This window comes from Schistocerca serialis, chromosome 10 (genome assembly GCF_023864345.2).
Source record: "Schistocerca serialis cubense isolate TAMUIC-IGC-003099 chromosome 10, iqSchSeri2.2, whole genome shotgun sequence".
NCBI classification, from domain to species: Eukaryota; Metazoa; Arthropoda; class Insecta; order Orthoptera; family Acrididae; genus Schistocerca; species Schistocerca serialis.
In genome coordinates this window covers 220,910,231-221,772,775 of record NC_064647.1, presented here as the reverse complement: position 1 = coordinate 221,772,775, position 862,545 = coordinate 220,910,231, and the positions used below count along the sequence as shown (strand labels likewise).

General features: G+C 43.1%; 1 protein-coding gene, 1 non-coding gene and 1 pseudogene across 7 annotated transcripts; 1 reads left to right on the top strand and 2 right to left on the bottom strand.

Moving 5' to 3' along the window:
• The first annotated feature begins 119,250 nt into the window (after window positions 1–119,250).
• On the top strand, window positions 119,251–842,574 carry LOC126425276 (echinoderm microtubule-associated protein-like 2). Of its 6 annotated transcripts, none has more exons than XM_050088244.1 (21): window positions 119,251–119,591; window positions 441,440–441,529; window positions 686,703–686,948; window positions 726,755–726,905; window positions 731,620–731,889; window positions 739,748–739,819; window positions 770,949–771,104; window positions 776,065–776,214; window positions 777,779–777,851; window positions 782,074–782,127; window positions 784,018–784,119; window positions 787,960–788,055; window positions 793,640–793,877; window positions 806,000–806,157; window positions 819,451–819,705; window positions 820,487–820,624; window positions 823,660–823,776; window positions 829,229–829,273; window positions 831,333–831,420; window positions 839,083–839,309; window positions 841,498–842,573. In XM_050088244.1, exons 2-21 carry the CDS (start codon window positions 441,475–441,477, stop codon window positions 841,621–841,623), a joined length of 2,817 nt encoding a protein of 938 aa, XP_049944201.1. In that variant the 5' UTR covers window positions 119,251–119,591; window positions 441,440–441,474; the 3' UTR covers window positions 841,624–842,573. The 6 variants fall into 6 exon arrangements, with proteins under 6 accessions (XP_049944201.1, XP_049944200.1, XP_049944204.1 ...); XM_050088243.1 differs by lacking the exons at window positions 119,251–119,591; window positions 441,440–441,529 and adding exons at window positions 482,853–482,994; window positions 605,750–606,114 and having other exon boundaries at window positions 841,498–842,574; XM_050088247.1 differs by lacking the exons at window positions 119,251–119,591; window positions 441,440–441,529; window positions 739,748–739,819 and adding exons at window positions 482,853–482,994; window positions 605,750–606,114.
• Window positions 442,582–442,699, bottom strand: LOC126425627 (5S ribosomal RNA; annotated as a pseudogene).
• On the bottom strand, window positions 508,761–508,835 carry Trnas-cga (transfer RNA serine (anticodon CGA)). The gene has a single exon. It is a non-coding gene; the product is annotated as a tRNA-Ser (tRNA).
• Window positions 842,575–862,545: the final 19,971 nt, after the last annotated feature.

Genomic DNA, 862,545 nt, shown 5'->3' with positions numbered 1-862,545 from the left:
ATTACCAAAACTATATCAAACGAACATTGTCATCACAAACGTGCCAGTGTGGCATGATTTACCACTGTGGTCGTGTGTAAACAAGGAGATTCGACATTACAATTCCGAGCTAAAGAAACTGTGTGATAGATTTAGCCATGTACATTTGAAAGACTTAAGTAAGATGAGTCGTGATTGACATACAAAACACGGATTCCACTTAAATAGGAAAGGGAAGGACAAGCTAGTTTCCCACATAACCAAAGTGTGCGAGAAAGACAGTGTGGAGAAAGCTCCAATTGCTCTGGGCTACAACCACGAGGCCTTTTTTTTTAGAATAAAGGACCATAATAATAGTTTTCACGGATGTATTTCAGATATTACTGAGTCCCGTTCGTGCAAAGAAAACCCAGGCAGTGAAATAAGTCATCAGTCATTGCAGGTCAGTTCTAAAAAAACCATTGTCTGTAAAATGTTGTAAAAAGTGTAACTCAATTTTGATTCACGCAAGATGGTTAATAAACAAGAAGGGATAACACCCTTAAAGTTAATGCACCTAAACGTGCAATATCTCAGAAACGAACTAGACATTCTACAAATATTCATAGAGGAACACTTGCCACATGTACCAGTAATAATGGAACATGGTCTAAAATGCAGTCAAATAATTTATTATAGATTAGAAGGTTACATACTAGCAACTAGTTATTGTAGGCAAAACCATAAAGGTGGTGGTGTGGCATTTTATGTTAATAAGGACATAGAACCTAAAGAATTTCCTTTCTTGATCACCACACCAAAGAAGGATCAATTGTACTCTGCAGTAATGATCTTAAGTTACCAAAGCATAAAGTGATTGGAGTATATAGGCCACCAAATGCTGATGTAATGCTGTTTATGGATAAACTTCGTAGTGTTATTGGTCAGGCTGGTTCTAATGACCTTACTTATATTAGGTGACTTTAATATAGATGCAAACTCAGTGACATACTGACCTCATACAATCTTGTAAATATAGTGAACTCTGACACTAGAGTGACGGACACGTGTTCCACTAGAATACATTATGCTATAAACAACATGTTGTAGATAAGGTAAATTACAGTAATTTAGATTTTCTTTATTCTGACCACTTCTGTCAGGTGATAGAATACAACAATTCAGTTGTGCCTAAAATAACAAAAATTGTGCTACATAAACGAATGCTGAATACCGCAAATATTAATGCTCTTAAAGACAAACTAGCGAATGAGAAATGGGATTCTGTGTACCAGGTAAAAGGGTCAGATGAGAAATGGAATGAATTCTACTCAACCCTACTGCATCATTATGAATATTGTTGTCCAGTCAGAGAAATCCAGAAGGTAGTTAAACACCGTCAAAATTGAAGTAATCCTAGACTAAAACTACCAACAAATCTGATTATGATCAGGCAGCAAGTACATGATCTAAACCAGCTTTATGAAGCTACTGCTATGCAGGTTTTCAAGGAAAAATACAATAGGGCTAAGCAAACTTTTAAAACTGAAATTGTCCACCTAAGAAGGCAGATTAACAGCAAAACAATAGAACAGTCTGACAACATAAGCAAAGCATGTTGGAAATTGATTGTCAAATACCAAAAAGGTCCCAACAAGATGAATGTGGAACCACTCAGCATAAGACATGCTGGTAACATTATAAAAGACCCAGATACTATATAATATTTTTAGTAACTACTACATTTCTGGTGAACAATCAACCCATATTGTAGATTAACAGGTAGAGACCCAATGCCATATCACCCAGTGTATCGAATTTGAATTTGTGGAAGTGAATGAGCAGGAGATTCGAAGGCAATATACATGCCACAGAAAAATTTTCATCTGGATGGGATGGTGTATCCAGTGCTATTACTAAAGCGTGATTAAAAGAGATCTCTAAACCTCTTACTCACCTGGTTAATTGCAGCATTAGAGGAAACATGTATCCAATGGTTCTAAAATTGACTGTAGTGAAACCAGTGTATAAAAAGGGAAGTAAGGAAGACATCTCCAACTATAGACCAATATCATTAATTCCCACTTTTAGTAAGATATTCGAAAGCATTATCCTCTCTCAGCTAAGCTGCCTTTTTCACAAAACAAACTGCTTGTAGATTCGCAGCATTGCTTCAGAAAAGAGCTAATTACAACCACAGCAGTTACACAGCTCATCCATGAAGTTTACTGTCCGTTAGACCAAAAGATGCAGACTGCGGGTATATTTTTGGACCTGTCAAGAGCATTTGATACAGTAAACCATAGGGCACTTCTTAAAAAGCTAAAATCTTAAAGTATTGGGGATCAAGCCATGAATCTTCTAACCACATACCTGCTGAATCTTAAGCAAAGCACTAAATTGCCATACAAGCTAGATAACAAAATCATGAACTCCCAGTCCACCAGTGAACCTGTATTACAGGGTGTACCACAGGGCTCAATCCTTGGACCCTCTCTCTTCCTTATTTATATTAACGACATTGCACAACCCATTAACTCCCATATTGTAAGCTATGCCAATGACATGTCAAACTTATTCTATGGGAGTGAATCTAATGAGCTAGAATCTCTTGCTTCTAGTGGTGTAACAGAAGTAACAACATACTTCAGTGAGCAGGGACTCAACGTGAATGTCACCAAATCTCAACTACTGACATTTAAAACAGGCAGGTCTCACAACAATATGTATAGTGTGTGTAATATCCCTGCAACAGAAAATGGTAACTGAAAATTCCTGGGTGTGTACGCTGATGAAAATTTGCGGAGGACGTACCACATTAATTTCGTATGCAGAAAAGTCAGTAGTGCCATGTATCTCCTCAGCCAGCTCGCAAAGATAATTCCTAGCCAAGCACTGAAATTAGTATATTATGGAAAACTTTACCCCCTTCTCAATTACGGAATTGAACTGTGGGGCTGTGCAACTGATTTAGATCTAAAAAGAATACTACTACTACTACTACTACTACTACTACTACTACTACTACTACTACTACAGAAAAGAGCAATAAGACATATACATGAGATGGGACAGAGATTCATTTCATGAAATGTTTGTACAGCACAAATATCTGACAATATATTCTCTGTACATCTTCAAAATAGTTGTAATTTTTATAAGTCAACCAACAGCAGCTATCAAGGGCAGTGATGTACATGATCACAACACTAGAAAAAAGTAACTATTTCCGTAACAGAGCAACGTTAAAAATGACTGATAGAAGTCCATATATCAGTGGTTTGATTTGGTATTACAAGCTTCCAAACTCTAAGAACGTACACGGGAAATTTTTTTAAAACAAAATTAAAATCTTTTCTAATAGAAAAATGTTTATACTCTTTCAACAAATTTTAAGATAGTGATTGTAACATGAGGCATTAGCATATCGGTTGTAATGTGATAAATGTAAAAAATAGACATTAGAAGCAACAGCTACAGAATATAGTGTATTTAATAAGTGTAAATATAACCATAGCATTAAGTCTGGTGTTTGCAAAAGCCATCATTACGATGGCTCAACGGAAAGAAAATGTAAATAAATAAATATATGCACAGCTGCAGTCCTTGTGGGTGGACTCTTCCACTGGCCTACATTTACAACTTGTGGACGCCCCCTGCAGCCCATTTAAGATATGGTGCGACACTTCCATGGTTAGACCACACCCATACATGACTCCCCAGTTCCGACGAAAGGTATTCGACAGCATTCACAACCTGGCACACCCAGAAACCAATGCCTCAGTGAAGTTAGTGACGGACCATTTTGTGTGGCCTTCAATCAAGAAAGATACACGGGAGTGGGCCCGCAGCTGCTATCAGTGTCAACATAGCCAAGTGGGATGCCATGTTCACACTCCAGTAGGACAATTCCCAACCCCAACAGCACATTTTGGGCATTTACACATTGACTTGGTTGGACCCCTCCCCCATTTGGACGGTTACAGGTACTTGCTTACTGCAGTGGATCGTTTCACACGGTGGGCAGAGGCTACACCAATCAGGGACATTTCTGCAGAGACTACTGCACGGGCATTCTTGGAAACTTGGGTAGCTCGTTCTGGGTGCCCATTTTTCATTACCACCGACCAAGGATGCCAATTCTAGTCGACACTGTTCCTACAACTGTGGAAACTATGCGGCTTCTAACGAAACCGGACAACTAGCTACCACCTGGCCAGCAACTGTTTGGTGGAAAGGTGGCACCAGACTTCAAAGGCTGCCCTGATGTGCCACGAGGACCCATGGACTGAAGTGTTGCCATTGGTTTTGCTGGGGATACAGACCGCATTAAAAACAGACATCAGTTGTTCCTCAGCAGAGTTCGTATATGGAGAACCACTACGTGTTCCAGCAGAATTCCTCACACCAGTTCCTCTCCCAGATGAGACAACTACCCCACACCTCTTGCAACAAATGAGGAAGCATGCAGAGATGTTACATGCAGTCCCAATGTCTCAGCATGGCACGCACCCAGTGTTCATACACAAGTCCTTTGATACTTGTTCCCACATCATGCTCCGCACAGACCTGGTACGTCATTCTTTACAGCCACCGTACACTGGACCATACCAAGTGCTAGGACGGGGCACACACACAATGGATATCCTCCTCCAGGTAAAGTTGACCAAGGTTTCCACTGAGTGTGTAAAACCCGCTTGGACAATGACAGCGCCGACTGCAATCTCACAGACAATTTCAGGCACAACTGACAACAAACTCACGCCTTCCGCAGAGCCAGACAGCTGTGACACACCGGAGCTCCACACCAGGGGACCTAATGCAGCGGCGGAATCATCAAGCAGCACCCACACCCACACTATCTGCACTTGGGCAAGCTGAGAGGTGAAGTTTAAGTACACCACCATACCAGGGAGGGGGGGCTGTGTGGGAGTGACAAGTCAATAGTCGACATGACACAAACATTTTCTTTGCGAGTCAGGTTTTTTGGAAGAAACAGTGTTCGTTTCCCGCATTAACGTATGTATGTATTGCATTCATGTGGTAAAATAAAAGTGATTATTCCCAGTATAAAATCCATGCAAGTGTTTACCTTTATATGATGAAATTACACCTACGTACATCTATCTGAACTGAACTTGACATCTGGCTATGCTCCACATCAGTGGCACTTGTCACTACTATTATGTATCAAACTGCACTAGCCACCAGTTTAAATATTTTATTTTCCCTCTGCTTCATGATCAACTGCTGATTAACACCAAATCGGGTATCAGAATGAAAACCCTGTACCAAACCACATTTATCTCGCAATACGTTTCCCAACAATCACAATAACTCATATTAGAAAATGTGCCTTGGAAAGAGGTTTTATGCTGTGTATATTTTTTGCATTTTCAGTTATAAACCCAAGATATTTAATGTGCTGTCTTGTGTTCAATCTGCAGGAATTATGAGCTTGCCTAATGGAACAGTGATGTGTCCAGATTCATGGGTCTTGTGCTAGGATTGTGGTTATTGGATGAATAATTAATTATTAGATCAAGCAGTGACAAAAACCTTCACTGGCTTGTACTATCTAGCATGCTCACAGATAAACTCACTCCCCATCAAGAGCTCTTATATTTGTGCAAACATCTAACATGACATTTATATGAAATTAGTAATGAGATCTCTAAATCTTTTTACATTATGTATCCCACTATGTTCTTACAACAAATTGTACCAGTGATGACTTTTCAGGAGGTCTTCAAAGTCTAAGGGCTCTACAACATTTATCGATAGGTCTTTTTCTGAAACAGACAACAGCTACTGTAAAATCACTAGGGAATCTGTTGTATCTTTACAAAACTCAATATTATAGAAAAACAGACCTTACAAAATATAGGCCTACCACCCATTCAACATAGTTGAAGTTCACTATTTTAACAAACTGCTTGCTTTATTGAAAAAACAGTCTTCAATACTTTGGCCTAATATTAGTGTCTCAACAGAAAAGTGCATTCAATATCTAATGTCAAAGCATTTGATTCTGTGAAGATGCCTAATGTTTCTTGGCTTAACCATTTCTGAGCAGTTTATTGTACCTCTAACAGTAACTGAAATGTGCTTGTGTGCAGTAACACTTTGATCAGTAACAGACATTAAGGTATAGCTGCATGAATAAGGGACATACTGCTGTTTAACAGAAAACAGCAACTCCAAGGCACACACGAAAATGACAGGCATTAATGACTAATCTAACATGCCCTCAGCACTAGATGTGCTCATGTAACATGCAGATACATTACCGGTACATCGTCTATCTCGTCTGAGAAATGTTGACAGCGTGGACAATCTGGAAGGGGAAAAAGCACAGATCATTACAGTGCCACAAATATTTGAACAGAAGGTAAAATCAGTTTATCTTACTGATACTTTCAGCAGTTACATGCACAGTTGCACAAAACATTCTTACATAAGACATTTATTTCCACTGTGTAGCCATAATATTCATGGATACTGAACAGGACCTGTGCCCAACTATTCATGCAGTCCTACTACCCAATTGTGAATTATTTAGAATAAATAAAGTACCAGTACATTTTAATTAAAGTCATTATTTGTCAAGAGACTGGATCAGCAGTTACTCATATTTCACTGTATCAAAAGCTTTAATTCACTATGGTGTAGTTGACTAATGCTACTTTTGAGACATTGTTTACAGTATTTATAAATAATCCATTGAATTAGTTCCTGGTCAATGGAAGCCTCATACAATGTACATCCCTCTGATTAAATACTGTTCCTGATTTATATCAATGACAGTTTGCAACAAGGTGTTACTGTTTTCTGTGGACACTACCCTTTCTGTCAAAGGAAAAAAGTGCTACACAAGCTGCAGCAGCAACAGATGTGCTCTTTGGAAACAATGAAGAGTGGTAGATCAAAATTAAAATTTGCAGAATAAAGACACATGATCTTATATGCTGCCTCAGCAACACTGAATGCCAGGATACAATGAAGGCTGTCAGACACCTGAGTTTCACATTTCACAGCGAAGTATCAATGACATTTTGCAAAGTGCTGCTGTTTTGGTGGCCCTCCTATTGATAGACACAAATTATTGCTACAAAAAGGTGGTCAGGATCATATCAAAATAATGGAGCACCTCTTAGGGAAATGATCAATTTATTCATGCTTCATCAGTGTCTAAGAAACGAGGCTTTTAGCAAGAAGCTGATGACATCCCATAGACAGAGCAGCACTGAAATGCGAAGTCTGAATCACACCTACAGTGAAAGCAAAATATATATGAAGGCAAGTCTGCTGAACTGAATGCATACAAAAGCAACTTGGCAGAAACAATACCATGTCAGTTCTCACATCAAAAATAGCCAGACTGACCCCAAATTTCACAACCATTACATGTGAACAGAGAAAAGTACTGCAACCTGCAAAATGCTTATAGACTACATCACTGAAAGCAGGTAATGCAAGCAAAGCTATCTCAAACAAGAGACAGCAAATGTTGGAAAAAACAAACTGGAAACAGCACAGATGCAGATCTGCAACTCAAAGGAACCAGAAATCTTCATGAAAGAATACTTAAGTCACATTGTTAGGGAATGGCAAGAGAAATCTCCAGGTGTTTTACACCACAAGGACTAGCCACCACTCACAATTGGGCCATCTCCAAGAAAAGAAAATATGCAATTTACACAAAAAAATCCACAGGCTTACACGATATCCCAGTCAACGTCCTTAAATGCATACAAATAAAAACCCATCAACAGTAGTAATTAATGAACCTCATAATCTGATTGCTTTCCCGCATACATGAAAGAAGCAGAAGTAATACCAATACTAAATTTTGGTGATGCAAAAAATTTAGAAAAGCCACACACCAATTTCTTCATTATCTAGCATTTCTGAAGCTATAGAAATGATAATGAAAACTTGCCTAATTACGCACCTACATAAATACAACCTTCCCAGCAATCAACAATTCGCTTCCAGGAATGCAAGAGGTACAGTGTGTGTTTGTTTTTGTTTCCGCCATATTTGTGACGTCATGGGTCAAAGCAGACGGGCGGGATCGGACGCTTCCGTATTTATTCATCTATACTGCAGTTTATTGGAGTTGCATCCTAAGCACTAGACAAGGGCAAGAAAGTAACAGGCATGTTTTTGGATCCTTTATTGATAGTTTTAATTTGTGAAATAAAATTCAGTGGTACGTTGACGAACTGGTAAAGTCATTATTAGAAAACCAGATGTAAAGAGTTGAAATCTCGCACTTCTGAAAAACTAGTAGTAAAGCATTTATCTGATCCAAAGCATAGTAAGCATACACATAATAATAATGGTGTCACCCAGACAAGTGTATTAGGCCCAGTCCACTTCTAAAGTGTCAGGTATTGAGAAGAAATACCATTTGCTGATGACAGTACCACAGTACCTACAGACAAACATTCAACAATTCAACTACCAATGAAGCTCTTAGAGATTTGCACAACTGGTCATTGGAAAAGGCAGCAACTTGTAATGCAGAAAAGGAATGCTCGCATTGGTGTGCAATATTTCTTGCTGCGAAGTAGCCCTATGATACATGCAGTCAATCCTCAGCTATAGACTAATGCTTTGGGAAAAAAGTGCTGGGAACATATAAACTATTTTCAAGGTACAAAAAAAGAACAAAAACTGTACGAATAGGAACCAATAGTAGTAGTAGTAACATAGCACTCTCAAAAATTATTCAAAAAGCTAGTAATTCAGACAGTCCTGTGTCAACACATCAATCACAACACAATGTACACAAGAAACAAGTCTTCATCTGTACACCACAGACAGTAAAGTATATGGCCATGGAACCTAACCCACTGCAACCGAATGTGCAGTGTCTGCCGTCAGGATTATTCAACTGAGAAAATTGCAACAGGTTTCCAACAGCGCCCATAACACTCCGGAATTTTTCGAATAGTGACAAAACAGACCGGATCAATTCGTTAATTTTCTTTGTTATATGAAAAACAATACTACTCGTACGGCTATACATCGGTATGTACTTTTGATATCTAGTAATATAGCAATACTGACAGAAGTTGCAACACATTCTGCAAAATTATCTACCGGTATGCAACTTTCGGATGACATCTACAGCCATCCTCACAAAACGTAAATAATAGCATATGGAGACAAAACGGTGAGTCAGATACCGTACAGAACATTTGCGAATCTTACAACCTATACCCAAACATGCGACCAGCATCATTATTATAAAGTAAGTAACGAGAGAGACTTCACCAGATTCAAGAACACGTATGGTATCAACAGCAAAATATAGACGGCGTTCTACTGCCAGATGAACACACCAACTTACAAATTACCCACACTTTGTATACCATTTCTCTGAAGGAGAAAACTTGCAGAGCAGTACGTGGATAAAATCGTGCAGATGCTTACACTACTATTACAATACGGTTGAAGTATAATTATGAAATGAATGTGACGTAGGCTTTACAACGTTAAACATCGGCGCCCATTCCGATTTATTCACTTTTTCTAACTCAATTGAGGCTAACATAATTTATACATCTAGTAGTTAACACATGAACTCTATTTTGCTACGGAATAAATATATATATATGCAACGCAGAATTACTTAAAATCTCCGTAACGGGTGAACAAAACACAGCATTCGTTTACCGGAAAGTGTACAACTACAACGAATCCGAACTAAAACGCTATGAGTACACTATTTTCCTATTTCAGCCAATCGTCCTCTCTTTTTACTTACTGCTAATTCCTCAGCTCACCAAGTTGTAGTAACTCAACCATGATTCCTCGATCACACTTCGCACTTGCGGAGAACAAGACAGAATGAAACGTCGCGCTCCGCCTTGACTGAAATCAGCGACTTAACTTTGCTTCAATGTTGCCAACCCTATCGCCATTAAGCTCTGACTAGGGTTGTATGGTCTGCCTTTCAGGGAGGTCACACAGGGACATGGGTTACAACAACGTATTTGGCTTTTTTTAAATAAAAATGTCATCTTATTTTCCTGGTAAAACTTTACTTACGACAGCGTCGGCGAAACGTGCTGATGTTGGCAACGACTGGTCGTGAAGCAAATAATTAATGCTGACCCTGCTCATTGACTGACATATTATTGTGTGTACCCTCGTCTGCACAATTAATTAATTAATTTTACCCATAAAGCGAAAATTTCGTAACAAAACTTCTGCATTCATACGAATGTCACATAATTCCCAGCTATCAATGGTCGTTGCCCACTCCAGCACACTACGCTGCCGCAGTCTTATAATGCGACCAAGTTGCGGAACGTATTAATACGGTAGAGCTCCAGGTTCGAACTGACGTCAGGATTTCCAGCAACAAAAAAATAGTAGCATAATGTGACACAATATTTTTCTGCCTAATTTTCGTCATGATCAACTTCATTCACAGTGACAGGGATGGGTTTTGTAGTTTTCTACTTACTACCACTTCAGCAACGTCAAACAGTTTGTATTGCTGCCAGTATCTGTAGCGTACTATTGATCATTTCGAATCCTTGCAAATATAAAGGGTAACCCATATTATGTCGCAAAATATCATTGGTACAAGGAAAATTCAAAGATACAAAACAAACACCCTATTTCTGAAGAAGTTTTGTGACAGTTTTAAAGAATTTAGCGCTAACAACCATCTGCCAGTGCAACAACCATGACTTTTAAAGTAGCAACGTTTTCATCTGTAACGGTTTTTTTACAACACAGCATTCAGAGTGTCTAATTTAGTCTCATTTATTATCAAGGTACAATCAAAGTTTATTACCATATAGGCCTACAATGACGTAATATTAATGTACCATATTTTTGGCAAAGAATTTTTGGGTCAACACTGTAATGTGGGACACAAGTGCATTATGCATAATAGTACGTCGTTAACTGTAGCCTTATTACATCTAAATAACCAAAGTAGGAAGACTTCCCTGTATACTTTTTTGACAACTCTATCTTCTCTGCATTTTGATAAAATGTCATTTATGTTTTTCTTTTGAAACTGCTAGATCATGAACTGACATAGAAACATATAATACTGTCCAAAGATCAGTACTGTTTACCGAAAATTACTCGTACTTTTTAAAGTCTGTATTCCTACTGACACACTATAATTCTGCAGATTTTGACCCGATTGTTTCTTCCCAATTTATGAATGAATATACTCATTAACAAAGCTAATTTGTAATGAAGTAATGTATATGTTTCCCGTACCAAGTGATGTACTGATAGTTACAAATACTTTTGGGACCGGAGAGCAAAAATATAAAAGGAAAGCAAAACAAGCAAGGAACGAAGGTGGTGGTGAATCACAACACACAAAAGGCTGTAAACAGGCACTTTTTGCCCTTGTATCTACTTGACTGCTTACATTTGTTTATTACTACCAGCAAATGCCATAGTTGGACCTCTGGATGTCAAGAGACAAAACAAGTTATGAACATCCTTTAAGAGCTATACTGTGATCAAAGCATTCCTCAGAAGTTTCCCTGTCTTGACAGCATATTCAATGGCAGGAGCAGTCTGAATGTTAATCAGAAGTAACCAAACCATCTCTCATTCTGCCACAGTAGATTCCAATAACATTTTGGGGAAGGAAGACTGATTGCCCACTGACAAAGTTATTTCTCAAACATTTTAAAATGTGTTGGATCAGCTAGCAAACTAAGCTTCCTGTTTTCATCAGGATGCTACCCAGAGTATATTAATTTCATAAACCTACCTACAGTAGTTAAGAACTCTAGCCATAGGGCTTGATTTTGCCCAGACATATCAGATACCACATGATGAATTTTCATACCGAATGCATCCCATTCGTTTACAAGTGCAAGAATTGTGTTTGTGTCATATGAACTTTGAAAAGAAGGCTAAGTATAATTGCAGCCGGTTGCATGCTTCCATCTTGTAAAACCACCCAACATAAAAACTAGTGCATGAGGCTACATTCTCAGAACATAAAAACTAGTGCATGAGGCTACATTTTCAGAACAAAATTTTGCAGGTGGTATACTAACATTACAAATGATGCAGCCAGTGCTCGGTTATTACTCCAATGATGGAGTCAAACTAAACTCACTATCATAATAATTGCATGTTTTACTTCTGGTAACATCAGATGCAGTTTGATCTTGAGGGAACCAATGTGTTCTCTCAATACACCAGGTCAAAACTTCACATTCTGTATTGTACACCTGAGGGTTCTGTCTGAAGAGAAAGGTCATTTGTTTTCTAGCACGACTTTGTAACCTGTTTTGCCACATGTTAGTCTAACTTTAGAGCTTCCTGCAATGTTTCATCTGATGACTTGCTACACTTGCAGGTCCCCATTGCTACAACTGAATTGGTATGCACCAAAAAAATAATGTAGAACGAAAAAGAACTTGTCATTTTCAGCAAAAACCTTTCTCTCCCTTTTCTGAGAGAGGTTCAAGTGTCTCTTCTAAACTTGTTTCATCCTGCACCTGATGTACAAAGTTCTTCGAGATTGTAACCTTATTGGCTGCTGTGGACAGGCCACCTAAAGTAATACTGATCCTGTGCTCTACTGAAACTGCTTCAGTCTATCAGACAAATGGGTAAAACATTGCCGTTTGCAAAAATAAAATGGTTTTCATCATATACTAAGTTTTGATACTGTTGCATTAGCCACTAATTATTTCTCATTATACTGAAATAGACAAGTTACAGGTGAATAGATCTCATAAAATCTGCAATTCATTATTTTAAAAAGACAAACAAAACCTTGGTATGACAAATAATATTCCAACACTGTTGTAATTAAGAAGGGGGAAATTCTTGATGTTATAGCCTTTGCCATTACTGTTAAGCCCCTGTGTGTAAGGCATGCTGTAATAATGCTGATTCTCAGGTTTAATTTAGGGACAGTTACTTAATGCCACAAGTTCACATAATAACTGAAAGATTGTTAGCAGATTATGTGCTTTGTTGGTGCTACACAGTTTCGTTATTTTGATCGAGATGAACTTGCCAAGTGAAAAACCTGTGCAATACAGACATTTATTTACACATAAAAGCCGGCTTTCGAATCTCCCCTTGTGTGAGACCGCTTGCACAAGATCATGTGACAATTTTAAGTTCTGTATTTGCATGTGTTACTGTTTGCTTCACTTCTCCTGTGTAATCCTTCACTGACTGTATCGATAGCAGTTTGTTTTATGATATATTGTGAAATTTCGAGCATCCGCAAGCTCTGCGATAAACTAGTGTTGTTATTGTCAATTGTAGGCTTAAGTTAGATTGTGCTCTTTCAAAATTTTTAAGGACAGTAGGGGTATCATTGTTAAAAACAACCTTTCTCTAATTCATTGTCCAATTACGTGAGAAATAGGTCACTTTCAGACTGTTCAGACGCTTACAATACTATATTTTCGTAAGTCAGTGGTACGAGCGTTTTGGATATGAATTTTAATTCGTAGCGCATCAGCATCTGTGGGTCACAGTTCAGCCAAAGTATACATCGCACATGTATTTCATTGTGTATTTACGCAAATAAATGTGCGTTTTTGAAAATTTTTGGTAGGCCTAGCTACAATTCTCCATTGTGTAATCAATGAGCAATTGGGGTTTTAATTACTGTAGCAGATATTCTAATTACCATTTTGTGTTATATCTCATTTTCCCTTAAAGAAGAGGAGTCATATATATTATCTGCATTTATCATAAATTAAATCCGTTTTCCAGTTTGCTAACAACTGTAATTAACATAAACACATTTTAGGAAACTAGAGAATTCTATAACATCTTTGTGTTGTCTCAACAGAAATCTCTTTTTGCGTATCTGCTTCAGTCTTTTTAGCTCAGATTAAGAAATAATGAGCAGGTTTAATTTATAGCCCTTTGTTCACTGACCTGCAATACACTGCAACAGCCAAAATGCAGCTCCACTGTGATTACTGTTACCAGACATGGGGTGAGTTGGTTGACATTTGTAAGCAGCTGAAAATCACCCCGACTACTGTAAAACGATTGTCAGCTGTGATGAATCAGTGTGTTGGAAGAGCTGCCGAGAGTCGTGTACCTAGGGTAACTGTACCAGAGGTACATTAAGTACACTCCTCTGGTGTATATCTTGTCTCCTCTGCAGACAGAACTGCATCTGTCATTACTCATCCACTTCCCTGCGAGTATCGTGTCAATGGTGGATCTAGGCGTCACGTGGAGGGTGGACTTGGGCCAGAGAAGACTCAAGGTGTTATACCAATCCCCATAACTAACAAGTTTAAAGTGCTGTCTTTCACTTAAACAAACTGAGCCAGTGGGACTCACTTCACCTGTTTTGGGAAAACACGAAAGGGTAGGGGTCTATAAATCATTGGCAATCCAAATGTATGGCGAATGATTGTATCCCTTCGGGAAATGCCAGCAAGGGACAGGAAAGAACACCAGGTGCACTCGGTGTGAGGCTATTCCAGCAGCCATTTAGGGAACAGAGTGCAACAAACTGCCGATTGTGGTGCACATTGGAACACATGATGCCTTTTGACTGGGCACTGAAGTGACTCTTGGGTCATTCCAGCGACTGGCAGAGAAAGTTAAGGAGACCAGCCTTGTGCACTAAGTCTCAATGAAGCTCACAATATGCAGCATTGTCTCCAGAACTGATCGTGGCCCTTCGTTTGTGTGTTGAGTGGAAGGACTGAACCAGACACTTCGTAAGTTCTGTGACAAGCGAGGCTGGAACTTCCTGGACCTGTGCCGTAGCGTTGTGAACTGTAGGGTCCCCATAAATAGGTCAGATGTGCACTACACAACAGAGGCTGCTACTCAGGTTTCTGACTGTGCAGTGCACCCAAGAGGGTTTTTTTTTTTTTTTAATTTATAGATTAGATGGCTCGCCATCCAGGGGCTGTAGGAAACCCAGTAGTATAAGTGCAAGACTGAAAGAAATGCCTCCCACAAGGGAGAGGTGGTAAACTGCCGAAGCATTCCTAACGAAGTGCCAGAGTTTGAGGTGCTCGTGAAAAGCAATGAAGCTCAATGAAAGCTGCTTGAAACATGAAATTGACAACAGTGAGATTTTTGAGTAAAAATTAAATGTATATCAAAACGATAGGCAAATGGGAAATGGAATCGGTGTGTTTGTCATTGTAGACAAAAAACCCAGATCCACTGAGGTAGAAACTGAAACTGCATGTGAGCCTGACTGGACAAGACTCAGTATCAGAGGTGGGTATAAAATGATAATTGGATCCTTCTCTTGCCCACCAGACTCGCCTCCTCATGTAACCGCAAAGTTCTGAGAAAATCTCAATTCACTTGTACCCAAGTTCCCCAATCACACTGTTATCATTGGTGGAGACTTAAATCATCCAACAATTAATTGGGGAAATTACAATTTTGTTAGTGGTTGGTGTGGTAAGCCATCCTGCGAAATTGTACTAAAAGCCTTCACTGAAAGCTACCTAGAACAGATATTTAGGGAACCCAGTCACAATAGAAATATATTTGATGTAATTGCTTCAAATAGACCTGACATCTTTGAGGATGTCCACATCGACACAGGTATCAGTGACCATGACACGGTTGTAGGAACAATAATTACCTAAGGACGTAGAACAGGTAAAACGAGTAGAAAGATGGATGTGTTCAGTAAACTAGATAAATAAATCAGTTTGTATCTCAAAGAGGATCTTCGAACTTTCAGCATAGGGCAGGAGCATGTAGAGGAAGTCTGGCTCAAATTAGAAGAATAATTGACCACATGCTGCATAGATAAGTATTTAGTAGAGCAATTCACAATGTGAGGGAACCTCCATGGAATACAGTCACTGAAAGAAACTTCTAAAGAAACAGATTATTGTATAATAGGGGTGAAAAAAATTGTAGGGCTATAGACAGAGAGATACTGCATGAATCACAAATGGCTGTCAAGAGAGCAATATGCGATGCCTTAAATGACTACCATAGCAGAATATTATCAAATGACATTTCACAAAATCCTAAGAAATTCTGGTCATATGCAAAGACTGTTAGTGGCACCCAAGTTAGTATCCAGTCTTTGGCGAATGAGAGAGCAACTGAAATTGAGGGTAAAAAAGCAAAAGCTGAATTGCTTGACTCTGTAAATGTTCATTTACAAAGGAAAACCCAAGAGAATTGCCCCAATTAATCCTTGTACCACTGAAAAGATGAATGAAATAAGTATTTGTGTCAGTGGTGTTGAGAAACAGCTGATATCGTTAAAACTGAACAAAGCTCCAGAGCACGATGGAATCCCTGTCAGATTCTATACCGAATTTGTGTCTGAATTAGCCTCTCTTCTCACTATAATCTGTCATAGATCCCTCAAATAAAAAACCATGTGCAGTTCTTGGAAAAAGGCACTGGTCACACATGTCTACAAGAAGAGTAGTAGAAGCGATCCACAACACTACCATCCAGTATCTATGATGATTTCTTGTAGAACCTTAGAACATATTCTGAGCTCAAACCTAATGAGGTATTTTGAACAGAATGGTGTCCTCAGTGCCAGCTAACAGGGTTTTCGAAAACATTGATCATGTGAAACCCAACTTGCTCTTTTCTCATATCACATATTGAAAGTCTCGGATCAAGGCAACCAGGTAGATGCATTGTGTTTTGATTTCGAAGAAGCATTTGTCTCAGTACCGCAACTACACTTATTGTCAAAAATACAATCATATGGGGTATCAAGTGAAATTTGTGACTGAATTGAGAACTTTTTGGCAGGGAGGACACAGCATTTTATCTTAGATGGAGAGTCATAATCAGATTTATAAGTGTGCTCCAGGGAAGTGTGTTGGACCCTTGCTTTTAGTATTGTATATTAATGACCTTGCAGACCATATTAATAGTAAAATCAAGCTTCTTGCAAATGATGCAGTTATGTATAATGAAGTACTGTCTGAGACAAGCTGCATAAATATTCAGTCACCTCTTGATAAGATTGCAATATGGGGCAGAGATTGGCAACTTGTTCTAAATGTTCAGAAATGTCGAACTGTGCACTTCAAAAAAGGAAAAATATGTAGTATCCTATATCTATAATATCAATGAGTCACTGTTGGAATCCACCAACTCATACAAATACCTGGGTTTAACGCTTTGTGGGTATATGAAATGGAATGATCACATTGGTTCAGTCGTGGGTAAAGCAGGTAGCAGACTTCAGTTGATTGGTAGAATACTGCGGAAGTGCAGTCAGTCTACAAAAGAGACTGCTTATTAATCAGTCATGCGATCCATCTTAGAATATTGCTCACATGTGTCTGAACTGTACCAGATAGGACTAACAGGGGATATTGTATGTATACAAGTAGGGGCAGCACAAATTGTTACAGGTTTGTTTATTCCATAGAAGAGTGTCACAAAGACATTGGGGGAACTGACATGGTAGACCCTTTAAGACAAATCTGCTCCGAACCATGGCTGGTACCCTCTGGTGGCACTTCTAACGGAAGGTGTATCACAAACTGTTTATATACAGTATGGTCCCCGTAACATGTGATGTATTTGTGGTAATAATGAACAGCCCCCAGAGGAGAGGTGCCTGCATGCTAAGGGTAAGCAACTCTGACAGTGAAGATGATGTACTGGCAGAATATATACTCGGCCTACAGCTGATATACAACACCTGTTCCTCCTTGGACAGTGGGATTCGGCATCAGCACACCCTGCTGGGCAACATGAGGGGCCCAGTGAGATGGGAGGGTAGAGCAGCTGTTACTCGATCCAAAGAAACTGTGGCTAAGGTTGTGAAGTGGCTGTTCATGGCCATGATTAGAGATTGCAGCAGTGGTACTAGAGGCACCTGACAAAGCTGCAAGGATGAACTTTTGCGTCTGACCGAATGCTCTTTAAGGGGCATAACAGTAGTGTCAAGTGATGTTCCTGCTTTTGGACTGCCATGTAATAGTTACTAATATTTCAGTTTGAATGTTTGTGCAGTTACGCCAAAAAACTAAGATTGAGTGCAGTAAGTGCTCTGTCATTATATTTTATCATTCTTAAAAATTGATCCGTATCTTAATTTCAGGTGTAATTTATTTTTCACAAAGCAATTTCTTTAATAGTAACTACAAACTCCGTCATTTGTCAGCGAGAGCTCCATTAGGCAGCAGTGACGTTTTGCCTGAAGCACATTTTTATTCATTCTACTAAAATCAATGAATATAATATAATTTGAAGTATAACGATCAGCATTTTAAACTGTTTCAACTACAAAAGAGAATAATTGCACTTACATTCTTCTATCACCTTTGAAGTGAATCCTTTTGTTTGAGAGTTTATAATACTTATAATCTGCAATATTAATCAGTTTATACAAATAGAGCCATGTTATAGTTAATTTGACCTAAAGTAAAATAAAGTGTCTGTTCAGAAAAAGTGAGCAATAAGAACCATATTTGCTACAAAGCTACATGACAGGGAATTATGTACTAGAAACAGGTCTCAGTATTTACACATGCAAAAATATTATAATCGAAAAATGCAATTGTAATCAAGTAAATATAAAGTTACCACAATAATAGAAATCAAACAGCTGCTATATACTAAAACGAAGGAGGCAGCAGCTGGTATGAAAGTAGCAGTTTCCTTGCCAATCAATTACATTTATGTGGTATAAGCAGGTCTGGCTCCAGGATTGGGAAGGGGGAGGGGTGTCGCATGGAACCCAATATGCCACCACCCCCCAAGGGGGCAGGTTTTTGGAGCAGTAAAATCTTGAATTTTAATATTGTTCTGAACAGGTGAATTAAACGACACAATGAAAGAGTTGTGTAACTCCACGAAGTTGTGAGTATAAATTGAATATACAAATTATTCATAAAATATAGTGTCGTACTAGACCAAATTAACAATCTTGTGCCCAGAAAAAGTATTTTTAAGTTTACAGCCTAGTATCAGGCCATGTCCAATGCTTTTATCTTTTCAAGCCTTAGGTTATCATGGGTGCATCTCGTGGGCCAGTTCGACTTTGTAGACAATGTTCCATGTTCTGGACTTCACCATAGTTGGATTTGTTTGCATCATGTTCGAGGACCCACATAAGTAGATTTGTTTTGCACAGTGCTCCATGCATTCTGATGCAATTCAGTGTTCACCAAATCCTCCAGCTTGATTTATAGCACGGTGGTTTTTCAGGTCTCATCATAAGAAATTTCAACAGAAACGTACAGAAGTTTTCAGATGAAAAAGCAAACAAATATCTGCAATATAAGCTCTACGTCTACATCCACACCATTCATATAGGTTTCATAAACTGACATACTACCCCTCCAGGTCCGCATCCAGCGACGTCTGTGGGTGGAGGATGACACAGCGGCCAGTCGGTACCATTAGGCCTTCAGGGAGAAGGTTTTAATTTGTGTGTTTCTGTGCTGTAATTATTCTAATCTAGTCGTCATTCCCTATGTGAGCAATATGTGGGGGGAGGGGGGAAGTGTATTCTTAGAGTCATCATTTAAAGCTGGTTCATGAAAGTTTGTTAATAGACTTTGTCGGAATAGTTTGTGTGTCTTCAAGTGTCTGCCAGTTCAGTTTCTTCCACATCACCGCAACACTCTCACACATGTCAAATGAACCTATATACATTTGTGCTGCCCTTCTCTGTGCACGCTCCCTATCCCTTGTTAGTGCTATTTTGCGCTGGTCCCACACGTTTGAGCAATATTTTACAACTGGTCAAACGAGTGATTTCTAAGCCATGTCCTATGTAGACTGATTGCACTTCCCCGGTATAGTACTAACAAGAAATCTACCATCTGCTTGAACCACAACTGAGCCTATATGATCATTGCTTTTCGTATACTATTAAGTGTTACACCTGGATATTTGTACGAGTTAGCCCATTTCAACTGTGTGTCACTGATATCATGGTCACAGGATAGTACTTTTTTTCGTTTTGTGAAGTGCACTATGTTACATTTCTCAACATTTAAAGCAAGTTACCAACTTTTGCAATACTTTGAAATCTTATTAAGATCTAATTGAATATTCATTAACAACAACTGCATTATCTGCAAAAAGACTGAGGTTACTAATAATATTGTTACGAGGTCATTAATATACAACATGAACAGCAACGGTCCCAAAACACTTCCCTGGGGCACACCCAAATTTACTTCGACATTTGGCGATGACTCTCCATCCCAGGTAACATGCTGTGTCCTCCCTACCACAAAGTCCTCAATCCATTCACAAATTTCACTTGCTATCCCATATGATCAAACTATTGACATTAAGTGTAGGAGTGGTACTGAGTCAGATGCTTTTCTGAAATCAACGAATACTGTATCTACCTGACTGCCTTGATCCAATGCTGTAAGTGTGTCAGTTGAGGAAAGTGTGACTTGGGTTTCACACGATCGATTGTTTCAGAACCCATGCTAGTTGGCATGGAGAAAGTCATTCCATTCAACATGCCTGCTTATGTTTCAACTCTAAATATATTCTACAACAAATCGGTGTTAAAGATATTAGACAACAGTTTTGTGGATCGCGTCTATTGCCCGTTTTATAGATGGGGTTATCTGTGCTTACTTCCCACAACTGGGAACGGTTTTTTTATTTAAGGGATCTTAATACATTATAGTTAGAAAAGGGGCTAACTAGGTCACAAATTCAATATAGAATCTATTATGGATTCCAAGAGTCCTTTGAGCTTTGTTCAGATTTAAAGATTGCAGCTGTTTCTCAACCTCACTGAAATTAATATTTGTATCACTTATCTTTACAGTGGCATGAGGATTAAATTGGGACAATTCTCCAGGTTTTTCTTTTATAAAGGGGCATTTACAAACAGATTTAAGGATTGCAGGTTTTGCTTTGCTACCCACAATTTCAGGTCCTGTCTCATTCACTAGGGACAAGACACTAACATTGGTGCCACCAACAGCCTTTACATACGACCAGAATTGCTTTGGATTTTGTGACATGTCATTTGACAATATTCTGCTACAGTAGTTACCAAAGGCTTGACACATTACTCTCGAAAGCCTAATGTCTTACATTCCGCATCTATGTATAGTCCTAAGCTTTGTTTTGTGCCTATTCTACAGCACTGTTCGTTTCTTTACAAGTGTCCTTATGGTGACTGAATACCATGGGGAGTCCCTCCCAGTATGAATTGTTCTACAGGGTACGTACATCCAGTGCATGGTCAACTATTCTTTTGAACTGTAGCCATAGTTCCTCTACGTGCTTCTGCCCTGTGCTGAAAGTTTCAAGTTCCTTATTGAAATATGACACTGGTTGTTTATCTACTCTACTGAATATTGACATCTCTCTGCTTGTTTTAGTTGCCCTTTGTACTTTGCTAATTATTGTTGCCATAACCGCACCATGAGCACTAATAACAGGTTCAATGTGGACATTCTCAAGGAGGTCAGGTCTGTTTGTTGCAATTACAGCCAATAAATTTCCATCGTGAGTGGGTTCCTAACTATCTGTTCCAGGTAGTTTTTAGGGAAGGCCATTAGTAAATTTTCACAGGTGGTGTCATCACACCCACCACTAACAGAACTATAATTTTCACAATTGGTGGTTGGATGATTAGTGTCTCCACTGACAATTATAGTGTATCTGGGGAACTGATGTACAAGCAAACTGAGGTTTCCTCTAATTTTTCAGTTACATCAAGACATGAATCTGTAGGTAATAGAAGGATCCAATTATTTTGTGCCCATCTCTGATACAGTGTCTTGCCCAAACACTTTCAGATGTATCTTCCATTTGTATCTTGTCTACTGGAACAAATACACCACCTCCATTTCCCATTAGCCTTTCCTTTTGATATACACTTAAATTTTCCCCAAAAATCTCACTGCTGTCAGTTTCAAGTCTAAACTAGCTTTCTGTACCCAGCATGATATGGGCTTCAATGCTTTTTGGAAGTGATTTGAGCTCTGAAAGTGTAAGCATACGTTTCTCATTAATTTTAGTTTGGATTTATTTTTTGTGTGGTTCTTTTTCATTCCTTTACCGAATAAAGATTTTTTGTATGGTAGGTATAGATTTACAATAAAATAGGTTGCCAAATGTTACTTGCCTGTTCAAAACCATTGGTTGTGATACTGTTTTACCCATTACAGTCTGTTGTTCCTCAAGACCCAAAGTTCAGCTAGAAATCATTAACATAGTTCACATCATTGACATGCATTTTGCTTTCTGCCAACATACCCCTTTACCACTGTTTACCACTGCTTTGAATGGCTCTTCAGTGCACAATGAACAGGTGTGCATTTCTTTCCTCGTCTCTGTGGCGTGCTTTGATCATATACCACACATTAATATAAATGTCTAGGTAAGTATGGGTTTTCACGACAGCTGTCTCTCCTGTACATAATTTATACTACAACAAGCCCTCAGTACAAAGTGCAAACCAACAGTGTTGGAAGTGCTGCGACATCTCTGCTAGCCTCTACTCCGTGCTTATTACTCTCTCCCGAATGGTCACAGTGCTTCTTACTTTCATATCAAGAAGTTGTAAAGTATGGTATCTGAAAATAAGATGTCATGTGTGAATGACATTGTGAAAAAGTCAACCATTTCTGAAAACGCAAGTGCAAGAAGGAAATGCAGGATGGAGTGGGAAGCCCTTGAAATTTTCACGTAAGTTAGAAAAATCACTGGAGTTGGCACTGGGAAAAAGCATGAATAACTTCAAGCAATATATTTGTAGCTTATTGTTAATACAGTATAGGGCTGCAGATTAAGTTTTCATTGCATGCACCATCAATCAGGCTTACTCCATACCAGATGCCCATCTGTTCTAGTCTGTCACCTTGTAGATGGTACTCACAAATATGTACGTGTTCTTGCTTCAGCCACAAGACCAAAGAATGTCCATTCCACCTGCCTATAGTTATGTTGACTGCCACAGATACTTAAACCAGAAACTACTTTCTGCTTCTGCGAAGTGCAAGATTATTCTGCACTTTGCAACAAATGCACACACATACCCACTGAGCCATTTCACACACTTGCAGTCCATCACGAGCAACAGCTGCCTAGAGTTCTAACCAACTAGCTACATAAAGATAGACAGGTCAAGATGCTACCATATTTGAAACCAAGCCACCAAGTTCTGCACCATCATGTTGAGTGATACTAATTGTCTGCTAGCATGGAATCAGGTTGGTTCGTTATACAATAATATTTGCTGCTGCCACTGAATTTTTTGTTGCACACTGGAGACAAGCTGCTACATTATTCTGGCCATTTTACTATAATTAAACCCACACATTTGTGTAATTACTGATGCATCTTACCTTAGAAGTACTGATGGATTTCTTTGTAACTTTTACTTACTTACTTACAGCTGTTACACTTCTGAGTAATGACATTTCGTGGGCTTTATACTACAAAATTCAGTCCTACATAGTATCAAAGAGGCTCTTGGTATTTATAGAGAACCTAAACCATAGAAGGTATAACCAAATATTTTAATACATTTTTGAAATCTTCTTTATTGTTGCTCCTGAGGAGAATTTCAGATATGTGGGCTAGAGATTTTTGACCTGGGTGCCATGCTTTGTGTGTTGCTTTCAGCAGTTCTGACTGAAGATAGGACTGTCGTGTTCATGTCATATTGCATTAGGATTTTTGTTTCTCAGGAAAGAGCAATTGTCAGAACTGCCAGGAAGGAAATTGGAAGTCTAACTATATTGAGCAGGCTGTGTCATGTTCCCACACTGTACTGGTTACCCATCATTTTAGCTCCTTGTTTTTCAAAGGAATTCTGTACAAAATAAAGAAAAAACAGAAGGCTAGCTTAGTGTTTGTAGACATACATAACACATACCTCTGGTATAGTTTACACGTAAAATGTATCTTATTACTGACAGTGTATTGTCAATACATTGAGAGACACTAGAAAGGTTTGGCCAGGCAGTGCTCCATGACTGCTTTGGCCACACTCCTGTGTAGTGCTTTGAGTGCAGCAGAGTGTGGACTGTACTGCTGGTGTTGATGTTGAGGATGAGTGGATGGAAGGCTGCAGCACTGGACACTGCTAGAGCAATGCAGTTGCCTTACATCATGCCAAGCAATTTGATAGCAGAGCTGCTTGTGTTAAATTAGTGTTCTGCAGTAGGAATACTATGGTATCTATGCACTTGTCATAAAAACTAAGAAACAGACAAGCCACATCATTCAGTGTGGAATGGAAATTGTTTTACTTGTCATATCACTTCAAGGCCTTGCAGAGTCCTTAATATACCATCACACCACTAGTGTGAAGTGGAAAAACACTGATTGGAACCTCATTATAACTCAGCCACAAAGAAGATAAAATGCACCGTACTTCTGATGAATACTTGCTGAATGAATGCTTGCTGAATTGAAGGTAGCCATTTGTGAAAGAACTCAGTCAAGAGTAAGTAGAGTAGTAACAAAATTTTTTTATGGTCAGCATTAGCAATTTGAATACATTACTACTTATAATGTAAGGGAAGAATAATTTGGTAGCATACATGGAATACAAGATGGTTGCTATCAAACTAACATTGATCATGTGGGAACATGAAGTTCATGATATGGAACATCTCCTGGAGCTCTAGACAGTCATTTGTGGACCAAATGTGATCATTTCAATTTTTGAAACATTTCACCATTAGTTCTCTAAGAGATTCCAGAATGCTACATGAATGAAGACATTTTCATTTAGTTGTCTGACTTCTCACTTTTCACTGCTGCTGTATCTCTACAATTCCAGCTTTAACTGATACACATACAGTGTAACAGTAGATCAAGTGATCCATTTGCCGTAGCCAGGAATTTACAATAGTTGTATAAAATGTCAGCGCAGGAGAAATCTCCTTGACTGCACAGAAAAGCCACTAAAGTTAATTCAGTGTGTGGTTGAACATGGATCTGAACACTTTATCCAATATAAAACAGAGGGCACCAATGTTCAAGTAACAGATTTTAATCTGTTGAACGTTGTACATTTGACCATAACATGAACCATAATTCCAGATGTATTATGTATTCTAAAACTGAAATGTATATAGATTTATAGAAACATCTCCGTGTTACATACCTGAACACAAAGCTTTTAATTCTGCTCACCACTGTAGCACCATCTAATGTACTTACTACATCAAGTAATAAAATCATTGCTTTGACAGCTTAAGTGAGTTGAAAATAAATGATTTTTATGGCCGGCAGGGAGTACATACAGATGCACAATACTTCTGAACATGTTAATTAAATTTTGTTTTCTGAAAACAAGTCTTGAGCAGCTAGCTTGGCAGCTCACACATTTATTCCTATGTTGATCAGTCATGTGTGGCAGCTGAAGATAGCAAAATGAAAGACAAAGTTTTAGTATATGTAGGTTCCAGTGTATAAGAAGAAAAAGAATGCACCCACAAAATTACAACCAATCTCTGTAACTTTTATTTTCTGCAGACTTCTTGAACATACTCTCAGTTTGAATACAATAAACTTTCTTGAGAATGAGAAGCTTAAGTCCATGAATCAATGTGGTAAGTCAAATCTGTAATGCAATTTCTCGGCAGCACTTCTGTGCATAATGTGTAATATTAATGGTTGGCATATGGACAACAAATGACGTGCATGATCGGTCCACTCTACAGTTTCAAAGCAGGTTACACAAAATCTCTAATTATTAATTTTCTCTCTTGGTGGTAAATTCATGTGTGCCCTGCGATAATTTAAACCTATTTTTTTAGTTTGCTGCTCCTTTTAATTAACAGCACTCCAGTTAATGTTCTCTCATCAAAATGTATTTTTCAGTTACCACTACAGAGTGCCATACAAAATAGGGAAGACTTCCTTTTTTAAAATAATAATTCAGCTGGCACCCAGCGTGGGGGCTCGAACAAATATTCATTAAGGTACATATCTCTTGTTTGTTTTACTTTTCATGAACCAACTGAAGCAGTGGAGTACTGAGGAAATAGATGTGGAAGTGGAAAATAGCTTCCTGTCAGAGACGATGAGCTTCACCTCCGCTCCACGCTGCACTTCTGCATAAAAGCTACGGTCGCCTAATTGTTGCAATCGCAGTATATTGCAGTAGTTTTGCCCTGCACAGACACATCATTTTGTGCTCAGTAGAATTATTTTATTGTGCTTTCAGCATAGAATAGTGTACCTATTGTTGCACTGCGGCATAGAATTAGATCTATCGCTAAACCGCGTGCCAGCTGCAAGCAAATTTCCATTTGTTACATTGAAATTATCTTGTTAATCTGCCAGTTAGGTATTTCATTGTTGTTTCTATAAAGTTTTTTTTTTAGTTACTCAGGTTATTGTGAAATAACCGAAATGAGTAAATTTGCAAACATGGACAATGTACAAGAAACTATTAACTAAGATGTTGCCGATGTTAGCAATGTTGCAGCTGACTTGTAGCAATTTGAAGTGGGCCAAATAATACAGCATGCCAATGGCCTGGCCGCAGTGATACCTTGTGAGGCAAACTGAGGAGCTACTTGATTGAGAAGTAGCGGCTCCGGTCTCAGAAATTGACGTGCGGGAGAGTGGTGTGCTGACCACGTGCCCCTCCATATCTGCATACAGTGACGCCTGTGGGCTGAGGATGACACGGCGGCCGGTCGGTACCTTTGGGCCTTCATGGCCTGTCCGGGAGGAGAGATAATACAGCAGTTGGTGTAACAGAGTAGCCTCAATCTGCAGTGGGTGCTGAACAAAGTCCTGCACCCGCTCCCGCTGCAGACACTTTTGCAACTTAATTAGACAGAATCTCACACTTGATCAGCAGACGGGATGAAGCGAAAGCTGCAAAAGAAAGAACGGGAGAAAGCACAAGCTGCTAGGGAAAAAGAATACGAAAAAGCGCTCATTAAACAAATCGCAGAACAGGGAATGCGATGAAATGCAAGCTGCGAGAGAAAGAGAACACGATGAAGCACTAGCAGTGAAACTGAATGCCAGCTACGAAAGTATTATGGAAGAAGTCTCAGCAATGCGAAAGGTCATTAAAAACCTGTTCAAAACAGTAACTAAATTAATGTGTGATGGCAGTGCTGTGCAAGACGCACAGAAAACCACTGAAAAGATGATAGAATCAGTGCAAAGGGCACAAAAGAAGACGGAAGAGTCCATTGCGCAATTAGCGCAGGCAGTAAATAGTTTCTATCTCGAACCAGATCCAGCTGCTACAACTAAAATAGCTGAGCAAAGTGAGACTATAAATAAAAAATTCGCAACTGGCTGAGAGAAACGGCTGATAACTCAGACGGCAAACCCTAGCGGGAATGTTAACGGTTAAAAATGGGCATTCCGTCAGGAAGTGGCGTACAGCTAAAACTAGGGCGCAAAGTGTACAAAGTGGTGGGGGAGCTCCACTTTTCAAATTACGATCGCTAAAAAGTCAGTGCCAAATAGGCAACCTCGTTAAAATGACCTCTTCCCCAGTGGGAGGGCCGATAGGGGTCTTCCAAGCCACTGGGGGAGGCTTAATAATCCTGAGCTTATTTCATGAAGGGAGGACCAATGCTGATGCCAAAGGGACACCACCTCCTGACAGACGGCAACACAGAGATCAGACGGAATATAGGTACTCGTGGGCTGAGGTACGAGGACTGCAGCCTCGGCAGCAGCGTCAACAGTCTCGTTTCCCGACAGACCGACATGACCGGAAACCCACATAAATGTCACAGTGGCTCCACCAAGAGTGAGCAAGTGACAGATTTTCTGGAGCCATTGCAGTACGGGATGGGCGGCGTACAGCACATATAGACTTTGAAGGCTGCTAAGAGAGAGTAAGCAGAGGACACAATTGAAGAGTTGGTGTCACTGGATGTACTCTGTGGCCTGATACAGGCTGAAGAGCTAGACTGTAAATACTGAGCAGTGTGCTGAAAGCTGCTATTGAAAGCCACAGGTGCCGATGACAAAGGTATGCCTGACACCACTAACAGTCTGAGAGCCATCAGTCTACACAAAGGTACTTTAGCAAAATTCCCATGCAACGGTAGTGAAACTGAAGGCGATAGAGTGAGGCTGGAGTAGTGTCCTTAGGAAGCGAATGAAGGCCAAGGTTAACACGGGCCAATTCACAAAGCCAAGGTGGTCAAGTGTTCCCACCCACCGGGAAAGTTGGAGGTAGTGTGAAGTTAAGCCACCTGATCAGGTGCTGAAGGCAGACTCCAGGAGGTAACAGAAGAAGGACGTGCCTATACCTGGCGATCAAAGGAATCATCGAAGATTGGAGCATAGAATGGGTGGCCACTAGTGGCAGACAAACGGCATGCATACCTGCCGAGTACACCGTCACGGTGGTAGGACAGTGGTAGTTCAGCATACAGACTCTCAACCACACTAGTGTAAAAGGAGATGGGGACAAACGGATGCCACAATGGTGGACGATGTTGAGACGGCATAAGGACAGATGTGCAGACGCATAAACAAATCACTCATAGTCGAGTTTGGAATGGACAATGGACCGGTATAAACAGAGGAGGGTGGTTCGATCTGCACCCAAGGAAGTACCATTGAGGACATGTACGAAACTGAGGGACCGCGTACAGCAGACTGCTAGGTAAGATGCATGGGAGAACCGTGAGAGCTTCCTATTGAGCACGAGCCCCAGGAATTTCGTACCGAATGAACGGAAGAGCAACAGGCCCAAGATGTAGAGATGGTGGGAAAAACCAACTGCGCCGCCAGAAATTCATACAGACAGTTTTGTCTGTGGAAAAACGAAAGCCATTGTCGATGCTCCTGGAGTAAAGACGATCAAGACATCACTGAAGACACTGCTCAGTGAGACTGGTCAGTGGATAACTGCAGTATATGGCAAAGTCGTCAATAGAAAGGGAGCCTCAGATGCCCGGTGGGAGACAGGCCACTATAGGGTTAATGGCGACAGCAAAGAGGACGACGCTCAGGACGGAACCCTGAGGCACACCGTTTTCCTGGATAAAGGTGTCCAACAAGGCAGAATCCACACACACCTTGAAAACCGGTCTTCTAAAAATTCCTGAAGAAACAGAGTAGGAGGCAACAGAAGCTCCACGTAAAGAGGATACTGAGCCGTGTGGCTCGATCAGCGATATTCCCGCCGCTGGTGTGGGTCATCTTTCCGGCGGTGTGTGCAGAGCGCGCGCTGGCGCCACCTACCGTGCCGATTGGGAGCGAGAGGAAAAGCTGAGGAAGAGGGAGCGATTTTACTTTGGGACGTCGAGCAGTAACGGCATTTTGGGAACTGTGGTGGGCAGCTAATGTCCGGTGTCAGCCAGCAAGCAGGGCTGTTTACTCGTGTGATGGCGCCGTGACAAATATTGCCAGCGTGGAAAGAGACCTTACTGGGAAGCCGTTGGTGTTGTTTTCTGCTTGCTTCATGTCTCCTTTCATTGGGATCTGCAGCGACTGGCTTCGTAGAACAAGCAAGAGGGTAAGGGCCTTGCTTGTCCTGTAAATTGTGCTCGGAATCCGTTACTGGGCTCTGTGCGGTTGACTGTATTTTCATGGGCAGCCATCGCTACTCCTGCTGAGTCTGGCTTACAATATCTTGATTTTAATTGGTTTAATACGTAATGTTTAAAGGTGTATGTGGTGTGACCATTAACATTTACGATGGCCTGGAGTGCAGAGACATTCCATTGTAGATCCTTACTGTCAAGGTTTAACCGCCATTCAAAACAGTTCGCTGGTCCTTGTTTAAGTACCGCCTGGTTATTGTATTTATATCACACCACGGAGTTAAGATGGCCAGTCGTCATTAAGGTTTTATTTGTCAAGTTCTCTTGTTTAACGGTACCAAATAAAATGTTAGGTGCAACTGTCGATGGGTGATTGCCTGATGTTACTTTGGTCCAGTCCTACCAGCCTGCAGCCTATTGTGGTGAGTTTGTGTCGTTGCGTAAAAGGTGTAATTACTTGTTGTCTCGACAATTCAGATACCAGTTCTCCAACAGATGTCGTAGTCCTTTTCCAGATCGGAAAACACGACTACAGTCTACGTAACAAGATGGTCAACTGCAGAACGCTGCACACAAAATCCACACTGTGCAGGTGTTAGTAAATTGCGAGACTCGAGTCACCATTTCAGCTGGCCATGAATCGTACGTTCCATCACGTTGCAAACACAGGTGGTGAGAGAGATGGGGCAGTAGCCAGATGGAAGATTTTTGTTCTGACCGGGCTTGGATATAGGTATGACAGAGGTTTCACACTAACGTCCGGGAAATGTGCCCTCTGCCCAGATGCAGCTGTATGTGTTAAGGGGCTCCAGAAAGGCTCAAAATCATGAAAAGTTCAATTTTTACTTTTTTGCGTTTTCTGAATCTGCAGACTATTACCTTTTAATAGATATATAATTTATTCAATTCGGAAGACTACAACTATTTTTAAACTTTTTTAAATGTGTTCTACATGGGCGTGACCCACTGTGGCGCTGTTAAACTGCCGTCAAATGGTGGTATTATTAACGTCCGTGTTCATCAGGTACATTTTAGTGATGTGAGATAAAGTATGTGTTGTGGCTAACCTGTGATGGTTCAATATATATCGCTGGTGTGATTGTCGATTGTTTCATGTTTATTTACTCTGTCGTTATCTCGAAAATATTCGTAATTAATTCTGTTTCTTGAGTCTCTGTTTTGTTGAAGTATAATAACGAGTAAAAGTAAAGTTATTAGAAATCCTCTGAAGGCTTTTAAGAAAAGGAGAAATGTTGGAAAGCCAAAGGTATGTGTTATTACTGTAAACAATAAAGACGATAACCAAGTGAGTGAACCTAACCTCTCAAGTACACCTGCCCATAGCAGTCAAAGTGGGAAAGAAAATACTTCACAGAAGAAGCTTGGTTCAATGAGTGAAAACTATGAATGTTTTATGGGAGAATCGGATGTGAATGAAATATTTGGTATGTCGGTTCTCAAAGGAATTTTTTCAAACTGTGTAAGATGTATTCATTGTAGTGAAGTTGGTCTGGAACTCTCCATAATAAAGCACGTAGGACTTGCTAGTGAAATACAACTGAAATGTGATAAGTGTTCATACATGACCACCTTTTGGAACAGTGTTGCAGTAACTGCAACTGAAGAAAATGGTAGCAAAATCTACGAACACAACAACGAGCGATGCTTGCTTTAGACAAGGAACGCCTTCGGGCTGCAGACAGGGCTGTAAAGAGTCTAGAAATACAAGCAAGAGTAAACAGGAGGAGGAACAAGAGGAAGCTGGAGGAGGAGTTTGCAGAGGATGAAGATAATCCATCCTATGGACCTGGAATGCACTAAAAAGTTAATCCAATCTCTGTCGCTCGATTCCCAAAACTTTTATTTTCTCTTACTAATTACATGTTTTCTAAGGATCTGCCAAACATATTTGTTTCAAACTTTCAGTAAATGTTACACAGTACCTTCTGCATAATTTAACACAGCCGTTTTCCAAAAAACTGTATATTTTTGAATATATAAATAAAAAATTGCAAAAAAATGTTGTGAATTTTCATTACAATTGAAAAAAAAAATCATCTTTAATAACTGAACTAAAATTTTGTAAAATCCCTGTGTTAAGTTGTAGCCCATATTCCAATAAATAATCTGTAAAAAGTTCAACTTCCTACCTCAAATACTTTGTGAGGAAAGATGTAATTTATAAGCATTATTTTAACATTGCAAGTATAGGGCGTTCCGGAGCCCCTTAAACAGAAAGTGCTTGCCCACAAGAGACAGATGCTGCAACATCTGAATGTGGACAGCGTCTGGTCCTGGGGTGGAGGATTGGGATGAACTGAGAGCATGCTATAGCTCCCTCATAGTAAAGGTGGTATTGTAGCACTCACAGTTCTGAGAAGAGAAGGGTATCGCCCAAGTCTCCTCTGCTCGTTTCCGATGGAGGAAGGCAGGGTGATAGTGGGAAGAGCTCGAAATTTGCGCAAAATGGTGGCCTAAGATGTTGGAGATAGCAATAAAGTGCTCAACGACATCTTCCGCTACTGTCAGGCTGCATATTGGCGAACGGATCTTGGTCCCATAGAGACGTCGGGAGTCGGCCCACACGACAGAGGAAGGGGTGAAACTATTAAAAGAACTAGTGAATGAAATACAGCTAGCTTTTTAGCTATCCTGAAGAACGTGACAACACTTTGGAAGCATCGGTTTATAACGAATGCAGTTTGCCATAATAGGACAACGGTTAAAAACGAGCAGAGCACCTCTTCATGCGCGAATGGCGTCGCAGCATTCCTCAGTCCACCGAGAGACCGGGACATGGCCTGGAAAAGATGAAGTGCGAGAAACGGAACATTCTGCAGCAGTAAGAGATATTCCACCTGGTCATCACAACTGGGGAAATCCTGTTCTTCCAAGTCGCCAGGGAGGAGTGAAGACGCCAGTCAGCCTTAGTAAGCTGCCATTTGGGCGTGCACACAGGTTGGGTAGGAGTCACATGGGAAATGGTCGCTCGAGTAGATATCAGAAAGAATGGACCACTCAAGACGATGGACAAGCTTGGCAGTGCAGAAGGATAGTTCCAAGTAGGTGATCGAGGAGTTGGACAGGAATGAAGGTGCTCCAGTTAAGGCAGAAGAGATTGAGTTGATTAAGGAGATCATCCGAGAGGGCACCTCTCTGACAGAATCTGTGAGAACCTCAAAGGGGATGATGTACATTAAAGTAACCGAGTAGCAGAAATGTGAGAGGTAGCTGCCCAATAAGCTGAAGGAAGTCTGCCCTGGTGACAACGAATGCCAGAGGGACATAAATGGTACAGAGGGAGAAAGTCAGGTGGGGAAGGAAAAGTTGAACTGCAACAGCTTGAAGTAGGGGAGATGCGTTGACTACGAACATCAAACCGTATGAACAGCATGATGCCCCCATGAGATGGAATGCTGACCTCAGGGTGAAGGTCAAAACAAAACGAGAAGAAATGTGAAATATCAAAGCAGTCGTGGGAACACAATTTTGTTTCCTGAAGGCAGAGTACAAGGGGATGCTGCGATGCTAAAAGCAGCCGTAAATCCTCTTTGTGGGACGGAAGGCCGCGAACGTTCCACTGGACGAGAGTCATGACGAGAAAGAGATGAAGGGGTGTCACCTTGGTGGCTGCCGAATGGCACCCTGCCAAGAGTCACTGCTACATGGCAGAAGAAGCAGGATGATCCTGTTCCATGGGGTACACGGAAGAAGCATCGACTTGCTTGTGCTGTCAGTCTGTGGAGTCCAACGCAGATAAACGGTTGGCGGTGTGCACCCGCGACACGGAGGCTGGCCGGGCTAAGGGATCACGTGGCAACACCGTCAAAGAGGGTCTCCGAGTCGGTGAAGGAGAAGACCATTTGCCTTTGGTGGTCTTCTTCGAGCCTTTCTGGTTAGCAGAGGAAGACTTGGGTGGTGTTAAGCTGGAGGGAGCGAGGAAGTCTTCATGGGAGTACCCCTTCTGTCCTTTCTGGCCTACTGGTTGTGTAACTTGTGGCTTCATCCCTTGAGGCGAGAGCTTGGTGGCTTGTTACACAGCTGGACTGGGAGATGGTGATGCTACCTTGACACAACCTCAGAGCTGAATTTGAGGTCGCGTGTCTGCGTGGCAATATCCTTCATGGAGCGAGGGGATAACAAGAACTATAGGTGCCAGACAGGATAACACAGGAATTTGCGACTAGCCAATAACTTACTAGCGACTGAGTAAGGAACTTTTTCCTTTACCTGGTTATCTTGGACAGTCCACTCATCAAGATACAAGGGACATTCCCGAGAAGAGGCGGCCTTCCCGCCATTGCAGTTGCTACAATGGGAGAAGGAAGCAGACAGTCGCCCTCGTGCACATCTGAACCACAGGTTACACATTTTGTGGGTTTGGTTGAAACGATGACATTGGTAGCAGGGCATCGGGTTCAGAATGTACGGTCAGACTGCAATAATTTCGTAACCTGCTTTGATCTTGGATGGAAGCACCACTCTATCAAAGGTGAGAAAAAGAGGGCGGGCAGGCACTAACGAGGAATCTACCTTTTTCATCATCCAATGGACGGCAATGACAGCTAAATCAGAGAGGTAAGATTGTATTTCGGCCTCAGTCAGACCATCGAGCAGCCTAGTGTAATTAACTCCACAGGAAGAATTCAGAGTTCTATGGGCCTCGACACGAACCGGTAGCTGTGGAGAAGCAAGGCAGCAAGCAGTTGTATTGCTGGAGTACCATAAGTACTATCCAAAAGCAAACTACCATTCCGTAAACGAGAGCAGGATTTCACAGGGCTGGCAATAGCATCAACACCTTTCTGAATAATAAACGTACTTACTGTGGCGAAGGACTAACCGTCTTCAGTACGTGAGACCACAAGGATCCATGGTGCAGCAGGAAAGGTTTTTGAATCGTAAGCCTCATTACATATACGAGGGCAGTTCAATAAGTAATGCAACACATTTTTTTTCTGAAACAGGGGTTGTTTTATTCAGCATTGAAATACACCAGGTTATTCCCCAATCTTTTAGCTACACAACACTATTTTTCAACGTATCTCCATTCAATGCTACGGCCTTACGCCACCTTGAAATGAGGGCCTGTATGCCTGCACGGTACCATCCACTGGTCGATGTCGGAGCCAACGTCGTACTGCATCAATAACTTCTTCATCATCCGCGTAGTGCCTCCCACGGATTGCGTCCTTCATTGGGCCAAACATATGGAAATCCGACGGTGCGAGATCGGGGCTGTAGGGTGCATGAGGAAGAAAAGTCCACTGAAGTTTTGTGAGCTCCTCTCGGGTGCGAAGACTTGTGTGAGGTCTTGCGTTGCCATGAAGAAGGAGAAGTTCGTTCAGATTTTTGTACCTACGAACACGCTGAAGTCGTTTCTTCAATTTCTGAAGAGTAGCACAATACACTTCAGAGTTGATCATTTGACCATGGGGAAGGACATCGAACAGAATAACCCCTTCAGCGTCCCAGAAGACTGTAACCATGACTTTATCGGCTGAGGGTATGGCTTTAAACTTTTCCTTGGTAGGGGAGTGGGTGTGGCGCCACTCCATTGATTGCCGTTTTGTTTCAGGTTCGAAGTGATGAACCCATGTTTCATCGCCTGTAACAATCTTTGACAAGAAATTGTCACCCTGAGCCACATGACGAGCAAGCAATTCCGCACAGATGGTTCTCCTTTGCTCTTTATGGTGTTCGGTTAGACAACAAGGGACCCAGCGGGAACAAACCTTTGAATATCCCAACTGGTGAACAATTGTGACAGCACTACCAACAGAGATGTCAAGTTGAGCACTGAGTTGTTTGATGGTGATCCGTCGATCATCTCGAACGAGTGTGTTGGCACGCTCCGCCATTGCAGGAGTCACAGCTGTGCACGGCCGGCCCGCACGCGGGAGATCAGACAGTCTTGCTTGACCTTGCGGCGATGATGACACACGCTTTGCCCAACGACTCACCGTGCTTTTGTCCACTGCCAGATCACCGTAGACATTCTGCAAGCGCCTATGAATATCTGAGATGCCCTGGTTTTCCGCCAAAAGAAACTCGATCACTGCCCGTTGTTTGCAACGCACATCCGTTACAGACGCCATTTTAACAGCTCCGTACAGCGCTGCCACGTGTCGGAAGTCAATGAAACTATACGAGACGAAGCGGGAATGTTTGAAAATATTCCACAAGAAATTTCCGGTTTTTTCAACCAAAATTGGCCGAGAAAAAAAATGTGTTGCATTACTTATTGAACTGCCCTCGTACATTTCGTAGACGATGTTTGTGAAGATGATTGACTCTTTGCGAGAAAATCCCCCATGATTGCCAGCATCTCTGAAGGCACGCTTCTTCCAACTGGGGACCCCCTGCACAAGGGTGCGCACCTATCTTAGGTGATTATTCACACCTCAGGTCACACCTCCTGGACACCTGACAGAGGAACCAATTGGCAATTTGGGATGGTTGCAGCTCAGGTAATCACCCCTCCCTGGGCGTGGCCTGGACCAGGGGGTACTTGCGAACCCTACCTGTCGACGCGGAGCTGGGAATTACGCGTTACCCAGCCGAATTGCTTTGATTTACCATCAGTTTGCGAGCACCAAGAATTTATTGTGAGCACACAAACATGTCTTGAGTAGCCATGAAATTTTTTCTGCTTCGAAAAATGTATCCAATTTAGAAAAAAAATTCCTTGTTGCTGCCATTGTACACAAAAATCAGCTCTGTTTACTGTTTTTTTGAGAAAAAATAAAGCTAGCATGAGCTATTATAAGTTTCTTAAATTCAGTTTCAACACCCCATAACAAAGCAGATGACGCCAAGAGCACTCATACCTGGAGGCCGCGTTCGAACCTGCAGGCTTTCAAAAAAATAAATGAAATGTTGATGGTGATGGCTCTCAACTACCCTCAGACTCAGAGTTGAAATATTAAAAGTTTTGGCTGGTTTCGTTGTCTTCGGGCTGCGATTCTTAGTTGCCGCATTACAGGCCAAATACTGCTGAGTCTACAGTATACGGTAAGAATACACACATGAATCGAATGGTCGAAGGTTTCTATCACTTGGTAATTGCGAAATTATGAATGTAACATCGACGTTTATAATTGAAAGACTGCAATTAAATAAAATCTGTAGGTACTATCTTAACGACTTTAAATGATGAGTACGATATTAGTAGTACTTCTGAAAATGTGGTACATTTCTACAAAACATTTATTGCTGTCGATGGTCCAGCAATGAAATAAAATATTAATTGAATAACAGGGAAACAATAGATTCCTACTGCACATAATTAGTTATCAATGACAACATAGCTCGCGAGTTATTTACTTCTAAACGCGTACTACGTCCTCATTGCAGAAAACATGGAAATCTCACAAGTACCACAAGTGGGCACTACGAAATGTTTCTATCTCTCACGACCACGCACAAACTGCTCCACTCCAAGTCTTTCCCGTGACCGTAGGTCTGTTGCGCCATCGCGTCCAGCACTTCCCGTGTCCTGTGCGACTCTCCACCACTGCCGCACTGCTCAGGACTCTCACGTGTGTCTCCGGAAATGATGCTCCTTCCCAACCTCCATACGTTTCTCTTAGTAACGAGCGCTGTGTTTGGCTAGAGCGCTCCCGCCATTTCTCCAAGCCAGCATACACCAACAAACATATTGAAACACGTACGAAATACTGGATTTATATTTAAATAACTTGAAATTAAATAAATATTCCTACGGCTGGACCATAAACACGCTCTAACACACATTATTAAACACATAAACAAATTAAATAAAAATATATCAAAGGAAAAGCAACAAAATGTAAGCCAGTAGCCTAATGTCTTTGTGCTTTCTAAAACGCAGTAAATATTTAACAAATTTCTTCATGAATAGTATATATTGGATATAAACAAAGACTCCCATGCACCGCACTGTGCAGAACTTCCCCGTGTCCTCTCTGGAAAATGATGCTCCTCCCCAACCTCCATACATGTCTTTTAGGAAAACGATCGCAGTGATTGGCTAGAGCGCTCCCACCATGTCTTCAAGCCAACGCACACTCACAAACATATTGAAACACATTCTAAATACTGGATTTACATTTAAATAATTTGAAATTAAATAAATATTCCTATGGCTGGACCACGCTCTAACACGCATTATTAGATACATAAACAAGCTCTCTGACAAAAATGTGAGGGGGGGAAAAATCATAATGTGTATCAAGAAATGTCGCAGTCTATAATAGCTTTATAAATTTCTATTTATGCAACACCCTTGCACTCACTGTGGCTAAGATCTTTGACAATAAGCTACAAGTTTCTGTATGAGCAACATCTTTACATCTGCTACATCTAAGTTCTTTGACCACAGCCCACATGTTTGTATGTAAACATAGCGTATTTCACGAGTGCACATATAGTGTAATACGAAGCCATACTTGGTAAAACTGAAATATGGACGTGAAAATGACCATAAGTGTGTAACTAAGTGGCAAAACTATCGCCACAGCATAACTGTAATAATGGTGCTTCATCTTTATGTAAGTACAGATATATTTTCGTCAAATGCTGCCTTACCACTTACAATTGTCCCACTTGTATCAGTATAGTCACCAGCAAATAATTTTTTTGTATTTATACAGTGTTCTCCACAAGGACAAACATGTACATGAATGTATAGACACCTGAAGATGGGCGCAAGCCTGAAACCGGTCGTTTGAAAATAAATAACCTTTTATTGTGACTTGTAGCAGATAATTTTCTACACCTCATAAAGGAACAGTCACGGAGTTCGACAGCATCCACTATGGATAAAATTCATTAAATAAACATATATCAAAGGAATAGAAACAAAGGTAGGCCAGTATCCTAATGTCTCTGTGCTTTCTAAGACACAGTAAGTATTTAACCAATTCATGAATAGAATATATCGGATATAAACAAAGACATAGACGAATAAATATATTTATACGCATGCTGCCCCCGTTTTTTAGTGTCGCTGTGGAATACATATGGCCTGATGCGATTAATAGTAATCGGCCACTTTGACCTCCAATAACTCATTTACTGTTGAAGTTACATGCCTGTATTTCATCTGCATCCATACTCCGCAAGCCACCTGACGGTGTGTGGCGGAGGGTACCTCGAGTACCTCTATCGGTTCTCCCTTCTATTCCAGTCTCATATTGTTTGTGGAAAGAAGGGTTGTCGGTATGCCTCTGTGTGGGCTCTAATCTCTCTGATTTTATCCTCACAGTCTCTTCGCGAGATATACGTAGGAGGGAGCAATATACTGCTTGACTCCTCGGTGAAGGTATGTTCTCGAAACTTCAACAAAAGCCCGTACCGAGCTACTGAGCGTCTCTCCTGCAGAGTCTGCCACTGGAGTTTATCTATCATCTCCGTAAAACTTTCGCGATTACAAAATTATCCTGTAACGAAGCATGCTGCTCTCCGTTGGATTTTCTCTACCTCTTCTATCGACCCTATCTGGTACGGTTCCCACACTGCTGAGAAGTATTCAAGCAGTGGGCGAACAAGCGTACTGTAACCTACTTCCTTTGTTTTCGGATTGCATTTCCTTAGGATTCTTCCAATGAATCTCAGTCTGGCATCTGCTTTACCAACGATCAACTTTATATGATCATTCCATTTTAAACCACTCCTAATGCGTACTCCCAGATACTTTATGGAATTAACTGCTTCCAGTTGCTGAACTGCTATATTAATGCTAAATGATAAGGGATCTTTCTTTCTGTGTATTCGCAGCACATTACACTTGTCTACATTGAGATTCAACTGCCATTCCCTGCAACATGCGTCAATTCGCTGCAGATGCTCCTGCATTGCAGTACAATTTTCCATTGTTACAACCTCTCGACATACCACAGCATCATCCGCAAAAAGCCTCAGTGAACTTTCCAATTTAGGTTTACACTATTAGCTTTCTAAGACATGTCGATCGACAAAATTGGATCAACCGTTTAGATTTTGGAAATTCGTTCCTGAGTGTTACTTGTATAATTTATCATCAGATACTAAACTATAAACTAATAAAGATATTGAAAATCGGATGGTCAGAACCATCATGCAAATAATGGTAGTGTACATGTTTCTTTTTGAGGTATAATGATTCATCTGACTACTATTAATTTCTATACGAACTTGAAATACCTGCCATTAAGGTTTCATAAAGTCCGCCATCTTTGGTACTCCTGGCATGTCTCCTTCATCGACACAGCGTCACCATGGAATTCCCAGCCACACGGTTGGCCTGGGCCCCGGCTAAAGTTCAGCACCACGCGGCCACTGACGAACCATGGCCCACCGAAAGGCCCCAGTGTGGCCACGCCAACTCCGAACTCAGAATATTTTCAGGGCGCCACAACTCGCCCATTACCTCACAGTATTCTCAAATCTAGACCCCTTCCCCCCAATAACCTATCGTATGGACGAAAATCTTTTGATTGTCTTGTCTCTTTCCCAAGCTTTAGAGGTGCGACTTCTTATGGTAACAGAACCCAGTACGTTGTCCTCGATGGTGAGTGTTCATCGGAGGTGAGGGTATCATCTGGAGTGCCCCAGGGATGTGTGGTAGGTCCACTGTTGTTTTCAATCTACATAAATGATCTTTTGGATAGGGTGGATAGCAATGTGCGGCTGTTTGCTGATGACGCTGTGGCGTACGGGAAGGTGTAGTCGTTGAGTGACTGTCGGAGAATACAAGATGACTTGGACAGGATTTGTGATTGGTGTAAAGAATGGCAGCTAACTCTAAATATAGATAAATGTAAATTAATGCAGATGAATAGGAAAAAGAATCCTGTAATGTTTGAATATTCCATTAGTAGCGTAGCGCTTGACACAGTCACGTCAATTAAATATTTGGGCGTAACATTGCAGAGCGATATGAAGTGGGACAAGCATGTAATGGCAGTTGTGGGGAAGGCGGATAGTCGTCTTCGGTTCATTGGTAGAATTTTGGGAAGATGTGGTTCATCTGTAAAGGAGACCGCTTATAAAACACTAATACGACCTATTCTTGAGTACTGCTCGAGCGTTTGGGATCCCTACAGATCGGATTGAGGGAAGACATAGAAGCAATTCAGAGGCGGGCTGCTAGATTCGTTACTGGTAGGTTTGATCATCACACGAGTGTTACGGAAATTCTTCAGGAACTGGGGAACTCGGGTGGGAGTCTCTAGAGGAAAGGATGCGTTCTTTTCGTGAATCGCTACTGAGGAAATTTAGAGAACCAGCACTTGAGGCTGACTGCAGTACAATTTTACTGCCACCAACTTTCATTTCGCGGAAAGACCACAAAGATAAAATAAGAGAGATTAGGGCTCGTACAGAGGCATATAGGCAGTCATTTTTCCCTCTTTCTGTTTGGGAGTGGAACAGGGAGAGAAGATGCTAGTTGTGGTACGAGGTACCCTCCGCCACGCACCGTATGGTGGATTGCGGAGTATGTATGTAGATGTAGATGTACTTCGGCTTTTCACCAAACCTGCGGAAATTTCAATTCTGAAATACAGTTATTCATAAGATTTAATATCCACTGTTTTGTAGCAGATCCAAATATTTTAATTTGTTCTGTTCATAGTTCATCTAGGACAATAGCTTTATCGTTCTTCATGGACTTGAATACTGTATCCAGTTTTTGAAAGGCGTGGCGAGGTAGCCTTTCTCATCAGCATATCTCAGGAGTTTGAAGTTTTTAGATCTCCTTTTAGAAGTAACTGATGGGCAATTTGGTCAGGAGCTATCTCCGAGATATTTAGAAGAGCAGTGTCTGGGTCGTTGTTGAGGGCTTTCATTAATTTCAGTGCCCTCCGGCTGCTCTGTTTAATGTTTGTTCATCAAGTCCTGAGATACATTTCGTTCTGCATCCTCTTGCAGTATACATTTGTGTGAGATGACTTGGACTAATTTGACAAATTCAGCGATGGCATATTATTCTCAATGAGGAGAATGAGATTTCAGACGATCAAACGTATCCTGGGCAATGTTAGGAGGAATCCTAGCGGCTGATCCTTCCACTATGAGAACAAATAGGACAATAGTTTTTTTAAGCCATGCCTTAAACAGTATCAGTTAATATTGAAGCTTTTTCACTATACAGTAACTGATCGAAGGGATCCAGACGTAAAATGCGGCCTTTATGACACGTTGAAGTCTGCTAGGGATATTTTCAGTGAGGTGTCTGACTGTCACTGGCGTAAAGACGGTCCACAAGAGGTGAAACTGGAAAAGGTAATGATACTGGACGCTGAGGTCTGCAGCAGAGTCGAGGTTGTAACTCATCCGAAAGGTGTTCCATTGCGTTCAGGTCGGGACTCGGGGGGGAGGCCAGTCCATCATTCTCCATGAACCATTGCCTCACATACACTCCTTTATGACAAGGTGCGTTGCCAGGCTAATATAATTATACTTTTGATCAGGTAGTGTATACTGCTTCAGGGCCACAACATAACCTTAGTCAATCAAATGTTACATTACAGAATAATGGAGTAGCCTGTAACTAGATGGGCCGGCTGGTGTGGCCGAGCGGTTCTGGCGCTACAGTCTGGAACCGCGCGACCGCTGCGGTCGCAGGTTCGAATCCTGCCTCGGGCATGGATGTGTGTGTTGTCCTTAGGTTAGTTAGGTTTAAGTAGTTCTAAGTTCTAGGGGACTTATGACCTCAGCAGTTGAGTCCCATAGTGCTCAGAGCCATTTTTTTGTAACTAGATTCAGAACTTCCTTCCTAGCTGATAGAACTCAATATTTCGGTCTTACCTGGGAGAAATCGCCAGATGAGAAAAGTAAGTTCGAGAATACCGTATAGTATGCCATTCCAAACGTTTCAATCACTTCATTCAAACCTCACTTTCGCACTTCGATGAAGATTAGATTAGTTTAGATTAGATTAGATTAGTACTTGTTCCATAGATAATGAATATGACACTTTGTAATGATGTGGAACGTGTCAGGTTATTAAAAGGTGTCTATACAAGATTTTACATTACACAAAATATTACATGACACTCAATATTTTAAATTTTTTTTCTTTTTCTTGTGGGGTTGGGGAAATTACCCACTTACTATACCCAAAAATTCATCTAATGAATAGAAGGAGTTGCCATTAAGAAATTCTTTTAATTTGCTTTTAAATGCTATATAGCTATCTGTCAGACTTTTAATGCTATTAGGTAAGTGACCAAAGACTTTTGTGGCAGCATAATTTACCTCATTCTGAGCCAAAGTTAGGTTTAACCTTGAGTAGTGAAGATAATCCTTTCTCCTAGTGTTGTAGCCATGTACACTGCTATTACTTTTGAATTCGTTCGGATTGTTAATGACAAATTTCAGAAGTGAATATATATATATTGCGAGGCTACAGTGAAGATCTCTAGCTCTTTAAATAAGTGTCTGCGAGATGATCTTGGATGAGCTCCAGCAATTATTCAGATTACACGCTTTTGTGCAATGAATACTCTTTTACTCAATGATAAGTTACCCTAGAATATGATGCCATACGAAAACAGAGAATGAAAATAGGCGTGGTAAGCTAATTTACTCAGATGTATATCGTCAAAATTTGCAATGACCCTAATAGCATAAGTAGCTGAACTCAAAACGTTTCAGCAGATCCTCAGTGTGTTTTTTCCAGTTAAACCCCTCATCAGTGCATTCACCTAGAAATTTTGAATATTCTACCTTAGCTACAGATTTCTGATCGAAGTCCATATTTATTAATGGTGTCATTCCATTTACTGTGTGGAACTGTATATACTGTCTTTTGTCAAAGTTTAATGAGAGCTCATTTGCAGAGAACCACTTAATGATTTTCTGAAAAAGATCGTTTACAATTTCACCAGTTAATTCTTGTCTGCTGGGTGTGATAGCTATACTTGTATCATCGGCAAAAAGTACCAGCTTTGCATCTTCGTGAATATAGAATGGCAAGTCATTAATATATATTAAGAACAGCAGAGGACCCAAGACCGAACCTTGCGGCATCCCATTCTTGATTGTTCCCCAGTTTCAGAAATCACCAGTTTTTTGCATATTATGTGAACTGTTTATTTCAACTTTCTGCACTCTTCCAGTTAGGTATGATTTAAACCATTTGAGCACTGTCCTGTTCATACCACAGTACTTGAGCTTATCTAGAAGTATTCCATGATTTACACAATCAAAAACCTTTGATAGATCACAAAAAATCCCAACGGGTGACTTCCGTAAGAACACACCTCGATACTGGTCTCATCATACTTCATTTCATGATTGTAATCGAGACAGTGCTCGACGATAGCTGATCTACTTGGTTGTTTTAATCAGGTGTGTCACTGATGACCCTAGCATCTGCTCCACAGAGACATGCCACATTCTCATGGAATACGATACACATCTGGCTTCCAGAGATCTATGTCGTCTTTAACACTACGAAGAAAGCTTTTTATCTTAGTTGAAGGGAGCAATATACACTATGTTTCCATTGGAGTCTACCAATCCTTTCGAATATTGGGCAAGCATAAAGTAGATAGGTAGTAGCTTTTGGTTTCTCTTGTTCAGTCTCAGACTCAACCTCATTCTCAAGCGTTCTTGTTTGTGACTGCAGCGCCCTTTGCAGAATTATTGGTTTCCTGTCTTATTCGATTTGCTTATAGTGCGAGAGAAAAATGATTAACTATCTGCTAGTGTACATGACCTAATCTCTCTCATCTCATTCTCCTGGTCCCTACCACAGATAACTGATAGAGGCAACAGCATGTTAGCTCGGCATCTCTCAAATACTAGTTCTCTAACTGTATACACAACTACATGGAATGCCTTTCTTCCAAGGTTTCCCTCTACTGTCGTCAAGCACGTTAGTTATGATTTCACATAAACCAAAAGCAAAAGCAAAAGCTGTCATGCCCACTTGGTAAAGACTCGAAACACTATACCAATAATAGGTTGTTATAAATGACTGAAACGATGTCATAAATTCACTGTTGTTGTTGTTGTGGTCTTCAGTCCTGAGACTGGTTTGATGGAGCTCTCCATGCTACTCTATCCTGTGCAAGCTTCTTCATCTCCCAGTACCTACTGCAACCTACATCCTTCTGAATCTGCTTAGTGTATTCATCTCTTGGTCTCCCTCTACGATTTTTACCCTCCATGCTGCCCTCCAATGCTGAATTTGTGATCCCTTGGTGCCTCAGAACATGTCCTACCTACCTACAAACTGATAGTTCGGTAATTTTCACATCTGTCAACACCTGTTTTCTTTGGGATTGGAATTATTATATTCTTCTTGAAGTCTGAGGGTATTTCGCCTGTCTCGTACATTTTGCTCACCAGATGGTAGAGTTTTGTCAGGACTGGCTCTCCCAAGGCCGTCAGTAGTTCTAACGGAATGTTGTGTACTCCCGGAGCCTTGTTTCGACTCAGGTCTTTCAGTGCTCTGTCAAACTCTCCACGCAGTATCGTATCTCCCATTTCATCTTCATCTACATCCTCTTCCATTTCCATAATATTGCCCTCAAGTACATCGCCCTTGTATTGACCCTCTATATACTCCTTCCACCTTTCTGCTTTCCCTTCTTTGCTTAGAACTGGGTTTCCATCTGAGCTCTTGATATTCATACAAGTGGCTCTCTTTTCTCCAAAGGTCTCTTTAATTTTCCTGTAGGCAGTATCTATCTTACTCCTCGTGAGATAAGCCTCTACATCCTTACATTTGTCCTCTAGCCATGCCTGCTTAGCCATCTTGCGCTTCCTGTCGATCTCATTCACTGTATCTACACTAATTATCGCAAAACTCAGCAATGATGTAGAAAACTCAGGAAGTTTTGTACTGTTGCAGCCGCACTTCAGATTTCAGCCACGAGAGCGCAGCAGTGAGCAGTTAGGCAAGATGGCGACAGGTGACGAGAAAGGGTATGTTGTTTTTTAAAATGCATTCACATCAATCTGTGTAAAAGTGCAACAACACTTCAGAGCGAAATTACACAAGATCCACCAACTGCGAGCTCCATTCGTCGATGGTATGTGCAGTTTAAAATTTTAGGATGGCTCTGCAAGGGGAAATCAATGGGTTGGCCTCCAGTGAGTCAGTGAGTGGAGAAACAGTTGACTACATGTGGGCGAGTTTCGCACGTAGCCCACAGAGCGAGCAGAGAGCTGAACAGACCATACCAATCGTTTGGAAGATCTTTTGCAAGTGACAGAAGCTAAAGCCTTACCGCTTGGAATTTGCTTCAAGCCCTGATTCCTGATGACAAAGTCAGACTTTGAATTTTCGGCACAGTTGCAGTAGTTTATGGGAGAGGAAGTGTTTTGTGAGAAAGTAATCTTCAATGATGAAGCAAAATTTTTTGCGAACGGCACAGTGAACAGGCTCAGTGAGCGAATCTGGGGAACAGGGGATCCCCACACTGTGGTGCAGCACATTCCTGATCATCAGAAGTTAATTTGTTCTGTGCCGTCTCACAGTTTAAAGTCTACAGTCCCTTTTCCTAAAAGGACCATTACAGGACAAGTGTATCTGGACATACTGGAAAATTGGCTCATGCCACAAGTGGAGACCGACGGTGTGGACTTCATCTACCTACAGGTGACCCACTCCATCTTCATCATGATATTCGTGAATTCTTATTTTATTATCTTTCAACATGCTGACTATTTCGTCTCTCCCTGCAGCAGCTGTTGGTGCCTTATTTAATTGTGCAGAGTGGTACGGCAAATTGTCCATTACAAACACACTACCAGAACTGACATTTGGTAGCAAATGAGTAACGAACACATTCATCTCCTCATTGTAGTCGACAGTTTTTTTGACAGAAACTACATCATAGCACTAAGCATAAAACCGTCCATAGAGCCAGCATGAACTATGATCAGTCGCCCTCCCTTACCAGTTGGCACACTCATAGTTCTGTAACGCATGTCGTCTGTCCATATGACGGAACGTGCATGATGCACGTTGACCCATGTTTCATCAATCCATATTACATTTTCCGGATTCACTGCAAGCAACTCACACAGGTAATGACATCTCCATGCTACAATGCCTCTGCGTTCCATTAGTACCTTTCGTCCTGAGAACTTTTTCCAACGGAAGCCAATTTTTTTCAAAACAATGGAGAGACTTGTTTTGTCTGTGAGCAAACCCCTATCCGATAGTGATGCCATCAACATTTTAAGTGTCGTATACTCCTTCCTGCTGTAGTACACGTATATGTGTTGCCTGATAGCACTTTCATCAAAGTTTTCTGTTTCAGACATACGACACAATCTCTTCCTTGACTTTCCAGGCGTCGCAATAACAGGGCTCGCAGCTGAAGTGGCAGCCTCTTTATTATTTGTGACTCTGTTCACTGTCGCTGTAGAGATGTTCAATGCTTCTGCCACTCCGCCAACCACTTTACTCACTGATATCGGTAATTTCCAAGAATGATTGCGTATCGAAGTCGTGGGGTCCAAAGATACATATCTAACGTTCGATCGTAAATCGATCATGCGACTCCGGCGGGTGTTGTGATCAATTATTTGTGATCGTCATTTTTATGTTTTCCGTCGTTCGCTTAGTTGCTCTAAATTACATGTCTCCGCAAATTGTTTGTGTATTGCTAGGGAAACCCAGACGATTTATGTCGTTAGTGAGTGGGATGTCTGGTGTTCTTGACGTTTCTTCGGAGGATTCTCTCACACGGAAAAATATAATTCCATGTTCATCCATCATAGAAAATTGTTCGACTTTTTTTCGCAAATATGGAGTACCACCAGATGGGGAAAGAAGGGACTGTGTAAACTGTCGTGTTTCGAAGTGTGTAAAACTTCGTAAGAACAGTTTCGATGCTGAAATACCGATACAATTTCACTGCGGACTGTGAGGAAAACGAACAAGTATCAGGAAGAATACATGGTTCGACTCTTCCAAATTATCCATCCAGACCACTTTACTGGACATTCACATGACGACAACACCGACGACGGGTGAGGTAAGTTGTCTCTTTTGCAATTACAAGTATTTTTGTAACGTTCTTCGTTTATCATTGCTGTGATGACCACTGTAAACATATTCACAACACCCGCGACCGGAGTCGCATGATCGATTTACGATCGCACGTTTGATATGTATCGTTTGGACCCCGCGACTTCGATAGGCATTCTTGGAAATTACCGATATCAAAGACCTACCATTGTCCTTTCCCTTTCAAAGTAAACTCGCAATCTGTATATAAATTCGCGTCCTTTGGATTTCAGCGTAGCTCCTTTCCAAAAATCCCTCTTCTGTGCACTACAGGCAACAATTTTCCACTTATACACACTTTTCCACTTATAAACATGGCAAGAAACTCACAGAAGTAATGGAATGCACCCGTATACACACGTACTTGAACGTAGCACGTGGCGCAACTGCCTGAAAGCAGCAACACTGGGGCGTTGCCACAGTAACGTGAACAAAAGCTCACGATTTGATTGGCCGTCGTGGATGCGTGAAGGACGTGCGCCAAGGCTGCATCAACTGTCAGAGCTCTTCTCTCGCCGTATGGAGTATAGCTCGTACGGCAGAGAGGTAAGCCAGCCCCAATTGAATGCGCTTGACGGTTGCACATCTGCCGGCTGCTACATTAGACACTCTCGTTGCGGTTTTGAGGCGGTTTCCCGCACTCGTTTTGGCAAATGCTGGGCTGATCCCCAAACTCTGCCTCAGAGAATACGGCTCACACACACACAGTTAAAATACGAAAACACTTAGAATAAAGTTTACATGATCATAGGCATACGGTGCACAAGACTTCCCTTGACGACAATGCTATCTGGACAGGCAGCCTGCGAAATAGATAAATAATAATAAAAATAAAGGTTTGGGAAGAGACAACAAAAATATTGGAATAAACTCTCTCGATTTGCAGATGACTTCGCTATACTTTCTGAAAATGCGATGTCTGCTGTAACACAAATTTATCTGTTAGAAGAAATAAACAGTAAGCCCAGCTTTAGAATGTCTGCAGAAAAAAAATCTTTTATTAACCTTAAAAACATACCCAAGTTTCTGAAAACATACGTTGGCTAAATTGAAAAGGTAAAAAAAATTTAAATATCTTGGGGAGACAATCCAAGAACATGGTTTGGAAAAATCTGTTATAGAGGAAAGGACACATGAAATGGGTTTTGTTTTACAACAAAAAATATCCATTTAAAAATATAAAAATATGGCATCACAATATGTTAGTGAAGCCAGACTGTCTATTCTGAAGCGAATGTCTAGCAATAAATCACAATTTAGATAAATCAGAAATACTAAAAAAGCAAATCATTAGGAAAATATTAGGTCTACTGTAGTATAGTTTGTAAAGGTATGTACAGTTTGAATAATTTACGACTGCACGCAAACCGTGCCCCAGAGTATTTACCGGCCACCGCCGGTGCGAAACAATGTTATAGATTAATGTTTTGCTTTTGTATGGAGCCAGAGTCACATAAAAGATTCTGAAAGATATAATCGCCATTTGACTAGAGCAGATCTACAGGTAAATGGCGGTTATATATTTCAGAAAATGTTGTAGATGTAATACGGACTGCAACAAGGCTTTACTCCTGAGATGTTAAAGGAGAGAAAGGATTCTTTCTGGAGATTCTCCTTGGAGAGGGGTCGCATTACATGAATTTGTATTTGTAAGAGACACAATTAGAGCAATTTTGTAATTGCGGACATATTTTTCGGACTGTGGATGAGACTGTGTATTAATGTTACAGTCAGTAGTAGGGAAAGCTATTTACAAACTATGACAATACAACTCATATCTGTTAAAAGGTAATTTTGCCGTATTATTCTTCAATATTCATGATTTTGTCTTCAATCGTATTTTCGGCGTTTTGTAGATACAAGGAATCAGTGGAAAGCCTACTCGTGGAACGAACCTGCACTTCAGAACTAGCCCTGTTTGGGGAAGTTTTCATATCAGTGTACAATACAACAGCTATCATCCATTAGTCACTAAGAGTGACACTCTTGCACAACATGTGGACTTCGTTCCATCCATAAACTCGCAAAGTGTTTCCAAGACCAACTTGTACTTAGCTAAAGAACTGATCTTTACTGTGCGATATTGTTACAACTTGGGAGGAATCCACTTTTCGCCGATCGCATTCAGACAGAATACGTAAGTTAATAATTATAACAGCACAATAAGTGACACTCAAGACTTATTATCAAAGAGCAGTAATGTCTATTAAAAACCAACCATAACTAAGTTATCTCGTACTTTGCTATTTAATCAAATTCCAGTACTTGATTCAACGCTGCTCAGTTGTCACTGATTTGTCTATTCAGCGATTCTAAAACACGAAAAACTATGGAAGGTTGGAAATTACGTACTAATGGTGAAACTTATCAAATAATAGAAAACACATGAACAATAATGACATTTATATTGAATGCAAGACAGTAGATTAACCAAGGAGATCTTCAAATATTCGACAAGGTCAACGAGATGTTGGCTCCATGAAGCAAAAGAGGAGTTACAAAAAAATAGTATAAAAGCTGAAGAAACAACTGACAGAGAAATGTTTAGTGAGAGAGAATTATATGTGGAAGGATTACAAGTTAAAAGAGTTGAAAGAAACTGGTCTGGAGTGTTCAGAAGACAGAAATAAGAAACATAGTGAACAAACGAAAGAGTACCGGAAGGAAAGAAGACAACAACGAATCAGGAATTGAAACTGGCGTGTGGTTCTTAGTTGTTCCATCCGAAAAGAAAAGAAAAGTTCAAAATCCTGAAAAAGCGGACCCTGTGCTAGATATGATAAATGCTAGGGGAAAGAAAGGTGATGCTGATTGTCCAGTTTCATATCGCTTCGCACAAAGAAGTACGTGATCTCGAACGCTCAGATGAACCTCCTCTTAGGGAGACCTTGTAACGGGACATCCCCCTCTGGCATTAGTTTTCCTCAACAGTAGTTGTCGATACCAGTATTGTTTTTCGAATTTTGGTTAGGTTACTACTATCTCATTTGCTTTTCTGAAAACTTTCATGTAATTTTATACACAGTATGTAATATTTGAAGCTAAAATTTATGAAAAGGAATTATTTCATAAAACATTTTAGTTTCGATTTTATAATCCATAAGTACTAGTTCTGAATGTACAGTTAAAATTATTTTTTTTAGAAACATTTGAAATTAAAAATTATTTGCACACGTAAAATTTCTATTATAAATTACGCAATCCTATACTGTTTAATACGTTTATTTCTGGATTCATTTATGAAATAATAATCGAAATTAATAATGTATTGAAAACTAGTAGGAATTCATTTGTTAAAGAAAAATTCTAAACCCTTTGGAGAATCGTAAGTTTGCCTCTGATGTGATCGGACGTATTTTTGTATAATCGGTGTGAACATTTGTTCATGTGAAAAATCAAACTACTGTGTGATATACTAAAATGTGAGAAAGTCAGTGGAAAATATATTCACGCAAAAGTTCTGCAACAACAATATTTCAATTTATTTAGTTCAAACCATCTGAGAGGACCTGATGCTAAATTTTCGGCTTCAAGTATTAGACCCTTAGACAAGAACTGGTGCCATCTCAATATGACAAGCTAAGTAAACTTGAAAGTTTATTGTAATCTTCGCTCCTCTCAGATCTTCATAAAAGACTTTGCTTATTAATTACTTGGACCGGGCATTGTTTAATGTGGACAATAGATGGAAGAAGGAAGGAGGGAGGAGATTACAACTTGCAGTTTCAAAACCTGACGAAATTTTTGAACGTGTGCATGCTCTTGTGAGATTAGACCAACATTTAACAATAAAGATAAAGCTGTGATCCGTTGAACTTAAACACTTCTAGAATACATCAAATTTTGACTGACGTTTTGATACACATGCGAAAGGTCTGTGACAAAATTGTGCCGAAAAGCACTGATCAGAAGGACAATCGAAGAAACATGTGCATTGATATTGAGAGGACTGTCAGTAAACACGAATTGTTCAGTCATGTGATCACATGTAATGAATCCCGGATTTTTTAGCATGATCCTGAGACAAAGTGGCGAAATAAGGAGTGGCACACTGAGACATCTCCTCGACCGAAAGAGGTCGAATGAGCAAATCAAGGATTAAAACAATGCTGATTTTCTGTTTTCAGAGTAGAGGTATCAAATATAAATAATTTGTCCATCCAGGATAAACTTTCAATCAAGTGTCTTACAAACATGTCCTTGAAAGGCGTAGCAAAAAGGTAAATCGAGTGAGACTGGACACTGCAGACAAGTGGATGTTGCACCATGACGACACTCCGTGTCACGTGACCACTCCTGTCATGGAATGTTTGACCTCAAAAGACATTCCTGATGTTCCACAGCTCCCTTTTCATCTGATCTGACTCCTTGTGACTTTTTTCTTTTCCCGAAATTGTAAAATGTCTTAAAACAACTTCTCTGCTGGTGTATAGCTGCCAAAGGGAACTTCTTTGAAGGGGACAATACTGCTGTTTGAAAGAAATGAAAACTTTGATTGATAAAAAAATCAGTCTCATTCCCATTGTCACTCACCTAATAATTATTGGATACTCAGTTGTCTGACCTTGTGTGGGTACTCTTCTTGGCATCTTACTGCAGCATTATTGAAGTGTCACTCTATAGTGATTTCGAGGCTCAGCTGTGGTACTGCTTCCAACGACTCACTCACACTTGACTGATTTGTCTTATTCCTAGAAATTACTCATTTGAAGTAATGGAACTGCCTGTCTCGGCCTAGTGCGCTAGCCGCTTGTATACTGTTTTTTCAGGGACTTTTGTGCAACTTGCTCCCCTATAGATATTTTCACTTGACTCTTCCAAATGTCTTCCTAAAGATTCTTACACAACATTCTAGAAGGTCCATGAACATTTTGGTTGTACGCTAGCGTCCGCTAGTCACCTTGGTGCCGAGGTTGTTATCCTGATTCAGCCATTACAGGAATCTTGGCAGGCTGCGAGCAACCCTGGCTTCATATGGAACACTGTCCGCCCCTGGTAGCTGAGTGGTCACGGGAGGCCCCAGCACACAGCATTTCCATTTTTATGGAACACTGTTCCGCTTTCTGACCTCTTCCTGCCACCATGCCTTGAGTATTATCTCAGCATTACATGATGTGCATTCACACTTGCAAATATGGTCAACCATCAGCTGTATAATGGAATGACGCCTGTGAAAATCTGTCTGTGTTGATCTATCATGGACTAGGGACATCAGCTGGTTAAGTAATGGTCAATATTGGTGAAATTCTGCAACAGCTGTGTAGCTAAGATTTTATTTTATTTTGACGACAGCTGACAGGCAGTTGCTAACAAGTCTTCGAGTGAAGCACTTGTGAAACGTTTTGAATTCACAAAACCCAGGAAAATATGGCATTATAATTTATTTTGAGAGGTGCATATGGGGCTTGAAGATGGCACACTAGAATGCCGAAACTGGTTGTCGTCAAAATAAAATAATATCTTAGCCACACGGCTGTTGGAGAATTTTATTAATATTGACAATGAAAATCTGTGTCGGACCGGGTCTTGAACCCGGATTTCCTGCTTATTGCAAGTGGCCACTTTGCCATTAGACTATCCCAGCTCCATTCACAGCCAGACCCAAACTTCCATTTGACGTCAACCATATGTCATAACCTTCACAGGCACATCAATTATTATATTGCTGTTCAGGGGCGACATTTTAACAGAAAGTCAGTTGCCTGGTATTGGCGGATGAGTGCGATATTGCAGTGTATGTGTTGTTCAGAAGTACGATGTAAAGGTTCTCCAGACATGCAGGCATGTCCGAATGAACAGACACTGTGGCGATCACAGCCATTAAGAAATGTATTTGTCAATATGGACAACCATCAGTGGCATAATGAATGACGACAATGAGAATTTGTGCCAGGTCAGTAGCTTATGATAAAGCACGTCCTCAGTACAAATTTACTTGCATTGTTCTAAAACCCATACCATTTCTCATTTTACTAAATATCGATGACCTTCAAAAATTACATTCTTTCATCGAAAAAAATCAATAGTTGGTGGAGTTACACAGTAGATAATTAAGTTTTGCTTCATAACTATACGACAAAATACTCTCCTCTTTGTGTACTATCATTTGCTCAAAATTTTTATGAAATATTAGGAATGTTGTGGATATGGCACTCTGGCTTTATTGCTAACATGGTGCGATGGCAAATGAGATTTATTTTCTGGAGATTGGTGACATATAGAGATCTCCACCCAAGTCTAAAGAAAAATGCAGTATGTTAGCTAAATTTCATATGCAGCAACATATTATGCAGTATGCACCAAACGCAAAATCATAGTTATCCCTAGTTTTTATTGCAAACTTTTTCAAATTTCAAGCAGTGCCTTACTTCCACATTGACTATTACCATTAACGAAATGGTGGGCTCATAATTAGGAACCTGACATATAAAGCTATAAAATACCACAAAAATGAAACTTTTTTACCAAATGGTTTCTGTGAAATCGTTTGAGAAAGATTGCAGGGCTTACATCTCGATTCTGTTATCACCAACTGGCCGAAAGGTGGCAAACACTGATGGCCATTAATGGGACAAAGTAGACACCACATCACTGTCCATTTTTGCCAAATTATTCAAGATGGTGGCGATGACGTCATCCACAATGACGGTCTGTAGACTTGACAACAGCGCGTGACGTAATCCAAGATAGCAGCCATGATGTCAGCTGATGATGCAAGTACTGTTATGCAAGATGGCGGCTTTTGATGGGAAAGTGCCATGCCCCCTGGTGGGAAGTTAGAATTTTGGAGGGAAGATAGGTCAATTGGTCTATCTCTACTAACCTAAGAAAATGGCAGGAAAACAGGTCACTTTGGCTACCTCCACTAACCTAAGTCATGCGACAGCCACCTCTTCCTATGAACTGCTGGGAAGTTCAAATACCATCACGACAGTGCAATACACCATGGCTACCTCCACTAACCTATGAAAATGAAGGGGAAAAAGGGTACTTTGACTACCTCCAATAAAAAAAGTCATCTGACCACCACCTCCTCCTAGGAATTGGCTGGAAAAGGACTCGACCTGTGCTGGACATAATGCATGCACTAGTTATTCAAACAATTAGAGGCAGAACCACCATCAAGTGTGTTCACCCCAAGGTCCAGAGTCCGACTGACCTAGTACACAGTACTGCCACCAGAGGCCGCTGTCATCCATTCTGTGAACTAATCCAAGATGGCGGTCTGGGGTGGGGGGAAATGGTAGGAAACAGTGTGGTCGCCATGGGGTTCGAAGTCCAAATGACCTAGAGCACAGTACTGCCACCATAGGGCGCTGTCGTCCACTCTGTGACATAACCCAAAATGACTCTCTGGAGGGGGAAATGACTCAGCCTGCACTGGGCTGCTGGAGAGAGGAGGAGTGTACTTTATTTATTTTGGAACAATTTATTTAGGGATGGATTTGAGATAGAATATTTATCACACTGATACAAAACACACGCTCTGACATCCTTGGGGTCATCCCACACAGCCTACAGACCTGTAAACTACTCGTAAATTACCGAAATAACGCTCTGCAGGCACACAAACAACTCCTAAATTACCGAAATAACTTCAGTACACAGCACACAGACATGTAAAGTCCTCCTAAATAATGCAGTACACTGATGTGCAGACATGAAATCAACTCGTAAACACAGCGTACAGACCTGCTCACAAAATAATGCAACAGACACACAAAGAACGTGTGCAGGTACCGCCCACCGCCCCCTGTCCACTGCAACGCACAGGAGGCTACCGCCATGCTACCAGAAGTCATTATGCACCGGCAGCCCCCACGAAGTGGCACAGCCATCAGCTGCTAAGCCACGCACAGGTGCCTCTTCGGGTCCCTCAAGCATGAGGCAGTGGCGTCCCATTCATACTTGACCCCTGAGAAATTCCTCTCTAAATATGTGATCACCTAGGTACCATTGCCAATGTGACCAAATGGGACCGAAGATCTATTTGTAAAGTGCACACAATCCAAGGCTGCACGCACGTTGACACCTCTGCAAGCCATTGCCAGACATAAGCCAGCATGAGTCATCACTATCACACCACTGCCGACAGCATGTCAAAGTCATCTCTACAGTTAAAGTTATTCAAGCATTATACTGACATCACGTGTCTATCTAAATAAGCCCTTAGTCATCCTCTGGGCTTCACATGCATGTGTTCATTGCTGCTGGTGTGATCCCTCTGTGTACCTGCAGTCCAGCGAAGATCTAATTGCCGAGCGACTCACCCTCACAGGTGCTGCAGAAATCCGTTCCGGAATAGCACAGGGTGCATTGTTCCTCGTGATCCTAATGGGACATGGGTGACATGCATACTGACATCTCAGATCGTGCAATGGAAATCTCTTCGACTGCTCAAGATCGTAATGGGACATGCATGATGTGTGGCTGATGTATCGCTGCACATAGCAACATGCCATTGCAAGTGCAGCCGTCTGAATGGAGAGACCTGTTAGAGTGTAGGAATATAACTAACTTAACCGTGTTGTACTCTAGACGACCGAATAGCAAACTAATACTTAATATGTGTTGGACAGCTTTCGTGATCAAGTGGAAATTTGAAAAGATTCGATATGGATGTGTGTTTGCACTGGGCCATTATTCCTACCCATGTAAATTGTTCGTGTTAGAGTGTAGGAATATAACTAACTTAACCATGTTGTCCTCTAGACGACCGAATAGCGAACTAATACTTAATATGTGTTGGACAGCTTTCGTGATCAAGTGGAAATTTGAAAAGATTCGATATGGATGTGTGTTTGCACTGGGCCATTATTCCTACCCATGTAAATTGTTCGGTTGACTGCTTCTTTGCATTTGACTTTTTTACTTAGTTGAGAGAAGATTGATTGTGGTTTGCACATCTAGCAGGTGTAAGACATGTTTGCCTGTTCTCTAGACATGAGAAACACCTTAGTTGCCTTTGTAAATTATAGGGATGATTTGGAATGTAATACATGAATCACCGACATTGGTGTTCGTGAGTGGAAATATCAGTTTCCTCTATTTTTTCGAGTTTCCACATAAATGTTTTTGCAGATGTGACAAGTTTCTAGTAAGTCAGTGGTATACAGCATGCCCCCCCCACCCCCAGCTGAAGTTTTGGGTTTGTAGAGAAATAATTTCCAGTCTATATCTTTGGAATTATGTTGCACGTGTGATCGGTAGGATACTGCTGTGTGCCTGATATCGTGAAGTATCGCGAAAATGGTATAATATTATGGCAAACCATTTGCAAATACATGTGTTCCTGAAATCCCAGGGTCTCTAGATGGATGTAGAAAAGCAAACAGGCAGGTCTGGACCAGAAACAGTAACACGTTTGTGCCGAGGATGAACAAGCCCGAGTTTGTAGAACAGTTCTGAGAGTGACTTCTGTCTATTGAGGGCGCTCTGGTCACCTGTTGGCAGTGTATGACCGCCGACCTCACAGGGAAATATCTAGTGCTGTGAGGAGTGTATACAGTGCTGTCTGTCTTCGTGGTATATGTAAATGATGTAAAGGGGCTGATTTTATATGGTGCAGGATATGAATTGTTTGTTTACTACATCGACACGGTACATGGTGATATAGTGCTGGGTTGGAGATCGGTTTTGCGCTCTAATATTCAAGCTCCTGTCCTCAGTGGGAGAACAGTGTAATTGAGTGAGAGTTTTTCAGTATTTGACGATAAGTAGGGGAACTATACAAGGTTTAATTGTTGGTGCAATATGGTGATCTGTGTAAACCAGTTTTTTGCCACTGAAAGCCTTGTCCGCAGAATGAAAAAAATGGTGGACAGTGCTTCCACACTGCCGACATGAGTAATTCGGTGGGTAAATTCGGTAAGAGCCAATAGTAATGCGCAATTCATTCACAAGACATCCTTGGTGCTGGGTATAGGAATCTCTACATAGCAGTGAGAACATTTGCATATGTCGAAAGCAGAAAGGGTAACACATGATGGACGGGGTGCCACATTAGGACCACAAGGAAGTATGCATTCGATGTTATTCTGCACTATTTTCGTATACAGGTTCTGTTAGGGCAAGAATTTCCATGCATTCAAGCCAAGATGTAACGAAAGCTCCTGCAGAAGGGTACATTAAGTATTTCTGGAACGCTATAGAATTTCCGTGAGTTCGACTTGGTTCTTATTTTAGATAGCCATGTGACTTCAGTATATCATCGAGAACATTGCTAGATGCACTTGCAATGGTATATAGCTATCCGCAGCAATGCGTTAGCCACACATCACACATGTCCCGTTAGAGTCACGAGTGGCTGAACAGAATTCTATTGCATGATCTGTGACGTCAGTATGCGCATCACTTATGTCCCATTAGGATTGCGGACAGCGGTGGTGTCGATGCGCACACGGAGCATCTGCCATCTGCAAATAGCTCTTCACTCCCATCTGGTCGCGACAGCAACGGTGCCTAGGTGGTCACGTATTTCGAGAGGAATTCCACAAGTGTCAGGTATGAAAGGGATGCCGCTGCCTCATGCTTGAGGGACATGAATGGGCACCTGTGCATGGCTTGGCAGCTTACTGCCGCATCACTTTGTGGGAGCTGCCAGTGGAACCTGACTGCTGGGAGCGTGTGCAGTAGCCTCCTGTGCGGTCCAGTGGACAGGGGGTGGCAGGTGGTGCCTGCACACATTGTTTACGTGTTTGTTGCACTATTTTGCGACCAGGTCTGTAGACTGTGCTATCCGTCATTTGGGCAGTTTACGAGTTGATTTCGTGTCTGCACATCAGTTACTGCATTATTTAGGAGGACTTTGCACGTCTGTGTGCTGTGTACTGAAGTTGTTTCGTAATTTAGGAGTTGTTTGCGAGTCTTCAGAGCATTAATTTGGTAATTTACGAGTAGTTTACGTGTCAGAGCGTGTGTTTTGTATTGGTGTGATAAATAATAATCTCAAATCCATCCCTAAATAAATTGTTCCAAAACAAATTAAGTACACTCCTTCCTCTCTCCAGCGGCCCAGTGCAGGCTGTGTTATTTTCTCCTCCAGACAGAAATCTTGGGTTACGTCACAGAACTGACGACAGCGCCCTGTGGTGGCGGTACTGTGTACTAGGCCTGGACACCCTGGTGAACACACTGTTTCCCCCCATTTTTCCCCACCCCAGACCACCATTTTGGATTATGTCACGGAATGGATGACAGTGCCCTCTTGTGGCTGTACTGTGTACTAGGTCAGTTGGACTCTGGACCTTAGGGTATACACACTTGATTGCAGTACTGCCTCGAATTGTTTAAATAAATAGTGTGTGCAAAATAAAGACTTAATTCCAGCACAGGTCGAACTCTTTTCCAGCCAATTCCTAGGAGGTGGTGGCGGTCGGATGACTTTTGTTATTGGAGGTAGTCAAAGTGCTCTTTTTGCCCTTCTTTTCTTAGGTTATTGGAGGTAGCTGTGGTGTGTTATATTGTCGTGATGGAATTTGAACTTCCAGCCAGTTTCTAGGAAGAGGTGGCGGTTGGATGACTTAGATTATTGGAGGTACTCAAAGTGCCTTTTTTCCCACCATTTTCTTAGGTTAGTGGAGTTAGCCGTGGTGTGTTGGATTGTCCTGATGGAATTTGAACTCTCCACCAGTTCCTGTTAAGAGTTGGCATTCGGGTGATTTAGGTTAGTGGAGGTAGCCCATCTGCCCTTTCTTTCCCGCCATTTTCTTAAGTTGGTTGAGATAGCCCAATTGACTTATCTTCCCTCCAAAATTCAAACTTACCGCCACTTCCTAGGAAGAGGTGGTAGTGGGATGGATTAGGTTAGTGGAGTTAGCCCAAGTGACTTATTTTCCCGCCATTTTCTTAGGTTGGTAGAGATAGCACAATTGATCTATCTTCCCTCCAAAATTCCACTTCCCGCCAGGGAGGCATGGAATGGGGGCGTGGCTCTTTCCTGCCTAAAGCTGCCATCTTGGATATCGGTAATTGTGTCATCAGTTGACATCACGGCCGCCATCTTGGATGACGTCATGCACTGTTGCAAAGTCTACCAGTCGCTATCTTGGATGATAATATTACCACCATCTTGAATAAAGTTGGCAACAATGGAGAGTGGGGTTTTGTCTGCTTTGTCCCACGACTACGGTATCCTCTTCCAAACAAATGAATGAACTTGTCCAGCATTTTGTATGAGAACTGGTCACTGCACATCAGCCACCATATCCTGCACAGACTTCATGTGCCACTCTTTACCAGAGCCATGAGAGAACTTATTCACCCACTGAAAGCGATCATAAGATGATTAAGCACTCATTGACAAATACAACTGATATTATCTACAACATTCTTTCCAAATTGCTATGGAATAGACACAAATACGGTTCAAGACATGACAAAATTCGTTATATTTCATATAACTACCGCAAAAATGCGAAATATTGATGCAATGTTCCAAATATATATTTTTTGTGCACCAATAACATACAAGTAAAGACAACAACATACAGCAGTACTGCGGGTACATCATGCACTCCACTTAGCCTTATGGATCTGCTTACCCTCTGCCATCCTCATGCTCTACCAACTTATCAAATTTCCCAGCCTACTCTTTCATCTTGAACACCTCTGAATATCCTATGTTATCTGTAAACTCAGCCCCTACCCACCCCCTAGTTTTCCCACTGCTTACTGATCCTGGTACTCTGCTGCTTCTCTGCCACCATATTCCCCCAATACTACACATCCAAACGCTCCACATTCTGTCCCAACAAAACTTCAATTTTTTCCATTACCTGACCTCAAAGTGCCCCATGATATATACCAGTCCTAGCAGATCTGGGAGATCCTTACCACCCACTCCGCATCAGGACTACCTTCCCGTCCAATCCTCTCCACTCACTCCCTAAGTCTTGGTTTAGAACCATGTCCCTCTCTACTCTTCCCCCACCCCTTCTCCAAACATCCGCTTACACAACCCTCCTCCAACATACAGGGTTTGTATAAAAAGTAATGAGACTGAGCTTGTAAATCACAATTTATTGTAGATTTCACTATAACCACTAAGTATTCTTCAATGTATGATCCATGAGAGTCAATAACCCGCTACGTGCGAGATTTCCACGTTTCAAATGCAGCCACGAATGCTGAGTCCAGCATGGTCTTCAAAGCCCTCGTCGTCGCGGCATGGACCTTCTCCAGGGTCTCATGACGGTGTCGTTTCAGGGAAGTTTTTAGTTTGTGGAACAAAAAAATGTCTGACAGGGCCACATTGGGACTGTAGGGGGGGGGGGGGGCTGGGGAATCGTGGGATCCCCTTCTTGGCGAGGTAGCTGGCCACCACGAAGCAGATTGACTCAGTATGTTGTCATGCTGAAGCTCACAATGATCGGCGACGGCTGGCCTTACACGGTGGACCCCGGCTTTGTGTCTCTCGAGCACTTCGCAATAAAGAGCACCGTTGACAGTTTGGCCTCGGGCCACAAACTCGTGATGAACAGTGCCCCTGACATCGAAAAACACAATCAACATGGCTTTCACCTTCAATTTGCTCATGTGAGTCTTTTTTGGATACGGGGATGTTGCAATGTGCCATTCGGCACTCGTGTACTTTGTCTCTGGGTTGTACTGAAACACTCAGTTTCTGTGTCTGGTGATGATGTTATCTAAAAATTGCGGATCAGCTTCAAGGCTCTGGAGATTGCCTTGGCAGGCGTTCACACTTGCTAGCTTTTGAACATTTGACAAAATCTTTGGGACCAACTTGGCGCAGATCTTCCTCATCGGCAATTCTTTGGTGATGATGTTGTGTGCTGTCATTTTGTCAAGTCCAAGGTCGTCTGCTGTCATCCTGACACTCGTCTGACGATCGGTGTTCAATAAAACGCATACAAGGTCGATGTTTTCGTCAGTTTTGCTGGTTGACGGGCCCTCTTTAAAGCTCTTCACCCACCTGAAAACCTGGGTCTTTGACGAGCAGTCATCGCCGTAGGGTTGCCGACACATATCCTACGTTTCCGTATCCGATTTTCCTAGTTTCACACAAAAGTTGATGGCCTAACGTTGCTCGATACTTGGCTGCATGTTGCGTCACGAGCGACGACTTCGCGACGTGAGCACTCAACGCACGATGCTGCCGAGGCAAGAGCCAAGAGCCAGCAGGCCACTGGTACGTCGCGCGTTTTCGGCCAGACACCCTCCCCCCTCCCCGCGCGCTGCGAAGTACAGTCCCGTCAGCAAAAAATCACTCTAATTACTTTTTATACAAACGCTGTACTACCTTTAAATGCTACATTAGCATGTAACATTCTCCCTGGTACCCTATTTCCACTAATCTCTTCACTCATCCATGTATCTCTTTTAATAAGTCACATACGGGCCTTTCCATTTTACCTTATGCAACTGTCTCAGTCACATCTTCATGTGTGACATTCATTTTCTATATATATACTAAGATGGTATCTGTTCTTTCGAACATGTCCGAAAGGACAGATACCATCTTAGTATATATACACTCCTGGAAATGGAAAAAAGAACACATTGACACCGGTGTGTCAGACCCACCATACTTGCTCCGGACACTGCGAGAGGGCTGTACAAGCAATGATCACACGCAAGGCACAGCGGACACACCAGGAACCGCGGAGTTGGCCATCGAATGGCGCTAGCTGCGCAGCATTTGTGCACCGCCGCCGTCAGTATCAGCCAGTATGCCGTGGCATACGGAGCTCCATCGCAGTCTTTAACACTGGTAGCATGCCGCGACAGCGTGGACGTGAACCGGATGTGCAGTTGACGGACTTTGACCGAGGGCGTATAGTGGGCATGCGGGAGGCCGGGTGGACATACCGCCGAATTGCTCAACACGTGGGGCGTGAGGTCTCCACAGTACATCGATGTTGTCGCCAGTGGTCGGCGGAAGGTGCACGTGCCCGTCGACCTGGGACCGGACCGCAGCGACGCACGGATGCACACCTAGACCGTAGGATCCTACGCAGTGCCGTAGGGGACCGCACCGCCACTTCCCAGCAAATTAGGGACACTGTTGCTCCTGGGGTATCGGCGAGGACCATTCGCAACCGTCTCCATGAAGCTGGGCTACGGTCCCGCACACCGTTAGGCCGTCTTCCGCTCACGCCCCAACATCGTACAGCCCGCCTCCAGTGGTGTTGCGACAGGCGTGAATGGAGGGACGAATGGAGACGTGTCGTCTTCAGCGATGAGAGTCGCTTCTGCCTTGGTGCCAATGATGGTCGTATGCGTGTTTGGCGCCGTGCAGGTGAGCGCCACAATCAGGACTGCATACGACCGAGGCACACAGGGTCAACACCCGGCATCATGGTGTGGGGAGCGATCTCCTACACTGGCCGTACACCACTGGTGATCGTCGAGGGGACACTGAATATTGCACGGTACATCCAAACCGTCATCGAACCCATCGTTCTACCATTCCTAGACCGGCAAGGGAACTTGCTGTTCCAACAGGACAATGCACGTCCGCATGTATCCCGTGCCACCCAACGTGCTCTAGAAGGTGTAAGTCAACTACCCTGGCCAGCAAGATCTCCGGATCTGTCCCCCATTGAGCATGTTTGGGACTGGATGAAGCGTCGTCTCACGCGGTCTGCACGTCCAGCACGAACGCTAGTCCAACTGAGGCGCCAGGTGGAAATAGCATGGCAAGCCGTTCCACAGGACTACATCCAGCATCTCTACGATCGTCTCCATGGGAGAATAGCAGCCTGCATTGCTGCGAAAGGTGGATATACACTGTACTAGTGCCGACATTGTGCGTGCTCTGTTGCCTGTGTCTATGTGCCTATGGTTCTGTCAGTGTGATCATGTGATGTATCTGACCCAGGAATGTGTCAATAAAGTTTCCCCTTGCTAGGACAATGAATTCACGGTGTTCTTATTTCAATTTCCAGGAGTGTATATAGTTAAGGTTCACCGGCCACTTGACCATCTTCTTCTTCTGCACAAACAGTGCCCGAACTCTTACGGGAACCGGCAACGCGCCGCAAGTAATGAGTATAATGGGCGGGGGCACTACGAATGTAGTGCGGGACAATACGTTGAGAATGTGGGTTTCGCGGGAGGCGTGCCCGAGATAAATCCCTGCAGTCGCGCTATCCTCTGTGTCCTCGGTGGCTCAGATGGATCGCCGGCACGGTAGCTCAGCGTGTTCGGTCAGAGAGCCGCTTGGCCTCTGTATAAAAAAAAAATGAGTGGAAGGATCAACCACCGACCTTGAACAGGATGTCTTGCGACGTCCGCTACGACCCAAACACAACGATCAATAACGAACAAAATGCAAAAATAAATAAATAAAAAATAAAAACAAAAAATAAAATGTATAGAGCGTCTGCCATGTAAGCCGGAGATCCCGGGTTCGAGTCCCGGTCGGGGCACACATTTTCATCTGTCCCCGTTGACGTATGTCAACGCATGTAAGCAGTTAAGGGTGTTCATTTCATTGTAATTTCATTCAATTTCTGTTCATCTGTGTCTATATTTTAATTAATCACAGAATAAACCTTTTGTATTTTAATTAATGACATTGACGATCTGTCTTTTTATTGCACAAAACGCTCGTTTTCGTCGAACACCACGTCCAATTTTCAAATTATGTTTCTTTTTTTTTTGTTTCATGTGTCTGAAGAGCGTCAAATTGTACCCGCTGACAACACAACGCGCTGCCCGGGAGATGAAATAACAACGAAGAAAAATGAAACCCTACGAGTCACAGACGTTATTAGACGTCCTTAAACAAAGCTGGACCGGTCTTGGAAATGAATCAGGCCTAATATCAGATTATTTCGCGGAGTGCTACACACATTTAAATCAGAATTTGAAACTGTGGAAAAGAAAACTGAGAGTGTACTACTGATTGCAACTTGGGAATATTGGCGCTGTGGTAGACTGGAAATTGCAATGATCTGCACACAATAATTTTCTCTGTTAGTTTCGTGTAAAATGCCTTCCACTGCCGGAAAAATTCTCTGTCTAAAGGCTGAATTACGTTCGTCGTGCCGGGTGGAATCTGACGTATCTCTACTTCTTTGTCAGGGTGAGCTCGAAGTACAGCGTTTAATGAAACAGAACTTTTGTATGACCTGACCACGAATCTAGAATGAGAAGAGATTTCTTCCCGCAGAACGGAAGAAAAGTATGACGCATGAAAACTGTAACGTTTAATTTCACATTTTTCCCGCACTCGATACGCCTACCAAAAGACTGTCTGTATACGGCATTGTTCTTTTGACACTTGGTCCAAAACGTCCGGCTGATCCTTGAAGACATAGCTGACGCAGCAATGGACCATCAAGACTAATTATGGGCATTATAGTGTATGAATGTGACTGCATTCGTGGACTGCGCAGTCGCCGGTGTATGTTTTTCTCCTTTAAATGACAGTGTTATTTCTTTTTGAAAACCGGACTGATCTGCATTGTAAACGTAAGATTCACTGAAACTAGCGATCTCATGCTTTGCATTCGTTGCGAAAGCGTCTATCATTTCGGTTTAAGGCACTTCATTTTCCGACCTGTTCCTCGATACAATATTTTTTTCTTACCACATTTTTAGGTAAACTTTTGAAGCAACTAATCCAGCTTTGAGAAGCTGTAAATTCTTTAGCGGCTATCGTGTTGGCAGTAGCTAACTACCAACCACGTAAAGTTGTATAGCTGACACTAAACAGCTTTTGTCGGGCTTCAGTAAAAAGCTCAAAAAGTCGCAAATTTAACTCCGTCGCAATTTTCAGTCGACTCCTACGTAGTCCAGTGACTTCCTTTTTCTATCTGTAGAATTCAGTTCGAAACGGACAAAGCAATATTTACACTGAAAAGCCAGAGAAACTGATACAGCTGCCTAGTATCGCAGAAGTGCCGCAACACGACGTGACATGGACTCGACTAGTGTCTGAAGTAGTGCTGGAGGGAACTGCCACCACAAATTCTGCAGGACTGTCCGTAAATCCGAAAGAGTACGAAGGGATGGAGATCTCTTCTAAACAGCACGTTGCAAGACATGAGGTATGTTCAATAATGTTCATGTCTGGGGAGTTTGGTGGTCAGCGGAAGTGTTTAAACTCAGAAAAGTTTTCCTGGAGACACTCTGTAGCAATTCTGGACGTGTGGGGTGTCGCATTGTCGTGCTGGAATTGCTCAAGTCCGAGGTAATGCACAATGGACACGAATAGATGCACTCTGTAGCAATTCTGGACGTGTGGGGTGTCGCATTGTCGTGCTGGAATTGCTCAAGTCCGAGGTAATGCACAATGGACACGAATAGATGCACTCTGTAGCAATTCTGGACGTGTGGGGTGTCGCATTGTCGTGCTGGAATTGCTCAAGTCCGAGGTAATGCACAATGGACACGAATAGATGCACTCTGTAGCAATTCTGGACGTGTGGGGTGTCGCATTGTCGTGCTGGAATTGCTCAAGTCCGAGGTAATGCACAATGGACACGAATAGATGCACTCTGTAGCAATTCTGGACGTGTGGGGTGTCGCATTGTCGTGCTGGAATTGCTCAAGTCCGAGGTAATGCACAATGGACACGAATAGATGCACTCTGTAGCAATTCTGGACGTGTGGGGTGTCGCATTGTCGTGCTGGAATTGCTCAAGTCCGAGGTAATGCACAATGGACACGAATAGATGCACTCTGTAGCAATTCTGGACGTGTGGGGTGTCGCATTGTCGTGCTGGAATTGCTCAAGTCCGAGGTAATGCACAATGGACACGAATAGATGCACTCTGTAGCAATTCTGGACGTGTGGGGTGTCGCATTGTCGTGCTGGAATTGCTCAAGTCCGAGGTAATGCACAATGGACACGAATAGATGCAGGTTATCAGACAGGATGCTTAGGTACGTATCACCTGTCAGAGTCGCATCTAGACGTATCAGGGGTCCCGTATCACTCCAACTGCACACACCCACACCGTTACACAGCCTTCACCACCCTGAACAGTCCCCTGATGACATTCAGGGTCCATGGATTCATGAGGCTGTCTCCATACCCGTACGCGACCATCCGCCCGATACAATTTGAAACGAGACTCATCCGAGCACGCAGCATGTTTACAGTCAACAGTCCAATGTCGGTGTTGACGAGCTCAGGCGAGGGATAAAGCTTTGCGTCATGAAGTCATCAAGGATACACGAGTGGGTCTTCGGCTCCGAAAGCGCATATCGATGATGTTTCGTTGAATGGTTCACACGCTGACATTTGCTGATGATCCAACATCGAAATCTGGAGCTATTTGCGGAAGGGTTGCACTTCTGTCACGTTGAACTATTCTCTCCCATCGTCGTTCCTGTTATTGCAGGATTTTTTTTCTGACCGCGGCGATGTCGGAGATTTGATGTTCTTCCGGATTCCTGATATTCATGGTACACTCGTGAAATGGTCTTTTATAGGCGTTGTCTACCGCAGCGCCTGCCTGTTTATATATCTCCATATTTGAATACGCTAGCCTATACCAGTTTCTTTGGCACCTCAGTGTATTTAGATCCGTACTGACACGTAGGCGTTTCTTACCACTTTCGTTCAACCAGGGCATCGCCGCTTTTTCTTTGTCTGATAAGGTAATTTTAGTTCTGGTTTTGCTTTCGGAGATAAATGATGAATGTACGTGGCACTATCACCCGAAGAGTCTTCATGAGTACAACTTTCTTCACTTTCTTTGCCGTCTGTGGATTCGCAGACTGCAATATAAAGTGTTTCAGTCGTTTCTAGTCACATGTCTGCGCTATTTAATTGTACAAGCTCTTCTAGAGCTGTAGCTTCCATTTCGCTCATCACATTGCATTCACACGTGTTTTCTGTTGATGGCTTTATTTGGCGTCTGTTTGTATATGTGCACAGGAAGCAGCGAAAGATTTAAAGGGTTCGCTATCGTCTGTGAGGGGAGAATGAATGTTCTGCGTAAAGTGGCTTGAGGAGTATAGATGTAGAGGTACAGAACATCCCAGCCATGAGCGCACAGGGGCTGGTCAGCTGTCACTGCAAACTCCAAGAAGAAAAAAAAGAAAAAAAAAAGCCACAGTCATTTTCGTGATTTCGTGCAGGCGACTTCCGGGTCATTTCAGCAGCTACAATTGAACGTGCTATTAACAATGGTAAAAAAAAGCAGTACATGTTTCGGCCATAAGTCTGACCATTCCCTTGTTAGACAAAATTTCTAGTTAAAGCGATGAATGGCAGCTAGCTCTAAATGTATAAAAATGTCAGTTAATGCAGATGACTAGGAAAACCAAATCCGTGATGTTCGAATACAGCATTATTAGTTGTGGTGCTTGACATAGTTACGTCGATTAAATATCGGGCCATAACACTGGATAGTGATTTGAAATGGAACGAGCGTTATGGCGGTAGTAAGGAAAGCGAATTGTCGACTTCGGTTAAATGGGAGAATTTCACGAAAGTGTAGCTCATCTATAAAGGAAACCACATATGAAAAAGCAGTGCGACCCATCCTTGAGTACTGCGCGAGTGTTTGGGACCCCCACCAGGTCGGATTAAAGGAAGACACAAACGGGACTCTCTGGAGGACAGACGACATTCTTTTCGCGGAACGCTATCGAGCAAAGTTAGGGAATTGCCAATTGAAACTGACTGCAGAACAATTCTACAGCAGCCAATGTTCCTCTCGTGTAAGGACTTCGAAGGCGAGATAAGCAAACTTATGGTTCATGTGGAGGCATAAATATAGTACACTATTGGGCATTAACATTGCTACACCAAGAAGAAATGCAGATGATAAACGGGTATTCATTGGACAAATATATTATACTAGAACTGACAATGAGATTACATTTTCACTCAATTTGGATGCACAGATCCTGAGAAATCAGTACCCAGAACAACCACCTCTGGCCGTAATAACGGCCTTGTTACGTCTGGGCATTGAGTCGAACAGAGCTTGGATGGCGTGTACAGGATTCAGCTGCCCATGCAGCTTCAACACGATACCACAGTTCACCAAGAGTAGTGACTGGTGTATTGTGACGAGCCAGTTGCTCGGCCACTATTGAACAGACGTTTTCAATTGGTGAGAGATCTGGAGAATGTGCTGGCCAGGGCAGCAGTCAAACTTTTTCTGTATCCAGAAAGGCCCGTACAGGACCTGCAACATGCGGTCGTACATTATCCTGCTGAAATGTAGGGTTTCGCAGGGATCGAATGAAGGGTAGAGCCACGGGTCGTAACACATCTGAAATGTAACGTCCACTGTTCAAAGTGCCGTCAATGCGAACAAGAGGTGACCGAGACGTGTAACCAATGGCACCCCATACCATCACGCCAGGTGATACGCCACTATGGCGATGACGAATACACGCTTCCAATGTGCGTTCACCACGATGTCGCCAAACACAGATACGACCATCATGATGCTGTAAACAGAACCTGGATTCATCCGAAAAAATGAAGTTTTGCCATTCGTGCACCCAGGTTCGTCGTTGAGTACACCATCGCAGGCACTCCTGTCTGTGATGCAGCGTCAAGTGAAACCGCAGCCATGGTCTCCGAGCTGATAGTCCATGCTGCTGCAAACGTCGTCGAACTGTTTGTGCAGATGGTTGTTGTCTTGCAAACGTCCCCATCTGTTGACTCAGGGATCGAGACGTGGCTGCACGATCTGTTACAGCCATGCGGATAAGATGCCTATCATTTCGACTGCTAGTGATACGAGGCCGTTGGGATCCAGTACGGCGATCCGTGTTACCCTTCTGAATCAACCGATTCCATATTCTGCTAACAGTCATTGGATCTCGACCAACGCGAGCAGTAATGTCGCGATACGATAAACCGCAATCGCGATAGGCTACAATCCGACCATTATCAAAGTCGGAAACGTGATGGTACGCATTTCTCCTCCTTACATGAGGCATCACAACAACGTTTCACCAGGCAGCGCCGGTCAACTGCTGTTTGTGTATAAGAAATCGGTTGGAAACTTTCCTTATGTGAGAACGTTGTAGGTGTCGCCCCCGGCTCCAACCTTGTGTGAATGTTCTGAAAAGCTAATCATTAGCATATCACAGCATCTTCTTCCTGTCGGTTAAATTTCGCGACTGTGGCACGTCGTCTTCTTGGTGTAGCCATTTTAATAGCCAGTAGTGTAGTTTTTCCCTCGCTCTGTTTTTGGGTGGAGCAGGAGAGGAAATGACTAGTAGTGGTGCAGGGTACTCTCCGCCATGCACCATACGTTGGCTTGCAAAGTATGCAGATGTTGATGTAGAAGTGGAAACGCGAAGGACCAATCGTAGCTAAATGTGGACGAAGCAGACTCGTACTGACGGACACGTAACGTGTATGGTTGCAAAAAATCGCATCAAATCAGCGGAAGGAATGACTCGTTGGTGATGATGATGATTGCTTTGTAGGGCGCTCAACTGCGCGGTCATCAGCGCTCGTACAAAGTCCCAATTTCGACACAGTCCAATTTTTACACAGTCCAGTCTAGCTACTGTCACGAATGATGATGATGATGATAATGATGATGATGATGGAATGATGAGGACCACACCCGTCCCCGGGCAGAGAAAATTCCCAGCCCGGCCGGGATTCGAACCCGGGACCGCCTGATCCAGAGAATCAATCGTGAGTTTCAAAGTCTCACCAGCAGTCCAGATAGCCAGTGACTGTGCATAGGGAGTTAAAAAGAATGGGATGCAATCGTAGAACTTATAATTCCTCTTCCTTTCAAACAAAAGGTTGTGTATATTTCTTTTGTCTATTGTCAACCCACAATTTATGAAAGATGTTTATATTTTATTAATAGGATTAAGTAGGAATAATTAATATTTGTCATGTTGGAAATAATTGTGGTAGCAGGGAATGTCTGCACCAAAGTATTGTTGGCAAGAGAGACCGCAAATTGATATAATTTTCAAAAGGACGGTAGAGACCGCGTATGGATACATTTTAAGAAAAGAGCGGGAAAGACCGCGCATTGATACATTTTGTAATGGTAGCAGGGACTGTCTGCACCAGAAAGCATTGTTGGCAGGAGAGACCGCACTTTAGCCCTCGTAGGAAGTCAGTAGTAAGCGAGATGTGAAGCGAGTCGGTAGCAGGTCTGAAGCGAGAGGTTGAGAGGAGCAGTGTGCCTGCCAGCCACCAGCTATGATTTACAAGAGATTATAAACGGATGTACAGAGACATCAGCTAACTAATATCATAAGAGGAACTAATATTATTGATTTTTTTTTTTTTTGAGAAACTCAAGACTACTGAAGGTATGTTTGTGCAATGTTAGTTGTAAGATTACTGTAAAAAGTAAGTCCCATTCGTAAGTTTGTAAAATCATTTCATTACCAACAGTAAATATTTGAAGCGTTTTCAGAATATGATTAATTTTTGCCAGCAATGTTGCATTACTGATTATAATCCATCCCAAAAACCATCAACGTAAAACTTTGCAAAAGTTTTATTGTTGTCAAGAAAAAGTGTAACTATGAATTACGTAGCTTCAGTCAAATTAATTAAAGAATAACGTCAGCCTTGCTATTAAAGAATAACGACAGCTTTGGTAATAAATACAGCCACTTATTATGACAGCCCACCAGCAGTTAATAGAGTATAGTAAACCAGAGTAAGTATATTCATGTCGCAGTTCGATGTGGCAGTCAGATGGCGATCCAGTAGCAGTAAAAAGTGTAAGGAACAGTTTTGGGTTATTGCAGATAACGACTGAGGGCCACGACGACGACAAGCATTTAAATTTGCATGCGAAGATTGCCCTTATTATTATTGAGAAAGAGAATCGGTTTCAAAGGGAAGATTTTATTTGTTATTATTAAGTTAACCAAGAGATAGAAATCCTAAGGAAAGGTTTCATAGGTTATTGTAGAAGTGAAGGTTGCGTAAAAAAAAAAAAAAATAAATAAAATAAAAAAAGAGAGAGTGATAGAGGAGACGGGAAGGTTTCAAGGTTAAAGGTTGACTTTTTGGTTAGTAACAAGAGAAGCAAAAAATGGCATAATCAGTGGTCGCTGATTCACTGCTAACAGGGTGAACCGGTATTTCAATGCCCGTATGGGCGTTTGAATGCAATGATTCTGTATAAAACACTGGAATTCGGGTAATAAATTTAGAATGCATGCAAGTTCTATTATTGACCATGATATATGCAGTTAAGGCAGCATGTAATGGCGGCCAGTCAATGGTATCACAGTACTAGCATCGTCCACCTTAAATCGTCCCTCACCGTCACAAACGCTGTAAACAGTCAGTATTAGGACATCAAATGTTGATAACACTGAATGAAAACATCATTTCTCTTAATATTGTCTTTTTAATGTAAGATATACAAAACTGAAATGTCGCTATCTTATATCAGCCGCAGTGTCAGGAGACGAAAAAAAAAAAAGAAGTGAGTTACAGAAAGTTAAGATTTTTGTATCACTTGTCACTTAAACAAAAACCAAACAATCATCCAGAGTTTAAACATCTTACAAGCGTTCATAATATCCCACATACAGGGTGACAATTATTCAACTATTACTACTACTACGCGATCAGGCCCAGTGGACCGCACGCATCTACAAGTTTCCTCGTCCACTGTATTCTGTCCATTGCTGCTATCTGCCATCCGTCCATATCTATTGACACTTGGTTTAAATCTTCATGGAGTCCATCCCTCCAACGCTTCTTGGGTCTCCCTGGCGGTCTCTTTCCTGTAGGTATGAAATCGAGGAGCTTCCGAGGCCATCTGTGATCCTCCATCCGGGCCACATGGCCGGCCCACTGCATTCGTTTGGCTTTGACAGTTCCTGCTATGTTGGGCTGCTGGTGAAGTTCCTCAAGCTCTTGGTTGTACCTGATCCTCCATTCCCCTGTATCTACATCCATAACCGGACCGAAGATCTTCCGAAGCACTTTTCTCTCAAAAAGAAGGTGCTTATGGAAGTCCTGTTTCCGGATACTCCATGTCTCACAGCCATATATAACAACAGGCTGGATCAGGGTTTTGTACAGTCGAATCTTGAACTGGCTGGAGAGATATTTGGACCGAAGCAGTTGTGCTAGGCTGTGGTAAGATCAGTTTCCTGCTTGTATTCTGGCATTGATCTCTGCTTCACATGACGAGTTCTCAGTGGAAAGTGCCCCTAGGTATTTGAATTCTTGCACTCTCTTGTAGGAATGGTCCCCAACCTGCAGTGATTGTAGATGATCAGCAGCCTGACTTTGACCACGCGTCATAACGAGGTACTCTGTCTTTGCTTCGTTTATGTTTAGCCCAAATTTGCTGTCAGCCTCCTTTAGTGCTTTGGTCATTTGCTCATCTCCTCTTCCGACCTAGAGAGTAAACAGATGTCGTCTGCATAGGCTAAGTATGCCAGTCTCTTTCCTTCGATTTCAATCCCTTCGTTCTCTTGGAAGGTCTTGCGTACGATTTTCTCGAGGGCAAAGTTGAACACGATATGGGACAACCCATCTCCTTGCCTGAGTCCTGTCACAATTTCAAACTCCTCAGTTACGCAATTTCCCATCTTCATCTTTGCACGTGTTTCGTTCAGACAGATCTTTATCAGACTGATGAGTTTCTCTGCTGTGCCAAACTCCCTTAAACAGTTGAGCAGGCTCTTGCGATGTATGCAATCATAGGCCTTCTTAAAATCAACGAATAAAATATGCAAATTTTACCGTATTCACCCAGTTTCTCAGTGAGGTGCCGCAGACTGAAGATGTGATCTACTGTTGACCGTCCTGGCCGGAAACCTCCCTGGTACTCCCCAATCACCGATTCTGCCACTGGCTGAATTCTATGTGTGAGGCAATTGGACAGGATCTTATAGCAGACGTTAAGCAGGGCGATTCCTCGATAGTTGTCACATTTCAGTTTGTCCCCCTTCTTATGTATTGGACAAATCAGAGCTGTTTTCTATTCTCCTGGTAGTTCTTCTTTGGTCCATACTGCCTGTATCAGTCGGTGTATTTTTTCTGCAAGTTTCTCTCCTCCTGCCAGGATCATTTCAGCCTGTATTCCATCTTCACCTGGACTCTTATTCTGTTTAAGGTGTCTGATTTTGGTTTTTATCTCATCCAGGGTAGGTGGGGGATAGTCTGCATCGGCTGTAATTGGGTACTGGAAATCAAACTGCAGTTTGGGTTCATCACAGTTTAGCAACTGTCGAAAGTACTCTTTCCATCTCTCAGCTACGTCCCTATCGTTCGTCAGGATCTTATCACGGGAATCTTTGACAAATTTCTGCATGGCCTGGTGACCTTTGCAGAGGTACTTCACCCTCAGAAACATTCCCCTAGTCTTTTGTCCTCTGAAATCTGTTATTATTCAACTATATCAAGTAAAATCGTCGTAACTTCTGAACGGTTTGCGTTAGGATGTTCAAACTGCACGCCTGGCCGCGGGGCGTGAAGGGAATCAGTATACGCATGCGCACGCGCCTTGTTGTCGGCCATTTGCACATGAAGATGTCACGGTACAGTGTGTTTGAGCGTGTAGCTCTTGTGAAGGCCTGCTGTTCGAGCAAAAACAGCCCAGCTGCTGCTGCTCAAAAGAAATTTGCGACGGAGTTCGAGCAGAAGACAACCGGTCCTAGTGTGCTATCAATCAAGAATTTGATTCGCAAGTTTGAGAAAACGGGTAGTGTTCGTAATGAACGAGAAACTGACTGACATCGAAATAAGTGTCCGAGGAATAGAAAAGCAACTGGAATCACTCAACAGAGGAAAGTCCACTGGACCTGACGGGATACCAATTCGATTCTACACAGAGTACGCGAAAGAAGTTGCCCCCCCTTCTAACAGCCGTGTACCGCAAGTCTCTAGAGGAACGGAAGGTTCCAAATCATTGGAAAAGAGCACAGGTAGTCCCAGTCTTCAAGAAGGGTCGTCGAGCAGTTGCGCAAAATTATAGACCTATATCTCTGACGTCGATGTGTTGTAAAATTGTAGAACATGTTTTTTGCTCGCGTATCATGTCGTTTCTGGAAACCCAGAATCTACTCTGTAGAAATCAACATGGATTCCGGAAATAGCGATCGTGTGAGACCCAACTCGCTTTATCGTTCATGAGACCCAGAAAATATTAGATACAGGCTCCCAGGTAGATGGCATCTTCCTTGACTTCCGGAAGGCGTTCCATACAGTTCCGCACTGTCGCCTGATAAACAAAGTAAGAGCCTACAGAATATCAGACCAGCTGTGTGGCTGGATGGCTGGATTGAAGAGTTTTTAGCACACAGAACACAGCATGTTCTTCTCAATGGAGAGACGTCTACAGACGTTAAAGTAACCTCTGGCGTCCCATAGGGGAGTGTTATGGGACCACTGCTTTTCACAATATATATAAATGACCTAGTAGATAGTGTCGGAAGTTCCGTACGGCTTTTTGCGGATGATGCTGTAGTATACGGAGAAGTTGCAGCATTTGAAAATTGCAGCGAAATGCAGGAAGATCTGCAGCGGATAGGCACTTGGTGCAGAGAGTAGCAACTCACCCTTAACATAGACAAATGTAATGTATTGCTAATATATAGAAAGAAGGATCCATTATTGTATTATTATATGATAGCGGAACAAACACTGGTAGCAGCTACTTCTGTAAAATATCAGGGGAGTATGCGTGCGGAACGATTTGAAGTGGAATGATCATATAAAATTAATTGTTGGTAAGGCGGGTGCCAGGTTGAGGTTCATTGGGAGAGTCCATAGAAAATGGAGTCCATCAACAAAGGAGGTGGCTTACAAAACACTCGCTTGACCTATACTTGAGTATTGCTCATCACTGTGGGAACCGTACCAGGTCGGGTTGACGGAGGAGATACAGAAGATCCAAAGAAGAGCGGCGCGTTTCGTCACAGGGTTATTTGGTAAGCGTGATAGCCTTACGGAGATGTTTAGCAAACTCAAGTGGCAGACTCTGCAAGAGAGGCGCTCTGCATCTCGGTGTAGCTTGCTGTCCAGGTTTCGAGAGGGTGCGTTTCTGGACGGGGTATTGAATATATTGCTTCCCCCTACTTATACCTCCCGAGGAGATCACGAATATAAAATTAGAGAGATTCGAGCGCGCACGGAGTCTTTCCGGCAGTCGTTCTTCCCGCGAACCATACGCGACTGGAACAGGAAAGGGAGGTAATGACAGTGGCACGTAAAGTGCCCTCCGCCACACAGCGTTGGGTGGCTTCCGGAGTATAAATGTAGATGTAGATGTAGACAGTGTTGGCAATGTCGGTCGTCCAAAAAGGGTGAAAACATCTGAAACATCGAGAAGGCACACGCTGTGTTTCAAACCAGTTCCAGGAAATAGATCAGACGACCTGCAGAACAGGTGGGAATCAACCGGGAGACACTGCGACAAATTGTTGTTGCAGATCTGCATCTCTCCCCATACAAAATTCAAACCCATCAGCCATTAAGCCCCAGGGCCATGGAACAGTGGTTGTGTTTCGCCACCACTATTGTCCACAGAACTGATGAACAGGACTCTGATGTGAATATGGTGTGGGTTAGTAACAAAGCCCACTGTCACATGGGGACTGATGGCCTTTGTTGTCTAGTCCCTTCAACCCCCCATCATTTGGATGGGTTCGTCAATATGTAAAATTGGAGCATTTGGAAAATGGAGAATCCGCGTTTCGTGATCGAGAAATCTCTTCAACCTCAATGGGTGACTGGTGTGCAGTGTCCCGTCACGGGATAGTTGGTGCAATATTCCTTGATGGGACAGTGACTACCGAATGATACACGAAGGCTTTGGAAGAGAATTTCATCCTCATTATCCAAAGTGACCCTGATTTCGACAAGCTGTGGTTCATGCAAGATGGAGCTCGACCCCATCGAAGCAGGAGAGTGATGTCCTGGAGGAGCACTTTGGGGACCACATTGTGGTCCTGTGGTACCCAGAAGCCACTGGCACGCGCCTCGATTGGCCTCCAGATCTGAACACATGCGACTCCTTTTTGTGGGGCTATATTAAACTCAAGGTGTACAGCAATAACCCCAAATGCATCGCTGAGCTGAAAACACTCATTCAGGAGGTCATCGACAGCATCGATTTTCCGACACCACAGCGAGTCATGCTGAATTTTGGTATTCGTCTGCGCCACATCATCGCCAGTGATAGTAGGCATATTAAACTTGTCATAACCTAAATCCGAATATCTATAGTGACGTTTACATGTTGAATAAACTGTGTGCACGCCGTAGGTGGTAAGTTCAAAATGGTTCAAATGGCTCTGAGCACTATGCGACTTAACTGCTGAGGTCATCAGTCCCCTAAAACTTAGAACTACTTAAACCTAGCTAACCTAAGGACATCACACACATCCATGCCCGAGGCAGGATTCGAACCTGCGACCGTAGCGGTCGCGCGGTTCCAGCTTGCAGCACCTAGAACCGCTCGGCCACTCCGGCCGGCGTAGGTGGTAAGTAATTTACGTTTTTTTCATATAGTTCAATAATGGTCACCCTCAAAAGTAACACATTTTGTAGTCAGTGCTGAGCACCACTTGAGGTGATCTAAAGAGCGACGACACTCAACAGTGGAAGACTGGTAGTAAGTAATTAGGAGTGATCAATCATGTAATGCCCTGTGCCAACCCAGTGGAAGGATTTGGCGTTAGCTGCCATCATGTGTAGTGCCAATAGTGAAATGCGCAGGTGGTGGTGTTACGATATAGGGATGATTTTCGTGGTTAGGGTGTGGCCCCCTTATTGCGCTTAAGATAAGTGCAGAATGATATGAACACTTTTACAGCATTATGTACTTCATTCAGTAGAGGAACAGTTTGGATACAGTGACTGACTGCACAGGTCTGCGACATAAAAAGTGTTTCAAATGTGTTATGTGATTTTTATAGTGTTTTCAACGCTGATTTCGGGAAAAATAGTGAAAAAATTCCGTCATGTACAGTTATTTCACAAACTGCTTGTCTAGTTTAAGCTTTTTTCGATATTTCAACACTCTAGTGACTTTGAATTTTGGTTTTTAGGATCTCCATAAACTGTTATTTAGCCGTTTTTAAACTAGATATACGTAAAATAAAGAGTAATTGGGAGAAACCAGCAATATTTTCATATCACTGCCTGTCTGTCACTCTGCCCCTTCCCCCGCCATCACCAAGCAGTGAGCTTCTGCTATTGTCCTTCAGTTCACAGCACCTCTTCACTCTGTGCTGATCACGTGTTGTTGTTACTGGTGCTTTAAAGTAGTGACTTTTCTTGTGTTGTGAAGTTGTTTTATGGACAATGGCTACCAGAGGATGTATAACCTCGCCAGATTGCTTCTGCCCACATTTGTGGTAACTATACCGTCTTGAAAGGAGGATATAAGATGAACATCAACAAAAGCAAAACGAGGATAATGGAATGTAGTCGAATTAAGTCGGGAGATGCTGAGGGTATTAGATTAGGAAATGAGACACTTAAAGTAGTAAAGGAGTTTTGCTATTTGGGGAGCAAAATAACTGATGATGGTCGAAGTGGAGAGGATATAAAATGGATACTGGCAATGGCAAGGAAAGCGTTTCTGAAGAAGAGAATTTGTTAACATCGAGTATAGATTTAAGTGGCAGGAAGTCATTTCTGAAAGTATTTGTATGGAGTGTAGCCATGTATGGAAGTGAAACATGGACGATAAATAGTTTGGACAAGAAGAGAATAGAAGCTTTCGAAATGTGGTGCTACAGAAGAATGCTGAAGATTAGATGCGTAGATCACATAACTAATGGGGAGGTATTGAATAGGATTGGGGAGAAGAGAAGTTTGTGGCACAACTTGACTAGAAGAAGGGATCGATTGGTAGGACATGTTCTGAGTCATCAAGGGATCACCAATTTAGTATTGGAGGGCAGCGTGGAGGGTAAAAATCGTAGAGGGAGACAAAGAGATGAATACACTAAACAAATTCAGAAGGATGTAGGTTGCAGTAGGTACTGGGAGATGAAGAAGCTTGCACAGGATAGAGTAGCGTGGAGAGCTGCATCGAACCAGTCTCAGGACTGAAGACCACAACAACAACAACATACCGTTAAAAAGCAACCAAGAAACATTTCCGATTTTGTTGAAAAAGTATATTTCTCCTATTTTGGTATAAAGTTACGCGATCGGGATAAGCCTTGGGCCCCACACAAAGTTTGTTCGGTGTGTATTGAAGAACTGAGGCAATGGTTTCAACGCAGTCCTTACGTTTTGGAAGACCTTTGGTTTGGAGGGAGCCCAAAAGTCATAGTGATGACTGTCATTTTTGTTCTTGCAACATACGAGGTTTCAATTTGAAAAACCAAAAGGATATTTCTTCCCCTAGCATTCAATCAGCCATTCACCCTATTCCTCATTGACCTGAAGTACCAATACCCTCTCCTCTAGATTCTTTGGATGATACAGATGATCACGAGCCATTGGCTCAGCAAGGTGATAGTGAAGAAGACAGAGATTGCTACGAGCCTGGCACAACTGATCCCATTCCATTCTCACAATCTGAACTGAACGATTTAGTTAGAGATCTAGGCCTTTCTAAAGAATCGGCAGCGGTTCCTCAAAGAGTCCATAGCCGAAAAAGCAATAAAAGAAGCTTCGACAGAAAGCGAAAGCGTTATTATAAGGACTTGTGGGCTTAAAGAGAAATGAAAGTATACTAAAAATGTAGTTTAGAACATGATTTATAAATAAAATAAAATTTTATAACGTTGGAAAAATGTGATAAATTGCTTAAATTTTTTTATTATACCCAAAAATACTCCCTTTTTGTGAGAAAAACTGACGTGATACAAAAAAGTGGATTGAGTTTTTGAAATCAGCGCTGAAAAGTACATAAAAGTCAGTTATCAAATTTCAAAAAACTTTCAAAATTTTTTTAAATTCTTTTTTTGCAGACCTGTTTTGTCGCTGCATGACAACGCACTCTCTCAAATAGTAGCATCTGTAAATCAACGGACAGCCGTTGTGGTCGAGCGGTTCTAGGCACCTCAGTACGGAACCGCGCTGCTGCTACGGTCACAGGTTGGAATCCTGCTTCGGGCATGGATGTGTGTGATGCCCTTAGGTTAGTTAGGTTTAAGTAGCTCTAAGCCTAGGGGACTGATGACCTCAGATGTTAAGTCCCATAGTGCTCAGAGCCATTTGAACCATTTGTAAATCAACGATTTGTGGACAATAACATTCCTGAAATGTTTTTAATAAAACGCCAGCAATAGTTACTCCATTTCTTTTTATTTTGAAAACTACGACCAGTTACAGTTACGAAGAGCATTACTGAGTGGTGTATGTCAGATTTCCTGAGAGAACACAGGTATGATGGGCATAATATATTACAGGGGAGAGGCAAAATAACATGAACACCTGTACTTACTTGGGAATAGTTTATTAATAAAGGACTGGACCTCCATTTACCCGTAATACAGCTGCGATTCTTCTCGGAATACTAGCATATAATGATTGTGTAGTTTCCAGCGCAATGTTATGTCATTTTTCGATCAGAACCTTTTCTAAGTCCTGAAGCGACAAGGGAGGCAGAAATCTGCTCTGGGGTCTGTGCTCCAATACCACCCACAAAGATTCGATAATGTTCAAGTCCGGGGACTGTGCTGGCCAGGTAAGACGCTGCAGTTCAGTTGCATGCTCCTCATATCACGATTTTACTGTCCTGGCTGTGTGAATGGGTGCATTATCATCCTGAAATATGACATCATCGATGGGGAACAACGTTTTGATCATGTGGTGCACCTGATCATCTAAAATGTTCACATAATCGTTGGCTGTAATACGGCCTTTGATAGCAACGATGGGACCAGCAGAATACCATGATATGGTGCCCACGGCACCAAACTTCCACCTCCATGCTTAACCGTTGTACTCAAGCAATGAGGATTAGAGACTGCTTTTGGCATTCTCCAGACCTAAACCTGGCCGACGTATGAAGTGATGAAAACGTTGACTCGTCGGACGTGTTTCCACTGATCAGCTGTCCAGGATTTATGCTCCTGACACCATGTTCTATGCTTCTTTGAGTTGGCCGTCGTCACTAATGGGTTCGTCATAGCAGCTCATCTATGAAAGCAGACAGCTTTGAAACTGTTGAACAGAATCTGTCAGAAGCCCTCGAACAGCTTGCCACCTACTATAAGGGGAACCATCTCAAGCCTAACACAGGGAAAACCCAAACCTGCGTCTTCCACCTAAAGAACAGACAATCTGCAAGAAGACTACAACTTAACTGGGAAGGAGTGCCCCTGGAACATTGCGAAACACCAAATTACTTAGGCGTCACGTTGGATAGATCAATCACCTACAAAAAGCACTGCATGAACACTAAACGCAAAGTAGCCGCGAGAAACAACATTGTGTGCAAACTAACGGGCACCACATGGGGGGCACAGCCTGGAATAGTGAGAACCACAGCTCTTGCTTTGTGCTATTCAACAGCGGAGTACGCGTGCCCAGTGTGGTACAATTCTAGCCACGCCAAGCAAGTGGACATGCCGCTTAATGAATCCTGCCGCATCATCACAGGCTGTCTGAGACCAACCCCGACTGATAAATCGTACTGCCTGGCAAGCGTGGCCCCCCCAGATATTAGAAGGAAAGTAGCGGCCAGGAAGGAAAAAACAAAGGCGTTGACCTCACCAGCCCACCCGCTGTACAAACACCAGCCAGCCCGCAGTCGACTAAAATCAAGAAAAAGCTTCCTGCACACAGCAGGAAACATCGTCGGGACACCGCAGCAAGTGAGGCTGGCAATGTGGCGAGAAGAAAACGTGCACCTTGGGGAATGGTTAGTCCCAAACGAAGAACTCCCTCCCGGCTATATGGAAGGATGGACGAAGTGGAAATCTCTTAATAGGTTGCGCTCTGGTGCCACACGATCCACAGAGAATATGCGCAAAATGGGGCCTCTCAAATGAACCGGCACTGTGTGACTGTGGACACACTCGAACCACCATCCACCTCACGCAGTGTGTGCTGTGCCCAAGCACCTGCACCATGAAGAATTTGATGAACGCCACCCCGGAAGCGCTCGACGTGGCCAGGTTCTGGTCTAAGACTTCATAAAATAAAAAACTACTTGACCCTGCTTATATATCTGTATACTTTTATACCCTTTTTGTATTTGTTGTATACTTGATATGTATGTGTTAACTATTCTGATTTTATGTACGATGCTTCTGACACGATTAAATAAAAAAAATAAAGCAGCTCATCTATGAATATTCGATTTATGGAGTTCACGGTGGACAGTGTCGATAGATACGGGGTCCCGAAGATGGCTATTGACCTCTGGAGTCACTTTAGCCGCCGTAGTTTTGTATTGTTTCCACACAATTAATGTTAGCGTAAGACTATCTCTGTCGTTTAGTTATGATTTGCGCCCACTATTACGTTCACACGATGATGTCTTTCCATGTTTTGTGTCATGGCTGTTGAAACAGTTGATCTTGAAACATTCAATAAGTTGGCTGTCTTGGTTACTGAGGCTCCGGGCCGGCCGTTGTGGCCGTGCGGTTCTAGGCACTTCAGTCTGGAACCGCGTGACCGCTACGGTAGCAGGTTCGAATCCTGTCTCGGGCATGGTTGTGTGTGATGTCCTTAGGTTAGTCAGGTTTAAGTAGTTCTAAGTTCTAGGGGACTTATGACCACAGCAGTTGAGTCCCATAGTGCTCAGAGCCATTTGAACCATTTTGAACACTACTGGCCATTAAAATTGCTACACCAAGAAGAAATGCAGATGATAAATGGGTATTCATTGGACAAATATATTGTACTAGAACTGACATGTGATTACATTTTCAAGCAATTTGGGTGCATAGGTCACGAGAAACCAGTACCCAGAACAACGACCTCTGCACGTAATAATGACCTTGATAGCCTGGGCATTGAGTCAAATACAGCTTGGATGGCGTATACAGGTACAGCTGCCCACACAGCTACAACACGATACCACAGTTCATCAAGAGTAGTGACTGGCGTATCGTGACGAACCAGTTGCTCGGCCACCATTGACCAGACGTTTTCAGTTGGTGAGAGATCTGAAGAATGTGCTGGCCAGGGCATTTTCTGTATCCAGAAAGGCCCGTACAGGACCTGCAACGTGCGGTCGTGCATTATCCTGCTGAAATGTAGGGTTTTGCAAAGATCGAATGAAGGGTAGAGCCACGGGTCGTAACACATCTGAAATGTAACGTCCACCGTTCAAAGTGCTGTCAATGCGAACAAGAGGTGACCGAGACGTATAACCAATGGCACCCCATACCATCACGCCAGGTGATATTCCAGTATGGCGATGACGAATACACACTTCCAATGTGCGTTCACCGCGATGTCGCCAAACACGGATGCGACCATCATGATGCTGTAAACAGAACCTGGATTCATCCGAAAAAATGACGTCTTGCCATTCGTGCACCCAGGTACGTCGTCGAGTATACCATCGCAGGTGCTCCTGTCTGTGATGCAACGTCAAGGGTAACCGCAGCCACGGTCTCCGAGCTGATAGTCCATGCTGCTGCAAACGTCGTCGTACTGTTCGTGCAGATTGTTGTTGTCTTGCAAACGTCCCCAACTGTCGGCTCAGGGATCGAGACGTGGCTGCACGATCCATTACAGCCATGCGGATAAGATGCCTGTCATCTCGACTGCTAGTGATACGAGGCCGTTGGGATCCAGCACGGCGTTCCGTATTACCCTCCTGAACCAACCGATTCCATATTCTGCTAACAGTCATTGGATCTCGACCAACGCGAGCAGCAATGTCGCGATACGATAAACCGCAATCGCGATAGGCTACAAACTGACCTTTATCAAAGTCGGAAACGTGATTGTACGCATTTCTCCTCCTTACACGAGGCATCACAACAACGTTTCACCAGGCAACGCCGGTCAGCTGCTGTTTGTGTATGAGAAATCGGTTGGAATCTTTCCTCATGTCAGCACGTTGTAAGTGTCGCCACCGGCGCCAACCTTATGTGAATGCTCTGAAAAGCTAATAATTTGCATATCACAGCATCTTCTTCCTGTCGGTTAAATTTCGCGTCTGTAGCACGTCATCTTCGTGGTGTAGCAGTTTTAATGGCCAGTAGTGTAGCTGACTATTCCGTGATTAATATCTGTCGTATTCAAACAGTAAATCAACTCACACTTGCTCTAAGCATCATGAACGCTTTCTATCCATTGCGATAATTCTTTGACAATTATTATTAAGTTAATATCAATAACACACGGTCAGTGTCACTTAATCCTTCACGCGATTATAACGCGCGATAGTCTACCGCGTATCTCAAACTTCGCGCCGATATTTCAAAGTCCGCGAGCGATTTGTTTGTAACAAAGTTTGGCCGTGGTTCCCTAGAATATTTTCCAAACCAACTCCGGGCTGCGAATTGTCAGTTATACGTCCACCCATAAAAATTGTAGAGGACCCGCACTCCATTACGACTTGTCCGCGCACTCGAGCAACTCAGAAGTTATCATTCTTCTCAAAGAGAAAAAATATCACACATAACGCAGCATTGCGATCTGCTATGCCAGAGCACATTTATATCCATCTCATAAAGACTCATTACCTATTGATCCTAAAACATATTGTACTTACTTAAATTCTTTGATCCATAAGTAACTAATAAAATTTAGAAATGATTTATATGTGTACTGTGTCAATCACTCAGCAAAGATTTCACAACAAAGAAATCTCGAGATGACGTCACGGGTTACTACCTGTTTTGACTCTCCTACTCACACGTGACACAAGGTATATCCGACTGTAATGAACATCCGCACAATGTTGTTGTTGTTGAGGTCTTCAGTCCTGAGACTGGTTTGATGCAGCTCTCCATGCTGCTCTATCCTGTGCAAGCTTCTTCATCTCCCAGTACCTACTGAAACCTACATCTTTCTGAATCTGCTTAGTGTTTTCATCTCTTGGTCTCCCTCCACGATTTTTACCCTCCACGCTGCCCTCCAATACTAAATTTGTGATCCCTTAACGCCTCAAAACATGTCCTACCAACCGATCCCTTCTTCTAGTCAAGTTGTGCCACAAACTTCTCTTCTCCCCAATACTTCCTCATTAGGTATGTGATCTACGCATTTAATCTTCAGCATTCTTCTGTAGCACCACATTTCGAAAGCTTCTATTCTCTTCTTGTCTAAACTATTTATCGTCCACGTTTCACATCCATACATGGCTACATTCCATACAAATACTTTCAGAAACGACTTCCTGACATTTAAATCTATACTCGATGTTAACAAATTTTTGTTCTTCAGAAACGCTTACCTTGTCATTGTCAGTCTACATTTTATATCCTCTCTACTTCAACCATCATCAGTTATTTTGCTCTCCAAATAGCAAAACTCCTTTACTACTTTAAGTGTCTTATTTCCTAATCTAATTCCCTCAGCATCACCCGACTTAATTCGACTACATTCCATTATCCTAGTTTTGCTTTTGTTGATGTTCATCTTATATCCTCCTTTCAAGACACTGTCCATTCTGTTCAACTGCTCTTCCAAGTCCTTTGCTGTCTCTGACCTTTGCGAACCTCAAAGTTTTTATTTCTTCTCCATGGATTGTAATACCTACTGCTACTCCACAATATTATTTCTTAAAGATTTCGAGGGCTATACAGACAATTACCCGTGTAATGCTACAAAATGTTTTGTTATCTTGTATCGTTCGTTGTCCATGGTTCCAGGTCCACTGCTCCATATAAATGTTTGAGACGATCTTTTACCGTTGTAAATAACAAATAAACTCTTAGAATAATCTTCGTTTATTATTATGCTGTTCATGAAAAACGCAAGATCGATGCACTGAATGACGGAAGCGCCTTGCTGCCTCGGTGAGTCAGTGTTGTCATCTTCACCCTAGGCAATAACAAATTAGCGCCATCTTGGAAACATACACACATCTGTCGTCTGCTTGAGTCACTGCCAGGACTCTCGGCACAACAAACGGCCACGCCAAGTGCTGTCGTCAAACAAAGAGCTTCCGCGGAGGCTGCAGCCTTTATGCTAGTGACCAGTAACTTCATTCCCTAGGCGTCAGACAGACCGTACGCCAGAACTACAACTTCTCTCTCGCCTTAAATGTTGTGTATACTGTTCAGTTGTACATAGCTTCTCCCGTCCCTAGCATATGTGTGCATATCCTCCAGATGTGACATAAAACATGAAAACAATTTCTCTTAGCTATAATAATAATTCTACATCTACAACCATACTGAGCAAAACACTGTGAAGTGCATGACAGAGGGTATTTCCACTGCACCAGTTGTCATGGTTTCTTTCAGTTCCATTCACGTATGCAGCGAGGAAATAAAGGTAGATGAAACTTCTCAGTGGCCGCTGTAATTAGTCTAAAATGTCCTCACTATGCCCACGGGACCGATACATAGCGCGTTGTAGTACAGTCGTAGATTCATAATCTAAAGCTGGTTCTTGAAACGTGCTAACTAGGCTTTCATGGAACAGTTTGCTTCCATGTTTAAGCGCCTGCCAGTTAAATTTCATCGGCATCGCCGTCACAATCCTCCACCATTGTAAAAACCTGTGACCATTAGCGCTGCCTTTGTCTGTTTCGTTGAATATCCCTTGTTACTTCAATTTAGTATGCCTCCCACACACTTTAGCAATGTTCTAGGATGGGTCGCATGAGTGTTTTATACGCAGTCTCCTTCGTAGACTGCATTTCCCTAGCATCCTAGCAATGAACCCAAGTCTGCTCCTGCCTTACCTGCGACTGAGCCTACGTGACCTTTCCATTTCATATCTGCACTACTGGACATTACAGTTGCTGCACCACGAAGATGACGTGCTACAGGCGCGAAATTTAACCAACAGGAAGAAGATGCTGTGATACGCAAATGATTAGCTTTTCAGAGCATTCAAACAAGGTTGGCGCCGCTGGCGACACCTACAACATGCTGACATGAGGAAAGTTTCCAACCGATTTCTCATACACAAACGGCAGTTGACTGGCGTTGCCAGGTGAAACGTTTTTGTGATGTAAGGAGGAGAAATGCGTACCAACACGTTTCCGACTTTGATAAAGGTCAGATTGTAGCCTATGGCGATTGCGGTTTATCGTATCGCGACATTGCTGCTCGCGTTGGTCGAGATCCAATGACTGTTAGCAGAATATAAAATCGGTGGGTTCACGAGGGTAATACGGAACGCCGCGCTGGATCCCAACGGCCTCGTATCAGTAGCTGTCGAGATGACAGGCATCTTATCCGCATGGCTTTAACGGATCGTGCAACCACGTCTCGATCCCTGAGTTAACAGATGGGTACGTTTGCAAGACAACAACCATCAGCACGAACAGTTCGACGACGTTTGCAGGAGCATGGACTATCAGCTCGAAACCCATGGCTGCGGTTTCACTTGACGCTGCATCACAGACAGGAGCGCCTGCGATGGTGTACTCAACGACGAACCTGGGTGCACGAATGGCAAAACGTAATTTTTTCGGATGAATCCAGGTTCTGTTTACAGCATCATGATGGTCGGATCCGTGTGTGGCGACATCGCGGTGAACGCACATTGGAAGCGTGTATTCGTCATCGCCATAGTGGCGTATCATCCGGATTGATGGTATGGGGTGACATTGGTTACAGGTCTCGTTGTTCGCATTGACGACACTTTGAACAGTGGACGTTACATTTCAGATGTGTTACGACCTGTGGCTCTACCCTTCATTCGATCCCTGTGAAACCCTACATGTTGCAGGTCCTGTACGGACCTTTCTGGATACAGAAAATGTTCGACTGCTGCTCTGGCCAGCACATTCTCCAGATCTCTCACTAATTGAAAACGTCTGGTCAATGGTAGCCGAGCAACTGGCTCGTCACAATACGCCAGTCACTACTCTTGATGAACTGTGGTATCGTGTTGAAGCTGTATGGGCAGCTGTACCTGTACACGCCATCCAAGCTCTGTTTGACTCAATGCCCAGGCGTATCAAGGCCGTTATTACGGCCAGAGGTGGTTGTTCTGGGTGCTAATGTCTCAGGATCTATGCACCCAAATTGCTTGAAAATGTAATCACATGTCAGTTCTAGTATAATATATTTGTCCAATGAATACTATTTTATCATCTGCATTTCTTCTTGGTGTAGCATTTTTAATGGCCAGTAGTGTATGTAGTAGGATATAAGCCTTAAAACAAGTGGAACCAGTCTCATAGACGTATGTCTGGGCGAATATCGTTATATCAACGATTGGTGGCGCACTTGCGGTACTTTCGGCAATAGGATAGGTTGTTCACGTTGTTCCTTTGCATGACAACGTTGACGTAGTTCGGATAGTACTTACATAATAACGACAAAACCAGCAGCTGTATTTGAATCCAACGACATTTATTCTTTTTACAACGTGCTACTAGTTTCGACATTACGTGGTCTAATCTTCAGGCTCCGAACGTAACCTGCCATGTGCAATGAACAGAATCGTATGTAGCGTGCCAAAATTAACTGGGTTCCGTACCTCCCGTGGCAATGACAAGCCTAGCATGGTCAGACGACAACGACTAAGTTGTCGTAGGATTGTAGATTGCAGGTTACGTTCAGGACCTGAAGATGACACCATGTGGTGTCGAAACTGGTAGCATGTTTAAAAAAGAATAACCGACGTTAGATTCAAATACAGACGCTGGTTTTCTCATTATTAATGAAGTACTGTGTGTACGGCTGCATTCCACTTTATATATTACCAGAGACTCAGCTCAGATTGGGCTGCGCAGCACCCCAGTGCGGCCAGTTGGAGGGTGTGGGCGAGGTCTCGGGGAGCAGTGAGCAGGTAGTTCCAGGTAAACTGGGTGCAAATTTTACAGATTCCTGGTTGCTTGCTAACTTCACCGTGTGCAATTTTCATATATTCGTTATTTTCTGCAGCTTTGAAAGTTTCTAACTGACTCGCGCAACATACACTATGTGATCAAAAGTATTCGGACACCTGGCTGAAAATTACTTACAAGTTCGTGGCGCCCTCCATCGGCAATGCTGGAATTCAATATGGTGTCGGCCCACCCTTAGTTCTGATGACAGCTTCCACACTCGCAGGCGTACGTTCAATCAGGTGCTGGAAGGTTTCTTGGGGAATGGCAGTCCATTCTTCACGGAGTGCTGCACTGAGGAGAGGTATCGATGTCGGTCGGTGAGACCTGGCGCGAATTCGGAGTTCCAAAACATCCCAAAGGTGCTCTATAAGATTCAGGTGAGGACTCTGTGCAGGCCAGTCCATTACAGGGATGTTATTGTCATGTAACCACTCCGCCACAGGCCGTGCATTATGAACAGGTGCTCGATGGTGTTGAAAGATGCAATCGCCATCCCGAATTGCTTTTCAACAGTGGTAAGAAAGAAGGTGCTTAAAACATCATTGTAGCCCTGTGCTCTGATAGTGCGACGCAAAACAACAAGGGGTGCAAGCCCCCTCCATGAAAAACTCGACCACACCATAACACCACCGCCTCCGAATTTTACTGTTGGCATTACACACGCTGGTAGTTGACGTTTACCGGGCATTCGCCATACCCACATCCTGCCATCGGATCGCCGCATTGTGTACCGTGATTCGTCACTCCACACAACGTTTTTACACTGTTCAACCGTCCAATGTTTACGCTCCTTACACCAAGCGAGGCGTCGTTTGGTATTTACCGGCGTGATGTGTGGCTTATGAGCAGCCGCTTGACCATGAAATCCAAGTTTTATCACCTCCCGCCCAACTTTCATAATACTTGCAGTGGAGCCTGATGTAGTTTGGAATTCCTGTGTGATGGTTTGGATAGATGTCTGCCTATTACAAATTACGACCCTCTTCATCGGTCGACGGTCTCTGTCAGTCTACAGACGAGGTCAGCTGTACACTTTTGTGCTCTATATGTCCCTTCACGTTTCCATTTCACTATCACGTTGGAAACAGTGGACCTACGGATGTTTAGGAGTGTGGAAATCTCGACTGTAGACGTATGAGACAAGTGACACTCAATCATCTGACCACGTTCGATGTCTGTGAGTTTCGCAGATCGCCCCATTGTGCTCTTTCTCAATGTCTAATGACAGTGGCCTCAGTACTGATATGGAGTACCTGGCAGTAGGTGGCAGCACAATGCACCTAATATGAAAAAGTATGTTTTTGGTGGTGTCCGTATACTTTTGATCACAAAGCGTAGAAGTTTATTTAACAGGGTCACGAGGGTTCATATACATCCTCCAGAGCAGGTAGCAGGCGCAGAATTTGATTCGTCCTATCTCAGAGCAGCAGGCGATTGGGACAGTCTATCTGGTGTAAAACTCTACTGTGCAAGAGTGAGAAGGAATCCTTTTGGACAGACAACATGTGAAGCCAGGTGTAGCCACCAGAATAGTTAAGTTCAGACTGGCCAGATCTCTGTGCTTACGTCACAAAAGGATGTTCGTTTAAATTGCTAGTGTCACGAACCTCGAACTCATCAGAGGTGAGAAAGTAGCAACTCAGAAACTATTTCAAAGTCGCAACTAGGGGCTGTCACGCAGAACCAACTGGAATGTTGCAACATCATTTGAACTGGTATTTCCAAACGTCCGACCTCCCGGCATAAAGTGACAATCAAAATGCAGGGAGACAAGGGTTGTGTAGATGACTAAAGACATGCCGTACACAGACATCAGAGGAGATATTCTAAAATGCTTCTTTATATTGTATGTTCCAAGAAAGCGACCTTTGTGAACAATATATACTGCGAGAAAAAAATAATTATAACACCCTTTCAGAGGTTTCCATTCACTTAAGATTTATTGTTGCAACAGTGCATGTGGAGTACATGGCCTATACATGTCTACAATGTGTAAATTGGGAAAAAATTTCCAGTATTTTGCTGCAAAAACTACGATCATTACAGAATGACATCATTATTTCGAAACCATCGTCAGAGCAAAGAAAAAGCGAGAGTTTAAAATATAAAGAAAATCATCTATGTTAAGTAATTTCTTTCAGCTTGATGGACAAATTACATGGCCTGAGATCATCTTTCATGTTCAAATCAGTGTTTGTAAATGATCTGCCATGCATGTATGTATTACAGACATTTAAGACATGTGAAATAACATTACAGACTGCAGTTCTTCAAATAATTTGCTAATATGTCGAAAAAACACAGTCATTTTACGTTCGACAAGAACATGCTATAATTCAAGAGGACTATGGCAGATCATGTTTCAGCAATGCGACAAAATGTCGTACTGGCATTTACGAAAGCAATCGTGAGAGACTGTCTTGTAATAAGACTTTACCTGGTCTCCCTCTTCTGATATGTCAAAACCAAATACTGTCTGCTCGCTCATGTTTCAAATTTTTGCTCCATAACTCCCCTCCACCTACCTATCTGTAAAGTTTCGATCATGCAGCAGACAATCATTCGCAATAGCACAGATTCTGGTGTTCTAGATTTGTAAGCAATTTGATCATTACTGCCCGTATCACGCAATCTACTCACATGTTGGGAAGAAAGTATCATTTCGAGGTTCCACAGTGAACTATGATTCAAGTTGTGTCTACTATATAAATAGAGGTCATGAAGCATGAAATAACATAGGACTTGCAGTGACACCTATTATTAAACACGCAATCATGATGATAGTAATAAAAACAGTCATGATTCCGCTCTGTTAGAGCTGGTGGTTAGTGGTGAAGTCGCTTGCATAGACCTGTGTAAAGTTAAGTTGACTGTACTGGAGGAAGACCATATCCAAGAGACTATCAATCAGAAGAGAGGGTTCCTGTATTGTTCCCCCATAAGCAGTTTAATACATTGTTTTTTGGCTTTAACATATCCAAGCAGTGTACGACTACAGCTTTGTACACTGCCATACACTTCGTTTTTCTATCGTGACTTCGAGGTCTCTGACAGGTGCTAAGCCAACATTAATGCATATCGATCTCACAGAAAGCTAAACATTGGATGGTGTAAACTATGCAGCTAGCACAACATACAGATTGTTAGAAATAAGACACAGAGCTACATTTAACATTGACAGAAGTGTGGAAGACACCACAACATGTGGATGTTGAACAATTTTTGGTATTGTAGAGCGTTTCCAACAACTATTCGAAGATGGTAAACTATACAGTTACTCTCATATTCCGTAGCAATGGGGTAGTGGAAGTCTCAGTGTTCTGATTTGAAGAGCATTGTTTCCTCATTTTGCAGTGATGTCCATGATTAATGTTCTGGTGCTGACCATCATTTGAAGGTGCTGTTCACAACATGTGCAAGATAGTAGAAATAAAAAGAGGTACTATTGTCCAATTGGTGTGATTAAAAAGAAACATGTGGAGGGCATCACAGCGTATGGAAAGAGGATGAGTCTGCAGCATTGAGAAATTCCTCCGAACAACTGTCTGCAGGTGATGTCCTCTACATTTAATCCCATGCTCCCCAGTTAGAAACAGCAGATGCCCAGAGCTCCGCCAAGGCTCTCTCCATCTCAACCAAGTAGTATCAGTCAATCATTATGTGGCAATCAACAACGTACCAATGGATGATGGGATAGGAAAGATACCATTGATATGGGATGATGTACTGTAATACCCACCACAGTTGATAGCGTGATCATTTGTAGCAATTTTATCACTTGTTTCGTAATTTCACTGCCAGCTGATGACGCAGCACATTGCTTCCCAGTTTCTGTATTACCGCTAAATCACCCCTCCACTACTTTGTAAGTACCCTATACTAGGTTGTGAATGCAGATAGATGACTGGAGTACTTCCATATCGCTACATACACCAAAATGTTTCAGCTGCTTCGTAATTTCAATGTCAGTCAGTGCCACATTAGAATGCTTTCCATTTTCTTTATCATTGCTAAATCTCCCTCCATTATTTTGCAAGTACCCTATGCTAGATTGTGAGTGCAGATATATGACTGTGCAGTATGTCAATTTGGTCATATATGAAGTGTCGGCAGAAGTGCCAACACCGTGTTGTTTGAGGAAGCCGAAATGCACGCTATAAGCTCACGCAGGATGACGTGAAGTCTGAAACAGGATACGTAATGAATGCTATAAAGAAAAGTACATAGCTTCTGGAATACTTAACTTTAATCCACAATTGGTGATCATTGGTCTTGTTACTGTACATGCTTCATTAGATACATAGCAAAGGAGAAATGGCGCCTTGCTAGGTCGTAGCAATTGACTTAGCTGAAAGCTATGCTAAGTATCGTCTCGGCAAATGAGAGCGTAATTCTCAGTGAACCTTTCCTAGCAACGTCGGCTGTACCTGGGGCGAGAGCTAGTACGTCTCTCTAGACCTGCCGTGTGGCGGCGCTCGGTCTGCCACCACTGACAGTGGCGACACGCGGGTCCGTCGTATACTAGCGGACCGCGGCCGATTTAAAAGCTACCACCTAGCAAGTGTGGTGTCTGGCGGCGACAACACATTCCTCCCCCGCAAATCGGCGAACGGTTGTGTTATAAGGCTTCCACCCGCCGTGGGGAGGACCCCATGTTGACGATAGACAATTTAAACAACTGAAATAAATCTAAACCAAACAAGTTCACTGCAGAAGAAGAACGAAGGACGTAAAATGACACAAGTTTTGTTTGTCCCTTGTATGTTGCAAGAAGGCTGCACTGTCCTAACACAGGGATCGTGTGATCTGAATATGTAGTTAGTTTAACATTTGCGGCACACAACGGAGGTGTGCCCAGTTGTTTGTACGTGTCTTTATTGAGCAATGAAACTGCAGCTCCGGTATCGAGCTGGAATGGTATGACCTTGCCATGAATGTCCAAGTCTACAAAAAGTTTATTGTCCTGCTGACGACAAGAGCGACTGTCTCGTGCAATGGGAACAGACACTGGTACAGAATCACTTGCTAATTGACGTGATTTCCGGCGACGTCGACGCACACTTTTTGTGGGACGCACACAGTCACTTTTAGAGAGAGTGGCACTGGGCGGAGTGGATTGAACTACATGAATGTCTATGGGCGCAGGTTCATGAGCCTGAGTATTCTTGGTTCGATTCCGGCGTGAAGCAAAGGACCTGGAATCGTTGTGAATGTCTGATTTAAGCTTTTTCTGGAAAACACTCTGAACATGTCCGTTTTTATTACAGAAAAAGCAAATAGCTTGGCATGATGGGCAATTCTCACGCGAATGTCTAGTAGCACACCGCGGGCATGATTTCACTGCATTTGCTTGCTGCCGCGGGACACGTGGTGGAGATCGTGGCGGCAGCGGTGCGGACGGGCGCGAGGGCTGTTTACAGTTCCGTGCAGCTCGCCCGGCGGGCCGGTTAATGTGACACACAGCTGGCGAAGTTTCAAAAGATTCCTGAGCAAAGTCAAGTGTGTCTTGCCTATCCAATATGTCTATCACTTGTTGAAGGGAGGGATTGACTAGTTTCAAAATTTTCTCCCGTATACGAACATCAGAAATGTTCTGTGCAATTGCATCACACACCATAGTATCTGAATAAGGGAGTCCACATTCACACTCAAAAGCACAATCCCTAGTAAGGCCTTGCAAAGTTGCAACCCACTCCCTATTAGTCTGACCGGCCGTACGTTTTGTACGAAAGAACATATACCTTTTTGCAACTACATTGACTGATTCCTTGAAATATGCATCTAATGCAGACAAAATTTCTTCGTAGGACAGAGTTGCTACGTCGCGGCGGGGAAACAATTTCACTATCACACGGTACGTTTGCACCCCGACACACGCCAAGAAATGAGGCTGCCGCTCGTTACCTTGAATTCTGCAGGCGGCGAGATGAAATCCAAATTGGCGTGACCACTCCGTCCAGCTTTCCATCGCCGCATCAAAGCTACGAAAAGGGGGTGCAACTGCGTGTTGCGGCTGCGGCAGCGGTGGAGCGGCGGCTGCTGCATCGTTTTGCATTGCATGTTGACCCTGGACGAGCTGTCCAAGGGCATCCAATAACGCCTGCGTCTGCTGATTCTGCAAGCGATAAAATTCGGACAGTACATCTGGAGAATGTGGCGAAGCCATGACACAATGAAATGTAAGCAAGTATAAAGAACAAGACCCTTTTTTTTTTTTTTTTTTTTTACTCGTTGCCAATATGAAGTGTCGGCAGAAGTGCCAACACCGTGTTGTTTGAGGAAGCCGAAATGCATGCTGTAAGCTCACGCAGGATGGCGTGAGGTCTGAAACAGGATACGTAATGAATGCTATAAAGAAAAGTACGTAGCTTCTGGAATACTTAACTTTAATCCACAATTGGTGAACATTGGTCTTGTTACTGTACATGCTTCATTAGATACATAGCAAAGGAGGAATTGCGCCTTGCTAGGTCGTAGCAATTGACTTAGCTGAAGGCTATGCTAAGTATCGTCTCGGCAAATGAGAGCGTAATTCTCAGTGAACCTTTCCTAGCAACGTCGGCTGTACCTGGGGCGAGAGCTAGTACGTCTCTCTAGACCTGCCGTGTGGCGGCGCTCGGTCTGCCACCACTGACAGTGGCGACACGCGGGTCCGTCGTATACTAGCGGACCGCGGCCGATTTAAAAGCTACCACCTAGCAAGTGTGGTGTCTGGCGGTGACACCACAATATACATCAAAGTATACCAGTTGTTCCATAATATCAATGACAGCCAATGACACAGCAGAATGCTTCCCAATTTCTGTATCATCTCTAAAACACCTCTCTACTACTTTGCAAGTACCATATATTAGATTGCGAATGAATATAGATGACTGTGCAGTACGTCCATTCAGCCATATAAACCAAAGTATACGACACAACCTCCTGTAGTGATGCAGCCGGCCGTAGTAGCCGAGCGGTTCTAGGCGCTACAGTGTGGAACCGCGCGACCGCTACGGTCGCAGGTTCGAATCCTGCCTCGGCCATGGATGTGTGTGATGTCCTTAGGTTAGTTAGGTTTAAGTAGTTCTAAGTTCTAGGGGAATGATGACCTCAGAAGTTAAGTCTCATAGTGCTCAGAGCCATTTGAACCATTTTTTGTAGTGATGCAGTTAAGTTATCTACATATTTCCAGCACATCAATCATAGTGCAGAATTTACGATTACGACTGGCCATATTTCACTGTATAGATGGGCATCACAAAGTATCCTTGCAGAACCGTGCAGTCATTGAAGTGTGAGTTTATACTCTACGATCACTTCTCTCATGCTAGTACCTTCCTGGTACTGAGTCCAGACAGTGGAATAATGCTTGAGAATTGATAGCACAGCTGATTTACGTGAAATATTTCAAACTCAAATATGGTTCAAATGGCTCTGAGCACTGTGGGACTTAACATCTGAGGTCATCAGTCCCCTAGAACTTAGAACTACTGTAACCTAAGTAACCTAAGGACATCACACACATCCATGGCCGAGATAGGATTCGAACCTGTGACCGTAGCGGTCGCGCAGTTCCAGACTGAAGCGCCTAGAACCGCTCAGTCTCACAGGCCGGCTATTTCAAACTCCATCCATCTGGAGTTCCATCATGTATAAACCACATGTTTCTTCTTAGCCATCTGTTATAGCAGATGCTACTGGCGAGTGTGTTGTATGGAGGTTTGTGTCAGATACAATGTGGGAGAGATCTGTCACTCTCCAACTTTATCCTACCAATGAGAGAATGTTCTGTGACGCCCATTAACACAGAGAAAGATGGCCAGTTGTAATCGTAAATTCTGCACTATCGGTATAGGTACTTCGGTGTATATCGCCAAATGGACGTACTGCACAGTCATCTAACTGCATTCGCAATCTACTATATTGTACTGGCAAAGTAAAATTGCTAAAAATGACCATGCTGTCAACTGCTGTGGGTATTACAGCACATCATCCCATATCAATATGTCTTTCCCATCCCATCCATATACTAGCATGCTGTTGATGACCACACAACGATTGACTGACACCACTTGTGTGAGATGGAGAGAGCTTGGCGGTACACTGGACATCTGCTACTTGTCTGTGGGGAGCATGGGATTAAATGTAGGGGTCATTACCTTCAGGCAATTGTTTAGAATTCTTCCTCAATATTACAGACTTGGCCTATTTCCATATACTGCGATGTCCTCCACATGTTTCTTTTTCACCAATAAGACAACAGTACCTCTTTTTACTTATACTACCTCATGCCTGTAGTGAACAGCACCTTCCAGTGATGGTCAACACTGGAACAGTATTCATGGACATGACTGCAAGATGAGGAAACACTGCACTCCACAGCAGAACACTGAGACATCCGCAATGGCATACGCTACCACGTCGCTGTGGAAGATGAGGTTAACTGTAGAGGGCATCACCTTCGAACAGCTGTTGGAAATGCTCTACAATGGAACAAACTGTTCAGCATCAATATGTTGCGATGTTTTCCACAGTTTTGCCAATGTGAAATATTGCCTCTGTGCTTTATTTCCACCAACCTGTGTATTGTGGAAGATGCATAGTTTACACCTACAATGTTCAGCTTCCGGTGACAGCCAATGGTTCGAAATGTGTCAATGTTGGTTTATCACCTGACACAGACATTGGAGTCATGATAGAAAAACTGAGTGTATGGTGTTGTACAAAGCTGTAATCGTGCACTTCCTGGATGTGTTACAGCCAAAAAAAGCAATGTATTAAACTGCCTATCGAGGAACAATACAAGTATCCTCTCTTTTGATTGATAGTCTCTTGGATATGGTCTTCCTCCTGTACAGTCAACTAAACTTTACGTAGGTCTGTGCAAGCGACTTCAACCACTGACAACCAGTTCCAATCGAGTGATACATGTATGTGTAATATGTTCAATGTCAACATGGAAATGATATTTGTTTTTCGATATATCGGAAGAGAGAGGCACATGGTAAAATCTCATATGCAGTTCTGTTATTAGGTGTGGTGTAACTGGTTAAAGTCTGAATGCATATCGTTCTCTCAAAACTACACCGATTTTGCTCACAAAACTAACAGAAATCATCTGCATTTATCCTCATGGAATCATGACTGTTTTTGTTATTATCATCAGGATTGCGTGTTCAAAAATAGGTGCTACCGCAATTCCTATGTTATTTCATACTTCATTACCTCAATTTAAAAAGTAGACTCCACTTGAATTATAGCTCATTGTGTAACCTCGAAATGATACTTTCTTCCCTACATGTGTGTAGATTGCGTGAAACAGGCTGTAATAATCAAAATCAAATGGCTCTGAGCACTATGGGACTCAACATCTTAGGTCATAAGTCCCCTAGAGCTTAGAACTACTTAAACCTAACTAACCTAAGGACATCACACACACCCATGTCCGAGGCAGGATTCGAACCTGCGACCGTAGCAGTCCCGCGGTTCCGGACTGCAGCGCCAGAACCGCACGGCCACCGCGGCCGGCTGTAATAATCAAATTGCTTGCAAACGTAGAATGCAAGAATCTGTGCCATTGCTAATGATTGTCTGCAGCATGATTGAAACTTAACAGACAGGTCGGTGGAGAGGAGTTACGGAGAAAAAAATTTGAAACATAAGCAAGGAGACAGTATTTGGTTTTGACGTATCGGAAGAGAGAGACATGGTAAACTCTTATAGGAGGTTCTATTACAAGACACTAGAGTGATGTAGCATCACATTGATAGAAAGGAACTGCCATAGTCTACAAAACAGCAACATCCTTTTCAATTATATTATTTCACCTGTCTGAAATGTTTGCAATATACACGTACATGACAGATTATTTACAGACACTGATTTGAACACGAATGATACTCTCAGGTCATACAATTTGTCCATCAAGCTGAAAGAATTGCTTAACATAGACGTTTTCTCTTCAGAGTTTAAATTCTTGCTTTTTCTTTACTCTGGTGATAGTTTCGATACATCAAGAACATTCTGTTGGGATCAGTAGTTTTCACAGCAAAAGAACAAAGGTTTTTATTTCCCAATTTACGCATGGTGGACATGTATAGGCCTCTGCAGTCTGGTCATCTGTAATCGGCGGGACGCTGTATTTTTTTTTTCACTTCGTTAGACGTCGCAAAATAATGAGATGTTCATTGTATCCTGCAGCTGAACATAAAAACTATACCGATTTTGTCATAAAACTAAAAGAAAATGGGTTGCATCTGTTTTCGTGGAAAGAGGACATTTATCATCGTCACAATTGTGTTTCCTTTTTAATAAATGTTCACTGTTTAGCTGGCTTTACATCCTTTCATGTCGGTGAATGGATGACGCCTGGACCATCGCTTCAAGGTCAGTGACCGCTGGGAGATAGCGGTGTGCCACAGAGAAATGTGTGGCATGCGGTAACAGTTGACCATTTGAAAAAGATTGTCTCCCACATAGGTGGAGGGAGTGAGGGAGGGATGAGGGAAGGTGGAAGTGGCTATAATTTCACTAGTTCCCAGACTTACACTGAGGAGAATGCTTATTGAACTGCTGGCTCCCCTGCAATCTTTTTGGATAATGTTTTTCCGCCGTACATGTATGGCATTATGACCCATTGATTAGGAGTGCGGGTTTCTTTCATTACAATTTTTGTGTTTGATTTGAAAAGTGAAGCATTTTCCATCTGTTGTGGTTGCGTATATTGGCTTCGATTACTGGAGTTCCAGGGTGAAAGTCGAGTGTGCATCTCTAGCAAACTGTGATGTCACATAGCAATAGATACAGCCCCCAGCTGTATGCTTACAGGTAATACACTTTTTAAACTCCTCTCTGTGCAACACTAGCATCTAGTCAGTTGAACTTATTTCCCACTAAAATAATAAAGACAGTACCTCCCACTCCATCCTTTTCTCACAGCAGATTGCAGTCAAGGGTATGATTTGAATGTGTCTGCCACTAGTTGAAATTGTGAAATTTTTCCCCAGCAGGATAACACCAGTTGTATGGCACTGTCAATTTTTGAGCTATATTGAGATTTTAGGCACTCCTTGTGTAGTGCTATGCATATCGTTATGTAATTAGGACCATTCTTCATGATTAATTATGTAATTAATTTAATTAGGACTGATCTTTACTTGTTCCCCAACTGAAATAGATACACTAACCTAAGCTTCCTGTTCTGTATCTGAACAATTTCCTGAAGTTGGGGAGGGGGGGAGAGGGAGGGTGCACTTGCGCTTTCAGTCGAGAAGGAACAAGTCCCACAAAGTGGATCGCCATATTTAATTTCCCATCAATTCCCTGTGGCGGTGGGTGGGATATGAGCACAGCCTTGGGACAAAGAAATTCCCACCAAAATTCGAAATTCCCTCCAAAATTCCATATTTCCGCCAACAGGATAGGGGTGGCGGTGTAGGGGGTGAGACCCATGTGAAAGCTGAGAAAAACGTGTGACATCATGTGGGGGTGAGGGGTGGTAGGGAGGTGGGATGGGAGTAATTAATTCATCAATTTAATTAATTGGAATAGCTATTTGACATCGAAAGTGTCCTGGGAGCCCCATTACCCTACTACTCATTCACCATTGCTAATTATAATTCTGAGGAATAGTTAGCTGGCTTGTATTGACACATACTCAGAGTTAGCTAATGTGGACTTAGCCTGAAGTAGTGCCTAGAGTAGAGTTTCATGATCATTTCGTTCTGACTTTAATTTCTATCCTGCTTCCTAGAAATTTATACTGAGTTCCGTACATTGAAATACTTTCAGACTTAAGCTGAGGCACTTTTGGAAACAAGCAGCCCACATTAATTACTCATCAGTTGTGTGGACTGAGATAAGATCCCATCTTCCGTAAGGTCCTATTCTATCTCTGACTCGGGACACAACACTAGTAATGGACAATATGAATGGTTCAGAATAATTAATTCTGTAGAAGGCTCACATTCCCACAGTTGTGTATAGTTAAGCTCTTTAATTTGTGCCAGGGTTAGAAATCTGGCATAGCGATGGAGAAATTTTGTGCCATCCTGCCCATGCCAGACTGTTTGTTTAATTTATTTACAAAATTATTATTGGTTGGTTCAAATGGCTCTGAGCACTATGCGACTTAACTTCTGAGGTCATCAGTCGCCTAGAACTTAGAACTAATTAAAGCTAACTAACCTAAGGACATCACACACATCCATGCCTGAGGCAGGATTCGAACCTGCGACAGTAGCGGTCACTCGGCTCCAGACTGTAGCGCCTAGAACCGCATGGCCACTCTGGCCGGCAATTATTATTCGTCAGAACTCATCATGTCTGTTGCGGTCGGTAGGAGAGATTAGTAGAGTGGCAGAAACAGGTTAGTTCGAAGATTGTTGGATGTGAGGTCCGCCAGTTATGCAAAACACCTTTTTCTCAGTATCCAAACATGTTTCGGCACCACTGTGCCATCATCAGTGGGTTTTTCATTTATTCATTACATTTGGTGTGCATGAATTTTCTGTATCACTTGTGTGTTAATTAATACAGCTAGCTTGTCATGTTTTCGTGTGGGAAGCACTTCCATTCTCCACATCATGCTGAGGTGTTGTGATGCAAACATAACTATAACAAGTATTTTCCACACCTCAGCTTGATGCAGAAAATGGAAGCGCAGGTACTGTGATGCAAACGTAACTACGAGTATAACAAGTATTTTCCACACCTCAACATGATGCTGAGAATGGAAATGCTTACCACACGAAAACATGACAAGCTAGCTGTATTAATTAATAACACACAAATAATCCCGAAAATTGATGCACACCAAATGTAAGGAATAAATAAAAACGAAAACCCACTGATGATGGCACAGTGATGCTGAAACACGTTTGGGTACAGAGAATAAACGGTGTTTTGCATAACTGGCGGACCTCACATCCAACAATTTTAACTGCAAACACAGCCAATACAAGGAGCTGCAAAACAAAATGATGAATGTTAGTTGGAAGAGTCTAGTCAGACAACACTTGCTGTTAGGCTACCGATCAGACGAGACTTGCTGCCAGACATTGGAGGAGAGTATATGTGTGCTGCCAAGCGATCATGCAGAAGGATGTCTGCACATTAGAACTTGGAACAGGGGGTGAGCTGGACTCAGAATTTCACCCGTTACTGCAGCCATCTTCCACACTTGCACTGTGTAGAAGTAGTAAGAATAAGCCAGCAATGCAGTAACCGAATTGAAGAGGCTGTGAGGTTAGTGAACTTTGATCAGGGTTTAATTGCACAGTTTTAACATTCTCAGCCAGCTATATGGTTCTCTCAATCACCTTCACGATTCTACTCATGTTCATACTTATTTTTCTGGGTTATTTCTTTAAACCAATAACCATTCTCACAGTCGTTGACTATATTACTGCCATTTAGTTTCATGTGCCCACCCATCTGTGCTAAGACCTGATTTCATAACCTACTGGCCATTAAAATTGCTACACCAAGAAGAAATGCCGATGATAAACAGGTATTCATTGGACAAATATACTATACTAGGACTGACATGTGATTACATTTTCACAGAATTTGGGTGCATAGATCCTGATAAATCAGTACCCAGAATAACCACCTCTTGCCGTAATAACGGTCTTGGCACGCCTGGGCATTGAGTCAAACAGAGCTTGGATGGCGTGTACAGGTACAGCTGTCCAGGCAGCTTCAACACTATACCATAGTTCATCAAGAGTAGTGACTGGCGTATTGTGACGAGCCAGTTGCTCGGCCACCATTGACCAGATGTTTTCAATTGCTGAGTGATCTGGAGAATGTGCTGGCCAGGGCAGCAGTCGAACATTTTCTGTATCCAGAAAGGCCCGTACAGGACCTGCAACGTGCGGTCGTGCGTTAACCTGCTGAAATGTGGGGTTTCGCAGGGATCGAATGAAGGGTAGAGCCACGGGTCGTAACACATCTGAAATGTAACGTCCACTGTTCAAAGTGCCGTCAGTGCGAACAAGAGGTGACTGAGACGTGTAACCAATGGCACCCCATACCATCACGCCGAGTGATACGCCAGTATGGCGATGACGAATACACGCTTCCAATGTGCGTTCGCCGCGATGTGGCCAAACACGGATGCGACCATCATGATGCTGTAAACAGAACCTGGATTCATCCGAAAAAATGTTTTGCCATTCATGTACCCAGGTTCGTCGTCGAGTACGCAATCGTGATGCAGCGTCAAGGGTAACCGCAGCCAGGGTCTCCGAGCTGATAGTCCATGCTGCTGCAAACGTCGTCGAACTGCTCGTGCTGATGGTTGTTGTCTTGCAGACGTCCCCATTTGTTGACTCAGGGATCGAGACGTGGCTGCACGATCCGTTACAGCCATGCGGATAAGATGCCTGTCATCTCGTCTGCTAGCGATACGAGGCCGTTGGGATCCAACACGGCGTTCTGTATTACCCTCCTGAACCCACTGATTCCACATTTTGCTAACAGTCATTGGATCTCGACTAACGCGAGCAGCAATGTCGCGATACGATAATCCACAATCGCGCTAGGCTACAATCCGACCTTTATCAAAGTCGGAAACGTGACGGTACGCATTTCTCCACCTTACACGAGGCATTACAACAACGTTTCACCAGGCAATGCCGGCCAACTGCTGTTTCTGTATGAGAAATCGGTTGGAAACTTTCCTCATGTCAGCACGTTGTAGGTGTCGCCACCGGCTCCAACCTTGTGTGAATGCTCTGGAAAGCTAATCATTTGCATATAACAGCATCTTCTACCTGTCTGTAGCACGCAACTTCGTGGTGTAACAATTTTAATAGCCAGTAGTGTACATTAATGTAACATGACGCTACAAAACTTTGCTACCAGTCAGTGACTTACATGTGTAAGTAGGCTGTTTAGGTTTTTATGTTGGTAATGCCACATAGTGCTCTGCATGAAAATCACTGGCTGTGCTGTGTGCAGTCTGTGGCTGGTTAGCAGTGTTGGAATATTCGCTATTGTAGTGTTGGGCAGTTGGCTGTTAACAGCACGTAGCATTGCGCAGTTGGAGGTGAGCCGCCAGCAGTGGTGGATGTGGGGAGAGAGATGGCGGAGTTTTGAGAGCGGATGAACTGATATATATATATATATATATATATAATAGATTTTGAACACTGTTAAGGTAAATACATTGTTTGTTCTTTATCAAAATCTTTCATTTGCTAACTACGCCAATCAGTAGTTAGTGACTTCAGTAGTTAGAATCTTTTATTTACTTGGCAGTATTGGCACTCGCTGTATTGCAGTAGTTGGAGTAACGAAGGTTTTTGTGAGGTAAGTGATTCATAAAAGGTATAGGTTATTGTTAGTCAGGGCCATTCTTTTGTAGGGATTATTAAAAGTCAGATTGCGTTGCACTAAAAATATTGTGTGTCACCTTAGTGTTGATCAGAATAAGTAAAGAGAGTAATGTCTGAGTACGTTCAGTTTTGCTCAGCTGTTTGAAAAGCAAATAACGTAAGAGATTTTCCAGCACAGTCATTCATTAAGTTTTCTAAGGGGACGTTACATATGGTGACCCTGCCAGGATACCTCACTGGAATCTTCTGATTTTTTTCTTGTAGTTTGTGTAATTAGTGTAGCTTTTGTTTATTGCTAGTGCGTAATTGTAGAGAGAATCTCCTTTGTAGTTGCAGTCTATCATTGTTGTACAGTAAAACTGTTGCGGCGTGCATGCACCAAGTATTTCGCAGGTGCGCTTGCAATTAACTAGATATTATTTTCAGTGCTATGTTAATGCGTTTTCTTATTTTTGCTCTTAAAATTGTGCTTTTATGTGTTATCGTGTGAAATATTGTGACAATTATGGCATGTGAAAAACTTAGTACTCGGGTCCAAAGTAAACTGAGAAATGACAGTGAAGACGAAATCAGTGTGTTAGCACCATCGTGTAATGAATTAACTAATGTTCAACATAGTAATTTAGTAATTGTGCATAGGGAAATGGAGTGGGTGGCAAATAATGGTGTAGACAGTGAAACAATTAGTAAACAGGGAAGCATTATCGATCGATCGGTCGGCAACAGCTCGCCTCAGGAATCCGAAATGACAGGACACAAACTTGCAAATACTGCAGATTCAGGTTTTGAGTCCTCACCATTTTCTTAAATGAGTCAAGACACATTTTCTGCTTGTCAAAATGTGAATGTTGCCGGTGAAAATGCACTGCCAAAAAGTATAGAGAAACAGATTCCAGACATTAGTATTGCAATTAATGCAACAAATGAAGCAAAATCAGAGACAAACACAGCAAAAGTTAGACACAATGGAACAAAATCTTCTAAAGTTAGATACAATGGAACAACACCAGAGACAAAGACAGCAACAGCTTCAAAAGTTAAACTCAATGGAACCAAAGCTTGAACAAACACGTGAAGATTTAACTGCAGAGTTACTCAAAATCGAATATTAATGTCGAAAAGTTTGTAATGACGTAAAAACACAAATTTGTGAGCGTTTTCTACCTATTTTTTCGCGTCATGAAAGTGCATTACAGAATCACGAAGCAGCCATAAAAGAACTGCATACTATTGTTCATGAAAATCACGACACCTTGCAACCTAAAATTGACTCAGTTGCATCTACCGATTCGGTTATGCAACTTGCAAAAATTCAGGAAAACTTCAAGGACACAGTAGATACGATTTCAACACAAATGGACACTCTGAAACTTGGTTCAGAGAAACACACTGAGGAAATCAGTTCACTATCGGAGAAAGTAGCCGAACTTTCGGATCAGTTCACTAACTTATGTACAAAGGTAGATGATGATCTGAATGACACAGAAGAGTATGAACAAATTAGAAAATTCAAACAAAATCAAAATCAAATCAATACACAGTACAAAAGAGAAATCCGGGAAGTACAAGATCAGCTGACACAGGTAATACAAGAATTACATATTTCAGATGACACTCGCGCTCCAATACGGGAAGAGGTACATAGAAATACGGAACAGCCACAAAATAATAACACAGGGCACTTCGGAAATTATGAAAGAAATTGGCAAGGTACACCGAATTTTGAGATGGAACCGCCGAAAAGAAGTAACTATGACCGATATGCGAATCGCCGACATGATGATTTTGACTATAAGCTGTTCATTACTACACGTAAATTCAAAACATTTAAGAATTCTGGCAACGACATTCATCCACAAGCATGGATCCATCGATTCTCTCATTGTTTTCCTCCCAACTGGTCATTGGAGCACAGGTTAGAATTTATGTCTGGCTACTTAGAGAATGAACCAGCTGTAAGAATGCGATCGGTCATTCACGATTGTCACAGTGAAGGAGATTTTTATCATGCCTTCCTCTCAGCATATTGGTCTCAAGCTACTCAAGACCGAGAAAAACATAGCATCATAATGATGAAACATGTCGAACAATCTGAATTTTAGAGGCTTGTCAAATATTTCGAAGACATGTTACATAAGAATCAGTATCTTTCAAACCCATACAGCCCCTCAGAACTCATCCGCATTTGCTTAATCAAACTGCCTGAACATTTACGACACATTATTTTGGCAGGATGTTGCAAAGACGACATTGAAGCTTTTCAGGGACTTTTACAAGAATTGAAAATTGACACTGACAATCGCGGGAAGCGCAAACAGGAACACAACAATTACAGGTCACATCCGTCACAATTCCGCGATGACAGAAATAATAAATGGACACCACAAGGCTATTCTTACAACGTAAATCGTGACCAAAAGAGACACCACCCATATGACAACCGTTGGCAGGGTAGTAATAATTACAGGGAAAGATCACCTCTCCGCAGTAATGACTATCACAGAGACAATCAGAGAAACAGACAATATGGGAACCAAAATAATTATTATCAAGGCAGACAGAATAACTTCAGATGCAACGGTCCAGCACGCAGTTACGATTCCAGGAGAAATTCTCCACCACATGACCGACAAAAAAGAAACTATGTAAACTACCTTGTGCCCTAAAGTCCCATCTGCGCGTTTAATACCCAATACATCCAAAAAAAATTTTGGTGCACATAAACAGCTTCAATCCAAAGATACAATTCACCGTGGAGAAAGAGAGTAATGGACAACTAAATTTTTTGGATGTATTGGTTATTAAACGGGCAGATGGGACTTTAGGGCACAAGGTATATAGGAAAGGCACACACACCGATCGTTACCTACATAAGGATTCGAATCATCATCCTAGGCAGAAGAGAGGAGTCATAAAAACTTCAGTGGACAGGGCTAATAACATCTGTGAACCAATTTATTTGCAAGATGAATTAAGCCATTTGCGAACGGCTTTCAAGAGGAATGGGTACACTTACAACGAAATAGATTGAGCACTCCACCCCAGAAGAAAAGTGTCCGAAAATACACGACAATAACAAGCGTCGGCTGGAAAAAGTTTTTCTTACATTTATTCATAACATCACAGACCGTATTGGGGAAGTTTTGGCCAAGTTTCAAGTGGAGACAATCTTTCGACCTACCAAGAAAATTAGTGAATGTTTAAGATCGGTGAAAAACGCACGACACCCATTAGCTACCCCAGGCGTGTATAAAATTCCGTGTAGCTGTGGCATGGTTTATATTGGAACAACTAAAAGGAGTGTTAATACCCGCCTAACGGAGCACAAAAGTAACTGTAGATTGGGACAAATTGACAAATCAGCTGTCGCGGAACACGTTTTCAAAGACGGTGATCACTAAATAAAATTTAGTGAGACAAACGTGATAGCTAGGACCTCACATTATTATACCCGCATGTATAGAGAAGCTATAGAGATCTACAAGCGCGAAAATAATTTTAATAAAAAAGAAGAAGGATTAAAACTAGACAAGATATGGCGGTCGACTCTGTACCAGCGAAGTGACTATCGATTACCCATAATCGAGAGAGATGGCACTAGCCAGAGATAGTTTTTAAGTCGAAAGCTCGTGATGAGTGGTGGCGCCATCTAAGCGCTCTATATCAGCAGGGCCGGCCGGTGTGGCCGTGCGGTTCTAAGCGCGTCAGTTTGGAACCGCGTGACCGCTACGGTCGCAGGTTCGAATCCTGCCTCGGGCATGGATGTGTGTGATGTCCTTAGGTTAGTTAGGTTTAAGTAGTTCTATGTTCTAGGGGACTGATGACCTCAGTAGTTAAGTCCCATAGTGCTCAGAGCCATTTGAACCATTTATATCAGCAGGACCTCCAGCGCCTAGCGGCCAGTCGCCGACTCACCTGAGAAGATGTTGCCCGCAGTAGGCAACGAAACGTCAGGAAGGAGAAGTAGTTTCATATATGGACCACGGCAATTCAGCCCGGAAGTTTTAATCAATGAAGACGCCGGCCGTGAAAGCTTACATGTTATGACCATAAAGATTGCTGGGCGTTGGAATATTACCTACACTAGGGATTAATTGTGTAAAACAAAGTGTTACAGCCGAAACCGGTTAATAAAGAAATATTATTCCGATCTCGACTGTTCATTTTTAAATATAGAAACTCTGCCCCCCATGATCTATGGTGTCAAAATTTATGAAAATGCTACAGACCACGCAAAATAAGGTGGCTAATGCGCAGTGACCAATTTTCGTCCAAAGCGCAGGGCGAGTTGATTTGTTCGTTTGGGAGGGGAGGCCAGCTCGGTCTAGTACCTTTCGGTCGTTCGGCGCTCTGCAGTCTTTCTCCGACGATTTTGCAGAAACTATTCGGTAAAAAGAAATTCATTTTTTCCTTATTTATAGCTTTATAGGTCAGGTTCATGACGATGTGCACATAATTTCGTTAATGGTCGTAGTTATTGTGATGTTTATGTGGAAGTTAGAATCTGCATGAAATTCCAGTGAGTTTGAAATAAAAAACATGGGTCGCTATGGTTTTGCGTTCTGTGTATATTACACAATATGTTGCTGCACTTGAAATTTAGCTAACATATTGAATATTTCTTTAGACTTGGGTGGATGTCTCTATCTGACACCAGTCTCGAGAGAACTGAACTGACGTAGCACACTAATTTGCGATCGCGCTACGTCGGCGATAAAGCCACAGTGAAATATCTACAACGTTACTTATATTGGTTGGTTTATTTGGGGAAGGAGACGAGACAGCGAGGTCATCGGTCGCATTGGATTAGGGAAGGTCGGGGAAGGAAGTCGGCCGTGCCCTTTCAAAAGAACCATCCCGGCATTTGCCTGGAGTGATTTAGGGAAATCACGGAAAACCTAAATCAGGATGGCCGGACGCGGGATTGAAGCGTCGCCCTCCCGAATGCGAGTCCAGTGTGCTAGCCACCTCGCTCGGTGGTGTTAGTCACATTCAAAAACTGTTTGAGATATCGAAATGAGATTTTAGCAAATCATAGCTCGCAAAGGGAAGAAAATTTTTCAGTGTGGTTATTATGCAAAACGTCATTATCTACCGTGTTATTCCACTAACTACAGACTTTTTCGATGAAAGAATGTAATTTTTAAGGCCCATCAATACCTCGTGGAACAAGAAATGCTATGAGTTTTCGAATAAGATAAATGAAGACATTACACGTTTATTTTGTACCGTGGATGTTGTACCGCTCCTTCCTACTTCCATCTATTGTCCACATTAAACAATAAGCAAAGTCTTTTCTGAAGATTTGAGAGGAGCGAAGATTACAATAAACTTTCTAGTTTACTTAGCTTGTCATGTTGACTTGGCTCCAGTTTTCTTGTCTAGGGGTCTGATTCTTGGAGCTGAGAATCTCACATTTTAGGTCTCCACAGTTGGATTGAACTAAATAAATTTGAAGATTGTTGTTGCAGAACTTTTGTTTTTACTTAAATATGTTTTCTCACATTTTAGTATATCATACAGTCTTTTGATTTTTCACATTAACATAGTCGAAATAACACTGTTTGCTCAAAAATAAAAAGTATGTCCGATCACCGCAGAGGCATGCTGACGACTCTCGCTCTCTGCAGAAGTAACAGTATTCCAAAGGGTTCACAATTTTTCTTAACAAATCAATTTCGACTAGGTTTACTTTCGATTATTATTTCATAAATGATTCCAGAAATAAACATAGTAAACAGAACTGGATTACGTAATTAATAATAGAAATTTTTAGTGTGCAAATATTTCGCAATTTCAAACGTTTCTGAAAAAGATAATTTTATCTGTACATTCAGAACTAGTACTTATCGATTATAACATCGAGACTCAAATATTTTATAAAGTAATTTCTTTTCATAAATTTTAGCTCGAAATGTAACATACTATGTTAAGATTATATGAGAGTTTCCAGAAAAGCAACTGAGATAATACTGTCTTGTCAAAAATAGGAAACATAATACTGGTATCGACAACTACTGTTGACGAAATGTAATGCTAGAGGAGGATGTCCTGTTACAATGCGTTTTTCACAAGATACTCACCTTTCTTTTCCTCAGTTCCTCACTTAATAAACATAATAAACGACAGTTTCAGAAGTCTCTTGCAATTGCATCTACACAGCATGTTAGAGAGGTGAAACCGTGTAAACACCACTGTGTTTTGGCAAAAGAAGCAAATTTTAACATGGCACAGGAGAGATGTGCAGATCTTACTCAAAATTCGTCAGTCGTGATACTCCTCTGAAAGTTACAAATGGTTAACAAGCCGCAAGAAAAGAAATCGTTGCATTTTCGGCGGAATTCTTTTTAAATACTAACCCAAGCAGAGGTTTTTTTTTTAAAAAATATGAGTACGGGCTTCAGATTAGAATGGCACTTCCCCTCCAGCACTCAGGATTTCCCCTACAGTGTCTGCCCACAGCCCCCACCACTACCCCTCTCCCCACACATACCCTGCTGTCTGTGCCTCTACTGGCCAATGTATTCTGCCTAGACTCTATCTGTCATTATAATGTAAATAATCCGAATTAAAAAGTTGATGTAATATTTTCATTGCATGTCAGTAAATATATATAAATGTATAAATTGTATAAATACATAAACTAAAAGGATGAATGTGAAGACACGCATAATTTCAAGCAATATTGCGTATTAGCCGAAATTGTCAGGTATGTTACATCAGAAGCAACTTTTAGGTTATCAAAGCGGTTTTCACATGAAGCAATCGATTTGGAATATATCGTCTGATCATGAATGATCTCTCATTGATGAACTGTGAGACAATCAGTCTGTCCGGTTGGGCAAATCTGCTGTGCCAGGGTGGCATAGTGGTTAGCGCATCTGCGTAGTGTGTAGGAGATTCAGGTTCGAATCCTGGCGTTGGTTCAAATTTTGATTTGTCACTTCAGTTTGCATATATATTGAAAGGGTCCTGTAGCCACCTTTCATTAGTCCAGTAGCCCATTTTCACTAGTATTTCTCTTTCCTTCCTTGTTTCTCTTTTCTCATAATTATCATAGTGGTGTGATTGAATGAATGTGGTTGTGTGTCACGTTGCTAGACGGTGGCGTAGTCTGCTGCAGAAAGTCTGCGATAGTCGTACAGATTCAGCAGGAGTGTACAGAATAGTCAACTCTCTTAGTGGTCAAGTAGGCAAAGAGGTTTTCGCTACTTGTGAGATCTGCCTCGTGATGGCTGGGTGTTGTGTGATGTCCTTAGGTTAGTTAGGTTTAAGTAGTTCTAAGTTCTAGGGGACTGATGACCATAGATGTTAAGTCCCATAGTGCTCAGAGCCATTTGAACTACTTGTGAGAAATCCACCTGCGTTTGGTTGGTGGCGGAAATGGCGTCTTTGGGTTTTCCGGTCCACGCGGATCGTGGAGGAGGCTGGAGAGGAAAAAGGGAGGCAGTCTGCCGCCGGTACGGGAAGCGTCCACAGCTGTGCTCCAGTCGAAGAAGGGTGAGTTAGACTGACCGCGTGGCGCGTTGTTACTTGGCGAGGGGAGAGCTGTCAGCCTTTGGTCTCGCTTTGCAAATCTGGAAGATTGCTTTGCCTTGTCGCAGCAAGGAATGCAAAACTTTGGCAGATTTTTCTTTTAGCAAATTTCTGTAGCAGACTTGGATCCGCCGGAAGAGAGCCACACAAAGTTGTCGATAAGAAGTGAGCACTCGCTTCTGTATGAATGTCTGTTTTCCTTCAGCTGTGCCTGCATAAGCTTTCACCTTTCTAAATATTTAGAGCTTTGCCTTCTCGTAAATTTTCCTTACTTTATGTGTCTTTCGTCCGTGGGGAGCCAACCACGTGGTAGAACATTATAGTTGTTGGGCTACCGGCTTCACTAACTGTCCGATCGCATGTTTGTTTTAGATAATGTTAACATGATTGTGTGATGTGATATTGTTGGAATTTGGCACTATACCTAGAAATTGTGTCTCCACAAACCACGTGTTATCAGGAATCGTGTACATGCCTCACATCCTTATCTTAGGAATAAATGATTTTATCTACAATTTTCTCTTGTGTTCCGAGATTACGTTTTTGCACTTAAGCCACTCACTTCGTAGCTTTCCCGTTAGCACATTCAATGCGTTTCCTTACGCACAGGTCCAGTGATTAGTCTCCCCTTGTATTTTATAACAAATGCTTTAGATTAAGTCTTATTTTCAGGTGTGTTGCTGGGAGCTGATCTTCTGCACAGTGTTCTTGCATGTGCTATTTTATTTTAAATGTTTGATTGTCGTGAACAGTGAACTATTAATTACATCGTATCCCCTATGAGCGACATCACAACGTATGCATTTTCGTGAGTTTTTGGTCTGTGATCAAATTAATTTATTTCCGACTCGACCAAATCTGTGATTAGTTGTATGGTTAGAGTCGGTGGCGGCCCTACTCTTCTCACGTTAATTTCATAAGCAATAAGTATTTCCATTCCCAATAATAAGGAATAACCCGTAGTAACAGGTTAGTTACAATATGTCATAGATGCCTGAGATTTGAACAGGTCTCTGGAAAGTAGTTTCATTTGATTGAAACACTTATGCCTGGATTTCAGACAGGATCCCTCATTCCCTTCGATGCTGAGGTGCTATTCCAATATGGTTGGAGAGCCTCTGCAATGATGTTCAAGTTTAAGGGGGATACCAAGCGAACTGAGGTACGAATGGGAACTTGTATTGAGAAGGGAGGCATACTAGGGTAGTTTGCGGAATTGTGCAAAGCCACTGTGCCGCCGGGTCCTAGGGGTTGACACATCTGCCTAGTAAGCAGAAGAACCGGTTTCGAATACCGGCCTCGGTAAAAATTTTCATTCGTCACTTCAGTCTGCAAGGCGGGAGGGGGGAGGATTTGAAGCAATTTTGTGTACTGCCCGAAACTGACTGTTATGTTACATCACAAGCAACTTTTTTTATGTAGAATTTAGGTCATCGGAGCTGTTTTCATGTGAAGCAGTCGATTTTTTTAAATTCTTTATTAACACAATACAATCAAAACAATATGAAGATGAAAAACAACCCACCACATCAATAATTAGTGGGTCTACATATTATACTACAGTTTACAGCATTGTTACATTGCATTTTTCTATGACTGGCATAACTATAAGCAAGGTTAATCTGTTAGGCTATCCTACTTCTACTAGTTTATTCTGCAGAGATTACAAGTGTGCCAGTTGATGTATAAACCTACTATTAAAGGCCTGCTCACTGAGCTAAACCCATGTGAGCGTACCCCTGGCACTGGGCTGGCCCAGTCTGTATTGTCGCTGCAGTCCCTACTTGTTAGTGTTTGTTAGTGTTCTAATCTACTAATACTACTAACTGTTAAGTTGTATATCTTAAGTAGAGTGCAGTCGTCGTTGCCTGGGAGGTGGTGCACCCGCTGGCCTGGTCCAGTAGTGCGGCGGATTCCAGTCATGAGAGACTGGCCTGTTCCGCACTCGGCGGTATGGCGAGTACGTCTCAGTCTAATCCAGGTTTGATGTTATCCATCTTGGTTTCTTAGGAAGTCTCCCAAGATCTTTTGTGATACCTCGTTTGCCAGAATGTTAAGGATGCTGAAGGTATCGGTTCAAATGGCTCTGAGCACTATGGGACTCAACTGCTGAGGTCATTAGTCCCCTAGAACTTAGAACTAGTTAAACCTAACTAACCTAAGGACATCACACACATCCATGCCCCAGGCAGGATTCGAACCTGCGACCGTAGCGGTCTCGCGGTTCCAGACTGCAGCGCCAGAACCGCGCGGCCACTTCGGCCGGCTGAAGGTATCGGCATGTCGTATTAGGGCATAGGTGTCGTTGTTGGGTAATTGTGCTCTTAGATCATGCACCACATCATGATATAACAAACAGTCAGAGATGATGTGCTCAGGTGTACCGTCTTGAGCGCCACAGTCACACGCTGGTGTAGCTCTTTTCCCAAACCAGCATAGCGATGTTGGGTACGGCCCATGTCCCGTGAGAAAGTGCAGTAATCCCCTACTTGGCTCGAAATTGGTTATCTCAAGTCGCTCTTTGATGTTAGGTAGCAGTTGAAAGACCCTTCTACCAGTTTCTTCGTTTTTCCATGATGTTTGCCACAACTCCTCCCCCCTTCTTTTGATAGCAAGTTCATCTCCTACCTGAACCCCCAAGATGTCCCTGGTCTTGTCTACCTTTCCTTTAGAGATCCAGTACCATGCTGCCTGTTCTCTTATTTCTATGTCCAATGGACATAATCCCATCGGCACCAGTAGAGGCCCCCCCCCCCCCAGGAGTCGTTACGTAGGCCCCTACAGATCGCATTATCATGTTTCTATGCACCCAGACTTCAAGAAGAATATAATAATTCCAATCCCAAAGAAAGCAGGTGTTGACAGATGTGAAAATTACCGAACTATCAGTTTAATAAGTCACAGCTGCAAAATACTAACGCGAATTCTTTACAGACGAATGGAAAAACTGGTAGAAGCCGACCTCGGGGAAGATCAGTTTGGATTCCGTAGAATTGTTGGAACACGTGAGGCGACACTGACCTTACGACTTATCTTAGAAGAAAGATTAAGAAAAGGCAAACCTACTTTTCTACACTCCTGGAAATTGAAATAAGAACACCGTGAATTCATTGTCCCAGGAAGGGGAAACTTTATTGACACATTCCTGGGGTCAGATACATCACATGATCACACTGACAGAACCACAGGCACATAGACACAGGCAACAGAGCATGCACAATGTCGGCACTAGTACAGTGTATATCCACCTTTCGCAGCAATGCAGGCTGCTGTTCTCCCATGGAGACGATCGTAGAGATATTGGATGTAGTCCTGTGGAACGGCTTGCCATCCCATTTCCACCTGGCGCCTCAGTTGGACCAGCGTTCGTGCTGGACGTGCAGACCGCGTGAGACGACGCTTCATCCAGTCCCAAACATGCTCAATGGGGGACAGATCCTGAGATCTTGTTGGCCAGGGTAGTTGACTTACAGCTTCTAGAGCACGTTGGGTGGCACGGGATACATGCGGACGTGCATTGTCTGTTGGAACAGCAAGTTCCCTTGCCGGTCTAGGAATGGTAGAACGATGGGTTCGATGACGGTTTGGATGTACCGTGCACTATTCAGTGTCCCCTCGACGATCACCAGTGGTGTACGGCCAGTGTAGGAGATCGTTCCCTCACCATGATGCCGGGTGTTGGCCCTGTGTGCCTCGGTCGTAGGCAGTCCTGATTGTGGCTCTCACCTGCACGGCGCCAAACACGCATACGACCATCATTGGCACCAAGGCAGAAGCGACTCTCATCGCTGAAGACGACACGTCTCCATTCGTCCCTCCATTCACGCCTGTCGCGACACCACTAGAGGCGGGCTGCACGATGTTGGGGCGTGAGCGGAAGACGGCCAAACGGTGTGCGGGACCGTAGCCCAGCTTCATGGAGACGGTTGCGAATGGTCCTCGCCGATACCCCAGGAGCAACAGTGTCCCTAATTTGCTAGGAAGTGGCGGTGCGGTCCCCTACGGCACTGCGTAGGATCCTACGGTCTTGGCGTGCATCCGTGCGTCGCTGCGGTCCGGTCCTAGGTCGACGGGCACGTGCACCTTCCGCCGACCACTGGCAACAACATCGATGTACTGTGGAGACCTCACGCCCCACGTGTTGAGCAATTCGGCGGTACGTCCACCCGGCCTCCCGCATGCCCACTATACGCCCTCGCTCAAAGTCCGTCAACTGCACATACGGTTCACGTCCACGCTGTCGCGGCATGCTACCAGTGTTAAAGACTGCGATGGAGCTCCGTATGCCACGGCAAACTGGCTGACACTGACGGCGGCGGTGCACAAATGCTGCGCAGCTAGCGCCATTCGACGGCCAACACCGCGGTTCCTGGTGTGTCCGCTGTGCCGTGCGTGTGATCATTGCTTGTACAGCCCTCTCGCAGTGTCCGGAGCAAGTATGGTGGGTCTGACACACCGGTGTCAATGTGTTCTTTTTTCCATTTCCAGGAGTGTAGCATTTGTAGACTTAGAGAAAGCTTTTGACAATGTTAACTGGAATACTCTCTTTCAAATTCTGAAGGTGGCAGGGGTAAAATACAGGGAGCGAAAGGCTATTTACAATTTGTACAGAAACCAGATGGCAGTTATAAGAGTCGAGGGGCATGAAAGGGAAGCAGTGGTTGGGAAAGCTGTGAGACAGGGTTGTAGCCTCTCCCCGATGTTATTCAATCTGTATATTGAGCAAGCAGTAAAGGAAACAAAAGAAAAATTCGGAATAGGTATTAAAATTCATGGAGAAGAAGTAAAAACTTCGAGGTTCGCCGATGACATTGTAATTCTGTCAGAGACAGCAAAGGACTTGGAAGAGCAGTTGAACGGAATGGACAGTGTCTTGAAAGGAGGATATAAGATGAACATCAACAAAAGCAAAACGAGGATAATGGAATGTAGTCGAATTAAGTCGGGTGATGCTGAGGGAATTAGATTAGGAAATGACACACTTAAAGTAGTAAAGGAGTTTTGCTATTTAGGGAGTAAAATAACCGATGATGGTCGAAGTAGAGAGGATATAAAATGTAGACTGACAATGGCAAGGAAAGCGTTTCTGAAGAAGAGAAATTTGTTAACATCGAGTATAGATTTAAGTGTCAGGAAGTCGTTTCTGAAAGTATTTGTATGGAGTGTAGCCATGTATGGAAGTGAAACATGGACGATAAATAGTTTGGACAAGAAGAGAATAGGAGCTTTCGAGATGTGGTGCTACAGAAGAATGCTGAAGATAAGGTGGGTAGATTACGTAACTAATGAGGAGGTATTGAATAGGATTGGGGAGAAGAGAAGTTTGTGGCACAACTTGACTAGAAGAAGGGATCGGTTGGTAGGACATGTTTTGAGGCATCAAGGGATCACAAATTTAGCATTGGAGGGCACCGTGGAGGGTAAAAATCGTAGAGGGAGACCAAGAGATGAATACACTAAGCAGATTCAGAAGGATGTAGATTGCAGTAGGTACTGGGAGATGAAGAAGGTTGCAGAGGATAGAGTAGCATGGAGAGCTGCATCAAACCAGTCGCAGGAGTGAAGACCACAACAACAACAACAACAATGCACCCTTCTCACGGCCATGGCTGGCATCACCCTCGTGAGCCTGTGCGCCCAGACCCCACATGCATAACCTACTACTGATGATAGGATGCTGTTATAGTTTGATCAGAGCGGGTGGCAGATGTAATCTTTTATGACCTATGTTGATGAGATTGTTCAGAGTTTCTATGGCACGTAATGTTATGGTTTCGATGTGAGATGTGTAGCTCCATTTTTCATCAATGATTACTCCTAGATATCGTGCTTCGCGACACCGGAGAACTGGTGTTCCATCTATTCTAACTGTGGGGTTTCTGGCCAGACTGTCTTTTAGAAGAAGGTATGTTGACTTGTTCGGTGCGACCTTCATTTTTGATTGTTGACACCACTCAGTATTGTTATTGCCCTTTCTAGCTTTGGCTCTAGGTCTTCTCGGCTACGGCCGCCGACCAACAGGAGGAGGTCGTCAGCGTACGCTATCACGTCTAGCAGAGTTGTAGTTTTTGCAACAGCGGCTCTACATTTACGTCCCAAAAGAGTGGCCTCAGTACGGAGACCTGGGGACACCCCTTCGTGATTATTTTGCTTATTTTGTCGCTAGGCGATGATAACCAAACCTCCCTGTCCATGCAATAGCTCCTGAGACAGTCATAGAGGGCCCTGGACACTCCTTCTCACACAGGCGGGAGAAGAGCGAGGGCCACCACAGGTTGTCAAAGGCGCCACTGATGTCCACCATGATGCCGATCATGTATTTGTACAGGGCTGAGCTGCAGACCTCAGCTGCTAGGGCGATTGCGTCAGAAGCCGATCGCCCCGGCCGGAAGCCGAACTGTATGTCGCTCATCCCGCACAAAATCCGGTGTGCAGTCAGTCTGTCAGCCAATAGCTTCTCTAACAGTTTCCCCCATGATGCCTATGAGACATATTGGTCTGTAAGACTTTGGCTCCATGGGATCTTTGTCCTTGCCCTTTTTTATGATGACCATGTTTGCTCTTTTCCAGATCTTCGGGAATTTGCCAGTCCTGAGACATTCGTTGAATAACCTTGTAAGACGTGCTATTAGCTGTGGGGCGAGGAACTACCAGCTCCGCTACTATACCGTCCGGCCCTGGTGCTTTTCCCCTTTTTAGTGACTTGATCCGTGGAGCAACTTCTTCGTCAGAGAACGGGTACACCCTGGTGTCATTGGTGTACTCCTGCTGGTCTGCCCTGCGAATTTGCTGTTGGGTCTCTGTTCCTCCATTTTCCTCCTCGTCTGGCAGCAGAGTCCGCAGGAGGACCTCGGCGGTCTCTCGCCAGGACTCTGTTGTTCTGCCATCCTCTCTGACAGTGGAGAGGACCGCTGGAGACCTTATCTTTTCACGGGTCAGTTTCAAGTTGTCTCAGTACGTAGCCCTCCCAGCTCTTGATCCTTACCTCTTTTAGTTGTTTTTGGAATGTATCCTTCGCGTCTCTGTATTGCTGCAGCCAGTGTTGTTTTTCTGGCCAGACGGCACTTCGCTGGTAGTACTTCTTCGCCTGTCAGACAGACTGGCGCAAACGTTCGAGGTCAGCGGTCCATGGTGATGGGGAGGCCGCTACGGCCCTTCTCCTAGTTGGGACAGCAGCTTTTACCGACCTAATTACCGACCCCACCAGTTCTTCGGCGTACCTATCAACGTCCAGGTCACCTTCGGGCAATGGAGGAACATCACATTCTCGAGCCAGGCGTTCCCAATTTGTCTTGTTGAAGTTGTATTGGATTTCCCACTCCAGGTCCCAGTGGCACTCTTCGTGACTGAGGTGAAAGACAATCAGGTTGTGATCGCTTGTAGTATCTTGATCTTTTACTACCCAGCTTTTGATGTTGCTGCTTAGGTGTGGCCAAGGTGACGTCAATGTTAGTCCCTAACCCACTTCCGCCTGTGTAGGTGGGGGGATTTCCTGGTTTGTTGCCCACAACAAGCTGTTGGGCCATGATCAGCTCTTCAGCCTTTTCGCCGTTTGCGTCTCTGGTGCCGCTGTACCATAGGGGGAATTTCGCGTTCATATCTGCTGTAATGATGACCCTTTTCCCCTGCAACGCCGTGGTGGTTCTTGCAAGATGGTCTAAGTGATCTTCAAAATTCCCTCCGTACTGGAAGTACATATTTACAATATATACCAAGCCTAGAGGCGTCTGTAGCTCCACGACAGTGACTGTTTGACAACTGCGTTATTGTTGTTGCCCTTAGCCCCTTATTTGTTATGATCGTGACTGCCTGAGGTTCTTCCCGGTGGACATTACTTGCCAGGAGGCTGACATGAAAGGGATTTGTCCATCTCGAGTCGATTTGGAATATATCGATTGCTCGCGATTGATCTCGATTTTATGACAAGAGCTGCTGAATAGTGCTATATCACAAGATAATGCGACGGTCGCGGCGCACGGCGATATCAGCGCCGCGTCGACGCAGATGTTGGCGATACGGGTAGTAGCGTCGGGGCGGTGTGGCGCTACCTGTTGCGAGCGGACGTTTTCTGCGCGGGCAGTAGCAGCGGCTACCTGTTGGCAGCGGGCGGGGAGCACGGCCCGGTTCGGCTCGCCGGCTGCCTAATATTCCGTAGGCGAGCCGCGAGCCGCGAGCGCGAACGGACGTTCGCAGCGCCTGACGCAGCGCGGCAAAACCCGTTTGTAGTCCCGGCGCAGCACTCCCATTCGCCTTGTCAGTCGCCAGCAAGCTTCGGCCGAGTGCGGTGCTGTTCCGCTTCGCCTTGACGCGTGTTTTCCACCTGCCGACGTGGCAAGCCGCGCGATAACCCGTCCGTGTGTTTACTATACGTCTGCCGTCGAAACAGCACGGGCAGCGGTGACTCGCGAAACTAACGAAAGCGTGTGCGTCCCGCGAGTGCCAGTAGCTCCAGGATCGAGCTTTTGCCGTTGTGTTCATGGATTAAACAGCCGAGATACCGTAGAAGAGTCGACACCTGGCGTCCGAGATAAACCTCTTTAAGGTGAGTGGTTTAAATGCCTCCTAATCGTGTGTGACGCGGTGCAGATAAACACACGCTCCAAACTTCCTCTAGGAATGGTCAGTTTCCTCGACGATTAAAGTAGCCAGTACTGAAACCGATTCGTGAAAAACCGCATAAATACTAGTAGGACTCTCGTTCCGACCTAATTATGTACATAAATAATTCCTCTATACGTTTTGATGAGTGAGTTTGCGAATGTCAAAATGTATAGCATAAATGGTCGTATCTTTTGATTGCATTGACTTAGAAGCTTCAACTTTTTACACCGCCAAGGGACGGTGGACCTTAGTATTAGACGTATATTTGAACTTGCTACCTGTACTTGTTCCTGAGAAAAAATGGCCCTCTGGACAGACAGTCCTTTTCTACCGATCGCCGTACCGGACCCTCAAAAATAACTTTAGACCCTAATGAGATTTTCAATCTGCAACGGATTGTGCGCTGATATGAAACTTCCTGGCAGATTAAAACTGTGTGCCGGACCGAGACTTGAGACCGAGACCCGAGTTCGAGTCTCGGTCTGGCACACAGTTTTAATCTGCCAGGAAGTTTCAACTTTAGACCTATTTCTATGCAATCTCTGTTCGTAGAAGTTATTGAAAAGGCTTTGTATATAATGGCAATTGATTACTCGAATTTACATAATTTGCTGTCAAAGGCACAGTTCGATTCTGTAATTTTTTTTAAACAAGTGATATCTCTTTCTGTGTGAGGCACTGGATGTATTAAGGAAAATGTTGCGAACGTTAGGCGTCTTTGCGGAAATTGGCGTAATGTCCTTGGAGATAAAATCGGTATCATTGGTTTTAAAACTGAATAATTATCCGTCTTGATTGAATTAATTTTTTTAAAAACGACCGGGTTCGGCTCGTCACGAACCTTCCTCAAATCTGAAGAGAACAGTAAAACGACTTATCAGCAAAATACGCTACAAAATACAAAGTTATCGTGTCATGATAAAACCAAACATCAAATGCACTAGGACGCACCTGATTCCATAGGTTACAAGGTTAACCAGTCCAGCTATTAGCGAAATTTACGTCCTACGTCACTTAATAAAATATTGGTTTGGTGGACTCCACGTTATTAATGTAATCCACAAGACTGCAACCAAAAGGTGGCGGTCTGGTGCATTTGTCACATTTGAATAAAACACATACACCAATATTTTTTGTATGTTTGATGAAAATACTGTTCTTGGAGGTACTTAATTAAAATCTGTAGCTTCTCAAAATGAAAACACATTGTTTGTTATATTTTATTTTGTTATATGGACACCATGCCTCTTTTAAATTACAACATTTTTTATGATGTTTATAATGTCTTTTAATCTTGACAAGCCGCAGATTTTAATTAAGTACCTCCAAGAACAGTATTCTCACAAAAAAAATCATTGCATCTGTTTTATAAGATGCGATTAACTTACTAGGTGCTATATGTTGGTAGTAGCCTTATAGACTATATTAATAATGTAGGTTCTACCAAACCTCTATTTTTGTATTTGACGTAGCATGTAAATTTTGCCGATAGTTGGGCGGGTTGCGCTTGTAACCAATACAACCAGGTACCTTCTGAAGCATTTGATGTTTGATGTTGAGGTAGTATGAAAACTTTTATATTTCATGGCATACAGTATTTCCTGATTAGTTATTTTGCTATTGTCTGCAAATCTAAGGATGGTTCGTTTCGAACCGAAGCTAATCAATTAAAAAAATTAATTCAACAATCAAGATGGATAATAAATCAATTTTACTAAGCATCTTCTTCCCACTTTAATTAAGCATCTGATTGCATTTCACAAAATACTCGTATTACCGCTACTGCAGAGGTTGGTTCATTATGGACTAAGAGAAGTAGCTCACAATTGTTTCTTCTCATACTTTAAAAACAGACAGCAAAAGGTTATTCAATACAGTAATTAGAACGGCACTGTTAAGTGGCATTGCCTCAGGGGTCAGTTCTGTGACAGCTACTGATTATTATATTTATAAAAGATATGCTTTTTAAACTGACAGGTGATTGTAAAGTATTTCTGTTTCCTCATGACACTCACTTGATAGTGCAGGATGTTGAGTGCAAAACAGGCAATGTACTATATAGTGCACTTCAAGAAATAAGTTCATGACTTGCAGAAAATAAATTGATGCTAAATCACAGTTAGACTCAGTTTTTACAGTTTCTAATGCGCATTTCAGCTGAAATTGACTTTTTGATTAAAGAGAATGGCTGTATGATTAGTGAGTCGAAGCAATCAAAATTCAAAATAGTGCGTAAGCTGTCATGGACAGCCCACGTTAAGGATCTTGTTGAAAAACTGTATGCTGCTGTATTTAATATTGGAACCTATTGGCAGCAAGTGATATTCCGAGACGATAATTAGTCTTTGCTTATTTTCATTCACATACGACAAATAGAGTTATATTCTGGGGTAACTTTTCTCAATTCACAAAAGGTACTTTCGGCTCAGAGGCATGTAGTTCAAACGATGTATGTGGAGTTTGCGAACCTCTTGTCGACCCCTCTTCAAGAACCTGGGAATTGTGACATTGGCCTCTCAGTATATATTTTTTTTATTTAGTGCCGTTAGTTGTTAATAATATGAGCTTATTCCTAATAATTAACAGCTTTATCTCAGTTAGTACTAGGCAGAAATCCGATCTACATTTGGATCGCGTTTCCTTGACTCTAATGCGGAAAGGCGTGCAGTATTCTGCTGCATCCATTCTCAGTGAGTTCCTCGCACTTCCAATTCCAAGTTCAAGAAACTGCCTATGGGTCACCCCCTCTGCTCGACAGGGAGTTCCTGGAAAAAAAATTAAGCAAATGCCTGTGTTATGTTGTTGATCACGCTACTCAGCAGCTTTTCGTCTGTGTATAATTCGCGTAAATTTTATTTTGATTGTTATCAACTTATTTTGGTGTTAATTTCATGTAATGACTCGTTCCTTGGCCGTGGAGACTGTGCTCCTCAATTTGATCCTAAGGAACTAGACGTGTAAATAAATAATTTTTTTTTTTTTGAAAAAGCTGGACATCTCTTGATTGGTCTATAGAAGAGGGATGCTATTTGTGGTATGTAGACGATACCGAAAAGAAATTTGGTAGAAGAAATTTTGAGCTTTTGCTCGTGATATTGTAATCCTGTCAGAGACATCGGAGATTTAGGAAGAACAATTTATCGCAATTTGTAGTGTCTTGGAAAGAGATTATAAGATAAAAGCCAATGGAAGTAAAAGAAGGGTAATGGAGTGCCGTCAAGTTATTGTAAATCAGTCTCTGCTCAAGGGCGATAGATTACGAAATTTGACACTAGAAGGAGCACATGACTTTTGTTATTAGGGCAGCAAAATTAATGACAGTGGTCGAAGTAGAGACCGGCAATAGCAGTACAGTACGGAAGTGAAACGTGGGTTGATGAACAACAGTTCAAACACAAAGAGACACGTGTGGTCATACAGGAGAATATTGAAGATAAAATGGGTAGATCAGTTAAAAAATGAGAAAATACTGAATCGAATTGGATACAAGAGAAATTTATCGCACAAAATGAGTAAAAGAAGTGGTTGACATGAAGTGTCTTGAGGCACGAAGGAATTGTCAGTTTGAAAATGGTGGGAAGCGTGTGTGTGTGTGTGTGTGTGTGTGTGTGTGTGTGTGTGTGTGTGTGTGTGTAGTGGGGGAGGGGGTAAAATTATTTGTCCGAGTACGGGCCTCACAACGCGAACCACGCGCCACTGTTAAGCACTAATGGAGGACTGGGTCCCTGACTACGATTGCACATAATTCATTAACGTCAATCCAACACATTTATTTCAAATAACATAAATGAAGTTACATTTGAATCTGTCTGACATTAAATAGGATAAAAAAAATTCAATATCAGCTGATTTAGTGCGTGAAGCGCGAGTTAAGCCAATAACCAGGTAAACTAAATTTGAATCTGTCTGGCACTAAACAGGAATAAAAAAAACGATTTTTTTATATGTTTAATATTAAGGAATTCCAAATCTTTCCCTTTTCTAGGCGGAGGCTGGGCCAGAAACACAGAATGCCACAAAAACAGTTTTGCTGTGAAATCTTACAGGACACCCGGAAGCAGTAATGGATAAGGGGTAGGCATCCACAAATAACACAGCCTAAGAGTCAGGCTGGGAGCACATCCTACGAGAACTTGTTCACACTATGCTCACCACAAACAGTAGACATTCCGGTAGAACATCCGCTTGCGGTGGCTGCCAGAAGGACGAAGCAACCAACAGGCCCACGCCGTGCTTCTCACACAGGCACATCAGTTTGTACAAACATCTAGGCCAACACCAACTCCGGACTCCCCTCTTACTGCGAGGCTTGGCACAGTTTATATGAAATGCCTTCCAGGCAACCAGTAACTGCCGCGGGAGTTTCACGATTAGCAAAGAACCCCAGCGTAACAGACATCACACATGTGCTTACGCCCGAGCCGCAACTCCGCCAGTCTCACCGGCCGCCCCAAACCGACTGCCTCTCGCCGTCCCGCGCGCCACAGCCGAAAACGCAAAGATGCTCATGCCCGGGGACGCGCCAAAGATAACAAGCCGATCGCTGATGATCGACCAGCGATCTGGCTCAATTATAAAGGGAGACGGAGGCTTGAACACAATAAGATGGTTCGTATTAGTGTGGAGAGCTGCACCATAACAACGAGATGCACGGTCCAGCCATATTAATGCGGCCACTGCCTATGTTTGACATCAACTTGCAATAACCTCTCACAGACAGCATGTAACAGCACTACCTGTGGAGAGTACATGAAGTGTGTGCGGGGGGAGAGCGGGAGGAGGGGTTGAAAATAGCACAGTCATTGTAGTAATGCTGAAATGGAATGATTTATATGACACCCAAAAGGGGATGATCATTGGTTTTTGGACCAAGGGTGGAGGGATTTCCGAAACGGATTAGTTTGTAAACAATTCACATGCTGCCTGTGTTTAAAGTATGTTGTTGTTCACAGAATGAGATTTTAACTCTGCAGCGAAGTGTGCGCTGATATGAAACTTCCTAGCAGATTAAAACTATGTGCAGGGCCGAGACTCGAACTCGGGACCTTTGCCTTTCGCGGGCAAGACCAACTGAGCTACCCAAGCACGACTCACGCCCCGTCCTCACAGCTTTACTTCTGACAGTACCTCGTCTCCTACCTTCCAAACTTTTATGTTGTTGTTGTTGTTGTTGTTGTTGTGGTCTTCAGTCCTGAGACTGGTTTGATGCAGCTCTCCATGCTACTCTATCCTGTGCAAGCTTCTTCATCTCCCAGTACCTACTGCAGCCTACATCCTTCTGAATCTGTTTAGTGTATTCATCTCTTGGTCTCCCTCTACGATTTTACCCTCCACCCTGCCCTCCAGTACCAAATTGGTGATCCCTTGATGCCTCAGAACATGTCCTACCAACCGATCCATTCTTCTAGTCAAGTTGTGCCACAAACTCCTCATCTCCTCAATTCTATTCCATACCTCCTCATTAGTTATGTGATCTACCCATCTAACCTTCAGCATTCTTCTGTAGCACCACATTTCAAAAACTTCTATTCTGTTCTTGTCCAAACTATTTATCGTCCCCGTTTCACTTCCATACATGGCTACACTCCATACAAATACTTTCAGTAATGACTTCCTGACACTTAAATCTATACTCGATGTTAGCAAATTTCTCTTCTTCAGAAACGCTTTCCTTGCCATTGCCAGTCTACATTTTATATCCTCTCTACTTCGACCATCGTCAGTTATTTTGCTCCCCAAATAGCAAAACTCATTTACTACTTTAAGTGTCTCATTTACTAATCTAATTCCCTCAGCATCATCCGACTTAACTCGACTACATTCCATTATCCTGGTTTTGCTTTTGTTGATGTTCATCTTATATCCTCCTTTCAAGACACTGTCCAACTGCTCTATTCGAAACCAGCTGCAAGGCAACTGTGGTACACGACGGGCCATAGACGACACAGGTAGACGATGGCTGCGGAGATGTGTACAGGCGAATAGATGCGGACCTACTGAGGATCTGACCACGCAGACGAACCACAGGGCTACCAACAGTCGGTCCTCAATGATCGTTCAGCAAACGTCATTTCATACAAACCTCCACAACAGGAGCTTCGTTCATGCACCCATGCAGACTGCTTCTCATTGGTGACGAAGGCTGAAATTTGCACGCCATTGCCACTACTATATTCACACTGAGTGGCGACAGAAGGCCTTGTCAGATGATCATACAGGGTGAAAAGTATTTAAACCGACAAACTCTGCGAGGTTGTACGGGACATCAAAACAAATATTTTTTCCCTAATGTCATTTTCTCGTATGATGATTATTTAAACCGGTGGAGGCCGTATTACGCTCTTCAGTTGTTAGAGGCCGTATTACGCTCTTCAGTTGTTGGAAACTGCAGTCTACCAGTCCACCAGTAATGGCCGCTATCGACAGGGGATCTCAAGTTGATTCCGTATTTCTAGATTTCCGGAAAGCTTTTGACACCGTTCCTTACAAGCGACTTCTAATCAAGCTGCGGGCCTATGGGGTATCGTCTCAGTTGTGCGACTGGATTCGTGATTTCCTGTCAGGAAGGTCGCAGTTCGTGGTAATAGACGGCAAATCATCGAGTAAAACTGAAGTGATATCAGGTGTTCCCCATGGAAGCGTCCTGGGACCTCTGCTGTTCCTGATCTATATAAATGACCTGGGTGACAATCTGAGCAGCTCTCTTAGGTTTTTCGCAGATGATGCTGTAATTTACCGTCTAGTAAGGTCATCCGAAGACCAGTATCAGTTGCAAAGCGATTTAGAAAAGATTGCTGTATGGTGTGGCAGGTGGCAGTTGACGCTAAATAACGAAAAGTTGTGAGGTGATCCACATGAGTTCCAAAAGAAATCCGTAGGAATTCGATTACTCGATAAATAGTACAATTCTCAAGGCTGTCAATTCAACTAAGTACCTGGGTGTAAAAATTACCAACAACTTTAGTTGGAAAGACCACATAGATAATATTGTGGGGAAGGCGAGCCAAAGCTTGCGTTTCATTGGCAGGACACTTAGAAGATGCAACAAGTCCACTAAAGAGACAGCTTACACTACACTCGTTCGTCCTCTGTTAGAATACTGCTGCGCGGTGTGAGATTCTTATCAGGTGGGATGGGCGGAAGACATCGAAAGGGTGCAAAAAACGGCAGCTCGTTTTGTATTATCACGTAATAGGGGAGAGAGTGTGACAGATATGATACGCGAGTTGGGATGGAAGTCATTAAAGCCAAGACGTTTTTCGTCGCGGCGAGATCTATTTACGAAATTTCAGTCACCAACTTTCTCTTCCGAATGCGAAAATATTTTTTTGAGCCCAACCTACATAGGTAGGAATGATAATCAAAATAAAATAAGAGAAATCAGAGCTCAAACAGAAAGGTTTAGGTGTTCGTTTTTCCCGCGCGCTGTTCGGGAGTGGAATGGTAGGGAGATTGTATGATTGTGGTTCGATGAACCCTCTGCCAAGCACTTAAATATGAATTGCAGAGTAATCAGGTAGATGTAGTAGTGCATTGTCTCTGTTTACTAATTGAGCGATACACCTGGAGTGAGTACACTTATATGGTTGGTGTGTACTACGTAGCGCACCACGACGGACTAGCTGCACAGCGGGTTTATCAGCAACAATATCCTAATCGCCGTATCCCGCCTCATACGACCTTCGCAGCTGTGTACCAACGTCTGCGTGAGACCGGGTCATTTACCAGATTATCTGGACAGGGACGCTGTTGCACGGTAAGAACGCTGCAATTTGAGGAAGCTGTCTTGCAGCATGTGGAGCGGGATCCTTCAATCAGTGCGGTTCTTCGTTAATGTGTGGGTCGGTGTTGTTGGGGACTGGTTAGTTGGGCCGTATCTGCTACCTAGGCCATTAAATGGCAGGCACTATTACAATTTTCTCGCCAGATCTTTGCCAGAATTGCTGGAAGACGTTCCGCTCCCTACAAGACTTCGCATGTGGTTCCAACATGACGGGGCGCCGGCACATTTCGGTCGTCGTGTGCGTCGATTCCTGGACCGACGACTCCTAGAAACGTAGATTGGCAGAGGTGGTCCTGTACCGTGGCCTGCTCGATCCCCAGGTACGTCCCCTCTGGACTTTTTTGTGTGAGGAGAGATGCGCAATCCTGTTTATGCAACTCCTGTTGCATCAGAAGAGGATCTGGTTGCCCGGATAGTAGCAGCAGCAGGAACAATTCAGGATACTCTTGGGGTTTTTGCCCGTGTCAGACAGAACATGATCCGACGTGTCAATGGAGGCATTTTTGAAAATATACTGTAATTGAAATTGGGTTGTGTTAATGTGTTGTCTCTTGGTCATAAAAAAATGGAAATGTGTTTGTTGGTTTCATTAATTTGCGACCAGAGAAATCTTCCTCTACTGGTTTAAATATTCCTCGTAGGAAAAAATGACACAAGGGAAAAATATTTGGCCCACATCTCGTGGTCGTGCGGTAGCGTTCTCGCTTCCCACGCCCGGGTTCCCGGGTTCGATTCCCGGCGGTGTCAGGGATTTTCTCTACCTCGTGATGGCTAGGTGTTGTGTGCTGTCCTTAGGTTAGTTAGGTTTAAGTAGTTCTAATTTCTAGGGGACTTATGACCACAGCAGTTGAGTCCCATAGTGCTCAGAGCCATTTGAACCAAAAATATTTGTTTTGATGTCCCCTACAACCTCCCAGAGTTTGTCGGTTTAAATATTTTTTACCCTGTATTTTATGCTCCATCGGACAAATGGCCCTTGGGTCATTGGAAGGGTCCAGGCCGAAGGAGAGAGCGTCACGGTATGGGGGAAAGTTTTTGTGGCTTTTCCTGAGTGACCTCGTCATTGTGGAAGATACAGTAAATGAACAAGAGCATGCATCTATCCTTGGGAACCACGTCCATCCTTAAATACAGTCTGCTTTCCCTTGGCACTATGCCATCTACCAACCGGACACGCAATGTGTCACACAGCTCGCACAGTATGTGTGTGGTTTGAAGACTACTGAACCCAGTTTACCACCAAACTCCCTGGATTTAAACCCAATCGAGAATCTGTGGAACCACCTCGATCAGGCTGTTCACACCATGGACCATCAACTGATAAACCTGTCGCAAGTTGCCACGGCACTGACCTCGGCATGGGTCCATATCCATGTCAGTACCTGCCAGAGCCTTATTGATCTCCTGCATGCCATGCAGTGGTCTGCCCTTCAAAAAGTGGTTGTTCAGGTGGCCATGTCAATGTGACTGGACAGTGTACGCAATAAACACCCGCCAGGTTAGTCGAGCGCGCTAACGCGCTGCTTACTGGACTCGGGTAGGCGCGTCGGCCCCGGATCGAATCCGCCTGGCGGATTAACGACGAGGGCCGGTGTGCTGGCCAGCCTGGATGTGGTTTTTAGGCGGTTCTCCACATCCCCCTAGGTGAATACTGGGCTGGTCACCACGTCCCGCCTCAGTTACATGGCTCGCAGACATCTGAACACTTTCGCGCTATTCCATGGATTACACTAGTTGCAGACTAGGACACTAAATCCTTCTCGGTGTGTACGGGGTGGCAGCAGGAAGGGCATCCAGCCACCCCTTCAACTAACATTGCCGCATCCGATTGACCATGGTGACCCTGCGTATCCGCGGGAGAAACGACACAAGCAAAACAAAAGAAAAGAAAAGAAAAAGTGTATGCAATAACCATACAAACGGTACAGTGAATTTTTGTAAAATAACACATTAAGAATAAAATCGTATACAGCAGTACAGTACTAGAAAACCGACACAAAGAAAATATACAGGTACCAATAATATTAACAATTGGAGTTACGGAGCTTGAGGAGAAAATATCATTTCTATCACAGGCTTTAAATTTTAATATAGGAAGAATTCTTTTTGCTTAAGCCATTTTTGAGTAGAGCAGTTGAAAGCATTCTGTGACACATCTTGTGCTCGCAGAGATATCGTATTAAGTAATAGTATCCCTATATACAATGAAGAGCCAAAGAAACTGGTTCACCTGCATAATATCGTTAGGGCCCCCGCGAGCACGGAGAAGTGCCGCAACAAGACGTGACACGGACTCGACTAATGTCTGAAGTAGTGTTGGAGGGAACTGACACCATGAATCCTGTAGAGCTGTCCATAAATTCGTCAGACTACCAGGGGATGAAGATCTCTTCTGAACAGCAGGTTGCAAGGCATCCCAGATATGCTCATTAATGATCACGTCTGTGGAGTTTGGTGGCCAGAGGAAGTGTTTAAACTCAGAAAAATAGCAATTCAGGACATGTAGGGTGTCGCAATGTCCTGCTGGAATTGCCCAAGTCCGTCGGAATTCAGAATGGATACAGGTGATCAGACGGGATGCTTATACAAAAAGGTACGGCCAAACTTTCAGGAAACATTCCTCATACACAAATAAAGAAAAGATGTTATGTGGACATGTATCCGGAAACGCTTAATTTCCATGTTAGAGCTCATTTTAGTTTCGTCAGTATGTACTGTACTTCCTCCATTCACCACCAGTTGGCCCAATTGAAGGAAGGTAATGTTGACTTCGGTGCTTGTGTTGACATGCGACTCTCTGCTCTACAGTACTAGCATCAAGCGCATCAGTACGTAGCATCAACAGGTTAATGTTCATCACGAACGTGGTTTTGCAGGCAGTGCAATGTTTACAAATGCGGAGTTGGCAGGTGCCCATTTGATGTATGGATTAGCACGGGCCAATAGCCGTGGCGCGGTACGTTTGTATCGAGACAGATTTCCAGCACGAAGGTGTCCCGACAGCAAGACGTTCGAAGCAATTGATCGGCGTCTTAGGGAGCACGGAACATTCTAGCCTATGACTCGCGACTGGGGAAGACCTAGAACGACGAGAACACCTGCAACGGACGAGGCAATTCTTCGTGCAGTTGACGATAACCCTAATGTCAGCGTCAGAGAAGCTGCTGCTGTACAAGGCAACGTTGACCACGTCACTGTATGGAGAGTGCTACGGGAGAACCAGTTGTTTCCGTACCATGTACAGCGTGTGCAGGCACTATCAGCAGCTGATTGGCCTCCACGGGTACACTTCTGCGAATGGTTCATCCAACAATGTGTCATTCCTCATTTCAGTGCAAATGTTCTCTTTACGGATGAGGCTTCATTCCAACGTGATCAAATTGTAAATTTTCACAATCAACATGCGTGGGCTGACGAGAATCTGCACCCAATTGTGCAATCAGGTCACAATACTGATTTTCTGTGAAAGTTTGGACAAACATTGTTGGTGATGTCTTGATGGGACCCCATGTTCTTCCACCTACGCTCAATGGAGCACGTTATCAGGATTTCATACGGGATACTCTACCTGTGCTGCTAGAACATGTGCCTTTACAAGTACGACACAACAAGTGGTTCATTCACGATGGAGCTCCTGCACATTTCAGTCGAAGTGTTCGTACGCTTCTCAACAACAGATTCGGTGACCGATGGATTCGTAGAGGCGGACCAATTCCATGGCCTCCACGCTCTCCTGACCTCAACCCTCTTGACTTTCATTTATGGGGACATTTGAAAGCTCTTGTCTACGCAACCCCGGTACCAAATGTAGAGCCTCTTCGTGCTCGTATTGTGGACGGCTGTGATACAATACGCCATTCTCCAGGGCTGCATCAGCGCATCAGGAATTCCATGCGACGGAGGGTGGATGCATGTATCCTCGCTAACGGAGGACATTTTGAACATTTCCTGTAACAAAGTGTTTGAAGACACGCTGGTACGTTCTGTTGCTGTGTGTTTCCATTCCATGATGAATGTGATTTGAAGAGAAGTAATAAAATGAGCTCTAACATGGAAAGTAAGCGTTTCCGGACATATGTCCACATAACATATTTTCTTTCTTTGTGTGTGAGGAATGTTTCCTGAAAGTTTGGCCGTACCTTTCTGTAACACTCTGTATACGTGCCATCTGCCAGTCATATCTAGACATATCAGGGGTCTCATATCCCTCCCACTGCACACAACCCACACCATTAAAGAGCCTCCACCAGCTTGAACAGTCCCCTGTCTAAATGCAGGGTCCATGGATTCATGAGATTGTCTCCATACCAGCACACGTCCATCTGCTCGATACACTTTGAAACTAGACTCGTCCGACCAGGCAACATGTTTCGAGTCATCAACAGTCCAATGTCGGTGCTGACGGGCCCGGCCAGGCGTAAAGCTTTGTGTCGTGCAGTCATTAAGGGTATACGAGTGGGCCTTCGGCGGTGAAAGCACATATCGATGTTTCGTTGAATGGTTCGCACGCTGACACTTGTTGATGCCTCAGCATTGAAATCTGCAGCAATTTGCGAAGGGTTGCACTTCTGTCACATTGAACGATTCTCTTCAGTCGTCGTTGATCCCGTTCTTGCGGGAAAATCCCCACTTCATCGCTACCTCGGAGATGTTGTGTTCCACCGCTCGTGCGCCGACTACAACACCACGTTCAAACTCACTTAAACCTTGATAACCTGCCATTGTAGCAGCAGTAACCGTTCTAACAACTGCACCAGACACTTGTCTTATATAGGCGTTGACAATCGTAGCACCGTATTCTTCCTTTTTATATATATCTGTATTTGAATACGCATGCCTATACCAGTTTCTTTGGCGCTTCAGTGTGGTATAATCATTGGCTCCTGGAATCTGGTGGTACAGGGCGGTTGTTGTTGTTGTTGTGGTCTTCAGTCCTGAGACTGGTTTAACGCAGCTCTCCATGCTACTCTATCCTGTGAAAGCTTCTTCATCTCCCAGTACCTACTGCAACCTACATCCTTCTAAATCTGCTTAGCGTATTCATCTCTTGGTCTCCCTCTACGATTTTTACCCTCCACGCTGCCCTCCAATGCTAAATTTGTGATCCCTTGATGCCTCAAAACATGTCCTATCAACCGATCCCTTCTTCTAGTCAAGTTGTGCCCCAATCCTATTCAATACCTCCTCATTAGTTACGTTATCTACCCACCTTATCTTCAGCATTCTTCTGTAGCACCACATTTCGAAAGCTTCTATTCTCTTCTTGTCCAAACTAGTTATTGTCCATGTTTCACTTCCATACATGGCTACACTCCATACAAATACTTTCAGAAACGACTTCCTGACACTTAAATCTATACTCGATGTTAACAAATTTCTCTTCTTGAGAAACGCTTTCCTTGCCATTTCCAGTCTACATTTTATATGCTCTCTACTTCGACCATCATCAGTTATTTTACTCCCTAAATAGCAAAACTCCTTTACTACCTTAAGTGTCTCATTTCCTATTCTAATTCCCTCAGCATCACCCGACTTAATTCGACTACATTCCATTATCCTCGTTTTGCTTTTGTTGATGTTCATCTTATATCCTCCTTTCAAGACACTGTCCATTCCGTTCAACTGCTCTTCCAGGTCCTTTGCTGTCTCTGACAGAATTACAATGTCATCGGCGAACTCAAAGTTTTTATTTCTTCTCCATGAATTTTAATATCTAACCGAATTTTTCTTCTGTTTCCTTTACTGCTTGCTCAATATACAGATTGAATAACATCGGGGAGAGGCTACAACCCTGTCTTACTCCTTTCCCAACCACTGCTTCCCTTTCATGCCCCTCGACTCTTATAACTGCCATCTGGTTTCTGTACAAACTGTAAATAGCCTTTCGCTCCCTGTATTTTATACCTGCCACCTTCAGAATTTGAAAGAGAGTATTCCAGTTAACATTGTCAAAAGCTTTCTCTAAGTCTACAAATGCTAGAAACGTAGGTTTGCCTTTTCTTAATCTTTCTTTTAAGGTAAGTCGTAAGGTTAGTATTGCCTCACGTGTTCCAACATTTCTACGGAATCCAAACTGATCTTTCCCGAGGTCCGCTTCTACCAGTTTTTCCATTCGTCGGTAAAGAATTCGCATTAGTATTTTGCAGCTGTGACTTATTAAACTGATAGTTCGGTAATTTTCACATCTGTCAACGCCTGCTTTCTTTGGGATTGGAATTATTATATTCTTCTTGAAGTCTGAGGGTATTTCGCCTGTCTCATACATCTTGCTCACCAGATGGTAGAGTTTTGTCATGACTGGCTCTCCCAAGGCCATCAGTAGTTCTAATGGAATGTTGTCTACTCCCGGGGCCTTGTTTCGACTCAGGTCTTTCAGTGCTCTGTCAAACTCTTCACGCAGTATCTTATCTCCCATTTCGTCTACATCTACATCCTCTTCCATTTCCATAATATTGTCCTCAGGTACATCGCCCTTGTATAAACCATCTATATACTCCTTCCACCTTTCTGCCTTCCCTTCTTTGCTTAGAACTGGGTTGCCATCTGAGCTCTTGATATTCATACAAGTGGGTCTCTTCTCTCCGAAGGTCTCTTTAATTTTCCTGTAGGCAGTATCTATCTTACCCCTAGTGAGACAAGCCTCTACATCCTTACATTTGTCCTCTAGCCATCCCTGCTTAGCCATTTTGCACTCCCTGTCGATATCATTTTTGAGACGTTTGTATTCCTTTTTGCCTGCTTCATTTACTGCATTTTTATATTTTCTCCTTTCATCAATTAAATTCAATATTTCTTCTGTTATCCAAGGATTTGTATTAGCCCTCGTCTTTTTACCTACTTGATCGTCTGCTGCCTTCACTACTTCATCCCTCAGAGCTACCCATTCTTCTTCTACTGTATTTCTTTCCCCCATTCCTGTCAATTGTTCCCTTATGCTCTCCCTGAAACTCTGTACAACCTCTGGTTCTTTCAGTTTATCCAGGTTCCATCTCCTTAAATTCCCACCTTTTTGCAGTTTATTGAGTTTCAATCTGCAGTTCATAACCAATAGATTGTGGTCAGAATCCACATCTGCCCCTGGAAATGTCTTACAATTTAAAACCTGGTTCCTAAATCTCTGTCTTACCATTATATAATCTATCTGATACCTTTTAGTATCTCCAGGATTCTTCCAGGTATACAACCTTCTTTTATGATTCTTGAACCAAGTGTTAGCTATGATTAAGTTATGCTCTGTGCAAAATTCTACAAGGCGGCTTCCTCTTTCATTTCTTCCCCCAATCCATATTCACCTACTATGTTTCCTTCTCTCTCTTTTCCTACTGACGATTTCCAGTCACCCATGACTATTAAATTTTCGTCTCCCTTCACTACCTGAAAAATTTCTTTTATCTCGTCATACATTTCATCTATTTCTTCATCATCTGCAGAGCTAGTTGGCATATAAACTTGTACTACTGTAGTAGGCATGGGCTTTGTGTCTATCTTGGCCACAATAATGCGATCACTATGCTGTTTGTAGTAGCTCACCCGCACTCCTATTTTTTTATTCATTATTAAACCTACTCCTGCATTACCCCTATTTGATTTTGTATTTATAACCCTGTAATCACCTGACCAAAAGTCTTGTTCCTCCTGCCACCGAACTTCACTAATTCCCACTATATCTAACTATAACCTATCTATTTCCCTTTTCAAATTTTCTAACCTACCTGCCCGATTAAGGGATCTGACATTCCACGCTCCGATCCGTAGAACGCCAGTTTTCTTTCTCCTGATAATGACGTCCTCTTGAGTAGTCCCCGCCCGGAGATCCGAATGGGGGACTATTTTACCTCTGGAATATTTTACCCAAGAGGACGCCATCATCATTTAATCATTCAGTAAAGCTGCATGTCCTCGGGAAAAATTACGGCTGTAGTTTCCCCTTGCTTTCAGCCGTTCGCAATACCAGCACAGCAAGGCCGTTTTGGTTAATGTTACATGGCCAGATCAGTCAATCATCCAGACTGTTGCCCCTGCAACTACTGAAAAGGCTGCTGCCCCTCTTCAGGAACCACATGTTTGTCTGGCCTCTCAACAGATACCCCTCCGTTGTGGTTGCACCTACGGTACGGCCATCTGTATCGCTGAGGCACGCAAGCCTCCCCACCAACGGGGCAAGGTCCATGGTTCATGGGGCGGTATGAACTTCATATTCATTACTTTTTTTTGTTACGGTTTTCGGGCGCAAAACTGCTACGGTCTTTAGCGCCCGGTCTGTGACTTAGGAAAAGCTAAAAAAACGAAACTGGAAACCAGCAGCAATGGGGACGAAACTCAAAATAGTAGGGAAACCAAAAACAGAAGGAAAGCTTAAAAAACCACTATAGAAGGGGGGTTGTTTGTCCCCAAAAAGAGCTTCTGATTACTGACGTCATCTCACTGGCACTAATGAACACGAGAACGCGATCGGCTGATCGCGTGTCATCTGCTAAAATGGAAGACATATCAGGCGACAGCTGTAGACGGGCTCGTTACGGAGTAAAATAGGGGCACTCAAATAAAAGGTGTCTCAACGTCCACAGTTGAGAGCAGTGGGGACAGAGTGGGGGAGGATCACCGCTTAAAAGATGTCGATGGCTAAAAAGACAGTGCCCTATCCGGATTCTAGTTAAAATTACCTCCTCTCGACGACGAGCTTTCACGTCCCGCAATCTATTATTGGGAAGTGTCGACCAATGTGCGTGCCATAAAAGAGCAACACGACGACATAAAACACTCCGTAGATCGGCGAAGGGAATCATGTGAATGGCTGGCTGAAGAAGAGAGACTGCAGCCTTGGCCGCTATATCGGCCGCCTCATTTCCACAGATACCAACGTGTCCTGGGATACAGAGGAACGCCACAGAGACGCCCCCCAAGTGGAGCAAGTGGAGGCAGTGGAGGCAGTCCTGAATCCGGTGGACCAGAGGGTGGACAGGGTAGAGAGCTTGGAGACTGAGGAGAGATCTGAGAGGATCTGAACAAATAACATACTGTATCCGCTGATGGCGACGGATGTATTGGACAGCCTGGAGAACAGCGTAAAGCTCCGCAATATAAACCGAACACTGGTCGGGAAGCCGAAATCGATTTGGGGTGTCGCCAACAATATAGGCACTCCCAACACCAAACGATGTTTTGGAGCCATCAGTGTAAATGAACGTGGCATCCTTCATTTGTGCGCAGAGAGCAGCAAATGCCCGCGGATAAACAAGAGGAGGGGTACCATCCTTGGGAAACTGACAAAGGTTACAGAGCAGGCAGGTCCGGGACCGGAGCCAAGGCGGTGCTGTACCCCAAGTTGTCAAGAAAGTTTTAGGAAAGTGGAAGGAAAGAGAATGGAGCAGTCGACGGAGGCGGACTCGCGGTGGTAGTAGTGGTGGTATTCATTACTAATCTCTTACGCATTTCTACAGGGTGAAAAGTATTTAAACCGACAAACTCTGGGAGGTTGTAGGGGACATCAAAACAAATATTTTTCCCTAATGTCATTTTTTCCTATGAGGATTATTTAAACCGGTGGAGGCCGTATTACGCTCTTCAGTTGTTAGAGGCCGTATTAGGATCTTCAGTTGTTAGAGGCCGTATTACGCTCTTCAGTTGTAGGCAACTGCAGTCTACCAGTGTAGTAGTGCACTGACTCTGTTTACTAATGGAGCGATACACCTGGAGTGAGTACACTGATACGGTTGGTGCGTACTACGTAGCGCACCACAATGGGGAGCTGCACAGCGGGTTTATCAACTACCATATCCTAATCCCCGTATCCCGCATCATACGACCTTTGTTGCTGTGTACCAACTTCTGCGTGAGACCGGATCTTTTAGCAAATTACCTGCACAGGGGCGCCGTCGCATGTTCAGAACGCTGCAATTTGAGGAAGCTGTCTTGGAGCATGTGAAGGGGAATCCTTCAATCAGCACTCGTGCAATTGCAAGTAAAATGGGGACGAATCAGACGAATGTAAGAACAGTCCTTCGAGAGCAATTGTTACGTCCATTTCGCTTACAGCGTGTCCACAACCTGGAACCAGTTGATTATCCACACAGAGCACAGGTTTCGCAGTGGTACCTGGAACAGTGTGAAATGCATCCTACATTTCCATTCTTTGTGTTGTTTACCTATGAAGCAACGTTCGGGTGGGATGGAGTCTTCAACATGCACAATTCGCATGTTTGGAGTGAGCGTAACCCACATGTCACACTTACCAGCGCTCATCAAGTGTGGTTCTTCGTTAATGTGTGGGCCGGTGTTGTTGGGGACTGTTTAATTGGGCCGTATCTGCTACATAGGCCATTAAATGGCAAGCACTGTTGGAATTTTCTCGCCAGAGTATTGGCAAAATTGCTGGAAAACGTCCCGCTCCCTACAAGACAACGCATGTGATTCCAACATGACGAGGCGCCTGCGCATTTCAGTCATCGTGTGCATCGATTCCTGGACCGACGGTTCCCAGAAACGTGGATTGGCAGAGGCAGAATGTTTGTTGGTTTAATTACACTCCTGGAAATTGAAATAAGAACACCGTGAATTCATTGTCCCAGGAAGGGGAAACTTTATTGACACATTCCTGGGGTCAGATACATCACATGATCACACTGACAGAACCACAGGCACATAGACACAGGCAACAGAGCATGCACAATGTCGGCACTAGTACAGTGTATATCCACCTTTCGCAGGCTGCTATTCTCCCATGGAGACGATCGTAGAGATGCTGGATGTAGTCCTGTGGAACGGCTTGCCATGCCATTTCCACCTGGCGCCTCAGTTGGACCAGCGTTCGTGCTGGACGTGCAGACCGCGTGAGTCGACGCTTCATCCAGTCCCAAACATGCTCAATGGGGGACAGATCCGGAGATCTTGCTGGCCAGGGTAGTTGACTTACACCTTCTAGAGCACGTTGGGTGGCACGGGATACATGCGGACGTGCATTGTCCTGTTGGAACAGCAAGTTCCCTTGCCGGTCTAGGAATGGTAGAACGATGGGTTCGATGACGGTTTGGATGTACCGTGCAATATTCAGTGTCCCCTCGACGATCACCAGTGGTGTACGGCAAGTGTAGGAGATCGCTCCCCACACCATGATACCGGGTGTTGGCCCTGTGTGCCTCGGTCGTATGCAGTCCTGATTGTGGCGCTCACCTGCACGGCGCCAAACACCCATACGACCATCATTGGCACCAAGGCAGAAGCGACTCTCATCGCTGAAGACGACACGTCTCCATTCGTCCCTCCATTCACGCCTGTCGCGACACCACTGGAGGCGGGCTGCACGATGTTGGGGCGTGAGCGGAAGACGGCCTAACGGTGTGCGGGACCGTAGCCCAGCTTCATGGAGACGGTTGCGAATGGTCCTCACCGATACCCCAGGAGCAACAGTGTCCCTAATTTGCTGGGAAGTGGCGGTGCGGTCCCCTACGGCACTGCGTAGGATCCTACGGTCTTGGCGTGCATCCGTGCGTCGCTGCGGTCCGGTCCCAGGTCGACGGGCACGTGCACCTTCCGCCGACCACTGGCGACAACATCGATGTACTGTGGAGACCTCACGCCCCACGTGTCGAGCAATTCGGCTGTACGTCCACCCGGCCTCCCGCATGCCCACTATACGCCCTCGCTCAAAGTCCGTCAACTGCACATACGGTTCACGTCCACGCTGTCACGGCATGCTACCAGTGTTAAAGACTGCGATGGAGCTCCGTATGCCACGGCAAACTGGCTGACACTGACGGCGGCGGTGCACAAATGCTGCGCAGTAGCGCCATTCGACGGCCAACACCGCGGTTCCTGGTGTGTCCGCTGTGCCGTGCGTGTGATCATTGCTTGTACAGCCCTCTCGCAGTGTCCGGAGCAAGTATGGTGGGTCTGACACACCGGTGTCAATGTGTTCTTTTTTCCATTTCCAGGAGTGTAATTTGCCGCCAGAGAAATCTTCCTGTGCCGATTTAAATACTCCTCATAGGAAAAAAATGACATTAGGGAAAAATATTTGTTTTGATGTCCCCTACAACCTCTCAGAGTTTGTCGGCTTAAATACATTTCAGCGTGTATAAATGATTGCCTGCGACTCCATTAGCTCGCAGACTGAGCATTTTGGAGCGCGTTGAGAAGTGTTGTTAGTTTTATAATCACTGTATAACTTGGGTTTGCTTGGTAGCCGCACTGTTCGCTAGAAGCTGTAGTTTCTTGGCGCGGCGGTGAGTTCACAGCTGCCCTAGAGTCGACATAGAGGAGTTCAAATGGTTCAAATGGCTCTGAGCACTATGGGACTTAACAGCTGAGGTCATCAGTCCCCTAGAACTCAGAACTACTTAAACCTAACTAACCTAAGGACATCACACACATCCATGCCCGAGGCAGGATGCGAACGTGCGACCGTAGCAGTCGCGCGGTTCCGGACTGCAGCGCCTAAACCGCGTGGCCACCGCGGTCGGCTACTCTGTAGGAATCAGCATGGGTTTCGAAAAAGACGATCGTGTGAAACGCAGCTCGCGCTATTCGTCCACGAGACTCAGAGGGCCAAAGACACGGGTTCCCAGATCGATGCCGTGTTTTTTGATTTCCGCAAGTCGTTTGATACAGGTCCCCTCAGCTGTTTAATGAACAAAGTAAGAGCATATGGACTATCAGACAAATTGCGTGATTGGATTGAGGAGTTACTAGATAACAGAACGCAGCATGTCATTCTCAATGGAGAGAAGTCTTCCGAAGTAAGAGTGATTTCAGGTGTGCCGCAGGGGAGTGTCGTAGGACCGTTGCTATTCACAATATATATAAATGACCTTGTGGATAACATCGGAAGTTCACTGAGGCTTTTTGCGGATGATGCTGTGATACATCGAGAGGTTGTAACAATGGAAAATTGTACTGAAATGCAGGAGAATCTGCAAACGAAGTGACGCATTGTGCAGGGAACGGAAATTGAATCTCAATGTAGACAAGTGTAATGTGCTGCGAATACATAGAAAGAAAGATCCTTTATCATTTAGCTACAATATAGCAGGTCAGCAACTGGAAGCAGTTAATTCCATAGATTATCTGGGAGTATGCATTAGGAATGATTTAAAATGGAATAACCATATATAATTAATCGTCGGTAAAGCAGATGCCAGACTGAGATTCATTGGAAGAATCCTGAGGAAATGCAGTCTGAAAACGAAGGAAGTAGGTTACAGTACGCTTGTTCGCCCACTGCTTGAATACTGCTCACCCGTGTGGGATTCGTACCAGATAGGGTTGATAGAAGATATAGAGAAGATCCAACGGAGAGCAGCGCGCTTCGTTACAGGGTCATTTAGTAATCGCGAAAGCGTTACGGAGAAGATAGATAAACTCCAGTGGAAGAATCTGCAAGAGAGACGCTGAGTAGCTCGGTACGGGCTTCTGTTGAAGTTTCGAGAACATACCTTCAGCGAGGAGTCAAGCACCATATTGTTCCCTCGCACTTATATCTCGCGCAGAGACCATGAGGATGAAATCAGAGAGATCAGAGCCCACGCAGAGGCATACCGACAACCTTTCTTTCCACGAACAATACGAGACTGGAATAGAAGGGAGAACCGATAGAGTTACTCAAGGTACCCTCCGCCACACACCGTCAGGTGGCTTACGGAGTATGGATGTAGATGTAGATATCTTGAAAGTAGGTCCTTATTTTCTGAATCAAGTCACGATTATCTTCAGGCTGGCTATAATCAAAATTAAGCTACTCCAGGCAGTGGTCGCAGGTTCGAATCCTGCCTCGGGCATGGATGTTTGTGATGTCCTTAGGTTAGTTAGGTTTAACTAGTTCTAAGTTCGAGGGGACTAATGACCTCAGCAGTTGAGTCCCATAGTGCTCAGAGCCATTTGAACCATTTTTGAACCAGGCAGTGCAGACGGAAAACTGTTTGTCGTATGGGTAGCCAAATTGATACGAAATGTGATCAGACTGTTCGCTGCAGGATGAGTGTTGTTGGTAGTGTTAGTGTCATAACTTGCCGCTAGGCTCCGCTACTGGTTCAGCGACGTAGGATGGAAACGAAAGCACCTGTGCGCATTACAGCTGCAGAAAGTCTACATTGGTCTGGATACGGTGAGCAGGCTTTTATTCGTAAAGCTGTTTCATCAAAACGACAGTAATGGTGCTGGTGCTCTTCGTGAATATCGACGCGTTAACGCATTATCCCTTTTGAGTCTCAACAATATACGAAGTCAGTTATTATCCACAAAGTAGTTATAAAATTTTATTGTAATCAAATAGGAAACTTCCAAGAACATCATTTTTCGACATAGTCTCCTTGCGTTTCAACGCACTTGGTCCATCGTTGTACAAGCTTCCTGATGCCCTCACAAAAGAATGTCCTTGGTTGAGCTGCGAGCCAGGAATGCACCGCTTCTTTCACTGCTTCGTCCGAGGCAAATCGACGGCCCCTTAATGCCTGTTTGAGTGGACCAAGCAAGCGATAGTCAGAAGGATCAAGATCGGGGCTACATGGAGGACGATCCAGCACTTCAAATTTGAGTTTCTGGAGCGTTTCAGCAGTGTGGGCACCAGTATGCGGACGGGCACTGTCGTGCAACAACGCAACACCTTTTGTCAGCAATCCTCGGCATTTGCTTCGAATTGCAGGCTTTAGCCTGGCAGTAAGCGTCTCACTGTAACGTACACAGTTTACTGTTGTGCCCCTTTCCCCATAATGTTCCAGTACTGGACCTCGTGCGCCCCAAAAAACCGTAAGCATATGTTTTCCTGCGGACGGTTGGGACTTGAACTTTTCTTGCACGGCGAATTTGGATGTTTCCATTCCATACTCTGCCGTTTACTCTCCGGCTCGTAATGATGGATCCATGTTTCGTCACCAGTAATGATCCTGTCGAAGTAGTTGTCCCCTTCGTTACCATAGTGATCCAAATGTTTTTTGCAGATGTCCAAGCTCGTTTATTTATGCTACTATGTAAGTTGTTTTGGGACCCATCTTGCACAAACTTTATGAAACCCAAGTCTGTTGTGTATGATTTCGTAGGCAGAACCGTGACTAATTTGCACACGATCTCCCACTTCGCCAATAGTTAATCGTCTAAGAGAATCATTTCACTTGAACGCTCAATGGTTTCTTCATTTGTGGCGGTAAGCGGTCGTCTGGCTCCTTCATCGTGCGCAACACTTGGGCGACCATTTCGGAATTTTTCAGTCGATTCGTAGACAATCCGTTGTGGCAAAACACTCTTCCCGTACTGTCTCGAAAGTCTTCGATGAATTTCGGTCCCTCATCCGCCTTCCGGCCACAAAAGACGGATCACTGACCGTTGCTCTTCTTTGGTGCAAATAGACAGCGGAGCAGCCATCGTTAACAGCACGGCAGCGATAACGAAAGTAACCTAGCAGCTTGAAAATTGCAAATATATAACAACAAATAAACAAAGCATGTGTAGTCAACGTAAAACGACAGTAGTAACAAAATAAACAAAAATATAACTAAATTGCGGATAATGATCGACTTATCCTCGTAGATAATGCAGCGATATTTTCGAAGAGCACCAGCACCATATAAACGGTGTACATAAAATCCGGGAACACTTTCAATTATTTATTGCACAAGAACCAAACGTTGTACAGACGTCAATAAGTATGTCATTTTGAAGAGAAACCCTGAAATTTTTTTTTTTTTTCATATATACTGCCACAGCGTAGTTCGGTAATTTGCCGATAGTCAGCGCTAGTTCCAAACATGGCGGGTTCAGGTGCGGAGCGAGCTCTCGACAAAAACTAGTGTGCTACAGCTGTTCAATGAATGTTTAGAACCAAGTACGGTAAGAAGCCACCAACAAGGAAGGCCATTTACCACTGACACAACAAATTCGTTACGTCGGGTTACTTGGGCCCGGCAAAAAGGAGCGGACGTCCCAGTGTGAGTGAAGTGAATATGGAGCGCGTACGCGATACATTCATCAGGAGTTCAAGGAAATTGGTGTGTCGTGCATATCAAAAGGAAACCAGATGGCCCTATGGTTGACCCGCTAGATGGCGCTGCCATAGGTCAAACGGATTGTTACATATTCTTGTAGTACGTTAAGAAATATTAATGTTTTAGTTGGACCACTCTTTTAGCTTTGTGATAGATGGCGCTGTAATAGTTACAAACGTATAAGTAAGTACGTGGTATCACGTAACATTCCGCCAGTGCGGACGGTATTTGCTTCGAGATACATTACCCGTGTTAAAATTGACCGTTTACCAATTGCAGAAAAGGGTGATATCGTGTTGATATATGGCTATTATGATGAAAATGCCCAACGGGCGTGTGCTACGTATGCTGCTTGGTATCCTGGACGACATCATCCAAGTGACCGGACCGTTCGCCGGATAGTTAAGTTATTTAAGGACACAGGAAGTGTTCAGCCACATGTGAAACGTCAACCATGACCTGCAACAAATGACGATGCCCAAGTAGGTGTTTTAGCTGCTGTCGCGGCTAATCCGCACATCAATAGCAGACAAATTGCGCAAGGATCTGGAATCTCAAAAACGTCGGTGTTGAGAATGCTACATCAACATCGATTGCGCACGTACCATATTTCTATGCACCAGGAATTGCATGGCGACGACTCTGAACGTCGTGTACAGTTCTGGCACTGGGCACAACAGAAATTACGGGACGATGACAGATTTTTTGCACGCGTTCTATTTAGCGACGAAGCGTCATTCACCAACGTAAACCGGCATAATATGCACTATTGGGCAACGGAAAATCCACGATGGCTGCGACAAGTGGAACATTAGCGACCTTAGCGGGTTAATGTATGGTGCGGCATTATGGGAGGAAGGATAATTGGCTCCAATTTTATCAATGGCAATCTAAATGGTGCGATGTATGCTGATTTCCTACGTAATGTTCTACCGATGTTATTACAAGACGTTCCACTACATGACAGAATGGCGATGTACTTCCAACATGATGGATGTCCGGCACATAGCTCGCGTGCGGTTGAAAAAATGGCTCAAATGGCTCTGAGCACTATGGGACTTAACATCTATGGTCATCAGTCCCCTAGAACTTAGAACTACTTAAACCTAACTAACCTAAGGACGTCACACAACACCCAGTCATCACGAGGCAGAGAAAATCCCTGACCCCACCGGGAATCGAACCCGGGCGTGGGAAGCGAGAACGCTACCGCACGACCACGAGCTGCGGACATGCGTGCGGTTGAAGCGGTATTGAATAGCATATTTTATGACAGGTGGATTGGTCGTCGCAGCAGCATACCATGGCCCGCACGTTCACCGGATCTGACGTCCCCGGATTTCTTTCTGTGGGGAAAGTTGAAGGATTTTTCCTATCGTGATCCACCGACAACACAACATGCGTCAGCGCATTGTCAATGCATGTGCGAACATTACGGAAGGCGAACTACTCGCTGTTGAGAGGAATGTCGTTACACGTATTGCCAAATGCATTGAGGTTGACGGTCATCATTTTGAGCATTTATTGCATTAATGTGGTATTTACAGGTAATCACGCTGTAACAGCATGCGTTCTCAGAAATGATAAGTTCACAGAGGTACATGTATGACATTGGAACAACCGAAATAAAATGTTCAAACGTACCTACGTTCTGTATTTTAATTTAAAAAAACCTACCTGTTACCAACTGTTCGTCTAAAATTGTGAGCCATATGTTTGTGACTATTACAGCGCCATCTGTCACAAAGCGAAAAAAGTGGTCCAACTAAAACATTCATATTTCTTTATGTACTACACGAATAGGTAATAAAAATGGGGGTTCCTATTTAAAAAACGCAGTTGATATTCGTTCGACCTATGGCAGCGCCACCTAGAGGGCCAACCATAGCGCCGTCTGGTTTCCCCATCAAGCTAGACAAGTTTCGTTCTTTGTAGTTTTTTCGTTTGACGCTTATTTCGTGAGATGTTGGGCCCGGTCACGATCAATGGACCACCCTGTATATACACACGAGCTATACCCGGCGAACGTCGTTCCGCCTCTGCAAATCTTTGTATGTTATACTGACTCGGCAAACGTTGTTTTGCCGTATAAATTATCTCTAATCTATTAAGAATAATGTATACGTGTAACACAATAGCCGTTGTTGGCGGGAGCTCGTGACACAATAATAATGGCCGAAAACTGTGTAGGGAGTGAGAAAAGGCTTAGGGGGATGTCCGGCATTATCGGCCACTATTAGTTCTAGCGTTTCTACGGTAGATCGCGCGGATTTAACAATTGCAGCTGATACACGGCTGATCCATGAGCATACAAACAGTGGCAATTTCGTGGCGAAACGTGTTCGCCAGCATTATATGAATAAGGCCAAGGCCACACGCATCGATTTTTATCATACGTAAAAATATTGTACTATTAAATTCTTTTAGAGGAACAAAGGAGAGCATAGGAACTTCTTTGTTCCACTAAAAGAATTTGATCGCACGATATTATTTCCGTACGTTAAAAATCGATGCGTGTGCGATAGGCCTAAATGTCTGTTTGGCGAATAAAGCATGCTACCTAGTTAAATTTCTCGGTCTAGTTACATAGATCCAAAGAGGGATATTCGAGTCGTTGCTTTTGATACGTTTTCTTCAACTACCTATCTGTCGAATAGTGAAAGACTATCACCAGTAGACACCTGAGGGTGATAACTGATCAAGTGATAATTGATCAGTTTTTGAGCGGGGTTGAAAATTATTAAATTACTAAAATCGCTATTAAAAAATAGGTGTTGGTGGTAGAAGGATGAAAATTTAGGGTTGTGTGTATTTTTTAATACCACATCATAAAAAATAAAATGTTCTGTCCAAAAAGTAAGAAATAAGTTTTTGAGGTGGACCACCCTTATCACTTAGGGGTATGAAAAATAGATTACGACCGATTCTCAGACCTACCGAATATACATGTAAAATTTAATCAGAGTCGATCGAGCCGTTTCGGAGGAGTATGGCAACTAACAATGTGACAAATTGACCTTTATCATCAACATAAGCAACGACTAGAAGAAGAAATTGGCAAAAAGTGAAGATTAATTTATTTTAAGGTTTTGCTTTAGTTAGGAATACAATTTTACAGTTTTTCACAAAATTAATCTCCACTACCATAGTAAACAACGAATACAAGAAGAAGTTGGCAAAAGGTAAACAATAATTGTTTTGAAATACTTGTTTCACTTTGGATCCATTAAGGCATACACCTTTCAACCACCCATCGTTTCATGAGATATATCTGAAAAGAATTTCGAATTTTTCATGGACACAATCCCACATCTAGACACACTAAAAAACTCATAATACTTAAAATAAATTATAATCCTAAATAAGAAACAAAAATGGGCTTAAAATTTAATAAAACTATATCAAAAGCGCATACTGCTGCAGTGGTTTCATTCCTAAGCTACTCATAACAGCAGTAGTACAAACTCAAATTTGCGGTACTTACTTTCACTGTGAATGATCGCAGAACGATCTCAAAAAAAAGGCAAAGTCTCCCACAATGACGTAACACAATCTCTGCGCCGGCTGTTGCTTTGAACGCTGTTAAGTGACTGCACTACATCCGTAGAATTACCTCAGTGTACAACCAGATGTCTTTGTCTCTCAATAGCATCGGCTATTCGTACGCAAGGCACTGGTAGTTCAAAAAGAAATTAATAAAATGGTGGTTTCAGGCAGTAATCACTCGTAATCAAAGTTTTAAAGGAATACGGAGAGGTGCTCTCTCTACTAGAGATTGAAGAAAACGATTCGGAAGTTTGAATTAACTGGTGATTTGGGAATTGCTCCTGGGACGCCGACGGCCGATTGCGCCATAAATTGTTGAAAACGTTACTGTTACCATGACTGACATTTCTGGACGCAATGCGCGATTTTCAAGTAGTGCACGAGCTGTGTCACGACTGGTCCACTTTCCATGGTGCACCATTCGAAAATTGCTGCGAACAGTTGTGAAATGGAATTTCTGATGCGGTTCCAGGCTGTTGTCGATTTAGATAGTCGTCACATTGAGCAACATTTGTAACCCGGAACGTAAACATAGTACACAGTTAACTAATGTCACCCTCTCCTGCGGAAATTAAAATGTGTTTCTTTCGACGGTTTATTCGTTATTTCTCTTCCGTATGTCCATACAAATGTTTCCATAAAGTTTCACTGTCATATGATCATTCTATTTCACGAGGATCTTCTCAAGTATCGAAAGTTTAAGTGGCTCTGGAACGCCCTATACTTGCAATGTTAAAATAACGCTTATAAATTACATCTTTCCTCACAAAGTATTTGAGGTAGGAAGTTGAACTTTTTACAGATTATTTATTGGAATATGGACTACAACTTAACACAGGGATTTTACAAAATTTTAGTTCAGTTATTAAAGATGATTTTTTTTTCAATTGTAATGAAAATTCACAACATTTTTTGCAATTTTTTATTTATATATTAAAAAATATACAGTTTTTTGGAAAAAGGCTGTGTTAAATTATGCAGAAGGTACTGTGTAACATTTACTGAAAGTTTGAAACAAATATGTTTGGAAGATCCTTAGAAAACATGTAATTAGTATGAGAAAATAAAAGTTTTGGGAATCGAGCGACAAAGATTGGATTAACTTTTTAGTGCATTCCAGGTCCATAGGATGGATTATCTTCATCCTCTGCAAACTCCTCCTCCAGCTTCCTCTTGTTCCTCCTCCTGTTTACTCTTGCTTGTATTTCTAGACTCTTTACAGCCCTGTCTGCAGCCTGAAGGCGTTCCTTGTCTAAAGCAAGCATCGCTCGTACCATGTTAGAACCTATCTTTATTCCCATATTTATAAATACCTTGCACCTTACAATGTTGCCATCATTGAAAGTCGCAACAGCGTCATACACACCAAAGTGAAGTGTTTCTATTCCAACAAATACAGTCTTGGGGATTCTCGACCATATAACACTATTTACACTTTCATTGGGGTTTTGAGTTTTTCCGTGAATACACTTTTTCAACAGTTCAGGTGCTGCTAAGTCTCTGAAAATAGGTTTTATCACCTCCATTATTGCATGAGGCAGACTAAAATGTACCTGATGAACACGGACGTTAATAATAACACCATTTGACAGCAGTTTAACAGCGCCACAGTGGGTCACGCCCATGTAAAACACATTTCAAAAAAAATTTAAAAATAGTTGTAGTCTTCGGAATTGAATAAATTATATATCTATTAAAAGGTAATAGTCTGCAGATTCAGAAAACGCAAAAAAGTAAAAATTGAACTTTTCATGATTTTGAGCCTTTCCGGAGCCCCTTAATTGTAATCACCCTCTAGTTCGTGGCTGTCACGCTCTCTTTACATCCTGTTTTCGTTGATGGGACCCGGCCGGATTGCTCCAAAATGGAGTTGTTCGTTGTAAGTCTCTGACACAGAGCCTTCGGTATAGTAACAGTGCCGTAGTGTGTAATGTTGGCGTTCAAGGATGTCTATCTGTCATTGTAGATACCTTTAGGAAGGTGGTAGACCATTTCCATTTTGTTAGTGCGTGACAGGAAGGTTTGTTTAGCCGACCAGCGTGGCCGAGCGGTTCTAGGCGCTTCAGTCCGGGACCGGGCTGCTGCTACGGTCGCAGGTTCGAATCCTGCCTCTGGCATGGATCTGTGTGATGGAAAAGCTTGATTTTCTTCCTGCATTCCATGTTCGCTGTACACTCAGTCTTCAACTTTCTCTTGATACAAACAACTATGTCATAAGGAAGCATGTCTCGATAGCAGGTAACATCTTTTAGCAACACTGAAAACCAATACAGGGTTATTACGAATGATTGAAGCGATTTCACAGCTCTACAATAACTTTATTATTTGAGATATTTTCACAATGCTTTGCACACACATACAAAAACTCAAAACTTTTTTTAGGCATTCACAAATGTTCGATATGTGCCCCTTTAGTGATTCGGCAGACTTCAAGCCGATAATCAAGTTCCTCCCACACTCGGCACAGCATGTCCCCATCAATGAGTTAGCAGTTCTGGCACGTTTCTTGGTAGAGGAGGTTTAAATACTGAATCTTTCACATAACCCCACAGAAAGAAATCGCATGGGGTTAAGTCGGGAGAGCGTGGAGGCCATGACATGAATTGCTGATCATGATCTCCACCACGACCGATCCATCGGTTTTCCAATCTCCTGTTTAAGAAATGCCGAACATCATGATGGAAGTGCGGTGGAGCACCATCCTGTTGAAAGATGAAGTCGGCGCTGTCGGTCTCCAGTTGTGGCATGAGCCAATTTTCCAGCATATTCAGATACACGTGTCCTGTAACGTTTTTTTCGCAGAAGCAAAAGGGGCCGTAAACTTTAAACTGTGAGGTTGCACAAAACACGTTAATTTTTGGTGAATTGCGCATTTGCTGCACGAATGCGTGAGGATTCTCTACCGCCCAGATTCGCACATTGTGTCTGTTCACTTCACCATTAAGAAAAAATGTTGCTTCATCACCGAAAACAAGTTTCGCACTGAACGTATCCTCTTCCATGAGCTGTTGCAACCGCGGCGAAAATTCAAAGCATTTGACTTTGTCATCGGGTGTCAGGGCTTGTAGCAATTGTAAACGGTAAGGCTTCTGCTTTAGCCTTTTCCGTAAGATTTTGCAAACCGTTGGCTGTGGTACGTTTAGCTCCCTGCTTGCTTTATTCGTCGACTTCCCCGGGCTACGCGTGAAACTTGCCCGCACGCGTTCAACCGTTTCTTCGTTCACTGCAGGCCGACCCGTTGATTTCCCCTTACACAGGCATCCAGAAGCTTTAAACTGCGCATACCATCGCCGAATGGAGTTAGTAGTTGGTGGATCTTTGTTGAACTTCGTCCTGAAGTGTCGTTGCACTGTTATGACTGACTGATGTGAGTGCATTTCAAGCACGACATACGCTTTCTCGGCTCCTGTCGCCATTTTGTCTCACTGCGCTCTCGAGCGCTCTGGCGGCAGAAACCTGAAGTGCAGTTTCAGCCGAACAAAACTTTATGAGTTTTTCTACGTATCTGTGGTGACCATATATCAATGAATGGAGCTACAGTGAATTTATGAAATCGCTTTAATCGTTTGTAATAGCCCTGTAGATTGATAATTATCATTATGTGTTAAGTTTTTGATGCTCAGAACTCATTAGTACTTTTTGGAGCTGCACTTCCCAAAATTTAAAAAAACCTTCCAGCATAACAAGTAGCCCTGGGCACAACTACTATATATACACAAAAAATGAATTCATATGTTGAAAATATTAAATGAATGATTTGTTACCTGGCCACGACATTCGTTTGCTGTATTATCTCGAACATAAATTCTACAGAAAGAAAGCTGCCATAACACCAACCGTCAACAGCAAAGAAAAAGTATTCTAATGTTAAATTTTGTCAAGTATTAGATGTTATACAGCAAGTGTTACAATCATTTATTAAACATCTGGTGCAGCTTATATTTGGCACATATGACACAATAAATAATGGGAAAAAATGCAACACATTGCAATGTCTGTGATGTGAATACATGATGTCGAAGTTTGAACAAAATGAACTTTGCGAAACTGCTCTGAACATACAGCACTATCTATATTTTGTAGGTTCTGCTTCTTTTCGTTACAATGACTTGATTCAGAAGCTTTTTCTTACACTGTCCTTCATGAACCTTCATACTGTAAACATAAAAGTTTGAAGCAGTATGAGTGAAATCAATGAAACAAATAGTTCACATTTCAAATAAAAGTGTAAGTTTGCTAAAGCACCTCCTTATAGAAAGTAACAGCTGACTTATCACTTCTATTTGTGCATCTGTATTATGACATGTCCTTTCAAAAACAATTACATTTCCAGTGACGTATCCACTTTTCAGATATTCGTCGTTTTTGATAAAGTTGAAAGTAATCATTCCCACTTTGAGAAATTATAAATCTGGTACTTACCTGGTTGTCTGTTGGCTATGTTGTTTTCTTCGCCTTGTCTCGAGATTTTCCTGCACAAAGCAGTTTGGAAGTTTCCAAAATTGTAATAGTTCAGTGGGTGGTTGTAACTACTAAATAATAAAAGTTAATTGAATCTACCTTCTGTATATTTCTAGCACTCAAATAACTGCTTCACGATAATAAGTCAGCTTCACCAGTAATAGAATTTCCATCTACTTATTTGAGCTACAAAATTCCTTCTAATTGCTAAGTCTGCACAAATATGTATGTCTTTTTGATACTGTCTTTGTGCCAAGGTTGAGAGATCAGAGAAATTACAATTGCAGGATAATAATTCAAGTAATTACAGTATTGCCAACAAAAGTATTTAAATTGATTTTACACATTTCTTTACTTCAATAAAACATAATTTAGTGAAAAAGTTGTAAAGAACTGTATAAAATTTACATAGTCTAGTTTCCTGTTAAATAACTTCGAAATTATTCTATTCATATAGAATGACAGCAGTAGTTTATATCGTCTGCATAGAAATCGGTTTATACAGTATCATAATTGTTTATAAATGAAGTCTTAAAGACACATCTATATCGAAGGGTTGCTAATGTGCATTAAGCTTGATCGCATCACAGTAGGCAACCATTTGTAGACACATTTACGTTCTCATTTACATAAATAACGCTACAATACATGAAGTCCACACACAGTGGTGTGAACTCAGGAACATCCTGCAGAAGCCTGTTTAGGGAACTAGGGATACTAACTACAGCTTCCCAATATATTTATTCTTTAATGAAATTGGTCATTAAAAATATATCACTTCTTCAAACCAACAGCTCAATTCATGGAATCAATACTAGAAATAAGAATAATCTTCACAAGGATTTAAAGTCTCTTAGTCTTGTGCAAAAAGGTGTGCATTATTCAGGAACACACTTTTTCAATAACTTGCCAGCAGCCATAAAAAGCTTAAAAACCAATGAAATTCAGTTTAAGAGAAGCCTAAAGGATTTATTGGTGGCCAACTCCTTCTACTCCATCGATGAATTTCTCAGTAGAACCAACTGATATATATACAGTATATAACTTCTACACTATTTCAGTGCAGTAATGTGTTTATTGTAAATGTGTGTAAGTACAATCTAACTTCTGCACCATTTCAGTGCAGTAATGTGTTCATTGTAAATAAGTACTATAGTAGTTGTATTACACGTTTATTACCTTATAAATAAATAAATAAAACTTTTTTTATTTTAAATTCAGTGCATTAGTATTTGTAAAATGATTCTTTCATATAGTGTTCATTAAAAGATGACGATCATTCCACTTGGGACCTGTGGAATGGTTCATTAGCTTATTTGTTTGAGTTGTAAATATTTGTCATGTATTGTTGTTTTTCTGACATGTTCTACATCCTGGAGAACCTCCTCACTACGGATCAATTGGAGTGAAAGTAAATCTAATCTAATCGAAACAGTGTTTTGGCATCTTTAAAATGGCGGAGTGCAGGCGCCTCTAGTTTCACGGTTACTGAAGTCAGGGAGTCTCCAAAGATTCTAAACCTCCTTGGTGTGTGGGGGTCTTTCAAATTCGTGTCTTGATATTGCAACAGGTTGGGAGAGCATCTTCGCAGGCGATGTGCTTTGGCATGCGCGCTGCGTTCTCTGCGTGCCTGCGAATTGGCTCGCGCGCGCCCTTCCTTTTTTTTTTATGCGCGGACCGTTAGGCGCGCCGGCTGTGATCTGCATCTAGAATTCTCGCCGCACAGCCTTCCCGCGCGCGTTCGGAAGGTAACAATCCAGTTACCCAACCGACTGCGGCGGGCGGTTGGGCTTTGCGACCTGGTTCCCGGCTAGCGCGCGATAATGGCTGTCACATATGGTGGCGTGGAAGCCCGCAAAGCGAACTAATCGCGTTAGTTAACTCGCCGCTTCGTACAGCGTTTCTTTTAAGGACGCTGCCATGTGACTCTGACAGTTTTATGCTTCTTGGCGGTGTTATAGTGTGTCAGGTGGCTGGTAATCGCAGTATATCGCCTGTTCCGTTCAAACGTCCTGACACTCTATCTACGAAATTTTATTACGTCCGTGTGAGATCGTTTTTGGAAAACATGTTTAAATACCCGTCTCATCAATAGGTCACAGACCAAGATGGCTGACACACATGCTTGTCCAAGGTTAGCAGGTTTTCTCTGCTGGACATTTACTTGATTCATAACCCAGTGTCCCCAATAGTATCTCTAACGTTACACTGCCTGAAAGAAAAGTGAAGTACACAGAAGAGTTGGTCGAATGGCAGTACAACTTTGTACAAATAAACACCGTCGTTGGATATGTAAATGATTATAGATCCAGTTCTCTGTGCGGAGAACGTCCACAAGAGTCCGTTAATGTTTTACTTGTTTAGCGTCGTTAGGAGGCCCGCTAGGGTATACTAAGAGTGTAAACACTGTCAGGTCTTGAGTGATTACTGTGGAGGACAAGCAGATGACATATACTCGTGTAGACAGAGTTATCAACACCTTACAGACTTTGAAAGCGGCTTCACTGTAGGTTTCCTCCATTTGACCGGCTGATGGAATCGTGAAATGTCCAAGCTTGTTGGGCATTGAGATGTGACAGTGGCTCTTTGTTGGACTGTAGGGGACGTGATGGCAAGTGAAATTGTCTAGTTTCCGATCGACCACGTCTGACCACCACAGGAGAAGATCGCCCAATTTTGCATCAAGTACACCGCAAGTCCTTCATATAACTCGCCTCCGTGCCCGAGGTTGTTAAGGCATGGTTGTGCAGTGGCACTCGCCCAAGAGGTAAGCCGGTGCGAATCCGGCTGGTGCAAAAAAATTTTCACTGCTAGTATTTGGCTAGCAAGGGGAGAAATGGTGGCGTAAAGTACCAGATCACCAGATAACTTGCCAGTGTCCTTGTTTAAATACCAAACCTCTCTGCAGTCTCTCATGAAGTGAGGGCCCTGACACAGTTGACAGTGATCCATCCCATGGATGGGGATGTTGAACTTAGTGGCCCACTTGGTGCTATTCGCAAGGAGTAGATTATCTCCCTCCTCTCATCATCATCATCATCATCATCATACTACACAAACATTACACACACACACACACACACACACACACACACACACACACACACACACACACACATACATACATGTAGTATGACAAATACTGTAATGGAGCATGTGGTGTTGTTGTTGCTGTTGTTGTTGTGGTGGTGGTGGTGGTCTTCAGTCCTGAGACTGGTTTGATGCAGCTCTTCATGCTACTCTATCCTGTGCAAGCTTCTTCATCTCCCAGTAACTACTGCAACCTACATCCTTCTGAATCTGCTTAGTGTATTCATCTCTTGGTCTCCCTCTACCATTTTTACCGTCCACGGTGCCCTCCAGTACTAAATTGGTGATCCCTTAATGCCTCAGAACATGTCCTACCAACCGATCCCTTCTTCTAGTCAAATTGTGCCACAAAATTCTCTTCTCGCCAATCCTATTCAGTACCTGATTAGTTATGTGATCTACCCATCTAATCTTCAGCATTCTTCTGTAGCACCATATTTCGAAAGCTCCTATTCTCTTCTTGTCTAAACTATTTATCGTTCATGTTTCACTTCCATACATGGCTACACTTTATACAAATACTTCCAGAAAAGACTTTGACACTTAAATCTATACTCGATGTTAACAAATTTCTCTTCTTCAGTAACGCTTTTCTTGCCATTGCCAGTCTACATTTTATATCCTCTCTACTTCCACCATCATCAGTTATTTTGCTCCCCAAATAACGAAACTCCTACTTTAAGTGTGTCATTTCCTAATCTAATTCCCTCAGCATCACACGACTTAATTCGACTACATTCCATTATCCTCGTTTTGGTTTTGTTGATGTTCATCTTATATCCTCCTTTAAAGACACTATCCATTCCGTTCAACTGCTCTTCCAAGTCCTTTGCTGTCTCTGACAGGATTACAATGTCATCGGCGAACCTCAGTTTTTATTTCTTCTCCATGGATTTTAATACCTACTCCGAATTTTTCCTTTGTTTCCTTTACTGCTTGCTCAATATACAGATTGCATAACATCGGGTAGAGGCTACAACCCTGTCTCACTCCCTTCCCAACCACTGCTTCCCTTTTATGCCCCTCGTCTCTTATAACTGCCATCTGATTTCTGTACAAATTGTAAATAGCCTTTGGCCCCCTGTATTTTGCCCCTGACACCTTCAGAATTTGAAAGAGAGTATTCCAGTCAACATCGTCAAAAGCTTTCTCTAAGTCTACAGATGCTATAAACGTAGGTTTGCCTTTCCTTAATCTTTCTTCTAAGATACGTCGTAGGGTGAGTATTGCCTCACGTGTTCCAACATTTCTACGGAATCCAAACCGATCTTCCCCCAGGTCGGCTTCTACCAGTTTTCCCATTCGTCTGTAAAGAATTCGCGTTAGTATTTTGCAGCTGTGACTTATTAAACTGATAGTTCGGTAATTTTCACATCTGTCAACACCTGCTTTCTTTGGGACTGGAATGGAGCAAGTTAAACATAAATTTAAAAAAATAACCTCTTCACATTTGCGCCTGCCATCGGAAAACAAGTATTGGCCTACTTGCAACATTCCATGTCACCTCGCACTATTGGTCACAGACTAGGAAGAGCCTGACTAGGCAGTTACTGTCACATACTGAGGCTGCTGGAAACACAACACAAACAGCTGTGATTGGATTGGTCGTGTGCCCATGTGTATGCTGCCATTAATAACACAACACAAGTGCCTGAGTTTGTAGTGGTTCCGTGACTGGAAAGCACGATTGGCGCCGAATTGTGTCCAGCGTTGAATCGTGGGTCTGTACTATTCCAGATGACCATCGTTGGCGTGTATGGATGTGATACAGAGCAAGGTACCATTCTTGCAATGTTACTATTGGTGTCAGGCTGTGGGGAGCCATCGCGTATGACGATGATTAAGGGAACTCTGGCAGCGCAACAGTACGTCACGTACACCTAGAACCCTATCGTGGTGGCAATGCTCGACCGCATGCGTCTATGAGCTGAGGTACTCCAGTGGCCACGCCGTATCCCTAGGCCTGTCCCCTGTAGAACATGTATGGGATTAGCTCGGACGTTATTGCCATCCAGGTGCCAGTATCCATAATATCAAGGGCCAGTTACAACAGTTGAGCCACAACTTCGTGTTTAAAAGATCGCGCCCGAGAAGGGGTGAGGCCGCGATTTTCCCTACGCGCGAACCACATATTGCTCCAAAACTTAGTATTGTTCAGACCGATGTTACGTGTGAAGATCTCTCGAAATTTTACTCTGTCTGTTTGAAAACATACTTCATTTTAAAATTGTTGTCTTGGAATATCATTTCATACGAATAGTTACTCCCCATCCTACCGTTCAAAGAAGCGTTATCGTCGCGTATTACTACATTGCATCATATGGTATGCAACAGACTGAATATTGTTTGGAAATTTTAATAAAAAATAGAAATTTAGCTTAGTCGTTGAATGCTTACTGTTTGCTGTTGTGCTTTAGGGTAATCTGCGACAATGTTTTCAAGACTCGAGGTGAGTGGGAATTTTGATTATGACCAGATAAATTGTTCTACTAAATGTAAAGACAAGATGAATTCAGACCAGTTACAGTTCAAATCAAACTAGATTCTGTTTAGTCAAAGGTTAGCATGAGAGTTTAAGGGGAGTCAGCCCGGAAAAAATTTTCACATTTAGGATTTTTATCTCACTATAAAATTTGCAGTTTTCCGAATAAAATGATATATATAGCAAAAAGGAATACAAACGTCTCAAAAATGAGATCGACAGGAAGTGCAAAATAGCTAAGCAGGCTAAGCAGGGATGGCTAGAGGACAAATGTAAGGATGTAGAGGCCTATCTCACTAGGGGTAAGATAGATACTGCCTACAGGAAAATTAAAGAGACCTTTGGAGAAAAGAGAACCACTTGCATGAATATCAAGAGCTCAAATGGAAACCCAGTTCTAAGCAAATAAGGGAAAGCAGAAGGTGGAAGGAGTATATAGAGGGTCTATACAAGGGCAATGTTCTTGAGGACAATATTATAGAAATGGAAGAGAATGTAGATGAAGATTAAATGGGAGATATGATACTGCATGATGAGTTTGACGGAGCACTGAAAGACCTAAGTCAAAATAAGGCGCCTGGAGTAGATAACATTCCACTAGAACTACTGACAGCCTTGGTAGAGCCAGTCCTGACAAAACTCTACCATCTGGTGAGCAAGATGTATGACACAGGTGAAATACCCTCCGACTTCAAGAAGAATATAATAATTCCAATCCCAAAGAAAGCAGGTGTTGACAGATGTGAAAATTACTGAACTATCAGTGTAATAAGCCACTGTTGCAAAATACTAACACGAATTCTGTACAGACGAATGGAAAAACTGGTAGAAGCCGACCTCAGGGAAGATCAGTTTGAATTCCGTAGAAATGTTGGAACATGTGAGCCAAAGCTGACTCTACGACTTATCTTAGAAGAAAGATTAAGGAAAGGCAAACCTACGTTTCTAGCATTTGTAGACTTAGAGAAAGCTTTTGACAATGTTGACTGGAATGCTCTCTTTCATATTCTAAAGGTGGCAGGGGTAAAATACAGGGAGCGAAAGGCTATTTACAATTTGTACAGAAAGCACATGGCAGTTATAAGAGTCGAGGGACATGAAAGGGAAGCAGTGGTTGGGAAGGGAGTGAGACAGGGTTGTAGCCTCTACCCGATGTTATGCAATCTGTATATTGAGCAAGCAGTAAAGGAAACTAAAGAAAAATTCGAAGTAGGTATTAAAATCCATGGAGAAGAAATAAAAACTTTGAGGTTCGCCGATGACATTGTAATTCTGTCAGAGACAGCAAAGGACCTGGAAGAGCAGTTGAACGGAATGGACAGTGTCTTGAAAGGAGGATATAAGATGAACATCAACAAAAGCAAAACAAGGATAATGGAATGTAGTCAAATTAAATCGGGTTATGCTGAGGGAATTAGATTAGGAAATGAGACACTTAAAGTAGTAAAGGAGTTTTGCTATTTGGGAAGCAAAATAACTGATGATGGTCGAAGTAGAGAGGATATAAATTGTAGACTGGCAATGGCAAGGAAAGCGTTTCTGAAGAAGAGGAATTTGTTAACATCGAGTATAGATTTAAGTGTCAGGAAGTCATTTCTGAAAGTATTTGTATGGAGTGTAGCCATATATGGAAGTGAAACATGGACGATAAATAGCTTAGACATGAAGAGAATAGAATCTTTCGAAATGTGGTGTTACAGAAGAATGCTGAAGGTTTTATTGGTAGATCAGGTAACTAATGAGGAGGTACAGAACAGTATTGGGGAAGAGAAGAATTAGTGGCACAACTTGACTATAAGAAGGAATCGGTTGGTATCACACGTTCTGAGGCATCAAGGGATCACCTATTTAGTATTGGAGGGAAGCGTGGAGGGTAAAAATCGTAGAGGAAGACCAAGAGATGAATACACTAAGCAGATTCAGAAGGATGTAGGTTGCAGTAGTTACTCGGAGATGAAGAAGCTTGCACAGGGTGGAGTAGGATGGAGAGCTGCATCAAACCAGTCTCTGGACTAGGACGACAACAACATCAAAATTTTTCAAGGCCAAAGGCTTTGCTGCAGTTCCCGTCAGATTACCGAAGTTAAGCACCATGGGGCTTGGCTAGTACTTGGATGGGTGACCGTCTAGGTCTTCCGAGCACTGTTGGCAAGCAGGGTGCACTCAGCCCACTTGTGAGATCAGTAGAGCAGCTACTTGTCTGAGAACTAGCGGCTCCGGTCTCGAAAACTGACAATGGCTGGGAGAGCGGTGTGCTGACCACATGTCTCTGCTTCTTGTGACGCCAGTCGTCTGAGGATGACACGGCGGTCGGACGGTCCCGTCGGACCTTCTGGAGGCCTGTTCGGACGGAGTACTTTCTGAAGTCCCTACGTGATATCGGGGTCAGTAATTTCGCAGAGCCAGCAGTGGCTGGCGCCACAGGAACGGCGGTGGTCGATGCACGCCCAGACGCAGCTGTCGGCGTTTGTCGTGGCGAGGTCACGCATCCCTGGTAACACAGCCGGGAGCGGTGGCAGGCGGGGTCACATTGTTTGCAAATGCCCGTCCCGTCCCAGCCGAGGTGCTTTTCTTTGTCTGCGAGCGCTGTCACGATGACGTAATCTGCAGACATGGGTTGACTTCCTCCATCCTCAACGATACACCGTTCCTCTCTGCTGGCGTATGATTCTTCATTGCAGCTCCGTACGGCCTCACGGCTCACTTGTAGAGTTGTAAGACTACCGTACGTTGCCATAAGCGTAGAGTACTCTAGTTTTCCTAGTAGCTTTGGTCAGTTAAGGTCGTACCCGCATTACCTGTACGTAGGGTGTGTTGCATACTATCTGGTGTGACCTCATAACGACCGCTCTCTTCACGCATGCGATCAACGTCTTACTTGATTCCCCTAAATATCGGAGGTGGTGAACCGTCTAGAGACTGAGTGAAGCTACATAAAGGCCCGGGTAATCTACGGAACATATTCGTCCTATATAGTTGTTCTCCTGTCTGTTACTTAAGAATAAACAATATTGACAAAAAAACTGAAATATTTGATGTTTAATTCAGGTGTTATACGAAAGTTGTTGATTTGTAGCGTGAAACAGAGGGATGTTACAGAAAAATATAAATAAAACTAACTAGGACAGAAGGACAGCTAGACCCACAGATGGGAGAGTATCAAGGAGGTTTCAGGAAGGGGCGATCGTGCGTCGAACAGATAACGAACCTCAAATCTATCCTTTCGTATCTGAAGCTCTGGAATAAAAATTTTGTTGTAACCTTTGTGCATTTCAAAAAGGCATACGACTCGATTGGTCGTAAAACCTTGATAAGAATTCTAGAAGAACTTGGCCTAGACAAGAAGACCAAAGCGATAATCCAGCAAACACTAACCAACACAACCTCAAAAGTGAAATTTGGAGGAGAATCATCAGAAAATTTTGAAATAAAGACTGGAGTGAGGCAACGAGAAGGGCTCTCACCTCTGATCTTCAACTGTGCCCTCGAGAAGGTGATTCGTGAGTGGCGCAAAGAACTGGAGAACCAAGAACTAAAAATGGTGTCAGGCTGGGTTACAAGAAACAAAATCTTGAAATCGATTATCTCGCTTTTGCGGATGATCTTGCAATTTTTTCTTATTCCATGGAAACAGCTGAGAGACAGATTAATGAGCTTAACGTACACTGGCCTCCAAATTTCGTTTGAGAAAATCGAGATTATAACGAATATAAATTCACCACCAAGGGAGCTTGCAGTGGCTCAAGGCAAAATTAAGCGATTTGAAACGTTTAAATATCTCGGAGAATGGATAACAGCCACCTTATCAGAGAAAGAAGCCTTCATATCACTCACGAACAAAATGGAAATGGCATTCCATGTAACCAAAAACATCTACAGCAAAAGATCAGTATCGTTCAATGCAAAGTTAAGGCATTACTGCAGATTATCCGTCCGGAGGTCTTGTATGCTTCTGAATGCCTAGTAATGAACAAAAAAGGGCTAATCGAAAATCTGGAGGCCAACGAAAGGAAAATTTTGAGAAAGATCTTAGGTCCCATCAAAGAGAATGAGGATTATAGGAGAGGTCATAATCATGCACTGTATTCCCATATAGAGAAGATAACTGAGACCATCCGGGAAAGAAGGATTATTTTTTATGGACATATGACCCGAATGAGCCCTGGAAGACTTACCTATCGTATGATCAACTACTTTCAGGAGAAGTAAACAAAATGGGCCTGGTTCACAGGGGTGGAGAAAGAGCCTAAATAAGTGGGTATCGCCCATGATGACGTCTTGGAGCGTGTCCCACTCAAGGAGAAACTTATGGCGTGGCAGGGTTTCCAAGAAAAGCCGAAAATAAAAACAAGAAAGTCTTGGACCCGGGAGAGGAAGGAGCAACACCGAGAACGAATGCGGGACCACTGGGCAAACATCAGAACACGTAAAGCGAGACAGTTGAAATAACATGGTGCAGAGACGGTCTATACGAAATGAATGAATGAATGATTGCTTGATTCATGACAGTGCTAGAAAACGCATTTTTCTCAGCAAAAAGATAAGTTAAAAAAAGATACGCAAAACAAAAATACACCAAACATCGCGTCAATATTTAATCGAACTTACGTAAAATACGTTTCTTTTATTCATAAAGAACTTTCGCATTTATCACTAACAACAGGAAACTATTGCCTATGGTCATAATGAAGAACGTTCTATTGGATATATATATATATATATGTGTGTGTGTGTGTGTGTGTGTATATGTGTGTGTGTGTATGTGTGTGTGTGTGTGCGTGCATGTAACATAAAAGTGCAGAAGTTACGCGATCCACTAATTTTTATTGCCTATAAAATGCAGTTTACATTTTGTAAGGATAAAAATTCATAATGGACTAACACTGAATGATGTGCGGTTCTAATCATGTGAAAAACAAACAACCACACATAAAGAAGAGACGTTGTCGGTTGCCATTTTCTCTCTTACACATTCACTTATGTTTCTTCTCCACCAATTCTACTAATACAACCGGTAATCCTGCCATTTACTACTTCATTTATGTAGTGTATCAAAACTACTGAACCGCAGTACTAGCAAACCACAACTCTGCTCACTACTAAGTCAGTTCAAACCAACATTCACGTTGCCACAGGCTTACATTATGTCCCGAAAGCGGTATTCTTTTCTCCCGTAGGAGTCAAACACGACACGGATCATATCTTTGCTAATCTTTCACTCGGTTTGTAGTATATGGATGTAACAAATTCTGCTCTGTCCGGAAGCTCTTACAGCAAACTTCCCTACTCAGCTAAGACACAAACTAGTGAGTTATCCACATATGAGATCAACGACCACCACAAACATAAACATCGTAAGTTGGTGCTGTTACATCATCAGTAATAGAAAATGAGGCTGAAATACAGAACTATAAACATTATAATACGTAATAAAGTACATTACAGGTCAGTCATCATAGTAAATAATAATTTGTGTGAAATGCATTGTAATCACAACGCTTCAGACTTACTTTTCGGCCGGCCGCGATGGTCTAGCGGTTCTAGGCGCGCAGTCCGGAACCGCGCGACTGCTACGGTCGCAGGTTCGAATCCTGCCTCGGGCATGGATGAGTGTGATGTCCTTAGGTTAGTTAGGTTTAAGTAGTTCTAAGTTCTAGGGGACTGATGACCACAGATGCTCAGTCCCATAGTGCTCAGAACCATTTGAACCATTTTTGAACTTACTTTTCACATCTTCTTTATTTATTGCTATAGATTTCGAGCATAGCCCAGTTTCAAGCGGTATGTAAATATAATCGAGCTATTGTGAGTACATATGTTCCATAATGGAATTTCAGTCTGCAGCGGCGTGTGCGCTGATATAAAACTTCCTGGCCAGTTAGTACTATGCGCCGCACTGAGAATCAAAGGAGTGAAAATCTCATTCTGGAAACATCCCGCAGGCCGTGGCTAAGCCAATCTCCTTTCTTCCAGGGGTCCTAGACCTGCAAGTTTCGCAGGAGAGTTTCTGTGAAGTTTGGAAGATAGGAAACCAGGTAGCGACGGACGTAAAGCTGTGAGTACGGGTCGTGAGTCGGCTTGGTTGGCTCAGTTGTTGGAGCACTTGCCCGCGAAAGCCAAAGACCCCGAGTTCGAATCTCGATCCGGCACAGAGTTTTAACTCTCCAGGAAATTTCATTGCAGACCAGGCGGTACCCATAAAATGCCGTGGGTGGAGTTAGCGTAGTACGCATTTCTGCCGCTAGGCAGCGCAACTCATTGCCACTTCAGCGCCGCCTGTGTTGTCGACCTGGCTTCTTCCGTTCATCTGCAGTGACTGCTTTTGCTACCGCTGTTTTGTTCTTGTTTCGTTTTTTTATGATGCAGCTGTGAAATTTTGTTTTCTACTTGGTAAAAATGCTACTAAAACTGTCTTAATGATGAAAACAGCTTACCAAAATGGCGCTATGGGAAAAAACTCAAGTCTACGACATATCGATTAGCCTCGTTCTGGACGTCCACCAACTGTTCGAATCGATGAAAATATTTAAAAAATTCGAGACCATCAACAGACAAGTGATCAACTGTCAGATATTAGTGGATTGTCTTGGAGCTCGGTTCAGCGAATTTTGACGGAAGATTTGGAAATGAAAAAGGATATCTTCTGGTAAACCTTCCGGGATGTAAGGTCGTGGTCCATGAAACTCTTCAGCTCTGGACGAAACGTTAGGAGCTGAAGAGTTTCATGGACCACGACCTTACATCCCGGAAGGTTTACCAGAAGATATGTCATCCGGTCGTGAAAGCCTTCATACTATAATGAAAAGGGATGCTGCCAAGTTTGTTCCTCGGGTTCTGGCAGACAGTCAAAAGAAACGGGGAGCTGAAACATGGCGTGTTTTGAAACACCATCTTGAACCTGATCCAGATTTTCTGTCGAGGGTCATCACTGGTAATGAGTCATGATACTATGCTTACGACCTAGAAACAAAGCAACAGTCAAACAAACGGAAGGCGTCATCGACACACTGCCCAAAAAAAATGTCGTCAAGTCATATCAGACATCAAAACAATTCTGATTCCCTTTTTTGATGCCAAAGGCGTAGTTGATTCAGAGTTTGTTCCTCCAGGTCAGACCATCAATCAAACCTTTTATTTGGAGGTTTAAAGAAGACTGCACAACAGTGTTCGTCAAAAAAGACCCGATTTGTGACAGACAGCAGACTGGTTCTTCCAACTCCACAACGCACTTGCACACACACAGCCATCTCTGTTAAGACAGGTTTTGGCTAAAAGTAGCACGGTTCCACTGCCCCGCGCACCTTACTCACCTGATCTGACTCTGTGCAACTTTTTCTTATTTCCACGCATGAAAAGGGGCATGAAAGGAAACTGATTTGAAAACAATGAAGACGTCGAGCAAAAAAACGAGGGAAGAGCTATCAGCTATTTCTAAAGATGACCATAAACATGTTTAGAACCGTGGAAGCACCAGTGGGACAAATGTATTTATATACTAATACTATATACTTTCGGACATGTCCGAAAGAACAGATACCATCGGTGACCAAGCAGCTCGTTAGAATGAAATTACAATGAAATGAAAACCCTCAGCCGCTCACAGGCGTTGACATACGTCAACGGGGACAGATGAAAATGTGTGCCCCGACCAGGACTCGAACCTGGGATCTCCTGCTTATATGGCAGATGCTCTACCCTTTTTTTTTAACATATTTTTTTTCCCATTTTGTTCGTTATATATCGTTGTTTGTTCGTTGCGGACGTTACATGACATCCGGTTAAGTTCGTTTGTTGATCGTGTCTCTCAGTTTTTTTTATTGCAGAGGCCAACCAGCTCTCTGACCGAACACGCTGAGCTACCGTGCCGACATGCATCTGAGCCACCGAGGACACAGAGGATAGCGCGACCGCAGGGACTCATCTCTGGCACGCATCCCGCGAAACCCACATTCTCAATGTATTGTCCCGCACTACATTCGTAGTGCCCCCGCCCATTATACTCTTTACTCGCGGCGCGTTGCCGATTCCCGTAAGAGTTCGGGCACTGTTTGTGCATCTGCACAGAAGAAGGGTAATGAGTATAATGGGCGGGGGCTCTACGAATGTAGTGCGGGACAATACGTTGAGAATGTGGGATTTGCGGGATGCGTGCCATAGATAAGTCCCTGCAGTCGCACTATCCGCTGTGTCCTCGGTGGCTCAGAAAGCTGACACGGTAACTGAGCGTGTTTGCCCTCTGTAATAAAAAAACTGAGTTAATGGATCAACAACGAACTGACATGGGTGTCTTTCGACGTCCGCCCCGAGCAGACACAACGAACGAAAACGAACAAAAATGAGATTTTTTTAAAAAAAAAAAGGGATAGAGCGTCTGCCATGTAAGCAGGAGATCCCGGGTTCGAGTCCCGGTCGGAGCACACGTTTTCATCTGTCCCCGTTGACGTATGTCAACGCCTGTAAGCAGGTAAGGGTTTTCATTTCATTGTAAACAAATGTATTTGTTGTAATGGAGAGTATTTTGAAAGGGATGAGGTTGTTTTGTAAACAATTTCAAAATATACCGCTTTTAAAAAATAATTCAGTTTTTTGTGGTTTCCTCGTTTCTATGAATGTGTAATATTTAGTTAGGTAAATGAAACTATATGGTTCCAGGGATTTTTTTATGTCTCAGACATGTATGATGTGTATATAAAGACTGAACTATATGTACATCATAGATGTTTGAGACATGGAAAGGTCTCTGGAACTATATAGTTTCATCTGATTGAAGCACCTGTGTCTGGGTTTCAGTCAGGCGCTCGATGCTGAGGTACTATTACAATATAGTTGGAGAGCATCTACAATGCTGTTCGAGTTTAGAAGGAATACCAAGTGGACTGAGGCATGAATGGAGGTTTGGATTGAGGAGGGAGACATACTGCAGAGCCAATGTGCCAGTTGTTAGTGCATCTGCCAAATGAGCACGAGACCCAGGTTCAAATACCGACTTTGGTACAAACTTTCATTCGTCGCTTAAGCCTGCATATATACACTGATGGCCATTAAAACTGCTACACCACGAAGATGACTTGCTACAGACGCGAAATTTAACCGACAGGAAGAAGATGCTGTGATATGCAAATGATTAGCTTTTCAGAGTATTCACACAAGGTTGGCGCCAGTGGCGACACCTACAACGTGCTGACATTAGGAAAGTTTCCAACCGATTTCTCATACACAAACAGCAGTTGACCGGCGTTGCCTGCGGAAACGTTGTTGTGATGCCTCGTGTAAGGAGGAGAAATGCGTACCATCACGTTTCTGACTTTGATAAAGGTCGGATTGTAGCCTATCGTATCGCGACACTGTTGCTCGCGTTGGTCGAGATCCAATGACTGTTAGCAGAATATGGAATCGGTGGCTTCAGGAGGGTAATACGGAACACTGTGCTGGATCCCAACAGCCTCGTATCACTAGCAGTCGAGATGACAGGCATTTTATCTTCATGGCTGTAACGGATCGTGCAGCCACGTCTTGATCCCCGAGTCAACAGATGGGGACGTTTGCAATACAACAACCATCTGCACGAACAGTTCGACGACGTTTGCAGCAGCATGGACTATCAGCTCGGAGACCGTGGCTGTAGTTATCCTTGACGCTGCATCACAGCCAGGAGCGCCTGCGATGGTGTACTCAACGACAAATCTCGGTGCGCGAATGGCAAAACGTCACTTTTTTGGATGAATCCAGATTCTGTTTACATCATCATGATGGTCGCATCCGTGTTTGGCGACATCGCGGTGAACGTACATTGGAAGCGTGTATTCGTCAACTCCATACTGGCGTATCATCCAGCGTGATGGTATGGGGTGCCATTGGTTACCCGTCTCGGTCAACTCTTGTTCGCACTGACGGCACTTTGAACAGTGGACGTTACATTTCAGATGTGTTACGACCCGTAGCTCTACCCTTCATTCGATCCCTGCCGTACCCTACATTTCAGCAGGATAATGCACGACCCCATGTTGCAGGTCCTGTACGGGCCTTTCTGGATACGGAAAATGTTTGACTGCTGCCCTGGCCAGCACATTCTCCAGATCTCTCACCAATTGAAAACGTCTGGTCAATGGTGGCCGAGCAACTGGCTTGTCACAATACACCAGTCACTACTCTTGATGAAGTGTGGTATCGTGTTGAACCTGTACACGCCATCCAAGCTCTGTTTGACTCCATGCCCAGGCGTATCAAGGCCGTTATTACGGCCAGAGGTGGTTGTTCTGGGTACTGATTTCTCAGGATCTATGCACCCAAATTGCGTGAAAATGTCATCACATGTCAGTTCTAGTATATTATATTTGTCCAATGAATACCCGTTTATCATCTGCATTTATTCTTGCTGTAGCAATTTTAATGGCCAGTAGTGTAGATAGTATTTAGATGTAATATATATATATATTTTACTTATGCTATAAGATTATAAATGCTGTTTTTCAAATAGGGTGTACTGTATTGTATGTTAACCGGGGGCGTAGAAACGACGGAGAGGCTCCGTCCCCGCTGCAGCCGCAGTGGTCCACAACCCCACGACGACTACCGCAGTCCACTTCACCCCTCCACCGCCCCACACCAAACCACTCTTTCAGGGTTATTGTGCAGTTCGGTCCCCGGTGGACCCCCCCCCCCCCCCCCCCCAAGGGAACATCTCACACCAGACGAGTGTAACCCCTATGTTAGCGTGGCAGAGTAATGGTGTTGTACGCGTACGTGGAGAACTTGGTTGCGCAGGAATCGCCGACATAGTGTAGCTGAGGCGGAATAAGGGGAACCAACCCGCATTCGCCGAGGCAGATGGAAAACCACCTAAAAACCATCCACAGACTGGCCTGCCCACCGGACCTCGACACAAGTCCGCCAGGCGGATTCGTGCTGGGGACCAGGCGCTTCTTCCCAATCTGGAGAGCCATGCGTTAGACCGCACAGCTAACCCGGTGGGCTCAAACAGGATGTACCATCGTTTTGTTATATTTGTATACAGTCTGCATATTATCGATCTGTGTGTCAGAGATATACTATGTTTTTAAATTTTTATCTTTGATGAAAATTGATTTGGGAATTTAAGATTGACTTTTGTTCTAAATTTCTTGTCAGCATTAAGAATTTTGTTGAAGTTCTCAATATATGTTCTTTTGATTTTGGAGTTCTTTTTGTTTGTTTAGGATAGTACCCGGGTTTTTTCCAAATGGTCGTGTAGCAATACATAGGGAAGAGGTAAAAAGCAGCTCTTTTTTATAATATTAAAGCATGATGTCCAGTACTTAGGTGTAAGAATCCTTGTACTCCACCATTGTTTTAAATTAAACTATGAACTAGTCAGTTGTAACACTAAAACTTGAGTCTATGTTTATACATTCATCTCTACTTTGTCATGTTGTGGGTTTGTTATTACATACATGGTGAATAGTTCGCCCACTATTATGATATTATGTAAGTTATGCAAAATATTTAGTTTGTTGTGTGAAGGGCATCTGCGTTGGAACCCTGCAAAAGAAAATAAATGAAAAATATAATTGTTTTCAGTTAGACGTTGGCGGCAAAATTGCTTGTTAGTGATTGCTGCCTCTCTGCAGTGAGTCTTTGACGCTTGAGCGATTAAAGTGAGGTTATAAGGGGGCTGACCTCCTTACAAAAATTCGAAATATAACAACAGAAAAAGGAACTAGCAGAAACAATTGAGTTTATTAATGATCAAAAGCAAAATTAATACAGGATGCTTTTGACAAAAATCGTACGGAAAATTTTCCAAATTGCTGTCAACTGAAAGAGACGAACGAAAGTGTTGTTGAAGCATTTTTAAACACCAACATTCCTTTGCTCGTGAAAACTTAATATAGTACCTTCTTTCTGTATCCTGCGTGTCTTCTTTCTTTTGAAGTACCAGGTAATACCAAAAACTATTTTCAGTAAACTTATATCGTTTAAACACGTCTTATTACAAAACTTTTTCATCTATTTACCTACTTTTTTTGCACAATGTAACCGTTTTCTTTGTTCAAGTGTTGTGAAATGTACATTCTTTTTTGCTGCCAAGAATTTGGTATTTCTATAAAATTGTAAAGGCTTTCGTGACCAGTTGTTTGGTGTCTCTCGCGGGAGAACCATCGGAAGTAAAATAATTCTCCTCTATCCCTTGCAACATGTCTTTTTACAAAAGAATGTTCTATATTCTAGAATGCGAAAGTTTCTGTCATCAATAACTTTTCAAACCGACTATTTTTTAAAAAAAGAAGAAAATTGGTTTTTCAAAAGTGGGGAGAGGAGATTTAAATTGAAGTATATCAAGGCCAACACAAGTAACTTTCACCTGTTTAGAAATTTTGGGCAATACATACTTCGTGGGTATCGTAGTTTTATCATATTTCTTTAAACGTAATGTTTTTATTGAAACTAACTGCAATATTACAATCAGGAAACTGATAACTAAATAAAAACTGAATAGTAAAGTATTGTCTTCAACACCTTTAATAAAAATTTCAGTGATTTCTGGTCCATGTTGATTAGTTCAGATGGCTCTGAGCACAATGGGATTTAACTTCTGAGGTCATCAGTCCCCTAGAACTTAGAACTACTTAAACCTAACTAATCAAAGGACATCACACACATCCATGCCCAAGGCAGGATTTGAATCTGCGACCGTAGCGGCCGCGCGGTTCCAGACTGTAGCACCTAGAACCACTCGGCGACTCCGGCCGGCTTCATGTTGATTAGTCATTACTTATTTAGTAGACAGCGTAAAAGAGATATTAAGTGTTATTTGGATCATTAATTCCCCCTTGGTTTTTAATTACTTCTTTTATTTAAAAAAGTATTTGAAGACGAACTTTTATTACTGTATGTTGCACTTGACTGTAGCCAAAATAAATTCTTTTATTAGTTACAGCCCTTCTGAATGAAATAATTGCTTATATGTGAACACATGTGTCCCATAATTCAAATATAAGTATCCAGTGTAGTAAGGGGAATTCCCCCACCTCCCCACCCCCCCTCTCTCCGATACATTTCAGTTTCCACACTCTTCACGGTTGTTCGACTTGTTTTTGTCCAGTTCACTGGTAAACATATGGCCATGATAAGAATTGGCTCCCCGTGGGAGAAACGCCAATTTGATAAATTTGGAGAGTGCTAAGTAAGATTCTGTGCTAACTCAGTGTCACTGACAGTCGTCAGAAAAGACGTGAGATTGTGACTGAGAGAAGCTTGCATGCGAAACACGTTAACAGATGACCAATCTGTGTTTACTGCAGTTCTGTCGGTGTGGCGTCAAGGCCGCTTACGTAATGAGCCAGTGGGAGCCAGCTGGGGAAAGGTGATTCCTGCATCTCAGCTTCGAGAAAGTGTGCCTTCCTCAGGTTGAGACTGACCGCTGTTAGACACTTCTTTACGAAAGGTGAGAAGAGAGAAGTCAATAACTACCGACTTGTTTCATTGCTGACATCATTTTCCAAACTTTTTAAGATTTTGATGTATTCTAGAATAGTATCTCACCTTAACAACAATAATATTCTCAGCAGTTCTGCTGTACTGAGACTGGCATTTACATGTTAACTCGCCATATTTTGCAAGCGTTAAATAATAAAGTAGCGGCGGTTTCTATTTTCTGCGATCTGTCTAAGGTATTTGGATGACTAATTGAATTGAATAAGACTAATTTGAATAAGACTAATCAGAATGACAATGACAGAGACAAAAGCAAAAGTAAAGGTCCTTAGCAGAACAAGTGAAAGCTTTGACTTTAATAAAGGTGTGAAGCAAGGGGATAGCCTCTCCACTGTCCTATTCAACATTGCCCTGCACAGTGTAGTAAATAAAATCAACAAAAGAGGCACCATATTTATGAAAACTAGCCAGATATGTGCATACGCTGATGACATTGCTATAGTAGTACTTTAAACATAGCTGCGCTACAGCAACGGTTCCACGTAATCAGACTAAGAGCAGCCGACCAGTTGCAAAGGATAAAGTAATCTTTACCTAGGTTTCAATAGATATAAATCTATCTTCTTCAGAAGACGGCCTGGGGACAATGAACATCGTAATATATATTAAGGTATGAAACATGAGTCAAGGATAAAGTTTAACATATATTAGGAAAATATTGTATTACAAGATGTGAGAAAGATTCCTGGTACTTACAGTATTATAACAACATGAAGTGATATGTCCTTATCGTTTAGGCAAACATCTGCATAGTTACATTAATCATATAAAATATAGCCCTGAAAACAGGGTTTGTCAGACAAATAAAATAGGTACATAGAAGTTGGAGAGCGCCTAAGCGACTGAGTAAAATCGGCCAGCGTAGTAGCACAGCGGCCAGGGCAGGTGGCGCTCTGGTCGCGAACTGTGTGCCGATAGGCGTACTGAAGTAACATCCGCCCTGTAGTGAATGGTATAGGCAGTCCACATCACACACTTGCTAGGCGCCTCCATTTTAAAATTAAAGATGCTTTCACATTTGAAAATAATTTTTCTGTAAAAAACAGTAAGGAATTAATTAACAATATTCAATCTATAAGTTGTACACCTGACACTAGACTGGTGTCCTTTGACATCGTCAGCCTTTACACAAATGTTCCGGTTGATGAAACCATAGACCTTGTAAAAGAGAATCTTCTGAAACATAAAAAATTAAGTGAAACTCAGATTGCCGAACTCATTGGTTTGCTTAAGGTCATTTTAAAATACAATTACTTCACATTTAACGGGAAAATGTATGTACAGCCAGATGGTCTAGCAATGGGTAGCCCCCTCGCCGGTATTCTAGCAGAGGTTTTCATTAACGCCCTGGAAACAACGTTCTTCAATTCAAGTTCAGAATTACGCCACAAAATCCGCTATTATGCACGGTATGTTGATGACATTTTCATTGTTTTTGATGGCACTGATCATGAGTTAGAGCATCTCTTTAACACTTTTAACGGTTTACATGAAAAAATTTCCTTCACAAAAGAACTTCAAAATGATAAACGTGAACTTAATTTTCTCGATTTAACAATTTCTATAGAAGATAATTCCTTCCATTTTAATATCTTCCGCAAGGAAACATATTCAGATAATGTCATTCCTGCTGACTCAACCCATCCAAAAGCTTATAAATTGGCATTTTTTCATTCCGCCATTCTCCGAATGGTAACCACTCCTTTATCACCTGCGGATCAAAAAAAGGAATTGAATGTCATCAAAGCGATTGCGGTTAATAATGGGTATAACCAGAATATGATCGATTACCTGCTCAATAAGAAAATCTCCCAAAAATGTTCGACTTTGAGAAATATTCTCCCCACGGATACCACAGAAACTAAAAAATTTATTTCCATCCCTTTCCTGGGTAACTTATCGTATAGGATTAAACGTCTTCTAAATAAAAAATATAACTGTAACGTCTCCTTTTCTACAGATAACAGTTTAAAAAGAAGTCTTGTACAGTCAGTAGAGATTGCCAGCGATTGGTTTTCTAATTCAGGTATTTACAAGCTAACCTGTAATAACTGCCCCTCTTATTATATTGGTCAAACCGGCAGAGCTGTGAAAACACGATATAAAGAACATCTTTTAGGTAAAAAAGGAACGAATATTCGCAACTCTACCTTTGCTGAACACCTCTTGATAACCGGCCATACGCCTAAACAGTTAGAAGACACGGTTATCCTACATAGACAGGTCAAAGGACGGAGACTGGATCTGTGGGAAGAGCTATTTATTTTTAAACATCTAGAGCTCAAAGACGGCAATATACTGAATGATCAGTTGAACCTTGCCTGTAAACAATTTTTCGAAGGCTTTAAACCCGTACTGTTTAATATATAACATTAATGCTAGTAACCTCAGTAGTCTATTTCCTCAGGAAGCTATAATGCACTTTCAAATCTTTCAGTTTACTACCGTTCATATAATGTGTTCTTCTCACGATGTATGGCTGCCACTACAGCGGCCCTCATATAATTTTCTCTTATTCTATATTACGTAGTAACTGGATTGTGGACCAGGTCCCGTAATTTTCTTAAGAGCCATTACTCATTGTTCTTGATGTTTTGACTTATATACGTTCTATGGGCTTCACTAATATGGTAATATAACTTTATATTTTGGCTATATAGACCACTGCATGTAACTCACGGCGGAAGCGCCACCTGTCTTTTTGATGTATGTATCTACGTTATTGTTCCTATACCTCCCACAATGTCATAACGGGAGTGTTAAATGCTTGCCATTTTATTTATTATCACTCTATTTAAGAACGCATTTAATATTGATGTTTCAAATGTTACTTCAGTACGCCTATCGGCACACAGTTCGCGACATGAGCGCCACCTGCCCTGGCCGCTGTGCTACTACGCTGGCCGATTTTACTCAGTCGCTTAGGCGCTCTGCAACTTCTATGTACCTATTTTATTTGTCTGACAAACCCTGTTTTCAGGGCTATATTTTATATGATTAATGTAACTATGCAGATGTTTGCCTAAACGATAAGGACATATCACTTCATGTTGTTATAATACTGTAAGTACCAGGAATCTTTCTCACATCTTGTAATACAATATTTTCCTAATATATGTTAAACTTTATCCTTGACTCATGTTTCATACCTTAATATATATTACGATGTTCATTGTCCCCAGGCCGTCTTCTGAAGATAGATAGATTTATATCTATTGAAACCTAGGTAAAGATTACTTTATCCATTGCAACTGGTCGGCTGCTCTTAGTCTGATTGCTATAGTAGGAAGAAATACCAATACACTCCTAGAAACAAACCGGGCAATGGAAACAGAAGCCTTAAGAATTGGCCTCATAGTAAATGAAAACAAAACAAAATATATGGTAATGTCACATTCTGAGGACAGAAGAACCCCTAAAAACCTAAACATCAATGGGAAATGCTTCAATGGAGTGTCCTCTTTTAACTGCTTGGGAGCCCTAATAACAAATGATAACAGTATCGGAAGGGCCATAAGGGAAAGAATACAAGCAGGAAACAGAGCTTCCTTTGCAAATATGCAACTTTTCAAAAATAGCATTGTTACAAGAAAAACTAAACTGCTAATATATAATTCCCTAGTCCGCCCAGTTATCACATACTGCTCAGAGGTATGGACGTTGACAGAACACGATAAAAATGCACTAAGAACCATTGAGCGGAAAATACTACCCAAAATCTACGGGCCAATAAGGGAGGAAGAAGGCTGGAGAATACGCTACAATGCCGAATTACAAGAGTTAATACAAGGCAGGGACGTGGTAAAATTTGTGAAATCACAGCGAATACGATGGCTTGGACACTTGGAGAGAATGGCAGAGGATAGAATTCCAAAGAAAATGATGAAAGATATGATCCATCCAGTTAGGCGAAAAGGGAGACCTAGAAGAATATGGATCGAAGAGGTAATAATTGATATCACCAGTATGGGAGTCCGGGGGTGGAAAAGAGCAGCAAATAACCGAGAAGTGTGGAGGAAGATTTTTGAAGAGGCCAAGGGTCACCAAGGGCTGTAGCGCTACTGAAGAAGAAGAAGAAGAAGAAGAAGAAGAAGAAGAAGAAGATGTATGTAAACGATCTTCCGTCTAATATGCGACCAGCATAATTAGTTCTTTTTGCAGATAACGCTAGTATTATAACCAATCCAAACATACAATAGAAGCAGAAGAAATGATAAATAGGTAGATAAGAGACGAAGTACTGGCAGAAGTAAGGCCGTGAGGAAGGGGCGTGAGTCGTGCTTGGGCAGCTCAGATGGTAGAGCACTTGCTCGCGAAAGGCAAAGATCCCGAGTTGTAGTCTCGGTCCGGCACACAGTTTTAATCTGCCAGGAATTTTGATAAACAGTTGACCGGTTTTCTACGAATGGTCTCGCCCTCAATTTTAAAAAGACACACAATATTCGGTTCTGCGCCTCTAGGGGTATTACACTAGTGATAAGTGGAACTCGTGAGGAAATAATAAATAGGGTGGAAACTTCAAAATTATTAGGTATCCATATCGATGAGAATGTAAAGTGGAGGAAGCACATTTTGGAACTGCTGAAACAATTTAGTTCCGCCACATTTGCACTTAGACACACCGTAAATCAGTACGTTGACATATTTTGCATATTGTAAGTCAGTAATGACATATGGAATAATGTTCTGATGGAACTCAACTTTAAGAAAGAAAGTCTTCATTGCTCAAAAACGTGCTGTAAGAATATATGTGGTGCTCACCCATGACTATCTTGTAGACATCTGTTAATGAGTTGGGCATTCTGACTACTGCTTCACAGTATATTTTATTCCCTCGTGAAGTTTGTTGTAAACAACCCACTACAGTTCAAAAGGAACAATTACGTGCATAATTACAATACCAGAAGGGCAAATGACATTCATTTCTCGACATTAAGGTTGCCTTTAGCACAAAAAATGTGCACATTGCTGTAAGAAATGTTTTTGATCATTTATCCAGCTATATAAAATTTCTGACAGAAAGCAAAGTAAAATCTGAAAGCAAACCGAGAAAGTTTCTCCTTGACAACTTCGTCTGTCCCTTAGAAAATTTTCTGTTATTGTAATGTGTAAATTCACATTTATATATCTTTTTCCTTTTTGAAAGAAAAAGCTTAGAAATGCTCAGAATGTGACCATATACACAACTTAATTTGCGATGTGAATATAAACGACTCGTTCCCTGTCGTTATGATTTATCTTGCAAAGTGATCTGTGGAAAATGAAACCCTGAACCTTCGGGAAGCTTAGATGACTCCCAGGCGTTCTATCAGGGGTATGTCTCAGGTGTGGTTATGTACGAAAGAAGAAACCATCATATGATTTCTTTGCCCCCTTCCTTCTTACCCACCGTCTACCCCACGCCTCCCATCCAGTCCCCCTCCCAGCTCCCTCCCCCGCCATCATATACGACTCATTCATTGCTCACCTTAGAACTGCAATACAAGAGTGAAAGCAGCGCACATCAAACGTCAGATTCTCAGGAACACTATCAGTCTTATGAACACTGGCTACAAACTATACCCAAAGATAGACATAAACTGCATGAAGGGTATCATTTTATTTCTGTGGATAAAATGGATTCATATTAGGTCGTTCGTGCACGTAAAATGTGTTGTAATTAAGGACATTACAGAAAGATAGATAATTTAATCCAGAAAGCCATATGGCTTTTATAGAATCAATTTGGATATCCTTAACACATAAAAGGTTAACGAAAAGTCTTTATAAACTACACGTGTTGTAGTACACACGGTAGGAATCAATTAGAAGAAATAGTTATCAACCAACGCGTAAGACAAGGATGTGAACTATGACCTACACTTTTTAGTACACACATCAAAAAAAGTTTTGGATCACCCCGGTGCCCAGAACTCCTGAAGATAGACGTTGGCTGTGGATATTGCAACACAGACACAGTCCTTTTGACAGTTCAGAGACGTCACTAAACCCGCCCATAGATGTAAACAACCATGCACGAGGAGCGTCTATTATACGGAGGGGGTCCGACAGCCGATCAGTTCCAGTCATTCCTCCAGGAAGGAGGTATACGGCTCGTGTTGTCTGTAGTTCAACCATGCCTAGACTGTCAGTACCACGGTTCGATCGCGTCCGCATTGTTACTTTGTGCCAAGAATGGCTCTAAGGCGTCTTGGAGTGAACGAAAGCGAGTTCTTCGGACATGGAGGAGATAGAGAGACAGCAACTGTCAATGACATTCCTTGCTCAGGCCGCCCAAGGGCTACTACTGCAGTGGATGATCGCTACCTACGGATTATGGCTCGAGAAATCCTGACAGCAACGCCTCCATTTTGAATAATGCTTTTCATACAGTCACAGGACATCGTGGAGACCTCATGAAATGCCAGCCCATAGAATTCACCGAACGATTCTGAGCTGTAAGCAGAATGGGAAAGGATATATTGGAAGATCTCTAAGAACATGCGAATGGTTTTCTCTGAATGTTCGGAACAGGCAAAAGGCAGATAGCTGTGTTGGCACACGGTGCAGGTAAGGGGACGTAAATATGGAGAATGTGGTGGGGCCTTTGAGGACAGTAGGTTACTTACAGGCTGTACACCCCCACCAACCCCCCTCTCCGCCAACAATTTCCGCCCCCTTTGTTCTAATGCCTCCTCCCTCCTTGTACCCTCATGGTGGGCCGCCCCTGCCAACACACCCACTCACCTGTCCCCTTCCCTCCTCTCTATTTCCACTCGCCATCTGCCCACCCTGCCGTAGGATGCTGCACCTGGCAGTCTCCACGCCTCCCTCTAGCGCTTACATGCTTCCTTGAAAGAAAGGCGACGATGATGACGGCATATCTATATACACTACTGACCATTAAAATTACTACACCAAGAAGAAATGCAGATGATAAACGGGTATTCATTGGACAAATATATTATACTAGAACTGACATGTGATTACATTTTCAGGCAGTTTGGGTGCATAGATCCTGAGAAATCAGTACCCAGAACAACGACCTCTGGCCGTAATAACGGCTTTGATACGCCTGGGCATTGAATCAGAGCTTGGATGGCGTGTACAGGTACAGCTGCCCATGCAGCTTCAACACGATACCACAGTTCATCAAGAGTAGTGACTGGCGTATTGTTGCTCGGCCACCATTGACCAGACGTTTGCAGTTGGTGAGAGATCTGGAGAATGTGCATATGGATAAATGATGATGGCGTCGTCTTGGGTAAAATATTCCGGAGATAAAATAGTCCCCCATTCGGATCTCCGGGCGGGGACTACCCAGGAGGACGTCGTTATCAGGAGAAAGAAAACTGGCGTTCTACGGATCGGAGCGTGGAATGTCAGATCCCTTAATCGGGCAGGTAGATTAGAAAATTTGAAAAGGGAAATGGATAGGTTAAAGTTAGATATAGTGGGAATTAGTGAAGTTCGGTGGCAGGAGGAACAAGACTTTTGGTCAGGTGAATACCGGGTTATAAATACAAAATCAAATAGGGGTAATGCAGGAGTAGGTTTAATAATGAATAAAAAAATAGGAGTGCGGGTGAGCTACTACAAACAGCATAGTGAACGCATTATTGTGGCCAAGATAGACACGAAGCCCACGCCTACAACAGCAGTACAAGTCTATATGCCAACTAGCTCTGCAGATGACGAAGAAATTGAAGAAATGTATGATGAGATAAAAGAAATTATTCAGATAGTGAAGGGAGACGAAAATTTAATAGTCATGGGTGACTGGAATTCGAGTGTAGGAAAAGGGATAGAAGGAAACGTAGTAGGTGAATATGGATTGGGGGTAAGAAATGAAAGAGGAAGCCGCCTGGTAGAATTTTGCACAGAGCACAACTTAATCATAGCTAACACTGGTTCAAGAATGATAAAAGGAGGTTGTATACATGGAAGAAGCCTCGAGATACTGACAGGTTTCAGAGAGATTATATAATGATAAGACAGAGATTTAGGAACCAGGTTTTAAATTGTAAGACATTTCCAGGGGCAGATGTGGACTCTGACCACAATCTATTGGTCATGAACTGTAGATTAAAACTGAAGAAACTGCAAAAAGGTGGGAATTTGAGGAGATGGGACCTGGATAAACTGAAAGAACCAGAGGTTGTAGAGAGTCTCAGGAAGAGCATAAAGGAACAAGTGACAAGAATGGGGGAAAGAAATACAGTAGAAGAAGAATGGGAAGGTTTTAGGGATGAAGTGGTGAAGGCAGCAGAGGATCAAGTATGTAAAAAGACGAGGGCTAGTAGAAATCCTTGGGTGACGGAAGAAATACTGAATTTAATTTATGAAAGGAGAAAATATAAAAATGCAGTAAATGAAGCAGGCAAAAAGGAATACAAACGTCTCAAAATTGAGATCGACAGGAAGTGCAAAATGGCTAAGCAGGGATGGCTAGAGGACAAATGTAAGGATGTAGAGGCTTATGTCACTAGGGGTAAGATAGATACTGCCTACAGGAAAATTAGAGACCTTTGAAGAAAAGAGAACCACTTGTATGAATATCAAGGGCTCAGATGGAAACCCAGTTCTAAGCAAAGAAGGGAAAGCAGAAAGGTGGAAGGAGTATATAGAGGGACTATACAACGGCGATGTACTTGAGGACAATGTTATGGAAGTGGCAGAGGATGTAGATGAAGATGAAATGGGAGATATGATACTGCGTGAAGAATTTGATAGAGCACTGAAAGATCTAAGTCGAAACAAGGCCCCGGGAGTAGGCAACATTCCATTAGAACTTTTGACAGCCTTGGTAGAGCCAGTCCTGACAAAACTCTACCATCTGGTGAGGAAGATGAATGAGACAGGCGAAATACCCTCAGACGTCAAGAAGAGTATAATAATTCCAATCCCAAAGAAAGCAGGCGTTGACAGATGTGAAAATTACCGAACTATCAGTGAGGCAATACTGGCCTTACGACTTATCTTAGAAGAAAGATTAAGGAAAGACAAACCTACGTTTCTAGCATTTGTAGACTTACAGAAGGCTTTTGACAATGTTGACTCGAATACTCTCTTTCAAATTCTGAAGGTGGCAGGGGTAAAATACAGGGAGCGAAAGGCTATTTACAATTTGTGCAGAAACCAGATGGCAGTTACAAGAGTCGAGGGACATGAAAGGGAAGCAGTGGTTGGGAAGGGAGTGAGACAGGGTTGTAGCCTCTCCCCGATGTTATTCAATCTGAATATTGAGCAAGCAGTAAAGGAAACAGAAGAAAAATTCGGTTAGATATTAAAATTCATGGAGAAGAAATAAAAACTTTCAGTACGCCGATGACATTGTAATTCTGTCAGAGACAGCAAAGGACCTGGAAGAGCAGTTGACCGGAATGGACAGTGTCTTGAAAGGAGGATATAAGATGAACATCAACAAAAGCAAAACGAGGATAATGGAATGTAGTCGAATTAAGTCGGGCGATGCTGAGGGAATTGGATTAGGAAATGAGACACTTAAAGTAGTAAAGGAGTTTTGCTATTTGGGGAGCAAAGTAACTGATGATGGTCGAAGTAGAGAGGATATAAAATGTAGACTGGCAATGGCATGTTGCAGGTCCTGTACGGGCCTTTCTGGATACAGAAAATGTTCGACTCCTGCCCTGGCCAGCACATTCTCCAGGTCTCTCACCAATTTAAAACGTCTGGGCAATGGTAGCCGAGCAACCGGCTCGTCACAATACGCCAGTCACTACTCTTGATGAACTGTGGTACCGTGTTGAAGCTGCATGGCCAGCTGTACCTGTACACGCCATCCAAGCTCTGACTCAATGGCTAGTCGTATCAAGGCCATTATTATGGACAGAGGTGGGTACTGATTTCTGAGGATGTATGCATCCAAACTGCGTGAAAATGTAATCACATGTCAGTTTTAGTATAATATATTTGTCCAATGAATACCCGTTTATCATCTGGATTTCTTCTTGGTGTAGCAATTTTAACGGCCAGTAGTGTATGTTATAGGCCAGTTGGAGAGTTTTACTTCTGATGCACTCATACTAGTACCTAAAGAGTTCTTTTTTGCAACCGAGGGCTGTAATTTTTTTAATTTTACTTTGTAAATGGTCGCTGACCAGGCAGCCGTGTTCAAAACTTTAAGCCTAGATGTGCTACGTGCTACCAAGGGTGCTCATGTGTTAAGGTGCGTTTACACTGCGATTTGTATCGGCACATGTATGAGATACATGTATATGCGACTCTGCGACATGTATCGCGACTTGTATGAGTTGACAAGTATCAACCTCATACATGTATGAGCGTGCGTTTACACTGGTTGATATGTATCACTGTGCGATAGCTTCCGACGACGATTTGGAAGATTTCACATTTTTATGTGCTGATACACTTGCTCTTTTGGAAGATGATAGGAAGGAAAGTCGGAGGAAGCGTAGATGGTGGCACAGAGAGTTTCTCGCGAATTAACGCTAGAGGGTGGCGCATATTTTAGAAATTATGTTAGGATGAGTATGGAGGATTTCCGCGGTTTGTTATCACTTGTGGCTCCTCTTGTGTCCAAAACCCACGCAAACTTTCGGGAAGCGATTCCAGCAGAGGATCAGTTGGCAGTAACACTCCAATTTTTAGCCACTGGGGATTCCTCGTAAAACGAAGATTTCATGACAAAACATTTGCATTGTCGCGCGATTGCTAATGCCAACGTCTCACACACGATTGTCGGCATCCGTTGTCAACATTATCACGCGAGGCCGCCGGAATAATAGCAAAACATTGATAGACGTGCCAGATGCATGAAAAAATTATATAATGTATTACATACTCTGATATATATATAAAACTTATACCTTCACTTCTTGGGATAAAACTTGCACAATGGCCTCGCAAACACGAAGAATAGTGTTGCATATGGCACTTTTTGATATTCTATGCAGATACATTGACGTCGAAACGACAGTCCCTTCAAAACTCAAACGGCCGCCAAAGAGCCTGGTACTACGCATGCGCTAATCGTCGAAATAAGCAGCAGTCGACAAGACGACAGGAAATGATAGTACTGCGCATGCGCGAGTTCTTCAAATGTCGCTCATACATGTCGCGTATATGGCCAAAAAGCGATATACAAAATGTATACGCGACATGTATGAGCTCGAGGGTCCGCATACAAGTTCCGTGAATTTTTGTATGAGGTGATGTGTCGCGACATGTCAAATTGACATGTCGCTCATACATGTCGCGATACATGTATCCCAGTGTAAACGTACCTTTTAGATCAACTTTTCGCACTTGCAGGGGACGGTACACCTTACACCTGACATAAATTTGAACTTGATGCCTCTACCAGTTACTGAGAAAAAGGGATCTTAACAGGCGGACTAGAAAGTGGTCCTGTAAGGATCAACAAAGCGATTCTATAAGGGTGCGGTTTTTACCGATTGAGGAACTGAACGATAGCCACGCCACTCGAATGCGCACCTCGTCTAATAAAGCTGGAACGGGCGTTATGATGATCCTTGCGACACACTGCATGCCGACTGAGAGGCACTTGAGCCGCCTCGGACAAACGCAAGCCGGCTGTCCTCTGTGTGGGAGTGGCGGCGAGGCGGGGGAGGAGGAAGAGACCAAAGAGGCGAGAGGTGGTTTTGCTTTTGCTTTTACTTTCCCTTCCCCTTCCCCTGCGGTGTTTGCGGACGGCCCGAGTACACAGGGGACGGGCAGGTGCGACCGCTGGGAAATGTCAAGCGCTAAGGTTGGCGGAGTCCAGCCGTGGGCGGCTGTTTGCACGGTTGCTGTGGCTGGCTGGGGACACGGGCTACGTCAAACACGCCAGTCTGGGGCATCCCACGGCTGCGCGCCTCTCCTGGATTTATAAGAAGGTCGTTCCGAAAGTAATGCATCCTATTTTTATTCATGGAAACTACAGGAGACACATACACTCAAGAGCCAAAGAAACTGGTACTCCCGCCTCACATCGCGTAGGGCCCCCGCGAGCACGCAGAAGTGTCAGAAGACGACGTGGGATGGACTCGACTAATGACTGAAGTAGTGCGGGAGGGAACTGACACCATGAATGCTGCAGGGTTGTCCATAATTCCGTTGGTCCTACTGAACTGATCACTGACTGGACTTTATATTCGGCTACTTGGAGAGCATTTGCAACCATCCGTGGACTTTATGTTCTCTAACCTGTCACCAGGTAAGAGTTGTTCGCGAATAGTTTGAAGAACATTGTGGACAGTTCGAGCGAGCGATTTGGCCACGCAGATCGCCCGACATGAATCCCATCGAACATTTATGGGACTTAATCGAGTGGTCAGTTCGTGCACAAAATCCTGCACACACTTCAGCAGTTATGGACGGCTGTAGAGGCAGCCTGGATCAATATTTCTGCAGGGGACTTCCAACGACTAGATTCCATGCCAGGTCAAGTTGCTGCACTACACCGAGCAGTAGGAGGTCCGACACGATGTTATGGTGTATCCCATGACTTTTGTCACTCAGTGTGCAGATAGAAAGCGTGCGATGGGAGTTTCATTTCTAATGTTTACATAAGATATTAGAGGGTGTCCGGGAATTAGGGACTAATATTAAAGTGCTAAAGAACACAGAAAATTTATTGAAAATGTAATTAAGTAGCTACTCCCATTTATGTATGAAAAATTATATCCTCCACATGACCACCCAAGGCCGCGCGGAACGAGCAACGCGTTCATTGAAGTTCTGGATGACGTCATTGATAGCCCATTTAATTTCATTCTTCAGTTCGTGTATTGTTTCTGGTTCGTTGACGTACACTTTGGATTTCACAAATACCCACAGCAAAAAGTCGCAAGGCGTAGCATCGCATGATCTGGCAGTTCACTTAATGGGAGGTTTACTATCTTTTGGTTCAAAAAATATATTTTTAAACTGCATTTTTGGATCCACATAACTGTTTAGAATCCACCCCTGAAACGGTTTTTCCGGATACGGAATGGAAATCTTTGTTATTCGCGGTTGGACAAAAAAATGCACCTGCCTGAAATCGGCCTTTTTCACGCACCAGTATTTTTCTTTCGGAGGACGAGTTATTGTACCGGTGCTTTGGAGGAAACACACAAAATTCAAATGAAAGTTTGAACGCGTGTGTTTGGAATTTAGCCCTCAAGCATTCTGGTGCGAAGACTGTGGAGATTGCGACTTTCCTGGCAGTGAGCAGCGTCAACGAAGGCTATTCAGCAATTCTGAAGACCATGACAACGATGGACGTCACCCTGGGACTCTATTCGACGCAGTTCGCCAAGCATTCGGACGACCACCGGATTCGAGCGGCCGAAAACCGCTTGTCAGCGGCCGTACGAGCGTCTCTGGAGCAGCGCAGGATGGCCCACATCGAGCAGAACGCCCTCTGTGAGGAAGAGGAAGTCCCGCGAGACTTTCACTGTTTTTGTAGTAACTTTTTATCACTTGGATACGTTGCTCAGTTGTCGTCTGCTCGATGACAAAAATAAACATCAAACCATAATCCTCACTGTAATGGGTAATTTGGAGTTCTATTTAATGTTGACGTCGTGGTGTGTAGGTGTTATTATAAAACATATGAAAATGTAGCAGCAAGAATAATAGTATTATTTGAAAGAAATAAATAAACTCTGATAATTCTTATTTATGTGCTGTTGATCCCAACCATATCGAGTTTCAATAATTCCATGCTTGACATTGAAATGTATGCACCAAATAACTTATATACCACACCACCACCTCTGCCCGTAACAACACTGGTGTCGTAAATATTTCTATTTAAAGTCATTGATGAATTAGTTTTGGAAAAATTAATCTTACGCACTAGCCATAAAATTATTTCATTACGTAAAATCTAAGATTGTTCTACTGAATGTTATTTCCACTTTTACAATACAATAATAATAAATTCCTGTGGGTTCTTGTCCTCGGAGTTCAAATATTGTAATATCGATCGAAAGAATTAGTGTCTGATTATGTATACAGTTTGAAATTGCCGCTCCGTACGCTCACGTAATGGCGGCAAACAAAGCACAGTCTGGATTGCTGCGGACACAAAACTTAACACATTAATAGTTGGTTATTTAGTTACAAATAAAAGTCCGTAGACTAGAATTCTATTTTGTAAATTTTACGTTATATTTTTTCCTTTGACCACTTACGACTATTTTTTACAATATTTAAAGGAACAGACCTCAGCTTATCTTCGATCTCATCCGCTTCATACAACATAGAGAAGAAGAACGTCAGAAGGAAGAATTCCACATGCAATACAAAGACAATATACTCTTTTAGTGGTATTACTTTTTGTTATGTGCTTATTCTTTGTAGGAAACTGGTTATAAAATACAGGGTGTCCGAAAAGTCTTTCCCTGACTACATAAATTGATAACTGAGGCTAGAAGTAAGATACAAATATGAAACTGGTGTCTAATTGTTTACAAACTATCAACGTTTTTTTACACATCAGTAAACTTCCACATGAGCACCCTTGGTAGCACGTAGCACATCTAGGCGATATTCAATTTCCGTCCACACGTTAGCCAACATCACTGGAGGGATCGATTCAACGACTGTGGTTATTTCGTTGCCGCAGGGTTTCAAGATCTGGTACACGTGTTCCGTAGACCTCGTCCTTGACATAACATCATAAAAAGAAGTCTAATGGGGTTATGTCAGGAGAGCGTGGAGGCCAAACCGTTGGCCCATCACGACCAATCCATCGCCCAGGAAAGGTCATATCGAGATAGGCACGGACGTCCAAACCCGAATGTCTTGCTCAAACAAGACATCGGGGTGATACTGAAGCAGCTGAGGAACAGCATACAGTTGCAACATGTCCAGATACACTGCAGATGTGACGGTAGCCTCAGCGAAGAAGAATGGCCCGATAATTCGGTCATGCAATAGCGCGTAGCAAACATTCATCTTTGGACTGCCTCTGGTGCACTCCATGACCTCGCCAGGGGGTTGTGAACCTCAAATGCGCACATTATGGTGGTTCACTTGTCCACTGACAAAAAAGGTCGCTTTGTCGGAAAATGCAATTCGCCTGAGATAACCATCATCGTCCTCAATACGTGATAGCATTTCGACCGCAAAGTCATATCGACGTGTACTGTCATTGGGCAACAAGGCCTGAACGATTTGCACTTTGTATGCACGAAACAATAAACGTTTGTGTAAAATGTCATGGAGAGAGCTTTTTGGCATCTGTAATTCACGTGAGGCTCTGCGCACCGATTTCTTCGGACTTCGCAGAAAAAACTTCCTTACAGCTTCCACCTTGTCTGCTGAGGTTCTTGGTCTACCAGACCTCGGAAGGTCAGCAACCGATCCTGTGTTCTTGAACTTCTCATACGAGGCTTTAATGCTCTTGACATCAGGTGGATTCATTCCAAATGTTCTCTGGAAGTGTCTCTGCACTGTGGTTGGTGATCGTGTCTCATGGGACCACAGCACACACTGTGCCTTCTCCTGACTGGTTAACATGGCTTCTTGGGCACTGCACCTCATCCACTACTTACGTACTGAGAACCTAAAACAGAAAAAAAACTTTGATAGTTGTAAACAATTCGAGACAAGTTTCATATTTGTATCTTACTTCTAGCCTGAGTTATCAATTTATGTAATCATGGAAAGTCTTTTCGGACACCCTGTAATACAATATATTGCCGTTATTTCAAATTATAATAATAATTGACAATAAAATAATAAGTATTTTCTCAGTTAAGTCATTTCTGGAAAAACACTCGTTAATTCACAAGTACCGAGCACTGTCCCACACACTGGCGACACAAAATATTCGCGCTGACATTACACCACCACACAAAAGCCAACGAAATGGCGCAAAATTAAAATTCGTCCTTATTCCCCGGACACGCTTTAGAAAGCCGTCGGAAGGGAAACTGTTACCTTAGAATTTAGACAATTAAAGCACAGAGCTACCTGTAAAGACAAACTAAAGGCAGAGAGGCAGGTGGCGCGCACAGGAGCGAAGCTCGGCGCGCTCCCAGGCGACGCGGATAATTGCCCGGGAACGCCTCTGCCTGGTCTCGAACGCCGGCCCACACGGAGCGACCACGCAACCACTCCCAGCTGCCGCACCGCCTCTAGATATATAAGGAGCGGCCTGCGGCGCACTGCGCTGCATGCGGAGCAGAGCGCCTAGCGAGACACTTGGTTTCCGCGGCCGGTGTCAATTTCATTCAAATCCTCCTCGATGTACCGACACGTCGTCTTGAAGGTCTAAACTAAATCGACGTTTCGACCAGTTGCAGCCGCATTCCCAGAGTAAAGACTTAGTTTTTTTTCTGTATTGTAATTTAAATTCCCGCGATGGGGCTAGCACGCAGCGGATAAAACCGATCTTCAGTCAAAGGTTACACATATAGCGCCCGGCAAGAACAGTGACACAAGTAAAATAATAAAATAAGTTTCCTTTAATTTACGTCTATGGTCACAAACATTTTGTCAAGAGATTACCGGTTTCGGTCGATAATGACCATCATCAGATCTGCAGCAAAAAATGGGAAAAACATAAATATACTCGCAGATTGTCTACAGCTTAAAAACAATACATACACCATAATGAAAAGTACTACTGACAAATATATGCATTTGAGCGCTTTTAAGTATGAAGAGGCATATCTGTTTTATAAAAACAAAATCCTAATGTACTGCAGCCATGGTGGCATCGTCAAATGATAAATGCAGACTCAGCGCCAGCATCGTCAAATATAAACAAATAACATCATATGCACGAGTCATGTTGTCAGTAACACTACTGTTCAAAACAAACTGCCGTACAGTAGTCACAAGCTGTTTGTGTTGTAAGTTCACCAGATATCGCTAATGTCGGCGTACACTAGTTTTCAATAATTAATTGCACAGCGAAACTAAAGGGGGATACAATAGTTGATGTCTGTAATGAGCTTATACCGTATATAAGACACTACAGTAATAAAAAGCAACGAAAAAGAACACGACAAAAGTAAGATTGTTAAAAAGAGGAAGAGTTAAGAAACATTAGTTGACATATGCTCTAGTGCCAATGTTCTAGATAATGATATAAATAATAAACACCTTTGATAGTGCACCGGATAATGTAAAACAACGATACAACAATCGCTAAATAAGGCACAATGAAAGAAAACATAGTCTTGCAAATAATCAGCGCTCTCTGTTAGCGCTAACACCAGAATTCCGCATAGGCAGGAAGTGGTTGGAGGAACATGACCACCAGAGAGCCCCTTGTGAAATAATAAAGTACTTGAGAAAATTTGACTTTAAGTATTGTTCAAATGTGTGTGAAATCTTATGGGACTTAACTGCTAAGGTCATCAGTCCGTAAGCTTACACACTACTTAACCTAAATTATTCTAAGGTAGGGTGTCCATTTCATTTTCATTGAAACAGGGTACATTTAAAATAAATTAGAGAAAAACCTGGGACAATGAAGAAAAAAACGGTACATAAATATTGTATGCACTAAATTTAATACACTTACAAGTTTACCTTTACAACGTGCACTCAGATGATCACAAATAACTTTTTACAATTATTCTGCCACACTATCACCGTACTTTTCACTTTTATGTACTTTATCAAGAAGCGCATTTTCGTTTGAAATTGTATCATAAAAGTCAGTACACGATACACCATGAAAGTGTGTTTCGACAATGAGCAAGGCCCTCACTGTTTCAACTTTCATTCTGTTTTTTTCATCTGACCACAAAGAGTTCACTAACGAAAACACACGTTCCACAGCAGCATTTGACCCAGGAATTGCCAGACAAAACTCCACCAAATGAATCATGTTTTTCATGTTAATGTTTTTACTTTTGAAATAAACAAATATTTTACACCACGTTGCACTAACACTTTCTTTGTCTCCTTTCTCACTTTTTATGAAGTTCTGTGCACATGAAAATTCATCGAACAGTTCGTGTTCGTCAACAGGAAAATTTGGTACAATACTTTTAACAAAAACACAACAGTCCTGAATATCCTCCCACTGTAGCTGCTCCTTTTCAGTATTAACCCAGTCAAATGCTTTAAAAGGTGTGACAAATGGTAAACACCATTCTTTAATATACTCAATGCAAGAGTCATAGAAGATGTCAGCATAAATATGAAATTGTTCTACAGTAATTTCACTCTCTTAGTCCAGCTTTCTTAGAGTCTCATGTACAAAGGATGTGACAAATCTTTCAGATTTTCTACATTGTAATTTGCCCAATAATTTGTTTATTTCTTGATAAACTTCCATTATTGTGGTTTCTTGTTTCTCAATACATTTAATTGTTGTGGAGAAAGGTTTTAGCTGGCTAACAAGAAAATGTAGAGAACAATAGACACAGGGTTATCAATGAATTGTTTAAGGGTAACATGACACTTATCAACGAAATGAAATACGATTTCAAAGCAGGAAATATCTCTACAATTCTTTCCAATGCTGGTAGCAGAGATCGCCATCTTGTCTTGCTGTGCCCAAGTACAGTTTTGTATTCAGTTTCAGTAAACTTACAGAATGACTTCAGAGACTCAACCCTTACTGTATATATGTGGAAATGCTGGTAGATTTTGTTTACAATTAATTGGCAGTCGATGGGTAGGCAATCTGAGCCAGTTTGTAAGGAATTGTGCACCACATGTGCTGGACAGCCAACACCTACTATATTATTCATTGTGTTCTGTTGCAGTTTATAGAACAAATTGTTTTTTTCTTTCCTCTGCTTACCACCAAAATTAGTGTTAGTGTTGTCTGCAGAAACTGCAATCACCTTTCCCTCAAGATCATATTTCTTTAAAACCTCCAGCACATAATTCTGAATTAAATCTGAAGTTTCTCCAGCTAAATTAACCAAGTCGAGCACTTTCACCGTGATGCCATTTTCAGGGTGAAAAAATACCTGACAAGGAGAGGAACCAACTTCAAATCCAGATGATTCGTTGTATTAATCATTACAGAAATGAATCGAGCACTTTTCAGTTCATTTAAAACCTGATGAGCTGCGTACGGTGCAAAAACATTTGAAATGATTGCATTACATTTTGTGTGTCCACATGTGAATTCAGGATTGAAAACTTTTTTAACAACTGCTGTAGTAAGTCCATTGACTTATAGCTATGGTTGTGCATTGCACTGTGGTACGCAAACGTAGCTTCTTGTGCTGCCAACTGCCTATCCGTTTCTGTTACTGATTTTAAGTTTACATAGTAGTCACTCACGCATTTATTTGCTCTTTTCGTTTGATCACTCATGCGATGTTTCTTCGTCTTAATGTGATTCACAATGTCAGACCTTTCACCATGACCAATAGCAAATTTTGATCTGCACAACGTACATTCTACAGTTTCCCCACTACCAGTGATGAAAGGAAACTCGCTTTTTATATTGCTGTTAAAATTACACTTTGGTTTTGGCATAATGAAACAGTGATTGCACAGTGCAAAACATTAACAGTGTGGTGACGGAAGCCAGAGAGCAAGTATCAGTGGTGTAGAGTATCTCTGGACCGAAAGGACGGATTCAGTGGATCGATTTAGAAGAGAAGAATCTTCGTTGTTATTCGTAACCTATAGTGCGTTTAAAATGATTTGCGATTTTTGACAGTTCGGTGCATGTTTGGGGTATGCTGAAAGTCATCACACGCTTCCTAGTGTAAATAATTGCGCAGTTAATAGCAAGTCAAACAACCAGTAGCGCAAAATACTCTAGCCAAGTTGTTGTTGTTGTGGTCTTCAGTCCTGAGGCTGGTTTGATGCAGCTCTCCATGCTACTCTATCCTGTGCAAGCTTTTTCATCTCCCAGTACCTACTGCAACCTACATCCTTCTGAATCTGCTTAGTGTATTCATCTCTTGGTCTCCCTCTACGATTTTTACCCTCCACGCTGCCCTCCAATACTAAATTGGTGATCCCTTGATGCCTCAGAACATGTCCTACCAACCGATCCCTTCTTCTGGTCAAGTTGTGCCACAAACTTCTCTTCTCCCCAATCCTATTCAATACTTCCTCATTAGTTATGTGATCTACCCATCTAATCTTCAGCATTCTTCTGTAGCACCACATTTCGAAAGCTTCTATTCTCTTCTTGTCCAAACTATTTATCGTCCATGTTTCACTTCCATACATGGCTACACTCCATACAAATACTTTCAGAAATGACTTCCTGACACTTAAATCAATACTGGATGTTAACAAATTTCTCTTCTTCAGAAACGCTTTCCTTGCCATTGCCAGCCTACATTTTATATCCTCTCTACTTCGACCATCATCAGTTATTTTGCTCCCCAAATAGCAAAACTCCTTTACTAATTTAAGTGCCTCATTTCCTAATCTAATTTCCTCAGCATCACCCGACTTAATTAGACTACATTCCATTATCCTTGTTTTGCTTTTGTTGATGTTCATCTTATATCCTCCTTTCAAGACACTGTCCATTCCATTCAACTGCTCTTCCAAGTCCTTTGCTGTCTCTGACAGAATTACAATGTCATCGGCGAACCTCAAAGTTTTTATTTCTTCTCCATGAATTTTAATACCTACTCCGATTTTTTCTTTTGTTTCCTTCACTGCTTGCTCAATATACAGATTGAACAACATCGGGGAGAGGCTACAACCCTGTCTTACTCCCTTCCCAACCACTGCTTCCCTTTCATGTCCCTCGACTCTTATAACTGCCATCTGGTTTCTGTACAAATTGTAAATAGCCTTTCGCCAAGCGGAGTCATAAAAAACGGGACATTTGAGCGTCCCCAAAAAAACTTTCGGGACAGCGGGACATTTTGGTAGAAAACGTGACTGTCCCGGGAAAAACGGGACGAATGGACACCCTATCCTAAGAACAAAGACACACAGCCATGCCCAAGGGAGGACTCGAACCTCCGCCGGGACCAGCCGCACATTCATGACTGCAGCGCCTGAGACCGCTCGGCTAATCCCGCGCGGCGGCTTTAAGTATTCTATGAAACTTATTTTGAAATTCAGATTGTATCAAAGAGAATCACCCGAATTAAAAAAAAAAAAGAAACGTAACTATGTTATTTGAGATATGTGCCTGAACAAAGTCTGTTGGAAAGAGCAAGTGTCGAGTTTTACATGGTTCCCCCTAGGTAGCAGCAATGTGCTCCCACTTCAGTTCTAGTAAAAATGGTGATGGGACAACAGAAAGATTTTTGTGTTCTACGTTTTGCGCGATGCGGGTCGGCAGTAACTGTTCGGTGTGACTTTCATACCATGGTGTGGATCCTCCTACAGCACAGAGCATTAGACGATGGCATGGACAATTCTGAGATACAGGCCGTCTGTGTAGAGGCAAATCCCCGAGCCGTTCCCGAGTGCCGGACACAGACGTCGAACGCATCCGCCATAGTTTCACAGGGAGTCCGCTTGAGAACTTTCTTTTCCCACAGTTGGAGACTGATTCGAAAGACTCATTTACCAACAGGATGGGACACCGCCGCACTGGCATCTGGAACTGCGGGAATTTTTAAATCGAAGGATTACTGAACGATGGATGGGTCGCATTTTACCAAATGATTCAGCCTTACATTACTGGCCTCCTAGGTCACCGGACCTGACTGTACGTGATTATTTCTTGTGGGGGTTTATAAAAGACTCTGTTTATGTGCCTCCGTTACCAACAACAATGAATGATCTGAGACATCGCATAATAGCAGCTGTTGAAGCTGTGCATACCCGCTGCAGTGGGGGAACAAATTGAACACCGCTTTGACATATGCCGTGCACCTCAAGGGGTCATTTTGAACAACTATGAAGAGGTATGAAAAAAAAAATTTTTTTTGAGTTCCCCATTCATCAAAAACCAAAATTCATTGTATATGTTTATTAGTTTCAGAAATATAGACGTGCCAAATCGGATGATTCTTTTTGATACACCCTGTAGTATAAGCGCCTTTTAAATTTTCCTGTAAATTCCATTATACTTTATATGACAGTAAAGTGAACGTATATTTCTGTACTCGTCGTATGTGAGGTGTTATTAGGTAATTATTAATTCTTTGTATTGTCTCACTTTTGTTGACTTTCTAAAAACTTCTTTGTTTTTGTTATGGCCCCTTGTGTAATAGTTTTACCACATTTTCCCCCAAATTTTTTTTTTTACTCACTGTAACATAATACTTCGTTCGAACCTCCATCAGGCAAAATTAATACTTAAGTAAAAATAATAAATAAAAACAAGTCGATTTGTTGTATTAGAAAAATACAAAATTCAAAATTGTAATTATGAAAATTAATACAATTTAATAAGGAACATCAGTTAGGTACAATTAGAAAATACTAATTTACAGAAACACAGAATTATAAATAGGCTTACATAAGGTAGGAATACTTTCCGCCGAGAAAAAGGAAGGAGTATTGGGTTTAACGTCCCGTCGACATCGAGGTCATTAGAGATGGAGCACAAGCTCGGATTGTGTCAGGGAGCCCCAATATGGTGAAAGTTATGGTGATCTCGTGTAAGACTGTGATGGTGTTAACCTAACGCATTACGTTCCTCCACAGCAGACCGTCAATGCACAGTATTACTGTGCGTTTTTGGAGCATCACCTGCGACCAGCTTTGCGAAAGAAGCGGCGACACTTCCGCGCAACCCACCCATCATTTTGCAAAACAATGCGCGGGCGCATACAGCGCAAGCTGTGGCTGCTCTGTTCGGTCGATGGGACTGGGAAGTACTGTACCATCCACCATATTCCTCGGACTTAAGTCGTTGTGACTTTGATTTGATTCCGAAGATGAAGGAACCACTTCATGCTATTCGCTTCAGAACTGTTCCAGACATTCGACAGGCAGTAGACCGCTCTATTCGCACCATCAACAGAACAGACTCTGCTAACGGTATACTACGCCTTCCACATCGCTGGCAACGGGATCTACACAACGCTGGTGACTACTTTGAAGGACAGTAACAGGGCCAAACATATAACTCTTTTGCATCGGCTGTGTATAAGTAGTTGCCACTACTTAAGTTCCAACCCTCGTATTTTGCAGTGGCAGAAACTAAAAATTGGCGTTTTTTGACTTACCACTTTTCTTGTCGAGGTGCGATATGTACAATATGTTTGTAAAATACATAAAACGGATGACAGTAAATTTAAAAAAAAACACGTTGGCGGACGATATTTACGATTTTTAAAACTTTTTGATTATTTTATATAACAGTTAAAACATAGTCACTGATGATGATTTTTAACGGTGCTATGGTATAATGCTGACCCTTGTGGTGCACGAAAATGAACATTCTCATGGTGGACGTGGAAAGATGAGTGTGGCCACGGGTCCATGAGAACTAAAGGTCACTGAGAGGGAGGGACGGCGAAGTAGGGAAATGGAAGGGTGGTGTGATGAGTTTAGATCCTTGTGCGATCTTACTCACACATAAATCCCTCATCTGACCCATCCTTACATCAAGCCGCTCATAGTAGCCGCGCTGTCGGGGGCGCCTTGTCAGGGCTCGCGTGGCTTACCCCCCGTCGGAGGTTCGAATCCTCTCTCGGGCATGGGTGTGTGTGTTGTTCTTAGCATAAGGTAGTTTCAGTTAGATTATGTAGTGGGTAAGCTTAGGGACCGATGACCTCAGCAGTTTGGTCCCATAAGACCTTACCACAAATTTCCAATGTTTCCTTACATCAATGTTGCCTGGATCTCTGCATCCACTAATTTCTACAAGTCTCATGAAATCCTGAAAAAGGATTCACTCTGCCTCGTCTTCCGCACCCGCGTACCTTCGCCAACCCGAGTTCATGCCAACTCAGCCACTTCCGAAACCTACTTCTCTTCCTACAGCACCTTCGGGTCGGATACAGTAATCGCAAAACCCAATCGTGACACCCGGTAGCCCTACCTAACGTCTCTCGCCGGAATTTCAGCCAGAGCCACTCCTCGACGACGAAATGCGTGGAGCATTATGACCACGGTTTGTAAAAGAGGTATATTTTGGGACAAATTTTATTGTTGTCGAGTGGCGGCTGGCTACAATTCCGTCAGGAGAGGATGTATAAGGCATGAATGCGCGTGGAAGGTGGAATATGGCTGTAGTGCCGCAGCAGAGTGTGTGAGGGGATGGGATATTGTGTGTCGCGACTGGGTTTTACGATTAATGTTTTCGATCCGAAGGTTCTCTAGGAACAGAAGTAGGTATGGCAAGTGGTTGATTTGGTATGGTGAAGGTAGGCGGATACGGAAGATGAGGCAGAGTGAATGTCTTTCCAGGATTTCGCGGCACTTGTAGAACTTAGCGGATGCCGAAATCCAGGCAGCGTTTGTGTAAGAGTGGGGGCAGATGAGGAATTTGTAGATGAGGATAATCCTAGAAGGATCTAAATCCCAGTTGCAGCCTGTTCTAATTCCGTCGTTTTCGGGCATTGAATTTGATATGGAAGGAGGTTTTACCCGGGAAGTGCGTACTTCAGTACAGGGCGATTCCGTGATAGTGTTACAATGTTTCAGGGATGATGAAGAAATGTAAATTCGAGGTAACGAACGGACCCCTGTCAGGAAACGACTGAGTCGAAGGTTATAACTGAAAACCGTTCTCATACCTCTGACAGTGGAATACGTGTACTGGTAGGGTTGTTGTTAAGACTGCAGGGAAGCAACTTCCAGAAGTGATAGTATTGACTGAAACAAGAAGAAAAAAAGGTTGTAGAAACTGGCTCTACAATCGCATAGCTAAAAACCTATAGCCGTCCGGTGTGGCCGAGTGGTTCTAGGCGCTTCAGTCTGGAACCGCGGGACCGCTACGGTCGCAGGTTCGAATCCTGCCTTGGGCATGGATGTATGTGCTGTCCTTAGGTTGAGTTAGGTTTAAGTAGTTCTAAGTCCAGGGGACTGATGACATCAGCTGTTAAGTCCCATAGTGCAAAGAACCATTTTTAAAGACCTATAAGCACTTGGTTATCTACGATAAGGATATCTCTTCTGCTGCAAACTCGTTTGTTTCCATTTTTTGGAGGAGGTGGTACGAAGTAAAACTAGAAAAAAAATTTCCAGTAAATACAGACTCTAAAACACATACCTTAAGAAGTACAGGCACTTGTCCAGCAGAAGAAATGTTTCATAGTATCGAAGGTGAACAAGTACTCATAGCTTTTAAGGTATGCATTTTCGTACCCTTGTTTACTAGATATTTGTTACCTTTTTTTTGTCCATACTACCGCCTCTGAAAGTTACCTACCCTACAATCTTAGCAACAACAGTACCACTACATGTATTGCACTATCGGAGATAGCAGAACGATTTCCGCTGGTAACTTTCGACTCTGTTGTTTCCAGATTGGGGTCCCTTGCGTCAAATTGATACATTTACCCTTCTCCATCACCCCTCAAAGTTTGTAACATCATCAAGGAATCATCGTGTAGACAGCTGTAAGAGCTTGGACATAAAAACAACTTACTCCATTCTTGGACACTGTTAACCATGTGAGTCTCTAAATTTCTGGCCAGTCTTTTCTCTACAAGCCACTTTGGAAATTGATATTGTCTGTTCATGATCTTCCAGCATAGAACACACATTGTTATTCTTCGTCTACAATCTGTGATTCGATTCTCACCTTCATAATTTTTCCATATACTATACAGACTGAATTTGTTACACTTACTCCTCTATAATTTGATTAAAATGTTCAAATGTGTTTGAAATCTTATGGGACTTAACTGCTAAGGTCATCAGTCCCTAAGCTTACACACTACTTAACCTAAATTATCCTAAGGACAAAGACACACACCCATGCCCGAGGGAGGACTCGAACCTCGACTGGGACCAGCTGGAAAGCCCATGACTGTAGCGCCTGAGACCGCTCGGCTAATCCCGCGCGGCTAATTTGATTATTTTTTCCTGTCACCCGTTTTACGTATTCCTCTGTTTCTATTTTATTGGCCCCGTAACAACACTGGTCGTTGTTCATGTACTTTTAGATGGCCCATAAAAATTGCATATTGTACGCTCATGTTTAGAAAAATAACAGAACACTGTCGACAAGTAGAGGTAGGACGTTCATATTCACAGGCCTTGTACATTAGTATGTTCTGCAGAAATGATTAGCATTTGAACCATGTTGGTTGGGGGTTCATGGTCAACGTATGCTACGCTGTACAACACCAGCTACGGCTAAAATATGCCTGCGGCTCTCGTTGTCCCTGTAAACCGAAGGTAATGTATCAGTGTGGCTTGAGCAGGTGTGCAGGATGCCTCGCAGACGCATGCGCGAAATGAACCATCGAATCAGTGCGTTTGAAAAAGGGCGCATATTTGGCATGAGAGCATGCCCATCCGGGAAATTATGGTTCGTGTGGGACAAAGTGTTTCGGAAGTGCAATGGATGTGTGCAGAATGGTTTACAGAAGGCCATAGGACACAACAACATGGGTAAGATCGCATCACCCAGAGATCACTCCCCGAGAAGATCGACACCTCATCTGAGTGGCATTGTGAGACAGATGTACGTCGTCCTCAGCTCCAGCGCAACAGTGTAACACATATTATATGAGGTGCGACAATAGAGTAATGAGACTGATTTTCTTTGCAAGATGTGGCAACACTGTAGGTTTGCGTAGGCACAATATCTTTGACCTTGGTCTGTAAGCTGCTTCTAGTCCAAGCGGCACATCGATGAAACTGCTCCGTCGTGAGTTGTGCTGTAATAAGTTAACACGTGTTTGTGTCTCTCATCACGGAAATGGAACTTCATAATATTGCGCAACGGTATGCCGTTTCTTTTTGTTTTAAATTGGATGAAAACGCGACGACAATTACGGTAAGCTTCAGAAGGCTTTTGGAGAGGAGGTTATGTCAAGAGCTCGAGTTTTTCGTTGGCATAAAATGTTTAGTGAAGGCATAACGAATGTTGAAGATGAAGACTACAGTGGACGACCATCAACCTCATGGACGGATGTCAACTTGGCCAGGGTGTGTGAACTCGTATGATCTGATCGAAGATTATCCATGAAACTGATTGCAGAAGAACTAAACATCAATCGAGAAACTGTTCGTCTAATAATAACTGAAGACCTTGCTATGAGAAAGATTTGTGCAAAAATGGTCCCCAAAAATCTCACACCACAACAGCGAGAAACACGGAAAAATGTGGCAGCCGATATGTTAGAGCAAACGGAAATCAATCCAGAACTGTTGAGGCGTGTTATCACTGGTGATGAAAGTTGGTTTTTTTCAGTACGATCCAGAGACAAAACGCTGAAGTTTGCAATGGTGCTCAAAAGGATCACCCAGACCAAAAAAAGCTCGCATGTCAAAGTCAAAAGTGAAAGGCATGCTTGTGTGCTTCTTTGATTCCAAGAGAATTGTTTATAAAGAGTGGGTGCCTCCTGGACAAACAGTTAACCAATATTACTATAAAGAAATTTTAGAAAGACTTCATAGAAGAGTTCGTCGTGTCCATGCCAACAGTGCTGATAATTGGACTCTGCATCACGATAATGCGCCATGCCATACTGCTGTGTCAGTACAGCCATTTTTAACCTCAGAACAAATTTCAGTACTACCCAGCCACCTTATTCACCAGATATCGCTGCGTGTGAGTTTTTCTATTTCCAAGAGTCAAAATGACGGTCAAGGGCACCATTTTCAAAAAAACGCAAGGTGTCCAAAAAGCTGTGACGAGAGTCTTGGAGGATATTACAGGGGATGAGTTCCAGAAATGTTATCATCAATGGCAGAAGCGCTGGAAAAATTGTGTGCAATCAGAAGGGAACTACTTTGAAGGAGACAACACTAAACTTGATTAAAACGGTAAGACACATTTTTTTCCACATCGGTCTCACTAATTTATTGTCGCACCTCGGGGGTGACAGTCCATCGCCATTTATTAAGGCATGGGTTACTTTTCCGGCACCTTTGACGAACATGCAGAAATACGCTTGATGGCAATGGTGTATGGAACGACGTTAGTGGAGACGAAAGTGGCACCAGATAGTGTTTTCGGACGAATCCAGGTTCTGTTTGTTTGAAAATGACGGCTGCATTTTGGTTCACCCCAGTTTGCATAACACCCTAGATGCCGTACTTCAGTAATACAATGCATAACCACATGTTGTTGCACGAAGTCCTGCCATCATGGTGTCAGAGAATATAAGTCTCTTGTCCTGGCCCGCCAGGTCACCACCTTGTCGCCAATCGAAAATGTGTGGGATATGGTGAAATGGCAGGTGCAGCACTGTGACCCAATGCCAACCACCACAGATGAACTTCGGAACCAACATGAATGGCTACACCACGGGACACCATTCGCGTCTTATACGCGTCGACGCCATCACGCTTGGAACAGGTTATCAGGCCCCATGGTGGACCCCGTGCCTGCTAGGCAACAGGACAGAAATAAGAAAGAAGAAGAGAAATCGGGCTTTGTGGACGCGTTCTTGATTAAGTGTTTGAACTTCAGGAAGTTTAATAGTGGACTGATACTTCATACATTCCTGTTCCAAAAATGCTCCAGAATGTCGAAATACGAATTTAAATATGCCCTACAAGCAACTAATCTGAGAACTGATGAAACCTATAGAAATATTGTCACAACCCGATTAGCGAACTCGCTTCGGTTTTTAGCTATTGGTAGGTCGTACAGAAGTTTAATTTACTTCTTTGAAGTTCGCTATTCGTTAGTAAGCCTCATGGCACTAGAAGTATGCAATTTATAAACGTCATAGTTCTCTTGTTTGTCTTCTTTTCCACTGTTGTACACAACAAACTCGCAGCAAATTACGAAACATGTCGCTACATTTACGCTCATATTTTGAAACAAAAGGGTTTTTGCGCAGACACGTGAATGCAGCGGTGTACGTGAAACAAGCTGGAACAAAGGTGTGAACGAGAGAGAAGCAATTACAGAGAGATAGTTATACGAAACATTCTGCACCCTTGGTGGACAGCACCGGCAACCCCTCGGCAGTACGTCGGCAACTACCTGCAACATCAGCAATATCGTCCAGTCGTTCCGCAATATTGCCGTCTGTTGCAGCCACATTGCAGGCGCAGGATAGGAATCCGTGGCAAATAGCATGAAACCAGTCAGACGAATGATGAATCAAATAAATGCATTAAATTTTGTAACGAAAGTAATAAATACTGTTTGGAAAATTCGAAGCGTAATTAAAAGGAGATCTGTCGGATCTGTTGGTGATGCTTGCCGCATTTTTTGTATCCAGATTTCGAATATCTGATTTTGCAATAGACACGATATGTTCGAAACTTGCATACGACTTTCTGAGAAAGTTTCAATGTAGGCGAAGTCTTCTAATTTTAGTTCATTCAATAGTGTTCCTTAAGAGCTGAAATGCGCGTCTGCATCCATTTCTCCAACCTAATATTTCTTTCTTTCTTAACTTTTTGTTCAAATGTGTGTGAATTCCTAAGGGACCAAACTGCTGAGATCATCAGTCCCTAGGCTTACACACTACGTAACCTAACGTAAACTAACTTATGCTAAGAACAACACACACACCCATGCCCGAGGGAGGACTCGAACTTGCGGCGGGAGGGTAACTTTTTGTTTTTAGTGACGATTTTTCTTCAATAATAATAATAATAATAATAATAATAATAATAATAATAATAATAATAATCGACCAATATTGACCTATTCATTTGGAGTAGTGAAACGGAGTAACACAGAACTAAAAGCACTCAATACACTTACACGATCACAATGCCATAAATATAGAATACATCACATACATTCAGCAACAGAATGATTTACATTAAGCAGAAAGGAAGGAGGAAGGGGATTTATCGACATACGAGTAAAAAACCTACATTATGGATAGGTAGACAATTTAAGAAAATTCTTTCTAGAACGAGCAGAAACTAGCAAAATACACAAAGCAATCACTCATATAAGTACATCGGCAACACCATTGCAATTTCATAACCACTTCTACAACCCTTTAGATCACATAACATCAACAGATACGAAGAAAGTAAATTAGAAAAAGAAAACACTACATGGCAAGCACCCGTATCATCTAACACAGCCACACATCCATCAAGACGCATCCAACACATGGCTAAGAAAAGGCAATATATACAGTGAGACGGAAGAATTCATAATTGCAATACAGGATCAAACAATAAACAGTAAATATTACAGCAAGCATATTATGAAAGATCCCAATACAACAACAGATAAGTGCAGAATTTGCAAACAACAAATAGAAACAGTAGATCACATCACAAGCGGATGTACAATACTAGCAAATACAGAATACCCTAGAAGACATGACAATGTAGCAAAAATAATACATCAACAACTTGCCATACAACATAAACTAATAAAACAACACAAATAATCGAAATATCCATACCCAATACAACAAATATACAGAAGAAAACAAGAGAAAAAATTGAAAAATACATCCAACTGGCTGAGGAAGTCAAGGACATGTGGCATCAGGATAAAGTTGACATTATACCAATTATACCATCAACTACAGGAGTCATACCGCACAATATTCACCAGTATATCAACGCAATACAGCTACATCCAAACGTATATATACAACTACAGAAATCTGTAGTTATTGATACATGTTCAATTACCCGAAAGTTCCTAAATGCAATGTAACATATACCGTACAGTTAAAAGGAAGTCACGCTTGATCAAGGTCCGCGTCACTTTCCATTTTTAACCAGACATAACGTCTGAGAAAGGAAAGAAATAATAATAATAATAATAATAATAATAATTCAAGATGCATCCAACACATGGCTAAGAAAAGGCAATATATACAGTGAGACGGAAGAATTCATAATTGCAATACAGGATCAAACAATAAACAGCAAATATTACAGCAAGCATATTATGAAAGATCCCAATACAACAACAGATAAGTGCAGAATTTGCAAACAACAAATAGAAATAATAAAGAAATTATGACAAACGGCGACTAGATGAGATAGAACAAGACTTTAAGAAGAACAACACCAGGAATTTTTATAAGACGTTTAAAGAACATATTGCAGGATACCAGCCACCCAATCTTTGCTTCAAGAAACTGGATGGTTCACTAGAAACTAACACGAAGAATAACTGCCAAATCCTCGCAGACTATTTCAACAAACTTCTCAACTGTGAAAGACCTACAGAGGACATTCACTACGAGACGTCTACACCAAATCCTGACGCTAAACTGCCAACCATCAACGAAATTGTAGAAATTATCAAGACACTGAAAAACAATAGAGCCCCAGGAGAAGATGGAATTATTGCAGAACTATGGAAACTAAATGATGAAAGATTAACAGGAAAAATTCACAAAATCATATTAAACATTTGGGAAACAGAACAGATCCCTTCTGAATGGAAATGCGCACTCATCCATCCACTCCACAAAAAAGGGGACAAAACTGAACCAAATAATTACAGGGGTATCTCACTCGTACCGGTCACATATAAAATCCTATCAAAAGTTCTCATGAATAGATTAGAAGAACAAGCTGACCCACAAATAGGAGAATACCAGGCTGGTTTTCGCAAGGGACGATCATGCATAGAGCAGATCTGGAATCTGAAAATGATTCTCCAGATGAGAAACACCCGAAACACAGTGGTTACTTTTGTAGATTTTAAAAAGGCCTACGACTCAATAGACAGAGTAGTGCTCTGCAAGACGCTGGAAGAATTCAGCATTGACAGAAAGACAAGAGCAATCATTCAGGAAACATTAACTGACACAGTCTCCAAGGTTAAATTTATGGGGGATATCTCGGAACCATTTGTAATCCAAACTGGAGTGCGACAGGGTGACGGACTTTCACCATTACTCTTTAATATCATTCTTGAAAAAATCATCAGGACATGGGAAAAAGAAGTCAAAGGAATCCAAATTGGCATTAGAAAAGATAATAGATTCAATGTGAAGTGTTTAGCTTTTGCAGATGACCTTGCAATCCTCACAAATAATAGAAAAGAAGCCACTAACGCCATAGAGAAGTTACACGAAATTGCACAAAGAACTGGCATGCAAATCTCATATGAGAAAACCCAGTACATAGAAAGAGTGCCACAAGACAAATTGCCTATTGTGACAACCCATGGGAAAATCATACAAGTACCACATTTTAAATACCTGGGAGAAATCATTCAGCCATCAGGGATCAACCTAAAGGCCAATGAGGAAAGAATAAAAAAATTACAGAAAGCATATAAACTCACGTGGAACTATTATAACAAAAAGTCCATATCCACTAACGCAAAATTGAGGCACTACAACACTGTCGTACTTCCGGACGCACTGTATGCATCTGAAACAACACAAATAGGTGGGCAAACTAAAATCAAAGAAATAGAGAAACAAGAAAGGAAAATTCTCAGGAAAATTTTTGGCCCGATACAAGAGCAAGGAATCTGGAAGAAAAGACCAACATCAGAATTATATAAATACACAGACAAGATTACAGATACAGTAAGGAAAAGAAGAATGCAGTTCTACGGACATATCCACAGGATGAATGAAAACAGAATTTCAAAGCGAATTCTTAAAGTCATCAACTCAGGCAGGGGAAAAACAAAATGGATAAAAGAAGTTGAAGAGGACCTCAGACAAGCACAAATAACAGTAAACGATGCAGAAAACAGAACTGAATTCAGGAACATCATCAAAAAACATAAATTTGACACCACAACACAGAAGAGACCAGGATGCAAATGGACAGCGGAGCGAAAGAAACAACACAGTGAACACATGAAGAAAATTTGGGCTCAGAAAAAACACAAACAATCATCATAAAGGAATTCAAGTTCAAACGCTCTCTTAAATGGGAATAATCGAAAATAATAATAATAATAATAATAATAATAATAATGCGACAGTGGTGGCGGCTGCTCGGTTTTTAAGCACGACACTGTAAACTACCATTTACCTCACGACGCGATTCTGGTGTAAACACTTCTGCAAATGCTTGCGGGGAAAGTCCTGAGCAAGTTTTTGTTCTAATGTAAACACTCCAGCTAGTTCTTGCACAACCTGCTTGTGGTAGGTACTTGCTAATGGATACACGCTTTAGCAGAGCTACCGGTTTCCACAATGTAGGTGGCACCCGACTCGACGCTGTATCTTGTGCGACGTTGAGGGCTTTTAATGCATCTCTTAAGGGGATCCCACCAAATCCTAGATCCTGTGGCGACTTTAGAAAATTGGTTTGGCGCCTCCTCTGCGAAGCACCTTGCCCACTCGATGAGTGACGACCTTGACCTAAGGTAAGCGGACCAATGGCATATTTTATTTCATTTTCTGTATCTGACTAGCTACTGAACTTGAGAGCCCTTCTTATTGTTTTATTGTCGTAAGCGTTGGCGCGGATGGAATTACGCAGCTCTTTTAATTCCAGCTAGTAAATGTGACGTCGGTATTGTGGTGACACCGCTAGATAAGACGTCATCCACTCCTCAGCTATTTAGTCTTTGCCCTGAGGAAGGCTGATAGAGCTCGGCCGAAACGTCGGTTTGTTTTATTGTTAACAATTTGTTCTACGTACGATGCAGTTACTATACCAGTACTACCAATCAGACCATGGACTCACGTATACATGGAAATTTGCAGTTACCGTCTTGCGGCTAAATGGGGGATGGGTGATTCGTCATCGACTTGCATATGTGGTGGTAGATATTAATCCACCCCCAAACATCAGTGCATTTGATGTTAAGCGATGAATTTAAAAAACAGCATAAAGAGCATCACACAAATACAGTAGATCCCCTGTAATTCGAGACCTGGTAGTTCGAGGTTCAGCTTAATTCGAGCTGATCTTAAAAAAATTATAATTTTCCATAAAACTAGAGATAAAAACCCGTTTCCATATGCTGTCTATATGTACACTTTACGCACTTTGGAATGTGTTACATTTTGAACTTTCATTCAATTTTCCATGTACAATACAGGTAAAACTGTCCTACTTAGCGTTTTCGTTCGTAATGCACAAAAATAACCATGGCCTCAGTCTGCTAATGCATTTCTATTACAGATGGACAGGTACCATTAGATTTCTAGGACTGCACTTGCTCTTTCTTTGTCCACCCTTCACTAACTGGGAACGCCTGACAATCAGTTGTACACTGCATACCATCCCTATTGTTTCCCCTATTGTTGTGCATACTCAGTAACAGTGGTCATTAGATTACAGTACGCCAAGGTAACAACACAGTACATATTTTACAACACTGGCTGACCATTCTAGTATATACTGTAGCTGATTGTGTAGTAACATTTCTGCTGTAGTTAGTGCCCTGTATATATGCAACTGTGTGTTTCTCAATGTTTCAGTTCATACATTATGTCGTGGTAGGAGTAAGACAGAATTTCTGTTTCCAGAATGACATTTTTCACTCTGCAGCGGAGTGTGCGCTGATATGAAACTTCCTGGCAGATTAAAACTGTGTGCCCGACCGAGACTCGAACTCGGGACCTTTGCCTTTCGCGGGCAAGTGCTCTACCAACTGAGCTACCCAAGCACGTGCTTGGGTAGCTCAGTTGGTAGAGCACTTTCCCGCGAAAGGCAAAGGTCCCGAGTTCGAGTCTCGGTCGGGCACACAGTTTTAATCTGCCAGGAAGTTTCAGAATTTCTGTTGTTGGATGTCAAACAGGGGGCTTTGAAAAGAGTAGACAAAGGAGAAATATTAAAACTTGCTGCTGAATATGGAGTCGGTGAAATGACAGTTGGAGATTGGCGTAGAAACAGAGACAAAATTGAGAAGGTTTCATCAGACAAGTGTTCTGTTACGTCATTTGAACGAAAGTCATTGAAGGAATGTGAGTACGAAAAAACAAGTGAAGCTTTGTTCGCTTGGTTTGCTCAACGAAGACAAAAAGGAAATCCAATATGAGGGCATATTCTGCAAGAAAAAATTTTCCTTTTTAGAAATGAGTTAGAGGAAGGTGACGACGATTTTACAAGTTCAGAATGTTCAGATAGGTGGAAGAAGCAATACGGTGTAAGGCAGCTTGAAATCTGCGATGAAAAACTTCCTCCAGATTATCAAACTGCTGCACAATTTTGTGAGAAATTACACTACTGGCCATTAAAATTGCTACACCAAGAACAAATGCAGATGATAAACTGGTATTCACTGGACAAATATATTATACTAGAACTGACATGTGATTACATTTTCACGCAATTTGCGTGCATAGATCCTGAGAAACCAGTACCCAGAACTACCAACTCTGGCCGTAATAACGGCCTTAATACGCCTGGACATAGAGTCAAACCGAGCTTGAATGGCGTGTACAGGTACAGCTGCCCATGCAGCTTCACCACGATACCACAGTTCGTCAAGAGTAGTGACTGGCGTATTGTGACGAGCCAGTTGCTCGAGCACCATTGACCAGACATTTTCAGTTGGTGAGAGATCTGGAGAATGTGCTGGCAAGGGCAGCAGTCGAACATCTTCTGTATCCAGAAAGGCCCGTACAGGACCTGCAACATGCGGTCGTGCAATATTCTGCTGAAATGTTGGGTTTCGCAGGGACCGAATGAAGGGTAGAGCCACGGGTCGTACAACATCTGAACTGTGACGTCCACTGTTCAAAGTGGTCAATGCGAACAAGAGGTGACCGAGACGTGTAACCAAAGGCACCCCATACCATCACGCCAGGTGATACGCCAGTATGGCGATGATGAATACACGCTTCCAATGTGCGTTCACCGCGATGTCGCCAAACACGGATCTGACCATCGTGATGCTGTAAACAGAACCTGGATTCATCCGAAAAAATGACGTTTTGCCAATCGTGCACCCAGGTTCGTCTTTGAGTACACCACCGCAGGCGCTCCTGTCTGTGATGCAGCGTCAAGGGTAACCGCAGCCATGGTCTTCGAGCTGATAGTCCATGCTGCTGCAAACGTCGCCGAACTGTTCGTGCAGGTGGTTGTTGTCTTGCAAACGTCCCCATCTTCTGACTCAGGGATCGAGACGTGGCTGCACGATCCGTTACAGCGATGCGGATAAGATGCCTGTCATCTCGACTGCTAGTGATACGAGGCCGTTAGGATCCAGCACAGCGTTCCGTATTACCCTCCTGAACCAACCGATTCCATATTCTGCTAACAGTCATTGGATCTCGACCAACGCGGGCAGCAATGTCGCGATACGATAAATCGCAATCGCGGTAGGCTACAATCCGACCTTTATCATAGTCGGAAACGTGATGGTACGCATTTCTCCTCGTAACACGAGGCATCACAACAACGTTTCACCAGGCAAAGCCGGTCAACTGCTGTTCGTGTATGAGAAATCGGTTGGAAACTTTCCTCATGTCAGCACGTTGTAGGTGTCGCCACCGGCGCCAACCTTGTGTGAATGCTCTGAAAAGCTAATCATTTGCATATCTCAGCAACTTTTTCGTGTTGGTTAAATTTCGCGTCTGTAGCACGTCATCTTCGTGGTGTAGCAATTTTAATGGCCAGTAGTGTAAGAAAGATTATACAATAAGAAAATCTTTCCTCTGATCACTGTATCACTGTGATGAAACAAGGCTAAATTATAAAATGCTTCCATTTAAAACTCTAGCCTCAAAAGAAGAAAAGGCTGTTCTGGGCTACAGAAAACATAAAGAGAGATTAACAGTTACTGCTGCATCGAATGCAAATGGGGAACATAAACTGAAGCTGCTGGTAATGGGGAAGTCTGGAAAACCCAAACCTTAGAAAATATCACTGCTTCTGCACTGCCTGTTTCTCACGTCCACCAAAAATCTGGCTCGGAAGGACAGAAATATTTTTAAGAAGTGGTTTTTCGAAGATATTGTTCCAGAGACCAAAAGATACCTAAAGAAAAAGTGCTTACCTTTCAACATCATCTTAACTCCTGACGATGCTGGTTCACACTCTGATCAGGAAATATTAGTGTGGCAGTATTCGCGCATTGTTCTTACATTTCAGCGTGGCGCGTTTAATGGTCAGCGATAAACATCTTGCATTGACGGATACTGCAATTGTTGAAATAATTAGTGAACCTTCTGAAGAGAGTGATGACGAGGGATTGCCTAAAGAAATTGTATCAGTGATCACTCACACCTATGGTTTGACAGTGCTAGATGTTGCGTTACGTTATACCGAGCAGCAAGCAGAAGCTACACCAATTGTCAGTGTGTTTCTTAGAAGATGACGCGACATTGCTGATAAAAAAAACGAGGTATTTGATAACAAAGGACTATGGACTATTTCGATAAAATATAACTTACATTTTTACAGCTTGGAAATATGTGCCCATGTATGTACATATACCATAGGTATTGAAAGGTGGCTACACTGAGCCACTGCGCCAGAGATTGCGCCAAAGAGTATTATTAAGCCGCCTCCACAGTGCTTGTTGAGAGCTCGTAGAAGTCAGTGCCTGTTAAGAAATCGTAGAGGCAGTGCGTGGGCAGAGCTCGTAGAAGACAGTTCGTGTTGAGATGTGCTAGTGGGCAAGGCTTGTCGAGATGTTGTAGTAAGGAGTGTTTGTTCCATGTTTTATCCAGTTATTTGATGGGAGGGATAGCAGATGTTATTGTAATGATCAGAGTGCATTTCGTCAATATATATGAAGGTAAAAACCACAATGTTCTTTTATTATTTGTGGGTCTGAAATAATGTGTCATTACAGGTTCAGTCAACAAAGCATCTGGCTTGTGTTCTTGTATTAGAGTGAATTCTGGTTTTCTTGCGTAATTATAGTTTTTCTAATTTTCTTTTATCACGTCAGTATAATTGGTGTAAGTAGGCTGTTTATGTTTTCTCTATGTAAGTAGGCTGTTTAGGTTTTTTTATTGGTAACGCCACCTCTGTATGTTTTTCTGAACCAAGTTTCAGAGTGTCCATTTGTGTTGAAATCGTATCTACTGTCTCCTTTAAGTTTTCCTGAGTTTTTGCAAGTTGCATAACCGTATCGGTAGATGCAACTGAGTCAGATTTTGCTTGCAAGGTCTCATGATTTTCATGAACAATAGTTTGCAGTTCTTTTATGGCTGCTTCGTGATTCTGTAGTGCATTTTCATGACGCGAAAAAATAGGTTGGAAATGCTCACAAATTTGTGTTTTTACGTCATTACAGACTTTTTGACATTTCGATTCAATGTGATGTAACTCAGTAGTTAAATCCTCACGTGTTTGTTCAAGAGTTTGCTCCAATGAGTCTAACTTTTTAAGATTTTGTTCCACTGTGTCTAACTTTTGAAGCTTTTGCTGTGTTTGCCTTTGATTTTGTTCCATTGTGTCTAACTGTTGCTGTGTTTGTCTCTGATTTTGTTCCATTGTGTCTAACTTTTCAAGCTTTTGTCCCATTTGTTGCATTAATTGTAATAACAATGCACTGGTGTCTGAAACATGTTCCTCAGTGCTTTTCGGCAGTGAATTTGCACCGGCAACATTCACATTTTGACAAGCGGAAAATGTGTCTTGACATTGTGAGGACGCAAAACCTGAATCTACAGTATTTGCAAAATTGTGTCCTGTCATTTCGGATTCCTGAGGCGAGCTGTTGCCGAGCGATCGATCGATAATGCTTCCCTGTTCACTACCTGTTTCACTGTCTACGCCATTGTTTGCAGCCCGCTCCATTTCCTTATGCACAGTTACCAAATTACTACTTTGAACGTCTGTTAATTCATTACACAGTGGTGCTGGCAAGCTACGCTCGTCGTCACTATTATTTCTCAGTTTACTTTCGAGCCTAGTGTTACGTTTTTCACACGCCATTATTGTCACAATATTTCACACGATAACACAGAAAAACACAATTTGAAGAGCAAAAATAAGAGAACACATTAACATAGAACTGAAAATAATATCTAGTTAATTGCAGCTGCGAAATACTTGCTGCAAATCTACATGCATGCCACAACTGTTTTACTGTGCAACAATGAAAGACTGCAACTACAAAGGAAATTCTCTCTACAATTACGCAGTAGCAATAAACAAAATCTACACTAAATACACAAACTACAAGAAAAAATCAGAAGATTCCAGTGAGGTATCCTAGGCTAAGGGTCGACATATGAAACGTCCCCTTTGAACAATTCTACACGAGACTGTGCTTAACCTGACACACAATATTTTTAGCGCAACGCAATCTGACTTTCAAAAATCCCTACAAAAGAATGGCCCTGACTAACATTAAACTATACCTTTCACAAATCACTTACCTCACAAAAATCTTCGCTGCTCAAGCTACTGCAATACAGCGAGCGCCACTACTGCCAGCTAAATAAAAGATTCAAACTATGGAAGGCACTAACTACTGATAGGGATAGTTAGCAAATGAAAGATATTAATAGAGAACAAACAATGTATTTACCTTGATATCATCATATATAAATATAGCAGCTCATGACAAATTACAAAACTCCGCCATCTCTCTCCCCACATCCACCACTGCTGGCGGCTCACCTCCAACTGCGCAACGCTACGCGCTGTTCACATCCAGCTGCCTAACACTACAATGGCGAGTATTACAACAATGCAAAGCAGCCACAGACTGCACACAGCACAGCCAGTGATTTTCATACAGAGGTGGCGTTACCAATAAAAAAACCTAAACAGCCTACTTACATAGAGAAAACATAAACAGCCTACTTATATTGGTATTTAAAAATTCTTGTCTTGTTGGAGAAGAACCGTGCCAGATGTGTACGTTGAGTCACACTCCCACATACAGAACAGTTACTCTTGTGCTTATTGGTTTTGTAGGTTTTATAGTTGCTGGGGACTTAATTAATTAACTGTGTTTACGAAAATTTTCTTTCATTGTTTGTTGCAGTCAGATTGCGTAATAATTCTAGTCAGGGCCAACTGTTTACGAGAATAGCGTAATCGGACAGACAGCTACTAAAAAAAAAATTATTTTCAATCATATTTAATTAAGCCCCCATGCAGTATGTACTATATTACTTTTTATTTTTTAATTATTGTTGTGATCATGAATCATTTATTCATGATTTACCCATTGTTTTAGTGATATTTCTGTATTATCAGCGTTTTTTTGTTATTTGAGGTAGCCTCAGCCCCAATTAACTCAAATAACCGGAGCCCTACTGTAACTCTAATACTAATTACTTGAAGGGTTTCACAATGGTAGTGGTAGAGGATGACCGGATGCCCTTCCTGGAGCCACCCCCCCTCCCCCACCTCTCTACCTGGAATGCAATTATTTGTGCACCCTATCAATCTGCAATGATGCCAACAGCCTTGCCGCAGTGGTAACACTGGTTCCCGTCGGATCACCACTCACCAAAATTAAGTTCTGTTGGGGTGGGAGGTCACAGTCTGGGTCTGCCAAGTGCAGTTGGCAAGTGGGATGCAGAGGACATAGGGAGAGACAAGCAAAGACGAAGAGAGCGTTCCTAGGCAAGGGCAGTCTGCTAGTGTCAAACGTAAGCCTCAACCTCAGGACGCCACTGCACTGTTTGGTAGTGGGCCATGGACTGTGGAACAACTGGAAAAGAAGACAATCGAGGTGTTTCAGATGGGGTGCTGTTGCATCTCAAACGTGTTGACGGGGATTGAGCAAAAGGGGCTCGCTAAATGGTTGGCCCACATGAGGGGGAGTCTTGACCTAGCTGTTCTCCTTGCAAAACAGGATGAGAACCGCAGAATAGCTTGAAATGATCTCCACAACAAGTGCATTAAAACTCCTAATTAATTTCCTAAAATGGTTTCTCTTCTGCTGCTCTTGACGGTTCGGCTCAGTACCCACAAAGAGCAAGTCTTGGTGCAGAGACGGTGATTGGATGGCACTGTTCTGTCTGCACTGAATATCACTGTTAACCAATACTGTACCCACTCTGCGACTCGCGGAGTTCCTGACTCTCAGCCTCTCTGTCTCTACGAGGGTCGTTCAGAAAGTAATGCCTCCTATTTTAATGCATGCAAACTACAGGAGATAAATAACTCACAGCAGGACAGCCAGCTACAAACTGTAATTTTTCCACATAGTCACCACCATTAGTTATGCACTTCTACCAGTGCTGAAGCAGAGCCTGCATGCCGCGCTTGTAAAAATCGTTACCAGCTGAGGCTAACCAGTTCCTTGCAGCTCTGTCAACAGCATCCGAGTCTTGAAAATGTTCGCCACGCCTTTCAGAGGCGCAAAGAAATGACACTCTGAAGCCGATAAATCGGGACTCTACAGTGGATGTGGTAAGACAGTCCAGACGAATTTTGCAGTGAGTTGCTTGGTCGCAAAACTGGTGTGGCGACTGATGTTATCATGTTGCAAGACAAAGCTGGTCTTCTTCTCTGACCTTGCCTTGCAAATTTGGGCTTTCAGCCTAGTCAGTGTCGTCTTGTAGCGTGCTAAATTGATAGTTTCTCCAGACTCCAAGACATCCAAAAGAACTACACCGTAGCTATCCCAGAAGACTGCACACATCACTTTGTCTGCAGACGGCTTACGGCAAGAAAGGAAGAATGAATTGATTGTTGGTGTTCATAACGATAATCCTCCTTTACCTCCTCTGCATTACTGCAGATGACGTGTCACTGAGCACATTTGTTCTGTGCATGCAATACACGTGAGGCGCCGAGTTGTTTCCACTGCACTTTGTGGAATACGAAGGTTCACTAACCTGCTGTCTTCAAGCTGATGTCCCCAGCGCAGGAAACAGCACGCAGGTCCTAGGTTCTGTATCTTGAGGCTGAAACTGACTTTTAGCGAGGTTCTGTTCTGAAATAATGTATCACTTCTTTGGGATGCCACTCGAGTATTTTAATATAGCCAGACGAGAAGGCTACATCATCTTAATACAACACCTTCTGATACAGCAAAGTACATGATCAAACACAATGTTTACGAAAATGTATCTTTACACTATTTGTGACACGCGTCTGTGCCTCATGACTACGGAGTGAATCTTTTAATACTGAATACTGGCAAACACATCCTGCCACAGACAACATGACTGTACATCTCGACCGCCTAATCCAGAGTGACGAATAGGAACTTAAATAAAAATTGGAACATATCCTACGACAGACAACATGTCTGTTCTTCTCGACTGCCTAATCCAGAGTGACGAACAGCTCGAAACACTTCGCGCACCATACCAGAAAAGGCGTGACCCGAACGTTTCCAAAGTGATTTGTCTACAATTTTGTCGTTCTTTTGTTTTTGATTTAAATTGTTTTTAATAATTCTAAAATGACTGATTGATAGTCAGCTATTGAGAGATATTTATATTAAAAAGTGAAGTCGTTCCAGTGAGTAATTTAACTAATAATAATAACTATACTATAACGTTTTGGCGCCCTTGCTCCGAGCACAGCAGCCAATCACAGAGCAGTAGCATTATTCAGGCGGTCTTTCTCACGGGAATGGTACCGAATCTAACATCTGTCACAGGTACCTCACACCACATTTCGTCATCCATATACTTCTTGCATGTCCACAGCTCTAGGAACAGCTTCTTGGAGCCTAATACGAGGTGCATTCAAGTTCTAAGGCCGATTTTTTTTCTAATTAACTACTCGCCCGAAATCGATGAAACTGGCGTTACTTCTCGACGTAATCGCCCTGCAGACGTACACATTTTTCACAACGCTGACGCCATGATTCCATGGCAGCGGCGAAGGCTTCTTTAGGAGTCTGTTTTGACCACTGGAAAATCGCTGAGGCAATAGCAGCACGGCTGGTGAATGTGCGGCCACGGAGAGTGTGTTTCATTGTTGGAAAAAGCCAAAAGTCACTAGGAGCCAGGTCAGGTGAGTAGGGAGCATGAGGAATCACTTCAAAGTTGTTATCACGAAGAAACTGTTGCGTAACGTTAGCTCGGTGTGCGGGTGCGTTGTCTTGGTGAAACAGCACACGCGCAGCCCTTCCTGGACGTTTTTGTTGCAGTGCAGGAAGGAATTTGTTCTTCAAAACATTTTCGAAGGATGCACCTGTTACCGTAGTGCCCTTTGAAACGCAATGGGTAAGGATTACGCCCTCGCTGTCCCAGAACATGGACACCATCATTTTTTCAGCACTGGCAGTTACCCAAAATTTTTTTTGTTGCGGTGAATCTGTGTGCTTTCATTGAGCTGACTGGCGCTTTGTTTCTGGATTGAAAAATGGCATCCAAGTCTCGTCCATTGTCACAACCAACAAATAGAAAGTCCCATTCATGCTGTCATTGCGTGTCAACATTGCTTGGCAACATGCCACACGGGCAGCCGTGTGGTCATCCTTCAGCATTCGTGGCACCCACCTGGATGACACTTTTCGCATTTTCAGGTCGTCATGCAGGATTGTGTGCACAGAACCCACAGAAATGCCAACTCTGGAGGCGATCTGTTCAACAGTCATTCGGCGATCCCCCAAAACAATTCTCTCCACTTTCTCGATCATGTCGTCAGACCGGCTCGTGCGAGCCCGAGGTTGTTTCGGTTTGTTGTCACACGATGTTCTGCCTTCATTAAACTGTGGCACCCACGAACGCACTTTCTACACATCCATAACTCTATCACCACATGTCTCCTTCAACTGTCGATGAATTTCAATTGGTTTCACACCACGCAAATTCAGAAAACGAATGATTGCACGCTGTTCAAGTAAGGAAAACGTCGCCATTTTAAGTATTTATAACAGTTCTCATTCTCGCCGCTGGCGGTAAAATTTCATCTGCCGTACGGTGCTGCCATCTCTGGGACATATTGACAATGAACGCAGACTCATTTAAAAACAATGAGCATGTTTCTATCTCTTTCCAGTCCGGAGAAAAAAAATCGGAGGCCTTAGAACTTGAATGCACCTCGTATGATGGGTGACTAAGCCAGAAATGTTACAGGCTGTGTCTTGACCCTGGCTATTGCAGAAGACTGCGCATATCACTTTGCCTGCAGACAGCTGTGTCTTGAATTTCTTCTTTGACGGAGAATTCACATGGCACCATTCCGTGGACTGTCTTTTGGATTCCGGCTCGTAAGGGTGAAATCATGTCTCATCTCCGGTAACGATGCTATTCAGAAAATTATCACCTTCAGCTTCATATTAGTCCAGCAGGTCGTGACAAATGTCCATTCGATCATATTTTTAAATTTTTTTTGAGCTTTGCTCACAATTCTGTTGCTATCCGCCGATCAGCGCGGATGGGTGAATCAAGACGCTCTTCATTGCTGCCGGCCTGTGTGGCCGAGCGGTTCTAGGTGCTTCAGTCTGGAACCGCGCGACCGCTACGGTCGCAGGTTCGAATCCTGCCTTGGGCATGGATGTGTGTGATGTCCTTAGGTTAGTTAGGTTTAAGTAGCTCTAAGTTCTAGGGACTGATGACCTCGGATGTTAAGTCCCGTAGTGCTCAGAGCCATTTATTCATTGCGAGGGGCTTGCCAAGCACACCCTTTTCACCACCTTCAAAATGCCGTACCCACTGCGTCACACTGCCCTCGTCTATTGTACCGTCTCCATACATCTTCAGCAAGCGTCGATGGATTTCAGTCGGCGCAATTTCTTCATCAGTGAGGAATTCAATCACACTTCACTGTTTTATGCGGGCGTCCATATCAAACTCCATTTTAGAACACTCCTCTGCTGGCGCCAAATACTGCAGAACAACGGAACCACCTGGAAATGAAGGAGGAACGTTCGAGCTCTAGCACTACACCAAAGACATCTGACACAAACATGCAAAGTCACCACAAAAAAATAAGAGACTTTACTTTCGGAAGGACCCTCATGTTTGTCTCAGACTCTCTCGAGCAGAGCCTTGCTCCCTAGTCTTGTTCAGCCTTGCCCCTTCATCCACATCTCTCTATAAGATGATTGGTACTGAAGGCGTGTTGCCTTTTCATTGGCTGCATAGAATGGGGGACGAGTCTGTATTTATTCTGTGTTTCTAGCCTGTCATTGGCTACGGATGACATACAAGTTCCCATTTCAGACCACTTCTCTCTGTCCTCTTCTAGTCCTGTGCTAGCAGTTACTTTGGAAAACTTTCCGTTCCTTTCTTTTGACCCAGAAATCTACAGAGTATACCTAGCGAGGATACAGTGTAATGCTGCTCTGTTCACACCCCATCCAGTGGTCGCCGCCATCGTAACGTCCACTTTGTCCTCACCAAGAAATGGACACACTCGTTCATTCTTGGCAACTACACTCGTGCTCATAAATTAAGGATAATGCTGATACATGGTGAAATAACGCTCTGGTGGGCGTTCTCGGGTTTAAATCACCTCGGGGTATGACCGTGCGGTGCATTTGACCTGTGGTCGTCGCACGGTGGCGCTGGCAGCAGTCCACATACGCAGAGGTGTGTTGGTGCATGTCAGAGTACAGTGCAGCGAGTAAGTGTGCAGACGTTTTCAAACGTGATAATGGTGACTGTGTGTTGAAAATGGCTCAAAGAACGCATATTGATGACGTTATGAGGGGTAGAATACTAGGGCGACTGGAGGCTGGTCAAACACAGCAGGTCGCAGCATGGGCCCTCCGTGTGCCACGAAGTGTGATCTCAAGAGTATGGCAACGATTCCAGTAGACAGAAAAAGTGTCCAGCCACTATACTACGGGACGTCCACAGTGCACAACTCCACAAGAAGACTGATATCTCACCATCAGTGCCCGCAGATTGCCACGGCGTACTGCAGGTAGCCTTGCTCGGGACCTTACTGCAGCCACTGGAAAGGTTGTCTCCAGACACACAGTCTATAGACGACTGAACAGACAGGGTTTATTCGCCTGGAGACCTGCAAGATGCATTCCACTGACCCTGGCACAGGGGAGCCTGTAAAGCCTGGTGTCAAGAACACAGTACACGGTCATTGGAACAGTGGTCCCAGGTTATGTTCATGGACGAGTCCAGGTATAGTCTGAACAGTGATTCTTGCCGGGTTTTCATCTGGCGTGAACCAAAACCAGATACCAACCCGTTAATATCCTTGAACGGGACCTGTATGGAGGTCGTGGTTTCATGGATGGGATTATGGTTGGTGCACGTACACCCCTGCATGTCTTTGACAGAGGAACTGTAACAGGTCAGGTGTATCGGGCCGTCATTTTGCACCAGTATGTCCGCCTTTTCAGGGATGCAGTGGATCCCACCTACCTCCTGATGGATGATAGCGCACGGCCTCACCCAGCTGCCATCGTGGAGGTGTACCTTGAAACAGAAGATATCAGGCGAATGGAGTGGCCTGCCTGTTCTCCAGACCTAAGCCCCATCGAGCACATCTGGGATGCTCTCGGTCGACGTATCGCTGCATGTCTTCCAACCTCTACGACACTTCAGGAGCTCCGACAGGCACTGGTGCCAAGGATGGGAGGCTATACCCCCGCGGCTGCTCGACCACCTGATGCAGAATATGCTAACCCGTTGTGCGGCCTGTGTACGTGTGCATGGTGATCATATCCCATACTGATGTCGGGGTACATGCGCAGGAAACAGTGGCGTTTTGTTGCAAGTGTGTATCGGGACGGTTTTCCCAACTTATGACCAATACCGTGGACTTACAGATCAGTGTCGTGTGTGTTCGCTATGTGCCTATGCTGTTAGCGCCAGTTTTGTGTAGTGCCACGTTGTGTGGCACCACATTCTGCAATCATTCTTAATTTATGAGCATGAGTGTAGTTCACTGGTGATCGCTCTTTTTTGAGAACCGTTCATTTTTACTCGGTCACCGTTCATTTGTGCATGGTATACGGTTCTTATGAAAAATTGAAAATTAGTAACGTAGGTGACTGAAGATGGAAGGCGCCAAGGGGGGACACTTGCCTCCCACTGGAGTACAGATTTTTTATTCATTACAGAATTCTCAAACACTTGTAGAAGTAATTTTCGTGATTCTGCAAAACCTCTCGTTTAGCCAACTGTAGCGTTATGTGGCCAATCGCAGTGGAATACGAGTAATGCAAGGCGGAGCACGAAAAACTGGCCCCAAGTACAGACTGCTCGCCAATTATGCATGATCTGTTGACCGCTTCGAGCAGAATAGAACATGTAATAATTAGGCAGTCAAGAAATAACAAATTAGCTAATGAGAACAACTACTTCGTAACAGTGGATGACGATTAGTGGGCAACAATGAACAGTCTAGTACTCGGGGCCGATTTTTCGTGCGCCACCCTGTACCACTGAAATGATATTGTAGAAGTTATCATATTCTCTTTACAAAATGTGACAACAGACAGTCGATTATGGAGCGCGGGCTTCATTCGGTCTGCCTTCCATAACAATGAAGATGCTGTTTTACCTTGGATCAAAAAAATACGGAAAATGGCCACTCGTGTGTGCCGTACCTACTTCCCTTACATGTGTAATAACAAAAAAATGTTGCCTTTTTACAAGTATTTCTTCTGCTATTTATCGAAACATTGAAGTAAGCTAATATTCCGTTTTGTTACCTGAAAAGATGTGTGTGTTACATACCACGTAATTTTTTTTGTAATTTACGTAATTATAAAATACGTTGTAATTACCGGTCGTGGAAGCTGAATAGAATACGAAAAGAACCAGAAGTCCAGAGTTCGAAAAAGGTTTGAAACAGATTTAGAACGGGTGTGCGCAGCGAACGAAACGAACAACACCTCGATACTGAACTAACTAGGAGCAGTCGGCAGTGGACGAGTCCGGCCGAGAGAGACCGAGACAGACGGGAACGAGACCGAGGCTGGGGAGCGAGACTGGCCGACGTGCCGTTGCGGGAACGAGACCGACCGTTTCCCGTTCCTGGGAACTATAAGTAGTTTAACAACGCATGAGCCTGTGTTCAGTGTACGCTGCCTTTAGCATCTGAAGATGGTCATTGTATGGCCGAAACCGGTTATGCTGTGTCATAAACATGTGATTGTGTCTATAAATAAACATCATCATAATCATCATTTAAGACTGATTATGCCTTTCAGCCTTCAGCCTGGAGCATAGTCCCCCTTATAAAATTCCTCCATGATCCCCTATTCAGTGCTAACATTGGTGCCTCTTCTGATGTTAAGCCTATTACTTCAAAATCATTCTTAACCGATTCCAGGTACCTTCTCCTTGGTCAACCCCGACTCCTCCTATCCTCTACTGCTGAACCCATGAGTCTCTTGGGTAACCTTGCTTCTCCCATGCGTGTAACATGACCCCACCATCCAAGCCTATTCGCCCTGACTGCTACATCTATAGAGTTCATTCCCAGTTTTTCTTTGATTTCCTCATTGTACACACCCTCCTGCCATTGTTCCCATCTACTACTATCTGCAATCATCCTAGCTACTTTCATATCCGTAACCTCAACCTTATTGATAAGGTAACCTGAATCCACCCAGCTTTCGCTCCCATACAACAAAGTTGGTCGAAAGATTGAACGGTGCACAGATAACTTAGTCTTGGTACTGAGTTCCTTCTTGCAGATGAGGGTAGATCGTAGCTGAGCACTCACTGCATTAGCTTTGCTACACCTCGCTTCCAGTTCTGTCACTATGTTGCCATCCTGTGAGAATATGCATCCTAAGTACTTGAAACCGTCCACCTGTTCTAACTTTGTTCCTCCTATTTGGCACTCAATCCGTTTATCTCTCTTTCCCACTGACATTACTTTCGTTTTGGAGATGCTAATCTTCATACCATTGTTCTTACATTTCTGATCTAGCTCTGAAATATTACTTTGCAAACTTTCAATCGACTTTGCCATCACAACTAAGTCACCCGCATATTTAGAGACTGCTTATTTTGTGTTCACATATCTTAATCTCACCCAGCCAGTCTATTGTTTTCAACATTTGATCCATAAATAATATGAGCAACAGTGGAGACAGGTTGCAGCCTTGTCTTACCCCTGAAACTACTCTGAACCATGAACTCAATTTACCGTCAACTCTAACTGCTGCCTGACTATCTATGTAAAGACCTTCAATTGCTTGCAAAAGTTTGCCACCTATTCCATAATCTCGTAGAACAGACAATAACTGCCTCCTACGAGATTATAAATAAACAAAACAAATTTTTACAAAAGAATCAAACACGCACTTCATAGAAAAAATGTCGTTTTTTCCAGTATAAGAAGAAAGCCGCGATCGAAGTGAACTATGAAAGACCGTTAGTTAGAATTCGTTCCTCGCTCCTTCCGTTCATCTTGGTGAACCGTTCCTTTGCACCGGTTAGTTCGCGAACGACCCAACCCTATTCTCGCCGTCGCATGACACCTGGAGATTCTCGACACTGTATTGAATCTCACTTACAAGACTTGGCCTTTTTTTCTGTGTGGGTACGACAGTGGTATAGAAAACTGTTGAAGATTAGGCAAACGAGGAGGATGGTCTACGGAGGTTGGGCGGAGGAAAGAACACACGGAAAACTCAAGAACGGGGAGGGTATTAGAATATGTTTTAAGACGTCAGGGAATACTTCCACGCTAGCAGAGGGAGATACAAAGGGTAAAAAATGTAAGGGTAGACAGAGATTGGAATATTGTAATGTTGATGCAATAAGTTGTTCTGAAAGCAGTGCTGGTATTCAAGACAATAAAAGCGGGTTAAAATCTGTGAGCTATCTGGGGATGTTAACCTTGCATTACTGAGTAACTGTTTCACCAGGTATCCAGCCTAGCTTACCAAATTCCCAACCAGACTAACATTAATTATAATCTCTTAATAGTCATCTTATGACAACCGGTGATTTATATATATATATATATATATATATATATATATATATAAATCACCGGTTGTCATAAGATGACTATTAAGAGATTATAATTCAGCATATTAAACTTGATTCATAACTAAACTGGTGCCTTATTTAGGATTGTGAAAATGTGAGTCTCTAATCTTATGGAACACATCAAATATGGAGGCAAGATTCATAAAATAACACACGAAGAATGTTGAAACATATGCAAGAGGAAATTAACCACAACCAACCGATTCAATTTTCACCCAAAGAAGTTACGTTCGTAGCGGAAACCTGTCCATCATGAAATTACCACACACTGGTATACTAAATTCATACTAACTCTCTGTGAAATCTTCCCAAAAAGAATAGCTGAGGGCTGCTTTGATGATTACACCACATGCTTCACGTTGACAACTCGGTTTACACAAAGAGTGTAGCTCCACAATAATTTTGATAATTAAAATAAATTACATCGAACCACAATTTACAAAAGAAAAACCTTGAACTGGTTACTATCGTCTTACTATTAACCTGATGGGTCAAACAATTGTATAAGCACGTGGTACTGGTCTCAGAAAGTACACCCCACGTGGGTTAAACATAAAGAAAAGTTGCTATATTTGAAACGTCCCCTTTGAACAATTCTACACGAGACTGTGCTTAACCTGACACACAATACTTTGTTAGCGCAACGCAATCTGACTTTCAAAATTCCCTACAAAAGAATGGCCCTGACTAACATTAAACTATACCTTTCACAAATCACTTACCTCACAAAAATCTTCGCTGCTCAAGCTACTGCAATACAGCGAGCGCCACTACTGCCAGCTAAATAAAAGATTCAAACTACTGAAGGCACTAACTACTGATAGGGATAGTTAGCAAATGAAAGATATTAATAGAGAACAAACAATGTATTTACCTTAATATCATCACAAGCCATAATATATATATCAGTTCATGACAAATTACAAATCTCCGCCATCTCTCTCCCCACATCCGCCACTGCTGGCGGCTCACCTCCAACTGCGCAACGCTACGCGCTGTTCACAGCCAGCTGCCTAACACTACAATGGCGAGTATTACAACAATGCAAAGCAGCCACAGACTGCACACAGCACAGCCAGTGATTTTCATACAGAGGTGGCGTTACCAATAAAAACCTAAACAGCCTACTTACATAAAGAAAACATAAACAGCCTACTTACATAGCCCCCATGCTCCCCACAAAAATTTTTACAAATGGTGTTGGGCACTGGCCGATACAGATTTGACAAAAATTTTTCACAATTACAGTAACAAAGATATAAAATGCACACACTTATTAATATTATGTTGGTCAAAAGATCAAAATTTCTCACAGTCCATAAAGACAGTCCACATTGTTCATCACAGTAAAAATGCAGAGTTTTTCTCAAAGTCCAAGCAGTAAAAGAAAATGCACATAGAAGTAGTGGATTTCCATGCAGTCTTGAAGAAGTAGTGTTGTCCTTCCAATGGAAAGACGGTGCTGACTCTTGACATGCTGACAGGTAATGGGCCACAATGGAGCAAACCCACAGCAGAGTCATTCGAAGTTTTGAAGAATATTGGTAGGTAGGTCATCACAGAGCAGACCCACTGTAGTCCTGGTAGAGATAATGGTATTGATGGATCATCAAAGATGTAGACCCACTGTAGTCCTTGTAGAGATAGCCAGCAGCCATCTGTTGTGACTGTGCAGGTGGTCACTTAACTTTCGTACGGAAATATTTACGACAGCAATTTTCGCTAAAGTGACAGTCTCACATAAAAATACTTCACAGGTCAAGAATTAGCGTTGCAAATCTGTAGAAACAAAATCCTATGAATATATCAGTGTCCAAAAAATGTTCAGTGGCATTGTGATACATTCACACATGATTCACACATGTCATAACTCTTAAAGTACGATTCTTGGTTTCCAACATCCTTTTTCACAAGTCAAGAGTCCCTACCCACTATTCATTACTCCTTACCTCATTATACATATACATATTCGTCGACACTTCTTCAATATTTCATCGTGAGAAATACGTAGCATAATAAACATTCCTCAACAACATAATACACATCATCGTCGTAATAATATCATAAAACTTCAGTCAAATCTCAAAATCGTCGTAACTTCCTCCAATAATTTCTAAGCCTAAAAAGAATTCTCTGCTCATTTAAATAATGTCATCTACCTCAAACGTACTTTAAAAATCATGAATCCATACCAAATACATCATTCAAAGCTCTCATAGTATCACAATGGTTCCAAAAAAGTATGAACAGTTTCACAAAGTACAGACAAAATACAGTTTCATAAGTGTGAAGTTATCCAGCTGTGTAATTACGTAAACATCTGTCACTGATATAGTAAAAACGTTTGTCTGTCTCAGTTAAATGATCAGATAGCTGTGTAATTATGTGTTGGAGAAATATGGTACCGATGTGTAAAGTTGTATAAGCAAATACCATATTAGCTAGGGTTCCTTGTGGTTGCCACACACATGGTACACAAAGTAAGCGTGTACCCCCCTGAGGATAAATGTAATTATGCCCTCAGGTGTTACAAATTACAGCAATGGAATGAAATGTATCACGGAAAACTTTCTTTGTAATTAAAAAATCTTTAAAAATAAATGTTTCAAGTACAAAATTAATCACTCAAATACGTGTACTGTAGCGCTAAATGTGCGTCTTGTTGCAACATAATCTGTGTGGAAGTGTCGTAGTTATCGTCCTCTGAAAGCTAAGTTCTGCAGAAGCCAATGTACTTACCTCATGATAAACAAAAGTGAAATGCTTTGCGTAGAGATATCTTAGTTATTACGCTTATTGTTGTGATGATGAAAGTACTGTGCTGTAACGTATTGTTGTGCTATGGAAAAGGCTGTCTCCTTGTAGCTATACCACAAAAGTTACTAATAAAACATGTTTTGATTTCCAGAAGAATTCAGAAAACTGTGCAGATATAAAACAGATACACCGCAAAAGCAACATTGTAAATTGTCACTCATTAGTAGCGTCGTGATAAAAATCGTGTAGCTGTCACATAAACTAACCTCTGTGTCATCTGGTATCTCTCAGAAAGCACTTTAAATTCAGAATGTATTTTCAAATAAACCAAAATGTTGCATTAAAATCTCATTAGCAGTACTGGTAAATGTTCTAAGTATGTGAGCCTTATAGTCGTTACGTAATCGTGCAACAAACAAGCAAGAATGTACACACACAATAACACTGTGACGTCTGTTTACTATAACAATGCATTCGTCATTTCTGTTTAAATAAGTTCTCTTGGTTCTTGATTGGATATTTAACTTCAAACATTGTTGCATGGTAACAGTTTCTAAAGCATACTAGTAACGTGAAGTGAAACGTTTTATGGCAAAGACAAAGTTAAAAGGCAGATTATCTGTCAATAAATGGTTTTACATGAGAAATATGGTGTAAACCTCTACTCTTCCTAGTACGCAGAGTTTCAACTTTAACGCAATTATCATGTCGTATACGTCGGTAAAGAATACTGGAATTTTTCTCAAGGTTAGCGTCTATGTTATTTTTCTCTGAGCCAGCCGGCGCACGCGGCTGCCTGCGGTGCGAGTCATTGTCTGTCTCTTTGTTGGCGCGCGTTGTTATTGGGGTTTGGAGACCGAACTTCTACAAATTCGCCTTGCCGAGAGGGCCCAGCTCTGTTTGAAGCTCGCCAGTTCTGATGGAATTCAGGTCTGTCGTTATGTCGGTAGTTTACATAGTTTCTTGTTTGTCGGTCATGTGGTGGAGAATTTCTCCCTGAATCGTAACTCTGCGCCGAACTGTTGCGTCTGAAGTTATTCTGCCTCCCCTGATAATATTTATTTTGGTTCCCATATTGTCTGTTTCTCTGATTGTCTCTGTGATAGTCATTACCACGGAGAGGTGATCTTTCCCTGTAGTTATTACTACTCTGCCAACGGTTGTCATATGGGTGGTGTCTATTTTGGTCACAATTTGTGTTGTGAGAATAGCCTTGTCGTGTCCAGTTATTACTTCTTTCATCGCGGATTTGCGACGGATGTGACCTGTAATTGTTGTGTTCCTGGTTTCGCGTTCCGCAATTGTCAGTGTCAATTTCTAATTCTTGTAACAGTCCCTGAAAAGCTTCAATGTCGTCTTTGCAACGTCCTGCTAAAATAATATGTCGTAAATGTTCAGGCAGTTTGATTAAGCAAATGCGGATGAGTTCTGAGGGGCTGTATGGGTTTGACAGGTATTGATTCTTGTGCAACATGTCTTCAAAATATTTCACAAGACTGGAAAATTCAGATTGTTCGAAGTGTTTCATCATTATGATGTTATGTTTTACACGGTCTTGTGTAGCTTGAGACCAATATGCTGAGAGGAAGGCATGGTAAAACTCTCCTTCACTGTGGCAATCGTGAATTACCGATCGCATTCTTACAGCTGGTTCATTCTCCAAGTAGCCACACATAAATTCTAATCTGTGTTCTAACGACCAGTTGGGAGGAAAACAATGAGAGAATTGATGGAGCCATGCTTGTGGATGAATGTCGTTGCCAGAATTCTTAAATGTTTTGAATTTACGTGTAGTAATGAACAGCTTATAGTCAAAATCATCATGTCGGCAAGTCGCATATCGGTCATTGTTAGGTCGTGTCGGCCGTTCCATCTCAAAATTCGGTGCACATTGCCAATTTCTTTCATAACTTCCGAAATGCCCTGTGTTATTATTTTGCGGCTTTTCCGTGTTTCTAAGTCCCTCTTCCCGTGTTGGAGCGCGAGTGTCTTCTGAAATACGTAATTCTTGTATTACCTGTGTCAGCTGATCTTGTACTTCCCGGATTTCTCTTTGGTGTTGCGTATCAATTTGATTCAGATTTTGTTTCAGTTTCCTAATTTGTGCGTTCTGTTCTGTGTCATTAAAGACTACCGGTTTTGCGTCATTCAGATTATCATCTACCTTCGCAGATAAATTATTTAGCTGATCCGAAAGTTCAGCTACTTTCTCTGATAATGAACACATTTCCTCAGTGTGTTTTTCTGAACCAAGTTTCAGAGTGTCCATTTGTGTTGAAATCGAATCTACTGTGTCCTTTAAGTTATCCTGAGTTTTTGCAAGTTGCGTAACCGAATCGGTAGATGCAACTGAGTCAATTTTAGCTTGCAAGGTGTTGTGATTTTCATGAACAATAGTTTGCAGTTCTTTTATGGCTGCTTCGTGATTCTGTAATGCATTTTCATGACGCGAAAAAATAGGTTGAAAATGCTCACAAATTTGAGCTTTTACGTCATTACAGACTTTTTGACATTTCGATTCAATGTTATGTAACTCAGCAGTTAAATCCTCACGTGTTTGTTCGAGAGTTTGTTCCAATGAGTCTAACTTTTTGAGATTTTGTTCCACTGTGTCTAACTGTTGCTGTGTTTGTCTCTGGTGTTGTTCCATTGTGTCTAACTGTTGCTGTGTTTGTCTCTGGTGTTGTTCCATTGTGTCTAACTTTTCAAGCTTTTGCTGTGTTTGTCTCTGATTTTGTTCCATTTGTTGCATTAATTGCAATAATAATGTATTAGTGTCTGGAATCTGTTTCTCTACGCTTTTCGGCAGTGCATTTGCACCGGCAACATTCACATTTTGACAAGCAGAAAATGCGTCTTGACTTATTTGAGAAAACGGTGATAACCCAAAACCTGAATCTACAGTATTTGCGAAATTGTGTCCTGTCATTTCGGATTCCTGAGGCGAGCTGTTGCCGACCGATCGATCGATAATGCTTCCCTGTTCACTACCTGTTTCACTGTCTACACCATTGTTTGCAGCCCGCTCCATTTCCCTATTCACAATTACCAAATTACTACTTTGAACATCAGTTAATTCATTACTCTGCGGCGCTAACACACTGCCTTCGTCTTCACTGTCATTTCTCAGTTTACTTTGGAGCCTAGTATTACGTTTTTCACACGCCATTATTGTCACAGTATTTCACACGACAACACAGAAAAACACAATTTGAAGATCAAAAATAAGAGAACACATTAACATAGCACTGAAAATAATATCTAGTTAATTGCAAGCGCAGCTGCGAAATACTTGCTGCAAATCTACATGCATGCCACAACTGTTTTACTATACAACAATGAAAGACTGCAACTACAAAGGAAATTCTCTCTACAATTACGCGCTAGCAATAAACAAAATCTACACTAAATACACAAACTACAAGAAAAAATCAGAAGATTCCAGTGAGGTATCCTAGGCTAAGGGTCGACATATGAAACGTCCCCTTTGAACAATTCTACACGAGACTGTGCTTAACCTGACACACAATACTTTGTTAGCGCAACGCAATCTGACTTTCAAAATTCCCTACAAAAGAATGGCCCTGACTAACATTAAACTATACCTTTCACAAATCACTTACCTCACAAAAATCTTCGCTGCTCAAGCTACTGCAATACAGCGAGCGCCACTACTGCCAGCTAAATAAAAGATTCAAACTACTGAAGGCACTAACTACTGATAGGGATAGTTAGCAAATGAAAGATATTAATAGAGAACAAACAATGTATTTACCTTAATATCATCACAAGCCATAATATATATATCAGTTCATGACAAATTACAAATCTCCGCCATCTCTCTCCCCACATCCGCCACTGCTGGCGGCTCACCTCCAACTGCGCAACGCTACGCGCTGTTCACAGCCAGCTGCCTAACACTACAATGGCGAGTATTACAACAATGCAAAGCAGCCACAGACTGCACACAGCACAGCCAGTGATTTTCATACAGAGGTGGCGTTACCAATAAAAACCTAAACAGCCTACTTACATAAAGAAAACATAAACAGCCTACTTACATATTGAAAAATTTTGTCAAGACGAGACGTTATAATCTCACGCACATTCGCATTTAAGATTGAAGATCTTAGTTAGAGTTACGGATTCTCATCATGTGGTTCCACTTTACTCACAAAGTAGTGACAAAGCAACTACTGGAAGATATTCTGAACTTCACACGAGAATCACACTGCGTTGCAATTTAAGATAACATTAGATATTTTAGATCTAAACCTGAAATAAAGGTGATTAAATTTTCAGTTAGGCTGAACTTAAGAAATCCATTGCCCTACAGACTTAGCAGAGACACGCTTAGCCGGAGATCTTACCACTTCAGACGCTCGCCGCGGACAGACTGCCGTGGGCCCCTAGCCAGCGTGCTTCCCAGATACAAACGGAAGTGACCAGAGAGGCAGCTTCCTATACCAACATGACAAGGGACGGACAGGACCATACTAAGAATAGAAACCTCTTTGCTTTTAGAAAGCGTAGCTACTTGTTCCGACGTTGGTCCTACCGTTCCCTAGCAGACAGGCTTGTCTGCTACCATCAAGCATGCAACTAGAAATACATTTGCTCATTCATCCCTTCACACAGAAGGGAAGGGGGATGACAGTAGCTTATAATACACGGTACATGAAAGAAAGCGCATGTAGGTTCCATATGAGACTGGGTGACATGAATTACAAATAAACTGTGCTTTAAAATATAGTAGTGTGACAGATCGTTCTTGTTTATGTGTAAAAGTAACACGTTCCACTGCTCAGTCTCCTCCCAGATAGAGTCAGAAACACCACAGTAAATTTAGAAGTGGAATTTATGCCGTAAATGACAACAGATTTAAGAAATTAACATGAAAGGAATCCAACAGAGACCTTTCAATATATCGAACAAATAATTGACGCCTTGGAGTGCAAGAACTACTCTGAGGTTGACACAAGAGAGGAATTCGTGGTGGGTCACATGAAACCAGTCAGAAACTGACGACAAAAAATAAAATGAACGATGATGGGTCCTGTAATGTGCCTTTGTCCTAGAAATTGCAGCGTGGCGTCCACTTCTGTCCGACAGAAGTCCCTGTAAAGTACGCTGTTGGGTGGTTCAGTAATGAGTCGTGCTTACAGGAGAACCGCCATTGTACTGTGCCTTTGTTTTCGGTGGCTGTCGCTATACATACTCGTCGGTGTTGTGTCGTTCTAATAAGTTGTCCTGAGAGAAATGGCCTGCCACGCCTTCGTGCTGCAGCTTTTTTCTTTCTGTCGCTGGCTGTCACGTGTGGTAGGACAAGCGCGTTGGCGGTTAATGGAGGCGTCTGGTCTCGCGCTGAGCAGCTGCACGGTAGACTGGAGTGTAGAGTGTAGGGTGTAGGGTGTAGAGTGTAGACTGGCTGCAGGGGACTGCGACCCCAAGGTCAGTCCAGCTGCCGCTTTCGCAACACTGTCGCGTCCCACCGCCTCCACGAGCCTGTGCATGCCTGGCTACACTGCGTTAATCTTAAGAATAACTCTGATGTAAACATTACACGATGTATTCTTCCGTGTTTGCTGGGACCACATTGGATTTCGTTTCACGTGGGGCGGCAGCCAAGCTGTACAGTCAGGGAAGCCGTTTTAAAGGCGGTAAAAACGGAGAAGATACGATTGTTTTCATTTTTTCTGACGCTATTGTGATTATAGATTATTTTCAATTTAGATTGAAATTCCACTCTACAGCGGAATGTGCGCTGATATGAAACTACCTGGCAGATTAAAACTGTATGTCGGACCGAGACTAGAACTCGGGACCTTTGCCTTTCGCGGGCAAGTGCTCTACCAACTGAGCTACCTCTCCTGCGAACCAGAAGGTTCTGTAAAGTGTGGAAGGTAGGAGACGAGATACTAGCAGAAGTAGAGCGCTTGAGGACGGGGCGTGAGTCGTGCTTGCCCGCGAAATGCAAAGGTCCCGAGTTCGAGTCTCGGTCCGGCACACAGTTTTAATCTGCTAGGTAGTTTTATTTTCAATTTTCTTACTCAGATTTAGTGAGTTTACCGTGTCAAATGGTTCAAATGGCTCTCAGCACAATGGGACTCAACATCTTAGGTCATAAGTCCCCTAGTACTTAGAACTACTTAAACCTAACTAACCTAAAGACATCACACACACCCATGCCCGAGGCAGGATTCGAACCTGCGACCGTAGCAGTCCCGCGGTTCCGGACTGCAGCGCCAGAACCGCACGGCCACCGCGGCCGGCTTACCGTGTCACAACTGCAAAATACTACCGCGAATTCTTTACAGACGAATGGAAAAACTGGTAGAAGCCGACCTCGGGGAAGATCAGTTCGGATTCCGTGGAAATGTTGGAAAACGTGAGGCAATACTGGCCCTACGATTTATCTTAGAAGAAAGATTAAGGAAAGGCAAACCTACATTTCTAGCATTTGTAGACTTGGAGAAAGCTTTTGACAGTGTTGACTGGAATACTCTCTTTCACATTCTGAAGGTGATGGGGCTAAAATACAGGGAGCGAAAGGCTATTTACAATTTGTACAGAAACCAGATGGCAGTTGTAAGAGTCGAGGGTCATGAAAGGGAAGCAGTGGTTGGGAAGGGAGTGTGACAGGATTGTAGCCTTACCCCGATGCTATTCAATTTGTGTATTGAGCAAGCAGTAAAGGAAACAAAAGAAAAGTTCGGAGTAGGTATTAAAATCCACGGAGAAGAAATAAAAATTTGAGGTTCGCCGGTGACATTGTAATTCTGTCAGAGACAGCAAAGGTCTTGGAACAGCAGTTGAACGGAATGGACAGTGTCTTGAAAGATGGATATGAGATGAACATCAACAAAAGTAAAACGAGGATAATGGAATGTAGTCGAATTAAGTCGGACGATGCTGAGGGAATTAGATTAGGAAATGAGACACTTAAAGTAGTAAAGGAGTTTTGCTATTTGGGGAGCAAAATAACTAATGATGGTCGAAGTAGAGAGCATATAAAATGTAGACTGGCAATGGCAAGGAAAGCGTTTCTGAAGAAGAGAAATTTGTTAACATTGAGTATAGATGTGTCAGGAAGTCATTTCTGAAAGTGTTCGTATGGAAGTGAAACATGGACGATAAATAGTTTCGACAAGAAATGTGGTGCTACAGAAGAATGCTGAAGATTAGATGGGTAGATCACATAACTAATGACGAGGTATTGAATAGAATTGGGGAGAAGAGGAGGTTGTGGCACAACTTGACCAAAAGAAGGGATCGGTTGGTAGGACATGTTCTGAGGCATCAAGAGATCACCAATTTAGTGTAGGAGGGTGGCGCACAGGGTAAAAATCGTAGAGGGAGATCAAGAGGGGAATACACTAAGCAGATTCAGAAGGATGTAGGCTGCAGTAGGTACTGGGAGATAAAGACTTGCAAGGGATAGAGTAGCATGGAGAGCTGCATCAAACCTGTGTCAGGACTGAAGACCACAACAACAACAACCGTGTTGTTCGATTCCAGGCCGGGTTGGGGATTTCCACGCCTGAGGTCTAAGTGTTGGGTTGTCCTCACCATTCTTTCATTATCATCCCCGACGTGCAAGTCGCCCATGTCGTTTCACCTACAATAAGACTTGCAACCCGTTGGCCGAACTTACCCGGATGAGGCCTCACGGCCAACAATGCCACACGATCATTTCATTCTTTTTTTGCGAATAACTACGGCAGCCTACATCCTTCCGAACCTGCTTACTATATTCAGCTCTTGGTCTCCTCCTACGAATTTTTACCACCCACTTTCCTCTCCAGTACTAAACTGGTGATTCCTTGATGTCTCAGAATGTGTCCTATCAACCGATCGCCTCATTCGGTCAAATTGTGGCGCAAATTTCTTGTCTCTCCAATTTTATTCAGCACGTCATTAGTAATGTGATCGACCCATCTTATCTTCAAATTCTTCTGTAGCACCATATTTCAGAAGCTTCTACTCTCTTCTTGTCTGAACTGTTCATCGTCCATGTTTCACTTCCATACACTACATGGCTACACGTCATACAAATACTTTCAGAAAAGACTTCCTGACATTTAACTCTGTACTCGATGTTAACAAATTCTTCAGAATCGCCTTTCTTGCCATTGCCAGTCTTCATTTTATATCCTCTCTACTTTGGCCATCATTGTTATGTTGTTCCCCAAAAAGCAAAACTCATTTACTACTTTGTGTGTCTCGTTTCCTAATCTAATTCCCTCAGCATCACCTGACTCAATTGGACTGCATTCCATTATCCTTGTTTTGCTTTTTTGTTCTTCGTCTTACAGGGTGTTTCAAAAATGACCGGTATATTTGAAACGGCAATAAAAACTAAACGAGCAGCGATAGAAATACACCGTTTGTTGCAATATGCTTGGGACAACAGTACATTTGCAGGCGGACAAACTTTCGAAATTACAGTAGTTACAATTTTCAACAACAGATGGCGCTGCAAGTGATGTGAAAGATATAGACGACAACGCAGTCTGTGGGTGCGCCATTCTGTACGTCGTCTTTCTGCTGTAAGCGTGTGCTGTTCACAAAGTGCAAGTGTGCTGTGGACAACATGGTTTATTCCTTAGAACAGAGGATTTTTCTGGTGTTGGAATTCCACCGCCTAGAACACAGTGTTGTTGCAACAAGACGAAGTTTTAAACGGAGGTTTAATGTAACCAAAGGACCGAAAAGCGATACAATAAAGGATCTGTTTGAAAAATTTCAACGGACTGGGAACGTGACGGATGAACGTGCTGGAAAGGTAGGGCGACCGCGTACGGCAACCACAGAGGGCAACGCGCAGCTAGTGCAGCAGGTGATCCAACAGCGGCCTCGGGTTTCCGTTCGCCGTGTTGCAGCTGCGGTCCAAATGACGCCAACGTCCACGTATCGTCTCATGCGCCAGAGTTTACACCTCTATCCATACAAAATTCAAACGCGGCAACCCCTCAGCGCCGCTACCATTGCTGCACGAGAGACATTCGCTAACGATATAGTGCACAGGATTGATGACGGCGATATGCATGTGGGCAGCATTTGGTTTACTGACGAAGCTTATTTTTACCTGGAAGGCTTTGTCAATAAACAGAAATGGCGCATATGGGGAACCGAAAAGCCCCATGTTGCAGTCCCATCGTACCTGCATCCTCAAAAAGTACTGGTCTGGGCCGCCATTTCTTCCAAAGGAATCATTGGCCCATTTTTCAGATCCGAAACGATTACTGCATCACGCTATCTGGACATTCTTCGTGAATATGTGGCGGTACAAACTGCCTTAGACGACACTGCGAACACCTCGTGATTTATGCAAGATGGTGCCCGGCCACAACGCACGGCCGACGTCTTTAATTTCCTGAATGAATATTTCGATGATCCTGTGATTGCTTTGGGCTATCCGAAACATACAGGAGGCGGCGTGGATTGGCCTCCCTATTCGCCAGACATGAACCCCTGTGCCTTCTTTCTGTGGGGACACTTGAAAGACCAGGTGTACCGCCAGAATCCAGAAACAATTGAACAGCTGAAGCAGTACATCTCATCTGCATGTGAAGCCATTCCGCCAGACACGTTGTCAAAGGTTTCGGGTAATTTCATTCAGAGACTACGCCATATTATTGCTACGCATGGTGGATATGTGGAAAATATCGTACTATAGAGTTTCCCAGACCGCAGCGCCATCTGTTGTTGACAATTGTAACTACTGTAATTTCGAAAGTTTGTCTGCCTGAAAATGTACTGTTGTCCCAAGCATATTGCAACAAACGGTGTGTTTCTATCGCTGCTCGTTTAGTTTGTATTGCCGTTACAAATATACCGGTCATTTTTGAAACACCCTGTATATTCTCCTTCCACGACACTGTCCATTCCGTTCAGCTGTTCTTCCAGGTCCTTTGCAGTCTCTGGCAAAATTACAATGTCAACAGCAAACCTTAAAAATTTTATTTCTTTTCCCTGAACCATAATTCTTGCTCCAAATTTTTCCTTGCTTTCCTTTACTGTACAGATTGAATAACATCGGGGATGGGCTACAACCCTGTCTCACTGCCTTCTCAGCCACTGCTTCCCTTTCATGCCCCTCGACTATTATAACTGGCGTCTGGTTGCTGTACAAGTTGTAAATAGCCTTTCGCTCTCTATTTTACCCCTGCTACCCTTAGAATTTCAAAGAGATTATTCGAGTCAACATTGACAAAAGTTTTCTCTGGGTCTACAAATTCTATAAACGTAGGTTTGCCTTTCCCTAAGCTATCTTCTAAGATAAGTCGTAGGGTTAGTATTACCTCACATCCAACATTTCTCCGGAATCTAAACTGGACTTTCCAGTTCTTCCATCCTTTTGCAAAGAATTCGTCTTAGTTTTTTGCAGTCATGACTTATTCAACTCATAGTTCAGTAATTTTCACACCTGCCAGTTTTTCCCTTCTTTGCTTAGGACTGGTTTTCCATTTGAGCACTTGGTATTCATACATTTGCTTCTTTTTCCCCCCAAAGGCCTCTTTAATTTTGCTGTAGGCGGTATCTATCTTTCACACAATGAAATAACATTATATTTGTCCTCTAGCCATTCCTGCTTAGCCATTTTGCACTTCCTGTCAATCTCCTTTTGTAAACGCTTGTATTGCCGTTCACCTGATTCATTTGTTGCATTTTTATATTTTCTCCTTTCCTGAATTAAATTCAGTATCTCTTTTGTTATTCAAGGATTTCTACTACGCTTTCTCTTTTTACCTATTTGATCCTCTACTGCCTTCTCTATTTCATATGTTTTGCTACCCATCTGTGGCTCTGAGCACTATGGGACTCAACTGCTGAGGTCATTAGTCCCCTAGAACTTAGAACTAGTTTAACCTAACTAACCTAAGGACATCACAAACATCCATGCCCGAGGCAGGATTCGAACCTGCGACCGTAGCGGTCTTCCGGTTCCAGACTGCAGCGCCTTTAACCGCACGGCCACTTCGGCCGGCTACCCATCTGTCTTCTACTGTATTCCTTCTCCTGTTCTAATCAACTGTTGCCTAACGCTCGCTTTGAATCTCTAGGCAACCTCTGGTTCTTTCAACTGATCAAAGTCCCATCTACTTAATTTCCTGCGTTTTTCCAATTTCTTCAGTTTTAGTGTGCAGTTCATAATCAATAAATTGTGCCAGAGTCTACGTCTGCCTCTATAAATGTGCTACGATTTGAAATCTGGTTCCTAAATCACTGTCTTACCATTAAATAATCAATTTTGTAACCTTCCGGTGTTTCCAGATATCTTCGACGTATACAACCTTCTCATATGATTCTTAAACCATGTGTTAGCTATGATTAAATTATGCTCTGTGCAAAATTCTACCAGTCGGCTTCCTCTTTTAATCCTTAACCCGAGTCCGTATTCATCAACTATTTTTCCTTCTCTTCCTCTTCCTATTACCGAATTCCAGCCCCCATCACAACTAAGTTTTGATCTCCTGTAAGTATCTGAATAATTTCTTTGATCTCATGATATATTTCTTTAATCTCTTCATCATATGCGGTGATAGTTGGCTTCTACTCTGGTAGGCGAGGGCTTCGTATCTATCTTGGCTACGATAATGCGTTCACTATGCTGTTCATAGTAGCTTACCCGCGTTCCTATTTCTTATTAATTACTAAATCCACTCCTGAATTACCTCTATTTCATTTTGTATTTAGAACCTCATAGTCATCTGACCAGATGTTCTGTTTCTCCTGCCACAGAACTTGATTAATAGCCACTGTATCTAACTTCGACTTGTCCATTTCCTCTTTTACATTTTTTAATCGACCTGCCCGATAAACGAATCAAACAGTCCACGCTTCGATCCGTAGAACGCTATTTTGTTTCTCCTGAGTTGTCTCTGCCCAGAGATCCGAATTTGGGGGAGGGGGGAGGGATATTTTACCTCCAGAGTATTTTACCCAAGAGGACACCATCATCATTTAACCATACAGTAGAGTTGCATGCCCCCGTGAAGAATTACAGATGTAGTTTTCCGTTGCATTCACCCTTTCGCAGTACCAGCACAGCAAGGCCGTTTTGGTTAGTGTTGCAAGGCCAGATCAGTCAATAATCCAGACTGTTGCCCCTGCAACTACTGAAAAGGCTGCTGCCCCTCTTCAGGAACCACACGTTTGTCTGGCCTCTCAACAGATACCCCTCCGCTGTGGTTGCACCTACGGTACGACTATCTCTATCGCTGAGGCACGCAAGCCTTCCCACTAACGGCAAGGTCCATGGTTCATGGGGAGGTGGATTTACCGCCTAAAAAAATAATTGAATTCAAGCGTAAATGGTCTTTATTGGTTGACGTCGCATTCGATGACGAATAATCGTTTACTTAATTAATATTCTTACAAATAGTTACTGTGTAATAAGTTAATTGGATTTCGTATAAAGATGCAGGCTCCACTTCCAAAAGGTAAAATAACTAACGACAGAGCGCTTACGGCGCTCGATCCCTGCGTCACCGAGCAAGGGTTGGGTTGGGTTGTTTGGGGAAGGAGACCAGACAGCGAGGTCATCGGTCTCATCAGATTAGGGAAGGACCGGGAAGGAAGTCGGCCGTGCCCTTTGAAAGGAACCATTCCGGCATTTGCCTGGACCGATTTAGGGAAATCACGGGAAACCTAAATCAGGATGGCCGGACGCGGGATTGAACCGTCGTCCTCCCGAATGCGAGTCCAGTGTCTAACCACTGCGCCACCTCGCTCGGTCACCGAGCAAGTCACTTCAAACTTAAATTAAGTGACCGAACATCATCTGCACGGTCCAACTATTGTTGGCACAAAGTTTACAACAAAGGCACTTAGATCTGTATCGTGCCGCTGGCAGAAGCGGCACAAGGAAATCAGTACAACCTGGTTCATCGGCTGTAGAGGTAGTGTGACATTCGGCAGCAAAAACTTCGCCACAATTTCTCCATCACCTAATTCCTCAGTGCTGGGGTGAGATGCCGCGTTCCAATCAAAAGGATGGCACAGGGAGACAATTGATTTTCCTTAGAAAACCGCCGAACAGAGGGAACAATCTGGCCGTGAAACCATTCTTTGAACAGCTTACCATCCATCCATGATTTATTTCTGGTTGCGATAATATACGGGCAGGGACTTAATGTTGCAGTTTTTAAAAGCTCTGGGCCCGGCAGATCTGCCGATCAGCATTAAAGGCAGTTTGCGATCACCAGCAGCGTTGCTGCACGCTAATAACGTCACACGATCTTTGCACGTTTGAAAACGAGGAGCATGGTCTTCTGCTTTTGATGCCAGGCTTTTTGTTGGCAATGCCCTAAAATTAAGGCCAGTCTCGTCAGCGTTATAAATTTGTTGCGGAGAATACTTTCCCTCTCTTATCATTTTTTCAGACTCACCCAAGTATTCCTTCGCTGCATCACGGTCAGAAGAAAGCTGCTCTCCAGTAACTGTTAGCTGACGGATTTCATGACGTTTTTTGGAATCTGTCCAACCAACCCGTACTCCCACTAAAGGACTCATCACTATTCATTAACTTGTTGAGGTAAACAGCCTTCTCCTGAACCAGTGCTCCACTCAAAGGAGTTCCCCTTCCTCTTTCCTGCGTAAACCAAAGGAAAAGAGCTTCATCCACTTCATCGTACTGGGACTGTTTCAAAGTCTGCCGAATTTCGAGTGTTTTTCCCGAAGACGTTGCACAGGACTGCTCATGCTTCACTCGGTTCTTCTTCCAATCACAAATGGTTGCTTTACCAACACCCAGTTGCGTTGCCAGTTTAGATACATTCTCACCACTGTCTATCCGCTTCAAAACATTCAGTTTTTCTTTGAGAGTTAACGTTGTAAGTTTGCGTTTACTCGTGACGAAAATACGGACACCACTACAGCTGAACGAATACAATACAACCGTTAAGGCGCGTTTACATTGAGCTGAGAACATGTTTTTGTTCGAACATTGTGTGCAACTTGTTCCCTCAACATGTTGGCAACATGGTTCGTTGTTCGCATCCCCGTTTAAACTAGCGACCAACATTTCTACATATTCGCATAGTCTGCTGCGGTGAGCTGATAGGTTACTTTCTGTAGTCACATCAAGAGATACGCTATGTTAAGTGAAGAGGAAGAATTAATGACATTTGGTGCTACATTAATAATACTTAACGAAATAAACAGACGAAGAAAACGACGTAGTCGTCGTGGGTGGACCAAAACATACTATAGAAGACGTGGCGGGAATGACATGCTTTGTGAGCTGAATATGGAAGACGGTCCCGCTTTCGTAACTTCACTAGGATGCCGCCATCAGATTTTGAAATATTGTTGAATATTATAGGACCAGTTGTTTCAAAGAAAGACACAAATTTCAGAAAAGCAATCCCTGTGAACCAAAGACTTGCTGTTACTCTTCGTTTTCTGGCATCAGGAGACTCCTATCAAAGCCAGTCATATCTCAAATAGTTCCATATCATCCAGGGAACGTAGATATTTAAATCCAAACCACTTCGTTTCGAAAAGTGTGTCAGTACCACATCCAGATTTTTTACTTTCCTCTATTTTTCTTTTCTCTCGACGGTACTGAGACAAGAGAGATTTAATTTTTTTGTCCACGTCACTGCTAAGCACCGCAGTAACTTTTAGTAATGACTCATGTTTGATTAAAACCTGCGTAACGTACATTCCACGGGCCTCACAGAACGACACCAATTGGAAAATTTTATCTCGTAACCACTTCATTGTAAATGAAAATGAAGGTACATAAAATAAACGCACCACTACAATCCAGCAAAATAAACACCAAAACCGTAGCGACTACTCGCTATGACCAAAACATCTCAGCATCATGTGGACAATGGAAGTGCTTGCCAGCCGAAAACATAAGTAAATACGAAAATAGGCGCGAAAACAACTCGAAAAACTAAATTACACTCTAGAAGATAGGTTAACTCTCAGCAAAAAAAAAAAAAAAAAATAAATAAATAAATAAAAAAAAAACAAAAAAAAACTTTCTCATCAACATCGTTTGGTTGCAGACGAGAAGCTACCTGTAATAATTAACACAAAATTGGGAAAATTCATGCTCACCAAATGTAAAGGTATTTATAAAAAGAAACGATCTGTTGTTTGAACTAAAAATACACATAATTTTATAATCATGTAACAAAAATGTTCACATTGCAGAATAAATAGAAACGAAAACCCACTGATGGTGGCACAGTGGTGCCGAAACATGTTTGGGTACTTAGAAAAACGGTGTTTTGCGTAACTGGCGGACCTCAAATCCCCCCAAAAAAAGATGGTAGGGAACCACTGCTGTAAAGGCAAGACAGCCACCGAGTATGACGCAAGCGAGATAAAGCGTCACTTGCTTGGTACTCCTTTCCCGTCGTCGATAAGGGCGGTTGACCGCCCGTGCCTAGCAGTGAGGTGTGTTGTGTGGGTGAAGGGGGGGGGGGACATGCTGGCGGGGTCCCGGCTTTGTCTGCCGCTCGACTTCCCCCCCTCCTACACAATTACCGCCCCCACCAGCGCCGCCGCCGCAGGTATCCGCAGGCGAGGACAATGCGCGCCAGATAAGATGAGGCTACAGTCGTGTCGCGCGAACCACTGGCGGAGTTCCGGCCACGGCGGTCATCCTCAGTGCACGGCAGCCCCCTCAAGGTCCCAGGACTGCTTTCACTCCAACACCTGAGCGGGCAGCGTGCCCAACTTCTCGGTGGAACTACTCATTTCTTTTACGCTTGTTTCTGCGTGGCCATCTTCCACAGTTATTATACGAGGTGCGACAATAAAGTAATGAGACTGATGTGAAAAAAAAATGTTGCTTACCTTTTAGTCAAGTTTAGTGTAGTCTCCTTCTGATTGCGCACACTTTTTCCAGCGCTCCTGCCATTGATGATAACATTTCTGGAACTCATCTTCTGTAACATCCTCCAAGACCCTCGTCACAGCTTTTTGGACATCTTGTGTTGTTTGAAAATGGTGTCCCTTGACCGCCGTTTTGACTCTTGGGAATAGAAAAAAGTCGCAACGGAGCGATATCTGGTGAATAAGGTGGCTGTGGTAGTACTGAAATTTGTTTTGAGGTTAAAAATTAAAAATTGCTGTACTGACAGAGCAGTATGGGATGGCGCATTATCGTGTTGCAGAATCTAAGTATCAGCAATGTTGGAACCGACACGAAGAACTCTTTTATGAAGTCTTTCTAAAATTTCTTTGTAGTAATGTTGGTTAACTGTTTGTCCAGGAGGCACCCACTCTTTATGAACAATTCCCTTGGAATCAAAGAAGCAAACAAGCATGCATTTCACATTTGACTTTGACGTTCGAGCTTTTTTTGGTCTGGGTGATCCTTTGAGTACCATTGCAAACTTTGTCTTGTCTCTGGATCATACTCAAAAAACAAACTTTCATCACCAGTGATAACACGGCTCAACAATTCTGGATTGATTTCCGTTTGCTCTAACAGATCGGCTGCCACATTTTTCCGTGTTTCTCGCTGTTGTGGTGTGAGATTTTTGGGGACCATTTTTGCACAAATCTTTCTCATACCAAGATCTTCAGTTATTATTAGACGAACAGTTTCTTGATTGATGTTCAGTTCTTCTGCAATCATTTTCACAGATAATCTTCGATCAGATCATAGGAGTTTACGCACCCTGGTCAAGTTGACATCCATCCGTGACGTTGATGGTCGTCTACTGCGCTCTTCATCTTCAACATTCGTTCTGCCTTCACTAAACATTTTGACACCAACGAAAATCTTGAGCTCTTGAGATAACCTCCTGTCCAAAAGCCTTCTGAAGCTTACCGTAAGTTGTTGTCGCCTTTTCACCCAATTTAAGCAAAAAGAAATGGCACACCATTGCGCAATATTATGCTGTTCCATTTCCGTGACGAGAGACACACACTCGTGTTAACTTGTTACAGCACAACTCACTACTGAGCAGTTGTATCGATGTGCTGCTTGGACTACAAGCAGCTTATAGACCAAGGTAAAGATATTGTGACTACGCAAGCCTGCAGGGTTGCCACATCTTGCAAAGAAAATCAGTCTCATTACTTTATTGTTGCACCTCGTAAGTTTCCCTGTCTTAGGTTTGCTTATGGTTGCCATCGGTACTTCATTTTAAAGTTTGTTATTTCAGCAAATTGTTCTACATACGTTATGAAAACACTTCATTTCGCACTGTTTTATTTTTTCTAGGATTCATTTTACATAAATCATTGAATACCAAAAAAGTTGATCCTAATTTTGCGTATAATGGATCGGCTGAGTGACTTAACCGTGATAAAAGTACTGGTTCTCGTTTTTGAACGCAGCCTGACATCAAATGCCAATATCGCCAATAAAATTAAAAGTCATTGTGCGATTTTTGTCCATCTCGCTAGTACAGTTGAAAATTTAAAGCTACAGAAACTCAGTTTAGATATGGTTGATCTTTATGGGGAAGTTGCACCTTTACACCAATTGATTGTTCAAATATATACGATCGTCGTTCAATAAGCAATGACCCACATTTTTCTAAAAAGCCATTAATATACATAGACAAACGTCCTTGTTAGTGCTTCACATTTGATGTTTGTTCTGTGCGTTGGTGTATTTTCGAACCGTTCCTACAGACGGGAGAGACGTAGTACAGCGTCAAAATGGCGTCTACATACGACTCACCTTACAAGCAGCGTGCAGTTATTGAATTCTTGTGTGCAGAAAAAGAAACCGTAGTGAACATCCATAAACGTTTGTATGTAGTGTATGGTGATGCCGCAGTTGATAGGAGTACAGTCGGGCGATGGGTAAAGAAAGCTACAGCATCAGGAAATGCAGAAACAGAGCTCCATGATCAGCCACGCTCGGGACGTCCTGTCACAGCCACTGCTCCAGTCGTGCTGAATCTTGCAGATGCCATTATTCGTGCCGACCGGCGCATCACAACTCGACAATTGGCTGTACAGTTGTCGGTCAGCGTTGGAAGTGCGTCTGCAACGATCGAGACTCTCGGATATTAAAAGAGGTACTCCCGATGGGTTCCACGAATGCTCGCAGCGGACCACAAGATTCGAAGAAAGGCCATGTCATCTGAACTGTTGTAGCTTAAAGCTTCCCTACGGGTAACACACTTCGTAGATGACGAGAGTATCGGTCACGCAGTGAAAACATGGCTATGCTGCTTTACCAGCAGAGAATACATGCTCTTCCACAACCTTGCCTTGCGGCCATAGAACGTGATGCACATTACGTAGAAAAGACATGTTGATGTTTATTGTCATCAAATTCGACCCTAACAATAAATATGTTCTGAGAAAACAATGTGGTGCGTTACTTATTGAACGACCCTCATACTTGTGAAGGTTTTGCAGAATTATCCACTGCACAAAAGAAGCAACAAATGTTTAATAGGACAAATGATTTTGCAGATTTGTGCAAATTAATTTCATTTCTGTTCTCGGCAGTCCGTGGGTAGAGAAAACCCCGACCCGGCCGCGATTCGAACCTGGGACCCACGATCAAGAGGCAGCAACGCTAGCCACTAGACCGCTAGATGCGGCTTTTCACAGATACAGGAACACTAAGAAGTGTAGCAGTTATAGGACACTAAGAAGTGTATCAGTTACAGGAACACTAAGAAGTGTATCAGTTACAAGAACACTAAGAAGTGTATCAGTTACAGGAACACTAAGAAGTGTATCAGTTACAGGAACACTAAGAAGTGTAGCAGTTACAGGACAGTAAGAAGTGTAGCAGTTACAGGAACACTAAGAAGTGTAGCAGTTACATGAACAGTGAGAAGTGTAGCAGTTACAGGACAGTAAGAAGTGTAGCAGTTACAGGACAGTAAGAAGTGTAGCAGTTATAGGACAGTAAGAAGTGTAGCAGTTACAGGAACACTAAGAAGTGTTGCAGTTACAAGAACACTAAGAAGTGTATCAGTTACAGGAACACTAAGAAGTGTATCAGTTACAGGAACACTAAGAAGTGTAGCAGTTACAGGACAGTAAGAAGTGTAGCAGTTACAGGAACACTAAGAAGTGTAGCAGTTACATGAACAGTGAGAAGTGTAGCAGTTACAGGACAGTAAGAAGTGTAGCAGTTACAGGACAGTAAGAAGTGTAGCAGTTACAGGACAGTAAGAAGTGTAGCAGTTATAGGACACTAAGAAGTGTAGCAGTTACAGGAACACTAGGAAGTGTAGCAGTTACAGGAACACTAAGAAGTGTAGCAGTTCAGCACAGCTGCTCGTGCGAGCTGGCTCACACTCGTACCATTGCAGTGAGCAACTGCGTATCGCTTCAGGGTGGCTCTCGGGGCAGATTTATTTTTGAGACTATCGCATTAATGAGAACTGACAATGAAATTAAACATAATGAGAACTGACAGTGAAATTCATCATCTCTTTTTTGATGATGCAAAGAATGGAGGACATCTAAGTAAGAAACATAGCATTTCGTAGGACTGTTGCATCGTAATGACAACTGCCATTTTAGGACGAAGTTTACATTGATAAATTCATATTTCGTTACCATTTTATTTAAATGTTAAACGTAAAAACAAGAAAAATGTCAATGAATGATACTTATTTTACTTTTGACTGAAGGATTAATATCTGAGAACGCTTTCTGGGTAATGGTAATTGGAAGGCAAGCTCTTAAGTTGAGGCCTGTGAGTGAGCTTCTGTCGATGGATTTCGTTCTCTTTGTTGCGTAAAAAAAAGCAGCATCTGTATTTAAGTGTAAACATCGACTAGTCGTAGCTGTAGACTTGAAAGGCCGTGAAAATTTACATTGAGGAAACAGATATCTAAGAGACTAATTTTGCAATGAAACTGATCACGCAAACGTCGCGCTGCAGGTGTTTAAGTTCTAACTGTAGCTGCAGGTATCCTACTTCTGGAGCACCCGGTCCACTACCGACAGTGTCCTGGGCTTCGTACGAATGCCAACACATTTCCTCTCCGTACAAGTGTCACAGACTCATCTGCAAGAGCCTGCTCCACCAGCAATATTGCTCGGCCACACTGCAGTATTGCCGTATATTGCACACATGTTTCAGAAATGTCGGCAACAACATTGTAGCGGCTTCCACCTTTTCGAAGAACGGGTTAACTGAATCGCCTCATCCGCCTGCTAGAGAGCCTGTTGTCGTTTTCCGCCTTTCTAATGTTACAGTGGCAACCGGGGGCAGAACTACGTACAGGCCGGAACGAAGCACGCGCCACGGCTCCGCCCTTGACGTCACTTCCGCTGCCGCCGGAAACGAGCGCTGCCACCTGGCGCACGCTCCGAGGAGCAAAAACCGTTTGTCCGTTGTTTCCTAACGTCCGCCGCGAAAGAACAGCGCCGTGTCGCTCCCTCCGTCCTCTGCTCTAGCTGCTGCTAGCTTAGCGCAGCTATTCTACACCGGCGCTTCTCGTTTTGGAATCCCTGTACATACGCTGGTGAGCCAGCACAGCAGTCACTCGTCGTAGCATGGATTCGACAAGTCTTCCGTAGGTTTCCAAACATTATGTGGCACAAGAGGGTTTGGAACACTTGTGCGGAATATTGTGGTTAGTACTTAGTACGCGCTCATTTACACTTTATAGTCTCCTACATTCTCCTTGGCACTTTGGCGTGGATTTCACCAGAGATTCTGTTGTCTGCACTGTAATTTTGCGCCATTCCTCTAGTAGAGCGTTCTGTACATCATCTCTAGGAGAGTGTTTTTGCTAGATATAGCAGATAAGCAGTTATTAGCATCTCACGTAGACAGTGAAATAGCATCACTTGGATGTAGATAATGCAGATGTAAGCTGTTGGATATACAGGAATTATGGGCGAAAGTTTAAACTGTAAATCGTGGTCGGGAGAGTTATGGACCTTTTAAATTGTTGGTAAGGCGGGTACCAGGTTGAGATTCATTGGGAGAGTCCTTAGAAAATGTAGTCCATCAACAAAGGAGGTGGCTTACAAAACACACTTCCCGCGAACCATACGCGACTGGAAGGGAGGTAATGACAGTGGCACGTAAAGTGCCCTCTGCCACACACCGTTGGGTGGCTTCTGGACTATAAATGTAGATGTAGATGTAGAAGTGGATAAAGGATGGAAAAGACCCACCATGGTTTAATAACGAAATTCGGAGGATGCTGAGGAAGCAGAGGTTGTTGCACTCGCGGTTCAAAAGGGAACGCACAAATGGCGGCAAGCGAAGGTTAGAAGAAATTCGTGCATCTGTGAAAAGATCTATGCGCGCAGTATACAACTACTACCACTGTCAAACCTCAGAAAAAAATGGTTGAAATGGCTCCGAGCACTATGGGAGTTAACATCTGAGGTCATCAGTCCCCTACACTTAGAACTACTTAAACCTAACCTAACCTAAGGACGTCACACACATCCATGCCCGGGGCAGGATTCGAACCTGCGACCGTAGCAGCAGCGCGGTTCCGGACTGAAGCGCATAGAACCCCTCGGCCACAGCGCCCAGCCCTCAGAAAAAATCGGGCATATAAGCCGAGGAAATTCTGGTCTTCTATAAAATCACTGACCCATCCTACTCCTTCCATTCAGTCCCTTGTTGACCAGTCTGGTGCGCCAGTTAAAGATAGCAAAATGAAAGTTAAAGTTTTAAATTTCACGTTCAAGAAATCGTTCACACAGAAGAATCGTACCAACATACTATCATTTGATCGTCGGACAGACTCTCGTAATAAGCATCCATGGCGTAGAGAAACAACTAAAAGATTTGAAAACAATTAAATCGCCAGGTCCGGATGGAATCCCATTTCGATTTTGCAAAGAGTACTCTACGGCTTTGGCCCCTTACCTAGCCTCTATTTATCGCGAATCTATTGCCCAGCACAAAGTTCCAAGCGACTGGAAAAAGGCGCAGGTGACTCCAGTACATAAGAACGGTAAAAGAAAGGACCCGCAAAATTACAGACCAATATCCCTGACTTCTGTTTGCTGAGGAATCCTTGTACATATTCTCAGTTCGAATACAATAAACTTTCGTGAGACTGAGAAGATTATGACCACGAAGCAGCGTGGTCTTAGAAGGCATCGCTACTGCGAAACTCAACTTGCCCTTTTCTGACAAAATATACTGCGAACTATGGATAAAGGGGAACAGGCAGATTCCATACTCCTTGATTTCCGGAAGATATTTGACACTGTGCCCCATTGCAGGCTGTTAACGAAGGTACGAGCATATGGAATAAGATCGCAGATACACTCCTGGAAATTGAAATAAGAACACCGTGAATTCATTGTCCCAGGAAGGGGAAACTTTATTGACACATTCCTGGGGTCAGATACATCACATGATCACACTGACAGAACCACAGGCACATAGACACAGGCAACAGAGCATGCACAATGTCGGCACTAGCACAGTGTATATCCACCTTTCGCAGCAATGCAGGCTGCTATTCTCCCATGGAGACGATCGTAGAGATGCTGGATGTAGTCCTGTGGAACGGCTTGCCATGCCATTTCCACCTGGCGCCTCAGTTGGACCAGCGTTCGTGCTGGACGTGCAGACCGCGTGAGACGACGCTTCATCCAGTCCCAAACATGCTCAATGGGGGACAGATCCGGAGATCTTGCTGGCCAGGGTAGTTGACTTACACCTTCTAGAGCACGTTGGGTGGCACGGGATACATGCGGACGTGCATTGTCCTGTTGGAACAGCAAGTTCCCTTGCCGGTCTAGCAATGGTAGAACGATGGGTTCGATGACGGTTTGGATGTACCGTGCACTATTCAGTGTCCCCTCGACGATCACCAGTGGTGTACGGCCAGTGTAGGAGATCGCTCCCCACACCATGATGCCGGGTGTTGGCCCTGTGTGCCTCGGTCGTATGCAGTCCTGATTGTGGCGCTCACCTGCACGGCGCCAAACACGCATACGACCATCATTGGCACCAAGGCAGAAGCGACTCTCATCGCTGAAGACGACACGTCTCCATTCGTCCCTCCATTCACGCCTGTCGCGACACCTCTGGAGGCGGGCTGCACGATGTTGGGGCGTGAGCGGAAGACGGTGTGTGTGACCGTAGCCCAGCTTCATGGAGACGGCTGCGAATGGTCCTCGCCGATACTCCAGGAGCAACAGTGTCCCTAATTTGCTGGGAAGTGGCGGTGCGGTCCCCTACGGCACTGCGTAGGATCCTACGGTCTTGGCGTGCATCCGTGCGTCGCTGCGGTCCGGTCCCAGGTCGACGGGCACGTGCACCTTCCGCCGACCACTGGCGACAACATCGATGTACTGTGGAGACCTCACGCCCCACGTGTTGAGCAATTCGGCGGTACGTCCACCCGGTCTCCCGCATGCCCACTATACGCCCTCGCTCAAAGTCCGTCAACTGCACATACGGTTCACGTCCACGCTGTCGCGGCATGCTACCAGTGTTAAAGACTGCGATGGAGCTCCGTATGCCACGGCAAACTGGCTGACACTGACGGCGGCGGTGCACAAATGCTGCGCAGCTAGCGCCATTCGACGGCCAACACCGCGGTTCCTGGTGTGTCCGCTGTGCCGTGCGTGTGATCATTGCTTGTACAGCCCTCTCGCAGTGTCCGGAGCAAGTATGGTGGGTCTGACACACCGGTGTCAATGTGTTCTTTTTTCCATTTCCAGGAGTGTATGTAAGTGGCTCGAAGACTTCTTAAGTAATAGAACCCAGTGTGTTGGCCTCCAAGGTTAGCGTTCATCAGAGACGGGGGATCGTCAGGAGTGCCCCAGGGGAGCGTGACAGGACCCCTGTTGCTCTCTATGCACGTAAATGCTTTGTAGGACAGGGCGGGCAGCAATCTCCACTTGTTTGCTGATGATACTGTGGTGTACAGTAACGTGTCGAAGTTGAGTGACTGTAGGAAGATACAAAACGACTTAGCCAAAATTTTCATCTGCTGTGGTGAATGTCAGCTAGCACTAAATGTGGAAAAATGTAAGTTAATGCAGATGAGTAGGAAGGTCAAACCTTTAATGTTCGGATACAGTATTACTAGTTTCCTGCTTGACACAGTCAAGTCGTTTAAATATCTGGGCTGAACAAAGTAAAGCGATATGAAATTGTACGAGCATATGAGAACTGTGGTAGGGAAGGTGAATGGCCGACTTCGGTTTTTTGGGAGAATTTTAGGAAAGAGAGATTCACGTGTAAAGGAGACCGTATATAGGACGCTGGTGCAACCTATTCTTGACTACTACTCGAATGTTTGCTATCTGTACCAGTTCACACTGGAGGAAGACATCGAAGCAGTTCAGAGGCGGGTTGCTAGATTTGTTACCGCTAGGTTTGAACAACACGTAAGTTTGCGAGTGGAACAAGAAATAAAATGACAAGCAGTGGTACAGGGTACACTCTGCCACGCACCGTTCGGTAGCTTGCGGGGTATCTATGTAGATGTAAATATCTGTGTGAAAATATAATCCTCAGAAACACACACATTATTCATAGTTCTGGATAGATGAGATTTAGGATGTTTATGTAACCCTTGTGGTCCTGAATTCCATCAATTAAACACAAATCCTGCCCGCATCTCGTGGTCGTGCGGTAGCGTTCTCGCTTCCCACGCCCGGGTTCCCGGGTTCGATTCCCGGCGGGGTCAGGGATTTTCTCTGCCTCGTGATGGCTGGGTGTTGTGTGCTGTCCTTAGGTTAGTTAGGTTTAAGTAGTTCTAAGTTCTAGGGGACTTATGACCACAGCAGTTGAGTCCCATAGTGCTCAGAGCCATTTTGGCCAAACACAAATCCTCCACACTATTTGCACTGATGCAGGCCCAGACAAGTACCAGATCTCCTGCACGTTTAACTGAGGCTGTTGTATTTCACCCTTCAAATTCTCCACATTGTCACTCCCCATTTGACTTAAACAGCTCAAATAGAGTCTAGCCGACAGTGTTCTTACAGAAATCAAATCCATCGGTTTCATTTTCTCTAGCTGATGAAACTCGCTTCCTTTTGTTGATTTTACTGACGTATGGTTTACTACGGACTGTTTCGCCTCCATTCCCAGCTTCATAAACCAAATTTTTTACAGTGTGTACTGAATCAGACTTTCCCGGTTGCACTATCAATAGGCAGAAAGATCCGTTATTGTATGATTACACTATTAAATAACAATCACTGGAAGCACTCACACGCATAAAATATCTGGGTGTTTCCATACGGAGCGATTTGAAATTGAGTGATCACATAAAGTTAATCGCAGGTAAGGCAGTTGCGAGACCGAGATTCATTGGAAGAAACCTCAGAAACTGTAGTTCAGCCACAAGGGAGCTAGCTTATAGTCTAGGATTCGATAGGTTTGCTAGAGGAAATGTGGAAGTTCCAAAGAAGAGCAGCGCATTTTGTCAAAGCTTCGTTTAGGAAGCGCGATAGCGTCATGGAGATGTTCAAACAACTTCAGTGGCAGACGGTGCAAAGCTGTGTGGTTTACTGTTAGAAGTTCGAGTAGCTTACGTTCATAGAAGGCCCGACCAGTTATTGCTTCCTCCCAAGTATACACAGCGAAAAAGACATCGTGATAAGATCTCCTCCGTCCTGCCTCTGTCCATCCCCTCCTTCCTTTTCTCTGTCCATTTCCACCGCTCTCTCTCTCTCTCTCTCTGTGTCCATCCATTCCCTTTCTTTGTCCAGTTCCTCCCCTCTCTCTGTTCAGCTTCTTTTCACCCTCTGTGCTTATCTTTTCGTCCTCCTGTCTTTGCTCCTCTCTTCCATTTTCCTTTCTGTGCCCAGCTCCGCCTCTCTCTTCTTCTGTCCATCTCCATCTTCCCCCTATCTGTGTCCATCCTTTCATTCCCCATTTCTGTCTGTCCATCTCCTTCTACCACCTCCTCTCTGTATACGTTATCACCTCCACCTCCTCTCTCCATGTTGTCACCTCCACATCAACAGGAGACTGGTGGTTCTTATCGCCACAGTATTTCTCTCCGGATCGTGATTAATACACACACAAAAAAAGTTTTGCATCACCCCAGTTCCCTTAACTCCTGAAGATAGACGTAGACTCTGGATGTTTTACAGACACAGTCCCTTTGACTGTTCAGAGATGTCACTGAACCCACCCAAAGAGTAAACAACCATGCATGAGCAGCGCCTAATAGACGGAGGGGGTCTGACAGCCGATCAGTTCCAGTCATTCCACCAGAAAGGAAGTACCCAGCTTCTGTTGTCTGTAGTTTAACCATGGTTAGACGGTCAATACCTCGGTTCGATCGCATTCGCATTGTTACTTTGTGCCAGGAAAAGCTCTCAACGACGGAAATGTCCAGGCGTCTCGGAGTCAACCAAAGCGATGTTGATCGGAAATGGAGGAGATACAGAGAGACAGGAACTGTCGACGACATGCCTCGCTCAGGACGCCCAAGGGCTACTACTGCAGTGGATCAACGCTACCTGCGGATTATGGCTGGGAAGAACCCTGACAGCAACGCCACCATGTTGAATAACGCTTTTCGTGCAGCCACAGGACGTAGTGTTACGACTCAAACTGTGCACAATAGGCTGCATGATGCGGAACTTCGCTCCCAACATCCATGGCAAGGTCCATCTTTGCAACCACGACACCACGCAGCGCGGTGCAGATGGGCCCCAACAACATGCCGAATGGTCCGCTCAGGATTGGCATCACGTTCTCTTCACCAGACAATCGTCGGAGTCGTGTTTGGAGGCAACTCGGTCAGGCTGAACGCCTTAGACACACTGTTCAGAAAGTGCAGAAAGGTGGACGTTCCCTGCTGTTTTGGGGTGGCATTACGTGGGGCCGACGTACGCCGCTGGTGGTCATGGAAGGCGCCGTAACGGCTGTACGATACGTGAATGCCGTCCTTCGACCGATAGTGCAACCATATCGGCAGCTTATTGGCGTGGCATTTGTCTTCATGCACAACAATTCGCGTCCCCATCGTGCACATCTTGTGAATGACTTCCTTGAGGATAACGACATCGCTTGACTAGAGTGGCCAGCATGTTTTCCCGACATGAACCCTATCGAACATGCCTGGAATATATTGAAAAGGGCTGTTTATGGACGACGTGACCACCAACCACTCTGAGGGATCTACGCCGAATCTCCGTTGAGGAATGTAACAATCTGGACCAACAATGCCTCGATGAACTTGTAGATAGTATGCTACGACGAATACAGGCATGCCGGCCAGTGTGGCCAAGCGGTTCTAGGCGCTTCAGTCTGGAACCGGGCGACTGCTACGGTTGCAGGTTCGAATCCTGCCTCGGGTATGGATGTGTGTGATGTCCTTAGGTTAGTTAGGTTTAAGTAGTTCGAAGTTCTAGGTGACTGATGACCTCAGATGTTAAGTCCCATAGTGCTCAGAGCCATTTGAAGCATTTGAATACAGGCATGCATCAGTGCAAGAGGACGTGCTACTGGGTATTAGAGGTTACCGATGTGTACAGCAATCTGGACCACCTCTGAAGGTCTCGCTGTATCGTGGTACAACATGCAATGTGTGGTTTTCATGAGCAATAAAAAGGGCGGAAATGAAGCTTATGTTGATCTCTATTCCAATTTTCTGTACAGGCTCCGTAACTCTCGGAACCAAGGTGATGCAAAACTTTTTTTGATATGTGTTTGTGTGCCAAATTTGGTTGAAATCGTTTTAGGCGTTGAGATGAGCTTTTTATTCTTGGCTTTGCCCACGTACCCGGATGTCACACGTATTTGTACACATACCTGTATTTTACCTGTATATCTTGGGAATTTCGCTCTGGAATTTTTTTCACACAGCTTAACGTTTGTGACGTCGTATCTTGTGGACTACTTGCTTTACAGTGACATAAATTTGCAGGTACATCGAGTGTTATATGTGCCTACTATCTGCGTAATTTGTCAGGAATACAGTTAGTAGTAAAGAAGTAATAAATTTAAACATCAAGTTTCATGTGGCAGTTTTACTACATGGACAGCGAAAATGTGTAAAGTGATAAACTTCTATCCTTTCATCATTTTGTGGGAACTGTCAGCGAGAAAACGTTTCATGAAGGTTGGTTATTACGTGTAAAGTTTGTTGCAAGTCAGAAAATGTCCTCATTCTCAAATGTTGTTGTGGTCTTCAGTCCAGAGATTGGTTTCATGCAGCTCTCCATGCTACTCTATCCCTTGCAAGCTTCTTCATCTCCCAGTACCTACTGCAACCTAAATCCTCCTGAATCTGCTTAGTGTATTCATCTCTTGGTCTCCCTCTAGGAATTTTACCTTCCACGTTGCCCTCCAGTACTAAATTGGGGATCCCTTGATGCCTCAGAACATGTCCTACCAACCGATCCCTTCTTCTTATCAAGTTGTGCCACAAACTCCTCTTCTCCCCAATTCTATTCAGTACCTCCTCATTAGTTATGTGATCTACCCATCTAATCTTCAGCATTCTTCTGTAGCACCACATTTCGAAAGCTTCTATTCTCTTCTTGTCTAAACTATTTATCGTCCATGTTTCACTTCCATACATGGCTATGCTCCATACAAATTCTTTCAGAAATGACGTCCTGACACTTAAATCTATACTCGATCTTAACAAATTTCTCTTCTTTAGAAACGCTTTCCTTGCCATTGCCAGTCTACGTTGTATATCCTCTCTACGTCGATCATCATCAGTTATTCTGCTCGTTAAATAGCAAAACTCATCAATTACTTTAAGTGTCTCATTTCCTAATCTATTTCCCTCAGTATTACCCGATTTAATTCGACCACATTGCACTATCATCGTTCTGGTTTTATTGATGTTCATCTTATATCCTCCTTTCAACACACTGTCCATTCCGTTCAACTGCTCTTCCATGTCCTTTGCTGTCTCTCACAGAATTACAATATCATCGGCAAACCTCAAAGTTTTTATTTTCTCTCCATGGATTTTAATTCCTAATTCAAAGTTTTCTTTTGTTTCCTTTACTGCTCGCTCAATATGCAAATTGTATAAGATCGGTGATAGACTACAACCTTGTCTCACTCCCTTCTCAACCATTGATTCCCTTTCATGCCCGTCGACTCTTGTAACTGCCGTCTGGTTTCTGTACAAATTGTAAATATCCTTTCGCTCCCTGTATTTTACCTCTGCCACCTTCAGAATTTGAAAGAAAATATTCGAGTCAACATTGTCAAAACTCTACAAATGCTTGAAACGTAGCATTGCCTTTCTTTAATCCGTCTTCTAAGATAAGTCGTAAAGTCAGTATTGCCTCACGTGTTCCAACATTTCTACGGAATCCAAACTGATCCCCAGGGTCGGCTTCTACCAGTTTTTCCATTTGTCCGTAAGGAATTCGTGTTATATTTTGCAACCGTGACTTATTAAACTAATAGTTCGTAATTTTCACACCTCCCAAAACCTGCTTTCTTTGGGATTGGAATTATTATATTCTTCTTGAAGTATAAGGGTATTTCGCCTCTCTCATACTGTAAGTAGGCTGTTTATGTTTTCTTATTGGCAACGTTACGTAGCGCTCTGTATGAAAATCACTGGCTGTGCTGTGTGCAGTCTGTGGCCAGTTTGCATTGTTGTCTGCCATTGTAGTGTTGGGCAACTGGATGTGAACAGCGCGTAGCGTTGCGCAGTTGGAGGTGAGCTGCCAGCAGTGGTGGATGTGGGGAGAGAGATGGCGGAGTTTTGAAATTTGTAAGACTGGATGTCATGAACTGCTATATATATTATGACTATTAAAGTAAATACATTGTTTGTTCTCTATTAAAATCTTTCATTTGCTAACTATGCCTATCAGTAGTTAGTGCCTTCCGTAGTTTGAATCTTTTATTTAGCTGGCAGTAGTGGCGCTAGCTGTATTGCAGTAGTTCGAGTAACCAAGATTTTTGTGAGGTAAGTGATTTGTGAAAGGTATAGGTTAATGTTAGTCAGGGCCAATCTTTTGTAGGGATTATTGAAAGTCAGATTGCGTTGCACTAAAAAAAAAATATTGTGTGTCAGTTTAAGGACAGACATGTATAATTGTTCAAAGGGCACGTTTCAATACATCTTGCTTACCAGATGGTAATTTTTTCATGGCTGGCTCTCCCAAGGCTAGAGATAGCTATAATGGAATTTTGTTTACTCCCAGGGCCTTGTTTCGACTTAGGTCTTTCAGTGCTCTGTCACACTCTTCCCGCAGTATCACATCTCCCATTTCATCTTCATCTACGTCCCCTTCCATTTTGTTAATATTGCCCTCAAGGACGTCGCCCTTGTATAGACCCTCGAAATACTCCTTCCATCTTTTTTCCTTCCCTTCTTTGTTTTGAACTGGTTTTCCACCTGAGCTCTTGATATTCATAGCGGTTCTCTTTTCTCCAAAGGTCTCTTAAATTTTCCTGTAGCCAGTTACCCATAGTGATATATGCCTCTACATCCTTACATTTGTCCTCTAGCTATACCTGCTTAGCCATTTTGCACTTACTGTCGATCTCAATTTTTGAGGCGTTTGTATTCCTTTTTTCCTGCTTCATTTACTGCATTTTTATGTGTTCTCCTTTCATCAGTTACATTCAATATCTCTTCTGTTATCCGGTCTCTTCGTTTTCAAATACTGGGCGAATAAAGTACGGGTATCCGCGAGTTATGGCCTACGCTTCTTTTCCACCTCCACCCCCATTCCTTTGATGGATATGTATATGTAAGGTAGCCTGCGTGTGAATTCAGGGTACAAGCTGTCTCATTCCGAATTTCATCGAAAACTCTCTAGTAGCCACAGCCGTTTCAGAGTGAAGCAATAACGAATGTACTCTCTCTCTCTCTCTCTCTCTCTCACACACACACACACACACACACACACACAACCACACACACACACACACACACAGAACTTTCCCCTTCCTAATACATAAGAATATTTGCAGTATCTGACTACTCATTTTAATGACCCATTTGCTTTTTCAATCAATCCCCTTCCTGTTTCTCGGCGTGAACAGACTATGCTGCCACTCTGTTCAGATCCCCAATTTGTTTCCCCTGGTAACAATGATGTGCTTCTCACAATATTTAGTATAATCCTGATATCAAGCGACTGAGCCCCTAGAATTTTCAGCCGTTCCTGGCCAGGATCGTTTTCTTCACTGCTGCACAGTGAGTCGAGAGAAATCGCCTTCTTTCCGTCGTGCGTAGTGTCTCGCTGACCTGCGCGCTATATCCCACGGCGTGACACAGTTCCCACGGAGCGACCCATTTCGTGTCTCACAGGAGGCCGCCCTCCCGTTCACGAGGACAGCTTTGTCCTGAAGAAGTGCCCAGTAGTCGCGTGAGATCCGAAACATCATGCGCGTTTTCGTGACGAGTAATGCAGGATTTTCGCTCTGGGTGAAGGCTTTTCTTTTCTTTAGCGCCGGCCGCGGTGGTCTCGCGGTTCTAGGCGCGCAGTCCGGAACCGCGCAACTGCTACGGTCGCAGGTTCGAATCCTGCCTCGGGCATGGATGTGTGTGATGTCCTTAGGTTAGTTAGGTTTAAGTAGTTCTAAGTTCTAGGGGACTGATGACCACAGCTGTTAAGTCCCATAGTGCTCAGTGCCATTTCAACCATTTTTTTCTTTAGCGACCGTCTTCTGACTGGTCAGAAGCGGCTTGCAGAGGATTCCTCTCCTGCGGTATCTTCTTCAGCTCACAAAGAAACATCGCCAACTCGACCGCATAATTTACGGCGAAAAAAGTACACCTACAAGATAACAGCCCCAAAAAACGATTCCGCACGAAAATTTGGACCATAAATGTGTTGCTACGCAATTACGACCTTCAGAAAGTACGGCTTTTAAACATCTTCTCGCATCTATCCTTTGTCATTAGCTCCGCCCCATTGCACCTGCCTAATGCCCGAACGCGAGGTGCCGTACGGCGGAGTAATAACCCGAGACCTCCTATTCTGCAGATGTTGAAGGGGAGGGAAGAAGAGAGGGAGATGGACACGTCTTCTAAATGTGTTACGAAATCTTGCTCGAGGACACACAAAAAATTTGTGAGTTATATGAGTACAGTAAAGTATTTGTTGTTGTTGTTTGTTGTGGTCTTCAGTCCTGAGATTGGTTTGATGCAGCTCTCCATGCTACTCTATCCTGTGGCCCTTCTTCTAGGCAAGTTTTGCCACAAACTTCTCTTCTCTCCAATCCTATTCAATACCTCCTAATTAATTATGAGATCTACCCATCTAATCTTCAGCATTCTTCTGTGGCACCACATTTCGAAAGCTTCTATTCTCTTCTTGTCCAAACTAGTTATCGTCCATGTTTCACTTCTATACATGGCTACGCTCCATACAAATACTTTCACAAACGACTTCGTGACACTTAAATCTATACTCGATCTTAACAAATTTCTCTTCTTCAGAAACGCTTTCCTTTCCATTGCCAGTCTACATTTTATATCCTCTCTACTTCGACCATCATCAGCTATTTTGCTCCCCAAATAGCAATTCGACTATATTCCACTATCCTCGTTTTGCTGTTTTTGATGTTCATCTTATATCCTCTTTCCAAGACACTATCTATTCCGTTCAACTGCTCTTCCAGGTCTTTTGCTGCGTCTGACAGAATTACAATGTCATCGGCGAACCTCAAAGTTTTTATTTCTTCTCCATGGATTTTAATACCTACTCCGAATTTTTCTTTTCTTACCTTCACTGCTTGCTCAATATACATATTGAATAACATTGGGGAGAGTCTACACCCCTGTCTCACTCCCTTCCCAACCACTGCCTTCCTTTCATGTCCTTCGAATCTTATAACTGCCATCTGGTTTCTGTACAAATTGTAAATAGCCTTTCGCTCCCTGTATTTTACCCCTGCCACCTTCAGAATTTGAAAGAGAGTATTCCAGTCAACATTGTCAAAAGCTTTCTCTAAGTCTACAAATGCTAGAAACGTAGGTTCACCTTTCCTTAATCTATTGTCTAAGATAAGTCGTAGGGTCAGTATTGCCTCACGTGTTACAACATTTCTACGGAATCTAAATTGATCTTCACCGAGGTCGGCTTCTACCAGTTTTTCCATTCGTCTGTAAAGAATTCGCGTTAGTATTTTGCAGCCGTCGCTTATTATGTGTTAACCTTACGAATATACAAGGTGATTCAACTTACCCTGCCAGTGGGTTTTATGCAACCCACAATGCCTTCAAATACGACGAGAAAGATTTTCGTAGTTTCTCTCTCGCTACAAGCAATTTGTTAGCCCTACAGAAACAAGAAGAGGACTTTTTTTGTAGGAAATTTAATGTAATTACAGTTTGCAGTGGGATACATTTTCACTAGAGGCTATGGTTTTCGAATTATCAAGAAAAACGTACAAAAGTGACCTTCAAACGCGTTTTTCTTGAATAACTCGAAAACTGTGGTCTACAATGACAAGGCATTCCCATACAAAACTTAACTACGTTAAATTTCCTACAAAAAGGTTCCACTCCTTTTTTCTCTACGACTAATAATTTGCACGTAGTGAGCGAGAGAATATGAAAATCTTCCACATGGTTCTTTAAGGTGCAGGTGTTGCATAAATCCCATAGGCAGCTGTATATTCGGTATTCTTCGTCTTCCTTTGCCTTTATCCCGTACCTACATGCGATTAATCCAAACGTAAGGAGGTGGCTGGATGTCCTTCTTGTCGCCATACCTTAACCCCCCTTCCGTATTCTGTACTCAGCAGATTGTTCTTTCCATTCAACTAATCTCGCAGTTTTTCCTCACTTTCGCTGATGATAGCGATGTCGTTAGCAAATCCGATCATTCATATTCTTCCACATCGAATTCTAATTCCACCTCTAAGTCTTTCTTTTATTTCTGTCTTTGCTTCCTCCATATGTTAATTGAACACACTGAATTTTAATTCCACTTCTAAGGATTTCCTTTATTTCTGTGTTTGCTTCTTCCACATGCTGGTTGAACAGTATTTTGAGTACGATTACTTCGTTCTAGGTCCTCCACTCATATATTTCTCTCTTGGTTCTTTTATGTTTATACTACTACAGAAGTTGATTCAGCTGCCGCTACCACAGGGCTTTATGCAGCCTAGATATCACTCACAGAATTTTCCTATTCCCTCGCTCGCATGTGCAGACTATGTCCTACAGAAAAATGAAAAGGACCTTTTTGTATGGAATTTAATGTAGTTAAATTTTGTACTGCATACATTTTCGCTAGAGAGCACGGTTTTCGAATTATTCAAGAAAAACGGGTTTGAAAGTCATTTCCGTACGTTTCTCTTGAATAATTCGCCCAACAATGGCCTCTGCCGAAAACGCATCCCAGTACAAAATTTAATAACATTGTTAAAGGTGCAATGGTAATTCAACTGTTAGTGCAGAGGAGAGAGGGAGCAGATGGAAAGAGTTCATTGAAGGCCTCTTTGAGGAGTAGAACGTTTTTGATGATGTGATAGAGGAAGAGACAGGAGTCGACAGCGAAACCAGCGTTAGGATCAGAATTTGAAAGATTCTGGAAAATTTAAGGTGAAATAAGGCAGAAGGGATAAATAATATTCCATCGGAATTTCTAAAATCATTGGGGGAAGTTGCTACAAAGCAACTAGTCACGTTGATGTGTAGAATATGAGACTGGCGATGTACCAATAGACTTTCATGCACAAAATTCCGAAGACAGCGAGAACCGATAAGTGCGATAATTATCACTTTACCAGGTTAACAGCTCATGCATCGAAGTTGCTGACAAGAATATTATACAGAAGAACGGAAAAGAAAATTGAGGATGTGCTAGATGAAGATCAGACTGGCTTTAGGAAAGACAAAGGCACCAGAGAGGCAGTTCCGACGTTGCGCTTGATAATGGATGCAAGACTAAAGAAAAATCAAGACACGTTCATAGCATTCGTTGACTGGAAAAAGTGTTCGACAGTGTAAAATGGTGTGAGATATTCGAAATCCTCAGATAATAGGAGTAACCAGTAGGAAAAGAAGGGTAATATAAAGTGGGTATAAGAATGAAGAGAGAAGAATAAGAATGGAAGACCAAGAATGGGGTGCTTCGCATTGGAAAGGTTATAAGACAGGGATGAAAATAGTCAGTCTACACATCGACAAGCAGGACGTAAATGAATCAAAAGTTGAGGGAGTGGGATTAAAATTCAGGCTGAAAAGATACGATTCGCTGATGACTTTGCTATCCTCGGTGGGAGCGAAAGAGAATTAAAAGATTTGTTGAATGGAATGAACAGTCTAATGGGAACTGTCTTTATACTGAGGTCAACCGAAGAAAAACGAAGTTAATGAAGATTGGCAGAAATGAGATTAGCTATAAAGTTAACGTCAAAATTGAGGAGCACAAAGTAGGCAGAATGAAGGAATTCTGCTATCTTGGAACCAAAATAACAAATGGCAGACGAAGCAAGGAGAACACAAGAAACAGTCTAGCATAGGCAAAGAGCCGATTTCTGGCCAAAAGAAGTCTGCTAGACTCAAATATCGGACTTAAATTCAGGAAGAAGTGTCTGAGAATGTACGTTAGGGGCACAGCATTGTATTCAAGTGAGTCATAGACTTTAGGAAAATCAAAAAATAGGAGAATGGAAGTGTTTGAGATATGGTGGTACAGAAACATGTGGTATATTAAGTGAATGAATAATATAAGAAATTAGGAGGTTCTCCAGAGAATCGGTGGGGAGAGGAACATGTGGAAAACATTGACAATAAGAAGCAATTTGATAGTACGTGTGTAAGACATGGGGAAGTAACTACCGTGGAACTTGAGTCTGTAGTCGGTGACAAGAGCAGGGGAAGCCAGAGTTGGTGTACTTGCAGCAAGTAACTGAGGATGTAGGGTGCAAATTCTACTCTGGGATGAAGAGGTTGACGGAAGAGGGGCATCAAACCACTCAGAAGACTGATGACAAAAAAATCCAAAACGTTCTGTTTACATAAAGTTACACGCCGGGCGGAGTGGTCGCGCGGTCTTGGGCGCCATGTTACGGATTGCACGGCCCCTCTCGCCGGAGGTACGAGTCCTCGCTCGGGCATGGGTGTTTGTGTTGTCTTTAGCGTAGGTTAGTTTAAGTAGTGTGTAAGTCTAGGGACCGATGACCTCAACAGTTTGGTCCCTTAGAAATTCACACACACACACACACACACACACACACACACACACACACGAAGTTATGAAAAATTGATTATTTTCAGTTCGAAATTACCGTGACACGATGCTATTTTCTCATTGGTCAATCCAATGCCATCCTTAACACTGCTGCCAGTGCTATTCTTGACCCCCCAAGAGTCTCGTGCTAATAACCGGCCAATCCGTCAGACGCGATGGTGAGTTGTATTACGGCTACTCCAGTAGCAACTTTAAAACTAGAGATTTAGAGGCAGGGTGAAATACGGAGCCATTCTTTTTGATTTGCTGCAACATTTTGATAACGGATGTCAAGATTTTCGATGAAGTAATGTAATTTTTTGTTTTTATGCGACACCTTTTACAAACAATGTAGATACGTTGCCAGAAAGTTTTTCAGGTGGTATGCATTCGAGTAGAGTTACAGTCTGAGGTCAGCTAAAAGAAAAATTTGATCGCGTACCTCTGTTGGACTACTACAAAATCATAACTGCCCAGAGACGAATATCCCTTGCTACACAGTCATGTGTTATTTATGTCACATTTATATGGAAGCACGTACGTTTGAGAACAGTTATTTTCAGGAGTAAAGCACACAAAGAGTAGCCGGCCGGAGTGGCCGTGCGGTTCTAGGCGCTACAATCGGGAACAGAGCGACCGCTACGGTCGCAAGTTCGAATCCTGCTCGGACATGGATGTGTGTGATGTCTTTAGATTAGTTAGGTTTAATTAGTTCTAAGTTCTAGGCGACTGATGACCTCAGAAGTTAAGTGGCATAGTGCTCAGAGCCATTTGAACCATACAAAAACAGGGTCAAAATCACAGATGACACCTTGAGAATACCCCGAGAATTGCGATCACTTCGATTGACCCTGATACTGATACATTAGTTTCCCAAACTTAGAGTCAAAGTTCGTATTACTTCTATGATTTCTAATTACTTTTATAGAAAATCGTTAGAGAAATCTCATATATAAGATGTCAAATTAATGCCATCTTGCTTTTTTAAATAAAAATCGCAAACTAATAAATTCTAAATTACACTACTGGCCATTAAAATTGCTACACCATGAAGATGACGGCCTACAGACGCGAAATTTACCCGACAGGAAGAAGATGCTGTGATATGCAAATGTTTAGCTTTTCAGAGCATTCACACAAGGTTGGAGCCGGTCCCGACACCTACAACGTGCTGGCATGAGGAAAGTTTCCAACCGATTTCTCATACACAAACAGCAGTTGACCGGGGTTGCCTGGTGAATCGTTCTTGTGATGCCTCGTGTAAGGAGGAGAAATGCGTACCATCACGTTTCCGACTTTGATAAAGGTCGGATTGTAGCCTATCGCGATTGCGCTTTCTCGTATCGCGACATTGCTGCTCGCGTTGGTCGAGATCCAATGACTGTTAGCAGAATATGGAATCGGTGGGTTCAGGAGAGTAATACGGAATGCCTAGTTGGATCCCAACGGCCTCGTATCACTAGCAATCGAGATGACAGGCATCTTATCCGCATAGCTGTAACGGTTCGTGCCGCCACGTCTCGATCCCTGAGTCAACAGATGGGGACGTTTGCAAAACAACAACCATCTGCACGAACAGTTCGACGACGTTTGCAGCAGCATGGACTATCAGCTCGGAGACCATGGCTGCGGTTACCCTTGGCGCTGCATCACAGACAGGAGTGGCTGCGATGGTGTACTCAACGACGAACCTGGGTGCACGAAAGGCAAAACGTCATTTTTTCGGATGAATCCAGGTTCTGTTTACAGCATCATGATGGTCGCGTCCGCGTTTAGCGTCATCGCGGTGAATGCACATTGGAAGCATGTATTCGTCATCGCCATATTGGCCTATCACCCGTCGTGATGGTATGGGGTGCCATTGGTTACACGTCTCGGTCACCTCTTGTTCGTATTGACGGTACTTTGAACAGTGGACGTTACATTTCAGATGTGTTACGACCCGTGGCTCTACCCTTCATTCGATTCCAGCGAAACCCTACATTTCAGCAGGATATGCACGACCGCATGTTGCAGGTGCTGTACGGGCCTTTCTGGATACAGAAAATGTTCGACTGCTGCCCTGGTCAGCACATTCTCCAGATCTCTCACCACTTGAAAACGTCTGGTCAATGGTGGCCGAGCAAATGGCTCGTCACAATACGCCAGTCACTACTCTTGATGAAATGTGGTATCGTGTTGAAGCTGCATGGGCAGCTGTACCTCTACGCGCCATCCAAGCTCTGTTTCGACTCAATGCCCAGGCGTATCAAGGCCGTTTTTACGGCCAGAGGCGGTTATTCGGGGTACTGATTTCTCAGGATTTATGCACCCAAACTGCGTGAAAATGTAATCACATGTCAGTTCTAGTGTGAAATATTTGTCCAATGAATACCCGTCTATCATCTGCATTTCTTCTTGGTGTGGCAATTTTAATGGCCAGTAGTATACTTAAATGTGTTAACTGTATACCTATTTTTTTCTCAGTAGCTGTTTTTAAGTATATTACATGCGACCCAAAAATACTCATCGTCTTCCAGTGTGGCCCAGGCAAGCTAAAAGGTCGGACATGCGTGGTATAAGAGTTCCGTTTTTACGGATTGAGTTATAGGGCCATAAAAAGAAAAGAAAAAGGCTGGAGCCGACTTGCCATCAGTTTGGTCCCTACTCTTCCACAGAACGACACTACGTTAGTTGCAAAGCCGTCAAACTTAGCATGAATCAAAGCAACAAGTAATTCTGAGAATCGAGAACAAATTGGCCGAACATGTGGTATTCGTAAACGTGGAAGAGGAACGTATCTGCGTTCTCGAAGGGTACGGAGAGAAGACTTTCTAATTGCTGAGGACGAAAGGTCGGTGAAGGCGGAAGAAAGTCGACGCAGGAATGCCGCCGGCGTCGTACGAGGAGCGAGAGTCGCGGAAGGAAGCTCCGCTAATTAAGGTCAGTGTCGCGAGGACCGGCTGTAGGTACGGGATAGGCGCGCAGGAAACTATTTCTGGCTCACAGACGGGCAGAGAGAGAGAGAGAGAGAGAGAGAGAGCCGTTTGCTGCTGGTATCGATACGGCTGAACCCTCACACCAGCAGAATATTTTTTGAATCATAAATCATTCTGCCAGCTTGATGATGTCTTCCTCCAACTACTTGTATCTTCTGCTAACCTTTTCATCTGTATGTAAATGGTACACATAGCATTTTCTGTTATCCATTTTGCACGTTCTGGTCCATCATTCTACAGATTTTCCAAACATATTGTTATCTAGGATGAAATTTTCACTCTACAGCGGAGTGTGCGCTGATATGAAACTTCCTGGCAGATTAAAACTGTGTGCCGGACCGAGACTCGAACTCGGGATCTTTGCCTTTCGCGGGCAAGTGCTCTACCACTGAGTTACCCAAGCACGACTCACGCCCCGTCCTCACACCTTTAATGCCGCCAGTACCTCGTCTCCCACCTTCCAAACTTCACAGAAGATGAGATGGTAGAGAACTTGCTCGCCAAAGGCAAAGGTCCCGAGTTCGAGTCTCGGTCCGCCACACAGTTTTAATCTGCCAGGAAGTTTAATATCAGCGTACACTTCGCTGTAGAGTGAAAATTTCATTCTAGTAACATCCCCCAGGCTCTGGCTAAGCCGTGTCTCCGCAATATCCTTTCTTCCAGGAGTGATAGTTCTGCAAGGTTCGCAGGAGAGCTTCTGCGCAGTTTGGAAGGTAGGAGACGAGGTACTGGCGGAATTAAAGGTGTGAGGAAGGGGTGTGAGTCGTGCTTGGGTAGCTCAGTCGTAGAGCACTTGCCCGCGAAAGGCAAAGGTCCCGAGTTCGAGTCTCGGTCCGGCACACAGTTTTAATCTGCCAGGAAGTTTCATATAGTTATCTGTTTGTGGTTGTCATAGAAGAAGTCTCGCACACCCATCTTCTGGCCAGGGTATTCCATTATCTCATGATTTTGTACATTATCCTGTCTACCTAATGAATTAGTTTCTTTTCATAAGTCAAAGAGCCACATACACCTTGTATCACAGTCACTGCTTCCAAGTTGAAAGGTAATTCTACATCTACATTGTACTCCGCAAGCCACCTAATGGTGTGTTGTGGAGGTCACTTTTGGTATCACTTTGTGATTCCTCCAACCCTGTTCCACTCGCGAATAGCGCGTGGGAAGAATGATTGCCGGTGAGCCTCTGTATTGGCTCTAATTTGTCGAATTTTATCCTTGTGATCAGTACGCGAGATGTATGTGGGGGGAAGTAATATGTTGTCCGACTCCTCCTGAAAAGTGCTGTCCCGAAATTTCAATAGTAAGTCTCTCCCAGACGCATAACGCCTGTCTTGTAACATCTGCCAGTGGACTTTGTTTAGCATCCCCGTAACGCTCTCTCGCCAGCTAAACGATCCCGTGACGAAATGCGCCGCTCTTGGTTGGATCTTCTCTATATCCTGTATCAGTCCTACCTGATAGGAATCCCACATAGATGAGCAGTACTCAAGAATCGGGCAAACAAGCGCCTTATAGGCCAGTTCCTTCGTCGATTCTTCCGATGAATCTGAGTAGGTACACTATGTGATCAAAGTATCCGGACACCTGGCTGAAAATGACTTACAAGTCTGTGGCGCCCTCCATCGGTAATACTGGAATTCAATATGGTGTTGGCCCTCCCCTAGCCTTGACGACTGCTTCCACTGTCGCAGGCATACGTTGAATCAGATGCTGGAAGGTTTCCTGTGGAATGGCAGCCCATTCTTCACGGAGTACTGCACTGAGGAGAGGTATCGATGTCGGCCGGTGAGGCCTCTCACGAAGTCGGCGCTCCAAAACATCCCAAAAGTGTGCTATAGGATTCCGGTCAGGACTCTGTGCAGGCCAGTCCATCACAGGAATGTTATTGTCGTGTAACCACTCCGCCACAGGCCGCACATTATGAACAGGTGGTGTAAAAAGAACCTGGATTCATCCGAAAAAATGACGTTTTGCCATTCGTGCACCCAGGTTCGTCGCTGAGTACACCATCGCAGGCGCTCCTGTCTGTGATGCAGCGTCAAGGTTAACAGCAACCACGGTCTCCGAGCTGATAGTCCATGCTGCTGCAAACGTCGTCGAACTGTTCGTGCAGATGGTTGTTGTCTTGCAAAAGTCCCCATCTGTTGTCTCAGGGAACGAGACGTGGCTGCACGATCCGTTACAGCCATGCGGATAAGATGCCTGTCATCTCGACTGCTAGTGATACGAGGCCGTTGGGATCCAGCACGGCGTTCCGTATTACCCACCGAATCCATATTCTGCTAACAGTCATTGGATCTCGACCAACGCGAGCAGCAATGTCGCGATACGATAAACTGCAATCGCGATAGGCTACAATCCGACCTTGATCAAAGTCGGAAACGTGATGGTACGCATTTCTTCTCCTTACACGAGGCATGACAACAACTTTTCACCAGGCAACGCCGGTCAACTGCTGTTTGTGTATGAGATATCGGTTGGAAACTTTCCTCGTGTCAGCACGTTGTAGGTGTCGCCTGCGGCGCCAACCTTATGTGAATGCTCTGAAAAGCTAATCATTATTTGCATATCACAGCATCTTCTTCCTGTCGGTTAAATTTCGCGTGTGTAGCACGTCATCTTCGTGGTGTACCAATTTTAATGGTAAGTAGTGTAAATGCCACTGCAAAAATTATTTTTGGAGGTGGGACTGTCGTGACCCCCGTGGCCTCTCCACAGTCCCGCGCCTGGTCTTATTTCCCTCCGGCCCACTCTCCTCGATCCATACTGAATCGCGTAAAGCCGTCGGCACACGGACCGTGCATCCGAACGTTGAGCGTTGAGCGTGCCGAGTTTCTGACGTCATAGCGTGGAATAGCACGTCCGGGAGTCTTTCCGAACGTGCAGAGCAATATCTGGCATGTCAGATAATCTGAGCGTGCGTCTGAGCGTTGACCAATGAGATGGCACAACGTCACAAGCACGCCGTCTCCCTTCAGTACAGAGTTGTGAGACGCCATATTGGCATTCATTTCAAGCCTATATGTATATATGCCGTTCCGAGCACCAGCAAATTGAGAATCACTGCAAAACCCGTTGTTAACTATGTTATTCTTTCCAATAAAATAATGAGAAACATCATATTTGTGGCAAAAGAGTTATTGTAACTTGCGTATAATGAGAGTAGGCTATTTGAAGGCAGCGACACACTGAAGATCCACCCAAAACGCAACATTCTTGGTACAATGTGTTATAATTAAATTTCAGTTAGTAAAATGTCTACGATTAATGTTTTTAGGAAGACGTAAGACACTATAATGCAGTACCAAAGGTAGAAGTTGGTTTAGCGTAATGAATAGCGTCACTGTTCATTAATGAGTTTTTTTGTTGGGGCGGTGGTTCGCGTCCTGACACAACCATTTTTTTCCCTAGCATTCACGTTTATATTAGGTTCAAAAACTTTATCAATCGTTTAATATAAGTATAGACTATAATATTTGATGTTTAAATACAAGTTCACCTATTTTTGAGAGGTGACTGTTCGATTGGCTTAAACTAAAGGACAGCTTACACTACTTGTATAAAGATATTTTGCTCCTTCTTCTTTTACGCTTCTTAATTCACATGTTGCAAAGATTCTGTCTGCTACCGGATAGGAACAGTGATCAAGTAAGACTGACCTTGGGGTTTTACTGAAATGTGGGAATGATGAAATAATGTTTCTCTTATGCGGAGAAGTATTCAAAATTTGTAACGCACTGTTTGTAATGGAATTTTTATAAGCCTGTGTCCTTATTGATTGTGTGGTGTCACCGCCAGACACCACACTTGCTAGGTGGTAGCTTTAAATCGGCCGCGGTCCATTAGTACATGTCGGACCCGCGTGTCGCCACTGTGTGATCGCAGATCGAGCGCCACCACAAGGCAGATCTCGAGATACGGACTAGCACTCGCCCCAGTTGTACGACGACATAGCTAGCGACTACATGGACGAAGGATTGCTCATTAGCCGAGCCAATAGTTAGAATAGCCTTCAGCTAAGACAATGGCTACGACCTAGGAAGGCGCCATTAGTAACATTGCATGTATCTAAAGAGTCTCACTTGTATCGCCACAATCTCCAGATGTACCAAAAGGATGGATTAAAGTTAAGTATTCCAGCAGCTACGTACTTTTCTTTATAGCATTCATTACGTATCCTGTTTCAGACCTCACGCCATTCTGCTTTAGCTTAGCGCGTGCCTTTCGGCTTCCTCTCATTGTGTCTAGGCTGTCTTGTCTAGACACAACAGATTGGACATGGTGCTTTCCTTTTCGTGGACGATGGAAGAAATGTGCGTTTTAATAGAGCTAACGTGGGAATTTTACGCGCGCAGTAAACAGTGTGATTAACGAACTAGAAACATCCCTCAAATGTCGCTAGAGTGCCTTGCGATCGCGTATACCACATTGGGGTCCACGTACCGTATGCACAAGCCGCATCGTTCCTGAGCGTTCAGCGGCACGTTGAACATGGCTCGCTCAACGTTAAGCCGTCGGCACACGGACCGTGCTGTCGAACGTTAACGTTGAGCGTGCCAAGTTCAGCGTGCTGCTGAACGCTCAGGAATGATGCGACTTGTGCATACGGTACATGGGCCTCAACGTGGTATACGCGATCGCAACGCACTCTAGCGGCAGTTAAGCGATGTTTCTAGTTCGTGAATCACACTGTTTACTCAATGGGCGCGCGTAAAATTCCCATGTTAGCACTATTAAAACGCACATTTCCTCCATCGTCCACGAAAAGGAAAGTACCATGTCCAATCAATAAGGACAGAGACATATAAAAGTTCCGTTACAAACAGTGCGGTACAAATTTGGAATAATTCTCTGCCTAAGATAAACATTATTTCATCATTCCCACATTTTATTAAAACCCCAAGGTCAGTCTTACTCAATCACTGTTCCTACCCAATAGCAGAATCTTTGCAACATGTGAATTACGAAGCGAAAAAGAAAAGGAGCAAAATATCTTTATGGAAGTAGCGCAAGCTGTCCTGTAGATTAAGCCAACCGAACAAAGGCACCCCTCAAAAAAAGGTGAACTTATATTTACATAATATCAAATATCATAGTACATACTTATATTAAACTAATAATAAAGTATCAGAACCTAATAAAAACGCCAATGTTAAGAAATAAAATACGGAAGTGTCAAGACGCGAACCACCGCCCTAACTATCAACTAAATACGAGACAGTTCCGCTACTCATTACACTAGTCCAACAACACGTATACACATCTCGCAAATAATCCAAGTATGTTACCCGTTGCTGAAAACGTTATCGTAGATACGTTACTAATTGAAATTTAATTATAACAAATTGTACAAGAACAATGCGTTTTGGGTGGATCATCCTTGTGTCACTGCCTTCAAATAGCCTACTCTCATAAGACGCAAGTTTCAATAATTCTTTTGCCATGAACATGATGTTTCTCGCTATTTTATTGGAACGAATCACAGAATTAACAACGGGTTTTCCAATGACTCTCAATTTGCTGGTGCTCAGAAACGGCATATATACATATAGGCTTGAAATGAACGCCAATATGGCGCCTCACAACTCTGTACTGAAGGGAGACGGCGTGCGTGTGACGTAGGTGGCGTTGTGCCATCTCATTGGTCAACGCTCAGACGCACGCTCAGAATATCTGACATGCCAGATATTGCTCTGCACGTTCGGAAAGACTCCCATACGTGCTATTCCACGCTATGACGTCAGAAACTCGGCACGCTCAACGCTCAACGTTCGGATGCACGGTCCGTGTGCCGACGGCTTTAACGTTCGGCAGCACGGTCCGTGTGCAGACGGCTTAAGTGCGCGAGTGCAGACATAGTGGTTTTCCGGCTCGTGGAGGATAGCGAGGTTGTGGAGAAACCGCTGCACGCCTCGCCCGGGGCTGTCGACGCGCATGCGCGCTCGATCGCGATGAATGGCCGAGAGAGAGACTGCGCCCCAGTTCCAGCGGAGAGAGCTCAAGGTCGGGGCTCCAGACGAAGAAGAACTGGACTGGACTGGACGGCGCGGCTAGCGAAAGGAGAACACGCCGCAGGAGTGGCGCTGCTAGAGTCCGGAGTGAATGGAAGCGGACACAGGTGAACGAGCTTTAGTACACAATCGGGCAGTGCTCACTGCCACTCGCTGGTACTTGGAAACGATCGTTCACTCTAGCCTCGTAAAATTGCCGTAGGGTACCGCGGATTATCATAAGAAAGCGCAGACTGCGGTAGTTTTGCAAGTAGTCATAGTGAGTTACACTCCTGGAAATTGAAATAAGAACACCGTGAATTCATTGTTCCAGGAAGGGGAAACTTTATTGACACATTCCTGGGGTCAGATACATCACAAGATCACACTGACAGAACCACAGGCACATAGACACAGGCAACAGAGCATGCACAATGTCGGCACTAGTACAGTGTATATTCACCTTTCGCAGCAATGCAGGCTGCTATTCTCCCATGGAGACGATCGTAGAGATGCTGGATGTAGTCCTGTGGAACGGCTTGCCATGCCATTTCCACCTGGCGCCTCAGTTGCACCAGCGTTCGTGCTGGACGTGCAGACCGCGTGAGACGACGCTTCATCCAGTCCCAAACATGCTCAATGGGGGACAGATCCGGAGATCTTGCTGGCCAGGATAGTTGACTTACACCTTCTAGAGCACGTTGGGTGGCACGGGATACATGCGGACGTGCATTGTCCTGTTGGAACAGCAAGTTCCCTTGCCGGTCTAGGAATGGTAGAACGATGGGTTCGATGACGGTTTGGATGTACCGTGCACTATTCAGTGTCCCCTCGACGATCACCAGTGGTGTACGGCCAGTGTAGGAGATCGCTCCCCACACCATGATGCCGGGTGTTGGCCCTGTGTGCCTCGGTCGTATGCAGTCCTGATTGTGGCGCTCACCTGCACGGCGCCAAACACGCATACGACCATCATTGGCACCAAGGCAGAAGCGACGCTCACGTCTCCATTCGTCCCTCCATTCACGCCTGTCGCGACACCACTGGAGGCGGGCTGCACGATGTTGGGGCGTGAGCGGAAGACGGCCTAACGGTGTGCGGGACCGTAGCCCAGCTTCATGGAGACGGTTGCGAATGGTCCTCGCCGATACCCCAGGAGCAACAGTCTCCCTAATTTGCTGGGAAGTGGCGGTGCGGTCCCCTACGGCACTGCGTAGGATCCTACGGTCTTGGCGTGCACCCGTGCGTCGCTGCGGTCCGGTCCCAGGTCGACGGGCATGTGCACCTTCCACCGACCACTGGCGACAACATCGATGTACTGTGGAGACCTCACGCCCCACGTGTTGAGCAATTCGGCGGTACGTCCACCCGGCCTCCCGCATGCCCACTATACGCCCTCGCTCAAAGTCCGTCAACTGCACATACGGTTCACGTCCACGCTGTCGCGGCATGCTACCAGTGTTAAAGACTGCGATGGAGCTCCGTATGCCACGGCAAACTGGCTGACACTGACGGCGGCGGTGCACAAATGCTGCGCAGCTAGCGCCATTCGACGGCCAACACCGCGGTTCCTGGTGTGTCCGCTGTCCCGTGCGTGTGATCATTGCTTGTACAGCCCTCTCGCAGTGTCCGGAGCAAGTATGGTGGGTCTGACACACCGGTGTCAATGTGTTCTTTTTTCCATTTCCAGGAGTGTATGTCATACCCGCATTACCTGTACGTTAAATGTGTTGCATACCTAACGGGCGTTACCTCAAATCGATTTGTTTGTTTAGGTGTGCGATCAGTCTTACTAGGTTCACCCCGAGACCGGAAGCGGTGAATCGTCTAGAAACTGACTGCGGATATGCGCTGATTGGTTCAAATGGCTCTGAGCACTATGGGACTTAACATCTGAGGCCATTAGTCCCCTAGAACTTAGAACTACTTAAACCTAACTAACCTTTGGACATCACACACATCCATGCCCGAGGCAGGATTCGAACCTGCGACCGTAGCAGCCGCGCGGTTCCGGACTGAAGCGACTAGAACCGCTCGGCCAGCCGATATGCGCTGCAGCGCCGAAGAAACTGACATAGGCAGATGCATTCAAATAAAGAGGTATGTAAACAGGCAGAATATGGCACTGCGACCGGTTGCGTCTATATAAGACAAATGTCTAGCGCAGTTATTAGATCGATTACTGCAGCTACAACAGCAGCTCATCAAAATTTACCCGAGTTTGAAAGTGATGTTATAGTCTGCGCACGAAGTAGCGAAGTGGCGGTTTTCCCACACGACTATTTCACAAGTGTACCGTGAATATAAGGAATCAGGTAGAACATCAGATCTTCGCTGTGACCGGAAAAAGATCCTGCACGAACAGGGCCAACGACGACTGAAGAGAATCGTTGAATGTGACAGGAGTGCAATACTTCCGCAAATTGCTGCAAAATTCAATGCTGGGCCATCAACAAATGTCAGCGTGGGAACCATTCAACAAAACATCATCGGTGTGGGGTTTCGGAGCCGAATGCCCACTCTTGTACCCTTGATGGCTGCGCAACACAGTCTTAACGCCCCGCCTGGGCCCGTCAACACCGACATTGGACTGTTGATGACTGGAAACATGTTGCCTGGTCGGACGACGGACGTGTACGGGCATGGAGACAACCTCATTAATCCATAGAGGCTGCATGTCAGCAGGCGGCTGTTCAGGCTTGTGAAGGCTCAGTAAAGGCATGGGGCGTGTGCAGTTGGAGTGATATGGGACCCCTGACACGTCTAGATAAGACTCTGACAGGGGACACGTACGTAAGCATCCTATCTGATAACCTGCATGCATTCATGTCTATTGTGCAATCCGACGGACTTGAGGAATTCCAGCAGGACAATGCGACACCACGTCCAGAATTGCTCCAGAGTAGTTCCAGGAACACTCTCCTGAGTTTAAACTCTTCCGCTGGCCCCCAAACTCCCCAGGCATGAACATTATTGAGCATATCTGGGATGCCTTGCAACGTGCTGTTCAGAAGAGATCTCCACCCCTCGTACTCTTACGAATTTATGGACAGCTCTGCAGGATTCATGGTGTAAATTTCCTCCAACACTACTTCAGATATTTGTTTAGTGCATGCCCCGTCGTGTTGCGGTACTTCTGCGTGCTCGCGGGTTCCCTACACGATAGTAGGCAGGTTGCCAGTTTCTTTGGCTATGCGGTGTATTAGTTGCAGTTTGAACAGACGCTACCTAGGCCCAAATTTTCAGAGTTACAAACGTTTAAAAATCTAACCAAACATTAATTTTATCCATACTGGATGAGAGGTCGTGGATGTGAAATGTCAATGTTCAAAAATATATCGGCTCAACCACTTGTTTATAGTGTAAAACACTAAGATTGATGCGTTTCGGAAGTCAAGCTTCTATCATCAGAATAATTAAAAAGTAAAAGAACCTGTTAAACCTCGCTTTACAACGATAGAGAAGAGAGCCATGTGGTTAGATTTTGAACACCATAGTTGACACCATTTTAGAGTTTTTTTATATTTTGACGACTATGTGGAGATGCACCTTGGAAGACACGGCTGCAACAAGGGAAGTAGCCACGATGTTTTAATTTTATTATCAATTATATTGTGGCTGGTGCATGTTCCATTTTAGCGAGTTTCAACAGGTTCTTTTACTACTTAATTATTCTGATGATGGAAGCTTGACTTCCGAAACGCGTCAATCTTAGTGTTTTACACTATACACAAGTGGTTGAGCCGATATATTTTTGAGCACTAACCAAACAATTTCAGTATAACACGAATTCTCTCATAACAAACGAAATACTAATTCATTCTTCTGTCATTAAATGTTACATCAGTATGAAACCAGCGGTAACAGCACAAAACTGTGTAGGGAGCGACTACACAGAGTAACGTTCTGCGAAGCTGATTGGTTGGAAGACTTGACGTCATCAGAATGCGACAGGTAAGACTGTGTGACATCTTTCACTCAGTCACCGGGTATGGCGTTCGTTGCGCGTCCTTTGAAGCGTATCGCGCGACTGCTACGGTCGCAGGTTCGAATCCTGCCTCGGGCATAGTGTGATGTCCTTAGGTTGGTTAGGTTTAAGTAGTTCTAAGTTCTAGGGGACTGATGACCACAGATGTTTAGTCCCATAGTGCTCGGAGCCATTTGAACCATTTTTTGAAGCGTATCAGTAAACAGTTGTTACTACGGTATTACAACATACCAGCAAATTTTGGAAGTGCGACTTGATTGTAATGTGTTCGATGGAAAAGTATTTGAAGGAAGAGTGCACACATTGACCGAGATGTATACAAGAGTTAAGTTTAATATAAAACTGACAACATTAGTTCGACTAATATTGTTGGCTATCAGTTTTAAACGTTTATTTGCAAATCTTTGCTGAATTTTTTATTACATATTGCAGTTATAGTCGCTAATTTAGTGAGTGTTTTGTGCGGTTTTAAAGCTTACGAAGTCTGAAATTTGTTTATTATAGAGTTTGAGGAATGTAAAGCTGCAGAACAACCGTGATTCTCCAGAATGAGTGTGCGCTGATATGAAACTTCCTGGCAGATTAAAACTGTGTGCCCGACCGAGACTCGAACTCGGGACCTTTGCCATTCGCGGGCAAGTGCTCTACCAACTGAGCTACCGAAGCACGACTCACGCCCGGTACTCACAGCTTTACTTCTGCCAGTACCTCGTCTCCTACCTTCCAAACTTTACAGAAGCTCTCCTGCGAACCATGCAGAACTAGCACTCCTGAAAGAAAGGATATTGCGGAGACATGGCTTAGCCACAGCCTGGGGGATGTTTCCAGAATGAGATTTTCACTCTGCAGCGGAGTGTGCGCTGATATGAAACTTCCTGGCAGATTAAAACTGTGTGCCCGACCGAGACTCGAAGCTGTGAGTACCGGGCGTGAGTCGTGCTTCGGTAGCTCAGTTGGTAGAGCACTTGCCCGCGAAAGGCAAACGTCCCGAGTTCGAGTCTCGGTCGGGCACACAGTTTTAATCTGCCAGGAAGTTTCATATCAGCGCACACTCCGCTGCAGAGTGAAAATCTCATTCTGGAAACATCCCCCAGGCTGTGGCTAAGCCATGTCTCCGCAATATCCTTTCTTTCAGGAGTGCTAGTTCTGCATGGTTCGCAGGAGAGCTTCTGTAAAGTTTGGAAGGTAGGAGACGAGGTACTGGCAGAAGTAAAGCTGTGAGTACCGGGCGTGAGTCGTGCTTCGGTAGCTCAGTTGGTATTGCCCGCGAAAGGCAAAGGTCCCGAGTTCGAGTCTCGGTCGGGCACACAGTTTTAATCTGCCAGGAAGTTTCAACCGTGGTTCTCGTCTTTTTGTCTACAGTGCACTGCAGCAAATTCGACTTGCATAGTTAAAAGAAGTGTCATAGATCGAAAAATTTATAACCACTTCTACTGAAGTCGGAATGTTAATAGCCAAGGTCCCTGCAAGACCAACGGTTTGCACTGAACACACTTCCTGTGAACCCATGAGTTAATAGCGAAGATCCAAAATGTCTTTTCGACAAAGATGATTTTTTTTTTTTGTTAATTTTCCTAATGATTCGAGTTCAGAGAGATAGTTGTATGTGTGTAGATTCTACACATGGCAACCTGGGTGTGATTTTCAGTTAACAACTGATTTAGTTACAGATTAATTGGTGCTGGCTTTTCTGTTTGTTTGTGTTGAAGCTTTAGAATGGACTGGACTACCATGTCTTCGTTTTTCAACACTATTAAAGGGAGTGTTAGGACTATGCATGTGAGGTTTTCATGCCAAACACTGTACCTTCTTACATTAATGAATCGAGTGCTGTGGTGGAAAATACTGGGCAACATTTACTGTATGTATAGCATGTTGATCTTGGAAGAAAAATCTGTCGTAGGTTGCTGGCGATACAATGAAACAGTGGCTGATAAAGCTGTAACAACAGTCTTGCATGAGCTATACTGACACACACCAGAATGTAAGCGGAGCGGAGAAGAATGGAGAATGATTATAGCGCCAGTAAGGGTAACAAATGGGGAAATCCATTGGCAAAAGACACTTTCACAGCTTGTTATGGCCCAGTACATGGGAACGCGAATCTTGGAAACGGTGAAACTGCCGGACTGTGGCGTGCTATTGTCGCGAGCATCTTTGGAAAGTGGTTGAAGTACCGTGCAACCACCTCTCATCACTGAATGTAGAGATCAGTGTCTTGTGCGCTGTCTACAAAAGGATAGACAGCGATATGGGGCAGATCTGACAGCAGAGTACAATGCTAGCGGAGGCATAACTGTTTCGAAGCACACCGTTCATCGCACACTGTTGAACATGGGGCTCTGCAGCAAACGACCCGTACATGGTTTCATGTTGACACAATGAAATTTTCTATTATGATTACAACTTGGTAATGAAATGAAACATGTAAAAATATTTAAACAAATGTTATACTGACACAGCAGGTCTAAAACAACGTATAATAATTGTAAGCGCCCCTGTGGTCCCGGTCGCCTACGGTGGACTGGAGGCTGTGGTGACCTCTCCAGTTGTCAGCATGCTAGGAAATGACTGTGGACGCGTCAGAAACGCCAAAGAAACATTATTAATTCATGACACCTTTATTCCTGCCGAGTACAATGTGGCCCGTGTAACACAGGTTGGCTGAGCTTGGTGATATCAACGGCCTTCCCCGAGTCCTCGCTGACTCGGAGCGATGACACCAGCTCCGGGCCGCACCAGTCTTGCTAGCGCAGCGCCGTGTGCTGTGACGTAGCGGAGGAGTGCCCTTTACATCGGCCGCGCGTTGCTAGCGGCGCCCGGCTGGCCGGCCGGCTCGGCGGCGGACAGCAGGCCGCTGTGCGTAGGAGGCTCCGGGTTGGAGTCCCGGCGCTGTCGCCACCAGAAGCGTTCTCGTAGTGCGGAGTGTACTCTGTCCCACCCCGTCTTCTTCCCTGCTCCTCCTGGTGGCTCGTCCGCGGTGGACGGGCGGAACAGGCTGCAGTCCCCCAGCGTCGTCGGCTCACCCGGTTGTGACGGCGGATGCACAGGGCATAGGCCCCGCACCATCTCGACGACGGCTCACCGATGTGGTCGGCATTGGCGGCGAGCGAGTCTGCCGCCATGTCCGCTAATCCCGGGTCGATGTATGACAGCGGCAGCAGAGAGGACCAGAGCTGGTACTGTCCCCTCACGTCTGCTGCTGGATGGGCCGCCCTTACTGCAACATCTCCTTAATCAAGATTAATATGTCGATAACCGAGCTGAGCGCTACGCAGCGCCCCAGTACACATCTAACTGCAAGTCTAACTGCGAGTGCCCTGTTGCTATCAAAGCTGGCGTATTTAAAGGAAGCACGAGCGACGTCCTGACTTCATGCTCGTTTGTAATGAACGCATTCGTTCCACTTATGCTGCTGATTTATCTGTCGTACTCGCCCCTTATGTGTTCTTGTGACAGAGTTACGTGTTGTTACGGCATACTTACGCGAAGTTATGAAATGCAGTACAGCTGACGCTATACCTCTGTCTTACACTCTACGAAAGTCTCTAACACAAACCCGCGTGCTAAGCAATTCTCTCTCATCTGTTGTGTGTAACCAGGCCACTGACCCTGCGTGACGACACATTCCGATACATGTGCAATCCTCTTACCTCTTGGCTAACCTACTGCCTCTGGCTCTCGGCATAGGCAACGAAACTTCGACAATATTCCACGTTTCCAACTCTACTATTCCACGACACTACATAATAAATATAAGGGACGGTCAAAAATATTCCGTTCAAAACCTGTGCAGTGCAGGATCGGTATGACAATCGCGCAAAATAACTGTAAGCGTGGAGGCAGTCGTCCCACCGAAGCACCAGGTTGAATACACGCCTTTGGTAAAGCACCGTGAAGAGGTCTGTAACTGGCTGCTGCACATCGTCGTCCGACAGGAATTTACGAGCCTTAAAGGTCTTTTTTAAGAGACCCAGGGCTTGATAATCGCAGGGGGAGTGATCGAGACTATAGGGCGGATGCTCGAGCACCTCCCACTTGCGTTGGCGTAACTTCTGCATTACGACATTTGCCTCACGGGGGCGTGCCTTATCATGAAGGACCACCACTCTTTGTCGCAGTTTTCCCCGGACGTTTCACCTCAATTGCATACACATTCTTCATTCTCCGATGGATGTCTGCCGTGTTTATCCTTCGGCGCCAAGAAAAGAATAACAGCGCTATGGTCCTGTTTGGGTTCATTTGTTAATAACGTCGCCGTAGTTCACGTTTCCATATTTGCCGCACGTACCTCGGAGAGGCACGGATGCTACACTAATGCCACACTGTACTTTGTGATCAAAATAATCAGGAAAAAGGAAAGACGGGCTGTGATCGAGATGTTAGGAAAAAGACCAACTGTATATTTGCAGCAAGAAGTGTAGAAGTACAAGAAAAACGTTACAGATGAAGTTCGAAAAAGGAAACTCATGTTAGAAGAGCTCATCCCAAGGGTGAGTCGTAGCATAATAACATTCTGGAAAATTAGGAGGCAAAACCTAATTGGGTTAAGAAAATGCATGAAGTAATAAATTGATATAAGTAAGCATGTAATTGGAGATAGAACAATACAGAGAAGCAAAAATTAAGGTATCATAGGCTTTGCAGAAAAATCTATCCCCAGGAGGCAGGCACGAAACGGGACAACAGAAGAGAGGAAAAACAAATCTGACAAGATCGAATATTGAAGAAAGCGTAAAGCTAACTTTGCGGCTTATGCAAGAGTAATTCGAAATATGTGGCAATCACCTAATTAGATGCACTAAATGTATTCGTGGTGCAATTTTTGGTAGTGAAATACATGCACAAAAAATAATTCATGAATTATTGAGAATATGTAGTGGTCCCTGTGTTCTCATCATCTGCTGCTACAGAATTAATTCCAAAATTTGAGTCCAAATGGAAGTAAAAAACTTAAGTGAAAATTAAAAGTCGACTTTCTAAGTCATTATAGACATGAGTTGGGCAAGGAAGAAGATAAAGTGGATTTGAACTCAGTTCCTTCAAGGAGCGAAGTCAGCTTTTTACCCTGCTTATCCCTCTGTTGGTATGTATTTTAATCGATTAAAAACGAATTGTTACTAACCACTGTAATTTTCATTGTGTGTTTTTATGTTACAAGTTTGTCATTAAGTCTGAGAAAACAAAGTGGGACATCGTTACTCTGCTGGTCGTAGACACACACACACACACACACACACACACACACACACACACACACACACACACACACACAGTGTGTATGTTTGATATATATAATAGAGTGAATGTAAGTCTTGTATCTCCCCCCCCCCCCCCCGTCCCAAACCCCTGGATCTATTTCAATGGTAAAAAACACTGTATGGTTTATAACCTCCTAGTTCCAATAGGAGAAGAGATATGGACAAAAAGGTGTTTCTTTGCCAGATCCTGGTGTATAGGCTGTCTGCATGACAGGATTGTTGTGTGAGAGCAGTATTGGCCTGCCAAATCAACCTGCTTTGCATGGCGAACTATATATTAGGTGCAAATACATGATTTTCACGCCCCTGATATGTAGCCTGCCCTGCATGACAGGTGTGTTGTGGGAGTAGTAATGGTCTGCATTATTGAACTGTGTTTCAAGTGGCTACACATACTGATGATCATGGTCAGGGACAGGTTAAGATGGACGGAAGAGGAGATGGACAGAGCAAGGTGAAGGAGGAAATGGACAGAGAGAGACAAGGAGGGGAAGATGTTTGAGGCAGGTGGAAGGTGTGGAGGGGCAGTGGGCAGGTCGAAAAGGAAGAGGCAGAGGAGAATACGGTCAGAGAGAGGGGGTGGTGGAATGGACAAAGAGGGGGTGAGGAGGAGATGAAGAGGCAGAGTAAGGAGAAAGAGAGAGACAGAGAGGGGTGGACAGACAGAGGCATGAAGGGAGAGGAGGAAGTGTCTGCAATATAAGTGTCAAGTGCATGTACAGGTGCAACTGTAAGGAAAACTCCTGTAATCACTAAATATGGCCTTTGCTTCTAGCAGCGCTTTGCGTATGATAGAAAAGGGAAGCTTCAGTATAGTTTGGTAACGTATCATTGACTGAGATTGTACAAATGGAATATCCTTGTGTGAATTAATATGAATTAATCATCTGTTGCACACTTCTTGAAAAGTTTTGACATTGGTGAATATTATGTGGGACAGTAACGGAAACTATGTTCTAAACCATACACCAAATTAATATTGTTTCAAAATATTTGTATGCTACATATCCATGCTTTCCTGATAAACCTTCTCTTTATTTAATAATAATTTCTTTCTTTCAGGTAACAACAACTCTAAGTTGATCTATACGTAACTCCAAATCCAAACACCAAGTAAGCCAGAAGTTTTTTTTGTCATTGCAGCCAAATGTTAACGAAGCAAACTTTGAAACACAACAGAGGTTAAAGCATTAATTTATCACTATTTTCAATATCTCACTCTCGAAATTTTTCTTTCTTCTTTCTGCTTTTGTAAATAAGAACTCAATCAGCATGTACTGAAAAATGTATTCCATAAACATTACAGCTACAGCAGATTTTTTTCAGTTATCACAATCAAATATCTGATAAGTCACAGACGATGCTCCGCTATGATATTTTGCCATTTACCATTATTTTGTGCTCAGTGTATTACTAAATCTGTCAATAGAGCTGTCATTTGAAATTCAATCTGTAATTTGAAAAGTGTACCATTATACCATACATGAATTAATAACCAATGGGTACATCACTATTAAAAAGAGAATGCAAAATTATGTCAGTACCCACCGGCCAGCCTCTTCTGTGAATCACGAGAGAGGAAAAAGAATAATTGATTTCTGTAATAAATTTCAGCTAATAATTGCGAATACTCTGTTCAAGAATCACAAGAGGAGGAGGTATACTTGGAAAAGGCCGGGTGATGCAGGGAGTTTTCAGTTAAATTACATCATGGTCAGAAAGATATTCCGAAATCAGATACTATATTGTAAGGCGTACCCAGGAGCAGACATAGACTCAGATCACAATACAGTAGTGATGAAGAGTAGGCTGAAGTTCGAGACATTAGTCAGGAAGAATCAATACGCAAAGAAGTGGGATACGGAAGTACTAAGGAATGACGAGATACGTTTGAGGTTCTCTAAGGCTATAGATACAGCAATAAGGAGTAGCTCAGTAAGCAGCACAGTTGAATAGGAATGGACATCTCTAAAAAGGGCCATCACAGAAGTTGGAAAGAAAACCATAGCCACAAAAAACGTAACTGCGAAAAAACCGGGGGTAACAAAACAGATACTTCAGTTGACCGATGAAATGAGGAAGTACAAAAATGTTCCGGGAAACTCAGGATACAGCAATAAAAGCCGCTGAGGAGTGAAATAAACAGGAATTGCGGGGAAGCTAAGAAGAAATGGCTGCATGGAAAAGAAGAAATCGAAGAAGAAATTACTGTCGGAAGGACAAACTCAGCGTACAGAAAAGTCAAAACAAAGTTGGGTGACATTAAAAGTAAGGGTGGTAACATTAAGAGTGCAATGGGAATTCCACTGTTAAATGCAGAGGAGAGAGCGGATAGGTGGAAAGAGTACATCGAAGGCCTCTATGAGGAGGAAGACTTGTCTGATGTTATAGAAGAAGAAACAGGAGCCGATTTAGAAGAGACAGAGAATTCAGTGCTAGAATCAGAATTTAAAAGAGCCTTGGGGGACTTAAGATCAAATAAGGGAGAAGGAATAGATGAGAATCCATCAGAATGTCTAAAATCATTGGGGAAAGTGGCAGGAAAAACACTCTTTACGTTGGTCTGTAGAATGTATGAATCTGGCGACATACCATCTGACTTTCGGAAAAATATCATCCACACAATTCCAAAGACTGCGAGAGCTGACAAGGGCTAGAATCAGCCTAACAAATGCTAGAATCAGCCTAACAACCCATGCATCTAAGTTTCTGACAAGAATAATATACAGAAGAATGCAAAAGGAAATTGAGGATGTGCTAGATGACGATCAGTTTGGCTTTAGGAAAAGTAAAGGGACGAGAGAGGCAATTCTGACGTTGCGGTTGATAACGGAAACAAGACTAAAGTAAAATCAAGACACTTTCATTGGATTTGTCGACCTGGCAAAAGCGTTCGACGTGTAGAATGGTGCAAGAAGTTCGAAATTCTGAGAAAAATATTGGTAAGCTATAGGGAGAGCCGGATAATAATATATTTCTGCAGCAGCCAAGAGGAAATTATGACACTGGAGAACCAAGAACGAAGTGCTCGGATTAAAAAGGATGTAAGACAGAGATGTAGCCTTTTGCTCCTACTCTTCAATCTGTACATCGAAGAAACAATAATGGAAATAAAAGAAAGGTTTAGAGTGGAATTAAAAGTGAAAGGTTATCAATTCGCTGATGACATTGAGTAAAAGTAAAGAAGAATTAGTTGATCTGCTGATAGGAATGAACGATCTAATGAGTATGTAACTAGGCTGTTTATGTTTTTATGTTGGTAACGTCACCTAGCGCGCTGTATGAAAATCACTGGCTGTGCTGTGTGCAGTCTGTGGCTCGTTGGCATTGTTGAAATATTCTCTATTCTAGTGGGCAGTTGGATGTTAACAGCGCGTAGCGTTGCGCAGTTGGAGGTGAGCCGCCAGCAGTGGTGGATGTGTGGGGAGAGACGGCGGAGTTTTGAGAGCGGATGATCTGGACGTTTGTCCATCAGAGACAGTAAATTTGTAAGACTGGATGTCATGAACTGATATATATATATACTTTTGAACACTATTAAGGTAAATACATTGTTTGTTCTCTATCAAAATCTTTCATTTGCTAACTATGCCTATCAGTAGTTAGTGCCTTCAGTAGTTAGAATCTTTCACTCAGCTGGCAGTATTGGCGCACGCTGTATTGCAATAGTTTGAGTAACAAAGTTTTTTGTGAGGTAAGTGATTCATGAAGGGTATAGGTTATTGTTAGTCAGGGCCATTCTTTTGTAGGGATTTTTGAAAGTCAGATTGCGTTGCGCTAAAAATATTGTGTGTCAATTTAGTGATGATCAGAATAAGTAAAGAGAGAAATGTCTGGGTACGTTCAGCTCTGCTCAGCTGTTTGAAAATCAAATAACGTAAGGAGTTTATCAGCACAGTAATTCACTAATTTTTCTAAGGGGACGTTTTAAGTATAGAATATTGATTGAGAGTAAATCGAAGAAAGAAGAAACTAATAAGAGGTAGGAAAGTGAGAACATCAAGAAACTTAACGTTTGGTTGATGGTCATGAAGTTGATGAAATTAAGGATTTCTGCTACCTACAACTGGCTGAAAATGACTTAAAAGTTCGTGGCGCCCTCCATCGGTAATGCTGGAATTCAGTATGGTGTTGGCCCACCCGTAGCCTTGATGACAACTTCCGCTGTTGCAGCCATGCGTTCAATCAGATGCTAGATGGTTTCTTGGGTAATGGCTGCCCATTCTTCACGGAGTGCTGCCCTGAGGAGAGGTATCGATGCCGGTCGGAGTGGTCTCGCACGAAGTCGGCGTTCCAAAACATCACAAAGGTTTTTGTAGGATTCAGCTCAGGACTCTGTGCAGGCCAGTCCATTACAGGGATGTTACTGTCGTGTAACCACTCCGCCACAGGCCGTGCGTTATGAACAGGTGCTCGATCGTGCTGAAAGATGCAATCGCGATCCCCTAATTGCTCTTCAAGAACATATTTAAAACATCAGTGTAGGCCTGTGTTACGATAGTGCCACGTAAAACAACAAGGGGTGTAAGCTCCCTCCATGAAAAACACGAGCACACCATAACACCACCACTTCCGAATTTCACTGTTGGCACTACACACGTTGGCAGATGACGTCCACTGGGCATTCGCCATACCCACACCCTACAATCGGATCGCCACATTGTATACCCTGATTCGTCACTCCACACAACCTTTTACCACTGTTCAATCCAATGTTTACGCTCCCTACACCAAGCGAGAGGTCGTTCGGTATTTACCAGCGTGATGTCTGGCTTATGAGCAGCCTCTCGACCGTGAAATCCAATTTTTTTCACCTGCTGCCTGTCATAGTACTTGCAGTGTATCCTGATGCAGTTTGGAATTCCTGTGTGATGGCCTGGATAGATGTCTGCCTATTACACATTATGACCATCTTCAACTGTTGACAGTCCCTGTTGGTCAACAGACGAGGTCGTCCTGTACGCTTTTATTCTGTACGTGTCACTTCACGTTTCCACTTCAGTAACACATCGGAAACAGTGGACCTAGGGATATTTAGGAGTGTAGAAATCTCGCGTACTGAGTATGACACGAGTGACACCCAATCACATGACCACGTTCGAAGTCCGTGATTTCCGCGGAGCGTCCATTTTGCTCCCTCACGATGTCTAATGACTAGTGAGGGTGTTGACATGGAGTACCTGGCAGTAGGTGGCAGCACAAGGCACCTAATATGAAAAACCTATGTCTTTGCTGGTGTCCGGATACTTTTGATCATATAGTGTACCTTCTTTGGAAGGGGAACTATTACGTTCTTCGTCAAGTCTGAGAGTACTTCGTCTGTCTTGTAAATGTTGCGCACCACGTGGTCAATAATTTTGTCATGGCTAGCCATCCCAAGGGCCACAACAATTCTGAGAGAAGGTAACCTACTACAGGACTCTTCTCCACTGAGGTCTTCCAGTACTGATCAAAATCCTTCTCGCCGTGTCAGTCTCCTAGCTCGTCTTCACGCACCTCCTTTTCGCTTTCTACAGTATTATCATCAAATTTGTTCATCTTATGTGGACCTTGTATTCATTCTTTCTACCTTTCAGCTTATCCTTCTTTACTTAATATTCGCTGGACATCTGAGCTCTTGATACTCACACAGCTGTTCGTCTTTTGTCCAGTCTCTTTAATATTCCCAAAGGCAGCGTTTGTCTTTCACCTAGTTACACATCCTTCAACAGCCTTGCGTTTGTCGTCTAACCATTCTTACTTCTTCATTTTGCAGTTTATATATATAATTTTTTAAACGTCTGTATTCCCTTTCGTCTAATTATATGCTGCATTTTTACATTTTTTCCCTTCATGAGTCCTCTGTGTTATCCAGGGACTGCTGCTAGTCCTAGTCTTTTTACCAATGTGACCTTCTGATGCCTTCCGTATATCATCTCTCGAACCTACCCACTTGTCTAATATCGTATTCATTTGCCTTGTTGCAGTCCAACGCTGCCTAATAGTCCCTCTGAAACTCTCAACAATCTGCCGTTCTTCCGAGCTACCCAAGTTCCATATCCTTACATCTGTATCTAGATGAGTAGTCTGCAATTCACGCCGAAGTGCCTGGCAGAGGGTTCATCGAACCACTTTCACACTATTGGTGGTGGTGGTGGTGGTTGTTAGTGTTTAACGTCCCGTCGACAACGAGGTCATTAGAGACGGAGCGCAAGCTCGGGTTAGGGAAGGATTGGGAAGGAAATCGGCCGTGCCCTTTCAAAGGAACCATCCCGGCATTTGCCTGAAACGATTTAGGGAAATCACGGAAAACCTAAATCAGGATGGCTGGAGATGGGATTGAACCGTCGTCCTCCCGAATTCACACTATTGCTCTACGGTTCCATTCTCGAGCAGCGCGCGGGAAACAGGAACTCTCAGCTCTTTCTGGGCGAGCTCTGGTTTCTCTTACTACAACGATCATTTCTCCCTGTGCAAGTGTGTGTCAACAAAATATTTTGCCTTCGTGGAATAACAATGGAAATAAAATTTCGTGAAAATACCTAGCCGCAATGAAAAATGCCATTGTTTTAATCAACTGTACTTTCGTATCACATTCGTGAGTCTGTCTCTCTCTCTCTCTCTCTCTCTCTCTCTCTCTCTCTCTCTCTCTCCCTTTCTCCCTCTCTCTCTCTCTCTCTCTCTCTCTCTCTCTCTCTCTCTCTCTCTTTCTCCCCTATATTTTGCGATGATACAAACGAGCTGACCTTCTTTGGACTTCCTCGGCGTCCGTCAATTCTCCCTTTTACTGATCCCATACCTCACAGAAGTACTCTAGCAGAGGACAGACAAATGTAGTGTAGACAGTTTCTTTGGCAGACCTGTTGCGTCTTCTAAGCGTTCTGCCGCTAAACCGCAGTCTTAGGTTGGTTGATTTGTGGAGGGGGGGGAGGGGGGGGGGGAGAGCAAACAGCGAGGTCATCGGTCCCATCGAATTAGGGAAGGATGGGGAAGGAAGTCGGCCGGGTCCTTTCAAAGGAATTCATGGAAAACCTTAAACAGGATGGTCGGACGTGGGATTGAACAGTCACCCTCCCGAATGCGAGTCCAGTGTGCCAACCAATGCGCAAACTGTAGTCTTAGGTTTGCCTTCCCCACAGTGTTATCTATGTCATCGATCCAAGTTAAGTTCTTCATAATTCTAATTCCCAGATCTTTTGCATTGGAAGCCTCTAGATTTGTAAGATTCATGGTGTAACCGAAATTTAACGGATTCCTTTTAGTGCTCATCATTTGGGGTCCGTTGCCACTTTTCCCACCATACAGATACCCTGTCTACATCATTCTGCAAATGATAACATCGTCTCCAGACAGTCTAAGAGGGCCGCTAAGATTGTCCCCAAGTCGTTTATTTAAATTAGGAACAGTAGAAGGCCTATAACATTTCTCTCGGGAAGGCAAGATATCACTTCTGTTTTCCTCCGTAACTACCCGGCAGTCTCTACGAACTGTGACCTTCTTGACAGAAAATCACGAATCCACTGGTACAATTGAGGCGATACTCCAGAGGCACGCAATTTGATAAGAATTCGCTTCTGAGGAACGGTATCCTTAACTTCCTACCTTTCCACAATTTCTCAACTTTCAGTCTGCAATTTATAAGCAATGAATCATGGTGAGAGTGCACATCTGCCTCTGCGAATGTGCCGGCTGATGTGGCCGAGCGGTTCTAGGCGCTTCAGTCTGGAACCGCGCGATCGCTACGGCCGCAGGTTTGAATCCTGCCTCGGGCATGAGTGTGTGTGATGTCCTTAGGTTAGTTAGATTTAAGTAGTTCTAAGTTTTAGGGGACTGATGACCTCAGATGTTAAGTCCCATAGTGCTCAGAAATGTCTTAAGAGTTTAAAATGAGTTTCGGGTGCTACGCGAGAAAATACGTGTAAAGGGTGAGAGGGGGGGGGAGGAGGAGGAGGAGGAGGAGGAGGAGAAGAAGAAGAAGAAGGAAGATGAAGGAGAGAGAAGTGAGGGAGAAGAAGATGGAGGAACGAGAGAGAGAGAAAGAGAGAGAGATACACTCAGGCGCAAAAGTATTCGGACAGCACGTAACGGCGCATAATTTTGCAGTTTGCCGCATGAACAAATACAGAAATTGCACTTTGTAATGTACTTGAAACTCTGGGTACGATGTCGCAACGTGCAACACGAGTCAAATGCGAGCAATTGTTGTTGGACATGTGTCTGTTACGTAATATTTCCTGAAAACGGCACGGGAAGGTGCAACAAAAGTATTCGGACAAAGGCGGACAACGTGAGAGAATATTTCATTCCGAGACGCACAGAGGGTGAAGCGACTGCAGTGTGTCCATTTCCGCGAGACGACAGTGATGATTAGTAAACACGTCTCGCGAGCCTTTGCGGGTCGACGATGGGACGCAGAGGGAAGTGTTCTGCGTTCGAGCAAAGGCAACTTGTCGTTTATCATCACGCGAAGGGAAAAACCTGCATGAAAATTGCCGCAATAGTGAACATGAAGAAAAGTACAGTTCACGACATTATTAAACGGTTCGAGAAAGAAGACCGATTGGAATTCTGCTTCAGTACACGACGGCCACGGACATTTTCGTAGAGAGATGAACGTGTGTTTGTGCGAAAGGTACAACAGAGTCCGAAAATATGTGCCACACGAACTGCAAGTGAGGTGGAGGGAGACCTCGGTATAAAAGTTCATCCCGAAACCGTGCGGAGAGTACTACGACGATCGCAGTACCATGGTCGAGTGGCACGGCGAAAGCCATTCATAAATGCAGTGAACCAGAAGAAACGTATGCAGTTTGCGAGGGAATACGCCGAATACGGTCAGGCTTGGTGGAATCTGGTGATATTTTGCGACGAATGTAAACTTAGACTATGGCAAAGCGACGGAAAGGCAAACGTGTGGTGAAAGACCAATGAAGAGCTGAATCCCAGGAACCTCAAACCAACAGTAAAGTTTGGAGGTGGGAGCATCATGGTGTGGGGATCCATGTCCGGCAATGGTGTGGGTGATTTAGTGTTCATTGATGATACGATGAACAAGGAAGCGTATTTGAATCTACCGCGAGGACATTTGAAGTAGAGTGCACGACATCTAGGTACATCTACATCTACATGATTACTCTGCAATTCACATTTAAGTGCTTGGCAGAGGGTTCATCGAACGACAATCATACTATCTCCCTACCATTCCACTCTCGAACAGCGCGCGGGAAAAACGTCTTTGCTTTAATGACTTCCATCCCAACTCGCGTATCATATCTGCCACACTCTCTGCCCTATTACGTGGTAATACAAAACGAGCTGCCCTTTTTTGCACCCTTTCGATGTCCTCCGCCAATCCCACCTGGTAAGGATCCCACACCGCGCAGCAATATTCTAACAGACGACGAACGAGTGTAGTGTAAGCTGTCTCTTTAGTGGACTTGTTGCATCTTCGAAGTGTCCTGCCAATGAAACGCAACCTTTGGCTCGCCTTCCCCACAATATTATCTATGTGGTTTTTCCAACTGAAGTTGTTCGTAATTTTTACAACCAGGTACTTAGTTGAATTGACAGCCTTGAGAATTGTACTATTTATCGAGTAATCGAATTCCAACGGATTTCTTTTGGAACTCTTGTGGATCACCTCACACTTTCCGTTATTTAGCGTCAATTGCCACCTGCCACACCATACAGTAATCTTTTCTAAATCGCTTTGCAACTGATACTGGTCTTCGGATGACCTTACTAGACGGTAAATTACAGCATCATCTGCGAACAACCTAAGAGAACTGCTCAGATTGTCACCCAGGTCATTTATATAGATCAGGAACAGCAGAGGTCCCAGGACGCTTCCCTGGGGAACACGTGATATCACTTCAGTTTTACTCGATGATTTGCCGTCTATTACTACGAACTGCGACCTTCCTGACAGGAAATTACGAATCCAGTCGCACAACTGAGACGATACTCCATAGGCCCGCAGCTTGATTAGAAGTCGCTTGTGAGGAACGGTGTCAAAAGCTTTCCGGAAATCTAGAAATACGGAATCAACTTCAGATCCCCTGTCGATAGCGGCCATTACTTCGTGCGAATAAAGAGCTAGCTGCGTTGCACAAGAATGACGTTTTCTGAAATCATGCTGGTTACGTATCAATAGATCGCTCCATCCGAGGTGATTCATAATGTTTGAATACAGTATATGCTCCAAAACCCTACTGCAAACCGACATCAATGATATAGGTCGGTAGTTCGATGGATTACTCCTACTACCCTTCTTAAACACTGGTGCGACCTGCGCAATTTTCCAATCTGCAGGTACAGATCTATCGGTGAGCGAGCGGTTGTATATGATTGCTAAGTAGGGAGCTATTGTATCAGCGTAATCTGAAAGGAACCTAATCGGTATACAATCTGGACCTGAAGACTTGCCCGTATCAGGTATTGCAAACAACTTTCATTTTTATCGGGATAATGATCCAAGCATACCGCGCATGTTGTTCAAATGTGGTTGCTCTTCAATTGCCCGAAAGTATTGCACCCCTCTCCCCAAACACCAGACCTTAACCCAATCGAACACTTGTGGGATAAATTGAAACGGACCCTCCGCGCGGACATCTATACGAAGGAGACTTTGAAAGAGAAACTGCGCCAAGAATGGGCAAATATAGGCCCAGATTTCACGAAAAAACTCGTGGAAAGTATGGTTGGTTGGTTGGTTTGGGGAAGGAGACCAGACAGCGTGGTCATCGGTCTCATTGGATTAGGGAAGGATGGGGAAGGAAGTCGGCCGTGCCCTTTCAGAGGAACCGTCCCGGCATTTGCCTGAAGTGATTTAGGGAAATCACGGAAAACCTATATCACGATGGCCGGACGCGGGATTGAACCGTCGTCCTCCCGAATGCGAGTCCAGTGTCTAACCACTGCGCCACCTCGCTCGGTGGAAAGTATGCCTAGTAGATAGGAGGAGGTATTTAAAATTAAAGGTCGACCCATAAGGTATTGACATTTTCGTCGTACAACTTATGAGCATTTATTGGACAGTGTCCAAATACTTTTGTAGCAGCAGGGTGTGCAGGATGTTTCATTTTTGTTGTTAATTTTTCTGTTATTTATGTTTTGGAAACGAAATAATACAATAATTCTTTAGTAATTAATGTTGTTACGCACATATATTGCTAATAAATATGTTTGGGCTTCATAGTCAGTGTTTATCGAGTACTCGTTGTGAAACTTCCCACTGTCCGAATACTTTTGCGACTGAGTGTAGGCAGGCAGGCAGGCAGGTACTGGAATTTGCACCGCTCGGTAACCGGCTGCCTTATACATAGGATCGCTGCGATCCGCCGTTTGTAGGTCGCCACGCACGACGACGTGTTTACAGAGCTCTCGGCAGCTTGCGTGCTCGGTACGTTTGTTCCAGTGATGTTCTCCAGCAGCTACACGTAACTCGAGCCAGCACTGCATGCCTCCGGCCGCTGTGCCAACTGTCGTAATCACGTGGCCAAGTAGAGACACATGTGATGTGACATATACTGCTATCCATTGCGACAGGAACATCATGAACACTGCATTCAGTGGAAGTCAATTAGGCATGAAGTGCCCTACATTTGGACATGGAAATTATCAGCATTTCAGCATAACCGCACTTGACAGAAAATCCTAAGAAATTTTGCTCTTATGTCAAAGCGGTAGGTGGGTCAAAACAAAATGTCCAGACACTCCGTGACCAAAATGGTACTGGAACAGAGGATGACAGACTAAAGGCCGAAATAGTAAATGTCTTTTTCCAAAGCTGTTACACAGAGGAAGACTGCACTGTAGTTCCTTCTCTAGATTGTCGCACAGATGACAAAATGGTAAATATCGAAAGGGATAGAGAAACAATTAAAATCGCTCAAAAGAGGAAAGGCTGCTGGACCTGATAGGATACCAGATCGATTATACGCAGAGTACGCGGAGGAACTTGCCCCCCTTCTTGCAGCGGTGTACCTTAGGTCTCTAGAAGAGCGTAGTGTTCCAAAGGATTGGAAAAGGGCACAGGTCATCCCCGTTTTCAAGAAGGGACGTCGAACAGATGTGCGGAACTATAGACCTATATCTCTAACGTCGACCAGTTGTAGAATTTTGGAACACGTATTATGTTCGAGTATAATGACTTTTCTGGAAACTAGAAATCTACTCTGTAGGAATCAGCATGTGATTCGAAAAAGACGATCGTGTGAAACCCAGCCCGCGCTATTCGTCCACGAGACTCAGAGGGCCATAGACACGGGTTCCCAGGTAGATACCGTGTTTCTTGACTTCCGCAAGACGTTCTATACAGTTCCCCACAGTCGTTTAATGAACAAAGTAAGAGCATATGGACTATCAGACCAATTGTGTGATTGGATTGAAGAGTTCCTAGATAACAGAACGCAGCATGCCATTCTCTATGGCGAGAAGTCTTCCGAAGAAAGAGTGATTTCAGGTGTGCCGCAGGGGAGTGTCGTAGAACCGTTGCTATTCACAATATGCATAAATAACCTTGTGGATGACATCGGAAGTTCACTGAGGCTTTTTGCGGATGATGCTGTTGTATATCGATAGGTTGTAACAATGGAAAATTGTACTGAAATGCAGGAGGATCTGCAACGAATTGACGCATGGTGCAGGGAAGCGCAATTGAATGTCAATGTAGACAAGCGTAATGTGCTGCGAATACATAGAAAGAAAGATCTCTTATCATTTACCTACAATACAGCAGGTCAGCAACTGGAAGCAGTTAATTCCATAAATTATCTGGGAGTATGCATTAGGAGTGATTTAAAATGGAATGATCATATAAAGTTGATCGTCGGTAAAGCAGATGCCAGACTTAGATTCATTGGAAGAATCCTAAGGAAATGCAATCCGAAAACAAAGGAAGTAGGTTACAGTACACTTGTTCGCCCACTGCTTGAATACTGCTCAGCAGTGTGGGATCCGTACCAGATAGGGTTGATAGAAGAGGTAGAGAAGATCCAACTGAGAGCAGCGTGCTTCGTTACAGGATCATTTAGTAATCGCGAAAGCGTTACGGAGATGACAGATAAACACCAGTGGAAGACTCTGCAACAGAGACGCTCAGTAGCTCGGTATGGGCTTTTGTTGAAGTTTCGAGAACATACCTTCACTGAAGAGTCAAGCAGTATATTGCTCCCTCCTACATATATCTCGCAAAGAGACCATCAGGATAAAATCAGAGAGATTACAGCCCACACAGAGGCATACCGACAGTACTTCTTTCCACGAACAGTACGAGACTGGAATAGAAGAGAGAACCGATAGAGGCACTCAGGGTACCCTCCGCCACACACCGTCATGTGGCTTGCGGAGTATGGACGTAGATGTAGATGTAGGTTGTAATTGTGGTGTTCCGTATGAGGTCTGGTTTGATTCAGCTCCCCATGCTATTCTGTCCTATGCGAGCCTCCTCATCTTCGAAAAACTACCACAACGTACATCCTTCCGTATCTGTTTACTGTATTTGTCTCCCTCTACGATTTTTACCCTTCGCGCTTCCCTCCAATACCAATTCAATGATCTCTTGATGTTTCAGAATGTGTCCTATCAACCGATCCCTTCTTCTATTCACGTTTCCTTCCTCCTCAGTTCTTTCAGTACCTCCTCGTAAGTTACGTGATCTATCTGTCTAATCTTCAGCATTCTTCTGTAGCGCCACATTTCAAAAGCTTCTATTCTTTTGCTGTCTAAACTGTTTATCGTCCATGTTTCACTTCCATATAAGGCTATACTTCACACAAATACCTTCAGAGAAGGCTTCCTAATACACTACTGGCCATTAAAATTGCTACACCAAGAAGAAATGCAGATGATAAACCGGTATTGATTGGACAAATATATATTACTAGAACTGACATGTGATGACATTTTCATGCAGTTTAGGTGCATAAATCCTGAGAAATCAGTACCCAGAATAACCACCTCTGGCCGTAATAACGGCCTTGATACGCCTGGGCATTGAGTCAAACAGAGCTTGGGTGGCGTGCACAGGTACAGCTGCCCATGCAGCTTCAACACGATACCACAGTTCATCAAGAGTAGTGGCTGGCGTATTGTGATGAGCCAGTTGCTTGGCCACCATTGACCAGACGTTTTCAAGTGGTGAGAGATCTGGAGAATGTGCTGACCAGGGCAGCAGTCGAACATTTTCTGTATCCAGAAAGGCCCGTACAGCACCTGCAACATGCGGTCGTGCAATATCCTGCTGAAATGTAGGGTTTCGCTGGAATCGAATGAAGGGTAGAGCCACGGGTCATAACACATCTGAAATGTAACGTCCACTGTTCAAAGTACCGTCAATGCGAACAAGAGGTGACCGAGACGTGTAACCAATGGCACCCCATACAATCACGCCGGGTGGTGACGAATACCTCTTTCCAACGTGCGTTCACCACGATGTCGCCAAACACGGATGCTGTAAACAGAACCTGTATTCACCCGGAAAAATTACGTTTTGCCATTCGTGCAGCCAGGTTCGTCGTCGAGTACACCATCACAGGCGCTCCTGTCTGTAAAACAGCGTCAAGGGTAATCGCAGCCGTGATCTCCGAGCTGATAGTCCATGCTGCTGCAAACGTCGTCGAACTGTTCGTGCAGATAGTTGTTATCTTGCAAACGTCCCCATCTGTTGACTCAGGGATCGAGACGTGGCTGCACGATCCGTAACGGCCATGCGGATAAGATGCCTGTCATCTCGACTGCTAGTGATACGAGGCCGTTGAGATCCAGCACGACGTTCCGTATTACCCTCCTGAACCCACCTATTCCATATTCTGCTAACATTCATTGGATCTTGACCAACGCTAGCAGCAATGTCGCGATACGATAAACCGCAATCGCGATAGGCTACAATCCGACGTTTATCAAAGTTGGAAATGTGATGGTACGCATTTCTCCTCATTACACGAGGCATCACCTCAACGTTTCACCAGGTAACGCCGGTCAACTGCTGTTTATGTATGATAAATCGGTTGGAAACTTTGCTCATGGCAGCACGTTGTAAGTGTCGCCACCGGCGCCAACCTTGTGTGAATGCTCTGAAAAGCTAATCATTTGCACATCACAGCATCTTCTTCCTGTTGGTTAAATTTCGCGTGTGTAGCACGTCATCTTCGTGGTGTAGCAATTTTAATGGCCAGTAGTGTACTTAAGTCTATATTCGATGTTAACAAATTTCTCTTTTTCAGAAAAGCTTAACTTTCCATTGCCAGTCTGCATTTTATATCCTCTCCACTTCGGCCATCATCAGTTACTTTGCTGCTCAAACAGCATAACCAATCTACTACTTTAAGTGTCCCGTTTTCTAATCTAATTCCTTCAGCATCAGATGATTTAATTCGACTACATTCTATCATCTTTGTTTTACTTTTGTTGATATCTATCTTATATCCTGCTTTCAAGACACTGTCCATTCCGTTCAACTGCTGTTCCAAGTCCTTTGCTGTATCTAACAGAATTAGAATCTTATCAGCAAAAACTCAAACCTTTTTATTTATTCTTCCTGAAGTGTAATTCCTACTCCAAAATTTTCTTTGGTTTCCTTCACTCCTCTCTCAGTGTATGGATTGAATAATATCGAACATAGGCTGCAACCCTGTTTCACTCCTTCCTCAACCACTGCATCCCTTTCATGCCCCTCAACTCTTATAACTGCCGTCTGGTTTCTGCAGAATTAGTAAATAGTCATTCGCTTTCTATATTTTACCACTGCCACCTTCAGAATTTCAGAGATAGTGTTCCACTCAATATTGTCAAAAGCTTTCTCTAATGCTATAAACGTAGGTTTCCTTTTCCTTAACCTATCATCCAGGATAAGTCGTAGGGTCAGACTGCCTCATGTGTTCCTACCCAAACTGACCTTCCTCGAGGTCGACTTCCACCAGTTTTTCCATTCTTCTGTACAGAACTAGTGTTAGTATTTTGCGATGATGACATATGAAACTGATAGTTCGGTAATATTCACATGTCAGCACCTGTTTTCTTTGGAAATGGAATTATTACATTTTTCTTGAGGTCTGAGGATATTTCCCCTGTCTCATACATCTTGTACATCAGTTGGCATAGGTAGTTTTGTCATGGCTGTCTCTCTCGAACTTATCAGTAGTTCCATCGGAATGTAGTCTAGTCCAGGAACCTGGTTTCGAATTCCGTCTTTGAGACCTCTGTCAAATTCTTTTCATAATATCATATCTCATATTTCATCTTCATCTAGTTTCTCTTCTATTGCTATAATACTGTCTTCACGTTCATCTTCCTTAGATCTTCCAGCTTGCCGTGGTTTACATCGCACTGGGTTTCCTTTTGAGCTCGATATTCATACAGCTGCTTCTCTTTTATCCAAAGGCCTTTTTAATTTCCCTATGGGCAGTATCACCAATTAACTGGTGAAAAATGCTTCTAAATCATTAAACACACATCAAAAAAAGTTTAGCATCCCGGTTCCCAGAACTCCTGAAGATAGACCTTGACTGTGGATATTGTATCACAGACACAGTCCTTTGACAATTCTGGGATGTAACTAAACCCGCCCAAAGATGTAAACAACCATGCATGAGCAGGGCCTAATAGACGGAGGGGGTCCGACAGCCGATCAGTTCCAGTCATTCCACCAGGAACGAGATACACGGCTCTTGTTGTCTGTAGTTCAACCATGTCTAGACACTCAGTACCGCGGTTCGACCGCGCCCGCATTGTTACTTTGTGCCAGGAAGGGCTCTCAACAAGGGAAACGTCCAGGCGTCTCAGAGTGAACCAAAGCGATGATCGGAAGTGGAGGAGATACAGGGACACAGGAACTGTCGATGACATGCCTCGCTCAGGCCGCCCGAGTGCTACTACTGCAGTGGATGACCACTACCTACGGATTATGGCTCGGAGGAACCCTGACAGCAACGGCACCATGTAGAATAATGCTTTTCGCGCAGCCACAGGACGTTGTGTTACGACTCAGACTATGCGCAGTAGGCTGCATGATGTGCAACTTCACTCCAGACGTCCATAGCGAGGTCTATCTTTGCAAACACGATACCATGCAGCGTGGTACAGATGGGCCCAACAACATGCTGAATGGACCGCTCAGGATTGGCATCACGTTCTCTTCGCCAGTGAGTGTTGCATATGCCTTCAACCAGACAATCGTCGGATACGTGTTTGGAGGTAACCCAGTCAGGCTGAGCGCCTTAGACACACTGTCCAGCGACTGCAGCGAGGTGGAGGTTCCCTGCTGTTTTGGGGTGGCATTATGCGGGCCGACGTATGGTGCTGGTGGTCACGGAAGGCGACGTAATGGTTGTATGATACGTGAATGCCATCATCCGACCGATAGTGCAACCACATCGGCAGCATGTTGGCGAGGCATTCTTCATGGACGACATTTCGCGCCCCCATCATGCACATCTTGTGAATGTCTTCCTTCAGGATAATGACATCGCTCGACTAAAGTGGCCAGCACGTTCTCCAGACATGAACCATATCGAACATGCCTGGTGTAGGAAAGCAGCATACTCACGCCTTATAAAATTCACATCAGTCTTTCCATTGTGTGCCAGCCTACTCCGCTGTAACTAGCTCTGACGTCATAAATATTGCGCAATACTTTAAAATGAAGTAAATAACCTGAAACGTTTCTAGCATGTCAGGAGTAATACAAAATCAATATGTGTTGGATATCAGTTCAGTAACTTTAACCATTTTCGAAATTTGGATGTTTTTCTGTAAAAATCATTGGCGCAACAGAAAAGAGCTAGAAACTTAAAAAATTATATTTAGATTCCTTTTGCATAATACTTTATCAGAAGCGGTATTCTGGATCTCACAAATTAAAATTTTAGTTGAAATTCATGATTTTCTGGTTTTTGTCTTAGAAATTAAGGAAGCAAGTTAGATTAAGTAGGCGAATAAATAAAGCTAGGATGTTTAATTTTAAGTAGAAGGGAGATCCGCTATAATCATAAAGATGTGAGAAGTTTCAACTGAATAAATACACTCCTGGAAATGGAAAAAAGAACACATTGACACCGGTGTGTCAGACCCACCATACTTGCTCCGGACACTGCGAGAGAGCCGTACAAGCAATGATCACACGCACGGCACAGCGGACACACCAGGAACCGCGGTGTTGGCCGTCGAATGGCGCTAGCTGCGCAGCATTTGTGCACCGCCGCCGTCAGTGTCAGCCAGTTTGCCGTGGCATACGGAGCTCCATCGCAGTCTTTAACACTGGTAGCATGCCGCGACAGCGTGGACGTGAACCGTATGTGCAATTGACGGACTTTGAGCGAGGGCGTATAGTGGGCATGCGGGAGGCCGGGTGGACGTACCGCCGAATTGCTCAACACGTGGGGCGTGAGGTCTCCACAGTACATCGATGTTGTCGCCAGTGGTCGGCGGAAGGTGCACGTCGACCTGGGACCGGACCGCAGCGACGCACGGATGCACGCCAAGACCGTAGGATCCTACGCAGTGCCGTAGGGGACCGCACAGCCACTTCCCAGCAAATTAGGGACACTGTTGCTCCTGGGGTATCGGCGAGGACCATTCGCAACCGTCTCCATGAAGCTGGGCTACGGTCCCACACACCGTTAGGCCGTCTTCCGCTCACGCCCCAACATCGTGCAGCTCGCCTCCAGTGGTGTCGCGACAGGCGTGAATGGAGGGACGAATGGAGACGTGTCGTCTTCAGCGATGAGAGTCGCTTCTGCCTTGGTGCCAATGATGGTCGTATGCGTGTTTGGCACCGTGCAGGTGAGCGCATACGACCGAGGCACACAGGGCCAACACCCGGCATCATGGTGTGGGGAGCGATCTCCTACACTGGCCGTACACCACTGGTGATCGTCGAGGGGACACTGAATAGTGCACGGTACATCCAAACCGTCATCAAACCCATCGTTCTACCATTCGTAGACCGGCAAGGGAACTTGCTGTTCCAACAGGACAATGCACGTCCGCATGTATCCCGTGCCACCCAACGTGCTCTAGAAGCTGTAAGTCAACTACCCTGGCCAGCAAGATCTCCGGATCTGTCCCCCATTGAGTATGTTTGGGACTGGATGAAGCGTCGTCTCACGCGGTCTGCACGTCCAGCACGAACGCTGGTCCAACTGAGGCGCCAGATGGAAATGTCATGGCAAGCCATTCCACAGGACTACATCCAGCATCTCTACGATCGTCTCCATGGGAGAATAGCAGCCTGCATTGCTGCGAAAGGTGGATATACACTGTACTAGTGCCGACATTGTGCATGCTCTGTTGCCTGTGTCTATGTGCCTGTGGTTCTGTCAGTGTGATCATGTGATGTATCTGACCCCAGGAATGTGTCAATAAAGTTTCCTCTTCGTGGGACAATGAATTCACGGTGTTCTTATTTCAATTTCCAGGAGTGTATAAAACTATAGCGATAGCATAACTCCAAAGGGCAAGTTCAGAGCTCGTCTACTGCGTGTAGTGTAATTAAATTAATTATCTCGCCCAAAATATTTGACTTAGCCACGTCAGACTTTTATTATGATTACTTACCTGTGTGCTGATTGCACATTTAAATTGAGAGCTTCATCGGCCATCAGCAAAGGAAGCAATGATTTATTCGATAACTTAAAGTGGTGCATTACTAGCCCAGCTGCTAGTCGGGGCCGGCCGAAGTGGCCGTGCGGTTAAAGGCGCTGCAGTCTGGAACCGCAAGACCGCTACGGTCGCAGGTTCGAATCCTGCCTCGGGCATGGATGTTTGTGATGTCCTTAGGTTTAACTAGTTCTAAGTTCTAGGGGACTAATGACCTCAGAAGTTGAGTCCCATAGTGCTCAGAGCCATTTGAACCATTTTGCTAGTCGGGAGAGCAGATTTGATCAGGCGTTCCCTTAGTCGTCCGCACCACGGCTTTATATGTAAGAACGCTGCGCAAGAAGAAAAGAAGGCCCCAGTTCTCTCCAGAAGCTGATTAGCGCACCACCTGTGTCGGGAGTCGCGTCGCGTAACCATGAAATCGTTTTCGAGTGAAGTGTTAATTTTGGGATGACGTTAAGGATCTATCTTTAGTTTGTGTATGCCGCATTTTCACGTGCCGCCGCAGGACAGACATTCTACCATTATTTAGCATGGCGTTTGATGAACATTATCATCAAATTATGGCGAGCATTCACTTAAACATTTAATTTGAACAGTTATAGTTGCATCAGCGCATTAGACTCTGAACTGCTCTGGTAGTTGGATTGTGTGGATTCTTTTTGGTCAGTGACTTTCAGAATATAATGAACATTTTAGAGAGAATGATTTTTGATTATGAATCCCAGAGCTAATTCCTCAGAGCTATAAGCTGTAGCTATAAATGTATTTCTCAGATGAAGTGGGCACTAGAAATTCTAATTACAGGCTTCACGTTTTGCTAATCACTTTCTGGTTGCCAATATTGTAGTTAGAGAGCCAGTGTTGAGAACGGCAAACAACAGCATTAAATAAATAATAGGAACATAACAATTATTCCACCTGCCGCCCCACACTGGGATAGATTGAAAAGTGCTGTTAATGGATGACGTGACCCACCATCCACTCTGAGGGATCTATGCTGTGTCGCCGTTGAGGATTGGAACAATCTGGACCAACAGTGCTTTGATGAACTTGTGGATAGTATGCCACGACGAATACAGGGATGCATCAATGCAAGAGATGTGCTACTGGGTATTAGAGGTACCGTTGTGTACAGCGATTTGGACCATCACCTCTGAAGGCCTCGCTGTATGGTGGTACAACATGCAATATGTGCTTTTCAAGAGCAATGAAAAGGGCGATAATGATTATCTTGATCTCTATTCCAATTTTCTGTACAGGTTCCAGAACTCTCTTAACCAAGGTTATGGAAAAATTTTTTTTATGTATGTGCAATAGCTAGAATGATGATGGATTGGAGCTGCAACTAGGTGGTATCTGCATGGAATCCCGTACTGAAGTGACTCCTATTGCTAGTGGGGTGAGCGACTGCCACTGGACTCCCATACCGTGGTGGCAGAGGTCGATCGTAGTCAACAGCTGCTAGAGGTATGGCTCAGCGGGCGCGCTCCATCGAGTCCACCAAAACCTGTACGACCGCTTTCAGACACTACCTATTCCACCTCCAACTTGATAGGCCGGTAGGGTGGTATCAATAAATGATACGACATAGTGTTCCACTATCAACTGAGATTTGTCATAAATGTGTGGGCTGGGATTGTTCACTGCCATCTGACTGTGCCATATCATCTGCCTAAAACGCTCAGTGGAGGAAATTGCCGTACCTTTCTCCATGAAGTAGTACTGTAAATGTTGGACAGTGTCCCACTAGAAGTCAGGCAACGATTACGGTTGCAATATGATGGGGTACCACCATACTATGCCGCTGATATCAGGGATTGTTTAGATAAAGTTTGCACTAGTTGTTGGATTGGGAAGGGAGGCCATGATCGTGGTCATCGCGTTCGCCCCACCTATGGATTTTCTTTCTTTTTTCTGTCTTAGTTTTGGTGTGGTTAGATGAATAGTTTGGTGTTAGAGACATTGATGGCCGGCCGGGGTGGCGATACGGTTCTAGGCGCTACATTCTGGAACCGCGCGACCGCTACGCTCGCAGGTTCGAATCCTGCCTCGGGCATGGATGTGTGTGTGATGTCCTTAGGTTAGTTAGGTGTAAGTAGTTCTAAGTTATAGGGACTGATGAGCTCAGAAATTAAGTGCCATAGTGCTCAGAGCCATCTGAACCAAGAGACATTGATGGACACTCCTGAAGAGATGGCTGCCCGTTTGGCTGAAGCTGCAGCCACTATTCGTGAAACACCTGGTTGTTTTGAGTGCATTAGATAATGACTAGTACGCAGATGCCAGTTGTGCAGTGATGTAAACGGAGGACGTTTACAGCACCACGTATTAGGCCTACAACTCTGCTTCTGCCGTTTTTTCTCGAATTTCGAGGCTCTGTTGTGGAAAAACTCGCAAAGAGTTTACTATTGGAATTACTGACCATCGATGGCCACTACTTTCTCCCTGCTTTCGGGCAGCATACGAATCCCGCGGCGGATGAAAAGGACGTCTTTTGAGGATATCCACGAATCGATCGAATTTTGCTGTTGTTGATAGGAGATGAGGTGCTGGTCATCCAGGCCGTGTGCTGTACATCCAAGAAGGTGGTAGTCTGAGGACTTCCCATTCCAAAGTTTCCAAGCATGTTTTGACGGGTTTTGCGACATGGGGGCGAGCACTGTCATGCCTCAAAATCATCTTTTCACGTCTATCGCTGTACTCTGTCCGCTTGTGTTTCAGTGCTCGGCTCAGCCACATCAATTGCTTTCGATAACGATCTCCTGCGATTGTTTCCGTCTGTTTCAGTAGCCCTGAAAAACATCTCTCTTTCATTTTATGACGATCTTCGACGTCAAAATCAAGAGGTTGAAAGAAATAGCCAGCCAGCTGCAAACCAAAGGTTTATTTAGCCCTTTACCCACGTTTCGATATTTAAAAAAAATATCTTCTTCAGGCCGAGCAGGCATTGTTACATTACATGGTGGTAAATTACATGTACAATGCCCACTGCTTCTGAAGCAGATATTTTTATAAATATCAAAACCTATGTCAACGGCGAAGTAAACCTTTGGTTTGCAGCTGGTTCGCAGATTTTTTTTTTTTTTTTCAGCCTCTTCAAATTTATACAGTTGCTGAATTGCAGCCATGTTTAAGATTTTGATTGAAAAGTAACTGTACATACTTGGTAGGTGTAATGTATACATCAAAATAAGACTAAAACGTTGAATAATGTTTTGCCTGAATTTGCTTAATTTCGGAGTTCTGCAGTAGAGCAGAGATCACAAGTGCGACACAAGGGACCCGAAATTCACCACTACTACGTACTGTACGTTTGCTCCAGGACAGGTTCAAAAGAATACCAACGTAGACGAAGACAGTGAAGTTCTCGACGTCTTAGCGTGCTCGGAATATTGCAGGCTCCGTCCATCTCATTCTGAATAACGGTCCACACCCCCAGTAAAGTAAACAAAGGCATTTCATTTCAGAACCAACCGAGGAGTGTAAGGGGGTGTACGAAGCAACAACAGTCGATGCGAACACGACACGCTAAAAACCTGTGCAGGCCTATGCTGTAATGCCTGCCACGAAAGACATTATGCGTTATGGCTCGGAAATAAAACAGTTTCAGACAAAACTATATTTCACATTTTACTCTTGTTTTGACCGATACATTACACACATGGAGTGTGTATAGTTACTCTTGAATCACTATGTATATGAGTAGATATTTAAGACAATTCTCATTGTCTTGTCCACTCAGGACGCCAGATGGTTTGCTGATGCAATTACTTAGATCTGAAGATGATCCAGAATGATCCAAACATGTAATCGAATTAAAAATATATCCAACTAAGGCGGAACAATAAACGAGAATTGTCTTAAACATCCATTTACTGTACGTTCTTTCATTAACAGGTACCTCAGGACAGGTCCTACCCTAGCATTTTATGAGCCTCAGTCGCAGATTTCTTCTTGTTAAAGCAGGAAAGCTTTCGGCAAATGACGAGATTTAGGCTCGTAAGTTGACATATTCAGTCGAGAATATTTTTTATTTAATTTTATCCATATTTAACAGCTTCAATTGTGACTGCGTTCAATACTCTGGAAGTATGAATTAAAAAACGCCTTCAATCCCAAATTTTCGTGTTTTATTAAATACCCGATGCATTCTGATGACGATGATGATGATGTTTGGTTTGTGGGGCGCTCAACTGCGCGGTTATCAGCGCCCGTACAAATTCCCAACCTTTCCTCAGTCCAGTATCGCCACTTTCAGGAATGATGATGAAATGATGAGGACAACACAAACACCCAGTTATCTCGATGCAGGTGAAAATCCCTTACCCCGTCGGGAATCGAACGAGGAACCCCGTGCTCGGGAAGCGAGAACGCGAACGCGAGATCACGAACTGCGGACGATGCATTTCGAACCTTGTAGGTCCATCATCAGGTGTACGTTGATTTATTACATGATTTCTTTTTGTTTTTGAATGAGGTGAAATGCATGTTTGTAGAATATGTGTACGCAAATTTACCTCTTGAGTGAAGCAATGTTCGTGAACAGGATGGAGAAAAGAATATACGATAGTGTTAAAAAGTTAAAACCACTTTTCTTCGATTATGTGGAATATGCGTTTCACCTCGTTCAAGAGCAAAAAGAAATCATTTATCACCTGATGATGCATCATGTATTTAATCAAACACGAAAATTTGTGGCTGAAGGCTGTTTTTTAATACATACTTTCAGTGTAGAGAACAGTTTTACGATGTAATCACTACTCGACTAATATTTTAATGGCGCTATGTTTACAAAACCCTGAGCTTATTCTACGAACTGGGTGTTGTGTGATGTCCTTAGGTTAGTTAGGTTTAAGTAGTTCTAGGTTCTAGGGGACTGATGACCATAAAGTCCCATAGTGCTCAGAGCCATTTGAGCCATTTTTTTATTCTACGATACTCGCGCTACCACTTGCCGCCACTGTCATCTATTGCAAAATAGTGGAAGCCAAGTTGTACACCTAACATAAAAAACATTATTCGTCACACGGCAGTTTGGACACCGTCTCTGAACGTAAAAACCTTCGCGGAGCCCTAGTAGGGAAACGCTCACCTATTACATTTTCGTCACGCAAAAAATGTTTCTTATCCTCTAAATTTTGTATACGTAAAATCTTATATATCCTATAATGTGTCCCATACGTCGCGGATATATCGTGACAGCGAATCGTTTATGACAGGCGATAGCACGCAAAGGAGAGAATATTTTCATGTTCTGTACTCTCAAATCTTTTATCTACCGTGTTATCAAACTAATTATTGCATTTTAGTAGCAACGACGTACGTGTTTTAAAAGGCAGTTGACACATCGTGATAAGGAGGATATGGTTATGTAACGGTTGTTAACGTTTAAAGTGAAACCAAAAGTGGCTGCAGAGGGCCAAGGCTTTGAATCGAAGCGTATCAGTCGATATTTACTTCTCAAGAGAATACATAGTGCGCTGCGTCGTCAGCCATGGTCGAAACATTTGGCACATTACGTGGATTTCTTGTTATAACAAATTTAATTGTAGATACGGCAAAAGCCTTACATTTCATAGTTTTTTCAATATCACAGATGATATAATATTTAAATCTCGTCAAAGACCACTGTCCAACTCGAAGAAGAATTGCAAGAGTGAGGAATGAAAATCAACACATGGAAATCTACAGTGATGACAGAACCTGGAAAATAGAATACAACAACAATAGAATACAACAAACTGAACAGGTTTCACAGAACAGATAGTTGGGAAGCACGCTAATTGGTTAGTTTGCGAGTGAAGAAGCCATAAGATAAATAATTGCAATGGCAAAGGAATATATTTTTTTGAGAAGAAACTTATTAAGCAGAAAATTGGAGTTGGAGTGAAGGAAAAGGTTGGTTAAATTCTTTGCGGGGAGTATTCTTCTTGTAATCCGTTTTTGCCTATCGGGCTCAGCTTTCGAGGTACAATACCCCCCTATCTATAAAATAACTTGAAAATTGGTTGTTTGGTATTTTTTAAGTACTGTTGTTTTTTTGTGGAAGTAATTGCTGTTAAACGTTCGAAATACGTACAAGGAATTCCATACGTGATGCTCAATTCTGACATTCACCGCCAGGATACGAAAGTGGCCGATGGGTCTTGCTCACGCTGGATCGCATCTCGTTGTTTTTGTTACACCGGTCTCGCTACTGACAGTGCTCTGACCCTGTGAAGTGAGTTACTGCGGGATCGTGAAGGTTCGTGTTTTCTGTGAACTCAGAAGAAGAAATTCTTTGACCCTGTATAAATAAGCAAGATTCTTTCTGTTATAACTTTGGTAAGTTAATTCTGAAATCGCAAAAACTAAAACTTAATCCTCTTGTAACAAAAAATACCATGAATTTCATTTTGGGTGTAAGGTTGGTGGCCAAGACAAAAGAGTGGCTCACAACAAATACTGTTTGACATGTGTTGTACTCGTGACAGGCTGGTTACAAGGCTCACGTCACGTGTCCGCTGATGCCCCCCGTGATTCGGAGGGAACCAACGCATCACACAACAGATTGCTGTTCCTGTGTACCAAAAACAGCTAGAGTCACCTCTAAAACAAAGAAAACTGTGTAATATCCTAATTTACTGCAACTTTGCAGACAAAGTAGCGTGGGAAATAAGGAAGAAAATATCATTACCTATGTTTATTCACATTTCTTTACTCTTATGTTGGTCATTTCTTTATACATATGTGTACTTACACAGTTTTTTTGTTGCTTTTCATTTTTTTTTTTTTTTTTTAAGCCAGGCACACACAATGCTATAATCATTAGACACAGGGGTACCGTCAGGAGTGCCTCAGGGAAGTGTGATAGGACCGCTGTTGTTCTCGATATACTTAAATGATTTGACAGATAGGGTGGGCAGCATCTGGGGTTGTTTCCTGATGATGCCGTGGTGTGCAGTAATGTCGAAGTTGAGTGACTGTGGGAATACACAAAATTTCCAGTTCGTAAAAAACGACTGGTTAAAGTAATATCAAGAGACCTTTATTCATCACAATCGCAGTGTTCCTCATCCATAATGGACAAAAGTTTTATTCCAATTGGTGCGACGAATGGCAGTTAGCTCTAAATGTGGAAAAATGTAAGCTAATGCGGATGAGTAGGAAGAACAGACCTGTAATGTTCGGATACAGTATTACTAGTGCCCTGTTTGACACAGTCAAGTCGTTTAAATATGTGGGCGTAACGTTGCAAAGCGACATGAGGTGAAACAAGCATATGAGAACTGTGGTAAGATAAGCGAATGGTCGACTTCGGTTTATTGGGACAATTGTAGGAAAGAGTGGTTCACCTGTAAAGGAGACCGCATGTAAGATGCTAGTGCCACCTATTCTTGAGTACTGCTCGAGTGTTTGGGAGTCGTACCAGGTCAGATCGAAAGAAGACATCGAAGCAGTTCAGAGGCGGGCTGCTAGATTTGTTACCTGTAGGTTCGAACAATACGTGTTACGGAGATGCTTCGGGAACTCAAATGGGAATCCCTGGAGGGAAACAGACGTTCTTATCGAGAAACACTACTGAGAAAAATTAGAGAACAGGCATTTGAAGGTGACTGCCGAACGATTCTACTGCTGCCAACATACATTGCCCGTGTGGACTAGAAAGATAAGATACGAGAAATTAGGGCCCATACGGAGTGGCATAGACGGTAGGTTTTTCCTCGCTCTATTTGCAAGCGGAGCAGGAAAGGAAATTACAAGTAATGGTTCAGGGTGCCCTCCGTTCTATGTAGATGTAAATGTACATAGACTGACGTAAGCATTTCCAAAAAACCAGTACCACAAGGAAAAAGAGGCCGATACAGGAATTTTGAAATTAGATCTGGATTCAGGGACGAATTTGTCTTCCAGAAACAGTGTGTTTCGTTTTTGTCACTGAAAATTTTTGTTTCCCAGTGAAACTGGACACTGAGGAGGAGAGAAACAGATGAAACTGGACCATTACCGGGGTGGGTTTGGAGGGGAATGGAGAAAATACAGGGTAGTCAGAAACAGTCTAAAAAAACTTTTAAGGATATTGCTGGGTAGGTTGTACTGAGAAATAATTGATCAGAAAAATTCGATACGTTGCGCCGCTTCCGAGATGATTTCCATTGAAGATAACCAATGATGCCTTCGCGCGCCAGTCCAAGCGGCCCGCCATTAAAATTGCTACATCACGAAGATGACGTGCTACAGACGCGAAATTTAACCGACAGGAAGAAGAAGCTGTGATACGCAAATGATTAGCTTTTCAGAGCATTCACACAAGGTTGGCGCCGGTGGTGATACCTACAACGTGCTGACATGAGGAAAGTTTCCAACCGATTTCTCATACACAAACAGCAGTTGACCGGCGATGCCTGGTGAAACGTTGTTGTGATGCCTCGTGTAAGGAGGAGAAATGCATACCATCACGTTTCCGACTTTGGTAAAGGTCGGATTGTAGCCTATCGCGATTGCGGTTTATTGTATCGCGACATTGCTGCTCGCGTTTGTCGATATCCAATGACTGTTAGCAGAATATGGAATCGGTGGGTTCAGGAGGATAATACGGAACGCCGTGCTGGATCCCAACGGCCTCGTATCGCTAGCAGTCGAGATGACAGTCATCTTATCCGTATGGCTGTAACGGATCGTGCGGCCAAGTCTCGAACCCTGAGTCAACAGATGGGAACGTTTGCAAGGCAACAACCATCTGCACGAACAGTTCGATGACGTTTGCAGCAGCACAGACTATCAGCTCGAAGACCACGGCTGCGGTTACCCTTGACGCTGCATCAGAGACAGGAGCGCCTGCGATGGCGTACTGAACGACGAACCTGGGTGTACGAATGGCAAAACGTCATTTTTTCGGACGAATCCAGGTTCTGTTTACAGCATCATGATGGTCGCATCCGTCTTTGGCGACATCGCGGTGAACGAACATTGGAAGCGTGTATTCGTCATCGCCATACTGGCGTATCATCCGGCGTGATGGTATGGGGTGCCGTTGATACACGTCTCGGTCACCTCTTGTTCGCATTGACGGCACTTTGAACAGTGGACGTTGCTTTTCAGATGTGTTACGACCCGTGGCTGTACCCTTCATTCGATCCCTGCGAAACCGTACATTTCAGCAGGATAATGCACGACCGCATGTTGCAGGTCCTGTACGGGCCTTTCTGGATACAGAAAATGTTCGACTGCTGCCCTGGCCAGCACATTCTCCAGATCTCTCATCAGTTGAAAACGTCTGGTCAATGGTGGCCGAGCAACTGGCTCATCACAATACGCCAGTCACTACTCTTGATGAACTGTGGTATCGTGTTGAAGCTGCATGGGCAACTGTACCTGTACACGCCATCCAAGCTCTGTTAGACTCAATGCCCAGGCGTATCAAGGCCGTTATTACGGCCAGAGGTGGTTGTTCTGGGTACTGATTCCTCAGGATCTATGCACCCAGATTGCGTGAAAATGTAATCACATGTCAGGTCTAGTATAATATATTTGTCCAATGAATACCCGTTTATCATCTGCGTTTCTTCTTGGTGTAGCTATTTTAATGGCCAGTAGTGTTCATTAAACTTCCTAACAGATGAAAATTGTGTGCCGGACGGAAACTCAAATTCAGAGCCTTTGCATTTCACGGGCTAGTGCTGAGTTAAAAGTTGTGAGAAAGGGTCGCGATGTGCTTTTGTACCACACTCAGCAGGGAACATGGCAGCGAAAAACAAACGTCCCGAGTTCGAATATCGCTCCGGGACACAGTTTTAATCTGCCAGGAGGGGTCACATCAGCACACATTCCGCTCCAGTCAGGATTCATTCTGAAAGCATCGCCCAGTCTGTGGCTAAACCATGTCTCCACAATATTCTTTCTTCCACAAGCGCTAGTCCGGAAAGTTTCTCGAGAGAACTTCTGTGAAGTTTGGAAGGTACGAGGTGGGATGCTGGCGAATTGAAACTCTGAGGAGGCTCGTGAAAGGTGCTAGGGGGCTCTGTCAGTAGAGCAACTGGCCGCGAAAGGCAAAGGTTGAGTGTTCGAGTCTCGGTCCAGCACACAATTTTTATCTGCCAGGAAGTTTTGTATCAGTGGACACTCCGCTACAGAGTGAAAAAATCATTCTACAGGTAATATATGTTCTAAAACAAGATGACTATGGTATTCGTTATAACTGTGCAAGCAGCAAGACGACTTTGTTGATCATGTGGTGCTCAGCGATGAGCCAACTATTCATCTTAAGTGAGAAGGTAAATACCCATAATGTTCCTGTCTGGGGGGCGGAGCATCCTAATGAACGTGTCAAACAGATTCCCGAAATTAAACGTGAGCTGCTCTCTGTCTCGACGTCAAATATGCGGAGCACTTTTTTTGCTGAAACTACCGTAACGGGAGTGGCTTGCCCGGATATGTTTCAAGAACAACTCTTTCCCCAATTATAAAGTGATTGAATTGCCTCAGTATGAGAGTACTGAAGCGCGATCTGTTTTGTTGTTGAAAACCATTCAAAAGGCAAGACCGCATCAGTATTTTTTTACTCAAGGCTACCGGTTTCAACAGTCTTAGCTGTCATCTTCAGGTGTTAAACATGTTTTGTGGTAAAACGTGTTCACTTCGCGCTGAACCTCATGCTCAAGATGTCCAGTGGATAAAACTCAGCACATTCTAAACGTTTGTCCTTCGCTGAAATATTTGAAACACACACAGCACCTTGTTCAAAAGGCCATGTCCACACACGTATTGCTCACAGATACTTGTTACGTGATACAAATACGGTACACAACAGCACATCTGTGTACGTGTGCGGGACACATACGAGGGGCGTTTGGAAAGTCAGTGCAAAGTCCGAGAGATGGCACCAACGGCGCGTATCGAGGTCATGTTTAGTTAGTAGCATCTTTGGAAAGAACGCACACCAAGTTTCAGCCATATTGGTCTATGTCTTCGTGTTTGGCATTCGTGTGAATCAAGGAAGTCGAGTGATTGTCAAAAAGTGGACGAAAAAGAATTTCGTGTTGTCATTAAACACTACTTTATGAAAGGCAAAACGCCTCGGAAGACAAAAGAGAAACTTGAGAAACATTACGGTGACTCTGTACGTGCGATTAGAACAGTTTATAAGTGGTTTCAAAATTTTCGGAGTAGCCATATGGGCACAAGTGGTGCTGAACGTTGTGGACGCCCTATGGAGGTTACGACTCCAGAAATCATCGATAAAATCCATGATATCGTAATGGATGACAGAAGAGTTACGGTGCGTGAGATTGCTAGTGCTGTGGGCATCTCGAATGAACGGGTACATAATATTTTGCATAAACATTTGGACATGAGAAGGCTATCCGCAAGATGGGTTCCGCGATTGCTCACGCTTGACCAAAAACGGAATCGTGTGAAGTGTTTCAAGGATGGTTTGCAGCTGTTCAGGATGAATCCGCAGTTCTTGAAGCGTTGTTTCGCCACTGTGTATGAAACATGGGTACATTACTATACTCCTGAGACCAACCAGCAATCTAAACAATGGTTTACCAAGAGAGAATCTGCACCAAAAAAGACGAAGACAATTCCTTCGGCCGGAAAGGTTATGGCGACTGTGTTTTGGGATTCGCAAGGGATAATCTTCATCGACTATCTGGAAAAGGGTAAAACTATTACAGGTGCATATTATTCATCGTTACTGGACCGTTTGAAAACCGAGTTGCAAGAAAAACGCCGGCGATTGCACCGCACAAAAGTCCTTTTCCATCACGACAATGCACCAGCACACACCTCAGCTGTTGTGGTCGCAAAATTATTGGAAGTAGGATTCCAACTCGGTTCACATCCCCTCTATTCTCCAGACTTGGCTCCCTCAGACTACTATTTGTTCCCCAATTTGAAGAAATGGCTGGTGGGACAAAGATTTTATTCGAACGAGGAGGTGATTGCAGCAACTAATAGCTACTTTGCAGACGTGGGCAATTCCTATTATTCGGAAGGGATCAACAAATTAGATCAGCGTTGGACGAAGTGTATAAGTCTAAAAGGAGACTATGTCGAAAAAGAAAAAAAAATTTACCCCAAACACATAAGTAGTTTTTATTTTTGCACAGACTTTTCAAACGCCCCTCGTACTAGAAGGTAAACAGGAAAAGGCTTGGCAAGAAGGCGCGGAGCCCTTCCCCATTGGCATCCCTTTGTACGAGAGGGTTGAACGTCAAAGTCCCTGACTGTTGGACAGGTCGTTATGGTCAATATAACAGAGCTCTTTTCCCCTGGTGACCACGTTCACCCCTCTACCTAATGACATGCCAGAGTTGAGACACAGAATAGAAGAGGCTATTCATTATTACGCACTTGTTAGCCGAAGTTAAATTGGATATGTGCCATATAAGTAAAAGTGCATATACTGAACATTGTAAGAAAAACTAGATTAATATGACTTCAGTCTGAGGTATGATTTGTTGTGAATAGTCTAAATTAAACTGTTGTAATACACCATTGAAGCTGGCACATTCTTTTATGGACACCCTGTGTACTTTGTGAAGTGTAAGAGAAACGGCTCTTAAATTCCTTGTTTTTAGTTTGTTTTTCATGTTTTCCAGTATATTTGCTGGAGATTCGGACACAAGCAAAATTTTTTTTTAAATGTTGTGATTGCGTCAGACATACAATAAAACTTTCTATTGTGAAAATTCTCGCACTACAGTTCGCTCACGAGCATCACTTGTCCTCTTCATGAGTAAAGCACATGCGAGCCTTCGGCTCTTCCAATCGCCGTCCAAGTTGCGGAGTCGGTGCAGGGGATTGGTGAACCTTCCCTCGACCTCTTCAGGGCGCAAATTTCACTGGGGGCGTATTCCAGGACACAGTTGTGACACGCGGCGTTTTAATCAAGACTATACGTTCGAGTATAATGACTTTTCTGGAGACTAGAAATCTACTCTGTAGGAATCACCACGGGTTTCGAAAAAGACGATCGTGTGAAACCCAGCTCGCGCTATTCGTCCACGAGACTCAGAGGGCCATAGACACGGGTTCTCAGGTAGATGCCGTGTTTCTTGACTTCCGCGAGGCGTTGGGTACAGTTCCCCACAGTCGTTTAATGAACAAAGTAAGAGCATATGGACTATCAGACCAATTGTGTGATTGGATTGAAGACTTCCTAGATAACAGAACGCAGCATGCTATTCTCAATGGAGAGAAGTCTTCCGAAGTAAGAGTGATTTCAGGTGTACCGCAGAGGAGTGTCGTAGGACCGTTTCTATTCACGATATACATAAATGACCGTGTGGATAACATCGGAAATTCACTGAGGCTTTTTGCGGATAATGCTGCAGTGTATCGAGAGGTTGTAACAATGGAAAATTGTACTGAAATACAGGAGAACCTGCAACGAAGTGACGCATGGTGCAGGGAATGGAAATCAAATCTCAATGTAGACAAGTGTAATGTGCTGCGAATACACAGAAAGAAAGATCCTTTATCATTTAGCTACAATATAGCACGTCAACAACTGGAAGCAGTTAATTCCATAAATTATCTGTGAGTAGGCATTAGGAGTGATTTAAAATGGAATGACCATATAAAATTAATCGTCGGTAAAGCAGATGCAAGACTGAGATTCATTGGAAGAATGCTGAAGGAATGCAGTCTAAAAACAAAGGAAGTAGGTTACAGAACACTTTTCGCCCACTGCTCGAATACTGCTCACCGGTGTGGGATCCGTACCAGATAGGGTTGATAGAAGAGATAGAGAAGATCCAACGGAGAGCAGCGCACTTCGTTACAGGATCATTTAGTAATCGCGAAAGCGTTACTGAGATGATAGATAAACTCCAGTGGAAGACTCTGCAGAAGAGACGCTCAGTAGCTCGGTACGGGCTTTTGTTGAAGTTTCTAGAACATACCTTCACCGAGGAGTCAAGCAATATATTGCTCCCTCCTACGTATATCTCGCGAAGGGACCATGAGGATAAAATCAGAGAGATTAGAGCCCACACAGAGGCATACCGACAATCTTTGTTTTCACGAACAATACGAGACTGGAATAGAAGGGAGAACCGATAGAGGTACTCAAGGTACCCTCCGCCACACACCGTCAGGTGCATTGGGGAGTATGGATGCAGATGAAGATGTATGGAAGTCGTCGTTAATGAATGAGATAAGAGACGAACTCCGCGACGTCAGCTGTGTGGATGTGGCTCGCGTACGTACCCGGAGATCGGGCGCCGCTGTCCGATATGAATCAGAAATTGTGACGTCAGCAGCAGGCGATTGTGGGCTCTGAGGCAACGGATACTGTCCCTGCTGACGCAAACAGCACTTAAGAGAGCTGGGCGTTGTCCAAGTGTGTACGCACACACACCTGGGCCTCTCGGCTGCTTAGGAACCTACTGAAGATGCCGCACCGTAACAAATACCCTCAGAAAACCACTGATTGCGTGGCAATGATCCACTCCTGACTCAAATAACAACACTAGCTGTGAGGACGTGCACCAGCTGATGCTACCTTGGGCACTGGGCAAAACAAGAGCCAGCCCAAGACATAACGCTAATAGACGGTTCGAAATCTCGCCGGCCGCTGTAGTCGAGCGGTTCTAGGCGCTTCAATCTGGAACCACGCGCCTGCTACGGTCGCAGGTTCGAATCGTGCCTCGGGCATGGATGTGTGTGATGTCGTTAGGTTAGTTAGGTCTAAGTAGTTCTAAGTGTAGGGGACTGATGACCTCAGATGTTAAGTCGCATAGTGCTTTGAACCATTTGGTTCGAAATTCTCTATTAAGTCACTGAGTCACCATACTGACACGGAAATGGAATAAGGCTGAAATAGTGAAGACGGTCTTCCGAAATTGTTTCGCCATGGAAGATCGTAACACAGTCCTTCGTTTCAATACGTACGATCGTCGTAATGGCAAATATTGAGATAACCGACGGCGGTATAGAAAAGCAACTACATTCTCTTAATAGTGGATCAAGCGAGATACCTACAAGGCACCACAAAGATTATGCGAAAGAACTTGGTACCCTTCTAGCAGTAGTTTACCGTAGATCGCTGGAGGAACGAAGGGTACATAGTGACTGGAAAAAGCGCAGCGCATTCCCGTTTTCGAAAAGGTTCATAGGACAACTGCACATAATTAAAGACCTCTAACGTTCACGTCAATGTACTGCACAATTTTTTTTTTTTTTTTTGGTCATCAGTCTTCTGACAGGTTTGATGCAGCCCGACACGAATTCTTTTCTTGTGCCAGCCTCTTCATCTCAGAGTAGCACTTGCAACCTGCGTCCTCAATTATCTGCTCGATGTATTCCAGTGTCCGTCTTCCTCTACATTTTGTGTCCTCTACAACTCGCTATAGTACCATGGAAGTCATCCTCTGATGTCTTAACAGATGTTCTATCATCCTGTTCCTTCTCCTTACCGGTATTTTCCACGTATTCTTTTCCTCTCCGATTCGGTGAAGAACCTCCTCATTCCTTACCATACCAGTCTTCCTCAAATTAAGGCCTATGTTTGATACTAGTAGACGTATCTTGCCCAGGAATTCCATTTTTGCCATTGCTAGTCTGCTTTTGATGTCCTTACTTCGTCCGTCAGTGGTTATTTTACTTCTTAGGTAGCAGAATTCCTTAAATTCATCTACTTTATGACCATCAGTGCTGATGTTAACTTTCTCGCTTCTAATTACGTCGATATACTCAGTCAATATTCTGTACTTATTGGACTATTCACACCATTCAGAAGATCATGTAATTCTTCTTCACTTTCTCTGAAGATAGAAATGTCATCAGCGAATTGTATCGTTGATATCCTTTCACTCTGAATTTTAATTCCACTCCTGAATCTTTCTTTTATAGCGACAGGAAAAAAGTGCAGGGCATTCCCATTTTCAAGGAAGGTCATAGGACAGTGGCACATAATTAAAGGCCTCTTCCGTTCACGTCAATTTGTTGCACAATTATGGAACATGGAAGTCATTTCAATAAAAATCAACATTGATTCTGCAAACAGAGATCTATGTTGCGAAGGTCTGCTCACTCTCTTACTCCATGTGATCCACAGCACCGTAGACAACGGCGCTCGGCCTGATGCATTGTTCCTTGACTTCACGAAGGCATTTGGCACCGTACCGCAACGCCGATTAGTGAGAAAAAAATAACGATCTGACCGAGTATCGGACCAGATTTGCTACTCGATTCAAGACTTCGTTGTGAATAGCACTTAACAGAACAAAAACGATGGATGGCAATTTCCGGAGACCCCAAGGAAGTGCGATAGGACCGTTACTGTTTACAGCGTATACGAATGATCTAGCAGAAAGTGTGGGAAACTGTTCGCAGATCACTTGGCTGTCTACAAGAAAGTAGCAATGCCACTAGACAATACAGATTTTCAGAAGACTTGCGGAGGATTGGTGAATGGTGCAGGCTCTGGCAGTTGACGCTGAACGTGAATAAATGTAATATACTGTGCATACGCAGGAAAAAAGTCCACTATTGCTCAACTACACAATTGATGACAATATCTTGGAGTAAGTGTCCAGAACGCCGGCCGGTGTGGCCGTTCAGTCGTTCAGTCTGGAACCGCGCGACCGCTACGGTAGCAGGTTCGAATCCTGCCTCGGGCATGGATGTGTGTGATGTCCTTAGGTTAGTTAGGTTTAAGTAGTTCTATGTTCAAGTGTCTGATGACGTCAGATGTTAAGTTCCATAGTGCTCAGAGCCATTTGAACCATTTTTCTTTGAAGTGTCCAGAGCGACCTTAAGTGGGATGCCCATATAAAACAAATAGTAGGAAAACCAGACGCCAGACTGAGGTTAATAGGAATAATCTTAAGAAAATGGAAAGAAGTGACTAACAAGGCGCTTGTTCCAAAATTTCTTTAGTATTATTCATCTGTCTGGGATCGTTACCAGCTAGGACTGGTGGGAGAGGTAGAGAAGATCCAACGAAGAGCGACGCGTTTCGTCACGGAATCGTTTAGTTGGCACGACGGCGTTACCGCGATGCTCAACAAATTACAGTGACAGACGTTACAAAAGAAGCGTTGTGCATCACGGAGAGGTTTACTATTGAAATTTAGAGAGAGCACTTTCCGGGAAGGGTCGAACAACATATTACTTCTTCCTATATACACCTCGCGAAATGATCAAGACGAGAAAATTGAGAATTTGGAGCCAATACAGAAGCTTACCGACAATCATTTATCCCACGCGCCATTCGCGAGTGCAGCAGGTAAGGAGGGATCAGTTAGGGGTGCCAGAAGTACTGTCCAGCACACATCGTTAGGTGGCTTGCAAGGTACGATGTAGATGCAGATGTAGAATTACCGTGTAGTAACGATTCCAGCCTTCAGAAAGGCCTGAAACGGCAAGGGATACCACAGATTCGTTCAGCTCTACAACATCCAGCTCAACGAACTCATAGATGAGTAGTCCCCTATGGGTACCTAATCGCGATCGCTACTTTTCACGCTACATTTCCCATTCAGTTCCAAGTCATTCCGGACAGTTGCTGTCCAGTGGAAATGAAGTGATTTAACGGGGCAGTCGGGTGTTCGTGGAGCGAGGACTGAACGCGTGCAGCCATGTGACCACGCGTGCTACCCTCTGGAAGGGTCGAACAACACATTACTTCCTCTCACATACACCTCGCGAAGTGACCATGACGAGAAAATCGAGAAATTGGAGTCAATACAGAGGCTTAACGACAATCATTTCTCCCACTCGCCATTCGCGAGTGGAGCAGGTAAGGAGGGATCAATTAGGGGCGCCAGAAGTACTCTTCAGCACACATCGTTAGGTGGCTTGCAAGGTACGATGTAGATGCAGATTTAGAATTACCGTGTAGTAACGCTTCCAGCCTTCAGAATGGTTTGAAACGGCAAGAAACAGAGACTAGATAGTAGCCGGCTGGGAGCATGGAGTGTGTCGCGACGAGTTGCGATTTTGTCTCCCGTAAAGTAATGTAAGGAGTCTCCTTCAGCCACGGCCCCATGGCGGGTTTAAACCGCAGTGGGTGGAGGGTGTAGCTCAGGGTGGACGTATTTCTGTGATGTTTTGGGGGCGTTTCTCGTACCATGGCATGTGCCCCAATACTCGACGCCACCGTGAGCATGAATGTAAAATTAGAGAGACGGATGTAAAATTGGAGAGATTCGAGCGCGCACGGAGGCTTTCCGGCAGTCGTTCTTCCCGCGAACCATACGTGACTGGAACAGGAAACGGAGGTAATGACAGTGGCACGTAAAGTGCCCTCCGCCACACACCGTTGGGTGGCTTGCGGAGTATAAATGTAGATGTAGACGGAGAGGCGCGAGTGTCCACAACACACTCACCTTCTCACCTTGCAGATGCAGAATAGCTACCGAGAATGATGAAATAAGTATCCTCGTTCATGCTCACGGTGGCTTCGAGCATTGGAGCACATGACATGGCACGAGAAACGCCCCCAAAACATCACAGAACTACCTCCACCCTCCACACACAGCGCTTTAAACCATTCATGGGGCCGTGGGTGAACGAGGCTCCTTATATTACTTGACTGGAGACAAAATCGCAACTCGTCACAACACACTACACTCTCCCAGTCGGTTACTATCCAGTCTCTATATTGTTTGGCCCATTGAAGACGTGTACCTTTGTGCCTCCCTAAACAATAGCCTTTACCAGGGTTTTTTGTATCAGTAGTCTTCTGACTGTTTTGACGCGGCCCTTACGAATTCCTCTCCTGTGCCAACCATTTTATCTCAAGAGTAGCAGTTACAACCTATTTTCACAATTGGTTGTATTGAAATCTGTCTTCTTCTACAATTTCTACTGTCTACAGCTCCATGTAATAGTTTGTAGGTTCACGGGCGTCATACAACCTGTCCAATATTCTTGTCACTGCTTTCTATATGCTCCTTTTTTTGCTGATTGGCACAGAACCTCCTTATTCCTTACCTTATCGGTCCACTTATTTTTCAACATTCGTCTGTAGCACCACATCTCAAATACTTCGACTGCCTTCTGTTCCGGTTTTCCCACAGTCCAAGTTTCGGTACTATACAAAGGTATGCTCCAGGTGTACATTCTCAGAATTTTCTTCCTCAAACTGGGGCTAATGTTTGATACTAGAAGACTTCTCTTGACGAGGAATGTCCTCTTAGCCAGTGCCACTCTGCTTTTGGTGTCCTCCTTGCTCAGTCCGTCATGGATTATTTTGCTGCCTAGGTAGCAGAATTCCTCAGTTCCGCCTACTTCGTGATCCCCGATTCTGATAAGTTTCTTGCTGTTGTTCTCATGATTCTGATAAGTTTCTTGCTGTTTTCATTTCTGCTACTTCTCATTACCTTCGTCTTTGTTCGATTAATACTCAATCCATATTCTGTAGTCACTCCATTCCATTCAACAGATTCTGTAATTCTCCTTCACTTTCACTGAGGATACCAATGTCTCCAGGGAAACTTATCATTGATGTCCTTTCACCTTGAATTTTAATTCCACTGTTGAACTTTTCTTATATATCCTTCAGTTTTTCTTCGATGTATAGATTGAGGAGCATAGGACGAAAGATTACTTCCCTATCTTACATCCTCCTTAACCCGTGCACTTCGTTCTTGGTTTACCAGTCTTATTCTTTCCTCTTAGCTCTTGTACATATTGCGCCCTATAGCTGACATTTCAAACATCTTGCACCATTTTACTTTGTCAAATGCTTTTTCGAAGTCGACGGATCCTATGAACTTGCCTTATTTTTCTTTCGTCTTGCTTCCATTATCAACCACAACATCAGAATTGCCCCTCTGGCGCCTTTACCTTTTCTAAAGCCAAGCTGGTCGTCATCGAAGACATCCCCATTTTCTTTTCCAGTCTTCTGTGTATTGTTCTTGTCAGCAACTTAGACACATGAGATGCTAAGCTGGTTGTGCGACAATTCTCGCTCTTTGTCGTCTCTTACTATCTCCGGAGTTGTGTGGACGATGTTTTTCCGAAAGTCTGGTGGTATATCCCTAGTCGCATACAGTTTACAAACCAACCTGAATAGGCGTCTTACTTCCGCTTCCTCGACTCGTTTTAGAAATTCCGATGGAATGTTATCTACCACTTCTGCCCTATTTGAACTTAAGTCGTGCAAAGCTCTTTTGAATTCTAACACTAGACCCCTATCTCTTCTACATCGACTCCTGTTTCTTCTTCAATTACATCACACAAGTCTTCCCCTTCACAGAGGCCTTCATTGTACTCTTTACACTTATCCGCTCTCTCCTCTGCATTTAACAGTCGAATTCCCGTTGCACTCTTAATGTTTCCGCCCTTGCTTTTAATTTCAGCGAAATTTGTTTCGACATTTCTATATGCTGAGTCAGTTCTTCCGCCAACCATTACTCCTTCGATTTCTTCACATGTTTCATGCAGCCATTTCCCTGCACTTCCTATTTATTTCATTCCTAAGTGACTTGTATTCCTGTAATGTAGTATTTCTCAGAACATTTCCGCACTTTCTACTTCCACCGACCAACTGCAGCTCTTTTACGGTTATCTAGGATTTCTTCGCAGTTACCTTTCTTATACCTATGTTTTTCTTTCTGTGGTTAGAGATGTCCAATTCGAGTTACCCGACGCCGAATGTCCATTGAAAACTGCCTTGATACACAAAGAAGTCGGGCAGCATGATGGAGGGTCGTTTTATGGACACGTCCAAAAACGATAGCTCTGTGCTGGTCGTATACAGTCCAGTGGTACAGTTACACCACTTGGCAGACGTGACTTAGCTCAGCAGTAATGTGACAGATCGAGAAAACTGGAGAGACGTGATCGATATCGTGACTGATGTAGACCAGTGTCCAAAAGCTAGGCACAATCACGAAAAGAGGACATACTGGCTTATCAGGATGTTGGAAGGATTACTGAACAAGCTACAGCTTAATAACAGGACACTGGGTTTACAGCATTGCCCAGAAAGTAATGACGGAAAAGTTCTGATCGCTGATATACACATTTGAAAGAAAATAACGGAAACGGGAAATCTGCCCCACAACAAAAGAAGCTGTTAATGAGGAACACGGATACCCCTAACAGCCACGCTTGTGCACAGTGATGTTGCATGCTGTCTACGAGATGGTTAAAAAGCTCTCTTGGCAGTTCCTCAGCAAGAGAGCTGCTGAGGTCTGGAAGTGTCCTTCACCTTCAAAAAATTCAGCCTCTAGAGCAGCTCGATGCGAATGGGCTTTGTCGTCCATAAAGAGGAAGTGTGGACTAACTGCACGTCCGAAAAGGCGAACATGTCGTAGCAGTACGTCAGCTCTGTGCTTCTGAGCATTTACAGTGCGCCTTCGACCTACAAGATGTGGAGCTCGGTACGGCCATTCAGCATGAAGACTCCCCACACAGCCATCACCACCAGAACAGTCTCCCTCCACAATGTTCGTGGGGTTGTATGAGCTGCCAGGTTCTCTCAGAGGACCGTGCGACGAGAACCGTTTTGCAAACTGTTCTTAGGTGGTATTATATGGCTGTGAGTGGTATTCCGTTCCTTGTAGACATGTTGGTCGTCTGCGTTGATACAGTTGTACACCAGCAAATTGGGCAACTGCACTCATGACATGGTCATGGGCACGTCCACCCCCAGCAACCTCTTTTTACCATTCTGTCATGTGTCCATGCTGACCCATCATGCTGTGCTGATTCCGTGCAACTAAATAGTACACACACACACACACACACACACACACACACACACACACATGCCAGTTCACTGCCATGCCTGTGTCAATGGTGGAGGGCCACACGACAGTTTCGTACCAGTTCTGCACAATCTACAGTGCTGTAAAGCCACCAGTGGTCTGTTTTCTAGATAAACATTCTGCAAGCCTTGTATGGTACATAGCGGAGGGTAGCCTGTACCACTGTCATTCATTCCATTTTCTGTTACACTTGCAAACAGAGACATCTAGCTCACACTCCAGATCTAATCTTAAATGACCAGACATAATACTTCCCCTCACCTGGACTTCACAAAATCTCTGTTTTTCATACCGAGCGAGGTGGCGCAGTGGTTAGCACACTGGACCCGCATTCGGGAGGTCGACGGTTCAATCCCGTCTCCGGCCATCCTGATTTAGGTTTTCCGTGATTTCCCTAAATCGCTTCAGGCAAATGCCGGGATGGTTCCTTTGAAAGGGCACGGCCGATTTCCTTCCCCATCCTTCCCTCACCCGAGCTTGCGCTCCGTCTCTAATGACCTCGTTGTCGACGGGACGTTAAACACTAATCTCCTCCTCCTCCTCTGCTTTTCATTACGTCTCGCACTATCTGTTCTTACATATTCCCCGATTTTCTTGTATTTATTGAGTAATTTTGTTGATTTTATGTATATAATCAATATAGACTGTAGTTACAATTGTTAATTCTTCCTTTAACTGGTACTTGTATTACTTTCCATATTTAATACCTCTCGAAGTTGACTCAGCCGTGGCCGAACGGTTCTAGGCGCTTCAGTCCGAAACCGCATGACTGTTATGGTCGTAGGTTCGAATCCTGCTTGGGCGTGGATGTGTGTGATGTCCTTAGGTTAGTCAGGTTTAAGTAGTTCTAAGTTCTAGGGGACTGATGACCTCAGATGTTAAGTCCTATAGTGCTCAAAGCCCCGAACCATTTCTCGAAATTGTCTCATCAAATACCGTTTTTATTTTACTTGTTTCATTTATTTAATGCAAACTGTTACATATCACAATTTTGAGTACATTGTTAAAGATTTTCAAACATGGTTCAAATGGCTCTGAGCACTATGGGACTTAACTGCTGAGGTTATCAGTCCCCTAGAACTTAGAACAACTACTTAAACCTAACTAACCAAGGACATCACACACGTCCATGCCCGAGGCAGGATTCGAACCTGCGACCGTAGCGGTCATGCGGTTCCAGACTGTAGCGCCTAGAACCGCTTGGCCACCCAGGCCGGCTAAAGTTTTTCCTGTTTGCTCCATTTTCATTTGTAAATTGTTCAACTTTTTACAATGCAGTACCACCACACTCTCATACGTGGTATTTACTGTATGTTTCCCTCACACTCCTCCAATTTCCTGCATTGATTCCTTTTGTCTATCTGTAAGGTGTCAGACAAATAACACACCTTCCACTGAATTCCTGAAACAATGCTGGTTAAATCGATATGTCACACCACATTGTTCCATGAAAATTTACGAATTCTATAGATGAACAAGCCAACATCTCGTGAATATAAACCACTAACACTCACACTAGGAATCGAATGCAAGTAATTTTCCAAACCCAAGCTACGAGACACAGTTCTGAGGAAAGGAGAATTTTACGGTGGCAACACTCATCCCATACTCAGAGGAAACCTTCACAGTGGGAGATCCAGTGGACACAATGCAACGCCATAGCCAATGTGCACGCTGCTGGCAGAAACTGCTCTCATCCCTGGAAGACACCCAATAAATCTAGTTTTTAATGACGACCCTTTGGAGAGCCTTTCTGCAGGAACACGGCTGGAGATGACAGATAAACGTCTGGAGAAAACCAACTCAAGACATTGGTGACTAACTGTGACCACCTACGTTAAAAGCCATGTGGATGAAAGCTGTTTATCTCAGTATTACACAGCAGAAATTAAACTCTGCTCTACGAAAGCAATGATACATTTGATGGGTGGAGTTATATCAAGTACAAACGGTCTGATTGGCCAGAAAGTGTGGCCCCCAGCTTTGACATCTTTGATATAGGCAAAATGCATACAGAAATACTATCTCTTCTCTTGCAGCAAATCGTCGAGTGTTTGGGCAAGGCGACTCGCTTTGCACTGAGACGATTGTGAGACTAATTATGTGAACACTTGTTCGCAGACTCGTCTTAACTCTTAAGGAGTTAAACTGCAAAGTCTCCTAGAATGGAGAACTGCACCGAATACTGCCAGTAAACACCTACAAGTGATTTGAGGGCAACGATATACGCACTATTCCAGCCAAATAATGTGTATCATGCCAGTTAGCAAGGGAACAACTAGGAATAACGGCTTCACCGAAGACGTAGGAACAGTATTAGACTGATATTAAACAGTCGAGAAAGATTCAGAACAGATTTGCAGCTCACTGACAGCAGCTACTGCAACTGCTGACCACAGGTAATTATGCGCACCATGCCAGAGAGTGATATTCAATTCCTACTCAGAACTGCAGTCATCTCCTCTCTCCTATATTTATCGTACATTCAACCATGACCTGGACATATTCACGATTGTTGGGCTTAATTGAAGCAGAAACGCGAGATATCCGATTTAACGAAAATAATTGATCAGCCACTATAGAATGCTTTATACTCTTAAGTTATTGAATTGTTTCAATTGTGTACTTCTTCTACCAACCCCCATTCATTATTTGATTATTTTAATTGTGCATTTATTTCAGTTGATGTTTCTGGCCCCAATTTTATTTCATTTGTCTGAAAGACACATATGCTGCAGTGATCCCTTGCCTTTATGTGAATGCTTATATACCCGCACTGGAGTCACGCTATATTGTACACTCGCTGCAGTGACACCCTCAAACGAAAACTTCTTGATTATCCAGTAAACCAAAGTCGACCATTCGTGTTCCCCACAGTCGACTTTAAACGATTGTTCTTCATATTACTTTGCAACCTTGCAGCTACATTTTTAACTGACGCGATACAGGTTCAAATGGCACACCATTAATACTGTATTCTAACAGTACAGAATTGCTTTCCCCCACTCCTCTGCATTAACTTCCCCCACTCCTCTAGATTAACTTACATATTTGTACATTAAAAACAAGATGACAATCATCACACCACATAGAAATTCTTTCTAAGTCACCTTGTGTCTCCCTACAGCATTTGACAATGATTTCCCCATACACATCAGCAGCAAACAGTTGTGGACTGTCTATCACCCTTCCCATCAAACCGATTACATGCATAGAAAACAAGAGCGACCTTATCACAGTTATCTGGTCAACTCCTCATATTACCATTGTCTTTGATTAACTCTCCCATCCAGAACAACATACTGGCTTCTGTTACTTGAACATATCTGGGAAACTATTGCATATGCTCAGACTTTAATTAGCAGTCTGCAGTGAAGCACTGTATCAAACGCTTTCAGAAATCTAGACACTTAGATGCCACTTGCTATGCACGATAATATAAGAAAACATATGTTCGAAGCAAAAATGAAGTGAGATATGAAAACAAAGCACTTCAGAAATAACAACTGTGTTTGTATCTTGACTCTTCATGCAATACCCTTTTATACATTTCTCTTGCTTCACTGTTTAAAATGAACTTTTTCTTTATTTTCAGGTAATAACAACCATAGGGTGATGTACCATTTCCAACCTGCTCGGAAAGTAAGTTAAGAATTGTTCATTCACTACCATCGAATGTAAGGAAACCAATTTATTCCCATTGTACAGTACAATGGGAATATTATTGGTTGCCTTGTGTAGGGTAACAACGAATGGAGTCACTGAGAGAGAGAGAAATTTTTAGTGAGCTGTACATCGTCTGGACAATGCCTGGGCACCTATCCCTCTGTGATGATGTGTTTTCTGAAAACGTGGCTTAGTGGAGACGTGGCTTAGCCACAGCGTGGGAGAGCATTTGCCCGCGAAAGGCAAAGGTCCCAAGTTCGAGTCTCAGTCCGACACACAGTTTTAATCTGCCAGGAAGTTTCAATGACAATAAATACAGAGAAAAGATTAAGAAATTTTTAAATGTTAAATATTCTATGTTCAACATTATACATTAAACATTAAACTTTTAACACAAGAACATTAAATATAAAAATGTTGAACTTAAATCCATTGGACTTAAGAGCATTGAACTTAAAGATGATGAACTTATAGATACTGAAGTTAAAGAGATTGAACATAAATGATAAATGTAAATTATAAAAATGATTATTGTATTTCATCCTTAATAAATGTTTTCAAAATGCAATCCAGAAGTTATTCAAGAAGCTAACCGAAATAGAAAAGTAAAAGAACTAAAACAAGAGTTTAAAAAAATGGTAAAAACAACCAAGAACAGACTATGAAAAATTTTAAAAATATCAACTAGTTATTGATGCAGTTGCACAAGGTAAACAGGGAATTGCGGGTTTAGGTGATAATGATAAGAAACCTACTGAAAAAATAGACAAGTTGAAAAACAAATACTTCCTTATAATCAACATTATTTAGAAGAATTTAACAATATTCGAAGAATTAAACGATATTATAGTGATATAAGATATTAAATAATAAGTGAATCAGAAATACAGATGTTAAAAAAATAATTACAGATGAAAGAATGTTAAAATTTATCAGTCATAGTGGATTAAGACCTGTTGGCACTTTTATATATATTGGTAAATATCCAATTGAATTTAATAGCGATAAATTAAAAATTGGTGAAAAATACTCGTAATATGAAGCTATTGATGGATTAATGAATCTGTTAACTAAAAAACAATTTACTTTGGATGATTTAGGTAAAGAATCTGATTTTTTTACTAACAATATTATTCTAGAATTTTATTTGACCCAACTGCAGATAATTTGATAATAATCAAAATAAAATTCAATCAAATAGAGGAAATAAATATAATAATTTGATAAAAATAGTAGTTGAAGAATACTTTCCTTGTTTTTCAGACAGAAATATTAATGATTCATTTCAAAAGTTGGTGAAGGTTTAGTAAAAAATATTCAGAAAAACCAGTAGAATATATTTGGATGATTGATGTTCATCATTTAATAGATACATTACCAGTAATACAAGGAGAAGAAATAGCTCGAAATAAAAATTATTATAATGAAAAGTTGGAATAACAAAAAACGGTTACAGATAAATTTAATTATTTTATAATTACCAGTCTGAAAGAAATTCCACATTTTATTAGAATTTTTAGTAATTTACTGCATTCATTATGTGAACAAGAATATGGAATAGGTTTAGTTAATGATGCTATTAATAATTTACCATTTGAAATGTATTTACCTGGTTATAATTGGTTTGGCCCTAGGACTGCAATAAATGAAAGTTTAAAGTGATAAAGGAATAAATACTTTAGATGAAGCATGTAAAGAACATGTTATTTTTAGAGAAATGATATAGAATTACATAAAAGACCTGAAGCTGATAAAAAACCTCAACTAGCAGCAAAAGAAAGAATGTATTCTTGAGATGCTTCAATTGGTGAAAAATTAGGTGTTACTGCAGTTACAGGAACAATGCATGGTAATTGAAAATTAGGACTTGGATAAAATGTTCATGAAAATGGATGAGGATTATACAAAAATTCTTCATTGATTTTTAACCTATATAAATGAATAGCTGTAGTATAGGTTATACTAAACCATCAAATGATGAAATAAAACCAAAATCAATTAAAGTTAAGTAATGAACAATAAATCAGTATTCAACACTTTTAGCTGATGCACAAAAAGAAAAAAGGAAAAAAGCTGTGGAAACTTGCTTTATACATTTGGTATTCCTGTTGTGAAAAAAATTATTGAATATTTAATGTACAAAACTGAAACAAAACACTGAGGTGGATTTATACCATTATTATTGTCAGGTTTGCCATTTTAATTTGGCACTTCTTGAGCAGCTGTATCTATTGCAAATACAGTTATAAACAACAAAATAAATGATAAATAATTAGAAGGAAAAAGGCAATCAGGCAATCAAAAATAAAGTAAAAGGTTTGAAAAAGTAAAAAAAATTCAGAGAAATGATCGAAAAATATAATAATTTTTTTTTTCATAGAAGAATTAGTTAAACAAATATTTTTGTGGTTGTTTATGATTGCCGAATTACCTGATAAACCAAAAAATAGAATGTGGAGCAGTAAATTTAGACACCTCTGTAACGTTGTTACTCCTTGGAATGTATTACCCTAGGAATAAAGGTATAAAATTTGTTTTTGATTCATTTAGATGAAATATACCAAAACAGCTAGTAAATTATGGAAGAAAAATGACTTATAACATCGAAAGGATACAAAATCTAATTTTATTTGCAGGTATTTGTGCTTATTTGTTTTAAATTATATATAAAATGTAAGTTTCATGATATGTTATAATTAATAAAATCATAATTTTGGAGTTAAGTTGTACGTCAAACACAATAACAACTTTGAAAAATAAATCATTCTGTCATAACAACCAAAAGTTCCCGGGTTCGATTTGCGGCGGGGTCAGGGATTTTCTCTGCCTCGTAATGACTGGGTGTTGTGTGATGTCCTTAGGTTAGTTAGGTTTAAGTAGTTCTAAGTTCTAGGGGACTGATGACCATAGATGATAAGTCCCCTAGTGCTCAGAGCCATTTTGAACAACCAAAAATTAATGATAAGTTAATTTCAAAACGAAGATTTTGATTAAAACATCAAAGATTGTCAATAAAAATTAAAAAATGAGCCATCAACAATAGATACAAAAATAAAAACTTCATCATACTGTTAGAAACAAAAAAATTAAAATATTCAATCACCAGCAGATGAAAAAAAAACATCACTAGTGCCATTAGAAAGTATTCAAAGGTTTCGATCATCAGTAAATCCAAAAATAAGTAGTGTCATCCTGCAATTTAAAAAAGAATTAGCTCACATTTTTATATAGTAAAGCTCATATTGGTTTTAAAGGTAGAAGATTAGCAAACGTAAGTTATCCAATTGACAAAAAGTATCTAGTGGACGAACAATATTTTCAAAAGGAACTAATTAATCTTGTAACTAAATTTGAACACACTAATATTTTAACACACTTGCATAATTATGTTTATATATTTTATTTCAGTAAACTTAATAAAACTAATCTAATTACTTTACAAAAAAGGAAATAGAAAACGTAATTCAGATTACTTATCAAAAACAGATTTAACTCCATACTCAACTCATTTAAGTAACCTTAAAATACATAATAAACAAATAATTGAATTTACTTTTATTATTGGAGTTGAGGAACAAATGCACAACTTCTATGAATATGATTTTATTCTTAAAAACGTTGTTGTTGCAGGTAAATATATAAACAGAGATTTGACACTTAATGATTGTGATCTTTTGAAGAGTGGTTTTGACAAACTTTACAATATATCTCTTAATATTCTATTAATAAAAATAGTATACAAATCATATTTTCTAATGGCAGGATTGAAAGATTCTGTTAAAACTGTTCCAGTTGATATAGAGTTATTTATATTTCGTACAATAATTTAATTATTTTTATTCTATGTAAATGGATAATCATAATCTCATCTACAGTTCTAAGTGTAATATATTCACTGAAAGACATAATTCTCATTGATTAAAAACTAAAAAAGGAAAATAAATCATTGATGGTATTTGTTCAGTTTTCAAAACTAGAAAAAGTAAATATCTTGAAATTGTAGTTAATGGTTTAAATATTTGTGAAAAAATTATTAATGGATTACATAAACCAATGAAAAAACCTTTTTAAAAGAAACAATGTAATTTCTTTTGGAATTGAAGATTTATACCAAGCTGATATAGTCTAAATTGTAACTGGAAAATTAAAAGGAACTTCAAAAATAAATAAAGGATGTAAATATTTATTCACTGTTATAGATGTGTTTTCAAAAGTTACCATTGCTATTCCAGTTAAAGATAGGACAGATAAAAATTAGTTGAATGTTTTGAAAATTATTTACATCGAGAAAACAAATAAAATTTATAAACAGATAATAGTAAGGAATTTTTCATAAATAATTTCAAGAATTAATGAAAAAATTTAATACTACACATTATTCAACTTCAAGTGAATTAAAATCACCTGTTGTTGAATGGTTTAATATAACAATAAAAATATATGGAAAATTCACTTAAAAGAACATTATAAATTGGTTGAACTAGTTTGGAAATTAGTTGATAAATATAATAACACAAAACATTCAACAATAAAAATAAAACCAAAAGCTGTAGAGATCGAGAATGAAAAATATTTATTGAAAGCAAATTCGTTCGATACTAATGCTAAATATAAAATTGACGATAAAATAAAAATATGTAAATTAAAAGTAATTTTTGGAAAGCTATCTTCAGCAAACAGAAATTTTTAAAACTGAAGATGAAGATGTTATTCTTTCTAATTCAATCCATATAAACTGAAAGAGTTGAATGGTGAAGAATAAAATGGATTTTTTTGAACAAGAACTATTGATAACGAATTTTCCAGATGTTCTAAATGAGAAAAGAAATCAAGCATATTTAAAATTGTTAGGTTTTGATAATTCACACAATCGTTGGGTAAACAAAAGTAATGTAACTGTTTAAAATATAAATAATTTGTATATAAATGGAGTTACTTATTAAAAATTTAAAAATGTTTGGTATTGAATATGATATTTATTAAGGTTATTGTTGTATTAAAGAACATATATAATACTTCGATAGGCAAACAAAGGCTAACAAAAATAATTGAATGTTGTAATTATTTGAAATTTTAAAATTTAATTAATGGACTCAAGTGGTTTTAATGAATTTTGTTCATTAGATGTATATAAAAATAGTTATGAATGATGTTTAAAACTTAATTGTGAAAAAGTACTTGGATATTTAGTTTTACATTTCGAGAAACGCTTGCTAGATTAGTAATACCATCATCCAACTGTTCTCGCGAATCTTTATTCAAAGTATCGAAATAATTTCGACAACTAATAATTCTTGAAATATTATCATTCATTGATATAAATTTACTGTATTTGATACATAATTAATTCTTAAAAACTCTTCACTGTTGGGATGTTTACTTCTGACAATAAAATTATGTTCAGATATCATAATAATCATAATTAAAATTATTATCATTCAATCTGAAAGTAACTATTTTCATTAGTTCATTCAGGAACAGCATGTGGTAATAAACATGTTATACGTTCATTTCTTTCACTTTAAATTTCTATAGTTCTTTAATATCTCTTATCTGATTTTTTATATAACTATCTTTAATTTTATTTAGATCTTTTAAATGAGTTATATGACCTTCATCGACTAGTTTTACATTAGTCGGTATTTTATGTTCTCCATTTTTTCGAATTGATTGTATAACATCATGACTAACCCAGTTTTAAAGTTGTTTTGCTTCTTTTTTAGATTTTAAAATTAAAGAATAAAGATTTTCTTCATTGATGAAAATAGTTGAGCTATTATTTCGTTTCAGTGCCTCCATACATTTATCTTGTAATACTGTTTTCATCGACAAAATGTTTGAAGGATTTGTCTATATTTTTGTATAGTAAATGTTTAGCCACATTTGTGGCTTTAAACTATGGATTCTTATTTTCATCAATAATCATTAAAACTATTTTATCATTATATATAAGTTTGTTATTTTTTAAAAATTGTAAGGTTTTTCTTCATAAATAGGAAGTGAAAATAAAGTGGTTTGTCAATTATGCAAATAAGAATAAGACATTCATAAAGATACAAAAATTACAAATGAGAATACACCTTGGAAAATCAATTGTTGTGATTGTATAAAATAGAAATAAAACAATATAAAGAAAATAAATATGAAAATTTAAAAATATTATTTATAACTATTATAAAAAATTATTTACTTTTGAAAATTGTAAAAAGGAAATTAAAAATTCTATAATATATTGATAGCAGTAACTACAATCAAAAATATAGTGAAAGATGTTTCCAAAAAGGTTAATGTTTTATGGATAATTTGTTTGTAAAATATATCTGTAGATACATGACTAATTTCCATATCATGAAAAATATTAGAAACTTATTAATTTTTATTTTATTATTTGTTTTAGTTAGTATTCTCTTTCAAATTCATGGAATAAATCATTGTTATAATTTATTATTTTATTTAAGTGTAATTTATGGCCAGGTAGTAAAGTTATATAATATGTTTATCATGATCAGAACTTAAAACAATTTTAGTACATTCAACTGTGTACAATTTCTTTGAATCTTCTAATTAAATTTATTTCTCTATGCTGATTTATTTTGTCATCTTTTTTATAATCATCAATGGTATTTTCATTTTTATAACAGATTTCTTACCATTTTAGTTATTTATTTCCTTTATCTTCTACTTTATGTGTACAATTTCTGCTCTTAGCCTAATGTGGCCTAATGTAATTTTTTCACAACTGTCATGTTTTATTTTTCCTAAAACTTCGTTGTTTACTTGTGCAATTTAGTAATTATAATTTTCGAATAATTATCTGTTTCAAATCCGTGTATCATCGATTTCATATTTTAATAAAATATTCTGTTTGTAAATTGTAAATAAGAGAATCTGTGTCCATATTATATGCATCAATAGTTTCGCCATATTTTGGTTTCATAACATACAACGAAAATCATAATTTTTTTTCAAATATCTAGAACTTTCATTCCAATATAAATTGCTATGTTGAATTTTACTATTGTTTTTTTTCACATAAACTGAAACTAGATTTTTTGAAATTTTGTTTTGCAATATTATTCATATATTTTTCAGGATCTGTTATTAATTTAATATTTTGTGTACTCTAGTATTTTCCATTGTCTTTTCAAATACTGAATTTATCATAAGTTTATAGAAAATTTTAAAAATCATTTTTCTTATTTGTTTTTCGAATGATATTATGCTATGAATTTTCTTTAATTTTAAACCAAGATTAAAGCACTGTTCAAGACATCTATAATGCAAATGTATCTTTATTTACTACTTAATGTTGTTAATAATTTATTTCCTCCTTCTGGTACTAATGATAAAGTTTTCTGTAAATCATTTAGGTTTTTTGGATATTGTATGTAGAGTTCCAAAATATAATCATATTTATTATTGTGTGATATTTTAAGTATTTTTCAAAATTAAAACATTTTGGATTTAACCCACTGAAATCGCTAAATAGTAAACTATAAGACATTGCTCAACTATATAAACTGTTTGCATTTATGCAGTTAATTTGATTGTTTTGCTGGCTCAAAGTTGCTCATATATTTCATATTTGGTTCAGCATATTTTTTTAATATCTTGTGAAATTTTCTTCAAGAAGTAAAATCGTATCATAACCCTTTAATAAATGTGATTCAACTTTTTTCATTTTGAACATAGAAACCGAAGATAAAACAGGTTCTATAAAATAACAAGATGGATGGAGTTTATAGTTTTTATGTAAGTATTGCTAAAATTTTCAAAAATATCAGCTTGTATTAAAAATCAGATTTATTATATAATTTCGTGTATTCATCTAAATATTTATTACTTAATTTTGTGCAAACTACTTTTGCATGATTCTAATCTTCATGAGAAACGTCTTTTTATCAAATGTAGAATAAAAATATTCTTCATTAGGTTACATTGTCGTTTTTAATTTTTCTTTGCAATTCGTATATTCAGAAAGATGAACTCCTTTTTTAATCATGAAATCTAATTGTTCATCTTTAAAATATTTTCCTGCTTATCTAAATTGTACTTCTGAAAGATTTTTAGATAATTTATCACTACTTATGGCAATAAATTTAAACATATCTAAAAACCTTAATGTTAACTATCTTCATCACCTTAACTACAAGGAGTATAGTTTTCTTCATTATTCAGATTAGCATTATTATCTTGATTATCTATTGCTAATTCTTTGATAAACAAATAAGCAACATTATTTCCTAAATGATAAATATAAGTGGAATAAAATAATGGTTTTGATAATTAGGATTAATCTATATTTGCAGATCCACAATATTTTCCTGTTAAGTGATAGTGAACTGTTACTTTTTCCCTTTAGTAAATTCTTTTTAAGAAATAAAATAAATTTTCGAATTTATGAAATTTATTGTGGGTTTTATTTATAATTATCATTGGAATATTTTGATCATATATTTCAGCAATTTCTGTAGATTCTTGTATTTCAACGAATTTTGGTGCTGTGTCTTTACTAATATATGCTAAAGTTTTTGTAAATTGTTGTTAAAGTATTTAACATAGTAACTAAACAGAAATGTAATACTTTTTAGATATTTATTAATATAAGCCATTTCAAGATTTGGTAAATAAGACATCCGAAATCTGCATAAATTACAGAAGATATTCATATGAATGATTATAATTCTGAAATTGAATTTCTCACCTTCTAGAGGCACATCTATTTTTACTTCCTTATGTTCTTTACAATAATTTTCGTAATTGTCTAATTTTTCTTGAAAATAAAATTATCTTAAAAATCTATCAAAATGATACATTTGATGTCCATTTTTAGTTCATTGATAACAAATTAAACTAGATAATTTTTATCCAACAATAATGAGAGTAATTTTCTTCTCAAATTAAAAGGTTAATGTTTCTCTTGTTTATTTTTTGTATGGTAAAGAGGAAATACAAGAATGAACATAACTGAAATACTTGGCTTCCTTTCAAATTTTGAAATATCCATTTCAGTTAATAGGTTATTAGTTGATTTTTCATAAGAATCTTCTAAACCAGTTCTTAATAAAACTTGATAACTTTTTACAATTTGTTCTTTTATTTCATCATGTCTTTTAAAATTACAATAAAATTTCATATTAGCTTTAATCAATCTTCTGTGTATTAAAATATTCTTAAATTTAGTTATTACTTCTCATTTAATTTAATAAAAAAATTCTTGTGGCTCAACCATAATATAGACATTATTAATGATATAAGTTTGTAAGGTAACAGGGGATAATATGGAACTCTTTCAAGTAATTTAAAATTTAAAGCACAGCAGCAGAGATAATATGCCGGGCAAAATAGACCGGAAAATACTTGTTTTGTGTTTTGATGGGTGTTCTAGTTCCATTGAATAGTGTTTCAGTTTTCTTTTAATTGCAACGAATTATGTAAGTGTGGTGATTCGTAGAATTATATAATGTATTTAGATTTAAGTATTTAAATATTATAAAATGCTGTAAACGAATTGTGGCCATGTTTAGGGATTATTTTGACTAGTGTGTTGTCATGTGACCTGACTCAGAACTGTGGATATGAGTGGGAAAACGGGGTCTTTTGTAGTTGGCCATTTTGGTGGCGAGTTGGGAGCGGCAAAGTGCCATGAGTGCAAGCATGGACGCCAGGGTATGCGAAGGAACAAAGTGAAAGTGTGTGGGTGTGAGACAAACAGTGTACGAATTGCACCGATTGTTATTTGTAAACTTAAAAATGCATGGCCACAATGTCCTTTTGAATAAATAAGTTTCAATCTGAATGTGTATAGTTCAATTCACTGCTCTTCAAAAGCCAGCCAATATCTGACTCGATAATAGGGGCGCAAATGCAACAGTTTACTACCAACCCCCTTTACAGATGAGCCACGTGAAAAATAGATAGTAAACGAGCCCGAGTTCAGTTGCAATTGGGGGCTCGTCCAGGATCGGACTTTCTTCCATATTCCATAGTATTTCGGAATCGGATGTCCGTCTGATGTTAGGCTTTTGCACAATCAGTGTGGGGGCTCTGAGCTAAATCGGTGCATTAGCAGTACCAGAGTGTTTGTGCTGGACAAGATACACGCTGCCCCGTGGTTACGCCGATATAAGGCCACCACGATTGTGAAGCAGTCAGTTACAGTCTGATGAGTCGACCACGTGTTGCCGCGGGTAAAACCGCCGTGCTTGCCGTGTGCATGTGTTGCCGCGGGTAAAACCGCCGTGCTTGCCGTGTCCATGTGTTGCCGCGGGTAAAACAGTCGTCCGTGCCGCGACACGTGCTGCCGCGAGAAAAATACCGTTGTCCATGTGTTGCTACGGGTAAAGCAGTCGAAGCTGTATCCACGTGCTGACGACGATCAACGCCGTCGTCCGTGCCACCGACCAACACGACTACATGCTGCCAGGGGCCTACGCAACGTGTTCTCGCTCCTGATTGAGTTTGCTGTGTGTCCACGCCGCCGATTACGATTCATTGCATAGCTGTGCTGCGGAGCTCACTGCAGACGTTGCGTCACACGAGGATATAAAAGATAAGTACAGCCAGCAGCTACATTGCAGAATTGTGTCCTTTCATTAGCCATGGCCGATGAGACGCGTGAATCTCAAAGTGAAGGCGAATCAGTGGATGTTAGGAGTACCTGTAGTAGCCCTAGCATGCCAAAAGAAATAGGCTGTATGTCAGGAAGTGACCTCAGTATATTTTTCGTAAAACTTACTAGTAAATTAGGAGAAATAGACTCGAAAATAGGGAAATAAAAACTGCAATAGTTGGAGAAATGGATTCGAAAATAGGGGATATGGAATTAAATCTTAGTGATAGTCGAAAACACAGTTAAAATTGCTGAGGGAATTATTGAGAGAGTAGATGAAGTAGAAAAACGGCTAGTAGCCAAGGTGGACACTGTGCAAAGTAATCTTGTGGGGCAGATTCAAGTATAGGAACAGAAATGCACATTATTTCAAAAACAAACAGAGGCAGATATTGAATCCATTAAGATAGGAGTGCTGCATTGCCATAATGGAATTACTGACAATAAGAAGGAATTAGAAGGGGAAATAAATGTCTTGAGGGAAACAGTTAATACTGTAGCAGCAGGGAATGGAAATTTATTGTTGGGATATCCTCTGGGCCATAGATTTCAGTCAAAACCTTTTAGTGGGGAGAATAAATACCATGCAGTTGACTTTCTAGCTGCGTGTAAGGATAACTTTGTGACAGGGATGAGTGAGCAGGCAAAAATTAAATATGTTAAGAGGCAGTTGGAAGGGGGAGCTCAAAACTGGGCGAACCAAAATGATGATAAATTTTGTGATTTTAAAGCCTTCGAAAACCTGTTCTTGAACAAATACTGGGGCCAGGCAAAACAATTAAGATTGCAAAACGATTTTTTGAATGGACCCAGTTACAAGAGTGGAAAGGAAAGTATGAGAGAGTTCTGTGTTAGAGAACTGAATACTTAAATCATCTCGATAGGCCACTAGATGTAATAACAGAAATATCTACACTAAAGAGAAGATCACCAGAGCATTTGCAATGGGATTTGATTCACATTGCAACAGATTCAGTGGAAGAATTTCTTAATTTTGTGGATAATATGGACAGGGCATTGTTTTACAGACCTAAATACGTGGAACATAGGGAGAGTGGAAGGTATCATGAAAGGGGAAACAGTATTAATTAAGAATGCAGTAATAATCATAACAGGTGGAGAGGAGATAGAAGTGATCAGAATAATCAGGATAGAGATTGGAGAAGCAGGCCACAAAGGTATAACAGAAATTTTGGGGAGAGAAGAGAGAATTTTGATCAGATGAGTAGTGATAGAGAAGGTATGAGAACAGGAATGCCAGATGCAAATGGACAGGGTAGGCAATCAAAAAACTGATTGATGCCTCACTTAAGGTCTGCAGGGGGGCTGGTAATTATGTGAACAGGGCCAGACAAGGACATGATGGGATCAGTAATAAAGTCAGCAAGGAAATTAGGGAAATTGGGATATGTCATATGGATGCTGTCTTAGGAAATGAAAATCTATGGGGGGGGTTTTAACAATTATATAAATACAGATAAAAGTTATAACAGGAAAAAAGGGAACAATGCTAATATCAGCAATGAACAGTGTGAGTTTTACATTGATGACATGTTTAAAAGGGAAGAGAAATTACAAGCAGAGGAGGACAATATTGGTTTGTGTGCAGCAAAACTCATTGAAAGATCAGAGACAGAGGTAGTTTCATCAAAAGGGGGAACAGAAGTGCATATGGAATTAAGGGGCAATGTTCACAGTAATAATGGGTGTGATGAATGGGTAGAGATGTCTATTGGAAATAGTATGGAGAATTGTGGAAAAGGTGAGGAGAGGGTTATTCAGTGTGATGTAAAGGCTAATATGAGTGGTGTATTTGACTATGTGGAAAATGCTGGTAAATTACTTACTGATAAGGTCACTGTGCTTGTGGGTGCAGGTGTTAACTGTGGTAGTGATAATGACTTCAGTGTGGATATGGAAATCTGTAATGATATGGAGAATGTTGCTGTAGGTTGCCCAGAAGATAAAATTGAAACCTATATTTTCTTAACTGATGATGCAAGCCTGAAAGATGTTAATTGTGGATGGTTAGGAAAGGAGGAGGCTGATTATGATTTGAGTGATTGGGTGTCCTATGCAAAATTACATAAAGCTTTGATGCCTGAAGAATGGGGTAAAATAAAATTTAAAATTGCCAGAAAATTGCAAGAATTAAGTGAAGAAGAGAATGTTGAGTTTGCTATTAAGGATCTGTTTGAAGGGGATACTGATGTATGTTTGGAGAAAGACCTAAAGATATTTGCATTATGCAAGAGGAAAGCAGGAGTGAAGTAGAAAGAGATTTATTACAGGAATCAGGGCTGAACAGAGTAGAAATAGAGGTGATACAGCCAATAGTTGATATCAGTGTGGGAGGAGCTACAGATATAGCATTATTAGACTGTGGCTCAAGTTTATCTGCAATCTCTGAATCTTTGTGGCAGCAAATTAAAGGTTTAGGATTAACAGAATTACCAGTTACAGGAGTCAAAATTAAGACAGCAACTGGGACATGTAGCAAGCCCATCAGCAGGGAAGTGTTACTGGAATTTAATAGTAATGAGTGTTGTTTTGATATTAGTTGCTTTGTGGTGAAGGGTTTGGCATTGAATGTAATTTTGGGTATGGACTTCTTGTTCAAGTATGACTGTAGCATTTTTGTAAAGGACAGAGTGGTAGAATTTGATGCTGGTGGAAATAGACGAAGAATAAAATTTAAAGGGGAATTGAAAGGAGGTGCGACAATTACTCATTTACAAAGGATAGAAGGGGTAGGTGATGAGATGTGCACTGAACAGCAGATACATGACAAAGTAAACAAAATGGGACATTTAAATGAGGAACAAAAGGTGCAGCTTACAGGTTTATTGTGTAAGCATAAGCACGTGTTTCTCTGACAGACCTGGAAAAGTCGTAGATTTCAGTTATGTTTTGAGTGTATTGCCACATGAAATGATAAGGGCCAAACCTTATCCTATAGCAATAGCTAATAGAGAGGCTGTACGGGCAAGGATACAACTGATGTTGAAGTGGGGCATACTGGAAATGGGGAGGAGTGAGTATTGTAATCCGATAGTAGTGGTGAATAAGAGGGATGGTTCTATAAGAGTAGTATTGGATGCAAGAAAGCTAAATAAAATAATAGTCAAGGAAAATGATCAGCCAGAGAACATGGATAAGCTGTTGCAAAAAATTTTATAACGTTAAAGATCTGTCAAGTGTTGATTTGACTTCAGGGTTCTGGCAGGTGCAATTGGCTGAAGAGAACAGAAAGTACACTGCTTTCTTATTTGAGGGCAGGACTTATATGTTTACAGTTGTGCCATTTGGTTTATCAATATCTGTAGCAGTTTTTAGCAGTTTTTGTACGGGCTTTGTCATGTGTTGGGTGATGAACTAACGAGAAAATTGACAGTGTATGTAGATGACATTTTGATTACGAGTAGCAATTGGCAAGAGCACTGTCAACTGTTGGAGGATGTATTCAAGGCTATATCTAAAGGGGGTGATCCTTAAGTTAAGTAAGTGTGAATTTTTTCAAGCAACATTACTATTTCTTGGTCATCAGTTAACTCCTGGTGGCATTCTGCCCAATAAAGAGAAAATCAAGGCTATTGTTGACTGCAAGGTGCCAATGAACAGGAAACAATTGAAATCATTTATAGGACTATGTTCATTCTACAGGAAGTACATAAGTGATTATAGCCTGAATTCACCTAACTTATGTAGACTATTAAAGAAAAGTGTAACCTGGTGCTGGACATCTGAGTGTGACAGGGAATTTAAAGCCATCAAGAATAGCTTAAAAAACAACAAAATTTTGTTCTATCCAGATTTGTCTTTGCCTTTCTGTATTGGGGCAGCAGCTCAGATTATGGGATAGGGGCAGTGCTATTTCAGGAAAGGGTAGTAGATGGGAAGACCAAGCACAAGGCAATCGCTTTTGCAAGCAGAATGCTGTCCAAACATGAATTAATGTATGGTATCTCAGAGAAGGAACTTTTAGCCATAGTTTTTGGATTTCAGAAGTTCAGGAAATATGTGGAAGGTAGGAAAGTGATTGTTTGCACAGACCATAAGGCTCTGAGCTATTTGCAAGAATGATGATGATGATGAGCGTTTGGCGTCATCGGCCGGGAGGCCCCTCGCGGGGCAGGTCCGGCCGCCATATCGCAGGTCTTATTACATTCGGCGCCACATTGGGCGACCTGCACGCCGGATGGGGATGAAATGATGATGAACACAACACAACACCCAGTCCCTGAGCGGAGAAAATCTCCGACCCAGCCGGGAATCGAACCCGGACCCAGAGGACGGCAATCCGTCACGCTGACCACTCAGCTACTGGGGCGGACAATTTGCAAGAATGTAAGCTGTTAAATAATAGACTCATGAGATGGGCCATGTTTCTGCAGCAGTTTAACTATGAGATAAGATATGTTAAAGGCACAGACAACAATGAGGCTGATGAAACTTCCTGGCAGATTAAAACTGTGTGCCCGACCGAGACTCGAACTCGGGACCTTTGCCTTTCGCGGGCAAGTGCTCTACCATCTGAGCTACCGAAACACGACTCACGCCCGGTACTCACAGCTTTACTTCTGCCAGTATCTCGTCTCCTACCTGATGCCTTATCAAGGTTACCTTACATTGGAGAAGAACATGAAGGGAATGGAGATGAGAAAGAACTACAGATATTGTATATGAAAGGAGTGGGTGGAGAGAAGGAAATCAGATCCATCTGTATGGACATGAGGCGACTTCAGAATTCGGACCAAACCTTGAAGTTTATCAAAACAAACTTTGGAAGTAAAGAACATGAAAAAATAGCTAAATATTATAGAATTTATAAGGGTATTTTATTTAGACGAAGAAATTTGGACCAAGAGGAGTTGAAGGTATGTTTTCCAGATGAGCATGTGGAAAAATTAATAAATTACATCCACCTTAGCCAGGGGCATTAGGGGGCTCAGAAATGTTTGGAAATACTCCAGGACTATGTTAGTTTTAGCAACATGGCCAGGAGAGTAAAGAGACAGTTGGCTTCTTGTGACAAATATCAAAAAGTGAAGTATAATACTATTGCAGTACAAGGAGAGATGCAGAATATTGTTCCTAAAAGAAATGGTGAACTGCTAGCTATTGATTTATTTGGGAGGCTGCCAACAGGTCGAGGGGATGTAAAGTATGTTCTTTTAGCTGTTGATGTATTCTCAAAGATTGTAAGGCTGTATCCACTGAAAAAGGCCACTAGCCAGAATATAATTAACAAGCTGGAGAAAGATTACTTTGTCATTGTTATAAAACCAGAGAATGTTCTGTCTGATAGTGGAGCACAATTTGTATCTAGAGTGTGGGGGAAGTTTATGCAAAGATCTGGGATAAAGCATATTTCAGTATATCACCCCGCGGGAAACCCGGCTGAGAGGTATATGAGGGAGCTGGGTAGGCTATGTAGGACATATTGCAGTAAAAAGCACAGTACTTGGGCAGAATATATAACTGTGTTTGAGGATCTTATGAACATAGTGAAGAGTTGTGCGACAGGATTCTCACCCTATGAGCTCATGAAACAAGCCAGACAATCTAATAGCAGAACACATATATTTTCCTCCATCTCAAGACTTGACAAGTCAAGAGAAGATGGAGATGGCCAGACAGCAAACGTTAAAGAAAGTGTTGTGTCACCGCCAGACACCACACTTGCTAGGTGGTAACCTTTAAATCGGCCGTGGTCCGCTAGTATACGTCGGACCTGCGTGTCGCCACTGTCAGTGATAGCAGACCGAGCGCCACCACACGGCAGGTCTAGAGAGACGTCCTGGCACTCGCCCCAGTTGTACAGCCGACGTAGCTAGCAACAGAGACTGATGAAGACTCTCTCATTTGCCGAGAAGATAGTTAGCATAGCCTTCAGCTAAGTCATTGGCTACGACCTAGCACGGCGCCATTATCCTTTGTTATATTGCTATAATACTTCTGTATCATCAAGAGCGATGTTCTACAATTGTGGATTAAAGTTAAGTATTCCAGAAGCTACGTACTTTTCTTTATAGCATTCATTACGTAACCTGTTTCAGACCTCATGCCAGCCTGCCTTTCGGCTTCCTCATTGTGTCTAGGCTGTCTTGTCTAGACACAATAGAAAGCACATGAGAGACAGAGGAGGCATGGAGAAAGGTATAAGACAACAAAGTTCAAGGAGGGAGATAAGGTGCTGGTGAGGAACAAGAAAAAATCCAGTGACATTGATGGCGAAATCAAAAAGTTATTTGAATTCTACCATGGAGCCTTTTAGATAACGGGTTGTCCACACCCTAATGCATATAGGTTGGTATATCCAGTGTCCAAAAAGCCATTTGGACTGAGAAATGTAACGGAGTTGAAAAAATATGTGGTAAAAGAATAAAGGTTAAGGAAGTGAGATTCCCATGTACACTATTGTCGAGTTAAAAAAAATTTATTGGGGGCTATGTATACGTGTATTTATAATTGAAGTATTATTTGTGTTACTGTGTATGTTGCGATACCATTGTTGGTGGTCAACAAACTTCATTATATTGTATGTATTTGCATTAAAGGAATCTGTTGTCCAATGGATTTGCACAACTGGTGTGGGTGTGATAGAAGCCTTGTTGAAAGTCATATGGGAACTGAAACCTACTGTACATATAGTCTATTTCTGTATAAATGTGTAGAGAATATAGGGGGGAGGAAATCTGCAAATAGTTTGTAAAAAAAAACATAGTTGAGATTTTATTAAAATTTCTAATGTATCTGTGGCACCTGGAGTTGATACTGGTGCGTGGGGGTAGGATTGTTGCTGGGACAGTTATGTAGGGCAATCACTAAATACGCAAATTGTAGAGGCATATGGGAAATAATAAACTTGCTTATTATAAGATGTTCATGAGGGAAGTGAGGGAAAGAACACTAATGGCTAAGTGGGTGCTTGTAAAAGTTTATGACCTTGGTGAGTTTGTTTGCCATTTATGATTGAATCTAGATAGCCATGGAAATGTCATAAAAGAATGGGTTTCAAGATATTGCCAAATATTATGTGAAAATTTATATAGGAATTCATGGAAAAAAAAATTGAGCGTATTTATGTACAGTGATATAGGTGTATGGATGCTTAAAAAATATAAGAGTCTGCATCTGGGAATAAATTCTCTTGGTGCGGGGGGTAGAAGTGTCAGAGCTCCTGATCTGGGAACATTTGAAGGGTGAAATAGAATATATTTAACTATGCCATGTTTGTGTTTGATTTGTGTGCATGTTTGTCATTTGTACAAACCTCAATAAGAACTGATCAGTGAAAACAGGATGTTCCAGGGAGGATTTGGATAGCCTGATTCCTGGGAAATGTGGGTCTGCATATCTAGGCAAGATTTATGAGGATTTGATTAAATTTTGATAGGATGGCTTGGCTAATGAGAGGAAGCACAGTGCTGCTGGCTGACAAGTCTGGAAAGACTGTATTCCAATGCATAAACCTGTGAACACAAGGATCTGGTTACAACTTTGTGCAACTTACAGAAACAATTGTGTAAAAAGTGGAAGTGTTAATGTGCAGTGAGTGTGCAACCTACATATAGACTAACATGGGCATTTTGCCTGCCCAATCAGACTCAATGGGAGACTATCTAATTGTATATTTGAGTTGGATACATTGTTGGATTATGTTTGTATGTTTTATGATGACAGTACTTACACTGATTAACTCACCACTGTATCACTGTTCTACATGTTTTGGTGCCATTATAGTTATAATTAAAATGTTTAATATATAAAGTAATATGGGTTGACTCCATTTGGTGCTACTTCATGTTGCCATGAAGTGGGGGTATGTAAGGTAACAGGGGATAATATGGAACTCTTTCAAGTAATTTAAAATTTAAAGCACAGCAGCAGATATAATATGCTGGGCAAAATAGACTGGAAAATACTTGTTTTGTGTTTTGATGGGCGTTGTAGTTCCGTTGCATAGTGATTCAGTTTTCTTTTAATTGCAACGAATTATATAAGGGTGGTGATAATTCGTAAAATTATATAATGTATTTAGATTTAAGTATTTAAATATTATAAAATGCTGTAAACGAATTGTGGCTATGTTTAGGGATTATTTTGAGTAGTGTGGTGTCATGTGACCTGACTCAGGACTGTGGATATGAGTGGGAAAACGGGGTCTTTTGTGGTTGGCCGTTGTGGTGGCGAGTTGGGAGCGGCAAAGTGCCGTGAGTGCAAGCATGGACGCCAGGGTATGCGAAGGAACAAAGTGAAAGTGTGTGGGTGTGAGACAAACAGTGTACGAATTGCACTGATTATTATTTGTGAACTTACAAATGCATGGCCACAACGTTCTTTTAAATAAATAAGTTTCAATCTGAATGTGTATAGTTCAATTCATTGCTCTTCAAAAGCCAGCCAATATCTGACTCAATAATAGGGGCGCAAATGCAACCGTTTACTACCAACCCCATTTACAGATGAGCCACGTGAAAATAGATAGTAAACAAGCCCGAGTTCAGTTGCAATAGAGTAATTTTCTTCTCAAATTAAAAGGTTAATGTTTTTCTTGTTTATTTTTTGTATGGTAAAGAGGAAATACAAGAATGAACATAATTGAAATACTTGGCTTCCTTTCAAATTTTGGAATATGCATTTCAGTTAATAGGTTATTAGTTGATTTTTCATAAGAATCTTCTAAACCAGTTCTTAATAAAACTTGATAACTTTTTACAATTTCTTCTTTTATTTCGTCATGTCTTTTAAAATTACAACAAAATTTCATATTAGCTTTAATCAATCTTCTCTGTATTAAAATATTCCTAAATTTAGTCATTACTTCTCATTTAATTTAATAGGAAAATTCTTGTGGCTCAACCATATTATAGACATTATTAATGTTATAAGTTGTTATTCTAGATTTAAAAGCAGATTTTCTGTTAATTTGTTTAGGTGTTTTTAAAAAATCGTTTTCAGCTAAATTGTTATCTGAAAAATTTTCAGATAGTTTTTTGTTTAAGAACTTGATATTTATCTACTAGAATCTTTTGAAAAAAATTCGTATTATCGATATTATTCATATTAGCCTAAGATCTATTGATAAGATTGATTTCATTTATTAAGTTTAGAATCATTTTTTAGTTTTTTCATTTTATAGATTTTATGAAGATCCTTTAAAGATTTGTTTTCAGTTCATTATCAGTATTATTAATATTGTCCTCAGACTTTTTGCTAAGATCGATAATTGTTGTTTATTAAGTTTTGAATTTTTCTTTAAACTTTTTATTCACAGATTTCATAAATTTCCCTTAATGATTAATTATTATTATTAGTATTGTCAACAGTGTTTAGAATCAAGATACATTAGTTTTTCTTTATTAAATTTTTGATTCTCTCATTCTACAAAATGTTCAGAGTTCTCTTGAAATATCTCAGCTTTCGAGTACATATTGTTTTGCTTTTATTTATATATAAAAAATTTAACTTTTTTAAAAATTATAATGTTTGCGATAGAAATGTACGTTTACGTTTAAAAATGACATTTCAATCGATGGTGTAGATAGATGTGTGTAAACAGAAAAATTTTTAAGATTTTTATTTTTTAAGGAAAGAATAATTCTTTTGTTTATATAGATAAACACAATCTTAGAGAACCTATTTATAATGGAAAAATTTATTATATTTTTTATCTAATAAATAAATGAAAATGTGGTTTTATATAAATTTTTAGATGGGAAAAACAACTAAACTAAAATCTTGGTTTTAAATCTGAGCATTTTTAATAAATATGCTCTTTGGTCCAGAATAAGCATACATATACTACTGTGCTGCTCTCTTAAAAGCATGAAGACTTCGGAAGATCTACAAGTGATGTTATGAGGAAGAATCATTGCAGTCTCATTGTTGTTGTAATTTTTATCATCATCTTCATCATCATCATCATCATTATTATTATCGTTATTACTAGTAGTAGTAGTAACAGCAGTCATAGCATCCCTGCATTTCAAGTTTTCAGCTATAAATGGCTATTTTCAGAGCATTTGAGTGACCTTTAATCCAAAACACTTCTAAAAGTAGATGACTTCACTGGTGTATAGGCAGAAGAAAACTGAGTTTGTAAACAACAATTACAGTTTGCTTCCGCCTATTCACCAGTCAAGTCATTGATTAACATGTACTGCTGCGAGTTTGCTGGATTATAATTACTCAACTGCACTGAAAATGCCTTATATATAGCTGAAATGTGGATATTCAAAAGGAATAAAAAAATCAGTGGGATACCGACTGATGACAGTGTTCCTTTCCGTTCTTAAAATAGTCTACAGTTGCTGTGCACAACAGCTCCTTATGGAATCAAAGTTGGTTACTTGTGGTAATATAGGAGGGACAGATTACTACTCATCTTACAGTGGAGATGCTGAGTCACAGACAGGCTCAACAGAAAGTCTGCTACACAAGTAAGCTTTTGACCAGAAGGTCTTCTTCTGAATTAGACAACCTACGCACACACACACACACACACACACACACACACACACACACACACACACACATTCACGAAAATTCAACTCACACATCCATGATTATTGTTCCTTTCTGCTGGGACCAGGGTGTGACCAACTGCACATGATGGGAGAAGAGAAGCATTGTGGATGCTGTGGGGGAGGGTGAGGAGGAGGCTGGCGCAGGGAGGGATGGAGATCTTAGAGTAGGGATGGGGGATGTCAAAGTGCAGCTTGTGAGAGCATACAGGAATAGAGTGGAGAGAGGGTAAAGCAGCTAGGTGCATTTGGGAGTTTAGGAGGAGAGTGGGGCGAGGGGTAGCGGAAAAGAAGAGAAGTAAAAAGACTGTGAATGCATTGGTGATATAGAAGGTTATGTAGTTCTGGAGTGGAAACGGCAAAGGGGGTAGGTGAGTGAACGATAACAAAAAAAATGCTTCAAATGGCTCTGAGCACGATGGGACTTTACATCGGAGGTCATCAGTCCCCTAGAACTTAGAACTTCTTAACCCTAACTAACCTAAGGACATCTCACACACCCATGTCCGAGGCAGGATTCGAACCTGCGACTGTAGCGGTCGCGCGCTTCCAGACTGAAGTGCCTAGGACCGCTCGGCCATATGGGCCAGCTGACAATGACTAATCAAGGTTGAGGCTAGGAGGGTTACGGTAGGACACATTGCAGAGAGAGTTCCCACTTGTGTGATTCGGAAAAGCTGATGTTGATGTGGAGGATTCAGATGGCACAGGCTGTGAAGCTGGCATTAAAACGAAGAATACTTTGTTGGGCAGCATGCTCAGCAACTGGGTGGTTCAGTTGTTTCTTGTCCACAGTTCGTCTGTGGCCATTCATGTGGATAGACATGCCCACATAGAACACAGCAAAATGATTGTAGCTTAGCTTGTAGATCGCATGTCTGCCTTCACAGGTGATGCTTTTGACCGGACAGGAATGTGTTGGAAGTAAGTATGGGACAGGTCTTACATCTAGGTCTATTACAGGGATTTGAGCCCTGAGACAAGGGATTAGAATCAGGGATTGTGTTGAGATGGTGGGGGTGAAATATCACTGTGGGAGAGCTGGGGAGGATAGTGGGTAGGACATTCCTCATTTCAGGACACAACGAGAGGTAATCGAAAACTTGATGTGAAAATGTCCTCCAATTCTGGGTGATACTGAATCATGGGGGGAATTCCCCTCTGTGGGCAGGTGGTGCGAGTTTGGGAGATGGTGGGTGTAGAGAGAGAAGGCATGAGAGATCAGTTTCTGTACACAGTTGGGAGGGTAATTACAGTCTGTGAAGGCCTCAGTGAGACCCTTGGCACGTTTAAAGAGGGTCTGCTTGTCACTATAGAGGTGATGAGAACAGGGGCTAGGTTTTGTGGAAGGGACTTCTTCGTGTCAAGTGGAAATATTGCTGATAGATGGTAGATTAGACATGGGGGTGGATCATGGTCGGGTGGAGAAGTGAAGTGAGTCAGACAGGATTCAACATTGGTCTCTGGTTCAGTCTGATTGGCAACGTTGGTGCCGAAAAAGTGTTTCCACTGTATGGATCAGGAGGAGGAGAGAAGGCTTTATCAAGTCCAGCATTAATGAATTTTGGAGTGGGGCAAACGGGTAAGGCCTCTGGAAAGGACTGATACTTCTGTGGAGCTAAGGCTTTTGTAGAAGTAGGTTCATGACTGTATTTTGGGTCTGTTTAGGTTCTGGGTTCTGTATGATTGTGGTAGTGAGGTTTTGAGGGTGGAGTAAATGAAGGAGATCTATGAGGTAAGGTTTGTCAGCTAGGAGGAGCTGTGCGGTGGTTTGGAGGTTGTTATAGGGGTGGTGCTCCAAGGCAGGAGCAGAAGTGAACAGGTTGGAGCGTTTTTTGAGTGGCATTGTGCATACTGCTCTTTTTCGTAGAGGGCAAGCGTTTCATTACGTGAGATGGCATCCAGGAATTTGGAACTGCACAGCAGAAAAATTTTACGAGTGGGGAGAAGGTACTGCAAGGAAGTTGTCTCCTTAAAATATGAGGTCGAGTTGATGATGTTTCCTTGTAAGTTGGCAAGTTACATGACACATATTTTCTCGAGCAGATAACTTGAGATACTTTTCAACGATTGGCAGACTCGTTTCCTATTCTTTCAGTTTTTACGAGTGTCAAGAATTTACCATGAGACCTTCGTCAAGAACTTCCACTATGAATTTTGCTTCGGCCAAAATAAACTTTATTTCGTTGCTGGCTCCTACATTCCGTTACTACACTACTGGCCATTAATATTGCCACTCCACGAAGATGACGTGCTACACATGCGAAATTTAACCGACAGGAACAAGATGTTGTGATACGCAAATGATTAGTTTTTCAGAGCATTAGCACAAGGTTGGCACCGGTAGCGACACCTACAAGGTGCTGACATGAGGAAAGTTTACAACCGATTTCTCATACACAAACAGCAGTTGACCGGCGTTGCCTGGTGGAGCGTTGTTGTGATGCCTCGTGTAAGGAGGAGAAATGCGTAACATCACATTTCCGACTTTGATAAAGGTCGGATTGTAGCCTATCGCGATTGCGGTTTATCGTATCGCGACATTGCTGCTCGCGTTGGTCGAGATCCAATGACTGTTGGCAGAATAAGGAATCGGTGGGTTCAGGAGGGTAATACGGAACGCCGTTCTGAATCCCAACGGCCTCGTATCACTAGCAGTCGAGATGACAGGCATCTTATCCGCATGGCTGTAACGGATCGTGCAGCCACGTCTCGATCCCTGAGACAACAGATGGGGACGTTTGCAGGACAAGCAAGACAACAATCTGCACGAACAGTTCGACGACGTATGCAGCAGCATGCACTATCAGGTCGGAGACCGTGGCTGCGGTTACTCTTGACACTGAATCACAGACAGGAGCGCCTGCGATGGTGTACTCAACGACGAACCTCGGTGCACGAATGGCAAAACATCATTTTATCGGATGAATCCAGGTTCTGTTTACAGCATCATGATAGTCGCATCCGTGTTAGGCAACATCGCGGTGAACGCACATTGGAAGCGTGTATTCGTCATCGCCATACTGGCGTATCATCCGGCGTGATGGTATGGGGTGCCATTGGTTACACGTCTCGGTCACCTCTTGTTCGCATTGACGGCACTTTGAACAGTGGACGTTACATTTCAGATGTGTTACGACCCGTTTCTCTACCCTTCATTCGATCCCTGGGAAACCCTACATTTCAGCAGGATAATGCACGACCGCATGTTGCAGGTCCTGTACGGGCCTTTGTGGATACAGAAAATGTTCGACTGCTGCCCTGGCCAGCACATTCTCCAGATCTCTCTCCAACTGAAAAAGTCTGGTCAATGGTGGCCGAGCAACTGGCTCGTCACAATACGCCAGTCACTACTCTTGATGAACTGTGGTATCGTGTTGAAGCTGCATGGGCAGCTGTACCTGTGCACACCACCCAAGCTCTGTTTGACTCAATGCCCAGGCGTATCAAGGCCGTTATTACGGCCAGAGGTGGTTGTTCTGGGTACTGATTTCTCTGGATCTATGCACCCAAACTGCGTGAAAATGGAATCACATGTCAGTTCTAGTATATTTGTCCAATGAATACCCGTTTATCATCTGCATTTCTTCTTGGTGTGGCAATTTTAGTGGCCAGTAGTGTACATTTCGATTTTTTGTAAAAAGGATAGTGCTTCATAACATCACTTTAGCCGTTCAGATGGCGAACTACACAACAGACAGTGCTCACAACAGTCGATGTTTCGGTCGAAGATGTGTAGATGAACCCACTCGTGACAGGTGAGACTCATTATGAAAATAAAACGCAACATCCACTGCAGTACACTCACTTTCGGCTATAGTTCAATTCTTTTATCTTGGCGGTTCGCGCATGCCCGCCCAGACGCGGGAGATTGCTGCGTTGTCAGCTGCACGCGCCAAGAGAAGCAGCGCCATAGTGTAGTGTAGTTCGTAAACTTACGTTTAGGGGGGAGCGCGCAGTTTATGAAGTAAAGCCACCACGGCCGCATTAACCCTTTCGCTGCTACAGAGACGTGCTCCCCGCATTCGGCGCTGTGCGCGATTTTGTCATCACTGCACTGGTCGCCTGAGCAGAGACATGGTGTTTCGACTGCTTTGACACACTTATCATTCGATCTCACAAAAACTATTTGGCCCATAAATTTGATTTTTACACATCATCTCGACTAATACCTTCCCCCCCCAATAATGACATAATTTCGTTTCGATATTCAACGCAATTATTGTGCAGCATTAGATGTAGTAAAGCATTGCACGAAATTTTGAAGAGTTTGCAGAGGTACAAGTCGATAGCGTGTACTTTCCGTACGGTCGATTTTAGTTGCCACTAGAAATTTCAAAAACTTACATTCAAACGAATAAAATTCGTGAAGTAACACACTTTGATATTCTTTTAAAATGAAGAAAATATTAAGCACCGAATAAAGTTTGAACTCAGAACCTTTCATTTAGCATCCAAACACTTTAACCTCTACACTAACACAGCTCGGCATTCGATGACACTCCAGGAGGACTTTAAAATATCAGGCAAAATACCGACAAACACTGTTGGTCCGACGTCTCGTCTCAGTACAATAGGAAATAAACAATTACCGCTGTTCTTTATTGCGAAAAAAGCGGTTAGTGAGAATGATACAAACACCTTTCCTTGCTCTCGCCTGAATTAGGAGGCTTATTGCTTGTTTGGTTTAATTAATTAATAGAATATGAAGCAACTGGTATAAACGATGCTTTTTCCAAACTTATTATAAAAGAAAGTCTGCTATCAAGACATTGCTTTTGTTCAATTACTTTATTTATGACTGAACGTTTCTAAAACTGAAGACACTCGTCTGTGCTCTGCACAGCAGTCGAGCTCCGGTAACGTCGTTCTCTGTTGATTGGCTGACTGTGTTTTGTGACGTCAGATGCGCAGGACGAACCTAAACTCGGCCGCCGTCGTAAATGACGCGCACTTTAGTAGTCGATCGAGACGAGGAAGTCGCTTGAATGAGCACTTCTGGAAGAGCAGAAGGCCCTGCGACTGCTTTCATACTCTACTCTGCACTGGGCCACCACCTCGCTCATAAGCTACGCCGCCCAGTGTGCCGGCTGCCCCGGCAGCGGGACTCGACGGTGGCCAACGCTCCGCACTGCTGTGGCATTCCTCGCCTCGCGCCGGCCGCTTTCTCTCCTGGGCTGGGCGTGGCCTAGGCAGGGCGCGTGTTGCGTGTCGCGAGCACGCGTCGATAGCCGCGCCGGCAGTGCAGGTCGCGTAGCGCAGATCACTCCTCCGGCGACACGGGGACGCCTCCACGGCTTCTGCACCGTCCGTGGGTAGCGGCGGGGCCGCGCCTGCACTGCATCGTACCGCACTGCAGTGCCTCTGTGCGACTACAGCAGTTATGAAATACACTGAATGTGTTCGCAGTTGCGAATAAAGCTACTGCTCATACATATTCGCAATTGCTTTACATTTAACGTACAAGGTGGCAGTTACTGAACTTTATGAAATAGAATCGTCATAACTTCTGAACAGTTTGTGTTTGGACGTTCACTTAGCGTGGTTAGCCGCGGGGTATGATGCGAATTACACTACTGGCCATTAAAATTGCTACACCAAGAAGAAATGCAGATGATAAACGGGTATTCATTGAACAAATATATTATACTAGAACCCACACGTGATTATATTTTCACGCAGTTTGGATGCATAGATCCTGACAAATCAGTACCCAGAACAACCACCTCTGGCCGTAATAACGGCCTTCAAACGCCTAGGCATTGAGTCAAACGGAGCTTGGATGGCGTGTACAGGTACAGCTGCCCATGCAGCTTCAACACGATACCACAGATCATCAAGAGTAGTGACTGGCGCATTGTAACGAGCCAGTTGCTCGACCACCATTGACCAGACGTTTCCAATTGGTGAGAGATCTGGAGAATGTGCTGGCCAGGGCAGCAGTCGAACATTTTCTCTATCAAGAAAGCCCTGTACAGGACCTGCAACATGCGGTCGTGCATTATCCTGCTGAAATGTAGGGTTTCGCAGGGATCGAATGAAGGGTAGAGCCACGGGTCGTAACACATCTGAAATGTAACGTCCACTGTTCAAAGTCCCGTCAATGCGAACAAGAGGTGACCGAGACGTGTAACCAATGCCACCCCATACCATTACACTGGGTGATGGCCAGCCGGTGTGGCCGAGCGGTTCTAGGCGCTACAGTCTGGAGCCGCGCCACCGCTACGGCCGCAGGCCCGAGTCCTGACTCGGGCATGGATGTGTGTGATGTCCTTAGGTTATTTAGGTTTAAGTATTTCTAAGTTCTAGGGGACTGATGACCTCAGCATTTAAGTCCCATAGTGCTCACAGCCATTTGAACGCTGGGTGATACGCCAATATGGCGATGACGAATACACGCTTCCAATGTGCGTTCACCGCGATGTCGCCAAACACGGATGCGACCATCATGATGCTGTAAACAGAACCTGGATTCACCCGAAAAAATGACGTTTTGCCATTCGTGCACCCAGGTTCGTCGTTGAGTACACCATCGCAGGCGCTCCTGTCTGTGATGCAGCGTCAAGGGTAACCGCAGCCACGGTCTCCGAGCTGATAGTCCGTGCTGCTGCAAACCTCGTCGAACTGTTCGTGCAGATGGCTGTTGTCTTCTAAACGTCCCCATCTGTTGACTCAGGGATCGAGACTTGGCTGCACGATCCGTTACAGCCATGCAGATAAGATGCCTGTCACCTCGACTGCTAGTGATACGAGGCCGTTGGGATCCAGCACGGCGTATCGTATTACCCTCCTGAACCCACCGATTCCTTATTCTACTAACAGTCATTGGATCTCGACCAACGCGGGCAGCAATGTCGCGATACGATAAACCGCAATCGCGATAGGTTACAATCCGACCTTTATCAAAGTCGGAAACGTGATGGTAAGCATTCCTCCTCCTTACACGAGGCATCACAACAACGTTTCTCCAGGCAACGCTGGTCAACTGCTGTTTGTGTATGAAAAATCAGTTGGAAACTTTCCTTATGTCAGCACGTTGTAGGTGTCGCCACCGGCGCCAACCTTGTCTTAATGCTTTGAAAAGCTAATCATTTGCATATCACAGCATCCTCTTGCTGTCGGTTAAATTTCGCGTCTGTAGCACGTCATCTTCGTGGTGTAGCAATTTTAATGGCTAGTAGTGTAGTATGTGCATGCATGGTTTAGTTTAGCGACGAAGCCCACTTTCATTTGGATGGCTTCACCAATAAGCAAAATTGGCGCTTTTGGGGGACTGAGAATCCTTGTTTCGCGATCGAGGAGTCTCTTCACCCTCAATGGGTGACTCTATGGTGTGCAAAGCCCAGTCACGGAATAATCGGTGCGATATTCCTTGATGACACAGTGACTACCGAACTGTACACGAAGGTTTTGGAAGATATCATCTACATTATCCAAACTGACGCAGATTTCGACGGGATGTGATTCGTGCAAGACGGAGCTCGACCCCATTGAAGCAGAAGAGTCATATCCTAGAGGAGCACTTTGGGGACCACATTCTGGCTCTAGGGTACCCAGACTCCACTGGAATTGGCCTCGATTGACCGCAATATTCTCAGGATCAGAACACAGATGACTCCTCTTTGTGGGGCTGTATTAAAGACAAGGTGTACAGCAATAACCGCAAAACCATTGCTGAGCTGAAAACATCCATTCAGGAGATCATTGAAAGCATCGATGGTCCGACACTTCAGCGAGTCATATAGAATTTCGCTATTTGTCTGCGCCACATCATCGCCATTGACGGCAGGCATATTGGACATGTCATAACCTAAATCCTAGCGACGTTTACGTGTTCAGTTAAGTGTGTGTACGCCGTAGTCTGTAACTAACTTACGTTCTTTTCATATGGGTCAATAATTGTCTCCCGCGTCCGGCCATTCTGATGTAGGTTTTCCGTGATTTCCCTAAATCGCTCCAGGCAAATGCCAGGATGGTTCCTTTGAAAGGGCACGGCCGACTTCCTTCCATAATCCGATGAGACCGATGACCTCGCTTTCTGGTCTACTCCCTCAAACAACCTAACCCAATCAATAGTTGTGACCCTGTGTTTCGTAGCGGGTGTAGTCGCCGCAGTGCCTGCATGTCCAAAGGAACTTTGCATCGTAATTCGGAATAACACAGGCACTGCAATATCGTATTTATCCGCCGACACCGGACAAGTGACTTCCAAGTAAAATGTCTCACCTCTACGACACTATACATAATGAATGTATGAGTTCGGATTGTAGACGCGCGGTTGACGGCATATGGAAGTCTGGGTCAGGCAGTGAGATGTTCCTCTACCTTTATGATGTACTTACACAGAAAATAATATGAAAAACCATACAGTGTAGTACGTCTTGTTGCAAGTTGGCTGGCCTTGCGGCCGAGCGGTCCTAGGCGCTTCAGTCCGGAACGGAGCTGCTGCTACGGTCGCAGGTTCGAATCCTGCCTCGGGCATGGATGTGTGTGATGTCCTAAGGTTAGTTAGGTTTAAGTAGTTCAAAGACCGATGACCTCAGATGTTATGTCCCATAGTGCTCAGAGCCATTTGAACTTTTTTTTTTTTTCAAGTTGGTACCACCGCGTACGTATAAATACTGCGACGCGGCTGCTGGAGTGAACAGTTGACGTGCCAAGTCTCTGAGGTTATCTTCCAGTCTTATACGCTTCGTTCTGCGACAGTTAAGACAAGTGATCAGCGAAATGTGTAATCACTTAGACTTCGAAAAAGGGCTGGTGTACGGTTAGCGGGAGCATATGTGACGAAAACGGCTGAATTGTTTAACGTTTCAAGGGCGACAATATCGACAATATCGCGGCAAAACATCAATAATGAAGAGGAATAGAGGGCGAAAACAAGTTAACTGCCAGAGGCAGACAAGCATTAAAAAGGACTGTGACCAGACAACATATAACAACCGCGGCAAAAGTGACTGTAGAATTCAGCACTCGTGTACTTTTGGCAATAAAGACAATACGCCGGTAGCTTCAGAAGGCTAACATCATGGAAGGTGAAACTGCGAAACCCTTAATAACGGAACCCAGTGCAAAACTGCGAAAGAAGCGGTACCACTATCATATAACCTGGATTGTCGATAACTGGAAGAATGTGGTATGGATCATCGTTTACACTGTTTCCTGCAAACGACCGTGTTATGGAGGATCCCAAAAGAACCTCATAATCCGGCATGTCTGCTTTTTACAGTCATACGTTGGGAGGTTCCGTTGTATCCGTTGGCGGACGTATCGTGGTATTCAGGTGGTCCTGTCATTACACTCACAGGCCGGAATACTGCGAATATCTGGACATCCTCGACAATGTTGTGCTTACTATGACTAGCATATTGCTGCCAAACACTTCCATATTTCAAGTTGATACTGCCCCAGTACACACACATACAACCAAAAAGATTCAGCATCAGCACCAGAATGTGGAGCATCAGAATATTATCAAGCATCTTCGCCAGACCTCAACGTCACTATCAGAGAATGAGGAGCAGATTTCCAGCCCCCAACATTGTTGGCAGAAGTAAAGCTGTGAGTACCGGGCGTGAGTCGTGCTTCGGTAGATCAGTTGGTAGAGCACTTGCCCGCGAAAGGCAAAGGTCCCGAGTTCGAGTCTCAGTTGGGCACACAGTTTTAATCTGCCAGGAAGTTTCATATCAGCGCACACTCCGCTGCAGAGTGAAAATCTCATTCTGGATTGTTGAAGTAACTGGCGGATGTTTTCGAAGAAGAATGGGGGAATAATCCGTTGAAAACTATTTAGACACTATTCGAACCTATTCCGCGAAGAGATGCAGCTGATCTCAAAGCTAATGGCGGTCCAACTTCTTATTAATAAATACATGTCGTGTATACGGTAGGTGGCCATATTATTTTGTCCAACCACAGTATGACAGCGAATAACAGTTTCCAAAATTCGGGTTTCTTCTTTCGCAAGCCACGTCGCGTGTAAACAAAATGGTTCAAATGGCTCTAAGCACTATGGGACTTAACATCTGAGGTCATGAGTCCCCTAGTCTTAGAACTACTTGTTGTGTTGTTGTGGTCTTCAGTCCTGAGACTGGTTTGATGCAGCTCTCCATGCTAGTCTATCCTGTGCAAGTCTCTTCATCTCCCAGTACCTATTGCAACCTACATCCTTCTAAATGTGTTCAGTGTATTCATCTCTTGGTGTCCCTCTACGATTTTTACCCTCCACGCTGCCCTCCAATACTAAATTGGTGATCCCTTGATGCCTCAGAATATGTCCTATCAACCGATCCCTTCTCCTAATCAAGTTGTGCCACGAATTTCTCTTCTCCCCAATTCTATTCAATACCTTCTCATCAGTTATGTGATCTACCCATCTAATCTTCAGCATTCTTCTGTAGCACCACATTTCGAAAGCTTCTATTCTCTTCTTGTCTAAACTATTTGTCGTCCATGTTTCACTTCCATACATGGCTACACTCGATACAAATACTTTCAGAAATGACTTCCTGACACTTAAATCTATACTCGATGTTAACAAATTTCTCTTCTTCAGAAACGCTTTCCTTACCATTGCCAGTCTACATTTTATATCCTCTCTACTTCGACCATCATCAGTTATTTTGCTCCCCAAATAGCAAAACTCATTTACTACTTTAAGTGTCTCATTTCCTAATCTAATTCCCTCAGCATCACCCGACTTAATTCGACTACATTCCATTATCCTCGTTTTGCTTTTGTTGATGTTTATCTTATATCCTCCTTTCAAGACACTATCCATTCTGTTCAACTGCTCTTCCAAATCCTTTGTTGTCTCTGACAGAATGACACTGTCGTCGGCGATCCTCAAAGTTTTTATTTCTTCTCTATGGATTTTAATACCTGCTCCGAAATTTCTTTTGTTTCCTTTACTGCTTGCTCAATATACAGATTGAATAACATCAGGGAGAGGCTACAACCCTGTCTCACTCCCTTCAAAACTACTGTTTCCCTTTCATGCCCCTCGACTCTTATAAGAGCCATCTGGTTTCTGTACAAAATGTAAATAGCCTTTCGCTCCCTGTGTTTTACCCTGCCACCTTTATAATTTGAAAGAGAGTATTCCAGTCAACATTGTGAAAAGCTTTCTCTAAGTCTACAAATACTAGAAACGTAGGTTTGCCTTTCCTTAATCTATTTTCTAAGATAAGTCGTAGGGTCAGTATTGCCTCACGTGTTCCAACATTTCTACGGAATCCAAACTGATCTTCCCCCAGGTCGGCTTCTATCAGTTTTTCCATTCGTCTGTAGAGAATTCGTGTTAGTATTTTGCAACCGTGGCTTATTAAACTGATCGTTCGTAATTTTCACGTCTGTCAACACTTGCTTCCTTTGGGATTGGAATTATTATATTCTTCTTGAAGTCTTTCGTCTGCCTCATACATCTTGCTCACCAGATGGTAGAGTTTTGTCAGAGCTGGCTCTCCTAAGGCTATCAGTAGTTCTAACGGAATGTTGTCTACTCCCGGGGCCTTGTTTCGACTTAGATCTTCGAATGCTCTGTCAAACTCTTCACGCAGTATCATTTTACTGCCGCCAACTTATATTTCGCGAAAAGACCACAAAGATAAGATAAGAGAGATTAGGGCTCGTACAGAGGCATATAGGCAGCCATTTTTCCCTCGTTCTGATTGGGAGTGAAACAGGGAGACAAGGTGCTAGTTGTGGTACGAAGTACCCTCCGCCACGCACCGTATGGTGGATTGCGGAGTATGTATGTAGATGTAGATGTAGATATTTCCCATTTCATCTTCATCTACATCCTCTTTCACTTCCATAATATTGTTCTCAAGAACATCGCCCTTGTATAGATTCTCTATATACTCCTTCCACCTTTTTGCTTTCCCTTCTTTGTTTAGAACCGGGTTTCCATCTAAGCGCTTGATATTCATGCAAGTGGTTCGCTTTCCTGAAAGGTCTCTCTCATTTTCCTGTAGGCAGAATCTATCTTACCCCTAGTGATATACGCCTCTACAGCCTTACATTTGTCTCCTAGCCATCCCTGCTTATCCATTTTGAACTTCCTGTCGTTCTCATTTTTGAGACGTTTGTATTCCTTTTTGCCTGCTTCATTTACTGCATTTTTGTATTTTCTCCTTTCATCAATTAAATTCAATATCTCTTCTGTTACCCAAGGATTTCTATTAGCCCTCGTCTTTTTACCTACTTGATCCTCTGCTGCTTTCAGTATTTCATTCCTCAAGGCTACCCACTCTTCTTCTACTGTATTTCTTTCCCTCATTCTTGTTAATCGTTCCCCAATGCTCTCCCTGAAACTCTCCACAACCTCTGGTTCTGTCACGTTATCCTAGCTAACCTAAGGATATCACACACATCCATGCCGTAGGTAGGACGCGAATCTGCGACCGTAGCAGCAGCGCGGTTGCGGAATGAAGCACCTAGAAGCGCTCTTCCACAGCGGCCGGCCACTTCACACACACACACACACACACACACACACACACACACACACACACACACACAGAGAGAGAGAGAGAGAGAGAGAGAGAGAGAGAGAGAGAGAGAGAGAGAGAGAGAGAGAGGGTTAGCAGCAGCGAGTCCTCTCCCAGCTCCGCCTGTGGAGCAGGCTAGAGCAGCCAGACGGCAAAGTGCGTGGGCGTTGGCGCGCGCGATGCGTCACGCAAGGGCGGATGCGTGATGCGTGACGCTGCCTGCGCAACTTCCGCGCCAGCAGGTGCCGCCTGGGCAGAGACTGTGCGCCGAGAAAACCGTGTCACCAGGGCTACGGCTGTTTACCAGGGCTACAGCTGTTTACAGCTGACGGGGCGCAAGCTGGCTACTCTGTTTTGGACTCTTCAGCTCCCCTTCAGCAAAGATCGTCCGTACAAAACTTTACATTGCTATTGCGCTCTTCAGCCCGGAGACGGGTTTGCTGTAGTTCTCCGCACTAGTCTATTCTCTGTATGCTACAGAGTCTGCATACGGAAAAAGAGTGCTCGTTGGTTGATCGGGTGCGATACTTTTTTTTTTTTTTTCTCACGGGCTGGAGCAAGGATCACTTCTCTCCCACTTGTTGTTGAACATTTATTTTGAAAATTTTTCCTATGGGACCAAACTGCTGAGGTCATCGATCGCTAGTCTTACACACTACTTAATCTAACTTCAACTAACGTACGCTAAGGACAACACACACACACACACACACACCCATGCCCGAGGGAAGACTCGAACCTCCGACGGGAGGAGCCGAGCGAACCGTGACAAGGCGCCTGAGACCACGCGGCAGTTTAACATTTATACCTGTGACCTATGTCTATCTTGTCACATACACGGTGCGTCACAAAACTGTATGCACACTTTGAAGCGTCATAGAAAATTTATTTCCCATTCTACAATGTTAAATTTCTGGAAATGGAAAGCTTAAAGCCCAATTGGAAAAATAAATGTACTTTGCAAATGTGATTAATGTTCAAACTGGTGGCCTTCAGCATCAATACATTTCTGAGTACGAGTCACCAATGATTCCGTACATCGTACCAAAGTGTCCAATGGGATTTCTGCGCACACCGCCTGAATCTCATTCCAAAGTGTGTCCAGGTTACGTGGTTTACGTTTGTACACCTCATCTTTTACTGTGCCCCATAAGAAGAAATCCAGGTCTGGAGAGCGTGCAGGAAACTCGATTGGCCCCCTGCGTCCTATCCACTGGCCTGGGACATTGTGATCCAGGTATGCTCGTACATCCCTATGATAGTGCGTCGTGGCGCCATCTTGTTGGAAATGAAACTCATCATTACCGTAAAATGCACGAATGGCAGGGAATATGGAGTCAGCAAGCATTGTTAGGTACGTTTCTCCAGTAACAGTGCCTTCAAAGCGGAAAGGCCCGGTGAGTCCCCTTGCAGACAAACCACACCACACATTTACACCAGGCAAATTCACAGCCTTTTCAACTGTAATGTGAGGATTATCTTCAGCCCAGTACACACAATTGTGCCTATTGACAGTTCCGTTGAGTTTGAATTGGGCTTCATCCGACCAAATTATGCTTCCCATAAATCCCGGTTCACATCTCACCATCTCCTGAACCCATTCACAAAATTCTAACCTTCGATCTAGATCGTCATCACTTAGCTGTTGTACCAGCCTTGGAATGTACACACGAAACTTGCCTTTCTTCAGAATTCGTAGCACACTACTAGCATTTACATTACTCTCATGTGCCGCTTGCCTTGAAGATTTTTGAGGCGAACGCTGAAACAGTTCCAAGACTGGAGTTGTGGAATCATATTCGAAGACAAGACTGGATTTAAGAATCCACGTCAAAGGCAAGTGTAAAAAGTTCTGCATATACACTACTGGCCATGAAAAGTGCTACACCAAGAAGAAATGTTATGTTTCTTCAACAGGTGGCAGCAGTGGCAAGGAAGTAACTGCAACATGGCGGACGTGCGTTTGAGCTTCGAAGCGCTTCCAATGTGCGTTCACCGCGATGTCGCCGTACACGGATGCTACCATCATGATGCTGTAAACAGAACCTGGATTCAACCGAAAAAATGATGTTTTGCCGTTCGTGCACCCAGGTTCGTCGTTGAGTAAACCATCGCAGGCGCTCCTGTCTCTGAAGCAGCGTCAAGGGTAGCCGCAGCCACGATCTCCGAGCTGATAGTCCATGCTGCTGCAAACGTCGTCGAACTGTTCGTGCAGATGGTTGTTGTCTTGCAAACGTCCCCATGTGTTGACTCAGGGATCGAGACGTGGCTGCACGATCCGTTACAGCCATGCGGATAAGATGCCTGTCATCTCGACTGCTAATGATACGAGGCCGTTGGGATCCAGCACGGCGTTCCGTTATTACCCTACTGAAACCACCGATTCCATATTCTGCTAACAGCCATTGGATCTCGACCAACGCGAGCAGCAATGTCGCGATACGATTAACCGCAATCGCAATTGGCTAGAATCCGACCTTTATCAAAGTCGGAAACGTGATGGTACGCATTTCTCCTCCTTACACGAGGCATCACAAGAACGTTTCACCAGGCAACGCCGGTTAACTGCTGTTTGTGTATGAGAAAACGGTTGGAATCTTTGCTCATGTGAGCACGTTGTAGGTGTCGACACCGGCTCCAACCTTGTGTGAATGCTCTGGAAAGCTAATCATTTGCATATCACAGCATCTTCTTCCTGCAGCACGTCATATTTGAGGTGTAGCAACTTTAATGGCCAGTAGTGTACTTCGTGCCAGGACGGGAAACACACAGGATACGGATCTTGTGACAGATGTTCGTAGTATGTATCGCTTGCTGCTGAACCAACAATAGAAAGCTCTATGACTATGCATAGGAACTCTTAGATTCCTGCCAACGAACACGTCATTAGTGGAAACAATGGAAACATTCTTATCAGTATGTCGTTGATATTTCAGTAGAAAATTTATCATGAAACACCTACACAATTTGGGGAATGTGCTGAGAAACAAAATTTGCGACCCTACAGTACGCTGCTGCACAAGTCATTATTGGATTCGTAAAACACCAGCACTTTTAGAGGCATTTTCAATGCTCAGCAAGTACCAAAACATCATTCAAAGAACGCGACAACCATCCTAATTGTAGCAAGCGTACGATCATATCAACCAGATATCAGATACGCATTACATCTACATCTACATGGATACTCTGCAAATCACATTTAAGTGCCTGGCAGAGGGTTCATAGAACCACCTTCACAATTCTCTATTATTCCAATCTCGTATAGCGCGTGGAAAGAATGAACACCTGCGTCTTTCCGTACGAGTTCTGATTTCCCTTATTTTATCTTGGTGATCGTTCCTCCCTATGTAGGACGGTGTCAACAAAATATTTTCGCATTCGGAGGAGAAAGAGAATATGATATAGATTACTCTGAGAATCTAGTAATCAATAACAGTAATTTAGGAAACCTTCTCGAATAATGACCAGGTGCGCTGCGTATACAGCACAAGCGGGTGGAACGTAGCAATCAACATTTCCGCCATTCGGTAGCTCCAACGGCATCTGACGCTCCAGCTGGATATGACGTGCCTGAAGAGCGTTGTTGTCTGTCTGCCTCGGCAGATGATCTCTCCTGGCGCTGACGCAATTTTTTTGCTCGGTGAGGTTACGTCACGCACTAGACCATCTCCACACGTAGGAGTCCGTGTACCTCACAGCCAACGTAGCTCGCTGACTTCGGCGTCGACGCACACCGATGTCTGCAGCTTTTCACCCGAGAAACCTCACACCCTGAGCGAGGCCCTCACTTTCGTCACCCTTTTGTCTAGTTTTAGTTTGAGGAGCATTAGTTTGAGCAGCAAATAGTTGAGGACGTAGGTTGCGTGTGCTACTCTGAGATGAAGAGGTTGTAAGTAGGCTGTTTAGGTTTTTTTTTATTGGTAACACCACTTCTGTATAAAAATCACTGGCTGTGCTGTGTGCAGTCTGTGGCTAGTTTGCATTGTTGTCTGCCATTGTAGTGTTGGGCAGCGGCAGCTGGATGTGAACAGCGCGTAGCATTGCGCAGTTGGAGGTGAGCCGCCAGAAGTGGTGGATGTGGGGAGAGAGATGGCGGAGTTTTGAAATTTGTCATGAACTGCTCTATATATATATATATATATATATATATATATATATATATATATATATATATGATATTAAGGTAAATACATTGTTTGTTCTCTATTAATATCTTTCATTTGCTAACTATCCCTTTCAATAGTTAGTGCCTTCCATAGTTTGAATCTTTTATTTAGCTGGCAGTATTGGCGCCTGCTGTATTGCAGTAGTTCGAGTAACCAAGATTTTTGTGAGGTAAGAGATTTGTGAAACGCATAGGTTAATGTTAGTCAGGGCCATTTTTTTGTAGGGATTTTTGAAAGTCAGATTGCGTTGCGCTAAAAAAAAAATATTGTGTATCAATTTAAGGTCAGTCATTTGTAATTTTTCTAAGGGGACGTTTCAAGGTGGGCCCAGGAGAGGAATTCGTTGGCGGGCCGCATCAAAACAGTCAGAAGACTGATGACTCAGAAAAAAAGTTTGAGGAACCATTAATGGTGAAGGGCAAAAGTCGCGTCTAAACGTTTGCGACAACACACGCCCACTTCACGTCTTAGATACGTAAGTGGTGGGACCATTACGTACTTTAAGAAACCGAGCATGCAGTAACGGAAACTAACGAGATATTCAAGGAGAAAAAAAAAATACATTGAAGTTTGCTCATGACACTGTAATTCTAGTAAAGGACTAGGAAGAGCCGTTCATCGGAATGAATAGCGTCCTGAAAAGAAATTGGAAGATGAACATCAACAACAGTAAATAAAGGCTATAGGAGTCTTCTCGAACTAAGCCAGGCGATGTTGAGGAACGGAATCAGTAAAGATGTAAAATGCAAGCTGGCAGTAGTAGTAAGAACTTTTCTGAAAAGGAGAAATTCTTTAACAGTGAAATTAAACTTAAATGGTACGAAGTCTTTCCTGTAAGTGTTTCTGTAACGTTCAGTCTTGCGAGAAAGTGAAACTATGGTAACAGTTCAATTAAAAAGAGAGTAGAAGTATCTAAATTTTCCTGGTAAAGAAAAACCCGTAATAAATTAAAAGCGCTAGTTTGCTTTTGTTCTACAGTATTATTTTCATTGTGTTAACCGGTTTTCGGTTTACAAAGCCATCTTCAGACATCTACAGAGTATTGTCACCAAAGAAGTTACAATGTCTGTAAATAACACGTCTAAACTTAGTCAAATAACATCTTTACAACGTGATGGTAAAGCAATGTAAAAAGTAAAAAATGTTCAAATGTGTGTGAAATCTTATGGGACTTAACTGCTAAGATCATCAGTCCCTAAGCTTACACATTACTTAACCTAAATTATCCTAAGGACAAACGCACACACTCATGCCTGAGGGAGGACTCGAACCTCCGCCGGGACCAGCCGCACAGTCCAGGACTGCAGCGCCCTAGACCGCTCGGCTAATCCTGCGCGGCTGTAAAAAGTAAAAAACTCAACAGTAAATAAATAAAAACGAAGTAAGCAGGAAAAACTTGACACAAAACAGTAACAACAACCCTACATAACAGTTTATATTAATAAACAAAATCAGTGAAATAAAATAAAATTAACACTGACAAGACTACTTCAGGAGATATACAACATGGAGAGTGATACGCAAACCAATTAAAAGAACAAATTATTAGCAATGCAACTACAGGATATGTAATGAACTTAAGCAATATCAATAGATAAACAGAAATGAATAAATGAAGGAAAGTGGAGGAGTGTGAGGGAACATACAGTAAATGAAATCTTTTAGAGTGTGATGGTACTGCATTCTAAAAGGTAAAAAAAGGGGCTAAACAATGCATAAATACAAAAGGCGCAATCGGAAAAAACATTACCATTGTACTGAAAACTGTGACTATGTAACAGTTTGCATTACATAAATGAACCAAGTAAATTAAAAACAATACTTGGTGAGACAACTACGAGAGGTATTAAACAGGGAAAGTAACAAAGGTACCAGTTAGAAGAAAGCCTTAAGAATTGAAACTGCAGTCCATATGGCTTACATAGACAATTTCAATAAAATAAAAGAACTTAATGAATACAGGTAAATGGGAATATGTAGGAACACACAGTGTGGGAAGTAATGAAAAACAGAGAGGATTATGTGAAGTGTAGGAGAGGGGAAGTGTTAAGCTGTGTCTGGTCGTTGTTAACAAACATCTAGCTCACAGTCCAGGTCTGATCCTAAAGGACCCTCTCCTAAACTTCACACGATCCTCTGTGTTTTTCATTACTTCCCATATTGTCTCTTCCTACACATTCCCATTTTCCTGTTTTCATTAAGTTCTTTTATTTTATTGAAATTGTCTATGTAATCCATATAGATTGTAGCTTCAATTGTTAAAGCTTTCTTTTAACTGGCGCTTATACTACTTTCCTTGTTTAATACCACTTTTAGTTGTCTCATCAACTATTGTTTTTATTTTACTTGGTTCGTTATCTAATGCAAACTGTTACATAGTCACAGTTTTGAGTAAAATGTTAATTTTTTTCCCGTTTGCTCCTTTTGTATTTGTGTATTGTTCAGCCTCCTTTTGTAGCTTTTAAAATGCAGTACCACCACACTCTCAAAGATTTCATTTACTGTATGTTCCCTCACACTCCTCCAGTTTCCTGCATTTATTCATTTCTGTTTATCTATTGATATTGTTTAAGTACATTACATCTTCCGTAGGTGCATTGTTAATTTTTTCTTGTTTTAATTTGTTTATGTATCACTCTCCATGTTGTATATCTCCTGAAATAGCCTTGTCAGTACTAATTTTATTTTATTTTATTGGTTTTGTTTATTAATATAAACTGTTATTTGCGCTTGCTGTTCCTGTTTTGTGTCAAGTTTTTCCTGTTTAGTCCGTTTTCATTTATTTACTGTTCAATTTTTTACTTTTTACTTTGCTTTACCACCACATTGTAAAGATGTTATTTACTGTACGTTTCTGCCTCAATCTAGGCGCGTAACTTCTCTTCCAATGTTATTTACAAACATTGTAACTCCTTTGGTGACAATACTTAGTAGATGTGTGAAGATGGTTTTGTAATCCGAAAAACGGTTAATACAATGAAAGTAATACTGTAGAACAAAAGCAAACTAGCGCTTTTCAGTTATTATAATGTTGTACTACCAAGAACCGACCGAAGGTTCAGTTAACAAAAATCCTTAACATTAGATTGCAACGTCAGATAACCGGTGAAGAGAGAAGTGAATCGAAGTGAAAACACACATATTGCGCAACTTGATCAAAAGAAATGGCGAATTGTTAGGGCACGTCGCGAGGCCTCAAGGAACTGTCATTTTGTTAATGGAAGAAAGTGGGAGAGGGGGCGGGTGAAATTGTAGTGCGGGACCAAGTCTTGTGCACAATAAGGAGATTCAAATGGAAATAGGTTGCGGTAGTTACGCACAGATGAAAAGGCTAGCGCAGGATAAGCTAGCGTGGAGATGCGCGTTAAGCCTGTCTTTGAATTTAGCAACAACAAGATGATGTTGGCTCGGGTTTCACGAAGACTCTTTCCAAAACCCTACATCATCTGACATAGCTTGCGTTGCAAAGTGCATATAGCATGGAGATCGTATCCAGCATTTCTTTGCGAAATAAACGTCACGGTGAGAATCCTCTCTTTCGTAAAGAAGTATACACGTTCATAGGACTTGTCAATCTAGAAAAAACGTTAGACATTGTAAAATGATTCAAGATGATCGACATTCTCAGGAAAGAGATGTAAGCTTTAGAGAAAGACAGATAACACGCAACATCTACAAGAGCCAATGGGGAATAATAAGGCTGGAAGACCAACAACGAAACGCTTCTATTAAAAACGTAATACAGGGATGCAGTCTTTCGCTCCTACAGTTCAATTCCTAAATCTAAGAGACAATGATGAAAATGAAAGAAAGTTTCTAGAGTGGAATTAGAACACATGGCGAAAGAATATCAATAATAAGATTCGCTGATGACATGGCTACTTTCAGTGAAACTGACGAAGAATTATAGGATATGTTGAATGGTACGGTGCAATAGCTGCAGAATATGGATTGAGAGTAAACTGAAGAAAGACGCAAGTAATGAGGAGTAGCACAAATGAAATCAGGAATAAATGTAGCATCAAAATTGATGACGCCAGAGTAAACGAAGCCAAGGAATTCTGCTACGTTGGAGGCATAGTGGTACATGACGGACGAAGCAAGGACAACATGAAAACAGACCAGCATAGACGAAGATGGCATTCCTGGCCAAGAAAGATATACTAGTGTCCAACATTCGCCTAAATTTAAGGAAGAAGTTGCTGATAATGTACGTTTGGGGCATAGATTTGTATGGTAGAGAATCGCAGACAATGGGAAAACTGAAATAGAAGAGAATCGAAGTATTTAAGATGTGGTGCTACATTATAATGTTGAAATTTAGGTAGACTGATAATGTAAGGAACGAGGAGGTTCACCTCTCATAAAACATTCATTTCGTGCCAGGCATAGAAAATAGGCTGGCATAAACTACATCCCAAATATGGGTGGTAACTTGTCGCTCTAAAACTGGTAATAAACAGCACGTGTTACTTTTTTCCGGTAAAATAAGTGACGCTTTGAGTATGTTACCCACAAATCCTCGCCACACATTCCTAGCAATACAAATATGATGCCTTGTATCCATCTCGCTGCCCACATTACCAGTAAAAAATGAGCAATGACCGTCAACACGAAGAGCGCCTGCACCACTTACTATTGGCCGATGTCGACGTAAGTAACATGGGCTATATCGCAACTAGATTTTGTTCCAGACATATGCTTATAGGACTTTTTGTCTTATTTTCGCCGTGGGACACCTGTTTTCGACGCTGTATACATCTTTCAGATGCACGGCCAAGAATATACATTCATTCACTGTACACCGTGAAAAGACCCACGGTCTTACCGTTGGCTGATAAATAACCGAATGCAGGCTTGTAGAGCACCTCCTTAACTGTGTGTGTCAGGACATACAAGAGGAGCGGCTGTACTGGAAAGGCACGGAGACACGAGAAGATTCCAGCTGGATTACAGATATTGGACTACAAGCGTACCAGGTGCAGACACAGACCTGAACCATTATTTAGTAATCGTGAAGAGCAGGCTGGAGCTCAGGAGAATCGCCCGTAAAGATCAACGTGGAAAGTAGTAAGACTACTGAACCGTACAGGAATGATATGTAAGAGGTTCTCTCAGACTGCACATTCTGCGGTAATGAAAACCGACACTGCCAATTCCGTTGAAGATGAAAGGACGCCTCTAAAAAGGGCAGCAACAAACATAGATATTAAGAAGGTGACTGCGAATAAACCTGGGGTAATAGAAAAAATACTTCAGTTCATGAACGACAAGGAAAGGAACTACGAGGGTTGACCAAAAGTAATGCACCACATTTTTTTTCTTCAACAATTCTTGATTGGACATAATGAGAATTACACATACGAAAGAATGGTAGTTTATCTACACACCTTATTTTTCCACGTAATCTCTATCCCGTTCTATGGCCTTCCTCCAGCGCGAAACCAGGGCGTGTATGTCATGTCGGTACCAATACTTGTCATGGTGGCGTAGCCAGTGCTTCACTGTGCGAATCACCTCCTCGTCGTCCTCAAAATGTCTTCCACGAATGGCATCCTTTAACGGCCCAAACAGGTGGAAGACCGAGGGGGCTAGGTCAGGTGTGTCAGCCGTGGATGGTCTCCCAGACCGCTGCAAATCGTGGAGCTCCGCCGTACCGCCCACTGATGACCTCAGCCCCGTACTGAACGACTAACAGCACTTCTGTCGACAGCAGATGCTGCATAGACTTTCCACAAGCGTTTTTGAATATTCCCCACAGTTTCTTTCTCTGCAGTGAGAAATTCAGTGATGGCACCTTGCTTGTAACGTACCTGGTGATCAAAAAGTCAGTATAAATTTGAAAACTGAATAAATCACGGAATAATGTAGATAGAGAGGTACAAGTTGACACACATGCTTGGGATGAAATGGGGTTTTATTAGAACCAAAAAAAATTCAAAAGTTCAAAAAATGTCAGACATATGGCACTTCATCTGATCAGAATAGCAATAATTAGCATAACAAAGTCAAACAAAGCAAAGATGATGTTCTTTACAGGAAATGCTCAATACGTCCACCATCATTCCTCAACAATAGCTGTAGTCGAGGAATAATGTTGTCAACAGCACTGTAAAGCATGTCCGGAGTTATGGTGAGGTAATGGCGTCGGATGTTGTCTTTCAACATCCCTAGAGATGTCGGTCGAACAAGATAAACTTGCGACTTCAGGTAACCAAAAAGCCAATAATCGCACGGACTGAGGTCTGGGGACCTGGGAGGCCAAGCATGACGAAAGTGGCGGCTGAGCACATGATCATCACCAAACGACGCTCGTAAGAGATCTTTCACGCATCTAGCATTATGGGGTGGTTCTAATAAAACCCCATGTCATTCCAAGCGTGTGTGTCAATTTGTACCTCTCTATCTACATTATTCCGTGGTTTATTAAGTTTTCAAATTTATACTGACTATTTGTTCACCCGGTACATCACCTACAGACGCCATTTTGAAACTGTCCTGCAGCTACGCTATCCGTCGGAAGTGACGGAAACGTGCCGCGGTCACTCAGGAGACTTCAGATGATACATACGTAACGTTTCGCATTCGTATCATTGTTTTCGGCTGAGAAAAAAATTGGGGGTGCATTACTTTCTGGGCAACCCTCGTACAAAAATTGCTGATCAAATGACAGATCTATATGAGTCACTTAGGAATTAACTTACTAGCACTTACCGTCTTTGAACAAACTGTCCTAACACATAATTTCAAACATTCTCTCCCAGACGCCCCCACGTAACAATGAAAGGAAAAAAGTTTATCGCTTCCTACACTCTCGCTGTTCACGTCGTAAAATTTTAAATGGAAGTATGGAAGTGAGTTTTTATGTTATTACCTCTTTACTACTAACTCTATTCGCAACACATTTTGCAGACAGTATCCACATATATATATCACTGAAAATACCTGCCGAATTTGACCTGCCGAAAATTTCAATATGCAGATGACCTGGCAATTTCATGTCAGAGTGAAGACCTTTCTGAATGTGAAGAACACCTAACGAACAGCCTTACTAAACTTTATGAGTATTTTGAGACATGGCGACTGAGACCAAATGTTTCTAAAACCGAGGTAAGCCTGTTCCACCTCTCTAATCGCCTTTCATCAGCAAAGATCAGTCCACAGTTCGGCCCTCTTGGCACAGTCAGATACAACGAAAGCCCAAAATACCTGGGAGTCACTCTGGACAGAACTTTAACATACAAAAATCACCTTTCCAACTTTGCCAAGAAGATACAAACACGAGTGAACGTTGTGAGAAATCTGGCAGGCAGTACATGGGGAGCAACCACATCAGTCATCTGAGGAGCATCCCTTGCACTGGTGTACTCTGCAGCAGAACACTGTGCACCAGTCTGGCTCCGAAGCGCCCACATAGTGAAAGTAGACTTGCAACTGAACTCAGTTATGAGAGTAATTAGTGGTACAGTCCGGCCTACACCTACTTGCTGGCTACCAGTGCTTTCAAACATCTGTCCACCTGACCTCCGTCAAAAGGCTGCTCTTTAAAACCTCTGTCAGCACGTTTCTGAAAACAACTCGATCCCTTTTCGTGACGATTTGCTATCACTGCCCATGAGACACCTCAAATCTAGAAGACCAGCATATGAAATGGGAGTCCGATTGCTATCCACAGGATTCGACCAGGACGCCGAGTGGAAACGTGAGTGGCAAGCTACAAGAACCCGAAACCACCAACTTGTAGACAATCCAACAGTTCCAGTTCCACGCTTCCACCAACCAAGGGAGGTGTGGGTGCAGTTAAACAGATATTGGACTGAAGAGGGTAGGTGCAAATACGACATGCACAAGTAGGGCTTTTCAGGTGACAGTGTGTGTGTGTGTGTGTGACTGTGGTGACACCCAAACAATGAGCCATATTGTGAATGAGTGTCCAATCAGACCCTTCCCTGGTGGCATTGAGAAGCATCCCACGAAGCACTCCGCTGGATCGAGTCCGTCAACATCGGGGTGTAATCTGAGCCATTTTAAAACTTGTGTACTGTATATAATTTCACATGTTCATTTTTATATATATTTCTTTGTTTTGCTAAATGTGTATTACTGTAATTGATGCATATGATAATAATAATAATAATAATTGAATAATACAGAACTAGAAGCACTCAGTACACTTACACGATCACAATGCCACAAATATAGAATACATCACATACATTCAGCAACAGAAAGATTCAAAAAGGAAGGAGGAAGGGGATTTATCGACATAAAAAACCTACATTATGGACAGGTAGATAATTTGAGAAAATTCATTATATAACGAGCAGAAACTAGCAAAATACACAAAGCAATCACTCATATAAATACATCGGCTACACCATTGCAATTCCATAACCACTTCTACAACCCTTTAGATCACATAACATCAACAGATACGAAGAAAGTAAATTGGAAAAAGAAAACACTACATGGCAAGCACCTGTATCATCTAACATAGCCATACATCGATCAAGACGCATCCAACACATGGCTAAGAAAAGGCAGTATATACAGTGATACGGAAGGATTCATGATTGCAATACAGGATCAAACAATAAACACCAGATATTACAGCAAGCATATTATTAAAGATCCCAATACCACAACAAATAAATCCAGACTTTGCAAACAAACAGTAGATCACATCACAAGCGGATGTACAATACTAGCAAATACAGAATACACCAGAAGACATGACAATGTAGCAAAAATAATACATTAACAACTTGCCATACAACATAAACTAATAAAACAACACGTTCCCACATACAAGTATGCACCACAAAATGTACTGGAGAATGATGAATACAAATTATACTGGAACAGAACCATTATAACAGATAAAACAACACCACATAACAAACCTGACATCATACTCACCAATAAAAAGAAGAAATTTACACAACTAATCGATATATCCATACCGAATACAACAAATATACAGAAGAAAAGAGGAGAAAAAATTGAAAAATACATCCAACCGGCTGAGGAAGTCAAGGACATGTGGCATCAGGATAAAATTGGCATTATAGCAATTATACTATCAACTACAGGAGTCATACCACACAATATCCACCAGTACATCAACGCAATACAGCTACATCCAGACGTATTTATACAACTTCAGAAATCTGCAATTCTTGATACATGTTCAATTACCCGAAAGTTCCTAAATGCAATGTAACATATACCATACAGTTAAAAGGAAGCCACGCTTGATCAAGATCCGCGTCACTTTCCATTTCTATCCAGACATAACGTCTGAGAAAGGAAAGAAATAATAATAGTAATAATAATAATAACTGAATATACCTGGAAAATTGTACGATTGGACAACATTCTGGAGATATGACGTCATTAACATTGACATGTGTGAACAACTAGCATTTCTTAGAGTGTACAACTCTGCATAAACTGTATCTCCCTCATCATCGTAGGTGTAAAGAAGAAGAACAGAGGCGCCGCAGATATCTCAAAGCTTATTCATAAGATTTCGCCGAAGACCTGATTCCTCCAGATTTTCTCCCACAAGTCGTTAAGATCTCGCTATAAATTAAGCGCTAAAGCTGTGATGACGCCATAAAGCCAAGCAACGCGGATCGACTTAATCCCCAGGCTAACTCTTTAAGATACACAAGTACCACAGAATACCTCGCTGATGATGTCACAAGCGTACCTCTTTTCAGCGAAGAGGAAAGGGACAGTCTTTTGCACGAAGCTGCCACACCACGACAAGTTGAAACGTTTCCTCAAAACAGTGCTATCCTACTTTCCTCTCCCCTGTTTATCAGGACGACTGGTCATCATACTTTCGTTCCAGCTCCACTCATGTTAGACGGTTTCTTGTGAGGCGATGTTGTGGCTGTTAGATAAGTAAATGAGATGCTCAAGGTAGAAGACGTGTTTTGCTGTTGCGGCAGCAAAACAATTGATGAAATCAGAAGTATAGGCAATTTGGCCCGCCCGATTGGCCGAGCGGTCTAACGCACGGCTTTCCGGGCGGGAAGGAGCGCCTGGTCCCCGGCACGAATCCGCCCGGCGGATTTGTGTCGAGGTCCGGTGAACCGGCCAGTCTGTGGATGGTTTTTAGGCGGTTTTCCATCTGCCTCGGCGAATGCGGGCTGGTTCCCCTTATTCTGCCTCAGTTACACTATGTCGGCGATTGCTGTGCAAACCAGGTTCTGCACGTACGCGTACACCACCATTACTCTACCACGCAAACATAGGGGTTACACTCGTCTGGCGTGAGACGTTCCCTGGGGGATCCACCGGAGGGCGAACCGCACAATAACCCTGGGTTCGGTGTGGGGCGGCGGAGGGGTGAAGTGGAATGCGGTAGTCGTCGTGGGGTTGTGGGCCACTACGGCTGTGGCGGAGACGGCGCCTCTCCATCTTTTCTAGGTCCCCGGTTAACATGCAATACAATACAATACAATAGGCAATTTACAATGCAGGCTGGCAATAGCATCAAAGTTCGTAGATATCAGATTGGTACTTGATGATTTCCATTCCGTCAATATAATTGATACATGAGATGAGAAACGAGCGCTTGATCTGATGCTTCAAGAATATTATTGTGACTGGAGTTTCTGTGCAGCTGTTAGTATCTGTAATATACGCTACATCTGAGTGAAACTTTCTGCCAGTTTAAAAAACTGTACCGGACCGGGACTCTAACCTGGGACCTTTTGCCTTTTGGGGGCTAGTACTCTACCGATTGAGCTATCCGAGCAAAGGCTTCAGGTTCGATTCCTGTCCAGCACATCGTTTTAATCCGCCATGAAGTTTCAAATCGGCGCACACTCCGCTGCAGACTGAATATTGATCATGGGTTACATCTATTACCTGCCAGGTTAGCCGAGAGCCCTAATGCGCTGCTTAACCTGGCCAGATTAACGACGTCAGCCAGTGTCCCAGCCAGCCTGGTTGTGGCTTTTAGGCGGTTTTCCACATCCCACTTGGTGAATACCGGGCTGGTTCCCACGTTACGCCTCAGTTACACGACTCGCAGACATCCGAACACGTCCTCACTCTTCCATGGATTACACTAGGCGCAGACAGTTCGGGTACAATCACTCCGTCCCGGGGAGTACAGGGTGGTAGCAGGAAGGACATCTGGCCACCCCTTAAAACTAACCTTGCCAAATCCGTTCGTAACCGTGCCGACCCTGTGAAACCATGGGACAAGGCACTAGCAAAAGAAGAAGAAGTTACATCTGAGTATTAGATCAATATATAAGGGTGCGATGTTTCCGCTATAAGGCTGTACAATCTAGAATCGGTATGGTAATCACTCAGAATCACCATGGGCATTGAGGCACTCATCTTGCAGAGGCAGCAGGTTGAAGATACTTGTTTGCTAGAACAAAATGTCCTGCTGCGTGAACAGATCCGCAGCTACCTTCGGCACATCATCGTCCGGCAGTAATCGTCAGACCTTCAAGACCTATTTTAAGGGACCAAAGGTGTGATAATCGCGGGGGAGAGATCAGTACTATAGGGCGGGTGCTCGAGTATTTTCCACTTGACCTGGTAGTTTGTAACATCCGTGTTCTTCCGAATCTCATTATTCATTCATCTGTTGTATGAACATGAGCTTGTGTAGTCGGGGCGACATGCATGACATTTTATGTAAACCTTGTTTAATCCCTCGCATGCCACAGTGTCACGTTCTTCGTGTTCCCGGAATACTTTATCACGATACTTTATACAGATGATAGAGATTCTTTGTTGTATTTGGATAAGTTATGTTGATAGCATCCATGTTATGTATGTTATGTAAATATGCACCACGCCCCATTACATCTAACCTCATTGTGATTATAGTTTACCTATATGCTTTACAGATCGGATGATGGTAACTTGGACTCCCGATACCGGTCATCACAGATAAATTTACAGTTAGCGATCTCGGTTATTGAAGATTTTTCTTCTGTTTTTCAGAATATAAATGTAAATATTATATTGTAGTACCTTTGTTGCTCAGGACCATTGCATCGTAGGCATACTTCTGAACTGCAATGTCGTATTTATCCGTCGACACCGGGCAAGCGACTTTCAATTAATAGGTATCCCATTTACGGGAATATACTGTATATATAATGGATGCAAAGGTTCAGATAGAACAAGTAGAACGATTAGCGGTAAATGTCGGATTGCAAAATTTCGTTTGAGAAAACAGAAATTACGTCCAGCTTCCCAGTTGACACATCCCATATCATACTCCACAATGGCCAAAAAATTAAAGTAGTAAAAAAATTTAAATATTTTGGTGAGATTATTACCTGGAATGTTAATGAAAGATCATCAATAGATAGTAGAACATTAAAACTTCAGGGAGCACAGCGAACCTCGTGGCGAACCTACAAAAAACGATCTCTCGCAGTAAATGCTAACCTTCGACATTACTCCTCCGTCGTTAAACCGGAAGCAACATATGCAAGTGAAACACTATTCAGACTAAATACTCAAGCAACAACTGACAAATTGCAGAAAATTGATAGAAGAATACTCCGAACAATCATCAGTAAGAAACGCCAAGTTAATGGGCAGTGGAGACTTTTGCCCAATTCAGTAGTGTATAAAGAAAGTGAATCCATTATCGATACAATGCGGAAAAGAAGGATAGCATTTTTCGGTCACATAATTCGCCTGCCAAATAACAGAATCCTGAAGCAACTTTTTGACTACTTCTGGAACAGTCAAACCAAAAACATCTGCTTTAAAGAAATACAAAGTGATCTGGATGAACTGAACATCACTATACACCAAATTCAGAGAAGAGAAACTGCTTTTGCAGAACAAATACACACGGTTGAACGCAAGAAGTATGTCATATCTGCAGAAGAACGAGCAGCCAGATCACAGCGAATGAAGAAGTTTTGGGAAACGAGGAAATTGCTGACTGCTAAGACCTAAACTTAATCATTGTAGACTATGTTCTATTACGTTTGATTTTAGTGCTCCATTGTGGGCGTAAACTATGTAAATTAATAAATAAATGGGTGTACCAGTGTCCGTTTTAGACACGTGACTCGCGACATATGGGAGTTCGAGTTCTGGCCTTGAGGCTACTGGTAAGTTTAACACAGCAGGAAATCCCGGTTCGAGTCCCGTCGAGCACAAATTTTCGTTGTAGTCAGTCCACTATAGAGGTGATGGTTGTCCACATTCGCCGGCCGGTTTGGCCGAGCGGTTCTAGGCGCTTCAGTCTGGAACCACGCGACCGCTACGGTCGCAGGTTCGAATCCTGCCTCGGGCATGGATGTTTGTGATGTCCTTCGGTTAATTAGGTTTAAGTAGTTCTAAGTTCTATGGGACATCACACATACCCATGCCCGAGGCAGGATTCGAACCTGCGACCGTAGCGGTCGCGTGGTTCCAGACTGTAGCGCCTAGAACCGCTCGGCCACACCGACCGGCTTCAACAGACATTCTGTCCCACACACATTCTTCATTCTCCGGTGTTTGTCCCTGGGTAGACAAGAAAAGCAAGACAACACGGTGTTCCGTTTTGGATGCATGTGGTAGTAACGTCGCCATAGTTCACGTTCCCACATTTGTCGTGCGCACGTCAGATGGACAAAAATGTCACAGTAATCCATTTCATTACATGTCAGTGCTTGTATACCCTCACAGGAGTCGCGCTACGTTGCATATACGCCGCAGAAACGCCCGCAAACGGAAACATTTTGATAGCACCTTATACAAGTTGCAGTTCTTGCCCGCAGTTCGACACCTAGCTAAATACACTATTTGGCATTAAAATTGCTACACCAAGAAGAAATGCAGATGATAAACGGGTATTCATGGGAAAATATACTAGAACTGACATGTGATTACATTTTCACGCAATTTGGGTGCATAGATCCTGAGGAATCATTACCCAGAACAACCGCCTCTGGCCGTAATAACAGCCTTGATACGCCTGGGCATTGAGTCAAACAGAGTTTGGATAGCGTGTATAGGTACGGCTGCGCATTCAGCTTCAACACGATCAAGAGTAGTGACTGCCGTATTGTGACGAGCCAGATGCTCGGCCACCATTGACCAGACGTTTTCAGTTGGTGAGAGATCTGGAGAATGTGCTGGCCAGGGCAGCAGGCGAACATTTTCTGTATCCAGAAACGCCCGTACAGGACCTGCAACATGCGGTCGTGCATTATCCTGCTGAAATGTACGGTTTCGCAGGGATCGAATGAAGGATAGACCCACGGGTCGTAACACATCTGAAATGTAACGTCCACAGTTCACAGGGCCGTCAATGCGAACAAGAGGTGACCGAGACGTGTAACCAATGGCACCCCATACCATCGCGCCAGGTGATACGCCAGTATGGCGATGGCGAATACACGCTTCCAATGTGCGTTCACCGCGATGTCGCCAAACACGGATGCGACCATCATGATGGTGTAAACAGAACCTGGATTCAACCGAAAAAATGATGTTTTGCCGTTCGTGCACCCAGGTTCGTCGTCGAGTACACCATCGCAGGCGCTCTTGTCTGTGATGCAGCGTCAAGAGTAACCGTAACCACGATCTCCGAGCCGATTGTCCATGCTGCTGCAAACGTCGTCGCACTGTTCGTGCAGATGGTTGTTGTCTTGCAAACGTCCACATCTATTGACTCAGGGATCAAGACGTGGCTGCACGACCCGTTACAGCCATGCGGATAACACGCCAGTCATCTCGACTGCTAGTGATAGGAGGCTGTCGGGATCAAGCACGGAGTTCCGTGTTACCCTCCTCCTAAACCCACCGATTCCATATTCTGCTAACAGTCATTGGATTTCGACCAACGCGAGCAGCAATGTCGCGATACGATAAGCCGCAATCGCGATAGGCTACAATCCGACCTTTATCAAAGTCGGAAACGTGGTGGTACGCATTTCTGCTCCTTACACGAGGCATCACAACAACGTTTGACCAGGGAGCGCCGGTCGACTGCTGTTTGTATATGAGAAATCGGTTGAAAACTTTCTTCATGTCAGCACGTTGTAGGTGTCGCCACCGGGGCCAATCTTGTGTGAATGCCCTGAAAAGCTGATCATTTTCATATCACTGCATCTTCTGCCTGTCGGTAAAATTTCGCGTCTGTAGCACATCTTCGTGGTGTAGCAATTTTAATGGCCTGTAGTGTAAATAGATAAATGGGTGTACGAGTGGCGGTTTTAGACACGTGGCTCGCGACATACCGGAGTTTGGGGTCTGGCCGTGATGGGTGGTCGGATAGCCTACTGGTAAGTTTACAACAGAGGGAGACCCCGGTTCGAGTCCCGGTCGGGCACGGATTTTCGTGTAGTCAATCCACTATAGAGGTGATGGCTGTCCATATTCACAAATGCAAATATATTTCGTGTAATAAATTTAAGTCTCAGGAAGTCTTTTCTGAAGCTTTGGTCCAAATGGCTCTGAGCACTATGGGACATAACTTCTGAGGTCATCAGTCCCCTAGAACTTAGAACTACTTAAACCTAACTAATCTAAGGACATCACACACACCCATGCCCGAGGCAGGATTCGAACCTGCGACCGTAGCGGTCGCGTGTTTCCAGACTGTAGCGCCTAGAACCGCTCGGCCACCCGGCCGGCGTTCTGAAGCTTTTTGTCTGGCGTGTGGCCATGTTCAGACGTAAAAAATGGACGATAAGCAGTTAAGTAAAGAAGAGAACAGCACCTCTTGTCCCAGTCTTCCCGAAAGCTGGTTTCCGGCGGACATACTGTCCCATACACATTCTTCATTCTCCGGTGGATGTCTACCGCTGTTTGTCCATGGGCAGTCAGGAAAAGCATGACAACGGGGTGTTCAGGTTTGGATGGATTTGGTAATAACATCGCCGTAGTTCACGTTTCCCCACCTGTCGCACGCACGTCAAAAGGCAAGAATGTCACAGTAATCCTCTGCTTACATGTCGGTGCTGATATACCGCCGGCCGAAGTGGCCGTGCGGTTAAAGGCGCTGCAGTCTGGAACCGCGAGACCGCTACGGTCGCAGGTTCGAATCCTGCCTCGGACATGGATGTTTGTGATGTCCTTAGGTTAGTTAGGTTTAACTAGTTCTAAGTTCTAGGGGACTAATGATCTCAGCAGTTGAGTCCCATAGTGCTCAGAGCCATTTGAACCATTTTTTGCTGATATACCCTCACCGGAGTCGCGCTACGTTGTATATACACCGCAGAAACGCCCTCAAATGGAAACTTTGGGATAGCACCTCATACAAGTTTCAGTTCTTGCCCGCAGTTCGACACTTAGCTACATACATCAGTAGTTCGCGACTTCACGTGCGCCATGGGCGGAACGCGTAGCGCTAGTGGTACAGATAGGGTGGGCGTAACCAGGACGCACTTCCTGCGTGCCCGAGCTCCTATGGGGACAGCGTCATACGTTACGGTACGCGCAACGGCTCGCTTCCTCGACCAGAAGCTGGCCGCTCCACCCCGCCATATAGGAGAACGCGGTAACGTGGCAACATGTTTCACACCGATAGTAAACGAAATCCGCTGCGTTTCCGCCGTTTGATGTTCCTATAGTCTCCAGTCGAAAAGAAGCGTTGGTGTAGCTCTTCACACTACTGTCCTCTGTAAGCCTCTTCACTTCCGAATAACTACAGCAAATTACTTCATTTTGAACTTGCTAACTGTATTCATCTCTTGGTCTACCTCTGCAACTTTTATGATCCACATCTGCCCCCAGTAGTAAAGTTGTGATTCCTTCACGTCTCAGGAGTATGTCCTACTAATAACGAATCCCTTATTTTAATGAAGTTGTCTCCCCAGTTCTGTTCACTACCTCCTCGTTAGTTACGCGATCCACTGATCTAATCTTGAACATTCTCTTCCATCACTACATTTCAACAGCTTCCACACTCTTCTTCTCTGAACTGCTTATCGTCCAAGTTTCACATTTGTAGAAGTCCCCAATCCAGACAAAAACCTTCAAAAAGACTTTCTGACACTAGAGTTTATGACACGAAATGTACTCGCAATTACGAACATGGACAAACATCAGTTGTTCATTGGATTGACCACAAAGAAAATCTGCGCCGGACGTGCACTCGAACACGGATTTCCCGCTCATCGCGAGTGGGAGCCTTATCATTAGCCTATCCCAGCACTGTGCAATGTTTAAGTAGAGGAACACTTTGGAGAAAATCAGCATGACAATACATCCTGTCATGCAGCCGCGAGTGTGGGCCAGTGGTATGTGGACAACAACATTCCTGAAATGGACTGACGTGGGCAGAGTTCCGAGCTGCAGCCACAACTGTGGGGCAATGGTCTGTGGACAACAATATTCCTGAAATGGACTGACATGCCCAGAGTGCCGAGCTGCAGCCACAACTCTGAGGCAATGGTCTGTGGACAACGACATTTCGGGAATGGATTGATGTGCCCAGACTCCAGAGCTGCAGGCACAACTGTAAGGCAATGGTCTGTGGACAACAACATTCCTGAAATGGATTGACATGTCCAGAGTGCCAAGTTGCAGCCACAACTGTGAGCCAATGGTCTGTGGAGAAATTCCTGGAATCAACTGGTGTGCCCAGAGTCCAGAGCTGCAACCACAACTGTAAGGCAATGATCTGTGGACAACAACATTCCTGAAATGGACTGGTGTGTGCAGAGTCCCAAACTGCAACCACAACTGTGAGGCAAAGGTCTGTGGACAAAAACATTCCTGAAATGGACTGATGTACCCAGAGTTTGGAGCTGCAGCCACAATTGTGAGGCAATGGTATGTGGACAACAACATTCCTGGAATGGATTGATGTGCCCAGACTCCAGAGCTGCAGGCACAACTGTAAGGCAATGGTCTGTATTCCTGAAATGGATTGACATGTTCAGAGTGCCAAGTTGCAGCCACAACTGTGAGCCAATGGTCTGTGAAGAACAACATTCCTGGAATCAACTGATGTGCCTAGAGTCCAGAGCTGCAACCACAACTGTAAGGCAATGATCTGTGGACAACAACATTCCTGAAATGGACTGGTGTGTGCAGAGTCCCAAACTGCAACCACAACTGTGAGGCAAAGGTCTGTGGACAAAAACATTCCTGAAATGGACTGATGTACCCAGAGTTTGGAGCTGCAGCCACAATTGTGAGGCAATGGTATGTGGACAACAACATTCCTGGAATGGATTGATGTGCCCAGACTCCAGAGCTGCAGGCACAACTGTAAGGCAATGGTCTGTATTCCTGAAATGGATTGACATGTTCAGAGTGCCAAGATGCAGCCACAACTGTGAGCCAATGGTCTGTGAAGAACAACATTCCTGGAATCAACTGATGTGCCTAGAGTCCAGAGCTGCAACCACAACTGTGAGGCAATGATGTGTGGACAACAACATTCCTGAAATGGACTGGTGTGTGCAGAGTCCCAAACTGCAGCCACAACTGTGAGGCAATGGTCTGTGGACAAAAACATTCCTGAAATGGACTGATGTACCCAGAGTCTGGAGCTGCAGCCACAATTGTGAGGCAATGGTATGTGGACAACAACATTCCTGGAATGGATTGATGTGCCCAGACTACAGAGCTGCAGGCACAACAGTAAGGCAATGGTCTGTGGACAACAACATTCCTGAAATGGACTGATGTGCCCAGAGTCCAGAGCTGTAGCAACAACTGTGAGGCAACAGTCTGTGGACAACAACATTCCTGAAATGGATTGGTGTGTGCAGAGTCCCAAACTACAACCACACCTGTGAGCTAATGGTCTGTGGACAAGAACATTCCTGGAGTGGACTGATTTGCCCAGATTCCAGAGCTGCAACCACAACTGTGAGGTAATGGTCTGTGGACAACAACATTCCTGAAATGGACTGATGTGCTCAAGGTCAACCACATGGGACACCTTTGAAATGAGTCAGAGCGTAGACATCGCCCCAGACCTCAGCGTCCAAAATGACTTCATCCCTGGTTTCGACTCTTGAGGCAGAATGGGCTCCCATTTCTTCACAGACATTCAGATATTTGATTGAAACTGTCCCCAGCAGAGTTCAAGCTGTCAGTAAGGCGGTGGGTGCACACACCACATTTATTGTCCGCTATTAAGTGTTCGGGTACCTTTTCGCAGATAGCGTATATATTACACATGTTCGTCGAACAGCCGAATGCTGAGTGAGATGTCACTGCTGTCGGGATTGGCTAGAAGGTCAAAGGTATTTGCGAGTGGGTCGCGAACCACCCAGTGTCTCAGTTCACCAGAGAGCTCACGGTCCGTTGGTAAGTATGAAAGTCGACATCTCGAAAGACTAGGCAGATCAGCGACGTATGAAGTTGACAAAGATTAGCCCACTTTTCTGTATGTAGCCATTGTTAAATCTCCCCTCTTGCCTACTTTCCGGGACACACGCTTCTTCCATATTCCAAGAGGTTTCGAGGCTGCAACTGGATGACACTGATATCTTACTACGATATTTCGGCTGTCAGCCCTACGCTTAGCTTCAAATTTATTTTAGATAGTTACAATTTATCTCATAATGGCAGCCTGATTGTCAGCCGAACTTTCGCAGCAAGATGTAGTAGTTATCTGCCTGCAATCTCGAAACCTCATCAAATGATCTTTATGGTTGGTAAACTTGCAAAAATCACGAGGTTCTTCGGTCTGCTGAATGTGTTGTTCCGTCCATAAGGGAAGCTGTTACGGTCGTGTGAGCTTTTCACTTCCTTCCAGTTCATCGGCGATTCTCTCTCCGTCAGAACAGCTGCCTGGGATATAACTGCACCACACACCATCCAGTAGCCGCTCACTCTTTACAGCTGGTTTTAAAGTCAGGAGGAATGCAGCAGACGTTCGCGAGTGCCTGTGGCCCCAGAAGGTCAGGTATCGAGGGGAGGGACGCTGGCGGTCGATGAATTTTGTGGCAGCCTTGTCAAAGGATTTACTGGGAGGGTTTTACGGCTCCCCAGGCTTCACACAGCAAGGTGCGCCTCACTGGAGTCAGGCGGTATTGATGAGCGTACCGGACGAAATGTTAGAGTCGCCCCTTTAAGAGAGCACCGTGGTGGTTGTGGAGCACTGCATACGCTATAGGACTTGTACCAAGTGGCCACGCGACCATTTTAACAAACCGCTACAAATGGTTAGATAAATTCAAGTTAATTTTAATCTGTAATTTGCTTCAAAATAAATCGCGAGGCTTTTTACACTTTCTGATACAAATTGTATCAGATGGTTACTGCGTCAGTACTTAACTTCTGATTTCTTTGCGACTGTCATAATTGCTTCGTCGCAGCAAATATAAACTGCGTTTTCAACTATTCGTGCGTGTAGGATTACATTCATGCACCCTAAAAATGACGAATACTGGTTTATATCTATTTCGACGAGCCATTGAAACAAAACTCTTCACAGCTTTCACGTAATAGGAATCCACGCTTCTACACACATCAAAAAAAGTTTTGCGTCACCTCGGTTCCGAGAGTTCCGGAACCTGTACAGAAAATTGGAATAGAGATCAACATAAACATCATTTCTGCCCTTTCTATTGCTCATGGAAACCACACATTGCGTGTTGTACCACCAAACAGAGAGACCTTCGGAGGTGATGGTCCAGATTGCTGTACACACCGGTACCTCTAATACCCAGTATCACGTCCTCTTGCATTGATGCACGACTGTATTCGTCGTGGCATACTATCCACAAGTTCATCAAGGCACTTTTGGTCCAGATTATCCCACTGCTCAACGGCGATTCGGCGTAGATCCCTCAGAGTGGTTGGTGAGTCGCGTCGTCCATAAACAGCCCTTTTCAATCCAACCCATGCACGTGCGATAGGGTTCACGTGTGGTGAACATGCTGGCCACTCTAGTCGAGCGATGTCGTTATCCTGAAGGAAGTCATTGACAAGATGAGTACGATGGGGGTGCGAATTGTCGTCCACGAAGACGAATGCCTCGCCAGTATGCTGCCTATATGGTTGCACTATCGGTCGGAGGATGGCATTCACGTATCGTACAGCCGTTACGGCGCCCTCCATGACCGCCAGCGGCGTACGTCGGCCTGACATAATGCCACCCCAAAACAACAGGGAACCTTCACCTTCCTGCACTCGCTCGACAGTGTGTCTAAGGCGTTCAGCCTGACCGGGTTGCCTGCAGACATGTCTCCGACGATTGTCTAGTTGAAAACATATGTGACACTCATCGGTGAAGAGAACATGATGCCAGTCCTGAGCGGTCCATTCGGCATGTTGGTGGGCCCATCTGTATCGCGCTGCATGGTGTCGTGGTTGCAAAGATGGACCTCGCCATGGACGTCGGGAGTGAAGTTGCGCATCATGCATGCAGCCTATGGCTCACAGTTTGAGTCGTAACACGACATCCTGTGGCATTATTCAAAACGGTGGCGTTGCTGTCAGGGTCCCTCCGAGCCATAATCCGTGGGTAGCGGTCATCCATTGCGGCCTGAGCGAGGCATGTCATCGACAGTTCCTGTCTCTCTGTATCTCCTCCATGTCGGAACAACATCGCTTTAGTTCACTCCGAGACGCCTGGACACTGCCCTTGTTGAGAGCCCTTCCTGGCACAAAGTAACAATGCGGACGCGATCGAACCGCGGTATTGGACGTCTAGGCGTGTTTGAACTACAGACAACACGAGCCGTGTACCTCCTTCCTGGTGGAATGACTGGAACTGATCGACTGTCGAACCCCCTCCGTTTGATAGTCGCTGCTCATGCATGGTTGTTTACATCTTTGGGCGGGTTTAGTGACATCTGTGAACAGTCAAAGGGACTGTGTTTGTGATACAATGTCCACAGTCAACGTCTGTCTTCAGGAATTCTGGGAACCAGGGTGATGCAAACCTCTTTTTGGTGCCATCTCTCCTTGTTTGAGCTGTTAGCGTTTCACTTAACGATTGCAATGTCGACATTATGCCATTTTCAAGCATGAATGAGACATAACACAATGTAAGGAGAGAAATTTAAAGTGGGATTAACACTAGGTACAACCACCTTTCTGGTTTGTTAACTTTTTTCACATACTTAGAACATTTTTGACTTGTAGGTTTACGTTAGGCGGAGATAACATAATATGCCCATCAAAGAACAACTAGTCAGCGATAGTAGCCGTATCAGACAGAATGGCCAATAATTTTCGTAAAACTAATGTACGAATCGTGTTCCGCACAAAGAACAATGTAGGGGTGATAGACAGACACGCAACACACAAAGCAAAACCGTTTGCACATCCAGGTATTTATAAAATCAGATGTGGTGAATGTAAATGTTTCTGTGTGGGACAGACAGGAAGATGTTTCCTCACCAGAGTCAGAAAGAAAACAAGCATAAGCAAGAACTGTAAATCTTCATTTAGTGCACATCTCCGAAACTACAGTCATAACACCAGCATCTTTGAGAAATCCTTAAAGATACTACATAAAGGTATAGAAAGGTAGATTAATGGATGCTTTACAAGAAAATGAAATTAATAACGCCTTCAAAGAACAGCCGCAATACACACTCGACAAACAAACAGATCTCCGAAAAAAATTTGCTCCATTGTTTTAGACATTTACGCTAAAGTATTATGAATACACACTTTTATATGTGCTAACCTGTCGCAATGTAAAGAAATCCACTCAAAATTGCAGCACGTAAAATGAAATACTTGCTAGTACTGCTCAGTAGTTCTTCTTTGAAGTGCGTATTGCGTTGTTCTCTCTGCCTGGCGTGAACCCATTTCTCAGAATCTTGTAAGCATGTAAAAAGGTCAACAAACCACAAAAGTGGTTTACATTGTTCTCATAACGTTTTATTATGTTCTGCAGATAACTGACAATGGCATAACGCCGAAATTGCAACCACGAAATAAAACAATAACACCCGCAAGCAAGATGTACTCGTAATATGACATGCAGCCACTTCTATTTACTGATCTTGTTACAACACGGTGTTGACATCTGGCAGTTCGTGGGGAGCCAATATTTTTCTTAATTTATGGTCAATTTTGAGCTTGATGTCCTACAATATATGATAATGACATAAACTCAATCACTTGAAAATGGCGTAAAATACCGAGACCTGGGTCATAATTAAATAAACAACAATACAGTCAGATGATGGTGTGCTCATTTACAAATGCGTAGCATGATCAAAAACAGTAAACATAGTGTAGGCAGCCACTTTAGTACACCCGTTGCATCTTCTAAGTTTTTCGCCAATAAACGGAGTCTTCGGTTTGCCTCCCCCAACACAATATCTGTGTGATCGTTCCAATTTAAATTTTTTGTAATTGCAATTTCTAGATATTTAGTCGGATTGGCTGGCTTTAAATTTGTGTGATTTATCGTGTAATCAAAAGTTAATGGATTTCTTTTTGTACTCACGTGGATGACGTCACATTTTTCGTTATTGAGATACTACTTCCACTTTTCAATGCAAAGTAGTTTCAAGCCCTATTATTCCCTGGAGCGTGCATTTACTCCATGGAATAGCTTCTCTGCTCTCTATGTTTTCTCTTATGAAAAGAATGATTTAGATCTTGCCGATTAGCCGTGAAAGAACGAAGATGTATATGTAGGTATTGTTGAGCTAGTCGCCATCTTGATGAGATTCTGTATGAGAAGGAATTTAATACATGAACTAAACTAAAATAAGTGTGTTCGCGTATTATTTAACTGATTATTATGGACAGTGTCTGCTTACTACGCTGTGTTGCACGGGATCAGCGGGAAACGTCCGATTTACACTGGACGAACCTGCCGTTTTGTACCCTCAAGATATCCAGTTTATTACTTCCAATAAATAAGCTAACACGGTCTTACCAGCAGATCTCCGGTCTTCCCCATGTGATCACCGAAAGTTAATAATTAAAGTTAATAATTATTACAAATGTTTTCAGGAGATCGACTGACAATTTTCGTCGCACCGAGACTTCGAAATTGCTTCACTGCCTTATGGAATTTAAGTTAAGCTCAATTTAATCAGGATAGAACAGTATTGAACGGTGTGAATGTGATAAGCATGCTCTGTGAATGAAAATTCCCTTAATATAAGCATGTTTTTTACTATCCTGATCAGTGAAGCTAAATCAGGCCGGTGTGAGAGAGTTTTTAAATTTCAGATCCCACAAAAAATATTAAATCCTGTTTCTGCATAATCTGAAAGGAAACTTATTGGTTTGCTATCTTGACCAGAAGACTTGCCTTTATTAAGTGCTTTAATCTGCTTCTCTACTCCGAGGATATCATCTACTAAGTTTCTTTGATGGCAGTTCTTCTCGATTCAAATACTGAAACATTTACTTCGACTTCTTTGGTGAAAGAACTTCGGAAAACAGTGTTTAATAACTCGACTTTAGTGGCGCTGTCATCGATAATCAATCCAGTATCGGTCTCCATAGGCTGCTCGGCACCGTTGCGGGCTGCCGTAATGCCACGATGTGACCATGTGCGTGCACGCATCAGCGAGCTGGACCTTGGGCGAGATCACATGCCAGCGCCCAGATAAGCCCCTGATAAGCCAGCGGGCGGCGCCTATCTCTACCCATCGCCAGTGCGACACGCCCATCCCCGGCATCTGGACGTAATCGTGTTTCGATAGCAAGATCCGAATAGCCTGAGTCGCTTAGCTAGTAAAGCAGGAGTCACCAGACCGGACCACAGGGAGCGTGCATCTCAATCCGTGTAAGCTACGTTGGATAACATTTCAGTTGTTAAACGAGAAAACGCAGACATTTTCGATTAGGCTTTACCGTGACCGTCCCTGATATCGAATGAAACAACAGGTTTATTGTTACAAGGCACTTTTTGACAACAGCCTCTCCCTCTCTCTCTCTCTCTCTCTCTCTCTCACACACACACACACACACACACACACACACACACACACACACACACAACCTCCATCCTCACCTCCATATTTACCATAAATAACTAGTTAATCTATCATGAGACTTCACAAGTAAACAATGGAATGACCTCATTTACAAATACCACCAATACTTCAAAACTCGTAACACCTGTCAGCGTGAGACTATATGTATATTAATTAATAACATAAATAGTATATCTGTCTGCATAGTTTAAAGCATAATCAGTGTATTACTCCAACATTTGCTTAGTTTTTCATCACTCTTCTTCAATCTCTCCTTTCACCCCCCTCCCCCCATATACACTACAGACCATCAAAATTGCTACACTAAGAAGAAATGCAGACGATAAACGGGTATTCATTGGACAAATATACTATGCTAGAAGTGACATGTGATTACATTTTCACGCAGTTTGGGTGCATAGATCCTGAGTAATCAGTACCCAGAACAACACCCTCTGGCCGTAATAACGGCCTTGATACACCTGGGCACTGAGTCAAACAGAGCTTGGATGGCGTGTACAGGTACAGCTGCCCGTGCAGCTTCAACACGATACCACAGTTCATCAAGAGTAGTGACTGGCGTATTGTGACGAGCCAGTTGTTCGTCCACCACTGACCAGACGTTTTCAGAAGGTGAGAGATCTGCAGAATGTGCTGGCCAGGGCAGCAGTCCAACATTTTCTGTATCCAGAAAGGCCCGTACAGGACCTGCAACATGCGGTCGTGCATTGTCCTACTGAAATGTAGGTTTTCGCAGGGATCGAATCGAGCGTCGAGCCACGGGTCGTAACACATCTGAAATGTAACGTCCACTGTCAAAGTGCCGTCAATGCGAACAAGAGGTGACCGAGACATGTAAGCAATGGTACCCCATACCATCACGCCGGGTGATACGCCAGTATGGCGACGACGAATACACGCTTCCAATTTGCGTTCACCGCGATGTCGCCAAACACGGATGCGACCATCATGATGCTGTAAACAGAACCTGGAGTCACCCGAAAAAATGACCTTTTGCCATTCGTGCACCCAGGTTCGTCGTTGAGTACACCATCGCAGGCGCTCCTGTCTGTGATGCAGCGTCAAGGGTAACCGCAGCCACGGTCTCCGAGCTGATAGTCCATAGTGCTGCAAACGTCGTCGAACTCTTCGTGCAGATGGTTGTTGTCCCCATCTGTTGACTCAGGGATCGAGACGTGGCTGCACGATCCGTTATAGCCGTGTGGATAAGATGCCTGTCATTTCGACTGCTAGTGATACGAGGATGTTGGGACCCAGCACGGCGTTCCGTATTACCCTTCTGAACCCACCGATTCCATATTCTTCTAGCAGTCATTGGATCTCGACTAACGCGAGCAGTAATGTCGTGTCGCGATACGATAAACCGCAATCGCGATAGGCTACAATCCGACCTTTATCAATGTCGGAAACCTGGTGGTACGTAATTCTCCCCCTTACACGAGGCATAACCAGGCAACGCCGGTCAACTGTTGTTTGAGTATGAGAAATCGGTTGGAAACGTATCTCATGTCAGCACGTTGTAGGTGTTGCCACCGACGCCAACCTTGTGTGAACGCTCTGAAAAGCTAATCATTTGCATATCACAGCATCTTCTTCCTGTCGGTTAAATTTCGTGTCTGTAGCACGTCTTCTTCGTGGTGTAGCAATTTTAATGGCTAGTAGTGTATGTATCTATCGAGATCTCTCTCTCTCTCTCTCTCTCTCTCTCTCTCTCTCTCTCTCTCTCTGTCTCCATCCTTTCCTTGATATTTTCCAAGAATTAATTTAGCTATTTTCCTGTTTCGTTTGATATTTTGTAAATGAACGGTAACATGCCTAACTCACAAAACTCAATAGAACCGCTCAAATAAAGCCAACAGTTTGTACCCCGTCTCACCCTGATATTGCATTTATCTGTTTGTATTATTAAGAATCTATCTTTCCGCAAGTCTTTTACTCGGAATCAACGTATTGCTTCAGCATTTACTTAGTTATAACACGTAACAAATGTAAGTTTAACAGACACACAGCTTTAACATATCCAGAACTTACTTCTCTTTCTCGCAGTCTTTTCATCCTCACTCTCTCTGAATCCCATCCGAAATTGTTACACGTGTTTAATTTTGGCAACATAACTGATCCACTTCAGATTGTGACATGTCACCTGATTACATAAACGAGCACAGATACTAAGCCGTATAAACTTTACAGAAAGAACTTGTATACCACTTGAAATATTTATTCTAACATAAGTATTTATCAACTCAACCAGAGATCTCCAAAATGCTTTAAAACTTACTCTGGAATAATAGTGTTGTTTTTCTGTATGTTCTTTGTACTTCGAAATAATGTTTGTGTTTTTGCTGCATGTTATTTCCACTCAGTATTTAAATACCATCTTTATTCACAAAATGTATCTCTTTATACGTGATGTATTAGCCCAGAGAAAGGAGCCGGTATCCTTTGGAGGTATTCTATTTTAGTTGTTTTATTTTCACGTTTACGGTTAGTTTTTAGTCAAAAACCTCCCCACAACCATGTTCTGAAATGCTGTTTTATTTCTCCACTAGGCAGTGCCACAGGTTACCCAAAAGTTGTAACACAGCACACAAGTCACATTAACACATGAATCCATGTGATGATGGAGGTTTAAACATATGAATCATTTTGTGAATATAAAGGTAAATATAAAGCTCTTGCCAGTGTTGACTGGAATACACTCGTCGAAATTTTGAAGGTAGTAGGAATAAAATACAGCGAGCAATTTGTTATTTACAGCTTGTACAGAAACCAGACTGCAGTTATAAGTCGAAGGAAATAAAAGGGAAGCAATGATTGAGAACAGAGTGACACGGTGTTAAAACATAACCCCGATGTTATTCAATCTGTACATTGAGCAACCAATAAAGGAAACCAAGAATAAACTGGCAAAGGGAATTGAAATTAATTGGTTCATTGAGAAAAAATAAAAACTTTGAGATTTGCCGACGACATGGTAATTATCTCCGAGACAGAAAAGGACTTCGAATAATAATTGAACGGAATGGGCTCTTTCTTGAGGAGAGGTTCTGATTTTGTTCATCATAATCTATGTTTTTGGAAATCCAGCAATTGTGGTTCAAAAATGGTTCAAATGGCTCTGAGCACTATGGGACTTAACATCTGTGGTCATCAGTCCCCTAGAACTTGGAACTACTTAAACCTAACTAACCTAAGGACATAACACACACCCATGCCCGAGGCAGGATTCGAACCTGCGACCGTAGCAGTCGCGCCTCCGGACTGAGCGCCTAGAACCGCGAGACCACCGCGGCCGGCCCAGCAACTGTGGTATTCATTATGGAGATAACGAAAAACAGCACCAGTTACTAATTTTTTCATTTGTAGCACAACGCGTTTCAAGAATTTATTCTCAAGTTCAAGAGCAGTTGTTCACATAAATATTTTTTTTGTGGGATAAACTCACTAAACCAGAGGTTGTACAGAGTTTCAGGAAGAGCATAAGGGAACAATTGACAAGAATGCGGAAAACAAAAACAGTAGAAGAAAAATGGGTAGCTTCGAGGGATGAAGTAGTGAAGGCAGTAGAGGATCAAGTAGGTAAAAAGACGAGGGCTAGTAGAAATCCTTGGGTAACAGGAAGAAATATTGAATTTAACTGATGAAAGGAGAAAATATAAAAATGCAGTAAATGAAGCAGACAAAAAGGAATACAAACGTCTCAAAAATGAGATCGACAGGAAATGCAAAATGGCTAAGCAGGGATGGCTTATCTCACTAGGGGTAAGATAGATACTGCCTACTGGAAAATTAAAGAGACGTTTGGAGAAAAGAGAGCCACTTGTATGAATAGCAAAAGAGTTCAGATGGAAACCCAGTTCTAAGCAAATAAGGGAAAGCAGAAAGGTGGAAGGAGTATATAGACGGTCTATACAAGGGCGATGTACTTGAGGACAATATTATGGAAATGGAAGAGGATGTAGATGAAGATGAAATGGGAGATATGATACTGCGTGAAGAGTTTGACAGAGCACTGAAGTCGCGTGGGATTAGCCGAGCGGTCTAAGGCGCTGCAGTCATGGACTGTGCGGCTGGTCCTGGCGAAGGTTCGAGTCCTCCCTCGGGCATGAGTGTGTGTGTTTCTCCTTAGGATAATTTAGGTTAACTAGTGTGTAAGCTTAGGGACTGATGACCTTAGCAGTTAAGTCCCATACGTTTTTTTAAAAAAAAAGAAAAAAAAAGAAAAGAAAAGAAAGAGCACTGAAAGACCTAAGTCGAAACAAAGCTCCGGGAATAGACAACATTCCATTAGAACTACTGACAGCCTTGGGAGAGCCAGCCCTGACAAAACTCTACCATCTGGTGAGCAAGATGTATGAGACAGGCGAAATACCCTCACACTATAAGAATATAATAATTCCAATCCCAAAGAAAGCAGGTGTTGACAGATGTGAAAATTACCGAACTATCAGTTAAAGAAGTCACAGCTGAAAAATACTAACGCGAATTCTTTACAGACGAATGGAAAAACTAGTAGAAGCCGACCTCGGGGAAGATCAGTTTGGATTCCGTAGAAATATCGGAACACGTGAGGCAATACTGGCTCTACGACATATCTTAGAAGAAAGATTAAGGAAAGGCAAACCTACTTTTCTAGCATTTGTAGACTTAGAGAAAGCTTTTGACAATGTTGACTTAAATACTCTCTTTCATATTCTAAAGGTGGCAGGGGTAAAAACAGGGAGCGAAAAGCTATTTACAATTTGTACAGAAACCAGATGGCAGTTATAAGAGTCGAGGGACATCAAAGGGAAGCAGTGGTTGGGAAGGGAGTGAGACAGGGTTGTAGCCTCTCCCCGATGTTATTCAATCTCTATATTGAGCAAGCAGTGAAGGAAACAAAAGAATAATGCGGAGTAGGTATTAAAATCCATGGAGAAGAAATAAAAACTTTGAGGTTCGCCGATGACATTGTAATTCTATCAGAGACAGCAAAGGACCTGGAAGAGCAGTTGAGCGGAATGGATAGTGTCTTGAAAGGAGGATATAAGATGGACATCAACAAAAGCAAAACAAGGATAATGGAATGTAGTCGAATTAAGTCGGGTGATGCTGAGGGAATTAGATTAGGAAATGAGACACTTAAAGTAGTAAAGGAGTTTTGCTATTTGGGGAGCAAAATAACTGATGATGGTCGAAGTAGAGAGAATAATAAATGTAGACCGGCAATGGCAAGAAAAGCATTTCTGAAGAAGAGAAATTTGTTAACATCGAGTATAGGTTTAAGTGTCAGGAAGCCGTTTCTGAAAGTATTTGTGTGGAGTGTAGCCATGTATGGAAGTGAAACATGGACGATAAATAGTTTGGACAAGAAGAGAATAGAAGCTTTCGAAATGTGGTCCTACAGAAGAATGCTGAAGATTAGATGGGTAGATCACATAACAATTGAGGAAGTATTGAATAGGATTGGGTAGAAGAGAATTTTGTGGCACAACTAGACAAAAAGAAGGGACCGGTTGGTAGGATATGTTCTGAGGCATCAAGGGATCACAAATTTGGCATTGGAGGGCAGCGTGGAGGGTAAAAATCGTAGAGGGAGACCAAGAGATGAATACACTAAGCAGATAGAGTAGCGTGGAGAGCTGCATCAAACCAGTCTCAGGACTGAAGACCACAACAACAACAACATGTGTGATTTTTTGACTCTCTTCTAGTGTAGTAGTCTTTCCGATGTTGTACGGCAATCGTAAAATCGGACAAATGAATTTTGGAATGGTTTTTTACACGTCAATGTAAGAGAGAGTATTGTTGTTTTTCTGCTTGCAAGTATTGTGTCTCCTCCATTATACAGAATATCACATTGACGCAACTTATCACCTAAAGTGTTTGTTTTCGTAATCAAAATACGCTACAGAGTTATTACGACAGTATGCTCTTACAAACAATTTGTACGCAGTCATAAGTGTTTCATTTTCTGGGGATTAAATTGTATACATAAACTTGCAAATTATAAAATTTATTTTACCATTATTTATAATAATGAGTTGTTCATAACAATGAATTATCAGTTACGTTTCTATTTTGTTGTAGACGTTGAGTAGAGTCTATGGGATAACGTACATATTTTTCGTAAATTGGTACAGTTACGATATGCAGGAGAAACGATTGAAAAAATTTGACTGATTCACTATCTGGTTACTCATTGAGAACTTTTTCTTCTTGCTTTTTGTGATGCACAAAAATTTTCATCTCCTCCGTCAAATCCATTGTAAGAGATTTTCTTAAGATCTCCTCTGTTTTTGAATGAGTATCCAGTGTTTCTCATTGCTTTTGCAGATTTCGTAAATTGGTTATGTGCGTAATGGTTTATGTGTTCAGCATAAGTTCCTGGCAGTCTGTCGTATGTAATAGCATGAGTAAATTTTACATGTTATTTTGTATATTTTTGGGTCTGAGAGTTTATCTTTTTCATTGTTTAAGGTGTGGACTAATTGCAGTTTGTTGTTTGTGGAGAAAGTTACTTTCACTTTATGTGACCTAAGTATATCAGCTATTTTTTGAGAAATATTGCCTACTTAAGGTAATGGTAAAATAATTTTTTTATAATTGACTGCTCTATGTACATAATGTGATCTTCACAAAATGTAACACCTCAGACTGATACAAACTATATGAACGTGTGGTGTCTGTTCTTTCGGACAAGTCCGAGAGAATAGGTACTATGCATTCATATAACTGATTCGCTTCGATGGGCAACAAATCCACCTTCTTCGCGGACACGTAAATATGTCCGACCTCCTGGGGGAAATCTCAGAGTAGCGAGGATGGAGGCAACAGACAGGGACTGCGGAAAAGTGGCGCTCGACGGGAGTGTGGGTCACACAGTGGCGGTAAACACTGTGTCTGGGTAGCGCACCTGCAGGGCTTCCCAGGTTCAAATCCCAGTCTAGCACACACTTTCACTCGTCGCCACTGATTCCGCGTGAAGTCACGATGCAGCTGACATCACTAGTCCTTTACCTTTCTTCCCCCCTCCATCTTACATATCCATTTACATATCCATTTACATATCATGTATACCAACTGTTTGTGAAACCATAATGACCCCCCCCCCATATTCTATCAGACCCTCCAGATCCTCGGGCACCATGCCCTCCACCTCACCTTCCGTATACACCTCCTGTCCCCCACACAGATCCTCTATGACCTGATTCCTTTCCCCCATCTGCTCCTTTTCCTCGAACATATCCATGTCCTCTACACCTCCTGCTGCCTTGATCCCCCTCATCCCCTGGTTGCTCCTCTCCTCTCCAACCCCCACCCTCTGCCACACTTTCACCGTTGTGTCCCTCTTACCCCCCACTTCAACACCCTTCGTCTCCTTTCACAAGGTGGGTTCCGTCGACTCCCCCTCCTGGATGATGCCCTCTCCCCCTCCATTTATCCCTCCTATCAATTCTCATCCTCAACTCCCCCTCCTTTCCTCTGTCCTTTTCCCAGGCTCCCTCTTCCGCCCCTTCCATCCTGTTTTTTTCGCCTACCCTCTCTCTGCCTCCCTTCTCTCCCCTGAGTCCTTTTTGCTCTGTCCTCCACTGCCTCTCCCACTCCTTCTCGCATCCGCCCTGACCCCCCCCCCCGTTTTCTATGTCCTCTCCCTCCATCGGCTCCCCATTTTTTCTTTTCCTCTCCTCAGCCCTTTCTCCCCTCATCGGTCTGCCCCCCCCACCCCCCCACCCATCTGCCGCTGTGCCAACTGCCACCATACTAGCGCTAGTTGTGTTTTTTTATCTCGTGCGAACAGAAACCAGACTGTCACCTGGTTATTTTAATTGTGCCTGTCTACTTATTGTGTGTCTTCATCTACATCGTCACCACAGTGTTTTTATGTTTTAAATTCCACAACTTTCCGCCATTTTGCAGTTTTTTAATAATGTCACCGTTTTATCGCCTTCTTTCCTTGTTTGTTTACATTCTCATTATGTTCTTTAACTTTTCTGTAGGCTGTAAAGCAGCATATTACGCTGCTGCTAGCCCCCCCCCCCCCTCTGTGGTGGAAGGGGGAACCGAAATGCAATAAAGGGGAAAAAAAGAGACCATAATGTCGTAATAGCTCTGTGGCATGTTTTGATTACAGCAAAAGTCTAAGCGATGTTTAGCGTGTGGGTGATATTCTTTGTAATGGAGGAGCCATAACACTTGTATGTACGAAAACAAAAATGCTATCTCTAGCATTAGCATACAGAAAACATTCAAAAAGACAGCTGCAGCGCAAGAGATGAATCACACACGCAGACATCACAAAAAATGCTCGAACAGTCCACGGGTATACTGCCGGTTCATTGTGTCCAACAGGCCCATTAGACACTATGAACTGGCAGTATACCCGTGGACTGTTCGAGCAACAAATACGCCGGGGGAAACTGAAGAATCACATCACAAAAAATATTTATGTAAACAAACGCACTTGAAAATAAGAATCTATTTTCGAGGCGCGTTGTGCTAAGCATGAAAAATAAGTCACTGATGCTGTTTTTCATTATTGAAATCGTGAAACAGATATGATCATCACCAGCATGAGTAAAAGAAGGCGCTTGAAGTGTGTTGTTGTGGTCTTGGATCCGAAGACTGGTGTGATGCTGTTCTGAACGCTACTCTCTCCTGAGCAAGCCTCTTCGCCTCTGCATAACTACAGCAAACTACGTCAATTTGAACCTCCGAGCGAGGTGGTGCAATGGTTAGCATACTGGAGGACAACGGTTCAAACCTGCCTCCGGCCATCCAGATCTAGATTTTCCGTGATTTCCCTAAATCGCTCCAGACAAATGCCGGGATGGCTCCTATGAAAGGGTACGGCCGATTTCCTTCCCCGTCCTTGACACAAGCCGAGACTGTGCTCCGTCTTTAATGACCCCGATGTCGACGGTACGTTGAACCCAATCTTCCTTTTTTTTCCTTCCGTTTGAAGCCTTTACTGTATTCAAGCCTTGGTATCCTTCTACAAATTTTCACGATCCACACTGCTCTCCGTCACCAAATTGAAGATTCATTGATGCATCGGAATGTGTCCTATCAATCAAAAATGGTTCAAATGGCTCTGAGCACTATGGGACTTAACATCTGTGGTCATCAGTCCCTTAGAACTTAGAACTACTTAAACCTAACTAACCTAAGGACATCACACACATCCATGCCCGAGGCAGGATTCGAACCTGCGACTGTAGCGGTCACGCGGTTCCAGACTGAAGCACCTAGAACCGCACGGCCACACCGGCCGGCTCCTATCAATCGATATAGTCTGTCATACATTTGTTTTCTCTCCAGATGGATTCAGTACCTCATCATTTGTTATTCGACGTACCCACCTAATCTTCAGCATGTTTCTGTACCACCACATTTGAAAATCTCCTTGTCTGAACTGAATCTCTTGCGCACTAGGATACACTCCAGACTTCAGAACCGTCTGCGAACAGCGTCATTGACCTTCCACCGTTATCAAGCATAACATCTGTATAAATCGTTACCAGTAAGGGGAGTGAGTAGTCTCTTGTAATGGTCTTTTACAGTATTACTAGCGTCCTACTTGACACACCCAAATATACATACTAAGATGGTATCTGTTCTTTCGGACATGTCCGAAAGAACAGATACCACCTTAGTATATATATAGTTAAGGCTCACCGGCCATTTGACCATCTTCTTCTTCTGTGCGAATGCACAAACAGTGCCCGAACTCTTACGGGAATCGGCAATGCGTCGCGAGTAATGAGTATAATGGGCGGGGGCACAACGGATGTAGTGCGGGACAATACATTGAGAATGTGGGTTTCGCGGGAGGCGTGCCAGAGATAAATCCCTGCAGTAGCACTATCCTCTGTGTCCTCGGTGGCTCAGATGGAGCCGGCACGGTAGCTCAGCGTGTTCGGTCAGAGGGTTAGCTGCCCTCTGTAATAAAAAAACTGAGTTAATCGATCAACAACGATTGAAACGGATGTCTTACGACGTCCGCCCCAAGCAGATGCAACAAACAAACGTGAACAAAATGAGATTTAAAAAAAGACGACATTTAAGAAATAAAAAAAAAAGATGGATAGAGCGTCTGCCATGTAAGCAGGAGATCCCGGGTTCGAGCCCCGGTCGGGGCACACATTTTCATCTGTCCCCGTCGACGTATGTCAACGCCTGTAAACAGCTAAGGGTGTTCATTTCATTGTAACAGCCAAATATTCTAAATGTCTGGGAGTAACGTTGCAAAGCGGTATGAAATAGGGGAAGCATGTGAAAACTGCACTAGGGAAGGCAAATGGTCGACTTCGGTTTATTGGGAGAATATTAGGAGAAAGTTATTCACCTGTAAAGGAGACCGCATACATGGCGCTGGTGGGACCTATTCTTGAGTGCTGCTCGGTTGCTTGGGATCCGTACCAGGTCGGATTTTAGGAAGGAATCGAAGCAATTCAGAGGTGGGCTGCTGGATTTGTTGCGGAGATGCTTCGGAAACTCAAATGCGAATCTCTGGATGGAAGGCGACGTTCTTTTCGAGAAACACTGTGGACAAAATTTGGAGTACCGGAATTTGAAGCTGACTGCCGAACGATTCTACTGCCGCGTGAGAGGCACAAATCCGAGAGAGTAGGGCTTATACAGAGGCATAAGGGCAGTTGTTCTTTCCTCGCGAGTGGAAAAGAAAAGGAAAGGACTAGTAGTGGTACAGGGTGCCCTCAGCCACCCACCGCACGGTGGCTTGCGGCGTATCTATGTAGACGTAGACGTCGTGGCAGTTTTTCATGCGATGATTTTTCCTCGCGAGGAGCGACGCGTTCATCTGTGTTTGCAAGAAAGTCCTGCGGTTAGAAATGTGGTTCGATACCTGATACGCTCACATTTTGTTCACTCCACTCGTTCCACAACACAAGGAACATGGCATTAAGGGGAGGTTTACTATTTTTTGGTTCAGAAAAACGTTTTTTTTTTTAAATTGCATTTTTGGTTCCATAAAAGTGTTTAGAATCCACTCCTGAAACGGTTTTTCCGAATACGGAACGGAAATGTTTGTTATTCGCCGCAGGACAAAACAATGCACCTACCTGAAATCGGCCTTTTTCACGCACCAGTTTTTTTCTGTCGGAGGAAGTGTTATTGTACCGGTGCTTGGGAGGAAACACAAAATTCAAATGAAAGTTTTAACGCTTGTGTTCGGAAGTTAGCCTCGAAGCATTTGCATTCTGGTGCGAAGACTGTGGAGATTGCGACTTTCCTGGTACTGAGCAGCTTCAACGAAGGGTATTCAGCAATTCTGAAGACCATGACAACGATGGACGTCACCCTGCGACTCTATTCGACGCAGTTCGCCAAGCATACTGGCGACCACCGGATTCGAGCGGCCGACAACCGCTTGTCACCGGCCGTACGAGCGGCTCTGGAGCAGCGCAGGATGGCCCAGATCGATCAGAACGCCCTCTATGAGGAAGAGGAAGGGCTAGTTTATGGACCCGGAATAGCAGATTGAACGTATGTTGCATAATATTGCATTTACATGTAGTCAAAACTTCAAACGCGGTTTTCTCGAAATGACTTTTTTTATCGCGCGGTATGATAACTTCAAATCTGCTCAACCGATTGCCACGAGTCTTGGTTTCCGACGAAGCTAACTAAATTGTCTAAGAGTTGTACCATTTTTACTCCAATCCATCAAATATAAATATTTTTACTTGGCCGTCGAATTCGAAAAATCGATGGAAAAAACCCCTTTTCTTCAAATGGCCGCCATTTTGTTTCCTAAGGTCCAAATAACTTAAGCGATGTACAACTCCTAGAGAATCTTATATACTTCGCTAACGTCAACTCAATTTTGATTTCAGACGAGCCGGCTGACCTGTGGCATACCGCGCGTGGAGGTCTACATCGAAATATTGTTTCGTTCCGACGGCGCTTCCGCCTTTGCTCTTCGACATTTCTGGTCGAAAAAAAATTGCAGTTTGTAGAGGAAATATCAACAAACATTTTGAACAAATTTGACATTGATATCTATAGCACATCCCGACAAAAAAAACTCAAAGAACGTACTTTTTTCGGGCCAAAGATAGTAAACCTTCCCTTGACCCGGGCGCCAATATGTGCTGCTTTCTGGGTCTCGTTTAGGAACAGAGCGAGCTCGCTTTCATTGCTGTTTGCTGAATCCACTATTCCACTATGATTCCGACGATGTTCTCGTTCACAAAAAAAATAAAATAAAATAAAATAAAAATAAAAAAATAAAAAATAGCTCGCGAGCCTAAAACGCGTCCCACAGTTCTGCAACAGACAGATGTCACTGATATATGATTATAATTATGTCCAACTGCGCACGAGCCTTCTCGGAAATTGGTGTGATATGCTCTTTAGTCCAACCGCTTGGAGCCCTTCGTTGCTGCAGCGACCTCCGATAAATTACTGTCAGATCTGGAACTATTTTTTACGTACAAAATACGTAGAATTGTATCGGTTCCTCATTAGGTCCATATGCCTACCCATTGCTGAGCGACTTCAGTACTTCTTTTCCCGATGTATGCGCGATAATTCAAATGAAATACCCTTTTACGATCTTGCGAATTATGTATTTCAAACATTTTCCTGTTGTCTTCCGTAAGGCACGAATGTGGTCGGTCACTGAGAGACTGGATAGATGATCCCAGAATGAGATTTTCACTCTGCAGCGGAGTGTGCGCTGATATTAAACTTCCTGGCAGATTAAAACTGTGTGCCGGACCGAGATTCGAAATCGGGACCTTTGCCTTTCGCGGACAAGTGCTCTACCATCTCAGCTTCTGTGAAGTTTGGGAGGTAGGAGACGAGGTACTGGCAGAATTGAAGCTGTGAGGACGGGTCGTGAGTCGTGCTTGGGTAGCTCAGATGGTAGGGCACTTGCCCGCGAATGGATAGATAATGTTTACCTATATGTGGATGCCATAGTCGTAATAATACTGCTCGCAAACGAGGAAGTCCCGTATTGGGATCTCTGTGCAGTACGTTATTTTAATCTGCCATGAAGTTTTAAACCGCTCAAACTCTATTCCGGAGTGAAGTATTCATTATCTAATTTCATCCTGTCAGCCACAAATCTCAGTGTCGATACGTATATTGTAGTATCAATTTACGAACGTCCAATTCTTTCAGTATACCCCTGCATGAGCTGTAATTTCCAAATATGAGATTACGAATACAGAATGAGGCAGGTGTACCATAAGACTTTTGAAACCGTAACGCTGAAGTCGCAGAAAGGCATACGACGCAATAGCCGAGGCAATACCGCGCGAGCCGTTGCCAGCGAACTGCTTTGCGCAACCATCGCCTGTTGCGTCCACCGTCAGCTATTAATCTGACGACGGCGCGCTCCACAGGGATCAGTTGTAGGGCCCACGCAATCCGCAACGCGAACAAAGCAGAGCGGAAATCAGCTTCCTCCGTCGGCGAATCGTTATTGTTTAATTACGATTTGTAGTACTGTTTATATCATATATTCAGTTCGAAGTCCTCTCCAGGTTGCACTCTCTGATTTAGATAATTATTCAATAATTTCCGAAGGATATACGGGTTTGAATGTAAGTATTAAGCTCACCATAGTAGGCGAACGAATTCTGCTGCCTCGGAAGCAAAATAACGCATGACTGTCTGAGAAGGAAAATATGTGAAACACACTACCACAGGCGAAGAAGTCTATAATTATCACAAACATTGTCCTTCATTTGAAAAAAAAGCTTCTGAATCTGTACATCGGGAGTACAGAATTGTACAGAGGACTGTGGGAAAACCGAAAAACAGGGGTATGACGCTACAGAAGGATGTTAACAATTAAATGCAGCTATAAAAAAAAAGATGTTCTCCACACAATCGACTAGGAAAGGAAAATGTGGAAAAGAAACGATAGCATAGTATCGCACATCAAGAGACCAGGAGATAACTTCCATTGTACTTTGGGGAGCTGGGGAGTTCCACACATGTAGGAGGAGACAGAGATTAGAACATATACAGAAAATAATTAATGACGTAAAATGAAGAAATTGACACAGCAGAGGAAATGGTGGTGGACCGTATCTTATCAGCCAAAAGGAGTTATGAAAAAATGTGCTCCAAGTACAGTTATTTGCTTCATTCCGGAATTTGAGACTTCTTCTGAGTGTACTATTAAGCTAAATGTAAAATCCATAAAAATGTCCTACGTTATGGTCGTGTTGGGGCTGCCTTCCCTGGGTGTATTTGTAAAGGCTGTTCGAAGAGAAATAAATATTTTAGGGCGTAATAGCATAGACAGAAAGGTTTAGGAGTGGAATAAAAATACAGGGTGAAAGCATATCAACGTTACGAGTCGCTGATGACATTCCTATACTGAGTGAAGAAGAATTACATGAGCTGCTGAATGGAATGAACAGCCTAATGAGTACAGAGCATGGACTGAGAGTAAATCGGAGAAAGACGAAGATACTAAAATGTAGCAGAAATGAAAACTGCGAGAAACTTAACATCAGGATTGAGGGCCACTAAGTAGATGATACTAAGGAATTCTACTACGTAGGCAGCAAAATAACCAATGACGGACGGTGCAAGGAGGATATCAGAAGCAGAGTAGCACTTTCGACAAGGGTACTCCTGGCCAAGTGAAGTCTACTAGTATCAAACATAGCCCTAAATTTGAGGAAGACATTTCTAAAAATGTACGTCTGGAGTACAGCATTGTATCATAGTGAAACATGGACTGTGGTGAAACTGGAAGAGAATGGAAGCATTTGGGATGTGGTGCTGCAAACGAAGGCAAGAAACGAGGAGGTTCTGAGCTGAACAGGAAAGAAAAGGAATATGTGGAAACAAGGAACAGCGACAAGATGATAACATATCTGTTAAGACATGAGGGAATAACTTCCATGGTACTAGAGGGAGCTGTAGAGGGTGAAAACTGTAGAAGAAGACAGAGATTGGGATATATCCAGCAAATAATTGAGGGCATAGGACGCAAGAACTGCTCTGAGGTGAAGAGGTTGGCACAGGAGAGAAATTCGTGGCGGGCCGCATCAAAGCAGTCAGAAGACTCATGCCTCAAAAAAATAGACAAGTCGAATAAAACATTGCATGTGACATGTTCCTACTCCCTACACAATTTTTACATTCGTCAATTCCGTACATTACTAAATAAGCTATTTCTTGATGTGTGAAGGGAGTCCTATGAATCTATCCCTTCCTTTAGCCAAGTTCTGCCATAAATTTCCCTTCTCCTTGATTTCATTCAGACACATGTCAATAGTTATCCCATCTCTCACCTTCTCTAACACCATACTTCAGCAATCTTACAGTCCCTTCTTGCCTGTGCTGTACGTTTGATACAGTTCCTTACTGTCGTTTAGCGTCCGCCCCCGGTAGCCGAATGGTCAGCGTGACGGATTTTCAATCCTCTCAGCCCGGGTTCGATTCCCGGCTGGGTCGGGGAATTTTCTCCGCCCAGGGACTGGGTGCTGTGCTGTACTCATCATCATCCTATCATCCTCATCGACTGCAGGTCGAAGAAGTGGCGTCAAATTTAAAGACCGGCGAACGGTCTGCCCGACGGCAGACCCTAGCCATACGAATAAATGAAAAAAACTGTCCCTCAGTGACCAAACGGCGAACTTAGCAAATATCCTATCAGCTATAAGGATAATTTCAGGAGTGCCCTCAGGATGTGTGACAGACCGTTACTGTTTACATTGTACAGGGTGTTTCTTTTAACTTGGAACAACTAAATATCTCCAAAAACCGCACCGTATGAAAAAAATTTTCTAGTTATAAAGTTAATATGTTCAAAGGGGATATCTGTCTGAGCCAAAACTGTGCACCCCATAACCATCCCCATCCACGCCGTTGGAGGTCAAAATGGTTCAAATGACTCAGAGCGCTATGGGACTTAACATCTGAGGTCATCAGTCCCCTAGAACTTAGAACTACTTAAACCTAACTAACCTAAGGACATCACACACATCCATGCCCGATGCAGGATTCAAACCTGCGACCGTAGCGCTCACGCGGTTCCCGACTGAAGCGCCTAGAACTGCACGGCCACACTGGCCGGCTTTGGAGGTCAACTTTTTACTTTCATATAGAGTTCCATCCCACATTCCGTAAAAACGGAACTCTTGTACACTGTTCGTCACATTAATGTGACCATGTGCTGTCGACAGCGTGGATAACCACGTTTTGGAATGCCAATCGCAGCCGTGCGGAATGGCCATGCGGTTAGAGGCGCCATGTCATGGACTGCGTGGCCCCTCCCGCCGACGGTTCGAGTCCTCCCACGAGCATGGGTATGTGAGTTGTTCTTAGCATGAGTTACTTTAAGTAGTGTGTAAGTCTAGGGACCGCTGACCTAAGCAGTTTGGTCCCTTAGGAATTCACACACATCTGAACATTTTGAGCGCCGATCGCTGCAAGATGTGCAGAAACAGAGCCAGTGAGGTTCTGGAAATTACCGACTAGGATGTTGGAGCCATACCGATTCCAGTTTTTCTGTTAAGGATCCTTCACGCGAATTCATCCTGGACAATTAAACTGCATCCTTGTGTTGATCCAGTGTGCCTTCCAGAATGACTAGATCGCCAAGGAAACCCAACGAAAACGTTCGCCACACCATAACGCTCCGTCCCCCGACGTTTGTTGCAGGTTAGATTAGATTAGATTAAATACTAGTTCCATGGATCATGAATACGATATTTCGTAATGATGTGGAACGAGTCAAATTTTACAATAGATGACATAATTAAGTTAATTTAACAACATAATTGAGTCAATATAACAGCTTTTTTATTTTTTGTTTTTTTATTTTTTTATAGTTTTTTTGTTTGTTTTTTTCTTTTTTTTCTTAATTTATATCTAAAAATTCCTCTATGGAGTAGAAGGGGTTGTCATTCAGAAATTCTTTTAATTTCTTCTTAAATACTTGTTGGTTATCTGTCAGACTTTTGATACTATTTGGTAAGTGACCAAAGACTTCAGTGGCAGTATAATTCACTCCTTTCTGTGCCAAAGTTAGATTTAATCTTGAATAGTGAAGATCATCCTTTCTCCTAGTATTGTAGTTATGCACACTGCTATTACTTATGAATTGGTTTTGGTTGTTAATAACAAATTTCATAAGAGAGTATATATACTGAGAAGCTACTGTGAATATCCCTAGAGCCTTAAATAAATGTCTGCAGGATGATCTTGGGTGGACTCCAGCTATTATTCTGACTACTCGCTTTTATGCAATAAATACTTTATTCCTCAGTGATGAATTACCCCAAAATATGATGCCACATGCAAGCAATGAGCGAAAATAGGAGTAGCAAGCTAATTTACTAAGATGTTTATGACAAAAATTTGCAATGACGCTTATTGCATAAGTAGCTGAACTCAAACGTTTCAGCAGATCATCAATGTGTTTCTTCCAATTTAATCTCTCATCAATAGACACAACTAAAAATTTTGAATATTCTACCTTAGCTATATGCTTCTGATTAAGGTCTATATTTATTAATGGCGTCATACCATTTACTGTACGGAACTGTATGTACTGTGTCTTATCAAAATTCAGTGAGAGTCCTTTTACAAGGAACCACTTAGTAATTTTCGGAAAGACATTATTGACAATTTCATCAGTTAATTCTTGTTTGTCAGGTGTGATTACTATACTTGTATCATCAGCAAAGAGAACTAACTTTGCCTCTTCATGAATATAGAATGGCAAGTCATTAATATAGAAGATGTTACAAAAAGGTACGGCCAAACCTTCAGGAAACATTCCTCACACACAAATAAAGAAAAGATGTTATGTGGACATGTGTCCGGAAACGCTTAATTTCCATGTTAGAGCTCATTTTAGTTTCGTCAGTATGTACTGTACTTCCTCGATTCACCGCCAGTTGGCCCAATTGAAGGAAGGTAATGTTGACTTGGGTGCTTGTGTTGACATGCGACTCATTGCTCTTCAGTACTAGCATCAAGCACATCAGTACGTAACATGAACAGGGTTGTGTTCATCACGAACGTGGTTTTGCAGTCAGTGCAATGTTTACAAATGCGGAGTTGGCAGATGCCCATTTGATGTATGGATTAGCACGGGGCAATAGCCGTGGCGCGGTACGTTTGTATCGAGACAGATTTCCAGAACGAAGGTGTCCCGACAGGAAGACGTTCGAAGCAATTGATCAGCGTCTTAGGGACCACGGAACATTCCAGCCTATGACTCGCGACTAGGGAAGACCTAGAACGACGAGGACACCTGCAATGAACGAGGCAATTCTTCGTGCAGTTGACGATAACCCTAATGTCAGCGTCAGAGAAGTTGCTGCTGTACAAGGTAATGTTGACCACGTCACTGTATGGAGAGTGCCACGGGAGAACCAGTTGTTTCCGTACCATGAACAGCGCGTGCAGGCACTATCAGCAGCTGATTGGGCTCCACGGGTACACATCTGCGAATGGTTCATCCAACAATGTGTCAATCCTCATTTCAGTGCAGTTTTCTTTACGGATGAGGCTTCATTCGAACGTGATCAAATTGTAAATCTTCACAATCAACATGTGTGGGATGACGAGAATCCGCACGCAATTGTGCAATAATGTCATCAGCACAGATTTTCTGTGAACGTTTGGGCAGGCATTATTGGTGATGTCTCGATTGGGCCCCATGTTCTTCCACCTACGCTCAATGGAGCACGTTATCAGGATTTCATACGGGATACTCTACCTGTGCTGCTAGAACATGTGCCTTTACTAGTACGACACAACATGTGGTTCATCCACGATGGAGCTCTTGCACATTTCAGTCGAAGTGTTCGTACGCTTCTCAACAACAGATTCGGTGACCGATGGATTGGTAGAGGCGGACCAATTCCATGGCCTCCACGCTCTCCTGACCTCAACCCTCTTGACTTTCATTTATGGGGGCATTTGAAAGCTCTTGTCTACGGAACCCCGATACCAAATGTAGAGATTCTTCGTGCTCGTATTGTGGACGGCTGTGATACAATGCGCCATTCTCCAGGGCTGCATCAGCGCATCAGGGATTCCATACGACGGAGGGTGGATGCACGTATCCTCGCTAACGGAGGACATTTTGAACATTTCCTGTAACAAAATGTTTGAAGTCACACTGGTACGTTCTGTTGCTGTGTGTTTCCATTCCATGATTAATGTAATTTGAAGAGAAGTAATGAAATGAGCTCTAACATGGAAAGTAAGCGTTTCCGGACACTTGTCCACATAACATATTTTCCTTCTTTGTGTGTGAGGAATGTTTCCTGTAAGTTTGGCCGTATCTTTTTGTAACACCCTGTATATTAAGAACAGCAAAGGACCCAAGACCGACCCTTGTGGAACCCCATTCTTGATAGTTGCGCAGTTTGAGGAATGTGCTGATCTTTGCATATTATGAGAACTGCTTATTTCAACTAATTGGTGTTTGGTTTACGATTATTCGCGCCGTACGCGCCATCTGTGCGGCGGAGCATAAAGCGTGGTCCACCTGGAAAGGTCGCCTCTCGCTACTGAGAACACGTCCAGTAGCGATACTGGCCTGCGGATTCCAGCCTTCGCCGCCGATGAACGGCAGTCAGAATGAGTGCGTGCGTGAGCCAGGTATCTTCTGCGGAGGCTCATACGCATGAACGTTCGCTGAACGGTCATTGAGGAGAGACTGAACACTGCTCGTACCTCCTCGGTTCATTTGGGCGGTCAGTTGTTCAACAGTTGTTCCTTAGCCGTCCTTCACTTCTGTCGTACGTAACCCGTGGTGAAAACAAGCTTCGGGCCTTGAACCCTCTCCCCACGGCTTGGACGACCTCTTCACGCCCTTCTTGGCGGGAGGAGGTCGTTTTGGCCCGGTTACAGATTGGACACTGCTGGTTCTGCCATCGCCATCTGCTGACGGCTGTGCCGGCGCCATTATGCCCGTGTGGGCAATTGCTGACAGTACGCCACATTTTAACGTCCTGTCCGAACTTTAATACACTGCGCATTGATCTTGGCCTGCCATGTACTCTGTATGACATTTTAGCGAATGACCCAGGAGCAGCTGCTCGCGTTCTTCGTTTTATCCACTTCACGAACCTGTCTAAGGACATTTGATTATCCAGTTTTCTTTTAACCCCTTGCCTGTTAATGTGCCTTTTATAGTGTTGTCCTTTTCAGTTGCTGTATTAACCTTGTGCCTCGCAGTGCATTCATAACTTAGTCTGGGCGCTAATGACCACTGTAGTTGTGCGCCATAAAACCACAAAAAAAAAAACCTTGGTGCACCACAGCGCCGCGGGGTCCCGTTTTGGATAACGTTATTTTGCCATGCATGGTATACTGTAGCTACGGAGGAGGTGAACGGTTTACAAAATTAGCCGCTTCAGAAATGCATCCACACCTGGCCCGAGAGCTAATGATCGTGTCCTTATAGACGACAGATAAATCGCTCCGTTTTCGATTTACGACAACGACTGCACTGTTGTCCGCTTCTCCCCGACACGCTTCTACACTATTCGCCATTAAAATTGCTACACCAAGAAGAAATGCAGATGATAAACGGGTTTTCATTGGACACATATATTATACTAGAACTGACATGTGATTACATTTTCACTCAATTTGCGGCCATAGATCCTGAGAAATCAGTACCCAGAACAACCACCTCTCGCCGTAATAACGACCTTGATACGCCTGGGCATTGAGTCAAACAGAGCTTGGATGCCGTGTACAGGTACAGCTGCCGATGCAGCTTCAACACGATACCACAGTTCATCAAGAGTACTGACTGGCATATTGTGACGAGCCAGTTGCTCGGCCACCATTGACCACACGTTTTCAATTGCTGACAGATCTGGAGAATGTGCTGGCCAGGGCAGCAGTCCAACATTTTCTGTATCCAGAAAGGCTCGTACAGGACCTGCAACATGCGGTGGTGCATTATCCTGCTGAAATGTAGGGTTTTTCAGGTATCGAATGAAGGATAGACCCACGGGTCGTAACACATCTGAAATGTAACGTCCAATGTTCAAAGTGCCGTCAATGCGAACAAGAGGTGACCGACACGTGTAACCAATGGCACCCCATACCATCACGCCGGGTGATACGCCAGTATGGCGATGGCGAATATACGCTTCCAATGTGCGTTCACCGCGATGTCGCCAAACACGGATGCGACCATCATGATGCTGTAAACAGAACCTGGATTCATCCGGAAAAATGACGTTTTGCCATTCGTGCACCCAGGTTCGTCGTTGAGTACACCATCACAGGCGCTCCTGTCTGTGATGCAGCGTCAAGGGTAACAGCAGCCGTAGTCTCCGAGCTGATGGTCCATGCTGCTGCAAACGTCATCGAACTGTTCGTGCAGATGGTTGTTGTCTTGCAAACGTCCCCATCAGTTGACTCAGGGATCGATACGTGGTTGCGAGATCCGTTACAGCAATGCGGATAAGATGCCTGTCATCTCGACTGCTAGTGATACGAGGCCGTTGGGATCCAGCACGTCGTTCCGTATTACCCTCCTGAACCCACCGATTCCATATTCTGCCTACAGTCATTGGATCTCGACCAACGCGAGCAGCAATGTCGCGATACGATAAACCGCAGTGGGGGTAGGCTACAATCGACCTTTATCAAGGTCGGGAACGTGATGGTACGCATTTCTCCTCGTAACACGAGGCATCACAACAACGTTTGACCAGGCAACGCCGGTCAAGTGCTGTTTGTGTATGAGAAATCGGTTGGAAACTTTCCTCATGTCAACACGTTGTAGGTGTCGCCACCGGCGCCAACCTTGTGTGAATGCTCTGAAAAACTAATCATTTGCGTATCACAGCATCTTCTTTCTGTCTGTTAAATTTCACGTCTGTAGAACGTCATCTTCGTGGTGTAGCAGTTTTAATGGCCAGCAGTGTATATACCCTCCAGTGCTTGTGCTGCCGCCTCCCATCTGTGAAATTTTCACTCTGCAGCGGAGTGTGCGCTGGTATGAAACTTCCTGGCAGATCAAAACTGCGTGCCGGACCGAGACTCGAACTCGGGACCTTTGCCTTTGGCGAGCAAGTGCTCTACCATCTCATCTGCTGTGAAGTTTGGAAAGTAGGAGACGACGTACTGGCGGAATTGAAACTGTGAGGACGGGTCGTGAGTCGTGCTTGCGTAGCTCGCGAAAGGGAAAGGTCCCGAGTTCGAGTGTCGGTCCGGCACACAGTTTTAATCTGCCAGGAAGTTTCATATCAGCGCACACTCCGCTGCAGAGTGAAAATCTCATTCTGGAAACATCCCGCAGGCTGTGGGTAAGCCATGTCACCGTAGTATCCTTTCCTCCAGGAGTGCCAGTTCTGCAAGGTTCGCAGGAGAGATTCTGTGAAGTTTGGAAAGTAGGGGACGAGGTACTGGCAGAAGTGAAGCTGTGAGGACGGAGCGTGAGTCGTGCTTCGGTAGCTCAGATGGTAGAGCACTTGCCCGCGAAAGGCAAAGGTCCCGAGTTCGAGTGTCGGTCCGGCACACAGTTTTAATCTGCCAGGAAGTTTCCGTGGCCAAGTTAATGTGACTAGACCGTGTAGGATCACTTCTTTGTCGGTCTGTCTGTCTGTTCGATTGTTGGGAACCCCTCTTTTTTAGGAGTGGACAGGCGTATCAAGTTGCAATTTGTGTCACATAGTAAGGTCTGTGGTACCTTGGCGGCGTGCAAAATGATGCTTGAGACCACAGGATAGCAAATAATTATGTTCACGGATCTTGTAAGTAGGCTGTTTAGGTTTTTATGTTGGTAACGTCACGTAGCGCTCTGTATGAAAATCACTGACTCTGCTGTGTGCAGTCTCTGGGTGGTTGGACTCATTGTTGGAATATTCGCTATTTTAGTGTTGGGTAGTTGATGTGAACAGCGCGTAGCGTTGGGCCGTTTGAGGTGAGCCGCCAGCAGTGGTGGATGTGGAGAGAGAGACGCCAGAGTTTTGAGGGGTTACTATAAGCAGACCTGGACGTGTGTCGGCCAGAAACAGGAAATTTGTAATGATGGTTGTCATGAATTGATACATACGTGATGACTTTTGAACACTATTAAGGTAAATACATTGTTCTCCATCAAAATCTTTCATTTGCTAACTATGCATATCAGTAGTTAGTACCTTCAGTAGTTAGAATCTTATATTTAGCTGGCAGTATTGGCGTTCGGTGTATTGTAGTAGTTCGAGTAACGAAGATTTTTGTGAGGTAATTGATTCATGAAAGGTATAGATTATTGTTAGTCAGGGCCATTCTTTTGTAGGAATTGTTGAAAGTTGCGCAAAAAGTATTGTGTGTCAGTTTAGTGATGATCAGAATAAGTAAAGAGAGAAATGTCTGTGTTCGTTCAGTTTTGGTCAGCTGTTTGAAAATCAAGTAACGTAAGAGTTTTTGCAGCACTGTTATTTTTAATTTTTTCTAATGGGACGTTACAATCTTTAAACATCGATTCAGCTAACTCAAACGTTATTCAGTCACGAATTCTAAATAAAGTCTGAACAGTTGTGTTACTGATTAGTACAGCGTGTTAATATAACTCCAGAATTAATAAAATAAATGGAAAAATTATAGTATCAAGAACAGAATTACACAAAAATTTAAACTTAAAAGTTAAAATTAAAACGTTTTCGAAAGTCTTGGAATTCCCTAGACCGATAATTTTGCAGTATTGATATAGATAACATGCAAAATCCGTCGAAAATCGCTATTCTCGCCATGGATGAACTATCTGTATATATAGTTTGTATAAAAAAAGAATTATCCGATTTGGCACGTCTACGTTTTTGAAACTAATATTCATATACAATGAATTTTTTCTTTTGATGAACAGGAAACTCAAAATTTTTTTTTCATACCTTTTCCTAGGTGTTCAGTATCCCCTCCTTGAGATGCACGGGGTATGTCAATGCGCTATCCAAACTGTTCCCACACTACACCGAGCATGTCTTGAGTTCCAGGTGCCACATCTGCTGTTATGCGATGAGTCAGTTCATTCATTGTTCTTGATAACGGGGGCACATGGACACAGTCTTTTATAAACCCACACAAGAAAAAATCACATACAGTCAGGATTTCTGCGGACTGTTTGTGAAACTATGACGCAGGCGTTTGACGTCTGTGTCAGACACTCGGGGACGGCTCGGCGATTTGCCTTTAGAAAAACAACCTGTTTCTCAGAATTGTCCAGGCCACCGTCTAATGCTCTGTGCTGCAGGAGGATCCACAACATATGTAGTACAAAAGTCACGCTGAACAGATATTACTGACCCGCACTGCGCAAAACGTAGAAGAAAAACGCTTTCTGTCGCCCCGACACCATTTTTACTAAAACTGGAGGCACACTGCCTACCTAGCGACAACCATCTAAAACTCGAGAGGCCGGCCGCGGTGGTCTAGCGGTTCTGGCGCTGCAGTCCGGAACCGCGGGGCTGCTACGGTCGCAGGTTCGAATCCTGCCTCGGGCATGGGTGTGTGTGATGTCCTTAGGTTAGTTAGGTTTAAGTAGTTCTCAGTTCTAGGGGACTTATGACCTAAGATGTTGAGTCCCATAGTGCTCAGAGCCATTTGACCCAAACTCGAGAGTTTGCTCTTTCCATAAGTAGGTTGTTCACGCACATATCTCAAATAAGACAATAGTTATGTTGTTTTCAAATCGGATGATTCTTTTCGATACACCCTATATATATATATATATATATATATATATATATATATATAAAATTAAGTTTGTATGGAGCTTTATAGTTTTAAACGTGGCTGTCAGACAGCTAGCGTAGGAATATAGTTGATATAAAATAGCCAATCGGTTGCAACAAAATTTTACTTTTACAAGATTTCGACTACGACTATAGGTGTCTTCATAAGGAAATTCTCGATCACTCGTAGTAACTGACGACCGAATTTAACAGAAATGGAACTTTCAGAGCTCGGATCCCACTCGCACTTCGCTACTTTTTTTACTGCAGATCCCTATTCTAAGCTAAAAATGCTTAGTGTTTATCTGAAGCAATTTTGTTTTTTGCATTCGTGACAGTTAGTGGTGTATTCGGCGCTAGAGTTACGGCGGTTGCACGGAAGAACACTCCGGAATCAGTCATTTCGGTGGTGAGATTCGAGGGGACTCACCAAAATCAAGCATTCTCATGGTGAGGGGACTCACCGAAACCAACCCCGAAAGGGGTTCAATTTTAGAGGTTTTTGCAATTAAGAACCGACACCTGTGATTCTACACTCCTGGAAATTGAAATAAGAACACCGTGAATTCATTGTCCCAGGAAGGGGAAACTTTATTGACACATTCCTGGGGTCAGATACATCACATGATCACACTGACAGAACCACAGGCACATAGACACAGGCAACAGAGCATGCACAATGTCGGCACTAGTACAGTGTATATCCACCTTTCGCAGCAATGCAGGCTGCTATTCTCCCATGGAGACGATCGTAGAGATGCTGGATGTAGTCCTGTGGAACGGCTTGCCATGCCATTTCCACCTGGCGCCTCAGTTGGACCAGCGTTCGTGCTGGACGTGCAGACCGCGTGAGACGACCCTTCATCCAGTCCCAAACATGCTCAATGGGGGACAGATCCGGAGATCTTGCTGGCCAGGGTAGTTGACTTACACCTTCTAGAGCACGTTGGGTGGCACGGGATACATGCGGACGTGCATTGTCCTGTTGGAACAGCAAGTTCCCTTGCCGGTCTAGGAATGGTAGAACGATGGGTTCGATGACGGTTTGGATGTACCGTGCACTATTCAGTGTCCCCTCGACGATCACCAGTGGTGTACGGCCAGTGTAGGAGATCGCTCCCCACACCATGATGCCGGGTGTAGGCCCTGTGTGCCTCGGTCGTATGCAGTCCTGATTGTGGCGCTCACCTGCACGGCGCCAAACACGCATACGACCATCATTGGCACCAAGAGAGAAGCGACTCTCATCGCTGAAGACGACACGTCTCCATTCGTCCCTCCATTCACGCCTGTCGCGACACCACTGGAGGCGGGCTGCACGATGTTGGGGCGTGAGCGGAAGATGGCCTAACGGTGTGCGGGACCGTAGCCCAGCTTCATGGAGACGGTTGCGAATGGTCCTCGCCGATACCCCAGGAGCAACAGTGTCCCTAATTTGCTGGGAAGTGGCGGTGCGGTCCCCTACGGCACTGCGTAGGATCCTACGGTCTTGGCGTGCATCCGTGCGTCGCTGCGGTCCGGTCCCAAGTCGACGGGCACGTGCACCTTCCGCCGACCACTGGCGACAACATCGATGTACTGTGGAGACCTCACGCCCCACGTGTTGAGCAATTCGGCGGTACGTCCACCCAGCCTCCCGCATGCCCACTATACGCCCTCGCTCAAAGTCCGTCAACTGCACATACGGTTCACGTCCACGCTGTCACGGCATGCTACCAGTGTTAAAGACTGCGATGGAGCTCCGTATGCCACGGCTAACTGGCTGACACTGACGGCGGCGGTGCACAAATGCTGCGCAGCTAGCGCCATTCGACGGCCAACACCGCGGTTCCTGGTGTGTCCGCTGTGCCGTGCGTGTGATCATTGCTTGTACAGCCCTCTCGCAGTGTCCAGAGCAAGTATGGTGGGCCTGACACACCGGTGTCAATGTGTTCTTTTTTCCATTTCCAGGAGTGTACTTTAAATTTTCGAGAGTAGTGTAAACTTCTTTATTCGAAACAGTTGACATTATTGTTAAAAATTTAATTTAGTTCTGCAAATATGATTGTACAGTAAAACTTTCAGGTACAGATATTTTTTTAAGTCTGGCAAATCAGCTGCATGTAAGATAACGTAGCTTACTGTTCTCTTCGGACTTGATTTCGGTTAGTCCTAACAACATCAGGGCGCTTGATTCCGGTGAGTCCCCTCGAATCTCAGCAGCATCTGTCTGAATTATTTCGGAGCGTTCTTCCGCCCAGTCACCGTAACTCTCGCGTCGAATATAGCACCATCGAAAAAATGGTTTCAAATGAACCCGAAGTGTTTTTGGCGTAGAATCCAACTCTGCAATAAAAAAGGTGGGTTCCAGACTGAAAATGAAAAGTCGATCCCCGTTAGGGGTGGGCGGGCAGTTGGACCTGGACGTAAATGAATTAACATATTGCACATAAATAGGAGAAGGAATCCATTATTGTATGATTACACTATTTGCGATAAACCGCTGGAACAGCAGCTACCGTGAAATACCTAGAAGTGACCGTGTTGAGCAGCCTAATGTGAAGTTGTAGGAAAATCAGTTTTCAGACTGCCATTGATTGCCAGAATGCTACGGAAATGTAATTCTCCCCCGAAAGAAGTGGCTTACAGTACACTTGTAAGAGCGATTCTGGGGTGTTGTTCATCAGTCTTGTACCCTTACCAATTTAAATTAGCAGAAAGACAGGGAAGGTACAAAGAAGAGCACCGTGTTTCGTCACTAATCCATTTAGACAGCGCGAAAGCGTTACTGAGATGTTCAACAAATGTGTGCACTATGGAGAGGTTTCCTGTAGAAATTCCGTGCGATTATGTTCCGGGAAGAGTCGGACAACATATTCCTTCCTCCCACATACGTGTCCAATACGATCCGCGAAGAAAAAGTGCGAGAAGTTAGAACCAATACGGTTTGCGTACAATTATTCTTCCCCACGCGCCATTCATGAATGGAACAGAGGAAGCGAGGATCAGATAGCTGTATCAGAAGGACGCTCCGCTTGCGGATTGTTGACGTAGATGTACATGCATCGTTTATCGTCCACATTTCAATCCCGTACAAAGCAATGCTCGAGACGAGTGCTATCAGAAAAGGTTTCGCAACACTTACATTTATGTTCAATTAACAACTTCTCTAGCACTGCGTACGGACAGATTTGTCTGGCGCGGGGGTTATAAATTATATACACAACCTTTCTCGTGAATCAGCCTGTCTCTCTGCGAAAACCGCATAAAAAAATCCCTGCAGCAATTCCAAAAATTAGTTTTCAAATACAGACAGAAAATAATCTATAATATGTTTACATATAAATATACTTCTTTTCAGAAAATCTTTGGTTAGTATTGCCAATGTTCACTTCGTATTCTTCAGTATTGCTGAGCTAGCTATTTTTTTGTCTAGTTTCCAGACTTATCTACAACTCATGCTATTTGATACCCTAATGTGATCCCTTATCACCATCTGGCTTATTTCAGCTAAACTACACTTATGCTCCTAAATTAAGAAGTAATGCTGGTACATGGCGAAACAACGCTCTGGTGGGCGGTTTGCGGATTTAAATCACCTCGGGGTATGACCATGCGGTGTATTTGATCTGCTGGTTGTCGCATGGTGTCGCTGGCAGCAGTCCACATACGCAGAGGTGTGTTGGAGCATGTCAGAGTACGGTGCAGCGAGTAAGTGTGCAGACGTTTTCAGACGTGCTAATGGTGACTGTGTGTTGAAAATGGTTCAAAGAACACATATTGATGACGATATGAGAGGTAGAATACTAGGGTGACTGGAGGCTGGCCAAACACAGCAGGTCGTACCACGGGTCCTCCGTGTGCCACAAAGTGTCATCTCAAGATTATGGCAACGATTCCAGCAGACAGGAAACGTGTCCAGGGGCTACAGTACGGGACGTCCACAGTGTACAACACCACAAGAAGACCGATAACTCACCATCAGTGTCCGCAGACGGCCACGGAGTACTGCAGGTAGCCTTGCTCGAGACCTTACCGCAGCCACTGGAACAAGTTGTCTCCAGACATACAGTCTACAGATGACTGAAGAGAGACGGTTTATTCGCCCGGAGGCCTGTTCAAATTGTTCAGATGTGTGTGAAATCTTATGGGACTTAACTGCTAAGGTCATCAGTCCCGAAGCTTACACACTACTTAACATAAATTATCCTAAGGACAAACACACACACATGCCTGAGGGAGGACTCGAACCTCCGCCGGGACCAGCCGCACAGTCCATGACTGTAGAGCCTTAGAGCGCTCGGCTAATCCCGCGCAGCCCGGAGACCTGCAAGGTTCATTCCACTGACCCCTGGTCACAGGAGAGCGCGTAAAGCCTAATGTCAAGAACACAGTACATGGTCATTGGAACAGTGGCCCCAGGTTATGTTCACGGACGAGTCCAGGTATAGTCTGAACTGTGATTCTCGCCGGGTTTTCATCTGGCATGAACCAGGAACCAGATACTGACCCCTTAATGTCCTTGAAATGGGCCTGTGTGGAGGTGTTGGTTTGATGGTGTAGGTTCGGATTATGATTGGTGCACGTACATCCCTGCATGTCTTTGACAGAGGAACTGTAACAGGTCAGGTGTATCGGGCCGTCATTTTGCACCAATATGTCCACCTTTTCAGGGGTGCAGTAGGTCCCACCTTCCTCCTGATGGATGATAATGCACGGCCCCACCGAGCTGCCATGGTGCAGGAGTACCTTGAAACAGAAGATGTCAGGCGAATGGAGTGGCCTGCCTGTTCTCCAGATCTAAACCCCATCAAGCACGTCTGGGATGCTCTCGGTCGACGTATCGCTGCACGTTTTCAAACCCCTGTGATACTTCAGGAGCTCTGACAGGCACTGGTGCAAGAATAGGAAGCTATAACTCAGCAGCTGCTCTACCACCTGTTCCAGAGTATGCCAACCCGTTGTGTTGCCTGTGTACGTGTGCATGGTGATCATATCCCATACTGAAGTCGGGGTACATGCGCAGGAAACAGTGACGTTTTGTAGCGCATGTGTTTCGGGACGGTTTGTTCAGCTTATCAATAATACCGTGGACTTACAGATCTCTGTCGTGTGTGTTCCCTATGTGCCTATGCTATTTGCGCCAGTTTTGTAGTGCCACGTTGTGTGGCACCATATTCTGCAATTATCCTTCATTTATGAGCATGAGTATACATTATTGTTGTCTCTTTGGAATTTAGAAATTCTTATAGTAAATGCTTTAGTATTACTGTAAATTATGGTCAAAACACATTATGGTACCGGTTTTCATGGAAGAATGGAAATGGAAATTGAGGCAGGAAAGCGTTGTACTAGATCCGGAATCGAATCGGTGACCTTTGCCTTTCAAGAACACTGTTGCTACACGCTGAGCTATCCACGAACAACTCTCGAAACACCGCATAGCTGTACTTCCGCCAGTATCTCATGTCTTACAAATTGCACAGTTGTTCTCCTGCACACCTTCCGGGATTAGTACTCTTAAAAGAAAGGATACTGCGGAGACGTGGCTTAACCACAGCCTGGGGATGTTTACAGAATGAAATTTCCAGTCCACAGCTAAGTGTGCGCTGATTTTCAACTTTTTCCGTCAGATTAAAAGTGTCTCAACACAATGTAATCTGTGACTAAGTTTCAAAACTGTGTACACTCCGCTGCTGAGTGAATAATTCATTCTGGACTGATGACCTCAAATGTTAAATCCCATAGTGCTCAGAGCCATTTGAAATTTGAATTCATTCTGTAGGTAGTTAATTTGTTTTAATAAATGAACTTGTTTGTTAGGTATTTACGTACAACTACATTTATACTCCGCCAGCGATCTTACGGTGCGACAATTCCCTCTTTCGCTGTTCCAGTCACAAATGGTTCGCGGGAAAAAACTTTCTGCTAAGGTGTTGTGTAATTGTGGCGAAAGGAGTCGGAAATGGATTCCTATTCAAAATAATATCGACCCATTCATGCTTATTAAAAGACGAATCTCCGTGTGATCCTCGGCACAGAAGCGTCACTGGATGCAGATACGGAGGGGCATGTGGTCAGCTCACCGCTCTCCCGGCCGTGTTGTCAGTTTACGAAACCGGAGCCGCTACTTCTCTATCGTATATTCACGCTTATTACTCTCCGTAATTTCTTTTAGGGGACTGATCTCCAGAGCGTTTTATATTGTTTCATTCCTGATCCTGTCCCTTCTCGTATCACCGGAGAACCCCGTGGAAAGCACCTCTCCGTTGCCTATATTCTGCTCTGGTCTTCTTTGTCCAAGTTCAACATTCTGATCCATAGGTCAAAACTGGCATATAATATGACTTCACGACTTTTGCTTTGCAGATGTTTTCCAGTTTCTATTACCGATACACAATAGTAAAATTTCAAAGCATTTCCTATTCTTTCCGAAATTTCGTCTTGATATTTCTTTTCTTGCTTGTTTCCTGTCTATATAATTAAAGGCACCTACTTCTTCGATAATTTTTCTACTGCAAGTTACATGCTCCATCTTTTTCATTTTTCCTGTTAATTTCCATTACTTCACTCTCTGTTAAGCATATTTCCAAGTCTGTTTCTTCATCTTCTCTTCGTCAGGTATTCAACTATTCTTCCAATTTCTGCTCATTTTCTTCCCAAACCATCACATCGTCTGCATATGCTATGTTTTTCATATGATCTGCTAATGTCTCTGGGTGAACTTGACGATGCTGTCCACATTTTGACATCTTGCTAGTATAGATATCGATAGGTGAGATTCTGCAGTCCCAAGATGGGACAACGTTACTTTGTATGGAACACTCGGTGCGCGAATTCTGCTCGTACTTCTTCTTCTTCTTCTTCTTCTTCTTCTTCTTGCGTTACGGCCTCTGTAGGACTACGGGTAGCCCCTTTGCGGACTGCATTTTCCTCTCCTTCTCCCAGAGCCTCTTCATTCTTCCTCTTCTTCTCTCCCGCTCTTCTTCCGAGATCTTCAGTTTCCGTTTCTCCTGTCGGCTCCACTGGTGACACTCTAATCTTTCCCTGTATTCTCCTCTGCCACTGATCTCCGGCATATTGGTCGGTGTATATTTGTTCCTCCAACTTTCCTTTCCTTCGACCTTGATCCCCAATTCCAACCAGTCCTTCCGAAGTTCAACAACCCACTTGGTTCCTGTCTTTCCCCCTGTCCTCCCTGTTGTTTCCCACCCTCTCTTCGTCATTCTGTCCATACTTACCCTAACTACATGCCCAGCAAATCTTGCCCTTTTGAGTCTGATTTCCCCGGATATTGTTCTCATGTTCCGGTACAATTCTTCCCTAGGTCTTCGCATTCACCTCTCTCCATCTCTTTTGGGACCTAGTATTTTTCTCTCTTCTTTCTCTAGTTGTTCTACCCCATTTCTTCCTAGTGTCTCAGCAGTATATAATTCTCCATTCCTCGCCGTTGCCTTGTAGTGGCTTATCTTTGCCTCTGTGGATATATTCTTCTTATTGTATATCTCTCTCGTCATGCAGAAGGCTGACCTCATCTTCGTTATCCTCTCTGTTATTGCCTCCTTGCTCCTGTTCCTTCCTTTTATAAATTCTCCCAGGTATTTAAATTTGTCCACCATTTGCACAGTGCCTTCCGGTGTTTCGCAGTCTGCAGTGGTATCCTCAGTCCCACCTTTCTGGCTACCTTACTACTCGCATTTTCTACTTCTAGACGTAAATTCTACGTCCCGCTTTGACACGCAGTACCAAAACGGCGCCCGGCAGAGGTGGGTGGGGTCAGAAGGTCGCGAGACGGCGACTGCATGCGTGCGGGCTGCCTGGCTGCTCCGTTGTGTAATGGCGCGGCCGGGTGGCGCCGCCAGCACGCTGACGGTGAAAGTCGCCGTGTTTTGGCGCCGCGTCCCGACGGTGACGTCACACCCGGACAGGGCGCAGCGGTGACGTCACGGGTGCCCGAGGCCACATGGACCAATGCGAGACGGATCTGTGAGCTGGCGACAGAATGGCGGGTAGAGACCTACAGGCTAGACAGCGGAGTGGTACCCCAGCGGGGTCTCTCTTAGAGATGGGTCGTTCGCGAACTAACGGGTCCAGAGGAACGGTTCACCAAGATGAACGGAAGGAGCGAGGAACGAATTCTAAAGCCGTCGGCACACGGACCGTGCGTCCGAACGTTGAGCGTTGAGCGTGCCGAGTTTCTGACGTCATAGCGTGGAACAGCACGTATGGGAGTCTTTCCGAACGTGCAGAGCAATATCTGGCATGTCAGATATCCTGAGCGTGCGTCTGAGCGTTGACCAATGAGACGGCATAACGCCACCTACGTCACACGCACGTCGTCTCCCTTCAGTACAGAGTTGTGAGGCGCCATATTGGCACTCATTTTAAGCCTATATGTATATATGCCGTTTCTGAGCACCTGCAAATTCAGAAGCACTGAAAAACCCGTTGTTAACTGTGTGATTCGTTCCAGTAAAATAATGAGAAACACCATATTCGTGGTAAAAGAATTATTATAACTTGCGTATTATGAGAGTAGGCTATTAGAAGGCACACTGAATATACACCCAAAACGCATTGTTCTAGGTACAATTTGTTATAATTAAATTTCAATTAGTATCATATCTACGATTAAGGTTTTCAGCAAGGGGTAACATAATATGATTAGGAACAGAACATGTATTGTTTGTTTAGCGTAATGAGTAGCGTCAGTATTCAGACTTCTGTTGATGGGAGGGGCGGTGGTTTGCGGCTTGTCAAGACCTAATTTTTTTTTTCTAACTTTCGCGCTATTATTAGATTCTGATACTTTATCATTAGTTTATAATATTTGATGTTATGTAAATATAAGTTCACACTTTTTTTTTTTTTTTTTTTTTTTTTTTTTTTTTTTTTTTTTTTTTTTTTTTTTTTGAGGGGTGACTTTGTTCGCTTGGCTTAATCTACAGGACAGCTTGCGCTACTTGTATAAAAAAAATTTTTGCTCCGTTTTCTTTTGCGATTCTTAATTCACATGTTGCAAAGATTCTGCTACTGGGTAGGAACAGTGATCAAGTAAGACTGACCTTGGGGTTTTACTAAAATGTGGGAATGATGAAATAATGTTTGTCTTATGCGGAGAAGTATTGCAAATTTGTGACGCACTGTTTGTAATGCAACTTTTATAAGCCTGTGTGCTTGTTGATTGGTCATGGTACTTTCCTTTTCGTGGACGATGGAGGAAATGTGCGTTTAGTAGGGCTAACGTGGGAATATTACGCGCGCCCGTTGAGTAAACAATGTGATATACGAATAGAAACATACCACAACTGCCGCTGGAGTGCGTTGTGATCGGGTATACCACATTGGGGCCCACGTACCGTATGCAAAAGTCGCATCGTTCCTGAACGTTCAGCAGCACATTGAACTTGGCACGCTCAACGTTGACGTTCGACAGCACGGTCCGTGTGCCGACGGCTTTAGAGATGGGTCGTTCGCGAACTAACAGGTCCAGAGGAACGGATCACTAAGATCAACGGAAGGAGCGAGGAACGAATTCTAAGGAACGGTCTTTCATGGTTCACTTCGGTAGCGGCTTTCTACTTATATTGGAAAAAAAACGACGTTTTGTCTGTGGAGTACGTCATTGATTCTTTTGTAAAAATTTGTTTTGTTTATTTATAGACACAATCACATGTTTATGACACATTCATAACCGGTTTCGGACATCCAATGACCATCTTCAGATGCTAAAGACGACATACACTGAACACAGGTTCATGCGTTGTCAAACTACTTACAGTTCCCGGGAACGGGAAACGGTCGTTCTCGTTCCCGCAACGGCTCGTCCGCCGGTCTCGTTCCAGCCTCTACATCTACATCTACATCCATACTCCGCAAGCCACCTGACGGTGTGTGGCGGAGGGTACCTTGAGTACCTCTATCGGTTCTCCTTTCTGTTCCAGTCTCTTATTGTTCGTGGAAAGAAGGATTGTCGGTATGCCTCTGTGTGGGCTCTAATCTCTCTGATTTTATCCTCATGGTCTCTTCGCGAGATATACGTAGGAGGGAGCAATATACTGCTTGACTCCTCGGTGAAGGTATGTTCTCGAAACTTCAACAAAAGCCCGTACCGAGCTACTGAGCGTCTCTCTTGCAGAGTCTTCCACTGGAGTTTATCTATCATCTCCGTAACGCTTTCGCGATTACTACATGAACCTGTAACGAAGCGCGCTGCTCTGCGTTTGATCTTCTCTATCTCTTCTATCAACCCTATCTGGTACGGATCCCACACAGGCGAGCAGTATTCAAGCAGTCGGCGAACAAGCATACTGTAACCTACTTCCTTTGTTTTCGCATTGCATTTCCTTAGAATTCTTCCAATGAATCTCAGTCTGGCATCTGCTTTACCGACGATCAACTTTATATGATCTTTCCATTTTAAATCACTCCTAATGCGTACTCCCAGATAATTTATGGAATTAACTGCTTCCAGTTGCTGACCTACTATATTGTAGCTAAATGATATGGGATCTTTCTTTCAATGTATTCGTAGCACATTACACTTGTCTTCATTGAGATTCAATTGCTATTCCCTGCACCATGCGTCGTCAATTCGCTGCAGATCCTCTTGCATTTCAGTACAATTTTCCATTGTTACAACCTCTCGATATACCACAGCATCATCCGCAAAAAGCCTCAGTGAACTTCCGATGTCATCCACAAGGTCATTTATGTATAATGTGAATAGCAACGGTCCTACGACACTCCCCTGCGGCACACCTGAAATCACTCTTACTTCGGAAGACTTCTCTCCCTTGAGAATCACATGCTTCGTTCTGTTATCTAGGAACTCTTCAATCCAATCACACAATTGGTCTGATAGTCCATATGCTCTTACTTTGTTCATTAAACGACTGTGGGGAACTGTATCGAACGCCTTGCGGAAGTCAGGAAACACGGCATCTACCTGTGAACCCGTGTCTATGGCCCTCTGAGTCTCGAGGACGAATAGCGCGATCTGGGTTTCACACGATCGTCTTTTTCGAAACCCTTACTGATTCCTACAGAGTAGATTTCTAGTCTCCAGAAAAGTCATTATGCTCGAACAAACTACGTGTTCCAAAATTCTGCAACTGGTCGACGTTAGAGATACAGGTCTATAGTTCTGCACAGCTGTTCGACGTCCCTTCTTGAAAACGCGGATGACCTGTGCCCTTTTCCAATCCTTAGGAATTCTACGCTCTTCTAGAGACCTACGGTACACCGCTGCAAGAAGGGGGGCAAGTTCCTTCGCGTACTCTGTGTAAAATCGAACTGGTATCCCATCAGGTAATCTCTTTTGAGCGATTTTAATTGTTTCTCTATCCCTCTTTCGTCTATTTCGATATCTACCATTTTGTCATCTGTGCGATAATCTAGAGAAGGAACTACAGTGCAGTCTTCCTCTTTGAAACATCTTTGGGGAAAGACATTTAGTATTTCGGCCTTTAGTCTGTCATGCTCTGTTTCAGTACCATTTTGGTCACAGTGTCTGGACATTTTGTTTTGATCCACCTCCCGCTTTGACATGACCAAAATTTCTTAGTATTTTCTGCCAAGGACATAAGGACATATCAGCTTGCTTCACTGTTTCGATAAACAGCAGAAGACACACTTATACTTTGGTATTACACATGCAAAGGAAGTCGGCACGGCACACACGAGTGGCCATTTTCCATCTTTTTTGATCCAAGGTAAAACAGCTGTTCATTGTTATGTAAGGCAGACCGACTTACAACCGGATGAAGTCCGCGCTCCATTATCGAGTGTCTGGTATCACAATTTGTAAAGAGAATACGATAACTTCTACAATATTATTTCAGTCATACAGGATGGTGCACGAACAATCCGCCCCGAGTACTAGACTGCTAATTGTTGCCCACCAATCGTCATTTATTGTTTCGAAGTAGTTGTTTGCATTAGCTTCTTTGTTATTTCTTCACTGCCTAACTATTACATGTTTACCTATTGTTCTCGTAGTGATCAACAAATTGTGCGTAATTGCCCAGCAGTCTGTACTTGGGGCCGCTTTTTCGTGCGCCACCTTGTACTATTTCACTGCAATCAGCCACATAATGCTACAGTTGGCTAAGCGAGAGGTTTTGCAAAATCACGAAAATTACTTCTACAACTGTGCGAGAATTCTGTAATGAATAAAAACTCTGTACTCCAGGGGGAAGCAACTTCCCCTCTTGTTCAAAAAAATGTTCAAATGTGTGTGAAATCTTATGGGACTTAACTGCTAAGGTCATCAGTCCCTAAGCTTACACACTACTTAACCTAAATTATCCTAAGGACAAACACACACACCCATGCCCGAGGGAGGACTCGAACCTCCGCCGGGACCAGCCGCACAGTCCATGACTGCAGCGGCCTAGACCGCTCGGCTAATCCCGCGCAGCTGCCCCTCTTGGCGCCTTCCATTTTCAGTCACCTACGCTACTAATTTTCAATTTTTCATAAGAACCATATACCATGCACAAGAGAACGGCGAACGAGTAAAAATGAACGGTTCCCAAAAAAGACCGATCACCAGTGAACTAGTTCCAACAGATGAACGAGTTTGCCCATCTCTGGTCTCTCTCTCTCTCTCTCTCTCTCTCTCTCTCTCTCTCTCTCCCAACTCTCTCTCTCTCTCTCTTTCCAACGAAACTTAACTTTTTCGTTTGTTTAAGTGAATCGATTAGTCAGGTCAATTAATTGTACTCCAGTTAATTGTTATGTTACGTCTTTATAGTTACGACTACACATCGCATCCATAAACTTATTTTTTGGTTGTAATAAGGTTCAGAGTGATGCTAGTCAACAAAACTTTCACAATGAAGAGCTGGTACACCTGCCTAATATATCTTGTAAAGCCACCGCGACTACGCAGAAGTGTCGCAACACAACGTCGCATGGACTCGACTAAAGTCTGAAAATTGATACGATGATTCCTGAAGAGCTGTCCATAAATGCGCAAGGGTACAGGGAAGGGGGGTGGGGGGAGATGTCTTCTGAACAGCACGTTGCAAGCCATCCCAGATATGCTCAATTATTTTTATGTGCTGGGAGCTTGGTGGCCATCGGAAGTGTTTAAACTCACAAGAGTGCTCCTGGAGCCAATCTGCAGCAATTGTCGACGTGTGGGGTGTCGCATTGTCCTACTGGAATTGCCCAAGTCCGTCGGCATGCACAATGGACGTGAATGGGTGAAGTTGATCAGACAGTATGCTTACATACGTGTCACCTGTCAGAGTCGTATCTAGACGTATCAGGGGTCCCATATCACTCCAACTGTACACGCCACACAACATTACAGAGCCTCCACCAGCTTGAACAGCCCCCTGCTGACATGCAGGGTCCATGCATTCACGAGGTTGTCTCCATAACTGTACACGCCCATCCGCTCGACACAATTTCAAACGAGACTCGTCCGACCAGGCAACATGTTTCCAGTCATCAACAGTCCAACGTCACTGTTGACGGGCACAGTGGAGGCGTAAAGTTTTGTGTCGTGCAGTCATCAAGGGTACACGAGTGGGTTTCTGCTCCGAAACCCATATCGATCATGTTTTGTTGAATTAGCTTAGTTCGCATGCTAACAGTTGTTGGTGGCCCAGCATTGAAATCTGCAACAGTCTGCGGAAGGCTTACATTTCTGTCACGTTGAACGATCCTCTTCAGTCGTCGTTGGTCCCGTTCTTGCTGGATCTTTTTCCGGCCGCGTTGTAGATTCGACGTCTTACCGCTTTCCTGATATTCACGGTAACCTCTCGAAATGGCCGTACAGGAAATCCTCCACTTGATCCCTGCCTCGGAGGTGTTGGGTCCCATCGTTCGAGGGCCGACAGTAATACCGCTTTCAAACTCACTTAAATCTTTATAACCTGCCATCGTAACAGAAATAGCATATCTAACAACTGCGCCAGACACTTTCTGTCTTATATAGGTGCTGCTGACCACAGCACCGTATTCTGCCTATTTATATCTCTCTATATTTGAATGTTGTTGTTGTGGTCTTCAGTCCTAAGTTTGGTTTGATGAAGCTCTCCATGCTACTCTATCCCGTGCAAGCTTCTTCATCTCCCAGTAACTACTGCAGCCTACATCCCTCTGAATCTGCTTAGTGTATTCATCTCTTGGTCTCCCTCTACGATTTTTACCCTCCACGCTGCCCTCCAGTGCTAAATTTGTGATCCCTTGATGCCTCAGAACATGTCCTACCAACCGATCCTTTGTTCTCGCCATTTGTGCCACAAACTCCTCTTCTCCCCAATCCTATTCAATACCTCCTCATTAGTTACGTGATCTACCCATCTAATCTTCAGCATTCTTCTGTAGCACCACATTTCGAAAGCTTCTATTCTCTTCTTGTCCAAACTAGTTATCGTCCATGTTTCACTTCCATACATGGCTACACTCCATACAAATACTTTCAGAAACGACTTCCTGACACTTAAACCTATACTCGATGTTAACAAATTTCTCTTCTTCAGAAACGATTTCCTTGCCATTGCCATTCTACATTTTATATACTCTCTACTTCGACCATCATCAGTTATTTTACTCCCTAAATAGCAAAACTCCTTTACTACTTTAAGTGTCTCATTTCCTAATTTAATTCCCTCAGCATCACCCGATTTAATTTGACTACATTCCATTATCCTCGTTTTGCTTTTGTTGATGTTCATCTTATATCCTCCTTTCAAGACACTGTCCATTCCGTTCAACTGCTCTTCCAAGTCCTTTGCTGTCTCTGACAGAATTACAATGTCATCGGCGAACCTCAAAGTTTTTACTTCTTCTCCATGGATTTTAATACTTACTCTGAATTTTTCTTTTGTTTCCTTTACTGCTTGCTCAATATACAGATTGAATAACATCGGGGAGAGGCTACAACCCTGTCTCAGTCCCTTCCCACCCACTGCTTCCTTTTCATGCCCCTAGACTCTTATAACTGTCGTCTGGTTTCTGTACAAATTGTAAATAGCCTTTCGATCCCTGTGTTTTACCCCTGCCACCTTCAGAATTTGAAAGAGAGTGTTCCAGTCAACATGGTCAAAAGCTTTCTCTAAGTCTACAAACGCTAGAAGCGTAGATTTGTCTTTCCTTAATCTTTCTTCTAAAATAAGTCGTAATGTCAGTATTGCCTCACGTATTCCAATATTTCTACGGAATCCAAACTGATCTTCCCCGAGGTCGGCTTCTACCAGTTTTTCCATTCGTCTGTAAAGAATTCTTGTTAGTTGTAGTGTTGGCAGAAGAGCCAACACCGTGTTTCTGGAGGAGGCCGAAATGCACGCTTTTAAGCTCACGCAGATTGGCGTGAGGTCTGGAACAGTTAAAGGATTTGAGTCTAGCAAATAAAGTACGTAGCTGTTGGAATACTTAACTTTAGTCCACAATTGGTGAACATCTCTCATCACTGTACAAGCTTCACAATATTAATTATCAAATGCGCCTTGCTAGGTCGTAGCAAATGACGTAGCTGAAGGCTATGCTAACTACCGTCTCGGCAAATGAGAGCGTATTTGTCAGTGAACCTTTCCTAGCAAAGTCGGCTGTACAACTGGGCGAGTGCTAGAACGTCTCTCTAGACCTGCCGTGTGACGGCGCTCGGTCTGCAATCACTGACAGTGGCGACACGCGGGTCCGACGTATACTAATGGACCGCGGCCGATTTAAAGGCTACCACCTAGCAAGTGTGGTGGCTGACGGTGACACCACATTCCTCCCCCGCAAATCGGCGTCGGTTGTGTTATAAGGCTTCCGCCCGCCGTGGGGAGGACCCCATGTTGACGTATGCGACGAGGTGGGGAGCCTAACAACAGGCGAGGCTGTGCCACCCGCACCCGGCCATTCAGTCCGAGGGGAGCTAGGAAACGCCTGAAAAACTAGTCCAGGGTGCACGTCAACATGCGGTGTATGCGCCTGTAGAGAGACAGGAGGGGCCGAAGATATGACCTCCATCGGGGCGGGGCAGCCGACGGGCGAAGACGACATCTGGTCCGGAGCGGGCAAGAGTTCCATGTCGGAGGACAGCTAGTCACGGGAAGCGATCGGTGGCGCGTGACCCAAGGAGGCGCTTGGCGGATGCAGCGAAGCGTCCACTGCGGGCGTCGCCGGCGGGAGAACAGGCGGCGGCGCGTCGCCATGGGGCAAAATGGAAGGCAGCGTCGGTAACACCTGGGGATGAGGCGAGCCAGTAGATGGGTCCCCAGGGCGCTGACCGGACGGCACCGTCGCTGAAAGCAGACGGGGAGCAGCAGAACCCGTGCGACGACAGAGGCGCAGCTGATTGAGATGCCGACGCACCTCACCAGAGGCCCCCAAAACCAGATACAAAGCGCGGCCGAGGCAGCGAAGAATGCGCCCTGCGAGCCAACGCCGTGAACCTCGATAGTTGCGATAGTATACAACGTCGCCTGGAGCAAAAGCAGGAGTCTGCCGCTGCACAGGAACCTGATGGGGCGGATGCAGCAAAGACATCAAGGTTCGATGAGGACGACCGTGGAGCAACTCAGCCGGCGAGCGACCATCTCAGGGCTGAGAGCGATACGAGGACAAAAAGAGCAATAACCCGTCCTCCCGAGAATGCGACTCGTTCAGCTTCAACATCTGTGACTTGAAAGTCCGGACCAATCTTTCAGCGGCACCGTTTGACTGAGGCGAAAACGGCGCGGATGTGAGATGTTGAATACCATTGGCCTTGCAGAATGACTGAAATTCTGCGGACATGAATTGTGGGCCATTGTCGGAAACAATAGTCTATGGAAGACCTTCAATACAAAAGATAGCGGATAACGCTTGGATGGTGGCAGATGACATCGTGGAAGACATCCGGACAACAAAAGGAAAATTACTGAATGAATCTACCACAGCCAACCATCGAGCATTCCAGAATGGACCAGCAAAATATATGTGTAAGCGTTGCCAAGGGGAAGTGGCTTTCGGCCATGCAAAGAATTTCTGCGGTGGTGCGGAGTGTTGTTCGGCACACGCCATGCAAGAAGAGCACATATTCGTAATCGCAGCATCGATTCCGAACCAAGTACAGTGCTGACGAGCAAGTTGTTTCGTTCGCACTATACCCCAATGTCCGTGGTGGAGAAGCCGTAAGACAGAGGACTGTAACGAACGTGGGACCACGACCCTGGACTGATCATTATCAGAACGCAACAGCAAAACACCACGTCGTACAAAAAGTCTCTCCTTGTGAGCAAAAAATCGGCGAACCAACGGATCCTCGATCCGTGACGTTGACAAGGGCCATTGCGTAGCAACAAAACGCAAAACGGTAGCAAGGACAGGGTCAGCAGCTGTGGCTGTAGCTATACGACGAAAATCAATCGGAAACGATTCGACCACGTCATCTGTTTCCGAATCAATGAACATGCAAGCAAGGTCGGAGGAATCGAATGCTCTATCCTCAGCAACAGGCAAACGGGACAACGCATCGGCGTTTCCGTGCTGAGCGGTGGACCGATACAAGATATCGTAGCGGTACTGCGAGAGGAAAATAGACCAACGAATGAATTTCTGCGCTGTACCTGGAGGTACAGGCTTGTTCGGATGAAAAAGCGATGTCAAAGGTTTGTGGTCTGTGATGATTGTAACGTGACGACCATACAAGAAATCATGAAACTTAGTAACACCAAATACGAGAGCCAAGGCTTCTTTCTCAATCTGTGAATAATTTCTTTGCGCAGACGAGAGCAATTTGGACGCAAAGGCAATAGGGCGATCATGCGATCCATCTTTGTGCGCAAGCACAGCTCCGATCCTGAAATCTGATGCATCCACCATCAACAAAAGGGGTTTCTGGGGATCGAATGGCGTAAGGCAAGTAGCGGAAAGCAACGCCGATTTCAACTGGCGAAAAGCGCGTTCGCATTCCGTCGTCCAGACGAACGGAACACCTTTACGGCGTAAGCGATGAAGCGACGCTGAAATGGAAGAGGCGTGGCGCATATACCTGTTATAATAATTTATTTTTCCTAGCACACTCTGTAGCTGCTTCAAATTCTGCGGCGAAGGCAAGTCTTGTATGGCACGGAGGTGCTCGGGACTGGGATGTATGCCTTGGGCATTGATTACATGGCCCAGATAGGGTAAGTCACGAGCAAAAAACACACATTTGTCCTTCCGCAAGCGAAGACCATTTTGTCGCAAGACCTGAAATAACGTTCTGAGATTGGCTAAATGTTCTTCTTCCGTCTTTCCGGAGATCACAATATCGTCCAGATAGTTTGCTGCAGTAGGGACCGAGGCACAAACAGTTTGTAGATATTGCTGAAACAATGCAGGGGCGGATGCACACCCGAATGGCAGTCTTTTGAAGCGATACAAACCAAGATGCGTGTTAACCACCAAAACGCGCTGGGATTCTTCGTCCACCGGTATTTGCAAGTACGCATATGCGAGGTCCAACTTCGAAAAATGTTTACCCGGGCACAGTTTGTCAAAAAGTTCTTCCGGGCGGGGTAAAGGAAAAGTCGCAATCACTAGTTGTGGATTCACTGTTGCCTTGAAGTCCACACAAAGTCTCAATTTTCCGGAAGGTTTTGGTAAAATTACTAAGGGTGATGCCCAGAGAGAAGCCTGCACACGTTCAATCACGCCTTGTGATTCCAAATCGTTTAATGTTCTTGCGACCTCATCACGCAATGCATGAGGAACATTGCGCACTCTGAAAAATTTCGGTTGTGCGTTTACTTTCAGTTCCAAATGTGCTTTATAGTTCTTAGTGCAACCAAGGCCCGGTGCAAAAATGTCTGCAAATTCTTCAGACAGTCGAGAAACACTGGCTGAAGGCACAGTCTGATTCACTGATAGGACCTGATTGACTATAGACAAGTTAAACAATTGAAATAAATCTAAACCAAACAAGGTCACTGCAGCAGAAGAACGAAGTACGTAAAAAGACACAAGTTTTGTTTGTCCCTTGTATGTTGTAAGAAGGCTGCACTGTCCTAACACAGGGATATTCTGACCGGAATAGCTAGTTAACTTAACATTTGCGGCATGCAACGGAGGGGTGCCCAATTGTTTGTACGTGTCTTTATTGATCAGTGAAACTGCAGCTCCGGTATCGAGCTGGAAGGGTATCACGTGGCCATGAATGTCCACGTCTACAAAAAGTTTATTGTCCTGTTGACGACAAGAGCTACTGTCTCGTGCAACGGGAACCGACACTGGTACAGAATCACTTGCGACTTGACGGGATTTCCGTCGACGTCGGCGCACACTATTTGTGGGATGAACACAGTCACTGTTAGAGAGAGTGGCACTGGGTGGAGTGGAATGAACTACATGAATATCCATGGACGAATGTTCACGAGTCTGAGCATTCTTGGTTCGATTCTGGCGAGAAGCAAAGGGCCTGGAATGGTTTTGAGCTTCCGATCTGAGCTTTTTCTGGCAAACACTCTGAACATGTCCTTTTTTATTACAGAAAAAGCAAATAGCTTGGCGTGACGGGCAATTCTCACGCGAATGTGTAGTAGCACACCGCGGGCATGATTTTAGCACTGCATTTGCTTGCTTGCACGGCAGCTGCGCGGCCGGGCGCGAGGACTGTTTACTGTTCCGTGCAGCTCGCCCGGCGGCCGGTTAACCTGACACACGGGTGGCGAAGTTGCAAATGATTCCTGAGCAAAGTCAAGTGTGTCCTGCCTATCCAATATGTCCATCACTTGTTGAAGGGAGGGATTGATGAGTTTCAAAATCTGTTCCCTTATACGAACATCAGAAACGTTCTGTGCAATTGCATCACGCACCATAGTATCTGGACAAGGGAGGCCACATTCATACTCAAAAGCACAATCCCTAGTAAGGCCCTGCAAGGTTGCAACCCACTCCCGATTAGTCTGGCCTGCCATACGTTTTGTACGAAAGAAGGCATACCTTTTTGCAACGACATTGACTGATTCTTTGAAATATGCATCTAATGCCGACAAAATTTCGTCGTAGGACAGAGTTGCCACGTCGCGTCGGGGAAATAATTTCACTATCACACGGTACGTGTGCACCCCGACGAATGCTAACAAAAAAGGCTGCCGCTCGTTACCTTGAATTCTTTAGGCAGCGAGATGGAATCCAAATTGGCGTGACTACTCCGTCCAGCTTTCCAGTGCCGCATCAAAAGGACGAAAAGGTGGTGCAACTGCGTTTTGTGGCTGCGGTAGCGGTGGAGCGGTGGCCGCCGCATCGTTATGCATTGCACCTTGACCCTGGACGAGCTGTCCAAGGGCATCCAATAAGGCCTGTGTCTGCTGATTCTGCAAGCGATAAAATTCGGACAGTACATCTGGAGATTGTGGCGAAGCCATGACACAATGAAATCAATCTACCAATACGAACATCCCATCCTCGTCGCCAATATGTAGTGTTGGCAGAAGAGCCAACACCGTGTTGCTAGAGCAGGCCGAAATGCACGCTTTTAAGCTCACGCAGATTGGCGTGAGGTCTGGAACAGTTAAAGGATTTGAGTCTAGCAAATAAAGTACGTAGCTGTTGGAATACTTAACTTTAATCCACAATTGGTGAACATCTCTCGTCACTGTACAAGCTTCACAATATTAATTATCAAATGCTATGGCGCCTTGCTAGGTCGTGGCAAATGACGTAGCTGAAGGCTATGCTAACTACCGTCTCGGCAAATGTGAGCGTATTTGTCAGTGAACCTTTCCTAGCAAAGTCGGCTGTACAACTGGGGCGAGTGCTAGAACGTCTCTCTAGACCTGCCGTGTGGCGGCGCTCGGTCTGCAATCACTGACAGTGGCGACACGCGGGTCCGACGTATACTAATGGACCGCGGCCGATTTAAAGGCTACCACCTAGCAAGTGTGGTGGCTGACGGTGACACCACATTAGTATTTTGCAGCCGTGACTTACTAAACTGATAGTTCGGTAATTTTCACATCTGTCAACACCTGCTTTCTTTGGGGTTGGAATTATTATATCCTTCTTGAAGTCTAAGGGTATTTCGCCTGTCTCATACATCTTACTCACCAGATGGTAGAATTTCGTCAGGGCTTTCTCTCCTAAGGCTATCAGTAGTTCTACCGGAATGTTGTCTACTCCGGGGGCCTTGTTTCGACTCAGGTCTTTCAGTGCTCTGTCAAACTCTTCACGCAGTATTATATCTCCCATTTCATCTTCATCTACATCCTCTTCCATTTCCATAATATTGTCTTCAAGTACATCACCCTTGTATAGACCGTCTATATACTCCTTCCACTTTTGTACTTTCCCTTCTTTGCTTAGAAGTGGGTTTCCATCAAAGCTCTTGATATTCATATATTTGAATACGCATGCCTATACCAGTCTCCTTAGCGCTTCAGCGTATTTTCTATTTTGCGCAAGAAGGAATGTAGGATGCTTTAGGACTTGTTCTGTAAAATGCATGAAATTTTTTTTTGTCTGCAAACATCCCTTCGGAGTTTGTGTATTCCAGCAGGGGTGTTCGAAGAGTTAGGGCGCCTGAGCCTAATGTACGTGATTCGAGCTGATCACCGCCCGAGAACAGGCTGTTCGGCCCGGCACACACTGGTTCAGGACGCCGAGTCTCTGGCCAAAAGTCGAGAAATGACGGTTGAAATATCGATGTATTTGAAATGAATTCTTGTAGAGGGGGGTTTGGGGCATTCAGCTCGTATAAGCAGGGATCACAATATTGTATACCTGCTTTCCTGCGACAGTCGTAAGTGGCCTCTGGTAGAAACAACGACGCGGCGCTTCAGTGCCCAGTTAAACAGTGCTTCAGAAAATCATACGGAATTTTACGACGACGCGTCCGATTCCTATTTTACAAAATGGAAAATGTTTATGAAGGTATGTAGAAACATTGTATGTACCTCAATTTGCAAAAATGTTTGTTGTTATTTATGAAACGTTGTGTTAAAGGTAGTCGTGATTGTTTAGCTTCTTTAAAAATACATATGTGTCGATACAAAGAAAAATTAACACATTTTAACGCTGGCATTGACAGTAACATGTTTGTTGTACTATCTAGTGATGAAATTTTCAAGAATTAGCTGCTAGAAATTGCCTATTTTGAATAATAACGATTTTAGTGGTACCGTGCACGCTGCCGTGCGCATTACGCACTGTGACTAATGGCCATATTCTCCCCTCAACTTTCTATACCTGAGGCTTGAAAGGTCCCAGGTATGAAGGGTTTCTCATAGATGTTTTCTGTCTCTTTCTGAAGTATTGTGGAGATAAGGACGGTATATTATTGCAACGGTGTAGCAGTGTGAATAAAGATTTCAAATAAAATTCCAACCGTAATGACCATTTTTATAGAAATATCTAAATATGTTTACAAATATTATTTCAAACATTATTAATGGATAATAAACACAATTTGTAGAACATAGTAATATAGTTTTTTAATCGATTGTTCATGACTATAGGATTGCTTATAATACACTACTGGCCATTAAAATTGCTACACCAAGAAGAAATGCTGATGATAAACGGGTATTCATTGGACAAATATATTATACAAGAAATCACATGTGATTACATTTTCACGCAGTTTGAGTGCATAGATCCTGAGAAATCAGTACCCAGAACAACCACATCTGGCCGTAGTAACGGCCTTGATACGCCCGCGCATTGAGTCAAACATAGCTTGGATGGCATGTACAGGTACAGCAGCCCATGCAGCTTCAACACGATACCACAGTTCATCAAGAGTAGTGACTGGCGTATTGTGACGGGCCAGTTTCTCGGCCACCATTGACCAGACGTATTCAATTGGTGAGAGATCTGAAGAATGTGCTGGCCAGGGCAGCAGTCGAACATTTTCTGTATCCAGAAAGGTCCGTACAGGACCTGCAGCATGCGGTCGTGCATTATCCTGCTGAAATGTAGGGTTTCGCAGGTATCGAATGAACGCTAGAGCCACGGGTCGTAATACATTTGAAATGCAACGTGCACTGTTCAAAGTGCGGTCAATGCGAACAAGAGGTGACCGAGACGTGTAACCAATGGCACCCCATACCATCACACCGGGTGTTACGCCAGTATGGCGATGACGAATACACGCTTCCAATGTGCGTTCACCGCCATGTCGCCAAACACGGATCCGGCCATCATGGTGCTCTAAACAGAACCTGGATTCATCCGAAAAAAAAACGTTTTGCCACTCGTGCACCCAGGTTCGTCGTTGAGTACACCATCGCAGGCGCTCCTGTCTGTGATGCAGCGTCAAGGGTAACCGCAGCCACGGTCTCCGAGCTGATAGTCCATGCTACTGGAAATTTCGTCGAACTGTTCGTGCAGATGGTTGTTGTCTTGCAAACGTCCCCATCTGTTGACTCAGGGATCGAGACGTGGCTGCACGATCCGTTACAGCCTTGGGGATAAGATGCCTGTCATCTCGACTGCTAGTGATACGAGGCCGTTGGGATCCAGCACGGCGTTCCGTATGACCCTCCTGAACCCATCGATTCCATATTCTGCTAACAGTTATCGGATGTCGACCAACGCGAGCAGCAATGTCGCGATACGATAAACCGCAATCGCGATAGGCTACAATCCGACCTTTATCAAAGTGGGAAACGTGAAGGTACGCATTTCTCCTCCTTACACGAGGCATCAGAACAACGTTTCACCTGACAACGCCGGTCAACTGCTCTTTGTGTATGAGAAATTGGTTGGAAGCTTTCCTCATGTCAGCATGTTGTAGGTGTCGCCACCGGCGCCAACCTTGTGTGAATGCTCTGAAATGCTAATCATTTGCATATCACAGCATCTTCTTCCTGTCGGTTAAATTTCGCGTCTGTAGCACTTCATCTTCGTGGTGTAGCAATTTTAATGGCCGTTAGTGTATTTTTACGTTACGTACAGTAAGTCAACCGTTTTGAGTAACATAATTTTGATATCAAATTCGTAATCAGCGACCCCAAAAACCTAAAACTGAAAAATTTAGAATTATTACTCTCACTTTTCGACTTTTGGCCAGGGATGAGGCCGTTCTGAACCGCTGTGCGGCAGACAGAGTGTTGCCAACAGCCTCGGCGGCCAGTGAAGGAGGCGGAGGCCGCGCCCCGGTGTGGGGGCGGAGGCGACAGCTGCCGGCCGGCGTCCTTTGTCTCCGCTCGGCTGCTCTGCAAGTGTTTTACAGCGCCCGGGAAACCTGACCTCGGACCAACCCGCGCCTCACGCAACCTGCGCCGGGACGCATATGGCGAACTCGTCGCTGCGGCCACGGTGTCGTGGGCTTCCGAACGTCGACTTGGCGGACGCGTCACGTCAACGAGTTGTTCCCCACCACAAATTCACTGGTGCGCAAAGCTTGACGACGAAAGTAACCTGACCCTGGTGTGTCAGTGCCAAGTAGCATACGAGGAACGTTTTTGTTACACTCTCATGGTTGGTAAGCTTTATTTTTGAAGGATCGTTTAAAGAACTTCAACCATGAACAGAGTACAATTCACTGCAGCCAATGTGTGTAACGACGCGTATGACTCAATGATTTTTGTTTGAAATATGACCATGTGCGACTTCGTCGCTTACGTCGTTTACAAAACACTTCAAAAGTATTTTTAAATTCTTTTAAGGTTCTCTATAAAAGATTCTTGAACGAAACTGTAATTAAAACACCTTCAGTTGAATCGTTTGTGCAAAATTACGTCACTCAGTCCAAGTGGTTTGCGCAAACTTTTGAAATTTAGATGTCGTTTGTTCCTTCTTGGAAATTATATTCTTGCAAGTTATCTTATTTTTCCCATGTTAAAATCAGACTGTAAAACCTTAAAGATTATAAAATCGAAATCAAACTCTTCTGAAAACTAATATCTTGGAAAAATTCAGTAATAATTCTTCCTCAATATAACTCTTCATAATTAATTCTCGAACACGTATTTAAGCTTTAGAGCATACACTGTTTTATTGTCTTTGTATATGCTACATACAGATGTGAACATCAGACTCGACAAAACAGAACTGAACAAAATAAACATGAACTAAACATTCTGTGACGTCATTACAATGGAAAATTACAAATTTTTATTTATTTGAATGTTGGAGGTTCGACGCAACAACCCGGTCACAGCATCTTCTGCTGCTCTTTGGCCGCTGATCCGCGACGTCTAGTGGCCAGCAGTTTTCTTTCTGGTTCCGGCAGTGAAGATGCTGTTTCCGCGAGTTGCGCTGCTCTCTCCAAGCATGAAACATACAAAACAAAAATGCAAAACTTTAAATATTTTACAAACATAACAAAATATTACAAATACATAAACAAAACACTAAATTAAACTTATATTTACATGCAAACTGAGCTGCTCCTTGTGGAAGGGTGACGCTTTAATTTCGCTTCCCATTACACCAACTATACTCATGCTCATAAATTAAGGATAATTGCAGAATGTGGTGCCACACAACGTGACAAAACTGGCGCTAATAGCACAGGCACATAGGGAACACACAATACACAGATCTGTAAGTCCACGGTATTGGCGATAAGTTGAAAAAACGTCCCGAAACACATGTGCTACAAAACGCCACTGTTTTCTCCGCATGTGCCCCGACATCAATATGGGATATGATCACTATGCACACGTACACAGGCCGCACAACGGGTTGGCATACTTTGGATCAGGTGGTCGAGAAGCGGCTGTGGTATAGCCTCCCATTCTTGCAGCAGTGCCTGTCGGAGAACTGGCTGGCCGGTGTGGCCGAGCGCTTCTAGACGCTACAGTCTGGAAACGCGCTACCGCTACGGTCGCAGGTTCGAATCCTGCCTCGGGCATGGATGTGTGTGATGTCCTTAGGTTAGTTAGGTTTAAGTAGTTCTAAGTTCTAGAGGACTGATGACCTCAGAAATTAAGTCCCATAGTGCTCAGCGCCATTTGAACCATTTTCTCGAAGCACTTGAAGTGTCCTAGCGGTCTGAAGACGTGCAGAGCGATACGTCGACCGAGAGCATCCCTGACGTGCTCGATGGGGTTTAGGTTTGGAGAACAGGCAGGCCACTCCATTCACCTGATATCTTCTGTTTCAAGGTACTCCTCCACGATGGCAGCTCTGTGGGGCCGTGCGATATGATCCATCAGGAGGAAGGTGGGACACACTGCACCCCTGAAAAGCCGGATATACTGGTGCAAAATGACGTCCCGATACAGCTGACCTGTTACAGTTCCTTTGTCAAAGACATGGAGGGGTGTACGTGCACCAATCATAATCCCACCTCACACCATCAAACCACGACCTCCATACAGGTCCCTTTCAAGGACTTTAAGGGATTGGTATCTGGTTCACGCCAGATGAAAACCCGGCGATAATCACTATCCAGACTGTACCTGGACTCATCCGTGAACATAACCTGGGACCACTGTTCCAATGACCATGTACTGTGTTCTTGACGCTTTACAGGCTCTCCTGTGACCAGGGATCAGTGGAATGCACCATGCAGATCTCCAGGTGAATAAACCATGTCTGTTGAGTCGTCTGTAGACTGTGTGTGTGGAGACAACTGTTCCAGTGGCTGCGGTAAGGTCCCGAGCAAGGCTACATGCAGTACTCTGTGGCCGTCAGCGGGCTCTGATGGTGAGATATCGGTCTTCTTGTGGTGTTGTACACTGTGGACGTCCCGTACTGTAGCGCCTGGACACGTTTCCTGTCTGCTGGAATCGTTGCCATAATCTTGAGATCACACTTTGTGGCACACGGAGGACCCGTGCTACACCTGCTGTATTTGACCAGCTCCAGTCGCCCTACTATTCTACCCTTCACAACGTCATCACTATGTGTTCTTTGAGCCATTTTCAACACACAGTCACCATTAGCACGTCTGAAAACGTCTGCACACTTACTCGCTGCACTCTACTGTGACATGCACCAACACACCTCTGCGTATGTGGACTGCTGCCAGCGCCACCGTGCGACGACCGCAGGTCAAATGCACCGCATAGTTATACCGCGAGGTGATTTAAACCCGCAAACCGCCCACCGTTGCGTTGTTTAGCCATGTATCTGCATTATCCTTAATTTATGAGCATGAGTGTATCTTATTTGGTCAGTGTGTCGCCTGCGACTGAACAATGGAGAAAACAGAGTTTCGTGCAGTTGTTAAACATTTTCATTTGAAGGGTTGGATCAGAAATGGAGATGCAGTTCAGGGCGCAACACTGCACCATGGCCTCTTACTTTTCGATTAATGAGCTTATACGTGGCGGACAAGCGCCGAAGACGAAGCACGCTCCGGCAACCCTCCACTGTACAGCGTACAGTTCATTGTTGACAGCTGTCTGAAGTGGTGTTATTGAACATTTACATATGAAAGGTTGGACTATCACACAAATCAAAACACAATTGAATGGAGTTCACGTGGATTCTGCACCATCTTTGAATACCATTTATGTTTGGATTAAAGAATTTAAACGTGGTCAGACAGGCATCGATGACGAATCGGAGCCATTGACAATACCCGTGGTATGTTTTAATGGGCGATCGCCGAATAAATATTCTAGATTGCTAAGACATTAGGCATCTCAACTGAGCGAGTGTAAAAATATCCTGGACGGATAATTGGCTATGAAAAAGCTGTGTGCGAGGTGGTTGCCGCGGTTGCCCGCAGTTGACCAAAAAATGGTTCAAATGACTCTGAGCACTATGGGACTTAACGTCTGAGGTTATCAGTCCCCTAGACTTAGAACTACTTAAACCCAACTAACCTAAGGACAGCACACACATCCGTGCCCGAGGCACGATTCGAACCTGCGAGCGAAGCAGCAGCGCGGTTCCGGACTGAAGCGCCTAGGACCGCTCGGTCACAGCGGCCGGCACAGTTGACCAAAGGCGCATCTGGCTCAGCATTTCAGCACAATGTCTGCCGATGTTTAGTCGCAATCCGCAAGACTTTTTGCGCCGATTTGTGGTTGTTGATGAAATATGGATCCGTCATTAAACAGCAGAGTTTAAACGGCGATCGAAACAATGAACAGAGGCTGGTGATTTTGCACTGTAGACGGCAAAAACCGTTTTGTCCGCTGGTAAAGTGATGGCACCTGTTTTTTTTCCAAGGAATAATCCTCATAGATTACTTGGAAAAAGGCAAGATCATAACATGGCCCTATTATACTTCACTGTTGAATCGCTTGAAACTTGCATTCCCTGAAAAAAGACCAAAGATGTCACGCAAGGAAGTGCTCCTTCACCAGGATGTGCACCAGCAATGGTGAAAGTGCATGAATTGGGCTTTGGATTGGTTCCTCATCAACTATACTTACCATACATAACCATAAGTGATTTCTTCCTGTTCCCGAACTTGAAACTTTGGCGTGCTGACAGAAATTTCCATCAAATAAGAAAGTGGTAATTGCAGAGTCTGACAGAACGTATTTTTTCGATGGGATGAAAAAGCTGGAGGATTGCTAGACCAGTTGTATATCCTTCAAAGGTGACTCTATTGAGAAGTAAGGTGAGCTGTTTAGGAAACAAACATTTCCTCTTGCTTTTCTACCACACTTACCAAACCACTCTCGTAGCTCGATTTAACTAGGACCATACGTAGAAATAACCGCTACAGCAGGAATGGGCGGCCATCTGTGATCCTTGGGCCTGATTCACACACTCACTCACGATCGTCGGCAGCCTCGTCACGCGAGGCGACAGCAGCGCTCCTAGAGCATGAACTCAAAACTATAACGTCCGTGACGTTACCCTTCGTAACGAATAGCTACCCTTTCCCGTCACGCCACGCCAGCGAATTATGCCTCAAAGGATGCGGTTTTGAGAGTACATTCATTTTATGTTTAGGCCATCTTCAGATGTTTATATTTACTTACGCGTCGTCAACACTGTTTCTTTACAATATCTGTCTTCTGAATTATCTCCGCAATTTTTTGCTAAGCTGTTAGTAAAGAAACAACGTTTGCGTCACGTAAATAAATGTAAAGAATGATGGAGCGCCAGGCATCTTGAAAAGTCATGGGAAAATAAACCCATACGAATGCAACAAGATGTAGCTACATACACTACTGGCCATTAAAATTGCTGCACCAAGAAAAAATGCAGATGATAAATGGGTATTCATTGGACAAATATATTATACCAGAACTGACACGTTATTAAATTTTCACGCAATTTGGGTGCATAGATCCTGAGAAATCAGTACCCAGAACAACCACCTCTGGCCGTAATAACGGCCTTGATACGCCTGGGCATTGAGTCAAACTCAGCTTGGATGGCGTGAACAGGTACAGCTGCCCACTGCAGCTTCAACACGATACCACAGTTCATCAAGAGTAGTGACTGGCGTATTGTGACCAGCCAGTTGCTCGGCCACCATCGACCAGAAGTTTTCAGTTGGTGAGAGATCTAGAGAATGTGCTGGCCAGGGCAGCAGTCGAACATTTTCTGTATCCAGAAACGCACGTACAGGACCTGCAACATGCGGTCGTTCATTATCCCGCTGAAATGTAGGGTTTCGCAGGGATCGAATGAAGGGTAGAGCTAAGGGTGGTAACACATCTGAAATGTAATGTTCACTGTTCAAAGTGCCGTCAATGCGAACAAGAGATGACCGAGACGTGTAACCAATGGCACCCCATACCATCACGCCGGATAATATGCCAGTATGGCGATGACGAATACACGCTTCCAATTTACGTTCACCGCGATGTCGCCAAACATGGATGCGACCATCATGATGCTGTAAACAGAACCTGGATTCATCAGAAAAAATGACGTTTTGCCATTCGTGCATCCAGGTTCATCCTCGAGTACGGGCTCCTGTCTGTGATGCAACGTCAAGAGTAACCGCAGCCACGGTCTCCGAGCTGATAGTCCATGCTGCTGGAGATTTCGTCGAATTGTTCGTGCAGATGGTTGTTGTCTTGCAAACGTCCCCATCTGTTGACTCAGGGATCGAGACGTGGCTGCACGATCCGTTACAGCCATGGGGATAAGATGCCTGTCATCTCGACTGCTAGTGATACGAGGACACTGGCATCTAGCACGGCGTTTCGTATTACTGTCCTGAACCCACCGATTCCATATTCTGCTAACAGTCATTGGATCTGGACCAACGCGAGCAGCAATGTCGTGATACGATAAACCGCAATCGCGATAGACTACAATCCGACCTTTATCAAAGTCGGAAACGTGATGGTACGCATTTCTCCTCCTTACACGAGGCATCAGAACGTTTCACCAGGTAACGCCAGTCAACTGCTGTTTGTGTATGGGAAATCGGTTGGAAACTTTCCTCATGTCAGCACGTTGTAGGTGCCACCACCGGCGCCAACCTTGTGTGAATGCTCTGAAAAGCTAATCATTTGCATATCACAGCAACTTCTTCCTGGCGGTTAAATTTGGCGTGTGTAGCACGCCATCTCCGTGGCGCGGAAATTTTAATGGCCAGTAGTGTATTACCTTTAGTTTCAACAGTTGCATTAGTCTTATACGTCCACAACGGACAAGGATTTTTTACACCAACGAAAAATTCGTAAGATCAAAAAATGTTTAATGTAGAGTAATGAAAATTGGGGTATACAGTTGTGTAGTTAACATACTTCGGTTACACGATAAATCAGTCTAATCTAAAAGCCGTAAATTCAACTAAATACCTAGGTATTACAATTACGAACGATTTAAATTGGAAGGAATACACAGAAAATGTTGTGGGGAAGGCTAACCAAAGACTGCGTTTTATTGGTAGGACACTTAGAAAATGTAAGAGACCTACTAAGGAGACTGCCTACACCATGCTTGTCCGTCCACTTTTAGAATACTGTTGCGCGGTGTGGGATCCTTATCAGGTAGGGCTGACTGAGTACATAGAAAAAGGTCAGAGAAAGGCAGTACGTTTTGTATTATCGCGAAATATGCGAGAGAGTGTCACAGGAATGATACAGGATTTGGGATGGACATCATTAAAAGAAAGGGGTTTTTCGTTGCGACGGAATCTTCTCACGAAATTCCAATCATCAACTTTCTCCTCCGAATGCGAAAATATTTGGTTGACACCGACTTACATAGGGAGGAACGGTCACCAAGATAAAATAAGGGAAATCAGAGCTCGTACGAAAAGATATAGGCGTTCATTCTCCCCGCGCGCTATACGAGATTGGAATAATAGAGAATTGTGAAGGTGTTTAGATGAACCCTCTGCCAGGCACTTAAATGTGATTTGCAGAGTATCCATGTAGATTTAGATGTAGATGTAGGTGCGACAGACAGATAGGATCAACCATTGCGTGTGTGGCAACGTAAGTCATCTGGCGACGTCATATGTTCAACATTTGTCATCCACTTTTGGGGTATTTCCCGACATTTGCGACCTTATGTATCTCATATTGAATTGCTTGCCTCAGCGTCATCTAAGTCGCTTCGGAGTTAAGAAGAATCATCCTGTGTAGAGATTTATGTCCTTATTAGTATACTTTGACATTTTAGTGTGTCCTAACAGTTTATTTTTCACTGAACATGTGAGTCACTGCCCACCTACCATTCGTGCGTGTCTATTGACACACACTGGCGGGGAAGGACTTTTTTTTCATTTAACTTACAGAGAAACTCACCGTCTAGTAGCTATGGTGGATTGTACTGCTACTACAATGTGTAGCGTTAGTGGCACTCACGGTCTCTTAGCCGGTGTGAGAACTTCTAGATGATGATAGAAGTTGTCACGCCGTTGCCCGTCCCTAGCCACGTGGAGGCGAACCCGATTTCTTGCACGGTGTGCCACTCACCTTCCTCTGTTTATTATTCCTTTTTTTGTATATATTGTTAATAGAAAGAAACTCTAAAATGAATTTAGAATGTTTGAAATTTGAGAAATATATAAAATCAAAGAAGAATAAAATTTACATACGATAATTTCTAAACTTAAGATCTACTTCTTTGTAGATGGACAAAACAAGAATGACTGTTTCCACAGTGAGCCACACCCGCATGAGGGCTCGGCAAATCCTCGAGCTTGTCCTAGTGGACGTGGCTTTCGTACATTTGAACTTCTATATATGTCGTTACTCTATTGCAAACAAGAAGCATAAAGCATTAGTAAGGGGAAGGACATATGAAGTAACTGTATGTGTCTGTTTGGTTGCAGGAGCGAGGCGTAAGACGGCGTTCAAGGTGGACCCCATGAGAATCAACGGTCGCCATGGCTCCGCGACTGGGAGCGCTGCCACAACCTCTGGTAAGTCCGTCCTGCTCCCGTGGGAGGCTGCTTCAGTCCATTTCACATCATAGCCGGGGCTAGTCCAGTTCCCTCGGAGACCATATCTACCCCAGATTCCGTGGAAGACAGTGCTTCTCCACTTGCCTTGGAAGCCATGTGTAGTCCAGTTTCCGTGGAGGCCAGGACTAGTCCATTTTCCTTGGAACCCATGTCTAGTCCAGTTTCCGTGGAGGCCACGTCTAGTCCACTTGCCTTGGAAACCATGTCTAGTCCAGTTTCCATTGAGACCAGGGCTAGTCCACTTGCCTTGGAAACCATGTCTAATCCAGTTTCCATGGAGGCCAGAACTAGTCCACTTGCCTTGGAAACCATGTCTAGTCCAGTTTCCATGGAAGCTAGTTATCGTCCAGTTATCACGAATGTCAGCTCTGTTCCATGTGCCATAAAGCCATGTCCGAAGGAAGGCACTGCAATTTCGTATTTATTTGCTGACCACAGGTAAACGACTTTCAATTAAAATGTTTGCACTGTATGGAAACATACATAATGGATATATGAGTACAGGTTGCAGGCAATGGGTGACGGCATAAGGAAATTTGGGTTTGGCCGTGAGTCGTGCTTGGAAGAAGAAAGCCGGAAATTCGGGTTCGAGTCCCGGTCCAGCACAAATTTTTTTTGTCGCGTTCCATTATACAGCTGATGGTTATCCATTTTCGCAACTGCGAATATGTTTCATGTAGGTATTCCATCGACCCAGGCAATATTTATTTCATTGCAAATCTACTTACGACCCACAAAATCAAGTTATTACTTTCGGTCAATGTTGACTTCCTTCAGACCTGAGTAGATGCAGTGTACTAGACCTCCTCCCGAACAGGCCATGAAGGCTCAACGGCACCGACCGGCCGCCGTGTCATCCACAGCCCACAGGCGTCACTGGATGCGGATTGGAGGGGCATGTGGTCAGCACATCACTCTCCCGGCCGTTTGTCAGTTTCCGAGAACAGAGGCGCTACTTCTCAGTCAAGTAGCTCCTCAGTTTGCCTCACAAGGGCTGAGTACACCCCGCTTGCCAACAGCGCTAGGCAGATCGGACGGTCACCCATCCAGGTGCTAGCCCAGCCCGACAGCGCTTAACTACGGTGATCTGACGGGAACCGGTGTTACCACTGCGGCAAGGCCGTTGGCATACTAGACCTAATGTGTCATTATATAAATAGATAGTACAGTCATGGCTAATTACGTCGGCTTATAGGGCAGTGAGGTCCAATTGGTCACGAAATGGAAACCACAGTGAAAACCCTACGAAGCTTTGCACACATGTGTTGGACAGTGTTCAAGTATGCCCGTTCACTGCGTCACGTAGCTCTTTCCAGTTCTGGGTGCACAGTGGCCACGTAAAGACGCCTAGAAAATAGTGTCTCCCGCCAAATATGAGTGTGAGAGATTTCAGCGGATTTCATGCAGACCACACATCGTACTGCCATACATTTCTTTCATCATGACCATTCTCAGCTGCACACTGCAGGAGCAAAGAGGATGTTGCTGCAGGCGTTTCCGATGGGAAGTTTTTTATCATACTCCTCGGACGTAGCTCCATCTCATTTTAATCTCTGCTCACATGAACCGCTGGCTGTGAAGACATTTTGGCACAGACAACAGGTTGCAGATCAGCGTAAAGAATTGGCAGAAAGCACATCATGCTGCCTGCTACGTCAAGGTTATTCAAAAATGGCATTGAGCACTATGGGACTTAACTGCTGTGGTCATCAGTCCCCTAGAACTTAGAACTACTTAAACCTAACTGACCTAAGGACATCACACACATCCATGCCCGAGGCAGGATTCGAACCTGCGACCGCAGCGGTCGCACGGTTGCAGACTGTAGCGCCTAGAACCGCTCGGCCACTCCCAAGGTTATTGGAAAGTTGGTACAATGCTACGAAAAATGTGTCAGTCAGAGCTGCGACTATGTAGAGAAGTAGCCGGAAGGTGTAGCTTACAGTTGCAAATAATTTTTTTTTTTTTTTATTTTCACTGTGATTTCATTCTACTGTCGATAGGACCTTACTTTCCGAATGCCCTCGTATTACGTTTGTACTATCTGCATATGTAATCACACGATATGTTTAGTATACTGCATCTACTCAGAGCTGAGGATCCTCATCTTTGACCGAATTAATAATCAGATTGATAACCCTTTGTGATTTGTTAATGGATTTATAATAGAATAAATAATCCAGTTACCTTGGAAGACAAGTGTAGTCCAGTTCCTAAGCCATTAACTACAAAAAGTTTTAACTTTGCTGTAGCTATACTACTTTTGTATATTTTTCGTGGCACTGAGCTTCCCCTTTGTCACTAAAAAATGTGGAAGTCACGTCAACATTTCGTTGTGCCCTATCTTCAGAGTTCGTTGTAGATAGCGAAACCCCTGCGTACCCCGACGATGCTATCTGCTCTGGAGCTCTTTGTTGCGGGCTGCCTGCATTCCAGGCTAGTGGCTGCTGACAGGAACTGCTGTTGCGCACATCACATACGACAAACTTGTTATTTCAAAATCTGTCAGCGTTAATCCGGAACCTAGACACCAGCGACAGATCAATCTGATCTGTGTAGGCTGCAAAAATTGTGTCAACTATGCGCGACACACGTTTCCAACGGAGTATTCGTATGTTGTATGGTATCTTGTATGAGAAGACGTATGAGAAAATGCACAGTTACATATAAGCTATTGTAACTTGAGAGATAATTCGACCAAATTTTGCTCATCTTATCATTAAGCTGTAATCTGGATTTTTTTCATTCTATTTTTGTCAAATAAATCGGTCCGAGCGTTGGTAAATACTTTTAAAAAACCTATTACCACACGAGGAACATTTTCTGAAAGGTTGCTTTGCTTACCACTTTCACAGTATACAGGTTATTCTTGGTAATAAAATAAAAGAATCTTTGTACAAGTATTTTAATAACTGTTTTTGAATTTTTTAAATTTATGTGATTGTTACATAAATACTTTCAGTTCACAAAAATTTATATATGTTTGAAAGTAACGCACTACACTTTTGTAGAACAAGAAGTTGTTACAGTATGTAGACAATCCGTAGCAAATTTCACCTTTCTATCTGCAAAGGATCAGCAGAAAATGTTCCTTATGCACTGAAAAGTGAAAGACGCAGAAATCATCAAAACAAGGTTTTTATTAGCATGTTTGCCACAATCAATCACCTCACTGTTAGCATAGCCATTCAGTTGATCTTCTTGGTATTCGCGAAGCTCTCTTTCTCTAGTCATATCCTCCTGGCAATATCACTGACTGACATTTCAGAACTGGAAATATGCACATTATCTATCCTCTTCAGTAGGTCTTTAATAAAGCAACCTGCACCAATCCTAGTCTCGAGACGGTTCTGAATCTTTCAGTGTTACCATCGTTGAACATGAGGCAAGCATCATATTAGGTAATTTTGACAACAGTAGATAAGCAAAACATTGCCTTTGGGTATCTCTTCTAAATGAGGTTATTAAATATTTCGGTCGGGTTTTGCTTGCCACCATGTGTGTATTTCTTTAATAAATCGGAATTAATGGCATCGTGAATGAGATCATGGCCTTCTATACACTTCAGATGCTTCCCTGACGGCAGGAGATAACAAAAGATCGCAAAGAAGGACAAAATGTGTAGAAAAGCGGGCGTGGCACTGCGCATTGGTTGAAACAAGACGGCTTCCACATCATTTGTAGCACGAATAAAGATCTGAAAACTGAGTCCAGTATCATTGTCAACTATTTCTTGTCCTATCGTCCCGAGTTGCGTGTAATATTATGTTGGTGATTATTACTTTAGATCCGTCTAGTCACAATTTAATAAAACAATATTTTCCTGCCATACACTTTACGCCTTTGTTATTTGCAAGGTATCTACAGTGGCCTGGAATATATACATATTTGTGTTTAAACTATTTTGTTCTATATTTTGGACATTGAATATTGAGGTGATAAAGAGATATATTTTACACCACTCTACTACTCTGTCTGATGGCAGCACACGCGATAAACATTTAAAAAAGATGGTCCTGCTTCATGTGAGTAACACAAACAATATGTTCAAAGGTGTTGCAGTGGTAAAGATGTTAGGTTAGCGTTTTTCTGAGATAGTGTGGACGTACGTCTTTACCACTGCAACGGAATTAATTTAAAAATTTTAAAAGGGAATTACTGTTTTTACAATAATTTCTGGTATGCTGAATGGTTTGGATAACTCATACAAAGAAACGTATAGAAACAGTACCAAACACTGAGTACAGTACATAAACACAATAAAGTAACTTTTCTGTTCTAGTGATAAAGCTAAGTTTGAACATGGAATCTATAGTTGCATTTTATGTTGTAAATAGTAATGGTTTAATATACCAGTTTGTGAATATCATTTAAATGTGAATTATACGATAAAGGTACAGGTAGTTTATACAATATTCATAGAAAAATTGTAAAATATTTTCTTATGAAACAACTTTTAACGATCAGGAAGCTATAAAGTGAACTGTAATAATTGTCCAAAATTATACGTTGGGCAGACAACTAGAACTTCTGAAGCAAGGTGTAAGGGACACCCCGATTCCGGACTACTGAATTACTAAAGTAAATTAGCCTTTGCTGTCCATCTTTCAGAAAATGTTCACTCAAGACAATAAAGAAAACAACCTGCAGATCATACGCGTTACAGGTAAGGGTGGCGTAATGAATGTTCTGTTAAGAGACTGAGACTTATATACATACGTACAATGTTCCTGATCTCGTTCTGAATTAACAAACAGAATTTTCCAACAAATACTTCATAAATAATTTCCAAGAGGTTCTCTCATCGATTAAAGTTTAGCGAGACTCGTCCCTTTTCAGAGAATGTAAGACTTTTGTTTTTAAAAACAGACTCTATGTTTTCAGGTGAACCTTCCATGTTGTACGGTTGTGATCCATGAAACTTTCCTTCCCGTAAAGTTCCGTGCAGAGCTTCGTTGGGCATCTTCAGAGGTACTGCTTGTTCCGCTGGATGTTGCCCACTGACAGGTCGGACGTCGGAGAGTGATAGAAATGGAGTGATCGGCAATATAATCCTTGCTAAAGATAACGTACCTCTGGTCGGAACGTTAGGAACAATAACAACATGGAACAGGGTCATACAGCCCGGAAGATTGACAAGTAACCAAAACATACCGATTTCTCATCTGGGACAGCTATGACAATAACTGACATAGTTTTGCGAAACCGTTACAGAGGACTTCACTACCTACCATTTAATCCACAAAGATGTGTGGTATATGTGATGCTATATGCTTACAATTTTTCATTATTATGCAACTAATGAGGTTGGTTAATAATGGCCAAGGAGGCGAAACCAGCTAATAGCTAAGTCATGAAATAAAGTGGTTATTTCAAAACTAGAACGGCCTACCGATACGCAGGGAAACAAGTTTCCTCAAGCAATCCACAGCGACTGTGAACCCCTACTATAAAGTTCCAATTAAAGAAATGTAAAACCAATATGAAAGCTGCTGACTTTTTATATTAGCGGTTAAACTCCTTTAATATCCTATGTAATTGTGACGTAGTCACGCCGGAGGAATTCGACAATATTGCAAATCAGTGGGAGTACCGAACAATTGCTGTATTGGTCACTAAATAAAAAGCCTCCTGCTGATAAATCAGTGACTTTATTTGACGCGTTTTTTTTTTTTTTTGGTAGAACCCATCATCAAATTGTCTGCAAATTAGAAATGCATAGCAAATAACCAAAAATATACCTGTACAAAGAATATACAAGAGAATGAAGCTACAAGTATTTTCAAAATTGAACAGCTGAAATATACACAATGAACATCTTGATCAGATATATAAAGACAGTACGTAGCAAAAAAAGCCGCCGAGGGAGACTAAGTGACTAACTACAACGCAGTAACTGGAAACAGAGGGCTTCGATGAATACAAAAGTAGTGCCATGTAGCAGCAAAAGGATAAAATTTTTTTCATAGGGAATGTACTATATAAAAAATTAAAAATTTACAGGAGGAAACAAAGTGTGAATAACAAAATGGCTCTAAGCACTATGGGACTTAACTTCTAAGGTCATCAGTCCCCTAGACTTAGAACTACTTAAACCTAACTAACCTAAGGACAGCATACACATCCATGCCCGAGGCAGGATTCGAACATGCGACCGTAACAGCATCGCGGTTCCAGACTGAAGCGCTTAGAACCGCTCGGCCACAGTGGCCGGCAGTGTGAATAACAAAATGAAGGAAGAACACAAATTTACAGTTAGATAAAAAATACCATCGACAAAAAACGTACATGTAAACTAACAGATAAACCGAATAAAAATTCCAGAAACCCTTACATAAGTTCAAACCTTCGTACGGTACATTAATCTTTTATTCTGTTCATGTGTCAGTTTATATGTACGTCACTTCTGTCGGTAGTACTTTTGTGCAACCGTAAATTTTCATTCATTCATTCATTTTATTATTCGCACTTCATAAACTTTTGTGAATGTTTAATTTTGTGTACTAAAATATACTTCTTATGAGAAAGAAAAAAAAATCTGCTTTCTCGCTACGTGGCGCTACTTTCGTGTTTATCACTGCCTTCTGGTGACTTAAAATATCTTCCTGGTTATTGCGTTCTAGCTAGTTAGTCTGCCATGACAATTTGTTTGTTACAATCTGACTTTATATATGATCAAGACGTTTATGGTACGTATTTCACCTTCTTAATTTGGACGATATTTGTCGCTTCATGCTATTGTATATTCTTTGTACAGTTGCACTCTCCGTTAGTTATGTGTTTTTGTTCTGAAGACAATCTGATGGTGGGTTCTACTGGAAATGCCTCAACTAAAGTCACTGGTTTATCAGAAGGTGGCTTCTTATTCAGTCACCAGTATAGCAGTTGCGCAGTACTCCTGTTGATGACGATGTATATCCTTCAATTTAGCAGCACAAGCTGGACCTGTGCCTTGTTTTGAAAGGACTGCCTGTGCAGATTGTGTTGAAACTGCTTGGAAAGCTTTTTTTAAGTATGGATACCAAAACAAAGTAGACATTCACACTCACTGCTACGTTATATATTTTCTTTTGGGATTTGAACATCGCCCACTGCGTCACGACTACTTCTCAAGGGGAGCATTGTTTTTTTTTTTTTTTTTGACTAAAATCCTTCTTTTCTATTTGTAGGCGGGGAACTTTCGTTAGTGGTTCATCACTGACCATAGTGAGTATAGAGGACGCTGCTGCATTTGTTACGACTGAAGCTACAATTTTACTGAGTGACATGAAATGTTAGCTCGCTCTCTGCGGCCGCTATAAAGCTTGGGAGCTGCCAGCTAAAGGTTACCACCAGGCACATTGCCAGGACTGGCGAAGCGCTAGCGCCGGGAAATGCCGCTGACCCGCCGGGCAGCAGAGTTCTGCGGGTTGCTACGTTGATGTTCGCAGGCGGTGCTTTTTCGCACAAATTGAACGGAAGAAACAGTGAGTGCAATACGGGAGACACGTAGCCGTATTTCACTTTGTGCTGAGTTGTACTCCCGACGTAATGCTAAGTGCTCTTCACGCAACAGAATACAAACTTTTCCGCGAAAAGGGACCGCCGTCCGTTGCGTAACATCGCTAAAAGTCATGTTGTTCCGTGAATAAAACTCTTAACCCCGAACATCAGTCTCTTAGACCCATCGTTCATTTTAAAGATTGAATGGGTAGCAATGCAATAAATCACGTTCTCTCTTCGTAAGTATCTTGATCTTAATACCTGCCGTGTGAAAAGCAATAACAGACAATATGACTTCGTCAGTCTAGCGCTAAAGTATATTGCACTACTGGCTATTAAAATTGCTGCACCAAGGAGAAATGCAGATGATAAACGGGTATTGATTGGACAAATATATTAAACTGGAACTGACATGTGATTACATGTTCAAGCCATTTGGGTACATAGATCCTGAGAAATCAGTACCCAGAACAACCACCTCTGGGCGTAATAACGGCCTCGATACGCCTGGGCATAGAGGCAAACAGAGCTTGGATGGCGTGTAGACGTACAGCTGCCCATGCAGCTTCAACACGATACCACAGTTCATCAAGAGTAGTGACTGGCGTATTGTGACCAGCCAGTTGCTCGGCCACCATTGACCAGACGTTTTCAGTTGGTGAGAGATCTGGGGAATGTGCTGGCCAGGGCAACAGTCGAACATTTTCTGTATCCAGAAAGGCCCGTACAGGACCTGCAACATGCGGTCGTGCATTTTCCTGCTGAAGTGTAGGGTTTCGCAGGGATCGAATGACGGGTAGAGCCACGGGTCGCAAAACATCTGAAATGTAAAGTCCACTGTTCAAAGCACCGTCAACGCGAACAAGAGGTGACCTAGACGTGTAACCAGTGGCACCCCATACCATCGCGCCAGGTGATACGCCAGTATGGCGATGACGAATACATGCTTCCAATGTGCGTTCACCGCGATGTCGCAGAACGCGGATGCGACCATTATGATGCTGTAAACACAACCTGGATTCAAGCGAAAAAATGACGTTTTGCCATTCGTGCACCCAGGTTCGTCGTTAAGTACACCACCGCAGGCGCTCCTGTCTGTGCTACAGCGTCAAGGGTACCCACAGCCATGGTATCCGAGCTGATAGTCCATGCTGCTGCAAACGTCGTCGAACTGTTCGTGCAGATGGTTGTTTTCTTGCAAACATCCCCATCTGTTGACTCAGGCATCGAGACGTGGCTGCACGATCCATTACAGCCATGCGGATAAGATGCCTGTCATATCGACTGCTAGTGATACGAGGCCATTGGGATCCTGCACGGCGTTCCGTATTACTCTCCTGAACCCACCGATTCCGTATTCTGCTAACAGTCATTCGATCTCGACCAACGCGAGCAGCAAAGCTCGCGATACGATAAACCGCAATCGCGATAGGCTACAATCCGACCTTTATCAAAGTCGGAAACGTGATGGTACGCATTTCTCCTCCTTACACGAGGCATCACAACAACGTTTGACCAGGCAACGCCAGTCAACTGCTGTTTGTGTATGAGAAATCGGTTGGAAACTTTCCTCATGTCAGCACCTTGTAGGTGTCGCCACCGGCGCCAACCTTGTGTGAATGCTCTGAAAAGCTAATCATTTGCATAGCACAGCATCTTATTCCTTTCGGTTAAATTTCGCGCCTGTAGCACGTCACCTTCGTGGTGTAGCAATTTTAATGGCCAGTAGTGTATTTAAAGCTGAGCGCGAAATTGGGTGTCTGGAATGTCGCATGTTTTTATTACGTCTGATAATTAAGTAAATCCAGTAGACCACATGTATCAAATGACTTTATATTGTGCTTTCAATTAGTTTTTTGGATTTTCTTATTTGACAGCACATTACTATACAGCGTCAGGGAAATACAAGTGGTCTGGTGAGCAGCGTTCCAGGGATCAAAGAAACACAACACAGGTAAGGAAATACAGTACTAATCCGATTATATCAGACGCTGAAATAGACCACCATTCATCGCTGGGCACTCTTGGGCCCTACTCAGCAGACTGCTGAAGGCGGACCGAAGCTGGACGGCAGAAATTGCTGCAGTCTCATCTGAAATGTTTTGCCGCAGTTCATGAAGACTAAAAATCAGGAGAAGGGGGTGGCCTCGACCAGGCTGACTTCTGCTGACAACTCTGTCAACTGTGGAGATCGTATAGGCGTGCTGCAAGGCTCGGTCGGCTGTATGGACAGTTGCTCCGTCACGTTGAGGTGTGGTTACGCGCATACATTCACGTTCAATCGTATTCACTCACCTGGCCCACTTTTATTTGCCCCACTCTGTATGTGTGAATCGTGTTACTTTGCAACTTTAACATGGAGCGATTTTCTAAGAGGTGGAAAATGTCTGCAGAAGATCGATAGTTTGAAGATTGGGTGCAAAAGCAAGCAGTTCAGTGATACAGGTGAAGAGGAATATGGGAACTATTACAACATGCTATTTTGTCGAAAACTAACAGTCTGAGCCCTTGTCTGTGTGCAAAATATAGGTTGATTCTTACAAAGAAGACAGCAGAAACCAACTGTGGGTACTTGTCCTACTGCAGATACCCTGAGGCAAAATCCCTGCCTCGGCTGTACCATCCTGTACGGCCGAAGAAACAAAGTCTCTCTCCTCTCGGGCGGTAGTCACGTGGGGTCTTCTATGGGGTTGCCGACCTGAAGCCATCTATTCCATTTTCTCATGGCAATCGTGGCACCTCGACCAGCCGTATCAGGAAACGGAAAACAGCAGTCTCGAAGGCCCACGACACTGCCGGCACGTTTCTCTTCTTACAGTAAGCGTGACATGGCATCCCCACAAACAACCACCATTCAGTGCGAGTTCTGAATACCGGTTATGTAGTTTTCGTTATACATGGTGGTCCATTGATCATGACCAGGCCAAATACCCCACGAAATAAGCGTCAAACGAAAAGACTACAAAGAAAGAAACTCGTCTAGATTGAAGGGGGAAACCAGATGGCGCTATGGTTGTCCCGCTAGATGGCGCTGCCATAGGTCAAACGGATATCAACTGCGTTTTTATTAAAATAGGAACCCCCATTTTTTATTACATATTCGTGTAGTACGTAAAGATATATGAATGTTTTAGTTGCACCACTTTTTTCGCTTTGTGATAGATGGCGCTGTAATAGTCACAAACAGATGGCACACAATTTCAGACGAACAGCATGCTGTTACAGCGTGATTACCTGTAAATACCACATGAATGCTATAAATGCTCAAAATGATGTCTGTCAACCTCAATGCATTTGGCAATACGTGTAACGACATTCCTCTCAACAGCGAGTAGTTCGCCTTCCGTGATGTTCGCACATGTATTGACAATGCGCTGACACATGTTGTCAGGCGTTGTCGGTGGATCACGATAGCAAATATCCTTCAACTTTCCCCACAGAAAGAAATCCGGGGACGTCAGATCAGGTGAACGTGCGGGCCATGGTATGGTGCTTCGAGGACCAATCTACCTGTCATGAAACATGCTGTTCAATACCGCTTCAACCGCACGCGAGCTATGTGCCGGACATCCATCATGTTGGAAGTACATCGCCATTCTGTCATGCAGTGAAACTTCTTGTGGTAACATCAGTAGAACATTACGTAGGAAATCAGCATACACTGCACCATTTAGATTGCCATCGATAAAATGGGGCCCAATTATCCTCCCTCCCATAATCCCGCACCATACATTAACCCGCCAACGTCGCTGATATTCCACTTGTCGCAGCCACCGTGGGTTTTCCCTTGCCCAATAGTGCATATTATGCCAGTTTACGCTACCGCTGTTGATGAATGACGCTTCGTCGCTAAATAGAACGCGTGCAAAAAATTTGTCATCGTCCCGTAATTTCTCTTGTGCCCAGTGGCAGAACTGTACACGACGTTCAAAGTCGTCGTCATGCAATTCCTGGTGCACAGAAATATGGTACGGGTGCAATCGATGTTGATGTTGCATTCTCAACACCGACGTTTTTGCAATTCCCTAATCTCGCGCAATTTGTCTGCTACTGATGTGCGGATTAGCCGCGACAGCAGCTAAAACACCTACTTGGGCACCATCATTTGTTGCGGGTTGTGGTTAACGTTTCACATCTGGCTGAACACTTCCAGTTTCCTTAAATAACGTAACTATCCGGCGAACGGTCCGGACACTTGGATGATGTCGTCCAGGATACCGAGCAGCATACACAGCACACGCCCGTTGGGCATTTTGATCACAATAGCCATACATCAACACGATATCGACCTTTTCTGCAATTGGTAAACGGTCAATTTAACACGGGTAATGTATCACGAAGCAAATACCGTCCGCTCTGGCGGAATGTTACGTGATACCACGTACTTGTACGTTTGTGACTATTGTTTCGCCATCTATCAAAAAGCTAAAAAAGTGGTCCAACTAAAACATTCATATTTCTTTATGTACTACACGAATATGTAATAAAAAATGGGGGTTCCTATTTTAAAAAAAACACAGTTGATATCCGTTTGACCTATGGCAGCGCCATCTAGCGGGTCAAGCATAGCGCCATCTGGTTTTCCCCTTCAAGCTAGACGAGTTTCGTTCTTTGTAGTTTTCTCGTTTGACGCTTATTTCGTGATCTATTTCGCCCGATCACTATCAATAGATCACCCTGTGTACAGAATGTAAACGGCGTCACCGGTACCTACTTCATGTGGCTGCGGTGAAATGTAGTCGTTTTCTCATCCAACCATGCAGTACTCGCCGTAGTGACTTGACCTTCATCTGCTGCACGCCGCCTACTTGGTGCTGCAGTCTGAATATCCAGCAGGGTAGCTGGCCCGCGGTGCGCTGCTGTGCGAACAACACAGGCGCTACGCAGCAGCGTCCGCACGCGCCCGTCGACGCGGCGTCGTTATCGATCTGTTTATCTTGAGCCGGGTTGGAGGCCTCTCGTCTGGTCTGGCAGGCGCCAGCGCTCTGCCGCCGTCCTCACAGGCGGTCCGAGCACTCAGCAGCCACGGCGGCGCAACCAGCTGCCGGCCCACAGGAGAAAAAGGCGACAAAGCCTCACGTCTAAAAAGGACACGGACTGACCCTTTCCGATTTTCTTCACTATTTTTGGCGTGTCACCTGTAAAGAGCTTTCTCATACACTATGTGATCAAAAGTATCCGGACACCTAGCTGAAAATGACTTCAAGTTTGTGGCGCCCTCGGTCCGTAATGCTGGAATTCAGTATGGTGTTAGCCGACCCTTAGCCTTGATAACTGCTTCTACTCGCGCAGGCATACGTTCAATCAGGTGCTGGAAGGTTTCTTGGGAAATGGCAGCCCATTCTTCACGGAGTGCTGCACTGAGATCTATCGATGTCTGTCGTTGAGGCCTGGCACGAAGTCGGCGTTCCAAAACGCCCCAGAGATGTTGTATAGAACAGGGCCCTGTGCAGGCCAGTCCATTACAGGGATGTTATTGTAGTCCAACCACTCCGCCACAGGCCGTGCATTATGAACTGGTGCTCCATCGTGTTGAAAGATGCAATCGCAACCCCCGAAGTGCTCTTCAACAGTGGGGAGCAAAAAGGTGCTTAAAACATCAATGTAGGCCTGTGCTGTTATAATGCCACCTAAAACAAGGGGTGCAAGCCCCCTCCATGAAAAACACGACCACACCATAACACCACCGCCTCCGAATTTTACCGTTGGCACTGCACACGCTGGCAGATGACGTTCACCGGCCATTCGCCATACCCACACCCTGCCATCGGATCGCCACATTGTGTACCGTGATTCGTCACTCCACACAGCGTTTTTCCACCGTTCAATCGACCAATGTTTACGCTCCTTACATCAAGCGAGGTATCGTTTGGTATTTACCGTCGTGATGTGTGGCTTATGAGCAGCCGCTCGACCATGAAATACAAATTTTCTCACCTCCCGCATAACTGTCATAATACTTGCAGTGGATCCTGATACAGTTTGGAATTCCTGTGTGGTGGTCTGGATAGGTCTGCCTAGTACACATTACGACCCTCTGCAACTGTCGGCGGTCTCTGTCAGTCGAGGTCGGCCTGTACGCTTTTGTGCTGTACGTGTCCCTTCTTGTTTCGACTTTACTATCACGTCGGAAACAGTGGACCTAGGGATGTTTAGGAGTGTGGAAAACTCGCGTACAGACGTATGACACAGGTGACACCCATTTTCCTGAGCACGTTCGAAGTCCGTGAAACCGCGGAGCGCCCCATTCGGCTCTCTCACGATGTCTAATGACTACTGAGGTCGCTGATATGGAGTACCTGGCAGTAGGTGGCAGCACAAGGCACCTAACAGGAAAAACTTACGTTTTTGCGGGTGTCCGGATACTTTAAATCACATAGTATTCTTTCAGTATGTTTAAATTTATTCTTAATGGTAGTACGAACGGCCAAATAAAGGCAACTAATATCTGAAGGAGGGGGACGTCAAGTTATATGTCGCTCATGTGGAAAAATGTTGTCGAACCGGCACTGGTATGGAGAAAGCATGTATCAAGCAGTCGATGTCAGAGGGGCTACTTAGATAATGGTTTGTTATCATGCACCATGAATTACGAAATGAATGTACACTACTGGCCATTAAAATTGCAACACCACGATGATGACGTGCTACAGACGCGAAATTTAACCGACAGGAAGACGATGCTGTGATATGCAAGTGACTAGCTTTTCAGAGCATTCACACAAGTTTGGCGCCGGTGGCGACACCTACAACGTGCTGACATGAGGAAAGTTTCCAACCGATTTCTCATACACAAACAGCAGTTGACCAGCGTTGCCTGGTGAAACGTTGTCGTGATGCCTCGTGTAAGGAGGAGAAATGCGTACCATCACGTTTCCGACTTTGATAAAGGTCGGATTGTAGCCTGTCGCGATTGCGGTTTATCGTATTGCGACATTGCTGTTCGCGTTGGTCGAGAACCAATGACTGTTAGCAGAATATGGAATCGGTGGGTTCAGGAGGGTCATACGGAACGCCATGCAAGATCCCAACGGCCTCGTATCACTAGCAGTCGAGATGACAGGCATCTTATCCGCATGCCTGTAACGGATCGTGCAGCCACGTCTCCATCCCTGAGTCAACAGATGGGGACGTTTGCAAGACAACAACCATCTGCACCAACAGTTCGACGACGTTTGCAGCAGCACGGACTATGAGCTCGGAGACCGTGGCTGCGGTTACCCTTGACGCTGCATCACAGACAGGAGCGCCTACGATGGTGTACTCAACGATGAACCTGGGTGCACGAGTGGCAAAACCTAATTTTTTCGGATGAATCCAGGTTCTGTTTACAGCATCGTAAAGCTCGCATCCGTGTTTGGCGACATCGCGGTGAGCGCACATTGGAAGCGTGTATTCGTCGTCGCCATACTCGTGTATCACCCGGCGTGATGGTATGGGGTGCCATTGGTTACACGTCTCGGTCACCTCTTGTTCGCATTGACGGCACTTTGAACAGTGGACGTTACATTTCAGATTTGTTACGACCCGTGGCTCTAGCCTTCATTCGATCCCTGCGAAACCCTACATTTCAGCAGCGTAATGTACGACCGCATGTTGCAAGTCCTGTACGAGCCTTTCTGGATACAGACAATGTTCGACTGTTGCCCTGGCCAGCACATTCTCCAGATCTGTCAGCAATTGAAAACGTGTGGTCAATGGTGGCCGAGCAACTGTCTCGTCACAATACACCAGTCACTACTCTTGGTGAACTGTGGTATCGTGTTGAAGCTGCTTGGGCAGCTGTGCCTGTACACGCCATCCAAGCTCTGTTTGACTCAATGCCCAGTCGTATCAAGGCCGTTATTACGGCCAGATGTGGTTGTTGTGGATACTGATTTCTTAGGATCTATGCCCCCAAATTGCGTGAAAATATAATCACATGTCAGTTCTGGTATAATATATTTGTCCAATGAATACCCGTTTATCATCTGCTTTTCTTCTTGGTCTAGCAATTTTAATGGCCAGTAGTGTAGTTTCTGCTTAAAATGTGGGTCACTGAATTTGAGCGGTATGGTATTCAGGCAGGAAATGAAATAATTTTAAACGTGAGCGGCGTCTCGTGTTGTGGTGACGTGACGCGCGACTTGCGCGCGCGACGCTACTGGTCGTCATCACACGGTTGTTGCGGAACGTGTCGTGGTACGGTTCTCCGGGAGAGACTTAACGGCGGAAGAGCCGTTGTGTGGCATGACTCACATCCTCTGTGTGTGCTGCGTGTGTCCGGCAGCGAGTGCGGCAGCACCCGCCTCTGGTCAGCTGTCTTCTCTGCCCACAAAGCAAGTCCCGCCCTGAGGTCGCAGCTGCGCGCGTGGCATTTCAGCGACTGCCCTTTCAGGAGCAGCAGGTGCTGTCGACACCCCGCATCTCGTGGTCGTGCGGTAGCGTTCTCGCTTCCCACGCCCGGGTTCCCGGGTTCGATTCCCGGCGGGGTCAGGGATTTTCTCTGCCTCGTGATGGCTGGGTGTTGTGTGCTGTCCTTAGGTTAGTTAGGTTTAAGTAGTTCTAAGTTCTAGGGGACTGATGACCATAGATGTTAAGTCCCATAGTGCTCAGAGCCATTTGAACCATTTTTTTTTTTTGCTGTCGACACGCTTCTCTGCTTTTCTTACTGGTGTGTGTGTGTGTGTGTGTGTGTGTGTGTGTGAGAGAGAGAGAGAGAGAGAGAGAGAGAGAGAGAGAGAGAGAGAGAGAGACCGCTGAACCACACCATTTTAACCTACACGACGCCGCGCCGGATTAGCCGAGCGATCTGAGGCGCTGCAGTCATGGACTGTGCGGCTGGTCCCGGCGGAGGTTCGAGTCCTCCCTCGGGCATGGGTGTGTGTGTGTGTGTGTGTGTGTGTGTGTGTGTGTGTGTGTGTGTGTGTGTGTGTGTGTTTGTCCTTAGGATAATTTAGGTTAAGTAGTGTGTAAGCTTAGGGACTGATGACCTTAGCAGTTAAGTCCCATAGGATTTCACACGCATTTGAACATTTTTTAAATCTACACGACTACTATGCAGTTCAGATCCAGGTGCAGGGCAACACTAATCTGTAACAGCTCTATCGAATGGAAGGATATAATTCCGCTTTACAATTCATTTTGTTTGCAACGGCAAACAAACCGATACGGCCGGCCAGGCAAGCCGAGCGGTTCTAGGCGCTTCAGTCTGGAACCGCGTGACCGCTACGGTCGCAGGTTCGAATCCTGCCTCGGGCATGGATGTGTGTGATGTCCTTGGGTTAGTTAGGTTTAAATAGTTCTAAGTTTCAGGGGGGCTGATGACCTTAGAAGTCAAGTCCCATAGTGCTCAGAGCCATTTGAACCATTTTTGAATCCGAGTGCGGAGGCATTTGAGCCAAACCGATACGTTCCAGTGACACCATATGTTGTATGAAAGAAGTGATGAGCAGTATTTGCTTGGAGTGACTCCAGCTACTAATTGCAAAAACGGAATAGCAAATACCTCGAGAAACACCAGAGAAAATGAGGTTGACGACTCTTAAGAGATGATGATGTTTGGTTTGTGGTACGCTCAACTGCGCGGTCATCAGCGCCCGTACAAAGTCCCAATTTTTACACAGTTCAATTTTTTTACCCAGTCCAATCTAGCCACTGTCACGAATAATGATGATGAAATGACGAGGACAACGCAAACACCCAGTCCCCGGCAGAGAAAAATCCTCAACTTGGAGGGAATCGAACCCGGCACCCCGTCATCCAGAGGCCCGCCACTAGACCACGAGCTGCGGACACTCTTAGGAGAAACAGCCTGTGCACCATGGAAACAATGTTGTTCAAAATGGCTCTGAGCACTACGGGACTTAACATCCGAGGTCATCAGTCCCCTAGAACTTAGAACTACTTAAACCTAACAAACCTAAGGACATCACACACATCCATGCACGAGGCAGGACTCGAACCTGCGGCCGTAGCAGTCGCGCGGTTCCGGACTGAAGCGCCTAGAACCGCTCGGCGACCGCGGCCGGCTAGGCAGTGTTGTTAACCGTACTGAATTGGTGAAGTGAATTCTTTCGCGGACTATGCGGCATGCCATTAGAAGTTGGTAGTGTTGAAATCCAAAGCCTGCCTGATGAGTAACAAGCATTCCTGCAGAGATTCTTTGGTTGTGACCAATACGTTCATGGGAAACTTCAAAAAGAACCCACGAAATATACTGTACCAAAATGCAGGAATATTTTCAGAGAATAGCCGACTGTTGAAGGAACTGATACTTCATCCTCGCCGGCCGCTGTGGCCGAGCGGTTCTAGGCTCTTCAGTCCGGAACCGCGCTGTTGCTACGGTCGCAGGTTCGATTCCTTCCTCCGGCATGGGTGTGTGTTATGTCCTTGGGTTAGTTAGGTTTAAGTAGTTCAGAGTCTAGGGGACTGATGATATCAGATGTTAAGTTCCATAGTGATTAGAGCCATTCGAACCATGTGAACTTGATCCTCAACGTAAATACCCTACATGATTAGAGAGCAGAGATCATACCGGAGGTGATCTGGGTCTCAACTTTATTTTTACTAAAATAAATGTTTGGAGTGCCGCCATAACTCCCATTACGAAGTCTCCTTTATATATTGACGGTGATCAGTTTCGAACTTTTCGAACTTGCGTCCATTCCCAAACCATCCTATGGAAACAGAATTACAGTAGATGTTATAATACAATCTAAGGCAAAAGAAGAAGACACACCAGAAGGATTTAACCGAATGGGACGGAAATCGGTAGACGTGATGTTCCTGTAGACACAAACGTATGATAAGTTTCGAAAAAACTGGGGTCGTGGAGTGTCGTCGACGTATCGGTGCGCTGTAAGGGTGTCGCGGATGTCAAAAAAAGAAATGGCACCCCAGACCACCACTCCTGGAGCAGTATGGCTGGTGAGACTTTTTTTTTTTAATTTGTGGTAATGTCTTATGAGACCAAACTGCTGAGGTGATCGGTCCGTAAGCATACACACTACTTAATCTAACTTACGCTACGGACAACAGACACACCCATGCGCAAGGAGGACTCCAATCTTCGACGGGGGTGGGGAGGGTGCCGCGCGAACCGTGGCAAGACGCCCCAGACCGCGCGGCTACCCCGCGCGGCGCTACTGAGACTCAGGTTGGTGTCCCACCGCAGTCTGGTGATCGGGGCTCAGTTCAAAGCTGCACTCGTCAGCCCCAATACAATTCCTTTCCAGTGAGATTCCAGGGCAAAAACATGTCTGGAGACGCCCTGTCTGGCATACGAACCTGTCTGTCACCCACCATTTGGCTCGACAACCAGGAGTCACGGCCTCGGGTGCCATTTCTTTTCGTAGCAGGACCCCTCTAGTTCCCATCCGCTGCACCACTACAGCACTGCCGTACGTCGACGACATTCTACGCCCCATACTGTTGCCCTCCATTGCAAGTCGCCCTCGGCTTACATTTCAGCAAGATAATGCTCATCCGCAACACGGCGAAAGTTTCTGCTGCTCGTCTTCGCGCATGCCAAACTCTACATTGGCCATCAAGGTCGCCGGATCTCTCCTCTATCCAGAACGTTTGGAACATTGTCAGCAGGGCCTTCCAACCAACTCAGGCTTTTGCCATATAACGCACCAGTTGGACAGAATCTGGCACGATATCGCTCAACAGTACATCCAACAATGCCAATCCGAATATCTGCTTGCATAAGGGCCGGACATCGACGAATGAATTACATCTTCGTAAGTAATTGAATATAGTTATGTATACACGGTGTTACAAAAAGGTACGGCCAAACTTTCAGGAAACATTCCTCACACACAAATAAAGAAAAGATGTTATGTGGACAAGTGTCCGGAAACGCTTAATTTCCATGTTAGAGCTCATTTTAGTTTCGTCAGTGTGTACTGTACTTCCTCGATTCACCGCCAGTTGCCCCAATTGAAGGAAGGTAATGTTGACTTCGGTGATTGTGTTGACATGCGACTCATTGCTCTACAGTACTATCATCAAGCACATCAGTACGTAGTATCAACAGGTTAGTGTTCATCACGAACGTGGTTTTGCAGTCAGCGCAATGCTTACAAATGTGAAGTTGGCAGATGCCCATTTGATGTATGGATTAGCACGGGGCAATAGCCGTGGCGCGGTACGTTTGTATCGAGACAGATTTCCAGAACGGTCGTGTCCCGACAGAAGACGTTCGAAGCAATTGTTCGGCGTCTTAGGGAGCACGGAACATTCCAGCCTATGACTCGCGACTGGTGAATATCTAAAACGACGAGGACACTTGCAATGGACGAGGCAATTCTTCGTGCAGTTGACGATAACCCTAATGTCAGCGTCAGAGAAGTTGCTGCTGTACAAGGTAACGTTGACCACGTCACTGTATGGAGAGTGCTATGGAGAGAACCAGTTGTTTCCGTACCGTGTACAGCGTGTGAAGGCACTATCAGCAGCTGATTGGCCTCCACGGGTACACTCCTGCGAATGGTTCATCCAACAATGTGTCAATCCTCATTTCAGTGCAAATGTTCTCTTTACGGATGAGGCTTCATTCCAACGTGATCAAATTGTAAGTTTTCACAATCAACATGTGTGGGCTGACGAGAATCCGCACGCAATTGTGCAATCACGTCATCAACACAGATTTTCTGTGAACGTTTGGGCAGGCATTGTTGGTGATGTCTTGATTGGGCCCCTTGTTCTTCTACCTACGCTCAATGGAGCACGTTATCATGATTTCATACGGGATACTCTACCTGTGCTGCTAGAACATGTGCCTTTACAAGTACGACACAACATGTGGTTCATGCACGATGAAGCTCCTGCACATTTCAGTCGAAGTCTTCGTACGCTTCTCAACAACAGATTCTGTGACCGATGGATTGGTAGAGGCGGACCAATTCCGAGGCCTCCACGCTCTCCTGACCTCAACCCTCTTGACTTTCATTTATGGGGGCATTTCAAAGCTCTTGTCTACGCAACCCCGGTACCAAATGTAGAGACTCTTCGTGCTCGTATTGTGGACGGCTGTGATACAATACGCCATTCTCCAGGGCTGCATCAGCGCATCAGGGATTTCATGCGACGGAGGGTGGATGCATGTGTCCTTGCTAACGGAGGACATCTTGAACATTTCCTGTAACAAAGTGTTTGAAGTCACGCTGGTACGTTCTGTTTCTGTGTGTTTCCATTCCATAATTAATGTGATTTGAAGAGAAGTAATAAAATGAGCTCTAATATGGCAAGTAAGCGTTTCCAGACACATGTCCACATAACATATTTTCTTTCTTTGTGGCGCGACTGTTACGGTCGCAGGTTCGAATCCTGCCTCGGGCATGGCTGTGTGTGACGTCCTTAGGTTAGTTAGATTTAAGTAGTTCTAAGTTCTAGGGGACTGATGACCACAGTAGTTAAGTCCCATAGTGCTCAGAGCCATTTGAACCATTTTGAACCTTTCTTTGTGTGTGAGGAATGTTTCCTGAAAGTTTGGCCGTACCTTTTTGTAACATCCTGTATATGCATGGAACAACCGTAGCAAATAATCCAAATGGAAGTATAGATACTTAAGCATGTAGTAGACGAGGTACCATGAGGAGCGCGAAGAGAACTGATGCTGGAGCTCACCACTACTTACCAAGTTACAGCGCCAGAGCCAGTCACGGTGTGCGCATAGGACAATATGTTTCAAATGGCTCTGAGCACTATGGGACTTAACATCTGTGGTCATCAGTCCCCTAGAACTTAGAACTACTTGAACCTAACTAACCTAAGGACATCACACAACACCCAGCCATCACGCGGCAGAGAAAATCCCTGACCCCGCCGGGAATCGAACCCGGGAACCCGGGCGTGGGAAGCGAGAACGCTACCGCACGACCACGAGATGCGGGCGACAATATGTTTATTATCTGACACGGTCCTAATACTGTCATTTTATAGTGAGAACGAAAACATGGTCCAAGTAGGTTGTAATCTGTTTACTACTCTGCACAATCGACCAATTTCAACCGTAGGGCATTTACAAACATATATGTTAAGCTTTGAGCTTCATTTCATTGGATGCCAGGAAATGGACGTAATCAGGCACACTGTTGCACTGTTTCGTGCCACGACGTATTTCTGTCCACATGTACCAGCAATGTATTACATTGAAAATGTAAAATTGGCATATTTATTATTTTATAAATGACGTAAGTACTGCCAGTCTTTCACGATGATTCCGTAATTATACCCTATCATACGTTTTTAGTCATAATTCTGTGACCGCGTTATAGAATATGGACCATTCTTTGTTTTAAATTCTGAGAAAGACACTCCTAGCAGTGTTGAAACCAGGTTAATTTGTTAAAAATAGTGACCGAGGGCTGTTTCTCTTTCAATTGTGACAAAATGTAAACTGAAATGGGTACAGTGACCTGCAAATAAAATAATGACAATCCAAAAGCTGACTAAAAGTGTTAAGAACGTTTTCTTCTGATGTCTCCGACCTATCGTTAGCAGAGAACTTGGAAAGAGCCTACAAATGTGAACATGTGCCAAAGTCTCACCCTTTACACTGTAGGGATTTTCACATTCGGCAAAATTTCAAAATACAAGCAACGCTTGCTCTGAAACTGAGAGCCAGCCCCTGTCGACCCTCTGGCCTGCAGACGCGGGTCTCAAAGCTGATAAGCCTCAGGGTTAAGTGATTCGTGACCCTGGCGACGTTCAACAGGACGCCATTTGGGTCTGGGAACGTAGCGCCGAGATCCGCGCTTGATTGGCACACGAGTTGCTTAATGGGCTCTTGGCCGGCAGCTCGAGGGGACAGATGGACGCGAGCCATCTCTTCAGCTGGGCTTGACCCAGCTCCGGTCAGTATCTACTTCCTGTACGCTGCGTAAGAGCTGAAAATCACCGGTATCTTCTGACATTGCAAGTATAAGTTCATTGCATATGACGTCCTAAAATAGAGCCCTGTGGTACACCAATTCTGATTCCTTTAGTACATCTACCATCCATATGAGACTGATACACTCCGTTTCCTCTTATTCATCTAAAGTGAAATCTGACAAACAGCTCTGTCTACTGGTCTATAACATTTTAACCTATGCGTGAGGGTATCGCCCGTTTATGACGACTGAGCATTTGTCTACCATACTCATGAGATGCTTTGGGCTGTAACAAAGTATCCGCATCACACATACACTACTGGCCATTAAAATTGCTACACCACGAAGATGACGTGCTACAGACGCGAAATTTAACCGACAGGAAGAAGATGCTATGATATGCAAATGATTAGCTTTTCAGAGCATTCACACAAGGTTGGCGCCGGTGGCGACACCTACAACGTGCTTACATGAGGAAAGTTTCCAACCGATTTCTCATACAGAAACAGCAGTTGACCGGCGTTGTCTGGTGAAACGCGTTTCAGACGTCGTTAAAGGTCGGATTGTAGCCTATCGCGATTGCGGCTTATCATATCGCGACACTTCTGCTCGCGTTGGTCGAGATCCAATGACTGTTAGCAGAATATGGAATCGATGGGTTCAGGAGGCTAATACGGAACGCCGTGCTGGATCCCAATGGCCTCGTATCACTAGCAGTCGAGATGACAGTCATCTTATCCGCATGGCTGTAACGGATCGTGCAGCCACGTCTCGATCCCTGAGTCAACAGATGGGGACGTTTGCAAGACAACAACCATCTGCACGAACAGTTCTACGACGTTTGCAGCAGCACGGACTATCAGCTCGGAGACCATGGCTGCGGTTACCCTTGACGCTGCATCACAGACAGGAGCGCCAGCAATGGGGTACTCGACGACGAACCTGGGTGCACGAATGGCAAAACGTCATTTTTCCGGATGAATCCAGGTTCTGTTTACAGCATCATCACGGTCACATTCGTGTTTGGCGACATCGTGGTGAACGCACATTGGAAGCGTGTATTCGTCATCGCCATACTGGCGTATCACCCGGCGTGATGGTATGGGTTGCCATTGGTTACACGGCTCGGTCACCTCTTGTTCGCATTGACGGCACTTCGAACAGTGGACACTACATTTCAGATGTGTTACGACCCGTGCCTCCACCCTTCGTTCGATCCCTGCGAAACCCTACATTTCATCAGGATAATGCATGACCGCATGTTGCAGGTCCTGTACGGGCCTATCTGGATACAGACAATGTTCGACTGCTGCCCTGGCCAGCACATTCTCCAGATCTCTCACCAACTGAAAACGTCTGGTCAATGGTGGCCGGGCAACTGGCTCGTCATAATACGTCAGTCACTACTCTTGATGAACTGTGGTATCGTGTTGAAGCTGCATGTGCAGCTGTACCTGTACACGCCATCCAAGCTCTGTTCGACTCAATGCCCAAGCGTATCAAGGCCGTTATTACGGCCAGAGGTGGTTGTTCTGGGTGCAGATTTCTCAGGATCTATGCACCCAAACTGCGTGAAAATGTAATCAGATGTCAGTTCTAGTATAATATATGTGTTGAATGAATACCCGTTTATTCACCTGCATTTCTTCTTGGTGTAGCAATTTTAATGGCCAGTAGTGTACGAGGGCTGTTCAGAAAGTAAGCTCCGATTGATTGCCAAATTGAAACCACAGTGAACATCAGAAATGTTTTACTTGTAACAATTAGCTACACCTTTCAGCTACTTCTCTACGTAGTCGCCGTTCTGACTTAGACTTTTGTCATAGCGTTGTACCAACTTTTCAATAGCCTCATCATAGAAGGCAGCCGCCAGTGCTTTCCGCCAATTCTCCACGCTGGCCTACACCTCGTTGTCTGTGTCAAAATGTTGTCTTCAAAGACAGCGGTTCATGTGACCAGAGATGAAACTCAGGGGGAGACAATTGCGGACTGTATTGTGGGTAATCTAACATTTCCATTTGAAAACGATGCAGGAGCATCTTCATTGCCCCTGCAGAATGCGGCTGAGAATTGTCGTGAAGACGAAACAGCACGACAGTTATGTAATGTTAGCTGCATAGCTTCAGGCGAAATTTCTCACCAGGCCCTCGTACTTGGCGGCAGACGCTATTTTCTAGACATCTTTACGCACTCAGTGCGAGCTCAGAAATGAGAAGAGCGACGTGATGCTAACTGGGGTTATACTAGATACACTACCCAACACATCTGTGCAAAGCTTTATCGGATTTTCATAGTCGTTTCCATTTCGCGACCGATCGGAGCTTACTTTCTGAACGCCCCTCGTATAAACAATACAAAGTTTACTTATTTTAATGATGACGCAAACGTGTGCTGTATATATTTCTGTAATTATACAGAGGAATTCTGCGATCATGTTATAAACGATCATGGACGATGAAGAAGAGTGAATGAATCAATCTCAGGTAAGGGACCCAGCTCCGGAAATAACAGAGTCGAAAGTTAAAAGGGAAAATCTTTCTTGTGACAGTGAACCTTTTCCACTGTAAGCTCTTTGCTTTCCGTACTTTTGAAGGAGGTAATATGGACCAAAACAAGAAAAAATTGTGTGGTAAACATACTTTAAGAGCTGTGAGCAGTTGTTCAGTAGAAGAAACGTGTTTCACAGTAGCGAAGATAAACATTTGCTCATAACTGTTATGGGAGAGACTTTAGACCCAATGTTTACTGGACATTCTTTCTTGTTTTGGTTCATACCAACTCCTTCCCAAACATGAAAAACAAAAAGCTTGCAGTGGAAGACATGCGCTGTCAGAGATATTAGAACTACTTTCTCCTGTAACATTGAACTGCGTCTTTTCTAGACCAGGGCCCTTCACCTCAGATCGATACATTTACCCTCCTCCATGATTCCTGAAAGCTTGTAACATCCTCGCAGGATCGCCCGGTATATTTACTAGTGACCCGCTTAGACTTTGCGCGGGCAGCACTTCGCAGTTCAACATCGTGACCGACCGGCGCCATTGTCATACGTCGTCGCTCCATGTTGCACATGTTGATCTTGGACCACTCTCTGTTTCTATTTCTCCACACTTCAGTACGCCTCCTTCCCATTTTCATGCTTAATCTGTGTTCAGTTTTTGACGGGCTGTCCAAAGGACCACCTGATCACTAAATCTGGGGGAGGGGGGGGGGGGGGGTGCGATGGGAGTTTCCCTTGTAAGTGACTTGTCCGGAGCAGCGTTTGCACACCACTGCATAGACGTATAATTACTATTTAGAGAAAGCGTTAGATAGCTGAGCATTAACTCCAAATTCTTGCACAACTTCAACGATTTTAACAGCGTGCTGCAGGAAAGTTCTCAGGAACCGCGACTTAATCGACAAACGACATTATACTACAACCACTGTGCACGAAATGTTCATAAATTATATATGGAAACCATCCTCGTCAATCAGTCTATTATTGAAAACAGTATCAAAATCCCCGCAGTAGTTCCTGAGATTAGCCTTCACATCCAGACAGAAAAACGGGGTGAGAGACTTGAGTTTGTCATACGTAATGATGCTGTGTGCCCGTTATATGTTCCGGAAGAGACCACTGATTCAAAATTTGCTTCTCGTGACGAAGCAGTAGACTAGCTTGCTATTGAATGAAAGATTCTAAGAAGGACTGGTTTCACACATTACAAAGTTTTTGGTGGATGTGGAACTAAGTAACCCTACTAAAGAGATAGTGATCCAGAGTATGGTTCAAATGGCTCTAAACACAATGGGACAGCATTTGACGTCATCAGTCCCATAGACTTAGAACTACTTAACCCTAACCAACCTAAGGACATCACACACATCCATGCCCCAGGCAGGATTCGAACCTGCGACCGTAGCGGCAGCGCGGTTCCGGACTGAAGCGCCTACAACCGCTCGGTCACATCGGTCTGCTCAGAATATGTATCATAGTAACATTTATTTAAGACTGTGTGCACAAGTCAAGGTATCACTAAAGATTTAATGCTGCGATCACTTTACGTTTTCGTCGCAGACGGTTTACGTCACGTTAACCCCCCCCCCTCCCCCCCCCCCCCCCCCCCGCAGCGTACTTTACAGCGCTTTACAGTGAGTATTATATAAAGTGGAAGCCTGTAGATGAAAATGTCCTAGACGCTAACATATTAACTACACTTATCCTTCGTCTTTTGAAGTACTCCTGCGCGCTATGGGATCATTATGACGCGAGGCTCACGGACGACTTCGAAAAAGTGCAAAGGGCAGTTCGTTTTGTACCATCGCGAAATTGTTTGCGGATGTGAAATGCGAGTTAGGATGGCAGCCCTTAAAACACAAGTGTCTTTCGTTGCGACGAGATCTCTTCACAAAATTTCGATCATTAGCTTCCTCTTCCAAGTAAGAGTATATTTAATTGGCTCCCATCTACATAGAGAGAAACTACCAGCGCAATAAAATAAATCAGAGATCGCACGGAAAAATGTAGGTGTTCATTGTTCCTAGGTGCTGTTCTTTAGTGGTACGGTAGGAAAATACTCTGGAAGTGGTTCGATGTACCCTCTGCCCGGCACTTAAGTGTGAATTACAGAGTAGACATGTAGAAAGAAACTAACTAGTATTCTGATTGTTTGTGAGTACATTCTTACAGTGTTGTAGCTTTTAAACGTGCAACTCATCGCGCTAAAATTCCAATCAGTAACGCAAGAGGTGATAGGGCAGTGTCTATTAATACATCTTCTCGCCGCCATGCTAGCGCCAGAAAATTATGTCTTATTTCCTTTTTATGCTGCTATCGCACGACTTCTGGCATTTCAGAGTATAAGGGGTACTCATCTTTTAAATTGTTATTACTTGTTTACTCTACAAAACTGCAGCAGAACTCCGCTGTAAGCTTTGGCATGAGGTCAATGATAGTGTTATCGTCGCCAAGGCTGCTCCAGAGAAGTTCTTACGTAAGGGAGAGTGGCATCTTTACACGTTGGCGTCTCTTTTGCTCAGCGTGAAACGTTGCCACTGTAGCAGCAGTACCGATTCTGCTAAATTATCGTTTACAGTAATATCCGAGAATTCTTCGATGATATTGTTCAAACTTGTAAAGCGAGGAAAGGAAAACATCGTCCGTTCTCGACACACCAGAGTTACCTAGTAAGTCTACGCCATCACTGTGAAGTGAGCTACAGACGGAAGGTGTGACGTTCGGCTCTTTACAAGAGCCTTGTTCTTACACCGTATTACGTGGCTGCATGTGGTACACCATTTCTTGTAGAGACGTTGGACACGCCGCATTGATGTGCCAAGAAATTAGACAAGATTCTCGTCCTGACTGAATGCTTCAGGCGACCAACAGCGAATGTCATTAGTTTCCTAGCCACACCCAGAATAGAGGCGATACCGAATCCGTCTACATAATGAGTATGAGGGGGTGACCAAAAAAAAGCGAAATTATTTTCAAATTGTTTACAAAACAACCTTACCCCCTTCAAAATACTCTCCATTACAACCAACACATTTGTCCCAACCGTGCTTCCACTGTTCGAAACATTTTTTACCGTCATCTTTAGAAATGGTTGACAGTTCCTCTCTCATTTTTTTCTTGCCTTCTTCAATGCTGTCAAATCGGTGTTCTTTCATTCCCCTTTTCATGTGTGGAAATAAGGAAAAGTCACACGGAGCCAGATCAGGCGAGTAAGGTGCGTGGGGCAGCAGAATTATGCCATTTTTAGCCAAAAACTGCCTAACAGAGATAGCTGTGTGTGCAGGTGCGTTGTCGTGGTGGAAGAACCACCTTCCCGTCTGTCACAAATCGGGTCTTTTTAGACGAACACTGTCACGCAACCATCTTAAAACTTCCAAATAAAAGCTTTGATTGACTGTCTGGCCTGGGGGAACAAACTCTGAATGAGCTACGCCCTTGGCATCAAAAAAGCAAATCAGCATTGTTTCGATATTTGATCTGACTTAATGAAATTTTTTTGGACGCGGTGACCATCACGTCTTCCATTGACTTGATTATAGCTTTGTTTCTGGGTCGTAACCATAGCAACATGGCTCATCATTAGTAATGACCTTTGACAGAAAATCTAGAACAGTTTCAAAATAGTTCGAATAGCTCTAAGCACTAGCGGACTTAACATCTGAGGTCATCAGTCCCCTATAAGTTAGAACTACTTAAACCTAACTAACTTAAGGACATCACACACATCCATGTCCGAGGCAGGATTCGAACCTGCGACCGTAGCAGCTGCGTGGTTCCGGACTGAAGCGCCTAGAACCGCTCGGTCACAGCGGCCGGCGGTTCAGTTTCAAGCTGTTGTTTCAAAGCATGACATGTTACAACTCTACGTTCCTTTTGTTTGTCAGTTAGAACCCAAAGAACAAACTTGGCAGCAGCCCTTTTCAGTCCCAAACCTTCCGTTAAAATTCTCTGAACTGAGCTCCAAAGTAACCCACTAATCTCTGACAGTTGATCAATTGTCTGTCGACGGTCTGTGAGCACAAGCTCTCGAATTTTTTCAATATTTTCATCGATTCGGACAGTTGATGGGCGTCCACAACGAGGTATGTCAGCAGTACATGTTGCCAGTTTTAAATCGAGCAAACCACTCGTACAACAGAGTTTTTCACATAGCGTCATCTTCGTAAGCTCTGTTTCCGACATTAAAACAGTTTCAGCGGTATTTTTACCGAACAAAAAACAAATTGTTACAGCTGCACATTGTTCTATTAAACATGGCATAATAAAAAACGAATAAAGAGCAAAACAGCGCCAGCAAAACAGTCACTGCAGATGAACAGAACACGCCAGATCAGCAACACAGGCGGCAGAGAACTGTCAATGAGTTTCGCGGTACACACCTAGCGGCAGAAATGCAAACTACACAAGCCCCGCCCACCGCAATGTTATCCCGTTTTTTTGTGTGTGTTTTTTATCCCGTCGTAAATTCTGCGTGCAAGTGCAACAAAATAGTCTAAATGTTCGTGGAGCGTAAATCTGAGACGGGACATGGGAACCAGCCTGGTGTTCACCTAGTGGGGTGTGGGAAGCGGCCTAAAAGCCTCACCCGGACTGGCTGACACATCGACCCACTATCGTTAATCCGCTGCACAGATTCGATCCGTGGCCGGTACGTTTCCTCGCCCTGGAAACGGTCGATTTAACACGTGCGGCTATCTGAGCGCGTTGGGCACGATATGTGTATGGTACGGGAGATGGCACTCAGTTCTAAACAATGAAAAGCGTGAGGTCATCTACATGATTATTAGTAACATGGCTGCAAATGAGAGATCTCAATTCAATTTTAATGAAGCAGTCCGCCTGCGTAGCTGGGCGGTAACGTGCTCGCCTCCTACGCAAGCGGGCCCGGGTTCGATTCCCGGCTGGGTTGGACATTTTCTCCGCTCAGGGACTGGGTGTTGTGCTGCCCTCGTCATCATTTCATCCCCATCACCGGCGCGCAGGTCGCCCAATGTGGCGTCGAACGAAATAAGACTTGCACTTGGCGGCTGAACTTCCCCGCATAGGGGCCTCCCGGCCAACGAGGCCATACGCTCATTTCCATTTAATGAAGTAATCGATCTTGATCGCAAAATATTTTATACATGGTAACCAGCTTCAGTCTTTAAAGATATTCTTTTCAGGCCATTAAAGTGTCTCCTTTACCGATCTGCTCGGTCGCAGTCGACGATAGTGCCTTCTGGTACATATTTGGCTCAGCTCGCCATCTCCACAGATCGCTAAAGGAAAAAATTTTTGTATGTCCATCCCTTTAGCAGAAGGTCTCTGGGACGACGGCCGTTTACTATCGTGACAAATAAAAACACCTCCAGCCGTCCTTATGATTTTATTTTATTTTGTCGCGTTGAAAATGGTTCAAATGGCTCTGAGCACTACGGGACTCAACATCTTAGGTCATAAGTCCCCTAGAACTTAGAACTACTTAAACCTAACTAACCTAAGGACATCACACACACCCATGCCCGAGGCAGGATTCGAACCTGCGACCGTAGCAGTCCCGCGGTTCCGGACTGCAGCGCCAGAACCGCTAGACCACCGCGGCCGGCTGTCGCGTTGAAACTGATGTTGTTGTTGCTGTTGTCTTCAGTCCTGAGACTGGGTTGATGCAGCTCTCCATGCTACTCTATGCTGTGCAATCTTACTAATAGCGACAAAATAAGGACGGCTGGAGGTGTTTTTTATTTGTCACGTAAGGAGAAAATGGTCTTCGAAGACTGAAATCGGTTACCATGAATAAAATGCGAACTATGGGTGAAGGCGAACATACAGATTCCATATTTCTAGATTTCCAGAAGGCGTTTGACACGGTGCTCCTGTGCAGGGTGTTAAAGAAGGTACGAACTCATGGAATAGGTTCACAGACATGTGAGTGGCTCGAAGACTTCTTAAGTAATAGAACCCAGTATGTTGTCCTCGACGGAGGGTGTTTATCAGAGTCTGGGGTGTCGTCAGGAGTGCCCCAGGGAAGTGTGATAGGAGAGCTGTTGTTCTCTATATACATAAATGATTTGGCGGACAGCGTGGTTGTTTGCTGATTATGCCGTGGTGTACGGTTAAGCGTCGAAGTTGAGTGACTGTGGAAAGATACCTAACGACTTAGACAAAATTTTCCGTTGGCTTCGTGAATGGCAGCTAGCCCTAAATGTGGAAAAATGGAAGTCAATGCGGATAAGTAAGAAGATCAAACTCGCAATGATGGGATATAGTATTACTACTGTGACATAGTGAAGTCGTTTAAATATGTGGGAGTAGCGTTGCAAAGCGATATGAGATGGAACGAGCATATGAGAACTGTGTCAAGGAAGGCGAATAGTCGACATCGGTTTGTTGGGAGAATTTTAGGGAAGAGTGGTTCACGTGTAAAGGAGACAGCATATAGGACGCTGGAGCGATTTATGACCCGTAACCGGTCGGATTGAAGGAAGACATAGAAGCAATTCAGAAGCGACCTGTTAGATTTGTCCCGGTAGGTTCGAACAACACATAAGTGTTACGGAGATGGTTCGGTAACTCAACTGGGAATCCCTGGACTGAAGGCAACGCTCTTTTCCAGAAACTCTATTCAAAAAATTTAGAGAACCGGTATTTGAAGCTGACTGCCGAACGATTTTGTTGTGTACATAGTTCCGCGTAGTCAGCGCGTACACAACTTTCCCACTAGAGCCCGCCCCGCTAAGCACAACAGCGCAGGCGCAGGGCTCGTCCGTCTCCGCACTACGAGATGGCGCTGTCTTACAGACAGACCAAATTCTGCTTCCGCCGATCCGCGTATTAATATGTCACGCAGCCAATGAGATTGCTGCTAACGTAGAACCTTTTCTCCTCGCGGATCACACTCGCGCAGTGATACCTGAACGCGCGAGGTATTATAACGTGTGTACAGACCTCCGATTAGTCTCTCCATCTCCACACCCTCCATCTCCTTTCCCAACACAACTTCCACCGTCTACCACTCCCGGATGATGAGCTTCGCCCTGACATCTACCCTTCCTATCAACTCCAACCCCCTCTTCCTGCCTCCTCCTCAGGGCTCCTTCTGAGCGGCTTTCCCCTCCTACTCCCCCTCCATCTCTTGTGCCTTCCTCTGCGCTCCCTCCTGCCCTGTCATCCCTTTTCCTCTCCCGCCCCATGTGTCTCCTGCCTCTTCGTGAACCCACGGTTGCCCCTCCTCTCTTCATCCCGCCGCTTCCCCAGCTGCCCCATGCTCTCCCATCCTTTTCCATCCTCTCTGACCTTTCCCTCGGCAGGTCCCACCTGGTAGTTTTATTCTTCGTCGTGTGTGCTCCAAGTGGGTTTTCAGTGTGTTGTTTCGGAGTGTTTTTAATACTGTGGCCAACTTTTAACCTGTGCGTGCGCATCCAGTGTCTTCTCTGTGTTTTAAGAATCGCCAACTGTGTTTTTTTAACTTTCTGGTAACTTTTTTAAATGTCCCCAATGAACGTCTACATGTCAGTGTATTTTTACCTCCATTTTCTCCCCTTACTCTGTTTTATGTTCCCCTTTTTTACCTCCGTATGTATGTATTATTTTATTCTTGTTTTAGTTGTCATGTCACTCGGCTGAAGAGCGGCGGATTGTGCTGCTGACAGCCCTCCCCTGCCCATATGGGGCTGGGGAATGCAATCACAATAAAGAAAAAAAAACTCCGATTAGTCAGTCTGCATTAGTCTGCATCAGTCTACATTAGTCTGTACCAGTCTATAGTCAAGTTTCAGTCTGTGCCTAATAAGATTACCATATTCCTGTACATAGCCATGAAGAGAAATGTATAGTCATTTTGTCAAATATCAGAGATATGTGAGAATAAGATTAACGTACCAAAACCAAAGGAACTTCAGATTGTCAGTTGTAAACAGCATCTAGAATCAAGTTACATGGTATCTATGCTTTTTATTATTTTAATAAATGTGTGTGAAAATTAATCAAGTTCTGTTTAAAGTTGGTCGCCGTCCATCTGCTACTCTAAGCGTGCAAGTGGCATTTCTATCGTCTGACCTAACGGCAGAAGATAAATACGCCAAGATAAGACCACGAGACAGATTGCTGACACTCGCCTACTTCGTTAGAGCGACAAGTCACATACACTCCTGGAAATTGAAATAAGAACACCGTGAATTCATTGTCCCAGGAAGGGGAAACTTTATTGACACATTCCTGGGGTCAGATACATCACATGATCACACTGACAGAACCACAGGCACATAGACACAGGCAACAGAGCATGCACAATGTCGGCACTAGTACAGTGTATATCCACCTTTCGCAGCAATGCAGGCTGCTATTCTCCCATGGAGACGATCGTAGAGATGCTGGATGTAGTCCTGTGGAACGGCTTGCCATGCCATTTCCACCTGGCGCCTCAGTTGGATCAGCGATCGTGCTGGACGTGCAGACCGCGTGAGACGACGCTTCATCCAGTCCCAAACATGCTCAATGGGGGACAGATCCGGAGATCTTGCTGGCCAGGGTAGTTGACTTACACCTTCTAGAGCACGTTGGGTGGCACGGGATACATGCGGACGTGCATTGTCCTGTTGGAACAGCAAGTTCCCTTGCCGGTCTAGGAATGGTAGAACGATGGGTTCGATAACGGTTTGGATGTACCGTGCACTATTCAGTGTCCCCTCGACGATCACCAGTGGTGTACGGCCAGTGTAGGAGATCGCTCCCCACACCATGATGCCGGGTGTTGGCCCTGTGTGCCTCGGTCGTATGCAGTCCTGATTGTGGCACTCACCTGCACGGCGCCAAACACGCATACGACCATCATTGGCACCAAGGCAGAAGCGACTCTCATCGCTGAAGACGACACGTCTCCATTCGTCCCTCCATTCACGCCTGTCGCGACATCACTGGAGGCGGGCTGCACGATGTTGGGGCGTGAGCGGAAGACGGCCTAACGGTGTGCGGGACCGTAGCCCAGCTTCATGGAGACGGTTGCGAATGGTCCTCGCCGATACCCCAGGAGCAACAGTGTCCCTAATTTGCTGGGAAGTGGCGGTGCGGTCCCCTACGGCACTGCGTAGGATCCTACGGTCTTGGCGTGCATCCGTGCGTCGCTGCGGTCCGGTCCCAGGTCGACGGGCACGTGCACCTTCCGCCGACCACTGGCGACAACATCGATGTACTGTGGAGACCTCACGCCCCACGTGTTGAGCAATTCGGCGGTACGTCCACCCGGCCTCCCGCATGCCCACTATACGCCCTCGCTCAAAGTCCGTCAACTGCACATACGGTTCACGTCCACGCTGTCGCGGCATGCTACCAGTGTTAAAGACTGCGATGGAGCTCCGTATGCCACGGCAAATTGGCTGACACTGACGGCGGCGGTGCACAAACTGCTGCGCAGCTAGCGCCATTCGACGGCCAACACCGCGGTTCCTGGTGTGTCCGCTGTGCCGTGCGTGTGATCATTGCTTGTACAGCCCTCTCGCAGTGTCCTGAGCAAGTATGGTGGGTCTGACACACCGGTTTCAATGTGTTCTTTTTTCCATTTCCAGGAGTGTAATCTGATGGTGTGTGTACCGAAGGTCTTACAGTACGCACACCACAAAGATGTAGACTTTTTTATTAAAATATGATCCACTTGAGCAATAAAAAGAATGCGTTAAATTTCGGCTACACGAAAAAACACACATTTAAAGGTTATGGATTCAACTAAATAGCTAGGAGCCGCAAGGTCGGTCACATAGAAAATGTTGTGGGGAAGACGGACCAGAGACTATGTCTTACTGCCAGGACACTTAGATCATTCAACAGTTCTACCATACTGATTACACTACGCTTGTCCTTACCAGTTAGTGTTGGCTGAGGACATCGAGGAAGTGCAAAGAAGGGCAGCTCGTTTTGTATTATCGCGAATAGGAGAGAGATTCTGACGGACAAGCGATTTATAGAGGCAACCAGCAAAACAAGGCCCTTTTTTGCGACTACATCTTTTCACGACATTTAAAAAAATGGTTCAAAATGGCTCTGAGCACTATGGGACTTAACATCTGAGGTCATCAGTCCTACTTAAACCTAACTAACCTAAGGACATCACACACGTCCATGCCCGAGGCGGGATTCAAACCTGCGACAGTAGCAGCAGCGCGGTTCCGGACTGAAGCGCCTAGAACCGCTCGCCCACAACGGTCGGCTCACGACATTTCAATCACCAAGTTTCTCAACCGAATGCAACAAGAGTTTGTTGATTCTCATATACGGGGAAAAGACCATAGTGATAACAAGAATTGAAATCACAGCACGCACGGAAATAAGCAGGTATCGGTTTTTGCCAAGTGTTATTCGAGAGTGAAATGGTTGAGGAATAGTCTGAAACTGGTTCGATTAACGCTCTGCCAAACACAAGTGTGAAGTGGAGAGTAATCATGCAGACGTAAGTGCAGTTGCGGAGCTCGGGTTCTGGAGCTACTGGCGGTTTTGGACACGTAGAGGAATTCGTGTGCTACGTAGCGGAAGTGGCAGAGCTCGGGTGAGCCGTCTGCTGCAGGCGATGAAGCAACGGAATTCTAGCAGGGCCGCTCTAACGTGTGAGGTGGTGCATTGTCACGCCACGCTGTCGTAACGGCAAGTAGCGGTCCAGTCGCTAGCAACAGTGTCTGGCCGAAATTAGGGCCATGCGTGAGGCCTTCAACGGATTCGACAGTCAAGTTCTATCAACCTACCAGATAAAAGAATCTTAAGTTTACGATTCTGTTCATAGCTGTAGTTCATCAGTTGCAGACTATTTCCGCAAAGATAAAAAGTCAGACGTCAACCTCTAATCGTCACGGCCCTCTTATAACCCAAAATCAATTCATTAATTTTGAAGTAAGTTTAAATCTGGGCAACTGGTCACAGTTTCACAGCACTTGGGACCCTGAGATAGTGACACTCTGCAGAGAGAGGTAGTAACGGTAGAATTAAAAAAAAAAAAAACAGTTTTCATAGTGCTCATTTGTGATTGTTCTTTGTTCCTGTCGAAAACTATAGGTTCGTAATACATGTCCATGCTAAATTCTGAAATGCAACTTTATATACTGATCTAGGGAGTGCTCGATTTCATTTTATTACATGAGTATCTGTTGTCGAATAGATATATTTCTATTATTTCACTTCGCGGTACTATTAAGTTCAACCTCCATGCTAACTCAACACATACATAAATCGTACTCCATACTCGTACTGAAGAAAATACTATTGTGTATCGATCTATTCATGCAAAATCATCTTTGGAGCATACATTACAAAAACAAAGTACAAATAATTGTTTATTATTGCCTATCTTTTTTTATGTAATCTAAATCGGAACGATCACATAGATAATATTGTGGGTAGGGCAAACCAAAGACTGCGATTCATTGGAAGAACACTTAGGTCTACTAAAGATACTGCTTACACCACGCTTGTCCGCCGTGTTCTGGAGTATTGCAGTGCGGTGTGGGATCCGCATCAGTTGGGACTGACGGATGACATCGAAAAAGCTCAAAGAAGGGCAGCTCGTTTTGTACTATCGGGAAATAGGGAAGATAGCGAAACAGACACGATACGTGATTTGGAGTGGCAATCATTAAAACAAAGGCGTTTTTCGTTGCGATGAGATCTTCTCGTGAAAGCCGAGTGGTCCTAGCCGCTACACTCCGGGATCCTGCCTCGGGCACGGGTGTGTGTGATGTCCGTAGGTTAGTGAGGTTTAAGTAGTTCTAAGTTCTAGGGGTCTGATCACCTCAGAAGTCCCATAGTGCTCAGAGCCATTTGAACCATTTTCTCGTGAAATTTCAATCACGTTTTCTCCTCCGTTTGCGAAAACATTCTGTTGGCGCTCACCTACATAGGGAGAAATTATCACCACGATACAATAAGAGAAATCAGGGCTGGCACAGAAAAAATTAATGCTCGTTTTTCCCGTGCGCTGTTCGTGAGTGGAACAGTGGAGAGACAGCTTGAAGGTGGTTCATTGAACCCTCTGCCAGCCACTTTATTGTGAATAGCAGAGTAATCACGTAGATGTAAAAGAAGTCCATAATAATCATAGGAAATGCATACAGTGTTTATATATGTTGACGTTTATAGATTTTCGTATAGCTGTTTGGTCGTAGAATTCTGGGATTTGAATCTTTAAGGTGGGAATCAGTCATTTCATATTATTCAAGATCGATTGATGCATTTATCTCACCATAATCAGTTTTATTACTTGTCTTGTTGACGTAGAACCATAAAATTTGGCAAGAAGCAAAGTTTCACAATATACGTAAAGGAAAATATCCGAAAAATATCTGTTCGTGATAATAATACGCGAAAAAAATATTTCCTTATCATTTGGTGTCCGACTGTTTGTCTGTCTCATCTGTAAAGATCCCTTTTTCTCAGAACCAGGTGGGCGTAAATTGAACTCGTGTCACATACTAAGATATGTGGCCCCTTGGCCATGTAGAAAACTTAAGCTTCTCAGTCAATACAATCAAAAGAAACGCTCATTTGTGTCATATATTTTAACACTCGCAAACTCATTCATCAAAACCTGCAGAATCATGACATTTGGCAAGACGAATGGCTACATAGTACAAGTTAAGGGGAGAAACCGAAATTGTTGATTCGTAATCATACCGCAAAAAATTCTTTTGGCGTTTGTCATCCGATTGTGTAGTCGTCCGTCCGTGTGTTATGATGCCGTTTTCTGCGAAACGGGACGGCGTATCGAGGTAAAATTTATATCGTCTACCAGGGCCCCTTGGCGGTGCAAAAATATTAAGCTTCTAAGTCAGTGCAGAAAAAGATATGGTCATTTATGTCATATGTTTTGATACTGCAAAATCACTTAGTAAAAACTATGGGGTACTTCACGTTGACCTAGAACCATGAAACTTGACAAGAAGCAAGGTTTCACAGTGCAAGGAAAGGAAAAAATTAGTAAATCGTTGATTTTTAATTAGATCACGCCAAAAAAGTGTTTCATTCATCTTTAGTTATCTGACATCAAATATAATTTTAAAGCATTCACACCACCGATATCTTGCCTAACGTTGTCGATAAAAGGCAAAGATCGTGGAGATTGTCGACTCCTAGAATGGATGAAGTGTCTGTATACATAATTAAGTTGCACGAAACCCCCAGATCTAAGTCCTACTATACTCTGGTCAGTTTTTTCCCCATCTGTCTACTTTTTATTTGTGTGCCGCTTATAGACAACAGATAAGTGAACGCGGGATAGAAATTCAATTAAAATCATAGTCTTATCGATGTATCGCTATGCATTACATAGCTATAGCCTTCTGCAATCGCTTATTCATTTTCAGTTCCCTTCGTCTCGGGTGGCCTTTATGCAGTCAGTGTCGTGTTGTGGGAATGGTATGGCACTTCTCCAATTTCATTTCGAGAGATCCAATAATACGTGCACATAGGCTACTATTACATCTACATTTAGATGGATACTCTGCAAATCACATTCAAGTGCCTGGCAAAGGCTTCATCGAACCACCTTCACAATTCTCTATTATTCCAATCTCGTACAACGCGCGGAAAGAATGAACACCTATATCTTTCCGTATGAGGTCTGATTTCCCTTATTTTATCTTGGTGATCGTTCCTCCCTAAGTAGGCCGGTGTCAACAAAATATTTTCGCATTCGGAGGAGAAAGTGTGTGATTGGAATTTCGTGAGAAAATTCCGTCGCAACGAAAAACGCCTTTCTTTTAATGATATCCAGCCCAAATCCTGTATCATTTCTGTGACACTCTCTTCCATATTTCGCGATAATACAAAACGTGCTGCCTTTCTTTGAACTTTTTCTATGTACTCCGTCAGTCCTATCTGGTAAGGACTCCACACCGCTCAGCAGTATTCTAAGAGAGGACGGACAAGCGTAGTGTAGGCAGTTTCCTTAGTAGATCTGTATTTTCTAAGTGTCCTGCCAGTAAAACGCAGTCTTTGGTTAGCCTTCCCCACAACATTTTCTATGTGTTCTTTCCAATTTAAGTTGTTCGTAATTGTAACACCTAGGTTTTTAGTTTAATTTACGGCTTTTAGATTAGACTGATTTATCGTGTAACCGAAGTTTAACGAGTTCCTTTTAGCACTCATGTGGATGACCTCACACTTTTCATTATTTAGGGTCAACTGCCACTTTTCGCACCATTCAGATATATTTTCTAAATCGTTTTGCAGTTCGTTTTGATCTTCTGATGACTTTATTAGTCGATAAACGACATCGCCATCTGCAAACAAGCGAAGACGGCTGCTCAGATTGTCTCCAAAATCGTCAATATAGATAAGGAACACCAAAGGGCCTATAACACTACCTTGGAGAATGCCAGAAATCACTTCTGTTTTACTCGATGACTTTCCGTCAATTACTACGAACTGTGACCTCCCTGACAGGAAATCACAAATCCAGTCACATAACTGAGACGATATTCCGTAAGCACGCAATTTCACTACGCGCCGCTTGTGTGGTACAGTGTCAAAAGCCTTCCGGAAATCCAGAAATACGAATCGATCTGAAATCCCTTGTCAAAAGCACTCAACACTTCATGTGAATAAAGAGATAGTTGTGTTTCACAAGAATGATGTTTTCTAAACCCATGTTGACTAGGTGTCAGTAGACCGTTTCCTTCGAGGTAATTCATAATGTTCGAACACAATATATGTTCTAAAATCCTGCTGCATATCGACGTTAACGATATGAGCCTGTAATTTAGTGGATTACTCCCACTACCTTTCTTGAATATTGATGTGACCTGTTCAACTTTCCAGTCTTTGGGTACGGATCTTTCGTCGAGCGAAAGGTTGTATATGATTGGTAAGTATGGAGCTAATGCATCAGCATACTCCGAAAGGAACCTAATTGGTATACAGTCTGGACCAGAAGACTTGCTTTTACTAAGTGATTTAAGTTGCTTCACTACTCCGAGGAAATTTACTTCTACGTTACTCATGTTAGCAGCTGTTCTCGATTCGAATTCTGGAATATTTACTCCGTCTTCTTTTGTGAAGGCATTGAGGAAGGCTGTGTTTAGTAACTCTGCTTAGGCATCAGTGTCTTCGATAGTATCTCCATTGCTATCATGCAGAGGAGGCATTGATTGTTTCTTGCCGCTAACATACTTCACATACGACCAGAATCTCTTTGGATTTTCTGCCAGGTTTCGAGACAAAGTTTCGTTGTGGAAACTGTTATAGGCATCTAGCTTTGAAGTACGCGCTAAATTTCGAGCTTGTGTAAAAGATCGCCAATCTTGGGGATTTTGAGTCTGTTTAAATTTGGCAATGCCAAGGCGTAGACAACGATACTGCCAATTCCTCCCTCCGCCCCCACCCCTGCCGTTGGGGAGGAATTTCTGTACATCTTGCGTCTGCGTGTAGTGTAATCGCATGGTCAAATGTGACATCGTGGGACAAAACTTTTAGGCGTCGTGTATCTGAGGTGGGACGTAGGCACCAGCCATGCATTTGCCAAGGTGGATGTGGAAAACTGCCTAAAAACCACACCTCTTTGTCTCTCTCTTTAACGTGCACGGCTGTCCTGGTGGGTACATTTCTAATTTCACTATAGTTTAGCATAGTGCTGCACCCATCTATCTAGCTACTGGTTTTTATTGTTGATTGGGTCTCCATTTATATCTTTTATTGCAGCGAACTTCCTGCTTGTTGGTCCAATGACCTTTCTGATGCCTTGACACATGCCACTATAATCTCCTTTGTCTCGGCAGATCTGAATAGTTTTACAAAGGTTGGTCCAATATCTATTTGCGCAATGGCGAGAAACTCGTTGCAGATCTGCTTTGCAGGCCTTGTATTCAGCTATTGCTCGTTGGTCTTTGGGATTATTCATAACCTATATATGAGCATTACGTTTCTTTTTTATATATAGACGCAACTCATTTTCACATTCAGTAAACCAGTCACTTTGAGTCCTACCCTGCATCCCAAATGCTCCGATAGCTGTCTGCATAATATTTTCTTTAGCTAGATGCCACATATTTTCGGCGCTCTGTGCAGTTATAAATTGCTCAGGATTCAGTTTCATCTGAAATCTCGGATACACTGTGGATTTCATTGTGACCTCGCGTCTAGGAGGGCTGAGTAGCTGAACTGCACTTCGCGTCAGCTGAGAGAGAAAATCGGGAAGACCGGGAGAAAGTGGTAGGCGAGAAAAGCGCGTTGCTAACAGCTGGCTTCCCGCCGCCGCAAGGGCACCCTTTGTGCTCCGCGGCTAGGCGTTAAGAGAGCTCCAATTCCCGCCGATGTTCGTGCATGTCTTCTGCCGTCCCTCCGCCGTTTTTGTGCAGCGTGGCCCCTCGGCGTTTCATTCGGAGCCCCTCGGGCGCCCGGCAGCCCCTCTGCGCATGCGCCGTCGTCCATCAATTGTCAGGCGCTCCCCCTCTGCCCGCTTCATTAGGTCATTCCTTTCAGTCGCGCCGCGGCCGCAGGCGAGTGAGGTTGTGTTCGAAGGGTCGGGGGAGTGCAAACCGCCACGCGTCTCCGTCGTCTTGGTGACCGACACCGCGACGCCATGGGAGCGTAGCAGCTGCAGCCGCCGCCTCCGTCGCACCTATCACCTCGTGAGTGTTCACCCACTGTGCAGAACAGCCTCTCGCAACTGTTGAAGATGCGACAGATGTTGTAGCATATGCTCGCTATGTTGTTCAACCGTGCGATGCGATATTGGAGGCTGCGTCGTGTCTGATAACGCCGGATTACGCCATATTGTTGTTTTTAGAATTGCTAGTGAGTCAAGCTGTTACATTGTTGTGATAAACTGATAGTCTTAGAGATAAATGCAAATGCTGCCTAAGAGCGGGTTTGATTCGGTTAATGTATGTCAAATATTGGTGAGTGTGTGGTGATATGCCCACCTCATACTGACATGGCGAAGATAACAAATGTGACTACGAAGTAAACATCGTGGTGACTGACATCTGTAGCGTAGCCCGATGTCTAGGTTCAGTCCATATTCAGTGCACTTCTTCTTATGAATAACGAAAATTGATAGGTAAATTGTAAATTGCTGCGTTATATAAATCCGCTAAGACTATTTCTCGATTTTTTTCCCTCATTTGCGTTCACAATAATGAGAAATTTTAAAGGTATTTGTTGATTTTTCAAACCATTTCCTGAGATTTCTTTTAAGAATAGCCCTCATTTGATGAAATCATTTTATTAATACACTGTGAAATTATTCCATTAACATGAGAATGACTCAGGTAAGGGTTTGAAAATGAGCCAACACGTATGAAACTAGTCGCTATGAACTCGACTGTAAACTTATAAGACAGGAAGTTTCCGTTCTGGGAACGCGATGTTGGAATCGACATGAAGAATACGTTTGTAGAGATTATGTACATAAATTATGAATTTCGTAACTCTCAGGCTTGAATGTGGAAGCATTATGGTGTCCATCGCCAACGTCGGGGACTTGGACGAAATATGCATATTGCTGCGTTCGTATTGAATGCATCTTCTTATATCCATTGCGCATACGTTTTTATAATTTCTTCTCATTTCACCCCCCCCCCCCCCTTTCCCAATATTTCGCACGATTATCACGTATACTTTTTGTCGAAAATCATTACTGTTTCGCTGTATGGTTGCTTATAGAAACACTGTACTGTCATGCTCTTTTTATAATACAACACGCAATCTTTTTGACGAATTTTACTGTTACGTGAGAGAGAGAACAAATGGGAGAAGAAGAGTAAGCTGGAAACAATACAGTCCTCAGAATTTTCATACCCATTTCTCGTCATTCAAACGCATAGCTACGTTTTCCGCTTCTGTCCAAGTAGTTCTCAGGATTATACAGTCAGTCCGTCTGTTTTTCCTTGTTTTATTGTTAGAATTAAGCCTATAGCCCGTTTATATACAGGAAATTTTCCAGTAACTGTCGCAGTATTGATAAGATTGTCTTGCAGCTTTTTCACACTAACTGAAGACATTAATATTGAGTTGGGGGGGGGGGGGGGACGGATGCGAAATCCTTCGGAGTGTATCGAGAATCACGATATTGCCATTTTGCTTCGACCTTAATGTCACTAACTTTTTTGTGGAATCTGGGATGACAGAATCATGTGCAACGCAACATTATATCTTGATTATTTTGAAAGGGGATCGTTTGTTATGTTGGTGTGGCAAACGAATGTGTCATAACAGAAACAAATTTTTGAAAAAGTGTATGGTGACTGTTCGCTCTACCCAGCGTGTTCCATAGAGTCCATCACCAGGAGCGTGGAAGGAGTCAAGATATATATTAGTAAAAGACTAGGAAATCATAGAAACCTAACCTCTATTAACAATAAAACATCATCGTATTGCTTAATGCTATTCATGCTTATGCCAGCTAATCGTAAATGAGTAAATTAACAAAAAACCGGTCATTTTGTATAAAATGCTTTTGCCTCCTCATTTACACTTTGTGTGTGTGTGTGTGTGGGGGGGGGGGGGGGGGGGGGTAACCAGCCTCTTCATGTCAGAGTGTAACTTGCAACCTTCATCCTCAATTATTTGTTGAATATATTCCAATCTCTGTCTTCCTCTACAATTTTTACCATCTACGGCTTCCTCTAGTACCAAGGAAGTTATCCCTGGTGTCTGAACACGTGTCCTATCATGTTGGCCCTTTTTCAGTTCAATATTTTCCACGTATTCGGTTCCTCGCAGATTCTGCGGAGAACCTACGTTCTTCTCTTATCAGTCTTAATGATTTTCTGGATTTCAAACGCTTAGATTCTCTTTTCTTCTGATTTACCCACAATCAAAGATTCACTTCCATACGATGCAGCGCTATACCATACAGCTGTTGTTTACCTAACTTGATTACAGCATTTTTTTTTCGAAGATAATATTTACCTATGTCGGTAATTACTGAGTTCTATTTACAGTACATTATTATTTACCACCCGTAGCTTTACAACAAACACTGGTACTTAGCATGTAGCTAACAGAACATGCCAATCCTTGAGTCTAGATAATAACTTGTAGAAAGAGTGGCTAATGAGGTATAATAAATGTAAAAACACCGTCTGGAGAACAGTTTCTTTTATAACCGATAACCGGTTGTGGTCGAACCTGTAGATCGTCAGGTCTGGCTACGCAAGGTGCAGTTTGTCAACAGCGGTATGAATTAGACAAACGTTTTTACGCGTTTTATCTCATTCATACCAGAGTTGACAAATGTGTCTTGCAGATCCAGATCTGAAGATGATTTGCAGGGCAGACCAAAAGCGGTAGACGGTTGTTAAAAAAAGTGGGCCAGACAGTGTTTTCCATTTATTATAACAGCTGATATGAAGGATCCTAAGACATGACGTAAATTATGTAATGTACGTAAATTTTAAAGTACTGTAATGGAATACGTGTTTTTTTTTCCAGATGAAATCAGAATTTCTGGCTTTCGTGTTGGTGGGAACTTACTGAGTAACTGCGACAATGTAGGACTACATTACTCCATTATGAACCCTTCTTCTTGATCTTTAATTGAATAAACAGCTGCTTCGGGTTTAATGCCATAGAACATATTGTAAGACAACAGTGAGTGGAAACAAGCGACATAAGCCAGAGTCTTCTCTTTAGGTCAATACAAGGAAAGACGTGTCTACATCGATACGACTATTCAGCAGTTCATTCTTAAATGCTTGGCAGAGGGTTCATTGAACCATTTTTACTATATTCCTACCGTTCCACCTTCGAATAGCCCGTGGAAAAGACGAAAAACTAAATATTTCCGTGCGAGATCTGATTTTTCGCATTTTATTACGATGGTCATTTCTCCTTGTGTAGGTGGATGTCAACAACATATTTTCACACTCTGAGCATCCGCGACGGAACACTCTGGACGGAGCTTCTTGATTGGTTTATCTGTGTGATGACTCCATTTTGTGTTATCCAGTTGGGTGCCAGTTTAGGTTGATGATATTCTTCACTTGTAATACGGATCCTGTAGTCAGAATATATCGTTTTCTTCTTTTAGTCCAATGCCTATCGGAGCTCCAAAACTTTATTCAAGGGCTATATTGACGTTTTTTTTTTTTTGTGAGCTGTATCCGCTTCAGTTTATCATCTGGCAGTAAATGAACGACGCTGTTATCGTTCAGACAAGATAAAGGATACAGTATTATTAATGGTTTCCTTCATACGGCGAAAAAATGTTCAACTTCTGCGTTGGTAAAGGACTGCTGCATATTCGCTTGCACTTCAAATAATGCAACATTTTTATGGCTTTACTACAGTATTCAGAGTAGTGCCAGTTAAAAATCAGGTTTACGTTCTTGAGTGTACTGCGGCTGATTTGAAATGCTTATTACTGAAAAGCATGCCAAATCGTATGCAATGTAAAAATAATTGTTAACTATCATAACTATGAATTGTTTTATTTTATCTGTTTAAGTAAACGATAGTAATATGAGAATTGTTTCTTTAATACACCCTAGATTCACAAATTTGTCATTTGGGTAGCGTAGTACAGCCTTAACCATTTTGCATTTTCCGAAGTTTAAGTGCAAATGTGGAAGGTTTTAATAAGTAAATAAGATGAACGTGTCGTGGTGAAATGGAGGAAACCGTCAATCGTCATTAATTTCGGCAGCGGTTATTCGCGTAAAACTAAGAACCACACGTTGCTGCCTTACTGCTAGGTGATAACGTGATGCAGCTGTAACGTCCCGAAAAGTGTCGCATTGGACTAAACTACTACACTGAACACGATGGATTACTAGCACAAATATTCATGATGCAAAATTTGACGACGAGTGCATTTTCTTATTGTGTAACGATGTGAAACCTGGCTATCCTGATAAAAAATTCTGTAGCGTAGCTTGAGGTGTAGGTTAGTTTGGAAGGAGAGAGTTTGTGAAGCCAACGAATGTGGTTGGGAAACGTAGGTTGTGATAAGACTAATTTATAGCATAACCCGAGGTCTCCGTTCGCTCCACAAATAACTAAAGCTTATTAGTAAGGCCAGAGAAGCTGTAATACACAATAGTCAAATCTCCGACTTTAACTGTTATATTAGTACATACAAGCTACGTCAATTACGCGACACTTGGCCATATATTCTGCCTCACTGTCTAGGCAGATACTGTTAATCTGGAATTTTTATCTGACCGTAACTCGTATGAATTCGTTCAATGAAAGGGAGAATCGACTTGCGCTACAGTGTTTAAGCGGGTGTATGCAACGCGTTAGTTAGTACACATTTTGGTTTGTAAACACATCCCGGCTTGTATGCATTGTCACAGTATTTTTTTAAGTTAAGCTCTTTGGCCGAATATTATATGCCCTTCACATTCGTGAAAGCAAAATTATTTTCTTTTTCACGTTTGGGGCATAAAAAGTTGTGATAAACATATCGAACTGTTTACATTCTCCTATACACAATTACGTAATTTGTGATAGGTATTTATAGCGTGAAGTGTTAAGTTTGGACTGGTGATTCTAATATGAGGTGCATGTTTACACTGTTATTTCAAGAGCGGACAAATGCCTTTCAAGGTTGGAGCGTAGCGGCGCTACACACACAGTACATGGTTTCGCTTTATGTTCACTGGAGGTACATCCATGAAGTACGAGTTCTGGTTCTCATTTTAGCGTGGAAAATGGTTACGGATAAATAAAAAAAATCTTATTTACTTCATAAATGTTAATTAGTTACTTATTCAGATTATTTGTCTGACAATTCAAACTTGTGTGGCCTCATGACCACCAAAGAAACAAAACTTATCCGAATCTGCGGCAAAAATTAATATTTGGGTCAACATTTGCGAAACTCGAATTCATCTCTCTCAAACCCCACCTTAAGGGGAGAGAGGGAGAGTTTTAATTTTAGCGAATCAAAATTTGCGAAGTAAACAAGTTTTTTTATTTATCCGTAACCATTTTCCACGCAAAAATAACATGGATTTTCTTGACTTACAACGCCAACTACCAAGAATCAAAACAAATCCCAACGACCTTCGTTCCACTGCTGATTATCTTATTAATTTCTAACTCTGATTTTTCCCTGCGACTCTAAAGTGGAGTCAAATAACAGAAAGTAATGACCTTCTTTTTTTCTTTCCCTGTATGTATGAATCATGCGAGATATTCTGTTTCCTGGTAATTAATCTTCAATTCCCTGTTTCTATATTCCGTTGCTAATTGGTTACACATACAATTTGCATCCTCCCCGTCTTATGCTATAACGTATCACCAGCAAATAGTAGGTGATGTAAATAAACTCCATCTTTAATTTCTAGCCCCAGTCCATTGCATTCACGAGACCATGTCTTAAGACTGATATCTACACTCCTGGAAATTGAAATAAGAACACCGTGAATTCATTGTCCCAGGAAGGGGAAACTTTATTGACACATTCCTGGGGTCAGATACATCACATGATCACACTGACAGAACCACAGGCACATAGACACAGGCAACAGAGCATGCACAATGTCGGCACTAGTACAGTGTATATCCACCTTTCGCAGCAATGCAGGCTGCTATTCTCCCATGGAGACGATCGTAGAGATGCTGGATGTAGTCCTGTGGAACGGCTTGCCATGCCATTTCCACCTGGCGCCTCAGTTGCACCAGCGTTCGTGCTGGACGTGCAGACCGCGTGGGACGACGCTTCATCCAGTCCCAAACATGCTCAATGGGGGACAGATCCGGAGATCTTGCTGGCCAGGGTAGTTGACTTACACCTTCTAGAGCACGTTGGGTGGCACAGGATACATGCGGACGTGCATTGTCCTGTTGGAACAGCAAGTTCCCTTGCCGGTCTAGGAATGGTAGAACGATGGGTTCGATGACGGTTTGGATGTACCGTGCACTATTCAGTGTCCCCTCGACGATCACCAGTGGTGTACGGCCAGTGTAGGAGATCGCTCCCCACACCATGATGCCGGGTGTTGGCCCTGTGTGCCTCGGTCGTATGCAGTCCTGATTGTGGCGCTCACCTGCATGGCGCCAAACACGCATACGACCATCATTGGCACCAAGGCAGAAGCGACTCTCATCGCTGAAGACGACACGTCTCCATTCGTCCCTCCATTCACGCCTGTCGCGACACCATTGGAGGCGGGCTGCACGATGTTGGGGCGTGAGCGGAAGACGGCCTAACGGTGTGCGGGACCGTAGCCCAGCTTCATGGAGACGGTTGCGAATGGTCCTCGCCGATACCCCAGGAGCAACAGTGTCCCTAATTTGCTGGGAAGTGGCGGTGCGGTCCCCTACGGCACTGCGTAGGATCCTACGGTCTTGGCGTGCATCCGTGCGTCGCTGCGGTCCGGTCCCAGGTCGACGGGCACGTGCACCTTCCGCCGACCACTGGCGACAACATCGATGTACTGTGGAGACCTCACGCCCCACGTGTTGAGCAATTCGGCGGTACGTCCACCCGGCCTCCCGCATGCCCACTATACGCCCTCGCTCAAAGTCCGTCAACTGCACATACGGTTCACGTCCACGCTGTCGCGGCATGCTACCAGTGTTAAAGACTGCGATGGAGCCCCGTATGCCACGGCAAACTGGCTGACACTGACGGCGGCGGTGCACAAATGCTGCGCAGCTAGCGCCATTCGACGGCCAACACCGCGGTTCCTGGTGTGTCCGCTGTGCCGTGCGTGTGATCATTGCTTGTACAGCCCTCTCGCAGTGTCCGGAGCAAGTATGGTGGGTCTGACACACCGGTGTCAATGTGTTCTTTTTTCCATTTCCAGGAGTGTATATAGATTTTTAATAATGTTGGTGACTGGGGCAGCCTTGTAACAGACCCTTGCTTGTTCTACATTTCTGTGAAATTGTACCACCAGTTTTCACTCGACATATGTTATCTTTATACATTTCCTGTATTATTTTAATTAAGACACACTTCATGTTTGCCAAATGTAATGCACTCCAATGTAGTTCTCTCGGGACAGTATCATATGCTTCTTCCTAAATCTATAAAAATTAATCCTACCTTTTTTTATTTTTCCCTATGTTTCTCTAAGATCTCTCGTAATGTGAAAATATGGACTACGCACGATTTACCTGCTGTGAAGCCACATTGTTCTTCCTGGGTTTTAAAAATTTATTTCCAGCTAATTTTTTAGTGTTTTCCCAAAAATTCTCAATAATCGAGAAGATAAATATCGCAATAATTTTACACCGCTCTGTCGAATGGTCACGTAACATTCAGCTTGAAAAATGATTTTGTTTGTGAGAGGAAACAAACCGATGCTTTTCGTCGACACTGGAAGTCGCATTAAAGACGTGATCAGCACTGTTTGTTTGGGTAGACTAAAGCTACGCATTGGAAAAACGAAATTGCATATACCTGCCGAAAAACCTGAGAAAAAGCGCCTCGCTACAACCTGTATACAGGGCGATGTTGGTAAATGGAGACAAACTTCAGGAAATGCTTCCTGATAGGATAAGTAACAAGAAAGATCACACGCATATATTCTGAGAATATCTAGTTCCATAGAAGATAACTCCTGCTGCATTCAAGGTTTTTCTTTATTTGTTCACCGAGTATTGTATGGCAGAGTCCTACACTGGAGGACTTGGTCTCGTGCTATTGATAATGCCATTATAACACTTGACTGTTGAGTTTTGTATTGATTACGACGAAAAAGCGAATTAGGAGCCCTCAAAATGATTATTTCGCAGTAGATTATTCGTGATTTCGTCATAATCAATACAAAACTTAACAGTCAAGTATTATAGCAGCTTTATCAACAGCGTGAGACCCAACTTCCAGTGCAGGACTCTGCCATACTGTACATATGCATATATGCCCAGAAATGGGTTCCAAGGGACGTACACCGACGTGAAGGTGTAGGTAAAGGATCTTTGACAGTGTATGTCTGAATGATAGAAAGCACACGTGATAACACACCTGGTATGTGGGAATGTTGTGCCTGTGCTAGTGTTTTAGCTCCGCACTCAAAAGGACAGAAAACTCCTACTCGCCTGGTGTGTTCTTTCATACGTGCTTTGTCACTGAAACCTACTCTATCGAAGCTCGTTTATCTACATCTTCAGATGGATGTATCTTCCTTGGAACGCATTTCCGACCACGACACCGTTTTGCCCTTGATTCTCTCGGGCACTGTTTCGTGCAGTTTGCTTCCATGTGATAAAATCACCCAGTGTATGCGGCTGAACGTATACTCCCTAAGAATTATTCTTTGAATGGTTGTATTTTGAAAAACACTGTAATAGATTAGTTTTTCTTGAAATACTTAAGTTCCTCAACACAATATTCTTCACAAATGGATCCTGCTAAGAGAGAGAGTAGTGAGGATGAAATTTGAGACAGAATTCTTTGAAACTCTTTGGAAAATTAAAACTGTGTTCCGATTCGCGGACAATGCTATTAAGCTACGGCCCGCCCTGTAAGGGCTGTATTTCCGCCAGCGCGATCCTCATGCGTTCTGAGCCTCGGAGAGGGTCTGCTGCATACCTTGCGGGATTAGCTTTCTTGGGAGAAAGTATATTGCGGAGAAAGTTACTTAATTACATGATCCATACCTCATCTGACAATGTTGACTGGAATACTCTTTCAAATTCTGAAGGTGGCAGGGGTCAAATACAGGGAGCGAAAGGTTACCTAGAATTAGTACAGAAACAACATGGCAGTTACAAGAGTCGAGGGGCATGAAAGAGAAGCTGTGGTTGTAAAGGAGTGAGAGAGGATTGTAGCTTATCAGTATGTTGAGCAAGCAGTAAAGGAAACAAAAGAAAAATTTGGAGTAGGAATTAAAATCCACGGAGAAGAAATAAAAACTTTGAGGTTCGCCGATGACATCGTAATCCTGTCACAGACAGCAAAGGACATGGAAGAGCAGTGCAACGAAATGAAGTGTCTTGAAAGGGGGATATAAGATGAACATCAACAAAAGCAAAAGGAGGATAATGCAATATAGTCGAATTAAATCGGGTGATGCTGCGGGAATTAGATTAGGAAATGAGACGCTTAAAGTAGTAAATGAGTTTTGCTATTTGGGGAGCAAAATAACTGATAATGGTCGAAGTAGAGAGGACATAAAATGTAGACATGCTATGGCAAGGAAAGCGTTTCTGAAGAAGCGAAATTTGTTAATATCGAGTATAGTTTTAAGTGTCAGGAAGTATTTTCTGAAAGTATTTGTATGGAGTGTAGCCATGTATGGAAGTGAAATGTGGACGATAAATTAGTCAAGAAGAGAATAGAAGGTTTCGATTTGTGTTGCTACAGAAGAATGCTGAAGATTAGATCACGTAACTAATGAGGTGGTACTGAATGCAATTGAGGAGGAGAGGAATTTGTCACAACTTCACTAGAAGAAGGAATCGGTTGGTAGGACACATTCTGAGGCATCCAGGGGTTACCAATTTAGTATTGGAGGGCCGCGTGGAGGGTAAAAATCGTAGAGGGAGACCAAGAGATGAATACACTAAGCAGATTCAGAAGGATGTAGGCTGCAGAAGGTACTGGGAGATGAAGAAGCTTGCACAGGATAGAGTAGCATGGAGAGCTGCATCAAACCAGTCTCTGGACTGACCACAACGGTGACGACCTTATCTGAAAGATTCTTTTGTCGAAATGATGCGGAATGAGTCAGTTTACTGGATATGTATACATCATTACTGTTAAAATTAGTGAACACACTAGTCCTACTCGTGCAATTACACTTAAATTATTCTTCTTTCAGTCAATAAAATTTTTCTGGGTTTGTGACTGCATTGTCAGTATGTTAAACTACCGACGTTTCGGTCACTGAAAAAGGTTACTTGCAACAGTGACCGAAACGTGGTTGTTTTACATTTTGTCAATGCGTTCACAAAGCCAGAAAGCCTGCTTTTATATATTCTTCTTTCAGTCTTTAAAGAAAAATTCGTCAGTGGGACAGAAAAAGTTGTCCATGGGAACTAATAATTTTAAATTAGATTTAAAACTTGCTTTGTTACCTGTCAGACATATTATATTATTGGGCAAATGATCTAAAATATTCGTCGGTGCATACTGAACTCCTCTTTGAGCCACTGACAGCTTTAGCAATGGGTAAAAAAGGTCATTTTCCGCTCGAATTTTGTAGGTATATAAATCACTATTCTTCTCGAATTGTGATGGATTATTAATGACGAATTTCATTACCGAATATGTTTATTGTGCATGTGCAGTTAGAATGCCTGGTTCCTTGAAGAGTCAAAAAGACATGAGGTCCGTGAGTGAACACTACATGTTCGCCATTGTGAAATCAGTTCTTTGTATGTGATGAGTTACTCCGAAAAATTGTTCCGTGCGGCATAATTGACACTATGCAAAATATGTCAGGAGGTTGCTTGATTTGCTTCCAAGACTAGCAATTATACGAAGAGCAAAAGTAGCTGAACTTAATTCTGTGAGAAGCTCAGTAATATATTTTTTCCAGTTAAAGTTTTCATCAGTATGTAGACCCAAAAATCTGGAGCGATGTACCCTACTTAAGACTCCTGCTCATGTGCCATATAAATTTCTGGTATGGGTATTTGTGGCACAGAACTGAATCTACCTTTTACTCAGGGAGAATGACGTAGACACAGTGTAGGATTCCAGTCCTGACCCAGCACACAGTTTTAATCTGCCAGAAAGTTTCAAATCGGCGCGCACTCCACTGCAGAGTGAAAATTTCATTCCGGAAACAATGTCGTATGCTGTGGCTAACCCATTTCTCCCCAATATCAAGAGTGATATTCCCGCAAGGTACGCAGCAAAACTTACCTTAGATTGGAACGTATGAGAAGAGCTACTGCCGGATGTAAAGCTTGAACCTGGTCATGAGTCATGCATGGATGGTTCGGTCAGTAGAGACTTTCTCCGCGAAGGACGGGGGTTCCGGGTTCGATTCACGGCTGAGCAAACATGCCAGGAAGTTTCAAAACCACGCAGAGTCCGCTACAGAAAGAAAGCAAGCTTTCTTTCCAATACTTTAGTTATTACCTTCATAAGGATTTCTCGTATATTCAGGCGCAGAGGTGTGTTTTCCTCTTCTGTCCAAGAATTTCGCAATATCACGTAATCAGTTAGTGTTGCTCAGTTTCGTCATTAGAATAAAACGTCGGTCCATAGCCAGTTTCCTTACAGCAAGTTTTCCGAAATTTGCCGCTATATCGATGAAAAAGTCTCGTAACTCTTGTAGGATAACCGGGGAAATTGATTTAATGAAAGGGGGGAGCGGAAACCTGCCGGATGTATAGAGAATCTAAAGTTCAAGAAAATTTTCTACTACGAGTATTCTTCACCAGGGTTGGCAGGCGTCCCCATTTAGGCCACTTTCCTGCTGAAAACCGGACTGCAGATTAAACCTTGCTCGATGCGTAAAAATCACTATACTGAGGCTATTTTATATGAGGGTGAGTCAAATGAAAACCTTAAATATTTTTTAAAAATACTATTCGCTCTGCAGAATTGGTACAAAGCTGTATCACTTTTCAACATAATCCCCCCCACGCTCAATGCAAGTCCTCCAGCGCTTACAAAGTGCATAAATTCCTTTAGAAAAAAATTCATTTGGTAGTCCATGCAACCACTCATGCACCGCGTGGCGTACCTCTTCATCAGAACGGAACTTCTTTCCTCCCATTGCGTCTTTGAGTGGTCCAAACATATGGAAATCACTTGTTCTCTGGAGTCACAACTCGTTGTGCCTGACCTGGACGAGGAGCATCTTACACTAAAGTCACACCATTTGCGAACTTCCTACTACATTCGTAGGCTTGCTGCTGTGACAAACATGCATCACCGTACTGAACCTTCATTCGTCGATGAATTTCAATAGGTTTCACACCTTCACTACCCAAAAACCGAATAACAGAACGCTTTTCTTCCCTGGTGCAAGTCGCAAGTGGAGCGGCCATCTTTATACTGATACTGCGACGGTATGTGTGTATCTGCACTATGCTGACGCATGCTGCAGGGAATGGCAATTGAATCTCAATGTAGACAAGTGTAATGTGCTGCGAATACATAGAAAGAAAGATCCCTTATCATTTAGCTACAATATAGCAAGTCAGCAACTGGAAGCAGTTAATTCCATAAATAATCTGGGAGTACGCATTAGGAGTGATTTAAAATGGAATGATCATATAAAGTTGATCGTCGGTAAAGCATATGCCAGACTGAGATTCATTGGAAGAATCCTTAGGAAATGCAATCCGAAAACAAAGGAAGTAGGTTACAGTACGCTTGTTCGCCCACTGCTTGAATACTGCTCAGCAGTGTGGGGTCCGTACCAGATAGGGTTGATAGAAGAGATAGAGAAGATCCAATGGAGAGCAGCGCGCTTCGTTACAGTATCATATAGTAATCGCGAAAGCGTTACGGAGATGACAGATAAAGTCCAGTGGAAGACTCTGCAGGAGAGACGCTCAGTAGCTCGGTACGGGCTTTTGTTGAAGTTTCGAGAACATACCTTCACCGAGGAGTCAAGCAGTGTATTGCTCCCTCCTATGTATATCTCGCGAAGAGACCATGAGGATAAAATCAGAGAGATTAGAGCCCACACAGAAGCATACCGACAATCCTTCTTTCCACGAACAATACGAGACTGGAATAGAAGGGAGAACCGATAGAGGTACTGAAGGTACCCTCCGCCACACACCGTCAGTTGGCTTGCGGAGTATGGATGTAGATGCTGCTACCTACAGCCCATTCTGCAGACTATTCGTACCATGGTTACCAACTTACAGGATAATGGCGCGAAATTTCGATTTGTTATTACAAATTTAAGGTTTTCATTTGACTCACCCTCGTATAACACTGTCTGTTCTCTACACAAAATGTCAACGTAACTGAAATTAAATTTTTGCTTCTAGTATGAATATAGGCAATATGGCAAACCTGCACTCAATAGCCTTTGAATCGAACTTATTCACATCCAGTAGCCAGTCAGAAATCGGAAAAAAATAATTGGTTGCTGTTATTGTGTATTTCAGACACCGGTTCCCGTGAGATCACCGAAGTTAAGCGCTGTCGGGCGTGGTCGGCACTTGCATGGGTGACCATCCAGGCCGCCATGCGCTGTTGCCATTTTTTCGGGGTGCACTCAGCCTCGTGATGCCAATTGAGGAGCTACTCGACCGAATAGTAGTGGCTTCGGTCGAGAATACCATCATAACGACCGGGAGAGTGGTGTGCTGACCCCACGCCCCTCCTATCCGCATCCTCCTCTGAGGATGACACGGCGGTCGGGTGGTCCCGGTAGGCCACTCGTGGCCTGACGACGGAGTGCTTTTTATTGTGTATTTCAGTGCGTGAGCCTTTTTTACGGGTTGATTGGTTGCCAGACGGCGAAACTAATGTAGTGCCAGTGCCGAAAAGAAGCAAGATGAAAAGCGTGAAGTTCGTAGAAAACCTCGACTCTTTTTTTTAGAAAAAGAGTCAAACAGGGGGGACATGTATGCGTGTCTGGGTAAAACCAAGGGCCAGTTCTTATCTAACTTAACAGCAGTTCTGCAGGGCACATGGAGTTCGTGAGCAGTTGCCAATCGCGTGACATGACGCAGCGCTGAGAAGGATCTCCTGTCCCAAGGCCACAGATGATAGCCCCTGGGACAGAGAGAGCGCTACTGTTTGCCCTGGAACTTCGCAGCCGGGTGAGGTATGAATGACCGAAAGTGTTGTCTGCAACTTCAGCGTGTCCGTCACCGAAAAACGGACCGCGCAGTCACCACATTCATCTCGCTATTTCCATCGCTACTTCCTAATTAAATTTACAAGACGCTGCCTCCCTCAGTAACCGTGTTCTCGCCTTATATTAACGCTCCGCGATTTCATAATACTGTCTAGCGTCACTTGCGTTATTTTCCTTAGGACGGAGAAGTTGCAGAGTACGCGTTTGTACGCGGGGCTTTCAAGACGTAATGCGACACATGCATTTCTGGAAGCAGGTTGCTTTAATTCAGGATTCCGTTACACTATATTATTGCCCACTCTTTTGGCTATAAAAGCCTACTTTTCAGCATAATCTCCGTTCAGTGTGGTAGGCTGTATGACCGCAGCAATAACTTCATCCACGTACTGCTTTCTGTAGAGTGTATCCTTCATTGGGCCAAACAGATGGAATGAATGAGAGTGAAATTACAATGAAATACAGACCTTTCTAGCTGCTTACAGGCGTTGATAAACACCAACGGAAACACTTGAAGATGTGTGCCCCGACCGAGACTCGAACTTCTAACCCGGGATCTCCTGCTCACGAAAAAAGCGTCAAAGCAAAAAACTAAAAAAAAAAACGAAACTTGTCTAGCTTGAAGGGGGAAACCAGATGGCGCTATGGTTGGCCCCCTAGATGGCGCTGCCATGGTTTGATGCAGCTCTCCATACTACTTCATCCTGTGCAAGCCTCTTCATCTTCCAGTACTTACTGCAACCTACATCCTTCTGAATCTGCTTAGTGTATTCATCTCTTGGTCTCCCTCTACGATGTTTACCTTCCACGCTGTCCTCCTATACTAAATTGGCGAACCCTTGATGCCTCAAAACATGTCCTACCAACCGATCCCTTCTTCTGGTCAAGTTGTGCTACAAATTTCTCTTCTCCACAATTCTATTCAATACCTCCTCATTAGTTAAGTGATCTACCCATCTAATCTTCAGCATTCTTATGTAGCACCATATTCAGAAAGCTTCTATTCTCTTTTTGTCCAAACTATTTATTGTCCATGTTTCACTTCCTTACATGGCTACACTCCATACAAATACTTTCAGAAAAGACTTCCTAGCACTTAAATCAATACTCCATGTTAACACATTTCTCTTCTTCAGAAACGCTTCCCTTGCCATTGCCAGTCTACATTTTATGTCCCCTCTACTTGGACTGGACCATCATCAGTTATATTGCTCCCCAAATAGCAAAACTCATTTACTACTTCAAGCGTCTCATTTCCTAATCCAATTCCCGCAGCATCACCCGACTTAATTCGATTACATTCCATTATCCTCGTTTTGCCTTTGAAGATGTTCATCTTATATCCTCCCTTCAAGACACTGTCCATTCCGTTCAACCGCTCTTCCAAGTCCTTTCCTGTCTCTGACAGAATTACAATGCCATCGGCGAACCTCAAAGTTTTTATTTCTTCTCCACGGATTTTAATAACTACTTCGAATTTTTCTTTTGTTTCCTTCACTGCTTGCTCAATATACAGATTTAATAACATCGGGGATAGGCTACAACCCTGTCTCACTCCCTTCCCAACCACTGCTTCCCTTTCGTGCCCCTCGACTCTTAGAACTGCCATCTGGTTTCTGTACAAATTGTAAACAGCCTTTCGCTCCCTGTATTTTACCCCTGCCACCTTCACAGTTTGAAAGAGAGTATTCCAGTCAACATTGTCAAAAGCTTTCTCTAGGTCTACAAATGCTAGAAACGTAGGTTTGCCTTTCCTTAATCTAGCTTCTAAGATAAATCGTAGGGTTAGTATTGCCTCACGTGTTCCAACATTTCTACGGAATCCAAACTGATCTTCCCCGAGGTCGGCTTCTACCAGTTTTTCCATTCGTCTATAAATAATTCGCGATAGTTTTTTGCAGCCGTGGCTTATTAAACTGATAGTTCGGTAATTTTCACATCTGTCAACCCCTGCTTTCTTTGGGATCGGGATTATTATATTCTTCTTGAAGTCTGAGGGTATTTCGCCTGTCTCGTACATTTTGCTCACCAGATGGTAGAGTTTTGTCTGGGCTGGCTCTCCGAAGGCTATCAGTACTTCTAATGGAATGTTGTCTACTCCCGGGGCCTTGTTTCGACTTAGGTCTTTCAGTGCTCTGTCAAACTCTTCACGCAGTATATGCCACTCAATCTCGGAACTAAAAGTTTATTTTCTCAGTTTGTGAACCCAGAGAAGAATAAACAGAAGCTGTTAAGCCTCGCCCACTGAACATCTGTACCACGTGATGAAAAACCTGCACAGCTGTCAGTATATATCAACAAGGGGTACGTCCACCCTTTGCCTTTATGATACTTGAACTCTGCTCATTTTCAGTCAAATGTCCGAATGTATTATGGAGGAAAGACAGCTCATCCTTGCTCAAGTGTCCAAATGTTGGACGCTGGCGCCTGGAGCGAGGTCTGCGTTGTAACCCATTCCAAAGGTGTCCCATTGGGTTGAGGTTGAGACACTGGACAGGCCAGTCAATTTTAACAATGTTATCTCCCCAAACAGTTGCCTCAGAGACGATGCTTTGTAACAGCGCGCATTGTCATGGCGTTACCAACAACTATAGTGTGCTTCGGGCAGAACACATTGCTGTAAAATTGGTTCATGTCCTTCCGCATTTAGCATTCCCTTAAACGTAGTAAAGAGACCACACTCTAACCACGAAAAATATCCCCATGCAATAATGCCACCTGTTGCGTACCTCGCTTTTGGCACATGGAGACAAGAAAATGTTCTGCAGGTCTTCGCCAAACCCAAACCTTTCCTTCGGATTGGCACAGGGCATAGCATGAGTCATCACTCCAAATCTCTCATTTCCAGTCACCCGCTGTCAACTGGCGTCGTTATGTACACCACATCAAGAGTCTTTTTGCATCCACAACAGAAATGTGAGGCTTATGGGGAGCTGTGCGACCTTTGTATCCAATTTTTTGAAGTGACAAAGCACACTCATTGAGCTGGCTGGACTGCTTTGGAACTCACGAGTGATTCATTCCTCTGACTTTTTTTACAAGGCTTCGGCAGTACTTGACAGTCCCTGTCAGTCGGTAAATTAGGCCTGCCTGGTCTCGAGCCGCTGTGGTTCTTCCTTCGCCCACAGTCACATCACCAGCAATCGACTTCGGCAGCATTAGAAGGGTCGAAATATCCTCGATGGATTTGTTGCTCAGGTGACATCCAACGTCTAGTCCAATTTTGAAGTCACTGATCTCCCTGGGCGACCCTGTCTGCTGTTACTACTCCGCTACTGACAACACACTACTCTCAGCCTCATTTCGTAATGGCGGGTGCGCCTCTCTGACGTCTACCGGTCGTCAATACTGCAGCACGTAAGTGTCCGAATACTTTTGATCAGGATAGTGCAAATCCAGTTATAAGAGTCAAGGGACATAAAAGGGAAGCAGTGGTTGGGAAGGGCCTGAGACAGGGTTGTAGCCTCTCCCCGATGTTATTCAATCTGTATATTGAGCAAGCAGTAAAGGAAACAAAAGAAATATTCGGAGTAGGTATTAAAATTTACGGAGAAAAAATAAAAACTTTGAGGTTCGCCGATGACATTGTAATTCTGCCAGAGACAACAAAGGACCTGGAAGAGCAGCTAAACGGGATGGACAGTGTCTTGAAAGGAGCATATAGGACTAACATCAACAAAAGCAAAACGAGGATAATGGAATGTAGTCGAGTTAACTCGGGTGATGCTGAGGGAATTAGATTAGGAAATGAGACACTTAAAGTAGTTTTGCTATTTGGGAACAAAATAACTGATGATGGTCGAAGCAGACAGGATGTAAAATGTAGACTGGCAATGGCAAGGAAAGCGTTTCTGAAGAAGAGAAATTTGTTAACATCGAGTGTAGATTTAAGTGTCAGGAAGTCGTGTCTGAAAGTATTTGTGTGGAGTGTAGCCATGTATGGAAGTGAAACATGGACGATAAATAGTTTGGTCAAGAAGAGAACAGAAGCTTTCGAAATGTGCTACAGAAGAATGCTGAAGATAAGATGGGTGGATCATGTAACTAATGAGGACATATTGAATAGGATTGAGGAGAAGAGGAGTTTGTGGCACAACTTGACTAGAAAAAGGGATCGGTTGGTAGGACATGTTCTGAGACAACAAGGGATCACCAATATAGCATTGGAGGGCAGCGTGGAGGGTAAAAATCGTAGAGGGAGACCAAGGGATGAATACACTAAGCAGATTCAGAAGGATGTAGGTTGCAGTAGGTACTGGGAGATGAAGAGGCTTGTCCGCAGCTCGCCTGGTCGAGCGGTAACGTTCTCGCTTCTCTCGCCCGGGTTCCCGGGTTCGATTTCCGGCGGGGTCAGGGGTTTTCTCTGCCTCGTGATGACTGGGTGTTGTGTGATTTCCTTAGTTAGGTTTAAGTAGTTCTAAGTTCTAGGGGACTGATGACCATAGATGTTAAGTCCCATAGTGCTCAGAGCCATTTTTGATGAAGAAGCTTGCACAGGATAGAGTAGCATGGAGAGCTGCATCAATCGAGTCTCAGGACTGAAGACCACAACAACAACAACAACTGCAAATCCAAGTCTATTTGCTTGGAACATTTTCTGTTTGGTCAGTAACTCAAAAAGGAAGGAAATTCGATTTTCCAATGATAACACTAGTTCAACTTTCCCGAGAAGGTCCCTTTGAAAAGGAGGCGACCGATTTACTTAGCGAATGAGAGTTTCTGCTGCATCTGTAATGGCGATGTCGTCAAAGGGACGTTCAAACTTTTATCTTCCTTCCTACTAAAATTTTGGCAACAGCCTTGCCGCAGTGGATACACCGGTTCCCGTCTGATCACGAAGTTAAGCGCTGTTGGGCGTGGACAGCACTTGGATGGGTGACCATCCGGGCCGCCATGCGCTCTTGCCATTTTTCGGGGTGCACTCAGCCTTGTGATGCCAATTGAGGAGGTACTTCGGTCAAAGAAAACAATCATAACGACCGGGAGAGCGGTGTGGTGACAAAACGCCCCTCCTATCCGCATCCTCAGCTGAGGATGACACGGCGGTCTGATGGTCCCGGTGGGCCTCGTGTGGACTGAAGACGGAATGCTACTAAAATTTTGCCGGCCGGGGTGGCCGCGCGGTTCTAGGCGCTTCAGTCTGGAACCGCTACGATCGCAGGTTCGAATCCTACCTCGGGCATGGATGTGTGTGATGTCCTTAGGTTAGTTAGATTTAAGTAGTTCTAAGTTCTAGGGGACTGATGATGACCTCCGATGTTAAGTCCCATAGTGCTCAGAGCCCTTTGAACCATACTAACATTTTAACGTGGGGAGCCAATGAAGGCAAACTCATCGTGTCTTTGTCTGTAGTAGGCCTGACTACTGCGTGACGCGCGCCACAGATGCGTGTGCGTGTGTATAATTCCAGTTGGCAATAAACAAGTGATAGCGCCCATACACCATTGGCTGACGTAACGTTGGCTTTTTTGAACGTCTAGACGCCGCAGGGGCGTTAGTCTGCAGACCGTAGAGCGGTCGGTTTCTTGGGCGCCCGTTCAGCTGTGATTGTCGGAGCTTGGAGCTAGGTGATACATGGATCTGTCACCGCGTGGGTTTTTCTACTGTTGGTTGTGCGTGTGCGTGCGTGCGCGCGCTCTGAATGGCGCCTGTACAGTGGCCTCATTAGCTCTTCTCCAGTTCCTTCTGAACCAACTCCGAACACTCATAAATTTGTGAGACGTAACAGCCTTTCTCTTCAAAGAACAAGACGGGAGGATAGCATTGGGTGTAGTCCTATTGAGGTTAAATACAAGTAAGCAGCATCCACAGAAGACAACCGTGAATTACTTGCACGTCTTTCCCCGTATTCCTGCCCTTTACATGCATGTTAGCCTTTCCACAAGCCGAAGTTGGAAACGCTACTCACACGTCTTTCAAGACAGCGACGGATGAAGTTATTCGTATGGGAGTCAATATGGTTGCAAGCGCAGCTTTTAGTCGAAGAACTTATAGTGGAGTTCACGAAGAGAAAGGGGTCCCACAAATGTTGGATACAGAAATATGTGTATGTGATGGGAATCATTTCGGAACATACAGGATGAACATTAATAGAACAAACTGCAGGAACGAATTACTTACTGGAAATGGAGGCAAAAAGATCCTATAAACATGTACACGGAAACGCACTATAGATGACGCTGGCGAAAGAAAGTTGCTCCCACTACGTGCCGTGGGTAGCTTGTGTGTTGGCAATCTGTGTGATTGACGCAGCGTACTGTAAGCAGCAGAATGCTCTGGTATTCATTCCGGGAACAAACCGAGGTGGTGTTTTGTGTAAGGCGAAGCAGATGGAAACGGTCTGGAGGCAGCACGGCTATACCAAAACAAGGACCCTCACAGAGACCAACCACATCACAGAATGTTTGAAGACCTTTTGGGGCGCCTGTGTGATCATGTCCTTTCAGACAGACGAGCGTGCAGCGAGGCGGCGATACCAGCTCGTATCGAATTAAAAATACCATTGCTACATCTAACGACTGGAGACATTTTATTCGTCACTACAGTACAAGCATCACATTCCGAAGAGCACTACTTCTAAATTTTTGTGGGTAGCACTGGATGGTATCTACAGTGGACTGAAGGCAAATGACAATGAAAGATTTTTGTCTCAACAGTTCGGGTTTTTTTCATTCATAATTAGTCGGTCATGGTTCTGATAGGTCACAGGTGCTGTAAATCTGTCCTTGGATACCGTGTCCACATTTTTCCGTGGCAGGATGGCATCTTCCAACAGGACAATGCAACGTGTCACACAGCTCACAGTGTTTGTGCGTTGTTCAAAGAGCACCAGGATGAGGCTATTACCATACTGCCCTGGTCACCAAACTATGCGGATTTAAACCCAATATAGAATCTGTGGGGCGACCACAATCGGGCTGTTCGCACCATGGATCCTCAACCGAGAAACATGCTGCAGCTGGCCGCAGCACTGGAGTCAACGTGGCTCCAGATCCCTTCCAGCACCTTCCAGGACCTCACTGACACTCTTCTTGCACATCTTGCAGCGACCCTCACTGCAAACGGTGGTTGTTCAAGCTTTTAAGAGGTGATCACATTGATGTGACTGTCTATTGCATTTATTAATATTTTCATAAGATACGTAAAAGGGAAAATACACTCCTGGAAATTGAAATAAGAACACCGTGAATTCATTGTCCCAGGAAGGGGAAACTTTATTGACACATTCCTGGGGTCAGATACATCACATGATCACACTGACAGAACCACAGGCACATAGACACAGGCAACAGAGCATGCACAATGTCGGCACTAGTACAGTGTATATCCACCTTTCGCAGCAATGCAGGCTGCTATTCTCCCATGGAGACGATCGTAGAGATGCTGGATGTAGTCCTGTGGAACGGCTTGCCATGCCATTTCCACCTGGCGCCTCAGTTGGACCAGCGTTCGTGCTGGACGTGCAGACCGCGTGAGACGACGCTTCATCCAGTCCCAAACATGCTCAATGGGGGACAGATCCGGATATCTTGCTGGCCGGGGTAGTTGACTTACACCTTCTAGAGCACGTTGGGTGGCACGGGATACATGCGGACGTGCATTGTCCTGTTGGAACAGCAAGTTCCCTTGCCGGTCTAGGAATGGTAGAACGATGGGTTCGACGACGGTTTGGATGTACCGTGCACTATTCAGTGTCCCCTCGACGATCACCAGTGGTGTACGGCCAGTGTAGGAGATCGCTCCCCACACCATGATGCCGGGTGTTGGCCCTGTGTGCCTCGGTCGTATGCAGTCCTGATTGTGGCGCTCACCTGCACGGCGCCAAACACGCGTACGACCATCATTGGCACCAAGGCAGAAGCGACTCTCATCGCTGAAGACGACACGTCTCCATTCGTCCCTCCATTCACGCCTGTCGCGACACCACTGGAGGCGTGCTGCACGATGTTGGGGCGTGAGCGGAAGACGGCCTAACGGTGTGCGGGACCGTAGCCCAGCTTCATGGAGACGGTTGCGAATGGTCCTCGCCGATACCCCAGGAGCAACAGTGTCCCTAATTTGCTGGGAAGTGGCGGTGCGGTCCCCTACGGCACTGCATAGGATCCTACGGTCTTGGCGTGCATCCGTGCGTCGCTGCGGTCCGGTCCCAGGTCGACGGGCACGTGCACCTTCCGCCGACCACTGGCGACAACATCGATGTACTGTGGAGACCTCACGCCTCACGTGTTGAGCTATTCGGCGGTACGTTCACCCGGCCTCCCGCATGCCCACTATACGCCCTCGCTCAAAGTCCGTCAACTGCACATACTGCACAAAGTCCGTCACGTCCACGCTGTCGCGGCATGCTACCAGTGTTAAAGACTGCGATGGAGCTCCGTATGCCACGGCAAACTGGCTGACACTGACGGCGGCGGTGCACAAATGCTGCGCAGCTAGCTCCATTCAACGGCCAACACCGCGGTTCCTGGTGAGTCCGCTGTGCCGTGCGTGTGATCATTGCTTGTACAGCCCTCTCGCAGTGTCCGGAGCAAGTATGGTGGGTCTGACACACCGGTGTCAATGTGTTCTTTTTTCCATTTCCAGGAGTGTATAAAGAAAAATTTGGGTTTGCAAACATATTTTGAGGAAATGATTGTAACTGCAGTGTCCACGAGCCCTCTGCAAATTACATTTCAAGAAGGAATTGTAATTTGAGCGTCCAGGACTTCGTACTGGGTTAGTTTCATTTTGACCTCGGAGAAGACTGCATCAAAATACATTGCATTCTACATCACCAACCAAACTGTGCTATGAATGTGAACCTGTTTAGTACTGGGGCTACAACTTTGCTTCCGCCGTTTTTTCTCAAAGTTCGAGGCTTTATTGTGAGCATCGTACAAAAAATTTACGTTTCAAAGTACTGGCCATCGTTGGACACTACTTTTCCCCATCTTTCGGGCGGCATACGAATCCCGCGACGGAAGAATTGGATGTCTTTCGAGAAGCTCCATGCATCGATCCAATTTTGCAATTGTTGATAAGACAGGAAGCGCGGGGCAGCCAGGTTGTGTGCCTTTGAATTAAAAAGTTGGTAGTCAAAGGGATCAATGTCTGGAGAATACGGCAGGTGGTGTAGGACTTCCCATTTCAACGTTTCCAGGTATGTTTTGGCGTGTTTTGCGACATGGAGTCGAGCACTGTCATGCTGCAAAATCACCTTTTCATGTCTCTCGCTGTACTGTGGCCGTTTATCTTTCAGTGCTCGGCTCAAACACATCAGTTGCTTTCGATAACGATCTGCTGTGATTGTTCCCGTCGGTTGCAGTTGCATCGAAAGCTTTCTCTCTTTCACAACCATGCCGGTCTTCAAAGTCAAAATCACCGTTCTCGAAGCATGGAAACCATTTTCTGAAAAGTTCTTTCACTAACAGCCGACCCATCATAGGTCTTGCCCAGTTTTTTATGAGCCTCTGCCGCAGATTTCTTCATATCAAAGCAGAAAATTAAAACCTGCCGCAGCTGACGAGAGTTGGGCTCGTAAGTTGACATATTCAGCCGAGAATAACTTTAAGATGTAATCAAAAATCGACAAATATTTTGATGGCATTACGTTCTCAGATGTCTAAGCTTACTGTATGACACTTACGACCTACGACTTGCGCCACTACTTTCCACCAATGCTGTCTATCCTAAAACGGTGGAAGTAATGTTGTAGTAGACCTAATATTTCTATATAAACCTTAAAACAATCATGTAATTGGAAAATCCCGGTATGTGCAAAGTGTACAAGATGCCCAGAAAATTACTGCTTCCCATGTTTCTATGATGAATATGACCACAGAACGTGTGAATCATCAATTGTAAAGTTCTCGTCTATACATTACAACCCCAAATGTTCATTTTCGTTCCCTTTTAATAGGTTCTGTGAAAATATTGTTAAAGACAAAATATTGAGTAAGATTTCGGTTTATTTACGGTATAAGTGAAGTAGAAATTAAGAATAAAAACGTTTCCGCATACGTACTGGACCCCACGATTCCTGCATGACCGTTCTGCAGCCTTAACGCTGCGCCAACGCTAACATACGAGTGAACGGCTCATGCCGCGCTCGACCCGCGCAAAAAATGCTATTTTGATCTAAACTCTTGGCCATGTGGAGCTACCACTTCTGGCCAAGCTCTGCATATGCCACAAGTTAAGACGAAATAGGTGACGACTAATATGCGCGGTCCCCTTGTTTGTCGCTTACAGTGCTGAAATGTACGTTTTGGTTATAGTTCACGGTAACCTCATTTAAGTCGGATAAAATCACGCCACAGCAACCGATATGACGGCTCATATGGCAGTGGTGCTGTGTGCTGCTGTTTCCACACGCCGCTGTCGAAATTTTACTTGCACTCTTTGGATATAGCGACATCTGAGATTATTCGTACAGACACTGGTGTTGTCATTCAAGTTGTGGCATTATAATTGAGCGAAGAATCCAACAAGAAGTAGAAAAAACTTAAATGTTGGATTTGGAAGGAATAAAACAGGCGCATCAAAAAGCTTACAAATCAAGTAGTATTCGTAAACGAAAATCCATTCCTCAAGAACTTTTGGATGAAAAAAGTAAATTTAGAGTACATGTTGAGCTGAAGCTATTTTCCCATCTAGTAAGTTGTTACTTCCTTTCTCTAATCAACTGAACAAATGTTTAAGAGCATTGTACGTGACGTACTACAATCTAAATAAATTACCTTAAATAACACCATTCGTAGAATTAAGTGTACTGCTGTAAAACTACTAATCACCTTTCATTACTTACTCAATGCTACTTGCTTACTCTCATACAGATCTTACCCATGCATCATGGGGCACAAGTTTCACGTACTTTCACCACGCAATTAACCTCATATAGGTTTCGTGTACCGAAGTGGCACTTCCTGTGACTGTACCACAACAAACCGCACTAAAAACCACGCATTTTTAAGAAATCTTCAACGCTATGTATCACTGAAAATGCCTATTTTCGTAATACTCAACTGTAAATACGCAAACCACCAAATACACATGTAACCTTCGGAAAGAGTGAAATAAAGATGACTGCTACTCGATTTACTTCTGGTGCTAATGTATGGTGGAGGGAGGAAAGCGAAGTCACAAAATTAAAGTGACTTCAATCGTTGAGGCACCACTAAAAGTGGCGTCGTTAGAGTTTCGCCACAGGAATTTGGTTCTTACACGCAACTGCGCTGGCGCCACTCTATCGCGGCCAAGTGAAGTCACTTTTGTTGCATGTGCAGTCCCGGCTTCAGTGGCCCCAAGTCGTGGTGCGACAAACAATTCCAAAACAACTTATAACTACCTCCTGCCTGACGCACTCCTTTCCCAGACTGAGCGTCAAACGCCACAAAGGGCCTACGCTTACTTTGTGGACCAGTAAACAAAGATCTGAGGAAAAGATTTGCCAAATGTTACATCTGGAACGTTGTACTATATGGTGCGGAGACCTGGACATTGAGGAAGGAAGATGAAAGAAGATTGGAGGCATTAGAGATGTGGATATGGAGAAGAATGGAAAAAGTGAAATGGGAAGACCGAGTAAGGAATGAAGAAGTATTAAGAAGAGTTGGAAAAGAAAGAAACATGCTGAGAGTCATCAGAAAGAGAAAATGGAACTGGATTGGACATTATGAGATTTTCACTCTGCAGCGGAGTGTGCGCTGATATGAAACTTCCTGGCAGATTAAAACTGTGTGCCCGGCCGAGACTCGAACTCGGGACCTTTGCCTTTCGCGGGCAAGTGCTCTACCAACTGAGCTACCGAAGCACAACTCACGCCCGGTACTCACAGCTTTATTTCTGCCAGTACCTCGTCAGTTTGGAAGGTAGGAGACGAGGTACTGGCAGAAGTAAAGCTGTGAGTGCTTCGGTAGCTCAGTTGGTAGAGCACTTGCCCGCGAAAGGCAAAGGTCCCGAGTTCGAGTCTGGCCGGGCACACAGTTTTAATCTGCCAGGAAGGATTGGACATTGTTTGAGGAGGGACTGTTCATGAAGGAAGGAATAGAAGGAATGGTGGTGGGAGAAAGGGGAGGGGGAAAAAAGATATCAAATGCTGGACAATATCAAAGGAGACAAATATTCAGGAATGAAAAGACTGGCTATGGACAGACAAAAGTGGAAGAGGCTTAACCCCTGACAAGACTACTACTACTGACGAGCACATCGTTCATGCTCGTATTCCCTGTACAGCCGTGTGAAAGATGACCATACGTTTCTGTTATCCGTAGGGTGAGTTCTCCAGCTGCTAGCTTTACGTAAACTTTTCCACGCCACTGTGTATTTTGAATGTGATCCGTTTGTTGTTTCAACGCGAAGATCATAACGCCGTCCCTCCTTTCAAGCATCTTACGAACGTCAAACTGGTAGATATTGAGATAACCGATCACGGAATAGAAAAGCAACCACAATCGCTTAGCAGTGGAAAGGTATCAGGGTCAAGAAGACATACCTATGCGAAAGAATTTGCCCCCCCCCCCCCTCCCCGTCTAGGCCTTTATCGTTGATGTCAATCAGTTGTAGAATTATGGAACACGTTTTATGCTCAAGAACTGTGACGTTTTTGGAGAACGAAAATCTCCCATACAAAAGTCAACATGGATTCCGCAAAGAGAGATCTTGCAAAACACACCTCACTCATTTTCCTCCATAGCGCTGTAGATAACGGCGGTTTTTTAGATGCCATGCCCCTTGACTTGAGACAGGAGTTGGACACCCGTCTCGCACTGCCGTTTCTTCTTGTTTCGAGTGGGCCTACTTTGGACCACGCTTGTTCAACTATTGGGCTTCGATCTTTAGCCAGTACTGTCGCATCCTCTGTAGGTCGTTTAATGGACAAAGTCAGAGCATATGGACTATCAGACCAATTGTGTGATTGGATTGAGGAGTTCCTAGATTCCCGCGTTCGATTCCCGGCGGGGTCAGGGATTTTCTCTGCCTCGTGATGACTGGGTGTTGTGTGATGTCCTTAGGATAGTTAGGTTTAAGTAGTTCTAAGTTCTGGGGGACTGATGACCATAGATGTTAAGTCCCATAGTGCTCAGAGCCATTTTTAGTTCCTAGATAATAGAACGCAGCATGTCATTCTCAATGGAGAGATGTCTTCCGAAGTAAGCGTGATTTCAGGTGTGCCGCAGGGGAGTGTCGTAGGACCGTTGCTATTCACAATATACATAAATGACCTTTTGGATGACATCGGAAGTTCACTGAGGCTTTTTGCGGATGATGCTGTGGTATATCGAGAGGTTGTAACAATGGAAAATTGTACTGAAATGCAGGAGGATCTGCAGCGAATTGACGCATGGTGCAGGGAATGGCAGTTGAATCTCAATGTAGACAAGTGTAATTCGCTGCGAATACATAGAAAGAAAGACCCCTTATCATTTAGCTACAATATAGCAGGTCAGCAAGTGGAAGCAGTTAATTCCATAAATTATCTCGGAGTAGGCATTAGGAGAGATTTAAAATGGAATGATCATATAAAGTTGATCGTCAGTAAAGCACATGCCAGACTGAGATTCATTGGAAGAATCCTAAGGAAATGCAATCCGAAAACAAAGGAAGTAGGTTACAGTACACTTGTTCGCCGACTGCTTGAATACTGCTCAGCAGTGTGGGATCCGTAGCAGATAGGGTTGATTGAAGAGATAGAGAAGATCCAACAGAGAGCAGTGCGCTTCGTTACAGGATCGTTTAGTAATCGCGAAAGCGTTACGGAGATGATAGATAAACTCCAGTGGAAGACTCTGCAAGAGAGACGCTCAGTAGCTCGGTACGGGCTTCGTTGAAATTTCGAGAACATACCTTCACCGAGGAGTCAAGCATTATATTGCTCCCTCCTACGTATATCTCGCGAAGAGACCATGAGGATAAAATCAGAGAGATTAGAGCCCACACACAGGCATACCGACAATCTTTCTTTCCACGAACAATACGAGACTGGAATAGAAGAGAGAACCGATAGAAGTACTCAAAGCACCCTCCACCACACACCGTCAGGTGGCTTGCGGAGTGTGGATGTAGATGTATATGTAGGCGTAACTCCTTCCTTTCTTCTGTGCAGGGGGTACCTTTTCTTCGGGGCTTTTCCTGAAATTCTCGGGCTTCCTTCAGGGTGTGTCTCACAGACTGTCTGTTCTGGAGATCAGTTATTCCCAGTTCTTTAATGTCCTTCTCGGTTTCTCTCAGCCAAGTGGTGCGAACCTTCTTGTTTTGCCAGAAGGTGAATAGACGGTTGGTCAATCTGTTTGGAGGCAATCTTGCAACATGGCTATAGAAAGCTACCCTTCTTTTCCTTGCACAGTCAGAGAGCTTCTCGATATGTTCTTAGAGCTCTGAGTTATGTCGCCTTCTGAAGTCCCCAGCTTCTTCTACCAGGCCTAGGACCTTTCTGAGGATTCTCTTCTCTCTGGCTTCCAGTTTTCAATCAGGCCTCTCTGGTTCATAGAAAGACATTCCGTGGCATTCAGGGCTTCTGTCCGTATGACTGATGTGTAGTGGAAAAAACATTCGAGCTTACCGAGTATGGGACCAGATTTGGGACTCAAAACGCCGCTCTTAACGGAACGAAATCAACAGATGTGAAGGTAATTTCCAGAGTAACCGAAGTAAGTGTGGTAGAGCCGTTACTATGTTTCACGTATACAAGTGACCCAGTACAAACCGTCGGAAGCTGTTTAAGACTCTTCGCAGATGATGCGTATGTCTATGTGTAGAAACGCCGGAAGGCAGTATCGACTGCAGAACGACCTGCGGAGGATTGACGAATGGTGCAGCTGATCCTCAACATAAATAAATGTTACGCCTAAGCTGAAGCTGAAGGGGGAGGGGGGCGGAGAAAGGAAAGGAAAGCGATTACTGATGTCAGGTGCTTCGGGACATTATGCGGAATCAGCGGCGAAGAGGGAATACATGTGCCGCGGGACTCGAACCTGGGATCTCATGTTAACTGGACAGGTGCGGTAACGACTGTGCCATCCGGGAGACAATGTATCGCAAGTACGCAGACTATCTCACGCCCACCGACCGTCAGTATTGCTGGGCGGTGTGGGATCCGCATCAGGTGGGACTGACGGATGACATAAAAAAGTACAAAGAAGGGCAGCTCGTTCTGTATTATTAGCGAAATAGGGGAGATAGTGTCACAGACATGATACGTGAATTGGAGTGGCAATCATTAAAACAGTCGTTTTTCGTTGCGACCGGATCTTCTCATGAAATTTCAATCACCAGTTTTCTCCTCCGGTTGCCAAAACATTCTGTTGGCATCCACCTACATAAGGAGAAATGATCATCACGATAAAATAAGAGAAATCAGGGCTCGCACAGAAAAATTTAAGTGCTCGTTTTTTCCGCGCGCCGTTCGAGAGTGGAACGTAGAGAGACAGCTTGAAGGTGGTTCTCTGAACCCTGTGCCAGGCACTGTATTGTGAATAGCAGTGTAATCACGTAGATGTAGACCGTTGAGCGCCCCCCCCCCCCCTCCCCACACACACACACGCGCGCGCGCGCGCGCGCGCGCGCGCGCGCGCGCACACACACACGAGTGACGAGAAAATTCGAGAAATTAGAGCCAATACAGAGGATTACCACCAATTATTCTTCCCACGCGCCATTCGCGAGTGGAACAGGGAAAGGGGGAGAGGGGAAAATCAGTTAATTGTACTAGAAGTACACCCGCCACACACACTTAAGTGGCTAGTGGAGTACGATTTAGATGACCGTGTAGATGAACTACTGTCCGATATACAGCTGTTAATCATACTTTTCTAAGCGACATCGACGCGATGCTTTCTCGGTAGCATCCAGTACTTTTGAGAAGGGAAGCCGATTGTTAGACGTGCTTTCTCCGGGCGTTTGGAAAGGCAGCTTCCCGCCGTAGTATGGATGACTGCCGTGCTGCCGGATGCTGCCTGCGTCCACCAGAGAGACCGGTCGCGGAGGAAGCTGCCGCCAGTCACAATCGGGCATTAGAAAGTATCGCTTCCGTTGCTTCGCGCTCGAATCACCGCTCTGGTGCGTCACTCGACAAAGGCCGGTGCTTGAGTACCCGCAAACCGTTTCCTGCTGAAAGTGTCAGGTTAAACGTGCCGCTTAAGGGGGTGGTCTGATACAAAATGGAAACTTTTTCCTTAATTAATCAGGTGGTCACAAATTTTAAACATGCAGTTTTCACATATTACTAAATATAACTACAAAGTTACTACTCGATCTGTCCAACAGTTTTTAACAAATTATTATTTTATTTTGAAGAATTTTTTTGAAAATTTTCTCGTGTATAATAAATTTACTTTAATGTTATTTAATAACATAGACTAACACTTTTGTGTAAGATTTTTTGGATATCTTTTAGGGCGACCTTAAAAATTTTCCGAAGTTACGAATATTTTTATATAAATAATCAAAATTTTCACATATCAACATTATTCCCCAAATTAAAGATAAGCGCAGTCAGTTACAGAACACAATCACTCACCGGCCCTTGATCTACAATCCATCTGGGCTCCAAGTTGTTCTCTCTGTTCCTCAACTTGAACTTGTATGACCATCGATCTGGATGCACGTCGTCTTTTTTTTCCCCTCAAATTCTAGGCACAGTTTAGCTGCCTGCTTCCTTCTGCTTTCCCCTTCACGTCCTTATTGTTGACAGTGCAGTGGCCTCTATTGTTCTTGTTGCTTTTGTCAGACAGCACCCTCGGTTGAACTCTGAAGCAGCTTTAGTCACGGCTGATTCTGCTTTTTCTTTTGGATACAAATACATCTTGTAGACACTTTGATCAGATTATGCTATGTAGACACTCATTTGTATTCTTTAGTCTTTCCAGCGGTTCGTTTGGAGAGAATTGTTTCTGATGCCAGCCTCTGATAAACAGATATCATTCTGACAACAACAGATTGTCTCAGAACGTAATGGATAGCAGTTTTATGTGACTCTGCTTGTTCTTCTTTGGCAACTGTACGATTAAAGAAATACCACGATTAGCGGTTTCTCACCAGTGCTAATGGAGTGATACAGTGTTGCATACACCGCACTCTTCATTGACGTAGGACTTGCAGCATTGCCTGCAATGGCTTCTCGGTCATAATGAGTCAGCTTTACAATTGTTTCTTATTTGAAACTTCCATGTGATTTCCCACTCAGTCACGTTTTGTGCCCGACTTTCCTTCATCACGTTTCTTAGTCTTCATTGTGATTCACACACTCGTCCTTCACAATTTCTGTGTTCCCATAGACATTCTGTTAAACTAATTATGCAGGGTGAGCACAAAGTCTTGCCCTGATTATAACAATTTATTACAGAATAACCGTTTGAGACAATAATTTACATTTGATTCCGTTACATAGGTTAGTGTAACTAGTTTTTTTAAAACCACTTACCTTAGTAAACCTCAAGGTGTGCTCCCTTGGTAGCTCGGAGAATGTCGAGGCGGTATTCCAGTTCCCACAGCAGCTTGTATGCTAGCCTTCAGATCGTCGACGTCAGAAACTGGTGTGACGAAGACTGTCCTTGATATAGCCCCAGAAAAAAAAGTCAAGGGGCGTAATGTCTGGAGAGGGGGATGGCCAGTGTGTTGGACCGTTCCTTCCAATCCACCGATCCGGAAATGTTTCATCCAGGGAATCACGCACTAACGAAGCCCAGTGGCGGGGTGCTCCATCTTGCTGGAAAATTATCCATGGTTGATATTCTTCTAACTGTGGGGCAATGAACTGTTGCAAAACCTCTAAGTAAATGTTAGCGCTAATGGATTTTTCGTCGATGAAAAACGGTCTAAAAACGTGTTATGCGTGAGGCCGCACCAAACATTCACTTTTTCGTTGTCTCGCTGTAACTGTACAGTAGCATGTGGAGACTCTGAACCCCATACACGGACATTATGCCTATTTACCGTGCCACTGACATGAAAGGTGGATTTATCGGTAAAGCAATGCGATTTAAGTAATCGTTATCGCCGTCACTCCTGTTGAGAATCTCAGTTGCAAATTCAGCACGTGTCAGCAAATCATTCGGTTGCAAAGCCTGCACGATTTGGACTTTCTAAGCATGCAACCTAAGCGTTGCATGAACAATCTTCACCACACTTGCTTGCGGTAGTTGAACTTCACGTGATGCTTGACGAGTTGATTTAGACGGACTCCGTTGAAAAGATTGCCGAACACGATCGACAGTTGCGTCACTCACACGAGGCCTGCCACTTCGAGGACGGTCTTCAACGCTGCGTGTTTCGTTAAACTTTGCAGACCATCGCTTTATTGATTTAACGTCAGGAAGACTGCGTCCATAACAAGCCCGAAATTTACGCCAAACACTAATGGGCGATTTCGTTTCGTGAAACCAAAGCACACATTGCGCTTTCTCCTGCTTCGACGCGATTTCGCCAGCAACTAACGTGACATAACAGACCGCGTCGGTGTTGTGGAGCACTAGCGCCATCTATTGGTCACAACAACTATAACACTAACCTATGTAACTTATTATGTCAACCAGTTATTCTGTGATAAATTTCTATAATCAGGGCAAGATTTTGTGCCTAGTCTGTATTTTTTCTACATTTCCCTTTCGAATTTCACGATGTCCTTTCGTGGGCATTTGATGAAACAACGCGAACGGCCATTAACTCTGTGTGTTCCGATTTTATACAATAGCCACACACAATGTCCGATCACAAGTACAGGAGCATCTTTTAGTGGTCATTAATATGGTATGTGTCCATCCTTCGCCTGTATGGCTGCTTGATGTCCGTCGACGATACTTTCATTGGGGCGTCAGAATGTCCGTGGAGAAGTGGCATCCCAGTTTATTAGCCACAAACCATTGCCTCACAAGTACTGCTTTATGGCACGGTCCGTTGTTATGCTGATATAGCCATCTTCTCCGAACTGATCAACTGCTGTACATAGTACACAGCGTCGTGCAGTACGTTTAATATTCGTCCGTGTTCAGCGTTTTCTTGACACCAGTGATGGAATGACACCTACATTTACATCTTCGTGATTACTCTGCTATTCACAATAAAGTGCCTGGCAGAGGATTCAGTGAACCACCTTCAAGCTGTCTCTCTACCGTTCCACTCTCGAACGGCACGCGGGAAAAATGAGCACTTAAATTTTTCCGTGCGAGCCCTGATTTCTCTTATTTTATCATCATGTTCATTTCACCCTATGTAGGTGGGTGCCAACAGAATGTTCTCGCAATCGGAGGAGAAAACTGGTGACTGAAATTTCACGAGAAGATCCCGTCGCAACGAAAAACGCCTTTGATTTAATGATTACTACTCAAATTCACGTTTCATCTCTGTAACACTATCTCCCCCACTTCGCGATAATCAAAACGAGCTGCCCTTCTTTGTACTTGTTCGATGTCATCCGTCAGTCCCACCTGATGCGGATCCCACACCGCACAACAGTATAGGGCGGACAAGCGTGGTGTAAGCAGTCTCTTTGGTAGGCCTGTTGCACCTTCTAATTGTTCTGCCAATGAATCGCAGTCTTTGGTTTGCTCTACCCATAATATTATCTATGTGATCGTTCCAATTTAGGTTATTTGTAATTGAATCCCTAAGTATTTAGTCGAATTTACAGCCCTCAGATTTGTGTGACTTATCGCGTAATCGAAATTTAACTGATTCCTTTTAATACTCGTGTTAATAACGTCACACTTTTCCTTATTCAGGGTTAATTGCCACTTTTCGCACCATACAGATATCTTACCTAAATCATTTTGCAAGTCGTTTTGATCATCTGATGACTTTACAAGACGCTAAATGACAGCATCTTCTGCAAACAATCTAAGACGGCTACTCAGATTGTCTCCTACGTCGTTAATATAGGTCAGGAACTATAGAGGGCCTATAACACTTCCGTGGGGGACGCCGGATATAGCTTCTGTTTTACTCGATGTCTTTCCGTCTATTACTACGAACTGTGACCTTTCTGACAGGAAATCACGAATCCAGTCGCACAACTGAGGCGATACTCCATAGGCACGCAGTTTGATTAGAAGACGCTTGTGAGAAACGGTGTCGAAAGCCTTCTCGAAATCTAAAAATGTGGAATCAATTTGGCATCCCCTGTCGATAGCACTTATTACTTCATGAGTACAAAGAGCTAGTTGTGTTTCACAAGAACGATGTTTTCTGAATCCGTGCTGACTATGTGTCAATAAATCGTTTTCTTCGAGGTACTTCATAATGTTCGAATACAGTATATGTTCTAAAACCCTACTGCAAATCGACGTTAGTGATATAGGCCTGTAATTCAGCTGATTACTCCTACTTCCCTTTTTGGGTATTGGTGTGACTTGAGCAATTTTGCAGTCTTTAGGTACGTATCTATCTGTGAGCGAGTGGTTGTATATAATTGCTGAATATGGAGCTATTTTATCAGCATACTCTGGGAGGAACCTGACACATACAATCTGGATCGGAGGCCTTGCCTTCATTAAGTGATTTAAGCTGCTTTGTTACACCGAGGATATCTACTTCTATGTTTCTCATCTTGGCAGTTGTTCTTGATTGGAATTCAGGAATATTTACTTCGTCGTCTTTGGTGAAGGAGTTTCGGAAAACCGTGTTTAATAACTCTGCCCTAGTGGCACTGTCATTAGTGACTTCACCGTTGTTATCACGCAGTGAAGGTATTGATTGTGTCTTGCCACTAGTGTGCTTTATGTACGACCAGAATCTCTTTGGGTTTTCTGCCAGGTTTCGAGACAGAATTTCGTTGTCGAAATTATTAAAAGCATCTCGCATTGAAGCACCCGCTATATTTCGAACTTCTGCAAAACTTTGCCAATCTTGCGGATTTTGAGTAGAACACAATCTCGCATTGAAGCACCCGCTATATTTCGAACTTCTGCAAAACTTTGCCAATCTTGCGGATTTTGAGTAGAACACAACTATACCGTAACATCACTTCCTCCGTACTTCACTGTTGACACTACACACAGTGGCAGAGAGAAGTAGTGGGGGAAGGGGAGGCGAAGGAGTAAAAATTCTGTTGAGTAAGCACGGTTTGACCACAGTAAGATACGGGCTGCAGTGGTTACCTGAAGTGAAGAGACTGGTACACGATTGACAAGCGTGGACAACTGCTTCAAAACAACTTCGGACTGACAACACGATGACGACGTCGACGACAACAACAACAACACAACAAGAATATGAACAACATATGCTGAAAAGTAATGCCTCAGAATTTTGTAACCTCCCAACAGTTTAAAATTCCGTAACATCCCAATAAAAATGTGACTCATATATAACCTTTCAAAAGAAATCTCGTAATGTAACCTTTCAATAATTAACTGACTGTGAATTTAAACTGGTAAATGTGGACGTCAGCAGTGCTGCGTCATGGCCCTGAAAAATCATTCTGAATAAACTGATCTTACCTCAATGAAGTCGCCGGATAACACGTGTATATCTGCTCTTAAAAGAAATTTTTCTGGCACAGCCCAGTGCAATGCTGGCCGATAGATTTTGTTATCTATGAAAAGCAACTGATTTTCTTTACGATAATCGGCATGACTATGGATATGAGAAATCAGTAAAAACTTTAAATTCAGATGATTGACTCTCAAGTTATCTTCATAACAAAGGTTATTATTCAGATTTTTGAAAACATTTACATCGGACTTTGATATAACAATAGTACAAAAATCAGTTGCAGCAATTAACATATGCGCGCGGCAATAAAGAACAATAATATTTTGCTTTTGCCTTGTACTACATCGCTCAGGCATCGCCATCGCTCTCCACGACCGGCCTCGGTAATTCCATAACTGTACTGCTTTTCTCGAGTTACAAAACACCACTACTGGACTGCATTGTCCGAACTCCAGGACACGAGAGCTTTCTGCGAGCTATACAACTGGACAACTGCTCTCTGAGAGCGACCTGACGCAACCGCCCGACTGCGAGCTACTACCACTACTACTGCTGGCAACACTGCTCTCTGGTCTGCGATCCTATTACAGCTTACATATCGGAGGCAGTGCGAGAGCAGTCCATCCAAGTTACATCTGCTCGAGTGCGCTAGCAGTAAATTCCTTAGTCATGGACCTCTTACAATTTTGTTTGTGAAAACTCTTAAAGTTCTTTAAATAAAACAAACGTTATTTACAGCCTACATCTTTAATCTTCATGTCCACATACTTGTTTCCCAACGCAGTCACACTGGCTACGAAAAGGTTTCACCTAGCTACAGGCCACATCCTCATCTCTGGTTAGACCGTTTCATCGTTATCAATGTGGAGTCCTCGGAGGTGTTCTTTAAGTTTTGGAAACATGTAAATCGGATGAGGCCAAGTCTGGGCTGTAAGAATGTTGATCGATGACAGTGAACCCAAGCTTTTTCAGATGTCGCGGCATTCGTGTATGGTCTAGCATTGTGATGCTGAAGGCTACATGTCTGGACGAACTCTTCGAATTCGTGCTTTCAGTTTTCTGATGGTCTGTCACGCACCGACACACACTAAACACTAGCACGTTACATGCTTCAACTGGAAGCGCTCTAGCTGCAGAGAGCTGCAAATATGTAGACCTGAATAATAAAGGGATAGAATGTTAATGAAGCTTGTTTTATTTAGAAAAACCTTGAGAGTTTTCACATAAAAATTGTAATAACACACACTATATATATATATATATATATATATATATATATATATCTCTGTGTGTGTGTGTGTGTGTGTGTGTGTGTGTGTGTGTGTGTGTGTGTGTGTGTGTGTGTGTGTCTCCTTGTTGTCCCTGGTAACTGTCTTTATACTGACATTGACAACACTGTCATCCCGTTTCATGGTGATGGCGCAGAGTCATTTCTATACAGCTTAACATGCGATAGTACCTTAAGACATCCGAAACTGCTTGTGGATCATTACATGGCTATGTACGCAATGTTTGTACAATTTACATTGAAGTATTAACAAGCCGGCCACCGTGGCCGAGCGGTTCTAGGCGCTTCAGTCCGGAACCGCGCTGCTGCTACGGTCGCAGGTTCGACTCCTGCCTCGGGCATGGATGTGTGTGATGTCCGTAGGTTAGTTAGGGTAAAGTAGTTCTAAGTCTAGGGGACTGATGACCTCAGATGTTAAGTCCCTTAGTGCTTAGAGCCATTTGAACCATTTTTTATTTGAAGTACTAACAAGAAAATAAGAAACAAATAGATGTAAATGATACTATATACAATGAAGGTTTGATGATGCGAGCTGTGTTGATTGTCTACAAAATAAACGAACAGGAAGTGTTACTGACGTAAAAAAAACTTCAATTTGCGTGGAATGGATCCTTGTACAACGAACAAGAGATCTCAATTCAATACAACCCATATGGAAAGGTACCGCCTTCCAATCGTGTTGTAATACATCTACATGGATACTCTGCAAATCACATTTAAGTGTCTGGCAGAGGGTTCATCGAACCACCTTCACAATTCTCTATTATTCCAATTTCGTATAGCGCGCGGAAAGAATGAACACCTATATCTTTCCGTACGACCTCTGATTTCCCTTATTTTATCTTGGTGATCGTTCCTCCCTATGTAAGTCGGTGTCAACAAAATATTTTCGCATTCGGAGGAGAAAGTTGGTGATTGGAATTTCGTGAGAAGATTCCGTCGCAACGAAAAACGCCTTTCTTTTAATGATGTCCATCCCAAATCCTGTATCATTTCTGTGACACTCTCTCCTATATTCCGCGATAATACAAAACGTGCTGCCTTTCTTTGAACTGTATCGATGTAATCCGTCAGTGCTATCTGGTAAGGATCCCACACCGCGCAGTAGTATTCTAAAAGAGGACGGACAGGCGTAGTGTAGGCGGTCTCCTTAGTAGGTCTGTTACATTTTCTAAGTGTCCTGCCAATAAAACGCGGTCTTTGGTTAGCCTTCCCCACAACATTTTCTGTGTGTTCCTTCGAATTGAAGTTGTTCGTAATTGCAATACTTAGGTATTTAGTTGAATTTATGGCTTTTAGATTAGATTAGATTAGATTAGAACATGATGTTGTTGTTGTTGTTGTTGTTGTTGTTGTTGTGGTCTTCAGTCCTGAGACTGGTTTGATGCAGCTCTCCATGCTACTCTATCCTGTGCAAGCTTCTTCATCTCCCAGTACCTACTGCAACCTACAACCTTCTGAATCTGTTTGGTGTATTCATCTCTTGGTCTCCCTGTACGATTTTTACCCTCCACGCTGCCCTCCAATTCTAAATTGGTGATCCCTTGATGCCTCAGAATATGCCCTACCAACCGATCCCTTCTTCTAGTGAAGTTGTGCCACAAATTTCTCTTCTCCCCAGTTCTATTCAATATCTCCTCATTAGTTATGTGATCTACCCATCAAATCTTCAGCATTCTTCTGTAGCACCACATTTCGAAAGCTTCTATTCTCTTCTTGTCGAAACTATTTATCGTCCACGTTTCACTTCTATGCATGGCTACACTCCATACAAATACGTTCAGAAACGACTTCCTAACACTTAAATCTATACTCGATGTTAACAAATTTCTATTCTTCAGAAACGCTTTCCTTACCATTGCCAGTCTACATTTGATATCCTCTCTACTTCGACCATCATCATTTATTTTGCTCCCGAAATAGCAAAACTCCTTTACTACTTTAAGTGTCTCATTTCGTAATCTAATTCCCTCAGCATCACCCGACTTTATTCGACTACATTCCATTATCCTCGTTTTGCTTTTGTTGATGTTCATCTTATATCCTCCTTTCAAGACACTACTCATTCCGTTCAACTACCCTTTCAAGTCCTTTGCTGTCTCTGACAGAATTACAGTGTCATCGGCGAACCTCAAAGTTTTTATTTCTTCTCCGTGGATTTTAATACCTACTCCGAATTTTTCTTTTGTTTCCTTCACTGGTTGCTCCTATACAGATTGAATAAGATCGGAGAGAGGCTACAACCCTGTCTCACACCCTTCCCAAGCACTGCTTCCCTTTCATGTTCAACTCTTATAACTGCCATCTGGTTTCTGTACAAATTGTAAATAGCCTTTCGCTCCCTGTATTTTACCCCTGCCACCTTTAGATGGTTAGTAACTTACTAATGAGAAAAGGTTGGCTGTTATTTTGTAAGCGTATTGTAAGAGTTCGTCTAAGAGTAAAAATGGATAATTAATATCCTTAACGCGTCTAGAGTGGAAGGTATGACTGACCCTTTTATATTTAAGTCCACTGTGTCCGGCTGTTCGAAATTCGCTCTCTCGCTTTTCGGCTGCAGGGAGTCGGACTGAAATGGCGCGAGGGCCCGGCCTCTGGAAAAACCGCAGGGTGACGAGCGCTATTACACCTGCGAGGGATTTCACGCCCGACTCGGCGGCCGGTCTACCTGCAGAAACAGTTAGCTTCGGGCCAGCCGCTTCTTCTGTCCGTGCCGCGGGATTTGCCGGCGTCCGGCCGTTTCCCATCAGGCAAGTCTCCTTCGCCTGTTTGCCCACTCGGATCTCCCTACACCCCCCTGTGAGTCACTCCCACAACACACCACCCTCCTGTCCGCGTCTCTGATGCGCTCTTTAGTTGGGTATACAGACGGGGAGCCTAGTGGAGAAGGAGGGGGACGAAGCGGATCATAACGCATGTCTTCCCCCTCGCTCCTCCCAAGTACGAGGCGTGTTTTCTAAGCAAGTACCGTTTTGAAATTAAAAAAAAGACTTGCTAAGATATCTCAATAATTTTATTTTTACATGAAAGCCTATACCTCTTAATCTACTTTTCTTCATAATTTCCGTCAATATTGACGTTGTATCAGCTTTTGAATACTCTCCTCATACAAGTCTGCCCTCTGACTTGTTAACCACTGCATCACCACTGTTTTGACTTCGTCATCGTCTTGAAGACGCTGACCGCCCAGGTGTTTCTTCAAGTGCAGGAACAGATGGTAGTCACTGGGCGCAAGATCGGTGCCGTACGGAGGATGATCTAGAGTTTCCCATCGAAAAGATGTGATGAGATCTTTGGTCTGACTCGCCACATGCGGACGGGCATTGTCTTGCAGCAAAACGATGCCCTTGCTCAACTTCCATGGTCTGTTGCTTTGATTCTGGTGTGACGTAGGCCACCCATGTTTCATCACCCGTAACGATTTTGCTTAAGAAATCATCACCGTCGTTGTGGTACCGCTCAAGGAAAGTCAGTGCACTCTCTAAACGTTTGGTTTTGTGCACATCTGTCAACATTTTCGGTACCCAACGTGCGCACAATTTTCAGTAATTCAAGTGCTTGGTCACAACGCCATACAAAACACTACGAGAAACATTAGGAAAGTCATCCCGCAAGGAGGAAATTGTAAAGCGTCTGTTTTCTCTCGCCTTATTGTCCACTTCCTGCACCAAACTTTGATTAACGACCGAAGGACGCCCACTCCGTTGTTCATCATGCATATTGTGAGACATCTTTAAATGCTCTCACCCATTTTCTTACCATTCCATGACTCATAATGTTTTCTCCGTAAACTGCACAGATCTCACGATGAATATCGATCGCTTTTAGGCCTTTAGCATAAGAAATCTTATAACAACCCGTACTTCACAGTCGGCGGTACTCACGATTATCGGAGGCATCTTAAACACTCAGTACGAAACGTAAACAAGGAAGAATCAGACTGTAATGGCGTCAGTGCGTAGATTAAGGTACAGGCTTTCGTGTAAAAATAAAATTATTGAGATAGCTTAGCACGTCTTTCTTTAACTTCAAAACAGTACTTACTTAAAAAAAAAAAACACGCATCGTACATTTTACTGCTGTGGTGCGCAAAAATTCAAAAGAAACTTGCCAAGTGACATTGCTCGATCTAACTTGGATCATAGACAGAAATAACTGCTACTGTATTGTACAGAAGGTAACTGAAAGAAGTAGGCAATGAGACCAGCAGAAATCACACTTCTACGAGGTGTATGAGAAAATTACTGAGACAGATCTTTTATCTACCCAAGTTTTTAATTTTTTCAGACAACAATGTTGCCCTCTTCAAAGTGCAGTGGAGAGCCAGAGAAACTGGTATACCTGCCTAATGTCGTGTAGCGCCCCCGCGAGCACGGAACAGTGCCGCAGAATGGTGTGGGCTGTGTTTACACGAAATGGACTGGGTTCTCCGCTGCAACTGAACCGACCATTGATTGAAAATGTTTGTGTTCGGTTACTTGGAGATCATTTTTACGGATGGCAGTGCGCTACGTCACCAGGTGACAGTTGTTCGTGACTGGCTTGAAGAACATTCTGAACAATCTGAGAGATCGATTTGGCCGCCCATGGCACATTTATGGTACATAATCGAGACTCCAGTTTACGCATAAAATCCTACACCGGCAACACTTTCACAATAATGGACACCTCTAGAGGCAGCATGGCTCAGTGCGGACTTTCTGTGACTTGTTGAGTCCATGCCATGTCTCGTTGGTGTACTACAATGGGCAAAAGATGATTGAGGGGTATCTCACGACTTCTGTCATCTCAGTGTGTGTATATTATTGAAAATGAGATTTTTTGTTATTCTGGAAGCCGTTAGACATCAGGCCGTTGGACCATTCATCATTTTAGACCTTCTTTTTAGTATGGATCCTTTCCTAAGATTAATATTTAATTAGTCGTCATAACCTATAATGAAGCGCACAGCTGAATTAATTGTAATCTCACAAATATTTTTATTTGCTCTCAAGATTGGATCGCGTGAGCTAACAGTGTAGTGATGTTGTAAGTAGGCTATTTAGGTTTTTATGTATGAAAATCGCTGACTGCGCTGTGTGCAGTCTGTGGCTGTTTGGACTCACTGTTGGAATATTCGCTAGTGTAATGTTGGGCGGTTGGATGTGAACAGCGCGTAGCGTTGCGCAGTTGGAGGTGAGCCGTCAGCAGTGGTGGATGTGGGGGGAGAGATGGCGGAGTTTTGAGAGCGGACGATCTGGACGTGTGTCCGTCAGAAAAAGGAAATTTGTAAGACTGGATGTCATGAAATGATATACAGGGTTATTACAAATGATTGAAGCGATTTCACAGCTCTACAATAACTTTATTATTTGAGATATTTTCACAATGCTTTGCACACACATACAAAAACTCAGTTTTTTTAGGCATTCACAAATGTTCGATATGTGCCCCTTTAGTGATTTGGCAGACATCAAGCCGATAATCAAGTTCCTCCCACACTCGGCGCAACATGTCCCCATCAATGAGTTCGAAAGCATTGTTGATGCGAGCTCGCAGTTCTGGCACGTTTCTTGGTAGAGGAGGTTTAAACACTGAATCTTTCACATCACTATGCGTGAAACTTGCCCGCACGCGTTCAACCGTTTCTTCGCTCACTGCAGGCCGACACGTTGATTTCCCCTTACAGAGGCATCCAGAAGCTTTAAACTGCGCATACCATCGCCGAATGGAGTTAGCAGTTGGTGGATCTTTGTTGAACTTCGTCCTGAAGTGTCGGTGCACTGTTATGACTGACTGCTGTGAGTGCATTTCAAGCACGACATACGCTTTCTCGGCTGCTGTCGCCATTTTGTCTCACTGCGCTCTCGAGCGCTCTGGCGGCAGAAACCTGAAGTGCGGCTTCAGCCGAACAAAACTTTTGAGTTTTTCTACGTTATCTGTAGTGTGTCGTGACCATATGTCAATGAATGAAGCTACAGTGAATTTATGAAATCGCTTCAATCATTTGTAATAGCCCTGTATATATTATGACTTTTGAACATTATTAAGGTAAATACATTGTTTGTTCTCTATCAAAATCTTTCATTTGCTAACTATGCCTAGCAGTAGTTAGTGCCTTCAATAGAATATTTCATTTAGCTGGCAGTATTTTTGTGAGGTAAGTGATTCCTGAAAAGTATAGGTTATTGTTAGTTAGGGCCATTCTTTTTTAGGGAGTATTGAAAGTCAGATTGCGTTGCGCAAAAAAAAAAAATTTTAAAAAATAAAAAAATAAAAAATTGTCTGTCAGTTTAGTGATGATCAGAGTAAGTAAAGAGAGAAATGTCTGAGTATGTTCAGTTTTATTCAGCTGTTAGAAAATCAAATAACGTAAGAGCTTTACCAGCACAGTCATTAATAATTTTTCAACGGCGACGTTCCGATGTAGTTGCGAGAACAGCTCAGCTTTGCATTCATTGAGCCGTATATGATGTTCATATCAGTCAACTGTTCGTTGGTAAACTTATTCATACAACTCGTTAGACACTGTCCGGTCACATTAATGGGACCCCTTGCTGAAAGCTTGAACAGCCACCTTTTGCAGTGCAGAGACATAGGGGGAAGAATGTCACGGAGGGTCTGGACAGTGATATGGAGCCACGCTGACCACAGTGCTATGGCCAGTCGAATTAGGTTCCTTGGTCGAGAATGCTTTGCACGAACAGCCCAGTTGAGGTGTCCCAACAGATTTTCAACTGGGTTTAAATCCGCAGAGTTTGGTGACCAGGGTGTGGTATCACATTTCTATAAGACCCCATGGGTGTCAAAGTTGGTCACGGAATTTCAACCTTCCGTCAGACGCCGACAGTGGTCGTTCCGGATCCGGCAAAATTACTGGTGCATGACTGCTGAGCCACACCTGGCTCTGTAGCACGAGCGGCCTCTGTAGGATGGCCAGCAGCAGCCGCACACCCACTCGCACTTGGAGCCTCTCCGCTACGTGTTGCTACGCAGATGCTGCCTCGTCGTGGCTCCGACACTATTGTCCCCTGCTGCATTATTTGTAATGCACTTGGAGAAATAAAAGTTCAGTAAATCTTCTGCTTACTGTGTTAGCTTGTTCACTAATCATCTCTGCTCCTTTCCAGCTGTCCTACAATGACAGTACCACTCGACTCTGTAGCCTACCTCTCCTTACTGTTGTGTACAAAGGCGTACACAACAGGGGGGGGGGGGGGGTACAGTAAACTCATGCTGGTGCTCTTCAAAACCAAACTCGTGCACTGCGACATATGTGACACGTTGCATTGTCATGCTGGTAGATGTCATCGAGCTGAGAAAAAGCAGCCTGTACGTAGAGGTGGACATGCTCTCCAAATATACACTCGTGCTCATAAATTAAGGATAATGCTGATACATGGTGAAACAACGCTCTGGTGGGCGGTTTGCAGGTTTATATCACCTCGGGGTATGACCATGCGGTGCATTTGACATGCGGTCGTCGCACGGTGTCGCTGGCAGCAGTCCACATACGCAGAGGCGTGGTGGTGCATGTCATAGTACGGTGCAGCGCGTAAGTGTGCAGACGTTTTCAGACTTTCTAATGGTCACTGTGTGTTGAAAATGGCTCAAAGAAGACATATTGATGACGTTATGAGGGTAGAATACTAGATCGACTGGAGGCTGATCAAACACAGCAGGTCATAGCACACGCCCTGCGTGTGCCACAAAGTGTTACCTCAAGATTATGGCAACGATTCCAGCAGGCAGGAAACGTGTCCAGCTCCTACAGTACGGGACATCCACAGTGTACAACACCACAAGAAGACCGATATCTCACCATCAGTGCTCGCAGACGACCACGGAGTACCGCTGGTAACCTTTCTCGGGACCTTACTGCAGCCGCTGGAACAGTTGTCTCCAGAGAGTCTACAGACGACTGAACAGACATGGTTTATTCGCCCGGAGACCTGCAAGGTGCATTCCACTGACCCCTGGTCACAGGAGAGCCCGTAAAGCCTGGTGTCGCGAACACAGTACATGGTCATCGGAACAGTGGTCCCGTGTTATCTTCACGGACGAGTCCAGATATAGTCTGAACACTGATTCTCGCCGGGCTTTCATCTGGCGTGAACCACGACCAGGTACCAACCCCTTAATGTCCTTGAAAGGGACCAGTATGGAGGTCGTGGTTTGATGGTGTCGGGTGGGATTATGATTGGTGCACGTACTTCGGTGCATGTCTTTGACAGAGGAACTGTAACAGGTCAGGTGTATCGGACGTCATTTTGCACCAGTATGTCTGCCTTTTCAGGGATGCAGTGGGTCCCACCTTCCTCCTGACGGATGATAACGCACGGCCCGACCGAGCTGCCATCGTGGTACCTTGAAACAGAAGATACCAGGCGAATGGAATAGCCTGCCTGTTGTCCAGACCTAAACACTATCGATCACGTCTGGGAAGCTCTCGGTCGACGTATCGTTGCACGTCTTCAAACCCCTACGACACTTCAGGAGCTGTGACAGGCACTGATGCAAGAATGGGAGGCTATACCCCAGCAGCTGCTCGACCACCTGATCCAGACTATGCCAACCCGTTGTGCGGCCTGTGTACGTGTGCATGGTGATCCTATCCCATATTGATGTGAGTACACGCGCAGGAAACAGTGGCGTTTTGTAGCACATGTGTTTCGGGACGGTTTTCTCAACTTATCACCAATACCGTGGACTTACAGATCTATGTCGTGTCTGTGCTATTAGCGCCAGTTTTGTGTAGTGCCACGTTGTCTGGCACCACATTGTACATTTATCCTTAATTTATGAGCGTGAGTGTAGATGCGTGCCTGTGTTGATCCACTCTATCGTCCAGAACGACGAGATCACCCAGGGAATGCTACGAAAACATTGCCCAGCACATTATTCTCCTTCTTCCAGCCTCGATCCTTCTGGTGATTGTGGCAGGGCCATGCACGCCAACAGCCATCTGTCCGCTAGACCGTAATACGTATGTTTGGCAAATGGATTAGCGTGCCCGTTTCCCCGATTTCAGTCCCGAACACGGGTGAAGTGCATTGGTATATGGCAGCACGCCCACGTGCGCCAACAGCCAGCCAGCAGTTCTCAACAATGCTGCTGAAGGAATGAAACGCCCTGCTACGAGAACTCCGTATCAACTCCGTGGTCAGTATGGGAGCAGTTAGCGGAGCATGCGCTGCAGTCCGTGGTGATCACACCCCCTAATACGAACCGTATCCCGTCTTTTTCAATGTCCAGGGAACATCAAGAAACACGGTGATATCAGTGTAGTTACGAGGGTCGCTCAAAAAGAAATGTATACTATTTTTTTTAAATCCATATTTTTTTCTACATGTTTGAAAGTTTTACAGTGTGTAGATACATCCTTTACGAACAATATTTTCATTTCTCCGCGTAATTTCCATCCCTCTCAACTGCCTTACGCCATCTTCGAACAAGCGCCTGTATACCCGTAAAATTCTGGACGAACCTGTTGGAGCCACTGTTTGGCAGCGTGCACAAGGGAGTCATCTCCAAACCTTGTTCCACGAAGAGAGTCTTTCAGTTTCCCAAAGAGATTATAGACACATGGAGCCATGTCAGGACTGTAAGGCGGGTATTTCAGTGTTGTCCATCCGAATTTTGTGATCGCTTCTATGGTTTTTTGACTGACATGTGGCCGTGCATTGTCGTGCAACAGCAAAACATCCTGCTTTTGCCGATGTGGTTGAACACGAGTCAGTCGAGCTTGACGTTTTTTCAGTGTCATCACATATGCATCAGAATTTATGGTGGTTCCACTTGGCATGATGTCCACAAGCAAGAATCCTTCGGAATGGAAAAAAACACGGTAGCCATAACTTTTCCAGCAGAAGGTGTGCTTTCGAATTTTTTTTCTTGGGTGAATTTGCATGATGCCACTCGATTGATTGCCTCTTCGTCTGTGCTGAAAAATGATGGAGCCATGTTTCATCACCTGTCACAATTCTTCCAAGAAATTCATCTCCACCATTCTCGTACTGTTCCAAAAGTTCGCTGCATACCGTTTTTCTGTTTCTTTGTGAGCCACTGTCAACATCCTGGGAACCCACCTGGCACAAACCTTTTTTAACGCCAACACTGTCAGTATTCTGCAAACACTTCCTTCCCCTATCCCAACGTACCGTGACAATTCGTTCACCGTGGTGCGTCTGTCAGCAGTCACCAATTCGTTAACTCTCTGCGCTTTGTCTGGAGTGTGTGCAGTACGAGGCCTGCCGCTGCGAGGACAATCTTCAATATTGCCGTGCCCGCTTTCGTCACGTAACCAGCTTGCCCACCGACTAACTGTATTGCGATCGACAGCAGCATTTCCGTACACCTTTTTCTACCTCTTGTGGATGTTTCCCAGTGTCTCTTTTTCACAGCACAGGAATTCTATGACAGCACGTTGCTTCTGACGAACGTCAAGTGCAGCAGCCATCTTGAAGACATGCTGTGACGGCGCCACTCACGGGAACAGGTTGAACTAAGTTTGAAAACAAGCGGGAAGGATGTATCTACACATTGTAAAACTGTCACACATGCAGAATGAAAAGTGTATTTTTATAAAAATATTGTGCATTTCTTTTGGAGTGACCCACTTACTATCTTTGAACGAAAGTATTATTTCTGTCCGTCTCCCTTTTTTCTATGTATTGCCCAGCTTTCATCAAGTTATGTTACTTGACAGTCACACATAACGCGAAAGTACTTTCTTTGCTAAGTTTTTTTTGATCAGTGTAGATAGGGAACACTTTAAAAATTATACCGTAAAAATTTTGCATCCCTGAATTTCCCTCCTGAACTGTTTGTGTGTGTATCCTAAAATAGTGTAGGCTCGTACTTTACTTCCTGTCACGCTGAGTTTCATTTCGGCGAAACGTTCCATAGAACTCGCCGTATCGAATTATTTCCTCGGCTTGGTCGTCCGGCTATTGATCCTGTTCGGGCCACATTCCACCGGAACTACAACAGCCAAGCACTCGCCAGGTCTTAGCAACAGACACGGGACAACAGAGGCCTCTTCTTCTGGCTGCACTACTGCAGGAACACTTGGTTCTTCCATTTCACAGAATTTTTCCAACACGCGGCACTAGGGACTCTTTGCGATCAACTGACGCTGTAGTTAGATGCGAACGTAAAGGAATGCAACTCGCATCCTCATTGGCCGCAGCTAGGAGCTGGGGCTCCCGTTACGGCTAACGGTATTCACGGGAGAGGAGACGATAATGGGCGGAGATCGATTTCAGGTAATACAAGAAGCGACCGTTGTACGAACATTTGGAACTCCAAGCGCGAACCACAAACGGAATGAATATTTGAAAAAATTAATAACTGAATATAATTTCGCACACCTTACACTGACTGTTGATATCCTTTGAAATAAAATTGAAAAATTCGGTTGATTTTGAAAAAAAAAGTACATGAGCAGGATTCGAACACAGTACCCCCAGCGCGATAGTAGTGAACCTTCACTTCTGCGCTACGCTGACTTGCTCGAAATACGTGTAACGTTACGGGTATACAAAGTAGTGTTCGATTTGTGCTTTTACCAGTTGGGGGGGGGGGGGGGGGCGGGGGGATGTCTTAAGGGGTTAGTATAATTATATATTTTACTAGCTTGGACCGTGGCGTTACCCATGGTTAAATAGTTATTTATAAATAGACGTTAATGCCGAAACTCACTATTCACGCGTAAGCACTATCAGAAAAGCCATCGCTTGTTATATCTTTAAAAGTACATTATAGGTAAAGCTTATTTACAAAATCATCTACATACAGGTATACGAGGGCAATTCAAAAAGTAAAGGCACATTTGTGAAAAGCTGTACTTATTCTGATGGTAGAAAACTGAAACATGCGTTATTTTTCTACATAACCTCCGTGGACTTCATTGCAGTTTTCCCGACGTTTTACGAGTTTTTTTTTTTATTTCATCAGAAAATACTTTTATCGGTTGCATCTGTATCCAATTTTGCACCGCAGCAATGACGTCTTCATCATTTACAATTCTTCTTCCCTGTAGTGCTTCCGTTAAGGGTCCAAACATGTGAAAACCGCTTGGAGCCAGGTCTGAACTGTATGGTTGATGTTCCAGCACCTCGAATCTCAACTCCTTTATTGCGTCGGCTGTCCGTTTGGCAGAATGTGGGCGAGCTTTATCTTGCTGCAGGATGACACCTCTGCACACTTTACCACGACGTTTGGATCTGATTGCCGGTTTCAGTTTCGTATGCAACACATCACATCCACCGTACAATACAGACCTGGCTCTAAAGCCTCGTTTACGCTGGGGCGACGTATAGTCGTTTAGTTCTAAACGTTTTGAAATGCTTACCTACAACATAACACTTTTTCAAAATTAATAATCAAACATATTAATAGTAAGACTGTATTAAAAACTTTCAGTGTTCGGCTCCACAAATTTAAATTATATGTAAAGTTTTACTCCAGTGCGTGGGAAATAAACATCCTAGGTTGGGATGCATAAACTAAAACCAGATGAGGGGATGGTATGATGCAGAGGGGGCGGGGGGAATGCCACCCCATCATCCCCCCCCCCCCCCCTGCAAATCGCACACTGATGCAAAGCACGCAATGAACTTCAAAATCGATTTTCTCAAAGCTAAGGCCCATTGCTAAAAAACCGGATAGCCAGGTACTCAGCGGAAGTGCCTCTGGAACACATTTGAAGCGCACCAAAATCCGTGATTTACAGTTTGGAGGGTCCCCTTGTCAGTGGACGCCCGGTTGCGGCAACGGCGTGGAAACCCCAGCCTTTGTCGCCGATGGGCAGCAGTCAGCACGGGTGCGTGACACGGGCACCTGCGGCCCGAGGCCCATACACTAGAGATGGGCAAACTCGTTCATCCTTGGGAACTAGTTCACTGCTGATCGTTCTTTTTTGAGAATCGTTCGTTTTTACTCGTTCACCGTTTATTTGTGCTTGGTATGGTTATCATGAAAAACTGAACTAGTAGTGTAGGTGACTGAAGGATGGAGGGCACCAAGAGGGGGCACTTGTCTCCCCCCTGGAGTATAGATTTTTTATTCATTACAGAATTCTTACACACTTTTAGAAGTAATTTCTGTGATTCTGCAGAACCTGTCGTTTAGCCAACCGTAGCCTTGTGTGGCTGATCGCAGGGAAATAATATAGGGTGGCGCACGGAAAACCGGCCCCGAGTACAGACTGCTCGCCAGTTACGGACGATGTGTTGCCCGTTACGAGCAGATACAACAGACAGACAAACATGTAACAACTACGCAGTGAAGAAATAACAAGCTAATGCAAGCAACAATTGCGAAACAATCGATGACGATGTGTAGAGAGCTGGGGAAGAGAACATGAAATCTCACGCAACGCGCATGGGCTATAGCACATGTAGTCTTGTAAACCTGTTGGTGGCTGTTTTCCAACTTAGTAGACCACAAGTGTCTTGTATAAAATTCTTCGTTTCGACTTCCACTACATAGCTATGCTACGTTGTAAACAATAATCGTTTACACCCTATATATAATTCACGTTGTCTCTGAGTTCGTAAGCAAAGTAGAGACTTTATGGAAGCATAAAATAAAATGTGGTTTTCTCATCACACTTGCGTCACACGCTTAGTAAAAATTAGGTTTTATGTTGCATTATTAAAGTTAATGCAGCAATAATAATAATAATAATAATTAAGTTCGCAGTAATAAAGTTTTTGGTTTGAAAGCTTCTTCTGAAGAAATGTTTTTGAGATAATAAGTAAATACGATTTTATAGCAATCTTTGTCTTTTCAAATGGAGAGGCACCGCTTTTCCTACCGAGCCGAAATGACCCACAACCCACTTTTTTTCTTTTTTTCTTTCAAAGAAACCAAACTAGCAGGTAATGCAAATTGGAAACAACCGAACATAAAAATGATAAGAGCCTTCCTAAAAGTAATGTTTTGTATATGAAAGATACACGAAAATCGTTTTATATGAATTTTCTTACACTAAAAATTAAGCAAATTATTGAAAGTTAGTTGCTAAATCTAGTCGATGAAACCAAAAAATATATGAATAACAAAAAAAATTGCCTTGTTATAAGTATGTCTTCTGCTGTTCATCGATATAATGAAGTGAGCTGATATGCCCTCTTGTTGCCTGAAAAGACGAACCTATTACATACAACATAATTTTTATGTAATTTACGTAACTATAAAATACTTTTTGATTACCGGTCGTGGACGCTGAATAGCCAGAGGCAAGTACAAGAACAGTATGGAAGACATGTAAAATGGGTGAGCGCAGTTAACGAAACGAACAACTGGATACTGGACTAACTAGGAGCAGTCGGAAGTGGAACGGACACAGGTGGTCATGCGAAGAACGACGAGTGCGGCCGAGAGAGACCGAGACTGAGACGAGCACGCGACCGAGGCTGGAACGAGAACTGCCGAAGTGACCGCCGCGACCGAAGTGAACTAGTGAACTATGAACCAATCGTTCCTCGTTCCCGGGAACTATAAGTAGACCGCCGCGACAGAAGTGAACTATGAACGGAGCGTTCCTTGGAATTCGTTCCTCGGTTCTTTCGTTCATCTTTGTGAACCGTTCCTTTGCACCCGTTCGTTCGTGAACTACCCATCTCTATCATACACGGTCGTTGAGGGAAAACTGTTGGTATGCCGCCCGCAGCTCGTGGTCGTGCGGTAGCGTTCTCGCTTCCCACGCCCGGGTTCCCGGGTTCGATTCCCGGCGGGGTCAGGAATTTTCCCTGCCTCGTGATGGCTGGGTGTTGTGTGATGTCCTTAGGTTAGTTAGGTTTAAGTAGTTGTAAGTTCTAGGGGACTGATGACCATAGATGTTAAGTCCCATAGTGCTCAGAGCCATTTGAACCATTTTTTGTTGGTATGCCGTTGGCTCATCTCGGCGGCCACCTGCTCAAAAGCTGCGCGTCTATTTGCCGGCACACGTCTCCGAAGCCGTCGTTCATCCTTCCCATCTATGGCCTGTGGTGCACAACAGTGACCTCGGTGCTGGGTTTGGACAGTACTGTGTTGCCACGTACGGTATACTTTAACCACGACGACACGTGAACAACTTACAAACTGTTTCGGAAGTGCTTCAACTTCTGGCCCGAAAGCCAATGATCATTCCCATTTGGACGTCAGAAAAATTGCTCCGTTTCCGCATTACAGCGACGACTGCAGTATTATCCGTGTCACCACGGACCACTTTATATACCCTCCACTGCTAGTGCTGCCACCTGCTGTCTGTGAGTGGTTATTGCACACTGACAGTACTGGCCGTTAAAATTGCTACACCAAGAAGAAATGCAGATGATAAATGGATATTCATTGGACAAATATATTATACTAGAACTGACATGTGATTACATTTTCACGCAATTTGGGTGCATAGATCCTGAGAAATCAGTACCCAGAACAACCACCTCTGGCCGTAATAACGGCCTTGATACGCCTGGGCATTGAGTCAAACAGAGCTTGGATGGCGTGTACAGGTACAGCTGCCCATGCAGCTTCAACACGATACCACAGTTCATCAAGAGTAGTGACTGGAGTATTGTGGCGAGTCAGTTGCTCGGCCACCACTGACCAGACGTTTTCAGTTTGTGAGAAATTTGGAGAATGTGCTGGCCAGGACAGCAGTCGAACATTTTCTGTATCCAGAAAGGCCCGTACAGGACCTGCAACATGCGGTCGTGCATTATCCTGCTGAAATGTAGGGCTTCACAGGGATCGAATGAAGGGTAGAGCCACGGGTCGTAACACATCTGAAATGTAAAGGCCACTGTTCAAAGTGCCGTCAGTGCGAACAAGAGGTGACAGAGACGTGTAACCAATGGCACCCCATACAGTCACGCCGGGTGATACGCCACTATGGCGATGACGAATACATGCTTCCAACGTGCATTCACCGCGATGTTGCCAAACACGGATTCGACCATCATGATGCTGTAAACAGAACCTGGATTCATCCGAAAAAATGACGTTTTGCCATTCGTGCACCCAGGTTCGTCCTTGAGTACACCACCGCAGGTGCTCCTGTCTATGATGCAGCGCCAAGGGTAACCGCAGCCACGGTCTCCAAGCTGATAGTCCATGCTGCTACAAACGTCGTCGAACTGTTCGTGCAGATGGTTGTTGTCTTGCAAAAGTCCCCATCTGTTGTCTCAGGGAACGAGACGTGGCTACACGATCCGTTACAGCCATGCGGATAAGATATCCGCCATCTCGACTGCTAGTGATACGAGGCCTTTGGGATCCAACACGGCGCTCCTGAACCCACCGATTCCATATTCTGCTAAAAGTCGTTGGATCTCGACCAACGCGAGCAGTAATGTCGCGATACGACAAATCGCAATCGCGAGAGGCTACAATCCGACCTTCATCAAAGTCGGAAACATGAAGGTACGCATTTCTCCTCCTTACACGAGGCATCACAACAACGTTTCACCAGGGAACCCCGGTCAACTGCTGTTTGTGTATGAGAAATCGGTTGTAAACTTTCCTCATGTCAGCACGTTGTAGGTGACGCCACCGGCGCCAACCTTGTGTGAATGCTCTGAAAAGCTAATCATTTGCATATGACAGCATCTTCTTCCTGTCCGTTAAATTCCGCGTCTGTAGCACGTCATCTTCCTGGTGTAGCAATTTTAATGGCCAGTAGTGTAGATGAAGGTCACATTAATGGACCGTATATCTATAGGTTGGTAGCGAAGTAGGTGTTTATGTAGGGCAGACGCCGGCCAGACCACGTTGGTTCCATTGTGGTAGTATCACAATTTTCAAAGTCCAACCTGTGTTGACCTGGACGTTATTTTAAAATTTTCGGTGATATGGCGGGTGTTTTGAATATTCTGCTTCGGCTCAGCAGCACAGTATGACCCTTCTGTGTGACTCACTTATTCTGTCACAGGCCACCCTGGAACTCACAGGCACTTAACCTACGCCCTACGAGCATTTATTACAGCGTCATCCTTGGAGCAGCCGAATGTAAGCCGAAAATCTGTTTAAGACGGAAGCCATGCTACGCGGTCTCCCTGGAAACGGTGCGACAGGACAATTTGACTTAAGTTGTCGAAAGTCACGTCTGTTTATTTATGCTTCCTCTGTTGCCACTGTACAAATCAAATGGCTCCGAGCACTATAGGACTTAACATCTGAGGTCACCAGTCCCCTAGACTTAGAACTACGCAAACCTAACAAACCTAAGGACATCACACACATCCATGCCCGCGGCAGGATTCGAACCTGCGACCGTAACAGCAGCGTGGTTCCAGACTGAAGCGCCTAGAACCGCTCGGCCACCGCGGCCGGCGAAATTGTTTAATGTTGTGAGGAATAAAATAAGGTGAAGAAGCAAATATTAATACCAACAAGATGCGAACCCAGGCTCAGCTACAGCCCGACATTGCCTGGACGCCGCCAGCGGTCCCGGCCTGACCCCGCGCTGCAGACCACCTCGCTGCTCCGTGCAAAGCCGAACTGCCTACACAGACGACGGCCCACAATACTAGCCGTGGTACCAAAGATAGTAACACAGTAATGGCTATCGATAACCGCTGCTGCTGCTGCAACTCGGGGACAAACAATACTAGCAACTCAGTGGCACCATTAACACAAGAAGGAATCGAGACGTCACTGCCGTTATTATACGGCGTCAACTTATGAACGGCAAGAGCACGAGCCGCACACGGCTCATTTTTATCGCTTGATATTTATTTTATACGCGATATGCCAGTCTGAATGTTTTACTTCTGATGAAGAACTTAATTTTTGCGACCGAGGACTGTTATTGCTTTAATTTTACATTCACTTCACGTATGCGAAACATCAAAACTGGAAATAGTGTTGTGTACATAGTTCCGCGTAGTCAGCGCGTACACAACTTTCCCACTAGAGCGCGCCCCGCTAAGCACAACAGCGCAGGCGCAGCGCTCGTCCGTCTCCGCACTACGAGATGGCGCTGCCAAAGAGACGGACCAAATACTGCTTCCGCCGATCCGCGTATTAGTATGTCACGCAGCCAATGAGATTGCTGCTAACGTAGAACCTTTTCTCCTCGCGGATCACACTCGCGCAGTGATACCTGAACGCACGAAGTATTATAACGAGTGTACAGACCTCCGATTAGTCAGTCTGCATTTGTCTGCACCAGTCTGCATTAGTCTGTACCAGTCTGCATTAGTCTGTACCAGTCTATAGTCAAGTTTCAGTCTGCGCCTAATAAGATTACCATATTCCGTACATAGCCATCAAGATAGTTATAGACACTTTTGTCAAGTATCAGAGATATGTGAGAATAAGATTAACGTACCAAGACCAAAGGAACTTCAGATTGTCAATTGTAAATAGCATCCAGAATCACGTTAAGTAAGGTTTATGATTTTTAATATTTTAATAAATGTGTGTGAAAATTAATGAAGTTCTGTTTAAAGTTGGTCACCGTCAATCTGCTACTCTAAGCGTACAAGTGGCATTTCTATCGTCTGACCTAACGGCAGAAGATAAACACGCCACGATAAGACCACGAGACATATTGCTCACACTCGCCTACTTCGTTAGAGTGACAAGTCAAATAATCTGATGGGGTGTGTGTACCGAAGGTCTTACAGTATGCACACCACATAAAGTAAAATGTGCTTTTGTATGCAAATAAGGGGTATCTGAGAAGTAGAAGAAACAGCTTTAAGATAGTTCGATGAACCCTCTGCTAGGCACTTAATTGTGAATTACGGAGCAATCATGTAGATGTTTGTGTAGACTCGACACGCATAAATTACAAAAAGATTGGTCAATCTAGCAGGAGACACCTAGCACCGACAAACGGACTGTCTTTAACAAGTGACACCAGACTATATTTCTAGTTTAAATGCGTAAGTTGACATGCACCTCTAAGTTTCTACCTTGTTTCATTTAGAAGATATCATCTTGTATAATGAGACGAATCTTTCTGAAACATCTCACATAATAAATCGTCAAAGCACATTATGGCCCTCAACAGGAGAAGACACAGCACCAAGTGTATTTAGTAACCATCCGACGCAACACTCTTGCATCGATGCACAGTCTAGAGGAAACGCAGGGTTGCCGTTCGGGTGTAATCTATGTTTATTTGACAGAAGTCAGTATTTGCAGGTAGTAAGATAAAACTGGTTCATTCATACCAGACCATTAGCTCAGTCACCGAAAACTGACGGAAAAAAAGCGTCTATTTGCAAATATTTGTACAGTGGTAGCGGAGGAGTGCCATGAAAAACACTAAACATCCTGAGTGGTGGGGTGTGCGCGAAGGGGCATGGGGTGAGAATGGGGGTTGGGGCACGTAAAGGTAAGTTTTTAGCCATTTTTTAATATTTCGAAAACTGTGGAATCTAGCGAAAATATTTCCCAATACAAAATTAAACGACATTAAATTTCCTACAAAAATTGTTCTATTCTTTTTTTCTGTAGGAGTAATAGTTCTCACTATGCAAGGGATGGAAAAAATCGCCGTTTATTAAAAGTATTGTTCTAATGGCACAAAATTAATATTAATCTTGAAACGAAGAGGGTTAAAAACAAATGTTTAATGTGTGTACCACATCTAAGTGCAGTAGAGCCGTATTAAGGGGTAAATTGTATTCTCGGACAAATGATTCCCCACTCTGTCTATGCCATTACGTGACAAGAAGCAACCACAGGGTGTTTCACAAAGTTGTACCTACTGTTCCGCTACTCGCCTTATGAATCACTGACGATGCAGTGGGCGCACACTCCGGAAGGTGGTGCAAGGAGGTGGAGAGGAACGGTATTGTCCACAAAGGGTGATAACATTACATTGAATACAGATATGAGGTTCTAGTAATACGAACGCTGGGTGAGCACACGGACAGATTAGATTATTAGCACTGGTTAAATGCGCTATCATGTAAAACATGTATGTTATTCATTACACTCTCCCCCCCTCCCCCAACCACTGTCTAAAAATTTACGGGCGGACATCTCCGCAGCCGGCCGCTGTGTCCGAGCGGTTGTAGGCGCTTCAGTCCGGAACCACGCTGCTGCTACGGTCGCAGGATCGAATCCTGCCTTGAGCATGGATGTGTGTGATGTCCTTAGGCTATTTAGGTTTAAGTAGTTCTAAGTCTAGGGGACTGATGACCTCAGATGTTAAGTCCCATAGTGCTTACAGCCATTTGAGACATTTTGACATCTCCCCACCATTTCCTGTCCAGTTCTCTTACGTAAGTAGACAAAAATAAAGGTTTGGGACGGTCCTGGAAGTGTGGTCGGATAGCCAAAGTTAAGGCGACCGCTCGCGTAAAGTGGGAAATCGGGGGTCGAGTCCCGGCCCAACACAGATTTACATATTCACAAATAAACTGTACAGCTGGAGTCTCTATCGCATTCGCAATTGTGAACATTTTCCCCACTAACTTTGTTGAATGCAGCAGCGTCGAGCGAAGCAGACTAGGTGTGCGCTAGGTACTGCTTAGCCGCAGCTCAAGCTTTCACATCGTGCGTTAGTGACCTGTGCCACACGGGACGTGCTCTCGAATTTGCAGAGAAAAGAGATTTATGGTGCAGCTGAGGCATCGAGGTAAGGAAGTTAGTGTGGGGGTAAAAACTGTAGGAAACAGAGACTTCGATACGGTAAGCAGGTTCAAGTGGGTGTAGGCGTCACTCGCTAGGTCTGTTTGCTGCCTCGAATGTTTGACACAGCTGTCTTTGGCACAAGGGCAACTACTGGCTTCTTCACCGCAAGAAACGTGATAGTCTGGTATTAAGAGGAGCTATCGCAATTGCTTTCAAGCGTTCGGAGAGCATTCTATCTGACATTTCCTCAGAGTACAGAGCTCATTTCAGCGTTACTGTTTTGTTGAGACCGAAGACTGATAGTCTACTGCACAAGCCTTTTCCTCCTCAAAGCTACTGCATATACGTTCTTTAGAACCTGTTTACTAACAACGGGAGTCACGACGTTTTCATCACGGATTTGCTTCAAACTTTGTACACTTTCAGTAGTCCATTAGAACAACATAATGTGCAAGCATTTCGAGAAAATCGCAGGAGATATTTTAAGCGTCAGTGATGTACCGAGGCGGTGCGGCTCTGACAAGGGAAACTCCCATCACATCCCCCGCACATTTAGTGGTAAAATGGTCCAGTGGGTAGCCCATCGAAAACTGAACACAGATCAAGCACGGAACTGAACTGTGAAAAAAAGAAGCTAAACCGAAACAGTGAATGGTCCAAGCGCAGTATGTGCAATATCGAGCGAATTGCGAGAATCACGGTGACGTGGTTGTGTGGCCAGGGTGTTGAACTTCAGAGCGCGAGATCCAACTTTTTTTACGCAATATTATGAACCTTCTGTCAGGTCATTAACGTGTCTGTTCTCCTTCTGCAGCCATGGCAGTTGTGACCCTATACATTGGTTATAGAATATCAGTCGTGCGGGAAGAATATACGAGAGTCATTCCAAAACAAATGCACACTATTTTTGTAAAAATACAGTTTTCATTCTGCATTTGTGAAAGTTTTACAGTGTGTAGATACATCCTTCCCGCTTGTTTTCAAACTTAGTTCAACCTGTTCCCGTGAGTGGAGCCGTCGCAGCATGTCTTCAAGATGGCTGCTACACTTGACGTTCGTCAGAAGCAACGTGCTGTCATAGAATTCCTGTGCTGTGAAAAAGAGACACTGGGAAACATCCACAAGAGGTAGAAAAAGGTGTACGGAGATGCTGCTGTCGATCGCAGTACAGTTAGTCGGTGGCCTAGCAGGTTACGTGATGAAAACAGGCACGGCAGTATTGAGGATTGTCCTCGCAGCGGCAGGCCTCGAACTGCACACACTCCAAACAATGTGCAGAGAGTTAACGAATTGGTGACTGCTGACAGACGCATCACGGTGAACGAATTGTCACGGTACGTTGGGATAGGGGAAGGAAGTGTTTGCAGAATACTGACAGTGTTGGCGTTAAAGGTTTGTGCTAGTTGGATTCCCAGGATGTTGAAAGTGGCTCACAAAGAAACAAGAAAAACGGCATGCAGCGAACTTTTGGAACAGTACGAGAATGGTGGAGATGAATTTCTTGGAAGAATTGTGACAGGTGATGAAACATGGCTCCATCATTTCTCACCAGAGACGAAGAGGCAATCAATCGAGTGGCATCATGCAAATTCACCCAAGGAAAAAAAAATTCAAAACCACACCTTCTGCTGGAAAAGTTATGGCTACGGTGTTTTTCGATTCCGAAGGCCTCTTGTTTTGTGGAAATCATGCAAAATGGAACCACCATAAATTCTGATACATATGTGACAACACCGAAGAAACTTCAAGCTCGATGTTTTGCTGTTGCACGACAATGCACGGCCACATGTCAGTCAAAGAACCGTGGAAGCGATCACAAAACTCGGATTGACAACACTGAAACACCCGTTTTACAGTCCTGACCTGGCTTCATGTGTCTATAATCTGGGAAACTGAAAGACACTCTTTGTGGAACAAGGTTTGAAGATGATGACTCCCTTGTGCATGCTGCCAAACAGTGGCTCCAACAGGTTGGTCCAGAATTTTACCGTGTTGGGTATACAGGCGCTGGTTCCAAGATGGCGTAAGGCAGTTGAGAAGGATGGAAATTATGAGGAGAAATGAAAATATTGTTCCTGTAAAACTTCCAAACATGTAGAATAAAAGATGGATTTAAAAAAAATAGTGTGCATTTCTTTTGGAGTGACCCTCGTATTACCGTCACAGGTAAATGTGATGAATAGTGAACAGTGAGAGTAGGTGAGATGCCGGATAGACCTCTCACAGCAATGAAAACAACAAGCAAACGGGTGTCAACTGTGTTACAACGAAGGAATTGAAGAGTCACAACTTCCAATACGGAACGCAAGATCATAACATGTTACTTGTGTAGAACAAATACCAGCTACGTACGTCTGGAGGTGCCTTTCTTACACGTCGCTGTTGCATACGGTCTTTACACGGCGACACACACACAAACTTGAATACAGCGAACAGACACCTTAGTGACCGGACAAACAGTTCATAATTTTGTGCAAAAAAAAAAAAAGCGGCACGAGGAAGATTTGAACACACACCTCCCTGTTCGCAGTCCGTGACCACATGACCAGGACGCCGTAACTATCCTAATCGCTCGATGTTGCACATTTTGATCTCGGACCATTCGTTGTTTCGATTTTGCTTCTTTTTTCTCAGTTCAGTACACTTTCTTCCTGTCTTCAAGCTTTGTCTGTATTCAGTTTATGAAGGGTTGCCCAGTGGGCCATCTTACCACTGAAACTGAGGAGGATGCAATGAGGAGTTTCCCTCGTGAGCACGAGAAAGCGGCGGTCAAGAGGTTAGCGTTCAAGCTCCGTAATCGCCATACCACTATATCGAGTCCCACCCAGTTTTGTGCGTTTTTTTTTTAATGCACATTTCTTCAACACTGGTCATATAATTTCATATATATGACATTCAAAACGTAATATAATGAAAAAATACGTATATTTGCATGCCTTTTTGTACTATACTCTGTACACTGTACCACACCCCCCATGAACCACAGACCTTGCCATTGGTGGGGAGGCTTGCGTGCCTCAGCGATACAGATAGCCGTACCGTAGGTGCAACCACAGCGGAGGGGTATCTGTTGAGAGGCCAGAAAAACGTGTGGTTCCTGAAGAGGGGCAGCAGCCTTTTCAGTAGTTGCAGAGGCAACAGTCTGGATGATTGACTGATCTGGCCTTGCAACACTAACCAAAACGGCCTTGCTGTGCTGGTACTGCGAACGGTTGAAAGCAAGGGGAAACTACAGCCGTAATTTTTCCCGAGGGCACGCAGCTCTGCTATATGGGTTCGCCGATGACATTGTAATTCTGTCAAGAGACAGCAGAGAACTTGGAAGAGCAGTTGAACGGAATGGGCAGTGTCTTGAAAGGAGGATATAAGATGAACATCAACCAAAGCAAAACGAGGATAATGGAATGTAGTCGAATTAAATCGGGTGATGCTGAGGGAATTAGATTAGGAAATGAGACACTTAAAATAGTAAAGGAGTTTTGCTATTTGGGGAGCAAAATAATTTATGGTGGTCGAAGTAGAAAAAACGTAGACTGGCAATGGCAAGGAAAGCGTTTCTGAAGAAGAGAAATTTGTTAACATCGAGTATAGATTTAAGTGTCAGGAAGTCGTTTCTGAAAGTATTTGTATGGAGTGTAGCCATGTATGGAAGTGAAACATGGACGATAAATAGTTTGGACAAGAAGAGAATAGAAGCTTTCGAAATGTGGTGCTACAGAAGAATGCTGAAGATTAGATGGGTAGATCGCATAACTAATGCGGAGGTATTGAATAGAAGTGGGGAAAACAGGAGTTTGTGGCACAACTTGACTAGAAGAAGGGATCGTTTGGTAGGACATGTTCTGAGGCATCAAGGGATCACCAATTTAGTATTGGAGGGCAGCGTGGAAGGTAAAAATCGTAGAGGGAGACCAAGAGATGAATACACTAAGCAGATTCAGAAGGATGTAGGCTGCAGTACTCTACTGGGAGATGAAGCAGCTTGCACAGGATAGAGTAGCATGGAGAGGTGCTTCAATCCAGTCTCAGGATTGAAGACCATAACAACAACTACTCTGTGATGGTGATTTTCAAAAAATTCGCAAGTACACTATTCGTTGTTACTAGGCAAGAGTTTTCGCACCGCTCTGCAAGTTAACTGTCGAATGGGTCCTGTCTCTATATATGCAGATCAAAGCGTCCATGCAGAAGCAGGTCTGGGTACCTTATCCGATTACAGGTGTATAGGATTTCGCAAATCACGTACTGGCAAACTTAATGTGTTTAGTCGTTTACTTGTCATTAGTGAAATGCATGTTTATTGTAATAATTAAAATTAGTAAACATCCAAATACCGTGGAAATTCGAGAAAGGTTCATGCATATGTGTTGAAAAAGCCATAATTAAAGAAGAGAAGGATGGGTGGTATTGGATTACAGCCGCCACCTCATTATACGAGTCGCAGTGCACTGGTACATATTAGACACGTAAAACTTCTCTTGCCATTTTCTCGAAATTGCATAAGAAGTATTACTTGTACATCCTGTTGTCCTAGTGGACTACTGAAAGTGTACAAAGTTCGAAGTAAATCCGCGATCCGAACGTCGTGGCCTCCCACTGTGAGTTCAAGCCTTGGTCTCCCTCCACCCCCACCCCCTACACACACACACTTCGTTCCATTACTGTCAACCTACCCCTCCTGTAATCACGTTGTGTCACAAAGATATTTTGTCCTCGATTTTATTCACAATCAGTATCTCTTCACTAGTTACCTGATACATCCGCCTATTCTTCAGCGATCTTCTCTAGTACCACATGTAACAAGCTTCTCTTCTTGTATACAGCGATGTTCTGCTGCCCCTACCGATGTCGTATTATGCAACCCGCAATGTTACAAGTGGCATTTCATATTCTCTCGCATCGCTATGCGCGAACTGTTAGTGCTACAGAAAAAAACGAACAAACTTTTCTGTCGGAAGTTTAATGTAGTTATACTTGGATATGTTATCGCTGGAGACCATAGTTGTCGACTTCTTCAATAAAAACCCACAAAAGTGACCTTCGAATGCACCCCTACCCCCACACTCGGCCCCCACCAGTCAGGATTCCTAGTATGTCGTTCATGGCACTTCCTCCTAGCTCTGTCCAAAGTTTGCGACTGCAATAATTCTTTCCCACATTCCACCTTTTTTGATCTTCATTGACTGGCCACTCTCTTAGTTAAGTACATACAAATTGTAAAACTGACATTTGCGTAAATTTTATCTATCAAATTTGTGATCGTTAATAACATAAAATAAACAACTACGTCGTATTCATCAGGCTTTCTGACCACGAAACTACTGTGCGTGTAAGAGTTACGTTAGGAATGAAGTGTCAACATAATCAGTTTTAGCATAATGTATACAAAAATCGTTTTTCTTTCATTATCCTCGTGGGCACATCTTGATTCATAATGTTAACAAAATAGCTGAATACGCTGATGACGTAATAGACCGATCAGTACACATATCAGGAAAAGTTATTGTAGATGCAAGTTTTTGTACAGTGGTAGGATTGAGTGCCACGAACAACTTGCTAGAAATCCTGACTGGTGAGGGATGAGAGTGGGGGTGGAGGTGCGTTTGAAGGTCACTTCTGCATGTTTTTATTGAATAACTCGGAAAACGTTGTCTCCAGTGAGAACGCATCCCAGTACAAAACTTAACTACATTAAATATCTTACAAAAATGGCCTGTTGACTTTTTCTGTAGGACTAAGAATTAGCGCGAGCGAGCGACAAAATATGAAAATCTTGCGCTTTTCTGGAAAATCTCGCGGGTGTTCTTGAAGGCCACATATAACATTACAGGTTGCATAAAACATCGGTAGGAACAAAAACGTTTCTTGCTATAGTTTATCTGCATTTTGTATCCTTTCTGCTTTTGCCGTTCGTCAGTTATTTTTCTACCCAAACAGCAAAAAGCATGTACTACGTCTAGTGTTTCGTATCATAATCTAATTCCCTCAGCTTCACTCATTTCTTTAGACTACATTCCCTTACTCATGCTGAAGATTTGCGGATTTCATCTTGTGAGCAGTTCTCAAGCCAAGGTCCCCTTTCCTCACTTGGCTACCTGGGGTAGGTTTCGGACACCCAAGGCGCCTAAGTGGCGTCCCATTGAAAGACTTGCACCCGCCCTTGAACAGAACAAAATTTTAGAAATTATCGATTCCATATATGGTGGATGTTCCTGAGAAGGGAAACTCCCCATCGCGCAGCAACCCTCCCCCCTTTTCCCTGAGATTTAATGGTAAAATGTCACAGTGCATAGCCCGTCAAAAAGTGAACACAGATCAAGCATGAAAACAAGGAGGTGGTGTACTGAACTCTGAAAAAAGGAGCAAAATAGAAACAGTGAACCGTCCGAGCTTAATCGAGCGACTTGAAAGAACCGCGGCGTCGTGGTTCTCTGGTCACGGTGTTGGACTGCAAAGCGGGAGATCCGTGTTCGAACCTCCGTCATGCTCCATTTTTTCCCCCCACAAATTTATGAACTGACCTTCCGGTCATTGACGTGTCTGGTGTCCTTCTGTAGTCTTGGCAGTGGTACTATACATTGCTTATAATATATATTAATCATGTGACCAGAATATACGTGTATTACCGTCGCAAGTAAATGTGATGAGTAACGAGAGCAGGCGAGATTCCACATAAACTTCTCACTGAAACGGAAACAACAAATAAATGGGTGTCAACTATGTTACAACGAACGTTTATTTAGTTTGCTTTCTAATTCTTGAACTGCTTCATCTACACGACATTTCTTATGTTCTTGATGATCAGTGTAAACTTTCTATCGGGACACTGAGTGACATCTTACTGATGTGGTATTAGTTTTAATTTTTTGGTCCCATTATGGATTTTTCCGTTGCTGCCTGCTCTTTATACAGGCTCAATAATATGGAGCACAGGGTGCAACCCTTCCTGCGTTTCATGTCCGAACTGCAAAAATTCCTTCGCCCTAATGGAATAATTATGGAATAGAACAAATCTTATTTTCTCACCAGACTCAGCCTTCTTTGCCTTTGCCTTTTCTTTACGATCCCCCGACCTATCATTGCTTAATTAAAAGTTGGCGCGTTTGGCGTGCCTCGGCGAAATTGGCTGTAAAAAGTTACACCCCGTTCGGGGCTCCGCTATGCTGGTATTTAATTGCTGGGCGGTTACCCAATTCGGCGCCGAAGCCACCCTCCGCCATGCAATTAGCGCTTCACGAATCCAGCGCGGTTATGGCGGCTGAGCTGAGGTGTGAGAGATTTGCAAACTAGTTTACAAAAGGTATTTAAATTCAAAATGCAAACACCGGGTTATTTTTTCTATTTCAGATGTAGACTGATGAGCCAAAACATTTTGATAACTAGCAGACGATTAATTCCAGCCAGCCGGAGTGGCCAGACGGTTCTAAGCGCTACAGTCTGGAACCGCACGACCGCTCCGGTCGCAGTTTCGAATCCTACCTCGGGCATGGATGTGTGTGATGTCCTTAGGTTAGTTAGGTTTAAGCAGTTCTAAGTTCTAGGGGACTGATGACCTCAGAAGTTAAGTCCCATAGTGCTCAGAGCCATTTGAACCATTTTGATCAATTCCAATTACAAAATGAGCTACAGAGAATTTCTGTGTGGTGCGAAAAATGGCAATTGGCACTAAACAAAGAAAAGTGCGAGGTCATCCACATGGGTACTAAAAGAAATCGGATAAATTTAGGGTATACGATAAACCGCACAAATCTAAGGGCTGTCAATTCGACTAAATACCTAGGAATTGCAATTACGAGCAACTTAAATTGCAAAGACCACATAGGTAATATAATGGGGAAGGTGAAACAAAGACTGCGCTTTGCTGTCAGAACACCTAGAAGATGCGACAAACCCACTAAAGAGACAGCCTACATTACACTTGTCCGTCCTCTGCTGGAATATTGCTGCGCGATGTGGGATCCTTACCAGGTAGGATTGACAGACGACATCGAAAAAGGGAAAAGAGGGGCAGCTCGTTTCGTGTTATCGCGCAATAGGGGTGAGAGTGTCACCGATATGATCCGCGAGCTGGGGTGTCTTCTTTGCGGCGAGATCTATTTACGAAATTTCCATCACCAACTTTCTCTTCCGAATGCGAAAATATTTTGTTGACACCCACCTACGTAGGGACAAATGATCATAATAATAAAATACGAGAAATCAGAGCTTGAACGGAAAGATTTAGGTGTTCCTTTTTCCCACGCGCCATTAGAGAGTGGAATGTTAGAGAAGTAGGATGAAACTGGTTCGATGAACCCTCTGCCATACACTTAAGTGTGAATTGCAGAGTAACCATGTAGATGTAGAGAGCAAAAGTTGAGTACGCGCTGCAGTCCAAGGGGGTGCGATCAAGTTCAGTGGGGATGGAGACACACACATTGTCTTTAAAGAATGGTTGAAACGTTCGTGAATGTCAGCAGCATCAGTGACTGTGAAGAATGTCTTCTTGTCGCTATCGCACTGTGAAACCGTCGTTTTAAACCGCGAAACGTGTGAGAGTAAACGCTCCATGAAAAGGGGTGGTTTCATTGACGCCCTTTATGCCGCTCCATGAGGCCTGTTTGTGTAGATTTTTAGCGGCGATGTGCCTGAAATGTTTTCTTCGGCCACCCATAAGAAACAGCGTTATTCAGTGCTGGGTGCTGTGGTTTTGACCTCCATCGCAGAGACGTCAGACGAAGGGGTGGAATGCGGGTAAGAGGGGCTGTGATGATCTACTCATCATGTGACATGTCGGTGGTGATGTTGGAAAGATTTGTGGTGAAATTTGGTGCCAATGTGAAATCATTAACCCAACTTGCTGCTCACATGAACTTTTGAGCTGTGGCCTTTTTTTCGCATGTGTCAATGTCTTGCTGTTTGAAGCGTTGCGAAGACTGAGGGCGACATCGCAGGTTGCCACACTGTTGCAGCATTAGAGAGGAAGGTTGTAGGTATCTTTAAGCAAATCTCAAACTTGTGCATTGCAGTGGGGGAGAACTACAGTCTTTCGAAAAAGTGATCCTTTATTTCTGTTGCACAGTGAGTAAGACACTGACCACATACGGTAACTAAGGGGTCAAAATGATGTAACCCCTGATAGGTATGAAACACACATAACATGCAGGTAATGCGGTTACAATCTTAACTGACTGAGGCTACTAGGAAAACTACCGTAATTTGTGGCAGCCTACGGTAGTTTTGTAACTCTGCATGATTCCCTCACTGCCCACAATACCACCGAGCGGCATTCACTCTAATGTAGGGCGGTGGTCACGATGTTTCGGCTCATGATTGGTGTATTGCGTTGTTGCTGACGGTGAGTAGCAGGCAATGCAAACCGAATCGTGTAGACTGATTGCCAGTTCAGGTCGAGATACTCCACAAAATCATTTTTCTACCATCACACACTGACTTGTTGCATCACATGCCTCTCACCTGACCTGCGAGACTAGCTGCTTCAGTGCACTTTCTCTTGAGCAGCTTCCCTCCTGGAGCAATGTTCGGGCCGACGATCTTACAGACGACCATTGAGAATGCTTCAGCTATACTGTTGGACAAAAAATAAATTTTTCTTCACTGTCAGGAAAGTATGAAACGTATTGGAAATTGCCCCTGTGCCAGATATGTAAGCCCTTTTGCATTTATGGAATAATTGTATGAGTGAATTACAATGAAACTGAAGCTTTCTGGCAGATTAAAGCTCTGCGCCAGACCGAAACTGGTACCTTTTCCTTTGTGGGCAAGTGCTCTACTGACTGAGCTACCCAAGCAGGACTCAAGACCTGTCCTGACAGCTTTACTTCGGCCAGTACAGCTACTTTACTTGTGCCAGTACGGCTGCTACCTTCTAAAACTCACAGAATCTCTCCTGTGAAACTTGAAAGACTAGCACTCCTGGAAGTAACTATACTGTGAAGAAATGGCTTAGCCACAGCATGGAGGATTGTCTCCAGAATGAATTTTCACTCTGCTGCAGAATTAAAATTCATTATGGATACAATAAAACTGCTTCATGGTGAAAATACAGAAATAGCGAAAAAATATATAAATAAATAAGAAACAAGGTTCAAATTATTTACTAACAGTTAGTTTCAAGTATTTGGGGAACATTATTCAAGAAACTGTTTATAAAAGCATACTTAAGAGGAAAGCATGCACAAGATGGGAAAAGTGTATGGCATAACTAAGAATATGTAAAAAAAAAAAACTTGAAGCACAACAACACAGTAGTGAAACCAGAAAGCCCGTATGCTGGCGAGTGTCAAATATTAAATTACAAACATGATAAATTAGGTTCTAAGAAAAATGCTACATTTTGGAAATAAAGAAGTCACAATGGAATTCATCGGAAACAGTAAGGAAGAAGAGATTACTACTTTTTGGACATATTTATGGATTGGATGACAGTAGACTTACCAAGCAAATCTACAAATGCCGTATCTTGAGGAAAAGAATTCACAACAACCTGAATTTAAGAGAATTGGAAAGACTTTGAAACGAATAACTCCAAAAGAAATAGTAGTATTGGAAAGAGATATTTTTAGGAAAAATGGTTTTAAAACTAGAAGAACGTCAGGGCAACAGTAAAATGAAACTGGCGCAAAATGGTTTGAAGGACGAAAAAGAAACATCATGAAACAACAAACGATAAAAAATTGCAGTTAGAATGTGGCTCCTATAAAGACCTCAACGCGAGAAGGAGAAGGAGAGAAAACCAAACAAATCATTTCAATATGATTAATTACAGTTCAAAAAAGTGTTCAAACTTACATGATTGCTTCAACTAACTGTTACCAACTTCTGACACACTGCGAAAAACACACAACACCGGAAATACGGACACAGAAAAGTAAAACTGAACAGAACGGCAATATCCATATTGTTATAGGTCTTCCAAATAATAATTAATTGGTTTCTCTAGAAACTTTTAGCTCTTCGAAGGCTGCTAGATTTGTCATTATTGAAGGAAAATTCGTTAAGCAGCTTCATGAAACGTTCAAAAAATATTATATCCTGCAGTTTTCTTGGTCCTGTGGCAACTAGTAATATTCCACTAAATCATAAACTGATTTTAATAATTCTCTCACGGCTCCCCCCATCAGATGTTCGAGTCCTCTCTCGGGCATGGGTGTGTGTTTTGTCCATAGCGTAAGTTTAGTAATGTGTAAGCTTAGGGTCCGATGTTGTAAGCAGTACGGTCCCATAAGATCTTACCACAAATTTACAAAAAATAATTCTGTTTGGCTTTGGGGCAAAAAACAATTGTTTTGATGTTTAAGATATTGGATCTGTAGTGAAGCAATGAATGAAACTGTGCACACTATGCCTGAACCATTGTCTAACTGCTACATCTTTTCATATCCTCAGCATAGTGGTCCAAATGGCTCTGAGCAGTATGGGACTTAACAGCTATGGTCATCAGTCCTCTAGAACTTAGAACTACTTAAACCTAACTAACCTAAGGACATCACACAACACTCAGTCATCACGAGGCAGAGAAAATCCCTGACCCCGCCGCGAATCGAACCCGGGAACCCGGGCGTGGGAAGCGAGAACGCTACCGCACGACCACGAGCTGCGGACGTCAGCATAGTGTTGAGAATATCTTCAACAAGGAACTAACATGTGTATCCCACTTTAAGTTCCTCTCATACTATAGACCCAACAATTTTGTAACACTATCTTTTTCTACTTCTTTCTTTTAATTTTGCTTGGATATGTTTTTGATCAGATTGATAAGTTGCCACATAAGGTTTTTTCTGGTTTTACATTTGTGTTGTACTATAGTAAAGGTGGTGGTACAGAGTTTTGTACTGTTTAATTGCAAACTTCCTATGAATGAAGCCTACTGCAATTACTAGTATCATAAGTAAAAAAAAAAAAAAAACATTTTTGGCGCTTGTATGTTCAATGATGTTATCCACACAAATAAGAAAGAGTAATGGGTCCAGGGCTGAGCCCTGAGGAACACCGTCTTTTATGGGCAATTTATCGCAAAAAATGATTTTAGAAATCATTTGGAACTTGGACCTCACACTCAAGTGATACGTTCTGTCTGTGTTTTCGTAGATAAGAACACAATCAGCTATGTAGCACACTTCTTACACCCCATCTTGCTACTTTCTAAAGAAGGATTTTGAGGTCAAAGACCTTTAAGGTTTTTTATGCAGTGAATTCTCGTTGGTCAAGGCTGTTTGAAAGCACGACATACCGTCTAGTGTAACGACAGCACCATTCGATTATAGCGTGGCCTTTCGTTTCACAGAAGAGCCACAGATCGGCGCGGGATCGCGGTTCCCGTCGCGGGAGTTGGCCTACTGCTGGTGACGTCACCCACTGTGCCCCCAGGTCGCGCATCCGGCCGCGACGGTGGCGCCGCGCCCAAGGCCGCGGCCTCCAGCGGCAACAAGAGGCCCGCCCACCGCCAGGCGATATAGCACGGATAACAAAAAATACAGCCACGCAAAAACGCCGCGCTCTGGCCGACACACATACACAGCTCAAACATGTGGCCGGCTGCTGCTAAATGTTAGCATCTGGCACATCAGAGCCTCTTTTACGGGCGGCAACTCGCAGCCAGAGGTCTGGTGGATACTGCTGTTCATGTCTCCAGGAAGTTGAAGATTTTCACGAAATTTGGAGAGAGACTTTTGGTAGTCGGCGCCTGGTGCATAGACTGATGGCTGACTGAGATGTTTCACACTTATAGGGGCTGTAGAGAGGACTTCGTAGATAACGTTTTGATAAAGAATATCCGGAAATGAACCGTTTCCATGTAAAATAATCAGAATAGCACGCGCTGCATTCTAAAAGACTGTCACCACAACCTTCCCAAATGATTCAAATGGCTCTGAGCACTATGGGACTTAACATCTGAGGTCATCAGCCCCCTAGAACTTAGAACTACTTAAACCTAATTAACCTAAGGACATCACACATCCATGCCCGAGGCAGGATTCGAACCTGCGACCGTAGCGGTCTCGCGGTTCCAGACTGTAGCGCCTAGAACCGCTCGGCCACCCCGGCCGCCCATAACCTTCCGAGAAAAGGACTTCTTTTGTATTTGATCCACGGTTCTTTCCTCGAAGTTCGAGCCTTTATTGAGAAAATTTAGATTCATAAAAGAAGACGAAGTAAATATTCCAGAATTCGAATCGAGAACAGCTGCCAACGTGGGTAACGTAGGAGTAAATATCCTCCGAGTAGTGAAGCAACTTCACTCACTTAATAAAAGCACGTCTTCTGGTCCAGACTGTATACCAATTAGGTTCCTTTCAGAGTATGCTGATGCTTTACCTCCATACTTAACAATCATATACAACCGTTCGCTCGACGAAAGATCCGCACCCAAAGACTGGTAAGTTGCACAGGTCACATCAACATTCAAGAAAGGTAGTAGGAGTAATTCACTAAATTAAACGCCCATATCGTTAACGTCGATATGCAGCAGGATTTTAGAACATATAATGTGTTCCAACATTATGAATTACCTCGAAGGAAACGGTCTATTGACACACAGTCAACATGGGTTTAGAAAACATCGTTCCTGTGAAACACAGCTAGCTCTTTATTCACATGAAGTGCTGAGTGATATTGACAAGGGATTTCAGATCGATTCCGGATTCCTGGATTTCCGGAAGGCTTTTGATACTGTACCACACAAGCGGCTCGTAGTGAAATTGCGTGGTTATGGAATATCGTCTCAGTTATCTGACTGGATTTGCGATTTCCTGTCAGAGAGGTCACAGTTCGTAGTAATTGACGGAAAGTCATCGAGTAAAAGAGAAGTGATTTCAGGCGGTCCCAAAGGTAGTGTTAATGGCCCTTTGCTGTTCCTTATCTATATAAACGATTTGGGAGACAATCTGAGCAGCCGTCTTTGCTTGTTTGCAGATGACGCTGTCGTTTATCGACTAATAAAGATGATCAAAACAAACTGCAAAACGATTTAGAAAAAATATCTGAATGGTGCTAAAAGTGGCAGTTCACTCTAAATAACGAAATGTGTGACGTCATCCACATGAGTGCTAAAAGGAACTCGTTAAACTTCTGTTACACGATAAATCAGTCTAATCTAAAAGCCGTAAATTCAACTATATACCTAGGTATTACAATTAAGAACTACTTAAATTGGAAATAACACATGGAAAATGTTGTGGGGAAGGCTAACTAAAGGCTGCGTTTTATTGGCAGGACACATAGAAAATATAACAGACCTACTAAGGAGATTGCCTACACTACGCTTGTCCGTCCTCTTTCAGAATACTGCTGCGAGGTGTGGGATCCTTACCAGATAGGACTGACGAAGTGCATCGAAAAAGTTCAAAGAAAGGCAGCACGTTTTGTATTACCGTGAAATATAGGAGAGAGTGTCACAGAAATTATACAGGATTGGGGCTGGAAATCATTAAAAGAGGTTTTTGGTTGCGACGGGTTCTTCTCACGAAATTACAAACTTTCTCCTCCGAATGCCAAAATATTTAGTTGGCATCGACCTACATAGGGAGGAACCATCACCGCGATAAAGTAAGGCCGGCCGCGATGGCCGTGTGCTTCTAGGCGCTTCAGTCCGGAACCGCGTGACCGCTACGGTCGCAGGTTCGTATCCTGCCTCGGGCATGGATGTGTGTGATGTCCTTAGGTTAGTTAGGTTTAAGTAGTTCTAAGTTCTAGGGGACTGATGACCTCAGAAGTTAAGTCCCATAGCGCTCAGAGCCATTTGAACTATTTGATAAAATAAAGCAAATCAGAGCTCGTATGGAAAGATACACGTGTTCATTCTTTCCACGCGCTATACGAGATTGTGAGAGAATTGTGAAGATGGTTCGATGAACCCTCTGCCAGGCACTTAAATGTGATTTGCACACTATCCATGAAGATGTGGATGTAGAAAGTACTCGTCATCGATGGCCAGTGAGTTCTTCGACCTTTCGGGCAGCATACGAATGCCACGATGGAAAAAGTGGGCCTCTTTTGAGGAGATCCACGGATCGATCCAATTTTTCACTTGTTTATGTGACCGGAACAGCTGGTCTCCAGGCCCCGTGCCATTGACATTGGCAATCAGGGGGAGAAATGAAACTTCCTGGCATATTAAAACTGTGCCGGACCGAGACTCGAACTCGGGACCTTTGTCTTCCGCGGGCAAGTGCTCTACCAACTGAGCTACCCAAGCACGATTCATCCCCCGTCCTCACAGCTTTACTGCTACCAGTACCTAGTCTCCTACCTTCCAAACTTTACAGAATCTAGGAGACGAGGTACTGGCAGAAGTAAAGGTGTGAGGAAGGGGCGTGAGTCGTGCTTGGGTAGCTCAGTTGGTAGAGCACTTGCCCGCGGAAGGCAAAGGTCCCGAGTTCGAGTCTCGGTCCGTCACACAGTTTTCATCTGCCAGGAAGTTTCATATCAGCGCACACTCCGCTGCAGAGCGAAAATCTCATTCCGGGGGAGAAATGTCTTGAGAATATGGCGGGTGGGACACGACTTCCCATTTTAACATTTCCCAGTATGTTTTGAGGGGTTTTTCGACATGGGGTCGAGCGCTGTCATGTTGCAAAATCGTGTTTTCATGTCTATCGCTGTACGACGATCCAGGTACACTGCGAAGAAAGCGATTGAAGTTCCTGTCCGCGTAGTGATCCGGATGGGATCGGTGGCTCTCCGGGAGGCTGGTGGTCCGGTCGCCCCGCCATTGAGAAGTGCTGACGGCTGACTGGTCTGCGTTCCCGTGTGTAACGCGAGCCGTGCGAGAGACACCGCCCCCGCAGGCGCGGCGCCAGAACCCGACACCTCAGCACTGCACTGCCGACAGCCGATACCCCGGCCACCCTACACGACGCGCTGGCGAGATTCGCACACACGATAGACCCGATCACCTGTTGACGGCTGTCCGACCCTGAGAGGTGGTCCCCCAAGCGGCCTTACTTTAACCTGTCCCGTCGTCTCTGTTACTTTGCTGTTTCTCATCTCATGTTTCCTGTTTGTCTGTTGGCGCGCGGGCGCACTGGCACGTGTGTGTGTGGGGAGGGGGGGCGGGGGGGGGGGGGGGGAGGAGACCAGTGGGGTTGGTTGGTTGGCCATACTCGCAACCTACACAGAAAAAGAAATGAACACACATTAACACTGTGTTGATAGAGGAGCACTTCAAACTACTCCACTATTCCTCGTGGAATGGCAGCGATGGCTAGAAGACAAATGTAAGGATGTAGAGGCTTGTCTCACTAGGGGTAAGATATACTGCCGACAGGAAAATTAAAGAGACCTTTGGAGAGAAGAGAACCACTTGTATGAATATCAAGAGCTCAGATGGCAACCCAGTTCTAAGCAAAGAGGGGAAAGCAGAAAGGTGGAGGGAGTATATAGAGGGCCTATACAAGGGAAATGTACTTGAGGACAATATTATGGAAATGGAAGAGGATGTAGATGAAGATGAAATGGGAGATACGATACTGCATAAAGCGTTTGACAGAGCACTGAAAGACCTCAGTCGAAACAAGGCCCCGGGAGTTGACAACATTCCATTAGAACTACTGACGGCCATGGGAGAGCCAGTCCTGACAAAACTCTACCGTCTGGTGAGCAAGATGTATGAGACAGGCGAAATACCCTCAGACTTCACGAAGAATATAATAATTCCGATCGTAAAGAAAGCAGATCCTGACAGATGTGAAAATTACCGAACAATCAGTTTAATAAGTCACGGATGCAAAATACTAACTCGCATTCTCTACAGACGAATGGAAAAACTGGTAAAAGCCGACCTCGGGGAAGATCAGTTTGGATTCCGTAGAAATGTTGGAACACGTTAGGCAATACTGACCCTACGGTTTATCTTAGAAGCTAGATTAAGGAATGGCAAACCTACGTTTCTAGCATTTGTAGACTTAGAGAAAGCTTTTGACAATGTTGACTGGAATACTCTCTTTCAAATTCTGAAGGTGGCAGGGGTAAAATACAGGGAGCGAAAGGCTATTTACAATTTGTACAGAAACCAGATGGCAGTTATGAGTCGAGGGACATGAAAGGGAAGCAGTGCTTGGGAAGGGAGTAAGACAGGGTTGTAGCCTCTCCCCGATGTTGTTCAATCTGTATATTGAGCAAGCAGTGAAGGAAACAAAAGAAAAATTCGGAGTAGGTATTAAAATCCATGGAGAGGAAATAAAAACTTTGAGGTCCGCCGATGACATTGTAATTCTGTCAGAGACAGAAAAAGGACTTGGAAGGGCAGCCGAACGGAATGGACAGTGTCTTGAAAGGAGGATATAAGATGAACATCAACAAAAGCAAATCGAGGATAATGGAATGTAGTCGAATTAAGTCGTGTGATGCTGAGGGAATTAGATTAGGAAATGAGACATTTAAAGTAGAGTTTTGCTATTTGGGGAGCAAGATAACTGATGATGGTCGAAGTAGAGAGGATATAAAATGTAGACTGGCAATGGCAAGGAAAGCGTTTCTGAAGAATAGAAATTTGTTAACATCGAGTATAGATTTAAGTGTTAGGAAGTCGTTTCTGAAAGTATTTGTATGGAGTTTAGCCATGTATGGAAGTGAAACGTGGACGATAAATAGTTTAGACAGAAAGAAAATAGAAGCTTTTGAAATGTGGTGCTACAGAAGAATACTGAAGATTAGGTGGGTAGATCACATAACTAATGAGGAGGTATTGAATAGAATTGTGGAGGAGCTTGTGACACAACTTGACTAGAAGAAGGGATCGGTTGGTAGGACATGTTTTGACGCATCAAGGGATCACAAATTTAGCATTGGAGGGGAGCGTGGAGGGTAAAAATCGTAGAGGGAGACCAAGAGATCAATACTCTAAGCAGATTCAGAAGGATGTAGGCTGCAGTAGGTACTGGGAGATGAAGAAGCTTGCACAGGATAGAGTAGCATGGAGAGCTGCATCAAACCAGTCTCAGGACTGAAGACAACAACAACAACAACAACAACAACAACAACATTCCTCGTGATAAGTTTACAACACTGAGATCAAGTTGAAAAAAACCGGACATGTCCGAATAGGACTCGCACTCTGTAGGTTCCGTACAAACTTAATTATGTGTTCGAATAACCTCGACACACAAAAGGAAATATCTTGACCGACTCATCATCAACCAGCCCAAACCGGTAAGAAATGAAATTTGAAGTTTGCAAAATGTGTTGATCTTATACCGTAGGCATAGTTGAAGGATGTGCTAGATGACGATAAGTTTTGGACTTAGAAAAGGTAAAGGCATGGGAGAGGCAATTCTGACGTTGCGGTTGATAATGGAAGCAAGACTAAAGAAAAAAAAAGACACGTTCATAGGATTTTTCGACCTGGAAAAAGCCTTCGACAACGTAAAATGGTGCCGGCCGCTGTGGCCGAGCGGTTCTAGGCGCTTCAGTCCGGAACCGCGCTGCTGCTACGGTCGCAGGTTCGAATCCTGCCTCGGGCATGGATTTGTGTGCTGTCCTTTAAGTTAGGGTTACGTAGTTCTAAGTTCTAGGGGACCTCAAATGTTAAGCCTCATAGTGGTCAGAGCCACTGAACCATTTGAATGTAAAATGGTGCAAGATGTTCGAAAGTCTGAGAAAAATAGGAGCAAGCTATAGGAAGAGACGAGTAATATACAATATGTACAAGAGCCAAGAGGGAATAATAAGAGAGGACGACGAAGAACGAAGTGCTCAGATTGAAAAGGGTGTAAGACAAGAATGTAGTCTTTCCCCCTTACTGTTCAATGTATAAATCAAAGAAGGAATGATGGAAATAAAAGAAAGGTTCAGGAGTGGAATTAAAATTCAAGGTGAAAGGATATTAATGATATCCTGAGTGAAAGTGGAGAAGAATTACATGATTTGCTGAACGGAATGGTCAATCTAATGAGTACATCGAGAAAAGACGAAAGTAATGAGATGCAGCAGAAATGAGAACAGCGAGAAACATAACATTAGGATTGATAGTCACAAAGACAAGAAGAGAATAGAAGCTTTCGAAATGTGGTGCTACAGAAGAATGCTGAAGATTAGATGGGTAGATCACATAACTAATGAGGAAGTATTGAATAGGATTGGGGAGAAGAGAAGTTTGTGGCACAACTTGACCAGAAGAAGGGATCGGTTGGTAGGACATGTTCTGAGGCATCAAGCGATCACCAATTTAGTATTGGAGGGCAGCGTGGAGGGTAAAAATCGTAGAGGGAGACCAAGAGATGAATACACTAAGCAGATTCAGAAGGATGTAGGTTGCAGTAGGTACTGGGAGATGAAAAAGCTTGCACAGGATAGAGTAGCATGGAGAGCTGCATCAAACCAGTCTCAGGACTGAAGACCACAACAACAACAACAGTCACAAAGTAGGTGAAATTAAGGAATTCTGCTACCTAGGCAGTAAAATAACCAATGACGGACGCAGCAACGAGGACATCAAAAGCAGAGTAGCAATGGCAAAAACGACATTCCTGGCCAAGAGAAGTCTACTAGTATCAAAAATAGGCCTTAATTTGAGAAAGAAATTTCTGAGAATGTACGTCTGGACTACAGCATTGTATGGTAGTGAAGCATGGACTGTGGGAAAACACGAACAGAAGAGAGTAGAAGCATTTGAGATGTGGTGCTACAGACGAATGTTGAAAATTAGGTGGACTGATAAGGTAAGGAATGAAGAGGATCTGCGCAGAATTGGAGAGGAAAGGAATATGTGCAAAACACTGATAAGGAGAAGGGACAGGATGATAGCACATCTGTTAAGACATGAGGGAATGACTTCCATGGTACTAGAGGGAGCTGCAGAGGGCAAAAACTGTAGAGGAAGACAGAGATTGGAGTACATCCAGCAAATAATTGAGGACGTATGTTGCAAGTGCTACTCTGAGATGAACAGGTTGGCACAGGAGAGGAATTTGTGGCGGGCCGCATCAAACCAGTCAGAAGACTGATGACCCCCAGAAATAATTTAAAGAAGGAATTTTTACGAAATTCCATCCCTTGGGGGGTGAAATAGGGATGAAAGACTTTCTTGAAAAATTGGCGTTATTAAGGCAATTTTGGAGCTAGAGCTACGAAAATTCCTGTTTGGTTTCTCGGACGGAAATAAAGAAATACATGTTTAAGCATTTTCAGTATTTTAACACCTTGGGGGAGAAATACTGGGTGAAATTTTTTTTACATACGTCGTTATTGTAGAACAACTAAGGCTTTTTTAAAGCTACATCTACGAAAATTATTTGACTTCTCGGATGGAAATACAAAAATACGTATTTCAGTGTTTGTGGAAAACTCAACCCGTAGTGGGGTAGAATAGGGGATGAAAATTTTTATGGAAATATTTCATTACGAGATCATTTTTAAGATAAATCTTTGAATCCATGTTTGGTTTTCTGGTTAGAAATAAAAAAGTGCTGTTTGAGACTTTCTTGACGTAATAATTAGAAATTCAAGCGCTAAGTGAGCGAAATAGGGTATGAAAATATTTATGAAAATATTTTTTTAAAAAAGTTTTCAAAGCTAAATTTACGAAAATTATTTGACTTATCGGTTAAAAGTAAAGAAAAATGCGTTATAAAATGAAAGATTCTATGGAAATATCACAGCAAAACTCAAAATGTAGGATTAAAATGACCTCGGACTCCGACTGACAGATTCGCTTTTTGGTCAGAAATACATGCGAAAAAGACCATGCTTCTGTGGCTTGAAAAGTTTAGATGGTGATGCAGTTTGTGACTGATTCGGGGGAGGGGCCGAACAGCGAGGTCATCGCTCCCTGCTTTGTGTGAACAACATAAAAATTTTATTAAAGAAAAACAAAAAGAAAGTGCAGATCGTACAGTCTACGCAGGCGAAGCGACGGGCGCTTCCGGCCATTCTGATTTAGGTTTTCTGTGATTTCCCTAAATCGCTAAGGCAAATGCTGGGATGGTTCCTTTGAAAGGGCACAGCCGACTTTCTTACCCGTCCTTCCCTAATCCGATGAGACCGATGACCTCACTGTCTGGTCTCCTCCTCCAAATCAACCCAACCCAACGGGAGCAAAGCTAGTGGTAATAATTGTTGTGGTTGAGTGTCGTCTTGCAAGCCTCTCTATCTGCACGCCACTTCTGCGAGTGACGTGTCCCTAACGTACCCCATTTATCCAGCATGGGGAAGTGAAGCTACCGTTTAACTTGGAATTGGAATCACGAGAGCTTTCTGGCTATGCTTCATGTCGTTGAGAGTTTAGTGCTAGATCAAAACGAAACTGAAAAATCAGTGCTAGGACTGAGAGTCGATCCCTCAGTCTCTCCAGGTACGAGCTTTCCTGCTGTACCACTAGGTCCGACAAGTACGCTACATAGACACTTTATCTCCAGGTTTTGACGAGTGAGTTTGCGAGTATCAGTTATGTGTTGAGTATATTGCAATCTCTGTCTTCCTCAATAGTGTCTACCCTCTACAACTCCTTCTAGTACAGTTGTTCCAAACCTGGGGGTAATTACCCCTGAGGGATAAAATGAAATTTTCTGAGGGGTAAAACCTAAACGAATCGATTCTGTTTCAATAGCTCATTACTATCATCACAATTTCGTAAGATTCTAATACTTATTACGTAAGGTACCAATAATTACTTTTCCTCAGTTATTCACATGAGTAGTAAAAGAAATCAGCTAAATTTAGATTACGCGATAAGTCACAGAAATCTGAGGGCTGTAAATTGGACTAAATACTTAGGGGTTACAGTTAACAAATAACTTAAACTGGAACGATGACATAGAAAATATTGTGAGTAGAGCTAACCAAAGACTGCGATTCATTGGCAGAACACTTACAAGGGAACCTCCCCATCGCACCCCCCTCAGATTTAGTTATAAGTTGGCACATTGGATAGGCCTTGAAAAACTGAACACAGATCAACCGAGAAAACAGGAAGAAGTTTTGTGGAACTATGAAAAAAATAAGCAAAATATACAATCTGAGTAGTCCATGAGCAAGATAGGCAACATCAAAGAGAGTGTGAGCTCAGGAGCGCCGTGGTCCCGCGGTTAGCGTGAGCAGCTGCGGAACGAGAGGTCCTTGGTTTAAGTCTTCACTCGAGTGAATTGTTTAAATTTTTATTTTCAGACAATTATTATCTGTCCGTCTGTCCGGTCGATGCGATGTAACTGCGCCGTACTATGGGGACGCTACACCTAAACAAACATCGAAACACACGAGGTCAGTCGATAACATATTCCTGTCATGTGATGCACATGCCGTCACCAGTGTCCTATAGAATATATCAGACGTGTTTTCCTGTGGATGAATCGGTTGACTTATGACCTTGCGATCAAATGTTTTCGGTTCCCATTGGATAGGCACGTTCTTTCGTCTACTAATCGCAAGGGTTTGCGATGCGGTCGCAAAACACAGACACTAAACTTATTACAGTGAACAGAGACGTCAATGAACGAGGGACAGATCATAACTTAGCGAAACTAAAGAAAGTAAACTTTTCACTCGAGGGAAGACTTGAACCAAGGACCTCTCGTTCCGCAACTGCTCACGCTAACCACGGGACCACGGCGCCCCTGCGCTCACACTATCCATGATGTTGCCTATCTTGCTCATGGACTACTCAGTTTGTATATTTTGCTTATTTTTTCGTAGTTCCACACAACTTCTTGTTTTTTCGATTAATCTGTGTTCAGTTTTTCAAGGCCTATCCACTGTGCCAACTTATAACTAAATCTGAGGGGGGTGCGATGGGGAGGTTCCCTTGTTAGAAGGTGCAACAGGTCTACTAAAGAGACTGCTTACTCCACGCTTGTCCGCCCTATTATGGAGTACTGCTGTGCGTTGTGGGGTCCGCATCAGGTAGGACTAACGGATGACATCGAAAAAAGTACAAAGAAGGGCAGCTCCTTTTGTATTATAGCGAAATAATGGAGATGGTGTCACAGACATGATACGTGAATTGGAGTGGCAATCATTAAAACAAAGGAGTTTTTCGTTGCGACGGGCTCTTCTCATGAAATTTCAATCACCACTTTTCTCCTCCGATTGCGAAAACATTCTGTTGGCACCCACCTACATAGGGAGAAATGAGCATCACGGTAAAATAAGAGAAATCAGGGCTCGCACGGAAAAATTGAAGTGCTCTTTTTTCCCGCGTACCGTTAAGCCGTCGGCACACGGACCGTGCTGTCGAACGTTAACGTTGAGCGTGCCAAGTTCAACGTGCTGCTGAACGCTCAGGAACGATGCGACTTGTGCACACGGTACGTGGGCCCCAACGTGGTATACGCGATCGCAACGCACTCCAGCGGCAGTTGTTTCTAGTAGTTCGTAAATCACACTATTTACTCAACGGGCGTGCGTAAAATTCCCTCGTTAGCTCTATTAAAACGCACATTTTCTCCATCGTCCACGAAAAGGAAAGTACCATGTCCAATCAATAAGGACACAGGCTTATAACAGTTCCATTACAAACAGCGGGGTACAAGTTGGAATACTTCTCTGCATACGATAAACATTATTTCATCATTCCCACATTTTAGTAAAACTCCAGGGTCAGGCTTACTTGATCACTGTTCCTACCCAGTAGCAGAATCCTTGCAACATGTGAATTACGAAGCGTAAAAGAAAAGGAGCAAAATAACTTTATACAAGTAGCGCAAGCTGTCCTGTAGATTAAGCCAATCGAACAAAGTCACCCCTCAAAAAAAGGTGAACTTATATTTACATAACATCAAATATTATAGCGTATAATTATATTAAACTAATAATAAAGTATCAGAACCTAATAATGCGAATGTTAGGAAATTTTTTTTTTGTAGTGTTAAGACGCGAACCACCGCCCCAACAAAAAGAGCTTCTTAGACAGAGACGCTAACCATTACGCTAAACCCCTACGACCCGTGGTGTACATAATCATATTGTATTACACCTTGCTAAAACCGTTAATCGTAGATAATTATGTTACTAATTGAAATTTAATTATAACAAATTGTACCAAGAACAATGCGTTTTTGGTGGATCTTCAGTGTGTCGCTGCCTTCAAGTAGCCTACTCTTATAATACGCAGGTTACAATAATTCTTTTGCCACGAATACGATGTTCCTCACAATTTTATTGGAACGAATCACACAACTAACTACGGGTTTTTCAGTGATTCTCAATTTGCTGGTGCTCAGAAACGGCATATATACATATAGGTTTGAAATGAACGCCAATATGGCGCCTCACAACTCTGTACTGAAGGGAGACGGCGTGCGTGTGACGTAGGTGGCGTTGTGCCATCTCGTTGGTCAACGCTCAGACGCACGCTCAGAATATCTGACATGCCAGATATTGCTCTGCACGTTCGGAAAGACTCCCCGAACGTGCTATTCCACGCTATGACGTCATAAACTCGGCACGCTCAACGCTCAACGTTCAGATGCACGGTCCGTGTGCCGACGGCTTAAGAGAGTGGAACGGTAGAGAGACAGCATGAAGGTGGTTCATTGAACCCTCTGCCAGGCACTCTATTGTGAATAGCAGAGTAATCACGTAGACGTGATGCATGCCAGACATATGAAACGAGTTGTATAAATAATTCTGCCATCAGTTTTTTTTTTAGTAGGGTGAGACAGAATAGAACCGCAGTCGACGTCAGCCGTAGCAGGCGCGGGTCCGCGTGTGAGCTAGGATGGTCTAGGCTGGGCTAGGGAATCGCGGTCAGCGCGCCTGGGTTCGCCAAGGCCGCCTAAAAGCGTCGCATGTGTGTGTCTGTGTACCTGGCCTGTCGCCACAGGTTGCGCGTTGCCTCAGCGAACCAACGCGAGCGGCCGCCGGCGGTTACAGCTCTGCACATCCACCGCCCACTGCTTACCAAGGCCCTTTACCCGGCAGCCAATACAAGCGGCCGCGCATTCGCAGGCAGGTCGCCAGTGTTCATTACTATTCGCTTCTACATCTACATGGTTACGCAGCAATTCACACTTAAGTGCCTGGCAGAAGGTTCATCAAACCATTTTCATACCACTTCTCTACCATTCCACTCTCGAATGGCGCGTGGGAAAATGGAACACCTAAATCTTTCCGTTCGAGCTCTGATTTCTATTTTATTATGATGATCGTTTCTCCCTATGTAGGTAGGTGTCAACAAAATAATTTCGCATTCCGAAGAGAGAGTTGGCGATGAAGTTTCGTAAATACACTCCTGGAAATTGAAATAAGAACACCGTGAATTCATTGTCCCAGGAAGGGGAAACTTTATTGACACATTCCTGGGGTCAGATACATCACATGATCACACTGACAGAACCACAGGCACATAGACACAGGCAACAGAGCATGCACAATGTCGGCACTAGTACAGTGTATATCCACCTTTCGCAGCAATGCAGGCTGCTCTTCTCCCATGGAGACGATCGTAGAGATGCTGGATGTAGTCCTGTGGAACGGCTTGCCATGCCATTTCCACCTGGCGCCTCAGTTGCACCAGCGTTCGTGCTGGACGTGCAGACCGCGTGAGACGACGCTTCATCCAGTCCCAAACATGCTCAATGGGGGACAGATCCGGAGATCTTGCTGGCCAGGGTAGTTGACTTACACCTTCTGGAGCACGTTGGGTGGCACGGGATACCTGCGGATGTGCATTGTCCTGTTGGAACAGCAAGTTCCCTTGCCGGTCTAGGAATGGTAGAACGATGGGTTCGATGACGGTTTGGATGTACCGTGCACTATTCAGTGTCCCCTCGACGATCACCAGTGGTGTACGGCCAGTGTAAGAGATCGCTCCCCACACCATGATGCCGGGATTGGCCCTCTGTGCCTCGGTCGTATGCAGTCCTGATTGTGGCGCTCACCTGCACGGCGCCAAACACGCATACGACCATCATTGGCACCAAGGCAGAAGCGACTCTCATCGCTGAAGACGACACGTCTCCATTCGTCGCTCCATTCACGCCTGTCGCGACACCACTGGAGGCGGGCTGCACGATGTTGGGGCGTGAGCGGAAGACGGCCTAACGGTGTGCGGGACCGTAGCCCAGCTTCATGGAGACGGTTGCGAATGGTCCTCGCCGATACCCCAGGAGCAACAGTGTCCCTAATTTGCTGGGAAGTGGCGGTGCGGTCCCCTACGGCACTGCGTAGGATCCTACGGTCTTGGCGTTGATCCGTGCGTCGCTGCGGTCCGGTCCCAGGTCGACGGGCACGTGCACCTTCCGCCGACCACTGGCGACAACATCGATGTACTGTGGTGACCTCACGCCCCACGTGTTGAGCAATTCGGCGGTACGTCCACCTGGCCTCCCGCATGCCCACTATACGCCCTCGCTCAAAGTCCGTCAACTGCACATACGGTGCACGTCCACGCTGTCGCGGCATGCTACCAGTGTTAAAGACTGCGATGGAGCTCCGTATGCCACGGCAAACTGGCTGACACTGACGGCGACGGTGCACAAATGCTGCGCAGCTAGCGCCATTCGACGGCCAACACTGCGGTTCCTGGTGTGTCCGCTGTGCCGTGCGTGTGATCATTGCTTGTACAGCCCTCTCGCAGTGTCCGGAGCAAGTATGGTGGGTCTGACACACCGGTGTCAATGTGTTCTTTTTTCCATTTCCAGGAGTGTAGATCTCACCGCCAAGAAAACCGCCTTCGTTTCAGTGACACTCTCACCCCCTATTGCGCGATAACACGAAACGAGCTGCCCTTCTTTGCACTTTTATGTCAATCGTACCTGGTAAGGATCCCATACTGCACAGCAATCTTCCAGCAGAGGACGGACAAGTGTAATGTAAAACTACCTGGCAGATTAAAGCTGTGTGCCAGACAGAGACTCGAACTCGGGACCTCTGCCTTTCGCGGGCAAGTGCTCTACTTCGTGCTTGGGTAGCTCAGTTGGTAGAGCACTTGCCCGCGAAAGGCAAAGGTCCCTAGTTCGAGTCTCCGTCTGGCACACAGTTTTAATCTGCCAGGAAGTTTCATATCAGTGCACACTCCGCTGCAGAGTGAAAATCTTATTCTGGAAGTGTAATGTAGGCTGTCTCTTTAGTGGGTTTCTCGCATCTTCTAAGTGTTCTGCCAACAGAGCGCAGTCTTTATTTCGCCTTCCGCACAATATTATCTATGTGGTGTTTCCAATTTAAGTTGATTGTAATTGTAATTCCTAGGTATTTAGTCGAATTGAGAGCCCTCAGATTTGTGCGATTTATCGTATACTCTAAATTTGTTGGATTTTTTTTTTTAGTACACATGTGGATGACCTCGCTTGTACCAGGTTGTTATAATTAAAGTGCAACTACTCACAGAGCTCCATTGTGGGCTGTAATTATCGAACGGCAGCTGAACATGGTATATATTCTTATCCGTTAATGCGGAACCGATTTACGCGAGAAAAACAATTAGTTCCAATTTTGGCCACCTGATGCAAATCTGGCATTGTGAATGGAACAAGAACGTATAGAAATGTTTCTACGACAGTCACTCCAAAAGAAATGCTCACTTTTTGTAAAAATACAGTTTTCATTCTGCATGTGTGAAAGTTTTACAGTGTGTAGATACATCCTTCCCGCTTGTTTTCAAACTTAGTTCAACCTGTTCCCGTGAGTGGCGCCGTCACAGCATGTCTTCAAGATGGCTGCTACACTTGACGTTCGTCAGAAGCGACGTACTGCCATAGAACTCCTGTGCTGTGAAAACGAGACAGTGGGAAACATCCACAAGAGGTTGAAAAAGGTGTATGGAGATGCTGCTGTCGATCGCAGTGCAGTTAGTCGGTGGGCAAGCAGGTTATGTGATGGTAGCGACCACAGCAATATTGAGGATTGTCCTCGCAGCGGCAGGCCTCGTACTGCACACACTCCAGACAATGTGCAGAGAGTTAACGAATTGGTGACTGCTGACAGACGCATCACAGTGAACGAATAGTCACGCTACGTTGGGATAGGGGAAGGAAGTGTTGGCAGAATCCTGAATGTGTTGGCGTTAAAAAAGGTTTGTGCCAGGTGGGTTCCCAGGATGTTGACAGTGGCTTACAAAGAAACAAGAAAAACGGTATGCAGCGAACTTTTGGAACAGTACGAGAATGGTGGAAACGAATTTCTTGGAAGAATTGTGACAGGTGATGAAGCATGGCTCCATCATTTTTCACCAGAGACGAAGAGGCAATCAGTGGAGTATAATTCAATGGAGGATAATGCAAATTCACCCAAGGAAAAAAAATCAAAACCACACCTTCTTCTGGAAAAGCTATGGCTATGGTGTTTTTCGATTCCGAAGGACTGTTGCTTGTGAACATCATGCCAAGTGGAACCACCATAAATTCTGATGCACATGTGACGACACTTAAGAAACTTCAAGCTCGACTGAGTCGTGTTTGACCACATCGGCAAAAGCAGGATGTTTTGCTGTTGCACGACAATGCAAGGCCACATGTCAGTCAAAAAACCATGGAAACGATCACAAAATTCGGATGGACAACACTGAAATACCCGCCTTACAGTCCTGACATGGCTCCATGTGTGTATAATCTCTTTGGGAAACTGAAAGACTCTCTTCGTGGAACAAGGTTTGAAGATGACTCCCTTGTGCACGCTGCCAAACAGTGGCTCCAACAGGTTGGTCCTGAATTTTACCGTGCGGGTATACAGGCGCTGGTTCCAAGATGGCGCAAGGCAGTTGAGAGGGATGGAAATTATGTGGAGAAATGAAAATATTGTTCCTAAAGGATGTATCTACACAATGTAAAACTTTCAAACTTGCAGAATAAAAGATGGATTAAAAAAAAAATAGTGTGCATTTCTTTTGGAGCGACCCTCGTAGATGTAATGGATTAAGAACAGGACGTGGGCAGAAAAGGTCGAACTAGTGAGAAAACCAAAATGTTGGTTTTACTGTTTACCGTCGCTTACGCAGTTCGTTCAGTAATAGCACTGGAGGTGTCGACGAGATGCTGCATCCGCCTGCAGTGTAATACGGACCACAAAACATTCCGTACTGTTGCCATGAGATGGACAGTTCCCGTGACACTGTGCGACCACTAGGGCTACCCGGAGCACGTGCTGCATGGTCAGTTACAGCAACAGCAACCTCGTCAGTAACTTCATCTACACCTATACTCCGCAAGCCACCCAACGGTGTGTGGCGGAGGGCACTTTACATGCCACTGTCATTACCTACCTTTCCTGTTCCAGTCGCGTACGGTTCGCGGGAAGAATGACTGCCGGAAAGCCTTCGTGCGCTCTGGAATCTCTCTGACTTTTCATTCGTGATCTCCCCAGGAGGTATAAGTAGGGGAAAGCAGTATAATTGGTACCTCATCCAGAAACGCACCCTCTCGAAACCTGGACTGCAAGCTACACCGCGATGCAGAGCGCCTCTCTTGCAGAGTCTGCCACTTGAGTTTATTAAACATCTCCGTAACGCTATCACGGTTACCAAATAACCCTGTGACGAAAGGCGCCGCTCTTCCTTCGATCTTCTCCATTTCCTCTGTCAACCCGATCTGGTACGGATCCCACACTGATGAGCAATACTCAAGTATAGGTCGAACGAGTGTTTTGTAAGCCACCTCCTTTGTTGGTGGACTACATTTTCTAAGGACTCTCCCAATGAGTCTCAACTTGGCACCCGCCTTACCAACAATTAATTTTATATGATCATTCCACTTCAAATCGTTCCGTACGCATAGTCCCAGATATTTTACACAAGTAACTGCTACCAGGGTTTGTTCCTCTATCATATAATCATACAATAAAGGATCGTTCTTTCTATGTATTCGCAATACATTACATTTGTCTATGTTAAGGGTCAGTTGCCACTCCCTGCACCAAGTGCCTATCCGCTGCAGATCTTCCTGCATTTCCTAATGCTGCAAGTTCTCTGTATACTACAGCATCATCCGCGAAAAGCCGCATGGAACTTCCGATACTATCCACTAGGTCATTTACATATATATATTGTGAGAAGCAATGGTCCCATAACATTCCCCTGTGGCGCGCCAGAGCTTACTTTAACGTCTGTAGACGTCTCTCCATTGATAACAACATGCTGTGTTCTGTTTGCTAAAAACTCTTCAATCCAGCCACACAGCTGGTCTGATATTCCGTAACTTCTTACTTTGTTTATCAGCCGACAGTGCGCAACTTTATCGAAAGCCTTCCGGAATTCAAGGAAAATGGCATCTACCTGGGAGCATGTATCTAATATTTTCTGGGTCTCATGAACTAATAAAGCGAGTTGGGTCTGACACTATCGCTGTTTCCGGAATCCATGTTGATTTCTACATAGTAGATTCTGGGTTTCCAGAAACGACATGATACTCGAGCAAAAAACATGTCCTAAAATTGTACAGCAGATCGACGTCAGAGATATAGGCCTATAGTTTTGCGCATCTGCTCGACGACCCTTCTTGAAGACTGGGACTACCTGTGCTCTTTTCCAATCATTTGGAACGTTCCGTTCCTCTAGAGACTTGCAGTACACGGCTGTTAGAAGGGGGGCAGGTTCTTTCGCGTACTCTGTGCAGAACTTCCAGCGCGGTAGGGCGCCTTTCCCTACCACGTACAACACTAAGCTCAACTCTGTTTTCGAATTTCATTTATCATCTTCCTTAGACCATTTAACGACACCGGACCTCACCAGGACCTTTCAGCCGTTGATGCTCTCTCAGGGCAGCGCTGTAATTGCTTCCGTTCACGTAAAGCAGATTCACCAACAACGCATCGTCTCTTTCCGCTATAGCCAAACTGTCAGCTCAGGTTTTTGCTTGTCAAATGATAGAGTGGATGTCATACAGTCATCCAAACAGTATACAGCGCCAGATGTGCATCTGGCGTCCAAAATTGGAACTAATTTTTTCCAGCTTACATCAGTTCCACGTGATCCCATTAGCATGTCGATCAAGTTTCGCTGCGATGCGATGATTACAGCCCTCACTTGATCTCACTGAGTAGCTACACGGTGTCTGTTGTTAAGGGCCGGCCGCTGTGGCCGAGCGGTTCTTGGCGCTTCCGACCGGAACCGCGCGCAGCTACTACGGTCGCAGGTGCGAATCAAAATCGTTCAGATGAGTGTGAAATCTTATGGTGATCTTATGGTGATCACTCCCTAAGCTTACACACTACTTAACCTAAATTACCCTAAGGACAAACACAGATACCCATGCCCGAGGGAGGACTCGAACCTCCGCCGGGACCAGCCGCACTGTCCATGACTGCAGGGCCCGAGACCGCTCGGCTAACCCGGCGCGGCTGGTTCGAATCCTGCCTCGGGCATGGATGTATGTGCTGTCCTTAGGTTAGTTAGGTTTAGATTAGATTAATACTAGCTCCATGGATCATCAATACGATATTTCGTAATGATGTGGAACGAGTCGAATTTTCCAATACATGACATAATTAGGTTAATTTAACAACATACTTAAGTTAATATAACAACTTTATTTTTTGTGTTTTTTGTTTTTCTTTATTTTTTATTTTGATTTTGATTTTTTTATTTTTTTAATAATTTTTTTCTTAATTTATATCTAAAAATTCCTCTATGGAGTAGAAGGAGTTGTCATTCAGAAATTCTTTTAATTTCTTCTTAAATACTTGTTTGTTATCTGTCAGACTTTTGATACTATTTGGTAAGTGACCAAAGACTTCAGTGCCAGTATAATTCACCCCTTTCTGTGCCAAAGTTAGATTTAATCTTGAATAGTGAAGATCGTCCTTTCTCCTAGTATTGTAGTTATGCACACTGCTATTACTTTTGAATTGGGTTTGGTTGTTAATAACAAATTTCATAAGAGATTATATATACTGAGAAGCTACTGTGAATATCCCTAGATTCTTAAATAAATGTCTGCAGGATGATCTTGGGTGGACTCCAGCTATTATTCTGATTACACGGTTTTGTGCAATAAATACTTTATTCCTCAGTGATGAATTACCCCAAAATATGATGCCATATGAAAGCAATGAGTGAAAATAGGCGTAGTAAGCTAATTTACTAAGATGTTTATCACCAAAATTTGCAATGACCCTTATTGCATAAGTAGCTGAACTCAAGCGTTTCAGCAGATCATCAATGTGTTTCTTCCAATTTAATCTCTCATCAATGGACATACCTAAAATTTGGAATATTCTACCGTAGCTATATGCTTCTGATTAAGGTCTATATTTATTAATGGCGTCATACCATTCACTGTACGGAACTGTATGTACTGTGTCTTATCAAAATTCAGTGAGAGTCCGTTTACAAGGAACCACTTAGTAATTTTCTGAAAGACAGTATTGACAATTTCATCAGTTAATTCTTGTTTCTCAGGTGTGATTACTATACTTGTGTCATCAGCAAAGAGAACTAACTTTGCCTCTTCATGAATATAGAATGGCAAGTCATTAATATATAATAAGAACAACAATGGACCCAAGACTGACCCTTGTGGAACCCCATTCTTGATAGTTCCCCAGTTTGAGGAATGTGCTGATTTTTGCATGTTACGAGAACTACTTATTTCTAAGTCTAGGGGACTGATCACTTCAGATGTTAAGTCCCATAGTGCTCAGAGCCATTTGAACCATTTCTTGTGAAGCACGACGACCGAAGGAACAGGCAGTGCAGCGACTACAGGCGTCATGAAATACATGAAATGAAATGATTCGCAGTTGCGAAAAAGGACAACCATCAATTGCATAATGAAATGACTGTGAAAGTCTAGAGATGCAAAAGTGGGGCAGAAGTTGCGAAGGGAGTTTGATAGGGTTGAGCCTATCCCCAACATGATTCAACCCCTATATTAATGAAACAGTAAAGCGGACTAAGGGCAAATTTGGAAACAAAATTGTGGTTCAGGGAGAAGAAATAAAAACTATTACGTTGATCGATGATATTATATTGTCAGATACTACGAAGGATTTGAAAGAGCATTTGAACGAAACCGGTAGCGTCTTGAAATAATGTTACGGAATGATCAGCTACAAGGATAATGGAATGTAGTCGAATATAATGAGTTGGTGCTGAGGGAATTAGATTAGGAACTAACACACTAAAATATTTAGGTTAAGTTTGCAATTCGGGCAGCAAAATAAGAGATAATCGCTGCAGAGTAGAAGATATAAAATGCAGACCGGCAATACCAAGAAAAACGTTTCTGAAAAAGAGAAATTTGTTAACATCGAACGTAAATTAGTTCAGAAGTCTTTTACGCAATTATTTGTCTTGAGTATAGCCTTATCTAAAAGTGAAACGTGGACCATAAACAGTTCAGACAGGAAGAGAACAGAAGCTTTTTTTAATGCGGAGCTACAGAAAAATGTTGAACAGATCGGCAGACGTAGATGGAGAGGTACTCCATCGAATTGGGCTGAAAAGTTATTAGTTGTGAAAGGTATGCTTAAGATACGTAAGCAGGAAAAAGGGATAGGTGGATGCGGAATTTTTAATATGGAGAGAGAGAGAGAGAGAGAGAGAGAGAGAGAGAGAGAGAGAGTGTGGGTGATGGGGGGGGGGGGGGATGGGAGAGACGGGAAGGAGGAGGCAAATAATGTACAGCGGACGGGACCATTAATTGGTGGAGTGTTCGCACTAGAGAGAACGTAAACACAACTTCGCTTCGATTAGCGAGGTGAAATAGGGGTTACGAGACGGTAGTGCACGATACAAAAAATGTCGGAATGTAGTATCAGAATTAAAGAGGTAGTAATGACAGCAGAGTTTGTTAATGGCCAGAGCATCATTCGTAATATACATTCTTCTGCGAAACGCTGAGAAGTGATTATATAGAAAAAGTCTAGACAGTTGAGGTCATCGACATTTTTTTGTCATAAAACAGTATACATTCAAACGTATCAAATACTGCTTCGCTCGCATAGACTGTATGGCCCGCAGTGATTTTTTTCGTTTTTATTTAATCGAATTTTTATGCTCACAAATTGCAACACCTTTTAAGCTTTTCACGCTGCTCAGGGCCATATAAGCATGGTCTTTTTCGAATGGCCCGCATCTCGTGGTCGTGCGGTAGCGTTCTCGCTTCCCACGCCCGGGTTCCCGGGTTCGATTCCCGGCGGGGCCAGGGATTTTCTCTGCCTCGTGATGGCTGGGTGTTGTGTGATGTCCTTAGGTTAGTTAGGTTTAAGTAGTTCTAAGTTCTAGGGGACTGATGACCATAGATGTTAAGTCCCATAGTGCTCAGAGCCATTTGAACCATTTTTTTTCGAATGTACTTCTGACCAAAAAGCGATTCTAACAGCTGTAGTCCAAAGTTTTGTTAATTATGCCCTTTGCGTTCTCGTGGACGTATTTCCATAACAACTTTCATCCCGAAACAAATATTTCTTTAGATCTACCTGAGAAGTGAACCACCAGTTTTCATAAGCATACCTTTAAAACTTTTGTAATATAACGAAATACTTTCTTAAAAATTTTCGTCCCCTATTGCACTCCCTTAGGGGCTGATTTACGACCCCCATAAGGTTATATTTCCAAACATGCTGACCGAGAAACCAAGTACCATCCCTTGTTTCACCCCCCTCAGGGCTGGAACTTCGAAAAATCCCTTCTTAAACGACGCCTATAGTAAAGATCCGCACCTTCTCCAGATTCCAATTTTTTTTTTTTTTTGTTGGCGAATTTTCCTGCTACTGCAAGGGAGGTCTGGTTTGTTTTCGGTTCTAATCTCGACGGAGGCAGATAGACTATCAGTAAAGCAATTTTAAGAAATTCTCGCGCCCCCAATACGTTTTATTGCTACATTTATTCTGTACTGGCACCCTGTGGATGTCAATATGAAACTCTTGTAGAATTTCATACTTGTTACTGCCTTCCTTTTTCCGCTTCTGTCAATAATGGGATTGACTTACGTGTGGAACTGAATGATTTTTGACTGAATTTCGTTCTGAATCTTCGGGCATTGCTAAATTTGCACACTTTCATGGTAGGTCAGCAACGGTAATCCACTATGATTGGTCTGAAAGTTGACACAAACCGTTTCGCGGCCGAATGCGCAAAATATTTTGCTAATTCGTAACGGTCTGGGGTACTTTGTCTTACTAGAACAGTTGTGTTATCTCGATAAACTGAAATTCATTTTTATTAGTACAGTTCATACTAGTTAGTGTTTCTTCTTTCATTTATATCTTATATTTACGTGTTGTGTTTAACACACTAATCAGCATTAATATATTCTTACACATGATTGAAAACAGTCTGACAAAGTTCGCATAGTTTGTCAATTTCACGCCTGTGCGTAGTATGTTGGTAGCACTTCGTCGCCTTGCCTGTTATGCTGTGTAGCAGACTTCAAAGCTATGCGGATCAGCATAACGAAAAGGCGAGGGGTCTCGCTCGTTTTGTCCACGACTGTACATGTACAGAAAATCAAATGCTTACAGTTTCAGAAAACTTAAATGATTCATTGAAGGGAAAAAGCTTCACAAATTGAGCAAGTTAATAAAGCGTTACAGAGCGAGATGGCGCAGTGGTTATCACACTGGACTCGTATTCGGGAGGACGACGCTTCAAGCCCGCGTCGGGCCATCCTGATTTAGGTTTCCCGTGATTTCCCTAAATTGCTTCCGGAAAATGCCGGGATGGTTTCTTTGATAGCGCACGGGCTGACTTCGCTGTTTGTTCAACTCTCCAAAATCAACCAACCGATAAAGCGTTGGTCTCCCTCTGGCCGCTATGCACGCAGTTATTCGGCTCGGCATTCATTGACAGAATTGTTGAATGCACTGCTGATGGATAACGTGCCAAGTTCTGTCCAATTGGCGCTTCGATCATCAAAATCCTGAGCAGGATGGAGGGCCCTGCCGTAATGCTTCCACCGTTTTCAGTTGAGTAGAGTTCCGGGGACCTTGCTGGCCAACACAGGGCTAGGCAAGCACGAAGACGAGCAGCAGAAACGCTCGCTCTTTGCGGGCGGGCATTATCTTGCTGAAGTGTAAACCCAGGATGGCTTGCCGTGAAGGCAACAAAATACAGGGTGTTTCAAAAATGACCGGTATATTTGAAACGGCAATAAAAACTAAACGAGCAGCGATAGAAATACACCGTTTGTTGCAATATGCTTAGGACAACAGTACATTTTCAGGCGGACAAACTTTCGAAATTACAGTAGTTATAATTTTCAACAACAGATGGCGCTGCAAGTGATGTGAAAGATATAGAAGACAACGCAGTCTGTGGGTGCGCCATTCTGTACGTCGTCTTTCTGCTGTAAGCGTGTGCTGTTCACAACGTGCAAGCGTGCTGTAGACAACATGGTTTATTCCTTAGAACAGAGGATTTTTCTGGTGTTGGAATTCCACCGCCTAGAACACAGTGTTGTTGCAACAAGACGAAGTTTTAAACGGAGGTTTAATGTAACCAAAGGACCGAAAAGCGATACAATAAAGGATCTGTTTGAAAAATTTCAACGGACTGGGAACGTGACGGATGAACGTGCTGGAAAGGTAGGGCGACCGCGTACGGCAACCACAGAGGGCAACGCGCAGCTAGTGCAGCAGGTGATCCGACAGCGGCCTCGGGTTTCCGTTCGCCGTGTTGCAGCTGCGGTCCAAATGACGCCAACGTCCACGTATCGTCTCATGCGCCAGAGTTTACACCTCTATCCATACAAAATTCAAACGCGGCAACCCCTCAGCGCCGCTACCATTGCTGCACGAGAGACATTCGCTAACAATATAGTGCACAGGATTGATGACGGCGATATGCATGTGGGCAGCATTTGGTTTACTGACGAAGCTTATTTTTACCTGGACGGCTTCGTCAATAAACAGAACTGGCGCATATGGGGAACCGATAAGCCCCATGTTGCAGTCCCATCGTCCCTGCATCCTCAAAAAGTACTGGTCTGGGCCGCCATTTCTTCCAAAGGAATCATTGGCCCATTTTTCAGATCCGAAACGATTACTGCATCACGCTATCTGGACATTCTTCGTGAATTTGTGGCGGTACAAACTGCCTTAGACGACACTGCGAACACCTCGTAGTTTATGCAAGATGGTGCCCGGCCACATCGCACGGCCGACGTCTTTAATTTCCTGAATGAATATTTCGACGATCGTGTGATTGCTTTGGGCTATCCGAAACATACAGGAGGCGGCGTGGATTGGCCTCCCTATTCGCCAGACATGAACCCCTGTGACTTCTTTCTGTGGGGACACTTGAAAGACCAGGTGTACCGCCAGAATCCAGAAACAATTGAACAGCTGAAGCAGTACATCTCATCTGCATGTGAAGCCATTCAGAGACTACGCCATATTATTGCTACGCATGGTGGATATGTGGAAAATATCGTACTATAGAGTTTCCCAGACCGCAGCGCCATCTGTTGTTGACAATTGTAACTACTGTAATTTCGAAAGTTTGGCTGCCTGAAAATGTACTGTTGTCCTAAGCATATTGCAACAAACGGTGATTTTTCTATCGCTGCTCGTTCAGTTTTTATTGCCGTTTCAAATATACCGGTCATTTTTGAAACACCCTGTATATAGTCGACCTATCACTGTGCCTGCTTGTCTTCGCGCTTGCCAAACCCTACCTTGGCCAGCAATAACTCCGGATCTCTCTCACCTATTGAGAAAATTTGGGTCGTTATGGACAGCATCATCCAACCTTCTCTAGATTTCAATAATCTAACTGGGCAGAAATGTCAGTTGGACAGAATTTAGTACGATATCCCCCGGGAGGATAGCCAACACTTTATCAATCAACTCCGAGCCTGATAACTGCTTGTATAAGGGCCAGAGGCGGACCAACGGACTATTGAGTTGCTGAACTTGTGGACCTCTTTCCGTTGAATAAGGCACCCATTTTTTCCTGAAATTGTAACCACGTGTTTGCCTGTACATGAATATCATTATCTGTAAAGAATGTGCGAGCCTCGAGAGTAATGATCGTACAACACTCTCTGTCGTGCATACCGTCCTATTTGCTCATTAGGCGGGGCAATGTGGAACCGTATCGAGCACCTTCGAGAAGTCAGACAACAAGGCATGTAACCGAGCGGCGGCATCTTGATTTTGTACACATTTTTTCGTCCAGTTATTGCAAAACTTAAATCATTTTTCTGTTCAAAATATGAGGGGCGTTCAGTAAGTACTGCAACACACTTTTGTCTCGGCCAGTTTCGGTTGAAAAATGCGGATTTTTATGTGGGACATTTTGAAATATTCGCGCTTGAGCCCCTATAGTTATATGTTCTGAGAGGTGACCGTGCTATATGTAGCCTTCAGAAAACGGAGCTGCGTACCAAGCAGAGAGCTGTCATTGAGTTTCTTTTGGCGGAAAATCATTTATAGGCGATTGCAAAATATCTACGGAGACCTGGACGACAGCACGGCTAGGCGTCTGCCATCACCGCAACAAGGTCGTTCAAACCTATCCGATCTCCCGCGTTCCGGCCGGCCGCACACCACTGCGTTGCGATATTGGAACGTGCGGACACTCTCATTCGAGGTGATCGGTAGATCACAGTGTAACGCATCTTTTTCCATGACAACGCAAGACGTCACACAGGTCTGCGCACCCGAAAGGAGCTCGCAAAACTTTATTGGGCTGTTCTTCCTCATCCACCCTACAGCCTGGATCTCGCATCTTCCAAATTCCATGTTTGGTCCGGTGAAGGATACACTCCACGGGAAGCAGTATGCGAATGGTGCGGAGGTTATTCATGTAGCAGAACGGTGGCTTCGACGTCGACTAGTACAACGGTACCATGCAGGCATACAGGCCCTCCCAGTAAGGTGGAGTAAGGCCGTCGCATTGAACGGAGATCACGTTGAAAAATAGGATCTTGTAGCCGAAAGAGTCGGAAGTAATGTGTAATGGGAACCTGAATAAAACAAACCTACTTTCACAAAAAAAGAGTTGGAATACTTATTGAACGCTCCTCGTATTTGGTCTCTCTTATGGGAGAACACTCACCCGTTAGAAAAATATTAAAATCCGCAAGTGTGTCAGGAAGATAAAGCGGACAATTACAGATTAAGAAGACGCAAAGTAACGATATCCACTACTATGACATTTAGTAACTGGAGAGTGAACAGGTTAGCAGTTTTAGCAGGCGACGAAACTCGTTCTCTTCCCACTAACGGTAATGTCAAAACTTTCTTCCCACGAAATCTTGGTTTCTTTCTGTTGATGGCCTGTGCAATAGCCGCCATTTCGAGTACTATGTGCAGTGTTTTGATATTCTCTTTCCTCTAGTCAGTTCTGAATCGGTCGTTAGAAGCTTCCTCGTGCCGAAGAGCGAACGCCTGTAAGTCGCTTCTTGTTGATGTACGGTCTGATGCGGTCAGCAGTCGGTGCGAAGACCGAACGGTACCTGCGGACGCGGCGAAAGCTACGCCGCGAATTCCTCTGCATTCCACGAAGCTATTTAAGGCAGCAACGGCACACAGGGATGACACAGCCGTTAGGATTCAAACTTGAGGCGTTTCAGCTGCCATATTTTACGACAATGTGTGGCCGTTGTGTTGTTCCCGTCAACATTGCTGCAATGTGGGTGCAATAGACGGCAGAACTGGTGCACGGCCTGACAATATTGCTGGTGCAGCAGGCTGTTGTCAATAATTCTCGAGGTATGGTCAGGTGTTACCGAAGTAGTCCTCCAGCTGGTACGGAAATACTCAGAAACCCTGAATTACTTCCAAAAATTTTCTGTGGCAATTCGGATTCATCCAGTACGTGCTTCACGATCTTCGATGTACGACCTCCCGATACAGTTACGCCTCCGCTCTTCTGCAGACCCGCGATTCCTTGTGCTATTCTAATAGTCGTCTTGTGTTTCGGCTCTGCACATTATGTAATACGGCCTTCGATGTCTGCGTCGAAGTGGCGGTGGGGGAGGGAGGGGGGCGTATCGCGTGACCGGCTGTATCGAATCAAGCGCCTTGGCGCGGTCTCCAGAGGCTAGGAGCCACTCGCAATGTCTGAGCACGTGACGTCGTACAAGTGTCTAGGAATGTGTATTTGCGGGTAAGACAATGACCAGATCCTAGTTGCAGGTTGCCTATGTAACAGCTTGCAGGGGAAACAGGAGGAGGCGAAGGAGATGAGTGTTTAACGTCCCGTTGACAACAACGTCATTAGGGACGGAGCGCAACCTAGGATTAGGGAAGGATGGGGACAGAAATTGGCCGTGCCTTGTCAAAGGAACCATTCTGGCATTTGCCTGACGCGATTGAGGAAAATCACGGAGAACCTAAATCTAGGTGGCCGGATGCGGATTTGAACCGTCGACCTCCCGAGTTTGAGTCCAGTGTGCTAATCACCGCGCCACCTCGCTCGGTGGGGGAAACAATTTGACTTTCAATATTCGTATAATAATTGATTGTATTTAAAAATTTAAAAAAATGCGTCCTAATGTGCTCATTACGGGAGGACGTATGAGAAAACATACGGGTGCGTTTAAGCTAATGCAACTTTCACTGTTTGAGAGATAATTCAACCAAATTTTGCCGGGTTGTCATTATGTTATTGGTATAATGTGGATTTATTTACAGTTTGATCAGCTTGTTGCTGGATACTTTCACAACACATACACTGAAGTGCCAGAGAAACTGGTACATATCGTTTAGGGCCTCCACGAGCACGCAGAAGTGCCGCACCACGACGTGGCATGGACTCGACTAATGTCTGACGTAATGCTGAAAGGAACTGACGCCATGAATCCTGCAGGACTGTCCATAAATGCGTTAGAATACAAGGGGGTGGAGATCTCTTCTGAACAGCACGTTACAACGCATCCCAGATATACCCAATACTGTTCATGTCTGGGGAGTTTGGTGGCCAGCGGAAGTGTTTAAACTCAGAATGTTCCTGGAGCCACTCTCTAGTAATTCTGGACAATTGGGGTGTCGCATTGTCGTCCTGGAATTGGGAGAATGTGTATTTGCGGGTAAGACAATGACCAGATCCTAGTTGCAGGTTGCCTATGTAACAGCTTGCAGGGGAAACAGGAGGACGCGAAGGAGATGAGTGTTTAACGTCCCGTTGACAACAACGTCATTAGGGACGGAGCGCAACCTAGGATTAGGGAAGGATGGGGACAGAAATTGGCCGTGCCTTGTCAAAGGAACCATTCTGGCATTTGCCTGACGCGATTGAGGAAAATCACGGAGAACCTAAATCTAGGTGGCCGGATGCGGATTTGAACCGTCGACCTCCCGAGTTTGAGTCCAGTGTGCTAATCACCGCGCCACCTCGCTCGGTGGGGGAAACAATTTGACTTTCAATATTCGTATAATAATTGATTGTATTTAAAAATTTAAAAAAATGCGTCCTAATGTGCTCATTACGGGAGGACGTATGAGAAAACATACGGGTGCGTTTAAGCTAATGCAACTTTCACTGTTTGAGAGATAATTCAACCAAATTTTGCCGGGTTGTCATTATGTTATTGGTATAATGTGGATTTATTTACAGTTTGATCAGCTTGTTGCTGGATACTTTCACAACACATACACTGAAGTGCCAGAGAAACTGGTACATATCGTTTAGGGCCTCCACGAGCACGCAGAAGTGCCGCACCACGACGTGGCATGGACTCGACTAATGTCTGACGTAATGCTGAAAGGAACTGACGCCATGAATCCTGCAGGACTGTCCATAAATGCGTTAGAATACAAGGGGGTGGAGATCTCTTCTGAACAGCACGTTACAACGCATCCCAGATATACCCAATACTGTTCATGTCTGGGGAGTTTGGTGGCCAGCGGAAGTGTTTAAACTCAGAATGTTCCTGGAGCCACTCTCTAGTAATTCTGGACAATTGGGGTGTCGCATTGTCGTCCTGGAATTGGGCAAGTCTGTCGAAATTCACGATGGACATGAATGGATGCAGGTGACCAGACAGTATGCTTAGATACGTGTCACCTGTCAGAATCGTATCTAGGCGTCCCATATCACTCCAGCTGCACACGCCCCACATCATTAGAGAGCCTCCACCAGATTAAACAGCCCCCTGCTGACATCCAGGGTCCATGGATTCATCAGGTTGTCTCTATATCTGTACTCGTCCATCCGATCGATACAATTTCCAAAGGAGACTCATCCTGCCAGGCAACATGTTTTCTGTCATCAACAGTCCAATGTCGGTGTTGACGGGCTCAGGCGAGGGGTACAGCTTTGTGTCGTGCGTCATCAAGGGTAGTCCCCTGCAGAAATTCTGAGCCACGGTGCTTCCACAGCCATACATAACTGCGAATGTGTTGCTGGTGCAGGTTTTTGTGCACGAACTGACCTCTCGATTAAGTCCAGCAAATGTTCGATGGGATTCATGTCAGGCGATCTGAATTGCCAGATCGTTCGCTCGAATTGTCCACAGGGTTTTTTTAAATCAATCGCGAACAGTTGTGACCCAGTGATATGGCACATTGTCATCCATAAAAATTCCATTGTTGACTGAACGTGTAGGTCGTGAATGACTGCAAATTGTCTCCAGGAGTTTCAGTTGGACCAGAGGACCCAATCTATTCCATGTAAACACAGCCCACACCATTATGGAACCACCATTAACTTGCACAGTGTCTTGTTGACAACTCGGGTCCACGGCTTCGTGGGGTCTAGCCACACACTGACGTACAATCAGTTCTCACCAACTGAAATCAGGACTCATCTGACCAGGCCACGGTTTCCCAGTCGTCGAGAGTCCAACCGATACGGTGACGAGCCCAGGAGAGGCCCTGCAGGCGGTGTCGCGCTGTTAGCAAAGGCAGTCGCGTTGATCATCTGGTGCCACAGCCCATTAACGGCAAATTTCACCGCACTGTCCTAAGGATACGTTCGTCGCGGTGTGCGGACATTTGCCACGCCTGACAGCTGCTACGATTTTACCTGCTCCGAAGGGTTGCGTCCTAGCGATGGGTAGTTCGCGAACGAACGGGTGCAAAGGAACGAGGAACGAATTCCAAGGAACGATCGGTTCATAGTTCACTTCGGCCGCGGCGGTCACTTGGGCAGTTCTCGTTCCAGCCTCGGTCGCGTGCTCGTCTCAGTCTCGGTCTCCCTCGGCCGCACTCGTCGTTCTTCGCATGACCACCTGTCTCAGTTCCACTGCCGACTGCTCCTAGTTAGTTCAGTATCCAGTTGTTCGTTTCGTTCACTGCGCTCGTCTATTTTACATGTGTTCCAAACTGTTCTTGCACTTGGATCTGGCTATTCAGCGTCCACGACCGGTAATCCAAAAGTATTTTATAATTACGTAAATTACATAAAAATTACGTTGTATGTAATAGGTACGTCTTTTCAGGTAACAAAAGGGCACATCAGCTCACTTCATTATATCGATCAACAGCAGAAGACATACTTATAACAAGGCAAGTTTGTTTGTTATTCATATATTTTTTTGGTTTCATCGACTTGATTAGGAGCTAACTTTCAATAATTTGCTTAATTTTTAGTGTAAAAAAAATTCATATAAAACGATTTTCGTGTATCTTTCATATACAAAACATCACATTTAGGAAGGCTGTAATTATTTTTAAGTTTGGTTGTTTCCAATTTGCATTACCAGCTATTTTGGTTTCTTTGAAAAAAAAAGTGGGTTGTGGGTTCATTTGACTTAGTAGGAAAAGCGGTGCCTCTCAATTTGAAGAGACATAGATTGCCATAAAATCGTATTTACTTATTATCTCAAAAACATTTGTTCAGAAGGGGCTTTCAAACCAAAAACTTTATTACTGCGAACTTTATTATTATTATTATTATTATTATTATTATTATTATTATTATTATTGCTGCATTAACTTTAATAATGCAACATAAAAACCTAATTTTTACTAAACGTGTGACCCAAGTATGAGAAAACCACATTTTATTTTATGCTTCCATAAAGTCTCTACTTCGCCTACGAACTCAGAGACAACGTGAAGTATATATAGGGTGTAAACGATTATTGTTTACAACGTAGCATAGCTATGTAGTGGAAGTCGAAACGAAGAATTTTATACAAGACACTTGTGGTCTATTAACTTGGGAAACAGCCACCAACATGTTTACAAGATTACGTGTGCTATAGCACATGCGCGTCGCGTGAAATTTTGACGTTCTCTTCTCCAGCTCTCTACACATCGTCATCGACTGTTTCGTATTTGTTGCTTGCATTAGCTTGTTATTTCTTCACAGCCTAATTATTACAGGTTTGTCTGTTTGTTATATCTGCTCGTAACGGGCAACGCATCGTCCGTAATGGGTGAGCAATCTGTACTCGGGACCGGTTTTCCGTGCGCCACCCTATATTATTTCCCTGCGATCAGCCATACAACGCTACGGTTGCCTAAACGAGAGGTTCTGCAGAATCACAGAAATTACTTCTAAAAGTGTGTAAGAGTTCTGTAATGAATAAAAACTCTATACTCCCGGGGGGAAGGCAAGTGCCCCACCTTGGTGCCCTCCATCCTTCAGTCACCTACACTACTAGTTTTAAGTTTTTCATAAGAACCATATACCAAGCACAAATGAACGGTGAACGCGTAAAAATGAACGGTTGCCAAAAAAGAACGATCAGCAGTGAACTAGTTCCCAAGGATGAACGAGTTTGCCCATCTCTACTGCGTCCCTTGTTTCTCCCCCTCCCCCTCCTCCTCCTCCTCGCCCGCATTTAGTAACTCCAGTTTAGTGGCACTGTCATCAGTAACATTACCGGCGCTGTCGCGCAGTGAAGGTACTTACTGAGCCTTTCCACCGGTCTACTTAACATAGGTCCAGAGTCTCTTTGGATTTTCTGCCACACAAACTATTAAATGCATCTCGCATTAAAATCCGCACCAAATTTCGAGCCTCAGTAAAACTTCGCCAGTCTTGGAGATTTTGCGTTCGTCTGAATTATACGTGCCCTTTTTTTTTTTTTTTTTTTTTTCTGCTGCTGCTGCAGCTTTTGGTCGTGTTTGTGTACCATGGGGGATCAGTTCCGTATCTTACTAATTTATTTGGTATGAATTTCTCGAGTACTGTTGATACTATTTCTTTGAACTTAAGCCACATACGGTCTTCACTTACATAGTTTGGAATGATTGGACACTGGTTCTTAGAAAGACGTCAACCGAATTTTTAGCTGCTTATATAAATATACACTCCTGGAAATTGAAATAAGAACACCGTGAATTCATTGTCCCCGGAAGGGGAAACTTTATTGACACATTCCTGGGGTCCGATACATCACATGATCACACTGACAGAACCACAGGCACATAGACACAGGCAACAGAGCATGCACAATGTCGGCACTAGTACAGTGTATATCCACCTTTCGCAGCAATGCAGGCTGCTATTCTCCCATGGAGACGATCGTAGAGATGTTGGATGTAGTCCTGTGGAACGGCTTGCAATGCCATTTCCACCTGGCGCCTCAGTTGGACCAGCGTTCGTGCTGGACGTGCGGACCGCGTGAGACGACGCTTCATCCAGTCCCAAACATGCTCAATGGGGGACAGATCCGGAGATCTTGCTGGCCAGGGTAGTTGACTTACACCTTCTAGAGCACGTTGGGTGGCACGGGATACGTGCGGACGTGCATTGTCCTGTTGGAACAGCATGTTCCCTTGCCGGTCTAGGAATGGTAGAACGATGGGTTCGATGACGGTTTGGATGTACCGTGCACTATTCAGTGTCCCCTCGACGATCACCAGTGGTGTACGGCCAGTGTAGGAGATCGCTCCCCACACCATGATGCCGGGTGTTGGCCTTGTGTGCCTCGGTCGTATGCAGTCCTGATTGTGGCGCTCACCTGCACGGCGCCAAACACGCATACGACCATCATTGGCACCAAGGCAGAAGCGACTCTCATCGCTGAAGACGACACGTCTCCATTTGTCCCTCCATTCATGCCTGTCGCGACACCACTGGAGGCGGGCTGCACGATGTTGGGGCGTGAGCGGAAGACGGCCTAACGGTGTGCGGGACCGTAGCCCAGCTTCATGGAGACGGTTGCGAATGGTCCTCGCCGATACCCCAGGAGCAACAGTGTCCCTAATTTGCTGGGAAGTGGCGGTGCGGTCCCCTACGGCACTGCGTAGGATCCTACGGTCTTGGCGTGCACCCGTGCGTCGCTGCGGTCCGGTCCCAGGTCGACGGGCACGTGCACCTTCCGCCGACCACTGGCGACAACATCGATGTACTGTGGAGACCTCACGCCCCACGTGTTGAGCAATTCGGCGGTACGTCCACCCGGCCTCCCGCATGCCCACTATACGCCCTCGCTCAAAGTCCGTCAACTGCACATACGGTTCACGTCCACGCTGTCGCGGCATGCTACCAGTGTTAAAGACTGCGATGGAGCTCCGTATGCCACGGCAAACTGGCTGACACTGACGGCGGCGGTGCACGAATGCTGCGCAGCTAGCGCCATTCGACGGCCAACACCGCGGTTCCTGGTGTGTCCGCTGTGCCGTGCGTGTGATCATTGCTTGTACAGCCCTCTCGCAGTGTCCGGAGCAAGTATGGTGGGTCTGACACACCGGTGTCAATGTGTTCTTTTTTCCATTTCCAGGAGTGTATATATTTCGCGTTTAGTTTTGGTGAATTTCTTTGTTACGGAATTGAGCCTCTCTACTACTGTGTGTCCACTAATCCCTGTATCCGTCGTGATTCTCAGGATTATTTGTGGCTAAGAGGTCAAGTGTGTTTTCGTAACCATTTACAATTTGAATGGGCGCGTGAACTAATTATTCAAAATAGTTTTAAAAATGCATTTAGAACAATTACGGAAGTCGTTTTCTATCTACAACAGGGTCTGAAAACGTATTTTTGTCAACATATGGAAGGTACATTGAAGTCACTGCCGACTATAATTGTATGAGTAGGGTACCTATTTGTGATGACTCAAGTTTTCTTTGAACTGCTCAGCAACTGTTTCATCTGAGACCGGGGGTCGGTAAAAGGAGCCTGTTATTGATTTATTCCGGTTGTCCAATATAACCTCTGCCCATACTAAGTCACAGGAACCATCTGCTTCAATGTCGCTTGTAAGCAGGAACACACATTACATTATTTTTCCTTAAGTTGTGCTTCTTGTTTCTGTTTTAGTGCAGATCATCACAATTACGGCTTTTCCCTCCAAAACCTAGAATGCTCTCTCTGTGACCCTGTAAATACCAGAGCTAAACAATGTAGAACAACAACGTATGTTAAAAGCATAGCATTCTGTATTACTTCATTTCCTTATTTCTAACATTTTAAAATTGTGCGTCGACTTTAGATGACATTTCAATCATAGATATTCTTATCTCTATTTAGTGAACCTATTTTCAGTCATGTTATGAACATTGTCCCTCTACACTTTATTAACCGATGTTTCGCCGCAAGGGATATCAGATTTTAGAGAGTAAATTAATATGGAGTATGTCGTTCTTCTTTTCAAACATTCGCATACCCATTTCTTCTTTCCTTATTGTCTTTTGGGCATGCAGTTGTAGTAATTAAAGTAGGCACAAATGCAGTGATCAAAAAGAAATGTTTAGCGTACATTCGCATTCTCTTTATATCGTTCCTTTCTTGTTGCTCCCATGGCGATGGACTGTTTCTATCGCAATCAGTAAGCGCGAAAGGAAGCTACCGTATAGACAGAGGGATCTATATTTATACTTAGCAGAACTAATTACATACTGACATAATCGTCGGTATTGCTTTCGTTTCCCAAAAGTTATAAATATTTCGATTTCGGAAAAGAAGCTCTGTATTTCGCCAAGATGTCGAAGAAGAAGGTCCCTTACGTACTGGTTGTATCGAGTAAGATGTGGAGACGGCGGTTTGAAAGCGGGCAGAAGTAGTACGAGGAAGGGCGTCCCTTATCTTAGGGATCGCTACTCAACTACCTGGCGAAGGGGCAAGTGTGGCAAATGTCCGGCATTCGTTTGCCGTACGTCCCACATTGATTTCTGGCGCAGTTTCACACAGTGTCGCTTGTCTGTTAGCACTGACAACTCTTCGCAGATGCCGGTTCTCTCGGTCGTTAAGTGAAGGCCGTCGGCCACTTCATCGTCCTCGGTAAGAGATAATGGCTGAAATTTAGTTTTCCTGGCACACCCTTGACACCGTGGATCTCGGAATGTTGACTTCCCTGATGGTTTCCGGAACGTAATGTGCCATGAGCCTAGCTCCAACTACCGTTCCACGTTGAAAGTCTCTGAATTCCGTCGTGCGACCATAATCACGACGGGAACCTTTTCACATGAACCACCTGTGTACACATTACAGCTTCGCCAGTTCACTTCCCTTTTTACAACTTGTGTATGCGATACCAGCGCCATTCTTATCTGTGCATATCCCCATCCCACGACTTTTGTGTGTGTGTGTGTACCAGCCGCGCCATCAGGACCAGTGTATGTTCTGTCGGCCATGTCCGACAAAACAGACACCACTCAAATATGTATAAATAATACTATATTCTCAGTACATTAACTTTGATGTTTTGCTTCCGTATGGACTACAGTAACCTACCTCACAGAGCTCCCATCATTGTTACTCACAAGGGAACATCCCCATCGCACCCCCCTCAGATTTAGTTATAAGTTGGCACAGTGGATAGGCCTTGAAAAACTGAACACAGATCAATCGAGAAAAGAGGAAGAAGTTGTGTCGAACTATGAGAAAAATAAGCAAAATATACAAACTGAGTAGTCCATGCGAAACGTAGGCAACATCAAGGATAATGTGAGCTCAGGAGCGGCATGGTCCCGTGGTTAGCGTGTGAGCAGCTACGAAGGGAAAGGTCCCGGGTTCAAGTCTTCTTTCGAGTGAAAAGTTTAATTTTTTGTTTTCAGACAATTATCAAAGTTCAGGCACTCACATAATCAACTTCGCTCTCCAAAATTCCAGGACATGTTCAGATTTGCTTGGACATATGCGGGATTTGACGGTCTACACACGGAAAAATTTGAAAACGTTGAAAATATATGTTTTGACAGAGCACAGGGAAAACTGTGCTACTGTGAAACTGTTGCATTCATTTGTTGCAGTTTATGTGACACACTCTTAACTTTTAATCACTTTTTTGGGAGAGATTATCACATCCACAAGAAAACCTAAATCGGGCAAGGTAGAAGAATCTTTTCACCCATTGGCCAAGTGTAGAAGTTAGGTGGGTCGACAACATATTCCCGGCATGTGCGTCACATGCCGTCACCAGTGTCGTATAGAATATATCAGACGTGTTTTCCTGTGGAGGAATCGGTTGACCTATGACCTTGCGATCAAATGTTTTCGGTTCCCATTGGAGAGGCACGTCATTTCATCTACTAATCGCACAGTTTTGCGATGCGGTCGCAAAACACAGACACTAAACTTATTACAGTGAACAGAGACGTCAATGAACGAACGGACAGATCATAACTTTGCGGAAATAAAAAAGTAAACTTTTCACTCTAGGAAAGACTTGAACCAAGGTCCTCTCGTTCCGCAGCTGCACACGCTAACCACGGGACCACGGCGCTCCTGACCTCACATTTTCCTTGATGTTGCATATCTTACGCATCGACTACTCAGTTTGTATATTTTGCGTATTTTTTCCATAGTTCCAATCCCAAAGAAAGCAGGTGTTGACAGATGTGAAAATTACCGAACTATCAGTTTAATAAGCCATAGCTGCGAAATACTAACTTGAATTCTATACAGACGAATGGAAAAACTGATAGAAGCCGACCTCGGGGAAGATCAGTTTGGATTCCGTAGAAATGTTGGAACACGTGAGGCAATACTGACCCTACAACTTATCTTAGATGAAAGATTAAGGAAAGGCAAACCTACGTTTCTAGCATTTGTAGACTTAGAGAATTCTTTTGAAAATGTTGACTGGAATACTGTCTCTCAAATTCTGAAAGTGGCAGCGATAAAATATAAGGAGCGAAAGGCTATTTACAATTTGTACAGAAACCAGATGGCAGGGGCATGAAAGGGAAGCAGTGGTTGGGAAGGGAGTAAGACAGGGTTGTAGCCTCTCCCCGATGTTATTCAATCTGTATATTGAGCAAGCAGTAAAGGAAACAAAAGAAAAGTTAGGAGTAGGTATTAAAATCCATGGAGAAGAAATAAAAACTTTGAGGTTCACCGATGACATTGTAATTCTGTCAGGGACAGCAAAGGACTTGAAAGAGCAGTTGAACGGAATGGACAGTGTCCTGAAAGGAGGGTATAAGATGAACATTGACAAAAGAAAAACTGGGATAATGGAATGTAGTCGAATTAAATCGGGTGATGCTGCGGGAATTAGATTAGGAAATGTGAGACACTTAAAGTAGTAAAGGAGTTTTGCTATTTGGAGAGCAAAATAACTGATGATGGTCAAAGTAAAGAGGATATAAAATGTAGACTGGCAATGGCAAGGAAAGCGTTTCTGAAGAAGAGAGATTTGTTAACATAGAGTATTGACTTAAGTGTCAGGAAGTCGTTTCTGAAAGTATTTGTATGGAGTGTAGCCATGTATGGAAGTGAAACATGGACGATAAATAGTTTAGAGAAGAAGAGAATAGAAGCATTTGAAATGTGGTGCTACAGAAGAATGCTGAAGATTAGATGGGTAGATCACATAACTAATGAGGAGGCATTGAATAGAACTGGGGAGAAGAGGAGTTTGTGGCACAAATTGACTAGAAGAAGGGATCGGTTGGTTGGACATGTTCTGAGGCATCAAGGGATCACCTATTTAGTACTGTAGGGCAGCGTGGAGGGTAAAAATCGTAGAGGTAGACCAAGAGATGAATACACCAAGCATATTCAGAAGGATGTAGGTTGCAGCAGGTACTGGGAGATGAAGAAGCTTGCACGGGATAGAGTAGCATGGAGAGCTGCATCAAATCAATCTCAGGACTGAAGACAACAACAACAACAACAGTTCCACACAACGTCTTCCTGTTTCCTCGATTGACCTGTGTTCAGTTTTTCAAGGCCTATCCACTGTGTCAACTTGTAACTAAATCTGAGGGGGTTGCGATGGGGAGGTTCCCTTGTCAGTAGGACGTTCCGTGTCGGTTGCGTTGCGGCAAGAACAACAGGGAAGTTTCGGTGACGAAATGCGCGCCGGTCCCACGCTTGTATTGCCTGGCTACGGGACAGCAGCGCCCTGTCGGGCCTTTGTACCTTGTGCTGTGGCCGGGCTATGAGCCAGCTGTTGAGGTGGACCCCCACAGGGCAGGCCGCGGTTTCTCTTTCACAAGCGGGCAGCCCCCCCCCCATTTCGCCCTCCCCTCCCCCACTCGACTGAATCGCCGGCAGTTGTTTCCTGGGCCCGCCATTGTTCCCGTCTCTACTGCAGTGGTCTTCCTGCCACTGATTGAGCCACCAGCGACATGCAGCCACTCGCCAATCACACACTGCGTGACGAAGGGGGCCGAGCCCCGCAACCAATGGCGGGAAGGAAATGAAACTGCGCCCACGGTGATTGTATCGATCAATCAGGCCGGCCACTTAATGGTCGCAGTTCGTACTGGGTTACAGCCTAAATTCGTAGCGTTTTTCCACAAGTTTAACAATCACAATAGACACACATAACAGAGACTTGAGTCATCAATAGGGTGACCATGTGCAATTGTTTAAAAGGGAGGGACAAACGAAGAAAAAAGAGGACACATCAAACGGGTCAACTGCAGACGAGGATACCACCCGTCAGCTTTGGACAAGTCACGTGACTGCCGGGAATTGCCGGTAAAATTAGTAGTTAATTCATCAGGTTGCCCTCCATGGCGTGGGTTCACGCAGCGGCTGTGGTTATGTTGGGTTAGATGGAGCAGCAATCAGTCGTAGAATTAAGTTTCTTTAATATGACATTTATAGTCACAACGCAGGTCAGATTTCGACCTGTGTCAGGTCATTATCAGTGCTAAAACAAATACAAGAGTATATATTATGATGTGATATACAAAAGTTATAAGTCCATCACATCGTTGTCTTTTAATGTTAACATTACATACCAGTGAGGAATTGTAGCAGTTGTTCGTGCTCAAGTGAATGCTTACACAGTTCAACCATTACTGTCGTAAAATTATATGTTGGTTTCACAGTACACATCGGTTATGCATATGGCGCCCTCTGAGTTGCGCCTGAAGTTTACAGTTTAGACGACATTTTTTGTAATATTTATGTTGTGTAGTAACTAAGTAGTAACATAAAATTATTATGAGTAAAACTGTGTAAAATTACAATTCTCACTTTTTCTCATGTCTGTAATGTGCTAGATGTTTAAAATTACTATGGCACGTAACAATGACAGTTTATGCCTCATGGGCTAAAATTAATTATAAAACTGATATGGCTACATAAAGTACATAATAGGAAGTATTGGATATTTTGTCGTGTTGGGACCTGTCTTAACTTAGTTGTTACTTGACAAAAGATATAACGTGAACTTCCTTTACAAAATGCACTTTGTTGGTGCTAGCAGCGCTTGTAAGCATCATAACAATAGGTCGAACTTAGTGGCCGAGAAATCAGAACAATATGATAAAGCGTGATCTTTTGAACACTTATTTTGAAAAATGACAGTTTTACGTATTAATTGTTGCTAATAGTTACCCTCATGAGTTTGTGTGTTATTCTAATGCAATAAGTTATGTAAATATAGTGTTATGAATGTGGTACTCGTTTAGATCTTGTGCAAGTGGCTGCTACATAATGGCGTGAGATTGCGACTGATTTGCGTTGTGACTATAAATGCCATATTAAAGCAACTTAATTCTACGACTGATTGCTGCTCTATCTAACCCAGTAGTAGTTAATAGTTACTGATAGTCAAGTGGTGGTTAACTGAGCAATATAAAAAAAATTAAAAACATTGATTGTGGCGTCAATTGTTTTGTTATATCAACAACACAGAATTGTTTACAAAGCGAAAGACCATTCACCTCCCTTCATTCGACGCATCACTACCGACATCTACAATTCAAGCAGCAGTTGACGACATGTAAGCTGCACTTTAACCTTCGGAATACAAATAAATTGAATGACTATGAAACAATGAAATAAAACCATGACAGTTGATCTGTCGAGCTATTCCTTACATTTATTGGCCACTGAGACGTACGTTCCAGCTCCACATATCTTACATTCCGCTTCAAAATGGTTCAAATGGCTCTGAGCACTATGGGACTCAACTGCTGAGGTCATTAGTCCCCTAGAACTTAGAACTAGTTAAACCTAACTAACCTAAGGACATCACAAACATCCATGCCCTAGGCAGGATTCGAACCTGCGACCGTAGCGGTATTGCGGTTCCAGACTGCAGCGCCTTTAACCACACGGCCACTTCGGCCGGCTCATTCCGCTTCAAATTCATTTCTCCCTTTCTTGAAAGCTGGATATTTGCAGGATAGGACATCAGAAAATGTACACTTTCGTTTAGGGCATAGCCAAATCTTTTACGTAACTCACAAATCACACGTGCAGTACAGGAAGCCAAGCCAATACAAAGCGAAGATGCGAAACGAAAATTTTAAATAATCGATATTTGCATTCGCTTATAAGCAGATCAACGATAACATCGACGATCCTGGTGCCACCTACTAACACTGCCTTCGTGCGTGTTTATCACGAAGGCTGTGCCAATATTTAAAGTATTTAAGAAATTGTAAATTTAACTGTATTACGCTCAGCTTCGCGAAAAATCCGGACACTGTAAAAATCCACCCGAACCCCGGACAAAGAGCTGAAAAGGAGGACATGTCCGGATTAATCCGGACGTCTGGTCACCCTAGTCATCAACAATATACAGGGCTATTCTGAATTTTATATTAAGAATTATTTGATAATTAGAAATGTGATAAATGATCAATGTGTCCACCGATGAGTGCACGGTGGCAGTGATCCGGTTCCGCAGATCGTTCAGAGTGGTCGGTAGGGGCGAGACCCAAACATAATCCCATAACAAATAGTCAAATGTTCAAATGTGTGCGAATTCCTAAGGGACCAAACTGCTGAGGTCATCGGCCCCTAGACTTACACACTACTTAAACTAACTTACGCTAAGAACAACACACTCACCCATGCCCGAGGGAGGACTCACCCCTCCGGCGGGAGGGGCCGCGCATTCCCTGATCGGCGCCTTAAACCCATAGAGTAAATATCTCTGGAGTGAGCATTCACATGCGCGGAACAGATTTTGTGTTGTGAACATACATTGCCGGCCTGGTGACGTTTTCTCGGGACGTCGTGTGTTTGTCCGTATAGCGCCCTGTATATTTCGAATGTCACTACATCCCTAGTACAGACGGATTCTTTTCGTACGTGTCGTGGATTATTTATATATGTTGCGTAGGCATTTTAACAGTATCCATTTGATACCGGGAATAAACCAGCTACGTAACTTTTAAGGGCAAGTGATATTACATCCTGCTTCTTTGCGATAGGTGTCACAGTTCAGATGCAGTCGATTTTTGGTAGTTTTCGGCATAATACGGCACTTTATAGTATTACAGAGCCTGACGTACATTTTTGCAGTGATAGTCTTGCAAAACGACTTGACAATACGCTAGTGCTTTTGCAAGTGTCCGAAAAAAACCGAATTTGCCACACATTAGCGATTATATCCCTGCTAATTCGTCCTTTTTTCTGCTATTCCTGCGTATTTATTTCCTCGTTTTTGCGACCTAAAGCACAATTTTTCTTACTGGTGACACTTTGAAGTATTTATTGATCGCATTTTACGTATTTGCTCCCACTTTATTAAACAAATAGTAGACTGAGTAATCTATATACACAATCGTCAAGTCACTCATAAATGCATGGAGGATAGTATTTACTGAAACAACTAACCATTCCCTTTCCTGTTCAACTAGCAAATTTACGATAGGAAGCGATTGTTTGTACGAGCCGCAATATCTATTATAAAGTCATAAAATCGTAAAAAAAAGGTCTACAGAATCAAGCCTTAATATAATGCATCTCGAAATTTTTAAACGTATATAGTGTCTCTTACTAATATAACTATAATTAGAACTACATGGTATGTACCCATGAAAAGTTACTATCCCCCCTTTCACATATTGTTCTTTCCATCCGTAGCAACAACAGTAATTCACCCTCGCTATTACACTATCAACAAACGGTGAAATACAACAGAAACACTTGATATTATAAACTTCAAACGCTGCGCAAAGCACCCACGCACAGCGAAGTCCCGAAAACACGTGACAATCCTGGTTTAATGTTGACACCTGGTTTAATGTTGACAACACGCGCAGAACGCAATGCTCACTCCAGAGATATTTACTCTATGCTTAAACCACGCGGCCACCCAGTCCGGCCAAGAAACAGTCGCTGGGTGTGAGACCAGGAGATCTCGGTGGCCAGAAGTCCACTGCTCGTGCTCTCCCGGTCACGTTCTCACTTCCGAGCACGGGGTCCCGGGTTCGATTCCCGGTGGGGTCAAGATTTTCACCTGCTACGAGATGAATGGGTATTTGTGTTGTCCTCATCATTTCATCACCATTAATCAAGTTGGCGAGATTGGGATGAGCAAAGGTTGGGAATTTGTACGGGCGCCGGATAACCGCGCAGTTGAGCGCCCCACAAACCAATCATCATCATCATCATCATCATCATCATCATCATCATCATCATCATCATCATCGGTGGGCAGAAATGCAGAGCCAGGTCCCAAGGATCCCTGCGACCGATACACCGCTGAGCAAGGGAGTCATTCATAAAGCCTCGTACATCACGGTCCCAATAGAGTGTAGCTCCATCATGTTCGAAAATAAAGTCCTGGGAATCTTCCATAACAGCCATTGTCCCAACATGTCCAGGTACGTGATTCGCGTTACACTTCTTTCCGCAAAGAAAAATAGTCCGTAAACCTTTGTGCGGGATACGGCACAGAACACGTTGATCTTCCGTGAGTCTCCTCCGTGTCGAAATGGTGGATGTGGATTTTCCAAACTCCATATGCGAACATTGTGTCTGTTGACTACTAAGGTGAAACGTCGTTTCATCGCTAAAAATTACACGCTGTGGAAATGCGTCACCCTCCATCTTTGCTAGCACATAACAACAAAATGCGGGACGCTTGTCTTTGTTATTGGGGTTGAGAGCTTGCACAAGTTGTAATCGGTAGGCCTTGTACAGCAAACGCCGTCTCAGAACTTTCCATACAGTTGGCTGGCATATTTCAAGTTCTCGACTGGCTGTGTTGGTAGACTTACTGGGACTGCGCACAAAATTATCGCTGGCCGGAGTAGCCGAGCGGTTCGAGGCGCTTCAGTCTGGAACCGCGCGATCACTACGTTCGCAGGTTCGAATCCTGCCTCGGGCATGGATGTGTCTGATGTCCTTAGGTTTAAGTAGTTCCAAGTCTAGGGGCCCCCCATGAACCATGGACCTTGCCGTTGGTGGGGAGGCTTGCGTGCCTCAGCGATACAGATGGCCGTATATAGATATAGAGGATGTAGATGAAGACGAAATGGTAGATAAGATACTGCGTGAAGAGTTTGACAGAGCACTGAAAGACCTGAGTCGAAACAAGGCCCCGGGAATAGACAACATTCCCTTAGAGCTACTGATGGCCTCGGGAGAGCCAGTCATGACAAAACTCTACCATCTGGTGAGCACGATGTATGAGACAGGCGAAATACCCTCAGACTTCAAGAAGAATATAATAATTCCAATCCCAAAGAAAGCAGGTGTTGACACATGTGAAAACTACCGAACTATCAGTTTAATAAGTCACAGCTGCAAGATACTAACGCGAATTCTTTACAGACGAAAGGAAAAACTGGTAGAAGCCGACCTCGGGGAAGATCAGTTTGGATTCCGTAGAAATGTTGGAACACGTGAGGCAATACTGACCTTACGACTTATCTTAGAAGAAAGATTAAGAAAAGGCAAACCTACGTTTCTAGCATTTGTAGACTTAGAGAAAGCTTTTGACAATGTTAACTGGAATACTCTCTTTCAAATTCTGAAGATGGCAGGGGTAAAATACAGGGAGCGAAAGGCTATTTACAATTTGTACAGAAACCAGATGGCAGTTATAAGAGTCGAGGGGCATGAAAGGGAAGCAGTGGTTGGGAAAGGAGTGAGACAGGGTTGTAGCCTCTCCCCGATGTTATTCAATCTATATATTGAGCAAGCAGTAAAGGAAACAAAACAAAAATTCGGAGTAGGTATTAAAATTCATGGACAAGAAGTAAAAACTTTGAGGTTCGCCGATGACATTGTAATTCTGTCAGAGACAGCAAAGGACTTGGAAGAGCAGTTGAACGGAATGGACAGTGTCTTGAAAGGAGGATATAAGATGAACATCAACAAAAGCAAAACGAGGATAATGGAATGTAGTCAAATTAAGTCGGGTGATGCTAAGGGAATTAGATTCGGAAATGAGACACTTAAAGTAGTAAAGGTGTTTTGCTATTTAGGGAGTAAAATAACTGATGATGGTCGAAGTAGAGAGGATATAAAATGTAGACTGGCAATGGCAAGGAAAGCGTTTCTCAAGAAAAGAAATTTGTTAACATCGAGTATAGATTTAAGTGTCAGGAGTCGTTTCTGAAAGTATTTGTATGGAGTGTAGCCATGTATGGAAGTGAAACATGGACGATAACTAGTTTGGGCAAGAAGAGAATAGAAGCTTTCGAAATGTGGTGCTACAGAAGAATGCTGAAGATAAGGTGGGTAGATCACGTAACTAATGAGGAGGTATTGAATAGGATTGGGGAGAAGAGAAGTTTGTGGCACAACTTGACTAGAAGAAGGGATCGGTTGGTAGGACATGTTTTGAGGCATCAAGGGATCACAAATTTAGCATTGGAGGGCACCGTGGAGGGTAAAAATCGTAGAGGGAGACCAAGAGATGAATACACTAAGCAGATTCAGAAGGATTTAGGTTGCAGTAGGTACTGTGAGATGAAGAAGCTTGCACAGGATAGAGTAGCATGGAGAGCTGCATCAAACCAGTCTCAGGACTGAAGACCACAACAACAACAACAAGTCTAGGGGACTGATAACCTCAGATGTTAAAGTTATTGGCGTGATTTCCTTCATAGATGTCGCTGAAACGGAAAGCAATTCACTGCTTTGGATCAACTGTATACAGCAACACTGTAACCACTACCTCTGTCAGCACACATTCCTTGTACTGTACAGTTGGTGCAATGGGTTAGCTTGCAGCAGTTCGATGGTTCGATTCTGGGTTGAGGCCTATGTTTTTAATTTGGTACATGTAGTGTAGGTAGTACGGTATCTGTCATCTTAATCGTCAACAGCGATTGCAGCGGGTCCTCTAGGAAACACGTGCACTTATAATAATAATAATAATAATAATAATAATAATAATAATAATAATAATAATAATAATAATAATAATAATAAAAGAATAGGCCTCCGGTATGTTCTGCCAGTCGTAAAAGGCGACGAAAAGAACAAACCACTAATAGGGCTAACCCTTCTTTTAGTGTGATTAGTTGGTTCAGGACAGAACTAATGAAGCCTCGGACAAGCGCCGTCATGGTCGGGGACGACGCTTGAACCCTATGCCCGCCCACAATGGTAACGACACTGCTAGCCAACTGGAAAATGATTTAAATCCAAATAGAGGTGTTTTGCAGGATATGCTTCCTGCAACCACCCTAGAAGGAAAACAAAGACAGAGGATGAGATGGTCAGATGAAGTTAATCGACACCTCATGTTCTGTTATTACCAAGCAACAAACCTAGGAACCAACATCACAAGTATACACAACATTTATTACCAGATACCCAGAATTAAAATTTTTAACAGAACAACGACTAGCTGATCAGATCCGTGAAATAATAAAAAATAACAGGATACCCCAGTCAGAATTAGATAACATCAAACAACAAGTACAACAAATACTGGAACAAAATAATGTGCAATCAGAAGAAGAAGAAAATACAGTAATGGACTCAAACATCCCAGAGCAAACAAACAAAGAACAACACGCACCAATTAAACAATCAGAGGAAAACGAAATCTTAAGGCAGCCACCAGAACAAGCACAAATAGAACACAAAGTGACACAGATATTAGATATAGAAGAAAAATTTCAGCTAACATATATAGAATACAAAGACACAAATACAGACATTAGACCATTCTTGCTTAAACCACCAAATAACCCACAAGTCGAAACAACAATAAAAACTATCAACACAATCATACACAACAAAATAAATGAAAACACAACTATGGAAGAGTTACAACTACTGGTTTATATAGGAGCACTCACTACACTAAATATACACACTAGGCAGAGATCAGAACCAACCAACACACAGAAGAAACCCACAAAACCAGCATGGCAACACAGGCGACAGATCAAAATAGAAAAACTGAGAAAAGACATCGGACAGCTAACACAACTTATAAGAAATTAAATCTCGGAAAAAAAAACGAAAAAGGTTAGGTAAAATCTCACAACAAGAAGCGACAGAGCAATTAGACGAAAAGAAGCAGAAATTACAAGCATTCGCCAAACGACTCAGAAGATACAAAAAAAGTGAAAATAGAAGGAAACAAAACCAAACATTCAACACAAACCAAAAGAAATTTTACCAGACAATAGATAACACACACATTGAAATAAACAATCCATCAAACATAACAGATATGGAACACTTCTGGAGCAACATATGGTCAAACCTGGTAAAACATAACAGGCATGCACGGTGGATACAAGCAGAAACAGACACATACAAGATGATACCACAAATGCCTGAAGTGACAATTTTGCAACATGAAGTCACCCAAGCAATTAATTCTACTCACAATTGGAAAGCCCCTGGAAAAGATAAAATAGCAAATTTATGGTTAAAGAAGTTCACCGCAACACATTCACATCTAACTAAATTATTTAACAGTTACATTGCAGACCCATACACATTCCCTGATACACTTACACATGGAATAACTTATCTGAAACCTAAAGATCAAGCAGACACAGCGAACCCAGCTAAATATCGCCCCATAACATGCCTACCAACAATATACAAAATATTAACTTCAGTCATTAAACATAAACTAGTGACACAACACAGAACAAAATTATAAATGAAGAACAAAAAGGCTGTTGCAAAGGAGCACGAGGATGTAAAGAGCAACTGATAATAGATGCAGAGGTGACATATCAAGCTAAAACTAAACAAAGGTCGCTTCACTACGCATACATCGATTACCAAAAAGCTTTTGATAGTGTACCCCACTCATGGTTACTACAAATATTGGAAATATATAAAGTAGATCCTAAATTGATACAGTTCCTAAACATAGTAATGAAAAACTGGAAAACTACACTTAATATCCAAACAAATTCAAATAATATCACATCACAGCCAATACAGATTAAGCGTGGAATATACCAAGGAGATTCATTAAGTCCTTTCTGGTTCTGCCTTGCTCTGAACCCACTATCCAAAATGCTAAATAATACAAATTATGGTTACAATATTACTGGAACATACCCACACAAAATCACACATTTGCTATACATGGATGATCTAAAACTACTGGCAGCAACAAATCAACAACTCAACCAATTACTAAAGATAACAGAAGTATTTAGCAATGATATAAATATGGCTTTTGGAACAGACAAATGTAAGAAAAATAGCATAGTCAAGGGAAAACACACTAAACAAGAAGATTACATATTGGATAACCACAGCGACTGCATAGAAGCGATGGAAAAAACAGATGCCTATAAATATCTAGGATACAGACAAAAAATAGGAATAGATGATAGAAATATTAAGGAAGAGCTAAAAGAAAAATATAGACAAAGACTAACAAAAATACTGAAAACAGAATTGACAGCAAGAAACAAGACAAAAGCTATAAATACCTATGCTATACCAATATTGACCTACTCATTTGGAGTAGTGAAATGGAGTAACACAGACCTAGAAGCACTCAATACACTTACACGATCACAATGCCACAAATATAGAGTACATCACATACATTCAGCAACAGAAAGATTCACATTAAGCAGAAAGGAAGGAGGAAGGGGATTTATCGACATAAAAAACCTACATTATGGACAGGTAGACAATTTAAGAAAATTCTTTCTAGAACGAGCAGAAACTAGCAAAATACACAAAGCAATCACCCACATAAATACATCGGCTACACCACTACAATTTCATAACCACCCCTACAACCCTTTAGATCACATAACATCAACAGATACAAAGAAAGTAAATTGGAAAAAGAAAACACTACATGGCAAGCACCCGTATCATCTAACACAGCCACACATCGATCAAGACGCATCCAACACATGGCTAAGAAGAGGCAATATATACAGTGAGACAGAAGGATTCATGATTGCAATACAGGATCAAACAATAAACACCAGATATTACAGCAAGCATATTATTAAAGATCCCAATACCACAACAGATAAATGCAGACTTTGCAAACAACAAATAGAAACAGTAGATCACATCACAAGCGGATGTACAATACTAGCAAATACAGAATACCCCAGAAGACATGACAATGTCGCAAAAATAATACATGAACAGCTTGCCTTACAACATAAACTTTTAAAACAACACGTTCCTACATACAAGTATACACCACAAAATGTACTGGAGAATGATGAATACAAATTATACTGGAACAGAACCATTATAACAGATAAAACAACGCCACATAACAAACCTGACATCATACTCACCAATAAAAAGAAGAAATTAACACAACTAATTGAAATATCCATACCCAATACAGCAAATATACAGAAGAAAACAGGAGAAAAATTTGAAAAATACATCCAACTGGCTGAGGAAGTCTAGGACATGTGGCATCAGGATAAAGTTGACATTATACCAATTATACTTTCAACTACAGGAGTCATACCACGCAATATCCACCAGTACATCAATGCAATACAGCTACATCCAAACTTATATATACAACTTCAGAAATCCGTAATTATTGATACATGTTCAATTACCCGAAAGTTCCTAAACGCAATGTAGCATATACCGTACAGTTGAAAGGAAGTGACGCTTGATCAAGGTCCGCGTCACTTTCATTCCGAACCAGACCTAAGGTCTGAGAAAGGAAAGATGATAATAATAATAATAATAATAATTATTATTATTATTATTATTATTATTATTATTATTATTATTATTATTATTATATCCATGGGATTGTGGAAATATCACGTCTGTTACCGTTAGGGTGTAATTCGAATCGGAACATTTCACAATTACCGATATTGGTATGAATCATGCAGAACAATATCAGTCAGAGGGGTAATGCGCATTATACATGGAACAGGCGCATCTTTAGCATCTCGAAATTGATATTGTTTTTGTAGTTATTCTGTCCTAAGACAGGTCGTTTGCTTTAACTGTATTTGTCTAAACACCTACGTTTTACGTTTAGACTTAAAAAAATGTTGTAAATTTAGGATACATATGACGTAAGAAACGGCGTATATTACAGTATGAAATTTCAGAAGGAAATTAGCAAATAAAAAAATTACGCCCCTATTCAGGATCGAACCCACGACCTCTTGCATGCTAACCCAAAGTTCTATTCTCTGCACCAACTGTGCAACACACCTACAGAATTCTAACGAAGATAGTTACTGTACATGTGATTACAGTGTTGCCAGAACACCATTCTTTAATGTCCTTTTTCTGCCGGATGCATTCGCTTGACGAAATTTTGCGAGAGACATTTTTTTATCGCTGGCATATGAGGAGTCGCGCTGCGAAGCCCGAGTGCGCTATTTTGGCTTCACCCTGTATACACGAGGTCGTGTAGAAAAGTAATGCCTCAGAGTTTTTATATGAAAACGCTTAAAGCTTTTTAAATACCACAACCTTTATTAACATGTTATATCTTTATTCTTCATGTGTACATTCTTATTTCTGAAAGTAGTCACCCTGGCGACGAACACATTCTTCGCAACGAGAGACCAGAGAATTCGAAACTTTATTACAACAAGCTGTTTCTCACGCACTGACTAAGTTGCGTTACACACAGCACGTTACATCTACAATTCGGCGCCCTCTGTCGGCACAGGGCTGCAAATATACAGACGAGAAGAATAAAAATGTATAATGCTAACAACGTTTATTTTATTTAAAAAACTTTGACAGTTTTCTCATTAAAAATTCGGAGGCATTACTTGTCAACACGCTGTAATCTTTAAAAACAGTTGCTATTCTTACCAACAGCAGCTATCACCGAAATTTTAATGCGAATGGGAAAAAAGTAACTAAGTAAATACTTGATTTTTCGCTGTATCCTGACTCTTCGGTAAGGAATACTGTCGCCATATTTCATCTGTTGCAGAATCTTAAAATTTCGTCTGAGATATATTGAGATATCATCTCCTCCACGGATTCCACAATCGTCGTCTGTTTGAAACGTAACTCCTACTTGAAGCCTTTTGACTATTTTTCGACTGTGACTGTCTCAATAAATATGTAAAGGTTTTCTAAATTACCGCTACCAGTCACAAACTTTTATGACTATTGTATTATTTATTTAGCGACGTTTCGAGTGAATACCTCATCTTCAGGCTAAATGGCATTACTAAAACAATTTTACAGTAAGATCATACTGATGTTACATAAGTTTTTCGTAAATGCCGTGGTTATCCTGTGGAAGAAGAGAGAACTTAGTAAGAGGCGATGTCACTTTGGAAGCTGGACTGGTGTTTGCATGAAAATGTTTTGTAACAGTCACTCACTTTGTTCTTGTGGCGTGGCAGTCTCGTTGTGATGCGCTGAGGTGTTTCCATTTCCGTGGCTCTCTTGGCTTTCTTGGTCATTGTTCTCAAATTTTCACTAACGGAACAGTAACTTGGAAACACGGTCACAAAACCATTCTGTAGTGCAGTTGACAAGATCTTGGAAGAAATGGAAATATTCATCCAGGGCCACATGGGGAATAACGAAATCCTGAATGAAATGACAGACTTCAAAAATTCACATTTCTTTTCCAATTTCACTACAGTACTCTAAGAATAAAAGCTACATAACAAGACATTCGTTTGACTCTAGCCCCAGCAATAGCTTAGAAATATGTAAAATAAATAGTTTATATCATGATGTGCACAATAATATTGTAACAGGTGCTCAATTTGTAATGTATTTCGTCAACCTACATCTGTAATACGATAACAAAACGTGTAGAAGACATGTAAACATCTGACACCACATAGATCGACAAATCGATAGTCAAATCGAAACCAGCCGTATTTCGACCGCCATCTTGTCCACTGCACTACAGAACTGTTTGTGGTCGTGTTTCCATGTTATTGATATGTTAGTGACAATTTGTGAACAGTGAGTAGGAGAGCCATGGAAATGGAGGCACCCCAACGAATCACAATGAGACTGCCACGCCAGACGACCAAAGTGAGTGACCTTCCCAAAACATTTTCGTGCAAACATCAGTCCAGCTTCCAAAGTGACCTCACCTCTTACTAAGTTTTCTCTTCTTCCACAGATAACCACAGAATATACGAGAAAACTATGTAACATCAGTATGACCTTATTGTAAAATTCTTTGCCATTTAGCCTGAAGATGGTTGCCTCGAAACATGTCGCTGAATAAATAATACTATAGTCATAAAAGTTTGTGACTGGTAGCGGTAATTTAAAAACCTTTACCAACTCCTGTTTTTCTCATATGACATGCTGAAGTATACGGACCATGTCTGTCAGGTGGATCCAATATTCGTGAATGTGATCAGTGAGCCGGCCGGGGTGGCCGAGCGGTTGTAGGCGCTCTAGTCAGGGACCGCACTACTGCTTCGGTCGCAGATTCGAATCCTGCCTCGGGCATGGATGTGTGTGATGTCCTTAGGTTAGTTAGGTTTAAGTAGTTCTAAGTCCTAGGGGACTGATGACCTCAGATGTTAAGTCCCATAGTGATCAGAGCCATTTGAACCATTTTTTTGTGATCAGTGTTCGCCACTGGTAGTCAACAAATGGTTCAAATGCCTCTAAGCACTATGGGACTTAACATCTGAGGTCATCAGTCCCCTAGACTTAGAACTACTTAAACCTAACTAGCATATCCATGCCCAAGGCAGGATTCGAACTTGCGACTGCAGAAGCAGCGCAGTTCCGGACTAAAGCACTTAGGTTAGTGAAGGAGGTCCCTGTGCCCGCTAAATCACTCTTACTTTGGAATCGGTGAACGGTTAGAAAATTTTACTAGTAACTGAGTTAACAAAAGTGTGTTGTAGGTAAAATGGTTGACTACCCCTGGTATACACAATCATTTACAATTTTTTTTTTATTTTCTGATTTCATGATGTATTTGTGGGCAGTGTTGTAATTTTTCGAATAAAATTCTGTACAAAGAAAAATACTGTGTAATAATACAGAGTACGGAAGACGAATGTTCAGAGTTGGAGTCCCAGTCCGACACACACAGTTTTAATTTGTCAGAAGTTTCAAGGTTAGTAGTCGCATCATTTCTGTGATGGTTATTTTTCCGGCAATACACGACGCAGCCTCCAAAATCCGCGGATGCCACGGTCGCGAGACGTGTGACAAGTGTTCAGTTGTTGAGGAAGGACTTTCTCCGCCAGATAAGCTGCGAGGCTGCCCAGAAGACTACCCGACGCGTCCCAGCTGGTGGCCCGCGGCCCCATCCTCTTCTTCTTCCTTACTGGGAAGACTGGGCGACCTTGGCTCCTCTTGGCATCTCGTCTTCCTCCTCCACACCCGCACTGCCAGCATCTTGTTTATTTTCCCGCGGGTCGCCACGTGGGATCGCCCGGGGCGGTGTGTTTGTGTGGACGGAGCAGCATGCCGCCGCTGTGAGAGCCACCTGTCGGCGCGCGGCCGCACCACGACCACCTGATGTACCTGTCGCGGATATCAGAGGGCGCCACGGGCGCGCCTCTCAAGTCGCCGGCCGCCGACGTCAACGATGACGTCATGGAGGCGTGGAGTAAGTAGCGCGCAGACGTGGTTGTTGTGTCGGTACGGAATGTGTCCACTTCCGGATGTCATTTGCAGCATTTAGCCCCTCTGTGATTATTACTCACCTTACTGCTCTCTTAATAACTGTCGCAATGGCCGGCATACTCTGCAGGCAAACAAGCTTCTTGGTCTTAAACGGGGTATGACACAGTGGCCTCCAGGCCTGGTGATAAATATGTAAGCAAAGCATTATCAAGTTCTAAACAGAGAATCAAAGTATTTCCAGATTCTGTTAGGATTAGTTGAGATAACAGCCACGTGAGCAATCTACCTCCATAATTTTTTACTTTTTTCTTTTTTTGTGTAACTTTACCTTCCCCCATAAAAATAGAATACATGAATATCAGACTGGTAAACATTGTTCCTTGTTAGATGATCCTTAGATCATATGAACGAGTCTTTTATCGATTTATGTATACATGATCAGTGTTAACATTAATGAACATTACGGCAAGAAAAAGGAATAAAAGTGAGATAGTGTTAATACTTTCATTCTTCTTTACCTCCTCTGCAGATGACGTGTCACTGAGCACATTTGTTCTGTGCATGCAGTACACGTGAGGTGCATAGTTGTTTCCACTGCCCTGTGTGGAATACATTAAGTTCTTGTACACTTCACTAACCTACTGTCTTCGTGATGATGATGTCCACAGCGAAGAAAACAGCACGCAGGTCGTGGATTCTTTTTCTTGAGGCTGAAATTAACTTCACTAGGAACTGCTGCTACGAATAAACTATAACTCATTTGAGACGCCACTCGCGTTTATATTGATATAGACACGAGAAACTATTCTTGATCACAACGTATTGAACATATCTTTCCACAGTCATTATATCTGGCTAAATAAACATGAAATACTTGCTGCCACAGACAACATGTCTGTCTACTGGAACGGTCAGACCTGGAGAGGCAGACTGCCCGAGACACTTCGCGCGCCAAGCCAGCAAGGCGTGACCCGAACGCCACCGAAGTGTATTGGCAGTAATATCGTCAGTCTTTTGCTTTAGTAATACTTTGATTTTAATAATTTTGAAATGACTGATTGATGGCTGGCTGTTGAAAGATGTTTGTTCAAAAAAATGAAGTAATTTGGACGACAGGTTTAATTAATAATAGCAACTAAAGTTTGTTTTGGCGCCCTACCGCCGAACACAGCAGCCAATCACAGAGCAGCAGCATCATGCAGGCGGTCTTTCCCACGGGAATGGTACCGAATCTAACATCTGTCACCGGTAACTCATCCCACATTGCGTCATCTATATGCTTCTTGCATCTCCACTGCCCTGGGAATATCTTCCTGGAACCTAATATATAGCTGAATAAGCCAGAAATATTACAACATAATTTCAGCCCCACTCGCGCAACTAGACTTAAAAAACAAGGGTCTGCTACCTATAAGACATTTTCAGTTATTTGGCAATTAATCAAAGATTTTTGTTGCTGCATTTTGAACTCCTTTCTGAGCTACTGAAAGCTTTGGTAATTAATAATCGAGATCATTTTTCCCCTCTCGTCTTGGTATGGACACATTGTGATGCATTACTTGTGGCGAATTTCATTAGCGAATATGTGTATTGTGACGGCGCAGTTAAAACGCCTAGCTCCTTAAAAACTTTCTTACTTGACGTCCGTGGGTGAACACGACATACTTTTTCTGCTCGCCTTTGTGCAATCAATACTTTCTTTCTAAGTGATGAATTGCCCCAGATAATTATTCCGTAACACATTATTGAGCGGAAGTATGCAAAATATGTTAGGAGGTTGATTCGTTTGTTTCCAAGATTAGCAAGTATAGGAAGAGCAAAAGAGCTGAACTTAATTGCTTAAGAAGCTCCGCATTCTTTCACTTCAAGTTGTCATCGATATGTACTTCTACTCATGTGCCTCGTCAATTGTTAGTACGACTCTGTTTGTTGTACAGAATCGAATATAGTGTGTTTTTCAAAATTTAGGAAGAGTCCATTTTTCGAGAAACACTTTATAATTCTTTGGGAAATATAATTTACCATCTCTTCTGTTGCTTTCTCTCTAACTTCCAAACACACGCGTTCAAACTTTCATTTGAATTTTGTGTGTTTCCTCCCAAGCACCGGAACAAAAAAGGTGCGTGAAAAAGGCAGATTTCAGGCAGGTGCATTTTTTTGTTCAACCGCCAATAACAAACATTTCCGTTTCGTATTCGGAAAAACCGTTTCAGGGGTGGATTATAAACACTTTTATGGATTCAAAAATGCAATTTTAAAAAAAAATCAGTTTTTTGAACCAAAAGATAGTAAACCTCCCCTTAATTATATTTTTTGATGCGTCCCTGTTGTATGAGACCTGATTTTAGTAAGGCACTGGTAAATACCTGCCCATGAACACTTGCAGAAGGCAGCAATAATAGTCATTGTCTGTCAGTGTTCCCCTCTCAATACCTGCTCGTTACAGTGACTTCCTGGAGCCAAGGGCGGTAAGTACTCTTCAATCGCCCTCCCGGTTAGCCGTGCGGTCTAACGCACGGCTTTCCGGGCGGGAAGGAGCGCCTGGTCCCCGGCACGAATCCACCTGGCGGATTTGTGTCGAGGTCCGGTGAACCGGCCAGTCTGTGGATGGTTTTTAGGCGCTTTTCCATCTGCCTCGGCGAATGCGGGCTGGTTCCCCTTATTCCTCCTCAGTTACACTTTGTCGGCGATTGCTGCACAAACAAGTTCTCCAGGTACGCGTACACCACCATTACTCTACCACGCAAACATAGGGGTTACACTCGTCTGGTGTGATACGTTCCCTGGGGAATCCACCGGAGGGCGAACCGCACAATAACCCTGGGTTCGGTGTGGGGCGGCGGAGGGGTGAAGTGGACTGCGGTAGTCGTCGTGGGGTTGTGGACCACTGCGGCTGAGGCGGAGACGGAGCCTCTCCGTTGTGTCTAGGTCCTCAGTTAACATACAATACATACAATACTTTTCATTCCCTGCCGTGCCCTCTTAAAACTGCTTTGAGAGTGGGTTTCAGAAAGGTTCAGCCCTGCACAAAGGCCAAGTATTTTGCCCAAGATGATGTATGGTTCTTGAACGTAATGGAAACAACGCAGGTTCGTTTTTTTCATTTTTTACTGTCTGGTGAATTTAACGAACTATGGCACGAAACGGAAATGGCAGTAAACTGACAGGAAGTCAGAACTTAGAACAAAGTGGTGCTGCTCCCATCATTGGTGTGATTACATATTACGTCTAAACGAAAGCGCAGAGGGGTGCCAAAGAATTGGAGGGGAGCACCCACGAGACCGTCTGTCTGATTTTGGCCAGTCTGTGGAATCTTCCGTCGCTTAATCATCATAGATGTTTAGATTCATCTGAGCTAACTGGTAATCCTCGAGAGTATTTCAGGATACCAAAGGGCTGACTGTCCAGTCGCCTTAATGTGATCACACGTGTCAGATGCCTGGATAATCACCTTTTGCAGCACAGACTACTGCAAGACGTGTAGGAAGGGTGTCAGTGAGGTTCTGGGAGCTACTGACAAAGATGTGGCCACCTGCAATAGGTTTCTCGGTTCGTGACGCGAACAGCCCGATTGAGGTGGTCCCACATTTTCTCCCGATTGGGTTTAAATCTCGGAAGTTCGGTGGCCAGGTGAGTATGGTCAACACATACAGGTGCTCTTCGGACAATGCACGGACACTGTGAGCTGTGTGACACGTTGCATTATCCTACTGGTAGATGCCATCGTGCCGAGGAAAAAGAACTGTGTGTAGGGATGGACATGATCCCCCCAAGGACGGATACATACTTTTGTTGACATAATGCCTTCCAGAATGACGAAATCACCCATGTATTGCCACGAAAACTTTCCCCAGACCAAAATGCTCCCTCTTTCGGCCTGGACCCTTCCGACGATTGTTGCAGGGGCGTACACACCAACGGTCATCTGTCCGATGGGGCATAAAATATTGAACCGTGGTACAACTCAGTTCTTTAGAAAATAAAAAATTATAATCTCTCCACAGTTATTTAAAGGAAATAGGAAGACCGGGATCACTGGTGATGGACAAGCTTGTGATTGTTTTACAATTTTAATTTCACTCAGAAGAGACTTTATTATAAACTTCAATTCGGACATTTGCCGTCTTACTGATGCAATATACAAATCTTTACTTTAATTGAATTACATAAACACGAATAAGAATCATATTTTGCGTCCGCAACCAAAATCGTAGATAGTAGGCACGGTGAATAATTAATCATAAACAATCGTTCTTGTTTAACCATATCTCAAAAGACTAGTAACACTATACACTTCCAACCCAAAGTTACACAGCCACATAATACCACAACTTCATTAAAAAACGAAGGTCTTAAAGCTTAATGAAAGTGAACTGCCCATATAAAGGTCCACAGTGAAACATGCTTATACTAAAAATGTAAAGTGGGCCAACCAAGGTCGCAAAACTGGCACACAGGAAAAATAAGTTGCACATTCATTAAAGATACACAAATGATTAACATAGCCGGCCGGTGTGGCCGTGCGGTTCTAGGCGCTTCAGTCTGAAACCGCGTGACCGCTACGGTCGCAGGTTCGAATCCTGCCTCGGGCATGGATGTGTGTGATGTCCTTAGGTTAGTTACGTTTAAGTAGTCCGAAGTTCTAGGGGACTGATGACCAAAGATGTTAAGTCCCATATTGCTCAGAGCCATTTGAACCATTTTTTTATTAACATAAGTGTTAAATAAGAAATGCTAGTAATAACTGAACCAGTAAAATAACTTACAGAAACGCTAATATTATCAAAGTGGCCTCACTTAACTTTAGAGAACAGCGTTAAGGCCCACAGCAGAATTTGGAAGCAATAACGCTACGGCCGCAGGAAATACGAGCGTTCACTCCCCACGGCTTGTGCACAGGCTGACCAGCAGGTGGTATACATTTATGTATAGTCCGACCGGCCTCACAATTAGCGGTCCTGACAAGAATCCATAACCGCACCGACGCCAGCAGACTTAACAAATGGCCTGCAGCACAAATAGATAGTAATGAAAACAAGGTCAAATCACAGCCATACTGGAATATATAATAAGCATGCCCCCAAATTCTTACGGAGCAATACTTTAACATCACCCGTCTACCAGTAAATTAGCAGGAAACTTACAGATCACTTCCAGTTGCCTTAAGGCACTTTCGACATTAAACAAACATACCAAATTCCGCCGTGACAAATGATTAAACCATTAACTCTACGGCTGCCGGGAGTGTACACAACGGCAACCAGTGCCCAAGCGGTCTGTGTGTCCTGAAACAAGTTAAAACTTGCATGAAAACCACTTAGAACACACACTCCACTGTTGATGAGAAGTGAAATGAGGATCATCAGCCTCCTTAAAGTAGCCACTGTTGAATCAAGTTCAGAACCATCTCTGGCAACTACCCATGCCACAATAAGTTTCAACAATCTTCTTAGTTAAACACCGATTAAAAGTCATACGTAACTTGGAGCTTGCAAATTACGAGCTGAGAAGCTGTTCTACATCTACGTCTACATCCATACTCCGCAAGCCACCTGACGATGTGTGGCGGAGGGTACCTTGAGTACCTCTATCGGTTCCCCCTTCTATTCCGGTCTCGTATTATTCGTGGAAAGAAGGATTGTCGGTATGCCTCTGTGTGGGCTCTAATCTCTCTGATTTTATCCTCATGGTCGCTTCGCGAGATATACGTAGGAGGGAGCTTGACTCCTCGGTGAAGGTATGTTCTCGAAACTTCAGCAAAAGCCCGTACCGAGCTACTGAGCGTCTCTCCTGCAGAGTCTTCCACTGCAGATTATCTATCATCTCCGTAACGCTTTCGCGATTACTAAATGATCCTGTAACGAAGCGCGCTGCTCTCCGTTGGATCTTCTCTATCTCTTCTATAAACCCTATCTGGTACGGATCCCACACCTACTTCCTTTGTTTTCGGAATGCATTTCCTTAGGATTCTTCCAATGAATCTCAGTCTGGCATCTGCTTTACCGACGATCAAGTTTATATCATCATTCCATTTTAAACCACTTCTAATGCGTACTCCCAGATAATTTATGGTATTAACTGCTTCCAGTTGCTGACCTGCTATTTTGTAGCTAAATGATTAAGGATCTATCTTTCTATGTATTCGCACCACATTACACTTGTCTACATTGAGATTCAATTGCCATTCCCTGCACCATGCGTCAATTCGTTGCAGATCCTCCTGCATTTCTGTACAATTTTCCATTGTTACAACCTCTCGATACACCACAGCATCATCTGCAAAAAGCCTCAGTGAGCTTCCGATGTCATCCACAAGGTCATTTATGTATATTGTGAATAGCAACGGTCCTACGACACTCCCCTGCCGCACACCTGAAATCACTCTTACTTCGGAAGACTTCTCTCCATTGAGAATGACATGCTGCGTTCTGTTATCTAGGAACTCTTCAATCCAATCACACAATTGGTCTGATAGTCCATATGCTCTTACTTTGTTCATTAAACGACTGTGGGGGAACTGCATCGAACGCCTTGCGGAAGTCAAGAAACACGGCATCTACCTGTGAACCCGTGTCTATGGCCCTCTGAGTCTCGTGGACGAATAGCGCAAGCTGGGTTTCACACGGTCGTCTTTTTCGAAACCCATGCTGATTTCTACAGAGTAGATTTCTAGTCTCCAGAAAAGTCATTATACTCGAACATAATACGTGCCCGAAAATTCTACAACTGTTCGACGTTAGAGATATAGGTCTATAGTTCTGCACATCTGTTCGATGTCCCTTCTTGAAAACGGAGATGACCTGTGCCCTTTTCCAATCCTTTGGAACGCTACGCTCTTCTAGAGACCTACGGTACACCGCTGCAAGAAGGGGGGCAAGTTCCTTCGCGTACTATGTGTAAAATCGAACTGGTATCCCATCAGGTCCAGCGACCTTTCCTCTTTTGAGCGATTTTAATTGTTTCTCTATCCCTCTGTCGTCTATTTCGATATCTGCCATTTTGTCATCTGTGCGACAATCAGCGTGAGACGATGAATCCACCACAATTTTACATTTCGAGGCGCCCAATGATCGGCACCGTACATCCGGCGCCACAAAAGGCAAGGGCGGCGAGCACGACGAGGCCCGTGCACCACGGTTAGGGACGCCGGCTTGTTTTCAGCGCAAGTTGGCTCGATGAACGCCGACCGGAGACTCTCCCGTGACACGTTCACCCGGAAAACCGACGGGGGCAGCAGTCAAAGATAGCAGGACAGCCGAATATCGATATCAGCGACGCTAGTAGAACACCCTAGCGCCAGCCGCCACGGCTCAAATATACTTACTCTGAAAATGCCACCATTCGCCACGGTGTGGACGTCCAGTTGCGGCTCTGGCGTGCAACTTCCAGCCTTCATCGCCGATGAACAGTAAGTCAGCCATGTGCCTATTGCGGAGGCACATACGCAGCAACGTTCGCTGAATGGTCGTTGAAGAGATTGTTGGTAGCCCTCTGGTTTATCTGGGCGGTCAGTGGCTCGACACTTGCCCATCTGTTCGTCAGTGTTCATCTCCGCAGCTGACGTCCAAGCTGTCATATGTGCCCCTCGCACCACAGTTGCCATACACGCTATACTTTAACAACGGCGGCACGCGAACTGTTACAAACTTAGCCGTTTCGGAAATGCTTCCACCTTCGGTCCTGATAGCAATGATCACGCCTTTTTGCACTTCTGACGGCAGATAAATCGCTCCGTTTCCACTTTCGACATCGACTGTACAGTTTTCCGCCCCCCCCCCCCCCTCCTCCGACACGCTCTGTGTATAGCTGTAGTCGAGGAATAATATTGTGAATAGCACTGTATAGCATGTTCGGAGTTATGGTGAGGCATTGGCGTCGGATGTTTTTCGGCATCCCTAGAGATGTCAGTCGATCACGATACACTTGCGACTTCAGGTAACCCCAAAACCAATAATCGCATGGACTGAGGTCTGGGGACCTGGGAGGCCAAGCATGACGAAAGTGGCAGCTGAGCACACGACCGTCACCAAACGACGAATGCAGGAGATCTTTCACACGTCTAGCAATTTGAGGTGTTTTTTTAGTTCTAATAAAATCTCATGTAATTCCAATCATGTGTGTCAATTTATACCTCTCTATATACATTATTCCGTTGTTTATTAAGTTTTCAAATTTATACTGACTTTTTGGTCTGCCGGTATATAAAACAGTGTACATGTGTATGACTGGGATCGCCTCAGAAACCCCTCGATCAACTTCAACCAAATTTGGCACAGGAAGCCAGGCCTCATCAGGCATGTGGGGTTTATTTTACCTCCTACCTCCAATAGGAGCTGAGATGTGGGCAAAAAGTGTTTTATTCCATCTCCTGTCATATAGTCTGCCCTGCACAACAGGCATGTTGTGTGTTGCAGTATCGGTCTGCCAAATCGACCTCCTTTGTAGGGCAGCTTACATGTCAGGTACAAGAAACAGTTTTCCAGGCCCCAACATGTAGGCTGCCCTGCATGACAGGTGTGTTATGCTTTATATACTTGCTTTGCAGCTGGCAGTTCTAGGCGCTTCAGTCTGGAACTGCGCGACCATTACGGTTGCAGATTCGAATCCTGCCTCAGGCATGGATGTGTGTGATGTCCTTAGGTTAGTTAGGTTTAATTAGTTCTAAGTTCTAGGGGACTGATGACCTCACATGTTAAGTCCCATAGTGCTCAGAGCCATTTGAACTTGCTTTGCATGGTACAAGGAAATGATTTTTCAAGCCCTGTTGTGAGCAGTTTGTTGTGGGAGTAGTATCGGCCTGCTTTAGTGAACAGTGTTGCAGCGGCTACATGACTAGGGACCAGTGGATATGGGTAAAGTGTAGAGGGGCAGTAGGCAGGGAGACGGGGGGGGGGGGGGGTAGAGGTAGGGAGATGGATGATGCAGGTGGAAAATGTAGAGGGGCAGTAAGCAGGAGAGAGAGAGAGGGGTGTAGAGAGAGGAAATGGAAAATGAGAAGGGTCCCAGGATATGGTCAGAGGGAGGACGGAGGAAGATACTAACAGAGAGAGAGGGTGGAGGAATCGGAAAAAGAGGGGGGGGGGGGGAATAAAGACTCAGTGTGAGGGCGGAGGAGGAAATAGAAAGACGTGGGAGGATGAGATGGACAGGAGGAGGAAAAGGTGGACACAAGAGGGGGACGAGGAGGTGTGTTCAATATACGTCAAATAGATATCCAGGCAATCCCATGAGGAAAAGGTAGGTTATTTATAGAGCTAAAAGATCGCGTCAGACATACATACTGAAGTGGACTGACAAGGCAGCCAGTCCACAGTGACGGGTAGCCGATAGAAAGGCACGCGTACACCCTCACGCCGACGGGCGTCAATTCTGGAACAGGATAACTATTGAATGGTAGCAAGAAAAGTACGTAGCTGCTTTATACTTAACTTTATTATTTGATGACTACAGCATTCTTCTTGAGACATGTATACTATAACTCTCAAAGTAGGTAAGGCTAATGGCGCCTTGCTAGGTCGTAGCCATGGACTTAGCGGAAGGCTATTCTAACTGGCTCTCGGCAAATGAGAGGAAGGCTTCGTCCGTATGGTCGCTAGCAATCTCCTCGTACAACTGGGGCGAGTGCTATATCGTCTCTCGAGACCTGCCTTGTGGTGGCGCTAGGTCTGCGATCACACAGTGGCGACACGCGGGTCCGACATGTACTAAATGGAACGCGGCCGATTTAAGCTACCACCTAGCAAGTGTGGTGTCTGGCGGTGACACCACATTCCTCCCCCGCAAATCGGCGAACGGTCGTGAGATAAGGCTTCCGCCCGCCGTGGGGAGGACCCCATGTTGACGTATGCGATGAGGTGGGGAGCCTAACAACAGGCGAGGCTGTGCCACCCGCACCCGGCCATTCGGTCCGAGGGGAGCTAGGAAACGCCTGAAAAGCTAGTCCAGGGTGCACGTCAACATGCGGTGTATGCGCCCGTAAAGAAACATGAGGGGCCGAAGTGTCGAACTCCATTGCGTCGGGGTAGCCGACGCGCGATGACGTCATGTGGTCCGGAGCGGTCGGGAGTTCCATGGCGGAGGACAGCTGGTCACGGGAAGCGATCGGCGGCGCGTGACCCTGGGAGGCGCTTGGCGGCTGCAGCGAAGCGTCTAATGCGGGCGGCGCCGGCGGGAGAACAGGCGGCGGCGGCGGCGGCGGCGGCTGCGGCGGCGCGTCGCCATGGGGCAAAATGGAAGGCATCGTCGGTAACACCTGGGGATGAGGCGAGCCAGTAGATGGGTCCCCAGGGCGCTGACCGGACGGCACCGTCGCTGAAAGCAGACGGGGAGCGGCAGAACCCGTGCGACGACAGAGGCGCAGCTGATTGAGATGCCCACGCACCTCACCAGAGGCCCCCAAAACCAAATACATCGCGCGGCCGAGGCAGCGAAGAATGCGCCCTGCGAGCCAACGCCGTGAACCGCGATAGTTGCGATAAAATACAACGTCGCCTGGAGCAAAAGCAGGAGTCTGCCGCTGCACAGGAACCTGATGCGGCGGATGCAGCAAAGACATCAAGGTGCGATGAGGACGACCGTGGAGCAACTCAGCCGGCGAGCGACCATCTCGGGGCTGAGAGCGATACGAAGACAAAAAGAGCAACAATGCGTCCTCCCGAGAATGCGACTCTTTCAATTTCAACATCTGTGACTTGAAAGTCCGGACCAATCGTTCAGCGGCACCGTTGGACTGAGGCGAAAACGGCGCGGATGTCAGATGTTGAATACCATTGGCCTGGCAGAATGACTGAAATTCTGCGGACATGAATTGTGGGCCATTGTCGGAAACAATAGTCTGCGGAAGACCTTCAATGCAAAAGATAGCAGACAACGCTTGGATGGTGGCGGAGGACGTCGTGGAAGACATCCGGACAACAAAAGGAAAATTACTGAAGGCATCGACCAGAACCAACCATCGAGCATTCCAGAATGGACCAGCAAAATCAATGTGCAAGCGTTGCCAAGGGGAAGTGGCTTTTGGCCATGCAAAGACTTTCCGCGGCGGCGCGGATTGTTGTTCGGCACACGCCATGCAAGAACAACACATATTCGTAATCGCAGCATCGATTCCGAACCAAGTACAGTGCTGACGAGCAAGTTGTTTCGTTCGCACTATATCCCAATGTCCTTGGTGAAGAAGCCGTAAAACAGAGGACTGTAACGAACGTGGGATCACGACTCTGGACTGATCATTATCAGAACGCAACAACAAAACACCACGTCGAACAAAAAGTCTCTCCTTGTGAGCAAAAAATCGGCGAACCAACGGATCCTCGATCCGAGACTTTGACAAAGGCCATTGCGTAGCAACAAAACGCAAAACAGTAGCAAGGACAGGGTCAGCAGCTGTGGCTGTAGCTACACGACGAAAATCGATCGGAAACGATTCGACCACTTCATCGGTTTCCGAATCAATGAACATGCAAGCAAGTTCGGAAGAATCGAATGCTTTATCCTCAGCAACAGGCAAACGGGACAACGCATCGGCGTTTCCGTGCTTAGCAGTGGACCGATACAAGATATCGTAGCGGTACTGCGAGAGGAAAATAGACCAGCAAATGAATTTCTGCGCTGTACGTGGAGGTACAGGCTTGGTCGGATGAAAAAGCGATGTCAAAGGTTTGTGGTCTGTGATGATGGTGAAGTGACGACCATACAAGCAATCATGGAACTTAGTAACACCAAACACGAGAGCCAAAGCTTCTTTCTCTATCTGTGAATAATTTCTTTGCGCAGACGAGAGCAATTTGGACGCAAAGGCAATAGGGCGATCATTGGAGCCAACTTTGTGCGCAAGCACAGCACCGATCCCGAAATCCGATGCATCTACCATCAACAAAAGGGGTTTCTGGGGATCGAATGGCGTAAGGCACGTATTAGAAAGCAACGCCGATTTCAACTGGCGAAAGGCGCGTTCGCATTCCGTCGTCCAGACGAACGGAACACCTTTACAGCGTAAGCGATGAAGCGGAGCTGAAATGGAAGAGGCACTGCGCACATTCACGCACACCTTGTGACGCTAAATCGTTCAATGTTCTTGCGACCTCATCACGCAATGCGTGGGGAACATTGCGCGCTCTGAAAAATGTCGGTTGCGCACTTACTTTCAGTTCCAAATGTGCTTCATAGTTTTTAGCGCAACCTAAGCCTGGTGCAAAAATGTCTGCAAATTCGTCACATAAGCGAGAAACACTGTCTGAAGGCACAGTCTGATTCACTGAGAGGACCTGATTTACAATAGACATGTTAAACATCTGAAATAAATCTAAGCCAAACAAGTTCACTGCCGTAGAAGAACGAAGAACGTAAAATGACACCAGTTTTGTTTGTCCCTTGTATGTGGCAAGAAGGCTGCACTGTCCTAACACAGGTATTGTCTGTCCTGAATATGTGGTTAGCTTAACATTTGCGGAACGCAACGGAGGTTTGCCCAGTTGTTTGTACGTGTCGTGATTGAGCAATGAAACTGCAGCTCCGGTATCGAGCTGGAATGGTATCACTTTGCCTTCAAAGTCTAAGTCCACAAAAAGTTTATTGTTCTGCTGACGACAAGAGCGACTGTTTTGTGCAATTTGAACAGACACTGGTACAGAATCACTTGCTAATTGACGTGATTTCCGGCGACGTCGACGCACAGTTTTTGTGGGACGAACACAGGCACTGTTAGAGAAAGTGTCACTGGACGAAGTGGAATTAACGACATGAATGTCCATGGGCGAAGGTCCACGAGCCTGAGTGTCCTTGGTTCGATTCCGGCGCAAAGCAAAGGGCTTGGAATGGTTGTGATTGTCTGAACGGAGCTTTTTCTGGCAAACACTTTGAACATGTCCTTTCTTATTGCAGAAAAAGCAAATAGCTTGGCGTGACGGGCAATGTTCACGCGAATGTCTAGTAGCACACCGCGGGCATGATTTCACTGCATTTGTGGGCTGGCGCGGCACACCTGGCTTAGCGCGCGGGGGCAGCTGTGCGGACGTATGCGAGGGCAGTTGACCGGGCCGCGTAGCGCGAGCGCGCCCGGCGGGCCGGTTAATGTTACACACGGCTGGCGAAGTTTCAAAAGATTCCTGAGCACAGTCAAGTGTGTCCTGTCTATCCAATATGTCTATCACTTGTTGAAGGGAGGGATTAACTAGTTTCAAAATTTGCTCCTGTATGCGAACATCAGAAACGTTCTGTGCAATTGCATCACGCACCATTGTATCTGAATAAGAAAGACCACAGCCACATTCAAAGGCACAGTCCCTAGTAAGTCCTTGCAATGTTGCTACCCACTCCCTATTAGTTTGACCGGCCGTACGTTTTGTACGAAAAAACGTATACCGTTTTGCAACCACATTAACTGTTTCTTTGAAATAGGCATCTAAAGCAGACAAAATTTCCTCGTACGACAGAGTTGCTACGTCGCGTCGGGGAAACAATTTCACTATCACACGGTATGTGGACACACCGACACAAGAAAGCAAAAACGGCTGCCGCTCATTACCTTGAATTCTGTAGGCAGTGAGGTGGAAGGCGAACTGTCGGGACCATTCCTGCCACATCTCCTGGTTCGGGTCGTAGTGCCTAAAAGGCGGTGCAACGGCAGGTTGTGGCTGCGGTAGCGGTGAAGCGGCGGCGGCCGCATCGGTGTGCAGCGCACGTTGACCCTGGACGAGCTGTCCAAGGGCATCCAATAACGCCTGCGTCTGCTGATTCTGCAAGCGATAAAATTCGGACAGTACATCTGGCGAAGCCATGACACAAATAAATTAGGGCAAAGCTAAACACAAGATCCTTTGTAGACTCGTCGCCAATGAAGTGGACTGACAAGGCAGCCAGTCCACAGTGACGGGTAGCCGATAGAAAGGCACGCGTACACCCTCACGCCGACGGGCGTCAATTCTGGAACAGGATAACTATTGAATGGTAGCAAGAAAAGTACGTAGCTGCTTTATACTTAACTTTATTATTTGATGACTACAGCATTCTTCTTGAGACATGTATACTATAACTCTCAAAGTAGGTAAGGCTAATGGCGCCTTGCTAGGTCGTAGCCATGGACTTAGCAGAAGGCTATTCTAACTGGCTCTCGGCAAATGAGAGGAAGGCTTCGTCCGTATGGTCGCTAGCAATCTCCTCGTACAACTGGGGCGAGTGCTATATCGTCTCTCGAGACCTGCCTTGTGGTGGCGCTAGGTCTGCGATCACACAGTGGCGACACGTGGGTCCGACATGTACTAAATGGACCGCGGCCGATTTAAGCTACCACCTAGCAAGTGTGGTGTCTGGCGGTGACACCACACATACCAAGCTGTAGATATGGAACCATAGACAGCAAACGACTGCAAGATATCTAGGGAAGTTGTGGATTTGGAAATCTGCTTTATTAGTGGGGGCTCTAATTAACACTAATTGAAATAAACACTAAGTAGATCTCACTACATGGTGATAAGTTTCAGTATTTAGGCTAGTTGATGAAAACGACTGGATCGACATCAGAGTGTCTGGAGCACGACGGTTCAAACTCACGCTCCAGCTGTCCTCATTTAGGTTTTCCATGATCTCCAGGCAAATGGCGGGATGGTTCCTTTGAAAGGGCACTGTCTATTTCCTTCCCTATCCTAGGCGCAACCCAAGCTTATGCTCAGTCTCCGATGACCTCGACGTCGACGGGATGTTAAATCCTATCTTCCTTCCGTGTTCAAAGCCACTGTGGCGTAGTGGTTAGCGCATCTGCCTAGTGGGCAGGAGTCTTGGATTCGAATCCCGGCCTTGGTACAAATTTTCATTCATTGCTCCAATATGCATATATAAAAATAATAACATATCTTAATTTCCACAAATTAGTGTGGAGGAAACTCCATGCAATGGTACCTCTAATAAAGGTCGCCTACTAAAGTAGTTGTGATGGGCAAAACATAGATGCGAATTCCGTGGATGAAATAATAAAATGCAACCATCATGCGTATCTTTGACGTCGTACCAGTGTCACCGACACTAAACTCGTTGGTTCACGTTTAAAATAAAACTGCAGATCACATGATCAACGTCTAAAAATCAAATGGCATGGCGACAAAGACCCGCGTTAGGGTTGCATTTTATATACGCAATTCACATCTACGTTGTGCCCGTTACCACTACATTCATAAGCAACATTTATTATAGGTACCATTAGATGGAGCTTCCGCCACACTGTCTTGAAAATAAGAAACTTGATTACACTTCTTCAGTGTGACTGAAGTAGCTTGAAAATGCCCCAGGAGGCGAAATCAGCTAATAGCGTAAAATCATGACAAAGCGAAACTGCCGGCCGGGTTGGCCGAGCGGTTCTAGGCGCTACAGTCTGGAACCGCGTGACCGCTACTGTCGCAGGTTCGAAACCTGCCTCGGGCATGGATGTGTGTGATGTCCATAGGTTAGTTAGGTTTAAGTAGTTCTAAGTTCTAGGGGACTGATGACCTTAGAAGTTAAGTCGCATAGTGCTCAGAGCTAGGCAAAGCGAAACTTCCAGACAGATTAAAACTGTGTGCCGGACAGAGACTCGAACTCGGAACCCTTACCTTTAACGTGCAAGTCTCGCACGAGAACTTCTGTGAAGTTTGTAAGGTAGGAGATAAGATACTGACGGAAGTAAAGCTGCGAGGACGGGTCGTGAGTCGTGCTTGGATAGCTCAGCCGTTGGTGCACTTGCTCGCGATTGGGAAATGTCCCGAGTTCGAGTCTCTGTCCGGCACACAGTTTTAATCTGCCTGGAAGTTTCATATTGGTGCATACTACGTTGCAGAGTGAAAAAAATGTTTATTTTAAAAAAGCAGCGTATGCACAATAATGACGTCCCTGAATAAATTCTGCAGCGGCTGTGCACCCACATATAAAGAGGAGTCGGCCCTTCAAAACTACGGTTCTGTAGTTTTGGTACAGTACATACTGAAGTAGTAAATGGTAGGATTACCAGCAGTTCTAGTAAAATTGGTATGGAACAAAGCATAAATGAATGTATGTGAGGGAAACAGACACATAATTAGAACATAATTAGAACAGCAAATTATTCAGTGGTAGTGCATTATACTCTTACTCAATATAACTTGACTTTTATCAGAAATAAAATTTTTTTGATGACATAACTTCTGCCCTTTTATATAACCAAAGCAATTAATTTCGATGTAAGGAGCTTACTTGGCCAAACATGAAAAAAATTTATAATTTATTGTTATTATTTTGTACTCAATAGAACGTTCATCATGGTGAAAGGCAAGAGTTACCTGTTATCATTGATAAATGCGAAAATTGTTATGAATAACAGAAATATGATTCATGTTAGTTCGACAAAGTATTGAAGCGATGTTTGATATATGTTTTGAGAATTTTTTATTTTACCTTTTTCCTGAGGAAATTGTGTTTTCTAGGGCTATATGATAAATGTGTATCGTTTTCTTTATTTTTACAACGACATCCCTCTGTTTCACGTTACAGATCAACAACTTTCGAATAAAACCTGAATTAAACTGTGACAATTTGTTTGCTGTAAATACTGTATATTCTTAAGTAACAGTCAGGCGCATAACTAAGTAGAACAAAGATGTTCTTCAGATTACCCGGCCCTTTATATACTCTCACTCGGTTTCTAGACGTTTCACTGCCACAGCATTTTTGGGGAATCAAGCAATACACTGACGACGTACGTAATAAGAGCGAGCGTTATGCGGTAGCGCCCAGTAGATATGCAACACACCTGACGTACAGGAAATGCGGGTACGACCTTAACTGACCAAGGCTACTAGGAAAATACCGTAGTGTACGCTTATTTACGGAAGCGTACGGTCGTGTGTGGTAGTTTTACAGCTCTACGTAAGACTAAAAGTTCTGCAAGTCATTGATATAAGTTTTCGAAGTTGTGAGGTCTTTGTAGGTACGACCTTTATGTTTCGGAGGTGATGCGACGGGCCAGAAAGATAGTACCGGCGCCTGCTGTTGCGCTGTGTTCTCACGTCACATCACATTACGTGACGTGACGTCACGGCGTGTTTTCCTGCTGGCCATTAGAGAGGGGCAATTAGGTGACGGCTGAGTCGGCGTTTAGCGGCCGAGACGCAGCGCAACACAGCGGACTCTGCACGTTGCTACGAGGCTATACGCCCCAGCACACAGGACACATTATTTCCTGCAAAGCGTAACACACTATATCCTGACTGGTATCTGCTGTCAGCAGCACAAAACAAGATATCCGGCAACTTACGAGATAATTTACAAACCGCTAAAAACCGCCTTATCCTCTGTCTTTCTGTGGACTTTAATGGTACTGAAGTACGCTTCCTAAAACTATTAAACTGTTGTCCCAGCTATTTCTGTTTCGATTTTTCGGTACTTCCCGGCCGCTCTGTCGCACATAGGTGCAAGCGCCACAATATTTCATCGAAACAACTTTTCGGCGTCTTCAGGTGGCAGTTTCAGCTTCAAGACGCGACTGGTAATCTACGCCGCCAGGGGCTCCAATAACGAATGGAAGGTGAGAGACTCACAGTTGGGTGAAAGTAGCGCTCATATAGTGCCCTCTCCCAGGAGCCAGTGAGAGGCTTTTCGCTAGCATGCATTGGGCAGTTACTATCCTGCCGTACGCAAATCTCCGGCAAACAAATGACCAGAATTTTATAACATGTACAGGGAAGTTATCAGCAATACTGTAACGCAGATAATGAAAGTAGTACAGAGGAGAACGAAGCTATCGAAAGAGTTCGAGGATATCCAAACAGCACTCATTCCATGGAGATGCTTGCTGGGGAGTAACATTCTGTAATCCTCGTGGTCAATTGTTTCATTGTCTACCTGCCCTCCTTACTATTTTCTGGTTTGTACCCGACTCTCAGAGTTTTACTCTGTCGGCTCTTCGGTCGTAAATATAGGCTGTAGTATGTCCTAAGACACTAGTCGTCGTTTGAACATTTGTCCCGCTTTTATATTGCCTTTCCATTCGAAATACCATCACGATCACATGAGGTATCGTCAGTAAACAGCACATCATCATCATGTTCTGCCAAAAGGCAGGTTTTCACATGGTAGTTCTCCAGGCTGTCCGATCTTCTGCCATCCTCTTCAGGTCTGCATAATTTCCTCTTCCCTTTACGTCGTCTATCATCTTGTAGCTCCTTCTTCATCTCAGTCTTCTCCCACAAACCAATCCTTCCAAAGCATTTGCTAGCAAGCACTCCCTTCTCACGAATGTCCCAACCAGCTCTTTTTCCTTTCTGTTACAACCTTCAGCAGATATCTTCTCTCACCAGCCCTTTCCAATACTCCTTCACTACTCACTCTTTCCATCCAGCTTATTCTCTCCATTCTCCTCCACATCCACATCTCAAATGCTTCTAACCTTTTTTCATCCTCTCGTCCCAGCGTCCATGTTTCAGCCCCATATAGCGCCACACTCCAGACAAAACATTTGACAAGCCTTTTCCTTAGACCTTTATCTAATTTTTCGCATAAGAGTCTCCTCTTTCTGTTGAATGCCTCCTCCTTTATGGTAATTCGAGTTTTCACCTCCTGGTGACATCTCTTCAGTTATTGTGCTTCCAAGATATTTAAATGCACTTACTTGTCTAATGGTAGATTGTCCTATTTTAATATTGGACAGTCTGCTTTTGCTGTGTTTATTTGCATCCCATATCCCACAGAAGCTTCATTCAGATCTTTCAGCGTGTTATTGACTATCCGTTCACTTTCTGTCAACAATACCATGTCATCAGCAAATCTTATAATTCTCTTTCCTCTTTTCCCATCTAAGCTTTTCGCAATAATCTCTTCAACGTATACGTTAAACAACAAAGGGGAAAGGCAAGATTCCGGAGTAAACAGTACGATTTTGAGCAAATCAGGTCGATCAATACATTATTGGAGCAACTACTGACCCAGTGCGACCCTTTGTGCAAGGTCAGTCACAAGCGTTCCATGTATTCGTTCTGGATGATACAGGTGGAGTACTCGAGACATGCTGGTGTGTGCAGCGCCCATTTCACGTGCAATACGACGAGTACTTGTAGCGGGGTCCGCTACCGCACATTTCAGCACCTCCTCTTCAAAATCGGGGTGGTCCTCATGCTGCCAGGTCCCACGCTTCTTCTTTCCAGCGACCAGTCCCCTGCATTCGTCGATCGTGAGAAATGAACACTCGTCGTGACGGACTATGCCTGTTAGGAAATCGTTCCCTGTATAGCCTTTCATCAGAGAGAGCATCATAACGTACTTCACTATACACAAGGTGCATGTCAATGAGTTCTGCGAAACTGTACAGGTACTGCTCCATCTTACTGTACTGTACGTAGTAACTGTTGCCCTATCTTTGGGGCGACGTCGTCGTTTTTCCGGGTCGTGTGAGTGGGCCAGTCCGGTTGGGGACCGAGGAGGAGCCAGGTCGGCGCAGTGCGAGAACACGCCGGGACCGCTGTGGGCACGCATGGACTGCCACATGGAAGGGCTGTGGTCACGAGGGTGCACGGCCTCGTCGTAAACAGGATCCAGCAAACTTTAAGATGAGTGCACTTGAATTCAAGTAGAGGAACCTCCACCATTGTGTCTCCAGTGACTTGGGTTCGTGTTGCTGCTCGTAGTGTCGCCCAAGCGAAGATGGGGTTTAGTGTATGTAACGGCAGTGTACGCTTCCTCGCCTTGCCGCTGCTGTCCGTAAGGCGTGTAGTTTTGACAGCTTTCTTGATTGTAGGCCAGTTGGTGATTTTTTTTTTTTTTTCCTGCTCTGGTAGTAGTGTGTCCTTCCTCATTCCGGGCGCTCTAAACACAGTATTCTGCGGACTTAGTCCAGACCGCCGGTATCGGCTATGGCGTGCTGTTCCATCGTTGCATTTGGTTTGTCAGACGTCAGGTAGCTTCAGCAAGATTATCATTAGTCATTCGTTAGACTGCCACTAGTTATCACCTTGCGAAGTGAATGCAACTCTTGGCTGCCTATCTCATCGCTCGCGAAAGCGTTTATTCGCAGAGGTCGATTCCTGGAGCATCATCTGTGACTGGTCCTTGTGTTTTATTATTATACACTACTGGCCATTAAAATTGCTACACCACGAAGATGAAGTGCTACAGACGCGAAATTTAACCGACAGGAGGAAGATGCTCTGATATGCAAATGATTAGCTTTTCAGAGCATTCACACAAGGTTGGTGCCGGTGGCGACACCTACAACGTGCTGACATGAGGAAAGTTTCCAACCGATTTCTCATACACAAACAGCAGTTGACAGGCGTTGCCTGGTGAAACGTTGTTGTGATGCGTCGTGTAAGGAGGAGAAATGCGTGCCATCACGTTTCCGACTTTGATAAAGGTCGGATTGTAGCCTATCGCGACTGCGGTTTATCGTATCGCGACATTGCTGCTCGCGTTGGTCGAGATCCAATGACTGTTAGCAGAATATGAAATCGGTGGGTTCAGGAGGGCAATACGGAACGCCGTGCTGGATCCCAACGGCCTCGTATCACTAGCAGTCGCGAAGTGACAGGCATCGTATCCGCATGGCTGTAACGGATCGTGCAGCCACGTCTCGATCCCTGAGTCAACAGATGGTGATGTTTGCAAGACAACAACAATCTGCACGAACAGTTAGACGACGTTTGCATCAGCATGGACTATGAGCTCGGAGACCACGGCTGCTGTTACCCTTGACGCTGTATCACAGACAGGAGCGCCTGCGATGGTGTACTCAACGACGAACCTGGGTGCACGAATGGCAAAACGTCATTTTTTCGGATGAATCCAGGTTCTGTTTACAGCATCATGATGGTCGCATCCGTGCTTGGCGACATCGCGGTGAACGCACATTGGAAGCGTGTATTCGTCATCGCCATATTGGCCTATCACCCGGCGTGATGGTATCGGGTGCCATTGGTTACACGTCTCTGTCACCTCTTGTTCGCATTGACGGGATTTTGAACAGTGGACGCTACATTTCAGATGTGTTACGACCCGTGGCTCTACCCTTCATTCGATCCTTGCGAAACCCTACATTTCAGCAGGATAATGCACGACCGCATGCTGCAGGTCCTGTACGGGCCTTTGTGGATACAGAAAATGTTCGACTGCTGCCCTGGCCAGCACATTCTCCAGATCTCTCACCAATTGAGAACGTCTTGTCAATGGTGGCCGACCAACTGGCTTGTGACAATACGCCAGTCACTACTCTTGATGAACTGTGGTATCGTGTTGAAGCTGCATCGGCAGCTGCAGCTGTACACGCCATCCAAGCTCTGCTTGACTCAATGCCCAGGCGTATCAAGGCCGTTATTACGGCCAGAGGTGGTTGTTCTGGGTACTGATTTCTCAAGATGTATCCACCCAAATTGTGTGAAAATGTAATCACATGTTAGTTCTAGAATAATATATTTGTCCAATGAATACCTGTTTATCATCTCCATTTCTTCTTGGTGTAGCAATTTTAATGGCCAGTAGTGTATTACTTATTATAATACCTTGTAATGCCTACATGAAAGGTTATGTATGCCTAGTTAATAGTTCTGGTCGCCTTCTGGAATAAAGCTACTACTGTAAGAATGTCGACTTGCTGGGAGCGTGTGCACGTTAAAGAACGTGCGGAAGTGTTCTGCAAGCGACTTGCGGTAGTTCAATCGCTAGTTGATACGCGCCTCTGCACCTTCCAGCTCGGAGTTGTCCCCTTGACGGCGCACAACACGCGGGCCTCCGTTGCTGGGCGAGACTCGGCTGCCCTCTGTCTGTCTGCCTTCCGTGTTGTCCCGCTGACCCACCGACCTCGACCTTATCCCGGCAGAGCAAATGAACCCGCCGGTTATCGAACCACGCCCCTCTGCCGTGATAAACGCCCTCCCTCCAACTCTCCAGATAATGGCCTCTGCGGGGGCGTAATGCAGCGCTTCCCGGCACCCAGCTGTCCCTCTCTCACGAAACCACTGCTGGCACTCCACGCCGTGTTAGACACCATCCTATAATGAAGCGCGCCACACGAAAAATAAACGCCAGGTTCTCACTCAAATGAGCAAATAAGAGCCAAGACAATGAAAAGACATACAAAGGCTCTGTTTGGGGATTATGATAAACCATACTTTCAACTTTATTTTAGATTTTCAATACGAAAAAAAACAAAATGGCGCTCGTAATTGAGGTTTGATCAAGGGACTCCCAGTTTGAAGTACGCAGACTGCGTGCAGTCAAGCCTCTCAGGACTTATCTGAAAAAAAAAAAGGATAACGTCAATCGCCGGCCGCTGTGTCCGATCGGTTCTAGGCGCTTCAGTCCGGAACAGCCCTGCTGCTACAGTCGCAGGTTCAAATCCCGCCTCGGGCATGGATGTGTGTGATGTCCTTAGGTTAGTTAGGTTTAAGTAGTTCTAAGTCTAGGGGACTGATGACCTCAGCTGTTAAGTCCCGCAGTGCTTAGAGCCATTTGAACCATTTTTTGATAACAATAATAGATACTACATTAAATTTGGGGGGGAGCTAATACCGAACGACAATTAAAAATTAAATAACTTGAAAAATAATAAATTTCAGCTATCAGTCGTCCTTTTCGAATTTTATTGGCAGATCTACATTTCAGCTAGAAACTAGCCATTCTCAATGCACTATCACTTTTGATTCATTGAATGAACTGTGGCTGAAGAAAAGAAATTTGTTAACATGAGGTATATATATAAGTGTCAGGAAGTCGTTTCTGAAAGTTTTTGTATGGAGTGAAACATGGACGATAAATAGTTTGGACAAGAAGAGAATAGAAGCTTTCGAATTGTGGTACTACAGAAGAATGCTGAAGATTAGATGGGTAGATCACATAACTAACGAGGAGGTACTGAATAGGATTGGGGAGACGAGGAGTTTGTGGCACAACTTGACTAGAAGAAGGGATCGGTTGGTAGGACATGTTCTGACGCATCGAGGGATCACCAATTTAGCATTGAAGAGTAGCGTGGAGGGTAAAAATCGTAGAGGGAGGCCAAGAGATGAATACACTAAGCAGATTCAGAAGGATGTAGGCTGCAGTAGGTACAGGGAGATGAAGAAGCTGTCACAAGATAGAGTAGCATGGAGAGCTGCATCAAACCAGTCTCAGGACTGAAGACCACAACAACAACAACAAAATAACAGCCTCTTGAATGGACGGTAACCTGGTGACAATTAAATAACCTTAAATTTAACAATATAGTGCTAACTAGAACTTTGAGATCGATTTTTGGTTTTTTTCACTCTTCACGAAATTTTGAAATTTGTGGTAAATTCCTACAGGACCAAACTGCTGAGGTCGTCGGTCCCTAGGCACACACACTATTCAATCTAACTTAAACTAAATTACGCTAAGGACAACACACACAAACTCCCATGCCCGAGGGAGGACTCGAACCGGCTCCGACGGGGGGGGGGGGGGGGGGGGAGCCGCGCGAATCGTGGCAAGGCGTCACAGACCGCGCAGCAATCCCGCGCAGCAATCCCGCGCGGCACACTCTTTACGGCTTTACAAAAAATGGTTAATATTAACAGATTAATATATATTGGTATAAGCTCCCAAGGAAAGTTTTGCATTTCGGGGGAAAAATGCAGGAGTTAATAGGTTGCATTGCTTTTTTTATTTTATGCTGCAAAAAACCTGTTTAAACTCGATAAAAGTTTTTATGTGTATAGTTAGTTAAACCTGCATAAAACGTGTTGTTATATTCTTGATGTCGCTGAACACAAATATGAAGTTATATATTCAATATGACTAATGCAATACAGAGAAGAAAAAATTATGTTTTTACCAAAATTTGACCAAGAAAGTGTGTTTTCGTTCTTGCAATTCCAGGACCATACATCAACCCTTCTCCTAACTAATTGTTGCTGGAGAGCAATTCCCTCGCTCTTCTTCGCGAGAAAAGCCGATCTGGCTGATCTGGATATGTAGCGTTCGGTAGCCTGCACACGTTGTTCGTCAGCCTTTTCGGCGAATATGTTGGCATGCATACTGCAGTGTGTATCATTTTGTGAACGTGCGTCACGTCACGACGAGTTTTCTACCTAAGCCGGGCGTCCCACTGAGGCCGTGGCGCTACTCCGAAGAATGGGTTGTAGAAACTTTTGTAACCCACGGATTAAAAAACCTCTTCGTCCCAACGTTCTAGACACACACAACTCTGAAAAAAAGCTGTAAAGAATCTAATCCTTGGCCATTTTGAAGTCAGCGAAGGGGTCAAGGGCGATGTAGAGAGGTCTGGACATCAATGTTGCCCACATCTACATCCATACTCCGCAAGCCACCTGACGGTGTGTGGCGGAGAGTACCTTGAGTACCTCTATCGGTTCTCCCTTCTATTCCAGTCTCGCATTGTTCGTGGAAAGAAAGATTGTCGGTATGACTCTACGTGGGCTCTAATCTCTCTGATTTTATCCTCATGGTCTCTTCGCGAGATATACGTAGGAGGGAGCAATATAATGCTTGACTCCTCGGTGAAGGTATGTTCTCGAAATTTCAACGAAACCCGTACCGAGCTACTGAGCGTCTCTCGTGCAGAGTCTTCCACTGGAGTTTATCTGTCATCTCCGTAACGCTTTCGCGATTACTAAACGATCCTGTAACGAAGCGCGCTGCTCTCCGTTGGATCTTCTCCATCTCTTCTGTCAACCCTATCTGGTACGGATCCCACACTGATGAGCAGTAAAGCAGTGAGCGAACAAATGTACAGTAACCTACTTCCTTTGTTTTCGGATTGCATTTCCTTAGGATTCTTCCAATGAGTCTGTCATCTCCTTTACCGACGATTAATTTTATATGGTCATTCCATTTTAAATCACTCCTAATGCCTACTCCCAGATACTTCATGGAATTAACTGCTTCCAGTTGCTGACCTGCTATATTGTAGCTAAATGATAAAGGATCTTTCTTTCTATGCATTCGCAGCACATTGCACTTTTCTACATTGAGATTCAATTGCCATTCCCTGCACCATGCGTCAATTCGCTGCAGATCCTCCTGCATTTCAGTACAATTTTCCATTGTTAACAACCTCTCGATATACCACACAATCATCCGCAAAAAGCCTCAGTGACCTTCCGATGTCATCCACAAGGTCATTTATGTATACTGTGAATAGCAACGGTCCTACGACACTGCACTGCGGCACAACTGAAATCACTCTTACATCGGAAGACTTCCCTCCATTGAGAATGACATGCTGCGTTCTGTTATCTAGGAACTCTTCAATCCAATCACACAATTGGTCTGATAGTCCATATGCTCTTACTTTGTTCATTAAACGACTGTGGGGAACTGTATTGAACGCCTTGCGGAAGTCAAATAACACGGCATCTACCTGGGAACCGATGTCTATGGCCCTTTGAGTCGCGTGGACGAATAGCGCGAGCTGGATTTCACACGATCGTCTTTTCCGAAACCCAGGCTGATTCCTACAGAGTAGATTTCTAGTCACTGCAATTGGGTGGGGGGGGGTGGGGGTGGGGGGGGGGGTTGAAGTAGACGACACAGTGTAACCTCGTTAACAGAGAATATGCTATTTCCGAATCGCAAACTGAATTGTTATGTTTAAAAATAAATTATTTAGTTAGGGGAGACCAGGGCACGATTACGCACATGACTTTTCTCGCAAACCATTCTTGCTCGTGCGCTACAGACAATGGAACAGTACAACTGCCTTCAACTGAGGCCTCCCACGAACTTCACAGCACCATGTGAGTCGCCGTCTCACCGCGAACGACATGTGTGTTTTTGCGCAAGGTGACGAAATTTTATTATTCGGATATCGAAACTCTGAGGAAGCATATCTCGTAGAACCGAGAACAGAGGAATATATGTTCGTTTACAGATTATTCTGCTTCGCAAGATAAATTTGTATAATATGGAAACCTGAAAGTTGCTACTGTAGTTTCAGACTAACTCAAACATGGCGATGGAGCACGGTTACGTATATTTTTCTTTGCCATCCTATATGATATCCCAGTCAACGGGACTTTAAGACAAAAGCAGTTGGAAACGCACTATGAAGGCGCAGGAGAATGAAAGGTAAAAATTGCTTCAAAAACAGCCTATTCGATTCCAATGAAAGAATTACTTTCGTGAGAGCAGGGATTGATAAGGATACGAAATTGCTAAAAGCAAGAACAATGAAAAGTGTGTACAGGCCTGCTTCTGATGTCGTCATTAGTGTTCCGCGCAAAGGAATGTTTCCACATGATATTTCCCCATATTCTCCAGTTTTCTGTCATCCGCTGCAGGCCCGCGTAATGTATTATCTTACATCTTCTCCTTCCTCTCAATCTCGTCTCAGAAACAAGTCCTCCCAAATGCCCATTAGCAATCACTCTCGTTTCAAGAAACGCCCCACCCACTTCTGCTTCCTTTCACTTATAAGCTATAGTATTCTTATGAAGAGGATAAAAATTATTTTTGTATTTGCTGCTTAAAACGATAGAACCAATCAATCAAACAAAATCAAGAATGGTCCCGCTGGCTGATGTAAAAGGTGGACTCACTACGATTGAGCCGCAGGAAACACACTACTTTTTGTGTGCGTAAATTTCCACTCGGACAGGGATGATGATTAGTCCTTTAATTGACATTCAAACTACTATAAGGCCATACCATACTAATACGTGGAAGTTCGCCAAAAATTGTTGTGTTTTATCATGTTAATGTAAGAAAGACTGTAATTTTGAAAATTTTAGTGATGTGTTTTGTTTATTCATTGTTGTGTTCTACGATACGCGTAAACGTGTCCCGATAGATCGTAAACTTGGCCCATATCTGGGGCTCGTTTACGAAGTGCGTTTAGGCCTGTACAAAATTATTTTGCTCTCTGAAATGTAATGTTGAGTTAGAAGTATGTTACAGAGTTATACTTTAACACCCATGCTATACTTTAACACCCATGCTATACTTTAACACCCATGCTATACTTTAACACCCATGCTATACTTTAACACCCATGCTATACTTTAACATCCATGCTATACTTTAACACCCATGCTATACTTTAACAACCATGCTATACTTTAACAACCATGCTATACTTTAACAACCATGCTATACTTTAACAACCATGCTATACTTTAATAACCGTGTTATGCAATAATAAGCATGTTATACAATAGTAAAATAGTGAGCTTGTTATACAATAGTAAAATAGTAAGCGTTTTATACAATAGTAAAATAGTAAGCGTGTTATACAATAGTAAGCGTGTTATACAATAGTAAGCGTGTTATACAATAGTAAGCGTGTTATACAATAGTAAGCGTGTTATACAATAGTAAGCGTGTTATACAATAGTAAGCGTGTTATAAAACTAAACAAAAAAGTTACAAAGTTTCCGATAAGAAACCTCGTAAACGTGCCCTGATCTCACCTGCCATGCACAGGTGGAACCACTTAAACACTTTTAGATCCCATAGGCGGCAAAGCTTCCATACTGTGGGTATGCTGTTTTCGTCGTTTCTCCCTGTACTCCAGGCATTTTTATGTGATTAAGATTGGGTGGTTTACAAGTTCAGTCGAAATGCGGTACGATGCTGTGGGTGTTTCTCAAATCAGTGACGTCTGTGTACAACCCCTGTGAACTAGAACTTAGTCATGGTTGTTGCTTGAACTCTGCTGCTGATCCGCGTTTGCATAAAACGCTATTGGATTGTGGGTCCGCTTGAATGCAAACACCTTTAGCAAGTTTTTATTAGGCCCCTTTTTTGTCTGTTTGTTCGGTACAAAATTTGCAACTGATCTTAAACTAACTTGAAACTTTGAACATAGCTCATAAGTGGAAGACAATGCAATATTAACCAGCTTTCTTGTCTGGTGTGTGGCGGAGGGTACTTTGTGTAGGAGTGGTATTTTCCCCTTTTCCTGTTCCATTTGCGAATCTTTCGTGGTAAGAATGATTGCTGGTAAGTGCCCGTGTGAGCTTGATTCTCTCCTGTTTTTACCTTCAAGGTGTTTTTCGAGAGATAATGGTCGGATGCAGCAATGTATTGGTTGACTCAGGTGAAGTAGAAACTAAAATAATCGTGATATTTACATGTCTTTTGTAACCTCATCAAAATGTTTTAAACCGACTGAAAAATTTCACAAACACGACCAAAAACCAGAAAATAATTATTTAAATAAAAAGCTTTTTAATGTGACAAGTTTTTTTAAAAAAGGCTAAAAAGTATACAATAATTTCTCCCAGCACCATCAAGATTCCTTACGCCATACATTTAATCCGGAAAATCTATGCTTCTGAATTTTTCGTATCTATGAAGGTACTAATAGAATTGTAAACGAAAAATGTGGAAAAATGTGGGGGGCCTGTAATAGATGAGTGACGGACGTATAGGATTAGTTATGACGAGGAGTAGGCTGAAGTTTGAGACTGGTCAGGAAGAATCACTGTGCAAAGCAATGGGATACAGAAGTACTAAGAAATGAAGAGGGAACCTTGAAGTTTTCTGAGGCTATAGATACTGCGACAAACACACACACACACACACACACACACACACACACACACACACACTCACCTGCCTACCCACCATTTCATACAGAGACCTCTGCAGGGAGCTGTAGAGAGTACGTCCAGCAAATAATTCAGAACGTAGGTTGCAACTGCTACTCTGAGGTGAAAAGGGTGACACGAGACAGGAATAGGAATTCGTGGCGGGCCGCATAAAAGACTGAGAACCAAAACAATAAATAAATAAACACAGTTCACGTCCTTACTATTATCTACTGCATGCTCCCCCCCACCACCCCTCACTTTCTTCGATTTATATTTTACTATTAATCTAAAGTTATTACAAACACAAAGTTTCAGAACTGTCTGTATGCGGCCAGAAGAAATTATTTTATTCTTTTACACTGTTTTAGGAACGAATTATGTTAAAAATTTTTTATTAAAAAAATATTTCAGAGAAACACAGCCATCATCAGTGGGTTTCTTTCTTCTACGAAAAAAGTTCAATACTTCTGTACTGTTTAGTTACAGATACTGCACGAACAATTTTATAGCACTTTTAAATTAAAGATTAATTGCGTAATTTTTGTGTGTTGCCGTGTTTTCAGCATACAGCATATCATCTGCAATAGTGTGGGAGGCTATTCATAATAAATAAGAAAACGTGAACTTAAAAACGTCAATGTTATTACAATTGGAATTTGCGGTTGTACTGTGTTACAGTTTTGGTGGGTACTAGGTAGTAGCGTAATCTGTCGGGTACCCACGTTAGTGGGTTGGCTGTTTGCTTTGAAAACACAGAACAGAGCACAACTCTTCAACGTAGCAGTAATTCAAAATCACGCCATCTTACAGTTGGGAGGTGTATCGCGAGATTATTTTAAAAGCTGCAGCGGGAATTCTGACGACTTCTGTTCCCCTCCTAGGTGTCTGTGTGGGATGGAGGTATGCTAGGAGTGCTGTGTGTGTGTGTGTGTGTGTGTGTGTGTGTGTGTGTGTGTGTTAGAGAGAGAGAGAGAGAGAGAGAGAGAGAGAGATATTTCTGTGCTGTGTCCTGTGTTACGTCTCTTAAAGAAGCGAAGAGTGTTTTGTAGTGTGTGCTCTGTGTTCATTTATTACGCTCTTGCCTTCCACTGAACCCTTGTGTATATAATGGGCTGAATGGCTATCAAATGCAGGCGATAGTACTTACCTAGTTTTGTAGTCCGCCGGAGTTCCGGTATGTTGTTACTGTGGTCTTCAGTCCTGAGACTGAGCTCTCCATGCTACTCTATCCTGTGCAAGCTTCATCATCTCCCAGTAACAACTGCAACCTACATCCTTCTTAATCTGCTTACTGTGTGCATCTCTTGGTCTCCCTCTACGATTTTTACCCTCCACGCTTCCCTCCAATACTGAATTGGTCATCCCTTGATGTCTCAGAATATGTCCTACCAACCGATCCCTTCTTCTAGTCAAGTTGTGCCACAAATTTCTCTTCTCCCCAATTCTATTCAATACCTCCTCATTAGTTATATGATCTATCCATCTAATCCTCAGCATTCTTCTGTAGCACCATATTTCGAAAGCTTCTATTCTCTTCATGTCTAAACTTTTTATCGTCCATGTTTCACTTCCATACATGGCTATGCTCCATACAAATACTTTCACAAACGAATTCCTGACACTTAAATCTATACTCGATGTTAACAAATTTCTCTTCTTCAGAAACGTTTTCCTTGCCATTGCCAGTCTACATTTTATATCCTCTCTAGTTCGACCATCATCAGTTATTTTGCTCCCCAAATAGCAAAACTCATTTACTACTTTAAGCATCTCATTTCCTAATCTAATTCCCTCAGCATCATCCGACTTAATTCGACTACATTCCATTATCCTCGTTTTGCTTTTGTTGATGTTCATCTTATACCCTCCTTTCAAGACACTATCCATTCCTTTCAACTGCTCTTCCAAGTCCTTTGCTGTCTCTGGCAGAATTACAATGTCATCGGCGAACCTCAAAGTTTTTATTTCTTCTCCATGGATTTTAATACCTACTCCGAACTTTTCTTTTGTTTCCTTTACTGCTTGCTCAATATACAGATTGAACAACATCGGGGAGAGGCTACAACCCTGTCTCACTCCCTTCCCAACCCCTTTCATGTCCCTCGACTCTTAAAACTGCCATCTGCTTTCTGTACAAATTGTAAATAGCCTTTCACTCCCTGTGTTTTACCCCTGCGACCTTCAGAGTTCCAACATTTCTACGGAAGCCAAACTGATGCTCCCCGAGGTCGGCTTCTACCAGTTTTTCCATTCGTCTGTAAAGAATTCGCGTAAGTATTTTGCAGCTGTGACTTGTTAAACTGATAGTTCGGTAATTTTCACATCTGTCAACACCTGCTTTCTTTGGGATTGGAATTATTATATTCTTCTTGACGTCTGAGGGTATTTCGCCTGTCTCGTACATCTTGCTCACCATACTGGCTCTCCCAAGGCAGTCAGTAGTTCTAATGGAATGTTGTCTACTCTCGGGGCCTTGTTTCGACTCAGGTCTTTCAGTGCTCTGTCAAACTCTTCACGCAGTATCGTATCTCCCATTTCATCTTCATCTACCTCCTCTTCCATTTCCATAATGTTGTCCTCAAGAACATCGCCCTGTATAGACCCTCTATATACTCCTTCCACCTTTCTGCTTTCCCTTCTTTGCTTAGAACTGGGTTTCCATCTGAGCTCTTGATATTCATGCAAGTGATTCTCTTTTCTCCAAAAGTCTCTTTAATTTTCCTATAGGCAGTATCTGTCTTACCCATCGTGAGATAAGTCTCTACATCCTTACATTTGTCCTCTAGCCATCCCTGCTTAGCCATTTTGCACTTCCTGTCTATACAGGGCGAGTCCCATTTTTGAGACGTTTGTATTCCGTTTTGCCTGCTTCACTTACTGCATTTTTGTATTTTCTCCTTTCATCAATTAAATTCAGTATCTCTTCTGATACCCAAGGACTTCTACAAGCCCTCGTCTTTTTACCTACTTGATCATCTGCTGCCTTCACTATTTCATTCCTCAAAGCTACCCATTCTTCTTCTACTGTATTTCTTTCCCCCATTCCTGTCAATTGTTCCCTTATGCTCTCCCTGAAAGTCTGTACAACCTCTGGTTCTTCCAGTTTATCCATGTCCCATCTCCTTTAATTCCCACCTTTTTGCAGTTTCTTCAGTTTTAACCTACAGTTCGTAAGCAATAGGTTGTGGTCAGTGTCCACATCTGCCCCTGGAAATGTCTTACAATTTAAAACCTGGTTCTTAAATCTCTGTCTTACCATTATGTAATCTATCCGATACCTTTTAGTATCTCCAGGGTTCTTCCATGTATACAACCTTCTTTCATGATTCTTGAACCAAGTGTTAGCTATGATTAATTTATGCTCTGTGCAAAATTCTGCCAGGCGGCTTCCTCTTGCATATCTTAGCCCCAATCCATATTCACGTACTACGTTTCCTTCTCTTCATTTTCCTACTGTCGAATTCCAGTCACCCATGACTATTAAATTTTCGTCTCCCTTCACTACCTGAATAATTTCTTTTATCTCATCATACATTTCATCAATTTCATCATCATCTGCAGAGCTAGTTGGCATATAAACTTGTACTACAGTAGTAGGCATGGGCTTCGTGTCTATCTTGGCCACAATAATGCGTTCACTATGCTGTTTGTAGTAGCTTACCCGCACTCCTATTTCTTTTATTCGTTTTTAAACCTACTCCTGCATTACCAGTATGTGTCGTTGAATTTTTGGTGCGGTTCGAGTCGGCAGAGATAATGGTGTTCGTTATCAGTAAACATTGATTGATGTGATAACCACTAATGTTGCTGATTTTTGTTTTTTCACAAATCAATAAATTAGATTTTCCGACAGTCTGAGTTGTAATGCTTTCGCAGAACAGTTTCCCAGCCTTTTAACTCAGACTCATCTCGCAATTCGACCTTATCTTCTCCAGGAACATCACCAGGAAAACGGACAAGGAAGTGGCCTTAATCCACTTACGCTTGATTCGACAAAACGCAACCCACATAGTGAGCAAGCACAGCGAATTTTCCTGGGCCGAGATTTAAGCTAACAAACGCTTACAGCGCCTAAAAAAATGGTTCAAATGGCTCTGAGCACTATGGGACTTAACATCTATGGTCATCAGTCCCCTAGAACTTAGAACTACTTAAACCTAACTAACCTAAGGACATCACACAACACCCAGCCATCACGAGGCAGAGAAAATCCCTGACCCCGCCGGGAATCGAACCCGGCAACCCGGGCGTGGGAAGCGAGAACGTTACAGCGCCTAGAGCCCTACCGATGGGTTAGGTGTGTAAAGACAGTATAAATAGAGAGACGTTTCAAGCTGAAACCGGCCTGCATTTCTCAAGGCGTTTCGCAGTACGTTTTGATATCACCATGTTAGCGTACTTACAGAGACCGAAAGTATAGTATAAATACTGAGGTTCAGGGGGGGGGGGGGGGGGTGGGGGGGGATTCGATCTCTGATCGGTCCTAGAGATCATTTTGGCAGTTTTGGTGACAAATTGTTGATTTCGACTTGCTGACTCCAAAAGCAATGTTTTGATCACGTGTTTGTATGTGTCCAAAACATAGACAGTGGGGAAAACCGACATGGAACGATTACAGTACATTGAAATGTGATTTTATCTAACATTGAATTAGACGTCTTGCAATGGGAAGGAACGTAGTGAACTGAGGAGAGAGAACGGTTTGGCACGTATTAAGAGTCGTTTCTCAAAATAATAACGCAAGGTTGTTCGATGGTTTTTAGCTGCTATGTTCATGATCTGAGGTCATTCGCACAGTCCTTTACTTGAGCACACACATGTAAAATGTACCTCCTTTGCGTTCCCCCCCCCCCCCCCCCCCCGGTTTAAAATGGGCAGTATAGATAACGCTACCTACACTAGTGGCCATTAAAATTGCTACACCAAGAAGAAATGCAGATGATAAACAGGTATTCATTGGACAAATATATTATACTAAAACTGAAACGTGATTACATTTTCACGCAAATTGGGTGCATATATCCTGAGAAATCTGTACTCAGTCAACCACCTCCGGCCGTAATAACGGCCTTGATACGCCTGGGCATTGAGTCAAACAGAGCTTGGATGGCGTGTACGGGTACAGCTGCCCATGCAGATTCAACACGATACCACAGTTCATCAAGAGTAGTGACTGGCGTATTGTGACGAGTCAGTTCCTCGGCCACCATTGACCAGACGTTTTCAATTGGTGAGATATCTGGAGAATGTGCTGGCAATGGCAGCAGTCGAACATTTTTTGTATCCAGAAACGCACGTACAGGACCTGCAACATGCGGTTGTGCATTATCTTGGTGAAATGTAGGGTTTTGCAAGGATCGAATGAAGGGTAGAGCCACGGGTCGTAACACATCTGAAATGTAACGTCCACTGTTCAAAGTGCCGTCAATGCGAAGAAGAGGTGACCGAGACGTGTAACCAATGGCACCCCATACCGTCACGCCGGGTGATACGCCAGTATGGCGATGACGAATACACGCTTCCAATGTGCGCTCACCGCGATCTCGACAGACACGGATGCGACCATCATGATGCTGTAAACAGGACCTGGATTCATCCGAAAAAATGACGTTTTGCCATTCGTGCACCCAGGTTCGTCGTTGAGTAAACCATCGCAGGCCCTCCTGTCTGTGATACAGCGTCAAAGGTAATCGCAGCATGGTCTCCGAGCTGATTCCATGCTGCTGTAAACGCCGTCGAACTGTTCGTGCAGATGGTTGTTGTCTTGTAAACGTCCCCATCTGTTGACTCAGGGATTGAGACGTGGCTGCACGATCCGTTACAGCCATGCGGATAAGATGCCTGTCATCTCGACTGCTAGTGATACGAGGCCGTTGGGATCCAGCACGGCGTTCCGTTTTACTCTCCTCAACCCACCGATTCCATATTCTGCTAACAGTCATTGGATCTCGACCAACGCGAGCAGCAATGTCGCGATACGATAAACCACAATCGCGATAGGCTACAGTCCGATCGTTATCAAAGTCGGAAACGTGATGGTACGCATTTCTCCTCCTTACACGAGGCATCACAACAACGTTCCGCCAGGCAACGCCGGTCAACTGCTGTTTGTGTATGAGAAATCGGTTGGATACTTTCCTCTTGTCAGCACGTTGTAGGTGTCGCCACCGGCGCCAACCTTGTGTTAATGCTCTGAAAAGTTAATAATTTGCATATCACAGCATCTTTTTCTTGTCGGTTAAATTTCGCGTCTGTAGCACTTCATCTTCGTGGTGTAGCAATTCTAATGGCGAGTAGTGTAGCTTTTTCTGCACACCTACGTCACGCATACTCTGACAACCAATGAGCATCAGTAGTGTTCTGAGTACTCAGTTCCAAATACCGTAACTAATGCGAGCACTAAACGTGGTCGTAGCGATTTGCTCAGTGAATTTATATTTAATGTGTTGCGAGTAAGCCGGCCGCGATGGTCTAGCGGTTCTAGGCGCGCAGTCCGGAACCGCGCGACTGCTACGGTCGCAGATTCGAATCCTGCCTTGGGCATGGATGTGTGTGATGTCGTTAGGTTAGTTAGGTTTAAGTAGTTCTAAGTTCTACGGGGTTGATGACCACAGATCTTAAGTCCCATGGTGCTCAGAGCCATTTGAACCATTTTTGTTGCGAGTTGTCATTGCTGATGGTGGTGGCAAGCGGTAAACTCTGCATAAGCAAGCGAGAGACATACGGTAATTTGCAGGATGTACCCTTCCTTCGAGCAGAAAGCACGCGCATGGCGTACCGCAGCTGTCGCTGGGGATCGTCAACAGTGTCATTCCCGTCCGTGCCTCGACATTGGCGAACCACCGTCGTCCGTGGATCGGTCTATAGTGTCTCTGTGGCTGCATTGCCAAGTCAGTTCTGGTGAAGAAGGGCATGCGACTCACGCCCGAGATTTTCAAACAACAGTATGTCGAATACAGTTAAGAAAAGGGTCTATGTTCACTTGAAGTTTTTTTGTTCAGAATCTCCAATGTGACCATCGAGCCGTGCTGCGGCTCGCGTTGGTGCTGTTTGTAGATTTCCGCCCTGTGTTGGAGGCTAGGCGGTATCGTTTAGTTGGCATGGTTGCGGTTGTTACTCTTCTTCTCGTGTTGACTGGCGCCACTCCGTTTCGCAAGCGGTACCTGTCCGCTAGTGGCAGCAGCGGCGGTTATCGATATGTAGTAGCTGTTGCCCTATCTTTGGGGCGACGTCGTTGTTTTGCCAGGTCGTGTGAGTGTGGAGTCGGTTGGGGACTGAGGAGCAGCCAGGTCCACGCAGTGAGTTTTAGACAGGTACGTGCCGAGTAAAGCTCCGAGGGACGGGAAAAACCCACCGTGGTTCAACAACAAAGTTATGAAACTACTGCGAAAGCAAGGAGAGCTTCGCTGCAAGCTTAAACGCAGCCAAAACCTCTCAGACAAACAGAAGCTAAACGATGTCAGTCAGCGTAAGGAGGGCTATGCGTGAAGCGTTCAGTGAATTCGAAAGTAAAATTCTATGTACCGACTTGATAGAAAATCCTAGGAAGTTCTGGTCTTACATTAAATCAGTAAGTGACACTCCAGGATGATGATGGCATTGAAACAGAGGATGACACGCGTAAAGCTGAAAGACTAAACACCTTTTTCCAAAGCTGTCTCACAGAGGAAGACCGCGCTGCAGTTCCTTCTCCAAATCCTCGCACGAACGAAAACATGGCTGACATCGAAATAAGTGTCCAAGGAATAGAAAAGCAACTGAAATCACTCAACAAAGTCCACTGGACCTAAAGGGATACCAATTCGATTCTACACAGAGTACGCCAAAGAACTTGCCCCCTTCTAACAGCCGTGTACCGAGAGTCTCTAGAGGAAGGTTCCAAATGATTGGAAAAGAGCACTGGTAGTCCCAGTTTTCAAGAAGGATCGTCGAGCAGATGCGCAGAACTATAGGACTATATCTCTGACATCGATCTGTTGTAGAATTTTAGAACATGTTTTTTGCTCGCGTATCATGTCATTTCTGGAAACCCAGAATCTACTCTGTAGGAATCAACATGGATTCCGGAAACAGAGATCGTGTGAGACCCAACTCGCTTTATTTGTTCATGAGACCCATAAAATATTAGATACAGGCTCCCAGGTAGATGCCATTTTCCTTGACTTCCGGAAGGCGTTCGATACAGTTCCGCATTGTCGCCTGATAAACAAAGTAAGAGCCTACGGAATATCAGACCAGCCATATAGCTGGATTGAAGAGTTTTTAGCAAACAGAACACAGCATGTTGTTCTCAATGAAGAGGCGTCTACAGACGTTCAAGTAAGCTCTGGCGTGCCACAAGGGAGTCTTATGGAACCATTGCTTTTCACAATATATATATATAAATGACCTAGTAGATAGTGTCGGAAGTTCGATGCGGCTTTTCGCGGATGATGCGGTAGTATACAGAGAAGTTGCAGCACTGCATTAGAAAATTGCAGCGAAATGCAGGAAGATCTGCAGCGGATAGGCACTTGGAGCAGGGAGTGCCAACTGACCCCTTAACATGGACAAAAGTAATGTATTGCGGATACATAGCAAGAAGGATCCTTTATTGTATGATTATATGATACCGGAACAAACACTGGTAGAAGTTACTTGTGTAAAATATCTGCGAGTATGTTTACGGAACCATTTGAAGTGGAATGAACATATAAAATTAATTGTTGGTAAGGCGGGTGCCAGGTTGAGATTCATTGGGAGCGTCCTTAGAAAATGTTGTCCATCAACAAAGGAGGTGGCTTACAAAACACTCGTTCGATCTATACTTGAGTATTGCTCTTCAGTGTGGGATCCGTACCAGGTCGAGTTGACAGAGGAGATAGAGAAGATCCAAAGCAGAGCGGTGCGTTTCGTCACAGGGTTATTTGGTAAGCGTGATAGCGTTACGGACATGTTTAGCAAACTCGAGTGGCAGACTCTGCAAGAGAGGCGCTCTGCATCGCGGTGTAGCTTGCTGTCCAGGTTTCGAGAGGGTGTGTTTCTGGATGAGGTATCGAATATATTGCTTCCCCCTACTTATACCTCCCGAGGAGATCACGAGTGTAAAATTAGAGAGATTCGAGCGCTCACGGAGGCTTTCCGGCGGTCATTCTTCCCGCGAACCATACGCGACTGGAACAGGAAAGGGAGGTAATGACAGTGACACGTAATGTGCCCTCCGCCACACACCGTTGGGTGGTTTTGCGGAGTAGAAATGTAGATGTAGATAGAGAACACGCCGGGACCACTGGCGGAGCGCATGGACTGCCGGATCGAAGAGCTGTGGTCACGAAGGTGCACGACGTCGTCGTAAACCGGATCCTGCAAGCTTTAAGATGAGTCCACTTGAATTCAAGTAGAGAAACCTCCACCATCGTGATATCTCGCGATTTGCCAGTGACTTGGGCTCGTGTTGCTGCTCGTAGTGTTGCCGTGGCGAAGAGCAGCGAGAAGAGTGCTTGGGGAAGGCGGATCTGATTAGCTTTCCTCAGCTTCTTATTACTATTTACTGCGTTCAGCTTGTTATTTGTTAAGTTCAACCAGCTTTTTGATTGGCATTTACCCATTTGGGTTTATTCGGCTCAGCTCGTATAGCCCCGACCCCCTTTGTCTGCAGGAAAGTTTATTTCTAGATGCGAGGGAGACATCACGTACACTACGCACCCATTCAAAAATCAACTCAATGCCTCTTTCAGAATTCAGCTTAGAATGTGTTCAAAAATGTTCAAAAACCAATTGGGATGCGTTTCAAAATCATATGAATAATCGATAGGGCAACGTATTCTGGATGCTTGGCACTTTGTCGGCTTTCAGCATCTTGCACGATATTTTCAGCATGCCAAATGTCCCACCCACTGTGTTCTGCTGACATCCATTCAAAAATCCACCCCGATCGAGGTAGCTGTGGAAATGTCGCAGCTGCTTCACGCCGCTCCAGATGACTCCTTCAGCAGTCTGATCGCAGCTGAAGAGAGCTGGGCCTGTTGGTTGCGAGACGAAGAAGAGCAAGCTATGGAAACGGGGCGGTCCACCACCGTCGGAAAAGACAAAGAGCAAGTGCTGTTTCTTTAACAGCAAACAATGCAAATATACTGGGTGTCTGTGTCAACTTCAGGCAACTAAGTACGGTAGAGCCTCTATAATCCGAAGTGAACGAGGCTGGGACCACGTCGAACTACTGAAAACTAAAATTATCGAAATCTATGTGGGGCAAAGAAATGAAAACATGTTGAAAAGCATAAACCACACGAACAACGCCTCGCTTGTTTTTCTGCGTAGCTCTTCCGGTAAGAGATTCTTCACAACATTGGTTTCAAGCAAACTGTTCCAGTTTCAGCTGGTTTCTTCGCCAGTCACCAACATCAATTTCGCCGACACCATATTCGAAAGAGAGTTTCATTTGTTGTTTCTCCTTTCTGAAGTTGCCTCAATGCTTCTAACTTAACATTGAAAGATACAAATTTCCTTTTCTTTCTTACTGCATTCAGTTTGAGGTGTACAAATAAAAACGGTCAACAAAGCAACTAATACACAACCCTGTACTGTACCGACAATGACAAATCTAAAACATGACTTTCAACAAAAAGTTTGTGTGTGTAAACAATTAACAACTCGTAGAAGCGTATGCGGATTCCACAGTGTTGTGCTCTGAGCGGGTGGGGGAAAACGGATCGAGGATCTATACTGTGAACAGTAGTTACTTAAATTTTTTACGAGGCACGGATTTACGGGAAAGTCATAATTCCGAGACTCTAAATATCGAGATTATGTGTATCGAAAAGGACCCATCGTACAAAAACGTGTTCTAGGTGAAAAGTTAGTGCTATTAATGGGGACATCTGTCTGTGGTACAACTGTCCACCACCTGTTCCACCCCTCTTGCGTGGGCGGCGTCAACTTTGGGAATCTCCCTCATTTTAATTGCATATTTGGATTGTACGGCAGACAATACATACGGTTTACTCAAACCATTGTTCCCCATTCGTAGTATACGGCTCTGTAATCGACAGACTCAAGTGTGCCTGCTTCTTGCAATTTAAAAAACTTACACATTTGAGTCCACATTTCACTTACGATGTAAATGTAAACCGTGTTCTAACAGTTGACACTGATGTTCAAACTTTACTTGAGTGTTGCAACTGTAATTGTACAGTACAGATAATATAAATGTAAATCTCGTGTGACTAGGGCCTCCGGTCGATGGGGATGAAATGATGATGTTTAGGACAAAACAACACCCAGTTCCTAAGCGGAGAAAATCTCCGACCCAGCGGGAAATCGAACCCGAGCCCTTAGGATTGTCATTCTGTCGCGCTGACCACTTTTTTTCCCCTCTCGCTGATCTCATTTTTGTTCGTAATTGTTCGTTGGATATGTTCGGGGCGGACGTCCCATGACACCTGTTAATGTTCATCGTTCATGCGTTAGCTCAGTTTTTATTACAGAGGGCAGCTAACCCTCTGACCGAACACGCTGAGCTAGCGTGCCTGCATCACTCAGCTACCGAGGGCGGACACAGATAACATGCCTAGATATTGACATTTTTGACAAACTACTTGTATGGTAACGCAGTTCTCTATTCCCTACGGGAATTGGAACGCTTCAATGCTTGATTTTGGTGGCTGCCCTGCAACCTCCTCATCGGGGTGACTGATTTGGTGTTTCTCTCCATCCAACCCCAGTAACTCTCGCGCTGGCCGCTACACGGCTTCCTGCGGAACACATACCACAACAGCTGTAATTGTGTAAAATGTCCATGAAGTGATAGTGACAGGAGCACCTGCCGTGAATACACACCGAAATGGGAAAAGATTACTATTACATCCACGTCGTTGTTTATGGATGACGCTAAACGTATTTTTTAACCAGACATTGAGCGGCTAACCATATTGTACTGTACAATCAAATTTGCAACCCTGAAGCTAATTTTGAACATAAATATCAACAGTTAAAACACGAAGGTTTACATTTACATCACGAATGAAATGCAGAATCAGGTGCGTCGTTTGTTAATTGCAAAAACGGGTACACTTGATATTTGTCGATTACAGCGCCATCTATCGCAAATGGAAAACAATGGTTTTAGTAACCCTTACGTAAGTTGGCTTAGGATCCGTGCACGCAATAGAAATGAGCGGTTCCCATTTCAAATACTAAGTTGACCCCGCCCATGCAGAAGGGGTGGTTAGGAGTTGACTAGTCGCAGCACAGACCGATGTCCAACTTTGCTAGTATTAACTTATCACCCAGAACTTCTTTTTCGTGGAACGCGTCGTTTTCCCGGTATTTAGTTTCCTCAAGTTAAGGGGAAGTTTACGAACTTTGTCCCGAAAAAAGCATTTGATAATTTTTTTTCTCGGGATGTGTTACAGATATCAATGTCAAATTTGCAAAATGTTTATTGATATTTCCTCTATAAACTGGAATTTTTTCGACCGAAAATTCGAAGAGCAAAGGCGGAAATGCCGTCGGAACGAAACAAAATTTCGATGTAGACCTCCACGCGCGGTATGCCACAGGTCAGCCGGCTCGTCTGAAATCAAAATTGAGTTGACGTTAGCGAAGTATATAAGATTCTCTAGGAGTTGTACATCGCTTAAGTTATTTGGACCATAGGAAACAAAATGGCGTCCATTTGAAAAAAAAGGTTTTTTCATCGATTTTTCGACTTCGTCGGCCAAGTACAAATATTTATAGTTGATGGATCGGAATAAAAGTGGTACAACTCCTAGACAATTTAGTTAACTTCGTCGGAAACAAAGAATCATGCCAATTGGTTCAGTACATTTGAAGTTAGAAGTTACCATACCGCGAAACACGCGTTTGAAGTTTTGACTACATATAAATGCAATATTATGCAACGTACGTTCAATCTCCTATTCCGGGTCCATAAACTAGTCCTTCCTCTTCCTCATAGAGGGCGTTCTGTTCGATCTGGACCATCTTGCGCTGCTGCAGAGCCCTTCGTACGTCCGGTGACAAACGGTTTTCGGCCGCTTGAATCCGGTGGTCGTCCGAATGCTTGGCGAACTGCGTCGAATAGATTCCCAGGGTGACGTCCATCGTTGCCATTGTCTTCAGAATTGCTGAATACCATTCGTTGAAGCTGCTCACTGCCAGGAAAGTCGCAATCTCCACAGCCTTCGCACCAGAATGCAGACCCTTGTGGGGGGGGGGGGGGGCTGCTAACTTTCATTTGAATTTTGTGTGTTTCCTCCCAAGCACCGGTACAGTAAAGTGTTCTCAGAAACAAAAAACTGGTGCGTGAAAAAGGCCGATTTCAGGCAGGTGCATTTTTTTGTTCAATCGCGAATAACAAACATTTCCATTCCGTATTCGGAAAAACCGTTCCAGGGGAGGATTCTAAACACTTTCATGGAGCCAAAAATGCAATTAAAAAAATCGATTTTTCGAACCAAAAGATAGTAAACCTCCCGTTAAAACAAACCTCGTGTATACTCTGGCAACCAATCCATTGTTGAGAAAAAGGTGTCAGATTGAAGGGTGAATTTGTACGGAAAGGTTAATACCGTCAAGTTCCGTGGTCGTAGCTTGATTGTTTTCGAGTTGCTGATTATAAGTTGGTAAGCGAGACGCCCGGCATGACGTAGCAGGCCCGGCAGAATGACCGCAGCGCCGTGAGTCGGCAAGTCTGCCGCGCTGGTCGATGAGACGAGTCGTAGCCGCCGGACGGTCGATCAACATTAATAACTGACGCACAGGGCCCAGGAGCCACGTGTAGACCACGTGCACAACACTGAAGGTTGGTGGCACTCGGGAAACGAGAGGCCCGATCTTACCTCGAAAAAACTGCATCTCGCGACATATAGCACGAAGAGAAGATTGAAATTTTGTGGACATACCGACAGATTCCCCACAGGGTTCACTCACAGAATTGTGTCGTTTATTTGTTTATTTTGTTTATTTGTTTGTTTGTTTGTTTTCCATATAGCAATCAGTTTTCGGACATGGTCATAGATTGCAGTTCACATATACAAACGTTTAGTTAACATAGCAGAAGTGCACACATTGTCGCAAAAACAACTTATGCTATACTCACTGTTTTACAGAGAGACTTCACAATTTTAAATACGGGTGTATGAAAAAGAATCATCCAATTTTTGGCATGTCTATATTTCTGAAACTAATAAACATACGCAATAAATATCGTTTTTTGATGAACTCGAAACTCAAGAAGCGTTTTTACGTATACATACCTTTTCATGGGTGTTCAGTATGCCCCGCGTGAGAAGCACGGTGTATGTCTACATCTACATTTATACTCCGCAAGCCACCCAACGGTGTGTGGCGGAGGGCACTTTACGTGCCACTGTCATTACCTCCCTTTCCTGTTCCAATCGCGTATGGTTCGCGGGAAGAACGACTGCCGGAAAGCCTCCGTGCGCGCTCGAATATCTCTGATTTTACGTTCGTGATCTCCTCGGGAGGTATAAGTAGGGGGAAGCAATATATTCGATACCTCAGGCAGAAACCCACCCTCTCGAAACCTGGACAGCAAGCTACACCGCGATGCAGAGCGCCTCTCTTGCAGAGTCTGCCACTTGGAATTTGCTAAACATCTCCGTAACGCTATTACGCTTACCAACTAACCCTGTGACGAAACGCGCCGTTCTTCTTTGGATCTTCTCTATCTGCTCTGTCAACCCGACCTGGTACGGATCCCATACTGATGAGCAATAATCGAGTATAGGTCGAACGAGTGTTTTATGATCATTCCACTTCAAATCGTTCCGCACGCATACTCCCAGGCATTTTACAGAAGTAACGGCTACCAATGTTTGTTCCGCTATCATATAATCATACAATAAATGATCCGAATGAAATTTTCACTCTGCTGCGGAGTGTGCGCTGATATGAAACTTCCTGGCAGATTAAAACTGTGTGCCCGACCGAGACTCGAACTCGGGACCTTTGCCTTTCGCGGGCAAGTGCTCTACCAACTGAGCTACCGAAGCACGACTCACGCCCGGTACTCACAGCTTTACTTCTGCCAGTACCTCATCTCCTACCTTCCAAACTTTACGGAAGCTCTCCTGCGAACCTTGCAGAACTAGCACTCCTGAAAGAAAGGAGACATGGTTTAGCCACAGCCGGGGGATGTTTCCAGAATGAGATTTTCACTCTGCAGCGGAGTTTGCGCTGATATGAAACTTCCTGGCAGATTAAAACCCCGAGCGAGACTCGAACTCGGGACCTTTGCCTTTCGCGGGCAAGTGCTCTTTCAGGAGTGCTAGTTCTGCAAGGTTCGCAGGAGAGCTTCTGTAAAGTTTGGAAGGTAGGAGACGAGATACTGGCAGAAGTGAAGCTGTGAGGACTGGGCGTGAGTCGTGCTTCGGTAGCTCAGTTGGTAGAGCACTTGCCCGCGAAAGGCAAAGGTCCCGAGTTCGAGTCTCGGTCGGGCACACAGTTTTAATCTGCCAGGAAGTTTCAATAAATGATCCTTCTTTTCATGTCAATGCGGTATTCAGATTGTTCTCACACTGCAGCGAGCGTGTCTTGAGTTGCACCTTCCCCAGCTGCTGTTATGCGATGTCTCAGTTCATTCGTTGTTGTTGGTAACAGAGGCACATAAACAGTCTTTTACAAACCCGCACAAGAAACAATCACATACAGCCAGGTCCTGTGACCTTTAAGGCCAGTAATGTGACGCTGAATTGGTCCAGTGCGACCGATCCATCGTTCAGTAATCCTTTGATTTAAAAATTCCCTCACTTCCAGATGCCGGTGCTGCTACCTAGCGAGAACCATCTAAAACTCCAGTGTTTCCTCTCTCCAACAGTACATTGTTCACGCACATATCTCAAATAACAAAGTAGTTACGATTTTTTTAAATCGTATGATTCTTTTTGATAGACCCTGTATAAATGCATACATTGATATAGCGTGTGATCATCAGAAATTATCATTTTCGTGTTGCAAAAGCAAACTCGTGCTATATACACTGTTTTACAAAGAGATATTACAACTTGAAATCCTCTACTGAATAACAGCTTTTCCCTATTAACATATGTTTTAGTTTATTCTTTGAAGTGTTTAAATTAGTTGTCTTGTGGTCAGATGGAACATTGTTATGAAAGGTATTTCCTATTGTATGACCGGCGGCTGTGACCGAGCGGTTGTAGGCGCTTCAGTCCGGAACTGCTCTGCTGCTACGCTCATAGGTTCGAATCCTGCCTCGGGCATAGATGTGTGTCATGTCCTTAAGTTATTTAGGTTTAAGTAGTTCTAAGTCTAAGAGGCTGATAACCCCGGATGTTAAGTCCCATAATGCTTGGAGCCATTTGAACTTATTGTATGCGGACTATGGAGTGCAGACTTTTTTTACTTGCAAATCTGTGAATGTTTTCCATTCCCCGGGTATTGTACCCATGTACATTAATGTTTGTTACATTATATTCTGGATTTTGTTTCACAAATAGTATTTTCTGCAGAATGTTCAGGGATAGCCGCGCTGTCTGGGGCGTCCTGTCACGGTCTGTGCGGCTCACCCCGTCGGAGGTTGGAGTCCTCCCTCGGGCATGTGTGTGTGTGTGTGTGTGTGTGTGTGTGTGTGTGTGTGTGTGTGTGTGTGTGTGTTTGTTTTGTCCATGGCGTAAGTTAGTTTAAGTTAGATCGAGTAGTGTGCAAGTTTAGAAACCGATGACCTAAGCAGTTTGGCCGCATAAGATCTTACCACAAATTTACAATTCGTTAGTACTTTATACTTTCTGAAGATTCTCTGTTTAGTTACCACTCTTATTGCCTTGTCTTGTAGTCTGAAGCGCCTGTCTGTACAGACAGCTAGTGCCCCACCCCATATCTCAATACCATACTGAAGATATGGTCGTATCACTCCGAAGTATATGCTAGCATGGTCAATGAAGGCTTAAATCCTTTTCAGTAAATACGCATTCGTACTGGTTTCCTTACAAATATGGCCAATATGTTCTTTACATGACAAGTGTTCGTCAATAATTACACACAAAGCTTTGTGTAGCTAAGGGCCGATGGAGGTGTACTGTTTACGTTCTGATTGTAGCTAGATCGTACATATAAAGGGCGATCAAAAAGACATTCCGTTGGAAGACCGTACAGTCCAGAATAGGTATGCCAATCAGGCGAAATCGTCGTGAGCATTGAGCAAATCATCCCAATGTCTGCAGACAGAAGTGTATTCTCTCCTCTATTCAAAGCTACAATCAATGAATTTTGTATATCAGAAATGTATTAAGTTATTTAAGGAATAATGCATTCAAGTAGCAATGAACTATATTTTATTTCTACTAACAAATTATAGACGTAAGTGTATTTCTCATGTAAAGATAAAATTCATGTATTCCATGTATGAAGTGCTCCATCAGTATTTAATCTGTATAACCTGTGTAAACATACATTAGCACAAACCATTTCAGATGAGAATAGCCCGAGGTTGTACCGAGACCCTCTCATCTGAAATAGGTAGAAATAGGCCATTATTAACCAACATGCTACTTAGACTGTATTAAAAGTCCAAATACAGCATATCACTTCCCTCTACATACTAAAAATTATTTTCACCACGCTCATTGTTACATTTTTTTATTTTTCTTTGACATTTGCATTATATAAATTATATTCTCATCAACTAGGTAGTAACAAATTATGTGGAACCATTTTAACAATTGTTAAACATTCAGTTCGCTGTAACCTCAGAGAAACCTTTATGTATGTTCCTTATATTATTAAACAAAAGTATTAACAACTGTATACCAATAAGATTGCAACAATGAGAAGTCTTTGCTATTAGATTCAGAAGCGTCCGACCCACTTTACACTTCAAGGCGGTGGGTTACTCTGTACTGTTAATGAAATTAAAAAAAAAAATGAAACCCCACCGAGGCACTAGGTTGAACATACCAATTTGGTAAAACACCATGACCTGCTGCGTGAAGAAGTCCGTAACTGCCTGCTACGCATGCTCTTCCGAGAGGAATCGTCAACCCTTCAAGGTCCTTTATAAGGGACCGAAAGCTTAGTAATCGCATCAGGACTATAGGCAGGGTGCTCAAGTGTTTCCCCACTTTAGTCAGCGGAACTTGTGCGTTACGGCATTTGCGATATGGGGACGTGCGCTATCATGAAGCAGCACGGAACATGGCTACCATGGAAAACGTTGGTTTTCGACCAACATGCTGCCCCTATAACGGTACTTTGCGGGCAGGCGTGTCAATTAGCATCATTTAATTAAAATGGGGGATAAATAGACTTTATTTTTGAAGAATTAAAAAGGGGAAAGTACTACGAAACTTTAATAACTGCACAGTATTACTAAGAAGCAATATAATGAAAAGTAATAAAAAGTAAAGTAGCAAAGACCAAGCGGGACAGAAAGATATAGGGGCGCGTTTGTTTTTTAATACATATAAAAGAACATGTAACACATTATTGAGCTCTCTACCTTCAGTTATCGCGATCGGGCTAGTCGATGAAAAAGTGGTACGCGACTGCGAAATTCTTTAAGGAGATTATTTAAAGACTCTTCAAGCACGTTTAAAATACATTACGTGTGACGAAGTGATCAGAGACGTTTATTGTCGGGTGAAGTGAAAATGAGTCCGACAATATAATTCGAACTTTGCGTTAGCTGGGAAAAATACTCTTTGGAAATTATTATGGTTGTGGAACCCACGAAAGTTGTGCGCAACGGAAAGCTATAGTTTTCGTAATTCTGCATTTTATAAAATGGTGAAACGCGTGTGCGCGGAACATTAATAGAATCTTATCCTTACGGTTGCGGGGGTAACTGATACAAGCAACGCGCCAGCATAAAAAATAGTTCGCTTATTAACTACCAGATATTAATTAACGGGGACCTAAAATACTATAAAAAAAAGGTAGGATCATCACATCCAATCCCGATTCATATTTCATATTTAATTAGTGAAAAGAGAAGTGTTAATAAACAAACTACATTTCAATTTTATCCACGATTTTGGCTTCATTACGTAGTCTTGACTACATGATAAACAATATCTGTGGAAGTTGTGTGCGACGTATCGTCATAATATTTAGCCAACCAATATTGTGGGACACCAAAAAATGTAAATGCATGAAATTGTCCTTATAGCGGATGTACACTCCTGGAAATGGAAAAAAGAACACATTGACACCGGTGTGTCAGACCCACCATACTTGCTCCGGACACTGCGAGAGGGCTGTACAAGCAATGATCATACGCACGGCACAGCGGACACACCAGGAACCGCGGTGTTGGCCGTCAAATGGCGCTAGCTGCGCAGCATTTGTGCACCGCCGCCGTCAGTGTCAGCCAGTTTGCCGTGGCATACGGAGCTCCATCGCAGTCTTTAACACTGGTAGCATGTCGCGACAGCGTGGACGTGAACCGTATGTGCAGTTGACGGACTTTGAGCGAGGGCGTATAGTGGGCATGCGGGAGGCCGGGTGGACGTACCGCCGAATTGCTCAACACGTGGGGCGTGAGGTCTCCACAGTACATCGATGTTGTCGCCAGTGGTCGGCGGAAGGTGCACGTGCCCGTCGACCTGGGACCGGACCGCAGCGACGCACGGATGCACGCCAAGACCGTAGGATCCTACGCAGTGCCGTAGGGGACCGCACCGCCACTTCCCAGCAAATTAGGGACACTGTTGCTCCTGGGGTATCGGCGAGGACCATTCGCAACCGTCTCCATGAAGCTGGGCTACGGTCCCGCACACCGTTAGGCCGTCTTCCGCTCACGCCCCAACATCGTGCAGCCCGCCTCCAGTGGTGTCGCGACAGACGTGAATGGAGGGACGAATGGAGACGTGTCGTCTTCAGCGATGAGAGTCGCTTCTGCCTTGGTGCGGGTCGTATGCGTGTTTGGCGCCGTGCAGGTGAGCGCCACAATCAGGACTGCATACGACCGAGGCACACAGGGCCAACACCCGGCATCATGGTGTGGGGAGCGATCTCCTACACTGGCCGTACACCACTGGTGATCGTCGAGGGGACACTGAATAGTGCACAGTACATCCAAACCGTCATCGAACCAATCGTTCTACCATTCCTAGACCGGCAAGGGAACTTGCTGTTCCAACAGGACAATGCACGTCCGCATGTATCCCGTGCCACCCAACGTGCTCTAGAAGGTGTACGTCGACTACCCTGGCCAGCAAGATATCCGGATCTGTCCCCCATTGAGCATGTTTGGGACTGGATGAAGCGTCGTCTCACGCGGTCTGCACGTCCAGCACGAACGCTGGTCCAACTGAGGCGCCAGGTGGAAATGGCATGGCAAGCCGTTCCACAGGACTACATCCAGCATCTCTACGATCGTCTCCATGGGAGAATAGCAGCCTGCATTGCTGCGAAAGGTGGATATACACTGTACTAGTGCCGACATTGTGCATGCTCTGTTGCCTGTGTCTATGTGCCTGTGGTTCTGTCAGTGTGATCATGTGATGTATCTGACCCCAGGAATGTGTCAATAAAGTTTCCCCTTCCTGGGACAATGAATTCACAGTGTTCTTATTTCAATTTCCAGGAGTGTATAATGTGTGAGTGCGACGAACTATATTGACAAACTGAACATCCATTACGTACTTGCATGTTTATCTGCGAGAATGGTCCTTATCGGTACATGAGCATAGAATAGAATCGCTGGAACATTGCAAACCATTCAGATTAATCGAACATCTAAATACGCATAATGCTGGTACCACCAGGATGTGTTCTTTCTCCTCACTCCTGTTGCAGTAATCGAATTAAGAGTCAGCCGGGAAATACATTTAAATCAATTGACGACCATTGAGCTAGCGTCGCGAATTTTCAAACGTCCACTGCCATGTATGAATGCGAGTGACACCACGAGTGTTAACGTCGATCGAGGGGTGCCGTCGTGATCGTATTGAATGACATCGAGCGGTTACACCCCATACATATTCTTCATTCTCCGATGGCTGTCAGCCGGTTTTCGTCCTTCGGCAGCCAAGAAAAGAATGACAACCCGTTTGTGATGGTTTTACGAGTTTCTTAATAACGTCGCCATAGTTCACGTTTCGGCATTTACGGCGCCCCTTCGGAAACACAGCACCACAGTAATACCTTGCCTACACGTCGGTGCTTATATACCCGCATCTGAGTCGCGCTACGTTTGCAAATGCACAGCAGCAACTCTCTCAAACGGAAAATTTTGTATCATCTCCTACAGAACAACTGAAAACCAAATCCTGGGGAACCAGCAGGTGACGAAGAATTTGGAAAAGGTTCATATAAATCCAATAGACATTTTCAATGGAGACTCGCACAGACAAAAAATTAGCAAATGGCAGTCAAACCAGGGAAACCACGAATATTGGAACTTAATAAATTTAATCTATGCAGCAGGGTCGAATCGCACCTAATAATATATGTACTGAAACTTCGTGGCGGGTTTAAACTGAGTGCCGGCTCAGCGTTCGAACTCGAGACCTTTGCCTTTCGCGGCGAGTGCGCTGCCAGCTGAGCCACCCAAGCACGACGGACCACCCGTCCTCGCAGTTCTACGTCCGCCGGTACCTCGTCTTCTGCCTTCCAACTTCACGGTAATTCTGCTAAACTTGCGAGACTAGCAATTCTGGAAGAAAGCACTTCTGGGAACACCCACCAGGCTGCGGCTAAGCCATTTCTGCGCATTTACGTTGCATCTACCGATTTACGTCACATTCGGATAATTCCATCGTGGCACATCGATTTTTTTTTTTTCCTGTTTTGCCTTAGATGTACGAGGCGTGTATTTTAAGTAAGTACCATTTTGAAATTAAAAAAATGACGTGATAAGATACCGTAATAATTTTATTTTTACATGAAACCCTGTACCTTAATCTACGCCCTGGCACCATTAAAGTCTGATTCTTCCTTGGTTACGTTGTGTACGGAGTGTTTAAGATGCCTCCGATAATCGTGAGTCCCGCCGACTGTGAAGTACGGGCTGTTACAAGATTTCTTAGTGCTCAAGGCCTAAAAGCGGTCGATATTCATCATGAGATCTGTGCAGGTTACGGAGAAAACGTTGAGTGATGGAATGGTAAGAAAGTGGGTGAGAGCATTTAAAGATGGCCGCAAAAATTTGCATGATGAACAACGGAGTGGGCGTCCTTCGGATGTTAATGAAAGTTTGGTGCAGGAAGTGGCCAAAAAGGTGAGAGAAAACAAACGCTTTACGATTTCCTCCTTGCGGGTTGACTTTCCTAACGTTTCTCGTAGTGTTTTGTATGGCATTCTGACCAAGCACTTGAATTACCGAAAATTGTGCGCACGTTGACGGATGTGCACAAAACCAAACGCTTAGACAGTGCATTGACTTTCCTTGAGCGTTACCACAACGACGGTGATGATTTCTTAAGCCAAATTGTTACGGACGATAGAACATGGGTGGCCTACGTCACACCAGAATCAAAGCAACAGTCCATGGAAGTTCAACAAGGGCATCGTTTTGCTGCAAGACAATGCCCGTCCGCATGTGAAGAATCAGCCGAAAGTTCTCATCACATCTTTTCGATGGGAAACTCTAGATCATCTTCCGTACAGCCCCGATCTTAGACCCAGTGACTACCATCTCTTCCTGCACTTGAAGAAACACCTGATCGGTCAGCGTCTTCAAGACGATGACGAAGTCAAAACAGTGGTGATGCAGCGGTTCTATGAGGTGTCTTTGAACGTGGTGAAATAGGCGGCGCACGAGCGATGGGACACAACATCTCCAAGGTAGCGATGAAGTGAAGATATTCCCGTATGACCATTTTACGAGTCTACCGTGAATATCGGGAATCCCGTAAAACATCAAATCTCCGACATGGCTGCTACCGAAAAAGGATCCTGCAAGAAGGGACCGACGGCGACTGAGGAGAGTCGTACAACGTGACAGAACCTTTCCGCAAATTGCTGCCGATTTAAATGCTGGGCCATGAACAAAAGTCAGCTTGCGAATCATTCAACGAAACAATATCGATATGGGCTTTCGGAGGTGAAGACCGTCTCGTGTACCCTTGCCGATTCCACGACACAAAGGTTTACCCGCTTGGGCCCTTGAACACCAACATTTGACTATTGATAACAATGTTGCCTGGTCGAACGAGTCTCGTTTCAGATTGTATCGAGTGCATGGACGTGTACGGGTATGGAGACAATCTCATGAATCCATGGACCCTGCGTGTCAGCAGGGGACTGTTCAAGCTCGAAGAAGCTCTGTAATGATGTGGGGCGTGTGCAGGTGGAGTTATATGGACTCCTGATACGTCTAGATAAGACTCTGACAAGTGACACGTATGTAAGCATTCCGTCTGAACACCTGCATCCATTCATGTCCATTGTGCATTCAGACGTGGGTAATTCCAGGAGGACATCACACACGTCCAGAATTGTTATAGAGTGGTTCCAGGAACACACTTCTGAGTTTAAACACTTCCGCTGGTCATCAGACTTCCCAGACTTGAACATTACTGAGCAAATGTGGGATGCCTTGCTATATGCTGTTCAGAAGAGAGCTCCACCCCCTCATACTCTTAGGGATTTATGGACAGCCCTGCAGGATTCATTGTGTCAGTTCCCTCCAGCACTACTTCAGACATTAGTGGAGTCCATGCGACGTCGCGATGCGGCACTTTTATGTGCTCGCCGGGCCCCTACACGATATTAAGTAGGTGTACCAGTTTCTTTGGCTGTCCAGTGTATATTTATAGTTGTTCCAGTGATAATATTGGTTCGGTCCGTCCGTCTTCGCGCCAGTATCCTTTTCGACACTGAAATTTTCATACTGTACAGATTTGAGAAAAGCTTGCAGCAACTGCCAAGTAAGAGTCTCGCAGCAAGATGCAAGAAACTGGTTCGACTGACTTGCGGAAGTTGTTTGTGGATGGTGACGAAACTTGCGTAAGTCAACTTGCAGCCGGTGTTTCCACGTCAAAGGGGCTTCTGCAAGCGACTTGAGGAAGTTTACTTTTATAGTGGAGACACGCCTTTACACCTGTCGATACAACTGAAGGCGGTAGTTCTTCTTTTACTGGCAGTAAAATTTTTCTTGCTTTCAGTATTGTGGCGGCAAAAGGAAATACAACGGCAGAAAATAACGCTGTTGACACACACTCACCTAACAGCTGCAACAGTAAAAGTCTGTCGTTAAAACGATAGGGTTCACTTCCTGATGCGTGGCCTGCAGATCATCGGGTGATGATGGTGACCGGGAGGCAGATTTACTGCCACATGAAAGAATGTAGAGCTCGTACTGGATTTCTGAAAGGCTTTGACGCAGCACCGATTCGTCGATTAAGAGCAAAGAAAATATCGTATGGAGAAGCTTCACAGATGTGCTGGATTTTTGCACTATTATAGGTGCAAACAAATGAAGCGAGCAGAGGCCAGTGAAACAAGTAAGTAATCGTAATAAACACCGGTCTGGAAAACAATGACTTCCCCAATACGACGTATGACTACTGACATGGGGACGTCACCTACTTGACTTCATCGATTTCGCCCAAATTTGTGGTGTATGTTGGTCTCGGCCAGAAATGAAAGTGATATAAATGGGAGCAACAGATCGACGAGCGTTTGAAAAAAAAATAAAAATAACATTTTTGGCGCCTTTGGGCGAGGCATAACCCATTTATGTTAAAGTACTTCATAGGCAGCGGTTGGCGTAACGGGAGTAGTACAGTACAAAACTCTGAGGATAGTCGGTTCGAATCCTTATGTGGAAACCATTTTTTTTATTTTCAATTATTACATATGTTGTATGCACCGCAGCCGCTATGGTCCACAACCCCACGACGACTACCGCAGTCCACCCCTCAGCCGCCTCACACCGAATCCAGAGTTATTGTGCGGTTCGACCCCCTGTGGATCCCCCCCACCAGGGAACATCTCACACCAGACGAGTGTAACCCCTATGTTTGCGTGGTAGAGTAATGGTGGTGTACGCGTACGTGGAGAACTTGTTTGCGCAGTAATGGCCGACATAGTGTAGCTGAAGCGGAATAAGGGGAACCAGCCCGCATTCGCCGAGGCAGGTGGAAAACCGCCTAAAAACCATCCACAGACTGACCGGCTCACCGGACCTCGACACAAGTCTGCCGAGCGGATTCGTGCCGGGGGACCAGGCGCTCCATCCCGCTCCGGAAAACCGTGTGTTAGATCGCCCGGCTAACCGGACGGGCTATTACGTTACGTTACTTACACTGCAAATAAACCGAAGTATGAACAGTGTAACCAACATCTATACAGCGCCATATGATATAATCATTTCTGCAAAATTGTTGTCGATAGTGTACGTATGCTTGCAAGAGAGTAATGGCTCTTTTCTACCGAGAGTTCAAAAATCGATGGATGGGTAAGAGACAGCGTATGGAAATGTTGCTACGTTGTGCAAATCTGGTAAACTTAAAACAGACCTATACAAAAAAAATTTGGCTCCTGTGATACAGCGCTACGTGCAGCAGAAAAAATTCGTTCTGTTAACTAACTCGTGGGGACGACAAATTCATAATTATACGAAGAGATTTTTCAAGATGATGAAAGATTGCCATCGTGCGATGTCTGTTTTTATCAGCAGTTCAAGAATTTGATCAAAAAAATTCAGAACTGCTATCTCATCGATAGAGAGAATGAAATCACATCCCGGGAAGACTTCATCAAATTACATTACACTGAGGTCACGAAAGTCAAGAGACAGCAATATACACATACACAGATGGCGGTAGTGTCGCGTACACAAGGTGTAAAAGGGCAATGCATTGTCATTTGTACTCAGGTGGTTCACGTGAAAAGGTTTCCAACGTGGTTATAGCCGCACGGTGGGAATTCACACACTTTTAACTCGGAATAGTACTTGGAGCTAGACGCATGGGACTTCGGAAATCGGTAGCAAATTCGATATTTCGAGATCGTCAGTGTCAAGAATATCCGAGAGTATCAAATTTTAAGCGTTACCTCCCACCACGGACAATGCAGTGGCCGACGGTCTACACTTAACGATCGAGAGCAGCGGCGTTTGCCTAGTGTTGTCAGTGCTAACAGACAAGCAACACTGCGTGAAAAAACCGCAAAAGTCGATGTGGGACGTACGTCGCACGTATCCGTCAGGACAGTACGTCGAAATTTGGCGTTAGTGGGTTATGGCAGCAGACGACTGACGTGGGTGCCTTTGCTAACAACACGACGCCTATTGCAGCGCCTCTCCTGGGCACCTAACCATATCGTTTGGACCATAGACCACTGGAACACCTTGGCCTGGTCAGATGAGTCCCGATTTCACTTGGTGAGAGCTAATGGTAGGGTTCGAGTATGGCGCAGACATGACAAAATCATGGACCCAAGTTGTCAACAAGGCACTGTGCAAGCAGATGGTGTCTCCATATAGTCCAGTAGAATTAGCATTCAAATCGGAAATAATTGGTACAAAAGGTTTTATTGTTTTGATGGCTTCGTTTGTATCCCAGTATGAGTATCCTAGGTTTTCCCCCTCGACGGAGTTGTGGTAAAGTGGTGGGGAGCAAAAATGTACCCGAAAAGGGGTATTTTTTTCGGTTTTGTGATTATATCTCGTAAATGACTCACAATATCGAAAAAATAGTGGAATTAAAAATTGTAGGGCATAAAATTCTGCATTGAATGAGACCATTCGCATTTTTTTGGACCACCTGTTTCCATACTTCATAATTGGACCAGTTTTACATGTTCATGAAAAATTTTCGTTTTAACCTCTGTTTTTTGGTAATATCGTTGAAACTAACCCACCTATCAATAATGTCGTTCGTAAAAAAGACATGGAGAGATAAATTCTGCATTCGATGAAACCAAAAGTGTATTTATTGGACCACCCATTTGTGTACATACAGCTCTTCATTAAAGCTGGACCATTTCTCATCATCAAAGAAGACAGTTTCAAATGTAGTTCTACAGTAATTCTTATGTACACTCTTTTAAGTACAGAACTATAGCAATCCATTGTCTTGTACTTATTTAATATAGTAACAGAGTAAAATATTAAAATTTTGTAAAATTTGAAAAATTACGTGCATAGCAATGAAAGTACAAACTTAGCTGTACAGAAACGGGTGGTCCATTTCACTTTTGGTCTCATCATACGCAGAATTTATTAATCTATGTCGCTTGTATGAACCACTTCATTGATAGATGGGCTCGTTTCAACGATATTACCAAAAAACGGAGGTTAAAACGAAAGTTTTTCATGAACATGTAAAATTCTTCCAATTTTGAAGAGCACTAGTATGGAAACGGGTGCTCCAATAAACATGCGGATGGTCTCATTCAATGCAGAATTTCATGCCCTACAGTTTTTAGTCGTACTATGTTTTCGATATTGTGAGTCATTCACGAGATATAATCACAATTCCGAAAAATACCCCTTTTCGGGTACATTTTCGCCCCCAACCACTTTTCCACAAATCCGCCGAGGGGGAAAACCCTAGGATAGTCATACGGGGACACAAATGAAGCCATTAAAACAATAAAACCTTTTGTATCAATTACTTACGATTTGTCTAATTTTTAGTTTTAACCCTACTGCACTAATAATGGTGTGGTCTGTGTTTACATGGAACGGACTGGGTCCTCTGGTACAACTCAACCTCAGACCATTTGCAGTCCTTAATGGACTTCAATTTCCCAACCAACGACGGAATTCTTATGGATACTGCCGTGAGCGATGCACCGCGCTACAACTGTTCGCGATTGCTTTTGAAAAACATTCTGGTCAGTTCGAGCAAATGATCTGGCAATCGAGATCGCCCTACATGAATCTCATCGAAAATTTATGAGATGTTATCGAGAGGTCAATTCGTGCACAAAATCCTGCACCGTCAACACTTTCGTAATTATGGACGGCTATAGAGGCGGCATGGCTCAACATTTCTGCAGGGGACTTCAAACGACTTGTTGAGTGCATGCTGCTGCATTCTCACGGACAAAAGGAGGTCCGACACGATTTTAGGAGATATCCAATGACTTTGGTCACCTCAGTTCATACCTTTGAATTTTACTTCCATACGTGCGTGGTACAGCATGATGAGCTGAAATCGGTCTGCAAATTTAAATACCCGCTGTAGTACATACAGAGGGACGGACGACTGGAAAGCGAGATACAACACCGAATAAATTGCGGTTGGAGCAACTGGAGGAAAATTGAGGGACACGAAGGTGAGCATTGGTTTGAAAGGGAAACTATACAAGTGGCGGAAATGGGGATGCTGAGGTGGATGTATGGTGTAACAAGGAAGGACAGGATTAGAAATGAATTTGTTAGAGGAGCTGTGAAAGTGGGACCCATGGGGAAAAATATACTTGAGAGCAGACACTTACAGAGAAAAGGGGAAGAGTATATCGGAAACAGAGTTGAAGATATAAAGATTGAAGGAGCGAGAGCCGGCCGGGGCGACCGAGCTGTTCCAGGCGCTACAGTCTGGAACAGCGCCACCGCTACGGTCGAAGGTTCGAATCCCACCTCGGGCATGGATGTGTGTGATGTCGTTAGGTTAGTTAGGTTTAAGTAGTTTTAAGTTCTAGGGGACTGATGACCTCAGAAGTTAAGTGCCATAGTGCTCAGAGCCATTTGAACCATTTTTGAAGGAGCGAGAAGAAGACCGAAGATGAAGTGGAAGGATAAAATATCCGGGGACCTAAGGGAGAAAGGATGGAAAAAGGAAGAGCAAATGGATAGAGTATTATGGAGGAGAAGGATCCAGAAGAGCAACGCCGACCCTACGGGACGTGGGAGAAGGTGACGATGAAGAAGAAGACGTGCGTGGTACAGAGTACAATGTATATGTGTACGGGGGAGACTATGGAAGGACTAAGAAGCTCACACATTCGTTTCACAAGCTGTAACCTCCACCACGTTGTGCTACGTATTAGTGCTGGTATTTAAAAAGAGATTCCAGAAAGTGCAAGGAGGACTCGCTCACTGAGTGTTCCGTACAAACTTAGTTACATCTGTAGATATTCCATCCATCCTGGGAATCGATAGTCTCGACTTTATTTGCTTGTTACGAATATCAGTACTGGCAAGATAAGCGTCTACCCTTTTCTGGGAAAAAGGGGTTTTAACAGACGAACAGAGACAGTCGGATAGCAAATGACAAAAAAATATTTCTTTTGTGTGATACACATTGAAGCGTTAAGGAAACTGGTATAGGGGTGCGTATGTAAACAGGCAGAATACGGCGCTGCGATCGGCAAAGTCTATATAAACGACAATGGCAGGCTATCAAGATTTAGGTGAGTTTTAACGTGGTGTTATAGTCGGCGCACGAGCGATGGGACACAACGTTTCCGAAGTAGCGACGAAGTGAGGATTTTCCCATGCGACTATGTCACGTGCACATCAGGAATCTGGTAAAACAACAAATTTCCGACATCACTGCGGCCGGAGAAGGATCCTGCAAGAACGGGACCAACCACGACTGAAATTGCTGCATATTTCAGTGCTCGGTCAACAAGTGTCAGCGTGCGAACCGTTCAACGAAACATCATCGATATGAGCTTTCGGAGCTAAAGGCCGACTCGTGTACCCTTGATGACTGCACGACACAAAGTTTTACGCCCCGCCTGGGCCCGTCAACACCGACATTGGTATGTTGATGACTGGAAACATGTTGCCTGGTCTGACACATCTCGTTTCAAATTGTATCGAGCGAATGGACGTGTACGGGCATGAAGACAACCTCATGAATCCATGAAGCCTGCATGTCAGCAGGGTCCTGTTCAAGCTGGTTGAGGCTCTTTCATGGTGTGGGGCGTGTGCGGTTGGAGTGATATGGGATCCCTGATACGTCTAGGTACGACGCTGACAGGTGACACGTACGTAAGCGTCCTGTCTGATCACATGCATCTATTCGTGTCCATGTGCGTTCGGACAGACAATGCGATGCCCCACTCGTCCAGAATTGCTACAGAGTGACTCCAGCGACGCTCTTCTGAGTTTAAACACTTCCGCTGGCCACCAAACTCCCCAAACATGAACATTATTGATCTTATCGAGGATGCCTTGCAACGTGCTGTTCAGAAGAGATCTCCACCCCCCTCTTACTCTTGCGGATTTATGGACAGCCCTTGGGCATTCATGGTGTCTATTCCCTCCAACACTACTTCAGACGTTAGTCGAGTCCATGCCACGTCGTGTTGCGGCACTTCTGCGTGCTCGCGGGATCTCTACATGATGTTAGGTAGATGTACCAGTTTCTTCGACTCTTCACAGTGTAATCACAAATTAACAATTTTCGGATTTTTTACGTTTGCTAGTTTTGTGTGACATTTCTTCTTGCCAGGTTTCAAGTTTATAGGTGAACAGGAATGACCCTTTACTTTTTAACGAGTAATTTTGGGAATATCAAAATACGAATATGTGACATAATTGGCCGTATCTTTTAACTACATTAACTTAGAGAACCTTCGACCTTAATATCTGATATAAATTTGAATTATATACGTCTCCCCATTACTGAGGAAAGGAAGTATTAACAGTCGGAGGGACAGACATATGGGAATGTGGATCGGCGCAGCTAGACCAATCGAATTATATCAATGTGTGTTGTCTGTTCTTTCGGACAGGTTCGTTCTATGTTTTTGAAATAAAATGCTTCACGGCAATAGTCCCTTTATTTTACAGCCACACCTCGAACGTCTAGTTTGTTAAAGCGTGGCGAGAGATTGGTTTTACCACTCGCGCCCCTGTCCCTCGGGCACTCTGGGCCCTATTGTAACAGAGCAGAGCAGAGCAGGGCAGTGTAGTGAAGTGCGAACAGTCGGCACAGCACGCAGCTGTCACGCGTTTATCGCAGGGTCGATAGCGCGCGCGGTTTGCGTGCCGCGGTTTTGCGAGTCGTGCTTCGGTTACGCCGCCAGAGCGGCAGGGGACACCTCAGACCATTAAAACGACAACAGCAGCAAGGGTATCAAGTAACGACTGTTTGCTCGTTGTCCGTGTACAGTGTATTAGCAAGAATACGTGGTACAATTTGTAGTTGATTTGACTATATTGGCTGTGTGAAATGCAGTATACAATCGTTACTTGTGTCTTTTTATATGAAACTTGCAGCAGCCTCTTTCGGTCTACGTCATAACCCTTTTGTGGCATTATCTTTTTCTTGTCTTCCTTTGACTTGGCTTAACTACATTACCAGCGAAGGCTTGCTGTCTCCGCAACTTCGTTGAAAAGTATTTCTGAAAGTTCATTACTGTCTCGAGGTCAGCGGGATCTCTTACGTCCCCTGGAATCATTTTTTAGACTTAGTGTTCTTACGAGTTCCTCCGGTGAGTCAGTCCGATCGACTAAATATCTAGGCGTAACGTTGCAATGCGATATGAAATGGAACGAGCATCTAAGGATTGTAGTTTGGTAGGCGAATGGTCGTTCTTCTGTATCCACATCTACGTGATTAATCTGGAATTCACAGTCAAGTGCCTGGCAGAAGGTTTAACGAACCACCTTCAAGACACACACATTAAAAATGTTTTGCATCGCCCCGGTTCCCAGAACTCCTGAAGATAGACATTGACTGTGGATATTGTATCACACACACAGTCCCTTTGACTGTTCAGATATGTCACTGAACGCGCCCAAAGATGTAAACAACCATGCATGAGCAGCGTCTTTTACACGGAGAGGGTCCAATAGCCGATCATTTCCAGTCATTCCACCAGGAAGGAGGTACACGGCTCGTGTTGTCTGTAGTTCAACCACGCCTAGACGGTCAATATTGCGGTACGATCGCGTCCACATTGTTAATTTGTGCCAAGAAGGGCTCTCAACAAGGGGAGTGTCCAGGCGTCTCGGAGTGAACCAAAGAGATGTTCTTCGGACATGGAGGAGATACAGAGAGACAGGAACTGTCGATGACATGCCTCTCTCAGGCAGTATTTGGTTGGTTGGTTGTTTTGGGGAAGGAGACCAGACAGCGAGGTCATCGGTCTAATCGGATTAGAGAAGGATGGGGAAGGAAGTCGGCCGTAAACTTTCAAAGGAACCACCCCGGCATTTGCCTGGAGCGATTTAGGGAAATCACGGAAAACCCAAATCAGGATGGCCGGACGCGGGATTGAACCGTCGTCCTCCCGAATGCGAGTCCAGTGTCTAACCACTGCGCCACCTCGCTCGGTGCCAAGGCAGTAGTAGCCCAAGAGCTACTACTGCAGTGGATGACCGCTCCCTACGGATTATTGCTCGGAGGAACCCTGACAGCAACGCCACAATGTTGAATAATGCCTTCCGTGCAACCACAGGACGTCGTGTTAAGACTCAAACTGTGTGCAGTAGGCTGCGTGATGCGCAACTTCACTCCCGACGTCCATGGCGAGGTCCTTCTTTGCAACCACGATACGATGCAGCGCTGTACAGATGGACCAAAGAACATGCCGAATGCACCGCTGAGGACTGACATCACTTTCTCTTCACCGATAAGTGTCGCATAAGCCTTCAACCATACAATCGTCGGAGATGTGTTTGGAGGCAACTCGGTCAGGCTGAAGACATTGTCCAGCGAGTGCAGCAAGGTGGAGGTGCCCTGATGTTTTGGGGTGGCGTTATCTGGGACCGACGTACACCGCTGCTGGTCATGGAAGGCGCCGTAACGGCTGTACGATACATGAATGCCATCTTCCGATCGATAGTCCAACCATATCGGCAGTATATTGGCGAGGCATTCGTCTTCATGGACGACAATTCGCGCCCCCATCGTGCACATCTTGTGAATGACTTCCTTCAGGACAACGACTTCACTCGGCTACAGTGGCCAGCATGTTCTCCAGCCATAAACCCTATCGAACATACGTGGGATAGATTGAAAAGGCCTGTTTATGGACGACGTGATTCACCAACCACTCTGAGGCATCTACGCCGAACCGCCGTTGAGGAGTGGGACAATCTGGACCAACGGTGTCTTGATGAACTTGTGGATAGTATGCTACGACGAATACAGGCAAGCATCAGTGCAAGAGGACGTGCTACTGGGTATTAGAGGTACCGGTGTGTACAGCAGTCGGGATCTCCACATCTGAAGGTCCTGCTGTATGGTGGGACAACAGGCAATGTGTGGTTTTCATGAGCAATAAAAAGGGCAGAAATGGTTTTTATGTTTTCTTTCCAATTTTCTGTACAGGTTCCGGAACTCTCAGAACCGAGGTGATGCAAAATGTTTTTTTATGTGTGTATTTCTCTACCGTTGCCCTTTCGAACAGCTCGTGGGAAAAAGGAACCCTTAAATCTTTCCGTGCGAGTTTCGACTTCTCTTATTTTATGATGATGATCGTTTCTCCCCATGTAGGAGTGCGCCAAAAAGATATTTTCACATTCTTGGGAGAAAGTTGGTGATTGAAATTTCATGAGAATATCCTGTAGCAGCGAGAAACGCTTTTGTTTTAATGATTGCGATCCCATTTCGTGCATCACATCTGTGGCACTCTCTGCCCTATTTCTCGACGGTAAAACGAGCTACTCTTTTTTGAACTTTCTCGATGTTCTCTGTCAGTCTCATCCGATGCGGATCCCATACTGCAAAGCAGTAATCCAAAAGAGGGCGGACAAGTGTGGTGTAAGAAGTCTCTTTAGAGTGGCCCTGTTACTTTTTCTAAGTGTCCTGCCAATAAAATGCAGTCTTTGGTTTGCTTCCACCACAACATTATCTAAGTAATAGTGCCAATTTAGGTTATTCGTCAATCTAACACCTAAGTATTTAGTTGAATTAACAGCTTTCAGGTTTGTGTGCTTTATCGTGTAACTGAAATTTAGCGGATTCCTTTTAGTGTTTATGTGGATAATTTCATGCTTTTCATGATTTAGAGTCAGTTGCCACTTTTTACAGCATACAGACATTGTGTGTAAGTCTTTTGCATTTCATTTCAGGCATGTGGTGACAATATATGACAATAAAGGACAGAATCATCTACAAACAATCGAAGAGGGGTGCACACTGTCTCCTAAATCGTTTATGTAGATCAGAAACAGCAGAGGGCCTAAAACACTTCCTTGAGGAGGTATTACTTCCGTTTTACTTGATGACTTTCCGTCAGTTACTAAGATCTTCTGTTTATTGGGAGAGATTTTGAAAGTGTGGATCATCTGTAAAGGAGACCGATTCTTGAGTTCTGCTCGAGTGTTTGGGACCCCACCAGAGCGGACTAAAGGAAGACATCGATAGAATTCAGAGGTGGGCTTCTAGATTTTTTACTGATGGGTTCGATCAAAACACAAGCACTATGGAGATGATTCCGCAACAAATGGTTCAAATGGCTCTGAGCACTATGCGACTTAACTTCTGAGGTCATCAGTCGCCTAGAACTTAGAACTAATTAAACCTAACTAACCTAAGGACATCACACACATCCATGCTCGAGGCAAGATTCGAACCTGCGACCGTAGCGGTCGCTCGGTTCCAGACTGTAGCGCCTAGAACCGCACGGCCACTCCGGCCGGCCATTCCGGAACACAAATGGGAATCCCTGGAGGGAAGACGACGTTGTTTTCGAAAAACAGTTTTAAGAAATAGTAATGCAATATTATACAGAAGTCTTGACCGGACAAAAACACTTTCATTTGTACGTGGTATCCGGTTTCGCATCGCTGTGAATCAACTTCGGACCAGCTGCTGTGATGACGTGTGGAGGTGAGGCATAGAGCAGAAATTAAGGACACCACCCAGTAATGTCACGTATCATGACAGAAAAATGGCGAGGGCACGGTGGAATTCAGAATTCCATCAGACTTCAATTGCGGTCCTAGGAAAAACACAAGCGTGTGAGTGTAACTTGGAATTTTTATCGTTTGCTCTGCTAAAGAAAGTACTGTCCATAAATCATAGTTATGCTCAAACCTAGACATACATTCAGATTCCCCGTATTTCTCCCATTGTTGCAACTCGTGTGGATTATTGTTGCCCGTATCCTGCAGTGGTGACGGCTCGCAAAACGTATGCTGAATGAGGCCTCGTCTGGGTACAGGTGATTGATTACCTCAGGAGTTTTCATTTTCTACGGCGCCCTGAGTGTCAGCACTAGAGTTGTAAAAACTACCACAGGCTTCTGTAAACTACCGGCAGCAAGCATAGACCACGGTAGCTTCCCTGGTAGTTTCGGTCGGGTCAGGTCGTACACGCGTTAGCTGTACGTCGGGTGTGTTGCATACCTATCGGGCGTTACCTAATAAGTATCTCCTAACGTATGCTAGCATTGTCTTACTAGCTTCCCCTAAAAACTGCAAGTGCTGAACCGTCCAGAAACTGAGGATATATAAAGGACGGGGTAACCTACGTAATTTTTTATTGGCATAGTTACTCTCATGTCTGTTACTTAAAAATAAATATCATTTGTAGCAGAACTGAAGCATTGTCAATATTTAATACAGGTTTTATTCGAAGATTGATGATTTGTAACGCGAAGCAGAGGTATATTGTAGTAAAAATAAAGAAAACAACAGAGATTTATGATATATCGCTAGAAAACGCAATTCGCACAAAAGAAGGTAAAATAAAAGAAAAGCAAATCAAAAATATATCATTACTTCGTCGAACTTACATAATACTTGTTTCTGTTATTCATAAACAGCTTCTGCATTTATCAATAACAGGAAGCTGTTCTCTTTGATCATTATGAGGAACAATAATTATATAATTTTTATGTTTCGTCATGAGTTTCGCCTCCTTCCTATCATTAGGCGGTGTTTTCATCTGTTCCGGTCTCAATCATCCACGCATCCATCTCTTACGACGTCTGCTTAGTTCTCTCTTTACCGTCAGAAGATAATTCATTACCTTTTTTGGCAATCTTTTTCCTGTCAGTCTATCAACATGACCCATTTGCTTCTATTCTCTTCTATCTTGTCATTAACTGAAAATATTTTTGAATGTGATCTTATTTGTTTCATCCCTTATGTCATCCAGGAAGGAAGGAAGGTTGGGCTTAACGTCCCGTCGACGTCTAGGTTATTAGAGACTGATCACAAGCTCGGATTTTGTCAAGGATGGGGAAGGAAATCCGCCGTACCTTTTCAAAGGGACAATCCCGGCATTTGCACGGAGCGATTTAGGGAAATCACGGAAAACCCAAGGGTTTGAACCGTCGTCTTCTGAGCTTCATCTCTGCTGATTGTGTACGTGGTTTTTCTTTTTTTGTTGCTATGCATGATTCGGAACCATATACAAGAGTAGGTACAACAATAAGTTGTGGAATTTCATTTGTGTTTCTTTTTCTTATTTTTCTTCCCAAAATTCTTCCAATTCTTTCCCAGGTAAGTTAATATTTACTATCCCTCTTTTCAATGTCTTCGTCATAATTAAAACTGTCTTATCCCTTATAATCGGAGTGAGACACTTGGTCTAAAATTTTGTCATGTATTATTTTCGGTCTTATTGGCTTCTTTTCTTTGAAACCCATTATCTTTGTCTAATTTGCAGAAATAATTAAGTTTGTTTGTGTGTGTAAACAGTACTTACATCGAAAGTAACTGCTGTGGTTACATGAAAGCGCAGAAGTTATGCAATCAGATAATTTTTATTACTTATAAAATGCAATTTATGTTCTGTAAGGATATAAATTCATAATGAATTAACACTGAATGATGTGCGGTTCTAATTATGTGCAAAACAATCAAACAAACAAAAAACAAAGGGAAGGCGTCGGTTCCCATTTTCTATATTAAACATTCATTTATGTTGCTTTTCCTATACCAATTCTACCAATACTACAGGTAATCCTGCCGTTTACTGTGGTGTCACCGCCAGACACCACACTTGGTAGGTGGTAGCCTTTAAATAGGCCGCGGTCCGTTAGTATACGTCGGACCCGCGTGTCGCCACTATCAGTGATTGCAGACCGAGCGCCGCCACACGGCAGGTCTAGTCTAGAGAGACTCACAGCCGACTTTGCTAGCGATGGTTCACTGTCTACATACGCTCTCATTTGCAGAGATGACAGTTTAGCATAGCCTTTAGCTACGTCATTTGCTACGACCTAGCAAGCCGCCATATTCAGTTACTATAAGTACTATCTTCAAGAATGTCTTCTGAACAGATAATATTGTGGCTCATGTACCGTCAAGAGCGACGTTCACTGTCTACATACGCTCTCATTTGCAGAGACAACAGTTTAGCGTAGCCTTCAGCTACGTCATTTGCTACGACACTGCTGTTAAAGTTAAGTATCAAACTAATTATGTCAGCTTTCTGAATTCTCATTCCTTGTCATGTTCCAGACCTCACGTCAGTATAGTTCTTCCCTCCTCACGCCAGCACGCGTGAGCTTAAGGGGCTCCGGAACGCCCTATACTTGCAATGTTAAAATAACGCTTATAAATTACATCTTTCCTCACAAATTATTTGAGATAGGAAGTTGAACTTTTTACAGATTATTTATTGGAATATGGGCTACAACTTAACACAGGGATTTTACAAAATTTGAGTTCAGTTATTAAAGATGATTTTTTTTTCAATTGTAATGAAAATTCACAACATTTTTTTGCAATTTTTTATTTATATATTCAAAAATATACAGTTTTTTGGAAAAAGGCTGTGTTAAATTATGCAGAAGGTACTGTGTAACATTTACTGAAAGTTTGAAACAAATATGTTTGGAAGATCCTTAGAAAACATGTAATTAGTATGAGAAAATAAAAGTTTTAGGAATCGAGCGACAAAGATTTGATTAACTTTTTAGTGCATTCCAGGTCCATAGGATGGATTATCTTCATCCTCTGCAAACTCCTAGCCGGCCGGTGTGGCCGTGCGGTTAAAGGCGCTTCAGTCTGGAACCGCGTGACCGCTACGGTCGCAGGTTCGAATCCTGCCTCGGGCATGGATGTGTGTGATGTCCTTAGGTTAGTTAGGTTTAATTAGTTCTAAGTTCTAGGCTACTGATGACCTCAGAAGTTAAGTCGCATAGTGCTCAGAGCCATTTGAACCATTTTTTTGCAAACTCCTCCTCCAGCTTCCTCTTGTTCCTCCTCCTGTTTACTCTTGCTTGTATTTCTAGACTCTTTACAGCCCTGTCTGCAGCCCGAAGGCGTTCCTTGTCTAAAGCAAGCATCGCTCGTTGTTGTGTTCGTAGATTTTGCTACCATTTTCTTCAGTTGCAGTTACTGCAACACTTTTCCAAAAGGTGGTCATGTATGAACACTTATCACATTTCAGTTGTATTTCACTAGCAAGTCCTACGTGCTTTGTTATGGAGAGTTCCAGGCCAACTTCACTACAATGAATACATCTTACACAGTTTGAAAAAATTCCTTTGAGAACCGACATATCAAATATTTCATTCACATCCGATTCGCCCATAAAACATTCATAGTTTTCACTCATTGAACCAAGCTTCCTCTGTGAAGTATTTTCTTTCCCACTTTGACTGCTATGGGCAGGTGTACTTGAGAGGTTAGGTTCACTCACTTGGTTATCGTCTTTATTGTTTACAGTAATAACACATACCTTTGGCTTTCCAACATTTCTACTTTTCTTATAAGCCTTCAGAGGATTTCTAATAACTTTACTTTTACTCATTATTATACTTCAACAAAACAGAGACTCAAGAAACAGAATTAATTACGAATATTTTCGAGATAACGACAGAGTAAATAAACATGAAACAATCGACAATCACACCAGCGATATATATTGAACCATCACAGGTTAGCCACAACACATACTTTATCTCACATCACTAAAATGTACCTGATGAACACGGACGTTAATAATAACACCATTTGACAGCAGTTTAACAGCGCAACAGTGGGTCACGCCCATGTAGAACACATTTCAAAAAAATTTAAAAATAGTTGTAGTCTTCGGAATTGAATAAATTATATATCTATTAAAAGGTAATAGTCTGCAGATTCAGAAAACGCAAAAAAGTAAAAATTGAACTTTTCATGATTTTGAGCCTTTCCGGAGCCCCTTAACCGCGTGCATTTCGGCCTCCACTCGTAACACGGTGTTGGCTCTTCTGCTAACACAAAATTTACTGCGTCATTTATGTAGTGTACCAGAACTACCGAACCGCGTTTTTGGTGGAGCCTAACTCGTAGTCAGCACACATTTCCACAAAGGGCGGCATAATCCTTCTTGGGATGATGCTCTATCTGGACGCGGTATGCCGTCTTCTTCGGTGTGAAGCGAAGAGTGCGCCAGACGGTGGATGGCGGAATGTTTAACTCACGGCTCTGCCGGCGAACGGAAGCGCATGGGCTCCATGTTCCGGAGTGCATCGTCAGATGTTGATAGTCGTCCAGGGCCCCCTCAGAAGCCTAATTGTGGCGGCACTTCTCCGTGTCTTCGACGGTACACCTCGCGCAGTCCCTATGCTTCACCGCCTGTTTCCAGGAATCACTGGCTATTGTTTCTTCGACAAAGAGCGTATCAGAGATCTGCGAAAGAAAAATTGAGGCACTGAGAACCGTAAGAGCCCAAAGAACAAAGTTTAGAAAAAAATAAAGATTTGTAAAAGTCGAATTTGTACGCAACCTGCAGCTCACAGGTTTGACTTGCTTTTTACCAAAGTCTCAACATTCTATACGCCTTATTAGAAAATAGGGTATCACTTCATGTTCTGAAATGGTAACACAGGCCAACGATGGAAAAACTTTTCTGCTGAAAATACCTTATTCTTATGTTTTTTAGGGTGAGAAATACAAATAGGATACTTACAAAACTGTATCACCCACCATTTCTTCACATTTTCAGTTAAATTTACTAAATTAACGATTTTTAAAGAATTTAACAGCTTTTATGTAGTCAAAATAATTTAAAAAAGAGGTGTAACGAATGTAAATGACGTTGGTAGCACTGCTGAAAAACATTTGCTGGCAAATAAAGGTCTACTCTGTTTTTTAGTTAACAGATGGTGATACGGTCAACCTAACCTCACTTTCGCGTTTCCTGTACATGTGCTCAGTACAATGTCTAATCGTGCTTGTAAAAGCTCTGCTGACAGTTTTTGTTATACTTGTGGTGAATTTGTGATTAAAAAACACCAAAGAAACATTATGGACTTCGTGAAAAAGGTTTCTCTATCATACTTGGGATCTAAACTTGGTGATGAAGGCAAATATTGGGCGCCAGATAAGGTATTTTATGCGTGTGCTGAAGATCTGAGAAAATGGTCCAAAAAGGAAAAAAAACCTTTAGATTTGCTGCCCCTATTATATGCTGGGAGCCAAGAAATCATTCCTATGATTGCTACTTTTTCAGTGTTGATATTACTGGTCATAATTCGAAAAACAAGAAGGTAATAAGCTAACCTACCCTTCCGTCCGCAATCCGACCAGTAGGGCATGGTGCAGATTTGCCGGTTCCTGAACCACCAGATGATTTAAATTCTATTCGAACAGAAGTATTTTTTGATGTACAATCTGATTCTGATGAACCAGATGATGATGGATTCCATTGTAATACAGAAAGTCTAGAGCCCAAATTTTTTAATCAGACCGAGCTTAACTATTTGGTTAGGGATCTGGGATTAAAAAAAGAAAAAACTGAATTGCTTGGCTCTAGATATAAAAAGAAAAAAACTTATTGACAGTTGGAACCAGCATATACATTTATAGAGAGAGAGAGCGCAACAATTCTCCAAGTTTTTTCAACAAGAATATGATTTAGGGTACTGCTCAGACATTCCCGATCTGGAAACTGTTTATTGATTCATCCAAAACTAGTGATGGGAAAACGCTACCAAGGCCGCTGGAACACCAACATGATGGGGGCCTACCGTTGGCCACTTCAGCCAGAAGTTCAGCAAGCGACTCATCGTAGAAAAAGCTACACAAGAAGTTTCGAAGAAAGAAAGGGAAAGAAAATACAAACCGCCTACAGCTGCGGTCGGGCGGGTCTAAGCGCTTCAGTCCGGAACCGCGCTGCTGCTACGGTCGCAGGTTCGAATCTTGCCTCTGGCATGGATGTGTGTGATGTCCTTAGGTTAGTTAGGTTTACGTAGTTCTAAGTCTAGGGGACTGATGACCTCAGAAGTTAAGTCCCATAGTGCTCAGAGCCAAAATACAAACCAATTCCAGCTGACAAGTGAAACCTCTATTAACACACATCATTGTTTAAAGAAGCTTACTGTAAATACAAACGATGCTTATGTTGTAACAAAGCGTTTCATTAATTTCCCCGTTTACCGTACAGCATAGGATATATACCCTACATAATAAGAAGCATATTGCACGAAAACTATGGGCGAAACAAATAAACTAAGGCTAGATTTGGATTCAGCTCATAAAAATCTATAAAGATCAGGTATCAAAGTACAAAAAAAGATTTTCAAAAAAATCTTCGTTGGCCTGTGTAATTAATATTTAGGATTTTTTATTATTAATGTAATGATAGGGAAGCAGTGGTTGGGAAGGGAGTGAGGCAGGGTTGTAGCCTCTCCCCGATGCTATTCAATGTGCATATTGAGCAAGCAGTAAAGGAAACAAAAGAAAAGCTCGGAGTAGGTATTAAAATTCATGGAGAAGGAATCAAAACTTTGAGGTTCGCAGATGACGATTGTAATTCTGTCAGACACAGCAAAGGGCTTGGAAGAGCAGTTGAACGGCATGGACAGTGTCTTGAAAGGAGGGTATAACATAAACATCAACAAAAGCAAAACGAGGATAATGGAATGAAGTCGGGTGATGCTGAAGGATTTAGGAGACACAAAGTAGTAGATGAGTTTTGCTATTTGGGGATGAAAATACTGATGATGGTCGAAGTAGAGAGGATATAAAATGTAGACTGGCAATGGCAAGGGAATCGTTTCTGAGGAAGAGAAATGTGTAAACATCGAGTATAGATTTAAGTGTCAGGAAGTCGTTTCTGAAAGTATTTGAATGGAGTGTAGCCATGTATGGAAGTGAAGCATGGACGATAAATAGTTTGGACAAGAAGAGAATAGAAGCTTTCGAAAAGTGGTGCTACAGAAGAATGCTGAAGATTAGATGGGTAGATCACATAACTAATGAGGAGGTATTGAATAGAATTGGGGAGAAGAGGAGTTTGTGCAACAACTTGACTAGAAAAAGGGATCGGTTGGTAGGACCAAGACAACAACAATGTTAATTTGCAAAATGTTCATATCTAGGCTAGTAGCAATAGTTTCTGACTGTTGTTGTGTTTGTAATTTACGTGAAACTAGGATCATAACATAAAGAACAGACACACTGATACGCTAAAACCTTATGACTACCTGCTTAATAGGCTGTATGTCCGTCTTTGGAAGGAAAGACATCACGATTGTGTGTATCAGCGATCCGACAGTTTATTGGTAGGTTTATGAAGGTATGCGGCATTATATGTCTACGCACAAGTCATGTTATTCGCGTAAATAACGGGCAGCTGATTTGCGTACGCGGTGATGGCACCCGATAGCGACCCAGATAGGTTCCTTAGGAAGTTCAGGCGAACTTGGACGCCGAGATATTAACGTGAGTTCCCTGTATGCTCCTCAAACCAATGTAGCACGGTCCTGGCTCCGAGACACGGACAGTTATACTGTTGAAAGGCGACAACGCCGTCGGGGAAGATATCAAGCATGGCGGGACGCAGGTGTTTTGCAGCTGTCAGCGTGTCTTCGATTGCTACCACAGGTCCCATCCAAGCACAGGAGCATGTCTGCCTTAGCAGAATACTTCTCCCACCAGTGGGGCGCTGCGCGTTTCTAGCAGCTGTTTCTAACGTCCCCCTTACTAATTGGCCTATCCTGCTTGCGATATAAAATCGCATGTATGCCTGGTGGATTTTTAATAACTGGATAAGGCTATCTTTCCCAGAGAAATAAGACCGATAATTAGGAGAGCGTACAGCAGGCCCTTCTGACAGAAAAGTCTACTAAAAATAAAAAAGTAATTAAACCAAACAGGGTTATAATTTGGAAAAATTAAGGGTAGGTAAGACGTCAAACGGGTCGACTTGGAGCAGGAGAGGCACCACAGGACATTTCATTTTCTATGTCTATACTTTTACAAATAAATTCATAAAACTTTATCAGCATGACCAGGAAGGATTCGGGATTCACACTCATAGCAGTGGAAGTTCAAAAACATAGGAAAATAATTTTTTTTTATATGTGAAATTTCATCATTTTTTCGCTTAGTATTGGTTGCATTTGTTGCTATAGGTACATTTTTCTTAACAAGGAAGAGAGGTTCTTTGATAAATTTTGCACAGCATACAAACCACACCTACAGGTGTATGAAACTCTAGAATTTTCCAAATCTATTAAAAACTGTGGTAAAAATTGAGATAATTAACTACAAAATTTGATTTTTTTCTAAAGATAAAGTTTACAACGTAACAGCTCATTCATTTTTTCATAAACTAAATAGATTCTAGAGATTCAGACACCTGTAAGTATGGTTTGTATGCTGTGCAAAATTCATCGAACAGTCTCCCTTACTTATGAAGAAAAGTGTACCTATAGCAACAAATGCAGCCAATGGTAAGTGAAAAAATAATTTCACGTGTAAAAATATTTTGGTATGTTTTTGAACTTCCGCTGCTACGAGTGTGAATTCTGAATCCTTCCTGGTCATGCTGACAAAGTTTCATGAATTTACTTGTAAAAGTATAGACAGTGGAAATTAAAATGTCCTGTGGTGCCTCTCCTGCTCCAAGTCGGCCCGTTTGACGTCCTACCCACCTTAAAGTTATTTTGTGCGTTCACTCTCCCTATGTCAGTGGGTGGCAACAGAATGTTTTCGCAATCGGAGGAGAAAACTGGTGATTGAAATTTCATGAGAAGATCCCGTCGCAACGAAAAACGCCTTTGTTTTAATGATTGCCACTCCAATTCACTGTGATACTATCTCCCCTGTTTCGCGATAATACAAAACGAGGTGGCCCCCTTTGTACTTTTTCGATGTCATCCGTCAGTCCCACCTGATGAAGATCCCACACCGCAGAGCAATACTCCAGAATAGGTCGGACGAAGGTGGTGTAAGCAGTCTCTTTAGTAGGCCTGTTGCACCTTCTAATTGTTCTGACAATGAATCGCAGTCTTTGGTTTGCTCTACCCAAAGTATTATCTATGTGGTCGTTCCAATTTAGGTTATTTGTAATTGTAATCCCTAAGTATTTAGCTGAATTTACAGCCTTCAGATTTGTATGACTTATCGCGTAATCGAAATTGAGCTGATTTCTTTTAGTACTCATGTGAATAAAGCCACACTTATTCAGGGTCAATTGCCACTTTTCGCACCATACAGATATCTTATCTAAATCATTTCGCAGTTCGATTTGATCTTCTTATGACCTTACAAGGCGGTAAATGACAGCATGATCCGTAAACAATGTAAGACGGCTACTCAGATTGTCCCCTATGTCATTAATATAGATCAGGAACATTAGAGGGCCTATAACACTTCCTTGTGGAACGCTCTGTTTTACTCGATGACTTTCCGTTTATTACTACCATCTGTGACCTTTCTGACAGGAAATCACGAACCCAGTCGCACAACTGAGGCGATACTCCGTAGGCACGCAGTTTGGTTAGAAGACGCTTGTCAGGAATGGTGTCGAAAACCTTCTGGAAATCTAAGAATATGGAATCAATTTGACATCCCCTGTCGATAGCATTCATTACTTCGTGAGTGTAAAGAGCTAGTTATGTTTCACAAGAACGATATTTTCTGAATCCGTGCTGACTGTGTGTAAATAAATGGTATTTTTTCAAGGTAATTTATGATGTTCGAACACAGTACATGGCACAAAATCCTACCGATAATCGGTTAGTGATATGGGTCTGTAATTGAGCGGATTACTCCTACTTCCCTTTTTGGGTATTGGTGTGACTTGAGCAATTTTCCAGTCTTTAGGTACGTACCTTTCAGTGAGCGAGTGGTTGTACATAATTGCTAAATACGGAGCTATTGTATCAGCATACTCTGAGAGGAACCTGACTGTATACAATCTGGACCGGAGGCCTTGCGTTTATTATGTGATTTATGAAGAAATGGCTTCAGTGTAACTAGTGAGCGTTCCTACAGGAATGAAAAAATTGTGCTTTGCACGCCTATGGAAGCTAATATCAGAGAAATGGGAGAGACAGCATTCCGCAAATGTTTCTAGAGAAAGTGTAGGGACACAGCACTGAAAAGCTGGTTTGTCGTGAGATAAACAGATGTCAGGGGCATGCATACATGCTGCAATCTCAACATCAATGACAGCGTCTTTTTGGCCCTTACAGTTCTCAGTGCCTCAGTTGATTGCATTGTTTTCATGAAAATTAAACTTTACTTTCGGGACACGCTGTACATTCTGGACGCACGTCGTATCTTACAAGGGAACCTCCCAATCGCACCCCCCTCAGATTTAGTTATAAGTTGGTACAGTGGATAGGCCTTGAAAAACTCAACACAGATCAATCGAGAAAAGAGGAAGAAGTTGTGTGGAACTATAAAAAAATTAGTAAAATATACAAACTGAGTAGTCCACGCGAAGATAGGCAACATCAAGGACAATGGGACTAAGGAGCGCCGTGGTCCCGTGGTTAGCGAGAGCAGCTACGGAACGAGAGGTCCCAGGTTCAAGTCTTCCCTCGAGTGAAAAGTTAACTTTTTTTATTTTCAGTATATGTGACAAACTCTTATGTTTTCATCACTTTTTTTGGAGTGATTATCACATCCACAAGAAAACCTAAATCGGGCAAGTGTACAAGTAAGGTGGGTCGACAACATATTCCTGTCATGTGACGCACATGCCGTCACCAGTGTCGTATAGAATATATCAGAAGTGTTTTCCTGTGGAGGAATCAGTTGACCTATGACCTTGCGATCAAATGTTTTCGGTTCCCATTGCAGAGGCACGTCCTTTCGTCTACTAAACTTATTGCAGTGAACAGAGACGTCAATAAACGAACGGACAGATCATAACTTTGCGAAAATAAAGAAAGTAAAATTTTTAGTCGAGGGATGACTTGAACCAAGGACCCCTCACTCCGCAGCTGCTCACGCTAACCACGGGACCACGGTGCTGCCGGCCTCACAATCTCCTTGATGTTGCCTATCTTGCGCATGGACTACTCAGTTTGTATATTTTACTAATTTTTTTCATACAACTTCTTCCTGTTTTCTCCATTGATCTGTGTTCAGTTTTTCAAGGCCTATCCACTGTGCCAACCTATAACTAAATCTGAGGGGGGTGCGATGGGGAGGTTCCCTTGTTAGTTGGCAGGTTAGATACCGCCCGGCCATAGTGCAAACGGTGTTGTCATGCAAGGCCTCGACGCCACCCTGGTAGCGAGCCTTGCGGCACCGTACAGTGTGAGAGGACGCAGCAGTCGGAGCAACTGTGGTCGCATTAGAGCAGACCACGACCTGAGCAATTACGGCGGGGAACAGCTAGGACTAGAGCCAGGTGGCGTGAGGCACGGACAGAGCGGCTCTGTGCACGCGATGGTCAGGCCGCCGACTCCACACGTGGCGGACGGGCTGAAGGTCTGGGCCGCGGAGAATCGCTCGCAGCTGCAACGGGCTTAAACGATCACATTCACGACTGTACCTAAGTTCCGGTCTGCCAGTGCAGGCGTGTCCGCGCGCGCCAGAAAATGCTACCTTGGCTGACACTTCCGGGGAAGAAGCGGAACTGGATTCTTTACACAGGTGTCAACTGAGGAATTCGCTGAATTTTATAAAGCAAAGCCATGTTTACCGAAAGTGGAAAGTGAAGTGTACCGTGATGGAGGAAAGTGAGAAGCTGCTTACAGCCAGCTGACGGAAGAAAGCTACCAACAGGCCTGCTACATCTCCATCGTCGTTTACATACATAACCGGGAAAGCACCAAATGGGATGTACCACTTTTCCTGATCGGCTCGCAAATGGAGCGAGAGAAAACCGACTGTCTAGTGTCTCCACAAGAGGCTTGATTTCTCTCGTGTTCGCGGTCCTTCACGTGAAATGGGCGGCAGTAGAATCGTTCTGCAGTCAGCCGCAAATACCCGTTCTCTAAACTTTACTTACTAGTGTTCTCGAAAAGAACGTCACCTTCGCTCCACGGATTCCCGTTTGAGTTCACGGAACATTTCAGTAGCACCAGCTTGGTGATACAACCTACCGCTAACAAACCTAGCACTACGCCTCTGAAGAGTTTCGATGTCTTCTTTTAATCCCAAACACTCGAGCATTACTCAAGAATGGGTCACATTAGTGTTCTGTAGTACACTCCTTTAGAGATCAGCTGCACTTTTCTCTAACTGTCAAAGTCGACCATTAGCCTTCCCTACGACCGACCGTACTGCTCGTTCCTTTTCATAACGCTTCGCAATAGTACACCTAGATATTTAATCGGCCTGACTTTTGTATCCCGCCTGGACAGGCAGCGCGTGGATCTGTTCCTGTGAACTACTGCTGCAAAATAGGCCAAGTGTGAAGGACGCGAGTAGGAGCAGGAAAAGGCGAAGTACTTCGGTACTGAAAGCAAAGTTAAAACACCTTTACTGGTGTATAAACATATACAAACACATTACTTAACTTTTGGTACAGATGAGCACGTAGGTGCGAAGCCATTCATGTATCGAAGCTGACAGCTACTAGAAGTTAAAAAGCCGTAGTCTATAATGGCTAGACCCCCCCCCCCCCCCACAAGTAGAAGTTAAGTTACCAGGTTGTCTGCTCTTGATCAAATGGGCTGAATGTGGAGTGGCGCTCCACAGCGTCGGCTAGAGGGCGCTGTGGCCGGCGTTGTTCGTCTGCTCTCGTAGTGCCAACCTACCAGAGCGCACCTACGTTGTGGCATCGTAGCTATCGATACCACACTGACTGTGTAAAACAGAACAGTTACTAATGCTGTATTCGAAAAATTACTGGATTGTTTTTCCTACTCAGCAGCACCAAGCTACAACTTTCTACATATGGAGCTAGCTGCCATTCATCACACGAACTAAAATTTTTGTTTAAGTCATTTTGTATCTTCCAACACTCACTCAATGACGACTCCTTCCCGTAAACCCTCGATTCTAGGATTGTATCACAACTGCCAACAATGTACCAAGCATGGATTCTCTGCTCGTACGCACGTCCGAGTTCTGTATTGTGGAAGGACAGCTTTTACTCCTTGCTTACTATTTATGACGGACAAGTTCCACAATAGGCAATCGGAGAACTGGTGGGAAATTTCTGCGTGATATTGCCATGTACCAGTGTCCCACAGGTAAATACGAGGCCTGTTCAGAAAGTAAGCTCCGATTGATTGCAAATTGAAACCACAGTGAACATCAGAAATGTTTTACTTGTAACAATTAGCTACACCTTTCAGCTACTTCTCTACGTAGTCGCCGTTCTGACTTAGACTTTTGTCATAGCGTTGTACCAACTTTTCAATAGCCTCATCATAGAAGGCAGCCACCAGTGCTTTCCGCCAATTCTCCACGCTGGCCTACACCTCGTTGTCTGTGTCAAAATGTTGTCTTCAAAGACAGCGGTTCATGTGACCAGAGATGAAACTCAGGGGGAGACAATTGCGGACTGTATTGTGGGTAATCTCACATTTCCATTTGAGAACGATGCAGGAGCATCTTCATTGCCCCTGCAGAATGCGGCTGAGAATTGTCGTGAAGACGAAACAGCACGACAGTTATGTAATGTTAGCTGCATAGCTTCAGGCGAAATTTCTCACCAGGCCCTCGTACTTGGCGGCAGACACTATTTTCTAGACATCTTTACGCACTCACTGCGAGCTCAGAAATGAGAAGAGCGACGTGATGCTAACTGGGGTTATACTAGAGACACTACCCAACACATCTGTGCAAAGCTTTATCGGATTTTCATAGTCGTTTCCATTTCGCGACCGATCGGAGCTTACTTTCTGAACGCCCCTCGTAGAAGCCTCCTAGTGATTTACAGAATTCTTATAATACAGATTGCACCTGCAGGTTATGCTGCCTTAGAGTTTCACTGTTAACTGTCCGTTCCGTACTGTCCCATCGAGTTAGCCGGCTCCTGCAGACAGCCAACCCAATGAACGGATTTGCAAAGTTCCCGGACTATTCGTATCGATGAATTACACGCACGTATTGACCTTTCCCGTTTTTTCTCACTTTATTATGATCATTTCTCTATGTAGGTGAGCGCCAACAAAATATTTTTACACTCAGAGGAGAAAGTTGGTGACCAAAATTTAATAAGGAGATCGTACAGCAATGAAAACGCCTTGGTTTTAATTACTACCACCCGAATGTGCTTATCATATCTGTGGCACTCTCTCCCCTATTTGGCGATAACACACAACCAGCTGCAGCTCTCTGGAGTTTTTCGATGTCCTCCGTCAATCCTATCAGATGCGGATCCGTCATCTAGTACGAACGGTGACCTCTCTGACAGGAAATCACAAATACAGGTGCACAACAGAGACAATGCCCCACAGGCACGCGATTTGATCAGAAGTCGCTTGTGAGGAACGGTGTCAAAAGCATTCTGGAAAATATAAAAATATGGAAACAGTCCGACAACCCCTGTCGATAGTACTCATTACTTCATGAGAAGAGTTAGTCGTGATTCACGAAATTTTCTGAATCCGTGTTGGTTACTTCTCAGTCGTTTCCTTCGATGTAATTCACAATGTTCGAAGAGAACATATCCTCCAAAATAGTCTTCCGTACTGTCCCATCGAGTTAGCTGGCGCCTGCAGACAGCCAACCAAGTCTGGCGTAGTATTTCAGCGGATTACACCCATTTCCTTTCTTGGGTATTGGCGTGAATTCTGCAACTCTCATTCTTTAGGTACGAATCGTATGTCGAGCGAGCGCTTGAATATGATTGCTAGGTATGGAGCTATTGTATCATCGTACTCTGAAAGGAACCTGACTGGTATGCTATCTGGACCGGAGACCATGCCTTTATTAAATTATTTAAGCTGCTTCACTACGCCTAGGATATCTACTTCTACGTTACTAATGTGAGCAATTGTTCTTCATTCGCATTGTGGAATATTTACTTCGCCTTCTTTGGTGAAGGAATTTTGGAAAACGTTTTAGTAACTCCGCTTTAGTGGCCCTGTCATCAATATCATCATTATTGCTGTCTCACAGTAAAGTTATTGATTGCTACTGGTGTATTTTACATACGACTAATCTCTTTGTGATTTCTGTCAGATTTCGAGACAGAGTTCCGTTGTGGAAACTATTAAAAGCATATCGCATTGAAGTTTGCGCTGAATTTCGAACTTCTCTAATACTTCGCCAATCATGGCGGTTTTGCGTTCTTTTAAATTTGGCATGCTTTTTTTTCGTTTCTTCTGCAACAATGTTGTGGCCTGTTTTGTGTAAAGTGGTGGATCAGTACGATTTCTTAATAGTTTATTTTGTATATGTACAAGGCGTGTGAGAAATGTAGTGAGACAAGCAATACTGCCAGCGATATAGCAACGCTGTGTTGTTCTGCTTCTGTGGACCGGTGAGTTCATCCCTTCCAGCCGTCCAGTCCGAGTTTCAGCTCCGTACAGCCATCATGTGACATCTGAGAGCACCGTAAGTGAAGTTGTGTTTACATTGTGTGCTACGAAAATGGAACAGCGGAATTTAGAGCAACATTATGCCATCAAGTTTTGTGTTAAACTTGGGGAATCTACGAGTGTCACCTTTCAAAAGTTGGAACAGAGCTATGGGAAACATTCCTTATCAAGAGCACAAGTTTTTCGCTGGCACAAATCATTTTTGGTGGGCCGAGAACACATTGAAGATGAACCCCGCCCAGCGAGACCTTCAGCTTCAAAACCCAATGAAAATGTAGAGTCTGCAGCTTGTGTGTGGTCCAGTGGCTAGCGTTGCTCCCTCTGGATCACAGCATGCTGGGTTCGATTTCCAGCTGGGTTGGGGATTTTCTCCTCCCAGGGACTGGGTGTTTGTATTGTCCTCATCATTTCATCATCATCATGATTTGTGACAGTGACTATATTGGACTGTGTAAAAAAAATTGGACTGTGTAAAGAAATTGGACTGTGTAAAGAAATTGGACTGTGTAAAAAAATTGGACTGTGTAAAAAAATTGGACTGTGTAAAAAAATTGGACTGTGTAAAAAAATTGGACTGTGTAAAAAAATTGGACTGTGTAAAAAAATTGGACTGTGTAAAAAAATTGGACTGTGTAAAAAAATTGGACTGTGTAAAAAAATTGGACTGTGTAAAAAAATTGGACTGTGTAAAAAAATTGGACTGTGTAAAAAAATTGGACTGTGTAAAAAAATTGGACTGTGTAAAAAAATTGGACTGTGTAAAAAAGACATTGGACTGTGTAAAAAAGACATTGGACTGTGTAAAAAAGACATTGGACTGTGTAAAAAAGACATTGGACTGTGTAAAGAAGACTGGACTGTGAATGGGTGCTGATGACTGTGCAGTTGAGTGCTCCACAAATCAAACATCATCAAACAGGTCGAATGTATGCATCCTTTTGAGAGATTTTTCCTCCAGGGAAAACTGAGTGTTCTACAAATATTTCGCTGAAAGGGTCAGGAAAAGGGTGACTCGAGTGAGACCGGATATTGCAGACATGTGGGTTCAGCATTGTGACAACGCCCCATGTCACACAGTCACTTCCATCATGGAATTTTTGATCTCACAAGGCATTTCTGTTGTTCTAAAGCCCTCATACTTACCTGATATGAATCTGTGTGACTTTCTTCCTTTCTTGAAAGTGAAAAAGTCTTACAAGGACGTCATTTTGGGACTCTGGAAAACTTTCAAAAGACTGAAATTTTAAAAGACCGTACCTGTTGGAGCCTACTACCAAGACTATGCAAGTGTATAGCAGTGTACAGTAGCCAAAGGGAACTGCTTCAAAGGCGACAATATTGGTGTTTGAAAAATAATATACCTTTGGTAGGTGAAAAATGAGATATATTACTTTCATCGCACATCTTGTTCTTACGAATAACACTGCACATCTCATCCTCCTAGTGTTGGAAAACTAAACGGCGGGAAATGTTTCCTTTGATGTTGTTGCTTCTGACTACGACAATTAAAACACCCATCCCCTGATGTCTTTCACTCCGAAAAAAATAGTGAATGTGATGAGGAGACGAGGCTGTGACGTAAGAGGTGTGTAGTGTAATGCAGTGCTGGTGTTGTGTGTTGCAGGCGACATGATGGAGGCGGACGGCGAGTCCCTGCGGGAGCGCGTCTCGCAGCTGGAGCGGCGCGCGCTGTCGCAGGCGGACGAACTGGTCTGCCTGCGCGCCACGCTGGCGGACGCGCTGCGCAGGTTGGCAGCCCTGGAGGCCCGCACTGGCCAGCCTGCGCCCTCCGCCTCGCCGGCCATCACCACCTCCTCCTCCAGCGGCAGCCAACAGCACCACGGCACCCTCACCAGGAACGGCGTGCGTGGTCAGTCCCCATTATTTACTTACTAGTCAACTTGCCATTGTTTCGCAATTGCTAAATGCGATGGTTATTTGTAAAGTTCTACGCAGTGTAAGATAATTAATTTTACAAACTACTTTTACATGCCTTCAATACACAGAGGTGGCAAAAGTCATGGGATACCTCCTAATATCATCTGGGACCTCCGTTTGCCCGGCGTAGCGCAGCAAAGCGATGTGGCATGAGCTCAGTAAATCATTTAAAGTCGCCTGCAGAGAATATTGAGCCATGCTGCCTCTGTAACTGTCCATAATTGTGAAATTGTTGCCGGTGCAGGATTTTGTACATGAACAAACCTCCCAGTTATGTCCTATAAATACACCAGTAACTGGGGACCTGGCTGAAAATGATTTACAAGTTCGTGGCGCGGTAATGCTGGAATTCAATATGGTGTTGACCCACTCCAAGCCTTAATGACAGCTTCCACTCTCGCAGGCATACGTTCAAGCAGGGAATGGTAGCCAATTCTTTGCGGATTGCTGCACTAACGACAGGTATCGATAACATACCTGGCGCGAAGTCGCCGTTCGAAAACATCCCAAAGGTGTTCTACAGGATTCAGGGCAGGACACTGTGCAGGCCAGTCCATTATAGGAATGTCATTGTCGTGTAACCATTCCGCCACAAGCCGTGCATTATGAAGAGGTGCTCGATCGTGTTGAAAGATGCAATCGCCATCCCTGAATTGCTCTTCAACAGCGGGAAGTAAAATGGTGCTTAAAACATCAGTGTAGGCCTGTGCTGTAATAGTCCCTCGCAAAACAATAAGGGGTGCAAGCTCCCTCCATGGAAAAACACGACCACACCATAACACCACCACCACCTCCGAATTTTACTGTTGGCACTACACGCGCTGGCAGATGACGTTCACGGGACATTCGCCATACCTACACCCTGCCATCGGATCGCCTCGTTGCGTACCGTGATTCTTCACTCCACAACGAGGCGTCGTTTAGCATTTACCGTCGTGATGTCCGCCTGCTTGGCTCGATGGTAACATGCTCGCCTCCCATGCTAACGGGCCCGGGTTCGATTCCCGACCGGGTTGGAGATTTTCTCCGCTCGCGACTGGGTGTTGTGTTGTCATCATCATCATCTCATCCTCATCACCGGCGCGCAGGTCGCCCAGTGCGGCGTCGAATGAAATAAGACTTGCACTTGGCGGCCTAACTTCCCCGAATAGGGGCCTCTGGCGACCGGTGCCATATGCTCATTTCCATTTTTTACCAACGTGATGTGTGAGTTACGAGCAGCCGCTCGACCATGAAATCCAAGTTTTCTCATCTCCCGCCTATCTGTCATAGTACTTGCAGTGGATCCTAGTGCAGTTTGGAATTCCTGTGTGATGGTCTGGATAGATGTCTGCCTGTTATACATTACGACCCTCTTCAACTGTCGGCGGTCTCTGTCACTAAACAGACGAGTTCGGCCTGTGCGCTTTTGTGCTGTACATGTCCCTCGACGTCTCAACTTCACTATCACACAGTGGACCTAGGGATGTTTAGGAGTGTGGAAATATCTGGTGCAGATGTATGACACAAGTGACAACCAGTCACCTGACCACGTTCGAAGTTCGTGAGTTCCGCAGAGCACCCCATTATCATCTCTCGCGATGTCTAATGACTACTGAGGTCGCTGATATGGAGTACCTGACAGCACAATGCACCTAATATGATAAACATATAATTAAATGTTTCCCTGAGACATTTAAGTTTTTTATTATCTACGACGATAATCGAAGCAGGCGAAATCAATTAAAATTTTCGCTGCAGACGGGACTCGAACCCCTGTCTTCTTGCTTGCTACGCAGAAATGATAACCATTACACCACCATAGTACGATGGTCAACATTGCTGCACGAACTACCTTAGCTGAGTGCCCTCCCCAACACAAACTTCAATTCATTTTTCCCTTACATATTGTCACTACTCCCAGGGCTCTCCGATATTGGCAAGCATCTCAGCATTGGACATATTGGCGTATTGGGACGTCCTTGTACCATTGGTGATCTTATAAATCTTATAGTTAAATGTTTCCCTGAGATATTTAAGTCTCTTTTTATCATCTATGATAATGATTGTCTGCTTGCTGCACAACCAATGAAGTGTGGCTGAACACCCACATGTTATGTATGTATTTATGTATGTACGTATGTATTAAACCAGGGACCAAGAAACGACAGGAGGCTACACCCCGCCGTAGCCCTCCTCCGTGGTTCACAACCTCACAATAGGCCACAGTAGCCTACCTAATCCATCGCCGCCCCACACTGAACCCAGGGTTATTGTGCGGTTCGGTTCGGTTCCCAGCAGACGACAACCCCCCCCCCCCCCCCCCCAAGAAACGCCTCATACCAGGCAAGTGTAACCCCAAATGTTGGCGTGGTAGAAGGTGCTATGGTGTACGCATATATGGAAATGGTGTTTGCGGCAGCAGTCACCGACGCAGTGTAACTGAGGCGGAATAAGGTGAACCAGCCCACATTCACAGAGGTAGATGGAAAACAATCTTAAAAACCGTCCACAGACTGGCCAACACTCCTTTTGTGGATACGTGTGTAGCGACCACGGGACCCCGAGCTAATGTGGCCCTCCTTCCTTTCCGGGCTGCATACCTTCCCTTTCCGCATCCTTCCCCATCCCCCATCTTCCCCCCCCCCCCCATCACCTCCGCCTCATTCCTTCCCTTTCTCCCCCTCTGGGAGTATGTTTTGTGCCTACGTCCGGAGACGGACGCTCGAAAATATAACACATTCTCTGCTTTCTCTGCTTGCAAGCCTTCGTCCTTCCTTTCTCCTTCTCTTTTCCTTACTTCTTCTCTTTGCCCTTTTCTCCACTGTGGCGTTTGAGACCTCTCTTCTTTCCTTTCCCTTTGTTTTTTCCCTTTCTCTTTTTTCCTCCCTGTGCGTGTCTGAAGGCCGACTCACGCATTTCCATGCGTAGCCGGTGAAGGACTAATGCGTAATTCCCCGCCTCGGGTAGACAGGTAGGACACGTATGCACCCCCTGGTAACGGCGAGGCCCAGGGAGGGGTGATTACCCGAGCTGATACCTTCCGAAAGTGCCGATTGGTCCCTCCGTCCGTTTCTCGGGAGGTGTGAACAATCACCTAGGACGGGAGTGCCCTCAGAGAGGGCCCCACAAGGAAGGAGCGCGCCATTGGAGACGCCGGTAATCATGGGGGATACTTTCGCAATGGTCTCCTCAACTTCTACTATGTCTTCTCACAAGCGTAAGTTCAATGAGTTTCAGCCACAGACAGTCCTTCCATCTTTGCCACAGTTCCTTGTTGTTTCTCGGTCTGATGAAGGTCACGACTTCTCCACGGTCAACCCTTTCATTATTCAGAAAGGTGTCGACGCAATTGCAGGTCCTGTAAAGTCTTGTTCCAGATTACAATGGCAACTTATTGTTAGAAACAATCAGTGCCCTCCAGGCACAAAAATTGCTGCGAACCTCACTGCTACACACCTTCCCTGTCCGGGTGGAAGCTCACCGCACTTGAAATTCATCACGTGGGGTCGTTTATACACACTCCCTCGACGGATTGTCCGACGAGGAAATTCAACACTACCTTTCTGACCAGGGCGTACCGGCTGTTCATAGAGTCATGAAAAAGGTTGACACGAACATCATTCCAACCCGTACTGTATTCTTGACATTTGACAAAGTTCACCTCCCATCGAAAATCAAAACGGGCTACGAGATAATTTCCGTTCGCCCTTACGTCCCAAACCCTACGCGTTGCTATCGGTGTCAGCGGTTCAATCACACCAGCCAGTCCTGTTCCAATCCGGCCAAATGTGTTAGGTGTGGCAAGGATGCCCATGAAGGTGCTTGTCCACCTCCATCCCCTCGTTGCATCAACTGTATGGCTGACCACGCTGCTTCCTCTCGAGATTGCCCCCTTTTTAAAGACGAAAAGCTCATTCAGGAAATCAGAGTGAAGGAAAAGGTGCCGACCTTTGCTGCTCGAAAATTATTCGCCAGTCGCAAGCCCACTGTGCCTCAGACAGGAAAATAAGCATTGCCCTTGCCTCTCCTCGGCCAACAAAGGAGGCGGCCACACAGACTTGTGATCTCACCTTTAGTGCCACGGTCGTCAGATCGGCCAGAGCGAAGATCACCCATTCAACCTTCCCACTTTCGCCTGCTCACTCTATGGCTCACCCTTCATCGGGTTCTGCTAAATCTCAAGCCCACAAGTCAGACACCAAGACTTCGAAAAAAGAGCATACTCGTGAAGATTTTTTACGTACCCCATCTTCACAACCATCGGTTCCTCCTTCATCTAAACATCGTGTTTCCAAGAAGGCTAATGAGAAACCCAGTTCCTCTCCTTCTCCGCCAAGGCGTGTCTCATCTACAGCACCACCTGGCGGTAACCGCCCTCGGCCGTCTTCTGTGTCACCGAGGCGCACTGCTGGTGGCCGATCAACCGTCCGATCGCTGGTGGCAGGAGCAGCTCCTGAATGCAGTTCCATGCTGTCGGTCGCAAGCTCTGAGCAGTCGTTGAGTTGACAGCACCCTTGGTCACGTTCCTCCATTTTCTGTTCACCCTATGTCCACTGGAATATCCACGGCATTCGAGCCAATCGGGATGAATTGTCGATCCTCTTACGATCCTACTCGCCAATCATCTTCTGTCTTCAGGAAACAAAGCTGCGTCCCCGCGACTGCTTTGTTCTCCCCCATTTTCCGTCCATCCGATTTGATCTCCCCTCTGTTGAAGGCACTCCAGCACATGTAGGCCTTATGATTCTTCTCCATGATACTCTCCATTATCACCCAATCCCCTTAAACACTTCCTTCCAAGCTGTCGCTGTCCGTCTTTCCCTTTCTGGATACACCTTCTCTCTTTGTACTGTATACATTCCGTCGTCCACACCAATGGCACGAGCTGATCTCCTTCATCTTCTTGGTCAGCTTCCACCCCCTATTTGCTGGTTGGGTACTTCAATGCCCACCACCCGCTTTGGGGATCTCCACATCCTTGTCCGCGTGGCTCACTATTGCTAGACGTCTTCCACCAAGCGGATCTTGTTTGCCTCGACACTGGGGATCCTACATTTTTGTCTGCCTCCACGACAAATTTCTCTCATTTGGACCTTTCGGTCGGTACTGTTCCGCTAGCTCGGCGCTTCGAGTGGTTCGCCCTTGGTGATACACACTCGAGTGACCACTTTCCATGTTTCCTTAGACTGCAGCCTCACCTGCCATATATGCGCCCGCGACGCTGGAAGCTTGCCCAAGCCGACTGAACACTTTTTTCGTCTCTAGCGACATTCGATGACCGTCACTTTCCTAGCGTCGACGATGAGGTCACACATATTACAGACGTTATTCTTACAGCTGCGGAACGTTCAATACCACGCACCTCCTAATTGCCCCGGCGCCCCCCAGTTCCTTGGTGGAACGAGGCATGCCATGACGCAATATGTGAGCTGCGACGTGCTCTTCGCGTTTTCCGCCGCCATCCTACTTTGGCCAACTGTATCCGCTATAAGCAGTTCCGTGAGCGATGCCGTCGCGTCATCCGCGATAGAAAGAAGGCAAGCTGGAACTTCTTTACTAGCTCATTTAACACCTTCACACCCTCCTCGGAAGTTTGGAGTCGGATTCGACGGTTATCTGGCGCGCCTAGTTTCTCCCCGGTCTCTGGGCTCACTGTCGCGCATGATACGTTAGTGGACCCCGTCGCAATTTCTAACTCATTGGGTCAACACTTTGCTGAGATTTCGAGCTCTTCAAATTACCCGCCAGCGTTTCTCCCGAAGAAACGTGCAGCGGAAGTGCAACCTCTTGCTTTCTCCTTTCAAAATCGCGAAAGCTATAATACTGTTTTCTCCATGCGGGAACTCCAACATGCACTCTCTTCTTCTCGCTCCTTCGCCCCAGGACCGGATGGTATCCACATCCAAATGTTGCTGCATTTATCAACCCATAGTCTGCGTTACCTCCTTCGCCTTTATAATCGAATTTGGACCGACAGTACTTTTCCCAGACGATGGCGGGAAGCTATTGTCGTTCCTGTTCCGAAACCTGGAAAGGACAAACATCTCCCCTCCATCTATCGCCCCATTTCTCTCACGAGTAGTGTATGTGAGGTTTTGGAGCGTATAGTGAATTACCGTTTAGCTTGGTGGCTGGAATCCCGCAGTCTTTTAACACCTGCCCAATGCGGCTTCCGAAAGCATCGTTCTGCAGTTGACCATCTTGTTGCTCTCTCCACTTATAGCATGAACAACTTTCTCCGAAAAAACCAAACAGTAGCAATATTTTTTGATCTGGAGAGAGCATACGATACCTGTTGGAGGACAGGCATCCTCCGCACACTGTTCTCTTGGGGCTTTCGAGGTCGGCTGCCACTATTTCTTCGCGAATTTATGGCAGAGCGCACATTTAGAGTGCGGGTGAACACTTCTCTCTCCCATACTTTCTCCCAAGAAAACGGGGTACCCCAGGGCTCCGTGCTAAGTGTTGTACTGTTTGCCATTGCCATAAATCCAATTATGGACTGTCTCCTTCCCGAAGTCTCAGGCTCCCTCTTTGTGGACACCCCCTGTGGGTCCGGGGTAAGAATAGCCCTGAGGTATTCCTGCCTGTCGTAAGAGGCGACTAAAAGGAGTTTCAACCGTTTCGGCCTTCCATGTGATTGTCCCCCTTGGGGTTTGACCTCCATTTTTCAAAATTCTACAGAAGTACGAGCCTTTTGGGGAAGGACGCCTTACTTGGTGTACCACTGGTCCTCAATGCACTAAGACCTTGGCACTCAGCATTGTACCGGCGTTGTAACCAAACCCACTATTCCTCAAATTGGGCCTAAACGCCTGATGGGTTGTACAAGTTACGCCCATAGTGCGTCCCCATCTGCACCTACGATCATGATGGACTTTCCATGGCACCGGCACGGTAGCCAGCCTGTTGTGGTGGGGTCGTCATGTACCCTCTAGGTTGTAGCCCCCTGACAACACAGGGATTGTACTGCCGATACCTGAGCTGCACCCTCCCCACGTCGGCCAAGGAGCAGATGCCCGTCTCCTTGGGGCATCAGGACTCCCGGCAATGGTCATCCTGCCAGGTGGCCCTTGCTGAGGCTGGGTGGCGCCCGTTGGGAGAGCCCCTGGTCAGAGTGGGTGGTATCGGGGCGGACGTTTCGCAGATGAAACGTTAACACGTATCAGGTCGCTCTGCGGCCGAGTCTTTCAAAAGGAAAGGTACTGTCTCTGGTTCTGGTTCTCCTGCCCTTTCCCCCTTGGCCACTCCCTGGGAGGAGGGACAGGCCCGCCGACTTGGGGCGGAGTACTTCCCCCGCTATTTGGTCTGTTCTCGAACCGATGGGGGCACGTTCGGCACCTCCAAGCCCATGTTCTTTGTTCAGCACATTGAGGACATCTTCAGGGAAATCGAGGCTCTCAGTAAGATGCGTTCGGGGTCCGTTCTTATAAAGACCACCTCCGCCACACAGTCGGCGGCGCTCCAGGCGTGCGACCGCCTAGGGGACATCCCAGTGTCCCGCATCTGGCATTAAACACAGGGGGTTATTTTTCATCGGGACCTCCTGCTGCAATCTGATGAGGAGCTCAGGGCCAACCTGGAGCGCCGAGGCCTGCATTTCGTCCAGCGAGTCCAGCGCGGCCCCAAAGACCATCGCATCGACACCGGGGCTTTTATCCTCGCCTTCGAGGGGGACGTTCTCCCAGAGAAGGTAAAGGTGATGTGCTACCGGTGCGACGTGCGACCTTACGTCCCGCCTCCTATGTGCTGTTTTCGGTGTTTGCACTTTGGGCACATGTCGTCCCGGTGTGAGGCTGAACCCCTTTGTGGTGATTGTGGACGTCCTCTTCGTGAGGAACATACATGCACCCCATCACCTCGGTGCGTTAATTGTCCTGGCATCCACTCTCCTAGATCCTCAGACTACCCCGCATGTCAGAAGGAGAAGAAGATACAAGAACTCAAAACTTTGGATCGTCTCTCTTATTCTGAGGCCAGGAAGAAGTATGACCGCCTCCATCCCATGCCGTTGACCACTTCGTTTGCCTCAGTTGTGTCCACTCCTTCCGCGGTATCCTCACCCCTATCCTGTCCCCCCTCCGCCTCCTCCCCCCATCCGGGGTCTCTGCCTCCGCCTCCCAAATCCCTCCCTTCCAAATCCTCCTCCCCCGTGGCCCCTGGGCCCTCTGCCCCAGGGGCCACCCTTCCTCCTCCTCCTCCTCCCCCCCCTGCTGCCTGAGAAGCGATCCTCTTCTCAGGCGTCCATCGGGGAAACGTTCCGGACCCCAGCTTCCGAGGTTCGGCGTTCCAAAACGGACCCCGCGCGTGAGGACCTTCTTCGGGTCCAGCCCACCATCCCTGTGCCTCCTCGGACTTCCAAGAAGGCCTCCAAGAAGAAGTCTCTATCCCCCTCTCCACCCCGGCGCGTTCGTCTGACGCTCCATCCGTGAGTCGCTTCTCCCGGCTGTCCTCAGTTTCGCCGGGACGCTCTGCTGCCAGGCGCTCAGCTGGCCTCTTGTCGGCAAATGATGCTGCCCCTCGTTCCATTCCTCGTACTACCTCTTCTTCACGTCGCGTTTCCGTCCCCTGGTGGAACGAGGCTTGTAGAGACGCTATCCGTGCTCGACGACGTGCTTTACGCACCTTTCCCCGCCATCCTACGTTGGCGAATTGTATTGGATACAAACGACTCCGAGCGCAATGCCGAAGAGTCATCAAAGACAGCAAAAAAGCTTGTTGGGCCTCTTTCACCAGCTCCTTTAACAGTTTTACTCCCTCTTCTATCGTATGGGGTGGCCTGCGCCCGCTGTCGGGCATTAAGGCCCACTCCTCGGTACCTCCCCCCAGGGGGTCCACAACTCTTTTGTGGACACGTGCGTAGCGAGCACGGGACCCCGAGCTAATGTGGCCCTCCTTCCTTTCCGGGCTGCATACCTTCCCTTCCCTTTCCGCATCCCTCCCCGTCCCCCATCTTCGCCCCCCCCCCTTACCTCTGGCTCTTTCCTTCCCTTTCTCCCCCTCTGGGAGTATGGTTTGTGCCTACGTCCGGAGACGGACGCTCGAAACTGTTCCAAATTCCTTGCTTTTACACTTGCAAGTCCTCGTCCTTCCTCTGTCCTTCTCTTTTCCTTCCCTCTTCTCCTTGCCCTTTTCTCCGCTGCGGCGTTTGAGACCCCCTTTTCTTTCCTTTCCCTTTCTCTTTTTTCCTCCCTGTGCGTGTCTGAAGGCCGACCCACGCACTTCCATGCGTAGCCGGTGACGGGGTAACGCGTAATTCCCCGCCCCGGGTAGACAGGTAGGACACGTACGTACCCCCTGGTAACGGCCAGGCCCAGGGAGGGGTGATTACCCGAGCTGATACCTTCCGAAAGTGCCGATTGGTCCCTCCGTCCGTTTGTCGGGAGGTGTGACCTGAGGTGTGAACAATCACCTAAGGCGGGTGTGCCCTCAGTGAGGGCCCCCACAAGGGAGGAGCGCGCCATCGGAGACGCCGGTAATCATGGGGGATTCTTCCGCAATGGTTTCCTCACCTTCCACTATGTCTGCTCACAAACGTAAGTTCACTGAGTTTCAGCCACAGACGGTTCTTCCATCGTTGCCACAGTTCCTTGTTGTTTCTCGGTCTGACGAAGGTCACGACTTTTCCACGGTCAACCCTTTCATTATTCAGAAAGGTGTCGACGCAATTGCGGGTCCTGTGAAGTCTTGTTCCAGATTACGGAATGGCACCCTGTTGTTAGAAACACACAGTGCCCTCCAGGCTCAAAAATTGCTGCGTACTTCTCTGCTCCACACCTTCCCTGTCTGGGTGGAACCGCACCGTACCTTAAATTCCTCGCGTGGAGTCGTTTATACACGCTCCCTCGATGGATTGTCTGACGAAGAAATTCAGCACTATCTGTCTGACCAGGGCGTCACGGCTGTTCATCGGGTTATGAAAAGGGTTGACTCGAACATCATTCCAACCCGCACTGTCTTCTTGACATTTGACAAAGTTCAACTCCCATCAAAAATCAAAGCAGGCTATGAGATAATTTCCGTTCGCCCTTATGTCCCAAACCCTACGCGTTGCTATCGATGTCAGCGGTTCAATCACACCAGCCAGTCCTGTTCCAATCCGGCCAAATGTGTTACGTGTGGCAGGGATGCCCATGAGGGTGCTTGTCCACCTCCATCCCCTCGCTGCATCAACTGTATGGGTGACCACGCTGCTTCCTCTCGAGATTGCCCCGTTTTTAAGGACGAAAAGCTGATCCAGGAAATAAGAGTGAAGGAAAAGATGTCGACCTTTGCTGCTCGCAAGTTACTCGCCAGTCGACAGCCCACCGTGCCTCAGAAAGGAAAATACAGCACTGTCCTTGCTTCTCCTCGGCCAACAAAGGAGGCGGCCACGCAGACTTGCGACCTCACATTTAGTACCACGGTCGTCAGATCGGCCAGCGCAAAGATCGCCCGTTCAACCTCACCACTTTCGCCTGCCCACTCTATGGCTCACCCTTCGTCGGGTTCTGCTAAATATCGAGCCCAAAAGTCAGACGCCAAGTCTTCGAAAAAAGAGCATTCTCGAGAAGAGTTTTTACGTACTGCAACTTCACAACCATCGGTTCCTCCTTCATCTAAACATCATACCTCCAAGAAGGCTACGAAGAAACACAGTTCCTCTCCTTCTCCGCCAAGGCGTGTCCCATCTCCAGCACCACCTGGCGGAAATCGCCCTCGGCCATCTTCTGTGTCGCCGAGGCGCACTGCTGGTGGCCGGTCAACTGGCCGATCGTTGGTGGCAGGAGCTGCTCCTGACCAACCTACGGATCAGGATCTTCTGCCTTCGACTGAATGCCATTCCATGCTGTCGGTCGCAAGCTCTGAGCAGTCGTTGAGTTGACAGCACCCTTGGGTCGTTCCTCCATTTTCTGTTCACCCTATGTCCATTATCCACTGGAATATCCGCGGCATTAGCGCCAATCGGGAGGAATTGTCAATCCTCTTAAGATCCTACTCGCCGGTCATCTTCTGTCTTCAGGAAACAAAGCTGCGTCCCCATGACCGCTTTGTTCTCCCTCATTTTCAGTCCGTCCGATATGACCTCCCCTCTGTTGAAGGCACTCCAGCCCATGGAGGACTCATGATTCTGCTCCATGATACTCTCCATTATCACCCAATCCCCTTAAACACTTCCTTCCAAGCTGTCGCCGTCTGTCTTTCCCTTTCTGGCTACACGTTCTCTCTTTGTACGGTATACATTCCATCGTCTACACCAATGGCACGAGCTGATCTCCTTCATCTTCTTGATCAGCTTCCACTCTCCTATTTGCTGGTTGGGGACTTCAATGCCCACCACCCGCTTTGGGGATCTCCACATCCTTGTCCACGTGGCTCACTATTGCTAGACGTCTTCCACCAAGCGGATCTAGTCTGCCTCAACACTGGGGTCCCCACATTTTTGTCTGCCTCCACGGCAAATTTCTCCCATTTGGACCTTGCGGTCGGTACTGTTCCGCTAGCTCGGCGCTTCGAATGGTTCGCCCTTGATGATACACACTCGAGTGACCATTTTCCATGTGTTCTTCGACTGCAGCCTCAACTGCCATACATGCGCTCGCGACGCTGGAAGTTTGCCCAAGCCGATTGGACACTTTTTTCGTCTCTAGCGACATTCGATGACCGTCGCTTTCCCAGCGTCGACGATGAGGTCACACATTTTACCGACGTTATTCTCACAGCTGCGGAACGTTCAATGCCACGCACCTCCGAATTGCCCCGGCGCCCTCCAGTTCCTTGGTGGAACGAGGCATGCCGTGACGCAATACGTGAGCGGCGACGTGCTCTTCGCATTTTCCGTCACCATCCAACTTTGGCCAACTGTATCCGATATAAGCAGCTCCGTGCGCGATGCCGTCGCGTCATCCGCGATAGCAAGAAGGCAAGCTGGAAATTCTTTATTAGCTCATTTAACACCTTCACTCCCTCCTCGGAAGTTTGGAGTCGGCTTCGACGGTTTTCAGGCGCGCCTAGTTTCTCCCCGGTCTCTGGGCTCACTGTCGCGCATGATACCTTAGTGGACCCCGTCGCAATTTCTAACTCATTGGGTCAGCACTTTGCTGAGATTTCGAGCTCTTCAAATTACCCGCCAGCGTTTCTCCCGAAGAAACGTGCAGCGGAAGTGCGACATCTTGCTCCATGTCCAAATGTTGCTGCATTTATCAACCCATAGCCTGCGTTACCTCCTTCGCCTTTATAATCGAATTTGGACCGACAGTACCTTTCCCAGGCGATGGCGGGAAGCTATCGTCGTTCCCGTTCCGAAACCTGGAAAGGACAAACATCTCCCCTCTAGCTATCGCCCCATTTCTCTCACGAGTAGTGTCTGTAAGGTTTTGGAGCGTATAGTGAATTACCGTTTAGCTTGGTGGCTGGAGTCCCGCAGTCTTTTAACACCAGCCCAATGCGGATTCCGAAAGCATCGTTCTGCCGTTGACCATCTTGTTGCTCTCTCCACTTATATCATGAACAATTTTCTCCGGAAACGCCAAACGGTAGCAATATTTTTTGATCTGGAGAGAGCATACGATACCTGTTGGAGGACAGGCATCCTCCGCACACTGTTCTCTTGGGGCTTTAGAGGCCGGCTGCCCCTTTTTCTTCGCGAATTTATGGCAGAGCGCACATTTAGGGTGCGGGTGAACACTACTCTCTCCCGTACTTTCTCCCAAGAAAACGGGGTACCCCAGGGCTCCGTGCTGAGTGTTGTACTGTTTGCCATCGCCATTAATCCAATTATGGATTGTCTCCTTCCTGATGTCTCGGGCTCCCTCTTTGTGGACGATTTTTCGATCTACTACAGCTCTCAACGGACCAGCCTTCTTGAAAGACGTCTTCAAGGATGTCTCGATCGCCTCCACTCGTGGAGCATCGAAACCGGCTTCCGTTTCTCACCCAGTAAGACCGTTTGTGTTAATTTTTGGCGACGTAAGGAGTTTCTTCCGCCCTCCTTACATCTAGGTCCTGTCAACCTTCCGTTTTCCGACGTCGCTAAATTCTTGGGTCTTATGTTTGACAGAAAACTGTGCTGGTCCTCCCACGTTTCCTATCTTTCGGCTCGCTGTCTGCGTTCCCTTAACACCCTCCGTGTCCTGAATGGTACCTCCTGGGGAGCGGACCGAGTGGTCCTTCTCCGCCTCTATCGCGCCTTAGTGCGCTCGAAATTGGATTATGGAAGCATAGTCTACTCCTCTGCTCGGCCGTCTATTCTTCGGCGTCTCGACTCTATCCACCACCGTGGATTACGTTTAGTGTCTGGAGCTTTTTACACCAGCCCTGTGGAAAGCCTTTATGCTGAGACTGCTGAACCTCCGCTGTCCAATCGGCGGGCAGTCCTTCTGAGTCGTTATGCTAGCCATCTGTCTTCCATGCCTGCTAATCCAGCCCATGACCTTTTTTTCGACGCCTCCTTTGATGTCGGGTATGCAGGCCGCTCCTCCTCCCTACTACCCCAGGGAGTCCGCTTCCGTCAACTGCTCCATTCTCTTTCCTTCCGCTTTCCTAAAACCTTCTTGACAACTTGGGGTACAGCACCGCCTTGGCTCCGTCCCCGGATCGACTTGCTCAGAGACCTATGTCAATTTCCCAAGGATGGTACCCCTACACTTGTTTACCGTCGGGCATTTGCTGCTCTATGTGCACAAATGACGGAAGCCACATTTATTTACACTGATGGCTCGAAAACATCGTTAGGTGCAGGGAGTGCCTATATTGTTGGCGACACCCCAAATCACTTTCGGCTTCCCGACCAGTGTTCGGTTTATACTGCGGAGCTTTACGCTGTTCTCCAGGCTGTCCACTACATCCGCCGCCATCAGCGGATACAGTACGTAATCTGCTCAGATTCTCTCAGCTCTCTCCTAAGTCTCCAAGCTCTTTACCCTGTGCACCCTCTGGTCCACCGGATTCAGGACTGTCTGCGCTTGCTCCACCTGGGGGGCGTCTCAGTGGCGTTCCTCTGGCTCCCGGGACACGCTGGTATCTGTGGAAATGAGGCGGCCGATATAGCGGCCAAGGCTGCAGTCTCTCTTCCTCGGCCAGCTATTCAGTCTCTTCCGTTTACCGATCTACGGAGCGGTTTATGTCGCCAAGTTGCTCATTTATGGCATGTGCATTGGTCAACAATTCCCCACAATAAATTGCGGGAAGTGAAAGCCCTTCCTTGCGCTTGGACCTCTTCCTCCCGAACGCGTCGTCGGGAGGAGGTAATTTTAGCTAGACTCCGGATAGGGCACTGTCTTTTTAGTCATCGACATCTTTTAAGCGGTGATCCTCCCCCACTCTGTCCCCACTGCTCTCAGCTGTGGACGGTCAGACACCTTTTAATTGAATGCCCCTATTTTAATCCGTTACGCTCCCATCTACAGCTATCGCCTGATCTATCGTCGATTTTAGCAGATGACACGCGCTCAGCTGACCGCGTTCTACAGTTTATTAGTGACAGTGAAATGACGTCAGTCATTTGAAGCCTTTTTTTGGGGGACAACCAACCCCTTTCTGTAGTGGATTTTTATGCATTCCTTCTGCCTTTAGTTTCTCAAATTTTATGACTTTGTTCCCATTGCTGCTGATTTTCAATTTCGTTTTTTCCCTGTTTTCTACGTCACGGGCTGGGCGCTAATGACCATAGAAGTTTTGCGCCCTAAAACCACAAACAAACAAAAAAAAATCCTCGGTACCTGGCCTGACCTCAGGTAATGAGGTCCTCGTTGATCCTGTGGCTGTCTCCAACGCCTTCGGCCGGTTTTTCGCGGAGGTTTCAAGCTCTGGCCATTACCACCCTGCCTTCCTTCCCAGGAAAGAGGCAGAAGAGGCTCGGCGACCTTCCTTCCACTCGCTGAATCTGGAAACTTATAATGCCCCCTTTACTATGCGGGAACTCGAACGTGCGCTTGCACTCCTCTGCTCCGGGGCCAGATGCCATTCACGTTCAGATGCTGGCACACCTTTCTCCGGCGGGCAAAAGCTTCCTTCTTCGTACCTACAATCGCGTCTGGACCGAAGGTCAGGTCCTCATGCGTTGGCGTGACGCAGTCGTTCCTATACCCAAACCTGCGAAGGATAGACACCTTCCTTCTAGTTACCGCCCCATTTCTCTTACAAGCTGTGTCTGTAAGGTGATGGAGCGCATGGTTCATGCTCGGTTAGTTTGGATTCTTGAATCTCGACGGCTACTTACCAATGTCCAATGCGGCTTTCGTCGCCGCCGCTCCGATGTTGACCACCTTGTGACCTTGTCGACATTCATCATGAACAACTTTTTGCGAAGGTGCCAAACGGTAGCCGTGTTCTTCGATTTGGAGAAGGCTTATGATACCTGTTGGAGAGGAGGCATCCTCCGCACTATGCACAGGTGGGGCCTACGCGGTCGCCTGCCCCTTTTTATTGATTCCTTTTTAACGGATTGAAAGTTTAGGGTACGTGTGGGTTCCATATTGTCCGACGTCTTCCTCCAGGAGAATGGAGTGCCTCAGGGCTCCGTCTTGAGTGTAGCCCTTTTTGCCATCGCGATCAATCCAATTATGGATTGCATTCCACCTAATGTCTCAGGCTCTCTCTTTGTCGATGACTTCGTGATCTACTGCAGTGCCCAGAGAACATGCCTCCTGGAGCGCTGCCTTCAGCGTTGTCTAGACAGCCTATACTCATGGAGCGTGGCAAATGGCTTCCGGTTCTCTGAAGAGAAGACGGTTTGTATCAACTTTTGGCGATATAAAGCGTTCCTTCCGCCATCCTTACATCTCGGTCCCGTTGTTCTCCCATTCGTGGAAACAACTAAGTTTCTAGGGCTCACGTTGGACAGGAAACTGTGTTGGTCTCCGCATGTCTCTTATTTGGCGGCCCGTTGTACATGTTCCCTTAATCTCCTCAGAGTTCTTAGTGGTTCATCTTGGGGAGCGGATCGCACTGTCCTGCTTCGCTTGTATCGGTCCATAGTCCGATCGAAGCTGGATTATGGGAGCTTCGTCTACTCGTCTGCTCGGCCATTCCTCTTACGCCGTCTCAACTCCATCCACCATCGGGGGTTACGTCTTGCGACCGGAGCCTTCTACACTAGTCCTGTCGAGAGTCTTTATGCTGAAGCTGCCGAGTTACCATTGACCTACCGGCGCGACGTACTGCTGTGTCGGTATGCCTGCCGGCTGTTGTCTGTGCCCGACCACTCCTCTTAAGAGTCCTTCTTCGCCGATTCTCTCGACCGTCAGTACGGGTTGTATGTGTCTGCCCTGCTGCCCCCCGGAGTCTGCTTCCATCGCCTGCTTCGACAATTGGATTTTGTCCTCCCTACCACCTTCAGAGAGGGTGAGAGCCCGACACCACCTTGGCTCCAGGCTCCGGTTCATATTTATCTCGACCTCAGCTCACTCCCGAAGGAGGGTACTACGGCTGCAGTGTATTGCTCACGGTTTGTCGAACTTCGTGCTCGACTTGCCGGTCACACCTTTATTTACACCGATGGCTCCAAAACTGACGATGGTGTCGGCTGTGCCTTTGTCGTCGGGGCCGCCACCTTTAAATACCGGCTCCTCGACCAATGTTCGAGCTTTACGGCCGAGCTTTTTGCTCTCCATCAGGCCGTTCAGTATGCCCGCCGCCACCGCCATTCATCGTATGTACTCTGCTCTGACTCACTCAGTGCTCTTCAGAGCCTTGGAGCTCCCTATCCGGTCCATCCCTTGATTCAACGGATACAGTAGTCCCTCCATTCTTTCGCTGATAATGGTTCTCCTGTTAGCTTTCTGTGGGTTCCCGGACACGTAGGAGTGCCTGGGAATGAGGCTGCGGATGCTGCAGCCAAGGCTGCAGTCCTCCTGCCTCGGCCAGCCTCCCATTGTGTCCCGTCATCTGACGTTCGTGGGGATGTTTGTAAGAGGCTCTGTGGTGGGAAACAAGCTCCAGGCAGTAAAACCGCTCCCAACTGCTTGGACTATCTCCTCCCGACCATCTCGGCGAGAGGAGGTCCTTCTGACCAGGTTGCGGATTGGGCATTGCCGGTTTAGCCACCGCTACCTGCTCTCCGGTGACCCAGCCCCGCAGTGCCCTTGTGGTCAGGCATTAACAGTGCGCCATGTTTTATTGTCGTGTCCCCGCTTTAGTCAATCTCGTGTTGTCCTGTCCCTGCCATCTTCTTTACCGGATATTTTAGCTGATGACGCTCGAGCAGCTGCTCGTGTTCTGCGTTTTATAACTGACTGGTTTGTCCGAAGACATCTAACTTTTTTACTTATTTTATCTGCATCTTTGTCAAGCCTTTCTGGTGTCCCCCCCCCCCTCCCCTTGAGTTTTACTAGATTCTATGTGCTCTAATAACTGTGACTGGGCGCTAATGACCTCAGTAGTTGAGCGCCCTTAAACCCCACCAAAAAAAAAAAAAAAAAAAAAAAAAAAATCTTTGTGGACGATTTTGCGATCTACTACAGCTCTCAACGGACCAGCCTTCTTGAACGACGTCTTCAAGGATGTCTCGATCGCCTCGACTCTTGGAGCATTGAAACTGGCTTCCGCTTTTCTCCCGGTAAGACCGTGTGTGTTAATTTTTGGCGTCGTAAGGAGTTTCTTCGACCTTCTTTACATCTAGGACCTGTCAACCTTCCGTTTTCGGACGTCGCAAAATTCTTGGGTCTTATGTTTGACAGAAAACTGCTGCTCCTCCCACGTTTCCTGTCTTTCGGCTCGCTGTCTGCGATCCCTTAACACCCTCCGTGTCCTGAGTGGTACCTCCTGGGGAGCGGACCGAGTGGTCCTTCTCCGCCTCTATCGCGCCTTAGTGCGCACGAAATTGGATTATGGAAGCATAGTCTACTCCTCTGCTCGGCCGTCTATTCTTCGGCGTCTCGACTCTATCCACCACCGTGGATCACGTTTAGTGTCTGGAGCTTTTTACACCAGCCCTGTGGAAAGCCTTTATGCCGAGACTGCTGAACCTCCGCTGTCCAATCGGCGAGCAGTCCTTCTGAGTCGTTATGCTAGCCATCTGTCTTCCATGCCTGCTAATCCAGCCCATGACATTTTTTTCGACGCCTCCTTTGATGTAGGGTATGCAGGCCGCCCCTCCTCCCTACTACCACCGGGAGTCCGCTTCCGTCAACTGCTCCATTCTCTTTCCTTCCGCTTTCCTAAAACCTTCTTGACAACTTGGGGTACAGCACCGCCTTGGCTCCATCCCCGTACCTGCCTGCTCCGTGACCTTTGTCAATTTCCCAAGGATGGTACCCCTTCACTTGTTTATCGTCGGGCATTTGCTGCTCTATGTGCACAAATGAAGGAAGCCACATTTATTTACACTGATGGCTCGAAAACATCGTTAGGTGTAGGGAGTGCCTATATTGTTGGCGACATCCCAACGATTTCGGCTTCCCGACCAGAGTTCGGTTTATACTGCGGAGCTTTACGCTGTTCTCCAGGCTGTCCACTACATCCGTCGCCATCAGCGGATACAGTATGTTATTTGTTCAGACTCTCTCTGCTCTCTCCTCAGTCTCCAAGCTCTCTACCCTGTCCACCCTCTGGTCCACCGGATTCAGGACTGCCTCCACTTGCTCCACTTGGGGGGCGTGTCTGTGGCGTTCCTCTGGATCCCAGGACACGTTGGTATCTGTGGAAATGAGGCGGCCGATATAGCGGCCAACGCTGCAGTCTCTCTTCTTCATCCAGCTATTCCCACGATTCCCTTCGCCGATCTACGGAGTGTTTTATGTCGTTGTGTTACTCTTTTGTGGCACGCACATTGGTCGACACTTCCCAATAATAAATTGCGGGACGTGAAAGCTCTTCCCTGTGCTTGGACCTCTTGGGTATATTTTATGTAGCTAGTTTTAAAAATATATGGAATTTTAACCACCATAAAACTCTGTAACTGAGGAGTTAATAATATCCTCCAAATAGCTTTAATATTAATATAAAGCTTCAATGAACTTCACGAGTATCAGTGCTGTGATGTTTCTAACCACCTAGCGTCGGTAGGATGGGTATATGGGCAAAAATAACTTTTTTGCAGTGCAGCCTACGTGTATTGGGCAAGAAGCAGTTTTCCAGGACATGTAGGCTGCCCAGCACGACAGGTGTGTTGTGGGACGTAGTATCACACTGCCTGATCGACCTGTTGTGTAGGAGCTACACATGCGGGTGGGGAGGGCCGTGGAGTAAGGTGGTCGGATGGGATGGACGGATAGAGGGGCAGGAGGGCATGGATAGGGGAGAGAAGGGAGGAGGGGCGGCGGTATGTAGAGAGGAGCAGGAGAGAACAATTAGGGAGAGGGCATAGGTAGCAAAGTGAATGGGGAGGAGAAGATTGAAAAATATGTGACGAGGCATGTGGTGTGGGTAGTATCTGCATGTCTTGCATGGCTGAACAGAGGAAGTGGAAATGAGATGAACAGTGAGAGAGGGGGGGGGGGATGACATGGACAGAGGAAAGAGTGAGGAGAAGATCGACAGTCTGAGAGTGGGGAGGAGGGCAGGGACAGGGAGGTGGAAGATGAGATGGATGTAGAGTGTGGAGGAGAGCGAAATGGGAAGAGAGAGGCGGCAGATGAGATGGGGCGGGGAGAGAGAGAGAGAGAGAGAGAGAGAGAGAGAGAGAGAGAGAGAGAGAGAGAGAGAGAGAGAGAGATAAATGAGGAGCAGATGTTCAATGTGAGAGGGGCAGGATGAGATGGACGGACATGGGACAGATGGGGAGATGCAGGAATCAGATGCAGATGGAAGGTGTTGGGGGAGTGGGGAAGTGGGCTGGTGGAAAAGGAAGAAGGGGGGAATGGAAGATATGGTTGAAGAAAGGGGGTGGTGGAGATAGGCGAGGAGGAGATGGGCAGATAGAGGTGGGACGATGAAGTGGATAGAGATGGCAGATGGAAGAGGTGGGTACATGGTGGGGGAGGGCACCCGGAGGTTAGTAGGAGGTGTGTGAAACAATGATCAGGAAACGTCGTGTTCCCAGGTACATTAGTCTCCAGGTACAATACTCTCCCCTAATCGTTGTTAACAAGTAAAATAAATTCATAATAAAGGTTGGTTGGTTGATTCGGGGGTAGGGACCAAACATTGAGGTCATAGACCCCATCGGTTTAGGGAGGGGAAGGACGTCGGCCGTGCCCTCTCTAAGGAACCATGCCAGCATTTACCTGAAGCGATTTAGGGAAATCACGGAAAACCTCAGTCCGGATGGCCGTATGCAGGATTGAGCCATCGTCCTCCAGAATGCGAGTTCAGTGTGCTTACCACTGCGCCCCCTCGCTCGGTCATAATAAAACTTTTTAAATAAATAATGTGCATAATTCATCATGAAATATCTTCTTCGGCTGGTTCAGTCAAATAAGCAAGACATAACAAACGAGCTTAGATTCACACGTTTGAAGAAACAAGTTTCCATTGAAAAGCACACAGGCCAAAGGATATGCACAAAGCTTCCAATAAATAATCCTGCAAATGCAGAGTCCTCAAAACAGCATACTTCAGAACAGTAATTAATTAGCTTCATTTTGCATTCAGAGTGATATCTCAAACTATATTCCTGCCATGGGCTGCTATTTACGAAGGTGGGAATACAGTGGAACGTCCTAACACAAAGTATTATGCAAGCAGCAAACAGAGCAGCAGCTGTGGAATGAAGCCCAAGAGCAGTGGTTCAGCAAATGAACCTTGCAGTCTGTGGTGCTTAACCGTGCTTCTTTTCATAAAAACGTTGTACATATATTTTCTTTCGTATCTTAATGACCGGAGTGATATTAAAGGCTAAAATATTGAAAGTTACTTTAATTTTAATTTTCAGATTCTGTTTGCAATAAAATAAATTTTCAGCATTAAATAATGTAGTAACGTACAAAGAAATACAAATATTCTTGTATCAGTGGTCTCTCTTCTTTCGGACATGTCCAAAAGAACAGACACCACTCATATGGATATAGAGGGAGTGGCAAATAGTAATGTCCCGGACGAGTGGGTAAAATTGGACGAGAATGTACGCATATGGCCGGCCGGGGTGACCGAGCGGTTCTAGGCACTACAGTCCGGAGCCGCGCGACCGCTACGGTCGCAGGTTCGAATCCTGTCTCGGCCATGGATGTGTGTGATGTCCTTAGGTTAGTTAGGGTCAGGTAGTTCTAAGTTCTAGGCGACTGATGACCTCAGAAGTTAAGTCCCATAGTGCTCAGAGCCATTTGAACCATTTCTTTTGTACACATATGTCACACCCCAAGACGCGCACACCATGTGTACGCCCGCAATGTGATCAGTCAGTGTGAGTGGAGCAATGCTAAGGGAACGATGGTACTGAGAGGGGAGCAGCGGGTGTTCGTTGTGGAAAGTTATGTGAGAACAGAGTTGTTGAAACGGTTTGGTCCGTTGTTTGCTGAGAAGTTTAATGGTGTCAAAGTGGCAGCAAAGGGTGCCACGTAACGCTCAGTCCGAAAATGGCATCAGGCTGGATCTGTTTTCTGACTTTTCAAAACATTCTGAAATGTGCCCGCACACCAGAAAACGTTTCTGCAGTTCACCAGAAAACGTTTCTGCAGTTCACCAGAAAACGTTTCTGCAGTTCACCAGAAAATGCTTCAGAGTCCTGCCCAATCAACCAGACGCCTGTCTCCACAGACCGGCATATCACTTCGATCATGCGGACGAATACTCCCCTCAACTTGGACGTGTCTCCCTACCGAGTGTCTGTTGTTCATGCATTAAAACCAGCAGATGTTCCTCAGCGCCTCCAGTTTTGTGAGTGGCTGTTCACTGAAATAACAGTGAATGACTTAGGCGTGGATTCGCTCCTTGTGTCTGATGAAACCTTGGTTTCACCTGAGTGGTTATGTTAACTCACAGGTTCTGGCCAGCGAAGAATTCGCCCAACTTCCACGAAATACCATTGCTTTATCAAAAGGCTCGGGTTTGGTGTGCAGTGTCCACTGGCCACACGTCGTATTATTGGTCCTTTCTTCTTTCATCAGACGCTGACTTCGGCTCGTTACTTTGCCAACATTTTGAAACCATTTGCGACGGCATTAATGGAGGAAGAAAAGACTGACAGTTGCTTCCAGCAGGATGGAGCAACTGCCCATAGAGCTGACCGAACCTTGGAGCATTTTTACCCAATCATCACGACAGTTATTAGCAGAGCTCAGTCTGGTTCCGGAACTAGGTCACCTGATCTCTGATTGTGCGATTACTTTTTGTGGGGACCCCTCAAATCTAAGCCGTATCGCAACAACCCCAACTGCAGCAGAACATTTCGGATGAAACTGCAACAATTCCAGTAGTCCAGCTTCGATCCGCGTGCAGCAACTTGCTGACCAGGGCCCAAAAGTGCCAAGAGATGAATGGTGGTCACTTTCAACATCTGCTATAGTAGTACTGTATTTCCATTGCTCTGCTGTGTTTCTTCGTAGCTTAGAACTCCGTTCTCCTGGCCAGTTTCATTTTCCGTATCCTGTAGATGTGCCCAGAAGACTAACACGATCATTCAGTGCAGAGCACTCTTCTCCCTATCTGGAGCGGGACTACGCGTGATGCGACGAGAAAAAGTGGAAAAAAGGGCTACGAGATGCTACTTCGGTAGTGTGCAGCAAGTGGGGATTTGGTTTGAGGTAGGAAGCGTGCTTCGGTAGTACATGCAGTTGTGTCCAACCAGATAGATGGTTAACGCAACTGCTTTGTAAGCAGGAGACCCGGGGTCGACTCCCGGCCTTGGCGCAGATTTTCATTTGTCGCCGATGAATTCTTCATTGCCTGAATGCGGCAGGGGTCGTAATTTCTCCTTACTGAACAAATACTTTTTTCAATCACTTAATCAATGGAGCCTGCTTCTCAACGGAGTATAGAACAATTGAGTATTTCCCGTGTACTCTGAGATGCATTTTCGTCTTAGATCAACAGCCTGCATGTAAACGCAGTAACTGACCGTAGCCAGTCCGACTGCTAGAATTCGTAGTGTACGAGTACAGTAGACGTGCGAAAACATGACCGATCGTCGCAAGTCGGCCTGATTCGGAACACATCGTGCCTCTGTAGAGGATTTCTCACAGCTTCAACGATATAGTGTTGTCGGTAGTGGCTTTGTTTCTAAGCAGCGTTGGCCCTCGAGTTGTTAGTCAGAATCGATCAAGCAAGCAGTTTAGTAGTTTATACTTTGATGTGAAAGTGAACTTTCGACTTGTGAAACTGTTTTTTATGGTGTTTCTTTCTTTACTTCCTCATGAATTTGTCGAAGGAACGCAAGTACGGTGAAGATTACATTAAATACGGTTTCGTTCCTCTACAAAATAATGGTGTCGATCAGCCGCAATGTGTTATCTGTTATGAAGTGTTGAGCAGTGATGCCATTGACATCTTGTCGGCTCGAACGATATTTGTGGAACAGTTATTCGTTATAAAGCAACGATGCCATGAGACCTTATCGGCATTTGTCGACTAAACATAGCCCTTTAAAAGGTAAGCCTATGGTGTTTTTGCTGCTAAATGTGCTAGTTTGAAACGTATAAAGTTATATAGTACTGGATCCATTGCACAGCCTTCTGAGAAAGCGATCCTAGGTTCCGATGACCTATCACTACTCATCGGTAAGGCTAAGAGAAGTCATATTGTCGGAAAAACACTTGTCAAACCCTGTTTGTTGAAAGCAGCTGATATTGTTCTTGGACCGGAAAGTAAACAAAAATTTTCACAAAGACCACATTCTGACAACACTGTGAAACGTCGGTTTGATGATATGGCCGAACACATAATAAGTCAGGTAGTGCAGGCCGTGAAAGATTTAGAATTTTTCGCAATACACTTAGACGAGAGTACAGAGATTGCAAATTGTTGTCAACTGTTGGTTTTCGTTAAAACGAAGCGATTAAAAACTAGGTGCTGTTTTATATAGAGCTAATGACTACTTCAAAAGCTATATACAGCGATATATGAATTTGTCGTGGATTGGCAAGACAACCAACCCACTATGAGAGGAAGCCGAAAGGCACGCGTTAAGCTCACGCAGGCTGGCGTGAGGTCTGGAACAGGTCAAGGAAATGAGACTAACAAAAAACGTACGTAGCTGCTGGAATACTTAACTTTAATCCATAATTGGTGAACATCGCTCTTGACGGTACATGTTTTGCAGCATCAATAGTAACTGGTAATGGCGCCTTGCTAGGTCGTAGCAAATGACGTAGCTGAAGGCTATGCTAACTATCGTCTCGGCAAATGAGAGCGTATTTTGTCAGTGAACCATCGCTAGCAAAGTCGTCTGTACAACTGGGGCGAGTGCTAGGAAGTCTCTCTATAGACCTGCCGTGTGGCGGCGCTCGGTCTGCAATCACTGATAGTGGCGACACGCGGGTCCGACGCATACTAACGGACCGCGGCCGATTTAAAGGCTACCACCTAGCAAGTGTGGTGTCTGGCGGTGACACCACAGAATTCTTTTGCAAATATGAACTATCGTGACAAAAACTGATCAGCGATTCCCCGTCAATGCTTGGACCTCGCTCAGAATGCGTGCGTACGGTCAAAGAAAAGAATGCCAATGTTATTTCAATTCACTGGAGTGGCGGATACAGAAAAACCTCAAGGAGGGGGGGCTAAAGATATGTTGGGCTACCTTTACTTTTACCGTAATAAAAAATGAGTCACATGCAAAGTTTAAGTTTTATTTAAACTGATTATACACATATACAAGACAATGCCATCTTATGATATGAAAGAGCTACAATTGTGGCTCTCTCCCTTAAATGATGAATTCCATAGGACTATCCTTCCAGTCAAATTGGTAAATTACATCGTAAATTTCACTGTGTTATAGCCGTCAGGCCTTGGCAACTAAGACACTTCCAAACGAACTCTTAAAATTATGTATCAAAATTGTGAAATGTTGAAAAGAGTGCGTTAAATACTCGCCTTTTAACGCCCCTTTACGAAGATCTGGGAACATAACAAAAAAAAAAAATTGCTATTTCATACGGAAGTACGCTAGTTCTCAAAAGGAAATAGCTAGATTATTTTAACTTAGAGATGAAGTGATTCAGTTCTTGGAAATTCAAAACCAAACAGTTGTGTGTGGAACTACGAAAGCCAAGTGTTAAAGTTCTATTGGCTTACCTATTAAATATTTTCGATTCATTGAACTCTCTGAGCTTGAAATAACAAGGTGGAAATTCGAACATAATTTTTTTATCGAGATGCCATCACAGCTTATACTGGTAAGTTGCAACTCTGGAAACGTAAAATTGTAGCCTGCAAGTATTCCTGTTTTGCCAAATTATTTGGAATCCTGGAAGAACCACTCCTTATGGAGGTCTTCAAAGCAACCTGATACCGAATAAAGCATCAAATCACTTTCAGCATCTAACTGACGAATTCAAACACTACTTCCCTAGTTCATGTGATGATGATAATATTTGCAGATTGGCAACAGATGCTTTGCACGTTGACACAGATGTGCTGTCGGAAACACTGCAAGAATAAGAATTCGAAATTAAAAACGATTCTGCAGTCACATATGACTTTGAGAAGACGGATAAGTCATTATTTTGGGTAAAATCCCAGCATAGCAAAGCAAACACTGGGACTGAACTTATCATTTTCAAACACTTATTTGTGCGAAAAGGGGTTACAGTAGTCGCAGCAATGAAAACGAATTACAGAAGCAATCTCAATATTGCTAGTGATTTAAGTTGTGCACTTTCTCGTACGCAACCAAGAATTGAAAATCTTTGCAAAAATATGCAAGACACACTACTTAATCTAATGTAAACTAACTTACGCTAAGGACGACACACACACACACGCGCGCGCGCACACACACACACACACACACACACACACACACACACACACACACACACACACACACACACACACCGCCCGAGGGAGGACTCGAACCTCCGACGGGGGGAGCCACGTGGACCATGACAAGACGCCTCAAGGAGGCAAATCGTATATGTCTGCAATTAAATGTTTATAATACAAAGTTAATGATTTTTTTCTCTTATTACCCTTAGACGCGCGTTTAGTTGCGACAGACCGTAGTTCGGTCGTCCAGTATCGCCCCTATTCGAAACAGTTTGTCTGAGCTGTCTTCTGTTTCAGACCGCTCGTAACCTCACCAACCTATCAGCAGTCGCCATTTTTCTGTTAATTGCGATGTATTCCCGTACACTTACTTATTTTCACAATATTTGCTACTAATCAAACGCCGTATTAGAAAGTGACCATCTCGGTAATGAACAGAGCCCGAATGTCCGTGCAAATACCTGTATTGACCAATTTAGGGAATAAATGCATATGTCGAAGAATTTTTTATTTAATTTCTTATGTTTAGTGGAGATATTGCATAGGCATAATGGGTACTCTCTTTTCTCACGTTAATTATGACCAAATTGAAGATTATGTAAAATTTATGAAAATTTGGTTGAACTAATTATTTTAGACCCGAAAAACTTTCGCAATTTTTGGAAGGCTTTGTTTCATAGACGTGTGTGAAATACAACACAATAGTTCTAAAACATTTTCTTCCAGTGTCTAAGCTAAGACAACAGTCGACAAAGCAAACATGTTTTCTTGTCATCCACAGAGGAAAGTGGTCGAGGGAAGCAAATTTTACAGTGTGCACATGTCTAGTTGTTCTTCCCGTGGCATTTCAGAACAAGTCGGAACGGTAATAATTGCACTTATATAAGGTTATCTGACATCACCTGAAATGCTCAAGACGTTTTTGAAATGTAGTTTTTCTCTGCTACGTAATTGCTTAGTGTTACAACACCTTTAAAACCGTTTCAGGTTCCTTCGTAGATGTGAGTAACACATTTGAAGACGACCGTCTTTGTATAACGCGCAATCTCAGATTTGTGTTTCTTCCGTGTCAAATTTATACCACTGCAGCTTTTTGGTACGATGCACGTAAACTCTTCGCTTGGCAGTTCCGAACCAAAGACAGATAAATGTTCCCCTCTCACGACGCCCCTCACCGTAGCGACAGTGGTACTCTCTCGATCTCTGTACGCCCTTGAGATGAAACACGAACTTGAATTGTTCGTACTGTAACACACTGCCGCACACGCTCCAATGGACGCGTGAACATCAGCATAAATTTGTGTAGAACTATGAAGTGAACTCATCGCACTTACCACTGTTGCAAGATGAGACCTTGCCCCAAAATGAAGAGAGGAAACAATTTTTAAGAACGGACATTGTTGTTGTGAACGCAATTTTACTTAGTGGCTTACCTTAAATGCGTGCTGATTAGGTTTCTTACTGGGGACACCATTTATTTTCATAAATTGGGGCAGCGATGTAAACTTTTGAGGGTGTTTACGCGCTGATTTAGGTCTTTTGGAACTCACTCCTGGTATGAGTGTGTTCTCTCGTTGTTGATTTTTGTTGAGCATGGTTTACTCGTCCCTTAAGATTACCATGGGAACTCTTTGTGCCATGTTGCTGGTTCAACTGTTGCTAGGTCTTGTAGTTTTTTCGGAGTAGGTCCGAGCCGGTCTACCTTGTCGAAAAGTCGTCTCGATGATTTGGCACTCCACATTGGGCATTTAGAGTTCTGCGTGAATGATGTGTGTGATTGTCCACCATGGTGTGTTTAGGACGAGTTTTGGACAACGTTTTTGTAGTACTTCAAACGATATTTTATTTGATTTACTCGTGATTCACCGTGGTATGGTATGGAACTGGGGACCTAGAAATGACGGAGATTCCCCATGATGAGCATCCATACAATATGGGTTGGATGATAGTTTTGTATACACTATATGATCAAAGGTATCCGGACACCCCAAAAAACATGTTTTCCATATTAGGTGCATTGTGCTGCCAGGTATTCCGTATCAGCGACCTCAGTAGTCATAAGACATCGTGAGAGAGCAGAATGGGGTGCCCCGCGGAACTCACGGATTTCGTACGTGGTCAGGTGATTGGGTGTCACTTGTGTCATACGACTGCACACGAGATTTCCACACTCCTAAACATCCCTAGGTCCTCTGTTTACGATTTCATAGTGAAGTGGAAACGTGAAGGGGCACGAACAGCACAAAAGCGAACAGACCGACCTCGTCTGTCGACTGACAAAGACCGCCGACACTTGAAGAGGGTCGTAATGTGTAATAAGCAGACATCTATCCAGACCATCACACATGAATTCCAAACTGCATCAGGATCCACTGCAAGTACTATGACAGGCAGGAGGTGAGAAAACTTGGCTTTCGTGGTCGAGCGGCTGCTCATAAGCCACAAATAACGCCGGTAAATGCCAAACGATGCCTCGCTTTGTGTAAGGAGCGTAAACATTGGACGATTGAATAGTGGAAAAACGTTGTGTGGAGAGACGAATCACAGTACACAATGTGGCGATCCGATGGCAGGGTGTCGCTATGGAGAATGCCCGGTGAACGTCATCTGCCAGCGTGTGTAGTGCCAACAGCAAAACTCGGAGGCGGTGGTGTTATGGTGTGGTCGTGCTTTTCGTGGAGGGGGCTTCCATCCCTTGTTATTTTGCGTGGCACTATCACAGCACAGGCCTACATTGATGTTTTAAGGACCTTCTTGCTTCCCTCTGTTGAAGAACAATTCGGGGATGGCGATTGCATCTTTCAACTCGATCGCTCACCTGTTCATAATGCACGGCCTTTAGCGGATTGGTTACACGACAATAACATCCCTGTAATCGACCGGCGTGCACAGAGTCATGATCTGAATCCTACAGAACACCTTTGGGATGTTTTGGAATGCCAACTTCGTGCTAGGCCTCACCGACCGACATCGATACCTCTCCTCAGTGTAGCAGTCCGTGGAGAATGGGCTGCCATTCCCCGAGAAACCTTCCAGCACCTGATTGAACGTATCCCCCTGAGAGTGGAAGTTGTCAACACCATATTGAATTCCACCATTACCGATGGGGGGCGCCACGAACTTGTAAGTCATTTTCAGCCAGGTGTCCGGATACATTTAATCACATAGTGCGTATGGAGTTTGGTACGGTGGTTCGTGAGAGGGGGAATGTTGACTCGGCTCCACATCGGTGCTGCCAAACCACAGGTGCGCGCACTTCTTACTGAAGAGAATTGGTGCCAGTCCGCCAACGTTAAGCTAAAAAGTATGTGCCAAAGTGAAGTTTATATAAAACTGAAACAGAATTTTGATTTTTTTTTTCTTCATATTGCAATTCTGGTCTTGTGGCAGTTCATGTATGCACGCATGTGTAAGATGTGATAGTGCATGGAAGTTGGGGTTCTACTAATGAGTCTTCACCAGTCCATGTTACTTCCCTGTGGTATTTACACCGTAGTGGCTGATCGGTACAAAGCGCACAAGCCGCCTTTATGTTGGAAGTGCCGAGAGAGAAATTAATACATAAGCATTTCCCCTTTCAAGATCACTTTTCCTCACCAAGTCCTTACTATTTTCCCTGTTAACCCCTTCCTACCTGTCCCCCTCTCAAGACAATGAGATGATGTGCTTGCTGTAGGTGATACAGTAGTATTATTGTGAAGGGGGCCACGCAGTTTCCATTTTCGACGACAAAAGTTTGGGAACCCATGCGTTAGATACATGGTTTCTACCAATTATTTTCTTTCTGTTGTAACCTCCCCACAAAAATTTTATAAATGTGACAATATTATTTAAGAATGTTAATGGACATTGCGCTAAGTGTAACCTCTCCACTGAAATTTTAAAGACAGAAATAATAAATGAATGGGAGCCAAACGTAACCTCCCTAGCAATTAAATTTAATGACAATAAAACTGAGAATCGCAATCTGACTCAAATATAAATTCCTCACAAAAAAAATTAAAGTCTATTCAGTGACAAGAAAATCTCAGTGATAATGATAATTCAATTAAACCGAAATGTCGGTCTTTGGCCCTGTGCAAAAATCAGAATTAAATTCTTACCTCATTGTAACTGCTAATCAAATTTCTGCTCTTATTCTTGCGCACGGCTTGGAGGAACTGCATTGCAAATAATAATATTCTTTTTTTTTGTAATTTAACTGAAAACTGAAACTTTTCTTTAAAGGAAGTGGAACGAAATCATTAGTTCAATTAAATAAATTTTTTTTTTGTAAAATTGCTTTTGAAATCAAAATTATTATTGGGGCACTTGTTGGAAATTATTTACAATAAATAAACTTTACATTATCTGATAATTACCTTAATTAACAATATACCTCATTCAGCATCTTGACCAGTGTTGCCGACAGACTACATCACACAACCGCACTGGGCTGCTACTACCGACAGTGCACTGGCCTACTGCAACTCGCGTACTGCTCTACATGACGGCTACTAGCGAACTCCACGACGACTACTACAGTACTGCGGGACGCAACTGAACTGAGCTACTGCTCGCAACGACTACTGACAGAGTACTCTGCACGACGACTACCGACCGACTGCCCTGCACCACGACTACTAGCGTACTGCTCGCAACACTCGCGCGGTCAAGCGCATACTAACCAGGATAATAGGCTCTCTGGTCAAATATTTTAACGTGCCTCACCATCGCTGCTATGTTACATACGTGTTTCACTGTTTATATACAATTTTAAACGTGTGCCCTACAGTGTGCCGTTTGCTTCCCCGCAGTCTGTCTTAATAGAAAACGGGAAAGTAGTATTTATGATTTATCATGTAATCATTAGAATACCACTGCGGAATGTGAATCACCCGAACATTGTAATTGTACCTGTTTGCACATTAAAACTATGCGAAACAATGACGTTGAAACTACTACCCTCCCGGATCCGGCAGCTGGAGGTCTCTCTCTCTCATACTCCGTATACCAACCGGCTTACCAAGTCATTTTAAGCGACTTCAACTCCCAAACAAGGTTTCGTTCACATTAACAATAAACGAGGCTGAAGTTCGGAAGGATGACGGAAAGGGGGGGGGGGGAGAGGTAGTAGGAGCGAGGTGACAGGAGGAAATGGACGGGGGTGGGGGGGAGGAGATGAAGAGACAGGCCAGAAGGAAATTAGGGCGTACATCTAATTTCTATACATACTTACCAACTGCAAAGAGTTCCTAGTTTCAATGAAATGAAATGTCGTGTGGCTAGGGCCTCCCGTCGGGTAGACAGGTCGCCTGGTGCAAGTACGCCACTTCGGCGACTTGCATGTCGATAGGATATTATGATGATGATGATGATGATGATGATGATGATGATGATGATGATGATGATGATGACAACACAACATCCAGTCCCTGAGCGGAGAAAATCTCCGATCCAGCCGGGAATCGAACCCGGGCCCCTTTGTGTGGCATTTCGTCGCGCTGACCACTCAGCTACCGAGGTGGACTCAAGTTGCACTAGTTGCTTATAGAGTCTTTACAACGCAGCTTCTAAATCGGGTGAAACCGCCCCTATCAATGTTGCTTCGTCTCTCGACAGTCTATTCTTGATTATAAGGGGCGTTCAAAAAGAAACGACCCGGAGGCATCAGTAGCTGTATGTCAGAAGTATTGACCCTGGCTGTTGAGACACTTTTCTCACTGTGACACAACGTGGTTGATGGCTGTCTCATAAAATTCCCGGCGCTGCGATGTTACCCAGTTCCGCACGTACAGCTGGACGTCGTCGTCCGAGGTGAATCGTTTGCCCCTATGCTGACGTTCTTCTTGGACCAAGATGGGCCCCTTCTGATTCACTTCCTGCAGCACGGGCAACAGTGAATGCCCAGCGTTACTCGCAAACCTTGACCACCCTTCGCCAAGCGATCAAATCAAAACGACCAGGCAATCTCACCCGTGGGATCATTCTGCTCCGCGGCAATGCAAAGCCTCATACGGCCAACACAGTCGCGGCACTCCTGCAGAGATTCAAATGGGAGGTTCTCGGCCTCCCTCTATACAGTCCAGACCACTCTCCCTTTGATTACGCCATTTTTGGCCCTCTTAAAAAGGCTCTGAGGGGCAAACGATTCACTTCGGACGACGACGTCCAGCCTTACGTGCGGACTGGTTAACATCGCAGCCCGGAAATTTTATGAGACAACCATTCACCGCCTTGTGTCACAGTGCAACGAGTGTCTCAACAGCCATGGTCAATACTTCTAATATAGTTACTGGTTTCCGTAATAAGCCTCCGGCTTTTTTTTACAGCCCTTTTACATATCTACCTTGAGGCAGATAATAAAAACTTTTACGAGTTCGATCGGGAATTAACACCTCATAGTCATTGGTTTTCTAAAAGTTTATCACAACATATACTTTCCATGTTATGGGAAATGACAGACGAATATGAAATCCCATCAAAATACATTCGACTAATTGCACGTTGCTACTGTCAGTTTGTCAAGTACAGTTCGGCAACCAACTAACGCCACCATTCAGTATTCGAATTGGACTGACACAAGGCGATCCATTCGCGACAACACTATTCAGTCGAAAATGAAAAGATTGTCGGAAGGACAGACTCAGCATACAGGAAAGGCAAAACAACCTTCGGTGAAATTAAAAGCAAGTGTGGTAACATTAAGAGTGCAACAGGAATTCCACTGTTAAATGCAGAGGAGAGAGCAGATAGGTGGAAAGAGTACATTGAAGGCCTCTATGAGAGTGAACATTAGTCTGATGTGATAGAAGGAGAAACAGAAGTCGATTTAGAAGACATAGGAGATCTAGTATTAGAATCAAAATTTAAAAGAGCTTTGGAGGACTTAAGATCAAATAAGGCAGAAGGGATAGATAACATTCCACCAGATATTCTAAAATCATTGGGGGAATTGGCAACAAAACGACTATTCACGTTGATGTGTAGAATTTATGCGGCTGGCGACATATCATCGGACTTTCATCCACACAATTCCGAAGACTGCAAGAGCTGACAAGTGCGATAATTCTCGCACAGTCAGCGTAACAGCTCATGTATACAAGTTGCTAACAAGAATAATATGCAGAAGAATGGAAAAGAAAATTGCGGATGTGTTAGATTACGATCAGTTTGGTTTTAGGAAAGGTAACGGCGCCAGAGACACACTTCTGACGTTGCTGTTAATAATGTAGGCAAGACTAAAGAAAAATCAAGACGCGTTCATAGGATTTGTGGATCTGGAAAAAGCGTTCGCCAACATAGAATGGTGCAAGATGTTCGAGATTCTGAGAAAAATAGTGGTAAACTATAGGGGGTAATGGCTAACATACAATATGTACAAGAGCCAAGACGGAATAATAAGAGTGTACGACCAAGAACGAGGTGCTCGAATTAAAAACGGTGTAAGACAAGGATGTAGTCTTTTGAACCCACTGTTCAATCTGTACGTCGAAGAAGCAATGATGGAAATATAAGAAGGGTTCAGCAATGTGATCAAAATTCAAGGTGAAAGGATTTCAATGACACGATTCGCTCATGACCTTGCTATCCTGAGCGAAAGTGAAGAAGTACATCATCTGCTGCATGAAATGACCAATGTAGTGATTACAGAATATGGATGAGGATAAATCGAAGAAAGACGAAAGTAATGAGAAGTCTCAGAAATGAGAACAGCGAGAAGCTTAACATCAAGGTTGATAGTCACGAAGTAGATGAAGTTCAGGAATTGTGCGACCTGGGAAGCAAACTAACCAATGACAGGTGGAGCAAGGAGGATATCAAAAGCAGACTAGCAATGGCGGAAAGTGATTTCCTGACAAAAGTATGTCTACCAGTATCAAACATAGGCCTTAATTCGAGGAAGAAATTTTTGAGAATGTACGTCTGGAGTACGGCATTGTATGGTAGTGAAACATGGACTGTAGGAAAACCGAAACAGGAGAGGATCGAAGCGTTTGAGACGTGGTACTACAGACGAATCTTGAAAATTAGGTGGGTTGATAAGGTAAGGAATGAGGAGGTTCTGCGCAGAATTGGAGAGGGAAGGAATATGTGGAAAACACTGATATGGAGAAGGGATAGGATGATAGGACGTTAGGACATGAGAGACTGACTTCCATAGTACTAGATCGAGCTGTAGAGGGCAAAAACTGTAACGAAGACGGAGATTGGAATACATCCAGCAAATAATTGAAGACGTAGGTTGCAATTGCTACTCTGAGATGAAGAAGTTGGCACAAAAGAGGAATTCGTGGCGGTCTGCAGCAAACCGGTCAGAAGACTGATGATTAAAAAAAACCTATTCAATTTTGGAAAAAGTAAGCTGTGACATTCGTGGAGATGGTGGGAGTAGACACAATCCTGATATTTGCTGACGATGTGTTTCTTGGCAACGCCTTAGAGCAAGCACACGCTGATCCTTCCCGAATTCTCCATACTGCAAAGAAAATTGGTCTGGTGGTTGTTTCTCGGAAAGATTTGAAAGCAAATAAATCACTTGGTCCGGATGGAATCCCAGTTCGATTTTACAAAGAGTATTTTACGCCATTGGTCCCTTACGTAGCCTGCATTTGTTTATCTTACCCGGCACAAAATCCCAAGCGACTGGAAAAGGGCGTAGGTGACTCTAGTGTATAAGGAAGGTAAAAGAATGGGGCTGCAGAATTACAGCCCAGTAATCCTAACTTTGGTTTTGCTGCAGACTCTTTGAACATATTCTCAGTTCGAATACAATGAACTTTCTTGAGACTGGGAATCGGCATGGTAATAGTTTCAGAAAGCATCGCTCATGCGAAACTCAGCTTGCCCTTTTCTCACATGATATGGTGCGAACAATGGATGAACGGCAACAGGCAGATTTCATATTTCTTGATTTCAGAAAGCATTTGACACGGTGCCCCATTGCAGGCTGTTTACGAAGGTACGAGCGTATGGAATAAGTTGGCAGATATGTGAGTGGCTCGAAGACTTCTTAAATAATAGAACCGAGTACGTTGTCCTCGATGGTGAGTGTTCATCAAAGACAAGGGTATCGTCAGAAGTGCCGCCGGAAATTGTGACAGGGCCACTGTTGTTCCGTATATACAAAAATAATTAGGTTGACAGGACAGGGTGGGCAGCAATCTGAGGTTGCTTGCTGATGATGCCGTGGTGTGCGGTAGGGTGTCGAAGATGAGTGACTGTTGAAAGATGCAAGACGACTTGGACAAAATTTCCAGTTGGTGTGATGAATGGCAGCTAGCTCTAAATGTGGAAAAATTTAAGTTAATATGGATGAGTACGAAGAACAAACCTGTAATGTTCAGATACAGTATTACTAGTGTCCTGTTTGTCATGGGTCAAGTCGTTTAAATATCTGGGCGTAACACGGCAAACCGATATGAAATGGAACGAGCGTGTGAGAACTGTGGTAGGGAAGGCGAATGGCCGACTTCGGTTCATTGGGAGAATTTTAGGAAAGAGTGGTTCACCTGTAAAGGAGACCACATATAGAACGCTGGTGCGACCTCTTCTTGAGTACTGCTCGACTGTTTGGGACCCGTAACACATCGGTTAAAGGAAGTCATCGAAGCAGTTCAGAGGGGCGGGCTGCTAGATTCGTTACCGGTAGTTCGAACAACACGCAAGTGTTACGGAGATGTTTCGGGAACTCAAATGGAAATCCCTGGAGGGAAGGCGACGTTCTTTCCGAGAAACACTATTGGGAAAATTTACAGGATCAGCATTTGAAGCTGACAGCCGAACGATTCTACTGCCGCCACTTGCGTGTAATGACCACGAAGATAAGATACGAAAAATTAGGGTTCATACGGAGGCATATGCATCTATATCTACATCATTACTCTGCTATTCACAATAAAGTGCCTGGCAGAGGGTTCAATGAACCACCTTCAAGCTGACACTCTACCGTTCCACTCTCGAACGGCACGCGGGAAAAACGAGCACAAATTTTTCTGTGCGAGCCCTAATTTATCTTATTTTATCGTGATGATCATTTCTCCCTATGTAGGTGGGTGGCAACAGAATGTTTTCGCAATCGGAGGAGAAAACTGGTGATTGAAATTTCATGAGAAGATCCCGTCGCAACGAAAAAAGATTTTGTTTTAATGATTGCCACTCCAATTCACGTATCATGTCTGTGACAGTATCTCCCCTGTTTCGCGATAATCAAAACGAGCTGCCCTTCTTTGTACTTGTTCGATGTCATCCGTCAGTCCCACCTGATGCGGATCCCACACCGCACAGCAGTACTCCAGAATACGGCGGACAAGCGTAGTGCAAGCAGTCTCTTTAGTAGACCTGTTGCACCTTCTAAGTGTTCTGCCAATGAATCGCAGTCTTTGGTTGGCTCTACATACAATATTATCTATGTGACCGTTCCAATTTAGCTTATTTGTAATTGTAATCCCTAAGTATTTACTTGAATTTACAGCCTTCAGATTTGTGTCACTTACCGCATAATCGAAATTTAGCTGATTTCTTTTAGTATTCACGTGAATAAATCACACTTATCTTTCTTAAGGGTCAATTGCCACTTTTCGCACCATACAGATATCTTATCTAAATCATTTTGCAAGTCGTTTTGATCATCTGATGTCTTTACAAGACGGTAAATGACAGCAACATCTTCAAACAATCTAAGACGGCTACTCAGATTGTCTCCTACGTCGTTAATATAGATCAGGAACAATAGAGGGCCTATAACACATCCTTGGGGAACGCCGGATGTTACTTCTGTTTTACTCGATTACTTTCCGTATATTACTACGAACTGTGACCTTTCTAACAGGAAATCACGAATCCAGTCGCACAACTGAGGCGATACTCCATAGGCACGTAGTTTGGTTAGAAGACGCTTGTGAGGAACAGTGTCGAAAGCCTTCTGGAAATCTAAAAATATGGAATCAATTTGACACCCCCTGTCGATAGCACTTATTACTTCATGCGTATAAAGAGCTAGTTGGGTTCACAAGAACGATATTTTCTGAATCCGTGCTGGCTGTGTGTCAATAAAGCGTTTCCTTCGAGGTACTTCGTAGACGGTCGTTTTTCCCTCCCTCTATTTGCGGGTGGAACGGGAAAGGAAACGGTTAGCAATGGTACAAGATACCCTCCGCTTCGCACCGTACGTTTGCTTGCGGAGTAACGATGTAGATATAGAAAGAATCACTCTTGAGTTTCGAAGTGCTACTAACAGTCCATCCAGCACAATGACTGCGTAGCGGGTTAAACAGAGTAGGGTGTAATGATGGAGCAGATCCTCGTATGGCAAACATTTCTATATTCAATCGTAAGTGACGTTTGAGGTGGTGTAAAGAGCAGTGGATGACTGGAAAGGTGTGATATGGTCGTTGGATGAGGGCCTTGGATGTATGGAGTTGAGTGTGGTTGAAAAGTCGATGATTTGGCTTTCCACAATTGACATTTCGAGGTCTGCGCGGATGAGGTCTGTTCTTGTCCACCATGGTGCTATATCCTGTAGCAATCTGATTGAAGGTTTCGGCTTTGGCGAATGCCTGTAGAACATTGCATGCCATCTTGATTAGCGCCAGTAGTGAAGTACAGAGGAGGTAGTTTCAGCAACATGGGGGTGTTTTTCCTGTTTAGTGTGTGGGTCCTCTTACTGCATTCAAGGACGCGGTGAATGCAGAATGGTATGGTGATGGTGATGGTGATGGTGATGGTGATGGTGATGGTGATGGTGATGGTGATGGTGATGGTGATGGTGATGGTGATGGTGATGGTGATGGTGATATTGATTGGTTGATTGATTATATCAGCATGACAGTGCAACCAGCCATAAAGCAGCAAGAAAGGTGGTAGGAGTAATCCACTAAATTACAGGCCCATATCGTTAACGTCTATATGCAGCAGACACACAGTCAACATGGGTTTAGAAAACGTTCCTGTGAAACACAACTAGCTCTTCATTCACATAAAGTGCTGAGTGCTATTGACAAGGGATTTCAGATCGATTCCGTATTCCTGGATTTCCGGAAGGCTTTTGACACTGTACGACACAAGCGGCTCGTAGTAAAATTGCGCTCTTCTCGAATATCGTCTCAGTTATGTGACTGGATTTGCGATTTCCTGTCAGAGAGGTCACAGTTCGTAGTAATTGACGGGAAGTCATGGAGTAAAACAGAAGTGATGTCAGGCGTTCCCCAAGGTAGTGTTATAGGCCCTTTGCTGTTTCTATATAAACGATTTGGGAGACAATCTGAGCAGTCGTCTTCGATTATTTGCAGATGATTAATAAAGTCATCAGAAGATCAAAACAAACTGCAAAACGATTTAGAAGAAATATCGGGCCGGCTGGTGCGGCCGAGCGGTTCTAGACGCTACAGTCCGGAACCCCGCGACCGCTACGGTCGCAGGTTCGAATCCTGCCTCGGGCGTGCATGTATGTGATGTCCTTAGGTTAGTTAGGTTTAAGTAGTTTTAAGTTACCTCAGAGGTTGAGTCCCATAGTGTTCAGAACCATTTGAAGAAATATCGGAATGGTGCGAAAAGTGGCAGTTGACCCTAAATAACGAAAAGTGTGACGTCATCTACGTGAGTGCTAAAAGTAACTCGTTAAACTTCGGTTACACAATAAATCAGTCTAATCTAAAAGCCGTAAATTCAACTAAGATATTACAATTACGAACAACTTAAATTGGAAGGAACACATAGAAAATGTTGTGGGGAAGGCAAACCAAAGACTGCGTTTTATTGGAAGGACACTTAGAAAATGTAACAGACCTACTAAGGAGACTGCCTACGCTACGCTTGTCCGTCCTATTTTAGAATATTGCTGCGCATTGTGGGATCCTTACCAGATAGGACTGACGGAGTACATCGAAAAAGTTCAAAGAAAGGCAGCACGTTTTGTATTATCGCGAAATATGGGAGAGAGTGTCACAGAAATGATACATGATTTGGGATGGACATCATCAAAAGAAAGGCGTTTTTCGTTACGACGGAATCTTCTCACGAAATTTCATCATCAACTTTCTCCTCTGAATGCGAAAATATTTTGTTGAGACCGACTTACATAGGGAGGAACGACCACCAAGACAAAATAAGGGAAATCAGAGCTCGTACGGAAAGATACAGGTGTTCATTCTTTCCGCGCGCTATACGAGATTGGAATAATAGAGAATTGTGAAGGTGGTTCGATGAACCCTCTGCCAGGCACTTAAATGTGATTTGCAGAGTATACATGTAGATGTAGGTTTGTGGACAACAAAATTCCTGAAATGGACTAGCTTGCCCAGAGACCCATCCTGAACCCAATGGAACACCTTTCGGATGAATTAGAACGTTGACTTCATCCAGACCCTGGTTTCAGCCCTCGAGAAAGAAAGGGCTGCCATTTTCCCGCAGACATTCATTGAAAGTGAACCCGTCATAAAGGCAAAGGGTGTACACACTCCATATTAATGTCCACTAATTGGTGTCCGACCGATGGCCTTTGTAGTCTGGTCCCTTCAACCCCACAAACCAACCACTTGATGTCCAAATACTTTTGATCAGTGCACGCTTAAAATCGTCCATACAAAATAATTCTCTATAGATACTTGTCAGACATCTTCACCAACGCAACAAAGAAAAAAAGGTTCAAATGGCTCTGAGCACCATGGGACCTAACTTCTAAGGTCATCAGTCCCCTACAGCTTAGAACTACGTAAACCTAACTAACCTAAGGGCATCACACACATCCATGCCCGAGGCAGGATTCGAACCTGCGACCGTAGCGGTCGCGCGGTTCGAGACTGTAGAGCCTAGAACCACTCGGCCACTCCGGCCGGTCAACAAAGAAAAACCTGCGTGACTCGGACTGACACGACACTCAAAATTACACGAACGCCGCAACTTTTTATTCACAGGTTGCATTCCCAGGTAGAAAGTGCTGTTTGTGCAGCAGTTATCAAGGCTCGTGGTGATTCGGGCGTGTATTTGATGTTTCAGGAGCGTCGAACCACGTGGGTTCAGCGACGACGCCGCGCCTGCGCCAGCCACAGTACCAGAACCAGGGGGACGCGGGTTCGAGCTCGGTCAGCAGCAGCCGCGACGCCGTGCGGCGAGCCTCCAGCTACGCGCCGTCCTCGCTGCCGCAGAGGTCAGTCAGCCACTGTGACGTCGCAGCCGCCCGCTGATGTACTAATGAAGTATACTTAGCTTTGAGGTGTTACGTACACACATCAAAAAAAGTGTTGCATCACCTCGGTTCCGTACATTCTGAACACTGACGTAGAATGTGTTTATATTGCATCAGCAACACAGTCCCTTAGAATTTAGATTGTTCAGCCCACAGCATTTCCGCAGTGGTAACACCGGTGGAAATGGAAGAGGATGTAGATGAGGATGACAGGGGAGATAAGATACTGTGTGAGGAATTTGAAAGACCACTGAAAGACCTGAGTCGAAACAAGGCCCCGGGAGTAGCGACATTCCATTAGAACTACTGACGGCCTTGGGAGAGCCAGTCCTGACAAAACTCTACCATCTGGTGATGTATGAGACAGGCGAAATACCCTCAGACTTCAAGAAGACTAATAATTCCAATCCCAAATAAAGCACGTGTTGACAGATGCGAAAATTACCGAACTATCAGTTTAATAAGTCACAGCTGCAAAATACTAACGCGAATTCTTTTGCAGGCGAATGGAAAAACTGGTAGAAGCCGACCTTGGGGAAGATCAGTTTGGATTCCGTAGAAATATTGGAACATGTGAGGCAATACTGACTTAGAAGAAAGATTAAGGAAAGGCAAACCTACATTTCTAGCATTTGTAGACTTACAAAAGGCTTTTGACAATGTTGACTGGAATACTCGCTTTCAAATTCTAAAGGTGGCAGGGGTAAAATACAGGGAGCGAAAGGCTATTTACAATTTGTACAGAAACCAGATGGCAGTTGTAAGAGTCGAGAGGCATGAAAGGGAAGCAGTGGTTGGGAAGGGAGTGAGACAGGGTTGTAGCCGCTCCCCGATGTTATTAAATCTGTATATTGAGAAAGCAGTAAAGGAAACAAAAGTTCGGAGTAGGTATTAAAATCCAAGGAGAAGAAATAAAAACTCTGAGGTTCGCCGATGACATTGTAATTCTGTCAGAGACAGAAAAGGACTTGGAAGAGCAGTTGAACGGAGTGGACAGTGTCTTGAAAGGAGGATATAAGAGGAACATCAACAAAAGCAAAACGAGGATAATGGAATGTAGTCCAATTAAATCGCGTGATGCTGAGGGATTTAGATTAAGAAATGAGTCACTTAAAGTAGTAAAGGAGTTTTGCTATTTGGGGAGCAAAATAACTGATGATGGTCGAAGTAGAGAGGACATAAAATGTAGACTGGCAATGGCGAGGAAAGCGTTTCTGAAGAAGAGAAATTTGTTAACATCAAGTATAGATTTAAGTGTCAGGAAGTCGTTTCTGAAAGTATTTGTATGGAGTGTAGCCACGTATGGAAGTGAAACATGGACGATAAATAGTTTGTACAAGAAGAGAATAGAAGCTTTCGAAATGTGGTGCTACAGAAGAATGCTGAAGATTAGATGGGTAGATCACATAACTAATGATGAGGTATTGAATAGAATTGGGGAGAAGGAGTTTGTGGCACAACTTGACTAGAAGAAGGGATCGGTTGGTAGGACATGTTCCAAGGCATCAAGGCATCACCAGTTTAGTATTGGAGGTCAGCAGGGAGGGTAAAAATCGTAGAGGGAGACCAAAAGGTGAATACACTAAGCAGATTCAGAAGGATGTAGGTTGCAGTAGGTACTGGGAGATGAAGAAGCTTGTACAGGATAGAGTAGCATGGAGAGGTGCATCAAACCAGCCTCAGGACTGAAGACCACAACAACGGTGCGTGACTATTGCAGAAGAAATGAAATCACTGCGCTGCCTCATCCTCCGTATTCTCCCGGACTTTTGTTTATTTTCAAAGTTGAAAACCATGTTCAAAGGACGAAGGTTTCAACGACAGACGAGATAAAAGAAAATTCACAGGCGTATCAAGATTGCTTCTGGAAGTAGAAATGGCATTGGGAGCGGTGGATAAATTATGGAGAGTATTTCGAAGGAGACCATGCACAATAAGTGAAAGATAAGCACAGAAAAATTTTGTGGACAAAGTTCCGGAACTTTTTTGAATAGATCTCATATTTGGTGTTCAGCAGGTGGGCGAGAAGTAGTTTTGATAAGGTTTGAAATAGCCTTTGATGTTTAAATGCTCTCATCATTGAACACCGGATGATTATAGCGTAGGTAATTTGCGCCCCATTTCAATCAAAAACTGTCTTTTCACGTGTCTCATTTGCTAATGACGTAAAATCTCATGAAAGATACGTCATAGAATGATACAATTTTGTAGTACGATCAGTGTTATATGTAGATACTATCTGCAGAATGTGTTGCGAACAGATTTGACGGTAAAGAAGTAATAAATTAAAACCTCATGTCTGATGCTGAAGTTTGCACGAACATAAATTTGTGGTGAGTGTCATCGTGAAAGGTGTTGTAAAGATTTGAAGTTCTTTCCAAAATTTGTTGGGAGTCACTAACTGCGCTCATTCTCAAACAAAGCATGACTATGGTCTTGGTAATTTCCACGCTAAGAGTTAGGATGCATCACAACATACAGAGTAATATCATGATAAGGTTTCAAAGAGGTACAAGATTGGCTGCGAAATGCAAAGATCCCAAGTTCGATTCTCAGTCCGGCACACAGTTTTAATCTGCCAGGAAGTTTAATATCAGTACACACTCCACTGCAGAGTGAAAATCTCATTTTGGATTGGTAACTTGCTCTCAGTGTTTAGAATTGAAATATTGTGGCCCTTCACAAAACTAAAAAATGTGGTATCCTATGATCATAATATCAATGAGTAATTTTGAAATCAGTGAACGCGTGCAATAATGGGTGTAACGCTTTGTAGGCATACGAAATGGAATGATCACATAGGCTCAGTCTTGGGTAAAGCAGGTGGTAGACTTTGGTTTATTTGTAGAATACTGGGGAAATGCAATCAGTCTGCAAAGGAGATGGCTTATAAATCACTCTTGCGACCCATCATTGCATATTGCTCAAGTATGTGGAACCTATACCAAACAGGACTAATAGTGGTATTGAACATAAATATTGAACATATTCAAAGAAGGGCAGCACAAATGGTCACAGGTTTGTTTAATCTGTGGGAGAGTGTTGCAGAAATCTTACACACACACACACACACACACACACACACACACACACACACACACACACACACACACACACACACACACACACAGAGAGAGAGAGAGAGAGAGAGAGAGAGAGAGAGAGAGAGAGAGAGAGAGAGAGATTCCATCAATCTTCTTGCACTTCATATGTGAGTGGAACAAGAAGAAGCCCTAATAACTGGTCCAATGTGATGTGCTCTCTGCCATGCACCTCACTGTGGTTTAAAGAGTATAAATATAGATGTAGACAAACAGTTTCTAACTGTATTACTGGATTTATTGTGTTAAATCTTTGACATAACTTTATGCTTCGTAATAAGCATTTCAATTTTTTTAATTCGGTCAGTAAATATATGAAATATTGAAAATCAAATTTTTTTTGCTCATGGTAGCCATTAGAAAGCAACCTACAACTGGCACTGTGCTGTGTGCACCATGTTAGCCATTTATTAGTATAAGTAACTAGAGAAACTACATGAAAAAGTGGCAAAAACTGAGCCCCAAATGTTATATGCTAAGATGGACTATGTGGAACAATGATATGTCCTCCACCCCCATATCAAAGTTTTGAAGAGGGGAGGGGGACAGTGAGATACGGATTCTGCTCCCCCAAATTCACTAGAGATGTTCATTTTCCATATGCAGAACCGTTCATTTTCCATATGCAGAACCACCATTAAAAATTATGCTGTATGTCAGCAGAAATACAATTAGTATTCTAGTTGACAGCAATTACTGCTTATGAGTGAATCAAACTGTTGCATCCTTGAAGCTACTACTTGTCAGACAATGTTAAACATTGTGTCACTCCAAGTTCATTCTGTCCTGTTCTGTCCTGTCACAAATTTCTGTGAAGGAATGGAATATCTCATAAATTGGAATGGTTTCTGTCTTATCCATGGCTACTTATGAAGAAAAGGGTGACAGTGTTTTCTGCTACTACTGCATTAGGTCTGTCCAAACAGTCAGCAAAGTAAGACTAAAGAAAGAAACTGCTTTTAAAAAAGGCTTCTGTGACTGCAAAAAAAGTTACAGTAAAGTTCAAAATAAATGCAAAAGTCTTTTTTTATAGAGAGTTTCACAATAATTCAGCAACAAGAAAATTGCACTTCTGTGATAGACCACTTCACGTGATGTCTGCTGGCTTATCAGTAGAAAGCTGAAAGCACTTTCTAGTAATTATCAGTTTGCTCGGGTTGCTGCGTCAAGGAGGAAACACAGTGAAAGTTCATGAAATAATCATGGGAATCTTCGTGTGACTTCTCGATGAGAGGACTCATCAAGTTGATTGGTTTTGCACTCAAATATAACAGCAGATCATCAACGTACATGGTAATATAGTGTGACAGGATTGATAACCCATCATTGACACAAACTGGGAAGAGTATGGGACTTAATATTGAATTCTGGTAGGCACCCAATTCTACCTGTCCCTGTTGCGACTTTGTGATCACGGGCATGGTGCATTGTTGGTAGGATTTCAGCTACAAGTGAAACCGTATGTATTGTTTTGGTTCCCCAATATCTTTCACCCTCTCTGTACCAAACAAAGTGGTGCAGTGGGTAGGCGTACTGGACTCTTTTTTGGGAAGAAGGCATTTCTCTGTCTACAGGCGTGCAGTGCACTACCAGTCGACGGGCTCCCTGCACTCTGACAGCCCCAGCTCGAGCAGTGCTTCGCCAGTGCCCACGTCTCCACCCCCGCAGCAGGTGCCTCCACCACAGCAGCCTCAACCGCCCCCGCGGGGGCGCGCGTCACCCACTGCGTCCAGCCTGGCACTGTCCAAGCGCTGGAGCTCCACGGGGGACTTTGGTCACGCGGGCATTGTGCAGTCGGCCACACCCCAGCACCAGCCACAGTATCACCACGGCATCGCCTCCAGGTACTGCCAGGGCCAACATGTGCACTCGAGTGCTGACGACTCGCAAATGAGAATCAAATTTTTGTATCATCCACTCACCACATTCTTCTCTCTCATCAGTGTCATCTTGCCTCAAATTTCCTCATTCTATGAACTTTACTTGTTTTCAGAGCACTCAGAAAGTTCTTGTTGGTGTCACTTTCAAGCTCCAAGGCCGGTTTGACAAAGCTGTCCACACTAATCCATCGTATGCAAATGTCATCTGTGTTTAACTACCTGAGTCTACAACCATTTTTAAGTCTTGATGTCCTACAATTCCCCCCGCCCCCCCCCCCCCCCCAAATAAAACACACACACACACACAATATGCTGCAGACAAGTACCTTCAGAAAAGATTTTGTAGCACACAAATTTATATTAGATATTAAAAAATTTCTTTTTTTCAAAACCACTTTTCTTGCTATTGCCAGTATGTATTTCGTATCTCCTCTACTTCAGCAATTGTCACTTATTCTGCTGTCCTAATAGCAAAATTTATCTACTATTTTTAGTATCTCACTTCCTATAGTCAGCTATCGCACTTCCTATAGTCAGCTATCGCACTTCCTATAGTCAGCTATCGCACTTCCTATAGTCAGCTATCGCACTTCCTATAGTCACCATTGTGTGACTTCTGCATTTAATTTGACTACATTCCATTACACTGGTTTTACATTTGTTGAAGTTCATATTATACACTCCTATCAAGACACTATCTGTTCCATTCAGCTGTTCTTACAAATGCTTTACCATCCTTGACATTAGCATAATGCCAATGGCAAGTCTGAAAGTTTCTCTTTCTTCCACCTTGATCTTTAATTCCCTTTCCAAATAAAATCTTAATTTCTTTACTGCTGCCCAATTAACAGATTGAATACCATTGGTGACAGGCTACAACAGTGCTTCACTCGTTTCTGAGTTACTGCTTCTCTTTTACATCCTTTGACTCTCATAATTGCAGTATGTTCTTCGTGCAGATTGTAAATAACTTTGTTGCTCCTCATACCTTATCCCTTTTACCTTCAGAATTTGAGTGAGTCACAAAGCAAGTTTTATGTAATCACTGATGCTGTCTTGGGAATTTATTGATGTCTTGCCTGACAACATCTGTTTTAGGTTCTTTCTCTGACGACTGTTCAATTCAAAATTTCACATTTCATCAGCAATGGTTATCTCAAAGAAGTTATCCTCCTTTGCTTGTGGCGGACTGAAGTCACTCGGAGTGTGGAAGCCTAGCAGTTCCTTCTCGCAAATAAGACACGAGTTTCTGTGAGATTTTTGCAGTGTTCTGCATCACTGAATTTATGCTCAGCCACAGCCAATTTCTCAATCTGCCCCTTGCGTGTAAATTCATTTGTGTTCCTAAAGTCTAGTGTTAGATGATCGTCCTGTAATTGCATTATACTATTTGCCATGAATGCATAATATTCTGTAAATTCTGCTGTTAATGGATCCCTTTCCCTCTTTGGCCAATTTGAGATACTGAATTCTGTGGTGAGTCTGTAATTCTAAGGATCAGTGGGTATTCCATGGACTCCAGCAAAAGTGTCCAAAGCCCAGCAATCAACAACTTTCAATAAGAAAATTCAGAAGCTGTGAGCTACATACTTTAGAAACACAGTATAAAGACGTATACAGACCAGCCAAAAAAATCAGTGAGACTACGGATCTGTGATGGACAAACAGGATCATTAACAGCAGAAGGAATTTACTGAATACTGTACACTTTTGCACTTTATAGCTTAATCCAATTGCATATTTAAACAGAGTTAACTTGCAGGTGATTTTTCTTGGCAAGATAACCCAAATGTGTCACCATATGGCAGGAAGGAAATGGATACTGTCAGAACACTAATAAATTACACTTTTCATAACTTTGATGCAGGATAACTGGTCCAAGATCATTGTCACAAATGAGTAACCTGACACACATTTCTGATCACATCCTTTTTATTTTTTGTTCAGGCACAAGACAAGACTACAAATGTATTCACAGTTAGCACCTTCTACTCACTTATAAACTTATACACAATACAGAGCTCAGCCAATTCTGCCATTCCAATATTGTTTAAAATAAAAACTGTTCATCCATTATTTGCCAACAGCATGAGATATTTGCAAAATTTTTAGTAGTACAAACCATATTCCATTGTTGAGATGCTTAAATATGATTAAAGCCATTAATTTACAAACAGTTATCAACTTTTCTGGTATTTTTGAATGATTAAATCTGGGTCTTAATGTTTTCAATGCACAACTGTTCATGAATTTTGAAATATAACTAATGAAATATATTATGGTTTGTCAATCACAGCATCGTATTGAAAGGTGATTCTTAGCACTGTAGTTAAAACTAAAATGATGAGCATTTACTTTGAATATGTCACTTTTCCTTTCTGCGTTTTCAAAACCAACAAGCATGTAATATTCATAAAGTTGAACTTCCACTTCTTTATTTGTCCAATTGCTGCAGCTTTAGTTTTTGATAGAAAAATCCACTTAACAAGAGTAACATAAATTAAGTAGCAACCCAGGATGGTTGTTCATATCGGCCATGAGTGAGCATGCATAGCATGATGCAAAACAGTGTATAAAATTCACTGAATCTCAAGGACTATTTAGTATACCCACTTTTTCCAAAAAGCCGTCAAGATCTAAGAGCATGGCAATTACTTCAAAAAGTAAGTGGGAAACCTGAGGTTAAATGGATGTTGGATTCCTATATTACAGAGAACAATGGTTGAAGGTATGAAATGGGAAGGTAAGACATTAACTTCAGTCCACATAAACAGTAAATGATAATTCTTTGAGAATGCCAGCCACTCCTACTGGTGAAATATCAGATACTAAGACAGCCAGACATTGACTGAGAGACATGAAATGCATGCCTTCAGGCAATGTATTAGAGTTAGTTTTGGCAAACATTCATAGCCTCTACACCCTTTTTCCTTAGTGTGCACCTTCACAACCCTTGCCCACAATGTCTGCATCACTGGGAACTTACAGTTTTTGACGGGACAGACAATTATACTGCAATCTATACACTCTCTCAACTTGTTTTTTAGCAGTCTTTGTGCTCTCATGAAAATGTTCCCCAATGCTGTATATGTACTCAGTGTGTCCTTACTAATATTTTTCTCAAAGTCTCTGTTTCCACACAATGCTTTCTTACAGTATCTGCACCCATTCTGTTCTTTCACAGTACCTGCATGTTCGTATTCTTTTCCTAAAATCTAATTTCCCCTCATTAACCTGTTTACCATAATATTGCGCGCTCTCTTCTCTCATCCAATCAGTATTACTCCCCATATAAGCCTAAAAAGAAATGTCTTGTTAGCCTCTATTTTCAATGGTTAATGTCATAATAATTTACAAGACAAAATAACTATGAACATTACTAGACACTAGAATTCTCTCTTCATTTTGTGGCAGGTCTAAGATATCAGGAGACTGCTTTTCTTTGGATAGATAAAACACAGATGTAAAAATCTTGTAATGATTGTATGGAAACAGACTGATACTGCTAAGCACTCTTTGCTTTAGCTGGAAGCAAGAGGAGAGGAATGAAGGAAATGAGACATCCAAATGATTGAGCAAATAAATCACTCAGAATCACCTGCTGTGGTCTGAATATCTTGAAAGTGTGTCTGCTTACTTAATAGTAATGACGTGGGACCACAGGGTGCCACATTTTTGTTTTCTCAACCCAAATGTAATCTGTAACACAAACTGTTATCAGTTACTGTGCCAGCACGTCTCCAAACGTCCCTTTGAAATAAATGTAAATCTTCTGATCTAGGGTTTTCACAACGTGCACAAATATCTAATACCATTTCACCATCTCAAAAACTGGGAGCCTAAGACATAAAAACACAACATGCATTTCAGATAATTGTTGTAGCATGATTTCAAATGCACTGTCTCATTCTGCTACACTTAGCATAGTTTAGTGGTGGGTAGTTAGAAATCCAGCTGTCAGACATTTGTTTAGTCTGCTGTAGAAAATTTATGTGACAGTCTCTGTGAAATTGTATCTTAAAATGCACAGTGATTTTTTGCTGGGTGCAGCATGAACATAATGTGGATGAAAATTTTCAATTTTTAGATATCAGCTCCATCTGTTGGAGGACAAATTGAAATACATGGTTGAATTTGCAAGACCTACAAATTTCTTTAAATATATTGTAAGTGGTTTTTATATGCTAAGACTTGTTAAATTAATTTCCCTCTTAAAAGTTGAAAATTGAACATTTTGTGTGTTTTTTAAGCTTACTGCATCTAACTCTCATTTAAAGTGTTACCAGAATACACAATACACTCACTTATGGTATGGGTTGCTGGAGACAGTCACATACATGCATTCAAAAGCATATACAGGCCAACTTTGCTAAATGAGTGGATTGTGGGGCAAAGAAAGTTGTTTGGACATTTGGTCAGAAATATGGTACACCATGAGGTGCAGCCACTTGCAGCTGGAGATAAAAGATGTTTGACAGTGTAGGTTTGAGTGATGGAAAGCACACTTGAGGACGCACCAGGCAAGTGGGAATGTGCTGTCTGCGCTAGTGTTTTCCTGGTATGTTGGCAGAGAACCATCAGCACTGTTTCATCCTCAGTGTGTGTTTGGGGATTACTGGTGACCACCCGTAACACCAGTCATCGTTCCAAGTCTCACAAAAAAGGCGTATCAGCGTTCGTGCAGGAAACCCTACTTCTGCAGCTGGAAGGAGGCAACCCTACCTCTGCAGCTGGAAGACACATGTTCTGTGGTATGAATGGTAATGTGGCTATTACATGATGATGCTCCAGGTAACTCTCGTATTTTCCTGTGGAGGCATCTCAATAACATATACTATGACCACACATTGCGGCTGAAATGGTGCTGATAGTTCACTGCCACTGGATCACTAAAACATTAGTACAGACAGAACATTACCACTTACAATACATATATGATTTCGACTATTGAAACCTACACTATCAAAGATCTTTATCTCTACCATCAAGTTGGTGTAACTTCACTTAGAATGTGTGTCAGGCTACAGGTCCATGTGACCTTTTTTGCACCTCATCCTTTAAGGGACCGTTTCCTGCAGTTTGTTTGCATTTTGCGACAGTACCATGTATATTTTTTATTGGGCAGCACAGCCACAACCCCAACAACAACAACAACAACAACTTGAGACTAAGTTTCCCTTGCAGTCAGTCTGATTACCACACACTTTCCTTCCCTTCTACATGCATAATGCATAAATAGCATTTTCTTGAGAAACAGTGGTAACAGAAACTTGCATAGTGCCTTGTCTTGACAGTTGACTGACAGATTATTTGAAAAGAATAAAATTTCTGTACCAGTACTACAAATTTTTAAGGTTGGTCAGCATATTCTCTATCTTTAAATTAAATTATTTAAAATTATTTTAATTATCTTTAAACAATTGATAATTGAAATGTACATGATTAAATTACAATAAATGAATGTGTACATTAAAAGCAAAGCATTGATGTATATTAACACAATGCTTTGTTTTAATGATAAATAGTCTATAGAAGCATACATAAAGATGCATGTACTTAAATCCATTTGTGCCTGTGACATTTGCAAATTAGAAATATGACTTCAAAAATGCTGAGTGGCCAAAAGTCTTTGGAAGGCACTGTGATAAGAGTCAGTCATCAGCTGCCTGAAAGAGTTCCAGGTGCCAAAACCATAAAAATCTGTGATATGGATTTCTTTTATATCAAATGAAATCAGTAACTGTTCTTTCATCTTTCACCTTTTCAATAATAAACTGTTATTATACATAGTCACAGAGTTCTGGACTGAATGGATGTAAAATCTACTCTCATTCAGATTATACACAACTTTTCATTGTAAATGTTAGCCATTATTATTATACTTGTTCATTGGTGGGTCATATTGTGTCATATTCCGAGGCTTCCCTTATGCAATCTGTGCAGTGTCGGTAGCTCCATGCCATACTTGCTGTGATGTAAGGGGGTCTGCTGTACGCCACCCCAAGAGTACCTCAAACAAAAAATACAATACATTACAAGACAAAACACCTATTTGAACTAACACAAAATATGCTATACCTAAAAATAATGTTCTTTTTTCATACTTAAACCTCATCACTATTGTAATGAAATTGATTACAAAGACACTTACTCATTCATGGATGGTGTGATACAGAACAGTCTGCACCATTTAATATTTTTGGAGAAAAAAGTACCATAACACCATATTTGGCAAAAAGTGACACCGAATTTGGCAAAAAATAGCACCAAAAAGGGCAATATATAACACCAAAATTGACAAACAAAAAATAACAATGCAACTGGCAAACTAATGCCTAATTTGATAAAAAATAGTACCAAAATTGGCCAAAAATCACACTGAAATTAGAAACAATACAGTGTGTTGCAAAAAAAAAAAAAAAATCAACACTGAAACTGGTAAGAAAAAGCAACACCAAAACTAGTGAAAAATAACACTGAAATGGCAGAAGATAATCCTGAATTTGTTAAAAAAGAGAATATCACCAATTTGGCAAAAATAGCACCAAAATTGGAAAAAATAAATATGAGAATCGCAGAAGATAACACCAAATTTTATATATAATATATAATATATATAGTATATATATAATATATATATATATATATAGTATATATATATTAATATATATATATATAAAAACAAAGATGATGTGACTTACCAAATGAAGGTGCTGGCAGGTCGACAGACACACAAACAAACACAAACATACACACAAAATTCAAGCTTTCGCAACAAATTGTTGCCTCATCAGGAAAGAGGAGGGAAGGAGAGGGAAAGACGAAAGTACTGTCGCAAGACGAAAGGATAACCCAAATTATCCACATTCATAAAATAAAATTTACCAAGGACACACATACTCTCCATGAAAGCTTACATTCAACTTCTGGCAGGTTAAAACTGTGTGCCAGACCAAGACTCTAACTCAGAACTTAAGATCAGGAGGTAGGAGACGAGGTATTGGTGGACTTTCAACTGTAAGGACAGGTCATGAGTTGTGCTCGAGTAGCTCAGTCAGTAGAGCAATCGCCCCACAAAAGGCATAGATCCTGAGTTTGAGTCTCGGTCTGGCACACAATTTTAATCTGCAAGGAACTTTCAAATCGGTGCACACTCTGCTGTAGAGTGAAAATTTCATTCCAGAAAACATATATTGGATATAGGATATAGATGGATATTCATCGCACACTTATGCTTGTCCTGTGCAGGGGTTTACGAATGTGCTAACATGCTACAATATTAAAGACACATCATAGACACTATTGAGCTGAGAGAGCCGAATTCTTATGTTATCTCGTATGTGTTATGACCACTCGTGTGTGCTGCACAGTTTATCTCTCCATGTTCACATTCCACTCACAATGTTCTGCCATGTTTGCTGCATGCCTGTCTGTAACAGACTGCTCAAGTATCATGTCTGTATACATGCCATGTGCCACTTTTAGCCACAACGTTCACACGTCGTGTGTCTTCAAATGGGATAGCCCTTCCTGTGACATTTGGCCACTCTGCTTATGTCTGTTGTCAATTTCATACGCTTGTCTGTAAACAGTACCTTGTGGCATGTTGCACTAGAATATTTCATTTAGCCACCATAGCTTTAAATCAGCATTCTGTAAATAGAAATCGTCCATGCTGTTTCTTACATGATGCTTTTAAAGATGTTGACTGTTACAGTGAAAAGGCACCGAGTCAGTAGAGTGCTATGTGATAGTGTTGCACCGCTGGCAGAGGAGTTGCATGCCTGCATGCTGCATGTTTTGTTCTGGTCTCTTGTTCTAGACTTGCGACCAAGTCTCTGTTTAATCTGCACCTGCGCTCTCAAATGCAGGGACAGCACCAGCTAAAGCACGGGTATGCACCATCTCAGTCTTTGTCTCTGCTTCTCTTTTTGCACACATTTCACTTTGCAATCGCTGTAGCACACCACGTTTTTGCTGTACCACTAGTTTAAGGATATGTTTCATATTTAAAGAATATTGTATATTGTGTTTGAAGTTAAGAAAGCAATTGTTTTATCTCAACATAATTTGAAAAACAATCACACACATTCACACACAGTACATGTTGTCTGGAGTATCATACCTCATATCGTCAGGTAGCTTTAAACTGTTTTATTCTACCTTTTCTATTTACTTTTATTTGAGCCTCTGTGGACTATGTGTTAACAATAAGTATCATTTTTAGTGTCTACGTCTAGTTCTTCTACCAATATGGTAATAGCAGGTCCACCTTGATGATGAGAATACTGTATGAAGATTGGACCCACTCATCACAGGGAGTTATCCATGATACTTACTTATACAAAATAGGCCTATGTTCTGTCCATTAATTTCTGTTTTTATTTTGAAATGACCAGTTTCAGGCAATGTTGCCCATCTTCAGATCTGTTAAACAGTGAAAATAAATTGCAGTTGTTCTAATCTTGTGTTTACATTATTTCAAAGCTAAAAATAAGTTGTATCTAATTATAACACAAAAAAAGTATAACATGCCATACTTTGTAGCTATAAAAGAACCATTCTTAATGGAACTATCAGTCTTGCCACAACGGTAACACTAGTTCCTGTCAGATCACCGAAGTTAAGCGCCGTCAGCGAAGGCTATCACTCGGATGGGCGACCGTCTGGATCTGCAGAGTGCTGTTGGCAAGCGGGGTGCACTGGCCCTCGTGAGATCAATTGAGAAGCTGCTTGATTGAGAAGTAGTGGCTACAGTCATGAAAACTGACAACATCCTGGAGAACAGTGTGCTGACCACATGCCCCTCTATGTCCGTATCCAGTGATGACTTGGGACTGAGTATGACACACTGGTCCGTCAGTAACATTGAGCCTGCAAGGCCTGTTAAGAAGGGGGAGGAGGGGGGAGGGAGGGGGTGGAGGGGAGAGAGAGAGAGAGAGAGAGAGAGAGAGAGAGAGAGAGAGAGAGAGAGAGAGTAGTATGTACACTTTAACACTACAGGCATTTTACCCCATTCAGATTACTTTTAATATTCCACATCACCCCCTAAACGACTTGTCTGATTTCAGCGAGAATTGGTACACATATCACTTAGTGTCTGGAAATGATCACTGTGGTGTGGGGGTAAGAACCACTGACCTATCGAAGGGATAGGGGGGGGGGGGGAGGAGGAGGCTTTAAAAGCAGTGTAACCCATGACAGGAGAATATCTGTAGTACAGCCACCCAGTATCGGAGAATGAGGGCCCTTAGTGGCATTGGAACAAACTTTGCACGTAATTTCAACCTTTACCAAACTTTTTCTCAGTGACAATCCTTACAAAATGATGAAACGAAAAAGTTGATTACTTACTACATTTTTGCTATTCATGCTTTAAAATTGCTGCATGTAGCATGTTTTAATTTATTACTGCTTTACTACTAATTCTATTCACAGTATATTTCACAGACGGTAGCGACATATACCAAAGGATGTGCCTGCAAAGTTATGTCATTGTACACGACACTGTTCAGGAGATACGACGACATAAACATTAAGTTGTATGAAAATGAAAGTGTGGTGAGAGATTCACTAGACACATAAGTGAAATATAGCAACAAGTATGTGTGAAATATTTTAAATGCAAGAGAAATATATTTGACATGTGTGTAAGTGTTAAAGCCATGGATAAAACGCTCCTTCTAAACACGTGGAACAACTTCAACCAAATTTTGAACACTATGTTAGTTATGGTCTGAAAAGAAATACTGTGGGGTAAGCCTTACCAGCCTCCTATTGAGGTGAGTATGATAACATGGCAAGAGAAGGGAGATGGAGACATTTGGGAGGGACAAGATGGTCAGAGAGAGGGGGAGGGGCAAATGGGCAGGAACAGGGGAAGGAGGAGATGGACAGAGAAAGGAAAGAGGAAGAGATGGACAGAGAGAGGGGGCAAAGAGAGATCCAGAGAGAGGGAGAAGAGGAAATGGACAGAGAAAGCGAAGAGGAAATTAACAGAGAGGGGGGAAGGAGAAGATGGCCTAATAAAAGAGTAGAATAAATACATACCTGGGCCACGCCAGGTACTCAGTTAGTTTTAATAGGAAGTGAACAGAATGCAAGTGTGGTTTTATCATATTGCAGTGAAACTCATAGTTCCACTAAGACTGGTTACTCTGTAACCACGAGATATGGTATATAATACAACTTGTGTATTGTAGTTAGATAGACAAAGTTTTTAGCTTTGTAGCATTGTAAGCTCAGGATTAGAATCCAATTATGATTTATATTTAGTGTTCAACAAATCTTGCAATAGGCAACATTGCCCAAAGCCAGTGACTTTGAAATAAAAACAGCAATCAACAGATAGAAAATTATATTAACAGAATCTTCCATCGGTTCTTGGTAGAACAACTATTATAATAATAAATGAAAAGCACCAGTTTGCTTTTGTTCTACAATATTATTTTTATTGCTAACCGGTTTTCGGCTTACAAGGCCATCTTGCGGTTAGCAATAAAAATAATATTGTAGAACAAAAGCAAACTGGTGCTTTTCATTTATTATTAGATAGAAAATTAGTCTATTTTTAAAACATTTTGTTTTATGGGGTGTATTTGCTGGCCACAACTTGCCTTCAGTTGACAAAATATTTAATGCTGGTGATAGAGACATAGAAGAGAAGGTACACAACACTGTAAGACCTTTCAGAACTAATAGTTCCTTCCCTGGGGAAGAGGGGGGGGGGGGGGGGGGGGTAGTCCATCCCTTACATCCTGGGGTCTGAGCGACCTGCCTTTCCTTTTTAAACTTCCCCAACTTATCATTCTTAGAGGAAGGGACTAATAGTTCCAAAAGCTAGGGCAGTGTTGTGTAGTTTCACTTTTCTACATTTGTGTATCAGCAGCACTAAATATTTTGCCTGGTGTAAGTAAGGCCTGGCTATAAATTCTGTCTTATAATTTTATAGTTTCCTTGACTGAATTTTACTTTTGATATGAAAACTTTCTTTGTTTATAACCAAACTCAATTCAACAATAACTCTGCAGTATCAGTGGGTTTCACATTGTTTCACTTTCTCTGTTCCTCACATGTCACTACAAAAATAACCTGTTTTATTTCCATGTACACATTGTCCTGGTTTGGCCTCGATTTGATTAGTAACTATTAAAAAAAAAAAAACTTCATCTTTATGTGTACACAAGCAGCTATTCAGTCTTTTGTAACTATGTAGTATTATAGAGAACTGAGTTGGCCTTGGTGAAGTGTGAACCTGCAGACCGTAAGGTCCCAGGAACAAATTGTGGTCATCTTTTCAATCTGCCTTTAACCTAACATTAACCTCTTAATGAGGTGAAGATATGCCAGGAACCAACAAGTGGTCCAGATTCCATCTTAAAGTAACAGTCGACTTTCCCTGAAAAGATTACTGAGGTAGCTTAAGGACATGCAAGTCAGTGGAGTGATGCCCAATGAAAAGAACTTGCAAATGAGCAACTGAATGTTACTTTTGAGATTCTCCCAGCCAATCATGCCATATGACTTTGCTTTATAGAGGACTGAACAGGTGCTCATTTAGACATAAATATCTTGCTTTTAAAGTGGGTACCTAGTAAAAAGGGGTCAACATCTGACATTTTTTATGAGGGGCAGCCATAAAGTTTTAATAGCCAGATTGAAAAAATATGATTATGTAGTTAATGTTTTGTTTGCTTGTGGGGAAAAAAAAAGTTCCAGGCACATTTGTAAAGTGGAGTATCATGTGGGAGTTGCACCGCATACAAATTATTTCACCAAGCTAGGTGGCACAGTGGTTGGCACACTGGACTCCCATTCAAGAGGGTGACAGTTCATATCACTCTCTGACCGTCCTCACTTAAGTTTCGCTAAATTTCTCTGGGCAAACACTGGAACGGTTCATTAAAAAGGGCAAGGCTGACTTCCTTCCCCATTCTTGAAATAATCTGAGTTTGTGCTCCATCTCTGATGGCCTTGTTGTCAACAAAACATTGAATCTTAATCATCCTTCCTTCTTTCAGATTACTACTTTAGTTATGTGCATTGGCCTGACACAGCTGCAACATTTCTGCTGACACCGAGAATAAATTTCTGTATTATACAATTACCACACAAGTTTTTTCAGTGTAACTATACCATTTTGTTTCCATTCCCCAAGCACAGTGCTGCGATACTGTGGATTGGAGATCTCAGTGTGCACAAGGACTGCAGGGATGTACCTGCAGACAAAGAAAAAGTTTTTAAAATTTTGTTCCTGTGGAGGTCCACTGCTTCTAAATGCTTAACGAAAGAAAACATGGTCCTTGGTAGGCCATAATGGTCCTTGGTAGGCTGTAATGTAGACGATCTTTATTTCAGTTTTGCGATTAGCTGATTTCGACGACTTGTTATTTTCAAGCACTTGTGTAGTATTATGTATTACAGGTCATAAATGTGAATTATTTTTCTCTACACATAAAAAGTAGACATTATCTTCTATCCGTACATTGTGAGTGGATTCACAGTACTGTGACAACTTTAAACATCATAATTATGTTATGTTTAAAGTTGTCACAGCATTATGCTGTATAAAATGTGACTTGTTTACTTTTTTATTTAGTCTTTTTGATGAATTTGTTAATACTAATTATAATAATTGTGAAACCAGCTGCTGGACAAATATGCAAACAATTGCTTGTTAAGTGTATGAAGCCATGTTGTTCACTTTTGTAACGTAAATATCTGTGGTCTTTTATGTAGTAAGGCAAAATCCTAGGCGAAATATAATTAGTCATATGGAAAAAGCAAAACACCGTATTTAAAAAAAATGGTGGTTGATTAGTTAGCACACAGATAAGATCTGATGTATAGATTGGAAATGCTGATCACCAAATTGGTGTACAAGAAAATCTTGCAGTGCCATAAAAAGTATAATGTCCCGAATGCAAAAAATCTGTGTTGCTCTCTGTTCAAAAGGTTTAGTAGAGTCTGCAGCTGAGAATATCATAATTGTTAAGTGAGTGCTTAGTTGCAGGTGATGTGCGAGCACACCATCTCACATTCACAAGTCCGAATTCTTCTTCATAGGTACTTCACCTACAGTTTTGTAGTAGGAGAAGCAATAAGGAGAAAGGAAGCATGGAAGCAAGAAAAAGCTTATCTGTGAAATGAACGTCTGGTATTCAGAGTATCTCTCTTCATATGGTATAGATGTCTGAGAAACATTTCAGTTTGAGGAAACTGCTAAATGTTGTTTATTCTTGTCTGAAGTATTGTTAGTAATGACTTGTGCCATTCAGAAGGGTACAGAGGCACACAAGACCTATCAGTTAACTCATTGTAAGTTTACAGAGTAAAATAACTTATTGCACTGTACATATCCAAATGGTGGTATCCGTGAAGGGACCTCTGCAGGTCATTTAATTCTCAACTTCACACTATATTCTTTCTGTTTTCTTTTTGAGCATTTGTTCGTTAATGGGCATTAGCTGCATTGCTCCATACAATAACAGGGAGTGAATGCACACATAATATTATAGCAATTTATATCTGAGCAGCAAGATAATGGGAAATGCTTCTTGCTGCATAGCAAAATGCTTCTTTGTGCACAACAAATGGAAAAGTAATTTCTTGATAAGCTTATCACTGTGTTTATTCCATGTACAACTGTTGTCTTACCACAGAAGGAAATTTTGTATATGGTATTCCACATATCAGGTGACCAACATCACATATTCATGGTATGTGCAATTCTTTATTGTTATGCTTGTGCTTCATAATTAGTGTGCACCTATTTATTTCAGTTTTTTGCTTATCCTTTGGGTCATGTACACCTCAGTTATTATGGCCAGCATGTTAAATATAATAATAATTATTATTAGTAGTAGTATTATTAATGCCACATGGCCTCTAGCCTGGTGAAAGTATTTCAGTTGGATGCCACTATGGCAATTTTCAACTGTCTGAGCCAACAGCATGCAGCGCACTCAGACGGTAACCCATCCAAGTACTAACCTGACCCAATGTTGTGTAAATTTGGTGATCAGGTGAGAACCAGTGTCTTCAGCAAACCAAGGCCATTGCTGTTCTTCATACTTAATGAGGGATAGGGCATCTTACAGAGTGATACTGTGGAGAATAACTTAGTAACAGTGTATGGTTCGTTTCAAGATTGTATTTTTCACTCTTCAGTGGAGTGTGCCCTGTCACTGAACCTTCTGTCAGATTGAACCTCTGTCCTAGATCAGCACTCGAGCCCATAAAGTTGCAATTTATGAACATTGAGTTTGTAGAGTTTCGAAAATATGAGAGATGTACGGTCAGAATCTCAGCTGCAGAGGGGGAAAAGTATCATGCCCAGAGAGCTAGGCAGGTAGGAGAAATGCCTGCATTAAGTGACAAGTTTGAAACTTGAAATAACGGAAAATTTTATGATAAGAGTTAATCGTTTTGAGTGTCCAATTATATATATCATGATCTGTTATGTAAATCTTGTATGGAGTAATGGAGATAACATATAGATATGACGGTGTTTCAGAATAACTTACTTACTTCTTGAATCCTTCTGACTACTGGATAAAGGATCAAGTGGATAAAGGATCATTGATTTTAAGGCCATATATTTCACTTGTGAAACAGGGCAGCTGAAAACAAATTTGTAACTCAGAAAGTGTTGGTATTGCATGTTCTGAAGGTATTAATATTTCCTCATTTTGATGGTATAGCAATGTGGAAATAATGTAATTCTTTACATTGTAGTACTGTGTGTGGATTGTGCCTAGCATAATGAATCTTTTGTTGTAGGCAAGTTCATGTAGAATATGTAAATACTTTAGGATCAAATGAAACTACTTACCAAAAAAGCATAAGTATTGCATCATTAGCTTTTGGAATTACCCTTTAATGAGGAAGGGGGGCGGGGAAAGGTCTATGCTCCTACATGGTGCCAGCTTGTTGGTTTCTCTAGCCAGCACCATGATGGAGTGTAGGCATATGTGCAAGGGTGTGTGTGTGTGTGTGTGTGTGTGTGTGTGTGTGTGTGTGTGTGTGTGTGTGTGTGTGTGTCTGTTTGGGTATTTCACAGTAGCTCTTCAAAGGATAATTCTGAAAGCTAGCAAGTTTTCCATCTTTTGTGTATGGCTATTGAGAAGTCAACACTTCTGCTTTTTAGTGAATGGCCTCCTTTAATCCTAAAATATTGATAATGAACTTTTGATTAGTTACGAGGTATGCCCAGAAAGTAAGTACAGTTTTGGAAAAGAATTCATAACAACACTTTTTCAAACTATAATTTATTTTTTCAAGAAAGAGGATATCTTAAGCTATTTTTCTATATGGTTGCTACCATTGATCAGACATTTTTCATAGCAGGAAACCAACTTTTCTATGCCCTCTTCATAGAAAGATGCTTCCAGTCAAAATGACCACTTCTGAACACTGTTTTTTGTGTTGTCATCACTGTCAAAGTGCCTTCCTCCAAAATCTCACTTAAAGTTAAAAATCAAGTGGTAGGCAGAAGGAGTGAGATCAGGACTACACAGCAGGTGATCAAACTGCACGAAATTGCTGAATAAGGTTTTGAATGGCACAAGCAGAATGGGGACATGCATTATCATGAAGCAACACAATGCCTTAACTGACCATCCCATGCCTTTTGTTTTGAATTGCACACCTTGAAGTTGTCACTCTGGGAAGGAACTCAACAATCGTATGTCCCAGAGCACAGTGCACATGATTGTTTGTGCTGACAATGTTGTTTTTTGAATTTTCTTTTGGGGGTGGGGATTGTGAGTGTCTCCACTCCATTGGCTGTTGTTTTGATTCTGGAGTAACATGACAAACCCAAATTCCATCACCGGTCACAATTCTGTTTAAGAATTCAAGTCTCTCATCACATTGTTCGGAAAGAAATGTCAAAGCACTGGCCATGTTGCTTCATTTTGTGTACATCTGTAGGCATTTTCAGAATGCAACAAGAATTGATATTGTACATGTGGTGTCTGTTCTTTCGGACATGTCTGAAAGAACAGACACCATTTTCATACAAGAGCCACTATGAATGAAGACACAAAGATATAACAGATATTGTCTGTGAGTGGGCATTGGCTTAACTCAATGGGGAAACTTGAAAATTTGTGCTGGAATGTGATTCGAACCTGTCTCTCCTGCTTATTAGGCAGATGCTCTGTCCACTGACTCGAACCCAGGTCTCCTACCTAGTAAGTAGGAGATGTGCATTGAAATCTTTGTCCAGCTCAGATTTTCAATTTTCCCCATTGATTTAAATCAATGTCCATTCACAGCCAGTGTCTGTAATACCTTTGTATCTTAAGAATTAATTTGTGAAAATTTAAGTGATTTGTTACAATCTGATGCAAAACAGTTTTATGAAATTTGTGGAAACTGATCACAGAGCATTATTATTGTGAACTGTCCGTTTTCACCAAAAAACGGAGGTGTACATTAATGTAAGAAACGACATCATAGAAACCTAATCTTTCTACTGTATTAACAGTAAACTATCAGTATAATGCTTAGAGCTATTCACACTGGTGCCATCTAAATTTAATTGAGTGTATTAGTGATAAAGTTGCTACTTCGAAAAAGCTGCTGCCTCCTCAATTTTACTTGATAGCTGTTGTTTTTCTGCTATTAGTTGCTTAATATTTACTTGATCACAATGATACTATTCAAAGAAAATATTGTTCACACCTATAAATACTGAGCACTATTTATAGTTCACCATTACTTGTCATACAGCTTGATAATGAACATTGCTATGTTCCATGTAGCTAAGAAATGGCTTCAATAATTGAATCCAGATATACTGATAATTTTTAGAGTGTGGTTAACAATAATAATTCTGTGTGGCACATTAGCATGTTGCAAGTCTTTCAACTGGATGCCACTCGAGCAGCTTGCGTGTCCCTAACCAACCGCATTTATTCAACCATGGAAAGGAGGCCTACAATATAACACTGAATCTAAACCAGGTGACATTTCTGGTTAATTCTCATATCACTGAAGGCTAAGTTCAAAGCGCACTAAAAAAAATCTGTGCTCCAAGCAGGGTTTGATCTACAACTTTTCAGTTTCCAGGTATGCACTTTGCCACAAATGTGCGGCTGTGCATGTGAATATGTGTACTTTTACCAGAAAAAGAGCTAGTATGAAAAGTGTTTCCTCTTATGTGTTTGCATGTTCCACATATCAATCGGCTATAAGTGAGTGTTTGCCTTTCCCATATTTTGCACATTGTTCTGTCCAGGAATTTCCATTTTCGTTATACTGTATAACAAATGAATCAATTTACATTTATAATACTGCCTCATGGTGAAAATATGACAACTTGCTGATAATTTGATATGCATTACTCAGTCTGTGGTCACAGATTTTTGTTGCTGAAGTCTTACTGCTTTCAGTGGCACACTAAAGTGTAGGGATTCGTTTGACATGGTGAATGGACAGCACCTGCTATTTACATTGTGAATTAGCTTTTTTGCAAGAATGTATAATGAAAACAGCATTGTACACTGGGTAAAAGAAATAAGTTTGTTGTTAACAAGTGTCTATTTATTAGTGAAGATGGAGACTCCAATCTCTGTCCTGGTTTAGGTTTTCCATGTTTTCTCTAAACTCATTCGGGCAAATGACAATTGCTTCTCCTATTCTTGTCAAAGTAGACCTGTAAGTGCTTAAATGCGTGTTTACATGATTTTTGCTTTTTGCTCTTAAAGTACTACTACTACTAAAGTTGGGTGATAGCCAGTGCAAGGTATTTATCTTAGTATGATATTTATGAATGTTACTGTTGTTGTCTAAACACAATCCATTGTTTTGACTTTTTATTGGTCCAGTTTTACTATACATCACGAATTGCACGATTAATATTGGACAGGTCAAAATGAGGATAACAATTTTATTATTCAGTGTCAGCCAAAAAGTGAAAGTAAGTAGGTGTAATCTATGTTTATTCGTAACTTTTTAAGAACAGGTCAAAAAAAGATTAATAATACATCGTATCAGCAAAATAGTACTTACATTAAAATTAGGTACCTATTCTTAAAATATATATTTTTTTAAATAACCTTTATTTTACATCCTCAGAAATTCTTTTACTGAAAAAACATTGCTTTATTAGAAATACCTTCAGTTTCATTTTAAATATTTGACTTCCTCTGGTATCATATCGTGTAGTATCAGACCATTGTTAATTATACACCTCAGATAGGATGCTACTCTGGAATATGTTCGGTACATTTTTGATTTCCCTATGGTATAGTAATTGTGTACATGCTTGTACTGTAGTAGTTTGCCTGTTATCAAGTGGTAGTTCCTGGTGAACAAGATAGTTTCACAAATGAATACACATGGGATATTCAGGACACTGAGCTCTGTAAAGTGAAATTTACATGACTCAATCTTTTTAAGCCCACAGTTATTCTTAGAGCTTTTTTCTCTTTTTTTCTAAAAACATCTGTGCATTATGTGGAACTTTGCACAATATGCCTGCAGTACTCTTATTTTGATTGTAAACAACAAACTTAATAGTGGATTAAATGAATTATTAGGCCGCTGTCATTGTGCATAATTGTTTACAGGACAGTTTTTGTAGAGTGCTTTGTGTTCTCAGTACTTCATATAAATGTGTTGTGTTGATTATACTTGGTGTGATAGTTGTCAGTGGATATCTTTTGAAGCATTACATTTAAAGTCAGAACAACAAGTGTCTTGAGAACTGAGTTTCCCTTTGAATGCTTTGCAGTCCACCCATGGGAAAGCATGGCTGACCTGGGAATGGGAAGTCCCTTGACCTTGAGCAGTGCTGCTTGGTTGCTGGTGCATTTACTATGACTGTACCAGTGGTAGGAGTAGGGGGAAGTGAAGCAGGAGTAGTGGTGGGGGCAGGTGGCAGTATGGAGAGTGTTGGAAGGGGAAGGGAGGGGATGGGGCAGTGGAGGGGAGTTTTGAGAGGAGGGGGAAGGTGACGTCATGCGTGGCTGTGTCAGTGGTCTGTGTGGGCACAACAGGTTGCACCAGTCTACTGTACACTGCAGTGACAGCAGCAGCAATGGACACAGAGTGAGTCACGTCTTAGTTTGAGCTGATGTGTTCTTCCCCCCCCCAGCATTTAATATGCTTTAGGCTTACTTTCTGCCCCCGATGTTACTTTTTTCACTATTATTGAGAAATCTTCAGTTCAGCAGTATTGTGTAATTACCTGTGTGTTTCTAAACAAAAACTTCTCAGTTTACACTTCTTAGAACTTTGGAAGTTACTTCAGTAATGCGGAGTGCTCTTTTTTTTTTTTTTTTTTTTTTTTTTTTTTTTTTTTTTTTTTTTTTTTTTTTTTTTTTTTTAAATGTGCCCATGTGGCAGCTTGGAAGTGCAAAGTTACTAGTGTCAAATATGTGACAGTTGATTTTGTAATGTAAAGAAAGATGATTATTTTTGTTAATATATTACAGCTGGTTTTGTTGAGGAAACAGGAATAGTATCAGCTTTGAGCTATTTCTCTCTGCCCTTATTACATTATTGTTTTCCGACAGTCATTTCTATAATCATTATTTTCCTATTTTTCAATATGACAGATTTTCCATTTAACCCATCTTCTAATATTGATTCAGTACTACACACCGTTTTATGTAATTTGTATAGCATTCTTTCTCTTTGAGAAGCAATATTAAATAAACAAATAAACATAGTTGTTTTTGAGTGAAGGTAAGTAAATTTAACATGATAAATTTTGAAGTGTAGGAAAGCTGGAAATCCAATCAGGCTTTGGCAGAGGAAGTGTAAAAATGTCCTCCCCCCTTGTGTGTCTCTCTCTCTCTCTCTCTCTCTCTCTCTCTCTCTCTCTCTCTCTCTCTCCCCTTATTTTTCTGAGAGAGAGAGAGAGAGAGAGAGAGAGAGAGAGAGAGAGAGAGAGAGAGAGAGAGAGAGCAGTAATCGGCATATTTAGGTCGGAGAGCCCATAGGAAGTGCTGTATCAGTGCGGGCAGGAAGTGCCAGGTGGCAGTGATAATTAGCTCTGTGTTTACTGGACTGTGCAGGTGCACTTGTTGTGGCCGGCACTGCCTTTTTCAAACTGAGGGCTTGGTTCACAAGTCTGCTAATCAGTTATAGTTCAATAAGAAAAAATAGTCATTTTAATTGAGTCTCCTACGTATAGTAGGCTACATAAGAAATTATATTGTTCAATAGAAATCCAACTTACTCCATAATTTTAAGTGTGTCATCTACAAAGAATGATGTTATTGTAACATTTGATTTTTGAAAATAATTTTTGGCCAATAATGCAAGCTGTTAAAAGACCAGAATATAGTAGGACATGTGCCTTTGGCAAGGAACATGAGTGATGTGTCTTTAATGACTTTTGTGACAGTGTACAACATAGGCACTTCATAGTTTCATGTCTGTGATATTGTAACCCATTCCATATCTTTGAGTTTTCCCACCATGTAGAGAATGGAGTGTGAAAGAATGAATACATTATTTAGCCACGCCAGTCACTTGTCAGCAGGTCATTCTCCTTATCAATGAATTTGGCTTCGATTATGCTGGGCCTGGTCTCCGGATCACTCACTCACTCACTCCTGACCTTCAGGAAAGCAGACACTCCCCTTTCTCACTGACTTGTCAGACACACTGTCGCCCCTCATACATTGCCACTATCCAACAATGAATATCAACCAGTTTAACCTCTTCAGCAGTCAGAAATATGATAACATCTCACTGCCCCTCAATTGTTGAATTTTGCAGTGTGAATGCCACAATGTCTTCGCATGCAATCCCATGTCAGATGGACGGGACATAAAACTTTGTTTTCCTCTTTCATTATGTGCCCACACAAGCACATGACAATGCCAGACACTTCATTTGGGTTCCTAGATGTCCTGCTACATTACCAGCATTTCCAAATTTCAAACGATTTGGTTGTTAGAATGTTTTGTACCTTTCCATTTCAACACTCCTTATAAATATGCTGTCAGCTCTTCAAGAACAGTAATTGTACATTCCCTGATACAGAAAAGTGAAGTTCCAGAAGGCAGTGATGAAACAAAATTAAATTTCATGGGTTGTGAGATTGATGTTATTTCAGTGATACCACTGTCAAGTCAAATTTATGAAGAATATGACAGTATGAACCCATTTACCAATATAACACTGCACACACTCTGGCCTGGATGCGTGCACAGGTTTGCTCAGGACAGGTGGCCTACTACTGTTGTAACTGGTGAATCTACATCAACATCTACATTTACACTCTGCAAGCCACCCAACGGTGTGTGGCGGAGGGCACTTTACGTGCCACTGTCATTCTGTCATTACGTCCCTTTCCCCTTCCCGTTGTGTATGGTTCATAGGAAGAATGACTGCTGGAAAGCCTCCATGCAAAAACGCACCCTCTCAAAACCTGGACAGCAAGCTACACCGCGATGCAGAGCGCCTCTCTTGCAGAGTCTGCCACTTGAGTTTGCTAAACATCTCCATAATGCTATCTATCTCCTCTGTCAACCCGATCTGGTACGGAACCCACACTTATGAGCAATACTCAAGTATAGGTCGAACGAGTGTTTTGTAAGCCACCTCCTTTGTTGAGGGACTACATTTTCTAAGGACTCTTCCAATGAATCTCAACCTGGTACCCGCCTTACCAACAATTAATTTTATATGATCATTCCACTTCAAATCGTCCTGCACGCATACTCCCAGATATTTTACAGAAGTAACAGCTACCAGTGTTTTTTCCAGTATCATATAATCATACAATAAAGGATCCTTCTTTCTATGTATTCGCAATACACACGATCACTGTTTCCGGAATCCATGTTGATTCCTACAGAGTAGATTCTGGGTTTCCAGAAACAACATGATACACGAGCAAGAAACGTGTTCTAAAATTCTACAACAGATCAACGTCAGAGATATAGGTCTATAGTTTTGCACAGCTGCTCGACGACCCTTCTCGAAGACTGAGACTACCTGTGCTCTTTTCCAATCAGTCGGAACCTTCCGTTCCTCTAGATACTTGCGGTACATGGCTGTTACAAGGGGGGAGAGTTCTTTCGCGTACTCTGTGTAGAATTGAATTGGTATCCCGTCAGGTCCAGTGGACTTTCCTCTGTTGAGTGATTCCAGTTACTTTTCTATTCCTTGGACACTTATTTCGATGTCAGCTGTTTTTTCGTTTGTGTGAGGATTTAGAGAAGGAACTGCAGTGCGGTATTCCTTTGTGAAACAGCTTTGGAAAAAGGTGTTTAGTATTTCAACTTTACGAGTGTCATCCTCTGTTTCAATGCCCTTGATACTGGCACTGGTATAAAGTTGACGTCCATTCTGTTCTGGCACATTATATCACGGACAGATATGGAGATTTTGCGGGGTACGGAAGAGCTTGAACATCACTCAGTTCATACACAAAAGTTGCGTGGACAGGCATTGTGCTAACGAAAAAAGACACCATGGTACTATCACTAGAGAGGTAACATGAGGACACAACATGTCCGTGACATACCGTTCTGCCTTTAGAATTCCCTCAATTGCTAGCAGCCATGACCTTAAGTCACACCCATTGGCTCCTCACATCATGACAGTACTGTGTCTCTCCAGAACATTGGAAGAATGGGACCTCTTCCCAGGTCATAGCCATACTCACAGACTGTAGATCTCCTAGGATAGTGCAGAATTCCAACTCATTACTGAACACAATGTGATGCCATTCATTAATGGTCCATGCTTCCTAGTCATCCCACCTCTGCAAATGCAGCCATGCTGTGCAGTTAACAGTATCATACACACGAGACAGCTGTTCCCTAGAGTAGGTGCTGCTTGTCTCCGACTATTGGTGTGGCGTGACACTAAGTTGCGTGGTGTCCATTACTCGTTCTGGGGTGGCAACTGTGGATGTGAAAGGATTATAATGCGTTTTGTACATTTAACGGGGATCCAGCCCTGTGGTGGTCAGAAGTGATTGACTGCAACCTTGATGACAAGTATGCCAGCCGAGGATTCACATGCAGGCTGACACTGGGCCAGTGTCACATCCAAATGTCCCTCAGCTCTGGATATCACACAGTTTTATGGGTTGCCATAATTGAGTGCTCCAATGAGGTCCTTCCAAAGTCTGTCATATGCTGCAAACTCTCTTTTACAAGTACACAGCATCTCTGCATCCTTCAGTGATCACTGAGCATGTGACACTGTTCATGCCACTCATTACACTACCAGGCCTGGTAACAACACTAAACATGAACAACACTAAATCACTCTGGTGGCAGTTCTACCTCTCACAGAGAAGTGCAACTCATGAATAATTTCTGTACTTGCTGATGGTGTGTACATATATGAAGTTATATTGATATCTGACAACATCTTTTGGGTTGTACATCTTTTTTGTGAGACAGTGTATATTTCACGAGGGGTCTGTTTGAAGATTGTTTCCTAAAGTGCCAACAGAAATTTACAAACTCAGTTTACAAATGTTGAGGCACTTTATAGAAGGGCTAATGAAATAGCTTTTAATTTAGTTTTGAATATAATTATTCATTCCTGGTTTCCTGCTATAATCTTTGATCAGTTTGTTTAAACAAAACAAGAAATGGACCTGAATAACGAATTTCTCTTTTTTATCTACACAGGAATCCAGAATTCAGGTAAAAATACTTTTAAATCTGGTGTTATGGTAATATCTACAACAGTTTACAGAAATTTGACTGTTATTGTCAAGAATAATATAAAAAAATATATACTCTTAATACCCTGCCATCTAAAAGTAACATTTAAGAATTTATAAGCAGCTTGTACAATAGTTTCAGTTAGAAACTTTACATATCATCTTATCTACATTATACCAAAAGGTTATTAACAAGATAGCAAGGAAGGAACTATGCAAAATAAGATGACATTTTTGTTGGGTTGTTAAGGCAACTATACAAACTGAAGATCAAAGCTGTATGGACAGTGTATTTCAAGCAGCTTATCACTGAGCTTATTCTGTTTTAAATCTAGACATGAAGGTACATCTAGAAAGTTACTTATAATGTATTATATTTCTAGATCTTGTAAATGGGCTACAGTTAAGAGTTCAGCAAAAAGCTTTTGTACAAGCAGAAACAGTGATAGACCTTTGAAACATGCAAAATTCGCTCTCTTGGATATCAGATAACTGCAGTGCATACTGTCATGGGATCAGCATTAACAGTTTGATCCTGTGAGCTGAACTGCAGCTGATAAGATATGTTTGTTTACAAACTGACTCACAGCCTGGGTCCTGAGTCAGTTGCTGCAGAGACCCCCAAGCAAGCAGTGGGAATGTTTTCCAGAAAGCCCTACAGGTTTTTCTTTTGTACCTAATGATACTCTTAAGTATTTAGAATTGCTTATTAATTTGTTATGTTTTGGAAACATTTCTGCTGCTAATGAAACATCGAATCTGATGGTGAGCCCCACTCACACATCTGTCTAAAGGTTACCATATGTATCTCTATTACTTTACAAAATACCTTATAATGAAGGAAGGAGTGTCATTTCAGTACACTCATATATATTTTACACAGTTTATTGTTGGAAAAAAGTTACCTTCCTGCAGTCCTTAAACGCACACTTCATACAAATAAGGAGCACAGTTATATATTATGTTTATGGCATGTATAGCTCTTGACTTGGCTCTAAGGTAGCTTAAATCAGAGTACAGTGTTATCATTTATAGTATACATATTTCATGTTTTTTAAACTTTACCATGGCTGGTTCAATAATTTAATCATACTATCTGTAAAATTAATTTTAAGTGATTTATCTTCTTTAGAGCCTGGGATGTACTTTATACTTACAAGTCAGAGCTTTCATTGAAGCAATATGTAGCACACTTTCAATAAGTAAATCTGACATATCAGATGGCCAAAGAATTTGAATGACTTATTCAGTGTAATACAATTTGATATTTTTTTCATTACACTGATGTGTAATGTGTTGTTATAGTTTTCTTCAACTTGAAATAGCAAAATTTCACATATTATTTTAGCTTCTACAACGAGTAATAGCAAACAATTATGATCCAGTATTTTTACACTTATTTTATCAGATTTCATATAATATTAATGTACTTAATTTCTCAAGTTCTACAGTTTTGGAGATCTAGTGACATGTGTGAAGTTGCATTTATGCAAAAGTCACATGCATAGCTTGAGCGCCAACTTATAGGAGCATAAATACTTCAGAGGATAAATTTGGCAAATTGCTGATTCTGATAGAATGTTCTCCTTGTACGCCACCTTGGGAGCATTTATGAAAATCTACAATGGACGAGAGAAATTTGTCTTCTGTATCAGTTTATGGATGAGAAATTTCTTCAGACCCTCAGTGTATTTCTTTCTGTATAAGAATAGAACCATTAGCAATCATTATAATGTTGAATTGCTGCAGCAGATGTCTAAAAGTTTTGCATTCATCTTTAGATGAGGATTTTCTACTGTGTGAATTTGAACACTATGCTTCAGTTATTGTGAAAAAAGATTTGATCCGGGCTTCAAGCAGTAAAAAAAAAGCTCTATTTGTAGAAGAAGCAGTTATGGTTGTGTGATGTCTCTGTGATATGTACTACTTAGGCAGTATTTATGGGAAATGTAAGTAAATACACTGAATTTAATATGGAAAGATGTTGCTGCTTTCAGAATAAGCATACTTTCAATCTGTTTTGATTCCAATAACTGGAAGCTTCCAGATAAAGAATATCACATTCAAAAAAGTAATATTCAAACAGGTATGAGCTAACAAAAAATCATTATTAATAGGCATAGGTAACAGAAACATGCCTTTCCAATAAATTATTACAGTAGTGAATTATATTGGTTTTATTATGACGCAATGTGTAGCTTGTAGTCATATAGCATAGAAGTGTCACTGTAGACAGAGTTGAAACTCAGCTATCCCAAGCACAATCAAAGTGATGAGTGAACAGGTCTAGATTATAGCAAATGTTTCTAGCCTTAGTGGTACAGAAGCTCACACTTGACTGATTCAGACAAATATAAGTAACCTCTCCTGATCTGAAATAGATATTAATGGTGCTGCATTAAAAGAAGCTACAATTTAAATTCCAGTAAACATAATAGAGCAGCTTAGGTAGACATGTTTCATGCTTAGAAATATCAATAATGGTCTTGACTTGAAGATAAAACACACAAGCTTATACTTCAACTTATTATTGTCTTATTAAGTTATACCCTGGGACAATGTAGTAGTAGTAGTAGTAGTAGTAGTAGTAATAGAGCAAAATTTAGCAAAGTTGGTAACTTCCCTTGCATAGACATCCTAACTTTCTGTGTGCAGGGTGCAATGAAAAGGTATGACCAAATCTCAAGGAATCCTTCCTCAATTGAGGCTGGTTGGGAGAATATGAGGCCCTAACAAACAAATCATCAAGAATGCCAGCCTAAAGGCTAGCAGAAAATGGTGCACAAATTCTCGACAGCCCATAAAAACTGATTGTAAGTTTTCACATCATATCTTGTTGAAATGAAGCTCATCCATGAACAACACGTTTTAACTAAAGTGAGAGTTGACACATTGTTGACACATTGGTTGCTGATAGTGCCTGCACACACAGTGCATGGTATGAATACAGTTCTCATGCAGCACCCTGTCAACATTACTTGTTGTAGCCGATCGTCTTACACTGACACTAGGGTTGCCATCAGCAGCATGAAGAACTTCCTCTTCCAGCTGAGGTGCTGTCATCCTATTAGGCCTCCCCAAGCCTTGAGTAGTAGGCTTAAATGTCCATTGCTCCCCAAGATGACAATCAGTTGCTTCTAATGTTCTCCTGTCAGGCACCGGCATTTTAAAAATCTCTCCCAGTACAAACATAGTGTCATGGCTATTGCCATCTGCTAATCCATACAGCAAACAGCATCCACCAACTCTGGCTTTGTGCACACTTCTACTGCACATCACCAGAAGTTAAGTCAGAGATGAACAATGAACAGTTGATGCTACATGCTTGATGCTAGTTGAGCAATGAAATTAATCACATGTGAAACAAGCAGTGAAGTGAGTTACATGTCAACATCACCTTTATTCTATTGAGACAACAAACACTGGTTGTGCCCTAAGAATTAAAACTTACAGTTTACCAGACATAAACAAGAGGGTATTTTGAACATTTTATGTGAGGAAATGTTTCACATAATGCTAGTAGTCCCCCCCCCCCCCCCCCCCCAATGATTTTTGTGATTATGAATAGGAGTAGAAAGTGACCTCTAACATGGAAATAGTGTTTCCTGACAACACTTTATTCCTCTAAGTGTGAGGAATGTTTCCTGAAGTTAGCCTATACATTTTTGTCACACATCGTAACATTAATGATCTTTGTGAGTAATAATAAAATTCAGTTTGTTGGATGGCTTCTACAATACAAGACTGAAGAATAATTTTTTTGTCTATGCTTCAGAGTAGGGTTTTGAATTTGAGAATGATCTTCAACAAATCAATCACATTGTTATTGTTGTGGTCTTCAGTCCTGAGACTGGTTTGATGCAGCTCTCCATGCTACTCTATCCTGTGCAAGCTTCATCATCTCCCAGTACCTACTGCAACCTACATCCTTCTGAATCTGCTCAGTGTATTCATCTCTTGGTCTCCCTCTATAATTTTTACCCTCCACGCTGCCCTCCAATACTAAACTGGTGATCCCTTGATGCCTCAGAACATGTCCTACCAACCGATCCCTTCTTCTAGTCAAGTTGTGCCACAAACTTATCTTCTCCCCAATCCTATTCAATACTTCCTCATTAGTTATGTGATCTACCCATCTAATCTTCAGCATTCTTCTGTAGCACCACATTTCAATAGATTCTATTCTCTTCTTGTCCAAACTATTTATCGTCCAAGTTTCACTTCCATACATGGCTACACTGCATACAAATACTTTAAGAAACGACTTCCTGACACTTAAACCTATACTCGATGTTAACAAATTTCTCTTCTTCAGAAATCCTTTCCTTGCCATTGCCAGTCTACATTTTATATTCTCTCTACTTTGACCATTATCAGTTATTTTGCTTCCCAAATAGCAAAAATCCTTTGCTACTTTAAGTGTCTCATTTCCTAATCTAATTCCCTCTGCATCACCCGACTTAATTCAATTACATTCCATTAACCTTGTTTTGCTTTTGTTGATGTTCATCTTATATCTTCCTTTCAAGACACTATCCATTCCGTTCAACTGCTCTTCCAAGTCCTTTGTTGTCTCTGAAGAATTACAATGTCGTCGGTGAACCTCAAAGTTTTTATTGCTTCTCCATCACGTAGATTCAGTATTTCTTGACTTCCAAAAAGCTTTTGACTCAGTACTGCACTGATATGTATTAGGGAAAGTACATTTATCAGGAGTATCAAACAAAAATATGTGACTGACAAAGAAAATAATCAATTTTTGGCAGTATAATGAAATTGTATGGATAAAAAATATACTCACAAAGTGATGGCAGGAGAACACATACATAAAAAAAAAGAGTTTAGCTTTTGGAACCAGTGGCTCCTTCTTTCAGAAGAGGTGTTGAAGGGGAAGGAAGAGGGGTGAAGGGAAAGGAACTGAAGAGGTTTAGGAAAGGGGATAGAGTTCAGAAAAGTCATCCAGAACCCCGGGTCAGGGGAGACTTGCCAGACAGGATGAGAAGGAGAGACTGATTGTTTCCTGAAAGTTAGGCCATGTATTTTTGTATATGATTGAATTGTGGATTTGTTGGTGAGGGGTATGCAGCATGGTATCTCAGATGGAGTATTCAGGCCCTAGGGAAGGGTATTGGTCTCTTGCTGATGGTATTGTGTATTAATGACTTGGTGAATAATGTTATGACTAACCTCAGAATTTTACAGCTGATGCAATTATTAGCAATGAAATGACATCTAAAAAAAAATCCATGCACTAGTATTCAGTCACTTCTGGTAAGATTGGTGTAAAGTTTGGCAACTTATTTTAAATGTGTAGAAATGTAAATTTGTGCTTGTCACAAAATGGGAAAAAAATGTTGTTCTGTGACTACAATATCAGTGATCACAGCTGGATTCATGCAGTTCATACAAATCCCTGGGTGTAAAATTGTTTTATATGAAATACAATGACCACAAAAGCTCAGTCCAAGGCAAAGCAGGTGGCAGACTCCCGTTCATTGCTACATTACTGGGAAAGTACAGTCATTATGTAAAGAAGTCTGATTACAAAGCACTTGTGTGTCCTATCTTAGAATATTACTCACGTGTGTCAGACCCATACCAAATTGTATCAGCAGAAGATTCTAAACACATGCAAAGGAGGGCAGCATGAATTGTGACACGTTTGTTTGACTGTGGTGTGAGTGTAATGCAAATTGTGAATGATTTGAATGGCAGATGCCTGACTGTAGGTACCAACTATCCCGCAAAAATATGTTTAAACAGGTTTGAGGACCAGTGTTGAGTGAGAAACCTAGGAATATACTTCAGGCACACAAAAATGGTTCTCAAAGGTTTCACAAAGATGAGACCAGATAAGATTACATTAACCACAGTGTACATGGAATCATTAAACATAGGGATGACTGAGAATTCGACACACGACCTGTGCTCTGTCTCGCTTGCTGTAGCTATCTCACCTGGCTGCACACTTTTCCAGAGCCAGGCCATGTTAAGGGTAAAGAGGAGAAGAGAGGAAACTGTGAATGCATCATATTTAAGTGGCATTGCATACTACTTGGTTCCATATTTCTCAATTATTTTTTGCACACTTGAAGACCTAATTTTCATCTGGTTCAAATTCTAAGCATACAGATAGACACAGACAATTTCACAGCTTTTCGCACTCAAGTTACCTCATAATTGTGACTTGTGTGATTGGATTTTTTTATTATTATTATTATGAAAATAAATATGTTGTTCAAAATATTTTATCATGTTTGCAACCTTGTTATGGAAATGTGAAACTCTTTTGCAGGGAAACAATGTAGACCTCCTGGACAGTTTTAACATAAAAGAAATTGTCAGGGAATTATGTTGCAGGTCAATCACTTCCATCTGTTACGTGCATGCGGTTGCCTTCAACTTAAAAGGCAAATTGTCTCATAACAGATGTAAGATTCATAGTTCCTCATGTTTAAAAAAATTATCATTGTAATTCTTTCAAGGCCACTATGAATTCTTCAAACCTCATGGTCTCTTTAATGCCAGTTAGTTTAGGGAAATGGACGGCACTTTTGGGTGACTTTGTCCCTTCCACAATGTGGTTTTCTATTTAAATGCTTCTCCATCATAGCATAGATAAGTTGTTCCTCACCTTGCAATTTCTTACTTTGGTCAGTCTGCAGTAAGGTCCACTTAGTCAGAGGTCTGCAATCCATTTTGGATGTTCTAATTTTCGTTCCTGCACTCCTTTTCCCTTCATAAATTCAGCAATAGTGGGTTTTAAATTGACATAACTTACCAGACATGCCCCTTCATTTAACAAATGTACTTTGCAGTAATGTATAAAGTCTCCATACTCTTCGTTCAGTTCTGTCAGAAACTGTTGCAGCTGACAGTGGAATAATGTACGTGACTTCAGAAAGTTTACAATTCATACCATTAATTTTATCACTTGTTTTGTGCCTGCAAATTTAACACAAAGTGCTTCTTGATGTACAGAACAATGAATCCCATGTGTTGATCACAGTAATTTTTTGCACTTTTGTCATCAACCAAATGTTTTCACTTCTTTATGCATTATGTTGCAATGTCATTTAATATCAAATTTTCAGTACCTCTCAATTATGCGTCTGCATAATAGACATTGAGAATTCTCATCCTCCTCATCTTTCATTCCCATTGATTTTTAAAGTCTTGTGACAGTGGATCACTCTACTGTCTCTTTTTGAGCAAATAGCCACTGTACCTATGAATTTCCTCTATACCTTGAACAGATAGTGAAGGGTAAACAGTGCTGACAGCACAGTTCTGCCAAGCTAAAGAGGGTTGTGATGATGGAAAAATGCCACACCATAATACTAAATGAAACATCACACTGTACTGAGTACATCATAATAGTACAGAGCAAAGCCAAGACTGGTGGAGTGCAGGTCACATGCGTCCTCCATGCAGTGTTCATGTGCAGTTTGGCATGATATGGCTGACTCTGATTTAAGCTGTCATTTTTTCTGTGCTTCATGTGTGAATGGAATGGGAAGAATCCCTAATATACAGTAGTATGGGGAGTACCCTCTGTCACACATTTCATGGTGGTTTATCAGAGTATGAATGTTGACTTAGACATCTGCTGTTACAAGAAACTGTTTAGAACTGCAAATCAAAAGAAAAAGAAAAATGGTTTCTATATTGGCATTTAATACTAGGTGTTTCATAATTCCTATTACAGACTTCTAAGGGTTGCATGGAGGATTTAGTAAATAATGGTTTGATAAGGAAGCCATGTCTGGAAATGTACAATTTGGAAATAGAATAAGTTTGAAGGTCAGGCCGCACTTAAATCTCCTGCTTCACAGTACAAGCACAAAATTAGAATAGAGAATCACTGTCAGTCCCTGTTGTAATTATGACATCACATTTGGCTGACTTCTATGGCTGCAACAGACTGGTACATTTGCAACTAGGAGGGTTGACTGTAGAGCTTCAAGCACACTGCAGTCTTGACATTGAAGCAGATGTCCTTCATTGTGTAGAAGAGAACCCGACTCAAATATTCAAAATATGTGATGAAATTAAATAAATTCTGACATCAACCACAACTGGGAGTCAAAATAAATTCAGTGGCAACTACTTACATAGAACCTTCTGTCCACCATACTCATTTGCTCACTGCATTATGCTGGATTCCCACAAGATTTCATGAGAGAAATTGCACCTGCAGACACCACACATGTAAAGTACTTGAAACATTGCCATGCCATGGGCTCCTGTAGAGCACACAGGTCAGAATTCATTGTCTCCACTGTGCGTTTATTGTAAAGTGGGAGATTTGAGTGTGATCCAGTCTTCACTCTTAGTTTACATCCCGATTTTACATTTCCAGACGTGGGTTCCTCATAAAAACTTGGCAGTGTGCCTGAAGCTCTACAGTCAACCCTCCTAGTCGCAAATGTATAAGTCTGTTGCAGCCGTAGCTTTAGTCGGCCGAATGTGATGTCATAATTACAACAGGGACTGACAATGATGCTCTATTCTAATTTTGTGTTTGTACTGTGAAGTAGGAGATTTAATAGGAGCATGACGTTCAAACTTATTTTATTTTGAAACACTCTGTATAGGCCGAGGACTGAAAAGTGCTATTAGCAACATGAAAATTAAGTGTCCTATGTAAATGTTTGTTCTTTACAAGTGAGTGAGATAGCATGGTGATTAAGAAGAGAGATTCATGTTCAGACCAGCCATTTGGATTCGTGTTTTCTGTAGTCTTTCTTCTAATGTGTATGTATGTTCAGGAAATTTCTCATACAGTCACAAAAACATTTAACAAGTGATAGAAGTTTAGGGGAATACCAGGTGAGCTGAGGTGTGAATGGAAATTTAGGCTGAGGAGTGAGGTTTGCTAGGTTAGTCAGTGCAGTTGAGCAAAGCCACTGTGATGTAGTAGTTAACACATCTGTGCAGTTAGCTGGAGACATGGCTTCAAATCTTGGCCTTGGTACAAATTTTCATTCATTGTTTGTCTGTATATATACGTCATAAATCTTTGAGATTTGCTAAGGTCTCTGGAACCATAGAGTTTAATTTGGTCAAACACAAAGATTTAATGAATAATACTATCATATCTAGGGTTCAGAGTGGAGTTAAGAACTCTGGTACAGAAGTATTTAATAACTTTTCACAGAAGATAAAAAAATTGGAAATTCCTAGCTGTTCAAAAGAAAATATATAAACTTTTGTCATTAACCATTCTTTCTACAAATTATATGAATATCTAGATCTAGTTATTAAAAAGTTCTGTTGGTTGCATGGCACATTGCAGTGTTCATTGTAAAGTTAAAGGACAAGTAACAATGTACCACAAAGAGGAATCAATATTTATAGATGAATGTAATTATTTTCATTCAAGAAATAACATTTTAATGAAGTAAACATTAAGCTACCAACAGGTGCTAAACAGCAACTATTTAGTATAACTGAGGAGACAGTATGTTTTAAGGTAGCAGCCTTATTTTCTCATTTTTTCAATTAAGTTTATCTGGCATAAGCATGAATAGCATTAAAGACTATAATGAAGTTTTATTGTTAATGCGGTACAAAGACTGAGACCTTAACATACTGATTTTTTTTACAAATTGTGCCCCAAAAATTGTATTTTTATTAATTAAAATGCCATATAATGAATGATATTATATACAGACATATAAGGATAGTTTTTAAAGTTCAAAATAAAGAGTTACAAATTTTTTAAGGTCAACATCAATAAAATCATGAGTATACTCATGTACTGGCCTTTGACTTAAATATCCTGAAACTTAGTAGTTTTTTTTAGTTTCTGTCTACCTAATGAAGTTGAACCATGTATTTCAGAATGGTTTACTGTGAACAGAAATCTTGGTGGAGCTGGTTATGGCACAGTGGGCATTTTTCTCATACTGCTCATGAGCACTCGTCAGTCATCTGACAAGTTGTCGTTATTTTCAAACTCCAATGAAGTGTAGTATCTCATTTTTCTTTGCTTTCCAAGGCATTAAATTCAATATCAAACTTAGGATCACTATAGCCATCTATTTTTGGAAACACTACCTAAACAATAGTATGGAACAGGGGCTAAGAACTCGCATTTTTTGTCAGCTGTCCAAAGCTACACACAGTAAAGACAGTATCTATTGGCAGTCACCTCAAACAAAAGATGACAGCTAGGCTACAAATGTAGGACTGGATGCTCTTCAATGAACAAACATTTAACCAATAGTGCTGAAATGGATATAAATGAAGTTTTATTTTTATGAAATGTCTTTCTTAAGTTTTCAGAGTATATGTGGGATTTTAAGTTTCTGTCAAAATAGTAAGAATGAGATAACTTTGGACTGTATGTTAAGGGGTAGAATAAAATGTAAGTGAGAGAATAACTTGATAAATAGGCAGAGGTTCAAGTCCCGGTCCAGCAACTGGTTTTAGGCTGCCAGGAAATTTCAAATCAGTGCACAATCTGCTGCATAGTGGAGTATTGGTTCTAAACACAGCCCTATAGTGGTGGCTAAGACATTTCTACTTAGTATAATTTCTTCCATGAGTCATAGGACCATAGGTGTTCAGGAGAACTTTCATAAATTTGCTATTTGAGGCTCTGTTGTCTAATCTCCTCAATATTTCCATGAGGCAGCTGTTCATAATAATATTAAGATGCGAGTGAGTCAATCACATCTGGAGATGATGAACAGCTGCTTCTTGAAACTAACATGTGGTTTAGACAATATGATTTAGTGAGTGCTATGTCTAAGAATCTTTGAGCAACGTACGTGAAGTTTATAAGTTAGGATGATAAAATTTAGACCTAAGACTGTGCAGTGGGTAAAAGTCTTGTACACAATTTTGAATTATAAGGTCAGTTAATTAAATGGCAGTTGACAGTATCACTTGACAAGTTGTTGTGCTCATTGCTGTGTGTTGTGACCCCATGAACCAAGTGTCTCCATCCTGGATGGTTACCAGTTTCTCTAACCTGGAAAGGTAGACCAGAGATCTTGATGTGATCTATCCACCTGCTCACGGCTCTTCTCCTCAGTCTCTTGCCCTTCATCTTCTCTTCCATGATCATTCTCTTGAGGTTTTCTCCATCTCTTCTCACAATATGGCCAAAGAACTGGAGAATTTTTGTTTAACATGAAAAGAAACGGCCATGGAGACATTGATTTGGTCAATAACGGGTATATTTGTTGTTCTTTCAGTCAATTTTATCCACAGCATACTGCTCCAGCAGCAAAGCTCAAATGCGTCAACACACTGCTTGTCTCTTGCAACCATAAAGGAGATGGAAAATACGAGTGTTTCAACAAGCTGGACCATTCTGATGTTCATTATTGCTTTGTTTTGTCAGATCTTGGTGAGAGGCCTCTAGCCACTCACCTTGGCATAATCCATCTTCATGGCATCTTCACACCTTCTCCCATGTTGCAGATTGGTGGCTGACCACGTTAGAGTAAGGAAGCCTGCAGGACCTGATGAGATAGCTGCAGAACTAATCAAGTTGTTCCATAGTGTTTGGGAGGAGAGTAGTATCCCAGAGGAATGGAAGAAGAATGTAATCATAACACTGCATAAGTCATGACTGCCTATCATCAGTAGTCTATAAATTCTGTACTTGAGTATTGTAAATGCAACTGAGAAGGGGATATGAGGAACTGGAGGAGGAGCAGGCACAGGGTGCTAGTAAGCCAATGTGGAAAACACGGAACCACATCTACATTATAAGAACAGTCATTGAGAAGAGCATAGCCAAGAACTGGGACATTTGTCTCACATTTCTCAATGTTAAAACTGCATTTTGACTCTGTGCCAAGGAAATAAATGTGGGAAGCACTGGTAGCAAAGAGAGTACGAATGAAATATACGAATTCCTTGAAGAGTGTGTATGAACAACCAGTGGGACTGGTTCATATTGATGTTGAAATGTCATAAGAATTCCGAATGGAGAATGGAATTGAGCAAGTTTCTAATGAAGTAACAAAAATGTGTGAGTGGTGAACCCAAAGAACAAAGCTTGAAATATGAAGACAGCAACCAGTCTATCTGAAAACATTGATGTATGCAGGTGCTATTGTATTGGTGGCTGACACACCAGAAAGACTTAAGCAGGCCATATTGGAATGGTATGAAGAACTGAAGAGGAATGGGACAATAGTGTATGGAGATAAAAGCAAAGTACTTTGGGTTTCAAAACAGAACAGACAGGAAGAACAACTCTATGTACTTTGTAACGGAAAGCCTCTTGAAGAAGTAGACAATTTTGAATGTCTTGACACCATGCTAAGAAGTGGTGGTGGAATAGAACAAGGCATTCTGAATAGAAGTAAGAAAGCAGCTTTAGCCTACCATCAGATGAATAGCATGATAGAGAAGAAAGAGATAAGAAAGGAAACTAAAATGCAAATTTACAGTGCAATTATGTCACCAATTACAGCATATGGTATGAAGAGTTTGGCACTACAAGAGTAGCACGTAAGTAGAATTACTGTCACTGAAATAATGCTTATGAGGAGAGCTGTAGGAAGGACCAGAAAAAAATATTTAGAAATGAAGGAATTTGAGAAGAGAATAGGCAGAAGAAAGCAGTTTGTGTGGTGGTTGAGGGGCCTCAGTTGAGGTGGTATGGGTATTTAAGAGAACGGGAAAGGAAAGAAAAGCTAAACTAGTATTTGAAATGTGTGTGCAGGGAGGAGCTGGACGAGGAAGATCTCGCATTACGCCAAAGGACAAGGTCAAAAAACTTGGGCAGAGGCATGGAGAAATAATCAGGGAAATGGGGAGATAGAGTGGAATGGAAGAAGTGTGTAGTGGGGCTACACTGGTGCTTGAAAGTGTAAGAGATGGAGGAGGAGGAGGAGGAAGAAGAAGAAGAAGAAGAAGAAGAAGAAGAAAAATTACTGGCTACAGGTTACAGGAAGCTATTGAGAACCAGGAGGGCCCTGGTTTTACGTTTGTGGCACATTAACAGCCACTGTGCAGGAAGCGGCAGTCACACTCGAGTGAGAGACAATTAGTGGTGGTCTGCTGAACCCGCCTCACCTTGCTGAGGTAATGCCGCCGCACTGGCTCCATTGTGCTGCCAGCTCATGCCTCTCCCAGTTGCAACACAGCTGTGAGGCCATAGAAGAGAGGAAAAAACTGTTAAGGTCACAGGAAGTGCTCAAGTCCTCCATTCCATTATGTTTTTAGCTGTCAGGAAATTGAGGCAATTTATTTTCATGTCAATTCTTTACAAATTGGTTTTTTGTCCTTAGTGTGATTCATAGTACTTATCTTTCCAATATAAAAACTTTTCCTTTTCTTGTATACATTGTGTATATAAACACTGGTGATGTTTTGTATACAATGCATGTACAGAAAATAAGTGTCATTTTGGAAAAAGACTTATAAAAACATGTTTTCAAACCAAAATTCATATTACAAGAAGAGCATTTTTAAACTATTTTTCTATATAGTTACCACCTTTGTTCAGACATTAATCATGGTGGGAAACCAACTTTTCTATGCCCTCTTCATAGAAAGATGCCACCAGTGAAGGCAGCCACTGCTGAACATATTTTTTGCTTCACTTTCTGCTCGAGTTCCATCCCATTGGTGAAACTGTCAATGTGGTATGATGCTATGAAACACTGAGAAAACATTGGTGCAAAATCCAAAACAGAAGGCATGGGGAGCTCAATCAAAACATAGTGTTTCTTCATGACAATGCACGTACCGTCCCCATTCTGCTGGTTTCACTCAAAACCTTATTCGGCAATTCTGTTGGGAGCAATTGTCACCCACCAAACAGCCCTGATCTCTGACCTTCTGACTACCACTTGTTCTTGAGCTTTAAGCATGGTTTTGGAGTAATGTGCTACTGTGATGATGATGATGATCCAAAAAATGGTGTTCAGCGGTGGCTGTCTTATTAAAAATAAAGAAGCAGCATATTCCGTGAAGGAAAAAACAGCAGACAGTTTTATAGTCACTTATGTAGAATGGACAAGAACAAACTCACAAGGAATATTCTAAATTTAGCCCATTCAATGAAAAAAACCGTAACATAACAGTAAAGCAAGTAAAACATTATATTGAGGCAACTGTATCATCACATAATCAACCATGATAAGATCCTGGGACAGCTACTAATGTGTCAGAACTGTACACATTTCTTCGCAGATCTGAAGAAGACAGGTGCTGTAAACTGTCCATACACTGCCACTTGCCCCTGGTATGGCTGATAGTGCGAGACTTCACGTAGCAACACAGTTAGATTGGGAAACAGTGGCACGATGTGAAAAATGGTTCCTTGTAATGAAAACAGTACTCTTACTTGTCGTTCCTGTGTGTATGCGTGGGACATGGTGGGTTTGGGGGGGGGGGGGGGTGGCGGGGTTGGATTTTTCATCTTGAATCTGAGAATTAAATTAATTGTATAATTTCAAGAAAAATGATAGCCTTGATACTTGCCAATGGAGTGAGAGAGAGACAGAGAGAGAGAGAGAGAGAGAGAGAGAGAGAGAGAGAGAGAGAGAGAGAGAGAGAATGGCTCTGAGCACTATGGGACTTAACTGCTGTGGTCATCAGTCCCCTAGAACTTAGGTTTAAGTAGTTCTAACTAACCTAAGGACATCACACACATCCATGCCTGAGGCAGGATTAGAACCGCACGGCCACTCCAGCGGGCAAAGAGCGAGAGAGAGAGAAAGAGAGAGAGAGAGAGAGAGAGAGAGAGAGAGAGAGAGAGAGAGAGAGAGATATGGGGGGGGGGGGGGGGGTTTACAAGAGCTATTGAAAATGAAATTCGCACAAAAGCAGAATATACTCCCATTGATGAAATAAGAAAGGAGAACATCAGGAAGAAAGTAAGGGTATTTGATACAAATGAAAAGATAGAACAAAACTATAAATAGTGTTAGCACCTCTAAGGAATGTAAAATGGAAGTTGCACAATAAATGCTTTTCTTAATGAACTGATTAGTCGGAGAGATGTAGAACACTTGCAGAATCAATGGGAAGATGATGTCTAACTTACATTTGAGTGAAATGGACTATATCATTGATGTTTATTATTGTTGTTATTATTATTATTATTATTATTACAACAGAATTAGGATACACTGGTGAAAAAGTATGGTTAATGTATTTGAACCATTTATCTGATATGTTAATATATTGAAGTGTTCTTTCATAATATCAATTATTATGCCTGTGACCCAGGAATGAAGCAACAAACTGAACTGTACAGTGTGTTGTTATTCCTGTTATGTTCTCCATACCGGTCTGGTTTCTTCTTGCATGCAGTTGTGATTGACTTGCGCTTATTTCTGGACAGTTTCAATCTTCTCGCAGAAGTTTTGCATTGGTGTGGTATTTATTGCAGGACGAGAGATGCGAGCTACAATGAGGAGGAGGGCACGGTGCGGTTCTTCTTGCGGGGGCGGCCCATCATCCTGCACGCACCTTTTCCTCTCATTGAGAGCTTTGACCTCAGCAAGGTCAACCCGGCGCCTCACACCAGGCTGAAGCTCGAGTGGGTGTATCCTTTACCAGTCATTGTTTCTTCAAGGAAAGAAGTGTGAAATAATTCAGGAAATAACAGGTTCTATGTATTTCGTGATGTCTAATTTAAATTCCCTATCCACTTTCATTAACATTAGATGACAATAGTAAAGAATAGTGAGCTTCTGTTCATATCCTTGTTTGTAAACCATGATTTTTCTAATACTGCAACAAGGTGGTATGGGTTATGAGCATGTAACAGAACAATTTGCACTTCATTGATGGCGCTCAACTTTCTGCTGGGTTTTCTGATGGATACAAAAGGCAGAGCAGTAATTTCCTGGACGCTACTTGAGACAGAACTTTGTGTAGATGTCTTCATCAAACATCAGTGTAGCTTTGGTTTATTTTACAGTCTTTAGAAGAAATGTGTTTGACCCTGATACAACTTTATCAACAGCAACCAACATTTTTGTAAGTGACGCCTTCTGCAGCTGTTGTCACTGTCAATAAAATTCTTCAGGGTCAGGGTCTGTGACCACATTGTTAATACATAAAACTCTCCAAAGTTTTGGCCACTGTTACAACCAACCTTCATCAGTGTGTTGAGTTAACAGCTAACTTTTTCTCACTAAGCAGCCAGCTCAATGTCCTGAGGAAGGCCATATACAACAGTGGCTGAAATGTTGGAGAATTTTGCATATTAACAATGTGGACTCATATGCTGAAGAATTTTGCTGACAGAAACCAATATTGCTGGATACTGAGCATCCAGATTATGGGAAAGAAACCTTAAGAGGTGACAGTTTGAAATTGGGAGAGTAATGGGTACAACAGCAAACCTTTTCAAAAACAATGCTAGTGCTGCTGTCAAGATTTCATAGAGAAAGGGATTAGAAACAGGATTAAGCATGGTAATTATGGTATAGTACTGTGACCATCAGAGAATTTTTAATTATTGAAAACTGGTGTGATTAATCGATGTGTGTCACTTGTGTGTCTTCAAACTATGGTAGAGTGGTTCAACTTTTGAACTGTACCAAAGTTGTTCTTGAAGCTATTGGTGAGAAGGACACTGACAATTTTGTGTAGTACTAAACTACTAAACCACATCTGAACAGGCCTCAGGAGGCCCATCAGTACTGATGGATCACCTTGTCACCCTCAGTTGAGAGGCGTCACTAGATACGGATATGGAGGAGTATGTGGTGAGGACACCGCTCTACCAAACATTGTCAGGTTTTGTGGCCAGTGCCACTACTCCTCAGTCAAGTAGCTCCTCAGTTGGGGTCACGAGGACAGCATGTACCTCATTCGCCAATAGTGCTTGGCAGACCTGGATGGTCATCCATCGCAGTTACCTTCGGTGCCCTGCCGAAACTGGTGTTCCCACTGTGGCAAGGCTGTTGGACAATCTTCTGCAGTACATTGCACTAAAATTAAGCCACACTTGCCAGTATTTCCAGTAAGTTCACTGGAAGTTTGGACACATGCTGTGTAGTTGTGCTTGTTTGCTGTAATGACCACACTCTTCCATGGAAGCAGACATCAATTAGTGAAGGGTGCCCCATGTCTGAAACACAGAACATGAAGTAGTCATTTTGATGGTGCCAGAGGTTTTCTTTTAATTGGCAGTGGTCTATGGGGTGGATTTGGTGAGAACAATCATAGCACTGAAATCTTCGCATAACTCTCTCTCTTCCCTGCCTGCCTATTCATGACAAATCCTACTACTGTTTCTACATTTCTGCTGCTGTTGGTATTACTCTGTATTCTTCAGAACAAAAATCCTTCTTCTTCCCATTTCACTTCACTGACTTAATAGTATTTAGATTGAGTCTTTGCATTTCTTTTTCCAGATTTTCCACCCTCCCTACCATGTTCAGTCTCCCGACATTCCTTGCTCCAACTAATAGAATGTTCCCCCCCCCCCCCCCCCCCCCCCCTACACACACACACACACACACACACACACACACACACACACACACACACACACACACACTCTTTTTTAAGTGCTCCTGGTGGACAGAATATTCCATCATCTTTAGAGTGTGCATCCAGGAGTATCATTTCTTTTTCTGATATTTTGACTGGTAACCTTAGTAAGGAACAGAAAATGCTGTAATTACAGTAGGATTTGTCATGAAGGTAGAGCAGAGTGTGAGGTACTGTGACCAGTTAAGTGACAATAATATCCTCACAAGTACTGACAGTGAGCACCCCCTCCCACCCACACACAAAAAGAGGAATTATCCAATTGGGGTGGAAATCGATAGATGTGATGTACATGTACACAGAAACAAATTATTACAGTTTCAGAAAAATTGAACAATTTATTGAAGAGAAAGAGCTTTACAAATTCATCAAGTCAATATCATATTGATCCACCTCTGGCCTCAATGCAAGCAGTTATTCGGCTTGATGTTAACTGATAGTTGTTGGATGTCGTCCTGAGGGATATTGAACATAATTCTTTCCAATTGGCACATTAGATCATCAAAATTCCAAGCTGATTGGACAATCCTACCCATAAAATTCCAAACTTTCTGAATTGGAGGAGATCCAGTAACGCTGGTGACAAGGATAGGGTTTGGCAAGCATGAAGACAAGCAGTAGAAACCCTCGCCTTGTGCGGGTGGTCATTATCTAGCTGAAATGTAAGGCCAGGGTGGCCTTATATCGTTGACATAACACTGTGGTTCAATGGTGCTGTGGATGACAATCAAAAGGAATGACACCTCAGACCATCACTCATGGTTGGGGCAATAGGGCAGGTGACAGTCTGTTTGGTATACTACTGCTGCATAAGGCATCGCCAAACATGTCTCCAAACACGTCTTCGCTGGTCGCCAAGACCTATTTATCTCATTGACTGTAGTTGAATTGTCTTCAGTGATGAGTCCAACTGCAAATTTAGCCCTCGTGAATAGTGAAGCAATGTCTGGAGACACCCTGGACAGTGCTGGGAAACCCACCTGACTAGCACCCCATATGGCCTGACAACCTAGAGTGATTGTCGAGGTGCAATTTCTTTTTTTAGCAGCATCCCTTCGGTTGTTATCCACAGAACCCTTACAGCACAGTGTACGTGGACAATATCCTACACCTCATTTTGTTCCCTCTCATGGCAAGCCATCCTGCATTTATATTTCAGCAAGATAATGACTGCCTGCCAGGATTTTGATGATATAACACATCAATTGCACAGAATTTGGCATGATACCACTCAGGATGACATCCAACAACTCCGTCAATCAAAGCAAAGCCAAATAACAGTTTGCATAATGGCCAGAGGTGGGCCATCATGTTATTGATTTGCTGAAGTTTTGAAGCTCTTTCTCTTGAACAAATCTTGCAGTTTTTCTGAAACTATAATCATTTGTTTGGCTATACATGTACGCCCCTTCTACCAATTTCCCATCCCATTCAGGTAATTGTGTTATATACACACACATAGGGTGTTACAAAAAGGTACGGCCAAACTTTCAGGAAACATTCCTCACACACAAATAAAGAAAAGATGTTATGTGGACATGTGTGCGGAAATGCTTAATTTCCGTGTTAGAGCTCATTGTAGTTTCGTCAGTATGTACTGCACTGTACTTCCTCGATTCACCACCAGTTGGCCCAATTGAAGGAAGGTAATGTTGACTTCGGTGCTTGTGTTGACATGCGACTCATTGCTCTATAGTACTAGCATCAAGCACATCAGTACATACCATCAACAGGTTAGTGTTCATCACGAACGTGGTTTTACAGTCAGTGCAATGTTTACAAATGTGGAGTTGGCAGATGCCCATTTGATGTATGGATTAGCATGGGGCAATAGCCGTGGCTCGGTACATTTGTATCGATACAGATTTCCAGGACGAAGGTGTCCTGACAGGAAGACGTTCAAAGCAATTGATCGGCATCTTAGGGAGCACGGAACATTCCAGCCTACGACTCGCGACTGGGGAAGACCTAGAACGACTAGGACACCTGCAATGGACGAGGCAATTCATCCAACAATGTGTCAATCCTCATTTCAGTGCAAATGTTCTCTTTACAGATGAGGCTTCATTCCAACGTGATCAAATTGTAAATTTTCACAATCAACATGTGTGGGCTGACGAGAATCCACACGCAACTGTGCAATCACGTCATCAACACAGATTTTCTGTGAACGTTTGGGCAGGCATTGTTGGTGATGTCTTGATTGGGCCCCATGTTCTTCCACTTACACTCAATGGAGCACATTATCATGATTTCTTACGGGATACTCTACCTGCACTGCTAGAACATGTGCCTTTACAAGTACGACACAACATGCGGTTCATGTGTGATGGAGCTGCTGCACATTTCAGTCGAAGTGTTTGTACGCTTCTCAACAACAGATTCAGTGACTGATGGATTGATAGAGGCGTACCAATTCCATGGCCTCCACGCTCTCCTGATCTCAACCCTCTTGACTTTCATTTATGGGGGCATTTGAAAGCTCTTGTCTACGCAACCCCGGTACCAAAAGTAGAGACTCTTTGTGCTCGTATTGTGGACAGCTGTGATACAATACGCCATTCTCTAGGGCTGCATCAGGGATTCCATGCGACAGAGGGTGGATGCATGTATCCTCGCTAACGGAGGACATTTTGAACATTTCCTGTAACAAAGTGTTTGAAGTCACGCTGGTACGTTCTGTTGCTGTGTGTTTCCATTCCATGATTAATGTGATTTGAAGAGAAGTAATAAAATGAGCTCTAACATGGAAAGTAAGCGTTTCCGGACATATATCCACATAATATATTTTCTTTCTTTGTGTGTGAGGAATGTTTCCTGAAAGTTTGGCCGTACCTTTTTGTTTTTTTTTCTAAGCATGTAATACTACCCCTGATGCATGCCGGAAAGAAGATGGGATATGTTTACCTTTGTTGGTTACTCAGTATTTTTCTCATTGTTACCTCCTCCTTGTTACCACTGCTAAAACAAAATGTGGGGAAGTCCTTGACGAACAACAGGTACGGCTACCGAGGGCGGGACTGTCGCCACAACCTGCAGCTGTTGCCAACTGGTGAGATGGTGTACTTCGTGGCAGCAGCAGTGGTGCTGCACAACGTGGAGGAGCAGAGCCAGCGGCACTACCTGGGACACACTGACGACGTCAAGAGGTGAGTGCTGCCGCCTGGCTGCAAGAACTTTGTAGAGACCTGCTGTTGTCCTTTAACATACCGTAAGCAGGTTGGTGCTCCCAGAAGGAAATTTGTTTCTTGGTTGTTGTTGTCATTGTTGTTGTTTTTCCAGAATGAAGCTTCTGGTTATTATTGTCATCTTCACTGTGAAGATTGTTTAGATGCAGCTCTCTATGCTAGTCTATACTGTACAGGTCTCTTCATTTCTGGACAACTCCTGCAATCTGCTTACTGCTAAATATGTGAGCTGTTAGCCAAAAGGCCTTCTTCTAAAGTGGAAAACACACACACACACACACACACACACACACACACACACACACAAGCGTGCGCGCGCTAGCACATCTCACATGCATTCTGGCCTCAGTGAGCAGAGACAATGGTTGCACGCACATGTGCGTGTGTGTCAGACAAAAAGGCTCACTTGTTTAATAGTTTTTTGGTATGCTTCTCTGTGTCTCAGAATATCCACTCTGGGTTGAGTAGCAGTCTATCCTTTGCATAATATTGTCATTATTCATTATTCCATACTGGATTTTCCATTGTTGAGAGTCTAAGTTAATGTGGGTGAGCAGGAAAAAGAAATCCATAATTTTTTGGATACAGCATTAGCAGTGTCCTGCTCGATACATTCACGTCATTTAAATATCTGGATGTTACGTTGAAAAGTGATATGAAATGGAACAATTATGTGAGAATTGTTGTAAAGACATTGAAGCAAATCAGAGGTGGGGTGCTAGGGTTGTTACTGGTAGGTTCAAACAAGACACAAGTTTTAGGGAATCCCTGGAGGGAAGGCGATGTTCTTTTTGATGAATACTATTGAGAAAATTTAGAGAATGATATTTGAAGCTGACTGCAGAAAGATTCTTTCCTCCCAACATACATTTTGCGTAAGAACCACGAACATACGAGAAATTAGAGCTCATACGGAGGCATATAGACAGTCATTTTTCCCTCTGATACAGCACATCACAGGGAACAAATTTCGTTAGAGGCAAAAGTTTGCTGGCGCTTTCCAGTGACAGTAGATGTCCCTTTCTACTTGCTTATGCCCCACATGAGTGGTAGGCATGTGGCATGGGTATGCCTTGTGTGTTGCCTACAATTCATTCGTCTACTCCATACAAAAAGGGGTGGCTCACCAGAATTGAAGTTCCTGATTTGCTTGTTCCACATACACACGCACTCATTCTTAAGGTTTTTTTCTTAAAATCACCCTATAAGTTTTGTAGGGAAGGTCTTATGCAGCACACCTGGTTAGTATACCCTGCTAGTGCAGTGAAATCTCATTGTCCCATAGGTAGCAAATACTAAGGGGCACCTAGTGTCCCCAGGAAGTTTCAGCAAACATTTTGTTCCCAATCTCTCTCTCTCTCTCTCTCTCTCTCTCTCTCTCTCTCTCTCTCTCTCTCTCTCTGACTCCATCTGTTCCTCCTCTCCCCCACTGCCAGACTGTTTTCTGCTAACAGGACAAAAGATTGTCCAAAAGTTTGCATGTCCACTTAATATATGCCCACAACACTTAAATTTTTCTTTTCAGCCTGTGTGTCCATCCAAACAAGTTGCTGGTAGCAACAGGTCAGACAGCTGGGCATGACCGCCGAGAAGGCAGGGTGAGTAAATGTTTTAAGAAGATGGTACTCATTTGTAGTTTTCCATGCTCTATATAAGTATGTAGACTGGTGCTGAAAATAGTGTTTAATGGATATCAGCATTGCTGCCATTAAACTATAGTTAACATGGTATGTATGTATGAATGGATGTGTCCAATTTACTTACACACACACACACACACACACACACACACACACACACACACAAATCAATGATAGTAGTGTATCCGCACTAAAGCAAATGTCGTGGAGCTGTCATGCTATCACAGAAATGTGTGTGGCATCTGCTCTGTTATACGTGTCCAGCAGAACAGTTTGTGTGTGTGTGTGTGTGTGTGTGTGTGTGTGTGTGTGTGTGTGTGTGTGTGTGTGTGTGTGTGTTAGTTGCACTGATGGGCATCGAAAGTGCAACACCATGAAGTCAACACATGACAAACATCAAAGCCACACGGACAATGCTACAACGTTGACTGGTTGACTGTTGGTAAGGCAGCCATTGTTGCAGCTTCCCCTGATGTGTGAACAGAGAGATGCAGTGATAGTGGTGTGCTCCAGATTCATTACTGAATACTGAGTAATACCACATACACGAACCGATGATGTGACCACTACTGTTGTTGGGTGTAAAACTGTCAGTGCCCTTTCTCTGTTGCCATGTCAGAGAAAACTGCGACAGCGGTTACCATTTTGACAGTCCGTGGTGCTCCAGCTATCGCTGCACAGTCTATGTGATGACTTGTCTTGCTACAGACAAGCACATTTCGTAACTCTTGGTGAATTACACAGCTGCACAGATGAGTGAACAGTATGTCTGTCCTTTGATGCACTATTCACATGAGACTTCTTAAGACCCTGCAAAAAACAGAATATGGTCTTCAAGAGCCCACTGATTTCATTTTCAAATTATGGTTCTGTGATCATGATCAATGCAGGCAGGAATGTAGTGGAAATAAATCATAGGCCACAATCTCGGCTCTTGCTAGGCCACAATCTCGGCTCTTTCAAAGCCTGACATGCTGGTATAAGGGGCAATCAAATGAAAACAAACAGCAATCAGAAGAGGACTGTGGAATGGTTCCATTCGAAAGTAATCACCATAGGTATTACTACATTTATTCCACTTAGAGATGAGATGATCAATGGCTGTTTCATAGAATGTGGGTGGTCGGTTGTTGACAGAGCCACAACTGCACCCACTCCAGCACTTCCTTGTCCGTCTGAAACTAATGTCAACACACGTTTTTCTTTAGATCGCCAAAGATGTGACAATTACACCATAAAACTTCCAGGCTGTGCAGAGGGTGTTGCAGCATTCCCCAACCAAGCTGCTGTAGCATAGCCTTCGCCTGATTGGCAGAGCAGTGGGAGGGGGGGGGGGCTATATCTTGCAGCATGATGGTTCCCTCTGACGGCATTCGTGGGCATTTTGACTTTACAGTGCATTGCTGTCTCTGTAAGGAGTCTTCATAGCACTGCGCATTGATAGTGGTTCCATGCACAAGGAACTCAAGCATAACAGGGTCTCTGCAGTCGAAGGAGGTCATCGTAATCTTACTGGTTCTTGTGTGAATAGCTTTGGTTCTTTTGGCAGGGGAGATGTGGAGTATTTGCACTAGTGGCTTGATCATTTTCTGTCGGAATGGTGTCAGGCGGAATTGTCCTGTTGCGTGAAAATGCCCGCCTCCACACTGCTGATTGGACGAAGGCTGTGCTTCAGTGATTTGGTTGGGAAACACAGCAACTCCCTCCATACAGTCCAGATCTTTCACTGTGGTATGTGATATTTCACATATTTGGTGACGTGAAGAAAGATGTGTATGGATGTCAGTTTTAGTTAGACAAGCAAGTGTAAGAGTGAGTGCGGCTGTCGATCCATTAGCAGCCAACTGTGCTCTACAAAACAGGAATTGATTCTCACCTTCCAGTAGGTAAATGTTTTAACATATGTGGTGATTACTTTCGAATGGAACTATTCCACGGACCTGTTGTAATGGGTGTTTAGATTTCATTTGACTGCTCCTCATACACATTTCTCCTTCTTGGTAGAATCTTCCCATGAACACCATTTTAAATAGTGATTCGGGTGTTAGAAGCCATCTACATATTTTCTTAAATAAAGAATGCAGATAGCATTGCTTTACTTCATGTGGTTGTGTTGAAATGCTAATAACTACCATATCGCTCACATTTAACTTTTGTTACAGGAGTTCCAGTTTAAGTGACTAGCAATATATGTGTTCTGTAGTAAATAACTTTCCTTGGACTTTCTTTTGTGTCAATTCCTTATCAAGTATATTGTGACAGTCATTGGCTCACAGTGACATCCAAAGCTGTTCTTGACATAAGATACCCAGTACTATCTAGGAACACACTAGTAATTTTTCAGTATTTGTGAATCAATAAATCATAAAAATGTGTGTAGTCAGATCTAAATATCCTCCAATTTTGGCGGTCTACATTAAGAGCGGATATGTTCAGATTAACAGCCCACATTAGGTAAGCTTGTATGATATGTTCTATTATCAGTACTTTCTAAATTAGAATAAGAACCAACCTTTCTCATTCATCAAAAACACAATAACAATACATGGTAGTGAGTTATATTTTCTGTGCAATTACATATTAGTTGATGTGACTCATTGGCAGCCATAAGAACAAGAAGTTAAGTTTAATGCAATTAAACAATTCATGAATTCAACATGTAATGGAAAATGCTGGCATACACAAAGATTACACAGCTGATTGTTACTTAAACGTGTTGTATTTATACTTTTTTCAGATGGAACAAGTTAAACAATGAAATTTTGTGGCAAATTAAAAGTGTGTGCCAGACAGAAACTCAAACCTGGACCCTTTACCTTTCACAGGTAAATACTCTACCCAAATGAGTTATCTAGGCATTACTCATAACCTGTCATCAGAGCTTTACTTTTGTTTTTGTCTCCTCTCCTGCCTTCCAAAATTCACAGAAGTTCTTTTGTATATCATGTAGGACCAGCACTCCTGGAAGGTGGGAGCTGAGATACTGGTAGAAGTGAAACTGTGAGGGCAGGTTATGAATCTTGCCCAGGTACCTCAGTCAGTAAGAGCATTTGCCTGTGAAGGCAAAGGTTATGGGTTCAATTCCCAGTCAGGTGGCACCACCACCACCACCACCTCCTCCTCCTCCTTCTTTCTTAATGTATGCCCTGTTCATTTCTTTTCTTTCTTTTTATCACATTCATTAATCATTTTTGCTCTTCTTCTCTTCTCAGTACCTATTTATTTTTCATTCTTCTCATCCATCTTATCCTTTCCATCCTCTGCCATGTCCACACCTCAAAAGCCTACAGCCTTTCTCTGCCTTCCTTCCTCATTGCCCATATTTCAGCACCATACAGCAGGACACTCCATAAATATTGCTGCAAAAAATTCTCCTTGCTATCTTGTTTTTAATTTCTGTGCTTCTCTTCATTGGTTTGTATCTAGTTTTGCACATGTTCTAATATTTCTCCATTGAGAATTATCTACAATCTTTTACTTCCTCTTTTGCGTCCTCCATGCAGATTTTTATTCCTTTAATCATGCAGTTAGCTTAAATGGTATCCACTATATCCTGAACTTTCTTTCACCTGTTGCTAGAAGGACCATGTCATCTGCAAACGTCAAACACTGTATTCTTCTTCCTCCTGTTTTTAAACCTTTGTCATCTACTGGGCAGTGATTAGTCATATTTTCTACAAGGGTAGGAGACACAGGAGTCTTTTCTTAGTCCTTTTCCTAGTTCTATCCAGTTGGTACTTTCTCCTCTCCATTTCACTGATAGTTTTTTATTTAAATATAATTTGTAAGAGATCTGATTTCCTAATCCGCTTTCTTCTCCCAGTCTGGCAAACAGATTTAATCTGCCAGGAAGTTAAAACTCGGTACACAGGCAGCTGCAGTGTGCAAATTCTTTCTGGGCATCTATGTTTTGCAGCATTTCTGAAAAGACATCCCTTCATATATCTTTAACCCCATTATAGTGGTCTATTTTAGTTGTATATGTTAACATAAAAATTCATTGTTTGTATTGGAGGATGTGGATTATGCTGTCAAAATGTTTGGAAATGAAAATAAATGAATAAATGAATGTATGTATGTATGTATGTATGTATGTACATGCAAGCAGCATGGAGTATGAAAGCTGTGAAGTAAGAGTTATGACAATGAAAGGAGTTTTCTCTCTGTTGTTATGCTATAGTCATGGAGACTGAATCCACCACCTGACAGAAATGCTCCGGAGGCGGAGATGTGGGTACGTCAGTATGTTACTGCCTGAGGAATGCCCTGTCCTATGTGTCTTCCTCCTACTGCCTTGGCTGTTTTGTGTCTCTTCCCTGAAATTTTGTGTTACTAGTTCTGGCTGTTCACCTTACATCTTAAGGAATGACTGGGCTTTATGGAAATCTTTCTTGCTTTTAATGTATTGCTCCTACTCCACTGTGTCTCTGTTAATCAAGCACTTTTGTTTTCGGAGGGAGTGAGGGCTAGGAAGGGAGGGGGGGGGGGGGGGAGAATTTCTACTGACATCAATGATGTACATCACTTTCTTATAATTTGTAGTTAATTATCTCTTGTTTTTTAGATGCATCTGACAGAAGAGAATTTATATCACTTTCAGGTTTCTTTCCTGCACTTCGCATTTTTCTAAACGTAAGGATAGAGTTTGATCAAACACAGCAGGCTTTCACCGATGGTATTTGTATCTTTGTTTTACGGGCATTAGGCATAGTATAAAGCATGTTTCTGTACATAACATCTCATTTACAAATACAGGAGACATCATCTGAAACTATAAAGACATAGCTCATTAATTTTAAGAGGTAAACTTACTTAACAAGACAAAAAAGTTTGGTAGTCAATACTTGCTAAAGAATTATACATTCAAAAGTTATCTTGGTGTTAATATCTTCTGATGATGTCTACTGTAGTTAGAGGTCAAACATTAAGGACAGAAACATGCCGTAGACCATGGCCTAATGCCCATAAAACTGTCACCAATGGAAAAATATTTTTTTTTCCCTGCGGCTCCTGTAGTTTTGATCCTGCTTGATTCTTCATCTAATGAATTTTCTGAAAACTAAAAATTCAGGAGTTCTCTATGTATATTTTTTATTTTATTTGTGTCACACCAGTGTTGCTTCAGGTGTTTGTTTCGGGTGCTGGCCTTTTGTCCAAAATATTTTTAAACGCAAGAAACAAAATTGTACAGGTACACAGTGCACTAGTGATGTTCCGCATATGTTAGGTGTTTTATTTATTTTAAGAGACTGTGTAATTAATTATATGGATGTATCACCATAGGAGAGAAAGGTCTTGATATCAAATCTGAGTTTAAGCTGGCATTGTTCTTTGTCTGTCAAATAACACAGCAGGACTCATGCACTTTCATCACTGGCGTAAGTTAACTGAACAATTCTACAATATTTTCATATTATTGAATAATAACATATTTATCTGGAGGTGTGTGGAACTACATGTGTACTCAAATTAATAAAAAAATTAACTATAATTTAAATTAAAATTAAACCACTCAATGTGTGTTCACAAAAATTTTAACATTTATTATGTAAGCTAAGGAGGTCTGGTCTGTGTGATGGGGCAACTGACTGTGTGTTAAAGAAATCAACTAAATTAATTTAAAAAAAATTAATTCTGACTATGCAATTAACAGGTACTTCTAAGAGCTTTATGTTAAATAAATATCTAATGTTATTTTTACCATTTTGGTAACACACATAAATAACATGTCTAGATATAAATTATGAGAGTAGTAATTCAGTTTGTAGATTTTTATGAAAGATACACATCGTGAGTGTATGTAAAGCAGTGTGTGAACATAAGAAAAACATGTGATAGCTGCAGTTAAAACATATTTAATATTAATGTGAATTTTTTTTGTTTCTGTGTTACAAAATACCTTAAAACGGTTGGCTATAAACTATTGAAATAATTATTTTCTTTTTCTTAGTTTGGAGCTCTGTTTCATATTATGTACAGAGTTAGGTAACAGAAAAAACAGCCACACCTGACAGCCACTTATCTCTCTTAACCTTAATTACATCTCCACATCCCCTTATCATCCAAAATCTGGTAGAATAAAATAATGTATTTGTTTAACTGATGGAAGCTTTTCCCCACACAGCCTCACATCCGGATCTGGAATTCGGTGAGCCTGGCCACTGTCGCAGTGATTGGCATAGGCGAGTTTGAGCGCTCCATCTGCTGCCTGACATTCTCCAAAGCGGTGAGTAATTTACCAATACAGTAACCATAAAAAGAGTTTGTATTTGTTGTTAAATACAAGAATTTTCAAATGTGGCTGGGATTCATGTGGATCGGTGCAAGATTTTTGTGCTGAGCAGTTCAAAATGTCTTGTTTTATTCTACAGGACAGTCATTACATATTGAAGTGTCCTGTTTTTCCAATGTAGATGCTTCTAAGAATCAAATATTCTCCTGAATAGAATATATGAACCAATGGCCGCCCAGTTATTCTGAACACAACAGCCGAGAGAGGTGCAATACAAGAAGTGAATTTGTATTCCAAACACCCAACTGTTTTGCAAGAGGTGCACACTTTCTTGTTCTCAAAACACAATTATTTTACAAACACACCTTATACAAAACTACTTCTGTTTCTTAAAGTTGTTCACATATTTCCTGAAGATTTTCCTCTGAATCTTTATGTTCCTGATTTTTCATTACTAAATACAGCATATGTAATAATGAAATTTATCCACTGAGGTGCTTGCTGTAGGATCTGAAAACTGCTGTGTACACTTCATTGTTATGTGACCATGTGCTCATATACTGTGAGCACCATATTTCATGTAGCCACATATCTAAATATATAGTTGTGCTATATCTATTATCTCTGCAGTCTCAGGTTCTTGTTGGGAATGTTTATTATTAGTATCCAGGTACTAACATAATTTTCTTGCTAACCCAAAATCAACAGTATCAGATTGTTATTCCATTTTGTTGCTGTAGCAACAACCAGAGATAAATGTTTTGCTAGTTTGTTGCTACAGTGTAAACTGGAGACGTATTTTCCTTTTACAAGACATTTGAGATATTACTCAACTTCTACACACCTTCAATTATTTTGTGTTTTATTATATCTGCAGAAATTATGTATCATTCCTTTCTTTCTTTCACCTAAACTTTTTTACCCTTTGTAATTAACTTTCCAACACAAGTGGATAAAGCCAGTAGGACTGTAATAGACAAATTTCTTTTTGATAAAGCTCAAATCAAGAAAATAACTGTACACACAGTAACAAATGCTCACTTTGGTCCTGATGCAGAGTTAATTAGAATAACCAAGATAATACCTTACAGTATTGATACTCCTCAGTATGAATCAATTAGAATAATTACTGATTCCATGACAATGTTTTTATAAATGGTTTACAAGAGGAGTGGGAGGAAATTTGTAATGAACCAAATGCTGATGTTAAATTTAATCTTTCCCATGAGAAATTCATATCATTATTTGAAAATAGCTTTCCACATAAGCTAATCAGAAAGGCCATTAAAGAGCCATGTAAAAGACCATGGAGCACTAGAGAGATTAAAGTATCTTGTGAAAGAAAGAGAGAAATGTATCCATTGGCAAGAACAAGTAGATATCCTGCAGTTGTTGCACACTACAAAAACTACCTAAAATTAATAACGAAAGTTATTAAAAAATCAGGACACATGATCATTGTCAGAAATCAGTAATTCCAACAACAGACTTAAAGCTATGTGAAATGTAGCGAATCTAGAGACAGGACAACTGGGCAAAAAATAGGATAACATTATTACTAAATTAATATTCAAGTGTTAAACGTGGAGAAATCCTTATGTATGAAATGTTTTCTTTTATTATGCCATTCTTTAAAATGCACACTTTAGTTATGTATCAAATGTATTCATTTATTATGTATGTTCTTTTAAAATGTATGCTTTAGCTTTGTGTGGCACCTCACAATAGTTATATTTCTTAATATTTAAATTGTACATTACTCATGATGACATCAATTGCATGTAAATGCTTAAAGATGGATAAATAAATAAATGGAAGGGCTACAAACAAGTCATCACAGGTAGCAAATGTTTTTAATAATCATTTCTTAAATGTAGAAGAAAATATAGGGACAAACAGTTAAAGAGAAAAAGTGCAGCAGTATGTTCAAAAAACAACTTTCATAAAATTCAGTTACATGAAAGTATCACAAAATACTCCCTCTGAAATTTAAAATATATAACTAAACAAATACTGTTTTTAGCCTTGTATCACAATTTTTTTAATGTTATTGCACAACCAGGGTTTCAGGTTATAAGCGCATTTTCAAGTACATTACTGATTCCCAAAGATGATAGTGCACAGATAAACATGATAAGGCAAAGATAACCATCTCAACTTCTTTAAGGTAGCTTAAAGTACAATTATGTCAATGAGCATTTTTACCAAATTACATACATTAGTACACATTCACCAATTACACTACAATGACTGGACTAAAGATATGCATCAGCTATTTTTAACTATGATGGACTGGGGCCCAAAGTTTTGCGTCTATCCTGGGGTTGTGATCTCACCTAAAAGAGAGGTTTGCTGGATGAATAGTAGGTGTGGAGATAAACATATCAGTTTTTTAATTTCTAAAATTTCTAATTGGTTGAGTTTGGCCCCCTTTTCCTCTGCATGTAGGACTTGTATATCTATTGTGTATTTGTGGTTATTCGGTCTACCCATCTAATTTTTAGCAGTTTCTTCTAGGAACACATCTCAGTGTTTCTACTCTCTTCTTCCCTGAACTGCTTACAGGCCAAATTTCGTTTCTGTACATGGCTATACCCAAACAAACACCTTCAGGAAAGACTTCCTAGCACTTAAATTTTTATTTAGTTTTGACAATTTTTTTTAGGAGTGCTTTTCTTGCTGTTGGCAGTCTAGATTTTACACTCCCTCTACATTGGTCATATCAATCTGTATTGCAAGTCAAATAGCGAAACTCTCTTGCAGTGTCCAGTGTCTCATTTCACAATGTAATTCTGTCAGTACTACCAGATTTAATTCAACTAAAATTGGTTACTGTTGTCTGACATTCAATTATGTTCCCCTTGTAAGCTATTTTCAAGACATTATCTGCTGCCCAAGTCCTTTGCCATCTTTGCAGGATTGCCATGTCACTGGCAAATGTCAAAGTTTTAATTTCAATATGTAATTTGCTTTCCAGATTTCTCCTTGGTTTCTTTTACTGCTTGCTCAATGTACAGATCAAATAACATTGTGAAAGACTACAACCCTGTCACATTCTCTTCTTAACAACTTGTTCCCTTTCACATTCTTACTCTTTCTTACAACTGCAGTCTGGTTTCCGTAGATATTGGAGATAACTTTTTGCACCCTGTATTTCATACCTGCTATCTTCAGAATTTCAAATAGTGTGTTCCAGTCAACATTGTCAAAATCTTCCTCTAAATCTACAAATGTTATAAACATTGGCTTGCCTTTCTTCAACATATATTCTAAGATACGTCATACAGTCAGATCTGTCTTGCATGTTATGAGTACGTCTCTGGAACCCAAACTGATTTTCTTCAAGGGCAGCTTCTACCAGTTTTTTCATTTCTCTGTAACTAATTTGCATTGTTATTTTACACCTGTGTGTTATTTTGCTGATGATTAGGTAATATTCATGCCTGTTGGCACTTGCCTTCTTTTGAACAGAAATTACTATATTCTTCTTGGATTTGGAGGGTATTTCACCTGTTCCATACATCTTAGTTAACAGAAGCAAATAACTTGAAGTTTGGGATTAAATAATTAAAGAGGCAATGGTAAATGACACTAAACTGTCTAATACTTCAGCATAAATACATGACCACAAGGAACCAAAAAAAGAATAGCTGACACAGATATATACCAAAGGTTGGAATTATTTACTGCATTTATTTTAATCCACTGAACTCTTGGTGGTTTGTCTAGGCAGTGGTACTATATGTTGGGTGTGCAGTTACTCAGTTAAAGGGTATTTTTTGTGCCCTCATTTATGCACTGTTCAGAGATGCACTGAGTGTTGTGTTTTTACAGGATGGAGGGACCCTGCTGTGTGCAGTGGATGAAGCCCCTGACCACAACATCTCCATCTGGGACTGGCAGAAGAGCCACAGGATCACAGAGACCAAGGTGAGGATTTTCAAGCCAGTTTTCAGAACAGTGTTCATTATGAATAGTAATTGTGGAAATAAGTGTTGTAAATGATGCCAAGTGTTGATCATGGTGGAAGTAACATAGCAAGACAAGATCCTTCATAAAATACTCACTGTATTTATGGGGAAAAAGGCACTGACGAATCACAGCTGACATAGGTGCCCTGTTTGTTTTAATATCCATAGTGGAGGTGATGGAGAACAGGGAGAGAGACGAATTGGGGGTCATAAATGCTGAGTTCAGCAACCTGGACATGTGAATGGAAATTACTGGCAGAGGGATTTCTGGCTGAAGCTCTCACAAATATCTCAATCCTCATTAATACCTCTCTAGTACTTTCAGCCACAGGCGTTAACAGTACTGCAGCTCACGGTTGTACAATTTCTCTCCTAAACTCCTCAGTTTCTGAGAATTGCCCAGCTACCACCTTTCTTGTGCCTTTCATAGTTCAGTCTTGTCTGTTTGAATATATTCTGATGTACTGTATTCAGGAACAGTATTGATTGTCAGTCTTTCAAATTCAAACACTGAGTCTTGAAGGATATGCTCAGTCAGAATCACGGTAACATCGGCCATTTCCGGCTAGTGAGATCTTACCAGCTGGCGACATGTTAAGTCACCCGACAGCCAGTGCACCTACCACATCGCACATAAACTGAGCTTGCCTGCTGGATGTGTGGAGAAGGGCATTGGCCCTTCAATGACAGGAGTGCAGTTAGGGGTGAAATCATTTTTTGAAGTGCTGAAAATATGCTTTTCGTGCAGATCGTGTTTGCATTTAAAGATCATGTGCTACAGGTATTGACTATGGTTTTTATGATAGCACATTTCAAAGATTTTCTTTTTCATACCTGGCACGATACAGTTGCAATCTTGATATGAAAAGTTCTGTTGATGGTATACATGCAATAGCTATTATGTATCCTTCATCGTCTGTAGAAGCAACTGTTTCCCACTGAAAACAGGCTCATTTAAGAATGAAATTTTAATCAATGTATCGCACAGGTATTGATATACTGAGGTATGTTTGGTGGCAACACTTTCTATTCCTGTTGCGTGTATAATTGTTCTTTGCATCACACCCTGTAGATTGTAAAGATTGGCAGCAGTGGTAGAAGGTATGAAGTGAAACTGTAGTGCCTGAGCTTTCTTTTAAATTTAAATTTTACAATACAGAAATTCATCTAATAAGCTTGTAATGTCAATCGGGAAAGTAAACTCATTTTTTCACATTTCTTTCTCCAAAGAGAAGGAAACCACACACTCCACATTGGATTTAAACGCCTTTCGCCATACTTCACACTTTTCAGTTTAATTCACCATGTTCGACAATTTTTGCTTTTTTCTGAACACAAAGGAGAAATCTCTCAAAAAGTATAGCATGTTGGAAAATCGCTCAATTACCTTGCATCCAGATATCAGTTTCAGTTTTACGAGTATTTACTTGCTGTTAAAAATCTGTGATTTTTTAAAGAACTGATAAAATTCATTACAATAAATTAGTGTATAAATATTGTATTGTACATTTAATTTCCTTCGCTGATCCAAATTTTATACAATCTATGGAGAGGGTTACAATTTTTAATCATATATGCCAGTTACATAAGTTTCTGCATGTATTTTGGGAGTTTTAACATTTTCCTCAATTTTGCGTTTTTTTAAGTCTGTACCACACACAAACATAAAAAGGTGTTTAACTGAACATGCTGGCGAGCATTCTTTCGACTTGCTGCCATACCCAACAGTTCCCCATTCCATCATTCCAGAAGTTGGAGACTTAAACACACCACCCACAGTCACTTCCACTGACCTTTCACAATATTGTGTATGCACGCACTGAAGTTGATCTGACTGTCACAAACTGAAGCAAGACTCATTGCTGAACATCACAGATTGTCCCAGTTGACTCTGGGCATATACCATGCAACTCTTTGTGTTACAGTGTCAGTCATAAACAATGCAATACAACTCAAGATCTTGACACAGTTTCCAGTAACCTGTTCCTGACAGTTCATGTAACCTCTGCCTCTGTATTCTCGTAAGGGGATACAGGATAACTTAGAACTGCTATTTGGTTTTGTGTAAGGTTGCTTGCTCTAAATGTAGAAAAATGTAAGTGAATGCAAATGAGTAAGGAAAACAATCCTGTAATGTTAAGGTACTGTTTTTTGGTGTGCTGCTTTTCATAGTCCCGTCGATTAAATATCTAGGCATAATGTTGGAAGGCAATATGAAATGGAATGAGCATGCAAGGATCAAAGTAGGGAAGCCGAATGATCAGCTTCAGTTTATTAGGAAGCTCATCTGTAAAGGAGACCATGTATAGATAGTTGGTGTGACACATTATTGAGTATTGCTAGGGTGTTCATGATGCCCACCAGACTGCATTAAAGGACTACATCGAAGCAGTTCAGAGGTTTGCTTTTAGATTTGTTTCTGGTAGGTTTGATCAACACACTAGCATTATGGGGATGCTTTATTTACTCCAGTGGGAATCCCTAGAGGGAAGACATTCTTTTTGTGAAAAGCTATTGAGAAAAATTTGAGAACCAGCATTTGCAGCTGACTGCAGAATGATTCTACTGCCATCAACATAAGCTTTGCATAAGAACTGCAGCAGCAAGATGATAGAAGTTAGAGCTTGTACGGAGCCACGTATACAGCCATTTTCCCTCACTCCACTCATAAGTGGAACAGGAAAGGAAATGTCGAGTAATGATTCAAGGCACGCTCTGCCATGCACTGTGAGGCGACTTGCAGAAAAAGTATGTAGACGTAGATGCACAGATTTTGGTTGTTGTCATCAGTCAATTCATCAGAACGTCAGTCAGTCTTACGTTTGTTGTGGAGGACTTGTGCTTGTTTTTCTTGCCACAGTGTGCCAAGACTGTGTGATCTTTTGCTGTGATGCTACCATATACCTCATACCAACGATATGACCTTTCACGAAGTCCTAAAGATGGTGATAAGTGTATGTGATGTGCTCTATGAAAAGGTCTGTTGATGGTAGACACACAATAGCTATGTACCCTTCTTCTTCTGTAGGAGTGACTGTTTCCCTCCTGAAAATATGCTCACTGAAGAATGAAATTTTAATCAATTTATCTGACAGCATGGATAGACTGGGGTATGTTTGGAGGCATCCAGTCAAGGAGTCACACTTTCTATCTTTATGAGTGTATGATTGTATCAAGAGGAAAATCCACTTTGGAAAACTGTAAAACTACACTCAGACACAAAGGCTGATCAGTGTTGCTAAGTACAGCCAATAGACACAGTTACAAGTAGAAGAGGCTATTCCTACTTCTCAGGCTGCTAGCTCCTACCCAAGGAAGCGAAGAGGAGAAGTTTGCGAAGGACTGGTCAGTTGCTGAGATCTCTGATTGAGAGAGACCCACTTACTGTGAGGCTGAAGGCAGACATCAGCACGAGTTGGTGGTCAAAGATAAGTCCACATCTGAAATGAGATTATCTCTTCCTAACGTCCTACTCACATCACCCACAGTCACTTTCTGTTGCTGTCCTAACCTCCTTAGCACCCTGTTCATAGCATATGACATTCCCAGACTATTATGTATACCCTAGGGTTCTCTCCTGTGCAGTCTTCGACCTTTTACTCTATCCAACACCTCCTTGTTTGTCTGTCTCTCTCAATCTCGCAACAAACTGGTTACTCTCAGCCATCAAAATACATCACCACAAGCAATGAAATGGTTATTGTTAGAACATAAAGATGTGCTATTATTAACTTTGAAACAGATAATTCAAAACTGTCTTAGCATAACTTTTCCTTTATTTTTTTCAGAAGCAGGAGATAGTTAACATGTTTCCAGCCACCAACTCAGACACGAATATAAATTACCATCTGAACTGCATCATCTATGTACTATGTAAAATCATGAAGTACTGTCAACCAAATACTGCCCTGAACAGAGTCACACAGTTGCAGTCATTTAATCTTTACGCCATTGACAATGAATTTAAATTTTCTTCTTCGTTACAACTTATGACATAGTTGGATTTTTAAAATTCATCTTATTTCATAACAGATTTCTTATTACAGATAGCTTGACATTTTTAATTAGTCATAATTTTGATTAATTTCTCCTTTTTACTGATGAAATTACATAGTTTTTGTGTTCTTGTTTTATTTCTTCTAATTTAATGATTCCTTGAAATTTTACACAAAAAGATTCAGACGTTTACTAATGTATTAACTCTTTCAGTATATCAGACTTTTAGAAAACTGACTTCTTTTTATGAAAATATTGAGATTTTAGTAATATGAAAAATACCCTGTTCCATACATAACTTTTAATTGATTGACATTATTTTTGTTTTTATAGTTACTCAGTAGAAGTTATAAATAAGAGATCTCTGAAAAATAATGAAAACAGAGAAATAATTGTGTGAATTGAAGTCAATATAAAGACTGAAGAGAGAGAGAATATGAACATGAAATATATGTATGTGTCGGATTGTATGCTAGTTGTGCATATTATATTCTTCTATATTTCACCTTGGCATTTACTTAGAAGAGTTCTGAAAGCTCCATACGGTATTTTCTACATCTTAGTTATTCTGGCAGAATGTAAATACATTTGGAGCAATGGAGACCAGTCACCGAATAGCTGAAGTGAGTCACTGTCAGGATCACAAAAGAGAATGAAAACTCTGCTAGCTTCACACACACACACACACACACACACACACACACACACACACACACACACACACACAGCTATTCAGTGCATGGACTCCTTTACCCATAAACTATCTACTTTTAAGTCAGTGCTGCTTGGAATTTTGCCTCCTAAAGGAAAGTACTGTCCTGCCTGCCATTTTAGCTCCTTACAACTTGGCAGTTTTACTTTTCAAACATGCTGACAGATTAAAACAGTGTTCCTGATCGGAACTTGAACCTAAAACTTTGCCTTTCATCATCCTGACCTTATTCCCTGAGCTGCAGGTGTAAGTAATGCTGTGAGGGCATGTCATGCCTGGATTGTTGTCTGGAAGCACATGACTGTGAAAGACAAGGTCTGGGCTCGAGTCCTTATCCAGCTCACAGTTTTAATGTGCCATGAAGTTACAAACTGGTGCACAGTCCACTGCTGAGGGGAAGACTCATTCTAGAAATTATATTTAGACTATAGATAAGGCATTTCTCTGCATTGACTCATTCAGTTTCATTTTTTTATTTCTATAGTAGCCATTTACCCACAGCTTTGTCCATGTGTATGTAGGGAACATATTTTGCACACATCTCCCCATCATCCCTGCCCATCTCCTCCTCCTTCACACACTGTCCACCTGCTCTTCCACCCCTCACTATCCATCTCCCCACCCTCACCCCCTCCTTTCCTCTCTCTCTCTGCTCAGCCCTGCACATCCACATGTATACCCCCAGCATGTATATCGATATACTGGTTGTGTAGGCAGCCTACTGACCAATTTCTGGGGAATGTGTGTGTATCTGTGCTTGTGGTAGAATGTTTCATACCTCACTAAGTATGTGTAAAATTGTTGTGTACTAACCGAATGTGGTCGTCACGGACAGTGTTCTGCAGACACAGTTGTCGCAGCAGAGTTCCACCCCCTGGACAAGAACAGCATTGTCACATGTGGCAAGTCGCATATCAACTTCTGGACACTCGACGCTGGTGGAACCCTCTACAAACGGATGGGTATCTTCGAGAACAGGGATAAACCAAAGTACGTCACTTGCCTCGCTTTCACCGGCCAGGGTGATGTCGTTTCTGGAGACTCTAATGGGAACGTCATTGTTTGGGGAAGAGGTTAGTATACACTTGCATCCATTGCTTGGTCACAGTTCTCCTTCCCTCTAGTCACTGTTTATTCACATTCATAGCACTTACTTGTGCACACTTTGAAATTCTGAAGGCAGCAGGAATAAATTACAGGGAGTGAAAAGTTACTTACAACTTACACAGAAACCAGACTACAATAATAAGACTCTTAAGGACATGAAAGGAAACAGTAGTTCAAAAGGATGTAAGATGAGGTTCTAGGTCATCTCTATGATAGTCTGTGCACTAGCAAAGTGTCAAGGCAACTAAGAAGTCTGGAAAGGACATTTAAGTTCAGAGAGAAGAAGTTAAAACCTCAAGTTTTACCAGTGACATCATAATTTTGTAATAAGTGGCAAAGGGCCTGCAAGATTAGTTGAAAGGAATAGGTAGCAGTTTGAAAAGAGATTATAAGATAAACATTGACAGAAGAAGACAAAGATAATAGTATATAGTCAAATTGAATCAGTTGATGCTGATGGAATTAGATTAAGAAATTAGGTAATGAAAGTAGCATACTTTTGGTAGCAAAATAACTTAAAAAGGGCAGACTGCAGCTGCAAGAAAAGCTTTTCTGTAAAAGAGAAATTTGTTGTTCTTGAACTTAAAATGTTCAGAACTTTTTATGAAGATATTTGTCTGTAATGTAATCTTATGTGGAAGTGAAATGTTGATTGTTACTTCATAGAGAAGAGAACAGAAGCCTTTAGACAAGGATGTTGGCTTCTTTTGCATATTTTCACTGACTGTTCTGTTAGGGAAGTATCTTCTGATGCAAAGGCACCCAAAGCAAATAAATTATTTGCTCATCACAAGTGAATGGTAAGAATATTGTGTGAAATGAGTAACCACACATCTTTAAGAGTGCTCTTTAAGAATCACTGAACAAGCTGACAGTGTGGTATGATGCTGGACTCCTCACTGGAAAAAAAATGGTTCCGAACTCTGATGTAGGGTTTCCATAATTTCCTGCATTTGCTTAAGGTGAATGGGGGCAGGGGGTTCTTTTGGTACAGTCAAGACATAACAAGCCAAAACATCTTATTTTTTATAAGTAAAAAAGTAAGTACCACATACAAACTGTTCAAAAAGAGAGATTAACTCTATACAGCATCTTGACAGACTGGAATATAAAGTGATAAATTGTGAATTGCTACCAGTTTAAAAGAAAATGGAGAGCTGTTCCTTTTGCAAATTATCTGAATAATTAGATAAAAGTTTGAAAGTTTGTGTTGGCCACATTGTGTAGTAAGTGTTCATGGTAAAGTGAAACTAACTGTGAATGGTTGTCTAATGTAAGGATGACTCAGTGTTTATGGAAGTAAATAAGTATTTCCTTGTTGAAATATTTTTGTAATGAAATAAATATTTTACTACTAATAGCACATAAAAGGTAAATACATGGTAAAAAAAGAAGATGCAGAAGTAGTTGCTTCCCTTCTACTTAATTACCATATATATGCAAAAAATCCACACACACTTTTTCCCAAATTTAATGATGAAAAACTTAATTGCAATAATGTTGGTACTGCCCTGACTCCAAAAATAGATCCCATTATACTATAGCATTGCTGCAGTCTGTGATGTATCAGTAGTGTATTAGAAGTGAAGTATTAACTGCATGTTAAATTGTTAATTATGGCTACAAGCTCACGTTATCACTCATACATGACTAAAGAAAAACTTAAAATTATTGAAGAAGCAGAAACTGGATAGTGGGAAGAAAGTGTGATGTGAGAGAGGGTTGTATTCGTAACGGGCAAAAAAACAAAGTGTGGATTAAAGAAATGAACGGTAATCGTCGGGCATTTAGGAGCCAAAAAGCAAATCATATGGACCTCAAAAAAGGGCTCCGTGATTATAAAGATGAGAAGCAACATTATGGATGTGCAGTGACCAGTAAAATGTGCCAACTCAAAGCACTAGCTTAAGCCAAAGAATTAGAATTGCATAGGCTTCCGCAGCCAGTCAGTCAGCATAAAAGTTTTCTGGGTGTGGTACTGCATCATAATGTATAAAACTACTGTTGCTGGAGAAAAACCAACAGTTCGGCCACGGTTGAAGTAACCTTCTTCTGGGTCTACTGGTGCGTTCTAGCTGCAACCATGGCCAAAATGTTGTTTTTCTCCAGCAGCAGTAGTTTTATACAATATGACACAGTACCACACCCAGAAAACTTTAAAACTTTTATGCACTAAGAATTAGACCATGAGTTTCAAGCTAGCCAGGGCTGGCTATCAAAATTTTTCGAATGAAAATCAGGTTTTGATTAAAAATGTAATCCCCCTGCGGGTTCGGGGGTTAGAATAGGCCCTCGATATTCCTGCCTGTCGTAAGAGGCGACTAAAAGGAGTCTCAAATGTTTCGGCCTTATGTGATAGTCCCCTCTCGGGTTTGACCTCCATCTTTCTAAATTATTCCAAAGAGCGAGCCAATTGGGGAAGGGTGCCTTACATGGTGCACTGTATCCGTCGTGTATTGAGACCTTTAGCTGGCTTTTTCGTCGTTGCAATGGTGTCCTGCTCGTTTTCCATCTCTTGGGCTAGGATACGTCCCTGGGTGCGATTACCACGCTGCACTCTGCAGTGTTGCTTTTAACTGCGACGACGACCTTGGACATTTTTGCACCTAAGATCCAGCATGGTAGCCAGTCCGTTGTGGTGGGGCTGCCATGTACCCTGTTGGTTGTAGCCCCTGACAACACAGGGATCGCTCTACTGATGCCTGCGCCGTTAACTCCCCATGTATACCAAGGAGTAGATGCCCATCTCCCTGGGGCATCAGGACTCCCAGCAATGGCCATCCTGCCAGGTGGCTATTGTTGCGGCTGGGTGGCGCCCGTGGGGAGGGTCCTTGGTCGGAGTAGGTGGCATCAGGGTGGATGACCCGCAATGTAGCGTGGTACATCATCTCTCGCTGGTGGCCAGCCACCAGCAGTCTCTAAGCGTTCGAGGGCTCATTTTAAAGCTAACGTTTATGACCCCAAATCGTTCCCATCCCTGGCCACTCCATGGGAGGAACGAAAGGCAATGAATGACAGTGACGTGTATTCGCCCAGGTATCTCGTCTGTACCAGAGCTGACGGTGACTTGTTTCTATCCGTGAAGCCTCAGTTCTTTGTAGAGAATTTAGAGGACAAGTTTGGGGAGGTGGAGGGCTTGTCCAAAATGCGCTCTGGGTCAGTTTTGATAAAAACGGCATCCTCTGCCCAGTCACGTAGGTTACTTGCTTGTGACAAGTTGGGGGATGTTCACGTTACCATCACCCCACATAAGAGTTTAAATATGGTCCAGGGTGTTATTTCCCATAGGGACCTCCTTTTGCAGTCTGATGACGAGCTGCGCTCCAATTTAGAGTGCCGAGGTGTACATTTCGTCCGGCGTGTTCATCGGGGTCCGAGGGACAATCAGGTAGCTACCGGTGCCTTCATCTTGGCCTTCGAAGGTGATACCTTACCAGAGAAGGTCAAGGTGATGGTCTACCGGTGTGACGTCAAACCCTATATCCCTCCCCCAATGCGGTGCTTTAAGTGCTGGAAGTTTGGTCACATGTCCTCTCACTGTACTTCTAGCCTCACATGTCGAGATTGTGGACGCACATCTCATCCCGATACTCCATGTGCTGCGCCTCCCATCTGTATCAACTGTGGAGAGCCTCATTCCCCTTGCTCGCCGGACTGCAGTATCTTACAGAAAGAACGCAAAATCATGGAACATAAGACCCTGGATCGACTGACTTACACTGAGGCTAAGCGGAAATTTGAACGGCTACATCCCGTGCGCATGATGTCATCTTATGCCTTCACTGTCACTCCTGCTCCAGCTCCTTCAGCTGCAAGATATACAGTCTGCTCTCAGAGTCAGAGGACCTCACCTGCCCCCTTGACGATGGGGGCCCCTTCTCTCGCTGTTGCTCCCACACCATCTACCTCGGGAGCAGCACCCACTAAACCAACGGGGACACCAGTCCCCACTTCTAAGCCGGAGAAGCGTAAGTCTTCTTCGGCTTCTCTCGCTCGGAAGGGATCCCTTGGGTCACTCCCTTCCCAGGTTCCTACCAGCGGCACAGCAGACACAAACCAGTGGCTGAAGAAGCCACAGGTCGCTGGTCGACGGGCTTCGCGATCCTCTTCGGTCCCAGAGACTGACTCCAATAAGCCCTCTCAACAACGGCAACCAAAGGAACAGCGAGAGAAAATGACTTTGAAGACCCGTAAGTCCAAGACACCTGCGGTGGCACCTACTCCACCGCTACCTAAAAGCTCTGCGTCTGAGGATGAGGTGGAGATCCTTGCGTCCGCTGAGGACCTCGATCTCACCGATCCCTCAGACAAAATGGATAGCACTTGCACGGGTGCTCCATCGGGGGCAGCAGGTGACCCAGCGGCGTAATCTGCCTTCCCAGTCCTGTCACGCCTTTCTCCGCAGTGGACAATACCATCCTCCAGTGGAACTGCAGCGGTTTCTTCCACCATCTAGCTGAGCTCCGCCAACTTATCAGCCTTCACCCTTTCTTCTGCATTGCTCTTCAGGAAACTTGGTTTCCAGCAATGCGAACCCCCGCCCTCTGTGGCTATCGGGGTTATTATAAGAACCGGGCAGCATATGAAAGGGTGACTGGTGGCGTCTGCCTCTATGTCCTTCACACTCTGCACAGCGAGTCTGTCCCTCTCCAAACACCTTTAGAGGCTGTCGCTGTTCGGGTGTGGACGCCACAGGCTGTTACCGTCTGCAGTCTTTACCTTCCACCGGATGGTGATGTCTCGCAGCATGTCCTGGCTGTGCTGATAGCCCAATTGCCGCCACCTTTCTTGCTATTGGGCGACTTCAACGCCCATAACCCTCTGTGGGGTGGGTCAGTGGCAACATGTCGAGGCGCCACCTTTGAGCATTTATTGTCGCAGCTCGATCTCTCGATTTTAAATGATGGTGCCTTCACACACTTCAGTGTGGCACATGGCACATACTCCGCCATTGACCTTTCAATCTGTAGCCCTAGCCTCTTACCATCTGTCCAATGGAGTGTGCATGACGACCTGTGTGGTAGTGACCACTTTCCGATCTTTCTGTCACTACCACGGCGTCACTCTTTTGGGCGCCCTAGCAGATGGGCTATGAATAAGGCTGACTGGAACTTGTTCTCCTCCACTGCCGCTATTGAGCCTCTCTCTAATGATGACATTGATGTGGTGGTTCAATCGGTCACCACCAGCATCATCACTGCCGCCAAATCTGCCATTCCCCATTCCTCTGGGTCCCCTCGGCGGCGGACTGTGCCTTGGTGGTCGCCGGCGGCCGCTACAGTGTCACAAGTGACATCCCTGCATTGAACACCTCATCACCTTCAAACGGCTGCGTGCGCAGGCCCGCTGCCTTATCCGCCAAAGCAAGCAGGAGTGCTGGGAGCGGTATGTGTCCACCATTGTCCTCCATGTCTCTCCATCGCAGGTCTGGCCAAGATCCGACGCCTCTATGGCTATCGGACCCCTGTCAGCGTCCCTGCGCTCTCACTGAATGGAGCAGTTTGTACAGACTCCGGCGAAATTGCCAACAGCTTGGCAGAGCATTTTACTCTTAGTTCCGCTTCTTCCAATTACCCACTGGCCTTCCGCTCCATTAAAGAGCGGATGGAACGTCGGAGCCTTTCGTTTCGCAACCACCACCCAGAATCTTACAATGCTCCATTCAGTGAGTGGGAATTTCGCAGTGCCCTAGCCGCTTGCCCTGATACCGCTCCTGGGCCAGATGGCATCCACTGTCAGATGCTGAAACACCTTTCAGTGGACTGCCAGCGGCGCCTCCTCGATCTTTACAACCATCTTTTGGTCGAGTGGGAGTTTCCGTTGCAATGGCGGGAAAGCATTGTCATCCCCGTTTTGAAACCTGGAAAGAACCCTCTGGAGGTGGACAGCTACCGTCCCATTAGCCTCACCAATGTTCTTTGCAAGTTGCTTGAACGGATGGTAAGCCGGCGCTTGAATTGGGTACTGGAGTCTCGGGGCCTTCTGGCTCCGTCTCAGGGTGGGTTCCGTAAAGGCCGCTCCGCCACCAACAATCTGGTGAGCCTGGAGTCAGCCATCCGTACTGCCTTTGCCCGCCGTCAGCACCTGGTCGCTGTCTTTTTTGACATGCGGAAGGCGTACGATATGACATGGCGTCATCACATCCTTTCTACGCTTCATGGATGGGGTCTTCGGGGTCCTCTGCCGATTTTTATCCGCAATTTTCTGTCGTATCGTACCTTCCGCGTGCAAGTCGCGGCCTCGTATAGTTCCTCCCACGTCCAGGAGAATGGTGTGCCACAGGGCTCTGTTTTAAGTGTCTGTCTGTTTTTAATAGCCATTAACGGGCTCGCTGTGGCCGTGGAAAATTCTGTCTCCGCTTCCCTGTATGCTGACGACTTCTGCCTTTGCTACAGCTCTACTGGCATTGCAGCTGTTGAACGTCAGCTGCAGGGCACTATCCATAAGGCGCAGTCTTGGGCTGTAGCTCATGGGTTCCAGTTTTCAGCAGCCAAGACCTGCGTTATGCATTTCTGCCGGCGACGTACTGTCCACCCGGAGCCGCAGCTTTCTCTTAACGGCGAACTTCTTTCAGTGGTGGAATCACACAGGTTTTTGGGGGTGGTTTTCGATGCCCGGTTGACTTGGCTGCCTCATATCCGGCAGCTCAAACAGTCATGTTGGCGGCATCTCAATACTCTGCGACGTTTGAGCCACACCCGCTGGGGCGCCGACCGATCTACCCTGTTCCGGCTCTACCAGGCGTTAATCCAGTCTCGTCTGGATTATGGGAGCTTGGCTTATGGCTCAGCTTCCCCATCTGCGTTGCGGTTGCTGGACCCAATCCTCGATAGCGGGATATGCCTTGCCACTGGTGCTTTCCGCACCAGCCCTGTGGAAAGCATACTAGTGGAGGCAGGTGTCCCTCCACTGCGGTTACGACGCCAACAATTACTGGATGCTTATGCTGCCCATGTTTTTCGCTTGCCCGGGCATCCAAATTACCATGTCCTGTTCCCGCAGTCAGTCGTCCATCTGCCAGACTGTCGGCCTCGGTCGGGTTGTCCGATCGCCGTACGCGTCAAGGAGCTTCTCTCCGGGCTTGGGTTTTTCCCTGTTCCACCTCCTTTCCGGGCACCTCTGCGTACACCCCCGTGGTGTGTTCCTCGCCCTTGCCTTCAGTTCAACTTGGCACAGGGCTCGAAGGACTCAGTCCCTCCAGAGGCCTTCCACCGCCACTTTTACTCCATCCTAGCCACGTATCAGGGCTCTGGAATTGTTTACACTGACGGTTCGATGGTTGCTGGTCGTGTCGGGTATGCGCTAACTCTAGGGGACCATTCCGAACAACGTTCCTTGCCGGATGGCTGCAGCGTTTACACTGCTGAGCTGGTCGCCATCTTTCGAGCCCTAGAGCATATCCGCTCCTGCTCAGGTGAGTCCTTCGTGATCTGTAGCGATTCCCTGAGCGGTTTACGAGCTCTCGACCAGTGTTTTCCTCGTTCTCGTCTGGTGATGGCTATCCATGAATCCCTGCATACTCTTGCGCGTTGCGGCTGCTCTGTGGTCTTTGTGTGGACCCCCGGTCACGTCGGTATCCCGGGCAATGAATGTGTTCCGCCGCGAAGTTCTCTCGCTTTGGGACACTGAATGGCGCAATCTGCCCACGCCAAACAAACTCCGTTCTCTCAAGGCGACGACGCGTGTGTGGCAGTCATCCATGCGAGCCACTCGCAGAGATTCAGTTGTTCTTTGTCGGCTCCGCATTGGCCACACCCGACTGTCTCACAGTTATTTATTGCGTCGTGAGGACCCGCCTCTCTGTCGCTGTGGGGCGATTTTGACGGTGGTGCACATTTTATTAACTTGTCCGCTTTTAACTGTGCTCAGGCAGACATTTGCGCTGCCTGATAGGCTCCCTGCCCTTTTACTAGATGACTCTGCCATGGTGGAATTAGTTTTGCGTTTTATTCGGGCAGGGGTTTTTTATAGTTTAATCTGAGTGTTTATGTTTTTTAGTGTTGATTCTGGCTTTTAGCCTCTGATTTTAAACTGAGTTTTTAATGTGTTCTTGGTGGTTGGCTTTTCCTCTTTTTTTTTTTCTCTATGGTCGGCCAACCACCGTCACACTCTGTGTGTTTTAATTTGTTTTGTCTGATCTCTGTCAGAGTCTTTCTCGTCCTGTGTCGTCTGACGTCTTTCCTGCTGTTCGTTCTTTATTCTCTTTGGGCGGTTTTAATTTTTTGGAAAAAAGGACCGATGACCATCGCAGTCTGGTCGCTTTAATCCCACAAACCAACCAACCTAAAAATGTAAATTCACTGGCTCGCACTGTACTTTCCCCTTTCCTTTATGACTGAGTTTTAAGCAGCATACAACAGAAACGGCGTGTAATATTGGTATGTTTGTACACAGCCATCTTACTTTTCTGGGGTAGTTCATTTTTCTATATCATTCATCTCACAAAGCTGTTTAGATTAGATTAGATTAGATTAATACTAGTTCCATGGATCATGAATACGATATTTCGTAATGATGTGGAACGAGTCGAATTTTCCAATACATGACATAATTAGGTTAATTTAACAACATACTTAAGTTAATATAACAACTTTATTTTTTTGTGTTTTTTTGTTTTTCTTTATTTTTTTATTTTTATTTTTTTATTTTTTTCAATATATTTTTTTTTTCTTAATTTATATCTAAAAATTCCTCTATGGAGTAGAAGGAGTTGTCATTCAGAAATTCTTTTAATTTCTTCTTAAATACTTGTTGGTTATCTGTCAGACTTTTGATACTATTTGGTAAGTGACCAAAGACTTTAGTGCCGGTATAATTCACCCCTTTCTGTGCCAAAGTTAGATTTAATCTTGAATTGTGAAGATCGTCCTTTCTCCTAGTATTGTAGTTATGCACACTGCTATTACTTTTGAATTGGGTTTGGTTGTTAATAACAAATTTCATAAGAGAGTATATATACTGAGAAGCTACTGTGAATATCCCTAGATCCTTAAATAAATGTCTGCAGGATGATCTTGGGTGGACTCCAGCTATTATTCTGATTACACGCTTTTGTGCAATAAATACTTTATTCCTCAGTGATGAATTACCCCAAAATATGATGCCATATGAAAGCAATGAGTGAAAATAGGCGTAGTAAGCTAATTTACTAAGATGTTTATCACCAAAATTTGCAATGACCCTTATTGCATAAGTAGCTGAACTCAAACGTTTCAGCAGATCATCAATGTGTTTCTTCCAATTTAATCTCTCATCAATGGACATACCTAAAAATTTGGAATATTCTACCTTAGCTATATGCTTCTGATTAAGGTCTATATTTATTAATGGCGTCATACCATTCACTGTACGGAACTGTATGTACTGTGTCTTATCAAAATTCAGTGAGAGTCCGTTTACAAGGAACCACTTAGTAATTTTCTGAAAGACAGTATTGACAATTTCATCAGTTAATTCTTGTTTCTCAGGTGTGATTACTATACTTGTATCATCAGCAAAGAGAACTAACTTTGCCTCTTCATGAATATAGAATGGCAAGTCATTAATATATAATAAGAACAACAAAGGACCCAAGACTGACCCTTGTGGAACCCCATTCTTGATAGTTCCCCAGTTTGAGGAATGTGCTGATCTTTGCATGTTACGAGAACTACTTATTTCAACTTTCTGCACTCTTCCAGTTAGGTACGAATTAAACCATTTGTGCACTGTCCCACTCATGCCACAATACTTGAGCTTGTCTAGCAGAATTTCATGATTTACACAATCAAAAGCCTTTGAGAGATCACAAAAAATCCCAATGGGTGGTGTTCGGTTATTCAGATCATTCAAAATTTGACTGGTGAAAGCATATATGGCATTATCTGTTGAAAAACCTTTCTGGAAACCAAACTGACATTTTGTTAGTACTTCATTTTTACAGATATGTGAAGCTACTCTTGAATACATTACTTTCTCAAAAATTTTGGATAAAGCTGTTAGAAGGGAGATTGGACAGTAATTGTTGACATCAGATCTATCCCCCTTTTTATGCAAAGGTATAACAATAGCATATTTCAGTCTATCAGGGAAAATGCCCTGTTCCAGAGAGCTATTACACAGGTGGCTGAGAATCTTACTTATCTGTTGAGAACAAGCTTTTAGTATTTTGCTGGAAATGCCATCAATTCCATGTGAGTTTTTGCTTTTAAGCAAGTTTATTATTTTCCTAATTTCAGAGGGAGAAGTGGGTGAGATTTCAATTGTATCAAATTGCATAGGTATGGCCTCTTCCATTAACAGCCTAGCATCTTCTAATGAACACCTGGATCCTACTATATCCACAACATTTAGAAAATGATTATTAAAAATATTTTCAACTTCTGACTTTTTGTTCGTAAAGTTTTCATTCAATTTGATGGTAATACTGTCTTCCTCTGCTCTTGGTTGACCTGTTTCTCTTTTAATAATATTCCAAATTGTTTTAATTTTATTATCAGAGTTGCTGATTTCAGACATGATACACATACTCCTGGATTTTTTAATAACTTTTCTTAATATAACACAGTAGTTTTTATATTTTTTGATAGTTTCTGGGTCACTACTCTTTCTTGCTGTCAGATACATTTCCCTTTTCCGGTTACAAGATATTTTTTATACCCTTAGTAAGCCATGGTTTGTTACAAGGTTTCTTACGAGTATATTTAACTATTTTCTTGGGGAAGCAGTTTTCAAATGCATTTACAAAAATGTCATGAAATAAATTATATTTTAAATTGGCATCAGGTTCACGGTATACCTCATCCCAGTCTAACTGCTGTAGGCTTTCCCTGAAATTTGCAATTGTTAAATTGTTGACTGAACGTACTACTTTGGAGGACTGTTTAGTATTGCTGAATTGAGCTATGTCATATATTGTAACTAGCTGTGCACCATGATCAGAAAGACCATTCTCAACAGGCTGAGCATTTATCTGGTTAAACTTATCTTGGTCTATAAAGAAGTTATCTATTAGTGAGCTGCTATCCTTTACCACCCGAGTAGGAAAATCAATAACGGGTGTCAAATTGAAAGAACCGAGTAATACTTCAAGGTCATTTTTCCTATTACCCTCTTTCAGAGAATCTACATTGAAGTCCCCACAAATAATAATTTGCTTCCCCCTGTCTGACAGATAGCACAACAAGGAGTCCAAATTTTTCAGAAATAGATGAAAATTTCCTGATGGGGACCTATATACAGTTACAATTATAAATGTGCCTTTATTTAATTTAAGCTCACAGGCACATGCTTCTATATGTTTCTCTACACAAAACTTTTTTGTTTCTATACTTTTTGCACAATGATAATTTTTGACATATATGGCAACTCCTCCTTTCTCCATATTTTCTCTCATTACATGTGCAGAGAGCTTATAACCACTTACATTTACCTTATCCATATCAGTAACAATGTGATGCTCAGACAGGCATAGTATATCTATTTCATTCTCAGCTTCTAAATCTTCCAAACAAACCAGAAGCTCATCTACTTTATTCTTTAAACTCCCAATATTTTGATGAAATATACTTACATTATTTTTAATTATACTTTTATGAGAACCTTTCCTTATTCTAACATTTGCAGTACTCTCCTGTCTGAGTTTCTCATTGTGCTTAGGCCTAGTTCCTATACCAGTGGTCACATGGTGTTCAGAGAGGCAGATTATGTCAATTGGGTTGGGTGACTTTAGTTCATCAATGCAATTACCTAGGACTGAGATACAACTTGGTGGAGATAAGATTTCTGGTGATTGATGAAAATTTATAATTGATAGCTGTGATTGGTGATCCAATGTGCTAGAATTGTGCTGTTGAATTTCTTTCCTAAACTGAAGATTTGTTTCAATCCTGACCTCTCGTAGCTTTCCTTACATGTTTGTCATTTGTTGTAGGTCTATCCTTATTCCTTGTTGTAACTGTGATCTCACACTTCTATCACGACAGCAATAGTTCATTGTTAATGCAGTTTGCAGTTTAAGATTCGGGGATTTGCTCAACTTTTATTAGTGTATACTTTGAGTTTTTTCACACACGTGGAAGTTATACTTCTAGAGTCCAACTTGTTACAGGGACCAACACAATCTCAAAGTTTGTCCGAGGAGTTCACGAAGGCTCAGTGTTCAGCATTTGTGCACTGAAGGAGGGCAGCATCGTGACCGGAGGCGGGAAGGATGGCCGGCTCGTGCAGCTGGATGCGAGCATGAACCCAACGGGAGTCGAAGCTCAGGTATGCTGAGTAGTGATTTGCTTTGGACAGTTTGCTATTCTCTTATGCGCTTGGTCACTAATACTCTACTGGTGATTTTCTTATAAAGTTACTTGTTTGCCTACAACAGTGCCTGTCAAAAAAAGTGTGAAGCACCCAGGAGACATGGTTGGATGTCGGTGCAATTTTGTGAATGTACACACCATCAGAGTTGGTCTTTAGTGTTGTTAACAGGTGTGGTAGGGTTTATAAAGAGCACAAATAGTGTCAGACATTTAGTGATCACCATGAAAAACATGGAGATGTTGCACAGTTGTATGAGACAGTGTTATCAGTTCCTGACAGTTTGAAATGGGCTTCATAGTGGGTCTCCATGTCATATAATAACCTGATTTGTGGGGCATTTGAATGTGACACTGGCCTAGTGTTTGAGTATATAGGAACATGAAGGCAGATATACTTGTCATCAAGGCTTTGGTCAACCACGTCTGACCATCAGAAGTGAGGATCACTGTATTGTCTACTGAGCACATTATATCCCATTTACATCTGCAATCTGAGAACAAGTGATGGACTCGGTATAAAATTCTGTGCCACCCAGCACGATTATTAAGAGACTGGCAGCAGCTGGACTGGAGAATTACTGTCCCACGTGTAGCCACGGTGACTTCAATATTAATTTTGTACATGATTGTGCAAGAAAAAGGATGTTGGTAGATCTCCTAAATTCATATGATCTGATGCAAACTGTGTTTTTTTCCAACTTGGGTGCAGGGGAACAGTAGCAAAGTCATAAACAATATTGTTATTCATTCTTCATTACTAGATGGGCATTCTGTTAGTAAAAGGGTGAATGGCCTTTCAGACCATGATGCACAAATTTTAACACTAAAAGGTTTTTGTATTCAAACCAATGTCATATTTAATTACAAACTATGTAGGAAAGTTAATGCAACAGCAATAGAGAGTTTTTCAAAACTTGTCAAGGAACAAGAGTGGCAAGATGTTTATAGTGCCGATAATATACATTATAAATACAGTGCTTTCCATAACACATTTCTCATGCTCTTTGAGAGTTGCTTTCCATTAGAACATTCTAAACGGGGCACTAGCAGTAATGGACAGCCCAGTTGGCTGACTAGTGGGACAAGGATATCATGTAGAACAAAGTGGGAATTATATCAAAATGTTAGAAGTAGTCACAATAAAGCTACAGTAGCCCATTACAAACAGTATTGTAAGGTGCTTAAAAATGTTATTAGCAAGGCAAAAAGTATGTGGTGTGCAAATAGAATATCTAATTCACAGGATAAAATTAAAGCCATATGGTCAGTTGTGAAGGAAGCGTCTGGTCAGCAGCACAAGGTCGATGATAAAAAGTCAGTTCGCAGTAATAATATTTCTGTTCCTGATAACTCAGATATATGTACAGTATTTAACAACCATTTTCTGAGCATTGTTGGTGACTTAAATAAAAATTTAGTTTCTACAGGAAATCATATAAATTTCTTAGCAAATCCCTTTTCGAGATTGACGTCTGAAATACTCCTCTGTGATACAGACAAGAGGGAGTTTGAGTCAATAATCAAATCACTGAAGACTAAGGATTCTCATGGTTATGATGGAGTGTCCAGTAGAATATTTAAGTACTGTGCTGCACATGTTAGCCCTGTATTTAGCCATATTTGTAATTTTTCCTTTAGGAATGGTCAGTTTCCTGAGCGATTAAAGTACTCAGTAGTAAAGCCGCTTTATAAAAAGGGAGAAAGGGATAATGTAGATAATTTTAGACCTATTTCTATGCCATCAGTGTTTGCAAAAGTTATCGAAAAGGCTGTGTATGTAAGGTTAATTGATCATTTTATATCACACGATTTGCTGTCAAATGTACAGTTCGGCTTTAGAAGTCGTTTGACAACTGAAAATGCTATACTCTCTTTTCTCTGTGAGGTATTGGATGGGCTAAACAAAAAGTTTCGAACGCTTGGCGTATTTTTTGATTTAACAAAGGCATTTGACTGTGTTGATCTCACAATATTGCTCCAGAAGTTGGACCATTACGGAATAAGGAGAGTAGCTCACAATTGGTTCACATCTTACTTTAGCAACAGGCAGCAAAAGGTCATTATTCACAATGTTGATAATGGCTGTGATGTGGGATCTGAGTGGGGTACTGTCAAGTGGGGGGTACCCAAGGGATCAGTGTTGGGGCCGCTCCTGTTCCTTATTTATATAAATGATATGCCCTCTAGTATTATGGGTAACTCTAAAATATTTCTGTTTGCTGATGACACTAGCTTGGTACTAATGGATGTTCTGTGCAACATTGACTCGGTTTCAAGTAGTGCAGTCATGACCTCAGTTCATGGCTTATAGAAAATAAACTAATGTTAAATCACAGTAAGACTCAGTTTTTACAGTTTCTAACACACAATTCAACAAAACCTGTCGTTTTAATCTCACAGAACGGGCATATGATTAGTATAACTGAACAGTTCAAATTCCTTGGTGTTCAGATAGATAGTAAGCTGTCGTGGAAAGCCCACGTTCAGGATCTTGTTCAAAGACTTAATTCTGCCATTTTCACTATTCGAATGATATCGAAAGTGAGTGATACTTCGACACATAAATTAGTCTACTTTGCTTATTTTCATTCACTTATGTCATATGGTATTATGTTTTGGGGTAACTCTTCCAATTCTAGAAGGATATTTTTGGCTCAGAAACGGGCGGTTCGGGCAATAAGTGGTGTGAGTTCACGAACCTCTTGTCGACCTCAGTTCACGAGTCTGGGTATTTTGACATTGGCTCTCAATATGTATATTCCTTATTGTCGTTTATTGTTACCAATATTAATTTATTTCCAACAATAAGCAGCTTTCACTCAGTTAATACTCGGCAGAAATCAAACAGCCATTTGGATTGGACTTCCTTAACTCTTGTGCAAAAAGGTGTGCAGTATACTGCTGCATACATTTTCAATAAGCTGCCACTCGAATTCAAAAATCTTAGCAGAAATCCATGCGCTTTCAAATCAAAACTGAAGAGTTTCCTCATGGGTCACTCCTTCTATTCTGTCGAGGAGTTCCTTGAAAAATTAAGATGTTTCTCATTGTATTGCTGATAGCGTTTGCTTAAACTTATGGACTGATTTTCTTTCAGGTTCATGAACATTTATTTTTATCTGTTATTACTTTTATGTTATAAGTTCATCTACTGACACGTTCCATGACCTTGGAGATTTGCTCCTCAATTTGGTCATACGGAACTTGACATGTAAATAAAAAAATAAAAAAAATAAAAACCATGAGACAAATGGCTGCATTTGGTGTGGTGACATGAGCAGGAAGCATGGACTGCTAATGAATGGCACTGCATTGTTTCAGTGTGAATTGTTCGTGTGATGTTAAGGTACTCATGTGGCCAGAAAGATTCCAAATCTGTGCCCAGTAGAATGAGCGTGGACCAGCTGCGACATCAAATCTGACCCAGTGCCAGTATCCAGGATATCGAGGACTGGGTACGACGGTTGTGGGCCAGCTAGACTTAAATTAGGATACAGTAGCATTATGACACCCCTCCCGACTGTATCGTGCATCCGGGCCTGAGTGGGTACCTTGTGATAGTGACAAGTGAGCTTATACTGCTTTGTAAATTTGACTCAGTTTCACAATCACTGCAATGACATCACATACCCTGTCAGTCATTGAAATTTTATTTATTTATGTTTTCCTCTTCATCATCTGAGTGTTCCACTTATTTTCTGAGGCAGTGTCTTTCTATAAAAAACATTTTGAACATGGCCTTATTTCACTAGGTTCTTCTGAAATAACCTTGGCTGAGAGGTGTGATTGAAATCACACACTGCAATAACAACTGTTTATTTATTGTTGTTGTTGTGGTCTTCAGTCCTGAGACTGGTTTGATGCCGCTCTCCATGCTACCCTATCGTGTGCAAGCTTCTTCATCTCCCAGTACTTACTGCACCCACATCCTTCTGAATCTGTTTAGTGTATTCATCTCTTGGTCTCCCTCTACGATTTTTACCCTCCACGCTGACCTCCAATGCTCAATTTGTGATCTCTTGATGCCTCAGAACATGTCCTACTAACCGGTCCATTCTTTTTGTCAAATTGTGCCACATACTCCTCTTCTCCCCAATTCTATTCAATACTTCATCATTAGTTATGTGATCTACCCATCTAATCATCAGCATTCTTCTGTAGCACCACATTTCAAAAGGTTCTATTCTCTTTTTGTCCAAACTATTTATCATCCATGTTTCACTTCCATACATGGCTACACTCCATACAAATACTTTCAGAAACAACTTCCTGGCACTTAAATCAATACTCAATGTTAACAAATTTCTCTTCTTCAGAAATGCTTTCCTTGCCATTGCCAGTCTACATTTTATATCTTCTCTACTTCGACCATCATGAGTTATTTTGCTCCCCAAATATCAAAACTCCTTTACTACTTTAAGTGTGTCATTTCCTAATCTAATTCCCTCAGCATCACCCGACTTAATTCAATTACATTCCATTATCCACGTTTTGCTTTTGTTGATGTTCATCTTATACCCTCCTTTCAAGACACTGTCCATTCCGCTCAACTGCTCTTCCAAGTCCTTTGCTGTCTCTGATAGAATTACAATGTCATCGGCGAACCTCAAAGTTTTTATTTCTTCTCCATGGATTTTAATACCTACTCCGAATTTTTCTTTTGTTTCCTTTACTGCTTGCTCAATATACAGATTGAATAACATCAGGGAGAGGCTACAACCCTGTCTCACTCCTTTCCCAACCACTGCTTCCCTTTCATGCCCCTCGACTCTTATAACTGCCATCTGGTTTCTGTACAAATTGTAAATAGCCTTTTGCTCCCTGTGTTTTACCCCTGCCACCTTTAGAATTTGAAAGAGAGTATTCTAGTCAACATTGTCAAAAGCTTTCTCTAAGTCTACAAATGCTAGAAACATAGGTTTGCCTTTCCTTAATCTTTCTTCTAAGATAAATCATAAGGTCAGTATTGCCTCACATGTTCCAATATTTCTATGGAATCCAAGCTGATCTTCCCTGAGTTCGGCTTCTACCAGTTTTTCCATTCGTCTGTAAAGAATTTGCGTTAGTATTTTGCAGCTGTGACTTATTAAACTGATAGTTCGGTAATTTTCACATCTGTCAACACCTGCTTTCTTTGGGATTGGAATTATTATATTCTTCTTGAAGTCTGAGGGTATTTCACCTGTCTCATACATCTTGCTCACCAGATGGTAGAGTTTTGTCAGGACCGGCTCTCCCAAGGCCATCAGTAGTTCTAATGGAATGTTGTCTACTCCCGGGGCCTTGTTTCGACTCAGGTCGAAACCATTAACCGTGACTAAACTCGGTACACATTTAGAGGACAAAGTTCCATATTCAAGTACACCTGAAAGTCCATCATGATTATGTGTACTGGGTGCTCACTCTGATGATGATAGTTGTTAGTGATGATGAGTCAGGAGGTGCTGTGGATGATGAGCAGTGCTGCACCGTGAGTCTGGCAGTCTCTGGTACCCGACTGAAGACGTCTAACCTGGTGGCCCAATGGTAAACTGATGCAGCAGATGGTGGTGTTGCCCAAGCTGATGAGACATGGACAGATGACTGGAGAATGGCACTGGACAAAGCTGCTCAGGGCTGGAAAGACTTCAGTTCATACCTCAGACCGTGAGGCAGTGACAGAATTTGTGGCTGGCAGTTTCGCGGACATGGGGGCAAAGTGAAGGCGACCCGAAGGCTAGGACATCGGGCTGCATTGATAAAAGTTGCTTCAGAGGAGTTGGCAATGTCACGACACAGATGGACACGTGGCAGCTACTAGTGCATAGCCCATTCATATTGATGACCTGCTTGGCCGGCCTGCGAGTTTATACAATGTGTGATCAACAGTAACTGGAATCTTTTTAAATTTTGTGGGCTTTTTAAATCTGATTTTCAATATTTCTTATTTTTATTATTTTTTTAAATGGTGTTGGTATGCATGTTCCTACTGTGTGTTTGCATTTTCAGCTGTTTTGAATATTTGCCTTATTGTTGACAGTCAAAAACATTGTACATATTTTCAAAAGCTCACCAAACTTTTTCTTTGGAAAAAAAAAGATTTAAACAGTATGCATTAAATTTTACTTGAAATATGGAATAAAGTGCAGCACTGCATTCAGATGTTGCCTGTGGCTTTGGCAAATCTTCTATGAGTAAGTTAAGACTTCATTAGTAGTATAAATGTTTCAAAGAGGGTTGAGAAGACATTGAAGTCAATGACCACCCTGGACATCCTAGCACATCAGTTAATGACGATGTCAGGGAAGTAAAGAGAATGTTTCTGGAAAATTGCTGAATCACCATCAGAGAGGGTGCTGATAATATCTGTATATCCTTTGGCCTACGCCAGACATTTTTTTTTTTTTTTTTGCCTTTACTTTTGATGTTTTTGGCATATTTTATCTGCAGATTCTATAACTAACCCCAAAAAATTTTAGCTTGCTGACAGTATGGATAATGTAACCGATGATGATAAACAGAAGGCTGAAATTCTATACCTAGCTTTCAAAAACTTATAGCCGGCCAGAGTGGCCGTGCGGTTCTAGGCGCTACAGTCTGGAACCGAGCGACCGCTACGATTGCAGGTTCGAATTCTACCTCGGACATGGATGTGTGTGATGCCCTTAGGTTAGTTAGGTTTAATTAGTTCTAAGTTCTAGGCAACTGATGACCTCAGAAGTTAAGTCGCATAGTGTTCAGAGCCATTTTTCAAAAACTTATTTCCGGTAGAGGACTGCAGCACCATTCCACCTTCACATTATCGAACAAACACAAGGATGGCTGACATAGTGTTTAGTGTGTCTAGGATTGTAAAACAGTTAAGATCCTTAGACACCAGGAAGGCATCTGGCCCAGACGGTATCCCCGTAAGATTGTATGTTGACTACACTACAAAAATATAGCACCATTCTTATCCATCACCTATCAGAGATCATTGGAACAGCTGAAAGTTCCACGGGTCTAGAAGAAGGCCCAGGTCATAGCAATCTATAAAAAGGGTAGAAAATCGGATGACAAAATTACCGGCCAATTTCAATGACATTGATTTGTTGTATAATCATGGAACATATTTTGTGTTCAGACATAATGACCTTTCTAGACTCTGAGAAGCTCATCTGCAGAAACCACCATGGTTTTAGGAAACAGCAGTCATTTGAGACACGGCTGGCCCTCTTTGTCATGATATACAACAGGCTCTAGATACCAGCTCCCAGGTTGATGCCACATTTCTCGACTTTCTAAAGGTGTTCAACTCATTTCTGCACTGTAGCTTGCTCCAAAAAGTGCACGCTTACAGTCTATCCGATGACATATGTGGTTGGATAGAAAGTTTTCTATAAGACAGGGAGCAGTATGTCGCCCCTGAACAGGGTGACTTCCACAGAAACAAGCGTAACTTCATGTGTACCCTAGGGCAGTGTAATAGGTTCACTGCTTTTTACAATTTACATAAATGATCTGGTTGATGGTACTGACAGCGGCATTAGACTGTTTGCCGATGATGCTGTAGTCTACAGGAAAGTAGTATCACATGAAAGTTGTGAACAAATCAAGGGGGGTTTGCAGAAAATTAATGCATGTAACAAGGCGAAAATCCCCATTAATGTAAGAGTACAAAATAAATGCCCAGTCTTAGGAAGTGGTAACATCCATCAAGTATCTGGGTGTGACTATTCAAAATGATCTCAAATGGAATGATCAGATTACACAAGTAACGGATAAGGCAAACTCTAGGTTGCAGTTTATTGGTAGAATCCTGAAGTGATGCAGTCTTTCAAGAATGGAAATAGCTTGCAATACGTTAGTTTGTCTAGTCTTAGAGTATTGTTCGTCTGTATGGGACCCTTACCAGTTGGGCCTGAATCAAGAGATTGAGAAGGTCCAAAGAAGAGTGGCAAGATTCATGACTGGTACATTTAGCCATTGCGAGAGCGTTACAGATCTCATAGAAAGTTTGATGTGGGAGGCACTTTCAGATAGATGGCGCCCTAAACAGAAAGGGCTGCTCACTAAATTCCGAAATCTGATCTTCACTGAGTATGTAGAGCATATACTATTACCACCAACTTTCAAATCACGCAATGATCACCATTCGGAGGTAAGGGAAATTAGAGCTTGTACTGAGGTGTTGAGTCAGTCGTTTTTCCCTCACATGCTCTGCAAGTGGAACAGGGGTGGGGGCGGGGGGGAATATGACTTTGGTACAAATTGTGCCCTCTGCCACACACCAATTGGTGGATAGCAGAGCATATATGTAGATGTAGATGTAGAAACGTGTAGCAGCTAAGTTTGTTTTGGAATTGTAAAATTTTGACCAAAAACAACATTATGTACACATTGCTCAGAAATTGATGAATGAAGTCGCCAACTATCTAGAACTACTTTAGAGGCATGTAACAGGTGACAAAACATGGGTAGATGGGTATAATGTCGAAAGCAAGGCCCAGTCATTCTAATGGAAACTGCCTGAAGAGCCAAGACCGAGAAAAATTAGAGAAGCTCAATCATTTGTGAAGGTTCTTCTCACTGTTTTCTTGGATTACAGAGAGATGATGTATCATTAGTTCCTGCCTTAGTGTTGTGCAGGTAATAAGGAATACTACCTGTCAGTTAGGTGCTGTTTTTGTGAAGCAAGCCAAAGAAAATGACCAGAATTGTGGCAAAACCATTCATAGAAATTGCATCACGATAATACTCCTGCTCAACTCCAACTCAATGTTTGTTCTTGATTTTTTTTGGCAAGGGACAAAACCATTATGCTAATTCAGACACCATATTCACCAAACATGACTCCATGTTCCCAAGACGAAAGAGAACCACAAAAGGATGTCATTTTGCCATCATTGGTGAGATAAAAACAGAATTGCTGAAGGAGCTGAACACCAGAATGAAAAGTTAATTCCAGAAGTGCCTCCAAAATTGGAAAAAGTGCTAGCACAAGTGTATTATATCAGAGGGGAATTACTTTGATGATGATGATGATGATGATGATGATGATGATGATGAATAAATATTCTTTCAGGAAAACCATAATACCCATTACTTTTTAATCACACATTATATATGGCCAAACGGGGCTTTTTAATATGGAAGATAAGTACTGCTGCACACTTCAGCACCATTGAAACTTCCTGGAGAACTGGGACACTGTCAAGGTCACTGCCGGGTATGGCACTGGGTTCCTGTCTCAGCCCCTGTCATTACATTATAGTCAAGCTTTATCCAGTAAACTTCATAGAAAATTTGTACCTAGCATAACCCATGGACAAGAAATTAAAGTTTGCCTAGATTTGACTGTTCAGCTGTAAACATTGTCTTCAGCCTATTTATAATTGTACTCTTTATTGTAATGTGTATTAGCGGGTCAGTTTAAATGCAGTTTCACTGACTGGCTTTGTTTTAAGGCTGTAACTCAACAATTGTGCATTTCTGATCTGTTTGGAAAATTTGCTTGATTTGATGTCCCTTACCCTGCTCTGACATTGTCAGATTATTTTTGTCCACTTGATACTCAGTTCAGATAGACAATACAAGTAGCACAAAGAATACAGGAGAATAGTGAAGAAAAAAGTTGCAATTACCCTTGTTATAAGGCCATAATATTACAGTTAATTAGGTCTTTCACAAAAAACCATACAGCAGTGTAGAAAACAAGACATTTGAAAGTAACAATACTACTTGTGATTCAAGTACAATTAGTTGGGGTGTGCAAATGCTAGTACCTCTGAGGAGTGTTACGGCCAACATTGCAGCCTTGCAACACCATCTGTTCTTAGGCCTGATACTCTTTACCAGTCTGCCATACGATGTGCTTTACCTCAGTTACTGCTTTACAACCTGTGCCGCCTGGATTCTTACTACGAACACCAGTCTTTCTGAATTGCTGCTACAATGTATCCTTGTAACTCCCCTGACCTCAACTTTCGCTAGTCCTACCAAGCGAGGTAGCACAGTGGCTAGCACATTTAACTCTCATTTAGGAGGACAACGGTTCAAACCTGCGTCCGGCCATCCAGATTTAAGTTTTCCACGATTTCCCTAAATCGCTCCTGGAAAATGCCAGGATGGCTCCTTTAAAAGGGCATGGCCGGTTTGCTTCCCCAGCTTTTCCTAATCCGAACTTGTGCTCCATCCCTAACGATTATGTTGTCGACGGGACGCTAAACACTAATCTCCTTATTCACTAGTGCCTGTCGTCCACCTACCTGTCCATTTCTCAACTCCCCCTCCAGCACTACACACACTTCTACTATCCCATCAACACACCTGCTAGTCTTCTCCCCTGCTCTACTTCTCTTCTCTCCTTCCCCCCCCCCCCCCCCCCCCCCTGTCCACAACATCCCTACAAGCCTACAGGCAGTACAGCATCTTCCCCACCACTAACCTTCTGTCCTTCCCTATCAATACCCCATTACTCCATGTTTCCTGCTAAGCCCTCCACCACTCACCCCCAGCAGATTGCTGCTCACATTGGTTGCAGTCGAGCCCTAGCTCCGGGAGACAGTGGTCTTTGCGCGTGCGCATGTGTGTGTGTGTGTGTGTGTGTGTGTGTGTGTGTGTGTGTGTGTGTTTCTGTTTCAGAGCAGTTGCAACAGAATACTTGATATTCATTCAGTCACAATAAGAGTTGTATTGTAAAACTTCCTGGCAGATTAAAACTGTGCGCCGGACTGAGACTCGAACACAGGACATTTGCCTTTTGCGGGCAAGTGGTAGAGCACTTCCCCGCGAAAGGCAAAGGTCCCGTGTTCTAGTCTCGGCCCGGGACACAGTTTTAATCTGCCAGGAAGTTTCGTATCAGCGCACACTCTGCTGCAGAGTGAATATCTCATTCAAGAGTTGTATTGATTTATACAACACAAAATACAACAAAACACACTTCATTCAATCAAAAATTATGTCTAACATTCCCCAAAAATTACTCATTACCATAGATGAAAATACAACCAATTTTCCCCCGCCCCCCCCCCATACTTACCCCCCCCCCCCCCACACACACACACATGTGCGCACGCACACACACACACACACACACACACACACACACACACACGTTGCATGTTTCTGTCTTACGGAATTACTAGTTCCTTTGTGAGAGTGATGAAGAAATTAAGTGGGTTGTCACTTACAATGCTCAATAAGTGTCTGGTCATGAACTTCAAAATTGGCAATTGTTTAACTCCATATTATCAGTAATGTTCAGAAAATTAATTTAGTTACAAATAAGTGCCAGGAAAATTAAAAGAACGTAAGAAACTTTCACTGTTATGTTAATTACCATTGTATTTTTGTGTAATAGTAATTTACTGTTTTTAGTGTTCAACATCCATAAATATGATAAGATTTTACGTTCAAAAGTTAAATTTAGCTTCAGTTTACTTCCATCAGAAACACAACCACACATGAAACCAAATTATAAAACTCTAATCACAATTCTGATTCCATGTGCATCCCTTCCAACCAACAGCTCCACACTACTCCTACTCTCTCAACAGTACAGTCTCTTCTCAATAGCAAAAAAGCTAACCATTTTTAGTGTGTCATCTGATGCTGCACCCATCCCCTCCCCCCTCCTCCTCCTCCCTGCTCGTGACATAAATGGGAATCTGTATACTGTATCAATATTTATTCCCTTTTAGCACAATCACAGAAACAAAAGTAATAAGAGTAGCAAACTGAATAATTCATGGTTACATCATTACTCTACAACAAGCCCAGGAGAGCTTGGACATCTCATACCAAACCAAAATATGAGAGTATGGGATGAATCTTTAGTGCTTTTGATCAAGAAATAAATTGGCTCAAAATGTTAGTTATAAATTGGATTTTACTCTATAACTAAATGAGATATTTTGCAAGTCATAGAAGTTTTAGAGCAGGAGACAAAACTTTTACTGTCTGTACTTATCTGGAAAAAGTAAAGGGCAGTGGTGATTGTTCATCTTGATTGTCCATCACTCTTGCGAGCCACAGAAAATATTTGGGTCACTCTCTTGGAATATGTTGCATCTGTACATCATCAGTAATAATTTTCTCATAACCAGTTTGTTTGGAATTCTTAAATTATATAGCTTATTCACTTCTCCATTGCAACACTAATTGCTCTGAGTAACAATTGCCACTATTTAGAATCTGTAACTAACTTTTACAGCTACTGAAATGCTTTAGCCTAACAATCACCTTTAAATAGGTTTCACACAACATACTTTCAGTGTTATTACAATTAGTGTTTTATATATTTTACAGGGAAAAATATTAATAAAAATAATTTCACATGTGACACAAAAGTCTGCAGAGAACAGAAATATAATGTCATTTAGCAGTGATGTGACTGAAAGTTTTTCATGCTAAATTTTGTAAAATAAATCTCCTTAACAATTAATATTATGATATGTAAGTTTTCATAAAAAATAGTTATTTTTATTGTCTGTTATAGTGGTGACTCTAATGGTAAAGCTTTATCATTTTTTACAAAACATGTTGCTCTCGCAGTGGTTAGCACACTGGACTCGCATTCGGGAGGATGACGGTTCAATCCCGTGTCTGGCCATCCTGATTTAGGTTTTCCGTGATTTCCCTAAATCACTCCAGGCAAATGCCAGGATGGTTCCTGTGAAAGGGCACGACCGACTTCCTTCCCTAAACCGATGAGACCGATGACCTTGCAGTTTGGTCTCTTCCCCCAAAACAACCCAACCGACCCATGTTGGTCTAATACATACTAAAGACTAGTAAATTGAAGATTGTTTATGTTACGTACAAGTGATTTTATCATTTAATAAAATTGTGTAAAGTGACTTTCCTTTGCTGTCTGATAACTAATCTTTCTGCTATTATACAATGACAAGTATAAGTTGTAATTTAGAACATATACATATGTTTAAGTAATGAAATCATCAAGTATCACAATGTTTAGTAGTCAAATGGATCATGTAGTTCAATAAGTGGAACGGTCTTTTATGGTACCATGTGCATGCACATCCTCCCTCCCTTCCCCCCCCCCCTCCCCCTCCCCCTCCCCCTCCCCCTCCCCTCTCCTTTCAAAAACTCTGCTTCCTCTTACAATGCTCAGATGCTGTTTTCATCCACAGCTTTATTTTTAAACAGGTCGATGTGACTTGAAACCATAGCTATTTTGTGAATTTCAATGTGGTCACTGCCCGTGTTAAAATTGCCAGACCAGTGAGTATTATGGTTTAGTTACGTATTTCTTTTTTGGGACGACCAGGTACCGGAGCACCTGGGCGGCGTGCGGTGCATATCGGAGGGCCGGGGCAGCCTGCTGGTGGGCACCACGCGGTCGGCGGTGCTGACGGGCGCCCTGGAGCTGGGGCTGTCGGCGGCCGTGTGGGGCCACGCGGACGAGCTGTGGGGGCTGGCGCGCCACCCCACACTGCCGCAGTTCGCCACCGCCGGCTTCGACCGCCTGCTGCACGTCTGGGACTCCATGAGCCACTCCACCGTCTGGAGCAAGGACCTGGCAGTGCGTAACGTGTAGCTCACCCCGCAGTAACTCTGCTGTGAAACTGATTGCAAGGAGGCCTTAGAACTGGGCTTGGTCAATTTTCTTAATACTTGCAGAATTTGAAAAATGTTGCCTGAATGTCAGTTTGCTGTAACATTATAACACAGTTCTCAAAATAAATAAATAAATAAATGCAATAAAAATAAAAATTAAAAAAAAAATACATAAGCTCCTTTAAAGATTAAAAGATTTCAGAGCAAAACATGAAACTGATGTCTGTGCACTGACCTTCAAATTCTACAAATGTGTAAAAAGTTGAAGAGACCATGTCTGTAGGTTGTCTTTTGAGTCATGCACCTGAAGGTGCTATCACTCTTGTGATATAGATCAATGTAAGGTTCTTATGTCTTTATATATGAAAGTTGTGAAAACTTTGTAAAATTTCCATTAAATGAAAATGCCACAGCTTTTCTGAGATGACTTTGTCTAATCTACTATAAACAAATGTTTGTAACTTTGATATGGCTCCATTATCTCTGATTTAGCTCCTGGGAGAAAATACAGTGGAATAAATTTCCCTAAAATATGAATTAATAAATGGGATAATATTAGAGCAAGTAAGATATTTTACAATGTTCTGCCTTACAGATACATTTTTAGATGGAATGCCCACCAGTAACTGTTCCCAGTCCTCTGAATTACTATGCAATTTATTTGTTGGTATGTCGCTGTGCAGAGCTTGTATGAATATGTTATGTAGTGTTATGCTACAGTTTTATGTATGTGTGCACTTCTGCAGGAGCCCTTGCAGAGTGCGGGCTTCTCCCCTGACGGCTCACTGTTGGTAGTGGGCTGCGTGTCTGGTCGCTGGCTGTCACTGGATGTGGAGACGAGGGAGGTGCTCACATCCTACACGGACGGCAATGAGCCAATACAGGTAGGGGCTCTGTCTGACTGGGAGCAGATTGGGGAGAGAGAGGGTTTGTGAGATTTTGTGGGCACACAGAAAATGCCGTAGTCTCACCATTGAGCAGGTTAGGAAAGCTAGTCATGATTCTTATTTATTTATTTATTTAATCTTGAACTGTTAGTCCACAAAGCATATCATAGACCTGGCCATAATGGGAACTAATTAGATCATGTGACTAGTGTAAGGTAATTTTACTTCATCTGAACGTTACAAAAAATTAGATATTTTCATAAAATTAATTCAGCAGTTGACATGCCAGAGGTGAAGTGGACATTGTAGAAAAATAATAATTACTCATCACACTTAAGTATGGGGGCACAATTAACTGTTTCTATGGTCTTCCTTAGTAGTAGTAGTAGTAGTAGTAGTAGTAGTAGTAGTAGTAATAATAATAATAATAATAATAATAATAATAAGACACACTTCTCTTAATTCTTCGTCATCTTTTCCTCCCCCCTCTCCTCCTCACCTTTTTTTTTTTTTTTAAAAAAAATAAGCAAAATTGAACACACAATGCCACAGACAACCAAATGCATAATCCCTTGCATTTGGGTGTCTGTGTGGTTTTGCATGGGTACCTTTGCTAGAAAAATACAAGAGCTCAAAAGCTAGTGTGAATAGTGTTTCCTGTTGTGTGTATCTATGCATGTTTCAGCCTGATATATGCGTGCTGTTGGCTTTTCCTTATTTTACGTATTGTAACATTTACAACTGTTTGACAATGAACTTCAGCGAAAAGCTGACATTGTCAAAAGAGGAAGACACAGCAATCTGTATTACTTATTTTAAATTTTAATGGTCTTTATTGCAATGCAATATAATAACAAATAGATAACAACTTAATTTTGGTTGATTAGGAAGTGTCCTTACACTTTAATTGGTACCTAAATACAGTGTTAACCATCATGAAAATGTTGCTAAGTGCACGCTATCAATATCCAAAGGCTAATCAGAGCATAACTGTTAGTGTATACAGATGGCTGGTTTTGTACATGATTACATTATGCTGCAATCGAGATCATTAATATTTACAGTAACAAACTTCCAAGTCTATCTTTTTAAAGTAATATATTTTTTAAAAAAAGGAAGTAATTTCACAATAGATATCTTACTGCAGACTGACATTTCTGTCACAATTACTATCATAATTTAGTATTAACATTTCCATTTTCTAATGAAATTTTTGTAATTTCTTTGTTACCATTCACTTATTATTTCATATTTTCCTGATTTTAACATCTACCCGCATAAATATGAACTTTTGTTATGATGTTTGTTTTTACAATAAACACAATTTTTGTAAAACTGATGTCTTTTTAGAGAGATATCACTGGAAACTAATCAAAACTGATGAATGTCTATTCAAAACAAAAAAACAAAAAACAGAAAAATTGCAATTACCGAGACAAATTACAAATAAGAAATATACACATATATGTATTGTACACATCTTACGTGTATAATTTTCTTCAATACTGCTTGACATTGGGAGTTACATTACATTAGGCACTGCTACGTTCCAATTCAACATGGTTCATGATGATACCTTCAGTGCAGTCTAGGAAAAAACCATCGCAGACAGAGTCAACAGCGCACTGCTGATGCCATTAAATTTATTCACGATCAGGAGGAGAAGAAATGTTACTGCCGACAGAATATACAAGCAAACTATTAAAGTTGAGTAAGTTGTTGCTGTGCAAATGATGTCAGCAGAAAATGATGCTGAACAGAATAGTACTAGAGTTTCCAGAAGCAAACTGCACACAGCAAATATGCCATTAACATTATTAACAACAAATTTTTTCGAGAGCGGTTTCTGTGAGGTTATGAACAATGCACACACTGACTTTAGCGCACACACACACACACATATCCATCCACACATATACAGACACAAGCAGACATATTTAAATAAATATGTCTGCTTGTGTCTGTGTATGTGTGTGTGTGTGTGTGTGTGTGTGTGTGTGTGTGTGTGTGTGTGTGCGCGAGTGTATACCCGTCCTTTTTTCCCCCTAAGGTAAGTCTTTCCGCTCCCGGGATTGGAATGACTCCTTCCCCTCTCCCTTAAAACCCACACCCTTTCGTCTTTCCCTCTCCTTCCCTCTTTCCTGATGAGGCAACAGTTTGTTGCGAAAGCTTGAATTTTGTGTGTATGTATGTGTCTGTTTGTGTTTCTATTGACCTGCCAGCACTTTCGTATGGTAAGTCACATCATCTTTTTTTTTTTAAATAGAATATATTATCTACTGTTTTCTGTTGCTGGTAAACCTTTAGGGGTATGAGGTTGTGGCCCACAAAGCTGTTCTGTTCGCAGTGTTTCATCCAGAACTGTGTTGGGCATCTTCAGAGGCATTGCACCTCCATTCAGTCCTGCTAATGATGTCATTATTAGCAGCACTGGAGAAGTGTTCTTCACACGAGTAGTATGCTCTACAACACCATCTCCTGCTGTTACTGAGGAGTAAATATGACTTGATGATGATCCTATAAGAAATTAAAATGGGTCACCAAATTAAATAAATAACTTACATGCAATCAAGACTGTATCTATTGAAATAATTTGACTAATATTTTCTGGTAATATTATCTAAATATATGATTGTCTTCAGATTTTTATTTCACAACCAAAACAAGCCCTCCAGAGCAATACTTGTGATTTTATCAATTGAAGAAACATAAAAAACTCTTTGGCAATACAACAATATGAAAAGGATAGAGCACTACTCAACACAGAGGACGCAGTGAGTTACAGACAGTCGCAGTGAAAACATAGCACCTGTCTACAACTCAACTCCACTGTGTAGTGAGTAGCAGTATATGCTTTTCATATTTTTGTTATTCCATCCTGGACTTTTCATTGTTTGATAGATTGTACAGCAGCAACTGTATCATCGAACATGAAATGGAGTGGAAGGAACCTGAACAGGCTAAATATTTAGTTCATTTTTTGCCACAGTCTGTCTCTCACAGACTATCATGGTGATTCCGCATGTCTCCAGGTGGTGCAATTCTCCCCCAATGGCCAGCTGCTGGCCCTGGGTTCGCGAGACAACAACATCTACATTTACCAGGTGGCAGATGATGGGAGAAAGTTCTCAAGAGTTGGCCGGTGTTCGGTAAGTTGCCACTTCATGAAGATGTGTTCTGATGTTACTGTCTCGTAAGATTTGTTGCCTACCGAGTATGATTATCTTAATCTGTTGTTGTGAAATGTGTTCTTTGTATTAAAAATGTCTACAGTGTGTTAAGGATATAACTTATCTGGTAGGAGGAGCAATGTCCAGATATTTTCATACATGAGTAAAAAATAGTGAAATAATGTCACAGACTGGCACAGGAAAGGTTATTCCATGCATCATGGTTACTCAAAAAGCACTGAAAACAGGAGAGGTAGGAAATGGAAGGTCGTGGTCTAGAAATACAAAATGAATTATGAAAGAAGTAAAGTGGGCATGATGGGGATATTTAAAAAAAGTGTTGATGAAAGTAACGAAATGACAGATTAAAGTATGTATCAAAGATAGATATGTGGGAAGAGTGGAGATTGGGGGGAGGGGGGGGGGGGGAGGGGGGTTTCCCACAATGTTTCTTAGTTGTTGGGAACATAAACTAAGTAGAAAGAAATAAACAAATTTTTCTGCTGCTAAGCATTGGGCTCATGTCTGTAAAATGTGGCTGCAGTGTATGTGCCCATTATCCATTCTTAATTTCCAAAAAGATGACCCCTCTTCCTTCTCCACCACAACTTATTCATGTTATTGTAAATAAAGGGTTGTCTTGAAGTGGTGATTGCAGTTGACAGTTTCACAAAATATTAGTTCCAAGGATGGTGTTCAGAGCATGTTTATAAAATGTGTCAGACCATAGACATAGCATACATTAAAGTCTCCAGGAGAAACACAAGTATTGTGTACTTTCATGTTACAAGAAATGGAGTAACATCAGAGATGATGATATATTGACTATGCTGTTTTTATTTTCAGGTTAGCTGTAACCCAATAATGGAACTTCCATATTTTCCTTGTGTGCTACCTTATCTGGCCACCATTGCATGATTTAAATCAGTAGCATTAGCTCCCTCCCTCTTCACCAATATGGTTTCTCAATTAATTCCAATGAAGTAATTGGGAAACTGTTAGCTCTCATTATATTTACTTGTAACCCAACTTGCAGAAGACAAAAATTGGATTTCAGAAAATCTATTTTTGCAGTTTTTGACAATGTTCAGTAAAGCCACCTTGAATGCAGTTCAATGTCATACTGAAATCACTGGCACACCAAAGAAAAGACACAATTTCCTGATTGAAGAAGGGACATGTGCCAACCCCCCCTCCCTCCTGCCCCCCTCCTTGCCCACTCACAGGCTCACAGACACCTACAAAGAGGAATGAGGAGGAGGAGGTTGTTGCTGTTCAACAAAAATGTTCTAGAATCTTATTCACCTCAACTGGCAAACATGAAACTCTTGATCATGCATGTTGTGGGGGAAAAAGTATGTATAGTTTGAAAACTTTTGAATCAATGAAGTACCCATTCTTGTTCACAGAATGAGTAAGTCGCTTGTTGCCAGGCATTAGTGTAAGAGAGAATTTTCAACTACAGGATAGAGGGTATAGCAGTTCACAACTTAACTAGCTGGGGGGGAGGGGAATGAAATGAAATGATCGTATGGCATTCTTGGCCAGGAGGCCCCATTCAGGGGAGTTTGGCCACCATATTGCAAGTCCTTTTTAGGTGACGCCATATTGGCAACTTCTGAGTCAATGATGGTGAAAATCATAATGAAGGACACAAAACACCCAGTCCCTTGCCGGGAATCGCTACTCGCAGTATATGGAAAGAATGTGTAGAAGTAGTGTACAAGAAAAATTAAGATAAAGGCAATGTTATAGAAAGGGAAGCATTAGTAGGTAAGATGATATGACACATGCGATACTGTGAGAATAATTTGACGGAGCCCTGAAAAAGTTAAGTTGAAACAAGTCCGCTGGAGTATGTGATATTCCCCAGAATTATTGAGGTCCATGGAAATGCCAGCCAAGACCACATTATTCTTTCTGCTATAAGAGAGATACACTTCCCAAAAGAATAAGTTTTGGTATCTGCCATATTCCATTGAGCAATTATTGAGAACGGTTTGTGTTCCCTAATTATGCTTTTATCTTTCACAAATAAAATACAAAACAAAGCATTGTAGTTTCCATAAAAAGAACTGAAATATCAGACAGAAAACAGAATGGAAACAGTCATTCTTCCTGTCATCCTGGGTGCTTTTCATTGGACTTTGAGAGCTTCCACAACGCACATGCAATCAGTGAGCATTTATCACTGCCTGAAACCTGTGTGGCATATTCCGTATAAGTCTACAAAGATCATCCTATGGTATCCGTTCCCATTGTTCAGTGATGGTCGATGAGAGTTCTTGGAGAGTCTGTGGTGGAACAGGACTACCATGAACACGTCTGTCAAGCATGTCCCACATAGGTTTAGGTTTGGACTCACTGCCACTTCAATATCTAGGCTTCATAAGACATCCCTGCACACACCCACCACATAGGCCATAGTGTTAGAAGGAATTCACCACCACCACCACCACCACCACCACCACCACCACATACAGCAGCCGTCACACCATCGAACAGGATCTGTTCAATGTACTGCCTGTAGGTAAGGCAACTGTGGACAAAAAGTTCTGTATGGCTGTCAACAATGAAGATTCCTCACATCATCACAGAACCTTGGAAACTGTTGATTTGCTGGATAACATTTGGCAGACACCACTCGCCACAGTCTTCACACACAAGCTTGGCCATCACCTTGTGGCAGATGATATCTGGACTCATTTGTGAATAACACATTTTGCCAGTGACGAAGTCGCCTCAATATGTCTTGCCAAGTTGGGCACTCAAATAGGATGTCTGGGTTGTAAGTGCTTTCTCATAACTTGTTCATTAGTCTGATCAGACACAGCGGCTCTAGTGGCCCTTCTGAGATCATCTTGCAGTGCTCTGGCACTATCTGTATGATGCTGCAACAGAGAGATGGCCAGATATCAATCCTTACATGGGGTCATAATGTGTTGGCGACCTTGTCCAACTCACCTCGTTTACTGACCTGTCTCTTTGTAGTGTGTCCACAACCTATGGATGACACATCAAGAGGTGTTGCAGCAACATGACCGAAAGTCAATCCTTTTTGGATCAAATGGCCTGCCCTCTCAACTTGCACTGCATTAAAATGTCGCATTGCATGTGCTTGGTTGAATACAACATCCACAAATGACAACTTCCATCTGTGTACCTCACTAGAAAACAATGGGACATAAGTACTCACTTCCATCGAAGGGTCACCTGACGCTGTAATACGTAACACAGCCAATAGATGGCAAATGATTTTTAAGTTTTGCCAACATTGAAAGTTAAAATCTTGAGCCATCCAATAAGACAAGAGGTACAGCTTGAATTAAAACATATTTAACATACTGAACATGATCACTTAATTCCTTTGAGCAGTGTATATGAGCCAGGTGGGATACATTCAGACTTAAAGAATAATTCAAATTCCAAAGAAGGCAGGTGCTGACAGGTGTGAATTTGACCAAATCATCTGTTTCATAAGTCAGGGTTGCAAAATAGATGTGAATTATTTGCAGAAGAATGGAAAAACTGGTGGAGGTTGACCTCAGGGAGGATCAGTTTTTGTTCCAGGGAAACATAGGAACACGCAAGGCAAGACCTGGACAGAAAGATAAAAGAAGGGCAAACCTACATTTATAGCATTTGTAGATTTGTCTAGAATACACTAGTTGAAATTCTGTCAGCAGCAAGAATAAAATACACGGAGTGGAAGGCTATCTGCCACTTGCACATAAAGCAGCTGCAGAGCAATGTGAAAAGATAGGAGTCAAGAAGTGAGACAAGGTTGCAGCCTCTTCCCAATATTGTTCAGTCTATATATTGAGGAAGCAGTAAAGGAAACCAAGAAAAATTTTGAACCAGAATTTAAAGCTCAGAGAGAAGAAATGACTTGACGTTTTGCTAATGGCATTGTAATTCTGTCAGAGATGGCAAAATATTTAGGTCAGTTGAATGTTTGGATGATGTCTTGAAAACAGGTTATAAGATGAAATCAACAAAAGTAAAACATAAGTGGTGGAATGTAGTTGAATTAAATCAGGTGGTGCTGAAGTATTTGATTAAGAAATGAGATCTAAGAGTAACAGTTTTGGTATTTGGCAGCAATATAAGCCAAAGTAGAGGGAATATAAAATGTAGACTGGCTGTGACACAAAGAGCTTTTCTGAAAAAAGAGAAATTTATTAATATCTAATATAAAATGAAATGTTGGGAAGTGTTTTGTGAAGGTATTTACCTGGAGCATAGCCTTGTACAGGAATGAAATGTAGATGATAAAAAAATTCAGGCAAGGAGATACTAGAAGCTTTTGAAATTTGGTGCTATGGAAGAATGCTGAAGATTAGATGTGTAGATTAACTGCAGTGGAGGTACTGAAACGGATAGTGGAAAAAAGAAATTTATAGCTTAACTTAACGACTTAAGACAGTGGTGGATAAGGCACATTTTAAGGCATGTAGGAGTCATCATTTTGGTAATGGAGGAAAATATGAGAAGTGAAAACTGTAGCAGAAAGCAGGTTCAAATGAATGTATGTTGCAGTAGTAATTCAGAGATGAAGGGGCTTGCACAGGATAGAATAGCATCAAGATCTACGACAATGGATGTTGAATCTTTTACGAGCAGAAATATGTGATACTGAGCAAGTAATTTACACCAGTTTTTTCCCAAATGTAGATTACAGTAACGTGAGTATTATTCCAACCTGCTATCACTGCATACACTCTCCAAACAGTTTTATGTGGACTCACCAGTAAGACTTGAGAAAGAGTGACACTTTGTCTAATCCTTGACTAGCTAAACAGCTTTTCCACTGACAGTTTACAACATGCAGTTGCCCAGGGAATCAGCTGTCGAAAGATTCTGTAGCAGGCACTCACCTGTACTAATACAAGCAGTTCGTCAGCATTTCTGAGACAGTGGCAACTATGGGCATCCATACAAGTTGCTGTGTGTATGCTTTTAGTCCTTCACTCATTTCAGTAAAAAAAAAAAAAAAAAAAAAAAAAAAAAAAAAAAAAAAAAAAAAAAAAAAAAAAAAAAAAAAAAAAAACACCATTAAGAAGGTGGCTTCTCTGGTTTCATTCTGGGCACAGACAGGAATTCTTTGTGGCTGTCAGTGAGCACAGCAGCACGAGGCACAGTTGAACTTCATGTATTATTAATTTTTATGAAGAGCTATGATGAAATGTTGCTAGCACAATGTCATGTCTTTCCACTTGATGCTTCTTATTACTTTAATCATGCCTCATATAGTGTCCCTTTTATTTTGCCAAATACTGCTTATGTCTTTTGTATTGATGAATGTTAATTTAAATCTGACAATTTCCACTTAAGCTTTTTTTTCTGTAGTTTACTTTATGTATCTCACAGAATGTTGTGTATCAGATGTGTGCTTTTTTCCACTTTCTCCCCTTATGAATTTCTTGGACAGCCGGAAAGGAGACAACGAAGAACCAGCTCTCTGTCTTCCCTGCTGGTATGTCCTGTTTGCTAAATATGCATGTCTCCTGACTGTTTCATGTGATGCGTGTTGCATTTTGAAGCTGTTTTCACAGCACTGGGGTTTGTTTTGCTGTCATTTGTGTGTGTGTGTGTGTGTGTGTGTGTGTGTGTGTGTGTGTGTGTGTGTGTGACAGTCCATTATAGTGTATGTACATTTTGTGCCTGTGTTTACTGTAAATATTTTGTACAGTCTGCATTCGTCTTCATTGTAAATCCATTGTATGTTAAGTATGTAGCTTCATTGTAAATTGTAAGCATTTTATGTTGATTTAAAAGCACAGGTATGCCTTCTGGATTGTATTTTGCTCGTTTTAAGAAAAAATTATGTTACCATGATTCTTGCATGGAAATAAAAAAATCAAGCAGTTAAATAACCTTTTGTGCCAGAGTTAGATGTTGATAATACGAGTCATGTATTGTTTTACGTCAGTAATGTTACTTGCACTGGTAGCTGTAAGGCATGCATAATTAGCTCAAGATTCCCCCCCCCCCCCCTCCCCCCTTAATTTTAAAAAGTATTGTTTACATTTTTTTCTCAGAAGAAACTAGCATAACAAAACTGTAATATGATTTTCTATTTAAAAGCAGCTTTGGTGGGTAATTTCAGTTTTATTGTAGCTTATGAAATTATAACAGCGAGAAATTTTAAAATGATTCTCCTGTAAAAACAAATGCCAACAAAATGAATTCTTTTAATGTTCACATAGTACACATTCCATCTCTTCACTAGTGTGTTGTGTGGAAGAAGTATTTATTTCAGAAAGTAATGTAGATAGTGAAACATTTCTTGTTAGTTTCAGCTGACATCCATTATGTTATACTAATCAGCTTTTATTTTTTAATTGATCATAGTGGCATGAAAATGTGATGATAAATTTTACAAATTCTGTTTTCCAGCAAATAGTAATGGCTAATTTAAAGCATGAAAAAGTGTAAAGGGGTACTATTTTGAACATTACTTTCACAGTTGAGTTGTCAGTATTGTTGTTTGTTTGACATCACTGTTGACCAGCATGCAAGATTACGTAGTTTGGAACAGCATCTTACCTTTCAGATGTTCAGTTTGAGGATATACATAGGTGGGCTCACATTTTTGTCACTCATGGCTGTTAGTTACATATTTAGAAAACTTGTGGACTTGCTGTCAGAAAGAGAATGAGTATGTCATTCATATTTTACATTTCCCAGTGTTCAGCCAGATCGATGCTTCCATTTTTACTTATGGAGCAGCTTCCCTGGACATTGTTAGTGGTGTTTAAGGCCTTGTTTGAATCAAACCTGAACACCCAAGAACATAAGGTAGATCTGTCAACCCAGTACATGTGTTTACTAACGCAACTGAGCATATGATTTTGTTTCTAAATTCAGGAAAATAAGTGTATGTGGTCAGAGTGGTCTAACATTGCCCTAACATTATACTTCATTCTTTACTTTTACAAATATTTTGGCAGCTCTTTGTAATATATGAATTTAAAGTGTGCCGTGATTTGCCTGTACAGCTTAAACAATTACCTTGAGTTACTGAACCAGGAACTGTGCAGTTTAACACAACAGGTATTAATTGGAGTAATTGCACATGCATTTCCATGTTTGTCATTGATTGGATCCCATTTTGTGGCCGTAGCTCTGCAACAGTGCATTTCTCACCTGTTGGTATCAAGCAAGTTTTGCACAATGCAACGTCATCTATCCCACTATGACCTTATTGTCAGGTCACATATTCATGTATGTGAGTAAATGGACTCCCCTAAACTGCTTCAACTCTTGCCGTTTAAGAGCACATGCCTGGAGAGAGAGAGAGAGAGAGAGAGAGAGAGAGATTGTTGTTGCCTGTTGTGATGTTGTACATTACTATATAGAAGCATGAGCATTGTAGAAGTTGGTTGCTTCATGTGTCTTGTTACAGTGAGTGCTTCGTGACTTCGTGAGAGGCAATGACCTGGAGGGTTGCATGAAAACTATGAAAACTGTATTTTTAAGGGTCTGTGTAGTTTGTCGGCAGGACAGATGTTGTACTATGATTCCATTTTCAGGGCCATTCAAGCTACATCACACACCTGGACTGGTCAGAAGACAGCCAGCACATCAGGAGTAACTCGGGAGACTATGAACTCTTATACTGTAAGTTTCATATTTACATCTCTTGTTACATATGGTAGTTCGCAGCACTTGGTAATATTACCATGTAGCCTACAATACCCAAACCATTACAGCTAAATCCTTGTTAAAATTAATAACTCTTTGTTAGTGTGCTCACAGAGATGAACTGTTTTTAGGAAGATAATGATTCAAGCCTATAGTTGTCAAAAAGGATCATAGTCTTTCTTAAGAATCCTGGAGAACTTGAAGGAAATAGGAGGGCAGCTTCTTTTGAAAGGCTACAATAGTATACTTTGAGTAATGCTCCACACAGCTGAAATGTTAACTCTAAAAACTAAAGAATTTTTTCAATTCAGTGTTTAAGTAAGCAGGGGAAAATGACTTTCCCAATCGTGATTGAAAGATCCAAAACAGAGATGAATGTAAAAAGAAACAGCAAATTATTTATCAAAACTGTATTGCTGATATTATTATTATTATTATTATTATTATTATTATATTCTCAGGTCACTTGACCATTTCAATTTATTGTTTTTTTGTGGTTTCCTTTTCTTCAGTACACTTTCACATGTTATGTTTTTTCTTCCTGTCCCTTGGCCACTTCATACTGGCCTTTTTCACTCTCGTACCCTGGAATCCTTTCATATTCAGTACTTTTCCCTGAACACTTTTGTCCATTGTTTCTTCAGCTTTTATATTATTTTTTCTACGTTCTTTTTTACTTTGTGGATCCAACTTGTTGGCTTCTTATCGCATGAACATTTGAAGTCATTTTGGTTAATCTACTGACTTCCATTAGATATAAATGTCCAAGAGATACTAGTCTTCTTTTTCTCATAACTTTGATACATTTTAATAAATTTCCTTGTTACTTCATAACTTCCAGTCCTCCATAGGTTTTCAAGAGTCTAATATGTTCCTAATGATTTGTCTTTGTAGTGTTTCTAATGTATCTAAAATGTAGTGTAATGCTAGACATGTACTTGCATATAGAATTTTGGTTTCACTACTGTATGGTAAGGCCTTATCTTTGCATTTTTAGACAGGCATTATTTTGTTGTAAGTCTTCAGTTGCACCACATGCCCTTCCCATTTTATGTATCTCTTCTTCTATAGCAGCTGTTTCCAAACCGTTTTCTTGGATTATCGCCTCAAAATATTTAATTTCTTTAACCTTCTCTATTTGGCCAATATCTGTATTCAGAAATTTTTGTGTATTTTTAAGACTTGTTCAAAATTTTTCATCTGTAGAGACTCTTAAGCAGGTTCTGTGGCCTATTTCTTTTAAAAGATTAATTTGTGTTGCAGCAAATGTCTCATTTTACTATCATCAACATAATTTATTTAATGATCTTTATTGATCACTTTGCTCAATCATACAAAGAGGTGATGTTATTCAATAATAAAATTCAGTCCAATAATAATTCAATAAGATAATTCAGTAATGCATTGGCTATTGAAGGATTATTGCAGTATGTTATATAAAGGGTGTTTTGCTCTTCTGACTACCCAATATTTCTTCATTCTTTCAGTTATTTTCTTTCTTTCTCCATCTGAGATTGTTTTTCCTGTTGTCCTTTCATTGATCTTAATCTCTAGTCCAACATGCATGTCTTGCAGTGTTTTGGTTTCCTCCATTTAGTTTTCTAAGCCATCTACTGTAATTTGGAGTTCTCTTATATCTTCCTTAATTTCTGTGGTGCATTTAATGTTGCTCTTACTATTCCGAATTTTTTTTATTATTCTGTAATTCCATTTTCTGTAAGTAAAGTGTTTATTATTTCAAAAGTAATTGCCATAACTGTTAATACATTTATCCCATTGTGAAACAATATGGACAGTGCCATCACAGAAAAGAGTGTGCAGCAGGTTACAGAACTATGACTGTACCCAGCCATCCACCTCCTTGTCTGAAGTAAATCGACAGCCACAAATTTCTTTTTTCTGAACTCCAAAAATATGGAAATCGAATAGGGGCAGATCAGGACTGTATGGAGAATTTGTAAGGGCTTTCCTGTGAAACTTCTACAGTGTGTTCGAATCAGACTTCTCAACATGTGAGAGAGTTCTTACACACCCTCCATACAGTCCCGATTTCTCCCCATGCGAATTCCGTATTTTTGGTACACTGAAATAGACATTTGTTGCTGTCAATTTGCTTTGAATGAAGAGGTACATGCCTGGGTACAACCGTGATTCCATAGGCAATTGAAAACATTTTTCCATGGAGGTATAGCTGCCATGTTTAACACTGGAATAAATATATTATCATTGATGGTGTTTACTTTTTAAATAAGGAACGGTTTATGAACTTTTTCCCCTCTGCCGCCTCTTCATTTGACTGCCCCTAATATTATTATTTCTCTTTGATGCAGTATTTATGTTTTTGATTCACACAAAAATAATTTTCACATCGATACTGTCTTCTTGCCCAGGATGGTTATATGCTCTGATGCAAAGATATTCACCAAATTCACATCTGACATAAGTAAGAGATTGGGAATCCTGACTAACTGAAAAGAAAATTAAGAACATGTCTGATAAGCATCCTTGCAAATTATTTTGATATTTAGGAGCAGGGATTGAAAATTCCTATTGAATACATGACAAATAACAGCATTAATTGTGCACCTGCATGGCAAGTAGCAGTTCATAGTATAAATATGTCATCATATCATAAAAGATTAACAGCTGCTACTTAATATACACTGCCTGACAAAAAGTTGAACACTCAGAAGGTGTGGTCATAGGTTAATGTAACTATGCACTTGTTCACACAATCAATGGGAATCTAAATAATTGGTTACAATTCTCTGTGAGAAGTAGAACAGACACCAGAGTGCATTATTTTTGTTCAATTTTAGTGTCTTTACCAGGTCTGGAAGTGTATATGAGGGGCACAGACAGCATCAGGTGTTGAGTGATTACTGTGAAGAGTACAGACATGGTGGGTTATCATGTGAGGCAGTGTTATCAGCACCTGACAGAGTTTGAAAGGGTCTTCTGGTTGAGTTGTGCAGTATCAAGATCTGTGGAGCATTCTGATGTGAAAGTGGCCTAATATTGACCTGTACGGGAAAGTGGGTGTGGGCATACTCTTCGTTGATGTTCTGGTCGACAACTTATGATCAGCACAAGAGGGGTAGCTGTTCTGTGCATCAAACACATCCATGCAAGTAATGGACCAACTGCAATGTTCCGTGTCAGTGTGCACCATTGGTTCAGAAATTAGTAGCAGCCAGGCTATGGAATTACTATCCAATGTGTAGGCTGCTGTTAACACCACAATTTAATTCATTAGATAATAAATTAGTGGCTGTGACATATCAAAAGCCTTGACTGTGTGAACCACACCTTTCTGTTAAGTAAATTAGAATATTACAGTGTCACTGGCAGTGCTGCGAAATGGGTTGAGTTCTCTCTAACAGGAAGCAGAGGGTGTCGTTGAGAAATACCTGTGCAGTAAGCAGTCAGTCTTTATATGATTTGGAATTAGTTACATGTGGTGTTCCTCAAGGTTTCATCTTGGGTCCATTGCTTTTTCTTGTATACATTAATGACCTCTCGTCTGTTACATTGCCAGATGTTTGCATGTGATACAAACATTGCAATAAGTAGAAAGTAAAGTACAGATTTAGAAATAACTGCTAATTAAATTTTCACAGACGTTAATAAATGGTTTAAAGCTAATTCACTGTAATTAAACTTTGAAAAGACCCACTATATGCAGTTCAGAACCTGTGGGAGATTTCCTTTCAGCATGTGTATAACATATACGACATGCAGATCGGAGAGGTTAACAGTGTTGAATTTCTCAGATTACAACTCAATAATAAATTCAGTTTGGAAAGGCATACCAAAGAATTGCTTAAGTGCATAACCAAGTCTGTATTTGCAGTGAGAATGATGTCAAATGTAGGAGATAGAAATATAAAAAAACTTGCATACTTTGCTAACTTTCATTCTGTTAAATCATATTTTTAGTGTGCAAAAGCGTATACTAAGAATTGTTTGTGGTGTAAATTCAAGAGTGTCATGTAGAAACCTGTTCAAGGAACTTTGTATTCTAAGCACTGCTTCTCAGTACATTTTTTCCTTAATGAAATTTGTTGCAAGTAACATATCTCTATTTCCAACCAATAGCTCAATACATAGTATCAATACTAGGAATAAGAAAAATGTACATAAAGACCAAAAATCACTTACCTTGGTCCAAAAAGGGGTTCAGTATTCAGGAACACACATTTTCAATAAATTGCCAGCAACCATTAAAAACTTGGTTTCAGATAAAACACAGTTTAAACAGAGTTTGAAAGCCTTTTTGATAGACAACTCCTACTCTATAGATGAATATCTTAACAGAGACTGTTAGGCCAGCTTAAGTAAAAATGTCTGTTAGATTTCAGTGTTGACAGCACTTTGTCACAACAGTCAAGATTAGGTATTTTGTGTATGATAAATTTATTAATAGTGCATAACAATGATTCACTCTGATAGCGTACCAATTCTGTAAATATTAGCTGTTCCAGTTTACTGTATTGTATTCACCTAGTCTGACAATCTCATGACAAATGATCAGGTTAGTAAATATTATATTCGAATGTTTTAGGTTTTTTATGTTATACTTTCCAAGATGTTCCACACCCATTAGAATAATCTCATTATTTGAGTCTATTGAATGAAACCTGAATCTAATGTAATCACAAATGGCTGAGTTTGGAATGATACCATGACTTAGATGCATGGCTTTCTGATGAATGGCATGTGTTCAGTGATGAATCACAGTTCAGCACTACCCCAGATGAAAATTGTTGGCAAATGTAGTAGCAACCTAGTGGGAGGTCTCATTCTTCCAATGTTTTGGAAGAGGTCACCACGTGGGGACCCAAGGGTTGTGACTTCAGGTAACTCTGACGGCACAGTTTAACAAACAGTGTAGTAATAATTTGTTAATACTGTGAATAGATTGTGTTCCTATGACTTGCTTCTCTCTTTTTTTAATGTATTTCTTGAGATGTTCCACATCCTTAAAGTTCTCCTGGTCCATAATATATACAGGATGTGATGAATGACTAAGTGAATGGAAGAGAATTACAATGAAGTATTTAGCATTATGAACAGATCGTATGCCCATTATGAACAGATGGTATGCCATAAGATGTGCGTGATTCTGACAGCATATGTACTTGACAGATTCTCTTCATGAGAATAATAATCATCCTGCCCTATTTTGGCAGTCTTTATTTGAAGATTGGCAGACTTCTTAAAAACAATTATATTAAATGCAATTTTGAGCCTTTTTCATGGATTTTGGCTTCCCAGGACAATCTTGTTGCTTTACTGTGAGGTATTTCTAAGATTTCTGCACCAGTGTGAGTAATGCTATATTTAGTGGTCTTAACTCTACAGTAAGGGTAGAGAGGACAGCATACACTGTGATAGTGACTTGCGAAAGTCGAGGTTTACCAAGCAGTATCTTTGTACGAGATGGAGGATTACATAAAAATGAGGTCCTTGCTACTGCTTTCCCTTATTAAAGAAACTGATGACATTTGCTTAAATCATAATGCAAGTATCTTGACAAGATACAGGATCTGGTACTAACTCTGTTAAACTCATTTTGAATATTCACACTGATGTGACAAAAAGGACAGAAAGTCGACTGCTTCATGCCTTTACAGTGAGGTGACAAAAATCATGGGATACATTCTAATATCATGTCAGATCTTCATTTGCCCAGAGTAGTATAGCAACTTGACTTGGCATGGACTCGACAAGCCTCTGAGGCCCCTGCAGAAATGCAGAGGCATGCTGCACTATAGCCATCTGTAATTGTGAAAGTGATGCCGGTGCAGTATTTTGTGCATGAACTGCCCTCTCGATGATGTCCCATGTTGGACAATATGGGTGGCCAAACCATTCGCTTGAATTGTTCACAATTTTCTTCAAAGCAATCACAAAAAATTGTGGCATGATGACACTGAACACTATCATCCGTTAAAATTCATTTATTGTTTGGGTGGCAGCAAAAGGTCTCAAAGTAGCCAGATATGACCATTTCCAGTCACCGGTTGGTTTTGTCAGACCAGAGGGCACAGTCCATTCCATGTAAACACAGCCCAAATCAGCTTGCACAGTGCCTTGTTGACAACTTGAGTCCATGGTTTCATGTGGTCTGCACCCCTCTTGAACTCTGCCATCAGTTCTTACCAATAAAATTCAGGACTCATCTGACCAGGCCACGATTTCCAATCATCTAGGGGCCAACCGACATGGTCACGAGCACAGGAAGGCACTACAAGCAACATTCTGCTGTCAGAAAAGGCACTTGCATAGGTTGCTGCCACAGCCTATTAACACCAAATTTTGCCATACTGTCCTGACTTACGCAATTGTTGTACATCCCACATTGATTTCTGCAGTTATTTCAAACAGTACTGCTTGTCTATTAGCTCTACACAAACGCCACTGCTGTCCATTATTAAGTGAAGGCTGTCTGACACTGCGTTGTCTGTGGTGAGAGTAATGTCTGAAATTTAGTATTCTCAGCACACTCTTGACACTCTCAAATATTGGAATATTGAATTCCCTTAAGATTTCCGAAACGGAATGTCCCATGCATCTAGCTGCAATTACCATTCTGTCAGTTAATGCCTGTTGTGTGACCATAATCACATCAGAAACCTTTTCACACAAATCACCTTAGTCAAATGAAAGCCCCACCAGTGCACTGCCCTTTTACATGTTGTGTAGATGATACTAGCACCAACTGTATTTGTGCATATTGCAATCCCCTGACTTTTGTCACCTCAGTGTATACACAGCAGATATGGTGATCGATTTTCTTTGCATGCTGTTACTAGGTGGTGGTGCTGCTGAAGTGAGTTATTTCAGCATATCCATTATTTCCTGCTGCTCTTCATATTTTTTGTGCCTGTGTTGCACCACGATTTAAGCCCTATTAGTGTGTTCCACCAGTAACTTGAAAATAACAGGCATATACTCAATTGAAACACTGTGAAGTATCAACAGTATTATTAAATTGTATTTTGATGAATGTACTGCAGTGTCCTGAGACAGTGTGGCACTGTTTCAGTGGCCCTATAGAATCAAAGATGAAATGGAATTGCTGTTAAGGAACTTAAAATAGTAATTTTTTGTGCTTTTGGGTTGTACATAACACACAAGTTCCTAAAAAAGGTTGTTCTCAGGCCCGGCACGAGATATCAATATTAACCCAATGGAAAATATATTTATAAAGAAATTCCCTGAAAGTTTAGTTACAAACAAATAAAAGTGAAAGAAAACTTTCACAATATCTTGAATGGGAGTTAGCCGATGCCATAGCATTTGAAACTATGATTTGCTTCATCTAACTTAAGAGGAAAGAAGTGCTGGCTCTGGCCAAAATTTATTGTATCAAGCTGCGCATTTTTTTTCTTCAGTAAACTACATTTTTACTTGTCATTTGCAAAATATTGTTTCAGGGTCTTCAGCAAGTCAGTAATGAAAACTGTTCAAAATCTGGCAGTTGAATTTTTGTACTTGAATAGGATGTCTTTCTCATGATTTAATTTTGAATAATTATCATGAAGTATTTGTTGTGATCTTTCCTTTCATTCACGTCTCGCATTTCTTCAGAAGCATTGTTCTGTTACTACACTGTTCTCCCTCTGCCTACAGGGAATGCCGGTCTGTGTAGGCAGATACAGCAGTCCTCTTCGATGAGAGACATCGCATGGGCAACAACCAACTGCACCATCACTTTCGACACAGTCGGTATCTGGCCGGAGGGCGCTGACGGCACGGACGTAAATGGCTGCTGTCGAGCCCACGAGGCTCCGCTGCTCGCCACGGCTGATGATTTTGGCAAAGTCAAGCTGTACACATTCCCTGCCTCACAGCCTAAGGTATGAATCTTGTGTTTGTTTGTTTATGGTATTGTTTTTTTTATGTTGCCATATTGGTCTTCTTTTGTTCTAGCCTCTGTAGGATCACTAGTATTACCTTCATGTACTCCTTTTTTTTCCCTTCAAGCCCCACAAGTTCTCCATACTTTCTCCTCTTAAATCCTCAGTACCTCCTGCTAGACTGATGATTGTCCTTCCTTTTCATGTATCCTCCTGTCTATGATCATGGGCATATTTTGTTGATATTCATCTTATAACTTCTTTTCATTATACTATTCATTCTGTTCAACTGATCTTCCAGTTCTTTTGCCATCTCTGGCAGAAATACAATGTCACCTCCTCACTGTAATTTTTTATCCCTGAACTTCAATTCCCATTCTGAATTTCTCCTTGGTTTCCTTTATTGTTCACTCGGTGTACAGATTCAGTAACATCGGGAATCGGCTACCAACCTGTCCCCTTCCATCTCAATTACTGCTTCCCTTCCATGTCCTTAGACTCATAACTGCAGTCTGTTTTCTGTAGAATCTGTGAATAACTTTTTGTTCTCTGTAGCTACTATAATTTGAAAATGTGTATACCGGTCAGCATTGTCAAAGGCTTTCTCTGAATCTTACAAATATAACTTTTGTTTAACTCTCTTTAACCATTATCTTATAACAAGGAGAGGTCCTCAGTGGTTGGATTGATTTTCTGAAAGCATCTGTACAGTATGAACATTAAGGTCCAAGGTATTACACCCTACAGCCATTCACACTGGTGGATCCTCATTTGCAAGTAACTGATGGAAAATTTTTTTTTGATTTTTGCATTACACTCTACAACTTTAAAATAGTAATTATATACAGACTACTTGGGTAGTGTAATGGTTAACATACAGTCCTCACATGTAAAAGGTTGTGGGTTCAAATCTTGTCAGGTACATTAAAAATTATTTTTAAATCCATATTGAAATAACTTTATTATTTTTATGCAGTTAATTGATTGCTATGTCATATTAATCATTGCCTTAACTATTTCATTTGCCCTTATTTTAACTTTGTCATTCTTTTTCATTTGAAATATTTGTGCATGTGATTTTTCATTATTTTTATTTACCTATCGCAATATTTTAAACATTTGAAAATGCCATTGATTAAAAAACAAAAGACAAAATATCTATTTATATTGACTGTGCAGTGGTGTCTTTTTTGCCATAAGGTGTACACTTTTTGGGTGGTAATCATCATATGGTTCATATGGCTCTGAGCATTATGGGACTTAACTGCTGAGGTCATCAGTCCCCTAGAACTTAGAACTACTTAAACCTAACTAACCTAAGGACACAACACACATCCATGCCCGAGGCAGGATTCGAACCTGTGACCGTAGCGGTCTCGCGGTTCCAGACTGTAGCGCCTAGAACCGCTCAGCCACACTGGCCGGCGGTAATCATCATACAAACATTTAAAACATAAATTCTTATTGCACTATGGACAATGTAATGGAGATAAAGATTTAAACAGAAGAAGAGATTGTTAGTGAAACAAAATTCAAGCAAAATGAAGAAAAGAAATAATAAATGCAATAACATGGACGAAAATATAAGATGATAAAATAGAAGACGTTATATTGAAATTAATAAATGACAATATGTAAAAGATTTCTAGTGGAAAAAAAATGATTGGAAGGAAAGTGAGAGCAAATGAAAAAGTTAACATCATCATTAATCCGGTGTAACATGTGAACAGAAAATTTAAAAAATACATTTAAATCAAATCATTTAATAAACATAATGATAGGTCGATTTGATAAAGATCTAAAAATAAAAAAAATTCATGCGACCAGAGAAGATTGGGACCTACAATCTTTTGCATTTGAGAACTATACCATAACTGTTACACTGCTTAGCACTTCTTTACTTAGCACTAGCTGGCGTTAGATTTTGTTATTCATACAGCTGCTTCTTTCTCCAAAGGTCTCTTTAATTTTCTTAAATGTGCCATCTATTTTTCCCCTAGTTACCCTGTGGAAAGCCCAGGTTGAAATTAACTTTCCCAGTTCATGTCCCCTCACCTTTGTGCTCGCTCTCTGCCAATGCAATCACCAGTCTTTCCCCTCTCTGCTCCTCTTCTTTTCCATACACCATGACATGATTTTTCCCAATTTTTCATGCAGTTCTTACTGAATATGTAAATTTTTCTTTTAGTCACTTTGCCACATTTACGGCGGTCACAGCAGCCACGTGACATCTGTGGCATTCCTGCACGACGACTCGCGACTCATCTCGACAGGTGGACGTGACACGAGTGTCATGCAGTGGGCACTGGTCTGATTCTGCTGATGAAGTCATACTGTCAGTGAATTATTTATTCCCATAGTGAACGGAATGCAAAAAGACATGTGTTCTTCCCAATGTAACAGACAGGTGATTGTGTGTTTATTTTTTTATAAAAAGGAGCTACAGGCACTGTGTCAGTGGATAAAATGTGCGATTATAATAGTTCTGATGTATTGTGTCAGTAAGTGCTTGAGAATCTGATATTTTGAATTTTTTAAGGTGTGTCTACTAGAATATAATCACATTCTGCTGGGACAGTTGATAGAATGGAAATTTCAGTTAACCATCAGTTGCAATGCAACAGATTTTTCTGTAAAGTTATCAGAATATTGTAATAATTGGAAGTTTTGATTAGGTGTTATTTTTTGTGCATTTTACAGATTGTCTGACTCAGGTTCAGAGGTCCTCTACCTGGGATATTATGAAACAAGTGCTCTTTCTCTTCCTCTCAGGGATAACAAAATATGCCTATTATTTATTGGCTCATAGGCCTTTTGGAAATGTTTGTCTGCAGATTATAGTAGAACATTAAGAGCTGTCTTCAAATACTTGATAAGAAACTAGATCTTGCATTTTTTTTACTCCATTTTACTGGTGAGGACAAAGTAGAAAGCTGTTGGCACCAGCAACAGATGTATATCATTTATGCTTGAGTAAGAAAGAGTATTTCTGCTATGCATAATTGGAAAATGATGTGCCTTCTGCAATTCTTAACTGCTGTGCAGCTGCAAATGCATTAAAACTGTGCTAAGTTTGTGAATATACACTACAATTATGTTGAAATTTTGTACAGTATATTACACTGAGTTTATGATGTATTTCATGAAATGTATTGTGCTAAACTTAATAATTTATTAATTAATGTAGTACTGTACAGTAAAATGTCCATAAAGCCACTGTTAATGAACTAGACTGTTCATATGTCCATTGTATTGTTTTACTAATACACATGAAATTTAACAGCAAAAAGTATGAATGTTTAATCAATTTCGCTTTCCCACTGGTTTGTAAGTAGCATGTGAGCACTGTCCTTGTATTAATCACTTCTGTATAAACTTTTTTTTGGACTGAAATGTGCACTGTCAGACATCATCATCTTAGACCTGCTGGTGACAAATAGACCCAAATATTTTGACTCATTGTAGAACAGGGATTCAGTGATCATAAGGCCATTACTAAATGTGGCTGTAAATAGGAATACAAAGGAAGGTAGGAAGATCTTTGTTTAGCAAGAGTGACAGAGACAGATTTCGTATTACCTGACAGGTCAATATACAAATTTCATCTGCAGCACTGATAATTTTAAGCATCAATGTACAAAAATCAAAAGCATCGTACAATATGCTTTTAGACCTGTATGGTCCAAGCAAAATTGTGAGAGATGGAGAAGGCCCACTGTCGTTAGACAACCACATTAGGAAGCTGCTACAAAATCAAATCGAGCTTCACTGCCAATTTAACTGTCAAAGCCTCACAAACAAATAAAAGCTTAACAAAACTAAAATTATCATAAGAAGGGCAGTGCAGGAAGCATTCATCAAATCTGAAAGCAAATTCTGTCTGCCAACTTAACAGAAAATCTTAAAAATTTTGTTTCTTACAATCAATCGGCAAATGGATCGAAGCCATCTGTCCAGGTGCTCTGCAACCATGATGGCACTGAAACTGAGGACAACACAGAAAATCCAAACATCTTATTCCAAAACTGTTTCACGGAAGATTGCTCTGAAAATGACAGATATCGAAATAAGTAACCAAGAGATAGGAAAGCAACTAAAATCACTAAACAAGGGAAAGGCCACTGGACCTGATGGGATACCATTTTGATTCTACACAGAACTACAAAAGAATTCCATGTCTTCTAGCACCCAAGTGCTATAGGTCTCTAGCAGAATGAAGCATTCCTAATGATTAGGTAAAAGCACAGTTCATTACCGTTTTCAAGAAGGGTCAGCAAACACGCCCACAGAAATATAATCCTATATCTCTGATGTCAGTCTGTTGTATGCTCTGGGGACATGTTTTATGCTTATGTTTTATGACATTTCTGGAGACCAAAAATCTCCTATGTAGGAATTGACATGGGTTTCGAAAACAATAATCGTGTGGAATCCGGTTCGCTCTGTTCCCACGAAAACAGTAGATACAGATGCCCAGGCAGATTCTGTATTCTTTACTTACGGAAAGCGTTCAATACAGTTCAGCACTGCCACCTACTGAAAAAAATACAAGTGGAATATCAGATCAACTGTGTGACTGGATTGAAGGGTTTGTAGCAAGCGGAACACAGCATGGCATTCTAAAGAGAGAGAAGTGTTTAGACATAAATGCAGCTTCAGGCATGACCCAAGGAAATGTTATAAGACCATTACTTCTCACAGTATACAAAGTGGAGAAAACTTGTGTCACAAAATTTTAACCCTGGATAGCTGATGCCAGTAGAAACTAATATTACTAACAATGTGTAGGTCGACAACATATCACTTTTAAACTATGGAAACGTGACACGACGTGCCCCGCTTGGCCGTGGGATTGCCTTGTTGCCATTCGTCGGTTGTCGGGCAGTGCTATGGTTGTCGGTTCACACACACAAACATCCTTTGCCCTGTCACTGCCCCAACATGATACGCACACATGTAGAATAGGTCTTGCTGTTTGTCTCCACCTCACATCAGAGGCATTCACATGTAAGCTTCACTTCAGAGCACACACATCACCTGAGATTTAGTCATACCGTAAGCATGATGGCACAGTATTCATTTGAAGAACGAGGTATGGTTTTTGTTTATGGACTAGCCGACAGTAAAGCGTATGAAGCTCAATGGTTGTATGGAGAGCGGTACCCAGCAAGACGCCACCCACACCCACAAATGTTTACAGTAATTCACTAGCAACTTAGCAAAACAAGCTCGTTAGCAGGATATCAGGGTGATGCTGGAAGACTTTGAACACAACTTGAAGAGACTGTTCTCCTGCGCTTCAAGGAAGCACCCACGACAATTCTTGGGTGGTTGGACATGACATAGGGCTCACTCATCGGTTAATGTGAGAGGTTTTGAGGTATGATATCCAGCATCCATGTAGTTTCCACCCTGTCAAAGACCTAAATCCTGTGGTGGAATATGAGCACAGGCAAGGGTTTTGCCGGTGGTTTCTGCAACATGTTACACAAGATCCTGACTTCCCTGCTGAGAAGCTAGCTAATATCAGATTTCACTTTGGGGTACAGGTTTCAGAAAGGCTGGGGACAACTGGCTTAGAACATGCTCTAAAATTCTACAACAGATGAAATGTGTTCATATTGGGTGGCAATTTGTGGATGACTTTGTTACTGTTTCTGAAGACAGGTGTGACGTGTGCTCTCTTCCAGCCTTTGTGCACAGTTTTTCATTTCAGGAACCTACAATATATTTGGTTAAAAGAGATCAGTAGCTATTGCCACAGTGGTCTGGGTCAGGCATTGTTACAACTGTTGGAGTTTATTCACTTAAGAGCAAAACTAGGACAGAATTGCACTAAGGTGATTACGAAATAGCAAAAATTGTCCATTATAAATGTGATTTCTGTAACTGAGAGCACACTGAATTTCTGGACCGTGGCATAGTTTAATGATGTAAGAAATTTAGTGTGTGTATAATTCATCTTAGTACGTACTAATTTAGTGTACCATAATTTCTGCCATTTGCAGACAAATTTATCACATTTTTGTTTGCAAATGAAGTGACACAATGGCTCAACTCCAGATAGTACTTCATTATCTGAGTAATTCCACTAAAAGTGTCTCCTAATAAAATTAGGATGGATACATTCAGTTCTCATTTTCTCAATCTTTTTATTCCGACAATTGGTGTTTAATTTGGACTCTGATGCCTGAATGCCCTTTCATTAGAAAATAATTGAGGCCTGCACTTTTTGTTCTCTTTCAAATTAATTGCAGGACTTCGGTAGATATATATTGCAAAAACTAAACCAGAAATTGTTTTAATGCTGATTGAAACAGTCAACAGAAACTACATTGTTTCAATGAAACAGAAATGTAGATAGATATGATTAATCATTTATGTAAGACTACTTTCACGTTCATGAACTAGTTTTTTAAGCCTTCTGATGAGAACTGGAACCTTAAGGATTTATCTGACGGCCAACTCCTCCTCCTCCTCCTCCACTGACAAGTTTCTTAGAAACTACTGACGTACACATTATTAATTATATGAGAGGCATTCATTAAGTAATGGCACACACATTATTTTTCTTGGCTAATTTCAGTTGAAAAAATGCAGAATTTATTGAGCGACATCATGGAATATTCCTGCTTCAGACCCTATAGTATCATGAAAGTTCCGATACATGGCAGTGCTATATGCAGCCTTCAAAATGGCATCTGTAAGGGAGGTGTGTTCCAAGCAGAGAAATGTCATTGAGTTTCTTTTGGTAGAAAACCAGAGCGTCACAGAGATTTGTAGGTGTTTGCAGAATGTCTGCAGATACTTGGCAGTGAACAAAAGCACAATGAGTCATCGGGCAAGGTGTCTGTCATCACAAGGTCACGCAAATCTGTCCGATCTCCTGCAAGCCGGCTGACTGCATACAACTGTGAGACTCGCAATGTTGGAACGTGTTGACACACTCATTCGAAGTGATCGACATATCACAAACACCTTGCTGCTGAACTAGATGTCGCTGTTGGTAGTGCTGACATACTCGTCCACCAGTTGGGGTACTCAAACGAGTGTGCCCACTGGTTCCTCACTACCTAACAGAAGATCATAAATCATCACAGACTTCAAACCAGAAATATGGCAACCCATGGAGTGAGGCCACACCACCTCTCCTCCAACAATAAAGTTCAAAACGGCACCCTAAGCTGGTAAAGTAATGGTGACTGACAGTCTTCTTGGATGCTGAAAGGGCTATTTTGTTTGATGTCCTCAGTTGTGACAACATAGAGGTGCCAATTGTGAAATAGGAGACAGTCAATTTTGGCAGCTGTGTCATCTAATAGCAGTAATGGTGATTCAGCATTGTGTAACACCAACAATGTCTTCTCATTTCAATCCCCAGTGCAAAGAATTTTTATTTTAACACAAAGTGATGGGTTCACAAAATATTTAGTGTGCTACCTGAGAAACCTGGCATTGCCCATGTCACAATATATGGCATGGGAGAAGGCATGAGTACCATTTCAGATCTGAGATGCACACAGACATATTACAAATGCAGTTATCCTGTTAGCAAGGCAGTTTGGTCACGGTGGGTGGCAGTAGGTGAGTGTGGTGGGCAAAAATCCGTGAAACATGGAGATAAAGCTAAATAATACATGAAAAATCTGGGATGTACTGTAACAATATAATGAAAAGTTAAGTTGCTGCTCACCATACAGCTGAGATGCTGGGTCACAGATAGGCACAACAAAAAGACTGTCACAAGCTAAGTTTTCGGCCATCAAGGACTTTGTCAAACAAAGACGACAGACACACAAACAAACATGCAAATGCAACTGACGCCCACATGACTGCAGCCTCTGGTAGCTGAAGCCGAAGTGCGAGCAACAGCAGCAATGCATGATGGGAGTGGAAAATGGGTGGGGTAAGGAGGTGGCTGGGGCAGGGAAGGGGAGGGATAGCAGGGTAGTGGCAGGGGACTGTGAAGTACTGCTGGGGAGCTCGCAAGGATGAGGTGGAGAGAGGGAAGGGCAGCTAGGTGCAGTTGGGAGGTTAGATGGAGAGCAGGGCAGAGGTGGGAGGGGGGGGGGGGGGGAGTAGCTGAAAAGGAGAGAAGTACAAAGGCTGTGTAGTGCTGGAAAGGGAACAGAGACTCGATGGATGAGAAAAATGACTAACGAAGGTTGAGGCCAGGAGGGCTACGGGAACGTAGGATATATTGCAGGGAGAGTTCCCACATTTGTAATTCAGAGAAGCTGGTGCTGGTGGGAAGGATCCATATGGCACAGGCTGTGAAGTAGTCACTGAAATGAAAGATGTTGTGTTGGGCAGCGCACTCAGCAACAGGGGTGGTCCACTTGTTTCTCGGCCACAGTTTGTCGATGGCTACTCGTGCGAACAGATAGCTTGTTGGTTGTCAAGCCCACATTGAATGAAGCACAGTGGTTGCAGCTTAGCATGTGGATTACATGACTGGTTTCACAGGTAGCCCTGCCTTTGATGGGGTAGGTGACGTTTGTGACTGGACTGGAGTAGGTGGTGGTGGGAGGATGTATGGGACAGGTCTTGTATGGGTCTATGAGAGGGATATGAGCCGTGAGATAAGGGGTTGGGAGCATGTGTTGCATAAGGATGGACGAGTATATTGTGTAGGTTCAGTGGACAGCGGAATACTTCTGTAGGAATGGTGGGAAGGATAGTGGGCAGGACATTTCTCACTTCAGGGCACGGCGAGAGGTAGTCAGAATCCGGGTGGAGAATGTAATTCAGTTGGTCCTGTCCTGGGTGGTACAGAGTCATGAGGGGAACGCTCCTGTGTGGCCAGATGGTGAGGTTTTGGGAGAATGGAAAGATAAGGCACGGGAAATTTGTTTTTGTACAAGGTTGGGAGGATAATTATAGTCTGTGAAGGCCTCAGTGAGACCCTCAGTATATTTTGAGAGGGATTGCTTGTCACTGCAGATGCGACTACCACTAGTGGTTAGGCAGTATGGAAGAGACTTCTTGGTACGGAACAGGTGGCTGCTGTCAAAGTGGATGTATTGCATGTGGTTAGTAGGTTTGATATGGACAGAGGTACTGATGTAGCCATCTTTGAGGTGGAGGTCAACAACTAGGAAGGTGGTTTGTTGGGTTGAGTAGGACCAGGTGAAGGAAATGGGGGAGAAGCTGTTAAGGTTCTGGAGGAATGTGGATAGGATGTCCTCACTCTTGATCCAGATCGTAAAGATGTCATCAGTGAATCCGAACCAGGTGAGGGGTTTAGGAAGGATTCCTCTAGATGGCCCATGAATAAGTTGGCATGGGATGGTGCCATGCAGGTGCCCATAGCCATAACCCGGATTTGTTTGTAGGTAATGCCTTCGAAGGAGATGTAACTGTGGGTGAGGATATAGTTGGTCATGGCAACTAGGAAGGAGGTTGTTGGTTTGGAATCCATCGGGCTGTGGGAAAGATAGTGTTCAACAGGGTAACGCCATGGGCATTAGGGATGCTAGTGTAAAGGGAGCTGCTATCAATAATGATGAGCAGAGCACCATGTAGGAATGGGACAGGAACTGTGGAGTTGGTGGAGGACATGGTTGGTATCTTTTATATAGAAGGGTAGGTTCCGGCTAACAGGCTGAAGGTATTGGTGTACGAGAGCAGAGACTCTTAGTGGGGGCACAGTGGGAGCGGTTCCTCTTGAAATATACTGAGGATGTCACTGAGGCCTCCACAGACTATAATTATGCTCCCAACCTTGTACAAAAACAAATCTCCCATGCCTTATCTTTCCAGTCTCCCACAACCTCCAAAAGTCTCACTGTCCGGCCACACAGGGGCATTCCCCTCATAAAGGCAGTTGAGCAACTGAATTACACTCTCCGCCAGGGTTTTGACTACCTCTCATTGTGCCCTGAAATGAGAAATGACCTGATCACTATCCTTCCCACCCCTCCACTGAACCTAGACAATATACTTGTCCATCCCCACACAAACCCTGCTCACAAAATCTTACCTCAGGGCTCATATTCCTCTGATAGACCTAGATGCAAGACTTGTCCCAGTCATCTTCCCACCACCACCTACTCCAGTCCTGTCACAAACATCACCTCTCCCATCAAAGGCAGTGCTACCTGGGCACCAGTCATGTAAACCACCAGCTAAGCTGCAACTACTGTGCTGCATTCCATGTGGGCATGACAACCAACAAGCTGTCTGTCCACATGAAAGGCTAATGACAAACTGTGGCCAAGAAACAAGTTGACCACCCTGTTGCTGAGCACGCTGCCCAACACAGCATCTTCCATTTCAATGACTACTTCACAGCCTGTGCCATATGGATCCTTACCACCAACACCAGCTTTTCTGAATTCCGCAGGTGGGAACTCTTCCTATAATATATCCTATGTTCCCATAACTCTCCTGGCCTCAACCTTCGTTAGTCATTTTTCTCATCCATCGAGCCTCTTCTCTGTTCCCATTCCAACACTACACAGCCTTCATTCCACCAATGCACCCAGTCCTTTTACTTCTCTGCCCCCCCCCCCCCCCCCCCGCCTCCACACCAAACTCTGCCCTGCCCTCCTCTCCCGACTGCACCTAGCTGCCCTACCCTCTCTCCACCTTATCCTTGCGCACTCCCCAGCAGCACTTCACTGTCCCCCGCCCCTACCCAGCTATCCCTCTCCCTCACCATCCCAACCTCCTCCTTACCCCCACCCAGTTGCCATTCCCATTATGCACTACTGCTGTTGCTTGCAGTGTGCCTTCAGGTGCCAGAGGTTGCAGTCACGTGTTTGAGTTGTTTCTGCTTGTGTGTCTGTCATCTATTTTCAACAAAGACCTTGATGGCTGAAAGCTTAGAGTGTGACAGTCTTTTTGTTGTGCCCCTTTTCATAATATTGTTAAATAATATATGACATACAAATGTTATCATGTATGTGAAAACGTTTTTATTGTTTCATTCACAATGCAGTGTAATGACAAAAATCCTCAATGTGTCTCATCCATATTGTGGTTGGCCGATCTCTGTATAATGTATGATGTGAAACACTTGGTTCTCTTAGAAAAGGCTATATTCTCAACGACTTTTTGAACTTCACTGTATTAGTGAATATACTCATTTACACAATCCTCACTGTGTTTCATCAATACTGGATAAGCATTACGTTACACAGACATATTTAACTGTGGGTAACACCATGGGATCAATATTGTAGTTTAACAATAATGTCTTTAGATAACAGTGTTTAAATGAAGCTGGACAGGAATGGAAGTTACTTTATTTCATTAGGCATTATTGAAGGGGTTGACAAAATTGCACTAAATTATGAAAAGGACTATATTCATGAAGAATAAGCAAAATGTTTATCCAAAATCACTGTACTGTACCATTTGATTATTCATTTGTTAGTTATGAGTATTTCTATCTTTTGTGTCTTATCTGGGTGTTTTTCTTTGTATCTCTTTTGATTGTTGGTAAATTGTGATTGGTGAAGATGTGCTGAGAGATCAAAAACTTATCTATTTGACATTACATGTTGTTATTAAAGTCAGAAAGATGAAACTGTGAACCATATTATGTCACACGAATGAAACAATAAATGCATTTTCACATGTGCGGTGAAGTTTGTAAATCACAGAACATATAGCTTTTCATAAGGCTATTTATTGCTCAATAGTTCGCTGCAGTGGGTGGTCATTGAGAAAAGTCTGTCAGTACGTACACACACAAACTGATGAAGTCAAGATATTGCTTGCTAGGCAGCAAAATAGCATATTATGGATGGAGCAAGGAGAACCTAAAAACCAGACTAGCACTGGCAAAAGGGCATTCTTGAGCAAGAGAAGCCTATTAGTATCAAATATAGGCCTTAATTTCTGAGAACATATGTTTTGAGCACAGCATTGTATGGTAATGAAAATGGACTGTGTGAAAACTGGAACAGAAGAGAATCGAAGCTTTTGAGATGAGGTGCTGCAGAAGAATGTTGAAAATTAAGTGGACTGATAAGGCAAGGAAGGAGGTTCCCTGCAGAATTGGCAAAGAAAGGAATATATAGAAAATGCTGACACGAAGAAGGGACAGGATGATAGGACATGTATTAAGACATCAGAGAATAACTTTCATGGAACTAGAGGGAGCTGTACAGGGTAAAAACTGTACAGCAAGACAGAGATTGGAATACATCCAGCAAATAATTGAGGACATAGGTTGAAATTGCTACTCTGAGATGAAAGTGTTGGCCCAGGAAAGAAATTCATGGCAGGCCCCATCAAACCATTCAGGAGACTGTTGATTCAAGCTAAGTGAACTCCTTATACAGCTTGAGCAAAGCCAGACATGCTCCACATAAGGAAATGCTTTTGTAAAATCAAAGAAGATACCTACTGTCCTCAGATTATCATTTAGCTCCATAAGTGCCTCACATACACAAAAAAATTAATTGCATTTTCTGTTCATGCTCCTTTTTTGAAGCCAAACTGCAAGTTAAGGTAAAAATTTTTTGGAACAAAATTGGACACCCGTTTTAGAATGACCATTCAATTGGATAATGTGCTGAAAATCAACAGGAAATCAATGTGTCAAACCAGTGAGGGATTAAAAAATTTCAGTGGCACAAATGTGTAATTCTGTGAAGAACTGAAACTTCGTACTTGTGTACCATAAGTCAGTGGATGAAACACTACCAAATTTAAAAATATTCTTATGGAACCACTGTGTATTTAACTCAAAGTAATATGTACTACAGAAAAGTGTGACATGATTTCATTTACTGATTCAATGGTGAGGAATATGTGGTTTGTGAATTGTGCAGACACTTCGTGACATTCTAGGTGGAGGAAGGAGGTTCCAAGTTGCTTAACAGAATATTAAAAAAAAAAAGGATTGAAAAGAATATGGAGGCTCTCTTTGATGACAATTAGTTTGCTTCTAGGTAAGGGAAAGGTACTAGACAACCTGAGATGACAAAAAGTCATGGGATACCCCCTAATATCGTGTCTGAACTGACGCTGGCACAGTGCAGAAACCCAATGTGGCATAGATTCAACAAGTTACTGGAAGCCATTGCAGATATACTGAGTCCATGCTGCCTCCATGGCTGTCTATAATTGTGAAAGCATTGTTGGTGCAGGAGTTTGTGCATGAACTGACCTCTTGATTACGTCCCATAAATGAATGATCGTATTAATGTCACGTGATCTGGGTGGCCAAATCATTCATTCAAATTGTCCAGAATGTTCTTTAAACCAATTATGAAGAACGGTGGCCCAATGACAAGGCACATTGTCATCCATAAAAATCCATCAATGAATGGCTGCAATGGTCTCCAAGTAGCCAAACATAACCATTTCAATTCAATGCTCAATAAAGTTGGACCAGAGCACAGTCCATTCTGTAACCATAGCCCACACGATTATAGAGTCACAACCAGCTTATGCAGTGCCATTTTGACAAGGTAGGTCTGTGGGGTCTGCGCCACACTCGAACCCTACCATCAGCTCTTACCAACTGAAATTGGGACTCAACTGACCAGGCCACGGTCTTCCAGTCGTCTAAGGTCCAACCAGTATGGTCATGGGACCAAGAGAGACGCTGCATGCGATGTTAGCAAAGGCACTAGCTTCAGCAGTCTGCTGCCATAGCACATTAACACCACATTTAGCCGCACTGTCATATGTCCCACAATGATTTCTGTGTTATTTCATGCAGTGCCACTTGTCTGTTTGAATTGAAAACTCTACACAATCACTGCTGCTCTCAGTTGTTAGGTAAAGACTGTTGACCATCATGTTCTCCACAGTAAGAGATACTGCCTGAAATTTGGTATTCTCGGTACATTCTTGACACTGTGGGTCTCGGAATATTGAATTCCCTAACAATTTCAGAAACAGTGTGTCCCGTGCATCTAGCTTCAATTACCATCCTGTGTTCAAAGTCTGTTTATTCCAGTTGTGCTGCCATAATCACATTGGAAACCTTTTCACATGACTTAACCTGAGTAGTAATGACACCGCCGACGCACTGCCCTTTTATACCGTGTGTATGCGATACTACCATCATCTGCAAAGGTGCATATCGCTATCCCATGACTTTGTCACCTCAGTGTAACTGATGTTACTCTTGATCATGGAAGCAAGATTTTTTTAAAAACGTTCAAAGACACATTCGTACAATAACTACACCAAGAAAGTATTTGACAATGTAAGACAGTGTTAGATGTTGCAAATTGTTAGAAGAAATAGGTATATGCCATAGGGAAACACAGGCAATGTACAGCCTCAAAAAAAAATGTGTAGCAACCAGAAGGGGAGAAGGAAACAATACCGAAACGTTACACATTGAGAGTGTATGTGATGTTATTTCAGTGATTGTAATATCAAGTCAATTTACAGAGAACTTGGCAGTACGAGCCCCCTTATCACTGTAAGAGTGCACCTCTTCTGCCGTGGATGCATAGTGATTCAGTTACCGGTAGGAAGGTTGTCAGAATTCCATTGTATCCTCTTCTGATGCAAACTGGTCCACAACTGTTTTAACTGGTCCTTGATATCCTGGACAATAGCACTGGGACAAATTTAATGCCTAAGCCGGTCCCACATATGTTCTATCAGGGACAGATCTGGGGACCTTTCTGGCCATGGAAGTGCCTTGACATCGTGTAAACAGCTCATAGATGCACACGCCATGTGTTGACAGGCACGAAGACATAGGATATCGGTAATGTACTGCAGCACCATCAGAGTTCCCTTAATCACTACTAGCCATCATCGGAAATCACACTTGGTGGTTCCCACTTCACAATGCGAGGAGTTAACATCACTGTGCCTTTCCACAACATTCGAGGATTGTGACTTCCCTGCAGGCCGCCGCCATACTCGACACCGACAGTCATCACGTGTACTGCAGAACCACAATTCGTTGCCGAACACAATGAGATGTCATTCAGCAGTAGTCAACGCCCCCACCCAGTCACGGCACACTACAAGTGCAGCCAACTTATGGGATGTTAATTCCTTGATCTGGCTGCTGCTAGTCTGCAACCAATGTTGTGAAATGATACAAGGTTGCAAGGAGTCCATGTTGGATGGCAGGTGCAGATGTGACGGAGTTACATTGTGCTCGGGTCACACTACAGTGATGTTCTCTCGTGGTGGTTGTCTCACGCAGATATCTGGCATTTCCATGTCCTTCACAGTATCGCTCAACATCTGACACTGTTCTTGCCCCTTTTACACCAACCAGGGCTGGTAACACAAGAAAATACAATACGAACAACACTGTTGCACTCTAGTAACAGTTCTAGCCATCACACGCAATGACAACTCTAATTATTTACATCCCTGCTGATGGTGTGGACATGTACAAAGCTATACTGCCATCTGACCATGTCTTCTGGGTAGTGTTGCCAACTTAGTGGATTCTCCACTAAAACTGGTGGTTTCTATCCTCCTATTAGTGGCAAAAAATTGCTGCTAGTGGCTGGTGGATTTTATAGCAGTTTAGTAGAATTCAGTTTCAGTTGCTGAAAATGCAATCTCTCAATCACTAAGCTATTTATATGTTTCGAAATATGTTATTTCCACTTTACTTGATTTCAGAAGTATTTAACTTTTAGCATAAAGACAACACTGATGCATTACCAAACCATCACACTCAATAGACTACATGCGGGGATTCCCCACAGAATGAACAGTATTTAGTAGCACCTAGTTATAGTTCATTTCGCGAATGAAGGCAGCTTGTGCAGGTGCAGGGAGTGCAGCAACTGGTTTCAAACAATGGGTGCTCATTTATTTCATTGCTGTGTCGAGCAACCACTGAGCGCTTGTTGGCTCACGCAGGGCACATAACATTAGATGCGCAGAAAAAGGAACTCTACTATCACTGTTCATGGTGTGCACTGTGCAATTGTGATTCTCAGTACACGGAATTATTTCATGAGTTCATGCGTGTATAACTATGCTGAAAACACAATATATGTAAAAGTTTTGGGATTCTTGACTTCAAGACTCACATTTAAAAGATTGGCTTCAAGTTACTGAAAGTACTATGAGTCAGGTAGCAAAGTGCAAAAGACCATTTCGGAGAGGTAACTAATAACAGTCATTAAAAAGATATCGAAAAAATTCAGCTGCACCTCAGTTATAAAAAACATGTAATCACCGCATTTCACAGATGTTCTAAAGTAAGATTGCAAAGACCAACCATTTAGCTTATTAACTGATGTTGTTGTTGTTGTTGTGGTCTTCAGTCTTGAGACTGGTTTGATGCAGCTCTCCATGCTACTCTATCCTGTGAAAGCTCCTTCATATCCCAGTACTTACTGCAACCTACATCCTTCTGAATCTGCTTTATGTATTCATCTCTTGGTCTCCCTCTACGATTTTTACCCTCCAATACTAAATTGGTGATCCCTTGATGCCTCAGAATGTGTCCTACCAACCGGTCCCTTCTTCTTGTCAAGTTGTGCCACAAACTCCTCCTCTCCCCTATTCTATTCAATACACCCTCATCTTCAGCATTCTTCTGTAGCACCACATTTCAAAAGCTTCTATTCTCTTCTTGTCCAAAATATTTATTGTCCATGTTTCACTTCCATACATGGTTACACTCCATACAAATACTTTCAGAAACGACTTCCTGACACTTAAATCTATACTCGATGTTAACAAATTCCTCTTCTTCAGAAACGCTTTCCTTGCCATTGCCAGTCTACATTTTATATCCTCTCTACATGGACCATCATCAGTTATTTTGCTCCCCAAATAGCAAAACTCCTTTACTACTTTAAGTGTCTCATTTCCTAATCTAATTCCCTCAGCATCACCCGACTTAATTCGACTACATTCCATTATCCTCATTTTGCTTTTGTTGATGTTCATCTTATATCCTCCTTTCAAGACACTGTCCATTCCGTTCAACTGCTCTTCCAAGTCCTTTGCTGTCTCTGACAGAATTACAACGTCATCAGCGAACCTCAATGTTTTTATTTCTTCTCCATGGATTTTTATCTCTATTCCAAATTTTTCTTTTGTTTTCTTCACTGCTTGCTCAACATACAGATTGAATAACATCGGGGAGAGGCTACAACCCTGTCTCACTCCCTTCCCAACCACTGCTTCCCTTTCATGTCCCTCGACTCTTATAACTGCCATGTGCTTTCTGTACAAATTGTAAATAGCCTTTCGCTCCCTGTATTTTACCCCTGCCACCTTTAGAATTTGAAAGAGAATATTCCAGTCAACATTGTCAAAAGCTTTCTCTAAGTCCACAAATGCTAGAAACGTAGGTTTGCCTTTCCTTAATCATTCTTCTAACATAAGGTGTAAGGTCAGTATTGCCTCACATGTTCCAACATTTCTACAGAATTCAAACTGATCTTCCCCGAGGTCTGCTTCTACCAGTTTTTCCATTCGTCTGTAAAGAATTCGCGTTAGTGACTTATTAAACTGATAGTTTGGTAATTTTCACATCTGTCAACACCTGATTTCTTTGGGATTGGAATTATTATATTCTTCTTGAAGTCTGAGGGTATTTCGCCTGTCTCATACATCTTGTTCACCAGATGGTAGAGTTTTGTCACGACTGGCTCTCCCAAGGCAGTCAGTAGTTATAATGGAATGTTGTCTACTCCCAGGGCCTTGTTTCGACTCAGGTCTTTCAGTGCTGTCAAAACTCTTCACGCAGTATCGTATCTCCCATTTCATCTTCATTACATCCTCCTCTATTTCCATAATATTGTCCTCAAGTACATCGCACTTGTATAGACCCCCTATATACTCCTTTCACCTTTCTGCTTTCCCTTCTTTGCTTAGAACTGGGTTTCCATCCGAGCTCTTGATATTCATCAAGTGGTTCTCGTGTCTCCAATGGTCTCTCTAATTTTCCTGTAGGCAGTATCTATCTTACCCCTAGTTAGATAAGCCTCCAATTCCTTACATTTGTCCTCTAGCCATCCCTGCTTAGCTGTTTTGCACTTCCTGTCGATCTCATTTTTGAGACATTTGTATTCCTTTTTGCCTGCTTCATTTACTGCCTTTTTATATTTTCTCCTTTCATCAATTAAATTCAGTATCTCTTCTGTTACCCAAGGATTTCTACTAGCCGTCGTCTTTTTACCTACTTGATCGTCTGCTGCCTTCACTATTTCATTCCTCAGAGCTACCCATTCTTCTTCTGCTGTATTTTTTTCTCCACTCCTGTCAACTGTTCCCTTATGCTCTCCCTGAAACTCTCTACAACCTCTGGTTCTTTCAGTTTATCCAGGTCCCATCTCCTTAAATTCCCACCTTTTTGCAGTTTCTTCAGTTTTAATCTACAGTTCATGTGGTCTGAGTCCACATCTGCCCTAAAAATGTCTTACAATTTAAAACCTGGTTCCTAAATCTCTGTCTTACCATTATATAATCTATCTGATACCTTTTAGTATCTCCAGGATTCTTCCATGTATACAGCCTTCTTTTATGATTCTTGAACCAAGTGTTAGCTATGATTAAGTTGTGCTCTGTGCAGAATTCTACCAGGCGGCTTCCTCTTTCATTCCTTACCCCCAATTCATATTCACCTACTATGTTTCCTTCTCTTCCTTTTCCTACTGTCGAATTCCAGTCACCCATGACTTAAATTTTCATCTCCCTTCACTACCTGAATAATTTCTTTTATCTCATCATACATTTCATCAATTTCATCATCTGCAGAGTTAGTTGGCATATAAACTTGTACTACTGTAGTAGCTGTGGGCTTCATGTCTATCTCGGCCACAATAATGTGTTCACTATGCTGTTTGTAGTAGCTTACCCGCACTCCTATTTTTTTAAATTCATTATTAAACCTACTCCTGCATTACCCCTATTTGATTTTGTATTTATAACCCTGTATTCTCCTGACCAAAAGTCTTGTTCCTCCTGCCACCGAACTTCACTAATTCCCACTATATATAACTTTAACCTATCCATTTCCCTTTTTAAATTTTCTAACCTACAAGCCCGATTAAGGGATCTGACATTCCATGCTCCGATCAGTAGAACGCCAGTTTTCTTTCTCCTGATAATGACGTCGTCCTGAGTAGTCCCCACCTGGAGATCCGAATGGGGAACTATTTTACCTCCGGAATATTTTACCCAAGAGGACGACATCATCATTTAACCATACAGTAAAGCTGCATGCCCTCGGGAAAAATTATGGCTGTAGTTTCCCCTTGCTTTCAGCCGTTCGCAGTACCAACACTGCAAGGCCGTTTTGGTTAGTGTTACAAGGCCAGATCAGTCAATCGTCCAGACTGTTGCCCCTACAACTACTGAAAAGGTTGCTGCCCCTCTTCAGGAACCACACATTTGTCTGGCCTCTCAACAGATACCCCTCCGTTGTGGTTGCTCCTACGGTACGGCCATTTGTATCGCTGAGGCACACAAGTCTCCCCACCAACGGCAAGATCCATATCTACTGATATTGCTGTACATAAACACTTGGTATTGATTATGGTTTATTACAGTAAATTATACTAAAAAATAGTATCTACATACCTTGACCTCGCTGATTACACGAGTGTAATGCTGAAGCTATTTTCTCTGCTGTAAAGAAGACACTTCAATGATTCAATTTGTGTTTTGAAAATTTAATGGGCATTGGTACAGATAATGCCTCTGTCACGGTTGGAGTAAATAACGGAGTATTTGCGAAATTTAAAGAAGAGGTACTACACCTGATTTTAGTACATTGCTTTGCCATTCCTTGCAACTGGCTGTTTCACCTGCTGCAAAAGAATTTTTACTGAGAAATTTGGAGGTTTTAATTAAAGAGACATACGACTGGTTTAGTCACTCCTCTTCCAGACAGTTACTTTATGAAAATCTATACAAAACTGTCAAAGATGGACAAAAATCATTAACAATAGTTCAGGCATCCCAGACAAGGTGGTTATCAATAGAATCCGCTGTATCAAGAACACACACGCAATGGTCACAGCTAAAAACACATTTCTCCATAGCTAAAGTGCGTGAAAGGTGTCACATGGCAGAGTTACTGCACACTATGTATGCGAAAATATTAATCACATATATTTCAATTTTATGTCCAATGTTAATTGAAATGAAATGTTGTGTGGCCAGGGCCTCCCGTCGGGTAGACGCGGTCACCTGATGCAAGTCTTTTGAGTTGACGCCACTTCAGTGACTTGCATGTCGATGGGGATGAGATGATGAAGACAACAAAACACTCAGTCCCTGAGTGGAGAAAATCTCCGACCCAGCTGGGAATCTAACCCAGGCCCATTAGCATAACACTCCATCATGTTGACCACTCAGCTATTGGGGCAGAGCAATGTTTATTGAAGTAAACAAAGTCAATAAACTGTTGCGTAATTGGTGCATAACATTTATAGTAAGTCTGGGAAAATAAATAAAAAAAAAAAAAAAAAAAAAAAAAAACAGGTTACCAGAAAATTTGAAGTTGATGAAAAAAATTCCCAGAATACGTGTTGAACAAGCACTTAATCACAACAAAGAAAACCTAAATGATATAATGGCTCAGTGCAATTCAAGTGTACAATTTATAGCAAGATTGGATTATCAGTGGTGACAAATTCATTTGTTGAACTGGAACAAGAGGGAAAAAGAAGAAGAAGAAGAAGAAGGAATGAAGTATTGCATTTCAGAGATGCTCAAAGGGAATCCAGATTTGAGTAATTAGCGACTATTGCGATTACTCTCCTAATACTGCCTCATTCCAATGCCGATGTCGGGAGACTATTTAGCAGTATGAATGGTATAAAAAACAAGTAGAGGAATAGAATGAAGTTAAATCTTTTAACTGCTATATTAAGAATACACTGTGGTTTGAGGTTGGAAGGAAAATGCTGCAATGAATATGAAATTCCAGTAAATGTTGTACAACAAATTGGTACCAAACAATTGTATCAACCTAAAACCAATGATGATGATGATGATGATGATGAATTCATTTAAATAATTAGCTGCTGTTATAGAACTTTTTGTATGTTCCTGACTTTGTCTTGTTGATTTATTTATTGTATGTTCATTTAATGATTGTGAATATTTTATTACTTAATAATACAGGAAACTAATTATTAATATACTTATTGTTTTATTTCATAATAATTTAAAACATTTTATTGGAAATCTTAGGGATTGTGAGAGTAGGGGCATTTCCGTTGGTGGCTTTCTGGTAGTTTTTGCACTTGAAACTGGTGGGGAGCCCACTTTAACTGTTGGCAACACTGCTTCTGGGTGCTTCACTTTCTTTGTCAGGCAGTACTTTGATATTTACAAGAACCATGAGGGAACAAAATCTATGAAAACCCTTGAGAGAAGTGTTTGGATTATGAAAGATATAGGACAGGTGTGCTGTCTTTCTCCTCTACTGTTCCAACTGTAAACAGATTAAGTAATGTGGGAAATAAAGATTCAGAATAGGAAGAAGTGAGGAAAGTTTAAAGGGTCTGCTGTATGGAATCAACAGTCTACTGAGCAAAGAATATGTACTAACAGAAAAGCAACAAAAGGTTAAAGTAATGAAAAACACAGAAATGAAATAAGTGACAAACATTAAAAATTCAGGACCACGTGGTAAGTGAAGGGAAGGAACTCTGCTACGAAGAAAAATAATGCTTGGCAGATGAACCAAGGAGAACACAACGCACATTGGAATACACAAGGAGAGCACTCGTCACAAGAAATCTACTAGTATCAAACTTAGGCCCCAAAATGAAGAAGAAACTTCAGAGAATGTATGCCTGGCAGTTAGCATTGTATGACAAGTAAATCATGGATTGTGGGAAAACTGGAAAAGAAGGGAATCAAAATATTTGAGAAGTGGTGTTACAAAAAGATGCTGAAAATTAAATGACTAATAAAAAAAATAGGTTTTCCACAGAATTGGCAAGAAAGGAGAATGTGGAGACGTGTAACTAGAAGGGACCACCAGAGGCCATAGAGGGGGGGAAAAAACCGTATGGTAAGACAAAGATTGGATACACAAGGTGTCCCAGAACTGCTGTGACAAACTTCGAGGGGTTGTAGAGGGTGTCTCGAGGAAAAAATCGAGGAGGAACCGATGTTTGGAAATGTTGTTCAATAACACTGCACAACACCTAAGTTGTAGGTGCTGGTACTAGGCCGTCGCTTCAGCAGGAAAAGTGACTTTATAAGCTGACGGACCATAGGCGGAATGTCTCGCAATGTTGTTTGTTATTCAGTGATCACAACTGATTGTCATGATCACCAGTGAGGGTGATGGAGTTAGCTGTTGTGAAGAAAGGTCTCATTTCCCATGAATTTGGTGCTCTGATCCTGGAACCCTCTAAAATCCCAATTTTTTGGGTATACAGGAGAGAGATAAACTGCAAATGGAAATCTATGTCCAAAACCGCCATCCACTGAGGCAACAGAGCATCACATTCACAGGAGACAAGGCCTGTCTACACAGAAATTAGCATGAAAAACTTTCATAGCACTACAGGAGGCCACAGAAACCAGAGAGGATAAGAATCCCTTCTCTAGCAGCAACCATGGCAATAAGCCATGATCACTGAAAAAACAACATTGCAAGATTTTCCATCAGTGCACCAAGTCATGTTTCCGGCCGAAGAGGTGACCTAGTTGCAGGTGGCGGCGCTTACAACTTCGACACTCAGCAGCGCCTTTTAATACCAGCAGTTTATACACAGAAAAAGCACAAAACAACAATGAGGGATGCTCATTTTTTTTCTTATACAGTTATTAGATTTCGGAGCACCTCTGTTCGCAAACTCCCTGGCAGCAATATTTACACCCCCAGGTGGATCAAGCTATTCTTTTCTCTGGGGTGGAATAATGTGGTAATTGTTATGTTGGCAATGTACACACTTCCATGGACATACTGGAGCTCTGCTTATTTTTGTACGGCACGACATACCACCCGGTGTTGTACGAGTCATAGAACAGCCAGCACAGCTCCAGCCAACTATCAGCACCCCCTAATACAAAAAACAATATAATCACAATCCATTTACCTCATTTTGATAACACTGCCCCAAGAATTAGTTCATGCACTTTGCTCATGAGTTCTCATAATCCCAGCCTTCTCCATCTTGTGGAATTTGATACCACATAGATTCCATCTTTTTTAAAATCATGTTTATCTATACTTACTAAACAGTGGTTTATTGGCTACAAATCATGCCAGCGTTACACTATATTTCTGTAAAAGAAACAGTCATAGCTGTAATAATATATTAGTTTGTAAATAAAGTAGTCCAGGTGGAACAGG

Excerpts from the sequence above, each read along its gene's own strand:
- LOC126425276 (XM_050088243.1), top strand. The coding sequence starts at position 606,024 with ATGTACCTGTCGCGGATATCAGAGGGCGCCACGGGCGCGCCTCTCAAG. Across the intron at positions 726,906-731,619 it reads CCGTCCTCGCTGCCGCAGAG|GCGTGCAGTGCACTACCAGT; the intron begins GTCAGTCAGCCA and ends CTCTGTCTACAG. Across the intron at positions 777,852-782,073 it reads ATGACCGCCGAGAAGGCAGG|TCATGGAGACTGAATCCACC; the intron begins GTGAGTAAATGT and ends GTTATGCTATAG.